At 37.3% G+C, this 1153433-nt stretch overlaps 4 protein-coding genes, 3 long non-coding RNA genes and 1 pseudogene across 17 annotated transcripts; 4 read left to right on the forward strand and 4 right to left on the reverse strand.

Annotated features, from left to right (window-relative positions):
* Nucleotides 1-4205: 4205 nt before the first annotated feature.
* On the forward strand, nucleotides 4206-19650 carry LOC111560172. The gene is made up of 2 exons (XR_002741850.2): nucleotides 4206-4532; nucleotides 19553-19650. It is a non-coding gene; the product is annotated as an uncharacterized LOC111560172 (long non-coding RNA).
* CFAP299 (cilia and flagella associated protein 299) lies at nucleotides 18202-605192 on the reverse strand. 4 transcript variants are annotated; one of them, XM_019829323.3, is made up of 6 exons: nucleotides 605054-605192; nucleotides 591796-591926; nucleotides 379015-379099; nucleotides 98624-98766; nucleotides 35191-35320; nucleotides 18202-18449 (listed from the first exon to the last, which is right to left on the reverse strand). In XM_019829323.3, exons 1-6 carry the CDS (start codon nucleotides 605162-605164, stop codon nucleotides 18354-18356), a joined length of 696 nt encoding a protein of 231 aa, XP_019684882.1. In that variant the 5' UTR covers nucleotides 605165-605192; the 3' UTR covers nucleotides 18202-18353. The 4 variants fall into 4 exon arrangements, 3 of the variants coding, with proteins under 3 accessions (XP_019684882.1, XP_003985297.1, XP_044912108.1); XM_003985248.5 differs by having other exon boundaries at nucleotides 379009-379099; XM_045056173.1 differs by lacking the exon at nucleotides 605054-605192 and adding an exon at nucleotides 604666-605014 and having other exon boundaries at nucleotides 379009-379099.
* Nucleotides 605193-648437: 43245 nt separating this feature from the next.
* Nucleotides 648438-670138, reverse strand: FGF5 (fibroblast growth factor 5). Of its 3 annotated transcripts, XM_019828138.3 has the most exons (4): nucleotides 668587-670136; nucleotides 660803-660906; nucleotides 656944-656996; nucleotides 648438-649185 (listed from the first exon to the last, which is right to left on the reverse strand). In XM_019828138.3, exons 1-4 carry the CDS (start codon nucleotides 668945-668947, stop codon nucleotides 648867-648869), a joined length of 837 nt encoding a protein of 278 aa, XP_019683697.2. In that variant the 5' UTR covers nucleotides 668948-670136; the 3' UTR covers nucleotides 648438-648866.
* Nucleotides 670139-717952: 47814 nt separating this feature from the next.
* On the reverse strand, nucleotides 717953-724538 carry LOC109499445. The gene is made up of 3 exons (XR_002156720.3): nucleotides 723866-724538; nucleotides 720121-720240; nucleotides 717953-718851 (listed from the first exon to the last, which is right to left on the reverse strand). It is a non-coding gene; the product is annotated as an uncharacterized LOC109499445 (long non-coding RNA).
* A 2514-nt stretch (nucleotides 724539-727052) lies between these two features.
* PRDM8 (PR/SET domain 8) lies at nucleotides 727053-747108 on the reverse strand. Of its 6 annotated transcripts, none has more exons than XM_023253004.2 (7): nucleotides 746976-747108; nucleotides 746326-746423; nucleotides 734839-735089; nucleotides 733655-733791; nucleotides 731100-731320; nucleotides 729869-730100; nucleotides 727053-729453 (listed from the first exon to the last, which is right to left on the reverse strand). In XM_023253004.2, exons 5-7 carry the CDS (start codon nucleotides 731316-731318, stop codon nucleotides 727838-727840), a joined length of 2067 nt encoding a protein of 688 aa, XP_023108772.2. In that variant the 5' UTR covers nucleotides 731319-731320; nucleotides 733655-733791; nucleotides 734839-735089; nucleotides 746326-746423; nucleotides 746976-747108; the 3' UTR covers nucleotides 727053-727837. The 6 variants fall into 6 exon arrangements, with proteins under 6 accessions (XP_023108772.2, XP_023108773.2, XP_023108774.2 ...); XM_023253005.2 differs by lacking the exon at nucleotides 746976-747108 and adding an exon at nucleotides 746680-746819; XM_023253006.2 differs by lacking the exons at nucleotides 746326-746423; nucleotides 746976-747108 and adding an exon at nucleotides 735324-735507.
* A 40716-nt stretch (nucleotides 747109-787824) lies between these two features.
* Nucleotides 787825-790184, forward strand: LOC101093683 (annotated as a pseudogene).
* A 63564-nt stretch (nucleotides 790185-853748) lies between these two features.
* ANTXR2 (ANTXR cell adhesion molecule 2) lies at nucleotides 853749-1007984 on the forward strand. Its single transcript, XM_011281741.3, has 17 exons — nucleotides 853749-853976; nucleotides 854765-854836; nucleotides 856903-856974; nucleotides 873246-873327; nucleotides 873783-873890; nucleotides 874027-874095; nucleotides 874846-874926; nucleotides 897178-897238; nucleotides 899216-899314; nucleotides 901572-901641; nucleotides 914862-914940; nucleotides 928192-928287; nucleotides 943996-944040; nucleotides 944888-944980; nucleotides 951471-951638; nucleotides 951953-952033; nucleotides 1004687-1007984. The coding sequence occupies exons 1-17, from the start codon at nucleotides 853825-853827 to the stop codon at nucleotides 1004723-1004725; spliced, it is 1467 nt and encodes a 488-aa protein (XP_011280043.1). The 5' UTR covers nucleotides 853749-853824; the 3' UTR covers nucleotides 1004726-1007984.
* Nucleotides 1007985-1066628: 58644 nt separating this feature from the next.
* On the forward strand, nucleotides 1066629-1068806 carry LOC111560046. Its single transcript, XR_002741514.2, has 2 exons — nucleotides 1066629-1066869; nucleotides 1068106-1068806. It is a non-coding gene; the product is annotated as an uncharacterized LOC111560046 (long non-coding RNA).
* Nucleotides 1068807-1153433: the final 84627 nt, after the last annotated feature.

Consider the following 1153433-nt stretch of genomic DNA (forward strand, 5'->3'; position numbering starts at 1 on the left):
TCTAACCCCATGTGATCTAATCTAGACACAAAAATGTTCTTCCTTCCATTTTATCTTACCTCAATCCTATTGATTATCCAAAAGTTTTGCGTGGTTCTCCTGGGTTTGTCAAAAGATAATACAAATGCATGGGTAGAGTGTGTGAGACCTTTTGTGATCTGACTTCTGTTTATCTCTCCTTCTTCATGCTTCACCCTTCGCATCCTGCTTCAGATATTTTGTGTCAGCAGGTCTAATCCCTTAGAGTTTCTCAAACTCATCCTGTCCTCTCTTAAATCCTTTTATTGTAGATGCCTCACTTTTGCCTGGATGTTTCCTTCTTCAGGACTTGTCTCAGCCATCACCTCATCTATCCAGCCTTCTAGATGTTTCTTCTGTAGACTATCAAATAATCTGGTGAAAACTTCTGTCATACTTTTTATCCCATTTAATTCAAATAATTTAATTATTTATTCCTACTATGATATTCTCAGTTCTCAGAAATTCTTGGAAGTTCTCAGAGTCAAGTCAATTTACCACAAGTCAAATCACTGGAAACAAATCATCAAAAGTCAGCTCCTTAGTGAACTAATCAAGTTTGAAATGGCTTAGAACTTCAGCTTCTTAAGGGCAAAGCCTTATATTATTAATTTAGGTGTACTCAATTCCTATTCTAGTGCCCAGCAGAGCTCGCATTCAATAAATGATCTCCCTAATATAATTTAATTACTAGTCTCTTTATGTCTCCAAACATTGTTAGTTCCAATGGCAGTGATTTTATTTTTTTCATGAAAAAACCATTTCCCAACAGTTCCATTTTAGAAGCAAAGTCAATATTCTGTAAGAATAATGAAGACATTTTCATGTCAAGAAGTGATTCTCTTTTCCAAAAATATTGAGCCCGTTTCCTTATCCTTTTTCTTTTTATATGATTCCCACTTCAGCCCATATAATTGCATTTTCTTTGGCTAAAAAGTCCCGCAGCCCAGGAGGGCATTCTGAGAACTTTCATGTGGTTATCATTTCTGGGAAAATCATTCCCCTGCATACATATGTTTGTCACGTTTGTCTTTCTCTGTCTGCCTAGGGTTCTGGGTTGACATTGTTTAGAGACTACAATGTTGTCATTTTCAAAATCAGAAAAAATAAGCAAATCAGAGGATGGGGAAACAAACATTGGAACATCCTTAAGGATCCATATCAACCATAGGAAAGCTATCGAGACTACAAGTATTTCATGGCCTAAAGATTATCTACAGCATTTATTGCATTGTATGTCATTGATAGACCCAGATGATACTGTTGCATCAGAAGATTTTTATGATAGCTGTCTTTCTATGGCCATAACATGATATTTACTCATTAGTACCATAAAGATAATTCAATAAAATTTGTTTCAAAAGTCTGAAGCACTCTTTTTAAAGAAGATCAGGTATATTATACTAGGCCCTCTTTAAACTGGTCAAGAGGAGATGACATAAAATGAGTGTGTTTTCTACACTTATTTATTCATTCCTCTAATGTTCCTCTGTTCCAACAAAAGAATTCTTGAGTATTTATTTAGTGCAATGACCTGGACTCATTCAAAGATAAAAGTCAAGATTCTTGTTGTTGAAAAACTAATAGATGTAATAAGGACAAGGCAACATTTTTGCATAAAGAAGATAGAAACTAAAACAAAATGAAGAGAAGAGATAAACGGCAAAGAAAGCACAGAAGAGAAAAATGACTCATTTCTAGCCACAGAAACCAGAGAAGGCCACTTGGAGGAGACGGAGACGGATTTCAAATTTGAAGGACGACCAGAATTTCAGCAAGTGGAGATGAAGGGGATGCACATTTCAGAAAAAGATGTGCCTAAGCACAATGGTGGGCAAGTAAGGCTCTGATTTGGGGAATGGCTTATAGACATTTCTTAGGTGTGTAATGGTGAAGGAAAATGGTGGAAGATGTCTGCAATGAAAGTATAAAGTCTTTTGTATGTAAGGTAGAGTCATTTGAATTATACTTGGCAGGTGAAGGGTGGCTACAAAGTCTTGAGTTGGAATAAGGGAGTAGGGATGTTCTTAAATTGATTAACCTAGCAGCGCATGCGTATTCACTTTCATTTGCTGCTGCACCAAATTACCACAAACTTAGTGGCTTAAAACAGTACAAATTATAGGTCTGTAAGGCAGAATTTGAGGCAGGTCTTGCTGGGCTAAAATCAAAGCGTCGGTAGGACTGCATTCCTTTCTGGAGGCATCAGGGGGGAATGTTTCCCTGTCTTTGCTTTTTCCAACTTCTAGAGGCTCCTTGCATTCCTTTGTCTCATGGCCCCCTTGTTCCATCTTCAAAACTATGCCCTTCTGATCCTTTTTATTTAGTCACATGACTAGTCTCTGATCACATGACAAAAAATTTCTTGATTTTAAGAATCTATGATTAAGGTGAGCTCAGTTGAAATCCATGATAATCTCCCTATCTCAGGGCCCTTAGCCTTAATAACATCTGCAAAGTCCCCTTTTGCCTTGTCAGGTGACAGTCACAGGTTCTGGGGATTAGGACATGAACATCTTTGGAGGCCAGTATTCTGTCTTCCACAACGTAGATGGGTCGACGCTAGGAGGAAACTTGTCCTGAGTAACTAATGAGGCTGCATTTGATCTAGCCTAGGCAAGGGATAGTACAGAACTGAACTAGGGTAGTGGTAGTGAGAATAGGAGACAAAGAAAGTGTTGATACAGGGATCAAAGATTTAATAGATGATCTCTGAAATGAAGTGATAGTTCCTGGGTATTGACAGGAATAGAAATGTCAGGAGAAAGACAAGGTTAAGAAAAAAACAATTATGAATTCCATTTTGAATTTGTTGAGCTTGATGTGCTAGTGAATTATTCAGGCAGAAAAATTCAACAGGCAGTTGGAAACATGCATCTGAAACTTGGGAGACAGGTTGAGGCATATAAATATTATGGTAAAGATGTAGGCCCCTATAACATGGGACTACATATACCTCTCTTGACTATGTGATACATCAACTTAGATATAACATCCTTACATAATGTTCATCATAAAAATAAAAAAAAACCAGATTGCATCTTGTCAAGTGAATGCAATTAATGGAGCAAAATTGGTAGTTCCCATATCAACTTATAATTTATAACATACTCTTATTTTATGTTCTTAGCTTTCACACTGATATGTAAAAATATGACTTGGCATTTAATATTTTTGCCCTAAACTTCACTAGATTTAGTCAATTTCTTTGGCATTTTAAAAAAGTAGTTACTTTTATTTCAAAGAGACATTTGAAAATCTCAAAGATTGCTATCTCAATGTAAGATCAGGGTATTGAGGTTTGCCTCTCGAAAATGCTAACAGTGGAGATAGGATCATCTGAATTTAATTTGGGGGTTTAGTCACCTCTTTCCTGGCCTTCTGCCTGTGCTGTTCTGCCATTGCTTACTGATGTTCCACCGAAATGAACAGAACATTAGGACATGTTTTATATTGGGCAATAGGAAGAATTCGGCACTTTGGGGTGTTTTGAATTGTTCAGTATCCATAAAAATGACAGCTGGAAAAAGACATTAGTGCTAGAAAAAGAATGTATCGTTTGAAGATGACTTTAACCTTATAAATATTTTCTTCTTTCAATATTTAATTGCAAGGGATTGTTTCAGGTATTCTATGAGTTAATTTAGCAAGGATGGATAGTATCCCTCTTCTTCATGTGAGGAAGCTGAAGCTTGGAAAATTAAATTATGATTTACTTAAAATAATTCTGCTAACATGGCACATGAATGCAGGTCTCCTGAGTCCACAGTCATTGGTTTTTATATTATACTATAGCTGTCTCTCAATCTTAGAAGCACAGTTTAAGGTTAGAGAATAATGCTGCTCGTGGCTGTTTGTTTGTTGTTTGTTGTCTGTTCCTCACTGGAAGGTAAGATCCCGGGGTTAGGGACTTTGACCATATTGTTTGCCACTCCAGTATCAGGGTGTAAGAAGATTGCCTGGCACATAATAAGTGCTTAAAAAGTAAGTATTTGCATTCAGGGCACTTGGGTGGTTCAGTCAGCTAAGTGTCCAACTCTCTATTTCAATCTTGGCTCAGGTCATGATCTCACAGTTCATGAGTTCCAGCCCTTCCCTGGGTTCTATCTACACTGATGGCACGAAGCCTGTTTGGGATTCTATCTATTCTTCTCTCTGCCCCTCCCCCACTTGTGTGCTCTGTCTAAACAAACAAACAAACAAACTTGAAAACTGTAAGCAAAAAGTATTTGTTCTCTGGCACTTCACGTTCTAGGACAGTTTCAGATGTAGGCCTTCAGGTGTGATGAGCTGCGTGCTGACCTTCGTCAAGGGGATGACTGAAGGAGGGCTCACAAACTAGTCCTCAGCCTATGAGAGCGGTACTCTGGTACGATACTCAAAACTATGTGACCTTAGCCAGAGAATGATGAAAGAGACGTGCCAGTAAAAAGCAGCTCAGAGTACTTAAAGAGCTTACGTAAACTGCAGGGGGTATACTATCAGAAGATGAGGTCGGGTCTTCTAAGGCTAAGGTCAGTGAAGGTTTCTGGAATGTGTTGGCATCTATGGTGGTGGAGAACGAAGGCATATGGTACCTTCTTGCTTGCATTTTTATAGCTATGGCTGGGCAGAGCTATGGTTAGCAATAACAGTTGCAGAATAATTTGGAAAATGTGTCTTTAGGTGCAGGTATCCAAAATCATAAGTTTTTATTACTTACATTTCCAAGAGCCCCTTGAAGTTTTTACTTGCTTGATCTGCTTCCCCTACCACCCCAGTGTATGTATATATGACTTTCTAAGTTTTCAGCTTCCTTAGTACACTTTTGAACTTACACCAGAATTCCTCATTATAACAGTTAATGCTTCTTAGAGTGATAATTTGAAAGGAACACTTACCAATTTAAAAATAATTGACAAATTAGGGGCACCTGGATGGCTTAGTCAGTTAAGTGTCCAACTGTTGATGTAGGCTCAGGTTGATCTTCATCTCCAGGTCTGTGAGTTTGAGCAGGTCTGTGGGATCTGCGCTGAGAGGAGGAGTCTTCTTGGGATTTTCTCTCCCTCTCTCTCTGCCCCTCCCCCATTCGTACTCTAAATCTCCCTCTCCAAAATAAACATTTAAAAAATAAAATAAAAAATAAAAATAACTGGCAAGTTAAAAACTAAGAATTTGTTTCATAAGTTCACTGATCTTTTAACTTTGACTAGTGCAATTTTTTTTTTCATTTTTACATGCCAGCTATGGAATAAATACACTGCCAAGAAAAAAGACAGAAATTATTTTTCATTTTTAAACATTACTTATTACATAATCAGATTAGCAAACACCTACTTATTTGATTTCCTGAAAGAAGTAACCACAACATATTACTGGCTGAATGTTTATATTTCTTCAGCAGGAAATTATTTCTGAGAAAAGGAAATCTTTCAAATGTTGGGGGTTTGTTGTTGTTGTTAAAAGCCACTTCAAAATTAAATGACGTATTATGCTTCCTTAGAAAGTGACAGTTGTGATCTGTAAAAAATAGTCATTATTAAAATAAGATAATATTAAAATCAGTGATAAGGATTGGGAGAGCCAAATCTGGTAGTATCCATGGATCCATTTTCCAAAGGGTACAGATAGAGCACATGAAATGGTAGAGAAATTAAGAGTCCAAACTAGCCAGGTAGAGAAAAGTAAAACTAAAAGCAGAGACTGAATGACGTGTAACATCACAGTGACCAGGTACCCACTTCTCAGGCTTCTGGAGGCTGAAACCCATCAATGAGGAGACACTGCTTGATTGCTTTATGTTTATTTGCTGATCATCCTTAACTGATAAACAGGTTCCATATTACTCTGCCAGTAACTTACAATTTATTTATTTATTTATTTATTTATTTATTTTTAAAATTTTTTTTAACCTTTTATTTATTTTTGAGACAGGGAGAGACAGAGCATGAACAGGGGAGGGTCAGAGAGAGGGAGACACAGAATCCGAAACAGGCTCCAGGCTCTGAGCTGTCAGCACAGAGCCCGACTCGGGGCTTGAACTCACGGACTGTGAGATCATGACCCGAGCCGAAGTCGGCTGCCTAACCGACTGAGCCACCCAGGCGCCCCATAACTTACAATTTAAAGCCTTCAAGGAGGCTGCTATGAAATGCTCTCACACTAACAGGACCTGCCACAGGTTTTCTAACCCCATAAACACGAAAACACTAAACCTAATAGAGTCTGGAGGGAACTACTGATCAAAGGCTGGTGAAGCGGATTGAGAAACATAATTTGTCATCAAAAGCAAACTTGTCGAACTGAAGGCAGATCTGGAGGTGGTTCATGAATCTACTCTCATGGCCTCACTACACAAAAGCCTGACTTATACCAGTAGTTCTCCATTGTGACAATTTTGCCAACCATGTGATTTTAGGCAGACATTTTCACTTGGCATAATTGTGGAGGAACTGCAACTAGCTAGAGGCCAGGGATATTGCTGAACATCCTACAACTCACAGGATATTCCCACTACAATAAAGAATTATCCAGCCCCAAACATCAGTAGTGCTGATGTTGAGAAACCCTGATCTATACTAACTAGAGAATTGGACAAGGGTCTCTCTACTGTATTGTCCTCTCCTTTCCCACCTTTATTTATCTTTTTTAAAGTTTATTTATTTATTTTGAGACAGAGAGAGAGAGAGAGAGAGAGAGAGAGAGAGAGAGAGAGAAAGCGCGCCAGTGTGAATGGGGGAGGGGCAGAGAGAGAGGGAGATCGAGAATCCCAAGCAGGCTCCATGCTGTCAGTGCAGAGCCCGACATGGAGGCCCAACTCACACACCGTGAGACCATGACCCGAGCTGAAATCAAGAGTTGGATGCTTAACTGATTGAGCACCCAGGCACCCCCTTCCCCACCTTTATTTTAAAAATAATGTCATCGTTTGCCCAAATAAAGTATTTCTTGAAACAGCTGAAAAAGCACAGAAGTCTTGGAACATCACTAGCACTGGCTCCTATTATTACTCTTTGAGATGGCTCTTAAGGCTTTTAAACATAACTTTAAGACTCTGAAGAATACAATTTAAAAAACACTGCTCTCTGACATGGCTACCACTGTTCTAGCACCCCTAAATAACTGGAAAAGAAGAAGAGGGGCTCCTTATAGTGGTATTTTTGTGGGCCCCATGTATAATACCCTTGGGCAGAGATAGGAATAATTTTGGTAAAACTGTCTGCCAGGAATATCAATTGTCATGGTATCCTTTGGCGTTTGGCATCATGAGCATATGAGAAAGTCCCACCTCAGCGAAGGAGAGCTACGCTATATACATGATATCTAAGGACAGCTACATGCATTCTGGTGTGGTTGAGGAACAGTTGGGAATAGAAAATCCAAGCAACATCCAAGTACAGAGTGAGTGGAGACAATGGACATTTCACCTGCTGTGGTAGCAAGCACAAGGTTTAGATAGACTTTACTTTATTGGAGAATTAATTAAAGAGCTAAAATTTATTAAGTATTTACTATGTGACAGGTGTTAGTAAAATCCTTACCTTAATTGCCTTTTAATCCTTATATGCTCCTGAAATTTGAAAAATTATATTAAAGATGATGTAAAAAAAATCATTGTCAACCGTAAAAAAAAAAGGAATGAAGATGAGCTTGCCCTAAATATATTAAAAGCTTTAAGAATAAAGAAATTAAAGCATGCAGTGACCCAGGAATACATAATATAGAGACACTAGAAATAAGCTAAAAAAAAGGAGTGAATTTATAATGATAAATTTGGGATTTAAAGTTAGTCAAGAAAAAATGGATTATTTTGAAAAATACTGGAGCAAATGAATACTTACTTGAGAAAAATTTTTATTAAATTTCTGTATCATTCTTTATATCAAAGTAAATCTCAAATGGACAAAAACGTACATCTAAAAAATGACCACAATCGTGTCAGAAGAAAATTTAAAAGTAATTACTATCTTGAAGTGGGGAAGTCTTTCCGTCATGAAGTACAACAGCTATGAATAAAAGCACCATTGAACTTGACTACTCAACACTTAAGTCCTTTTGCACAAGAAAACTTACCGTAGAAAACCAAATCACCATAAACTGGGAAAAACACTTGCATCACATATATCAGAAAAAAAAATGAGTTCTTCAGTATATCCCAAACTTTGCCAAATCAATTAGAAAATAAAGAACATAAAAAAATAACATCAAGCTAACAGGCAAAACCTAAAAAGATAGTAAAGGTATTAGATAAATATACAAAAATAAGCTTAAACTCACTTAAAATGAAAGAAATACAACTTAAAATTGCAATGGAATACAAATATTTACCTATCAGAGAAGCAGATATTGAAAAGATTGCTAGTACCTATTATCAATGGGTGGGGGGGAAGATGCACTTTGGTGTTCACTTTAGGGTTATGAACTGGTGCAACATTTTGGAATGTCAATTGGATAATATCTCTCAATGTTTAGACACACCTGCCTTTTGATCCAACAGTTCCATGTTCAGGAATTCCTCCTACATATATGTTCACTTCATTGCACATAATACGTGGGAAAAAATGTTAACAAAATCATAGTTGGTGACAACAGATACTTAAACATCATCAATACCAGAGTGGTTGAAAACATCATGGTACATCCATACACTGGAAAAACATGCAGTTTTCAGAAAGACTGAAATATGTTCACGCCCATTGAGTCTTCATTTTGTTTAAATGCCTAAAACAATAGGTACCCAGAAGGCTCTTAGTAAATATTTGTTGAAGCGAGTGGATGACCCCATTCTATGTGTGGAGCAACAGGGAACTACATAGAGTGATGATCCCAAGTATTATAAAAAAAAAAGCCACATATGCATGCATGCATCCATGCGTGCACGCTTGCACGCACTCATAGAGTTTTCTGGAGAAACAAACTGTCAGCAGTAATATCTTTTCTGAAGTGGAATAAGTATCAGGAAGCAGGGCTGGACGTAGGGTGAGGTGAATAAGGTACCCAGGGTACAAATTTGAGGAAGTAGCCTGAGATGGTCTCCTTAAATTGTGTGTTAGTTATCTCACTTGTCTTACCCTATCCCTGACCTGTGAGGAAGGAACTTCACTTTTATCTATGTTTTCAATTCCGTTTGAATTATTTCCTATGTGAATGCAACTGTAACTTTGTAATTAACAAGAGGAATAAACAAGAAAAAAAAGCTTCACAAAATTAGAATTAATTGGGATTTCATGGTATAAGAGGACAGAGGGTGATATTGAAACATTTTAAAAATAGAGCTAAGAATAATTGTCATAAATGTTGCTACAAAACTAACTTTAATTTTAAATGAATATTATTAATAATAACCAAGCTTTATGCCACCAGATTACACTAATAAACACTGAAAAATGTTAGGAGTGGTAATGAGATGGCTACTCGTTTATCAGACAAATAAAAACAGAAATAAAGCAGGGTTGATATTTTGAGTTTCAGGGAAGAAAAATAGGATTCAAGTTTTAAGAAAAAGGAAGTCGAAGGTTCTTTTCCTTTAGTAAAGGTACAATCCATGCTGACAATACCCATGGAGAATAGCAAAAGAGGAATTTCAAAATCAATTAAGCAAAAATTGTTAGATTTACAAGCATTAAAACTGTTTTTGGTAAAAAAAAAAAATCTTGGTCACATCTTTGTTAGCCTTTGATGCTCCAAAACACATGCATTCATACATATGTACATACATACATGAATTTATATATAAAACAAGAAATACAGGTCTTGGATAATATGTTATTAAAGCTTAAATACATATTAAAATAAACAACATGCAGGTTTTTTTCAACCATCTGTGGAACATTAAATTAAAAAAAAATAAAGCTAACTGTAAGCTAAGTTACAAGAAAATAAGAATAAAATCCTCAAAATAGGGACTGTAAAGGCAAGGTTCTTTGGCAATAATGCAATAAAATTAGAAATCATGCTCAAAGCATAGATAAAAATAAATATGTTTACTTTGAAATTACAACAAAAACCAGCAAAAATTTTAGGCTAGAGGCAAATGCAAATAGTGCAAATATGGAATATGTATAAAATAAGAAAAATGAGAACAATAATTCTCAAAATTTGTCTATTGTGGCCAATGGTGTTCTCAGAAGGAAAAATTTTGTGTTAACGGGTTTTGTTATTTTTAAGAAGCAGAAATAAAAATAAATGACTAATTACATTTCAAAATTTGGGGAAAAACAATAAAACACGCATTGAAAAAGGCATGAAGAAGGATCTGATGAAAAATAAAAATAGAAACAAAATTAATGCAAAACAGAATCTGAATCAATTCAAAAGCAAATGGTAGGTACTTTAAAACCAAATTTCTTATAATTAAGAGAAAAGGTATAATTAAGATAAAAGGTATTTTAAAAATAAGAATTAGACATTTGATATCACAAAAAAGTACACAGGGAATATATTATAAATTCTGTACCATTCTATGAAAACATACGAAAAGATTTCAATGAGGTAGATTATTTTTCTGAGAAAAACTTAACATTCAAAATTGCTCAATAAATAGAAAACAGTAATTTCTCTAATAAAAAGTAATCAAAATTTTGTCTTCTGAAAAGCTTTGAGCCATGTGGTTTTACTGTTGAGAGTTATGTCAAACTTTAATAAAAAGATAATCCAGATATTTACATAAAAACTTTTCTGAAATATGGAAAAATCCAAATTAACTTTGTTTTTTTTAAATCTGTTAAAGATAGCATTTTTTAAAAAAGTATATTACTTTAAGAGAATGAAGACAGAAGCCATAGACTGGGAAGAAATATATGCAGAACAAATATCTGATAAAGGCCTCGTGTCCATAATTTATAAGGAACTCTTAAAACTCAATAATAAGAAAACGGGGAAAAAGAGAAAAGAGGGAAATAAACCACAAAAGACTCTTAAAGATAGAGAACAAACTGAGGGCTGATGGAAGTTGGCGGGTGGGGGATGGGCTAAATGGGTGATGGGTACTAAGGAGAGCACTTGTGATGAGCTCTGGTTGTTGTCCGTAAGTGATGAATTACTGAATTCTACTTCTGAAACCAATATTGCACTATATGTTAACTAAATAAAATATAAATAAAAAATAAATTAAAAGAAGACAATAAAAAAAACTGTGCAAAATATCTGAACAGATAGTTTACCAAAAAGATATACAGATGGAAAATAAGCATGTGAAAAGATGCTCGACATCAGACGTTGCTAGGGAATTTCAGATTAAAACAACAATAAGATAACATTACACACCTAGTACAATGGCTAAATTTCAAAACACTGACAACACCAAGTGTTGTGAAGTATGTAGGACAATAGGGGCTGTCATTCACTGCTGGTTGTGTAGCCACTTTGGGAGACAGTTTGACAGTTTCTCACAAAGCTAAACAGTCTTAAAACCATATGATCCAGCAATCATATTCCTAGATATTTACTCAAATGAGTTGAAAACCTACGTTCACACAAAAGCCCGAGCATGGATGCTTATAGAAGTTTTACTCAAAATTGTCAAAACTTGGGAGCAACTAAGGTATCCTTTGATTGGTGTATTGATAAAATGTGGTGCATCCATCCAATGGGATATTTTCAGTGATAAAAAAGACATGAGCTATCAGGTCATCAAAAGAATGGAGGAAACTTAAATGTATATTGCTAAGTTAGAGAAGCCAATCTGAAAAGGCTGTATGCTGTATGATTCCATAAATGACATTCTGGAAAAGGCAAAACTACAGACAGTAAAAAGGTAGGTGGTTGTCAGAGATTAAAGGAGGTAGAGGGGGAGAGATGAGTAAGTGGGGGGCACAGAGGATATTTAGGGCTTCTGGTAGACACAAAATAGTATGTATTTATCAAAACACATAGAACTGAACAACGCCAAGAGTGATCCCTAATGTAAACCATGGACTCCAGTTAGTAATTTTTCAATATTGATTAATCAATTGTAATTCATATAGCACACTAATGCAGGATACCAATAACAGTGGAAACTAAGTGTGGAGAAAGGAGGTATATGGAAACTATATTTTTCAGGTCAAATTTTCTGTAAATCTAATACATCTAAGAAAACAAAGTCTATTAATTTCAAAAAAATTTATAAAATTCAATAGCCAATGTCCATAAATAAATTAGAAAAGAAGGAAAAATAAAACAACTATATATATAGAAAGCATTTTCATAAACAGAATTGCAAAAGTCTCAAATAATAAATGAGTAAACCAATTTGGACAGTTTATTGAAGAAGCCACTCAAGAAGCATTTTTTACCTGGAATGTATCTCAAAATTTATACATGCAGCATATCATCTAATTTTATTTTATTTATAAAAATAATTTCAATTAATGGCAAAACTTCGTTTGGAAGGAAACACTGATGTCCATTTCTGGTTAAGTCTCAAAACAAAATTGGGAATAGGAGTATATTTCCATCCAATATTAAAATATTAATATTAAATCGAGTCAACATCATACTTAATGGTTTCTAATAAAGTGTGTTTATAGTACGAGTTTCAAGAGATTTAATAGTACATATTTCTTCCCAGCTCATAATCCTTCCTTCTCTAGAAACAGGCCCTTGAGGAACAGGGATGGACCTCTAGGTGTTATGACTACCTTCTGACCTTGACCACTGCTGATTGATCCAGAGATAGACACCTGACCTTCCTGAGGCTGATTAAGTTTGCTCTCCTGACAGACAGACACTGGGAAGTAGTTGTAACTCAGCTTTATAACTGGAAGTGTGTGCTAGTTAGACTTCCAGAATTCCTTTTTATTTTTCTTTCCTGAGTCTTGATTTTCAACTCTGTTGGATTCTAGTACATTCTTCTTTCTGTTTAAATGTGTGAGATGTTTTTGTGTGTGTGTGGCTTGCAAACAACAAAAAACCTCAAGTAATACAGACACTAATAGGTGTTTTATGGTGAAAATGGGGGGATGTTGATTAGTGGACAATTTGGGAACTTAGACTAAACAAACTGAAATCTCTTTATTTTGGAACTTCTCAGAGTCAATAATAGGTCACTTATTCAATCACAGAATTTTTCTTGGAAGAAGATACTTTTAAAAGACTAGTATGCTATGGAACATACTTAGGACAATACTTCCCAAGTGGTATTCCCAGTAAATCAGCAGCAGCATCTCATGACAGTATGATTCCAGAAAGTCTTGGCCAATTCATGTAGCATCTACAACAATCTATTGGTAGCTGAGGGGAAAATCCATTCACAATAGCAGCTGCAACAGGAACAATAAAATCATAAGATCCCTCAGATTCCTTTTTATTCCAAACTAATGGATTTCTTGAGGGAAGCACTTATTTGTTGTTATGCCCCTAGAAATGTATCTGGGTCGCACTTGGTCCTTCATAAATAAATGAGTATATATTTCCTTTTAATTTCCTTGAGATTAAGAAAGTTTATGGTTACTATCTGTGGTTGAAAGCATATTATTCTGGGAGCTACAATAACATTGAAGAAGTTGGTCATATATCAGATAGCTTTGATTATGTAATTGTTTATCCCAGACAATTGTGTTATAAAACAGGAAGCATACAAAGAGAATATTCATCCTATTGCTACTGCTGCTTTGTCTTCTGTTGTCACCACCAGTGAAAAGGGAGAAATGAATTGCTGCTCTATGATTGAGTACCTGAGCATCCCAGACTTTTCCCTTTCCTCTCTCCCACACTCTCTGCTCCATTCAACTGGATGGATTGCTGTGTCCCAGAATTACCTGCTTTTCTGAAGATTCTCATTCATTCACAAGGTTACATAGTGGCTGTAATTGTGGGGAATATATTCTGTACAGTCTGACCATTTTAGATTTTAAATTTTAATAGGAGCTGGGCTCCTGAGTAAAGCTGGGTCAAGTGTCCCTTCTCTGGATTCTGGACTTGGGGAAAAGAGAGAGGAGAAGGGAGGGAAGGGATGAGGGAGGGAGAGAAGGAGACAGGGAGGAAAAGAGGGAGACAAATGAAGGAAAGGAGGGAGGAAGGAGAAGAGAGGAGAGGAGAGGAGAGGAGAGGAGAGGAGAGGAGAGGAGAGGGGAGGGGAGGGGAGGGGAGGGGAGGGGAGGGGAGAGGGGAGGGGAGGGGAGAGGGGAGGGGAGGGGAGGGAAGGGAAGGGAAGGGAAGGGAAGGGAAGGGAAGGGAAGGGAAGGGAAGGGAAGGGAAGGGAAGATGGAAGAAAGGAAGTTGTGTGTCTGTTGAAAGGCAGTTCTGTTGGAAGAGAAAAATGATGCACTGAGGAACACAATAATGAGATAGAGCAGTAGTTCCCATAGTGTTCAACTTTGATTATGATTATATGATTTTTCCTAGGATTCAGACATATTCCTTTCTTTAGCTCTGGGAGACACCTCCATGTTTTTATAATAACGATTCAAATTGGATTTCTGTCACTTGCAAGCAGAGTCTTGGATAATACACTTAAACTGTCATTTGGAGAAAATTACACTTAACTTACAAAGCTATTCTATTCAGCTGAGGGAGTCTATAAATAGATTAGAAAAACAGCAAGGGAAATCATAGATGTTTTGGATTTTGAAGAGACCTTCAAGAGCCAGAATCTGGAGAGATAAAGTGATTTGGCCAATTACCATCATCAGTTTGCCAAATAGTCTGGTTCTTAATGCTCTTTACTTTTTATTGCATTGCTCAATTTCTTGTTTCATTTCCTTTTGGTCGGCTTGCTCATTCTTTGGTCCTGTGTCTTTGGCACACTGCTCTTCTGCTGATTCTCACATACATTTCACATATTCCCTTTCTTTGGCCCTGCATTTCACTCTTAGTATCAGGTTAAATTACTTTCTTAGTGTATCCTGTACTCAAACATAACAGTTCTCTAATTGCTCTCTAGTCTTCACTGGGTTTAAGTCACCTTAATGAGCTTCCATGAAGGGAATTTCTAGTCTCCAATAATTGCATTAGTTTGACGTTAGAACTGTGACCTCAGAGCAAAATAAGACATGAGAAATATACTCGATACAGTCAGATGCCACTTAAATATTTATAGGTGTTGTGACTCTGCTGATAGAAATATGAAAACAATGCAAAAACAGAATGAAACCTTACATAGATTCACTGAATTTCAGTTGACCTGGGTGGATGCTACAAACTCAAAGCAGACTGTAAAATCAGGTACAACAATATGTGAATCCAAGGCTCTTATACAGCAAGGCAACCCACATTTGAAAGGCATGACATTGGAACCCTCAGAGATCTAGACGTGGCTTAGCATTGGCTGAAAGGGTCTAATCATGAGAAAAATATCCTGGATATTTTTGGTCTACATCCCAAGGTAAGGGGTGAATCGTATCCCTACAGAATTCATGGTTGAGGTCTTATCCCCCAGTCCCTCAGAATGTGACTGTACTTTGAGACAGCCTTTGAAAGAGGTAAATTAAGATGGGGTCATTAGGGTGGACTCTAATCCAATCTGGTGTTCTCATAAGACGAAATTTTGCTATGTGAACAGACACCAGAGAGATACCTACACAGATGAGACCATGAGAAGAAATAGCAAGAAAGATGCCATCTGCAAGTAAAGAGAGAGGCCTCAGCATAAATCAAACCTGCTGACACCTTAATCTTGGTTCCAGTCTCTGGAAATTTAAGAAAATAAATTTATGTTGTTTCAACCACCCAATCTCTGGTATTTTGTTAAGGCAGCCCTAGCAAATGAACACATCCCATAATCCAACTCAAATCTCCATGCAGTATTTACTAGAAGTAAATTCAGTTCAGAAGCTAATGTAAAAAATTATTTGTGATGAAATAATTGATTTTTTAGAGTCTTAGACCTTGGGATTAATGATAGGAATAGTCTGTAAATATATTAAGTATTTTAAATATTTTATAAATACCCATACTTAAAAATATTTAAAATAGTTAAAACATTTATGAAACACTGGCATATACTCTCCAATTTAAATTGTGATATTTGAATAATTAATTTAGACATGATTTCAATTAAGTTTTATAAATTTACAAACCATACTGAAACTTTTAAGAGAACATGAGACTTTATACATTTAAATTATTAAACTTATAAGAGTTATGTATATGTATATGAAGGCTTATTTGCTAGTTCAATTTTGAAATAATTAGAAAATTGAATGTAATGGAGATCACAAATAAAATTTAAAATATTTAAAGAAATTTAATTAAACTACAAAAGAACTCATAAAATGACAGTAAAAAATTTCACTGTCTATAGATAGAACAATAAAATTTATGCAAATACTTAGAATATAAGTAACTAGAGTTTTGAATTTATAAATGTAATAAATAAAATACTTACTTTATTTCAAAATAATCTCAGAATTACAGAAATAGTATAGCACAAAGACCTTTCCCCCCCGAAATATTTGTAAATAATTTGCTGACATGATGCCTGTTGACTCCCAAATGCTTTAGTGTAATTTTCCAAAATCAAGGATATTTTCTCATATAACCACAACATAATCATCAAAAGTAGGACATAGACATTTTACATTACTACATTTTACATTACTCATCTTCAAAAAAATTCGAATTTCACCAATTGTCCCCAAAAACCCTTTATAGGATAAAAATGTAATTCAGAATCATGGGTTGCAGTTAATGATCACGTGCCTCTAGTTTCCTTCAATCTGAGACAGTTTCTCAGTCTTCTGTTTTCAAGAACTTGACTCCTTGAAGATCTCAGGCCAGTTATTTTGCATAATGTCCACAGATTTTTTTTTCCTGAATTTTCTCTTGATTATATTCAGGTTATGTAAATTTGGCAGGATTATTACAAAAGTGATGAGGAGTTCCTGTGTTCATATTACTTGGTGGGGAACAAATTCAGTTTGCCTCATTACTAAACACATTCTCTTTGATCACTTTTTGAAAGTGGTGTCTTCCAGGTTTTTCCATCATTCCCTCTATAACTAATACATGTTTTGTGGGAGATACTATGTAAATATCCTGTTCTTCATCAAACTTTGCTTTTATTCCTTTCTGTGGATCCTTATGGGCTCATAATTTCCTGCTTTCTGTTGTTTTCATTATTTTGATGCCCAACCTTTCTCAGGTTCGGCCAATGGGAACGTTTCCAAGGTGGATTCATTATTCTTTTGACAAATCCCCTTCATTTTTCAAGAACTTCTTTGATTTCTGGTACAAAAAAAATATTCTCGCCTTTGTATTTTCCCTGTCTCAGCCCAGGACATTTTCCCAAGGATCGCTATTTCCTTTTGGTAGAAAATGGTGGTGACAAACTAAGATCTGGGTGCTATATGTGCTCATCCATATAGGGTGTTGTTGCTTTGAGGCCCTCTCTTTGAACTGAGTGAGGGAAGATGTATATGTACATACATTAACATACATTCTGTATCTGTTGTATATATTGAAAATGATAAGATCACACCAAAATATCTCATTCTAATTTAACACCACTCTACTCATTCTGAGTGGATCTACCATCTCATGTCGGGCCATCAGTTTCCTGCTGAATACACCTTGCTCACCCCATTGGAACTCTGACACTCTGCTCTGGGCTTTCCCATTCCCACATAGTGAGCAGATTTCTACCTTGCTTGGCCCAGCTGATTGCCTTAGTACTAGGTTGTTTAGAATGGGAAGAGAATAGAAAGAAGAGGAAGAAACTAATATTAATTGTTAAACCACAAGTGACCTCTGAATAATATCTTTTCTGCACAAAAGCCATCCGCAAGGGCACATTAGGAAAGCATGATTTTCTCTAATGAAGTCCTCACTTCTCTAAAATCTTTCAGTTTCTCTTAGATTTCATTGTCATGGGGTGCATATTGTCCAGGCACATAAACATATCAAACACTTCATTCATTTTATACATCATGTCATGGGACATTTCAGAATTTATTTACTCATTTAGGTCTATTGAAAACTTTGCATTTATATTTTTTTACTCTTGTTCTTCAATTTCAGACCTCTCATCGATATTCAACAAATTTAGTAGACAGCACTGCCACATGGTATGAGTTTTGGTCCACTATATTTGGCAACAGTAGGACCTGGAACATTTTTGTTTTGGAAGATCTGAGTTACAATATAGTCACTAATTACTATATCTTTAAAGTAGCAAGAAGATTCTCTCCCATGAACTGTTGCAGTCAGCTTCAGTATTTAGGGTAAAAAATTAAAAAAAAAAACTCAAATGGGATTAATATCTATACCACACAAAGACAGTCAAGATTATGGTTTTCTTTCTAATTTCTTTATCAACTTTTATTATTCTAATTTGCCTTCCAGCTACAGAGCTCATTTATTATTCTAATTTGCTTCTGGTTACAGCATTCATTTAAATTTAGCAAGCCCATTAGGGGGGCCATCTAGCATGTTGGTAGTTAAGTCTTTCTTCTGGAAATGTGGTCAAAAATGACAGCTTGAATGTAGAGGTCTGTCTGGATAGGGATTCTAGTAGAGTTGTCACCCGGGGGAACCTAAAATATATAAATCATATTGTCAATCAGTCCAGTCAATACAGATGATGGGCATTAAATGAATTTTCTTCTTGCTTCAATGTTATAGTAAACAGAACAAAAAGTGCTATGGCCATGGAGACATTTTCGTGTTTCCTCTCAGATTCTTTTTCTTGAGAGTAGTGATAATTCCAATCAGAAGCTTTAAGTCCCTGGGCTGTGACATTGCTGAAAATATCTAGGGTCAAAACAGTCTCCAAGGCTCATGCTTATCTAGACTCTACTAAACCCCAAGGGTCACTAACTCTGTAGAATTTCCAGTGAAGGACTTTGTAAACGCATGTGATCACAAGTTAATAAAACTAAAAGAATCCTATCCTAATTTCAAAGATTATCCAATAAAAAATGAACTCAAGTTTGGAATTGATTCAGACTAGTGGAAGTACCTGACCATAGTGGGTTTAATGAAAAGCTTCTGCTCTGTTTTAAAAACTATCTGAACTGCTTTTCCCCACCTTCAAATTATAATCTGTGAAAAAAGATTTGCTCCTTTTACCTTATTCAGGATAGTCTGATAGGCTTCTACAGGGCTCCTGTGGGAACGAGTATTCACTAATGTGGTATTGATAAGAGAGAAGAGAGAGATTCTGAAAGAGTTGGTAATATCTACAAGTAGAAAATATTATTCAATGCACAAAAGAATGAAGTTACTTGCTCTTTCTTCTTATAGGAAGAGATGATAAGACATTTAGATGTGGGACTGGAGGAAAGTTTTGGTCCTGCCTTGTTCTTGTGGTACTAATTTCTTATGCTAGAGAAAAAATATATTGGACCCATCTCTTATTAAGTAGAGTCAGCAAAACTGTAAAGACTGAAATGGGCAAATAAAAATAGTGGGTGTCCTGAGTGACTCACCCAGCCAAGTTTTTTCTGCCTTTCATTATTTTTTGTGTTATTTTACAACTCTTTAAGATGTGGAAAACTTGATATAATGCAAAATATTCTTGTCTAAAAAGATGCAAATTAATTGTACCCAGTAGAATTCAATTAAGTAGTCCCCTGCATTGAGTCCTATTTTGCATCTATTTGTAAATTAACTGCAGTTTTTCTTATTCCCTATATAGGTTTTGCTCTTGGAATTCTCCTCTGAATTGCTTGCAACTTCCTACTGGTTCCCTCTGTAATTAGTAAATTAAATAAAATAGTTGGCACATTCATTTCATATCTGTATGAGAGTCATATCATTTTTATATGAGAGTTATATCCTTTTAAGAAAAATTATTTCGGAAACTACAATGCCCAGTGCATTCACCTGATGGCTGAGGAACCTGTATTGTTGGAGGAGTGCTGTACCTCATGCATGACATAAGTCAGGGCATTTCTTGGCTCCAAGAGGTAAATTCTCTGTTGTAACAGAACTTTCACTTTGCTGATCCTCTGTTTCTTTACATATTTTCCATTTTACTACTTTTGTGTTTTGTTTTTGTTTTTGGAACTTTTACAATCAATAAATTATTCCCTACTGGTGACAGTAGTGATTCAGAATTGGGATTTGTGGCCAAAATTTTGTGATCTCTGTAAATGGAGTAATAGATTATAGAGATTTATTCTTTCTTGGATGTAAGACAACAGAGAATCTGATTTATTAGTATTTTATTTTATTTGTCTACTTGTGTATTTTGAGCTCAAATTAAGGATCTGGTGCTTATCAGGAAAGGAAACAACTTTTTGATATATGGACTGATAATTTCTTTGTTTACTTTTGGCCTGTGGCTAATGTTAAAATTCCAGGAAAATGAGGAAATCAAAGTTTTGATACTTGATATATGCTATATGTAAAAGGTTATTCTTATAGAAACTCAGAAATATTTCAGACATTTAAGTTCATGCAGTTAAGGTAAATTTTTGGCAAATTAGACGAGTCTAATGATTTTGGTATAAAAAAAATCTTGTAGTCTAATTTATCAGTGTTGGGTGTAATATAAGCTTACATTCTATTCTGCTTGGGTTTGCTTTTCTTAAATTTATTCAGGTATACTGATCAAATAAGCTAACATTATTCCTACACAATATTTAAGATAATGAAAAATGTAAATTTGTATTCAACAAAATCAAATCATTATTCTGATAACTTTATTTCAATGGTAATTAGGTTTTATTTTTAGTATGTCAGCTAGAAATTAATTCCCAAGATCTTTATAGATAACATAAAACCTTGGCCTGCTATTAAGTTGAATTATATAATGAATATTCATTTGATATCTAGATAATTTCTAAGAGAGAATACTGATCATTTAATGCCTAATTATTAGGCATCATTTTAAATTTATATACTTTTGCTTATATCTCATGAAACATTCCCATTTTGTCTCTTTAAAAAGGTATGTATGTGGCTGAAAAAAGTTGCAGCATAAACTTGGCTTTCTGTTAAAATGCTTTTGGAAGAGAGACCATTGTTAACTTTCTACCTCTAGTTTTCTCTATGAAATAGAAGTTACTTTACACTATATATTAACTAACTTGAATTTAAATTAAAAAAAGATGTTCTATACACACAATATTGCCATTGACAAATACATGATTTTATTATTTCCTTAAAAAAAAACCCCAACAAATAAAGCTGATAGGAATAACAACAGAAGAAATAGAAGTTACTTTGGTTAAAAGTTTCAATTAATATGAATGATTGAGTTACACTAAGTAATAGGGACAGACTAATACCACTGTCTATGGGCTTTTGTATTCCAAAGAGAAAGTAGTTTTGTCTTATAGAGGAGGTTTTATAGTAGTGGTTTTATATATACTTATACACTGTATAAATATATACAGTAGTGTTTTCCAGGCCTTATTTTTTTTTCTTTTTGCTCCTTTTCAGAACCCCTATACAATCTTGAGACTTACTGGGGACTCCAAAGAACTTTTATGTGGGTTATAACCAACATATTGGAAGTTGAAATTGAGAAATTTTAAAATACTTACTGATTCACTTGATGAGAGCAACGATGAATGTGAATTAAAATGTTAACAGAAATAACATCTTAATATTAATATAAAAATTATTTTGAACTACTGGATACACTGAGAATTGCTTTGATAGAAAAATCAAAATAAAGGGAAAATTTGGAGATAAAATTTACTTGCCTTGGTTTATAGGCCTTGAGTTTGTAAAGAAGTGATGAAATGTACTAAAATTTTAGTAATGCTTGCCTTATCTTGGTGGGCTTGCTTTCTTTATTTACTGGTTCATTCCTTTGCCTACTATACAAAAGATTTTTTTTTTTCTTTTTGACCTTCTGTGTAATCTCTAGATAGCAAATATTCTGCATCTTATAAGAATATTTTCCTGTGCTTTATATTGAATTTATTACATTCTTGATTAAGAAAAAGAAAGAAAAGAGCAAAGAACAAAAATTCCTCACTTATAAAAAAATAAGGTCTTTACAATCATTTTAATGTCCATATTTATTTAAAATGTTTTATTATTTTAAATGTTTATTTAATTAAATATATAACTCTGTATTATATGATCCTATCTTAATAAATGTCCAAATATCCTCTGACAATTTTTTTTTCTAATTTTTGCTTTCCCATCATTGGATTCTAAGTATAGAAAAAATTAAACGAAACTTTACACCTACTTTATACTTACTTTCCATGACCATTTAGTTATTTGCATAGGTTCCATTAGAAGCTGTTAATTTTGTTTTTTAATCAGGGTGTAATTATACAAATGGAAAAACCGAGGTTTTGCTTGCAATGTCGCATTTGAAAATAATGCTCACTTAATCAGGTAGGAACAGCCATTCTTCAGGGATTAAGTTTGACTTTACTTATGGAAGCAATGCCTACAAAGCCCTGGCCTACTTCTTGGCTTAGAAAGTCTAAGAATATTATATATTAAATAGATGTAACCTTAGTATATTTGGGGGACCTTGAGAAAATAGGAATTTACCCAAATTTATAGGTATTTCAGGTGAAATACGGTGGAGAGCATTTCTTGGGCTTGGTTTCCTAGCCTCAGGTCAACAAATAATAGAGGGTTTTAAAAACCCAATTTGAGATTCCTTATGAAAATTTCCAGACACAATTTAATTTAGTATTTGTTCAAAGTTGTATGGTTTTAGAGTTTACAAAGGAAACTTAAGGTGTCCTATATGGTAAAATAACACTTTCACTGCATTTATGTAAGCAACCAGGCAAATCTAATGGCACCAGTCTTATTTTATAAGAATAATCATTCTTTGAATTTATTATGCTAAAAAGAGGAAAGGAGACTGTCAGAAAAAAATTGAGAGAGACTCCGAAATGGGAAAAAAAACAAATAGCAGCTATCATGACTATTCACTCATGTAGGTTTTCTCATCTTTAACTGGTATTACAAACCTGTAAATTGTAGAAATCTGATAATAATGCAAATAATTCATGTCCATATAAATGCAAAGTAGTGTTCCTTAGAATGCACCTGATTTTTGCATTGATGTTGACAGGCCAGTTTTGTGTCTATTTGTAAATTCATTTCAGAATTTCTTATTCCCTTTTCACATCACTGCCCTTTGAATTCTTCTTCACACCAATCTTAACATTTTACTGGTCGCCATTAATTAATGAGTTAAAAATCTTTGACACATGTTTATTTTATGTCTATATGAGAATCACGATTCTACCTTCTGTTAAAAATTATTCCTTAACAACACATAATAAGAGTTCTAAAAACAATTTTACATATACAACAACAATAAATGATGCCATTGGTTGAGAAAATTCAGTATTTAGGAAAAACTCTGATTTCAAATTCACAGCACTGTTAGGAGTTGCTAAAAGACTTCTACCTGAAGGTCATTACTAGTTCCCAAGAGAGATGGGACTCCTAGCCAAATATAAAATAGAAGTAAAACAAGTTATTGGGATAAGATCAACAGGTATAAATTACTGAGAAATAATACTTGATGGAACAAAGTAAAAAGATTCCAATATTACTCCATAAAATCCTAGAAAAATTACAGATTTAAACAACATATCAAGGAAACCATAAACTAATCTAGAAGGAAATATAGGTCAATATTTGTTTCAGTCTTAATGTAGAAATCTTTTTAAATATAGAAACGCAGAAGAAATCAGAGAGGGAAATTAATGGTTTGAACTATAAAGTTTAAAGTAAAAAAAAAAGTTAAAAGTAAAGTTTATAAAAAACTTTATAAAAAAAGTAAAAAACTTTATAAAAAAAGTAAAAAAACTTTATTAAAAAAAGTAAAAAAAGTTCATAAAGTTTAAAGTAAAAAAAACCCATTAAGTTAAAAAATAGATAACTAAAATATAATATGTCACTAAAAAGTATGATAGCCAAAGGTTTCCTACCTTTTATATATAGAATACTTAAAATTCGATTAAAAAAAAAAACCTTGCTAAAACTCTATATAAAAGTGTGTAGAGGACAATAACAATTACAGAAGAATTATAATATGCTAACATGCATATGAAAATGTTCATCTCTAATAACAATAAAAAAGAAAATGAAAATGACTCCAAATAAAGGTGAACTATAAAATCAACAAGCTTAAAAAGTATGCAGAATAAATAGGGCATGGTGAATGGTCAGCCTTCAATAGTTTAGTAAACTGATATTGACTCATGCAAAGTACTTTGCCAGTATCTCTATAAGGCTTTACTATATATGTATCTATCTTTTCATGAAACATTTTCCAAGTTAAGAATCCATCTTAAAGATTAAATCAGAAACTTGGTAATAGACAGTTGTTATTTAAACTTGGAGAGAAAAACAGAAACAAACCTAAATGTCCATAAATGGGAAATTCCTATGTAAATTAGGACTACTTCATAGGAGAGAATATTATTTACATTGGTTTACAGCTTGTTTTTTCACTTAATGTATCTTGAACATTTACTCATACTAGGACCTCAACCTCACTAAATACAGCTTTATTCTTTTTTAAGACTCAGGTATATTATTTCACTGAGCTGATGTACCATAATTTATGTAACCATTGCCCAGTCATGGGCATATAGATTATTTCCAGCTTTGAACTATTGCAGGGAAAAATGATATTCTTTTAGGACGTCCACTGTTTCTAAGTTGATACACAAGGAAGCAATATTCATTCATTGAACACCTTATTCATTGGCACATTAAACACATTTTCTTATTTAATCTCCACAACAACCCTTTGTGAAACGGTTGTTTTTATGGATTTTACAGATGAGAAAATAGAGGTAGAAAAGTGCTCACAGAGATTGAGCAATTTGCCCTAATCACAAAACTGATAAGACCTATTTAAGTCTTACTCATTTTCCCTATTTAGGCCCCTCTCAGAGGGCCTTTCCCTGCTTGAGTCTTGGTAGTTATTCCTGTCCCTTTCCTACTCCTCCTACTGCTTCCATGTATTTTGGAGAGTCCTCAGGTCTTCAATTTTTAAGTGGAATTCATTAAAAGATTTATGATTTCAATATCCTAAACTATTATTATGCTACTTGATGTGTATGACCATATGTGTTTTTTTTTGTTTTTGTTTTTGTTTTTTTCTTTTAAGCCAAATCCATGAAATTTGTCAGACTTTTGAAATAAGTTGTATTTCCCAAAAGATTAAGAACCTATCCTCTGGAGCAGCCTCATGTGCTTGTGAGGTAGTTTTCTGGGGTACCAAGTTGGGGCTACCATTTGTTTGATTGTGTTTTACGCTGAGATATCCCAGCCAGCAAAAACAATTGAGAAGCTGTCAACATAAGATTTTCCACTCTTGCCAATGTCCTTGATCACTGTTCATGCTATTGCGTTCCATGTTCCAATAAACTTTGACATCCCTTACTCTGCTTTGGGATTTCAGTGCCTCAGAAACTCTAAGCATCTGCTGGGGTGGAGAATGGTTAAGAAGGAGCCATGGGAGTTGACGACTGGTTCAACTGTTGAGACCCAGAAGAAATCATGCTCCCTTTGAATTAGAAATAATCCCTTAACTGTGGTTTTGCACCTGCAATGACTCCATGCCTGACTCATGGGTTTTCTGGTGTCTATTTCTTTGTCATTAACTATCAGGTCTTTGAAATCATGGAGGAAACAATTCTTTTGTTCTTATTTATTCATTTCATTCAGCCAGGAACCTAACTTTCCACTCTTTCTAAGGCTTCTCATTCTAATTTGTGACAATAAATTTTGCAAAAAAGTGAGCGTGAATTAGGACTAAACCTCTCTTGTTCAAATTTCTCCTTTCTCACTTCCTTGTTGGTCTTATTATACCTTTGGTATAATGTTTGATTAGGCTGCCATTCTAGTTCGAAGCTTAAAGCAGCATTTTTTTCTTTGTCATGTATGTTTTATTGGGATATGTTCTTTTCACTGAAGATATTCAACTTGGAAGTGTTATCATTTATACTCTTATTACTAAGCACTAATATACAAACAATAATTCAAAATTTTATATTTAACCTTTTTCTTTCCTCCAGCTCACCTTTCTTGTCCTACACTTCAGATATGAGTTCATACATTGGACACTTAACAACAATGTGCTTATCTCTGGGGGTTGTTCTGTAATACTGCATATAAAATTAAAATCAGTTTTTCAGGTCAAGAGGAGGGCATAGCATTTAAGTTTTAGGAGTTCTAATTCATAAAAGCTAAGCTCTGTTATGTAATTTTTAATGTATTCCTCAAGGCCATTGATTTTAGCAGCAGTTTGTTGAGTAAATACTTAATTTATATGTGGTAGACTTTCAGTTCAGGTATACCAGGTGATTGCCCAGGGGAGAAAATGTTTAAAAGCTTCTTAGTATGTGGGTGTTTTAGGGCTATAATCAACCAAACATTCAGTAATTTGGGCAGCAAAACCAGAAAGTTGGCAAGGCCTCAGCTTTCCTTAATAACTGTGCCTGTGCCACAGTTAAAAAGGAACATTTACAAGAGGCCCTGGAGGAAAATCTAGGAGCCAGAAGAGTGGTGTTGGTAATTCAGTGTCCCTTGCTCTATTAATTCAAGTTCGCGTGGGGTTTGAGGGAACACTGTTGGAGACTTTGAGGAAACCATACTTTTGCTTAAACATATTCTATTCAGTATGGGTTGTTTGTTTGTTTGTTTTCCCTAAATGTCCAACAGGAAATATATCTGAACTCTGTAAAAAGACAGATTGTAAAATTGCCAACCTTCACTAGGAGGGTGGAGCCTCAAGAGATTAACTTCGAATCATCTGCGGACAGCCTGTAGAAATGTTATGGGCCTCCATTTTGAGAGGAAGAATTTCAATCCTGTGACAGGCTCCCTCTCATTTTAATGCAGTCAGTGAACTGGGAGGGAGCATTAAGGAGGCAATTAACACCTTTCTTACTAACAGCAGCAAATACTTGGGTGGGTGTTGCTGGGAGGAACAGAACAGAGCAGAGCTGTGATAAAATACCACTATAATCTTCCTCTAGATTGACCAAACAAAAATATGTTTTTATTGGTAGGAGTTATTTTTAATCTTAAACTTTGTTCATATAGATATTATTTTGCTCATAGAAAAAGTAGAATGTCTTTTTTTTTTTAAATTTTTTTTTTCAACGTTTATTTATTTTTGGGACAGAGAGAGACAGAGCATGAACGGCGAGGGGCAGAGAGAGAGGGAGACACAGAATCGGAAACAGGCTCCAGGCTCTTAGCCATCAGCCCAGAGCCCGACGCGGGGCTCGAACTCATGGACCGCGAGATCGTGACCTGGCTGAAGTCGGACGCTTAACCGACTGCGCCACCCAGGCGCCCCTAGAATGTCTTTTTTTTAATCTGAATTAACATACCATGATGACCATACATTTACTTTAAAAAAAAATAAAAATATTTTTCTCGTTCACCCATGGACATAACATATCACCACTGCCCTGACACCCAATGTCACCACTCCAAAGTTCAGCGAAGAGCCCCCAGGTTTAATTCACCTACCAAGGAGGGAAAAGCACCAGAGTCAATTACTCTGGTAATTGCTAAAAATAGCAGATTAGCTCTACATATGTTTCTAGTGCCTAAGATCCTAAAATATTTTAAAGTTAACCTCAAAAGTTTCCAGGATTATTTTTGGCCCTACTATTCATTTCTTTAGCAAATATTTCATATTCAATTTATTCATTCCACAGATGTTTACTGAGCATCTACCATATGCTAGCACTGGAGATACAACGGTAAAGAACCAGAAATGTTCCTGCCCCATGTTTCAGTTTATGCTTTATGAGTTTCTGTAGCATATATTGATTCATTTGAGTTTCTGAACAAACCTGCCTGACAAAGTGATTCTTGGTGAGATAGTGATGGCAGCAGTTTATCCATGGAAGCATCTAGTGTGGTCAGTCATATTACCGTGGAGGTTATCCAGAAGTCTTTGGTATATGGTCTATACTTTCTGGTCTGCAGTCTCAGGAATGTGTAATTTAGGCTACTTAAAATTAAGACTGTTGAATTAAAACTTGTTTTAGAGGAGCAAAGTTTGATTACTTTATGGACATACAGTAAGGTGAAACCAACAGCTCATAAAGTATTACTAATTTACTAATAAAAGAACAATGGATATGGAATCTAGCTAATCTGTAGGATCACCTGAGGAAACATTTAAAAGTACGGATTCCTGAATCTTCCCACAGATCAGTTCAGTTTGAATCATTTGGGGTGGAGTCTAGGGCTCTGATTGGTCAGTGTTCGGAGAGGGAAAGGGGAAATCCTTTTTTTTTTTTTTTTTAATTTTTTTTTTCAACGTTTATTTATTTTTTGCGACAGAGAGAGACAGAGCATGAACGGGGGAGGGGCAGAGAGAGAGGGAGACACAGAATCGGAAACAGGCTCCAGGCTCTGAGCCATTAGCCCAGAGCCCGACGTGGGGCTCGAACTCACGGACTGCGAGATCGTGACCTGGCTGAAGTCGGATGCTTAACCGACTGCGCCACCCAGGCGCCCCTAGGGAAAGGGGAAATCCTTTAATGAATTGACAGAAATCATTCCTAATGAAGCCATCGTGGGTTGGACACTGACGAGGAGCACTTACGGTAATAGTTTGCATTCCAAAGGAGTACATTTTAATGTTTGAGCAATTACAGTTTTCAAAAGGACAGGTCTGGATTAGGGGTGTCCTGTTGTACAGTGAGGAGTATTGATGTATAAAGAGAAAATAAATACATTCTGCTAAGTCAATGTACAGTCTGCGTTGCACATGCCTTTCAAGTTCTGTGACACTCAGGATAGATCCAGAAAGGTTTATTCTATAACAATGTCTTTTGTTTCGCCAATATCCTACATCAAATAGAAGCCACACATTTCTAAGATATCTTAACATGTTTTTGTTTGTTTGGTTGTTTACCAGCCATTTATCAAGTGACTACACTCAAGTGTACTTTATTAGACATTAAACAAAAATAATTAAAGGAGACTCTGTCCTATGAAATTTCATATTTTTCATACTGATTTTCTTTTGCACACCAAGGGAATTTAGCCCGCAGAAGAATAACATCCCCTCCTTTAAAAATTGTTTAATCATTTTCATACTCAGAAATTCTGATTCTAAGTCATGACTCAAATGGTACAGATTCTCACTGAACCGTGTAAAATGACAAACAAACAAACAAACAAACAACTCCCCCCCCCAAAAAAAACCCTATTAGATTTGGCTTCTACTTAGAGTTCCATTTTCTCTCAGATTTTCTCTGCTATTACTCTCCTTCCTGCCCCTTGATCTCAACCCTGGTTGCACATTAGAATCATCTGGGGAGCTTCTGAAAGGTAGAGATGCCCAAGCCTTCCACTTGCACCAGTTAAATTAGAATCTTTGGAGGTGAGATCAGATGTTATGTATTCTAAAATTTCCTTGGTGATTCCGAAAGCTGGTGCATGCTCACAACTCCTCTTTAACCCAAAGGGGCTCCTCTCCCTTCTCATGCAGCCCATGCCTGGTCCTTCCCCACCCATGTATATGAGGCTCTCTCCTATCAGAATATCTCTTCTATTCCAATCCTCACGTCCTCACCATACCCATCCCTTAAGAGCCATTTCAAATGCTATCTCTTTCATTAACTCATTCTTGAACGCCTTAGAGCCAAAGTAAATTGTGCCTCCTCTCAACTCCTTAGAACTTTTTCTGTCCCTCTCAGCTCATTTGTTAGGTTGCCATTTCTGTGCATATTATATTTTCCCACCTACCCATCAATGAACCTGTAAGCTTTTTAAGGGCAAGAAACCCACCTTTCTGATTCATTTTTGAATCTCACAGTGCCCAGCAGTTACACAGTAAACATCAGATTAGGAAAAGGAGGATGAATGGAAGAGATGCCTGGGTGGCTCAGTTGCATAAGCATCTGACTCTTGATTTTGGCTCAGGTCATGGTCTCATGGTTTGTGAGGTCAAGCCCTGCATCAGGCTCTGTGCTGACAGCACAGAGCTTGCTTGGGATTCTCTCTCTCTTCTTTTCTCTGCCCCTCCCCTGCACATTCTCTTCTCTCAAAATTAGTAAATATATTTTAAAAAAGGAGGATGGAAGGAAAATTGAAAAGGCAACAGACTTACCAATGTTCATTAAGCTCACATTTTTCTCTATACTTGTCCAGCACTAGCTCATATTCTCTCTCTTTCCTGAAGGTCGGGGTGAAGTGAGACTTCTCAACTACTTTTTCCAAACATACGCATTCTCTAAGTTTTTTCTTTGCCTGAATGATCAGGTAGTTGCAATATTAAAAACTTCAACTCAGAAACTTACTAACCACAGCAGCACCCCTACTCTAGGCCTCTTGGCTTTCACCTGGATTATTGTTATGCTGGCACCTTCTTTAGTTTGTCCTCCTTAGTCTGTCCTAATGTACACCCTCTCCTCCCTTTAAAACATAACTTTCATCCTGTTATTTTCCTATAAGAGCTTTGATGTATCCTCATTTCCTACCAAGTCCAGTCTGAGATTCCCATCAGCACTGCATTCAAGTCTTTCTATGCTTCATTCCCATGACAATCCTTCTTCAAGCCAATACATCAGCCAAATCGAACCAGTGAGGTTTTCCTCTGTCTGTTTTACCCCCATCAGCCTTATCTTTGCTAACTGGGGTCACTCCTGGTATTGCCTGCCTCACCATCTCTATGAGTTCAACTCCTAATCATTCTTCAAATCCAATTAAAAGATTACCTCCTCTATTATCATCTAACCATCCCCAACCCTGTCCTCTATCATGCCCTCTCTACCGGCTCCTACCCCGGATCAATAATCATCTCTTCTTCCGTGGAATTCCCAGAGTATTTCTCTTTTTGCAAGATATCACTTTCTGCCTTATGCTTATATTTTTTAAAAGCATGTATTATTTTTCATATGTCTGTTTCCCTAAAAATATTATAAGCTTAATAAAGGGCAAGGGTTGAACTCTTGCTCATCTTTAGATCCCCTATGGTGTCTCATAATATTTACATTTAAGCTCCATTACTAGTTTCTTCTAATAATGAACTATGGGACTTTGAGTAAGTAATTAAACATGTTTGAGTCAATTTACTCATAAATTAAAAGCATGTTCTAATTCAACAGTCTTAATTTGAGATAGTTTAAATTATATATTCCTGGGCTTGCACAAGAAAACTTGAAAACACATACCAAAATTAAAATTTCTGGATAACCTTTACAAAACCTAAAACTACGGTTGCAAGAACTGTTTCTGCTGACAAACTCCTGCAGTTGTGTTTTCCCAGCTTATTTGGATTAATATAGAATGAGGTGGCTATTCCCATTCTGGCTATCACTGCTATCTCAAGTATCAGAGACATAATCTGCTTCCCAACTTTTAATTAGCATAGGATTATTTTTGTGTGTTTGGAAGGAATCATTCAACCATTTATTCCATGAATACTTATTAAGTGTCTATTAACCAGGCATTTTTCCAGGTGATGGGCTCTCACATTTAGTGAATGGAAGAGGGGAGAGGAGAAAAGCTGGTGACATTAAGGAAGATTTTTCTTTTCTTTTTTTTTTTAAATGTTTATTTTTGAGACAGAGAGAGACAGAGCATGAACGGGGGAGGGTCAGAGACAGAGGGAGACACAGAATCCAAAGCAGGCTCCGGGCTCTGAGCTGTCAGCACAGAGCCCGACATGGGGCTCGAACTCACAGACCGTGAGATCATGACCTGAGCCGAAGTCGGAAGCTCAACCGACTGAGCCACCCAGGCACCCCAAGGAAGATTTTTCTTATTTTTAATTGTTTTATTCAATCTGTCTCTCCAATTAGTAGATCAGGAAGGTTTTAGACCACCTAGGTTATTCTAAGACTCAAGGAAACTCTCCCATGGTTGATGCTTCCTAAAAGGAAAAGAAAAATGCCTATTTTTTTTCATTTGTCCAGATAATGTAGGGAGTGAGTGCAAAGTGCTTCCACTCAATCCTTCTAAAGATAATACACTGGAAACATTTTGGTGGGTGTGAATCACTCAGACAAGCATTCTTCACTCAAAAATAGAAACTAACTTTATTTGTTCCAGATGTTATACAGCTGCAGGGAAGTTAAAGCCAGTGGTCCTGTTTTCAATGCAACCAAACTCTTATTGCATTTGGAATTTCTTAACCAATGAACTCATATTACTTGTTCTAAGATCTGCACAATTTTCTTTTTTCCACTGTTACCGTTCACAAACAACTATGTTTCGTGGGAACCACTTTTCAGAATTAATGAGTCTACATCTGTCTTGTGCAAAGACATCCTGTTTATCACAATTTCCACCTTTCATTTATCTTGACCTTTAAAAATTTTAAGTATAAAATATTGCAAAGAGATCATCTGAAGGAAAGGAAAAGGACAGTTGAGTTGTATTGTTCTTACAATATTTTAGAGCACATTTTGGAGTTATAAGTTATGGTGTTTATTTTAGCAAGAATTTCAAATAAAATTATTCATAACAATGTTGAGTAAAAAAATGTATCTTATCATTGTGCATTTGTAATTTAAAAAACTTGACAACTTATTTTTTGATTCTCCTGTAGGCGTGTCTACAACAGATACTGTATGGGTGCACGTAGGAGAGGTACATGATAATTTCATATCTAATCCATAAAAATCAAAATATATTTGAGAACGCTTATGTTTGAAAACAAGATTGCTAGATCTCTTGAGATTATTGTCTTTTTATAGAGAAGATTTTCTCAAATTGTGGTTCATAGATCATCTGTAGCAGAATCTCACTGGCTGCCTGTGAAAATATGTATGTCTGGGACCAGTGGAGTCAGAATCTCCAAGAACTGGGGCTGTAGAGGGACCCTAGAGATCAGGGAACAGCAACAACAACACTCGCATCTTCCATTATGAACTAGAAAACCCTGAGAAGTTAAGTGAATTTCTCAAGGTCAGTCAGTCAGTTAACAGTAAAGTAAGGCATAGAATTTTGCTTATTGATGCTGAAACCAGCATTCTTTTCCATTAGGTCATCTATTAATTTTTATCTTCAAAGAGATAAAATCAATATAAAAATTAAATACATATAAGTATCTAAATATTGTCAGGTGTCCCACCAATAATTTTTTTATAATTAATTCTTTTAGTAATTCCTTCTTCTCATCACTAATTAACTAAACCCTTGTTCTTTCTCCAGGATTTGGAAATACCTTTCCTTCAGACTCATCATGAATCTTTTGAATTATAGTCAAATTATAATCAAAACCTTCCTCCCCCAAAGAGGAAAATGTTGTATTTCATGTATTGCTGACTAAATCTTTGAAGTATCATGATTAATTATTTAGGAAATGAGTGTTTTAGTTAAGTTATTTAAACCATGTTCAAATAACAATTTGTATTCAATAATGATTCCACAAAGACTATAAAAACTATAATTCATGACATACATTCTTGAAGTATATATATGCTGTTAGTTAAAACAGAGCCTTAAAGCATAAAGTAGTTTAAGTGTGATATCATTCAAAACTGATTCAAAAATTTACTTCACACATCTTAATGAAGCTGTTAATAATTTTATATCTTTAGCCCTCTCAAAGTCTCTGCAGATGTAATTTATTAAGTTTCCTGTACTTTGCCTCAATTTTGACACTCATTTGTGAAAAGGAAAGGGGCACCACTAGAGAGAAGATGTGTTGGTATTCATAAATTCATACTAAATATGGCCCCAATGATTTTCAAGTTCAGTCCTTCATTTTACTAATGAGAAACCTGAGACCAAAGGGAAAAAGAAAAAAAGGAGTAGTGTTTTTTTTTTTTTTTTACTTTTATTTATTTAAGTAATCCCTACATCCCACGTGGGGTCTGAACTCACACCCCGAAGATCAAATGTTTTATGCTCCTCCTATTGGGACAGCCAGGCACCACAAGAGAAGTGTTCTCTTGAAGGAGATAGTGTTGTGTCAGAAATGCTAGCTGTCTACCCAAACCTCTTTTCTCCCTTTTCCAGAACTTTTGATTTCAGCTAAGTGTTTGACCACCCGAATAAAGATTCCATTTTCCAGCCTTCTATGCAGATAGATATGGCCATGCGACTAAGCTCTTGCCATGGAACATAAGCGACCCTTTGTGAAGTAGCTTTTGGAAAACTTCCTTAAAAGGTACTGTGGGGGTGGGGGGGGGGAAGGGGGGATGTCCTTCCATGAATTCTGTCTGGGATGTGGTTGTTTTGGCTGGATTTCTGTTTTGGCCCATGAGGATGAGGTCCACCTTTGCCTATAGACTGTGGAGCTGCCATTTTAGATTTGGAGTCACACTATCTAGACTCACGCTTAAGAGAGAAAGAAGCTTCTATTCTGTTTAAGTCACTGTGTTGGGGTTTCTGATATTTGGAGCTATATCTGATTGCAGACAACAATCCATTTCTTACTACAAAATTTCATTTATTCGTTCTTTGAGCAATTTTTTTTAGCATTCTTTGAGTTACTGGGCAATTTTTATGAGCAAGAAATTACACTAAGTAGATATGAAACAAAAATCATTTTGTTTTTTCAATTTTAAATTTCTAAGAAGTCTTGGAAAAGTTTTTAGAACCAGACTCCCACTTTCCTTTGGTCCATCATTGCCCTTATCCTAGGCATATCATACAATTCCTATTTCTTTCACTATGAAGGATTATTTTTCTTGACTTGGATTTTAGACTGATGCTGTCATGTGAATAACATGTTTTCCAGAAGTTACAAACAAAATGCCTAAGCAACTCAAGCACAAATGACTTTAAGTTTTAACCTTCACCTCCAAACATATGACAAGCCATGATTAAAAGTCATGATGCAAACAGTCTTTGAAAATATATAAATATTTGTCCTTGAACAAGTTCAAAATACCATAGGACATGTCTTTAACATATTCAAATAAAATATATTTTCTAAGTTACCACTTAGAAATACACTAAGGGCAATACTGTTCTCAGTGTTAGTCACATACAAAAAGGGACGTTAAAATTCTGGGAACATTTGTGAGGTGAGAGTCTCCCTTCTGTAAATGATTCATCTATCCATTTAGAGCAAAAAGTACTGGATACCCCCAGGATCAGAGCACACAAATGCATTGCTCACTGGCTCCCTGATCTAATTTTGCTGGTAGGCACAAAGAAGCATTCTCACTTGTGAGTTCTATTTAAATTCTCTCAAACTCTTCCTTATTGATTTTCAAAAATTTGTTAAATTTGAAGGTTTTTTTTCTTTAAGAATAATGCATGCTCTACATTTCAACATAGTCTTTTATTTCTAGATTCAAATACTGAAGAATGTCAAATATTTAATAGATTTTTTAATAATGGAAGAAATGCAACAAAATTTGGAGAGATATATAAATGTAAAAGCAGTCTTACCTTTGGATCCACATTGAGAATTTTTCTGTCTCTTTTGTATTTGAAAAGTAAGCCTTCTAGATTATCAGCAATCACTTGATAATTGGGAGTTGAATTCCAAACAGCAATATGACTGTCCCAGTTGTAAAAGCTAGAAAAATAAATATCTATTAGAAATGTATATATATGATACAATAAATTGACAAATATATTTGAGAAAATATTTGAGGCAATTCAGTTTCAAGATAAATGAACTGGATCATAGTTTGCATAGCCATGGAAAACACATGTGTCATTAAAATTCTTGCAGAAGAGGGGGGCCTGGTAGCTCAGTTGGTTAAGCATCTGACTCTTGATCTTGGCTCAGGCTATGTTCTCACAGTTTGTGAGATTGAGCCCCACATCGGGCTCTGCACTGACAGTGTGGAGCCTGCCTAGGATTCTCTCTTCCTCTCCCTCTGCCCCTCCCCTGCTTACACTCTCTCTCTCAAAAATAAATAAATTAAAAAAGATAAAATTCTTGCAGAAAAGATTAGGCTGGGCTATTCTCAAATTCTTTGAATACATATTTATGACTATTTTGTATAATATCCTCATTTGGACACTCTAGGCATTAGGTTCCTATTCCAGTATTCTATTCCCTAGGAAGTCGTGGAGAAAATTGACGCATTCTGAATCTACTTCTTCCAGCTCAGATTCTTCAGGGTCTTAAGAGTACTCAGGGTATTAAGAGACTGTTTACTGGAAGGAAAGGCAGGCTAAGTCACCTCTTTTCATTCAAAACAAATTAATTCATTTCTTTCAGGCTTTATTTTTTAATAATATGTTTCCCAGGGAGCGAGGAAACTCTGCGAGTTTGAGAGGTTACCATAGGCCAGACATGATGTGTGTATTCTATCATAACGCCCATATGAAGCTGCTCTCATTTCACAGACAAGGCAAATAGACTAGGAGGTCAGCTGGCATGGCTGAAGCCCTGTAACGAATACATCACAGGACTAATATTTCAACCCAGATCTGTGTTGCAAAGCACATGTGTGTTCTTTCTACTGCTCAACATTGCATACATTTTATCCGATTCCTATTTTTTGTGCTTGATCTATGGAAACCTCCCACTTTTTTTTTATGTCTTGCTTTATACCTATTTGTCAAAAATTAATATGTTACTTAAGATGAGTTGTAAGAATTCTCAATATATTAATTTCACAGATCTTATTCCTATTAACACAATTCTAACAGTATGTTAGTATGTTCAAATGTTAACATGTTTCTCATTATGTCTAATATTATCCTGTATCTGTGTTGTTTTGCCCTTTATTATTCCCTTTACTCATTGATTAAATGTACTCTGAATGAGTGTTTTCTGAGGCATTAATTTTTGTGCTATCACCTGAAAACGTAATGTTTACCCTCAAATTTTTCACTACTTAGAAAGGACTCACTACATCGATCATATATTTATATGATTGAGTGCATATTAATTAGAACCATTTTCTCTCTTCCCCTACTACTTTTTCTATGGCCAAGACACAGGAATGCCTGCCCTTTCTGAAGCACGGAGTTAGGAAAAGTGGTTTTCTAACTATCTTTGCTCAGTCTGTCCTCCCCAAGAGAGCAAGAATGACTATTTGATTGGTAAATAGAGGAAAGATGCTGAGTACCCATGACTTTCTACATCCTTACTTTACCTACCCTTCAAAAGTGAAGTTTATCATGGCAGGCTCAGCCCTCAATAGGTTGATATTAAGGTAGCAGCCTACAGCACTGGTGATAAATTTAATACAGTGGTGAAGGTATTAGGAGCCAATCTGACTATGCACCCAGGCTATATTCTCAAATTCTGTTTAATCCATAATTAAGATAATTTGACCTCCACCTAACTGGCTATTCAGTTAAAAGATTGCTAAATTGGAATAGGGGACATGGGTGTGATTCGAAATCTCATATATGTCTCTCTAAATAATTATTTATGAGACATATAGATAGGGATAATCCCAGTAAAATGCTTGAGTCATAGCTGTGTTTAGAGTGGCATGATTTATATCACACATTCCTATCTTCTTGCTCTGATCTCAAATTAAAAATCTTATTAAAGTCCAAGCAGATTATATATATTATATATACATATATAATATATAATATATATTTAGATTTTATATATATTACATATATATGTATATGCATATGTATGTATATGTATATAATACATATATATGTGTGTGTAATATATATATGTGTGTGTGTGTATATATATATATATATGTATATATATATATATATGTTCTTCATACAAAAACTTAATTTGGGGGTTGCTTAGTTAGTTAAGCCTCCAACTCTTACTTTCAGCTGAGGTCATGATCTCACGGTTATCACATATTGAAAAGAAGAATTTCCTTCTTTTTTTAAGGCTGAATAAATATTCCATTGTATGTATAGACCACATTTTCTTTAAAAAAATTTTTTTTAATGCTTTATTTATTTTTCAGACAGAGAGAGACAGAGAGACACAGAGTGTGAGCAGGGGAGGGGCAGAGAGAGAACAAGACACAGAATCCAAAGCAGGCTCCAGGCTCTGAGCTGTCAGCACAGAGCCCAACGCAGGGCTCGAACTCACAAACCGGAGATCATGACCTGAGCTGAAGTCGGACGCTTAACCGACTGAGCCACCCAGGTGCACTTACATTTTCTTTATACATTGATCTGTGCATATACATTTAGGAAGTTGCCACATCTTTGAATAGTTTCTTTTGGACTGCATATAGTTGAGTTTTTGTTTGTTTGTTTGTTTTTGTTTTTAGATGCATTCAGCCACTCTGTGTCTTTTTACTGACATTTTAATCCATTTACACTTAAATTATCAATAGGAAAAAATTACTTGTGTCATTTTATTAATTGTTTTCTGATGGTCTTAGAATCTTTTGCCTGTCTTCTCTCTTGCTGTCTTCCTTTGTGTTTTGTTGATTTTTTTTTTATTGATGCGGTTTGAATGCCTTTTTTTTCCCTTTTGTGTATCTTCTATAAGTATTATTTTGTAGTTACCTTGGGGTTCACATAATATCTTATAGTTGTAATAGTCAATTTTAAACTGATAATAACTTAAGTTCAATCACATACATAAAATCTACATTTTAACCTCTCCCCTTCATGAACTTTGTATTATTGTTGTCATGGTTTACATCTATTCATAATGTGTTATCTTTTAATGTTATTTTTAGTTCTATTTTAACTTTCAACTTTTATAGTAGAATTAGGAGTGATTTGCCCACCACCATGACAGTAGTATAGTACTCTGTATTTGTTTATGTATTACATAAAATAGTTTCCTACTTTCTCATGCTTTCGTATTTTGTTTAGCATCCTTTCATTTCAACCTGAAGGACTCCCTTTAGCATTTCTTGTAAGCAGAGTGATGAACTCTCTCAGCTTTTCTCTGTCTGGATAAATCTTTGTCTTCCTTCATTTTGAATGACAGATTTTCTGAGTATGCTTTACTAGGTAGCTTTTTTATTTCCTTTCAGCACTGTGAATACATCTTCCCACTCCCTTCTGGCCTACGGGGCTTCTGCTGAAAATGTGCTGATTGTTTATGGGAAAGGGGGTTTCTTGGAGGTGACAAGTCATGTTTCTCTTGCTTCTTTCGAAATTCTCTTTGACTTTTGACGATCTGATTATAATGTGTCTTGATATGGATTTATTTGGATTTCTCTAATTGGCATTCTTTCAGCTTTTTGGATCTGGATGTCCATTTCCTTCCCCAGATTTAGAAGGTTTTCAGCCATTATTTCTTGAATGAATTTTCAGATCTTTTATCTCTCTCTTCTGGGAATCCAAAAATTTATATATTGGTCCCTTGATGGTATCCACAAACACCCTAAAGCTTTCTTCATTCTTTTATATTCTGTTTTCTTTTTAATCCTCTGACTTAATTATTTCCAATGATCTGTCTTTGAGTTCACTGATCCTTTCTTCTCTTTGATCTAGTGTAATGTTGGGCAAGAAGACACAACCCATAGCTGCCTGCTTCTTTCTGGGAAAGGAAATGTTGGAAGAGGACTTGTAGAAGTCAAATGGACTTTTTTTTTTCTTTTTTCTTTTTGGTACAATTAATATGTTCTTTAGCTCCATGGTTTCCGTATCGTACTTTTTAATATTTTCTATCTCTTTGTTGAATTTCTCACTTTGTTCATGCATTGTTCTCTTGACCCTAGTGAGCATCTTTATGACAATTATTTTGAATTTTCTTTCAGGCAAATCATGTTACTCCATTTCTTTAGGGTCAGTTTCTGGAGATTTATTTTCCTTTTTATTTTTATTTTTTGGAACATCTTTGCTTGACTCTTGATTTTCTTTGACTCTCTCCATTGATGCCTATATGTTAAACAAAGCAGGCACCTCTCCAAATCTTCATGGACTGGCCTCATACAGGAGAAAACTTTTACCAAGAAGCCAGGCTACAACTTCTAGAGTCCTCTTCCAACATTTCTTTCCCCAGAGAGAAGCAGGCAGCTATGGGTTTTGTCTGCTTGCCCTGTAATGAGCAGGGGGGCATTATTCTATGGTGCTTACTAGCCCAAGTCACTGCCTCCCTTCTTCCCTCGGTAGATAGGCTGTACTGATCTTGAGCTCAAAGACTGGCAAGATAGAAGTCAGTCCTCTGGAGAGCCCTCTCAGAAAAGTTGGGGGTTTGGATGTACAAACCGACTCCTTCCTCCCTTGGGAGAAACTGAGAATTAGGAGTTTCTTTTTGATCATAAGGTGCTGTGTCAACAGTAAGAATTCTGGTAGAGGGTATCCCAAACCTCTCTACTGGGTTTGGTCAGTCTGGTTTTGCATTTTTCTGGGGTGCAGGGCATTTTATTAGTTCCTGGATTTTTCACAAATTGTTGCTGAATTTCTATTTGCAAGGGGAGAGAGGGTTCAGAGTTTCTTACTCTGCTATCTTGCTGATGTCACTAATCCAATTATGTATTATTCCTGAATTATTTTTAAGTGGCAAAGTACTTGTCAATGAAGAATGGGTTAATGTATATCTCAAACTTAATTCCACTCCCTTTAAGACACCTATATCCAGATCCACACTCTAAATGTTGTCACAACTCCTAATTCTTATTGAATTTTTATTGTCTGTTATTATTCTTTGTTAGTTAATCTACAATGCTATTTTTACCTCATTGAAGCCTTGAGTTCCTTGGCTCACTCTTTTTATCCTAATTTACAACAACTAATTTCTTTACTTATCCATGATTCACTTGCCAATAATCACAACTTTATTGCTCAATTGACCCTATTTATATTGAAAAATACCAGCTCAAAATTGATTCAAATGTTTGTCTTCTCTGTTTCTCCATATGGTCTTCTGACAACTCTTGCTGAAACAACTCTATCACTGATGTAATTCTAAATTCCAAATTTCTAACCCCAGTTGGATTTCAGGTGCTGAGGAGCAATTTTTTTTACATGTCTCTAGTTATCTTTCTCTATCATTCATTATATTGTTCCTGTCTCCTATTCCTCCACTTTCCTCCTTAGTCTCAGAAGATGAGTTATCTCTTACTTCACTAGAAAAATAAAGAATATCAATGGAAACATGATCAATATCCTGTTCCATCAGTAGCAACTTTGTTTATATTGACAATGTCCCCTACCTCCTTCCATTCAACTCAGAGGAATAGGTGCACCTCTTCCTTTCCAAAGAAAAAATCATATCCATCTATATTCTAAATTCCATCCCTTAATGCCTCTTTAGTTACTTCAAATAATTATCTAAAATGTTTCTGATATAATCAAATTCAGTTCATCATAAATTTTTCCCCAGAACCAACAAACACACGCCAATGATCCCAAGTAAACAAGAAAAGAAAGAAGGAAAGAAAGAAAGGAAGAAAAAAAAAGAAAAGAATAGAAAAGAGAAGAAAAGAAAAGAAAAGAAGTAGAAAGAAGAGGAATAAGAGAAAGGGAAGAAAAGAGATTTAAAAATTTCTCCAAACTCAGATTTCTCCAGGCTGTCACATTTTTCTCCTAATACTTATAATTAAACCCACCTCCCTTATGCCAATTTCCCCCACCCTCTGCTCCATCTCAGTTTTCCCATCTGAGTTGCTAATCCACATCACCTGCTTAATGTATTTACTGGGATAAACCATAGACTCCTCAATCTCAACATATCGAAAACTGAATTTTACTCTCTCACCTTCCAAACTTATTTATCCTTGCTGTACTCTTTCTATTTTTTTTAAAGATTTTCTTAATGTTTATTTATTTTTGAGAGAGAGAGAGACAGACAGAGACAGGGTGCGAGTGGGGGAGGGGCAGAGAGAGAGGGAGACCCAGAATACGAAGCAGGTTCCAGGCTGTGAGCTGTCAGCACAGAGCCTGACATGAGTTCAAACTCAGGAACCGCAAAATCATGACCTGAGCCGAAGTCAGACACTTAACCTACTGAGCCACCCAAATGTACTTTCTATATTATTAAGTGGCACTCAATAAATGTTTATGGATTAAATAAATCATATATACCCATCTCTACTATTGTTATTTATGACCCAATTAATAATATTAATTTCAGTTATTACAGAATTAAAACAAAGATGAAGCAAGAAAAAATTATTTTAAAAGGAAATTAAGAGAATTGATCTAGAACACTGAGCCAGTACTTAGGAAATCTGAACCCTGATGCAATGATTTCAATTTTCTCTCATCTGAAGTCAGAAGTTGAACTGCATATTTCAAAGACTCTTTACAATGTTATGATTATAAAAGCCTCTTTTGATTCAGTGAGTTCTTACACATTATTTTGATTTATGTCTCAGTCAGTGTTCACAACTTAAAAATACAGAACAAACATAGTGTATCCATAATAGATAGAAGAAATTCTGAGGTAACGTATATAAAACTATTTAAGCTTTTGGAATAAAAGAACAATTTTCCATTTACTCCTTATGATAAATATATTGGAAATTGGGTATTCTAGCATACAGGTATGAGTGTACTTATACACAACTTATACAAGTAAACTGTGATAATAAAGTGATAAGGGGACCTCATGTATATTTTTTGAAACAATTACCTGTTTGTCATTTATTTTGCATGATAATTGTTGATACCAGAGAAAATATTCTAATGACATCACAGGGCAACAGGGCTTTGGACCACCAGGGGGAGTAAATTTCAAAGTCATTGTCCAGAATACCTTTTTTGGCCTAGTTTTGTTCACTACCTTCCTTTGAATGAATGGAAGGGACATAGTTATAGAAATTATGAAAACACAAAATGCACAATGTTATGAAAGATTTTAAAAATTGCATTAGAATATATTTAGAGGCAAGCTAAGGTCTTTGGGGTGAATACAGAATAAACATAATGATTGTGACAATTCCAGTCACCAGTATGTAAAGCACAGAGAAAAAATGAAATCACTACCATGTAAACATGAGATTTGACATCACAGAGAACATATCACTGGAATTGAAGCTATTCTCGTCTAAGAGATTTTTCCTATGAATACAATCAACAGTTTATAAAAATTAGAAAGGAGTTTTTTTCAATCTCTATTAATAATGGACTCTTTCTGGATTTTATATAGTTGGACCAATAGACTTTTACAGTACCTAAGACTTGCATATGGTTATAAAATTAAAACACATTCCATTTGAGATAAAAGGAAAGAAGGTATATTGATAAAATATAATTTGTAGGACAGAGAAATACTCCTATTTAAAGGAAATTCGTAAAAACAGAAAGTTAAAATCCTACCAAACTAGTTTTTGTTAAATCAAAAGATTTTATCAAAACCTAAAAAAATCAGGAGATTTCATATCAACCATGGGGACACTTAAGGGTTAAACACTATTGTTTCCTTTTTTTTTTTTTTTTTAATTTTTTTTTTCAACGTTTATTTATTTTTGGGACAGAGAGAGACAGAGCATGAACGGGGGAGGGGCAGAGAGAGAGGGAAACACAGAATCAGAAACAGGCTCCAGGCACCGAGCCATCAGCCCAGAGCCTGAGGCGGGCCTCGAACTCACGGACCGTGAGATCGTGACCTGGCTGAAGTCGGACGCTTAACTGACTGCGCCACCCAGGCGCCCCTATTGTTTCCTTTTTTTAAAATCTCTGTATAGACAGCCTATATGTAAGATTGCCTGATAATTTTACTGTCCAAACTAAGATCCTCTTGGAGAAGGTAGGGGTTGCTACTAATAATTGTGCCAAGACAATAAGAATAAGCTCAGATGATGCCGGACAAGCCAAGATGTGTGGTCTCCACACCTACAAATCTAAAAATTTAAATGTTGCTGTTTTAGGGGCGCCTGGGTGACTCAGTCGGTTGAGCGACCAATGTCGCTCAGGTCATGATCTCATGGTTTGTGAGTTTGAGCCCATCGTTGGGCTCTGTGCTGACAGCTCAGAGCCTGGAGCCTGCTTCAGATTCTGTGTCTCCCTCTCTCTCTGCCCCTCCTCCACTCATGCTCTGTCTCTCTGGGTCTCAGAAATAAATAAACATTAAAAAAGTTTAATAAATGTTGCTGTTTTAGAGTTGATCCACCCAATGTTCATGTAAAATGTTTCCAAAGTTCTGCCACAGATTTGCCAAAAATATGATAAAGATGTTTAAACAATGCTAAAACATGTTTTCTTATGGTTGATTTTTAAAAAAATTTATTGCTGTGGAAAAATTACATTACATGGAATCGCAATTGTGGTACAGAGACATGAATTTTAATCTAGAATAATAAATATTCTTGTTATTTTTTTATTTTCCATATAATATCAAAGTAGTAAAACATTCTATAATACCTAATTTCTGAAATATCATGTTCCATGTAAAAATATATGTTTGATCAATTATTTTGGTTGGTGAGAATATGAAATCTAAAGTTTAGTTTTTCCATAAGTTAGTTTACTTGGTTAATGTTCATGGCTATACATTGCATCTCTAAATTCAATAAGCTATGTAATAAATGCTCATGCCAGTTGGGAAAATATAGATAATTGTTGAACAACACACTGTAACTATTAAGATAATTGGGAACATTAAAAGCCCCAGTGACAGATAGTCAGAAGGGTCATTCAATTCCATTCAACACAATTTCAAGCATCTATTTTGGGCCAGGAATGGTCCTAAGTATTTAACAAGAAGAAACAAAAAAATAAAAAACAAAAGAACAGTTCTTACTTTCAAGGAACTCATAGTCTATGGGACATCAAAAAGGTAAACAAAAGATTATAGGAGAGTATGAAAAATCACACAGTAGAAATTTATGTAAGGCACCTTTGGACTGTAAGGGTCAGAAAAGAATATATGTATTGGTCAAATGTATTTCTAGTGAGCGTTTCCTGACAGAAGGCAGTAGAGCCAAGCATTCTGGGTAGAAAGGATAGTAAAAGGTAGATTTTATAAGAACTGAAAAATGTGCATACCTCAGTATTCACCATTATGAGAAATTTTTAGTCGTACACTGGAAGGTAAGGCAGAAGGTAAATTGCTGTGAGTTTAAAATTAAATATGAAACATGATTCTTAACTGTCTCCTACTAAAAGGCAGAAACTGTGTGTGCCTTCCCTTTGGGGACACAGTGTGCTCAGTGAAGCATGGAGAGCTAGTAGGGTTGGCTCTATCATCTTAAGGCACAGGGGTACAAGGGGGAGCTCACTGCCGGCAGGCCACCACTTTTAATTTTCACTCGCGCAAGAAGACAGATTAGCACCTGTCTGGCATGCTCACCATAGCGCTTTGAACCAAAAGTATCGTGTCAAGTGGATGGACTGGTGGTAGAAAGCACCGAGGGAGAGGTGAATGGAATATAATACCTGATACCTGACTAATTGTAATAGATTCCCTAGGGTAGAGAATAACGTAGCCAATATATTTCTTAGGTCACCACCAGGGAGCAGCTTGTTCTGAGGGACCCTTCTTATAGGCAAAGGTTCTGAGGAAGGATTTCATACCTCTTTCCATAATCCTAAACTGTAAGCTGGCCTCCTCACTGGGGACCCCAGCCCTCTGGCGGGGCATCTCGAATGCTTTATTGCCAGCCCCACGCGGTGGGAAAACAGTGGGTGATAGTAACAGATGAACACATCATCAGATTTCCCCCATACTAGGACTATGGAAATAGATTTACAAGTTATACAAACTCCTTCTGATTTGTCAATCAGAGCAAGTATAAAAACATTCTGGAGCGCCTCTCAGTTACAAATCCTAGAGCGAGAACCTCAAGCTCAAGCAGGTAGTCCCATAGCAATTGGCCTATATGGCCATTTGTGGTAAAGAGACTGAAGAGGAAACACTTTTCCAAAGCAGAAACTTGAAGGGATGGTGCAGGGATGGAGTGAGGTTCACAGTGAGCCCTCCCTTAATCTCATTCTCTTTCTGATATTATTGAAACAATAGCTGCTAATTTTGCATTGATGTAGTGCTTTATCACTTACAAAGAGCTTTCACTTTATACTCTTGCTTAACGTCCAAAACAATCACGTGAAATAGGGTATATATGTATGTACGTGTGTATTATTATAATAATAATTATTATTAAATTATTACTTTATAGAAAATAAAATTAGAGCTACAGAATGTTCTAGATATTATATAGCAAAATCAGCATTCAGCCTCTGATTTTAAGATGATTATTTCATTGTTTGTCTTTACTAACTATTACTCTATGTCAGGTTTATCAGGCTAGGCAACATGCTTATATCCCATGCAAGCAGTACAGATTCTCCCCTGGGAGCAAACCATGAGGAGGAAGGCAAGGAATAAACTCCAAATAGGGAGCTTTTTGAGCCAAATTGTCCCTTTAGAGTAAAAAAGCGGCTAAAAAGGAGTTATTTCATCTCATGGAGTGTGAAGAGGCACTCTTCTCAAAAAATTGGGCCTAATTCACCACACGCATAAGAGCAGGATTAGAAACCTCCGAGCTTTGCTTGAGTTCACCAGGCTGGGTGTATGTAGGGTATGTGTATTAAAATGCAGCATAGGTTTTCTGATCAAGCCATGGTGATAACTGAAATAAAGCCTTTCTGTGCAGTCTATTTATGTTTGAGAGTCCCCTCTTGGCACACTATAGATATTGTGATGGGTGGATCTTGTAGGAACAATTGCTTGTATCACGGTTATCACCTGAGTGAGACAAAGTGTTCTCTGAGATGAACAGAATCAGAGATCTGGTCCAGGACATCTCTAAATACGTGGCATCATTCATGGAAATTTTGCCATCTGGATTAAAAAGGTGCTCCCCATGTTAGGTACCATCTGCTGTCTTCCTCCGACCCAATTAGGCCATCTAAGGGGTTCTACTAAGTAAATATTTAAGAAAATAAGGCTTTTGGAGGGTTTCTCACTTCAAAGTCCTTTGTCCAATTTTTCCTGCAGGTTAAGAGGGAAATATTGTCTAGATGACACATACTCTAGCAAGGCAAGGAGGTGAGAGAAGTATCTGTGAAGTCACGTTAATTAATTCACTAATTCATTCATTCATTTTTTAAGAGAATAATAATGGAGAAGATATACTATCTATATGTATATGTAGCAAAATCAGCATTAATCCAATAAAATCAGATATACTATATATATCTATATATACAAGATATGCTATATATATATATATGTATATATATATATACTATATACATATATGTACATATATATATATCAAGCACATTTTTACATGTTTGGGATAGAATGAGGAATAACATACAGTTCCTGCCTTATAAGTTCACTAACAGGAGAAAGCAGATAATTCAAGCAATACAAATATGCCTGAAATTCGATGGGAAGACAGAGGAGAGAAAACTTACTCTGACTGAGAGAAGTTCAAAATAGCTCCTTAGATGAAGTGACATGAGGCCTGAATCTTAAATAAGTGATAGGAATTAGCCAGGCAGAGGGATGGCATCAGGGATGGAAAAATGGCCCTCCAACTAGATAAGACATCATGAGGAATCATGCTGTGAGAAGTGTAATGGAGAATGCTGGGGGTAGGGTGGCCAACAATTCAATATCAATTGAACAGAAAGTTCAAGTAGGTGGGTGAGAAACGAGACTGAAGACATACCCAGGAAACAGGTCACAGAAGGCCTTATTTATCACACCAAACAATACTATCTTCATCCTGTAAGCAATGGGAATATCTGAGGATTATAAATAGGAAAGTGGCAGGGAAAGATATGCAGTTTAGATAGACTATCCTGGCAGTGAATGAAGAATGGATTTAAGGAGATGGCAGTAAAGAATGCTAGAATCCAGGTGACCAGTTTAAAGTCTGTTTCATTAATCCAGGCTAGAATTGAAAAGTATTATAGGTTATGGGGTTGCAGAAACATAGACACAATTAGGGTATATATAGCAGACAGCAATTCTAGAAGTCATTACTGAGAAGCATTACAGATGACTCTTAGGTTCCCAGCTTGAGGAATCGGATGGATAGTGATACTAGAACTTAGGAATGTTAGAAAAAATGCTTTTTCTGCAAGCCTCCATGAAGAAAAAGAATTTACTTAAATACACCTAGCTTTTTGCTCTACTGATTTGGTGAGAACAAGAATAGTGGACTGTGAATAGTCCTTATGAACTTACACATATCCTAAATGTTTACAAATGCTATATTTTCTTTCTGTATTGGCCCTTAGATCATTATATAATGATCTCTTTTTGCCTCTTATTATAATCTATATTTTAAACCCCATTTTGTCTGGTGTAAGTATAGCTGCCTCTGCTTTCTTTTAATTTCCATTTGCATGGAGTATCTTTTTCTATTCCTTCACTTTCAGTCTGTGTGTGTCCTCAAAGCTGAAGTGAATCATTTCTAGGAAACGTATAGTTGGGTCTTGTTTTATTTATTTGTTTGCTTGTTTGTTTATTTATTTATTTATTTATTTATTTATTTATTTATTACCTTGTATTCATTCAGACACTCTAAGTCTTTTATTGGAGAATTTAGTCCATTTACATTTAATTATTGATAGGTCTGGACTTACTAGTGCCATTTTGTTTTCTGGCTGTTTGCAATTCCTCTGTTCTTTTATTGTTTTCTTACTCTCTTCCTTTGTCATTTGATGATTTTCTGTAGTGGTATGTTTAAATTTCTTCCTCTTTATAATTTTTGTATTTGTTATAGGTTTTTGTTTTGTAGTTACCATGAGGCTTACATAAAACATCTTTTATTTATAGAGTTTATTTTAAGTTGATAAGAACTTAACTTTGAATGCATACAAAATGTTCACATTTACACACTCTCCCCTGTCTCATTTTATGTTTCTGATGTCACAATTTACATTGGATATACATAAGTGAAAATCCCAAGAAGGAGACAGAGAATTGCATACAGCTGTAGGAGGGGTTAGGATAGGATAGTACCATAAGGACAAAGGGAAATAGAAGGTGTGAAAAAACATAACAAGTAGATCCTTATTACCAAATGCAAGCAAGGAATAAGAAAATGAAGCCAAAACATGATGGTTATTATTGGTAACTTTCCTTAGGGGAAAGGGGGTAGCATGCATTCAAATCGTAAGATTAAAATTCTGTTCTTTAAAAATAACAAATGTTCTTTGATTTATCATATTCTCTCTATCCTAGAAGGTCTTGGGAACTCAAATTTTGTGAATATAAAATATATGGAGCTATTCCATCAACAAACTCTTCATTCATTTTTACATTTTGAATATTAAGATGCTCTTTCAGCTTATTGGCCTTCCTATGAATAGTCACAAAGTCTACATTGTAATTACCATACTTTTCTTTCATATCTGTAGATAGGCTTTTGGAATTATAATTTTTTATTCATGTGATGGGTAAAGACTTTAATTAAAAGGCATGTTAGCATATTGGAAAAGGGAATCTTGGTTCCTAGAAATCAGGTAGAGAAGTTGGGAAGAATACACAGGGGGTAGGTATGTTGTGAGGAATACTGACCACTCCTTCAGGCTCAGGCTGTGTAATTGTGCTTTGAGGTGAAATGGCTCTGCATGTGTATAAGCCAAAAGAGATGTGCAATTAGAGAATCATATTATAATGAGTATTGTGAAACAAGGTTTAGCAATGTGGAGCTGTGACGGAGCAGCATGTCCCTGGAGGTGAGAATATGGAGATATATTAGCTCCAGGTCATTAAAATGCCTCTCTTAAGTGGACAGGAGTTTTACTAGGCAGATTCATTATCAAGTTTTGATGGTAGTGCTTATCTAGGAAGCAGGATCATTTGGTAGATAAGGAAGATGATTTTGAGAAGGTTGAAGTTCGCTGGTAGGTGCCTGGGTTTCAACAGGGATAACTTGCTACGTCAGAAGGGGATTTCTTGGTAATTGAAAATGGTTTTGTGAGTTTGTGTCCCTCAAAGGATAGTAACTAAGACTTATCTCTTGGTAACAGGTAGACGTGGTTGGCAGAATTAAATATATCTACTGTGATCTCTACCCTCTGCTGTTCTACCTGCAAATATGTTACATTCTGTGTTAAAAGGGACTTTGCAGATACAACCAAGTATATAAATTAAAATAGGAGAAAATCCTGGATTATCCAGGAGGGCGCAATGTAATCACAAGAGCCCTTAAAAACAGAACAGGGAGGTAGAAGAAGTCAGGGTAATCCAAGGCATGTGAAAGATTTGATGCTCTGTTGCTGGCTGTAAGTTGAAGGCGCAATAGGGACTTCAGTTCTATAATTAGAAGGAACTGGATTCTGGCAACAATCACAATGGGCTTGGGAGAGTCTTCTTCCCCAGAACATCCAGAAAGGAATCTAGTCTGCTGACAAATTAATCTCAGCCTTGTGAGACCCTGAACTGAGAATCCAGCCATACCATGCTAGACTTCTGACCTGCTAACTATGACATAATGAATGAGTGTTATTTTAAGCTGCTAAATTTGTGGTAATTTGTTACTCAGCAATAATAAGTGAATATATTAGACATCATGGAAGCTTTGGAGTTACCTTAAGGGAGCGAGCTGAAGAGGAAATAAACATTTATGACAGGATACTGGGATGGACCACAGGGCCAAAATTTATTTTGAATGTTAAAAGGAATGTGACCTCATTTTGTACTCAAGATTGGGGAAGCAGGAATATAAGATATAATTAGAATGTGATCAAGGAGAAATAACAAAAATAACGCTGAAACAACATAGACTAAAAGCATTGAGAATCCACATAATAGAAAAACAACCTGAGGCAGAAAGAGAAGCTTAAATGATTCACAGCCTTCTCTGGAAATTTGGTATTTCTGTACATAATGTGGAAAACTATCTCTAAAAAATGTCTGTCTACTTCAACTGTACAGAGCTAAGCCAAGGAAAGAGGTGTTGTTTCTTCTGAGCCAGAACTAAATGGGGGGCAGCTATTTGTTGGGGTCCATCGTGGTGAGGGTGGGAAGAATCAAAGAGGGAAAACATTAAGGAGAAAGAATTAGAACCGCTCATCCAGCTATCCCTCTTTAGCTGACACGTCTCTGTCTGAAGGTCTTCTTCGTTTAAATAGTGAGATCATTAACTTATACTTGTTCCATAAATTCTTACACCAAAACCCTTTGCACTACACTACAATGCTATGCCATCTTTTCCTTTGCAACTGATTCTGCTTCTCCTTCCTTTGCCAGTTTTTAAGAGTGAAACAGTAGAAACAATGTCTTATCATGTTTATGAATCATGATTTGATGGGTATGAGTCATCAGCAAGTGATACCACTATCCACCTAGTCACCTAAGCTGGGAATGTGGGTCATCTCAAGCTTTTCCCTCTCCCTCACCATGCATCCTGTCTTTCATCAAGTCTTAGAGATGCTACCTCCTAATCTCTCATGTTTATCTGCTTCCCTCCAAATGCTGCATCATACACCAATTCATACCTGAATTAATACAATAGCTTTACAATCAGCTCCCCCTTTTGTCTTCATCCCCTCTCAGCCTTCATCCCCTTGCAATTACGATTATCTTTTAAAATATCAGATATTACATCCTTGTTTAAAATATTTCCCTAACACGAGTGGCTTTCTAAACACATTCTGTAGCTCAGCACACAAATTCTCCAAAACCTGGAAGCTGCCCTCAGGCCACCCCGCGCATTCCCAACCCCAGATTTCTCTTGGGCTTTCCCACTACGTGCTGGAGGCGAGGTGGATGGGGGGATGGGTTAAATGGGTGATAGGCATTAAGGAGGGCACTTTTCGCGATGAGCATTGGGTGTCCCGTGTAAGAGATAAATCACTAGGTTCTACTCCTGAAGGCAAGACGACACTGTATGTTAACTAACTTGAATTTAAATAAAATGAAAACATAAACAAAAATAACACGTCATTTCAGGCCCTGCCAAGGTCTCCCTGTAAGACATCCTGTTTTCTTTGCCTAGATTGCCCTCTCCACATTTTTTTTTTTCTATCTAGCCAAGTCCTACTCAGTCTTCAAATCTCATATCACACATTATCTCCCATGGGAACCTGTGACCCTCAGCTAGCCTAATTTACATTCCAGTGTCTGGGATGAATAGATATTCTACCATAGAAACTGAAGCTCTGTCCTGTAAGAATTGATTTACTATTCTGCTTCTCAGCTGAGTTAAGGGTAGAAACCAGGCCTTATCTGATTATTCCTAGAGCAGTACCTGGCACTTGTTTAGTTCTAACAAATGTTCAGGTTATTCCTCTGCTATCCTGAGACTGCCATGAGGGGTGTGACTTGATATTCATCTTCAGAACCAGCTTCTCTCCTGCTCTTGTGTCTGCTTTCACCTTCTTTCTCCTCTAGTCTTCTGCCGTGCTAAAAGCTTGGGGTGAGGACACTTACATTAGTACAGAATAGTTTGTCTCTTCTTCTATTTGCCAACACCATGTATCTCTAATTGTGGGGTATCTGCTCTGTCACTATAAGAGGAGATATTTTTGAGTAGACAGTGAGGCAGTTTCTTGAATCTCCTTCAACCATATCATATACTCAGTAACCTCTTGTTTGTACAAAGCATAACTCTCTTGTCAGTATGATGGACAGATTAAACACCCCACTGGAAGTGGAATAGCAGAGAACACACTGCACTTAAAAATCCATTGTTTCACCCTGGATTTCACCCTTACCAAGAAGCTGGTAAGATATGCCAGCTTGATAATACATGATAACAAACATAAAAAGGTAAACCAGCAATATTTTGTTCGGGACTAACAGAGGAAGAAGTTTAAGAGAGAATATGTGCCATAAAAAACCTTCAATTATAAAATTCTCTTATAAAGTAATTTAAAAAATTTCAATGGTCCTAACTAAATATGGGGAGAGGACAGAAATAGATAGACCACAGAAAACAAATAATAGCCAACAAATAATTGAAATGAGGATAAGCTTTGCTAATGGTAAGAGAAATTTGAGTAGGGGCACCTTGGTGGCTCATTTGGTTATGGGCCCCACTTCAGCTCAGGACATGATCTCACAGTTCGTGAGTTTGAGCCCCTTGTCGGGCTCTGTGCTGACAGCTCAGAGCCTGGAGCCTGCTTCTGATTCTGTTTTTCCCTCTCTCTTTGCCCCTCTCCCACTCTGTCTCTTTGTCTCCCCAAAATAAATAAATTAAACATTAAAAAAAAAGCAATCTGAGTAAAATGAAATGTTTTTGTCTTTCAAAGTGAGGAACAATTAAAAAGCCTAGGGGCGCTTGGGTGACTCAGTTGGTTAAGTGGCCCGCTTAGGCTCAGGTCATGATCTCATGGTCCATGAGTTTGAGTTCCAGCCCCGCGAAGGGTTCTGTGCTGACAGCTCAGAGCCTAGAGCCTGCTTCTGACTCTGTGTCTCCCTCTCTCTTCGCCCCTCCCCCGCTCACATTTTCTCTCTCTCTCTCTCTCAATAAATAAATAAACACAAATAAACATTAAAAAATATATTTAAAAAAAAAAAGCCTACCAGCTAGGGAACCATAAGATAAGCATGCTCATTGATAGCTCATGGGAGTGCAACTTACTCATTTTTGGAAAGCAATTTGACAACATGCATAACAAGCCTGATGACTATTCCTGTTACTTGACCCTGCAATCCCACTTGCAAGAATTATAGACAGAGATATACGCACATAAAGACTCTTCACAGAATCATTTACAATGGTGATGGTTTGAAATTCGCCAAACTCCCATTCTAGGCAATCAGAAGTCAGGATTCTGATTTAAATTGGGTCTGCAACAAGCAGTAGCAACGATGAGTTAGTAGTGGGAAAAGGCTGACTGGGAGGTGGAACTTGGGGAGAATACTCGTTTTTAAACAGCGGATGTTGTGTTCCTTTCTTGAATTGCAAAATCAAATCTGTGGGCCACAGCCAGAATGAAAGTATGGAATAGCATAGAATACAATGGAAAATATCAGAAGGCACTTCACCGGGAAGGTGAACAAAAGTTTCACAAAATACTTATTTAGTGTATTTATTTAGAGACTCACTTCACCCCTTATTCCCCTTTTAAAAAATGTATTGTGGAATATTTCAAACATACCTAAAAGAAGAGAGACTAATGAATCCCCATGGGCCCATTTGCAGCTTCAACAATTCTTCACAAAGGGCCCATTGGAATCATCTCTTTCCTCCCACAAACTCACTCCCATCAACTAGATTATTTTATGTCAAGTCTCAGACATCATATCTTTTCATCCAAAAAAGAACTTCAGTGTGGATTGTGTGGTTTTGTGATATAATAAGAAATATATATCTGGTCTTCATCCTGTTCGAGGCACCGAGCTCCTAAAACCCTTGTAATTTCCTGAGTGACAGGCTGAGAGGAGCCTCTGTTCTTCACAATGAGCTCCTTCCAACCACGCCTGAGTTTATGCCCATGAGGCGACTCTTGGTGGGGCCTCAGATAGCTTCAGGATAGGAGCTGGTTGTCAGAGGAAACAACCATGTGATTAGCGAGTTAGAACCTTTAGCCTGACCCTCCCATCTCTGTAGAGGGGAGAGGGGCTAGAGGGCTAGAGATGGAGTTAATCGCCAATCTTTCATACGTATGTAACGAGACCTCTATAAAAACCTGAAACAATTGGGTTTGGAGAGATTCTGGGCCAGTGAACACATTTGCATTTCATGAAGATGGTGTACCCCAAATTCCATGGGAACAGAAGCTCCTGTGCTCACAGCCTCCCAGACATCACCCTATGAACCTCTTTCTTGGCTGTTAATCTATATTTTTATAATATTTTTTTAATAAAAGCCCTGTAAGCATAAGTAAATATGTCCTTGAGTTTTGTGGGCTGTTCAAGCAAATCATCAAACCTGAGGGTGGTGGTGGTGTGGGAACTCTTGACTTTGTAGCCACTGGACAGAAGAGTGGGCATCCCTGAGATCCATTACTTGCAATTGGCATCTGAAGTAAGGGCAGAGTTGTGGGACTGAGCCTTTCAGAAGTGTCGTGAGCAGAGTCAACAATCTTCCTTTAATCTTTCAAAGATCACTTTTAAAACTGTAACCACATTTTATTATCATGCCTTAAAATTGTAATTCTGTAGTATTACCAAGTACCCAGTTGGTACTCAAAGTTCACCAACAGTCCCATTTATTTCTTTTCAAGTGTGGTTTGCTCAACTCAGAATCTAAACAAGATCCATATTTTGTAGGAGTCCTGAGATGTCAATCAATGGAGGACAAAGAGCCCTCGTGTGCACTGAGATGATTTCGAACCAATGTGAGGTAAATGACCAAAGAACAGCATAAAAATAAGATACTGACAGCTCTTGTAATTGATGTTCATGTAGAATTTTCAGAGAGAAGATAAAGTGCTTAGACTGTAATAAGATTCAGAGTTGCATATATACAGTAAGAGAGCAAATGCATTCATGAACACACCTGCATGTGCAGTTGATCACTTGCCAGTCCTTGTCACTTCTGAAGGAACTTCTCCCTTCTTATAATATCACAGAGAAAAGGGGCAAAGATGTTCCTGAATCTTGGTTTCCTGGCACTGAGAGCAGCATATATACACTATATGCTGTTTTCTGTATATCCTGAGAGCAAAAGTAAAGGTTGAAAAAAGACAGTGGTCAGTGTGGTGACAGGGTCACAGCTTGGGACTCAGTTGGATGCAACTCCAACTCCCCAAGCTGGGGGGAAGCCTGAGAGTGTCGGTAAGCCCCCATCCCTACCTGGCTGGGGTCAAACTGTTCTTTAGCAGAAGTTCTTTGAAGGCAAAGCCCACAGCAACCATGAAGGAAACCCTCCTTGAGTTAGTGATTTGTTTTTTCCTTAGGAGAAGGTTTTTTTAAGGAAAATGTAAATGTTTTGCAGCTTTTGTCTTTGTTTAGAAAGTAGCAGGCAAGCAGCTGATTAGACAACCTACATCTGACCTACAGTCACTGACTTGGTGAGCACACAATTTTGCCCAATAGCCAATCTCCTATCTCTTTAATATATATTTGTGTGTATGTTACATATATGTATATTATATATGCTATATTTATATACCTATGAGTTATATTTATGATATTTAAAATATACTTATAAAATTTTATAATCATAATATTTCTTTACAGTTTTTTTCTTTTTGAGAGAGACAGAGAGAGAGAGAGAGAGAGAGAGAGAGAGAGAATGAGTAGGAAAGGAGCAGAGAGAAGGAAAGAGAGAATCCCAAGCAGGTTCTACACTTATAGTGTGGGTTCGACGCAGGCAGGGCTGAATCTCACAAACCGCGAGATCATGACCTGAGCCCAAATCAAGAGCTACCCAGGAGCCCCTATATTCATAATATTTTAACATTTATAACACTTTGAGATTATAAGATTTTGAGTTGGGAACTTAGGAGGGATTTCAATTTTCTCTCTTATACTTCATACTCTTCTACAGTTTACATATTTTCCACAAGAGTAGGCATAACTTTTAAATCCAAAAAGAGCAAAGTGTTTCATTTATTTATTTATTTATTTATTTATTTATTTATTTATTTATTTATTTATTAAATGTTTTTTTAATCTATTTTGGAGACAGAGAGAGACAGAGCATGAACAGCAGAGGGGCAGAGAGAGAGGGAGACACAGAATCCAAAGCAGGCTCCAGGCTCTGAGCTGTCCGCACAGAGCCCGACGCGGGGCTCGAACTCATGGAGTGTGAGATCATGACCTGAGCTGAAGTCGGACGCTTAACTGACTGAGCCACCCAGGCGCCCCAAAAGTGTTTCTTTTTAAATGGAGGAACTAGAAAATCCTTTGTTATAAGATGTGTATCGAGTAGATAAATAAAATACTAGGTTTTCTTTTGGCTCTAAACATCTGTCTGTGATATGCTTTGTAAGATTACGTGAAAAACCTTGGGGTAGAAACTGGGGTCAATTTTGAGAAACAGTAACCTTTAGGTTTTTATCTAGGATAGTAAGAATACACATGAAATCCACCTATGAATAGTTAAGCTATTGTGCTTTCAAGAACAATATTTATAATTACCCCTCAAGTTTTTAGTCATGAAATCATAAAAAAAAACAATTGTGTCTGTTTCCTTACCTTTTATAATTCACAAGTAAAACTGAGAGTGTATCTGCCAACTGTATATCTCAAAACATCTGTGCTATTCACAAGTATATAAAATAATAAGTCACTCTTCAAAAATAGTAAGCAAAGCTGGCTATCTTGTAAAAAGAACGTCATCACTGCTAATGTTAGAAAAAATGACCTCCTTGAAAAATCTCATCTTTTCTTGTTGTTTTAGTTACTGTTTACATGTTAAAAGTTCCATATATATTTCCCTGCCCAGTCATCTCCGAGATTCAGACATACCTATCTATCCATGGTGTTCTAGATATTCCACACCATTTTAAATGCAACCTGCGCAGAACTGATCTTGATCTTCTCCCTGAGCTACCATCACCTTGAATTTTCTATCTCATGTTTGCCAATTCCTGTTTTTTGAGACACCCCTGACTTTGACTTGGAATCATGTTCACTTCTTCCCTGTCCTTATAGCCCATTTACATACAATGCTGCCAATTTCCCTCCATAAGTATTTGTCCCATTGGGCAGGCCCCTTATCACTTGTCCCTCCACCACAGCCCTAATCCAGGTCCTGAGCAGCAGCTTGTTTGTCTCCTTGCCTCCTGTTTTATATCTATTCAATCCATCTTCCTCACAGCCTCCAGGGGTGTTTCTCACACATGGATTTAACCATGCAAATCCCTTCCAATGACTCATTATCACTTATAGCCGAAATTCCAACCTTCTTAATTTGGTTTGCATGGCCCTTCATGTTCTACTGCTTTGTGTTTGAGGTTTCTGCTGTAGCAACCCTGAACTGCTAATAGTTGCTTTTTTATAGATCACGTTATTTATTTATTTTTTTTTCAGTTTTATGCCTTTGTTCATGTCCCCTTGGCTTAAATCCTATTTCCCTATCGTCCATGCTTGGAAATGCCTACACATTCCATATGAATAAGTTCTGTCAGCACCTCTTCTGGTTAGTCTTGCCTTTCTCCCACCCGAATTCCCTCTACAGTTTCCTTTATACTTGGATATGCCCTGGGTAAATCTAGATCACTGTATTTCCAAATTGTTTTATGATTATCTCTCTATGTTGATTATCTCTCTATGTTCCTTGAAGAAAGGAATTGAGTCCTATTTTATCTTTCATAGAATCACCTAACACTATGCCCAATGCATAATAGGTTTACAAATAGAAATTTAGAAAATAAAGTAATAAATCACGTGTGGGAGGGTATACTCACTTCCTGGGGATTAAGGATATGATTTTGGGTTTGGTGCTTGTCTTTGTCAATTAACAGAGGGGGAAACTGTCACAAATATTTAGACCCAAGGGAGGCAAATATACCTACAGGAAATAAGAAAATGGTTGTTAATTCATGGGGAACAGAATTAGTTAATAGAAGGAATTTGTATTTTTCATAAGGATTTGGTCGAGTACCCTTCAATAAGAAAATAATATTTTATTGGTAAATTGGATTTTTAATTTCAGTCGTATTTAGAAAATCAGCCACAGGCCAAAACAGAAGTCTTCATTCTTATTTAACAATATCTCAGACCTTCCTTTCTTGAATCCCCCCAAGTGCCCCCTGCCAAAGTAGTAGAAAATGAGGTGAGAGTTCACCCCCTGCTGCAGAGAGAAGTCATAGGTAGGCATTCAGAAGACTTCTTGAGATCATTAGTAAGCAACAAAAAGAAACTGGAGGTTGAGGCATCACTATTTTGTAGTAAAAGGTCACATGTCAAAGGACAGTCTGGCTCAGAGACATCACATGGAAAGGAGCTAAAAGGAAGATGTAATACAGGAAGCAAAAGTAGGAGAAAAGGTTAGAATTTGAGGATAAGAGAGCGTCCATATGGCATACCCTCTCGAGACCTAAGGACACGGTGTGAAGACTTCAGTCATGAGTCTTGGCCCCTTCTGTGGTTCAAAGAAGCAGGTTAGGTGATGGCAGTACAATCTAGCTAGAACCCTTTACGACCCCACTCCCATTGCTTAGTTTAGCTTTGGTTCAATTTGGGTCAGCCAGGAAATGCTTCCATCTCCAACAGGATCCAGTATGTATTCAATGGAAGGAAGATAGATGAGTCATGGGTAGACTGAAGAGCTAGTTACCTGGCTCCATATTAGTCTCTGGGTATTTACCAATCCTCACGATGAACTATTTCTCAGGAAAGATTTCTGATCGGGATTATTTGTCTTGCTCCATAGATGTGAAAGAAAACATAAAAGAGTAGAAGTAACTTTGATGCAAGATCCGAAGGTGGCGATATGGGTGAGAAAACACATTGTATAAGAGTAATACTTTGAGGATAATAGGTACAGCACAGGGAATATAATAATCAATGGTGTTGTAATAGTGTTACATAGTGACAGATGGTAGCTACACTTGTGAGCTCAGCATAGCATATAGCTTGTGGAATCCCCATGTTGTACACCTGACATTGCATGACACTTATACTTCCAAATAGATTAATGGACTACAATGCAAACTATACAACAATCGATAATATATAAATGATGTATAACGACAAAAAAGAGTAGTGTTTTTTGTAAAAGGAGGTTCTGCATGTCTAAATTTTTCAGAATTTTAATTTTAATTCATTTAATTTTATTTTTTTTTGGTCATATAACATATTTTTTATTTAAATTCAAGTTAGTTAACATACAGTGTAGTCTTGGCTTCAGGAGTAGAACCCAGTGATTGATCTCTTACATATGACACCCAGTGCTCATCCAGAAAAGTGCCCTCTTTAATACCCATCACCCATTTAACCCGCCCCCATCAACCATCTCCTTTCCAACGACCCTCAGTTTGTTTTCTATAAAGAATTTTTTAAAACAGTTCATATAATTCTCTAAGATAGAAATTATGTTTGTGGCCCACATTGTGGAGCTGGGTGAAGTATTCTAGCGGGCCCACAGATAGGAGAGCACATCAAAACCCTGACCGTGTAAGTGATCTGGGGTAGGCATCCAATTTTTGGCACCCGAGGCACTTGGGTTCACGTAAGAAAACTACAGTCACCTTAATTCTATCTGTATGGTGATCTTTGTAATAGTAGAACCTAAAATTGGTCTGTAATTAATAGAAATTACTACATTTTCCTCAAATGAATTCAATGTGCTGAGAGTATGTGTACCAGATAAATTTGGCCTGAAACAATAGAAAATGATGTCCACCTAGTAATGAAATAATTCAAACATTGAATTGGTGAGTCACGGACTCAGAAGAAAAACATTTTCTTGTGTAGCTTTGAAAATGGAAAAACTGCTTAACTTTTAAGTAATGGATAATTCAACTTTACCTGAGGATCTCATACTGATGGTGGAAAATGGAAAACATTGCAATAGCCTGAAACTATAATAGAAAATTCTACCCATTTGAATTAGAATGTGCTGAGAACTGCAGATGACTGCATTTTTGCTTAGACGGGATTGTGACCAGGGGCTAAATTCTTGAACTTCATGCACCACATTTGTCCAATAAGTTGAATTAGAGAGTTGTATGGTAATTCAACATGGTTATTAAAACATATAGAGGCTAAAATACTGATATAATATATTGGATTAGAACCTGCATTGTGGAATCTAGAAACCATCTAACTAGGAATATTCTCCTTGGCAATTTGCTCAACTTGGAGCATGCTTTAGGAACTAATATTTAGAACTAAATTCAGGTCCTCAGGGTTTTGGATTTAGTGCCAAACTGTGTAAACTACAGACAGTCCTTGGCTTTTGCCCAATCACGTTAAAAAAAATTTTTTTTTAAAATATTTATTTATTTTGGAGAGGTGGGAGGGGCAAAGAGAGAGGGAGCCACAGAATCCTGAAGCAGGCTCCAGGCTCTGAGCTGTGAGCACAGAGCCCAATGTGGGGCTTGAACTCACAAAGTTGAGATCAGGACCCGAGCTGAAGTCAGAGGCCTAGCCAACTGAGCCACCCAGGCACCCCTTGACTATTCACGTTATAACTAATAGTTACACGTTCTGTTCTGTGGGGCTCTCCCCTCACTAGCTTGATTGAAAGAGGGGCTGCTATTGTGGCCAGACACCTCAACTACCATCACAGTCTACAGATCTTTTACTTTCATGTGCCTTACTTACAGATGGACCCTGTAAATAAAACTTTCATCCTCTGAGACAGTTCCCTGAACCTAGAGCTTCCCTGATTTAGCAGCTGCCCCTGAAACAACCCAAACACCAAACCGTTAGATTTGTAAGATTCCATCATCCTCTCCTCCCTCCTTCCCTCTGCCCTTCTTCCTCTATTGGAGCTGCAATTGTGCAGCCTAAGTAGGGTGGGAAAGTATCCTTTTGTTTTGGGGTGGGGGAATATGTATTATTGGCAGCAAAACATGTAAATTTATAAAAACATGTTTTACAAACCATTATTATAAATTAAAGATAGTTATCAGTTTGTCATTGAGAGTTTAGGCATGCCTGGGTGGTTCAGTTGGTTGAGCATCTGACTGGTTCAGGCCATGATCTCACGGTGAGTGAGTTTGAGCCCCTCATCAGGATATCTGCTGTCAGCATGGAGCCTGCTTTGGATCCTCTGTTTCCCTCTCTCTCTGCCCCTCCCTGCTTGCACTACCTCTCTCAAAAATAAACATTAAAAAAAAGTTCACACACACACACACACACACACACACCCCAGAAGTAATACTATCAATGAATTTACCTAAGTGCAATATATAACACTGTTGGGGAAAGTATAGTAAATGTTTCTAATAGCCAGTTTGCTAACTTCTGGAAAACAAATCTTATGTAAAGTGGGGTCTACAAGGATAAGCTAGATATGATTAAGTCATAAATCACAATCTATTATTTATTAGCTTTTCCTTCACTTTAAAGTGGGGAGAAGGGTGCCTGGTGGCTCACTTGGTAAAGTACGTGACTCTTGATCTTGGGTCATGAGTTCAAGCCCCACAATGGGTGTAGAGATTGCAAAAATAAATAAATAAATAGATAAATAAAGTGGGGAGGAAATTTGCTTTGTTATTCATAGCCTTGGAAACCAGAAATTTATCTCCTAATTGGAGTCAAGGCATGTAGTAACAAAAGAGAGGTAAGCAAAGTACTTGTTTTAGGTTTATTGTGAAATCAACTGAATCATTATAGGCCAATTACTGGGAAATTACCCAGTGTTACCCAGCTGCTTTATTCATGAGTGGAATAGAAAACTAGGACATAATAAGAGACTGACATTTAAGGTGAATGAATCAAGAAAATCATGTTTGATTTGCATCTTCTTAAGAAGCTTTTCAAAAATGTTTGCAAGTTAGCAGAGTTAATGGTGCAGTGTATAGCACTGGGCAGAATAGCAAGAAATTTAATTTTACTTCTAACTGTGCCGTAAATCTGAGCTATACCTTTCCCAACAACGATTTTTACATCTACTCAATAAGGCATCTGGAGTAGGTGATTTCTAAAGTGCCCTAGAATGCCATAATTTATGTTTTTATCTAATTAATTCAGAGTAGTACCGGTGAATGGGTTGCTACCCCAGAAAATTGTTTGTAGAGAAAATTGTGTGATGTGTTCTGGAAATTGTCTGTATCATGGAACAAACAAAATCATAATGTGTTGTGTTTCTAAAGCCTATTTCTGCTGTATGAAATCTTTCCTCAAAATGCAAAAGGCTCAGATTCTTTGGGAAATGTGCCATGAAAAGGAAATGAAAGCATTAGCCTGGCAACTGCTGGTGGGGACTATTGAACTATTTGGAGGCTTGTTTATGTGAAGGTTAGCCAAAATCCTGGTAAAGAATACGGGCTGGAGTCCCCTCAAACACAACAGTTTATGCGAGGCTTCCAATACTTGTGTAAGTAATTACACAAGAATAGCTTCCCTTGCATTATTATGATATTTCTAATTCCTTTTCAAATCTAGAAACCAAAAGGCATTCAAAATCTAAAACAGAGAAAATACTATCAGTTTTTCTTTTATTAAAGTAAGATTGACACGAGGATAGAGTTTAGAACAGTAACACGTTTAAAAAGCAACTAAACTTATCCATATTAACCATGTCTCTTTTTGTCCAGACTTAGGTCTCCTGCTCAGATCTGCTGTTTGTGAAACTGTATGTTATTTTTCAACAGCCTCCAGGACATTGTTACTTGGATGTGCCACCTTCATCATAAAACAGAAGTCCAAAACTTATTCATCATCTCCCCTTGAAAGCTATTTTTCCTTGTCCATTTCTTTTAGTATCATCTTGGATAGGAATCTTGGTAGTCATCAACCCTTCCCTTTCCATTTCTAATATCATTTTATCCAGTTTGTCACCATGCTTTTTCTGTCTAATAATTTCTTCCTTGCAAATGCTGTTCATAGGAACCATTTTCTCTCTTCTTGCTGCTCTATGCTCATCACTATTGAGCAACACCTGGGTTAAATTGACTTCCTAGCTGTTCTCCCTATTTCTAGCCTTTCTTTTCTTGAAAGAACATATTACTTCATCCCAGAATTTATTTCCTTATATTGTATCATTTATCTTCTCAAAAATCAGTAATAGTTCCATCTTTACTCTTAAATTAAGTTGGAACTTGGCTGTTCAGCTTGACTGTCAGTCAGTGTCTTTTATAGTTTATATTCCCTTATTTATAGAATCCAAACAACCATTATTCTCCTTTCAGCTAGAATTTTCTGGAACCTGCTCTGACTACATTGAAAAAATAAAGAGTTTATTAAAAATATCAAAGGGAGAGTTCCCAGAACTCACACAGGATTGGAAGCAGTTCATGTTCTCCCCAGCCAGCGTGCAGAGACCACATAATACATAGATTATTGGGAAGAATCACTGGAACAGCCTCGACCTAGATTTGAGGCTATTTGGACCTGCCCAAACACAGTTTAACAAGACCTCATTGATTCCAAATAACTTAGTTACATTTTAAGACAAAGTGCAACATTCTTTAAAGGAATAAAGTATCCAGAACCCAAAAATGTAGAATCCACAGTGCCCACTATCCAATCAATATACTAGACCTACAAAGAAACACGAAGATATGATCCACAACCAGAAGAAAATATCAACTAATGGAAATAGACTCAGAAATGACAAAGAAGATGGGGGTAGGAGACAATTATAAAATGCCTAGTCTATATTTTATAAATATGCTCAAACTTTACATGGTAAGAAAAGAATATTGAAGGTATGAAAATAACCAGATAAAATCTTAGAGAGGAAAAATATATCTGAAATAACAAATACATTTCAGGGGATTAAGATTAAGATTAGACACTGCAGAAAGTAAAAAAAAAATAGTGAATTTGAAGACAGGTCAATGGAAACTACCACCCCATCCCATACACACACAAAATAACAGAAGCTTAGTGAGCTAACATATATATAATTGGTGTCCTACAAGGAGAGAGGAGAGAGAGATGGAGAATCCAGGAAGGTAGTAGAAAGGGAGTTCTGAAAAAAATACTTGAAGAAATGAAGGCTTAAATTTTATGAAATTTAATGAAAACTACAAACCCACAGATTTACAGTTCAATGAACTTCAAGTAGAACAAATACCAAAAAAAATACACCAAGGTACCAGTGTACCCCAAATTATGAAAAATATATCAAAGTGTGGAAAATCAATGACAAAAAGAAAAAAATATTTGAAACCAGGTAAAAGATACATGGTGTGCATATATAAAAAAGGGTAAGGATGATAGACAATATCTCATCAGAAACTATGTAAGCTGGAAAAGCAATGGACTGACATCTTCAAAGTACTTAAAAAATCGTGTCACCTTAGAATTCTATCTATATTTATCAAAAATAAAGCTGAAATAAAGACACTTAAGAAAAAAGATAATTGAGAGAAACTTCCAAACCTTTTAAAACAATTTAAATAAATGGATCAAAGCAAAAATTGCCAGAACATTTAGAAGATATTTGAAATGAATGAAAACGAAAAGAAATATATAGAAATTTGTAGGAGGACACTACAGCAGTGCTTAGAGAAAGATTATGGCAATAAATGCTTATATTAGAAAAAAAAATCCTCCAATAAGTGATCTAAGAAAAAAGGAAATGATAAAGATAAACGTATGCATCAATAAACTTGAGGGCAGAACACAACAGAGAAAATCTATGAAATTAAAAAGCTTGTTCCTTGAAAAGATCAATAAAATTGAGAAGCCTGCAGTTGGTTTGATCGAGAAAAAAGTGAGAAGACATATCCTACAGATAGTAAAAAGGGTAATGAGGAAATATTATGAGCAAATTTATGTTAATAAAATTGACAAGCTAGATGAGATCTGACAAGCTCTTTGAAAGGCACAAACTATCAAAGCTTAACTGAGGAAGTAGATAACCTGAAGAACTCTATATAAGTTCATGCAAAGATGTTTACTGCAAGAGTGCCTGCGTGGTTCAGTTGGATAAGCATCTGACTCTTGATATTATTGGCTCAGGTCATGATCTGACAGTTTGTGAGATCAAGCCCTTCATGGGGCTGTGCTGACAGCGTGGTGCTTGCTTGGGATTCTCTCTCTCCCTCTCTCTTTGTCCCTTCCCACTTGCACTCTCTCTCTCTCAAAATAAATAAATAAAAATAAATGTTTTTTTCCTCGGGGCTCCTGGGTGGCTCAATCAGTTGAGCGTTGGACTCTTGATCTCAGCTCAGATCATGATTTCAAGGTTCTTGGGTTTGAGCCCCATGTAGGGCTCTGTGCTGACAGCGCAGAGCCTGCTTGGGATTCTCTCTCCCCCTCTTTCTCTGTCCCTCCCTTGTTTGAGTGCATGCTCTCTGTCTCAAAATACGTGAACTTAAAAAATAAAAAGATATTCACTGCCATTTGTCATTAGAAAAATGTAAATTAAATCTACAATATACCACTACATTAGTGGTTCTCAGTAAGGAGGAGTGTATTTACCCCCAGGGGACTTTTGGCAACGTCTGGAGACAATTTTGATCATTACAACTGTAGGGGTGCTACTGGCATCCTGTAGGTAGAGGACACCTTACAATGAACAGAACAAAAATTCTCTGTCTCCAAATGTCAATAGTGCCGAGCTTATGAAAACTGATACACACACACACACACACACACACACACACACTAAAATAGCTAAAATTAAAAAGACTTAAAATACCAATGTTGGCAAGGATGTGGAGCAAAAGCAACTCATAAAATGATGATAGAGGGGAACCTGGGTGGCTCAGTCAGTTAAGTGTCAGACTTCAGCTCAGGTCATGATCTCTCGGTTTCAAGCCCCACATAGGACTCTGTGCTGACAGCTCAGAGCCTGGAGCCTGCTTCAGATTCTGTGTCTCCCTCTCTCTCTCTACCCCTTCCACACTTGTGCTCTGTCTCTCTCTCTCTTAAAAATAAAAAAAAAACATTAAAAAATTAAAAAAAAAGTAAAATGCTGATAGAAGTGAAAAATGTTGCACTGTCTTTGGACAAAAGTTTGGCAGTTTCTTATAATGTTAAATATGAACGTACTGTATTCGATGATCCCACTGATAGGTATTTACCCAAGAAGAATGAAAACTTACATCCACACAAAGATTATCTGTTTTATTCAGATGTATCTATTTTATTCAGATTTTCTACAAACTGGGAAGAACTCAAATGTCCATCAACTGGTAAATGAATAAACAGACTATAGATTAGATACAGATATAGATGATATAGATATAGATAGATAGATAGATAGATAGATAGATAGATAGATAGGAACACTACTAAGAAATGAGAAGGAATAAACTATTGATACATGCAACAGCATGGATGACTCTCAAAAGCATTAATCTAAGTGAAATGAGTCATAAACCAAAACCCACTTGCTGTTTAATTTCATTTATATGAAATTCAAGAGAAAGACATACTATAGGACCCAAAAAGCAGATCAATGGAGCTAGAGTGGAGTTGGTGATTGACTATATAAAGGGGTAAAAGATCATATCTCAAAATAAACTGATTAAATTTAAAAAAGAAAGAAAGAAAGAAAGAAAGAAAGAAAGAAAGAAAGAAAGAAAGAAAGAGAGAAAGAAAGAAAAGGAAAGAAAGAGAACCTGTATGCCAAACATGGGAAACTCCTCTTACAGCTAGGAGTTTCAGAACCACTTAGCCTCTGTCAAAATCAGGAACCCTCCTTCCCAGGTAGGAAGTTGCATCTACAATTTCAGCTCTCTGCCTCTTCAGCCATAGTGCACACCACCAAATTAGATGCTTACCACCTGCCTCTTCTCCACAAAATCACTTCCACATTGCAGTAGGGAAGCCTGTCATTTAGTGAGAATCCCAGCGGTCTGAAGTGTGAGCAATGTCTTTTGTTAGCTATCCAAATTCCACAGTACATTAAGGCATGTTAAATAGAAGTTGGAACTGAAAACAAATGAGCCATTCCAAAGTATCCACCACAATTCCTTAGCTCACCTTCAAGCAGTGACTAGCTCGTCTCTGCCCCACTTCACATGTAAACTATTTATTTTCTTCTTTGTCATCTGGGATTTCTCCCTTGCTGCCTCCCAAACTTTCCCTATTCGATTACTGTTATGTCCTTCTTTCTTTTTCTCTGGATCCTTACTATCTTTCCAAGTCTACTCCCAGCCTTTCTTTCTGACAGTACTGTCCTCAGGGCAGGGAAGCAGAGCTAATATCTCAGGGCCCCCATGCTTTGGAGTGCCTTTCTAAAAAAATCTCTAAGTTCCCTTTCAGTGGTACCTAGTGATGGGAACCAACTGTGGTAGTCAGCCCTATATGGGTGGAGAATCAGACTGCAACAAGACCTGTATTCTCCCTGGTCCTTGTTTTTCCCTTCCTGGTGCTCTCTGACCCTTTATCCCTGGCTCCTGCTTGTGGAGTCTACCAGAAGACTCAAAGAATCTCCAGAACCGCCACCTCTGGGGTCTTCAAAACCCTCTAGCTGGGCCCCTATTCCAGGAGGATGGTTTGGTTAATGGATGGCTCCCACTGGCTGTCACAGCATTTCCTTCATAGGATCACAGGAGATTGTGCTGCCAGATGAGGCTGAAGTTGGATTTTGAGTGATTCTCACTTATGTCAGACACAAGAAATGTTCAGGACAACAGGTACGTCAGCGGTCACCTGTGTTGGGACTGCACCTTAATCAGCTCTGTAGCACCCCACACCCTCTACAGGCCCCAGGCAACGAAGGAGGCAGTGTTCCAGGGGTGGCCAGGCCTGTCTCTTCCATGGGCTTTTGACACTGTTGCTCAGTCAGGCCAGTTGGTTTTTCCAGTTGAAGTCCTCTCTGGGCTCTGATAGACATGATGACATTGTGTTCTCCTGGGTCTGTCTGAGGTCATGTGGGCCTAGGAAAGCATGGTCCTCACTCGCTCTGCCCATGAGCCCCCCACTGTTCTCCTGGTGTGAAAGTCAGGGTGTGACGATAATTTGATGCTTAAACATTCTTTAACTGCACCCTAAATATGAATTTTGCAGTGGAGACACAATAAGATCTTGGAGAAGAGGCACTGTATCTTAAGTATCTTTTGCATCTTCTGGTGCATCTAGCTTTCTATTAGGCACAAACATGTGCTTATTGTTTGTTTTTTCTCTGACAGATTGATTGAAAGGCCCACAGAATACTCAATATTCTCAATAAATCAAACATTCCATTTAAGGGATCGGATGCTTACTATTTCCTCACTAAATAAAAGAAGCTATTAAATAATGTTGACTTATTACCCTAAGGTCAGTATTCCTCAAAAAAAGAAAATAAAATATACATTTTTTTTCCTTTTAGCAATTGCAGACAAATTTTGCCCTTGAGATTGGGCTCTAAGTCTTTTATAATGTCAAAGACTAAAACATTTTTTGCGTCGTCTGAAAAAAAACCAGAACAGTAAGTGAATGGGTTTCTAGAATGTAAGATAAACACCTCTTCCTTTTTTGTAAGTCATTGGCCCCTTGAAGTACTTATTATAGCATTGTGCTGATCCTGACAGAAATAATTCTGACTTCCTTTCTCTGATATGCGGTATGGTTTTGGAGGTTGGTGTGACGTACTTTAGAAGGACATGAAAGTCATCATGAATTAATAGGATTGACCAGAATGTTATTGCAGTCAAGTTTTCTCCTAACAATCCTAAGCTTGACATCAATTTGGATGATGAATGCACTCAATTTAAATTTCCTCTTAGCATATAGACAAATTAATGGTAAAAAAAAAAAAAATGGAATAGTTACCTGGTTCCAAATCTATCAAAATACTGTTAGTAGTAAAACTAAACCAAAAAAAAGTTTTGATTCTCTTTCTTTAGTCAACACATTCACTTGTATGTTTGATGTGAAAGTTTTTGTAAACTGATTTGTTGTTATGTCAGAATAATGTCTTTGTGAGTTTTGCAGAATACATTGGGAGGAATGTGTGAGTGACGAAGGTGGGGAAGGGGAGAAAAAGTAATGATAATAGAGAAAAAAAGATATAGAAGATGGATTAAAAAACCCCAAATCAAACAAAAATAAGAAAAAACCTTGAAATAATCAAATAGACCAGAAATACAAGAACACAGAATGAGACAAACAACTTGTGTTTTATTTTATTTAAATATTTTGAAGTGTTCGATTGTAAATACCTAAGTATTTTAAATATAAATATTTTAAGAGTAAAGTGTTAAATTTGAAATGAGTCAAGAAATTGAAAGTTAAAGATTAGGAAAGTTTATGAAGATAGAGGGCTCTTGAACATGTTGAATTATCCAAATTGCTTTTTTTTTTTTTTTTTTTTTAATTTGGAAGTGCTTCTGATAATCTGTCTTGAGAACTAGAGAGGATGGGAGAAATGTTGCAGAGAACTCTGAGTTCATATTTCCCAGGTTATTCTACTTACAGAGTAGCCAATAATAACAATGACCTGTTTTATTTTGTTTTTTTAACGTTTATTTATTTTTGAGACAGAGAGAGACAGAGCATGAACGGGTGAGGGTCAGAGAGAGAGGGAGACACAGAATCCGAAACAAGCTCCAGGCTCTAAGCAGGTCAGCACAGAGCCCGACGCGGGGCTCGAACTCACGGACCGTGAGATCATGACCTGAGCCGAAGTCGGCCGCCCAACCGACTGAGCCACCCAGGCGCCCCAACAATGACCTGTTTTAATGAACGTAATAACTTCTTTTTTTTTTTAATTTTTTTTCAACGTTTTTTATTTATTTTTGGGACAGAGAGAGACAGAGCATCAACGGGGGAGGGTCAGAGAGAGGGAGACACAGAATCGGAAACAGGCTCCAGGCTCTGAGCCATCAGCCCAGAGCCTGACGTGGGGCTCGAACTCCCGGACCACGAGATCGTGACCTGGCTGAAGTCGGACGCTTAACCGACTGCGCCACCCAGGCGCCCCTCGTAATAACTTCTATAAAATAAACTATTTGGAGATAAAGTTCAGATGTAAACTTTGATGTACCAACTTGCTAGTCTAAGAGGACTTTTTATGATCAACTGTACATTTCATGTATTAAACCTTTTCTTTGCATATTTAATTTTGATATAAATATCAATCTGTGAACTTTTTCAAGCATGGATTAATCCAAGCAATTATTATTCAAATTATACTCAGTAAAAAATAGGTTGTTTTATTTCCAAGTATGGTTTTAAAAAAATTAAATTATTTTACTATATTGAGCCATTAAAGAAACTGTTATTGTTGCAAGCCTGTTTCAGGAAAATACTGAAATTATATAAAGGGTTTAAAGCATACTGCTTTCTATACCTTACATAGTCCATTCTTCCCTTTTAGAATCACAGAGGCTTTATAGTTTTAGAATATTAAAATCTTTCAATCTGTGAAAGAGAATAAGAATTTTAAAAAATATGGTAACTTCTTTTTCCACTTGAATTTTAAGAGAGGCAAGGTGTAATGAAAAAAAAAACCTTCCTCAGAATGAAAAATTTCAAACTGCAAAGCATACACTGCATATTAAATTTCTAGTTTAAATGTTTTCTGGGACTCCAACATGGCATAGTATTGATACTATTCCTTTGGGATATTAGACCATCATACAGATTCATTTCTCACATCTGTTTAGAATAGCAAATTATGAATTTATCATTAAAATTGTTATAATAATTAAATTACAAATTTTAATCTGGTGCAACAGCTGAAAACTGAATCTTGTAACAAATGTCCAGATAAACTTTTCTAGAAAATATTGAACTCTTTTTTTTTTTTTACCACAATTATGAACCACCCTGGACACCTATTGACATCTGGTGCCTGTTGAACCTAATATAGTTAACTTTTAGTATTCAGGTAGGAGAAAAAATAAAGGCAATTGATAAGATACACTTGGATTCAAATCAAGAACTGCTACTGCAGATGTGAATTTTAAGTAAGTGATGACAGGTTTTGCATTTGTAAAAAGAGGGAGAATTGTGAGAATGACAGAAAGTTGTGTAGGTAGTTTGGAGAGCACAAAGGCCTTAGCATGCTGTGAAACTACCCAGAGTTTGGGGGGTGCATAAGGTCAGTGTTAGCATATGACTCTCATTACCTGAGGGTTCATATCAGGTGGAACTAAGGCAGAATGTGTACGTGTGTAAGTGTGTTTGTGTGCCCACAGGCACATGAATGTGTGTACATTTAAAATGCATTTCCAAACATTGGATTAAATCCAGAGCTGTGATTTTGGTATAGATCCAACACAAGAGTAAAGCAGTAATGAGACAGGTGAGCATTAATACCTTAGGGTAACATTAACCAACCCATTTTAGCATTTGTATGTATTGACAATGAAACAACCTTAGCAATATTACCCAAGGCATGGTGCACTCGAACCAACAAGGCAATGTGGCTTGCACGATTACTTCCAAAGGACATTTTGATCTGGAGATGTAATGAGAAGCAGCACTTCGGGAAATGCTTTCTCTCTGGTGACTCTAATGTGTAGGGGCAGGGGCATCACCAAAGCAGAGTAGGCAAGAATAAAATTCTGGCATGGAAGCGACTCTATCTTGGATCCGTTCTCCACTAATTTTTTCCTAGCCTTGTTACTTAAGCAGGTAGGAATGTCATGCTAAATCCATATGCTTTTTTTTTTTTTTTTAATTTTTTTTTCAACATTTATTTATTTTTGGGACAGAGAGAGACAGAGCATGAACGGGGGAGGGGCAGAGAGAGAGGGAGACACAGAATCGGAAACAGGCTCCAGGCTCCGAGCCATCAGCCCAGAGCCTGACGCGGGGCTCGAACTCACGGACCGCGAGATCGTGACCTGGCTGAAGTCAGATGCTTAACCGACTGCGCCACCCAGGCGCCCCGCTAAATCCATATTCTTAAAAATATTAAAGAAGAAGTGGGGGAGAACAAAACCTGGACCCCAAAAAAATACTTTTTGAAGTTTAAACACTACGGCACATCCTATCGGCAAAATAAAGTGAGCATTATTGACTTTATGTTTTGCAGCAATTTACACAACTTTGATAAACGCGACCCACAGATCTGTCCACCACTTACATTCAAGCTGTCATTGGATACAGATGTAAAATGTCTGAACCGCAACACTACAGTTCATTACACACTAACTTAGTGGCTATCGTGGACCATTGAGCCAACAGAAGGGTTCGTCAGTTGAGAAATTCAAATACCCATGAAGAAGACACTTCAGGCTTCCTGAGGAAAGTTTGAAAACACTTTGCATTTGCTTGTTAATCTTGAGATTAAAAAAAAAAACACATACACATAATGAAAATCACAGGGATGAGCGCTTTGCCATAGAGAGACTGCACTGAAAGCCAACGGGAACTAACAGAACTATTCTTCCATTTGCTACAAGGTGCTGGGACACAGAGTCCCGTCAGCTTCCTGGCAGATTTCTCTAGGTGGACTTGATGCTTTTTTGGCACCCATGTAGGTGAGGGAGACGCAGATTGAAAACACCGTTAGATTTTCTTTGAGATCTTACTGCCGTGCACATCCAAGTCTTTAGAATTCTACTCTTTTTAGAACAGTTACACTTTCTGGTTAAAACTATTTTAATGATTAGAAGGAACAATGGAAATCAGCCCAACAGAAGGAGCAGGAATTAGATGGTAGTCCATATTTATGGGCAAACTCCCCGGTAAGTTTGGTATAACAGCTGTTTTCTTTTTCTCCTAGCTTTTACTGTTTTAAATTTTTGTAATGTTTATTTTTCAGAGAGAGAGAAAGAGCGCGAGAGTGGGAGGGGCAGAGAGAGAGGGAGACACAGAATCCGAAGCAGGCTCCAGGCTCTGAGCTGTCAGCACAGAGCCTGACGTGGGGCTCAAACTCACAAGCCGTGAGATCATGACCTGACCTGAAGTCAGATGCTAGCCAACTGATCCACCCAGGCGCCCCCTTTTTTCCTAGCTTTTTGCCTGAATGGACTAGATGCAAATATATTGCCCATTAACTTGATGGGTTAAAATGATTCAGTGGTTGAAACAGAAAAGTTGGCAGTCAAGTAATACGTAGATTTGCACTGCAACCAAAGATAATTGTTAGTTTAATTAAGCTTTTCCAGTTTTGTTTAATCTCAAGAAATAGGGACCTTACTATAAAAACTATAGGGGTGGGGATACCGTATCTTTTCAAAATTGTTTAACTTAAAAAATTTGGATCATATTTTCATTACAAACTTTTCTCATGCAAAATTTCATTAGCTCACACGTACTTTTAGATATCATAAAGCTTGGTATTCAAACAAAAGCTTATCATATTGCAAAAACACTTTTTATTCGTCTCCCAAAGTAAAATATTGCTTTCCTCATACTTAGCACATGCTTTTTATTGCCTGTGACAAAGGCTTAAAGATACTCATGTTTGCTTCTTATGATACATATCACAGGGTTCCCTTTGGATCAATATCAGTTTCACTGCATACCAAAAGGTTCAGTTCTTCTCTCTAGGATGTATACATGCATGCTTTTTTATTATTAGGCTTTTGTTTCAAATCTCAATGTGTTCTCTTGAGAACCACAAGGCTGAACCACAGCGAATCACCAAGGATGGCTCTCCTTGGAGCAGGTTGACCTAAGGCCTAAAGAAAACATGCTGACCAACTCCCCTGTCCTTTTCATCTGGGTCCATCTCTAATATCGGTCCCTCCAGACCTTATCACACCAATTGTGTGGAAAGTCAAACTTCAAGGAAAAGTCCTTCAAGGAAAATGTCGGGGGAAACAGCATTTCCTTTGCTAGGGTATGAAACAAAACGGTGAAATTATCCAACTTAGAGTTTCTTTAAAAAAATGTTTTAATGTTTATTTATTTTTGAGAGAGAGAGAGAGAGAGAGAGAGAGAGAGAGAGAGAGAGAGAGAGAGAGAGAGAGAATGAGCAGAGGAGGGGCAGAGAGAGAGGGAGACACAGAATCCAAAGCAGGCTCCAGGCTCTAAACTGTCAGCATAGAGCCTGATACGGGGCTCAAACCCACAAACCATGAGATCATGACCTGAGCTGAAGTCGGATGCTTAACTGACTGAGCCACCCAGGTGCCTCCAGCTTAGAGTTCCATAGCATCCAAGCAAAAGGGTCATGCCTGCCAATTTGACCAGGACCTTGAGGTGGGGTGGGGAAAGGCAGATGTCCTTATGTCTTCGTCTTTACTCCAGCAAGCCTCACTCACTGACTTGCTAATATGTACTCCAAACTCTTTTAAAAAGCTGAAACTGTTTCCAGTCTGTCTCAGAAGCACTGTTTGGATTCAGTGTTCCTCAGACAAAAACTGTTCATACTTCCAATCAGATCATAGCATTAAACCAGGTAACACTTAGCATCATGCTTCACAGGCAGAAATAAATGTAACATTTCCAAACACAATATATTCAAAACTTGGAAACTATTCTATGTTACTTTAAGTTCATAGACAATTAGATAATTGCACCTCACATTTGTTGCTCTAAATAGAATCTAAAGCATACACATACATAATTATGAGAATTATTTTAAAATAACATTACCTTCATGAAGTGTGTCATCAAACAGTGACAGATTTTTTTAGTGTATATGTCTTTGAGCAGTTCAAAGAATGCTTCTCCATGCTCCTTATCAAGTATGAATTTAATTTTAATCTTATTTTCTATGAATCTCTATATAAATGAAGGAAATAAAAGTTTCTTGAGACCAATGACTATGTGTTACATTATTGAGTCTGTTATAGATAGTCAACATTACTTAATGGATTTCATTGGGAACTGACTGACAGGTACCTCTCAGATATATGTTTGAGGGACTTCCTTGAAATAATTATTATAAACAAGACTTTCTCAGAGCAATTGAAATTATTTTGTATAACAGCATGATTAAATATTTGAAAAAAGCTATATTAGGATTTACATATTTTATCTATTTTTACATTGATATCAGCTTAAATACTGCTAATATTTACATCAATTCTATACATCTCAATATCTATATCTCAGTATCTATTCCTATATATATCTATGTACCATTAGCAGTATATATCTATATGTCAATATACCTATATTTATCTCTATATTGACATCAATTTAATATTGGTAATTACATACCTCCTCACATACAGGAATACTAGAAGGCTAAAATTCAAATGATAGTAATATCTCAGAATGGTAAAATCAGGGCTGATTTTGATTTCCTTTATACTTTTGTGTGCTTTCTTTATTGCCTTCATAAAAGTAAATTATCTTTATAATTACAAAAAAATGTATTATAATAAAATTTTCTTATGAAAAAGTTCTTTACATTTGATTTCACTTTTTTCTATGCAACTGATAGAACTAGACATTTGTCCTTCTGGATAATCAGTAGAGGTAGCTTCCTCCTTTTTTTATTCCCCATTTTCTCTGGAATTTTAGGCTCTTTGTTGGGCCAGAAGGAAAAGTCTCCGCTTCGCTATGCAGGCTAATGATACAGGTGTGGACAACCATAAGCACCCCTTATCCCTGACCCATCTGCAGACAGACATGATTTGATTTCTAAGCTCAGGGTGTCCCCGAGTGGCAACAGTCATCAAAACAGAAGATGCTTTGTAACACTGTATTGCTTACCCTACCCGAAAATATAGGAAACCTTCCAATATCACCTTACCAAAGATTTAGGTTTTCTCACTTTGTCTTAGCCCATAAATTCATTTAAAAGGCTCATCTTTGTGGCGCCTGGGTGGCCCAGTCGGTTTAAGTATCCAAGTCTTAGTTCTGGTTTGAGTTATGGTCTCATGGTTCATGGATTCAAGCCCTGCATTGCGCTCTGCATTGACAGCACAGAGCCTGCTTGCGATTCTCTCTCTCCCCCTCTTTTTCTGCCCTTCCCCTGCTGCTGCTGCTCTCTCTCTCTCTCTCTCTCTCTCTCTCTCTCTCTTAAAATAAATAAACTAAAAAAAAGTATATTAAAAAGAGACTCACCTTTAAGGATTTCTAAGAATCTTGTAAGTTATAAATAATGACCTTCTTTTACTGTAATCCTTTATAAGAAATTATACTAAAACATTTAAATAGCTTAATTTCTTTCCAACATAATAATATTCCTTGACAGATATTTATAATACGCATACTTACATAGCATTTTTATGTATACATATAAGTCAATAAGCCACTGCCCTAATGTCCTACATATTCCAATTTACTCTGTAGAAATAATTTATTCTCTGATATGAACAGTTATAAAATCAAATCGGAGGTAAAAAGCAGTGTATCATCTTCTTCAAAAATAACTTCCCAAAGCGTGCATTTATACAGGGCGATATTCTCTTGAATAATTTCTTCCGTGGTTAGCAAACCGACCATTTATTTTTTACCAAAGACCAATGATATATGCCAGTCCTAACTAGAGATCCCCTAAATCAATTAAAAAATAAATTACTAAACTGCATCCTCTGCCACGAATTTACTACAGGTGTGTAGACGGTTGGGATACATCTTATCATCCTGGCCCCAGAGAAATAAAAGGCTCTGGGTTCGTGCCCTTCTGCTCCCCCTGCCTTAGGAAAAATATTCAAACTTTCCCACAGAAGAAATGGGACTTGAGGGAGGCACCTGAACTCAGATGAAAAATATCACAATTTTACTATCTAAAAGCATGGCTCTTGAATGTCACTTTTTAAGAAAGGCTGTATATGCATGCAGAAGTGCATAATTTTAGAGATAGGTGGGAAGAACAGAGGAGGGGCAGAGGAAAAACAAACATCAGCCTAAGCCAAAAGCTAGCTGGCTAACTCAGGAGGGAGGGGAAGAATTCAATGGGCAATGCTTAAAAAGGAAACATGAAAATTATTCTGAAACTTTAAAAGAAGAATTAATTTAGAGTTCTCTATAGAGTTCTCTATAGGCCCCTGGCCATAGTCAAGATAAATTAGGTATCTATGTGTGAACGAAATGAGAGAGTTGAACAAAAACCTGGAAATGGTCAGGCCAAGAGGACAAAATGTGAATAATCAATAAATCTATTGTCCAGTAACCTGTTATTCTAGACAGTGGGACCAGATGAAAATTCACACAGTGACAACAATTTCCATGGGTTTTTACAGTTCCAACTAGATAAAACAAGCTTTCGTAGACCTGTGGCAATATCTAAGGGTCATGACAAAGTGAAGCCACACATCTTTCTTAAAAAAAACGTTTACTACCTTGGATGATAGAACAAACTCCTGCCGCTCTTTTTTTTTTTTTTTTACCTTTAGAAATACCCAGAATGTCTAAGAAGAGTATCTTGTAACACCCATTACATCATTATACTGCTTCATCCAGAGAAGAGAATGTTTCTAGCAGATTCTGAGAGCTGCCAAAAAAAATCAATGCTTTGATAAAGCAATGGATTTCAAAAATAACTGCTTAAGATGTGATGTGCTTATGTGTGTATGTATCTACGCATGTTCTAGTCTGATTCTACAAAAATAGATCCTATACCCGAAATTTTGTTTTATAATATTGAACTGGGTATATTTTGTTTACCTTTCCACATCCCTTCCCCACCTTTATTTGTGCCCCCTAGGGAGAGCCCTGCCTCAGTAGCAACCTCACCATCTGATTTGTGCATAGCTGCTTACTATGGCGAGGATTTGTGATTTTACTTACACTGTTCCACAGCTGAACAATGTCCAGTTTTAGGGCCAAAATTATCCTGTACTTCACAGTTTTATTTCTCAAAATATAGTTCATATTATAGATGCTCTATGAAAATTTACATTTGTACTGGCCTTTGTAAAATTTTTATCCTACTTTTTTTTTTTTAATTTTTTTTCAACGTTTATTTATTTTTGGGGCAGAGAGAGACAGAGCATGAACGGGCGAGGGGCAGAGAGAGAGGGAGACACAGAATCGGAAACAGGCTCCAGGCTCCGAGCCATCAGCCCAGAGCCTGACGCGGGTCTCGAACTCACGGAGCGCGAGATCGTGACCTGGTTGAAGTCGGACGCTTAACCGACTGCGCCACCCAGGCGCCCCCATCCTACTTTTTTTAAAATACCATCTTTACCACTCACTGATACTCAATACTCCTTAATAAAAAATTTTAACAGTGCCTTAATATATAGATGCCTATATATAAATATAGATGCCTTAAGCATCTTCTATTATAGGTTGGTTTTCATGCTAGGTACTTTACATGCAATACTATATTGGTCATATGACATCAGCCAATTGAGGAAGGTATTATCAGTTTGTATAAAGATGTAGAGAGTACACAGAGGTCAAGATACTTGCCCAGGATAAAACCAGAATTAGAAATGAGGTTTCAGTGATTCCAAACCCCAGGATTTTCAAATATAAGGTGCACTACCAGATTAGGGTGTTGTTATTTTAATATTTCCCCCATTATATTCATTATGCAGTTATAGGATGTGATAATAAGAGAACAACATAAAATAATTGATTTACAATGCCGCAGGATGAAATGATTTGATTGCTTTCCAATTCCTTTTTGCTCTTACATCTCTTATCCTAAAAAAAAAAGCTTTTTCTTTCTTCCCATATCTTTCTTCCATAATTGACTCCTGTTTTCATCTACCACATGAATGCACACACAGACTGTAAATACACACACACACACACACACACAAACACACACACACACATTTCTTTCATTTTCATTTATTTCTTTTCTCATCAAATTTCTACAGTTTTCTACCTATGTTGTTTCTCTTTTTCCATCTCCAAGTCACCTTTTAATCCACTACAATATAGTTTTCTCCTGACCCAGTTCCACCAGCACATGACAGAAACAGTTCTTATAAAAGTCACTGATGTTCTCCACATATCCATATATAACGGATATTATTAAATGCTCATCTTAATCAACAGATGGCACTTCTTCACCTTTCCCCCCTGCTTTATTGAGCTGTAACTGACATGTAACACTGTATAAGTTTAAGGTGTATAGTACGTTGATTTAACATAGTTTTGTATTGCAAAATGATTACCAGCCATAGTGTTGGCTAAAACTTGCATAACATGATACAATTAATATTTCATTTTTGTGATGATAAAACTGAAGAGCTACCCTCTTTTGAACTTTCAAGTATATCATACAGTATTATGCTATATGCTATATACTATATTATGCTATTATGCTATAATCATTATGCTGTACATCAGATCCTCAAGACTTACTCATCTTATAGCTGGAAGGTTTTACCCTTGACCAACAGTTCCCCTTTACTCCTCACCACCACCCCAGCCCCTGGTAACTGCCATTCTAGTCTCCGTTTCTGTGCATTCACTTTTTTAGATTCCACCTATAAGTGATCTCATGCAGTATTTGTTCTTATCTGATTTATTTCACTTATATAACACACTCAGTGTCTATCCACGTTGCCACGAATGTCAGGATGTCTTTCTTTCTCATGACTGAATTCCACTGTGTATACATACCACACCTTCTTAATCTATTCATGTGTTCATGGACTCTTACGCTGTTTCCCTATCTTGGCTATTTGAATAATTCTGCAGTGAACATAGGAGTGCAGATAACTCTTTGTTATCCTGTTTTCATTTCCTATGGATATATACTCAGAAGTGGGATTGTTGGATCATAGGGAAGTTCTGTTTAGTTTTTAATTTTTTGAGGAAACTTCTACTGTTTTCCATTACTCCTTCACTCCTGAAATACTTCTCTCTCTTGAATTCCATGATATGACAGTGCTTTGCTTTTCCTCCTATACCATCGTGCCTCCCTTCTCAGTTCAGTTTGTTGGGTTCTATCTGTCTTCCAAACATCTAAAATTTGGGATTCTCACATTCTGCCTCTTCCCTAGTTACTAACATTCCTTTCCAGAGATTTAAGCCCTACATTTCTTTTGAATTACTTTCAAATTTGTTATCTCCGGACTTTCCAACTCAAGACATATCTCATAGATAACTCAAACTTAACATATTTGTAAAATTAGTGACAATAAAAAACGTGTCTATTGCATGTACTATATTCTAGTCACTGTTATAAGTTCTTTAAATCCACAAACTCTAATAATCCTCAAGTAACCTTCTTGGGTAGGTATAATTATTAGCCCCAATTTATAAACAAGGTCATATGATAAGTTAAAGGGTTTGAGTGATTTCCCTAAGATCATAAAGAGAAGCAAAGGGTTTTTTTTTAATTAATTTATTTATTTTGAAAGAGAGAGAGAGCGTGCACACAAGTGGTGGTGGTGGGGGGGGTGGGCAGAAAAAGAGGGAGACAGAGAGAGAGAGAGAGAGAGAGAGAGAGAGAGAGAGAATCCCAAGCAGGCTCCACACTGTCAGCACAGAGCCTGACACGGGGCTCGAACCCACAAACCATGAGATCATGATGTGAGCAGAACTCAGACACCTAGCCGACTGAGCCACCCAGCCACCCCAGGAGCAACAAAAGTTTTAGCCCAGTTCGGTTCCAGAGATCTTGCTCTTTAACTACTAGACACTGTATGATCTCTTTGCCTAAAATCAGATTTTCCTTTCTCTTCTCGTGAGAAGTTATGAAGCACGCTCTTCTTTTATAAATAAGCCTAAATTTTACCTATCAAGGGAAGATGCTGCCCTTGATCATCTTGTCTACAGCAGCTCCTACCTGATGATGCTCAGTCTTAGCCCCCCACCCCCCGTTCACTTCCTTGAAACCATTTATTAAAAGTTGTAAGTCATGCAATTTACGCATCACTTTTGTCAGATACCATGGACTGTTCTGCTCAATACTCTGACCACTTTCTGGTGTGCCTTCCAAAACGCAGAGGTGAGAGAGCTATAACGTACTTTTCTAAGGTTACCTCACAAGTGGGTTTTCATGTGATTTATTTTTCACCAATCAGAAGCTCTCACGGGAGCATTTGATTTGGAACTAAGTTATGTGGGGGAGACACAGAACACGAGGAACAATTTTGCTCAAACAGATCGTGGCAGAAAAAGCACAATTCTAGAGAAGTCAGGTGTGGCAGAAGATTCCAGACAGTGCGGCTCCTGATTGTTGCATGAGCAGCATGCTCCTGGAGCTGTCAGCAGTGGTGGAAGCTTCCTGATTGTGGTGGAGTCTGTACCTTTGCCAGCTCAGACACTGCAGTGTGGCTTACTCAATGTGGGTGTGCAAATTCAATCCAGAGGCTGTTTCCTCGGTCCTCCAAGTGATTCTGTGAGCTATTTATAGCCGTACTAAATCTCTGTGTGTTTACACCAGCTTGCGTAGACTCTGTTGTCCGCAACTCAGAACGCTGATTAACACACCTAATAACTCTTGGGGCCTCTGTTATCTACCAGAATATAAGCACTCCAAGAGAAGTTATACTTTTGCTGTCAATTGCTGAGGTCTCGACGCCAGGGACAGCTTTAACTTGTGGTAGGTGTTAATATATAATCACCGGATTTCATGGCAAAGTTTTAGAAAGACATAGCTTCCCTTCCAGTGATAAAAACTGCTTTAATATACCTTCTAAAGAACTTTCTGCCAGCCTCCTTTGCTCTTTCTCTATGTGTATTATATTTCATTTCAGCCTGGTCCTAGAATATGACATATATAGCAATTTGAGAGAGCTGAATATCAGTTACTCGCTGTTTCTAAATTTGTCATGTTGCTGCTCATATTTAGAATACCCCTTTAGAAGACCTCCACTTTTCTATTGGGCAGACTCCTACTCATCTTTCAGGGACAAACTGAATTATTTTCTTGCAGCAGCCTTTCTTGCGCTTCCCCAAATATTTAATTAATCGCACCTTAATCTGTGTTCCTATAATACTTTGTAGATTTTTTGTAGCATTTCTAGAATAATAGGTGACATTTTATTATTCCCAGTCACTGTGTTATAAATACTAGGTGAAATAAATGTATGGGTAAAGATCCTGAAAAAGACATAATGCTTGTGAAGATGTGCTATGAACTCACAAATGCAAGTTATTATCTTTAGTATTACATGCAGAAGCAGAGAAAAATTATTGCTCAATTTTATTTATTTCTCTTCCCAGGTAGATAGACTTCCAATTTATTGCATTTATCTTTTTTTTTTTTTTGCGGACTTATTTGCCTTACACGTGACCTGACTTTTGAACAGACTAGCCAAGAAGCCCCAGGAGGCCACGTATTAACTGCATGGCTGACTTGGAGGAGTAGATGGATAGCAATATTCAATCAGGGTAGTTCCTCAGGAAATTGAGGAAAAATTCATTTGGAACTAGTTTATTCCTGCACACAAACATTACAGGGGCACCTGGGTGGCTCAGTGGGTTGAGTATCTGACTCTTGGTTTCAGCTCAGGTCATGATCCCAGGGTCACGGGATCAAGCCATGCATCAAGCTCCTCACTGAGAGTGAAGCCTGCTTAATACTCCCCCCCCCACCCCGTCTCTCTCACCCTCTGTGCCTCTCTCCTACCTGTGCACACACTCTCTCTCAAGTTAAAAAAAATTATGATACTATCCTCAATCAAACATAACTACATCATTTTTACTTCCTTTTTTTCTTTTAAATGAATTATACCCACTTTGAAAATCATACTGTATTCCAAGTACCCGAAAATAATTACTCTGGTCATTTGGAGAGTTTTTTTCATAGTAGTTAATATATTAGGTGACTCATATTCAAACAACATAAATGTTTATTACTTCCAATATTTTCACTTTCTTTAGAGACTTCGTTAGCATATGTTAGAGAGCAGGTAATATTTTGTATTTTGAATATTTTATTTGAAATATTTAGCATCTGTAATATTAATACCACATCTCCCCACTGATTTCTATTTTATCTTTGTTAACAAACCAACATTTACATCAAAAATAAAATTAAAAAATGAAAGAAGTAATATTTACAGTATTAAACATAAGCCAGATGTGGAAGCATGCTTTTCCAGATTAAACATTTACTGTGTTGGCAGGAAAAGGCTTTCTTCCTCATTCATCCAAGTAAGTTTTGTTTGAATGGATTCTAGTCTCTTATTCCTTTACCCTTTTCACCATCTTTCTGTTGCTTTGTTTACCTAATAGTGGTTTTTCCTTACCACATTGCCTTCCATAGTTCTGCACAGCTGCTTCCCAGATGAGCTAAATAACTCATTTTCATCTTTAGAAGAGTTTAAACTACGGGCTAATCCTAGATGGCTTGTACAGAAATAGTGACTGAAATCTCTTTGTGACAGTTCTCATTAATACCTTTTTTTAAAAGAGAGCATTCAAGGATATTGACTATAGAAAGACACCAAGAATAATAATCTGGTTCTATATCCGTCAAGTCATAGGTATTCCTTGAAAACTAGTGAGGATGAACCTAAATTTATGAAGAACATAAAGTATGCATTTGGAAAATAAAGCAAACAAACCTTTCCAGCAAAATGAGAAAGTTTCTAATTTTGCTCTTATCTATTACAGGTGGATTAACCAACTTCTATGGAGTATTTTACCCAAATGCCTTTAAAGTGGCTTTAATCAACATGAGTTGAAGAACCAAGGCAAAAATTCTTGCTTGATGGACTCTCTTTATGTATTCACACATAGAATGAAAAGATTCAAGATTTTTCAAGTTAGGTACCTCAATATAAACGTCAAGCTTTTCTTTTTTCCTTCTTTCCTTCCTCCCTCTTCCTCCCTTTCTTTTTTCTTTCTTTTCCTTCCTCCCTCCTATCTCCCTTCCTCCCCCCCGCCGCCACTTTCTCTCTTATTTCCTTTTCCCTTTCCTTTCATTTTGTTTCCTTTCTCTTCCACGTTCATTTTTCTGCACTTTCTTGATAGTGCGTCATAGTCAAAGGACTTAGGCACCCAGCACACCCTATGATTTAAACAGGAAACTCACAAAGGTTTGGCATTGCAGACTTCCAGTCAGATGGAAAATAATGAACAGAGATTATGGGAGTTAATAAGAAGGGACGTTGGCATTCCCAACGAACTGCCTTTTCGTGTTGGGCTTGTTTTTTCCTTTCTTTATTAGAAGGTGGGAAAGGGAAACCAGAGGTTGAATTCTGGGTCAGGACTAAATAAGCTACACTGCTTAAGAAAGTGCCATAGGGGCGCCTGGGTGGCGCAGTCGGTTAAGCGTCTGACTTCAGCCAGGTCACGATCTCGCGGTCTGTGAGTTCGAGCCCCGCGTCGGGCTCTGGGCTGATGGCTCAGAGCCTGGAGCCTGTTTCCGATTCTGTGTCTCCCTCTCTCTCTGCCCCTCCCCTGTTCATGCTCTGTCTCTCTCTGTCCCAAAAATAAATAAACGTTGAAAAAAAAAATTAAAAAAAAAAAAAAAAAAGAAAGTGCCATAATTCCATTTCATTACATTTTGGCACAGGTGCGTGCACGCGTTACCGGGCTGTAAGGTTGGTCATGAATAGAATTACACAGCTGAAGGGTTTATCTCCTATTCTTTCTTTAAAAAAATTGTTATGCAAAAAGTAAAAATCAACCGTAAATAGTGGTAGGAAATAAACATGCTTGAGAGTTAAAAGAAGAGCAGTGTTGGCAGAGGGGTTTTAAATCCATGTAACCAAATTATTTTTTTAACGTTTTATTTATTTTTGAGAAAGACAGACAGAGTGTGAGCAGGGGAGGGGCAGAGAGACAGGGAGACACAGAATCCGAAGCAGGCTCCAGGCTCTGAGCTGTCAGCACAGAGCCGGACGTGGGGCTCGAATTCACGAACCGTGAGATCATGACCTGAGCTGAAGTCGAATGCTCAACAGAGCCACCCAAGCGCCCCAAGTCCATGTTACCAAATTAGCTTTCCTTCTGCTGTGCCTTTACAGATGTATGGGTGATTGAATATTAATGACTCAGAATATTAATGTCTTAATAAGCCTTTACTATTTGTGTGTGTGTGTGTGTGTGTGTATGTGTGTGTGTGTAAGAGTTTAAATGAATACATTATACTGCTGCTTCTACAGCTAAATAACATCTAATTTTGCTAACGTGGGAAAATCGGGCAAAGAATTATGTTAATCGCTCCTGAATTCAAATGCTCAGGAGAACTGCAGTTAGGTTTGACTACTTCAGGTGAACACGGTTAGGACTGGGTGTGAAATCTTCAAATGTTCCTGGATTTTCCTATAGAGATAATCAAAGATCAAGCATAACTGACTCAGGGTTTCTGTTTCATTCTTCTCAAGTTAGTCGATGGATACAAATTGAGAGATCATCAAATTGAACTGAATTATTTAGTTCTTTAAAATGACTCATTTTTACTCCTAAAAGTAGGGGTAGGGGAATTGCAAAATAATATACGGATCGTTCTTTTCACAAGAGAATCCTTAACATCAATTTGATTTTTCAAAATGTCCTGGTTTTGAAATTTATGTGACATTTTGTAATATTAAAAAGGAAATCCTATATTCTTTGAAGAAGCTGGTTTACCATTGTGCCATTCAATTTCTTAAAATTGGAGACGAATTTAATAATGAATTTTCTAAATAATTTGGCAGTTGAAGTTTTAAAGTTCAAACATAAGCGTCGTGTCTCATTGCCCAATGCGTTCCTTTTACATAACAAACTGGAACCAGGAAATTCAATAAAATAAAGAAAATCATTTCTATACTAACGCCAGCAGGAAATTCAGAGACTCTGTACGTATCACACATGATACTCTTGGATGCTTAGAAAAACAATAAAAGCAAGCTTATACTCAAATTTTAATTACTCTCTAACTTTCACTTCATGCTGTGAGACCGAATTTGATTTGGAAAACACCTATGAAAGGATTACCATGTTATCTGACAGTTTCAAATCTAGTAAAAACTCTGTCCTACCACCAAAGCAAATTCTGTGAGTCAATGGCAAATAGCCAGACTTAACATACAATATAATCAAATCATATAATACTCTTTTGACAGAATTGCTATAGTATCAACAACCAGTTCGGTTTCAGAATTACTGTGCCAGATACCCGGGGTTATTAAAAAATAAATATCAACTCCAAGCACAAGGAATATACAACTTTTCTCTCGTATTGGAATTGTCTTTCACAATGCTGTTTAAGTAAATATTGTAAGTGAAAACTTCATTCCTGAAAGTTTTCAAAATTGGGTTAAAGATTTCCTTAGTAAAAATCACTCGTTTCATTACACTTGTTGGTGTAATGAAGTTTTAGTAAGTCCCTGCCGTGTGCCAGGCCTTAGATAGGCATGAGAGGTACAACTGTAATATAAACAGGAACATATTGCCCCACATTTCCACAGAAGAAGGCTTCTGTAGGAGGGGTAACTGATTTGAGGTGTGGCAATCTGACTTCCTTTGAGCCAAATATTCCCAGGGGTAAGGGTTGCTACACTGAAAAGTCAGCACAGAGCTACTTGGAACTTGTTTTCTTTTGTGCAATGCCTTCAGATGGCGGCCTGTTAATGAGATAGGGCTGCTGGGAGTGGGGCCCAGAAATCTGGTTTTAACAAGCACTTCAGGTGATTCAGGGGTGTGGTGAAGTGTGACGACCACAGCTCAGAGCAACTTGGTCAGGACACTCAGTGCTTGAAATTATTGGACCGCCACTGACAGATCTGATACTTTCGGCTCCAGCAGCCTCTATTTTTCCCTACTTCTCTCTCTGCTCTCTCATTTATGCAGATAGCATGATTGTGTAAACATTTAATGCACATCACACCATTCCACTGCTAAAAATTCTCCAGTGAGTTGCTTCCTATTTTACTTGGAATAAAAATGAAGTCCTGGGGCGCCTGGGTGGCTCAGTCAGTTAAGTGCTTGACTCTTGATTTTAGTTCAGGTCATGCTCTCCGGTTTGTGAGTTCAAGCCCTTGTGTTGCCTTCTGCACTGACAGTGTGGAGCCTGCTCAGGATTCTCTCTCTCTCCCTTCCTCTCTGCCCCTTTCTCTCTCTCTCTGTCTCTCTCTCTCTGTCTCTCTCTCTCTCTCTCTCTCTCTCTCTGTCTCTCTTTCTCTCAAAATACATAAATAAAATAAAATGAAATCCTTACAATCTGTAAGGCTCTATGTGATTGGGATTCTGTTACCTCCTTGACCTTGTTACCTAAACTGTTTCCCATGGCCACTCCACTGCAGCCACGCTGCGTGGCCTCCCTGATGTTTCCCATACAGACAGATTCAGGGCCTTATGTCCTCCGCCTACAAAATCCTTCTGCCTGGTCTCTCCGTGGCTCATTTTTTCAGGTCTCTGTGCAAATGCCAGCTTAACAGTGCAGTGAGGCCTTCTATGGCCACCTTAATTTAAAATGGCAACCAGAAATCTCCTTCCCTGTTTTATTTTCCTCCACAGCACTTATCTTGCTCTGACATTTCATATCGATGTTGAATTTGCTAAACTACTTAACATAAATCTATAGAATATATATGTATTTGTATGCATACGTATAGATGAAGAGATATATTTGTCATTGGTTTATTTTCTGTCTCCTACTACTGACAATAAGCTCCATGAGAAAATGTTTACTTTTTTTCTGACAATTGTTGTAACCTCAGCCCTAGAACTTGGTAGGTGTTCAGTAACCATCTGTTGAATAACTCCCCATGGGGACTATTGTGTTAGTTACTTGCCAGTTATAGCTATGAGAAGAGAGGAGGTACAGATATTTGGCACCCAGAACCTCCAGCATCATGGTTGTTCCTGTGTCGAAGAGCTTACAGTAAACGTGCCAAAATCAAGTTGTATCTGATACAAAGGAAAAGAGGTGGACACAGTGATATGGAATCATATTGGTGAAATCAGTCCAGAGAATTGAAGAGTTTGGAAAAGAAGGTCACACTTGAATTGTGTCTTCAAGAAAGGGTTTGCTCAGGGGGACCTGGGTGGCTCAGTTGGTTAAGCATCTGACTTCAGTTCAGGTCATGATCTCACAGCTCGTGACTTTGAGCCCCACCTTGGGCTCTGTGCTGACAGCTCAGAGCCTGGAGCCTGCTTTGGATTCTGTGTCTCCGTCTCTCTCTGCCCCTCCCCTGCTCACACTCTGTCTTTCTATGTCCCTCAAAAATAAATAAACATTAAAAAATTTTAAAAAAAACACACACAAGAAGAAAAGGGGTTTGCTCAGTGGAGAATGTGGGTACAGGTACTTCTGGTAGAGGGTCATGTAAGAGCATGATGTATCTAGAAAATGGTGAGTAGTAGTTCTTTGTAATTAAAGCATGAGGAGAGGTGGGTAGACCCATGAAAACAGACAGGGAAGTTGATGGGAATTTTTAATTTAACTTTGGAAGGTTTTGATTGTCTTGAATCTTAAAAGAGGTTTAAGTAGAATTCTATCTTACTGAATGCTAATCTCTACTCCTGAAGTTCGAGATGATTCTTCTAAAGTGAAGAGTAGAATTTCTGGGGGAAGTGGAAAACAGAGTGGGAAGAGAGCCATAAATCTCTCTGTTAAGTTCAATTTCAGAACGGCTCCACAATTTCCCCCACAGGAAGAATTGTAGATAGACCCCACTCTCCATTTTCTTTGCATGTTAACTCAGCCACCGACCAGAGACAATGGTATAGTTTGATATGTGATTAAGATAATTATTTCAAGCAAGTGGACTAGTTTTGCTTGTCACTGGTTAAGCTAGTGCTGCTTTTAAAATAAAATGAAGCAAAGCAAAATACAGACACTCAAGTCATATGTACAGATAGATAAATATACAGCATGCTGGACTCTTAAAAGAATCTGGACTACGGATTAAGAGACCTAGGACCTAATAACCTTTCTATTACATTCACTCTTTTGTGCTTACGCAAGCCATGAATCTTCTTCTCATTTGTGAGATTTACACTCAAGCATCCTTACATTTCTAGATTTCCAATCATCAGTATATTTCTAGTATTCTCCAAGCTTTAAGTGTTGGGCTTTTGAACAGAATCTACCTGGAATGTATTGACTCATATGTGTTCTAAAATTAGAAACTGATCTTGCCTACTACTCCAGAGAGCAAGGTGCATTCCCTGAGGCATCACGTTACCTTACTTTTTGATTTTGTGATGGTCACAGTTATGGCATCTGAATGAACGTGATCCTGGTGAGTCCCTACTTATTTTATTAACTCAGTGAGATGGCTGTCATATAGCTAGAACAGCAAAGGTACAGGAGGGTGGAGACATCTCTTTGATGTCCTCAAGTTTCTTTTTGTTACATACAACAGAATTAATTTTTCAATAGAAATAATGGGTTTGACATTTTGTGGAATGGCCCAGTTTCTCTAGGAAAATGGTTCTGAGTTTCAAGCAATAAGCAAGTGTAATTTTGGTGCACATTGGAAGTTGTCTGTGATCCCTGATAACACTACACTAAAACTTTAACTCCATTTGATGAATTCTGTTGTAACAAATACCATCTTTTCTCCTAATTTAGAAAATTAAATGAAAAAATTCCGGATACGAAGGTTAATTTGCTAATAACCTTCCTTTTAAAAATGTAGATTTTAAACAGGAAATAGACAAACAAATAAGTTTGTACAAACACATAAATGTTCATATTAGGTTAGCTACTATAAAAATTTGCCAACAAAGGAAAATAAATATTTTCAGAGGAGATATTTAACAATTCTTCTTTAGCTTGGGGTCAAACTGAGCATTACTAATAATGGGACAAGTTGACATTAGGTATCTCATGATATGATGCAATATATAGTTACTCACCACTGAAATTCCTTGGTGAAAAAATATTTACACTTAATACAATCACTCTTTTAGACTTATCTTCCAGTTTCAAGAAAATACAGAGACAAGAGAAACAAGTTAAAAGATACCACAAGGAAAGAATCAGACAAATACATAATGTGGGACAATGTAAAAAGCAACTGGCTTTATCTCATTAAAAAGTCAATGTCATGACCAAGGGGGAAAAAAAATCTTGTTGGGATGTGCAGGGGAAGTGGCTTAGATTAAAAGGCAGTCAAGAGCCATAAGCAATGCAATTTTTGTACACTGATTGGATGATGCATCACAAAACCACTTATAAGACACATTTTGAAACAATTAAGACAATTTGAATTTGAGCTGATGATAATAGGAAATAATTACTAATTTTCTCATGTATGATAACGGTGATGTTGTGTAGGAAGATATTCTTATTCTTAGGAGATTCACGGTGAAATATTTAGGGGTGAAATCTGCAAGCTATTTTAAAATGGTATATACACACAGCAACATACTAAAGAGAGTAGAAGCAAATTTGGAAAAATGTTAACAACTGTTTAGTCTAGGTTGTGAGTATATTGGTATTTATTGTACTGTTGTTTGAACATTTCCAAAGTTAAGATAATTTTTATAATAAACGGGAAGTGTTGCATGACGATTTAAATGTATTTAGTGCCACTGGACAGTGCACTTAAAAATAGTTAAAATGGTAAATTTTATGTTACATATGTTTTACCAAAATTTTTAAATGTTGGAAAATATCTTGCATAAAGAATAATCCTGTCCTAATCACAGTATTGTTGACAATAAACTAGAGGTTGTCTCAGATCTGTAATTATTCACTTAAGGTTTACCCAGAGCATAATTTTTTGGGAAGCACATTCCAGACAATTAAAGAGACTATCAAATGATAGCTCTGATAGTTTGATTTTTTTTTTTTTTTTTAACAATGAACCAAACAGGGTCTGGATAAAATTCTACAATAGAACAATGCAGGCAGATATTTCAGTGGGTGTTTGGTAGGAACAGTTAGTTCTAGTATATTTGGGTTTTATATAGACAGGCAGGAGGAGGTCCATCTGAATCTAACTTTGGGGACCTCTCTTCTTCATCCTTGAGGTTTCCATGAGAGATAGGACTTAATGTTTAGCTTGGGATAAAGAGAAACTGAAATGAGTTAAGTACTGGAAAATTAAATTTATTTGTATAAGAATTCCAAGTAAATATTACAAAAATTATGTGAACCACAGTTCAGAGGATATGAATAGATTCTAAAAGTATCCTGGGACATAACTGAGGTTCAACAAGTCAGGGCCAATTTTTCCCTAAAGACTTTTAGGCTGAAGCCACAATTAAAGGCCACTTTTAGTTCTGTCCAGAGCTCTTCCACACACAAAGCTGTGGGACGCTGTAATTCTTACTCATAGTGACTGAAAATAAAAGCCTGGTTAAGTACAAAGGGCTGTTTTCTGCCAAGCTCAATGAAAGGAGGAAGTGGCAAGGGTGGGTACAGGATGGCTGAAATTCCCCAGTCTTAACTGTGGATAGCGGGATTGCTTCAAGTTCTCCAAAACAATCCCAAATTAGGTCTTGTCAAGTCAGATACACATCTGCAAAAGAAATATACAACCTGACAATGACTGGGATATAGAGATGAGACCAAAGAGGAAAATGATATCTTTTCATGACAGAGTCCTAAAGTAGAATCATGTACTGATTAAAAAAAAAAAAAAGCATGGCATTTGGGGTTCCACAGATCTCTGTTTGGTGCTGGATTTCTAGTTGTGAAAGCAAATGTATCTGTGTGGAACTTTGGGTTAAGCCAATTAACACCTCTACGATGCACATTGTTTGAGGTTAGAAGATGAAAAAAAAAAAAAATCCCTAAGCCATAAGGCTGCAGGGAAGAGTAAGTGAAATAATGCATATAAATTATTTGTATATTTTTATGAGTTCCCTGTACACAGTAAGTGCTCAGTTAACTTTTATCAGCATCATAATTATCTCTGACTTTGAGTACAGCCTCGTACAGTGGCATGGAGGAATCTGAGTGGGTCTAAGGGCTGGAATTCAACTCATCCAGAGTGGTAGAGCAACACAGGGCATGACTGGACTGATGGCAAATATGACTTCTAAAATCTGAGAAGTTAATTTAGGCCAGGAGTCAGAAACTCAAATGCCTGCAAGAATCAGGCGGCACTAGAAATAGGTAACTTAAGGGGGGATAGTGCAGATGCCAGTTTGTGTGAGTGGTCAAGTCCACGACTTTGTTAACCTGGTGAGAACATACCCCATCTCAGGAGGCAGCGGCTATTGAATTCTAGATCATGTTGAAATGAGAGAATACGGGCTCAGTGTGGGAAGACCTTAATTAGTTTTTAAGAGAATCTGAATCCAATATACTTTATGTGATGTTTCCTGTTTCTAAAACACTGAAACAATTATTTAAATACATTGTATAGGCCAAGCAAAACATGTCTGCAGCCAGACACTAACTGGATCTTTGGTCTATGGCTTCTTACATCACGCCTATCTAAGATTAATATTGGTCCTAAAGATCAGGATGGGATTAAACCTCTGGGTTGGGGACAAGTAGACAGATATACACATACCCACATACAGAGAAAGAGGTGGGGGGGGGGGGAAGAGAGAGAGAGAGAGAGAGAGAGAATTGAACCAAAACAAGAGCCACATATGTCACTGTAAATTTTCTAGCAGTCACACTAAAGAAAAGTAAAAAAAAAAAAAAAAAAAAAAGGAAATAATTTTAATAATATATCTCATTTAACCCAACATATCATTTTAGCATGCAATTAATGCATATCTATTATTCAGATAGTTAATATTTTTATAAAATATCTTCAAAATCAGGTATGCATTTTACACCTGGCATATTTTATTTCAGAGTTAGTTACATTTAAAGAGCTCAACAGCCACAGCACAGGTCTCGAATATGCTTCTCAAACTTTAATATGCATATTGAAATTTGGGGGATCATGTTAAAGGCTAATTGTGATTCACTGGTTAGCGTAGAGCCTCAAATGCTTTATTGTTGATGCTACTGGCCCATGGACTACACTTTGGACATCAAGGAGCTAGAGGGTTGTGGAAAGTCTCCTTCAGTCGGAATTCTTTTTCACTTAAAGTATTCCCTCTCTTTCAAATTCAGTAAATATCTGTTAAAGAGACTAAACTGATATTCTACTAGTTAGTCACCATATTTAGATGTGGAACAACATTCATAACTTTAAAAATAGGCAATATTTTATATACCTCTTGCAGAAGAACTAAGTCATTTACTCCTTTTTCTTTTAAACATGAGAACCTGCTAATCTATTACCAGATGGTTTCAGGAGAACACACTTAGGCACACGGTAAGCACAACTTTAAATTCTAACTTCAGAAGTTTGGCATGTTAAATATTTTCATAAAACAGACAATGGGATTTCAAGGGAAATTTGATAAATAATATCTCAAAGCTTGAGTATTTAGGGGCATTCCTCGGTCAAGGGTATGAATATTTCATAGACTCTCCAAAGAGAAACACGAAGAAAACTTTTTCATTTCCTCCTGACCATTCAACTTGAGAAATAGGTAGTGCTCTCTAGGCAGACCTTAGATCTTTGTGGACATGATATGGATACATAAATATGGAAACATAAGCAGCTAAATGTGGAACAGAATAGAAATCAAGGATTCTACATAGCGCAGTTATGCTCAGAATACAAAAGCTTTTAAAGCCAAAATAGTGTTCTGGAGGTGAGCAGTGAATTACAGTTGCTAAGAACTTGCTCTCACTCACCATTGTTTCTCTCGTGAACTTTACCAAGTGATTTACCTATTCTCTCCTCTCTCAGATGGTAAGAATACTGTGTGTTGAACAACTAAGTTATTCACATATGCTGACAGGAAGGTATTGAATCTTAAACACATGGTCAGGATGGACTGACAAAACGTCAAGTTCCCAGGGCCCTTTCTTCTGCTGCATTTCATAATATTCTCAGCTGTGATATTTATATTTTCCACAACACAGGATTCCAATCATAGAACTAATGTCTCTTCCTACATAGAATAAAATAGCATGTCAAAAGGTAAGTAAATATAAAGAGACTTTTATGAAATCTTCAATTTTAAAGTCTTTGTTTTAGTTCTGAATTGAACTAAGTATGGAACTACATATACCAAATATACCCCCCCACCCCGGTAACAACTGTTTAGTCATTTTTTTTGACATGAAATCTGTTGAGTGAAACATCTAAAGTTTGATTGTGATACATGGCTTAAGTTAAGTTCATGTGGTAAAAATTATTCAGTGGGATCATTAGAATAGAGATAACTTTTTTAAAAGGTCAGAAATTATCTAGCACTGATGAGGAAAAAAATGATAAAACTCACTAATATGTTAAAATAAATTTTAAAAGGCATAAATGAATTAAGTAGATAAATGGAAGATTTAATATCATAAAGATGCCAATTAACTGTACATTGGTGACAACTCAAAAGCAATTCCAATCAAAATTACAACTTTTTTGTGTGTGAACTTCACAAACCAATTCTAGAATTTCTATGTTAGAGTAAGGAACAAGCGTAACCTAGATGCTTCTGAAGAAGAAAAACCTACCTTTCTTCATGCCAAGAATTATTCCTAAAATATACTAAATGAGCAAGATCCTATTATTTCAAGGAAAGACCAATAAAACTAAAGAGTGAGCCCAGAAACAAGCTAACATGTACAGAACCTAACTTATGCCACAAATGGTGTAGCAGATGTGAGAGAGATGATAGTGGACATTTCAATAAATGTTCTAGGACAAACTATGAGTCATACAGGAAAACAGATAAAAAAAAAAGTAGACCCTTGCCCAATAGCCATATATAATATTAAATCGGTCTGGGTTAAAGATGTAAAAAAAATAAAAGCAAAACCATACTCTATAGGACAATATCATTGTGTCTTCCATAAGGACAAGGATGGTTAAACAAAACACAAGAAAGTGCAAACTTCAGATGAAAAGAAATATATTAACGAAATATATTAATCTGACTATCAAAACCTCTGACTTCTGACCATCAAAAGTTAATGTAAAGGAAGTCAAAAGAGAGTTGCACATGGGAGGGTGGGATTTCTCAATACATACAAGAGACAAAGGATTAATCAATGTCCAAAAGATAAAAAGAATTCACAATCTGTAAGAAAAAGAGGAATAAATAACTAATAGAAAAGATGAGGAAAAGTCTTAATAGATAATTCACAGAAAGGAAATTTGAACAACCAATAAAAGATACCCAGCCTGATCAGTAATTACAGAAATGAAAGTTAAAAACCACAATGAGAGATCTTTTATAATTCACTACAGGGGGAGGAAAAATGTGTGTTAACGATGCAGCACTTCTGGTGGGTACAGATTAGTATAACCACTTTGAAAACAATTTAGCATTCTCTGTGTACTCTTTTGTGTTTTTGATTTTGCATTTTTTTTCATAAGTGTAGGAAAATAACCAAATATTTATTTTGTTTTTCTGCATGAACTGAATTCTATTTTAGGATAACCAAATAAGTGATGAGGAAAAATTATTCTCTGTGGAAGGATTCTAGCTAAAAATGAGGAACAAATGACAGTAGTAGAGAATTACCATTATACAATCCTTGGTAAAAATATTTAGATACATTTCATTATTATATGCTAAAACCATTTGGGTGAAATGATGGGGAACTTTATTGTGCAGTGATCAGACTGATACCACCTGAACCCATTCATCAAGTTCACAGAGCTTCACATATTAAAAATTTTTACCTAAAAAAAAAAAAATTGAGCCTGGATTTCATCAGGCTGGCTGACAGGAAATAGAGGGATAGAGGTGGGATGTAAAACAACAGCGTAGAGTGATCAGTCACATTTAGAATACGAGACATTTCTTAGGATAGATGATGTGGTTTCTCCAACAAATCAACAGCATAAAAAATAAAAAGGAGAGGATTGTTACATAGGAAAAGAATTGCAGAAGATAGAATAAGAAAACACAAAATTATTTGGATTTCGATGTGGTTAAACCAACTGTGAAAAAATAACTTTAAGATAATCAATAAAATATGAGTAAGAACTAACTATGTATTAGATGATATTAAAGAATTATTAGTATGACAACATCTTGATGTTTTCTGTTAAAATGTTATCAGATAAAGATTCATACTGAAATATTAGTATGAGCAATTCATATAGGTGAACTGACACATTTTACATTTGCTTTAATATAAACAAAGATGTTTAGGTTATAGAATCTAGTATTTTTGGTAAGTTATTAGTTATGGAGTGGTGGTGGAGAGGAAGAGGTCTAGGATAACATCTGGATATGCCTTGGGTTGCAAGGGCAATGCCATTATCCAAGGCAGGGGATACAGAAGCAACAGCACACTTCAGAGATTAAAACAAGTTTAATTTTGAAAATAAATTTTAGGTGCTAATGAGATACACAGAAGGTTCTCTGAAGTAAGCAGTAGGATACATGAATATGAAATAAGAAGAGAGATCTGTGTTAGGGTTGTAGCTGTGAACACAACTCAACTCTAGAAAAGTGGTCAAATCACCCAGGAGAATGTACATTATAAGAAAAGAAGCCTAAGGATGATCTCTGGTGAATGCCAACATGTATGAAATAAACAAGGGGACAGCTCAACGAGGGATTCTGAAAATAAAAAGGGTATTTGAATAGTGTTGAGAAGAAAGGCTGATTAATCAGCATAATGATTAATCAACACTAACCAAATAAGGTAGAGAAGTTAAGTAAGAGAAGAACTGAAAATAATCCACAGGGTGTTGAAGTTGGCAGTCATTGGTGCTGTTTGCAGGAGTCATGCCATTTGAATAATGGTGGCAGAGAACTAATTACCGTGGGTTAGCACCTACCTGAGGAGTGAGAAATGGAGACACTTGTTATTTTGAGGAGCTCAGATAAAAACTGATAGAGAGGGAGTGAAATAGTTGGAGTGCAAGGAAGATTTCCTTATTTGTTTATTTTTTATATTTTTAGTTTATTTTTTATTTATTTTGAGAGAGAGAGAAAGTCAGGGAGGGGCAGAGGGAGAGGAATAGAGAATCCCAAGCAGGCCTTGTGCTGTCAGCACAGAGCCCTGATGCAGAGCTTGATCTCATAACAGTGAGATCATGACCTCAGCCAAAATCAAGAATCAGATGCTCACCCTACTGAGCCACTCAGGTGCCCCAAGATGATTTCCTTTTTTAATATAGAAATGGCTTCAGCATGTTTAGAGGCAAGATAAAGGGGCTAGTTGAGAGAGTCAGTTTGAGAATTTTTAAAAACAGGGAGAACAGATGAAGTGTAGCTTCAGTGGAAAGATGGATGGAAAGCATCAAAAACATGTTGAATAAATTAGCTCTAAACAGAACAAGTTGGTATTTTTTCTCTGGATTCGTAAAAACGTTGTGAGACTAGATATATGTATAAAGGAATATTTCACTTGGTAAGAATAAACGATCAATTCTTCTTCAAGAAATAAATCTATTTCTAAAAGTAGAGGGTGCAGCCACCTAAGGTCAGACGTATTTTGCTTCAGAACTGTCGCCAGAAAAAAAGCCCGAGTCATTCCTAGGGCATATATCCCCTGGTTCTTGGGGAAGCATAGGTCTCGCTGTGTTGGAAGAATGTGCACAGGTTTGCAGCAAATTGGCCCTCTCAGAACTGGGCGAATGGACAAGACAGCACGGTTGTATGCCAAGAGTCAGGAGAAGTCATATTCTGAATGCAGATGGCAGGCCCAGGGGCCAAAGGCTGCCGGAATGGAATTGTGAGTGAAAATAATCAGAAGGGTACTCTGAGGGGAACACTGACTAGTGAGGAAGTCTATTTTGGTTGACAAAGAGAAAGAATCAGTTGGTAGTCTCTATGTTTAGACTGAACGTAATATGTGAAAAGTGAGGCAAATCATATATTGAGAGGAGTCAGTGTCAACAGTTGGCAACAAAGGTCTTGAGGGTGGGGTGGAGGTTTAGAATATTTCTGGATATTTTTTAGAATATTTCTGGATATCCACACCTCAGTGAAATTTCCTAAAATTTCCCCTAGGAGAATCCAGGAATTTGGTTACAGGTGCATTAAAAAAAAAAAAAAAAAGTCCGTATCAATCTACTTTTGATGTTAGCAGGATAGACACAGCCAAAGCACAAAAAGATTGGAAGAGAGGAGTTAAATGACTTGTAGGTGAGATAAGAAAAGGTGGGTCCATTAAGGCGATGATGAGTTAAGAAGTCTTTAGAAAATAGCAGTAGGATGCATAAAAATGGCAGGAATGTCAGAGGAGCAGAGTGTTATTTATTGTAAGTGTCAAATAATCTGGATACAGCGGAGAGTTCAAGTAGAATACTGCTACCACTTTTGAATTCTATGGAAAGTAAGAGAATTAAAAAATTAGCTTGAGAGCTATTCAGAAGAAGATAGAAGGGCTGATCTGTGGATAAACTGACGGTATAGAGCAGATCATCTGTGATAGGTTGAGGTCTCCAGAGGAAAGGGCAGGGGTCAACAGTAAAAAGAATGTGGGTGGGGAGGAATCCCAGAATAGGCCAGTGATGAGAATAAATGAGGGTGAGCTAGTCAAAGGCTTGTACTTTGGTTGGTGGCCAAAGAAAAGAGGGAGGAGAATGTGTTAGATGGACTGTTCCCGAGGCTCCTAAGCAGACCAAGTCCCCAGTGGGCAAGAGCTTATGAGATTAGCCATTTTTAGGCTCTACTTATCATTTAAAAGGAATGTCACTGAAAATTTACTTACCTCATCTCTGAAAAGTTCTCTTCCTCAGACTGTTAATGGAAAAAGTACATCTATGATCATTCCCCACTTAATTTTTTTTTTGTATTCAAACCAATCTTGTCATATTCCAAATGCATATGTATATGCATATTGACACAGATATATATATATATATATATATATATATATATATATATATACACTTTGGAGACAGAGATAGAGAGAGATGGAGAGAGAGAGAGAGAGATACATACACACATATCTATATAGATATATATAGATATCTCTAATCCAGGCATGATGTAGAACATAAAATAAAGATCTTTTACCAGGCCACTGAGGAGCTTGTTCTCTTATTGAAAGTGTGAAGAGTGCATATAATTTACCTCATATCTGTGGGTTTTGGAAGAAGTCTTCTTTTTCCACTAAAATAGACTTCAAAATCTTCAATCTTTAGTCTGTGGGCATAGTCAATGTATCCTGACACTTCCTGCCCATGCGAGTTTTTGTCACGAATAAAGATCACGGTCTGGTAGAACACACAAAAGATGGAGAATAGAAAGAGTAAATGAACAAAAGTTATTTGAATACATTGCATATGATAATGAAAGCTAGAGATTTGGGGCGTTACATGTATCAGACCCTATTCTTAAATGCTTTACATTTCAGCCTCGCCATGATCCTAGGAAGTAGGTATGATTATTTACTCCTGACAAATGAAGAAATTCACTACAAGTTAACTTCACATTCATATAACGTGCATTTACAATAATTTTATATGACAATATCAGTAAATAATTTATAGAGGTCTTCTAAAGGGCAGACATTAAGTATTTGTAGTATATTATTTACTTGTCCCCCAATCCTATGGTCTTCTTGATGTCATAATTTTTTTAAGTTTATTTATTTATTTTGAGAGAAAGAATGGAAAAGAGAGAGAGAAAGCATGCACAGGAGTGGGGGAGGGGCAGGGAGAGAGACACAGAGAACCCCAAGCAGGTTCTGCACTGCCAGCGTAGAGCCTGATGTGGGGCTCGAACACAAAACCACCAGATGATGACCTGAGCTGAAATCAAGAGCTGGATGCTTAACCAACTGAACCACCCACAAGCCTCTTGTCATACTATTTTTTAGATGGGAAAACTGAGGAACAGAGAGGTTGAGTACTTCACTCATGTTCTCACAGCTAGAAATGGAAAATTGAGATTAAAACTCTGGCTCATGTGATTGTCTTTCTAATCACTACATCATTTTTCCATCTGAATGCTTATATATTTTCTGTTATAGATATATAAATATCTGGTTCCTTCTCATGACCATGAAAGTCAAAAAATCTCTTTATAAATTAAAGTCACCTTACAAATTAATTCCATAAGTCAAAATAAACAGCAAGTACATATTTCTCATTCATCTTAATTCTTACACAATATTGTTATTCACCGACTACATGTTAGGTTCCACTGTAAGTGCCAAGGACACAAGACAGTAAGTATCCTGGCCTCTCAGAACTTATGTTCTGGTGAGGGGAGACAGATGAGATATGGAAAGGAAAAAGTACTTCTGGAGAGTGATAAATGCCATATAAATAAAGCAAATAAAAAAGCAAATAAAGCAAATAAATAAAGCAAATAAAGAAGATGGTTGACTGGAGAATGAGTTGCTTGTGGTGAAGCTTACTTCAAGTAATCAGAAAAGACCTTGGGGAGGTTAATTTAGACCATGACTTGAAGTCTGAAGGATGAGAAAAAGTTAGCCATGTAAAGATCTAGAACAGAAGCCTCTCAGGCAAAGGGAATACCTGATGGCAAGGTCCTTAAGTGGGAACAAGCTCACGCAAATAAAAGAACTGTAATCTTTTCTCTATCGAGCCAAAGGACATTGATCTCAAGTTCTAAGAGAAAAACAAAACAAACAAGTGAGGAAACAAAAAAATACAACTGTAACTGGAAGAGTTCTTGATGTATTTATTTCCAAATTGAATTCAAACTGCAGAATTTTATGGCAAAGTTCTACATTTGGAAGAAACTATAAAGAATCTTCCTTTTCCTCTCCAGCAATCATTAGATGGTTCCTTGTTGTATCTTTGTGTAGTCATTTATAGGGAGTACTAACATGGGTTACCTTAGACAGCAGAGCTTCCAGAAAACTAAAAGAATTTTTTCCCAGCCGAACCTGAGGAAACACGTTGCTAACAGCTTCCGAGTTGAAAAGCAGAAGAATAAGCCATGATTTACTGCTAGTTGCTAGTTTGCTAAATTTCACCTGCCTGCTGTGGTTGTTTGGCATTGAGTCCTAAGGATACTGTGTTGAGAAGGATTCTGAGGCACATTCTTGGCTTAAGGACAGAAAGTATGGTGACGGATTAGTACCATTTCCCATAGATATGGCAGAAAGAGCTAGCATTGTCATTCCTGTGCTCAGACTTACATAGATTCAATCCCTAGTCCTTTTCATTTTCACCATATAACTCCAGTTAAATTTAGATTTCTCCATGCTTTTAGCCACACAGTTTTTAGCTTTTGCAGCACAAATTCTTAAATGGATGGTATCTCAATGAGACTTCCTGGGACTATTACACTATTAAACCCATACCTAACATTGCTATCCCTGCTTAAACAACACTATGTGCTGTAACTATCGATGTTTCCTATGCAGTCCTAAAGGTGCTTGGAATCTTTATGCCATCAAGGCTGCTCCTGGTGTTAGGCAAGTCATACAGGCACACACACACACACACACACACACACACACACACAGAGAGAGAGAGAGAGAGAGAGAGAGAGAGAGAGAGAGAGAAATAAAAAGTCCCAAATAAGTCCTCTACTTTAAAATGGAACTCTATTAACAGGGGGAAAAAAAGACTCCTCTGTCTGCCTCTGTCTTTGTCCCTGTCTCTCTTTTTAAATGAGATGGGCCAGCCTTATTTTTTCAACAGAATGGCATACCAAATATTGTAACAGACCTTCCTGCTGAAAAATACAAATTCTGGGTAATATCTAAAAAGCAACTTGTAACATGTGTTGATGCACGGGCAAGAAAACGAGGAATACTAGAGTCAAACACTTAGTGAAACCAGACCCCCAGAAAGGAAAGCAGAGCCCTAAAGCCATCTTTGGCCTGCAGGCATGTGCCCAACCCCAGGGAATCTCAGCAAGAATTTCATGATTTGGGTGGTTGGAGGTGACTGGAAACAAAATCCAGCCTTTCAGGTAGAGAGACTAATAGGACTTATTGCCTCAACATACGGCAGAGAAATAAAAGGATGAAAACAATCTTCCATGTGTCCAGAGAAAAGAAGAATCATTCCAGAAGTATACATCCAGAGAAAGTATCTTTCTAGTGAGCAAAATATAGACATTTTCAGACCAAAGAATGAGACTTTTCTTTGATTGACAAAAGACTCTTGCTCAGAGAAATCCTAGAGGATGTCCAGTTGACCCTTGAACAACGTGGGTTTGAATGACACAACTCCACTTGTATGTGGATTTTTTTTTTCAATAACTACAGTACAGTACTGTAAATGTATTTTTCCTTCCTTATGATTTTCTTAATATTTTCTTTTCTCTAGCTTACTTTATTGTAATAATACAGTATATAATACATACAACATACACAATATGTGTTAGTTAACTGTGTCATCAGTAAGGTTTCCAATCAACAGTAGGCTATTAGTTAAGTTTTTGAGGAGTTAAAGTTTTATGCAGATATTTGACTGCGTGGTGGAGTTGGCACATTTAACTCCTATGTTGTTCAAGAGTCAACTGTACTTCATGCAAAAGAAAGTGACTCTAACTGAAAGGTCAGAGATAAAGAATAGAATGATAATCAAAGAAAATAGTACATATATGGAAAAAATATAAACAAATACTGTGTAAAAGAATAATAATGTCTTCTGTAATATAAAAACAATAATATGTCTAAAATTTTAAAACAAACATATATGTTAGAATGTTGGAATGTCCTTGGATTTTTAAGAATAAAGGCAGTTATATTGATTAATTCTAGAATTTGATAAATATACATGTATAAATCTAGGACCACCATCAACAAATAGAAAATATTGTATATGATCTTTAAATTGTTAAAGGAAGGAAAAAATGAGGAAAAAGTGATCAATCAATGAAACAGAGGGCAAGAAGGTAGATGAAAAATATGGGAGAGGCAGGAAAAATCCACATACAAGTGGAGCTGTGTAATTCAAACCCACGTTGTTCAAGGGTCAACTGGACATCCTCTAGGATTTCTCTGAGCAAGAGTCTTTTGTCAACCAAAGAAAAGTCTCATTCTTTGGTGTGAAAATGTCTATATTTTGCTCAAAATGTAATGATAGTGGTATGGGCTGAGTTGTGTCCTCTCAAAATCCACATGTTGAAACCCTACCCCTCAGTACCTCAGAGAATGTATTTGGCCATACGGCCTTTAAAGAAGTTATTAAATTTAAGTGAGCCCATGAGGGTAGTCCCTAATCCAATCTAACTTTATAAGAAGAGGATATTTGGACCTATAGACATCAGGGGTTTGTATGCAAGGGAAAGACCATGTGAAGACTTAGTAGGAAAGGGGTACTGGCAAGCCAAGGAGGAAGGCTTCAGAAGAAACCAGCCCTGCTGACATCTTGATCTATCTTTGACTCCTAGCTTCAAGGACTGTGAGAAAATAAATTTCTGTTGTTTAACCACCCAGTATGTGGTATTTTGTTATGGCAGCCCTAGCTAACTTATATATATGGTAGTAAATTAAAATAGTTAAGTAATGACAATGTAAATGGCTAAATGTTTAAGTTAAAAAACAAAGGTTCTTAGAATGGATAAAAAATATGATATAAAATGTACAGTTGAAAGTTAACTGTTTAAAGAATATGCATACGAAGATGTCCAAAAGAGGGTTGGTATTAGCATATTAGTATGAGACAAATGAGTTTGAAGACAAAAACTGTTCCTAGAGATGGAGAGTCACTAGACAGTGATAAAAGATTCAATACAGAAAGATAGAACAATTATAACTTTGAACGAACCTTTGAAAACATAGTTTCAAAATATGGAAAGCAAAAATGGATAGAACTACAAAGATAAATACACAAGTCATCAGCATCGTGGTTAATTTATCTCTCACCTTAGGTTTCAGATCAATCCATAAATTCCATAATCATTCTAAAATTAATATAGATTGTAAAGAATTAAAAACACAAGCTTGAGTGCTCGGTTTTTACCTTAGCCAAATACCTAAACATCTCAATGTTTTGCGGATAAAATGACTGATGGTCTAAAATTATATATATATATATATATATATTTAGCCACGATTTCACTATTTTATATTATTATATAAAACCTTCCCATGTGAGTTAAAGACCATTGTCCATGAGAATCTGAAGTAAATTATTTCAAATCCCACTTCTCCAGCTTCGTGAGAGTTAAGTGGATGCTCTGTGATTTTTGTGACTCCTGGGATTTTTTGAGCTAGAGAACTTAAGTCAGGCCAAACTGAGTATAAGTGAGGGTTCCTCCAGGTTCACTGTATGTCTTTGAGTGGGTTGTTCAAACTCTTAACACCTCTCTATATTCATAAGGCTTATGCCCCTAAGTTGGTTCCCCCCAAATCTACGGAGCTTCTACCAAACAGAACTAAATACCTCCAAAACAAATAGAGAAACAAACAAACAAAACCAAAATAAACAAAAGACAAAAATCCTGTTTGGACCTAAGCATTTAGTTAGCTAAGCCTTCTTTAGCCTCTTCCTTCTTCCTGTTTCTCCTTCAGCTCTATAGAGCAACAAAATAATCTCTTTCGTTTTGCATCGAATTGCTCAGCTCATAAAGCAGGTGCTGTCAGAGGCTTACCTTCTGCCCTATGCACTCAATTTGTTAGCAACATGCAAATATTGCTTCTTTTTCAATGGGGGATTTCTAGTGATCATTGTATCTATAATTTCTTTTCTTTTCCATAGAAACAAATCAGTTCACTGATGACTTTCCAAGTATGGCTACGTAGGTGTAAAAGTATATTTTGAAAGACTTTTTAGTAAAATTAAAAAAAACTGCTAAAATAAAAAAAAATCCTAATGAAGATGCTTCATGAAATCATTTTTAAAAGTTGATTAAAGCTATTGATGTGTAGTAATTGGTGACAGATTGTCAGGAAATTACAACTTAACATTTAACTACAGAATTACATCATTATAAAAGCACAGTGCAGATAACAGGAAAAAATAATAAAACAGAAGAGGTAAGAGAGAGGTGTAGTATTTGACAGCTGGTTGAAATGTTATTGTCTCATTTATTTTTTATTATATGAATTGTCCAAGAATTAGAATTCAGTTAACTAACACTCTTGACTAATACATTTAATGTATTCACCTATGAAATGTATATTTTCCCCTAAAGTGGACACTAATTACTCCTACTATTAGTACCACTAGGTATCATTTCTTAAGAAGACACTATGCTCTGAGCAAATAGTAAAAGCTTTCTATTCATTATCTTTTTTAATTCTCTCAAACATGTATAATGGCTAGATAGCATTGTTTTCCTCATTTTGTAAATGTAGGAGTTTAAACATTGAGAAGATTCCCTTCAAAGACCTGCAACCAGAGAATGAGGTACCCACATCATACCCAGGATGCCTTCTCATGAAGTCCATGTTTTTAACCACTCCATGGTGGACACACAGACTGGGATCCAAACATGGCCTTGCCATCTACTTACTTTGTGACACTGATAAAGTCGTTATCCTTTTTTAAGATTCAGTGTCACCTATTACAAAATGAACATAACAGCTGCTTCTCAGAGTCGCTGTGTGAACTAAAACCATTTCTGCTAAGCGATGAACAATGCTTGGCACACGGTAAACATTCTGAATATTGTCTATTGCTTTTTAAAATTTTTATTATTACCATTACTATTGTATTTATACTATGCTAAGAGTTTTATCAGTTCCTTAGGGATAAGGAAATGGAATATTTTTATCAGAATTCCATTGCCTGGGTGTGTATAATTATGTTGCAGGACATGGTTCAATTCATTTGTTACATTCAGTCATTCTCAGTTAAAACTTTGGATGTATTTGGAAGTTAAAATTTAAACAATTTTTCCTGATACTATTATATGCAAACAGGATGGACCCAATTGACAATAAAATCATAATGCTGGCATCCAGAATGTGCAGAATAGGCTAAGAGAACTCTTTTTGAAGAATTAGCTTAAAGCAGCTCGACTGTGATGCCTTTTAGTAGTTGCAAGCTTTCTTCTTTGGAGCCTTGTATTGTTTCACTAGGAATTATCAAACGTTATAAATAATTGGGGCACTTGGGTAGCTCAGTCGGGTAAGCATCGGACTCTTGATTTTGGCTCAGGCCATGATCTCACGGTTTGTGAGTTCAGGCCCCGCATCAGACTCCGTGCTGACAGTGTCTGCTTGGGATTCTCTCTCTCCCACTCTCTCTCTGTTCATCCCCGGCTTGTGTTCTCTCTGTGTCTTTCAAAATAAATACATAAGCTTTAAAAAAATATTATAAATGTTTTAAGTTTCTCTAATAACACTTTCCTTTAAAAAATAACAGCTTTATTGAGGTATAGTTTACATAACATAAAATTCACCCTAAAGTTTTAAATGCACAGATCAATGATTTTCAGTAAATTTGAAGGGCCATGCAACACAGTCCAGTTTCTAGAATATTTGCATCACCGCAAAGAGATCCCTTGTGCCCATTTGCAGTCATCTCTGTTCCCACCCCCATCCCCCGGCAACCACTAATCTACTTTCTGCCTCTATAGATTTGCCTTTTCTGTATTTTTCATATAAATGGAATCATACAATATATGGTCTTTTTCATTCTAATATTTTTTTTATCACAGTTAATTTCCCAAAAGACACATGAAAACTATAAGGGCTCTTTTAAATGATGATGTTATGTTTATAAAAAGGCAAACTTCCAAAATGCTCACTGTCCGTAGATAAAACCGTTCAGTCCTCTTTAGAACAAGTCAAAGTATAACCAACACAAATACTTCAGTCAATCAAATGATATTCATTTGAAGCCATGAACACTGGTTTACAAATAAACAAATAAATATTTGCAACCTAGCAGAAAACACTAGTTTTTGTAACAATGACAAAAACTACAAGAACAAGCCTTTGATAAATATTAAGATACAAGTATTCCTGATTTTGAAAAGGGTTCTGACACCAAGGAGAATAGGAAATCTGAGATTTTATGAAGAAGGTCTGTGACCTCAAGTGTGAGTCAGTGTTAGTTGAAAAGACTTATGGAATGCCTAGTCAGGTCCTCATTACTTCTCATGTGTTCGGAAAAGATGAATTAAAGTACAATTTAGACCATTAATATATCATTTGGATCTTTGGCTGCTTGTCTTTTCCCAGAAGTGGATTAAAATACAAATTCATAAACTTGTTATGAGTTGAGTACATGTGTTGCCTGATTTTTCTTGCCAAACGCTAATGAGGAGACATAAACCTGATACACTGAAACGGGACTTTTTCAACAGTGAAGCCAAAGTCACTTGGAAAAAAAAGAAAAAACATTGCAAGCAGTTTGTTGCTAAAACTGAAACACCCATTTCAGGGTATGAAAGCTGTCAAGCAAGCTAAGTTCTTGTACTGCCCCTCCGGGATGGTCAGTATGCTCCCTGAAGGAGAACAAGTGAAGAAAGAATTTGTATCTCCTGTAATTTTAAAACTCTTGGAATGCTTTCATGAATCATTAGTTTTAGGGAATCTTCTCCTTTCAGAAGAGAAATGACTCTGCAAAGGGAGTCTAAGTTCTGACAATCTTTTGTAACATTTCAAAATGTCTGTCCTTACATACATTTCTCTAAAACAAGCTCCTTTCTGAAATTTATACCGATAATTATTTTAAAATTCTATATCCTCTTACGTGATCGCAATTGGACACATTTCTTTTTACTTACACACACAATTCTCGTGGGTATGTTTAAGAGAGTTCTTTGTTCTTCCTGTTGGGAGACTTAGGCTCGGAACCAGCACACTTTTGCTTCTATATCCTATTGGCCAGAGCAGGTCAGAGGCCAGCCCAGATTCCAGAAGCCGGGAGAGGAACTTCTTGATGGGCGGAGCTACAAAAGTGTCATTGCAAAGGGGCATGGAGGATTGTGGCCCCTTTTTAATCTATAGTTATATACCATAAAGAACCTAGGAGTCGGGCATGTAGTAGGTTTACTCATTTTGCAACAGTTGGAGCTTCGATTTCTGAGAGGAATCATGGACTCATAACTTTTTTCACTCCCACGTTATATAACAGATCCATATCTGAAAAGGTTTTTTGCATTACCAGTGAGGTTAAGAATAATTTAGGAATATTTGGCCCCACTGCTAGTATCCAAAATGTTCTGGAAATTCTAGTGAATGAAAATAATACTAAAAGTACATATAAGCTCTAAATACATGAAAGGAGAATAGGAAGTTATTATATTTTGTATTAAAGGGTAATGACTTAGAAAATCCAAGACAGCTAACTAAAACACTTCTAAGACCACTCAGTAAGTTAATCCAATTCAAAATATCTATGCAAAAATAAAAAATAATAGCATGGTTTAACACTAGCAATAACCTACTAGCTACTGTGCTATCAATATCTATTTAAATGATGCTTTTTAAAAAATTATAACATTTGGGGTGCCTGGGTGGCTCATTTGGTTAAGCGTCCTGCCGACTCTTGATTTTGGTTCAGGTCATGATCCCATGGTTCGTGGGGTTGAGCCCCGTGTGGGGTTCTGCACTCCAGGCTCCAAGCTGACAGTGCAGAGCCTGCTTGGGATTCTCTCTCCCCCTATCTATGCTCCTCCCCTGCTCAAGCACATGAACTCTCTCTCTCTCTCTCTCTCTCTCTCTCTCTCTCATAAATAAATACATTTTTAAACAAATTTAAAATATTGTAACATTCCTCCAAATATTTTTCACAGTTTTTTTTCTAAAAAAAATAATAAAAAGTAAACAGAGGCTACACTGCTGAAAGTTTTTTTTTTGATTTTATTTTATTTATTTTTATTTTTTTATATATGAAATTTATTGACAAATTGGTTTCCATACAACACCCAGTGCTCATCCCAAAAGGTGCCCTCCTCAATACCCATCACCCACCCTCTCCTCCCTCCCACCCCCCATCAACCCTCAGTTTGTTCTCAGTTTTTAACAGTCTCTTATGCTTTGGCTCTCTCCCACTCTAACCTCTTTTTTTTTTTTTCTTTTCCTTCCCCTCCCCCATGGGTTCTTGTTAAGTTTCTCAGGATCCACATAAGAGTGAAACCATATGGTATCTGTCTTTCTCTGTATGGCTTATTTCACTTAGCATCACACTCTCCAGTTCCATCCACGTTGCTACAAAAGGCCATATTTCATTTTTTCTCATTGCCACGTAGTATTCCATTGTGTATATAAACCACAATTTCTTTATCCATTCATCAGTGGATGGACATTTAGGCTCTTTCCATAATTTGGCTATTGTTGAGAGTGCTGCTATGAACATTGGGGTACAAGTGGCCCTATGCATCAGTCCTCCTGTATCCCTTGGATAAATTCCTAGCAGTGCTATTGCTGGGTCATAGGGTAGGTCTATTTTTAATTTTCTGAGGAACCTCCACACTGCTTTCCAGAGCGGCTGCACCGATTTGCATTCCCACCAACAGTGCAAGAAGATTCCCGTTTCTCCACATCCTCTCCAGCATCTATAGTCTCCTGATTTGTTCATTTTGGCCACTCTGACTGGAGTGAGGTGATACCTGAGTGTGGTTTTGATTTGTATTTCCCTGATAAGGAGCAACGCTGAACATCTTTTCATGTGCCTGTTGGCCATCCGGATGTCTTCTTTAGAGAAGTGTCTTTTCATGTTTTCTGCCCATTTCTTCACTGGGTTATTTGTTTTTCGGGTGTGGAGTTTGGTGAGCTCTTTATAGATTTTGGATACTAGCCCTTTGTCCGATACGTCATTTGCAAAGATCTTTTCCCATTCCGTTGGTTGCCTTTTAGTTTTGTTGGTTGTTTCCTTTGCTGTGCAGAAGCTTTTTATCTTCATAAGGTCCCAGTAATTCACTTTTGCTTTTAATTCCCTTGCCTTTGGGGATGTGTCGAGTAAGAGATTGCTACGGCTGAGGTCAGAGAGGTCTTTTCCTGCTTTCTCCTCTAAGGTTTTGATGGTTTCCTGTCTCACAATCAGGTCCTTTATCCATTTTGAGTTTATTTTTGTGAATGGTGTGAGAAAGTGGTCTAGTTTCAACCTTCTGCATGTTGCTGTCCAGTTCTCCCAGCATCATTTGTTAAAGAGACTGTCTTTTTTCCATTGGATGTTCTTTCCTGCTTTGTCAAAGATGAGTTGGCCATACATTTGTGGGTCTAGTTCTGGGGTTTCTATTCTATTCCATTGGTCTATGTGTCTGTTTTTGTGCCAATACCATGCTGTCTTGATGATGACAGCTTTGTAGTAGAGGCTAAAGTCTGGGATTGTGATGCCTCCTGCTTTGGTCTTCTTCTTCAAAATTCCTTTGGCTATTCGGGGCCTTTTGTGGTTCCATATGAATTTTAGGATTGCTTGTTCTAGTTTCGAGAAGAATGCTGGTGCAATTTTGATTGGGATTGCATTGAATATGTAGATAGCTTTGGGTAGTATTGACATTTTGACAATATTTATTTTTCCAATCCATGAGCAGGGAATGTCTTTCCATTTCTTTAAGTCTTCTTCAATTTCCTTCATAAGCTTTCTATAGTTTTCAGCATACAGATTCTTTACATCTTTGGTTAGATTTATTCCTAGGTATTTTATGCTTCTTGGTGCAATTGTGAATGGGATCAGTTTCTTTATTTGTCTTTCTGTTGCTTCATTGTTAGTGTATAAGAATGCAACTGATTTCTGTACATTGATTTTGTATCCTGCAACTTTGCTGAATTCCTGTATCAGTTCTAGCAGACTTTTGGTGGAGTCTATCGGATTTTCCATGTATAATATCATGTCATCTGCAAAAAGCAAAAGCTTGACTTCATCTTTGCCAATTTTGATGCCTTTGATTTCCTTTTGTTGTCTGATTGCTGATGCTAGAACTTCCAGCACTATGTTAAACAGCAGCGGTGAGAGTGGGCATCCTTGTCGTGTTCCTGATCTCAGGGAAAAAGCTCTCAGTTTTTCCCCGTTGAGGATGATGTTAGCTGTGGGCTTTTCATAAATGGCTTTTATGATCTTTAAGTATGTTCCTTCTATCCCGACTTTCTCGAGGGTTTTTATTAAGAAAGGGTGCTGGATTTTGTCAAAGGCCTTTTCTGCATCGATTGACAGGATCATATGGTTCTTCTCTTTTTTTTTGTTAATGTGATGTATCACGTTGATTGATTTGCGAATGTTGAACCAGCCCTGCATCCCAGGAATGAATCCCACTTGATCATGGTGAATAATTCTTTTTATATGCCGTTGAACTCGATTTGCTAGTATCTTATTGAGAATTTTTGCATCCATATTCATCAGGGATATTGGCCTGTAGTTCTCTTTTTTTACTGGGTCTCTGTCTAGTTTAGGAATCAAAGTAATACTGGCTTCATAGAATGAGTCTGGAAGTTTTCCTTCTCTTTCTATTTCTTGGAATATCTTGAGAAGGATAGGTATTATCTCTGCTTTAAACGTCTGGTAGAACTCCCCTGGGAAGCCATCTGGTCCTGGACTCTTATTTGTTGGGAGAATTTTGATAACCGATTCAATTTCTACGCTGGTTATGGGTCTGTTCAAGCTTTCTATTTCCTCCTGATTGAGTTTTGGAAGAGTGTGGGTGTTCAGGAATTTGTCCATTTCTTCCAGGTTGTCCAATTTGTTGGCATATAATTTTTCATAGTATTCCCTGATAATTGTTTGTATTTCTGAGGGATTGGTTGTAATAATTCCATTTTCATTCATGATTTTATCTATTTGGGTCATCTCCCTTTTCTTTTTGAGAAGCCTGGCTAGAGGTTTGTCAATTTTGTTTATTTTTTCAAAAAACCAACTCTTGGTTTCGTTGATCTGCTCTACAGTTTTTTGAGATTCTATATTGTTTATTTCTGCTCTGATCTTTATTATTTCTCTTCTTCTGCTGGGTTTAGGCTGCCTTTGCTGTTCTGCTTCTAGTTCCTTTAGGTGTGCTGTTAGATTTTGTATTTGGGATTTTTCTTGTTTCTTGAGATAGGCCTGGATTGCAATGTATTTTCCTCTCAGGACTGCCTTCGCTGCATCCCAAAGTGTTTGGATTGTTGTATTTTCATTTTCGTTTGTTTCCATATATTTTTTAATTTCTTCTCTAATTGCCTGGTTGACCCACTCATTCGTTAGTAGGGTGTTCTTTAACCTCCATGCCTTTGGAGGTTTTCCAGACTTTTTTCTGTGGTTGATTTCAAGCTTCATAGCATTGTGGTCTGAAAGTATGCATGGTATAATTTCAATTCTTGTAAACTTATGAAGGGCTGTTTTGTGACCCAGTATATGATCTATCTTGGAGAATGTTCCATGTGCACTTGAGAAGAAAGTATATTCTGTTGCTTTGGGATGTAGAGTTCTAAATATATCTGTCAAGTCCATCTGATCCAATGTCTCATTCAGGGCCCTTGTTTCTTTGTTGACCATGTGTCTAGATGATCTATCCATTTCTGTAAGTGGGGTGTTAAAGTCCCCTGCAATTACCACATTCTTATCAATAAGGTTATGTTTATGAGTAATTGTTTTATATATTTGGGGGCTCCGGTATTCGGCGCATAGACATTTATAATTGTTAGCTCTTCCTGATGGATAGACCCTGTAACTATTATATAATGCCCTTCTTCATCTCTTGTTACAGCCTTTAATTTAAAGTCTAGTTTGTCTGACATAAGTATGGCTACTCCAGCTTTCTTTTGGCTTCCAGTCGCATGATTAATAGTTCTCCATCCCCTCACTCTCAATCTAAAGGTGTCCTCAGGTCTAAAATGAGTCTCTTGTAGACAGCAAATAGATGGGTCTTGTGTTTTTATCCATTCTGATACCCTATGTCTTTTGGTTGGCGCATTTAATCCATTTACATTCAATGTTATTATAGAAAGATACGGGTTTAGAGTCATTGTGATGTCTGTATGTTTTATGCTTGTAGTGATGCCTCTGGTACTTTGTCTCACAGGGTCCCCCTTAGGATCTCTTGTAGGGCTTGTTTAGTGGTGACAAATTCCTTCAGTTTTTGTTTGTTTGGGAAGACCTTTATCTCTCCTTCTATTCTAAATGACAGACTTGCTGGATAAAGGATTCTTGGCTGCATGTTTTTTTCTGTCTAGCACCCTGAAAATCTCATGCCAATTCTTTCTGGCCTGCCAAGTTTCAAAAGAGAGATCAGTCACGAGTCTTATAGGTCTCCCTTTATATGTGAGAGCACGTTTACCCCTTGCTGCTTTCAGAATTTTCTCTTTATCCTTGTATTTTGCCAGTTTCACTATGATATGTCGTGCAGAAGATCGATTCAAGTTACGTCTGAAGGGAGTTCTCTGTGCCTCTTGGATTTCAATGCCTTTTTCCTTCCCCAGTTCAGGGAAGTTCTCAGCTATTATTTCTTCAAGTACCCCTTCAGCACCTTTCCCTCTCTCTTCCTCCTCTGGGATACCAATTATGCGTATATTATTTCTTTTTAGTGTATCACTTAGTTCTCTAATTTTCCCCTCATACTCCTGGATTTTTTTATCTCTCTTTTTCTCAGCTTCCTCTTTTTCCATAACTTTATCTTCTAGTTCACCTATTCTCTCCTCTGCCTCTTCAAGCTGAGCTGTGGTGGTTTCCATTTTGTTATGCATTTCATTTAAAGTGTTTTTCAGCTCCTCGTGACTGTTCGTTAGTCCCTTGATCTCTGTAGCAAGAGATTCTCTGCTGTCCTGTATACTGTTTTCAAGCCCAGCGATTAATTTTATGACTATTATTCTAAATTCACTTTCTGTTATATTATTTAAATCCTTTTTGATCAGCTCATTAGCTGTTGTTATTTCCTGGAGATTCTTCTGAGGGGAATTCTTCCGCTTGGTCATTTTGGATAGTCCCTGGCGTGGTGAGGACCTGCAGGGCACTTCCCCTGTGTTGTGGTGTATAACTGGAGTTGGTGGGCGGGGCCGCAGTCAGACCTGATGTCTGCCCCCAGCCCACCGCTGGGGCCACAGTCAGACTGGTGTGTGCCTTCTCTTCCCCTCTCCTAGGGGCGGGATTCACTGTGGGGTGGTGTGGCCCGTCTGGGCTACTTGCACACTGCCAGGCTTGTGATGCTGGGGATCTGGCATATTAGCTGGGGTGGGTAGGCAAGGTGCACGGGGGCAGGAGGGGCAGGCTTAGATCGCTTCTCCTTAGGTGATCCACTTCAGGAGGGGCCCTGTGGCAGCGGGAGGGAGTCAGATCCGCTGCTGGAGGTTTGGCTCCGCAGAAGCACAGAGTTGGGTGTTTGCGCGGAGCGAGCAAGTTCCCTGGCAGGAACTGGTTCCCTTTGGGATTTTGGCTGGGTGATGGGCGGGGGAGATGGCGCTGGCGAGCGCCTTTGTTCCCCACCAAACTGAGCTGTGTTGTCAGGGGGCTCAGCAGCTCTCCCTCCCTTTGTCCTCCAGCCTTCCCGCTTTCCGAGCAGAGCTGTTAACTTATGACCTCCCAGACGCTAAGTCGCGCTTGTTGTTGGAACACAGTCCGTCAGGCCCCTCCACTTTTGCCAGCCAGACTCGGGGTCTCTGCTTGGCCGGCGAGCCGCCCCTCTGCCCCGGCTCCCTCCTGCCAGTCCGTGGAGCGCGCACCGCCTCGCCGCCCTTCCTACCCTCTTCCGTGGGCCTCTCGTCTGCGTTTGGCTCCGGCGACTCCGTTCTGCTAATCCTCTGGCGGTTTTCTGGGTTATTTAGGCAGGTGTAGGTGGAATCTAAGTGACCAGCAGGACGTGCGGTGAGCCCAGCGTCCTCCTAAGCCGCCATCTTGCAAACCTCCGGAAAGTTATTATTATACAATAAATGTACAGAATCTAAGCAAAACACCAATGGAGCATTTCCGATTACTTAAAGCTCTACCTTGAAGAGTAAGTGGTTAACACTATCTAAGATAATTTTTAAAAGGAAAAATAAACAGCAGAACTTGTACTACTAGATATAATGCTATCGTAACTAAATCTTGTATCATTGGTAAAGTGATAGATGCATAATGGAAAGTAATAACTTCAGAAATACCCCCATACATACAAATGCACACAGTATATATGTTTTTCTATAGGGTGATATTTTTAAATGTTCTACAATGAATATCTATTCTTCCTTTAACAACATGATCCCAAAATCTTGTCTTCAAACATACCACTCTCTGACCTCCATCTCCTGTCTTTGTAGCTCACACACTCTGGAAGCTCCATTTCCACAGTGCTTTCAGATCTTTGGAGCTGCTAATCCATTAAACCACCATGTTTCATTGTTTATTACCCTCTTCACATACCCTCCTGTTTATCCAGCTTACGTTCCACATTGCAGCATCATAATTGTTCACTTGCACACCCTGTCAAATTCCTTTCACACATCCTTTCGGTATGCTCACTGAAAAAAAAGCCCAACATTGTTTCAAACCACCTTCCCTCTCAGTTTGCTTTTGCACAGCAACAACGGAGTTTGGCTGGAGAAAAAGAAAACTATGATGACTAGTCTCACAAATATTAACACTAGCAGCATGAGCTCCCTGCAGCATTTGACTATAAACTCTATCGGCCCTATATAGTCCTTGCGTATTGACTATGATAATTTTCTTCCTCCTGCAACCTGATTTTTTTTTTTATATTGTCTTTCCTCAAACTTTCAAAAGTATCCTTTTCACACTCAATAGTTCTCTCTTTGAAAATAGAAGAAATCAGAGCAGGGCCCCTCATCTTCCTTCAATCAAATCAATCTATGCAAGTTAGATTGAGGATCTACGTGAAGATTTGCGTTCTTCCGTTTGTCCTGTTGTGAGAGCTGGAGTATCCAGGCTTCTATCCAGCCTGTTGTTTTCCACATTGAACCACAATGAGTAACCTCTTGTTACTCTTTAATCATTGATGTTTTACCTTCTGTAATATCATCACTACTGACATATAAATATACTGTATCATCTATTATTTGAAAAAAAAAAAACCCAGCTAGTTGCAGTCCCAAGGTTTTGCTTTTCTTTACAATTCTTATGATCTCCTTAGCCATTGCAAACAGGTTTTCCTGGAGCACTCTGATAAATAGTTCTGTCTCTCACATCTACTATTCCATCTTGCCAAATCCCATGGTCAATTCTCATTTTTAATTTCACTTGAACTCCCTGCAACATTTGACGTAATTGTTCACCTTCCTCTTTCCTGAAACATTTTTTTTTCGTGTAGTTTCAGGGACATCATATATTCCCAAGTTTTTCTTTTGCTTCACCAATTTTTTCTTTATTGGATCCTTCTTTTCTTTCTAATGTCCAAGTTTTATAGCTCTCCAAGGCTCAATCTTCATCTTTTCTCTGTCTGCATTCACTCACCAATTGATCTTATCCAGTTTTCCATAGCTTTAAGTATCAGTCTTAGTCTGTCATGAGCTTTAGACTCATGTGGATAATTTTTATAAAAATCTTCATCTCCAGCCTTGAGGTTTTCCCTGAATCTCAATCAACGTTGTATGTGTTTTTGTCTACCACATCATTCTAACTGGATGCAATCTGGACATCTTGGTTTGCAGAACCATACCATCATTCTGTAAATCTGCTTTTAATTATGCCTCCTACAAAAGCAAGTAGCTTCAACATCAAAATGTAGATGTCTCTGCATTAACCCTGATTTCTCTTCTACTTCCCACATCTAATAAATCACCAAGTTCTCTTGATCATACCTTTAAATATATATTTCAAACTATGCCTTCGTTTTCATTAACCATTGCTAATATCAAATCAGATATCTGAAATAACAAACCTTATTGTTTTTCTGCTGACCTGTCACAACTACCTTCTGGGACATCGTTTTTCACTCCAACCACCTTCAAAAATATCCCAGAATTTCTGCTGTAGCATAGAAATCTGAATGTATTTCTCCTTGTTTTGGTAGTTATTTGGAGTCTGAACTGCTAACCTCTTTAATATTGTAGATTGTCCATGATCTGATGCCAAACTACCAGTCCAAGCCCACTCTCACCTCCTCTTTCATGTAACCCCTTTTGTGCAGGATATTTGCTTAATTTCACACTTACTATTTCTTTGTATTTAATAATGCATTTATATATTTTCAAAGACTCAAATACTACCTCAAAGCTTATCTAGAAATACAATTTTATCTTCATCACTCCTCCTTGATCTTGGTACCTGTTCCTCACAAGAACCCCATTTACTTTTTCAACTGTTTCTAAATAACATATTAATACTGATACTTCTTATTTTTTTTTTCTTTTTTTACCTACTTCCTACTGTGGAAGATGATGATTTATCTCTATTACCTGTCTCCTTTTTCCTCTCAAACCACTTCTAAACCTTTCTTCTATTCAGCCCCCCAGTAGAGCAATATTATAATTTTCGGTTAAGTGATTATGTATTGTTTACAATTTTAGTACCATTTAAACATTACCACAACTAAGCCACAGAGTTAGAGAGGTCAAGGTGTTTATTCCCCCAGCTATGATTACTTTCCTTTCTTCAAAACTTTTTATTTTCCAGAAGTTTAATGACCTTGGCTTCCCACCCCCGAAGTTTTCTATGAACATATCACTAATCCATTCCAAAATTTCAACACAACTACCATTGTCTCCTCAATGCATTCATAATGCAACCATTTTATTTTTTCTCGGAGACTTACTTTTTGGAGTTCAATCTTCTTTCACCTATATTTAATTCTTTCTAGTCTTCCACCAGAATTAACTACCATTTTTGGGAATTCTCTTCACTATTATCTTAGGAATCTCCTCTGCTTCTCACATGAGCTCCCATAACATTTTTTCGTTTATTTCTTTATTTAGAGAGAGAGAGACAGAGAAAGCAAACAGGGGAGAGGCAGAGAGAATTGGGGGCGGGAGAGAGAATCTCAAGTAGGCTCCGTGCTATCAGTATGGTGGCCAACATGGGGCTGGAACTCACGAACTGTGAGATCCTGACCTGAGCAGAAAGCAAGAGTCTGACTCTTAACCGACTGTGCCACCCAGGCGCTCCAACCATAACAGTTTTTAAAATGTTTCTATTTTGTACCTACTACTTTATATTGTAGTATTTGAGGTCCTTGAGTCCGGAGACTGTATCTAATTAACTTTGTATGCTTTATCTAACTTTGCATGCTTCATATCTCTCCTGGTTCTTAGTTTATGGTAGGTTTCCAACCAGCAGGTTGGAATTCAGTTGATTAAATAAAGTCCAGCAAGATCATCTGTCAATGTACTATTGATTTAATTATTCTTCACAGAAAGTGTCCCCATGCAACAGAATAATTGTGGTGCTAAAAGCTAACTTTTTATGAGTGTTTACTGTATGCCAAGGTCTTCTCTTGTTTAATCCTAACAAAAGTTCCGTAATATAGGTAATAATAATTATTAATTATATTGTTCACTGTCTATAATATTATTCATTATTTATATTATTTATTTATTATTTATATAATTTATTATTATAATTATTATAGATACTATAATATTATAATGTTTTATTATTGATAATATTATTATATTATTAATTATTATTAATTATACATACTTATCATGAATTCTATTTTATAGATTAGAAAACTAAAGCACCAGGAGGTGTTTGGGCCTAGGCTCATATAATTAGTGTGTCATCAGAATTACAACAGAAAACAATAGCAACACTTGTTTATTAACAAAGGAACTAATGGATGATGCACTGGGTCACCTCAAGGAATACTGCATGTAGCTGGGGCTACTAGTAGTGAAACTGACACCATCCCTGCCACTGGCTTTCTCCTTATCCCTTCAAGTAGGAGAGCTTACCAGAATCCCAAATGGAGAGAGAGATACACAGATTGAGAGCATCCTGGAGAAGAGAAGAGACCTTATATCAAGTGACAAAGAGCTGGAGGAAATTCTGCAAAAGGAGGGCCAAGGGAATAAATCCTTCCTGTAGGAGCTCCATGCTGGCTAAATCTAACTGGGGCCAGATCCCTGATACCACATATGTACTCCCATAGAAGCAGCCTCCCTGGGTAGAGAGTAGATTGGAGAAAAATGGAAGAGAATCTGAAGTAGCAAAACAAAGGTACTAGGAATTGTAATGGTAATGCTGGGATTTGTACCCAAGTATTTGGTTTTTTGCCTATGCTCTTACTACTGTGCTATGCTTGTGGGGTGGCAGGCAGGAAGAGAGGATCTGTCTTCAATTCAGATTTCAGAAACAAAGTGATTCTTATGAACAAAGGAATTCTTATTTCCTTTTCAAAATCAACATCCATCTTGCAAGGAAAATGCAACTGTTTAGGAGAATAAGAGACATCTTGGAACCTAACACAAAAATGACTACAACATTGCATTGGCATTCTCATTAGCAAGCAGATAGGCCCTGGGTACATTGCAGAGTGTATTGCTTTGTTTGGATCAAAGGGCTCACGCACAAGCAAAGACTAAGCGACCAGGAATAAGAAAAGCTTCTCTCAATGGGATACTAGCATCCTATGACATGCAACAAAGGATATGACCAGGCCAGAATAGAGTCTCATCAATTAACAGGTCTAATTATGGGCTAAAACCACTTCCTTGGTAGGGAGCAACTATATATTGATATCTGAATCCACTTTGTAGGCTTTATAATTGATTGAATATGAATTTGTAGTAAATTATTTATCATTGTCATTATGGACTGACATTTGTCCATCTCAAGAAATCCTTTCATTGTCTCCGTACAATTCTCAATTAAAAAAAACCCTCATTTTTGTCTTTTAATACAGACTTCTGAAGAGTGTAAATTATACTATGCTTTAGAGGGGATAATTCAAATACAGTCAAGCCTTGGTTTGTAAGCATAATTTATTCCAGAAACATGCTTGTAATCCAAAGCAATTGTATATCAGAGAATTTCCCCATAAGAAATAATGGAAACTCAGATGATTCATTCCACAACCCAAAAATATTCATATTAAAATTATCACAATATTGTAACATAATACAAAATAATAAACAAAATACAAAAGGAAAAGAAAAATAAACAAATTAACCTGCATTTATCTTTGAAAACCTTTGTGGCTGGAAGCAGGGAGACAAGAGAGAGGAGGGTTATTGCATAGGACACCTTTCACTATCACTAAAGGAATCACTGCTATCTATTGGCTCAATGGAATCTTTTTCTTTTTGTTCAACTTTAACAAGGGACCTATCCAATGACGCTCGCTTTTGCCTCTTTCTGGGCATTTCGCGAAATGTGACATTGCATTACGATCACACACAATCTCGCAACAAGCGAGCAAGCACACGCGCGAGAGAAGAACCATTGGCTCAGTTGTGATCATGATCATTGATCATGTGATGTTTGGCATCACACACTACTCGTATTGCAAGACATCACTTGTTTATCAAGTTAAAATTTGTTAGAAATGTCTGCTGGTCTTGTGGAACACTCGCAGAACAAGTTACTTGCAATCCAAGGTTTTACTGTATACTTAAAGAGAGATCAGGAGGCACCAGGTGCTGTCCTCGGTCCTGGAGATATAATGTTGAACAAAATAAGACCTTGACCTCATGGAGTTCACAGTCTAGTGAGAATGACAGACAACTTCTCCATTCTGGAAATCTGGAATAAACTTCCTCTCCTTTACCGCTTGAGCATTTTCTCCTATCCTTTGAAACTCATCTTGGAATATTTTGTGGACAAATCCATCTCTCTCTTACAGTGTCCCCACACAAGCCATTTCTTATCTCCTCCTTAAATGATCACACTGTATCTTATTGGTCTCTTGACTGATTTGTCTCCCTACTAGATTGTGAGCTGCTTTGTGATCAGGGATGCTATAATGTATTTTGGTTCTTCCATAGCCAAGCCTCATGCCCAACACAGAGAAGACACACAATAATGTTAATTGATTAAATGCATAAATAAACAAAAGAAACAAGATAATAAAAATATCTTTCTTCTACCCACTTCTGATATGTTAATCTCAAAATGGGCATGAGTCATCTACATGATTGATGGTGAAAAGCATAAAGGTCACACATTATTGAAAATCCTCTATGTGACAGGGACTTTACTTGTATGTATGTTAAGTAAGGTGGTCATTTTTATTTCCATTTTTTAAAATCATATACAAAAAACATTAAATATTTTGCCCGAGGACTCACAGTTAGTTAGTCGCTGAGTTGGAGCTTTGAATGACAGTTTATTAACTTACATCTTTGATCCCTCCATTATACCAGTCTGCATTCCAGCAAGCATGGAAGAATGTCTCAAAATTAATTGTGAATTGTTGCTATGACAACGAGCACATTCTCTAGGAGGATGTCATCAACCTTATTTTTAATTAAAAACATAGCAGGGTTTGAAAACTCACACTGTCCTAACCTCCTCTTCTATATACGATTGTGCAAGATCTAAGGAAATGACTCAAATTCTTATTTCACTTTCTTTGCTTAATCACTGGGGGTTTCCACTTGAATTCAGGGTGACTTTTTTTCTTTAACCTATAGATACAATATCAAGCTCTTTAGTTGATGGAATAAACTTTTAAAAACCTGTAATATAACTAGAGTAAAGATCAAAGGAAGTGACTATTTTTCCCATAGCCTTAAATAGACTTCTAAAATGTTTAGGTTTAGGAAAAAAGACTTTTTAAATGATATGCATACATTTAAATTTAAAAATAACATGTGGTTGTTTGGGGTTGGGGGGAGGCACAATGGAAGAACTTTGAACAGACCAGCATAAGACACATAATAGGCACTCAATAAATATTTGTTGAGTAAATAGATGAATGGCTACTTGAATTAAAGAAAGTAGGCATGACAGAAAGTCATGCTGATTGCTATCTCTTCTTGCTTAAATTATTGGGGGGGGGTCCCATAAGGGGCATAGAAAATGCAAATGAAAGTGGGAAAGTTAAGAGGAATGGCATGGTAATGCACAAATAAAGAATGTACACATAAAACAATGCGAAAAAACAGTTGTGGTTTGGAATTGCTTAAAGGGCACTGGTGAAACTCAAAGAATATAAAGAAGTCTTCATGTTTTCTGGGACCAAATATCTCCAAGTGACACTGCCTGGAAATGATGCCTTTTTGGTGGGAACTCTAGGGTCCATCCGAGGGTTTTAATAAGCGTCTCTGGGGGCCCTGGGTGATTTAGTCGGTTAAGCTTCCCACTTCGGCCCAGGTCATGATCTCGTGGTTCATGAGATTGAGCCCTAAGTAGAGTTCTGCAATGATAGCTTGCAGCCTGGAGCCTGCTTCAGATTCTGTTTCCCTTTCTCTCTGCCCCTGTCCCACTTGCCCTCTGTCTCTCTCAAAAATAAACATTAAACATTAAAAAATTTTTGATAGGTGTCTCATCTCTCCTTCCCTCACCCAAAACAGAGGTGTTGGTGCCTCACCCAGCAAACAGTGAGGAAATGCACAAGGGAAGACTGTAGTATTACCAGGAAGGTAAAATGCAGGGTGATCATGTAGGGAGTAAAAGGGTTATATAAAAGATAATTGCTATGAAGGTAGCAAAGTTCTACATATTATTAATCAGTGCTGAATTCATTTCAGAGATATTGAAAGGAGAGTAGGTAGTGACCAGTTTACTATTAAAGGAAGATACCAGGCCATTCATTTATTCTCACATTTAATAATTACTTATTGAGAGTCCATGAGCAAGTCACTGTTCTATAAACTGGTGATAAATGGTGAATAAAATAAGACTTCTGCTCTCAATACATTGCTTTTTTAGTGGAAAAAGAAAAAAAACATGCATATGTAAGCAAATAATTATAAGTAGAGCTATTGTACTGTGAGAGCAATAAAATTGATATTAGTTAGAAAGGGCTTAGCTGCTTTAGACAGGAGATTAAACCAGGCCTCTTGGAGAAGAAAATGTGTTTTGTTGTTGTTGTTGATTTATTTTGAGAGACAGAGATGGAGAGAGAGAGAGTGTACATGTGAGCAGGGGAGGGGTAGAGAGAGAGAGAGAGAGAGAGAGAGAGAAGGAGAGAGAGAGAATCCCAAACAGGCTCCATGCTCAGCCCGGAGCCCAACGTGGAGCTTGATGAGGGCTCTGTCCCACGAACCATGAGATATGACCTGAACTAAAATCAAGAGTTGGTCAGTTAATGGACTGAGTCACCCAGGAACTCTGGAGAAGAAAATATTTTAACTGAAACTTGAATAATGAAAAAGACGTAAGAAATTGCAAGGGAAGAACATTCTAGGCAGAAGGAAAAGCAGGTGCGATGGCCCTCATACAGGAAATAGCCTGGTTTGTTCAAGAAACAGAAAAAAAAAAGTCAACGTGGCTGGATTACAGTGAGAGCAAAGAAGGAGTTAGGGAAGGAATGACCTGAGATAAATTTTGGGATCAGGAAGTAGCCCAATTCTGCAGGCCAAATGGGCTCAAAGAATGGCTTTCGATTTGATATAATTGCAATGGGAAGACATCAAGTAGCTTTACGATATCCCATGGTCAGATTTTCAAGTTCACTGGAGAATTTGAAAAGTGTCTTAAAGAAGGCAGTGTGGGGTTTGAGCAGATGATGCTGTGATGGGAATGAAGGATAAAACAGAAGGGACGACTGAGATGCGCAAATAGGGTGAAGCCGTGGCCCAAGCCCTTCAGGGTGAGAGGGCTGCTACAGCAAACAGGAACACAGGAGACATATAAATTCTATATGTTTTTGTTTTAAGCAGTGTGTTGACATTCAACCTACATGACGGCTAAATGTATTTAGCTAGAATACCCCAGGGTCTCAAACCTTATCCACTACCCACTCCTGCAAAGAATCTGAAGGAAATAAACTTCATGACCACTTGGAGGCTTTGTTGTCAATGCCTGGTGTCACATCGTAAGGACTTAGGCTCAATCACATGAAAAGACCCTGTTATTTAGGTGTCTGAACTAAACTACAGTCGAAGATCATATCTGGCTGAAAAGCTTCTTCTTCCCTCATTCCCTTTATATGCTCACACCCAAGCTTTGGCTCTTGTTATTAAAATCTAATATTTACTGAATGATGAGACGGGGTCATGCACTGTGTTAAACACCTTATGTGCATTATTTCATCTAATAGTGAACTTACTAAGCAAGCACACTTATCACATCCATTTTACTGATTAGAAAACTGTGACCTAAGAGAAGTAATTTTCCAAAGTTATGTGACAGAGCTGGAATTAGAAGCCAAATGTGTCCGATTCCTGAGCCCACTTTCTTCACCATTACACACTCCTGCCACTCTGTCATCCTCAGGGCAAAGAAAGCCAGTGATAGGAGAAAGTAAAGAGATGCCAACTGCTCCTTTGTGGCTGGGATAGAACTGGTAAATATTTCACTTGGCCAAGTTCACCATACAGTAGGTGGTGGTACCAGGATTGGAACTCAGTAACCCATGGGTATCACCCAAGAGCACGCTGCAGCCTCTTCTCATCTATGTATAATCTATGGTTCGGTCTAGAGGAAGATTCAGCCAAAGTCGCCTAACTTTCCCTCACCAGCAGTCACCTCCCTCATACCACTCCCAAGAGGAAGTGATGGATCAGGTTCCAGGATGAGTGTCTAGCAGAAGAGCCATGGGCTGCTGTTCCTTCTCCTTGCTTGCACACCGAGAAAGACTGGGGTGAATAGACTAGGCTAGTTCCCTCTTGTCCTATGAAAGAAATTCTGGCTTGTATTCTTGCCCAGACTTTCTCATCAGACTGCCAAGCAGAGATTTCAGAGAGCTTGGTTGAAAAGGGGACAAGATGTCTTCTTAATCTACTTCAAGCATCTTAGGTTACTTAGGATAAAATCTAGTATAGGCAAAAAGGCACCTTTATGTGGTTAGCTTAGCTCATGATCTACTTTGGGATTTGAAACAAAAGTCTCATTTTAAAAGAAAGTACCCATTTGCCTGGATTATTACCTTAGAGTCCTATTGGGGAATGTTGTCACACTAGTTTTAGTTGTCTGGTATTTAGATCAAAATATTTGGATTTAGATCAAAACATTATCATAATACTGCCTTAGAATTAACTTACATTTTCATTTGGTAAATTTTCAACTACTTACTTTGTTTCTTAAAAATCTTATTAAAGGACTCTATTGTGACAGAAATTGCTGAACCTGTGAAGGCCTGTCTGCTCATCTAGGCAGCATAACCATATAGTCAGGGCTATGTTAGAATATCAACTTAAGGGGTTGTGTATCTGTATAGGGACCTTTGTATGGTCACTTTGAACATCAGGATTTTTGAGACAAGTGCTCTCGAGGTGGTTATTTCCTCTGAGACAGGAAGAGTTCATGACCTTTATGCCAGTGAGACCACAAAATGAAGGCTAATTGAACAGCTAGGTTTCAATTAAGATGTTTAACTCAGTCAAAGATGATGCACTGATTCCTATGGCATGTAATAGAGTTAAATGAGCACTGGTCAGCAGCTCAATTATTCAACATATATTTATGAAGTGTTTATTGTTACTGCATGCTGGGCACATGAATGAACAAAACACCAACCTTGCCCCCAATATTCCTACATTCTAATGCATAATTACATATTTCTCCTTCTCGGAAACATTTCATTGCCACGAGTGGCAGTTTGGTATAGTGGAAAGAATCTAGACTGGGTGGGATTGAAAACATCAGTGTCTACTCCCAGTTCTGCAATTAGCCAGCTCTATGACCACAGATAAACAACTTGAGTTCTTCGTGACTCAATTTCTTCTTCTGTAAAAGGAAGGTGGAATAATTGGTTAGACATCTGAATCTAAAAATCTAAAAGGCAAACACATTTTCTGAGGCTATTTTAGTTTGGTATTTTCCAAAAACTCTGGAATAACTTGTGTGCTTAATAAATATTAAATAAAAATAAAATCATCTTAATCCTCTTCTTCCTTTGCTCCTAAATCCAGAGAATCTTTAAAGAACTCAAAACTTTTATGTATCATGCTAGGGAAAAAAAAATCAAACAAACTCTGAGAATAAGCGTTAGATAAAAAGAACTTCCCTTAATCCTAAACTCTCTGAAATCCAAAACATGCAGGATGTGGTTTAAGGGTAATGTGCAAATACAAAATTGTGATCTCTAGACTTAAAAAAAAAATGGTAAGTGTGTGTTTGTCTTTGTTATCTGCCCATGTAAAATCCTTCTGTTCTTAACCATAATAATTATGCCAAAATAGCATTTAAGACAAAACATCAACTTGTTTTACTTATATTGATGTCAATTTAAAATAGCAAAGTCATCTAGATCCTTTCTGCCTGTATGATTTGTTTAAGCATTTTTAAAGTTCATCAAAACGGTAAACAGCTTTGATAGACTTAGCCATACAAGCCATACAAGTAGGCTGTATTGCATTAATTAATGAAGATTGGAACATACCACATACCATCTAGTTAAGGTTACATATTTTGATTATGAGAAATATTAATTTGCATGTGGATCACTCAAATCTGAAGGGTCAAATTTGTGAATTTTTCATAAGCTATGTACTTCCTGTTAACATCAACAAAAAATAGATTAAGGGATGAGCATTTTCAATTTTCCTGAGTTAAGCACTTAAAACCAATAAGCTTTTGCATAAAGGTTTTCACAAAAGTTATCTTCTTTGCAACTCGCGACAATCCTGTGAGGCAGTTTTGTCATCTGTACGGTGGGAACAAGGATAACAAGACACGTGAAGCTTCAGAGTGAGTCTGGTTTTTCCTTGCTGAGATCCTGATCATTCCTGAGTGTTTCCCAGGGACATCAAAGTCTCAGAAGCAAGGAAGGCAAATGAGTTGCTCTAGCGTAGCACCGCAAAACAAAACAGCAGCTTTTATTACCTTGAAACACATTCGGGGAAATTTTTATCATTGTAGGCTGGGATGATCAGGATAGGCTTGTTAGAAGATAGGAATTTAATGAGTTTTGATGAATTTATGAATTTGAGACAAGTGTCCACATACCTAAGAAAATTAGCAGATGGGAGTCTGCTAATTTTCTCCAACACGTAGGCAACATATACAGCTAAGATGTTAAAAATGAATCAATAAATTGGTGACAATAAAATTTAAAGAAGTGCAAAAAATTATAGGTAAAATATTTCCTACCTCTAATTTTGGCTTGTTTTCCCCTTTGGACAGGTATTGATAAAACCAATCTCTCCATCTCAGCTTGCTAATTTATAAAATAAAGTAATTCTTTTTATTCACCTCAAAAGAGATCATCTAACAAGTTACTAAACCATACATTTTAAAATAGTACTATTATAAATGATATGTACCCCTACAAGCTATAAGAAAGAAAAATGAACGCATGTGTCCATTGATAGATGAATAGATAAAGAAGATGTAGTACACACACACACACACACACACACACACACACACACACACTGGAATATTACTCAGCCACAAAAAAAGAATGAACTTGCCATGCAACAATGTAGATGAAGCTAGAGTGTATTATGCTAAGTGAAATAAGTCAGTCAGAGAAAGACAAATACCATATGACTTAATTCATATGTGGGATTTAAGAAACAACAAAAAAAATAAGGATAAAAAGAGACAAACAAACAAACAAAAACCAGACTCCTAAATACAAAGAATAAACTGGTGGTTGCCAGAGGGGAGGTGGGTTGGTAGATGAGTGAAACAGACAAAGGGGATTAAAAGTACACTTATCTTGATGAACACTGAAAATGTACAGAACTCTTGAATCATTATATTGTACCCCTGAAACTAATATAACACTGTATGTTAATTATACTGGAATTGAAAAATTAATTAATTTTCAAAAAAGAAAAAAAAATGAAGTAAACAGTCCCATTTACAATTGCATCAAAAGGAATAAAATACCTAAGAATAATATTAACCAAGGAAGTGAAAGATCTGTAGACTTAAAAGAATAAGATATTGATGGAAAAATATGAAGAAGATACAAATACATTGAAATATATTCATACTCATGGTTTGTAAGAATTAATATTGTTAAATTGTTCATAGTACCCAAAGCAATCTACAGATTCAGTATAATCCTTACCAAAATCCCAATAAGTTTTTCACAGATATAGAAAAAAAATCCTAAAATTTGTATGGAACCACAAAAGACCCCAAATAACCAAAGCAAACTGAAGAAACAAGAACAAAGTTTGAAAGCATCAAATATTATGATTTCACGCTGTAATACAAAGCTATAGTACTCAAAGCAGTATGGCATTATCATAAAAATAGACATATAGAGCAATGGCATAGAGTAAAGAGCCCAGAAATAAAACCATGTATCAATTAATTTATGATGTAGGAGTCAAACATATACAATGGGAAAGGACAGACTCTTCAACAAATGGTGTTGGGAAAACTGAACAGCCACACACAGAGGAAGAAATTGGACCCTTATATTACATACACATACATACACACGTACATAACTCAAAATGGATTAAAGATTTGAAAGTAAGACCTGAAACCATAAAACTCAGAAGGAAATGTAGGAGGTAAGCTCTTTGACATAGGTCTTGGCAGTTATTTTTTGGATTAGACTCCAAAAGCAAAGGCAAAAAAAGCAGAAATAAACAAGTGAGACTACATCAAACTAAAAAACTTCTGCACAGCAGAGGAAATTGTCAACAAAATGAAAAGGCAACCTACGGAATGGGAGAAAATAGCTGCAAACTATTCATCTGATAATATTCATATTCATATTATATTAATATTCATAACATATAAAAACTCATACAACTCAATTGCAAAACAAACAAAAAGCTCCCCAAAAACAAAATCCCTGAAATCCAATTAAAAAATGAACAGAGAAACTGAAAAGACATTTCCAAAGAAGACATACAAGTGGTCACTGGACACTTGAAAATGTACTCAGCATCACTATTCATCAGGGATATACAAATCAAAACCACAATGAGATATCACCTCATACCTAGTCCAATGGCTATTATCAAAAGGACAAGCGATAACATGTATTTGTGTGGGTATGGATAAAAGAGAATCCTTGTGTACTGTTGGTAGGAATCTAAACTGATGCAGCCACTATGGAAAGCTGTATGGAGTTTCCATAGATTAAAAATATAATTGTGATATGACCCAACAATTCCACTTCTGGGCATTTATCTGAGGAAACATAATCACTGTCTTGAAAAGATATTTGCACTGTAATGTTCTTTGCAGCATTATTCACAATAGTCAAGATGTGGAAACAACCTAAGTGCCTAAGTGTCCATTGATAGATTAAAGAATAAAAAGCATCATATATGGTCGCTTAATTTATATAAATATATAATTTATATGTATATAATGAAACATCGTCAGCCACAAAAAAGAAGGAAATCCTGCCATTTGTAAGAACATGCACAGACACTGAGGGCATTATGCTAATTGAAGTAAGGGAGACAGAGAGAGGCTAATACTGTTTGTTCTCCCTTATATATGTAATCTAAAACAACCCCAAAATTATAAAACAGAACAGATTGGTGGTTGCCAGAAGCAAGGGGTTGGGAATGGGCAAAATGGGTAAAGGTGGTCCAAAGGTACAAACTTCCAGTTACAAACAAGTTTTGGGGATGTAATGTACAACATGATGGCTATAAGTTTTAAAATTATTAGGTATCCCTTCTTTAGGAAAACAACAATTCCAGTATAAAAATTACCATAACAATAATGATTCTTAAAGTAGTTGAAAGCTTAAAACTGTATTTAGCAGCATTTTACAAAGATAAAATAGTTGGATAAGTAATGCTTTAAATAAGAACTCTTCAAAACATATAAACTACTAAAACTGAAACAGGAAGAAATGGAAAACTTGAACAGATCTATAACCAGCAAAGAAAATGACTCAGTAATCAAAAATCTCCAAACAAAAGTCCAGGGCCAGATGGCTTCCCAGGGGAATTCTATCAAACATTTAAAAAGGGTTAATACTTATTCTTCTCAAATGATTACAAATAATAGAAATGGAAGGAAAACTTCCAAACTCAGTCTATGAGGCCAGCATTACCTTGACTCTAAAACCAGACAAAGACCTCACTAAAAAAGAGAATTACAGGCCAGTATCCCTGATGAACATGGATGCAAAAATTCTCAACAAAATACTAGCAAATCCAATCCAACAGTACATTTAAAAAAATTCGTTCACCACAATCAAATGGGATTTATTCTTGGGATAAAGCGTGTTTCAATATTCACAAATCTATCAATGTGATACACCACATTAAAAAAGAAAGGATTTGGGGCGCCTGGGTGGCTCAGTCGGTTGAGCGTCCGACTTCAGCTCAGGTCACGATCTCACAGACCGTGAGTTAGAGCCCCGCGTCGGGCTCTGGGCTGATGGCTCAGAGCCTGGAGCCTGCTTCCGATTCTGTGTCTCCCTCTCTCTCTGCCCCTCCCCCGTTCATGCTCTGTCTCTCTCTGTCTCAAAAATAAATAAATGTTAAAAAAAAATTAAAAAAAAAAGGATTAGAACCATATGATTCTAATCATATGATCCTCCCAATAGATGCACAGAAAGCATTTCACAAAGTAAAGTATCCATTCTAGCTAAAAGCCTTTAACAAAGTAGGGAGGGATAGAGGGAACATACCCTGACCTCATAAAGGCCATATACAAAAGACCCACAGCTAATGTAAGTCTCAATGGGGAAAACTGAGAGCTTTTCCTCCATGGTCAGGAACAAGAAAGGGATGTCCACTCTCACCATTGTTATTTTACACAGTACTAGAAGTCCTAGCCTTAGCAGTCAGACAACAAAATAAACAAAAGGCATCCAAATCAGCAAGGAAGAAGTCAAACTTTCACTATTCACAGACAACATGATGTTTTATGTAGAACACTGGTAAGACTACACTAAAAATTTGCTAGAACTGATACACAAATTCAGTAAAGCCACAGGATACAAAAATCAACGCACAGAAATCCGTTGTGTTTCTGTACACCAATAATGAAGCAGCAGAAAGAGAAATCGAAGAATCAATCCCATTTACAACTGCACCAAAAACCATAAGACACCTATGAATAAATGTGACCAAAGAGGTAAAAAAGATCTGTATGCTGAAAACTATATAAAACTTACAGAAAAAAATTGAAGATTTCACAAAGAAATGGAAAAACATTCCATGCTCATGGACTGGAAGAACAAATATTGTTAAAATGTCTATACTATTCAAAGCAATCTATACATTTAAAGCAATCCCTATTAAAATATCACCAGCATTTTTCACAGAGCTAGAACAAACAATCCTAAAATTTGTTTGGAACCACAAAAGACTCTGAGTAGCCAAAGCAGTCTTGAAAAAGAAAAGCAAAGCTGGAGGCATCACAATTCTGGACCCTTCTAATTCTATTGCATAGCTGTAGTAATCAAGATAGTATGGTACTGGCACAAAAACAGACACATAGATGAATGAAAAGGAGTAGAAAATGGAGAAATGAACCCATAACTATATGGTCAACTAATCTTCAACAAAGCAGGAAAGAATACCCAATGGAAAAAAAGACAGTCTTTTCAACAAATGATGGTGGGAAAACTGGACAGCAATGTGCAAAAGAATGAAACTGGACCACTTTCTACACCATATACAAAAATTCAGAATGAATGAAAGACTTAAATGTGAGACAGGTAACTATCAACATTCTAGAGGAGAACACAGACAGCAGCCTCTTTGACCTCGGCCACAGCAACTTCTTACTAGACATGTCTCCAACAGCAAAGGAAACAAAAGGAAAAATGAGCTATTGGGATTTCATCAAAATAAAAAGCTTTTGCACAACCAAGGAAGCAATCAACAAAAGTAAAAGGCAACCTTCGGAATTGGAGAAGGTATTTGCAAATGACATATCTGATAAAGTGTTAATGTGCAAAATATATAAAGAACTTATCAAACTAAACACCCCCAAAACAAATAATCTAGTTAAAAGTGGGCAGAAGATGTGAGTAGACATTTTTCCAAAGAAGACATAGAGATGGCTAACAGACATACGAAAAGATGCTCAACATCACTCATCATGAAGGAAATACAAATCAAGACTACAATGAGATATCACTTCACACCTGTCAGAATGGCTAAAATTAACAGCACAGGAAACAACAGATGTTGGTGAGAAGGGAGAGAAACAGGAACCCTCTCACACTGTCGGTGGGAACGCAAACTGGTGCAATCTCTGTGGGAAACAGTATGGAGGTTCCTCAAAAAGTTAAAAATAGAATGATCCTACCATCCAGCAATCACATTACTGGGTATTTACTCAAAGGATACAAAAATACTGATTTGAAGGGACAGCTGCACCCTGATGTTTATAGCAGCACTATCAACAATAACCAAATTATAGAAAGAGTCCAAATGTCCACTGACTGATGAATGGATATATTACATTTTCTTTATCCATTCATCAGTCAATGGACACACACACACGTATGTATATGTGTATCTATACATATATTCCATTATAAGTATTCCATTATATGGAATATATAAATATAATGGAATATTACTCAGCCATCAAAAAAAATAAAATCTTGCCTTTTGCAACAATCTGGGTGGAGTTAGAGTGTTATGCTAAGCCAAAGAAGTCAGTCAGAGAAAGATAAATGCCATATGGTTTCATTCATATGTGGGATTTAAGAACAAAACAGATGAAAATAGGGGGAAAAAAGAGAGGTAAACCATAAAATAGACTCTTAGCTATAGAGAACAAACTGAGGGTTGCTGGAGGGGGTGTCGACGGGGGGGGGGGTGAATTAAATGGGTGATGGGTATTAAGAGGGGCACTTGCTGGGATGAGCACTGGGTATTGTATGTAAGTGGCGAATCACTAAATTCTACTCCTGAAACTAATGTTATACTATATGTTAATTAATGTATTTAAGTTAACATTTTGGGGAAAAAAGAACACTTGTTTTAATTGAGTAACTTTAGAAAATACAGTTAAGATAAAAAAAAATCAAAAAGGCTGTTTTCTAACAGCAATGTGAAATATTAAAGCCTCCATCACCAGAATTAGGTTGTAGGTTTTTATATAGAAAGACTATGTAACAAGTACAGTAGGCAAATAATGGCCTCCCAAAGATGTCCACATCTGAATCTCTGAAATCTGTGAATATGACACCTTACACGGCAAAGGGACTCGGAGTTTGTGATTAAAGTTAAGGACCCAGAAATGGAGAGATTACCCTGGATTGTCTGGGTCAGCCCAGTATAATCACAAGGATTCTTAAACAATGTCATCAGGGAGGGAGATTCGACTACCGAAGAAGGGTAGGGAACATGTAACATTACTGCTTTGACTATAGAGGAAGGGGACCCTGAACCAAGGAAGGTGGGCCACCTCTGGAAGCAAGAAGAGGGATGAAAAGTGATTCTCTCCATGAGTCTGTAGACAGGAACTTGGTCCCTCTGGCACTTTGATTTCAATTCAAGACCCAGGGAAGATTTCTGACCTACACAAGGGTAAGATAATAAATTGTGTTGTTTTAAGCTTCTTTGTGGTAATTTGTTGTAAGCAGCATAGAAAACAATGCAGCAAGAAATTTAGATTACTTAACTTACTTTTATATTAGAAGGGGTCATTTAAATATTCGTTACAACCAGGGATTATTTAGAAGAATGAAATGCTATGATTAATTATATCTAGGCTTGGTGCAAAACGTGCTGAGCCAATTTCAGAGTTGCAAGAGTTAATGAATTAAGTAAATGGGCTGACTCATTGAGGGACAGCAATGTCTCTGCTGCTAAATATATGTGTTTCTAAAACTGAAAAGTAAAATGAGAAAAATAAGCAAAAGTTATATCATGCAGTTATGTGAGATCATACAAGGGAGTTTTCCCCATCAACTTCAGGTTCCTAAAAAGTGTTCTCAGAAAAGAGTACGAATTTTAATGACACTAAAGGATGAGGAGCATTTTATTTAAAAAGGAATTAGAGCTGGCATATTTGTTTCCTAATGCTCCTGTGAAAACTTTCATAGATCCTGAGGCGTCAGGCAACACAAGTTTATTCTCCCTCAGTTCTGGAGTCTGGAAACCCCAGATCAAGGTGTTGGCAGGTCTACACTTCCATTGCAGGCTTTAGGGGGACAATCCATTCCTCCCCTCTTCCAGCTCTGGTAGTGGCATTCGTTGGCTTGTAGCTATATCCCTTGGACTTGTGCTTCCATCTTCACATGGTCTTCTTTGTGTGTGTGTCTGATCTCACTTTGTCTAACACTTGGGTTTAGGACCCACCTGAATAATTCAGGAAAACCTTTTCAAGACCCTAATATAATTATATCTACAAAACCTTTGCAATATGAGGTGGTATTCAGAAGTTTCAGTGCTTAGGACCTAATATCTTGGGGGGCCACTATTCATCCAACACTATAATTGATTCCTGGAGTGCTGGTAACTGCCTTTTTAAAAAATATGGATACCATACTCAGTTGTATTTACTTTATAAAATGTGTCTGACTCCAGACCTGCTGAAAGAGAAACTGCACTTTAACAAGATCCCAAAGGGACTTCTGTGTATATTAAAATTTGAGAAGCACTAGTCAAGGAATATTTTAAGGTAACATTGTCTTAACGTACGAGTGGTCCAATGTGGTGCCTGGAAGTGAAGGAAGATTTGGCTCCTGCTCTGTGTGAAATGTGATAAGGGGCTGGTCTGTGAATTGAACACCAAGATTAGTAATACTTTGTTAGTCCAATATAATGGGCATGAAATTGTCACACCCTTATTCTGAGTATCTGTGTCACAGCAAGCCCAAATGGAGACTAGTCCAAGAAAGCCACTGAATTGTTTGGCTGAAATGTGCACAATCTGATTGGACGCTCAGTGGAAATTCTCTTAGTCAAAATTCGGAGCTCCCAAAACTCTTGGCCTCTCATAAGGCATTAGCTGTTGCAGCATAGGTAACAGCATATTAACCCTGGCAACCATCAAGAGTTTTTTGTTGCTGGACACCCTCTCCTAAAGAGCTTTAGGGTCTGCAGCAATCCTTACAACAACCCAGGAGGTAGGGAGGCACTTCACAGATGAGGGGACCATGGCCTTCCTTTGTACATCTGGCCCTCATCACTTCTTCCTCAGTAGGACCCTGGCTCGTGCAACACTGTCCAGTGCCTTTAATCACAGAGAGTCTTAGAAATACTCATGGGCATATCCATTTGGTAAATATTTATTGAATACTATGTAATGTGAATGAACTGGGAATACACATCCACTTTGAGGAAAACCAAAGGCAAAACAAAGCCCAAAAGCCAAAAAACTGAGTATTCTCCTGTAGATACACATACAGTTAGCAAACAACTATTTCCCATCTGAAATGACTGAAGGAGCTTTACTTTAGTGCTCCTCTCTTCTTGTGGATCTAATTTGTGAACTTACCACTTCCATGTACTTTGTAATGTGCTACTGATTTGGGATCTTCTCTACCAGCTTCCACTTCGTACTCTATTTTGTGCCAAGTATTAAATCTTTATTACATCAAGAAGGTTGAATTGGAGTTGTCTTGTTTATCACTGAGCAGTAATGTCAGTGCTAGGGGAGAAAAATGTTTTGTTTTGTTTTTTTCCCACCTCTACACAGGCAGCTTTTCCCTTTGTTAGAATAGGTATATTCCACCAGAGATTTAGTCTACTAGAAATCTAGGTACAGATTTTCTCTACAGGGTATGTCCCACTGTCTGCTCATATTTGAAATTCCATATTCGTGAAAATATCTCCAATAATCAAGCAGTCATTCTTATCGGGGGAGAATCATAATGAATGCATGAAACATTGAGAGAAATCCCCAAACACGCCTTTAATCAACAGGCCGTATGTTTCCTTCAGCTTATTAGAGTCGCCAAGTGGTAACAAAATTGTTCCATTTATGTTTTGCCTCTTCTCTTTCCCCTCCTGATTTCATCATAGTAGGTTCAGTACATGGTATTTCTCTCCCCATTCACAAAACGATTGATAATGTAAAAGTTACAATGAAGCATCGATCTGGAAAGGGCAAAATGAGTGTATGTGTGTGGGAGTAGGGGGCGCATTACATGGGCTCATAGCTCCCAAATAAGTGTTAATTTTAACTATCAATATTTAATATATTTTAGGTCCAAAAACATTAACGTGTTTGTCTTCACTACAACACTCTGAAATTAAAATGATAGTACTTCATAAAATGGAGGTTTATGGGCTTGTAAATTGTGCCCTTTATTATCTGAAATGTTTGACCCAGTTTCGGTTACTATGTTCAGTAAATACTGCAAATTCTGTTCTGCATAACCATGTGCTAATTGGGTAAAATAAAATACTATTGCAATATATGGCAAAGAAAATATAATTGACAAAAGTTATAAACTGACAAAAGTTAAAATGTAGTACTCTCTTCCAGTTATGAATATTTCACATTTAAACTCTTTTATTTAGAAGACTCTTGGAATTAGAAGAATAAAAAAAAGCAAAACAAGTCAAAAGTCAAAGAGAAACACCTGATTTTTTTAAAAATTAGAATTTTTAACTAGATATTTCTAAATGGTAATAATATGCCAAATTTCTTGAAACAGTTGAGACATACAATCTTGTTACAATGTAAACATAAAATGGTGACTTTTTTTTTTAATTTTTTTTTTAACGTTCATTTATTTCTGAGACAGAGAGAGGCAGAGCATGAATGGGGGAGGGTCAGAGAGAGAGGGAGACACAGAATGAGAAGCAGGTTCCAGGCTCCAAGCTGTGAACTGTCAGCACAGAGCCCTAGATGGGCTTCAACCCACGAGCCTTGAGATCATGACTTGAGCTGCAGTTGGATGCTCAAACGACTGAGCCACCTAGCTGTCCCAAAATGGTGATTTTTATGGTGGAATCTCTTTGATAAAAATGTTTACTTAATCTCACAACAGATATCTGTAACAGAAAACATTCTCTAGGTAGGATCTCAACTTTTATGATACTGAACATTGTCCTGGAAGTGAATTAAAAATTATCTACTTAACACTTAAAACAGTCAAGATTAAAATAAACAATCTTAAGTTTTTACATTATAAATTAAAGCAAATTAAGGAAAAATCAGAACTTTATATTTGCTTTAAAATGGAATATTTTTGAAAATTGTATATAATTTTTTTGTGATCAGGAGCCACAGTCTTTATCACTTTTTTTTTTTCCCCCTGAGCCAAATTTCATTTTGGTAAATACATGTCTTGCTTTTCTTTTATTTACCAATGTGCTTTTATTTTGGTCAACAAGTTTACATGTACCGTGTTAAGTAATGCAAATACTTCTAATGCGATATAATAGGAAATGGTAAAGCGAGACATAATTTAGATTTTAAAAATTCCCTTGGGGTACACTTATTGCCTCTGAGAACTGACATCAGGGTGCACATCATAGACCACAATATGAATGGTGCCCCCTGGAGTTATGCAGTGAATATCCTGCATCACTGTATATGACAGCCTTAACTAATAGACACATGGGAGGCCAACTCCAGTGGGGGGACTTAAAAGTCCATGAGCATTAACCAACAAATATTTTGGAGCATCAAAGGAGTAGAAATCCATTCATATTGTGCTCACTGTTCTGACACAGAAAAACAAATCTGACACATGTTTTCTGTGCAAGTCTTATTTGGAAAGAGATCCTGTAATCTTGCCATGGCCTAGATTTATTATGAATGGGCATAGTATCATTCTGACATGCAAAATTGTTTGGAACACTATTAACGAGTACCAGTTCCTGCTGATTCAAGGAATTGTGTTCTCTCTTTCATTCAATAGTAACTAATTCAGGAATGATGAGAAATGAAGTATTATGTTTTTAAACAGTTAACAAGAAGGAACAGAAAACTATTTGATGTTAAAATGGTATATACTCAATGGGTAGTATCAGTGTTACACATTTGGAAGAGTAATGATATAGTTTTTATTATTAAAATATCTATAATATGAATGGAGATAAATACCATAGACTAATAGTTGTGAAAGTTTATTGTATAGAAATACCATTTGGGAAGCCAGCTCAAATGAGGTTTCTGGGCCACACTCCCAGATACTCTGATTTAGAAGCATGGGAATGGACCAAAAATTTGCATTTTAATAAGCTCTCCCAGATTCCTAATGCCAGCAATTTTGCTCACCCATTTTGAAAAACAATGCCATAAATTGTATATAATGGTGGCTCATAGCCCTAGCATCTCCAAGAAGTTTAAGAAAAATACAGATACTTCTCCCTGTATTTACTTCACGGAATGAAGTCCAGGCATGCCTAGATTTTTTTAAAAATTCTACAGGTGATTTTGGTTTGCAACTATACTGAGAAACACTAGTATTAAATAGAATTAACTTCCATTTGCTGTTTATTATTATTATTTTTCTTATTTTTTATTTTTGTAACTTGTTTTATTTTTTATTTTTTTAAATTTACATCCAAATTAGTTAGCATATAGCCAACAATGATTTCAGGAGTAGATTCCTTAGTGCCCCTTACCCATTTAGCCCATCCCCCCTCCCACAATCCCTCCCATAACCTCAGTTTGTTCTCCATATTTATTGTTTTAAATGTTTATTTATTTTGAGAGAGACAGAATGAGTGTGAGCAGGGGAGGCACAGAGAGAGAGACAGAGAGACAGAGAGACAGAGAGAGTCCCAAGCAGGCTCCGCACTGTCACCACAGAGCCCAGTGCGGAGCCCGATCTCATGAACTGTGAGATCATGACCTGAGCCAAAAGCAAGAGTTGGCTGCTTAATCAACTGAGCCACCCAAGTGCTCTTTTTTTTTTTTTTTTTTGCTGTTTATTACTAAATGCTTTTAATAGTTGACTTATTTAACCTAAGAGAAATAGTAAAACTTCTTTCAACATTTAGATAATGAAACTAATAAATTAGATAAAACATCCATTTCCACTAAAGTGTTTTACAAATATTGTCATTATCTTGATCTTCTTCCCAATCCATCCTCTCCTATTTTTCTTCAGTAAATGCCCATACCACCTACCCAGGTAAAGAGAAATTTCCTCAGTACTAGATATGCACATGGATTTGGGAATGAACAGTCTTTGACTGCAGCCTCATTTTTGCTATTTCCTATCCACATATTCCCTAGCATTTCTAAAATAGTAAATATCTAATTATTGTGATAATTACATGAAATGACTTAAATTACATGTAACATGTTAAATGCAATCCCTTGGCGGTGAAGAGCCTTTTAATAAGTTAGCCATTGTTATCTTAACTCCGTGCTCTTCCCATAGATGGTCACCATTTTCTGACTCTTCCACTTGTTAATTAGCTGAAGTTATCGCCCACTTGTATCCATTCTTGTTTTCACTACCTTACTCCAGCCAAATCACCCCTTACCTGGATTACTACAATTTTCAGGCATACTCCTTCTAGTTGTAGCCAGGGACATCTAACAGACCAAATCCCCACTAAAGCCCTTCAGTGGCTGACTTTTACCCTACAGAGAGTCTGATCTTCCTAACGTGACTTAGTAGATACTCCTCATTCTAGTTCCTTCCCAAACCTCCAGTCTTGCCTCTTCTGTGCCACACTTTAATTTCAGACCATATTGAACATTTTTCATTCCCCAAAATGACAGACTCTCTTTCTAGACTCTCTTTTATTTCTGGGTCTATGTACAAATATTCCCTCTGCCTAAAACCACATATCCATTTCTCCTCATCTTCTTTACTTTTTTCTGGAAGGTTATCCTGTCCTTAGGCTAGGCTTGATCATTCTTCTATGGACTTGTCTCCATTTAATACACACCATATTTTATTGTGTTTATTCACTTGAGTTCTTCTCATGCTATACTATGGGGGTCTGGATAGTTCTCACAAACATTATTTGACAACTGAGACTCATAACATTTTTTAAAACTTTGATACTTTACAAAAAAAAGTAAATATATTCTGGAATAGCTGGATGACTGTACATTTTATCATCTGTATTTTTAATATTTTACTGTAAAATATACATAACATAAAATTTGCTATCTTAACAATTTTAAGTGTGCAGTTCAATGGTATTATGTATATTTATATTGTTGTAAGCCTTGACTGCCCTCCATCTCCAGAACTTTTAATCTAGCAGAACTGAAACTTTATATGCATTAAACAATAACTTCCCATTTTCTCCTTCTTCAGCCTCTGATAACTATTATTCTACTTTCTGTCTCTATGATTTTCATTACTCTAGGTACCTCGTATAAGAGGAATGGTACAACATCTGTATTTTTGTGGTTTATTTCACATACTGCTTTCAGTGTTCCCCATGTTGTAGCATATGTCAGAATCTCCTTCCTTTTTAAGAATAATAATATTCTGTTATAAGTATCAACCACATTTTGCTTATCCATTCATCCATTGATGGACACTTCTGTTGCTTCCATGTTTTAGCTACTGTGAAAAAATGCTACTATGGACATGGGTATACAAGTATCTACTTGAGATCCTGCTTTTAATTCTTTGGGGTATATATTCAGAGGTAGAATTGTTAGATCATATTGTAATTCTATTTTTAGTTTTTTCAAGAACTGTCACTTTATGGTCTACAACAGCTGTACCATTTCAATTCCCATTGACAGTGCACAAGGGTTCCAATTTCTCTACACCTGTTAACATGTTATTTTCTGGTTTTGTTCGTTTGTTTTTTTGATAGTAGCTATTCTAATGGGTGTGAGGTTGTATCTCATTGTATTTTTTTTACATTTATTTATTTATTTATTTTGAGAGAGAGAGAGACAAAGCACATGAGCAGGGGAGGGGCAGGGAGAAATAGGGAGAGAAAGAATCCCAAGCAGGGCTTGGAGTAGGGCTTGATCTCACAAACTGTGAGATCATGACCTGAGTCTAAATCAAGAGCCAGATGCTCAACCAACTGAGCCACCCAGGCACCCTTATCTCATTGCAGTTTTGATTTGTATTTCCCTAATGATTAGTGATGTTGAACACTGTTCATGTCCTTATTGGCCATTTGTATATCTATTTTGTAGAAATATCTGTTCGATTGCTGATTTCTGAATTTATTTGTTATTTTTTGGTGAGTTTTAGGAATTATGTATATATTCAGGATATTAATCCCTTATCAGATATGTGACTTGCAAATATTTTCTCCCATTCTATAGGTTGCCTTTTTATTCTACTTATAGGGTCTTTCAATAAACTAAATTTTTAAATTTTTCCAATTTGTCTATTTTTTCTTTTGTTACCTATGCCTTTAGGGTCATATCCAAGAAATCATTAACAAATTTAATGCCATGAAGATTTTGTCCTATGCTTTCTACTGAAAGTTTTATAGTCTCAGCTCTAACATTTAGGTCTCTAGTCCATTTTGAGTTAACTTTTGTATATGGTGGTAGGTAAGGGTCCAATTTCATTCTTTTACACGAATATCCAGTTTCCAGTACCATTTGTTGAAAAGTCAAACAAACTATCCTTTCCCCCATTGAATGGTCTTACCATCCTTGTTGAAAATCATTTGACTATATGTGTGAAGGGTTAGTCTGGGCTCTTTATTCTATTCCATTAGCATCTATGTCTGTCTTTGTACCACACTATTTCTATTACTATAACTTTGTAGTAAGTTTTGAAATCAGAAAGTTCCAACTTTGTTCCTTTTCTAGGTTTTTTTTAAAATTTGACTTTATATAATGAATTTTAGGATGGACTTTTCTATTTCTTCAAAAAAACATCATTGTGACTTTGATAGGGATTGCATAAAGTCTGTAGATCACTTTTGGCACAATGGACATTTTAACACTAAGTCTTCCAACCCATTAACATGGAAAGTGTTTCCATTTACTTATGTTTTCTTTAATTTTTTTCTGCAATGTTTTACAGTTTTTAGTGTACAAATTTTTTATAAGTTAATTCCTAAGAATTTCATTCTTTGTGATGTTATTGCAAATGGAACTGTTTTCTTATATTCCTTTTCAAATTGCTAATTATTAGAGCATAGAAGTATAATCAATTTTTGTGTATTGACTTTGTATCCTGATATTTGGCTGAATTCATTTATTAGTTCTCAGAGATTTTTGTGGAATCTTTAAGGTTTTCTACATATAAGATCATTATCACCTGAAAGCAAAGATAATTTTAGCTCTTTGTTTCCAATTTGGATGAATTTTATTTTTTCCCTAACTGTTCTTACTAGGACTTCTAGTACTATATATTTTTTTGTCCCATTGAATAAAAATAACATTTAATTTTTGAACATTGATGTTTCTTTCAAATTTATACCATTATCAAAATTATATAATAATTATCTTTCTATGTAAACTGTTACCTGTTTTTTGAGTATTTTTTAAGTTTTTATTCAAATTCCAGTTAGTTAACATACAGTGTCATATTAGTTTCAGGTTTACAAATATAGTGATGCAACACTTCCATACATCACCCAGTGCTTATCAAAGTACACTCCTTAATCTCCATCATCTATTTGACCCATCCTCCATCCACCTCCCCTCTGGTAACCATCAGTTTGTTCTCTATAGTTAAGAATATGTTTCTTGGTTTGCCTCTCCCTCTCTTTTTATCCCTTTGCTCATTTGTCTTGTTTCTTAAATTCCACATATGAGTAAAATCATATGATATTTTTCTTTCTCTGACTTATTTCTTAAATTCCACATACGAGTGAAATCATATGGTATTTGTTTTCCTCTGACTTATTTTGCTTAGTATAATTCTCTGTAGCTCCATCTATGTCATTGCAAATCATATGATCTTATTCTTTTCTTACAAGTAAGTAATATTCCTTGTATATATGTACCACATCTTCTTATGCATCCATCAGTCAATGGACATTTGGGCTCTTTCCATAATTTGCCTATTGTTGATAGTGTTGCTATAAACACAGGGTGCATGTATCGCTTTCAATTAGTACTTTTATATTCTTTGGGTAAATACCTAGTAGTGCAGTTGCTGGATTATAGAGTAGTTCAATTTTTAACTGTTTGAGGAGCCTCCAAGCTGCTCTCCACAATGGCTGTACCAGTTTGCATTTCCACAATAGTGCAAGAGGGTTCCCCTTTCTCCACATCTTTGCCAACACCTGTTATTTCTTGTGTTGTTGATTTTAGCTATTCTGACATGTGTGGTGATATCTCATTGTAGCTTTGGTTTGTACTTACCTGATTATCAGGGATGTTGAGTATCTTCCCATGTGTCTGTTGGCCATGTGAATATCTTCTTTGGACAAATTTCTATTCATGTTGTCTGCCCATTTATGAAAATTTATAAACAAGCAGAAAAATTCCAAGAATTATACAGTGAACCCTCAGACACCTGGTGTGTAAGTCCTAAAACTAACATTTTTGGAAGAGACTATCCAAATATTAATTATATGACTTGGTAGCTGGGTAACCGTGGGCACCTTACTTAACCTCTCTGAACCTCAGTTTCCTCATCTATAAAAGAGGGATAATGAAAGGACTTACTCTATGCAATGTTGTAAAGCTTAAATGATATAATCAATGCCAAGTACTTAATCCACTACCAGACACAAGACTGATATATTCAGTCAGTGTAAGCTATGGTAATCAATACTTGTTGAAAGAAAGAATGGAAAAAATATATATAATAAAGTTCCTGAATTTTCTAAAGGAAATTTAACATCTATATTTCAGCTGTTGGATATAGAACAGAGGCATCTTTACTTAAGGACAAGCATTCAGAAGAATATGAAAACAGAAAATTTTCTTAATCGCTGAACCAATATGCCTATATAAGAATTGTACCAACCCAGTTATTTACCACTTAAATTGTTCTGGTTACATGCAGTAAAACAAGGTCTCCAATATGTCCCTTGGATTTCTTTCATAAAAAAAACATAAAAAGACAAAATGGGGGAAATACTCTAGTCTCTGATTCACTAATATGTAGCAGAGACTAATGGCCAAACTGATTTCAATTGTCTGTTGCAGCAAAGAGGGGAGGTATGGGAGGCAGATGAAGACCCGAACTAGGGTGAAACAGGCAACAGAAAGGTCTTGGAACAACCCAAACTAAGACCCAAGCCTCTTGCTCTCTCCAGGTTCCATCCCAGTCCCTCAGGAGTCCTAAGGGCATGTGTTTAGGGTTAGAGAGGGGGGGGAGGTGCTAAGTAGGTCCAGGTGGGATTCTTTAAGGCAAATTCGCTTTTCTCCAGCTTCAGTTTTCACATAGTTTCTGCAGCTGCATTGCTGCGTAAACCACAGCTGGTATATTCTCTCCTGCTCAAGAGTGGTTTGGACGACAGGTTTTCCCTGCTATCTGAAAGTAAGGTGTTCCTACGAAAGCCCTGTAAGCTGATACGGCCTAAAGTGAACAAGCAGTTACCATTACTTATTATAGAGAAACATTTTGAGCCTTCCCAGACCCCCCAAACATAACCTCTGTTACGCTTTTCTCATCTTGCTAAAGGATGCACAAAATAAATCGAGATAAAAGCACAGGTGCTCACAGACACAGTCCAAAGACATGATGGTTTGATAGTGAGACTCTGAGCGTAGTTGGGGGGAGGAGATTGGCAGGACCACTCTCCTACTCAGGGGGGGAACACTGCCTCTATAACTTGCTGCAAAACAAACGCTGAATGCTATTTGCACTTTTCACCTTTTTAGGAAAAGTGAAAACTCAAACAATTGTCTTTAGATTTCCTTTGATTAGCGCAAACAGGTACTGATGTAGGTCTTTCCTAAAGGCGAAGCAATGTAATACGAACTTTCAGAAAGCAGGTGATACCTGAATTCGTAAGACTTGATGCAAGTGATTTTAAGGAACATCAGAAAGATGCATTTTGCCAAGGAGAAAAAAAATGAGATAAAAGATTTTAATATGCTAGGATCACTAAACCACAAATTCAGAGGTAGTACCCAAATTTTTAGCCATTTTTCTCACTGAAGATTAGTGTATCATTGACAAATTCATAAGGAAGACGTCTACAAGATAGGTTGCACAATTTTGTAGAAAGAGCATACTGTAGTAGAGGTTTGGAATCTAGTATCCATCTTTACTCTGTTCCCTATTATATGGCCCTTACTTATATTATGTTACATCTGTGGGTTCAGCATTTTTCTATTGTTATGCCCTCTCCTACATCTTACACAGTTCAAAAATATTGCGAATTTAGTCTCATGTTTTCGAACCTGCACAATTGTAAAGATCAGCTTTCCTTTGTTTCTTCTATCGTGAATAAGCATTAGTCAAAAACACTGGGTGTACTGAATATTTTAAATCCCAAGCAGGCTCCTTAAAAAAGTTAATTATTGGGGCGCCTGGGTGGCGCAGTCGGTTAAGCGTCCGACTTCAGCCAGGTCACGATCTCGCGGTCCGTGAGTTCGAGCCCCGCGTCAGGCTCTGGGCTGATGGCTCAGAGCCTGGAGCCTGTTTCCGATTCTGTGTCTCCCTCTCTCTCTGCCCCTCCCCCGTTCATGCTCTGTCTCTCTCTGTCCCAAAAATAAATAAAAACGTTGGAAAAAAAAATTAAAAAAAAAAGTTAATTATTGTATTTGAATATATTTGAAATAACTTAACTTTCATAACATGGTGCATGTTATTATATATACTCCTACTGACCCATTACCAACTTCAATCGTATTTTCTGAATTATTTAGAAAACTATTTCAGACTTGAATTCATGGAAGAAAAAAAGACCTGTGTTGTCAATTCCAAGAAACCCAGTTCTGAAAAGTTTTCAAATGTTAGTGAAGGCCTTTTAGGTGACTTGAATGCACCTGCTTGATCAGACCTTCAACAAAGTATTTTCGTTGGCAAATATGTAATTTGTGAATAAATAAGAAGTTGGATCCTAAGAAACTGTAATAATAAGCTCCATGCCTTAAAGTCTTTGCGCAAAGGCTTGCTTGCAGTTTCCACCAAACTTTTGCAAAATTAATTGCAGCAAGTCCAAGCGCTTGGGATACAAGGGGATGAGTGCATACAGAGGCCTTTTCACACGTTGCTCCCCACAGTCAGCGGTTCTTTTCTTTTAGCATTCTTGGCAGTCCAGCAGGCCCTCAGGAGGGTCCTTGGTAAACTTTGTTCGTGTGCGTGCGTGTGTGTGTGTGTGTGTGTGTGTGTGTGTGTGTGTACTGAGCCCGTGGATGGCTACCCATCCAGCCCCAGTCAAAACGTTTCCCCTTGGATGAACAATCCCGCACTGTGAGTGTTCTGCAGGTGTCTGTGGGTGTCAGCTGGCCTCTGTTTATTATTGGTGTGCTGTGTACAGGCAGGCTGAGCCGGCCATCAGTAACAACTCTCTGCAAATGGGTCAAGGAAATGAAAATAAAGCCTGTGCAGCGGGAACTTTTAGGGTCTGGGGTTTTGCTGGCCAACTCTGCCTGAGTTCCTCTTAAGGTGCTACTTTAAAATTGCTGCTTGTTTGACTTGGATGAGACTTCACATGGCAAGGCCCTGTGAGATATGTGAAGGGGGTGCAGCTGGAAGCAGGTGTGCTTGCTCCCTCTTCATTTCAGCTTTTTACCAGAAGAACACATCCCCTGCTTGGTTTTGAGGCATTTCTCTTCCTCAGAAGTTTGTTTGTATAATTTGTTTTCCAAAAATGGGGGAGGGGTCCTATTTAAAGGAGTTAGGAATCATTCGCATGATTTTGAAGTATTGTGTATTTCAGATCTATTGCTCATAGTTGAACAAAAAGAAACAAACATCTGAAACATGTGAAATCTTTTCCTTTGCAGCTTACATTTTCAGCAACCCAAGAATAGGAATGGAGCTTCCTTATCAAGATTGCTCTGGGGGTGCCTGGGTGGCTCAGTCAGTTAAGCATCTGACTTCGGCTCAGGTCGTGATCTCAAGGTTTGTGAGTTCAAGCCCCGTATCAGGCTCTGGGCTGACAGTTCAGAGCCTGGAGCCTGCTTCAGATTCTTGTCTCCCTTTCTCTCTTCCCCTCTCCCACTCACACTCTGTCTCTCTGTCTCTGTCTCTCTCAAAAGTAAATAAACATTAAAAAAAAAAAGGTTGTTCTGTGATGCATTTCCAAATACCACTTAATCCAAGGGAAGATCACCGGTTTACCTACAAGGCTGACTCACAGTCACGTATGTAAAATTTAACATCTTAACTACAATATTCAAAAACAATTTCTGCTCAAGGAATTACTCATTCATAGAAGTCACAATTGTGTTATACTAAATCAGTTCTGTCATCTTTTATTGCCACCTTTCCCTATGATTACTAATACTCGGGACTCTACTCACTACACTTAAAAAGATGTGATAAAGTTAAAAGTGGTTCAGCATTATTAGTCTGCAAATCTTTTAACTGGCTCTCAGGGCTTAAATATTTTCTGTCTAGTAACATATATTACCCAAAATCATGGAATATATCATTTGAGAAGTTGCTCTTTATTATGTTCATAAAATCTATAGTCAGTCATAAACATCTTCATTCATTCATTTATCCACTCATTCACTAGGCATTTATTGAACCACTAATCTGTGCCAGGCAATGTGCAAGGCAAGGCAGTGGGGACGCAGTGGGAATGATACCACACTTGTACTTCCACACTGACCCACTACAGCTAGAGGGACGCTTTTAAAACATGAGTTGACCACATGGCCCTCTGCTTCAAACTGCTCCAACCACCACGAAGGCTGGCTCCTCACTCCCTCCCCACTCTCATGTCTTACTCCACCCCTCCACTCACTCTGCTTCAGCAACACTGGCCTTCCTGTTCCTCAAACACACCAAGTATCCATCCTTAGCTTCCTGTCTACAGACTTTGTACATTCTCTGTTATCTCCATGGGTTTATCTCCTGATCTGATTCACTTCTCCCTGATCTCTACTTTGGTCTGAGCCCCTAATTATGTTAAGTTTCATGAGGGCTGAGTTTCTCATTTCAATTTACTCTCTTCTATTCCCTTTGTCTGGAATAGTCCTTCATATAGTAGAGATTCAATACATACTTGTTCAATGACTGAAGGGACGCATGAATATCTGGTCTTTAGTCCAGTTAGAAAGAGTGATATGTGAGTAAATAATCATATCACCGTAAATCATTAGGGTGTTACGTTATAACATGTTACAGTGATCATATAATTGTCTATATTTCTTAAAATGCAAATTTACTAAAAGGTAAATCCACATGATATTAAAGATGTGTTGAGAAGTCAAGGAAAACATCATTTTTTTCAAGTTTTCTCATGTTACTAATATTTCTTTTGGCTATTGTGATACAGCCACTTCCATCTGTAATTCTCTGATCACTTAAACTGTCTGGAGTCCAAAGGGAAAAAAAAGGAAAAGAAAAGAAAAGAAAAGAAAAGAAAAGAAAAGAAAAGAAAAGAAAAGAAAAGAAAGAAAAGAAAAGAAAGATGAAGGAAGGGAAGGTGGGGAGGGAAGAAAGAGAGAGGAAGAGAGAAAGAAGGAAGAAAAAGAAGGAAAGAAAAGAAAAAAATGAATAATAGGGAGAACGAAAGGGAGAAAGAAAAAAAAAGGAAAGGGAAAGGGAAAAGGAAAAGGAAGAGGAAGAGGAAGAGGAAAAGGAGAGGAAAGGAAAGGAAAGGAAAGGAAAGGAAAGGAAAGGAAAGGAAAGGAAAGGAAAGGAAAGGAAAGGAATGGAAAGGAAAGAAGCAACAGTTTTTCAAGAATTTTCAGCTTCTTCTCAAGAACTCTGGCTACAATTTTGAAGTTAATCTCAGGAACACTCCTCAGGCTTTGACTATCTATGAGAATGGAGCCTTTTTAAAAGTCTCTAAATAGTAGGAGCATGATGTTGACAACATTGTTGTATTTGTGTTTCACTTTTATATTAAGACTCATAGTACTTGCTTAAGCTAAAAGCTTTTTTGGATTTTACAAATTGGGATGTTTCCCAATAGATTTTCCAGTTTAGGAAAACAGAAATGATTAAGGTCAGTGTTCATACAAATCGTTCTTGTAAGCCTGGAAATGAATAATTCTATTGCTCCCCTACTTATTCTTATTGAGATCATAAGTTATGTAATTTCCTCCTTCACACCATAAGCGATTATTTTTTCTTTTGACTTGTCTAGACATCAAGTTAATTTTGACCACCTACCTGGCTCATTCAACCTGAAAACTTACTTGTTTCTGGTGGATGTGGTTAAGTGATTAATGTAGCTTTTGTCTGACTCCATTCTCTTGACAGTCTCCAAAACTAGTTGATTTGATCTCTTCTTTCAACCAACTCATTCTTGACACTCGTACCCAGAAGTCCTAGGTCACCTGCACTCCACTGCTGAGGCTCGCCTTTAGTCGGTATTTTTATACTGAAGCTGTTCTAGAAACCTCCCGTGACTTCTCTGAAACCCGCAGACAGTTTGTTTTTACTCTGAATTCTTTGTTGCCTACTTGAAGCCTTCATAAATCCCACACAGCTTTTTCTCCTGAGGATTGATTGCTCAAATTTTATCATTTTCAGCATTTTCTTGCCACACATTATATCAATTTTATACACAATGACTTCCTAATACACCTAAATCAAAGAAAATTACAGCCTTCCAGTTCTTACACTACATGTGCCCATCAGGACTTGTAAGCGGTCTGAGTTACATGTACACACGTCCCAAGCATAGCTTACGACATAGTGAGGTTCAAGCGTTTCCTTCCTCTCCCAGGCCATTTCCTCTGAGAGACAACCTCTCAGCTCACCCCCCTTCAATGTGTGTCAGTAATTCAGGTATTTCTTTCTTCCCTTTTTTTTTTTAAGAACTTTAGTCATTGAGTTTTATTTAATTCAACTGAAATAATACCAAGATGACTTAATAAGTCAACATTTAAAAGGGTGGGTAAAAGGACAACATTTCAAAAGGGGGGAATGTGAAGCCGGAGAGAGGAGAGAGGAGAGAGGGGGTGGCTTGTCGTCCAGTATTTGCCATGACAGTATATACAAACCTGCTTAGTTTACTGGCACAGACTGTTTTATGGGTAATATATTTTCCAATTCCAAATCAAGGGCTACTAGGTAATATTTTTAAATAAAATTGTATATATTTAAGATGTACATGATATACATACACATAGTGAAATGATTATACTAGAGTCAAGCTAATTAATATGTTATCTCCTCACATATTTACCTTTTTTTTTTGTGATGACAGCACTGAAAATCTACTTTCTTAGCATATCTCCAGTATTCAATACAGTATTATGAACTATAGTCATCATGCCTGTACATTACATCTCTAGACTTATCCTATGTAACTTCAGCTTTGTACCCTTTGACCAAACTCCCTGTTTCCTCTACCCTCTCCACCCCCCAGTCCCTAATAACCACCCTGTTGTGCTCTCTGCTTCTCTGGTGGTTTGTTTGTTTTGTTTTGTTTTGTTTTGTTTTGTTTTGTTTTGTTTTAAGATTTCACATATAAGTGAGATCATACACTATTTGTCTTTCTCTGGCTGACTTACAATCTAGTTGTTTCTGATTTTTAAGGTTAGGATTCTGTTTGGAGAACACTAAAATCATTTCAAGGAAAATGGTACATTTCTATGGTCCTAGGTGACATTAATATGATAATTCACTATTTTTACTTCCTTATGTCAAAGTGTTATCAAGGCTATCCAAATCTCTGTTTTGATATGTCTCTTTGATCTGCCTTTTCCAATTTCAGCAAATTAGTGTGCATCTAGATTTATTGTCTTTTCTTACTGAGTGTAGGGGATTTTATATTACCTGGAAAGAATGTGAGAGAACCTAATGATATGTTAAGGAGAAGACTAAGGAAGCATGTGTGGCTGACTAGGTATAAAGAACAGGATAAAGCTATAATAACTTTATTATTCTATTGATAGCCAAGATACTGTTTGAGCAAGAGAAACAAATATAATACACTCAAGTACGTATAAAATAATTTTGCAACTGAAAAAGTAGTATTCCAAAGCAGTTGTAATATGATGGTTTGTTCAATAAAAGCCCTTGCAAAACAAAAACAAAAACAAAAACAAAAACAAAAACAAAAACAAAAAACTGGCAAACTATTTGGGCCCAAACAAAAGAAAATCAAAAACAAAATAGTTATCCTGTAAAATTGTATATGGGTTATACACAGATTAAAGATGATCAAAATATAAAAGGAAAAGTATAAAACACTAGAAGAAAATAATGGCACTAGAAGAAATCTGGGATGGTAATGCATATACTGAGTGTGTCACCAAAGTCATAAATGGGAAAATCATTTTATTATAAATTTTTTTTCTTAAAAACTTGATTTCCAAACATAGATAAAATCAAGAGGCAATGAAAAGTTTGGAAAAATATATTTTGGACCTACCTACAAAAATGTTTTTGAATAATAAATCATCCTAATTATAAACTGTGTGCCAGATTTGTCCTAAATGCAAATCATTGATTGCCTCTTCTCTCATAATGCTTCTAGTCTAGTAAAATTAAATAAGACTTTTATTTTATTAAGCAAATATTCACACAGATGAATATATAGTTAGAATAGTGTGAGGAAATAATACCAAGGGGCACCTGGGTGGCTCAGTCAGTTAAGCGTCTGACTTTGGCTCAGGTCATGATTTCATGGTTCGTGAGTTTGAGCCCCACGTCAGGCTCTGTGCTGACAGCTCAGAACCTGGAGCCTGTTTTGGATTCTGTGTCTCCCTCTCTCTTTGCCCCTTCCCCGTTAGTGCTTTGTCTCTCTTTCAAAAATAAATAAACATTAAAAAAATTTAAAAAAAAGAAATAATACTGAGGGAATCTAATTTGTCTTTGGGGATCTAGAAGACCATGTTAAGGTAGCTGCATTTGCAAAGCAATTTTAGCATATTCATATTAATATAGAACCACTTAATTTTAATTCATATATATATATATACTTACAAAACATATAGAATATGAACATTTCCATATTTCATATTATCACTTATGTCAATCCTTACATTAAATATCCTGTCATATTCCTAATATATAGGGAAACCTTCTGTTTAATAAGAAAACTATATTTAACCTGACTGAAAAAAAATGGGCCAGCAAATATGAATATGTAGCTCATCAGAGAAATTTACCAATACCTAATGTAAACAATTCTACACCAAGAAACGTATCCTAAGGAAATTATCATGAGTCTGCACTAACATGTATTATGCACAAAGATATTTTCTGTAGGATCATTTTAATAGCTGAATTTTTACAACCAAAAGTCTATAAGTAAATACATGCTGTACTCTTTCACTGAACCATCATGCAGCAGTTCAAAAAGATATAAAGATAGATAAGATGGAAAATATTCATAATCTATTAAGCACTTTTGGTCAATGATTTTATTTTTGAAATAAATATATAGAAAATGTTTTAAAAAGTTACTTTTAATGAAAATATTTATATAAAGGAAGAAAACTGGAAGAGAGTATACAATACTATTGGACTTAGAATGGATTAGAAAGCTCATTGTCTTAGGGGCTCCTGAGTGGCTCAGTCAGTTAAGCATCTGACTCTCGGTTTTGGGTCAGGTCCTGATCTCACGGTTTGGTTCGAGAGATGGAGCCCTGTGTTGGGCTCTGTGCTTTCTGTGCTATCTGTGCTATCTGTGATTCTCTCTCCCCTCTCGCTCTGCCCCTCCCCTGCTCTTGCTCTCTCTTTCAAAACAAACAAACAAACACACTTTAAAAGAAAAAAAAAAAGCCAATTGTCTTAGATTGGATTCCCCAGTAAGCAGATTCTGAGATGAACACTTGCAGGGAGGAAATTTTGGAGGGTGTGTTCTAGAGATCTCCACTTGGGAAGAGTGAGGGATGCAAGACTGGGCAGAGAGAAGTTGAACTATAATGCAACTGTAACAGATGCCTAAATTAATCCTCTGGAGAGCTCTGGAGCCCAGATGGTCTGCAGAGAAGCCTTGATTGAGGTAAAGGGGACAGGCCTTTTTAACCCTCATTCCTAACATGGCCACTGGCTGTGGGCTGCTCCCAGCGACAGGGTGTAACCTGGTACAAAGTAGCTTCTTTTGGTTGAGGGCACTCTTGGGAAGGGACTCAGTTGCTGGTAGTTGGGGAAGTGATGCCCTGGACCTGAAGGAGAATGGAGAGAATACCACAGCATCCATTATACTGATTGCTTCTTGTTGAGAATTACATGGTATCTGTACAGAGTTATCCAAGGTCTAGAATCATATTCATTATTGAATTTATCAATTTCTCCCTTAACGATGAGAAAAAGGGAATGGATTTACATTAACACAATCTGTAAGAGAGTCATATACACGTCAAAACTCCAATTTATTAATTTTCACTGAGATATATGGCTGCCACAGGGACCAACTTTCTCTGCTAAGTTGGAAAAAAAATCTCCTTTGAAATCTACTTGATATTAAAATGTTTCTTGGTTTGTATTGTTTCAGGAAAAAATGATGGTATTAAAAGATACCTGCTTTCAAATGGAGACAGTCCCAGTGTGCCATTTTTTATATTAGAAAAGTTCATTTTTCTTTCCTGCTCAAGATACACTGATAATTCCTTTTCATCAAAATTTTTTTCCAGACTTTGTGAAGATTCTACATTTTATCTTTCTTATTGTTTACATGTTGTTTACATTGTTTACATTGTTACATTGTTACAATGTTTACATTGTTTACATTGTTTACATGGAAGAATCTTATTCACAACCATTTATAAATCATCTGCAGGGTGAATTGTTCTTGGGGAAATTTTTCACATATTTTATATGAATTGTTATTCCAAAGAGGGTGTTTTTTCTGTAAATGTATTTATTTATTTTGAGAGAGAGTGTGTGTGAGGGGGAGAGGGGCTAAGAGAGAGGGAGAGAGAAAACCCCAAGCAGGCATCATGCTGTTAGTGCAGAACCCCATGCAGGGCTTGAACTCATGAACCATGAGATCATGACCTGAACCGAAATCAAGAGTGCGTCGCTTAGTCGACTGAACTACCCAGATGCCTCAAAGAGGCTGTCTAAAACAAAAACAAAAACAAAAACAAAAACAAAAACAAAAACAAAAAAAAAAAACAAAAACAAAAAAAAAAACACCTTACTCTCAAATTCTGACATACTCTAATTCATTGACTTTCCAAGTTGTTTTGTAAGAAATTTTCTGTCACATAGGAGTTTTTTTTTTTTTTTAAATGTTTATTTATTTTGAGATTGGAAGAGAGAGAGAAAGCAAGCCGAGGGACAGAGAGAGAGAGAGAGAGAGAGAGATGGAGGGAGAGAATCCCAAGCAGGACCCGTGCTGTCAGCACAGAGCCTGACATGGGGCTCGAACTCACAAACTGTGAGATCATGACCTGAGCCGAAATCAAGAGTCAGACGCTCAACTGACTGAGCCACCCAGGCGCCCCTTGGAGTTTTATGATTACATACGCAATAATTTTCTGAGTTCAAAATATTTTTCATTGATAGGTTATCATTGGAAAGTAGCAAAATCTTTCTCATTTTTAATGTTACGAGTATTAAAAAGTATTTTATTGGGAAAATTATTCACTGTGTTTCTTTATTCCTACTCTCAATTCTAGTTCAATTACGACTCCAGAGGGAAACATTGTTAAAAATGTGATGTACACCTTTCTAGTCCTTTACCTCTACATTCACATTTATACATATACATATACACAATGATCAAACATAAGTGTGACCATAATTTACAAATCATTCTACTTGATATATTTTATTTTTAAGACTGGAGAACTTCTCAGGGCTCCAGAGTATGCTTATGGCAAATTCATGGATAGAGCATCTATTTTAATAGATAAATTTAATCAATTCATGTTTCTTATGATTGACAATATGTTTGCTACTTTATTTTTCCTGTCATCTTATTAATTTTAAACCAATGCCTCATCAGGCCATGCCACCACTTATTTAATATTATGTTTTCCTCTTTCTTAAATTCATTTCATGTTGTTGGTATGCAAACTTCTTACCACAGTAATTTTAAGTAATTAGAATAGAAATGGTTTTTACTTAGTGACTTTCTGACACCTGACTCTGAACACTGTTTTCAATTTTGGGAATTTCTTCTTTTTATTTCTTTGTTAATTTCTTTGCCTGCATTTTCTCAGTCCTATCCTTCTAGAACTCCTATTAGACTCCTGCAAGAACATGTAAATTTCTATTTTGTCTTTTGATTTCTCTTTTATATTTTCCATATTTGGATCTTTTTGTGTCACATTTTAGAGATTAGTTTGATCTTTCAGCTCATTAATTCAATCTCCAAATATATCTATTTTGTGCTTCAACCTTTATATAGGAAGCTGTATTATTTAGATGAGCACATATTTCAATCAGTGTTCAACTGCACTCTGGCTCGTTAAAGCAGACAACATTTAATAGATAGATAGAATTCGATGTTTACAAAATGATCTGAAAGTTGGGATGAGGAGTCTATAATTGAGAAATGCAAAAACAATTCCCAGACATGATAGAACTGGCCAGGGAAGGGGCAGACGCTTTTGCTATGATGGAGAATCTTCCACCACCATTGGTGGCTTCATGTCCAAATGCCTCAGCCACAACCCAGAGATAAGGTGCCTTACATGATATCTCTCCTGGCTACAAGACTACGCAGCCTCAGCCCTGACACGGACCAGGAAAAAGAGGTCACGTGCTGTTTCTGAATGCCCTTGAAGCCAGAGAATAGACACCTGGACATCTGCTGGAGCTGCTGCAGGAAAGTCGAATGCCTCCTACTTGGATTTGCCAGTAGATACAACAAAAGCAGCGAAAGTGTGGCCTCCACCTCAGCATGTTCTCCTCTGCCTTCCAAACCTCGCACATTGTGCTCTCCTTGTAAGAAGCTAGCTAGGTCCCACACAGAACCCAAGTGGTAAAGGAGTTTGAGAAACACAAACTTCCCAGTCCTAGCATGCAATAGAGTGTGCTCCAAAGGAGTTGGAAGAGAGTCACGAGAAAAGATCTGCAACATTGGCCACATCATATTTTTAATTTTACAGACTTTTCTTTCTCTCTCATAGTAGCTTAACTTTATTTTATAGATGCAATATCCTCTCAACTCTAAGTACATTAAATGCCAATTTTAAAGTTTTTCTCTGTTTTCACTATGAACTCTTTCTGGTTGCTAAATCTTCCATTTGTTGAGTTTGGCACTTCTTTGGGGCTATTGGTTTTCATCAAATTTTGGCAAGTTTGGTTTATTTGCTTCTATTTGTACTTGATAACTCCAGTTTGCCTTTGGTGAATGTGTGGGGGCAGATTATGTATCCATTTGAGATGTATGTTTGGCAGGTCTACTGGATTTTATATCCCTTGAGGTCACTACCTTGATACCTGGGTAAGAATTTTCAGTGCAGACTTTAACCTAGAACAGTCTTGTTCCTTAATTTTTTTCTCTTTGACTGTCCTCATGGAGATAAGAGGTTACCTCAAGTTTTGCCCTCCCTGCTTATTTTTCTAGGGTCAGTATTCACTTGGGAGTTCCTCTCAGCCAAACTGTTTAATTTATTAAGAAAGGAAACCAAGATTTTTTTAACTTCCATTTTAAATGAATAGCTGAAAGCAAGTAAAAATCACTAATTTTGCTAAATACTCCAAGGAAGTTTTTTAAATCACATACTTAAGAGTTTAAACAAGTTGGAGACATTCAATTATTCCCAAATTACAAAGAATCTCAGGGAAAAAAAATCATACGAACACAAAACTCACTGGGGAGTTGATTTCTTACATATTTTTCTACGGAATGTGTGTTCTGGCTCAAGTATTCATCTTTCGTTGAAACTCTCCAAAGGCCTTCAAAATCCACTATAAATATGGAAAAACCTCTCTCTTATGGGTTTACTAATGACATGATGACACTCATGTCCATCTGTGTTTGATACCAAGTGCCAACATCAAGTGCACTTCCAAAGCATGAAATAGGCACGTGCTTTTAACAAGTTTGGGGGGTCGCCGAGGAACATGTGTGGATGTCTCAATACACATTTTAAAAGGAAAGGACATCATTAGCTCACTTGTTTAAGGGAAGTGATGAAGTGTAATAGAGTTCAACCCATTCAAACATACTTTACAAAGCTTTGAGCGGCAGAGTTCTTCTTACAGTTCTGGGAGAGAGCAATGACAGAAGACAGAAGAAAAAATAATTATGCTAAAAAGAAGTTTGCAGTACTTTTGAGAGGTAGCTAATATATATTCAAGCACCATAGACTGGAATATGTAGAACAAAGTGCCCTAACTTCTCCAAACACAATTAACTAGAAAAGAGAAAATAAACAAAGATCAATTGTAGCCTATCGTTATTTAGTAATACCAATAAATTTAGACAAATTGATTAATTTCATAATAAGCTAAGGATTTTTCAAATACTTCTTCAAATTTGCTGGGCTTTCTTTTTCTTTTTTCTATTCTGGATAAGAATTATACCAAATACTTGCCTGCATTGGGTTTGGCCTCAAATTTATATTCACACTTGTATCAATGATTTGACGGTGTTATTTTTATTTGTCTTATTGGTTTGTCTTATAATACCTATTATGAATACTCACATATCTACTTCCCCCAACCCCCAAAAGAGATGTTTAAATGAACTCCAATTTCTAGACTTCTGAATTCTCTGTGAATTAATCAAAGTGTTAAGCCATGTAAATTCTGTCTTATTTGGCACAGATATAGTTGATGAGCCATAGGTTTTATTTACAAGCCCAGAAGGCTTATTATTTGGACAAGAGACCTACCTCTAATAAACACATTAGGAGAAACAGAAGATGTTCTTTCTATAAATACATAAGGAGAACTATGTGACCCCATTGCTTACTACCCTATATACAACTCTCCTTGATTTTCACAAAAATTCTTTAAATGAGAACAGTTTTAAAAATAAACTTGTACAGTCCACAAAAATTCCTTTATTCACAGAAATCTGCCTTTCATAAATCTAGCTGTTGAATGATAGAAAATTGCTTCTTAATTTATTATGTCAAAGACCCAAGATAATCATTATTCTCATATATTTAATGACAGTCTAAAATTTGATGATATAAGTTTTTTTTTTTGTTCTAACAAGTATGCTTTAATTAAGTACATAGATTCTTATATATATGCATGTCAACGTTTGGGCATACTGGAAGAATAAGCATTTTATATGCCTGTTGGATGCAATAGCTTAACAGGTGATGAGGGTTTTTCACATTACTCTTATATCATGAAGTATTCAGTTAAAATGTGTTTTAAAGCAACGTAATTTCTCCTCTAACATTTTCTGAACGTCGACTAATAGAACACTGTGATAGAAAATAACTCTTCATGAGAAATGTCAATAATCTTTTAAAGAAATGTTCATAGGCTTCAATGAGTATGCCTATAAATAAATATATTTATTAGTGATGGTGTTAGACTCAAATGTGAAATATGAAACCAACATACACCGTAATAATTAAGACATAATTCACAAGCATATTTTAGCTAGTCTTTAGGATACAGTGATCTGAAACTTATTTATGTAAATTATGATCAACTAAAGTATTTTCTCTTGTAACCATTCCATTCTTAATATGAATGCTCTATTTTTCCTAGGTGAAAGTTTTTATGAGTTTGAAAACAATATAACAACTATTCCTGCTAATCTAACCATATTGATTGCCCATACTGTACCGGAAGGTCCAGATTAGATTGTAAATCTCTGGAGGTTTTTCAAACCCTCTGTAGTGCCGTGAGAATGGATGGCTTGAGAAATACTTGGTAAGTAAAGAAACAGAGCAAGTGCAGGTTTTAGGGCTTCCACCACTTTTCAGAGCCTCCTTTTTCAGTTTAAGTGACATCTCATCTGGGAAGCCTTCCTTGTTCAATTTCAGGATAAAGGAGGGAATTCTCTTAGGTAATATGCAACCCCTCTGCATACAAGACTCTATTAAAACACTTGTCACCCAGGGGCACCTGGGTGGCTCAGTCGGTTCAGCGTCCGACTTCTGCTCAGGTCATGAACTTGGCGTTTCATGAGTTCGACCCGCGTCGGGCTCTGTGCTGACAGCTCAGAGCCTGGAGCCTGCTTTGGATTCCGTGTCTGCCTCTCTCTCTCTTCCCTTCCTCTGCTCACGCTCTGTCTCTGTCTCTCTCTCAAAAATAAATAAAAATTAAAAAAATTAAAAACAAACAAACTTGTGACCTGCCCTTCAACAGTATCAGCGCACGCACACACCTCTGCAGTCTCACGGGAGGTAGGGACTATGTGTCTAGAGAAGTTTTTGGCACATACCAGGTGATCAGTAAGTGTTGAGGGGGAAAAAAAAAATCAAGGCAGTGGAAAAACAATTCCTGCAGCTGTGGCCCAAGTTATCTTACTGGGCACAGATGATAGACCTATTTTTACAAGCTTGGTTTTTGCAATTTTGGGATATGGGAATGCATTACTCTCTGTCTCATTAAAAAGAGACTGCATCTCCCACTGTTGAAACCTTGTGGCTGCTCTTGTAATTCCCTTTCATATAATTGTTTTGTTTTTCTGCTACTTCGCATATTGCATTTTTATGTATTGACTACCTCCTATAATCCTACTTTATTCCAGATCTGTTAAAGTCCCTGATTCTTTCCAAATTTCTGTCTTTGTATTCTGTTACGCTTCTACATCTGCTCTCCTTTTCATCCATTTCTGACCCCAGGCCTACAGTTTACACCAAGATCAGCCTCTTAAGTATGAAGTGCCAGATGCCTTATCTTCAATCTTTGAAGTCCCTTAAGTCAGCTCTCCGACAGTGCAGCTTCTCAGCTCGCTGCCCTTTGAGCAGAAAGCAGACACGGTGGACCCCGTGTTGGCAGGTCACTTCCCTTAGTGACCACAAATTTGCAAGTCAGCCAGGTGTGGTAAAGGGGACAGTCTGTAGCTGCAAAACTGACCAGGCCATAAGGAAATGAAACCCCTGGCCTTAGGTCCTTGAAACACTAATTATTAACAATTCAATGAAACAGTCACCAATGCAGCCATCATATTAACTAGATGGCAAATTTAGGTTACCCATTTTCAAGCACGCATTTTTACCTAATGAATAAAAAGTTTACATGAGAAACAAATGATTACCAGACCTGAAAACAATTTATACAACTAAGTCGTGTTTTAAAGAAGAGCTGTACTGTGATGGCCACATATTACATATAATATTTAATTGGGGAATATGTTATGTTTTTGCAATTGGTGTTGGATACACATGCTTCTGGCTATCAGTGTGACATGATATCACTGAAAAGGTATTTAAGTATACATTTTGTATATGTTAAACCTAGAATTTGCATGCTAACAATAGCTTGGTAAAAGATGGCTGCAACTTGAATAGTTTTTATGGCAGATTTTTCAACAGATGTAGAGAACCATATTTTTCATACAGTTCACAGGCGATTTGGATCAATCAATTAACATTTATCATAGCTTAGGGTATTAAAATTACCATCAGGGGCATAAAAATGTGTCGGGGATCAGTTTTCATCCTTATGAAGTTGATAGTCCGGCTGTGGAACCGAGGCATACACACGTGTAAAAGCAATGAGGTAAGTACCAAATGCATGGGGCAGATGGCTCATTTCAACAAAGGTTCAGCACAGGGTGTGTTCATTGTCAGGCTGGAGTGATTTAAGCAGTGAAGGTTTCACCACATAGGTGGGAATGGAGCAGAGACTTGAACGATGGGTAAAATGATGTTCACATATTAGTTTCCAGAGGCTGTCATAACAAATTGTCACAAATTGGTGGCTTATAACGACAGGAAATTTCCCCCTCGTAGTTCTGGAGGCCTAAAGTCTGAAATCCAGATGTGGGCAGGGTTGGATCTTTCTGGAGGCTTTAAGTGAGAAACTGTCCCATGCTGCTCTCCAAGCTTCTTGCTAGGATTCTTATGTTGCAATGATCCTTGGTGTCCCGTGGCTTGTAGAGGCAACCCTCTCATCTCTCTTCTGTCTTCACACGGTCTTCCCTGTGCCTTTCCGTGTTCTGTCTTCTTTTTAGAAGGACATCTGTCAACAGACTTACGACCCACCATAAATCCGGCATGATTTCATCTCAAGATTCTTAATTAATTACATCCTCAAGGCTGCTATTTCCAAATAACATCACATTTTGAGGTTCAGGATGAATGTGAATTTTTTCATAGGTGGCACTGTTTAACCCACTGTAGATGGGCAGAATAGTGCTCACAGAAGCAGAGGACTCTGATTAAGTTCCTTCAAGAACCAGGTACACAACAAGTATGTTATTAGAAAGTAAGATCAGTCTAAAGAGTATGAAAATTCAAAGAAGTAATTACACCTGCTTGCCAGATAGCATACTTCCGGAGGAAAGGTTCAACCAGAGGATGCACAGTATGTGTACTCCAATAAACAACAGCAATAAAATAGCTATCGATGTGTGATTACTTATTTGTGCCAGGCACTGTTTTACACGTGATATTAATATGTTAAATTTTCACCAACCCCCTGAAATGTGGGCGCAATTATTAAAGTCACTTTATAGATGAAGGTATTGAGCCCCAGGGTTGTTAAACCACTGGTTGCCAGTCACATAACTGGTGAGTGAGGTGACTGGACCTCAAACCTGGACGATCTGAACTTAAGGACCCATGGGCAATTCCCAACAGGATACTGATATGGTACAATAGGAAGGGACACAGCTAGAAGAGGAGCTTGGAGACACTTTCTGAGGTTTGTGAAAGCCAGGTAAGGGAACCTGCAAGGAGTGGGAGTCACTGAAGTATTTGAAAGGATGTGTGACATGATAAAAACAGGAAGGTGGGAGGATTGTGCTAATGGTTTGTGTCCAGGAGAGACTGAAGAGTGGGGACCTTGATGCAGTCTGTTAGGAGACATTTTCACTAAGAAGCTTCTGCAATAAATAGTCCAGAGGTGATAAAAGCCTGAACTAGGGCAGTGGCAATTATGACTCATTGCAAACAGATGCTGGAGGGAATAATCCTGGTAGTCTAGAGATACCTCTTTCCCCTTTTCTTTCTTTCATAGAATTTAAAGAGTCTCTCTATGCAGCCTTTAAGACAAAATATGAAACATTATCCTAGACCACCTGTATGGTTCATTCTGTGGACAATTTTATTTCCCTAAAAGTTTCACTTCTTGTCACCTCGATCGAAACAATGCAATCCTCCCGTTCCCACCCAAAGGATTTAGCTATAATACACTATCAACAAAATCATGAGTGATCCCTTCCCATGTAATTACAGGGTGTGTCACTGTACAGATGTCTCCATGCAAAGCAGGAATAGCCTGCAATTAGCCAGAAGAATTCTGCAGCAAATGTGGTTACAGGCAAAAGGTTTACTCTAAATTTGACAGCTTGAGCTATAGCTATAAATAGTTGGTTGGTTTTATGTTTTTTGTTTTCTTTTGTGTGTGTGTGTGTGTGTGTGTGTGTGTGTGTGTGTGTGTTGGTCTTTGTCAAGGATACTTTTGCTTCATCTGAGCGTTTTCTGCAAAATAGTGTTACAGCTATAGATGCCATATGTAAAAGCTGTTTTTGCTTTGGATTGGTTTCTCCCCACTCAAAATGGTCTGAATAATCCATTATAAAAAGGTCTCTGCATTTTCCCTGCATCTGGAAGGTATGCATATGAATTTATAATGCTTATGTGAGGCATAAGTCAGTGGCTAATCCATCTGATTGTAAATCATGCGACTATGTACCATGACCACATTAAACTTAACCACAAATAAAAAGGGAGAATGGGCTCTAACCTATAATTGTGGCTCTTAGAATCAAGACGCTCACAAGCATTTAGTCCTCAATGTGTCGCATGTAAGAGATGCTTGAAAAATCACATTAGTTAATGTCTAACATGTGCAGCACATGGACTGGCAGGTTAGCAGCATCTAAATGCTTATTTTACGGAAAGACAGAAAGGATCACTCTATGCTCGGTGCAAAGGCATTAGGGCCGGCTAACGTATAGTGAAATCAAGATGTTTACTTCACACAACTCTGTGAATTCCCTGCACATCAGAATTAAGGGTGTATTTTAGAGCATTACAAAGCATGCATTTGAATTCAGAATTAAGTTCGATATTTCTGTTCATGAAATTATGGGGCTATTCTGGCGGAAAATAACTTAAAATACACATTGACAACACATAACTATGTTTGGTACTTCCAACCCTTTTGCGCACAAACGCTTTCACAAAGGTCATCCAGGGTAGCAGCAGATTATGATCGCTGAATGCCAAATTCCTTCTTCGAATGTAATTTTGATTAGTAACCAAAAGGACTCTGAACGAATATGGTTTTGTCATAATGGTAAACATATGCACTTAGAAAATTTTAACAGCCAAATTAATTAGCTTAACTCAATATTTCAGCATTTCAGTATCAAAATGGAAAAAAATTAAAATACAATTTTATGAACTTTAAATATTTCCATATAAAATCCTTTAATTTATGTCTAGCAGTTTTTAAAGTTCCATATTATAAAATGTACTGCTTTCTCCCCCCACCCCCACCGCCCAGCTTTGTTTTCTTTGTTCCTCACTAGCTGTTTAAATTGCACAGGGTCCATGGGCAGGTTCGCTTCTTGGTCTTCCTTGTTTGCGACATCTGCGTGCAAATTTTAGAAATAGTGACTCAACCAAGGAGTTCCCCTCACCTCCCCTGCAACACCCCTGACTTTTAATTATGACCCACAGTGAAATGGAGTATGTTTTCATTTTAACTGCACGATACATCAATACTGAACTGAGGCTCCCTAGCATATAGGCTTTGAAATGTTTGAAAAATGTCATCCATCAGGGGAATGCAGAAAATTACTACCAGAATGATTTTTTTTAATGAATGCTTTCTGTCATGTTTATTCAGGGTGAAAGTCTTTCTTTAAACCAGATAGAGCAAAACAACAACTTTTCAGTGCATTGCCATGACTTACTGTTAATACCAGGGCACCTTTATTAAAGATCAGATTTTAAGTGTGCATTTTCTTCCTAAAGCCTCTTTACTAAAAACTGACTCAATTTTTGTATTCAAGTCATTGAATTTTTGAAAGCATTAAATAAATGTGCCTAAATAATTTCTGATTTTCCTCTGGTATTTCTTTGTGACAAATGAGTACAACCTAAACTGTGTATGGTAAGGCATAGTGCACTATCTATTAATCACATCACAGCTGGCAAATGTGTGTATTAATTCTGAATCTAAACTAACACCAAAGTCATAATGTATTCCTGTGTTGTGATTCTTGAAATGGTTGCACATTTGCAACATACATAACGTTTCATTGCAAAGATAATTCTTTATTTAAAATATTGCTTTGCCCCCACCCCCCCTGGGGTGGCTCAGTCAGTTAAGTGTCTGACTCTCAGTTTCAGCTCAGGCCATGATTTCATGATTTGTGAGTTTGCACCCCTCATAGGGCTCTATGCTGACAGTGCAGAGGCTGCTTGGGATTCTCTCTCCCCCTCTTTCTCTGCCTTTCCTCCATTCATGCTTGCTCGCTCGCTCTCTCTTCTCCCTCTCTCTCAAAATAAATAAATAAACTTAAAAAAAATTGTAGGGGCACCTGGGTAGCTCAGTCAGTTAAGCATCGACTTTGGCCTAATTATAACATATGCAGTATGGTCATCCTACAGCACATAGAATGTATTCAATAAGTCACCAAAATTCAAACATTAAATCAGGCAGCACGAATAGTTGATTACCTTCTTCTTTAGAATGCACAGAGAAAAGTGAGTCCATAACCTCCCTTAGTTGGTATTTAGTATTTTATCGTTCTGGTGTTTAAGCTGCCCTCCTTCTATCTAATTTATTATTATTTCACATGTTATTCACTACTATAATTCCCCCAAATATGTCATAGGATCCTGTGCTCAGATTGTTATATCTGCTTATACTCTCAGAGCTTTTAGCATACTACCGTGCTCTGGATAGGTATTCAAAAACTAATTGCCACTTCATTCGCTAAAACGTGTTTGCTTTAACTTAGTTTATGTTATTAATTAAAGAGATGTGGAACCTACTTTCATGAAGCATTATAATTCAATGTAAAGGTCCTATTCATATCACTTTTCTCTGAGAGTTTGTGGTTCTTTTCTTTTAATGATAATGAATAGTTTAGCTTCTGTGTGCTTTAGATCCCTTATCTGTAAAATGGGAATGATGGTAGTGGGATTAGTACAAAGATTAAGTGATACTACAGTAAACTCTCAAACATAGTAGCGATCTTTTTTTTTATCATATTTTCTAGAAGTTTGGAAAATGTTCAATTTGTCAAGGTCCTTTGGAATTTCATAGTACTCTAAGACATCATTGTTCCTTGAACTGTTCTACAGATAAGTTATGTGAATAAAAATAGATAAGGAACATGCATAATGAAAACAACTCAGTAGAAATAATATCTAAGATGAATGAGAGAGGCAATGATGAAATGGTCAGTTAAATTTATGCATCATCTGCATGAAAATTTCACAAACCACAACAGAGGTCTGTGTAACTGCTGTTGACCCTTGAACAAGGCAGAGGTCAGGGGTACTGAGTCCCTGCACATTTGAAAATCCATGGATACCCCAGACTCCCCCCAAACTTAACTACTAATTGCCTACTGTTGACCAGAAGCCTTACTAATAACATAGAAAGTCTATTAATGCACATTTTGCACGTTACTTGTATTTCATACTGTATTATTACAATACAGTAAGCTACAGAAAATGTTATAAAACTCACTTAGGGAAATACAAAAAATACAAATACACAAAATACAAAAAAAAATGTAAAAAAATCATTTATAAGTGGATCCAGTGTACTTCAAACTCATATTGTTCAAGGGCCAACTGTATATGGATAAGAGTAATGTAAGTTTTCTTTTGGAAATTTTATTTATCTATTTTGAGAGAGAGAGAAAGAGAGAGAGACAGAGGGAATATGCATGCACACTCATGCTAGAGAGAGCTGGGTAGAGGCAGAGAGGGAGAGAGAGTATCCCAAGCAGTCTCTGTGCTGTGAGTGTGGAGCCCAACGATGCAAGGCTTGAAGCCACAAACTGTGAGATCATGACCTGAGCCAAAATCAAGAGTTGGATGCTTAACTGACTGAGCCACCCAGGCACCTCAAGAGTAATGTAAATTTTCCCAAGTTCAATCATGTTTGCTAATACACTGACAAAATGTATGCTTCCATTATACCCACAAAATGATTTACAAACCATTAAAAAATTTTTAATCTTTATTTTTGAGAGAGAGAGAGAGAGAGAGAGAGAGAGAGAGTGAGTCAGAGCACGAGCAGGGGAGGGGCAGAGAGAGAGAGAGAGAGAGACAGAATCCAAAGCAGGCTCCAGGCTCTGAGCTGTCAGCACAAAGCCTGATGTCGGGCTGGAACTCACCAACCGCGAGATCATGACCTAAGCCAAGATCGAGGCTCAACGGACTGAGTCACCCAGGTGCCCCTCCAATATCATTTTAAAGGTATTTTTCCTAATGTTTTAAATGATTCCACTACTAGATGTAAAAATAAAAAAGAGGTCAGCAAATTCTCATTCATGTAGGTGGGTTGTGGGTGCTCTAGGTAACTGAATATTTTAGTTACTGGAGCGTTGTTATTTCATAATTTATACATTAATGATCAATTGTCATGTGATTAAAGTTATAGCTAACACTCATATCATTTAATAGTATGCCAAGCACTGCTCCATTGCTTTATATTTATTAACTGTATCCTCACAACAACCATGTGAGAAAGGTAAGCTATTATTATCTCAATTTTACAGAAAGGAAAACTAAAGCACAGAGAGGTCAAGTAAGTTGCTCAAGGACTCACTGCTAGTAAGTAGAGACAAGATTCAAACCCAAGAAGACTGACACCAAAATCACTGCTCTTACCCTCTACACTGTGTTTCACAGAGTCAGAGTCAAAGTCAACCATAAAATACCTGGGTTAATGAGACAACCAACTTAAACCTGTTCAGATCGGAAACTACGCATCACCCTCGGGACCTCCTACTCCCTCAGACCGACTTGAAAGTGATCCGTAGTGTCCACTCAGCTCTACTGTCAATCCACCTTTCAATGCCACCTGCATGATCACTACTTTAGTTCAAGTCCTTATCGTTACGTGGATGGCTGCAAAAACCTCTCAGCCGGTCTCTGTGCCTCCAATCTGTCCACTTTTGATTCACCTTCCAAACTGTCAGCACAATGGCATGGACTGGCTGTATTATTCCCCTGCTTAAAATATTTGCTATTTTCTGTAGCCAAATCATTCTGGATAGTAGCCACTAGACCAGTGTGCCTATTAAGCACCTGAAATGTGGTTAGTTCTAATTAAGAAGTGCCATGAGTGGAAAATACACATGAGAATTTAGTATAAAAAATGCAATATGGCTTATTAAGAATTTTTGTTTTGTTAAATGTTGAAACAATATATTAGATGTATTGAGTTAAATACAGTGTATTATACTCTGCATATTAAATATTATTAACATTAATTTTACAAACTTTTTTTTAATATGCCTACTAGAAAATTTTAAATTACATGTGTAACTGATGTTATATTTTTATTGGACAGAATTGATCCATAGGATAAGTGTAAGCTTCCTCTTCTCTGGTTTCTACCTTTCTTTTCAACCTGTACCTGATCAGTGAATCAGCCTATGTTCTGGTCTGTGATCCAGCTTGGTATATACTCCATGACCCGGCCTGTGATACTCTTAACATACGTTCAGATTTCTAAGTACTGTAATCTCTAATCTCTAAAAGGACAGAGATCCTTTTAACCTCTGATTTCCTTGGTGAAATCCTAGTAATGTTGCAAAACTTATTTCAATATTTTACTCCATGAGATCTGCTCTGACCTATCCAGACAGCATCGGACACTTCACTGATGATGTTCCCACATCTAGATGCAGGTTAACGACTTCCCTTATTGCACTTTACCGTAATCACTGGTGCACACTTACTCCTACAACAGACTTGAGTTTTCCTATAAACTGCAAACACACTTAATAAGTGTTTATACAACAAAATAACATAAATGGAATTTGAAGTCAAACAGATTTGCTTTGAATTATGTCTCCATCACTGATTAAATATGTAAATTTGAAAAATTTATTCAGACTCTAATATGCAAATGATATAAAATATTGGGCTGAATCTGTGTTTATTCTATTACATGCCATTTAATACTCCTTTTTAAAAATATATCCTTTATATTAGCTTCCTTGCCATTTATTTAACCCTTTGTCAATTAGAGATGTTTCCAGGATTTACAAATAAAGATGTCTCCAGGTTTTGGCTTAAGGTTAATGAGAAATTTCAGTAAAAGTTACATGAAGGAGGGTTCAGTCGGTTAAGCGGCTGACTCTCAATTTTGGTGCAGGTCATAATCTCACGATTCATGAGTCTGAGCCCCATGTTGGGCTCTATGCTGGCAGTGCAGAGCCTGCTTGAGATTCTCTCTCCCTCTCTCTCTGTCCTTCCCTGCTCACTCACTCTCTTTCTCTCTCTCAAAATAAATAAATAAACTTAAAATTGTTTAAAGAAAAGTTACTGAAATTATACAAATTAATAATCAGGTGCCATAGTTTAAAATGGCAATTTCTTGCATATTATTTTAAATTATGCCATTTTTCTAAATGTATGAAATTCATTATAGTTAAATGGTCATGGAATGCTTATACTAAAGAAAGGCTAAGTGAAAGGCAGTATAATCTTTGCAAATTATACTTAGGGAGGGAGATGGAAAGAAATGAAAAGAAGGCATGGTGGGGCTCATTTCAAATATTGATCATATTCCCAGAATTTCTTCTAAATACTGGTGGTTTCAAATATCAAAGACTGTTTTTGATGGCAGAAAGAGTGGAGTGCATCTGGGAATTTCTAAGATGGTGGAGGGAAAGACAAATGCTCATAGATGACCACTAATGAACCGACATCATAGCAGCTAATAATGAAACCATATTAAAGGCAAGAATTAAAGAACCCATAATTCTATTATTATTTTAAAATGAAATATGATAGAATAAGAATAAGAAATGAAAAATAAACAATACCATAATTATATACACCACAACTCAAAGCACTCACCCACTTCTGAAAACATATATTTTGAGTAAAGCCAGGCCTCAAAATGGATAAAGCATAAGTGTTGTAAAACCTCTGTTCCATTGCATTCAAAATATATTTAAAATTATTTACTCCTGTGCTCGCTTCGGCAGCACATATACTAAAATTATTTACTCCTTCTTCCATTCCTATAATCTCTGCATCTTGTCTTTCTGTGGTAAAATAAGCCACATGTTTGACATAAGAATGTTTTCAAATTCTTTAATTAAAATGATGAGTGAAACAATCATAGTTTGATAAGTTTTAAGCTAATTCATTTTGAAAGTTTAAATCATGTTTTTAAAAATATAGTGTTTTGCTCTTTATGCTAATTTGTAACTTCCTGTTTCAACAACAAAAAATGGCTTTAGAGAGACAACACAACATGTTTCTCTGACATCAAAAAGTGCTTGCAAAACACTGTGCTGAATTAGTTGAAAATGAATCAGAAACATAAGGATTGCATTTCTATTGAACTTCACAGAAGCTTGAATGTGAGAAACCAGAGTGCTTTGGGCAGAATGGGATTTGAGATTTTACTTAACCCATTCTTGTGAAAGTTAGAGGCACCTCTTTCTGCACAGAGGTTTGCTTACTTCAGTTTGATCAACAATTTATTTTGCTCTCCTTTGTCCTTCTTCCCAGTTGATGTTCTAACTATACAGAAGTTGAGAAGAATCCGCAAGCAACTTACAGGTGATAACTAGAGCATGACTGACTCCCTCCCCCTTCATGGTCTCTTCTGCTCACCATGCTTCAGGAGAAGCAAGAGATTCTGGTTTAATAATTCATAAAACTGACTTGGAATGAATATTTTAAAATATAGCCTTTATTCTCTCTTACATATGTGATTTTAATAAACAGCCTATCAATATCTTGTCAACCACTTATTTAGTTTTGGCTGACAGTGCATTTTTATTTGAATTTTACTTCATAGAAGATTTATTTTCAGAATAAAGTGATAAAGATACATATTTTATTGATAAAATCAACCCAGTAATAACATTTGTTATTATTCACAGATTCCATTTCATAATGTCTTTTTGGTGGGTACAGGGAGATAATCATTGCAGGTAGAAAATTCTCAAAACCATAGTTTCCAAAACTAGTTACTCATTTAGAAAAATGAAAATCATTTTTGAAGGTCAAAATTCATTGTTTTGTTGTTGAACAAGAAACAAGTATCCTTCAATTAAACAGCAAAAAAAAAATAAACAAATTGTTTATCATTAGATCCCTACTATTACATAAACATTATGGAAGGACCAAGTTCCGAATCTCCTTCTGATGCACAGCTAAACGTATGCAAAACATCAGATGAGCAAGTTTTCAAGACCCAAGAGTTGTACATGGATATATGTTGATCTTACAAAATTCAAATAGCCTACACACTGGGTTGTGGAAGGAATACATGCAGAAAACCTATTTGAATAAATATTTCTCAATGCAGGCTTTGTTTCTGTAGGGATGTAAAGAAAAGTAATTTCAGGTATGATTTACTTAACAACCCTTGACTCTTTGCTAATCAATACTGTCTCGGGGGGTGGGGGGGTTGGATGGCTGAGTCTGTTAAGTGTCTGATTCTTGATTTCAGCTCAGGTCATGATCTCACAGTTTGTGAGTTCAAGTCCTTCATGGGGCTCTGCACTGGCAGCACAGAACCTGCTTGGGATTCTCTGTCTCCCTCTCTCTCTGCCCCTCCCCCACTCGCACTGTCTCTGTCTCTCAAAAGAAATAAACTTCGAAACAAAAGCATATTGTCAAACACTGTAAAAATAACATTTAAATGAAGCTTAAAACTCATCATCACTGTAATGACAGCATCAAATATTGACACTATGGTTTCACTCAGAATTTTTTCACTTCCTACTCATTTCTAGCTTCTCTAAAGGTTGCTCAAATCTTTCACTATCTCTGGGAGTTTTTCTTTTATATTTACTTGGGTTGTCTATAACTCATGGTTTAGAAATTAAATCCGAAAGTATAATAAATCCTACTGCAACTCAGTCAGATAACTCAAATTACTTATGAGACCAAATTAACCTAGATATAATTGTGTTTTAAAGTTCTGTCTGATGCCTACAAAGGCTTTACTGTCAACAGGGTGGAACAGAGATCATGGTCTTTTTAAAAATGTTATCATAGGTCCAACTCAGTGATACCAAGGAGCTAGATTTTTAATTAAATTTAACTAATTAAATTTTAATCATAATATTCACATGTAGTTAGTACTGTCATATTGTCTAATAAAAATTTCAAGCCCCACATACAAAATTATATATGCTAACATGATAACACTAAATAATAAAATCTAGATAAAATTTATTGTGACATCAGGTTATTAATTTAAACTGACTTGGTGTGTTTTTCATTTAGTAGCCCTTTGCTGAAGTTGTTTATGTTTTTGATAACTCTGCTCTTCAGTGTTGTCTGCCATGCTTATGCTTCCAGGAACACACGGAATAACTAAGATTTTATGCATTTCAAACATATATTCTCTGAGGGAATATGGTCTCAATTTCCTTTTTCAGGGAGATTCTACAGTTTTTATGAATTATTTATGTAGGTAGTAATACAGCTAAGCTCCTTGGATCTTCAATAATTGGTTTTTATTCCGGACTTATTTTATTTCTTTAAAAAAATTAATGTTTATTTTTTATTTTTGAGAGAGAGAGAGAGCGAGCAGGGGAGGGAAACACAGAATCCAAAGCAGGCTGCAGGCTGCAGGCTCCAGGCTCGAAGCTGTGAGCACAGAACCCAACATGGGGCTCAAACCCATGAACCATGAGATCATGATCTGAGCTGAAGTCAGACGCTTAACCGACTAAGCCACCCAGTACCCCCAAGACTTGTTTTCTTTCTAAAGTCAGCTTACACATATTGAAGGTTTTTTAAAAGTAGTAAATCATGTGTTGCTTTCAATTCATCACCAATAACATTTTCATTCCCTGATTTCAATTTTAAGTTCTAATATGCATGGAGGGCTTATTTATACCTTACCAAAATACATAATATGCCTCAGTAATTGCTACAATTGCTAATATATATTGAAGATCTTCTATGTGCAAAAATGGTAATAAATACTTTACATTGGTTATCTCACCTAATTCTCATTACTGCTTTTGAAAGTGTCATTATCGCCATGGGTATCCCTTGACTAGGAGTCAAGGAGGTTAAATATTTGCCCAAGTTCACACAGCTAGGAAATGACAGAGCTAGGATTCAAATCCAGTCTCTCTGACTTGAAAGCCCACAGATTTAAATATTTTTATCCATGAAACTCTCATCATTAATAAGAAAATTTTATCTCTATATTCATGAAATAAAAGACTGTCTCAGTAACACATTTCCTTTCTCTAGAGTTATAATAAAACTTTGAGTCAGTCAAAAAATTCAACTTAAAACTTTGTTCATGTTTCCTTTAAGCCAATCACTGAAAACTTAAGAGAGTTTCCCTCCTGCAACCCGCCCCCCCCCCCCACCCCAGGTAGGATGAGTATATGTTCAACATTATAAATTAGAAAACTGCAAAGCCTCAGTTACATAGTGTGTGGCTTAGGATATATTCAAAAACAAGTGTCCCATTAGAACTTTAACATAAGGACAATTTCTGCTATTTAAGATTTGGGTGAAATATTTCTAATCTCGTCATTAAATAAATGTTCCTTCCTCATATGTAATGGTTGTTATACTTTTAGCAAAAAATGTCAGTACATCACGGGTGTTCTGATTGTGGTTCAAGATGGGTCTCAGTGTTTAAGAAAAAGGAATTCATGCTGTGACCATTAAGAGAGAGAGTTTCAAATCCTTTAGAGTTTGTGAAATCTGTGTTATGCTGTGGCCATGAAACTTCAAGATAGGGTGTGAACTAGAAGACGGTACAGAAGTTTCATGTGACTTTGCAATTGGTAAACATATCTCAAGGAAATCTATGCAATTAAAATGGAACCTAGTGATTTTTAAACTCTGAAATAGTAAATAAATTATAGTAATGCTTCAATAGAAATAATACTTGCTCTTCCTTTATGGACATAAAGAACTGTAACAAGAATCCACATGCAAAGGCAAGGAAATTTGGATTTGGGGGAGAGAATGTAGTGATACAGAGTCTGACTTTTTTGTTGGATAATCTTGAGCAAGTCTCCTACTAATTCCTACAAAGGAGATAAAATGCTAGTAGATATATTAATACTTACTTTTATCTGCTCATTACAAGTTGAATATGTAAAGGTGAAAGGTACACTTTCATTCTTAAAAGGCATATTAACCCTTGGGTAAGTGGTCTACACCAGCAAAATAATTGGATGAATAACATACAGAAAGAGTTAAGGTAGCTTTAACATACAGAAACAGATGAATAGATTACCATGCCTCATGAAAAAGACTTTGCTGAAATGTAGTAAGTTCTACATTTTAAGTAAGAATTGTCCCTAAATCTGCTTACTCAGAGTTATCTTCTTGGGCAAATCTCTCTTATTTAGAGTTTCTGTTTGCTTATCTTTAAGGTCATGATAAAAAATGTATGTTCTAGAGTCTGAAACATAGCACATGCTTAATAATGTTTGATTTTTTTCATTCATAGATGGTAAAAAGTAACTGAACATTGATCTATGGGTGTGTTTAGGACATATTACTTTATCAGAGTATTAATAAACTCATCCCCTAATAATCCTATATCACATAACTTCCTGTCAGTATTCACTTACGAGGTTATCTAAAGTAAGTTGAATAGGTTCTAATTTAAATCAATTGCCATTTCTTTTTTTTTTAATGTTTTTATTTATTTTTGAGACAGAGAGAGACAGAGCAAGAGCAGGGGAAGGGCAGAGAAAGAGGGAGACACAGAAACCGAAGCAGGCTCCAGGCTCTGAGCTGTCAGCACAGAGCCCGACGTGGGGCTTGAACTCACGGACCATGAGATCATGACCTGAGCTGAAGTCAGACGCTTAACTGACTGAGCCACCCAGGTGCCCCTCAATTGCCATTTCTGAATGTTTATTATGCTTTCCTCCCTAACTCCCCACCTAAATACACTTAAAATATCTGTTTATTCTTGGTACCTAAGTCACTCCAACATAGGAGTGACTGAATCACCTTCCTTACCATCCAACACTGGTCAGAACAGAGCCAATTGTATATTTCTATTGGAAGATAGGTGTTCACCTGTATTTCCTAGAATTGAAGACTTTTTTTTTGTAGTAAAATCCCTCAGTATTTTAGTGTGCACATAGGTAAAACCTCCAGATGGAAAACTAACCTCATACTATATGTTAATCATTATTCAAGAACTGTACTTCAGCCGCCCTCAAGTGACTCGGCAACGTGCCGAGGAGAGCAGATACAGGAGATGAAGAAAGTATTAGACGTTTATGTTAAGTCAACCACATTTAATTTAAAGGCTTACCCATTCCAATGAAAACCAAAGCTTTGAAAATTCAAGAACATATTGTCTAACCCTAAACCACTTTTAATAAACAAGGACTTTCCAGTTACGGCAAATCATGTTTCAGAGGCCTATTATGTGTCCTCTTGTCTTCCACATAGTGGTTTTTCTCTTCCTCCTGCTTCTCCTGCTCCCCACCCCCTACAGAAACTGGCCAGTATAAACTGTGTGGTCAATATGGTTATAACGTAAACAGGAGAGACTTTTCAAACAAATTTCTTCATAATTCTAATAAGACACCACTTACTAAGTATTTAAGATGTACCAGCCAATAAGCTCATCATTACACGTACACACACACCAAAACCCAGAGAGAGGATTATATCAAACGCATATGTATATATGTAATATATATGTCATTACATTTAATTTAATCTTTTCAAAATAAGCAGATATGGTGGGTACTAGTTTTTATTTATTTATTTTTTATTTTTTTTAACGTTTACTTATCTTTGAGAGGTAGGGTGAAAGCAGGGGAGGGACACAGAGAGAGGAAGACACAGAATCCAAAGCAGGCTCCAGGCTCCAAGCTGTCAGTCCAGAGCCCAATGCAGGGCTCGAACCCACAAACTGTGAGATCATGACCTGAGCCAAAGTCGGACGCTTAACTGACTGAGCCACGCAGGTGCCCCTGGTGGGTTCTAGTTCTTAATCCTTAAAGGGAGATGAGGAAACTGAAAGACCGTGACAGTTAGAATTAGTTACCCAACGGCTAGTTCATGTCCTTTGCGCACAGTTCCTGTGCATCTCCCAGGTCTGTTAGCTTTGATTTTTTAGCACCAATTGCTTACTGAGTGTCAGGCGCTGTGCTGAAGTACTGAAAGTACATATAAAGACCTGAGACCAAGTCGTTTGCCTTCAAGGAGTACACAGTCAAGTTGGGGAAATTCTACCCTGTCTTACATTTCCTATGTTTAATTAAAACCTGAAATAGTGATTCTCACAGTGTCATGCCTCGATTATCAGCACCAGCTTCCCCTAGAGATTATTAGTAATGCAAACTCTCAGGTCCACTGAATTATAAATTTAGGAATCTGTGTTTTAACAAGCCCTCCAAGTTATTTTGGTGCAGAGTAAAGTTTGGGACCAGTGGTCTAAATAGACAGGTTGGAGATACACATATTGCCTAACTTGGAGATGTGGGAGAAGGCTTCCACAGGAACTGACACTTGGGTGAAGTGTTTCTAATCTCTCTCCCTGTGCCAGGGAGGATTTATACGTCTTATTTCCAGGCAGAAGGGACAGAATTAACAGAAGAAGAAAGGGAAGAGCGCCATGTGTTTGACATCCCTAGAAATTGAAAGTCAGAGGCAGGGATGGCAACAGAGAAACAAAGAGTAGACTGAATCCAGAGTCTATGTGTACACCTTGAATATTTTAGGCCTTGTCTCATAACAGCGCTTGAAATAAGGGCCGTAGCAAATAACTTCAGCAACCCAATGTGAAAAGGAGCTAGAATTAGGCTCCTGATGGTCCCATGGGCTAACTCTTACTGACCATGGCTCCCTGGAGCAATCTAATTGAACAGATCGTTGTCCAATCAGGGAGTGCCAGGAGAGAAGGAGGGAATCAGAAGGAAGCCCGAGACTTGAGTGCTTTTGGATAGGCTGAAATCTCTGGGACCTAGCTGGACTTCGACAAATTTGACCAAAGGCGACGGAGTTGGAGTAAAGGGAAGGAAGAGAGGTAGAAAGATGGAAAAGGTGATTTTAACTAAAATTCTGGTTAACTCTATTCTAAATGAACCACACAACAACAACAACAACAACAACAACAACAACAACAACAACAAAAGAGAAAATTAAGATTAACCACATGGATACGCATGGCTATCATATAGTTATTATACTCAATTCACAGACCGGGAGTTAGGACATTCTCTTTTCTTCATCATGATCTAAGATACTTGTGACAATGACAGGGTCAGGGATCAGCTCTGCACACTGTTCTAGCTCTTCGTGTATCCTCACAGCAATCTGTTATTTACGAGGTTGGGAGCGTTATTTTATAATCATCAAACCCATTTTATAGGGACAATCTCTGAACAGCCTACTTGTCTATTTTATTGATCAACTGTGTCAGAAGGACAACTTTCTTTGCACAAATAGAATAAACATTTTGAAGAGCGAAGGACTGCACTTGAAGTAAATATTTTGTATTAATCACTGGGGAATCTGGGTTACAGAATGTGGCCGCCTTTGAGAATCGGTAGCACTGTAGCAACCAAAAAACACTTTCGAACTCTGGGGCCTCCAGTGGCTGAGGTACAGCTACAAATTTAGCATTCCCTCATTTTAAGCATTCCAAAATATTTTAGTGATTGTCTTGATAGGATTCCAGTAAAAAACAGCTGTCAAAATGTATCATATATTTGCAAACCTCCTACACAGCACTGTTACTATAATTGGTTGAGGTTTGTTTTTTTTTCATTTGACTTTAAAAAGGTTGTGGAAAGCATAATTTCGGTTTGGTCAAACTTTTATTAATGTTCACAGGAGAAATACAGTCCATAATTAGACTTCAGTTTTTAAAGTATTTCATATTTGAAAAACAAGCAAACGCATAGGTGGCCATTTTTCTTTACAGCTTCATTAATCTGAAAGTCAAACCCTTGTGGACTGGAGTTTGCGCATAGTATTGCAAATCACCACTTTTTAATCTGTTGTATCTGCTCCATCAAATAGCCAAAGTAATTTGGTCAGCAGTGTTTTCATTGGTTTTAATAGCTCCTTCCCCACCTCCTTTCCACTCCAAACTATGACTTAATTGCACTAGGGTTATCCTTTTAAAGCCATGACACTAAAATAGCCTGGGGCACTATAGTTCTTTCTGCAGAAACCATAGTCCACTAAACAGAGGGTCTATTTCACTACCCACACGTCTATCATGAGTGTCTTAGAATTCAGGATAACTAGTTTACTGGTTAAAACAGAGCCAAAAACAATAGCAATTCCAAACGGCAAGATTTCTAGAAAATATGTGGAGGTCCTTTCTGACATTAGAAAAGAAAAAAAAAAAAGCAAAAACTTATGAGGTTTTTTTTTTTTTTTTTTTCATTATTCTGTTCTGCTTGGCCCTGAACATTAAATTTTGTTGCCAGACTCAAGACGGGTACCTCAAAAAATATTATTTTACTTCTCTGAATTACTTTAACTGTGTTTTCAAGCAAGGCACTTTCCTATATTGATGAATCCAATTATAGACTCTTCCAATTAAAAAAAAAAGTTATACTGTGGAAAATATTAACTCCAGTAATCGCCAGGGAAAATATCTGTTCATATGGCTTTAATAGGTAGCTCTATCTGCCTCATAGATCAGAACTTCTATCCTGACCCTTTGCCCTCCATGCAGCCAAATTATTCTTAAGATCTATCAGACATTGCCATCTCCTTGTTATCCAAAACATGGTTGTCTACATAAGCATCCACAATTCCATATTTTCACTATTTTTAGTAAACAAATATTTGTGGTACTGAATACATGGGCCTAGCAGGGAGTTGCCAAGGTGATTATAATGTGAATTGAAATTTTGGCCATGGAAATGGAGAGGAAACGGTGGATCCCAGAGATGCTCTGCAAGAATTCTAGACTTGATGGGTAAGAGAACATCTTAGCTCAAGGACAGTGGAAAATGGGAAAGTACAAGGTCATATACAGATATCCATGAAAGAATAACCTTACATTTTCAGCAGGCAAATTTTAACACATATAAAATAAGAATCTTAGATTAAGGCAAAAAGAAAAATAATTCACAGATAAGAAGCAAACATAAAATGCTAAACCTCAATAATAAGGAAAATATTTAAGAGTTTTCTTTTGGGTGGTCCCACATAGTTTCTCACTGAAAGTTAACACTGAAATTGGTAGACTGTATCAGCCAATCTGATTCTGCTAAAATAATCTTTTAAATAAAGTGATTTGATACAACTTGTCTTCTTAATCACAAAGCATTTACCTATTCTGTAATATGGAATCTGCCATGTGAACAGCAAGGCCTAAACACACTTAAACAGCTATTAAACTCTTGACTTTATGAACTAAGCAAAGCCTTCTAAATATTATGTTGGTCTCCCGACCAAAAATCAATATGAGAGGATGAAGAAATACAGGCTGATTGGGGTACTTGGGTGGCTCAGTTGGTTGCGTGTCCGACTTTGGCTCAGGTCATGATCTCTCGCAGTTCATGAGTTCAAGCCCCACATCAGGCTCTGTGCTGACAGCTCAGAGCCTGGAGCCTACTTCAGATTCTTTGTCTCCCTCTCTCTCTGCCCCTCTCCTGTTTGTGCTCTCTCTCTCTCTCAAAAATAAATAAACATTAAAAAAATGAAAAAAGAAATATAGGCTGATCAAAGCAAGAAAAAGGAGGACAAAGGATGAAATATTAAGTATTCAGGGTATTTTGGTGAGCTATTTTTTTAATCCCATTAAAAATGTGCTCTGCATAAGATTATTTTTCACTTTACTTATAATTTGCTTCTGTCCAAATAAGTTGGTTACTAACTACAAGTGTAGGGATACTGAGTTTGTATTTGCCTCTATGAAACTTCTTTGCCCTTTTCTGCCTGGCTGTGCTCCCTGAAGGCTGGCCCTGATTGGTTTTGGCCAATGAAGATGCCAGGGATGTTGTTCCAAATGTCATAATATACACAGAATCGCTATGAAAAAGTCTTTGCAAAGAGATGCTGCTTTAAGCCTTACTAATATTTGTTGAAAACAAAGACATACTTCAGTAGTAAAGTGGTGGAGGGAAACATTAAATGAGTTTTATGTTTTATGGTTTTATATCCATTTATAAAGAAAAATGAGTTGCTGAATATGTTATAATTAAGTAATAATGTGTAACTTTTACTGAGTTAACAAAAAAGCACTGCACTGTGGTTAAGAGAACATGTTCTGGAAGAAGACTGGCTAGGTCCCAAATCTTGTTTCATCATTTAGTAATGTAACCTTAAATAAAGTACTTAAATATTCTAAGCCTTAATTTCTCCATCTATAAAATGGATATAGTAATATACTCTGTGTGGTTACTGTCCAATATGGCCCAATGGTCCCTGCCTCCTGATATTCCCATCCTTGAGTAATTACCTCCTACACTGAATCCAGCTAATTTATATGACCAGTAGGGTGTTATGTAAGTGACATAGTATCACATAAAATACATTGAAACTTTTGTCTGTATTGAATCTTTCACTCCTCCATCTTGACAGTAGATTCTCCAGCCCCAGTCAAGTGTTCATATATCTGCAATTCTAAATGACATTTTAACTGAAACTTCATGGGAGACGATGAGCCAGAATCAATCAAATAAGCCGCTCCCAAATACCTGACCTAGAGAAACTATGAAATAATAAATGTAAGCATTCATATAATTTGTTATGCAGCAATAGATAATTAATATCCCCTGCCTGATGAGTTTGTAAGGATTAAATGGAATAATTGTGTGAGGCTCATAGAACAATATCTAGACTATAATGAATACACAAGAAGTATCAGTTATATTCCTGAGGGATATAATATCTATATCTCTATATAATAGATTATATAATATATATCTATATTATATATAGATATATAATATATAATCTAAATAATTTAATTTTGTCATAATTGATGTAAAATTTAAATATACATAAAGCACATAATTTTATTATAATTTATATAACATCTGTATTATAATTTATATAATTTAAACCTCATATAGTTAACATTCTTTATGTTTCAGGTGTCAGAAAACCTAACTCAAACTGGTTTAAGCTGAACCCCCTTCTAGCACCCCCAAAATAAGGAATTTGTTGGTTCAAGTAACCGGAAGTACAGGGGGAGAGCTTGTCTCGCAAAGTGCTAGGTTCAGGGGCTTAAGCAATATTCCCCTGGTCTTCAGATTTTGCTCTCCTCCTATGTTATTTTAGTTCTCATGCTCCTCACAGACAGATGACTTTCAGCAGCTTCAGGCTTACCTTTTCTAGGTTCCAGTCTAGTGGGAAAGAAGTGACTTTTCTTCCCAATAATCCCAGAAAATTCTCACTGTATCAATTTTGCTCTGACTGGACACCAAATGTCTCTGACCCAATCGTAGAGCCAGGCTAAGGAGAGCATAGTTGGCCAGGTTAAATCACATGCTTCCTCTTATGAATGCATAAGCTAAAAGGGAAGAAGGGGGTAGCTACCAGAGAAAACCAGGGTCCTGGGGTCTTCTGGTTAGAAGGGCAAAATGGGTGCTGGGCAAAAACAATAGATATCTCCCATGCCTCATATCAATTATATGCAGTATATGATAATATGATCACATTCCATAGAGGACAATAAAGCACAGAGCTTGAGTGGCTTGCCTGCAATTGCACAGCTACATGTGGAAGATTCCAGAGACCTTGTGCTACACCACATTACGGTATTACCTCTCTAAGCAATCCTGTGAGTCATTGTTTTATTGTGACTTGGCAATTTGAGTTTTTACACATTTCATCTGTTCCACTCTCTCTATCCTAAATTATACTCCTGTTCTGTATAATCTGATAAATTTCTTCAATTATCCTATCTCCTCAACTATGGAACCTAAATGTCTGAATCAGATAAAACACCTCAAACTGGCTAGGCTGTCGAAAGTCAGTGTGGAATCTTGTTATCTAAGCCTTTCGCTACAGTTATTGGATGAATAGTGAGTCTTAATAAATTCCCCTCAGTCCTTTAAGATAGTCCTGTTCTAGCTCCTAGCAGACTAGATTGAGGGCTGTGACAGGCAAGTTTTTGTTGGCTATCCCTTCTGCTCTTTATGAAATCTATTCTTTGAAGATTAGATCTCCAAAACAAAATGATCTATAGTCCTAAACTATTACACAAATATCTCAGTGATTACCTACTCTTCATTTAATATATCAATATTACATATCTCTCTTTTGAAATTTACTCTCCCAGGCTCTTTTGAAGTACCACTTAAAAATTGTTAGCAGTCGTTAAAACCACTTTGTTAAAAGCAATCCTAAAATTTGTATGGGACCACCAAAGACCCTGAATAGCCAAAGTAATATTAAAGAAGAAAACCAAAGTGGGAGGCATCACAACCCCAGACTTTCGCTTCTACCACAAAGCTGTAATCATCAAGACAGCATGGTATTGGCACAAAAACAGACACATAGACCAATGGAATAGAATAGAGACTCCAGAATTGGACCCACAAATGTATGGCTAACTAATCTTTGACAAAGCAGGAAAGAATACCTAATGGAAAAAAGACCACCTCTTTAACAAATGGTGCTGGGAGAACTGGACAGCAACATGCAGAAGGATGAAACTAGACCACCTTCTTACACCATTCACAAAAATAAACTCAAAATGGATAAAGGACCTGAATGTGAGACAGGAAACCATCAAAACCCTAGAGGAGAAAGCAGGAAAAAAACCTCTCTGACCTCAGCCGCAGCAATTTCTTACTTGACACATCTCCAAAGGCGAGGGAATTAAAAACAAAAATGAACTATTGGGACCTCATGAAGATAAAAGTTTTCTGCACTGCAAAGGAAATAATCAACAAAACTAAAAGGCAACCAAAGAATGGGAAAAGATATTTGCAAATAACATATCAGACAAAGGGCGAGTATCCAAAATCTATAAAGAACTCACCAAACTCCACACCCAAAAAACAAATAATCAAGTGAAGAAATGGGCTGAAGACATGAATTGACACTTTTCTAAAGAAGACATCCAGATGGCCAACAGGCACATGAAAAGATGCTCAATGTGACTCCTCATCAGGGAAATACAAATCAAAATCACACTGAGATACCACCTCACACTGGTCAGAGTGGCTAACGTGAACAAATCAGGAGACTATAGATGCTGGAGAGGATGTGGAGAAACGGGAACCCTCTTGCACTGTTGGTGGGAATGCAAACTGGAGCAGCCGCTCTGGAAAACAGTGTGGAGGTTCCTCAAAAAATTAAAAATAGATCTACCCTATGACCCAGCAATAGCACTGCTAGGAATTTACCCAAGGGATACAGGAGTGCTGATGCATAGGGGCACTTGTACCCCAATGTTTATAGCAGCACTCTCAACAATAGCCAAATTATGGAAAGAGCCTAAATGCCCATCAACTGATGAATGGATAAAGAAGTTGTGGTTTACATATACAATGGAATACTACTTGGCAATGAGAAAGAATGAAATATGGCGGAGAGTGTTTTGCTAAGTGAAATAAGTCATACAGAGAAAGACATATACCATATGTTTTCACTCTTATGTGGATCCTGAGAAACTTAACAGAAGACCATGGTGGGAAGGGAAGGGAAAAAAAAGTTAGAGAGAGAGAGAGCCAAACCATAAGAGACTCTTAAAAACTGAGAATAAACTGAGGGTTGATGGGGTGGGAGGGAGGGGAAAGTGGATGATGGGCATTGAGGAGGGCACCTGTTGGGAGGAGCACTGGGTGTTGTATGGAAACCAACTTGACAATAAATTTCATTAAAAAAAAGAGAAAATTTTGAAAAATGGAAAAAAAAAATAAAGACTTTTACTAAGGCTTCCCCCCCCCCCCAAAAAAAACCCCACTTTGTTAAGCTATTCAAAATAAAAAATACTAAAATGGTTCTGATGATAATGAAATAATTTCCCTCTATGTCACTTTCCCTGAAACAAAGAGAATGGTATTACTTTTCCCTCAAAACAGCATTCTTCGCTCATCAACAATAGAAGATATTCAGGGGCATCTGAATTTCACTCTTCTCTTCCTAATATCTCATACTAGGGCTTCTTGAACTTAATTAAATATAAATCTTCTTGAAAGAAAAAAATGTGGTGTGATAATATTATCTAAACATAAAAAACATATAATTATGTATGTGACAATTATGTAATGCACATTTTATATAAATCTCTTATGGAAGAAGGCTGTCACAAAGAACCAGCATGAGCATAAAATAACATGACTTTGGTGGACAATTCATAGGCATAATATACTTAGCAAAAATAACAACATACCAACTCATTTTTTACTTTAGATTTCTATTTAGACCAACTACATATTTATTTCTACCATAAATACAGACTGCATCCACCTCGTCACTGCCTGTGTAATCACTGACAGGCTTAGATAATTACTTTTATATTTGTTTCTTTTCCAGATTCAGTTCTATAGGCATATATAGGGTCGACTATTGAATTTCCATTAGCAGAAGTCATTAGCAATAACTATGCATATGATCAAAGAGACACATTTTTCTAACTGAAAATCTGTTTTTTTTTTTAATTTTTTTTTAACGTTTATTTATTTTTGAGACAGAGAGAGACAGAACATGAACGAGGGAGGGTCAGAGAGAGAGAGGGAGACACAGAATCTGAAACAGGCTCCAGGCTCTGAGCTGTCAGCACAGAGCCTGACATGGGGCTTGAACTCACGAACCGCAAGATCATGACCTGAGCTGAAGTCGGACGCTTAACCAACTGAGCCACCCAGGCACCCCCTGAAAGTTTGTTTTAACATGTATGAAGGGGATTACTGATTTCAAAAAAACTATGAAGTCTGTAAGAATCATTTGCTTGTTTCTAAAGCTACCCAGAATTCAAATGATGTTTCCCTTGAACATGGAACATATCACATAATTTTTAGGCCTCATGCTGCAATGCTGTAAACATTTAAGTTATTCATTCAACAAAAACGATGGGGTGGGCCATATACGTAGTATGCTGTGCCACTTGCTGTGGGTGGGATACAAAAAGAATTTTGCCTAATATTATGTAGAGGCAAAGATGAGACAGAGCAATTGGCATTGCCATTCAAGAGCTGTGATGGCACAAAGAGACCATCAGCAGTGATAAATCTCAATACAAGGGAACATATTATTATATGCCCAAATGATGTATTGATGTAGGCGACAGCTGCCAGAGATGTTGGTGAGAAAAACAAGGGGTTTGGGTGAAGTTAGGGAAGAAGGTGGTTTCTTAAAAAACCTTTTAGAGTTTTTTTTGTTTGTTTGTTTTTTAATGTTTATTCACCCTTGAGAGAGAGACAGAGAGAGAGTGAGAGCACGGGAGAGGCAAAGAAAGAGAGAGGGAGACACAGAATCCAAAGCAGGCTCCAGGCTCTGAGCTGTCAGCACAGAGCCCGACGCGGGGCTCAAACTCACAAACCGTGAGATCGTGACCCCAGCCGAAGCCGGCCACTCAACTGACTGGGCCACCCAGGAGCCCCTAGACTTTGTTTTAAAAGTGAATAGTATATTAACTAACTAAAATTTAAGTTAAAAAAAAGTGAATAGGAAATGCAAATGTGGAGGAGCGGTAGATGAAAATTCCAGGTAAGAACAAAATGTTAGAAGCAAAGCACAAAACGAAAAATCATGACAACAAAAATGGAAATATGGGGAGGAGGAAAGGAGGGCCCAGAGGGGTGGAACAAGGAAGAAATAATGTAAAAGTGGAGTAAATGGAAGAAGTGTTTTCAAGCTCTGTTCCACAGAGCCTGGAACTGAGTCTTGGGATTCTGGGCTTTTTTTCTTCAATATTTATTTTTTTTCAATATTTATTTTTATTTTTGAGAAAGAGAGAGAGAGAACACATGTGGGGGAGGGGCAGAGAGCAGGAGACAGGGAATCCAAAGTGGGCTCCACAGTGACAGCAGTGAGCCAGCCCGATGTGAGCTGGAACCCAGGAACTGCAAGATCATACCCAGAGTCAAAGTGGGACACTCAACCAACTGAGCCACTCAGGTGTCCTTAGACTATTTTTTTTAATACCTCTTATACACTGCGCTTTTGCATATGCTCTCTTCAATGAAGCGAATTACTGTTTTATACACAAATAAGTAAATGAGTAAGTAAACAAACAAGCAAACAAATAAAAGCCAAAGATTGAGAAGATGCTATAATGCTGAGTAAGGAGTGATAAGAAGTGGGAAATGGTGTGCCAGGGGACCAGAAAGGAGGGTATGCGTCATTGGGGGTTTGGGAGGGGAGGCGGGTCTGGGAAAAGCTAGACGATAAAAAGATATGTGTGCTCTGTTATAGCACATATAGAAACAGTATCTGAATATAGACATTTATTATCTTGAAGGGATTCAGGTGTGTGGTGACAGGGTCTGGACCTACCTATGGTGACACAGAGAAGCAATGATGGATTCAAGGGGAAGAGAAGGCAAGTAACTCTTATTATCCCTCCGACACGGTGCTAGACAGCTGATGTGCCTGGGTTCCTTTAATTGTCATACAAGTCCAGTAAAGTAGGATATAAAGCTAGCTAGGAACGGGCCAAGTTGTGACCTGAATTCAGAGTCGCCAAAAAAAATAGCTATTCTGTGGCAGAACTAGATAACAAATTAAACAGAGATGTTGACTCAAAATTTCCCATTGAGTGCCCACTTAGAAAATATGGAAAAGCTGAAAAAAGGAAGATATTTGTCAGGATATGCAGCGCATATTTTAAGAGCATAGGCACTGGGTCAGAATGCCTAGCTCAAGTTTCACCTTTGCCCCTGGTTTGCTATGTGACACGGGGTGAGATACTTAACGTCTCTGTGCCTCAGTATTTTCATCTTTAAAATGGAGATAATAAACAGTGTCTACTTTCTAATCATGTTCTGAGTACTAAGCGAGTTAATATATGTGAGACGCTTATGACACTGGGTATATATTAACTACTACGTGTTAGCTATTATTTTTATAAACAGTTCATTTAAGACATAGCATCTGTACAAAAGCATAAATGCATGGGTTCACCTATACATGTGGCAGAACTGCATTGACCTAAATACACATACGATGATGAATGCAAGTAAAATTGAGGAAATCTGAGGAAGACTGATGAGTTATATCAATGTCAATATACTGGTTGTGATATTGCAATATAGTTCGTAAGATGTTAGCATTAGAGAAGAGTGTAAAGGGTAATATTTCTTATAACTGCATGTGAATCTCTATCCCTTTATAAATCTGTGGAAGAAATGTGTGTTGCAATGCACTGGTTTATGTGAATGGAAGGATTTCACGTGATATGGAGAGAAGAGTGATCTATTATGGCCTTAAAAGCAATTTGTACCATCAATGTGTGAAGAAAGGAGGGAGAAGTAAAGTATTGGGAGAAAGAGGGGGGGAGTAAATAAGTCATTTTCTATGACAAAAAAAATCAGGTTAACTGCTAGCAGAGACTGGAAAATGGAGAAAAGATCCCATAGTCCCAAAAGCTGGTGTAATCTGTTCAGGGCACAATTGCACCCAAATGAGGGATCAGCAAAGGCTGGAACTCGGACCCCAAACATGTGGCCTCCACTAGAGGAAAGGGCCTTTTTGCCTATTGATACAATGTAGCAGTTAGAGCTAGTACAGGGAGGAGGAAGACTCCTTCTGTCCAAACTGGGGTACAAAGCACCCTCTCTGTTGGACCTCAGCTAGGAAGCCTTGGACAGTTTCTACAGCACAGATAAAGAGGAAATTAAGAAAAAAACAAAAGAGAGAGAAAAATCTTGATCCTTTATAAAGGGACTGAAACTCTAGAATCTAGAAATATTGTTTTGACTTTCCATGTTTCTGAGGAAATACATGGACTTAGGGCTAATAAAAGAATGCCAGAAATGCCTTTTTTTGGTATGAATTGTAAGCTCATTTTGTTCAACTCAGGAAGCTAAAAGCATGTTTTTGTCTTTTTAAAATTTTGGCTTTTTTATTATTATTTTGTTTGTATGTATGTATGTATGTATGTATGTATTTATTTATTTATTTTAATGTTTATTTATTTATTTTTTTGACAGAGAGAGACAGAGGCAGAGCATAAGTGGGGGAAGGGCAGAGAGAGGGAGACACAGAATCTGAAGCAGGTTCCAGGCTCCGAGCTGTCAGCACAGAGCCCGACGCAGGGCTCGAACTCACAGACCGCGAGATCATGACCTGAGCCGAAGTCGGAGGCTTAACTGACTGAGCCACCCAGGCGCCCCAGAATTTTGGCTTTTTTAATAAGGAAATGTTCTAAAACACAAATATAAATATAGTTGTATCATGGATTTCCTATATCCATTGACCAGCTTCAAAAATTATCAAATGGCAAATCTTATCTCATTTATCCATACAACCACACCTCCACTGAATTCTGTAAAAGGAAATCATAAATGTCATATTATTAATGTGTGTATCATTCAGTTTATGTCTCTAAAAATTAAAGTTTTTTTTTTCTAAAAGTTTTTAATTTTTATTTATTTTTGAGAGAGAGAGAGAGAGAGAGAGAATGGGAGAGGGGCAGAGAGAGAGAGGGAGACACAGAATCTGAAGCAGGCTCCAGGTTCTGAACTGTCAGCACAGAGCTAGATGCGGGGCTTGAACCCACAAGCCATGAGATAATGACCTGAGCCAAAGTCGGATGCTTAACCTATTGAGCCACCGAGGCACACCTCTATTACATTCTTAATGTCATTATAATTGAATTTATCAACTTTAGAATTTTCAATTTTTTCATCCATTATACTTCCGTGGTGAGTTATCAATACTGTCATCTCTTTTCTTACATATATTAATCAGTTATTTAAAGGTATATACCTGGTGGGGAGCCTAGGTCGCTCAGTGGGTTAAGTGTCCGACTTCGGCTCAGGTCATGATCTCACAGTCCGTGGGTTCGAGCCCCACATTGGGCTCTGTGCTGACAGCTCAGAGCCTGAAGCCTGCTTCGGATTCTGTGTCTCCCTCTTTCTTGGACTCTTCCCAACTTGTGCTCTGTCTCTGTCTCTGTCTCAAAAGTAAATAAACATTAGAAAAATTTAAAGTATATGCTTGGTAACTTTAATATCTTAACCACTTTAGGGTCCCTTTCTATTATTTGGTTTCTTTTCTTGCTTTTCTGTCATTTGTTCCCATCTCTCAACATTTCTGGTAGTTATTGGCTAAATGTTAGGTGTTGAGTATAAAAAGATGTAAAAGTTCTGGATAAAAGTTATTTTCTTCCAGAGAGGATTTACTTTTGTCAAGGTGTCAGTAAAAACTGATAAAAATCAACGACTTTTATCTCATCAAAGACTGAGATGAATCGGGCTGCGTGTTACTTTTATAGAGGCATGTCTCTTTTGAGTTTTCCCTTGGAGCACATAGCACAGCTTTTCAGAGGTATCAACTGAAACAGAGTTTTCTGGGGCCCTTTCCCACTGGTAGCTCTAAAATACAATATTTATCTTTCCAGCTCCATGAGAGGGGCATCAGTTCTGCTTCACATGCTAGACAGTCTTTGATAAAACTGGTCCACTCTGCCATTGGTTATGTAAACCAATGAGCATGTTGTGCACAGCAAGTCAGATTCGGCAACTGATTCCTGCATTAGGCCATCACTTTCTGTGCTATGCCTGAAATCTGGTTAGTACTTCATGGGGGGGAAATGTCCGAGAAAGGTGGCTTATCTAAATTTTTTTCTCGAATGTGGGGCCCTCGAAAGCTGGCTGCCTTGGTTGCTGGCTGATTACCTTTCAAACAATGTATTTATTTATTTATTTATTTATTTATTTATTTATTTATTTACCTTTTAAAATATTCTGCCCTTATAATTTAACTCAGTAGAATAGATGGTCTGATATAGATTATTCCATATTAGCCAGAAATAAAATTTCATCTACATGTCATTCCTCCTTGTGATTATGGAAACCGTCTTCAACATAACCTCAAGATTCTTTGATAGCTTCCTTGATTTCTAAACATGTCAGGATATTCTATGTTTATCTCCTATGCTCAGAGGGAAACAGGTGTTGCAATCTTGATAGACTGGCTTTACTTGAAAAATAAAGACATGAAGGAGAGGAAATGCTTATTTTTTTTTTTTTTAAATTGGGTAAGGGTAGAAGGAAGCAGGCAACAATCCAGATAAAGCAAACAACAAATATCAAGCTTTGAAATGGGAGTTTGTGTAAGATGTTTTAAGGAACAGCAAGAAAGGCAGGATGGCTAAAGCAGAAAAGTAAAGGGGCCAGTAGAAAAATAAGTTCAAGTATAGACCTATGCATATGGTGTAAGACCTAAGAATTTACTAAGCATTCCTCAGTTTTCTGTGTATATGATACCATACAAATATAAACACTGCTAAAAATTGAATGTGGGGGAGAAGTAAGGATTAAAGCTATCCTAGAAGATTATGTATAGATTATCTTTTCCAATTCTTACAACACTGTGAATTAGATAGTATTTCCCTTTTATAGATGAAGAACTTGATGCTCTGAGCTGTTAACTAAACTGTCCCAAGATCATACAACTAATAAGTGATAGAAGTAAAAATCTGAATTTCAAGTGTTTTACATCTATATGACTTGGTAGAGATCGTAATTTTAATACCATTTTTGGTTTTTTGATTATTTGAGCTGTCTGAAAATGGAATCACCTATTTCTACAGTGGTTCTTAATTTTTTTGAGGTCACTGACACTTTTGGGAATTTGATTCAGTATAGACACTAACCCATATATTCAAAAATTCAACTATAATTTCGGGTGTTATCTGATCCCTGAACCTCATTTAGGTACCCTTATGGCATCTATGACCTCAAGTTAAGAACTTGGGAGAGACTGAGAGTTTTCTGGTTCTATAAACATTCAAGTAGAGGCTGGACAACCAGTATAGCGTGCCATTGTAGAGAAAATGGAAGCATGGATTGATGAACTTCTGGTGATGATCCTAAAATAACTGTGAAAATTGCCAAATTAGCATGATATATTTGTATGTTCCCTCTCTTGATCACCTGTACAAGTATACCCTTGTATCTTACACAGTCGTAAAAGCCTCCATCGCCTTGAAGCATTTCATCCAGTGCAACTTTTAAATTATTTCCATGGTGTTAGAGTTGGCAAGAGAGTGCTTTGAACCTGGTGGCAAGGATCTCCATCCAGGGGGAAAAAAGGAGAAAAGAGATGCAATCTGAGCCAGAACCAACCACCATCTACTCTACGAGACAATTTCTTTTATAAAATGCCAATATCCTCAAATGGCATCGAATTGTCATATTTATTTTGTTGACTCAGTTGGTTCCTAAATTGCAATTCAAATCACTTACTGGAATATTTCGATGTGTTAAAAATAATATCGAGGCAAACAAAGACTCATGCCTTTCTCACTTCATATAACCATTTTGTTTATGAATTTGCATCCCAGACAAACTTGCTTTATTTGGATGGCCAGTCTTTCAAAAATATTCTCCAAAAGTCTCACAGGCCCAAGATTTTAAACTTTTGTACAAACATATTTGTACTGATTTTTTTCACTTTTAGTGTTCCGTTGCTTCTTTTAGTTCATTTTCAAATTATTTCTTATTTTGAAGTGAAGTCTAGGGTGAAGGATATTTGGTTGGAATCTGAAGGAATATATTCTAATTTTATTCCCCAAACTGATCAACTAGACTATCTAAAAATACAGCAACTAAACAGAGCCAAATATCAAGAAAAAAAATATGGTATGTTACACACGGAAAAGGCCTCATCAGAAATTAGTAAATACGATGAATGAATACACAACACTCAATATCCATTATTTTTATTATTAAATTTTAAATCACTTTTTGTTTATGATTATTAAGATAATGCCTACTCACTGAGAAAAACCTGAATATACAGGGAAGCATAAGGAAAACCTATTTAAGAGTCTATAATTCTACTACCCTAAAATATCAAAATTATAATACTTTCCTGTCTTCACTTATACCCTGCAAATATATCTCTATAGTACTTTATTTGAAGCATGTTTATGTAAGTTTTTTATAGGTCATGTATATATGTTTATATAAATATATATGTTTCTATCTTAGTTTGTAATAAGCATGTCTCTATGACATTACTCTTTAGAACAAAGTTTTGAAATGTCTACATCATAGTTCACCAAATATAAACACTATTTTTCAATAAATCCTCACTTTGGATATTTATTCAAATATTTTATAAGCATAACTATGGGAAATACCCTTGTCCATAAATATCTAGAATCACTAGGTCAAAAACCATGGATATGCTAAGCTATTTGACACGTGTCACTAATGTCTCTGACTGTTTTCCAGAAGCATTTTCCATGTATGCAAGTGCTCACTTCACATCACTAATTTTCCAACCGTGCTTGTTAAATAATTGCCAAAATGAAATATGAAAATCATGGAGTTATCTTAATATATATTTAATTGCAGGTGAATTGGAGCATTTTTCACGTATTTTTTTGGCCATCTGTAATATTTTTGAGAATTGTTTTTTTAAGATTTTTGTCCAAAGAAATGTATTTTTTAAATATGTATTTATTTTTAAGAGAGAGAGAGAGAGAGAGAGCAAGAAGGGGAGAGGTAGAGAGAGAGAGAGAGAGAGAGGGAGACACAGAATTTGATGAAGGCTCCAGGCTCCGAGCTATCAGCATAGAGCCGGACACGGGGCTCGAACTCACGAACCGTGAGATCATGACCTGAGCTGAAGTCAGACACTTAACCAAATGAACCACCCAAGCGCCCCAAAGAAATGTATTTTTTTAAAGAAAGAATATAAATTTTTACTATGTTTATAGATATATATGTATATATTTATATTAGCAGAGAAAAAAGTTTGAAAGGATACATGCCACTGAAAGGGGGTGTTTGCAAGTGCAGAAAATTTTTTAGTCTTTATAAGTACCTTTGTTTTGTCTAAATATTACTTTTGTTTTTAAAAATATAAAGTATTATATATACTTGCCTGTGTATTTATCTGTGTAAAATTGCGGTGATCCTGAGGGTAACTTTTGTGCCTGGAGAAATTATAGCCATTTGGATTTCCAAAATTAATATTAAATTTGATAAAATCACAAATACAGATTTACTTAAGGTTTTAAGTTCAAATTTTAGGTTATGTTGTATTTTTCATTATTCTTTTTATAAATTGAGTAAAATTTACAAAATCTTTCAAGAAATTTTCTGATTAATGTAAACTGGAAAGTTTTTAATCTCTACCATTTACAAACTTGGTTAATTCTTTGACACTATTGACTATGACTCTAGTATAAATTTAATATATTGTCTCTTTTGAGTTGACCTGAAGCAATGTGATGGTTAAATAGGGCACTGACCCCCACAACACACGCAGCTGAAAATCTGCATATAACTTCTGACTACTTCCAAACTTAACTACTCACAGTTTACAGTTGACTGGAAGTGATAACAGTTGATAAACACATATTTTGCATGTTATGTTTATTATGTACTGAATTTTCATAATAAGGTAAGCTAGAAGAAAGAAAATGTTATTAAGAAATCATAAGGAAGAGAGAATATATTTATTTACGGTGCTGTACTGTATTTATTGAAAAAAATCCAGTGTAATTGGACCCACACAGTTCAAACCCATGTTGTTCAAGGGTCAACGCTAATTCAGTTACTCCCAGTTAGTAATTTGCTAAAGTACTTAAATAACTTTAGTAATCCTAATATATTAAAACTCTCAAATACAGTGACACCTAAGACTTGAAAAATTATTTTATATAAGTTTTGACTTAGAAATTGTAAGTCCTAAAAAACTGCTCAGATACACATTTAATTGGAATCTAAGGCTATCCTGCCAAATGCTCTACTATCCCCAAATGCCTTATTAAAATAGTTAAAATATCAAATAAAACTAGTTGACCAAATTACTACCAAAAAAATCTCCATTTCTAGATTTAACAGAAACATAGTAAGGCTATGATGATAATTTACACTTTATCATCTATATTTTCAATTCTAATATTTCCAGAGATTGAAAGAAAATTATCCACCAAAGAAAAAAAAGAAAATTGGGTCACCATTTTTTTAATTTAATTTTTTTTATTTTCCTAATTTACATTCAAGTTAGTTAGCATATAGTGCAACAATGATTTCAGGAGTAGATTCCTTAATGTCCCTTACCCATTTTGGGATGACCATTTCTGTGAAATGAAGGAAAAAATGGATTGCAAATATCCAGATGAATTTTTTTTCCCTTGCCACTGAGGGACACATTGGGCTACTTTTTCAAGTCACTGTAACATCCATGACTTCAAATCCATATCTTCCAGATAGATTTGGCCAGCCTTATATCCTGGTCACTTTACCACTTGCTAGGATTGAATGAATCTATTCCCTCCTTCATACTATTCTGAATTTGTTTCATGTTCTTACAGTATAGCCAAGACACAATTCTTAGGATATTTCAATGATAAATGATTATATTCCTTAATCTCTCAGAGCTATGCTGATTCAGCAATTACATCATTTAAGTCATCCTAATGACAATTATTAAGAAAATAGTGCAGATTAGGAAAATGTACTTTTTCATGCAGTAACAAATATTAACCTAATTATACATGGGATTTTAGTTTAATTATTTGCTTAGAGTCACTATTCTACTTAGCATAAGGGATGAGTTCCCTAAAATGGAAGCAACATTTGATTCAGAGCTAAATAAAATCAACAGTACCTGTTCCCCTCACAACTGTGTTCCTATGTCTATATGTGGTCAATCATACCCTCCTTTCTTTATATGCCCTGAAGCAATCTTGTGCCTGAAATACACTTTTTTTCTGGCAACTCTTGACATTTTTTTTTTGAAACTTTTCTTCAGGTACTACTGATGTTCATATTTTCTCCATAAAGCAAAGAACTTCTACTAATTTCTTATTGGCCACTTATCTGTACCATCTGTGTGTTTGGTTGGTACCTTAGGTGCTTCTCTCTGTTCCAAGCCAGTAAAACTTTAGATTTTCATAACTTGTGTCATTCTTCTGCACTATAATTTTCCTACCTTTGATTAGCCAGAAATGATAGGTCAAAACTGGTCATGACAATTTCAAGGACTGGCCAATCATTGGTAGCAGTTATAAAACATGTGGCAGTCATTGCTAATGGTCCTCAAATCTCCACTGTTCCTTTTTCCCATATTAAGAAAAATTTTGGCTGGATCTGTCATTGTTCACCAAAGACTAAACTTGTTAGAGTCCTTTGCAGGTAGGAATTTCCATTTGACTAGGTTCTAATAAAAATGAGATGTGAGAGGGAGCTAGTTATCTTCTTAAACAGAAATGCCCATGCCTCTCTGTTCTTCTCCTTGTCCATGTTGGCTAGAATTTTGGCAGGGGCCAGAGGAGTCATCTCAGAGTACATAATGGAAGACATGAATTTAATATGGCTGAGCAACAACATGGAAAGAGCATGGGTCCCCAGTGCCACAGGGCCACCATGTCAAAACTAGATCCTTATAGTGAGCCTGTTAAGTAAGGGAGGGGAAAAAAGTATATCCTGTACTCTACCATTTATTACCAGTTGAATAGTCTTCTAACAAGTAATATAAGCTAAGAAGATGCAGTGATGTGCCACACAAATTTTCTTTGGTTGAGAACACATAACAGATTTTATTAAATTGAATTGACTGGATAGGAGAAAGAAAAATAGTTATATTAACTGCACCATCAACTACTGCAGTGAATGTTTGTATATGTAAAATGTTTCTCTATCAAATACCTATCTTTCTGAGTAAATATGGATTTATCTCTTCATTGGTGAGAGGTAAATAAATTTGGCCTGTGCCTAATACTTTGAAAAAGTATGTACCTCTATGCTGGCTTTAATATGCTTATTAAATTAAGAAATATGCTTCAAAATAAGCCTAAGAGATGGTGGTAGAACATAATACAAAGGGAAGAAACTTTAGAGCAAAAAGAGATCTGGATTTGGGTGATAGCTATGCCACTGTGGCAGGCAGAATTCCGAATGATCCACACGATTCCCACCTCCTGATTTGCCTACCTATTGTCGCCTCCTTTCTTTGAATGTAGATAGAACCTGAGACTATAATAAGATACCATTTCTATAAATAGCTATTAATCAGCTGACTCTGAGTTAATCAAAAGGGAGAAAATCAAGGTGAACCTGACCTAATTAGCCAAGCCCTTAAAAAAAAACAACAAAAAATGACAGACCATTTCTAAAGTCAGAAGGAATGGAAGTGTGAGAGTTCATATGGTGAGGGATCATGTGGCAAGGACCAAAAAGCAGACTCTAGGAGCTGACAGTGGTCCCCAATTGACATGTAGTAAGACAGCTCCTCTAATCCTACTCCCACAAACAAAGGAACTGAATTTGGCAAACAACCGAGGGCAGTCAGAAGCAAAAATGTCCTTAGTTGAGCCTTCAAATGAAGAGGTGGCTGGCTAACACTTTGATTTCAAAGAAACACATTTTTGAAAGAAAAGATAAAACAAATATTAATTATGTCTGTATGTATTTGTATACATTTATATTAGCAGGTAAAAAGTGTGAAAGGGCACACGCCTTTAGAGGAGATGTTTGGAAGTAAAGAAATATTAGTTTTTATATGTTCCCCATCTTGTCTTAACAGGAGGAAGAGAGATTCTTGTAATGGCAGAATGCTTAGCAAAACTCTTTCCAATTAGGTGGAAAACTGAGCTTTTAATCAATAAACTTGGGCATAAAGTTGAGATTTCCAAGCAAAACACTGGAGGTGTTGCCTGGGTGCTTCTCGCTGCTTATAGTAAAATGTCAAAGAATTAATTCAGTCATACAAAGGTTATTTCAAGAGATTAGGATTTGCCTCACACATCTCAAGCAAACCAGAGGACCTCTAAGAAAAGGGGCAAAAATGAAAGAAGGGGTTATCTTGAAAGGATGTGGCATGCCTTTGGAAAAATGGAGTTAATGCCATGAAAATCCATGGAAGGCCTACACAGTCCATAAATATATTGTATCAGCAAAAACCTCTCAATCTTGGCCTAAAAAGGACAGAGGAAGTACAAATGAAAGACTTTGTCAGACATCACCCTCTCCCATTATACTAGCAAGAAGCAGGCTGATAAATTAGTCAACTGCAAATGTGGGCTACTTTTCACAAAAAAAGGAAGGATGAATCAGAGGGTAAAACCAAGAACCCAGGGAGTAGAACCAGGAGCCACAGAGAACTATTCACAATCTTTAAAAACTAATCAAGAAACTCCCATTTACTGTACGGATTATAGAAGTGCTTTGGACCAGTGACTCCTTTTTACCTTCCATTTCCACTTTTTAAAATCAGAATGTTTATAGCTATCATCCCAAATGCCTGTCTCACCATTGCATGTTGGGAATGTTGTACACAACTAACTTTTCTCTTTACTTTTATAGGTCCACAGATGGAGAGGAATTGTGCCCCAGGAGCTGTATTAATGGATTATAGTAGGGCCTCATCTGCCCCTCATGAGGACGATTTAGATGATGAGACTTTTTTTACTTGAAGCTAAGGAAATTTAGATACAGTTTTGGACTTCACCTGATGAAATTATGGAATTTATAATTGGGTGACGAGATTTTGGACTACAGCTGATGATGTAATGGGATGAGTCTTTTCGGGATCTTGGGAGTGAATATATTTTGCATTAGGAAGGGCATAGCATGACAAACAGAACTGTATGAGGGCCACCATGACTTCTGCCCCCTGGTGTACACACCCTAGATAGTCACCTCCCTTCAAATATGGGTGGTTACTGTGCATATGAATATGATAGGATAGTTATTCATTTTTAGGTTAAGTTTTATGCCAAGTGGTGATGGGATTGTCATTCAGTGATTACCTGCAACATATGAGACTCCAGCACAGCAGTCAGTAGAATTATTTAGAAGTCAGAGGGATCAGCTCCTGTTGGCTTGGAAGAAAACCAACATTCACACTGTGAACTTCCCATGGGAGTCTGCTAGAAGGGGACTGTGGGAAAACTCTAGAAGCTAAGTGTGGTCCCCCACCAAGAGCCAGAAGAAGACCTTAGTTGCAGGGACCTTAGTTGCAGCCATAAGGAAATATATCATGTCAACAACAAATGAGCTTAGAAGAGGTCCCCAAGCCTCAGGTAAGAATCACAGCCCTGGTTAACATGTTGATTTCAGTTTGGCAAGACCCTGAGCAGTGGACTCAGCTAACCTGTACTTGTATTTCTGACCCACAGGCCTGTGAGATAATAAATAGGAACTGTTATAAACCACTAAGATCATGGTAATTTGCTGTACAAGAATATTAATCGGGGGCACCAGGGTGGCTCAGTCGGTTGAGCCTCCGACTTCAGCTCAGGTCATGATCTCATGGCTTGTGAGTTTGAGCCCCACGTTGGGCTCTGTGCTGACAGCTCAGAGCCTGGAGCCTGCTTCGGATTCTGTGTCTCCCTCTCTCTCTGCCCCTCCCCTGCTTACTCTGTCTCTCTTTCTCTCTTTCCAAAAAATAAATAAAAACATTAAAAAAAAAGAAATTAAGTATAGCTACTAATAAGCTATGTCACTCTCAGAAAAATTGTGTAACACACTCACTAAACCTCAGTCTCTGCACCAGTTAAATAGCATAGTTAGTAACACCTATGTCATACCATAGTGTGCTAAATAGAATGATTCTTACCAAGTGGAAGTAAAATGTCAGGCTTAGTAAGTGCTTAACAACACGTATATACCATTATTTCTAAGAAAAGTATAAAAACCGTAAATACACTTCCTTCAACTATCTTGACATTTATCAAAGGTTTAACCTAAAGTAATCTAATGTGCTCTAATCTGTTACCCACCTGCTCTCCATCTTTGAAATACACTCCTGCACTTCACCTTCAAATGTCTCTTCCTGCCTAAAGCTTTACTTGAATCTCTCTGAAAGCCTCAATCAATCTGTTTTCAGAGTGACCACAGTATCTGCTATGTAGTTTTATTTAAGGCATACTTTATTCTACCCTATATCTGGTGGTTTGCATGGCTGCATTCTCTTCGAATGGCAGGATGTTTTAAGCCAGTTTGATTCTTCTTGGTATCTATGCCTTGGACCTTTGACTCCAGAATCTAACAAAGTGCCTGATACAGAGTAGAAACCTAATCAGTATGCACCGAAATGCAATGAAACACCAGAGGGGAATTCTACATACTATACTCAGGTAATGCCACACTTTCAATTTCCTAGGACAAAAAAAACAAAAACAAAAACAAAACAAAACAAAAAAACAAATGTTTTCCTGTGTATTTTGTAATGGCTAAAAATTGGACTAACTTAGGCAAGTCAACATAGAGAAGGCGTGGTAAGTTATAAATCTATTTTCATGCTTCAAATATGACTCTGTCTTTAACACTGAACCAATTACATACTAGTACTTATGTAGTATGCAACACTCATATTTATAAATCTCAATTAAAAATCGTATGTTTTGCTCAGTATATATGAGTATAATATCTGCTTGATAGACCAGGTTTTTCATATTTCCACTGATGTTTTTCTTGCTACTGCTGAACAGTCTCTTTGACTTTAGGCTTTAGGGTAAGACATTTATACTCAAAATAGTAAACAGATTTAAGTTAGTATTAGGGGAAGCCTTCTTACTTTTCAGGTATATCATGCAACTTCTTGAGAACATCTGTGGAAGCTTCTGTGCTTTCCAAAAGTTGCGTTTTAGAATGGTGTTATTATTAAAGTTTGGTTAATGATGATTCATCCTTCCTGAAGCAAAGAAAATGGGTGCCAGTAATGTTGATGGCACCCTAGACCTTGCTTACTAAAAGGCTCTGACTTGCAAAACTGAAAGCATTAAGTATATTTTTATATCCAAGGCAAACAAATTGTGCACAACCATAAATACCCCATTTTATTAAAAATTACATTGTTGTTTTTTTAAAAAAATCAATGCAAATATTAATTTCTTTGGCAAAGATGCATATAGATGCAACTAAAAGAAAATGATGATTAACTAGTGAAACAAATAAAAAACCCTAGAGTCTATTTTGATAAAGGAGAATTATGTTTGATAAATAGTAAAGGAAAAATCAAGTTTTCAAAATAATGAAAGCTATCTGATAATAGAGCAATAAATCAAGTGACGAAAAGAAAGAAGGATACAATTGAATACTGAAAATAATACTAAATAAAACTAAACTAAATAATTATTGTCATTATCATGTTATTCAGGGCTTATGGAAATACACCATGACTTATATCTCCTTAAAACTGAAATTTATTCTTTTAAAACACACACATGCACACACATAATTTTAACAACTTGACTCTCCACTTAAGAGCCTTAAATCAGGGAGTTAAATAAGAATGAAGCAATGGCATCAGAGTAAAAGAAAAGAACAAAGCAATGGCGTCACAGCAATTTGCAAAGCAAAATTTGATGAGATCTTGTAAAATTTCAGTTGCACAGACTTCAAACACAAAACGTCATTTCTAGCGTGAAATAATATTCCTGTCCAGGGTAACTCTGTGTGTGTGTGTGTGGTGTATGTCTGAAACTTACATAGAAATGTTAAAGTGGCGTATCAGCTACAAAGACCCCAAAAATGTTACAAAACTAGTCTTTGGCCATTGCCAATGATTTCTTATTATAACTATGCAGAGAGGATAAAATTCAATTGTCTTAAGCACTTAAAAATGAGTAAGTTATTTCCTGTATCTATTCTATATCTGCATGAGTAGAATCTTAAACAACAATTTAGTGGAGTCCAGAATTCTAGTGGAACATTATTATCCTTATGGAAGTTGACCCTATTTTCTCCTTGTCTTTTGATCTCTATTTTGTTGGCATTTTAGACTATTGCAAACATTTTAACTTCTTAGCCAAATTGTTTTCACTTTGCAAGCAGGCTCTCTGAGTTTTTTCTACAGTTGCTTTGAAGATTTTCTCTTTGTCTTCAGTGTTATACATTTTCACTAAGTTGTGTCCAGGTGATGGTTAATTTTTATTTATCCTGCTATTAACTTGTGCTTCTCAAGTCTTAGGATTCCTGCCTTTCATCTATTCCAAATTTTCTTCAGCTACTGTTTTTCAAATATTGCCTCACTGCCATTCTATTTTGTCTTTCAGAAACTTACAGGTGATGTGTTGCACTATCTCATTATATTGTCTGTGTGTCAAAACCGCGTTCATAATTTTCAAGTTTTATATCTCTGTACTGCACTTGAGGAAGTTTTTTCAATTCTATATCCCAAATTACTAATTTTTTCTTTGGTTTCTTTAATCTATCCATTGAGATTTTTTTTCTCCTTTCATCACAATGTCTATTTCATTTTATTTATTTTATTTTTGTTTGTTTAAAAAATTATTTAAGAGATGTACACGTGCACATGTGAGCAAGGGAGAGGCAAAGAGAGAGACAGAGAGAGAGAATCCCAAGCAGGTTCCGTGTTGACAGCACAGAGCCTGACATTGGGCTTGATCCCACAAACTGTGAGATCATGACCTGAGCCCAAATCAAAAGTCTGGTGCCCAACTGACTGAGCCACCCAGGCACCCTGCAATGTTTGCATTTCATTTTAGAAGTTCACATTAGTTCTGTTAAAATTTTAAAATTAACATTTCATAGTGTCTTGTTTCTAAAAGCCTAATTATTTTCTTTTTAAATCTATTCATTTAAAATTACCAATTAAAATGTTTAATCTAGTTATCTTGAAAATTCTTGAAACTAAGAACTCAATATACTAAGAATATACCATAAGAATATGGTATAATACAAATGCCTTAGTATATATTTTTTTTATTTTTTTTTCAACGTTTATTTATTTTTGGGACAGAGAGAGACAGAGCATAAACGGGGGAGGGGCAGAGAGAGAGGGAGACACAGAATCGGAAACAGGCTCCAGGCTCTGAGCCATCAGCCCAGAGCCTGACGCGGGGCTCGAACTCACGGACCACGAGATCATGACCTGGCTGAAGTCGGACGCTTAACCGACTGCGCCACCCAGGCGCCCCATGCCTTAGTATATTTATGTCTACCAATTAATCCATATTGAATTTTCTTGATTTGTTTTGAAAATTTTTGTTGTGAGCTGTTTCTTTTTTGGTAGAGGAATCATTTCCAGCCTAGGAGGTGTTTCGCACTTCTCTTTTATGACAGTGAAGTCAAGTGCTATCTCTGACTAAAAATGGATTTTATAATTTTTCAGCATGAGGCTTCCTAAATTACACAGAGCACATTTGGACCTCAACATGGTCAAGTCCACATCTATCACTTAGCTTGTCCAATGTCTTTTGTCCCCTCCCTACTCAGAATCTTGGGAAAAATAGGCAGCCGTTCTGTGCCATGAGGTGAGTTATCTCTAGATCATTCTTTCACCAAGCATACAAGTCAGACTGAGTTCTCTGGAAGGGAGACTGAAGAAAAGTTGAGAGTTCAAGCTATTCGTTGGGAAGTGTCCTTTAGATGAACACCCATGCCAGGAAAGGGAAGGAAATACAATTAGATGGTGGAAGAAGTGGAGCTGAAATGCAGTTCCATTAAATGCAGCTGCTTACTCGTTGTGTGGCTTTCGAGCTGGTGTGGACTTCTGTAGTTGTTTCCCACCAAGGAAACCGAGCCAGGCCTCTGTACCCCTGTCAGTCATTGGACGCTGACCGCCCTGAGAAAGGGGTACGGCTTTAGTGAGACAGTTCTCTTTAGCTAGCTGAAATAATTTCTAGAGGGGGGTGGCAACAAAAGGCTGTTTGCCAGGCATTCCTCACAACTGGGGTCATAAATCCTTTATTCCTGAAAGGGGATCCAGCAGCATATTATTCACCACAGAGGACTTCAAGGGCCCCAACTCCTCCTCAGGTGAACTCCAAATGTTACCTCCTGTTCCCATGTGAACATGAAACTTACGCTCTAACTTACTGACATCAAAATTAAAAACTCCATTCCTACCACACTCCATCTCCTACACCAGGACCAGGTGCATTAATAGTTCATGAGCTTCTAGTTCCTGTTTATAATTACTGGAGTCATCTAAACCAAGACATTTTTGGAAGTCCAATTACACTGGAGACAAGACTGTCCCAGGCAAAATGGGAAGTATACTATTTATTTCAAGTATCTTTCTTTCTTGTGCTTTTATACAGGGGGTCATTTTTTTGCTTTTTATATTCTCCCTACCCCTGGAATTTCTTCATATATATGTGGGAAGTTTTCCATTTTATTTTAGCCCATCAATTTGCAGGAAAGGAAATGGATGTGGTCAATTTTTACAACTTAACCTGAATTTATCAGAATCGTATCAAAGGTAATAGATGCCTATTTCATTATATTTTACAGCAAATTAATATCCAGAACTATTTATGAAATAATTATTTACCCATTGATTTAAAATGATACTTTTATTATACTTGAGTCCCTGACACATATAAACATGCACCCAGATATTCAAACACTGAAATCTATTCTCATATTTTTCCGTCACCTCCATTAATCTTCTTATCCATGCATTCTTTTTTATAATTTTATCTTCAATAATTAACCTGTGTCACATAGATTTGATACTTGTGGATTCATGATTCATTTTTCTATACACGGTCCTTCTATGCTCTGCTAACATAGGCTGTAACTATTACTTAAAACAAATGTTGACATTGCCTTTAAAACTGCACAAAACTCCCGCCAGAAATTTGATTGAAACTTCACTACATAATTAGACCTGAATATTTTTGTTATTTTTCTAATTTGTCTAGACATTTTATATTTATTATTGAATTTTTTCCCTGTTGATTATTGTAGATAGGGAGGAAAACATTTGCTTTCTTTCTTTATACATTGTGCAGCTACCTACTTCATTGAATATACCTTTGGATTTTACAGCTTGGGTAATTGAATCTAAGATGAAACATTCTCTTTCCTCCCCCCGTACAAATATGTCATTTTTTGAATTTTGAATAGTGCAGCATATCATTGTAACTAGAGATTAACCAGGCTGATAACAACCACAGGAAGTAATGCATGATTGTGGTTAGCAGTCTAATTCTCAGCAAAATTCCACTGTAGTTAGTTTACAGGAGAATCCTCCTATATTTTCCTTTGTATAAAAACAAAGACCACAATAGTGACCACCCAGAAGTAAAGGACTTGCTGCTAGAAGGATACGGAGAGAGAGAAAAAACTTTGCTTAAACACATGTTCTTGTTTATATTTTACTTAGACAAATTTAAATTGAGATTTTAAAATAAAATGCAATGTCTATCTGACTTACATATTTCTAAAACATCTGCTGTGAGATAATAATAGCAATTAAACACACTCTTAACTAGCATCAGAGGTACTTTTAAAATGACAATCCTCAGATAAATGAGTTACTCTCGAAATAAGTATGGAACCAGGAAAAATATGTATATATATATTTATAACAATTTGCCAAAGAAACATCAATTTGTCCATTACAAGTTACCCGTTTCTTTTGAGAACTCAGTATCCGAGTTCCTCTGAACTTGTCTAAGTTCTCCCAAGACCCCATACTCTCTCTTGATTCTGGGGCATTTCATGCCAGTCTCCTTCCCCTTCTTCCTTCCCCATCCATCACATCTGCCCATTCATCCGTTTCCATGTCTTATTGCCTAGGAAGGTTTTACTGGTGAACTCTTCTCAAAGGACCTCCACTATTGTCTCCCACTTTTTACCTGTACTTCTTCCTACATTTTTATTCGAATACTTCTTATCTTTTGCACCTGAAAAAAAATTGAATTTTGAGGAAAGGGGCATTCTCTCTTGTAACTTTATCTTCAATAATTAACAAGGAGCTGGGCAAGTAGTCAATGCTTATTAAATAGCTGTAGACTAAATGAATGAATATGTAAATGATTCTTCAAAATAGCAGTGTGGTAGTTTTGCATTATGTCAACTTGGCTAAGCTGAAAACTGTTTCTCAGAATCACCTTTCCTATATAATTCCTGGTTAAAGTTAGGGAAGAGAGAAATGAGCACGTTTAGAAACTGGAAATTAAACAGCAGTCATTGCATTTTGAATGTCATTGTGGTTCAATATGGCGGAAGTAGCTGCAAAGTGGGTGGTAGGTCTCACTTTGTCCTTGCCCTCCCTCACTCTGCTCCAGGTCTCCTTCCTTCCAGACCCCTAGTTACTCCTGAGCTTCTTCCAGAGTTACATGAGGTCTTATAAGGAGTCCTTTATTCCATAATTCTCACACTAGTCCTGCTTTTCTGATAAAACTGTGAGACACAGAGTAATAACCACAATTTCTCTCTTTCAGATTTCGTCATGCTTTGTTAAAAATGCTGAAGATTGGGGCGCCTGGGTGGCTCAGGCGGTTAAGCGTCCGACTTCGGCTCTGGTCATGATCTCGCGGTCTGTGAGTTCGAGCCCCGTGTCGGGCTCTGTGCTGACAGCTCAGAGCCTGGAGCCTGTTTCAGATTCTGTGTCTCCCTCTCTCTGACCCTCCCCCATTCATGCTCTGTCTCTCTCTGTCTCAAAAATAAATAAACATTAAAAAAAATTTTTAAAAATTGCTGAAGATAAAAAAATCAAGGTTATGGATTTCCTATGAGATTTTCATTGCAGAAAAAAAAAATTGAACCAATTTGGAAATTAAAAAAAAACAACAGCCTATCCTTATGAAGAGTTTATAAAATCCATAAAATAGACTAAATCAGGGTAAGCTAAATAAACAAAGATTTTTCTCTGGCCTTGGACACATTTCTTAGGCTTGTGAAGAGGCTCTCTGCAGCTGTGTGCAAACCTACCCATAACATAATCCCAAATAAATATAAATATAAAACATAGAAATATAAATATGAATCCAGATATATATATGTATAATATGTTAATATATTATATGTAAAGCTGAAGAAGACTAGGTCCACATCGAGGTGAGGCAAGTTATGGGAAAATCAGGAATAAAATATGGAATGAAGTCATGGAATTAATTAAGTTACTAAATAAATGTTATGTAAATCATTGTTATTTCTATTTTTGTTAAATCCCTGTAAAACTGACTTCAAATAATTCCAGTGTGTCATGTTTACTGGAAAATCTTTCTCTAACAATAAGAACAATAAAACAATTCCATAAAGACATGAAATAATAGTGGTGTAAAATTGCCACGGATATACAATAGTCAATATTATTAATTTGATATTTTTTCTCCCTGTTTCTAAATATCTATGAGAAAAGTGGTTGAAAGGAGAAAAATAAAACAAAACCAAACAAATAAAACAAAAGATAACTTTGCTCATTCTTCACCTCTATAGCATTTAAACATAACCCTAATCATAACTGCCCTCAGTTCAGAAGTTTTCAATGAGTATGGAATAATGTTCTAACTATAATGATGGCATTCACAGTTTTCTCTTTAATCAAGATTGCAAACTATTACTTTAAAATTTTGTTCTCATAATCGCAAGTACTGTCTATATTCTACATCAACTGTTGGGACAATAAGTATCTTGAAAACCAGGCCTACACATTCACCAATTCTGTATGCTCTTCTGAGCCTAACATGGGTCCTGGAACATAAAGGACATTTGAAAAGATTTACTGAATTAAAGCGATTTGAACCATGCTGGAAAAAAAAAAAAAAGCCTAGGAAGCTTTAGGCATGGATATGACACAAATCAATTTGTGTCTTTTTGTAGTCATGACTCTTTTTTTTAAATATAAATATATTTCTCAAAATAATTTGAGTGAGCTTCACTATTTTTTTTCCATAGTTAATTTTAAGAATAAGAACTGAGGACAGGACAAAAAACATAATAATGTTTTTCTGCTGTTTTAATATTTAGAAGATTATAAGAATTCTTTTTGGCTAATATAATTTGCCCTGATTTTATCCATATTTGAGAAAGTTTACCTCTGTTTTCTGGTTATCTTTGACATGTAATTTTCTCTATTTTTCTACCCTTAGAAAACACATTATGTTCGCATGACTGACATGCATTGTTTTTTGGCAATCAAATTAAAATACTTCGGGAAGGGCAATGGTGTTATACCTGTATCAATCACGCAGGTCCACAAACTTCTGTCATTTGGATATCCTTTAGTATCTCTGTTGGTTTATAGTATGAATATGTTATAAATCATAGGTCCATGAGTCCTCAGTTTACTACAACTGAGTTTGGGAAAATATGAAACTGATGCCATGAAAAAGTTAGAACTACTGTTTGACAGTGAAATAATGTTGACATTAATCTGCTAATATCTGATACTAGATTAGCAAACCAAATAAAAGGAATCAGCGCTGGTAAGAAAATATAGAAGCTTTTGGGATAGAAGTATTGTCTTGATATTAGAAAGCCTATAAAAGAATATTTGGTATAAGTAGGTGAGCTGTCAGTATATGCTTTGAAAAAATCAATATAAATTAAAATAACATAAATTTTCTACTGAAATTATCTGTGAAACATTGCTATTCTCATTGGTGATAAACTCAATTGTTTGTAGTCATGGGAAAAATAACTTTAAAATTATTTTTAAACGAACTTTTGAACATTAAACAACCTTTTGGGTAATAAGATATTTTAAAAACTGAACTTTTAGTAAATATCTGATATTTTGTTTCTAGCTATAATTTTGCTTTTTAAAAAAAGTTCCTTCCAATGCCTCTTAAGTGAGATAATGAAGAGAGAGCTTATTAGAAACGACTTACTAGAACACAGGAACCACCAAACATGGATAGGTTGTGAGAATAGAAATATGGTATTAATTTCTATGTGTGATTTGAGTAATCATTCTCATTATTTTAAAACTGCTCTTCACATGAAATGATTAAATGATTAAAAGTCCACCCATGTGTACATCTTGGGGAGGTATCAGTATTAATGTCAAATAATGTCAAAATAATGTCAAATACATTATTTTGTAAATATCCGATATATCTTAGGAAGCCATGAATTCTAGGATAAAGTTGACAATATCCAGCCCTTTGCATCATCTACTGTTAAGCCCACTTCTTTCTCTTTGAAATATTATAGATCTTGATCAATCTAGACACTTTATATACAGCAGAAGTCAGCAAACCTTTTCTTTAAATTGGCAGGTTATAAATATTTTAGGGTTTGTGGGCCATATAGTTCTCTGGCAACTACTTGACTCTGCCATTGTAGCAGAAGGCAGTCATAAATAATTCAAAAAACAAATGAGTGTGGCTGTGTTCCAATAAAACTTTATTTATGGGCACTGAATTGTAAATGCCATATCATTTTCATGTGTCATGAATATTATTCTTATTTGGATTTTTTTTTTAAAAAAACATTCAATACATGTAAAAAATCATTCCTAGCTCCTGCGTATACATAAAACAAGTGGTGGGCTGGATTTGGCATATGGGCCATAGTTTGCCAACTACTCATATAGGGTATAAGGGGCCTGTCAACTGATTCCATAACAATCTTGATTGATAACAATCTTGAGCTTACTGATGGTGGTCAGACATAAAAAATTAGCTTAAATACATTTTTATACTTAAAGAATAAACCATAGTAAGTTTATACAAAGATAAGTAGAAGGAATGACATTATGTGAAGGCAACCAGATAAGTATCTGAACTGTACCTCCTTCACAGAAAGAAGAAAAAAATGGAAAAAAAAACCTGGGGCACAGAAAATAAAAAATAAAATTAACAAAGTCACACAGATGAATCTATCATGCTATTTGATTTTCTGTTGGAAAACTATTACAATTTATCCAAGATTAGCATACATAATATTTTCTATATTAAAACTATCCAAACAACAAAGCAGAGGCATATCAGTTCCCTTTAAAAACATAAAATTGTGGTGGACAACAAGGGGTATAATAGAGAACATGTGTTTTCCCTTCATTCCACAAGCTTGGGTAACTGATATTTTCTTGAAGGTGGAGAGAGCCGAGTTCACACAATTCAGCTCTTAGAAATGTCTAATGAGAGAGACCATGGGCAGGATGGTAAAACTGCCCTACAACTAGACTAGTCATCTGTTACCAAAAGTACCAAAGGAAAGAGAAAGACCCCTCTGAGCCAGTCTTTTTAACTTATTCATGTTAAAGTACAAAAATACTTAGCAGTAAAGTGAATGGAGTGGATGTTTCTGCTAGCCACAAAATCCTAATAAAGCTCACACTGCTTATTACACAACAATTACATCTTAGGAAGGGAGACTTTAACTTTCTTGAGCAATGGCAGAGATCTATCTAGGATTTACCATTAATTATATTACGTTGGATTTATACTTCCCACTCAGTTCGATTTCTACTTTTATTATCCACTTATCATCCTACAGAGGAAAGGGTGAATTTCATAATTCAGTGGTAAAGTCTTCTAAACAGTCTTCTAAGTATTTGTTCTACATGATTTATGGCCCTTTAATTTAATTCCCAGGATACTTTGTCATAATATATAATTGAGAAAATACTGAAGAATGGCTTCAAAATCCATTAAATGAAGTGGAAAGAAGTACTAAATTTTAATGTCTTACCAAGAGCTTAACACTGCTCACCCATGATTTTTGTTTGGTTGTTTCTTTTCTTTGTTTCAGCTCACCCCAAAGTAGCCATTTTTGCATTTAACCTAATGCTTATGGTTGTATTTATCTCTCTCAAAGAGCAGATTAAATAACATCCCATTTTGATTCTTTCCATAAAGTAATCAGACAAAAATTGTAGGGAAATAACATCACTGCCCACTTATCTACCTATTCCATCTTTGAACTATTATAGACTCTACTCTATCTCATTTGATGATCATTGACCTAGAAAAATCTCAGAATGCCCTGATCCCTAGGACTAAGATTCTTGTTGTCTCTTGATAATAAAAGACTTAAAAATAAATATCTGGTTCCACACAGAAAATAGAAAGAAGGAAAGAGCATTGTTGCTACCCCTATAGCAACAACACCTTTAACAATCTGCAAACACAACTTTTCCTGAACTCACAAGAGAGTTGAAGTCACTAACTACCTAATATGAAATATAAGGCAGATGGGCACCTCCACAGACACACAGAATACAAGCTCTTGTGTACCTGGAGCAGATACCAATGAACACATAGAAGAACTCAGTTGAAAGTTTTAACAAATTGCTGCAGGCTACATGTGGGACAGCAATAGAAAATAGAACGGTTGGGGGCGCCTGGGTGGTGCAGTCGGTTAAGTGTCCGACTTCAGCCAGGTCAGGATCTCGCGGTCTGTGAGTTCGAGCCCCGCGTCAGGCTCTGGGCTGATGACTCAGAGCCTGGAGCCTGTTTCCGATTCTGTGTCTCCCTCTCTCTCTGCCCCTCCCCCGTTCATGCTCTGTCTCTCTCTGTCCCAAAAATAAATAAACGTTGAAAAAAAAATTTAAAAAAAAAAAGAAAATAGAACGGTTGGGAACCATAGACACAAGGAAAATTCATACCATCTCTCAGGCTCTTTTCTCAAAAAAAGACCAATGAGAGTCATGAGAAAGCCTCCTATAAGGTACAAGCCTATTAGTATCTACGAATAACCACTTTTAGAAATGGCACAGACTGCCCAGATCGTTCCCCTCATTTATTCATGGGGAGAAAAAAAAGTCTTAAAATGGTGGTGGAATGGCAACAAACAGTATCACTCAGAGGGACCTTAAGAAAACTCATTGCGACAGGTGAAGGGAAATAAACACACACACACACACACACACACACATGCGCACACACACACACACACGCAAATGCACACACACACAGACACACACACACAGACACACACATACACACACACACACACACACACACACACTCCTTGGAGGAGAAGGAGAGTACATGCATGGCACAGACCTAAATCTGGGTTTGGGATAAATCCACCAGATGGTCCTACTTCAATACCCATTGAAGAAGTGTTTGCCTAAGACTAGGTCTTAATCAGTTCAACAAAGAATGCCCCTGACCCCCTCCTGTGGGGGTTGAGAATCAGCAGTCTTTCTACTTTTGAGAAAGGGACAGAAGCTTGTAGGAAGACACTTTAAGGCACCATGCAAAGAGAAGACCTAAAGCTAAGGGTGGAGCATCCTAAAATACATACATTAGAGCAGAAAAAAAAAATGAAAATCAACAGTCCTAAGCATTCATCTAAGAGAGACAGAAAACAACAGTAATATATATGAATAAAAATATAATGAAAGGAATATAAAAGATAAAACAATAGAGAGTAACATGGAAACAAATGTGAATCTTTGATTATAACAAAAATTATCCCCTGGTGATACTGATAAAAAAAGAATTAAAGCATAAAAAATCTAATAACAAGGTTGAAAAGGAACTGTACTTCAGATCATATAGACTTTAAAAAGATCGTATAATAAAAAGATCAAAATAATTTTACAAATAAGTTTATGCCACTAAATTAGAAAATATGTGAAGATATAAAATTCTCAGAAAAGCACAGTCTACTAAATTGACATAAGAAAATAATTTCCTTGAATCCATATTTTTATTCAAATCAGTAGATACAAATCTTATGAAGCTATTAGAACAAATAAGTGAATTCAGTAAAGTTGCAAGATTCAAAATTAATGTACAGATCTCTTGTGTTTCTATACACTCATAATCAATTAGCAGAAGGAGACATTAGGAAAACAATCCTATTTACAACTGCATCAAAAAAGATTAAATACCAAGGAGTAACTTTAACCAGGGAGGCGAAAGGCCTGTACTTTGCTGAAAAAAGCTGAGGGAGACACAAATAAATTGAAAGATATACCATGCTCATGAATTGGAAGGATTTTGTTAAAATGTCCATACTACCCAAAGCAATGTGCATTTTAATATAATCCTTATCAAAATGCCAATAGCATTTTCCATAGAACAACAATAGATGATCCTAAAACTTCTATTAAACCACAGAAGACCCCAAATAGCCAAAACAATCTTGAGAAACAAGAACAAAACTGAAGGCATCACAATCCCAAAACATACTACAAAGCTATATTAATCAAAGCAGTATGGTACTGGTACAAAGACAGACAGATCAATGGAACAGGATAGAGAGCCCAGAAATAAACCCACATTTATATGGTCAATTACTCTATGACAAAGGGGGTAAGGATATGCAATGGAGAAAAATAGTCTCTTCAACAAATGGTATTACGAAAACTGGTCAGCTACATGCAAAAGAATGAAACTGGACCACTTTATTATACCACACGTGCACATGCACACACAGACACACACGCACACACACACCTTCAAAATGTATTAAAGACCTAAACGTAAGACTTTAACGTATAAAAGTCCTAAAAGAAAACAGAGACAGTAAACTCTTGGACATCAGTTTTACTAATATTTTTCTGTATCTGTCTCCTCAGGCAAGGGAAACAAATGCAAAAATAAACAAATGAAACTACATTAAACTAAAAATATTTGCACAGCAAGCAAACCATACAAAACAAGAAGGCAACTTACTGAATGGGAGGAGATAAATGCAAGTGATAAATCCAATAAGGATATATTATCCAATTAATACCCAAAATATATAAAGAACTCATATAACTCAACACAAAATCAATCAACAAACAATCCAATTAAAACCTAGGTAGAAGACCTGAACAGACATTTTTCCAAAGACATACAGATGGCCAACAGATACATAAAGAGATTCTCAACATCAGTAATCATGGGGGAAATGCAAATCAAAATAGATAATTAGCTCATGCCAGTTATGATCACTAGTATAAAAAAATACAAGAAATAATAAGCAAGGATGTAGAGAAAAGGGAACCCTTATGCATTGTTGGTGGGAATGTAAATTGGTACAACCACTCTGGAAAACAGTATGAATTTCCCTCAAAAAATTAAAAATTGAAATACTATGTAATCCAGTAATTTCACACCTAAAGAAAATAAAAACACTAATTTGAAAAGATATATGAACTTCTATGATTGTTGCAGCATTATTTATAATAACCAAAATATGGGAGATACCTATTGTCCACTGATAGATGAATGGATTAAAAAGATGTGGTATACACACACACACACACACACACACACACACACACACACACAAAATGGAAAAATTACTTGGTCATAAGAAAATGAAATCTTGCCATTTGAAACAACATGGATGGAAATAGAGATTATTATGCCAAGTGAAATAAGTCAGAGAAAGACAAATACCATATGATTTCACTTATATGTGGAACCCAAGAAAACAAAACAAATGAACAAACTAACAGAAACCAGAAACAGACTCATAAATCCAGAGAATAAGCTTGTGGTTGCCAGAGGGGAGATGGGTAAAGAAAAAAAATCCCAAAACTTTTATACAACAAAACTCTGCCTCAGATAATTTCATCAATAAACTTTATCAATTAAGGAAGAAATAAGGTCAGTCTTGTAAGAACTCGTTCCTAATATGGAGAAGGAGAAAATACATCCAAACTTGTTTTATGGAGCTAAAATAATCTTGACGCCAAAATCTGAAGAGAATATTATAGGAAGAGAACATTACAGGCTGATTTCATTGATAAATATAGCTGAAAATATTCATATTCAAAGTATTGACAAACCAAATATAGTCATATATAAAAGGAATAAAATGTCATTACCAGGTTATATTTATTAACAATAGAAAATCAATTGATGTAATTCAAGACATGAACAGAATAAAGGGAAAGGGAATCAAATTCTTGTCTCAACATCTAGAACAAAGCATACATACATTTATGGTTAAATAAATAAATAAATAAATATTTAAAAAGTAAAATAGAGATTAGAAGGGAATATATATATATACCTCTTTTTGGATCAGGTCAATTTTATTGATTTGAGTCCACTAGAAACATCTGTGCTTAGAAGGGAATATTCTTAATCTGATAAAGAAGATCAACAAAAAAAATCTAAGTAAATCCTGGGGTGCCTGGGTGGCTCAGTTGGTTGAGCATCTAACTTTGGCTCAGGTTAAGATCTCACGGTTTGTGGGTTCAAGTCCCATGTCAGTTTCTGTGCTAACCCCTCAGAGCTTGGAGCCGGCTTCAGATTCTGTGTCTCCCTTTCTCTGCCCTTCCCCCACTCACACTCTGTCTCTATCTCTCAAAAATAAATAAACATTAACAAATTTTTTTTTAATCTAAGTAAATCTCATACTTAATGGTAAATCTTTCCCTCTTAGGAACAAGAGATGGATGTCCACTATTAGCACTATATTCAAACTGTAGTGGAAAGCCTCATGAATAACATTTTTTTAAAAAAAGAAAAAAAAACCAGAAAAAAGCAACAACTATGAATCTTAGAATGAACAAAATATATAATTTATTTGTACATAAGATGACTGTGTATATAGAAAATGCAAATGAAAACTTTTTTATAGTAAATAAGTGAGTTTACCCGTTTGGCCTGATAATCAGTATTTTCAAAAAATCAATTCATATTCCTATTTATCAGATATACAGAGTTAAGAAAATTTTCAAGTCACCATTTGTAATAAATAATAACACATCAAACATTTAGAACTAAATTTAATAAACATTTTAAAGCATTGTCTTGAGACACTAAATAAATCTTAAATAAATGGAAGGAAATATCATATTTATGAATTGAAAGGCTCACTTTTTAAAAAAATTTTTTTTTAACATTTATTTATTTTTGGGACAGAGAGAGACAGAGCATGAATAGGGGAGGGTCAGAGAAAGAGGGAGACACAGAATCCAAAACAGGCTCCAGGCTCTGAGCTGTCAGCCCAGAGCCCGACGCGGGGCTCGAACCCACGGACCGTGAGATCATGACCTGAGCGAAGTCGGACGCTTAACCGACTGAGCCACCCAGGCGCCCCGAAAGGCTCACTTTTAAATGCCCCCAATTTTCACCAAATTGTTGTGTATATTCAATAAAAATCAAAATCCCATCAGATTTTTTTTTTTGGTGTGAAAATTGACCAAATGATTACAAGATGGTTATTGATATGCATAGGTTAAATAGTCAAGACAACTTTGAAGAACAAGACTGGAGAATTTACTCTTCTTAATATCAGGACTTATTATAAGACAAAATTAACTCAGACATGTGTGTTTGTGCAAGGACAAATAGATCAATGGAATAGAGAGGGAAGCAGAGAAATAGATCTATAACATACAATAATCTCATTTACAAGAAAGGTGCCTCCAGTATCAAGGAAAAAGTGCAGTTATCTTAATAAATGGTCCCCAATTCAAAGGAAATCTGTTAAGGGGAAAAAATAAAACCTAACTTCCATACCTCATATTATATATAAAAATCCATTCTAGGTGGTTGGTAAACATAAAGATGAAAGGTAAAACAAGATAACATGGGAGAATATCTTCACGTCATTAGGACAGGGAAACATTGCTTAAACATGGCGGGAAAAAGGCACTAACCATAAGAAAGAGATCATAAATTGTACTAAAATCATATTGGGGGCTTTTTTTAGATCAAAGACACCATTAGGAGAATGAAAACATAAGCTATACAGTAGAGATGAGAATTTTCTTTTTTTATGTTTATTTATTTATTTTGAGAAAGAGAGAGAGAAGGAGTGGGCAGAGAGAGATGGAGAGAAAGAATCCAAAGCAGGCTCCACGCTGTCAGTGCAGAGCCTGATCCAGGGCTTGATCTCACCAATCGTGAGATCATGATCTAAGCCGAAATCAAGAGTGGGATGCTTAGCCACTGAGCCACCCAGGTGCCCCAAGATGAGAATTTTCTTAAAGCTCTAACTGATTACCACAAACCTATTGAATTAAGACAACAGAAAGATATTCTTTCAGAGTTCTGGATGACTAGAGTCTAAAATCAGTGTCATTGGACTAAAATCAAAGTGTCAGCAGGCCCTAACTGAGAAACTGCTCTTTGCCTCTTCCAGTTCCTGATGACTGCATCAATTGTGGCTCTAAGTCCTGTGCCCATGCCAAATCTCCCTCTGCCTCCCTCTTAAAATGATGCATGTGATTGTTTTTGGTCTACCAAGATAAACCAATGTAATCTCTCCTTCTCAAAATCCTTAATTTTATCACATCCAAAAAATATTTATCACATTAGGCAACATTTACAGATTCCAGGGATTAAGACCAGATACAGTTAGGGGGCCATGATTCAGCCTACTGCACAATGTAACCAACTATGGACTCAAATCTAAATTATATAAAGAACTCTAATAAATTAACAAGATAAAGGCAATCCAAGAAACATAAAAGATACAGCTTCATAAGGGAGAATATCCAAATGGTGAACAGATGAAAAAATGGCCAACTCTATTAGAAATCATAAATGCAAACTCAAAATAGAATGGCTAAAAAGGAAGCTCACAGATCTCAAATTTTGCTGAGACTAGAGAACTGCAAGTCTCACACTCTCCAGATGGAAGTAGGAACTATTTAACTGCTATGGAGAACTGTTGGTATCTTCCACTAAATGAGAAGCTAAGAGCAATACATACACAAGTCCACCAAAAGACAAGCCAAAGAATGTTCACAGCATCATTATTCATAAGAGCCCAAGGCTGGAAATCAACTCAAATGTCTTTCAGTAGTATCATGAATAAGTAAATCATGGTGTATTTAATACAAAGGTATTCTATTTGTAACAGGTCTTTATAATGCTCCACCCATATCTCCTTGTATCACTTTGCCATTTTCGTGCACGTGCTTTCATTTTCAACAGCCAACACTTGCATCTCTAGATCAGAAGGCTGTGCACGGAGAGTGCACATAAATCTTCATGTACCCTATAGGCGACCCTAAACTAATGAGTGACAGATTCAAGAGTACGTTTCCCAGCTCCTTTACCCCTGATCCAGACACCTCTGACTTGAAGTTACACTCTGCCCAGAGCTCCCCTGTGAGATGGACAAGCACCCCTCCTGAGAATTTTGCTTTCTATTGTACTCATGCCCTCCAACCTTCCCAAACCCACGTCCACTGTCCCCTACCATTTGTTTCCTGAAATGTTATCAGGAATGATAAAATCTCTTTAACACAAACTGTGGTCTCGGGTTTTGCTTCCGGGAGCATAGTTTAAGACATTTTCAAACATGAAAATTAACACACTACTGGTACACAACGACACAAACGGAGCTGAAAATAATAATATTGAGCAAAATAAGAAAAGAATACATACAGAATGGTTTATTTGTGTAAAGTTCAATACCAGTGAAACTACCCTATACAGTTAGAAGTCAGGTTATTGGTTTGCTTTGCGGAAGAGGTTTAAAAAGAAGAATACTGCATCAATGATGAAATGGGTAAAAGGAGTGTTTCTGGGATACTGACAAGTGTTTTATTTCTTGATCTTGGTAGTATTTATGTTGGTATGTTCACTTTGTGGTACCCTGAGACACAGACTGGGGACTTGCACATTTTCTAGAGTCAATAGTATATATATAAAGATTTAAAAAATTAACAGCCACATAATTGCATAATAGCCATAGCATAGCCAAAGCTATAAATCTGTCCATGGATCCTCTGTTTTCTTATTTATATTACAGAAAATATAAATTTAAATTTTAAGACTGTATAAATATATATTTAATATATGATCAAGTAATTAAGTCATACCTCAATCATAACTAATTATTCACAACAAAACCATAAGCTAGATGCACATATAAACTCTGAGATAAAAGATCAACTTTAGGCAATAGTGTAACTTAGATGCACTTACTTTGGTAGCCTGCCATTTTGCCTAAAATTAACCCTAATGACATTTTTAGAAAATTCTGAATGTCAACTTCCACTGCACTAAGAATTATTACCTTGGTAGTATAACAGAATTGAGAGATGGATAATACACTTAGATACAGGAGATATTATAGCTGTCGGAAAGCCAAGTTTTAGAGATAATGAGCTTCCAAAAGTGTTTAGAGTTGCCTGGCCCCTCTGGACCAGAAGTGATAAAGAGGAAGCAAAGACAATTTCCAGCTACTTAATCATCTTGATTAATGGAAACTACAGCTTCACCATCACCAGCATTAGCATTCTTGTTGCAATCTTCAACTTTGTCATCATCAGTATAAACTAATAAGTACTTCAAATTCTTAAGTAAAGCCTCTAGATTAAATCACAGTGTGTATGACTTATAAAAAACTATTAGATTTTATCTTTTGCGATTTACTTATTTAAGGTGTCTAAGGTGGCTCTTTCCCTCTAATGACAGATGGAATTCTTCAAGTTGTTCTTGATATCCAAATTTACAGAGACGTCGTCTGTAATACAAGAGACTGGGTGGCTCATGAACAACATGAATTTATTTTTCACAGTTCTGGATCTGAAGTCCAAGATCAAGTCACTGGCAGATTCAGTGTCTGGTGAATCCCTGCTTCCTGGTTCACATACGCTGTCTTCTCACTGTGTCTTCTTGGGTGGCAGAAGGGAGAAGGGAACGCTCTGGGCTCTCTTTTATAAAGGCACTTATCCCATTCATGAGGTCTCTGCCCTCAGGATCTAATCCCCTCCCAAAGGCCTCACCTCCAACTACCATCAATTTGGGGATTAGGTTTCAACATGAATTTGGGGGGTATACAGATATTCAGTCTACGGTAGACGTGTTACATTAGTATGCAGGAAAAAAAAAACAGTAATTACATTGTAAATAGAATGCTTTATCCTCTCAGTATAGAAAGAGTTGTAGACAATAGAAATGTAGTCTGAACTTAAACCGGTCTGATTACAAAACTGTAACAGCATTCCTTCCTTCTTTAAAAAAAGATTTAATATGTAACAAATAGGAGACAACTCAATTTAGAATGCTTGCATACCTTTCTAGTTTTTCATTTCTGGGTTTATAACATGTTAATGTTTTAAAAACTTGAGCATATAAATAATGGACTTTTGTTTTCATTTTAAACTAAACCTATCTAACTCTTGTGTGTTTCAGGTTCTTATCCCAGAGTGGTAGCAAAGAAATAAAACTACAGGGAAATGTATTAGGGTACATACATTTGGAAATAATTGTGGGAAACAACCTATGTATATGCTTATAACTAAAACATTCTTTAGTACAAAATATTTCTTTGAATTGAATGTTAATGCAAAGAATTTGTCCTGTTTCAATATTTCTCTCACATAAATAGTAGCTAAAGACATCATATATAGCTTGCCTCCTGCAAAATTAATCCTACTTATACATATGACATTACATATTCGATATAGTAAAAATTGATTGAAAATCCCCAGAGCTCTAAAACTCAAAACTACCATTCTGTAATGACATGTATATGAATTTAAGAATATATACTCCCTCTATCAGAACCTATCTCAAATTTCTCTGGCTGGAATTAAATGTTCTACTCTTTGTAATCTCATTTGCTCAAAAATCCATTATAGAAATTTGAATGTGTCCCCCGCCCCCCAATTCTTATGTTGAAATCCTAACTCCAGTACCTCAAATTCAATGGTATTTAGAGATAGGGACTTTAAAGAGGTGATTAAGTAAAAGTGAGGTCATGTGGGTGAGCCCTAAGTCAATATGACCAATGTCCTCATAAGAAGAGGAAATTAGGACACAAATACACAGAAGGAAGACGATGTGAAGACACCAGAGGAAGAAGGCCATCTATAAGCCAAGCTCGAGAGAGGCCCAAGAAGAAATCAACCCTGCTGACACCTTGATCTTGGACTCCTAGCCTCCAGGGTTGTGAAAAAAGAAATTTCTGTTGTTTGAAGCCATCCAGTCTTTGGCACTTTGTTATGGCAACCCTGACAGAGTACACAATACACTGTCTCTAGCTAGAGACCATTACACATGGGAATATTTTAGTCACTGGAAAGTAGGGATCTCATCCTTTTCCTTCTGTAATACCTCTTCCTGTCTTTTTCTTTTGCCCTTTCTTTTTTGCCCGTTTTTTCTCCTCTTCTGCTCCTTCCTCATGGTGTCTCTCACAGTCCCTGTGTATTTGTCAATAAAGTTTTTAATGAATGAAAATATGTGAACAGCAATTCCAATATTTAGAGAAGGCAGAGGAGAGAAAATAGTGGAGATATGACGGAGAAAATAAAAGTAATAATATAACCTAATATTTGCCAATGAACACATTTTAAAGGATAAGAAAATTAGAAATGGAATGATCTCTTTTGAACAAAGCTCCCCACATACTTCAACTTTCTCTACTCTGAGGGTGTGCTACTTGATAGACTTTTTGCTGGAAATTTATTATGCTACCTGGAATCCTGGCTTTCTTTTTTCCTCCCTTCTACTTTCTCAGGGCTCTATGATAAGTTGTCAAGTTAAAGGTGCACCAAACTCCTGGAAGTCTGAACATAGTATTAACTTTCAACATTCTTTATGATTTTGTCTTTCTTAAAGAATAGTTTAAGCAGAGCCTAGCATAATCCAAAACACGTTTTGTTTCTGATGTCTTCACTACATGATCAAACCATGATATTGCCAAAGCAACTCACACATGGGCTGCAGCTTTCAACATGACTTAAATCAAACACAAAGTCTGTCCTATAAATAACACTAATGGTTCCAAGCCCATGAGATAATGAAAGAAAGAATATAATTAATGACCACTGTGTGTTCTTATCTGAGAGACAGGTGCACTTTCATTGGTGTTGAAAAATTATGGCTGAATTCCAAGATCATAAAGCCACAGGTGGATCCCTCTTATACAAGATTTATGATTCTCATTCACAGATTTCATTGTTACCATGCATGTAATGAGCTTGACAATGGCATTATTTCACACATGAACCCAACAATTATACTTTCTTGTACATCAGAATGTTACAAAACCTAACTATGACTTGAGTATTAAGAGTAGAATCCTCTTCCCACTTAAGTATGTAAGGTACTCAGCAATTTTTATGATCTAAATATGTCAAACATGTTATAAATACTGTAAAGTGTTATTATTTAAAAAAATATTACTAGTTTCAAATGTAATTCTACAAGGGTGGTGGAGATACTTTTTATTATAATTCCATTTTGCACAGTTTGAATGATTTAATATTTATATACCCTACTTATACAATGTCAGAAATATTAAATTTGAAAAAAATAAGTCTTGACATATCAGATTTAAATATTTTATAGTACAAGCAAAAATTTCAAATGAAAGATTTATCTTCCTAAGTTTTACTTTAGTAATTGCTAAGATTTATTAATTGCTTACCATGTGCAAGGTACTGAGTGCTTTCTTTCTTTGTCCTCACAATAGTTCTATAAAATAAAGTATTTTTTTATTTCTATGTTATACACAAGGAAACAGAAAACAAGGAGCTTGAATAACTTTCATGTGGTGCAATGAAGATTCAAAACCAGACTGTAGATTCCAAAGCCTTCTACCGAATAGTCAGCACTGTCTCACAGGCATTGAACAGCATGTAGCATTATTATTCATGATTCTCTAACTATTCAATAAATATCTTAAAATAAATGGATGAATGTTCTCTACCTACTTAATGACATATAAATAGATCTCAAGCATATATGTCTGTAGAAATGTTGCCTATTAAGTAGTGAAGATGAAATGGTTAAAGAGAAAAAAATCATATTCTATAGAGAAAGAGGAAGCTAAAATAGTTAAATAGTAAGTATTATGGTAATCATAGTGCTGCATCATGTAGGTGGACAGAAGTTTATTTGTAATATTGCACCCCAAATTTTTGCTAAAAAAAGAAAGATAAGGAAAGAAACCTGCTATTGTTGCCGTATGGCTCAGAATGTATAGGCTAACCACATGGGCAAATGATCAGAACATATAATCCTTCTAAGAGGTCAAAGCTAGTCCCAAGGCCTATAAGCAAATAGTGGCAGAAATTCTGCACAGCGTATTGATGAGAGGAGATCTCCTTAGGGATATGATAAAGTAAAATGTTGTACTTAAAATGAAGTTGAACAGATTCATAAATAATATTAAACATCTAAAACCAAAATAGTGATAGTTCCATATAAATATGAAAAGAATATCATGATATATTTTATCCATTCAATAAAAATATATTGAACGGCTACTAAGTGCCAAAACAAGTGTTTTTCATGGAGTTTAAATCTGATAGAGAAGACAGACATTTACTTAGCAGAGTGAAAAGAGATGAAGCTGAAGAAGTCAGCAAGACTAAATTATGCCTGATGGTTTAAGCTATTTTAAAGCATTAAGGAATTTTTATTACCCAAAATGCATGGGAAATCATTGAAGGGGGTTACACAAGGGAATGACAAGTTAATATTTGCATTCTAAATAGGTAACTCTTCAATGTGAAGGAAGGGATGGAGTTATAGAGTAAATGCAAGGGGGCTAATTAAAGACTTGTTGGTATCTGTCAATGGCTTGATAGTGGCTTGAAAAAGGGAAATATTTAATAACGAAAAAGAGAGGCAGGATTACATACCCTAGTAAATAAGGGATGATAAAGAAAAGATGGGTACAAAGGATGATTCCCTCTGACTTGTACTTGAGGATGTATGGTGGTATGATTTACCTAGTTAGAGAACACTAGAGAGTGGTAGAAAGATTATGAGTTCATTTTTGGACATATCTGATTTCAAGTGACTGTAAGACATCCAGGTAGAATTATTATTTGGGTCTATAAATCAGAAATTTGGAAAGGATGTTTGATCCAAGGATATAAATGTGTAAGTCATCTAATATGGGAAGAATACCTGAGAAGAAATACATTGTGAGAAAAGAGGAAAATCTAGGAGAGGGAACTTTATGAATTTAATCATTTCAAGTCAGATATCATAGAGTTTAGAAAAGACAAAAACGCAACCGACAAATAAAATCAGTCAAGAGCTAGCTATGTCATGGAAGACAAGGGAAATAATAATTGAGTAATTAGTATATAGTCAACTATGCAGAATTCTACCAAGACATTATAGAAGTTGAGAATGTAAATAATGCAAAAAAGAAACCATAGCCAAGATTATTCTTATCATTGTCTATGGCTGCTCACTGCCCACAGATCTTCAGGGAGGATAAAGATAAAATTTAATTCAGAACTCTATTATATAACTATCAGATACAGATATCTCTCTATCATCAGTCTATATATCTATCATCTATATATCTATTTCTTTATCTATCTCCAATAAGAGAAAAGATTAACAAATTGGATACATTCATTTTGAGAGCTTCTGTTCATTGAGACATCATTAAAGAAATGTAAGCGCAAGCGATAGAGTGAGAAATGATATTTACAATCCATATAACTAACAAAAGCCTAAAATACAAAGTATGTAAAGACCACTTAAAAATCAACAAGCAAAAGAGAATTGAATAAACAAAATAACAACAACAACAACAACAAAAACTGGCAATCACCTCCACAACCTCACAAAAGATATATCCGAGTGGCCAGTAAACATATGAAAACATTGTCAACCCCATTAGAAATTAGAAAAATGCACATTAATACCATAATGCGGTACCTCTACAAACTCGCCAGAACAACTAAGAAAGAGATCAACAATTGCCAGTTTGGGTGAGATTATAAAGCAACTTGAAGTCTCACGCACTTGCAGTGGGCATTTAAACTGTTACAAATATTACAGAGAACTGTTAATATTTTCTACTGAATGTGAAACCATCCATGGCCTAGAAATTCTTCTGCTGGTTATATTTCCTGTAGTAATGTATGGTCCACCATAAAAGAAATGTTCATGGCAGCGTTATTCATAATGGCCAAAACTGGAAACAACTCAAATGCCTGGAGTTTCCCTATCTCTTCCTGATCCTAATATTTCTTTTACAAAATCCTGCCCAATTTTAAATCATATTTCGTAAGAATTATGTCATCTCTTATATACATCACATCAAATCACTGAAATTAAGGCATCCCTCCCTATCCAAATCAGAAATAATTTTAAGTAGGTGAAGTTTATGTCAGAGTGGAACAGGCATGTGTTAAGTAACACACACATGGAAACAAAATCGTCCCTGGTTGGTTCATAGCTTACTCTTTGCTACCCCAAGACAAACTACAGGGCTCATACCTGTGGAAATCTGGAAAGTGTCATTATGAGAATGAATCAAAAAGATGTGGATGAAGGAAAAAGAGAAAGAAAATAGGCATCAAACTTTGCTTGGAATTTTGATTTTTTTTGTGTTTTTTTTAGGGCTCCAGATGAGTGCCATCTATAGGGCAGCGACTCTATTCAGTGAGAGAAGTCTTTATTGTTTTATCACTGTGATAAACGTGTACCTAATAGCCACTGGGTACTAAAGGATAGTGCCCTCAAACCACTGATAATCCCAGTGGGCAGATGAGAAAGCCCTCAGCTAACAGATGCATAGCAATAAAGGCATACCACTGTGCGGTTAAGTGCCAACTCTCTGCACTCTTGTTTTTTTTTCTTTCCTTTTCTTTTCATTCTTTTTTTTTTTAAGTGACTGTTCCTTGTCAAAGTAATTTGATTAGTAGTAAAATCACAGACTCTTGACTGTTTAGAACTATTGCCTTGGCAATGTATGTATAAAGGCTGTTTTCGGGAAACAAAGCTGCATGCTTGGGATATTGTCTATAGATATGCTGACGTCATGGCACCTGGATTGGAAACAGAACATGTACTCATCTGTAAGCCAGTTGGACTTCAAACATAAGGCTGCCATTTGGTTGCCTGCTCATCGAATAATTTCACTGAGGCTTTCTAGTTTCACTATGCCCCTCCTAAAATAAGTAAATAAATAAATAAAATTAAATAAAGGAGGCTTCGATCCAAGAATATTTGTCTTTCTTGTGCATGTAGCCATTTTTCCCCCACCTTTTCAAAATTTGTTTAGGAATATTGGCTATATTGAAAGCCTCAAGGCTTGTTAATGTTGACCCTGTTTTGTTCCTATGAAGCAGTAAACAATGAGACTACCAAACGAGTCCATATTTTCTATGATTATAATTACAATTATTATCTAGAATATGTTCAAGTTTAAGGCTCAGTTGAAATTTTCTAACTTGGGAAGAGCACATTCCTTTAACAGAGACATCAGTAAATAACACTTGACTGTCATGCCACTTTATAATTTTCTAAGTATTTGATTTTGAGTCTATACTAGATTCAATGACTCCACACAACATTATTTATGGATGAAACAATTCTAGCTTATAGATGGCCCCAACATGAAATGTTTGCTCAAAATAATACAGATTTTAAGCAACAATCTAGCTAGAACTCAGGATTCTGGTCAAAATAACTTTTGCTCAATTTTTAATTTTTATTTTATATTAATAGTTACATTTTAATGTGCCAACCTACATTCTTTAGGCCTTAATTATAAAAGGGCATAATAGGATATATAGGATTTAATAAGTACTATTTTGCATCACTTGATTATTTGGTTCATTAATTGAACATCTTCTTTGTTATTTTTGGTTCCTCTTACTCTATTTGTGGGATCTCTTCTACTAAAACATGGCAACCTTAATTCCTAGAGCTGAAAAGGAAGTATTATGTGTATTTTATAATTTCATTAATTACTGATTTCTGGCAATTATTTAAATTAATTTATTTCTGAGTTCATCTTAGACTTCAGTGTCAAGAATTGATGTGATCATTAATATGCCCTTACACTTAAAATAAAATTTGAATAAGTTTAGTAAAAATAAAATCACTATCAAACTAGTATTGCATTTATTTTTTTAAGTTATTTATTTATTTTGAGAGAGAGAATCCCAAGCAGGATCCATGCTGAAAGCGTGGAGCCCCACAGGGCTCGAATTCACAAACCATGAGATCATGACCTAAGCCGAAATCAAAAGTCGGACACTTAACCAACTGAGCCACCCAGGTGCCCCTAGTATTACATTATTGAAAATTAAAGAGATTTAAGGGAATTTCATTTGTAAATTTCTTAGTCATATACTCTGTGTATATTAAATTTTAACATTCTTTCTATACCTGATATTTTCTGAAACTTTAGTAAAATCTTAAAGAAGGCTATAATATACACATACAAAGGACTGTTACATATTGTTTGGAGCAAATAAATTTTTATTTTTATTGTATATATTAGTTATTTCTTTTCCTCTCACAATAAATATTTATTCCCATTTGAATTTTCAGATCACTACCCATTTCTTTATATTCATAGCCTTAGAAAATAAGGTTGAGCTTCAACCAAAATGAAATAAGTCCTCTTTATATTTAGATATACTTTATGAATATATGGAAACTGCTTCAGTGAAAATGTCTAGAAAATCAAACTATTCCAGTTCTTTTTTGAGATTATTACAACTCTATTACAATCGTGGAGAACAGGTTAGCTAAACTATGAAACAAAGCAATCAAATATTCAGTTCATCCAAGCAAAAGATATAAATCCCCTTTACCATTACAGGAGGATCAAATTATAACTGCAAAGATTTCCACAGTCTTTCTAACATGTACCAGTGCTGTCCTCACCTTTTTTTCTATATCTTTATTTACATTTCCATCTCAGAGGACTTAAACCATCATTCACCTGCTTCAGATAAACTTAAAATTGTCTTAGAAATAGGGATTTCTTCCAAAACCAAATTAAATGGAAAACAGGAAGAAGAAGCAGAGAACATTAAATTTCCTTTAGGCCCCCTGCCTAATTCTTCTTGGGCTCAGAGCCCAATTTCCACTGAGCCATTCTGGTTTCTTTAAAACCATGGACACAAAGGCCAGTCCTTATTATCATGATCACTCAATCTTATCTAGCTTGTCATATTCCATAGACCATTTCCTAGTTTTTAGTTTTTAGGTTTTTTTTTTGTTTGTTTTGTTTTTGTTTTTTGTTTTTCCTAATGCCCTTATTTTGCACGCAGGATTTGAATGGGCTTGATTAGGTTACTTTTCACAGGCTAACTGAAAAATGCATTACAAATAAGACTACATATTATCTCTTGCTATTTTTACTATCCATTTGAATAGAAGTCTGTGCAAACAGCTGTCTGTCCCAATACTAGATTATTTTCACTATAGAATTAACTATTGTTTGACCATGAATGTAATTTTAATCATTAGTTACTCAAAGATGATCACCTGACCATTCTCTGCTCCTGAAAGAAGTCATGTCAACCTGACTGATACCAATCTCTCAACTGATGAACAAACTTCAGCACTCTAAAAACTGAATAGATTTTTTACTCAGAGAAAGAGCTATGGTGTCATCCTAGTGAAACTATATGCAAAAATGTTACTTCCCTTAGGACCATACATATTTTCAAATTAAATATTTTCACAAATTAAGTGGGCTTACTTCTGAAATCCCTCATTTTTAATACATTTTTATAAAAACCTATTCTATGCTCAACTCTTCTTATGTAGTACGTAATACTATTTTAAAGCTACTATTTATTAATAGCTTACTATGTCCAGAAATTACTATATCAGAAAGTAAGCATGCTTCTTTCTTTTAATTCTCACAACACCCTCTAATGTGGAAAGTGGCCCTTTACTGATGAGTAAACTGGTTCTAGGAGGTGAATTTACTTGGCTATGTACAAAAATCTAATAAATGAATCAACCTGGCTCAGGTATAGGTCCTTTTTACCTTCAGTGACATTCCCAATTCTTTGCATTCAGAAAAGCTCCAGGTCCTAACTTGTATCTCAGGGTCTTTACTCCATGATTACTTGAGCCCAGATAGAATTGATAGCCACAAGACTGTAGAAAATTGGAATAAAATTTTGATTCCTTGGGAAATATCTTAGTTTAAGACACATACATCAAATGAAAACATATCAGACAAATCTTTACTGAGGGATGTTCTAACCAGTACTCCTCAAAATCGTCACGTATTCAAAAGCAGGGAAGCCAACAGAAGCCTAAGAAACATGATGACTAGGAGCACCTGGGTGGCTCAGTCAGTTAAGTATCTGACTCAGCTTGGGTCCTGATCTCATGGTTTGTGAGTTCGAGTCCCGCATCAGGCTCTGTGCTGATAACTCAGAGCATGGAGCCCGCTTCAATTCAAATTCTGTCTCTCTCTCTCTCTCTCAAAAATAAATAAATATTTTGTTTTTAAAGAAAGAAACATGATGACTAAAAGTCTGTTTCCTTACGGGTGAAATGGGAATAACAATAGGTAGCTTAAAGATTGAGGTTAGGGTGAAATGAGAGAATGGTATCAAGTCTAGAGAAAGATCTTCATATATGTAAGTTCTTAAAATAGATTGCTACCCTATTCAAACATGATTTTTGGGTACAGAACATCAAATTTTGCTTCCCTGCCTATAACCATCTGAAAATTTCCAGAGGGTATGTGGAACAAGGTAGAAATAGCTCTTTAATATGTCTCTACAAGATGGGCCGAGGCTCGTCTGGATGAATTAGCAAACACGGGTAGTGAGGTTAAAGTTACAGCACAATTACATGCAGTCACCATTTCTGAAGACTTGCTGTCTCGTTGCTTCAAGGTCATGTTGTTCCCTGTGACTTAATTAATGCCTAACTCCACTGTGGAGTTGGCTTCGACACTTAGCATGTTTATGATTTTTAAAGTCAGTTTTTATGTCTTTTTCAATTTTTTTTTTAGCCAAATGAGCTGTTTGTCTTTGTCTTGGTTGAAATGAACAACGCACTGGGAAACTCCTCTTCACTGGTGTAAGCCTTAGTTCAGAATGCTTTTATTTCTCTATCAGAAATGTTTTGTTATCCTTCAGGAATACACACTGCCATATATGAGGTGATCAAACCAACTCCCCAACCAGTCAAGTAGCATTTTACATAATATTTTTTAAAGAAAGTGATATGCATCTGAGATGATTTGGGTTCTTCTCAATCATGGAACTCACTTTCACAAGATGGGGAGAAATTTGAGGCTTATTAGTATTTAAAAGGTTGGTCGCATTCTTAACAAATCAATGTACTTCTGTCAACTATATAAATGACTCATAAGGAATAATTTACGTGCTGGGTGTATCTTGTCTGTTAATAAAGATTAACAAAGGGGCGCCTGGGTGGCGCAGTCAGTTAAGCGTCCGACTTCAGCCAGGTCACGATCTCGCGGTCCGTGAGTTCGAGCCCCGCGTCAGGCTCTGGGCTGATGGCTCAGAGCCTGGAGCCTGTTTCCGATTCTGTGTCTCCCTCTCTCTGCCCCTCGCCCGTTCATGCTCTGTCTCTCTCTGTCCCAAAAATAAATAAATGTTGAAAAAAATTAAAAAAAAAAAGATTAACAAAGTGAGAAGAAATTAGAAAGAAAAGAAAAGGAAGACCATAACTGGTAGGGGAGAGGCAGTGTTCATATGTAGAGAAGCAGGTCTATTTGCCAAAAAAAGTGCCCTAATATGCAAATGTTAGGCTGGCCTGCAGTGGCAAAATAGGTACGTCATTTTTTTCAAAAATGGAGATGAGTGTCTATCCATTCATTCACTATTTTTTCCCAGTTCTTTGAACCACAGTAAATACCTCTGAGCTGGCTGCCACAAACCAAGATACAGAATATAGCAAGGATTCTAACCAGGACCTGAATGAGGCATGCTATCCTTGGATTCTTCCTGGGACATCAAGACAATGGAAAGATAGCAATACCACTTCTGTTAAGGTTACTATATTGCTTTCTTTAAAATGAGATATCTCTATTATGAAGAAACTGCCATCTTATTTTATTACCCTTTTCTCTTATTATCTTCTTTATAGAAAATTATGAACATTCAGTCCTCATATGAATTACATAAGTAAAGTTATACATATCTTTGAGACATAAATGAAATAATCTAATCTACAGTTTGTAGCAAAGTACAAAGATATTATCTTTATGGAAAACTCACATCTGTTAAGAGTTGCAAACAGACTGAACCAAATTTCCCGAGGAACAGCCTGGGTCCATATTTACAATCTGGCAACAATCATATTTACTATAAATGATGAAAAAGACCACTTGTGTTGTACATGTAGGCATGAAAGACCTTTAGATACATTTGCTTTTATGGCTTCTGACATGTGGCAAATGAAGTCATATTTTATAGATTTCAATTCTACTCATTCTCAAATACCACTGAACAGCTGAATAGTCTCTTTTTAAGATCCCTACTTAGGCTAAGCCCAAAACTAGTTGGTAAAAACCAAGTCATTATATACTGTGGACTCCAAATTCAATTTACTGTTATTTTGCATTTAAAATCATTTATCTACATATATTAGTGGCCATCATCAAATGCTATTCCTATTTTATCAGAGGCAAAAAACGAACTGCAGGATCAGATAAATCTATCTGCGTGTGTGTGTGGGGGGGGAAGTGTTTATAGAAAATACAAATTTATATACAAAATAAGTTGACTTATGATATTTCAAATTTTCCTTCCTCTTAATTTTTGGTCATTTCTAACAACAAGTTATATATCTATTAAGTAATAGCTCTACAAATACTTTTTGGTGAATGTTTTCATGCTGGTTTGAAATGGCTCCTTTACGTTTACATGCTGGGTTATGGGATTAGTGGGGGATATTCAAATGACGTGCCTGGGGTGCCTGGGTGGCTCCGTTGGTTAAGCTTCTGACTCTTGATTTTGGCTCAGGTCATGATCTCATGGTTCATGAGTTCGAGCCCTGCATGGGGCTCAGCACTCCACGCCCTGTGCTGACAGCATGGAACCTGCTTGGGATTCTCTCCCTCTCTCTCTCTCTCTGCCCCTCCTTCATGCTTTCTCTCTCTCTCAAAATAAATAAACTTAAAAAAAAAAGAATGATGTACCAAAAGTGAGCATTACTACTGTGGAGTGAAACCTAGTTATGTCCACAATATATTAATTAACTCTTTGAAGTCAAGTGTATTCATGAATTTAAATGCATACTTAATAGTTATTTTTATGAGGTTTGGGGCAAAGATGTAGATCTTCTCTATAAGGAAGAATTGGCAATTATTTTATGTAGCTAGATACATGCTTTCTTTTTTAAAAAAAACTTTTTTTAAGCTTATTTATTTTTGAGACAGAGAGAGACAGAGCATGAACGGGGGAGGGTCAGAGAGAGAGGGAGCCACAGAATCAGAAGCAGGCTCCAGGCTCTGAGCCATCAGCCCAGAGCCCGACGTGGGGCTCGAACTCACGGACCGGGCTCGAACTCACGGACTGGACCGCGAGATCGTGACCTGAGCTGAAGTCGGACGCTTAACCGACTGAGCCACCCAGGCGCCCCGCTAGATACATGCTCTCAAGAACTAATATTTATTATTTGCTTGTGTGTGTGTGTGTTTTTTTTAAATCAAAACTCACTAAATGGAAGTGTAAGAGTTTGATTTAGTTTTAGGGACAACATATCCTCTCAAATCCAACTCTTTTCTGCTGGTGAAGTGAACACAGTTCTATCTTGTTTGAAAATATTACCCACCTCCTGAACTTGAAAGAGACACCTGATGACTGAAATCCAGCTTCATCCTAAAAATTAAAAATAATACACTACTGTTTGCCATTAACTGGTTGCTTGCTAATCTACTCCGGAGAAATCCAAATACTTTAATGATCATTAATAAAATAATGTTTGATAACTGGCCTGAACCTCTCTATAAATGAAACACATTATTATCTAACTTAAATGCATCATGCATGTAAATACACACACATATACTTATATAACTCCAATGACACATACAATAAATATTTAAGTTTGACAACAAGCTACACAATCAGGTTGAGTCAACCACACAATTAGTTAGATGCCACTACGTCAACTGACTTCACACTTTCTGGGTGAAATTTTTAAATACATTATCGATAAATATTTTCCAAAACAGTACTGTCTACACATCTATCTCAATCACCTTTTCATAAACGAAGAACCAAGACAACTGAATTGCCAGAAATGAGTCGCATTTCCTGTAAGATAAAATATTGCCTCTGTTTCTGACATAAAATTGTCCTGCTTCGAGCTTTTAAATACAGAACACCGAGGCTGTCTACATGTCAAATTAAATTAAAACAAATATTTTTTGGCTTCCTGGGCATCCACAGTTGGCCTCCTATATCTCACTCTTATCTACAGCATTATCATCTTTAAAATTACCTCACTTGTAGAAAACATGTTCAGATCTTGATAGCATCATTCTGATTGATTTTTCCCCTTACCAACTACTAAAATAGCCCACTCAGTCTTTGACCCTTTTTTCTTCTTAGCGCTTATAAAACACTGATATTATTCTTTCTTTTTTTCTTTTTACCCACATCACATGAGTGTTGCTTTATTTTGAACTAAATTAGGTTCTAGGACAGAAAATTAGAGAATTTTTTAACTCCTATTATATCTTGATAGCCAGGCAATAAAAAAATTGAGAAATACAAATTCATACTAGTTACATATGTTTATAGCTTGAATTAATTTGTCATTTGCCTTTTTTCATTTCATTTTTTTAACTGTTGCTCAATGTTTTTACATAAACTTTACAATAACCATTTTAGTGGTGCATATTACAGGTAGGTTCTAAATTTACTTAACAATCCACTAAAACTGATTAAATTGTCTTCCATTTTCCACAAATGTAAATAATGCTAAAATAAACATTTCCTGATGATACATTTCTCCATATTTGTATATTTATCTGTCAACATAGGTATTCATAGAAGGCTAATGGGTAAAGTGTCTGCATGTTTTTCGTCTTCGTTTTATTACTGAAATATAGTTCACACAGTTACACTAGTTTCAGTGTTCAACATAGTGACTCCACAACTCTATACATTGTGCTATGTTCAGTAGCCATGACTTTATTCTATCCACCCAACTGTTTTTCTATGTTCATGTGTGTCTGTTTATCATCAGGCTATGACAGATTTTTTATGATCTGTCTTCACAAATAGAATTTCACCCTCCTTGAGGGCAGGGAATTTGTTTTACCTCTTGCTGAAGCCTTTAGAAACTCAATAATTATTTCTTGAGTGAAAAAAAGGAAATTAACAAATAAATGTAATGCCTTTCATTAGAAAATGCCTTATTTTCAGGGCGCCTGGGTGGCTCAGTCGGTTAAGCAGCCGACTTCAGCTCAGGTCTGATCTCACTGTTTGTGAGTTCAAGCCCCTCATCGGGCTCTGTGCTGATAGCTCAGAGCCTGGAGCCCACTTTGGATTCTGTGTCTCCCCCTCTCTCTTTCTCTGTGACCCTCTCTTGCTCTCTCTCTCTCTCTCTCTCTCTCTCAAAAATAGACATTAAAAGAAAAAAATAAAATGCCTTATTTTCATAAAATTCATAAAAGTAGCTATATACTTTCTTTTATTCCCTGTTATAGTCCTGTGTTAAGCTGTGAGAATATTAGCTGCTCATTAAGACTGGTGTAAGTTCAGGGGCACCTGGGTAGCTCAGTCATTTAAGCGTCCAACTTCGGCTCAAGTCATGATCTCGTGGTTTGTGAGTTTGAGCCCTGCGTCGGACTCTGTGCTGACAGCTCAGAGCCTGGAGCCTGCTTTGGATTCTGTGTCTCCCTCTCTCTCTGACCCTCCCCAGCTTGCATGCACTCTGTTTCTCTCTCAAAAATAAATAACCATAAAAAAAAAATGTAAAGACTGGTGTAAGTTCAGAGTAAATTAGTGGTTCATTAGGAGTTTATTTGCATGTCTTTACAAGTTTTAATTTACATTCAATACCCATTCATAGATTTCCAGTTATAGTTCAGACTGGTAGATTTATGTAGACTTCAAAATTATTATATGCAGAATTTATATTATTGTCTCAAAGTTACAGCCACATACAGATGATAAGCAACCACGGTCACAATACTGATTAGTATTCCTGGGGTTTTGAAGATAACCCATACCAAACACTTGAATGAAGCTTTTAATTTATCAAGAGTTAGAAAACAAAGTTAAAATTACTGCCACGGGGAAGAAAATGATAAATTTATATTGAAGCTCTTCCTTCTTGCTTCCTTTCCTCAAAACATTTATTGAAAGTCTGTTAAATAGCAGACTTTTTTCTCACAAAGGAATATGGAGAGGAATGAGCTCAAAGTCTAGAGGGATACAAAAAAGTGAACAGAAAATAAGAATGCAGAGTGATAACTACTCAGTGTGGGGACCCGAAAGCAGTATCAAAGAAGACTTTTCTTAAGGATTTTGATCTCAATCTTGAAGTATAGAAGGAGAATTTGTCAGGAAAAAGAGAAGAATGAAAGTTTCTAAAACTTTCTGAAAGTTGAAAAGGAACAGTAAGAATTAAAGATTATATAATGTTTCAAAAGAATTTTTGTCCAGTTGCTGTTTCTTTATTGGATAAGGAGATTAAAAACTCAGATGCATTTTCTAGCTAACTCTTGTATATGATCTCACTGGCTTCTGTACTTTCAGTCAATAATGAAGATAATTTCCTAATTATTAAAGAGCTGAGGGGGGCGCCTGGGTGGCACAGTCAGTTAAGCGTCTGACTTCAGCCAGGTCACGATCTCGCGGTCCGTGAGTTCGAGCCCCGCGTCAGGCTCTGGGCTGATGGCTCAGAGCCTGGAGCCTGTTTCCCATTCTGTGTCTCCCTCTCTCTCTGCCCCTCCCTTGTTCATGCTCTGTCTCTCTCTGTCCTAAAAATAAATAAACGTTGAAAAAAAAATTTAAAAAAAATATAAAAAAAAAAAAAGAGCTGAGGAATCAAGGTTAATGTGTAACAGAGAACAGGTAGCAGGTCATTCTATGCATCGGGAAACAGTGAGCAGAACTCATAGTACAAGGTGTGTGATTCTTAAAGCAAACTTCCAGAGTATCTATGGCTTTTATCCAAGTGGACAACAAGATTTGTGGAGGAAAATCATGAAATTGAATAATTTCTTTCAAATATTCCACCCTTTCTGGCACATTTCCAATCAGGTTGGTTCTTTTCCTGCTTAGAGTGTCTATACTCAAAACACGCAATTCTGTTTGTTTTACTCCAGGGAAATCTTTGCACAGCATTTTTAAAGACAGATCACCTATAATAAAGAGAAAAGCTTATGGAAGCTTTTATTAATGAGACAATTAAGATAGCAAACACATGACAAGCTGATAAGTTAAAAATTATAAATTATAAAAATAACTCAGGGCCACACTGAGGGCTGATAGAACTAAAAAAAGGTCAGGGATTTTTTTAGAATTCTATCCCTAGGAAATGAACAGGTAATAATCGCGACATCATGAGGAAGGCAGGAGTAGCTGATGAAAATAAACTCGGCCAAAAGCTTCCATCGTTTTAGGCCAATGAACTTAAGAATAGGAGATCACTCACTGTTTGATCTTGGTGACATCAAGGAATTTTTTTTTTCTTTCCATGGGCAAATTGAGCTGGCCATGGCAGTGCTAAGAGTGATGAGGGTAGGCAGATGGAGCAGGTAGTAGGGGAACAGTGAGTGATAACCGGGATCAAGTGAAAACAAAAACAGAGTAAGAAACAGCTGCACCTGCACCCATTAAAGGCTGGTAATGGCCCCTGGGCCTCGACAGAAACCAGAGGCTCAACTCCTTGTAATTTGAAAGTTATTTTACAAGCCATTATTGTGCATTTCCTCATGCATGCCTTCCTTTTTATTGTCAGTGGAGGTTTCAAGGAAAATTGCCACAGGGCGTTTTTAAAACGCAGAAGATCTGGTGATTTTACTGTGCCTGCCTTTGTTTACCCACGTATTCTAAGGTAACATTTATTTTAGCAATGTGGAACCACCTTGTACCTACTTCCACATGGGACTTGATTGGCATTCTAAAGCTTTCAGAAGTTAAAAATAAATAAATAAACCAGGCACCTACCACTCTCACAAAGATTTTCCTTTATATTTTGTTAAGAGGGAAAGCAGGTGTCCTCTTAGAATACACACACACAGACAAGAGAGGCATGCAGAATTCGATGGTATACTCGCGAGTCAGCATATGTCATTACAATAGAATGTGAGTGGTAGGTACAAAGCACAGAAGTAATGCAAGGGGAGTGCTTGCACCTCAGGAAATCTCAGAGAGAAACTGAAGAACAATCAGAAATGAAGGGGTGGGCCAGGAAGAAGAAAGGCATATGAAAAGGCTGGAGGAAATGAAACATGGTGTGTATGGGATAGCTAAGTAATTCAATATTTTAGCAGTGCAATTAAACTAATGGTAGCCAGTGAATTTCATGGAGGTGCGTGAAGAATGTTGCAGGTCTTATCTATGGCCCAAATTACCCCCCAAATTGAGCTGCTTCAAACAAAGTTTTATTTCACAGTTGCTGCGAGTCAAGAATCTGGGTCCAGCTTAGCTGCGTGCTGGCTCAGGGTCTGTCATGAGGCCGTAGTCAAGCTGTTGCCCAGGGATGCGGTCATCTCAAGGCTTGGCCAGGTCTGAAGGATCTACTTCAAAGCTTGCTCAAGTGGGCCACTCTCCACAGGTCGCTCACTGGTCAGCTTCTTTGCCCTCAATCCCTTCCAGTGAGTGATCTAAGAGAAAGTGCCCAAGAAGGAAGCCACAGGCTTTTTATAACCTGATCGCAAGATGGCATACCATTATGTCTGCTGTATCCCATTTATTAAAAGTGAGCCACAAAGCCTGGCCCACTCACAGGGAGAAAATTGTCTGTGTGCATGAATATTACGAGGGGAGGATCACTGGGAGCCATCTAAGAGGCTGCCTACCACAAACACATGTGTATTTACTTCCAGGCATGGGTTAAGGTGACATTGCTCAGGCTGAGGACTTAGCAACCAGAAGAGTATTGCATTGGCCTTGGTGTAAGCCAAAGCCTTCACACAGAACCTTTTCTGTTGTTCCATGAGACCAAATTGGTGGTCTCAACTCCGCATATGGCTAGGAAATCGCTGAAAGCTTTGGAGCAGTACCCAGAGCTACAGACAGGGTAAAGATGCATCTACCTTCCATTTTTTATAATGTCAACCTCATCACTGAAGGGCGACAAGCCAACAATATCAACTAGCGATCTTTTTTATATAAGAAACTTGTCTTGGTTAATCAAACTCATTTTTCCTTATTACAGGAAAAAGGAGTTGATCTTGTTTGGTTGTATATGGGTTGGGGGAAGCTTTTAGGCTGCGCATCTTTTAGAAACTGAGTCTACTATTGGTGCAAAAGGCAAAGCAAGACATTGGACAAATAAGCAGAAACTAGGAAAGACAGACTGTCTCTCACACTAAAGAGCTTAGATTTATGCTGTTGGAAACATCTGATCTCTGAAGGGGATTACATTTTACAGGGAGCACATTGATAGCTACGTGGAAAGAGAGTGGGTTTAAGGGGTTTGTGGAAAGGATGATCATTTCTCCAAAAGTCCTCATATTAGGGACTAGGGCAGCAACTATGATAGGGGCAGAAAATTCAGAAAGAGTAGAATTGAGAAATTTTTAAGAAGCAAAATGCATGGCACTTAGCAAATGACTAAATGTAGAGCATACGAAAGAAGAAAGGGTTTAGGTCACTTCTTGGTCTCCTATTTGTGTTGATGAGATCAACTAGGAATGCGGAAGGAAATCTAAGTCTGAAAGAAATGATAATAGGAAAGGATAAACAAAGGATATGGCTCTGAATAGTTTTATAAATTTAAGGTCAAAGTGAAATGAAAAAAAAACTAAAATAACAATTGTGTTACTGGAAAAAAGTATTTATTATTATTACCATTTTTATTTTTATTTTTTAAATAAATTCCATAACTCCATGCTGACGGTGTGGAGCCTGTTTGGGATTCTCTCTCTTTTCCCCTCTCTCTGCCCCTCTCCCTCTCCAAAATAAATAAATAAACTCTTTAAATAAATAAACAAATAAATCAATAAAATCCATAGTAACATCCTCAGTCTACCGTTTTTTTTTGGTTTTTCCACAATACCTTTTAGTCTATTACTCCTTTGTCGTTGGAATATGTGTAAAGTGTTAAGCCAAAGTTTTATGGACTTGAAATTAGAGAAAAAAAAGCTCTAAGTTTTGAGAAAATAATAAGTCTACAGGTTTGGAAACATAAGGGGATAAAAAAGGATTTTACTATTGTTCAGTAAGTCATATCAGTTGGAAAGTTACTTACTGGGATTTGAATATGGAAATATTAAAGATAGTTTTCTTTCCAAAACCACCTGGAATTTTTTCTTGCTATTAATTTTTAAATTGTAATAGTTCTGGAGGAAAATCCGTGACATTCATGGTTTTAGACATAGAAATTGTTGTTATTCATTAAATTAAATGCATAATTGATTTGAGCTTTCCTTAGGTTGCAAATTAACTATGACAAACAGATTTTTCTATTTATACATTTATTAATATTGCTATCACTTCAAAATAGTACAAGGAATTTCCTAACATATTTTATAAAATTTTCCAGACTGTTTATCAAACATATTTTCTAGACTGTTTTCTAAATATATTTTGCTTGTCAGTGAAAGCCTAGGAGGTCAGGAATCAAGACCTAAGGTGTCTGTCCCAAATCTAACAATAGAATGTACTTGGGCAATATTTTGAAATAAGCTTCTTCTATTCAGTAATAAAAATAATAGTTTATGATAATGACAATTAGTACATAATATTTACTGAGTTCTTCCTAAGTAACTGACACTATCTTATGCTCTTTATGTCTGTTACCTTTCTTTCTTTTTTTTTTAAGTTTATTTATTTATTTTGAGAGAGAGAAAAAGCATGAGTCAGGGAGGAAGAAGAAAGAATCCCAACTGGGTCCCAACACAGGGTTCAAACCCACAAACCATGAGATTATGACCTGAGCCAAAGTCAGATGCTTAACCGACTGAGCCACCCAGATACCCCTGTGTGCTACCTTTCTTTAAGTTACTTAACATTTCTATGTGAGAAATTACTAGCCATATTTAAAAAATGAGGAAACCAAGGGCCATGCTTCCATAAGACAGTGGTGGAATCCAGATTTGAACTCAGGCAGTCAGGCTCAAGAGTCCATTACTCCTAACTGCCTCTACATATTTTTTTAAGCATTTTTGTTATTGTTGTTGTTGTCCTTAAAGCAAAAACATATAACAGTAGCATGTAAGTTAATACAATTAGTGTTCTACAATCTTTATCTTTTGGAAGAGTAAAATGAAGTACAAGCTGGTTAAATATTTTTCTGAACATATTCTAGCTATTTTAAACTATTAGAGTAGTAAAACAGTAAATAAAATATTCTAGAAGAAAAGTAAGAACATGTAGATACTTTCCTTAAATGACCTGGAATTCTGAGCTATGTCATATTTTACTAGTGATCAAATAAAAATATTTTTTTTCTAGAAAGGATACATAGGTGTTCTTTCACATGGAAAGTAAATATTTTTCTTAAAATATTGAAATGTTATCTTGGAACATATAGGACATTGCTCTAACTCATGAAGATCTGTTTTCTTTTATTTATTTTTTACTTTATTTTTGCTGGAAGGCTGGGGGAGAAGTGTGGAAAGAGGAAAACAAGATTTTTTTTTCCCCTGAACTAAATTACCAAACTGAAAGAAAAACAATACAATCATGAAAAGTATTCCTACATGAGAAAAGACCAATTGATAAACACATACCTGCATCCAACTGCTTATATAATACCCCATGGGTGCTGTGGTAACACTGTAAAAACATGGTTTATATCTTTGAAATATCAGATTTAATTTAAATCAATTTCAAGCCAACTACTTTATTCCACAACTGGTGAGTAACACAGCCAGTCCCCACAATGTTTAAGTTAGTGAAGAAATGGAAAATCAGGGAAAGAACATATGCTAGTCTTGATCTGCTATGTATGTGAAATGCCAAAAGCATTACAAAGAAAGATAGCTCATAACACATTTCAGCACTAGTGAAGTATGGGGGAAAAAAAAGTTAATCTCTTCTTGATACATTTTGTTTTCTCTTTTCCTTTTCATTCTCATTATTTGATGGTTACTTATCCAACTGTTAACACAGGTTGAACAAATATACTTGTTTTAAGTAAATTTAAAAGAAGTATAGCATAAAATAAATATGAGATAAATATATTTGGATGCTTTTAAACAGACATTTTATTCTCTTTTCAAATACAAGTTACATTTATGAAGTATAAATGATCCCATCACATTTATGGGTTAAAAGTTTTTAAAAGGCAAAAGAAAACCCATGCAAATACTTGAAACGTACAGGCCTCTTCAATATATAAAATTTAATATTATCATCCTAGTTATGTCATAGGGGAAAAATCCAAGCTTCCAGTTAAATATGATAGATTGAACACATACTGTACTTATGCTCCCACTGGAAAGCCTAATGAAATAACAGTAAAGGCATACAAATTGTATAAATTCCTAAGGGCAGTCAGAACTAGGAGGAAACAAACGAAGAAGAGAGAAATCCACAAAACTGTAGAAGATGAAAAGCAGATTGTTAAGCCATAGTTAATACAACAGAAGAGGTTAATACCCCAATGTTCTCTTCAGAGGGGAAAGAAAATTAAAGGCACTAGGTAGTTGAAGGCACGAGTAGATGTGGGGCCAAAATCAGAATTATGGGAAAGCCTGTATAAGGACCAGTTAGAACTACCTTTCATATCCTCCCTAACTTTGGCAGCAAGGAAAGTATCCTTCCCTCCCCAATTCTACAAAAGTTTTGAGAAGTTGAAAAATACAGGGTCTCTGGAACTCAGAAATCAAGCAGGAGCATCAGAAGCCATATTGAAAACAGGATCATGAAGTGAAAGTCAACAAACCTGAAGGTCTAAATAAGAAGACCCTGGTTGGTCCCTGGTTCCTTTTTTCTTTTCTTTTCTTTTCTTTTCTTTTCTTTTCTTTTCTTTTCTTTTCTTTTCTTTTCTTTTCTTTTCTTTTTTTTTTTTTAACTCTCAGGTTGGCAGTGAGGTCTATATTTGTCACCTTTTTATCTCCATTATGGGCAGAAGATTAGAGAAGCCTTTGCTGGTGAAACTGACCTCTGAAAAGAAAGAATAAAACTTGGGGAAGGTCTTCCCTAACTAATCAATGGCTTCTTCACTGGATACCTCCATGGTGAGGTACTGGTACCTTTGTACTTTTAGGAAAAGCCAGCCACAGGGATAAAACTTTCCAAATGGCTTTTTAGTACTTTTTTTAAAAAAAATATAAATTAACCAAGGGTTCTAGATATTGGAGGGTGGCTTCTAACATGAAACAAAGATTATAAAGAAATCAAACAGAAAAGAAGATTCGGAGAAAATACAGTCAATGAAAACAAAATAAAAACCTAAATATAAATATGTAAAATTAATATATTCAAAGAGTTAAGAGAAAGTAGTTCATCCACGATATGAAAAAGAAACATATCAGAGAATGAGGCAAAACTTTGGGAAATTAGAAAAGTGATGGAAATAAAATATTCAATAGCAAATATTCAGAAAGTACTTGGAGGAAGTGGTGTATCTAGGATGGGGCAACGGGAATGGTCTTACCAGGGTGCAGGCAAGAAGGAGGTACGCTCTGTGCAAAAAATTTAACAATAACGAAACGACTAAAAGTAGGATGTCTTTTTTTTTTTCTTTTAAGTAGGCTCCACACCCAGAACAGAGTCCAATGGGCTGCTTGAACTCATGACCCTAACTGAGATCAGGACCTGAGCAGAGATCAAGAGTCGGACCCTTAACCAAGTGAGCCATCCAGCAACCCCTAGTATGCTTTTTATTATTTTCCTGAACCAACAATTCTAAATAATGTCAATGATAAAGTATTAGTCACCAGTTTATGTGCAGGCAGCTTTTAGACATTTGTGGAAGTTGCTGTTGGGTCTAAGAAATAAACCCAAGGAGACAAAGATATGGATGATATTAAAATGTCTGAAATTCACTGTGTAATGAAATTTTTATGTTTTGTTATTTATGTCATCATTTCTTTGTATAATTTTGCTTCCTTTCCCCTTTTTCTTTATTAAATTAGCTGGTCTAATTTTTCAATTTTTTTCATAGCAACAGATTTTGGTATATTAGTTAGGTGGGCTATTTTTCCACTGTCTACCTCATTGATTGCTACTTTTGTATTTACTAACTCCTCCTTAAGGGCTTCTTTGGTTTATTTTGTTGTTTTTTATCTAGGCTTTTTTTAAAGGGGGTATTTAATCCATTTATGCATTTTATTATTTTTAACAGGTACCACTGACTTACATTAAAATATGCACATATTTAAAATGTACTACTTATGTTTTATCTGAGTAAAACCCATAAATCATCCTGACAGTATGGATAATCAATATCGTATCACCCAGTTAATTTTTTTTTTATCTTCTATAACTTTCTTCCTTTCTCTCCCAACCCCTCATCCCAAAAGAATCACAGATCTGTTTTCTTTCAACGTAAATTAGTTTGCAGTTGTAGAATTTTGCATAAATGGAATCACCTGTGGACTCTTTTATCTGACTTCTTTCACTCAGTGTAATCGTTTTGGGATTCATCCATGTTGTCACATGTATCAGCAATTCATTTGCCCTTTGCTAAGCGGTATTCCCTTGGATGTCTACACCACTGCTTCTTTATCTTTCAGCCTGTGAGTGGACATTTGGGTTGTTTCCAGTTTGGGGCTGTTATGAATCATGCTCCAATGACCATTCATGTATGAGTTTTTGTATGGGCATATCTCTTTCATGACTAACTAGGAAAATGGCTCAGTCATATGGTAGGTGTATGTTTAACCTTTAAGAAACTGTACAAAATTTCTCCAAAGTGATTGTATATTTTACATTTTAGCACTTCCTTAGTGAGTCTAGTAATGTTGAACATCTGTTCAAGTAGTTCCTTGCCACCCATATGTTTTCTTTGGTAAACTGTCTCAAAAATTTTGCCTGCTTTTATTAGTGCATTGTTTATTTCCTAAGCATTGAATTTTGAGAATTCTTTATATATTCTGGATACTAGTGTTGATTCAGATATGTTTTGACTGTGTTATCTCTCAGTAGGTGATTTGCCCTTCATTCTACTAAATATCATTTGAAGAACAGACATTCTTAATTTTCATAAAGTACAATCGATCAATTTTTCTTTTATGGATTATGGATCTACATGTGTTAGAAAATCAATAATTCATCATTATTTTTGCTTTAAAGTTTATTCTATTTTAAAGATATTTTAAAAATTTTAAAAATCTTTCAATTTACCAATGTACTTATCATTTATGTCTTTTCTTTCTTTCTTTCTTTCTTTCTTTCTTTCTTTCTTTCTTTCTTTCTTTCTCTTTCTGTCCTTCTTTTCTTTTCTTTCTTTCTTTCTTTCTTTCTTTCTTTCTTTCTTTCTTTCTTTCTTTCTTTCTTTCTTCCTCTTTCCGTCCTTTTCTTTCCCTTTCTTTCTTTCTTTCTTTCTTTCTTTCTTTCTTTCTTTCTTTCTTTCTTTCAGAGAGAGAGAGAGAGAGAGAGAGAGAGCAAGCATGAGTTGGGGAGGGGCAGAGAGAGAGAATCCCAAGCAGGCTCCGTGCTGCCAGTGCAAAGCCTGATGCAGGGCTCAATCCCACACACCACAATATCACAACTTGAACCAAATTCGAGAGTCGTATGCTTAACCAACTGAACCACCCAGGCACTCCTGATTTCTTATATTCTTTATTCCTTTGTGTAGATCCAGGTTTCTATCTGGTCTTATATTCCTTCTGTTTGAATGACTTCTTTTAACATTTGTTGTAGTGCAGATCTGCTGGTGATGAATTATTTCAGCTTTTCTATGCTTGACAAAGTATCTTGCCTTCATTTTTTGAATGACAGCTTTGTTGGGTAAAAAAAATTCTAGGGGGACAGGTTTTTCCTTCAGTTCTTTAAAGATGTTTCTTCACCATCTTCCCATTTACATTGTTCCCTACCATAAATACACTCTCCTTTATCTTTGTTTCTCTGTATATAAAACATTTATTTTCTCTCTCCTTGCTGCTGCTGCTTTTAAAATATTCTGTACCGGTTTCAAGGAATTTGATTTTGATGTCCATGATGTAATCTTCTTTATATTTCTTACACTTCAGGATCATCGAGTTTCTTGAATCTGTGGGTTAATAGACACCATCATATTTGGAAATTTTCAGCCATAATCTCCTTATACTTTTTTCTCTCCTTTGTGAATTCAAATTACATGTGTATTAAGCTGTTTGAAGTTATCTTGCAGCTCACAGAATTGCTATAGATTTTTTCATTCTTTTTCTCCCTAGGCTTAATTTTGGTTAGATTCTATTGTTAATTCTTTAAGTTCAGTAAATGGAAGAAGTCCCAGTCGCCTAATGGATAAGGCATTGGCCTCCTAAGTTCACTAAATGGAAAAGTTCATTTTTTTCCTAAATGTCTAATCTAATGTCTAATCTGCTATTAATCCTATTCAGTGTATTTTTCATTACAAACACTGTAGTTCTTATCACTAGAAGTTCAATTGGGGTCGTTTAAAAAACATCTTCCAACTCTTTACTTAATATGTTCAGTCTTCCTTCTAAGTTCTTAAACAGATGGAATACAGTTATGATAACTATTTTAATATCATTGACCATTTATTATATCATTTGTATGAATTCTGAGTCAGTTTTGTTTATTTTTCTCCTCATTCAATAGAAACTATTATGTGTAGTATTTTTCTGTTTCCTTGTATTTTGGATAATTTCTATTTTCTAATTTCTTATTTTCTAATTTCTATTAGATGCCAGATATTGTGAATTTTACCTTTTGGGGTAAATTTGGATATTTTTGTATTCCTATAAAAACTCTTGAGCTCTATTATGGAAAGTGGTCAAATTACTTGGAATTAGTTTTATCCATTCAATTGTTGTTTTTAAGTTTTGTTAGGTGGGGCCAGAGCAACATTTAACTACAAGTTAATTTTCCTTACTACTGAGGCAAAACCCCTTTGAGTACTCTACCTGATGCTGAGTCATGAGATTTTCCCCTCAAGGTAGTGGTCTTGTGTTGGCTTTCAAAATTGTTCCTTTTTTCCATTCAGATAATCCACTCCCCTTACTCCAGATAAACTGCACATTGCATCCCTGATACTGGGCTCAGTGCTTGAGGGGGACCCTCTACAGATATCAGATGTTGTCTCTCTGTGCAGATCACTCTTTTCCAGTCTACTGGCCAGTGAACCACAGCTGCCTTGGCCTCTTGAACCCACCAGCTTTATCTGTTCAACTCATGGAGACTTCCAGGCTCTACCTGGTTTCTTTCTCTCTGCACTGCAACCAAGACACTTTCTCTGGGCAGTAATTTGGAGAAATTGTAGGACTCACCTCATTTACTTCCCATTTCCCAGGGATTACTGACCTTTTCCCCTGATATCCAATGTTATAACAATCAGCGTTTCATATTTTTTTAGACATTCATTTAGTTGTTTCATGAGGGAGGTAAATGTGATTTCATGAGGTAAATAAAAACAACATTTACTTAGTTGTTTCATGAGGGAGGTAAATCTGGTTACAGTCACATGTGAAAATCCCTTAACTATTTTATAAACCACCGAGAACTGGTGTTCCCTTCACCTGCTTCTCCTTCCAATTCTCCAGCTGTGCATTAAGACAGCAGCAGCAAAAGGGCTCATTGATTTTTTATTCCTTCATTTTTTTGTGTGATAAAAACATTGAGTGCTTTGAAGTTTCTTCTGATTACCGTTTAAATATATGCCTTTGCGCCTGGTATGTAGTATCTTTAATTATTATTACTGCTTATAAATTCTATTATTTCAGTTTATTTTTCTCTTTTCATCTAAGAACTGTTTAATAGAAGATTTTATTTTTAATTTATAGATGAAAGCATCTTTTTGTCTTCATTATGTCAATAATTTCTAATTTTATTGCCCTGTGATTTAAGTGTTTTTGTTTTGTTTTGTTTTTGGTAATATTTTCACTTTAGGAAAATAACTGATGTTTTATTTGTGACCTAATATATGGTTCATCTTTTGAATAGTAATCTATTCAAGTTCTTCAATACTGTTCAAACCTTCTCTCTGACTTCCATTAAATTCCCTAATAGTTCCCCTACCATCGTGGACTCTTGACAACTGTTCCAAAATAGTATATGGAGACATGTCTCCTATATGTTCCTACTGATGGAAAGAGCTGTTTTAAGCACATTCCTTACTGAAGAAGTCCTTTCCCTGCCACCTATATATTCTTCAATTCACCAAAAGTTTGTTGATCTTAATGTGGGTACCATAGATACCATGCTAATTGTCCCAGAGGAAGCATGGTAATCTGTCCTGTTTTTGTCTCCTTGAGTTTTACTAGAATCTCTTACGGTTTTGTTTTCATAGTTTCACACAGAATGTTCCAGGGACTTACTACTGCCATAGGCTGTTACCAAAATTAATGTAGACCTTATTTAGAAAAACTATACTGATGATCACCAATAACAAGATTGTATATCTTCGTCTTTTCATGTTCTCTCCTCCCTTTCCTGGAGTTACAAAAACTCAGGCTTTAATAATTAGTAGGGCACTACTATTACCAACTTTAAAATAAAGGAAAAGCCAGAGAAAAATAATGTATATTAGCAAGTTAACATATCATTATAATTTTAAAACTAAAAATGGTAAAAAAAAAAAAACTACAGTGATTAAAAATGAAAAGGTATTTGTGAAATGGGGAAGTCAAATGTTTCAACTGGAAGGTAGCTGTGCTCCTAATATTTTATAAAAGTAAAAACTTCATGATCAATAGACTTAAGTGAGATTTGGACTAACTTTACCTCAGTTTTTACTTGTACAAAATGGTGATGAAAAATATCAATCTTATGGGGTTGTTGATAAGATCAGAATCAATGAGTACAAAAGCTTTCCTGACACATAGCAAGCATTGGAAACATGGTAGTTCTTCTTTTCATTATTATTAATTCATTCTTTTATAAATATGGGAATGAAAAAAAATTAAACATGATCCTAAGACATAAATAACGTATAGGCCTTTCCAGAATACATTTTAGGGGAATTGAGATGTTTTGTCTACCAGTAGTTGGAAAGAAAGAGTAGTAGTCATATGTGATTTCTGCTGACCTGAGTTTATTTCCAGTAACACACAGTGGTCACAACAAAGCATTCAAATATGACTTTGTATATTTCAAATGTCATGGGAGAAGCTGGAACTACACAGGAGAAAATCATTGCCAGACGTTCTGCTTCTCTTCTCTTACTTAAAAACAGCTAACTCAACTCATCCTTCAATTTTCTGCTTAAACATGCTCACTTCCTCAGTGAGGCCATCATTCCCTTTAGGCTGGACTCCTCTAAATGGTCCCATGCCCTAATCTCAATTTCCTCTTATCATAATATTCATCACATTTTTTCATAGTTATTTTTTAGTTGCACTTTTTCTCAGTATGTTGCAAACTCCATAAAAAGATAAGACATGTCTGTTTATTCAGTGTAGCCCCACCACCAAGCAGATAGTTTGACATAACGTTGACAACTCAGTAAACATTTATTGAATAGATGAATGGGTAAATGAATAAATTCTCTAACAGAATGTAAATTTATGTCCAAATTTAAATTTAGGGCCAAAAGTAGTTCTAGAATCTGGTTCTGAAGCAGTCACCAAGGAACATGTAAACATACTTTTCCAAGGATTTTGATGGAATGAAAAAATGTTACTGGCATTCCCAGAGCAACCTCTTTATCATTGGTAATCATCATAGACACTTAGAGATCTTCTGGATAGTATCGCTTTGGAAACAGCTAGGACTCCTTCATCCATAGCTACACATTGAATGTATATCTATTCAGACTCAAATACTACTTTGTAGAGAACTATGTACCAGACTAAGGGCTCTGTGTCTCATCTTATGATTTCACTCAATAGCACAAACTTTAATGGGGCAGGATAATCATTTTGTATTACAAATAAGAAAAGTGGCTACAAAAGGTATCATAACCTGAACAAAGTCATTTAGCTTGTTAGTAGAAGAACCAAGATGCGTATACAAGATGGAAGCTTCCATGGTGGGAGCGGATGTTTTAGGGTAAGATGCAGTAATGTGATTATGCTCCACTTGTTTTTGCATATGGGAGTAGGCAGGTCTGAGCGTGTCATCAGTGAACTCAGCTGAAGCCCAAATGAACTGCTTATCTTAGGAATCAGATCAGAGCTATTCTTACTGACAGTCACACTTGCTGTCAGCCATTAGATATTTAAGCATCTAAGCTTAACTTTCCTCATCTGCAAAGTGAAAACACTATGTGTCTTGTGTCTTTCACATGGCAATTGGGAGGAACCATAAGATAACCATATAGAAGTCACATTGTAGTAATATAGCACTTGAGAGTTTTAAATGCTTTATGAGCACAGCTATTATCTCGATTCTCTTACTCTGTTCCTATTCCACCAAGTAAGGTTTGTTCTCTTTCTTATTTTCATTTAGGGTTTTATGGACTTATAGGTTACTACTCCTGCATTCCTTCAGCACTATGAACATTATCCCAGAATGTTTAAAAAAAAAGATAATTATTTTCAGATTCTGACATAATGAAAATCAAATCAGGTTCCCAGAAAAATAACAACTGCTTACATTAAAGATTTGCTATTTCATGGTTATCATTAAAATGAATGCAACTTCAAGGAACTTTGATGGAAATAACATTGGGCTTGACGTTTAAATATAGCTCTGCCTTTATTACCATCACGGCTTTCAGTTTGAAATCCTCATCAATAAAATGGAAGTAATAAACTCAAGCCTTAAAATCATCAAATTCCATCAAATTGTGAATGGCAAAGTGATGAAGAGTTTAGGCTGTACTCACATAGTTCATACTTAAGCAAGACATACATCCAAAGGAAAATATGTAGTTTCTATATTTGAAACCAATTTTTCTTTTTAAAAACATTTTTTATTCTGAAAAGCACTTGCCCATAATTGATGATTGACTAAATTGATGAGCAATTTCTCTGACAACACACTGTAGACTCATTTTGACTTTTCATTAAGTGCAATGTTTATGACAACCCTCAGGATTCTCAAAGGTATGCCATTTCCACATCAGAAACAACAACAAAAATAATTTACGCCATCACAGAACAGAAAACAAACCTTTTTGTAGAATAAACTGCTTGACCTTAATAGATCTACAAAAAGGTTTGTTTCCTATAGTAATCTATCAGTAGCAAACATACCTACGTATTGCCAGGATTTGCAGGGAGATCAAAATATATCTGAGGTAAGCCAACTTGTCACTTTTTCTCCTCTTAAAGGCTGGGTCATATAGAGGCAGCAAAATGCTTTGTGTTTCTTTTACTGTGTTCCACCCAAACCACATAGCCAAGTTTCAGTTCCATGGTGTTTACATAGCAAACTTCAAACACCTATTTCCTAATTTGGATTGATCAGAACATCTTCAAAACATCTGCCCAACTTGGTACACTGCCCAGGAGGCCTAATAACTTTTGAGAAGAGGAAATGTGATTTATTGGCTTGGACAGGGAACTACCTGGAAAATTATGAGGTTTTAGCACGACTATCAGGACTCGTTACTTTGCCAAGAGTAAGCCATGTGGAATGCAGTAAGAACTCTAGGCAGCTTTAAAATAAACTCTTTGATTAAATGCAATTATAAGAAATTGTCAGCTGTCAGAATTGATATGTTTCCTTGGAATATGTAAAAAGTCATCAATGTCGGAAGTATGATTAGTAGATTTCCAAACCTGACTTCATTTTCCTACATGGTATGTTCTGGAGGTAATGGGAAAGCCTGCTCTCTCAAAACTCTATCTGCCTTCCAAGTTCTGGGATACTTACAATCTGATTTTCTCAACAGGTCTTATAAGACTTTCTAAAGGGAAGGGGAACATAGCAAGGTAAGGGGATAACATAGGAAAACAAATTGGATTACTGCCAACAGCATTAAAGGAGAGCATTTTCCTTGGTGGGTTCACCATAACTCCAGACCTATCCTTGGTGTCTTAAACTTAGAAATTTGATTTGTGAGCATTCTGGAACCATTTGTGGAACTAACTCACATTAACCAAAGTTACAGATATGTAATGGATAAAACTAGATTCTTTTTTGAGGATTAAAATGGAGAACTATAACTACCCATGTATCCAGGTACTTCAACTTTTATCCTGAGAATTCTCTTCAGGAAGTCTAACCACATGGAAGTCGAATTATAATCAGAAGTCTCCTTTGAAGGACAGAATCTGGAAAGGATTATTTATTATGTGACTTGAATGTTTAAATTCATCATACCAAATGACTATTTAAAAATTAGAAACTAGAGGGGCACCTGGATGGCTCAGTCAGTTGAGTGTCCGATTTTGGTTCAGGTCATGATCTCACAGCTGGTGAGTTTGAGCCCTGCATCTGGCTCTGTGAGGACAGTTCACAGCCTGGAGCCTGCTTCCGATTCTGTGCCTCCCTCTCTCTGCCCCTCCCCTGCTCTCACTCTGTGTCTCTGTCTCTCAAAAAATAAACAAACATTAAAAAAATTAAAAAAAATTAAAACTTAAAATCTTGAAACCAAAAAATCCATCAGTCAGTCAATCAATCAATCAACAAATAAATAAAAATTAGAGTTAGTCACTTTAGGAAACCACCCTTTCCAAATACTCCTGAAACCTCTCTTTTCCCCTCTCTCACTCCCTCTCTCTAGCCCTCCAGGGGGAATATACCACTGAGTCACTAAAAAGTACAGCTTTTCAAATCAATTTCTCAGATAACTTTTATTCCAAGAACTCAAGAAGACAACATTAGATCACAGATAACCTAGGGACAAAGATAAAAGGCAACAGGAAATAGGGTCAAGAGGTAAGAAATTCCGGAGATATATTTTACTACTTCAGAAGTCTTGTTTATTTGTTTGTTGTGTTTGTGTTTTTACAACTTCCTAAGTTTACTAGGGTCTGCTTTGTGGCTTACTTCTATTTGGGTATGAGCAATTTCCTTCCCTGGAGTTCAGGCACCCATCAAAATGACTGCAAACTTGGAAGTGAAGTGCGTCTTTGAAGCAAGGGCAAAAGTCACAACACCCATTTACTTTGATTACTTCAAAAGAGAAATTTACTCAGTTTTTATTCTGAAAAGCATTGTTTTATTATTTTATGAAAACTTGGTTATAAATTGAATAAGCTTAATTGTATACCATAGTCATTAAGACCATAGCTCTAAAAAAGATCTGGCTTTTGGAGTCTCAGCTCACCCATTTCCTGGTTCTCAAAACAAGGTAATAAAGAGAGTACCTAACTCACAAAGTTGTAGTAAGGAATGCACTGGAGCATGCCATCTCAGCAGAGTGCCTGGCACATGGTAAGTGCTCCATAAATTCTGCTGGCTACTAATGTTATCATTGTTGCTATTGGTGATGCCTTTGTGGGATTCTTCTCATATCCTCGAATTCTTCCCATAGTATAGAAAATAATTTATTCTCTATGGAGTAAGCACAGCCTCATTCAGACTGTTGGATCATCTCTTGCCTGGCCTCTTGCCTTAAAATCTAATAATTTTCTTCCCAAAATTGTGCATAACTGCCTATTGCACAACTGAACACGCAATTCTCCTGACTTCAACTCCTCAATGATCCCCTACATAGGATCAAGCCCATTAACAGGATCCTTATAGCCAAGCTCTTGCCCAACCCTCCAGTCTCTTCTTTTTTAGTTTATGACCCATCAACACCATTAACCTTTAGTCTTTTACATATTGTTCTGTCTCTCACCTCCATGCATTTGCTCCAGTCTCTCTGCTCTCCTCGAATACTCTCTCATCCCCTATCTATCAGGTTAGCTCCTACATATCCTTGAAGAGTCAGTTCTTACATCCTCTCCGAGCCCCCAACTCAATGGCTGGCTTACTACTACCCCATGGCATGCTTCAGTGCTTGGCACACTGTAGGCTCTCAAAGAATAAATGGATGAAACGATATCCCCTTTGATAGGATACCTAGGTACAGAAAGATGAGGAAATGGAGACACAAGAAATTTTCCACTTGCATGTTTGAAATACAACATCAGTCAGACTGTGAGAAACAGTCTTCATATATATAAACATAGCAGAACTTTTGGTACCATTTTTCTAAAGTTAATTTTATTTATTGTGTGTGTGTGTGTGTGTGTGTGTGTGTGTGTGTGTGTGAGGGAGAGAGAGAGAGAGAGAGAGAGAGAGAGAGAGAGAGAGCAGGGTAGGGGCAGAGAGAGAGAGAGAGAGAGAGAGAATCCCAACCAGGCTCCATGCTGTCAACATGGAGCCCAGCACAGGGCTCGATCTCACAAACATGAGATCATGACCTGAGTCAAAATCAAGAGTCAGACGCTTAACTGACAGAGCCACTCAGGTGCCCCTCAGTGCCATTTTCTGAATGGTCAGTGGATCATTTTAGGACAAACTATTCACTGATTTGTTAAATTAATCCAGTTATTATAGAAGCACAAATCATTCCAAACCATTTCTATATCTGATTTTTAAAAAGTCTTTGGACTTTTTTAAATACAGTTGTTACTAATTTGAAAGTTTAGAGTACTCTCATTTTAGTAAAGAAAGTAATTAGAAAATTTTAAGTATGGATCTCATAGTCAGTCAGTCACCTCTACTGACTTACACATTTAATATGCTCAAGTCAAAATAAGACTTTTTCACACTGCCAAACCAAAAGCCCAAGCTAGTCGCTAAGAAATGAAGATTGCCATTGTTAGTTGGTGTTCATCATACTTTTTATTATTACATATAACCTAGATTTGGGACTTAGCACCTACTGAAGTTTTTGTTGATACATAGGGCTAAATGTGGTTAACCTATTCTATCTCAGCTGTGCTGGTTTTGGAATATTAACAGTTGCATGAATGCAGGGTGTTTTTCTCAGTATGCTAAACAGCCATAATTTTAACAGTACTTAAGAAGCAGACGTTGGAAGATAATGGTATGGAGGACAGCATGGCTATTAACAAATAACCAAGTGCCTTAAATACATAAGTGGGGCGTGTTGCCAGAGATTTTTACCTTTAATATGTGAGAAGTGTGGTTATCTCACAACCATAGCTTCTGCATATGTGAACCTCCCAGAAATTTGGCTTAATGAAGCTCAGGAGAAGTTTTTGAATGACATTTTGAACTAGGTAACTATTGCTTCCTCATTACTGACATTAGAATTTAACCACAGAGGATCCTATATTTTAGGAATGCAAGCAAAGGATGTAATTCGAAGCATTTAGGTGAAAACTCCGACTTGTTAATGTTAATTAACATTAATCTGCTTTGGGGTGCCTGGGTGGCTTAGTCAGTTATGTGTCCAACTTCAGCTCAGGTCGTGATCTCGCGGTCCGTGAGTTCGAGCCCCGCGTCCAGCTCTATGCTGACAGCTCAGAACCTGGAACCTGCTTCTGATTCTGTGTCTCCCTCTCTGTCTGCCCCTCCCCCTATTCATGCTCTGTCTCTCTCTGTCTCAAAAATAAACGTTAAAAAATTTTTTTAATAAAAAAAAACATTAATCTGCTTTAAGAAAACAGAATTCACGGACCTTGTGTTCTATAATGTCTGGGTGAAAAAATATCTGTTAAGACTGCTAGAACGGTCCAATCTTGAAGCAGCTTCATCTTGATAAAAGGTAGCAACTAATTTTTCTGGCATAATTAGAAAAAATGTTAGTCTAGATGAGGACATCTCCCAGATGACTAAGTATTTCTACTTTTTAGATCTATACTTTTTAAAATAGCAATAGTAAACAAGAGTTGAAGGAAGTATGGTATAATGGGAAAGACCTTCACCCTGGGTTCCAGTTAGGTGAAAATTAGGACCTGGGCCTGGCTACTCACAAGCTGTGTAGCTTTAGACAAACCATTTGATTCTTTCAGCCTCGGTTTCATCATTTGTAAAATAAACATAATGTTATAAAATCACCTTGTATGGTTATTCTGAGGGTTAGTGTCAGGCACATAAAAGGAGCTCAATAATAATCAGTATTATTGTTCATTCTATCATTATATGTAGAGACTGATTATACATTATATGTAGAGACTGGAATTTTAGAGCCAAAAAGAAGAAAGAAGGAGAAGAAGGCGACAACACTAAAGAGAGGTACAGAGGCCTTGAATCCAAATGCTACCAGAGGCAAGCTAATGCATAAGTAAGGGGGACAAAGGGTGGAGTAGTGCAGCCCTGGTAGAATCAGGGAACATATAAATGCCTCTTTTAAAAATTTTTTTAAATGTTTATTTATTTTTGAGAGAGAGAGAGAGACAGACAGACAGAGTACAATTGGAGAGGGGCAGAGAGAAGGAGACACAGAACCCGAAGTAGGCTCCAGGCTCTGAGCTGTCAGTATAGGGCCCAATGCGGGGCTCGAACTCACAAACCACGAGATCGTGACCTGAGCGAAGTCGGGCGCTTAACCGACTGAGCCACCCAGGTGCCCCCATATAAGTGCCTCTTTAAGGCTTTTATTCAAAATCCTTTAGACACTACACACACACACACACACACACACACACAAACTCACTTCAGCTCTTCAAATTTGTTCCCAGGCCATCAGTCCATATATGGTCCAGCTTGATATTTCAACATGATTGTTTTAAAAGTGTGAAAGTCACTGCTGAAAAAGACTGTTACTTGTCCTAATCACTCAGCAGCTGAGTGGCAAAGCTGGAATCAGCATCTGCTTCTCCAGTGTGTTTACTCGAGCTTCTTTCTTTCAGCCCCAAGTTTGTCTCTTTCTGGAATCCCTAAGAAATCTAATTTCCTTTTCCGGTTTCTGCATCTTGCTTTCTTTGGACAAAGTTAAATCCATTTTCCTCAACCATCCTGGCCGATGAGAACACAACTTCATCTACCTCCACATTGGGCCTCAAATAATGAGGCTCAGATAAAATGTTCTCCCAGCTCACATTCTTCTGATTTTTCAACCTTGAAGATAGAACTGAGTTTTCTTCCCTGTTGAAGCCTCAATTCCTAAATCCTCCAAATTTCTTTCAGCTACACTATTATTACCACTGCCTTACGTAATGCAATCTTGATTTATCTTTCTCATTGTTTTGAGGTCAGTATCTCTAGCTGGCATTGAGATGAATCTGATACTTGCCTAATAGCCACTGATTTTTATTGCTTATCAGAGATATGAGGAAGTCAGACATTTGTGTACTACTTATTATATATGGATAGCTGTAAAGAATAAGTATACAGGTTCTAGTATGCCCTGGCTAAATAACAGCTGTGATCGTTGCAAACATTTATTATGTACTTCATAACTGTCATAGGGAATTTCCATGTATTAATTCATTGAATTTCTACATTAGAAGGCAGGTGCGAATGGGCGCCTGGGTGGCTCAGTCAGTTAAGTGTCTGACTTCGGCTCAGGTCATGATCTCGCGGTCCATGAGTTCGAGCCTCACATTGGGCTCTGTGCTGACAGCTCAGAGCCTGGAGCCTGCTTGGGATTCTGTGTCTCCCTCTCTCTCTGCCCCTCCCTCACTCACACTCTGTTTCTCTCTTTCTCTCAAAAATGAATAAATGTTTAAAAAAATTAAAAAGTAAAGAAAGTAGGTGCTAGGATTATTCCCACTTTACAGATGAGGAAGTTGAGGCATACAGACATTTAGCGACCGGTCTGAGGTCACACAGCTGTAAAACATGGAAGCCTGCTCCAGAGCACATGCCATTAATTATTACACTCATCTCTATCTTGAAACATATTTGTATTATTTAAACAAAAGTTTTATTAGGCTAAAAGAATTTTAATAAAATGAGAGTCCCCGTTACACATTGGCCCAAACTCTCTCTGTCTTTCTGTTTTCCTCAGATATGCCCTGAGCTAATACAATATTGAAACAATATAGCAAGACGTTGCACATTGCCACCAACATGAGTGAAACCTGGATCACCGCATGAAATGTTGACTTCACAAACAAACTTCTTGATCAACCAGTCTGTTCAACTCTATGCCTAATGACCCCAAGAACCCAGTCTGTGTTTGTGTTCCATTTTATCTAGCTTGTAGATGACAGAACACCATGGGCCCTTTGCTGAATTGGACTGTCCAGCGTCTACAATACCAGGGGCAGGTGAAACAGACCCATTCAGATGAAGGAAGCGTTTTAACTTGGGAAGAAACTTGCTCAATAAATTTTCTTAATCATAGAAGTAGAGATCTATATCAAACTATGAATGAGAAGGGCAGCAATATGTAACAGTGCTTCTGATATTTAACCCAGATTATTTATATGTATTACAGACTTATACTTGTTTGCAAATCTGGCAACATTTTTTTTTTGTCTTTATGCTTTACAACAGCATCATTTGCTTTCATTTACCCGTACAACAGAGAGGCTGTAAGTCAAAATGTCTTTCCGAGAAGCCACATCCTTTAACAAATGTAAAACATGTGGAGGACTAAAACAGTTAAACTCTAAAAAGAAAAATAAGTTTCTCTAGCTACTGACTGATACCTAAATGCAAAAAGATTTGGCTATAGGAATGTATTCATTTTAGTTAAAACATTTATTGGGCTCATTTTGGTTTAGCATATTTTTTTCCAGCTATTGAAAAAAAAAGTAAAAGTGTTAATAGCCATAGTATTTATAATAGTAAAAACAGAGTTGATATTTATTTTGTGTGGCTTTTACTGTTTTAAGGCTGATATTCTACAGATCAGATGGCAAATTAAACCATACCCTGGGTTCCTATATTAATCTTTAAAAATGTTTTTCTTTATATTTGAAAACAATACCTATAGTCAATTATTTCAATATTTTTATGTTGTGAGTTTGTTTTTGGTAACTGAATGCTTAAATTCAAGGGCACTTTCTCATAATGTATCAGTGTTAAGTATTACTTGTTTTTAACCATACTATTATTTAGATTGTTTCTGTGAGTGAGTGATCATACAGAAAAAGCTTATACTATCACAATTTTGAAACTTGCCTAAATGACTCTCTCCATTGAAAGAAAGCTATTTGGACAGGTCCATATGTCCTGTTCTCAGTAGGTTAAAAATGCTAACATAAAAGGTATTTTATTCATAAATATTTTCACTACTTTAAAATAGAATCCTTACAAACCTTATAAGAAAAATACCTACCACCAGTCTTTCCCAGGTGAATTTCTCTATGAAGAATATAATTTGCACTGTAAATAATACATTGAATCTAATAAAGAAAAGGCCAGGAATTATGTGGAATGTTGGACTCATTTTTACTTACATTAAGTAAAGCAGAATGAAGTTAGAATACATTCACATAAAGAACAAAAAGACAAAGGACAAATCTGTTTCCTACTAGGATTGAACTCTTAACCTTGGAGATCTGCAAAGGGAACACAAATGTGAAAGCATAAAGCAAAAATAGATCAGTCCTTTCTTTCTAGCCAGTTCAAAAAGAGAATTTATTAAAAATCTAACAGGAAAACCTTGTGTATACATCTAACACCCAAACTGAAAATCACAACAAATGAAGCAACTTAAACTGAAAAACTTGCCAAGAGTTGGGTTTGCGGGTGAGTAGCTGCTACCTGGATATATACTAATAAATTTACCATTCCTAACTGCTATCGATACGGAGTCTGGATTTCCCGATTTGGAACCAATAGTCCCAAGCTTCAACTACCTGTTCCTCAAGGAGGATGACAATAGATAGTTCCTGATTTGTGGTATGTGGACCATCAGCAAATCCCATCTCAGATTCCTAAAATTTTCTTGCCTCCAAAGACCACTCAGTCTAATTCATCCCAGCAAGAGCAGCTGTGGCAAATGACTACATGTCCAATCATACTTTCTCACACTAGAAGAGATTACTCTTTTACTCCAATTTTGTATTTGCTACATAGATAACTATAATTGAGCAAGATGTGTGACTCAATCAATATTCAAAGTTGGAAATCATGGGATCACTATGCAGACGAGAGACAGAAATAACGTTGAATGCGTCATCTGGGGCTCTAGTATTTATTTTCTACGCCTAGGACCAGAAGAGTGGGAACTAAGAAGCATTGTGAGATAAATCAATAGTAGGCAAGCTGAGCTATTGCGTTGTAGTAATGGTGAGGTTGTGTATACCCTAGACATTACACAATTATAACGGTCCAGATAAATGATAGCTAGGGCATGGCCTAAAGTAAATGTCAAAGTGAAGAAAGTAGATTATTGGTGATAATCAAGATTATCATTATAAAAAGATAAGATAAAGGACACCAGGTATGTTAATGAAGAGCATTGTTTTAAAAAGATACTGGAGGTATTGGAGATGAAGCAGTTTTGAATGACACACAGAGCAGCCTTATAACTGGGTAACTGCCATAGTTGTTGGGGAACCTAAATGAGTCGGGAAGGAAAAGAAATTATGAGATCAGAACATTAAGGTTGTCATATAAATGTCAAAGTTACTGAAAGTAAACATAACTGATGAGTGAAGAGAAAAACAGTGTTTGCTATTAATTTACTTGAAGAGGACAGATTCAGTCACTCTTTCATTCAACCATCTAATAGTTGGTGTAACTGTTAAGTTCCTTCTATTTTTCAAGTTCATTAAGTTTATGTAAATTTAGATATAAATGTGAGGACCAAATTTATATGTGGATATTAGGGGTATCAAAAGCAGCTCACAAAAACTTAATTCTTAGAACTCTGTTTGACATAGAATTTCATTTTATAATATCACTTCTTTTTACTTGCTTTTTACTATAAAATAAATAGAGTAGATATACAGCACCCTAGTCCTTGGCCTTTACTGAATATCTCTTCATGCAAAGCAGAATTGCAGAACTGATTAAGTATTTTTTTAAAAATTAATCTGAATTGGAATCAGTTGTTGGAATCTAAACTCATTTTTTTTTCCTTTTTCTAGCCAAATTTACTTATCCAAATTATTCTGCTTCCAACAGTGCAAGTGATTAATTTTTGTAAATCCACCAGAAAGTCTTCTGGAAATCACGGTGACTATTAAAAAGTAATAATAAATAAATCTTATATAAGGGGATAAAATGTTTCATGGTTTTCTTTATTCAGTCAACATTTTCTAAATATGTTCCAAGCATAGTGAAAGGAGTCTGTGCTTGGAAAATTCATGTTCAAGTTGTTGGACACAAATGTAAGCATGTAATATGAAGTAGAATGGAATAAAATAATATCAGAGCTATCCGGAACCTGTTGCGTAGGAGCAACTAAATCTGTTAGGAGAGTGAGGGAAGGCTTCATAGAAGAATTAATAACAGAAATGGGTTTTTTTTTAATTTTTTTAATGTTTATTTACTTTTGAGACGGAGAGAGAGACAAAGTGTGGCAGGAGAGAGGCAGAGAGAGAGGGAGACACGGAATCCAAAGCAGGCTCCAGGCTCTGAGCTGTCAGCACAGAGCCCTACGTGGGGCTCGAACTCACAGACCGCGAGATCATGACCTGAGCCAAAGTCAGGCTCTCAACAGACTGAGCCACCCACGTGCCCCAATAACGGAACTGGTTCTTAAAGGGTTCAAGAAAAGATTGCAAAACATGTAAGAATCTCCTAGGTAAGAGAATGGTACAGGCATGGAATGCTGACAGGCATGTAATGTTTAGAGAATGATACAAAGTAGTTACAGCACTGAACTGCATGGGTGGTGGATTGGTATTGATGCAGAAAAAGACCTTCTCAAAACATAAATCTATAATGTTTTCCAACAGTTAAACTCAATAGCTTATCCTTTCAGTTAGAATTAATCTAACTTCCTTTAAATTGTGCAATGCCTTGAATAATATGTCTTTTCCTCCTCATCTTGTGTCTCTCTTTTCCTCACATGCTATACTACACTTTAAAAAGGGCAGGCTGCAGGGGTCCCTGGGTGGCTCAGTTAGTTAAACTTCTGACTTTAGCTCAGGTCATGATCTCACAGTTTGTGAGTTTGAGCCCCACGTTGGTCTCTGTGCTGTCGGATCAGAGCCTGGAGCCTGCTTCGGATTCTGTGTCTCCTTCTCTCTCTCTGCCCCTCCCCTGCTTATTCTCTGTCTCTCAAAAAGTGAATAAATGTTAATTTTTTTTTAAAGGGGATGCTGCAGTAGGCAAAACACGTCCTGCCTCAGGATCTGTGCACACATTGCTCCCTTAATTAGAGCATTCCATTCTTTGTATGAACAGATTTTCTTATCATTTAGGTCTAAGCTTTGTGTTCATTATAGGTAAGGATTCCCTATGCATTCAATATAACGGAGATCTTGATCATTCACTTTTGCAATTCTTGACTGTTTCTTCCCACTAGAATGTAAACTCCATTAGGAAAAAAAGATTTTTGACTGCATGGTTTACTGCTGTATCTACAAAGCCTAGAATAGTGCCTGGCTTAGAGAAGGTACCTTGGTAAATATTTTGAATGAAGCAATGAATGAATAGTATTAGCTATAACTGATAAATATATTACATATTTGAGAGGATTTTTTTTTTACTTTTTATTTTATTTTTGTTCTGCTTCCCAAACTAGAATGAAAACTCACAGAGCAGGAACTAAGTCTACCTTGTTCACCCTGTATCTCCTCATGATGACTAACACAGTTCTTGGCACCTAAAAGATGGTAAATATTTAGTAGTCAATGAAAAGAAACGGAGTTGTTGAGGAGGTAGGGAGAATGAGGGATACCAAAATAAAAATTCAGGGAGAAGAGTGGGGCCATTTTGCTGGTTCGTTTTATTCTGGAGAAATGAAAAACTGATTTAGATTAGACATGCTAATTAGACAGGCCTTCTCCATAAAAGTTTAGAATATGAAACTTAAGTCTAGAATTCTTTAAGGAATATATATGGAATCTTCTGTGGCCAAAAACAAACCAAAGGAGCGAATAAGATGATTTTGGGAAATCAAGAATTATACCCTTTTCAAATTGGAGGTCAGAAATGGAAATACACAAAAGGTAGATTGATTTATTTTATTGAAGGATACTTAGCTGTACCTTGATCTTATGAGATTGAATCTTTCTTAGGGGAATGATTAGCGTCTTAATTTCAGTAATATACACAGAACTATTATACAAGCATTCCACAGGTTTCATTTTCAACTCCAAGTTTTTACAATAGGCTAAAAAGAGCTTATTGATGGAAACTCCTACTAATAAACTGCCCTTTTCACAAACCTAGGCCAGTTCTGGCCTATATATGTATATGCACACACCATTATACAGCTTCTAAACCCACTAGGAGATTTATTGATAGAAAACCCTACATTAAAATTTCCAGAGCATGAAATTTATAATAAATAAATAATAAAAAACAAAGCTTTTTAAATAATAACACTTAATCAATCTGAAAGCTAAAGATGGAGAGATATGTAATGGTCAAAAGAGAACTGCAAAGATGGAAGTCATAGAGATATTCTTGATGAGGGTGCTGTATATCTAGCCCTATTTAGGACATCACAAAATCTACAGACTATCACTATCAACATGGTGTCACAGCAAACTGCACGATTCTAAAGCAACGGGTGGCAAATTTTTCCTTTAAAATAACAGAGAGTAAATATTTTAGGCTTTGTCGATCAAGACACAAAATCGAGGAAATTATGGAGGTAATTATGTAACAATAAAAATTTTTTATTGATGAAATTCAAACACTAAACATAGAGTTCAATTTTTATAAAATAGTTCTGTTACTAAGAGTGGGATTCCTTGTTCTTTTCAATAATATTTCGCTTAATTGGGGTTCAAATATATTGTTCCCTATCATCAAAATCAAATGCAAATGTTCATCTGTTAATAGTGATCTGCAATAAGATTTTATATATTTTATATTTGAAAATGTCTTTTCACTCAGACACTGCCAAATACTGGTATCAATACACAAAAATATGATTTTAATTGAGTGCACTCATTACTTGGAAGGCATTTATAAAATTCCATTATATGGTTTTGATATTTCCCTTTTAACATGTTATTACATTGCAGATTAATCACTTTCAGTTGGAAGTTATGTGGAAGCTTCTCAATAGCACAGTTAAATGGATTTTTAAGTATGAAAATTTCCTCTGTTCTTACATAGAAGCCTAAAAACCACTACTGGATCTGGAGTTTGAGTTCCTAAAATATAGCTGCTGCAAATTTGTGTGGAAATAAAGACCTCACTTTTCATTTTGCCTTCTGACAGCACAGGAAGTACATAAAGCAGCCTGACATCACTTCTATGTGGTAGGCAGGATTCCAAGATGACTCCCAAGATCCTCACCTTCTGGTATATACATCCTGTATAATCTCTGGGATGGCGAATAGGTTGGATTTTACTCTCGTGATCAGGCCTGACCACAGGAGCCCTTTACACTTGGTCCAGAGGTCAGAGATAGAGGAAGTCTGAGATTCCAAGGCTGAGAAGGATTTGATGCACCACTGCTGGCTTGAAGGTGGAGAGGCCATGTAGCAAGGAACTTGGGCAGCCCCCTCATGCTGACAGTGCTTCTTGGCTGAAATCATCAAGGATGCTTGATTTTCTGTCCTCTAACTGAAAGGAACTGAATTCTGCTAAGGGCAAGAGTGAACTTGGAAGTGGGTTTTCCTCTAGAGCCTCCAGAGGAGAACTCAGCCCAGCAGACACCTTGATTCCAGCACACAGACTGTGAATTGATAAATGGGTTTTGTTTTAAGCTGCCTAGTTGCTATTAATCTGTCACACGGCAATGAGAAAATAAAATACTGCATTCAAACAATGTAAGTTATTGTAGAAATGACTTTACTGCAGTACAATTTCACAAAGATGCACTGTTTTGGTTGTAAATTTAAGTTGAATCCATTAAGAAACATTATCAAATCTGGGCGCCTGGGTGGCTCAGTCAGTTAAGCAACCAACTCTTGGTTTTGCCTCAGGTCATGATCTCATGGTCTATGAGTTGGAGCCCCACGTCAGGCTCTGTGCTGACAGTATGGAGCCTCTTTGGGATTCTCTCTCTCCCCCTCTCTGTCCCTCCCCTCTGCTCACTCATGCTCTCTCTCTCTCTTTCAAAATAAATAAATAGGGGTGCCTAGGTGGCTCAGTCAGTTAAGCATCTGACTTCAGCTCAGGTCATGATCTCACGGTTTAGGAGTTCAAGCCCTGCGTCGGGCTCTGTGCTGAGAGCTCAGAGCCTGGAGCCAGCTTTGGATTCTGTGTCTCCCTCTCTCTCTCTCTCTGCTCCTCCCCTGCTCACTCTCTGTCTCTATCTCTCAAAAAAAATTTTTTTTTATTTTATTTATTTTTTTTGAAAAAAGTATAAGTTTAATGAGTTTATATAAATACATATATAGTCTAATAAATTCTTTTTTTTCCACTGTCCAGATTTTTATTAAGATGATCTGTGTCTTCTTTTTTTTTCAGTATATGAAATTTATTGTCAAATTGGTTTCCATACAACACCCAGTGCTTATCCCAAAAGGTGCCCTCCTCAATACCCATCACCCACCCTCCCTTCCCTCCCACCCCCCATCAACCCTCAGTTTGTTCTCAGTTTTTAACAGTCTCCTATGCTTTGGCTCTCTCCCACTCTAACCTCTTTTTTTTTTTTTTCCTTTCCCTCCCCCATGGGTTTCTGTTAAGTTTCTCAGGATCCTTATAAGAGTGAAACCATATGGTATCTGTCTTTCTCTGTATGGCTTATTTCACTTACCATCTATCTCTCAAAATTAAATAAGCATTAAAATAAATAAATAAATAAATAAATAAATAAATAAATAAATAAATAAAACATTCTTTAGAAAAAGAGAAACATTTATCAAGTTTGAAGCAAAGCTGATATCCAAAATCATTTCATATTTGAAATAGTGGTTCAAAGTTGTTCTTCCCATCTGTTAAACCATTCAACTGCTTCATGGTGGGGCAACTCAGAATATTCAGTTTTTATTTCTGACACAAATTTATGGAACTGACAACGGGTAAAACCACACAGTGAGAGAAGTTCATCATTGACACTATTGGTCCAATAATACACTATAGATTCAAATATCTTCCACCAGGTATCTAGTAATGAATAATACCTTAAACACATTTTCATTTTCACAAACTATAAAGCTGCACAACTAATCCTTTCTCTGCTCTATACATAGTTTCAACACCATTAGTTATAATATCTTGGCCGATTCCTCCTCAGGGTGTACTGTATTAGTGTTTTCTAAACTTCTTTAAAAATCTCTTGCCTTGGCCATGGTTGTTCCATGCAGACTATTCACAGGAGCAAATTCTTCAGCTGCTTAACACCTGGCATTGACCCCACCAGTAACAATACTGAGCAGTACTGGTAACATCTGTTGGTTGATCAATAGTCTTGGAAACCACTCAAAATCATTTGCTTTTGTTTTTCAGTTGACTGTTACGTTGCTTCCAACATCCTTAATTCTTTCAGCAACTGTTCTTGCAAAAAGGTCTTAAACAAGTTTATTTTCTCTGGATAAATTTCCTCAGCTATTTCAAACACAATTTAATTAACTCAATAGCAGCAACTTCCCTTGCTTGACTAATAAATGAGTGACTCAGAAATTTACTTTGGTTGCAGGTTCATTTTCATTTTTTACTTTTGTGCATGAACTCTGCTATGATGAGATATTCCATTGTAATTTTCTAATTCTGTTGTCTTCTTATGAGTTGGGAATACTGTTGATGAGTACTTAGTTTAGCGATGTTGACATATGTTGTATTACTTCAGTACAACTATAGAACCACTGCATATTAAAGACAATGCTTTATCAATGTTTCCTATGACCATACCATAGAACTTGAAAGACTACAGCATTACAACTCTGTCACTGTGATTAGTAGTACACTGAACAACAAAGCAAAGTGATGAAAGCACAATATATGGTCTCTGTGATGGCTATACAATTTTGTCACTGTAGTGCATCAACAGCCATAGTAAATATATAAACAGATGAGCATGGCTATATTCTAAAAAAGCTTTATTTATGCACACTGCAATTTGAATACGGTTTTCACGTGTCATGAAATATTCTTTTCTTTTGATTTTTTTCAACCATTTCACAATGTAAAAACTATTAATTCGTAGGCCTACCAAAAACAGGCAGCGGGCCTGATTTCGCATGCAGGCCATAGTTTACCAGTCCTTGTTCCCAAGCTTAGATGTTTCATGCTCAAAAGCAAAACACGGTGAGCTATGGATCAGGGTCTCCATGTGTCACTACAGGATTCAGATTAAATGTGAATCTCAAGGGCACGAAATATTTGTTTCAGAAACATCACTTGCTTAAACCCTGATATAAGATGCATAATAAAAGAGTCCACCATTGAAACATCTCTTGATGTATCCCTGTAAGGCAGTGTTCTTTGACATGTGATCAACAGATCAAGCACCTTGAGGGGAGTACTTGTTTTAAAGGCATATTCATGCTCCTCCTCTCATTTTATTTCATTAGAAATTTACATTTTGATAAGTTGTCCAGTTAATTTTTGTGTATACTAAAGTTCAAGCACAACTTCTTTAGGATGGATATATTTTGGTAAATATTATAAGTGACCAAATCAATGTTTCAGACTCCTACATGAAACCATGTGTGTATCTAGTGGTCTATAGACATATTATTAAAAAAAGAGAAATGTTATCAAAACCGACTGCAGCATAAACCCATTCAGTAAATATCCCCCAAAAAACTGGTACTAGGACAAAGGGAAACTAGGAAACTCAGTCTTACATGTATGCTAAACATACACACATAGTACACACATACAGACAGACACATAGACACACACACAATCTTCTGTCCCTCCTTAGGAGACAACTTAATGTATCTATAAAATTTTTATAGCTCTCTTCTTATAGTTATTCAGGCTAGAATTTCATTATTGATATCTATGATTATAGGAAGTTTGTATTTTTATATGTTGGGAAGGTATTAGGAAAGAGTAATAATTTTAAATCTGATTTCAATTCTTATTTTATCCCAGAAAACCCTTCCCTTTGGCAAAACCCTTACTCTTTGAAATTGTAAATCTTGTGTTAATGGATAAGGCCAAGACTTAATATAAATGATTTTTCATTTAGTCCTTAGAAAATATAGAGGTTCTGGAATATTCTCATGTGTCTTAACTAAAATTTTCAATGTTTCAAGGATGTTCACACAGACTCAACTCTCAAATATGAGAAGAACTAAGTTAAGACATAGCATAGGGGCACATGGGTGGCTCAGTCAGTTAAGTGTCTGATTTTGGCTCAGGTCAGATCTCACCACTGGTAGATTCAAGCCCTGCATCAGGCTCTGTGCTGACAGCTCAGAACCTGGATTTGGCTTCAGATTCTGTCTCCCTCTCTCTCTGCCCTTCCCCCACTTGCACTCTGTCTCTCTTGCTCTCTCAAAAATAAATAAAAACATTAAAAAAAACTTAAAAAAAAGACACAGCATAGACCACATAGTAACAAAGGCCAATAATGATGATAATTTTTTAAAGGAATGTATCTGGATATACTGGCTTATAAGAGCCCACATTCAAAGTCAAGTTAGGGTTATAAGGAAAGTTTAATCTGAATTTAGAAAACTCTATAGCAGCCATTTAAAGATAACATATACATTAGTATATCTTCACATATGCACTTAACATATTTGAGAAATTAGTACTCATCATTTCAAACGTAACTTTTTCTTTATTGCATAAATAATATTACAGCAATAGCAGACATTTTGCTTTTTGTGTTTTTTTTTCAGGCATTTTATTTATATTTTACCTTCTTCAGACATTTTAAAATATTTTCAAAACTCATACAAAATTCCACTACCTTAACAGATCAATATTCTCCTTCTCCCTAGTCAAAATGCACTCATTTTTATAGTTGCCAATCATAGTAGGAATAAATCTTTGCATCCTTGGAAAAACAAGAATTTCCCATGCTGCCTCATTATCATCATTAAGGGTCATTTACAATAATGACATAGAGTAGGTGAATTCTAATTATATTCAACAATCTCTAAATGTGAGATAATAAGGTTAATTGCTGATTTCTTCATTTTAATATGTCTTCATACAAGAACTAACTATGAGAAAACCAGCCGAGTGTTCCCAAACATGAAGTGGAGATTGGGGTTGGGTAGGACATAGCTTTCCCTATTAGGTCAATATAGTAGTTGCTCCCACACCTCTTACTCAGCAGTTAGTATGGCACCAAGTATGAAACTGAGTTCTTCCACACCTCTTTTTCTGGGCACACAACTAGATTACATTCTCAGTTTCTCTTGCAAATAGGTTTGGCCATATGACAGAGTTCTGGATAATGAAAACATTAGCGTAATCAATGCACAACACTTCCGACTGGCCTCTCAAACTTCCCATAGCCAACCTCCATGATCTTTCTCATTTGCCCCTTGAAAGGAGAGAGCTCTACAACCTTGGAAGCCACATCTTGAAGATGAAAGGGATTCCATCAACCTGGGTCCCTGAATGACTAAGTGGAATAGAGTATCCCCTACTTTCCAGTAACCGAGAATAGCTCAGGGCTGTTTTGTGAGCAAGAAATGAACTTGTAGTTGATTAAGCAATTATAAATGTTGTGGTCAATTTTTTGTAGCAATTACTATCACTCTATAATTACGTAACTGGGGAGATAGGCGAAGAAGAGGTTGTAGAGACTCTGGTCCCTGCAATGCCTGTACCACTTCTGAGTTCAGTGTCATCACCCCACCTCTAGTCTCTCCTTACACCTATAGTAGCTGTATGGAAGTGTTGAATCACTACATTGTAAACCTGACACTAATATTACGCTGTATGTTAACTAACTGTGATTTAAATAAAAATGAGAAAAAAATAAAGACAATAGTTCTATGCTCTCCCGTCTATAACAAAGACTGGGTGAGCCTTATCCAATGTCTATCAGCACATCTAAAAACTGGTATGATAACCATTTAATCCTGTAGTCTTAGTTCTTCTTAACTGACAACTCCATGTATAAAACCACGTATATCAATATCTTACAAAACAGACTAAGTTAGAATTGACTGAAATCTCCAAAACTGCTTAGTACATCTGCAGATATAGTTCTATCTAGGACAGGCAGGTCTGGTATTACATTAGATAGTTTTGGCAACCGATATTTATCCTTTTTATTAAAATGAAAGGCTTGAAGAAAGGCATGCTGCTTCTGCAATTTCAGGAATGTTTGATCTTTTGCCAACAATAACACTGACATCTAATTAGGCCTGTTATCTGCTATATCTATCATGAACCCAGCCAGAGAATGTACCTACACAGCATTATGCCTTATTCTTAGAAACGAACAAAATAGGAGATTCCTTAAGTGCCACTTGCACCATCTCTCTATGTATCTAATCTCAACCAGGTCTTCCATTTAACTTCGCATTCCTTAAATGCAGCTGACAACCTATCTTATTTCCTATGATAGCTCTTCCAGAACCTTTCTACTCTTTTAAGGGTCCAACCCCAACCCTGCTTTTCTCATTTTCAGGAGTTATGTTACTGAGAAGATGCAGACCATCCTAATGAGTTCGCTCAAATTCTTCACCTTTCCTCCATCTGTATACCCTCATCTCTAGGTTCCTCCTTACTTCACACAGCCGAGGAATAACTTTCCTGTATCTCTCTGAAGCCTTATCGTCTACCTCCTGGACTCTACATACACACCCACCCTTACCCTTGATTCAGTTTATTTTCACTTCCTCCAGATCTTCTCTCTCAAACTTTCTCATTTTCCTAGTACATACAATTTTTTCTCCCTCTCTATTAACTTATTTTTCTCAGTCTAAAGCAAAGTTCTACATATCCATACGGATTTAAAAAAAAAAAAGATAAAGGAAATCTTCCTTGAGGACTCTCAATGTTATTCCATCTTTTTTTTTTAAAACTAACCTACTTCTAAAAGAATAATCTATATTTTCTGTTTCCTTTCTTTCTCCAGCCGCTGGTTTCTTAACTTCTTAATCTAGATTTATGAGGAAGCGAGCTGGATATTGTCAGCCGAAGATAGGCTAAGACAGCCATAGAAATAGAAGAACAAAGGCAAGACAAAAAGGCATGTTTGGAGGGGAATATAGTTGCTGGGTGGTAGAATTGCACAGTTACAGGGGGAGAATAGGGGAAAGAACTGGGAGAGTAGAATATGACAGAATGTAGAGGGCTCTGAATATAAAGGTCCATGTAGACTATTCAACGGTTTCACTGTAGTTATTTTTAAGCAAATAAATATGTCACAACCTCTAAAACCACCACAATACAAAATATACTTTAAATTGAGGGAAATAGGTAAGTAAGGGATCTTAGCTAATGTTCTTAGTGCCTGCTGAAGCAGTGTCCATGGGCTGACCTTGCATAACTATCTACAGGAAATGACAGCTGACACATATGTTCTAGGTACTGTTCTATACGCTTTATGTCTATTAACTTATTTAATTCTTAAAGTAAGAAAAGTTGCTCAGAGAAGGTTTTTTTTTTAATTTTTTTAATGTTTATTTATTTTTGAGACAGAGAGAGAGAGAGAGACAGAGCACAAGCAGGGGAGGGGCAGAGAGAGAGGGAGACACAGAATCTGAAGCAGGCTCCAGGCTCTGAGCTGTCAGCACAGAGCCCGACACGGGGCTCAAACCCACAAACTGCGAGATCATGACCTGAGCTGAAGTCGGATGCTTAACCGACTGAGCCACCCCAGCACTCCGAGAAGGGTTTGAACTAAAATGGAAGAGGCAGTATGTGCCCAGACAGGTGAGTACCTGGCTCATGCTCCTACCATCGCACAATTTGGGCATTTCCTATGGCACCAAAATCTGCCACTTATATATACAACCTATCCTAAGTCTGTTAAACTTAGTAATAGTGTGCAGACAACAGAGGCAAGGAGTATTTTCACAAAAATGCTACATTTTAAGGAAAAGTGACCTGAGAAAAGATGCTATATTTTTCCAATAGCAAACAAATGTGCATGGGTCAGTTTCTGGTTTTCCAGATCAGAAAGCAGATGGCATTGTTCTGTAATAGCTAACTAGAAATTAGATTGTTTTTCTGGATGGAAGGATAGGGCCAAGATTACACACTGATGATTACAGAGGGACAGATGGACAGCAACGGGGCATCAGTCTTCTAGATGTCAGAGAATTGAGGGGAACAAATGAACAGGGAAGAGAGGAGCAGAGACCAGAGAAGATTCTGTAGATATTTGTACAAATTTCTATAGATATTTCAATTAGTTGATGAGCCATACTTTCTCAGAATTTAATTTAAATTCTTATTTCTTAAAATTTTCATCCTTGGTCATAAGAAAGATGCTATTCTTCTGCACAGGCCTAAAGTTATGCTGATTACCATTCTCATTTCAATAATCTAAGGGCTATATTAGCACTTCACTGTCTTTAAGAAGATATAGAGGACAAGCTAAATTATTATTTACTTAGGTCTTTCAGACACTGACCTTTCCTCCAAGATAACAGACTACTAGTTATAGATGGCAGTAGGTCAACAGATCCAGGTCCATCAGACAGTCTTTGGTCAGAAAGATTTCAGTTTTGGGGCGCCTCGGTGGCTCAGTCGGTTAAGCGTCCGACTTCAGCTCAGGTCATGATCTCGCAGTTTGTGGGTTCGAGCCCCACGTCGGGCTCTGTGCTGACAGCTCAGAGCCTGGAGCCTGCTTGGAATTCTGTATCTGCCTCTCTCTCTGCCCCTCCCCTTCTTGTGCTCTGTCTCTATCTCTCAAAAATGAATAAACGTTAAAGAAATTAAAAAAAAAAAAGAAAGATTTCAGTTTAATAAAGAAGAAAACTATAGATGTTAACTGGAGTTATTAACCCGTAGCAAGCAAGACCTTTTAACTTCTTTATTAGGTAGACATAGACTATGTTTATGTTACGGGTAGGTGTAGATTCCTCTCCAGTTCCACTAACTCAAGACAGGAAATGGAAGGTAAAATAGGCTTAAGTAGAAAAAAGACAGCTGAGTATATGTAGAGCCAAAGGTTGATTTAACTATGAAGGATGGCCTTAGCACAGTTTATTTCCATGGTATCTTTCCAAAGAGTTAAGCATTTTTTTTCTCCTACTATGTAAATTTTTCCAAGGCTAGTACAGAAATACTCCATGAATCAGAATACAGAGTCAATTGGAATAGTTTTCGAGTTTTTCTGATGAGGCTTATTTGTTATATGACACAAGACTTGAAAACTCACTAGCAATTAACTAGGATAAAACACTTAATATAGGCAAATTGAATTTAAATTTCAAAGGTTTACTTTTCACAATATAAAATAAAAAATACTTGCAGGGATGCATTTGCTTCTTACTTAACAGAAATGGTGAGGCAAGATAGCCAGGAAAAACAAAACAAAACACAAACAACAAAACATTCAGTAACATTCCAGAATCTACCCAAATGGCAATAATTTTAAAAGGGATAAGTAAAAGTAGTTGTATGTTCTTATCTGGGTACAGTTTTCTAGAATGACCTAATCACCAAAGACATGCAGATTAGCCTGCACTCAGACATTTGCCAACACCTCAGACATTTGTTAAGGTATTTATCTCCATTCCACTTAAACAGCACAGCGCTGTATATTAAAGCAGAGAAATAATTTATCTCTTCAGCATTTCCAAGAGAAATTTTCTGTGCCATAAGTTTCTCTAATTGATAAATGTCTTTTTAACAGAAAGGTAAAAAGATGAATAAACCAAGTATGGATTTATGAAATGTATATAAAAGTGTTTCTAAGAAAAGAAAATTTACAAACGTTGGAAGATGGCCTCACCATTGTGTAAAGCAAAAGAAAATACGAAGTATGTAATGAGAGCCTCCTAACCTTGTGATTCACTTGAGTAAATGAAAAAGGCTGAGGAGATTTTTGAAAGTATATCATAAAAATAAAGCTATTTACGTATGCATCTCTTCAAGCATCACTGTAGAGTTGTTCTACTCCACCTCATTCTCCCACCTGTTTGGAAAGACATGTCCTGGCAGTGTGTCCAGGACCTCATATCATTCCTAACCACGTACAAAGTGAATTCCAGCTTCATAGCATCAAATCTCTGGGGAATAAAATCTAGCCACATACAAAGAACACAAACTGTTCCTTAACAAGATGGCAGGTCTTTGGCACATGATTTGGGTTTTGTTTAAACAAGCTGATTAGCAGTATCACATTGGCAAGTTCATTGTTTATAATCATTCTATTTCATTTGCCTATAAAACGTAGAAGCACATATTCTGCTTTATAAGCCTGGTATGAATCAATAAGAATTCTTTTTTTTTCTCCCGAGTAAATACTGCATAGCTAAAAACAAGGGGAGGGGGAGATAATTTAAGTGCAAAAGATTTTAAAGCCCACCAACACTGCCATGAGAAAAAAGTTTCTGTTAACAATTACCCCATTAACCACACTCAAACTTTTGTGGGGGAAAAAAAGACACACCAGTAAATCTCACTCTATTTTCTGCCTAAAATCAGTGTAGATAAATGGACTCACATCTAGGAATATTACTTTTAATGCTTATTTATTTTTCAGAGAGACAGAGTGTGAGCGGGAAAGGGGCAGAGAGAGAGGGAGACACAGAATCCAAAGCAGGCTCCAGGCTCTGGGCTGTCAGCACAGAGCCTGATGCAGGGCTCGAACTCACTGACAGCGAGATCATGAGCCATAGGCAGACGCTTAATGGACTGAGCCACCCAGGCGCCCCTAGGATAATTATTTTTAAATATCACTTTTAAATCCTTCTTGCCAAAGGAGCTTTAGCACTTTCTCAAGAGAACCAACACATTTAGGTACTTTTGAAAAGCAATAGCTTGTTAAATTCGCTTGATGACTGGATGTTTGACAACTAAATATTAGGATTCAGACACTGTTAATACAAATAATGTTTTTTTTTCTATTTTCACAGATGCAGAGCTATGGGAAATCTATTTTCTATAACCTCTTACTCATTCCTTTCTAACCCAACCCAAAGATTCCTAAAACATATCGCCAACTATTTGATGCACTTTATTTTCCCATTCATGCTCTCAATCCTAATCTCATCTGCCATTTTTAGGATCATTGTCTATGGTCCCTTTTATTCCAAGTATAGTAAGCAGAACAGTACAGTGTTTAGAGACATGAGTACTTGAGTACCAGGCAGTCCTGGGTTCGAGGCCACACACTCCACGCTAGCCTTTCAAGTACTCATCCAGTACCCATCTTGCTTGGTTCTGAGGCTCCAGGAGAATAGTGCATATACGTTCTTAGAACAGTGGCTGGCACAAAATAAGCACATCTTTCTATTTACTATGATTAATATTAGTTGTCATAATGATTTTTAAGTATTTTCCTTTCCTTTCCTTCTTCTGGCTTTGTATAAATTCAGTCTATACATATATTAAATCTATTCCGTTTTTATTTAAAATATTTTAAAATTGTATTTAAAAAGTCTTTTAAAAAGGTTCTCCCTCTCTCTGTTGACTTCCATACTCTCTTTTTCCCCTTCTCATATATAACTTCTTGAAAGAATGTGTTAGACATCCTTTCATCACATTCTCATTTCATTTATTCCTGAACACATTGGTTTCTGTTTAGTACCTCAACCCCAGCTCTTTTTATTTTTGATTTTTTTTTTAAGAAGGCAATCTTACCTACTCGTGTTCTTCTAGCCAGAACCCTTGCGAGAACTGCAGACTCATCTTCTGGCTACACATTGCTACCTGGATTAATGACTGGCATGTCAGGCTCAATAAATCTTAATCAAAACACCACCTCAGTTTTCAAATTTGCTTTGCCTCTTGCATTGCCCATTCTGGTTTATGACACCACTATCATCCATTTGATAGTATTAAAATCATAAGCATTATATTCACTACAAACTCTAATGGAGGTCACTAAAACTATCTGGATGTTTACTGTGTGCCACGCATTGTTCTAAGTTCACAAATATTAACTCACTTAATGCTCACCAAAATCCTATGAAGTAATTACCACCATTATCTGGTGAAGAGCCAGCTTATGTAACTTGTCCAAGGTCACACAGCTAGTAAGTAGTAAAACCAGGTGTCCTGTCTGGAGCCTGTATATTTAACTACTTTACTGACTTTAGCTTGGAAGCCAGAGGGATGCTTCAGTTTCTCAATTCACTTCACTTCTTTTATTGAGTTAGTACCAAATTTTACTCATTTTAGCTCCACTATACATAGTAAATGGATCGCTTCAGATTCTCCTTTTATCTCACCTGTATGATTGCCACATTCTTTGCTTCCAGTTCTTTCCAATCCATCTACCCTAATCCTGCCAAAAGGATCTAATATTAAATTCTGATGAGTTACTTTCCTGCTTCAATGGTTCCCGATAGCTTGGAGGATAAAAAGTAAGTTTCACTATACAAACACTACCTATCTCTTCAATGCCAACTCCTGTCACTTTTATCCCCTCATATAATGTTCCAGGAGAATAGGAATCACAAATTGAGTCTAGGCTGTCTCCAGGGCTGAAGTTCAGTCATGTGTGATAACCTATCAGAGGCTATTGAGCAGGAGACTTTAGAACTTCCTGGGAATATTAAAGCCTAGGGGGGAAAAAAAATAAATCAAGAACTGAGCAAAAAAAAAAAAAAATGGGATAAGAGATTAGGAGTCAGGGTAAATTTGAAAGATGACATTATGAAATAAACTTCAGAAATATTAAATTTGAAGAGCCAGTGGTAAATCCATATGACAATATACAACAAATAAACTTGCACCAGTCACAAAGCCCTAGTTATCACAGATCAGGAATTGTTTCTTTTCTTTTTTTTTTTTTTTAATTTTTTTTTTAATTTTTTTTTAATTTTTTTTTTCAACGTCCATTTATTTTTGGGACAGAGAGAGACAGAGCATGAACGGGGAGGAATTGTTTCAAACATAGCACATTGACCATCTCTTCAACTCTGCTCTGTAACTTGACCACTTGTAACAACTGAAGAAACTGTAAAATATTAGCTAAACAGCATTTCTTATAACTCTCTAATGAAGTGTAAGTCAGAAGAAAGAAGGTCACCTTCCCCTTGCCCATTTTGCCACAGGTTGCTTCCCACCTTGATACTTGGTACCAAGTTCTCTCTGGTACTGCCTAGTGGAATAGTAATTGAGGTCTCTGCATCTGGAAGAGATGTGACAACTGATGGCGAATTCTTAAGTTTGGAAAAGCAGCTGCAGATAACATGGTATCTGTTGGAACAGCAATGAAATGCAGAGCAAAATGCTGACAGGCCGCCCACTGCCCACCAGAGCGAATACAAAACTTATTTAGAACAAAGTTTTTATAAACACATTTGAGATAATACTGACTAATCTCAAATATAACTATGTTGCTGGGAGTTGGGGGGGGCACATAATCAATTATACCCCTCTGGGGTCTGGGAGCCTAGGGCACCTACTATAAAGAAGAGGCAGAATTTAAGTGTCATTGTTAAATTAATTACTTCTTTGGTATCAATAAGCTTATAGGGACTGGGAAAATTCAAATTATGCCAGAGATATTACTTAGTAATTTCTCAAATACACTTGACATGCTTACTTTCTAACCCTTATCTGTGTTGGAATTATTTTGTAGTATATGTTGTGAAGTCTTGAAGGCGATGACCACCTCACCTAACAGAATGATTAGTACATAGTCAGCACCTAAAAATAATTTACTGTACTGGGTTGAATAAAAGTTGAGACAAATCCAATTAATTTAACTTATTAAGAAATTCAAATTCAGTAAACATTCATTTATTCATCTATTCTTTTATTCATTCCAAAATGTTCACTGACTGCTAAGGACTAGGCTGGGTTCTGAAATGTAACTGTATGAAAGATACAATTGTGCCCTCAAGGAATCCACAGTGATAGAAAACAGGAATGGCAACTGCTAATTTGGGTACTTGCTGTAGACAGACATTATGTTCGTGTCTACAAATTAATCATCTAATTTTATTACCACAAAATAATGATGGAATTTGTGTTATTTCCCCCATTTTATTAAGAAATGTTCACTCCAAGGAGGCGCCTGGGTGGCTCAGTCAGTTAAGCGTCCAACTTCGGCTCAGGTCATGATCTCGCGGTTTGTGAGTTCAAGCCCCACGTTGGGCTCTGTGCTGACAGCTCAGAGCCTGGAGCCTGCTTCAGATTCTGTGTTTCCTTCTTCTCTCTGCCCCTCCCCTACTCACACTCTGTCTTAAAAATAAATAAAACATTAAAAAATGTTTTTAATAAAATTTAAAAGAAATGTTCACTCAAAGATTAAAGTGATTGGCCAAAGTCACAGAGCTAAGAAGTTACAGAGTCTGAATTTCAACTTTGGGGTCTATGTTAGGTTAATGCTAGCATTCCTCAGCCTTCCATCATTTATCTATGACACTGACGATTTTTGTCATAGTAGGGACTATTTCCATTTAAATAGATTTGCTTGGACGTTGCTACATTAATAATGTCTATGAACTTATTAGTTTGAGTTGTTTATTTGTTATAATATACCCTAAAGTACATAAATCTCTATCAAAATAAAAAGTTTGTCCTCCTATGATCCTAAATTATCTTGAGTGCCACTTTGTATGGACACATCTTGGGACACACCGCCTTAAGTCATGCTACCTGATGCGAAATAGGAAGAAGTTCATAGTGAAACCGGGTGTAGCAGCCATAAATCTTGCATTTTGGTCTGCTATCATTTTGAGAAATCTAACAGTTACAATCACTCTTGCCCTCCACTATGGTTGTCCAAAGCCACTATTCAGCACTAAGAGGTATCCATGACCCATCCCAGGGAGTGGTACCCACTACTGCCATCCAAGGTCATTGCTAAGGTTTAGCCTAAATTTTTTAGGTTCGTCACATCAACTCCAAAATGCCAGGAACCACTTGATTCTCATTTCAGTCTATCTCTTGCTGTTATTGCTTTGTTTTGTTGACGTGTTTTGCTTTGGAAATGGGGGTAGTTGTGGCTCTGGCGTCTGTTCGAAAGTTGAGACAATATAGTTCTATTATGAGAGTAGCAGGGATTAAACAACAGCAAAACCAGTGATTGTGCAAACATATTTGCTTCCAGAATAACCTGCAAACCTTAGACTATCCTATAAAGAAGTTCATCCTCTTCAAGGCCTCATTAAACCAGGATCTCCAATTTTGAGTTCTTTCACATAGATCATTTTTCTAAGAACTAGAAACAACTGCTTCAAGGAATGCCTAATTTTTAAAGATTTAACTACTTTGATTAAAATCTTTATGAAAACAGTAGTCCTCTACATGTCTCAAGTGTACTAAACTTCGCTTCATCTTTTCCATGGACACAACAGAATGGAACTCAAATTTCTTCTCTGTATAAATGGTCACATATGACTTGTGTCTGGCTACCTCCCCACACTCATCTCCTACTACTCTTCCCCATGCTCACCATAGTCCAAATACACTGAACTTCTCACTGTTCTTCATGCACATTAAGCTCACTTGTGCCTCAGGTCTTCACACTCTCTGTTCCTTCTGCCCAGAACACTTTCATCTGTTCTTCCCATTGCTCTTTGCCATTCAGACTCCCCTCAAACATCACCATCTCGGGGAAGCCTTTCATAACCACCCTTTGAAAGTTGTCCCCCATTCTTTACCATGTCCCTCAATTTTATTCCCTTTTGCATTTATCACATGATAAATATAATTTAAAAAAATAAAAATAAGTTTATTTTTTATTTATGTGTTTATTGTCTCTCTGAATAGAACGTAAGTTTTATAGGAAGAGGGACTTCTACTCTGCTCTACATTATCATTGTCTGCAATCTTCACCGTTTTATTTCCTTGCTATCTAGAACATAACAGACAATAATTACTAATGAAAGAAGCATTTTAGAGACCAGGTGGTGAAGTTTGTAGATTCACCATACCTTCATAGGTCTTATGTGCCTCCTTTTTCTTTCTGGCTCTTATATTGGTATTTGATTGTCATTTGTCACTTTTGACTGCTATCGGAATGTTTTCCTCTTGCATGGTGTGGTAAGACCACGCTATCCCTCATAAATTCAGCTTCTTCTCCTCCTTCTCCTTCTCCTTCCACTAAACAAATGAGTCCTTTGAAATTAGTATATTTAGGACGTAGTGAAACAAGTTTTCCTTCTACCTTTTTCAACGTTCTCTCTCTATATAAGGCTTTTATCTGCTTATGTCCGAGCTTTTGTAAAATTTAAGATAAGAATAAGACCTTCTATATTTTCTACTGTAGTACAGCATGTGTGTTCTGCATTGCTTGATTTCTGGTGTAGTCAACTCTAACTCTCCGAAAGGACAGGATCATTTGAGGATATAGTGGTGGGAAATAACACAAACTCACATCCATTTGGGACACATTCTAATTCTGAAAAAGAGCATGTTGATGAATAGAATACAGCTTGTCCCTTCTGAGTAGTGAAGGTGTCTGCTGAAGATGGCGGTTGGACCTCACTTGCATGTGAGGAAGCTATCCTGGAATAAGGTAAGAGGGAAGCATCTAGGAGGTGAAAAAACAACGAAACCAGAAGGTCTAGCAGTCCGTAGATTATCACTAGACTTTACCCAGAAGACACGCTAATGGAACTGATTTTCTACTGTATCTGAAATTACCCATAATACTCCTCCCCACACTCATCTCCTACTACTGAAATATTTCCCTAAACAAATAATGGGATATGGATGTGCTACAGAAATATCACCCTGTGTCCAAATATGGACACCATCTGCATATTTGTATTAACTTAACTCTCATCACATCTAAGTGTATACTTGGTTTGTTTTAATGATGCTACTATGAGACATTTCCAAATACTATAGAGTGCATAGGGTTTGTTAGCAAACCTCAGTGATCTGGTCACCACTGGAACAATTTTAGCCCCCAAAATCTGATCCCTGCATGTAACACAAGGCCAAGTTATGGTGACTCATCTAAGCTATTGCAAATGAAGTTTTTGTTTCTGCACGGAACTCTAAAACTTACAGTGTATTTATTCTGCACAATTCAACCAGAGTAGTTTTTTCACCTTATTTTAAAAAGGATCAAATTCAAGACACAATGAAAATAATTTCATCTAAATATGTGTTGCAAATAATCAGAGATATCTTAAAAAGAGTATACATGCTTTCTACCCCCAACTGACATTTATAAATAATGAAGACAATGATTTCTACTGAAAGCTGAAACTTTTCAAAGGGCTATTGCCAAGTTAGAATTCAACATATTAATTAAAAACCATTTTATCTGGCAAGTAATAATTGAGTGCACAAACACTGTGTGGAAATTGGCAACTCTTCTGCACACCTGTTATTACATATTACAAGGAAATTTAAATATTCTGAGTATTTGGCTGGTTATCAAAGTTCAGAGCAGCATATCAGTATATACTATTCTTTCCTACTAAGAAAAGTATATAAAACCACTGGAGATCAGCATTTGGCTTTGCAAAATAAAAATAAAAAAATACAGACTCCTCCACTCCCAGTCAGGTGGCACGAATGGTGAGATTTTTGCTTTTCATTAGAATCTGCTGGAAAAGAGCTGAAGAACGCCTGTCTTGTGAGACGTATGCATTGACCTCAAAGGGTGAAATGCAGGGCACTATTTATTCAGGTGAAAAAATACAAAGCTTTGTGTGTTGTTCAGCAGTGATCAAACAAAGAAGATTCCAAAGAATGTACTCCATGTGTGACTTTCAGAACTCAACTGTTGTATTTCCAATAGTAAGTAGTAAGGTACTACTACTTACACCACTGCTATTAAGGCAGTGACAATTTTTATCCATAATAAATTTTCAAATAGAAGGTTTTAATAGTTTTTGTGTATAATCAGAGAAATACCAGGAATGATTTCTTCTATAACTAAATTTAACTGTTTATGACAGCTATGAGGGAAATAATCTACTAAATTGAATGAATTAATTTTACAAATTGTTTTTGCTAAACAGTTGCTAATGATGGAAGGTAATAATTCTACATTTTGGATAGCCTATAGATTACTAACAATACTCTCCATATTCTATCATGTATATTTGATCAGGATGTCATTGTCAAGTTATTTACAAAGAATCTATTACATACTTGTTAGGTGATGGGTATAAGACCCAAACCCTGATCAAAGAATTTACAATCGTAATGCCTTAAGTCAGGGTAAATCACCTCTCTGTATATCCTTAAAGATTTCTGCAATCGCAAGCTAGTGATTTCATCCTTCATGGGTCTCAGTATGAGGATATTGGGGTGCCTGGGTGGCTCAGTCAGTTGAGTTCCGAATTCAGCTCAGGTCATGATCTCACAGTTCACGGGTTTGAGCCCCACATCGGGTTCTGTGCTGATAGGTCAGAGTCTGGAGCCTGCTTCAGATTCTGTGTCTCCCTCTCTCTCTGTCCCTCTCCTGCTGGTGCTCTCTCTCTCAAAAAATAAACCTTAAAAACATTTTTAAATGAGGATATTAAGACAGATCATTTACAAAACTCTGTTTAGGTATGAAAATTCTGAGATTCTACAATAACCAATTTCAAGAGTCCTAAAGCTGAAGAGATCATAGGTAGTGGAGCTGGGGTTTAAGATAGGAATGTGGAATCTGGGGCTTTAGTAAATAGGTAGGTGGGGAGCACATTCCAGGGAAATTGAATTGGGCAAGCACAGGTTAGAGGAGAGCTAACAAACGAGTATCAGAAATCCAGTAATGGACAGACTCGCTCAAGTGGAGATGTACTAGGAGGGGAAGCAGGAGAGAGAGTTGACTGTACGTTAGGATATATGGTGGAATGACCTGATTATCCAGCCAGAGCTTCAGATTTTATTATAGAGGCGAGAGTATTTTCTAAGGCAAGGGTAAATTTTTTAAAGTATGCTTCATGGAGATTTATGGGACAGATACCTACAGGACGTAGGGACGTAGGAACAGGTATATAACATGTATCATTACTCAGGTGGTTTCAGGTGGAAGTGTAAAGGAAGAAAGGAACAGAAGAAGTGTTATACCATGCACATGGTCTCCAAATCACTCCATTATAGGGTGAAGATCTGTGTTGCAAATGTATCTTTGGAGAAAATCTGTCCATATTTCACTTGGCCGGGCAGATACTTTATATCACAGCAGAAATCCAGGCCCAGGAAAGGCTATATCCTGGATCAGTGGGTGACACAAAGATATGATCAGTAATTACATTTTCTGGAAATTTTCATACTCCTAAGAATTTGGGATGGTATCTATGTGCTGCCATTGCACCATGAACCCCACTGTTGCCAAACAACAGCAGTAAAATACATAAAATAGTGAAAGCTGGGGCAGCATTTCTGAAGCCAATAGGGTGACAAAATTTTCCTTCACGCTTATATGATTAATGATGAATTACAGAATTACTTAGCCCTGATATTTTTTTAAGAAAGAGAATCATATTTGCAATGAAAATAAATAATTTTTATAACAGCCTCGGAAAGGAGCAAAAGGAAAATACAGAAAGCTAGGGAAGCCTAAGAGTAAGTAGAGCGCAGAAGGTTGCAAAATGTGGATTTCATGAGATAGGGAAAAAATCTAAAAAGGTTCTCTTAGGGGTTGACTCCAATAGCATTCAAACAAAATTTTCATCAAAGTTCTCATGGATTTATTTAATCCTCAACACACAGACTATATTTGGTTGGTGAGTGCAATTTGCAATTAAATGGTGAAAATGGTTCTTAGCATGTTACCTCTGGGGTCCTTTTTTCTAACTTAGTTCCCACAAGAAGATGAAAAATATTAAGAACCTGAATCATTCAGTATTACTTGTGCCAGACACACTATGTAGATCCCATGGCAGGCATATTTAATGAGGGAGTCAATTGCAGCCTCAGTTTTAATTTAGCCTTTCCCAGTGTCCAATATGTTTCTCTCAGATGAACTGGTCCACAGGGAGCTTCAAAAAGTCAGGGTGTGTGAAGAAAAGGAACAGGAAAATTTTCAGCATTATGACAGTTTTCTACAAGCTTTATTTTTTATAAAATTATGTCAACTGACTTCCATGGTTTAAATTAAGCAGAGCACAGGCACTTTAATTAATCAAAAAATTCCCCTTAATATTGACTCACACAAATGCTACCACTCCACTGTGGAGTAACATATTTCTGCGTTGTCCTACATATGGTCCAAATTAGCACCTGCATAGTTCAGTTATTAAATGAAAAACAGCTCTTTACTTGACCTATGGAGTTCTTGTATACAAGAACCTATCCAATAGCGTTATGTCTTCCCTTATCAGATGTGTGTGGTATGACATAATGAATGTAACACTTCAGTGCAATTGGCAAGATTTCAATTCCCAAGCATGGGGTCACATTTCCCGGCTCATTGTTTTGGAAGCAGACGTTATGCATTGGGTAGCTAATGGTGAAGCTCTGGGTTTTTTCCCTAAGAGATCTCAAACCAAATCTGAGAAACTAGTAACCTAAATTTAATAACAGTCCGAAAACTCATTTGCTGAACAAGAGCTTCTTAGAACAAGTGATGAAAACTCCAGAGAAATGTTAGGTGAATGCGTGGGGCCAGGCCAAAAGTCTCTTTTATCTAAAAAGTTATAAAGGACAATAGCATTACATAGAGTGTTTAATTTTGGTTTGGCGGATAATTTTCCTATTTGTTACCATGATAAAGCAACATCCAGCCCCAAATTTTAAATAATTTTATATATTTTTTAAATTAAATATAAATGTGCAAATAATACACGTCAATATCATTGTACTATTAATGTGAACTTCAGTATTTTACCATTTCTATTTATTTACATTTTTTTGGACTCTAAATTGGGACAAATTAATATACATATATGTCTAAGGTGCCTAGGCTTCAGCAGAAGAAAACAGAGTTTTGAAACTGTGTAACAGACATAACAGAATCTACAGAAAAGTGTTGATCTATTTACACAGAAAAAGAAAAACAAGCACGAAGGTGGTTGTAATAAGAGTTTTTAATGATGTAAAACACTAGTGGTCTTGTCAAATAGTGGCTAAATCCTATCCACTGAGTCAAGAATAAGAAAAATGGACTTCATTAGGAAACAGAATAAGTCTAGTTTAGGTAATATTAATGACTTCCTGATTCTAAAGATTTAAATCAGCATATAGTAATTAGAAAAATTTAAACAAGATACCTCAGTGTAAATGACAGAAATAAAAGACAAACAAAAAAGTCTTCAGATGCCTTTGAACAATGAACAATGGCCATGTATACCATTGGAAGCTTACATTCTGATTAATCAGTTGTAGAAAAGAAAAGATATAACCAATTTGACATGATTCAAGTGTGGACAATGGCAATTAACAAGGATGTCACATAGCTCCCATACAGAGCTGTATTGGAAACAACTGGAACTCCAACTTAGAAAATAAAATTCAAAAATAGATAGGATTATGAGATTCTGTGTTATAAAAGACAGACTTATCTGCCAAATAACAAGGCACTGGAACTAACGTGCATTCCTTGACACTTAAAGAAGAAACAGTTTTATAATTCAAAAGAGGAAATGCATTAGATTTCCACAATAACACAAGAGTCCTCCAAACAAAAGTTTACTGAGCATCTGTGTAAGGCACTGTGTAAATAGTACATAAGCTCAATATCTCACAACTTTTGTGCTATTCCTACTTTCTGAAACTAAAGATATAAAAAAGTTCTAAAACACCTACCTTAATCAGTTAAGCAGGAAGCATATGGAACTCATTAATTTTAAAAGGTAAGCTAAAAATACAAATATGACCAGGAGATATTTCATTAAATTCAATGTTGATGGATCCATATTAGGTAACTTGAAAGAAAGTAGAGACTTTCCATGTCTACCTGTAAGTTTTATGTTATAAAATAAATATCAGTTTCCCCTATTACACATCTCTTGGTAATGACAGAATCAGAAAATATATGTTGAGAAATGAAGGGGAACTTCTGTAGGGCTTCTGACCTTATCAAAATTTAGATATCAGTCACTGACTGATGAAGACCCATAGAGATTTAAAAATTGAATGATATAAATATTAATTTGTCAGTACAGAGGTAGATGTATTCAGAGACTCTTTGAGATACTTTCCACTTTTGTGAATCTATGTAAACAACAGTTCATAGAGGCTTTACATTTACATTGCATGCCTCCCACCATAATCACCACCACATCGGTGGTGCTATAGGGTAGCAAATTAGTTCTGATTATTATCTTTGAGATAGGTGCTATACTAGAGGAGGAGAAATAATTTGGCAAAATCTGTGGAGCAGATGAAGAAAAATGGGAAAAAAGATTTACAACCTGTAAATCAGCAGCCCTCATTGAATGAAGGATGAACTGATACATCGTAGGGAGGGCTGTCTGGCCGAGGATCTCAGGGCTCTGTGCTTGGTACAAACCTGTTCAACATTCTTATCAACAACTGGGATGATGACAGTGGAGGCATTTTCTAATGGCAGACTTCAAGAGCTAAGAGATTGGTGTGGGATGGCTGAAATAAGATTAGAGGGATTCCAATAGGCCATAATTGATAGGGTGAAACTTGAAAACTGAAATCTAGGTAATATGCATAAAATTCTGCTTTGGAGTCTTAAAATAAAGGATAGGGAAGATCTAGCCAAAAAAACAGTGCCAGTGTGACCTTTGAGGAATGGACTTAATCTTCTAACTCTCAGTTCCCTCAGCTATGTGATGAGGTAATACTAAGATGGGTACAAAGAATAAATGTGCTATGAATATAGAATACATAGTAGTTAGCAGTTAGTAAGGGCTTAATAAATTTTAGCTTTATTGTTCTTCTTATGAAATATTTTGGAGAGGGTAATTAGAATCTTCAAATGTCTGACTCCATGACAAACTATCAAAATAAAACACAATGATGGGGTACTAGGGTAATTCAATCAGTTGAGTGTCTGACTCTTGATTTCAGCTCTGGTCATGATTTCATGGTCATGGGTCAAGCCCCATGTTGGGCTTTGTGCTGGGTGTGGAGCCTGCTTAAGATTCTCTCTTCCTTTCCCTCTGCCCCTCCCCTACTCATGCTCTCTCTGTCTCTCTAGAAAAAAATAAAATAAAACATAATGACAAATATCATGTGCTATTCAATAGAATACACTACTTTTCTCTAGTCATTAAAACTGTATTACTTTTAAAAATACAGAATGTTAGTAGTATTTCAGATCTTTTAAGGTAAAAGTGTTAAGCAAAATTTAGGGAGTAGAAACATGGACTTTGCAATGCAACTGACCAGCTGTGTCACCAAATACCAGTGTGATTATGGGCATGTTACTTTAGGTCTCTGTGCCTCAGTGTTCTCATGTGTCAGCACAAGTCTGGCTCACAGGAAGCACTCAGTAAATATTAGCTATTGTTACTGTTAACAATGTGTACTTATCATCTCAATTAAACAATTCCAACTGAAAGAGAATGGAAAGGCCTTTAGCAATACTTTGCATGTCTTCACAATAAGTCTTGCTTTAAACACAAAGAAACCAGATACAAGTGAGAAAATATGTATTTTGCAAAGCAATTTAATGAAGTTAAACTTTTATTATCAGATAGTAATTATAAAGAAACTGAATTAGTTCCACATTCTGATGATCTTATTATTAATCCTTGCTACTGATTAAAAACTTATTTTATGAAAAATCCTATACTTGAGACCTTCATTGTATATTCATTAAATACTAACTTCATGTCAGGGCTGGTGTCTAGAAAATTGGAAAGAAAGTGGTAGTTCTCCAGAATTGAGCTTCCCCCAGCCTTCCTTTTCTGCTAACCTGTCTTCTCCACAATGTTTTCCCTTATGTTTTTTTTTTATTTGAAATAAAAAGTTATATGTTGTTAAACTGTTAACATCTGACAAAGCTATAATACTTCATCTCACATGTATTTACTTTTATCAAGAACTGAAATCTTAAAACATGGGACTGGATCCATCAACTCAGGTTATCTGTCCAGTTGTCCAAAAATCATCCCCCCTGCAGTCATGTACACCTTATCTACATGTGTTGGTCATGTATGTTTGTTTCCTAACAAAAAGATGTTAGGAAGAGGGAATCAAAACCAATGCATTCTCAAGGGCAAGTCAAGATATTCACTCTTTAAGCTCACAAATCAAAATAAAAAGAGCTTGAGGATTATTGGACCTTAAAAGTGATAATGCTCCTTTCCCCTAATTCTCCTTGCAATTAGGCAAGAAGAAAATCAGAAAGTTGGATAGACTAAATCTGTTCAATAGATGGAGTATAATTAATATATCTAACTATCCTTTGTTTATGTGGAATAAACAAAGAACACTAACAATTTGAAAATAACCTTCCATTTGCTTCCATTTTTAAGTGGAAGTCAATTTGCTTCCATTTTTAAGTGGTTTTGTTTTAAAATAAAACTGAATCTATGTGTTCCTGAAACTTTCAGACTTGCATATTGAAAACTTGTTTTTAAATGATTTGAGTACCTTTAAAAAAATATTTGTTTGGAGACAGAGAAAGAGCACGAGTTGGGGAGAGATACAGAGGGGAAAAGAGAGACTGAGAGAGAGAAGACATCTTAAGCAGGCTCCATGCTAGGTGCAGAGTCCAATATGGGGCTTGACCCCATGACTCCAGGATCATGACCTGAACCAATATCAAGAGTTAGATACTCAACCAACTGAGCCACACAGACACCCCATGATTTCGGTATCTTTTAAAAATTTCTCTGATGGCTTTGAAAATGTGGGGGAAATGTCTAGGAAATAATCCATTTCCTTTCCTCCCTGCTTTTCAACGATGTCTGCAAACAAACCAAATGCATGGAGTTGAATATTAAAATAAGCATTTTGTAAGTACAATAATGAGATTTATAACTTTAGAATGAAAAATCAACCTGCTGCTTGTGATAGAACTGAGGGATTAGTTAGATGGATAGTTGCTACTACCCAAGGATTAACATGGCTTCCTCTGTGTTCTATAATTTCTGTTCTGGAAATTTTGCTAAATAGAATGTTAAATAAAATTTTCTATCTGTGTCTCAGAATTTGGCTAACAACTTGACAGTGAAGATAATAGTTGACAAGTATTCCCACATTATAAGAGGGATGCTAGAAAATAGGATTTACTGGGTAGCTGGACAGATTCCTCTATCAAAGAGTCTCTCTTCTCTGCCCTAGGCCAAGAGAAGGTTGGAGAGTTATGAGGAGTTCTGGGGGCTCAAGCTTTCAGGTGGGAGGTTTGAGACCTGCCCTCTCTTCTTGCCTAGATAGGAGGACTGCTTATTGGGACAAGAGGAACTGAGCCCCAACAATAATAGACAATATTATATAACATGTGCCAGGTATTGTTCTAAACACTTTATACATCTTTAGTTATTGTATCTAAGTGGAGAGTACGATTCCAAGTCTACAAATGAAAAGCTGAGATATTTAATAACTTGCCTAGTGGCACAGTGTTTGTTAATAGCCCGTATTTATTTTTCTTTATGGCTGGTAGATTGTATAGTTGGAGAAAGAAACTGAACTGCAGAGATTAACCAGAAACTGCATCACTTGTATCAGGATGCTGTATAGAAGGTACCCCATGGTTGGGGTGAGTGGGGAAGGTCCTCCAAAGAGCCCACCAGCAAAATCTATGAGATAATCTTTTCTACACCATTCATGACCAAAGAATTAGTTGAAATTGATGCTGAATACAAGAGCATCAATCACATAGGACCATTCTCCCCTCTGTCTCCAATCTCTCTTCTCGTTCTCTAAACATGAGGAATCAGATGAAGGTAAAGACAGGTTCAAAAGAATATGAAATAACAAAACAGATCATGGTTTCATACCACAAATGAAAGGTAACACTTTATCAGATAATAATTAATCCACATTAAAGATTTGATTTAGACTGAACTGAATTTTTAAAAACTGAAAGAAAGTGAGTTTGAGTTACCATGAGAATATTTTTAATGGGTTAAAAAAATAAGGGAAGTTATGACTACAGTATTGTCCAGGGAAAAGGAAGGCATATTCCACAGAAGACATTTGAAAGCAGTAGATGGAGAAAAATAAAATTAAACTTGTTTGTATATTGCACTGAATGACACACATTCAACCAGCTAACTGCTACTTTTTTATATGTATTCTGATATCACCTTGTATCCCTATTCTCCACCAGTTCCTGACATTGTAAATTTCCAAGGGCTTTCCCAAAGCTCTGGAAGTTTCTGGTATGCTAATGTTCTCCAGGTTCTTGAATTCTCCAGGGCTGCCTCTGCATTGGGCTACATGTATACAGGTATGAAAATTTAAAAATAAGCTCTTTGTCATTTTCCACACACAAAAATATTTCTCACACAAAGCATTCATGACTTTAGGGGACTTTACTGAATATTGGTAGCTACTGGTCAGGATCACATTATGCATCTCACACATTTTATCTTCTGTTAAATTACTTTTGGCTAATCCTACACTACATTATATTACATTTTCTTTCTAATTTCATCCTATTTTTATGCTTCCTTCTTCCCTTTCAACACCTCAAGAATATTTCTCTTTTTCTCTACTTCTGTATCTCTAGGTCCCTGGGCAACTAAAGAAGTAGCCATCTCTAATTCTAGTCCAGATACTTGAGTAGAAAGGTCCTCTGCTGCCCAAGTTTCCAGCATTCTAGTTGTAAACTTTCCACTTCTCTACACTTTCCACTTCCTTTACTTCACTGGCCACTCACAATTTTTTGCCTCTAGTATTAACACTTTGTGATAGCTCTTGTTTACCTGACTCATTCCTTTCTGCACACCTGGATACAACTTGTCCTTCATCTTTTGTTAAAGTTCCATCTCATCAATCTCCTGGTTGATGGAACATTCATAAACATATGCATGTACAGAATCCACAAGACAGATTTACCTCTGTCACAGGACAGGATACACATAATACACATTCAATAGAGAGAAGGGCTATTTTTTCATAGTCATAACATTAACTAGGTTTAGGTAGGAAAAAGGAACTAAAACACTATCATGCAGAGTTTCCAAAGATTATATTCTCCATACAGTTTTAGAGTCAGAACACATCTTAAAGATAATCCATTCCAATACCCTCAGTGTAAGAATGAGGAAACCAAGGCCCAGAAGGATTAAATAGCTTGTTGATGACCACACAGTTAGTTTGAGGTTAGAACCAGAGTCTCTCAACTTCTCAGACGTTATTCATGATTGTTTGCATTACACATTACTGTCTTTGTAATCCAATGGTTCAGATATTATTAACATCAAAAATATGCAATATTCTCCAGCACTAAAAAAAATGATAAAATACTAATTGCTTTTATTCTTATGGCAATTTGTGTGGCTAAGCAAGAAGAGGCCAAAAAATGTGGTTGAAACTAAAATTTATATGGCATCTCAAGGGACCCAGCATAGCCAAAATAGTCTTGAAAAAGAACAAAGTTGGAGGTTTCATATTTCCTGATTTCAAAACTTACTAGAAAGTAACCAAACAATGTGGTACCAGCATAAAGAGAGACATATAGACCAATGGAATGAATACAGAGCCCAGAAATAAACCCTCGCATGTATGGTCAAATGATTTTCAAGAAGGGTGCCAAGACCATTCAGTGGGGAAAAGGATATTCTTCTCAACAGATGGTGTTGAGAAAACTGGTTATCCACATGCAAAAATAAATAAATAAATAAAGTTAGACGCTTACCTTATAACATATACTAAAAATGAACTCAAAATGGATCAAAAACCTAAAAATAAGATCTCTTAGAAAAGAAACAAGAGGGAAAACTCTTAGAGGAAACAAAAGAGGAAAAGCTTCATGATACTAGATTTGGCAATGATTTCTTAGATATGACACCAAAAACACAGGCAACAAAGGAAACATAGATAAATTGTATTTTACCAAAAGTACAAATTTTGTGTATCAAAGGACATTTGAAACAGAATGAAAAGGCAGCCCGCAGACTGGAAGAATATATTTTCAAATCATATGTGTGATAAGGGATTAATATCCAGAATACATAAAAGAATGTCTACAGCTCAATAACAATAACAACAACGACAACAACGAAACCTATTAACAAGTAAGGCAAAGGACTTGAATAAACATTTCTCCAAAGAAGAAATACAAATGGCCAATGAGCACACGAAAAGATGTTCCATATCCTTAATCATTAGGAGAATGTAAATCAAAAACACAGGAGATACTACTTTATACCCACAAGGATGGCCACAATCAAAAAGAAACAAACAGAAAATACATGTTGGCAAGGATGTGATTAAATTCGTGCATTGCTCGTAGGAACTTAAAATAGTATAGTCACCGTGGAAAACAATATAATAGGTCTTCAAAAAGTTAAACCTAGAATTATCATATGATCCCATAATTCCACTTCTGGGCATATACCCAAAGTAATTGAAAGCATGAACTTCAACAGGTATGTGTACACTTATGTTCACAGCCACATATTCACAATAGCCAAAAGATGGAAGCAACCCCAGTGTTATTGACAGATAAATGGATAAATGAAATGTGATATGTACATCCAATAGTACATTATTCAGCCTTAAAAAGTAATGAAATTCTGTGACATGTGACAACCTCAATGAACCTGTGCTAAGAGAAACAAGCCAGTCACAAAAGGACAACTATGACATGATTCCACTTATATGAGGTACCTGGAGTAGTCAATTTCAGAGGTAGAAAGTAGAACGATAGTTTGCTGGGGCTAGTTATTGTGAGAGGGAAAGTTTTGTTTAATGGGTAGAAAGTTTTAGTTCCGGAAGATAAAAAAATTCCTAGAGATGGGTGGTAGTGAGAGTTGCACAACAACATGAAAGTAATTAATGCCATTAAACTGTACCCTTAACAATGGTTGAAATGGCAAATTTTATGTTATATGTATTTTACCACACTACAAAATATTACCACAAAATAAACTAATTCCATTCGTGTCTTAGTAATCCTTAACCATTCATTCGTTCAAGTTACTTACATATTCAAGGTCTCAAAGCTCCTGCTAAAAGCTGTGGGGGTACAAAGAAAATATAAACTGTACCTTAAAAAGTTGTAAAATAGTAGAACAGAAAAAATCATCATATAAATAAATGAATTTCAGTGTAGCAAATGATATGAGAAATAATAGAAGATGAGTATCTAGGAACAGTAAGACTATACTTGCAGGGGTGAGGTTAGGACACTATATGAGGAAGAAAATGCAGAGGAAAGACATGATCACAGGAAGTTATGGTTTAAGTATGAGTATGGCTCAAGTATGGGCAGCTCTGTTTATGCATAGTACACCTCAGTGCAAGGGTGGAAAGAACATAAAGGTAGATGGGCTGATAGTGGAGAGCCTTGAATACTGGACTATGGAAATTATAGGCAACTCAGTCAGGAGAAATGTTGAATCATTCTTCATCCCTTGGCACCTTTGATGTGAGGGACTCCGCTTCAGCTGTCCAGAAAATCAGATGATATCCTCAAGGCTCGACAGCAGGTATGATGCTTGCTGAGTGTGATTACTACTTCTTTTTGTTCAGCTCCTCCCTATTTGGTGGGTTTACATCACATGTAAAAACCTAGTTGCTAGAGAGACAGGAAGTGTATAATTTTGTTATTTTCCAGCTTTAGAATATGAGAAGTCAAGATCAAAGTGGGCTGGAATGGATGCTGAAAGAGACAATCTGCAGTAGGTTTTGAAAAGCTAAATTTGATAAGCCTCGATGAATGTTGTGAGAGATAAGGTGAGAAAGAAAAGCGTGTCTATAGGATCATGTCCACGGTCCTAGCTTTTTCAAATGGTGGCGTGCAAATATGGGACGGGGTTCAAGTTGGAATAGGGAAAAATGAAAAATGATAAGTTTCATTTTGGATAAGCTGAGGTTAAAGTATTTGAAGACAACTCAGTGGAGATTTCCAGTAGTGCTTGATGATGGTTTTGGAGTTCAGGGGAGAAAGCTGAGATGAGGTGAGATCTGTGAGCCTTGGGCATGAGGTGAAAACTTGAGGGGAAAAAGTACTCGGGGTAGAGTAAGCTTAGTAAGAAAGGCATACACACAAATATGAATAAAACACTGAGATACATTTAAAAGAGGCCAGTAGGGACATGAGAAATAGTACTAGGTCTAGGGGTGGGAGAAAGAGTTTGAAAGAGAAAAAAGCATACATGACTGATACTGGTAAATGCTACAAAAAGAATCCAATGAATAAAACTCCTAGAAGGGAACAACAGATTTAGCCACACTAAACAATTCTAACTCCAGATAGCTCATACTTTTGAGACACACAAGTAATATAGTTTTTAATTTAACAAATGTTTTACATTATACTTAGAAAATATTTTTGAAATATTGATAAAAATTCAAAATCATTTGCCACTTCAAAATTCATAACAATGAGTACCAAAATAATGCTCACACTTTATTTTTTTCAACTTTTTATTTTTTTATTTTTTTTATTTTTGGGACAGAGAGAGACAGAGCATGAACAGGGGAGGGGCAGAGAGAGAGGGAGACACAGAATCGGAAACAGGCTCCAGGCTCCGAGCCATCAGCCCAGAGCCTGATGCGGGGCTCGAACTCACGGACCGCGAGATCGTGACCTGGCTGAAGTCGGACGCTTAACCGACCGCGCCACCCAGGCACCCCAGTAATGCTCACACTTTAAATATTCACTTTCCTTCCAAGGCATCCTGCAGCATTTAGAATCCACAAGGCATAAACAAGGTAACTGTAGACGATAGATACGTTTTTAGCATTATTTTAAATAATAGATGCTGAGTGCAAAAGCAAGTGATAACTAATAGTTTTCTTTTTGTTTGGATATTTTTTATTAAAAACTCCAAAGCTACATATTACAGTTGAAAGCATACTACAAAAAATTAGTAAAAATTTAAGGCAATAATAAAGTACATAATATTTTCAAATATTAAAGTAATAATTTCAAAATAACAAGGAATGATTAAAAATTGAATATATAGGTAGACAGACACAAGAATTGAATAAAATAAGGAAAACTAATGAGAAGTCACAAAGTTCTAGCACTGTCCTAATAAGGAATATGTGGGAAGGAGCACCAAATTTTCAAGGCTTTGACAAGCACAAGCGACTATCATCAAAAGTAGGATTAATAATTCCAAGGGGTGGCATAAAAAAGACTAAATAGAATTTTTTAGAAACTTTGAAAAGCAAACTTTTTTCTAGCTTTTGTCAGAAGCCGCTAAGAGTTTCCAAAGCATACAGGAAGTGACTTAAAATATATCTCAAAAGTCCCATAACATTTTGAACAGTATCAAACTGCAACAATAGCTGTTCTGCACCGATTTTTTTTTTAAAAAATGCCTTAAAAATGTTCAGTGTGAACACTGAAAAAGCCAAGGCGATAAAGTTACACTTTCCTTTTAATCTGAGCTGAGCACTGGCCTACGTGTATTCAAAATGATGTTGTGCAGTTTAGTGCAGCTGTTCATAATGAGCAGATAAGAGGAAATCATTAAAGCAACTTCCAACCACCTGACTTCTACCTTCAATTGTAAGAGATTAGTGGTAGAGAGCGCAAAGATGGTTTGCATGCCCCTAATTGGAAGGGGTTAACAAAATGTAAATTTCTTTGTGATGTATGTGAATGTTGTCATAAAAGGCAGTTGGTTGGCAGCTTGCCAAGATTTCCTTGGGGGACCCCATATTTATGAATCCAGTAGCTAAAATTCACATAATTACAATTTCAATTTCACTTTGTGAACATTGTTGGGCTTCTTTTGTGCCTGATCAACTGAACAGCTGTGTGTTCAAGCTGAAGTGTCTACTCACGGTTTCAAACATTTTAAGAAAACAAAATGAGGATCATATTTGGGACTACTATTAAAAGGAAGAAAAAATATCCCATGCCCTTGGAGGATGAGGGGATTGTTCTTTCATTTGCTTTGCAAGAACACATGCAAAGCATTTATGAAGCCAACACAGCTGCAGGACCCACTTACCATATCCATTGTCTACACAGTATCCTTTCTAGCTTTTACAGATTCACATTTAAGACACATAACATGTATTTCCTGCCATGATCCTAGAATATTTGATTTCAAGATCAGTATTTCAGTGATACTGTACAAGGCACCAATGGAAGATAGCTTATCGTAATATTTTTCAGCGTCACCTGTACTTCATGGTAAAATCTTTCTTTATTCATCATGCTAGAGAGACAATTTGGCAAAAGTTAGGTTACTGGAAATGATAAATGCACAACTGATATGCCATCAATAATTTAATGAACAAAATATATTCTAGTAAATCAGTTTCATTGAAAATCTTGACTGTCTTTCAATAATTCTGAACAGAGGACAAACTCCTGGGGCATTATTTTTAAATAAAAGTAGTAAGTGAATATTGATAATTAGGTGGCATCACCTAAAATTCACCCTTAATGTGTTTTATAAAAATATTCTATTTTGGGGATCGGACTAAAGGACTAGGAAACCGAAGTCTTAGAGTAGCTCTTACTAAAATAAATATCTATTATTATTTTTTTTAATTTTTATTTTTGAGAGAGAGAAAGACAGAGCATGACTGGGGGAGGGGCAAAGAGAGGGGGGACACAGAATCTGAAGCAGGCTCCAAGCTCTGAGCTGTCAGCACAGAGCCCCATGTGGGGCTCAAACTCATTAACCATTAGATCATGACCTGAACTGGAGTCAGATGCTTAACCAACTGAGCCACCTGGGCGCCCATGTATTATTCTTTAAAAATAGTAACTCAATTCTCAACAAGGTAATAGCAAATCGAATTCAACAGGATATAAAAAGAATTATTCACCATGATCAAGTGGGATTCATTCCTGGGCTACAGAGCTGGTTCAATATTTGCAAATCAATCAATGTGATACATCATATTAATAAAAGAAAAGAACCATATGATCTTGTCAATCGATGCAGAAAAAGCATTTGACAAAATTCAGCATCCTTCCTTAATAAAAACCCTCGAGAAAGTCAGGATGGAAGGAACATAGTTAAACATCATAAAAGCCATTTATGAAAAGCCCACAGCCAATATAATATCATCCTCAATGGGGAAAAACAGAGCTTTCCCGGAGATCAGGAACACGACAGGGATGTCCACTCTCACCTCTGTTGTTTAACATAGCGTTGGAAGTTCTAGCATCAGCAATCAGACAACAAAAGGAAATCAAAGGCATCAAAATTGGCAAAGATGAAGTCAAGCTTTCACTTTTTGCAGATGACATGATAATATACACGGAAAACCTGAGAGACTCCACCAAAAGTCTGCTAGAACTGATACATGAATTCAGCAAAGTCGCAGGGTATAAAATTAATGTACAGAAATCAGGTGCATTCTTATACACTAATAATGAAGCAACAGAAATAGAAATAAAGAAACTGATCCCATTCACAATTGTACCAAGAATCAAAAAATACCTAGGAATAAACCTAACCAAAGATGTAAAAGATCTGTATGCTGAAAACTATAGAAAGTTTAAGAAAGAAATTGAAGAAGATATAAAGAAATGGAAAAACATTCCATGTTCATGGATTGGAAAAATAAATATTGTTAAAATGTCAATACTACCCAAAGCAATCTATACATTCAATGCAATCCCAATCAAAATTGCACCAGTATTCTTCTCAAAGCTAGAAGAAGCAATCCAAAAATTTGTATGGAACCACAAAAGACCCCGAATAGCCAAAGGAATTTTGAAGAAGAAGACCAAAGCAGGAGGCATCACAATCCCAGACTTTAGCCTCTACTACAAAGCTGTCATCATCAAGACAGCATGGTATTGGCACAAAAACAGACACATAGACCAATGGAATAGAATAGAGACTCCAGAATTGGACCCACAAATGTATGGCTAACTAATCTTTGACAAAGCAGGAAAGAATATCCAATGGAAAAAAGACAGTCTCTTTAACAAATGGGGTTGGGAGAACTGGACAGCAACATGCAGAAGAATGAAACTAGACCACTTTCTTACACCATTCACAAAAATAAAGTCAAATGGATGAAGGACCTGAATGTGAGACTGGAAACCATCAAAACCCTAGAGGAGAAAGCAGGAAAAAAATCTCTCTGACCTCAGCTGCAGCAATTTCTTACTTGACACATCTCCCAAGGCAAGGGAATTACAAGCAAAAATGAACTACTGGGACCTCATCAAGATAAAAAGCTTCTGCACTGCAAAGGAATCAATCAACAGAACTAAAAGGCAACCAATGGGATGGGAAAAGATATTTGCAAATGACATATCAGACAAAGGGCTAGTATCCAAAATGTATAAAGAGCTCACCAAACTCCACACCTGAAAAACAAATAATCCAGTGAAGAAATGGACAGAAGACATGAATAGACACTTCTCTAAAGAAGACATCCAGATGGCCAACAGGCACATGAAAAGATGCTCAATGTCACTCCTCATCAGGGAAATACAAATCAAAACCAGACTGAGATACCACCTCATGCCAGTCAGAGTGGCTAAAGTGAACAAATCAGGAGACTACAGATGCTGGAGAGGATGTGGAGAAACAGAAACCCTCTTGCACTGATGGTGGGAATGCAAACTGGTGCAGCCGCTCTGGAAACAGTGTGGAGGTTCCTCAGAAAATTAAAAATAGATCTACCCTATGACCCAGCAATAGCACTGCAAGGAATTTACCCAAGGGATATAGGAGTGCTGATGCATAGGGGCACTTGTACCCCAATGTTTATAGCAGCACTGTCAACAATAGCCAAATTATGGAAAGAGCCTAAATGTCCATCAACTGACAAATGGATAAAGAAGATGTGGTTTATATACACAATGGAATACTACTTGGCAATGAGAAAGAATGAAATATGGCCATTTGTAGCAATGTGGATGGAAGTGGACAGTGTTATGCTAAGTGAAATAAGTCAGGCAGAGGAAGACAGATACCATAAGTTTTCACTCATATGTGGATCCTGAGAAACTCAACAGAAGACCAGGGGGGAGGGGAGGGTGGAAAAAAAAAAGTTACAGAGAGGGAAGGAGGCAAACCATAAGAGACTCTTAAATACTGAGAACAAACTGAGGGTTGATGGGGGTGGGGAGAGGGGAAAGTGGGTGATGGGCATTGAGGAGGGCACCTGTTGTGATGAGCACTGGGTGTTGTTTGGAAACCAATTTGACAATAAATTACATATAAGAAAAATAAAAAATAGGGGCTCCTGGGTGGCTCAGTCGGTTAAGCGGCCGACTTCAGCTCAGGTCATGATCTCGCGGTCTGTGAGTTCAAGCCCCGCGTCGGGCTCTGTGCTGACAGCTCAGAGCCTGGAGCCTGTTTCAGATTCTGTGTCTCCCTCTCTCTGACCCTCCCCCGTTCATGCTCTGTCTCTCTCTGTCTCAAAAATAAATAAACATTAAAAAAAAATTTTTAAAAAGAAATATATCAATGTATTAAATCAGCCCAATGTACACCTTTAACTTACACAATGTTATATGTCAAGAATATCTCAATAAAAATTTTATTTAAAAAAAACCAAATGTAAGTGCTAATGTTTTCTTTATGAATTCTACTGGCTTCATCTTGCCCACCCCTAAGGTTTGTGCTTTGGAGACCGCTGATATGGATGCTGAAGGCACATTATGATTTCTGAACAGGAGGATGGTATCAACAGATCAATATCCTACAATGTTCACTCCGCGTCATAAATAAATTTAAGTTGGCAAAATGACAGATCAATAAGGAGGCCATTCGCTATTGTTAAAATAATTTTTACTACATGCATAATCTAGCTGAATAAGAACGAAGCCCTAAATTACAGCAGTGAGAGGGAAGGAGTAAAGGAAACAGCTGATAAAGACGCGGTCACTGGAAAAGGAGGGGTAAGGGAGGGAAGGATTTTATGGGTACCTCCTATGTGTCCTACTTATACTACTTGGCAGTAGCCCTGCAATTTATCAAGGCAGTACAGGAGGAGGAGGTTTGGGGTAAGTAGGAAAATTATTCATTCAGTTTTTAATATATGGTTGATACACAAGTAGAGCATGCATCTGAATGCAGAGGTGTGGGGTGGAGAGAAGCGGTTGGGGTAAAAATTAAACATCACCTCCCAGTTTTAAGTAGACAGCAAAGGCATGGGGCATTGTCTCTGAAGGCTAACGATAATACGAAACAAGGAGAGAAGAGGCTCTGTGTCTTATATGAACTACTTTCATATACAGCAAAACCTTGGATTGCAAGTAACTTGTTCTGTGAGTGTTCTGCAAGACAAGCAAACATTTCTAATATATTTTAACTTGATAAATGGGCAAAGTCTTGCGATATGAGTAAAACTGTCACTGGATGTCACAGGACCACAATTGAGCCAATGATTCTTCTCTCTCTTTCTCTCTCTCTCTCTCTCTCACTGTGGGATTGTGGGTGATCAGAGTGATCGTCTCCCATGCTCAGATGCTCTGTCTCATGCTGTGGTGTTTGGCAGAAATCAGTGATTTTCCAGAACATTGGAAGGTGCCCACAATTGGCACTAGTGTATTTTTTTTGTCACTTCAAAGCACCTATGGACAGTCTTTTGCTTTTCCATACAAGAGTAAGCTTAGAGATGTTTTGCTTCATTCTAGGTCAGGCTCCTGCAGATACAGACCCTTTTCTCCGCTGCCTTATTGCCAGTTACAATAAACAGAGTATACGACAAGAGTTAATGAATATGGTATTGTAGTCGACATCCATGCAAGCATATACAATGGCCTCCATGCAGAAAAAGGTTGAAAAGAAAAGCAGTAAGAGAAGGAGATGATTACAGTGGAAGTTAAGAAGGAAGTCATGGGGAAGTACAAACGAGGTATGCAAGTGGCCGAAATTGCAAGATTTTATATGAAGTCTATGTCTGCATCTCGTCTGCAGAGGAGGGGGAGAAAAGGCAGAGGAATCCCTCACTTCAAATGAGATTAGGGAGACGTGGGAAATGTGGGAAACAGTGCAAACTTTGGTAGCAAAGCACCACCCGAATAAGGCTGTAGCAGTGTGAGTGATGAATCTGTTTAATGACAACGCAATGTCCCATTTCCATGAAATCCTCAAAAGGAGGCAAAAGCAAGTGTCATTGGATGGGTTCCTTGTTAAAGTTGCATGAAAAGAAAAAGATTCCATGGAGTCGATAGATAGCGGTGATTCTGTTAGTGATGGTGAAAGTTGTCCTATACAATGACCCTTCTCTCTTGTCTGCCACACACCAACCCTGAAGGGTTTCAAAGGTAAGTGCATGTTAATTTATTTTTCTTTATATTTTGTATTTTATTTATTATTTTGTATTATATTACAGTATTGTAATCATTTTTATATGAATATTTTGGGGCTGTGGAATGAATCATCTGAGTCTCTATTTTTTCTGATGGAGAAATTCACTTTGATATACAAGTACTTTGGATTACAAGCATGTTTCTGGAATGAATTATGCTCGCAAGCCAAGGTTTCACTGTATTAATTTCTTAGACACACTGATTCTCCACTTGGAAAACATGGGGGCATGTATCTGAGACTCTATGGCAATAGGGCACAGGTAAGGCAAGGAAATTGGAGGTGAGTCAGGGTTAGAGGCTCAAATTCATTTGTATGCTGTTTGGAGAGAACTCTCCCAGAATATTTCTGCAGAGAAAACTCTGGGAAGCTAAATAAGGCAGACAGCCACCAAGAGGAGTAAGGGAAGACCAGAGACAGAACTGAGACACAAGGCAGGTGGGAGGTCAGTACAGTGTGGGAACGTGACGGGGAAAGAGGAACCACAATGTGAAGGGAGTGCCTGGAACACAGGACACATCCAGTAAGTCCTGACAGTTATTGTATTCACTTCGAAGATTTTCATGATTTTTTAAATTAAATATAAAATATTTTAAAACTTATTCAAATATAGCCTGTGTATAATGTATAAATAAGGAATAACATTAAAAAAAAACAAAACTGTGTAACCGCCACCTATTAAACCTTTTCAGTGCCATTGCTGCCCCCTAATTACCCTCCCTGATCACATCCCATTCCCTCTCTCCCTGAGGTTACTATGAACCTGAAATTTATGTTTGTAATTTCTTGCTTTTCTCTATAGTTTGGCCAAATGTATAAATACATATTTTATATAATATTGCTCATAAAATTTTTATACCTGGTGAAATTTTACCCCATGCAGAGAATCCACTTGTTGAAATATTTTTGGCCCTGTTGAAGTCCTACATCCACTAACAACAGTATTTCATCATGTAAAATGTACAGTGTCATTTCTAATGGGAAACATTTACTGGCAGCCATGGAGTCAGTTTTAAGCTCTCATCAGATAAAAATGCAGTTGTGACAATCACAGCCTAATTTGTCTTTAGTGTTTTCAGAGACTCATTTATAGCAGTGATTTTTATCTGGTAGCATTAAATGAATAGTTTTTCATCTTCCTAGGAATTCTCTCCTCTGTATTTTCAAAACCACCCAAGTACATTGATTTTGAGCAGCATTCATTGTGGCTTTTGATTGTGAAAGTAATCCATTTCTTTTGGAGAGAATTCATTAGCCCCACAGTATCTTAAGGCTCAACCTTGCAACTTAAATGACTCTTCAAGCCCATAAATACATAGACTATTTACATAGGCTCTCTGACTTTATCCTGAATGAAACTGAATAATACGTAACGGGTTAATATTTCAAAATTTACCTGAATGCCTTTCCCTTATAAATGCCACTTACTACAGCCCCCTATCACAAGCACACAACCCCACACACAGCCCCACCACCACTCCGCAAGCACATGTAAATGCACCTAACAGCCCAGACAGGGTAGTGTAATCTTTAGATTAGACTCAACAAATTATAAATATCTGCATTTCAAAAATGCCTGAAAGAACATATCAAAGCAAAGGCCAAGAGAAAAACACTTGTAACCTAAATGCCAAAGGCATCCATATAAGTTTGTAGAAAAGTGTGGAAGTGTGCAATTCACAAACATACACACAAACACAAGTAGCCAATGAGTGTAAAATATGTTCAATATCAAAGAAATTATTTTTAAGTAGAAAACTATAAAAATTAAAAAAAAAAAAACAACAAACACAAAAATTGAACAATGGTAGTGCCCAGAATGGGAGAGTTTAGAGAGGGCAGACATATACACTGGATAGCTATCTCATAATATGAATCAAAAAGCCTGAAGACACTGTCTATATACCTGTCCCCTAAGACATGGGGACAAATATTTAGATCTCTGAAAATCCACACCCATGGTTACATTAGAGATAATCTGAACAGTGCAAATGCCAACCACAGATGACTGGCTAAACAAAATATGATACATCAATCTGATAATATTTGCATGAGTCATTAAGATCACATTCTTGAAAAATATTTAGAATATTGAAAGATAATGAAGGGATATGCTGAGTAAAGAAGTGATGTATTAAGGCAATTTTTAGAAGAAAATAGTAAAAAAAAGTAATTTACAGTTTTATGTATACAGAAAAGGTATATGTTACAAAGTATTTTGGGGGGGGTGGTAAAATATAAGTATTTTTTTACCTTACCAATGTTTCTAAAATATTTTTCTTTAAGTATGAATTCAAAATTGTTTTTAAAAATAAGTATCCTAATACACAAAAATTACAGCTCTTACTATATGCATGCTGATTTCTGCAAACTCTTGCAAGTATTAACCTTCCCAACATACTTCAAAATTATTCTGTATATATGATCTGTGTTCATGTTTTCTTATACCAAACGTATTATATAAGGCACTTCTGAACTATGAAGCTATTTTGTTGCAATTTTGCTTATTTACAAGCTAACTTCTCCACTGAAAGCCAGTACAGCACTAAAGAAAAGATAATTGCACTGTTTTTCCCTATTAGTATTTTCCCTTTTACTCATATATAAAACTGAAAGTCCATTTTGTAAGAAACATTCTTCAGTGATTTATGGAAGGAAACCCCTAAATGCCTAAAGACATTTTTCTTCAATGTACACGAAACCAAACCATATGACAACAATTAGGAATCTTTCAAAATATTTAAAAATCCAATTTCAGTGGCCTTTTAAGAATAATACAATCTGAGCAAACATTTCCTTTCTCTACACAACAAAATTGTATCTTTAGTTTCCCCTTCATTTTATTCAAGAATAATGATCCAGTTTTGATCTAAGAACTTTTTAAATTAATCCTTCACTTTAAATTAGTCAACTGCTTCCAAGATACTAACTTAATGGTGGAATTTCTGAATATAAGTAAAAAGGAACAAAGAGGTCGAAGAAAATAAAATTTCCTTAATTTAAATTCCACCAACTTGAAATTTATTTTTGAAAATCAACAGTAATTGCTTTTAAAAGGAGAACTGTTTTACTAAGTTTGTGAATTATTTTACATTGCACTATATCAGTATTGATGTATCTACCTCTGGTCTCTTCCCTCTTGAAACAGTGCCTTGTAACCAGTCCCAAAATGTGTAACCATCAAGTCAAAATGAAATGCCACTTTCTCCATCAGGAAGCTTCTCTACAAGTAGAATTAGTCATTGGGTCTTAACAGGCTCTCTCCTAATATTTTACACCATCTTAACGAATGTTCCATTTCAGACTCAGGCCAACGTCAGTGGCTCAAGTAAGTCATTTGAACTTTAAAGTTTCAATGCCTTGGAGCCTCAGGAGGCCCTCCTTCACCTGACTTCAGAACCAATAGCTCCTTCCCTTCTCCAGAGATATTTTCTGCTCCTCTTGTATTGCCCTTTGCTGTCATTTCCTCTCTGTGATTCTTTCCCTCTGGCTATTTGTCAGAAAACTGCTTTATTTTTTTGAGGCCATGTTGAAACCCCACCTCATAGGAGAAGTCTCCTTCATCCCCTTAGTTATGTTGATGTGGTGCTGTCCTTACTCTTATTTCTTGGGAGCCCAGACCGGGTCTGAATCGCATTTGTACATAGAGCATTTGACATATCTTTTGATAAATAAACACTTGCCAGATGAAAATGTACATAGATCTCCCAATATATTAAAATGTGCTTTAGAATTTCTTACTTAGGTTTGCATTTATGATCTTTACTAATTTTGTAGCTAATCAGTGAAAACAATGAGGCTGTTTGGGGAATTTGAAAGTAGGAAATCTGAATAACATTTATTTTCATGTCTATTAGCTGTACTTTCCCACTTAGTGTTGAATTTTCTTTAGGTTATACAATATTAAAAATCATGACTCAATTAAGTTGCAAATGTTAACAGATTTTAACACCTTGTCTTTCAGTCTCAAAATCTTTCAATTATTTTGCTGCACACGCACAAAAGAGGAATGGAAGGAAATGTCACAGTTGAATTATAGTAGATGTCCTCTTTTTTAAATTTTCTTTTGTTTTCAATTTTTTTAATTTAAATTCTGGCTAGTTAACATATAGTGCAATATTGGTTTCAGGAGTAGAATTCAGTGATTCATCATTTACTTATAATACCCAGTGCTCAACACAAGTACCCTTCCTGATACCCGTCACCCATCTAGCCCATCCCCCTACCCACCTCCCCTCCAGCAACCCTCAGTTTGTTCTCTGTTGTTAATAGTCTGTTTTATGTTTCCCTTCCTTTTTATCCCCCCTATGTTCATCTGTTTCATTTCTTAGACTCCACATATGAGTGAAATCATATGGTATTTCTCTTTGACTCACTTATTTCTAAAATTCCACACATAAGTCAAATCCTATGTATTTGTCTTGTTCTGACTTATTTCACTTAGGATAATACACTCGATCTCCATCCACGTCATTGCAAAAGGCAAGATTTAATCATTTTTGATGGCTCAGTAATATTCCATTGTATATACATACCACATCTTCTTTATTCATTTATCAGTTGGTGGGCATTTGGGCCATTTCCATACTTTGGCTATTATTGATAATGCTGCTATAAACAGCAGGGTGTGTGTGCCCCTTCAAATCAGTATTTTTGTGAATTATAGTAGATGCCCTCTTAACAGACATAATTAGACTGGAAATTAGACTGTAGAAAGAACAGTTGAGGAGAGGCTCATGAAAGATTACAAATTTATTTTTTAAGTAAAACATACAAAGGTTCACATAGTTACTATTTTTAAACTATAGATAAGTCCTTTTCTATGTAAGCGATTGCTCCTTAGTGCTAGTTAACATCTTTCTTACACACAGTACTCCAAGGCATCATCTATAAAGTTTAATATTAATTTCCTTAAGACATAACAAGAATTTAAAGATATCTAAAATATAAGCAACTTGCACATGAAAATCTTCCAGATTTTTGACTTTTGTTTCCAATAATTTATAATTGGTTTTTCTAATTTAGCTATGATTTTAACCAAAATATTCCAAAGCATTTAGTGTACTTTTCTTAGAAACACTTCCTTTTGCTCCTGTATTTTCCCATTTTATGTAATAAGCAATTCAATTCCATGAACAATTACGTATTAAATTTAATGTAATAGTAAACCTGAGAACAACTAGCATAAACAGGTTTGGAACAAAAATAACTAGCCCTTCATTAGCATACAGCACATGTAGAGGGGGCTGGTGTGCAAGGGCATGCACCCAACTATTTCACTAACTTTGAACATCTATCCTGCCATCGGCTTTCAGAGGAAATGGGTTATTTTATAGGCTAGTGAGTCACACAGTGTAGATTTAGAGGGTTCTGTTGCACTGATTACTTAACAATATTTGGACTCCCTATTAGAAATATAAAATGCAGAGAAAACATTAAATGTATATAAAAGATAATCTATAATATTATCTTACTACTTGCCATTAAAATATTAGTTGCTACTGTTAGGCTATAAAGACAAGAGCATATACTAAAACAGACATGACTAAGGTTTGTCTGGCATGTGTTTGAGCTCTATGCAAGTGAGTGAAGTTATAATTAATTAATTTAATTAATAATATTTGACTCCCAAAATATGCAATGAACTGTGCACATTCTAGAAGCACACTAATGAAAAGATCCTTTTTATTTCCTTTTTTGAACTTCTATTTTCGAGTTGCAGTCTCCAAACTCTTTCTTCACACATTTCTACCAATACAAATATCTGAGGATTAACTATATATGCTTATCTGTTTATAGGCATATAATTATGTATATACTTATATGTGTATACACACATGTGTCTAATTGTAAATTACATTTATGTACATCTGTACGTATTATGCTTTATGAAATATGCACAATTTTGGATTCAACAGTTCTTTTACTTCCACCATTTTATATCAGGGAACATGTGTCAAAGTGAGTTTTTCTTTATAACATGACAAGTGTAAAGATACAATCATCCATTTGATTTAAAAAAATTGAAAGATGAGCCATATGCACAGTGATTGAAAGAGACAGTTTATTGCATGGCTTACACCAAAAACAAATATACCTATCTGCGTAAGTCAATAAACTGGTGGACACAAAATGTTTTATAACACATGTGAGAATGTTTTAAACTATATTTTAAGGAAGTTTTGTAGAGCCTTGGCAAAATCCTAGCATTTGAAGACCATTGCTCTCTGGTCTGAAGCATCAAGTACAGTGTGTGCCCAGATGCTGTCTGTGATATTTATTACTTGACAAATGTTATTTTAAGGAGAATTGTTCATACACTCGAGCAACAAACTATATTTTTACACTTTGCTTTCTAGTGACTTAGAAATATCTCTAGATTGAAAAAATTTGAAAAACCTAATTGAAATCCAGTTTCATATTTTTTTTTAACTTTATATGCTTCCAAATCATAGTGTCAGATTGGAGAATACATTATAAAGCTGAAAAATTCATTAATCAATTCTGCATTTATGTTACCTTATTAGCGTAACTAAATATGGCTTAGGGTTTGGAAGGAAAGAGAAAAAAGGGAGGAGGGAAGAGAGAAAGGGCAAGAAAAAGGAGAAAGGGGAAGGTGGAAAGAACAAACACAATATCAAGAGTTCTCATGTTATCTGGTGTCTACGATTCAGAGAACAGTGGAAATCATTGTATGTCATTTTTGAGAAACAAATACCATAAAGTTGTGGCATGTAACCTTGTTTTTGATAAAACCTTAAACATTGTTTGGATTCTTTTTTTTTTCTAACCTTTTAAAGACACTCAAAAGTTAAAGTGGCCCACACAGAAGATAATAAAATGTATAATTTGTAAACATGCAACTGAGAATAAACCTCCTCTTGGAATAAATTGAAGCACTCTTGTTCTGCACAGTAGATCTATTGTAATCAGCTGATTAAAAATCAGGATAATCAGTCACCAGCCATCGTCAGTTTAAATTGAGTACTGGCTCCATACTGTTCTGTGACAATAAAGCCACAGGCATGGTGAAAGAATTTCCAGGCTAACTAAATATCACATCTGGGTAAAGCATGTCTACTCTTTCCTTTTTTTTTTTTTTTATTTTTTTTTATTTAACAAATATTGCATGGGATGAAGGAATGTCAAGGCTAAATTCTCTAATACAGATGTAGAACACATGCATTTGTGCCAGCTCAAAGCAAGATTACAGACACTGGAGGCACTGTTGTGGTTTGGCAGTTAAAATCATCCATTTCATTAACTTGTGGTTCAAAGATACTACCGCATTTAGGAAAGGAGGCTGCCTTTTCGGTGACTAGTGTGTTAAAAGCAAAGTCCTAAACGCTCAAGAGTGGAAAGAACCACATGTTTGGAGATCATGCTAAATTTCAAATATTTCAACTGAGAGCAATTCAGTCACAGCACTGTGTTTTTCCAAACAAAAATTCTTTGCGGATAATGCCGACAAAGCGCTACCTTCATTTTTACTTGTTATTGTTTGTGAGGAAAGGTACAACTGGCACTTGACCTTCCAAGTCATTGAAGGACTTTAAAACTATGCCAAGTTAAAAGAAAGAGCCCCACATGACAGAAGTCAAATATCTCTTCCCTGACTCAAAAATAATTCAAGTGATGAGAAATCATTCCAATTACCCAGACAGCTGTTGGCTCTTCCTTTTTTTTCCTAGTTATTTTACATCCCAAATTGAAATGGCACACAACCCAAACGTCCCGAGTTCTGTAGCTATTTTCCCAACTGACTGCTGCATGGGGGTAGAGGGGTCCTTTAAAAATTAATTCAGCTTCTAAATACAATATTACTTACTTTAAACCGGCTACAATCTAGTTACTTGCATTGTATAAAGTCAAACCTCCTGCTCTCCATATTCACATCACCATTTATTTGAACGATGATATTTCATCTATGCTTTCAAGACAAAATAGAAGTTACCTCGACAATATAGAGGAAAGTCTGTCCTGGCAGTATGATTTTGGGCTAGCATTGACCATAAAAATCACAGTTTTGGAGATGGATGAGAATTTTTCATTTTCTACATGGGGACATGGGTTATAAAATGCCCATGAAAAGGAGTTGATTAAAGGTGGGGATTGGGTTGGCATCCAGTGCCACTCTGCTACAGGCTGCTTCCTATCTGCACAGCTCTAGCCACACTGAACAGGTGCGGCATCAGGAGATTCACTATCACAAGTAGCCTACACATAAGGGCGAAGCACTAATTATCTCCAGTGGCCAATTGATTTTATTCTCTTGGTCTACTGAGTTTCCAAACTCATAAGTTCCTATAAACTTGTTGCGCAAGTGTGGTTATATGGCAACATCTAAGAACACATCAGAGGAAGGGATGTACCTGACTCCGTAGCCACTCGTGCTATTCATACCACGGCTGCTCTCACATTCTCTCTCTCTAACAGCTTTATAAATATTTGACACCCTAATGCCACTGTCCCTTTGTTATGTGTGTGTTCATGTGTGGGAAGGTATAATTTGCATACATTGTCTAGGGTGAAGTCATGTGTTAGGTAGAATAGTGGCTCCCAAAGATGTTTACATCCTAACCTCTAGAACCTGAGAAGCTGTTGGTTACATGGCAACGGGGAAATCAAGTTATAGATGGAATTAAGTTTGCTAATCAGCTGACTCTGAGAGTGGGAAGATAATCCTGGATTACTGGGATGGGTCTAATGTAATATTAAGAGTCCTTACATGTGGAGGAGAGAGACATAACGGGGGTGGGGGGGGGGAATGGAAGCATGAGAAAGATTCAGCCCAACATTGCAAGAGGGATCAAAAGCTGGGGAATGCACATGGCCCCCGATAGCTGGAGATGGCAAGGAAACAGATCCTTTCCTTGCACCTCCAGAAGGAATGCAGCTCTGCCAATACGTGCATTTTATCCCAGTGAGCCCTGTCCTACCTGCAGAATCTTAGGATAATGAATTTGGGTTGTTTTATGTCATCAAGTTTGTGGTAATTTGTTACAGAAGCAATAGGAATCTAATATGGGCTGTAAGGAAACAGGTAAAATCAAAGTGGATCAAAGATGCTAATTATCAGACTGTCTGAAGGCTCACTGGAGGACAACTGGCTTCTGAACTCATTCTCAGGGCTATTGGCAGAATCAAGTACTTCATGGGCTAGTGGACTGCAGGCCTCATTTCTTTGCTAGCTGTTAAAATGTATCTTCACAACTGGATGAGTGATAGTTATCTCTCTGGTTCTCTCTTCTGCCTCTCTGTTCCACTTATAAGAACTATAAGGATTTATAAATTCATTGGGATGGCAAACGCTGGAGAATAATGATGGAAAAGATGGGGTGTTCAGCTTGAACAATGTCATGTTTGAGGTGTTTTGATCTAATGAAGAGGATCCGTAACTTAGTCTGGAACTCAGGGAGGAAGTCTGAGCTGGAAGACAAAAATGCAGGTAAGATTTCTGTGGGAGAACGTTGCGTGACAGATGCAATAGTCTTATAAGAAGAAGACTTGATTAAAAGTGACACACATTGATGAAAGATCAAAAAGAAGCTGAAAAATATTTCTGCATCTAATATCCCTTTTTTGCTCATATATTTTCTATGAATTAGGCATTCAAAAATTATTTCCTTTCATATCGAAGCATGAGAAATACTACACTATGAGACTAGGCAACTGGCCCAACATCACGCACTGACCCACTACAGGGACAGCTGCTGCCTCTGGCATAAAATTCTTCCAAATAATAGGGTGCAATATGTACTCCAGGAACAGAAGTTGGCATTCTCTAAACATTCTGCTTATCTGAATTAGCCATCATAAAACACTCAGACTAATACTTGTCTTCTTCACCCCAATTACCAATTGATCTGTAATTCCATGGGTATGTAGAAAGAAGAAGAGAGTAGTATAAAAAGTCCAAAATATTCATTTTTATTTTTTTATGAAAAGACCCATAAAATTGAATTGTTAAGTCTGTTCATTTAGTTTTTAATTTACATACATATATATATATATATATATATATATATATATATATATATATATACATATATTCATTATATCATCAGTGAAATGGTGAGAAGATCTATAAAACTAAAGCTGTTAACTTCCCCATCACCTTTTGTTCTCAGCCCCCCAAAAGGCAACTAATGCTAATTAGCCTACTGTGTATCCTTCTGCATTGTCTATTCCTAGTAATAACATGACACATAAAAATACACACAGGACACACATTTTGTTTGTTTCTGTAAAATCTGAGATCAAAACAAGCACATTTGTAACTGCTTTGCTCCCTTGACAAAGACCTATTGGAAATCCTTCTAGTCCAATAGCTACAGACCTAACTTAAGTTTATTTTCTAATGGCTATATTATTTAGCCATATATAATGCCATACATAGATGCACCATAATATATTCCGTTACTTCCCTAATTATGCACATTAGAAATATTGAAACTTTATCTTAGAATTCACATGATGCAAAAATCAGTATCTCACACAGATACTAAAGAGCCCTGTGCTGTCCAATGTTATAAATATCTTTCTTTTAAAAATTTTTATGTTTATTATTTAGAGAGAGAAAGAGAGAGAGAGTGCGTGTGTGCAGGGGAGGGGCAGAGAGAGACGGAGAAAGAATCCCAAGCAGACTCCATGCTGTCAGTGCAGAGGTTGCAGATCTCATGAAGTGAGATCATGACCTGAGACAAAATCAAGAGTCAGATGCTTAACCAACTGAGCCACCCAGGCGCCCCACAGATATCTTTCAAAAAGATATTACATTATAACATAAAATCATTCTGTTTTTTTTTCTTTTAAATATATAATAAAATGCTGTTTTCCTGATCATTGATGAAAGGTACATAAACACCTCCTCATTCTTGGCTAATTTCCTCGATTCTTATTTTTCTGGAGAGAAGGGAAACCAAAGCAGTAAGAACAGAATTTCCACAAGTTTCTCCATTCAAATCTATCAGTCCCTGCATCTACACTCTAAAACTCTGCTCCCTCCTTATCCTGCAGGATTAACCATCCACATTACTATCCAAGAGCTGACTCTCCAATTTGTAAGCTGGATGCCATTGCCTCTCACCTACTCGAAGACATTATTCTAGAATTCTTCCCTTTACTTACTCTATCGTCACTTTTCCTTTCTCTAGTGGATTTTTCCATCAATATTCAAATATCCTGCAATGTCATCCACTTCAAAACAGAGAAGCCAACAACCCTACAACCCTTCTTTCCCCTCACCACTGGCCTATTTCTCTATTCTCCTTTGTAGAAAACTCTTCTAACCAGTGGAATAATTGTCTATACTCATTCCCTCTTTTTTTTTTCTTGGCCCCATTCCACTCAGGCTTCTATCCTCACCTCTCTCTAAAACAGGTCTTAACAAAGTCACCAACAACTCCCATTTTGCCAAATCTAAAGACTGTTTGTCTTCCTCTTAATCCACCAACAGCATGTGGCCCCATAGATCCCTTTCTCCTTCTTTAAACAATTCCTGTACTTCTACTTCAGTTTAGCATCTCTCTGGATTTTTCCTCCTGTTTCACTCAGTCCTTTGCTGTTTCTCCACCAATAAATGTAGGTTCCATGAGGGGAGGGTTTCTGTTTTTGTCTGTTTTGTTAACTGCTTAATATCCCAGCAGTTAAAAGTAGGGTCTGACATGCAGCGCCCCATATAGTAGATCCACAGAATGCTGGAAAAATTATTGACTTTTCACTGAATTACAAGGTACATCTAAATTTGGCATTATGGACCTCAAGAGTTTCTACTAATTTGTGAAATGCCTAGACAAAATTGATTATCTTCTTTCATAACCCAACATTTCTCCTGACTTTCCCTAGTTCAATTAGTAATGCCACCATTTATTTCCCTGGCCAACTAGATTATGCAGAACAGTGCTTAAATCCAAATTTAGTTACTTGTTAACTCTTATATGTTTACTATATCCCTTCCAGCTAGATCCCTCAGCCTCTATCCTTTCATAGCTCAAATTATTCTTCACATTGTTAACAGGTTAATCTCTCCTAAACAGAAGATTGAGATAATTGGGAATTTGTAAATGTTCTCAGTGCCCTAAAAGCAGCAGGTTAAATACAAACTCCTCAGAATGGCCTCCCCAGCCCGATAAAATGAACAACCATCGCTCTTCATTAGCTTCACATAGTTACCCCTAAATATCCATGAAACTGAACCATCTCTTCTTTCCTGAAGTAAATAATGCTTGAATCCAGCAGTGTCACTGATTTTACAGGTTCCTCTCCACCCCGAATGACCCCTTCATTAAGTACTTATCAAACTGTGCTTTGCTTGACTTCAGCTTAAACAGATTCTCTCTGTCCCATTTGTCTCATCTGACACCTCTTCCGTGTTCAGCTCAATGATACATGCACGTCTCCCGCTGTGTGGCCATATCCACGTGGCGCTGGTTTTCTCTTGGCTTTCTTGTTAACATCATTTGTACGCTTGCATAAAATGGAAGCTGTGGCTAGATTTCTTACTCATATAGCACCTAGCACAATACCTTGCACAGAATATATGCATACTTATAATTTAAGGTGACAAACAGGGCAAACGTTGTGTCATATCGCGATAAATACAATTTTGAAATGAGATTTAGAAGAGAAACTATTTAGTGTCTACACTTACCATGGTGAGCACCGAATAATGTGTAGATGTGTCGAATCATTATGTTGGCCACCCAAAACTAATACTATATTATTGTGTAGCAACTAAGCTTCAATAATAAAAAGAAAAAAAAGGAAACTTTATGTAGCTAAATATGCTGATGGATACATTTCACAGAAATGACTGTTAAGTAATAGATACCATACTATAATTATACAGCAATTCCCTAGATATAAAGATTTAGTTGTAAAAATACGCTCTGATGATGCAGAAAACAGGAAGTCTTGCAAAACAAATCTCTGTATAACAAAATTGTTCAAATTCATGTAATTGATCTGATGCCCTATTTAGCAAATATTAAAATTTATACCTCTGGTAACAAAATCACCCAGAAAAATTTAATTCAAGGACAGAGCCTATTTGTTTACATATTACTTTAGTAATTGCACTGAAATGTAAAATATTTTCATCTGGATTTTGTAGAGGAAAGCAATTGATGATATTCCCCAATGATAAACTGCAGAACTTGTCATTTTATATACACAGGAGAGAACTAATTAATCTTGCGTAACCCTCTGAGACACAGAATATAAGCAATGCGCACATGGGAAGAAAATAATAATTTACCAGAAAACAGACACAGAGAAAAAACAGAGTACATTTAGACAAATACAGTGAGTATTATAGGTGATATCTAGTGTCACCATTGGAATTCATTTTGGGGAATTATGCAATTCCCAGGGCTAATCCTGAAACTTAGTTACATGTTTCCCAGTACTCCATGGGGAAAAAAAATACATGAAGACAAATTTGGGGCTGCTGCTAAACTAACGACTGGCAATGGTAACACTCTGAATACTACCCTGTTTTCATAGGCTACTCAGTATTAATCCTGTGAGATAGCATTACCTTGCCCAAGGAAACTACCTGAACAAAACAGGTGGCTTATTAGGAAAGAAGGGTAAACCCGGTTGGATAGGCAAGCAACACTGTCTACTAAAATGACCTGGTCTCAGCCTACGAGTCCAGCTCTCATCTCCTGCCATCCTTGATATACTCACAAAAATGTCACTGGTATATTCCAGCAAGATCTAAGCACTTAACCATTTCCTGAGCTTGCTGCCAATCAGAGGATGGATTCATGGGCATACCTCCTAATAGCCGTACAGCACCCTGGACTCAGAAGGGCCCACACTTGTTTTATGTATTTCTTATTGTGGTAAAATATACATAACATAAAGCTTACCATTTAAATCATTTTTTAAGTGTACAATCCAGTGGCATGAAGTACGTTTACACTGTTGTGCGACCATCACCAACATCCATGGCTGGAACTTTTTCATCATCCCAAGATGAAACTCTGTACCCTTTAAAAAATCACTCTCTCTTTCCCCTCAGCCCCTGGTAATCACTAGTCCACTTTTTGCCTCTTTGAATTTGAGTATCCTAGGTACTTCATATAAGTAGAATCATGCAACAGTTGTCCTTCTGCCCATACTTGCTTTAATGCTCTACCATCACTTCCTTGAAATTCTTAATAATTTTAGAACAAGTGCCCTTCCATTTTCATTTTGCCATAGTTCTCTCAGAAATTGTATAGCTGGTCCTCCTGTAATACTTATAATTCCCTACCTACATCTTCTCCACACCAAAAACATCTCCATGTCCTTCTGAGCTCTACTTAAATTTCATCTCTTCTGTGAGATGAGCAGATGCTTCTTAAGAATGTCTCTTTTTATATTTATTTATTTATTTATTTATTTTGCAGAGACAGAGAGCACATGAGTGAGGGAAGGGCAGAGAGAGAGGGACAGAGAACTTGATGCAGGCTCTGCGCTGTCAGCACAATGCCAATGTAGGGATTGAACTCACAAACCATGAGATCGTGGCCTGAGCTGAATCTTGGATGCTCAACCACCTGAGCCATCCAGGTGCCCCTTGTCAGAGTGTTTCTATTTTGCTTGTTAGTTAATGGCATTCTTCCCCTGGAACACTTCTTTTTAAATCTGTCGTCCCAGCTAGAGGAAATGTCGGTGCCTTATTTATCTTTGTATCTTTCAGGTCTGCTATAGCACCTGTGCAATGGACTAAATCGTGTCCCTCCAAAACGCGTATGTTGAAGTCCCAATCGCTATTGTGCTGAAATTTGGAGATGGAGCCTTTGGGAAGTCATCAGGTTTAGAAGGGTCATATTGGAGGTGGGGTCTGGTTCATGATGAGTTTAGTGTAGTTATACTAAGAAAAACCAAAAAGCTTGCTCTTATTCTTTCTGCTATGTGAAGGCACACTGAGAAGGCGGCCACCTATCGACCATACCAGCACCTTGATCTTAGTTTTTCAGTCTCCAGAAAAATGTGAGAATATAAATTTCTGTTGTTTAAGACACCTAGTCTACGATACAGCAACCTGAGCAGAATAAGACAACCTGATAGAAAAGGAACGATTTGATATGTGCCCTGAATATAAGAATGGCTGCATACACCCATAGATGATTACCTCTGGCATCACTATTGGACTTTAAATTTAAGATCTTAAAAGAACATCAAGAATTGTGATCCATAAATTCTAGTCATAACTGGAGCCAGTCACTGAAACTGTGAACTGTAACCCGGTGCTTATATTCTCAGGAAAGTGCTTTAAATTATCCAATAGGCGTGTACTAGTGTTTCTGATTCTGGAAGTCTCCAGCTCCTTTTCTTTGAAATAAGAATATGGCTACCTTACTTGTTTGTATCTTTCATGTAAATCTTATATTTTCATCTGAGGACCTGGGACTAGACCCAGGTGGGATGGCTAAGTAGCCTTCATAGCTTACAGTACACAAACACACATATCAGTAAGCCCTTTATTATAACTTAACCCTTGTCACACCTCAACAAGTTAACTGAATCAAGGTTCTCCAAGAGAAATTAGAGGGGTACCGTGCAAAGAAAGATTCCGTGACAGGAAGCCAGGGCCATTTGTTTCTGGTCTACCAGCCACTCTCCTACCCATTGCATAACTCTGATGAGGTTCCCGGAGCCTGTTTCCTCAGCTGTCAACACAAGAGGATTTGGTGAGGTGAACATAACAAAAGTGAAAAACTTCCCTCCCATCTAAATGCTAAGGGCAAGTAGAAAGTAAATCAAAAAGGAATTTTCTTCATTGCTAGAAATCAACCATGATATTTTAAATTAAATATTTTAAGATAGTCACCTATATGTGACGAAAGACAAAACACACTGTACTGACTTTTTAACAGTGGCCTCTCCAGGGAAGTCTAGGAAGTAAGGCACTATGACCTTTAGTTGAACTACTGCTTGGACATGTTATTTTTTAAAGGACATGATTGTGATTAGACACTTTCGTTAATTATTCCTTTTGCTATTCTTTTAAGTCATCTAATAAGCTTGTTCTAGTGTTCTTCTTAGCTCTTTTCCTATGGAATGAAACTACCTTACTTGTGTCTTTCCTGTCAACCCTGTATTTTCATTTGGGGACCAATGACAAGTAAACGAGCCTGGCTGGTGAAGAGCTTTACATAAAATGAAATGCTATAGTGCTGGGAATTCTTTAATTTTAACTTTAAACTTGATCTTTTGGTTGCTTGACTGACCACCTTATTATTACCTGTACTGAAAAAGGTCCCATAGATACTGAATGTCTTAGGTCCACAGACCAAAGACAAATGTTGCCATTGTGTAGCATGGTATAATTTGTCAGGTAAATGCACAGGCATTGACAACCATTTCTTTCCGAAATAAGAGAGTTTCACAAGAATGAAAATGCATGTCTATCACTTTTTACTGTACATTATATCTATTATACCTTGCTGACAATTATAGTTTTTTTTTTCAAATTTTCCCTCTATTTTATTGGAATACAATTTAGAGAATGTTATCTGTAATTTTTTATTGACTTTCCATACTAACATTTTATTCTTTATTAAACATAATATAATGGGTCTTAGCTTCTTGATCTTTAAAAAATGAACAGAAGTAATTTATGAGGGAACTATAGCATCCACGAACGGCCATAATCTTTATTGTTCATTGGAGATTTAGGGCAAACTTTAAACTGTTTCTTTGATAGGCACATTGTATAAGACTTTTTTTTTAACTTTAATTTTTCTTTTTTTCTGGCATATACCTACTGTAATGAGTCAGATAGTATATATATTTTGTGAGCTATACAGTCTCTCTTACAATTAATCAACTTTGCTATCGGGTGCAAAAGCAGCCATAGACAATGTGTAAATGAGTGGCAATGGTTACGCTCCAATAAAACTTTATTTACAAAAACAAACAGCAGGCTGGATTTGGCCAACAGACCATAGTTTGCCAACTCTAGCTCTATCTTAGTCTATAAGTGATGTTGTGCAAAACAAATACAAGATGTCAAGATATGTTGATTTAGAACAACCTTTTCCATCAACTATGTCACTTTGGGCATGACTCTTTAAATTTTTTTTTTTAACGTTTATTTATTTTTGAGACAGAGAGAGACAGAGCATGAACAGGGGAGGAGCAGAGAGAGAGGGAGACACAGAATCTGAAACAGGCTCCAGGCTCTGAGCTGTCAGCACAGAGCCCGACGTGGGGCTCGAACTCACGGACCGTGAGATCGTGACCTGAGCCGAAGTCGGACGCTTAACCGACCGAGCCACCCAGGCGCCCCATGACTCTTAATCTATCTGAGCTTTTGTACTTATGATTTGAAGATGTTTGTTCTAAGTGAATGGTATCAAACCCTAATATTTCTTTGAGTATGTTACTTGAGCATGTCCTGACTACTCATGAACAAATACTAAGAAGCTAAATGCTAAAACATATAAACTTTAAAAAAAAAAATGTCTTTTTAACATTTGTTCATTTTTGAGAGGCAAAGCACAAGTGGGGGAGGGGCAGAGAGAGAGGGAGACACAGAATCCGAAGCAGGCTCCAGGCTCTGAGCTGTCAGCACAGAGCCCGATGCAGGGCTCGAACCCACAGACTGTGAGATCATGACCAGAGCCAAAATCAAGAGTTGGATGCTTAACTGACTGAGCCACCCAGGCACACCAAACATATAACCTTTTTTTAATCTTACAAGGTCTCTTTTGCAAAATATTTTATTTTTTATTACTGTCTTTTGAGAAGTGAACTTGTAGAATCACTCAATAAAATTTCTGAGTGGTTATAAATGAAATACTCCATTCATCCACAGCTAAACTTTTAATATTGAAAATAGTCTGCGTATGATCTGCCCGTGATGTCTGATACCACTTGAACAGCCAAAATTAAGTCAGTTATTCTGCCCAGCCAGGCAGACACTCATTTTTGCCTTCCCTAATTCCTATTTGTACCTCTGAAAAAGAGAGTGAACTTTCAGGAAAAAAAAATGGGCCTTCATTTTCTGACCCTTCTGAGAAATATTAGTGAACATGGTACCTGATGATTGAAGTAGGACTCAAAACGTTTGTCATTTTGGTAATACTACAGAACTCCAATTAGCAGAAATGCAGGTAAACATTTGTTTTTTTTCATGGTACATTTCCTTTGGGTGTTAGCAAATTTATGTGAAATTTCTGCCACACAATATATAATTTCTATTCCACAGAATGTGAAACTACCCAATCATCAGTAGGGTCATATTGGAAAGAAGATCTAAGATCTCCAAGTTTGCTGCAGCTGCCTACGGTAGTAAAGTTGAATAAATGAGGGTCCACGGTTGTTAGCATACCACCAACGGGCAAATGAATGCTTGCCGCTACTTTCAATACTAATATTGGTCATAAATATCTGCGTTCTAGCAAATTACTACTATATTACACGAGAGGAAACAGAGGACAACTGCAGAACTGTAAATAAGTATGTAAAATACTGAAATAACCTGTTTACTATATCTTTAAATTTCTCTCATTAATTTAATTATAAGTCACAGAGGACAGTATTGAACTCATGATCAATTTTGTTTTAGAGTATTTATCTTAGCTTTTAATAAAATGCTGAATTTTGACAAAATTTTAAAAGGTGAATATATTTTCTTTGAGCATTATTTACCTTTGGCTATACATAAATAAAGTAGAAAAGTAAAAACGGTTATTAGTTATAGGATGCTTGTTAGTAGTAGGGTGAAAAAAGGGGGAAGGAAAGAGCAAATTCTAGATCTTTAACTTACGGTAGGAAGATGTCATTCCAGATTCAATGAATCTGTTTCATGAAATGCACTTCTTGCAGGGAAAGCTGCATATGACAATCACTATTTTACCTGTTTTCAGCTTAGTGCTATTTATACTAAACATCAATATGAGTTGGAATGTCATACATAAAAATTTTTCATAAACTCACAAAATTCATTTACTATTTTATAATTCTGAATTATAACATTTTGGAAAGCTAGATTACTCTAAGGATGCTTATATTAAGAAAAGTACAATTTATACAATTAATCAATTCATATATTAAATTCCTTTGGGAGAGAGCACAATAAATAATTTACAATGACCTCAGTGAGATACATAATATTAACAGTATTTCACTCTACACATTTTGTTCAAGTTAAACAAAGGGCATCCTGCATCTTTTATATTTTAGTCATTCTAATTTAACTGGCATTCACTAAATGGAACTCTTTGTCAACCATAACTTTAATATGACTGCCTTAAATGATAGTACGTAATGTTCATAATGCTGTCTCCAAAGAACTGAAAAAAAATCCCTAAATGCTTTTAGAATCTTAGAAAATTCAACTTAGGAGGTCTGATCTGGGTGTACTTTTAAGCACAATTTAATAATTCAATTACAGTAGTCTACTAAACAAAAAAGTGTATTTTGTCACACATATTCAACCTACATGCTCTAAGACTATGCTGCTTTATAATAATTGAAATCAAAGTACAATGCTTTCAACAGTTAAGTGGGAAATGTTAAAAATAAGAGCTAACATTAATATAGTATTTATAAAATGAGGAGCCACATTCTTTTAAATATGCCATTGTATACATAATGAAATAATACTCTGACGGAGATATCTTCTTTATTTTACCCATGAGAACACTGAGGACCAAAGAGATTAAGTGACTTGCTTGAGACTGGCCACAGGACTGATGTGAACTGAGCTCCATCCAGCACTAGCACTTAGACTCTTAACCATTATGCTGTTTTGTTTCAAGCGTTTTCCTCTCAGTGAGCAAGAGTTTACATTCATTTTTTTTTTGTTTTATTAGTTCCATGGTTTGCCATTCTGTTCTCCACATTATTAAAAATGTTTAAAAATAGAAACTATCAAAAGATGAAGAAAAAAAACCCTGTACTTAAGATAATTATTTTCAGGAAATACTGCATATAATACATTAATATACCTGGTATTACTGTCAAATTTGGTCTCTGTGTAAAGTATATAATCATTGCAGTTAAAAAGTAATTATTCTCCCTTGAAATTCATAAGAAAGTGAAGGAGCAAGATTTTATTATTTTAATGGCCAGCTTAGTTGTGATCTTAATTAGGTGAAAAGAAAATTCAGAAGGAAAAGTATCTACATTCCTGACAGTATCTTGCCATGTATAAAACCTTAAAATCATGGCATAATCTAGTAAAATGTGTCAAAGAATGGAAAATTAAATCAAGTCATAGGGTTTATTAAAATAGCATGGTAATTTTTCAACTGTAATTTATTTTATTTTATTTTTTTTTTAATTTTTTTTCAACGTTTATTTATTTTTTTGGGGACAGAGACAGAGCATGAACGGGGGAGGGGCAGAGAGAGAGGGAGACACAGAATCGGAAACAGGCTCCAGGCTCTGAGCCATCAGCCCAGAGCCTGACGCGGGGCTCGAACTCACGGACCGCGAGATCGTGACCTGGCTGAAGTCGGACGCTCAACCGACTGTGCCACCCAGGCTCCCCCAACTGTAATTTAAAAAGGTAAGCAGTCATGTTCACATTTTCTTGAGAAAAGAGAAGTATACTAACAATGCATATGATTTACACATTTTTCAATTTTAATAGAAAGAACAGTGTTAAGATAGACACTTAAAATTTCTTTTGAAAACAGCATTTTAAATGAAAAAAAATGTTTAGCATATATATCCTTTCAGTAAATGTTTATAATATCTTAATTGTGATATCCAATAAAAGTCACTCATATAAATTGTCCACTCATTATAGTGAGTTTCCAACATGATACAGACTGTACTTATTGAAGTTATATTATTCACAAAGTAGATAATCTTCAAACTCTTCTCTCTCTTTTGTTTTGTTTTTGTTTTTGTTTTTTTCAAAAATCAAATCAATGGGTTAAAAAATTCTATCAGTGATATTTTAGAAAATATTTAAATTTCTTTACTTAAAAATACATTTTTTAGTTCTACTATCTTTAAGTGTTGAATGTATGCAAAGAAACTTCCAAAAAGGCATTTCCTCATCAAAAAACTATTTTATTTCTCATTATATGCATGAAAAGTGATAAGTGTATATATTCTCATGTGTAGGTCTATATAAATTAGTCTGCTCACACAGCCATTATTATTGATCTCTATTTCTTTCATACTATTGTAGTTATCACCATATTTCAACCATTTGTTCACTTCTTTATTGTCCATCTCTCCTATGGAGAATTAATTTCCATGATGTCGAGACTTGTAGATACTGTCCAATATTTCATTACCAGCAGCTAGCTGATGCTTTATACCTAGGCACATAATAGATGCTGAATAAATGTAGATTCATTGAGTCAATAAGTTAATAAACTAATATGGAAACAGGGGGTAATAAATAATTAAGTTTTCATAATAACAAGGCATACTTGGCCTTTGTGAAAGGAAAACTGTGTTGTTTTAAAAATAATTTTGATACAAGATGATTTTTATAAAAAATTGTTTACATTGTAGAGGTACCTGGGTGGCTCAGTCTGTTAAGTGGCCAACTCTTGATTTCAGGGCAGGTTGTGTTGTCACAGTTGGGAAATTGAGCCCTGCATCAGGCTCCCACTGAGTATGGAGCCTGCTTGAGATTCTCTCTCTCCCTTTTCCTCTGCCCCTCCCCTGCTTTCTCTCTCCCTCTCTCTCTCTCTCTTTCTCTCTAAAAAACAAAAAAAAAAGTTTGTATTGTAATGAAATAATTTTTTTAAAATGAACTACAACGAGAAACTATAGAGAAAATGGTCTGAATAACTCCCAGTTTCCCAAAATGATTTTACTATTGTTAACATGACTTAAAAAAATCATAATCCATGATGAAATGCATTAAAAGAAAAAAATACATAGGGCACCTGGGTGGCTCAGTCATTTATGCATCTGACTTTGGCTCACGTCATGATCTCATGATTCATGAGTTGGAGCCCCAATCTGGGCTCTGTGCTGACAGCTTGGAGCCGGGAGCCTGCTTTGGATTCTGTGTCTCCCTCTCTCTTTGCCCCTCTTCCACTCACATTCTGTCTCTCTCTCAAAAATAAATACACATTAAAAAATTTTTTTAAAGAAAAAAAAAAGAAAAAATTGTTGAAAGAAAATGTATAAAAATTGACTAACCAGAAGTCAGTATGTTCATACAAGACAGAATTATGATTACTTGTTGGAAGAAGGCAAAATGAAACATATATACCTGAACATCTGAGCTACTAGGATTTTATATACCAAACAACATAAGGAAAGGATGCTTGCTTCATGGCAAATCATTAAAAGGGGAAAAAGGCTTATAGCTAGGAATCCACCATATATTTTTCTTTTTAATATTAAATTTTATCAACTATTTATTTCTAGCCCTATACTTAAATTCATAGTTTACTCTTCATATTTATGAGAGCATCTATTTGAAGTATTTGCATTGAAACTCATGAAATTTATATAATTTATTAGCCAATAATACAGATGTAAATAAAACTTGAAAGACATATTAAAAACTATATCAATAAATATTTTACATAAAATATAGAATAACAACAGAGTTTACTATTTTATCTGCTAATCTGGCAACTTTCAATAACCACAAAATCAATACTTTTGTTCTTGAAATTAAAGTTAAAAAGATAAGCCTATTGACTATGATAATCATTTAACGTATCAAAGGCTAAGCTAATTGATGTGCAAATGTTGTTTTATAATTAATTTAAACAAGACTACTTTAATACAGGAAGCAACTATATTTTATGAATAGCCCTACAACCTATCATACTTCTTTTATGCTTTCTAATTTTAATATTTTAGCAGCCTAAATGGCATCTTCCTGTCATTAATGGGAATTGGTGAGGGTCTATTCTCATTTTAAACATAATTAATCTTTAAAGTATTCTGTGCTAAAGTAATATGCTAACATAATTCTTAAGTATATTTGGGTAAAAAAATAATTGAAAAAATAATTTACATGTCTTCCTATTCCTGTCATTTATTTAATGGAAAACCTACCACTAATCAAGTAATTTCATTTAAGTGCTTATAAAAATACCATGCAGGTATGATCAATATATTACTTAATGATAGATGGATCATATTTCCTTCTATAGTAATAATAAAAAATGAATAAAAATTTAAATTCCATGTACTAAATAATTAAATATATATGCTGAAAACTTCATCATTTTATCTTTGTCCTTTAAATAAGTCCCATGGCCTTAATGAAATTCATTTTCCAAGTCTCTCTCAAATTTTTGACAAGTTTATCCAAGTAGGAAAAAAATTAAAGATTTTAAAGGAGGAAAAGCAAAATATAGAATCCAGTTTCCAAAATATGAGGACAATTCATATTTTCAAATACAGTGCAAAGGAAACTATTTTGTAAGTTGTAAGGTTTGAGGAAACTAAAAAAGTTACATTTATAAGCAAACTCTTAGAAGATAATACGAATTCTTAGACTGATTTATAGTTGTGATGTACTGTGCTTGTATATTGTATGTCTTAGCAAATCAAGTACTTCTACAATTGCAGTATTAAAATATCCCTAAAATTTTCAACATATTGCATGACCCAATTTAATTTTTTTTTAATTATCCTAAGAAATTGTGTAATTTGGTATGTGTTTAGAGTCAGGATTATGATTGTCAACCATCACTAAACTGTAGATCTGTTGAAGTGGTTATCAGAGCTTTTGCTATTAATTTTACGTCTTTTATTAGCTTTGTAATGAATAAAATATGATTATATAAATAATATAAACATTACCATTGTCACTGAAGTCTTTTCTAAAGTATCCTAAAACATAACATTTCTTAAAAATTCATCGTTTCATAATTCATTTAAAGTTTGCACTCTCCTTAATTTAGTCATCACTCAACTTAGAGCTTTCTAAAATTATGCTACTTGCCAATTTATAAAGTAGAAGACAAATTTAGAGTGAGTTGTGAATTTTCCTTTTAAGACATTTTTAAAGATGTTTCTGGTAAGAGCTAAAATAAGCTGGGCATATGCAACTTTCACAAACGTAGAGTGATGAACATGAATCTGCAATGATCTTACTCTAACATTAATCAGTGTTTTCTTTTTCTCTGCCACAAAGAAAAAGCAAACAGGCGCATACACAAATATTGATTTTGTACCGGTACTTCCCTTGGCTTCTAGAAGTCAAAATTGGTTGGAGCCTCCCAATCTATCCTTTACATCTCATGATTGTTTTATTATGTTTTATTATATCTCCCATCTCTCCTGTCTGTGCTGCTTTTGGAATGAGTTCCTCAGTTCTATTACCCAGTTCCCTAATTTTCTCTTAGTCAATGCTCAGTCTAGAATTTATTCCATCTGGAAGGTTTATTAATTTCAATAAAAACAGTTGTCACTCCAAAAGTTTCACTTGGTTCTCTTCTTGCCTAATTATTTTTATTTCCTTTCTGCCTTTTTTTTTGTTTTATAACTTTTGTTCTTTTTTCATAAGTACCATTATCAAATATTCCCTAGAATTAATTTCATCCTGGATGCATTCTTGTGAACATTCACCTAGTCTATTGGCTGTGTTTCTTAACATTACTTTGGAATGTACTTAACATGTACTTTGGAATTTTGGTTTGCAACCTCATTTGAATGAAAGGGATATCCCCTCTCCTCCTTCCTTTCCCTCTCTCTTTTTATTATAAGCCTTCCTATCCCTCTGTGTTTTAGTTCCTTCCACTTAACCCCTAATGAGCTAAGTCCACAGTCAAACCATAAAATAGTTCCTTCTTTGTGGTGAGACCAGGGATAACAGATTCAGTCACTACACCAGTGGGCAACCTTAATCACTTCCAATTAAAAAAAAAAAAAAAAGATGTATTGGTGATTTTACCTACTTTGGCTTACAGTGTCTTACAAAGCCATCGTTCCAGGTTCGTAATTACAACCATAATCTTAACTGCCTTTTCTCAATGGAAGTGGATTAGGCAAGAGTCACTCCCATCTCAGACAAAGCAGAAAGCTCACAGTCTCTAGTTTCAATTATTGTATAGAAATTTTTTAGACCATATGATTCAGTAGCTGAACCCTAGCAGACCATAATTTTAGACTTATTCCAAACTTTATATTTCTGAAGTAAAGAGAGACTGATATTGCTTTTTAGCCAGCTATATCTTTTAACAATTTTTTTAAATGTTTATTTTGAGAGAGAGAGAGAGAAAGTGCAAGCAGGGGAGAGGCACAGAGATAGACAGAGAGAGAGAGAGAGAGAGAGAGAGAGAGAGAGAATCCCAAGCGGGCTCTGCACTGACAGAAGGGCTCGATCTCATGAACTGTGAGATCATGACCTGAGCCAAAATTAGGAGTGGATGCTTAATTGACTAAGCCACCCAGGCACCCCAAGCCAGTTATATCTTTTAGATTTTCTCTATTTTCATCTTTCACTGTCGTTGCTTAAAGCAGAGTTGGTGCTTTAAATATGAACTCTTGTGCTATTCCAACCAGAAATGCGAGCTATTTTTTAAAATATATTGATAAAGAAAAAATTGAAGGCCAATGAAGTTAACATAGTAATGAATGAGATAGTTTTAGAGAAGATATCCATATAAGTATCATTATCTAAGAAAGAAAATTTTGGCATGCTGAGATTCAGAACAGACTGCTTATCAATATTATTTCATCTAACTCATTTGTGGATGGCCTGATCCAGATAACAGGACCACAGGGCAAGGGAAATCATTGTGTGTTGATCTGAAAAGGAAAACAGCAGCCTACTGTGTAGTTCACACTACACCTGAAATTTTGTATTCCTATTCAATGCTACTGCCCTTTATTCATCGTAAGTCCTCTCTCACCTGGACTTTTGCAAATAAGTCTGTACTTATTCATCGTAAGTCCTCTCTCGCCTGGACTTTTGCAAAAGTCTCCAAATTGGTTTCCCATTATCAGTTGTTCTTCTTCCGTAACCAGAAAAATTATCAGTCTAATAAAAATTATCATGACAGATCTTTGCATTAAAGGATCCAACTCAGAGCACCTGGGTGGCTCCGTTGGTTAAACATCTGACTCTTGATTTCTGCTCAGATCATGATCTCACAGTTCTTAGGATCAAACTCTGCATCAGGCTCTGCGCTGACAGCATGGAGCCTGCTTGGGATTCTCTCTCTCCTTCTCTCTCTACTCCTCCCCGGTGCTTGTGCATGCACATGCTTTCTCTCTCTTTCTCTCAAAATAAATAAATAAACTTAAAAAAAAAAAAAGATTCCAACTGTTTTCTTAAAGGATCTGACTTCCCAAGCACAGCACTGGTACTCTAGGCCTTTGCCATCTGATCTCAACTTACCTCTACAGTGTTAGCTTACAGTACTGACCTCATGTGCCTTCTTTGTTCACAAAACATTCTTTTTTTAAACATTTATTTATTTTTGAGAGAGAGAGTGTGAGTAGGGTAGGAGCAGAGAGAGACAGGGACAGAAGATCTGAAGTGGGCTGTATGCTATTGAGACCCTGCTAATTGAGCCTCTGTCAGCCAAAACATTCTTAACACAATGTTTCACTCTAAAACTCTAGATCTTTCTCCCTACTGGCTCCTCTACCTGAAATATTTTCCCTTTTCCCCAACACATTCCTCTCAGAAGCCCCCACCTCTCCTAATGGCCTAGAAAATTCATAATTCCCTAAAAAAGGAGATCAAATGTCTTCCTTTTCTGAATGCCCAGCACTTGATTAACACCTCATTTGAAGAATTTATCATGTTGTATTAATTATTTGTTAACACATAATGATCACTAAGATCTTCTAGTGAAAATCCCTGTCTCATTTACTCCAGGATACTCATGTTAATTATTAGTTAAGCTTTTTATTCGGTGAGTCCAAAATAATTTTTAATGGAAATGATATTTAATATTTCATAAGTTTTCATAATATAACTCCTCTCTTAAGGTGTGTTCAATAGTCCAAGCCTACTCCTGGGGAAAAGGAAAGATGTAATCTTCATATGGTGACATTCACAGCACACATTTCAAAGCATCTAAGAAAAAAGTCAGCATGGCTTCACAACTGTAACTGGATCCTCGAGAAAAATATTTTTCATGATATACCAAATATTTAAGACAATAATTAAAGGAGGGAAGCACTTTGCTGGAAATACTCACTGGGGACCAGTAGAAAAGGGTGTCAATGACTTTGCTAAAGGTCACTCACTTGGTGATGAAGTAGACGGTGATGAGAGAGTGCAGAGCCTGAAAGTAGCAGCCACAGAAATAGTAGCTTCAACTTATTTAAATATTCATTGTAGGCCTGGTGCTCGGCATACTTGTATCATTTAGTTTTTGTTACAGACAACCCCCAAAGGCAGATATTATTTCTCTCGTGTTATACACCACGAAAATACAGCTAATACAGGATAAATAGCCAAAAAATCACACAGCCAGAAAGTGGGTAAGCCAAAATTGGAATCCAGGTCTACTGTATTCCAAAGTCAGTAATCTCACTTCCTGCAGGGAACAGATTTAAGAAGGCAAAAGACACAGGAGACGTTATCGGTCGGTCAGTATAAAGCTGATTAAACATGACCTTGAAGAGCTAATTAAGTCAAGCAATGAGAATGATGACAGGAAAAAAGAGACCAAACTGAATTTATCAGGTTGGCATCAGGAATCAAGCCGTCACCTTGAACCAACAGTAACATAGTTTAAATTCACTCAATTGTAGATCAAACACTAAATACAGAATACAAATGAAAGATTTGTTAAATTCATGTCAAATTCATTTGTTAAATTCATGGACATCTTTGGAAAAAATCACAGCGACTCTCAATCACAAAGCCTTGTCAGAAATCTTCATTGCGATTTCTGAGAATAGAACAACATCTCCTTCATCACCATGACATCCCCGGCACCTCCACAGTCATCCCTTTTCAACAAATTGTTCTTTTCATTCTTCTCCGGAGTCATCCACTGATGAGCCAACCATAAATGAAGTTATTCATTGTATTATTGTTCTTACCAAAAAGTAAGGGTAATGGGAAACATTCAATCCTAAAGATTCTTGTTCATAAATTCCCTGCACAGCCTTGATCACTGTGCTCTGTTTTCAGGTGTTAAGTCAGATAGGCACTAATGGGAGCATTTTTTTTTTTTGCATCACTTTCCATAAATGTGACTCAAAATATATAGCATTTAATATAGAAGCAGTATGAACAAATAAAATCAGTATGAACAAATGCAATGAAGTAAATAAACATCACATGCATAAAAATTGTTTCCACAACTCTATGTTATTCTCTCCATGCCTCTGATGGTTGATATTTTTCAATAACATATCAATATGTTCCTATGAAATTAGAAAATAGTAATCTTAAAGATTATTCATTTTTACAGTAAAAATGCACAGCTAACAGCATGATGGCAAATCTCAATATTGCGCCTTGTTGGGGCGCCTGGGTGGCGCAGTCGGTTAAGCGTCCGACTTCAGCCAGGTCACGATCTCGCGGTCCGTGAGTTCGAGCCCCGCGTCAGGCTCTGGGCTGATGGCTCAGAGCCTGGAGGCTGTTTCCGATTCTGTGTCTCCCTCTCTCTCTGCCCCTCCCCCGTTCATGCTCTGTCTCTCTCTGTCCCAAAAATAAATAAAAACGTTGAAGAAAAAAAAAATTTAAAAAAAAATATTGCGCCTTGCAATAAAGAGATATTACACAATCACTGGATGAGACACAATCACCCTGGAATATATGCCTCGACATAAAATGGATGTGTGAACAGATATTTAAAAAGGGAAGTCAAATCAATTGTCACAGCCAGTGATAGGAGTCTGGAAAGCAAGAGTTTGAATAGGTGCTTAGTAAATACCTATTTGCAGTGAGTTTTGAGATGAGGGAAAATATACTACTCTTCAAGAGTATTAAATATCTACTGAACATTTAACTACATTCTAGACACATAATATATGTAAGGCATCTAGTTAGGTCACTGCAGCATAATCTATCATAAATACATGCCCCCCCCCCCCGCCCCCATTGGTTTTTTTTTTTCTTCTTTTGGAATCGAAGAGTGTAAAAAGTTCATGGAAATGAGTCACTATATGTTTTTCAACACTAAATGTATTCAGAAAATCCCATGCGTCTTCAGCAGGAAGTTCAATTACCAAAAAATGTAAGAAGGAAACAGAATATCAAATCTAAAGAGAAGAGCCTTCAGTGCCCTCTGAAAGGGCCCCACCTTGAGCAGGCCACTGCCACCTTGTGGCATTTTGATTCAATGAGTTTTGATAGGTGATCCATCCCTAACTTATCAAAAACAAAACAAAAAAAAAGTGTGAACTGGAAGGTAATCTTTCGCAAATATTTCTTTGAGAGTAAACAAATTCTATCTGGACTTTTCATGCTGTCAAAATAATTTTTTTTTCTGTATCTTAGTTTGTGTTTTCACATGTTCACAATTACCTTCCAATAAATAAAATATTCAACCACTTAAAATTGTCCCCGATTTCTGAATGGCTTGAAAAAGTGGTAGGTAACTAAAGATCATTTTAGTCATTGTGTTATTGTGATTTATAAGAAATATATATATTTGGTCATTCAGATGACCAAAATAAATTTCTCTTACATATTTGGTCTTCACCCACAGTTCCTGGCTCACAGTTCCCAAAAGCCTTGGAATTTCCTGAGCTAGAAGAGCAATGGGAGCATCTTTTATTATATTTATTGGTCATCTGTCCTCTTCTTGAATATGCCTCAGGTCCATCAAGCTGAAATGGATGTCATGTCATTCACACAAGTCCCTTTTCCACCATAACTGAGTTTATGTTAATGAAGTGATTATGTTAATGAAGCTGCCTGGGGAACCAACCACAACCAGAGGACTAGAACTTTCAGTTCCACCCTAGATTTCTGGAGAGGTAGAGAGGCTAGAGGTTGAGTCAATCACTAATAGCCAATAAGTTAATCAGTCAAGCCCATGTAATGACACCTCCATAAAAACCCAAAAGGAGAGATTTCTGAGAGCTTCCAGGCAGAGGAACCAGAATGCTTCCAGATGCCATCAAGCCAGGTCCCAAGCCCCCAGAAGACAGAAGCCTCTTTGTTCAGAGCTTCACCCTATGTATCTTTTCATCTGGCTGTTGATTTGCATTCTTTAACATCCTTTATAATAAATCAGTAATCTAGTGAATAAATAGGTTTTCCTGAGTTCTGTGAGTCATTTTAGCAAATTAACTGAACATCAGGAGGAGGTCATGGGAACCACTGATTTAAAGTCAGTTGGTCAGAAGTACAGGTAATAACCTGGGCTTATGATTGGCATCTAAGGTGGAAGGCAGTCTGTGGGATTGCCCTTTGCCTGTGGAATCTGATGCTATCTCTAGGTAGACAGTGTCAAAATTAAGTTGAATTCTTGGACATTCTGTTGGTGTCCAAGGATTGCTTGTTGGCATGGGGAAATCTACTCACGCGCGCGCGCGCGTGCGCGCACACACACACACACACACACACACACACACACACACACATTGGAATTGGGTTCGGGAACCCAAAGGAGTAATAAATATTATACACTTAGATGTCACACTTCCTCTCTTTTTTAATGAATAATTTTAGTATGGCTTCACATGTGCTTTAAATTAAAATTTTATTTCCTTTCTACTATTGGAGTATATTTATTTTGAGTCTTTAATAGCCTGTTTTATTCATAATATAGTATACTTTACTCTGATTACACTAAGTAAAAGTCCACTTGTTATAGCTACCTCCTCCTCAATCAGATTGGACAAAAAATTGATTTAATGAATTTTTTTAGTTTATTAGTAATAAAAGCCATGGAAATAATGAGAGTTAATGTGGCTGATTTGGCTGCAAGACCCTTCAAAAAGTACTCCTTCCTTTCTTCCTCAATTATTTTCATATGATTTAGATTTGTGTTTCCATTTTATCTCCTAAGACTTCATTGGTATTTACTTCAAATCATCTTACCTCTAAGTTATTTTTATTTCTATTTATCTCTATTTTTTTTTATTTCTTAATGATATTTTTAAGTTTATTTATTTGAGAGGGAGAGAGTTACATGAGCAGGGAAGGGGTAGAGACAGAGGGAGAGAGAGAATCCCAAGCAGGCTCCACTCTCAGCACAGAGCCCAACATGGGGGCTCACCTCAGAACCTTGAGATCATGACCTAAACGAAATCAAGAGTCAGACACTTGACTGACTGAGCCACCTAGGTGCCCTACCATATTTCTTTTTTCCAGTAAAGGCCCTCACCTTTTTTGTATCATGGTAAGCCTTTTTTTTTTTTAATTTTTTTTTCAACGTTTTTTTATTTATTTTTGGGACAGAGAGAGACAGCATGAACGGGGGAGGGGCAGAGAGAGAGGGAGACACAGAATCGGAAACAGCCTCCAGGCTCTGAGCCATCAGCCCAGAGCCTGACGCGGGGCTCGAACTCACGGACCGCGAGATCGTGACCTGGCTGAAGTCGGACGCTCAACCGACTGCGCCACCCAGGCGCCCCTCATGGTAAGCCTTTGAATATAGGAATATTTGACCACAAACTCGAAACAATTATATTGAAGAATCATAAAATTACTCGCTTGGTTGTTCTCAAGTGTCATGTATCTGTTTGAAAAAAACCTGTTCACTCTCTTTACTTACATGGCATGAGATGAAATTTTTGTATGTTGTAGATATTTTTTCTTTAAAAAGAGATTGAATTCATTAAATACCTCTTACTTCTTAATTCTAAGAAGTTTACCTTGCTCCTCCACCTTTTATTTTTTCTACAAAGATCTAAAAAACTAAAGCTTATTTCTTCCAGACTTGACTTTCATCCATGACCATGAGATGCTTCATATGTAATCAGAGATTCTTAACCCTTCATCATCACTTTGTATGTATGAGGACGGTCAGAAGGCCTGGGCCCATAAAGGATGACTCTTGTCTGGTTTCAAGCTTGGCATCCAAAATGCACAGATGAAAAAAAATTAAATTCAAAATGCACAGATGAAAGCTTACAGTTTACTTGGGAGAACACACAAAAAAAACTGACATGGACATGGGATTTGATACACAATATAATATGACATTTTAAAATAATTTTATGTGCGGTTAAGATGTGAAATAACTGAGGTTATATTGACCAGTTAAAGGAAATAGCTCCCCTTTCATGGAGAGGGTTAGTAACTAAGTAGTGGATAATTAAGGCTAATTACCAGCCCCTTAACAGCTGAAGAAATGGAGTTGAGGGTGACCCCGAGGGTGCTAAACTCTGAAGAAGGTACTGAGGGTCCAGATATCCACAAAGCTAAACTCACCCAGCTAAACCTACTCTACTCCATGATCACAAGCAATACTGTGGTTTCTTCCAATAGTACCCTAAAGTCTTGAAGAGGTTGCTGAGTGAAATACGGAAGGCATAAGTCACTTCTAAGCTATTTTTGCTAGAAGTTTCAAAAATTCCACCTCAGGAGGAATCAGTGGTGTCATTTTTCTATTTCAAAGTAGACACATTGCAGTTGGGTATTAAAATATTCCCAAAGCTTTACTTTGTGAAAAAGTTTGACTTCCAATAGCCCATAATACTTTGGTAAAAATAGATGGAAATATTAGAAAAAGTAAACACGTTGTTTACTTTGCACTTGTACAAGTTTGATTTCATATCACTATTTACCTAGCCAATGAACAATATTTGCCTGGTAAATAGCCAGTAATTTCTAAATTCTGCACTGTTTTTGCAGTTCCCTAATCTCAAATCAGAGTTCCCAAAGCCTGGTAAGCTAATTTGCTCATATTAATAAATATTAGGAGCTTTGGTCCTCAGTATTAGCCAAACTTTACTGGCTATACAGAGGACAGGAAAGTGTTAATGCAATAAAAATATAGAAATTTTCAAATATATTATTAAAATACAAAGGAAGTTTGAATACTCCTTACCACTGAAGAAATCCATAATATAACATAGGATTTAAAATAGAATTAGTTGAGGGGCACCTGTATGGCTCAGTCAGTTAAGTGTCCAACTTCAGGTCAGGTCATGATCTCGTGTTTTGTGAGTTTGAGCCCCACATCGGGCTCTGTGATGAAAGCTCAGAGTCTGGAGCCTGCTTCGGATTCTATGTCTCCCTCTCTTTCTGCCCTCCCTCACTCATGCTTTGTCTCTCTCTCTCTCTCTCTCTCTCTCTCAAAAATAAATAAACATTAAAAAAAGTTTTAAATATAATTAGTTGACAAACATTTATATATATCAATGAAGTAATGGGAAAGTTGAGGCTACAATTATACTGAAAAGGATTTGGTATGAATGCAACAAAGGAGTATCCTGAACGTTGACATAAAAATTATGTTTTTCTCTTCTGATCAGAAATCATTTCAAAACACTTCAACTTCAAAAAACACTTTAATAGTATGTGTATGCAGTGCTTTTATATAATTCTTGGTAAAAGGGATTCACTGAAATTCAGTGCTTGTAAGCACATTTAGAAAGAGCCACATTGCCAGTAACTGTCAGCATTTAATTTTCCAAGTTTAGACAAACGAAAGCATTGCCCACATCTTCTAATTTCTCTGTTAAACAAACTATACTAACCTTGCCTCCTAAACTTTCCTTAGTGTAGTCAGACTTCCAAGAACACAGAGAACACATGCTTCTCCAGCAGAAGACCTGGTCCCCATTCTTCCCAATTACCCACATCAAATCAAAGCCGCCATCTCTAATTAGACTATCTGTGATGTCTATTACAACAATATCTTCTTTTGAATAGTAGTGCCTTAATTTGCCTTAATTGAGAGTCAGTGCCTCACCACTGGCATGAACTGTCTGTCATCCCTATTAAATATACAGCCACTGGGATCAGGTCATTATGAGTCACACAAATGTGCCTCTTAGGACATCTTCTTCAGGAAGACACTTTTCATTTGTTTTGAATGACCCTTAAGATTTAAAACATTCTAAGGTAGCAGTTAATTTTAATCAAAATTCTTCCCATTAAGATAGAAAAAACAGCATAGTTTCAATGCACTCTGACATTTACATTCCTTCGGGGTGAATATAATTTGTAAGTGAATATGTTATATATATAAGAGAAGAAAAACTGAATACAAATTACAAATGTATTTAACAAATAAGACAGGGACCCATGAACAATAGCATCAGTTAACAAAACCCAACTCCATATTAATTGGGAAACAACTATAATACTTAAAATAATGGGAGAGAATGAATCAAACATGTGCCTGCCTGCTTTTCTGCGGCAAAGGTATAGGAAAGCACAGCCAAAATGATCCTTTACAAGCTGAAGACAGACTTGTTTTCCCCATCATTTTTGTCTCCATCAACAGTATTTTGGTCAAGCATTAATCTTTGCAGGTGCAGATCGATTGTAAAATGCAGTCACCTGCAAAGCACCATCCTCTTACAGTACAAAGGGAAATGATGTTGAACTGAAAGGCAGTGGTTCTCAGACTCTGCGCTCTTAAGCCCCAATCCCTGATGACTTCATTCAGCTTTCTACAAAAGCAATACCGGTGATTCTCATGCCCGTGATGTATAGGTTGCTTTTGTAAAATACTGCAATGTGGTATGTGTGAATATCAGTAAAACATAAAAGCCAGCTGAACTTTGGGGGCCAGGGGTGGGAGATGGACAAGTGGTATTATTTGCCCTATTATGTAGGTGACACATACATAATGTAACACCTACATAATATCGGAGAGAAAAATGAAAAAAAAAAAGGAATGTGGGCTTATTATAAATTGAGTTGAATGAATCATTTACATTTATTTAAGACATCATAGGTGCTACATCCATTTCAGAGGTAAATAATTCAAGCAAGGTCAATAAAATATGTAAAATAGTTATCTTTAATTATCTTTAGAAAATGAGAAGTTCCACAAAAGACATGATGTCAATGACTTCAAAGATCTGTATATTTTAACCATTTCTATGGATCTTCCTAAAATGAATTCTCTACTTCTTGTTCCAACAAATATGCAAGACGTTTAAACTTGTAAGGTGAACTTACGTCATCTCTGTGAACATTCACCACTGACTTAAGGTAAAATACCCTGAATTAATATCTCATATCTGCTTGTTATTTACTAGCCTTGGGGAAGTTGCCTGCCACATGTCCTATGCCTTAGCATACTTATTTGTGAAATAGTAATGTACCTCATGAAGGGTTTGAGGGATTAAAATATGATAACATATGCACAAGAGCCTAATAACATATCCAGCATGTCACTGTTACTTTTCCCTTTTCTCCTTAGCTGTTAGTCTTTCTTTTATAACTACTGCATATAATTCTTCTAATTTGATGCTTCTTACCCTCTAAAGGTAAATAAAACAGGTAAATAAGCTTGTTAAGAACCATGTATTAAAGAGAAGTCTTGGAGTGAGCGCCCAAGGCCACAGAATTAGGACTTGGGAAGATCAGAGGCATTTCATATTCAATTCAGAGGACTGAGAGTATTCAGTTCAACCTCTATTTAAGTGGAAGCATTAGTTGACACTTTAAATTAAACTACAAATGATAAGGAGAGCCTGGATGGCTCAATTGGTTAAGCTATCAACTCTTGATTTCAGCTCAGGTCATGATCTCATGGTTTGTGAGTTCAAGCCCCACATCGGGCTCCATGCTACAGAGCCTGCTTGGGATTCTCTCCTCTCTCTGCCACTCCCCTGCACGCTCTCTCTCTCTCTCTCTCTCTCTCTGCATCTCTCTTTGTCTCTCAAAATAAATAAACAAACTATAGAAGATCACTTAGTATAAAGATGATTTGGGTAACAAATAGAGATAATTCAAATTTCACAAAGTATTTATACAGATACAGATATTTGACAAAACATAATATTAAATAATAGTAATTTATTTTTAGCCTTACATGTGGATGAAGTTGTTTTATAAATAAGGATATTACTTGATTAGGCTTGATAGACACTTTAGCTTTTTTCTTATCAAACCCTAATGTAATCATTTCTGGAGAAATTAAATTCACATTGTGCTTTTGAGATAAATTATTTTTTTTAATTTTTTTTTACCATTTATTCATTTTTGAGAGACAGAGAGAGACAGAGCATGAGTGGGGAAGGGGCAGAGAGAGGGAGACACAGAATCCAAAACAGGCTCCAGGCTCCGAGCTGTTGGCACAGAGCCCGACGCGGGGCTGGAACTCACGAACTGTGGGATGATGACCTGAGCTGAAGTCGGATGCTCAACCGACTAAGCCACCCAGGCACCCCTGAGATAAATTCTTTAATAACAAGCTGGGTTAATCCATCCTTTTTACCAAGTTTTATGCTCTTTTCGTTTACTGTGTTTGTTTGTTTTCTCTTTATGGGAAATAAGAAAAGGGAAGACAGGGTAAAAAACAAGATATAGAAATAGAGGAGTTAAATACTTCCTGTATGCTCTGTTAAAATAAAAAATGTTTTACTAGCAATTGTGGGTAGCTAATTGTAGTCATGTATTCTTAGTTGTATCACTAATCTAAAAACAACTGGCATATACTTTCTCCTTGAGAGATATCAACACCAACAGCAACAAACCATTAGAGCATGACCATCGTCAGCGATCTGTGAAATTCACACAATATTCATTTGTTCTCTAGTTCAGTTTTAGGGCATTGATGAAAACTTCTCCCCTCACACTCAGGTATATGAAGCCACATACATTTGTTTTTAAAGCACTCTCTTTACATACCGCCTGGGACAGTGTATGGCTATGGATAGTAATGACACAATTAAGTTATTTTCATTGCTTAAGGCAAGATCTACCATCATGAGTTGTAGCATTATGGGTAAGGCATTTAGTCATCGGGCTTTCCTCCTTTGGCTAATGGGGAGTTAAGAGACCAAGTCCTCAAAACTTTCAAGAGAACTCAAGAGAGTTTGCTCAGTGGAGTTCAAATATCAGGCTAAGAACAAATTGCAACTTTGATTTGAACTCTGCTTCCTACTAATGTCTCAACCCAGGTGTGGCCTGCATTTGATAAAACATTAACTTTGTTCTCAATGTAAATAAAATAGTGGCTGCCCAGGTGCACCTGCTGTATGGTATTACAGGCAACCACAAAGTTATCAGAGCGTAATGTAGAAAAAATAAACAGAACAAGTGTGCTAAGGGGCACATTTAGATTGCCGTTGTAGATTATGTATACAGCTAAATCTTTCTGTCAAATAAGTTTAATGTAGTTACTGAAAATAATGTATAACTCGCACGGAAGCTAATTCCTGCCCACCCCCCCCCCACAACGTTTTGATACCATTCCTCAAATTAGGTGGATATTTTAAAAATATTCTCAACAATTACATAACTGGAAGGTATTTAAAAGTACTACAGAGAAAGGAAAACAAAGTGTTGCTAAGTAAATATGGAATAAGCTATGCTTCCTTTTAATTTCTTTTGTGCAATGACAGAATGATAGAGAGTACTGGGAACATTTATTACTGACAGGTGTAATTTCACCCCTACTTGAAAGGCCATGACTTTAAAAGGAGATGAAAGCCTCCAGCTGATGAATGAGGGAAGAAAAGTCTGACAGGAATAACATGACTGTCTCAAGGGAATTGAGTCATGTGGTCCTGCGGTTTACCATTTGGCCATGAAGTTACAAAGATTTACAGTGTGTTCTGAAGGGGTTTGGAACCCGTTTATTTGCATTGACTTCTGGAGAGCTGATAGAACAACTTAGTGAAATTACAAACAGTGTGACCAGCTCATCCTGCAATTGATAATGACATAATGGTTATAGGCCACCCAGAGTAAATTTAACCATGACTGATAAAACCCATGTGCCAGCAAGTTTCTGGGCTAATAAGAAGATTTAGATAGTAATCTGGGTATAAAAGCCTTTATAATTTTAACAAAAAACATAGGTTTACATTTAGAAAGAGGCTTATATCACTTTTGTAGATTTTGTAGTAGCAAAAATAAGGTCCCAAAGGACTTTTTAGCTTTAAGCCCATTCTGACAAAACATGAAGATCAAATGTCTTTAAGTTATATTGACTAATTAAACCAACGGACATTCTGTACCATTATTTTTGAGCTGATGGGCTTAGAAACTGAGTCAAGGAATATTAAAATTGTAAGTGAGATAGATGTTAAGTATTAATTCCTATAATGTAAGGAAAAATGGATGAGAGTCATAGGAAATAAACAAGATAGAACAAGAGATAAAAACAAGAAGTGGCTATTGGTCTGCAGGCCTTAAAGTAGCATAACATTTTGTTAGAATTTACTCACTTTTGGGAGAAAATATTTGAAGACCATGTACGTGATAAGACATTAACATCCGAATTATATAAGGAATTCATACAACTCAATAGCAAATAAATAACCTAGTTAAAAAGTAGGCAGAGGCACTGAATAGGCATTTTTCCAAAGAAAACATACAGATGGAGAACAGGTACATAAAGATGTGTTCAACATGACTAATCATCAGGAAAACGCAAATCAAATTACAATGAGATATTACCTCACACCTGTTAGAATGGTATTGCCCAAAAGTCAAGAGATGATAAGTGTTGGTGTGGAGTAAAGGGAATCCTCGTACAGCTGTTGGTAGGAATGTAAATCAGTACAGTCATTATGAAAAAAAAAGTATGGAAATTCCTCAAAAAATTAAAGGTAGAACTACCATATGATCCAGCAGTCCCATTTCTGAGTATATATCCAAAGAAAATGAAACCTGGATGTGAAAGAGATATCAGCACTCCCATTTTCATTGCAGCATTATTCACAATAGCCAAGATGCGGAAACAACTGAAGTGTCCATCAACAGTTGAATGGATAAAGAATATATGGTATATGTGTCCCATTGTATGTATGTAATATACATATATTATTCATCCATAAAAACATTACTATATTATTATATCATTCGCCCCCTAAAAAAGAAGAAAATCCTGCCATTTGTGACAATATGAATGAATCTCACTGGCATTACGCTGAGTAAAATAAGCCAGACACAGAAAGACAAGTGCTGCACGATCACATTTATGTATGGAATCTAAAAACAATCAAACACACAGAAGCAAAGAGAAAATGGTGGTTTCCAGGGTCTGGGGTAGGGGGAATGGGATGATGGTCAAAGAGCACAAACTTAGTCATACAATGAATAGGTTCTATGGCTCTGATGTACAGCCTAGTAACTGGAGTTGATAATACAAGTAGTGCAACTTGATAATGCTTCCTAAGGGTAAATCTTGTGTTCTCTCTCTCTCTCTCTCTCTCTCTCTCTCTCTCTCTCTCTCACACACACACACACACACACACACACACACACACACACAGACACACAGTCACACACAAAGCAACTATGTGAAATGATGGATGTGTTAATTAGCTTGTTAATTACCTTACTATATCAATCATTTCACAACGTATATTATATCAAACCATCACATTGTATACCTTAAATATATACAATTTGTCAACTGTATCTCAATAAAGCTGGAAAAAGGTTGCTCTCTTTTCCTTAAATGTGTATCTTTTCACTACTCTAGTACTATGCCCAGTTGGGGAAACTGAGGGTTCAGATGAGTTCGGGGCCATTCATGCCAGTGAAACCTGGGTAATGTCTTCTATAAACAGAAACCAGACCCTCATTTCCTTCGACACCTTACTGGTATTTATTTTTACTGGAGCATCTATTAAATTTAAAAAGTTGTTAATGTGATCAGAAAGTGGGGCTATAGAGAAAGGAAAACCAGAATCTCCTCAATTAATAAATTACTTAGAACTGCCTCACAAACAATAAGATTAAATAAGTATGCAAATTGTCTGAAAATCCATAGGTACTAATGAGTATTATTCAGTCTTTTGAACTTGAGAAATTTCCCATGAGCAAAATGGTGCCCATATAGGACTAACAGAACGATAGAACTACTAAAATGCATTTGGTTTGTTCAAACACTGCTTAGAATTTTTGGCTTTGTTTCACCTTATCATTTCAAGGGTCATTTGTGGACTATTCAAACAAAGTTATTTTACCAGACAAACTGTATTAGGAGGTACAGGGACACAAAAACTCACAGAATGTAGCATACAAACATGCAAATATATAGATAGGTTAGCTGTCATTGGAAAGCTACCAAAACATAGTTACACATAAAATAGAAATTATAAAAAAAAACTCCAGAGGTATCAAGTAAAAAAAAGAAAGCATTGCAAAATTAAATGCATCATGAAAAAATCATTACAGCATTGTTTGATATTTACCTAAAGTTGAAAACTTATGTCCACGCAAAAACCTGCACAGAGATGTGCTTTATTCATAATTTTCCAAAACCTGGAAGCAACCAAGATATCCTTCAGTAGGTGACTGGATAAGTAAATTATGGGACAAGCAGACAGTGAAATATTCAGAACTTAAAAGGAATGAGCTATCAAGCCATGTAAAGACATGGAGGAAACTCAAATGCATATTATTAAGTGAAAGAAGCCAACCTGAAAAGGCTACATACTGAATGACTATATGACTACCTTCTAGCTATATGTCATTCTGTAAAAGGCAAAACTATGGAAACAGTAAAAACATCAGAGGTTGCCAGAGATTAAGGGGAATGGATGAACAGGCATAGCACAGGGGATGTGGGGGCAACGAAAATACTTTGTATAATACTATGTATGTTATTGTATATTTGTTAAAATCTGTAGAATGTACAACACCAAGAGAGGGTGGTAATGCAAAACTATGGACTTTGGGTGTATAACAAATATACCACTCTGGTTAGGGGGGATGTTGATAATGGGAAGGCTGTACACGTGTGGGGGCAAGAGGTATATAGGAAATCTCTAAACCTTCCTCTTAATTTTGCTGTAAAACTAAAACTGCTCTAAAAAACTATTGTATATTTCATTATTACTGTGGCCCACTTTGAAAGAGAAAAAAAAAACAAGAAATTTACTTAAAAATAAAATTAGCACTTATTACTCTGGATTGCTTAAAATTAATCTAATATTAATGAACTATCCTATTGAAATAATCCAACATTAATAAAAGTAAAAATCTTTACACTTTAAACCCTATAAACCAAACTGTGGAACATTTCTAAAAGGATATTCTCCAAAATAACTTTCTTCTCTCACTACATACCTTCCTGACCTTGGAAATATTTGCATACACAGCATGACAAAGTTCTTAAGATTCTTTAATACAGTTAAATGAGATCACAGAAAATAGTACTTTGATAGCTGTGGATATCATTCAGATTTCACACTGAAGTTTTGCAGTGTGAATAATTATACACAAGGCAAGAGTCCTATTTCTTTACAAAGTCACATTAACATAATGCAAATCATTTTTTTTTCCCTAACATGACCTTAAGTTTCTGGACCTAATAAGGTACTCAAATAGCAAATAGGTTTAGTATTACAAAAGCAAATATATGTATTTTAAAAGCCTTGGAAAGTTTTCCAGGAAATTTATCCATGCATTTCTTTATATTGAATTATAGGCCCTGATTTAAATTTTTTTTTAATTTTTTTTAATGTTTATTTATTTTTGAGACAGGGAGAGACAGAGCATGAACGGGGGAGGGTCAGAGAGAGAGGGAGACAGAATCTGAAACAGGCTCCAGGCTCTGAGCCGTCAGCACAGAGCCCGACGCGGGGCTCGAACTCACGTACCACGAGATCATGACCTGAGCCAAAGTCGGACGCTCAACCGACTGAGCCACCCAGGCACCCCTATAGGCCCTGATTTAAAAGTCTCTCACACTATGTGAACTTCAAATATATAACTAAAATAAATTTACAATGTTGGTAAATCCCAAGTCATATGAGAATTGAATTTTATCATGCAACATTTTCACCCAAAATTTCCTTTTTCTCTCTCCTTTTCAGCATCCTCTCTCTTTCCCTCTTTCTATCTCTCTATATAGACATATATGTAATATCTATGTGTATATATGTGTATATATATTCATATATGTATGTATATTCATACATACACACATACAAACACACAAACTGTTAGCTGTATCTAGTTTTATATAAAAATTCTAACCCATTTCTGACCTCAACATGATTATTCTATTTCTAACTATTATTACTCATTAAATCTCTGGCTACATCCCATTAGGTAACATCTGCTTTCTATCAATGCCAAGGAAGACAGGTTCTTTAAATAAACTTTCTTAAAAAATAAGAATAAGAATGTAGGAGCTGTGTGGATCTTTAAAAAGTGGAAATGTAAGTTCTTTTATTACAACCAAAATGAGGTTTTTCAATATGAAAGCTTTCCATTTACTCCAAGAAAATTGTGGAAAATATCAACATCTGTACATTGCAATAAAAGCCCTACTTGTAACTGCCATTCATCAAGCCAGTGAGTAATTCGGAAAACAGTAGCAACAGACCTTGGAGTGCAGTATATGTAGGATGAAGCCAAAATGTTTTTCTAACTTCTAAAGGAAACTTCCATGAGCACTACTTTCTGCCCGTTGCTTCTTCAAGGTATGAAGAGCATTGAACCCCTGTTGATTTAACTCCAATAAATTGAAAGGAAATCCAAGTGAGGCATGTCCCATATGTTAACAAATCCTCCTATTAAAATATAATTTGAGCCTCATTCTCTCGTATTACAGGAATCAGTCATTGGTTGGCCACAAATATATATATGCGTGAGTAGAAGTATGAGAATATTGATAAAGTAAAATGAACAACCTGCTATTAATTATTTGAATACTTGATTTATTTTCCTTTCATGAACTCACTTTCTAATGTTGGTGAAGAGAGACATATGACCCCAGAAAGAAGTTACTGAGAGATAGGTAGAAGAAGCAAGAAGCTTACAAACTGAATAAACTATTTTCTAATTATTTAGATTTAACATTTGTGAATGGTATAAAATTTAAGATAGTTCATTTCTTTAATGTGAGTGTCTCAATCGATTGGAATTATGAAAACATATGTGTGAATGTATGTGTGTGTATACATATATGTATACATATATATATATATATATATACACACACACACATACAGAAATATTGACACAGTTACAATATATTAGAATCAAAAAGAAATTTTAACTGGAAAATGTTTTATAAATGTCTCTGCTACATTACATGCTAATCTAAAATAAAAATAGGCAAATCTGCTTCATAAAACCATTACATTGTTATATTACATGGGCTCCTAGTTCAATGCAATTTCCAAGCTTCCGCCACTATGATGGATTGATGACTGTAATTACATTTCCATTCCTACGGCAGCAGGTAATAGAAAGTAGGTATTCACCTTCACTTGCTCAGTTCTCTCTGCACAACTTAAATTACAAGACAAGCCCTTGAAATAATTTTGATCTAGACACTCATAGCTTTTACCCTGCACTTAGAAGCCCAGCTATATACATGAGCCTGGGTTTTCTGGAACATGATCCAAAGTTTCCTGATTCTGAAGTCAAAAGTACTGAGATTCTTGTAGCTCAGTGCCTTTTTTCCTTTCTTATCATTCATCTTAACATATTTCTCCTATATTTATACCTCTAAACTTCTTGTTCCCATCCTGCCTCCCCTCTCTCCATCCCTCCTTCTCTTCCTTACTTTCTCTCTCTCTCTCTCTCTCTCTCTCTCTCTCTCTCTGTCTCCCTATCTCTTTCTCTAGATCTACCCTGTGTGTGTGTGTGTGTGTGTGTGTGTGTGTGTGTGTGGCACTCCCTCTAATTCTCTTCCTCCGCTTTTTGCTTTTAACAAATGCCAAGCACCCAGACAAAGTAGAGAATATAGTGACAAATAAGATAGGCACGGTCTCTATCCTTATGGTGCTCCTTGCTTCTTGTCTATCTGAGAGAAAGACTGAAAAAAATGCAAGTGTGATTAAAAAAAAAAAGTTGAAGGTATGACAGGACCATACAATAAAAACATTTAACATTCTATTTGTTATATTCTTTCTGATACTTGTTATATCCTTCTATAACATTCAAGCTGGCCTCTAAAAGATATAAAAAGTCCGTAATATTTTAAAAAGTACAGAAATAAAAAGATTCAAAAGCACAACAGAAAATTAGTAAGTAAAGGCAATCACAATCTTCACTGGGAGGTCCCTGTTCTCTTTCACTTAAGTAAAGGAAACTGTCCCCAAAAGACCAGCCTCCCTGACTTCCTTCCCTTTTTTCCTCAGTCCTTTCTTCTTTCCTTCTACATTTATTCAATGCATACTATGTGCCAAAGACACAAAATTTCAAACAGTGATTATAAAAATTATGTAAAAATTATTATCACAATTTACATGCACAAATAACCCTGCTAGAAATTTTTTTCACAGGAGACCTTACATAAGAAATATACATGTAAGTGATGAGTCACTAAATTCTACAACTAAAAGTAATTTTACCATATATGTTAAGTAACTAGAATTTAAATAAAAACTTGAAATATATTTAAAAAAAAAAGAAGGGTACCTGGGTGGCTGAGACAGTTAAGCAGCCAACTCTTGATTTTGGCTCAGGTCATGATCTCATGGTGGTGGGATTGAGCCCCGCATCAGGCTCTGCACTGACAGCACAGAACCTGCTTGGGATTCTCTCTCTCTCCCTCTCTCTCTGCCCCTCCCCTGCATTCTCTCTCTCCCTCTCTCTCTCCCTCTCCTTCTCTCTCTCAAATAAATAAACATTAAAAGAAAAAGAAATAGATATATACAGCAAATGTTTTTTATGTTAATTTTTAAGCTTATTTACTTATTTATGAGATAGAAAGGCAGGGAGGAGCAGAGAGAGAGGGAAAGACAGAGAATCCAAGCAGGCTCCACACTGTCAGCGCAGAGCCTGATGTGGGGCTTGAACTCACGAGCCATAAGACCGTGACCTGAGCTGAAATCAAGAGTTGGCCTCTTAACTGACTGAGTGACTCAGACACCCCAGCAAATGACTGTTACTTTTGTAACAGCAAAAAGTAAAAAGGAAAAAAAAATGCTTATTGCTTGGGATACAGATTAAACAATTAAAGTGTATCCACCCATAATATCTATAATGCAATATTATATACTTTTAAAAAGACTGAGGCAGAGCTACATGAATTAATACCACAAGCTAGTTCAGGTATATTGCTATGTGGAAAGAGCAAGCTGCAGAAGAATGCAGATAGTAGAACCACATTAGGCAAAATACAGAAAAGCATGTTTAAACCTGTATCTGTAATTTTATTGACAGGTGTATTTACACTTCCTTATCTGTCTATAACTTTATACCTATCAGTATAGCAATGGCTATATATCATATATAAATATATATGTTATAATATACATATATGTGTGTGTGTGTGTGTGTGTGTATTTCTAGAAAGATTTATAAGATAGTGTTAGTTGCAGAAGAAATGGTGAGGTTGAAGAATGAAACTCCCATGTTTGAAATATACACCTATTATTAAGACATTTATTTGCTTACATACTCATTTGTTTATTGTTTTTTGTTTGTTGGCTTTTGTTTATTCATTAGCTGCAATAGTTGGAAGCTTCCTAGACTCTTCTTTGAACCAGTGGAGTGGTCCTTCTTAGGATTACAAAAGAATGATCTGGCCACTACTGCCCTAAGGCGATTTCTGTGGACTGGAAAAAAATTGTCCTTCCCTGAAAACCATGGTAAACAGGGATACTGTCTATGAAATACACAAAAGAATGCAGCATGACTTTTGTTTCAGCACTCAATATGTTAAATATTTTGAAAAGTGCCATTAAAAATTATAGATAACAAGGGTGAATCTGGGTGGTAAAGGATATACAGATGTTTTCAGTGTTATTCTTGTGTCTTTTTTTTAGTTTGAAATTATTTCTAAGTAAAAAGATTCAAAAACAAACAAACAAAAAAAAGCTAATGATACACTATCAAGTGGGAAACAACAAACTGGTGTTGTTGTTTTTAATATAAAAACAAATGTCCTCTTTTCATTTCGTTTGCAGGTTATATTTAGAGCCAGAAAAAATACCACAAGTAAAAAGCTCATTCCTGAAAACACATTCCTGACATTTGTTTCTATTTCTTTCACTTAAAAGGTGATGTAGTAATATCAGTAAGAGTATTTCATAACGTTATTTCCTCTTGGGTATACAATCTAGTTTTTCAGTTTTCCAGTCTGTATTCAAAGTAAGATATATTAGTGTAACTTCCTTTATGTTTAAGGAAAAACGATTATTATGAAAACACTTTAGGAAAATCATTTTGGTATTTTCCTTCTCCTCCCATTAGGCCACCTTTTACCTTTGGAAAATAAAGTCATAGACATGCTTATTAAGCATTTGGTTGAAAAGTAAATGTTCAAAAGAAAATATATTTGCGCAGAAGTATCTCTTCAATGAAAATCATCTGAGTCCCACTTTCTAAAATATGAATAAATTATTTTAACATGACCTCAAGGAGAATTATAAACAACCATCTCTCTTTTAATTGAGGTATGAATTTTACATAACTCAGGCATGAAAAATGTAGCTTTTAAAGTTTTTCTCTATAACTGAACTTAATTTACCTTGTGAGCCCCCATTTTCACTGGTGGCAAAACATGTGATCTTGCCAATGTAAAATAAATGCAGTTATTTTTTTCTAGTTTAAACACATCTCTGAGGGAAGTATTTGGTTGGCTCAGAATTCTCCTCGCCCCCATTCTCCTTCTCACCCTCCTAGGGTTAACATTTTTCCTTTTGATATTGCTGGTCAGATTTCAGGGCACAGGCATCCAATCCAAACTCACTGACATCTTTCCATCCTGCCTTTCTATGTGATACACAATTCACACTTTTGTGTAATTCATACTCTGGTTTCTGAGTGTTGTCCATGCATTCACCTTGAAACATGGGTATTTCTCTTTGCTCTCCAGTTGCCAAGCCCACCCAGCTCATTGTCAAATGATATTTCCTCCCCATAAAAATCTAGCTTTTGAAATATAAGCTTGTTTAACATTGTGAGTCTGTCCAATTTTTCTTTAGATTGGGTCCTCCCCTTCTCTAGGACAAGCCCTTGAAAGAATTAAGTATGGTGAGGATGATTACAATGGCCTTAGTAAGTGAAATCCTTGGTTTAAATCTCTAAATTTAGTAATTTTACACACATGCTCCTTTTGAAGCAATCACTCTATTTTTGTGACCACATCAAGTAATGTATTGCTAGAAATTTTGAAAATAAATGCACAAAGAACTGAAGAAAGACAAATTAAAGCCCCATAACCACCACCTGGAGATGACCAGACTTTTGTGAATAGCCTTCTTAGGTGATATAATAAGATAGATGGGGCTTTTTGTTCTTGAATTACATATCGACACCATTTTTAAGCCATTGTGTATTTTCCTGAAGCCTCATTAATAGTTATATAATATTCCATCATATGGCTGAATCATTATGTAAGCAATTCTCTACTGTTAGAATTTAGGGTGCTATCAATTTATTTTTTCTAAATTAAAAAAACAATGCACTGAGACTTCCAGGGAAGATGGTGGGGTAAGAGGACCCTAAGGTCACCTCATCCTATGGGTACAACTAAATAAAATCCACATCAGTGTAAATAAACCAGAAAACGACCCAAAGACTGGCAAAACAGACTTCTCCACAGCTAAATGTAGAGAAGAAGCCACATAGAAGAAGGTAGGAAGGGCAGAAACAGGTCCAGAGCTAAAAAAAAAAAAAAAAAAAATCATAGGACTGTCTAAGGGAAGGAGGGATGCTTCAGGCTCAGAAAAGAAAGAGGAATGGACCCCACACTAGGCACCCCAGTCATGGGAACCCACAGAGGGTAGACAAATCCCCAGAACATCTGGCTTTGAAAACCAGAGGGGCCAACTACAATCAGTGGGACATAACACCAACACCTGGAACTTTAAAAATCAGTGGGCTCTGCTCTGGGAGAGCCAGGAGGGTAATAAGAAGCCGAGTCCCTGCCCTTAAAGAGACAGCACAACAAACAGCTACACAGAGATACCAGCATAGAAGCAGTTTGAAAAATGCCTGAGGTCTACAGGATGAAGATTTCTTTACTAATCTCAGAGCCTTGCTGGAGGGACAAGGATTTGGGGGAGATTTCTCATAGAACAAAAGAGCCCATGGCCACCATTTTCCCTCCCACCCCAGCCTAGAAACACAGACACTTTAGAGAACCAGGGTGATGCAAATGCTCTCTACCTAGCTTGCTAACAGCACATCCTGCCCTGTGCCCTTTTGTGGATATGCCTCCTCCATCCTGGCCTGGGAAGAAGGTTCCCCTGGTGGCTGCAGGTCCCCTCCCACAGTGGACTGGCATGAACCTTGTTGGCACAGCGTGTCCTGTCACACTCTCCTGCAGATGGCCCTGAGACAGAATGTTTCTAAAGGTGCTCCAGCCGCCCCCACCCCCACCCACAGAGACCTGTGCAAACTTTACTCCCTGCCCTCTTCTACAGACCTGCCCCCTCCAATATACCTTTGGCTACAACCTATCCAAAGCACTGACACAGGCCTGGCAGTGTGCAAGCAGCCCCAACAGGGGACAGCACAACTCGAAAGTGTCTCCTGCCCAAGGGTGAAGGGAAGATAAACACACAACAGTTTGACTGTAGCTTTAGCAGTGGGCTGGGGGCAGATACCTGGTCTGAGTGCAGATTCTGCCTGGTAATTAAATCTGTTCATGGGACACCACAGGGAAAGCTCCCTGAAGTTCAATGCTACTGTATTTTTGGCAAATGCCTGGTCTGACTCAACTCAAGCCCAAGGTGGCCCCAGACTGGCCCATTAACAATACAGGAACTAAATCCTGCCTGCAACAGGCAAAGAGAGCCAATTGCAGACAATTGGACTGAAGGAAAAAAAGCTCAGCCACAACAGTAGGACATAAGCAACACACACAGGAGACATACCCAAAGTGCTGGGCTCTGATGAACAGAGGATGTGCACTGCTGGGCCTGACAGGACCTCTTCTTCATAAATCCACTACTTTCAAGAGCAGGAGAGGTAGCTGAATTTTCTAACACATAGAAACAAAGAGAGAGTTAGACAAAATGAGGAGATAGAAGAATATGCCCCAAATGAAAGAACAGGACAAAATCTTAGCAATAGAACTAACTGAAACATAGATAAATAATATGACTGATACAAAATTTAAAGTAATGGTCATAAAGATATTCACTGGACTTGAAAAAAGAATGAAGGACCTCAGTGACACCCTCAACAAAGAGACAGAAAACATTTTAAAAAATAACCAAAGATGAAGAACTCTATAACTTCATCTTCATTTAATAAGAAATTAAAAACACAGTAGAGGGAATAAATGTAGGCTAGAGGAAGGAGAATGGATCAGTGACCTGGAGGACAGAGCAATGGAAAGCAATCGAAGTGAACAGGAGAAAAAAAATAATAATAAATAAAAATAGACTTAAGGAATTCAGCAACACCATGAAGTGTAATAACAGTCACATTATAAGGATCCCAGGAACAGAAGAGAGGGAAAAGGGGGCAAAATATTTACTTGAAGAAATAAGAGCTGAAAAGTTCCCAAATCTGGAGAAAGAAATAGAAATCCAGATTGAGGTGGCACAGAGAACCCCCAACAAAATCAACCCAAGAAGGTCCACACCAAGACACATAGTAATTAAAATGGCAAAATGGAGTGATAGAGAATTTTAAAAACAACAAGAGAAAATAGCACAGTTACATACAAGGGGAACCTCATAAAGCTATCAGTGAATTTTTCAGCAGACACTTTGAATGCTAGAGGGGAATGGCATGATATATTCAAAGTGCTGAAAGAAAAATACTTACAAGAATTCTCTATCCAGCAAGGTTAACATTCAGAACAGAAGAGATAAAGGCTTTCCCAGACAAACAAAAGTGAATGGAATTCATGACCACTAAACAAGCCCTATAAGAAATGTTAAAGGGAACTCTCTGAGTGGAAAGAAAAGACCATAAGCAGGAGTAAGAAAAGTTGGAAGCACACAAAAGCAGTGAGATTAAGTGTAACTATAAAAATCAGTCAAGGGATTCACAAAGTAAAAGGAGGTAAATTTTGACACCATGTACCTAACACATTGTGGGCAGAAGAATAAAGAATGGGTTCGAACTTAAGGAACCATCAACTTAATATAGACTGCTATATACAAAAGATGTTATATGTAAACTTAACGGTAACCACAAATCAAAAAACAGTACTAGATATGCAAAAAGAAAGAAAGAAAGAAAGAAAGAAAGAAAGAAAGAAAGAAAGAAAGAAAGAAGAGAATTCAATTATATCACTAAAGTAAACCAGGAAACCATGAAAGAAGAGAGTAAGAGAAGAAAGGAACAGAGAAGAACTACAAAAATAACCACAAAATAAGTAACAAAATGACAATCAGTACATACCTAACAACGTTTACTTTGAATGAAAATGGACACTCCAATCAAAAGACATAGGGTAACAGAAGGTATAAAAAAGCAAGACCCATCTATATGCTGCCTAATTAAACTGAGTACGGAGCCTGCTTAAGATTCTCTCTCTCTCTCTCTCTCTCTGCTCCTCTCTCCCACTTGCATGCTCCTTCTCTCTCTCTCTAAAATAAAATTTTAAAAACCGTATGAGGTGCCTAGGTGCCTCATTCATTTAGGCCTCTGACTCTTGATTTTAGCTCAGGTCATGATCTCACAGTTTGTGAGTTCAAGCCCCACATCAGTTCAAGCTGCACCATCAGCAGATTCTCTCTCTCTCTCTCCCTCCCTCTCTACTCTTTCCCCCACCAACATAAAAAAAAAACTTAAAAAAAGTAAAAATAAATAAAAATAAATAAAATCATGAAGATTGCACCAAAAAAATAATAGAACTCATAAACAAATTCAATAAGATCATAAGATACAAAGTCAATATACAAAAATCCATTGTATTTCTATACACTAATAATGAAACAACAGAAAGAGAATTTACAAAATACAGTAAAACCTTGGTTTGTGAACATAATTCATTCTGTAAACATTCCTGTAACCCAAAGAACTTATATTTCAAAGTAAATTTCAAGAACCAATGGCTCAGTTGTGAACATGTGACATTCAGCATCATGTACAACTCATATTGCAAGACATCGCTCGTTTACCAAATTAAAATTTATTAGAAATGTTTGCTCATCTTTGGAACACTCGCAGAACAAGTTACTTGCAATTCAGGGTTTTAACTGTAGTCCTATTTACAAGTGCATCAAAAATAATAAAATACATAGGCATGAACTGAATGAAGAAGGTGAAAGACCTGTACTCTGAAAACTATAAAACACTGATGAAACAAACTGAAAAGAACACAAACAAATGGAAAGATATTCCATGCTCATAGATTGGAAGAACATCTTGCTAAAATGTCCATACTACCCAAAGCAAGCTACAAAATTAATGCCACAAAAGACCCCAAATAGCCAAAAAAAATCTTGAAAAAGAAGAACAAAACTGGAGGTATCACAATGCCAGATTTCAAGTTATACTACAAAGCTGTCATAATCAAAACAGTATGTTACTGGCACAAAGATAGACAATGGAACAGAAGAGAAACCCCAGAAACAAACCCACAATTATATGATCAATTAATATTTCAAAAAATAGGCAAAAATATACAGTGGGAAAAGGTAAGTCTCTTTAACAAATGGTGTTGGGAAGACGGGACAGCAGCATTCAATGTATGAAACTGGACCGCTTTTTCACACCATATACAAAAGTAAATCCAAAATGGATTAAGGACCTCAATATGAGACCTGAAACTATAAAAATCCTACAAGAGAGCACAGGCATCAGTTTCTCTGACATCCGTTGTAGCAACATTTTTCTAGATATGTCTCCCAAGGCATAGACAACAGAAGCAAAAATAAACTATTAGGACTACATCAAAATAAAAATCTTCTGCACAGTGAAGGAAACAATCAACAAAACTAAAAGACAACCTACTGAATTGGAGAAGACATTTGCAAATGTCATATCTGATAAAGGGTTAGTATCCAAAAAATAAAGAAGTATATGACTCAACACCAAAAAATAATAATAATAATCCAATTAAAAAATGATAAGACATGAATAGACATTTCCCCAAAGACATCCAGATGGCCAACAGACACATGAAAAGGTGCTCAACATCACTCATCACCAGGGAAATGCAAATTAAAACCACAATGAGATATCACCTCACATCTGTGTTTTATGGCTAAAACCAAAAACACAAGAAACAAGTGTTGGCAGTGATGTGGAGAAGAACGAACCCTTGTGCACTGTTGGTGAGAATGCAAACTAGTGCAGCTGCTGTGAAAAAACAGTATGGAGGTTCATTAAAAAATGAAAACTATAATTACCATATGATACAGTAATCACACTACTGGATATTTACCCAATGAATATGAAAACACTAATTCAAAGGTATATTGCACCCCTATATTTATAACAGCATTAGTTACAATAGCCAAGTTACGTAAGCAGCCTAAGTGTTAGATTGATAGATGAATGGATAAAGAAGATGTGGTGTATGTATGTATATATAAATATACAATTATTACTTAACCTTAAAAAAGAATGAAATCTTGACATTTGTAACAACATGGATGAATCTAGAGAGTATAATGCCAAGTGAAATAAGTCAGCCAGAGAAAGGCAAATACCATATGATTACAGACATGTATAGAATTTAAGAAACAAAACAAGCAAAGGAAAAAAAAAAAAGAGAGACAAACCAAAAAACAGACTCTTAACTATAGAGAACAAGCATGAGCACCAGGGGGGAGGCGGGGTGGGGGGGATGGGTGAAATATGTGAAGGAGATTAAAGAGTATGTTTATCACGATGAGCACTAAGGAATATATAGAATTTTGAATCATTATATTGTACACCTAAAACTAATATAATACTATATGTTAATTATACTGGGATTGAAATATAAAAAATATAATATATACAAGCAGGATATATACAGGAATTGTTTTTAAGGAAATATTTAAAAAGGTAATATAAAAATATTAAAAATATATAATCAGTATCAACGTAAAAAAATGCACTAATACTCCAATAGCTAATTCCTTAAATACATTTTTAAATATTTCCTTGAAAACAATTCCTATAAGTGGTTAAAGGATATACATATTTTCTATTTATAGCCATGTGTTGCCAAAATGCTCCTATCAATAGTAATACGTGACCATCTCTGACTCTCAACACTAAATGATAGTTATTATCATATAGATGTCCAATTTGAGAAGCAAACATTGTGTCTCATTATTGTTTTAACTTACATATTCTGCATCATGCCTTTATACAGTGCTCACCGGACATCTGAGGCTTTTTTATGCCCATGTATTCCTCCGCATTCCTAAATTTTCTATTAAGAAATACAACTTTTTAAAATTGATATGTAAAAGATGCTACATACAATTTTCACATTTGTCCTCTTGTATATTAATTTTTCATATAGAGACTTTTAATATACCAAAGCCTGATTTTTCCTCAAATTATAATTCCCTGCCTCCAACATTGCTGGCGTTTGTGCCATCCTTACAGATCTTTTTTAACCTAAAGGCATAAAACATTAGCTTACACTTTTGTGAGCACAGGGGTCATTGGCGCATGCCACCAGCACTTCACAGTGCAGACAGAAATGGGGGTTATCAAGGGAAAGCTGATAAGCAGAGAAGCAGTAGACCACACACCATCTCCAGCCCTCAATTCCCATTGCCCACTGCCCAGGTCTGTGTGCACACGGCCAACATTCCAGCAGACAGGAAACCTGAGTTAGCAATACTTCACATATTTATGAGTCTATGGGGCACGGGGATCTATTTGATCTGTAACAGTGGAGGCCACCTTGTCAGGGGAGGGCTTTGGTGGAAAGGGGCAGTCTCGGTCCCCAGCAACTATTCTTTTCTTCTATGCTAACTCAGACTTGGCTGAGCCAGCTCTCCGTGAAGCAACTGAATCAGAAAGAGATTGGCCATCAGAGCCACTGGATTTGTCTCTCCTCAACCTAAATCTAATGGTTGATTCTTTTTATATTTAAACTTTTATCCTGGTATTCTCTGGCAGAAGGCAAAATCTGATGATATTTGGTCTCCCTACCAAATTTTCTTAGGAGTAGTTTTACTGATTTTTCACTGAGTTCTCCTGAACTTTGGAAGAAATGACATCAATGTCCACTACTGACACTTTGGATTCTTCCTTTCCATGTTTATATATTTTTATGTATTTTGTTATGTTGCTTCTTAGGCTTGCACCTCTAGGATAATCTTACACATCCGCAGTGATTGCCGATGTTCTTACCAAGTATTTTAACTTTAATAAGCACACATCTAGGGTTCATTCCTGCCTTCCCCTCATTTACATTTACTTAGAACTTCCTGACTAAAAACAAAAAACTGTGTTGTGGTACCCATATTCCTTTCCTTAGACATGGAAAATTTAGTGGTGCATTAGTCTCTTGACTAGGTGGAGCCAATCAAGCAAAAGCTGTAAGTATGAAGTGGAATAGTGAGTCTATGTAAAAGTCCACTCTGCAGAACAGAATTTCCTTTAGACTAATTTAATTGCTCCAAATTCTAGGCTGGGAAAAACAAACAACAATGGAAAACCCATTTGCTTCCATCATACATCTGATATGATTTTTTTCTTTTTGAAAGTAAATGTCATTTTCTTATTCTATCTGACTTTCGAGTCTTCTCTCAATCAGTTCCAAATTTAAGCGAGGAACAGAGAAGTTATATATAATGTCCTCAAACTCCAATATTATTTATTGTTTACTTACCCATATGCCATTTACACTCCAAAGTGTACAAAACATCGTTATGTTTTCTATCAAGAAAAATTCACCAAATGAAAATTTTCAGCAAGTATCCAAACCCGATAAACTTAAAATGTAGGCAAAAATAAGTCATAGTAGCACATTAAATAATGCTGTATGAGAAAACAGTGAGATTAGAAGCTTAATCTGATTTATGTTATTATATCATTGAGATGGCTATAGTAAGCTGTCACCTCTTTGAGTCTCAATTTTATCATCTGTACACTAAAAAGAATAGAACCTTGTAAGCTTTTCCTGGTGGTTCCTCCAATCAAACATCTGAAAAGGTTGTTACTTGACATAATAATGTCATGTGTAAATCTTATTTTTTTTAATTTTTTAAAAGTTTATTTACTTTTTGAGAGAGAGAGAGAGAGAGAGAGAGAGACGGGTGTGAGCGGGGGAGGGGCAGAGAGAGAGAGGGAGACACAGAACCTAAAGCAGGCTCTAGGCTCTGAGCTGTCAGCACAAAGCCTGATGCGGGGCTCAAACCCACGAACTGTGAGATCATGACCTGAGCTGAAGTAGGATGTTTAACCGACTGAGCCATTAAACCTTAAAAGTAACTAATATTTATTAAGCACTAACTACAGATACCATACTAAGCACATCACATATTTCATCTCATTTAAAGCATCCCATAACTCCATGAGTGGGAGCCATTGTTACCCATATTCCACAGCGCAGGGAACTGAGGTCCTGAAAGGGCATATTATTTTCCCAAAGTGCTCCAACTAGTGAATATCAGAGCTCAACTATGAACCTAAAATTCTGACTCTAGAGCCTACCATCTTCATCACAGAGTAAGCCTAAATCATTTATAGAAACTGTCCTCCTTATATCTTGGACATTCCAACCCTTTAGGTGTTTTCTATTCCTATTTTTAAAAATAGGAATTTTTTAGTTGTGAAAGCATAATAGACAATCACAGCATGCAATAGTAGTCATGAGAACTATCGTACAGACTTGATGAAACATTATTAATTTTGTCATATTTTACAGCTATAAAGACTGAGACAAAGCTTGTTTTTCATTTCATAATAGCACAGGGAACCCAGTCTGTATTATCATATATTTGTAAAATAAATTTGCACTGTCAAGGGAGAAAACTGACTTAAACAGAAGGTGATTAAATGTTTGAAAATAATTCAAGGCACTCTACCATTGAAGTGATTCCAAAAGGTGACATGGATGTAATATAAGAACTACATTAGAGCTCCAGGATTTAGCAAAAGGGTAAGAGCGGAGTTCATTCACGTAGAGGAAGAGAAAATTTTCTTTGGACTAGTTATATCAGATAATATGTTTGTTTAAGGAAAAATAAACAGGTGGGAAAAAGTTCTGCATGCCTAACGTGGAAGGAAAGCATATTTGTGCGTAATACATTGCAGAAACTGTTTTAATACAGCTCATTCTTTCAAAAATATTGCCCTCTACAGTGGCCAAGGTCAGTTTGAATTTAGGTAATCTGCTGTATATAAGTGCAGATCATATATGTTAAACTGATCTCAGAGGTATTTGACACCCTACCTTTTGAAAATATTTTCTCTGTTTATTATTCATGGATTACTAATTTTTCCCTTTGAGATGTGGTAATCTTTAGCTTTTTGTTTTGTTTTGTATCCCAATTTCAAGTGTATAACATCCAAGTTTCCTACTGATAATCAACAACCTTCATTCCTTATTGCTAAAGGCACATGTTATGATTTGGTCACATGCCTTATAAAAGCACTACTGTAAATGTTTCAGGAATAAACGATCCCTTACAACCTAAACACAAGTTTCAGACCTCAAAGACTTCCTGGGAGTGTAACAGTAGTAGCTTCAAGAACAGGAGCAGCAGAACCTTATTTTACGTGAAATTCATAACAACGCCATCATGAGGTGCACCTAAGAGAGTTTTGAGTCTGTACTCATTGTTAACAGGGGTCTTTCAATCCAATACCTCTGCAATTTTGAAGTCAAACTTTGTGAACTGGGGGGGGGGGGGGGGGGGGGGAATAGGACCAGAGATAAGGGAATTTATTTCTAGGCCCCTCTGGACCACTAACTGCATGGCTTATCCTCTAAAAGACCTAGTGTTCTTATCTCTCATTACCAATTCTCTGTATAAAAGCAGAGTATCAAAGGTGGTTCACAGGGCATAAATGTTAGTTAGGCACACGCTTGTAAAAAGCCAAATTTCATCACTGCTAGTTAAGAACTTAGAAAAGTGTCTTGCAACAACGTATAGTGGTATCTTTTAAGAAACAGTGAGATCGCAGGATATAATTTAGGAACAAATTCTTAAGGAAGTTAAGATTATAGTGCCGTGGTTCAACAGCAATGTAAGGGACAGACCTAGAGATGATATACAAGGTGAGTTGGCAGGGATCCATAATTCATTTTATGCTCTTCATAACATCTAAAACAGTGCACTGCATAAAATAGGCACTTTGTAAATGTCGCAACTGAAATGAACACATGCTCAGAGATGTTTCCTTCTTAAATTTGGCTGAATAAAAACTACTGTGCACCAAGTTTGTACTTTCACACCGTGGAGCTGGCTAGAGGTCAAGTGTGACATCTGGGCATGGATCATAACATTTTGTGGATAGTGCTTTTTGCAGAAGTGAAATAAATTGACACTGGAAGTAATTTACTCTGACAAGAATGAGGCCAAGGTTCCAGTATTAGGTGCCCCACTACAGACTATATGAAGTGAGAATTCAAAGAGAAATGGCTTTTCTCAAGATTTCCTTCCTAAAAACACTGAGGAAATACGACCTGGATGACTGAAGTTTAGATGTAATTGAACAGCGTTTCTCAAACAAGGTTTGAAACTGGGAGCAGTGTCAGCTAAAGGAGGAAGGTCCCTGGTGTACCAGTCACAGATTTCTGGATATGATCCTGTAGGATCCAACATTTGCTATCAGCCACTTGCCTATCAAATGTACAAACGTTGAATGTGTGGATGTATGAGAGATAGCAAGCATGGTACATTAATTACTTAGGATTCCAAAATATTAGGAGAGGCTGGGACAAATGACCTGAATAACATGAAAGCATCATAGAGTGTTTTAAAAAAAATGTAAACTGCTGTTTTTATAAGCAAACTCATGAATTCTTTTAGTGCAGAATGAAGGGTTTGGCTTAATGATAATTAAAATTAAAAATATGATGTTCTGGCTTACCATAACATTTTAGTTAAGTTTATATCCTGACTTGATGGTGGCATAAGACAATACAATCGGGATACACTACTACAGGTAGTGTCTAGATGACAGAAATCTACAGTATACTGTGCTCCATGTTACTATATTGTAGTCTACACTATCATGTAGCAAAGTAATGAGCCTAGTGTCAGGTCCCATATTGGAGCTCCAATATGGGCTAATATTAGACCCATATTGGAACTCTAATATGGGCTCTCCCCTCAAGTTATTCTCAACCTATGCTCATGTATTTAGCAATAGTATACAATCTCATAGCTTTAACGAACATCTGCACACTCAACAAGCCCCAAACTTCAACTTTGATGGAGACTCCCACTCCGAAGTCCAAATTTTTACATCGATGCCTGTTTAACATGTTTGCTGGGACATACAATAAGTATCTCAATGGAATTTGACCTCTATTTCACGCCACACACGCAAAAAAGTAAATGCAGGTAAAAAATACATCTAAATATAAATAATACAACTTCTGGAGGATATCATAAGAGTATATATTTGTGACTTGGGGATAGCAAAGATATCATAAACAGGACAGAAAAACTCCACCTATAAAGGAAAAACAAACTAATAAATTGTACCACATTAAAATTAGGAACTTTCATTAATAGATTGAGTCAAAGTAGAGCTAGAGAAAATATTCCCAAGCCAAATAATCAACAGAGTTTTAATCCTGAACATATGGAAAATATCTTAAATTGTTAAAAATGAAAAAACACAGTAGAAAAATGCACAAGTCTTGAATAGACATTTTTCAAAAGAGGATATCCAAATGGCCAATGAACATATGAAGACCTCATCAATAATCAGAGATATGCAAATTTAAACCACAATGAGATAACATCACGGAGATATTTAAAATCTCTAAAATAGGGGCGCCTGGGTGGCGCAGTCGGTTGAGCGTCCGACTTCAGCCAGGTCACGATCTCGCGGTCGTGAGTTCGAGCCCCGCGTCGGGCTCTGGGCTGATGGCTCAGAGCCTGGAGCCTGTTTCTGATTCTGTGTCTCCCTCTCTCTCTGCCCCTCCCCCGTTCATGCTCTGTCTCTCTCTGTCCCAAAAATAAATAAAAAACGTTGAAAAAAAATTTTTAAATCTCTAAAATAAAAAACTAAAATACTAGGGGCACCTGGGTAGCTCAGTAGGTTAAGCATCTGACTTCTGCTAAGGTCATGATCTTGTGGTCTGTGAGTCTGAGTCCCTAGTAGGACTCTGTGCTGACGGCTCAGAGCCTGGAGCCTGCTTGGGAATCTGTGCCTCCCTTCTTCTCTGCCTCTCCCCAACTTGTGCTCTGTCTCTGTCTCTCTGTCTCTGTCTCTCTCTCAAAAATAAATAAACAGTAATTTTAAACATTTTTTTGAATATTTATTTTCGAGGGGGGGCGAGGGGTAGAGAGAGAGGAAGACACAGAATCTGAAGAAGGCCCCAGCTCCGAGCTGTCAGCACAGAGCCCGACGCAGGGCTCGAACTCACAAACCATGAGATCATGACCTGAGTTGAAGTCAGGCACTTAACTGACTTAACTACCCAGGCACCCCCAAAAAAATTTTTTTAACAGAAGTACCAAATGTTAAAGAGACTATGAAGCAATAGGAGCTCTCATACATGGTTGCTGGGAATATAAATTGCTCAGTTATTTTGAAAAGTGACATTATCTACTAGAGTTGAACATAAACATATTTTATGACCTAACAATTTCACCTGTAAATGTACATGCAATAGAAAATCATATATCTATGTGCACAAGGACATGTACAAGAATGTTCACAGTGCCATTACTCACAGCAGCCCTAAACTATACACAATCCACTGTCCAGAAATAGAAAAAAAAAAAAGAGGAAAAATAAATTGGATTACATACAATGGAAAACCACAGAGATGAAATAGTATATACTATAATACACACAATAACATGGGTGACTCTTACAAACAAAATATTGAGTTAAAGGCGTCAGACAATATGGTTCTATTTATATAAAATTTCTAAAGTGACAAAACTATTCAATGGCATTAGAAATTAGAATAGTGATTATGTTTGGGGTTAGGGAAGTAGTGACTAAATGGGCTGGAAGGGGGCTTATGTGATCACCTGTAATGTTCTTTTTTTTAATTTGGGGGTACTGATCAAATCGTTTGTTCATTTTATGGTAATTTATGCAGCTGCTCATTTATGAGTTATGTATTTGTATCTGTATGCTATACTTTGATTTTTTTTGAGTTTTAAGGGATATTGAAAATGGGGGAGCAACAAGAAAAATTTAATGAGAATACTGAAAGCTTAAACAGTGATTGAAGGAATTAGAAAATTTAACTTTAAAAAGCCCAGAAAATTCAAAAGAAAAAAAAAATGAAAGTTCTCTTCAGACATGACACTGTGGCAACAGCATTATTTCATATTGCTCAAGAAGAGGAATATAAAAGAAGGTAGATATTCCCAGCACTATCAATGATTAGAACTCTCTGAAATAGAAATAACCTGCAAAGAACTGAGCTACCTATCATTGAAAATATTTAAATTATTGAAACAGAGGCTGCAGAGCCATCTTCCAGAAAAGCTGAAAAAGTTATTCCCAGTTGAAAGAGAAGCTGAACAAGATAAACTCCACTCTCTTCATTTCTAAGATGCTATGGCTCATGATGAAACCGGCATTCAAGGTATTTGTCCCTCTCTCCTTTCCATATTCACTCCCTTTCTCTCTCTCCCAACTCCAAAAAGATAATAATAGAAAATGAGATTTTTTTTTTTATTTTCTCAATTCCATGCCATCCAGGTGAATCACACCAAGACCTGCAAGTATGACGGGAACCCTTGCCTGGGGCCAGGTATCGAATGCTAAGTATTTCATTCCCTGCCAACACTTCCCCCAAAGAGGAAAGTGTTTTGGAACTGGATGTTCTTCCTCCTCAAATATTTTTCCAAGAATCTTGGAGAACTCCGTCATCTCAGAAAACACACAGGAAAATATGTGCATAATTTCCCTTGCTAGATAATTTAACTATTTCATACCTGATCACAGATGCCAAAGTGGTGTGCAATTTCCTTTCAGTGACACACCTTCATTGCTTAGGTCTATAGAACCCCCCGTAAACAATATCACTTTATTGAATTTTATATTCATTTTGACATATTAGTTTTAAATACTTAAGAGATAATTTTATTTAATCACTCTTTTTCCCATCCAATAAGGTACAGAAAGCATTTGCATCAAAAAGTCACCTTCATAATGGCTTATCAACTAGCATCTATTGCCAAGCCACCCAGACATAATACCCAAAGAGTTCCTATATCATTTGATACAGATATTACTTCTCCTGTTATTCCTAAAAATCTTTTAAAAATGGGAACATATGGGGCGCCTGGGTGGCGCAGTCGGTTAAGCGTCCGACGTCAGCCAGGTCACGATCTCGCGGTCCGTGAGTTTGAGCCCCGCGTCAGGCTCTGGGCTGATGGCTCAGAGCCTGGAGCCTGTTTCCGATTCTGTGTCTCCCTCTCTCTCTGCCCCTCCCCCGTTCATGCTCTGTCTCTCTCTGTCCCAAAAATAAATAAACGTTGAAAAAAAAAATTAAAAAAAAATGGGAACATCTGCTTTACCAAAAATTCCATTAATAAATGAACAAAACTTTTTATATAGGTATATGTAAATTACATATATACATGAACATATTATGCTTATATCAAACATTAGATTCTTGGTAGTAAGCAGATAGTGACATAATTCTACTTTAAAAAATAAAGAACTGTAATTGTTGAGAATTAAAATATATCTAGCATTATTAATAAAAGATGGACAGGCATAGTTGAGCTTATTCATGGAGGAATAAAGGAAGGACAAGAGAAAACACTGCATCCAATAAGAAAATCAGTTTTATCAGCTAATCCATGGAGAAGCTCAGAACTCAGAAATTATAGTTACACAGAAGTCAAGGAGTGAGAAGTGGGGCAAGAAGGTCAAACAAAAATACACTCCACCTGCATGAACAGAATTATCAATAGCCCGACAGCCAGGCCCCTTAAATGCCCAGAAAAAAGACTGAAGATTACAACCTAGAGAAACTGAACAACGCCCCTGGAGAGAATGCGAGCAGGCACTGGGTGTCACAGAACAAAATCTTCCACATTTAAGAAAGTCTCTGTCTAATGGCAAGTTTCCTAACCAATCATACATAGGTTAATGCAAAAGCTGTCAGAGCTCACAGTCAACTTTTAAGTTGCCCTTTTCTTAAATATGAATGAATAACCAAGGATCACTGGACATTTGAGGAAAATCTTGCAACAAATACATACAAGAAAAGATTTAGCCTGAAAGACACAGAAGTAATTTAGGAAACAGAAAATTAATGAGCAAAACAAAACAAAAAACTCTAGTCTCCTCAGAGATCACTTAAGAACAAATACTAGAGTGAAGGCACATCTGCTAACAGTGACATGTCTTTCAGCCTGTTCATCTCAAATGATAAGATCAGGACGGAAAAGGAATAAGAGGAATAGGTAATCAAAGTTAATAAATTAATCACAGACACTGAGGCAATTTTGGAAACTGAAAAATACCCAAATACTTAAAAACGAACAAATTTTAGATAATTTATAGGTCAAAATAATCAAAGGAGAAATCAGAAAGTAATTTGTACTGCATAAAAAATAAATAGCATGGAAATGAAAACGTGACATATCAAAATATCTTGTGGACTAAAACAGTGCTTAGAGGGCAGGGCATGAAAACACCCATGTTAGAAAATAAGTCTCAAATCAAAAACCTAAACTTTCATCTTAAGAAACTAGAAAAAGAAGATCAAGTTAAACCCAAAGTAAGCAGCAGAAAAGCAATAATAAAGAGCAAATATCAATGATATAAACAACACAAAATCAATAAAGATCAATGAAGCTAATAGTTGGTTCTATGAGAAAATCAATGAAAGTGATAAACCTAGGCCAGACAGCTCAGGAAAAAAGGAGAAAACAGAAGTCACTAATATCAGGAAAGAAAGTGGATAGCAGTATTTCTCTTCAGACATTAAAATTATAAAGGGAATACTATGAATGACTTTATGCCAAGAAACATGACAAAATATGAGTAATAACACAAAATAGGCATTCAACAAAGACAACTATCTTTATAATTGTAATTGTTAACACTGCAAAAGTTGGTTAAACATGAAGAGAAATAGAGATTTAAAAAAAAAAAGAATGAAAGATAAACTGACCCTTCTGAGATTTTCTGCTCATCTCTCAAGATCTAAAGAAGAATATAAATGTATTTGGCCCTTATGCTAAATGAAGCAGTTATTCTTGCTATCCTGACTGCAATGAAGACATTGGTTCAAATCCAGTCCCTTCCCTTAAACATCTCTACTCAGGATGAGTAAAAATACAGACCCGTAATGGTCAGATATGTAGAACTGGTCCAATGAAAAGCACATACCAACATATTTACTGCTTGGGGAATTTTTTTTTTTCATCTAAAGGAACACAACCTTGTGAAGACCCAGCTGTAAAATATACCATTCCCCGGGGACTCAAGAGTAGGAGACAGGAATGGGAAAGTCCAACTCTGGTTCCTTTTAGCTATCACATCTAAACAGAATACTACTTCAAAAGCTTAGTTGTCAAGAGCATTGAATTAATTCATAGCATACTGGAGTTAAGGAGGAAAGGAGAAATCAACATGATTGCTAAATTTGTGTTGGTGACCCAAACCTTGCTGAGATCATACATACCAATGTCTTAAAGTTTGTTTGTAAAATTAATAGGAAAATCCTTTGAATATGATGCAATACAATTTTCTCTTAATACTAAAAACATTAAATTACAATTGTTAGGTATTACAATTTTCTGCCAAGTTCACCATCACGTTCTGCAAATTAGATTTTGCCATAATGCTCATAAATAAAGAGGAATGAACTACTCATAAAGAGTGATCACAAGTTGTATTCCTCTTATTGCTCTGAAGGTCAGCTCTGTTATTTATTATAGTACAGTCAACATCTCCTCTGACAGCTGATTTTCACTAGAATCTTCCTTATGAGGACCACTGTTAGTTTTAAGAAGTGAAACTATTTGTTGACAGAAGAGCTATTTAATTCATTCATTTCTAATAAAATATTGCATTTTATTAGAAAAAATAATTTTTCTTTTCATTGCTGTTTTGAATCATTCACAATTTGAAAGCCATTGTGTTTGTTAACATTAGACAGCCAGAAGTTTTTAGTTTTTAAATTTATGCATTTGAAGAAAAAATATTACTATCATGCTGCATCAAGGATCAAATACTTTCATGGATATACTTGGCTCTCACTACACATGTCCAAACCCAAAACAATCTATAAATGTTTCTACAGTTATCTAGGGAAGCACATTTTACAATTTCATTAAGACATTTCAAAAATAAAAGCCCTTACCATATCAGCACATACAATAATTTTACATTTTATTGGAGCCATTCTATTTTGATTTTCTCTTTCCAAAATTTGTAGCAATTTTTCAATAGTTCTTGGTTAACCTTTAAATTGCTGTGTGAAAACATGGTATATAGAAGTGGACTGAGAGGAGTGATAGCTTTCTTAGATGCCCATAGAGCATGAATGCATAGACTCCAACTTAACCAATGCTTTTTGTGGTTTCCTCTGGATGGATGGAACTGGAAGCTACTGTTCTCACAAAAGGATTCTATGTTAGAGATAAACCTTACTAATTTTAAGATTGTAGTCAAGGTTCCTTGGCTGTAAACCAAAAATTGGACTGTAAGCAAAATGAAGAATTTTTGGAATGGTCCTGCAATGTATCTCTCCCAGATTTATAATTTGTTTAATGTTTCTTTATTTCTGAGAGAGAGAGAGAGAGACAGAGCGTGAGTGGGGGAGGGGCAGAGAGAGGGAGACACCGAATCTGAAGCAGGCTCCAGGCTCTGAGCTGTCAGCACAGAGTGGGGCTCTTACCCACTAACCGTGAGACCATGACTTGGGCCGAAGTCGAACGCTCAACCAGTTGAGCCACCCAGGTGCCTCTATCTCTCCCAGATTCAAAGGCAGTGTTGAATATTTCATACATAGGAGTAGATCAAGGACTTCAGCAGCTGTTGGTCATGAACCATTTCTTTAAAGGGGTTAGTGTCAATGATTCCTTGGCTCTCTAACTCACCATTTCTAATGTTCCTTCCCAATCAACAGAATCCAATTGGCCTAGGATAAATCAGTTATCTAAGACGACAGGAATAGGCAGGACACACATGGCCTCTAGAGGGCCTCTTCTGAATCTGAGTTCCATTCCCAGAGAAAAAAAGAATTCTAAGTTGCCATCCCAAGATTTGCCCTTTTGGCTACATTTTTTATTTATTCTTTATAAACATTTTACTTGACATAATAAATTTACTGGTAATTACTCATTTAAATTTTTTCCAAAAATAGTTCCCTGCTTCCATTTATGACTATGAAATACTTCATGCATAAAGAAAATTATAAAAGAGGCTAACACACCTAACACTTATTAACATAACTACCCTAATTAATACTCAGGTATCCAACATCCAACTAAGCAGATTACTCAAATCTTTCTATTCTCCCATACTGGCACCATAATTTGTGTAGAAATAAGACACATAAGAGCCTATTTTCATTTCTACTTCCCCGTTACCCTTCTAACCACCTCCCATCTTGCACAATGGAACGACTTTCCAAAATTCAGTGTGTATTATCCTTATGTAGTTTTAAAAAAAAATTTTAATGCTTACTTATTTTTGAGAGAGAGAGGGAGAGAGAGAGGGAGAGACAGAGTGTGAGTCGGGGAGGGGTAGAGAGAGAAGGAGACACAGACTCTTAAGGAGGCTCTGGGCTCTGAGCCGTCAGCACAGAGCCCGACCCAAGGCTTGAACTCAGGAATTGTGAGATCATGACCTGTGTCTAAGTCACAGGTTTAACGCGTTTAACTGACTCAGCCACCCAGATGCCCCAATCCTCATATAGCTTTTATGATTAGAACATGAGATTATCTATAAAAGAAGACTGTCAATTATTTTGTATGGTTTTTAAATTTTTAATTTTAAGTAATGACTTTTGTTGTTTACTGTATTCTAAAAATGTTCTAAGCACTTTGCCAGCAGTGGTTCCTTTAATATTCATGTCCATTTTACTAACTTGTTATTGTCACTAATCCAATGGTCATATAAGGAAACTGTGATATAGAAAGGAACAACACTTGTCAGTGACTGAGGGAGGGTCATCCTGCACATATCATTCAGAAACATGCCTTTTTTTCTTTTAACTTTACATGATGTTTTTAAGACAATCCACACTGATATATAGAGTACACCTACTTTTCACATTGATTGCTGTGTAATGTCCCATTTTATAAATGGGCCACAACTTGTTCTCATGTCTATGAACACTTAGGTTCTTTTGCTATATTCTAAGTAATGCTACAATGCATGTGCTTGGAATTACCTTCTCATACATGATTGACAGTTTCTCACAGATACATATCTACTAGTTTAAAGATTATGCACATCTTTCTCTTTATCAGACCTTATTAAACTGGTCTCTGAACTCTGCCTAACAATGTATGAAATGTTGAATCACTGAACGTGATTTCTTACTTCTTCACATCCTCACCTTCATTTGGCAAGAGCTGCCATTTTATTTTGTTTCTTATCTGTGTATGTAAAATATATAACTCACTTTAATTTTCATTTATCTGATTACGAGTACAGTAGAGCATGAATCGATTCATGTTCCTGTGCCATATTGTCTTAACAAGGGTAGCTTTTTAATATGTTATTATATGATAAGACTAGTTATCTACAACATTACTCCTATTTTTCAGTTTTCCCATTATTTTTAGAAAGCGTAGCATATTCATTTATTAAAGATAACTAACGGCCTTAATTATGAAATAATTTTTCTGTAATTAAGTCCTTTGCTTTGAGAATAGGACATAGCAATAATATACACATACATATATGTGGCAGGTACCATGACCAATAACATGTTGCTTTCCTTCTGCCACTCAGATGGACCATATTTCCCAGTCTTCCCAAATAAGTGTGACCATATGACTGAGTCCAGGACAGAGTACTGTAACCAGATTTCCAGTTCTGGCCTGTAAAGAATCTTCTGAATGATTCTTCTTTCTCTCTCCCTTGAGTGATTCTCAATATCCAGAGCATTTTCAGAAGCTAAGGAATAAAGATAATGGAGCTTATCTACAATACAGGTCCCTGAATAAGTACATGAAACAGAAAAAGCCCTACTGTGAGTTTAACATGGATAAGCAACTGAGCTAAAGTGAGAAAGCAATAAATTTTTATTATATTAGACCATTAAGATGTTTTTTGTTTTCTTATGTAGCTCATTTTACCATAATTAATACTTCACGTATATATTATATATAATATATACAGGATTATATATATAATTATATATAAAGAATTATAGATATAATATACAGAGAATTATATATTAAAGAAGGATTATATGTATATATATACATATATATATACACATATATATATATATTCATATAATCTTTTATCTGAAAACTCTGGAGCTAGAATTGTTTTAAAACTCAGAATATTTTTCTTTTAGCAAGGTAATATGGTAGGTATACATATACAAATCAACATTCCCAGGTAAGCCTAGGACAGCATCCAACATTCCCAGGTAAGCCTAGGACATTACTTTTTCTGCAATGAACCAAAGGGACAGCCACACTAAATGAGATAAAATCTATAAATAGTCTCATTTCAGATCAGGTTTCATTGCCAAATTACTCGGTTCCAAATTTTAAAATTTTCTTTGGTTTTCAGAACTTTAAGGATTTTAGATTGGTAGTCAAAAGGAATGTGGACTTAAACATCACATAAACTTTATTGGAGCATTTGCTATGAGTAAATCAGCAGGACTTTTACCATTTTTGCCCTTATTTTTGTTTACAAAGAGGAGCAATGCATTCTTAGGTTATTCATACTTCTATTAATGTCTAAACAATCCTATTACATTTCATTATTAGACAAATAGCTAAAGTCACTTGTTTGCATAGAACTTTGGGAATTATAGCAACTCAATAATGTGACCAAGCAATTCATTTTTTAAATTTTAGCGACTTATGTCAATTTTCTTCTTTTTTCTATTCCACAAATGCCCAAAAGCATTCAGATAGACAAGTGCCATATGATTTCACTCATATGTGGAATTTAAGAAACAAAACAAATGGGTAAAGAGGGGAAAAAAGAAACAGAGAACAGCAAACCAAGAAACAGACTCTTAACTATAAAGAACAAACTGATGGTTACCAGAAGGGAGGTAGATGGGAGGATGGGTTAAATAGGTGATGAGGATTAAGGAGTGCACTTTTTGTGATGAGCACTAGGTGATGTATGGATGTGTTGCATCACTATGTTGTACGCCTGAAACTAATATTACAGTGCATGTTAACTAACTGGAATTTAAATTAAAACTTTGAAAAAAAGATTGCACAGTTAGTACTTTGAAAATGCTCAGTGTTTAGAAAGTAGTAAACTATATTCCCACTCCTATGACCACAGCTTTAATATCCACAAACATGTCTTTCATGAATGCATTCTGACATGATGCTGGTTCTGAATCATGAGTAGATTCGCTGCCTTGATTCTGTCAGTCCAACAAAACAGCACCCATTACATATGGGAACATGTACTAGTGGGTATAAGATTTAAATGGAAAAGTTTATTATATATGCAAAATTTCTGGACCCAAAAACCATGTTTGCACTTATGATTATTTGTAAACGAAGAGGACTTTGCAGTAAAATACGTTTTATTTTCATTCAAATAGCTGTTCTCATTTTAGACATGGGACACTAAAGAAGCAATTAAAGCTTCATATAAAAATGATTGATAAATTTAAGTATCTTAAACAAAAATACTTTTTTGTGTATATACAATTACATTATTGAAAGAGTAGCATTCTTTTCTTTCAAAAATGGCTAAAACTAACCTTTTGCATCTGCAGTGCATGTTGGCAGTGTCCCTCCCAGATCCCCTTTCCCAGGCTGGTGCGCCCAGCTCCAGATGCTGCAGGTGTTAATGGCTAATGGTTCACACCTGCTCTCTCCTCAAAAAGAACTGCCCTTATCTGACCTGAGCCACTTTACTCCCTCCTTCCCCAACCCTTTCTGCAGCTGATGATTAATTGATAGACACAGGAAGGGGGAAGGAGAATGTATATATAGCACACTGCCCCTCTTGCCTCCAGGAAAAGCAAACTCTGAAACAATTCATGCGCTGGTGCTTCCTGTGTGATCAGAGTGAAGCTAGATTTCCACTGAAATCACATCTCTGCCCACTTTTGTCTTCTATACTATCATGCTTCCATCATGCCCTTAACGGGTTTCATGTGAGAGACCTTTCTCACTGAACTCCTTCCACCAAAATCTGCATCTTAGGCTCTACTTCTAGGGAACCAGAAGTAACAAAACACATATTACAATTTATTTTTTACAGAATACATATTCCTTATATTTTATTAAACACCTACTAAGTATTAGTTTATTTGTGCCTTAAACATTATACAATTTTTTTCTAGAAATATCTCAACTGTATGAAAATGATTGCCTCCATATTGTGGGTAGGAAAACTCAGGCTCTGTACAGTTGAAATAGTGTTTGGTGTTTAGAAAGTAATGGTTAGCCTGTAATAAGTGGGAAATCCAAGAATCAACCCAGATTAACATGGCTCTATAACATCTGCTCTTTCCAAAATTTCTCACTATCTCTATATCATATTTTTTTTTATCTAGGAACTAAAGAATTAAAGATCTATTCAACTATACTCTTTTCAGTAAAATGTAAGTTGATGTGCATTTTATTTTCCAAACACTGATGTCATTTGTTTAAAATGAAGGTACCATTGAATGAGTCATATAAGTTCCATAAGGGTTTATTAATGGACAGGCATGGATTCAATTAAAAAGGAAATAAACATCTGTATAATACCTTCATTTTCTTGAAAGGGAACATTTTATAGAAGTTGGAAAATAGCAAGGAGGGAAAAGATCATGTCAGCACAATGTTACTGGTCATATACAACGCAATCTTATGTTTCATAGAGATTTCAACACAGGAAATGGGTATATTAGGAACTGCCTAATTCATAGGTTTTCCTTACCCATGTACAGTGGTTTCTTTGAATGACTCTGAAGGAAAAGTTGTAAGCAGTGCTTTTATACCAGCTTCAATAATGCATATTTCAAAGCCCAAACTAGTCAGCCATGTAACTGTTTACACAGTCAACATTCAGTGGGAAAATAAGTGTCAACAGGTTCCACTTTCTCAGCCCGGAACAGCATGTGACCTTTCATTACAATCCTCATGAGTCTCTGATTAGGAAGGGCATATTTTATTTTTGTTATTTTTTCCATTCAATAAATTCAGGATTCTTAGTTTACTACCATCTGAAAAAGGATAACTCACCCCAACCCATCCCCACTCTGCCACTTAGCCACTTAAAAAGAGTTACATAATCCCTATTACATTAGAAATAGTGTAGGGAGGGTCAATGTCTTTTCCATCTTTGTTTATGGCAAATGGCAAAGTGGTCTGCAGAGAGTAGAAAAGTAATAAAGTAGACTGTGGTTTCCTATAACATAAAACAAAATCCATTACATAAAGTATTTGTTTTAATATTCTGATTTCTATAATATCTTGCTAATGGCCACCAATCTTTAGATCTCTAACAAAATCTATATCTGATTGTCTTAAGGAAACCTTTCAACTATCTTTTCTTTTTTTTAATTTTTTTTTAACATTTATTTATTTTTGAGACAGAGAGAGACAGAGCATGAATGGGGGGAGGGCCAGAGAGAGAGGGAGACACAGAATCTGAAGCAGGCTCCAGGCTCTGAGCTGTCAGCACAGAGCCCGATGTGGGGCTCGAACTCACGGACCGTGAGATCGTGACCTGAGCGAAGTCGGACGCTCAACCGACTGAGCCACCCAGGCGCCCCTCAACTATCTTTTCTAAAAAGAGATGCAAAACCATTCAGTGCTTCCCTTGAAAACTATTGCATGTTTTCTACAATTTCTTTTTTATTCACTATTGTAGCTCTAGCAACACTATAATTTTCTTTTACTGCAGAAATCACATTTGTTACATATTTGTCATGTATCATGTAGTGTGCCAATTTTCTTTTCTGAATTTTCTTTTCAATAATCAATATTATGATGAGGGTATTCTTTTACTCCCTATACTATAGAACAGGGTATTTGGCTTGGAAAACTTAGCACAGACCTTTTGTGATCTGTAATACTGGGTAAGCAATAAATCTAGACCTTGAATCTAGTTCCTATCCACCTCTAACTTGTATGCTCTTAACCACTCAAATACAGTAAATCTTCTAATGCTAGGATCACACTTGTCTCCCCATTAAAAATTATCAACTGCTCATGCCCTACTGAATCCCCCAAATAGAAACACAAGAATAGTACTCAACCCCCATTTCCTACATCAAAACAAATAACATGCTTTGCAGTTATCTCCAAAATTACTGAACTCCATCTTTATCCACTATTCATTCTGTCATTTCTTTATCCCAGCCTTTTATTATCTATTATCTAAAATGTTATAGTGGCCTTTCAGTTGGCCTCCCTTCTCTTATCTTGTTCCCCACTCCTACAGAGATATTTATTCCCACCTACTGCTGCCAGTGTATTCTTAAAATGCATGTCTGATCACATCAACCATTTGTCTAAATTCTTTGAGTGTTACTCATCATCTACAGAGCACTGTCTATGCTACTGAGCACAGCACAACAGAGCCCTTAGAGATGGCTGTTGCCTATCTCTTTGGCTTCCTGACCTTTTACCCCACATTAATTTGAGACATATTTACAAGGTAGAATTGACTGGGCTTGGTGACCAAGTGGATGTAAGATCTGAGGAGTAGAGGAGGAAAAGAAAATTAACTTCAATGCATACAAATGTAAGCATCTGAGGCATAGCGATGTGTAGATAAACACTGGAGTAGATTTTAGGAGATCTTCTTTCTTCATATAGAAGACTATGAAACTATAGAAGACTATAGAAACTATCTTTCTTCAGATAGTTTAGTTATGTACTTAACATTTCAACAACTTCTTTTGTCATAACAACTCAAACTCAATATACCCAAAAGCAGATCCATGATCTCTTTTTGCCCCATTCCTGATCTTTGAGTGCACCATATTTACCCATCCATCTCTCCAGCTGCAGAGGCCAGTTATCCATGTCCACGCCCTTTGTTTCAACCCTGGTCTTAATTATATCTTGTCACCACACCCTTTTTAATATTACCTTCTAAATATCTCTCAAATCAGTTCTCTTTGTCTTCCCTCTCATCTTCCTGATCCAAGCTATTATTTCATCTTTTCTAATCTGATCTTGCATGTATTGGCATGTATCTTGCATGTTTTATTCTCTCTGTAGTTCATTCTCCATACGAAGATGTCTTAATTATTTTGTCTGAAAATCTGATATCATCTCCTGATCCATTTATATGCAATGAGAGATTTTTGTGTTTTTCCTTCATAGCACCTGTCACAGTTGTAATTTTGATTTTTTGTATGCTTACTTGATTATTGACTTTCTTTCCCAAGCAACTTTTAGCTTCATAAGGCACTTGAAATCCATTTGTTTCTCCAGAAGCTAGTATAATGCCTAGTATAGAATAGCTATCACCATTTAATGAATAATTGAATAAATTAATTAATAGACGTACAGCAGTGGATCCATGGGGCTGGACGTATAGGATCTGGATGATTCCAAGGAAAAATGTGCATAGTGGAAAGGATGCAGCTTCAAGTAGAGTTATAAGGTAGTCAGCCCAAGAAAGAGAATGAAATCAAAAGTCAGAAGAAAGTAAGAAAACTAAAAGATAATTATATCATAGATACCAAAATAGGAGATAAACCTACTGATAAACTATGTAAAGAAATCTCAGAGTAATCTAGAAGGAAATAGAAAACTATTGTCTCACACTGACCCATTTTACTTCTTTATTCTAATTTCCACCTAGTATTTTCTTCACACAATCATCACATTTTGACCATTAAAATTTTCTTTAGTCTCTATCATAGACATGAAATGTTCTCAAGATATTACATCTTCATTCAAGCAACCTCTATAATTTTACCATTTCTGTAAAGGTATTTTTGGAGATTGCAAGGGAAAAAAGAACACTCTTAATCCCAGCTTCATTTAAATATTTAACTTATTTAATATTTTCACTGATTTTTCTAAGAAAATGATTTCTCAGAAATCATTGTGTGAATATTGCACATGAATATCTCACGTATTCACACAATATGCTTAGTTATCTGATTTTTTAAAGTTTTTATTTAAATTCCAGTTGGTTAACATACAGTGTAATATTAGCTTCAGGTGTACAATATAGTGACTCTACACTTCCACACAATATCCAGTGCTCATCACAGCAAATGCACTCCTTAAGCCACATCACCTTTTTAACCCATACCCCCTACCCACCTCCCTTCTCATAACCATCAGTTTATTCTCTATAGTTAAGAATCTTTTTCATGGTTTGCTTCTCTCTTTCTCTTTTTTCCCCCCTTTGCTCTTTTGTCTCTTAAATAGCACATACGAGTGAAACTATATGTTACCTGTCTTTCTCTGACTTATTTCCCTTAGTGTAATACTTTCTAGCTCCATCCATATCATTGCAGATGACAAGATTTCATTCTTTTTTATTACTGAGTAATATTCCATAATATGTATTTTTTCCATAATAATATTCCAATATGTGTATATATATATACATATATACATGTATATGTATATCTTCTTTATCCATTCATCAATTGATGGGCATGTGGGCTATTTCCATAATTGGACTATTGTAGATAATGCTGCTATAAACATCAGGGTTCATGTATCTCTTTGAATTACTACTTTTGTATTCTTTGGATAAATACCTAGTAGTACAATTGCTGGATTGTAGGGTAGGTCTATTTTTAACTTTTTGAGGAAACTGCATGCTGTTTTCCAGAATGGCTGCATCAGTTTGCATTCCTACCAACAGTGCAAGAGGGTTCCTCTTTCTCCACATCCTTGCCAACACCTGTTGTTTCTTATGTCATTGATTTTAGCTATTTTGACAAGTGAGAAATGATATCTCATTGTAGTTTTGATTTTATTTCCCTTATGATAAGTGATATTGAGCATCTTTTCATGTGTCTATTGGCCATCTATATGTCTTCTTTGGAAAAATGTCTATTCATGTCCTCTGCCCATTGTTTAATTAGATTATTCATTTTGGGGGAGTTGCATTTTATAGATTCTTTATATATATTGGATACTAACTTTTTTTTTTAAAAGAGAAAGTGCACAAGTTGGGGAGAAGACAGAGGGGGAGTGAGAAATAATCATAAGCAGGCTCCACACTCAGCATGGAGCCTGACACGGGTTTCTATCCCAGGACCTTGGGATCATGACCTAAGCCAAAATCAAGAGATGGACACTCAACTGACTGAGACACCCAGGCTCCCCTGACTACTAACCCTTTATCAGATATGTCATTTGCAAACATTCTCTTCCATTCTGTAGGTTGTCTTTTAGTTTTGTTGATTGTTTCCTTCACTGTGCAGAAGTTTTTTTTTTTTTGGTTTTTTTTTTTTTGTTTTTTTTTTATGTAGTTCCAATATTTTAGATTCGCTTTTGTTGCCCTTGCCTCAGGAAACATATCTAGAAAGAAGGTACTAAAACTGATGTCAAAGAAGTAACCACTTTCTCTTCCAGGATTTTTATGGTTTCAGGTCTCACATATAGGTCTTTAATCCATTTTGAGTTTATTTTTGTGTATGCTGTAAGAAAGTGATCCAGTTTCATTCTTCTGCATGTAGCTGTCCAGTTTTCCCAACACCATTTGTTGAAGAGACTGTTGTTTTCCCATTGGATATTCTTTCCTGCTTTGTCAAAGATTAATTGACCAAATAGTGGTAGGTTCATTTCTGGGTTCTCTTTTCTCTTCCATTGATCTATGTGTCTGTTTTTGTGCCAGTACCATACTGTCTTGATGACTACAGCTTTGTAATACCGCTTGAACTCTGGAATTGTGATGTTTCCAGCTTTGATTTCTTTTTCAGGATTGCTTTGGCTATTCGAGGTCTTTTGTGGTACCATACAATTTTAGGATTATTTGTTCTAGCTCTGTGAAAAATGCTGGTGGCATTTTGATAGGGATTGCATTAAACGTATAGATTACTTTGGGTAGTGTAGACATTTTAACAATATTTGTTCTTCCAATATATGAGTATGGAATGTCTTTCCATTTTTTGTGCCATTTTCAATTTCTTTCATTAGTGTTTTACAGTTTTCAGAATAGAGGTCTTTCATCTCCTTAGTTAGTTTATTCCTAGGCATCTTATTGTTTTTGGTGCAACTGTAAATGGTATTGATTCCTTAATTTTTCTTTCTGCTGCTTCATTATTGGTGTATAGAAATGCAACAGATTTCTGTACATTGATTTTTGCATCCTGCAATTTTACTGAATTCATTTATCAATTACAGAAGTTTATTGGTGGAGCCTTTCAGGTTTTCTGTATATAGTATCATGTCATAGAAGGAACATACCTCAACATAATAAAAGCCATATATGAAAAATCTCACACCTAATATCACCCTAAATGGGGAAAAACTGAGAGCTTTTCCTCCATGGTCAGGAACAAGCCAGAGATGTCCACTCTTACCACTTTTATTTAACATGGTACTGGAAGTTTTAGCCACAAAACTAAGACAACAAAAATAAATAAAAGGCATCCAAATTGACAAGGAAGAAGTCAAACTCTATTTGCAGGTGACATGATACTGTATACAGAAAACCTGAAAGACCACCAAAAATCCATAAATTTATGTCCATCTACACATCAGTGTGATTTGCCTCAGAGTTTCTGGATATCTAGAACCAAACTTACTTAATTTTTTTTCCAAGCACTTATCATAAACATGCACTTAATGAATGCCTCACTGTGGTGGTAGTGTTAAAAACTTCATTAGCATAAGCAATTAGAAAATTACACTTTCTCAGGAAACAATAAATCTCCTTATAAATGAGAAAGAAATGGTTAATTATTTTAGTTTTTAAAGAATTTTTAAATCTTTAATATAAGAATCATGAGGTAGAAACATTTTCATACATGCATAGAACACATTAAAAATAAATTTAGGGGCATCTGGGTAGCTCAGTCAGTTAAGCATCCAACTTTTGATCTTGGGTCAGGTCATGATCTTACAGTTCATGAGATTGAGCCCCACATCAGTCTCTGGGCTGACAGAGCAGAGCCTACTTAGGATTCTCTCTCTCCCTCTCTCTCTGCCCCTCCCCACCTCAAAATAAATAAACTTAAAAAATTTAATTTAATTTAATTTAAGCTAAATTAAATTAGTTATTTTAGTAGGAAAACATTGTATCTGTCATATGAAGCACTACATACTTAATAAAAATCCTTTTAACATTTTGTATATGAATTGTACATAAGTCTCAATGTTTTGTCTAATCTAAAACAAGAGTATTTGTGGGCAAATGTAAGGAAAGGATGTGTGTGTTTTTGTATAAAGTATTTATATATGTATATATATGCATATTCACAAATTATACATACACTTATATGCAGTATATACTACAGATGAAATTCAGAGACATTCATAATATTGGTTATTGAATTAAATCAAGTAATCTTCAGATTAATACAAGCTTTACTTAAAAATAATTTATCTAAACAATATTTAAGTCCATAGCATCTGACCCACTGATTCACTGAAATCTTTATTTATTGTTTTACATGTTTATTTATTCTTAAAGAGAGGGAAAGGGAGAGAGTGAACACACAAGAGCAGGGGAGAGGCAGAGAAAGAGGGAGAGAAAATCCCAAGCAGGGTCCGCACTGTCAGCATGGAGCCCAACGTGGGACTCAATCTCATGAACCATGAGATCAAGACCTGAGCCAAAATCAACAGTCAGGCACTTAACTGACTGAGCCAACCAGTTGCCCCTCCACTGAAATCTTTAAAGGAATTCTATTTCCAAGAATTTGTATTCTTTTAGTAACAGTTATACAAACTTTTAATTGTCATAAAACACTGTTCCTTCCCAGGTCATAAAGCTAAGACTACATGTCTATGCAGTAGGTCTGTAGAAATGGTATGAGTGTATATAATAAGCAAGTAATCCTATAACTTTAGCATTGAAAGTATTAGGGTGGAGGCCCACTGGGAAGTGGGGACAGAGAAGAATGACATTTCCCCAAGCTCTAGGCTCTATAGCAGAGTAAATTCAAGGCCTAAATGGAGAAAACTAGTAAATCAATTTTGCAATTAGTTGACCAGAGAGAGAAAGAGAACACCCAGAACAAGATTCAATTACACCAAATAGCATTTGAAACCTGGGATCACCCAACTTAACAATAAAATAAAAAGTTGTGAGTGTGGGAAAGTAAATCCAATCTTTTTCTAATTTCCTAGATGCATTTAACAAAAATTACCTAAGAAAATTGCTATGGAATTAGCCCTTCAAGCCTTATTAGGCCATGCAGATCAATTATGTCAGTTCTAAAACTATATCATAATTTTTCCAGCGTGTACTTTCATTAAAATGAAACAAAAAGAGTAGCAAGTGAGCCTCTGGGTTGAAATTCTCCATTTATTTTGTACTCACTATGTAGAGAAATACTAATGCTTAGGAAATAGTCATGTCCCTTGGAGAGTTCAGACCTCATAAAATTCACATATAATTTCTGCTGACAGCAAATTAATATAGATTCAAATCTAATGAATATTGTATACTTTATAGGACTACTTTTTAAAAAGCATATCCATTTACTAAATGGCTTTTAAATAAGCTTGTGATCGTCATAATTAGCTTTGTCTAAAACATGTTGTATTCTCTTATAGTTTTCTATAAACCCATTTGGAGTCTGCTTTAAGCCTAGAGTAGGAAATAGAAAATTAAGCCTTAAATGCCACTCTTGATATAATGATATGTATTCTGCTGATTACAATAATACCACAAATTCAAAGGCCCAAATTATTGACCATGTTATTTTTGTGTCAGCAAACTATGAGTCTGATAAGATTCCAATTTCAAAATCAGTGACCACACATCCAACATACAATGTTAACTCTTTAGCATACTCAATAAAAGTTAAATCTGAGGCCTTCTCTAGGGAAAAGACAAATCCATAATGACGTAATTAAAGATCATTCAGAGCAATAATGCAAAAAAATAGATACACTCATAGCAGAGCTGTCTCATCTTCCCAAACTCAAATTCACCAACCAACTTAGCTGGTGTGCCTATAGATCTTTCTTCCCTCCTGCTATAACTTTAAAAATGGCTTCTGCCCCTCTCAAAGACAAACTCTTCCCTAGTGTTCTGGACCTGATCTTCCTTTTAAGGACTTCTTTTCATCAATCATTTCCTTTTTCTCCTACACCATCAATACCCCTCTCTCTACTGGATCATTCCTATTAACATAAAACATGGGTTAATATTATCCATCTAAAATTAAAACACAACAAAACAAACTACTTGGACTCCAAGCCTTATTCCAGTGACAGTGCAAAAATCAATAAAACAGTTGTTTCTCCCTGTATTACACACTTTTTTCTTTCTTCTACCTACTCCAATGAGACATTTACCCATTCCCATCACTGAAACAGCCCTTGCCAATGTAACCATGATATTTACCTAGCCAAAAACAATGTGAAACTATTTATCATTTGTTGTGGGTTGAATCATGCCCCCCAGCTGTCCAAAAAAGATATGTTGAAGGTTTAACCCTTGGTACTTATGAATGTGACCTTATTTGGAAATAAGGTCTTTGTATGTATAATAAAATTAAGATTAGATCATATTCAATTGGGGAGGAAGATCCAATATGATCGGTGTTTTTATGAAAACAGAAGAAACACAGGTGCAGAAGGAGAACTGTGTGATAATGGAGGCATAGATTAGAGTGATAGGTCTACAAACCAAAGAACACCAGTGATTTCCAGAAACACCAGTAGTTAAGGGAAAGGCATAGAAGAGATTCTCCCCTAGATCTTTGGAGAGAACTTGGTTCTGCCAACATCTTCATTTCAGACTTCTGTGAAATAAGACTTTCTGTGAGAAAATAAGTTTCTGTTGTGTTCAACCCCCCAGTTTGTAGTAACTTGTTACAACAGCCAGGGGAAACTTAAGCATCATCTTATTTGACCTCTCGGCAGCATCTGACATAGTGAGCATTCTTTCCTTTAAAATTGCTTCTTCTCCCATGTTTGTAGCATTGCTCCCACTTGACTTTTCTTCTACTTTTCTCCTACTTGCTACTTCTCAGTATTGTTTGCTGGCTCTTTCACACATTCCAGATCTCTAAATGTTGGGGTTTCATAAAGATCTATCATTGGACTTCACTTTTCTTTACCTATACTCTCCGCCTAGTAAATATCTGCAAGTCCATGACTTTCCACACCATTTAGGTATAGGTATCTTTCAGATTTATATTCTAGCCAAGACTTCTCCTCTAAGTTCTAAATCCCTATACGTAAAAGACCAATCAACTTCTCCACTTGAGTACCTAAGAGGCATTACAAAATTAACACTGCCAGCACGGCACAATTTCATTACTGATTCTGGAAACCAGCATTCCTCAAGAGTTCTCCTGCCACAGTGAGTAGCAACATCATCTACCTCTTGTTCAAGCCAAAAACCTAGTAGTCATCTTGCTTTCTTTTCTATAATATTCTACATCAAATACATCAATGAGTCCTTTCTGTTCTGCCACCAAAACACAGACAGGATTCAGTAACTTCCCTCTATCTCTAATAGTACCAACTTGTAAGAGTTTCACCTCTTGCTGGATGATTACAAAAGCTCCCTATCTTACCTCCTTGCCTCTGTACTAGGCCTCCTTCGCACATTTTCCACCCCACACAGCAGCAGTGAGATCAATCTTTCTAAAGTGTAAACCAGATTAGGGTTACTTCTTTAAGTTGCCTATCAACTTTCTAGTTCAAAAATAGAAGAATATAAAAATTAAAATTAAAGAACAAAATCAAAATTCCTTAAAACCTGTATGTTCTGGCTGTGACTTCCACTCTGGCCTCATCTGTCTCTACAATCCCTTTCAATAAATATATTCCAGCCATTCTGGGCTTCTTACCATCTTTGAATATGTCACAATTGCTATTATCTCAGGAACTTTTAATATGCTGTACCTTTTTCTTGGGCTATCTCTCCCTCTCAAATCATTATCTGTTTGGGGTATCTCTCCCTTCAAATTCTGTGGCTATCTTCTTCACTTCATTCAAGTCCAACAGATGTCACCTCCTCAAAGTGATTTTCCTATATACTGTAGCTAAAGCAACCAACTACTCTCTACTCAATATCTTTTTATTCAATTTTATTCTTTTATGTTTTCCATAGTACCTATCCAGAGCTGAAATTAATTGTGCCACTTTTATTTTGCTTACTTATTTTCTATCTCCTTCTCTCAACTATAAACCCTTTAAGGTCATGGATTCTGCAGTACCTCAGTGTCCCAGGGACTAGAACAGTTCCAGGCATGAGCAGGTGCACAAGAAAATGTATTGAGTGACTGGCAAATGGATGGGAGGTGGGTAAGAAAATACATAAGTGTATCGTTTAGGAGGCTATGATAGCAATTTACTTAAAATAGAATGGTAGTTTGAATCAAAGTAAATGATAGTTGAGAGGGTGAAAAGTGAAGTGACTTGATTTATATTTAGGAGAAATTAGTGGTTCGTTCAACATGAGTGAGAGAGAGAGTAGGGAATCCATAGTGACTGACATGCTTCTATCTGGGTAAATGAGCGGCTAAGTCTGCACTCATTATTAAAGGAAATTGCAATAGGAGAGAAAGACTTAAAAAGATATTTTTGAGAGGAAGTATGCCACTTTGGTTAAAAATGTGGGTTTGGGTCTCTAAAGCTATTTGTGTTTGTTGGTCTAATATCTAACCATGGCCATTTTTTTCAACCTTATGGAATCAAATTTCCACCCTTACTATAGATGGAATTTTTCTTGTCAAATATATATATATATATATATATATATATATATATATATATATATATATATATTAATCTGTATGGATGTTTTTTTAATCCCTGTCTTGTTTGATCACTAATGATCATTTGTTCCTTCTTGTAAGTCCTTATGATGGATTCCTGTGCCATCACATTCTTTTGCCTTTATTCCCATCTTTTTAGCTGCTCTTTCTATTTAGAGTCAGGTAAATTTCAAACTTTTCTGTTGTAATTTACAAGGCCTATCAGAGTTTACTCTTTATCCATATTTCCAACTTCACCTCTTAAACTTCACTTGTCCAACTCCTCCAAGAATCTCCCTAATTTCAAGTCCAGGTTAATTCTATTCAATTGGCTGACCAAAATATGATCTTTTCTCTCTCTAAAGTATAGTGAGGATTTTGTCCGCATGTAAAATTTTCAAGGGCCCTGACAGTGAGAAAAATTCCAACTACTTTTTGAGAAAACTTTAGTAAAATAGACCTCCTTATACACATATTTTTCTGTTGCTATAAATTTTTCATCACACTACTTCTGAGGATTTTTCTGTAAGTCACACTTGCCTTTTTTCATCCTTGACTTGGAACATTTTAAGACCTACAGAAGACTGATATTACTAGTATTATATTAACAAAAGGTGAAAGTAAATATGTATTCCAAAAATATTAACACTTTTACATATATTATCTAGCATACATTTTAATATAGTAATAATATATTATCCATGGTGATTAAAAATTATGCTTCTCCATCATGTGGTTTGTATCACATCTCCAAATGTAGGACTACAAGGCAGACTACAGGACTATTCTTCTGAAGGCAGTATGAAATCAGGTAGGCATAGGGCAAAACTTGGGGGACAGTAGATGATGTGACTTGGTAGAGCATACCAGGAGGCTGAGCTAGAGCAGGAATTTTCAGCATAAGACCAGCACAAAGAGTCGTGCATTTTCTCTACAATAGATGTATGGGATTCTATTTTTTATTCACCATTTGGGTACTTCCACAGTTGTAAGTGGGAATAAATTTTTTTTCTATATAAATTGTATAATATATAAAACACAGAGCCTTATTATATCCCTCATGAATTACTTCTCAGGGAAGATATTAAAATGTATATTATTGACACCAACTGTGCCTTTAATGTATATATTTTTTGGATGTATGTACTCACGCTCACTTTTCCATTGTGATTGTCTTCTTCTCTCACTGCCAGAGCCTTCAGAAAATTATCTTGCAGGTCTTTACCAGCACTTGTTAATGTCCTGCAAAATGCAGGTCTTCAGTTATAATATATTAGAAAACAAATATATTAAAGGCACTCAGGGACCAACAACCGCACTTCTTTATTCCAAGTGACAATTCCTTATAACACAAAAACTATACACACAATCATTATAAATCACACACCATTATTATAATTTACTACATTCCTCGATATAATTTTATACAGTTATAGAATCTTTACAAATAATTGGAGTCAAGTGCATAAATAATATATATGTCTATATCAATATTCAAGCCAGAAACAGTTAATTTCATTTACATGCCCATTTTATTCTTTTTATCATACCACGCAAATTCAGTGTATTTATACCTCTCACTACCCACAATAATTTTAGATTGCCTACAATTTACATATAATTTATTTACTTAATATAAGAATATTAGAACACTAGAAACCTAATCCAATTCCCTTACTGGGATAAAGCATTAATCTTAGCTCTTTGAGGATATAAACAAAGCAAAAAAAAAAAAAAAAAAAGGAAACTAAGTTGAATTATCTTTGTCAGATAAAAAGAAACATGGGTGCCTCTGGCTCAGTTAGTGGAACATATGTCTCTTGATCTCAAGATTGTGAATTCAATACCCACATTGGGTGTAAAGATGACTTAAAAAAATAAAATCTTTAAAAAAAAATTCAAGAGAAGTAGTAAAATGAGTAAGCTGGGATGTAATATACAACACGGTGTAACCGTATTAACTATAGTTAATAATACTGTATTGTATATTTGGAAGTTGATAAGAGTAGATCTTAGAAGTTTTCACCACACAAAAAAAGAATTTATAACTATGTGTGGCAATGGATGTTAACTAGACTTACTGGGGTGATCCTTTATATACACATATATACATATATTGAATCATTATGTTGTACATCTGAAACTAATATTATATGTCAATTTTGTCTTGATAAAATAAATTTTAAGAATTCAGGAAAGAGGGGCGCCTGGGTGGCGCAGTCAGTTAAGGTCCGACTTCAGCCAGGTCACGATCTCGCGGTCCGTGAGTTCGAGCCCCGCGTCAGGCTCTGGGCTGATGGCTCAGAGCCTGGAGCCTGTTTCCGATTCTGTGTCTCCCTCTCTCTCTGCCCCTCCCCCGTTCATGCTCTGTCTCTCTCTGTCCCAAAAATAAATAAACGTTGAAAAAAAAATTAAAAAAAAAAAAGAATTCAAGAAAGAAATGGCTATTCCTGGAACAATTTTTTTTTTTAAATATTGATGATATCAGGGCACCTGGGTGGCTCAGTCGGTTAAGCATCTGACCCTTGATTTCGGCTCAGGTCAAGATCTCATGGTCATGAGATCAAGCCCTGTGTCAGGCTCCACTCAGCGTGGAGCCTGCTTAAGATTCTCTCTCTCCCTCTCTCCCTTCCCTCTTCACTTGTGCCTCAAGCTTGACCAATGCCATTTCACCTCATGAGATTGTATGCCATAAACAGAGAGACACAAGAATAAAAATCAGTTGGGGTTATAGTGTCTGTTTTTAATTCCTACACATAGCTACTACATTCCTACTACATTCAGCCTTTTCTTCCTATCCATGATAATAGGTATCGGTACTCCTCCAATAAATTCATTTTTTTGTTTAGTTCATTAGAATTAGTTTCTATTGGGGCGCCTGAGTGACTCAGTCGGTTAAGCGTCTGCCTCTTATTTTCGTCTCAGGTCATAATCTCATGGTTGTGAATTCAAGCCCTGCATCAGGCTCTGTGCTGACAGCATGTAGCCTGCTTCACATTCTCTCTCTCCTTCTCTCTCTGCCCCTCCCCTGCTCATTCTGTCTCTCTTTCAAAAATAAATACATAAAGTTAAAAAAATAAGAATCATTGATATATATCATTGATCAATTATATAAATGATATAAGGTTTTGGTTGTGAGCAACCAAAACCGACTATCTTAATTAGACAGCCATTGTATTCCCATTAAGATAAACTATTCAATTAAGATACTCTAGAGTCTTAAAGGTTTCCACATAGTAAGTCTCCCCACACCTCCCACCCCAAACACACCTCGTTTTGTTGTAAATCCTCGGGTCATTACAGATAAATTATAGTCAAATTTGATTACCAACCTCAATCCCACAACAACCAAGGTAACATATCATTATCCATTTTGCATGCTTCCTTTAAACTTATCTTCTATAGTTTATGTATACACTTGTATAATCATGGAAACATACATAATATCATTTGGTGAGTTGTTCAATTTATTATATATTTTGCACTTATTGTTTTATTCCTATTGTTGTTATTGTTCCTGGGAACAGATGCTTATGAGAGTGCCAAGGAAGATCAAAATTATTCCCGGGTATATCAGACATGAAAAGCTGGGAGAATAGTTTTTAGGTACTATCTGTTAATGAGAAAAGAACTCCTGATATTCTGCCAGGCCTGGCTCTCTTGTTAATGACTGAGGTTTTTAACAGACATCTAGGCCAGACAGGAAAAAGAAATAGTAAGAAGTAGAATTCTTGCTGCCCCTGGGCACTCACTATAACAAACCCTGACCTCCCTTTTCCATAAAAATTAAGCCCTAGCTTTTAGCTGGGCATGAAGCTTCCTGGAATAAAGACTGCATTTCCCAGCTCCTCTTGAAGCTAGGTAGGTCTGTATGGCTAACTTTTGCACAATGGATTCCAAATGAAAATTATATAAAACTTCTTAGAGGAGGGAAGGTACACTTTCTCCTGTAACTGGAGAGCAATATAATGACTGTTGCTTGCTCCACCTGCTATCTTGACTTAAACTGGAGGCCACCATTATGGAGAAACAAGAGAAAGAAGCAGCGACCCTGACACCCAGGAGCATCAGTCAGCCTAGATGGGTAGTATCTCCACTGCTGAAATATGAGACTGAATTTACATTTTGTTTCAGATACTGTTTGGGCGGGGGGGGGGGTTCTATTATTTTTCACTAAACCAAATCCAAATTAATATATTCACCACATGAAATTTGCTCACCCTTCTGAAGAAAGATGCTGTGGAATTGGTCTGGTGACCAAATTGGACTTTAACCTTATTTGCAACAGTCTAAAGATTTCCCAGGGGACTGTATTATTATGTAATTAAATTATTTTTTAAATAGTCAGAAAGTTAAGTCTTTTAAATGGAAGCATGAGGTAATGACAATTAAGCTGATATATAAGATGGGACATCAGTCTTTCATTCCCACTCACCAACTGATGAGTCCAAGTCACCACATTTTTCTGAACCTAGGTTTCATAATGGACTAAATAATCGCTAAGCCTCTAAGCACCTGTAAAACTTGTGATTTAAAATGATCATACTTGGGGCACCTGGGTGGCTCAGTTGGTTGAGTGTTCCACTTTGGCTTAGGTCAGGATCTCACGGGGAATCAGGAGTTTAAACCCTGCGTCAGGCTCTCTGCTGTCAGCGCAGAGCCCGCTTCAGATCCTCTGTCTCCCTCTCTCTGCCCCTCCCCTGATTGCACTCTTTCTCTTTCTCTCTCCAAAGTAAACATTTAAAATAAATAAATAAATAAATAAATAAATAAATAAGATGATCATACTCTATCATCAGTTAACATATATCCTTAATTTGCAATTAGTCTAAAAGTGACTATTATACTGACATTATATTAAGATCATGCTGCTCCTTTTTTTTTTAAAGTCTTACATACATAGACTCGTATCATTTCCTATAACCTCTATGAGAAATATAAAAGTATTTTTGTTACATAAACTGGGAACAGAAAGGATAAGATCTAAAGCTCCTAAGCTATATGCACCAGAGTAAAAACGTTATATAAATAATCGATTATTATACCATGCTACATCTGAGAACCGGAAACTTCTCAGCAAGGGGAATTATTGAGCAAGAAAGTTAATGCAGTGTGTGGTAAGGAATCCTTACATCTTTAACCTGCATTACTCTTACTTAACTAGATTTATTTAACAGTCAGTGACCTGAGACAACTTGCTTAAGTAAATATTACAAAAGGAGTCACTTCCTCAAGAAGTGAAGTAGGTCTGTTACAAAATATTAGGGTTATAAGTTTTATAAAGGCAAATACTCCATCTTTGTCATTTACACTCCACTACACTTTGAAAATGGATTAAAAGATCTATAGATGATTTAATTTTTTACCAGCCATGTTTAATCATTAGCTAATGAATTTTATATAATCACACAAGAATGAATCTAAAAATACTCTTAATCCTCAACAATTAGGCTACTGTTTTTATGATTTAGTTATATTGTTTGTGTTATCACACATATTCGTATTACTAGATTAACAGAGTAAATTTTAAAAAGAGGAAAAAAATAGAAAACTGTTAAAATATAATATTTCCATAAGTTATTTTCTTGAGTTCACTTATTTTAAAGATAATAAATTCTTTCAGTAAATATTCATGAGCTATTAATCATCTTAAAATTTTAAATGTAAAATTGAAAGTTTTCTAATAAGCAAAGTTTGAAGGATCACTGGAATGTGTTGTAATGAGCAGTTTCTGAATAAGCACTGAATCAAATTTGAGATTAAATCGGTCTTAATAGAAATACTTTTTTTTTTAATCTATTGGGAGTCTTTGTACTAGTCTCTATGCTAGGTATTTTGCAAATACTTTCAATTACCTTCAAATCAAGCCCTAAGGGAGGGCATGTTTATTTCTACTTTAGCAATAAAGTTGATTGTAATCAGGTGGCATCAGTTTATAACTTGAATATCACTAACTCCAAAGTTTTATTCTACTATACTGAAGCCTCACAATATATCAAAACATCATATTGATATCATAATATTTTGACAGAAAACAATGAGAATTCACTGGTGAGATGAAACCTAAATTAACAGGAATGGGGATTGACCTTCATCAGAAGGTGCCCCTAGGAATTATCAGGGGCTGGTAGTCTTGAAACCTCTGTGGAAAGCTAATCAGCCATAATCATCATTCCAATCTAGCCTAGAATTCTGATCAACCACTTGTTCAGAGGTAGCTTTGAACAAGTAAAGTGTTCAGTAAAATCTAGCATAGCCCTATATTCATTTCCTTTGAGCATTAATTTAACAAAAGAATCTACCTTTGATATCTAAGGGATTATTTTTTAAAGATCTAAAAGGGAAAAATAGTTGAGCTAAATCCAATGTGTGGTTTTGAGTCTCTTGTATTTTCTTGTAAGCTATTCTTAGTGGCTCTTTCTTTCTTTCTTTCTTTCTTTCTTTCTTTCTTTCTTTCTTTCTTCCTTTATTTTTTTAATTTAATTGAAACAAGTTTCCTTAGGAGTCAGGTGTATCAGGATTACATTTAGAGAGATTTATAGTTTAGGAATTTTTATACTACATACTGTGATCTCCATGGAATTTCCAGGAGGTCATCAATATATATTCTAATAACTTTCAGAGAAGAAAAAAAAGACAACTTGACAAATGAGATTCATTCATTGGTAAGAAGGAATGAGAATCAAATTTCCATTAAGATAAATGGTACCACTTGTCCCCTGCCCCTTTACTATATGAAAGAGTTTATAAATTACCAAATGTAAAGCTATCAGAATCTCCGGGAAGAAGTTTCAACTATTAGAAGCACACAGAAGAAAAATAAGAAGTGCTAACATGCACACTAGACAGCTGTTTCTTTTCATATGCTGTTTTGAGGAAAAACTAAGTGGGAGTCCTGAAAACTGTGCTATCTTACATCAGTCAAACTCTACTCCCCTGGATAGAAACTGGTGCTCTTCTTTGAAGGGAAAAAAATGGCCTGGCTTCTGTCTGAGAAAGTATCCCTGAACTCCTCTTCTTTTGGTATATCTGGCAAGTTTCTCTAGTTAATTCCTAAACATGGTAGGTTAAGATGTTCTCACACTTTAAGAGGGATTAAAAAAAAAAAAAAAGGTTGCTTAGACAGTACATCAATGTTATTAGTCTCTAAATGTGATTTTATTCTGAAAACACATTCAAATATAACTTTATTTTTACTCTCTTCTGGGAGGTATCTAAACCTTTTATCTGACTTGAAATATACTTCCAGATCTTCTGGCTATACAGTGAAAGCCAATAAGAAAGCAAATAAAGTAAGCTCTTATTTGCTATCCCTGCGTCCAGACTCCTCTTTACCTGTGGGAATCCTGCCTCATCATTCCATAGAACAGTGAGCAAGTAGGCTTTAGAAAGATGAAGGCCTTCAGGCTCAGCATCTTTAGACTCTACATGCCTAATCTCAATGTGTATGTCTCTAGTTAATAACATTGCTAAGATATTATATAAAGAGGTGTAGAATTTGATACAATGGAAGAGGGCCTGTCATAAATGAGGGTGGTGGGCTCCCATCAGAAAAGCATACAGATAAGGGGAGGGACTGTAGGGAAGAAGAGATGTATCGACGTGAGACTTTGGGAAGAAAGATACCTGAAGAAGACTGTTAGGAAGGCTTGCTGCGTTATGCCCTCTGTATAAACTCCTGTGTTTCCTCTCTAATAAAACTGGCAGAAGCTCTTAACTAAGAGGTTAAGTCTGACCTCTAGGGATAAAGAGAGTTTAGAAACGAGACAATATTAGAATGAGAGACAGAAACAGAGACAGAAGGGGAAAGGGGGGTGGATGGAAGTATCACAGACTATGGTGTCATCTAAGGAAGGTTCAGCAAAGCCATATCCATATCTTGAACCAAAGTCAGCCAATACAGATTCATGGGTCCACCTTACTATCCTGGTCACACTCAGTCATTGGGAGAAAGCAGCCCAGGGTGGGGAGGTGTGGTTTTGGTGCAAATGTACAACAGGTTTCAAAGAGCAGCATCTGAAGGGTTACACTTTCTATATAAGATGTATTCTTATCACAACCACAATCTCTCATCCAAACCCAAACTCTCCAGGTTCAAAAACACCAACATAATAACTTCATTTGTTTTATCATAAATATAGTCTCAAAATAAAATTGCCAATATTATCATCAACATTATGCCTACTGAAAACACTTTAAGACTTTTTGCAGATCTTTTTCTCCTTAGGGTATATACTTCTAGGGATAAATGGCCAGATTACTGTGCTTTAAATACACTTCACTTAGAGAAGTTTCTTACTTTATGCTATGATACCAGCTAGATACACAATTAGGTTCATTTGTTGATTTTGTTTTAATTTGAAAGATATTTCCAATTCAGCCTTATAGTTACATAAAAATATTCATAATTCTAAAACCAAATCTATAATTTAGAGTTTTAGAAGTCTAGTTTCCATCTCCCCCAGTTCCATCTACCCTATTCCATTCTCTCCCTTCAAAATAGAGCATCATTTTATTTTAATTCCAGTTAATATGCAGTGTATAACATAGTGATTCAACACTTCGATGCATCACCTGGTGCTCACCACATGTGCCCTTTTTTTTTTTTAATTTTTTTTCAACGTTTATTTATTTTTTTTGGGACAGAGAGAGACAGAGCATGAACGGGGGAGGGGCAGAGAGAGAGGGAGACACAGAATCGGAAACAGGCTCCAGGCTCCGAGCCATCAGCCCAGAGCCTGACGTGGGGCTCGAACTCACAGACCGCGAAATCGTGACCTGGCTGAAGTCGGACGCTTAACCAACTGCGCCACCCAGGCACCCCCACATGTGCCCTCTTTAATCCCCATCACCCATCTCTTTACTAACCTCCCCTCTGGTGACCATCAGCTTGTTCTCTATAGTTAAGATTCTGTTTCTTGATTTCTCTCTCTCTCTCTCTCTCTCTCTCTCTCTCTCTCTCTCTCTCCCCCCTTTGTAGAGCATCATTCTTTAATTTTTTTTTTTTTGAGAAAAAGAGAGAAAGTGGGGGAAGAGCAGAGGGAGGGAGACAGAGAATCTTAAGTAGGCTCTGTGCCCAGCGCAGAGCCAGATGGGGGGCTCAATCCCACTACCTTGAGATCATCACCTTAGCTGAAGTCAAAAGTCGGATGCTTAACCAACTGAGCCACCCAGGTGCCCCTAGAGCATCATTTTTTAAAATATCCTCAAATTGCTTTTTTAACTGTTATTATTTTTAACATAATCATATCTATTTGTCATCTAGCTAGCTATGTATTTACTTCTATAAATAGTAGTCAACTATACATTTTCCCCAACATTGCTGTTTCACTTAGCATTATATTCAGGGAACTATACCATAGGAGTAAGAGACATTTATAACTACTTTTTTTAGTTGCATAGTGCTCCACTGTAGGAATATATAACAGTTTAGTCACTTAGCTACTGATGGTCATTGGTTTGCTTCCTGTTATTTGCTATGATAAATATTGCCTCAGTGTTTAGCTTTATGCATACGTCATTTCATATTTTTGTCACTATATTTTTGGGATAAATTCCTAGAAACAGGATTACTGGTCAAAGACTACATGAATATTTTATTTAGTTAAACACTCCCAAATTACCCTTCAATGGGGTTGGGGCACTTTGCAGTCCTCCCTACAATTTACAGGAAAGCTACATTCTGCACAGCCTTATTAACAAAGTAGTCTGTAAAGCTTTTAGATTTTTGCTGATCTAATACATGAGAAGCTATCTCAGCATAACTGTGTATTTATCTTATCACAGACAAAAGTGAACATATTTTCACACATTGAGAGACCATTTGCACGTCTTCTTTAAGCTGTATGTTTATACCTCATTTTTTTCTATAGTATTATTGGCCTCTCCTTTATTTTCTTCTTTCAACATGAAGAATTTTAGCTCTTCTCTGTGATATAAGTTGCAAATATTATCACCAGCTTTTCGTTTGTCATTCTACTTGTGCTGCATTTTACCATGAAAATGTTTTATTTTATATTATTAATATGATCTGTAAATGGTATAAAGCACTCCCTTATTATAGATTTTGAATCACTTACCAATTTTCCATCATGTTTTCTTCTAGATCTTGAAAGTTTTCTTTTTTTATTAATTTGGTATAACATTTATGTCTCTAATTCCTTGGCAATTACCCTGATGCACTGTGTGATAAATTAATCCTATTTTAACTTTTCCATTTGGGTATTCAATTATCCCAACACCAATTATTTAAAACTCTATCTTTATTTTTACCACTCACTTTGAGATGATGTCTTCTCATATACATTTGAGTCTATTTCTGTGTTTTCGATTTTGTTTCATTGCTTTGTCTGTTTGTGTATCAGTACCACATTAGCTTGATAACAGAAGTTACATGTTTTAATATCTGGTAAAGGTAACCCTTCTCGTTGTTCTTTTTCAGAGTGTTTTGTTTTGTTCTGTTGTGGATATTCTTGCTTATTTGCTTTTTCCAAATGGATTCAATAATTAAATTATCTAGGTCATGAAAAAACAAACAAACAAACAAACAAACAAACAAACAAACAAAAAACCCCTCAAACACTGATGACGATTTTTCAGGATTATTTTAAATTTCTAAATGTCATAGTTTGTGATTTTAATTTTTTTTTTCAACGTTTATTTATTTTTGGGACAGAGAGAGACAGAGCATGAATGGGGGAGGGGCAGAGAGAGAGGGAGACACAGAATCGGAAACAGGCTCCAGGCTCCGAGCCATCAGCCCAGAGCCTGACGCGGGGTTCGAACTCACGGAGTGCGAGATCGTGACCTGGCTGAAGTCGGACGCTTAACCGAGTGCGCCACCCAGGTGCCCCGTATAGTTTGTGATTTTAAAGATGGTTGCCTTGACTAGAATGCTATGAAAGACTGGAATGAAACTGGAGTTGCAGCTTCTCTGTGTCATGGTAATCAATGTGTACACTGGCTCCTGTGGATGTGAACTTGATATTGCCATACTTCTCAAGAACAGGAACATATTCTTCTTGCCATACCTCCAGTCCTATGTTTAATTGATTCATTAATTAAATGTTGTATTAGATTAAAACGACAAGTTTGATGAGTGTGATCATCAAATTGATCTCATAAAAACTATCATACTTTGTACCACTTACTCTGTTTTTGTCTATAATGACAGTGAACCTCTACTGTGGCCTATTTTGGATAGTTGCATTTATCTATAAAATGTATATACTTTGTCTAATAATATTTACAAATTTACTCTCATAGTGTTGCATAAAGTAGTCTCTACTGATTTTTTTGAAGTCTTCTGTTTTAATAACTATACCCCATCCTAGTCATTTCTCATTCTATGTATTTTCAATGTTTTCCTTTTGTCTTAGTTGAGTTAGCTAGTAGTTTGACTATTTTGTTGATTTTTTCCCTAACGAACTAGCATTTGGATTTATTTGACATTTTTTATCTTACTCATTTATTTCAGATTTTTAAATTAATGTCTTCTTTTTCTTTTCCAGGATACTCTGTAGTCTTTTCCTACTTTTTGAATTGGGTGCTTAATTCATTTGTTTTTATTTTTTTCATTTTCATTTATATAGATATTTAGTGCTATATATTTTTCTCTGAAAACTGCTTTAATTATATCCCATAGATTCTGACAGTTGTATTTCCACTATTCTTATTTTTAAGAAATTCTATTTATTTGCTTCCCCTTTGACTGAATAGTTATTTAATTAGATGCTTTTTTTTAATGTCCCACTTTAAAAGACTTTTTCATTGTTGTTATTGATGTTGTTTTATTGAATTGTGGTCTCTTTGTAGTTATGGGAAGGGGAGTAGTTAAGGGGATTTTTTTTTTTTTTTTTTTTTTTTTTTTTGGTGTCACTGTATGTCAAGAGATAGTCCAATTTGGAGAATGTTCCATGTGGACTTCAAAAGGGAAGGTCTTTGTTATCAGAGTTTAGATTTGACTATATATTTATAAAAATACCTAATTAATTGTATTGTCTTTTATTTCTTTAGTAAATATTTGTCGATTACTCTGTTTGGATTGAGTGAATGTATTAAATCTCCTATTACTGTTTCTGCTATTTATCATTTCCTCTACTGTGGTTTCTACTTTATAAACCTGTGTTATTAGGTTGGGTAATTATTAAAACTCTTATTTCTACAATTGTGAACTATAACTTGAAGCCTTATAATTTGTCCTTCATTGTCTGTTAATGCCTTTTTGACCTCAACACTAATTTGTTGGATATCAAAATTGTAACTCTTACTCTTTTCTTTGTGTTTATCTAGAATATTGTGTTCTTTTATTTTTTATTTTTTATTTCTGTGTTTCTTTAAGTTAGATTTCTCTGTATAAAATATAAACTACTTTGTGTTTATGGTTCAATTAAAATCATTTACACATATTGATGTGATCAATAAATGAGGCCTCAGTTTTCATATTGCTATATATATATATATATATATATATATATATATATACACATATGCACATATACCTGGATATGGATTTCTATTGTATCATAAACATTCACACAGTTTTTCACTAAGAAGTCTATGTTGTTACATCTTTATATATTTCGTGGCATAAACGGGTTTGTATGTTATGCAAATGATTATATGAAACTCTTGTCCTCTCTCCCCCTCCCTTTTTTTTAGCTAATATTCATTGTTTCTACTATGAAAATATTTAATTTCAGTACCAGTATTTATTCTTCCATTCTTTCCTATTGCTAAATATCTAATTTGAAATATTATGCCTTTTACTCTCAGTTAACACCTATACCGCAATTAGTAAACTTACTCTATTTTTCACATACTTTCCCTTATTTTCGATAGTTTCTGTATTATCAGTGCACATATCATTTTTATACTATGCTGTCTCCCTTATATCTAATTTAGTCTTAGTTTTACAGATAAATATGTATTTAATGTTTACACAAGTCCTTTGGAAGGTGTCTTCCCAGTCATTTGGGGGTCTGAAATACATTCTCCAATTCTTCAGGAACGGTTCATGGGAACAATACTTCCCAAGTTCCCACATGCTCATGATAGCATGTTTACAGCCTTTATACATGAAGTTTAGCTTGGCTGGATATAGAACCTTTGGCTCATATTTTCTTTTCTTGAGTCTCTTAAATGTTACTACACTATTTGTGGGCATAAAACATTGAAAAATCTGATGACAACCTGAGTGTCTTTCCCAGTAAGTCTTGGCCTTTTTGCCTTTATTCCTAGGGGCTTTTTTTTTTCTTTTTCCTTAAATTCCATTTTTCTAGACCATGTCTTGTTGTGGGCTACTCTGTGTTTTTTCCCAGAAAGTTAATGTTCCCTTCCAATGTGTAATTTCAAGTCTTTTATTTCAGAAAGTTTCCTTAAGGTATAATGCCTACTTTTAATTCCTTTGCTTTGCTTTTTCTTCTCCAGGGACTTGTTATCCATTTTCATTATCATTTCATCTAGTCTTAAATATCTATTACTTCCCTTCAAGCCCTTTTAAACTCATTCTGAATAATATTTGTTTTCTCCTTTTTGTCTACTACCCCTCCTAAAGCACTGTGCATGGTATTTATTCACACCTATTTTCCTTTTAGTTTATTCTTTACTTAACAAATGTATTTTTTCTTACTAAATTTTCCTATGTTCTGTTAGTGCTCTAGCTTTTATAATAATGGGAATCCAACTTTTTTTTTAAACTTATTAACACTGTCTACAAGATAGAACTATATACAAGGTGATGTCACTCTGACTGATGTCAAATGCAAGCGTAAAACAAACAAAAAAAAACTAGACAAATTCAACATTGATGAAAATGTCTAATTGCTGCCTTTTACCAATTCTTGGCAACCCAGAATGAACCAGGATGAAAAAAAAAAAAAGAAATAACAGTATATAATGTAATATGATTGCTGTGGGGTTTGAGATAATTCATGCAAGGCTCTTTTCACTTCACAGGGCACATGGAAGGTGCTCAGTAAATGAAACAATTTTTGTTATCATTATCACTACCATCATATGATGGAGGAGCAGAGATAGCTGAGGTGGTAAATTTTGGGTTATGTACTTTAACACTTAAATTCTGAGTCTCTTGCTGGGCTTCTGGGAAGATGGCGACATAGGAGGACGCTGGGCTCACCATGTCCTGCGAATCACTTAGATTCCACCCACACCTGCCTAAATAACCCAGAAAATCGCCAGAAGATTAGCAGACCGGATTCTCCGGAGCCAAGCGTAGACAAGAGGTCCACAGAAGAGGGGCCACTCCTGAAGCAGATCACCAAAGGAAAAGCAAGCTGAGCCTGCCCCTCCCGCCCCTGTGCACCTTGCCAATCCACCCCAGATAATATGCCACATCCCCAGTACCACAAGCCTGGCAGTGTGCAATTAGCCCCGAGGGGCCATGCCACCCCACAGTGAATCCTGCCCCTAGGAGAGGGGAAGAGAAGGTACACACCAGTTTGACTGTGGCCCCAGCGGTGGGCTGGGGGCAGACATCAGGTCTGAATGCAGCCCCACCCACCAACGCAAATTATTCAAGACAGCACAGGGGAAATGCCCTGCAGGTCCGCACCACTCCAGGGACTATACAAAATGACGAAACGTAAGGATTCCCCACAAAAAAAAAAAAAAAAAAAAAAAAAAAAAAAAAAAAAAAACGAGGAAATAACAACAGCTAACGAACTTATCAAAAACGATTTAAACAATATAACAAAAAGTGAATTTAGAATAATAGTCATAAAAGTAATCTCTGGGCTTGAAAACAGTATAAAGGACAGCAGAGAATCTATTGCTACAGAGATCAAGGGACTAAGGAACAGCCAGGAAGAGCTAAAAAATGCTATTAATGAGCTGCAAAATAAAATGGACGTGACCACAGCTCGCATTGAAGAGGCAGAGGAGAGAACAGGTGAACTAGAAGTTCAAATTATGGAAAAAGAAGAAGCTGAGAAAAAGAGATAGAAGAATCAAGGAGTATGGGGGGGAAATTAGAGAACTAAGTGATGCACTAAAGAGAAATAATCTACGCATAATTGGTATTCCAGAGGAAGAAGAGAGAGGGAAAGGGGCTGAAGGTGTACTTGAAGAAATAATAGCTGAGAACTTCCCTGGTCTGGGAAAGGAAAAAGGCATTGAAATCCAAGAGGCACAGAGAACTCCCTTCAGAAGTAACTTGAATCAATCTTCTGCATGACATATCATAGTGAAACTGGCAAAATACAAGGATAAAGAGAAAATTCTGAAAGAAGCTAGGGATAAACGTGCTCTAACATATAAAGGGAGACCTATAAGACTCGTGACCGATCTCTCTACTGAAACTTGGCAGGCCAGAAAGGAATGGCAGGAGATCTTCAATGTGATGAACAGAAAAAATATGCAGCCGAGAATTCTTTATCCAGCAAGTCTGTCATTTAGAATAGAAGGAGAGATAAAGGTCTTCCCATACAAACAAAAACTGAAGGAATTCATCACCACTAAACCAGCCCTACAAGAGATCCTAAGGGAGATCCTGTGAGACAAAGTACCGGAGACATCACTACAAGCATGAAACCTACAGACATCACACTAAACACATATCACTCTAAACCCATATCTTTCTATAATAACACTGAATGTAAATGGACTAAATGCACCAACCAAAACACATAGGGTATCAGAATGGATAAAAAAACAAGACCCATCTATTTGCTACCTACAAGAGACTCATTTTAGACTTGAGGACACCTTCAGATTGAAAGTGAGGGGATAGAGAACTATTTATCATGCTACTGGAAGTCAAAAGAAAGCTGGAATAGCCATACTCATATCAGACAAACTAGACTTTAAATTAAAGGCTGTAACAAGAGATGAAGAAGGGCATTATATAATAATCATAGGGTCTACCCATCAGGAAGAGATAACAATTATAAATATCTATGCACCGAATATGGGAGCCCCCCAAATATATAAAACAATTACTCATAAACATAAGCAACCTTATTGACAAGAATGTGGTAATTTCAGGGGACTTTAATACCCCACTTACAAAAAGGATAGGTCATCTAGACACACAATCAATAAAGAAACAAGGGCCCTCAATGATACATTGGATCAGATGGACTTGACAGATATATTTAGAACTCTGCATCCCAAAGCAACAGAATATACTTTCTTCTCAAGTGCACATGGAACATTCTCCAAGACAGATAAAATACTGGGCCAGAAAACAGCCCTTCATAAGTATACAAAAATTGAGATCATACCATGCATACTTTTGGACCACAATGCTATGAAGCTTGAAATCAACCACAGGAAAAAGTCTGGAAAACCTCCAAAAGCATGGAGGTTAAAGAACACCCTACTAAAGAATGAATGGGTCAACCAGGCAATTAGAGAAGAAGTTAAAAAATATATGGAAACAAACAAAAATGAAAATACAACAATCCAAATGCTTTGGGACGCAGCGAAGGCAGTCCTGAGAGGAAAATACATTGCAATCCAGGCCTATCTCAAGAAACAAGAAAAATCCCAAATACAAAATCTAACAGCACACGTAAAGGAAATAGAAGCTGAGCAGCAAAGACACCCCAAAACCAGCAGAAGAAGAGAAATAGTAAAGATCAGAGCAGAAATAAACAATATAGAATCTAAGAAAACTGTAGAGCAGATCAACGAAACCAAGAGTTGTTTTTTTGAAAAAATAAACAAAATTAATAAACCTCTAAACATGCTTCTCAAAAAGAAAAGGGATATGGCCCACATAGATAAAATATTGAATGAAAATGGAATTATTACAACCAATCCCTCAGAGATACAAGCAATTATCAGGGAATACTATGAAAAATATTATGCCAACAAACTGGACAACCTGGAAGAAATGGAAAAATTCCTAAACACCCACACACTTCCAAAACTCAAACAGGAGGAAATAGAAAGCTTGAACAGACCCATAACCAGGGAAGAAATTGAATCAGTTATCAAAAATCTCCCAACAAATAAGAGTCCAGGACCAGATGGCTTCCCTGGGGAATTCTACCAGACACTTAAAGCAGAGATAATACCTATCCTTCTCAAGCTATTCCAAAATATAGAAAGGGAAGGAAAACTGCCAGACTCATTCTATGAAGCCAGTATTACTTTGATTCCTAAACCATACAGAGACCCAGTAAAAAAAGAGAACTACAGGCCAATATCCCTGATGAATATGGATGCAAAAATTCTCAATAAGATACTAGCAAATAGAATTCAACAGCTTAGAAAAAGAATTATTCACCATGATCAAGTGGGATTCATTCCTGGGCTGCAGGACTGGTTCAACATTCGCAAATCAATCAATGTGATACATCACATTAATAAAAGAAAAGATAAGAACCCATATGATCCTGTCAATTGATGCAGAAAAAGCATTTGACAAAATTCAGCATCCTTTCTTAATAAAAACCCTTGAGAAAGTCAGAATAGAACGAACATACTTACACATTATAAAAGCCATTTATGAAAAGCCCACAGCTAATATCATCCTCAATGGGGAAACACTGAGAGCTTTCCCCCTGAGATCAGGAACACGACAGGGATGTCCACTCTCACTGCTGTTGTTTAACATAGCGTTGGAGGTGCTAGCATCAGCAATCAGACAACAAAAGGAAATCAAAATCATCAAAATTGGCAAAGATGAAGTCAAGCTTTCGCTTTTTGCAGATGACATACATGGAAAATCCGATAGACTCCACCAAAAGTCTGCTAGAACTGATAGTGAATTCAGCAAAGTTGCAGGATACAAAATCAGTGTACAGAAATTGGTTGTATTCTTATACACTAATAATGAAGCAACAGAAAAAGAAACTGATCCCACTCACAACTGCACCAAGAAGCAGAAAATACCTAGGAATAAATCTAACCAAAGATGTAAAAGATCTGTATGCTGAAAACTATAGAAAGCTTAAGAAGAAATTGAAGAAGATTCAAAGAAATGGAAAAACATTCCGTGCTCATGGGTTGGAAGAATAAATATTGTTAAAATGTCAATACTACCCAAAGCTATCTACACATTCAATGTAATCCCAATCAAATTTGCACCAGCTTTCTTCTCGAAGCTAGAACAAGCAATCCTAAAATTCATATGGAACCACAAAAGGCCCCGAATAGCCAAAGTAATTTTGAAGAAGAACACCAAAGCAGGAAGCATCACAATCCCAGACTTTAGCCTCTACTACAAAGCTGTCATCATCAAGACAGCATGGTATTGGTACAAAAACAGACACATAGACCAATGGAATAGACTAGAAATCCCAGAACTAGACCCACAAACGTATGGCCAACTAATCTTTGACAAAGCAGGAAAGAATATCCAATGGAAAAAAGACAGTCTCTTTAACACATGGTGCTGGGAGTACTGGAAAGCAACATGCAGAAGGTTGAAACTAGACCACTTTCTCACACCATTCACAAAAATGAACTCAAAATGGATAAAGGACCTGAATGTGAGACAGGAAACCATCAAAACCCTAGAGGAGAAAGCAGGAAAAAAACCTCTCTGACCTCAGCTGCAGCAATTTCTTACTTGACACATCTCCAAAGGCAAGGGAATTCAAAGCAAAAATGAACTATTGGGACCTCATGAAGATAAAAATCTTCTGCACTGTAAAGGAAACAATCAACAAAACTAAAAGGCAACCAACGGGATGGGAAAAGATAATTGCAAATGACATATCGGACAAAGGGCTAGTATCCAAAATCTATAAAGAGCTCACCAAACTCCAAACCCAAAAAACAAATAATCCAGTGAAGAAATGGGCAGAAAACATGAATAGACACTTCTCTAAAGAAGACATCCAGATGGCCATCAGGCACATGAAAAGATGCGCAACGTCGCTCTTCATCAGGGAAATACAAATCAAAACCACACTCAGATATCACCTCACACCAGTCAGAGTGGCCAAAATGAACAAATCAGGAGACTATAGATGCTGGAGAGGATGTGGAGAAATGGGAACCCTCTTGTACTCTTGGTGGGAATGCAAACTGGTGCAGCCGCTCTGGAAAACAGTGTGGAGGGTCCTCAAAAAATTAACAATAGACCTACCCTATGACCCAGCAGTAGCACTGCTAGCAATTTACCCAAGGGATACAGGAGTGCTGGTGCATAGAGGCACTTGTACCCCAATGTTTATATCAGTACTCTCAACAATAGCCAAATGTGGAAAAAGCCTAAATGTCCATCAAGTGATGAATGGGTAAAGAAATTGTGGTTTATATACACAATGGAGTACTACATGGCAATGAGAAAGAATAAAATATGGCCCTTTGTAGCAACGTGGATGGAACTGGAGAGTGTGATGCTAAGTGAAATAAGCCATACAGAGAAAGACAGATACCATATGTTTTCACTCTTATGTGGATCCTGAGAAACTTAACAGAAACCCATGGGAGAGGGGAAGGAAAAAAAAAAAAAAAAAGAGGTTAGAGTGGGAGAGAGCCAAAGCAAAAGAGACTCTTAAAACCTGAGAACTGAGGGTTGATGGGGGGTGGGAGGGAGAGGTGGGTAGGTGATTGGCATTCTTTTGGGATGAGCACTGGGTGTTGTATGGAAACCAATTTGACAATAAATTTCATATATTATAAATAAATAAATAAATAAATAAATAAATAAATAAATAAAATAAAACAACAACAACAACAACAAAATTCTGAGTCTCTTTTGTCTTCACCTGTCTCTCCCTGTGCACAGATCAAGAACATATGTAAGCATCCCACATAGGCTAATCATAAAGTGTCCATATAGAGCAATGCTTTTTAAAAGATTTAGTGGACATTGTGTTAGATTGTAATTTCCAAAGGGAAGCAATATTATCTCCCACTCTACATGCTCTTAAGCATTGTTCCTATGCCGTCCTTCCTAGCATGAGGAGTAGTCTTTTTTCCTCTACCTCCTTAAGTCTGATTACTTTGAACAATAGAATACAGGGAAATAACATTGTGACAGTTCTGGACACACCTTAAAATTGAACTGGCATCATCTCTCCCTCCCTTTGGGAATGTACTGTCTTATAAGCCAGCCATGCTGGGAAATGTCCAAGCTATATGAAGAGATCCTGGAGAATGAGCTGCCAGTTGGGGAGAGAAAGACAGGCAAACAGAGAGAGAAAGAGAGAAAGAGAAAGACTTGTAGAGAGATCACTGAGGCCCACATATAAGTGAAGACGCCATCTTGGAAGTGGACCCTCGAGCTCCAGCCCCATCAGATGTTACCAAATGAGTTGATACCAGCTGTCCAGCCAAGCCCTTCCTGAAGTCCTAACCCAAGAAATGTGAGCAAAACAAAATAGATATTTAAAGCTGTGGTGTGTTTTGCAGAAGCAGAAAACCACAACAAATATTTATTTAGAAGGTGCAGAATAAAGTTTATTTCCTGTGAAAAAAGGTATCAACCTTTGTTTTATGCTCAAAATAAATGATTTTTACATGCAATAGATAGAAAGCCACATTTTGTTTTAATTTATCTTTCATTTCATAAATTTGTCTATCATTCATAACTAGCTATTCATTCATACATAGTCTAAGAATAAAACTGCTGGATATAGTAATAAACTCTTATTAAAAATGTATTTAAATATTTAAAATCAGCTTTCATGTTAGCAAAATGTTTCCCTTTTTTATGATTCTTTTCCTCTCTGCAGTTTCCTCTGTAATATTCTAGACCATACAAATACTTAGACATAGTAGAAAACTCTAAAGCCTAGAAAATAAAATAAACCACTCATTTCTAACAAAAAAGCATTATGGGCCATGACATGCTGGTTGAGAATTTCACCCAACTGGATCAGAGTTGGTGGCACGATTATATACATATGCCATGGAAACATTTTACAGATGAGGGCCAGGAAAAATGTATTTTTCATTTCCATTTTAGGACACTCTCTACTTCAGCGAAAGCAGAATCTATTTATATTTTCCCAATTATAAAATCAATCAAGTGTGGTAATCTGAATTAATAGCACCATATTTCTAATTTAAGCCAGTAATATTTTAATATCCTTTTGATGTCCCAAGCAGTATTGTTATGTTGCCTCAATAGAGAAAACCAACTAGATTCTATTATTTTAATGACTATTTGTACCTACAGACTCCCTCAAAAGGCACAAAATGTCATTATGTTTTTATCCCTAATTAATGATTTCAGCTCCTTTAAAAACATTAATAGACATATTACTTACGTGAAAAGCTTTTATATATAAAAATTCTAGTTATAGTCATGTGAAGAAATCTGAGGTTTAATATTGGAGGAATTGTACACATGAATTTCCATGTATAAAACTAAAAATCATTCCAAGAAAAAAAAATTTAACACAGGATATTATTTATAGTACAGTTAGTTAATATCTCGACATAGAATATACATAAAATAGAAATAACAATGTATATGTTATCCGAATAAATGTATTTTATTTATGTATATCTTATCTTTCTATCGTATTTTTAAATTTGAAATTAAAGATTTTTAAAATGTGCTTTCCTTTATAAGAAATAATTGGATTAGGAAGTCATTTTTTAAAAGCTCAGACTGTTAGTCATTTTGACATTGTTGGCATGTTGTCAGCTGAAAAATCTACTATAAAAATTTGATTGCTACTTACATAATCTAATGTACAGGAAATGCCTTTGTAAGAACCTTAATACCACATATTTTATTGTTTAATAAAATGAACAAGTAATTGTAAAAACTACACTTACTCTAAGATATTTGAACCTCCACAGAGTAAATGATTTAAAAAAAAAATATTATTATTGCTCACATACTTCAGTTGAACAGTTTCCATGGCTATCAGAATTTTGGCTTACACTGGAAGTCCACACCTGACCAAATATTGGCACGAATGTTTCAAACAGTTAACAGAGCTACCAGCAGCGTGGCCCATGTCACTTATCCAGCATTAACTGTGTGTATATATATACACTGTATGTGTATATACATACATATATACACATATACATATATATAAATATATGTATATATATTTTAAAATTTCTTTATCAGCTTTCTGCTAAGTTTATAAAACCCACCACTTCCAAAAAGGGGGAAAAATTTTTAACTGAGAAGCTCTCTTTAAGTGGTTATAGCATAGTTCACCATAAAAGAAGAGGTAATTTCTGTCCTTCATATTTGCTATTTTTAGAAATGTGTGTGATACTTTTCAATATGTAGAAAATCCAAATGATATACTTTGCTACGATTCTGAATCATATGGAAAGTTAAGTTACGGACAGTGTCCATATTAGAGTAAGAATGGTAGGGATTAAAAGAAGAGGGATGGAGCCAAACTCCAACATTTGTGATATGACTAATTAATAATAGTAAATAATAAAAGAGAATCTATTTTTTTTAACGTTTATTTATTTTTGAGACAGAGAGAGAGCATGAACGGGGGAGGGGCAGAGAGAGAGGGAAACACAGAATTGGAAGCAGGCTCCAGGCTCCAAGCCATCAGCCCAGAGCCCGACGCGGGGCTCGAACTCACGGACCACGAGATCGTGACCTGAGCTGACGTCGGACACGCAACCGACTGAGCCACCCAGGCGCCCCAAAGAGAATTCATTTTTAAGCCACTTAAGAAAATATTACCAAACCAAAGGTCAAAAGATATTTGAGCATTAAATTGAGACTTGACTAGGGGAGCCTGGGTGCCTCGGTAGGTTGAATGTCTGACTCTTGGTTTCAGCTCGGGTCATTATCTCTTGGTTTCATGAGTTGGACCCCTGCATCTGGCTCTATGCTGCCAGTGCTGAGTCTGCTTGGGATTCTCTCTCTCCTTCTCTCTCTGCCCCTCCTCTGCTTACACTGTCTCTGTCTCTCTCAAAAATAAATAAGTTAACTTTAAAAATAAATAAATAAATAAATAAATAAATAAATAAATAAATAAATAAAGACTTCACTATAAAAAAGTACAATCTGCCTATATCAAATCAGCCAAACATATGTACATAAATATATATTTAAAGGTAGGAAGGAAAGAATTGTATATGGTGACTCAGGGTTCAGTGATCAATCAAAACATGAGGTGATAATGTGCACTTAATATCAAGCAATATGTATTACTATTGGCTAAATATTTACTAGATATAACATAATTGTCATGTCTTTCATAATTTTATATGCCACACATGCCTAGTATAGGCTTAACCTCAATAAATTATTGTTGAATAAATAAAACCTAATGTGATGGACAGATTAGGGTAGAGTGTGTGAAATTTTAAGTAGCTTCATTTGTTTTATCCTATCATATACAGTCATTATAAAATACTAAAATTATAATGGCATTTTATAGACTTAAATTCTGCATAACATAAAAATGAATATGTTATTTAATGAACCAGTAATGTGTAAGGAGTTTGAATGGACAGAGAAAAATTTCACAAAGAATAATATGTACAGATAAATTTTCTTTTCTTTATTTTACTTTACAGCAATTAGAAAGTGGATTTTATAATATACAAATTTTTTACTGTTTAATAAAGTTATTAAAAATTATATTGTGCTTCCAATGTTTTTTCCCAAATCCCTTCTCCTCTCAATTCCTGCAACACATAAATACATACTTTCATGTTTTTACACCAGATAGTAATATGAGGAGAAGAATGAATTAAGTAAATCATCATATCCTTATCAGAATCCTAATGCATACAAATCCACAAAGAGAGATGGTAGGGTTCTCCTTGTGACAATGAGACAAAAACACATTATAGTCATAAAACCTGAGCCTTTTATATCTTTCCATAATGATATAGATGGATATTTTTAGGGCCTAGCTCTCATGTTTGATAATGGATTTGAAAATTATTATTTTCCTTATGAATATGCCTTCTGTCCTTGATTCCCTTTTTCTTCATTGGCCAATGGCTCAGTAGTGGCCTAGCACCATGATAATATCTAAACTACCTAGAGTGCTTACCACATTATTTTAGAGTTCCCATAAATTCACACAGAATCCCTTTATTTTTCTTTATAGCACTTACATTTATTTTTGAGTTTAATTGTTAAATGTCTATTATCCTCACTGGGCTGAATCTAGTGAGACCAAGAACCTTATCTATTTTGCTTAACTCTGTCTACTGAAAGAGTAGCACAATGCTTCAATAAATGTCTGTGAACTGAATGAATTATATGAATTACCTAATGCATCAGTTACTCTGGTAAAGGCTAGAAGAAATGTGATAATGTCTAGTTCCTCCCCTTAAAAAGTTATAAAGTTATAAATGAAGACAGAACATTAAACAGATAATTAGAGTTTGATAAAAGCTATGAGGCATAGTGAATACCAAATAAACCTGTAGAAATGGTGTATAATACTACATCAAAAATATTCTAAGGTTCTCTTAACTAACATAATGCTAAAAAGGACAACACTCATATATATCTTTAACACATTTACAAATTTGATTGAACTACCCTATTTGTTTCTTTGAAAAAATGTTTAATCCTCATAATGGTCAGAACTAACAACCACAATGAAGCAACATGGAAACAATGAATTCAAATAAACTTAATCATGTTTGTATGGAGTACACATAAACAGAGAAACTATAGCTCTACATTGTATAAGGAAAGTTAGGGGAAAACTGCATGTATATTATTTCTCACAATTATATTTTATGTCATGTGAAATAGTTATTTTCCATTCATATTATGTCTACATCACATAAAATAATATATGCATCATGTTTTTTTTTGAAAAGGCAAAATATATTACTAAATGTCTTAGTAGCAAATTTCTTTCTTAGGAGCAAATGTCTCTTTTATAACAAGGTTTTAATTTGACTAGGACATAAAGATCAGAGCAAGAATTGAATCATCTGATTTTCTGATCCTTCTCTGTGGTTAGCAGCTGTGATAATTACCAAGTATAAAAATCCCCATCAGAGGAACATAGGAGAGCTTTGCAAAAGTTGAAAGGGTTTCTTAAATAGTTCCCTGCTAATCACTACAAAGGTTTCTTATATGGCACTGAAAAAAAATCACTTGGAGCCATTTGTTGTGTATTAAGAACTCTTCATTATTTCTGTCTCAAGTACACAATATTTACTTTACATCATAGAAATAAAATCTACATACAGAGAACATATATACTCCAACCCTCTTATTTGAACCAGAGGTTTTTTAGTTTGCTTTCCATGTGTAGGGTAGTGCTGGATATCCCGATGTATAATCACCAACTCTGTCTCTTCTCTCTTTATTACACACAAACAGACTTTGTTTAGTTTCCAGCTAAAGTTGATCATTAGAGAGTCATTTTCTTCTAATCTCTTTGTGTCATCAAAATAGTCACAAAAGTCTACATTTATAATTGCAGTTTACAAGTTAGGTTGCCAACTATTATTTCTGTCCTTGTTTGGGATATTGGAATTATACAGTCTTGTATTATTTACTTAACCTGCTTCTCCATTTCCTCATAGGGTACAGTAGCTACTTATACTCAAACCAGAATTATTTTATTGATATTCTCACCTAATTAGCATGATTAAATATATCTTCAACTATTTTTGTTGACATTCTCTATTTATTAAAAGAAAATTCAGGAAAACATAGACTACTATAAATTCACCATATATCTCAATGTTCTTAGTTGCATACAACAGAATCCATTCTGGATAGCTTAGCATAAGTGTAATTTATCAAAGGATCTTAAGGAGCATACAGTACTTCAAAGGTCAAAAATCCAGACTCAGAAACTATTGTTAAAAAAGAAAGAAAGAAAGAAAGAAACTATTGGAAAATGCTCAATCACAATGAACTGAATGCCTTGGCGAAAAATAATATTGGCTTGTATCATAGCTTATATCAAAAATACTAAGACTAAATTCCAGAACATTCTCCACTGTTGCCCCAAGAAATAGATGCTTTACTTATCAAAAGAGATATTCCCAATGTTCTTGCTTCCATCACTTTGGACCCTTCCAAATCCAAATCTCTTGCAATGCACTGATTCATCAAGCTGAAGTCACATGTTTATGCCCTAACAGCAACAGAAGCTAGGAATATGATCTCTGGCTTCTATTTTAGGGAAGTGTTCTGTTTTTTCTTAAATTTTGTATTTGCCTATTGGCACCAATTAACCACAGAGCCAAATTAACAGCCAAAATTGTTTACATCTCCCCTATGATCTAGTTTTCATGGGCATATAAAGATTATAGTACAAAAAAAAAAAAGATAGTACAAACCCTCCAACCAACTGGAACTGTATACTCTCAACCATCTCCTTTATCTAACTCTTACATGTCAAGCCAATATTTCTCCTGTCCTAAATCATCCAAACCCACATACTGAACAACTAGAGACCACCTGTGTTTCCCAGAGCCTTCTGATGTTATTCAGACTAGTCAATCCTAAACATTTCCTTTGCCCTGCCTTGTATTTCCCATGGAAAACACAATAAAGGCTCTGGCTCATGCTCTCCCCCTCACTCTTTCTTCTGCTTGCTGACAAAACCTGGTGCTTCTCCATGTGGCCCTGCACAGCATGTCATGCTCCCTTCCCTTAGGAAAAGTAAGTAACCAATTTGTCTTTCAAAGGCAGTCATTTATGTGTCTGTTACCCATCATACCTAATTGAAACAAAATCTAGAGTACAAATTTTAGAACAGAAGTCCAAGGCATAGAAGTCTGACGAACCATCCAAATACAGGACAGGTGTTCTAAAGATGTTGTATAGCCACAAATATGATAAATGACCAGTAGATCTCATTTGTAAAGGAGACCATTTTATTAGTGTAAAGTTTTCCATTGATTAAATTTAGCAAGAGAAATTGTAGACACACGCCAATTAAGGATACTTCCCTCGAAAACCACCAATATGTCCTTTCAAGTTATCCTTGATTTGAAGATATCTACAGAGTTGTGAAGCTGACTAAAAACCTACTAAGAAATTCACAGTGGAGAAATGTAAACTCTACTGCATATGCAACAGATTTTAAAGTACCTTAATCTAAGAGTTGTGGAAGATATAGCATTGTTCTATTAGTCTTTGTTAATAAAATACTATTCAACTGGTGAAGATAGATAGATAGATAGATAGATAGATAGATAGATAGATAGATTCAGAACATATGTAATGATTCAGAATTGCCTGGTGGGATAATTATGCAGATTTGTTTATGTAGAACAAAACTACAGAATCATAAAATCAGAGGATCTAAGGATTCCTACTCAGTATAGGAATCCACTTAGTGACATTTTGAAAGGTAGTACTTCATATTCTGCTGCAATATTTACAATGGCAGAGAATTTTTGAAGGCAATTTATCCCACTGTTGAACAGTTCTGATTAGAAAATGGTCCCTAACACTGAGTTTAAATTTTCCTCTTTAAATACCACCTACTGCTTCTAGTTTTGTGTTCCCAAACCCTATAATTATGCCTGTCCATCAGGCACATCTTCAACTATTTGAAAATAGCTTTTATGTGATCACCTTAGACCTTAATTTTTTATGCTAAATATCAACAGTTCCTTAACACCTTCAACACCCACAATGGTTCTAGAGCTCTCATTAGTTTTATGACCTTCCTTGGAATGCCCTCTAATTTGTAAGTATTTCCTACCAAATTAAATTCTCACAATTCAGAATTACATTCTTCAGGTAATCCATTGAGGGTATGGGAAACCATTTGTGTTCTATATTTGTAAGCACTAACATCATGCTGTTGACACATATAGATCTTAAACCCTGAAGTCACTTTTAACTAATTGCCCAAGGTATCTGTGAGGTTCAGTCACATCCCATTAAAGCACAAGGCTAAATGAAGGACAACCAAGCTAGCAAATTTATCAAAACAGGAAAAGAGTTTTTAAGTTTCTTGTCCCTGAGAATCGAGCATTAATTTCTCCCCTTCACTCATTTACCTAAAATCGGTGGTTTATATCCCAAAACACAGCTAAGGACTGAACTGAAGCTCCTCAATCTAGAGTTGCTGAAATTGAACTCTTCTTCCCATTTGGAAAACTGGGACAGGGTCCTCTGTCAGGTCTCACGTTCTTCAAAAGGACTCCTAAAGCAGAATGACTGTTCTGTTCCATCTTCTAATATATGTGAGTTGTGGGAGATGAGAAATGAGAATCAGAAAATGTTTCACTCCTAACTTTTTATATTTTTGTGATGTGTGTTTTGCCCTACCCAGTTTGAAGATGTTTCTCCTTAAAGGGAAAGGCACATACACAAAGTGGCTAAACTATTAGGCTCTTTCCTCTGTCTTGTAGTTATCTGACATCATCTCATCCAGGACTGGCACAGGAATGGGATGAAAGTTCTCTTTCAATCCTTATTATTTTTATTACTCAGAAATGAAGTGAAAACCCCTGCTGAATCTAGAATTCTAAAAAGACTTCTTGATATTCTTATAAATTTATCTCTATTCCTATTGTCCAATGGTTTTAATCATTCTTATATTAAAAAGGGGGTACTTCATAGTGAACTAAAAATGTTGATCAAGAAATTCATTTATTTTTTGTAAACTAGAGGATGCCATTCATAATTTTTCTTAAAGTATCTTTGACCCATAACTGTGTTAGTAAAAGAAAATGTCTTTAGTGACATTTGTTTTACATGAGCCCATGGTTAACTTTCTGAAATAAGAAGAAAATGTCTTTTTATTCTAAACATAAAAATAAAAAAGTATTATTTTTTTGTAGTCAACTGATGGCTGCTGCTAAAACAACTAAATTAGGCCTAAGCTAGAGTTTTCATGCTAAGCCCCATGTTAGCAAATCAAAACTTAATTAAGTTTCTATGCTTGGCTCTCGCAGAAAAGGAAGGACTACATTAACCATTCAGCACCTACCTGCTTAGTACATGTTACCTGACCTTGCCCTAAGACTTCCCTTCTCTCCACAAAAGGGAGGTAACCTTGCCTTAATCAATCAGCAAATGCCCCATATAAACTTCTTTGTCCCTGCTCACTTTCAACTATAAAATCCTCTCACCTTATACAACTCTTTGAAACTCCTTTCTGTTTTCTAGACTAGATGATTCCTGACTCATTGTGGAAAATTTAAACAATACACTAAATCATCTATATTTCTATAGATAAAAATAAGGAAAGTAAATTTGTTAAACTCTAAAAAAAAATCATTAAAATCTTAGATAATTTTCTAATTATCAAGATTAGCTGTGCATTGTACTACTTTTTAACTACCTAAGACCAATCCAGCATAAACTACAAAAGCTAGATGAGATGAAATCATCTTACACAGAAATGTTATAAAAGTATTCTGAACTTTCTAAACCTTAATAAAATAAGAAAACTTTGGTTGATGTCTTTACAAAATTAGTTGTTTGTTTAACTTGTGGATAATTTATGTTTTTAAGGAAAATTTCTTAACAATACTTTATTTGGTTATTTCTGATGTTATAAAAATAACAAATTCATTTTCTCAAAGGTTTGAAAACCAGAAATAAACAAAAATAGAAAAATAAAATGCCCTTTAATCCCACCTCCAAGAAATGGTCATTTTTTACTGCTTTGGGCAATACTTTTAAATACATAGCATTCAGATGTTAACACCTTTTCTTTTACCCATGACAGATACCAATAATTAATCATGGCATTTTATCGCAGTGATCATACTATTTGTCTATGTAAAGTACCCAACCCAATTAATATTTATATATATTTCCATTGTCATTGTTGCTGTTGTTGCTGTTGTTTTTATTTCTTACTTGTGATGTCAAGAATATATTCCCAGGTCATGAAACAGTTTTTTATAACACCACTTCAGAAGACAGCTTAATATTCAACTCTACATTTTATTGTAGAAAGCTTCCCAAGTATTTTATATCATAAAAGTCTATGAGGAACAGGAATTCATTTGCCTTAAAACACTTCTAATATGTATTGCTTAATTGTTGTTAGGTTTTTTGAAATATTGAAAGTCTGTGAGAAATGATTTTATCTTACATATTCAGTCCCTACACTTCTCTAATCCTCTTATGAGGTTTCTCTGAGGCAGGAAACCCAGTAGCTTTGTTTTGACAACAGTTAATGCTCTTCTATAATTAAAATTGCAAAACGTATCCACCCTAAAAAGAAAAAAAAAAGTAGTGGCAAAAACTTCCTTTCTGGCTTGAAGAGTCAAAAATAAAGTTTAAAGAAGAGTCTGGGACATTCCTGTAAAAGAATTTATAAACAGGAATCCTAGAATTCCACACCTGTGCATACTAATAAATGTTAACAATATTCATTCAGCTTTGTAAAGAGTAAAAGGCAGACAGACTTAGGGAACCATACTCGAATAGTGTTTTAATCTTTTGTTTAGCCAGGTAACCACTGACAGCTTCAATTACCCAGCTCCTATTATGCAAATGAAACTGAAGCCAGAAGTTGTGCACCTGTGCTTGCCTCTGGATTTAATATTTCTAATGAGTTCCTAAATCCTGTTCTACAGACAAACCTGTGAGATTGCTCAACTCAGATTACAGTAGAGCAGGTGAAAAGCTTTTCAAATGGAGACAATACTTTCAAGGAATTCAATACGGCATAGTATACGTAAGATTTAGACACTGTCAGATGGGAAAGAGACACAACAAAAGTATCATAAATTATTAAGATGTTTGTTAGTACTGAGATGCTTGGCCCAGTGACATTAAAGTAATGAGAAGAAAAAGGGAAAGAATAGTACTTAGCTATTCACAAAGTTTCTCTTTGTGGGAGGTCCTTTGTATCTCTCCCCAGCTGCCCTTGGTGTAGCCCTGTCAGATCTGTGGTCCCCTCTAGCTCTATGTTCTTCCTGTTTCATAAGCAGTGTGTTCAACTCCCACTTTATTTGCAAAATTGCTCACTGTGTTAGTCAAACATAAGAGCCTCTGAATATCAATGGAAATAATAGCAACAACAATGATAAAGGCAGTTAACATGTAATTAGCTCTTACCACCTACCAGACATAGGCTACAGGATTTCAGAGCATGTATAAAATCTACCTGTGTCATTTATTCTTGAAAAGAAACTAGTGAGAAAAAAATTATCATTAATCTTATTTTATAAATGAGGAAACTGAGGCTTAGCTGGATTAGCCACCTGACCCAAGACCACATAATGACTAAGGCACACAAGCAAGAGACAATCCTAACTCTACCAGACACTACTGAGAAGTGAGCGAGCAAGATGAACATGCCTTTCCAATCACACAAGCCAGAATGTTGCAAAGAAGTGAACAAAAGCCAAGAAGTTTACAATGGACCAATTACTATTTTTAATACCATGTCCCCTTCTGGCAAATCTTTTCCCAACACTTACCAATAAGTATCCAGAAAAGAGTCTCATTTTTCTTTATGCTGATTTCTGTCATTTAACAAACGCAAGTATTTAACTATACAGAACAAATTGATGGCTACTAGAGGGGAGGTTGATGGGGGGATGGGTGAAATAGGTGATGGGGATTAAAAAGTACATTTATCAAGATGAGCACTGAGTAATGGATAGAATTAGGTGAATCACTATATTGTGCACCTGAAACTAATAGAAGACTGTATGTTAATTATATTGGAATTAAAATGAAAATCTTCTAAAAAATAAATGCAGGTATTAAACAGTGATAAGACATTCTCTAAATAACCAGATCTCTGACATTAAATACTCAATGAGATTTTAAAATGTCTTGGGGCGCCTGGGTGGCGCAGTTGGTTAAGCGTCCGACTTCAGCCAGGTCATGATCTCGCGGTCCTGGAGTTCGAGCCCCGCGTCGGGCTCTGGGCTGATGGCTCAGAGCCTGCAGCCTGTTTCCGATTCTGTGTCTCCCTCTCTCTCTGCCCCTCCCCCGTTCATGCTCTGTCTCTCTCTGTCCCAAAAATAAATAAACGTTGAAAAAAAATTTTAAATGTCTCAAGGGGCACCAGGGTGGCTCAGTCAGTTGAGCATCTGACTCTTGATTTCGGCTCAGGTCATGATCTTGTGGTTCATGAGCTCGAGCCCTGCCTTGGGCTCCACACACTGACAAGCACGGAGACTGATTGGGATTCTCTCTTTCTTCTTCTCTGTCTGCTCAAGATCCCTGCTTGCTCTCTCTCTCTCAAAATAAATAAATAAAACTTAAAAAGTAAAACATGTCTCAAGTCTAAGCAAAAAGAGAAAAAAAGTCAGTAAGAGAAAGTGTTATGTCACCTTTGTCTCAAAAATCTTTCCTATAGCCTTATCAGGGACTTTGTGTACCTGTGCTTGCTTCTCACATCATAATGGCCAGAACTGAGTCACATGGCCACATCAAATTGCAAGAGAGGCTAGGAACATATTTTTAGCTGGGCACACTGTCAGCTTGAATCACATCAGAAATATATTTTTAATGACAAAGAGAATTGATATTAAATAGGTCACTATCAGTTGCTTTTCATAGACTGGTCTTTATCATTTTTCTCTGTCGATTTTGAAAGATGACAAAACACAATAATTTAGTATTATAATTATAAACTTGAAAAGTATATCAGCTGCAGGTGGTGCCTATTATCCTGGGGTGGCAGTTGAAAACAAATATTTGAGCCATGAGCTAAAATACTAAAAACTAGTAAAATTAACAAGCACTTAGTTTCATACTTTAAGAAACATTTAAAATTATGCTCTAAGCATTAAAAAATGTATAACGTGAAGTATAAAGGTAAAACTTTTAAATAATTCATGATATCTTTCTTTCCATTACATTTCACATCCATTTTTTGAAAGCTACCTTCAAACTACGTCTGGAATCCGGCCATCGCTTTCCATATCCACCCTTTTACCATCATGTTCCACACTGTCCTCATCTCTTGCCTACATTATAAAACTAGTCTTCTAACTGGTCTCTCCAACTCCCCTTTGTCTCTCAACACAGCAACCACAGCCATACTTTCAAAATGTAAATCATTTATTCACCTCTACTTTAAACTATCTAAAGGATCCCAATCTTTTTCAGAACGAACTCCCAAATTTATATATTGACATACAAGGCTCAATGTGATCTGTGCTGCCATGCCACTGATCTCGATTCTCATTTCCTATCAGCTCTCTCACTTATCCACTCTAGCCACTCCTTGAAACACCTGTCCCCACCCCAGGGTTGCATGGGTGGCTCAGTTGGTTAAGCATCCGACTTCGGCTCAGGTCATGATCTCACGGTTCAGAGTTCCAGCTCCCATCGGGCTCTGTGCTGACAGCTCAGAGCCTGGAGCCTACTTCGGACTCTGTGTCTCCTTCTCTCTGCCCTCCCCACTCACTCTCTCTCAAAAATGAATAAACATTTTTTTTTTTTTAAATTTAAGAAACACCTGTCCCTCTCATGTTCTCTGCTCATGATTCCACTCTGCCTGGAGCACTTTCTTCCCAAATGTGCTTTGCTTTCTTCTTCACTTCTTCCTAACTGTATCCATTAGGCACTGCCTGACATGCTTTGGTGAGTGACAGTGCACCCCTTCTTCTCTAGCACTCCTTACCTACCCTTCCTCCTTCCTTTTCCTCCAGTGCATTTATCATCATGTAATATACAATACATGGTCTTGTCACTCATGTATTGTCTCTCTTCTCTCCACAGAGTAACCTCCATGAAACCAGGGACTTAATTTTTTGTTCACTGGTGAATCCTTGTCCCTGGAACATTGTTGGCACACAGGAGGCACTGAATATTTTTTGAATGACTTTATAGACATCAGTATTCAAATAGAAAGATAAAGAGCTTAATTAAATGATTTCTTGGGGTGCCTGGGTGGCTCAGTGGATTAAGAGTCTGACTCTTATTTTCAGCTCAGGTCATGATCTCAAGGTCATGAGTTCAAGCCCCACATCCGGCTCCACACGGAGCATGGAGCCTGCTTAAGATTCTCTCTCTCCCTCTATTTCTGCCCCCCCCCACTGTTTTCTCTTTCTCGAAAGAAAGAAAGAAAGAAAGAAAGAAAGAAAGAAAGAAAGAAAGAAAGAAAGAAAGACTTCCTCTTTTGTATGTGATTTCTACAAATGATACTCTCTAGAAAGTACCATCTTGGTAGCAGGGCACCCAAATTATTTTTAAAGTACCCTAAAATCATTTCACTTGACTGTTTCGGAAGTACCTTATACAAAAATACAGACAGTCTCCACCTTATAATGGTTGGACTTACTATTTTCAACATTACAAGGTACAAAACCAATTCAATAGAAACCATACTTTGAATTTTGAATTTGGATCTTTTCCCAGGCTAGCAATATGTGGTACAATACTCTCGTGATACTGGGCATCAGCAGTGAGCAACAGCCATGTGATCACCAGGGTAAACAATGGATACCTATACAACCATTCTGTTTTTCACATTCAGGACACTATTCTACAAATTACATGAAACATACAACACTTTAGTAAAAAAAAAAATAGGCTTTGTATTAGATGATTCTGAACAATTGTAGGCTGATGGAAGCGTTCTGAGCACATTTAAGGTAGACTAGGCTAAACTTTGATGTTCAGCAGGTGTATTAAATTCATTTGGATTCACTATATTTTCAATTTACAGTGGGTTTATCTGGACATAACCCCATAATAAGTCAAGGAAGATCTGCATGTACTATTTCTGAAAGGAATCTCCGATATTTACATGGCATTTTTGCTGCTCTGCATTTCAAATTTTGAAACACTGTGATCATAGGTACAGATATATTTTCAAATATTTTTGTGACGTCATTAAAATCACATTCCAAAGCAAACATCTGGAAGTTCCAATTCCTTGTGTACTTCATATAAATATTTTCACCACACTGGTGAATGTGTGATCTGCTCTGCTAACCCACATGCATTTAAAAAATTAGTATTATAGTCTATGGGGGAAAATATCTCAACTTGGTGATCTATACAATCTCTTCCCTCAGGCCACATTTATTTTTCCCTTAGCATCTTCAGATACTGTTTTCAAACCAAGAAGTTAGGTGTTACAAATTTTGTACCATATTACAAAAAGGAAAATCTTCTATCTTTTTAATATAGTTAATTTGTGTATAATTCACTTTCCTTCCTCTGGGCCCAGAGGTCTGCTCTATTATCTCCTGTGCCTGGAGGTCAGTGCTATGATCCCTTTGCCCTCCAAGTTTTTCTTATAATCTATCTGGTTGCCAGGAAAAGGAAGGCATTGTATCCAAACAGTACCAAGCACAGGTAAACAAGGAGTTGTTACCTTCACTCTAGGCACACAGAAAAGAAAAGAATTAAACACAGCCATTCCAAAATAGCTCTTTAAAACAATTCTCTTTTTTTTTTTTAATTTTTTTTCAACGTTTTTTATTTATTTTTGGGACAGAGAGAGACAGAGCATGAACAGGGGAGGGGCAAAGAGAGAGGGAGACACAGAATCGGAAACAGGCTCCAGGCTCTGAGCCATCAGCCCAGAGCCTGACGCGGGGCTCGAACTCACGGACCGCGAGATCGTGACCTGGCTGAAGTCGGACGCTTAACCGACTGCGCCACCCAAGCGCCCCAAAACAATTCTCTTGTAAAATTCAGGATAAAAATGTGTTCATGGAAGCCACTGGAAGGACTGTATTTCAACAATGATTAACGTGTCAGTGAGACCAAAAAGCCAGCTAACCCTACTTTAAATAAGCAAAACTATCATCACAGGCTGAGAGGAAATGAACAAGCTGACACAGACATACAATACCATTTAGTACTTTTTTTTTTGAAAGTTCACAGTATGCTAGCTAATGTTTAGAAATAATAATGTTTAGAAATGTTTAGAAAATAAGGACACAGTCCTTATATGATGCAGGACGTTCTAAAAATGAATCATTGAAGGCTTCTCGAACTGTTTATATGACTAAGCTGAGACCTGAGACCTGAGTCATATTTATTCCCAGGAAGGGAACTGGGACAGAGTCTCTGAGGCAGAGAAAACAGCACACACAAAGTACCAGACAAAAAAAATATGGTCAGAGAGAGGGGCAAGTGACTGACTGCAGCCTGAAGAATTAAGCAAAAGAGAAGAAGAAAAGCAAGCTGCCAGCAGATCTTGGAGGGTCTAGGGGTCACCGAAATGTTTCATTGAGTTTTAGGAAGATTGTTTTGGTTACATGTGGAGAATAGATGATGATGGAGATATTTTGAAGGCAAGTGAAAACGCCTGTGGGAGTAACCCACACAAGGTGGCTCCACGACCTGAAATAAGACAGTGGATGAAGAGATGTGAATGCATTTGAGATCAATAAGGTAGTAAAAATGGTGGGACTTAGGAATTGTTTGGGTAGACAAGGAAAGAAAAAATGGTAAAAATAAGGGAGGGATATTGCTCTCTTTCATGGGACACTGGGCAGATGGTGATACCATTCACTGAAATTTAAATACCAGAAGAGTGAGACCTGGAGAGAATTGAATTTAGTTTACAATGTATTGACTTTGAGGCTCCTGTAGGATATTCAAGGCTAAAATCCAGGAAGAATTCTGGTCTCTTCTCATCCAGTCCATGAGCAAATCCTATTGGCTCTTACTTCAAAATATATCCAGAATCCAACCTGACCACTTCTCATCATTTCCTCTGCTCTGATCCTGGTCCAAGCCACCACATCTGTCTCTGGGATTACTGCATAGTCTCTTAAATTGGGCTTCTTGCTTTCTCCCTTGTCCTTTCACAATTGATTTTCAATATAGCAGTCAGAATGTTCCTTTTAAATTTAAATCAGATTGTGTCACTGCTTGGCTCAAAGCCCTCCAATGACCTCCGACCTCATACAGAATAAAATCCAAAGGCCTTAGCATGGTAAGGTCATCCCCGCTCCCCCATTCCTGCATCTGACTTTGCCCCCCTCACTGTGCTCCTTCCCATTCCTGACAAAAGCCAAGCATGCTCCCATCCAGGGCTCTGTACATGTTCCTCCTTCAGTCTGGAACACTTTGTGTAGGATATCTGCATAGTCTATTCCTGTATTGAGAGTCACTTTATAAGGGAGGTCTTCCCTGATACACCTACGCTGAACCTATCTAAAATATCACCCTGCCCCTTTCTATCTGTTTAATCAACCTTACTTTCTTTATATACTTATTACCACCTGAAATTATATTATGTGTTTATTTATGTATTGATTGCCTTTATGGAATGGAATGGAATGGAATGGAATGGAATGGAATGGAATGGAATGGAATGAAAAATTATGAAAAAATTGGTCTCTATGATCACTATTCCTATCACTTGGAAAAACACCTGAGACACAGTAGTTGCTCAAAAAATATGGTTTGAATGACTTTAAGAGGAGATATTCAATAGACAGTTGGATATATGAGTATGAAAAGATCCTAGCCATGGATAGGTTGAAATATAGATTTGGTGGTCCCCAGCTACAGTAATTAAGAACATGAAAGCAAATGTTTCTCTAGCATTTAAGTGCCCAATAACAACAGAAGAAAGGCACAAATACAGAGAAGTCTCCAAAATCTGAATGTTGGGATTCCACCTTTCTCCCATAGGTTTCCTTCTCATATTTGTTTAATTCTTCTAGATATCTCAACCTATCACAAAAGTGTCCCTGCTAGATTGCTCCTCTTCTTATCACACCCCCCCCCATAGTTATGATGCTTTATCAAATCTAGTACCTAAATTCTCTCTTTACATCTTCGTCACCTCTGCCAGTGCATTCATTCAATTATTCATCCAACAAACATTCATTAGCTATCTATTACACTATACTAAGATATGGGAATGCCAAGATAAATAAATCAACAAACACATAGTTTAGTGAAGACAGGAATGTAAATAACTAGAATGCAATGTGATGCACTGCAATTGTAAACACAACGTTGCACAAGAGAGGGTGTGAATTCACATTTTGGAAAGGAGGGTTGGTAGCGATTTGTGAATGTCTTCAAGGTAACGAGAATTGCAACACAGTATGGGGGGGACACAGAGTATTTCTGAGGGGGAAAAAAGTCAGCTTCAAAGACAAGGGGGGGAGGTACAAAACAGTACAGTATCTTATGCTTCTGGAAGTACAGATAACTGGATATGTATGGCTCTAGCATACAGTGTAAAGAGGTAGAGTGGCAGAAGCACCAGAACTTAGTAATTATCAGCAATAAAACAAGAAAGATTTTCTTTTTCCTAGAGAAAGGGAATGTTGTCAAGGATAGTAGGTTGAATTCTCTGAAAACCGGACTCGCGATTCTGAACTTGAGATGTAGGAGGCTTACTGGTGAGTGCTCTCGTAACTGCTGTAAAGCAACGAGAAAACAGGATTGGGCAAAGGGAAAATTAACTATAGTGTGGTTGCAACAGGGGTCTCACAGAGCTAGTACACAGGTCTTCAGAGTGGTACAATTTGCACGAGGAGACCGGACATTTATATGCTGTCATCAACTGGTTATTGGATGAAGGCTGCACCCAAGGTCTGGGTAGTAGGGCTGGGAGGTGGCAGTTAACCTTGAGCCAGGCAGTTTCCTTCTGCAAGGGCAATTTCTGGAAAGAACTCCACTGTAAGGCTATAGCAGCCATTACTCTCCTCGCAGCTGGAGAATAATGGCCTTGATCTATAAACTGAATGTTTGTACCTATCCCCCACCCATGTTCCTTTGTTGAAATCTCATCCCCATTGTGGTGGTGTTTGGAGATGGGACTTTGGGGATGATTAAATCGTAATGGTGGTGTCCTCATGAATGATATTAGTCTCCTTATGAAAGACACCCCATAGAGCTCCCTCACTTCTTTTGCTATGTGAGGACAAAATGAGAAAACAGCCATTTATGAACCAGGTGGCTGTCCAACCTAACACTGAACCAAACACTGAGTCTGCCATTGCCTTAACCTTGGACTTCCCAGAGCTGTAAGAAATAAATTTCTGTTTATAAGCCACTCAGTCTATATTACTTTTGTTATAACAGCCTGAACAGACAAAGATGGGGATCTGACCATGTCTCCATGATGTCTACTACAAATTGAGGCACTAAGACATTAGATATAGAATATTCCACAAGCCATGACTATAAAGGATATGGGCTAGAGGTGGACACAAGAAAGACCCCATAAACACAATAAGGTTGCAAATACAGGAGAGAGGATCCAAGGCTCAAAACAGGACTAGGAGTTCTAAGAACTGGATTTAAGTACAAAGATTAAAGGACTTCTAGTATAAGATGAAAACTATTTAGCAGTTTCTCATCTATCCTTCCCTCCCCCCGCTGCCACTCCCATTAACTTATGAGAATAATACACAACAAAGTGGAAAATACATCTATACTAGAAACCAGGAATCTTAATCAAAACCTATCAGACTCCAAAAACTGTCTATTAACCACAATGTGGATGGGGCTCTGAATCAGGAAACAGGATCAAACAGGAATTTGGGGTGGTATCTACCTACTGCAACTTGTAAGCCTAATGCAGACATCAGTGATATGTCCATCAGGAAATTAGTGATGTGTGCATCAGTCATTCCCTTCTTCATGGTCTGGATGACTCTTCAATCACTCTTCACCCATCAATCTTCTTCCTTAGGTAACAACAGCATTGACTGTCCCTTCTTTTCAAGTTGACACATACTGTTGACAAAAGCAATCATAAGAAGCCACAGAGACCTAATATATTCTGAAACAGAGGGGTGACACTAGGCAAGTAGAAAGGTGTGGCTGGAAGGGCAGAGGTGAGACTGGTCATGTGGTGTGAGTGAAAAAGAAAGCCAATCAGTCCAGGCCTGCTGGGGCAGTGTGGATAAGGGGAGTAATAATTATTCTGTGAAAGATGTGGGGAATGGCCTAATAATTCTTCAAACGTCACCCTCTATTCTAACTTTGCATGCTGTCCTCTAACCAACAGAAAGTCATCAAAGGCTTTTGAAAAAGGTGGTCAATGATGAAAGTGGTATTTTAGGAAGACTAATAAGGCCCTGTGGCCCTTCTTTTGCTTCTTCATTTCCAATACCTACAGATACACAAACATTTTAAGGAAAGATGCAAAAAATAGAAAAAGGTCTCAGATAAATTCTTATAATACTCTCCTGTCTCTTTCTCCCTTAATTTGTCATGAAAACTGCTTCCAATATGAGTAGGATATTTTTTTATAGAAACAAATGTTACTATTAAAATTAAAAAATCTTACTATCAAGTCCTCAGTGAATTTTAGGACAAGAAAGCATGATTTAGCACTGAGGAGCATATTTCTGAACAATGATGATGAGCTTATGTAAATATAGGACAAACGGGGCAAAGTCCTCCAGTACAGGACAAAGATACAGGAAATAGCAGAAAGCTACTTTCACAGGAAGGAAAGACCAAATTAGGTAAACAGGAAAATAGGGCTGTAGACCACTGTGGGGTAAAGTTGCCCAGAGTGGAGCTAATTAGCAAAAGAAAGATGTCTTGTTGACCCTGAGATAGCATGTTCTGTCTTCTGGTACCCTAGGCGACTTTAGATAAACACAGGTGGGACCTCATGTTTGCTGTAAACAACTTTCCACCCAGCGCCAGAATCTTGTTTTGTATTGACCCAAAGCCCTAACAGGCATATCTCCAAAACCCCCTTTTCCCCACACCCATGAGTTAATGTTTTCATGATTTCCTTGTCTCTTTGTGTACACCTATTATGCTTCTAAGCCTTCTGATCCTAATAAAAATGGAGCAAGGACCCTTACTGGGGGCTCTTGTCTCCTCCCAGACATTAGCTTCTCTAGAATTTTCAATCTGGCATCCTGCTCCCTTGCTGGACAAGACAGAACTCCAGACCCAGAGTCTACGACATGTAACAAGCAAATAATAATTACTAATATTTCCTGAATATGCTTAGCATAATCTAGGTACTCTGATAAAGCACTTGGGTGCATTATCTCATTTTATCCTCACACAATAGATGATGTAGGTACTAAACGAACAAAATGTAACTTGAAAAATTTATGTACCAGTGCCAAGGTCACAGAGCTGACATCTTGTCCTTATACACTATACTTCAGAAAGAGATTGAAAAAGTTCAAAATACTCTTTTTGCTTAATTAATTGTAACATCTTAAAATGAAAGCCTTATATATGTGTTTATTTAAGAACTAGATATTAGGCTCTTAGACTATGTACAGTGCTAAACTGAGAACTAAAAAAGATATAAGATGGGATGCAATAGAAGAACTAAGTTAAATCCATTCTGCTTATATGTCAGTGTGTTTATGTTTATTGATTAGTTTACATTAGAATCATAGCTTATGCCTTATGACATAAGGTTATAGAATAACCTTATAACAGAAATTACACAGGACTAAATGCAGCAATTAAATAATGGAAATAACTCATTTTATTTTAACTTATAATTTGAAAATATAGGGTGGGTACAGATATAAAAAGAATCTTTAGAATATTCAGAAGGTTTCACTTCCTTTTTAATTGCTAAGATAAAATGATATTAAAAATGATGTATAGGGGCGCCTGGGTGGCGCAGTCGGTTAAGCGTCCGACTTCAGCCAGGTCACGATCTCACACTCCGTGAGTTCGAGCCCCGCATCAGGCTCTGGGCTGATGGCTCGGAGCCTGGAGCCTGTTCCCGATTCTGTGTCTCCCTCTCTCTCTCTGCCCCTCCCCCGTTCATGCTCTGTCTCTCTCTGTCCACCCCCCCCAAAAAAAATAAATAAAAAAATTAAAAAAAAATTAAAAAAATGATGTATAGATTTTTAAATTTAAATTTGTTCCTTAATAAGTATATATTAGAGACTATGACACTAGTCTCTAGAGATTTATGACTTTTATTTAATATGTATTAGTAGAATTTGCATAAAATATTCATTTTAACTGGGTAGTGGAAAGATTTGGGGTCCTAAGGGAATAAGGAATTATTTTTCACTTTGAACTCTGTTCTTTTTTTATATAATGAACTTTCTGCTTTCTGTGTCAAAAAGTAAGACTACTTTTCAAGCCACTTTCCAAATGAATATATTTTCTTTTTTCCTTTTTTTTTTAAAGTTTATTTACTTATTTTGAGAGAGAGAGAGAGAGAGAGAGAGAGAGAGAGAGAGCAAGCATGAACAGAGGAGAGGGAGAGAGAGAATCCCAAGCAGGCTCGGCACTGACCGCAAAGAGCCTGATGCCCCAATGTGGGACTCAAACTCATGAACCATGAGATCATGACCTGAGCCAAGAACAAGAGTTCAACACTTAACCAACTGAGCTATCCAGCTACCCCTAATGAATACATTTTCTTAAACTCTTGATCAAAATTGATGTTATTCATCTCAGTTGAAATTTTCTGAGCATTTAACTGCAGCCTTGTTGAGACTCTGTCTTAGTCTGTTTTGGGGGCTATCACAAAATACCATAGACTGGGTACCTTATAAATAAAACACATGTATTTTTCACAGCTCTGGATGCTGGAAATCCAAGATCAAGTCACCAGAATTGGACCCTCTTCCTGTTTCATAGCTGGTGTCTTCTCTCTGTATCCTCACATGGTGAAAGGGGCCTTGGGATCTCTCTGGAACCTCACTTATGAGGCACTAACTCCATTCATAAGGACTCCATCCTCATCACTTAAGCACCTCCCAAAGTCCCCACCTCCTAATAATATCATCTTTGGGTTTTTAGGACTTCAGCATATGAATTGTGAGGGCACAGTATCCAAACCATAATAGACCCCAAGCAGAGCACTCAGCTAAGCTATACCCAGACTCCTGACCCACAGAAATTGTGCACAGTACATAACTGTTAAGTAGTGAATGTATGTACTATTCTTATTTTAAAATCAGTCAATATTAAAAACCAAACTTAGGGGCGCCTGGGTGGCTCAGTCGGTTAAGCGGCTGACCTCGGCTCAGGTCATGATCTTGCGGTCCGTGAGTTTGAGCCCCACGTCGGGCTCTGTGCTGACAGCTCAGAGCCTGGAGCCTGTTTCAGATTCTGTGTCTCCCTCTCTCTGACCCTCCCCCGTTCATGCTCTCTCTCTGTCTCAAAAATAAATAAACATTAAAAAAAAAATTAAAAACCAAACTTAATGTACCCATATCTCCTTTATGACTACAATTTTCTGAATTATCTCTTTGATCAATTATTCACCTAAGATGATAGATAGATAGATAGATAGATAGATAATTATGTGCTAGGCATAGTGCTTCATGATGAGGCCAAATGGTAAGCAAAACCAAAAAGAGTCCCTGCCTTCATAAAGCTTGTTGTCTAGTGGAGGAGAGAGAAATTACTCATTTAATCATATACTCACTAATAACATGGGGACCACTATAAATTCTAAGAGGAGAAATTTGTCATAAGTGGAACTCATAGAGGTCAAAAAGTGTCTCTGAAGAGGAAGTTGGATGAAGATGGAGGTTAAGATATTTTTTAGTTTGGAAGGAAATGCCTACAGAGACTCTGGGCAAGAGGAAGCAAAGGATCTGAAAGAAGCCAAAATGACTGTAGCAGAGACATTAAAAGGGAACAGTGAGGGAAGAGACCAGTGATCTAGTTGGAAGTGATTAGATTATATAGAGGTCTTGTAAGTTTTGATAAGAAGTTTTATCACATTGCAAGGAACTTTTGAAAGACTTTGAAAAGATTTAATTGAGAGTGGGACATGAACATATTTGCATTCAAGGAAATCACCTTGGCTATGTGGTAGAGAGTTGATTAGAGAAGGCCAGATTAAATACAGACAAACTCATTAAAGAAGATACTGCAATAGTTGAGGTAAATGATGATCACAGGTTTTAATAAGTTCGTGATAAAGACTGAAGAGGTGACAGAAGGTGATATATATGAATAAACATGCTAAGATGAAATTCACAGATATTGGTGATGTGTTGATTTTCTAGTGGGGCAATAACATGCTAAGATGACCCCCAATAAGTCATGCTTTTATATAATCTTCTTTCCTTGAGTATGGGTAGAACTTATGACTTGCTTCTAACCAACCAAATATGCCAAAAGGAATAGGATTTCACTCCCTTGATTACATTATATCATAGAAGATAGTCCTAACACACTGGAAAAGAGAGATTCTTTTGACGACCTTGAAGAAGCAAATGCCATAATATGAAGTGTTTATGGAGAGGGCTAGCTGGTAGGGAACTGTGGCCAACCTCTAGGACCTGAAGACAACTTCCACCCAATAGCCAGTGAATAGCCAGGGCCTTCAGTCATATAGCGACAGGAAATGAATTTTACCAACAACCAAAAAGAGCCTAAGGTAGATTTTTCTCTAGTCAAACCCTCAACTGAGAATAAAGCACTGCTGACACCTTGACTGCAGCCTTGGGGGCATAGCCTCGGCAGATCAACCAGCTAAGCTGTGTCCAGACTCCTGCCCCACAAAAACCGCGACACAATAAATGTGTGCTGTTCTAAGCTGCTAAATTTGTGGTAATTTGCTATATGACAATAGGGATCTGGATTGCATAGCCAGAGTATAAGGATAAATGAATGAACAAGCAATGGTAAACACCCAGATTTACAGGCAGGAATTCCACAATGCATTTAGCTTTGGGCATGTTGAATTTGAAATTCCTTGAGACATTGAAAAGGCAGGCCAATTAGACAATTGTATATATGGGGCTGGAGCTCATGAGTAGCCTCGGGCTAGATCAGTAGTGACTTTGCACCTCAGGAACATTTGACAATGTCTGGAAACATTTTTTATTGTCACAATTGGGGGTTATTACTGGGGTTGAGTGGGAGAAGCCAAGAATTTGACAAACATCCTATAATCCACAGGACAGATCTCCATGCCTCCCTGAAACTCTGGGCTACATAATTTATACGTTTATATATCGATGACGTATGTATGAGTCAGTGGGCATGGATGAAACTATCTAGAAAAAAGCATACAGTAAAACATCAAGACAGTTTAGGATTGAGCCTTCAGGAAGGTCAACATTTTATGGCTGGATAGAGAATATTAATCTGCAAAGGAAACAAAGATGGAATTGCAAGAAAAGTAGAAGAAAGAGTACTATATTACACAAAGGTTTGAGTTCTTCCAGAACTTGTCCTAGGTATCTTCTCTTCTAGGCTGTACTTTCCTTCAATGATCTCATCCACTATTGAGTTGCAAAAGAAGTGAGTGTTCCAGGGTTAATCCCAAGCCTTGGCTGTTATAAAACTCAGTGGTGCATGATTTGATTCCCATTACCATGTTCTCAGATATCTGTGGATTAGTATGAAAAAAAATCACCCACGTTGATTTCAATCTTTAACTAATAAGCCTGGCCAATAAAAGCACTCACCCAATAAGGAACACATTACAGCATTTCATCATTAGTGAATAAGTTTATGTTTAATTTATCAGAGGCCCCATGGTCTCAGAAATTTAAATCAATTCTTCTCTTGGTCTTTACTTGTCCAATATAAATCCAAAATATTTCATCCATTTCAAAGAGAAACCTACAAATGACTCTTTAACTCTTCTTTCACATCCTTAGAGGGGTACTCAAACAGGATCTTCAGGCAAAATAAAAATGAAGTCTCCTGGAGGCCAAAAGACATCCCTGAATTTTACTGATCTTAATGACTGCAGTAATTTAAAAAATGGCTGATCAATTGTCTTGTTGTAAATAAATATGTAAAAAGGTGTTCAACAACAAGTCTGGAGGCAGGAAATTCAGTTAGGTGTTGTTATGGGTTGAACTGTGTCTCCCCGTCCCCTGCCAAAAGATATGATGAAGTCCTAATCCTAGTACCTCAGAATGTGACCTTATTTGGAAACAGGGTCATTTCAGATATAACTAGAATGAAGTCATATTGGAGTAACCCAGTGTGACTGGTGTCCTTATAAAAGTGAGAAAGAATACCATATGAAGGTGGAGGCAGAGATTAACATAATGCATCTATGAGCCACAGAACACCAAAGGATTGCCGGCCACCATCAGAAGCTATTGGAGAGGCATAGAACAGGTTGTCCCTCATAATCCTCAGAAGGAACTAACTCTGCCAACACTTTATTTTCAGCTTTCTAGCCTTCGGAACTGTGAGAGAATAAATTTGTTTTAAGTCACCCAACTTAGGGTACTTTGTTAAGGCAGCTCTAAGGAAACAAATAAAGGAGGTCAGAGCAGTAATATAGAAGAGTGGAATTAGGGAAATGGTATTAAAGGTGAATAGGAGAAAACACATTCCAGAAATATTTATGATGTAAAATTGGCAGATGTTAGCAATTGACCAGAAATTGGGAGCAGCGCTGTGGAAAGGGTCCAGGATGACTCCCAGTTTGTATGAGAGATGTGGTGAATCCAAATGACATAATGAATATTGAGGTATCTACTTCAAGGGGGGCATGTGTTCATTTTTCAATGGATTTAAATGTTAAGGTAAAGGAAAAGTTAGGGGATTCAAAAAATAAATTTTAGGAACACTGGGCAGGTGGTAGGTGTCCAGTGAAGTCACCCATCCTGGGGCAAGTGATCATCAATGAGGGTCTTAGTGTCACCAAGTTCTGGGAAGACAGATAGGCAACCGTTTCTAGAGGGAAAGCTTAATATGTTCTGGTAAGCAACAAGGCTGAAGAATCAGGGTTCCAGGACTGTCTATGTCTAGACACAGACAATCAAGGTCTCATCCTTTCATATACAAGACTGACCTCAGTCCAGCCTTAAGAATCATGGTTCTTTGGCCACATAAAGTAGAACTTCAAGTTGAGAGAAATGAGAACTGAAAAGAAATCAGCATAGGACTTTAGCTTTTAGAATCTACTCTGTTCTTCTTCTTCTCTATTCTTCCTCCCATGACCCCAAGACTGTTCACTTGCTAGGTACAATAAGTAAATACTACTACAGAAAAAGCACTGAATCTAGAGATGTTGACTTTCCAAGACGTTTGTCTTTAATTATTAAACTGGCATTTGAGTTTTTTTAAATTTTTTTTTTCAACGTTTATTTATTTTTGGGACAGAGAGAGACAGAGCATGAACGGGGGAGGGGCAGAGAGAGAGGGAGACACAGAATCGGAAACAGGCTCCAGGCTCCGAGCCATCAGCCCAGAGCCTGACGCGGGGCTCGAACTCCCGGACCGCGAGATCGTGACCCGGCTGAAGTCGGACGCTTAACCGACTGCGCCACCCAGGCGCCCCTTGAGTTTTATATAAGAGCCTTGGAAACCTAAAGTGACAGTGAGGGGAGAGATTTTTGAGTAAGAGTTGGTATGACTTGGCAGTCTTTAGCTCATATACTACAAGTTAAAACTTACCTTATCTACTTAAAAAGCCCTTCGTATATTCCTCTTTCTCCAACTCCTATTAATTTCTGTGCTGGCTTTAGGTCTCATTTTAATACATTTGTATTAGTCTAATTTCTACTATTGGACTAAAAACTCCTGTAGGGCTGAAGATACATCATCTATAACTTTATTTTTGGCTCCAAAAATAGCACAGTGCTTTGAGGAAGCTGATGTTTATTAAATGTTTGTTGAATGACTGGATTGGTTTTCAAGGTTACCCAGCCTAATAAGTAAAAGACTGGGTCAGCAAATGATCTGGTGTCTTAGTTATTTTGGATGAATTTCAGCTGCTTCAACAGTGACTTGGGGCATTCCTTGCAGTTTGCTCAAAATGATAAATAGTCTCTAGTTTAAATACCGTAACCAGTATTTTTGTCATTCTCTATTTTGAAAATATCATGTCAGGCAAGATAGATTTCCACCTGAATGAGCATAAATTACAGTACTGATAGTACGGATTTGTTCAAGTGTATACTGTGATAAAAAACAGAACTGAGAATGAGATTTAAAACCTTAGGTCCATGTCCTGCAACCACTAGATTATGAAATTTTTCCCCCTGAATTTATTTTACCACTTATTTGTTGTATTTACCTTTTATTTCAGGAAGTTTTACAAGTGGTAAAATAACTTCAATATTTTATTTAAGCAATTTACCATTTTAAGAAAAGCATATAAAATATTTGGCACAGGGCAAGCAATTTTATGCATGTGAACATAAAACCTGCTTTTGTCACAGCCAAAGATTATATGTCATAAAACTAATTTCAAGTATAAAAACATTAGTTTCATTTAACAGAAATAGAAACCACTGGAATTTAAATCAATAGTAAATTATTCAAGTGAACATCAATTTTGTGATAGTCATATAAGAATTAAAATAAAATTTATCTTTTATTGTATCTAAGTAATATCTGTACCAAATCTGATATCATTTGGTGAAAGTTTTACTTACAACAACATATACAAGAGACTTTTTTGTCAGGCTAATCCCTCAGGAATGAAGCTAAAACCTCCATTATTTCAGTTCCTAATGTGTAACTTTTTGTACTATTTTTAAGTTTTTAAGTGATCCTAATATATTTTTTTAATCTACATATTTGGTGTTACGGCAAAAAGTTTCTTTCTTTACTTACAGAGTTCCTTTTTTCATTAACTGATAAAAAACTTAAGTTGGTGCCCCACAATTCATGTGCATAGCCCTTTGTTGTATATATTTTCATATGAGTCACAGATCCATTTTGGGTTTTTTTTATTCATTTTCTTTCTTGTTTCTAATATATCCTTACTTGCTATACAGGCCTCAAATCATTTGTGGAATAACTTAGAATATAATTAATTTACAATTTTTAAAAGCCAGCAGAAAGTCTTCTTAAATGTGCATGGTTATAGCCCTAGTTTTCATATTTTAAAAGTTGTGCTATTATACTATCTATTAAGTTACTTTTTAAAAGTAGTATGATTAGGGAATTTTATGCTAGCCCAACCACATATCGCTGAGTAGACCCAGACAACTGAAGTCTCATCTTCTCATATAGAAGGCTGACCTCAGTCCCTTGTGAGCTTGCATGCCACTGGGGCATGATTTGGTGAAGCGATTGCCTGGGGGGAATGTTTAATAATGATACCTCAGAATTTTTTCCCCATTTTATTGGAATATAATTGTCATATTACATTGTATAAGTTTAAGATGTAAAAGGTGTTGATTTGATATGCTTATACATTGTAAAAATGATCAATGCTGTAACAGTAACCAAGACCCCCCATCACTTCACATAATTACTATTTCCTTTTTGTAATGAAACATTTAAGATTTAGTCTCTTAGCAACTTTAAAGTATATAATACAGCATTATTAACTATAGTCATCGGGATGTACATTAGATTCCCAAAATTGATTCATCTTTTAACTGTAGGTCCATACCCTTTGACCAATATCTCTCCATATCCCCCACCTTCCAGCCTCTGGTAACCACCATTTTACTCACTGTTTCTATGAGTCTGGCATTTTAAAATTATACATATACGTGATGCCATACAGTATTTACCTTCTATGCCTGACTTATTTCACTTAACATAATGCCCTCAAGATCTATCCATGTTGTCCCAAATAACAGAACTTCCTTCTTTTTCATGGCTGAATAATATTCCATTATTCATTCCATATGTATATATCACAACTTCCTTATCCATTCATCTGCTGATGGCCACTTAGGTTATTTCTGTATCTTTGGCTATTGTGAATAATGCCACAATAAATGTGGGAGTACAGATATCTCATTGAAATCCTGCTTTCATATCCTTTGGATATATACACAGAAATGGGATTGCTGCATCATACAGTGGTTCTATTTTTAATTGTTTGAGTAACCTTTATATTGCTTTTCATGGTAGATGCAACAGTTAACATTCCCATCAACATTGCATAAGGGTTCACTTTGCTCCACATTCTTGTTAACGCTTATTATTTTTTGTCTTTGATAACAGCCATTCTAATAGGTCTAAAGTGATATCATTATGGTTTGATTTGCATTTCCCTGATGATTAGTAATGCTGAGCACGTTTTCATGTACATTTTGGCCATTTGAATATCTTCTTTGGAAAAATGTCTATTTAGAACTTGTCTGCCCATTTTTAAAAATCAGATTGTTTAGTTGTTTTTATTTTATTATCATTAGTAGTAATAGTAGTAAAGGTGTTTAATTTCTTTATGCATTTTGAATATTTCCCCTTTATCAGATATATGGCTGGCAAATAATTTCTTCCATTCCAACTCATATAAATATATTTTTTTCTGCTTCAAGAGAGTGCTGAAACTTCCCTGGAAACTTGGACTTCCAGAAAGTTTTTCTTGTCTCTCTGAAAAGGACTACCCAAGTCATTGTTCTCCAGGTGCTCCAGATCACTACCAAAAGGGGCTGGACCTGGTTCGCAGACTACTTCAGGCTTCACAGCTGGTACTGAGGTCTGTCAGGCTATTACCTGATGCACAGATGGGCAAGACTCTTTCTGGGTCCCTTGGCATATGTTGCTGGATCCCACCACTTCCCCAGAGGCACTTCTTTCCATGGATGAATGGCAAATTTTTGTTGTTATGGGGGGAGAGGACAAAAAGGAGGGACATCTTATGTGGGCATGATGCTGATATCACTATCTTCTTGAGAAATGTTTGGACATTTTTATGTTAAAGGCAAAAGAGAGTATTTTAAGGGAAAAAAAAAAGAATCTTAAACAGTAAGTACATTATTTAGACCAGTCTTAGTAAAACATAACCCTCCCTAGAATGTCAAAGAAGGTTATCACAGAAAAATGCTGATGGAGAACAGGACTTGGTGAACTCTAAAATTCTGCTGCTGGATATACCCCACCTGGCTGGTACAGTCAATATTTTGGTGCTCAGAGAAGATAAAATGAGATAAGGAATGCCCCTCCCAGAACATTCTTTTAACCAGGTTTACTCCTGTCTGGTTGTGCTACATAATGCAATTAAACAATTAAACATATTAGGTTCTCCAAAGAGAGTAAACACATAGGTTTAATAAAGAACATTTAAAGAGCTTTAGAAGTCAACATGTGCGTCTTTCATGATGTCTCCAAATACCTGTTGCTGGCTCTCCAATGAGACCACAAACTAGTGATTGCCTAAAATGGAGACATGGAGGCAGGGAAAGAGTAGAAAATCTCTCTTGTATGCCTCTCTTTGTCCTGGCCCATCCCAACACTCACTAACTATAGTTCTGTCATAAAACTATGTGCTCAGGACTCAAAGTGAGTCTCCAGGAGCAGACTGACATGTAGGTTATAGGGTTCTTAACCCACTCTGCTGTTTCAACTTCTAGTATGCAAACACATTTGTAGGCCCATGATGTTTGGCACTTCTGCGACAGTGTTAACACGTGTTTGCCTATGATCAACTAAAACCCCTACATTGTCTAGTCCTGAACTGTTCTTCATATGTCTCACACCAAATCACCACTCTCACTGTGCACTTAGGTGGTTGACTTTCAGAACATGAGGCTAAGATTGCAAATTAGGCCATATATTAATTATATCTCAGTGTTTGGGGCCCCTTCTAGTCTGTCTTCAAGTCTTCTGAATTCTAATTCAAGCGTGTTAATTAATCCTCAAGGTTGACCGTCACTGCAAATATATTTGTTCAACAATTATCAACACAGTGCTCTTTATGTACTAGTAACTATACAAAGGAGTGGCATTACAGAGATGAAAAAACAAAATTGATATTTATTTAAGCACCAGCACTGACAAAATTTTTTACTCCTTTACAATCAAGGTATTTATGTTCTATTACTACTCCAGCCCACATAGCCTGTTGCTTTATCCACATTGAACTTTTCAGCATTCACTTTCTTGACAAGTATTTTTATACTTGTATGTAAATCTTTGTGCATGCTACTTTTTTATGCTTATTATAACCTCCCTTCCATCTTTTCTAAGTAAAATCCTACTCATTTTGTCAGGACCTAGCTTAAATCTAACCTAGGCCATAGATGACTAATTCTGAACTACCTGAGGGTCTCATACTCTCATTCACCTGGGTGGGAAAACCCAATGGCCATATTAAGTCAGCTTGCCTCACACAGTGCCATTATCTCTCCTTGATCACCACCCAAGGTACACGCTTCTTCAGTCATTTTCTCTCTCTTAAATTCATATCTCTATACTATTCTGTAATTTTTTTTCACCTGACCAGGCACTTTAGTGTTGTCCTTCTTAAAAAAAGTATACTACCAGAAAAAAAAAAATGTTTTCATGAATAATAAAACTGACCTGCATTCTGAACATCTTCATTGAATATTTTCTCTATGTCTTTACTTTAATTCAAATGTCGTTCTCCCATATAAAACTCACAAGTAAAATCTATTCATTTTCTCATATTCTGTTTTATGTTGGAGTCAAGATTGTCATCATTGTCCTAAATCCTCAATGATGCCTCCAGATCTTTATACCTACAAAATTCTGAGAACCTTTGATTTTTATGGGCTTACGAAGCATTCCAGCTGTCTACCCTCTATCTCTCATCGCTATTCATCTACCAATCTCTTGGTCATGCCCCCACATTCCCCAAAGGCTTCTACACTTCTCTCAGCATCATTTCCGGTATACCAACTGCTAATGTCATCTTGGGCGTCTCCAAGTCCAAAAGGACAATCTTGATTTCTTAGTTCCTCCACTTCTTCACCTTCAGCGAACCTCACTTCAACTCCATGTTACCATCCAGTTCTCATGTCCATGACCTGGGTCTTGTAATCACCCATAAATGATATACCACCAAACTCTGAAATTCAAACAACCACAGTACAGCTGTCCATTACTCTAGCTCCACCTTTCAACTTTTCTCTCTCTTTTACTAGGTGTTAGATCTCAGCAAGGCAACCAGTTCCTAAATGCTTCTGTATTCTCCCTACCAAATAGCCTACTCACGTCTCTACTTGATTTCTTCTCATATTCAACTCTACAGCGCAGTACATCAATCACTCTTACCACATCCTCAACTCCCTCACTTGTCCCTATACCACACACCCACTGATTTAAGCTGAATGTCTGCCTCCTCTACCTGGACATTTGAACTGTGCCAGAGAAAACAAGTAGTACAAGTCAGTGTCAGTATAGGTCTGTGGGCTCCAACACCAACACTCCAACACTGCTGTCTAGAAATATTTCCAGGTTTCACTTGTGAATGTTCCTTTCCTATTCCCCATCTGGCCACTTCAAGCTATCTCCACTCATCTCAAAGCTCTGGGTACATCCTTGTTAAATATCAAATAATAACCTGAATATCCCACAACAAAAATTAAAGCCAATAAGATTTACAGATCTACAAACAGTGGCATCTACATGCATGTTTTCTGTCTTCCCTTTTGTTACCGTGGGAAAGGGATCTGGCCACCTTGAAACATGTCATTGATCTTCTCATGGTATGGGTCACACCTCTGACAGCTTTTCATGGAATGAACTCTGTTAATTCCATTGTCTATTTTCAGGAGGCTTCCCACCAGCATTTCAACATATTCTGATCTTTCTCATCTGCAACAGAAACCCTTATTCAAGCTAGTTTCCTTCCCACCCCAAAATTAAAATTTTGAAGGTTTGCGGCACACAGGCTTATGTTTAGATACCTCTCATTTAGTCCTCAACACATTGTGAAACCAGACATTTCACTCAAATACCAGATCTCACCAGTCACAAAAGTTTCTGGTTGCTAAATCCAATGAAAATTTACCTGTCTTTCTCTTAACCTACTCACTCATTCAATAAATATTTACTGAACCCTTATTTCATCAAAGCCATGAACTAGGTGCTGAAATAGAATTATAATAAATAAACACAATTGCTGCCCTTGTGAATATGAATTCTGATAGGTTACTCTGATAATATGCTAACCACACACTGAAAGGTGGACTTCCTAAAAAAACATCTTTACACTCCCCTCCTAGCTGACTTTTAAACCTTGTAAACAGATCCCTAACAAGTTTTAAGATGGCAGCTATTTTCTTGAAGGTCAGAGATGACCAAATTTCCTGTTTTTCCATTAAGCATCAGATCTTGCTCCCCTATAGCCATGCACAGACTTTTGATTTTATATTCTTTCTTATATTATGACCCTATACATTATCTGACTCATTCTTAACCATAAGCTCCCTCAGCACAGGTTTTATGTTAAATTATCCTTTTGTTCTTCCAGAGCCTTACACATATAAAGATTTCCAAAATATTGTTAAGTAAACAGATTATCAGATAAATGGATATGTGTGTCAGCACAAGAAAATGACTTAGCATTAAATACACAATCACCACCCTCCCCCCAAAAAGAAAGGCAGTTTTCTTCAGTTCTATAGATTCTATGAGGCAAAGGAATTATTTATTTATTTATTTACTAACTTACTTACTTACTTATTTTTCAATATATGAAAAGGAATCACTTAAACAATTTATGTTTTCACATCTTGTTTCCCTAACTCTCTGTGACACTAAATTTTCTTTTTATTCTAATTATAAAGTTAAGCAGAAATCAACCTCTTCTGTCTTAATTGTTGGCACATAAAGTAATTGTAAGCATTCTGAAGAGGAAAATAGTGCAAAACTGTAAACTTTTCAAAGACTGAGGCAGGGTGTTCAGAATGCTAAGTTTTTGCCAATGTTTTATTTTTTATTTTTTTTTTATATGAAATTTATTGACAAATTAGTTTCCATACAACACCCAGTGCTCATCCCAAAAGGTGCCCTCCTCAATACCCATCACCCACCCTCTCCTCCCTCCCACCCCCCATCAACCCTCAGTTTGTTCTCAGTTTTTAAGAGTTTCTTATGCTTTGGCTCTCTCCCACTCTAACCTGTTTTTTTTTTTTTCCTTCCCCTCCCCCATGGGTTCCTGTTAATTTCTCAGGGTCCACATAAGAGTGAAACCATATGGTATCTGTCTTTCTCTGTATGGCTTATTTCACTTAGCATCACACTCTCCAGTTCCATCCACGTTGCTACAAAAGGCCATATTTCATTTTTTCTCATTGCCACGTAATATTCCATTGTGTATATAAACCACAATTTCTTTATCCATTCATCAGTTGATGGACATTTAGGCTCTTTCCATAATTTGGCTATTGTTGAGAGTGCTGCTATGAACATTGGGGTACAAGTGGCCCTATGCATCAGTACTCCTGTATCCCTTGGATAAATTCCTAGCAGTGCTATTGCTGGGTCATAGGGTAGGTCTATTTTTAATTTTCTGAGGAACCTCCACACTGCTTTCCAGAGCGGCTGCACCAATTTGCATTCCCACCAACAGTGCAAGAGGGTTCCCGTTTCTCCACATTGTGCCTATAGAGACAAAATGAGCTGAAGAGCATAGTAATTATCTAGAAAATCAATTAAGACAGACAACTTAGATAATAATGTTAGACTTTTCTGCAACAAGATAGTGTAGAGGATCATTTGTGTCAACAACAATCTCTGTTTTTATCATAATTTCATGTTTTAATCGTCTCTACATACAAATATATTTCTAGATGTTTTTATCCCTCAGGAAATCTTGTTTTATGAAAAAGCAACAAAGGGAAATTGCAACAACTGATGTCTGGTTTAAAAACACCTCTCTGGATTTTAAAGTTAAAAAAATGGTTCAAAAGAAAATACATTTAGATCATTTTCTTACTCCGTAGAATAAACTGCTAAAATTACTGCATGCAGTCTTTGATGTTTGAGTGTTACATTAAGAGACATTTAAGCAAAGAAGTTTTTGCAGAACTTTTCCCTTTCTTTTAGAATAGACATAGTCCTGAGTAGGCTGAGGTAATTCATTAATATTTTGTGTCTTTTATATCACAAAAACTGTTCTGTTTAACTTAAATTTGGAAACAAGATAAATTATTCTTTAATACAACAATGTGAGATATTACATTGCTGGGTTTTTTCCTTTATTCCATCAATCTCAGTAGTTATTGACTTTGAAGTGGCCATGCTTTTATTTCCACTAGACTTCTTTTTTCCTAAAAGACTATAATTTGATACCCTTTTTAAACAACTAGAATCTATTCAAAGAAGTAGATGAAACCAAGAGAAAAGAGTGAGAAAGGCAGGGAAAGTATCACCAAAGATGTGGTTAGGAATGACAAGAAGCCTTAAAGTTTAAGGCTTTGATGTGATTCAGCTGTAGCCTTAAGGGACTAGGGGGCTTTAAACAATCATTTTAATTTAGTCGAGGCTTGCCAGTCCCCTTTTGGTAATTCACCTGAATTAGTCCATTTTAATGCCAATAATTCTCTTCCTATTGACTTAAAGAGTTAAAGACTTTTAAAATTCTGATCCACTCTATTGTTGTCCTTCTCTTTCCCTGTGATGCTATTATGGACACTTAAAGTTTATTATAGCTATTGGTTACCTCTTAGTTAAATTATAAAATTGGCTTAAGTGTTATTAAATTCCTGAGAGATTAATAACATGATTAAAGAGCAAAACCCATCCCTTAAAACATAGTTTTCAAACTTTGGTTTTAAATTATCATCTGAAAAGTTCATGGTCTACTGGTGTCCTAAGCTCTCCTCCTCTATAACATGGTGTATTTTTTAACTGATATTAGGTTAAAATCACAAGCCATGTCTCTGACCATGAATGGAATTTGTAAACATAATATGGAAAGTATATTTTTAAGGAGCTCCAGAATGACTGATAGGTTTTCAACAGTAATTCTATAGTAGAAATTCATTAGAAAGCCATTCAACATGACAAGAAATTCAGATTTTTCATGGTATTTTCCTCTCCATGTTGTCTCTTTTTCTCCTTCATATTTAAACCTATATGGGTTAAAGTTTCTTAGGTAGTATCTTACAGAGGGTAATTTAGGTACCCTCCTTTAGGGTACAATTCTCCTTTAGGTACATATGTATTGTGTTCAACCTAATAAATGTGGATAGTAGTGATCAGATATGCCTCAAGCAAGAATATTATTATTCTCGGGGCGCCTGGGTGGCGCAGTCGGTTAAGCGTCTGACTTCAGCCAGGTCACGATCTCGCGGTCCGTGGGTTCAAGCCCCTCGTCGGGCTCTGGGCTGATGGCTCAGAGCCTGGAGCCTGCTTCCGATTCTGTGTCTCCCTCTCTCTCTGCCCCTCCCCCGTTCATGCTCTGTCTCTCTCTGTCCCAAAAATAAATAAATGTTGAAAAAAAAATTATTATTCTCATTGTGGCTTGAATAACTTTTTAAAAATGCTGTTGACTTATAATAAATTATTTTTTTAAGTTAAAAAAACTTAATTGCTCCCCGCTCATTCAATAAATGTCTATTAGGAACTATTGCATAGCAGGGATTATGCTACATCCAGGGGACCTTTCTGGAAGCCAAGGGTTTTTACTTGGGGATGAAACTATCTAACAATGGTGTGGCTTCTAGAAGATACTTCTTCAGGTCTACCAAATCACAATACAAACTCTTTGCGTACTGCTCACATTAAAATCAACAAAAATAAAATGTTAGAAAAACGTGAACTTACATTTTAGACTGTCGTTTGAATAAAATGTGCTACTAAGCAGTAATATGTTTTTACTTTGAAGAGTATGGACTGCAAAATATTTGGCGGAATACATCACAAAGTGGCACCAGTAAGAATGAGCAGGCAGAAGAACTGACACTTGCTAACTGAATCTAATTTTTGGCACTACTTGTGGTTCATAGCTGTTCCCTGAAATGTTCCAGAATGTTTTAGGTTATCACAACACTTTACAAGCAAGTTCCTTGCACTGGGTAGAATGTGAATATGCTTTATTTAAACTAAAACACAGTATTTGTGAAAATCACAGAAAATGTTGTGGCTTATTATGCTGAGACAACTGATATAATCTGAGACTATCCAAAGCCACATGCATGTGGTCTCCTGAATATCAAGGGAAATAATAATGTGTAAGTCTTCCACAATTTCAAAGTTAGGTTAGGTTATAATTGGAAATATTCTTGATCTACTATTTATGTTTTCAATTAATTACTTCAAAAACATGCTATATATAATTTATTTTAATCATTATCATTAATCATTCAGATAGAGAGTGAGAGAAAAAGAGAAAAATTAGAAAAATGCCAAACATGGAACCACAGGTCATTGAAGTTTATCTTGTAGAAGCAAGAACAAAGCATTGTTTTCCTCAATATCATTATCGGTTAACATCAAATGCATTTTGCTCAACTTTCTTGGTCTTGATATCCAAGACCAGAGATTGACTGACTGACTGATTTTTTACTTGCACAAAGGCTCTACTCTAATTTCTCTGCAGCTGTATGTTAGTTAACATATTGGTTGAGAATTAACGGTGCTTATCAGAAGGTTACATTACAACGCCTGCTCAAACTTGTTTATTTAAATCTTATGGCCCAACTTCTTCTCCCTAAAATAGCTCTTGCGAGGCTATATTCTGAGTACTCTTCAGAGTTTCTGTGGGCATTTTCTAGGCCTGGCTTTCCCAGAGAATGTCAGTGGAACACCTCTGAGAGAGGAAAACTGGTTACAAAGCATGTATATTGCTCTGGCTTTACTCTCAGTTATAGCTGTGTTAGCATCCTCCTTGGGCTCAGGAATAATGTAAATGCAATTGGTGCACATGTGTATTGCAGTTGTGTTAAAAATGCAGAAGCTGAGTTTGAACAAATTTTGAAAATCTCTCTACTCGGTATCAATTCTGTTTAAAATTCACAAAACTTCAACTTTTATAAAACAAAACCAAAACCAAACCAAAACAAAACAAAAAAACCTGTGTTGAAGACAGCCAAAAAGAAGTCAAAATGAAATAGGTACACTTCTATTTCTTGTATTCACCTTGCATTTATTTAGCACATACCCTGGGAGATACAATGGATAAAGACAGCCCACAAGATCTCTGTCCACATGTCTCCTGTCCCCAAACAATATTCAAACATGCAAGATAATTTTAGATACTGGTTTAGGAAATAAACAATAGGAAATAAATAGTAACTCAGAGGCAGTGACCCTAAATAAAAATCACTGGTGTTTACCCTAGTTTCTAGATTCTTCTCTTTATCATTTAATGATACTCATTGTTCACTATTAGCTCTAAGACTATCACCTCTTTATAGTCAGTGTCACCCAAGAAGGTGTCAAGTCCCGTCTTCTATTACTCATGCCTATTAAAACCAATCAAAAAGGACAACTCAAATTTCACTACTTCAGAGTAAAGGGGCAGGTTTTTTCCATCAAAGGAAGGGAGTCCCAGGTACAGCTTAGTCAATCACACCGTAGTGTGTATTTGTTTATGGCGTGTGGTCCTAAGTGCTAGTCAGCAAAGAAAAAGGAATTTGAAACTGATTGTGAGGGTAAGAGCAGGCAAGAGGTTAAGAAGTTCTTATTTTAGCACCTTGAGACAGGACACACAGAGGAAAGTGCTAGTGAGAAGGGCTTTAAACAGTGTAGGCAGCTTAAAGGTACCATATTGACAAGAGGGACTGAAAGCAGAGAGTATCAATACAGGAAGAGACAAGAGTGCAGAAAGAGAGATGGGATACAACAAAAGGCAAACATCAGCAGCTGCACTATTTTTACCAGTCCATGCCTGTGAAGGTATTACTGAATGGTGTGGTCTGCCTTCTCTCCCCTTATCCATTGAGAAAGGGGCAAGAGTAGCAATGGTTTCGGAGGAAACCACATACGAGGATGTGGATATTCTTCACATGTGCATGTTGTATGTGTATACGGGTGTGTGCGTGTGTGTGTGTATCTTTAACCGTCACACAAACCCTATGAAGATAGTACTACCATAATTTGTTTCATAGATGAGAAAACTGAGGCATAGAGAGAATGGGTAATTTCCCCAACATCAAACTCACACAACCAGCAAGTAGGTGAGCTGGAATGTGAACTTATGCAGTCTGGCCTTGGTGTCTGAGCCCTCAAACTATAATACACTATAGATATGAGTACTGGGGTTGGTGGTGGAGACTGTGAGAAAGGTACAAATATTTACTCCCTGCTAACGTTTAAGTCTAATGTGTAATTTTCATATTTGTACATTAAAACTATAAGTTCAAATATTCCATGACTGAATTTAATAAAAATTTAATTACACTCTTTGACTTCATGTAAGCATGCAATTTTTAAAATAAAAACCTGCAATTCAAACCAACAAGTTTTGTGCTTTATTTTCACTAGCAAGTTTTTGGCATGCTTTTAAATACTGGAAGGTGTTAGAATGTGAATGTGGCCTTAATTCTGTGCTATCGTGCCATTACAGTAGTTCTGGAGAGCTAAATATTTGTGATTGTATTTAAATTAGAAAATCTGTTCATTTTTCTTGTACAATGACTTTGAAGCTACATGTTAAAGACTCATAGCAGCTGGTTCCTGATAATTTTTCAGTCTTCCAAGATACATTAATGAGACATAATGAGGTAAACTGGATTTTTACATAGTTATGCTTATGAACATATATTTTACCTGACCTATTCACAAAATACTATATCTAAAAATTATAAACATTACAAAATATTTAAAATTCCATATTTAAAAAAATAATGTTTATTTTTGAGAGAGAGACAAAGCATGAGTGGGGGAGGGGCAGAGAGAGGGAGACACAGAATCTGAAGCAGGCTCCAGGCTTTGAGCTGTCAGCACAGAGGCCAACATGGCACTCAAACCCATGAATGGTGAGATCATGACCTGAGCCAAAGTTGGGTACTTAACCAACTGAGCCACCAAGGTGTCCCGACAAATTCCATATTTTTAAATAATAGCACAAAAGGGCAAGAAATCCCCAAACATTTTAACAATACTAGCTACTCCACAGTACAAACCAAAATAGAAACATTTTTTTCTTGAATTTTGTACAGAGTTTGGTAGTATTACCAAATAGTAAAATTAAGAATAGTCAACAGTGGCGTGCCTGGGTGGCTTAGTCGGTTAAGCATCGACTCTTGGTTTCGGCTCAGATCATGATCTCATGGTTCATGGGATTAAGTCCCACACTCTGCACTAACAGTGTGGAGCCTGCTTGGGATCCTCTCTCTCCCTCTCTCTGCCCCCTTCCCCGACTCTCTCTCTCTCTCTCTCTCTCTCAAAATAAATAAACATTTAAAAAACAGTCAACAGTTTTGAGTGGTCTCTAAGTGCTCGGCATTGTTCTAAGTATAATAATCAACTTAATCTTTGTAACAGCCCCATCAGGTAGTTCTTATTTTACCCATGTTTCAGATGAGAATACAAAGACCGCATGGCTGGTACATGGTAGAACTGGCATTTGAACCCAGGCAGTGTGACTTCTTCAGCTTCACAGCTAGTTCCCTTCCTATGGTGCCTCACTACTAAGTGGCTCTAGTTGTCTCACACACGTAATGCAACTTCTTCATTAAAAGCCTTGAGGACTGCATCTTTATCTGAATCCATAATATGGTGCTATACTGAGTACTACGACTTAGAGCTGGTTTTTTGTGTGCTCCCTAAACGTGTTGCTCCATAAGTCGTTCTCTGTAAGTTGGGTATGATTTTTCTTTTGCAGGACACAACACTTATTAGTATAACATGTTGTGTCACCCTCTCTCACTTTCTTCAACCTAGAGGATATTTAGGTAATCAATATCAATCAGGGAGATGGCTGATGGAAAGGTGTGGCTTTCATATATATATATATATATATATATATATATATATATATGCGCATATACATATGTGTATACACACGTATATATGCATATATGACATATATATTATACATGTATTATAATACACACACACACACACATACACATACACTAGTGTATGCAGTGTAAAATGTGTGCCTGCCATCATTATCAAGTAAAGTCGAACTTTTTATTATTTTCCACTTCTGTGGTTGCAATTACCTTTGTTTAAATCTGACTTCCCACATATAAAAGGGTTAGGAGTTGAAGCTGAATAATTTGACTTATCCCATTTCCTGAAAACTCTTACGGGGTGGGAAGAGGTTTTTTCTATCTTAAAAAAAAGTCTATTATAAAAGTTGATCAATAATTTCCTAAACTTAAGAAATATTAAAAACTCCACACCTAGGCCTCTATGAATCTCTAAGATTTCATATGAAATCTTTAGCCTTAGTAAAGCAATTTCTATAATGATCCCAAGAAAAATTAGATTAAAGTGATTCCTGAGTTAATATAACTTTAAAGAGAAGAGGACCTGTTATTTTATGCTTGGTTTGACTACAATGATTGAACATACCATCAAGATCTATAAAGATTCTCTTTGCTCAACATTTAGGTCACATGATGGGCTTGAAGGTCACTAGTTTTATAAATGCCATATATGATTTGTTTGAAGATTCTGGTTTTTAATACCATCCAAAGGAAAGAAGCACAACTTAGTGCTGTACAATAAACAATTTCATTATCACATCCATAGCCACTACCTTCATTATTAGTAACCACTGACCTACAAAAAAATAGACATCAAAGTATCAGTTGTATTCACTTTAGTGGAAAAGATGAACAAGTACTTTTGAATACTTCAATACACTATAGTTACATTAAACCATGATTTCATTCCCTCAAAGAAAAGATTAGCTCTATTAATATATATATAATCACTTTATATATTCAGAAAATTTTACGTACACATCAGCACTGATTACAGATATAATGCACACAAACATAAATTATTACATGCTATGGACACCTCCTATTTTGTATGTCAACAGTAACAACCACCAATATCAACATAATGTTTCCTATGTGTCCACAGCTCTAATCTTTTCATATATACTAAGTTTATTCATGAAGTAGGCAGGTACTTTTACTATGGATAAGAAAAGACAGAGATTAAATAGATTGCCCCAGGTGATATACAGATAAGTGAAGTGGGATTTGAACTCAGTCTAACTTTAGCATCCCTGATCATAACCACATTATAGTGCTTCTCCAACAAACAGATATATTAAAGATTAGGCCAAAATATTATACAGACGGGTAATATTAAAAATTCCTATTAAATCTGAATAAGGTCCCTCTCAAAGAAGTACTAAATTCATCTCCCCTCCACTGGTTAAAAAGGTGCCAGAAGTTTGGAAAGTTATCCATTATCCATCAGACAGAATACAGTGTTGAATGCCTATTTTTCTTTCTTTCTTTTTTTAAGTCTATGTATTTTGAGAGCTAGAGAGAGAGCACCAGCAGGGAATGGGCAGAGAGAGAGAGAGAGAGAGGGAGGGAGAATCACAAACAGGCTCTGTGCCATTAGTGCAGAGCCCGATGCAGGGCTCGATCCCATGAACCATGAGATCATGACCTGAGCGGAAATCAAGAGTCAAACACTTAACCAACTGAGCCACCCAAGTGCCCCTGAATGCCTATTTTCCTAAGACAACACTAAAAAGGACAGGAGTCTAGCAATCAGTGATTAAGCTAATACAGAGTTTTGAATCTACCATTATACACACTACAAAGAATAAACAGTTGGAGTGTTACACATTTTGCAAGCCTTGATTAATTCACCTTTTGTTTCCACAGATTTATTATGAAATCACACTTACACTATCTTGAATAATCTTTCTAATCTTTCTACCTAGAATATATTAATGTTATTTTTAAGATTGCAAGCTTTTTATCCTTTTTCATTATGGTGTTATACATCTTAAAAAAAAAAAACAAAGAAAAATATCTTGGTAACAGCACCAAGTTAAAAAGAACTGAAACACACACAATGTGGTATCATAGAAAGATACTTGGTCTTTGTCTCTGATTCCTGGCAAGGAGCATCTAAAACCTTGTACTTCCTGAGTAGTAGGGTTGAGAGGAGTGTCTTCTTTTGTACACAACAGCCACTTTCAAACACATCTGAGTTTATGCCAATGAGCTGGCTTTGTGGGCCCCTATTCAGGTGGGAGCTGGTTGCCAGAGGAACCAAGCACCTATTTAAAGGCTTGGCACTTCCTCACCTCAGATCACTAGGGAGGGGAGAGGGCCTGGAGGTTGTTTTACAGCCAATGGCCAGTGATTTAATCAATCATGCCCACATAGAACCTGCATAAAAAACGCCCAAATGACATAGTTCAGAGAGCTCCTGAGCTGGTGAACATGGAGGTGCTCGGGGGATGGGGTGCCCTGAGAGGGCGTGGAAGCTCTGCACACACCCTATACCCTCAACATACCTTGCCCTGTGTATGTCTTCTATCTGGCTGTTCCCGAGTTGTACTCTTTATAGTTAGGCAGTAGTTATATAAAGAACTTTCTTGAGTTCTGTGAATTATTCTAGTGAATTACTGAACCTGAAGTAAGTAATCAGAATCCCTGAATCTGTACCCAACTAGGGAAAAATGTGGGCAGCCTGGTATCTGAAGTGGGAGAAGGCTTATGGAGCTGAGCCCTTAAACTTGAAGTCTCACTCAAATTCCAGGTAGTTAGTGCAAGAATTACATTAAATTAAATTGTAGGACATTCAGGGTCAGAATTGATCAAGAGGGGAAACACAATTGGACACACACACACACAAATATCAGCAGTTCCTTTTCATCGAGGAATTTTATCATTATAAAAATGTCTGATAGCTTTTATATCTTGCAGCTGGCTATACACAAGAAATGTCTGATAATTGTCAACATCCAGCTCCCATGTGAAAAATAAACTCTGTACTTAATAAATTAGATGTTAATGCTGCCCTATATATCACATAAGACTTTAAAAAATATTTAGATTTACAATTATAGTATTACTCTGAATTTCTTCTGGCATATTACCAAGATAACTTTTTTATCCATTTTTTTGAGCAAATTATAGACTCCCATGCAGTTAAGAGAAATAATACAGAAAAATCCAGATTACATTTTACCCACTTTCCCTGAGGGAGTACTATATACAACTACAGTATAATACCACAATCCAAATATTAACATTGTACATCACACCAATGTTATTCAGCTTTTCCCAGTTTTGTATTCAGGTGTATTGGTACATATGTACGTGTGTGAATTTAGTTCTATACAGGTTTATCAGAGGTATCTCCCTGTATGCATCACCTATTCAAGATACTGAATAGTTCCATCACTGTTAAGAATCCCTCCTATTACCCTTTTATAAACATACTATGGCCCTCCTGCCCTCAACCCTTCCCTTGTCCCCAACCTTTGATACTCACTAATTCATTAGCTAATGCATTTTGTCATTTCAAAAAAGCTCCATAAATGGAATCAAAGCATGTAACCTTTGGTGATTGGCAGTCTTTCATTCAGCCTAATTCCCTGGAGATTCACCCAACTTGTTGTATGAATCAATAGGTCTTTTCTGTTTTATTGCAGAATGGCATTTTATTGCAGAATAGTATATAAGTATGTACTACAGTTTGTTTAACCATTTACCTGTTGTTGAAAGACATCTGGACTAATTTCAGTTTAAGGCTATTACAAAGAAAGCTGCTATGAACATTAGTGCATAGGAGTTTATGTGACTATAAATTTTCATTTCTCTGGGATAAATGTCTCAGAATGAAATTACTGGACTGTATGGCAACTATGTACTCATTATATAAGAAACTGTCAACTTGCTTTCCAGAGTGGCAGTACAATATTACACCCCCACCAGTAGTAGTGTGAGTGGTCTAGTTTCTCCATATCCTCACCAGGATATGGTGCTGTGTTTTTTTTTAATTTGCCATTCGGATAGATGTGCACTAATATCTCACGGAGATTTTAATTTGCATCTCTTTGATTACTAATAATATTGAATATTTTTCCATCTGTATCGTCTCTTCATTGAAATGTCTCTCCATGTTTTTGTCCATTTTATGTTTAGACTATTTTTTTAACTGTTGAGTTTTGGAAGTTCTTTATATGTTATGTATTTTCTATGACTAGCAGCTTGCAAATATTTTTTTCCCAACCAGTATCTTTTTTACATGGGCTTTTCCATAGCAAAAGTTTTTAATTTTGAGAAAGTCCAATTTATCCAGTGTCCTTTGTATGGATCATATTTTTTATGTCATATCTAAGAACTTTTGAATAGTCCTAAATCCTAAATATTTTCTCTAAAAGTTTCATACTTTTACATTTTACATTTAATTCTATGATCAATTTTGAGTTAACTTTGGTAGAAGATGTGAAGTTTAGGTTGAGATTATTTTCTTCTTCTTCTTCTTTTTTTTACATTTTCATTAATTTTTTAAGCCCATGGATATATTCAATTACTCCAACCCTAGTTGTTAAGAAATTACCCTTCCTACATTGAATTTTTTTGCATGTTCATCAAAAATCATATTGAAAGAATTAAACCTGTACCTCCTTCACAGGAATCTTGTATGCCAGCTGGCACACCTTCTTCTTCCTGTGAACCAGTTGAAGACCTCAAATTTCTCTTTAAACGACAATAAAACACTGTAGGAAAGTTAACAAAGGCTTTTTATTCAGGCTTTTTCTTAATCTTTGACAAAGCAGGAGAGCATGTCCAGTGGAAAAGACAGTCTCTTCAGCAAATGGTGCTGGGAAAACTGGACAGCAATATACAGAATGAACCTGGACCACTTTCTTACACCACGCACAAAAATAAACTCAAAATAGATGAAAAACCTAAACGTAAGACAAGAAGTCATCAAAATCCTCGAGAATAAAACAGGCAACAACCTCTTTGACCTCGGCCGCAGCAATTTCTTACTCAACACATCTCCAGAGGCAAGGGAAACAAAAGCAAAAATGAACTATTGGGACCTCATCAAGATAAAAAAAACAAAAAAACAAAAAACAAAAACTTCTGCACAATGAAGGAAACAATCAGCAAAACTAAAGGGAAACCGACAGAATGCGAGAAGATATTTGCAAATGACGTATCAGATAAATGGTTAGTATCCAAAATGTATAAAGAACTAACCAAACTCAACACCCAAAAAAAAAACCCCAAAAAACAAACAAACAAACAAAAAACCCCAAATAATCCAGTGAAGAAATGGGCAAAAGACATGAATAGAAACTTTTCCAAATAAGAACATCCAGATGGCTAACAGACACATGAAAGATGCTCAACGTCACTCATCATCAGGGAAATACAAATCAAAACCATAATGAGCTACCACCTCACACCTGTCAGAATGGCTAAAATGAACAACTTAGGCAACAACATATATTGGCGAGGATGGGAAGAGAAACCCTTTGCACTGCTGGTGGACTGCAAGCTGGTGCAGCCGCTCTGGAAAACAGTATGGAGATTCCTCAAAAAGTTAAAAATAGAACTACCCCACAACCATTAATTGCACTACTAGGTATTTATCTAGAGGATACAGGAGTGCTGATTCAAAGGGGCACATTCACCCCAATGTTTGTAGCAGCATTATCAACAATAGCCAAAGCATGGAAAGAGCCCAAATGCCCATCGATGGATGAATGGATAAAGAAGATGTGGTGTACACACGTACACACACACACACACACACACACACACACACACACAATGGAATATTACTCAGTGATCAAAAAGAATGAAATCTTGCCATTTGCAAAAATGTGAATGGAACTAGAGTATATTATGTTAAGTGGAATAAGTCACTTCACTCATATGAGGAATTTAAGATACAAAACAGATGAACGTAAAGAAGGGAAGCAAAAATAATATAAAAACGGGAGGGAGACAAGCTATAAGAGACTCTTAAATACAGAGAACTAACTGAGGGTTGCTGGAGGGGTTCTGGGTAGGGGAGATGGGCTAAATGGGCAAGGGGCATTAAGGAGGACACTTGTTGGGATGAGCACTGGGTGTTATACATAAGTCATAAGTCACTAAATTCTGTTCCTGAAATCATTATTACACTATATGTTAACTAACTTGGATGTAAATTCAAAAATAATAATAATAAAATTTTAATACATATAAAAAAATCACATTAAGCATATTTTTGTGGGTCTATTTCTGGGTTCCCTATGCTATTCTGATCAATATGCCCTTCTACCCATAGCAAACTGTCTCCATTACTTATCTACTTATCTCCATTACTTATCTACCCACTTTATTCTTCCTTGTGAAGATTGTGTTAGCTGTTCTAGCTTCTGGGTCTTATGTATAAATTTTAGAATAAGCTTATCCTCATCTAAAACAAACCTTGATAGGATTTTGACATGTTTATTATGTTGAGCCTCCCAACCCATGAACCCAGTTTTGTATCCATTTATTTACATCTTTCTTTCATCAGCAGTTTTTATTTTTTTTTAAATTCATTTATTTATTTTTGACACAGGAAGAGAGAGAGAGACAGAGAAGACCACAAGCAGGGGAGGGGCAGAGAGAGAGAGGATCCCAAGCAGACTCTGCACTTCAGTGCAGAGCTCAGTGGGGGGCACAAACCCATGAACAGCAAGATCATGACCTGAGCCAAAATCAAGAGTCGGATTCTTAACCAACTAACCTACGTAGGCACCCCTTTTGTCCGCGGTTTTAAACACTTCCAGCATCCAGATCCCTAGCATGCTTTACTTAGCGTATAACATTCTTTTTTTTCTTTTTCTTTTTTTAATTTACATTCAAGTTAGTTATCATAAAGTGCAACAATGATTTCAAGAGTAGATTCCTTAATGCACCTTACCCATTTAGCCCCTTCTCCCTCCCACAACCCCTCCAGTAACCCTCTGTTTGTTTTCCATATTTAAGAGTCTGTTACGTTTTGTCCCCCTCCTTGTTTTTATATTATTTTTGGTTCTCTTCCCTTATGTGCATCTGTTTTGTATCTTAAAGTCCTCATGTGAGTGAAGTCATATGATATTTGTCTTTCTCTGACTAATTTCGCTTAGCATAATACCCTCTAGTTCCATCCACGTAGTTGCAAATGGCAAGATTTCATTCTTTTTGATTGCCAAGTAATACTCCATTGTATATATATACCACATCTTCTTTATCCATTCATCCATCGATGAACATGTGGGCTCTTTCCATACCTTGGCTATTGTTGATAGTGCTGCTATAAACATTGGGATGCATGTGCCTCTTCAAAACAGCATACTTGTATCCCTTGGATAAATACCTAGTAGTACAATTGCTGGGTCATAGGGTAGTTCTATTTTTAATTTTTTGAGGAATCTCCATACTGTTTTCCAGAGTGGCTGCACCAGTTTGGATTCCCACCAACAGTGCAAAAGAGATCCTTTCTCTGCATCCTCGCCAACATGTGTTGTTGCCTGAGTTGTTAATGTTAGCCATTCTGACAGGTGTGAGGTGGTATCTCATTGTGGTTTTGATTTGTATTTCCCTGATGATGGGTGATGTTGAGCATTTTTTCATGTGTCGGTTGGCCATCTGGATGTCTTCTTTGGAGAAGTGTCTATTCATGTCTTTGGCCCATTTGTTGACTGGATTATTTGGTTTTTGGGTGTTGAATTTGACAAGTTCTTTACAGATTTTGGATACTAACCATTTATCTGATACATCGTTTGCAAATATCTTCTCTCATTCCATCAGTTGCCTTTTAGTTTGGCTGATTGTTTCCTTCGCTGTGCAGAAGCTTTTTATTTTGATGTGGTCCCAATAGTTCATTTTTGCTTTTGTTTACCTTGCCTCTGGAGACACGTTGAGTAAAAAGTTGCTGTGGCCAAGGTCAAAGAGGTTTATCAAATCAACGCACAGAAATCAGTTGCATTCCTATATACCAATAATGAAGTAACAGAGAAATCAAGGAATCTATCCCATTTACAATTGCACCAAAAACATAAAATACCTAAGAATAAATCTAACCAAAGAGGTGAAAAGTCTATACACTGAAAAACTATAGAAAGCTTATGAAAGAAATTGAAGAAGACATAAAAATGGAAAAATACTACATGCTCCTGGATAGGAAGAACAAATATTGTTAAACTTTCAATACTACCCAAAGCAATCTATATATTCAATGCAATCCCTACTAAAATTGCATATATCATCTTAACTTGCCAAAAGTTTTTAATCATAAAAAGATGTTGGATTTTTTACTTGAATAGTTTTTAGTCTTCCATCTTTACTTTTAGTGCTTCTGAGTATATCTCTTTATATAGTTTTTGTAGTGTTGCTCTCAGCATTACAGTCTATACATGTAATTTATAATAATTTTCTGGTGTCAACATTTTTCTACTCTCAGTTAAGTGTGGACATCTCACTTCAAGTCCCTTTACCTTCATCACTTTTAAATATCATTGCCTTGTGTGTCAAATGGCACTCTAATTTTGTTACAGTCTTTAAAACATTATTTATAAAACCCATGAGGAAAAGGATAGTCCATTATATGTAATCATACTTCTTATATTTCCATTGTTTCCTTTCTTCGTGCTTCCTGAGGCTCCAATATTTTTTTCTTTTACCAGTTCCTTCCCAAATATTCTCTAAGGTGCCTCTCATTCTAATATTCTACAAAACCTTTCAAGGAAACACTGAGTTAAAAGTTAGGCACTCAGAGAAATAAACATTTTTAGAAGTCTGAGAGAGGAAACCAAGCTGGTCTAAAGCTGAGGTCCTGACTGGAAAGACCACACTAGGAAGCTGAAGAGAACAGAGTATCTATGAAAAAAGAGTAATGGAGCAAATTTTATACCCTCCATAATTATGTCTTGGACAAAACAATTTAGTTTTGTTTAAATTTATAAAGAACTTTACCATTCAAATGAACTATCCTAGAAAGTCTTTTATTCAAATATTATAGGACACCTACAATGTGCCAGGAGCTGTGCTGGGTGATGGAGATGCAGAGATAAGAAATACATGGTCCTTGTCCTAATTCATGATTGGCTCAGACAGGAGTACCTAGAAGCAGAGCCTAAGATGGGGATTCTGCTAATTGTGTACTGTTAAAGGAATGTTCAAAGGAAAACAATAGTGAGGGGAGTGGGAGGACAGGCCAGAAGGTGAGGTTAAGACAAGGATGTGGGCTCAGCTATAGTCTACATTAGTCTGATTGAAAGAAGACCAGAAAGAGCTCTGCAGTATGAATGACATCACAGAGCCCACCTTAAGGCAAAGATTGAACTTTTGTACCTCTGTAACAGCACAATTCTAGGGAGAAGGCCAATTGTGGGCCATTAGCAGCCAGCATTCATAGCAACTAGAAGATTGGCAAATTGCCTGGGAACAAAGATCTGAGTGGGTACCAACAGCATCCACTGCAATGGTCTGGGATAGCAAGTAGATGGTAATCAAATAATAGTGGAATTTGGTATCATGGTTCAGACAGGTACCAAAATAACCATAAGAACAAAGAGGAGGAGGGGTGTCCAGCTGGCTCAGTCAGAAGAGCATGTGACCCTTGATCTCAGGGTCATGAGTTTGAGCTCCATATAGGGTGTAGACATTATTTAAATAAATAAAACCTGGGGTGCCTGGGGGCTCAGTCAGTTAAGCATCTGACTTTGACTCAGGTCACGATCTCATTGTTCGTGGGTTCGAGCTCCACATCCGGCTCTGTGCTGACAGCTCACTGCCTGGCACCTGCTTCTGATTCTGTGTCTCCCTCTTTCCCTGTCCCTCCCCTACTCATGCTCTGTCTGTCTCTCAAAAATAAATCAACATTAAAAATAAATAAATAAATAAATCTTAAGAAAAAAAAAGAACAAAGAGGAGGAAAGAATAAATTCTGTCTGGGGCAGCTGAAGAAGGTTTCCCACATAGTTTGTGGGAACCAGTGGAAAATGAAAATGTGGGACACTTTGTTCAAAATTATTAATCACTTCAAAATGATGACATGGCACTAAACCAAGAACAGAGCCCTTCTAAATGTGGGGCTCTGTGCAACTGCATAGTTCACTCACCCATGAAGCTGGCTCTGATGAGGAGGAATCTGTGAACAATGAGGAATCAACAGGGTTGTGAAGGAGATGAGTTATAAGCTCCAATCTGTATTTCTCAAAACAGTTTCCAGAAGGAGGGCAGAGGATGATGAGGGAATCATCTTTGTGATAAATTCATGATGTTTTCTAGGCCATTTAAATGCCTCATCACTGGTCTCAATGAAACAAAATGTTCAATCTTCATCATGTATGGTGATTTTGTTGCTGATTAGTTAATACTAACGTCTGCAATAGTCAATTCTATGTGAAGAAATAATTATATATCCTTAATGAATAATGTTCTAATGAACAATGTTCTTCAAATTATTTATGACCTGATAAATTCTGTACCTAGAGACGAATTGTCAGAAATAGGCAACTTTGTAAGAGCACAGTACAGAGTTCCAACATTCACACTCAGAGGTCAAGATTGAAGATATATCTAAGGAAAATTGTGAGCATACGTAACAATCTATTTTTGACTATAAGCCACACTCACATGTCAAGAGAACAAAAATTTTGTTTGTATTTTTTCAGTTTTCATTTCATTCTAAGTAAAAGCCTACTTCAGATAAAAGCAAATCGATCTTAAAACTTTATTTCCTCTGTTGTTAATAGATACATTTAATTCTGCCTTCTTGTCTCAAGTTTCTTCTAAAATGCTTTCACATAAATCCGAGATTTAACAATGTATTTTAGCATGCCATAAGCTAATAAAATACAGAATGTGATGCTATTACTTTTATAATAAGGTATTTCAAACTAAAATTATATAACTTCACATCTTTGGAGTACATGGGCAAACATGTTTAATATTCAATTTACATCAGCCATTTTTAGGCAGCTATTTCCAACCACACTATATCCTGTGGTTTAAACATCTTCCCTCATTCCCTTTATTAGTCACCAAGATCAGCATGGAAACATCTGGGGTCAGGAAGTTATCTTCAGGATTTACATTCATAAAACGCTAGAGCTGACCTCTAACTCTGGAAGTTTGTGGTTCTCTTTTTAAAAATTACTCCCAATCATGTCCCATATTTCACTGTTAGAAATTTGTCACTTGGCCTGTTCTGGTGTCCAGAGAACTGTGTTCCAGAGTAAACCTATAAACATTGAGGGGAGGAGACAATTTCCCATGAACTTGGGAATTACCCAGTGTTAGATCTGAAAGCCTAAAAATCTGAGTGTGGCTTTTATCTACTTACTCTAAGGCACAACAGATGGGAACTTATTTACTCATGGTGCTTTTGTGTATATGATGAAGAGTATCTAGATTCTCCTCTTGTACAGATCTCAAATGACTCCAAGGTCAGGCAAATCCCAATTCTAGAATTCCTGTAGAAATTATTTTTGCCAATTAGAGCCTTACAAAGTTCTCCATAGGCCAGCCAAGTGGTCCCTGGAATGTAGCTAAGTAAGCAATGATCACCTATTATCATGTGATTATGGTGTCTAATGAGTCAAGTCAAGGGTATATATTAGTTAAAATTTTGAAAAAAAAAAAAGAAAGAAAAAAATGTGTGGAACAGGTATGCATCTCCACACACAAATTAAGTTGTGGGGGAAAAACTTTATGTAACAATTTCATTTGTAAACCCGTTCAAAATCCAGCTATTTTTGCTTAGGACTGAATCTAAGTGCCAAGGGTCTTGTGTAGTGTTAAAAAATAGGTTTGGGAATACTCCTTGGCATGATTTGTCCATGTTAACATTCTCTGAATCTTATCTCTTCTGTGGTCTGGTCCTTGGAAGATAGTCTGTTGAGGTTACAATTCAGTCAAACCTAGTAATTTTCATCCACAAGGTCAAGTCCAGAAACTCACTCTGCTATTTTCATAACCCCACCAGATGCCTGAAAATTTTTCATCACTTCAGAGCAAGATAGTCCACGGGAAAGTTGTGGGTCAGCCTTGGGCCATTCTGCTCAGAGATGTTATGTAGCCCTTTCTACTATGAAGATTAGCCCCTCCTCCCCAGGTCTTGGGCCCTTCCACAAAGGTAAGCTCTAGGTCTCCTCTGCTCTGGAATCTCAAAATCCTCTCTGGGATCTCTATTGCTCTTTACCTGGGCTCAACTATTAGAAGGAGATAGTCAGGGGACATGAGTCCTTTCTCTACTATCTCCCAGACTGTATCAAAGCCCTCATTACTTCTCCTTTGACTTCCTCCCATCTCCATCACCATGCCCTCCTGAAGTAAATATTCTCTTGCTTTTCACCTTATTCTCAAAATTTTGAGTAATCCCTTCTCCGGAGAAAAGAACAAAGACTTCCTAGCATACTGAATAGTGGAGGAACCAAGAGCTACCAAAGAATCTTGGGGGAAAAGTAGATTATACTTTAAAATATTATCAACTAAGAGCAAAAGAAACTTGGTCAGCTGGGAAAATGGTGGAGTAGGAGGACCCTAAGCTCCTCTCACCCCACAGATACAACTAGAACACTCACATCAGTGGGAATAACCCAGAAAACTATCCAAAGACTGGCAGAACAAAACCCACAACTAAAAGTAGAGAAGAGGCCACATCAAAGAAGGTAGGAAGGGCAAAAGTATGGTTTGGGAGCAAAACAATCTGTGGCTTATGGCAGTGGGGAGGAAGCTGGTGGTGCAGAGAAGGGCAAAAAGCAGACTTTCACACTGGGGAGTCCACGAATGGGGTGAATGCCCATGACATTTGCCTTTGAAAGTGAGAAGGGCTGAATTTCATGAGTTCTTACAACCAGCAGGACTTAGAGCCTGGAATTTTAAAAACCGGAGAGCCCAGCTATGGGAGACATTGGAGGGCACTAGAAAACAAAGTCTCCACCCTTAAATAGTCAGCACAACAAACAGCCCATGATGTGACAGTGTAGAACTAACAGTTTGAAAAACGCCAAGGGGCAAATGACACGAAAAGTGATTTGCTCATCCCAAAGTTACTCTGGAGAGACACGGGTCACAAGGAGACCCTTCCAGAAACAAAAGAGGGGGCAGGCACCATTTCCCTCCCCTAGGCCGCAGCATAAACAACAGCCACCTGTGGGAACCAGCCAGGCACCAACTCTGGTTACCTAACTTGCTTGTACTAAGCTTACCCCTCCCCATGCTTCTGGGGATCTACCCTTCCCCGTCACTCTTGCTGTAGTCCCAGAACTGTGGGGCCCCTCTTCCAGAAGACCTGAGCAAACTGCCAACACCACATCTCCCCACCTGCACATTTATGGGACTTCAGTTCTAGTGGTGGCAGGGGCAGGTCTCATTTCACAAACAGACCACAACACCTTGCTTAAAACGTGCCTCATCCCTGCTAGGGACCAAATACTGCCCACAATAGGCAAAAAAAGCCTCTGAAGACAGCTAGACTGAAGGACAAAGAGGCCAGATCTGAACAGCAAGGCATACACAACACACATAGGAGACACTTACTGAAGGGACAGGCCCTGGGGAACAAAGGACCTCTTCTTCATAAGGCTATTATTCTTAAGAACAACAACAACAAAATAGCGGATTTTCCTGACACAGATAGAAAGCAGAACAAAGTGAGGATAGTGAAATATGTCCCAAATGAAAAAAACTAAACCAAACCACAGCAACATATCTAAGGAAAACAGATATAACTAATACGCCTGATAGAGAATTTAAAGTTATGATCCTAAAGATATTCACTGGATTTGAGAAAAGAGTGGAGAACATCAGTGAGACCCTTTACATAGAGATAAAAAAAAGTGAATCACAAATCAAGAACACAATAAATGAAATTAAAAATGCTCTTAATAGAATAAATTAGATGAAGCAAAGTAATAAATTAATGACTTAGAAGACATAGTAATGGAAAGTAACCAAGCTGAGCAAAGGAGAGGAAAGAAAATTATGCAAATTGAGAATAGCCTTAGGAAACCCAGTGATTCCATCAAATATAATAATATTTGCATTATAGGGATCTCAGAAGAAGAGAGAGAAAAGTGGGCAGAAAATTTATTCAAAAAAATAAGACCTGAAAACTTCCCTATTTAGGAAAGGAAACAGATATCCTGGTCCAGAAGGCACAGTAATTCCCCCCAAAAATTCAACCCAAGGAGTTCCACACCAAGACATGTAGTAATTAAAATGGGGGAAAAGTAGTTATAAAGAAAAAAAAATTAAGCAGCAAGAGAAAAGAAGACAGTTACATACAAGGAAAACCTCATGAGTCTATCAGTGGAATTTTTAGCAGAAACTGCAGGCCAGAGGATACATTTGTAGTGCTGAAAGGAGAAAATCTGCAGCCAAAAATATTCTATACAGCAAGGTTATCGTTCAGAATAGAAAAAGAGATAAAGAGTGTCTCAGAAAAAAAAAATCGAAAAAAGTTCATACCAGTAAACCAGCCCTACAAGAAACATTAGAGGGGATATTTTAAGTGGAAAGGAAAGACCATAAGTGAGAGTGTTAGAAGTAAAAAACACAAAACCATTAAAAATAAGTATTTCTATAAAAATAAGTCAAGAGTTTCATAAAGAATATATCTAAAGCATGGTGGGGAGAGTAGTAAAGAATAGGTATGAACTAAGCAACCATCAACTTAATATAATCTGTTATCTGCAGAAGATGTTATATACCAACTTAACAGTAACCAACCACAAATCATAAACTAGTGTGTGTGTGTCTGTGTGTGTATACGTGTGTGTGTGTGTGTGTGTGTGTATATAACTAGTTATGATTACTTAGTTTATTATATGTATACACATATATATTATATACATACACACACACACACACACACACACACACACAAAGAATAAAGAGAAAGGAATTCAAGTATATCACTAATGAAAGCCAACAAACACTATGAAACAGAACAAGAGAAGAAAGGATTAGAGAAATTGTAGAGAAACAACCACAAGACAATTAACAAATAGGCAATAAATACATATCTATCAATAATTACTTGAATGTAAATGGACTAAATACTTTAATCAAAAGAAATAGGGCGACAGAGTGTATTAAAAAACAAGACCCATCTATATGCTGCCTACAAAAGACTTATTTCAGACCAAAAGACACCTGCAGATTGAAAATGCAGGAATGAAGAAATATTTACCATGCAAATGGTTGTTTAAAAAAAAAGCCAGGGTAGCAATATTTAAAATGGGCAAAACTGACTTTAAAACAAAGATTATAACAAAAGACAAAGGAGAACACTATATAACAATAAAGGGGACAAGCCAACAAGAGGATATAACAATTGTAAATATTGATGCATACAACATGAAAGCACCTAAATACATATAGCAGCTAATAACAAACATAAAGGAAATAATCGACAGTAATAAAACAATAGTAGGGGATTTTAACACCACATTTACATCAATGGGCAATCATCCAAACAGAAAATCTACAAGGAAACAGTGGCTATGAATGACACACAAGACCAGATGGATTTAACGGACATATTCAGAACATTACATCCTAAAATGGCAGAATATACATTCTTTTCATGTGCATACAGAACATTCTCCAGAATAGATCACATATTAGGCCACAAAGCAAGTCTCAACAAATTCAAAAATATCAAAGTCATACCATGCATCTTTTCTGACCACAATGCTATGAAAGTAGAAATCAACCACAAGAAAAAACCTGGGAAGGCACAAATACATTAAGGTTAAATAACATGCTACTAAAAAATAAATGGTTCAACCAAGAAATGAAAGAAGATATAAAAAATTACATAGAAACAAATGAAATGAAAACACAATGGTCCAAAATTCTTGGGATGTAGCAAAAGTGATTCTAAGAGGGAAGTTTATAGCAATACAGGCCTACATCAATAAGCAAGAAAATTTTCAAACAATCTAAACTTACACATAAAGGAGCTAGAAAAAAAGGAAAAACAAAACCTAAACCCAACAAAAATAAGGAAATAATAAAGATTAGAGCTGAAATAAATGATATAGAAACCAAACCAAAACAAAACAAAATAGAACAGATCAACAAAACCGGAACCTGGCTCTTTGAAAAGATCTACCACATTGATAAACCTCCAAAAAAGAGGTTAACAGAGAGAGAGAGAGAGACCCATTAAAAGAGAAAGAGAGAGGGAGGACTCAAATAAACAAAATTACTAATGAAAGAGGAGAAATAACTACCAGCACCACAGAAATACAAACAATCATAACAGAATGTTATGAAAACCTATATGCCAACAAACTGGACAACTCAGAAGAAATGGATAAATTCTTAGAAACATATAAACCACCAAAACTAAAGCAGAAGAAATAGAAAATCTGAACAGAGTAATCACCAGCAATGAATATGAATCAGTAATCAAAAAACTTCCAACAAACAAAAAGTTCAAAACCAGATGGCTTCACGAGGCAAATATTTAAATTCTACCAAATTCTACCAAATATATAAAGAGTCGAATCTTATTCTTCTCAAACTATTCCAAAATATAGAAGAGAAAGGAAAATGTCCAGATACATTCTATGAGGACAGTATCACCATGATACCAAAACGAAATAAAGACATCACAAAAAAAGAGAACTACAAGCCAATATTTTTCATGAATATAGATGTAAAAATCCTCAACAAAATATTAGCAAACTGAATCCAATAATATACTTAAAAAGTAGGAAAGCACAATCAAGTGGGATTTATTCCTGGGATGCAAGGGTGTTCAATATTCACAAAACAACCAATGTGTGACATCACATCAATAAGTGAAAGGATAAAAACCATATGATCATTTCAATAGATGCAGAAAAAGCACTGAACAGAGTACAACACCCCTTCATGATAAAAACCCTCCGCAAAGTAGGTCTAGACAGAAAATACCTTAACATAACAAAAGCCTTACATGAAGAAGCCATAGCCAACATCATGCTCAATGGCAAAAAAACAGAGCTTTTCCCCAAAGGTCAGAAACAAGATAAGAATATCCACTCTTACCACTTTTTTTTCCAACTTAGTACTGGAAGTCCTAGCCACATCAATTAGAAAACATACAGAAATAGAAGGCACCCATTGGGGCGCCTGGTGGTTCAGTCTGTTAGCATCCCCAACTTCAGCATGGTCATAATCTCATGGTCTGTGGGTTTGAGCCCCATATGGGGCTCTGTGCTGACAGCTCAGAGCCTGAAGCCTGCTTCAGATTCTGTGTTTCCCTCTCTCTCTACCCCTCCCCTGCTCACGCTCTGTCTCTGTCTCTCTCAAAAATAAATAAACATTAAAGAAAATTTAAAAAAGAGAAAAAGAAAAAGAAAAAGAAAAAGAAAAAGAAAAAAAAAGAAAAAGAACTAAAAGGCACCCAAATTGGTAAGGAAGAAGGAAAACTCTATTTGCAGATAACAGAATACTATGTATACGAAATCTAAAGATTCCACAGAGAACTGATAAATGAATTCAGTAAAGTCAGAGGATACAAAATCAGTGTACAGAAATCTGTTGCATTCCTATACACTAATGCTGAAGCACTAGAAACTGAAATTAGGAAAACAATTCCATTTACAATTGCACCAAAAACAATAAAACATCTTAGAATAAACTTAACAAAGAGGTGAAAGTCCTGTACTCTGAAAACAATAAAACACTGATGAAAGAAATTGAAGATGACACAAAGAAATGGAAAGGTATTCCATTCTCATGGGTTGGAAGAACAAATATTGTTAAAATGTCTATACTACCCAAAGCAATATACACATTTAATGCAATCCCTATCAAAATGCCAACAGCATTTCTGATAGAGTTAGAGCAAACAATCTTAAAATTTAAGAGAACCACAAAAGATCTCAAAAAGCCAAAGCAGTTTCTAGTTTTGGTTTCTTTAAAAAAGAAAATCAAAACTAGAAGAATCATAATTCCAGACTTCAAGTCATGTTATAAAGTGGTAGTAATTAAAACAGTATGGTATTGGCATAAAAACAGACACAGAGACCAACAGAATAGAACAGAAAACCCAGAAATAAATCCACAATTATATGCTCAATTAATCTGCTACAAAGGAGGAATGAATATCCAATGAGACAAAGACAGTCTCTTTAACAAATGGTGTTGGGAAAACTGGACAGTTGCCTGCCAAAGAACGACACTGCACCACTTTTTTCACCCTACACAAAAATAAACTCCAAATGGATTAAAGACCTAAATATGAGACCTGAAATCATAAAATTCCTAGAAGAGAACACAGGCAGCAATTTCTCTGACATCAGTTGTAGCAACATTTTTCTAGATATGTCTCCTGAGGCAAGGGAAATAAAAGCAAAATTAAACTATTGGAACTACATCAGAGTAAAATGATTCTGTACAACAAAGGAAACAATCAACAAAACTAAAAGGCAACCCAGTGAATGGAAGAAGATATTTTCAGATTATATATCTGATAAAGGATTAGTATCCAAAATATATAAAGAATTTATACAACTCAACACACACACAAAAAATAACCAATTTAAAAGTGGGCAGAAGACATGAACAGACACTTCTCAAAAGAAGACATACAAATGGCCAGCAGATACATGAAATCATCAGGAAAATGTAAATCAAAACCACAATTAGATATCATCTCACACCTGTTAGAATGGCTAAAATCAAAAGCACAAGAAACAACAAGTGTTGGCGAGGATGTGGAGAAAAACAAACCCTCTTGCGTGGCTGGTAGGAATGCAAACTGGTACAGCCACTGTGAAAAAAACAGTATGGAGGTTTCTCAAAAAATTAAAAATAGAATTATCCTACTATACAGTAATTGCGCTATTGGGTATTTACCAAAATAATTCAAAACCACTAATTCAAAGGGATATGTGAACCCCTATGTTTACTAGAGCATTATTCACAACAGCCAAGATATGGAAGCAGCCCAAGTGTCCATCAGCAGATGAATAAAGGATATTATTCAGCATAAAAAAGGATAAAATCTTGCCATTTGCAATAAGATAGAGCTAGAAAGTATAATGCTAAGTGAAGTAAGTCAGTCAGAGAAACACAAATACCATATGATCTCATTTATACGTGGAATTTAGAAACAAAACAAGCATGCAAAGGGAGAAGAGAGAAAAAAAATAACATAAAATAAAATATTATCAACTACAAATGATTTCATGTAATGTTTATGAGCTAGTCAGTCAACTTTATATGAACACACTTATTTATACACATTTTTAATAAAATACTGCTGAGCCTGAGATAACTTACTAAATGGTTAAAATGTGCATATAATACTTTTTAAAAGAATTACTTTTGTGTTAATTTTTTTCATGTGTATTATATAACTAATTAGAATGAAACTATGCAATGGCATTTTCTATCCCCAACATTATCAAGAAATGGTAGCGCCACACATTTTTCAGATAGCCAAAGTGACCATAAGCATTTACAAACCAAGTTTACCTTAGCAATTTTATCAAGGTCTTCTAACATACATTACCCCCTTTTCCTTCTTCTTAAATAAGGAAGAGTAGACATGAAGACATGCCCCCTAAAATATTTTCCAAATACCTGTGTTGCTTCAAAGACTTTTAAATCTTGATAATTTATTATAAAGTTTAATCTCTGAACAATACATATAGTGCTGACTGCACAACTAACATTCTTTCACAAGCCATCAAAGTGCCAATAAATGTACACAATGTGTGGTGATCTATCTGGAGACATCATGAGACTTTCAAAATATATGAAAATGTGAAACAACTGGACTATGTTAAAATGATATTCTGTTGTATATGTTTTCAAGAATAAATGAAAAGTAATTTTTACTTTGCTTTTGATTTTACCACATGGATAGTCAGCGTTTGGTTTTCATCATTACACTTAAGTTCTATGTGAAGCCAGCTGGTACTTAAGGGAATATAAGAAGTTAGATTCATCTAAAACAACTTACTTGACCTCTTTCCTCAAAAGAGAAGCAAGATGGGAAAATACAGATTATAATACTAATAAATACTATTGAAGATATTGAACTTGAATATCATCTAGGATTTCAATCTGATAATGGGCAACCAATCAACAATTAATTCCCTGAGATACAGAAAATATGGTCTGAAAATTCATCAAACTGTAATGAGATTATTACAAACATTTACTAATTGATAATAATCAAGTTGCCAAGATTGCCAATTTTAATCCAAAGAGAACTAGTATACTATTACACCATGCATTTGAGAAGAGCTTTGAAAGCATTAAACAAATCTTAACTTCCAACAAAGATAGTCTTCAAGAAAATATTGGATGAATAAAAAATATCATTCCTTTGATTCTGGGGGAATTCCAACAGAGAATATATGTGTGATTTATTTATTCAATAAATAATTATTTGAATACCTATTATGATGCAGGCACTGAAGGTGTGGTGGTAAACACTCGGTCTTTGCCCTTCAGGAGGGCGCATCTAAAAATACAGTGATAAGGTACAAAAATATGGGTTAGTCTAGAATGCAATGACTGCAACTAAGAGGTGCAGCTAATTCACTCTTGATTTGGGGGCAGGAGGGGAGAGACGCCTTCCTGAAGACGTAAAGTGTAAAATGGGACTGGAAGAATAAAAAAAGATTACACGGTGAAAAGGAGAACATTTGCATTTTGTTTTATGTTCATTAATTTAATAAGCACTGTCATAGCCCCAGCACTGTTCCAGGCACCGGAAAACCAACAGGGAAAAAAACTAGACTAAATCCCTGTCCTTGAGGAGCTTTCACTCAATGTGGAGATAAACTATGAACATATCAGCAAGTAAAAACACTAAGTCATATGGCAGGTGGTCAAGGTCAGCCTAAATGAGAAAATGAAATATAAGCAAAGATGCAAAAGAGGTAAGAGGATGATCCATGACGAAGGGTATGATCTGGAGGAAGAGTGGTCTAGGCAGCAGGAACAGCAAGAGCAAAGTCCTTCAGGTGGAAGTGTATGTGATATATTCAAGGTCAGTGTGGCTGCACTGAAGTAAGTAATGGGGAGGACTAATAAGGTCCAAAAGGTAAAGAGAAGCCAGTTTAGGTAAGGCTTTTGTAAAGCCATTGTGAGGATTCTGACTTTTATAATGAAGGAGATACATTGCGAGGTTTGGGTGGAGAAATGAATTAATCTGATTTAATATGATCAATCTGGCTGTTAAGAAATGAAAGTGGTGGGGAAACCAGTAAGGGCACACAATCAGGCAGAATAGTTCAGAATCTATATATCGTATATAATGTTGCAAATTAGAAATGATAGTATACAGAACAGGGATGTAGCAGTGGAGATGGGGCATAATGACTCAATTCTGGGTGTGTGTGTGTGTGTGTGTGTGTGTAAAGTTTTATGTACTTTATTTTTTAGAGGGGTGGAAGGGGCAGAGAAGAGAATCTCAAGTAGGCACCAAACTGTCAGCAGGGAGCCCAACACTGGGCTGATGCAGGGCTCGAACTCACAAACCATGAGATCATGACCTGAGCCGAAATCAAGAGTCAGATGCCTAACCAACTGAGCCACCCAGGCCCCCCAGGATATATTATAGGGGTAGATCGTACATGATTTGCTGACAGATTTGATTTGGCATGAGATAAAGACGGACCAAGGTAACTCCAAGATAACTTGGTCTGAGCAACTGGATAGATGGATTTTCCATTTTCTAATATTGGCAAACCTCTGGGAGAAGGTTTGGAAATGGGGGAAAAGGTCAGAAGTTCAATTTTAGACATGGTAGGTTTGAGTTGCCTGGTAGGTAACTGAGTGGAGATGTCCAATAGGCATTTGAATATAAAATTCTGGAGTGAAGGGTAGAAGTCTGGGTTGAAGGTATAAATTTGGAGGTAACAGCTTGTAGTTGGATATGAAGAGGTCAAGGTCTTAGCTCTAGAGTTACCAGGCATTTATAAGTATGGAATAGAGGAAGTAACCAGTCAATAAGACTGAGCAAGAATGACCAATAAGGTAGAGCAGAAACTAGAGGGAATGTGGTTTTCTGGAACAGTCTTGGGAAATAAGTAAGATATTATTTCAAAAAATAAGAAATAAAGTGATTGTCTCCAGAAGTGCCTGAGTGGCTCAGTAGGTTAAGCATCATACTCTTGATTTCAGTTCAGGTCATAAACTCAAGGTCCTGAGATTGGGTCCTGCATCAGGCTCCATGCCTAGCATTGGAGCCTGCTTAAGATTCTCTCTCTCTCTGTCTCTCTGTCTGTCTCTTTCTCAAAAAAAAAAAAAAAAAAAAAAAAGTGATTGCCTCCAGCTGACCAAAACTACAGATCAGCCATTGGGAAAACAACATGGAGATCAATGGTGAATGGAACAAAAGCAGATTTGGTGAAGAGGTGGGGATGGAAGGAAGCTTGATTAGAATGGGTTCAAGAAAACCACTGCAACTTTATGATAGGAAAAGCAATGGCATGTGTCTCTAGTCACAGTATCTTGCATTAAGACCATACCAGAAAACATTGTTAAGAAACTACATCTCCTGCTAGTAAAATATAGTCAACTCCAAGGTAAAATGGTAATTCTCATTGTCACAAATCCCGCTACAAAATGCCTCATGAATTTTTTAACAAGTGAAATGTCACATTTCAGTATCCTTTCATTGGGAATTTAGTAAAGGGAGGCTTTCTTTAGGAACCATGCTTTTAATAACTTAAATGAAAACATTGGTGGGGCGCCTGGGTGGCTCAGTCGGTTAAGTGTCTGACTTCAGCTCAGGTCACGATCTCGCAGTCCATGAGTTCGAGCCCTGCGTCGGGTTCTGTGCTGACAGCTCAGAGCCTGGAGCCTGCTTCAGATTCTGTGTCTCCCTCTCTCTCTGCCCCTTCCCCGTTCATGCTCTGTCTCTCTGTCTCAGAAATAAATACACGTTAAAAAAAAAAAAAATTGGATAAAACTCATTAGTTCAAGGAATCATAAAAACAAAACATCTTGTGTACTACATGGTGCTTATTAATAAATTTGAATATAATTTTTTCTAGCGTGAGAAATAATGAGAGGAGTTGAATGCAGAAACTATAACTATCTCAAGTACTTTGCTGTAAAGGGTAATAGTGAATTGAGATGAGATCAAAAGTGAAATATGGGCTCAAGATAGTAATTTATAAGATGAGAAAAATTACACCATATTTTTCCACTAGTGTGAATGACCTAACAGTGAGAGAAAGTTTATGTTGAAAGTATAGAGTGAGCCTAGAGCAATGTCCTTGAGTTGACAAGAGAGGATGATATCTAGTATACCAGTAGAAAGATTAGCTTTAGTGAGTTCATTGATCAAAACAGGAGAAAAGTAAAAATATATGGGTTCAAATGTAGACAGAATGTTTTAGAGGTAGTAGCTGTTATAATTTCTATTTTGATTGTTTCTATTTTCTCATTAAGATGGGAAGAAAGGTCATCAGCTGAGAGTGAGGATCATAGGGGAGGGTAGATTGAACAAATGAAGAAGATATGAAAAAATATATATATCTAGGAGAGTAGAAGAGCAAATGGATTAGGTAAATGTAACAGACCTGCCAGGAAGCACTAACAAGGCATCTGGCTTAGTGATCATGAAATTAGAGTGAATTTCAACATAGCATGCATTTTCTTGGCATGCTCAGCTCCATAGGTACAGGTACCTATTAAGCAGAAAACTGGTTTTGCCAAGTCTGGGATTTTACCAGGTGAATATGAAAGTGAGAAAGGGGCAAAAAATAATAAACTGAGTAAAGGAAGATATTGAAATCACCTAGAAATGTTTTATAGAAACTGATATAAACCACAAACTTCTGTCTGCAAGCCCTATCAAAGTATAGATAATGTCCAGCTACTATCTACTGAATTAACAGCTGAAATAAAATTTTATTATAGAAGAAAGCTCAGAATTTAATGGTAATCCACATCAGCCTTAGTTTCTCACTTTCTTTCATTCTTTTTTTTTTCTATCTCTGTCTCACTCTGCCTGTCCCTCCCCCACTACACCCTCCTTCCCTCTCTCCCTCTCTTTGTGTGTGTGGATGTGTGTGGAGAGACAAAGAGAGAGTACTGTTCTTCCAGTAAATTTACTTTAGTCGAATGAGCTGATCAGTGTTAAAAAGATGAAGAGTCTGAAGAGAAGATTCCCTTGATACAGCAGGACAGGGTCATTACAAGGTTTATAAAACTAAGTTCTTACTGCAACATTTCCTTCCTTATTTTTTACTACATTTGACATAAAACAAATCAAAACAGAAAAATTGCTTATACTGGACCATCCATTTCATAGAATTGGTTGTCATAAAAAAAAAAAAAAGAATCTCTATCACCCACACTACAGAAAAATGACTGTATAGGTATCACGAAATGGTATCGTTATATAGCCCTTCTCTTGTGAAGCAATGTATTGAATAGATAAGAAATTTATTTTGATATTAATATTAAAAAGGCAGAAATGTGGCAAATTTCAGAATGTAGGTAAATGAGTAAGAAAAAATCAAACTGATAGTAACTTCTTTCCCCTAGAGAAATAACACCTTTTTCTGTACAATCTAAATATATATATTTTTTATTTTGTTTCTTCCTGGTGTGCTGTAGACATGACATAGTTTTTAAGGTCTCAATTATGGATTATTCTTGTATACCAGCTGAGACCTATTTTAAAAATGTATCTAGCTAGTATAATTAAAGTTATTTTTGGTCTAATTATAGTGTATAGTATGAAGACAAAACTGTTATTTTAAAGTGTCATCTATCTTTACGTGGAAATCAGTTGTAATATATTACTTTTTAATCAAGGATATGCAACATAAATCTCTAATAGGAGAAGCATCTGGAACCTAAGAGTCCAGAAAAAAAAAAAAAAGGACGTTACAAAGGTTCCTGAGGTTTGGAGTTTGGCACTCATAATACGCTTCTGTTGTAAAAGCATCACATGGTGGGCTTGTGAGGAAGAGAAGTATAAGCACCCAGTCCAAATAGGAGGCCAAGGTGGTGGCTGTCTATGGAGAAAATGAGGTGGCTGAACCATAGCAGTAGCAGTGAAAATGGGTAGATGTCAATGAATTTAAAATCGCTTTTTGAAGTGAAATCAACATAATTTTGTGATAGCTTAGATTTCAATTTAAAGTGACTCTTCCAAAAGAAGACTGAAAAGAACCAAGAAAGCAATGCTTCTAAAGCTAGTATGATAAAATTGATGCAACACTCTGTACTATGTGGAAAAATTGCTTCAATTCTTTTACAGGATTTGGTTCTAAAGGCTCTTAAATACACTAGTAACATTTTCAAGTGAGTATTTTTAAAAAAATTTTTTTTCAGCGTTTTTATTTATTTTTGGGACAGAGAGAGACAGAGCATGAACGGGGGAGGGGCAGAGAGAGAGGGAGACACAGAATCAGAAACAGGCTCCAGGCTCCGAGCCATCAGCCCAGAGCCTGACGCGGGGCTCGAACTCACGGACCGCGAGATCGTGACCTGGCTGAAGTCGGACGCTTAACCGACTGCGCCACCCAGGCGCCCCTTCAAGTGAGTATTTTTTAAAATATTTATACTTTAGGAGCAAATGGGGTAGGAAGACCATGTGATGCCCCTAAGAATGCCGCTCCCACCCTAGTGCCCAAAATTTGTTCTTCTGAAATTTCACTACGAACAATACCTTCAGGCATCGGTGGCATTGTGAGAACCTGGGCTTATGGGCAGCTCCTGTCCCATACTCAAACACATTATCTGTGTAAACAGAAGAGATAAACTTCCATGAAAGAATGTGTGTAGATATAAGATGCAGGAGTGTCAAAATCTCTAGAACCAGAAAAAATAGAACAATCTGAAATTGGGTTTAAAGTGATTCCATTTAACCTGAGAGTAAATTCAGTTCTCAGTGAAAATGCAAATAACCCTGGAAAGCATAATATATTTATCATCTAAAAATGGAAAATATTGTTAGATAGACTTTAGTTCATAGAATTGGAATAATCACCATTGGCCATGCATGGCCACCTTTTTCCTTTCCTTTCCCTTTCCCTTTTCCTTTTCCTTTCCTTTCCTTTTCTTATATTACACCGAACCTACATTAACTAAACAATTAACTCTAGAACAGAAACACTGAGAATAATTCACACTTACCTATGTGTTATTTTCTTATCCCATTGTCTTTAATTTACTTATCAGATAACTGAGAGTTGAAGTTTATGAGATTGAGATAAAGAATAGCTGGGTTTAGAAACAAAAGAAGAGATTTGGGGAAATAATGAAGGAGAAAGAGGAGAAAAAAAGCCAAGTTTTATCTGCTTCATAATTCAGTTAAGGACTTCCTGGATACTGTATATAAAAACACATCAGTTAATATGTTGACAACTAATTCAAATGACAGAGAAATTAAAATTCATTCCCCAAATTTTCTTTTCCTGCGAAATCATCAATAGAAAATAAAATAAGGCTGGTAATAAAATTTTCATTCAATGTATTACTTAGAAATAGTAAACCATAGACTTTCATTTAACTAGCCTAGTCCCAATGAGATTTCCCCTCCTTCAAGAACACTATCTCAACTACAGTATTTTTCCATGCATGCAACCCGCACTGATTCCAGTAATAATCATCTGACTATAAAAAATAAGATTTCACACATCCAGGAATCTCTTTATAAAGATACGGATTTTAAATAGTCTCACCTGGATTTAGCATGGGCAAAAATTCTTAAAATAAGAACTGATGTTAAAATATATGTATATCCCATTACTCAGTCTGGAGATTCACAAATGGCAGTGCTTTTACATTCAAACTCACAATCAGTTAAATGACATTTTTTATCACTTACATCTAAAAAGCATCTCCTGTACTGACTTGGTAAAAAAAAAAAATCATAAAATGAGTACATTCAAATTTATCCACTAGTAGAAACTACTAGGCAGACTTTTTTTTTAAGAACACAAATGTATGACCCCTAGGATTTCCTCCTGAGGTAATAGAAAAATATTTTTTCTCCACATAGTATAAACCTTAACCCTTGAGATAAAGTATCTTCTAAGATTTCACATTAAAAGAGGGCTATTTTCAGTTCACATATATAACCACACATGGTTTTACTTTAATAGGCACCTTCTTTTATTGCTTAGTATCCAAGTGTTTTGGCTGGAAAATATGACATGGTGGTTGAGCCTATTTTTGCCATTATTTGTAACAATTTTCACATTTTATAAAATGACTTCAACTTTAAATTTTTTTTACAGTAATAGCCAATTTTGCATTGTGAGTTTTAACAGTTTTATTCTATCATTCCTGGCCTCTGTTAAAACAAGTGCAACTGCACATGACAGAAGGTGATGAAAGTTCATGTCCCACCCCTGTAACAATAGGATACCATTTCACACATCTATTAGCACCTACACAAGTAAATTCATGGAGAAAAGAACATTACTTTAACAGGTACCAAGTTAATTCCTCCACTCAGAAAAGAACTAGATTATGTTTTGGTCACTACCCATATAACCCAGCAGTTACAAGGCAGTATTTTTCAAGGAGTATGAAAGAAACAGAAGTTGCAAATTCTTACTACCTAGTCTATTACTGCTCTAGGAAAAATTATGAAAAAGATAAGATGTATTTCCATCACTTTTTATGTATTTCCTCATCATATACATATATATATATATATGTATGTATACATATATCCTAACATCATATACATCTTTTATATACACACACACACATATATATCATTTCGTATATATTACAGATATCCCTTCCTCATCTTCCTCTTCACTTCCTTTTAGATCCCACACAACCCTTTCTAAACCTACTTAACTTGACCTTGACAAAAAATCCTCCATGATCCCTCACTTCTACAGTGCCTTCTTATCCCCTGTTCTCCACAAACTTCCAAAAATCTCAGAAATCAAGGTATTAATAAACTAAAACTATAATAGTTTCATGTTCTGCCTCTCTAGTGATGCACATGTTATAAAAACAGAAGCTTCATTTTATTCTCCCAATGGCATGTTAAGAAGAGATGAGTCATTCCATTCTTCTAAAAAACAAAAACAAAAACAAAAAAAAAACAAAAAACAAAACAAAACAAAAAACTATAATGGTGATATTTTAAGTAAAATTTAAGTAAATATTTAGGTAAAAATTAAAAGTAAATAAGTAAGTGAAAAAGTATTAACAGTAAAGCACAAAATTTAAGTAAAAATGCTGGGCAGCTGTCTACTTTGTATGTTTTTAAGGCTTTCCCTGGATATAAGCTCTAGGAAGGAACTTCCATATGTCCAATGTGATACATCCTGTTGGTTTTTTTTCTTTTAATCCACCCAAGTCTAGTCATCTTTCTAACTTTACCTAACCATCATCAAACTACTAGATTTCATCATCTTCCCAAGATATCAATTTATACCCTTTCCAGGCATATCCATCTGCTCTCCACACTGCATGCACAGAATGATCTTTTTTTCTAAGTGCAAAACTGATAACATCCAATACTTAAAATGATTTCCCTTATTCTTACCATATAAAACATCCTTCTGATCTACAAAGACCTACTTCTACTGCCCCATCTCCTCTCATGTTCTCTCTTCCTCTCTCCGTCCTGATCACACCAGCATCTTTCCCTCAAGTTCACCAGGTTCTCCCCACCATCTGGTTAATATTTACTCATCTGTCTCATCACAAAGCATCTATCACTTCCTCAGGGATGCCATTCATAAATTCTCAAACCAAATCAACCTCTTCCCCATGGTAAGCACAAAAAAATGCCACATGCCACTCCTTCGTAGCACTAGGCATTGTTTGAATTATACAGCTATGTGCATGGCTATCTGATTAACATCTTTCTTACCCACCATTCTTTGTGTAAAAATCACAAGAGCACGAGCCTTATTTCTTTGCTCACCAATTTCTCACTAGTTCCTAGCATTGTGCCTAGCACAGAGTAGGTACTCACCAAATATCTGTTGAATGATAAATGGTTCTGATGCATAATATGAAATGCCATCCCCATCCATTAACTAAAGCCTAAACTGTAACACTTAGGCATCTCTTTCACCTCAACCTAACAATATCTAATTTTTTTTTTCGTTTATCTTGTGGTCAGGAGAAAGGTGAATAGCACAACTTCTGCTCCCAAGAGGCTTGTAGTCTGAGAGTGCTGGAAGATGTATAATAAAAAAGTGACTACAACAACTAAGAAATTAACTGCTTAATAGAACTTAGTCACTGTTCTAAGAAATAAATATATATGACCCTTACAACAAGCCTATGAGGGAAGTACTATCATTAACTCACATAATATCACATAGGTAATAAACAGAAGAATCAGGATCCTGACTTTGGGTGGGTCAGAGCCACTGCTTTTAGCATCTCTACAACACTGCTTTTTTGTAAGAATGCTATGATAAAAACATAACAAAGTCATATCAAAAGTTCTGTGAAAACCCATGGGGTATAAATTTCGCAGAGATACAATAATATTTCACTGGGCCTTGCACTCACCAGGACAAAGAAAATGTGCAACAAGGAGGACAACCCAAAGCAAAGAGAATAGAGGGAACTGGAGAGGGTGATGCTAAGTGAAATAAGCCATACAGAGAAAGACAGATACCATATGGTTTCACTCTTATGTGGATCCTGAGAAACTTAACAGGAACCCATGGGGCAGGGGAAGGAAAAGAAAAAAAAGAGGTTAGAGTGGGAGAGAGCCAAAGCATAAGAGACTGTTAAAAACTGAGAACAAACTGAGGGTTGATGGGGGGTGGGAGGGAGGAGAGGGTGGGTGATGGGTATTGAGGAGGGCACCTTTTGGGATGAGCACTGGGTGTTGTATGGAAAACAATTTGTCAATAAATTTCATATATAAAAAAAAAATAAACATAAAAAAAAAAAGAAAACAAACGACAAAGTCTTAAAATGTGCACTTATCTTTTGGGACTAACAAATTATATGAGGAAGTTCTAGAAATAAAATGAAAATTTTAAAAAGAAAAGAAAAGAGATGAGAAGAGATGAGAAAAGAAGAGAGGGGAGGGGAGGGGAGGGGAGGGGAGGGGAGGGGAGGGGAAGAAAGAAAGAAAGAAAGAAAGAAAGAAAGAAAGAAAGAAAGAAAGAAAAGAAAGAAAAGGAAAGGAAAGGAAAGGAAAGGAAAGGAAAGGAAAGGAAAGGAAAGGAAAGGAAAGGAAATTAACTTAAGGCCAAGATATGAAGAACTTTGAGCCCTAGACTAAAGATTTTAACTTTATTTTGTAAATGATGAGATAGCACTGAAGGATTTTAATCAGATATAGCTACTATAGGAATGATGTTTGCCAAATTCAGTTTCAGACAAGTATAAGAATCTTGCTTGTGCCTCTTCATGACATCATATCCATCACTGCCTTCAAATTCCACTTCAACTATCAGTTCCTGCAGGAAGCCTTCCCTAACAATCTTTTCCAAAAATTTTAGATTCTCCCTTTTATTTTTTTAAATTATTTTTTTATTCCCATAGCTCCTCTAATGCCTACCACAATTCATAATGATCTTTCATGGATGATCCAGGGTCATGAGCTAAGGAAGAGTAACGTATGCATACAAAACTGAGAGTCATTAGTAGTTGAAGCTGTAGAAATAAATGAGAGACAAAGAAAAACAGACCAAATAGATGCAAAAAAATGGATGTGAGATACCAGCAGAATACCATCAGAGTAAAGTTAGGCAAAAGTAGATCCAGGGGAAGTAGCCCCCAGAAGGATCCCCGGAGGCAAAAGGAAAGCTAGGAGAGAAGTACAACGTGGTAGGCAGGAATTGAGATAGTATCAAGGAGGCATCAGACTCAAGTGATAAATGCTATACTGATATCAGGCAAAATAAAGAAGGTGGCCGACAGCTTTGGTTTTTCAGTATGAGAGAAAATTCATTAAGGCAGGTGATTTTCATCTCCTATTTAGGAAAATATAAAGCATAATGCTCTATTTTCCTCTTATTTTAGTTAACAAATTACCTGCTAAATGGATATCTGCAAAACCTCAAAACAATACAAGTTCCCAATGTTGATAAAATTAGATTCTGGCCCATAATGGTCTTGAATTAAGTTGTGGTTTGCCAACACCACACAAATGTGACTCATTCGTCTAAGAATTTCATAATATAAAAATAATGGGAGAGGGATTATATCATGGCCTTTTATAAAGTCAGTCATTCTTGATCGAGAATAATTACAATGGACCACCCAAAACATTCAAGTATTTCAAATTATTTGCCATGTAGTAAAATATGGGGCAGTTGAGCAGAATCAAGACAATGAATTTTAACTCTATCAAAATGATCAGAATAATTAAAATCTAACCTGCAAAAAAAAAAAAATAGATGAAATAGGTGAAGGGGATTCAGAGGTACAAAGTTCCAGTTATAAAATAAATAAGTTGCAGAATTGAAAAGTACAGTGTAGGGAATATAGTCAATGATAGTGTAATAATGTTTTAAGGTGACAGATGGTAACCACACTTTTTGTGGTGAACAGTGTATGACACAGGATTACCAGATCATTGTGTTGTACACCTGAAAATAGTAAAACACTGTGTGTCAACTATACTTCAACAATAAAAGTAAAAAATAAATTAAAAAATATTTTCCAAACTTCATAATCATATGAAGTACACTTCATATACTTTGTTTTTTCCATTATGTTATAAACAAAAAATAAAGGAGATAAATATTACATAAAAATAATGCCAATCTGGGGCTCTGGGGTGGCTCAGTGGGTTAAGCATTTGACTTCAGCTTAGGTCATGATTTCGAGGCCCACATTGGGTGAGCTCAAGCCCCATTTCAGGTGAGCTCATGCCCCACTTCAGGGGAATCCCTCATGGGATTCTCTCTCTCTCTCTCTCCTGCTCTCTCTCTCTGCCCCTCACTCACTCACACCCTCTTTTTCTCTCTCAAAAAATAAAAAATAAATAAAAATAATGCCATCTTGGAACACTGTAGAATTTTTTTTCTGTGATTAAAAATATTGAGACAAGTTCAAACTCAGAACCCTATCCAAAGTCATATGAATAGATACCCCTTTAATGTTTACTTAATTTTAATAAATTTACATGCACTTATATTTACTTATTTATACTTCTATATTGAAATTAATTAGGAACACAGTACTTTAATCATGAAAAGTAGGTACCTACTGAGAAAAACTGAACCCACTATTAATTCCATTTTTAGTAACTTTGTCCCCATTTAAAATAATTTGAAATTCAATAAGCAATAACTCATGTTGTAAATACAAATGTCCAAGGGCAGTGATAAGATAAGCTAGACTTATTAGGGCTTAGGCTATGTTATAAATTAACAGAAAGGTAGATTGTGAATGCACTGATCTGTACTTGCTGTGACCACATAATTTAGAAGCTTCAATGAGCTTTATTAGAAACCTATTTTTAAAACAATCAGGTTTAGCTCACTGTGCTTTTACTTATTTGTCCACATTTTATTTAAGTAAATAAGATCACGTTCCATTTGTTTATTCCAGTAATTTTGGAGTACTTAGAAGATTCAGGAAATCTAAAATGCCATGGTGAGCACGTAGACAGCCTGATGGAGGGAAAAGTATTTTAAAAAAAGAACTAAAACCACTTCCTGTGGTTAACATTTTAGAACCTAGTCCAGAAGAGTCAGTACCAATATAGTGGGTTTGTTGTATCTTCTTTATGAGCATCAGAAACAGACTTGCACTGGTGCCACGTTTTGAGCAGGACACATGTGTGAGACAGATGAAGCTTGTAGATCAGATATAATTAAAAACTCATTGAATACACCACAAAATACCACAAATATTAAACTATTTTGGAATGAATTTACTATTGCTTTGATAGCAGTTTCAAATAAATAGCTGGTTAATCTAACAAATGAGAAATTCAGTATATTGAACTAGGAGAATTACTGGAATTTAAAATATGGCTTGGGGGGCGCCTGGGGGGCACAGTCGGTTAAGCGTCCGACTTCAGCCAGGTCACGATCTCGCAGTCCGGGAGTTCGAGCCCCGCGTCAGGCTCTGGGCTGGTGGCTCAGAGCCTGGAGCGTGTTTCCGATTCTGTGTCTCCCTCTCTCTCTGCCCCTCCCCCATTAATGCTCTGTCTCTCTCTGTCCCAAAAATAAATAAACGTTGAAAAAAAAATTTTTTAAAAAAAAATAAAATATGGCTTGGTGTAGTCTAGTTTTATCAATACTATAGTACAACCTACACATATTCAAACTTAAGGATTTTATTATAATAAAATACATCAGGTTTTTGTCCATGAAAGTTAGGAAACAGCTTTTAAACGAGCTCTCCCCAGATGAAATTAAGAAGTCAGAAGAGAATGGAGTCAAAGACTGAATACTGAATGAAACTACTAGACATTCCCTGCAGTGGAAGAAGACCACCTAAAGGAGACTGCCCATTAGGACACCATTCTCTCATAGTTTCCCACCATATTCTTCTGGGAATCCATTCTCAATAATGCTAAAGGCTTCAGAGAGATTAGCTAGAATAGCAGTATTAAATGACCAAATGGATTGATTAACTAGAAGTCACAGGTGATGATGGCAGGAGCAGTTTTAGTTGAGATGGGAATTCAACCCAGACAGCAGTGGTTTTAGGACTAAACAGAAGTTTAAATAAGAGCTCCCCCACACCAAAATAAACTTTGAACTTATTTCAAAACACAAATGCATAAGCTACTCAAACAATAAAAATAAAGAAATGAAATTACTAAAATAAATTATGTAGATCTAGGTTGGCTATTAATAGCTATTATACATCCATAAAATATGAGATGAAAAATGGTATGGTTTAAGGAGAAGTGTATGATATGTTGCCACCATACTCTAGAATGGGGATTTTAATCAAATAAATACTAATTGTATGCTTATTATTTACCTTCAAAAAAAAGAGTTATCAAGAAAGGATAGAGAGAACAACCTAAGGGTCCATGTGTCCATCATATATAATATATATGTACATATCATGTATAATATATATGTATATATATAATAAATATATAATATATATGAAATATATTATTCAGACTTAAAAAAGAATGAAATCTTGCCATTTGTGATAACATGGAAGGACGTCGAGGGCATTATAAAAAGAGAAAGATAAACACCATGTGATCTCACTTATATGTAGACTCTAAAACACCACCACCACCAACACCAATAGCTCATAAATAGAGAACAGATTGCGGTGGTTACGGCAGTTAGAGTTGAGGAGTGGGTAAAATGGATTAAAGGGATAAAAAGATAAACTTTCAGTTATAAAATAAATAAGTGATGGTAATGTAAGTTACAGCATGCCAAATACAGTTAATAGTACTGTAATGCATATTTGAAAGTTGCTAAGAGAGTAATTCTTAAAAGTTCTCATCATAAGGAAAATTCTGAAACTACATACGGTGGTGGGTGCTAATTAGACTTACTGTGGTTATCATTTTGCAATATATGAAAATATTGAATTATTATACTGTATAATACACAGTATAACATATATTGGATATTGGATAATATACACTATAACATATATTATATATTGTATACGATATACAATAATATATTGTATATTATTGTATATTGTACACATGAGAATAATGTCAATTACATTTTAATTGTACAGAAAGAGAATTAAAATGGCCAAAGCAGCTCATGTACCTAAACTCTTTCATGAACCCACCCACTAAAATTAATACAAATTAAACAAAAAATACTGTAAATGGGCTAAATTCCCTTCTTAACTATCAGAGATTTCCAAATAGATGGATATGTAAAAAGAAAAAAAACCCACATACATATACAATTAATAAGAGACATACCTAAATCAAAATACAAAAAGGTAAAAATTAAAGGGATAAGAAAAGTACATGAGATAAATGTTAGTGATATGTGCAGTAACGTAGAAATGTGAATGTCTGAAATATTAGATTCAAGGGTTAATCATTACATGATAAAAATAATCTCTGAGTGGTCTAGAAAGCAAATTCAAGTCTGAAGTATATTATTATTACTATATATATTATAGGAAGAAAATAGTATCCCTAATGAAATACAAAGTGCAATAACAATCCTAAATGAAACATGGTATGTCTATATTATGATAGTGCCATTAAAAATTATCTTACATGAAATCGCTTTCTTAAAGAGTACTGTGTTCACTGACACATTATTCACAATACCCAAGGTATGGAAACAACTTAAGTGTCCTTCAACAGATGAATGGACAAAGAAAATGTGACTTATACATACAATGGAATATTATTCAGTCTTACAAAAGGAAGGAAATCCTGACATTTGCAACAACATGAATGAACCTAGAAACCATTACGCTAAGAGAAATAAGCCAGAAAGACAAAACATATACCATATGGAGTTACTTACATGTGGAACAAAAAGAGAAAAGAAAAGAAAGGAACAAACAGTCAAACTTGTAGAAACAGAGAGTAGAACTGGTATTGGTGGTTGCCAGGGCCAGGAATGTGGGAAAAGTAGAATATGGTAAAAGGGTAAAAACCTTTTGTTATAAGATACATTTATAAAATGGTGACATAGTGGATAATATTGTATTGTTTAATGGAAATTTGCTAAGAGAGTAGAACTTAACTGTTCTTCAAAAAAAAAAAAGGCATATATGTGAAGTAATGGACATGTTTTTTTGTTTCTTTCAAAATTGTTATTTAAATTGTAGTTAATTAACATACAGAATAATATTGCCTTCAGGAATAGAATTCAGAGATTCATCATTTCCATACAACACCCAGTGATCTTTCCAACAAGTGCCCTCCTTAATGCCCATCACCCACTTAGCTCATCCCCCACCCACCTTTCCTCCAGCAACCCTCAGTTTGTTCTCTATATTTAACAGTCTCCTTTGGTTGGCCTCCCTCTCTGTTTTCATCTTACTTTTCCTTCCCTTCCCCTATGTTCATCTGTTTCTTAAATTCCACATGAGTGAAATCATATGATATTTGTCTTTGACGGACTTATTTCACTTAGCATAATACACTCTAGTTCCATCCATGTTGTTACAAAAGGCAAGATTTCATTCTTCTTGATTGCCAAGTAATATTCCAGTGTGTGTGTGTGTGTGTGTGTGTGTGTGTGTGTGTGTGTGTGTGTACATATACCACATCTTCTTTATCCATTCATCAGTTGATGGACATTTGGGCTTTTTCCATAATTTGACTATTGTTGATAGCGCTGCTATAAACACTGTGGTGCCTGTGTCCCTTGAATCAGCATTTTTGTATCCTTTGGGTAAATAGCTAGTAGTACAATTGCTGGGTTGTAGGCCAGTTCTATTTTTAATTTTTTGAGAAATCTCCACACTGTTTTCCAGGCTGGCTGCCCCAGTTTGGACTCCCACCAACAGTGTAAGAGGGTTCCCCTTTCTCTGCATCCTTGACAACACCTGTTGTTTTCTGAGTTGTTGATTTTAGCCATTCTGACAGGTGTGAGGTGGTATTTCATTGTGGTTTTGATTTGTATTTCCCTGATGGTGAGTGATGAGTGATGTTGAGCATCTTTTCATGTGCCTGTTGGCCATCTGGATGTCTTCTTTGGAAAAGTGTCTATTCATGTTTTCTGCCCATTTCTTCACTGGATTATTTGTTTTTTGGGTGTTGAGTTTGAATAGTTCTTTATAGATTTTGGATACTAACCCTTTATCCGTTCTGTCATTTGCAAATATTTTCTCCCATTCCGTTGGTTGCCTTTTAGTTTTGTCGATTATTTTCTTTGCTGTGCAGAAGCTTTTTATCTTGATGAGGTCCCATTAGTTCATTTTTGCTTTTGTTTCCCTTGCCTCCAGAGATTTGTCTAGGAAGAAGTTGCTCTGGCCGAGGTCAAAGAGGTTGCTGCCTGTGTTCTCCTCTAGGATTTTGATGGTTTCCTCTCTCACATTTAGGTCTCATATACGTTTTGAATTTATTTTTGTGTATGGTGTAAGAAAGTGGTCCAGTTTCATTCTTTTGCATGTCGCCATCCAGTTTTCCCAACACCGTTTGTTGAAGAGACTGTCTTTTTTCCATTGGATATTCTTTCCTGCTTTGTCAAAGATTAGTTAACCATAGCGCTGTGGGCCCATTTCTGGGTTTTTTACTCTGTTACCCTGACCTATGTATCTGTTCTTGTGCCAGTACCATACTGTCTTGAGGACTATGGCTTTGTAATATAGCTTTGAGTCTGGAATTGTGATGCCTCCAGCTTTGTTTTGCTTTTTCAAGGCTGCTTTGGCTCTTCAGGGTCTTTTGTGATACCATACAAATTTTAGGTTTGTTTGTTCTAGTCCTGCGAAAAACGCCGGTGGTATTTTGATAAGGATTGCATTAAATGTGTACATTGCTTTGGGTAGTATAGACATTTTAACAAACGTTTGTTCTTCCAATCCATGAACATGGAATTTTTTCCCATTTCTTTGTGTCCTCTTCAATTTCTTTCATAAGTGTTCTATACTTTTCAGAGTACAGATCTGTTATCTCTTTGCTTAGATTTATACCTAGATATACCTAGATTTATACCTAGATATCTTATTGATTTGGGTATAATTGTAAATATACCAAATTGATTCCAAGAAATGGATTCCTTGATTTCTTTTTCTGCTGCTTTATTTTTGGTGTATAGAAATGCAACGGGGCACCTGGGTGGCTCAGTTGGTTAAACATCTGTCTGTTGATCTCTGCTCAGGTGATCTCACCATTTGTGGGAGCGAGCCCCATGTCAGGTTCTGTGCTGACAATGTGAAGCCTGCTTAGGATTCTCTCTCTTTCTCTCTCTCTCTCTCTGCCCCCAGCCTCTTGCACTCTCTCTCTCAAAATAAATAAATAAACTCTTAAAAAAAATTCAACTGATTTTTGTATGTTGATTTTGTACCCTGCAACTTAGTGCTAAATTTGTGTATTAGTTAAAGCAATTTTTTGGTGGAGTCTTTCACTTCCTTTTTACTTTCCATAATGAATATATATTATTTATAAAATGGTTACTTCTAGAATAATGAGTATTGACTTATCTCATTTGATACTCTATTCAACTTTAAAACTAGCATATTTTGTTTTATTTCACTTGCCTTATTTGTCAAAGTCTAGTAAGGAAATCTACAAAAGTCACTTGTTACTAACAAAAATTTCCTTGCTGCTTTGAGAAAATTAACAAAAGGAAAAATTGATATGAATCATATGATTACTTAAATACAAAATAAAGACATTTTCCTATAAATGAAAAGAAATTGACTATAATTTGCTTTTTTTTTACCCACATTAAAAATTTCACAATGATAGTAAGCTACATACACATATATATATGCATATGTATATATTTCAGGAAGAAAATTGGGGTTTCAGCCAAACTAAATAGTTGTTTCTTCTCCTTCCTCTTGCTACCTTCATCTTAAAACATAAATTAACACTGAATTTTACCAGTGTGGAGGAACACCACATCCATAAATTCTAGCCTACCTTTATATGCCTTAACAACATATAATAAAATTTACTGTATAAAACTGTGATCTTTTTCTTTTAAAAGTATGAGGTGAAGCAGATACTCATCTCTCTTCAGATTATACCAGAGAAAATTGGTGGACTTGGAATCAGATATAGTGGAATTAAGACTCTTAGTTGCCTTGATCATTTTGATGTTTCTAAGCCTACCATACACACTAATATATTCATTTATTCCACAAATATTGACTGTATATATTCTAGTCACTAGAACATAGGGGTGGGATTAGAACAATGGGAAAGACAAAGAGAGACAGGCTAAGTGATAATCCTCCTGAAAGTTTCATTTCAGTGAAATGAAAGACAGTAACAAATACGTGAATAATTGCTTTGGATTCGGTGTCTCCTTCTCGCTCTCAAAAATAAACAAACATTAAAAAATTTTAAAAATCAAGAGATTCAAAGACTATCCTCTCAACCACCTCTTTTATTAGGCTCTCACAGGGCTCTCACACTCTGGGGTACTATCCTCCTGCCTTAATCACTCCAGCAGGTACCAGGCAACTACAGACAGCACTTTATTCCAGAGCCCAGTGAAACTATTCAGACTAGCAACCAGTGTTATACTACACCAAACTGTATTGCTTTCTGGCTCCTTACACATACTTCCAAGTCCCTCTGCTTCCCCCTACATAAACCTCTCTACCTTTCATTTCCTACCGGTTATAATGATTTCCCTGGATATTCCAAGGAATTAGTTTATCATGAGGCACTATATGCTTATGTAATTTTCACAAACATCCCTATCATTAATTCTTCTTGACAATGGATTGTCAAAGATATTAACCAGTGAAATTTGGTGAGAATGAGAGAAAAATAAAAGTTCCTCAAAGTAATTATGCAAATATATGGGCTATGTTATGTTGTGTTTATTTGAATACACTAAAACATTTCTTCAAATAGAGAAATAAAATGGCTTTATTAACCTTATGTACTATTTATGAATGTTAACTGTTATATTTGTATGCATATTACATGTGTTGTTTTGCATAATACATTTTCCAGATGAGTTCTTTCTTAAAAATTGAGCAAAGCTCATTATTGTTCGACTGTATTTATCAAATAATATTCAGAATTCTAAGTCCATTGGGGCTCCTGGTGGCTCAGTCGGTTAAGCGGCCGACTTCGGCTCAGGTCATGATCTCCCAGTCCGTGAGTTCGAGCCCCGCATCGGGCTCTGTGCTGACAGCTCAGAGCCTGGAGCCTGTTTCAGATTCTGTGTCTCCCTCTCTCTGACCCTCCCCTGTTCATGCTCTGTCTCTCCCTGTCTCAAAAATAAATAAAACGTTAAAAAAAAAGAATTCTAAGTCCATTTACTACTGCTATTTTTATGAACATATAAATATATAGAAAACCTGGTGTCCAGCCTATATTAATTCTATTTTTAAACCACAAAATTATCTTTCGATTTTTCTTAAAAGTCTTGCTCATTAAAATCATTACATAAAATGTGTGGTACTTCCTGAAAAGCATATTGCAATTATTTTTATTAAAGTTGAATAATTTTGATCCACAGCTTAATAACATCCATAGTAGACAAAGGTAAGCATATTACACAAAGCATTTCATGTCTGAATATTTTACTGTGGAAAAACATTGTAAATATCCAAATTAACTTTTTGCTAGGAGACTGACAAACTACTCAGGCACTATAAAAACTAATAATTTGTCTTTCCTAAAATGGAGACATAAGTACAATTAATTAACCAGGAAAAACATCCTCTTTATAAAAATACCATAGAAAATTAAATTTAAATAATAAAAAGTTACAAGTGAAATTATGTCATTACAAAGGCAGTAATTTTATACATGTATATGTTATTTAAAAAGTTCAACTCTTAAGTTAATTAACATGTCCACAGGGGTGGTTCAATATTCAAAAATCAAACAACATGATATACAACATTAATAAAAGAAAGGATAACAACTATGTGATTCTCTCAGTAGATGCAGAAAAAGCATTTGACAAAATACAGCATCCATTCCTGATAAAAACCCTCAAAAAGTAGGTATAGATGGAATATACCTCAGCATCAGAAAAGCCATATATGAACGATCCACAGCTAATATTATCCCCAATGGTTAAACCTGAGTGTTTCCCTCAGATCTTTCCTAAGATATCTAGGTATATCTATGTACAAATCTAAGGTATATCTAGGTATAAATCTAAGTATATCTACATATTAGATCTAAGCAAAGAGATAACAGAAAATGGAATAATTTTCTATAATAAAATTGCATTCAAAATGGAAAGCTAAAAATAAAATTTGTTATATAAACTTTCTGACAAGGCAGGAAATCTTACAAGGAAAAGTTTCAGCTTATAGCACTGTAGTTTAAACAATTCTGGCCATCAATATTCATTTATACTCATTCAGATAAAAGTATTAAGTTACATTTATAAAATGCATTTATTAACACAACAATGCATCTTATTAGCTATTTTTAGTGAATATGATTCAGATGATCTTAGTAGAAATCAATTTTCATTATTTATTTATTATTAAATGTTTATTATTTATTTTGAAGAGTGGGGGAAACAGAGGGAAAGAGAGACTCCCAAGCAGGCTCTGCTCTGTCAGTGCAGAACCTGACATGAAGTTCGATACCACAGCATTATTTACAATAGCCAAGATATGGAAGCAGCCCAGGTGTCCACCAATGGATGAATGGATAAAGATGGTGTGGTGTGGTGTGTGTGTGTGTGTGTGTGTGTGTGTGTGATGGGATATTACTCAGCCATAAAAAAAAGATAAGATCTTACCACTTGTGACAATGTGGATGGAGCTAGTGGGTACTATGCCAGGAGAAACACATCAGACATAGGAAGACAAATACCATATGATTTCATGTATATGCAGAATCTAAAAAATGAAATAAATGAATAAACATACATACAAAAAGCAGAAACAGACTCCTAAACACGGAGTATAAACTGATGGTTGCCAGAGGGAAGAGAATGAGTTGATGGGCGAAGTGGATGAAGGGGAGATACAGGTTTCTAGTTACAGAATGAGTAAGTCACAGGAATAAAAGGCATAGCATAGGGAATATTGTCAATGATATTGTAATAACATTGTAGAGTGACAGATGATAATTATACTTGTGACCATAGGATAACACAGACTTGTCAAATCACAATGTTGTACATTAGAAACTAAGGCAACATGTGTGTCAACAACACTTCAATAAAAAAATCACTATACTATTTCAATACCTCTTCCGTATTTGAATAAAGAATTTGTTCCTTTAAAGAAAACTTTTGAGACTGTTATAAAAACTAATGCTTTAGGGGCAGCTGGGTGGCTCAATAGGTTAGGCATCTGACTTCGGCTCAGGTCACAATCTTGTGGTTCGTGAGTTCAAGCCCCATGTCGGGCTCTGTGCTGACAGCTCAGAGCCTGGAGCCTGCTTCAGATTCTGTGTCTCCCTCTCTCTCTGCCCCTCCCCTGCTCACACTCTGTCTCTCTCTTGAGAGAGATCTCAAAAATATGTTGAAAAATAAACAAATGCTAGAAAATTAAAAAAAAAACTGTTTTCAATACTACTGCCAAAAAAACATATATTATAAATGGTACTGAACAAAACAGCACTTTGAACATTCAATTGTCCTAATTATTTAAGTATAAAAGAAAATGTTTTTACAGGAGATTCAAAATTTACTTAAGTAATTAACAACAACAATAACAGGGGTCTTTGATCACAAAAGTATATGTTTGGGATAAAAGGAACAAATAAGGGGGAAAGTTTTAAGAATGCTACTTTTTAAATATGGTCAACATTTGGTGTATACTCTTTAGATCAGACTACTACAAATGACTCTTTTTGTATTTTTAAAAACTGACCTCATATTTCATCTAGTTATAACCTACACTTTCATCTCGCTTAAAGACACATCATAAAAGTTTACAGAGAAACTTCATATATGATGAAGACAAAATTAAGAATGATGAAGAGATTTTAGTATTTTACCCATAATCCAATGATGAGAATGAAGAATAAGAAATCATCAATGCAACTCACCTAAAACATAGTTAGAAAGAAAGAGAATACTAAAATTGCACCTGCTATATTAGTTTGCTATTGCTGCTCTGACAAATTACCAGAAACATGTGATGTAAACTAACATAAATGTATCATCTTACAGTTCTGTAAACTAGGGCCTAAGAGACACTCCATTTCCTTGCCTTTTACTCATTCTAGCTCATTCGTATTCCTAGGCTTCTGGTTTCCTTCAATCTTCAAAGCTCGAAAGGGTAGGTTGAATCCTTCACCACAGCATCATCAGGACTTTGTGTTCTGCCTCTCTCCCATTTTCCAAGACCCCTGTGATTACACTGGAAACTCAGGGATGATCCAGGATAATCTCCCTACTTTAATGTCAGTGATTAGCAATCTTACTTCTATCTACACCTTCATTTCCCCTTTGCCATATAGGTAACATGTTTACAGGTTCCAGGGATTAGAACATAGATGTCTTTGAAGCTCCTGCTTTGGATTTTACATACACACTACTAAATATACTTAAAAGACAAAAGTCAAAGTGATATTATCATTCACTGAGAGCTAGTGTTCAGGGAGAAACCTGGTTCAAATTTCAGCTTTGGCACTTGCTGGCTATTTGATTTAGTGTATTTTTGAAATTATCTGGGCAATGTTTTCCTCATCTAAGAAAGGGAGACAAAAATACCTCATAAAGATTATTGTGAAAATAAAAGTAAGTCAGGTAAAAGAGTGTACACAATGCTCAACTTAGAAGTCCTTCAAAGAAAACACGAGTTAATGTTATTAGACTATTAAAAAATATGTACTATTTGCTATCTCTTCAAACTTCTGCCCAGGGTTAAGACTGTTTTCCTTCATAATATTCTTTTCCTTTTTTTTCAATTTTTAATGTTTATTTACTTTTGAGAGAGAGACAGCACGAGTGGGGGAGGGGCAGAGAGACAGGGAGACACAGAATCAGAAGCAGGCTCCAGGCTCTGAGATGTCAGCACAGAGCCCACATGGGGCTCGAACTGATGGAACTGCGAGATCATGGCCTAAACTGAAGTCGGACGCTTAACCAACTGAGCCACCCAGGCGCCCCTCCTTCATTATTTTATACAGCTTTATTCCTTACTGTTTGACTACCTTGAACAATTGCTAAAATGCGTATGTCACTATAGCCTGCAACCAAGATATTTTATTAACTTTATGTGCTTAAACGTTCTCATTTCTTGGATGATTTAATAAGAGATCTCTTAAGGGTATTATAATCTTGAATGGTATTTTAATCTTTCCCAAAATAACATTTTATAGGTAATATTATTATTAGACACATGACAGAAATATCACCTAAAAAAAAAAAGTGGCAGTCCATGGGATTTTACTCTGAAATTCCTCTCATTCTCTGCTATCTGTTCATGGTCAGAGAAAAGGCAGCTAGAGCCAGTGCTGGTATTACTGAGTTTAATATGTACTTATTTATTGATCTAGTACACATTTCTGGTAAAAGAATTTCAAGCATCATAAAATCTTTCCTTAAATTCTGTATTCCCAGATAGTTGCCACCTGGGCCGTTATAAAGCCATTTTACAAGATTCTCTGATTCTTCCACATCTTTTATTACTGTCCAGCTTTAAACAGTAATCCTTTCTCATACAATCACTCAGAACATGTGTGTTCCCAGATCTTCAAATCATTTTCAAACATAAATACTCTGTCTTTTCACTTCTTGGAATGGGATCTCTAAATTAAATGCTTGATATTGAATATTAGCCATGACCTAGATCCTAAATATAAACCAGGATTATACTGGAAATTTCTTAGTTGAACAGAATAAGTGGAGGGGGGGCAGAATACATGGTAACAGAATTATCATTGTATAATAACTGGTAACAATAAATATATAATCATTCAAATATATTTTCTATTTTCAGGTTTGGAAGTAGGAACACCTACATTTTAGCTGCAGCTCTGCCAGTAAATAGCATGTAGTTTTTAAACAAGTCACTTTTAGGTTTTGGGGTCATGCCTGGTTTCCTCAATCTGTAAAATAAGAAAAGAAAGGCTAGGTCTCCAAAGTTTCCTTCCAGTTTTAAATTTTTATCCGCACTGAGCGGCTGTAGTCAGTAATCACAATTCTCTCAAGAAAAAAAGAATTCATATTCATAAAATGATTCCTGGGTACTTTGAAGAGCCAGTAAAATAGATGAATTTGCTCTTTCAACTGAGTTCTTTAAAAATGGCTTAAACTGAGCACAATATCTGTAATAAGTTTAAATTTTGTTATTAAAAATTCAACAGGCCTCGGGCACGTGGGTGGCTCAGTGGGTTAAGCATCCAACTTTGGCCCAGGTCATGATATCCTGGTTTGTGAATTCGAGCCCTACATAGGCTCTGTGCTAATAGCTCAGGGCCTAGAGCCTGCTTAGGATTCTGTGTCTCCCTCTCTCTCTGCCCCTGCCTCTCTCTCTCTCTCTCTCTCTCTCTCTCTCTCAAAATTAAAAATTCAGCATTAAAAATTATTTAATAAATAAAAATCCAATAGTCCCTAATATAGACAGACAGATATACACATAAGTAGGTATTAAAATATTATGTTACTGCTATGAGTTTTGAGGTATTTAACTGGTGGGAATTTACAATTTTAGCACATTATTTTGTTTTTGTGGCATATAGATATTTTCCAGAAACAATCAGCCATGAACTTCACCAGAGCATCCTCATTTCACTGAAGTACTGACATCTGTGTCTGGACTATTTGTCTTTACAACTCAAGCCTAAAATCCTCAGAAGATCTGCTGGCTGCCTTTACTGATATTAAGCTTTTTCAACAAAGTGTTGCCTCTTGTTAGAAGTATCTATGACTGTGCTTTTCCAGCTGCCATACATGACAATGTCATTATCTTAGAACATGCCATTTCTGCTTACATGGCTTAAAAGGACCAAGAGTCTAAATACGTCTCTTGGGCATTTTGATACTTTTCCAGAGATAATGAACACATTTGTGGCCGTCAGTCGATCTTTAACAAGAGCATTTATTTAGAAGAATTATGAACTGAATTAATACAGCATAATTTTTAAAAATACCTCATGGACAAATGTATCTGATATTGCACTCTTTGTAGGTTAAGTTGAGCTACAAATAATGAGAACAAATCCAATACCAGAATTTCACAAGTTTTTCTACATATACTGTAATTGGGAATTCATTTGAATAGGAATATGGTACCTTTGAAATGTAATTTTTTTGAAACAATCAATCCCATAAACAACAGCTAGCAACATCTTCACTTATCCACCTAAACACCTTTATCCTTGAAGTACTATGTAGTCCATAAGAAAGCATGGGGATAATTTTTGTAGAAAGAATGCTGTTAAAAGGCGTGTGCACATACATATGTATAAATATATATGTGTGTGTGTGTGTGTGTGTGTGTGTGTGTGTATTTAAGAAAAATGCCCTATACATAAATAAAAGATCAACCAGGTATTGCCCAGATCTATATTAAATTGCTACAGCTGAGTATAACCATACACACACACAAAAATTTGGATCCAGCCATTAGCAGATACTTGGCCAGCATAAATCAGAACATATGTTTTAGCTTGATGGCAAGGGGCTGCTAGTCTTTTGTCACTTGGTTCTCTTAAGGCTTCCCAAAATGTGTTAATGTTCCAGGTGTCCACTTAATTCAGTTAGTACCAATATAAAGATTTTTCAAGATGTAGTCTAACTTTATTGAAATAAACAAGTTTATTGGACTGAAATGATAGGGCTCTCTATTCTGTTGCAACAAGTCCTACGTAACTACTTACCATTAAAATATCTAGTTCAAATTTATTTAATGATTAGTTTACATTGTTCTCTATTATTCAAAATAGACCAATTTTCAAAACAAATAATTCATTACTTTATCAGTCCGCAGCAAATGTTTGTGCTTTTGACCAGGAATGTGTCCTGATCTTACCTGAAAGTTGAAAAGACCCATTAATGATAGAAACATTTACTTAAAACTGAATTTTAATTCCACAAAATATGAAAACATTTTATCTGCTTTTCTTATGCACATTAGCATATTAAATTGTCTGAGAAATCTTGCAATAAAGAAATCGGTTTCATTTTCTTTAACTCAGCATTTCCCAAATTCATTTGACTATGGAATCCTTATATCCCATAAAAGATATTAACCTCATGCAGAGAGTACTTGCCTTGGGGTGAAAAAGATACCTCCAAGTCTTCCTTGTATACTTCATTTCTAATTATTAAATAATTTGTTTTCAAAATTTTCAAATCTGTATTTTTTTTTATTCTAAGCTCTCTATGTCTCATTCTTCCCCGTCCTCCTTTTAACAGAGGCTATTGATGAACTGGTAACTTTAACATCAACTTTTATATAATCCAATTCAATGCAATAAATATTCACTAAGGAACTGTGTTTGGCATTATGAAAATGTTATACTGTCCTTTAGTTTTCACTTTGGTAGACTAAATAGACTGAAGCCCCACTATTGGGTTTTCCTTTATAAATCACAATTTATACTCATCTGATCATCCTTCTGGAATCTAACCTTTTCAAAAGCATCTATAATCATTTTGAATTATAATAATCAATACTAGGCATATTAGTCTAATTAATGAATCCTACTTCATGAATTAGGAGCCACCTTAATCATCAAGATTTGCCTGATATTATTGCTGTACACTTTCTTGTAACAAAAGTCGAGTTCACTATATCAACACCCTCCCCTCTCCCATCAAAAACTATGTGGGTTTTTTTGGGTTTTTTTGTTTTTTGGTTTTTCGGGTTTTTTTGTCTTATTTTTCCCAGGACACTCCACTATAGCAGTGTCTTTTTAAGCAAAGTATTTTAAACTCCATAAGTAAGTAAGTAAGTAAGTAAGTAAGTAAATGACAACAAATTGAGACAAAGGGTTAAACCCACATCTAAGGAACATATAAAGAAATAGAATCAACTCATACCCAACTATTGCGTTACAAACCAAAATGGGGAAGATGGCGGCGTAGGATGACGCTGGGCTCACCTCGTCCTGCTGATCACTTAGATTCCACCCACATCTGCCTAAATAACCCAGAAAACCGCCAGAAGACTGGCAGAATGTACTCTCCAGAGCCAAAAGTAGATGAGAGGCCCACGGAAGAGGGTAGGAAGGGCGGAGAGGCAGTGCGCACTACACGGACTGGCAGGAGAGAGCCGGAGCGTTGGAGGGGCAGCCCACCTGGCAAGGCAGAGCCCCGAGTCCGGCTTGCAAAAGCAGAGGGGACAGACGGAGTGTGTTGTGACAGCCAGTGGGACTTAACATCTGGAATGTTAAAAGTCAACAGCTCTCCTTGGAGACTGGAAGGGTGAAAGGACACTGGGAGGGAGAGTTGTTGAGCCCAGGAGGACAGAGCTCAGCTCAGTAGGGAAACAAAGGCGCTAGAAAGCACCATTTCCCTCTCCCTTCCCCCAGCCAAAATCCCAAATGGAACCAGTCACTGAACTTGCTTACACTGAGCAAACACCCAAAGCTTTCTTTCTGTGGATGCAACACTCTGATGGGTCTGCCTCCCTCTTGGTGCTGTAGGGCCCCTCCCGCAGGGGACCACTGATGCAAAGTGAGCTAAGCCTGCCACTCCCGTCCCTGTGCACCTCCTGGATCCACCCCAGCTAATATGCCAGATCCCATGGAAGCAGCACCACAAGCCTGGCAGTGTGCAAGTAGCCCACACAGGGGGCACACTGCTCCACAGTGAGTCCTACCCCTGGGAGAGGGGAAGATAAGGCACACACCAGTCTGACTGTAGCCCCAGTGGGCTGGGGGCAGACATCGGGTATGACTGCTGCCTGCCCACCAACATAAGTTACCCCCTAATGCACAGGGGAAGTGCCCTGCAATTTGGAGCCACTGCAGGGACTACCCAAAATGACGAAATGGAAGAATTCTCCTCAAAAGAAACTCCAGGAAGTAGCGACAGCTAACGAATTGATCAAAAACGATTTAAGCAATATAATGGAACAAGAATTTAGAATAATACTCATAAAATTAATCACTGGGCCTGAAAAAAGCATAGAGGACAGCAGGGAATCTATTGCTACAGAGATCAAAGGACTAAGAAATACTCATGAGGAGCTAAAAAATGCTGTAAATGAGATGCAAAATAAAATGGAGGCAGCCATAGCACGGATTGAAGAGGCAGAGGAGAGAATAGGTGAATTAGAAGATAAAATTACGGAAAAAGAGGAAGCTGAGAAAAAGAGAGATAAAAGAATCCAGGAGTATGAGGGGAGAATTAGAGAACTAAGTGATGCAATCAAATGGAACAATTTCCGTATCATAGGAATTCCAGATTAAGAAGAGAGACAGAAAGGGGCTGAAGGTGTACTTGAACAAATCATAGTTGAGAACTTCCCTGATCTGGGGAAGGAAACATGTATTGAAAGCCAAGAGGCAGAGAACTCCCTTCAGAAGTAACTTGAATCTATCTTCTGCACGACATATCATAGTGAAACTGGCAAAATACAAGGATAAAGAGAAAATTCTGAAAGCAGCTAGGGATAAACGTGCTCTAACATATAAAGGGAGACCAATAAGACTCGTGACAGATCTCTCTACTGAAACTTGGCAAGCCAGAAAGGAATGGCAGGAAATCTTCAATGTGATGGACAGAAAGAATACGCAGCCGAGAATGCTTTATCCAGCAAGTCTGTCTTTCAGAGTAGGAGAGATAAAGGTCTTCCCAAACAAACAAAAACTGAAGGAATTCATCACCACTAAAACAGCCCTACAAGAGATCCTAAGGGGGACTCTGTGAGTGAAATGTTGCAAGGACCACAAAGTACCAGAGACATCGCTACAAGCATGAAACCTACAGACATCACAATGACTCTAAACCCATATCTTTCAATAATAACACTGAATGTAAATGGACTAAATGCTCCAACCAAAAGACTTAGGGTTTCAGAATGGATAAAAAAACAAGACCCATCTATTTGCTGTCTACAAGAGACTCATTTTAGACCTGAGGACACCTTCAGATTGAAAGTGAGAGGATGGAGAACAATCTATCATGCTACTGGAAGTCAAAAGAAAGCTGGAATAGCCATACTCATATCAGACAAACTAGACGTTAAAGGCTGTAACAAAAGATGAAGAAGGGCATTATATAATAATTACAGGGTCTATCCATCAGGAAGAGATAACAATTATAAATGTCTATGTGCCAAATACGGGAGCCCCCAAATATATAAAACAATTACCCACAAACATAAGCAACCTTATTGATAAGAATGTGGTAATTGCAGGGGACTTTAATACCCCACTTACAACAAGGATAGATCATCTAGACACAGCATCAATAAAGAAACAAGGGCCCTGAATGATACATTGGATCAGATGAACTTGACAGATATATTTAGAACTCTGCATCCCAAAGCAACAGAACATACTTTCTTTATCGGGTGCACATGGAACATTCTCCAAGACAGAGCACATATTGGGTCACAAAACAGCCCTTAAGAAGTATAAAAGAATTGAGATCATACCATGCACACTTTCAGACCACAATGCCATGAAACTTGAAATCAACCACAGGAAAAAGTCTGGAAAACCTCCAAAAGCATGGAGTTAAAGAACACCCTACTAAAGAATAAATGGGTCAACCAGACAATTAGAGAAGAAATTAAAAAATATATGGAAACAAATGAAAATGAAAAGACAACAATCCAAACGCGTTGGAATGCAGTGAAGGCAGTCCTGAGAGGAAAATACATTGCAATCCGGGCTGATCTCAAGAAACATGAAAAATCCCAACTAAAAAACAGCACACCTAAAGGAAATTGAAGCATAACAGCAAAGACACCCCAAATCCATCAGAAGAAGAGAAATAATAAAGATCAGAGCATAAATAAACAATATATATCTAAAAAAAACTGTAGAGCAAATCAATGAAACCAAGAGTTGGTTTTTTGAAAAAATAAACAAAATTGATAAACTTCTAGCCAGGCTTCTCAAAGAGAAAAGGGAGACCAGGGCGCCTGGGTGGCTCAGTCAGTTAAGCATCCGACTTCGGCTCAGGTCATGATCTTGCGGTTCATGAGTTCAAGCCCCGCGTCGGGCTCTGTGCTGACAGCTCAGAGCCTGGAGCCTGTTTCAGATTCTGTGTCTCCCTCTCTCGCTCTGACCCTCCCCCATTCATGTTCTGTCTCTCTCTGTCTCAAAAATAAATAAACATTAAAAAATTTTTTTTTAAAAAAAAGAGCAAAATGTTTAAAAAAAAAAGGGAGATGACCCAAATAGATAAAATCATGAATGAAAATGGAACTACTACAAGCAATCCCTCAGAAATACAAGCAATTATCAAGGAATACTATGAAAAATTATATGCCAACAAACTGAACAACCTGGAAGAAATGGACAAATTCCTAAGCACACACACACTTCCAAAACTCAAACAGGAAGAAATAGAAAACTTGAACACACCCATAACCAGCGGAGAAATTTAATCAGTTATCAAAAATCTCCCACAAATAAGAGTCCAGGACCAGATGGCTTCCCTGGGGAATTCTACCAGACATTTAAAGCAGAGATAATACCTATCCTTCTCAAGCTGTTCCAAAAAATAGAAAGGGAAAGAAAACTTCCAGACTCATAAGCCAGCATTACTTTGATTCCCAACCCAGACAGAGACCTACAGGCCAATAAAAAGAGAACTACAAAAAAAGAGAACCACAGGCCAATATCCCTGATGAATATGGATGCAAAAATTCTAAATAAGATACTAGTAAACCTAATTCAACAGCATATAAAAAGAATTATACACCATGATCAAGTGGGATTCATTCCTGTGCTGCAGGGCTGGTTCAACATTCGCAAATCAATCAATGTGATACATCACATTAATAAAAGGAAAGATACGATTAAGAAAGGATGCTGAATTTTGTCAAATGCTTTTGCTGCACCTGTCAACTGATGCAGAAAAAGCATTTGACAAAACTCAGCATCCTTTCTTAATAAAAACCCTTGAGAAAGTCGGGATAGAAGGAACATACTTAAACATCATAAAAGCCATTTATGAAAAGCCCACAACCAATATCATCCTCATTGGGGAAAAACTGAGCTCATTGGAGCTCTCCTCCTGAGATCAGGAACATGACAGGGATGACCACTCTCACCACTGTTGTTTAACATAGTGTTGGAAGTGCTAGCATCAGCAATCAGACAACAAAAGGAAATCAAAGGCATCAAAATTGGCAAAGGTGAAGTAAAGCTTTCACTTTTTGCACATGACATAATATTATACATGGAAAACCCGATAGACTCCACCAAAAGTCTGCTAGAACTGATACAGGAATTCAGCAAAGTCGCAGGATACAAAATCAATGTACAGAAATCAGTTGCATTCTCATACATTAATAATGAAGCAACAGAAAGACAAAAACTCATCCCATTCACAACTGCACCAAGAATCATAAAATACCTAGGAATAAACCTAACCAAAGATGTAAAAGATCTGTATGCTGAAAACTATAGAAAGCCTAAGAAGAAATTGAAGAAGATACAAAGAAATGGAAAAACATTCTTTGCTCATGGAATGGAAGAATAAATATTGTTAAAATGTCAATACTACCCAAAGCTATCTACACATTCAATGCAATCCCAATCAAATTTGCACCAACATTCTTCTCGAAGCTAGAACAAGCAATCCTAAAATTCATATGGAACCACAAAAGGCCCCGAATAGCCAAAGGAATTTTGAAGAAGAAGACCAAAGCAGGAGGCATCACAATCCCAGACTTTAGCCTCTACTACAAAGCTGTCATCATCAAGACAGCATGGTATTGGCACAAAAACAGACACATAGACCAATGAAATAGAATAGAAACCCCAGAACTAGACCCACAAAAGTATGGCCAACTCATCTTTGACAAAGCAGAAAAGAATATCCAATGGAAAAAAGACAGTCTCTTTAACAAATGGTGCTGGGAGAACTGGACACCAACATGTGGAAAGATGAAACTAGACCACTTTCTTACACCATTCACAAAAACAAACTCAAAATGGATAAAGGACCTGAATGTGAGACAGGAAACCATCAAAACCCTAGAGGAAAAAGCAGGAAAAAACCTCTCTGACCTCAGCTGCAGCAATTTCTTACTTGACACATCCCCTAAGGCGAGGGAATTACAAGCAAAAATGAACTTTTGGCACCTCATCAAGATAAAAAGCTTCTGCACAGCAAAGGAAACAACCAACAAAACTAAAAGGCAACCAACGGAATGGGAAAAGATATTTGTAAATGACATATCAGACAAAGGGCTAGTATCCAAAATCTATAATGAGCTCACCAAACTCCACACCCAAAAAACAAATAATCCAGTGAAGAAATGGGCAGAAAACATGAATAGACACTTCTCTAAAGAAGACATCCGGATGGCCAACAGGCACATGAAAAGATGCTCAACGTCGCTCCTCATCAGGGAAATATAAATCAAAACCACAGAGATACCACCTCATGCCAGTCAGAGTGGCTAAAATGAACAAATCGGAGACTATAGATGCTGGCGAGGATGTGGAGAAACGGGAACCCTCTTGCACTGTTGGTGGGAATTAAAACTGGTGCAGCCGCTCTGGAAAACAGTGTGGAGGTTCCTCAAAAAATTAAAAATAGACCTCCCCTATGACCCAGCAGTAGCACTGCTAGGAATTTACCCAAGGGATACAGGAATGCTGATGCATAGGGGTACTTGTACCCCAATGTGTATAGCAGCACTTTCAACAATAACCAAATTATGGAAAGAGCCTAAATGTCCATCAAGTGATGAATGGGTAAAGAAATTGTGGTTATATACACAATGGAACATACGTGGCAATGAGAAAGAATGAAATATGGCCCTTTGTAGCAACGCGGATGGAACTGGAGAGTGTTATGCTAAGTGAAATAAGTCATATATAGGAAGACAGATACCATATGTTTTCATTCTTATGTGGATCCTGAGAAACTTAAGAGAAGACCGTGGAGGAGGGGAAGGAAAAAAAAAGTTAGGGAGAGAGCCAAAGCATAAGAGACTCTTAAAAACTGAGAACACACTGAGGGCTGATTGGGGGTGGGAGGGAGGGGCGGGTGGGTGATGGACATTGAGGACAACACCTGTTGGGATGAGCACTGTGTGTTGTATGGAAAGCAATTTGACAATAAATTTCATATTAAAAGAAAGTATCAAAAAAACCCACAAATATAATATCAAGATCCAGCGAAAAAAAAAATGGTTTCATTAAGTCCACATATTTATCAGAACTTAAAAATTAAGTCAGTTTTCTTTTTGACACTGAATTTCCAGTAATTTTTTTAGGCTTAATATTGTTTTTCAAAATATGTAACAGATTTTTATTTGATCAAATGCTTACTAAAAATATTTGTACTGATAATAATTCATTATTTAATTGCTAGAGGATTATGCTGACAGAAATAAAGAATTTTTAAACTTTGATTTATGTGCATTTTTATTCCAGATAAGTATGACAGAATAATAAAAGGAAGGCTACCAAACAAACAAACAAACAAACACATTAGAATAAAATAAAATTCTGTGGGGTAAATGGACTGAAAATGGAGTCAAGAAGAAAAATGAATGATAAATATTTTCAATTGTTATAGAACAGTCTGTCTGGGTATTTAAATGGAAAACAGTGGATATCACCTGCTATAGTATTTAGTTTCCATTGGATAGATTTTAAAAGGTGACACACATACATCAGGTGTGACATCCTTTATAATAATTTAAATTAGGGTGAAAATATTAGACATAAACTTTAAAAATATATGAAGAGGTATATAGTTTTTTTCAAGATTCTTCAAGGAGGCAAATGAATGATATGTTTGAAGACCACCGACTTAGAAAAGTGGGAGAATAAATAAATGCACTAGAAAAATGTATCAGGGTTTCTGGAGCACTAAGGGTCCACAAAGTCTAGTTTAAAATGAGGCCAGTCACTTTTGCTGGTTTTTCTCCAGCCATGCTCAGGTCTACAAGTGCAGGTGTGGAGAAAAAGGAGGGTTGGATTTAACCAGAGTTGGAGTTTCACCAGACAACAATAACAAAGCAAAAAACAAAAGGAAGTGAGCTGATAGTGTTGGGAAGGCAGTGATTACAATGATAGCCCATGGAATCTAAACTAAGTAGGGAGGGAAATGGGAGAGTGGAGACCAAAGGGATAGTTTAAAAAGGTGACAGGAACAGTGGGCTATCAGGCTCATGGGAGTCAGAGAATAAATCTAGAGAACTAAGAGCTGTGGAAAGCTCAGTGGTAGTGCTGTGAAAGTGGGCTGCTTGAAGTTGAGATTCTGGAGGGTTTGCAGATATCAGTAATATAAGATCCAAGGTCTAAGGATGGAACGAGATGCATACCATTGGTTGGTGGACAAGCTCATTGGAAGAGAGTAAGTGCCACACACTTGGTTCCTGGACCAGTTTTGAAAGTAAAAGCAGCACTATGGTTCTATTAGTTATATTATTAACTAAGCTCCATGTTCTGTTCTGTTCCCTACTCAATTAGGTTTTAGGCACCTCTAAAGCCCTGTGCATGATTAACCATTAACTTTGCCCCTTTCACTCTACACCTTGTTTGAAAACTACATGACTTACCAGGTCCCAGATTAGCCCCTCACTGTCTGAAAGAATGCAAAGCTTCAGATTGTTTCAGGCTCCCGCTCCACGGGGTTTCAAGAAACTCAGCACCCTCCTTTCATGGATTCACCTCCCTCTCCAATAGACTGTACCTAGGCTCAACAGGCCAAGGCAGCTTTGGGATCAATCCCCTGCCTTCTCATTGGACTTCTGGGTGTAAAGCTTTCTTTGCTTCAAAACTTGTGCCTCAGACATTGGCTTACCAAGCATCAAGTGCAAGTTTGACAAGTTTGAGTTCAGTAACAAGAGGAGGGCTAGAATCTGGGTAGACAGACTGGAAGGTTTATATCCATGCCTACTGAATCCCGAGAGTTAGAACAAGCATTGGGATTGTTAAATTAATTAACAGGTCATCGGACTGAGATGAGTCTAATGCCATGAAGGCCTACACAAGTAAGCAAACCAAAATCTAACCTATGAATGCCTCAAGATTACAAAACCTAGGGACAACCAATCACAAACTGCCAATTAGGCTTTAAGCTTACGGTCAGTCAATAATTTCCTTCTTTGCTTCTGCCTTCTCTATAGAAGTGTCTGTCTCCAAACTCCTGTTGATGGAGCACTTTTAATCACTTCCGATTTGGCACTAACCAATTAAAATTGATCTTTGCTCAAAAACTTGAAATTTTTTTTAATGTTTATTAAAACATTTTTGACAGAGAGAGAGAGAGAGAGAGAGAGAGAGAGAGAGAGACAGAGCATGAGCAGGAGAGGAGCGGAGAGAGGGAGACAGGCTCTGAGGTGTCAGCACAGAACCCAACGCAAGACTCAAACTCACTAACGGTCAGATCATGCCCTGAGCCGAAGTTGGATGCTGATCCAACTGAAATGCCCAGGCGCCCCCAAAACTTGAAAATTTTAATATGCTTCAGTTTAACTTTCAACAATAGGAAGAGACTGACAGATCCAGGAGACCAAACCCAAGTCTAAAGATAACATCAAGACATATGGTGGTGGATGGTATGGTCTGAAGACATGACCTTCAAAGCTGGGAGTTTGAGGGAGACAGAGGAAAAGTGTCTGGAGACAGCAGTCCCAGGGGTATAAAGGTATAAAACTCACCACCACTCAAGAGGGTTGAGGGGAAGATAGTGTCCTTGATGAAGAGCCAGCTGGCAGTGAAGAGAGAGATCAGAAAAGAGCTTCAGAGAACATAGCGGATGGGACCCAGAACTTGGAAAGAGACAAGAAATAGAGCCAGAAAGAGGGATACATAAATGAAGTGAAATTCCAGGGAATAAGGAATCCTGGAAATCCTGAGTTCCTGTATAACTGACACAGTGAAACAGAACAAAAGGAGATTAATCTTGGTGTTATTGTGGGGGACTATTTGGACCCCCAAAGTTGGTATATAGATTATTTTAAAATGAAAACATTTGAACCAAAGAAGATATGGAAAGAAATCTTATCTGAAATTCACTTACACAATTAAAGTACAGCCTCCCCAAAATAGAACTACCTTTAACACGCCTCCAAAGGAGTTTCCTATGAATTCAGCTGCCAAGAAGACAGACTGCCCATTCTTATCAGCATCAAAAAGTCCAGCAGAAATTCCCACACATTCCCATGGAAGCTCTAAACCAATTCTCCCCTTGGGAAATTGGGTATGTAAATCTTTTCCCTGTGGCTATTGAGTTGTTCCTCACTGGCATGTATTCCTATGCCTGTGAACACATACATAAACCTTGTCTTTTCTCCTCTTAATCTACTATCAATTAATTTGCAGGCCCCCAACCACTGGACCCGAGTTGGAAGTGAAAAAGTTTTCATCCCAACACTATCAGGGCAGAGAGCGGAGGGTGGTGAAGTCATGAATGTGAAGGGGGAAGAGGGAATAGGGAAGGAGGGATCTTTCCACCAGCTTGGAGAGTTCAAGAATTCCTTTGTTACTCCTGCCATTGATGCTTTAGAGGCTGGAGGAGAGACAGCTTATTAGAGCGCTATGTGGGTCTCATTTTATATAATTCATCCATTAAAAGCACAGACCACTTGTTCTCACCAGGAACTACAGACAGTTTAGCACCCTCTTTCTTTTCTGACCTCTAGAGGATCTTACTTTCTTGGTTTCCACCTTGCCAAACTGGCCCTCTTTCTCAGGCTCTTTTCTAGATCAGCACCCTCTCCTGGTGCCTAAATTTTGGAGTGGTCTAGTGCTCTGAACTTGTTCCTCCTTCCTTCCCTCTCTATCCCGGGGGCCTCTCAACTAGTACTCTCGCTTTAAACACCAAATATTCATTGTCGAGGCTTATGTTACTAAATGTACAACTCTAATCCTGACTTCATCCTGAGTCCAAAACTTCGTCTTGACCGAACATCTTCACTTGGACTATAGAAGGTATCTCAATTTTAACAGGTCCAAAAGATACTCATTCCCTGCATGTCCCCAGAACAACTACCTTTCTCAGCTTTCCTCATCTCCCCATCTCAGCAAATGGCACTACAATTTACCCAGTTGCTCAGGCCAAAAGTAAACTAGGTATTTCAGGATTCTCCTCTTTCATTCACTCTGCATATCAAATCCATGAGTATAACCTGCCACTCTATTTCCAAAACAATAGTCCCTGATCAGGTCAGCCTCTACTACCTCCTGGTCATTTCTTGCCTGGGGTACCACAATACCTACTAACTGCCTGCTTCTGTTTCTCCATACAAAGTTCCCTCCACACAACAGTCAGTGGCTTGGGGGCACCTGGGTGGCTCAGTTGGTTAAGTATCAGCTCAGGTTGTGATCTTGCGGTCCATGAGTTTGAGGCCCGCTCGGATCCTGTGTCTCCCTCTCTCTCTCTCTGCCCCTCCCCCACTCACACTCTGTCTCTTTCTCAGAAATAAACATTAAAAAGTTTTTTAAAAGTCCGTGGTTTTGTAAGATGCAAAGGTGTTCACAACTAGTACCCTGATTTAGCTCTAAGTTAAGTACTTTGCAAAGTCTTCACAGGGCCTCCAAGTCTTAGAACACAGAGGCACCTCGTATGTCTTGAGTTTCCCCTCCTCTTACGGGCCCTCTAACCCTCTGCTCCAGCCCTTCAGGCCTTCTCACCAGTGCCCATCGTGCCACCCTAGGCCCCTCCCAGCTTTGGTCTCTTCTTCCAGGACCCTCCAGGACCCTTGCAGGGCTCAGCTCTGTCCAAATTTCAAGCCTCTGATGGACTTTCCCTGAGCACACGAAGTAAAATAACCTGCACCCCACGCAAGTCAACATCATCACCTCATTCTGCTTCATCGTCTTCATAGTATCAATCACTGCTTGAAACTGCATTTCCAAAATTGATTTCTTTACTCACCCGTTACCTGTCTTCCTCGCTAGAATATAAGCCCCATGAACATGGGCACCATATCTTTTCCATCCCTGTATCCCAAAAATCTAGGATAACTGCTCCATCAACAAATAATGTTGTTGAAGAAATAGATAAAAAAAAATCATCGATTTATAAATATGGTCTGCATTTTCATTCCTTTTAGTTGCTTTAAATACTAAATCTCAACGTCTACTCAATTACACAACTCAATTTAATTCTTCTCTGCATACTGCAAAAAATTTCTAACTTGACCTGTCTTCTGGCCCCATTATATAATATAAAACCATATTTATTATTTTTAATTTTTTTAACATTTATTTATTTTTGAGAGACAGAGCTTGAGCGGGGGAGGGTAGGAGAGAGAGGGAGACACAGAATCCGAAGAAGGCTCCAGGCTCTGAGCTGTCATCACAGAGTCTGACGTGGGGCTTGAACCCACCAACTATGAGATCATGACCTGAGCCAAAGGTGGATGCTTAACTGACTGAGCTACCCACTGTGCCACTAGGCACCTGCATCTCTAAAACCATATTTAAATAATGATCATTGTATACTGACAGTGAGATGCAGAAAATTGTTTCAAAGTCAAATCTGAACATACGTGTTATCCATTCCGTCCACCATGTCAAAGAAGAAAAATTGAATTTGTCTTAAATTGTTTGTTTTTGATAGATGAATAGGGCGATTATTTAGTACCTTATTAAGCTTCAGAAACTGACTTTAAATTTGCGGTGCCATCCAGGAAATTTCCAAGTAGAAGAAACAGATTCTAATTATAATCACTTTCTCATATCCATTTTAAAAATAAAGAACATTATTTGTCATGTAGGTAACCTCACTTCTCAGCTTTTTGAAAAGATTCATAATTCAGTAAGTTAAAATATATATAAAATCATATTTATCAGAGAAAATACGTAACCAAACATTATTGTTCCAAATAAAAACATTATTTTTCTTGCTTTTACTACTCAGCCTGTTCTTTTGCCAAGATGTGAGATAGTCCTCCTCCCTAAAAGAGTTCCATGTTGGAATTTATTTTTTATTAATGTTTTTATTTTATTTTTTTTTGAAAGAGAGAGAGACAAAGCATGAGCAGGGGAGGGGCAGAGAGAGAGAGAGAGAGGGAGACAGAATCTGAAGCAGGCTCCAGGCCCTGAACTGTCACCACGATGTAGGGCTTGAACTCACAAACCATGAGATCATGACCTGAGACGAAGTTGGACACTTAACTGACTGAGCCACCCAGGCGCCCCTAGACTTTTTTTTTAAGCATGGGACCATTTAAACATACCAAAACTATAAAATTTAAAGTTAAACTTCAGAGCCACTTGGAAGGAATAATGGTACTGGTCCTCAGCCTCATTTTATTCTGTTTTACAAAAATATGTTTTTGGTTTCGGAAATTCACATATGCTCTACCTTCTGCCTAGAATATTCTTTATTTACCCTGATCCTTACCTGGCTGGCCCCTGCTCACCTGTCAGGTCTCAGCTTGGCCGGATGTCCCCCTCTGTGCAAGCTTTCCTGGCCCCACAGCCCCTGGGTTAGGGGTCCCTCCTGTGGATTTCCAGAGTACTTTGAACTTCCCCTTCTCATATTTATTTCTTGTTGTAGAGATTGATTTCCTTGCCTCTAACCCCTAATCAATTTTAAGCTCCTTTGGGGGCAAGAGCTGATGTTCTTCTTCAGTAACATATCTGTTGAAAAGCATAGTCGTTTTTTCATAATCAGTGAATTGTGTACCAATTAATCACTTGAGTCACACTAACTGTTCGTGAAAATATCCACAGTACTCGTTATTTCCCAAGAAATCAAGAGGTGAATGCATTCCACTATTTATTCATCAGGTTCTGACAGCAATGGTATATACTTTGAGGAACAGATTCATTTTGCATCAAATTTTTCATGAAAAAGGTAGCACCCAAAAACTTTACCACTGCAAAGGTGTGCTATTATAGATTTCTTCTGCTTCACTATATTGCACATGAAACCCAAGAAACCTAAAAACAACAACAACAACAACAAAAAAAAAACAAAAAACCATCATCCCCCCCCACCTTTCCAGTTTGCTATCTGCTTTACTAAATAACTCATTTTCAGTCCGTGATTCCTATTTTCCAAGGGATCCAAATGGGGGAAAATATCTTAAGTCCCTATAAAAGCGGCAAGCTACATGAAAACAAACCCCCCTACTCCACCCCCTTTTTAAAGTTCAACGGTATTTACAAGACATAATCGATTCCAGTTTAGGATTTAAGCAAATGTCTGTGTAATGTTCTAAAATGAGTGAGATTCAACAAACTGATTTATAGTAAATTCCAAGCCTCGGACTCCTAAGTCAACATTCTAACAGTGCTAGCTAGTGAAAGTGCAGGGGCAGCGCGGCTTGCCATGGCTGAAAGCAAACCGAAAGCCGTGAGTGAGGGATGGCTGCGGGGTCATGTGCTGCCAAGGCCTCAATGTAAACACAGGTGTGTGGGAAGGAGCGCGCGGGCTCTCCCATCGAGCAGCTAAAGAAACACTGGCAGTCACGCTGTGGAGCCTGAATGCTACATTTTGAAAATAGATCATTTTTGTGAAATGGACCCCTCTTATTTCACATGTTAATACATCCTCAACTTAAATGGGTCATGAAGCACACCGGAACCTCCTATCATTGTTTTCTATTGAAAAATTAAGAGATTGGAAAGCCGATCTTTTTTTTCCCCTGCTGAGCATCTCCCTGCTGAGTCAAGTAGTTTGAAGTTATTACCACCTCATTTTCTGGCATTTTGCAAGGATTCTTTTTACTGTTGCGTGGAATTAATGCTGCAGGAGGATTTTTCCTGCCAGAGTCTGCTAACTGGCATAGCAGTGCTTCTTCAAGATATATTATGAATATGCCATACATTATCAATAAGTTGATAAATATTAATAATAACATTTATCAACAGATTTGGGTTTGGGGGCATTTGTTTTTATTTTTAGGGTTTTTTGTAGTTGTTGTTTTGGGATTCTTTTTTTTTTTCTGGAGGGGTAAGAGGTTGGTTTAGTTTTCTGATATAGCTGTCTATTGTTATCAAGAATAGAGTTAAAATAGTGTACGATAACCTTTAGGGTAGCCAATGGTTATGGACATAGGTTTCGAAAGCAGACAGTCTGGATTATATGAGTCAATACACAGAAAGCACTTAGCATAGTACTTGTTAATCGTGTAAAGTAACTATTACTGTCACTATTACCTTTTTGTTATTAGTATCAGCTTATTTCATTTAGAATTCCACTTCATTTGACATGGTTTCCAAACTGATTGTATGAAATGACTGACTAAAAAATGCAAATAAATTTATTTGTAATTAGTTTCTCTACTAAAATATAGTATTTCCCCTAATCCTTTCTTCTCAGTTTTAAATTTTTTTAATGTTGATTTATTTTTGAGAGAGAGAGAGAGAAAGAGACTGAGTATGAGCGGGGGAGGGGCAGAGAGAGGAGAAGACACAGAATCCAAAGCAGGCTCCAGGCTCTGAGCTGTAAGCACAGAGCCCCATGCGGGGCTCGAACCCAGGAACTGTGAGATAATGACCTGAGCCAAAGTCGGTCAGTCAACCAACTGGGCCACACAGGTGCCCCCAGCTTCTCAGTTTTAAACATTTCTCTTGAGGCAATGTTCTGCTGGATGAAAGGTGGCAGTTTGATAAAAACTGTCACAATGCATTCTTGGGCCTCATTAATAACATGCCATGCAGGGCGCCTGGGTGGCTCAGTCGGTTAAGCGTCGAACTTCAGCTCAGGTCACGATCTCGCGGTCCGTGAGTTCGAGCCCCGCGTCGGGCTCTGAGCTGATGGCTCAGAGCCTGGAGCCTGCTTCCGATTCTGTGTCTCCCTCTCTCTCTGCCCCTCCCCCGTTCATGCTCTGTCTCTCTCTGTCTCAAAAATAAATAAACATTAAAAAAAAATAACATGCTATGCTATCATTCCTGATTCACAAAATAACGACAAATATTAAGTCAACATAATGTTCTCATAAAATCAAAAGAACTGTCATATGCCCAACTGAAGCTGAAGAAAACAAAAAGAAGCATGGGCCATTAAATGACATCAAGCGATTCAGTAATAATACATCCAATAATGATTACACTTGAAAAAGGTATTTAAAAGGATCTCATTTCCATTTGTGGTAATATCTACATGAAATGAATACCACATACTGAATGACAAAATGAATTTGATTTCTTAAAACACTACCCTAAATGTTGTTCTGGAAGCCAATATATTCAGATACAACACTAGCAAGACAGGGAAAGAGAAGGTAGACTGAGAATCTATTTATTCCCTGTTTACTTATTTATTCAACAAATACTATCTACGTGGCCAAAATTTTGTGTACGTAAGCTTCAATTTGCAGAGTGCTTTGTTGGGTACCATGCATTTTAACATACGTTTTCTTATTTGGTCTTCATAAGCTATTTGAGAAATGAGGGAACCAAATACATGGTAGGTCCAAGGTGGCAGAGGATTTGTGGTTAGTTTTCTTAAACACTATCTAGTGCTCTTTTCACTACGTGGTCCTGGAGAAGCATTTTTTCAAAGGAGAGGCTCAGCCTGAGTGAGTTCGTGACCACAGAAAAAACACAGAGACATCTGTTCAGCATGGAGACTTTCCTGATATTCCTAGCATTCTTAAAGCTATTTTGTTAAATCAAATGATACTCCTAGATTTTCTTCTCTCTTTCATTTTTTACTAAGACAAAAAAAAGGCGTGAGGCAGCTTATAATTAGGGACTTATATAAAATAAGGTAAATTTTTAAAAAATAGGTGACAAGAAGCATGCAAGGAAGGAAGTAAATATATTACACAAGAAGTCTAACATAATTGATACGTCTAAATATCAAATTTGGTCCTGAGTATCCTAGCAGCCAAAGTAAAAATGAACACATGAAAAAGTATATGAATAAGAGCATTATTCATATACTGAAACACATGAAAAAGTATGAATAAGAGCATTTGTTTCTTGAGGAAAAATAAGAGATCTTTACTGACATTAAATTTTTTAAAGAAAACATCTCGCCTAATCTCTTTGGTTGGAGACTCATGGACAATGCATTAAATGATGCCCTTTCCTAACATTACAAACCAGTGTCCTTCCGTATATCGCCAACATTATTGTCAGCATAATTACTGTGTTATGCAAAACAGTGCATAGTTTTTATGCATCTTCACACAGACTGTCTTTTGCACTACATGCTCTTATTAAGTTGTGGACTTATAATTACATGCTTTTTCTCACTTAAAGATGAGAAAATGTTTATACAAATGAGAAAACAGTAGCTTGCCCTAGGTCACATCAATAGTAAATAATTATGCATTTTACTCAGAAATATTCATACACAACTTATTATCCAACACCCACGTTATTTTTCAGATAAAATGATAGCGCTGAACTGGCAGTCACCTCTATGGCCAAGGCCCAGAACAGTTATTCTCAAAATGTCAGCAGGCATCAGAGTCACCCAGAGGGCTTGTGAAAACAAAGATCTCAATGCCCTTCCCTCAATCAGAATTTCTGATTCAGTAGATGAGTGTAGCCCCAGAATCTGCATTTGTAACAAGTCCCTATGGGATACTGATGCTGCTGGTCAGGGACCACATATTGAGAACCACTAAGTTTAAAATTTGAGAGCTTCTAAATATATACCACACTGAACTCACTGATCGCTTTTTCTCAGTCATCCAATTTATTTGGTGCAGTCCCTGAGATAAAGAATAATGGAAGAGGAGCTCCAGGTGATATCTAGAAATACCATCCCTTCCTAAACCACACTTACCAACAAGTTTTCTAAAGCTAAAAAAGGAACCAAGGCTCACTTTGGTTCTCACTGCCTTCTTTTAATAAGACGTTGACAATGTCCACATACTTCCTTTCTTCAATCTTATTTTGTAAGTGAAAAGTCTGGATTACATAGAAGAGCTTAAAAAAAAAAAGGGAAAAAAAAGAAGAAAACCCAAACAGGTAACATTATGCCTATGTGGTACCCACTTTTTCTTTCTGTGCGTTGGCTCTCATTCACATCTGTATCATATCACTTGGCATTAAGATATGCATTATTTAGTCTGTGTTACATATTCCAGAGCTGGAGGGCACATGAGAAAAAAGCGTTCTCCCACACGTTGAGCAAGAGGGAGGATGCAGGTACAGAAGTTGTGGACTTACAAGCTTGCCAGGTTGAGACTAGGCAAGGAACTGGGGACAGCTTTCTGGGAAGAGGTTGGGGAGGCAGATGAGTTTACAATAAAGGTAGGGAGGGACAAGTTGGAGATGGGGAGGGTGGGTTAGTCCAGACAGGAAATCTGGAGGAAATGAAATGAGAGAAAAGGAGAAAAACAGAGGCAAGGTTTGCATTTTAGGAAGTGGTTGAGTGATACCACCGAAGTATTGGCTTAGAGTGGCCTTAGCTGCTCTACTCCAGGTACCATCAACGTGCCCAAATCCGGCTGGGTGGCATAGGGAGGAGAGAGAGGCCCTGATGGTCCTCGTTTGCCCGTGTCCATGGTGTAAATGTGGAAACACTCCCACCTTGACCAACTTCAAGCTGTCAACAAATGGCCTATCTGGGAAGAGAGAGTCCTAGTCGACTTGCCGGCTTGTAAAAGCTAGCTCCAGCACACCCAAACCCACCTCAAATAAAAATACAACCTACGAGACAAAATAACGGACTTGCTTTTCAAACACAGCTCCAAGACAATAACTCTACAGACTTCTTCACAGCTTTCAGCCAGAATGTTGATGCTAAGGTCCTCCTGAGTCGAATGGAGAGCCATCTCTCCTCTGTAATTGATAGAAGCATAGGATTAAATTCATTCAAGTTCCTTTGTTTAGAAAGCCTGAGCATGCAGTTGTTTCTTCTTTTGGTCTTGACAGACATCTCTAGCTGGTCTCACTGTACATATACCCTGCAGCTCAGGGGCTGGGGTGATATAAAACTGCAGTAGCCTGGGATGCGAGAGCATTTGGTGGGGTGGTAATGATTACTTGCTGTCAGCTACAGGGGGCCAGATCGGCAAAAACAGAATTCAGGAGCTGAGAAATTTAAAAAAAAAAAATGCTGCCTTGGGCTGACTCCCCAGGGTTTGGGGTGGGCTGGTGAGGAAGATAAGCCTCTCTACCTCAGTTGAATTCAAGGAACTAATATTAAAAGCAATGGCTCCAGGAGCAGAAAGCCCTCATGACCAGGTACCAGATTTCCAGTGCTGGTAAACACTCCAGAAAAGGATCATACCTCAAAACTGAGCCCTCAGTTTAACATTTTGCATTATGGTTCTAGATACCTTGCACCTATTTGAGACAGTTATGACTATTCTTGAAAAAATACTTTTGAGTGAAATCTTCAAATTTCCTTTCTTCAAACATTTATAAGCAATTCACGTAGAAGCTTTAGAACCTTTAAATACTTGGTTCCTTTGCTTTGAAAGAACATAACAATGAATATTTATGGTGGGATTTCCCTGACTTCCACTTGTTATTTCTTTCCGCAAAAAAGGTTTCAGAAAGATTTTGTCTCAAAAAAAGCCTCTAATTTGTACTTTGACTCATTTTCTTCCCCCACTTATGTAGAGGCCATTCAGGTCTTGGATGATATTCTATAAAAAGCAGATTATTTTGTGTGTAATTATTAGCTCATCTGCATTTTAAGTGACCAGAAAATGATTCAGGTTTTTTGAGGCACTCTGAATTATTTTCAGGTATCATCATTTAAGTTTAAAAAATTACAGCTGGGGACCTCAAAATTTGGAAGTTTTGAGCCCTCCTCTGGACCTCTGAGAGAATCGGTTTCTTCCCAGAAATTGTGGCTGCTGAATGAAAGAGTTTACATTCGTCCGTGTGTGAAATACAGCTTGACTTGCCTGGCTGCAATCCTCAGGGTTGTGAATGTTAATCATATGAAGTGTTTATTCATCAGGCATTCCTTTTTTTGTTTTCTTTGGGACTGCCTGTTTCAGAAGCCCTGCTCATGTATGTTGAAGGGAAGAACAGGCTACAGAGGGTTAAAACACTGAGGAAAAGTTCCAAAACGTGTGTGGGAAGGCTGTGATTTGTTGGTTTGTGCGTTGGTTTGTGGTATTATTATTATTATTATTATTATTATTATGTATCATTCTATTTCTTCCCTTACTTTTCCTTCTCTTTCACTCTCCCAAGAAGGGGGGAAGGAGCACAGGAATCTATTTAAATTTCCTCATTAAATAGCAATACTCTTCACAGTGTAGAAGAGATGGGGGCGGGGCGGGATGTGAAAGGATATGGAAAGTTGAAGAAACCAATTCCCTCAGCCCCTTCCCTGGGATCTGTGGGGGGATTTGGGGATTTTTCTTTCTGCAACCCTTTACCGCCTCTTTTCTAATGCAGTACATTTTGCCCCTTACTGACTCTCCCTTCATGGGAACTATGGCCTGTCAACACCATCACCCTCCTCACCTGTCAGCTTAGTCTATACCTCCAGCAATTCTACCTGAGTTATCTAAACCAGGGTATCAGATAAGACAGAAACACCAGATTCTACTTTTGTCTTTTCTTGAATTGCGTCTGCTGGAAAATAAGGTCCAGTGTATAAGTGGTAGTAGTTTAACAAAATAATCCGGACCCTGAGGTTCCACACACAGTCAGGAATTACAACTTTTATTCTGCTATTGACTGTAAATAAAGTTCGATCAATACTGGAAAACAGCTTAGTGATGAGAAAGTAATTTTTAATTGGAATTATGAATGATTTATAATTTTAATACTATTTTTAACAAAACGATTAGCCTCATTACAGAAGAGGAAAAAAAAATACTTGTCTGTTTTATCTTGCCAGAGTCGAAAATTAAATAACTGGAAACATAAAAGATAGACACATTCTGTGCAGTTCACAGAGTCCTTGTTTTTCTGTTAATCAGTAATATCCCAGGCACCTTTTTAATACGAAGATCACTAGAAGATGTCAAAATATTATGACAAGGTGGAAGAAACTATAAAATTTCTGGAGTTTACAGTTTTTATGCCATTTGGTCCAACGCACAGAAAGCTTAGCATTAGAATTGATTAAAAATGAACTATTTTAGTATTACTAACTTTATCTGAAAATGGCAAATGCACCAAAAAAAAAGTGTGTTTAAAAGGAAAGGTTAGAAAAATAACAGAAGTAAAACACAAATGAAAAGTTTGCTAGTTTGCAGTTTATTTTTTAAGTCTTTGAAGTTTGGAATCCTGGACGATATACCTCATCTGTAAAGCTCTGAAATGTTGGGAGCAAAGTTTTCAAATATTGGGAAATTGAAAGGCACTCGTTGTTTTTAAGGTCCTGCATCCCACACTGTGAGTGCAACATTTAGCATTGCCATGTTTTGAGTGGCCAATGAGTGTCACCTTTTTTCTTTTTTTTTTTACCTCTAGGTAAAAATCATCCATTTTCTCAGTAAATGCTGAACAGAGTAAAATGCATAGAAAATACATTCACATAGTTTTGTGTATCTTGAAGCATGCAGCTGCATTCAGTTTCCTTTAGCTTAAGTGCTAGTAACATAAGTAAATATTACAGTAAGCAATTTGCAGCACAGTGATGTGAAGGATCTCACAACCTCCCACATTTTAGGGAGTTATAATTTGGTCTTAATATTGGCTCCAGGCCTAAACTTGGCAAAGAAATTCTTGACTGGAGTGAGCTATTTTATTTTATTTGATATTATTTTATATTATATTTTTATTTTATTTTATTTTTTGTAGTTTACAAAATAAAGTCAAAATTAATTTTCTTGTTATTTAGTCAAAAGTGGCCAAAACTAACATGGTATTGGGAGTATTTAGATATTAGACACTTTTTTGCATGTCTAATTTAAATCAGTTTTAAGTTGAAAAATGAAATATTGCAGACATTTGTAGAGAATGAAGACCAGGTCTGACTGGCAGAGCTTTAATGGATGTGCATGTGAGCAGACACATAGAATAATAATGCTACCTAGTAAGCAAAACATCACTTCAATGAACCTCTACTCTGTTTCGCATAATGTTATTTACTGAACTGTGGCCCCTCAAAATTCATATGTTGAAGCCCTAATGCCCAGTGTGACTGCATATGGAGATACAGCCTTCAGGGAAGTAATTAAGATTAAATGAGGTCATGGGGTGCCTGGGTGGTTCAATCGGTTGAGTGTGCAACTTCCGCTCTGGTCATGATCTCACGGTTCGTCAGTTTGAGCCCCGCGTCGGGCCCTGTGCTGACAGCTTGGAGCCTGGAGCCTGCTTCAGATTCTGTGTCTCCTTCTCTCTCTGCCCCTCCCCTGCTTGCTCGCTCTCTCTCTCTCTCTCTCTCTCTCTCTCTCTCTCTCTCTCTTTCTCTCTCAAAAATAAACAAACAAAAAAGATTAGAAAGATTAAATGAGGTCATATGTGTGGGGCCTTAACCTGAGAGGACTAGTGATCTTTTAAAAAGAGAAAGGGACACCAGATGGATCTCTCTCTCTCTCTCTCTCTGTCTCTGTCTCTCTCTCTCTGCATGTGCACTGAGAGAAGGATGTGTGAGGACACAGTCAGAAGGCAGCCATCTACAAGCCAGGAAGAGAGGCCTTATCAGAAACAACCCTGATGGCACTTTGTTCCTGGACTTCTAGACTCTAGAACTGGGAGAAAATAAATTTCTGTTGTTTAAGCTACCCAGGCTGTGGTATTTTTTTTTTTTTTTATGGCAGTCTGGGTAAACTAAGATGTGTAAGATATGAAAAAAATAGAAGGACCTAGGATTATTTCAACTAAATATCTATATTTCACCTGAGGTCATTTTCCTTTTGTTTGTGAAATTCTTCAGAAAGTTTCCTCTGATCATACATATCTCATGTTCTTTCTTCATATAATTTTATAGCATTCATTCTTGATTGATTCATTCCACCTATAGCAATAGTTATTTGCTATAGGTGATTTTCAAAGTTTTGCATTTCTTCTGAGTGCTTCATCTGGTGTTTCTTTTCCTCTGTTTTATAAAGTTGTAATAAGTCTTACATTAAAAAGTTGTGTTTTTTTAAATGTTTTAGTCTTTTTATTCCAACTCAGTGTTGCCAAACGATAGATTTTGAAGATTGTTCCTGTCCCACTCACCATTTGGGGAAGAGCAGGTGATTTCTTTCCTCAGATCTACAACTTGAAAATAACCTGATATGTGTAGGTCCTATTCTACTTCCAATGTGGCTCAGATATTCACCTTGTCCTATTCTGTTGTCCTCAGGAATTACCATCTCCCGCCCTCATTCTCTAGTACTCTAGATTTAAGTGGGATGTTGAAGAAAAAAACTAAACTAAAATTTTTGGCATATGCTGTTATTAAGATTTTGCTTTCCATTGAAAAGAAAAAAAGTTAGGAAAAGGAGGAAGTTTCCTTGGTGATAGGCTGATGAGCACACTTTGGACATGTTGAGTTTGAAGCATCTATGGATCATTCAGAGGCATCCCATGAATAGTTGAATAAACAGATCTGAAACTGGGCAGACGTGGGGGCTGTTGTAAATTGGAAACCTGGGGTGGAATGAGATCACTTAGAGTCTATAGAGAAGAGAGCAAATAAGTACTTGGTAGCATTTGATAAATTGATAGTGTGAGGGGAATTGCAGAAAGGTAAGGAGAAAACCAAAACAATGTGCCAAAAAAATATGTTGGGGTGGGGATGGGGGAATGACAATAGTGTGACATTCAGCAGGGAAATCAAGAAAACTAAGTCCTGAAGAATGTTGATGTAATTTTAAGAACTACAAAGTCTTTGCAACTTTAGCACAAACAGCTTAGTGGAGTGACTGGGACAGAAGTCTAGTGAGAGCAGGTTGAGAAGAAGAGTGCATATAGACAACTTCTCAAGTTATTCATGAATAGAAGAGAAATGGAGAAGGAGGCTGAGGAGCTTAAAGGTTGAGGAAGTTTTATTTACTTGATCTGTTCTTCATTGGAACAGAATTGACTATATACCAAGGAGAAAAAGTGTCAGCAGAGAGGATGATGTTGGAAAGGTTGGAACTATAAGAAAGGAAATGCATTTATCTTCTCATCCAAGTAACTTGTTTTGAATACCCATTGTGTGTTATGCACTGTGCTTCATATTGGGGATCCAAGGAAGGGTTAAATGAGCACAAATGCTGCCCTGTTGAGAATCCCAGATGGGCCAAAGTTTTTATGAAGGTAAATGAAGTGAGGATCCAAACGGAATCATTAGCCTCAGGGAGAGAGAGAAATCTGTTCTTTCATAGAAATGAGGTAAAGTGAACATGATGAATGCAGACATGTTTGTAGATAGAGGGAAGGGGACAGGAGTTTGAAGAAGTTCATGCTTCAAGGTCTTTCTAATTCTATGGCATAGGATAAAATCATATGCCCAAATGAAGAGGTTCATAGTAAAGACTCAATTATTGAAGGAAATGAGAAAAAGAAGCAACATGATACACAGCATGATTGCCAAGCACAACTAATAATCCAGCTAAAGCTGAAGATGGTAGATTTGAGTACAAATCCACATGATGATGTAAATTCCTCCAGCAGCACTCAGTGGTGGACCAAAAATGGGAAGAGAAAAGGCAGAGATGTAGATTTATCTTTGGTTATGATAACACTCAGATAACACTATGCTGTACCATGTTAACAGAAATTGCAATGATTTAACACAATAGAAGCTTATTTCTCATTGATTTGAAATTCTTCAGAATAGGAGTAGGGATTTAATCATAAATTTACTAGGGAGTCAAACTAGTAAAGAATCACCCAATCTTCAGCATGCAACCCCCAAGAATACCGTGGGTGTTGTCATCCCACCAGCATATGGGAATGAGAGAGAAGGTCACAGCAGAGATTTATATAGGCCAGACCTAAAGTGGCACACATCATTTCTACTCACAGCCCATTGGTCAGGCCTCAAATACATTCCAAAACCTAACGTAAGCCTGTGTGCTAAGAAGAAAGAAAATAGGTTTTGGTGAACAGTGAGCCAGTTTCTTTCTGAGACAGGGTGGTTTCATGAAGATAAATGGATAGATAGACAGATGGAGGAAGGAAAGAAGGAAAGAAGGAAGGAAGGAAGGAAGGAAGGAAGGAAGGAAGGAAGGAAGGAAGGAAGGAAACGAACGAATGAACGAACGAACAGGGGTAAAGAAAAGAGGAAAAGATAGAGACAGACTAAGAAGTTGAGAACACAGGCAAAGGAAGATTAAAGTAGTAATAGAAAATGAAGCCAGAAGGGGAAGAAGAGGCTTGAAGCAGTTAAGGGACTGTGAAGATTAAGATTGATGAGTAGGGGTGAGAAAACTGAAAAATACTGGAGATTATAACCAGAGGTTAAGACAGTAGAATTTTGGAGTCCAAAGACAAAGGAATGTTTGGAATGAGGGTCCAGGATGTAGCCACTAGCAGGTTACTGTAAGAACTGTGAACTTTCAGAGCTGTGTGAACCACAGCAAGTAATGATGAAAAATGACAGCACTTGGCCTGAAAAGTAAAATTGGGACCCAAGTGCCAAAGTGCTTGACAAACACCAGAGATGAATTAATGTGCCAGAGAAGGATGAATGGATGTCAGGAATAAGTCTCAAAGTAGAAGGAGGATTTTTACTGGAAGATGCAGGAAATGATCCAGAAAATCAATAGGGAGTTACAAGCCCTGTGAAACGTGGGATGGATAAGTAGTCTCTGTTGTAGATGGTTGCCAGAAAAATCATGTCCTCAGCAGGGGGCCTAGTTTCAGTTAGGGCAAAGATGTTGCATGAAGCATTTCATGAAAAATGAGTGTTATGGTAGAATGTGGTTACAAGAGGCCATGGAAGACACCTGAAAATGACCCATGGGGCAAAGAAGAATTAGCAAAATAGTGTTGGCTCAGAAGAAAAAGTAGAACTACAAAACCTTGGGTTTGGGGGAAGTAGCCTAGGAATCAAGAGCAAGGATGAGAGGTATGATGGTCCTACATAAAACTCTCGCACATAAACTTAATCCAGTGCCTCCTGGAAGTCACAAAAGAATGGCATTTGTTGTCTCCAGCCACATGGGCCCAGGAAGCTAAAGGCAACCAGCCCCTGCGTCACACCTGCAGTACAAAATCTGTAGTGTGGGACTCTCCATTCTAAGGGCCCAGGCTCCCTAGGCCCACTGTGCCCAGTACTACTGAAAGGGCGAGCCTACGCCGGCCGACTCCATCTTGTTCTGTGTCCTTCGCCTAGACCACGCCTCCTCCCCTTGAGTAACCTCCCGCTCACCCGTTCAAACTTCCTGATCAAAACACGCCCCGTGACCTGCGTAACAGGACTCCGACCCTTCCCCAGCCAATCGGCCGAGGCCACAGCCATTACCTCACCAACTGCCCCTAGGCCCCAATAAAACCTTTGTGCTTTCGAAACTCGCTCTCTCTCCCTGGTATCTCACCGCTGCGACGGTGCAGGTAGGGGATTGAGCTCGAGCTAGCTCGAATAAAGGCTCTTTTGCTTTTACATCGGACTCGGCTCCCTGGTGGTCTTTGGGGATCACGAATTCTGGGCATAACACTACTCCAAAGTGGGGATAGATCCCTTCCTACTCAAAAGATCTCACAACCTCTATCCTACTAAATTGAGAATAAATTCTGTTATGCATCTTTCCTTATTTTCAAAATAAGAAGAGCTCTCTCTCTCCCCTTGAGGACTCCAAGCAGAAGCCCTAGGAAAATAAATGACACAAGGAAATGCAAGGACCAACAGATAATATCTTAATAAGTTAACTTACCACATATTGATATATTTATAGCAAATGAAGTATTGACAGCACTCTAGGTACTCAAGAAAATATTAAAAGTAAGAATATTTCCTGCTCCTCCGACAATTCAACCAAGCCAAAGGAATTCAGCGGGTAAACATCTGTCACCCATTCAATTTTGCTTAAGTGTGAAAACTCAAAAGAATATGTTTTTAAATACCACCAACACGGAAGCCTCTTTGACTCCCTTCCCCTAACTAGGGAAATTACCAAAAAACAACTTTCCAACATACCCCAATAATGATTCTGGTTTTCAGAGATGCTATTAGGACACAGGCAAATAACAAAGAGAGTTACTCAATTTTCCATGTGACTTTTGGCCGGGGTGGGGTCAGGGGGCAATGCTGCCTGTGGATCATCAAACAGTACGACCCTTGCCTTTCAATTCAGTGGTTAACTGAATAATTTATTTCTACTCTGCTTACTTCAAAGTTGTATTTGAAGTGGTTACATTTTGGTAATGCAAACTACTTGTGCAGAACTTTTCCATTTTCATACACTCTCATAGGCTCATAAAATAATAAGAGTACTACCACTACTCATTCGCAGATGGAAACATGTTTATAAAAGCCTGTGGAATGGCTGATAACTGCCTCCTCCTCAAAATACTTTCCTCTCCTGGTATCCAGAACACCATATCCCCTTTGTTCTCTTTCTGGCTCTAACCCTTCTTTGCCTCTGTAAAGAACGTTCTTCCTCATCACCCAAACCTCTCTGTGTTCAGGTGTGCTGCAGGGCTCATTCCCTGTACCTCTTCTCTATCTTACCAATTCACGTGATTTTAAATACCACTGTATTTGTATGCCTCACACATCAATCTCTCTAACCTAGAACTCTCCACTGAACTCCAAAATGCTTACCGCACCACCCTCTCCATCACCACTTGGGATTTCTACACAGCACCTCTAACTTGATAGGTCTGAAACACAAACTTCAAATTGCAACTCTCCATAAAATCCTCCTCCTTCTGTCTTCCCTAATGGAAGACTTCAGGAAAACACCCGAACTCATCCTGGAGTCTTTCTCCTCTTCACACCTTACATTTGATCGTCAGAAAAGCTTATTTTTTCCACTTTCAAAATACATCCAGAACCCAGAGACACCTTACCACCTTCATCGTTACCGTCCTGGTGCTTGTGGCATTATCCCTTGCTTGGCTTCTTACTATAGCCTCTCCCTGAGATCCCCGTTTCCATCTTGATCCCTTCTGAAATCTAATCATATTACAGCCAGAGAGAGATCCCTTACATGAGTTTTTGTCACTCCTCTGAGCAAAGCCCTTCAATGGTTTCATATCTCAAAAGGGAAAGCCACAGTCTACATTATGGCCTGTCATGAATCTGTCCCATTAGCTTATTTCCCTGGCCTCATTTGCTTTTAAATCACTCCACATGCCAGATTCAGCAGCCTCCTCCTGATGTCCCAAACACGCCAGATTTGCTATCGCATTAAGGTATTGGCTTGTTTCTCCATTTGCATGGAAGTATCTTTCTCTGTATCTATCCTTTTGGCTTGCAACCTTGGTTCCTTTTCGCCCAAATGTCATCTTCTAAATGAGGTCTTGCCTGTGGATCATCAAATAGTACAATCCTTGCCTTTCAATTTAGTGGTTAACTGAATAATTTATTTCTACTCCGCTTAGTTCAAAGTTGTATTTGAAGTGGCTACATTTTGGTATGATGCAAACTACTTGTGCAGTAAAACTCTTCCATTTTCATACACTCTCATAGGCTCATAAAATAATAAGAGTACTACCACTACCCATTTGCAGATGGAAACTTTTTTATAAAAGCATTTTTAAAACTACAACTCCATATCCAGCACCTTATCTCCTTTACATTCTCCCCCCACCCCCCCGGAAAGCACTTATGACCATGTATTCTATATTTTGGGTTTTTTGTTTGTTTGTTTACTGTCTATCTTCCCCAGCTAAAACATGCACTCTGTGAACATAGAGATTTGCATATTTTTATCATTGTTTTAACTGCTACTTGGTGCTTAATGATGGACACAGAGTTGATGCTTGATCAATACTTGATAATGAATGAATAAACCATAATTCATTGACATGTTCATCACTGAATATTATATACTAGTGACTGCCAAAGTTATATCTGAAAAAAAATTAACTAAAAAACTTAAACCCATTTCAAGGAAGTGCTTATTCCCTGGGGCTGCATGTTACAAAATGAAATAGATCACTCGATATATTTTTTTTCAACTCTCTAGGACTTTTTCACTACTTTACTGGTCCTACTTTTGAAATCTATTACACTACCTTTTTTTTTTTTTTTTTTTGGTTCTCCAAGTGTTGCTATTGCATGCATAGCATTGTATCATTGCTTTTAAGAATACTGAATAAAGGGGCACTTGATCTCAGCTCAGGTCATGACCTCACAGTTCATGAGATCGAGACCCATCGGGCTCTGTACTGTTAGCACAGAGCCTACTTGGGATTCTCTCTCTCCCTCTCTCTGCCCCCCCACCCCCGGCTCTCAAAATAAATAATAAATAAACCTAAAAATAAAAGAATACTGAATGAAGTGTAAAGTACATATGAGTACATGGTGGAAGATTTCACTAAAATGCCCATATAATTTGAATAAATATCAAAAATTTCTATGTAATTTGAATAAGTATCTGGTTCATTTGTACCCATGTGTGCATCTATGGGTGTGTTTACACATTTTTCTTAGTTTTTTCCTTATGTTTCAAGCTTCCCTGAATACCTACTGAACCATAGTTGTCTTTAGGAATGTGTGCATGGGTGATGGTAGGATTTTTTTGGTGATGAGCAGGTTCTAAGGCTTGAGAATGCCTATATCCCAGAATGCTGAGATATCTGACCTGGGCACCAACCCCCAATCCAGACTTCTGAAGGGAAGAACTCTCCAGTATTCTGCCTAAGGGGGTAGATACTCATTGTTAAGTATTCTACCCATCATGTGAAGTATAAGATTATTGTGACCTTTCACATATAGATGTCTGAAGCTCTTATTTTCCAACTCACTCTTCACTCCTGTGACTCATCAGATGTGGTGTTCCTGAGCCTTGAATATGTTCAGGATTCACCAGGACAGATAACTCCTTCCTGAGCTCTGGCCCCTCGATTCTGTTTCTTCCGATACCTCTTTCCAAATTGTTTTCTGTCTGCCAGAGAATTGTTGAAAATGGTCAACCATTAACACTCACCTCCTGTTATCTTCATGATGATGTGTTTATATGTTTTAATCCCTTTAACGGAGGTCTCTGAGATGGTAAAGGACACAGCACCTGTGATTAGTGTGCCATCGGGAACCAAAAATCTTCTCTGACCTTTAAAGCTGCTATAAAGCCAAAATGCTAGGAAAATAGCTAGGTTGGTAAAAATGAACATCCGGGATACAGGATTATTTTTAAGAGATAATTTGAGGAATAAGTATATGGGAGTTGTCTAAATCACTCTTCAGAGCCTTTGGAAACTTGGTTAAAAATTTAGATTATTGGGCCATGCCACTGACTAATTAAATAAAGATTTATAGGACACATGCACATGAAAATCTGAGGGCAAATGATATATGAGAACTCACCTCTTAGTCTGCATACTCTTAAAGCAGTTTAATTGCTTCTGTCTGAATGTGCAGAAAATATGCCATTGCCTCTCAAAAATTGGAATTTTTGTCTTATGCAAGGTTCAGTAGACCAAACATGATCTGTTCTAATAGTCTTTATGATTTTAAAACTTTTCCTTGGATATAAATAAAGAAAATGGATTGAACTCTCACTGCTTCCCCCAAAACCCTGCACACTAGTAGGTGAGTGCATGTTACGTCAATCACATGAAACCTGGTAAGACTACAGTTTCTATGAGACCTACTCAGGGTTTACACTGACTCTCTGTGTCAGGCATTTTAATAATGTGTGCCAATTTTAGTTTCTCCTCTGTTCTCAAGCCCTATGGAAACACCAGGGGCTGCTTTAATGTAAACATTCTAAGTACCAAATGTATCACACAGCCATCTGTTTTTACTACCCTTTCTCATGGTGTCTCTGACTTCAACTAATAATGCAAACATCATTTTGAAATTAATCAACAGAGTAGTGTGAATTGTTTTAAGTTAAATTAACATCTCTGAAGATGACTAATGGAAAACACCAACGTGGACAGATGTTTTCATTTGGGGAAATGTGTTATATCCCTTCAAACAAATCCCATAATCTACCCCCACAACTTCTACTGCTTAACAAGTAATCAAGTAAAATGTAATAATTTAATTACATTATTTTGCAAACGTATTGTTGTACCACATTGTTCTCATTCAGCTTAGTTTTATGGCCCTTTTAATGTTAACAATATTAACAATAATAGCTCCAGCTCCAAAAGGCATTAAATTTCTGTCTTCTAGAATAACCAACTATCAAATATATTTTACAACAGTCTTTTACCCAAAGAGCAGCATGTTAACATAACTCAACTAGTTCCATACAGGATACCCGTGGCCTTTACAAACCTAGGAGCCCAAAAAATTCTCAAAAGAGATTCTAAAAGGAATTTTATCCTCTTTGCTTTCCCCAAAATGGCAGTAGCCAGAAAAAAAACTAATTTGGAATCACATATCCTATCATTTATTCTGTTGGGTGTTTGAATAAGATGATTAGCTAAGGGCCTGTTTGCCCCAACAGTATGATGTAATTGACAGAAAGATACCCACAGAGCCACATGAAGGCTACATCTTCCTTTAATGTAAGGAAACGATCCAGGTTACAACATACGGCTACTATATACATGGAGGGTGACATGGCAGAATTTCCAAGCACAGGGCAGCCTTCCCAGCCTCAAGGCCCTGCAAAACATCTATCATCGGGATAATGTCTCTGTGGGGTAAAAATGTGCTAAGGCCTTCTAGAAATTACTTTTATATTTCTTCTGGTGGGTTTATACTTTCTATCTCCATCAAATCTTCTTGGGCCACTAGGCACAAATAGACAGGTAACATCCCTACCACACTCCTGAGTGTTTACTGAAAGGCCTGGTGGAAAGTCAGTTTCCTAAGAATAGTTTTCCAAATACCAGTCTGATGAGATTTAATCTTTCACTGATTCTATCAGATCAAAGCAGTCAGTCTTAAACTCCATCTTCTCAATAGTATAGTGTGTTTAGAGACATGGGTGAAGGTAAGAGAGAAACTAAATTAATCTAAGCTATCTATCACTGGAACTTTCTATCGTTTAATCGTGTAAAAGAGTCCAAAGAGGAAAGGAATCAAATATGTTGTCAAAAGATTGAAAACTAACTCTAAATCAAGCACGTTAAAAAGTTGGTTTAAATGAAAGTAGTTATTTCTGTAGATAATTAGATAACAGTGTACCAGACGGAACTATGTGTTCTTTATTACTGAATAACATAAAATCCATTACTTCACAAAATATAAACTCAACTAAATATTTGAGAATGAGCTCTTGACAATAGTCTCAATTGTATTGACCCCTATGAAGGGCTGAATTATATCCCCCAAAACTCCTATTTTGAAGTCCTATTCTCCAGTATCCCAGAATGTGACTCTACTTGGAGACAGGGCATTTACAGAGGTAATCAAAGTTAAAGAAGTTATATGGGTGGGCCCTATTCCAATCTAACTGGTGTCCTTATAACAGGAGGACATTTAGACACACAAAGAAATGCCAAGAATGCTTGTGCACAGGCAAGAAGGCAGCCATCTATGAGCCAAGGAGAGAATCCTCAGAAGAAACTAACACTGCTGGGGTCACCTGGATGGCTCAGTCAGTTAAGTTTCCAACTTCCACGTGGGTCATGATCTTGTGGTTCATGAGTTTAAGCCCCACATTGGTCTCTGCGCTGACAGTTCAGAGCCTGGAGCCCGCTTGGGATTCTGTGTCTCCCTCTCTTTCTGCACCCCCCCCCAACCCTGCTCAGGCTCTGTCTCTCTCTCAAAAATGAATAAATATTTTAAAAATAATAATAAAAAAAAGTAACACTGCCAACATTGTGACCTCAGACTTCTAGCCACCCAAACTACGACCAAATAAATTCCTGTTGTTTAAACCACTCAGTCCGTGTTACTCTGTTTTGGCAGTCTGAGCAAATTCATACAATCCCCATTTACTCAACAAATATACCTAGGCAAGAAATTGGCTGAGCAGGTGCTAGGCGTTGGGGTGGGTGCAGCTTTGGGAGATAGCTCCCCTTCCAGCTGGTTGGTGTATTATAGAAACACTTTCAACATGTTTCTCGATTAAAAATTATATAAAAATCGACAAGGCTTTTTCAACTCCCCACCAAGAAGTTATCATCCTTTAATCTATTTTAGATTCACCTCATCTGTTTTTATTCAGATGAAAAATTATCCAGCTCATTTAGTCTAACTTTCTGTTGCCTCTTCACCTGACTAGTTTGAAACATGCTGCGTGTTTAATCCTTATAATTCCACAAATTATTGATTCACTCTCCTCCCCCACTGAATTGTATAGAAGTGGCTCACAACTTTTTTAATGACACACATAAAAATAAAATTTTCATGATAGTGAATTTGGCAGTGTCTGTATGGGGCTTGGTGCAAAAGTACTGTATTTTCATTGTATTTTTATAATTAAAATATAAATAAAATACAAAGTATTAGAGAAGATTTTAAATATTGAATATCAATAAATTTTCCAAATTGTTTTCAAAATTTTAATAAAAAATATGAAATTTCTTCTACAGACATAATGCTTTAGTATATGGTTTTATGTTTGAAATGGCTATACCAAATCCTTACCAAGCCGTTCTAATGATAACCGCCTTCATTTTTTATAATAATATCAGTGATAAATTTTGTTCACACAAGTAAGTGGTAGCAAATGAATATATATTGCCTGTATTTCAATTGTTGAAAATGGCTCTTTTACAGAATTATCACAATTTAGGGGCACCTGGGTGGCTCAGTCAGTTAAGTGTGTGACTTCAGCTCAGGTCATGATCTCAGGGCTCGTGAGTTCGAGCCCCGCATTGGACTCTGCACTGCTTTAGAGTCTCTCTCGTTCTCTCTCAAAAATAAATAAACATTAATACAAAAAAAAAAAAAGAACTACCACAATTCAGATAGTTCTATCAGGGTACAATCACTCCTTGAAAATGTCTTTCTATTTTCATGACAAGTATAAGAGTGAACATTCTTGTGGTAATACTGATTCTTAAACTTCAAGTGTTTTAAAATATTAAAATTTTTCCTCAAGCCACACAATTGCCTTGCCCCTCTTAGTTCTTTAGGATTCAAACTTCTTCACTGACTCGATCAGTACCCATTAAAATATTTTGATTAAGCTTCTCAGAAGCTGAAAAAAACCGTCAGTCAGTGCCACTATTTTGAAAGCCAAAGACAGTCCCCTTAAAAAATGTGCGAGACACTAGTCCTTCCTCTTCTTTCCACTTCTCTTTTACTCCCTCTCTTTCTCAAACACGCACATACAAAATTAGTCAATTATTTTATAACCCTTGCCTAACTCTCCTTGGGCAACCAATGCACTTTGGTATGAAGTAGTGCTCTGACCAAATTTCTTTGAGTCAAGTTAAAAACAGTACTTTAACAGCTTGGATTTTATTATACTCACCGGTTTTATAAGATCTTTCAATATGTACTGTAGATCTATAGACAAACATTTATGTGAGCATCTCTAATGTTAATTAAATAATAACATTATTTAATGTTAATATTGAAACGAACTCTTGGTGTAAATCACCTATAGCTTCCTGCAACCAAACGTAACCTTCAGTGCCCAAAGATCTAGTGTTTTCCTAGTATTTTATTCACGTCAAGTGTCCCTTTACCACTTTGAGCATTTTATTCTCAGTAGTTGAATACACAGTCTCTTAAAACAAATAACATTCTTCCAACCATTCATCTGCAGAGATTCTAAACAGTATGACATTAGGTATAGTTACCACTTGTATGGAATCACACATTTGCAATGAAATTCTGATGTACTCATTTTCTGAATTCATGTCGTGTCTCTTATATTTGATACAAATGTCAGTGTATTTACTAATAGCAATTATTTGAAAAGGAAACATTTCTATTCCCTTCTTTGATAGTATTGATTAGTTTTTATTAAACCAAAATTTGTAGAAGAAAAAAAAAAACCAAAATTAAATGTATATTGTCAAGAGTTAGGATGACCTTTGGAAGCTGGACATAAAACAGATAAGCAACAGTGCCTTTCTACCATTCCTCAGACACACAGGGCCAAGTCCAGTCTCAAGGCCTCACGCTTCCTGTTGGCTTTTCGTAGACTTCTTCCATCCAAGATACCCCCAATAGTGTCAAGATTTGCTCTCTTCCTTCAAATTTTTATTCAAATGTTATCTTCTCAGTTTTTGTTCTCAGATTGCAAACCCCCTTAGTCTCACTACTCCCGTCTTCCTTTCCCCTGCATTAATTTTCTCCTTAGCAGTTGCCACCATCTAACATAGATTATTTCATTTATTTATCTTATTTATTATCTAATTCACCAATTCACCTGAAAGCAAAGCTGTTTTTTCTGGATTGTTCACTTCTCAGTACCTACAAGACTACCTGGAACTTATTACATGCTCAAAACTTAGTTGATAAATAAAGGGAAGAATGAATACAAAGTCAAAGAAGTGAGAAGAAAATACAGAGAAAATGGTGTCATTTGAGCCAGAATGGGGACAATGACAATAGTGCTGGAAACTATAAGAGACCCAGTCAGATACGTAGACAAAAAATTAGAATGTTACTAAAGACTTTGGCAAGAGTTGTTTGGGAGACCATTCTCCACAGGTCTCTCATTTCTGCAGGTACTGATAGCAAAGATACTGACTGTCCTTTATTCCAGAATATATTTTCAAGCATGTTTGTATAGCGAACAGCCTTGGAAGAACTCTGGAGTAAAAGGCAGGTTTGCTTCCAACTTTGTAAGATCTAGTGTCTCCCCTCTGGAGCAAAAGGCAGGCATCCTTACTGCCCATTATACAAAAATTGGGGTTCTCTGCACTCAGGATTCTTCTCCTGTAATGAAACTCACTGAATGTGCAGATATCAACTCACCCTCTTTGTACAGTTCCCTTATGGGAACTGGGACACAGAGAACAGGTGGGAAAAAAATGCTAATACTCTGCTGCTAACGTAAATAATAAACTGCCCTTCATCTCTGATTCAGGAATCTTGTTCCCCATAAGCATCTATAAAACTACAGCAGGGTAACTTACAATGTGCAAGTAGGGTAAAATGCCAAACCTTTTACAGTTTTAGAGAGATGGCAGAATGACAGGATTTTGTTTAGGTACTAGCGTTAGCAATGATATAGTCATTTACTTCCATTCAATATGATACCAAATAGCACCTTAGAAACGTCACTCAACTTCTCCTTTACCTAAATGATATTCATAAATGCATAACATCTGTGTAGGATAGCTCACTGTAGTCATTTATCTGGCATTCATAATTCATGGCTACAGCAATCTACCCACTGTGGGTAGCCATATGATCCCAGGAGAAGAGAGATAATGAAGCAGATTTTCCCAGACAACCTGAAATATGAAAGAAAGCTGTTCTAACCAATCCTTAAAATCAAGAGCAAGACATAAATGCTTATTTTTATATGCCACTGAGATTTTTATATTGTTACATGGCAGTAACTACATAATACAAGACCCAAAATATCAACACTCTCAATGTAATAAAAGTTTATTTCTCCCTTGTCCAATAGTCTTGAGGTAGGCAATACAGGGCTAGTAAGGTGGCTCTGCCATACAAAGTTACCCCCAGGACCAAAGCTCCTATCGTGTTGCACCTCCACAAAAGAGAATTCTGAAGTCCCATTGGTTAATGCACCCAGTTAAAAGTGTCTCCTCCCTGGATGATGTCTAGGCCATTCCACTGAACAAGGATGTTGAGCCTGATGACTTGGCAAACTGTAAACTAAGACACAAGTTTATCTGTCCCCAGCACAGTCCATACTCAAGGCTTGTGCAGAAAGTGGATATGGCAGGGGCGCCTGGGTGGTTCAGTCCGTTAAGCGACCGACTTCAGCTCAGGTCATGATCTGGTGGTTCATGAGTCTGAGCCCTGCGCTGGGCTCTGTGCTGACAGCTTGGAGCCTGGAGCCTGTTTTGGATTCTGTGTCTCCCTCTCTCTGCCCCTCCCCCACTCTTATTGTGTGTGTCTTTCTCTCAAAAATAAATAGACATTTAAAAACATTAAAAAAAAAAAAAAAGAAAGAAAGTGGATACAGCAAACTAAACTGTTCCTGTTGAGTAAAGGGGGATTGAGAAACACATAGCAGTCATTGGGCTGTGGTGATAATCAAATCCTGCTATGTAGGAGTTAAAAATATTCCAAGTCAACAATGGAGTAAATCCTTTGGTTAGTCTCATCTGAAAGTCCCTGATTCTGCTCTCTGGGAGGAAATGTCCATTTTCCTCCAAAACCCTAGGTGCTACCCTCTAGAAGGTGCTTCCTATCTTTTGTCTTCCCTTGTCATGAATCAAGTAGGTATTAACAAAAATTGCTCTTCTTGGAGACTGCAATGTTTTTGTAACCTGATCCTTCTTGGTCCAGATTGGGCAGCCCAGGGATTTCCTAAGGAGTTGAACAATTACAGGTTTTTGCAGGCCATGTTGTTGTTCTTTAGCCATACAATTCCCTCAAAACCTTAGCAAGCTTCCAGGCAATTTGTTTTGGATTAGTTCCATATGTAACTATAGCCAAAGATCTAATCTAGATGTAGTTTTTAAGCCTAAAGATGCTTGTCTTTTTCTTATTACTTCGTGTGCTTTGCTTACCCCCTCTCTGGATGGAAGCTACATCCAGGCTATCTGAAGGATTTTGTTTGGGTGGAAAAGCAATACCCTTAATTTGATTTCACCTCTGGACAGGCTCCCAGATCTGGCAGGGCACTGAGCTTATCTTCTACTAAGGCAGTTGCTTTGAAGCTACCAATTATAACTTTGGTTTGGAGTAGTACTGATGGAGTTGACTTTCTCAACCCTTAAAGACCTCAAATTATAGGACTCTCAGTGAAATTATTTTGTTAACCTGGCACAAAGAACCTTTCTTAACAGAACTGTATTTCTTTTCACCTCTGCTTACAGACTGGCTAACTCTTGAGTTCATCTCTGTCACAAGATTTTGCTGGGACAGCAAGAAGCAGCCAACACACATCAAGATTCTGCAGCTTTCCTATGATTTCCCCTAATGTTATTTATAGCTTCAGTTACCATTTAGTCTGCCTTCTAAAATATTGCAAGCAACAGTTATATCAATGCTCTGCCTCAGCATATCAGCACTTAATCCGCTTTCCAATATGTAAGTCTCTGCCTCCTGCCTCCCAATTACCAAACATACTATACCATTCGTATCTAGCTTATGTCACTTTATGTGCCTCACTTCTGTTACCAAATCCCATCTTAGTTAGGATATAGGTTTGAGATGTGTAACGGGAATGTAGTCACTCCATAGCCACATGTCCTGCTACAAAACAAGAGTCCTTTATTTAAAAAAAAAAAAAAGTTTGTTTTTGAGAGAGAGAGAGAGAGAGAGAGAGCGAGCGCTCAAGCGGGGGAGGGCAGAGAGAAAGGGAGACACAGAATCCAAAGCAGGCTCCAGGTTCCGAGCTGTCAGCACAGAACCTGATGTGGGGCTCAAACCCACAAACCGTGAGATCATGACCTTAAATGACTGAGCCACCCAGGTGCCCCAAGAGTCCTTTCATTATAGGAGAAGGGGAGCATGGATTTCAGGGAACAAAAAACAGTACTTGCTATAACCTTAAAACAAGTGACATTATTTATTTGGATCTGAGATATTGGTGTATTGTGAACAAATATTTATAACATAAGAACTCAGTTGACTGGAACATTATTTTAAGAGTAGCTGCTGGTCAAGAGTGCCCGTGTGGCTCAGTCGGTTAAGCGGCCTTCAGCTCAGGTCATGATCTCACAGTTCTTGGGTTCGAGCCCTACATCAAGCTCTGTGCTGACAGCGCAGAGCCTAGAGCCTGCTTCAGATTCCACGTCTCCCTCTCCCTCTGCCCCCCACCCACTCATTCTCTGTCTCTCGAAAAATGAATAAAAACATTGAAAAAATTTTTTTAAAAAAGAGTAGCTGCTAGTCTAATGATATTTATATTTCACCAGATGTAACATCCAAAATATAAATTTGGGGAAAAATAGGTGTAAATTTCTAGTTTACCTTTTACATTAAATGCCTGATACATAATAGACATTTGATAAATAATTAAGTTAAAGGATTAATGAACTGACCAATTAACAAATATTGATTGACCACTTGCTATAAGGGCCACATAACTGTGTTAAGGCACCAAAAAGATTTAAAAAAAAAAAAGTACAATATATGGTCCTATAATAGAAGTTGGCAGGATTTTACTTGAGGCTGACAATGCAAAGTAATGGATATATCTAATAAAAGTAAAAAAAAATACATACATAAATAATAAATATAATAGTATAACATATAAATTATAAATATAATCATAAAGACATTGTCAACAAAAAAGCCTTTCTAAACTAAATATTTTTTCTTAAAATAATTTTGTAATTTCAAATAAAATATAAAAGTTATCTTCTTTTTAACTTGATCTGAATAAGAAAGTCACTCCTAGGGCAAATGAATTAATTTGGATTTATTTACCAAATTGGTAATCAAATACTCTATACTTAATATTTTAGTAAAAAGTAATTACACATTTAGCATGAAATTGTGACATGCAATTATTTTGCTTAAAATTAGGATGCTTCTCAAGTAAACTAAATCAATAACAAACAAGTGGACTATTTATTTACAACCATCAAAACCATTTGTGCTTTTACATGAAGAATAAAATAGTTCATTTATAGTTTTGAGAAACTGAGAAAATCAGAAATTGAAGCAGTACTTTTTAAAGATATTCTTCTCACTTTATTTCTCTTTTCTACTCTCCCATTTCCACAAATACTTCTCTTTTCTACTCTTCCATTTCTAGAATCAGAATTTAGCTATCACCACAGATCATTTTTAGGAATACAAAGCCAGAGACATTGGGATATATTATTTAGAAGGCTATCCGTGCATTAAGTGAAAAGATTTGTCTACCTACATATAAGATGCTTGTTTTAATCACTCAGGTACAGGACACATCCATATCATTTCCATGAAATAATACCTGAGGAAAAACTACTCGCCCTTCTTCAGCCTTTTATAATTCTTTATTTCTCTATAGTTTTGCAGGGAACTAACAGATGAACAGAATAAATTCAGGACAATGGGTGCAGGAAAACAACAGGTCAGTCTTTGCCATGCCACATCAAGAACAGGTATTTTTTAAAGTCTCCTTGATAAGCATAGATTTTTGTTCCTTGAGTTGCACAAGGTCATGCAGTGCTTTACCAGACACATGAGTAAAAAAGCTGAGAAACATTTTTACTGAAACTAAACATTGATCAAAATATTCTGGCAAAGATGGCAAGCTAGACATACTCATTCCCCTCCATCCCACTCCTGATTCCCATTAACCTGAACAAAAGTATATTTTAGAAAATGGGGTGGACATTGTGCAAGAACCAGAAACTTTGTGCCAAAAACTACAAAGACTCTTTCAGAAACATCACAGATGTAACAAATGAAAAAGAAGAACTAGGTGCTAATTTCTAACATTTTTTTAAGTTTATTTATTTATTTTGAGTGAGAGAGAGAAAGAGAGAGGGAAGGGCAGAGAGACAGCAGAGAGAGAATCCCAAGCAGGTTCTTCAGTGTCAGCATGGAGCCTGACGTGGGGTTTGAGCCCACAAATTGTGAGATCATGACCCGAGCTGAAGTCAGGAGTCAGATGCTTAACTGACAGAGCCACCCAGGTACTCCAGCTAATTCCCAACATTTTATTATTGTAAAATAGTTTCTATCTTTATTTGCTTTTAGATTTTCATATATATATATATATATATATATATATATATATATATATATACGTATATATATATATACGTGTATATATATACGTATATATATATATATATATGTATATACATATGTATATGTATATATGTATATGTATATATGTGAGATTTGGACATTCCTTCATTCAACAAGTATTTATTGTGTTCTTTTTGTGAACTGGGCTGTGCTCCAGGCCTTGACATTCAGGAAACGTCCTTATCCACATAGGGCTTACAATTTACCATCACGGAGAACAAGGAATGATTCTGTGAATGTAGCACAGTATCACGGGAAGTAAAGGAGGGCCATTCAGACCCACGTGGGTAGGCAGCAGCGGAATACTCACTATAGGAAGGAGCCCGTTCCCAAAATGGAAGAACTGCCGCAGCCACAGATGAATGGCATTCAATGGCTACTGCACTGCCAGCAGCAAAACTCAAACTGCAGGGCTAATGGGCAGTGACCTTAGAAGTAAAGAGGCTTTTCTTGGATGTCCAGGCATCCAACACCTCAGGAAGACTAGACACAGACTTTCCCCATAACCAAGTGGCCACCAATCTAAATAAAGAGCTAGGGGAAAAAAAAAAAAAAAAAAAAAAAAAAAAAAAATATATATATATATATATATATATATATATATATCCATCCCTAACTCAGTGGCTTCTCCAAACCTGTTAAGAAAAATGAAAAAGAGGAGGAAGACGAAGAGTAGGCAGAAGAGGAGGAGGAGAGAAGAAAGAAGGAAGGAAAGAAGGCGGTAGGAGGGAGGAAGGAAAAGGGAAGGAAAGTACTAAGGAAGAAGGGAGGGCAAAAGCCCTGCAGGGATGTGGTTCCTCTGCTACCAGAGCCCCACGTCCCATTTGGGACACACTGTGTGCCAGGTAAGATTCCAGGTACTGAACAAAACAGATGAACACTCCTGTCCATGGAGTTCACATTCTAGTGAGAGACGAGCTTGCAATAAGTACGGAATAAGTAAAACATATAGTACGTTAGGGATAAAAGCAGTGAAGGAAAACTTAGCAAGGAACATAAATAAGGAAGAGATAGCTGTTGTGGGGGGAAGAGGGTGTATTTTTTAAATGGATTGGTCAGGGATGGTCTCACTGAGGTGAGTTTGCAAACAAATATGAAAAATGTGAGGGAGTGAGCCATGAGAATATCTGGGAGGTGAGATTTCCAGCAAAAGGCCCTAAGGCTAGATCCTATCTGGAGCATTGGAGAAACAGCAAGGTGGCTGGAGTGGCTGAGTTGGGGAAACCAGGGGTAATGAGATTAAAAAGGCTACGGATCAGAGATGGGTTAGTAGAAGAGGAAGAGAAGTGAATGATAACTTTTAGACACTGGGCTACAGTTAGCATTTACTGAAATGGAAAAGCGTTCAGGCCAAGCTGATTTGGGAAGGACAACCAGGAGATTATGTCTATCAGATATGCAAGAAGACATATGGAGTAGGCTGGAGATCCGGGGAGAGTTCTGAGTTGGAGACTGATGAGCAGGCAGCTGTCAGAGCAGAGAGTGGACTTAAAGCCATGCTAATAAATGCAACCACCAAGGATGCAAAGAACACAAACAGGAAAAATTCAAGGACAGCCTTGGAGCACTTCAACGGTAAAATCTGAAAAGATGAGAAGGAACCAGCAAAGGAAATAGAGAATGAACAGCCAGGGAAGAAAACCTGGGAAAATTCCACAGCTGAGTGAAGCCAGTGTTGTAAGGTAGAGAGAAGGATCAGCTGAGTATGCTGTTGTTGGAAGTCAAGTAAGAGGAGGACTGAGAGGGGCGCCTGGGTGGTGCAGTCGGTTAAGCGTCCGACTTCAGCCAGGTCACGATCTCGCGGTCCGGGAGTTCGAGCCCCGCGTCAGGCTCTGGGCTGATGGCCTGGAGCCTGCTTCTGATTCTGTGTCTCCCTCTCTCTCTGCCCCTCCCCCGTTCATGCTCTGTCTCTCTCTGTCCCAAAAATAAATAAACGTTGAAAAAAAAAGAGGAGGACTGAGAATTGGCCCTTGGATTTGCTTGTTTTCTTTACTGTCTTCTCTCCTGCTATAATGTAAACACCATTGTGGCAGGAATTTTTTTCTATCTTAGTCATTAACAAATTCTGAAGGGCTGGAACAGTGGCTGGTACATAATTCATGTTCAATAAATTTATGTTAATAAATGAATGAATCTCAGTTATGCCTATAAAGATAAAAATCTAAGATAAAATAAAAGGAAAAACATTTTCTGATGGTAGACGAAAAAAATGTACAACTTTGCTATAAAGCTTCAGTCTCTAGATGGCACCAATTTGAATACAAAATTCAGAGAGTGATAGTATGTAGGAAAGAAAAACTTGAAAATAAAACATAAAAATTTGCATTCCTAATTTGTTTTAGCATCCAGATTATTTCTTTTGCCTATCTACACCTTGAACGTTTACAAATGGCCGCTTTACATCATGCTTTACAATGACACATTACAAATTATAACTCTTAATCCCAAATCAGCTTCTTTCAAAATGCTGTATTTAAATTTTATTAAAAGCCACTGAAGAAGTCCACTAGAATCACATTAGGTATTCAGCATTCCATAGCCTGCTCACACTCCTAAGATCAAATTTCAGACGCCCACTCATAATCAATCCGAGTTTATCCTATCTGAATGTGGTATAAAATTTCCATAAAGCAGAGTTTGTAGTTCAAAACGACATAAAATTTCAACATCAGAGCTGCCAAAATAAATGAACAACTGAAGAATGTTGATGGCAGGGGCGCCTGGGTGGCTCCGTCGGTTGAGTGTCTGATTCTTGATTTCGGCTCAGGTCATGATCTCGCAGTTTCGTGAGTTCCAGCCCAAAGTCAGACTTTGCGCTGGCAGCTGGCAGTGCAGAGCCTACTGGGGATTCTCTCTCTCTCTCTCTCTCTCTCTCTCTCTCTCTCTCTCTGCCTCCCCTACTCACATTATCTCTGTTTCTCTCATATAAATAAAGTTTAAAAAAAAAGTTAAAATTAGAATGCTGATGCATAGTAAGAATGCAACAGTATCATGTCATTAAATGACATCAAAGCAAAAATATTTCTAGGAAGTTCCTACTTAGGTTTTATACTGAGATAATGTAATAAGGTATTTCTATACCAATATCTTACAAATATTGTAATTATTATATAAATAATATAAAGATATTTCAAATTCTCAAAGATACAAATTTAGCATGTATAATTTCACACCAATTTTCTTTTAACTTTTTTAATGTTTATATACTTGAGAGAGAGAGAGAGAGAGCAGAGGCGGGACAGAGAGAGACACACACACAGAATCCGAAGCAGGCTCCAGGCTCTGAGCTGTCAGCACAGAGCCTGACCCGGGGCTTGAACTCAAAGACCGCGAGATCAGACACTCAACCGACTGAGCCACCCAAGCGCCCCAATTTCACACCAATTTTCATACAAAAAACTACTGAAGTCTTTCAATTAAATGTGCCCTATTGCTTCAACAAAGCTACTGAAGAGTCATCTTATTCAGATAAATGACTCTAGAGCAATTGGTTAGTCCTAGCTGACGACTGATTTTATAATATTAGTTGAATATTGGGTGGGATACATGGAAACCTACCAGAATTTTCCTAGGCGATGTGCCAGAGAGAATTCTTGTCAAGAAAAACAGCACTGTGATTTCAACTCTGAACTCTGAACTGTACATTGTGTGAACTTGTCAAATACTCATCCCACAAATAACCTCATGCTCTTTCTGAAAATCTTGCCAAATGCGATGAATCTGATTTAGTAGGAAAAAAAAATGTTTAAGGCCAAGAAAAATACATGCATTGTGTATAGAATGTCAATAATTCTGGAAATATTAGTTTACCTCTATACATGATTTCACTTTAAAAGAATGTAGTATTGTTTCTATTGAAATATTTTTACCATAATTAGTTCATTTTTCTCCCAAGAAAACATTTTCTTCATATGTTACTACATTGGCACGTTGTTTTCTTAGAATAACTAGTTCATTTGGTGAAAATATGATGCTACTAAGGTCAAGATTTCAGATTCTGCAGCCCCAGCCATGCCCCATTCCCATGCAGATTACTTAAATTACTAAAATTATACCCTGTGACCTAAATTCTGCCTACATCACTTTAAAGAAAAGGACAGTCCCTACCTGTTTTCAATGTACAATAGACCTTTTATAACAAGATATTGGCTGGATAGGAATGGTAGCAGAATGAAAGTAGAATTTTCGTAGAATTAAAAAAATCAAACTACAGATAAAAGAACAGTCATTAAATGAAGGGAAGTGGAATATAGAGCCAAGGAACAGCATCAGAATAGATATCAGAAGTAGTAAGAACAGGGGTAACTCGTAGGGCTTCTCAATAAACTGCCAAAATTTCATCTCTTTAATTTGTTATGTTTATTGGGCCACTGGCTTCTGCAGTAGATTGTTGTCTAGCACATTAACTTTACTAACTATCTTTTGAGAAATGTAAAGTTCAAATTAAGAGCTATCCCTTAAAAATCACCTGATGGACTTTTTTTTATGGTATCTAATATATGGCAAATAGTCACTACTTAATAACCATTTGTGAATTAATATAAATAGATTTAAAAACAAACACATCAGGAATCTGAAGCATTAATGAAAAAATAAAGTTTGAATCTGCTAATATAAAAAAATAAACAGTATGACTTCCCCTCCCCTTTAATACAAATTCTAAGCATTATGGGTAATTGGAATAAAAAAATAAATAAAATGTACTAAATGCCTTCATCAGTATATTAGAATATATCTTCCTATCTTGTTTAAATTCCTGAATTGCCATTGAACACAGCACCTTGATTTGGGAAAGGAAAAACAAAATGGTAGCAACCTCCTGTAGAGGAGTGGGCCTTAATCTTTTATGGGTCACATAACTCTTTGAAGATCTAATTTTAAAACAATGAGCCCTTACCACAGAAATGTGCACATCTTATGCAAAATGCCATACTCAATTTTGGGACTATTCATGCCATTCATTAAAACCTGAAAAGGTCCATGGGATCCAGGTTAAGAAAACCTCCTTTAAAGGAGATGAACAGTAAAGTTAAAGATTTGTTATTATCTCTAAAAAGCTTGGAAGATTAATTACATCAGTGCATACTATAATACACTATCCAATGTAGACACCAAATAAATTACTTTTAATTTTTATTTCCCAAGATAAAATTGGCTTCAATAGGTATTAATAGACTAAGAGTTATTAATTGGTGATATGCATAAAACACTGAAAAGGGATTATGAATTTCAATAAACTTAAAGTATTAAATTATGTAGAATTATATGATTATGTGCTAAATCAAAGTTAAGCAAGTATTTCTTCACCTCAAAAATTATGAGAGCTTTTATTATATAAACATGCAAAAATAGGATAGCATTTTCTTGACTTCTTTTGACCGTAAAGTCTCCCTTTCTTCAAAATACCTATTACCTCTTGTTGAAAATTACTATGATAAGCATGCTTAGGAGCTACAGTTGCTTTTATTAATACTGAATTTTGAATGGAAATAAATGTACATTTAATCTACATTTTATTCCTCTGGAAAGAAACCAAGCTATAAAAATAAATAAAAGAAAAGTGATGTATCTGAACAGATGCCTTAGAAAGTTTCTTTAGAACAAAAAAGACAATGTTGCATACTCCTACATAAAGAAGCATTAGCTCTGAATTACCTGAGAAAATTCGGAGAGCAAGGTAGGGTCACAGGTAACACAGAGGCAGTTTGAGCTCAACAAAAAAGGATCCTGCTGAGGATGAGGGTGGAAAACTCATCCCACATATGGTAGACTGTAACAACACTGAGAGATGGCACCAGGTTTTACAATTCTTCCCCCTAATTGTCCTTTAATTTCCTCTACTTTTTTGCAGACGCTATTTAGCAGGAAACTTGAAGCAAGGGTACAAATATTGAAAAACAGAAACTAATTTTTAAAACATTATATTTATTTTTGGAACACATTTCATACATTTTTGAGAAAGAATGCCAAGTCTCTCACGGTTCATAACCCACACAAAATGAGAAAGCTATCTTATGAGAAAAAAAATGACAAGAACTAAAATATTGCCCTGATCTTCACTGAACTAACCCCACTCCTATACCCCAGCTCTACCAAGAACGCTAACTATTTTATATTCCTGAACTCAGCTAAATGGCATTGGTATTACCCCATCTATAGCACTTTACCTGCGATTTATATTTTATAAGTAGTACATAGGTAGTTCAGTGGTAGTTATGCTAGAATGAAGCAAGGAAGAGGTAAATCTGCTTTTAAGTAACTGATGGTTGAAGCAAAAATTGTAACACTGTCTGATGGATTTAATTGTATATAGAGAAGATAAGTAAGACAAAAACATTATAAAAAAAAAAGGAGAGTAAAAGGATTAAGAAGTAAGGCTTCCATATTCACTCAAACTAGAAAAATGATTACACCAGTACATTGTGATAAATTGTGCATATATAGGATATGTATATACATGTATAATATTGAGAGCAACTACTAAAAAGCTATCTAAAAAGACACGCTCCAAAACAATACAGATATGGGGCACCTGGGTGGATCAGTCGGTTAAGCATCAGACTCTTGATTTCGGCTCAGATCATAATCTCACAGTTGTGAGATTGAGCTCTGCATCAAGCTCTGTGCAGGGCATGGACCCTGCTTGTGATTCCCTGTCTCACTCCCTCTACACACCCCCTCAAAACAAAATAATTAAATTAAAAAAACAGTGCAAATAAATCAAAATGAAATTCCAAAAAAATGTTCAAGAAATACACAGGACACAGGAAAATGAATACAAGAAGCAAAACCACAAACAAAACAAAAAGTAAAATGGCCGACTTAAACCATAACATCAATATATACATTATATGTAAATGTATGAAACATATCACTTAAAAGACAAAGACTGGAAAAGTGAAATAAACACTGTGGACTCACTATAAGCAATCTACAATAAACTTACTTCAACCATAACAATATAGGCCAACTAGAAGTAAAAGAATGGAAAAAGATGTATCATGCAAACATTAACCAAAAGAAAACAGTAGTGACTATATTAATATCAGACAAAATAAACTTCAGAGCAAAGAAGACCAGAAGCAGAGAAACACATTTTATAGTGATAAAAGGGTAAATTGACCAAGAAGACATAACAATTCTAAATGAGTGTGCACCTGACAACAGAGCAGCAAATTATGTGAACCCCAAACAACCGAAAGGAAAAATTAGTAAATTCACAGGTATATTTGTATACTCCAGCATCCCTTTTATCAACAACTGATAGGAAAGAAAAACAAAAAACAAAAACAGAAAATCAAAGACAAGAATTTAACAACACTATCAACCAGTAGAATTTCAATGTTTATAGAACATTCCTCCCAACAACAGGAGAATACACATTTTTCAAATGCTTAAAAAATACATACCAAGAAAGACTATATTATGAGCCATAAAGAAATCTCAACAATTGAAAAGAATTTTAATCATATGCAGTGTGTTCTCCAACAAAAGAATTAAACTAGAAATCAATAAGAAAGACAACTGGAATATCTACAAACACCTACAACTAACCAACACACTTCTAAGTAGTAAATGGATAAAAAAGGAAGTCTCAAGGGAAATTAAAAAATACACTGAACTAGGGGCGCTTGGGTTACTCAGTTGGTTAAGTGTCTGACTCTTGATTCCAGCTCAGGTCATGATCTCACTGGTTCATGAGACTGAGCCCCGTGTCAGGTTCTGCACTGACAGCGTGGAGCCTGCTTGGGATTCTTTCTCTCCCTCTTTCTCTGTCTCTCCTCTGCTCACATGTCCACTTTCTCAAAATAAATAAACTTAAAAGTATTTTTTTACCTACATTGAACTAAGTGTAAATGAAAATACAACATATCAATTTGTGGGAGACTGCTAATATAGTGCTGTGAGAGAAATTTATAGCATGAACTGAATACAGTGGAAAACAGAAAAATCCTGAAATCAATAATTTGAACTGCCACTTCAAGACCCTAGAAAAAGAAGAACAAAATATACCCTAAGGAAGCAGAAGAATGGAAAAAGTAGAGAGCATACATCAATGAAATGGGAATAGAATAAAGAGCCCAGAACAGGCCCACACAAATACGTGTAAATAATTTTTGACACAAATGTAAAAAGCAATTTGATGTGAAAAAAATCACCTTTTCAATAAATGATGCCAATTAGATACCCATAAACCAAAAAATGACACTCAACTTAAGTCTCATTCTTTATACAAAAATTAGTTCAAAATGGATCACAGATTAAAATGTAAAGTATAAAGCTATAAAAGTTTTAGAAAAAAAAACAGGAGAAAATCTTGGGGATCTAGGATTAAGCATTGTGTTCTCAGACTTGACACCAAAAGTATAGTCCATTAGAAGGAAAAAATAACAAATAGGAATTTATCAAAATTAAAAACTTTTGTTCTGCAAAAAACTATGTGATAAGCATGAAAAGACAAGCTATAGTCCAAGAGAAAACATTTATAAACCAGGTATCTGACAAAGGACTAGTATCTAGAATATATTAAAAAAAAAAAATTCTCAAAACTCACATTTAAAAAAAAAACTGAACTAAATTAAAAAAATCAAATTAGAAAATTGGCAAGACATGGGGTGCCTGGGTGGTGCCGTCAGATGAGTGTCTGATTTCAGCTCAGGTCATGATCTCATGGTTTCTGAGTTCGAGCCCCACATCAGGCTCTGTGCTGACAGCTCAGAGCCTGGAGCCTGCTTCAGATTCTGTCTCCATCTCTCTGCTCCTCCCCTGGTCATGCTCTGTCTCTCTCTTTCTCTCTTAAATATAAAATTTAAAAAGAAAAAGAAAAAAAAAAAAGAAAATTGGCAAGAGACATGCCAACGAAGAGGATATACAGGTAGCAAATAAGTACATGAAAAGACATCCAGGATCATTAGTCAGTTGGAATGCCTGAAAGCCACAATGAGAGATCATTGTATACCTACAAAAATGGCTAAGATAAATACTTGTAATACCACCACATGCTGTCGACTACTCAGACTCTGGATCACTCATACTTTCCTAGTAGAAATGTAAAATGGTACAGGCACTCTAAAACGTTTGGTAATTACCATATGACCCAGAGATTGCACTCCTGGGCATTTATCCCAGAGAAGCAAAAACGTACATTCACAAAACAACCTGGACACCAATGTTTATAACAGATTTATTCATTATAGCCAAAACAACCCAGATATCCTTCAATGGGTAAGTGATTAAATAAACTGTGAAACATCCATACCATGAATAACTACTAAGGAATAAAAAGAAATGAACTTTTGATGTACGCAATAACCTCAGTGAAGCTCTAGAGAATTATGCTAAATTAAAAGAGTTTTTAAAGAAGAGACAACAAGACCAAAAGGGAGTCACTTGTGCTAAGTCTTATGTCACCAAACTGAGAATAAAAAAAAGTAATCCCAGAAGTTACATATTGCATTATCTCATTCCTATAACACTCTTGAAATGACAAAATCACAAAAATGAAGAACACATTAATAGTTGCCTACAGTCATTATGGAGGGAGTTGTGGTGAGGAGAGGGTGTGGCTATAAGAGGGCATCAGGAGGGATCCTGGTGGTGATGGAAATGTTTTAGATCTTGACTGCATCAATGTCATTATCATGGCTATGATGTATTACTTTTGTTAGTTACTACTGACAGAGATGAGTAAAGGGCGTATGAGATCTTTGTATGATCTGTTACAACTGCAAGTGTAAACATCTCAAAATAAAAATTTTAATTCAAGAGCATTCACCTGAAGAACACTAAGGATGTTACCAGTCTTTATCCACAGAAACTTAAGAGATGCTTGTGGAAATCAATACATGAACCCTAGTTTCTATACTCAGCTCCATCACTTATCTCAGTTATCTCGGTTTTATCTCTGAGTTCTGTTTCAACCAACCTATTCTGCCAAATGCTCAGTCCAATTCTGTGCTTTTACTTTACTGTATTTCACATCTTCTTCCAACAATGCAGTGCAGTCCAGAAAGCAAGCAAGAAATGTAGGTTTTGTTTTTTTTTTAAGCATTTGCTAATCCTTCATCTTCTACTGCAAGTTTTCTGTTCTAAATACATTTTAAAATCCAGGGAGTCATGAAGACAGACCTGTCAAAATAAACACCAGACCATGAAAAGCCAGTACTTTCTAATAGGTGTGGTGTGCTGGTACATATCTACCAAAGAGCTTTGGGGGGAATGGTGGAGGATTTTGTCGAATTTGTCAACTTGTGAATATTCCTGCCATGTTCTATTTCAAGGTACCAATGAACTTGGGAAAAGATAGGCACAATTGGCTCTTGTGATACCAAAGACCAAGCAATGAACAGTAAACTTCCTAAGATTTTGACCTTCAAGCCTTAAAATTTGTGATGAAACTAGCAGGTTTTAATGAATTGAAGTAAACTTATGTGGTTTTGTTTTTTTGTGTTTTTTTTAAGTTTATTTATGTGTTTTGAGAGAGAGAGCAAGAGTGAGAGGCTCTACCCTGTCAGCAGAGTCTGACACGGGGCTCAATCCCAGGAATCATGAGATCGAGATCATGACCTGAGCTAAAATCAAGAGTTGGACACAACCGACTGAGGCACCCCAACTTATGTGGTATTAAATTAATTAATCAAGAAGGCCATTACACCAAGGTGGTGCTAATGCCAGGATAGCCTGCATAAACAAACCAAAACCTAAACCTGTAAAAGCCTCATGGTTACAAGACAATACACTAAGGACAACCAAACACAAACAGCCAAAGTAGGCTTTAAGCTATAGCCTATCAAATAATTTCCTTTCTCTGCATCTGCACCTTCTCTATGTAAGTCTTTCCCCTGGCTCCTGTCCAAGAAGTGTTTGTAACCACTTCTAGTTTGGCACTGCTGGATTCAAATTGATTTTTGTTCAAGAAAACTCAAAATTTTGTATATGCCTCAGTTTATATTTGAACAGTGGTCACTCAAAATTGGTCATTTTTTCTAAACATCTCTTGCTTAGTAGCCTCTAATGATTAAAGGTAAGTCAATGCTAAGACTCACTATCAAAATACATGGAAAACAAAATCAGCTTCATAATGAATTCAGCCACATGTATAAACACCTACATCAAGGAGGCACAAACCCAGTTATTTAAGCTGAATCAAGTCCACACTCGTCCCTGGGTTTTCCAACCAGGGCCTCATATTAAATTAAGATGGATTAAGAGATAAACATAGCATTCTAGAGGCAGGATTAGCTGAGTGTCTAGCTGAATCATGAAATAAATGAAATGGCCCCTCCTTTAAGTGGTAGGATAAAGGACTGAAGGAAGGTCTACATATCTGTATTAGTCCAAAGGAATTATGCTGCTGGATGCTCCTAATTTTTCTGCCCCAGAAATGCAAAAGTGGTGATGTTTATACAGTTTCTACCCAACCCACATAGCTTGAAAGCTTCTATTTCATCAATGAAAAATTACATCTAACATCACTTGTATTAGTTAAAAAAAACCCTCTCTTGCAGATTCAGATAATTGTCTCTCTCAATGCTAACTTCCCTTAGCCTGTGGATTCCTTATTAGATCATTTCAAGTGTTAACAGATGTAGATTAAAAATAACTTACATATACATAAATAATACACTTTCTATGCATATGTATTTAAAAGAGTTTAAAAAAAGAGACAAAACCAAAATGGAGTCACTTGTGCTAAGTGTCATGTCACCAAACTGAGACTTAACACCTAACTTAATTAGTCTCAATCTTCCCCATGAATGGACCCTTAAACCAGTCAATCTGGAATTTCCTGGTCAGCACTCATGAGGTAATCTGCTTAACAGATCCCTCCCATCCCCCAATGAAGGTGACCTTGCCCCAATCAGCCCTTTGCTAGTATGACTTTTATGTCACATCTCCTTCTCTATAAGCCTTTCATTGTCTATAGCTCTTCTAAGTTCCTTTCTATTTGCTAGATGGGCTGCTGCTAGATTCATAAATCAAAGAATAAAGCCAAATAATAAAGCCAATAAAATAAAGCCAATAACATCTTTAAAATTTACTCAATTAAATTTTGTTTTTTAACAAAGGAACTTATAGACAGTATAACAAAAATCACTTTTTAGATCTGTTGCACTATTTTACTTCAGGAAAAGTATACACACACACACACACACACACACACACACACACACACACACACACATATATATATACATACATACACACACACACACACACACAACTGTGAAATCGTGACCTGAGCCAAAATCAGATGCGTAACTACTGAGCCACCCAGGCACCCTGTTATATATTTGTTTAAATACTGGAATATATCTGGTAGAAATGTGCCTTTTCTTTAGGAAAAAGCTCAGGAGAGACTGGATTAGCTTCAAGGAACTGAAAATAGCATGCTGGCTTATTTGATTCACACATTAAATAATTCCCAACCTACTTAAACAAATTACTGGATTTTGATGAGAGACCATAAGGCAAACTGAGGGCCAAGCACAAGCTAGCACAACTCCCCTACCCCCCCCCCCCACCCCTGGCCAGGTGGGATATGTGTGATATTCCTCAGGCACTCCTGGCTGCCCAAGAACAAAGGACAGAAAACAAATGGTTAACTGATAGTCTCCATCAGTTTACAAATACCTTAGTAATATTACAAGAAAAAGGCAATCATCAATAGCCTAATCTCCAGAAACCTGTAGACTCAGTTTCCTGGAGCCCCAACATCCCCCTCCCCTCCACAGTGAGGTGGGGAACAAAGGCAAGAAGGAAATGGCAGGTAAAATTAAATTTCCTATAACCTGCAGCCCATTGACAAACACTTGAGGCAAATTCAGAGTGTAACTTTTCTCCCTGAACGCCCTACCATCTTAATGTTAAAGCCTTACTAGAGGAAAACAACCTTAGACAATAGCAAAGCCTCGGGTATCTTAAGAGGCCTCTTTAGCATATCAAAGTCCTTCTGGAGGCCACCCTTTGCCTTTACCTCCCCCAACTCACTCTACAACCCCAGTGCTGAGTCCTGTCTCCACGCTTAAATAAAATCACCTTACTTGCACCAAAGATGTTTCAAGAATTCTTTCTTGGCCGTCAGCTCCAAACCCCCACGATTCCAAAACCTCATCATTCCCCACAGCTATCCTGTTAAGAAGTGGTAAAGTCAAGGTTCTAACTCAGATATTCTAGTCCGTAACTCGACTCTTAACTACTACCTACTATTTCTATGATTAACAAGCCCTTCAGGCCCATCTCCGTGGAAATTCAAATTTAATAGGGCTGGGGCCCCCAAAATCTACTTTAGTAAGGGGTCCTGCCAGATGATTAAGAACAGGCAAGTTTGGAAAATTCCACATTATGCTGAGTCTCTGAAATTTCTAACATATATATAACCAAAATTCTAACATATATGTAACCTAAACTCATAGTCTGGCTTAGATTCACTTTTTTTTTTCTCCTATGAGGATAAAAAAAGCAGATACTCTCTCATCTTATATTCTCCACCTTTTGGAAAACTGTCAGAGAACTCCATACCCTAATAGAAAGAAAATATCCACAGCTTTCTAGAAAATATAGCAAAACATAATATAATGTATTTAAATATACAGCAAAACATGCAGTAAAAATAAATGAATAGGAATAAAATATTTTTTCCTCTCATAATTCACTTCAAAAAGATAACTGAAATAATCTTTATTAAATAAACATTGCATATGTTCAGGTAAACAATTGTAGAAACAGTTAATATGTTAAATGTCAGACTACTGTTTTTAAAAAATCAAATTTAAAAAAAGCTAAAAGCTCTAGAAACTGTTAAACTGTCTTTGGTAGTATAAGGGAGAGACAATAATTTTCCCTCTACCCCTCTAGGTTCTTGGTTGAGATCCCACTATAATAAAAGAAAAATTAACAGGAGAAAAACAAGTACAAGTTTAGTATCATGTATAATCTCTATTTACTTGGGAGATACCCAGGAAAACTGAGTAAATTCCCAAAATGGCCCAAGCCACCACATTAAATACCACCTCCAGCTAAACACAAAAAGGTGTTGGACAGGGGGGAAGCCAGTTATGGTAGGTTATCAGGCAAAATACAGTAAACAAGAATAAGGTTTGTTATGTAGATTTAGGTCAGAGCCTTCTCCTGTGATAAGTTTCTTGAGGTTTAGCATTCTCATTACAAAGAGGGAGACAGCCTTACAAATGGAAATTTCCCTTAGAAATGTAAAAGTCCCTTATACAAGAGTAATTTCTACTTGGTTCTCAGAGTTTTTTGTCTGCTGTTCTGTAAAAATGAACCAGGTCAATATAATCCTTATTCCAAAATGGCATATTTTGAGTGGCAAATTCTGTTCCCCTATAGTGGTCAATTTTATTAAACATACTAATGTTATCAAAATATTAGTATACATAGCTGTTGACTAAATAATCCCTTTCTTGTGCTTGGACAAAAATCCAATTTCATCTATAAATTTAAACACACACACACACACACACACACACACACACACACACACACACATTTCTAGTGAGAACAACTTTCATCCACATTGTTTACCAGACTTTTTCACTTTAACCTGAGCGTCTGCTATTTTTATACAAAACTATAATCATCCCCCAGTGTAAAATCACCCCCCCCCCCCCAGGCCATTCAGTGGCTTAATTGGCAACACTACCTTTTTACTAACAACTGCACAATAAAGGAAATGTTTTTAAACAGTGAATACGTAACAAGGCAACATGTGATTAAAATTCAATATATTATCTCTCTCGAATTTTATTACTGCAGGTGCAGAACACAAATGTTCAGAGGCTTGCTAAGGCCAAGGTTCCCTTTCATTGAAAACACTTCTATTTATACACCTGTGTTTACAAAGATTCTGAGTGAAAAGATCTAGGAACAGAAAATGGAACAAGAAAGTACCACTAAACATTGTCTTCACAGAAGCCTGAATCAGTCCTTCTCGAAGGAAAATGTAAAAGGAGATTTCAAGATGGAACAAGCAAGCCTAGCTAAGAGAGTTTCCTTTAAAAAAAAGGGTTGGGAAGCCATAAAGGAGTAGGAATTTACGCTCGTCCTCATTGAAGGAACTATGAACTTTTTGAACTTGCAAGCTAGCAACAAAGCCCCCAGCCTGGATTTAGCATCTCCCTCACCATGGCAACTGAATCATCTGCATTCTTCACTTCCAAAGGAACCAATTCAGTTAACAAGCTTCAATGCATCATTTGCATATTAACCCAACCAATCCCAACTAACTTAATTTCAAACCCTGTTTTGTAAAGGACCTAAATGAGAGCTGCACTAGCAGAGGTTCACTCTGCCCCCTCTCCACCTTCCTCAGAACCCAATTGGCATTTCTACTGGAATCTGTGTCTCCTGAATTGCAATTCTAACTACCCCCCAAAAATGCCTCCTTCCTTAAATTTCAGGGGCGCCTGGGTGGCGCAATCGGTTAAGCGTCCGACTTCAGCCAGGTCACGATCTCGCGGTCCGGGAGTTCGAGCCCCGCGTCAGGCTCTGGGCTGATGGCTCAGAGCCTGGAGCCTGTTTCCGATTCTGTGTCTCCCTCTCTCTCTGCCCCTCCCCCATTCATGCTCTGTCTCTCTCTGTCCCAAAAATAAATAAACGATGAAAAAAAAAAATTAAAAAAAAAAAATTTCAGGGAATCCTTTCTTGATAAAAGGAAAAGGTGAGAATAATCGACTTAGCGAAGCTATCCTCAGAACTACACATGCTCTCAGAAATTTATATGTACAAATAAATGTGTTAGATTATATGGGGAAAATGTTTTTTTATCATTCCCCCAGGGGAGAAATAGTTACGGGGAGCAAAAGCTAAGAGTTTGCACCATGTCATGTCTTACACAGTTCAGGTATGTAAGAAGTATCTATTATACATTTAACAGATATTTGTTCAGTGCCTAGTAGATGTGCTGAGTATACAAGATGAAAACGATGTGAGAAATTATGGGCGTGGCTGTGCAAGAGATATAAATAAATAAATAAATAAATAAATAAATAAATAAATAAATGACTAATAGATAGGAATACTAAGTAGAGCTTACAATCCAAATACTATTAGAAAGCATACTGTACTTTGACTATCTAAAGTAACAAAAAGTGCTATAAGAATTCAAAGATGAGGAGAAGGAGAGGTACACTGTGATGCGGTGAAGACTTTTAGAGTGTCTTCCCTATTCCTGACCTCAATTCACTTGCTTAAATCTTTTTTTCTTAACTTAGAAATTTAAACATGTAGGGAGAGTAGTGTATTAAGTCCCCAAGCACCCTTCACTTAGCTTCCACCATTATCAATGCTTTTTGTCAATCGTTTTATCTACCATCTCCCATTCTTGCCCACCCCTCCATTATTTTATTTTTTAAAACGGTTTTTAATTTTATCTATTTTGAGACAGAGGGTGGAGAGAGAGAGAGAGAGAGAGAGAGAGAGAGAGACAGGCAAGCAAGCAGAGGAGGGGCAGAGAGAGAGGGAGAGAGAGAATCTCATGCAGGCCCCACGTTGTCAGCACAGCACCAGACACAGGGCTTGATCGCACGAACCTCAAGATCATGACCTGAGCAGAAACCAAGAGTCAGACACTCAGCTGACTGAGCCATCCAGGCACCCCTCCCCACTCCTCAAGTATTTTAAAGGGAATCCCACACATCTTATGATTTCATACTTATCTGAAACAGATACAGACATAGAACACATGTTGATCCATATACATATAATACTATTATTACCCATAACAATTTATTATAAAACTGAAATTCTTAAACAAATCTAAAATAAAATTCCTTTGAACCATACAATCCAATCTTCCTGCAAATGATTTTTAGCTACTTAGTTTATATGGACTTTGTTATAGAATTTAGTTTACTTTTCAGTTTCTCAAAAATCGTTTCAATCTTTATGCGACCGTGAGTGTTGACACAAGAGTGTCCCAGATCTGGCAGAGAGATTTCCAAGTGGTTTAATTTTGTTTAGTTCTCCACAGAAGAGGGGGCATTCTTCCCCATACCTCCACCACCTTTTTAGGTGTCCATGTCCATACGCAGTGTCTTGGGTAGCTTACAAGTCCTCAGACCATTGAGAGAGGTCCTGTCCCTCACCAGGAGATGGGTATTGAACAATCTCAAGGAACAGATGGCACCATTCCTTTCTGGACAATCCCTGGACAAAGTGCTCGTTCTGACTGGGCTGCCCCTAGAGAGTATACAACACCCCTGTCATGTAAACTATCTGATTATATAATGTATTAAAAAATGCATGAGGCTGTATGATGTTTAGTGATTGATGGCAATTTAGTATAATGGGTAGAGAAGAGGTGCTTTAAGTTTTTTCGTTGTTTTTGTTTTTTTTAATTGGCCAATTAGTGCAGTGACAATTCTCCTAAGTCTAGGTATCATGTCTCCTTGAACAGATCCAGCAACTATCTTTTCATCTTCTTTGTTATTAAGTACGCTATTCTTGGTTCATTTCCTTTTACCATTCCTTCAGCAAGGGAAAGGTGGGAATTATTACTTCCAATGCCATGGCTCTTTGAAAGTTGTTTGCACTGGGACGCTATAGATCTTCTTGTCTCTGCATTAACCATAATTTAACATAGTACCAGTCCTTTCATGCTGATTACTGCATTTCCTAAGAAGCTGTCTCATCCCTGGTGCTAACCATGAACGCTGCCAATCACTGACCCTCAAGAGATAACACTGGGCTTTACTGCTGATAACCACAAAAACAAGTCTTACCCAGAGCATGCAGAGAAGTGTGAATGATAATGCCTTTTCTGGTCATGTCAAATTTACCTTTGGAATTTTATAACACAGAACAAACATCTAATAGTGCATCTTTATGAACTCTTTAAGCTATAATCACTGCATTGCTAGCATGAGATCACAGAGGTTAGGAGAAGAGCCATAGGCAGAGAGAGAAGAATCCCACTGGAGCAAGGAATGTCCCTCTCTCTTCTGATGTGCCACAAAACGAATTAGGACAACATGTGCCCACATAGAGGGTATCATTGGGAAAAACCAGTGGTGTCCAAAATAGTTTCAAAAGTCCACAGAAGGCATGGGCATGGCCACTCAGAAGACTGCCTGTAGAGGGGTGGGTGGACACCCTAGACATCAGCAGTTGTGGGGGATGGTTACCTGACATTAGGGTGCAGTAGCCTGGAGGCAGCACCACAGTTGCAACACGCTGACAAGTAACCTGCACAATCAGTTCCAACCCACAGCTCAGTCTCCCATAGCCCTAAATTCATAGGGCCAACTATGGTTAACTATAGTCACCACACAGTACATTACATCCCCAGTACTTATTTATCTTAGAACTGTAAGTTTCTATCTTTTGACCAACTTTCTCCGATCATTCCTCCCTTAACCCCTGCCTCAGGTAACCACAAATCTGATCTCTTTTTCAATTGGTTTCGTTTTTTTAATTTCTTTCCTTTTCTTTAGATTCCACATATAAGTGAGATCATGCAGCATTTGTGTTTCCCTGTCTGACTTATTTCACCTAAGTTCCCTTGAGATTCATCCATATTCTTGTAAGAGGCATGATTTTCTTTTTTATGGCTGATTATTATTCCATCGTGTGTGTGCGCACGCACGTGTGTGTAGATGTGCGTGCATGTGTGCGTGAGCACATATACACATATATATGTAGGGTATATATACCACTTTTCTTTACCCACTTATCTGTTGATGGACACTTAGGTTGTTTCCATGTCTTGTCTACTGTAAATAATGCTGCTATAAACATGGAAGTACTATTCTTTCTTCAACACAGTGTTTTCATTTTCTTTGGATATATTCTTAGAAATAGAATTATTGGATCATATGGTGGTTCTTTTTTTTTTCTACTCTTTTGAGGAACTTCCATATTGTTGTTCACAGGGGCTATACCAATTTACATTCCCACTAACAATGCATAAGAGTTGCCTTTATCCACATCCTCATCAACATTTGTTATCTCTTGTCATTTTGATGATAGGCATTCTAACAGGTATGAGGTGATATCACATTGTGGTTTTGATTTGCATTTCCCTGATGATTTGTGAGGTTGAGTACCTTTTCATGTACCTGTTGGCCATTTGAATATCTTCTCTGGAAAAATGCCTATTCAGGTACTTTGCCCATTTTTTTTTTTTTAAAGTAAGCTCTATGTCCAGGGTGCCTGGGTGGCTCAGTCAGTTAAACACCTGACTTTGGCTCCAGTCATGATCTCACAGTTCGTGAGTTCAAGCCCCCAGTCAGGCTCTGTGCCCACAGCTCAGAGCCTGGAGCCTGCTTCAGATTCTGTGTCTCACTCTCTCTGCCCCTTCCCTGTGCTCATGCTCGCTCACTCTCTCTCTCTCTCTCTCTCTCCCTCTAAGATAAATAAACATTAAAAAAAATTTTTTTAAGTAAGCTCTAGGCTCAACAAGGGGCTTGTACTCACAACCCCAAGATCAAGAGTCACATGCTCTACCAATTGACCCATCCAGACACCCCTTCTTTGCCTGTTTTTAACTGGATTATTTGTGGGGGTTCTTTTTGCAATTGAGTTGTATAAGTTTCTTATACTTTATGGATATCAATCCTTTGTCAGATATATGATCTGCAAATATTTTTTTCCCATTCTGTAGGCTGTGTTTTCATTTTGTTGATCATTTCCATTTCTGTGAAGAAGCTTTTTAGCTTAATGTATCCCCACTTGTTTTTATTTTGTCGCTTGTGCTTTATGTGCCTTATCATTGCCAACACCCATGTTAAGAAGCTTTTTTCTTATATTTTCTTCCAGGAATTTTATGGTTTCTGGTCTTACATTTAAGTCTTTAATCGATTTCAAGTTCATTTTCGTGAGCGGTGTAAGATAAAGAGTCTGGTTTCATGCATTTACATGTGAATATCCAATTTTCCCAGAACCATTTATTTTTTAAATATTTTTTAGACTTTATTTACTTGTTTTAAGAGAGAGAGAGGGCGTGCGCAAGAGAGAGAGATCATGGGGGAGGGGCAGAGAGAGAGGGATAGAGTCCCAAGCAGGCTCTCTGCTATTAGCAGGAAGCCCAATACAGGGGCTCAGTCTCACCACCCACAAGATGATAACCTGAGCCGAAACCAAGAGTCAGACACTTAACCAACTGAGCCACCCAGGTGCCCCCAGCACCATTTACTAAAGCGACTATCTTTTCTCCACTGAGTATTCTTGGCTTCCTGGTCAAGTATTAGTTGACTGTATAGAATACTTCCTAAAATCATGTTTTCAAGAAGGGCACACGGGTAAGAATGTTTTCCAAACTTTGGCACATGTGCATACTTACACTGGTCTTTACATACAGATGACAGTATGGGTTTCACAGAAATGACTATGAGGCCTATCTTATATCCACTCTTAATAGAAAACCTATCTTTCTGGCCTGGATACTTGTACTGTACATGCATGCCAGACAAACATATTGATCACCTACTAATATTTTATTCTACTTAATTATTTACATGGCCACCGCGGGGTATTGGCTGCCTGAAGGCTATGTCTTCCTCATTATTGAATCCACAGTGCTCAGTCCTGGCACAGGTTACTTACTCAATAAAAAGTGGTCAGATAAATAATTGAGTTAGTGAATTCCACTTAAAGACAAAAAAATAACACAATGGAGAAAAGCAGACAGTTGAAAAAAGTGCAAGACCCTGGAAGTAATCTCGTCTGTAAGGAACTTAGGATCTCTATATGAATGTGCTGGGAGATGCACTTAGAGATGCAACTCACTACCATGGTGTGGGGAGTTAAGTTGACGATTTTTTTTTTTTAATTTGTGTAGCACTGGAAAAAGCAATGCTTTTAGATTAGTAAAGGAAAAAATTATTTATTTCTTAAAATAAAGAGGCCTATTTCCCACCAGGTATGTTATACCAACAACTTTACAGGACACTGAATCAGCTCAGGTCACAAGTATAGATTCAGGGAAATGAGTATCATTCCAGAGTCACTGCATTCTCTGGTTCCTCAAGCCTTGGACAGGTGTAAGGAAGGCAGCATTTTTCTCCCACTCTCTTAGTATTTAGGGAACAAATCATATGCTCTTCCATAATTGCACACCAGCCCTTGGGACCACTGCCTTCACATTTTTGTATTTTATCTAAAATGGGGGGGGGGGGAATCTTTGACATTCATTTCTCTGAGTTCTACTAATAAATGATCTCAAAGCAGACTATTCTAAATGATTGTTTCTATGGCATGGAGCTTTGCTGAAAATCATAACCTCTAAAATTAATTTATATGTAGAATTAATACCCTTCCATATATAGTGACATTCTTTCAAATGCCAGGATAAAGTAGAAAGATGAGAAGAGTGGATTTGTTTTTTGTTTTGTGTTGTTTCTGTGTAAGAGATGCCTTCAAGAACTGGATACAAACTACCGACTCACCCACCACAAGATCTGCATATGATATCAAGGACTTCCCAGACCCTGGAATGTCAATTCGCAGAGTCGCCTCTCCAAGGAGTATAGGGAATCCAGGCACAAAACTTGATTTGGTCTACATTAAATTATTTCCTATTTTTTTTTCCTCCTACTTATCTTTCTTTTCCGAACATCTTAAATATGGGGAAGATAAGACGGAAATAAAAATTCCAGGGGCTATAAGTAATCAATAAGTGCTAATTTAGAAAGCTCTGGACCAAGACCACAAAATGTCCTGAAGTAGATATATTGGTTTACTAATTTCTCAACACAGAAACCAGTTTGAATTCAAACTGGTTTAAAATCTAATTTTAGTTATTTATTCCACAAATGTTTATGACAATCTACAAAGTATCATTAGGGATTAGTGGGAAAGCAGAAGAACTAAAATAGAGTCTAGGTCCTCAAGGACACTACATAATCTAATAAAAGCTCCAAAAGCCTGACATAAGTAAGGATAATCAAAACTGAATGTGATTTATCATGTGAAAAATACAGATAATACACTGTCATGAGATCCCAGAAGAAAAAGAAAATAGGGCTATCTTGGGATATCAAGAAAGACTTCATAAAGGGCACCTGGGTGGCTCAGTTTCAACTCTTGATTTCAGCTCAGGTCACAATCTCACAATTTCTGAGATCAAGCCCATGTGGGGCACGGTGGGGGAGGGATTCTCTCTTTCTCTCTTTCTCTCTCTCTCTCTCTCTCTCTCTCTCTCTCTCTCTCTCTCTCTTCCTCCCTCCCTCCCTCCCTCCACTGCTTGCTCGCACTCTCTCTCTCCAAATAAATACACTTGGGAAAAAAAAAAAAAGACTTCATGAAGTATTTTAACTGGGCCTTGAATGATGGATAGGATTATCTACGAGGAGATTAAGAAAATGGCCATCTTAATGAGTGGAACAAGAGTGCCTAGCACAGAGGAGGCCCCAACACAGAGGTATTCAGCAAATGAACAAATAAAGGAATAAGCAAAGGCTAAAATAAAACAGGGAAGTCCAAGGCCTGGTGGGGCACAAGGAGTAGTTTGTTTTGGTGAAAATAAATATGAAGGGGTGTTGGGGTGGAATTAGATAGAAAAATGGGCCGGAGCAGTGAGTGAGAGGAAGCTATTAAAGGGTTTTGAGCTAGAGAGAAACAAAAGTAGAGCTGCATTTGGGGACAACAGGACATAAAATCTAAGGGCATGGCCATGGAATCGTGGGGCACATCATAACCACTCTGACAAAACTTCCCTCCATCACAACATATTACCGAATCTTGAGTACAAAACACTGGAAACACTCTCAATGTAATGGAACATGAAATATGATTGGATTTCAAATTGCCAGCAATTATGAATCTAATCCTGCTGTAATAGTAAAAATGACTTATTCTTGTCAAAATATAATCAGAATATGCTGAGTACCTCTCCCAGGAAAGAGCTACCACTATAATATCAGAGCATTTATCTCCTTAAACTCACATCCCAGAAAAGGGCTAGTTTACTGTTGGTGAGCTATTGTGATAGAACTTCTGCCCCAGTGCCTTCTTTTCTTGAATGTTAATGTTATGGGCCTTTACCAAATCTCCAGGCTTCAACATCTAGACACAGGAGATAATACAAGTTAATTTTTAAGTCAGTAATTATAAAACGATGCAATTTATAAAATATCTTTACATACTATATGGTTTGCTCATTATAATAATATCACCTAAGTTACTAGTGACAGAATGAAATTTATGGAAACATCTTGAAATGTTATAAAGAAACCTGCTATATTTCTTTTATTTCTGATGGGCAGATATATGTATGCAGATTTACAATTCCAGACAAATAAGTAGCCCTGTGGTTTACACATATGGTGAGATTTCTGTGTTATCTCTGTCTGCTTTTAACACATTTTCAGCCAAATGTCCTAAATTATAAACTTTCAAGAAAAGAACAGTAGGCCCTTTGTCAAAACAAAACCTAACAAAAATAAAATAATGTGAAAATAAAAATAATAAAATATGTATGAGGTAAATTACAATCAGAACACAGAGTCTTAACAAATCTGTGATGTAACAAAACCACAATTTTAAATGGCTAAGTCAAACAGACCATTATAAAGACATTCCATAATTAAGATTCTTCTAATAGAACTTTTTAATAACCCCGAGGTGCTAGGGCTCCTAAACCATGGGTATCAACTGGTTTTCTAACATTTATACTAATGAAAATTTATACTTGCCTTCAGCAACTTTTTGAGAAAGAAATGTTTTTCGAAAAGCCAATGGAGAATGAGAGGCAGGACACAGACTAGGAGAAAATATTTGCAAAAGACACATCTGATAAAGGACTGTTTTCCAAAACGTATACAGTAAAACCTTGGATTGTGAGTAACTTGTTCTGCAAGTATACTGCAAGATGAGCAAACATTTCTAATTTTAATTTGATAAAGGAATGATGTCTTACAATACAAGTAGTACATAACGCTGAATGTCACATGATCACAACTAAGCCAATGGTTCTCCTCTCTCCCTCCCTCCCTCCCTCTTTCTCTCTCTCCTCTCTCTCCTCTCTCCCTCCCTCCCTCCTTCTCAGTGCAGGATTGGGGGTGATCATCTCCCATGCTCAGCTGCTCCATCTCAGGCCACAGTGTTTGGCAGAAATCAGTGATTTTTCAGAACTTTGGAACGTGCCCATAACTGGCACTAGTGTATTTTTTGTGATTTCAAAGCACCTATGGACAGTCCTTTGCTTTTCCATATAAGAGTGAGCTTAGGAATGCTTTGCTTCATTCTAGATTAAGCTGCCTGCAGATATAGACCCTTTCCTCTGCTACCTTATTGCCAGTTACGTTAAATACAGTACATAAGAGTTTCTTAATACCATACTGTAGTTAACATCCATGCGAGCATATACAATGGCCCCCATACAGAAAAGTATTCCATTGAGCCAATAGATAGCAGTGATTCTGTTAGTGATAGTGAAAGTCGTCCTACACAATAACCCACCTCTCTCTTATCTCTCTCCCACCAGTCAGGAAGGTTTTCAAAGGTAAGTGCAAGTTAACTTGCTTATTTTTCTTTATATTTTGTATTTCTTTGTAATTTTATATTATATTACAGTATTGTAATCATTTTTATATGAATATTTTTGGGTTGTGGAATAAATCATCTGAGTTTCCATTATTTCATGGTTTTTTTGTAAAGTTTTTTAAATGTTTTTTTTTTTTTTTTGAGAGATGGGGAGACAGAGCATGAGCTGGGGAGGGACAGAGAGACAGGGAGACACAGAATCTGACACAGGCCCCAGGGTCTGAGCTGTCAGCACAGAGCCCAATGTGGGGCTTGAACTTGTGAATCACGAGATCACGACCTGGGCTGAAGTAGGACACGCAACCGAATGAGCCACCCAGGCGCTCCATGAGTTTCCATTATTTCTTATGGGGAAATTCACTTTGATATACAAGTGCTTTGGATTACAAGCATGTTTCTGGAACAAATTATGCTCACAAACCAAGCTTTTACTGTACACAGCTCTTATAACTAAACTCAAGAAAACAAATGGCCTGATTTATAAAATAAGCCACAGACCTCAACAGATATCTCATTAAAAAAGACATAGAGATGGAAAATAAACATATGAAAAGATGTTCCACATCATGTCATCAGGGAAATCCACGTTAAAATAATGAGATACCACTCTACACTTACTAAAATAGCCAAAACCCAAAACACTGACAACACTAAATGCTGAAGAGGATGTGGAGCAAAAGGAACTCTCATTCATTGCTAGTAAGAATGCAAAATGGCACAGCTACTTTGAAAGAGTTTGGCAGTTTTTTTTTTTTTACAAAACTTAACATATCCTTACCCTCTGACCCATCAGTTGCACTCCTTGTTGTTTACACAAAGGAGCTGAAAAGTTTGGTCCACCCAAAAACATGCACGTAGATATTTATGAATGCTTTATTCGCAACTGTCAAAACTTGGAAATAACTAAGATGTCATTTAGTAGATGACTGGATCAACAAACAAGCTGGTACATCTAGAAAATGGAATGAAAAGACACGGCGGAAACTTAAATGCATATTACTAGGTGAAAGAAGCCAATCTGAAAAGGCTACATACTGCATGATTATAATGATGTGATGTTCTGTAAATGGTAAAACTATAGAGACAGTAAAAAGATCAGTGGTGGCCAGGACCTTAGGGGAGAAGAATGAATAGGCAGAACACAAAGGTTTTTAGGTAAGTGAAAATATTCTATAAGATACTATAATAATGGATACATGGCATTATATTTTTGTCCAAACCCATAGGATGCATGACATCAAAAGCGAACCATAATGTAAACTATGAGTTTAGGGTGATTATGATGTTGTCAGTATAGGTTCACCAATTGTCCATTTCTTCTAGGATGTCCAACTCATAATATCCTCTTACAATCCTTTGTATTTGTATTTTTGTGGTATCAGCTGGTACTTCTCCTTTATATCTGATTTTATTTATTGAGTCCTCTCTTTTTGTCTGGATGAGTCTGACTAAAGGTTTATTAATTTTATCTTTTCAAAGAACAGCCCCTGATTTCATTGATTTGTTCTATGGTTTGGGGGGCTTTTTTTAGTCTCTATTTATTTCTGCTCCAATCTTTATTATTTCCTTTCTTCTACTGGCTTTGGGATATGTTTGTTCTTCTTTTTCTAGCTCATTTAGGTGTAAAGTTAAATTGTTTGAGATTTTTTTTTTTTGATGTAGGTCTCTATTACTATAATTTTCCTTCTTGGAACAACTTTTGCTACATTCAGATTTTGGACTGCTGTGTTTTCATTTGTCTTCATGTATTTTTGTTTTGTTTTCCTGCATGATTTCTCAGTTGACCCATTCATTGTTTAGTAACATTTTATTTAGCCTCCATATATTTTATTCTTTCCAGACTTTTTCTTGCGATTGATTTATACTTTCATATTGTTGTGGTCAAAAAAATTGTGTGATATAATTTCAATCTTTTTGAATCTGTTGAGACTTACTTTGTGGCCTAATGTGATCTACTCTAGGGAATATTCTATGTACACTTGAAAAACATGTATATTATGCTGTTTGGGGATGGAATGTTCTGAATATATCTGTTAGGTCCATCTGGTTCAGTGTATCATTCAAAGCCACTGTCTCCTTAATAATTTTGTCTTATGATCCATCCATTGATATAAGCAGGGTGTTAAAGTTCTCTACTATTAGTATTACTGTCAATTTCTTTCTTTATGTCTATTAATAGTTGCTTTATGTATTTTAAGAGCTCCCATGTTGGATGCATAAATATCTACAATTGCTATATCCTTCTGTTGGATTACTCCCCTTATCATTATGTAGTATCCCTCCTAGTCTCTTGTTAGTCTTTGTTTTAAGGTCTGTTTGGTCTGGTATAAGTATCACTACCCCAGCTTTCTTTTTACTTCCATTTGCTTGGCGAATGTTTTTCCATCCCTTCATTTTTAATCTGCATGTGTCATGGGGTCTGAAGTGAGTCTCTTATAGGTAACATATAGATGGGCCTTACATTTTTTATCCAGTCACCCTATCTCTTTCAGTTGGAGCATTTATTCCATTTGCATTTAAAGTAATTTTTGATAGGTATGTACCATTTGCCATTCTGTTACTTGTTTAGGGTTATTTTTGTAGTTCTCTGTTCCCTTCTTCTCTTACTCTCTTCCCTTGTAGTTTGATAGCTTTCTTTAGTGTTATGCCTGCATTCCTTTCTCTTTATTTTCTGTGTATCTATTATAGATTTTTAATTTGTGGTTATGATTAGGTTCACAAATATCTTATGTGTGTAACAGTCTATATAGAGTTGATGGTTGCTTAAGTTTGAATCCATTCAGAAAGCACTAAATGTTTACATCCACCCATGTTATGTATATCATACTTTACATCCTTTTATTTTGTGTCCCTTGACTGATTTTTATAGGTATAACTGATTATACTGCTTTTGTGCTTTAACCTCCACATTGGTTTATAAATGACTAATCTACTATTTCTATTATATATTGGCATTTACTAGTGAAATTTTTTCTTTTCCTAATTTTCTTACTCCTGATTAGGGCCTTTTCTTTCCACTCAAAGAATTCCCTTTAATGTTTCTTTTTTTTTTTTAATGTTTATTTATTCTGAGAGAGACCATGTGTGATGGGGAAAGGCAACAAGAGAGGGAGAGAGAGAATCCCAAGCCAGTTGTGCGCTGTCAGCACAGAGCCTGATGCCAAGCTTGATCTCACGGACTATGAGATCATGACCCGAGCTGAAATCAAGAGCTAGACCCTTAACCATGGGAAATTCCTATATCTCCCTCTCAATTTAGCTATGAACCTAAAACTTTTCTAAAAAATAGTCTTTCTGTGTGTGTGTGTGTGTAAAAACCAAATTCAAGAATTTATTGCACTTTTACTCAGCCATAAAAAAAAAATTGAAATCTTGCCATTTGCAACGACATGGATGGAGCTAGATAGTATTGTGCTGAGCGAAATAAGTCAGTCAGAGAAAGGCAAACACCATATGATTTCACTCATATGTGAAATTTAAGAAACCAAACTGTCAAAAGGGCAAAAATGAGAGAGAGAGAAGAGACAAACCAAGAAACAGATTGTTAACTGTAGAGAACAAACTGATGGTTACCAGAGGGGAGGTGGGTGGGTAGGTGGATGAATAGGTGATGAGGATTAAGGAGTGCACTTGTTGTGATGAGCACCAGATGTTGTATGCAAGTGTTCAATCACTATGTTGTATGCCTGAAACTAATATTACAGTGCATGTTAACTAACTGGAATTTGAATTAAAACTAACAAAAAAAAAAAAGAATTTATTGCACTCTACTTCAATGAGTTGAGATAGGATTATACACAAATTAATAATCTACTACACAATTGGCAGTAGTTTTGTGCAAGTGGTAAATGTTTACAAGAGGATTTCTTTATCTCATTTGCAGTATAGATTTGTTTGGGGGGAAACTGAGAAACAGAAAAATAGTAGCAACTTCTATGTCTCTTTAAGTCGTGTTTTAAACCTGAATTTCACATTAGCTAATCCAGAAAAACTGCAAAATTTTCATTAGGTGTTGTCAGAGCCACAACTGTAATATTACCAAGTAATATTAGTGATAGAGGTTATATTTTCATTTTTAAGTTGACTTAAGTCATCAAATACTTATTGCACAACCACTAGACTTTTGTTAGGGGAGTTTTTTTGTTTGTTTGAGGAGTGCAATTTTATTTTAGTTTTTTTATATTAATTCCAGTGAGGTTAATATATAAGTTTCAGGTGGACAATATAGTGATTCAACAGTTCCATTTATTACTCAGTCCTCATCAAAATAAATGTATTCTTAATCCCCTTCACTTATTTCACCCATCCCCCGGCCCACCTCCACTCCTGTAACATCTGTTTGTTCTCTGCAGTTAAGAGTCTGTTTTTTGGTTTCTCTTTTTTCCCCTTTGTTCGTTTTGTTTCTTAAATTCTACATATGACTGAAATCATCTGGTATTTGTCTTTCTCTGACTTGCTTATTTCACCTAGCATTATAGACTCTAGGTCCATCCACATTGTTGCAAATGACAAGATCTCATTCTTTTTATGGCTGAGTAATATTCCATTATATATATGTATACACCACACCTTCTTTATCTTTTCACCTATCGATGGAACTTGGTCTGCTTCCACAGTTGGCTATTGTAAATAATGCTGCAATAAACATAAGAATGCCTATGTTTCTTTGATTTAAGTGTTTTCGTATTCTTTGGGTAAATACCCAGTAGTGCTATTACTGGATTGTAGTTCTATTTTTGATGTTTTCAGGAACCTCCATACTGTTTTCCAAAGTGGCTGTACCAATTTGCATCCCCACCAACAGTACTCAAAGGTTCCTTTTTCTCCATATTTTCTCCAACACTTGCTGTTTCTTTGGTTTTTTATTTTAGTCACTTTGACAGATGAGAGGTGATATCTCATTATAGTTTTGATTTGCATTTCCCTGATGATGAGTGAGGTTGGCCATCTTTTCGTGTGTCTGTTTGCTACCTGTATGTCTTCTTTGGAGATATGTCTTTTCATGTCTTTTGCTCGCTTTTAATTGGGTTACTTTTAGGGGGTGTTGAGTTGTATAACTTCTTTATATATTTCGGATATGAACCCTTTATCAGATATGCCATTTGCAAATACTTTCTCCTGTTCAGTAGGTTGCCTTTTAGTTTTGTTGGTTGTTTCCCTTGTTGTGCAGAAGCTTTTTATTTTGATGTAGTCCCAATAGTTTATTTTTGCTTTTGTTTCCCTTGCCTCAGGAGACCTATCTAGAAAGATGTTGCTACAACCAATGTCAAAGAAATTAACTGCCCGTGTTCTTTCTAGGATTTGTATGGTTTCAGGTGTCACATTTACATACTTAACCCACTCTGAGTTTATTTTTGGGTATGGTTTAAGAAAGTGGTCCGGTTTCATTCTTTTGCATGTTGCTGTCCAGTTTTCCTATCACCATTTGTTGAAGAGACTGTCTTTTCCCCATTGTATATTCTCGCCTCCTATGTTGAAGATTAATTAACCAAAAAAGTATGGGTTTATTTCTGGATTTTCTATTCTGTTCCATTTTTCTATGTGTCAGGTTTTGTGCCAGTACCATACAGTTTTGATTACTACAGCTTTGTAATATAACTTGAAATCTGGACTTATGATACCTCCAGTTTTGTTTTTCTTTGTCAAAGTTGTTTTGGCTATTCAGGATCTTCTGTGATCACAAATTTTTGGAATGCTTATTCTAGTTCTGTGAAAAATGCTGTTGGTATTTTGACAGGGATTACATTAAGTCTGTAGACTGGGTAGTATAGATATTGTAACAATATTTCTTCTTCCGATCCATGAGCATAATATGTCTTTCCATTTCTGTTAGGTGAGTTTTATAAAAGTTTGACATGGTCCCTGTCTTTATAAGTTTACTGATGTATTCAGATTCATTTAATACAACTATTACTGCAGCAAATCTGTGTTCCAGCCAACAGTCTGGGTTGGAAGAGTCATATGGCGGACCCAACAGACCAAGATTCACCCTTCATAGTCCTTAACCCAAACATACATGAAACTATTCACATGAAATATATATGCCAAAATGAAGAGAATTAATTAAAATAAATATGTTGAGAAAATGAAACTCCTGTAAGGCACCCCATGAAGAATTTCATGTGGATATTGGGGGTGAAGAGAAGACTAGAAATAGAAGTGGAAGATGCAACTTTTTAGGATATCATAAATATCCTTCAGAGGATGGGTTAAGAAGGGTTCCATGACACAGCATTCCATGTATATCTGTTTTATCTTGTGGAGTTACACATAAGATTTCATTTGCAAAAAAGATTCTGCTGAAGGAAAAAAAAAAAACTTCGAAAATCATTGACCTAATTACTGTGCTTCATTTTATTCCTTACACTTGAAAAACTACTTTAGAACTACATAAAAATCCTTTGGTATTGTGGGAGAAGTATTAAACCGGTTTTTATTTAAAAATTAAATTTGTAATAATATTCTTCTCTAGTTGCATTTTCCAGACCCATCCCACGACACTAGAAATGCCCAATTTTTTCTTTCATTCTCTTCACACCCCACTCCAAGAAGGCCACTGGGTCTACCTGTCCGAGAAGATACTCATGCCCATTAAGAAGACAGTATGGGGCGCCTGGGTGGTGCAGTCGGTTAAGCGTCCGACTTCAGCCAGGTCACGATCTCGCGGTCCGGGAGTTCGAGCCCTGCGTCGGGCTCTGGGCTGATGGCTCAGAGCCTGGAGCCTGTTTCCGATTCTGTGTCTCCCTCTCTCTTTGCCCCTCCCCCGTTCATGCTCTGTCTCTCTCTGTCCCAAAAAAAATAAATAAACGTTGAAAAAAAAATTTTAAAAAAAGAAGACAGTGGACCAAAGACTACTTCCTTAGCTGGAAGTGACTGGATTTGGGTCAATCACATTCCACTACCACCACCACCACCCTGGAAATTTGCAATTGCATTCACTCACACCTTTTATCCATTTCTGGTTGCTTGAACAGAAAAACATATAAGGCTGCCAACAGTCATTTTATGGCATCGACACAGAGTAACAGAGAAGCAGTTTGTAGTTAAAGACAGAAAAGAATAGCACAGACATGTATACAAAAGCAGAAATGAGTGACTGTGAGACTCTGGAGAAAAAAAGGAAGGGAAAGTAAACTTCATTTCTGACTTCCGAGTTCCTGGGTTCTGGTGCCTCATGTGACCTAACTGTAAAACGGGCTTCTGTTCCTTTTATCCAGAATTTCTAAGGCATCTACTCTCTGGAGTTCTCAGTATCTTAGTCCCCCAGATTTTCCTCCCTCTTGTTTCACTCCTGTAGAGTGAGTTTCAGCCTCAGGAGTCTGTGAGTACAAACAGGGCTTTACTAAATTAGTAATAGGCTACATTTGCAGGTATTATCCCATGTCTGTATAGCTACAAATATCTCTAGCTCCTGAATCCCACCCTGGGAGGTGTCACAGGTAAGCTCACACACAGTCTTTTTTTGTTTAATTTGAATTTCATAGTTTTACTGAAAAATGTAATAACAGCATAGTAGATTTAAAATGCATACCTGAAACAACAAAGAGCAAATCTGTTAGAAGAAAATGACATTAGTGTTGTGGAGGAACTTAAAGAAATCTTCCAGCATTTTTTAAAAATGTTTCAAGTTTTTGTTTAAATTCTAGATAGGTAATATATAGTATAGTATTCATTCCAGGAATAGAATTTAGTGATTCATCACTTTCATATTAACACCCAGTGCTCATCACAAATGCCCTCCTTAATACCCATCACTCATCTAGCCCATTCCCCAACCACTTCCTTCCATGAACCCTTAGTTTGCTCTCTATAGTTAAGAGTCTCTTATGGTTTGCCTCCCTCTCTTTTTTTTTCTTTCCCCTATGCTCATCTGTTTTGTTTCTTAAATTCCACCTATGAAAGAAATCATATGGTATTTGTCTTTCTCTGACTAACTTATTTCACTTAGCATAATATTCTCTAGCTCTATCCATGTCATTGCAAATGGCAAGATTTCGTTATTTTTGAAGACTGGATAATATTCCACTGTATGTATATGCTACATCTTCTTTACCCACTCATCAGTCAATGGACATTCGGGTTCTTTCCACAGTTTGACTATTGTTGATAATACTGCTATAAACATCAGGTGCATGTGCCCCTTTGAATCATTATTTTTTATCCTATGGGTAAATACCTAGTAGCACAATTGCTGGGTCACTATTTTTAACTTTTGGAGGAACCTCCATACTATTCTCCAGAGTGGCTGCAACAGTGTGCATTCCCACCAACAGTGTAAGAAGGTTCCCCTTTCTCCACATCCTCGCCAATCACAAGAGTCTTTTTATCTTCCCCCATTCTGGTCCCTCTTGAGAATGCCTACTGCTTGCATAATAATCTAAGGGTAAGACTTTAGAGTCTGGCCAGTAGCATAGTCAATACCCAAGTAATGACACTGATGTCTGGATCTGTACTTGGGTCTGTGATTGCTGCCCAATTCTGCTCTGCCCATTCTCTCTTCAACCCATTCCAATTAGACTTTTAGCCATATTACTGATGTCAGTGTATACAAGGCTTTGGGATGAAACAAGATTATTCAAATTCAAACCACCTTCTTCTCTAGCCTTCTAAAATCTGCTGATAAATCTTAGTTATAAGCCTAGAAATGTTTAAAGGTCTATTCAGCAGTCTTAAACATACTAAAATGCACTCATCAGTTCAATATACTTAATTTCCTGTTTAAATACGTCAATTGTTTTATTGGGTAAAAAACTTTCCCAAGTATGTAAATAATTTTTATATAGTTAGTATGTTAAGCATATAAAGGTCAATATTAACTCCTCTTAAGTGTTCCAATACAGTAGATAAATTTAGAAACATACATAAAAATCACAAATTGAAACCCATTTCTTGATTATGCACTTTAATTTGAAGTTACTAGGCTATCATTCCAAAAGGATGAAATTTGCTCATTTTAAGCAAATACAATACTAAATATGAGAAGATTCTTCCCTAACACATGAATATTAATGCTGTAATTTTGAGTCTTAAACACTTTCACACTCTATTTTAAATATTCTTGAGGTTGACAAATGCATACCTATTAAAGAAGACAATCACAATAAATTAACTGAGATTAGGCAGAGGTCTGATAAGGGTGAATAGACACATGGGTGGATATGTGTGTGTCAAGGTGCCATTTCCCAGTGTTCACAATCCAGCAAATAATTAAGATATACATCTACACATTTCTGCATTCCCCAGAATTCTCAGTAGTCAAAAGCGGCTGAAAAGAATGCCCCTATTTCCTATGCTGCACATTGTGTCCACATGTCTCACAGGCATTCTGTTTAATACAAATCTTTTAGGTCTCTTTCCTAAAGCAAGGTCCACGGCATCAAACTTGCCAAATGAGAATGAATCTCTCCCTCCTCTGTGCTTCTGGAATATGTTGTTTATACTTCTGTACCAGTTAGCACCTTCTGTTTCAAGCAACATATTTAGTTCAATTTATGTATTACTCTCCTCTCTGAACTGCAAATTCTTTAATGAAAGGGGCTGTTTCACGCTTAACTTTTATCCCAAAATGTATCATGCAAAACACAGTTTGTAGTAGCTTATAACAAATACATATTTATTTGAATTACAAAGATTTTATGATTACTGTTTAATTAGTGAAAAATAAGAACTGTATGTTGATTCAGACCAATAATCAGAAATAAAGTGCAAAGAGCTTCCAACAGTTGAAATGACCATTACATGATTTTGCACAGGCAAGCGGTCTCAAGTAGAGAGGCAGCACAGTACAAGGCTAAAAGCATGGTCATTAGATTTCTCTGGGCATAAATTCTGACTCTTCCATTTACTAACTGAGTGGCCTGGGTAAGCTATTTAACCTCTCTGTGATTCACTTTCTTATTCCATACAAGGCCTAATAAAAGCCCCTAGATGAGATATGGTTATGAGGATTAGATGAGATAACTGTAGAGCATCTCCATTAATACATCATAGTGGGCACCTGGGTGGCTCAGCCAGTTGAGCATATGACTCTTGATTTCAGTTCAGGTCATGATCTCACGGTTGTGAGATCCAGCCCTGCATCAAGCCCTGCGTTGGGCTCCATGCTGGTAGTGGAGCCTGCTTAACATTCTCTCTCCCTCTTCCTCTGCCCCTGCCCACTCACACTCACATGTTCTCTTTCTCTCTCTCTCAATCAAAAACAAACAATAAATAAATAAATGTCATAGAGAAAGCAACCCACTGCACAGAACACACCAGAGATGATGCCCTCTGTAGGCAGATAGCAAATGTTCAATAAATGTTATCCACTATTATATCAGTATAAAACTGTTCTCTCAGGGGCACCTGGGTGGCTCAGTCGGTTAAGTGCTGGACTTCAGCTCAGGTCATGATCTCACAGTACATGGGTTCGAGCCCCGGGTTGGGCTCTGTGCTGACAGCTCAGATCTTGGAGCCTGCTTCAGATTCTTTGTCTCCCTCTCTCTCTGCCCCTTCTCAACTCATATACTCTCTCTCTCTCTCTCTCTCTCTCTCTCTCTCTCTCTCTCTCTCTCTCAAAAATAAAAGTTAAAAATTAAAAAAAAAACTGTTCTCTCACTTTACTTTTACAAAGTAAAAGAAGTCTAAATTATGGAATGCAAAATAGAAATTGGGTAAAAGGGAATCTTATCCCAGAAAACAATTTTCAAGGACTCTTAACATCTATTTGCTTAATACACTTCCAAGGATTAGATCAGGATCAGATGGTATTATAGCAACAAAACAGTAACAAAAAATGGTGAAAGAATTCACATTTCTACTACCCTAACAAATTAAGAGTGCACAGTACACAGCCTCGGGTTCTTAAAATTTTTCTCCATTAGCCTGCTTCAGATTCTGCATCTCCCTCTCTCCCTGCCCCACTCGCACTCTGTCTCTCTCTCTCTCAAAGATAAACATTAAAAAATAAAAATCATTAAAATTTTCTCCATTAGAGTACTATTTTTCTAAAAAGAAAATCAACACTTTAGTATATTAATTGCTCATTTTTAAATTTTAAAAATAGATTGTTTATATCCCTTTTATGTATCTAGATTTTCCCAGGATTATTTTTTACCAGAAATAACAAAGATTCGTAGTGGATTAACTGTAAACAAACTTTAATAAGTGATAAAATTAAATAAAATAATGAGTGAGGACAATTAAGAATTAGTAAATTAAGCATGAATTATATGTATAAATTGCTATTTATTTAAATTTCCTCCAAAGTAGTTATATTATATTATCATTCTGTGTTTAACTCAATTGTGGGAGTTTGCAACATCCCATATATTTCATGCTTTCACAATATTTCATGCTTTAAAATTATAATTGCAAAGTGCTTACAGTTCATGGGATCACCGTTCAAATGTCCTAATTATGGATCAAATGGCCAAAGAATCAACCTTGGAGACACACATTGCTGATTTGATGGAAGGGAGCAATTTATTCTTTTTTTTATTTTAATTCCAGTTAGTGGGGAGCCCGGCTGGCTTAGCTGGTAGAGCATCCGACTCTTGATCCTAGGGTTGTGAGTTCAAGCCCCACGTTGAGCATGGAGACTACATAAATAATAATAATAATAATAATAATAATAATAATAATTCCAGTTAGTTAACATACTGTGTTATGTTAGTTTCAGGTACAGTGATGCAACACTTCCATACATCACCCAGTGCTCATCACAAGCTCCTTAATCCAGAGGGGTGCAATTTAATTATGACACGTATCACAAAACATCACCAAATTTACCTCAAACCTAAGTCTTGGTCCTCATTCATTCAACACATATTTTCTGATGTTCTCCTAATTGAGATGTTGCTTTTTGGAGCCCATTCCAATTCTTAAAATAACAAAAGCTGCCAGTATCAATAGACGATGCTTCTAAATGTATGTAACTTCTCCTCAGAATAGAAAAAAGAGACAAGAAGGCCAAGGTTTGAATTCTGCCTTTCTCACTGACTCACTAAAGGACCTTAAATTAATAACTAAATTCTCTAAATTTCATTCTCCTTATCTGCAAAAGGAGAAAGACACCACCTCCCTGTGACTAAAATAATTTAGTGCAATGCCTGACTTCCTATATAACGGTGACTAGTATAATTTCCTGAATGATCACTGCAGGTTCAGAAAACTCCAGGAAGAAAGACACCATATACTACAGTTTTTCAAATAAACGAGTGAGAAATACTTTCTCATCTCTGGTCTAACCACTAGTATCTAGTATCAGAGTTGGGAGGAGATCAGATACTTAGAGACAACACCAGATAGATCTTTGAGCTCTGCCTCTGCTGAATTCTAGTCTAGTTTCTATCCTTGCATAAATACTCCTATCAGACTATCTTCCAGGTAACTCTTCAAGATTGGAAACAACATGAATAGAATCTCAGAGCTGGACAAGTTTCAAAAAGAGATACAGGGTAGCTCCCCACTGAGGTGGAAGGAGACTTAAACCATCCAAGGCAGATGGCTATCTATTCCTAGTTTTAAAGATCTCTAAGGATCGAATTTCCCATTCCTTGGTTACCTGTTTCAATGTTTAAACCCTTCTTTATAGTTATGTGCATCTTTATGACCAACTGAACTTTTTCTCTTGCTTGAATTTAAAAGTATTTCCTTTTATTTGGTCTCCTGTGGAAGTAAAGAACATCTGTTCTGCATCTTCCATATAATGACCTTTCAAATACTTGAAGACAGTTAAATCACTCCTTAGTCTTCCCTTCTCCAAGTCAAACAGTCCTGATCCCACTGAGCCCTCTCTTAGGAGCTAGTCCCCGTTCCTTACATCACTTTTGCTGATCTTCGCTGGACCTTCTCCAGAGTCTCCATATTCTTTGCCAAATGCAAAGACCAAAATCGAACACAGCAATAATGCCAAATAAAGCAGAAGGATTACTTTTCACTTCGGTATCCCTCTCTTGATAAAACATTCCAAGTGGTATGCTTGCCCTTTTTTCCAAAATATATTGCTGTTTCTAATTCTCTTTGCTTTGTAATCATGTATACTCTCATGGTACCTTCCTCCAAGGCTTATATCAGATCTCAGGTGCTTCCAATAATTACTCCCTGTCAATAAGAACCAAATTTGGAAGAGCACATCTTCAGAACATTTTTTACCTTCTATAAAAGATAAAAGAGAAAAGCTGTGAAAACAAAATCCAAGTGCAGACAATTCATGAAATAACCATCAACATTTACATCTTGATGACATTTTAGGAACATGTTTTCTTCACATGTTCATAGAAATCCATCTTCTTTTAATTTAAGAATGATTCAACTGACAGACTTTGTACGAATATCTTGTAAACAAATAATAAAACAAATAAAGAGACTAAAGTTTACGGAAGGCTTTGTCAATAAATTTCTGAAAATGGTGAGTCCCTAGTGTATTTTAAATCTGGTATAAATTTTACGATTTTAATCTACACACTATAATAAAATACACTGTGACAGATGGTAGCTTTACTCATGGTGAGTATTGCATAAAGTATTAAAAAATACACATTAAACATACATTTTTCTGACACCTGTAACATTTAAATGTTTCAATGTATTTATTAAGAGATAGGTTTCTGAGGGCTTTAGGGTTGCCAATAACTAACTTTGTTTATGTTGAGCTTTTATAAATAACTATATTTGAAATCACCTGAAATGTCTCAGTTTTTCCCTCTTTCTGTTCACCATCATGAAGATACCTAACCGTGTACAAATTCTCATTTCATAAGCATGTTAAGCCAAAATTACATTGTGCCGTAACACATATATTTATCACCTGTTTATATTTTTAAGCCATTGCTTAACCATTTTATTGCTTAGGAATGCTGAAATTGAAAGATGTAAAAAGAGAAGTATCACAATGATTAGAAGAGAAACAGTAAAAGCATGTAGTCATTTTAGAAATTCAATTTTTTTCTTTTAAGTAGGGGATTTTCTTTCCAATTTCTTCGATCTCTTCAGAGCCTCTTCTGGGTGTTGCCATTCTTCACCATTCTCTCAAACAGCACTGCACAATCTAAGGAATGTGTGGAGGAGAGGACAATATCCTTTTCGGCTGTAAACATGTGTAATTTACTCTATGAATCCTAATTTCATACTCAAGTTAATTTCACATTCTGTCACAAGACATGTTATGTTAAGGAAGAAGGCAAATTACAAACTGGGAGAAACTACTCAAGTACATGAAACTGAAACAAGTTTAAATAAAATATTCCTGGGATATTACTCAGCCATTTTAAGAGAATGAAATCTTACCATTTGCAATGACGTGGATGGAGCTAGAGCGTATTATGCTAAGTGAAATAAGTCAAAGAAAGACAAATATCATATGATTGCACTCATATGTGGAATTTAAGAAACAAAACAGATGAACATAGGGGAAGGGAAGCAAAAATAAGATAAAAACAGAGAGGGAGGCAAACCATAAGAGACAAACTGAGGGTTGCTGGAGGGGAGGAGGGGATGAGTGAGATGGGTGATGGACATTAAGCAGGGCACTTGTGATGAGCACTGGATGTTATACGTAAGCGATGAATCATTAAATTCTAGTCCTGAAACTCACATTACACTCTATGTTAACTAACCAGAATTTAAATAAAAACTTGAAATATTAAAAAATTAAATAGGGGTGCCTGGGTGGCTCAGTTAAGCATCCAACTTCAGGCCATCGTCTCACAGTCCATGGGTTCAAGCCCCATGTCAGGCTCTGTGCTGACAGCTCACAGCCAGGAGCCTGATTCAGATTCTCTGTCTCCCTCTCTCTCTCTGCCCCTTCCCTGCTCATTCTCTTTCTCTCTCTCTCAAAAATAAATAAACATTTAAAAATTTTAATGATAAATAAAAAATTAAATAATTAAATAAAATATTCCTACAAATAAATAAGAAAAACATAAATAACCCAATAACCTTTGATTAGGGAACACAAAGCAAGACTACAATGAGAAACTAATTATAAAATATTCAAATGGTAAAAATAAAACAAATTCTGACCATACAAGCATCAGACAGGATGTAAATTCAAAAAATATTTTACTAACTGGTAGTAGGAGGGCAAATTAATGCAACCACTTTGGAACTAAGGTGAAACATTAACACACCCTACAACTGCTACATTCTACTGTATGGCCAGGAGATACTTTTGCATACGTGCATTAGGAGACATGGTCTCTTCATAACAGTTCTGTTCACAATAACAAAACCTTTAAGCAACTTGAACCCCACCAACAAGAATATTTAAAAGACTCATTGGTACATACTCAACAAAATAATATGCCGAAGGCAAAAACTATAGCAACACACAACAATGTGAATGATTCTTAGTAATAAAATATTATGTGAACCTAAGTCCCAAAAAGTGTATATCTAACAATACAATCTCTTTGTAAAGTCAAGACAACTGAAATTTAAGATTTACTTTGTAAGAACACATATAGATATAAAATTATATAAAAAGGAAAGCAATAGGATGAGAATGTAGAATTCAGGATGCTGGTTAATTTCTGATTTCAAAAATGATTCCAATTATTACAAAAACTGGGCTCATCTTTCATACACCATCTCTCTACAATCTTGCACCTTCTTTCATCAAGAGGTCCATTTCTCCACCCGTTGAACCTGGACTGGCCTCATGACTTGCTTTAGTGAACAGAATACAGAAATGAGAGTGTGCCAGTTACAGGTCTCGGTCTCTCTCCCTTAAATCCCTGCCTCCGTCAGGAGAACATGCCCAGGACCAGCACTTACTGACCCACAACCCTGGAGGTTAAGAGGTCATGTGGAACAGAGTTGAGTCATCCTAGCCAAGGCCATCCAAAACCAGACAGTCCCAGACAACTCACCAACTCACCAGAGACTCAAGAATAAGCCCAACTAAGGTCATCTGAGCCAGTACCACAGCAACAGGACTGAGCCCCGCCAGCCCATACACTTGTGAGCTGAATAATTTATCGTTGTTTTAAGCCACTAAGTTTTGAGGTGGTTTTTAATGCAAAATTTTCATGATTCATAACACATATACTACAGTTGGAAGAGTCAGGGCTCTACTCTGTATGTTTTTATTGTTTTGTGTTCTAGTCATTGTTTTAAGCTACATTTCTGTTTATTGACATTATACATGTACCGACAATTTTAACTGTTCTGTTGTATTTCATCTTAATGATCTATCAATTTACTTAGCCTCATTATTCTATCATGAGGCAGCACTGCAAAAGTCACTCTGATTTTCAAAATAATAACTTCAAGTAATACAAAATTTTACTATCGTTATGTTTTCCACTGTAAAACCTTAACCTCGTGGATGTGGTATAGCAACAGACTTTAGAAATATTCAGACCCCTCCCACTAACCAGCTATTTGATCTTGGGAAAGTAACTTAACTTGTCGCACCTCATTTTCATCACCTATATGATGGACATGAGTACACTTATCTTTCAAGGTTGTTGTGGGAACCACATGAGATGCTGGTCCACTGTTTTTACATAGTAGGTAATCAACAAATACAGTCATGTTGTGGGGGGCTTCACAAGTATTGACTTAGAAAAGTCTTTTCCAAAAAAAAGTTTTTCCTTTCACATTCTGATACATGTGAATGATACCTAACACTTAGTTTCATTTAGTAATGAATGGAGTATGATCTGACACCCACTGGGAAATCAACACCACATGCCTTTACCTGAGGTTTAAGAATCTATTAAGCTAGGTTTTTTGACATTTTGGAAGAAAATTTACAAGATCCATTAAATAACCTGTGTGCTGACATCCCTATGTTTATCCAAAATAATTTCTCTTGAGGCACCTGGGTGGCTCAGTCAGTTAAGCATACAACTTCGGCTCAGGTCATGACTTCATGGTTTGTGAGTTCAAGCCCCGCATCAAGCTATGCACTGACAGTGCAGAGCCTGCCTGGGATTCTCTCTCACTCCCTCTCTCTCTGCCCCTCCCCAATATGCACATGCATGCATGCCCATTCTCTCCCTCTCAAAATAAATAAACTTTAAAAAAAAAATAATAAATAAAATAAAATCATTCCTCTTGGGTCTGGTATGTGGTTACCTTCTTTATTTTTCAGTTCAGACATGACATAGCCTGATGGGTAGGTATAATTTAAAATGCCTTTAATTAATTAAAAACTCATAATGCCATAGTTTTGGATCAGCTAAAAAAAAAAGGACATGAGTTGATATCATTAATAACTACTGTCCAAGATATATACCATTATTATATCAAACTTATAATTAGTACTTTTTCAGGAGCTGAAAAAAGGCTCTAAAATGAAGAAAAATAATATGCTATTCAGGAAATCACAAAGGAAATTCTGAAATGTGCTACAAAAGAATGAACTTTGAGGATATTATGTTAAGTGAAATAAACCAATCACAAAACAGGCGATACTGTATGATTCTACTTCTGTGAGACATCTAGAGTAGTCAAAGAGAATTGAGGTACAAAGGTGGGTGCCAGGGACTGAGGGAGGGGGAAATAGGAAGTTTTGTTGACTAGGTATAGAATTTCAATTTCGCAAGATGAAAAAGTTCTAGAGATTGGAAGCACAACAATGTGAATATACTTAACACTACTGAACGGTACACTTAAGATGGTTAAGATGGTATATTTTGTATAATGTATATTTATACTACAAATATAAAATTTATATTATACATACACATATATGTGACATAACCATTAACCGACAATCTAACTTAGAAGCAGTTTGCCTAGGGGCACCTGGGTGGCTCAGCTGGTTAAGCGTCTCTTAGTTTTGGCTCAGGCCATGATCTCATGGTTCATGAGTTCGAGTCCCGAGTAGGGCTCTGTGCTGACAGTACAGAGCCTGCTTGAGATTCTCCCTCTCTCTCTCTGCCCCTCCCCTGCTCTCTCTCTCAAAAAATAACTAAACTTGAAAGAAAAAAAAAGCTTATAAAAAAAGAAAAAGCAATTTGCCTAAGAACATAATTATACATAGAAGTAAGTTTTTAAAAGATATATGTGGGTGTAGGTTGTGGTAATACGATTTTTAAATTTTTTTATTTAAAAAGAGTTGACATACAATGTGACATTAGTTTCAGGTATACCACATAGTGATTCAACTTCTCTATATGTTATGTTGTGCTCACCACACATGTAACTGCCATCTGTCATCATATAGTGCTATTGCAACACCATTGACTATATTCCGTATGCTGTACCTTTTAATCCCATGATTTATTCATTCCATAACTGGAAGACTGTATCTCCCACCCACCTTCACCCATTTTGCCAAACCCCCCCCACTCACATCCCCTCTGGCAACCATCAGTTTTCTCTCTGTATTGATAGCTCTGATTCTGCTTTTTGTTTATTAATTCATTTGTTTTTCAAATTCCACATAAGTGAAATCATATGGCATTTGTCTTTCTCAGTCTGACTTATTTCGCTTAGCATAATACCCTCCAAGTCCAACCATTTTGTCATAAATGACAAGATTTCATCTTTGTATTGCTAAGTAATATTCCATTGTGTGTGTATATACACACACACACACACATGCACACGCACACACACACACACCCCACATCTTCCTTATCCATCCATCCCCTGATGGACAGTTAGGTTGCTGTTATACCTTCGCTATTGTAAATAATGCTACAACAAGAACAGAGATGCATACAGCTTTTCAAATTAGTATTTTTATTTTCTTTGGGTAGATACCCAGTAGTAGGATTACTGAATCATATAATACCTGTACCGATTTACATTCCCATCAACAGTGAACAAGGCCCGATGTATTATGGGCTATGTATTGTGATTTGTCAAGACATTGGTCAAGATGATTTGAACAAGAGAATAAAGATCCCTGCTCATAGGGAGCTTCCCTGTAGCTGAGGAGAAAGATTGCATATATTAATCAATCAATACAGACAAAAACATATTAGGTGTAAGAGCTCAGAGAAAAATAAAATAAGCAATGCTGTAGTAAGTAACTGGGTGGCTGATTTAGACAGACAGTCTGAGGAGACTTCGACTGAGAGGTGACATATGGACTGAGATCTGAATGACAAAAAGGAGCCAGCCACGCAATGATCAACTAGACAGAAGGCTTTCCCAAAGAGACCAACCAGTGCAAAGTCTATGTCAGGAACAAGCTTCACGTTCACAAAGGAGAAAAAATCTGAACTATTTTTAGAAAAAATATTTCTTGAAAAAAAGGAAAAGGATTAAAAACAGCAGAATCATTTTAAACCTTTTCATAACAGCCCTGGACTCTACAAATTATCACCTCTGGCCCTTGTGCTTATTATAAACAACAATCCTCATCGAAAGGAAATGTTTTGTTGCACCTACATAAACAAATTTTATTTACTGCTGTGGGCTTTTCCAAAACTATTTAAAAATAGAATATTATAAAATTACAGAAAAAAAATTTAAGAGTCCAAATTATTCTTAGGCTGAGAAAGTTTGTTATCATTGTCCAAATCCAGGTGCAAAAACATTTTTTGCTAATGTTACCAATACACTACTTAGAGAGAAAAGCTACCCAAACACACCTGCAGCTTTTCAAAACTGATTTAATACTGTGTTAAAGTAAACATATTAAGGACATGAATGTTAGTCATCAAAAAGCTCTATTGCCCAATTTGCTACCTAGAGTGAATGCAAGCTACTCCGTTTCCGATAAGGATAAACCTGAATTTTGTGACTTCTTTTCCAAAGTCTTAGTGCTTATAATGTCACTTTAAAATTGGTTTGGTCTTATGACTTACACGATTGAGAACACACAGAATAATGCACAAGGAGGAGGCTATGTTCTGAAGATATGGCAGTAATGCCATATTTCATTATATGAGGCGACAGAGTGCAGGGATAAGAATCCAGGCTCTTAACACCACACTGCTAGGGCTCTCATTCTACTCCTGTCACTTAAACTTGCTTGCTTAAACTTGTATGTAAACTCTATGCTCAAAGTTTTTCTATCTGGAAGACTGAACAAGTTAAAACATACAAAATGCTCTACAGTGCCTGACACACAGCAGCAAATGATAGTTATAATGATACTAATTATTATTATACACAAAATACACTCAGATCAGTCTACTGTCAAACTATTCACTCCCATCAAAGTTTACATATCTAAATATATATATCAACATATGGACATAAAGAGAATATATAAAGTAAGTGAAGGACAAAATGAAAAAGTCAGCATTACTCAAAAAAACACGAAATTTTAATTTTTAAAATCAAGTAATTCTATGATGATAATTAATTTCAAGGATGTGCCATGCATTCCTGTAATCTTATGGCAAAAACAAACAAATGAACAAATCCCTCCGGTTTAAAAGAAAATCTGTTTTTTTACAATGGATAAGTTATGCCAAGTCAAGAAATGAGCTCACATCTGGAAACTGTTTCAACATTTAAATTAAAAAGGGGAATCATACTAAACAGATCATTTGTAATCACTTTGATTTGGATAATCCTACTAGTATATACATTAGAAAGAACTCACTGCATATTACCCATCTCTAAAATTAATACTGATGCTAATAAAACTCATAGTACAAATTTTTAGACCTCATTATCTAAATGTTATAGACATGAAACATTACATATATAAAGCACATTTTATTTTCTCAGTGGGTGTTTACAATTACCCTTGAAAACATGTTTGAGGCAAACAGGGGTATTTGATGTTATGATGTATTGAACTTTTGCTCATGAGAAACTGGAAGAAATCCTGTTTACTCAAGCCCTGACACCTGTCCATAGTACTCACTGATTACTAAGTACTGATAAATGGACATCTCTAACTCCAAATGGAGCAAAGGACCACTGTGGTGGGCCTGTGACATCCTCCTCTTAGATTAAACACATGGTTTTTTGATTATATTTTAAAGACATTTCCCATTAAATAAAAATTAAAACAAACAAGAAAAATAACTTGGCAACTAAGCAAATTAATAATTGAATATGCTTAAAAAATTGAGAGCAAAATGTATTATCTTGGCAAATATCTACTGCTGTATTTACTTATTTTCCTCTCAGTAGTGGCTCTAAACACATTAAAAAAAGAGAGGGAAAGGAAGAGAAGGGAAAGAGAAAGAGTTGTGTGTGTGTTTGTGTGTGTGTGTGGTGTGTGTGTGTGTGCCTGTGCATGCATGCCAGGACATGTGTGCGAGCATGCACATAAACCTGTATGTATGTAGAACATAAACGTTTTTTTCCAGGCTATATCATATACCATGTCCATGTTCACTGATTGTAATGAATACAGTAACCAGGAGTTAAAGGAAGTTATAGATTGTTAACAGTAATTATTACTACAGTACTAAACCAATGACTTGATAAAAATGAAGTTTGATAGGACTGAATTTACTTTTCAATCTTCATTCAACTTGGTAAAAATGGCAAAAAAAAACTACATCCCACAGGTTTATTTAAATCACTCCATTTCTTTTGTAAGATGTCTTCTCTGTTAATTTGTAATAAGTTAAGATTCGTTAAACACAAACTATAAGATTCTCACTTCAGGCATGATCCTCAGAAAAAAAAATTAAATCTGATTTAAATCTCTGATAATATATTGTTAAAGTAGAAAATCACTGTAGGCTGGGAGCCACTCTGCCTGGATTTTAGTCTTCAGCTAGGTTCTAGCACATTTCTTTGTGCCTCAATTTTATCATTCATGAAATCACTTTAAAAACTAAATAAATACTAATAAAATTATTTTAGTACTAACTCTCTGAATTTTAGTATGTGTTCAATAATGTTAGCTATTTATATTATCAATTAAACAATGGAGGCATAAATTAAAAGTGCTTTAACTGAGTTAGTCAATTATTACCAGAATACGAGTTACCCAGGCAATAGATCTTGATCTCTCAGTGACGAAATCAAGCCTTTGTCCTCCAATAACCATTTTCTGCCAAAGCCTTATCATTCCAGTCATCCTTGCTACCCTCTCACAGCTAAAACCAAACTGCATTCCACTTATCCTTCTTCCATCATATACCATTGAGTTTCTGCTCTGGTTTTTGTCCACTCTTGCTTGGCCTATAGGTCTAGTAAGGTAAGGATTGTTCCGTTTTTTAGTTCCATGAATGTAGAACCAGAGATATGATAATTGAGTGTGTTTTAATAAATCCTTAGGCTCTTTAAATGGGGCTTATAACAGACTTATTTAACCCCAGAGGTGAAGCAGGGTAGAGGGACAGGGAGCTGGTTAGAAGGTGAAGCCCTGAACAGAAGAGCTGTTTGTTTTACGATGATACCAGGTAAAAGTGATTAGCAGATGCTATTGGTAGAAAAATCCAAGAGACAATCCAGATACTTTGTCATCTAACTGAATCCAACAATGAGTAATAAAAATGATAAACATGACCAAGTTGAGTTCATCCCAGGAATGCAAAAATAGTTTAGTATTAGAATATTCCTTAAATACTTTGTACTACTTTAATAAAGGGAAAATACCATATGATCATCTATCTCCATTAACTGCTTATAGAAGGGAACTTTCCATGTCAAACACACACACACACACACACACACACACACACACACGCCTGCACACCACTATAAACAGAAAAACAGCAGACACTATCCCTTTAAAACCAGGAACAAACACACACACACACACACACACACACACACACACACACACACATGCCTGCACACCACTATAAACAGAAAAACAGCAGACACTATCCCTTTAAAACCAGGAACACACACACACACACACACACACACACACACACACACACACACACACATGCCTGCACACCACTATAAACAGAAAAACAGCAGACACTATCCCTTTAAAACCAGGAACAAAAGGAGAAAGCCCACTATCAACAGTTCCATTCACCCGTGTACTGAAGTACATTATAAGTACAATAAAAAAGAAGAAATTAAGCAAGTGATTGGAAGAAAGTCAATATAATACTATTTGCAAATGATATGACTACCTACATTGAAGCCCCACTGTCCTAAACAATCTAGTAACAAATTATAAGAAATACAGTATATAAAGTGCAATTCACATTACTGTAAAAATTTAAACATTTTACTAAAAAGTATATATTTAGATAAATGTACTAAAGGAAGAAAGCAAGGGAAATACATATTCTAGGATAGGTGTGTACAGGGACCAAATGTAGGCCACCCCAAAATGGGCCACTTTGGTATGAACATTATTTTGAGTTAAACAATCCCAACCCAACAGATTCAGGGAAAAAACTCTTTACCTCAACTGTCTGCTTTACCAGGAAGACAGCTATTAGAAGAGATTCCTCTTTAAGAAAATTGTCTGCATAATAGGGCAACCTTTGTTTTCCAAACATCTCTGTTCACCTTCCTGCAACAGTCTTTCTCCCCTTTGGGTCCTCAGGCCCCTCCCCCTCTCCTTAGCTCATATAAGCATCATGTTGCCTCACTGTCTAGAATTTCCATGTTTTTGTGGATTCCCCATACACACACTATCAAATCTGATTTACTCCTATTAATCTGTCTCAGGTCAATTTGGTTCTTAGTCCAGCTAGAAGGACCTTGAAGGATAGAGGAAATTCTTGCTCCCCAACATATGTGAGGAGGAAGAGAAATGTGATTAAAAATGGGAGTTGTAGAAGGAAAACACTTAAAGTTTTTTTCACTAAAGAGGAGCCTAGCAGGGACTCATGGTAATAGTGTGCTATGAAATGAGAAGCACAATCAAATCAATTCTATGTTCCTGAGGTCCTTAAATTAAAAAGGGAGTAAGAGACTTGACATCAACTTTGCTTTCTGAAACAAATACTTTCAATGTTCTGGACTCATGTGCTATTTTTTTCTGAATAATTTCCTTCCCTCCCTCTATTCACATCTCCTAAACCATGTATGAAACTTTTGTCCTGATTGACTACGAGATAAGTATTTTTCCCCTCATCTCTTGAGATGGGTACCACAGCCAGTGCATTTCTTTCAAGTTCACTCCAGCACCCAAGCAATCACAGTAGTCAAATATGCAGACAAAATGAGTTCTGAGGCACCAATAGTAACAACTGACAGTTTCATTCATAGATCGTGAATGAAACATTGCTAGTTTAATGCCAGTCTTTATACAGATTGATTTTCTAATAACAACATCATTAGAATACTTACAAGTAATATAGAATCTACTGAATAATTTTGCTGTGAATCCTAAAAATAATCTTCACCATAAAAATAGAATATATTGGGCGCCTGGATGGTTCAGTCCTTAAGCATCTGACTTTGGCACAGTTGGTGAGTTTGATTCCCACATGGGGTGAGCATGAGCCCTGCTTCTGGTGAGTATGAGTCCTGCTTTAAGTGTGCTCGAGCCCCACTTTGGGTGAGCCAGTGCCCTGCTTTGGGTAAAAACACAAGCCTCAGATGAGCCCCACTTCTCTCTCTCTCTCTCTCTCTCCCCACCCCCCCCTCCCTGCCCCTCCCTTACTTGCTCCCTGTCTCTCTCTCTCTCTCCTAAAAAAAAAAAAAAAAAAAGAATATAGGCCCCTATGCCTATGTCTAGCAGGCACCTTTTATATTCTGAGTTAAGTGTTCTGGTCCTCTGGTTAGTAGAAAAAATGAGTAAGCAGGTAGGAGAACAGATTGATGTGTTTGGGGTGTGTGTGTGTGTGTGTGTGTGTGTGTGTGTGTGTGTGTGTGTGTGTGTTTACTTGAGGTAGGGAGATTATAAGTAATGAGTAAGGGAATACGTAAAAAACAGAAAACAATTCCTGGGAGGAAAAGAGTACTAGCTAGGTAAGACATTTTTAATAAAAGTCAAAGTCAAGCAGAGTCAATGTCTCTTGAGCCTTAATAGCCTAACAATACTATGAAAACCTTCCTAATCTCCCACCATATCATACTGAATGTCTCAGCAGATCAGCCTCAACTGGATATCCAAAGCAGCACAAGAACAATGTCAATTTTTGAGAATCTATGTCTTCTTGAATTCTAATGAGGAAAAGAAAGCCAGGAAAAACAGAACAATTTGGATAAAGAGAAATAAAAACAGCAACATTTCTGATGACTAACATGAAGTTAAGACAATTGCTCAGCATATTTGCTTATAAGTAGTAATAAAAGAAAATTTCTGGTAGGTGAAATCAGGTAATTTAGTAGGATTTTAAGAAATGTAAGGGATGGGGCGCCTGGGTGGCGCAGTCGGTTAAGCGTCCGACTTCAGCCAGGTCATGATCTCGCGGTCCGTGAGTTCGAGCCCCGCGTCGGGCTCTGGGCTGATGGCTCAGAGCCTGGAGCCTGTTTCCGATTCTGTGTCTCCCTCTCTCTCTGCCCCTCCCCCGTTCATGCTCTGTCTCTCTCTGTCCCAAAAATAAATAAACGTTGAAAAAAAATTAAAAAAAAAAAGAAATGTAAGGGATAAGAATTCCTACTGATCCTTTGGGGCAAGAGTGAATCGCTTTTTCCTGTAAAACTTGGTATTATTACAACTATAAAACGTTGATGGTGACATGGTTCACTCTGTCATCCTAGGTTGCCATTATGTAACTCCTTAGAGGGTAAAAGCAGCTCAGCTCTGATGGGGCTCAGGACACACTACCCCAAAATACAGCACCTTGGCATTCTGAAAATTTTAGGCAGAAGTGGAAGGTCACTCTGACCTCCTCCCTCCTCACTCTTCTTCCTTGAAGCGGTCATAAAACTCTCATGTTAGAGGCTCCCTCCCTATACCCAAAGGAAAGGAGCATAGTTTTCTCTGAAGGCAAAGGACTGCCACAAAGAATCCCCCAACAAACAAGCCTCACTAAGTATCCCCCAGTTTCCTACAATTAGCTCATACTCCATAACCTATCACTTTCCTCCACTACCATCCATTTTTTGTCAGACCTAGCACAAAATATTCCAGTGTGCTTCTTTGGGTCTTTCTTCCCTCTTGAAGGCTCCTGTGTCACATAAAACATATTAAATAAATTTTAATCTTTTCTCCTGTTAATCTGTGTTTATCAGCTTAATTTTCAGACCCATCCAGGGACCCTAAGAGGATCAAGGAAAATTCTGCCTCCCCTACACCTCTTAGAACCAGGAATCCACATTTATGGTCAATGGTTTTGTTGTTCCAGGTGGAATTATATAATGTAAATATTTTCCTCTTGGAATTATCTTCCCAAATCTAGCATACGTTTCAGGCCCTAACCTCAACCTCAGCTTCATTGCATTTTTTCAACGTTCATATTTTATTCTCTCCACCTTTCAAAATCTTATTGCCAAGAGATTCATATTTCCCATGCAAACCACCTCAAATTCTTTTTGTAGGAATGCAGATTTAGATAGCTGATAGATAAAGGAATGTAAAAGGGTAGGGATGAGAAGATGTTGTGAAAGCCGTTTCACAGAAGCATGATGTGGCAACACAGTAATAGAAAATGAGGAAAACCGAAGTTGAGCAATGTGGTGAGACATTGCAATACACCAAGTCAGTCTAAAGAAAAACTGAATTAGCAATGTACAAAAGGAGGGGCGAATGTATGAATGTGGGAGCAAGTATAAACAAGAGTCAACCAGTATCCATCGTTAACTGCTTTTTAAAATTGCTTACCAAGTAGACTTAAAATGTAAAGCTTCTAGATTAAAAAAAAATGGTATTTGTGTATGGGGAGCAGGCAGACCTGTAAGAGAACAATGGGAGGGTTTTTTTTTTATTTTATTATTGGTTTGACAACATAATATTAAAGGACAGATATGGAGCTAAAATCCCCGAAGAGAAATCAGGACTGCAGATCTGACTCAGGATAACTGAAAACCTAAAGGTGGTTGAGATGAAAAATAGTGAAATACAAGTGAGGTGAAAATACCAAAGAACTGTCCTTGGGGAGAGATCCAAGGTGGTGAGAAGAAGGAAGCAGAGACTGACTGCAGAGATAGCAGACAACAGCAAACACAGAAGAAAAATGGTAGGTTATAAGGTAATAAAAGTCAAAGGAAGGGAACATTTCAAGAAATCCCAAACTGCTGTTAAAGGCATCTGCAGAGCTCAAGCAAATCCACTCAATCTGAGAAGAGAACCTTAAAACTACTTACAAAGGGATTACGAATGACTACTGAATGCATTAACAAAATTTAAGCCAATAGCTAAATTAAGAACCACCACAAAAACAGAATCTAAATGATACTCTGAAGAAAAGGGCTATGACTTTTTTAAACATGTCAGTTTTACTTGCTTTTTAATTTATCATTAGCTGATCTATCATCAGTATTGCATTTTGTCTACATGGTTTTCTCTGTGACTCTATTTAGGTTTATTTTAAGCTCAAAGAGGCTAAGATCTATAACTAAATGTGGCAATGGTGACAATATGTCAAATACAAAAATAATCAGTTCATCTAAGCAATGGGTCTATTTACTCCCTGAGTTAAAATTAATTGCACTTATGAATATGTTCATATGTGTATTCACCAAAAAAGTAGTAATATACATTTGTTGATAGATAAATAGATAGCTATGATGTTTCTTGAAAAGATCAACAACATCTATAATTACTTGCTTGTTGGAGAGAGGAAGAGAATGAAAAAAGAGGGAGAGAGGGTGAGGGGATGAGAGAGGAAGAGAGGAAAAATTCAGTGTGTAGGTCTCAGTGATTTAAAATATCCAACTAATTGGGGCACCTGGGTGTCTCAGTCGGTTAAGCATCTAACTTCGGCTGAGGTCATGATCTCACAGTCCATGAGTTTAAGCCCTGTGTCGGGCTCTGTGCTGACAGCTTAGGGCCTGAAGCCTGCTTCGGATTCTGTGTCTCCCTCTCTCTCTGCCCCTCCCTGCTCACACTCTGTCTCTCCCTCTCTTAAAAATAAAATAAATATTAAAAAAATATTTTTAAACAATAAATAAAATATCCAACTAATTGATAGTGAGCATTTATTGATATCACATAATCTGCAGTCTCAGCGAATGTCTGTGAAATAATCTTTTGATTTAGCCACACCTTAATTACATGAGAGAAGAGCTCTATCCATTATTTTTGCCGTAGATATTAGGAAAATGTTGCATTTGAAATGGTTTCTCAATAACAAGTTCCATACAAGCATTTATTCAGAAGAATTATAATTCTACAATTGTAATTCTAATGAATTTGAAGCAAAGTCAATTATCTCATAAAAATAAATAAAAAGAACTTAAGAAGAATTTCTGACAGTATTCATGGTTATGTAATTGGATATAGGAATTTAATGAGAAATTGGAAGATATTGCTCTTATAATTAGTAATATAATATAACATACTATAATTAATTACACTGTACTTTATGTGCATAAAGTAACAAGGTATCACTTACAGTACTTACTCCTTACAAATCTAAGAGATAGAAATGATCCATCTTTTTTATTTATTTTTTATTTTTTAATGTTTATTTACTTTTGAGAGAGAGAGAGAGAGAGAGAGAGAGAGAGAGAGAGAGAGAGAGAGATGAGAGAGGAGAGAGAGGGAGACACAGAATCTGAAGCAGGCTCCAGGCTCTGAGCTGTCAGCACAGAGCCTGATGGGGTGGGGAGCTTGAACTCATGAACCATGAGATCTTGACCTGAGCCAAAGTTGGATCCTTAACCGACTGAGCCACCCAGGTGCCCCATGATCCATCTTTTAGGTGAAAGCATTGACAATGATCACTTGATCAAGCTCATAATGCAGAAAATGGTAACTGTCAGAACGAAAGCTAAGCCAACAGACTATTAAATGTTAAATTTCAGTCATACGGCAGACACAGAGATGCACTGCTGCTAGAAAAAGAGCAAGAGCATGGGAGAGAGAAAGTGAACCTGACCACCCGGGCACAGATGTGCAGAGATTGCTGACACACCGCATGTGAATCTGAAAACTGAACTCTATACCCAGCAACAAATGTCTTCCAAAAGCAAAGGAAAAATACTTTTCTCAACAAATGATAGGGGAGGAAAATTCACTGCTAGCAGACCTGTACAATAAGGAAGCTTAAAAGAAGTTATCGAGTTAAAACTTCCCTCTCAAATAGAAGTTCTGATGCACACAAAGAAATGAAAAGTACCAAAAATGATCAAATGAGGATAAATGTAAAAGAATGTATTTCAGGCATACCTGGATAGCTCAGTTGGTTAAGCAGCAGAATTTCGTTCAGGTCATGATCTTGCAGTCTGTGAGTTCAAGCCCTGCATCAGGCTCTGTGCTGACAGCTCAGAGCCTGGAGCCTGCTTCGGATTCTGTGTCTCCCCCTCTCTCTGCCCCTCCCCTGCTTATGCTCTCACTCTTGCACACTCGCTCTCTCTCTCTCTCTCTCTGAAATAAACATTTAAAAAAGAATATATTTCATTTTGAATCACTTAAAAAGATCACAGTCTTATTAACAATGTACTGTAGAATTTGCAACACACTTAGAAGTAAAAACGTATGGCAAAAATAGAACATACATGCGAAGAATGAATGGAACCCGGGCAAAGATCTTTCACACTATGTAAAGGAGTCATAATATTATTTGAATGTAGACTATTAAAAGCTAAAGCTGAATGTTACCAACTCCAGCAAACACTAATTTTTAAAAGAGCAATCACTAAAAAAAAGAAAGCTTAAAGAGGTATAAATAAGTCAAGTATGAGATTAAATGGAATCATTTTTGAAAACTATATTTAAAGGAAGGCAGGAAAAGGTAAAAATCTGACACAGAAACAGCAAGATGATAGATTTAAAACATATATATAATCATGAAAACATAAATCACCCAAATATACCAATTAAAGGCAGTGCTTGAAGACTGAGTTTAAAAAAGCAAGATTCAAATATATGCTGTCCATAAGAAATCCATCTTAAATATATAAATATTGGTAAGTTAAAAGTAAAAGTAGAAAAATATACCATGCAAATACTATTTAAAACCTCAAGGGGCGCCTGGGTGGCTTGGTCGGTTAAGCGTTTGACTTCGGCTCAGGTCATGATCTCACTGGCCGTGAGTTCGAGCCCCGCGTTGGGCTCTGTGCTGACAGCTCAGAGCCTGGAGCCTGTTTCAGATTCTGTGTCTCCCTCTCTCTCTGCCCCTCCCCTGTTCATGCTCTGTCTTTCTCTGTCTCAAAAATAAATAAACGTTTAAAAAAATTAAAAAAAAAAAAACTCAAGTAACTCTATAAGTATCAGAAGATGCAAATTTCAGATAAAGGAATTACTATCAGGGATACAAAGAATAGTAAAAAAGAAATGCTATAGGAGTCATTTCTTGACTTTTATGTCAAGAAAACATAGAAATCATGAAGTGTATGCATCAAAACACATAAAGCAAAAACAGATAAAACTGAAAAAATATACAGAAAAATCCATTATTATAGTTGGAGTTGGCAACACTCATTTCTTATTAATTGACAGAGCAAGTAGACAGAAAATCAGTAAGAATACAGAAAGTCTGAAAACACAATCAAGCAAATTGACCTAACTGTCTTTTGTAGAATTTTCCACCTACAACAGCAAAATGTTTTCAAGCGAACCTGGAACAGTCACTGACATAACCGATATTCTGGGGCAAAATAACATATCTCAGTACATTTTAAAAGAATAAAACCATACAGAATATATATTCTCCTTTTATAATAGAATTTAACTAGAAATCGATATCAAAAAGATATTAGAGGGGCGTCTGAGTAGCTCAGGTGGTTAAGCGTCTGACTCTTGATTTTCGGTCAGGTCATGATCTCAAGCTTTGTGAGACTGAGCTCTGCACAGCAGAGCAGGGCTCTGCATTGACAGCATGGAGCCTGTTTGGGATTCTCTCTCCCTCTCTCTCTGTCTGTGCCCTGCTTGCACGCATGTGCTCTCTCTCTCTCTCAAAATGAATAAATAAACTTAGGAGAAAAAAAGATACTTAGAAAAGCTATAATATTTGGAAGTTAAACAAATTCAAAATAACTGGGCCGCAAAGGAAATTTTAAAATCTTTTGAATTGAATGAAAATCAAAACAAACATCAAAATTGTTGAAATGTAGCTGAAATAGTAACAAGAGGAAAATATATAGCATTAAACTTTACATTAGAAAAGAAGAAAGGCCTAACATCACTATCTAAGATTCCACCTAAGACCCGAGAAAAAGAAAAAAACTAAACCGAATGCAATCTGAGGTAATACAGAGCAGAAACCAATGAAATAGCAAAGAGACAAATACTAGAGAAAATCATTCAAGTTCAAAAGCTAATTCTTTGAAAAAATTAGTAAACTTCCATATAGTTAAATTAGGATCAACTTACTAGCATGAGGAATGAAAGAGGGAACATCCTTACAGAGTCTACGTATATTAAAATGATATAACAAAAATGATATAAAAATATGAAATTTTTGTGCCTGTATGTCTGATACACAAATGTAGTGAAAAATTTACGTGAAAAATACAAACTACAAAATCTTACTCCAAAAGAAATAAGTAACCAAAACTTCCCTATTATCTACAAGAAATTAAATTTGTAGTTAACAGGCTTCTCATAAAGAAAATGTCAGGGCTAGGTTTCACTGGTAACTGCTATCAAACAATTAAGGAAGAAATAATATCAACTCTACATATTATTTCCAGAATATTTGAAAGATAAGTAAAACTTCCCAAGGCACTTTATGGGACCAAAACTACCTCAATACAAAATGAAGAAAACACATTTACAAGGGGGAAAAAAAAAAAACTGAAGACAATCATCCTTCACAAAAATGGAAGCAAACATCCTATTGGCAAGTAGAATCCAACAATACATACATGCCATAAGGAAGGTAAGTTTAACCCAGAAATGCAAGGGTAATTAAACCTTAAAATTAATCAATGTAATTGACTTTAGCAACAGACTAAAAGTGAAAGCCATAATATCATTTCAATAAATAGAAAAGCATCACTTGAAAAAATCTGACTTTTATCATAAAAAAAAACCCTCTTAGCAAAGTAGAAGTAGAATTTCTTCACCCTAATAAATATCATCTACAAAAAACCTATAGCCAACATAATAGTTAATAATGAAAGAGAAAATGTTTCTTAGGGTTGGGGAAAAAGCAAAGATGTCTATTCTTTCTACTTTTATTAAGCATTATCTTCCAGCCTTTACGTAGTACATGAAGGAGAGGGAAAAAAGCATACAAAAAGAGAAGTAAAAGTTTTTATTGATGTTCTTCTACAAAAAAAAAATCACACACACAAAAAAATGCTACTAGACGTAGTAAGTTGAAGAAAGTTATGACACAAGGTCACTACAGAAAATCCATTTCACTTTTATATATTATATATAGCCAATTGGAAACTAACATTTAAAAGACAATAGCATTTAAAATAGCATGACAAAGATGAAATTCGAAGGATTAAATCTAATAAAACATGTACAAGATTTATACAGAGAAAACTACAGAATACTTCAGAGAGAAATAACCAAGATCTGAATAAATGGAAGTTATACAGTGTTCATATGTCAGAAAACCCAATATGTTAACATATTATTCTCCCCAAATTTATCTACAGATTCAGATAATATATTGGTTGGTCTATTTGTACAATTTGACAAGATTATTCTAAACTTTACATGGAAACCCAAAGGACCTAGAATTCAAAACAAGTGTGTTTTTTTTTTAATATTTTTATTTATTTTTGAGAGACAGAGTGAGGGAGAGGCAGGCAGAGGATCTGAAGCAGGCTCTGTACTGATAGCAGAGAGCCTGACACGGGGCTCGAACTCATGAACCACGAGATCATGACTTGAGCTGAACTCAGACACTGAACAAATGAGCCACCCAGGCACCCCTCAAAACAAGTTTTAAAAAGAAGAACCAGAGGGGTGCCTGGGTGACTCAGTCCATCGAGCGTCTGACTCTTGATTCTGGCTTAGGTCACGATCCCAACATCATGGGATTGAACCCTGCATTGGGCTCCATGCTGAGTGTGGGGCTTGCTTGAGATATATTCTTTCTCTCCCGCTCCCTTTCTCTCTCTCTCTCTCTCTCTCTCTCTCTAAAGAAAAACAAAAAAGAACAAGATTGGAGGACTCGTATTACCTGATGCAACATGATAATGTGTTATTTGCACAATGATGGACACATATAGGTCCACAGAATAGGATAGAAAATCCATTAGAAATAGACTCATACATACAGTCAATTGATTATTGGCAAAGGTGTCTTCAAAATCCAATGGAGAAAGGATAGCCTTTCAATAAATACTACTGACAACTGGAAATCCAAATTTAAAAACAAAACAAACAAAAATCTTTGACTCTTACCTTGCAAAACATACCAAAAAAAAAAAAATCTCAATGAATTATATACCTAAAGGTAACACCTAAAATTCTAAGAGTCCTAGAATAAAATAAAGGAAAATATTTATGACCTTATAATATGCAAATAATTCTTCGGGCATACAAAATAAAACTGAATGATTAAAAAAACAGTAAGTTGCACTTAATCAAAATTAAAATCTTCTACTGTTTGCAAAATACCATTAAGGAAAAATATGCACAAAAAGATAAAAGAAAACATTTACAAAATGTATATTTGCCAAAGAACTTATAACCAGAATATATGAAGAGCAATTATAATCAATAAGAAGAAGACATTTCACCCAAGAAGAGATATGTACGGCAAAGGAGCACATGGAAAGATGTGCAACACTCTTAGTAAGGAACAATACCCCAAAACTGTAATCAGAAACCATTACACTCACTACTTATTAAACTGACAATACCACATGTGTTATCAAAGAAGTGGGACAAGTGGAGCTCTCAGACATTGCTAGTGGGAACATAAAATGATACTTTGGAAAGTAGTTTGGAAGTTTTTTATAAAATTAAATAGACACCTGCCATATGAATCAGCCATTCCACTCTTGGGCACTTACCTAAGATAAATGGAAATATGTGTTCTTACAAAGACCTATTTGTGAATATTTACAGCAGGTTTGTCAGAAAAGCCTAAAACTAGAAACAACTAACTATCCATCACTGGAGAATGGATGGATACACATATTGTTGTCCATCCATAAAAAAGAATACTACTTATTAATAAACAAAAAGAAAGATACATGCAACTCCCTGGTCTCAAAAACCTTAGTGAAAAAAAATGGCTACATACTATATGATTCTATTTGATATGACATCCTGGAAAAGGCAAAACTCTAAGGATAGAAATCAGATGATGCTGTCAGGGACTGGGAGGAGGGCATAAATACAAAGGGGTATGAGGAAACTTTTGGGGGTGATGAAGACTGTCGTGAGAGTCTCACTACTGTATATGTTTGTCACAATTCATCACATTAAAAAATGTAAAAACAGCAATACATCCAACTTTCACAAATGAGTTGTAAAATTAAAGGACTTGCTTCCTGAAAGGAATTCAAGAAATATGGATAGCTGATTGCTTCCAGTTAATTTTTTTGGTTAGCCTCAACAAATAAGCAGATGTCATGCTGTTCTCAGGGTGGCCTCCACAGACAATGGTTCGAAGATCAAACAGTCTCCACCAAATGTGGGACCTCTCTAACAGGTGATCTGCTGGGCAAACATTCCACTGATGTGACAGAGTCTCTGCCAGGTGAGCATTAAGGTCTAACACTTCTCTGGTCTAATCTTGCTTCCACCTTTTCTTTTTATTACCTCCCAGTTAACCTTTTGAATTCTTAACTCCATCTTTGGGCCTGCTTCCTACAAAGATAAGCTTCTGTCAGACTTTAGCTGGAATAGCCTGAGGAAGCAGGCAATGAGATGGGGTATGGGGACCGTATCTCTCACCATGAGCCCTTTAACAAGGAGGTCCACAGCCCTGGAGGTATTTTCAGACAACCCCAGCACAAGGTAGTGATCCAACTGTTAAAAAGTTCATTCACATGTGGAAAACTGGGATGCTGTATAATTTAAGTGGAATGCCCTAGCCAACGGGATGATTCAGGTATCTGACATGTATGGGAAATGATAAATACGAAAATAATGCAATTACAAATACTTGTTGCTAAATTGCATTGATGCCCTAAAGGTTGATAATGCAAAGTGGAGGGCAATTAACCAACAACTGTAACAAAATAAAAAAGCCACAGAGCTTCTTTGCTAGCTTACAAAGAAGTCCTCACCTCAGGCAGGGGGCAAGCAGAACATGAATCAAGCAGGGGATTTGATAGTCACAATGGCTCAAGTCCAAAGACAGTTGGACATTTAGCAGGGGCAGGTCTATACACCAAAATCAGAGTTCTGATTGAGAAACCCAGGATTCTGACACATGGGATGCGAACAACTGAGTAGAGGTTCCTGAAGATTCCGACCTCCCCAGACCTCTTCTGAGCCTGAAGAAGTGATCTCAACCTCTCCATTAAGAGCTATCACACTCCTACCACCACAGCAGCAAAGTAAAAGGAAAATACAGAGGTCTTTCTCCCAAGGAACAACGTGTGTCTACCTCAGGAAGTGTCTCCAATTCTACTTCTGGTCACCAGGTCTATAAAAGATTAGGTCACAGCCAGGGACATGTTAGGTCTGATAAGAGAGGAAAGGGGAATTACCTGAAAGGAGCCACAAGACCTAGATAGCACCTACAAGCAGGACTGGGGAGAGGAATCTAGACCAGAAAAGCCAGAAATAAAACTGAATATATCAGCATTTGTTGACTTGTGGCACTCTCTCAGACCACAGGACATGGCATTTTGACAAGGACCCCAGAAAATGGCGCAAACTCACTGGCTCCAAAAAAAAAAACTAGAAACAAGCAATGACCTACACTGACTATGGTTGAAATGCCTACATTGCATAGAGAATTCTGAGGAAAGGTTAAAGGCTCAGGAAAGTGAGCATGCTAGAATAGACATATTATCTGAGGCCAGAAGATGCATCAAAGGATTATGGTCCATGGAAGGATTCAGTCACCAAGGTCATCAGAAATACACTGGTCAGAATAGAACCAAACTCACTAAAAAAGAGATTCAGTGGCTCTCCTCTGCGGGCCAGGGTGAATGTAAAGAGCCTGTCATAAATGTTGACTTGCTAAAAGGGATGGGAATAACAGTGCCTTAAACTACTAAATATACCCCAAGAACCCAATACTCAACCTGTGTTGCAAACAGTTAAGGTCCATCTCTCCATCACCTGTGGAAATAAACTGACCTTCTCTGGGCACCTGGGTGGCTCGGTCGGTGTAGTGTCCAACTCTTGATTTCGGCTCAGGTCATGATCTCATGGTTAGTGAGGTCAAGCCCCATGTCAGGCTCTGTGCTGCCAGTGAGGAGCCTCCTGGGGATATTCTCTCTCTCCCTCTCTCTCTCTCCCCTCTGTCCTTTCCCCACTTGTGCACGCCCATGTGCACTCTCTGTCTCAAAATACATATTTATTTCAATAAAAAATAAACTAAACTTCTCACTACAAATGGAAATTCTCCAGAACTTATGATGGGAATGCCATGGCCACACCCTGGAGAGCAGAACATTCAGTCTCGACAAAAAGTTCACCAACTAAACTATACCCATTCCTTCTTCACAACATTTAAAGCCTCTGCCTTATGGCCACTATACCAGCTGCCATGAATCTCAGTGCAGGACAGATGAGAGATGATGTTTACATGATAATAAAGCAGAGATGGTTTTGAAGCAAAGATTGTGGGAACTAGGCAGAATGAAAAACCCACTCACTACCACACCACCCCAGAAAGTGTAGAAACAAGTGGCCTCTAGCTGGCAGGGCTTTAGGGGGAAAAGTCTCAGCAAGAGAACAGATGTATGTTAAGACAAAGAGGTAGAGAGAAAGATCTGTGAAGAACAGGAGTTTGTCACCAGATGGAGTTTGTCACAGGATGTGTCCATCTCCACATACTTCTTTGCCTGGTTAATTCCTACTTATCCTTTAAGAGTGAAGTTAGCCGTCATGCCTTCCGAAGAGCTTGCCCTGTTCTTCCCATCCACCAAATCTTGACTTAGTGCCGCTTCAGGGTGTCACCACAGCGCCTCTGACGGAATGCATGATTTTCTGTCCTATTTGTTTTTATTGAGCCATAATTCACATGCCATAAAATTCAAACTTTTAAGGTGTACAATTCAATGTCTTTAGTGCATTTACAAAGCTGTGCAATCATCTCCAGTATCTAAGTCTGGAACATTTTATCAACCCAAAAAGAAAACTCGTACCTATTAGCAGTCATTTCCCATTCACCCTTCCTGCCAGCCCTTGGCAACTACAAGTCTCCCTCTGTCTATGCATTTTATGCAATTACCTACTTTGGACACGTTATGTAAATGGAACTACACAGTTTATAGTCTTTTTTTCTCACTTCTTTCACTTAGCCTGGTGTCTTCAAGGTTTATCTTTGTTGTAGCATGTAACAATATGTACTTCACTCCTTTTTATGGCTGAATAATATCCCATTGTATCTATATGCCAATTTTTTTTTAACCCATTGATCAGGTGATGGACATTCAGATTATTTCCACTTTTTTTTTAAATTTTTTTGTAACTTTTATTTATTTTTGAGAGACAGAGCATGCACGAATGGGGGAGAAGCAGAAAGAGGAAGAGACACAGAATCCAAAGCAGGCTCCAGGCTCCAAGCTGTTAGCACAGAGCCAATGTGGGACTCGAACCCATAAACTGTGAGATCATGACCTGAGCCGAAGTCAGATGCTTAACCACCTGAGCCACCCAGGCGTCCCAGGATTATTTCCACTTTATGGTGACTATGACTAATGCTGCTATGAACATTAGTGAACAAGTTTTTAAGTGGACCTAGGTTTTAATTTTTTTTTTCAACGTTTTTTATTTATTTTTGGGACAGAGAGAGACAGAGCATGAACGGGGGAGGGGCAGAGAGAGAGAGAGACAGAATCGGAAACAGGCTCCAGGCTCTGAGCCATCAGCCCAGAGCCTGGCGCGGGGCTCGAACTCACGGACCGCGAGATCGTGACCTGGCTGAAGTCAGACACTTAACCGACTGCGCCACCCAGGCGCCCCTGGACCTAGGTTTTCAATCCCCTTGGAGAGATGCCTAGGAAAGGAATTGCTGGGTCATATGGTAACTCTGTGTGTAACATTTTAAAGAGCCCCTAAACTGTTTTCTGTTTCACAGTCCCACCAGCGATGTAATCGTCTCTCATTTATCTAGTGCTCAAATTTCTTAAGGGCAGGGATTGTCCTATGTTCTATCATATCCCCAGCATTTAGCACAGTGCCTAATGCAATATAGTTGTGTTATGAGTATTTATAAAGTGAATGAGTAAATCAAAAGCCCACAATAATTTTTTTTCACCTTATGCCCTCTTTTGGAGAAGTCCTTATCAAAACACCCCTTCATCACAGTGCTCCCTCCAATATCTAACTTTCTTCTCTCTAGACTCCCCCTCTGAAACTAATCAAAGTAAATAACTTACTTTTAGGTGCCATCACTTGTTTTTTTGTTTTGTATTGAGAGAAAGTGTGTAAGTGAGGGAGAGGGACAGAGAGAGAGGAAATAGAATCCCAATTAGGCTCCACACTGACAGCATGACCCCATGACCCCAAGATCATGACCTGAACTGAAATCAAGAGTAGGACACTCAACAGAGCCACCCAGGTACCCCACCATGGGTGCTCTATGATTACCAGACCAGAGGATTGGGATCTACGTGGGACTCCTCACCTGCACATTAGATAAGTTAATATAAGGTAATCTGATAGTAGAATCAAGCGTTTCCATGTTGGCACCAATTGGCAGACGGGCAGATGTTCATGTGTATTTTTCAAAGTGATTCTCCAGCAAATCTAGGCCCAGGGCATATTTGGCTCTAGGTCACCCTCTGCTGGCCCTGCTGTCAAGAAACTACAATAGACCTGGGAGGGAAAGGAGCAAAGTGACTTCCAGATGGGGCAAGAGGCAACATATGGGGCCCATCCCATTACAAAATCACTCAGAGAAGATTTGCAGATGAAAGGCCTTGGGATTCTAGCAACACTGGGTGGGGATTAGCCTCCCATGGTGGGTACTTAAGCAGCCTGATGACTTCCAGTTCTGGCCAGTTAAAGAGACTATTGCATGGAGTGAATACTCACTTTGATCCTCAAACACAAAATGGACATGTACACTTGCACTTTAACCGTGGCCCACTCCTCTTACTAGGAAATAGGGCACACCTCTAATAAAATATGAATATATTTTAATTCCTTATAAAATCTCACAAAACTCTGTCCACTTTTGCTCCTGATAAACATTTACTGATACAGAAAGAGAAGACTCCCCTGGTAGTCTATATAAGACACATCACATTGTACACATATACTTGGCATCATTTCAAATTTTTAAGAATAGAAGTCCTGCGTAACGATGTTGAATAAATTATCAAAATTTTATGTAAATTACCTGTGGTAAACAGAATGCCCACCTCCCAGGATGCCCATGCCCTAATTCCTGAAGACTGTGAACATGTTATATTACATGGAAAAAGGGACTTTGCAGATGTAATGAAGGTTATAGACCCTAAAACAGGGATATTATCAGGATAATCTAGATGAACCCAGTGTGACCACATAAGCCCCTAAAAGGAGAGATCTTTCTCTGGTTGGAATAAGGAAAGATGCTGCAGAAGGAGAACTCAGAGAGATTTGAAGGGCAAGAGAATCTTGACCTCCTCTTGCTGGAAGGGGACCACACAGAAAGCATGAGGAGGAATGTGGGCAGCCTGTAGGACCCCACAGCCCAGCCCCCAAAAGACCAGCCCCCAGAATGACAGCTGACAAAGAAATGGGGGTCTCAGGGTTCCACAGTCACAAGGAACTGAATTCGGCCAACAACCTGAATGCATCTGGAAGCAGATTCATCTTCAGAGCCTCCAGAAGAGGGCTCAGTCCAGCAAACACCAGGATTTCAACCGTGTGATGTACTGACCAGAGAACCCAGCTGAGCCAATGTACCCTTGACTTCTGACCCACAGAACATTATGAATAAAAACATTTGTGTTGTTTTAAGCCACTAAGCTTGTAGTAATGTGTTATGGCAGCATCAGATAACTAATACATTACCAAATGTCGATATATTAAATCCCAATATTCTATGGTAATGAAACACAGTAACTACTAGAACAATCAATTAAAATCGCACACTCCTGGAACTAGTTCATGTTCCACTCCCAAACGTTATGTGCTATAATAAACACATGAGAAATTTCTACTCATAATTTTGGGGTAGTTTAAAATTATACTTAAGAATAATACACCAATTTCTAAGTAATTGTCCTCTCCAACATTTACAACATTAGCATTCATTTTTAAAAGGTAAATAGATAATTGCTTTGTCACATCTTTTTTTTTTATTTTATTCTTTTTTTGAGAGAGAGGGAGAGAGAGAGAACTTGTGCGCAGAGGAGAGGAGAGGGAGGGAGGGAGGGAGGGAGGGAGAGGGGGAGAGGGGGAGAGGGAGAGGGAGAGGGAGAGGGAGAGGGAGAGGGAGAGGGAGAGGGAGAGGGAGAGGGAGAGAGAGAGAAAGAATCTTATGCAGGCTCCACACCCAGCACAGAGGCCCACATGGGACTCAATCTCATGACCCTGAGATCATGACCTGAGCCAAAATCAAGAGTCGAACGCTTAACCAACTGAGGCACCCAGGTGTCCTGCTTTGTCACATCTTTCATAATAGCTTATCAGTTGATATAGTTCACTTTAGGTGTACATCTCTTTTATAATATGTTTAATATACTTAATTAGATTCCTATTTTATGTAACTATATATTAGTCACATTAACAAAAGCCAGAGACCGTTAATAAAGTGAAATGAATCAATGTTCACAAAAATGTAAGAACATAAATGATGCCAAAGATGTAAAGGTCTCAAAAGTACAAAGAATTCTAAGACAAAAGTCATTCATATTTTTTACTATATAAATACATAAAGCCTATAACACTGCCTTACTTTCTAACAAGACTTTCAGTATAATGACTGTATTTGGGGACTTCTATTTCTTAAGTTAGTAGCTCAAAGCTACATGTGGCTTCCTGCAAGCATGTCACAGTTCCTTCAGTCCCTGGTCTGCAGAGCACATGCTGAGGATATTCTAAGTTCTACCCGCTCCGGCCCGTGTTCCTAAATGACAACAATGCCAGCGAGATTGGGCTTTTACAGAGACTCTACAATATAATATAAAACCCAGGTTGGAAACATAGACACTTACTTTTTCTGAGTTCTTTCAGCCAGCCTTGCAATCTCTATAGCTGCCTTCCTTGCTTCAAAATCTTCCCTTTTCACCACCTCTCCAGTCCCCCGGTAGCCTAGCTCCACCAACTGGCGAGCCAGGCCTTCATCCTAAAGAGAAAAATCAGTTGTAAGATTTGTGCACGAATTAGACATCTTATTTTATCCGATATATGCTGAATAAAGGAAAAAATCAGAATTATCTTAAAATGAGACATATTAGATATGAAAACTCAGAATCCTTTCTAACAATACTTTCATAAACATCTGATTTGTCATCCTTTTCCCACAGATGAAAGATGAAGAGGGGAAAAAAAAGGAAATAACATCAGTCACTAGATTTTCTCTAAGGGATTGGAGGACAAAAGTCTGTTGTGTTTTTAATCCATTTACAAGAGCAGCTGTAGGTAATTAATAGAGTATCTTTAAAACAATAAAACTGGAGACAATAGTACTCATACAAGAAAGACTTTTTAAAAAACCAATTGCACAAAAAGAGAATTGGGTTGCTCTCATAAAGTTCAACATTTCAGAGACTTCCTTCCTTGAGGTCAATGAACTGATGACACAGAGCATTAAAACTTCAAATACAAAATAAAGAGCAGATGAATTTCCTATTTAACTGGAAAGATATTGTTTCCATATAATGTTGGTACCAATAAAAACAGAAAAGTAGAAACCCAAGAAGATGGCAACAAAAAAGCTTCACGCTGAAAAAAGTTTCCCCACAATCCTTTAGGCCTTTTATATTACAGCTACTTGAAAAAACGTTCCACACATTTGTGTCACTTGCATAGCATTTTCAAAAATGAATAAATATTATTTCCCTATTATCTGAAGAGGTGTCATCTTACATTAGGTTGCTGATATAAGGACTAAAGTATTACATTTCAATATGTATACATTAATAATGTTCTTTATATCGGGGCACCTGGGTGGCTCAGCCGGTTGAGCGTCTGACTTCAGCTTGGGATATGATCTCAGGGTTCAGGAGTTCGAGCACCATGTCGGGCTCTGTGCTGACAGCTCAGAGCCTGGAGCCTGCTCCGGATTCTGTGTCTCCCTCTCTCTCTCTGCCCCTCTCCCACTTACTCTGTCTCTATCTCTCTCTCAAAAATAAATAAAAACATTTAAAATAAAAAAAAATAATGTTCCTTATATCTTCTTAGTTAAATATGACATAGCTGAACTATAGTGAAAACAGCATATATATATATATATATATATATATATATATATATATATGTATCTTTTTGTAACAGACACTTATTGAATACATCACTGTTGAATGAAAGAACCATCTGACAGGATTAAACGAGAAAACTTAAGATGCCTGGTTAATAATCTGTTCACCCCTCAGGGGCTGTTTTAAAGTTCCAACTATTGGGAAGAAAAAATTTAGACACTACCAACCTAGAAAACTTGCTACTGTCCTTTGCTAAGCATTAAAAGCAAATACAGTTGGCCCTCAAACAACAAAGGATGAACTGTGCAGGTTCACTTATGCACATATTTTTTTCAATAAATATATCGGAAAATTCTTTGGAGATTTGCAATAATTTGAAAAAACTCACAAATGAATCATGTAGACTAGAAATAATGAAAGAATCAAGAAAAAGTTACATGTGTCAAAAATGCATAAAATATAGAGACATACTGGTCTATTCTATCATTTACTACCATAAAACATACACAAATCTATTGCAAAAAGCTAAAATGTATCAACACTTACAGACTGTACATTATCTTCTCATTTGTCATGTCTGGTGTTAGTAACACATACATCGACAGTGTTCTGTATCCTGTACGACAATATTGATATAGGTACCAACAGACAATTCATCTTGTAAACAGTTGAGGTAAACTTATGGTTTGGATACATACCATACTGTGAGTGTATTTCCTCTTCTCTGCTGTTCTTGACATTCTTTTCTCTAACTTACTTGATTGCAAAAATAAAGCATATGATATATATGACATACAAAATATGTACGTGTGTATGTATGTTTAAGTTCTCTGTTCAACTGTTTATGTTCTCATTAAGGCTTCCAGTCAACAGTAGGCTATTGGTAACGTTTTGGGGGACTCAAAAGTTATATACAGATTTTCGACTGCACGGAGTTTGGTGCCTCTAACCTTTTTGCTGTTCAAAGGTCAACTGTAGTGAACTCTGCGTAGTAATGAAGATACGTCTGCCAAGCTAATATAGCCCAAAGCACCAGATCTTGGGAGGGTTATTTGTCTTTTTTCTGACTTGTTTCCCTTATTGTACGTGTTATTTTTAAGCTCTTTAGTGTGAACCACAAAAACTAAGCAAATGACTCCACCTAGTGGAATTAATATTTAATAGAAACAAAAAAAAACAATGATTTTAGATATGATTTACAAAAAAGATGATTTGAGTATAAGTTTGCATAAATCTATTACTAAACGTGGGCATATGGGAAGAATTCTCAGCTAAACTCTGTGAGACTGTGGGAGTTTTCCAGAAGAATATCAATGGCTTGTGATCAACACAGTATTTTACATAATAAAGACCATTAAAAAGTTGTTGTATTAGTTTCATATATTGGAGTGAATTGTGCATTTGTGTGCCTTACCTGGGCCACACAAAATGATCTGGGTAGTTCTACACTCATCTATGTTAATTTATATTGTAACAAGAAACAAGACCTACTGAGAAAATAAGGAGAAAGTTCAAGTTGGTTGCCTCACCAACCATTACCACTAGTAGAATCATAAGTCATCTGTCCACTTTATTTTTTTTATTTTTTAAATGTTTATTTTTGAGAAAGAGAGAGACAGTGTGAGTGGGGGAGGAGCAGAGAGAAGGAAACACAGAATCTGAAGCAGGTTCCAGACTCTGGGCTGTCAGCACAGAGCCCCACACAGGGCTCGAACCCACAAACCGCGAAATCATGACCTGAGCCAGTCTGAGGCTCAACCGACTGAGCCACCACCCAGACGCCCCCATCTGTCCACTTTAAATGGTCAATTATCTTTAAAGATATTATCTTTAAAGAGACAAACTACTAAAATATTTTTACTTATTCACATATTAAGCGTTTCTGGTGCTTTTCGTTCCTTTGTGTAGATCCAAGTTTCTTACTGATATGATTTTCCTTCTACCTAAAAAACTTTGACATTTTCTGTAGTGTGGGTCTGCTAACAAATTATCTTGGCTATTGTTTGACTGAAAAAAATATATTTCACATTCATTTTTGAAAGACATTTTTGCTGGATTAGTGTTCCAGGTTGACTTTTGACTTTTCAACACTTTAAAGATGTCATCCCATTGTCCCAAGCCTTGTATTACCTCTGAGAGGTATTTTATTTTACATAATGTATCCCTTCATTTTAAATTCCTTTAAGATCTCTTTATCACTGGTTTTCAACAATTAAGATAGTCCTTGGATTGGTTTCTCTGTGTTTATTCCACTTGGAACACATCATCTTCCTTGGCTCTATGGATTTATACTTTTCACAAAATTTGGAAACTTTTTAGCCATTATTTTTTTCAAATATAGTTTATCCCCTACTTCCCTCTGATTCCTCTGGGATTCCACTTACATTTATTTGGAAGGGCAAAAAGATGATGATGTTTTATAAACTCTAATGGTTTTGACTATAACAGTTCATCTTAGTAAAAATACATGATTAGCCATGATAATCCAAGTATATAAATACAGCAATATTTTTTTAAGTTTATTTATTTTGAGAGAGATAAAGTATGAGTGGGGGAGGGGCAGAGAGAGAGAGAGGGAGACAGAGGGAGAGAGAGGGAGAGAGAGAGAATCCCAAGCAGACTCTGTAGTGTCAGTGCAGAGCCTGCTGCCTTGAACTTACCAACCATGAAGTCATAACCTGAGCCGAAGTCAGATGCTTAACCAAATGAGCCACCCAGGTGCCCCAAGGCAGTGATCCTTTATTAATTGTTTTCTCATGTGATCATAAGTCTTTACTTCTGGATATTAGCAGTTTGGAGAGAGCTAGCTCTGAGGAGGCATAGTGCAAAACAGAATCCAGAGATGGCTTGCCCTTACGGAGAAGGCTTCCTTACTATACATGAACTGCAAAACAACTTGTGGCAAAGCAGAGGGCAGCAATTAAGTCTGTGGAAGACTTAACTCTGACTGGATGACTATTCTCCTGGAACAAATTTTAGACATCTCTCAGCTGCTGGGAGGGACACCTGGTCCCGAGGACGTACAATGGAATGGTGCCTTCCAGCTGATGCTGTGGCCTTGGACCTTGGCAGAGTTGGACTGGGACGGCAGGGTTCCATCCACCCCAGAAGCCCACAATACTGCTCAGGGTCCTACCTATTCCTAGAAGGCTACAGATGTGTGGCCTGGCATGCACAATTCACTACTGTAAGAGCCTTGGGGCTGTACTGTCCCCAGTCTTGGGCCAGAGCCCACTGCCACCCCCAGCCTGGCTGTCCCCCTGAGGCAAAGCACCTCTTATACTGTTCCTCTAGTGGGGTGAGGGGTAGATGAAGACTGGGATTTGGTGTCAGGTGGCAAGAGCTAGACTCTGAACAGGTGAGTCTGGAACAAGGGGGAGCCGGCGTCTGGGGTGCCGAGGTGTTTCTCATCCAAGAAAGGAAGGACGGGAAGGAGGAAAAAGAAAGGAAAGAAAAGGAAGGGAAGAGAAGAAAGGAGGAAGGGAGGGGAGGAGGAAGAAAGAAAAGGAAGGGGAGGGGAGGGGAGGGGAGGGGAGGGGAGGGGAGGGGAGGGGAGGGGAGGGGAGGGGAGGGAAGGGGAGGGAAGGGGAGGGAAGGGGAGGGAAGGGGAGGGAAGGGGAGGGAAGGGGAGGGAAGGGGAGGGAAAGGAAAGGAAAGGAAAGGAAAGGAAAGGAAAGGAAAGGAAAGGAAAGGAAAGGAAAGGAAAGGAAAGGAAAGGAGGGGAGAGAGGAAGGGGGGTAGGCAATGAGGGAGGCAGGAAGAAAGGAATGCAGGAAGGCAGGGAGGGTGGCTTGGTTTATGGCCACCCTTGACATTGTCCTGAGAGTACTGAGGCTCCCTTCACTTTTGTGTCTTTTGTTATTATGTTATTTACTGCTGGAGAAAAGAGTTATTATTGTAGTTCAATCTTTGATTTCTTCACTAAACTCACTGACTTGTTCTAATAGGGTTCCAGTTAATTTTCTTGTATTTTTTGTATCATGGCAGATAATCATACTACCTTTATAATAATAATATTCTGACTCCTTCTTCCAAGTATTTATGATACTTTCCTTTCATTGTAGCATTGCCGCAGCCAGATTACCAATAAAAAGTTAAGAGTACTCGCAACCATTTTTATCATGTTTCTATTCCCATGCTAAACTTTGAAATGTTTAACCACTGAATATGAGGTTTACAAGTGTTTGCTATATACTCTTCATCAAGTTATGATATGAGGAAGTTTGAAATTTTATCCTATGCTTTTTGTGCATCTATGGAAGTTATATTTTGGGGCGCCTGGGTGGCGCAGTCGGTTAAGCGTCCGACTTCAGCCAGGTCACGATCTCACAGTCCGTGAGTTCGAGCCCCGCATCAGGCTCTGGGCTGATGGCTCAGAGCCTGGAGCCTGTTTCCGATTCTGTGTCTCCCTCTCTCTCTGCCCCTCCCCCATTCATGCTCTGTCTCTCTCTGTCCGAAAAATAAATAAACGTTGAAAAAAAAAAAGAAGTTATATTTTTTTCTTTTTAAATTTAATGTCATGAGTTCATCCTTGCACTCCTATGATAAATCACACTAATCTTACTCTGATCTATTATTTCTTAATATATTCCTGGATTCATTTTATATTGCTTTTCATCCAGTTTATAAGGGAAATTAGTCTTTAGCTTTCTACTTTGTGCTATCCTTTCTGAATTGATGTCAGTATAATGCAAGTCCTAAACAATTATTTAAGAAAAGTACATCCTTGGGACACTTGGGTGGCTTAGTCAATTAAGCGTCCATCTCTTGGTTTCAGCTCAGGTCGTGATCTCATGGTTCGTGAGATCGAGCTCTGCGTCAGGCTCTGCCATCAGAGCCCGGAGCCTCCTTGGGATTCTCTCCCTCCCTCTCTCTCTCTGCCCCTCCTCCGCTCACGCATGCTCATGCTTTCTCAATAGATAGATAAATTTAAAAAAAAAAGAAAATTATATCCCTCATTTTTAGTGTTAATTATACAAGTCAGATATAAATACATTCTCCCTGTGAAAAGTTAAAAATGGCAGATGCAGTGAATTTGTATTCTGTCAACTTGGCTAAGCAGAAACTCAGTTTCCCATAATTTCCTCTCCTTTGGTATGTACAGGTTAGCTTGGGCCGTAAGAGACATCTGCAATAGATTTGGAAGGCACAAGAAGCAACCATGTTGTTCTAGTTCCTACAAGATCTTCTTCAGCTTCTCCAACTCCTGGGCCATGTTTAGCTCCATAACTGAAGATGCCAGCCTCTCCTGTAGGTCACCCCCACACCACAACTGACAGCCTGCTGCAAGTTCTAGTTCATCCTTGCAGGTCTCTCCATTTGCCCCTGTTCCCCCCCGTTTCTCATGTGCCTTTCCTTCCGGGCTGTGTGTCCTAGTGATTTCAGGCTTCAGCACCAGACACCAAAGAAACAGCCCTTCGCTCACCGTTTGAACAGTTCTCTTAACTGTATAAGGTCAACTCTCGGCACAAAATCATAAACGTGGAACACACACACCTATACATATATGTATTGTGTAAGTGTGCATGCGTGCGTGCCTGTGCGTGTGTTCTGCTTCTCTGACTGAACCCTGAACCACAATCAGCTACTGGCAATGATTCCAGAGGAAGAAGAATTGAAGGATGGGCTTTCTGATTAGTTCTGGGTGACCCGGCACAGGATCTCTGATCTCATTAAAGGCATTAAAGGCCCTGTTCCCAGTGTGAAGGAGTCCAATGCAGTCCCTGGGATGCAGAGGCAAAAAGATACCTGCCATGAAGACGAGGCTCTGGGTAACCAAGTGTTTGCTGCCATCTCTGCTGCCGGAGGACGTTTTACTGGCAACAAGAAACACGACGGGGTTGGTTGCCTCTCAGTTTGCTGAGGGCATTGGGGAAAAATGAGCTCAGGACTTGGGATTAGCCAGACACTTGGTAGCAAGTCAGTTAAGGGGGTATAGTTTCATGATTAAAAAAAAAATTCCCATAAGTGACAGTCTGCTATATATATGCAACTTTTCATATAATTATTACGCTTAGTATCTATATAAGAATTCTCTCTGTTAAATTTGCTCATTGCTCTGTAAGATTTTATTTATTTCTTATTGATTCACGGGGCTTTACTCTAGATAGTAGGTCCTGGTTGATTATACATTTTGCAAATACTTATTTGCAAGTAATTGCTTGCCTTTTGACTTATTTAGGACATATTTTGTCATGGAGTTTTAAATTTTTGGCAAGGAAATTATATAACAAACCTTAATAAAATATAGAGAAAATAATTCCATCAGTGTATTTACTAGGGAAAAAACAAGTTTGAAAATGAACAGCTAACCATTCTACTTCAAGAAAGTAGAGAAAGAATAGCAAAGGCACCTAAATAATATAGAAGTAAAGAATTAACAAAAACGACAGGAAAAATAAAATTGAAATTAAAATATATAAATCCAGTAAGTTTTGATTGCTTAATGAAAGTCAAAAGCCTATCCTTTTAAAAGACTAATAAAATAGATAACATTTGGCAAGATTGATGGTAGAAATAAAGAACATGCAAACAATTTTAAAAATCAGAAAAGATGGGGCGCCAGGGTGGCTCAGTGGGTTGAGTGTCTGACTTCAGCTCAGGCCATGATCTCACAGCTCATGAGTTCGAGCCCGGCATAGGGCTCTGTGCTGACAGCTTGGAGCCTGTAGCCTGCTTTGGATTCTGTGTCTCACCCTCTCTCTGTCCCTCCCCCCCGCTCACACTCTGTCTCTGTCTCTCTCTCTGTCTCTCTCTCTCTGCCAAAAACAAATAAACATTCAAAAAGAATTTTAAGAAAATCAGAAAAGAGCCATAAAACAGACAAAAGAAAACTATACAAATTTATAGCAATAAATTTGAAAAATTATTTGAAAATATATGAAGTATTTGCTCAAGTTACAAATTCAGAAAAGACCAGCAGGTCGTTTTAGAAGTCCCTCATTTCCTCCCCAAAAAGTCTTTCCTTTGCACTTCCATTTGAATGCTAAATAACTTATTTAGTCAGTCCAGGCAGGAAACAGATGACACATTTAAATGTAGTAATTGAAGGAAATTGAGTGGCTGAGTTAATTAACAAAGGTATAGACCGGGTTAAGAGAAATCCTGGAGAGATAATGAAGCACCCTGCAGCTAGCAACAGCAATAAGCTATTAATGGCCACTAACTAACTAGTCCAATAAGGTAAGAGGAGGGAACAGTTAATAGAGCCCAGGGAAACAGCCGTAGGGGTAGGGCCCGAAACTAAATTGTGGCTTTTTGTAAGAAAATATCCACTCCTAACCTACAGCACAGTATGGAAGGAGTCTGGGGGTGGGGGTGGGGGGGATGCCTAACCTCTCTCTTCTGCTGGCTTCTAATTTCTTGCTGGTGCCTCTTATTGGCTAAACCCAATTCGCCAAAGGGAAAGGGGGCCCAGTTGAAACAGGCAACAGAAATCAATCTCTGGGGCACAGAACAAGGTAGGGTATGACAGCATGTCGATCTCAAGGACCAAACAGAAAATATCTAACACAGCCACGGAAAGAATTCTAGGTCCAAAATAAAATTTTCTAGAAGTTTAAAGATAATTACTCCCTTTTCCTTTTAGGAATCGCTACTGGGAATGCAAAGTCTAAGATCAAGCTGATTTATAGGTACTCTGTAGACACTCTGAATTATTTTTTCAATTTGTATAAAATACACAAAATACAAAATTAACCATTCTAAGTATATAGTCCAGTGGCATTAAGTACATTCATACTGTTGTGCCATCATCATCCCCATCATCACCAGAACTCTTTCATCTTACAAAACTGAAACTCTGTACCAGTTAAACAATAACTCCCATTCTCCCTTTCCTGCAGACCTGGCAATGACCTTTCTACTTTGTCTCTGTGAATCTGACTACCCTAGGTACCCCATAAAAGTGCAATGACACAGTATTTGTCTTCTTGTGGCTAGATTATTTCACTCAGGATAATGTCCTCAAGGTTCAACTATGTTGTAGCATGTGTCAGAATTTCCTTCCTTTTAAAGGTTGAATAATATTTCATTGTAGATGTAGCACATTTTGTTTATGTATCGATCCGTCAATAGATACTTGAGTTGCTTCCACCTTCTGGTTGTTGTGAATAATGCTGCCATAAACATAAGTATACAGGGGTGCCTGGGTGGCTCAGTCGGTTGGGTGTCCGACTTCGGCTCAGGTCATGATCTCACGGTCTCGATGTTCGAGCCTCGTATCGGGCTCTGTGCTGATAGCTCGGAGCTTGGAGCCTGCTTCGGATTCTGTGTTCCCTCTTTCTGCCCCTCCCCTGCTCACGCCTCTGTCTCTCTCTCAAAAGTAAATAAACATTTAAACAAACAAACAAACAAACAAACATAGGTATACAAATATCTGTTCTAGTCTCTGCTCTCAATTCTTTTGGCTGTATACCCACGAGTGAACTTGCTAGATCATATAGTAATTCTAACTTCAATTTTTTGAGGAGCTGCCATACTGTCTCTACAATAAGTGCACCATTTTACACTGCCACCAGTGGTGCAGAGTTCCAGTTTCTCCATATGCTTGCTAACACATTACTTTCTGGGTTTTTTATATATATTTTTAAGTCTTATTTATCTATTTTGAGAGGGGCGGGGGGGGGGGGAGCATGAGCATGAGGGACAGAGAGAGAGGGAGAGAGAAAATCCCAAGCAGGCTCTGCACTGTCAGTGCGGAGCCCGATGCAGGGCTCAAACTCACAAACTGCGAGATCATGACCTGAGCGGAAATCAGGAGTCAGACGCTTAACCAACTGAGCCACCCAGATGCCCTATTTTCTGGGTTTTTTAAATGGCTATCCTGAAAGAGGTGAAATGGTATATCATTGTGGGGTGAGTTCTTTTAGTTGACAATGTTACATTAGTTTCATGTGTACAACTTAGTGATTTTACAAGTTTATACATTATGCTATGTTCACCACAAGTGTGTCCCATTGCATCTACCCCATTATACCATGATAATATCATTGATTATATTCCTTATGCTGTGCCTTGTATTCTCACATGACTTATTCCATAACTGGAAGCCTGTATCTCCCACTCTCTTTCACCCATTCTACTCACCCCCCACCCCCTTCCCTCTGGCAACCATCAGTTTATTCTCTGTATTTATCTGTCTGATTCTGCTTTTTGTTCACTTTTTTAAAAAATTCTACTTATGAGTGGAATCATGTTATTTGTCTTTCTCAGTATGACTTTTTTCACTTAGCATAATACCCTCTAGGTCCATCAATGTCGTTACAAATGGCACAATCTCATCCTTTTTCATGGCTGTGTAATACTCCATGTGTGTGTGTGTGTGTGTGTGTGTGTGTGTGTGTGTACGCTCACACACACGCACACCACATTTTCTAGATATTAACCCCTTATTAGATATATAATCTGCAAATATTTCCTCCCATTCTATGGGTTGCCTTTTCACTCTATTGATAGTGTACTTTGGTGCACAAAAGTTTTTAATTTTGATGTCATACAAGCCAATTTGAATTATTTTTGAATTACCATTTTATTCTCAGAATTATAAAATTCTACCACTATCTACCTAGGGATGAATCTTTTTCATTTATCCAGCTTAACAGCTAATGTTGTGTTTATCTGCAACACAGAAAAATTTTTTCATTATTCAATTGATTATCACCTTCATTTTCTGTATAATTTCTTTCCGGTAAGTTTATTAGATAGATATTGAGTATCATAAAACTATTCTTTCATATTTTCTTTCATAGAATTCTTTCTTATTTTCCTCTTTTTTTTTTTTTTTTTTACTATATTCTGGGTAACTATATCACCTTTAACTTCCAGATAATTAATTTGTCCTTTAAAAAGTGTTTATTCTATTAGCCCTTTCAAAAATGCTATCAATTATCAATATATTTTTATCAATTTTATCAATTATCAATTATATTTTTAAATTCTAAGAATTCTTTCTTGCTCTCTGCTCCCTTTTCATAGCAGTCTATTAGTTTGCTTATAGATTTGATAGATATTAAAATGCCGCTGAGATAGAAAATTAGAATTTATTTAAAGTTCTCTCTGGGTTTTAAATGTTTTGTTTGACATTAGTTACCCTCCTTACTCACCTTGGGCTATCTCTTTCGTGCTATTAGGTTTGCTCAAACATCTGTAGACACATATGAACAGAGGACTAGATTAACTGATATGGACTTTAGTGTGGATTCCCTCTAGTTGTACAGACCTAGTTCCCTAATTGGACTCACCTCGGAATAGGTGAGCTGTGGTGGCAGTTATGTGTAAAAGAGACTCCACTTGAAGATATGTGGGCATGAAGAAGGAAGCAAAGGTGGGTTATATCCCACCCTCTCCAACCTAACTGCTGAAATAAGAAGGGCTTGGCAAGGGGCACCTGGGTGGCTCAATTAGGCATCCTACTCTTGATTTTGGCTCAAGTCCTGATCTCGAGGTTTGCAAGATTGGTTTGCGAGATCGAACACTGCATTGGGCTCTGCACTGACAGTGAGGAGCCAGCTTGAGATTCTCTCTCCCCCACCTCTCTCTCTCTCTCTCTCTCTCTCTCTCTGTCCCTCCCCCCCCCAAAATAAATCAATAAATAAACCTAAAAAAAGAAGGTCTTGACAACAGATTCTATTTTTCTCTTCAGCACCTACTCTGAACTTCTAGCACTATTTAGTTACTCCGAGCTCAATTCTGATTATCTCTCAGGCCCCTTTACTCCCTCCAGGTCCCCTTATTAGACATGTATTTCGCTTTCTTTGGAGAACAGTTCTCTCATTTATTCTTGGGTTAAATACTGCCAAGCGTATATGCTACGTATAGCGTGTACCTCTGCCTTAGCTATGTAGAATTAACGTTCATATCTAGCACATGAATGCATTTCAAAGAATAAGCACTTTTCAAACCTTGCGATCAATATTTAAGTAAGCTTGTAAGAAAAATCTTGCTAACATGATCTCTGGAGCCCAAAAATCCACCACAATGCAGAATTATGCTGTTGCAGACACGGGGTTCGGGGAGTTGGCTACAAGACACAAATCCTTCAGAGATTCGGCTGTGGTTTGGCACCACCCAGTGGCGCTTGTTCTGCCTGGCCTAAATAGGAAGGAGGCATTCAAGGGCTGAGTCTTGGCTCCCCACCAGCAGAGTCTCCAGGCCAGTGCGCCTTTAGTCGGCCTGGCCTGGCAAGATCCCAGGGCTATAGGGATCCACCGTTCACCTCCTGCCTCTCAGGACCTCTCAGCCTGGTATTTTCCAGCCCATCCTGGTTCGCCTCCCCGAAGACAAGAACTCTCTGCCGCCCCCACTCCATTATCTCCCCCACCCCATCAAACACACACCTTTAAAGACGAGGGGAGGAAGATGGTTGCTGAGTGGAAGACAGTGGCCAACCCCATGACGTCTAATTTTGCAGTATAGCAGGATCTTTTTTACTCTCAATATTAGTTGTGATTCGCAGCTCGATAAACATCAATCAGGAATATGCCTACATATTCCTGTAGTGCCTACCCATAATTAAGCGTACGAGAGTGGGGTGGAGGTTTATGGGCCCAGATGCCCTATATGACACCAGATACACCAGGTTGGTGTCGCCACTTGCCCTGGAAGGCTACTCTCTTCTGTTCTTTACTACAAAGTGGCAAAGCAAAGAGAAACAGCGTGCCAGACCTGCATTACAGCCCAGAGCAAGGGTCTCCGCAGGTGTCCGCATCCAGCCACCTCCTCGCAGGCAATGACTTTGGAAAGAATGGGCCGGGAGGCCTCATGTGAGAGGGAAAGACAGATTTTGAAGACTCCCTGCGGGCGTGCGGGCGCACCCGCATGTTTCCACACGGGCCGCCACCTCCAGGGACCCGAATTCTGGCCGGACTGAGGCCGTACGGGGCGGGTTCAGGACCGGGTGATTCAGCTCCCCGCCCCTCTGGCGCCGCCGTCAGGATACTGCGGCGCCTGACGTCGCCGGAGTCCACCGCCAGGGGGCGACCACTCCATGAATGGGGGATCGGGAAGGACTAAGAGGAAAGCGGGGTCCACTCTGCGGTGCCGCAGTTCTTACCTCCAGGTAGTACAGGTCCACGGAAGTGATCTGCGAGTCGAGGAAATCTTCATAAGTGTTGAACTGAGTGACTATGTTGTCCACGGCCGTCAGCCTCTCTTCCTGGTCCATCTTGTTGCCTTAGCCGAAGCGTCCCTAGCGACAGAGGCGCCAGCGTCAGGTCAGGAAGTTCCACCCCCTTCGTGTCTTCTTCCCGATCAGTTGGGAACCGGTGCGGAGCCTCGGAAGTTAACCCCACCCCCACGCCCCGTGTTCGTTACTGAGTTTCGTGTTTCCCCGTAACTCCTAGGAACGCGGTCTCAAATTACCCGCTTCAAATTCAAGCCTGACACCCGTCAGCTGATTCAAACCTTGGTGAAACGTGGAGCCACGTGAGAGATGCAAATTGCAATCCAAAATTAAATATTATGAGACTGCCAGCATGTGTCGACAAAATATTCTAGATCAGCACTCTTAATCTCATTCTAACGCAATGTTATGCGGACAAAAATACCGAGGTTAGCACTCAAGAAAGTGAAGGTCTATTTTTGCAAGAAGGGTATCTAAAAACTGAAGTCTTTGGAAATGGTCTTGTATCCAAAAACAATAAAATATTTAATGATTTGTTACATTATTTTTAAAAATAAAACTTAAAGGCAAATTATTGCTAATGTTTGGATATGAGGAAGAATTTATGAATTTCCCAAATGAAAGAAATTCAGTGAGAATATCTTTGAAAACCTCTTTTGGCCCCAATTGCTAGTTTTTTAAACTTGTTTTTTTTTAACTTTCAATAAGCACACAATGAAAGACCTTGCCTTTGTTGAAGCTGCCTTTTTTAAAGGGTAAGTAAGATATCTGTGGAAAATTAAAAAGGAAATGTTCTTACTAAAGACATTCCCCTTAGAACAAAGTTGCATTTTTTAAAATGGATTTAAAGTAATCTAAAGTGGCAGCTGGTGAAACTTCAGAATTCTTATTTGGATTTTAGTATTTTACAAATCATATTTGCAAATTAACACACAGTACAATACTGAGCCTCTGGTAGTTGCTCTTTAAGTACTTACAGAATTGATTCTGAAGATTTTCAGGTGTGCTAAAAAGGTTTCTTTTAATGAAGATATCTGGTAAGATCCTTGGCAGTCAGCTTTCCCAATTTAAAAAAGGTCATCTCAAAAATCACGGTGTCACAAATGTACAAATTTTAAGTGATGTGGGCACAATAATTTCTAAGATATTACCGACTTATTTTTTTTTAAGTTTACTTATTTATTTTAGAGAGGGAGAGAGCAGTGGTGTGTGGGGAAGAGGGACAGAGAGAGAGTACCAAGCGGCCTCTGCGCTCAGCACGGAACCCAATGAGGCTCAATGCCACGACCGTGAGTTCATAATCTGAGCTGAAATCAAGAGTCGGACACTTAAGGGACTGGGCCACCCACGCACGCAGAATCACTGACTTGTTTTTTAATTAATGAATTATCTTTTGAAATATTTTAAAAGGCATTTTGGACATTTTTTTAATTCAATTTAATCATTGCATTCAGGAAACCAGAAAGGATAGAGAAACCCTGAGCACTCAAAATACAACAAAAAAGAGGGATGCCTGGTACAATGTGCCTACTGTACTGAGTAGAGCATGCAACTCCTGATTTCAGGGTCATGAGTTGAAGCCCCATGTAGGGCATGGAGCCTCTTTAAAAAAAAAAAAGACAAAAGTACAACAAAAACAACAATAATAAGAACATTTATTGAACACTCCCTGCACGTCAAGCACTGTGGTAAGTGCCAACAATGAGTTACATCCTTAACTACTATTTGTGTTACAATTAACAACCACCAACTTAACATCATCTAATATCTGAAAAGATATGAAAATTCAAATAGCCCAAGAATGAAAAGAAATCATTCTTGCAGCTTAAGACATTCTAATAAGGGGCAAAACTTTCAATATTCTCTATCGTCTAGAGAAATTCTATAAGTCACTCCTGAAAGAAGCATTATTTAGTGTGAATTGAGCACAAGCAAAGGCCTGGAAAACTTTCAGCCACTTACTGTATACAGAAAATACAAGTATTTGCTTTCTTGTAATATTACTAAGACCTTACGATGTGCCAGTTCTGTTCTAAATACTTTCTACACATCAACTTGTTTAATCATGACAACAAATCCACTAGAAAAAATAGCGTTAGCATGATTCACAACATAGAGTGAATCTAAATGAATTGGTTTGAAATCTTAAAGATAAAAATAGCAACACAACTTATGAATCCTGATTTCCCACAAAGGGAAGCTAAGGTAAGTAGAGGTTTGAAGAGCCACATGGAATTCATTACAAAAGTTGTGTTTTTTTTTGTTGTTTTTTAGAAAAAAATATATATATGTTTTTTAGAAAAAAATATATGTATATATTTATGTATATCCAATTGAGAAAGGCAACATGAACTTAGCACAAATAACAGGAGCAAAAGGGATGCATATTCTAAGATGTGGAGGAAAGAAAGATCAGGTTCTGCGTAGGGGAAAGCTGCACATTGTTTTGATGTTATGAGGGGGCCCCTAAGACGTGTAGAGGAAAAGAAGGTTCCCGGAGGAAGAAACTTGGTCGGAAGGCTTTGAGTGCTAGGTTGAAGAGTTTGCAAAAGGTAGTAATCATGTCCTTGAAAAAGGCTAGGCTACAATAACAATGGCTTTGAGTGATGATCATGCACTACTGAAAAAATTCTGTCTTCCTGTCAAAGTGTCTGGGTGCCTATATTTATATTGATTATGTTTGCTTTAAGGTCCTCCTCCATCAAGATTTCATCACTTTCAAGAAGCAGTAAAGCATCTAGAAAATCTCAGGTTCGTTAAACTATAGCACTTTGATTACAAAGGCCTGTATTTTAGTAAAGTGTGCGGTCTTTGTTTGAATATTATACTATTATGATCCATTGGGACTGTGCATTTTCAGTGGAAACCTCATTAAATTTACTATTTGGTAAACAAGTCTTTGATGAGGTAAGCTCTAAAGCACCCAAATTTAAACAATTATGCAAATACTTTCAGCCAATGAGTCTAGCTGTGTCTCCTAACTCAAAACATTTAGGGTGATTTTCAACAAATAAGTTTCTCTATGAATATTTAAAGAGAAAAAGAAAGTTTAGAAGTTTAGCCTTGTTCCTTACAGAAAGGCTTGAATTATTGTAGGTTTAATTCAATTGTCTTTTGTTTAACTTTCAATTTAAGTTCAAAACTACTTTTTGACAAGTGCCTGAGAAAAAGACAGTAAGAGAGAAATTAATGAGCTTCAGCAAGTCCCTATTTCCAACTGCAAAGTCTTTGTTATGATTGGGAAATACTTTACTTTGGAAAACAATGCATTCCTACTTAAAGTCTGGGATTTTTAAAGATTGAAACCTGGAATTTAGCCACAAATCCCAGCAATTTCATTCCTTGCAAAAGGACCAGCAAGGAAAAAATTTTTAAAAAATTAAAAAATAAAAATTAAAAACAAGTACCAGCAAGGATTATGTATATTCACAGTAAAACTCGAAAATGTAAATGAGAATAAATATGTGCTATGTGAGAATAACAGGATATATGCCATATTTAGGTTGGTGTTGAGTAGGAAAAAAAAAAGCACAAGGGTAAAACAAAGGTCAGGAATGTAGGAAAAATCTAAGTATAAGTGTGTCTTTAAAATAAACAGGCATTGGTACTGTACTTACCCGGTAGAACTATGTAAAAGAATTTCAGGGGTGCCTGGGTGGCTCCATCAGTTAAGTGGCTGACTTCGGCTCAGGTCATGATCTCACAGTTCAGGAGTTCAAGCCCCACATTGGGCTCTGTGCTGACAGCTCAGAGCCTGAAGCCTGCTTGGGATTCTGTTTCTCTCTGTCACTCCCCTGTTCATATTCTGTCTCTCTCTCTCTCTCTCTCTCTCTCTCTCTCTCTCAAAAATAAACATTAAAAAAATAAATAAAAAGTAAAAGAATTTCAAATTAAACTCTACAGTTTTCTATTTCCAGCTGTTCAGCAATATACTATGGTGTCTGGGAAAATGAATAGAAAACATACTTTTGGTAGGTTGACAAGATCGGAAGCGGAATGCCTTGCTTATTATGTCCATGGGATGCTAAACACTCTGAGTAAGAACTTGAGGCTCTATTAAGATGGACTTAACACATTATCATCACTTAAGAAAGAAAAACATATGCTTGCTCTAATAAGATAAGAAATTTGTGTGTGTTGTTGCCCAATTGCTTATTAAGTTTCCGTGGATTGCAAATGAGCACTATTGCTTAATCATGAACCAAGGAGAGCTCTTTTGTGCTTTGTAATAATGATGACATTGAATTTATTTAAGATATTTCTTGTGATGAGATCACTGGACCTTCACACCGTCTCAGTTATTCCAAAGTGCTGGAGTTCTGGTTCCACAGCTTCTCCATCTGGAGACACAATGTTTTCCTATGCCATAAGTCCCAAGTTTTCTCTTCTCTTGACTGTATCTAACAGTGTGTAAGGAAGGATCCAGAAGAGAGAAAGACAAGTCCCAGGAGCAGGGTTGACGGGTCTTAGCAACTGATAAAAGTTGAAAATTACTACTGTGCTATGAGATAGATGAGAGATGTCCTAGCTACAATCATCTCTTTGGAACAGAGGAAAACTTGGCCTCTCAATGGCTCTTAGAAGGTTTGTCTAACAATTTCACTGAAAAGTCCCTCAACTTGTTTGTCTACATGGGAATTAGGATCTACTTATAACAAAACTTCCCTTGAGTGGCCAGTCTCAGAAAACATCACGTGGAAATAGAGGGCCACCGCTGCCGATGCAAAGCTGCCTATTTCAAGTGGGGGTACTCAGCACTGACACCACAGTCCTAACTGTTTTGTCCCTTCGATTCACTCTTATTTTCTACTGTGCCTTTCCCTATTTTCTCTTCTGTCTTTAATCCTGCATCCTCCTGTTTCAAAGCAGGTAATCTTGACTTCTATTCCACAAAGGAATAAAGTAAAAGCCATCAGATTAGATACCCTTCATTCAGATACACAAGCTTACTCACACCTCGGTTCTTCTTCCCTTTTGTTTCAAAGGAAGAGATTTACATCCTCTTAGGCCTCTCCTTCTGCCTTCCCAGGATTTCTTATTTTGATTATCCCCTCTATCATTACTTTCTCTCTCTTCTCCTTCCTTTCACTTCTCTCAAAATCTCCCCCCTCTCCCCAGCCTCTTTTCCATTTTAAACCCAACGAAAGGAAATTAAAAACAAGCCTCTCAACTCCACCGCCCACTTCAGCTATGGACTCTCCCACCTTTCATAGCAAAGCTTCTTGAAAGAGTTAGCTTCAATCACTCTCTCCCTTTTCTTACCTTCCACTTTCTGCCCAACACATTTCATCCAGTTTTACACACAGTTCCACTGAAATTTGTTACCAGTCAGTTATGACTTCCTTGCCCTTGAGGGTCAATGGACATATTTTTTTTTTTTCTGTCCTCATACTACTTTGATTCTCAGGTGCACTGGGTCTTGTGAGCACTCCTTTTTCTTCAAAAGTTTCCCTCACATTACTTAGCCTTGAGACTAGTTGGTTGGTTTTCCGTCAGCTTTTTTTTTGTTTGTTCATTTTTTAGGGTTTCTTTTTGCTGGCTCCCCTTCCCCTTAACTACTTTTTAAATTTTTTTTTTAATGTTTTTTTTTTTTTTTTTTTTGAGACAGAGAGAGACAGAGCATGAACGGGGGAGGGTCAGAGAGAGAGGGAGACACAGAATCGGAAGCAGGTTCCAGGCTCTGAGCTGTCAGCACAGAGCCCGACACGGGGCTCGAACTCACAGACCGTGAGATCATCACCTGAGCCGAAGTTGGACGCTTAACTGACTGAACCACCCAGGCGCCCCCCCTTAACTACTTTTTAAAAATTTAGAATGTCTCAGGGTTCTCTCCTAGGCCTTTTTCCTGCCTCTTTACCGTCTCACTTTGAGATCACACCCAGGTCCATAACTTTACTTCTGGCCTGCACGCATATGGTTCCCAAATCTAGAACTAGCCGGGTTACCTTCTTGAGCTCCAATGAAACATCCAACTTCTTACCAGATACCACTGGATGTATAACGTGTGTAAAATTGGCTTGTTTCTCTTCCCCTGCTCCTCATCTTGCTCCTACCCCAGGGTTCCCTCTGTCAACATACGGCCTCCCCTTCTTTTGGTGGTTCTTGGAAAAAATCTGGAAGACAGTCATGACCCTTGCCTCTCCTTCACCCCTGAAATACGCAGTCTATTATTTTAGTCTCCCAAGTATATCTCTCGTAGGCTTCGATTTCTTCCCAGTCCCGTTGCCATTGCTTCCTTGACTAAGCCAGAGACTGACACCAACACTCCCAAAATAGCCTCTTTCCTGGTTTCCTTATACCCCACTGGCTCCATTCTACTCGTCCCAGTGTAATCAGTGATTGTTTAAAAACACTGATATTATTTCATCATGTTCCTCTGACAACTTCCATTGTCTTCCCATTGCCCTTAGAATAATATTTTTTTAAAACATGGCTTACAAGGCCCTCCACATTCTGACTCTCCTCTGACCCCTCCGTCTCACCCATGACATGTTCCAACTACACTGGACTGCCTTCAGTTTTTAAAGAAGCCACAATTTCTTTTGTCACTGGATCTTTAAATATGCTGTTGGCCTCTACCTAGAACATACTTTCAAAGCACACATTCTTTTAAATATTAGTTCCATTTTACAGATATTGGTATAGACAGAAGTATGGAGATGTAGTAATTGATCTTCTCTTATATATTCCCAGAGCAGTTTCTACTCCCCTCATTGTTATGAACATCTCACTTATAAGGTATTTGCAAAATGTCTATACTCCTTGTTAGAATCTATACACATGAGGGGCGCCTGGGTGGCTCGGTTGGTTGAGCATCCGACTTCAGCTCAGGTCATGATCTCACGGTCCATGAGTTCGAGCCCCGCATCAGGCTCTGTGCTGTCAGTTTGGAGCAAGGAACCTGCTTCGGATTCTGTGTCTCCCTCTCTCTCTGCCCCTCCCCCACTCACGCTCAGTCTCTATCAAAAAATGAATAAACGTTAAAAAAATAAAATATTTACAAAAAAGAATCTATACACGTGAAGGCAAAGACTTTATCATCCCTGTTCACCTCCATTTTCTCAGCATCTGACTTGGCACCTGAAATATACTGGGTCTTCAAAACATTTGCTGAATAGGGGCACCTGGGTGGCTTAGTTGGTTAAGCATCCGACTTTGGCTCAGGTCATGATCTCACAGTTTGTGAGTTGGAGCACCATGTTGGACTCTGTGCTGACAGCTCAGAGCCTGGAGCCTGCTTCAAATTCTGTCTTCCTATCTCTCTGCCCCTCCCCCACTAGCGCTCTGTCTCTCTCTCCTTCAAAAATAAATAAACATTAAAAAAATTTTTTTAAGTTGCATAAAAAACCATTTGCTGAATAAAAGTTTCCTGTATGTTTTACTCATTCACTTCTGGAAACTACCAAGTAAAAGGCAATACACTCAGTGTGAGAACTATAAACAACCTAAATGTTAGCACCCAAGTTTTAGAAAGGTGCTTTACATTACTAGCATAATAATGACATAAGACAAATGATATTTTTGAAGCACTATGCAAATCCAGAGCAGCTAAAAGTCACTTCTAACTGGAAGATTCAACAAAAGTTTAAAGCATAACATGGCCTTTGTAGTAAATTTGAAGTATTGAGATAGGAATATGGGACTCTGAATAAATGTCCATGTGACATGGTCAGAAGCTGACCATGGTGAGATTTGTCAATTTAATAAACTCCAACTGTATTGTCCAAGTACAGGAGAATCAAAAGAAATGTTTGGAAAGAAATGCTAATCAGAATTGTACTTTGGAAAGATTATCCTGACAGCAGCAAATGACTGGAAGGTTGGCAGAAAGACCTCTTAGATCTAGAAGAGAGGAAGGAAGGGAGTCGGAGTTGGAAAGTAAGTGGAAGAAAGACAGATTCAAGAAACCTTGGGGGAAGGAATTCTATAGAGCAGTAACTGAGTTCAAGTTTAATACCTACTTTTTACACCTGAGTAAGATTAAAAAAGATTTTCATTTTCAATCAAACTTACACCGGCTTAAAATGAGAAATACATCAATGTGGTTGGTTTTTAATGAAAACTTGCTGATACTTAATAAATTCAAATAATGAGGCACCGACTTGAAGATAAAAAATTCAGATGAAATTTCAGAAGAAAATAAAAAGTGACATCTTTAAAACCCCAGATACAAGGTGGAAACAGGCTGGCTCTCTGAGGAGTATATTTAGCCCCTCTAAAATACGCAGTGACCTCTATAGAATTCCTAAGAGGAGAGGCTGGATCTATTTTAAACCACTGTCTTCTTTCTAGCCTCTGAGTACAATGTCAGAGCTCATTAGATATTCAAGTATTTTTGCAGCCATGGTAATAACGCAACCTGTTACAACTAAGCCAATATAAAAAGGGTCTGGAAGGAAGATCACTATACTTCACTAGCCTCTCTAGAAGAAGTATTAAAGGAAGAGATGCCAATTCCATTAAGAGCTAATTAACTCATTGTACTTGGCTTTGCTTCTCCAGGATCTCAAACATTCTCTGACTGCAGATAAATTAAGCACAATAATTACAATAAAAGACATTTTGAGCCATCTCTCCCACTGACTCTTACTTATCAAAGCAAAGGTAAAACTTACTCACCCAGCAATAATTTAACATAACCAAATCAAGCTCTGTGCTACGTAGGCCCTGAAAGTACAATCAAAAATAAAGTCTGGTCCTTTTTATCTTCAAAGATATTGACATTTTGGGACAGGAGACACAAAAGGGGTGAACTGGTAGTTGAAGAAAAATAAGACGAACTAAGCAGGTTTGGGGAAACAACTTTGTAAATAAATGAGAAAATAAAACTTTATAGAAGTTATGATAAAAATGTTTGCAAGGTACAACATGGAATGGGGTAAAAAAAAAGTTTTCTATGTGGGAAGGACAGACTTAACAGAAAGAATGCAAGCATGTTGCATCTTAAGAAATCAGAAAACCTTTTTTTCTTCTCTAAAAGAAAGAGTTGAGGTTGGATGATCTCTGCGATCACATCTAGCTTCAAAATTCTGTGATATTCTGTTATAACGTACGCGTTCATTAAGCGTTTACGTCTAACCTGGAGGAAGTCTCTGAGAAGAAAGGGAACCAGTGGAGTCATTATCCTATAGTGCACTTTGATGGAAGAAAACATACTGTATTAAATGACTACAAATAACAACGTGCTTGGCAAGATGACCACATTGTCTCAGTGTGTCTGATCTCTTGTTCGAAAAAAACAAATGTCTATTTCACATCTTTTTCCATTCAAAATTGTCACCTTCCTCTCCCTGTCTTTCCAACCCCTTGACACACTCCCCATCTGCCCATTTATCCATCTCTACCTAGCAGTTTCACTTTTAAATATAAAAACAGGTAAAATGAATATTATTTTTAGGAAAATGCAGATATCCTAGAGCTAACCCTCGCCAAGTAATCTGAACAGTCAATATTTTACTATCTTAGAATATGTTTTTGAAGAAAAGTTGAAAGATTTTATAAATGGGCACTAGTGTCATTTGCCAAAATGATGTTAACATTAGCCAAAGGAACACAAAAGTATTGATTTCAATAACCAAGAGTGAATATTTCTGGCAACTACAGTGTTTCAGCAGTAAATATTTTAAATGCACACTTAATTTAATGGACAGAACACAAATGTGTACTTGTGTGACCATACTAAAGCATCCCCCCGTGTTGTCTTTTCTATCAGGACCTCATTAACATTTTTACTTATCAGATTTTTTTTAACTTTCTCCGAAAACTTCTCCTTTTCCATGTCCATGCAGAATATCTACTATCATGTGAATATTCTAATATATAATTACTCGCCCACATCTGTGGGCAAATAGGTGCAACTTACATAAATGGGTTAGAAAAAAGCTTAGGGTGGAAAGTCGCCACCAAGAGGCAAAAGTACCGGAGCTTAGCTAGCGAGATATTGTAATAGGATCACAACTAACTTGTTATATCACCTGCAGGAAATTAATTTCCATGTGATGCCAATATCACAAACTCCAGTTGCCCCCCACCCCCAGACCCTTTGCTTCTTACACACACAAGTTAATGATTACTGTCTGATTGTTTTCTCCACGTTCATGTGTGTAAGATCTTGTTTTCTTCACATGGGTAATATCTTGAGAGCTCATTAAATATGGAGACAAAACCCCTCTTTGGGTCTCTTGTCTCCTCCCAGACATTAGCCTCTTTTGCATTCAATTCTGCATCTGCCCTCTTGCTGGACAAGAGAGAACTCTAGACTCACAGTCTGCGACACACATCTTTTTTATTTTTTCAAAATTGTTGCTATCCTCAGAATTTCAAATTTCTTTGAAAATTGTTTTCTCCCAGGGCACATCAGTGTTAATGTCTCTGATCTGCATTATAGAACATCGAAACAGAGGAGGTAATGATAGCAACACAACTGAAATGGCTGTGACTGAGTCTGATAAAATTAAAGTTTTCGTAAAGACCAAAACTTGAGGGGCACCTGGGTGGCTCAGTCAGTTAAGCATCTGACTCTTGATTTCACCTCAGGTAATGAACACATACATGGACTGAGCCCTACTTGGGATTCTCTCTCTCTCTTTCCCTCTGCCCCTCCCTTCTCCTGCTCCTGCTCTAATATGCACTCTCTCTTTCTCTCTCTCTCTCTAAAAAAAAAAAAGTTAAAAAAAATCAAAACTTGGAAATGTGGCTCTATGTGCATGCTTATCCATAACCAAATGCATTAATCATAATTCAGGCCTCTGCTTTTGACGCCATGCATAATGAACCATGCTTCTTAATGTTTCCTCTTTCCATTTACTATTTGGTTTATGAGTCAATTATTGGATTTTGAGGGGTTTTATAAAGGACTGATAATAAAAATTGATTGCAAAGTACTCTGAAAGCCTCTCCTGATAACTGTTCTGGAGAGAAAAACAGGTTTTTACTCTTCATAACGTTTCCCAGTAGATTATGTATTCCAGAAAGAGTGTACATGTAACATAAATTCCTAAATTTTCTTAAAATGTATTTTAAGGATATTGTCCTTTACTTCAATTAAAAATCTAGTATTTGCCTTGAAGCATGACTGCACTGGGAGCTATCAAGAACAATAACAGTATTGGCAATTATTTTGATTAAATTAAATCACTCAAAGTTTCCAAATAATTACTAATACACAGAAGGGGATCTAATTTCTAATTTAGAAGAGACTAAAAATAACCTAAGTAATTTCAAAATAAAATTTAAACTCCTACTGATTTCTGGAAGTTTGGCCTGCATAATTATTCAAGAGTAAACTGTTATTTTTATAAAATACTTGAACACTGTTTATTACAGACCTATATAATTTATTGACCATTATAGTATACATGATTGCATAACCAATTTGTTCCTCCACATGTTAATCAACCTTAATTAATAGCTTTTTTAGGCTAATGCAATTTTTATATAGGTCTTCGGATACTAACAGAAAAAGAGTAATTAAGCCATTTGATAGGTCAAGAAAAACTATTTAAGACAATTTTCCTGAGAAGCCAACACATAATAACACAATGCTGATTTGGATTTTAGAAAAGTCAAGGTCTGGTTGTGTCTATTTAATTGGGAACCATCATCAAATCCTGTAACTCCTTTGTATCTTACTTTATCTATTGAGAGACGCTGGTAATAAATTGTAGCTTCCTTCAAGTCATACTTAAACAGGGAAGTTAATTGAGAGGTATGAGCTACATAAAACAGGGACCATGTTTTCTACTTTTCATTTTAAGTCATGAGCCCTTAAATCCATGAGGCACTGAAGACATCAGGTGACAGCTGCTTCCAATCACTTTTCAGGTTCTTGGTCCAGAACCAATTGCCCTGATTTATACACTATGTTCCGATCAGTTTCTAACCTTTTTATTACTGATGACATTTGTCATTCTTCAATTTATAATCTAACTTGGCCTTTCTGCCAGATATTTTATCCTGTTTTTCCAGTACGACCTTGACCATCGCTTCCGGCCTGGATTTTTCTTCTACGTTGCTTCATCTTTCCCAGAGTTATGCATTTAGCCCAACCTCCTGTGGGTGGCGCTCCTGCCTGAGTCTCCCCAGCCTGAAAGCAGGATCCAAGGGCTGCTTCTTCGTCTGCCAGCAGTGCCCTGAAGAAACAACTTTCCCCACAGGCAAAGGCCATGATATGGTGTGGTGGGAAGGGCATCAGGCCTGCCAGACAAGAACTCCCCTGGCAGCCTACCTGAGATTCCAGCCAAGGATCATAAGTGTTGCTCTTTAAGATAACTTTGTTTTCAGAATCCGTATCCTCCTAACTGCCATTCCTACCTTTTTCTATTGAAATAATTGTTTTCCTACGTGATTATTGAGAACTCAAGGTTTCTTAAGATTTCAACAATTGTGTTATAGCAGAACAGATGGTGATCGGTAAACAAGATTTTTATGTTTCTTGTAATCTGTCTCCCCTTTATTCTGTTTCAGTACTGAGAAAGAAGTAAGTATTTACGAAAGTTTTCCTCTCACTAACAAGAGACTGTACGTGCACCAGGGGAGAGTGGCCCAGGGGTGATGGTAACAGAAGTGATAGAAACTAAGCAGAATGAGAAAAATCCAAATGGACCCAGGGAACAGTATCAAGACTGATCCTCACCAGATGATTCGAATTCCTAAAATCTGGGACGTACTGAGTTTTTGTTTCACTGTGGAGGTTGCTTTCCTTACACATGCCTTCTGAGCAGAAGTAGATTTTAACAAGATTAAGCCTTCTGTTGCCTGGAAAAAAGAATACATTAATTGGTAAATAAATCATCAAAATACGTTTAATTAAGTACGTAAGCTACTTACAGAAGCACAGCACTTTCTGGAATAAAGGGAGTCCTAGCCATGTTGATTTGGGGTCAGCAGGGATGAGGTGCATCAAAGGAGAGGGTCCGGTCCCTCTCCTTGAGGTAGCCCATGGCTGCTGGAGGACTAAGAACTATATGGGGATATACTGGGAAGAAATCACCAATATTAAGAGATGAATAAAGGAGAGGTTAAGGGGAGATCTTCATCAACTTTACCATTTTGGCAAGGTTTACAGTTTATTTGTTCTAAAGATGTGTGCTCCTTGCAGAACACAGGAAGAAACCATGGAAATATACACATAGGAGGATGTCTTATAAAGAATAGTTAATATGTACTCCCAGTCCCAGCCTCAAAATTCGGATGGCCTGGGGTCCACTCTCCCTTCTCCTCATATTCCTGATGCACACACATGAGGACACCCCAACCTGAAGGTTTCATCTGGCTCCAAGACCAGCCTGACCACCCCATACACCTGCAGTGTGGGGACCCTGTTAACAGGAAATTCTGGAATCCTAGGTAGCTAAAAAGAAGGGATCCAGGTCTGGATGAACATGTTCTTTTGGCCACTTAACTCCTCAAATTGGGAGGGGCAGGGCAAGAAAAGGCAGGTACCCTTAAAAGTATGGAAATATAGCCTCTTCCTTCCCATCCCCCCACCAGTGACATTACCCTAGTGTTATAAATACATGTGCACAATGTTCATTTAGAGTGACTTTCAGTTTAGTTCAAGACATGTACAAGACTTTATTAACACCACCTAGAAAAATAGGGAACATCTCAGTGAATGAGAAAGCACTGTATTAAGTGTGTAAGTATGGGTAAAAATTGAGATTTCTTTGGAAGAAAGGTCAAATGTGTTCACCTCTGCTCTTTGGATCATAGAATAAACAAGTTTACAGCTTAAAGATCATGTTTCATTTTGCAGAGAAGAGTGAAATTGAATGAGTTTCAATATCTAGCTAGTATCTTGTACCTAGTAGCAGCGTATAAATATTTACTGAATGATGAAATTATTACCCAAAACTAAAGAAAGTGAGAGAGCCAGGAGACTCCTGACTCCCCGTAAGTTGTTTTGCAGTACCTATCCCCGTGTTTTCCCCAGCCATATTCAACAATGCATTAAGACGTAATCATAGCCTCATAGGTCCAAAAGCCAATATGTGAAGGGACAGGAGAAAGCAAAAAGACTCTTCTCCCAATCACAGGAATATGTCTTTGTGCACTTCTAGTTAAGAAGAACACCATAGTTCCAATCCTTTTAAAGGGTACAACAAAATGACCCTGGCAAAAAGGAAGCCATGCTAACCATCTGCTTAAAAGGGGCTAGAAGAAGTATCTTAGCTTCTTTAGCCCAAATACACACAAAAAAGATATTGAAGCATACCCAAGTGTACCTAAAACCTCTTTCTTCTAGCGAATTATTGGACAAAAATCTGGCCTACTATCACCTCCTGGTTCCCTCAGCAAATGGCCTGTGCCGATTTTATTTTATAGTATCAAACATTTTATCTAAATACAGTAGTTACTTGAGACAGAAGACTGGATTCAGTAAGTCTTTTATTAGCAGTCCATTGTTTAAAAAAAAGAATACAACTACAGATCGGCTAAAAGCATGGAGTCATTCTCTACGAAACCAATGTTCCAAATGTAATTCCATCTGCTTGATACTTTGACATTTTAGGTCTGGAAAAGCACAGGGTGAAAGATGGCAGAGAGCAGGGAAATTTTAGTTCGGAAGTGCAACAGCTCACTTAGAGCTTCACGAAAGCAGAACACAAAACCACTGTGACGAATACATTTTTCAGATGTATTAAGTAGAAAGGCTCAGAGGCAAAAGAGAGACAAGAAGCAAACACAACTGGCTCCTGCACCAGCTCTTCAGGATTCTGGTGTGATGCCCTAAGATTATTTTCATAGCTGGGCAAGAATGATAGGTTGTAAATGTATAACTCACTGGCAAGACAATACTTTCTGAAAATAGTATTTTCTACTGAGATATCAACAACAAAAAAATGGATATAAGGGTTACAGCAACTGTTTCTCTAGATAGGGTGCACCTGTTTAAGAAAGAAAAATGTCTAAAGAATTTGTTCTCCAATTTCACATCCCTTGACCTTTGCCACCATTCACTTCACAGTGCTAATAAGGGACAGCCCAAAGATTAAATCAATCTGTACTTGGAAAGTATATTGGATGTTTATTCATCCAAACCAAATAAAGTTCTCTTCGAAAAACAGTCAAAACTTTTCCTTATTTTGCACAAATATAACTGGAAAATCCATATTGAAAGGGCTAGATACGTACTATTAAAAGTATGTGATTGTTGCTTACAATATAATACCTTCTTTTTCGGTAACAGCTTTACTGAAATACAATTCACGTATCATACAATTCACAAACTTAGAGTGTATAACAATGGATTTTAGTATATTCACAGAGTTGTACAACCAATCAACACAGTTTCAAAGCATCATTATCACTCCCAAAAGAAATCCTATAGCCTTTAGTTATCACCCCACCCACCTAGACTCTGAGCCCTGTGATAGCAAACTACTAATTTACTTTCTATCTCTTTAAATTTACCCATTCTGAATATTTTATATGAATGGAATCTCATAATATGTGGTATTTTGTAATTTTTCTCTTAGCATAAAATTATTATGGTTGATTTATGTTATAGCATGTATCAGTAATTCATATTTATTATTGACTGAATAATATTCCACTATATGTATTAAGTCACATTTTGTTTATCCACTCATTAGTTGATGGACATTTGGGTTGTTTTCACCCTTTGGCTATTATGAATAATGCTTCTATGAAAATTAGTGTACGTATCTTTACATGTATATGTCTTTATTTCTCCTGAATATATACCTAGGTGTGGAATTCTTGGGTCAAATGACAGCCCCATGTTTAACTTTTTGAAGAATTGCCACGTTGCTTCCCAAAATGGTTGTACCATTTCACATTCCTACCACCTATGTAATGAGGATTCAAATTTCTTTACATTCCCACCAAGACTTGTCATTATCTGACTGTTTGCCCATTTTGTAAATGGTTTATCTTTTCAGTATTGAACTGTAGGAGTCCCTTCTATATTCTAGATACCATCCCCTTAGCAGATGTATGATTTGTAGATAATTTCTTTTATTAACAAGAGTTGTCTTTTCACCCTTTTGAGACTGTCCTCTGAAGCACAAAACAATTTAATTTTGGTAAAGTCTATTTAATATTTTTCTTTTGTTGCTTATGTTTTTGAAGTGTATCTAAAAAACCATTGTCAAATCCAAGATCATGAAGATTTATCCCTATGTTTTCTTCTAAGAGTTTTATAGTTTTAGCTTTTTTTAAAATATATTTGAGAAAGAGAGAAAGAGAAAGCACACACATGAGTGGAGGAGAGGGGCAAAGGGAGGGAGAGAGAGAGAGAGAGAGAGAGAGAGACTCTTAAGCAGGCTCCACACTCAGCACAGAGCCTGACATGGGGCTCAGTTCCATGATCCTGGGATCGTGACCTGAGCTGAAATCAAGAGTCAAATGCTCAACCAACTGAACCACCCATGCACCCCGGTTTTAGCTTTTATACTTTGGTCTTTAATATATTTCAAATTAATTTTCACATGCAATATTGAAGTAGTAGTCCAACTTCATTCTGTTCAAGGTGGATATAGAGTTGTTTTAGTGCCATTTAGCAAAAATACTCTTTTTCCCATATTGAATAGTGTTGGAACACTCACTGAAAAACAATTGACCATAGATATGTGGGCTGATTTCTAGACTTCCAATTCTATTGATAGATCTATATGCCTATCTTTATGCCAATACTATGTTGTCGTGATTACTTTCATTTTGTAGTTGGTTTTAAAATTGAGAAATGTTAAGTCCTGCAACTTTTTCTTTCCCTAATATGCCTTGGCTATTTTGGATACTTGGCTTTTATATATGCATTTAGGGATCAGAATGTCAGTTTCTACAAAGAAGCCAGCTGGGATTCTGATAGGGATTGTGTTGAATTTATAGATCAGTTAGGGAAGTATTGTCATATTAGTAATATTAACTTTTCCAGTTCGTGAACACAAGATACCTTTCTCTTTACTTAATTTATTAGTTTCTTTTTAGAATATTTTATAGTTTTCAGAATATTAGTTTTTCATATATTTTGTTAAACTTATTCCTAAGCATTTTATTCTTCTTAAATTTTTTTTATTATTTATTTATTTATTTGAGAGAGAGAGAGAGAGAGAGAGAGGGAGGGAGAGAGAGAGAAAATATCTTAAGCAAGCTCCATGGTCACCAAGGAGCCCGATGCAGGGCTCAATCAGATGACCCTGAGATCGTGACCTGAACCAAAATCGAGTTGGACACTCAAGCGACTGAGCCACCCAGGCGCCCCAGGATCTTATTATTTTTAATGCTATTTTGAATGAAACTGTTTTCTTGACCTTATTTTTGAATTGGTCACTGCAAGAGTATATATAGTAGAATATAAACTCTTATATATGCATACAATATGTTGACTTTTATATCTTGATCTTGTTGCCACAACCTGGCGGAATTTGTTCATTAGTTCTAATAGTTCCTTGGTGGATTCCTTAGTGTTTTCTATATACAATATCATGTCATCTCAAATAAAAATAGTTTTACTTCTTAGTAATGCTTTTTAAATACTAATTCACAATATTTTAGCATTAAATGAAACAGCTGAATGTATTATGACCAGATGTAAGAACTTAGACAAGTATCTGGATTTTTCATTTTTATCAAAATCTACTTTCTACTAATGTATAATCATCTCAGATAAAACATTGCTTTTCTCTTCTTTTTGTTTTCTGTTCTTTAATATAGATTACTTAGAAAATTGTTTCTTCTGCCCACTTTACTTCTTTACAGTAAAACTATTGCCTTGCTGCAAAAATAGAGATGTAATACCATTTATTTTGAAACGATTATATTATTTAATCAGTCGCGGGGTCAGTAGTCTTTTTTTTAATATTTATTTATTTTGGGGAGAGCACAAGCAAGGAAGGTGCAGACAGAGAGAGGGACAAGGATCGGAAGTGGGCTCTGTGCTGACAGGCTAACAGCAGTCAGCTTGAACTCACAAACCCCGAGCTCATGACCTGAGCCAAAGTCAGACCAACTGAGACACCCAGGTGTCCCAGGTCAGTAGTCTTTGATTCAGTAAAATAAACTTCTTTATAAAATGACTTTACACGGAAATCAAAAGTACAGAAAAGCAACATCATATCACTGTGCGGTAAATTTGAACCAATGTAAGTAAAACAATAGAACATCCGTCCACAAAAGACCAATGAAATGTTTGATGTACGTATCCCCCGTATCACAAAATGTAAGTAACTGCCACATACAGCACCTTTTCCCGTCCACGTAGAAAACTGCTTCGGTCATCACTTTGCAACACATTGAGTAGAAAACTACAGCATCTGGCACAAGACTGATACAAAGCAATAAAACTTAGTGAAGAATTATTTAACGGATTCTGTGGATACTGAGGCTTTCAACACGTCTCTCTGTCTCTGTACAAAATGCATCTATCATTCCCATATGGCTTTCTTTATTAGGATTACGTTTCTGAGGCACTCATTAAAGAGTTTAGCTGATGTGTTACCCCAGAGGGGATTGAGGTCAGGGGCAACCTCTTGACCCCAGGATGCGGTCTCCAGAGCCAAGGAATATTTCAAGGAGGGAGACCATGAAGTTTCCCTAAGAAAATATTATCTCTTTTAAGGAGTTTTATCTAGAAGTTAGAAGACACACAGAGATGCTGCAGTTAGGGCAAGGTTAAAATCTCTCATCAGAGACAAATAGATTAACCTGCGACACAACTTTAGTGCTGTGCTATTTTGTATTATGTGCTTGTATAAAGGAAATATATATAATTGCAGGAAAAGTTTAAGCAATTAGTCTTCTAGTCTGGCTGGCTGTATTTCATATTTTTGACAATTACCCACTCACATTTTTTCAAGACAAAGGTTTAACTGTTATAAAAACAGTTATTGAATGTATATTAAAATTTGGCAGGGCTGATAGCCTATGTTATCACTAATTCATAATAAAGCAAACCACAAGAATGCTTACTTACAAGTGACTTATCCGAACATGCCCCCATAAACTATATTGAAATGCTGTTGATTTTAATCTCGATGGAGCACTGGAGCATCCTTATTAGTAAGAAGGTAGGAAAATCAATCTAGAATTGAGTTAGCTATTATGCAGAATGATCTGAATTTTAATCTTGATCTGACTTTTAAGCTGAGATCTACCCTTTTGTGACTGTCATTGGATAAATCACAGAATCTCTCTTAAAGCCTGTTTTTGTTTGTTTGTTTGTTTGTTTTACTGGTAAGCTAAAAGTAATGAAAAGTACTTAGTTTATGAAGTATTTTCAGGATAAGATGAGAAAGTGCACAATAGAAAAATTCAGTACAATGCTTGCCACGGGGTTCTCAAATAGACTTTGCTTCTTAATCCTGTTCTTAGCCTATCCGAAAATCTAAATAATTTATGTCTTATATTCACATCTACTTATGATTAAGAACTAATAATACACTACAGTTTCCTCATTTACAATATATGCATTGATACTGTCTACTAGTAATGGAAATAAAACACTTTAAATTAAAAAAAAATAGGGGCGCCTCAGTAGCTCAGTCAGTTAAACGTCTGACTTCCGTTCAGGTCATGATCTCATGGTTCTCCAGCTCGAGCCCCATGTCATGCTCAACTGCGCAGAGCCAGATCCTCTGTCTCCCTCTTATTGCCCCTCCCCCACCCCAATCCCCCATGAGCTCTCTCTCAAAAATAAATAAACAGGTTTTTTTTTTTTTTTTAATTTAAAAGATAAATATACAAGGGCGCCTCGGTGGCTCAGTTGGTTAAGTGTCCAACTTCGGCTCACGTCATGATCTCATAGCTGGTGAGTTCCAGCCCGGCTTCAGGCTCTGTGCTGACAGCTCAGAGCCTGGACCCTGCTTCAGATTCTGTCTCCCTCTCTCTCTGCCCCTCCCTTGCTTGCGCTCGGTCTCTCTCTCTCTCTCAAATATAAGTAAACGTTAAATTGTTTTTAAAGATAAATATGTAATAGGGATTATATTTTATATATACTATATAGCTATAAAGTACATATATATTATGCTATATATATAGCTATATATATTTATATATATACATATTTATATATATAGCTATATATTATAGTACATCTATTTAATGCATATACATTTTATGCATATATATAATAAAATTTCCAACTTTTATACCTTAGCATTTGGATGAAGGACTAGTAGGTAACAAACCACAGCCTACATTGAACCATATGCCCCGTTAATTCAAAAATTGCTATTCTGGCTAGGGTATGTCTTTTTCACAGGCACTAGGAACACACTAGATGAGACAGGACAAGTCCATTTTATCTATGTATCACCTAGAGCTCTTAGCATAGTACCTAGGAAGTCGTAAGAGCTTGAAAATGTTCAGTAAACAAAAATTACATCTCATACCTGATGAAAGATAGGGAAAGATGATAAGATAGATTAAAATGCTAAAAATACAAGAAAATGTCACATTGGATATGCTATACACATAAAAATATTTTACTTTAGTAAGTATTATTGAAAACTATATATTGGTACAATAATAACTTTACACAATTTATAAATAAAGATATAATATCATGGATATGGGCTCAAATAAGTTTTTATTAATAGGGTTGGTTTCAAAGGGTATGGAGACTTTGGTGGGGGTGTTCAAGTATTTCTCAACCATACACCTATATTTCTATCTACCTATTGATCCATTTTTGTCTTTAGCTTGAAATTTCTCTCACTTGAAATTTTTTGTTCATATTTAGATATGATGGAAGAAGAGAGCAAGAGGTATGATTGAGTGTCAGTGGGCATAAAATGAAATTTTAGAAGTCTCCTAGGTATCTAATTCCCCAAGTCTCATAGAGACCACACACATTATACCATAAAGGAACTCTATTTGTCAAACTCTTGATATGTATTTGAAATACTTCAAAACTCATAGTTGGAGAATTTATCTTGATATTCCCTTTGCATCTCTCTTGCTGAATGAAAGCAATCACCTTCTTATAAGTCTTCAATAAGATTTGTAGAGGTTTTGGTTTGTCAGTTTTCAAAAAAGGATAACTGCCTTTACTTGTAGGTGAGCCCAATACCCTAATTCATCTACTTAGGGATCTTTTTGTTATTACTTTTCTGTCACAGATTGTCCCCTGCATAGATGGTCTTTCATTATCAACATGAAATATCAATAGATTTATATATAATTATAATGTAAATATATTATTTATATATATATATACATAATACAATAGATTATATAATTTATACTTATATACAATATGTATTATCTAATCATATGTAACATGTATTATAAGTATATATGAATAGGAAATTGAAAAAAGATAAAATGTAACTTACAATGTGTTAAATAATTGTTATTTATCACTGCTTCAAATAATTTTGATCTCACTGATATTATTTTACTTTTTTGTTAAAGTCTTGATTTAAAAAAAACTTATTTTGAGAGAGAGAGAGAGAGATTGGACATGAACAGGGGAGGGGCAGAGAGAGAGGGAGAGAGAGAATCCTGAGCAGGCCCCATGCTCAGCACAGAGCCCAACATGGGGCTCGATCTCAAAATGCAGACATCATGACCTGAGCCAAAATCAAGAGTCTGACGCTTAACTGACTGAGCCACCCAGGTGCCCTACTGGTATTATTTTAATTGAGAGCAACATGATTATTTTTTTAAACTTGATTTGAATCTTTGAGGTACAGCAATTCAAGACTATGGCTTTAAATGCAGTGCGTTTTAAAATATGATTTTAATGAAAAATATTCTTTGCAAGCTGCATAGATCCAAATGAGAGAGGTGCAACATAGGCTCTGCTTACTGAATCACAATATCGTTTTTCAATCCCAATTATATAAAAGATTTTTTTAATCCAGCATTATATCTCTATCTTCCCTGAAAACAATTGGTTATTTTTTCATGCTAGTTAGAAGGTACTGTGCATCTTTAACTAGAGGAGGTCTTGTTTCCTCCAGCCCATGACCTCCTACTTCACCCTCTAGTCCTGGAGCACCTGACTACCTCCAAGATCATCTGTCAGTGAAAGAGAAGAGAATGGTTTTTCTCTCGAGGCTGCAAAAGTGGGGAGGGGGCACATACGTATGGATGTGTGTGCATGTACATGTGCATATGTGTATTGATAGACATATATGTGTATCAAGGTTTGTTTAAAGAATATGATTGAAAACTGGCATTTATTGGTTGACCTGTGCCTCAAAATGAAAGTTTATATGAAACTCTCCAATGAACTTTTCTGAGTTAATAGTTCTCGGGGATATGCTAGAGTAAGAGGGAAAGAGGGAGGGTAGGAGGGATGGGAGAGAGATGGGAAACGAGAGATGTTTTATGCTACAGCGGAAGAAATATTTACAACATTAAAATGCAAAAAGGATAGACTGCAGCAGCAATAAAGGTAGAGGCCATATCTATCTCCTTCCTAAGTACTCCATTTAGAATCTGATCCTTGTATGGTTTCCAAATCCAGCTGTTGAAACCAACCATGATGAATGGACCATAATAATTGTGTGATACGCTTCATATGGTACCTCTCAGAATTGCATACGATCTGGAGCATCATTTATAAGAGGAAAAGAATGTGCTTTAGCCAAGCCCTTCTCAGCGTATAAGTTGGCTTCAAGAATAAAAAGTAAAAAAGAATCATGAAATCAAACATAAACACCTCGAACAGTAGTTGAAAATAAAGGCAGCCAGGGAAGCTTCTTACTTTCCATGGCCAATTCCATTCCTTTCATCAAAACTTGACTTTCCAGGTAACTTACCAGATTGTACCTGGTGTCATTTGTGATTTTTCAGCTGGAAGAGGTAAAGTGGACATTCTCAGTTCATAGTGTGAGCGTAATTCTGGCAACTTCTGCATTTCCCTTAGAACATCCATAAAGGTATCGGAAAGTGAAAGGTTAACTTTAATTTTTAAAAAAGTCAAAGGAATAACACTCACAGGTTGAGATCTGTGGTGCACTGAACTAGGTTGTCTCTTAACAATATATAAATGTAAAAATGTCCACTTTTCCTGAAACAAAAGAAACCATGAGTAAAGCTTTTATTTTTAAGCCGGAAGGAAACTTACTGGGTGGAACAGGTAAAGAAACAAGTGCGGAGCATTTAAGTTATTTGACCTAGCGGTATAGCTTGTTAGTGGCAAGGCAGGTGCTCCAGTGGGAATTTCCTCACTCTGAGACCAAAGTTTCTTCCCTGAGCTTCACTACTTTCCCCTCACACAGAGGATAGTTGTAAAGGGGCCACGGGCTCAGTTTAAAGGTACACACCCCTACTGTATATGGGCCCAGCAGACCTTTAAAGGCTGCTAACAGGTCACAGTAGGAACAATGGCAGTAGCTTTGCAATGTACATCGTCTCCTCATCATGACAGGTCTGGTAACTTAGCTAAATGACAGCTGTTATCATCCAGCCCTTAATTAAATTTAGAAAATTTAAGAAAATGTGACTAACTTTCTGTCATGGTATTTTAAGTTTTGCAGTGTTCCAGACTTCAAGTCTCTACAACAGTAATTGTCAACACAGGGGCGCCTGGGTGGCTCAGGCAGTTGAGCTTCCAACTTTGGCTCAGGTCATGAGTCCACAGTTCATGAGTTTGAGCCCCACATCCAGCTCGCTGGTGGAGCCTGCTTCGGATCCTCTGACCTCCCCCCTCTCTGCTCCTCCCCCCTCAAAAATAAATAAAAACATTAAAAATAACAATAATAATTCTCAACACGGGCCACCACACTAGAGTCATCTAACGAACTGTTAAAAATATGGAACTCTGAGGCCCCACCTCAGGACAATGAAATAAGAATGGCTAGGAGGTAGCACAGGGTGGGGGGTTTTGTGTGTCTTTTTGGGTATTTGGTTTTCTGCTGTTTTCAGCATAAGCCATTTTGGAACAGCATTTTTTTTTATTTTTTTTTAACGTTTATTTATTTTTGAGACAGGGAGAGACAGAGCATGAACGGAAGAGGGTCAGAGAGACAGGGAGACACAGAATCTGAAACAGGCTCCAGGCTCTGAGCTGTCAGCACAGAGCCCGACGCGGGGTCTGAACTCATGGACCGCGAGATCATGACCTGAGCCGAAGCCGGACACTTAACCGACTGAGCCACCCAGGCGCCCCTGGAACAGCACTTTTTAAGTGCCTCCAGTGATTCCAATGTGCAGCCAGGGTTGAGAATCATCTGGACTTCTGTCCTCCTGTTGCTTTTCATTGTCCTTATGAAAGACTCTGGTGGCAGTGACAGACCAGTCATAACTAACATCTCAGGTCAATGTACTTTCTACCCTTTTTGGTCCTTTCTTGAAAAAATTTGCTCAAGGCCAGTGTTGTCAAACTTTCTGATTCATCAGAATCCCGTGGAGGGCTTGCTAACACACATATTTCTAGGCCCCATGCCCAGAGTTTCTGATTCAGGAGGTTTGGGGTGAGACCAGAGAATATGCGTTCTGTCAAGATCTCAGTGGGAATCACACTTTGAGAACCACTACTCTGAGCAGTAGGTAAAAATCTACCAGGTTCCTTCTTCCCTCGTGGTCTTTTCCCACCAAAAGCAAGATTCTTCGACTACTAGGTCTCCCGAGTCTATCCCTGCTTCCCTTCTGATCAGTGCCTAACCTCTAGCAAATGCATTTGCCTCTCAGTAGCTATAGAAAGCTTCTAGCAGATTTTACCAGCTGGACTCTTCCATTTGCTTTTAGTTCTTAAAGAGCAACTCTCTTTTCCTTGAAACATTTCAAACACATTTGAACTGAGTGACTTTCTTAAGAAATGATATTTTCCCATAAACGATGCGCAATTGTGGTTATGCTACAACGTCTTTAGTGCATGCCATGCAGACATGAGAGGACACGAGTGTGTACATTTGCTTTTTCACACAGTACAAATAAAGGGGTGAACACCTCCCCCCCTCACCCCCCCCCCCCCCACGACTTTCCTTCCTCCTTCTGAATGCATTAATTTAAGGAACTCACTGCTGGTAAGTAGAAACTGATGCCCAAAGCCCGTGAAACACCGAGATAAACTTAAATCAAGAAAGACTTAAAATTTAAAATAGAAAAGGAAGACATTTACCAAGCACATACTATGGGCCTGAGCATTAAGCATTTTTAATTCACAAGACAGCAATAGTTAGTAAGCCCTCCAAATGATTCTCAGGCAGGCTAACATTTTGAGACCCACTGACCTGAGGAAATATTTGAATGTTGGCATTTGCACAGAAAAAATAAAAAGCACTTTGGGGCTTTGACAGGTCTGGGGGAGGTCTCCTCTGAAAGAGAAACACCTGATGAGGGAAACGAGGTAGCTGGGAACTTGGGGAGAATAACCGTTGGGGGGCTGAAGCAATGAATAGAGGAGAAATGCATGGCAGTCACCTGCTTTGGGTGAGCTGCGTGCATTGCCCTCTTGTGGGTTGTTAGGGCAGAGTATGGTAGGAGACCCCTCCCGGAGAGGTAGAGGAGGGATGTTTTAGTCATCGCCTTACTGGTGACTTTCAGGCTGCCTTCTTACCCCTGGGACTCCACCATTGTGAATGGTCCTCACAAATGTCAAAAATCTAAATGAATTTATAGATGGGGTTAAGAATAAATCAGGTTTGGGAAGAGAGGTGGGTGTGGCAAAGCAGGGGATGATGGAGGGAGGGTGTTGCCTGAGTCAGATTCAGACTTCATTCTGATAGTCCCTTCCTAGCTGGTGATCTCAGGCAAATTACTTAATCTAACTCAGGTTTTGTCCTTATCTATAAAAGGGGATAATCATACCTACCTCAGAGAATTGTTGTGAGGATTAAAAGAGATAATGACCTGCTTGGCACCCAGTAGGAACTCAATTGTCCAAAGGCAGCTGGCAGACCCAGCTCTCCCTCCGGCATAATGGAAGCAGTCCTACCTTTTTCTTAAGTAGAAGCTTTTCTCCATGGGTTTTGCTTTTCATTATCTGCTTTGTCTTGTGTGAATAGAAATGACCAGAGAGAAAGAGCTGTGTCCTCCCCTGAGAGCAGGTGGGAACTGGTTGCATATTAGCTTGTTCTCTCATCCTGCTCCCCAACCTTCCCAGGCTCTCCCCTCCAGCTCTTGTGTGGGTGGGGGTGGGGATGTTGCCACAGGCGTGTTTATGTACTCCTCCAACACTCAGCTCTGCTGGAGGAGAATCGGCCTTAATTACTCATTTACCTAGCATAACTCAGCAAATCTGTGTTTTAAGGAGAATTATTCTATAAAGACCTTCATGTCTCCATGTCCCATTTGGCCTCAGAAAGGTGACATGGACTATTCAGGATAGAGGAGGTTAGGTCACATTTTTGTTTCTTCCATCCTGTTTTGGATTTGTGAATTTTAAAAGTAAACGCTTACAATGCATGGATGAATTCTGCATGCCAGCTACCTGTCAAGTGTAGCAAGAACTCAGGCAGCTACTGCATTAGGTTTTGGTTTAAAGCCACTCTAAATGATTTATTGTTTTTAAATTATTTATGTGGCATTATTCCTTTCTTGTAAAATGCAAAAGTGCTGTCAGGAACAGCACGGCAGCAAGGTTATGAATGGTACTACAAGTAAATCAAGGTAATTAGAGGCTTCAAGTTGCAAATACTGACAAGTTCTCCACCAGCCACCACTTCACTGATGATAATAAAATTTGCATGATTTCCTGACATTATACTCACCACATATTTTCACTGCACGCTCACCGTAATTACTTAGGGCATGATCTCACACTCATGGCAAGCAGAACTCTCACTGAACCCAGCTGTGACTATTACAGATGCTTAGAAATGAAGCGGGTGGAATTAAGGGAAGAGTTCCCTACATAGCTTTAGGGATCTGTGATGTATCAACTGAATTTTGACAGCTCAGAAAAAGGAAAATAATCTCCACTACTCCTAAGTCACAATCAGGTCAAATTATAGTGAGAATAAAGGATCTCAAAGACAGGATTTGGGTCCTGGGTTTTGTGACTATTAATTTCTACAATTTGGGTTCTTTTGTTTGTGGGTGTTTTTGTTGTTGTTGTTGTTGTTGTTGTTTTGCTGTAATAAAAAATATCAAAGGTTATTTTAATCCCTGATATGACAGGACATATAGGCATGACTCTAGGTGTGATTATGGAAAGAAAACTTCTGTGTTCTTCATCAAGGGTCAGAATGGACAAGTCATAGGAATTCAATACACTAAAGATCCCACGGACACCTCTTAAGGTATGAGGTAATTAAAGCAGGTCCATTCAATACCTGTAATCCATATCTAACCTCTCATTTTGTCCAGTTATTCCCCAGGGCTCAGTGCACCCCTCATATATGCCAGCACATGAATCCTTATACTCTCCGTGCTCAGGCTCAGAGAAACAAACTTACATCTGACCATTTGCTCTTTTCTAAGCCCCAGTAGAGAAGGGAACATTTAGGTTTTGAACCATGCAATATATAACAGAGTTCCAAGGATGAATATACCGTATAAGCTAAAGCTAGGAATACAAACAAAGAAACCAAAGCTGATTTGATTCTCATCTTTGCCTTGTGATCTGAGGAGATTGATATAATCCCTCTGCCTCTGATTTCATCAACCTGAAAAGTGGGAAATCACTCATTCACGTGAAGTAGCTGTGAGGGCTGAAGAGATAGGGCAAAAGCACTGGGCACAACACCTGGCCTGTAAGAAGTAATGGTCAATTATGAAAGAAAAGACTATCAATTATCCAGAAGTGTCCTATTTCACAGAGTTTTTAGTAAGTCCACAGAGACTAGAAAACCTTACTGTGGAAAGTTAGTATCCGAGTTAAAATTAGGAAATAGCAAGAAAAGGCACTTTGTTTTCTATATTTTAATAAAACTCTCTCAGGTGTGAAAAGGAGGAGGCTTTTAGGACTGAACCACCTCTCCCCACACCATGGAAAGCAGCAAGTGTCATGGCAGTAAAAGCAGCCTCGTTGAGACAATTAGATCTTAGACTTTGGAAGTTACTGCTCCAAATCATAGTACTCCTAAACCCAGAGGTGTATCTACTGGTAAATCCTTAAAGTAATGAAATTCATGAAAGATTCCTCTATCTTCTCCTGGCGCTGGTCAAAGTTACAACCGTTGTTACTGATGTTACCTCCTGTAGATCAGTTACAATGCAGGTATCTTTTCTTTGCAGGAGCACGTTATGGGGGGCGGGGGGAGGGTCACTTTTGTAATGGTAAGCCATATGAACTTGTAGTAACATATATGCAATCTTTAGAAAAGTAGAATAAAAGTCCATTGTAAATAGTTTGTGTTAATTACCCTAAAAGATTACATCAGCCTCTGCGGTAGGTTTACTCGTCTTTAATTATATCCATTTTTAGACCAGTAGTAACTTATGAGATTTCTGGAATGTGTTTAGTAATCCACTGAGGAGACTGACTCAGAGTCACAGAAGAAAGATACTCAGAATGTCCAATTGCCGTGACTGTTGACCTCTATCATTTGTTACCCACACTTTAACATGAATAGAGAATGCATCAAAAGTGCAGTTCACTTAGCACAATAGCAAGCATGAAGCTATTATGTAGATATGACATATTTTATGTTGAATCACATGAGTGGTCGTAACTTCTGCTAAAAATATGCATGTCATTTTTCTTAAAGTGCCCTTTCCTTTGCCCCCCTACTGTATTTTGAGGACAAAACAGACCATCTTTTGTAGAATTCAACAGTTTGCTCATTTTGTTGTTGTTGTCCTTAACAATAGTGTTCTCATTTCCTCAACTCAAGATCTGTGGAAAATTAATCCTAACAGCCCTCCCGGAGACAAGATCACAAGCTTTCTGAATGAGTACCTCACTATTGAATGTATGGCTTATCACTGCAATATTTAAGCACATCGTAAGGTCATTTCCTGTGAGTGTTATTACCGTGGTTTTCCACTTCTGTGAGATTTTGAACAAACGACACAAATTCCAATTAATGTAGCAGCCAATCAATCAACATGTTTACAACTAGTAAGTTTTACGTATTTTTTTAAAAGCTTACATTTGGATAGTGCCTTAGAGGCAGTTTAATCCAACTTGCTATATGTACCTCAGTGTATACATTTATTTTTTGCCTTTTTTTTTGGTCATTTTTGTGTTTATAACTGTTAGATTTTTTTTTTCTCCCTTTCTTTTCATTTGGAAAGAATTCACTCTCAGAAGGAATAAAAGAGTCTTAGAAATGAGCTTAGGGGCGCCTGGGGGCTCCCGACTCTTGATTTCAGCCCAGGTCATGATCTTGTGGTTCATGATTTCAAGCCCCATGATGGACTCTGTACTGACAGGGTGGAGCCTCCTTGCAATTCTCTCTCTCCTTCTCTCTATGTCTCTCCCTGACTTGTGCTTTCTCTGTCTTGCTCTCTCTCAAAATAAATAGAGAGAGAGAGAGAGAGAGAGAGATGAGCTTATATATCAGTAGATTAATGGTAGCTCAGCTAAGATATGTGACCTATTTTGAGAGTCACATTCAAAAAAAATTTTTTTTTAATCTACTGGGAGAGTTTAAAGGTTTTGCTTATCTCTACCTTGCAATGATCTCATCTGCTCCTTCTACTCCAGAGTGGAATGAGGTTGAAAGACCTTTGACAGTTGGCCTATAGCAGCAAAGGAAGAAATGTTTGTCCATTTTTTTTCATTCACTCAATTAACATTACTGATCAAATTAACCGTGTACTATCGTCATCCTCTCCTCCTTTGTCAGTAGTCTGTAACTATTAGATTGTTCGTTCCTACGTGCACCACATTCAAAAGTTTCAAGAACTGTGTGTTCTTACAAAAGACTTTTTCTTGTGCCTCTCTGTCCACTAGGACCTTTCTTTCTTTCTTTGGGTTTCATGCTTTTTTATTTTCTTTTTTGAGAGACAGAGAGAGACAGAGTGTGAGCAGAGGAGGGGCAGAGAGAGAGAGAGGGAGACACAGAATCTGAAGCAGGTTCAAGGCTCTGAGCTGACAGTCAGAGCCCCATGCAGGGCTCGAACCCATGAATGCAAGATCCCGACCTGAGTCGAACTCGGACACTCAACTGACTAAGCCACCAGACAGCACCCCCACTAGGGCCTTTCTAAAGGGAGCTTGCAGAAGTCTCAGAAGTTTTGGTGAAAGAACAGAGTTCTCCATGATTTACAATCTGAACAGAGGACAGCTCTAAATGCAGCCAATCTGGAAAGTGAGCTGAAGGGGAAGCAGCAGAAAACCTAGCTGAGATGGTTAATTTTATCTGGAAATTAGACTGGGCTAAGGGATGCCCAGATAACTGATAAAACATTATTTCTGAGTGTATCTGTGACAATGTTTCTGGAAGAAAGTAGCATTTGAGTTGGTAGACCAAGTAAAGAAGATGGCCCTACCCAGTTGGATGGGGCATCATACAATCCATTGGGGGCCCACAAAGAACAAGAAGATTGAGAGAGTATAAATTCAATCTCTCTGTTTGAGCTGGGGTACTTCTGCTTACAGATAGCAGATTATGGGATTTCGAGGCCTTCATAATTACATGAGCCAATTCCTATAATAAATCTCTTAGATAGATAGAGATATATATCTTTGGATATAGACAAATATAGACATAGACATAGACATAGATATAGACATAGACATAGACATAAATATAAATATAAATATCCTGTTTCTCTGGAGAGCCCTAATACACCTGCTCACTTTGCAGAGGAACCTTACAAATCATCAAGTTAAGCCCCATTAACAAGTTCAAACCCTTCTAGTGAATTCATGGAAGTGCTGAGGTCAGGACACAGACCTCCATCTGCCAGTCTCAGTTCTTCCCATTATAGAGCAGTGATGCCAAATGGCTCCCAGTTTTGGCAACAATATACATGAAACAACCAAAGGAAGAATTAAGTCATCCTCAGTCATTTTTACATATCTGCGTGTAGTACATGTTTGAAAAATATTATCTAATAATAAAATGTGTGGTTCCTTAAAATAATAATAAAATGGGTTTTTTATATGTAAATCTATTTTTATTTGCAGCTGACCCATATGATTTGAAACTGATATTATTTAATAATGAATCTATATTTGACCTACAAAATGAAATAAAGCATGGAGATTAGGCAATTGACAGCCCAGGTTGCTGAGTCCAGTAATAAGGAAATACCGCTGAAAATTTGAATCCTTACTGCATTGTTAGTGGTAGACATCAGACCTAAATTATCTAAGTCATATCCTCACTTCTTTTGCCACAGCCAATATTACACAGCAAGACGACTTCATTTGAACACGATCAGATTAAAGATGGTTGCCAGAGGTGAAAACTAATATCAGAAGATACAAGACAGAAGTGTGCCTGGCACAGTAAATAAGAACACGTTGTGACTTAGACATGATGCTTCAATCTTTTTGCTTTATCTGTAAAATCAACTTTTCTAACTCTGATTTTCTGGGAGGATAAAAGAGCCATTTCTGATATAACCCAGCATATACGATTTCTAAAACTCACTGCAATATGCAGAATTGTACAGTAAAGACCCCGGGACCCATGAGAAAATGGGGATGGGAACACAGCACTCAAAACTTCACGGGAAACGCGTAAACGAGGATAGAAACCTAATAAAAAATGACAGTACAGTTCATGCATGTTACATAGTCAAAAAATACATAAATACTATAATAAATGTGACATTTTACCTTCACGAAGGTCTTATGTTTGTTGTTTACTTAAGCTCCCAATGTAACAGAGAAAAAGAAAGGGAAAAAAAGTGAGACAAAACTTTTATCACAAAAGAGACGATGAAAAAAGAATAGAGACCAGAGAGGATGAGCGAGAAAAAGGCAGAAGGGAAAGAGGAAGAAAAAAATTAAAAGGAGGGAGGGTGCTGGCTGCGGGAAGAGTTGTAGCTTGTGAGTTATCGTCAAGCGGTTTGCCTTAGTCGGCTAGTGCTGTCATAACAAAATAATGCAGAGTCAGTAGCTTAAACAACAGAAATTCATTTTCTCACAGATCTAGAGGCTGAAAGTCCTAGATCAAGGTTCTAACAGATTTGGTTTCTGGAGAAATTCTCTTCCTGGCTTCCATGTTGTTGAAAAACTGACCTCTGTGCTCAGGAGCTGAAATATGTAACATGAGGAAGCAGAGTTTGTGGATAAAGAAGGAAGATAGTTTATTGCTTTGCTGGGCAAAGGAGGCTGCAGCAAGCTAAGGCCTTCAAAACTGCATACCCGCCAGGAGGAAGGGGCTGGGGGCATTTATAGGGAATTACAGGACCTAGCCGGTTTCGACAGGAATTGCATATGTGTGGCCAGCCTCCTGGCTTGTTTTCAGGGTGGTGTAGGGGTTCCAGAAACAAAAGGCTCAGAAAGGAGCAGGAGAGGTTGGCGGAAGAGAGGAAAAAAATTAGTGTAAAATCAAACCCGGCTGAATCATCAGTGCAGCCATTTTGATTTTTGTTTAACTTTATGCTTTTAAGTGATTTCACACAGACACGTGCCTTCTTACTTTGTCTTCACATGGCCTTTCTTCTTGTGTGGGGGGGAGAGGCAGGAGCGTGAACTCTGGTGGCTCTGCCTCTTACAAGGATACCAGTCCTATGAGATTAGGACCCCACTCTTATGACCTCACTTAACCTTAATTATCTCCTTGAAAGCTCTATCTCCAAATATAGTCACATTGGGAGTTAGGGCTTTGATATATGAATGAGGAGGGGGGGTGGCGCACAATTCAGTCCATGACATGGTTGAAAGAAATCAGGTGGAAAGTCGTAAAACCAGACGAGGGCAGGTGTGGCTCACTGACCTCATGACACAGGTGTAGTATATGTTGTGTATTCCTATGCTGCCTCATTCAGCTGACATGCCTAGTATTTCTGACAGAAGAAATCACATACGCAAACCAAAAATTCACATCATGCTCACATTGCTCCATTATATAGCAATCGCGTGAGAACAAATTAATATGCTCAAAGCAAATGCTATAACACAGCTGGCTGCATTCATTCAATCAATAAATATCGAGTATTCAAGGTACTTATATTCTACTGAGGGCATGACTCACATTCCCCTGGGGAAACCAGTAAACACAGGGAATACAAGATTATTAAGGAGTGTGAAAAATGACCTAAAGAGAATAAGATGGGGACGGAACCGAATAACTTGGGGAAGAGACTTTATAGACAGAGTGGTTAAGGAAAGCATCTCCAAGGAGAGGAGTCAGTGAAGAGCTGGAGGGACAGCAGCCCAGTCCGCTGTGGTTAGAACCCTGAGGTGCACGGAGAGCAGGAGATGTGATAGGAGAGCGAAGGAGGGACCAGATCCAGTCTAGTGGGCTGGGAAGCTACTGGAGTGTTCTCAGCCAAAGAATGACATGATTTATGTTTTAAAAATTTCATTCTGACTTCTCTATAAAATCTACGCCAGTGGGAAGAAGGGAGACCAGTTGGGAGGCTGTAGCATTGGAACAAGGTAGAGAAGAGGGTAGCTTGGACTGAGGTATAGAACAGAGAGATGTGGTGAGATTTAGAATTTTTCTGAAGGTTTAGGCAAAGGAGTCACTGGGGGCTTGGATGAGGGTTATGAGGAAAAGAGAAGGCACAAGAATGATTCCTAGATTTTTGGCTCAAGGCACTGAATAAATAAATCATCATGCTGTTTATTAACCTGTGGAAGTCAGGAAGATTAACCGGTTTGGGAACAAGAGTTGAGTTCTGGACATGCTAGGTTTGAGATTCTTGTTAGACACACAAGTGGTAATGTGGAGTAGGCAGGGAGCTTGTGAACCTGGAATTCTGGGAGAAGTGGAGGCTGGGGATTTAGATTTGGGGAGTCATTAGCACAGAGAGAGCGCTTAGAGCAGAGGTGAGGTCACGTAGGGAGTGAGTTCAGAGAAAGAGAACAGAAAAGAGCCAGAAACAGCCCTGGGGTCCTGCATGGTTTAGAGACCAGGTGGAAGCAGAGTTAGACGAAGAGACAAGGACAGAACAGCCACGGAGCTGCCAAAAGACCAGGAGCCTGTGGCACTTTGGAAAATTTGTAAAAAAAAAATATGTTCCCTGAAGGAGGAAGTGATCGACTCTCAGAGACTTTCAGACTGGTTAGTCACAAACTGATTGCATGCCCTGTATTATTTTAGGACATATAGTCCATGTGCTTTGGTATAATACATATACACACACACAGACCCATAGCTGATATCTTGTGCGGTAGAGCCAAGAGTTAAAGCCTCGAGATCACACGTGGAATAAATAACATTTTAGGATCTGTATAGCCACTGACACTTCTGAATTTGTCATTGCTTAGAACAGGAGAGTCTTGAAATGTGTCCCCCCGAAATGTGAAAGATCTTTCCAGATCCTCTTCTTGTTCCCCTCTGAGTTTTCCTTTTCGTCCGGGGTTCCCCGTGGTGCTTATCGACCAGAATAACTTTTCCTAGAGAATGAATTTCCTGTAAACAATCTGTGGCGGAGAATAGCGCTCAGGTTATCTGGGGAGGGCTCTTGCGTTATACCTGTAAATAGAGTGGCCAAATCCGTAAAAATACAGGATGCCTGTGCAATATTTAAATATATCGCACTAAAACAGCATTCGCTTTTTAGCTAGTTTATTACCTTTTCACTTTTTAACGGAGCCTGTTGTATTTTGTCTGCATCCTCACCGATTCCAAAGTGGAGAAGGCAGGGTAGAGGGAGAAGGTGATCCTGTGCACAGTTACGACAGAGACTTCAGCTGATCCTAGCAGTGCTTTGAAGCTAGGATGGCCCTATATGTGTTACAGACTGCGGTAAGTGGGCCAGGCCATTGTATCTCTGAATCAGCCAGTCATTGGTGTCAGGGTGCCTCTGGAAATAGGAGTAACCTGGGACAGGACACGGTGGTTCTGCAAGGTCCAGGGACACAGCCTCCAGCAGCTGGGAATGAGTGTCCCGGAACTGAAGAAGAAACCTGCACAGAGCACCGCAGTATCCAAAGTTCAATGCTAACGCTTCAGAAGCTATTCATTTCTCTCTCTTTTTTTTTAAGTTTTTATTTATTTTTTTATTTTAGAGAGAGACAGAGAGAGAATGAGAGAGAGAGCGAATCTTAGGCAGGCTCCATGCTCAGTGCAGAGCCCAACGTGGGGCTGTGTCCCATGACCCTGGGATCATGGCTTAACCAACGGAGCCACCCAAGCACCTCTCATTTCTTTTTAGATGATTTCCTTCTATATCTAAATAGATAAGGTAGTTAAATACATTCTGCAAACAAAAAGTGCTAAACTGGAATGTGCTGTTCAAACATAAGGTAGTCGTAGTAGTTATTATAGTCAAGTCGCTAACACTAATACTATTGCCTGCTGAGCCCAACCCCTCCACCATAGGATGTATGGGGCTTATTTCTTTAATTGTACATCTTCCCATTTAGACTTTAAGCTTCTTCTTCTTCTTCTTCTTCTTCTTCTTCTTCTTCTTCTTCTTCTTCTTCTCCTTCTTCTTCTTTCCCAAGTAAGCTCCATGACCCATGTGAAGCTTGAACTCATAATCCTGAGATTTAGAGTCACATGCTAGGGGCGCCTTGGTGGCCCAGTCTGTTGAGTGTCTGACTTGGCTTGGGTCCTAATCTTGCAGTTGACAAGTTTGAGCCCCGCGTCAGGCTTGTGCCAACAGCTCAGAGCCTGGAGCCTGCTTCTGATTCTGTGTCTCCCTCTCCCTCTGCTCCTCCCCCACTCATGCTCTGTCTCTCTCTGTCTCAAAAATAAGTAAACGTTAAAAAATTAAAAACAAGAGTCACATGCTCTACCTACTGAGCCAGCCAGGCACTTTAAGCTTCTTGAAGGAAGAAACCATGCCTTATTTCTCTCTGGTTACCCAATCCTTTGTACCATATTAAGTGTACAGTAGGTACTCATCCAATGTCCATAGAAAACAAACAAGCAGGAAATAAATAAGCAAGCCATCCAAATGATAATTTATAACAGCTAGACCCACCCTCCATTAGCTGACATGTCATTGTCACTTTTCCTCTTATTCTCTCTAGTGATACAAAACTGGCTCTACTTTCTCTGGCCTTTGGGTGTCTTTATTAAGCAGTTAGAAACTTGAGCAAACCCTGAATCATGCAGCTCATCAGGTACTTACTTGGTGCTCTATTGTTTTGATGCACAACTCATGACATGTTTTAGAGAGTTAAGGAGGCATGGATCCCTTCCCACTTCGGTCCTCCCTTTTTGGGAACTTTGAGGACCCTTCCTACAGGGCAGACAACATTGTAGTTGCCTTAACCATGAAAGCCTGGTGAGGAGTACAAGAGGCCTCTATTTCTCTCTTAACCTGCAACCTCACCTCTTATGAATGCTTCCTTCCATTAACCCTTGAGTGAGTCACGCTGATGCCTGACGATAACCCACTGGTGGACATGCTTCTCCTCCCAGAATGAGTGTTGACATGAAGAAGTCTCCAGATCCCCTACAGCCAGACCAGTGATCCCAAATTTTAACCACATTGGATCCTGCCTGTACATCCTGCCTCTGGCTCAACACCCACCTTTACGCCCACGGCATGGAGCTGTGACCACAGAGGCAGATACTTGCAGGGTGGTCCCTGAACACACCCTCGGGTCAAGAGACATGAAATATTTATTGACTGCAGGCCAACGTTACAGGCACGCTGTCTGAAACCACTGCAGGGGTGCCTCTATAACACCCAAGGTAGACGGGGCAACATTTGCCAACTCCCTCAAATGTCCTGGGGGAGGTTCGTTTGCACTAATCCTAGCAGCGCAAAAAGCAGCAGCTGTTCTCAAGGGGAGTCTGATACAATCCTTTGTTCAAGACAAACAGTGGGAGGTAGGGTGTTATTATTATTTTTTTTAAGGGCTAAATTGTTAACAATTTTCCAGCAAACAGGTAAAAAGAGAGCTGAGAATTTAGGGGAGACCCAGGGCCACATTTGCCCCTTCATTTTTTAATACACGCACTTGTTTCTATCCTGTGTATGTCCTGTCTCGGGAAATAAATCAGACACTGGCAAATACAAATCAGTTTTTCCCATTTCTGAGAAATATTAAAATTAGATGGTCACTTATCTTCCCATTATAGCTATCAGGCCAGGGTTGGTCATAACCGATGGAATTTGAAGTCTCTCAAAAAGCCTACATTCCATTTTCCTATGTTCTATCAGACCCCTAATTATCTCTTAATGAACACAGAATAATCTTACATCTTTGTCAATAATCAGTGGAAAACATGCTATAAATTCTAATAGGGGAGCCAAAGAAATTGGTGAATACTTCCAAAGCGCATACTGGCACCTACAGCTTAAGCTTTTGAGTCTACCATGGTAAGTCGTATCCTGACTTATTAAATTCCTTTGACAAGAAGTGTCATTTTCAACTCACTGAGAACTGGATGTAACACACAGAAGATATGATCCATTGCCCTGATAATAGAAGCCAGAGTATAAGTTTTCTCCCACACGGGTCCTTTATTTAGTTTTATTCCTAGAATTCAGCACAATGGCAGTGTACTTTAAAGGGTTAAATGAACATTGAATGTTTTCATTAGAAATGTATTAGAGATTCCTGCCATAAATTGTTAGCAACCAAGAAGTCATTATTCTTTTAGTTGGGGCAGGCTCCTTTGGACTGGGGAGTTTGCTAGACTGAGTTGATTTCACATCATTAAACATTAAACTCCCTTGACTAGTAGAGAGATCTTGTGGTTTGTGCTCTGGGCCAGCAAGCTGGGATGTGTGTCTCTTTCCCATTTAGTATCTCGCTGTCCAGATGGTAAAGGCTGAGAATCTCAGACAACATGATTTCTTTTTCTTTTTTAATGTTTGTTTATTTATTTTGAGAGAGACAGAGACAGAGACAGAGAGAGGGAGAGAGAGAAAGTGAGCATGAACACACAGGGGAGGAGCAGAGAGAAAGGGAGAAAAAGAATCCCAAGCAGGTGCCATGCTCAGCACAAAGTCCCATGCCGGGTTGGATCTCATGAACCATGAGATCATGACCTGAGCTGAAACCAAGAGTTGGACGCTTAACTGACTGAGTCACCCAGGTGCCCCTCAAACAACATGATTTCTAAGGTGAAAACTGACTCTCTGAGCCGATCCAATTTTATTATCCAGAGATATGACTAACGTGGCAACACAAATGGGTGTGACTTTCTTTCCTAATCATAACTGACAAGAGCTGCAGGCCTCGAAGGGGAGTTATAGGGGTCATCGACGTGACTTCTATTCTGTCACTACTTCAACAGAAAACATATTTCTACCTCTTTGCAATGCATCCTTATATGCATAAAAAAGGCTAGGCTGAGAATGTACAGCTTGTACGCTGCTATCCCTTTCTAAAATGTAAACTTATTCTGTCCCATGCTCCATTAGGATGTGACTGTTAGGGAGGTCTTGCTACATCCTTTTGGTCCTTTTAACATTCTAGCATGCAGTTACACTTACTCTCAGGGGCCCTTTACGGGGGAAAATGTAGGACAACCAGCGGACTTTAAAAATGTAAATATGTAACCTGTGTCAAAGTATGGAAACGGGTTACGGAATACACGCATCCTTCAAAGAGAGCCCTATGGTAAAATGAGGTGTTGCTGTGGAAGCAGAGACATAATTGCACTCCAGAGAGTAAAAGACATTGTGTTGCCTCCTCAGCAGAAATTCACCTCCCTTTATGAAAATCTGATAAAGTTTCCGGTTTCCCACAGAGAAAATGACAGAGAATTTAATGAGAAACACATTGGAACCAGACCTGTCACCTTGTGATTATGTATTCACTAATCTCTCTGTAGGGTACAGCAAGCGTCGGTCTTCTCTGAGAGAGTTTATCTGAGTTGAGGGGAAAAAACACATCTAGAAATAAATTACCAAAAAGAAACGTCTTCACTCTCCCACTGATACCTACTGACATCCCACTGGACTCTTGTTTGGCCTGCAAATAGCAAAAGCATCAGGATTTGCACAGTAACCTATTTTTATGATTACCAACGACATTGAAGTTTCATACAATGAGTACTTTCTTCATACTTAAATGCAGCTTGCATGTGCCTGGCATTTTTAGTTTGGACTCAGGATTTGTGTTTGAGAAGTCCAAGTACAGTGAGAGGGGTAGCAGGTGTTCCTTTTCTTGCAGGAGCCATTTCCTGTGTCATATGAACTTCTGTTATCATTATCTTCATCAAATCTTACTCAGCACTATATCCATTCCATAAGCATTTTTGAGCACCTATGCTCATATGCTAGGGACCTATACATAAATATATGCTAGGGACCTATGCTAGGTCATATGCTAGGGACCTATACATAAATATAATTATATACCAAGTTCTGGGATGAGTAGAATATCCCATAGGTTCCACAGAGTCTTTAAGTCAGAGAGACATGTCATTCAAAATTGCTATCCTCTAAGAGTGTTTCTGAAGTTCTTTTTATCAGCCTGAACTTGGGTTGGGTAATGTACAATGAAGGCAGATATACTCGTTCCAGAAATTCAAACTCTGAGCGTACATTGATGTTAATATCCACAAGGAACATGCTGAACAAGTATTGAGCAAATAAAGAAATGTTTCACTAGTTGAGATCCTGTATAAAGCAGGATCTCAGAAAATACTAAATACTAAAGTAAGGGAATGAGGAGGAAATTTATGTCACAAGCTATACTTATTTGGAGGAGTGGCATCAGGACGAGATTACTTATATTCCTTTATGAATTTCTAGGAGGCTTCATGGAGAAAGTGGGATTTCACTCAGAACAGAGATGTTGAAAAATTGTATGTTTGACAAGGTCTTAGAACTATTAATTATCGACAAGGATACTACTCTGACCATTCCCCTCTGGATTCATTCAAACTTGCAAAGTCCTTCATAAAGCTAAGCCCAGAGTTGATCCCCATTTTGTAAATCTCTTGATCCAATCTCATGCTTAGTTTATTTTTTTTTAATCCAAGACAGCTATCTCTTTTAAAAATATGTTTATCACCTCATTGACAATTTTTTCTCATGTGGTTATCCAGTGTAACCTGCACATCAATTTTTAGTTTTATCTGAGAAGGAACCATGTCCTTTCTTCAGTACCTCGACATTTTAAGACTTGTACAATCATTGATGACAAAGCAGGAAATGACATTAAAGATCATATGATGGACGATAAAACAAGGCCTAGAGAGTAATGTGGGGTAGATATATGGCAGAGCCAGAAAAAAAAAAGGATAACTTAACAAAATAAAAAGTATGTAAGAGCTCTTGATCTCTGATCTACACTTTTATTACATAAAATTGCTTAAATATGGATGCATGATTTGTAGCTCAATTGTCTCATAGTGTTTCTGAATGTTTGTGATTCTTACATGTAAGAGTGTCTCCATGACTCAGCTAAGGCTGGGTTCTCCTCCCTTCTCTCTCCTGAGACTTTCCAATAGGTAGAGTTAGATGGAGAGCTAATTCTTTTCTTCAACTAATATCTACTTATATGATAATCATATCTCAAAAACTGGTTAGTACAATTGGACTACTAAAAGAAAAATTAGATGAGTCATGTCTCAAAGCTTCTCTCAAAACCTTTAAAAAAGATTATTGGCTTAAAAATAGATTTCACATGATCAAAATTTAGATATAGCAATGAAAGAAATCTTAAAGGAGGTATAGAATCTCTTCAACAAGTGATTTTCATTTGCTTCTCATTGTAGCAATGCCAGCACAGTGCCCGAATTCAAGGTTTTGGTTAGTGCAATATTTTCATTTTGTTACTGAAAATGTGGGAAGTCATAGTTGGTTCCTCCATCCTATGGAAGGGCAAACATGTCAAGGTAAGAAAATTATTCAGTTTTCTAGTTCGAGATCAATTTTATAAAAAATTTACCTGGCAGATGGTTGTTTTATTTTCAGTCATAAGAAATAAAAGCATCTAAAGCAATATAATTATTATATTCAGAAATAACTTTTGTTGGTATCCTTTATTATCATCACATAATTTTGAACCTCTGGCTACTATAACTCAGCAAATGAACTAAGATAATTTATATACATCCACCCTCTCAAATTAGTTTCGTCAGAAACAAGTGATGGTATTATTTGTGAAATAAAACCACGGTATTATTACATCTTATTGGAACCCTCTATTTACTTCTATAGATGTTCTAAATAAAGAATATCTTAAATTAAACATAATATAATTAATAAAACTGAATTCTCAATAGGAAGGTATTTACTGTCTCCTAGGCAAATTAGGTTCCTAAATTTTAATGTCAAATTCATTGACGTTTTTAGGTAAATGTAACCATGATTAAACAACCGTATTTGATGTTAGACGGGCCAAGTTACTTAAAAATTATCGAAAACGACGTAAGCAAGGACCCCCTTCAAATGTTCTAGGTATTAGTAAGGAGTTACATTTATATGTGTTTTCTGTACATGAGTTCATTCAATTAATTAATTTAGGTAACTTTAAGCTTCAGTGAGCATTAATTAAATGTAATTGTGTATGGCCAGTAAACTGAAGATAAGTGTAATTTAATTTTTTTTTTTAATTTTAGCTTGGCTTTAAATTTTGAAATTAATGAGTCCTGACTTGCATGATATATATTTAGTAACTATCCTACTTTAACTTTCATGTACTAATCAAATCAAACTAGAGTACAAGATAAGCTATTATTTTGCAGTTTAACCTAAACTACCAGCAGCATCAGCCTAATGTAATATATGCATTAATTTCGTTTGTTGTTAATCATCATTAATATCATCTTTTCCTTGCCCATTTAGGAACACGTCTACTGTTCTGTTTTACAAGTTTAATTTTTCATGTGTACTAAGAATTTGATACACGGGGTACAATTCTTAACAATATATGAGAGTAAACTAGAGGGTTGTTTTCAGCTTTGTACTGTGTATAGAAGGTGATATGCCAGCTGGATGAGAGTTGGACATATTTTGTTTCCAAAACCCTGTTTCATTTAACCCAAGAGAATTTTAATTTATAAATTAAATAAAAATTTTGTAGTATCTCATTTGATATGTTTTAAATCATGTATTAAATGCAAACAATGTCTAATCAGACTATTGGCTTTATAATAAAACACAATACTAGAGTAGAGGCATGATGATTTCATTGATGGGTGATTTCATATATATCATATGTGTATAGTTTATTTCTATTTAAATAAGGCAATCTGCTTAAGTAGTAGTAAGTTCAATTGTGATAAATTGCTACTTTGCATTTGTGTGCCAAAATAAACAAAACTTTAGAAAAGTTTGTTAGTATCCTTTAAAAGAAAAGAAGCATGCTTAAACATACAACAGAAACTTTCTGTGAATTCTTCTGCTCTTCCTGTGAAAGACATACTTCTGAGAATTAGCTGTAACTTTTTTTACAGGCACATTTCTGAGATAAACACTTATATTTTATAGAACTCCATAGAAATGATTGCCCGGGAAAGTAAATAAATTACGGAAATTCTCTTAAGTCAAATTTTCTGTGATTTATGCCCAACATTCAGTATGCAGGTTGAGAATTAAAGTGCTATTTTCAATCATCAAATTCCCAAATTAAATTTCCTCTATTGCACGGCCACCTTTTTTAAAATATACATCAGAGAGTATCTATTCTAAAGGGCAATCTATTCATTGGGATGGTTACCTTTAGGACGGCAAACTCAAAGGGTGTTTGGCTGAGTAATAAGAATATTTTTGACAACAGAACTTGACGTGCATAACTGTTACACGATTCATCTTCTTCGATTTTCCATGTTTTTCTGCTAAGTGGGTTGCTCCCCGTGGATCTATACAGTGGGGATAGCAGAGGGTCATAGAAGAGGTATTTTTAAGCACTCTGGTTTCATAGTGTGTGCTTGATGGACAGAATAAAATGTATTCCTCCAGCTGTTCAAGAATGAGGGCAGGGGAGTAGATAAAAGGAGAAATGAAGGCAAGACAGAATCAGATCCCAGTAAATGCTGCAGACTTAGTGTAGTTGTGCCTCAAATCCTTTTCCTTACCTCCAGTGTATAATACCATCAAAAAAATCCTTAATTTTCTCCTTACTCCTAAGCCATTATTAGCCCAGCCACCAAAGGGGTAGGATTCCACATACTGTCATGAATTTACACGCAAACACACACACACACACACACACACACACACACACACACACACACAAATCTAAGCTGAGCTTTTGGTGCTGTTGAAGAGAATTTAAGCATTTTAAGATGATGGACTAAACTTACATTATCTGAGGTATGGTAAAAAATAAAAATAAAAAATGAAAGTGCGATGAATAAGAAAAATGAAAAAATCCACATGTTACAAATGGGCTATAAACACATTTATATTCATAAACTGCATTCAAATGGTTATGTCATATTAATTAAAATAAAAGTAAGAAAATATGCTCAATGCCGAGGTACTTTTTTTAAAAAAAAAAACAACAAAAAACAAAAAACAAAAGTTAATAAAATATTTTATCTGCATCAAAATATTCTTTGGAAACCAAAAATAAAAATGTATCATGTATGTTCTTTCAGGCTGATCTGTAAAAGTCAGAAAAATACATAGTCCACGCTGTTTAACTTTCTCAAAATACAGAGTATGCACGAAGCATAAAGCAAAAGGCTTTATGTCGTCCTGACTGAAGCAGTGTGCTCCCTATGGTGGACAAAGAATTCCAGTTCAGTTCCTATCAGAAAACAGTTTTGTTTCAGTCGCGCTGAAACAAGTGACTGGACTTCACTACGGTGGAGTGTAGCTGCAGGTGTATCCGAACGTTTTTCTTCAGAGCCATAAAGACACCCGTGGAAACTCCTGAGGCGAAGGCATGGTTTCTCACAAGGCCAAGAAGAATATTATCCAAAGCGAAATTTGAGTCTGTACTTCACGGTGTTGGGACTTTTCCGAGGTGCAGAAAGGGGAACCTTTGGCTTGACAGGACTGGGTGGCTTTTTCTTCTCAGGAACAGTGACCGTGAAAGAAAGTTCTGGCTGCTCCAGCTGCTTGAATCTTGGCAGAAAGTGGGTAGAGATGTGCTGGGGTTTAACCCGCGGGCTGCAGCCTCGCTTAGCTTTCCCTCTCTTGTTGAGGGCCACATACCATTCCCGGCCTGCTGGCTCAGTTCTGTGTATTGCTGAGGCATAGGTATTATAGCTGTTTTCTTGGAATCGCTCCCTGAACTTGCAGTCATCGGGAAATTTGGCCTGGTGGGGGGAAAGAAGAAAAACTTGTAAATAGTAATAATATTTTCAGCATGTAATAAAATGAGGTCTTATACTGTAAAGGAAAACCAAAATTTCCACTGACGGAAAACTTCCTCCTCCATTCTCTCTTGTAAAGACATATTGGCCTCTTTTTTTTTTTTAAGTTTTTTTTTTTTTATTTAGTTTGAGAGAGACAGAGAGAATGTGAGTGGAGAAGGGGCAGAGAGAGAGGGAGAATCTCAAGCAGGCTCAGCACTGCCAGCGCAGAGCCCAACGTGGGGCTTGAACTCAGGAAACTGTGAGATCATGACCTGAGCTGAAATCAAGAGTCAGACAAATGCTTAACTGACTGAGCCACCCAGGTGCCCGGAGACATATTGGCTTCTTTTAAAAAGTTGCTTTAAATTACTATTTTCATTTCTATCTTCCTACTTTATTCATCTTTGTAATGCTGATTTCTGTTTACTGTATACTTAGTGAAATAACATCAATGTATCTAAAAATGATAACAGGAACCCTTAATATGTTGAAATTCTGTTATGGTTTTTAAATTACTTTGAGATTTGCAGTAAAAAAATAACTTCTAATATTTTAATATTTTCCCCTCTTAAGCCATCAAGAAAATAAATAGAACTGAATTACTAAGGAACAATTGCCTGATAAAACATGAATGCATGTTTCGAGAAATGGGGTCATATTATTCCTTTGAAATAAGAATACATTTTTCAATGTTATCAGTGTGATTCATGGTGCTGAGAGAGGGGTAGCATATGGCCCTATTAATATTGCATGTGTTAGAGTTCTTTAGGAAAAAATATATCTTCACACAGTGATACAGGAGAGAATATTTGATGCCAAGAAGAAAAAATTACTTTTGGAGTCACTAGCAATACTTCATCCAGATCTCTCTCTCTCTCTCTCTCTCTCTCTCTCTCTCTTTCTCTCTCTTCCCCTCCACAGACACAGACATAGACACACACACACACACACACACACACACACACACACACACAAATGTCTGCCCTTGAAATGTTCCCAGAATAGTGGCAAAAGCAGACAAGTAGACATCCGTCATGGCACAGCTTGATACAGGGAATGAGGACAGCGATATGCAGAGGGAACAATGACAGCATAGCGGAAGGGAATCTAAGAGGATGGAGGCGGCTGGCAGAGGGCAAGGAAGTTTTCCTAGAAAAGGTGACATCTGAGCTGAGTCTTCAAGTACAAGATATTAGCAAGGTGACATGGGAAATGATTCTCAGGGAGCAGGAACAGTGTGTTCACAGGTCAACATGACACTTACTATAGGTAGTAAGTAATTCAGTATGACTTCCAGGTAGGATTCATGGTAGAAGGAACAAGAGATAAGGCTGACAAAGTAGGCCAGTAAAAGCTCGGAAAATGCTTAGTTTGCTCTGGTTGTAATGCTGATGACTTCTGCTTACTGTGTACATAGTGAAATAATATCAATGTATATTTAAAAAATAGGAACTCTTAATATATTTCAATTCTGTTACTGTCTTTAAATTACTTTGAAATTTCTAGTTAAAAAGTTAAGTTTTAACAGAAGATTCTGTTAAGGAATTAAAAGAAGATGGTCTGGGGGTGTAGAGCATAAGCGTGCAGACAGATCTGTGATCAGATACCAATTCTGCCAATCAATGTCTTAGTGTCAGGCTCCTTATCCACAGGTCTTATCCACAGGGTTATTGTGAATACCAAAATATTTTTCTAGGAAAAATATTGGTAGCTTTCATCAAATCCAAAAGAGGCCATAACTCTCAAAGGATAAGAATTCCTATCCTAGATCATTGGGTTTCACAATTTCAGGGAGCACCATTGTATAGAATTCCTCGGCTTGCAAATACCAAATACACTGATGTTTATATAGAAAAACACTAAATATATATATGATACACTTTCCATATCAGACCAAGAGATACTATACTAGAATTAAAAGTTATTTTTTTCTTACTTTTTCTAATAATGCCAAGCTTTCCTCTGCAATACAGATCACAATGCTGTTATCTGAAAGTCAGAACAGTGGAAGGGAATCCACCTAGATCTACTGTTGACGGTCATATGAATTTTTTGACTCGTGCAAAGTAGAGACAATATTGGAAGACAACCGATTTCAGAGCACTTCCAACAGAGCATTTATGTTACATACGACGGTTAACCCAAGTCCCTTACATTCAAGTAGAGTTCAATCAATAAAGCTCTTTATTTGAGAACTATGAAGCTATATATCTAGAATCTCCACAAGTCTACTGGTGATTCCCTGGATTTGATCTCTAGCTTCTGGAAACAGATGTTTTAATGAACGATTGCTTATGGTATTCCTGTCATCTTGTCATACCCTACCAGCCTATGTCTAGGCCAAGGGAGCTATGCTGACATCACTGTCCTATTTTTCTTTTTTTTTTTTTTTAATTTTTTTTCAACGTTTTTTATTTATTTTTGGGACAGAGAAAGACAGAGCATGAACGGGGGAGGGGCAGAGAGAGTGGGAGACACAGAATCGGCAACAGGCTCCAGGCTCTGAGCCATCAGCCCAGAGCCTGACACGGGGCTCGAACCCACGGACCCCGAGATCGTGACCTGGCTGAAGTCGGACGCTTAACCGACTGCGCCACCCAGGCACCCCTATTTTTCTTTTTATTAAAAAGACTTTCTTACAAGTCAAATGTAGATTTTCTTATAGTTACTTAGCTCTTAAAAGGACTTAAATGCTTTCCCATTTCATTAGATAATCCCAAAGTTTTATTTAAAATAAATGCCATAGCCATTTGTAATGTTTTCTGCTACATAAAAGGATAAGCATTTTAGGAAGGTATAGGGGGGTTAATCAAACAGAGTAGCAGGTATATTTACCCTGCCTAATTTTTTTTCTTCAAATGTATTTGAAAAACATTTTTAAAGACATATAATACATTATACCCAAACCTGACTTCTAGTCCTATTTTGCAAAAGTCTATTTTCTGAAATAGAAATAGCAGTGACCACTTTATCCAATTTTGACAGGTTTTTTAAAGTGGACTGCATTATTTAACCTTTTCTTTACTGGCACAAATACACACACACACACACACCACGGTGAATTAAACCTGTAGCAATTCCATCTTAGAATCTTCAGATGAGTGAAAGCTCACCGACTCCACCTGCTAAAATTATTTCATCTAAAACCATTCTCTTTTCCTCCTTAAGATTCACGTCCATAAGTTCTTTCTTAACACAAAGGAAGGCTATTTGGGCTCTAGATTTTCAAGAGCTACTTAACTGTCACCCAGGGCAGAGATGTTCAGAACCTAAGGACCCACACACCACGTGTAGCCCCACAGCCTTTCCAAAATCCCGCATTAGAAGAGGAGTAAAGGCGGTCAGACTGTTTTGGATTTCTTAATTGACTTCTAAATTAATGTTTTGTCTGAAAAATTCTTCCAGCTGTGATGGAACAGCACCATTTGAAACAAAGATTTCAGCAAATTTTTTTCACCAAGAGATCTGGTTTCTTCTTGAGGGGATTGACTGTTCCTGCCACTATTCCTGGCCTTGTTCATTCAGACAAGACGGTGACCCTAAACAATGAATTTCAGCTTCTAATATCATGCGTGAACCAGTTTTATAGCAAAGAGTCACTAAGCAATATAGTTCTTAGCTACAGGTGTTTGAACATATAGATGTTTACCATTACACGGTTTTGTATAATAAATCTTCCAGGCTACTTTTAACTTTTTAAATCCCCTTTGAATTATCAGAAGTCCTTTGGCAAAATATATACTTCAAAAAATGTTTAATGTTTGTTTATTTTTGAGAGAGAGAGAGAGGAAGAGAGAGAGAGAGATAGAGCGTGCGTGGGGGAAGGGCAGAGAGAGACAGGGAGACACAGAATCCGAAGAAGACTCCAGGTGCTGAGCTGTCAGCACAGAGTCAGATGAGGGGCTTGAACCCACAAGCCGTGATATCATGACCTGAACAGAAGTCGGTCGCTTAACCGACTGAGCCACCCATGTGCCCCTGGCAAACTATATACTTTTAAAACAATAGAACTACATTGTTTCCCTAGAAAGAGTGACACTGACATAAAGACTTTTTCTATAGTTGAGGTGTGAGATAGAGAGGTGAATGAAATTTCAAAGAAGCTATTGAAAGCAGGATCCCCGTTGCCTCGTCGTGCTAGCACCATCAGCCACAACACCGAACATAAAGAACCAGTATCTTTGTTTCAAATTCATTTTTCACCACTCTATTCCACAGATCTTTTTGACTATGTATCACAGGTCAGGCACTGTGCTAGTTGCCACTTTTATGATGAGAAACAATACAGACATGGTCCTGTCCATGTTCCTTGTTGAGCTACATTATGTTTTTCTCCTTAGTTTTTTTTGATGTGTATTTATTTGAGAGAGAACATACACACATGCAAACACACATGTGCGAGTGTGAGCAGGGGAGGGGGAGAGAGAGGGAGAGAGAGAGAATCCCAAGCAGGCTCTGTGCTGACAGCCTGAGGTGGGGCTTGATCCCATGACCCTGAGATCATGACCTGAGCCGAAATCAAGAGTCTGATGCTTACCCAACACTCAGTCACCCCTCTCCTTAATTTCTCCTTGATCTTGCAAGTGTAAAAACAAGTTACATTCAACAAATCAAAACTGCAAAATTAAAATGAAATGTTCAAGCCGGCTAATTTTTATGTAATTTAATATAGTCCTAATGGACAAAACAAATAAACCTTAAACAAATTTAACCATTTTTGCTTGGATAGCCTAATAACTCAGAGGAAGGGAAAGAGTGCAGTTAAGAAAAACATGGATTTTGGATTAGAAGGGTGCCGTGCCTTAATTCTACTCACCTCTTCACACGGTGAGAACACACAATGGATGTTTAGAAGAAAGGTCACATTCAGTTCAAAGAAGGTAAAATTTTGGTTAACCGGGATATTTTAAAAAAGACTAATTCTGCGTTGTTGAAATCTGGGCGTCAAGTAAGCCAAACAAAAAATTCTTTCTGAAACAATATTTTTCAAAAAGCTTTCTGAAACCTCTCAACATAGTTTTGTTCCTTAGTACATATCGTGTTGTATGATGAGTGAGTTGAGTGAATGAGTTGAGTCTATGCAAACAAGTACCAATTCTCACTACGGGCAACAACACAAGTAAATACGTAACATATGAAAGAGGTATGGAGAGAGGAGTGAATTTGCACCAAGGTGAGTATAATCCTTGGAGTTTGTGGGGGTACTAATCAAGTTTACTTCTTTATTTCACTTCGTTTTCTTTGATTTGCCTCCCTCTTTTGAAAAACCTTATGAAGAAAATAATTAACCAAATACAAATAATTAAAATGTCATTGTGGGCTGCAATATTATTAAATAATTAAAATATTATTATAGACTGCGATAAAAACAATTATAAGCCAAATTGTACTGTAAGCAAAGTTTCCTGACTGCATGCATCCCTGCTTCTGGCTCCCTACCTCCTTTTAGTGCTTCTTGGTTCCTGTCCCTACTCCCACCTACGGGGCTGCCCGGCCAGGTGCCCTTAGCCGAGGCTGTTTTGTGTGGTTGTGCTTAAAGCTCCCTGAACGAAGGAACCCACCTTTGGTGGTGATTAAAGGCTGAAAGGCAGCCCCTGCTCCCATCGCTTCCAAGCGGAACAGCCCAGTGCCGGGCGACATGCACCCAAAGGGCTGCCTTTTAGTCTTTACTACATAGGCTTTGTATAGGTCAGTTGCAACCATACTATGCTATCTCCAGGGCATGGCCTATTTCCTGCTTGGCACTGGACATCTTTCCATTATATATCTCAGTTCTTCATCCCGAGTGACTGAGGGAATACACAAGTTGGATTTCACAATAAACCAGCCTGAAGTAATGTAATGAAGAATCACAACCACAGGATTTGTTCCCCTCCAAACTTTACAAACTGACTTAAAATTAGTTGGGGAGCCAGTTCAAAATGCAAATTCCCCAGGCCCTATCTCCAGAGGTTATGTCTTTAGTAAATCTAAGGTGAGACCCTGGAATTGCGTCATTAACCAGCACCCCGTGTGATTTGATGCAGGTGAAGTAAGAGTTTTCCCTCTGATGCTTTTAACAGCTCAAAAAGAGGGGCTATTGAGGGCTACTGTATGCACCAGGGGTTTTGCATCTATTAGTTCACCTTCACAATAATCTCATGACTAGTAGGATGCTATTGTCTAATCCTCCAGTCAGAGAAATAAAGACGAAGATTCATCTAAAGCCCCATGTTTACCAAATGCCAGGGTCAGCACCTGTGACTTAAATCTCCCATCTTCTGATTCTTAGATTCCAGCTCCTTCACGCTATAGAGACCCAAGGGCATCTCCTAGATTTCTGTATAGTCCTACTTGTCTTGAAGTTGCCGATACTGACAAAAATGCTGATAAAAAACAAAGCCATTCCCCCAACCATTGGAGGAATAGAACACCCTCTCTCGCTGTAGGTGAAATGAAGCTGCAAGTTAATTCATGGCACCCAGATTTTCGCAACAAAATAGGCTCTCTAGCTCGATCAACGTAGTGTGAAATTACGGGAAAACCAGCATTTACTGTAAAGGCAGCACCCTGACCCCAGTTTTGAGACTGAATAACTGGACACTCAGTTTTACTACGTAAATTGAAAGCCTTTAGAGGGCAAGAGAAGTTTCTATTCAAATGCCTTTAAAGAGCTCATGGTCTTGACTGGGAGAGTGGAGTGCTTAATAGGTTATTTTTTTATGATAATGATGGTAACTATTGCTCAAGCGTCCATTTCCCCTTTCAGTAAACATGCCCAGCTCTCGAGGCTGCTGACTCCTGCTCACACTGCCCCCAGCGCAGGAAGTCCAGTCCAGACTCCCATCCCGGGCAAGCCAGCTGGCACCCTCCGAAACCAGGAAAGGAAGACGTTCTAGTCCTTGCTTAGGGCTGATCAAGCACACATTCCATGCCTGTTTCGTAAACTCTGCAATTAGCTTTCCTTCCAAACATGATCCCCTAAAACCCTGAGAAACAAAAATAATTCTACCACATGCTTCTCTCTGGACCTTTAAAATAAGCTAAAATGTTTCTTCCCCAATAGGTAATGTGCTATCATTCGTGCTTTACGAAAAGGCAAAAAAAAAAAAAAAATACATTACAACCATCCTTTCCAAGATTTACATTTTCTTTAGGAAAAGAACAGGATGCAACAGGGGTCTAAAAGTGTTATGAGATTATGATCATTAAGAAATCCTTGCCTCTTTAAGACCTTGAGCCTGGGAATTTTGCTTTCAAATTAGGTTTCTTGAAAAAAAGGAAACTCTGGAGATAAGGGGCTCTTGTAGGTGCAAAAAGTGCCTAAAAGTGGACCTAAAGGAAAAAAAAAAGAAGGTCAGTGATAAACAGGATTTGGGGCTGGTCTAAATATCTGAAGGGTCACAGCTGCCTGACCCCCAAATCAGAAAGTCATCTTCTAAGAGAGGAGACAGGATCATCAAACAGCTGCCTGAGAGCAAATTAAGGAAGATCTTTTCTAAATTAAATGCTGAATACTTCCCAGGCACTATTCTAAGTATTTTATATGTATTATCTCATTTAAACTGCGCAACTATCACAATAGATCATGATTTTAGTCTTTGTCCTTTTACAGTTCATAAAACCACAGAAGCGAAAGATTAAGTAAAATGACTAGTTTTAATTTAACTAGAATGACACAATCTGACTATGCTTGTAACCACCACACTTGAGGTCTCTCACTCCTACATCTGCACCCACCTCATATAAATCCAGAAAGGTGCTCTATGGGGATTTCCATAGAGATAACAAACCTGAGGAGAGAGCAGGAACAGAGTGAGGAGGGAACAGGAACAGACGAGCAGTCAGAGACACAGACAGAAAGAGAAGGGTGCTCTTTTCCACAAGGTACCTCAGCCTGGAATGAGTTCAAAAGGACAGTGGAGGTCTCAGTGAAGGCTCTGACTCACCCTCATGGCTCTTTGGGAAGCAGTCGCCTACTCCCACTCTCGAAGATTCCCAACACATCTTGAAGAAGGAGAAGACCATACATCTTCACCCTTGTAAAGAATGCTGAAAAAACCTGCATGGTAGGAATCTGGCTGCACTGTGTATTTGAAGTATACTAGTAAAGATTTTAAGGAGAGCTGCATATAGATTGCGACATGTGTAGGTTGAATGAGTCAGGAAGCCATGCACACTGAATTAACAAACTTAGCACACGCGAAAAAAAAATCAGTACCAGTATTGCCTAAGTGTACCCATTCTGGGCTCATACTTTGGTTTGCCATTTTTGCGTCTACCGATAATGAAGCATTTTATAAATGAAATTTTTCAGTGAGCAAAATATAGCTCTCTTCTGCTTTGAAAGTTCATTTTGAGAGGCGTTTCCTATGTGGCGCATCATCACATTGAACCACCAATGTGTGCAAAACTCTGTGATAGGTTCTGTGGCAGACACAGAAACTAAAGACACAGAAATAGATGGGAAAAAAAGAGTCCGAACAGAGCTTGCGTAAGATGGGGAGGCGACGCACGAGCAAAATATTGTAAGGATGTGCCACAATATTTATTCTTTGACATGTAGTATAAAAATATTACTAAGCTGTGCGATTGTTAATTCCTATAAAATCATAGGTGAAAACCATGTAATTGGTTCCAAACAAAATTTAGTATCTTCTCTCAACTAAATTTTACCTACAAAGCATTGTAGCATTTGCAGAGAAACAGGATGTTAAAAGGATGGTTCTGGTTCAATCACTTGTTAACTGTGTTAACTTAACGAAATTATTTAACATCTCTAAGACTCTTTCCTCACCTAATCATGTAATGAGATAATGTGAGTGAAAGAACTTTTAAAGAACTATGCAAATGCGTTGTCTGTGCCCAGCAACTAATTTTTAATATTCTAATTGTTACTATAAAAACTAAGCTGAGGATCTACAATTATCCATGAATATTTCTTAATACAGTATGGAAATTACTTCCCCCAGAATTATATGAATGCTTCATATTTTTGGTTCATATTTATTTTATATATAAAACCTTAAAAGTACTCTATTAACTTAAAATTTTTTCCAGTTTTATTGAGGTATAATTGACATGTAACATTGTGTAAGATGTACAATATGATGTAAATATACACATATATATAGAAAAATGATTATAAAGGTAGGCTTTAAATGCCTCTGCACAGTTACTAATTTAAAGCAACTCACAAATTATACATTTAATCCTAAAAATATAAAGGTTTTTAGCGTTTTTAGTGACCATGCAATTTTGTGAAAATCAAGACTAAATCAAATGATTATATCTAAAGTTACAAGAATAATTTTTCAACGTGTTTAACTAGAAGAAAACAGGAAGAAACCATCTGGGCATAAAACTGATAATTGCTAGGATTAATACTATTTCCAAATTCAACTTCCTTAAAAATAAATCACGTTATAATTTAATTAGGTTTCCATCTAGAGAAAAAGTGCTAATAAAAGCTCAGATAAGGGAAAGCGGGCTTGGACAATAGGTTTAAGAAGAATCCACATAATCATAGGGCTTAATTTTTTTATCTACAATTCAGCTCAAAGTCATTAGAACGACTTTAATATCAAAGAGCTTCAGTGAGTGACAAGAGCAAGACTTGCTTTGTACTGTTTAAAAGTCATTATTCCATGAAATAACTTTAGCCTGCCAAGATGAGAAAGAATAACAGATGCTGTTTTTGCATTATCTGCATTATTTCAGCCAGCCAGCCTTAGACATTTGGGTCAAATTTCTGGAAATTTGTTTCTTGCATTTGACAGAGGAATCATGTATCCTCACCTCTCAGTGTGACCTTTCTAATTGGCATCCATTTGTAATGCTTCGAGTTCTGTGGCAATTACCCTGAAGCTGGCCCAAGTTTGGTCTATTTTTTGCATGTACTAGGGCATAAGTCAGAACAATTAAAAAATTAAGGTGCTTACCCAAAACAAAGCAATAAGAGAAAGTTTCTTTACATGCACCACACTTTATTATGATGCTTAGATTCCAAAAGTGTTTCAATTTTTTAACAATCTTAAAGTAGACTGGGGGAAAAGATTGTGTTCAGATGCGTTTGGTCATTGTTTTCTATTCTGCCTGCGGATTTTTTAAAATCAATTTTTTTTTTATAAAATGGCATGTCCTACTTTTCCACAGTGATGCAGAAGTTTGCCTCTTAAGATAAATAATCAAAGAGTGATTACTTGATGAAAACTATAGTAGAGCTTGCTAGAATACAATAACCACCTCAGAAAATAAAGTAGGTAAACCTTTTTATAATTCTTGCAATGGGTGATTAAAGAGATTAGCAAAGGTTTTCCATTTATCTCAACCAACTGAGTTTTAGAATCTATTATATTTAGTTTACCATATAACAGATAGTATTTCTTGAGCACTTACAGTGTACCAAATACTGTTTTAAAAGCTTTAAATGTATTATCTCATTTAATCCACAAATAACTACACAAATAGCTTGAATTCTGCTACCCCCCTCCAAGAGGTATTAAAAAATCACCTTGAGATGCTAGAAAAAAGAAAACTGAAATTCTTACAGATTGAACCAAGTGAAATTCTCACTGAATTTTTTAAAGTTCTATAGGTAAAAAATCATAAATAGTAAGTTTCAATTGATTACACTCCTAGCTAAAAGTTCCTACATACTTCAAACACTAGAAGGTGATATTTCTCCAACTCATTCAGTAGGAATTAAAGAAAATAAGAAGTGGAGGACTAACGCTAAATGATAACTACTTTGTACAAATGACCTAATATGACAAAGCTACAGAAAGAGCCTAAGTCACCTTTAAGTGCTGTGCATATGGACCTAATACCAGTAAACCAAACCTGTGAGTAGAAAAACTAAGTTAAACATATTTGTTATCTTTAAAAAGTTTTGATGCTTCCCAAGTAATCAGCATTTTTGGAAAAAAAAAATAGAAATCTTTAATTTGTAAATCAGTTACAACACATATATGTGGCTTGTAGAAATTTTTGAGTACAAAATTAGTCTTCATAATTTTGAGAAGTATTCTATTTAATGCAACAAAAATACAAAATGAGAGTTCCTCAAATGAATAAATTAAATTTCTCCAAGAAACCAAAATCTTCTCCTTATTGGTTTCTCTCCATAATTACTGATGTGAAAATAGGTTATATTACTTTGGCCTAATTTTTGACATCATGAATAGCTTGTAAAATTGAATAAGAACCTAATCTACTAAAAATGCACACACAGCCACCATAAACATGTACATTTTAAATGTTCTATATTATTTCCATGATATTTCTCCTCAGTTGGGCCAATTTCAATAAATGAAAAATGGCAATCAATTTGAGAGTGCTATTTTCAAATGCATTCATCCTTAAAAATTTTTGTGGACTGTGTATTATCGTTTCAAGTAAATAAAATATAAAAATGGTTACTTGCAACAACATGTACAATCACCTTGGTTAAATGTACGTATAATTAAAAAACACACACACACACATTAAGTCCTCTGAGCAAATTGTCCCTCTACCAATGTAGAAAATCACTTCATTCCATTCTACAAATGTGAAATCTCCGTAACACCTTGAACAAACATAAAGTGGTTCTACTTACACTTGCATGGAGTTTTCCTTTTTTTGACATCGCTAAAAATTTGTTGCTGAAAACTCCTCGTATTCCTACAATCCCCTGAGACACAGCAAATATTTCCAAAATACCTAGGATGACAGAAATCCCAAAATAAAACACAGACTCCTCTATATACCATTGTGAAGAATTAAATTCCTACACAGATTCTTTTCATTCTTTATAGTTTTGATTTAAAAAAAAAAAACAGTATTTAACATCCTTATTTTCCATAACATTCATTATGTTAAAAAAGAAAAGCCTAGCAGTCAAGTGTTCATTTAAAATAACAAATTTTAATATTCAAAAATTTAGTCCTGGTTCATTAATAATTCTTTTTTCCCTTACAAATAATAAGTCATTTTTAGTAAACAATGTTTAACAATAGAAGTAATCTTCTCAAGTTGTAAAGGAATCGGAAATTTCTTTAAATGTTTTTCAAAAGAATTCCCATCCATTGTTTTCTATCAAAGATAATATAATGCTTTTAATATTGAAGCTCATAAAGTTTGGACCCAATACTAATAGAAACTTGAAAGCCAGAGACAAATAATACTTACTTACATGAACTAAATCTCTCTTCTCAAATTGTAATAACTATACAAGTACAAATCAATATATACCATATTCAATCATTCAGTGAGTAGTTCCTTTAAAGACTACACATAAAAAGTTGTTGAAAGCATTATAAATAATTTGGGATTATTGGCTCAATGAGTGTTTAATGCATTATGGTTTGAGACATCTTGTATTTAAAATGGCTTTTCTGGCAAAAAAATTAATAAGGTATTTTATTACATTATTGTTTATATTTAGTATTTCATAGTTAGCATTATCAAGTCAACATCCCTCTGTCTCCTATAATAATTTGAAAGTCCAGGGGCGCCTGGGTGGCTCAGTCGGTTGAGCGTCCGACTCCGGCTCAGGTCATGATCTCGCGGTCCGTGAGTTCGAGCCCTGCGTCAGGCTCTGTGCCAACAGCTTGGAGCTGGAGCCTGTTTTGGATTCTGTGTCTCCCTCTTGCTCTGACCCTCCCCCATTCATGCTCTGTCTCTCTCTGTCTCAAAAAAAATAAATAAACGTTAAAAAAAATTTTTTTTAAAAAGAAAGTCCACATCCACTGTGTCAAGAGAATCACATACCACAGTTTATAGAGTATTTTAGAAGATGAAATTTATAGTCTGTATATAACTGGAATTCCTGCCTGTTTGTCGTAAACTCATACATAATGTTATATGAACATGAGAAAATGGTAGTGCTTTTTGTTAATTGCCTACATCAAACTGCAAAAAATTGGGGGGGGGGGACAAAATAATATAGTTCACTATAGCTAAAAAGAGACCTGTCCTAGGAAGAAAGGAAGGAAAGAAAAAAGGCTGGAAAGGAGAAGGGAAGAAAATCTCAATCTTTCAATCTATTATATTCTGAACATATATACTAATTAGGATATCTTAACAGTATTCTGCTGAACAGATAAATTCACCACATTTTCTTAAAATAGCAACCTCCCCTGCAGTATTGGAAGTACATATAAAATTATTTCATTTATTAAAAAGGTAGTATTGAGAATAACCATATATATAAGATATATAAATACATATATATGAATATATTCATTGGGTACTTTTTTGCACAATGTGAGCTTATAAATATAGCAAATACTGCTGCTTATTTATTTATTCAACTTGACTTCTTACAAGCACTTGATTAGAAAGTTCATGGGGGAAAAGGGTAGCAAAAGAACTATTGTTTCTGTTAGAAGAGTAGTTAGTCCAGAGTAAATAAAGCACATCTCAAGAAAACTGCCACTACCACTTTTATTAGTAGATGTTTCTTAAAAACAAAACAAAAACTATTAGGAAGGAACTAGTTTTGCTTTTAGGAAGAAATTCCGAAAGAAACTGTCATCTCATAAATTATTTTCTTCAAAATGTTTTCAAAATGCTCTTTTCAATAGATGTTGCCATATAAATTATTTGTGATGCGCACCCAAAGATTTTGAAGCATTGCCATTTTATCAAATAGTGACAAAGCACACATAATGCTTTGTAAAGTTAGATACAATGTACAATGCAATATACTGTAATAATATAATTAATAAAGCATAAATAGAACATGATACAAAGTTATGTATATACAATTACAGAATGATATTGAAAACAGCATTGATGATTTTAGATATTTGGAAGATGGGGTTATGATTGTGAATGCTGTGTAAACATGTGTTAAAAGCAAGAAATGGAAACCTGATAAGTTGTCTAAGTGTGGAACAATAGAAACAAAAGAGACAATACGGGATTGGTGGAAAAGGAGAGTCGGTTGTATGTTTTCCCCCAATTTACTCATGGTTCTACATTGTTAGAGCGTTTTTATTCCATTCTACAGAAAAGCATTTGACTTTGTAAATGCAAACCTGCGTGTTAGTGAAAAAATACACCATAGCATAAAAGACAAAATTCTTATTGGATACATATGTTTATAGGTTAATATTTTAAAGATCAAGACAAAGGCTCTAGAAATACTTGTTTAATGGGAGCATTAATGCTTTGTCTCTGTGAGCTACAACTTCTGACCATAACATATTCTATTTTTAGAAAAACCTATTTGAGTCATTTAACTTGTTTCCTAACACACTGTACATTCTGTGTGTATATGTTGTGTAAACTTTCCATTGTGATAAATTAGATGGGAGAGATAAGATAATATATGTAAAATGTTCTTATTTTATTATATACTGCATGGTTTCTTTCCTTGCAAGTTCTACTATAAAGATGATATTTGTCTGAGAATGAATGGATTTTATAATTTTTTTAAAGTTATATTCAATTGAAAGCTTAAAAATATACCTTCACATATATTATTCTATTTAAAATTATAAAGAATGCAAGAAAGATAAAAGATGAGATCAGATAAAATAACACATAAGGCAACTTTGGGATGATCTTCTAAATGTTAACATAATTATGATGTAATATTGGGAATGCTATTAAGATCATAATTTCCAAAGTAATTTCAACAGTAATTTCACAATGTCTTTTTTACTAGAATGTTGGAGCAGATTCTACAAGCCCTACAATTCAGCTTCCTGACCCCACCTCCAAGAGATCACACAATTATTGATTTTACTATGCCAAATCTCAGTAACTCACTAAAGAGTCCTAAATATTTTAAACCCATATGCATTAAATCACACATATAGAAATCCCAGAAAACATTTCTCTAAAACTAAATTTTTCTCAATTTCAGTAATTTCCTGACTTTTACTAGGATTCAATAACAATAAATTTTATCGGAATTTACAATTCACATTACGGATACCAGGATGGTATCCCTAAAGCAAAATTCTGGAAGGCTAAGTGTATCTCACAGACCATAGATAGCCAATACATGTTTGCCAAATTGCATTGTTTTCTTTGACCTTGTCACTACCTCTCTTTCCTTTCTCAGGACGCCTGCACATACATACAGACACATATGAGCATTCGTACGGACACAGGTTTTACTTTCCTGCAATTCTGGTCCTCTCCTACTTAGGAAGTGGGGCAAGGAGAGAGGATCAGTATAATTATTTCACATTAAGGTGCTAGAGACAATGTGTTATCTTTCCTAGGGAGTTCACATGTAAGAGGATCAAAAGAAAAAAGCAGTGCTGAACAGAAGGAACCATTTTTCTCTTGGTGTAATTTGGGGGTTGACATCTAGATAGAAGGAGACAAGAATTTATGCACACATTGTTTAATCCACTTACTTGCAAGCATGGGCATATATTACCAAGTAAGTTTATTTCAAGAAGAAAATATATGTCTACATGTTTACCTTAGTCCCCTCCAGAGTTTTTAATACAACAGGACTCTATTAATGGTGGTTGATAAAATTATGCAGATTTCTCACTTTTCCCATTTCTTAGTAAATAACATACTAGAATGACATAGATATCCCATGTTCAGAAGCCCATTTGAAAATCCTCAAAGAAAAATCATTTAAAATGGAAGTTTCTCTACTTGTGTTCACATAGACACAGATGTCTGGGTATCATTATCAAATCTGAGTCTTAAAATGCCCAGTGTAGCAGACCTTGATGATTAAATCAGCAATAGAAAATTTCCATTTGAGTTTTTCTATTCAGTAGATACAGATTCTGGGGGACTATAGAAAGGTTGATTCTATAGGACACTAAAATTGATAGTGAACTTCAATGTTTAAAAATTAGTAAAATTGAGGATTCAGTTTAGTCAGAATATATGATTGTAATTTTCCTATTTTGTGTGAACTTAAGCTTTGTGCAGCCATAACCTTCAACTTTTGCTCCCTGAATTGAGAATTACTTGACTGCCTATTCTTCAATGGCCCACCATAAGTCAACAGAAGCATTGAAACTAAACTTGAAAGTTCATGAATTAAAGCAAACCCTTTGTTTCTATTCAATAATTGGATTTTATCATCTGTCTTGTCCATCTTTCTTCATTCTTCCCTAGTATTTCTTCATAATAAGAATGTTATGAGCTTGATTATTTTTTTCTGTGTCCAAAACTTGGGCTAACTACTGTATAAGAGAAGGTAAGGACATATTAAGTGGTATGCCTTAACCAAATAAACTGCGTTTCAAACTTTATGGCCTGAGTGTACTTCTGATGGTGAAACTAGAAAACATTCACAGTTTGCCGAAATTTTAACATCAAATGATAGTTGTAAAACATATGTATATGTACAGATATATGTATCTGTCCTGACAAACATTACAGAAAATTACTGAGTTTAAAAGAACCATTTAGACTGCAGTTTGGTGGCAAAGTTTTGACTCTTTCTGAAGTAGCATGCTGTGACCAAAAAAAGAAAGAAAAAAAAAAACCTGTAAGTTCTCTATCATTGCCAACTCACAGACAGTAAAATGAGATGATGAGGTACCTCTATGGTCCTTTTTGGTCCAGCTCTCAGTGTCTCTTGCGAGGCTTACACAATTGTTTCCTTGTGTACTCTAACCAACAGTCCATGACCAATGCTTTAGTTTATGTATGTGTCAGGAAACTGTCAAGTGCTGCTTTCAAAGAAGTAGATGACCAGCCAACAATTAGCAGGCTTCTGATTCTCTTTCACAGATATTGAGGGCAGAGACTCATTTGAAATTTCCAAATTACATGCTCCCCCACTACACATGACATATTTCATAAATTCCTCATCCACCAGTGGTAGAAAAATCATAGTTAGTAGTGTTGGACACTCCAGACATCACAAAGCAGAAAATCGCTGTGATTTAAACACTTAAGTTATGGTTTTCTCTGCATGAAACAGCTATGGAAGGCAAAAACAAATTTAAAAAAATCCTCCAACTCCCAAAAGCAATCGAAATATCAAGCTTGATGAATTAAGTAGCCTATTATAGGTGCATGAATGAATGAATGAAGAATGAGTGAAGAATGATGGCAAACCATATGAAAGATACAGACTAAACCCTGAAAGCCTATTTTAACCTGGAATGAATTAGGAAAAGTATTAAATTAAGGAAGTTTTATTTAGGCACTGTTTTGTAAACATCCCTGTTCTTTTTAAGTATCTTTCAAAGTGGATTTTAAAATAAATTGTACCTTGGAAAGAAAAGATATTGGTCAATGCCTTCTTTAGCTGAATGTATTCTTTGCTGGTTTGTTCTCAATTTCTTTTCTCTACTTTTCTAGAACTTCCCCTCTGGCAAGGCCTAAGGTGCAGAATCTTTGTCTTTTCCAAGAGAAGAGAGAAATATCTTGGGAATGAACCTGGTTTTCAGAGATCCCTACTACACCAAAACCCACCAAAGACACATTCTTTTATTCCCCTGAGTCCCAACTTGCAGCTTGGTGCATGCTAACTTTGTGTCTTCCCTTGGGAACACAGAAGTTATCTACTGCTGATGCTAATTTCCTGGGTAAACTACAAGAGCAGAACAGAAAAAGGTTCCCTGAAAAAGAGAGGTGGAAAGATTACTAGAAGCGGGGAATGAGCTCTGGTGTCTGATGGACTCAAGAGTTGGGTGTGGGGAAATGAGAGAGACAAAGGGAAATACTGAAATTAACGTGACTCTCCCTGCCCCTGAAATCTTGGAAAATTCCCCTTCACCCTAACAGACCTTGCCCTTTATCTCCAAAGACGGTTGAGTTGTTTCATAAAAGTGAAATGAACCTTGAAACGTAGAAACAGCCTCCTCCACGGGGCGTGTGGGAGGCCCCGGGACGCGCTGGGGCACACTTGGAGGAGCCCCCTCTCTGGTTCAGGGGGCTACCACGTGTAACACCTACCACGTGTAACACCGCCAGCTGGAGCAGCATAGCTCAAAAGACGGGTGTGGGGCAGGGGCGGGCGCGAACCGGCAGGTCTTCCACATCCCGCCTCCGGTCCCCTCCGGAGGAGGCTTGCCAGCGGGGTACCCCATGGACGCGACACCCCCAGCCCTGCTTGGCAAGCGGCTCCCAGATTGCCTGCCCTGCTGGGGCTCCCGCGCTCCTCTGCAGCTCGGGTAGTCAAAAGCCCACTGAATGGCCCGTAGGGCTGTGGGTTTGAAAGGAAGCAAGCTAAGTACACCTGGGAGCTACCAGGCGGCCACACGGAGCCAGGTGACCGTACGCAGCGCGATCACCTGGCCCCGTTCCCGCTCTTCCTGATTATCTCGCAGGCCCCTGCTGTGTCTATCTGTTGGATTAACCCCTGCTGGATGAGCGATCTGGCCCTACCGAGGAAAAGCCTCAAAGAGATCGCCCCGGTCTCGCACACACCCCCAAATCATCTCTCCCCTTGGCTACCTAGAGGCGGTGAGAGGAATCAGAGGCGGGGCAGCCAGCGAAGGTCTGGAAACACAGATGGCGTGGAAGGAAAGAGGCAATAGGAAGAGGGGGGAAAGACAGCTAAAGAGAAAACTCAGAAAGAGAATGTAAAACTTAGCTTAAAAAAAAAAAAAAAAAAAAAAAAGCTTAACACGATGTACACCTGTACGGAATTGAACCACCTCTGACCTTCTTCCAAAATAAAGAACTTTTCCTTAATCGTCCTTGGGGACCAAAGGCTGGCCGCTTCCTAACAAGGTGTTGTCATGGTCTCAACATACTTAAACGTTGCTAAACCCAACTCTGGAATTAATAATTCGAATGTCTATCACGTATCCCACTCTAAACGTGTCCAGTTTTCCAGATCGCTGTCTTCTTCCAACCAGGGGATGTCTGATCTCTCCTATATTCTATATGTATATAATGTACAAATATGCATATACAAGAGACATAGACGGATACATGGATGTATCATGTACCTTACTTTGGGGTTTATGGTGGCAGTTGGGGGAACCGGCATGTGAGATCTGATTCTTCTTTTGAAAAATAACTGTTCAGTTATAGGCAAGGAAAGGGGATGCACTTTGATGCCTCATGAAAAATGTTAGCCTAGTGAACAGAAGCAGAAGGTAAACAGAAACTAAGGGAGCAAAAGATTTTTGTCTTCTTCTCCAGGCACCGGCTGGAGGCTTCTCTTTGGGACCCGGGCAAACTGGAAACAAGGTACCTGTCTTGTGCGCCAGCCTCTGGTAGCCTACACCTCAGGAATCGCCATTCCTCATACCCACAAGAGGGGTGCGCGTGTGCGCGCCATGTAGATGCACCTTCACCCAACCCGCCCCGCGGTTCCGAGGGACAGCTGAGTCCCAGGAGCCAGGGCTCCGGAAGGTGCGCCTCTGGGCCAGGGAATAGCCTCTGTCCCTCCCGAATCCCCCCATCGCCCGCTTAGGACGCGCTTTGCCAGGAGGGCGAGCAACTTACTTAACATATTGGCTTCATGGGAGCCATTGACTTTGCCATCCGGGTAGATCTGCAGATGGAAACCGATGCCCACTCTGCAGTAGAGGCTGCCGGTCCGGCGCCCCGAGGGGCTCCACTGGAAACTGCTCTGCTCCAAGCCGCTTCCTTGGTTGCCCAGAGAAGCCGAGTGGGAGGAGGAGACGGAGGAAGAAGAGGAAGACGTCGTGCCCCTGCTGCTCCTACTGCTGCTGGCGCCCGCCGGGTTCCGACCGGTGGCTGCGGGTCCGGGTTGCCCTTTGGGGGCGAGGTGCTTCTCCCCGTGAGCCCAGGCGCTGAGGATTAGGTGGCTGAGGAAGAGGAGGAGAAGGAAGGACAAGCTCATTCTTCCAGCCGCGGGGGTTCTAAGTGCATCTTGTAGGGTTGGTTCTGGGCTCCGTAGCCCCCGCGCGGCTGCGTGCCTCTGGCGCTGCCCCCCTCGCCGCACCGGGTGGACATAGCCTCGGGGAAGAGAGGGAGGGAGAGAGAGAGAGGCCACTCGAATGGATCTCGGCGCAGGAACTGGGATATTTATAACGCCAGTGATCTCACTGCTTGGTGCACGCCTGCGAAGCTTCCCCTCACCCGCCGCTTTGTGTACTCTCTGGCCGGTGCGGGGAGGGAGCTTCGCGGTCCCGGGGGCGGGGGGTGTGGAGGAGGGAGGAGATGGGAGCGAGTGAGTGGGAGGAGAAGCCGGGCGGAGAGGAGCTGTACCCCGACGCTGGGCACGCGCAGACCGGGGCCACGCACCCCAGCAGTTCTCACGCGCCGCACCGCCACCCTCCCACCGGAGCCAACGGCGCGGAATTCACCTCCGCGCGAGCATGGGAGTCTTCCAGGGGGCAGCAGCCGAAATGGGGGGGGAGGGTGGTTTAAACGTGGAAGTGAGTTCCTGGACTCTCCCACCTCTGCTGCATGCCTGCGTCCCCGGAACGCACTCTCGCCTACCCAAGACCCGATTTCCAGGTTCCCTTCCAGTTGCCCCGCAGACCCCGCTAGCACAATCCTGGCCCCGGGAATCCCTCCGGAACAAAGTCCGGCCGTGAGAATCCCAGCGCTTCGGAGTGCTTGCGGTGGGGAACCAAACCAAGATTCGCAGTCCAACTTGGGAAGCCTTTGGTGTGGCGCGGCTGGAGGAGAAGGCTGTTGTTGCCTCTAATGTATTTAACGGGCTTATTTGGTACTTAGAGAGCCGCCCTGAGCCATTAGGCCACAATTCGAGTTGCTTTTCTATTGGAAACTCTGGGTCACGCTAAACATGATGCCGAATTTGTTTTTCCGTATGGGAAGTTTTCGGTCTGTGTCCGAGAGGGTGAACGCACATGCACACCCGCGCTCACAGCAGGGCAAGAGGGGCAGGTCTGGGCACCAGCACTTGTGGCTGACTGTCCAGTTGTCCTCTCTCACCCCAGGATCCCCTTGGCAGGAAGGATTAGCTAAGGGCTCGCTGCGGCTTACTCAGAGCTGCAGTTGACTGAAGGATCGACCCCAATGAATGATTAATGATGCGCGCTCTGGGTTTCAGGAAACCTGAGAACTGAGAATTTCCATGTATGCAATGCCCCTTCTGTCATTTATCTAAGAAATATACCTGACTTGCATTCTTGGGATATTTCTGTCCGAAAACATATTTGGAGCTTTAAACTACACTCTGATACATTATTCATTGGTCATTTTAATGAAAAGGCCGTGATTTTGACCTAGAAGGTCAATTCACATAAGCCAAGGTTGATGTGAAGATACGGCCTTATCCATTATTGAACACCCATTTAAAGGTTCCTATCTCGATAATGAAAAGCTTATAAAATGCGTGTAGATTTTTCAGGATTGGAAATATTCCATGACTAGAATACTTAACATCAAGGCAGCTGTGACACAGGAAGTCACCTGTGCAGTACAGTGAAGCCACTGTGGGGAAAAAAGGTCCTATCACAAATGGGTGTGCATAACTTGAACACATGCCACTGACACACTATGAAAGATGCTGTTCGGGGCTGAATGCCCTTTCTCTTTCCACTGTTCTAGTCTCAAGCTCTGTGCTTCTGGCTTTAACTAGTGTGGGCAGGCAGACATTGGGAACAGACGTGGAGTCCCTCAACGGTGTACTTTACTGAAGTAGTCTCTTTCCTGAGTGAATGATTATGGGATGCTAACCTGAGCACTGTGCCTTCTGCAAGGTGATGCCCTTGGTTCTGTGACAAGCTGTCAATTAAAGGCCCATAGTGGCGCTGGATGCCATCAGTAAGTTCCCTTTCCTGTCACACAGTCTGTCCCATGCTTCAAGGGGCGAAGATTTTCCAAACAAATCCAGTTGCTTGTTTCTCCTCCTCCTCTTCCCTAGGAGTCTGCTGAAAGAGCTGGAGTATCTCCTGCCCCAGACTCACTGCTATAAGCCTCTTCCCCAAACCTGGGGAGCCAAAAACCACTCGGCTGAGCTTCTGGAGACTGAGATTTGGCCTCTTTCTTTCTTTCTTTCTTTCTTTCTTTCTTTCTTTCTTTCTTTCTTTCTTTCTTTCTTTCTTTCTTTTTCTTTCTGCTTCTCAAGTTACACCCCTATGGAAACAACCGTTCTTGTATCCATCCCTCTCTTCAGCTGCAAGATTCCAGGGGAAGATCAAACTTTTGCCTAGGGATGACCCAGGAAAGCCAAGACACTTGCTTGAGCCTCAGTCCACCTAAACCTGGTGGCTGGCAAGTTTCACTTAGACTTCCTCTGGGGTCTGAGGGGAAGACTTTAGGAAGAGCCAAGTGTTTACGACAGAAGTGACCGACTCTTGAGGGCAGGGATTGAATTTGGCAGCCAGAGTCGGTTCTTTTCAACTCTCCTGGATACTGGGGCAGAAGTAGTTCTTTTTTTGGGGGGAGGGGGGGAATGGCGGAGACGGGGGAGTAGTGCGGGCTTAAAACAGAATCCTCGTGGCATGCGCAAGAAAGCAGGGTGGAGGCCACTGAACTTTTAAAATCTATAAAACAGGATTAAACGTGTATTTGAGTCATTAAAACACACACACACACACACACACACACACACACACACACACACACCTGCAGGAGCTGAACAGTGAAAGAAGACTGACAATGCACGTGATCGGGGCGCGAAACCGGCAAGCCGCCTCCTCCACAGCTTGGCAGAGGCAGGAACCATCACCCTGCGCTCCTGGGCTGCGCCGGCCCTGACCCGCGCCTTGCCTAACCCGCGCGCGGTTCGTCCCGCTGCGCGTCTGCTCACAGCAACTGTGCAGTCGGAAAAATGCTCATTTCACCTTCTCGACTACTCCGGGCTATATACTCCTCCAAACTCCACTCAAAGAGAGTGCGAGTCACTTTTTCTCTGGTTACTTCCGGGACCATCGAAAGCCCCCTGGCTGGGAGACATCCCTGTGGTCCACGCACTAGCCTCGGAGCCTGGTCAAGGTCTCCTGGGCGCTGGCAGACGCGCGCCCACGGCCAGTACACGGTGCTGTCCTTAATTCCCCCATTCTCCAGGCCCCGAACGCGAGGACCAGGAGAAGGTGTATGCCGCTGGCTACCTGCAGAGGTAAAGCAAACGGTCCTCAAAGACTAGTTTCCACTCATCGCCACCCGACGTGGAACCGAAAAACGAATCCACAGGTTAGTGGGTCCCACCACTTACGCGCCGGGTTCCCAGTGCGCCGGCGTCAGCTAAGTCCTCCACCCCTTTCCGGGTTACCTGCCACTGCCCCCATCAACCGGAAGTCACTTTCTGCAGCTCTTAAATCCTTCAGCTTCATGGTCGGTGGCCCCGCCACCTCAGGACCACCTCTTGTAGCCCCAGCACCTGAGCTTTCTTTCTAGGCCTTTCCTAGTTGTGTCTGGGAAACCAGGTGGTGAATTTCTCTTACGTCTTCTGCAGCTCTAGATATGAACCAGTCACTCGCAACAGGAATCATAAGCCGTCTCCTCAGGCTGACAACCAAAAGCCCAAGGAGAGAGAGAGAGATCAGGGCAAGAAAGTCAATGCCCAAGCTTCCCTTCACCAGAGGGACATGCTCACTATTTACAACCTTCCTCTGGTTGTAAACAGAGGCCAGAGTTTCCAGTGGCCAGCACTGGGAGGTAAGGCAGTGCCTGGTCCATGCTACCTGTATGTGCTGAGACAGGGGAAGGACAAGAGGTAAATACTGGGATAGGGTGAGCAGTCCTGGGCAGTGCCAGCTCGAGTCCTGCGAGGCCCTCCAGTCTGGGAACCAGAATGCCACCCTGCCAGCAGACCTGCACAGGCTTTTGTTCAGAGAGCCTCAGTGGCACCAAATCTCTGTTCCGGAGGTACCTCACTCTGTGAGATTTGCCTCGTCTGAGGTTTGTTACACTGGCAAGCAAGGACGGATTTTCTTTGTTTGATCCAAGGACACAAGAGCCCAGACGTTTTCAGAACGTTTTCATGAGTAAGCTGCTTGAACCTGGCCCTAAAGCACCCTGTGGCCCTCCCTCTCCATTCCTGCCACCCTTCCACACACTGAGAGACTGTATCCAGATAGATAGCAGGACCACTTTTTGCTAACCAGGTCCCCGATGACCCTGCAGTGACTTCTAGTTCCATACAATGTTTAATGGAGGCACAGTGGTATTGTGGGAGGAGTCAGGAGTTGACCCTGTTGGGGCCTTCAGTCTATGCTCATGCCAGGACCCTCTCTTTCCTCCAGGCCTGGCTTCTCACCAGCCAAGTTGGCAGCAACTACATAACAAATAGCCTGTGGCTGAAGGAGCAGGGAGCAGGCTGAGAAGGGTGGGAAGGCACTGTGTGGGAAGGAAACAAAGACAGAGTGCACAGACAGGGTGGCAATGGTGTGGTCAGAAATTCTGCAGGTCCTGAGATTAGAGCTCTTCCTCTGTCTCCAGCATCTATTACTTCCCTCTGAGGAGGCAGTTGTTTTGAAATGGCCACAGGCAGCTGGTCTTTTCTATTTCATGTGGAGTCAGAAAGCAAAGCAACTTTTGCCAGTAGAAGTGGGTCTTTTGTGATCTGAATTGACTCATGAAATCAGTTACCTTTCCTAAAAAAAAGAAAAAAAAAAAAAGAAAAGGAAAGCTCAACTATAAAGCTCAATTCAGGTGCCCTCCAACTAACCTAGTGACTCTTTGGTTTTAGCTTCTGATAAATCCCTGCGCTGAATCCCAAAGCACTTCCAGGGACCTAGGTCCCTTAGCATGTAATATCCAATTGCAGGGAAATCACTGCCCCTCTTCCTGTTGGAAAATGCCCCTAGCCACAGAAGATGAAACATGTGGTTCCTTGTGCTTATTACACAAGAGTACAAAAAATATGTATATTTTTAAAGATCATGTCACCATCCCTTCCCAAACAGGGCCCATTCTGCCCTTTGTAACAGGTTTTGTTCCTGGCACATTCTGCATTTAATCATGTTTACAGAGGCCATTCTGAGCACATTTGGAGAGACGCGATCCCTCAGTCTTATTTCCCCACGCAAAGTGTGTTTGGTGGTAAGAAGAGTGGGGAATCAGAGACTTCTCATCTATGAGAGGAAAAATGGTGAAGCCGCCTTCCTGCTCTTGGAATCACCCTCGCATTCTGGATGTTTGGTTTGTATCCAGAGAGACAGGCCATAAGCAAATGGGCACTCATTCAAGAAAAATGAGGGCGGGGGATCGAGAGAAAGGAAGCACAGTGTCCTCTTCTAGGACATCCTTCTTGTGCCAAATGAGACAGGAGGGAAGAGAACAGAAGTGAGACCAAGCCTGGTACCAGTGATAAACAGATAAGAAGCTGCTGAAACCCAGAGCGCATGGTCTATCCATTCACCAGCCCAGTCAAAGGCCATTTGTTCAGAAAGTAATTTGATCAAAACTGATTTCTCAGACTAAGTCTGAAAACAGTCCACACAGACTAAGTTTTTTTCTCCAATAATAAGATGCTTTTTTTCCCCCCGAGTGTTAAAGGGATAAGGGGACCAAAATCGGAGATGAGACTTTTTGACTGAGAAGTATGCGGAGTTGTAAAAATATCTTCAGCAATAGCAGGTGGATGTTTTGATTTTTAGTTTTTTTCCAAGAAAAGTTTAGGTATCATATTCTAGAAGAATACTCCTTGCATACTTTTTTAAAATCTGGAATTTTCTGAGAAGTCCCAAACCAAAAGCTGTTTAAAACAAACACACAAAAAAAGCAAATAAATAATAAATAAATTAAAATTAAAATTAAAAAACAAAACCATGACAATGACAAAAAAAAGCACAAAGAAAGTATCCCATTCCTGTGACCTTTAAGAGAATTATTTGTGAACGGCCCTTTTTGTTTCTTCCTCTCCCCACTCCCCCCACTGCCCTCTACATTGCAAGACTGCTAACTCAAAAATCCTGGACCATTCTTTTGATAATCACAGTATAAAAGCATTCAATAATCACAGTATATAACAGCTAAAATTGTACCCTCAGCACCCATGTAAATGTATACAAATGAGATTTAAAATGAAACAGAAGGCCCTGACACATATAATTTATTTTGAATATTGTGATTGTGTATGCATAATATAAAAGTCATGTTGATAAAGTCCATGAGAAAAAGTGTCTTTGCTGTTGGCCCATACCAGATTAAAGCAGTGACAGGATCTTTAGCTCCTGAAAAGAAATGACATACTTACAGATTAAAAAAATTTTTTTTCTTAATGTTTATTTATTTTTGAGAAACAGAGAGATAGAGCACGAGGGGGGCGGGCAGAGATAGAAGGAGACACAGAAAGCAGGTTCCAGGCTCTGAGCTGTCACCACAGAGCCCAACGCGGGGCTCGGACCCACGAACATCAGGATCATGACCTGAGCCAAAGTCGGACGCTTAACTGACTGAGCCATCCAGGCGCTCCACTCACAGATTTTTTGTTTTAAAGAAAGATATACTTTATGCAAACCACTCTAGTATCTGCCCTATCTGTGAAGCTCCTGTGTAGTCCTTAAGTGAGGGGTTGAGGAACATACACGGTATTGTGATCAAGACTTTTCTTGGTTGTAGATGAGGCAATTTCCTGATGGGAGGCCAGAGGGGCACACAGCGGAAGTTGGTGCTATAAGGAAGGTCACAACTAAATGTATTGTGATTCAGTTATGCTTAGCTGTGTTTCACTTTTCTTATGGGTATGTATGGTCTCCAATTAATTATAAATTCCTCAAAGGCAGCCTCTTTTCAGCATACATTGCCTTGTAATCCCCCAAATACACAATAATGTGAATCCTACATGAGGATCCTTATCAGGAAAATTTCTCCCCAAAAGAGATAAGAATGTTAGCATTTAAAAGTACATTGCGCATTCATTTGTTTTGTTTTTTAGATTCCGTATATGGGTGAAATCATGTGCTATTTGTCTTTCACTTAGCATAATACTCTCCAGGTCCATCCATATGGTTGTGTATGGCTAAATTTCATTCTTTTTATGGCTGAGTAATATTCCACTGAGTATATATACCACATTTTCTTTATTCATCAATCGGTGGACATTTTTAGGTTGCTTCCATATGTTGGCTGTTGCAGATAACACTGCAATCAATATACAGGTGCATATATCTTTCCAAATTAGTGTTTTCCTTTTCTTTGGAAGCAGAAGCAGAAGCAGAATTACTGGATTGTATGGTATTTTTATTTTTAGTTTGTTAGGGAGCTTCCATACTGTTTTCCCTAGTGGCTGCACTAATTTACTTTCCCACCAGCAATGAACAGGGATTCCCCTTTCTCTACATTCTCAACAACAGTTGTTGTTTCTTATCTTGAGACTAACTATTCTGATTGGCTTCGGATATGTCATTTGCAAATATTTTCTCCCATTCAGTAGGTTGCCTTTTTGTTTTGTTGGTGGTTTCCTTCACTGTGCAAAAGCTTTTTAGTTTGATGTAGTCCCAATTGTTTGTTTTTACTCTTGTTTCCCTTGTCTGCAGAGATAGATCCAGAAAAATGTTGCCAAGGTTGATGTCCAAGAGATTTACTGCCTGTGTTTTCTTTTAGGAGTTTTATGCTTTCAAACAAACGAAAAAGAACAGAGAGAAACAAGGCCTACAGATATGGAAAACAAATTCATGGTTGTGAAAGGGGACAGAGGTGGGAGGATGGGCAAAATGGGTGAGGGGGATCAAGAGATACAAACTTCCAATTATAAGATAAATAAATCACAGGGATGACAAGTACAGCCTGGGGAATATAGTCGATGATATTGTAATACACTCATTGTGGTGAGCATTTCATAATGTATATAATCGTTGGATCACTAAATTGTACCCCTGAAACTAATTTAACATTGGTTGTCCACTGTCACTTCAATTAAAATATTTTTTAGAAAATTTAAAGAAAGAAAAAGCATCAGACAAGAAATAAATGAAGCTATTTTTTTTTTAAGTACATCGCAATGCTGGAGGATTTGTAGTCTGTGATTTCCTCTACCAGGGGGATGAAGAACTCCAAAGAGTGTGAGTGTGGATGTGTGTGCGTTTTCATCGTTTGCATTACCATAGCTCTTAATTACAGTAATCATTTTCACAAATGGGCTTTGTTTTCTACTCTGGCTCCTTGGCTTTTGGCAGGCGGCACCAGGCAAACACCTGTTGTCTGGTTATATAGAGAAACACCTGTCAGTGGAGCCACTAAGTACTGACATAGGGGTTGTCATCCAGAATCTTGGGAACCTTTGCTATTAGTCGGCAGAAAGGAAGGAGCACCTGCTTAGGGCCCAGGAGGGCTGAATGATTGCTCATTGACTTCTGACAGAAGATGTCAATGAATCCAGTCCTCTTCCCAGCCTACTCCCAAGAGATGCAGCCACAGCTGCAACATCTGTTAATTAGTAAAGGAAGGTGGTCAGATTCAAGGAAAATTCCTTTTTAAAGAAAGCTGTAATTTAACAGATATGAGGACGTTGAGGCATCAAACTCTAAATGGCTTCCAAGGATGAATATCCAGTCGATAAGAGTAGAGGAAGGAAAGCAAGAAGAAAAAAGAGACAATGGAAAGAAAAAATGGGACAAAGAAGAATTTTTCCATATGATACTCTCCTTCAGAAAATCACCATTTTGAGTACATTGGTGTTATGAGCCTGCTTCTATGTAGAGATAGATATATCCAGTCTAATAGGCATCACTAGAAAAGTCAGTGTCAGTTCCTGAAGCAATCAATTGTTCTTTGACAGTTTACATATTTAGATATGGCTTACACCCATACATGGAGAATGAAGAGAAAAAAGTGATGGAAAGGTCTGGGAAGAGGGGAGGGAGGAGATACGAAGCCTACATTTTACAAAGATAGATTTTTAAAAATGTTTATTTATTTTGAGAGAAAAGAGATAGAGAGCAAGCAGGGGAGGGGCAGAGAGGGAGGGGGACAGAGAATCCCAAGCAGGCTCCGCAGCTGTCAGCACAGAGCTCGATGTGGGGCTCGAACCCACAAACCGTGGGATCGTGCCCTGAGCCGAAACCAAGAGTCAGATGCTTAACCGACTGAGCCACCCAGGTGCCCCTCAAAGATAGATTTTTAGCACCAGTATTTATTTATCAATTTCCTAACCTTCTGTTCCCCATGTCCCAGATATAGAGAAATCCATTCCAGCTCAGAGAGCTATCTTGAACCTGACTCATCTCATAAAAGATTACCCACAGAGCTGGGCATTGTAAGGATGGGAATGTTGTGCCTCTCCATTTGTATCTGTCTCCACCTGGGACTGTTCGCCAGGATATTCTGTGGGAGGAGCTGCCAGCCCGAAATCCTCCTCCAGACGGAGTTTTCTTTTCTCTTCTGCTGTGTTGTCTCTCACGAAACCACTCTCCTTTCCTTACATTATGATTTTTTCTGGACTTGGGAGCTCTCGTGGCATTAGATAAACAATGCCAAAGAGAAAAACAGAGGAGGGGGATGGGTACAACTGGTAGGAAGGAAAGCAAACAGGAGAAATGATTAAGAGGACTTTTAATTTTGTATTCATTTGTGACTTTTCTCTGTTCTGCACCCACTATATGCAATTCACCAGGAACTCCTTTTGGCTTTATCTTCACCAGGCATGTAGAATCCAAACATTTCTTACGATCTCCACTGCAACCACCCAGGTTTAAGGCATCATCACCTCTCTCCTGAGGCTGGTCTCCCTGCTTTTGGCCTTGCCTCCCTACAGTTTATTTCCAATGCAGCATTGTAATCTTCCTAAAGATTGAAGTCAGTTTATGCTACTCTTCTTCTTAGAGCTACCAATCGCTTCTGATTTCACACTTAAAATAAAAGCTAAAATCCTCCCAGTGGATTTTAAGCCACTCCCTGATCTCCAGGCTTACTCTCTTCAGACCCTACTGGCTTCCTTGGAGTTCTCCCAACTCAACAGCTACATGCTCACCTTAGGACACTCACACAGGTTACTTCCTCTGTTGGGATTGCTCTTCCCCAGCATATTTGTCTGACTAACTCCTTCAAGATTTTGCTCGTATATTTCCTTCCTTCTCAAATGTCACCTGACCATGTATAGTACGACACCGTCCACACACCCCCTAACACCCACGCTGCTTTTCTTTTCATTTTTTTCACAGCAGTTATTTAAGAAATAGCTCTATAGCTCTTACTCTGGGTCAGCCATTCTTGCCAGGTATTAATTCATGTAATGCACATAGCAACCTAATGGAGTAGGCACTATTGTCTTGTCATCAGAAAGCAGAGGCACAGAGAGGGTCAACAGCTGACCCAAGTCACACAGGCAGGAAGTGGCAGAGGTAAGGTTTGAACTCAGTCTGTCTAGGAGCAGTACCTCAGCAAGCATGCTTTCTGTCCTCCTCATTTTCTGACATACGGTAGGATATACTCTGCATTATGTTTATTGTTTACTGTTTTACCCTGCTAGCATGGAAGCTCCATGAAGCGAAAGATCTTTCTTCTGTTCACAAATATTTACCAAACACCTAGAATGATGCTTGACATACTGACGCCCCACAAATATACGCTGAATGAATAAATGAACTTGATAATTGAGAGTCTGCTCCTCAGTTTGAGACACCTTATTTCAGACTTATTACTGAAACACCCACTTCTCAGGCACCTCACTTTATCCTCTATGAGCCTTCATGTAGAGCAGAACAAGGAGAAAGGACATTCTAGTTCAGGTATCTTACTTAACTCTACAATTTTTATGTATGTATGTATGTATGTATGTATGTATGTGTGTGTATTTAGAGAGGGAGCACAGGGGAGAGCCAGAGAGAGAGGGAAAGAGAGAATTCCAAGCAGACTCTGCACTGTCAGCACAGAGCCCGATGCAGATCATGACCTGAGCCGAAATCAAAAGTCAGACCCTTAACTGACTGAGCCACCCACCCCTCACTCTACAATCTGTGAGTGAGTGACTGCCTCAGAGATGCTGCTTTCATTTCCCTCTTAATTTTTTTCCACCCAAAGTTCCCCTTCCAATTCCACCTACCCTCTCCATTTCCAGTTAGGGGCAGGTAGATGTGAGAGGGCATTAGTGCAGAAAGGAGCAGGGGGCTCACTCTCTTTCTTACACATACGTACTAAATACCAGTTCACCTTTCCAACCTTATTTCCTGTAAGAACTTTGTAGGAAGGACAACACACAGAGAGAAGGGTTTGGAGCCAGAAAACGAGGGCTATGTGGCAGAAATGCGGCTGGTGCTTTGTGGTGCCCACACTTAACAAGACAAAACAATCTTTATACAGCCAAATGTCTTAAAACTTCAGCACCATAGAACGGAAGACTGCAGTGCCTCAAAACTTAGTTCATTTAGTAAAGACACCAGGGGGAGTGGTGGAAAAGACCCCCAATGAGAACCAATATCCCTGAATTCCAATTCTGGGGCTCACCTCTGCACGTAAACACACACACAGAGAATAACAAGGAAGCCTTAGTTAAACCTGAGAGGCTCATTTTCGTTCTCTGTAAAAACAGGGGTAATAACTTCTGTTCTGATGTCCTTTGTTCTGAGAAGCAAGTAAGAACACAGGTATGACTATGAATGTGAAATCATTACACAAATTTAATTTATAATTATTATTATACAAATTTAACTTATAAATAAAATTATGTAATTATAAAAATTATAATTTTCATGTTAAATTTGTCAAAATAATGCATTTCCTTAATATGCAAAAAGTCTAACTCATGTATGAGTATAAAAATATAGATTTTTTTTTTGAGAGAGAGAGAACGTGCATGAGTAAGGGAGAGGGACAGAGGAGAGAGACAGAGAAAGAGAAAGAGCATCGTAAGCTGAAATCAAGAGGTGGACGCTCAACAAACTGAGCCACCTAGGTGCCCATAGTATAAAAATATTTAAATCAGTTCATCTTGCCTTTGGAAAAATGCAGATAGTAAAGAAAGTAAAATGAATGCTCCTCTATGTCATAATTTGTGGCAGGAGAATTTGGTCCAGTCTCTGTTTACAAGTTCAGGTTGTGACTTTCTACAGGTATTTCAGCAGCTGAAAGGCAATTCCAATGCACATTCGTGAATGATAGAATAAGTGAGATTTATCTGCCTTATTCAGAAGAACTCTAAAGGAAAGGAAGATAATGAAAATAAAGAAGCCTATCTGCATTTTCAACTGTTTTCTTCAAATAGTGATCCTTTTTCTTGCTAGAATTATATTTACATGAAGCCAGCAAGAGTCAATGGTGTGCCATCTTTTATGACCCTGAGGCCTCTGGCAGGTGCAATGGTTTGCAGGGTGTAAGGATCTGTTCAGATGATTTGTCCACCCTTTAAAAGAAAGTGATTTTCCTTTGGATTTCCATATCAGAATACCTTTGTAGCAGCCACCTGATGTCATGGTGGTTAAAGCTATGTGTCTTAAAATCAAACAAATAATCTCACATTGAATTGAGTAACTTCACACAAGCTGAGGTGCTAGAGATCACTTAAAACTAACTTGAACCTGTTTTCATCTCTTTTTCTCCATTTCTAAAACTGAGATACCAACCTGTTAGCTTTAAGAGTGTTTCTTACACATGATTAAATTGTAAAGTTTTAAAAAAAGTATTTTAGAGTCTCAATTCCATTAAGTTTCATCTGTAATGTGCTTTGATTTGTTGGAGAAAGATGAGCAACAGGATTGTATGTTTAATATAACAACATTAAAATGAAAGCTTTGGGACATGTCCAAGATTAAAAATGTTAAAGGTCAGTGTATTGTAAGGAAAATAGAATCATAAAGGAATCATCTATTTCAACAGCAAAGTTTATGTTCGTTTGTTACCAAGGTAGAGCATTTTGAAACATTTGAAATTGTAATTTAAAATATTGGCTTTGTATTAATTAATAAAGGGAAGGAAATCTCGCACATCCCATTGCAATTGCTTCATCCCTAATCTTATTGTCATTGAAAACGGGATTCGTAATGAACCAAAACCCTGGGGGAGGATGATAGCTTCTTAAAGGGAATCACAAGAAACTACCTTCTATGTAAATGCTGGGAACCAGGTCTGAGATCTCAATAAGAATTGACACAAGACACAGGCATCCAACAGTAAGAAATCAGCATGCACCTAAACATCAGAATTAGAAGATGCTTGGGTGAATTCCTCACCATTACTCCTCTCCACAAGCACAGGTGACCTTGGCACATAAAACACACAATCAGTCCTCTCCAACCTGAACAAGTCTCAGAACACTTCCTAGCTCTGCAACCTGGAGCAAGTTTTTCTCTTTCTTTCTTTCTTTCCTTCTTTCTTTCTTTCTTTCTTTCTTTCTTTCTTTCTTTCTTTCTTTCTTTCTTTCTTTCTTTCTTTCCTTCTTTCTTTCCTTCCTTCCTTCCTTCCTTCCTTCCTTCCTTCCTTCAGTTTATTTGTTTATTTTGAGAGAGGGAGAGAGACCACAAGCGCACCTGGGAGCGCACATAGTAGGGGGAGGGGCAAAGAGAGAGAGGCGGAGAGAATCCTAAGCAGAGAGCGCAGAGCCCAATGTGGGTGGGGCTGGATCCCAAGAACTGTGAGAGATCACGACCTAGCCCAAAGTCTGACGCTTAACTGACTGAGCCACCCAGATGCCCCTGGAGCAAATTTCTCAACCTCTCTGGTCCTCACTCTCCTCATTTGTAAAACAGAGTTAGTAATAACCTCTGCTTTTTTGATTATCATTGTGAGAACCAAGGAGCTAATGCATATAAATAGGGCAGTATTATTCTTTTCTGGCACATTGGGTTCCTCAGTACCATTAACCACCATGCAATCCCTTTTTTTCTTCTTAGGGAGTTTAGAGAAAAATCATTTTGGAGGAGAGGGGGCATTCACATTTGGATGCAAGTCAACAAATGCATCTAAGTGGATTTTTCTAAGTCCGATTTCTTCAATTCTGTAAAAGGTAGAGAAAATGTTATTTAATCTGAGTGGTAAAAATCCCAAGGGATTTCCTTTGTCATAAATATCAGAGACAATGTCATCAGATGACACATAGAGAAACGACAGGCCTCCAATTTAACAGCAATGCTACACAAGTTTTGCAGGGTATGCAATAATTATCTTTCATATCTTCCCATAACTGCAGTGATGACATTCAGGCACTTATATCATGTGTTCTACCAGTGAGTATTGCCATATCTCTTCTAGATAACAAAGACACCTGTCATGGAATGCCAGAATAAAGCCTTCAAATAGCACTACATTTGTCAAATCAGTATGTTACAAAACATATTTTTCTTCTAGGGATTTTCCTAGCTTGTCTAAATATTAAAGCCATACTAAAGAGTCTTTCTTGTGTTAGAAACCTAGAATATTCAGACAAAGACAAACAAAAGCAAACTTTCTATTCACAAGGGGAAGATTAGAATTTCCAGGAAGCACACATAATCCTGTGCACACTTACATTACTTTTGCTTTTCAACATGAAGACAAAGAAGCAATTGGACAACACCAGTCAATACTCTATTTAATTTATATTTTGTTTTCATTTCATTTAAAAAATTATAAATGGTAAAATTCATTCTTTTTGGTGTACTGATCTAAGTTTTGACAAATGCGTAGACACACAACTATCACCACAATCAATATCGTAATTGGGTTGTAGTTGGCCCTAAGATGTCATGCCATATAAATGATAAGGTGTAAGTGATTCTGTCCTTTAAATGAAAAACATGAAGAAGGGGAGGGGAGTGTTCCCCCCACTTCCCACAATTTTCCTTGACTTATTTCTTCTTTTTATTCCTTTATTTATTTTAAAAAATAGCTTCAAAGCTGCTTTCTCCTAAGAGCCTTCCCTGACTTATCTCCCACCTCAAATCCAGATTAGGTCCTTCCATGATGCATTTTCAAAGTATTCCATTTATTTTAAAGTATCTCTACTTATCACAACTGTGACTATACAGTTTTTTTCTACATAGCTTTTTATGGGATAATTAGTCTAATGTCTATCTCCTACTCTATGTAAGCTAAAAAAGGAGCGAGTGTGTGACTGGTCCTGCTAGTCTCTCCAAAAACAGCATGTGTTTCAATCATTTTTTCAGGCACTAGGTTAAAATAAGCCTAGTTATTTTATCAAAGTTTAAACGACACTGCACCAGCCTTCCCCTAAGGGTTAGATAAGAGCTGGGTGAAAGTAAAGATCAGTGTGTACAACTAAAAATCAGCAGTATGATTTACAAAGTACATAAATAAAGTTAAATGTGGAAGCCTTGTTTCCAACCAGCAAATGGCATAAGACCTGCCACCTGTTATACTCCTCCTAGGATTAGACTCTATACTTAGCTACATTTTTGAGTAGCTTTCACTGGACAATAAACTCTAAACCAGGTTAGTCCACTAAAGTTGATATGGGTTCAAATACCGGCAAGAAAGGCAATCTAGATGCTAGCAAAGGCTGCTTTCACTTTGCTCTCCTACAAAGCAAGGAATCAAGGGGTGTCAAGGTTATACACCACAAGAGGTTATAATGGAATGTATGTGATCATTTCTTCTTAGTTCCTCATGCTACTGTGTGTAAAGTGGGTTGGTTTATTCAGTCCCTTAAAGAACCAATCAGGTAAGAGAACCCAAAAAATCATAAGGCTTCTGCCTTTTATACTTTTAGGCCAGGGGTATAGGCCACATAAGCAGCCAAGATCCTATCAACTGGGAACAATTAAATGTTCCCAAGTTCTCTTTCTTATGCCATCATCAGATATATAGCAACCCAGCTATGGCCTACCATGAACTCCGTGAGAGCAGGAACTGTGTTTATTGTAGTCACTTTTTGAATTTGTATTCCCTAGCATTATGACTGCAACCAAAAATGCACTCAGGAAATATTTATTGCATGAGTGAAGAAATGAATGAATGAAAGAATGAATGAATGAATGAATGGGTTCTGGTTCTACCTCTGCCATTGATTAACCATGTGGTTAGCTAAATTACTTAGTTTATCAATGTATCAGGCTGTCACTGTAAGATGTAAAATCTATAAAAGCGATTAGATAATCACTGGGATTCTTTTAAAAACAAGACAGATGTCATAAACAAGATCAACAAAAAAAAGTCACTTATTTCTACTGTTAATCTTGAGTATTACTGACCATACTGCAGCTTATTTCAACTAAATTTCATTAAAAGACAGAAAGAGTAAGTTTTAGTCCTGGCAATGCTGATTATTGGAATGTGGCTCTGAACATATCACTTAAACTTCATGGACCTTCATTTTCTTATATATAAACTTAGGAGAAGAATGAGAATACTTCTGACCTTGTTTTTATCAACAATTGATTACTCTGGTTTATTTCAGATGTTTTATTTAAAGTTGCTCTTTTTTTTGGTGAAAATCCTTGAATTAATGTCTTTTAAATGCTCTATTTCCAATGATTCTCTTTAAACTTAAGTCAAATTAACAAGTCCTCTAAACCTTATGAAGAGGATAAATATCATGGGGGAAAAGTTACTTCCAAAAAAGACAATAGAGAGTAGGTATAGAAGTGGGAGAAACCAAGCAGAGGGGGGAAAATGATATCCTAGGAGATGGGGATCACCATGCCTGCAGAAGGATTAGGGTAAAGAAACATGATCACAATATCCTTGTGACAGGAAGAGAAAGAGTGCTCCAACTTACAAGGGTGGATTAATCATCATTTCATCTCTCAAACTTTCCATTTTTTTCTTCTCTTTGGGACAATTTTGATTCAAGCAGAACAATTTTACTTCTCCTAGGACAAATTGCTTTCATTTCTGCGAACATTTCTTTTAGCCTTTGGAAGAGTGCCAGAGATCCAGGATTTCTCCAGATTTCAACCACATTTCTGACACTGTGCATCCAATAAAATATGACACATGGACATAATGGGTTCCTAGAGGTATATTTTTAAAAAGGAAGAAAATGAAACATCTTTGTTACAACTCTTGTAGACTGACAAAATCAGGCAGGATCAAAATACCATTTATTGAATATTTCACATTTAAAAAAAAATACTATTTTGCATTTGATGAAATAAAGGCACAGAGAAAGTAGAAAACATGCCCTTATTCAGTGCAATTAGATTAGGGAAAAGGTTAGATGTGACTTTATGGCTAGAAACTCAAGAGGGTCAGAGATTCCCTGAAAAGGAACTAGACCTGTATATGGTCTCATATAATTCATTTGAGGAAGAAAAAAAGTGAGGCATTTTAAACAAACTTTCTCTTAAATTAACTTTCTTAAAGACCTCAGGCTTAAAAAAAAACACAGTGAAATAGGAGAAGGGGCACAGAACAAAAATGTCAATGAGTGACAGAAAGAACAATTTTTGGAAAGATAAAAAGCAAAGTAAATCAAGACAATGGAAAAGACGTTATTTTTGAAATGACACTAATTTCTAGCTTTCCAATGGACATCTTCAGCTAATCTTTCGAATAACTCTAAACTTTACTTGTCCTGTCAATCATTATCTTTATCTTGGTTTTGATCAGAGCCTGAGACAAGGATTGGGTGTAGATAGTTTATTTGGAAGATGATTCTACAAAGCAGAAAAGAGGGAATTGAGAGAATGAAACAGATATGGGGAAAAGGCCAAAATAAAGGGGGTGGGGGTAGATTACTGAACTGGTTACCAGCATCATTAGCTGGGGTTCAGACCCAGTGGGGACATGCTGGGAACCCTGTAGAATCTGCATCAAAACTGTCTCACAAAAGCACGGGAAGATGGAGCTCTTACTCCCTGATTCCCCTTCCTCTTCCTTCCAGGATGCATCTGTGTGCTAAGGCAGGGTGCTCCTGCCTTAGAAGAAAGCCCTGAGGTAGAAAAGCAGAGAGAGATATAATAGTTCCCATTTGAGATAGGACCCTGGCAATGCACGAGGAACTGCTTCATCCAGCACTGCCGAAATCATTTGGGCAAAGAAAAGATGGTGCAAAGTATCACAGTATCTATTGTTCCTCCTCATATATATTTGCTTTTTCCTTTAATGCAATCACAAGTTATGCATCTACCAAGTTATCCAAGGCAGAATGCTTTGAGGGATAATATACTTCCCCATACCCTACCTAGTATTGAGAAGTTTTGCTCTTTCCACACTTTAAAAAGTTTATGATAAAACACATGTAACATGCAACTTACCATCTTAATCATTTGGAAGTGATGTTAGTTCAGTAGTGTTAAGTACAGTCCCACTGTTGTGAAACAGACTTTCCGAAATTTTTTATCTTGCAAAACTGAAACTTTATACCCACAAAACAACAACTCCACTTTTTCCTTTGCCTTTTGTACTAAAGTTGGGGGAACAGGTCACATCAACAGCCAAGATCCTATAAACTAGGAATTCTTGCTACTCTGCAATTAGATGTTTCTAAGTTCTCTTTCTTATATCATTTTTGAATACACGGCGGTTTGTTCAAACAGGATGAAGGTCATTTTAAGTTTTTTCCAGTTTTATCGAGAAACAATTGACATACATTGTTGCATTAGTTTAATGCATATAGCTTGATGGTTTGATTTACGTATATCGTGAAATGATTACTATAATAGGTGCAGGTAACACCCATCTTTTCATATAAATATTAAATGAAAAAAGGAAACAAAATTTTCTCCCTGTGATGAGAACACTTAGAATTTACTTTCTTAACAACTTTCCTATGTATAATAGAGCAGTGTTAGCTGTTGTCAAGTCATACAGTACATCCCCAGTACTGACTGGTATGGGGACGCTTGTACCTTTTGACCACCTTCCTCCAATTCCCCCTCCACCAACTCCCACGCCACCCCACTCCTCCACTTCTGATAACTACAGTCTGATCTCTTTTTCTATGAATTTAGTTTCTTTTTTCTAAAGGTTACACATATAAGTGAGATAAAGAAATATTTGTTTTTCTCTGCCTGACTTATTTCACCAAGCATCATGCCTTCAGGATACTTCCATGTTGTCACAAAGAGCAGGATTCCTTTTTTTAATGGCTGAATAATATTCTTGTGTTTGTGTGTGTGTGTGTGTGTGTGTGTGTGTGTGTGCACATCACAACGTCTTTATCCATTCATCCTTTGATGGACACTTAGGTTGTTTCCGTGCCGTGGCTATTGTGAATAATGCTGCTAAGAAGATTGGAAGTACAGATAATTTTCTGAGTTAGTGTTTTTCCTACCTTTGAATATATTGCCAGAAGTAGAATGTCTGGATCATATGGTAGTTCGGTTTCCATACCGTTTTCCGTAGTGGCTGTACCAATGTATAATTCCAGGGGGAAATCTCGCTTGATCATGCTGAATGATTCTTTCAATGTGCTGCTGAATTTGGTTTGCTGGTATTTTATTGAGAATTTTTGCATCTATTCATTAGTGATATTGGCCTATGACCTTCTCTTCTGGTAGTGTTCTTTTCTGGTTTTGGTATCAAGATAATTGTAGCCTCATAAAATGAGTTTGTGAGTATTTCCTCTTCTTTGATTGTTTTGGAATAGTTTGAGAAGGATTGATGTGAATTCTTTAAGTGTTTGGTAAAATTCACCTGTGGGCTGGTCCTGGACTTTTCTTTACTGGGAGATTTTTTTAATTACTGATTCAATATCCTTACTACTAATTGGTCTATTCAGATTTTCTATTTCTTCTTGACTTAATCTTGGTAAGTTGTATATTTCTGAGAGTTCCATTTCTTGTAAGTTACCCAGTTTGTTGGCAATATAGTTGTTCATAGCAGCTTTTTACAATCTTTTGAATTTCTATGGTGTCAGTTTTAATGTCTCACTTTTCATTGTTAATTTTGTTGGTGTAGGTTCTTTTTTTTTTCTCCTTTGGTTGGACTGGCTAAGAGTTCGTTAATTTTGTTTCTTTTCAAAGAACCAACTCTAAGTTTGGCTAATCTTTTCTATGGTTTTTCTATTCTCTCCATGGCATTTATTTCTGCTCTAACCTTTATTTGTTTCTTTTGTTCTTAACTTTGATCTCAGTTTCTTCTTCTTTTTCTAGTTCATGATGGCATAAAGTTAGATTGCTTATTTGGGATCCTTTTTGCTTTTTAATGTAGATATTTATTTCAATGAATTTCCTTTTTAGAACTGTTTTTGCTGCATCCTACAAGTTCTGGTATGTCGTGCTTCATTTTTGTCTCCAAAAACATTTTTACTTCTCCTTTAAGTTCTTCTTTGTTCATTGATTATTCAGGAGAATGTTGTTTAACTTCCACGTGTTCATGAATTTTCCACTTTTCCTCTTGTTTTTTTATTTCTAATCTCATACCAGTGTGGTCAGAGAAGTTACTTGATTTCAATTATTTCAGTCTTCTTAAATTTGCTAAGACTTGTTTTGTGGCCTAACATAAGGTCTATCCTAGAAAATATTCCATGTACATTTGAGAAAAATGTGTATGTTGCTTTTGTTGGATAGAATCTCCTGTTTATGTCCGTTAGATCCATTTGGTCTATAGTGTTGTTCAAATTTGCAGCTTCCTTATTGACTCTTTGTCTACATAATCTATCCATCGTTGAGGTATTAAAAGTATTATTGGGGTATTAAATCCTCCAGTATTGTTATAAAGTCCAGAAGCATTGTTATATTTCTGTTTGTTTCTTCTTTTAGCTCTGTTACTTTTTGCCTTATAGATTTAGGTGCTCCAATGTTGTGTGCATAAATATTTACAATTATTACAGCTTCTTGATGTATTTACTCCCTTTATCTCTATATCCTTATCTCTTTTTACCATTTTTACTCTAAAGTCTATATTGTCTAATAAAAGTATAGCCACCCTTGCTAGTTTTGGGTTACCATTTGCTTGAAAGGCCTTTTTCCACCCCTTCATTCTCAGTCTACGTGTGTCTCTAAGGCTAAAATGAGTCTCTTGCAGGCAACATGTTGTTGAATTTTGGGTTTTTTTATTCACTCAGTCATTCTATGTCTTTTGATTAGTGAATTTAATCTGTATATGCTTAAAGTTGTTATTACTATGGCCATTTTGTTCATTGTTTCTTTAGCTTTTATAGATCAGATCCATTGTGCCTCATTTCTTTTTCTGCTGTCTCTTTTTGTGTTTTGATGTCTTTGGGGATCAGTATGCTTCAACTTTATCATGTTTTTTCGTATAATGACTGCAAGATTTATCTTGTGGTTACCATGAAGCTTACATGAAATACCTTAAGTTTATAATACCTTATTTTAAACTGATAACAACTTAAATTCAATACAATTAATATGCTTTACACTCTTACTTCTTCTCCTCCACACATTTTAGGTTATTGCTATTACATGTTTTTATATTGTGTAATTAATAACAGATTATTGTATTTATGGGGTTTTTTTTGCTACATTCTTTTTTTTAACTTTTCAACTAGAGTTGTGACTTACACACCACTGTTACCATAGTGCAGAATCTATGACTATATATTTACCATTGTCAGTGAGATTTACACTATTTTTTGTGTGCTTCTATAATGTTATTTAGCATTCTTTTACTTTCACTCAAAGAACTGCCTTTCACATTTCTTGTAAGGTAGGTGTGGTGGTAATGAATGCCCTCAGCTTTTGTTTGTTTGGGAAAGTCTTTATTCCTCCTTTGTTTCTGAAGAACAGCTTTGCTGGGTATAGAGTTCTTGGTTGACAGTTATTTCATTTCCATATTTTGAATATGTCATTTCATTTTCTCCTGGCCTGGAAAGTTTCTTTTGAGAAATCTGCTGTTAGCCTTACAAGGGTTCACTTGTATGTAACTTCTCTCTTTTCTCTTGCTGTTCTTAAAATTATTTCTTTGTATTTGACTTTTGACAATTTAGTTAAAACACGTCTCCATTTTAGCCCTATGAGGGTTCAACTTGTTTGGGATCCTTGGGGCCTCCTGAATCTGGATATCCATTTCCCTCCCAGGGTTCAGAAAATTTGCAGCCACTATTATGTTAAATATACTTTCTGTCTCATTCTATTTCTCTTCTTCTGGAATTCCCATATTGTGAATATTGCTTCTTTTTGTTGTGTCCCATAATTCCTATAGGTTTTCCCAGGGCTTTCTTTACTCTTTTTCATTTTTTCTTTTTGCTTTTCTGACTGGGTAATTTTCAATGCCCTATCCTCCATGCCACTGATCCTTTCTTCTCCACAGTCTAGTCTACTTTTGAAACTATCTATTGGATTCTTCAGTATAGTTGTTTTATTTTACAACTCTAGGATGGTTGCTATTGTCCTGTCAAACATCTTGTTTTGTTAAAGCATTGCTTTCCTATTTTCATTTGGTTGTTGGTCTGTGTTTTCTTGTAGTTCAGTAAACTTGTTTAAGAACATTATTCTGAATTCTTTGTCTAACAGTTCATAGATCTCCATTTCTTTAAGGTCAGTTATAAGAACTTTATTATTTTATTTTGATGATGAAATATTTACCTGATTTTTCATGATCCTTGATTCCTTAAACAGGTATCTGTGCATTTGAGTAATAGAACTTCTCTCCCAATCCTTTTATGTCTGCTTTGATGGAGGCAGTTCTTCACCACTCAGCTAGTTTAGGTTTTGGAGTATGGCCACTGATCATGTCATTGGGTAGGTGTGGCCTGCTAGTATGGTCTATTTGGGGGTAAAGTAGCTCTGAGGACAGAGATGGAGGAGATAAGCCACTGGCTGCATAGAATTGCTTGCTTGGTTCCCTACCCAAGTGAAGCTGTGGTATGAGCTCTAGGGTTGCCTGGATTCTCTGGTCAGGCTTACTAGACAGTCGCGACTGAATACTATATTCAGTAGTAGGTGGAGCTATGGGTCCCCTGGCAGCAATAGGCCAAGGCCCAGGAACTGTACAGGTCATTGTTTGAGAGGCTAAATCAGGCTTGAGTGTGCACTGAATTCCTTGGTCAGGTGAGGCCACCAATTTTGTTTTACAGATGGGGAAAGCCACAGACAATGCTCTCTGTTCAAGCGGCACTGTAGGTAGAGCTGTTGAATAGGCAACATGGCTTCCCATGTGCTTCAGTTAGGTTCCCTGGTCAGGCTGGCTATTCATTTTTTTAATAGATGCTTATTTTTTTTTAATTTTTTTTTATTATTTTTTTAACGTTTATTTATTTTTGAGACAGAGAGAGACAGAGCATGAACGGGAGAGGGGCAGAGAGAGAGGAGACACAGAACTGGAAGCAGGCTCCAGGCTCTGAGCCATCAGCCCAGAGCCCGACGCGGGGCTCGAACTCACGGACTGTGAGATCGTGACCTGAGCTGAAGTCAGACGCTCAACCGACTGAGCCACCCAGGCGCCCCGAGATGCTTATTTATTTTTGAGAGAGAGTGAGAGAGACAGAGCACCAGCGGGGAAAGGGTGGAGAGAGAATGAAAAGCGGATTCTGAAGCAGGCTCCCAGGCTCTGAGCTGTCAGCACAGAGCCCAACACAGGGCTCAAACTTGTGAACTGCAAAATCATGACCTGCACAGCATTTAACCAACTGAGCCATCCAGGTGCCCCTAAAGGTTGTATTCAGTAATTAGAGGGCTATGAATTAGATTTCTTTCCTGAGTGCAGTGGAAGAAGCAGCTCTAAAACTAGTAAAGCTCTTTGGTGTCTTAACTTAGGCTGACCTATACCCCAAGTTCTCTGGCCACACGGAGCCACTGGCTTTGCTCTACAAACCATCACTCTGTTGGCCCTTCTATTGGCTTATGTGCTGCTAGGCTGCATAGCTTCTAGGAGCTGGTAAAATGGGGCTGGAAGATTTTCTCCACAATAGGTGAAATTATGTTTCAGCCCCTTGCCTGGACAGGCCATAGAAAGGGTGTTCCAGGCTAGTCTCAATTTCTCAAACAGGCTTCTTATTTAGAAGGGGCTAGGAGCTACCCTCAGCTTTGGCTATGAATTAATCCCAGCCTGTGCAGAGCATGGGAAACCACCATGCTCAATACTAGTTTTGCTTGGGGTGGGGGGTTGGGGGGAGGCAATCTTTTCTGCTTGTCTGCCTCTTGGCTTAAGCACTGCTGGGCCACACGACTTCCAGTTGTTGCCAGTCACTCTGGTCAGATGGAGCAAGAAAACACTGTCCACGGCAGATAGGGCTGTGATTCAGCATCTTGGCTAGGCCTGGGCAAACTGGGCTCTTGAGCCAGCCAAACTCCTTGTTTGAGGAGTCAAATCAGGCAGATCTGCAACCCACTGAGTTCCCTAGTCAGAAGGTGCCCCCAGTCTGTTTCTGCAGATAAACAAAACTGCTGGTGGGGATTACTACGTGGGCACCACACGTATCAACTCAGTCTGCCAAGATCCATGTGCAGGTTGTTGCAAGCCCCTCCTCTCTTCTCTGTCGCAGTTAGATTCCCAGTGGTTGAGCCCTGCAGATTCCTCTGCAGTCCTCATGGTGTGAAGTCAGAGGTTCTGCAAAGTGACCCAGAGTGCTGGGGGAGACTGGTTGTCTTTCCCCACTGTAGGAATTGGAGGCTCAGGGGAGACCTCTCTGAGTGGCGCTACACTGGTGTGGGGAAGGGACAATAGGGTCGATATACAGCAGCTTCTCTTACCCTTCTAATACAGTCTGTCTGGTTTCCTGAGGCATGGGGGGATGGGGACTACTTCAGCCTCACCCCTGTGTTCTAGGAGTCCTTCAGTGGTGTCTTGTTTAGTAGTTGTTACTTGTTCTTCTTGTGAGAAGGAGAAAAGTCAGCAAAAACCTCTGTCACCATCTTGGTGATGTCACTCTCCCTTCTTTTAATTTTTTCTTTAAAATAATATAACTTTGCACTTAAATATAATTAAAGAAACTATCAAAAAGTGGGGGAGGGGAAATCACTTATGATTCTGACGCCTAGCCACATTCATAGTCAATAATTGTGCTCTGTTTATTTTGTTATTTCTTTTAACAAGTAGGTTTATTTTCCGCATGATTATAATCACATTTTATGTATGATATAGTTCCTTTTTTATTTTAACATGGCAACCACAATCAAATTAAAAATAGATAATGATAACGTCCTATGTGCAGACCAAAAAAAAAAAAAAAAAGATCTACTGCTCAAGTACAATTGATAGAGGATCTATGTAGTTTCTATTAAAACATTCACGAACACAACACACAAGGAAGAGATGTGGGCTGTTAGTTTGCCACGACTTCAAGGTAAATCTCTATTGAAATAAGCTGTCTAATATCAATTGCAATATTGGGACACTTTAAGAAATATTTGGATAAATGTTTCCAAGGCAGGATAACATATTTTAAGATAGAAACAGAATTACAGCCAATGTGGTGTAAAAGATCTGAGAATATTATCATTTGATTGAAAGATCTGGGGATGGTTAGCATAGAAAATAGAACTGGGAGGACTATATCTTTTTTGGAGTTATAATTTTTGACAATGTTTATTTGGATGCATTTCCAATTTCAACTCAAATATAAAAATGACTGCTTAAAAAAACAATAGTGGACTCATTGACTTAACTTTGTTAGAGTTAATTCTTACTAAGATTCTTAATGATTCATGTATGAAATCCAGGTACGTTTGTCACTGTGACTGGGAAAATGAGTGTAATTTCCAAATCAAAGAAACCCTAGAAGCACACACTGTTATAGAACAGCATAGATTGAACTTTACAAAAAAATATGTTTGGTGTTTTTAGCTATTAGATCTTTTACATTGAAAGAGAAATGCAAATATATTCAAGCAAAAGAAATGTATATGTTTTTAATATATATAATGAATATTGATGTGAAGTATGTTCTTCCATGTTTTTTAAATCATATTTCAAACATATATCTTCAGATATATATTTGAGTTGCTCCTTGTTTGCTTTAAGAAATGAGACCTTATAATACACATGGTTGTGCTTCCCTCACATAAAAATATACCAAGGACAGCCTTCTTGGATTACATAGAGATCAATACATATAGATCTAATTAATTTTTTAAATATTTGCTTTATGTTCCATGGGATATATAATTAATATATTTTTATGGCTATTTCAGTTATTTCTAGTATTTTTTTTACCATAACTACTCACAATGCAAAACATCCAAGCGTACTTCTGAGTTTATGTCTATGAGATAGACCCCCAAAACTGGAATAGGTTTAGATCAAACGTGAAGTGCAATTTCTGTTTAAGTAAATATTGATTACTTTTCAAAAAGTAATATTGCTCCCCACAGACCCCTCTAATAATGCATGAAACTCTTGAGTCTCCAGTTCTACAGAAACATGGCTATTCTGGATCTTACCTTTTTGTAAAGTTGTCTTCAATTATTTAAAAGGATTTCCTAATGAGATAGAACTATTTTGTGTAATTCTAGAGTGATAGAATTAGTATAAGTGAAATTAGCTGTTAGCTTGGTATAATTTTTCTAGCAGTTTGAGCTGTTCATAAATGCAAAAGGCTGCCTTACTGAGAAATCAGGTTACTGTTTCTGGAAGCTGTGCTTTGGAAATAACCTGGTTAAATATAATCCTTATAATAGTTTATAGTTTACATAGCACATTTGTATCTTTTGATTTCTTTTAATCTTTGGAACTCCCTTAATCCATTCTATGCATATACAATTTTTTTTAATCTTGTTTTCTGAACATTTTTATTGTTCTCAAATATATTATTTCATTGACCTTTTCTCTCTCCCAGCCCCAATTTTTCTCTTTGGCATTTTGGGAAAACAGAATATCATGGGGCCCGTCATTTATCCAGAAGTATGTCGTATATCACCACTATCCTAACTGTATATCTTTTATAGATTATATACCAAATCAACCTTCACTATAAAATCTGAAAGTTTAGTTCAGACTTACTCAGAAGCATACTAGGTATCTTTGATTTAAACTTCTTTCTATGCCCTAGCTAATGTCAGAGATACTGGAACCAAACTTTTGCAATATATATCTCCCTCCCTCTCCCCAAAACTAAATTTTGATATGAAAATCAGGGAGAAGCCTTTAAAAATAAGCTTACTAGAGTACTCTCAATTAACAGATTTTATTTTGGCAGAAGTTGCCGTTCTTAGAAAGCCAGGGAAAGAAAACATTCTTAGAACGGTAAACATCACAGATCCCAGAATTTGGTGGTTAAGTATCTTGGCAGCAATGACACGAGTACACCATCTCAAGGACAGGTGACATGATATTTCCCAGATGTCACTGTTTAGTTGTGTCACTGTCCAGCAGCAGCCACTGATTAGGAAAAAAACGCCTTCCTCCCCCTGAAGGAGCATGGCCAGCACTGAAGGCAGTAGGGGAGATGTTGGCAAAGTACCGGAACAGGTGGCAGCAGCAGGTGTGATAGGCGAGAGATGACAAGGGCACAGAGTGTGCTGTTGGCAAGCTGTCGGTAGCCAGAGTTCAGGAACTACTGATAGCAGAGAAAGAGCAGAGATGGTGGCATGGGGCTAGAGGAGCAGGGCAGAACAGACTGTCATAGCAGGATGACAGGTACCCCCGGAACAAGCACAAACAGGGAACGTGATGAGAGTGGAAGCGGGGGCCTGCAGCCCCAAACTGGCTAGGGAGGATCACACCACGATGACAGGGAAGCCTGCGGTCCTCCAGCAGACGTGAGAGTCACTCGAGCTCACGTGCCAGAAGGCAGCCCGCACACTGCAGCCACCGCGGAGAGAAGAAAACAAAGAGAGAGGAAACTTAGGGATATTTTATTTTCTATTTATTGATGCTGCTGCTTTTTTTTCCCACGCAAGGAACAATGATGTGAGGGGAGCATCTGGGTGTCCCCAAATAGTCTAAGAACCCAGAGTTCTTAGCTTCAGAACCAGAGATTAAACATCTTGTGATGGCCCCAATTCTATAGCCATTGGAGACCACATATCATGATGGCTAATTATAGATGATTGTGAAATGCTTTCTCATACGATTTAATTGAATAAATATTACTGATGTCAGATTACTGCATAAAAGTTCTGTACAATAGGGAGCCACTGAGGACTGCTACCATGCTAGACTGGGATACTGCTTTGACACTATGTGACTACACAGTGTGAAGACATTTAATTCAATGTGATAGAACTCCAATAGTTTACTATGTTCGCTTTGACAAAGAGTCTCACAAAAGAAGATATTTCTGTTGAAAGATAGTATTCCAAAGTGTCAATTCTGCTCAAGGAAGAGTTGAGTTGCAAAGCAAAGTTAAGCTCCAGTAGCTATAGTATAGTACGTTTTCTGATACACTTAATGATAATTTTAAAGATAATGGTTTTTTAAAATTCACGATCTAGCAATGACAAAATTGGTTTATTCATTCAGAAAAATTTCCTTAGTGCTTACTTTGTGCCAGGTGTTATTCTGGTTGCTGGAGATGTCATAATAAATAACAACAAAATGGCCATGACCTTCGTGGAACTTTCGTTGCAGTGAAAGGAGGCAAATGATAAATAAATACACCACGAAAAAATATTAAACACAGCAGGATGGGGATATTAGGTTGGAGAATAGAATGTTGTTATTTTATATAGAGTGGTCAAGTGCAGCATTTCTTTTTTGACAAATTGTCATTGGTCAGAGACATATAGAGTGAGCAAGCCATGCAGATATGAAGAGAAAAAAATATTCTGGAAAAGACAGGCTTGGTGCAATTCATTCAGAAAGAACAAAGAGGTCAATGTGATGGAAACAGTGAGAGAGAATTAAGAACAGTAAGGAGAAAAGGTCCGAGGGGAGCAGGATGCTTATCCCATGTGACCTTGCAGATGATGATAAGGATTATGAATTTTATTCCGAGAGCTAAGGGAAACCGTTGAAGGGTTCTGAGCAAAACCATGTGGTCTGAATGAATTTTCCAAAGGCTCACTCTGGCTGTTAGATAGAGGATAGTCTGTAAGGGACACAAAGGTCAAAGCTGGAAGTTCTACTAGGAGGCTAATTGAACTCATACGGTGCTGGGATGATATGTCTGATGATGTGTGTTGGACTAATGTCTTTTCAGTGGATGGGATTGAAGTGGTTGGGGGCTGGCTACATTTTGAAGATAAAGCAACGGGAGTGGCTGATGGATAGAATGTGTGGATTACATGGGAAACAGAGGGAGCCAGAGAGCATACCCAGATTTTTGAACCAAGCAATTTAACAGAATGGATATGCCATTAGCAGAGATAGGGCACACTTGACTGGCAGAGCAGGTTTTTGAGGAGAAAATCAGGAGTTCTGTTTTGTTTATTGATTGGGTAACCATGTGAAGATGTTAGGTGTTGATTGTAAAAGTCTGGAGTTAGAAATCAGCGCTAGAGATATAAATTCAAGAGCCATGTGCATAAAGATGAAATTTAAAGTCCTGGGACCAGATGAGGTCACCTAGGAAACTAGTGTAGAGAGAAGTGTAAAGACTTCAACGTGAAGCTGTGAGTAAAAAAAAAAGAGCAAAAGAGACAGACAACCACCACCCAGTGAGGTCAAGGAAACACTGAGATAGGGGCGAAAATCCCAGGGAAGAAATTTCAAGAAGCAGGCAGTGATCAGTCATGTTAAATGTTGCTGGTTACATCAGATGAAAAGTAGGCATTGACCATTAAATTTGACCACGTGATGTTCAACAGCAGATGGGGAGAAAGCAAGCTTGATTACAATGGGGTCAAGAAACAATGAGAAAAGAGGACTCTGGAGACCTACACTCATTCATGACTTTTGTTGCTCAGGGAACCAGAGAGTTAAGGAGGGGGCTGGAAGAGAAAAAAAGTTTTTTCAGATGAGCACTGTTAATGGTATGATGGGAACAATCAGTTAAGAGGAAAAATTTGGAGATATGAAAGAGGGAGGGGAGAGGTTACTATTCACAGCAGGAGAGGGAGTGGGGGAAGTAACGGCAGGAAAGTAACCCAAAGGTATAGGATGTGAATATGCTCCCTCTTTCTCCTTTTTGGAAACTGACAACTCCCGGTCGGCTATCCCAACTGGAATGAGTGAAGAGGGGAGAGTATGGAAGGACCTGAGAGTAGGGAAACTGAACACCTGAGAAAGGAAAAGGAAGGAAAGTGAAACCACTGGGGGAGGAAGTGTGAATGTGAAAAGGTATTCCAAGCATTGGCGTGTCCCCACTGAAGGAATGGAAAGTGAGCAGAAATTGGATTTAAAATAGAAACTGGTCATCAGAATAAAATTTAAGGAAGGCAGCAAGCACTGAGACCTTTGTTAAAACTTACCTAAGAATAGATAGCTTAGAAGCTCTATCAAAATCGTACAAATATAATCACAGAGATATTTTTAAATATTAGATATCATATAACCATAATACCATATAATATATATGTAAATAATTTCCAAGAAAAAAGAATACTTTCCAAGAAAGTTAAACAGGTGATATAGTCAAAAATGGAATACATTTAGGATACTACTGTGCTGCTGTGTGAATGGGAAATGTTGATTCATTTGGCCAGCCGTTCAGCTTGAATGGCTTTCCAAATTCTTTTTTTAATGTTTATTTACTTTTGAGAGAAAGGGAGAGAGGAAAACAGAGAGTCTGAAGCAGGCTCCAGGGTCTGAGCTGCCAGCACAGAGCCCGAAGTGGGCCCCGAACCCACAAACCATGAGATCATGACCAAAGCCAAAGTCAGATGCTCAACTGACTGAGCCACCCAGGCACGCCCGACTTTCCAGATTCTTATATGTTGCCATGACCAGAAAGAATATCTGGCAGCGGTTCTGATTTCAAGAATAAATATGTGCAACTTAAATTTGGGGGGAGAAAATTTATTCAGCATTTTCAAGGAAATCGGGGGCTTGGGGTTGGTTTCATGATGTTTGCACCCATGTTTTGTAACAGTGAAATCCTGAGTTCTGCTTGACAACAGAGGCCACTGCAAAAGGGCCAGGCCTGATCACTCAGCCCCCTCTTTCACTACCCTTCACATTTGACCTGGAAAACAAGCACCTGCAATTTTAAAATGTACAGGAATAAAGAATAATTTATTAAAAAATTTTTTAAACGTTTGTTTATTACTGAGAGACAGAGAGACACAGAGCATGAGCAAGGGAGGGGCAGAGAGAGGGGAGACACAGAATCTGAGGTAGGCTCCAGGCTCCCAGCTGTCAGCACAGAGCCTGACGTGGGGCTCGAACTCACGAACTGTGAGATCATGACCTGAGCTGAAGTCGGTCACCTAACCGACTGAGCCACCCAGGTGCCCCCAAAATACTTTATTTTAAAGTTATTCTATTGTGATTTTATGTTTTTAAAGTTTATTTATTTTGAGAGAGAGAAGGGGGGAGGGAGAGAAGGAGAAGGAGAGAGAGAATCCCAGGCAGGCTCCAGACTGTGAGCATAGAGCCCAGTGTGGGGCTCGAACCCTGAAGCAGAAGATGATGACCTGAGCTGAATCAGGAGTCACTGCTTAAAGGACTGAGCCACCCAGGTGCCCCAATTCTATTGTGATTTTAATGGTATGTAACTGTAATAGGCTATAAACCCAAATGACTGCAATAGCTGCAAAATGGCTATTTTATTTGTTTGTCATGAAGGCCTGATATTCCCTCAATTATAGACTTGGCAGGGGCAGGGTGGGGAAGGCTAATGTATAATTTCTAGAGAAATTCTTAGAAAAGTTTAAAACAAAGAAGAGGGGAATTGTATGTTAATATGTGCTATTTAATGTATTATTTGTTAATTTCTGTACATTGGTAGATGGTTCCCAGGGTTGCCATGAAGATGAAGTGAAAAGTATGTGAAATGCTTTGGTAAATATAAATACTAAAGACGGTTTAGCTCTATTATTATTCATAGTGCTCCTGAAATAAGTCATTGTAAATATGCATTACTGATAGTTGGTTCAACTAAATGAAAACATTAAATGATAAAATACATCTGAAGAAAGATAATTTGGTTCCTGCACATTTAGAGACAAATGAAGTTTGGAAGACACTACAAATACTTAAGAAAGAAAACCAAGGAATGTTGACCAATGTTTAACTAGTCAAAATATTTACTACTAATACTCTTGTAAGGGGATAATGGCCATCCCAACACAGAAACTTATGATGTTTACTCATGAGGAAAAATTTGTGTGGAAATACCTTGTATTTGTAGAACATATTTCAGAAAGAACAAGAAAAATAGACACACAATAGTTTTGTTAGAATGTGCAATGTTGATAAATGATTTTGTAAAGACGGGGTAGTGTGGTAAATAGGCGTAGTGTCTCAGATAATTTATATGACTGACATACGGCGATGTGAACTATAAATGAAATGAAAACAAAACAATGTAAAATAAAATAAGAGGCCAGTTGGCAACTGAAACTGTACAAGACGAGTGTAAACGGTGAAGGAAGATTTTCTGAAAAAAAGTTCCTCGAAAGATTGAGGGAAAAGGGGAAAGAGGTGACACAAAGCAGAACAGATTGGTCCCACTGTGTATGTAAGCCAGGTGTCTGCCTGACTGATTTCAGGAACATTTCAAATAGGGTCACTTTCACGGGCATGATCTGTGCAGTTGCACAGGGCTCAAGACTCAGAAATGACCCACTTGGTTTCAAGCTCTGCTGTTGCCATCCTGAAAGTCTTAATTTTATCTTTAAAATTATGTTTTGGAAATGAAGTCTGACACAACACTGGAACATGTGAGAGAGCAGAGGAGATATCCCCAACACGAGCGTCCATCTCTGTTCCTTGCTGCGTCAATCACATATTGTATTTGTGATGCCCGTGAGCATGCGATTCTGGGGGCCCCATGACGCAGGGGAGTTCCATGAGGCTCAGAGCCAGTGAGTTTGTTATGTCTAAGACTAAGTAAAGATGGGGATGAGGGCAAGTTGCTGACAGTCCCGGGAGGCTTTCTGGTTGAACTAGAACTTACTTTGAATGCAGAAAGAAGGCGATGTTAGTATGTTACCTTCCTGTATTAGCCGGCCACTTACGGTGAAAATAATGACATAGAAGAAAAAGGAAAGATGGGGCCATCTGCAATTCTTCTAGCTTTCAGTCTTCCTTACTTAGCAGTAAGCCAAATGTCGCAAGTATTGGCAGAATGTGTACCTATCAAGGAAGGAAATAAAAACACTTAATTTTGTGCAGATTTCCACTATTCTGGTAGGAACAAAATACACACACACATGTACATGGGGCACAAAATAGAGTTGTATAATTTTGGTGCTTCTATTTATAAGTTAAATGTCCTTATATTTACATTTAAAACAGGCATTGTATAATACAAAGACTAATAATAATATTTCTGCAGTGATTTAAAATTTTAATTTCCTTGGGTCGCCTAGTTAAGCGTCCGACTCTTGATTTCGTCTCAGGTCATGATCTCACGGTTCGTGAGTTCGACCCCTGCATCAGGCTCTGCACTGAAAGTGCAGAGCCTGCTTGCTATGATCTCTCTCTCTCCCTCTCTCTCTGTTCCTCCCCTGCTGTGCACTCTCTGTCAAAACAAGTAAAATAAAACTTAAAATTTTTAAAAATTTTCTTTACTTAAAACATTAAATGAACATTAAATAGTCATGACAGTGTTGAGAAGAGAAGCAGAAGGAAAGGGAAACATTTATATTTCGGTACCTTTAATGGCATTTTTTTCCTGCGTTTTGAACAGGAGACCCAACACTTTCACTTTGCACTAGGCCCTCACATTATGTAGGCAGTCCTATCCCGACGTCTGGGCCACATCCCTCCCATCACCCTAAATCCCCCTCCACTTACTGGGGCCTTAAGTTCTGCTAAAATAACACAAGAATTGGCCTCTACAATGACACAGAAGCTTATAATGCACAAAGAAATATCACAGGGAGAGCAGTGGACTTCACTGGAAAAGAGGAATCCCCTCCCAGCACTGTTACCACATATATTTGGGGAAGTTACATGTTTGGCCCCTAATTTCCTCAACTGTAAAATGAGCTAAATTATCTATCTGTAAAACCACTTCAAGCTCAAGGGCATCCATAATTAAATCCATATAAAGCATGTGTAAATGGCTAACTTGTGGAACTCAGCAGATCTTGAGATCACTTGAAAAAGACCCTGATGGCTGAAAGAAGGAAGCAAGGCTCTAAGCATGAACTGCTGCATTCTTTGTGAGACCAGCCCTGCGAACGAAACACTCAAGTAGAGGTTTTACGATGAAGTCAGTGAAGAATGGAAGACTCTGTGTATAAAACACCTGCTGTGCCAAGTGCTTTTCACTTGTTCCTACATTGTTAGGAAAGGGATAAGGTCTTGAACCTAGGCTTGGGTGCTAACAAATACCATACTCTTTCCACTGTAGCAGAAAAAAAGTTTTTTGGTTAGACAATGAACTGATAAGAAATAAAATGTTCAAAAGTTAAGTATGCAAGTAACTTGGGGAATGAAACTTACGTGTTCATTCCACTTTAGCCTCAATCAGGTGATCAATCAGGAGTCGAAGAAGGACATTCATGATGATGGAAGTAACATAATTTTTAATGTTTTGAATAACAATAGAAAGGAACTATATAAAAATCAGAGTAAAAGATATAAAATCTGTATATATTTCCAGATATTTCATTGTACTCACTTTATGTACATTTTCATATTACCTTAGAAGCTGTCTTAAAATTTAGAGTTAATTAGAGCAATGGCTATGGTCCTTTTGAATTCATTAAACAGTGTTAAAACACCATGATTGTGTTGATATTCTTTTCTAATATAAAAGAAACTTTCTAATCCTACAATTCTTTTGTAAATATATCTAAAATATGTTCTTTCTAAACCAGCCTGAATTAATTCTGTTTATTCCTAAGTCAATTTCTTTAGAACGTTGTTTAATGGAGGTTTTTTTTTCCTCCTAGCCTCTCGATCCTACAATCAATGCAAAATATAACTGGAAAAGTTAAACTTTCATCTTAAAAACATCCATAATTTCTTCATTTTGTCTGGTGGAGAACTGAAGACAGAGGTCACTGCTTGCCTACATTCTCAAAGCAAGTTAGGAACACACTTCCAAGTTTTATACTTCTTACATTACACTGGAATAATTATTTCTGCTTGCTCATTTCCACCCCAGCTAGCTATATAACTTGTGACCCAATCCTGGCAAGTTGATACTCAGAATATTCAGGTGAGCCAAATTAGCAAAGATTATGTGATGTTGCATATACATATCCTTTGACTCATTCATTCCTCATTGTCCAGAGCAACACCACTGTGAACATTGGCAATGCAATACTTATTTATGGGTAACAGCCCTCCTTATGAGCAATAACTTTTGAAGACTGTGAAAGAAAAACATTTTTGGTTCCCTCATTTGTAATATAGAGCAATGCTACTTAACTGGAATAACTCACTGTGTTGTTCTGAGGTTTGAATGAGGTAATATGTGAGGCAGATTTGCAAATTCCAAAAGAATCACTTACATGCAAAGTAACATTATGGAAAATAAAATCACAAAGCTTATAGTTACATATGAGACTGCTGGAAATTATAACGTCTCTGTATTTCAGTGGCGTATGGGAATAAAATAAAATCTGGTGTTTTGGGATGTTTTCGGAAAAATAAACTTGGATAAACATCTCATTGTATTATTTCTTGTGGTCAGTGAGTGATGTGTATTACTCTTCGACATTCTTTCTCTCTGTATTACAGCTAAAAATCTCCCAATCAAGAAATAAATTATTTTATTTTTAAATCTTCAACTGAACTATTTAATCTCTTCAAGCTAGAATCTCTGTTGTCTTTCCTTTCTTTCATCTTCTAAATCCACTCTCTCCAGGATAAGACAGAAGAATTCCAGCTAATAATTGAAGAAGAAACACGAGAATTAGAATGGCACCATTTTTCAACATTTAATGAAATAATGGATCAAGGCAATACCCATCAATGATCATTATCATTCCTAAATAAATCAGCCTGACAAATGACTCCTGACGCAAGTTTACAATGCCACCTATGAAGAATTCTGGTCAAGTCTATAAGATTTAACTGCCAGTTTACAGGAAATCAAAATGGCAGAGAAACATAATTTACTGACACCACAATAATACAACCAGAAAAATCTGGAGTGTATAAAATTTTATAGGACAAATGGCCCAATTTCCTCACAAAATTAGGTGTGAGAAAAAAAATGAAAAATTTGTATATATTAAAAGTTTTAAGGGGCATATATAAATCAGGTGCAGTTTAGATCTTAACTCAAACAGATTGTAATATTAGTAAGAGACAATTAGGGAAACTTGAAAATTGATTTTGGTACTCGATGATGTCAGGAAATTATTCCTAATTTTTAAAATATAATACTGTTCCTGTTTGTTTTAAAAAGATCCATATCTTTTAGAATTACATACGGAAATATTTATGGATGAAATTATTTCCCATCTGGAACTTGCTTCAAAATAATCTATTCAAGGAGAGAGTAGAACATTGTAGATGAAAAAGAATTGGTCATGTGGTAACCATTGTTGAAGTTGGGAGATAGTTACATATGGGTTCCTTATTCTATTTCCCATATGTTTGAAGTTTCCCATAATGGAAAATGCCCCAAATTTAATAATTTGCTGCCACTGTTTCTACCACCACTAGCCCAGTAAGAGCTACACTCACCTCGCACCTGAATGATTGCAGTGTCTCCTAACTGGTCACACGGATCCCACTTTTGTCCCACTTTACAGTCCATACTTAGCCCAGCTGCTAGAGTAATCACTTTGGAACTTAAGTCAGAATCAAGTCACTGAAGCCAGAAAAGAGTTTCAGTAAAGAGAAACCTTGGGAGGTTATTATAATAATCCAAGCCTGAAATCGTCATGACTTGGACCAGGCAATTTGGTAGTAGAAATGATGAGAGGTACCTTGCATTCTGGTAAGTGTTGATTTAGAGCCAACAGGATTTGTTGATAGATTACATGTGGAATAGGAGAAAAAGAGAGGAATTGAGGATAACTCCAAGGTTTTTAGTATGATAGATTGTGATAATAGAATTGCAAATATTTTATGAAGAATGATTACATTTTCCAAAACCAAAAGTAATTCAGTAGGCAGAAAAGCATTGTTTTACATTTTTAAAGATCTCTTTACTCCCTGGATTAAAAGAGAGCTGGAGTCTCATATCTGCGTTTGGTCGGTCGAGATGGTGCATGTCCCATAGCCTCTGAAACACTCCAACCCAGTATAAGAAAGTGACATCTGAGATAGTGTTGACGTTGCAGCCTCCTGGAAAGTGTCTCGGCATCTCTGAACTTTCAGAATTGCCATTGTACACCACTGATCAATTTTTAAGTTCAAATATCTGTTTCTACCTCTAGAATATGGGAATGACAATTGAATCAATTCCTCAGATTTTCAGAGGCATGATCTCCCTCCAAATTTCAATATTCATTTTCTATGCCTGATACAGAATAAGCATTCTTTAACTGTTTTGTTGATTAAATTTCAAGCTCCCTATACTCTCATTGGTTATAAATATTCATTATAAAAATGTCAAGACCAATATCAGACTGCCTCTTAGCTGGTAAATCTTAAGCACCAGTGTTCTTAGGAAAAGACTTGACAACGTATTTATTATGTAGTTTAAAATTGTTCTGTACTTGTTATTTTAATCAACACCAGTGATATATTCTTTATATCTTTGGCAACAGATTTCACTGACAAGCAACCTCCGAAAAAAGGACTTCAATGAAAAGAAAATCTAAAGGTTAGCTGTTTCAGCTGCCTCTGAATATTTTTCTGGGATTAGCCCCAGCTTCACTTACATTGAATGTCTAATAGACTAATTTATATTGGTATATAATTTATTTGGAGTATATAATTTATTTATTCTGGGCAACAGAATAACTCATTATAGCTCAACACTTAGAAAATAGTGATTTTTCTATATAACAAGAACAATATTTTACTATGTTATATCCAAATTTAAAATTAATGCTGTGTTCCCTAACTTAATGAAGGGTGACTGTTAAAACACTTTAGCAAAATCATAATGATAACATAATAAAAAATTTCCCATTAAAGCCAATAAAAGACATAGATGCCCAATATTCCTTCCATTCAACATTTTCAAGATCCTGGTTAATGCAATAAACTGGGAAAATAAATAAATAAATAAATAAATAAATAAATAAATATCTCAGGAAGGAAAAAATAAAACTGTTATTATTTGATGATGATATAATCACTAATGTAAAAATCACCCAGGAGGATTACCTGAAAAAATATTAGAATTAATCATTAGAATTAATCCACTGAGATAGACAGACACAAAATCAATCTTTAAAAACATGTAGCTTTCAGCCCTAGGTGTTGTATATAAGTGATGAATCACTAAATTCTAAACATGAAACTACTATTACACTGTATGCTAAGTAACTGGAATTTAAATAAAAACTTAAAGAAAAACAAATAAATATCTGTAGCCTCCTTTTATATAAGCAATCATCAGAAATGGCAAATGAGTAAAACACTCCATTTATAATATCAATAATTGTACCATGACTGAGATTAAACCGGGAAAGACCAGTCTATTAGAAAAATAAGTTAACTGAAGGACATTTATGACATAAAGATTTCAGCGATATATATATTCATTGATGAAAGGAGTCAATATGCCATCTCTCTTCAGATTAATATGCAAATTCAGTGCAATTCTTGCTTTCAATAGAATTTTTCAATAATTGTAATAAACCAATTTTAAAATTAACACGAAAGAGTAAATGAGCAAGAATAGCAAAGATAATTTTGACAAAAAATGAAGAAAGAAAAATTTTGATATGCCAGTTAGCAAAACATGTGTTAATTTTTTAAATGTGGTGTTACCGAGGAATACACTAATAATAATAATGAATAATAATAATTAATAGCAAAGTGCCAAGAAATAACTCTGTGAACATAAGGAAATTTACATTATCATATAAGTAGCATTTTAAGTCAGTCGGAAAATATGAACTGCTCATCAAATGGTTTCAGGATTGTTTGTTATTCATTTGGGGAAAAAATGCAATGAGATATGTACCTCACACATGAAAATAATCCTTAGAAAATCTGACTACTTAAATAATAATTATAACAACAAAACCAAAAAAGAATCAGAAGAAAATACAAGGTATAAGATAAATGTATAAGATATACCTTTGTTTTGAGGGTAAGAGCAGTCTTCTTAAGCAAGATACCGAAATTAAAGTCACACGAGAAAGAATTGGTGAATGAACAGTATAAAAATAAAAAAATCCTTCATGACAGAGAAATCATAAGCAAAACTAAAAATCAAGAGATGGACTGGAAAAATATTTGCATGAATATAGCCAATAAGCATTTGATATTCAAAATATATAAAAATCTCCTAGAGATTGGTAAGAAAAAGCAAATCAAAAAATGGGCAAAAATTATAAATAAGAAGTTCACAGAAGAAATTACAAATACCGAGTAAATGTATGGAAAGACGAGGAACCTAAATAATGGTAACAAGGAGGCAAACACAACTTCAAACAGGAGATACCATAGAAATGACGAAAACTGGAAAGCCTGATCCTGAATGCTGACCAAGGTGCAGAGAACCTACTATTCTCCAATTGTTGCTATTTGAGAGGACATTTTTTAAGACTCTGGGAGAGCTAGTTGGCAGTGTCTACTAAAATGTTCAATGCCTCCTTTTAATGATTTAGCAATGCTCTTCACAATACCCACCGGAGTGGAACGCTTGATCACGTGCAGGTGGATAAACACAGACACATTGCTTCTAAGAGAGACAAGATAGAAACAAACTAACAGTAGTTCCCTAGGAAGATGAGTAGTTAAATTATGGATATGTACATTTTCCAAGACATTGTCCCCTAGTTCAAAAGAATGACACAGATTTATAGAAGCTGACATACAAATAACTTCAACATCTATTATTGAATAAAAATCAAACGTCTAAATGACAGAAAAAAGTTCAATGTTACACGACATTTATTTTAAAAGGTGTATATAAAGCAAAATGGTATGGTATATATTCTAGGTGTACTCACATTTGAATGTAATGTAAATTTCTATCAAAAGATCTGGAAAAATACACAGAAGGAGTTACCTTTCGGAAGGTTGGGAGATTAGGGCTAGTAAACAATGCAGCTTTCAGCTTATCTGCAATATTTCAGTATTTCACATGAGAAAACTATTTACGAATTATATTCATGCATGAAAATAATTTTAACAAGTAATACTATTAAAATTATGTGTATTATATGTATAATGATTTAAAGCATACCTGGTGTTTTAACCCTCTTGTTTTGTTTCCAGATTTCAAAGATTTTCTTCCATAAGAGCTTTTCATAAGTGGTAGAAATTATGTTAAAGTGACCTCTGTTCTAGTGTGTGTTTAGATAAGTTAGCAGTACATGAATGATATAAAGAGATAGACATGCTTTTAGAAGGCAAGAATAAATCTCTATGTGATTTCCTTATAAATGTCTCCATTTCATAGAGAAATGAGATATTGCCAAGTTTTAAAACTGCTGATTTGGGGTAAATTTTAAGAATAGCTAAACAATGTTTTAAAACAATACAGTTACAGATATAGGAGAGATATAGTGGGCATGTTTTTCAATAGGAAATGGGGAAATTGTAACCAGGTGTCTTAGTAGAAAATACACAAAACTATAAATACACAAAGATATAGATAGATAGATAGATAGATAATGTTGTAATGTTACTTCTTGCACAAGTAGTGACACTAACAATGTAATAGCAGCCTGTGAACGTTTATGCTATTCAAACCCTAAGCATAAGGAACAAAAGATAAAGTATATCAAATATCACATTGTAAAGTCATTGCTTTTTAAAAAGTAGTTCAAAACATACCTCTCATGGATTACAAGAGAAATTAAATCAAGAAAGATGAAACTCAGAGATTCGTCAACAGGTGTTGATATTGGATATTTTTCTTCAGCACTAGGGTTTGTGGCAAGGAGCAGAAATTGAATGGCTGCTTCTAAGTCCTAAAAAGGCTGGACATCTCCAATTCTTTCATTCTAATACAGCATTGTGGGTTTGAGCCCCACGTAGGGCTCTTTGCTGACAGCTCAGAGCCTAGAGCCTGGTTCAGATTCTGTGTCTCCCTCTCTCTCTCTGCCCCTCCCCTTCTTGCTCTCTCTCTCTCTGTTTCTCTCTCTCAAAAATAAATAAACATTTAAAAAGTTTTTTTAAAAAAAGCTTGGGAAATAGACACATGTTGCTAGTGTTCAAATAGTGACATTGAAAAAATAATAATATAGATTCAATTAGGTATCCAAGAAAATCATTTAAAAAGTCACAGTAGAAAATACATTTGATATATAAGAATATATGACCCCAGTGTCAGAAAGATTTCTGAAAAAAACAACTTTGAGGAATAGCAGAAATTTTTTCTGGGAAGAAACGAAATTTCCAACAGTGGAAACAGAGACATGAAAGATTCAATGACGGGAATGAAAGCTAAATTTTTCTGTTTTTAAGGGAAGTAAGTTGAAAAGTGACCTCTAGTGGACTAGCTTTCTATATAAAGCTGGCTTTTTTTATTTTGAAAAAAAAAAAAACTAAAAGTTTTTATTATGAATGTAAGTTGCTGAGGACATGGAATCTGGATGGTGTATTTAAAAACACTGCAACATTGTATTTATTGTGATTGCTTCCAAAGTTTTAAAAGCATTATTACAAAAGAAGTTCATGAAATCCCCTGATATGTTATATATTTAAAAATAACATAAAGTTTAAAAAGTGCTTTTCACATATGGAATAGCACTTATGGGCCAAAAAAGCATCTTCAGTATGATTAGGACAGTTTAGATTCAGGACACGTGATTGGTGAGATCTCATTAGCCCAAGCATTTGTGGGCCTGATATTTCCTTTCTTTTACCTCCCACATTGCTGGTCAATGGCACACCTCCGCAGGACTGACCCCACGGCATATGCTGGTTTCTTACATTCTAAAATAAGGCTAATCCTCTCCAGGAGCCCAGACCCTCTGCTGAATAAGTGCCGTAAACCAGCACCCCTTGTTTTCCAACTTCAAGATCTTGAAGGAAATTTGTTAAAAAGCACAGATTGGAAACGAAGTAGTGATTTATAGTACTGTGATGAAATAGTAAAAGTAGAAGAGATCCTCACCACATTAAAGATGAGATTTCTCTTTGAAAAGCACAATAAAATAGTTCTTTAAAAAAGAAGGAGAAAGAATCATTTTTTAGACAGCAAAATAAGTAAGATGAAATTCATTGAGTAAAAAGAAAGTGTACTCAGAAACCATGTTTCCAAGTAAACATAGAAATTCTGTGCAAGTTCCAAAGAGCATAGAAAATTCCCTGAATAAGTCCTTTTACTTTTTCTAAACCCAAGAAACTTGTCAAATCAGTAATCACCTTGAGATTAGATTTTTAGAAGGAGAACTTGATAGGTCTTCCTCAACTAATATAACGTAATTTTATAGGACTACTGAGATTTCTGTAACTGTTGAAAACCTCTGCTAGTTCAACCCCACACCCATTCAAAGAAATATTGAATGGAATGAAGTGTCTAAGCTTAGTATTACTTTCACTTACTTTTCATATACAACTTCCAATTTAATTCGGGCTGAAACTAAATTAAACAAGGATTGAATTTTACCCTCTGATCCCGTGTTTTGTTCTTTCTCTTTCCGCAACTCTCTTAGAATGGAAACGACAGAACCTTGAGTTTTCTATCCTCACTGGTTCAAATTCTTCTGGCACCCAGGTAATTTAGAAATAAGGAGACTCGAAAGGCTATTTAAAGAGATAGCATAATTCTTTTCCAAAGTCAAACATAGATACTTGAAAATATCCTCTATAGAATCATTTTTAGTGCTCCAAAATGATAATATGTTAATAAAATCCATGCTTTCATTATTTTTGAATACAGACTTTGTAGCGAGCACTTGGTAATTTGTCTCACCAGCGTGTACAAATGCTCAGAATGTATTTTACGTCCTTAAGTAGCCAGCTTATCAGGACCTCCCACGCTGCTCGCTCTGAGCATGAGTGAGCAAACAGGTCTGGTGCTGTGCCCTACAGGCCAGCATTCCTGGGCTCCACCAGACCACCAGGGAAGGGAGCTCCCTCGAGTGGTGAGCTTCCAAAGGAGTCTGGGGAGTGGATTTTTCCCCAAGATATTTTGGGGAGATAGGGAATCTATGCTGACAAGTGGAGGAGCCCTTGGTTCAGACTCTGACTTCTTTTGTCTTACTTTCTCACCTGCAGTTCTCAGCAAATGAAACAGTTTATATCCCAGGATATCTCCTTTCATAGTTTCCCAACAACATCCTCTTCTTACAGAAAGAAAGGAGATGCCTCCCTGTATTCACAAAAGGCAGAAAAGAGTTGACAGCCGTAAAGTTGAGAAACCACAAGAAAATGGAAACTTCAGAAAGGCCTATAAAGGGGAATTACGAAAATAACAATTTTCATGTATCTAGTGCCTACTATGTAGACCTCCATGCTTTTATCTGCAATCTTGATAACAACCCCTTATGGTGGTCAATATTCTAGCTTACAGGGGAGAAAACAAGTTCAGAAAAGTAAGCTGGCTTGCCAACAGGACACATAGCAACAGAACACTACTGAGAGGTAAGGCCAAGGCCTTTCTGACCCCACGACTCCTTGTTTTCGCTGTTCATCCCAACATAGCCCAGAAAAGCAAGGAAGGGGGGTGGTCATTCCTTAAGTCACCAGTAATCTCAATGTCTGAATGATCATTTTTATTAGCTGCCTAGCCAATAATTCTAGACCCTGACTTCAGTTTCGTTCCATCTGTGATCTAAAAAAAAAAAAAAAAAATCAATAACAAAACAAACTAAAATGAAGACTTGTGACTTTTCTCAAGCCACCTAGAAACCAAATACATCCACTTCAGCACACAGAGATAGTAAAGATATCAGATATGAACCCCAAACGAAGGCTCTATCTCTAAGGTAGATGTGGAAGGCATTCAGGTACCTGATGTAGCCTGTCAATTAATATACTTTTTAGAGTGCAGCAATAAGAGGTCAAAAAAATTGTCCTGATTTGAGATTTTAAGAAAGAAATGAAGACTTTGAATCTCTGAGGCATTTAACTCTTAGAACACTAGAATATTCTACGCTGCTTGCCAAATGGATGTTTGGCTGAATACAAATAAGTTTATCATACATATGCATAAACGTGTACAACAGAATTGAGGGTTAATAAGACATTTTACACCTAAACAGACCAATATTTTGTCTGAAACAATCATTGTCAGTTTTGCCTATATTTCTGGGACATTTTACCATCTTAGCATTCTGAATTCTAAATACCAGCCATATTTCCAAATTATTTCATTATATTGCAAACTCTTTCAATTATGAGCCAGAGAAAATGCTTAGAATTTAACATGTATGACTTCAGAAATCTCTTCTCATTTAATGTGACAAAACCTTTAACTTTCTTTTTTTATGTTTATTTATTTATTTTTGAGAGAGAGAAAGAGAGAGCATGAATGGGGCAGGGGCAAAGACAGAGGGAGACAGAGAATCCCAAGCAGGTTCCCCTGAGCTCCACGCAGGGCTCGAACTCACCAACTGTGAGATCATGACCTGAGCCGAAATCAAGTGTTGGAAGCTTAACTGATTGAGCCCCCCAGGTGCCCAAACCTTTAACTTTCTTAACTCCACTTCCTTGGAATGTGTATCCGATGAATGTGCATTTAGATAATAAAAAGAAAAAAAAATCAATGTAGTCAAAACAAAGTTACCCTATAGAGAATCCTTTCATGAGGCTGCACTTAGGATTCCTTCATTAACTGAAATGGAATATTTTAATTTTAGATTACTAGAGAGGGCATATCTCACCATTACATATGCTATTTAGTACTGTTGCAGTACAATACAAGGAAAATGCTATCTTTTTTAAAAAAAAATTAATGTTTATTTATTTTTGAGAGACAGAGATAGAGACAGAGCGTGAGCAGGGGAGGGTCAGAGAGAGAAAGGGAGACACAGAATCCAAAGCAGGCTCCAGGCTCTGAGCTGTCAGCACACAGCCTGAAGCGGGGCTCAAACCCACCAGCTGTGAGATCATGACTTGAGCCGAAGTCAGACGCTTAACCAACTAAGCCACCCAGGCATCCTGGGAAAATGCTATCTTTAAGAAAATAATAATAGTAATCAGCTGACAAATGTATGTGGCAAAAAAAAAAAAACAGATAAATTATGCTGAAATTTAAGCGGTAGATCAATCTTAGAGGGTTTTTTTCAAACCTACTGAAATTGCTTCCTTAATGACATGTGTCATGATCTTTAATTTGTCCTTTTCCATCCAACTGTTATTTCAGGCATACAGTATCCTCTTCCAGATTTTATTGCTAAAGCTACCTACCTAAGGAATTACAAGACACATAATAAGCTGGCAACATTGATAATGAAAGTGATGTGAGGCAGCCATATAATCTGATAGAATAAAGAATGTTTCACTTTATTCACTGAATTTTTTTACCTCTGAAATCAGGTAGATCTGGTTACTAAACTATTTGTATTAAAAAAGCAATAGAGTAGAGACCATTGTTCATTCTAAGAAGGCAGGTAGTTTCCAGCTTGGTGTTTGAGACTTAGAACATTATTTTTCTGCTGTGTTGCTTGTTTAAAAGGGAAGTAAATAGATAAATGGGCAACAAATACTACAAAATGAATGTGAGAATAAATATTACTAAAGAGAACATACAGAGAGTTTCTAGGAAGCAAAAATGAGACACTAGAAGTCTTCTCTGTTCCTCCTAGTTGTTAAAAGCAACTTTCCCAGACTTTATTCAAAATAAATGTGCTCTGGGAAATTAACTTTCATCCTTCCTTCCTTCCTTCCTTCCTTCCTTCCTTCCTTCCTTCCTTCCTCTCTTTCTTTCTTTCTTTCTTTCTTTCTTTCTTTCTTTCTTTCTCTTCCTTTTCTTTCATTCATTCTTTCTTTCTTTCTCTTCTTCCTTCTTTTTCTTCTCCCCCCTCCCCCACCCCCTTTCTTCTTCTTCTTTTTCTTCTTCTTCTTCTTCTTCTTCTTCTTCTTCTTCAATGGGATAAAAGAAGGAAGAAAGAAAGGAATTTACTAGAAATCATATAATTAGCTTTCTTGAGTACCTTATCTCTGGACAAAGTCTCAAACAGAAGTTTGATATCAATCTTTCCTATGTCCTCTATTTTATTAGTGCTTGTATAAATGCAGTTTTTCACATCTAATTATTTAAAAGTTGAGTGAATCTAACAACCTACCTTCCTATAGTATTTCATGACACCTGCTAGTTTAGCATACTTCCTTATGTCCCATAGACATATTGACATTTTCACATGAAGCCCTTCCTGTTTGAAAGGGAAAGACTTCTGTGTTTATGCTGTAGAGAACAAGATTGTATCCAAGAATTTAAGTTAATAATGTGATAAATTAAGCTCCCAAAATCACATCATTTGAAATACGACCTTTCCAGAGGGCATACACATAGTAGGGTTAACTACTTAAGGCTTGTGACATTCTTGGAGCATACCAAGGGCTATTAAAAAGGAAGTGTCCTTAAATTCTCCTTTCCTTTCCTGGCCTATGGCAAGAAAGACTTATAGAATTACCAAGTGGTTAATGCCATCCTTCATGGTTATTAAAGGTCAGCAACAGTAAATCAGTTAATAGCAACCTTCTAAAAGTTTAGGACAGGAAACAATAAAGGATGCTATAACCAAATAGAAGCTGCAAGGATAACTTAGCTGGGTAGAATGTAATTGCAGAAATTAAAATTAGCCAGGTCACCTTACTCTTAGGGGGGAAAAAAACAACCCTGGGAACCTGGCAACCAAATAAATAGATGGGAACTTCCTTTCCATTAACAAGCTTCTTTTAGTTCTGTGCTGCAATGTTATTCCAAAGACACACACCTATTAACTCACCAACACTGTTCCCTAAACTAAGTTGGGTACTCACATAATTCTTAAAAAGACCCTGAGCTTAATAACTATAAGCATGTACTATAGATATATGATCTGATCATATTATAATTGAAAATATCTAATCAGTTATGTAGTTCAATACCATTTTTTCTCCGATAAGGAAACAGGTCCAGAGCTGTGGCTCGTCCAAGTTTAATCATATAGTCGTTTGCTATACTCCTAACCTTCTGTGCATAGTAAATATTCATTATATTTGCCTGTAAATACCTTTGTCATTTTAGCTAATTGTCCTTGAGAAAGATTATGCTCAACTTAACCACTCATCATATAACAGTAGCATTTGTATATGAGTAGTTGCTAAATAAAAATAAAGAATACATAACTTAAAAGTTAAAAATAATATAGCAGCTAAATGTGGAAGACATCATTTAATTAACAAAGTGTAGTTATCCAAGATCAAAGAACATTTTTAAACATTTCTTGTACTAAGCATTTTGTGGTTTAAAAACTGAATGACAACCAAATGATTCAGCCTATTTTCCACTAGGTGGCAATATATCTTTTTCTTTATAGTCTAAATATGTTTTTCCAGGGTATGTTGAAAATACTTGAGTAGTTTCTCTTTGAGTAGACCCAATTGAAAATTAAGACTAAGGAAATATTAAGAAAGAGGCATGAGAAATTAGGGATATATTGGATAGGTGACAGGGTTGTCTTATAAAACGCAGAATTAAAATTAAAATAATAAATTCTGTTTCATGTATACTCATAATTAAAATTTACACTAAATTTACATGACCACATTAAAAATTTGGTAGTAATTTATTGTTTAATTAAAATCAGGCTTGCTATTTATGATTAGTAGCCAAAAGCCCTGGAAATTTTCTTAGTGCTGTCAACTTAAAACATCATCCTCAAAATTAGGTCATGGTATTTTAAATTGCATTACTTATTTCACAGCTTATCTTTAATCAGGACTGTGAAAAAATACTCATTAAATCATTTTCTTTTTAGTTTATTTGTATCCGTGCAAGAGATAAATCGGTTCTGAACAATAATAAGACAAACTATTTTCTTTAAAGTCAGTTAGGTTTCTGAAAACTATTCAACTAATGTATTTGTTGCTGGGGCCATCATAGCACAACACCACAAACTGGGGGACTTAAACAATAGAAATTTATTCTCTTACAATTCCAGAAGCATAAAAGTCCAAGGTCAAGATGCTGACAGTGTTGGCTTCTTTTGAGGGTTCTCTTTTTGGAGCAGATTGCAGCCTTCTCCTTGTATCCTTACATGGTTATTCCTGTCTTGTCTATGTCCTAATCTCCTCTTCTAAGGACAGCAGTTATACTGGATTATGGTCCATCCTTATGGCCCTCTTTTTTTTTTTTTTTTTTTTAATTTTTTTTTTCAACGTTTATTTATTTTTGGGACAGAGAGAGACAAAGCATGAACGGGGGAGGGGCAGAGAGAGAGGGAGACACAGAATCGGAAACAGGCTCCAGGCTCCGAGCCATCAGCCCAGAGCCCGACGCGGGGCTCCAACTCACGGACCGCGAGATCGTGACCTGGCTGAAGTCGGACGCTCAACTGACTGCGCCACCCAGGCGCCCCCTTATGGCCCTCTTTTACCTTAATTACTCCTCTAAAGTCCTCATCTCCAAATACAGTCACATTCTGAGGTACCAGGGGCCTAGGACTTTCACATATGAATTTGAGGAGTATGAATATGAATATGATATCAGTCCATATTTCTAAACAGAGGTATTGTGGGGCACCTGGGTGGCTCGGTCGGTTAAGCGTCTGACTTCGGCTCAGGTCATGATCTCACAGTCCGTGAGTTCAAGCCCCGCATCGGGCTCTGTGCTGACAGCTCGGAGCCTGGAGGCTGTTTCGGATTCTGTGTCTCCCTCTCTCTGACCCTCCCCTGTTCATGCTCTGTCTCTCTCTGTCTCAAAAATAAATAAACGTTAAAAAAAAAATTTAAAAAAAAAATAAAAAAAAATAAACAGAGGTATTGTGGTATAGAACCAAGAATCCCAGATTAAAAGTCAGAGTTCTAGACCTAAGGAAATACTTTAAAGATTATCTAATCCACCGATTCTCAACCCCTGCTGCACAAAAGAACTTTTAAAGCACAGCTGCACCTGGTACCCCATCAGATATTCTGATAAACTGATTTGGAGTGGGACCAGTCAAGAGTATTTCTTAAAACTTTCCTTGTGTTTCTAACAGAAGACTAGAGTGGAGAACCACTGGTTTAGACAGATATTTCCCAAATGTGGACAGTGAATCACCCAGAGAGTTTATTAAAATGCAAATTCTTATACATAGGCCACTGTTGCCTTCATTCTGAATCTCCAGAAATGGAGCCAAATCCATTTATCAAGTGCCCTAGTAATTATTATAACCCAAACATCTGAGAAGCTCTGATCTAGCTCTCATTTTACAGGTGAGAAGACCGGAGTTTGCAGAAGTTAGTTCATGCAAGGTCACACAGCTGGGGAATGGCAGAGCCAGAAGCAGATTAGACGTTCCATCTCCTGCAATTTAATCGAATTATTTCAGCAGGATTCTCTGTGCTAATGAAGAACTGTAGGGACCTAAAATCATCTTGTAGCTCTGGCTCAGTTTCAGGTTGTACCTATCTTTCAATTTAGGCATATCCTGACAAATCTAGAAGCCCAGTAGGCTAGGACAAGATTCTTATAGCTACGTTTACATTTAAAAAATGCATTTCAGGAGCCCATAACCTGGTCAGGGATAACAGGCAACATCAGAGCTGATGGGTTACTGTGGGTGCTGCACTACATCTGGTGCTACGAGGCTCTTCTGGTCCCACCCCTTCGGATTTAGATCTGATTCCCTAATGGTGATGGTAGTACAAGTTAGCAAACTCAGTGAGATGAAGCCAGCAGAGGAGGGGTCTGTTTCTGGGGTACCAGTAGCTTCTGTAGTCTGAGCTGGTGGCTGGTGGCTTAGACTCACTCACCATCAGAAAATAGCAGTCTCTGTGCAGGCATGGGCTGTCAGAGAAGCAACAGTGGTTGATTGGGGAGTTGGAACAGGGAGCAAACTGTTAGTGTAAGAGATTGTCAATTCTGTTGCTAATATCCATTCAAAATCCATGGGTAGAGAGAGTCCTTAGGAGTTTAGTGTCAGAGCCTGATGGGTGAAGGCCATGAACGAACATCTACAAATAAGTTGTAACACAATTTTAGAAAACCCCGAATTATTGAAAACCCCCCAAATAAAAAGCAAACCCCTCAAGGGGTGATGATCCATGAACATTTAAAAATCTTTCCATAGGGGCAGCTGGGTGGCTCAGTTGTAAGCATCTGACTTTGGCTCAGGTCATGATCTCACGGTTCGTGAGTTCGAGTCCCACATCAGGTGAGCTTGAGCCCTGCTTCTGGTGAGCAGGAGCCCCTCTTTGGGTGAGCCCTGCTTCTCTCTCTCTGCCACTACTGGGATTCTCTCTCTCTGTGCTCCTCACTCATTTGCACCCTCTCTCTCTCAAAAAATAAGTAAAAATAAAATAAAATAAAATAAAATAAAATAAAATAAAATAAAAATTGTCCATAAAGATTGAGCTTAAAAGTTTTCTTAAACAGAGGCTTTCTATGAATTTACGCATTTTTTGTTGTTGTTTATACAAATGACCCAGCCTGAACGGGAAAGAAAGAGCAAAATGTTGACATGTTATCAATCACCAGGAATTAAAAATTGATCTGAAACAAAGACAGAGCATCACTGAAGATTGAAAAAACAACAACAACAAAAAAAAACTTTTACTGTATATTTATAACACTGTAATTCAATTTATGCTCAGTATTTCGAAACATAGCAAGGTTCTAGACTGAGGTACTCATATATTTTAATTTGTTTCCATACGGCTAATTGTAGCTTAAACCCTTTGCAGTGTTTCTCAAAGTGTGGATCAAGAACCACCTGTTCTGGGGGTGTCTGGGTGGCTCAGTCAACTGAGTGTCTGACTTCTGCTCAGGTCATGATCTCACAATTTGTGAGTTCAGGCCCCACTTTGGGCTCACTGCTATTAGCACACAGCCTTCTCCTTCAGATCCTCTGTCCCCCTCTCTCTGCCCCTTCCCCACACTCTCTCTCTTTCTAAAGTAAATAAACATTTAGAAAAATCTTTAAAAAAAGAAAAAAAGAACCACTGCTCTAGAATCACCTAGGATGATTACTTAAAACACAAGATTCTGGGCCCCAAATGAGATCTATCCAATTTCTGGAAGTTCATCTGGGAATCTGCATTTTTAACAGTTAGTAGATGATTTACAGAGACCTCTTACCCAAGGAATATATTCCTCTATAATGTCCTATAGACATTATTGCTTTTCTGGGAAATATTACTTTTCCATTATCACTACTCTGTGAGCTCTTAATATCTATCATTTCCAACGAAAATTTCTGAGAATGGGAGTTGTGGGGAAATTACCTTCTTTTGGAGTTGTTTCCTTACGGCCAAGGAAATTGTGAAGTCATTATCAGAGGTCCTCTCTCTTCAGTATCTTTATCTGTCTTGCCAGTTGACCATGCTCTTGGATCCCTGAGCAGGCTGTTGTAAAGAGTTATGACAGCGACTCAGAAACTGTACATATTAAGCATTAAATTCTTTCTCCTGAAATGTGTTCAAAGGAAAGCCACCAACCCAGAGAAGAGAGAAATCTGTGGTATCTGAAATCCCAAGTCCTTCTTTCTGAACTGTCATAAAATTGGCTTAATACTGGGTCACCTGGCTGGCTCAGTCGGCAGAGTACATGACTCTACATCTTGGAGTTGTGAGTTCGGGCCCTATGTTGGGTGTGGAACTTACTTAAAAAAAAATTGGCCTAATATCAAAATAAATGTATTTTGAATATTTAAAGGATTTAAGAAATTCAGATGTGAGCTGCTGGCAATCATGTAACTTGATGAAACTTGTTTTACTATGCTATTATCTTTACTATGCATGGAATTCAATTTTTGAGAGGTAAGTTTTCTAAATATCTCTCTGGTTTTATGTTTAGGCATGTTTGGAAGCTTAATAAATACTTTCAAGTGCAGCCTCAAAATTAAAAAAAAACCTTCTGATTTGGAAGTCGTTTTAAGCATTATCACCCCAGGAAGAGAAGTTCTGCTGCATAACAATGCATCGTTCTTCTTTAGACAGTTCCAAAATTAGAAATGAAGCTCAAAGTAAACTAATGGAGGGAAAAATGCCTTCATGTAAATTCAAACGTTTTTTCTTTGCTATTTACTCATACCAGTGGGAATTTGGTATGCCACCCCTTTGCTGGAGGGGAAAGGACTAAGGGGGAACTAATAAAGCCTAAAGGCAGAGGCAGCGGAAGAAGGAAGTTCTGAGCTGGAACTCAGAGAGCAGATTACATTGTCTATGGGGATAAGCTTCATGGCAGTCACTATTTACTTCGACCAACTCTGCTAAAAGTAAATAGTTTTACCTGTACTCTCTCCAGCAGCATTTTAATGGGAACTTCTAATTTACCCCTCTTTCCAAGAGTGACTCTGCAATAATAGTCTCTTTATTTTCTTTCCTCCATCCTCATTTGGCTCCCACACTGAACCCCTGAGCCTACAGAAGCTTAGGGATACTAAGAGTTTTTAACTGAATGATTTGCATCGATTTCTGGGCTGGGTGTCGCTGTTAGGCTATGTTTGTCTTTCTCAAAGACCCAGTGAAATCTTGCCAGAGGGGAAAACAGATCTTAATCCATTTGTTTGTCTGGGAGAAAAGAAGTCATCAAAAGCTTTTTTTAAAAAAAAAGTTTCACACTTCACCAAAAAGTAACTAAACGCAGAAAAAGCTACTCTGAGTTCTACAAGGGATGGTGTAACCCTGGCACACCCATCCAGAGATGAATCTCCAGACAAGAGTGTAATCATGCTACATTGCTCCGATTTCAACCCCCAGAGCAGATGTGCTCTGGGATCCTGGTCAAGGGTGAGACCGTTTTCTGGATCCCTCCCCTGAAACCCACACTTCTGCTTTTCTCCAGAGGCGGGGAGAAGGATGAGAAGACTGTGGAATTGGTAGCTGGACATCTGCAGACAAGTGAAGGGATAAAGAACTGATAGTTATGTTTGTCCCATGGCTTTTTCTTCCAAGTGTAATTCCTTTTCTTGATTCACACACACACAAAATCTTAATATTTCTCTGAAGAGTTTATTTCCTGAAGAATTTGGGAAAAAGAAAAAGATATTGTATGTATCCTTCAAATCTCTTTAAAAGCCAGGAAATGTATAATGAAATAATGCACTGTCGCTTAAGATCCATTTAAAAACACTAGGAAATGTGAGCTGGAGTCAGGGGTCCCTGCCAGATCAAAACTCAAAATCAGACCAGCTGTTACTCCCACTTCTGCTTAAAAACGAGCAAAGATCACTAAAGGAAATTAAAATCACAAAAGATTTCTTATAGAGGTAATAAAGCATCCTAACCACCTAAGGAAAGTAAGTTAAGGCTAAAAGCATATCTCTCACCAACAGGGAAGACAGTCATGTATAATAAATGAAAAGCTTCTACGTGAATGATTTGGTTTGCTATTCAAGACACAGTTGTGTGATAAGACCAGAGGTGGTATTATTCACAAGTTCAAGTAAAATAAACTGAGACGCATGCATGGAAAGGCCACAAATTTTGGAGCAAGCTGTCTGACTTAGAAGTCATTATTCTTTCCATTACCATGTATTAGATTCATCTTTTTGTTCCAAGATGACAGCCATACTCACCACACAATCCTAAAACACGAAGGAGTGGAACCCTTAGCAGGCTTCTTCTTGGGTAAGTTGTGAGAATTAATCCAAATCGACAAATGAAAAGTACTGAAAACAATGCCTGCCTGTTGTGTGCCTGTGTATGTGTGTACTAAATTGGATATGTACATTGGTATATATAAGTATATATGTGTGTATATAATATATATATGCCATGTGTAAAAACATGCATACATATATATTTCAGTACACACACACATACACACATAGCTTGAAAAGGGATAAGTAAATGAGTATAACCAGGTTAGCTATTTACATAGGACACTTTACCAGACCTCTAATCCTACAGATTAAAAAAAAAGAATTTCTTTATAGAACTTTTTCTTCAGTTTCCTCATCTACCACCACTGGAGAATAGATGTGTTTCTGAAAAGTTTTAAGTTCTTTTTTTTTTTTTTTTGATTTGTTAATGTTTATTTGTTTTTGAGAGAGAGTGAGCAAGGGAGGGGCAGAAAGAGAGGGAGACACAGAATCCGAAGCAGACTCTAGGCTCTGAGCTGTCAGCACAGAGCCCAACTTGGGGCCTGAAGCCACCAACCGCGAGATTGTGACCTGAGCCAAAGTAGGACACTTAGCCAACTGAGCCACCCAGGCACTCCTGAAAAGTTTTAAGTTCTAATTTAAAGTAAGAAAAACTAAAGTTCCCTTAGGGATGGGATCTGTGAAGTAGAAAGTCAAAATGTCGGTTCTCCCTGCCCCACCAGATTACAAAGTCGGGGGGCATTCAAGCCCACTAGTCTAAGAGATGGCTTCCGGCCTCAACATTCTAGGCCTCATGGCCGACCTGTCAACCAAAATGCATGTGGAAGAGAAAAAGGAGGTGGCCCAGCTTCTCATTCCATTTCCAGTTCATAAAACTTCTGGGCAGGCTAAAATTATTACACCTGGCGAGGTGTTTTTGCGCCTCCAAGGGAAGACAATGACATTTCCAAGCAAGGCCAAAAGCATATCAATTCAAAAGCCAGGCAAACTGCTTCTTCTCCTAGGAAGAACTTGTTGTAGAAGTGTGTGTGTGTGTGTGTGTGTGTGTGTGTGTGTGTGTGTGTGTCTAGGGGGAACTGGCACGTGTCCATCTCTTTGAATCCCCAGATCAGGTGTGGGGGAGTCCTCAATACCCAGTAAATTGACAGTAAAGTCTCCTGTTGGGCTGGTGCTGCTCCCAGAAAAGTCGGTTGCCTGGATGGCTGAGAATCAATCAGCAAGGGCAGGCTTCTATTGAAAAACTCCGGGAATGTCTCAAATCTTCAGAAATGCTTGAGACATGGAGGTGAGGAGGGACTGAGGTAAGGGGAGACAGAAGACACCACGGTAGGAGCCAATAATGATTTCAGAACACGGGACTGGGCAAGGAGAAAAAAGAAAGAAAATCTAAATCTAACCCCCCGGCCCCCGCCCCCGTCCCCCACCTCCCGGGGGCCGGATCCTTGCTCGCGCGTTGGCCCCAAGCTCCGTGAGTCGGCAGTGGTCTGCCCCAGGGGACCGGTCTCTGGCTCTCCGCAAGGTCTTGGCTGTCAAAGGGGTGTGCACGGATAGTGGGTGGAAAGAGAGCGAGAGGTAGGAACCTCCGGATCCACCCGGCTAGGCCGCTCTAGGGCTCGGGTCCTCGGAATCGGGATGGGCGTGGGAGTACTTCCTTGACGGTTACTGGTCACGGCGTCTAAGGGAGAAGCTGCGGGGAGGGAAAACTTAATACAGGACGGAGAGCAAGCGGTGCATCGCAGTTCAAAGATTGGGGGTGGGAGGTGGGAAATGCAGAACTAGGGCTAGAACACCTGTCCCCCACCCCCCACCCCGTCCACCGCGGCGCGGAACTGCGGCGGCAGACGGGTGCTTGGAACTGGCGCGATTGGCGGCCACTGCAGAACTCGAGACTCTGGGCCTCCAAGAGCCGAATAACCTAGAAGTGGGCCCGGGACCTTGGGAACTTTTCTCGGGCGGGTCGGGTTTCGGTCTCCCCTCTGAAACGCCTTGGAACAGGTGCAGGATCTGCGTGTCTTCTGGGGCCCTTCAGTTGCCCAGCCTATGGGCGTAAACTATACCCTGCAAGCAGATCCTGGGAAATACAGGCGTCCCCCCCCACCTCTCCCCGCCCTTAGCCTACCCCACTGACAAAAGCCAAAAGAGGAGAGGGATTCGGAATCTGCTCAGAGAGCATGCTTGGAGATCGAAGGCCCTAGGCATCTGGTATTCTGCCCCCGACTGGGACAGAGCAGATCCTGGAGCAGCAACCGGTTGATTTCCCTTTCCCCGGTGTTTAGAACCTTCGGTCTCAAGGGCTGTGAGCTCAGGCCACCTGCCTGAACTTCAGCTGACCAATACAGCTGCAAGCCTGCATGACCTTGTGACCTTGTTACCTTTGCAGCTGTGAGCAGACATCCATGCCCCTGGCCTCAGTGACCTCGGCTAGCTGGGCAGATGGGTGAGGCTATGGAATCTTGGAAAGTCTCATCTGAGAAAGTTCAGACGTGGAGAGAGTTAGCATACATCAGAAAGCTTGAAAAGGCAGCATTAAAATGAAACATTTCTCAGTTTGCCTTGGCTGAAGGCAGACTAGCTCTGAGCACCCTTCCCCTAATAATTCCCGCCAAAAAGATCTCATGGGCAAATTGATCAGCACAGGAGCCCAGCCCTCAAGTATCTGCCGTGAACACACCTACCTGCATTGCCTGGGCCGTAGCTCAGCCAAGATTGAGCATTATTCCTGATAGTGTGACTAAATTAACGATCATACAAAAGAAAACACAAGGGAAATCTACACATATCCTTCAAACTACATGTTTCCAGACTTTACAAAAAGCAGCATCTACTTACCTTTTTCTAGACCTAAGTTCATCTCTGAATCCCCAATAGGTAACAAAGCCAGCTGATGAAGAGGAGATTCTGGACGACTGGAACAGAAACATAGGGGCATTTAAGTTTTGGGGGGGTTGTTTTGGAAAGTGAGGCCCCAAGCAACCTGTGTTGTTTGTTGGTGGGCTGGTTTTAAAGATATTTTGCTCGAAAGATCCACTAGCATCTCGGGTATGGACAATTTAGTTAGCCTCTCAAGCATTGTGGTTTAAGGATCTCCTGAGGCCCATGTTTCATTTGTCTCCAAATACCTTTCTCACTTCTTGCCATTGAACTGGCTTCATGACCATTCTTGGTCTTTTCTCTACACATTCCCCTTTAGATTTAATTGAGACCTGATTAGCCCATTAGCAAAAATAATCCCCCATTGCTAGAAGTAGTTTAACCTGCCTCACTCATTGTGTAGATGAGAAAACCAAGATGCAGCTAAATCAAAGGATGCCAGTAATGATGCAGAGTCATGTTAGTCACGAATAACAGAACTGAAATTTTGGTCTGTTCTCATTCCACTTTACTGGGGATTAGTGTTTCACATCGTCCAACTGTTGCCTGTGAAAACTGAGAACAGGCCTCAGAGTAATGTGGCACAGAACAGTACTTAGATGATAAGGAAGTCAACCTACTTTTCTGCCAAACAGGGTTCACACTGTGGATACAATTCTTTGCCCTACCCCTGGTCTTTGCTTGATCCCTGCCCTAATCATAACTTTTTCTGTGGTCACCTTAAGATAATGAAGGCTTTAAAATCTTTTTAGAGGGGGAACCATTGAATGCCTTCAGTGAGACAATATGCAATTTTCATTCTTCAGACTTTTTCACAGATGTCCTTCTGACATAGGGGAAGGCTGGCAAGATGTGAAGAAAGAAAAAATAGGAAAGAATACCTCCTGTGATAGATAAACCAGTGCAGTATTTGTTAGGGGAGTGTTTGTGGATTAATGGATTAAATGCATGCTACTGTAAGAACTAAAGGTTCATCATTATTTGGTTTTGCACCTAATGGTTGCTGAAGAACTTAACTAAGAATTGTCCATATATAAAGAGTACAGAGAGACTTTTCATAAGAGGAAGAGCAGGAAGAGGAGGAGAATTCTCAGATTCCTCTGTATGGTAATTCTCCAGGACTGGTCCCCCACCCCCACCCCCAACTACCACCCCACAAAGGCTGTGCAGTGCAGCTGCTCAAGCCTTTAGAGGGAAAGCTGAGCCCCGCAATACATAGACTATCATGGTCATTTCACCTTGGTTTCTAAAGAAACTCCCCCATTGGGCCTCCTAATAGGTAGTGACAGAATGCTGAAGGATTCTAGAGGACAAGATACTCCTCCATGTAGGCATCACTTAGTAGAATTAAAGTGGCCCTTTCATCTGGCTTCTCTGATCCGGGCCTGAAAATTGTCTCTGGCCACTCGTGAAGATGCTAATTACCCTACTGCTGAAAAGAATGCTGACATCCCACTGACAGGCTAGCTTCATGGCAGACATCTTTGTCTAAATGATTTGTCCTTATATGAAGAAGACCACCACTTTCCAGCTAAAGATTTTCCCAACAATAATCAAGCTTTGTCTTCTCCCTTTTAGGCTCAGTATCGGCTTAGGGTGAATAAATATAAGTGGGACGGGATTAATTATCCCTCTTTTGCTATCATCTCCTCCTTCAGAGACTCAATGAAAATAGGTGGTCTCTACTCAAAGTGTAGCCCTGAGCTACAAAACAAGTATTTAAAAACACTTTCCAAATAATTGCTTTGAAGAAAATAGTCATTTATTGTCAAAGCATCCAACATACCTGGATAATCTATAAAGTTTAATAAATCTTTCCAGGGATAAAAGAAACACATAACTATTCAGACTCCATTTCACTGGCACAAAATTACACTTTGTATTAAAAGGAAATACATATTTACATAATGATGACATTCTTCATTGAAGTCCATAATCATTTCATGATACATGCACTTCCCCCTGGAAACTTAAATTGAATGGTGACCCCTTTTTATTTATTTTATTTTTTTTGTAAGAACACAAACTGTCATCAAGAAATGCAGAAAGCATCTCACCCTCCTCCTTTACTTTATATCTAAAATAAATTTTGCCCTTACATATAATTATTACATCTAAACCGTAAGTGCTTAATAATTTAAGTAGAAACGTATGACAAATGCATCAATATGTTGCAATATATGACATTTTTAAAAATGTACCTTTGTTTTTGGAAAGTGAAAATGCGTGCATTCAAAAGAAAACCCCTCGAACAACCCACCCAATCAAAAATCCACCACCCTGTCTTGTATGCGTGCGTGCGTGCGTGTGTGTGCGTGCGTGTGTGTGTCTGCGTGTATAATGCAGGTCTCGGGTAAACAGGTCAATGAGAAGGTTGGGGTGGCATGTGTATGTGTGTGTGTGTGTGTCTGTCTTTGGGTGCAATGTTTCAGGTCACAAGGAGGTGGTGGATGTCCTCGCGTGTTTTTCCTGTAGGTGGCTTGACTGTGACTGTGCGCGCGTGGAAAGCTAGGGTCCTTTCCGTGTCAATTATGCGAGGTCATGTGCCTGGAGAGGTGGTGGCGCTCCCTGAAGGACTCATTGCAAATGGGGCACTTGAGTTTCTCCTCCCGCCGCCGCTTCACCAAGGGCTCCATCGCGTACTCCTTTTTGTGATGCGACCGCATGTGGTACACCAGGTCGGAGGTCATGCGGAAGGAGGCATTGCACTTGGCACACCAGTTCTGCGCGGGCAGACACAGCGAGGTGAAGGAAGGCGGCAGCAGCGTGAGCGCCGAGGGCAGCTGCAACTGCAGGGGCCCCGCGGCCGCCGCGGCCGCCGCCGCGGCGGCAGCGGAGCTCTTGGGCCAGAAGGCGGTGGCGTAGAGGAAGGGGTTCTGTTTGGGCAGGCCGCCGCCGCCACCGCTCGGCAGGGCCCCGCAACCTCCGTTCAGGTCCGCGGCCCCCTGGAGCTTCACGGCCAGAGGGTCGGAGGCGGCGGGGTAGAGTCTGGTGGGGCCCACGCCGTCGCCGGGGTGGCACGGCTCGAGCGCGCTCAGCTTCTGGCCCAGCACCAGCGGGGACAGCTGGGAGAAGGAGCGCGCCGGCTGCGAGAAGGCGCTCTTGCGCTCGTCCGACGCGGCGCCCTGGCCGCCGCCCGCTCCGCCGGAGGCCCCGGCGCCCGCGCCGCCGCCCGCCACGTTGCCGCCCGCGCCGCCCAGCTGCGGCACCGAGGTGAAGGCGCTGCCCCGCGCCGGGCTGCCGCCCTCCAGCCGGCCGGGCAGCGGGCCCCCAGGCCGCGGGGCCAGCAGCTTGTCGGCGCCTGCCGGCGAAGCGGCCACGGGCGTGGAGGAGCCGCCGCCGCCGCCGCCCGCGTCCTGGTCTTCGGCGGCCGCGCCCCCGCCGTCGGCGGCCGCGTCCTCCTGCAGACCGGCCGCTCGGGCCGCCTTCTTCACCTCCACGAAGGCGCTGCGCTTGGCCTCGCCCGTCTCGGGGCTGGGCGGCGCGAAGAGGCGGCCGTTCTCTTCCAGGCTGAAGTAGCTGCCCGAGGCGCGGTACTGCTGCGGGGTGCACACCAAGTCCTCCTTGGAGGCGGTCAGGGGCCGCTCGGTGAAGCGGCCCCGGCCCCCAGCCAGCCCCACGCCGCCGCCCCCCTCCGCCGCCTCCTCCGGGAATTTCCTCTTCCCCTTGCCGCCGCCTGTGGCGTTGCCGTCGGGACTCAGCTCCGCCTCCTGGTGGCCGCCGCCGCCGCCGCCGCCGCCACCGAGGCCCCGGACGGGGGAGCAGCTGTTGCCTCCCCCCGAGTTTTCGAGCTCCCGGGCCAGGTTGTGAAAGTCCGTGGAGGGCTTGGCGCCGCCGCCGCCGCCTGCCGCGGGCTGGTTACTGCCCTCGGGGGAGGGGGCCGGGTAGTGGTGGATAGGTCCGGCTTTGCCGAACTTGGGGCCGGGGCCCAAGGGCGCTTCCTGTTGCTGCGGCTGCTGATCTTTGCCACCGCCCCCGCCCCCGTGATCCTTGGTGCCCACGCCGCCGCCTTGCTCTTCTTGGGGGCTGGCATCAGCGCTGTGAAGTCTCTTGGGGCAGCGGAAGCGCAGATGCGCCACATAGGGGAACTCAAACTGGAAACGTTGGCTGCATTCCAGGCATGTGTAAGGGGACGACCCTGCTTAGTGAGAAAACACCACACACACACACACACACACACACACACACACACACACACACGTGCGCGCGCGCACACACACAGGCACACCACAGGATTACTAAGCATCGTCTCCAGACCAGTTTGCCATCACCCTTTTCACAAATCCACCTTCATCTCTCAGGACCTGAGTGCCTGAGAAAAGAGTATCCTGTCCGACCTGATCTAACTTTCCCTCCTGATTTGGGGCGCGGGGGAGGAGTGCAGTCATCAAGCCTAGTGTCCCCGATTCATCCTCACCTTTCTGTCCCAGCTCCAAGTTTCCCTGCCCAGTCGCCCTAAGGGAGGAAAGACGCCAGTGCGCCCGAGGGAGCCCCCGCCTCTCCCTGCGTCTTCCCCGCTAGCGAAGGGCCCCGTCGCAGGTCGCGAGCCAACCTACCATTCATTTTGCTGTGGGATCTAGAGGGGCAGAGCAAGAGTAACTCAGTCAGTTCTTTCCCGTACCAAACTAGTAACTCCTCGTCTTTGGCAATCCTGCGGAGAGAGCGGTAAAACAGCTGTCCGTTTTTTATATAGGCTTCAAGGTTCTGTTCCTCTTTATCTCTGGCTGATTGGACGAGACGCAGCCACATGAGACCTTCCGAAGAACCATTTGCTGCTGAGGTGTCTACCTACAGTTTGGAAAAAAGAAAGAATACAAGGAGGTGGGGGATGGGGGTGGGGGGTGGGGGAGACTCCTGTGAGAGAATGAAGCCAGAGGAACCGGACCATTTCCTCTATGTTATTCTTTTCCAGAGAATTATCTGAGCTCAAGCTTAACCAAGACCCAGGTCGGCACCCGTCTTCGTTTTTGTAACCAGGAGGCAAGATAACCGTCCTTTGAAACACTGTATCAATCATATAGATGAAACTGTAGTTTTCATATATTGGTGAGGGAATTTTTCCTTACAATTTAAATTAGTATTAATCTCTTGAGAATGCACTTCTCAATTATCTCACATTACACAAGTGTGAGGGATTTTGTCTGTTTCTGGAAGTTAAAAAAGCAAGTTTAGATCTTAGAAATTATTCTGTGGCATTGATTCATCCTCCTAATTTTGCCTTAAACAATTAATAGTTTTTCTTTGGAAAGACAGAATGAGAGAGGAATTATATCTTGAAACTCATACAAATTTAATGCTGTTTTATTGTCAAGCCATTAACATCTTTATTAAATACAAATTCTGGGTACTAGCTAGCTTACTAGAAAGAGTAACATTTAGGAGAAAACTAGGCCTCCTAGGTTGGAACACAAATGCAGCCAATGCTTATAATAAAAGAACTTACAGAGAGTAGTTATTATACAAACAGCTTCAACCCTGGTTGAAATCTGCCCCAAAGTTAAGGAAGTTGTGTTTATCACCAGGAAAGCCTAGGACTGAGGCAGCAATTTAGATATACCTGGTACTCCGAATCAAATTTTTGTCATTTATTCCAGAAATCAGTTGCCAATAATTTGAGTTTAATTTTTGTTTTTCTGTTTTTAATGTTTTGATCTGTTAAATAGGATGTCTCACATTATTTCACTTTCTACATTCAGAACCTATCTCAGCTTGTCATTTGAATGATTCTTAGTCAGTTTTCAACAGGGCATTACCCTCATACCCTGTGCACCACTGGCCAAGACTTACCCGGAAGATATAGGGGACTGTTCTCTTGTCTGTGGACTTGAGCGCAATGAAAGCTATGCTGTCATACAGGGAAGTATGGCTCAGGATGCAGGGACCGAATATAGCATTCTCAGGGATGTCGCAGGTGGTGTAAACGCTGGTAAAAATATCTGTTAGACATTGCTGGACAGCCTTGGCATCTCCATCCCAGATGCCCCGCTGGATGCCTGAATCCTCCATCACTGGAGACAGATGCACAGGACAAGGAAACAATTTATATTATTCCTTTTGCCTCTATGAATCCAGGCAGAACATTTCAACTCTTAGACAAAATTTTCTTGAATTTGCCTGATTTTTGCATAGCCTTTATTTCCAAAATAAAGCCAGTGGCAGATTAAGTCTGGAGCATTTTGAAAATGACAGCTAAGGAGTACTTTCCTCTCCTTCCCACCCCTCACTCGCTTTTTAAGATAATTGGAAGAGTGGGAGCTCAGAGTGCACTGCTCTCCAGAAGGAAAACAGGGCTAGGAAAGAGAGATCGGGTTTTTGCGTCAGCTTGGGGGAGGATGGGCCAGGATTTGGGACCAGATTGGGGAGAACAATAGGGTTTTTTCTTTTTTCTTTTTCTTTCTTTCTTTCTTTCTTTTTTATTTATTTTTTATTTATTTATTTATTTATTTATTTTTACTAGCATATAGTTTCCTGACTGAAAATAACTTTCAACCCTTGGGAGAAAGCTCTTCTCCTCTCTTCTTGTTTATTGAACTGAGTGGCCAGGAGTTGATTTGTTTTGTTTTGTTTTGTTTTCTTCCAAAGAGGGGAGCAGCCTTAGTGAGCAAGCAGAGACAGCCGAGCATGGCGAATGGATTTCAAGTGGAGTGTCTGGGCCACTGATTCTGTGTCAGCTAACCTTTCTCTGCAGCCTACAAGAGGGGACGTATGTCTGCTCATTACCATAATCCAACACTGTCCCTCCGAGGCTTTAATTAAAAGCAGCAAGCAGAGGTAATTATTTTTTTCTCGACATGCTTATTTATGGATGAGGGTGAATCCCAGTTACCTTGTTATACAAGGGGGTGGATTGAGTTGCATGTACCTCATGAAGTAGCAGGTACAGGGCAGGCCTGAAGTGTCCCCTGGTTGAAATACTGTGTGTGCAGTGACTGGTGAAATCTCCCTTCCCCAGATATGACCCTGTCTGGGCAAGAGGGGGCAGCCCCACTTGTGTAGACCTCTGTGGGCTCTCCGACTAATCCACAGCAATTTAGAGAGTAATGCCCTGATGGAGGGCTCTGTATTAAACTGTCATAAAGAGACATTTTCCTTCCTTGGCCACGGGACACCCTTCCAAAACTTGTCATTTAAAAAAAAAAAAACAAAGCAGGAATTTAAATTTTAAACTGGCCTTGAACTAACTGCCTTCTTAACTCTGACTGATTAAAAGACTCCCCCAAGTTGGTTTTTCCCTAACAACGTCGAGATAGGCAATAATTTATGTATGCTTTGTATAATTTAAGTAGCAGGAAAGAGTAGACCTAATTCTTTTCCTGAGTAGCTGTTCATTATGGAATAATATTAGTAATGTCCATTTTTATCCTAATGTCTATTAACCAATTAATCTTGCAAATGTGATTACAAGGTAGAGCTTTTTTTTTTTTTTTTTTTTTCCCTTTCCAGCTAACAGAGCATGAAACTTTGGTCAGCCTCTTTTTCCATTCACTCCGCTACATCCGGCAAATGTCAAGTACTGGGCTGTATCTGCCAGACAGAAATAAGAGAAAATATCCATAAAGTAGAAACTTACTTTATCACAGCATCTATCTCTGGGCATCTTTTACCCCACACACGTAGCCTTTCTGACCTCTAACTGCAAATTTAAATACGTTAAAAAATAAAAAGCCTTCAGAACCTCTCATCTCCTTTTCAACGGAATCCTATTCTCTCCTTTTCAGTTTCCTCAATTCAGCGTTTTATGCCTCAATTTCTCTCCTCCTTTTAAAAGTCTCTTTCACACAAGCGTTTCATTGTGCCGGGAGGTCGCCCCGTCACTTCGGGCAACAGCAGGGACGCAATCATTAAAATGCAGTTCTACCTAACAATATGGTGAAAAGATCCTCGCTACGCCGCGCTAATAGGGGTTCGCGTCGCCGCGGCGGCCGCCACGAGCCTCGAGCCGGCCACAATAACCGCTGGGCGAGAGCCCGGGCTCGCCGGCCGGCGTGCGGTCGCCCGTGCACCCAGCCGCTCGGAGCTCCGCCGCCGGCTCCAGGCCCGCGCCCAGCGTCCGGGGGGGAGGGTCCTCCCCAGAGCCCGCGGGGCTCGCGGAGCGCCCGCGGCTGCCGCCGGCCGCTCGCCCTCCCGATAGGCAGGCATTGTCTGGCGGCCGCGCGTTCCCCAGTCGCTCGCTTCTCCCGCAAAGTGCTCCCCACCCGCTCCTCCCTTTGTATAACCGTATTGCCGGGAGAGATCCCTTCTCTTCTGGTAGATGACGAGCCGGACGGCAAAATTTTCCACTCTCCCCTAGCAAACCTGCCTTCCTCCCCATCCCCCTCCCACATCAAAGCACGGACACTTACCAGGAATAAGGTCAGGAACGAATCGCCCAAATAAGGCCACCTGGAACCGGGAGAGGCAATCGAGTGCTTCTTTTGCCTATTGTATCAGTGCATTTCCATGTCAAGAGGTGTTGATATTGCTGTCTCGTAGGCTGTGCCTAAAGAGAGGAGAGAGAGAGGGAGAGAGAGAGAGAGAGAGAGAGAGAGAGAGAGAGAGAGAGAGAGAGAGAGATGGAGAGATGGGGTGAAAGAGATGAGGAGAGAGTAAGAGGGGTGAGAGCGAGAGAGGGAGAGCGAGACAGCGAGAGCGCGCGGAGAGAGTTGTACAGATGGACCCGATGCAGTGACTGACTGGCACGCAGACACACACTTTTTGTTTGCTGCACATAATCTGCCCAATGACGCGTGACAGCCCACGTCCCCTCCCTTTAACTCTTTGCTGGGCTGGGCGCTCCCTCCGGCGCCGCCTGCCTCGAAGCGGTCTCTCTGGCCTGCCTGCGCCCCGCGGGTCCTGAGCTCCCCAAGTGGCAAAGCCTCTCTGGGCGCAGCCTGGCCCGCATTCTCCTAAAGCTTCGGCCCTCTGGGACTGTGAGGAGGGGGACATCAGTGTCGAGGTCAGAAAGGGGAGTACCAAAAGACCTGGAGCGGGCCTTTCTCCGTTTCTCTTGGCACTTGGAGGACCTCTGCCAGAGAGCTGGCCACCCAGCGCGCGCACGGACCCCGCGCGCCTTTCCCGAGTCTGAGTTTGGCGAAGGGGAGGAGGGTTACGGATTAGCCCCTCGGGATTCTCTGGCCACTGAGCCACTGCTGATTTGCGCAGCTAGTTGCCTGGGGGTGATAAAACGGCGCCAGCTCTCCCTTGGAGCGCTCACCCTACCATGCCCTTCCGAGCAAGATTCAGAAAGGATGCGCTTTGGTGAGAACTTGGCTCTGTCTCCCCCCGGATCCAGAGATGGGGTGAGGATGCTGGAGCGCGGATGCCACCAGATCGCAGCAGGGGACTTACTGGGTCCCAGAACTCGAGTACCCGGGCGGGGGGCGAGGTGAGGGGGAGAAGGGTGGGAAGAATCCAGGTTACTAGGCTCAGGCAGTCCCAGCTCTTCCGCTGCCCGGCGAGCTCTTCGTTGTCCCGGAGGGGGTCCCATGTTGGGGGTGGCCCGTGTTCTAAGACCTCGGAGGGGGGTAGTCAAAGTAAAAATTATTACCGAGGTGGGCTCCGGAGAGCAATTCACGTGCAGCCGGTGGTGGAAGAGCGGATGGGGTTGCCGGGGCCGTCTCGGGAGCCTCGTTTGTGCGCTAAGCCACTTAGAGGCGCTGGCTTGCCCCTTTAGTGCAGCAGCTGAAGCTAATGACTTGAGGACTTTAACAGCCTGAAAGTTGACTCCTTCCACAGGGGCCGCAACACATTTTCGCTGGGGGATCTCAGGGTTCTCTTTCACCTTTCAACTACCAAATCCTAAAGGAAGAAAGACCTTTAGTGTATAGACAGCTCCACTCTCTCAGCCCCACCCACAACACCACCGCTTTGAAGGGGGGCAGTATGTTAGCTTTAGGATGAATCAGATTGTGTAGCCGGCTTAAGTGGACCGAACAGAACCACGACATAGGAAGGACACAGCCTCGGGTTTTTTTTTTTTTTTTTAATCCAGGCTGCAATAAGGTAAGTGGTTTGGGGGTTGTCAGAGAGTACCTTAAAAGGAAAGGGTGCATACAGTGTTTGACCCTCTCTCAACTTCGAGACCTCCCTCTGGCTCCCAGTGGGACAGCGAAGAACGTGCCCTTCCTCGCCGCACCCGCAGTCCAAGGAGGCCAGGGAAGGTTTTTGCCGAGGAGAAATAAAAATGTGGGAGTAATTTCCGACTACGTGAGTTCTCTTCTTAATGTCTATCTCCCCCCTACCCACCCACCGCCATTTCCACCCAGTCTTGGTTAGCCCCCTTCCCCGCCCCCCCCCCCCCCCAGACACAAGTTCCGAGTTCTTCTGATCAGACCGGGCGCCTGCCTCGGTGTAAACTGGGACTCCGGCAAAGAAGGGTTGCAAAAGCCCTATATATTAGGCAAAACCCTATACATTAGGGAGGATGAGGGGAATTTCCAGGTTAGCTACTGAGTTTCAAAGCTTCTTAAACGGGAATTGTCTTTCATCTTAACCTATCATTTCTTTTATGCATGTATGAACACTTTTAAACATTGTGGTAAAGGGCAACTCTGACCAAAGCTCAATGTTGAGGGCTTTCACAAGTCCATATAAAAGAATCTGAATGTTTTAGCCACTAGTTGTCTTATGACTGTATGCTTCATTCATATATCCTTTCTCTCTCTCTCTCTCTCTCTCTCTCTCTCTCTCTCTCTCTGCCTCTCTGTCAAGAAAGCATCTCTCCTTCCCCTATCACTTGTTTTAAAAAAGGGTGGAAGAATTAGAAATGTCAAAAAAAAAAATGCCTCAAACATCTGGAAGAAAACCTGCAGGGATGAAGAATAGTGGCCAGACACTTAAGTGAATTCAGAGAAAAAAAGGAAAAAAGAAAGGGCAGGAGGGGCACAGATGTTAACAACAGCAAGTTAAGATAAAGAAGTAGCCAAAAGAGAGTTGTGGTCTCTTAGAGAGGTGTTCCAGCCTGACAAAGTGACAGTGTGTGTGTGTGTGTGTGTGTGTGTGTGTGTGTGTGTGTGCAGTGCCCAAGACCCTTATTCCATTAAACTGTTGATCAGAACACTCCTTGGAGCCTCCTTTTGCTGTTATGCAGAGTACAGAAAGTGTTCCTTTCCCAGGAAGAGTCATCTCTCCATTCAATTCCATTAAAAAAATTCTCCTACATATTGTAAATATAAAAGCATCCACTTCAGTGTGTGGGCACTTAGATAACTTTAAACTCTAAGTGGAAAACATTTTTCTTTCCGTTGGCCTTTCTTTTCTTAAATATACAGGACACTTAGACTATGTCTCCTCTGAAGTTCTGAAACCTAAACTCCAGTTTGTATAAAAATTAAAAAAAAATGCTTCTGACACTTAAGTTGGGTGTGGGGAGCTTGACTGTCCAAATCCCAAGCTAGAAAATAGCTAAAATTCTATATATCAGTGAGGGGAGAGATGTATTGAGAATCTGGTCATCAGATACTTGTTCTCAATTTCACTTTTCTGACCCCTAATTAAGATTTCCCCCACTGATTTCAAATTAAAATCCCCAAATAAAAGAATTTCTAACATTCTATGAATCCAACCAACTCTCTATCTTATGTATTGAATGACTGCTATAGCAAAAAACAACTATGGGTAAGATTAAGCTCAGCATTCCTACTTTGAGGGTTTTCCAGTATTTTAAGTGGTGCACATTTTGCCTGGTAATATAAATGGTCTTAATGACAATTATTAATAGGATGTAAAGAAAATGTAGAAATTATTTTTATTTCCCTAGAAATTTATGGGCTAAAATGGTGCATAAACTACTTTGAAATCACTCTGCGTTATTACTTCCTGGAATTCACTGATACTAAATGAAGGATTGAGGCATTTATTCAGTTGCAAACAGTATTATAAAAATGCATCTCAGTCAATAGTTTGATCTAATTCACATGGAACAATGGGTTTATATTTGGAGCTCTTTTCCCTGGGATTTTATTTCCAATTAAATAATTAGAGAGACAACAATGAAGAGTGAAGGTATGTTCACCTTGCTCTGCCTTAGCAAGGCTTCCTGCAATTATGGTACACACACACACACACACACACACACACACACACGTAGACAACTGCAGTATTGTTTTGGAAGAGAAGGCTGGAGAGATGTTGATGAATGATTCCGGAGGTGGTGCCTTTTATGAACTAAGTGAGAGGGTGGAGAAAGTGTAAGAAAGGAAATCTGATTCTTAGAGAGTATTAGAATGGAAATGCCCTTTCTCCTCCCAGGGTAGAGAAATGGGGCCCCCAAATACCTCAACTTCAGTTGATAGGAGGCTGGTGAAGTCTCCAAGAATAACTCACTCAGGAGGATTATTACCCTTTAAGAATGAAAGCACATTATTTTGCTTTCTCTCTTCCTTTCCAAGTCCTGGTCCATCCCCCTCTAATCCTATTTCCAAAGCACTACACCAGCAAGTCTCAGTTGCCAAAAAAAGAAAAAAAAAAAAAGCAATTCATGGTGAGAGGGAAAATGCACTGGGAGACAAGAGGATGGTCAATGAAACAGACTGTGGAGACTTTTTCCTACACTTACTAATTTCACACAGGGAAGTCTCTGGATGGGGCTGTGAGTGTTGGGGGGAGGTACAGAATGGAACTTCATGGAGGGGTATTGCATTACACAGCCTTATCTTGGAGAATAAGAAATGTTCTAAGGGATAACTCAGAGACAAGAAGAGGCAGACTTGCTGACTGGGTAAAAGTTTACAGGGATGGGGGGCACTTTGTTTTGTATAAGTGTACATGGCAATCTTAGTTTGAGTCTATTCCTTGCCTAAGTACTATAGGTGGTTCATCAGGGATAAAGGAGTGAATGTTTGCCAGGCTGGTCCAGGGACAGCCAGACTCTCAAAGGATGGATAATTCTGTAGCCTGGGAGGAGGAACTCCATTCTCTCAAGTTCAGAGATCATTACTCCTGACTCACATTTTTCTTGCTTCATCCTGTTTCTCAATACATGGTAGTGGTTTTTTAATGCTGCTGCTCTACTACAACTATTCTCATTATGATTATAACCTACCTTTCTCAAGCTTATAACTCTGAGGGATCTCAAGTTCCCCTTCCCCTTCTTTTGGGAGTTCAGCTCTGAGCTGGATAGTCTTTGAGGACTTTGTGTAATTCATTTCCTCTCCTGGATCTGAGTCCTAGTTAACTGGCTTACTAGCTTCTGAGTATGACTTTTAGCAGGGCTGGCAAACTGAGGTAATATTGGAGACAACTACCACAAATCTGAAATCAGTGCCTCATGCTCATCTGTGTGACTGTGACCTGTGAACCAAATCCAATATCCAGCATCTGACCCGTTAGTTTCTCCCAGCTTTTATACCACTCCCCATATAATATCTAGAGAGCTGGCAAGAACTATCCCAGTTTTGTCAAATCTGTAGGTTACAATGTCCTTCCTAGACTCAGACACCAAAGTGCTTGAATAGGTCTCAGCAGGAGGAGAAGGGTGGACAGAAGGAACTATAAGTAGGGCCACAGTCACCACTCCAAGCTTCCTCACTCCCTGATCCCAGCTTTCCAGGCAGACTGGGGACCAAGGGCTGTGGAGCAGTCTCAAATGGGAGAGAGCATCAGATTTTAAGAAGACTGACTCTAGGCCTTAGGAATGTCACCACGTTGAGAGGTCCTACATCAAATTTCCTTACACAGCCAGGAGAAGGGACGTTATCCCAACACTCAGTACTTGAATCTCACCTCTTTATCTCTCTATTTTAGGCTGTGTATGATTCCTGAGTTAAAAAGACAGGTGCTGATTGACTTACACTGGGTTAATACTAGGAGAAATACCTAGCATCTGATCCCAGCTAGTTCTCTGAGGTATGGACTTTGATTTTAAATTGGGCTGCTGGGGGATGAACAGCATAAACATTCCTCTCCTGGGAAGGGGGTCCAGGAAGAATGCACACATGCCCAGGACTTTCTAGCTTGGAATCTGTTCATGGCATACTTTCCTGAAGGCTAAAGAGAGAGGCAGACATCTGATTTTCTCTGAGGAAAAGGGAGGCAAATAAAGGGGAAAAAACTGAAAAAGATTTGGGGGAATAGATATCAGTCAGTAACCACACAGCACCAAATCATATTGCTTTGCTAGAGCCTTGGAAATATAGTTTGATTTCTTCACAAACTATGCTCTCATACCTAAACTGCTCCCCTGGTCATATAACCTATTGGACTGTTTGAGTGAAAACCATCTTTCATGATTTTGATTCAAGCATCACAGGCACTTAAAAACTACCAATGTAAGTCTTTCTTCAATTCTAATACTTGCAGAAGTGGTATCTCAGAGAATTCAAAGATCAACTTGCCACAAACAGCAGTAACTGCATGACTACTATAAACAATACTGTAGATACATTACCAAATATTAGAAATAACATGCAAAGAGATTGAAAGTTATATTTGTTCTCTTGCTGATTGAAAGGCCAGTTCCCAGACTGATTTGATAGTCTTCTGGTAACATAATATAAACATAACCAAGATATAATTCGTAATCTCTTCTAAAGTTTTGAGGAAAATTCATATTTTAAAAATAAATAATATCCAGAAATATCAAATAAATTATTCACAAAATCCTAAGAAAAATAGATATATTGAATATAAAGACCTGGATGTTGAGGTTTCCCAAAGGCCTAGAATTCAGTTTAGGTCTGAACAATTTTTATATCTAATCAGATATGGTTCTCTAGCATGTGTGTGTGTGTGTGTGTGTGTGTGTGTGTGTGTGTGTGTGTGTTTAAGCTGGTTGGGAGTGAATATTGTTGAGGGTAGCAATTAAAAAAAAAAACATTCAGGATTATCATTTTTCTTGGCTCCAAGTTCACAAAGTAGGCGGTGCTCCTTGTTGTATGTTTTCACGTAGGATAGTTCTGGAAAAGATAGTTTGTGTGAAGTCATATAGAAGAGCAATTGTTCCGGGAGAAGCCAAATTGAATAGAGTTCTAAAGAATAGATTTCCCACGTATGGTTTTAGTATCTAGTGCCTTGTGTGTGTGATCAGATGCCTCATAGCATTATCTACATTGCAGAATCAGTTTACCTGGGGTTCTAGGAAGTGAATGTCTCAGACAAGTGGGGATCATCTGAATGTGTGAAAATATCTTGGGGAAAGTCAATGTACTGAGAGTGTGGCTGGTTCCATGCTTTATGCCTGCTACACGCAGACAATTTCTGATGTCTGGAGTCCCTGGTGTCCATGTCTTAGTAAAGAGCACAGCGACAAAGCTGAGGCCAATGACAGACATGGGGTTCGATGTGGGCTAACAAGGTCACCCTGGGAGAGACTCAGAAGATTACCCTGACAGTATCATGAAGGGAAGACACGGCTCCCACTATGTTTGGGATGAGTCACCAAAGAGTATGGAGCCTCACACTAGACAGGACCTGAACAGAACAAGACTTGCCACCTTCAACAGGGGATCTCTCTTTTAGAAGCAGCTCACGTAAACCATGAACGTGAGGGAGGGGGTGGGAGGGAGAAGAGGCCACGAGGTGAGCTGGGTGTGCTCCAGACACGCCCTGGACTGAGCAGGGAGGAAGCGCCATGTTTTCCATAGGCTCCAGTCTCCTGCTGCCTCCCTGGAATTATTGCCAACCCTTGTCTCCTGCTAGGCGCCACTTGCCTCGCAGAAAGGCGTCCTGAGGGCTGGGCGTGAGGGAACAGCAATGCTCTTTTTACCACCACCCTCCTCCCAGCCCGCTTCGCATGTGCTTTGGTAGGCAGTGTCCGCCCCCCCCCCATGCACCCACCCCCTTTCCAGAGGCACGGGTCTGCATTCTTATCTCATATATGCAGGGTTGCCGGTGACCTCTCTCAGCCTTGGTTTTCCTCCTCAGCAAACTAAATCTGCAAAGAGCTGCCTCCCGGGTCGCGGTGAGGACAGAAAACCAGGGCGAACGACTTTTGGAAAGCCAGTTTCTGAGCAGATGGTAAGGGATAACTTCCAAGAGCCGGGGTTAGTTTCATTTCAGTCTTGGACATCCCAGAGAGGTCGCAATACCTTTATTAGGGAGCATTCTTTTGACTCACAAGTCTGGAGAACTGACCCAAGAAGGACCAACAACTCAGGTTCAGGCCCCAGCTCCACTAGGGGAGCTAAACTCTCTGGGTTCGAATCCTGGCCCCTGACCCCGGGCAGATAATTTAACCGGTCTGTACTTCAGGCCTCCATCTGAGAACCGAGAGTGGTAAAGGAAATTCTATTCATGAAGTTATTGAGAGGGGCGAGGTGATACTTAGCAAGTGCGGAGAACAACACCTGGCGCATATTAAATACTCAATTCAGTGCGGGCTATTGCCACTGTTGGTAACACTGCCTGCGTTTCCTTTTTAAAAAATTTGGGACTTGTGCCCCCGCTTTCAAAGCCACTCAGCGAAGGCTACAGGAATTCTCGAAGTTTCTAGGGAACCCGGAAGGAGGTACTGGAGGATAGAGGCAGGAAGAATCTGTTCAGGTATTCAGGGATCGCTGCTACTGAAGGAAGGGCCCGAATGTTCCAAGCAGGGGCGGCAATCCCCATTCCCTCCTCCCCTTTACAGAAGAGGCAGCACTTTTGTGCCAGGAGGCTGATTAGACTTCCATCCCTCAGTCGTCAGGGGGTCCTTTCGTTAGAACTGATAGCGGCGCCGCGTTAGAAACGCAGGGAAGTGAGGGCAGCAAAGGCTGAGGCAGTTCGACCCCGCACGTAGGACAAGAAGCACGGGATGCCTCGCGGATTAACTCAAGAGCTGCAGCCAGAAAGCCAAAGTGTGGGTGGGCAGAGAAGCCCGGGGCACCACGCCGCCGGTCTGATCGGGGCCCAGGGCCTCTGAGCGACGCTGCCCCTTCTCTGCCTCGAAGGGCGGCGGCTCAGCAGCGGGCGAGCTCTGGAGCGCGCAGGGCAGCCGCGGCTCTCCCCTCCACACCCAAGTCTGGGGAGCGAGGCGGGCCGCTGCCCGGGGGACTTCGAGCACCGCGAGTTCTCTCTCTCCCACTGCCTCTGGCCCCGCCCCGGACGCCCGCACGCGGGCTGCGCGCGGAGCATTATGGGCCGCGAGGCCGACGGAGCCCCTGTCGGGGCCGGGGCTGCGGTGCTGAGCTTCCTCCCCGGGCGGCCCGCCGCTTTCGCGCAGCCGCGGCCCCGAGCAGGCGCGTTGTCCGCCCCCACGCCTGTAGCCTCGAGCTCTGGGAAATCTCCCGCCCAGGCCGGGGCCCAGTGACAGAGGTCAGTTGCGGGCTCCTTATTGCTCTTTCTTGCGAAGGATCCCAGGGGTGGTGGTTAGGAGCTCCAAATTTGGCTTCCTCAACACTTCTATTAGGAATCTGCTAGCTCTGTGTCTTTGAGCGAATCACCTAACCTCTCTGAATTTGAGTGCCCGCATTTGGAAAATAGCAAAAACAACATTTATCTCACAGGGTGGCAAGAGGAAGCCGGGGTTCAGATCCCAGCTGGACTTCTTGCTCGGGCTAGTTAGCCTCTCTGTGCGTCTGTTTCCTGTGAAGGAAGGGGATCTGTGAACTAGAGAGAATAGCGTTTGGCTCAGAGGGTTATAATTAAATGAGATAAGCCTGGCAGAGCATTCGGCCTAGCATGCAGCAGGAGCCCAAACAGTTAATTACTTAAAGTATCTCAGTGCTTGCCACTTTGAAATCTAGATAAATGTAATTTTTAAATCTTGCTTTTCCTGCTTCACTTTCCCTCATTTTCAGAGAGAAACAGTGCACAAAGGTGTGTGTGGGTATTTGGGGTGATAGTACCCACAGAATTGGGAAGAATTAGCTTGTGGCCGGGGAAGCTGCATGCCTTTCCTTCCTCCTAACTTCTCCTCTTCAGTTTCTAGGGACAAGGTAAAATAATAGGAAAGGCAGAGAAAAGGAGCTTGGAACACGAAAGATTCTCCACAAACGTCTCTTGAGTAGAAAATGTCGTGTCAAATGTTAAGAAGATAAGGGGTCTGATGTGGAATGGGAGACCCACGATTGGATGTGGCTTCCATGTCTCTGTGCCCAACTGCCAGTAGGCAAGTTGGGAGCATTTCTGTCTTTAGTCGTGGCCCCTGGGAGGGGGAGACCTAAAGGAGGGGTAGAAGAGAGGGTGGCACTGCTCTAGGGAACAGGTTTGGGGGGCAAGAGGAGTAAAGGTGCAGCCTACTGCCTACGGAGAAGGGCTGCATTCCTGCAACAGACAGAGAGCATACCTGACTCAAGAGAGGTAAAACTCAGGTGAGGGGAAGAAAAGAGAAAAGACGCAAGGGTCAGTCATCCTGGGGTGCGTTAGACCTTCAGCGGAGTGTTGGAATCTCTATATTCCCCAAAGCTTGAAAATTCGACGAGGAGCCCCAAAACTGTCATTCCCAGACATCCCTTAATCATCCTCGCAGCTCAGACCCTTTCAGAGTGGGGAGCCTACCTACGTCACCATATGCCTCATCAGGGCCTCACTCCTTCAATACCAGTGACCTCCTCTGATTTTTCGGATGGGAGCACTTACATCCTTTTTTGTTCCCTATAGACAACAGCATAATGGAGGATGATGTTTTACCCAGGAACTAACAGGACGTCCGGGAAAACCTGGCCCCAGACAGCGTTCAAGACCATTCCCTTCTGCTTTTTTCCTGAGGGCAGAGAATGCTGATGCAGCAACAGTCACCTAAGGTATTTCATAACCTTCTGGCTCTTAGTCTCCTCTCCTCTCAGACTGACTAAGAAGTGATGTTAGCGGAAAAGAGAATACAATAAAATAAAACCAATTCCTCAGTGTTTTGACCCCCCCCTCCCACCACCAGCAAAGGAGACAACTGGTGAGAAGGAGCCACAACTTGGAAAAGATTTATTTTTCCTGGCCGTAAATCTCACCCCCTTGTTCCTCTGCCCAGCGAAGCATGATAAAGTCCTTTTCCATAAAGTATTCAGTATTAGAGCCACAAAACTCCCCCAATCAGTAGCCATCTGCTTCTACCATAACTGCTGCTCCCGAAGCAGGGAAAGCAGCAGCAGAGAAAGGGCACCACTGTTAGGCTGCTGGACAAATGAGGAGACTGAATAGCTTTGGTTTTCCTTGTGTATCTGTATCTATAGAGACAGGAGAAGAAAGGCCGCATTATATTGATACAACAATTGTAAAACAAAACACGGAAGAGGCATCTAAAGGGCAGTATCGCATGCATCAGGGGTCCCCAGATAAAAGGGGAGCTAACAGATTTATAGAAACCTTTAATTGGTTTTCAATTGAAAGCTAAAGAGGCTGGGGCGAAGCTGTGAAGAGTGGCAGAGTGCCCTCCTTCAGCCGTCTGGGAGGCGTGATCGATTTCATGGAGGGAGAAAAGAATAAGGAACCGTCCTGCGCCTCTGCGAGAGCAGGGAGCCACGCCGTGTTACAAGCTTTTCTCTTTGGCTAGGGAGTTATGATATGATCATAAGAACAGAGTCTCTCAGTCTCCTTTTTCTTCCTCCCCCTCCCTTCCACCTTCCCTGCCTCTCACTTTCCCTCAGACCGGCAGACAAGTGGAGAGGGAAGGAAAGGATGCACAAGTAAATCTATTGATCTTCAGAAGAAATAGATCCCAGCCCCAAAACACCCAGCTTTAAATCTGTTCATCTGCCAGGAGGGAGGCCCCTTTGACAGGAATAGGAATCCCACCCTCACCCCACCCAAATCCTCTCCTCTCTCTTTTTCTAGACTCAAACAGGAAAAGCAAAGACTCTCAGGAGACTCTCCACTGCGGTAGTACAGTGAGAAGTCTTGGCTTGTGCCCACTGGGGTTATTTCAGAGCAGACGCTCCACTCAGCCCGCCACGAGCGCCTTAACCCCTTCCGGCGCAGCCCATCGCGGCTCCAACCGGGCTCGGTTGGCAGTGCCCCACCCACACAGTACCCCCCACCCAACCGTCTGTCCATCCGTCTGTCCCTACGGCTGATTTATTGACCCGACCCTCCGTTATCTTCTTCGATTTCCTAATTAATCGCAGATAAAAGGCAGTGGTGCAAACTACAATGATGAAGGGCTGGAAGATGGTTTTGATCAAAATGGGAGAAGGGAGATATGATTAATTGGACATGAGAATGAAATCTCAAGTGCGAGGAACAGGCCTCAGGGGGTCAAACCCTGACCCCTGAATGTTGTGGGTGAGCCCTTCTGCCTGCTTTAGCGCCTTCGTGAGGAGGTAGTCCCTCAGATTAGGTCACTTGGGTCCCAAGCCTGTGGAGGAGAGAGAACTGGGGTTCCTCTGGGGCTTCCAAACTCTCTAGGTGCCTGCTGCCCAGCCCACTCTCCCCCCTCCCCGGACATACTCTGCTGCTGCCCCTGCAGAATTTCGGGATCCCTGGCCAGTGATTCCACCGTCCAACAGGTACGCCTTTTGGCTGAAGTGCACCCCGTTATTGCATAAATGCCTGGCAAGTCTCTCACAGTTCTCCTGTCTTTGAGCATTCCTCTAGTGAGTGGGGCCAACTCTTTGTGAAACTGCAGGAAAACAAGTCTAGTAGGTCAGAGATTGTATTTGTTCGTGTAAGGGATTAATAGAGCCCCTTTCTGATGCTGCTTTCCAGAATTACATTCGGGATTAAAAAGCAGACACGGCACGGGCACACATTTTGCATTCACTGGTGGTTGTGATTAATGTTTCCGAGGGGATTTGTGCTGGGAGCTTACGGAACGTGCTCTCGGGGGTCTAATGCCCATCGGCCGCGGCGCCGGGGTGAGAGGAGGGTCTGCGGGCACGCGCCAGAGCACGGGGGATTAGAGAGGACCTCAGATGGGCACAGACGCCCGGTGCGGTGGCCTTTTAGTGCCGCCCCGGCACCCGGCAAAACTGCTTAGGAGGAGGAAGCTGTGAGAACTGTCCCGGGGGACGGACTTGGGGTTTTTAGGGATATGTGTAAAGGGAAGATGCCCTCGAGCGGCCTGACTTTTGGGTGGGAGAAAGGGGCTCAGTACCAAGCCTCTGAACTTCATACATCTGTCCTGTGAGAGGAGTTCGTTCCCCACTCCCGGTTCAGGGGAAGCGCTGCTCCCGGACGCGTCACTCACCGGCAAATAAAGAGTCGCCCGGCCCTGGCCCGTGAGAGAATGACCTCAACCCCTGCCGCCAGTCTCAGGGCTGCTGTGTCGGGCACTCAGAGGAGCATCTGTGGAGAGGAGCCGGAGTCTAGGCTTGAAATGCATCCCCTTCCCCAGCATCCCCCCCGCGGGCAGCCAAACCCTTCCCCGAGCGTGTGCAGGGACGAAGGAAGGAGAGGAAAGTTCCAGAATGGAAGGAGGGACACGGAGGGTAGGAACGGAACCTGGCAGGCAAAGTAAAAGAAGCAAATAGGAAGCGAGAGAGGGTGGTAGGAAGAAGAGGAGAAAATGGGGAAGGGGGCGGCCGCAGCTGCTGGACATTACCGCTCTCCGGCAGAAGGGGGCACTCCGCCCGCCGAGACAGCCTCCCACTGGGCTGCGGCGGGATCCCCAGCAAAGCCCGCCCTCCAGCCCCGGCTCAGGGGAGTTGGGCGCCCCCTCCTGGCAGCTGCTCGGTCGCTCCCCGCGGTCTAGCGGGTGCTCCGGTCCAGCTACTGCTCGGCCGGGACTGGGAGGTGGTGCGAGGAGGAAGGCCAGGGACGGAGAGTGGGTGTGAGGGCGCCACGAGAGTGGCCCGGCTTTCCCGTCTTTTCCTGCCCCCTCCGCCGCGGCTTCCTCACCTGGGGCCTGCAAAGCTGCTTCCCCGTGAGCGCGGCTCCCGCGTGCCCCTCCGCGGCGGGGCTCCCGTCCCAATCAGAGCCTGTGCAGGAGCCTGCCCTCCTCTCAAAGCAGTCCATCCTGGTCTCTGCCGCAGCAGCTGGGAGGGAGGGAGGGAGCGACCGCCGGCTGCTGCTGGGCGGCGTCTGGGGGCCTCGAGCCCGACGCGAGGAGCCGCCATCTGGAGCCTCGGCAGCGGGAGGGGTGCGGGTGCGAGGGAAGGGGCCTGGCGGCCGGGGCTCGGGCCGAGGCGGGCAAAGGACGGGAGTCTGCGGCGCGGGAGCGGCCTGAGTGCTTGCGTGTGTGGCGGACAAGGAGAGAGGGGTTTGGCCCTTGGGGAGGAGGAGCAGAGGCCTGCCCCTGCCAAGGCCCCCGAATTTCGGGGCGGTTTCGATTGGCAGGTCTAGCGAAAGAGCGGGGGACCCAGTAGGCAGTTCCTCCGATCCCCGTTCCCAGCCGTTTCCCCCGGGACGGGAGTGTGGAGAGCTGGGCGGGGTGGGGGTGGGTGGGGTGGGGAGCCAAAACACACCCGCTGTCCGTCAGAAGTGTTTTTCTCATTTCCCTTCCCTCCCACTTTGTTCATCCCACTTCAGGAAACATTCCTCTCCAACGGCGTGGATTTCTGGACACCGACACATTGAGACAACTACTCAGCCAGGACGTGGGATAGTCACTGATAGGATATCACCCTTGGGGACAAATACACTCTAGTTTCCAGGGGACGGTGGAAGAGGAAGGGGATGAGGTGAAGAAAACTCTTCTTGGACATTTAGCAAAGGGAAGGAGAGAATGGGGGAGGGGTAGGAAGTGTGGTTCCTCCCCTTTCATTTCAGATCCTTCCAGTGTTTTTATATCTTCAACTTAAAAAAAAAAATTCCCGAGTTTGAATGGGAGAGGCGAGCAAACTCAAGGAAGGAAAAAGGTGTGATGAGTATAGGAGAGAGCCAAGGGATCTGTTCAGGGAACTCCAGCTCTCCAGAGATGCCCTCAGCCATAGGTTTTAGCCTAGTGTAAGGGGAGCTGATTGGGTACATCTGCTGTGGCGGGAGATCTGAATTAAAAAAAAAAAAAAAAAAAAAAGACTCCATGGCATTAAAACATTAAAATATACTCCCCTCCCCCAGCTGTCTCCTGTCCGGCAGAATGGCATTATGTAAAAGATCTGGCATGTCACCCAGTGGCACATCTGGTAGGTGTAGATGGCATTCATTAGCACAGGGCTTCTACTCTGCAGCATGCCAAAGCCCTGACAGAGATACCCGCTGCCAATCATTCATTCGCTGCCAATCCCTGAGCGCGGCCGGGCGGGATGGCTCCCTTCCACCCTGGCACCAGGACTGGAGGAAACAATGTGTTGAGATATGAAGAGATGAAAGCGGAGCTGAGGATGCAAGGCACCCAACAGATGTATCCCGTGAGGAGATAACGGTGCGAAGAGTCATTTAGCAAAGGAAGCATATGCAGGATCTCAGGAGGGAGGCTCGGGCAGGGGTCTGCCTGACTAGGACTGAGCGGAGGGAGGGGCCGGGGAACCCCTTCAGAAACCTCAAAGTTGAAGTTTCTTCTCTGAATACAAAGACCACCTCCCAACCCTAAATGTAAGACCCTCTCCCCATCCTGTGTGTACTCTGTTCATCTAACCAGCTCTGAAAAGATGAACTCAGTCCTCCCTAAGGCTTTTGGTTACCAACATAAAGAGAACCTTTAAAACCTGCTGTTTTTAATGTTGCACCATTCTCTTTGCCTTGTAATTTGAGAGGGGAGGGAAGCTGTCAGGCTGTCTACTGAATTTTAAAACATATAGTGTGTTGGGGGACACCTGGGTGGCTCAGTCGGTTAAGCGTCCAACTTCAGGTCATGTCTCTCAGTCTGTGAGTTTAAGCCCCACGTTGGGCTCTGGACTGACAGCTCGGAGCCAGGAGCCTGCTTCAGATTCTGCGTCTCCCTCGCTCTCTGCCCCTCCCCATTCTCTCTCTCTCTCAAAAAACAAATAAACATTAAAATTTATAACATACAGTGTGTTGGGACCAAAGTGTTTCATATATTAGCAACATGGATGAAGAAAGAACTCTAAAGGTCTTGATTCCTAGCCTTTCAAAGGGAATAAAGATGAACAAAAGAAAGCATAAGGGATTATTAAAATGGCAAAAGGTAGATAAACATAAAATCTAGGATAAAGCTTGCCTCTGAGGTTGTCCTTTTTCTTAGTCTGAGTGCCAATTACCTAGCTGGTCAGTGTATTGTTTTTCTTTACGACATGTATTATTTTATGAATATTCTTTTCATCTACCCAATATTTAATAAAGCAACAACAAGAGTCAGAGGTTTGAGGGTTTGTGGAATGAAAATTTTTAAGTTAAGTCTAACAGGTCTTTATTGCATATGTACTTGTATATAATATATAAAATTATAGTACTCTTTTTAGTGTAAGTATATACTATGATATGTTTGGGGCATTCTTATACTGGTTCATGGTCACAACATGACTGCTATAATTATCCAGACATCACACCATTGTTCTAAGCATGAAGAAGGGGACAGGAGCAGAGAAAAATAGTTCTTTCCTTTTATCAGTAAAGGAAAAACTTTCATTTTTTCATTAGCCAGACCTGTGTCACTTGCCTACAGATACCCGCAAAGGAGTCTGGGGAAATTAGCCTCTAAAGTGCAGAAAGATAGGGATAAGGGAACTAGGAATGGTAATGGAGTTGTAACGCAGGGTGTCTGCCAAAAAATCAAAGGCAAAGAAGACTTAAAATTAGCACCAGGCAAAAGCAGATTATCAGGTTTTATCATTGTTTTAAATAAGAGTCTTTTGTTCTCATTATAGTTATTAAAGCTTATCAGTTAGGGATACTGTACTTGAATTAGTGATTTGTGAACTTAAATTATGCTTCAGAATAAGGGCTCAAGCTTAATTGATATATTCGTAAAAGAGTTAATATAAAACCTTGTTTATATTTAAATAAAATTAATCTTTGGAAAAAACCATAAATAGAATTTGTTTACAAACTTAAATGGAAAAAGGAACATGGATTTTGTTAGGACTAGAGTTTTAATACCAACTCTGATACTTACTAGATGTGTGACTTTGGGCATTTTACTTGTCTAAATCATATGTCCTAATCTATAAATGGGAAATAATAGTATCTTGCAAGGTTATGGTGAGGCTTATATAGGCTTTATTTATTATTTTATTTTATTTTATTTTATTTTATTTTATTTTATTTTATTTTATTTTATTTTATTATTTCATGAGAGAGAGCACATGAGTGGGGGAGAGGGGCAGAGGGAGAGAGAGAATCTTAAGCAAACTCCATGCTCAACATGGAGCTCAACATGGGGCCAGATCCCTGAGACATGGGATCCCTGGGACATGGGATCTCTGGGACACTGGGATCATGACTTGAGCTGAAATCAGGAGTCAGATGCTCAAGTGACTGAGCCACCCAGACACCCCAATAGGTTTTAAAATGTAGTAATTGTTAGAGACCCAGCAGGAAACAGAATTCAGTCCAAATGAAGAGACTATTTAAAAAGATGTGGGCATAGTTATGGGAATAAATGAGATGGTGAAGCATACAGAAACAGCTTAGTAAGAAACTCTTTGGAGAGAAATTAGTGTTTCTGGACTGCAACTGTGAAGGAGTGGCCCAGTGAGATAGAGATACAGCTACTGCCAGAGAGCAAGTGGTATAGCAAAAAGGAAGCAGGAAAGAATGCCAGTCTCTCTCTTCTCAAACATTCCAGTTTCATGTTGATATCTTCCATTGGCCAAACCCAACAGGAAACTAGGTGGCAAGGTGTTGGAACATGGTGATGAGTCTGCATGGCTCAGCTTCTGAGGACTTCGAGCTAGGCATAGAAGGATGCAGACTGAATCTCAAGGAGACAAATGGAGAATAATCAGCACACAGTTGTTATTAGTCATAAATAAGATTCTCGGAGAACCCTCTCCGCAAACATTTTTTCAACTGAGAGTAAAAACAGGCTTTGCAAACGTAAGCATCCAAGTTTTTAAGAATCATCTTTCACAGCACTTTGGCTGAAAGGTTCCTACTGGCACTCATGAAAGATTTCCTGAGGTCTTGGCAGACTTTGCAAGCCAAGACCTAGAATAATTGGAGAGTACGCCCTATGAACTTCCTTTGGGCATCCCCAGGTCTCTCATCATTTTGTGGCTTCCTGTGTCAGGATCAGTCTTGCTAGGCCTGGTTAGTCACTTGCTGACTGTTACTTTCAAGGAAGCCAGCCAGGCTTCAGCAAAAGGTGACTACCTCATAACATATCAACCTCACAGCAACAGGAAGTCCTACTAACTTCTCCCCATGAGTTCAGAGTCTTTGTGGACTTCAGACTGTGGTAACTTTTCCTCTTTCCAACTTTGCCATCCCTGTCCTTTCCTCCTAAACCTGAATTAACCAACCCAGAGATAAAATGATAAAAGAGGACAGTGGTAGAGACACCTGTTTTCTTCCCTAATTTTAGATAAATATTATAACTAGTATCACAGTCTTCAATGTTCACTCTGGATATTAACAAACAAAAGCCTCATTTCTGAATTTCTAGAAACTAAGAGTTTGAGAAATTGAGAGTACTGATAATAAAACTAGCAGTCACTGAATGCAAACTGATGCAGGCACTCTGGAAAACAGTATGGAGGTTCCTCAAAAAATTAAAAATTGAGCTACCTATGACCCAGCAATTGCATTGCTAGATATTTATCCAAAGGATACAAAAATGCTGAATAAAAGGGGTACATGCACCCCAATGTTGTAGCAGCTCTATTAACAATAGCCAAATTATGGAAAGAGCCCAAATGTCCATTGACTGATGAATGAATAAAGAAGATGTGGTATAAATATTACTTGGTGACTAAAAAGAATGAAATCTTGCCATTTGCAACAATGTGGATGGAACTACAGTGTATTATAAGTTTTGAAATAAGAGGAAGACAAATTTCATATGATTTCACTCATATGTGGAATTTAAGAAACAAAACGGATGAACATAGGGGAAGTGAAGGAAAAATACGATAAAAAACAGGGAGGCAAACCATAAGAGACTCTTAAATACAGAGAACAAACTGAGGGTTACTGGAGTGGAGGTAGGTGGAGGGATGGGTTAAATGGGTGATGGGCATTAAGGAGGGCATTTGGTGGCATGAGCACTAGGTGTTATATGTAAGTGATGAATCACTGAAACCAGTACTACGTGGTATGTTAATGAACTTGAATTTAAATTACTAAATTAAAAAAAATACGTTACTTAGGAAAACAATTAGCAGTCATTATTTCAGTGGAGAGAAACAAATTAACTCTAGAAAAGTTAGTGAGAAGCAAGCATGAATACTTTAATAAGTACCATATACAACTAAACAATACAGGTAACTGAAATAGACCAACTTCTGACATGACAGAATGGGGAGCTGTATTGAACCATCCCCCAGTGAAACTAGTGAAAATTATATATATACAAAAAATAGTCCTTTAAAGGACTGCCTGAAGGCAAATAGCAAATGAAGAAAGGTCTATTCAAGAAAATCTATGAAAATTTGGTAGGATCAATTAAAGTCTGTGGTATTTGAACCAAGAGCACTTCCTACCTGCCTCTTACCAACTCAGTGGGGCATAGACTCAACTGCAGACTGCTGCAACCAAGAACATAGCGCTCACTTTATCCTCCAGATCCGAACTGGAGGATTTCTTTTTGTTTTTGCTTCTTTGTTTGTTTGTTTGTTTGTTTTTTCAATTAAGAGCAAGATTTCTGCTTTTCTAATCTTGCCCCTAGCTTACCTGTCTCAGGTGAGTGTGGTCAGGAGGTCAGAACTTCCTTCTTCTGCCTAAGCCTTACTTGTGGAATAGAGGTTCTACTTTGGGTATGGTGCTTTGGGAATCATGGGGCCCTGGTGTCACTCAGAAGCTTGTCATTGGCCCTACCCCAGGAGACCTAGTTCAGAAATTTTGCTTGTGGGTGGAGGGGGGGAACCAGTCATGAAGCAGATAGCTACTTATCTCTTCCTGAAAGAATTGATTTCATTTGTAATAGAGTAGTGAAGTTTAAACCTAAGGGTGACTTTCAAGAACTGTATAGGTTGTGAGGTGTCTCTCTGGCTCAGCAAGTAGAACAGGTGACTCATGATCTCAGGATTGTGAGTTTGAGCCACATGTTGGGCACAGAGATGGCTTAAAAACAACAATAACAATACAACAGTATAAGTTGTGACAAAAGGTAATTGGAGGGGATTTAGTATAGCCAAGACTGTAAGCCAGCTAGTTTGTATGAATGAACTTGGGAATAAGAGTCGGGAGGAGTCCTCCTGGGTTTGGCACAGAGATCAAACACTGAACTCAGAAACTATTCTTTCCAAGGAGCTACAATATGATTGAATTAGTTTGTAGAGGAATTCTGCTCCTGTTTTTTTTTTCCTTTATTTCCAGCTTTATTGAGTTTTAATTGATAAATGAAATTCTATATATTTATGCCATGTAAGGTGGTGATTTGACATACATATACAGTGTGAAATGATTGCCATAATCAATTAATACATCTATCACCTTATATACTTACTTAATTAGGTGAGAATGTTTATTAAGATGTACTCTCCTTACAAATTCCAAGTATACAATGCAGTATTATTAGCTGTAGTCACCATGCTGTACAGTACATCCTCAAGACCTATTCATCTTATAAGTTTGTATCCTTTGATTAACATTTCCCTATTTCCTTATTCTCACCTACTTGCAACACCCGCCCTCCCCACCCCTGCTGCCAACAGCCCCTGGCAACCACCGTTGTAGTCTCTGATTTTATGAGTTTGGCCTTCTTAATTTTTTACTTTTTTTATTATTTTATTTTTTAAAAGATTTTATTTTAAAGTAATCTCTACACCCAACATGGGGCTCAAGCTCACAACCCTGAGATCAAGAGTTATACATTCCACTGGTTGACCCAGGCAGGTGCCTCAAGTTTGATCTTTTTAAAATTATCTAAGTGAAATTATACAGTATTTGTCTTTCTCTTCTGGTTTATTTCACTTAGCATAATATCCTCCAGGTTCATCATGTCAAAAATGGCAGGATTTCCTTCTTTTTGATGGATGAATAATATTCCTTTTTTTTTCTTTTTTGTCTGTGTGTGTACCACATTTTCTTGATCCATTCATCCATTGACAGAGACTCTAGTTGTTTCCATATCTGGGTTATTGTAAGTAAGACTGCAGTGAACATGGGAGTGCAGATATCTTGCAAGATACTGATGGTTTCCTTTGGATATTTACCTAGAGGTACGATTGCTGAATGTTATAGTAGTTCTATTTTCAATTTTTTGAGGAACCTCCATACTGTTTTCCATTATGGATATACCAATTTACATTCCCACCAAGAGCATACAAAGGTTCCTTTTCTTCACATCCTTGCCAACACTTGTTATTTCTTCTTTTTGGATAATGGCCATGCTAACGGGTGTGAGGTGATATCTTATTGTGGTTTTGATTTGAATTTCTCTGATGATTAGTGATGTTGAGCATCTTTTCATATGTTTGCCTCTTAAGCATCTTTTTTTGTGTACCTATCTTCTCAGGTCTTTTCTTCATTTTTAAATCGGATTATTAATTTTTTTGCTACTAAGTTGGATGAATTCCTTCTCTTTTTGGTTATTGATCAAATATCAGCTAGATGGTTTGCAAATATTTTCTCCCACTTCGTAAGATGCCTTTTAATTTATCTTTTCATTATTTTCTATACAGAAGATTTTTAGTTTGATATAGCCCCAGTGTTTATTTTTGCTTTTCTTGCCTTTGTTTTTAGTATCATATCCAAAAAATCACTGCCAAGACTGATGTTAGGAAGCTTTTTACCTATGTTTTCTTCAAGTGGTTTTAAGGTTTCAGGTCTTACAGTTAAGCCTTTAATCCATTTTGAAATTATTGTGAATGGTGTAAGTTTGTGGTCCATTTCATTCTTTTGCATGTGGATACCCAGTTTTGCCAAAATCATTTATTAAAGTGACTGTCTTTCATTGTGTGTTCTTGGCACCGTTGTCAAAGGTTAGATGAAGTATATGCATGGGTTTATATTCTGTTCTATTCGTTTATAAGTCTGTTTTTATGCCGTCGCTATACTGTTTTGATCATTATAGCTTGGTAATAGAGTTTGAAATCAAGAAGTGTGATGCCTCCTGCTTTGTTCTTCTTTCTCAGGATGGTTTTGGCTATTCAGGATCTTTTGTGGTTTCAGACAAATTTTAGGACTGTTTTTTTTTTTTTAATTTCTAGAAAATGTGAGGGCGCTATTGAAAACATTAGGGCAATACTCCAGGAATTATTAGAATTTAGCACCTGGATGTGGTCAGGAAAATGTGGAAGAGAATCTTACTTGTACCACTGTCATTCCAGAGTAACTATAGGCCGTGCCACCCTAATCACAAAACATCAGAGGCTTAATATTGTATGTGTGTGTCTATGTGTATGTTTGGGAGGGAGGATAATAACAACAAACCTGAGGCAGGGAACTAATTCCCAGAGTTGCTACAATGAGGTGTCTAAACTGTTTAGTTCCCATTAAAACACTACAAGGCATGAAAAGGAACAGGTAAGTATGACCCATATACTGGATAAAAAGTAGGCAACTGAAAATGCCTGTGAAAATGACCAGATGTCAGATTGAACAGAAAAATGTTTAAAATGTTTAAATATTTAAAGTACCCATTACAGCTATGTTCAAAGAACTGAAGGAAACCATGACTAATGTAAAGGGAGGTATAATGACAATGTTATATCAAATAATATAAGGAAAGAGATAGAAATTTTCTTAAAAAAGAAATGGAAACTTTGTAGTTCAAAAGTGAAATAACAGAGATAAAAAAATTCACTGGAAAGGCCTAACTGTAGATTTGAACTGGCAGAAGAAATAATTAGTAGACTTCAGTATAAATTCATAGAGAGTGTATAAGCTGATGAACAGAGAGAAAAAAAGAAGGAAGAAAAATTAACAGAGCCTGAGAAAAGTATGGGACACCATACTTAAGTGTACCAAAGTGTGTATAGTAGTAGTAATATCACCAGAAGGAAGAAGAAAGAGGAAGAAAAATAAATAATAACTGAAGAATCCCTAAATTTGTTGAAAATCAATAACCTACACATCCAGGAACTCAATGAATTTCAGTAGGATAGATGAAAAGAGACCCATAATCGGCACATCATAGTAAATACGGTGAAAGTCAAAGGAAAGGAGAAAATCTTGTAGGCAGAAAGAGGAAAATGACATGTCACTTATCAGAGAACCTCAATAAGATTAAGAGCTGACTTCCCAGCAGAAATAGTGGAGGCCAGAAGGTTATGGGGTACCATATTCCATGTGTTCAGAGAAAAATACAAGCCTGCTTGGTTAAACCAGCTCTCTGGGAGCTATTCCCACATAGCCCCCTGAGTGGTGTGCCATGTCTTTCTCTTATCACTCACTGTTTTGTGAGTATAAGAAATATCTTTAAAGTATATACATCTCTCTATGCTTTTATTTTGTGTCTGTACCTGACTGATCACCAGAAAAACTCATTTTAAGTAATATAATTATTCCTTATAATGTAACACCATATACAAAATTTAACTCCAACTAGATCAAAGACCTAAATGTAAGAGCAAAAATTGGAAAACTGTTAGAAAAAAACATAGGGGTAAAATCTTCATGACCTTGGATTTGGGAAAGGTTTCTATGACATGGCACCAAAATCACAAACAACAGAGGAAAAAAAATAGATAAGTTGCGAATTGGCAAATCGTATATCTGATAAGGGTCTTATATCTAGCATATAGAAAGAACTCTTACTACTCAGTAGTAAAAAATTAAATAACCCAATGAAAGATTGACCAAAGGATTTGAATAGACATTTTTCTAAGGAAGACAGAAAGTGGCCAATAATCATATGGAAAGATGCTAAACATTATTATTCATTGGGGAAATGCAAATGAAAACTTAAATGAAATGCTACATCACACACACTAGTGTGGCTCTAGTAAAAAAAGACAGACAATAACAAGTATTAACAAATATGTGACAGTTTCTCAGAAAGTTAAACATAGAGTTATGTCATCCAGCAGCATTATTCATCACAGCTAAAAAGTGGGAACAATCCAAATGTTCATCAACTGATAAATGGATAAATTATTTTATATTCAGAGAATGGAATAATATTTAGCCCTAAAAAGTAATGATGTACTCATATAAGCTGCAACCTGGATGAATCTTGCAAACTTATGCTGAGGGAAATAAACCAGACATAAAAGAACAAATATGCTAGGACTCTATTTATATGAGTTAATTAGAGCAGTCAAATTCATGAAGAAATGTAGAATAGTTGGGGGAGAAGGTAGGGAAGTTACAGTTTAATGGGGTATAGAGTTTCATTTGAGGGTGATGAAAAAGTTCTGATGATAGATAAAGATTGCACAATAATGTGAATGAACTTAATTCCACAGAATGGTACACTTCAAAAGGGTTGAGATGGTAAACTTTATGTATATCTTACCACAACTCAACACACTGAAAGTGAGGAAACATTTTCTGATGGAATTTTCATTGTGGGAGAGACTAAGGGGACACCTGTGGTGGTAATATATCTATATTTTGCTTCAACTGGTGAAATATTCACTCTAAGTAGACTGTGAAAAGATGACTAGTTATCTTATATCCTTAGAGCAGTTGCTAAAAACGCTATGCAAAGAGAGATAGTCAGAAACATAATAGATAAATTGAAATGAATACCCAAAAACGTTTACATAACCCAAAAGAAGTCAGTAAAGGGAAAACAGAGTAACAAAAAAACAGATAAATGAACAAAAAGAAATAATAAAGTGGTAGACCTGAATGCAAACATATCACTAATCACGTTAAATGCAAATGGCCTAAACACATCAATAGAAAATACAAACATGGTCACAATGGATAAGAAAAAAAAAAACATTAACCAAATTTATGCTATCACAAAGCAATCATTGCAAATATAATGACATAGATTGAAATTAAAAAGATAAAAAATAATACCTGAAAACATTAATCAATAGAAAGCTACAGTGACTATGTGAATAGCTCACATAGATTTCATAGCTAAAAAGTACCAGGGATAAAAAATGATCATTTATCATAATGATAAAAGGGACACATTATCAATAATTCATACAGTCTTAAATCTGTATCCACCTAATAACAGTGCTTTATATTACATATGACAAAAGTGAAAGCAATTACACAGTTATATTGCAGATTAAAAAACTCCTCTCACAGTAATAGTTGAATGAATAGAAAGAAAATAAACAAAGGTGTAGAATAATCGAACATCACCATCAAACAGTGGGACTTAATTTTAACTTCTGGAACACTCATCCAAACAACAGTAGAAATACTTCTTTCCATATGTACATGGTTACTAAGGAAAAACCAGATATCAGAAAGATAGTAAGCAAGAAACAAATAGGAAAATTTCCAGACACTTATAATTTAAACACATTTCTAAATAGTCCATGCATCAAATTGGGAATTTTAAGAGAAATTAGAAAATATTTTGAAATGAAGGTAAATAAAAATGCATAACAAGATTTATGGGACAGAGTTAAAGTACTTAGGAGGAAATTTATAACATTAGATGCTTACATTAAAAAAGATTAAAGTCTCAAATCAATAGTCTAAGCTTCTACTTTAAACTAGAAAAGGGAAAATAAACCCAAAAGAAGGAGAAGAAAATAAGAAAGATAAAAATAGAAATAAAAGAAATTTAAAAAATAAATAGAAATTATAATCAATGAAAACACAAGCTGGTTCTTTGAAAAGATTAATAAAATTGAGAAGCCTCTAGCAAGACTGAGAAGGAAAAGGCTGACTATAAAACGATGGACAAATCTATGAGATTAGATGAATGCCAATTCTGTGACAACCACAAACTACCAAAACTCACCCAAGATGGAATAGATAGCCTGAACAGTACTATAACTATTAAAGAAGCTGAAATCATAGTAACAAACAAACAAAAACAATCTTTCTGAAAAAGAAATCTCCATGCTTACATGGCTTAACTGGTGAATGTGCTAAATGTTTAAAGGAGACTTAACAGTAATTCTACACAATTTATTTCCGAAAATAAAGGAGAGGGAAATATATCACAATTAATTTTATGAGACAATGTTCTGAAACCAAGACAAATATGGGAAAAAACCAAACCGAAATATTTCACAGATCAATAGGTCTCAAGAACAGACACAAAGTCCCCAGTAAAATATTATTACGTTGAATCCAACCATCCAGAAAATGAAAGTGACACTAAAGAAAAATGGGATTTATCCAAGAAATGCAAGGCTGGTTCAATATTTGAAAGTTAATCAACTTAATCTACCCTGTTAACAATTTCACAAAGAAAAATCCACATAATTGTGTCACTTGATCCTTACGTAGTATTTGATAAAATTCAACATCCATTTTTGATAAAAATTCTTTGCAAGCTGGAAATAGAGAACTTTTCATAAAAGACAACTACAAAGAATCTGCAGCTAATATTGTACTTGCTGGTGATAGAATGTTTCCTATGATTTTTTTTTTTTTGATACAAAAAAGGTAGTTTTATTAAAGTACAAGGACAGGACCCCTGGACAGAAAGAGCAGCACTGGGATTGTGAGGAGTGATTGGTTTTATATTTTTAAGTTGGGAGGGGTAGAGATAAAGGAAGTTTCCAAAAAGATTTTCATATGTTAAAGAAGACTTATAGTATAGCTGACTATTGTCAAGTTAAGGTGTTTTTTTATTGTTGTTTTTTTTCCCCTCTAGGAAGGCATTGAGATAGTTGGGAGTTCCTGGAGGAATGTCATACTCTGCCTGTCTCAAGTATTTGTCAATGGGCTGCAAGTTGTAAGGAGATTTCATTTTATCTACATTTTCTTTTGCCTTTGTTCTCCACGTCAGTCCCCTCTGAACAATTTTGACTCTTAAATCTTCAAGGTTGTTGAGAGTGGAAAGTCTTATCTTCTCTAACTTCTTCCTGCTGAGTAGGGGCATGGAGTTGTCCCTACCTATGGCTCAACATTGGTCAGTTGGGGAATTTTTATATATAGGAGTTACCAAATGCAGTGAAGTAGTCTAGGCACCAGGCAGGGAGACACTGGAAAAGAAAACAATATAAGGTTAATATTATTATTATTCCTCATAATATTATGCGGAAAATAAAGCCCAATAAAAAAAAAAAGCCTTTCATCATTGACCAAAATTTTCCTCCACTCCAGGAGTTTAACTAATCACTAAAGAACAGAGACAGAGACAGACAGAGAGGGAGAGAGAGAGACAAATCGATCATATAAAGCACCAATTGGAGTATTTATATCTTTTAACAATCCTGTACGTTTTTGTGATAATCTGGAATATATACACAGCATTCTGTTTTTATGATAGCACATGTTCCACCTTGTGCAGCAGTTAAAATATCTAATGCCATTTTATTTTATAAAAACTGCATTAAGCATTTGTGTTACTTTAGTATTTAATAGGGAAGTGCTATTTTGAGTGTAATTTAGGTCTTTGAGTGTGTACTTATTAAGAGCTCCCATGTGCCAAGTGATGTGCTCTAGTCCTTCATTGTCATTTGAAGAGAAGTTTGAGGTCTTCCACAGATTCACGGCAATGAGAAGGCATGTTAGCAGTCACACTATATTCCAAGTTTGCACTGAGGGTCGGAGTCCAGATGAGAAGACTCAGGCTGCATGTTGGGCACCAAAATAATGTGATTTGATGTGGCTTAGGGTCTGGAAATGAACTGTCAAGAAAGAATTGTTGAGATATTTTTGGTGCAAAAAGAATGGCTTTATTAAAGTACAGGAACAGGACCCATGGGAAGATAGAGCTGCGCTTAAATGTTTCCTATGACTGGTAAAAGGCAGAAATGTCCACTTTCATTATTATTATTGAAAATCATCCTGGCAGTCCTAGCCATTTCACTAAGGCAGGCAAAAGAAATTAAAGATGTTTGGGATGGAAAGGAAGAAATAAACTGTCCCTGTTTGTAGGTGACATTATTTCCAACGTAAATAATTTCCAGGAATTTGTTTTTAAAATTTTAGGACAAATGTATGAGTCAAGCAAGGTCACTGAACACAACTTCACAAGGTCAGTACACAAAACAATCATTGTGCATGTTGCCAATGAACTATTAGATACTAAATTTTTTTTTAAACTTAAAGAAGTTTCTGACAAAAAGGGGAAATGCCTATGAATAAATCTAACCAAACTGTGTAGTATTTATATGCTAAAAACAAAAATGCTGACCAAAAAAATCAGAGAAAATTTAAATAATAGAGAGATATGCCTTACTTATAGATTGAAATACTCAATATAAGAAAATTGTCAATTGTTCCTAAATGTATGTATAGATATAACACAGTTATCAAAATTACAGGGGGATATTTTGTAGATATAGACTAGATTACAAAATTTATATGGAAAGACAAAGGGAATAGAGTAGCTAAAACAATTTTGAAAAAGAAGAATAAATTTAGAGAATTTATATTACCTGAATTCTAGACTTACTATGAAGCTACAGCAATCAAGACAGTGTGGTATTGGCAAAAGAACAGACAAAAAGAACGGGATAGAGAATACAGAAATAGACCCATAGAAATAAAACCATTTGATTTTTGGCAAAAGTATAAAAATTATTAAATAGGGAAAGAACAGTTGTATCGACAAATAGCGTTGGAACAATTGGATGTTCATATCCCCAAAAAACTCCAAAAAACAAAAAAAACCCCAAAAACCTTTCCAAAAGAAAACAACTAAATTTCGCACTTTATACCAATATTCATGCAAATAGATCAGCTCTACATGTAAAGCCAAAAACTATAAAGCTTGTAGAAGAAATATAGAAGCAAATCCTCATGATGTGGCATTTAGCAAAGCGTTCTTAATCATAATGTCAAAAGCATGCTTGATAAAAGAAAAAATATAACTTGGATTAATAAACAGCCTTTATTTGGGCAACACTTTGGTGAGTTTGAGCATGAGACTGTCCAGAGGCCACAGGTGAGGGCCATCACTTGGAAAAGGGCAAGGGAACTTGTAAGGGTTGGCAGGTAGGAGAGGTGAGGTCATTCAGCAGCCCAACAGAAGGATTCTCTAGGTCAGAGAGTTCTGAAGAGTTTCAGCACTTTAGGGTCTTTATCTTGTCTGTGGCTAATACATGTATGTAATTGTATGGGGTAGCAAAGCAGGCAAGCTATACATAGCTAAAAAATCTGCTTATTTGGGGTAAGTTTAGAACAGTTGGTTGTGTGAAAATTTGAGTTTGACACTGGTGGGATTTTGAGTTAATGAGTCACAGTCTGCTGTTAAGAAGTAAACAACATAGAAGACAATGCACAGAGGCCATCTCTGGGTATATAACAACTGGGTAATGGGTAGTGGCTAGAAGAAATTTGAGCACATAGTAGAAAAATCTAGATTGCCTTGAGGAGACAGTTGGTCGAAAAGGCAATTCTGGTTAAGATTCAGAAGGAAAAGAGGAACACATTATTGGAAACTGAAGGAATTTTATATCTAACTGGAGGAATTGTTATATAGTGGTATAAAACTTGGCTGCATTGTGCTCTACAGTTGTGGAGAAAACAGAAATTGTAAATGATGTAATTGAATATGTTGCAGAAGAGTTTCCAAGCAAAGTACTGAAGATGCAGGCTGGTATTTTCTTTCTGCTTAGTATAATGCTAGAGGAAAGAGATAAATTAAGGAAGAAGCTGTGAGGAAAAAGGAGCCAGCACTTGATTTTGGAAGTTCTTGGTCTATCCAGATTTCAAAGGATGCTAACATTAGGAAATTCACTATCAAGAAAGTGTGTTCTGGAGAGAGAAGACCGAGTGTATGGCTGGATTAACTTGCTGAAACAATTAGGGTGTAACTCATGGATCCACTCAATCATCTGAGTAGAAGGCAGGAGTGATGGGGTTATCCAGGAAATATCTAATACTGTAGACCCTGTGACATACATGAGAGACTCACATGTCTTTTGAGAATCTTATATCAGCAGGAACACTGCTAACTTGGACTGAAAGGGACAGAAACAGGACATAATGAGAGAAAGCTGTTGGGCTTCCAAAATTACTCAAGCAGGAAATTGCAACTGCAAACATATGCTACCCTTCAGGAAAAAGTAATAATGATTCCAAGGGTAGAGCCACTGCAGGTTGGTTGTACAGAAGCCTATGGAGTCTTAGTGAGCAGAGCATTAAGACAGGGTATTATTCACAGCCCTTAAAACTTAACAGAATTTTTCATTATGTATTTCAAACTTACCTGGGACTAGTGACCCCTTTATTCCTTGCAATGACTCTCTTACTCCCTTAGGGAATGGGAATGTCTATCCTGTCTATGTCTAATGTTTATGCCTATCCCACCATTTTATTTTATTTTATTTTATTTTATTTTATTTTATTTTATTTTATTTTATTTTAATTTTATTATTTTATAAGTTTATTTATTTATCTTGGGGGGAGAGAGAGCCTCATATGTGTGAGGACGGGCAGAGAGAGAGAGCAAGAGAGAGAATCTCAAGCAGGCCCCACGCTGTAGCACAGAGCCCAGGTCAGGCCTTGATCCCATGAACTGTGAGATCATGAGCTGAAATCAAGAGTCAGAGACTTAACCAGCTTAGCCACCCAGGTTCCCCCCACCATTGTATTTTAAAATACAAATAACTTCTTCTCTTGTTTTACATGTCCACAGAAAGAAATTTTGTCCCAGGATGGATCATATTCAGAATGTAACTCATACTTGATGTAGACGATGAGATTTGGGACTTTTAAGCTGATGATATTTAGATGAGGTTTGGGACTTAGAATTGATGCTATAATGAGTTGAGACTTTGGAGGATGTTGGGATAGAGTGAATATATTTTACATGTGAGACAGATGTGAATTTTAGGGGGCAGAGAACGGGTTGTATTGGGTTGAATGCTGCTGCTCTCCAAAAAATATGTCCACATTCTAGTCCCTAGAATCTGTGAATGTGATCTTACTTGGAAAAAGAGATTTTCAGATGTAATTAAGTTAAGGATTTGAAGATGAAATCATCCACATTATGTGAATGGGCTCTAAATCCAGTGTCAAGGGTCCCTTTTATAAGAGACACACAGAAGAGAGACATGATCAAAGGTGAGGAGAAGGGCATGGAAAAAGGGAGGCAGAGATTGGAGTTATGTAGCCACAAGCTAAGGGATTCTTGGATCCATTAGAATTTGGAAGAGACCAAGAAGTTTTCTCCCTTAGAGCCTTCAGAGAGAACAACACCTTGATTTTGGACTTCTAGCCCCCAGAACAGTGAAATAACTAATTTCTGTTGTTTTGCTACAGAGTTTGTAGTAATTTGTCATGGAAGCCCTAGGAAACACATATATGGTTTTAGGTTTAGAGCTCTGTCAAGGGAATCATGCTAGCGTTACAGAATAGTCCTGATGTACATTTAGTTTCTTTGGGTAGGTGTGGGATCCTGGGATTCTTGGTTCTGGAATGATTAGGACATGAAAAATACAGCCCTTAGTTTACATAAATCTCTTCATAGACCCCATACAGAACAAACTCTTAGGAAAAGCTTAAGATTCTATGTCACATACAATTATGCGTCTTATTGGGCAACATACAATACTTCTGAAAGAGGTATCTTGTTACCAGACTTCCAATTTGGGGTGGGATTGTTTCTAGAATACAGGAATACCTGGAGATAGCATCAGATTCCACAGGTAAAGGGCTCAGTCCCACAAGATGCCTTCCACTTAAAATTTTTTTTTTCAAGGTTTTTTTAAATTTATTTTTGGGACAGAGAGAGACAGAGCATGAATGGGGGAGGGGCAGAGAGAGAGGGAGACACAGAATTGGAAACAGGCTCCAGGCTCCAAGCCATCAGCCCAGAGCCTGACGCGGGGCTCGAACTCACGGACCGCGAGATCGTGACCTGGCTGAAGTCGGACGCTTAACCGACTACGCCACCCAGGCGCCCCTGCCTTCCACTTTAGTCGCCATTTGCAAGCCCACGTTGTTACCTGCACTTCCAAACAACCGGCTATAAATCAGAGGTTCCCATAACCCATTCCTTGGGTTTTGATGATTTTCTAGAACAGTTCACAGAAGCCAGAAAAACATTTTACTTACCTGATTACTAATTTATTACAAAAGATATTAAAGTATATGAATCAACAACCAGGTGAAGAGATACATGGGTGAGTCCTGAGCAAAGGATCTTCTGTCTTGGAGCTTGGCTCCTGGCATTGATGGCATGTGGACTCATTCTGGCTCCCGAACTTGGAAACTCTCTGAATTCCCTTCTTTTGGGTTTTTATGGAGGCTTCGTTACATGGTCATGATTGATAACTCATTGGCTGTTCGTGATTGATTCAGCCTTTAGCCCTTCCACCTCCGCAGAAATCAGGGGGGAACTAAAAGTTCCACCCCTCTGGCCATAATTGGTTCCCTTGGCAACAGTTCCAGTCTTAGGTGCTCCTGAAGTCACCTTTATTAACATAAATTGTGGTAGAATAGGAGTTTGTGTGAATAACAAGATACCTTTTTCAGCTTTATGGCTCTGAAGCAATTTCAGGGCCTGAGAATAAGAGACCAAATATAACAAAAGATGCTCCCATTACTCTTACAGCTTAGGGAATTCCAGGGTTTTGGGAACTGTGAGCCAGGAACTGTGAATGAAGACCAAATATATATGAGAAATACATTTTGGCCATCTGAATGATCAAATATATATATATTTTATAAATCACAATATCACAGTTGGCTATGAGATTTTGTTTGTTTCTCTGTTTTGAGAGAGCTAAGTATTCAATTATGTTGATTTTAACTTTAGAGTCTTTCTGTGTCTAAGAACAAAAACAAAAAATCCCTAGATGCTAGCTGAAAAATCTCAATAAAAAATCTAAATAAGTATTGCAAAATAATTCCTGATATTTGAATTTTCTGTTTTAACCTAGATTTTAGATGTCACTGACTATAACCTTCATGTTAATTAATTTCAATCAAATGGAGATTATGATTTTAACAAGAAATGTCAGAAAGAATAAGATAAGAAAAATATGTCAACTCTCACTATTCACGTTGCAGCCTTTAGCTCCAAAATAATAGAATGAAAGGCTATCTAAATTTATTCATACAAAACAATTACTTCCCATATCTGATTCATTACCATATAGCCATGTTAAGTCATGGTAGATTCATTTCCTTTATTTGCTTTCTCTGAAGGCATTTTTTTTCACTTTACTGTTTACTGCTTGTCCAATATTTTGTTTTTTCTACTATTCTTTGTTCAAACTGCAAAAATCTGAAATAGAAATATAATATAGAAGTATAGGCATCAGCTAACATTTTCTATGGCATATGGTACTTCAGATGCCATATGTACCAGTGTTTAGTGATTCTGGCAAAGAGGCATAGAATGGTGAAGTCCAACTGCCAGGATTGCTGAAAACAAATATGTAAATGCTCCAGGGCTTTTGTTATTCATAACATACCTCTAACACAGCACATACAATATGCTGTTCATTCTGTAACTAGTATAACTAATAAACCACATTTTCCTCTCTAATTTTTTAAGGCTTCTCCAAGTTTGTGTGGTCTTCTGCCTCTAACCTTGAACCCCATTATTGAACTCTGCCTTTCATGAAGCTCATATTAATGAAAGAAGCCTAGGAGAGTGCATCCGTCCTTTTCAAGGGCATTTATTTATTTTTCAAATTAAAATCCAAAGTCTTCTGCGGCTTCTTCTGTGGAACAAAGAAAATGCACTGGGCATGTTCTCTAGACAGTCATTAGGAGAAAGCAGCTAACACCAGGAAAGGCAAATTTGGGCAGAAGAACAGGAAAAGTTTCTTTACTGTGAGGCTGTTTCATGATCTTCCCAACAGTGACATTCTCTACAGGATGTAATGTGAGAGGAGGTCTGTGGATATAATTATTTTGAAAAAGGGATATAGCAATAATTTTAATAATTTTTAAGCTGCTACATGCATTCAACTCCATGTAAGATGATCACAATTTAGAGAATAAAAGCTGACCTTGTTTTGTTTTGTTGGTTTATTTCTGCTGATTTAGACTTGGCTAATGGGAGGCACACCTAATCTCCTTTTTTCTGTTTCATAGATAGGCAATCCACACAAAGTGGAAAGAATAGCAGACTAGCAGCTAGAATCCTTAGAGGTCATTACTTTCCATTTGTCATCAGACAAGCTGTTTAACCTCTTTGAGCCTGTTTCCATATGTACGATGAGGATAATATCTTCCCTGGGGATATTAGTGTGAGGATAATATGATATAATCTTTGTGGAAGTGCACTTATCTAGTATTATTATTATTAAAAAGAAAACATCTGTAGATTTGCTGGTAGTTTAGAGGCCTAAGGAGGCTTGTACTACTTACCACTGCGTGTTTTTCTATGGATACAAAACCTAGAAGGAAATTGGAAATAGAAAGTTGTGAACGTGCCAGTAAGATGGGAAGCAATGCAAATGACTTTTGCTGGGTTTACTTTTTTGGGTTGAATCAAGTGAAATTGCCATTTTTATAGGTCAAAGTGGTCTTAATATAGGAAATTTCACTTGGTTCTTCCTAGCTGTTTTGATGGATTCCCGATGATAACAAATGTGCATAGACACACACACACACACACACACACACACACACACACACACACACACCCTGGCACCCTTTCCTTTCAAGCAGCAACTAATAACTAGAAGAGCTATCTGATTTCCATTTCTGCTTAATATCTTATTCCCTTTCTATCACCCCCTCCCCAATTAGGCATCAATTTTTCAAAAGTGTATTTATTTATTTTGAGAGAGAGAGAATGCACATGAGCACAATCAGGGAAAGAGCAGAGAGAGAATCTCAAGCAGGTGCTGCACTGCCAGCACGGAGCCTGATGTGGGGCTTGAACTCATGAACCATAAGATTATGACCTGAGTGGAAAACAAAAGTCAGATGCTTAACCAACTGAGCCACCAGGTGCCCCAGCACCAAATTATTTTGATTGTAACTCTGAACTGTCTTGCAAATGTGAACCTCTCATTTCTACTGCCACGCCTCAGTCCATGTCTTCATTTCATGTCTAGATTACTGAAATCTTTCTATTCAGTATTCAACCTAGCAATTCTCTGTGGCAGCAGCAATGGTAATTTGAGGGCATATGGAAGGTGCGTGAGAATGACATGCAGGATCAGGAAACTGTCTCTAGATTTAGTCTGAGATTCAAGATATACTTATGATGAGATGTTAAGGACCTTAACAGAAGGTGGGAGGAGAAACAGAATGCTGAGGAGTGGGTGCTAAGAGCTCTTCAAGAGGAAGATAAGATCAGGAATCAGGAAGCTCTAGGACAAGGTAACAAAATCTGTATTAGAACAGTTACCCAAATTGCCCGTTCTGTAATCTCATTGTCAGCCATTGGGATTGGGGGATAAACCGCTTCTTACTTCTAGGTAAAGATTGGAAGGATTGTTTCTCCAGAAAACTTGAGAACTTGATTTTTCTACTGGAAAAATAGATGGAGTTATGTTAAAGAGGATCCTATGGAAAAATTCTCAAATGGGGCTCGAGGTCCCTGGAATGCTAACATGTAATAATAACTTTTCTTTCTCATGGGTCTACAGTTAAGACCGGTAAATTCTATTTTTGTTAAACAACATGGATCAAAGTTGCTGAGCTCTTTTTTTGAAATGTTCCATCACTGAATTGAAAGAAAAATGAATAAAATTCATTTTTTCAAAGCTCCTTTTGTTAGGAGTTATACTCGATTAGTATTTTGATATGTATATATCCAGATATAAGATAAGGAAAGACTTCTCTTTGCTTTCCACACAAAACAAAGAGAAATTATAATTGAGTTTTATTACAGGAGAAATAGTTCCAAATTTCAGCCTGGAAAAAATAATAAAAAATACTAAATATAAGAGCACTTTCTCTCCTTCCAGATAGGGCATATTGGACAAACATGCAGAGAATCAGCAATTAGCGATCCCTCTATCATTGGGCCCTGATTACTGAGAAAGTAATGTTAATTCTGGAACCATTAACAGTTAAAAAGTTTTATCTTCAGAGATGCCTGGCTTAGAAAGGAAAGCATCTTCAAGTTCAACAGCAACCGTGACAAATAGTTATCATGATTTTATTATTGGCCTAGGACTTGTTAGAGATATATGCTCTTCTAGACAAGTCCTTCAGTTAGAAAATAAAGGTATGAGTGGTGATGAAAGCTTTCAAAATAATTTGTCTCTGATCATTCAAGGGAACCAATATAATACAGACATACTCCAGGGAATGGTATCATCTACCATTGATGATAACAATTCTCAAGTGAGACTAGATCATGATGCCTGCTTAGATCTTAGGTAGAAAAGACAGACTTCAAAAGAAATACAAAGTAACCTCAGGAAGTTTTAATAAATACATTTTGAAAAATTCAGAAAAGACAGACAAATGCTTCATAATAAAGTAGAGCTCCTGAGTAGAGAACCTAGGACAGACATGTTAATCAATGGATCAATTAGTTAATCAATTCAATACCCTAGAACCAGAATCTATAAGAGACACTGAAGATGGAATATAAATATGACACAGTCTCAACTCTTAAGGAGTTTGTAGTCTAATAGGAGAGGAAGAAGAGAAAGACCAAAGACTATAATGTGACCCATTATAGCCTAGGTAAGAGGTAGAGAGTGATTCTGCCTGGGTGGTCAGAGAAGGATTCCCAGAAGGAGAATTATCTGAGCTTGGTCTTCAGAGATGAATAGTAGCCTGCCAGAAAGGGAGGGAAGACATTACAGTCAGAGGGAACAGCGTGTAGCAGAGTTAGAAAGCCTGGAAGAGTTACACTGGAAAGAGCAAGAAATAAAATGTTGGGATTTATAGAAAATATGGATTATAGGAAAGAAAAACTAGTGAGATGAAGAAAAAAATAGAGATTTGGAAATTTGGAAAATATAGTAATTAGATTTGATTAGTAATTTTTAAAGTAAGGAAATTATCAGTGGCACAGTTTTTGTGCTCCCTCAGCTAATAGGTACAAAGCATAAATTGGCTTCAAATTGGGATAAATTGGGCATGCTCCCCAATGACAACAGGTAGTCATATATCTGTAATTCTGATTTTCCCCCACCTTCTTTATCCCTTCGCTCCCTTCATCTCCTGACCCTCACTTGACTAAATATCTCTGTGGTTAATTTATATGGCATTCTGGCATGGTTAAACAGCTGGGAGTTTCGGGAGCATCTAATTTTATCACAGACTGCTATGCATGATTCCATGAGTTATACCAGGGACCTTTCTTGGATGCCCCTACATTGTTGATCATGCCCTTACTCCAGACTGATTTTGCCCATTCTTGAAATGACCAAAGTAAGGAAATACGCAGGTGAATTCTGGTCAAGAAAAAAAAAATTAAGAGGAGGGGCAATGGTATCATTTTTCCATCATAGGCAGAGGGAAATGAGTGGGGTAAAACTTTTGACTACCTACTGGAAAAATAGAAGCTTATCAGTATTCTTGTATTTTATTTTATTTATTTTTTTAACGTTTATTCATTTTTAAGAGACAGAGGGAGGCAGAGCACAAGGGGGGAGGGACAGAGAGAGAAGGAGGCACAAATCTGAAGCAGGCGCCAGGCTCTGAGCAGTCAGCACAGAGCCTGACATGGGACTCGAACCCGTGGACCGCAAGATCATGACCTGAGCTGAAGTCGGACGCTTAAGTTATTGAGCCACCCAGGTGCCCCGATATTCTTGTATTTTAAAACATACTTTCTGTTTTCACTATGACTGTAGTGTATCACTTTCTACGACAAGCAAAAGTGATGCTGGAAAATACATTTTAAATAGAGATAAATACCATAGTAAGGAGGTAGTATTTTAGCATTATTCCATCAACATAATGTATTTTCTAAGTAAATAATTATTGATCATTATAATAGCTCAGGTAAAAATGTTGCCATTAAAGAATTAAGAAAATATTTTCTATATATCCATTTATGTCTATATATTTTATAGAATATTGACATATATGTGCACATGTGTGCACACACACACACATGCACAAATGCACACAAACATACACAATGTAGTTTAGGAAACCGTCAAGCCCCTTTCTGACAAATTTGCCAGCAGAATAAACAATCTTGAATATAATGAAAAGCTTGCCAAGTCCTGTCAGAAAACTCTTGTGGTTCAATGCAATTCTCGGATAGTGAAGAACCACTAAAATAACCCCTTCACTCAGACTCCTGTGATTCGCTGCAGGGAGCCTTCATTGCAGTTGTCACTGAAAAAGCAATCAAATTTAACATATAGATACAGGGAGTGCAAGCATGTGTTATGTTCTTGTGCATGTATGTGTTCTGTATGTATACAGAGTGTGTGTTATGTTCTTGTGCATGTATGTGTTATGTGCATGTATGTGTTATGTATGTATACAGAGGAACAGCTGAGGTCTTTGCTCTGGTACAATGTATGTGACTAAAAAATGTAGATGAATAATTGGCAGAAGAGGTCTGTTAGGATTTCGGTGTCTTTTTTTTCACTCGATAGAGTTTGAACTTTATTAAATCTAATGGAGGTTTTCATTCAGGTTATATTAATGGATTTTTAAGTCCACACTTAATAGGACAAAATAGTCACATAGAATAGTATTTTTCAAATGACAGGTTGTGAACATTAGGAGGTTGTAAAATCAATTAATCAATTAATTAATTCTGTGACCAGAATTTTACAAAATGAACTTGAATAGAAAACAATGAGACTATATATAACATATTGAAAGTGTAAGTATTGTGTGTGTGTGTGTGAAAAGTGTGCGTGCATGTGTGCATTTGGTGATGATCTCCACTTTTAAAATGTGGCTTATAATTTTAAAAAACCCTGATATTTGCTAACTGTATTGGTCTGTCCAGGCTGTCTTGACAAAATACCATAGACTGGGTGGCTTAAACAGTAGAATTTATTTTCTCATAGTTCTGGGGGCTGGTAGCCTGAGATCAGGGTGCCATCATAGTTGTATTCTGGTGAGGACTGTCTTCTTGGCTTGTAGTCAGTTGTCTTCCTCCCATGGTGGAGAAAAGGACGGAGAGAACAAACTTTCTGGTGTCTCTTATAGTGATATTAAACCTGTATCATGAGAGCCCTCAAGACCTCATCTAAATCTAATTACTCTCCCAAGGGCTTCATCTCCAAATACCATCATATTGGGGGTTGAAACTTCAACATACGCATTTTGAGGGGAGGAGCACAATTTAGTTCTTAGCACTGACATAGAATTTGTATCTTAATTTTATGCTCAGTTTACAGTATTCTCATGCTGGAGACTATGAACTCTGTGAAGGCGAGCATTAGATATATTTCATCTTTATACCCTCCACTGCCTCAGGAATGTCATGCATTTACTAGCAGATAAAAAATAGTTATCAAACAAATGTTGAGAGCTCCAGATACTTGTATTTAAAAGGATAATAAGATAATAATTTGCACTGATATGGCTTTTACTACCTTTCAGAGTGCTTTACGTCAATGATATCGCTGATAATTCAGAACTATTCTGTTAGAAGGAAGCAAACAGAATGTTGTGTTAATAAGTTTAATTATTTTTTAAGTGTGCTCCACATTACAGTGGTAGACAATAAGATATTATTTAAGTAGGGGTAGGTTAAGTGTCTCACTCTTTGTTTTGGCTCAGATCATGATCTCACAGCTCGTGAGTTCGAGCCCCACATGGGGCTCTGCGCTGACAGTGAACAGTCTGCTTGGGATTCTCTGTCTCCCTCTCTCTCTGCTCCTCCCCTGCTCTCTCTCTATCTCTCTCTCTCTCTCTCTCTCAAAATAAATAAATAAATATTTTAAAAGGGTCTATTTAAATAGACCCTAAAATTTGTGTTTGTGAGGGACCCATGTTTTGTGTTGTCTGAAGCTTGTATAATTTTGGAAAACTTCACTAAAAACAAGAATAAAAAATAATGAATAAAAAATTAGGTTACAAGAGTGAATATTTGTTAGAAGGAAAAAATAAATTGCAAAAATTATAAAAGTTGACAGATACCATGAACCTCCTCAGATCCAGGAAGATATAAGTAATACGAGTTTTTATTGGTGGCTGGCACCTCTATAATACTTTCCACTTTTTTGGTTGCATATGCTTTGATTGCCTCTCTTCTAAAAACATTTTTAAGACCCTTTCTAGTAAGAGAATAGATAATTTCTTTAGCATAACTAATTGATTTTTCCCTTTTGTTATTGATAAGTAAGATTCACAGAGTGCTTGATTTCACGCACAGTTAAACTTAGTATTTGGAGTACTGCTACAGACTTCTGTCCTTCAAATACATGGATTCTTATATGTTATATGAAGTATAATTCCATTAAAAAGACAAAAAAGTTATTATGGGTTTATAATTGTGTAAATTGCACTAGTCAATGCACATCTGAATGGAGATAACTTCTGTTTTAAGTACTCATGATAACTAAATCCTGTTTATGATGTTACATAGCTGATGTTAGCAGAGCTTTCCACAGGTTAGTTTCTTGCTGAATACATTTTAAACTCATAAATTGTATATATTAAATATGTCCAGCTACTTACATATTATTATTTTTTTTTTACAAATTTTACAAAATACATCACTAGAGGAATATATTTCTAAAGGATCCCTCAGGAGCTTGGAAAGGGTTCATGCAGAGGGGGGATCTTGAAGCTTGGGGCGCCTGGGTGGCTCAGTCAGTTAAGCGTCTGACTTTGGCTCAGGTCATGATCTCACGGTTCCTGGGTTCGAGCCCCACGTCGGGCTCTGTGCTGACAGCTCAGAGCCTGGAGCCTGTTTTGGATTCTGTGTCTCCCTCTCTCTCTGCCCCTCCCCCACTCACGCTCTGTCTTTCTCTCTGTCTCAAAAATAAATAAACATTGAAGCTTAACATTCATTATCTTCATAGTAAATCCAACTCTACTTTTATTAGATATAGAAAAGGACCATTCTTTCTTTTAGTGTATTTGGTATAATCGGTTCTGTGACTGCTTAATTGTATGTCCATTTCCTATTGTAGCAGGATAGAATCTTTGTTCACTAAGGTCTACATAGTCATAATCTATCTTATCTCATATAAAGAGGGTGTCTGAGATGACTAACTGTCCACCAAAGATCCATGCTCCCTTTTGTACTAATTATTTGCCTATTTGTTCTTCCTTGCTATGGTCTGTGTTGCAGGGGCTCTATTCCTTATCCACTGAAAAATGCATGCATATAACATCTCATTTTAATCCTCTCAACTACTGTATGACGTAAATGTCATCATATTTTCCATTTTATATATGAAGAAACCAGGTAATGGTGAGTAACTTGATTAAAGTAAGAATAATGTGTCCAAGTAAATAGTGAAATTAGGATTTAATCACAATTTGACTGTACATCTTGTTCTCTTAATCATAATACTCTTCACTAAATATTAATTCTCTTATAATAAAAGTTATTTAAAAATTATATGTAAATGTCAGGATTATTAAGAAACTCTGACAGAATACACAAACTCCACATTAATTTGCAGTCTAAGCATTTCTAATTAAGCCAGTATCAATTATAAGCTATGCATTTTCTGGAGTTGAACGACTCACTTAGGATGAATAATCACTGAAAAGAATTTTCAGACATTCTCAGAAGATTGCTACACAAGTTTCTTACCAGACCTTATGGAGAATACTTTCTCTCTACTACAGAGGTTTTTTTTTTTTTCCTCAAAATTATTTCGGTTATTCTAGTTCCTTTGCGTGAGTACATACATTCAGTTAGAATTAGAAATTGTCAATTTAAACAGAGAAGACTTCTGAGCTATTGATTGGGATTCAATTGAATATTTTAATCAATTTGAGAAAAATTGACATCTGAACAATAATTGAATGTTCCTGTCTATGAATATGGTATATCTCTCGAATTATTTAAGTCTTTTAAAAGTTCTCTCAGCAGTGTTTCATAGTTTCCTGTATATAGGCTTTGCCCATTTTTTTTGGTCACGTTTATCCCTAAATATTTCCTACCTCTGGTTACTATTGTAAGGGTATTGTTTTCCTAATTTCAATTTCCAAATATGTATTGCTAGAATATAGAAATAAAATTGATATATATAGATTGATCTTGTATCTTGTGACTTTGCTTTAGCTCACTTATTGGAACTAATAGTTTTTTTTTGTAGATTCCTTAGGATTTTTCACATAGAGCATATGTCTTCTATAATTTTTTTTTAAATTTCTTCCTTTCCAACATGAGTGACATTTATTTATTTATTTATTTATTTATTTATTTATTTATTTATTTATTTATTTATGTTTATTTTATTAATTTTGAGAGAAAGAGGGAGAGAGAGAGAGAGAGAGAGAGAGAGAGAGAGAGAGAGAGAATCCTAAGCAGGTTCCACACTGCCAGCACAGAGCCTGATGCAGTGCTAGAACTCATGAACCACGAGATCATGACCTGAGCTGAAATCAAGAGTCATTTAACCAACTGAGCTACCCAGATGCCCCAACTTTTATCTATTTTTATTGCTTTATTTCACTGGCTTGAATCTCCAACAGAATGTTGAGTTAAATTGCTAAGAGTGATCATCCTTTACAAGTTTTATTACAGGTAAAGTAACTGGTCATTCACCACTAAGTTTTAAATTGGTGATAGATTTTTCATAAATATCTTTTAGGTTGAGGAAGTTCTTTTCTACCTATAATTTATAGAGAGTTTTATTGTAAGTCAGGGTTGAATTTAGTCAACCAGATTTTTTTTGCATCTATTTAAATGATCATTTCAGCAATTTGATTATTATGTTTTGGCATGTTTTTGTTCATTTGTTCTGCTTTGGGTTCATTAAGTTTGTTAGGTTTGGGGTTCTCTATTTTAGTCAAATTTGGAAAAAAATTTTTCCACTGTTTTTCAAATACTGTTTTGTCTCCACCTCCTTCTCTGTTTTTGGGGACTCTAATCACTTGTGTGTTTGATCAGATTACAAATGCTCTGTGAATTTATTTTTTCATTTTCTTTTCCTTTTGTATTTCATTTTAGAAAGTTAATATTGTTATGGCTTTGAATTCACGGATATTTTCTTCTCCAGTGTCTAATCAGCTGTTGATCGCTTTCCATCTTTGTTTTTTCTTTTCAGATATCATATTTTAACATGTCTAGAAATACAGTTTTTTAATATATACCCACTATTTCTCTCATCATGGCTATCTTTTTCCTTACTTTTAAAAATATGTGTAACTTACTTATATTAACAGTTTTACTATTCTTGTCTGCTAGTTCCATTATTTATGTCATTTTTATGTGTGTTTCATTTTTATTCTGGTTATGTATCATGTTTTCTTATTTGTGTGCATGCCTTGTAATCTCTTTGTGTGCATGCCTTGTAATTTTTTTTTAATATTTAAAGTTTATTTATTTATTTATTTTGAGAGAGAGGGGAGGGCAGGGACAGAGAGAGAGGGGGAGAGACAGAATCCCAAGCAGGCTCCACGCTATGGCACAGAGTCTGATGCAGGGACCAGTCTCACAAAGTGCGAGACCATGACCTGAGCCGAAATCAAGAGTTGGATGCTTAACCAACTGAGCCATCCAGGTGCCCCATGCCTTGTAATTTAGATTAGAGGCCAGGCATTATGAATTTGTATTGTTGGTTGATGGATTTTGATTTATTTTTTTAAGTAATGTTAGATTTTATGCAGGTACACAGTTAATTAGTTGTATCCTTTCAAGGTTAATCTTTGTAAGTATAGAGAAGAGAACCTGTTAGTCTGGGACTAATTTAGTCCCACTACTAAGATGATACCCTACTGAGAATTCTTTTTGAAGACCATATATTGCGAAATCTGTTCACTCTGACTGGTGAGAAGGCAGACTTTTCCAGTCTTGTGTGAACTCTGGAATTGTTTTGCCTCTTCCTCTTTGGTAGTTTTTCCTCCTGACCTTACATAGTTTTCTCTTATACGTTTGCAGATCAATACTCAGCCAAAGACTCGGTGGGATCCATCTGCAAATCTATGGAGCTCTTTCTATATAGAGCTTCCTTATCTCGTTACTTTGTCCAGCAAATTATATAGTTGCTTTAATCTCTATTCCTGTCTCCTCAACTAGGCAATAGTGATGATCTTTGTTTGGGTTCTAACTTCCTGCTTTGTGGGCTGGAAACTGCCTCTAAGCAATAAGCTGGTGAAAATGCAGGACTCAGCTTGTTTGCTTTCCACAGTCCTGTGTTGCTTGTTGTCCCATCTGAAAATTGTTTCTTCTATTTGTCTGTGGTTTTTTTTTTTTAATTTTTTTTTCAACGTTTATTTATTTTTGGGACAGAGAGTGACAGAGCATGAACGGGGGAGGGGCAGAGAGAGAGGGAGACACAGAATCGGAAACAGGCTCCAGGCTTTGAGCCATCAGCCCAGAGCCCGACGCGGGGCTCGAACTCACAGACTGTGAGATCGTGACCTGGCTGAAGTCGGAGGCTTAACCGACTGCGCCACCCAGGCGCCCCTATTTGTCTGTGTTTTTACTTGTTAAAGTGGGAGAGTCTTTGAAGTCTACAACATTGTTTATAATGTCTGCATAGTATTCCATTTTAAGGGTGTACTACAATTTAACTAGCTATCTATTTTGGATATTTACATTTTCTAATCATAAAAATTCTTATGTATAAATATTATGAAAATAATTATTCATACATGTTCCAGACTTCTTTAATTTTTTTTGGATAAAATTTATGAGTCAAAGAATATAAAAGCCAAACTTTTTTGTAAACTGAATGGATATTACTTAACCCCTCTTAAGTGCTGGAATTCCTTAGGAACTCACTAAATAGCAGTCTTCTTCACTACCTAATTTGTTTTTATTTTATTATTTTTTAAAGTTTATTTATTTATTTTTGAGAGAGAGAGAGAGAAGGAGGGAGAGAGAAGGAGGGCAGAGAGAGAGGTGGGGAGAGAGAATCCGAAGCAGGTCCCACACTGTCAGTACAGGGCCGATGCAGGGCTTGATCTCACAAAGTGTGAGATCATGACCTGAGCTGAAATCAAGTCAGATGATTAACTGACTGAGCTACCACGCTGCCCCTTCACTCCCTAATTTTTTAATAAACATGCTATTGCAAAGGGTTGTAGGTGTAGGCCAAAAGAGCACCTCCGTTGCCTAGGTAAGGTAGCTCATGTGAAGTCTAAGTAGGCCAACCTCCTATACTCAAGTTGAGTAGAATTGCCCAAGAACAAATAATGCTGGAGTATAAGGAGCTTCACTATATGGACAGAGTTTGTCTCTTAGGGAGTAATGGGTGGCATGTTCCCAGCAGAAGGGTATTAGTAACAGGTTTCCAGGAGGAAGCAAGAAGGAACTGAACTGAAAACACTCCAGCTTATTCTTCCCAAATCTATCAATCAGGTGAGTTTTTTCACCCCCTGGGGCAGATGGAGTGAAGTTTTATAAAAGGCAACAGCAGTTACAGTAATTAAGGTCTTATAATACGGAAAAAAAAAATATCGGGAATGAGTAAGAAATGTTTCTCTGCTAAGAACATGTAATAGTCATTGATAATGTACTATATGCCAAGTTAGCAAGTATTATTTCATTCAATTCTTACCTTAACTCTATGAAGTAGTATTATTTTATAGGACAGCCTGAAGATCTGTACTGGGGATTTACTCAGTAGAGTTCACAGTATTTCTCAAAGTGTGGTTTGCAGGCCACCTGTGTCAGAAGTACCTAAGTAGCTTTTAAAACTCTGGTAAGTAATACAATTTCCAGAATATGTGGAAAATATGACTTTTATGAAATTTTCATACAGCCAAATTTAATTTATGCCTAGATCCATTATTCCCAATAGATGACAGAAATATTAATTTAATGACATTTAGTTAAAACCAGGAATTCATGGGGCTGCCTGGATGGCTCAGTTGGTTAAGCATCCAACTTCTGCTCAGGTCATGATGTCCCGGTTTGTGAGTTCGAGCCCCAGGTTGAGGCTGTGCTGACAGCTCAGAGCCTGGAGCCTGCTTCAGAGTCTGTGTCTTCCTCTCTCTGCCCCTCCCCTGCTCACACTCTGTCTCTCTTTCTCAAACTAAACATTAAAAAAAAAAAATTAAAAAAAAAAAACAGGAATTCATGGATTATTCAATCATTGTAGGTTTAAATTTATTCAGATTCAGAGTTATGCTCTACTCCTTTTCCTCAAGCTGTATCTAAGTTCCAAAGTTATTTTTTTAATTTTTTTTAATGTGTATTTATTTTAGAGACAGAGCACAAGCTGGGGAGGGGCAGAGAGAGACAGAGACAGAATCTGGAACAGGCTGCAGGCTCCATGCAGGGCTCGAACCCATGAACTGTGAGATCATGACCTGAGCTGAAGTCAGACACTTAACCAACTGAACCACCCAGGCGCCCCCAAAGTTATTTTTTAATGATTCCACCAGAGGTTTGGTCTTAATTGTCCATTAAAGTTCTTGATATTTGCCTGCCAGGAATTTCATATTCACAGATAATTCTATTCTCCTTCTTCAAGGTTTCTGTTCTTCTAATGGGCAGATTTCATCTACTCTTGGGCTGGGGTGGGTGGGGAGGGCTGACTCTTATCCTAACTCCATGGTCTATGTTATAATACTTGGATTTTACTGTTCAAAATAGCACTTTTTTCCCCTTTCAAAGTTGTGGGCCCTGTGGAATTAAAATTTTTGTCAAACACTAATAGATCCTTGTTCTTGTTAATTTTTTTGTCCTGAGAAAATGCTGCCTGACTGAATAGGGGAAGAACAACAAGAAAATTTGGTGATGGGAGTGATAAGTGGGGAGAGAAACACCTCAGTTGTTATCTCAGAATATTAACTTCTTTTGTGAAAATGCAGAAGGATATTTTGAATCACAACTTCAGGGCCTGGGGCCTGGGAACAAGCATTTTGGCAGGGTCCCCAGTTTGGATACTGATCTCACATGGACTCCAGAAGATGTTGAGGAGGCAGGAGATGACCTAGTGGGTGTCATAATGATGTGAACACTTGGCTGCTCAGACTGGACATAAACATTTACTCAGATTTATCGGAATGTGTGTGCTGCAAAGCCTTCTGTACGGTATTTTAGCTTTCAGTCCTTTTTCTGTTCTTTTCCCTGGATCTCTGCTTCTTCCCTCTCTATGTTCAGTATTATTTACCCAAGGTTCTACTTCTTCCCTCTCCTAGTTGTGGGAAGTGGGTTTGAATGGGGTTGGAAGATTAATAGTTATTGGGCATCTATGATGTTCCAGAAACGTTATATGATCTCACTTAATCTGCACAACATTCAGTTAATTCTCAGAAAGGTTAAATAAATAAATTGTTCAAGATTGCACAGGTAGCAGGTGGCAGAGCTAGGATTAAAACCCAAGCCCATCTGGTGTCAAAACTGGGCTTTAATTACTTTATGTTGCTTCTGTCCTTGACAGAGGCTGTAGTGATACCTCCGATTCCCTCCTTCTCAACATTTCCCCTACTTCCTTGCCATATGGAAGGCCACATACTCACTTTTTATTTTTCTCATACTCATTATCGTATTGAGTCTGTAAAATAAATTTTATGTTATATTGTCTTTTCCGTTTTAGATTTCCAGTGATAGTACTCTTGTTTATATGGCACTTTACAGAGTACTCTATAGTTGTGATTTAAGGCATCTTTATACTGACATGGCTTTGAAACTCAGGCTAACAGTTGTGTGGACAAGTTAACCCCTGAGATCTCCACATTCTTCTTTCAGTTTCTGCATTATTATCCATGGAGGTTTACAAAAATGTGTGTGTGTGTGTGTGTGTGTGTGTGTGTATATATATGTATAGGCACCTGGGTGGCTTAGTTGGTTGATTGTCTGACTTTGGCTCAGGTCATAACCTCCTGGTTTGTGAGTTCAAACCCCATGTTGGGCTCTGCACCGACAGTGCAGAGCCTGCTTCAGATTCTCTGTATCCCTCTCTCTCTGCCCCTGCCCCACTCTCTCTCTTTCTGAAAAATAAATGTTAAAAAATTAATATATATATACATATATTTAAAATGTAAGAAAGTAAATAAATAAATATAAACATATTTCTTCCTCTGAATGAACTTCTTCCGATCTAAGGAATGTAAAGATTTCCTTTGTGTTAGATTATCTTTCTTAGTAATATTTTGGTTCACAGTGGCTGAATTATGAATTGTTAAGAGAAGACATAGGGCAACTATAGGGGAGGTGAGAGAACAAGAGTTTGCAGAAAGAAGGAGAAGGGACAGGGATAGCTATTATTCGTTTTTTGGCCTGTTGGCCTTTTCAGTTTCCCTGAGGTCCAGCATCCTTTAGTCCACAGTGTCACCTCTTTCCTGGGCTCAGGTGGGTGTGACTGGCTACATCTAAGGACTCGCCTGTCTGTGCAGCCTGCTGAGCTGATGCGTGGACCTTCCTCTTTATATCTCTAGAAAGTGTGAGTGTATTCATAGACTTCTTGATGTGCTTGAAAAATTAGATACTGAAAGCATTCTTCCCTTAATGCATGAGGTTAAGTGTGGATTCAGTTAAATCTATATAGTTGAAGTGACATTATCATAAAAATTTTCCTCTTGAGCCCTGCTTTGCTGGATACTATGGATTATGCCAGAGCAGAATCTAAACAAGCCAGTTAAAATTGTCTCAGTTTCTTGGTTTAAAAGTCTCATTTTGTGTAATTATTCGGATATTCCAAAGTTCAGCTTTTTCTGAGGACTCCTCCTCTCCTATCCTATTGGAAGGATGATACCTGGATTCAGGAGAAAATGTTATCATGGCCATGGAAAATGAGAAGATTTAGCTTTGTGGGGCTTTGGGTTTTCCCTGGGTTCTGAGCAGAGCCCCTTGTCCCTCCTCATCATTGGCACCCTCATGGAATTGCCTGCAGAAGTCTGGGGCTAATGAAACCTGTGGTCTGGCCTCTTGGTGTGGTCAGGGCACAGTGATCTTCCACTTGTAGAAGTGCTCTGCCTTAACTCTCTTGGTGGAATTGCTGACCCCCAACAGCTTCAACAATGATGATACTTACTTCTCATCTCCATCTAGTAGGCCTTCTGGCTCTCAACTTTACTTTACATCACAGTTTCTGAATTCCTTATGCATTCCACAGAAAAAGACTCAAAAATGCTACACCTTGCCCCTTTACGGTCCCCAAGTATTGCACCACAATTTTTAATGTCCCTCAGTTATCCTGTGTTGATTATGGGCATCTTAGCTGGTGATCTGCTAGACTTTTGAATGAGAAAGGGAAGAAATTTCTTGCTTCCCATTCTGCTTACTTGTATATCTCATATGCATTCCTCCCCAGAAGCAGCTCCAGAAACAAATATTTGAGTCCACATATTTGGGAGAGGGTCCATGGAAACATCAGTAGGGGAGAGAGGAAATGAGACCAGGAAGGGAAGAAAGCTGTTGAAGAGTACATTATCCAGCGACTTATGATGTGATTTTAAACAGAGTAGAAATAAGGCTCAGAGTTGTCCCAGCCAAGGTAGGAGGGGGTTGGGATATTTATATACTATGTGCACCAGTCATTGATTGAGGGTTGATCTTGTGGGACATTCATTCTCAAGAAGTTTGTGTTCACTGTGTGTGGAGGCAGAGCAGGCTTTGATGGCCTGAGAAAGCCATCAGGCAAAGGGATGGAAATGCCGCAGCTAGAATTCAGGCTGGCATTATCGGGTACGGGCATCACTCCTGGACCTTCTTGATACACTCATGACCCAAGGTGAGTTTACTGGGTTCTGCTGCCGATTCTTCAAATTTGTGGCTCTGGTCACAGCTTCAAAAAACCAAAATAATACTAAAACCCCAAGTAAAGTAGTTGACATAAAAGGGCTAGTGGAACAAACTACAGACCCCATTTCTGTATTTAATGCTGTGGTTGCAACTGAAATTTATCTATTTTCCTCCTCTGTTACACATTGTAGATTCTTCTCGCCTATGGACAGCACTTTGCTCATCTAGATTGCTCTCTCAAGTATTCCAAACCTTCATTTGTGGGGAGTCTGAGCTCCTAGTCACTCTACCTTTATGTGGCTGTGGTTGCTGTAATTTTTCTGTTTGTGGTTATCATCAGGCATCTAGACACTAAGAGGTGCATCAGTGAGTGCCCTGAATTCCAGACATATTTTCCCTATTTGATGTCAGCCAGTATAGTGCTGGAGAATGATGATCAAGTAGTGTAGTAACTTTTCTCTGTCAGAAACAGCTATGTGGCAGGTGGAGCTTTAGGTTTATAGGAAAACTTACTATATATATACCCTGGTAGAAAAATTCACCCCCCAGGGAATCATGAACTCTATTTCTGCAGAACTTAAATTGTGCAATGGGAAGCACAAATTCCCTCAAATGGTATGAGAGGCCATTCCCACTACCATGGATTCAGCACCATATAATGGTCATTGTTTCAAAGTGTATGGCTCACCTTGAAGGATAGCCACTAGTGCGCAGGGCATCAATCCTATCTAGCAATTGGCTTCAACTTAAGAGGTCATTCCTGTATTCTGTGAGGTTTGCAGCTTCTGGAGGATGCTGTATGTGGTAGAATAGGGGATCCACTAGTTATGTCTTAGTTACTTCATTATAAAAAGTTTGCATTGCGTTACTATTATCTCAGTTTTTATAGCCCTGTAAATTTTGGTGTATTCCACTTTAATCATTGTAAAATTTCTCTCATGAGTGGTTATTAAGTCACTCTGGTGAAGTATAAGGGGAGTTACTCTTATATACGCTTGTAGTGTGCAGGCTCCTTCCTCAAGGAGTTTGGCCTCCCCTTTGATCAATGGGCTCTGGGTCTAAGAACGGGCCTGGATCTGGAAGCAGGGTGAAGGATCATGACATTTAATTGCAGTGGCTGACAGCAACCTTCTGCTTATTTTCTCTTGATCTTTTTTGGTTATACAGGTGAAGCAATACCCATATTATCTGTCAAGTTTGCCTCTTGGAACTCCAAGGTCTATTCCCTGTTGCCATATGTTCTTTGTGGGCAAGGACCCCTCATTGTCATCCCAGCTTCACTGCTTATGTCTATCTTGCTTCAGGAAATTAAGTGCTACCGCCTGGCCTCTCCTATTTTAGAATCCTGTCTTCCCCTCTGAAACTAGGGGACCCAGTTCTATTAGAGCATGCACTGTTTTCATTTCTGACTTAAAAAAGAGCAGCCATCTCTACTCCGTGATGCCAGTGCCTTCCTTATTGCTTTAATGAAAGAAGTATCCGTTAGGCCCTTATGAGGAACACAGCTAATGGGTTCTGTGGTCATATATATATAGTAAATCCATTTTAATGTCCATTTCTCTGAGCCTTTTGACTCCATAATTAATACTTTACCAAGGTAATTCTATCTGACTTAGTATAGGTTACTATCATCTCCACATTTCAAGAAGCTGTCCCAGCAGTATTAGGATTGGCTCAAAGCATTTTTGTGCCTAGTGTCCTGAGTCGCAGGAGAATGTCTGCAGATCAACAAACTTAAAACTACTTTATATCTGCTCCTCTCACACCTTAGCCTTCACATCCATTTTGGGGCATCCAAAATGGCCCCCAAATGCCCCCATTTTCACATCCATTTTGTTGGTTTCTACAGGTACACATTAGTCAGGCTCTTTGGCCTTTTTTGGTAAACAACATCTTTCTTCCCAACAGAGATAGTACTTCCCAGTGGAAGTCCTTTATAGACTTCTTTCTACACTTAAAAGCAGTTTTAAATAGGCAGGGTTTAGAATACAAAGACTTTGCACAATAGATCACTGAAAAGCTGCTGAATCACGGAGAATATGAGATGCAAAAAATTATGAGAAACAGAGAGGATGCACAAAAAGATTGCTTAATAATTTTTATTGACCAGATATGAGTTTGAATTCTTACAGTTTTGTAGACCTGAGCTGCTTAGGCTAAATCAGGAAGTTTTTCATTTCCTCTTTAGAAAACTAAATGGTGAGGTTTACTTACCTGATTGCCTTTCATAATAGCAAAAATTCTTAGTGGTTTACAGAACTTCATTTTTAAAAAGTAAGAGAGTATTACAATTTTGAAACTTGATTCTAAAAAGGATTTATTTTTCCATATGTTTCGCTAAAATTTAACAGTATCAGCACTCTGTCCTACAAGAGCACAAATGTGCATATTCCTAATGCTAAGAATTTTGTGCGTGGTTTTTTTTTGGTTTTCTTTGTTTTTTTTTTTTAAGTTTATTTACTTGAGAGAGAGAGAGTTTGCATGTACGTGTGCATGGGGGAGGGGCAGAGAGAAGGAGAGAGAGAATCCCAAGCAGGCCCTGCACCATCAGTGCAAAGCCTGATTAGGGGCTCGAACCCACAAACTGTGAGATCATGACCTGAGCCGATATCAAGATTCAGACGCTTAAGCGACTGCACCACCCAGATGCCCCTGAGAATTTTGTTTCTGACACTATTTTCCACTAAAAGAATCACATCTGCTTAGAGGGCATCTATTTCCATGTCATAGAATAGGAGAAAATTAGGATTGGGAACAGCAGGTCTGAAACATACCATACAGTTTTTTTGGTGAGAGAGCAAAGAAATTTTTAAGAATGTCAGGGGATAGGGGCACCTGGATGGCTCAGCCCATTAAGCATCCAACTCTTGATTTCCACTTAGGTCATGATTCATGGGTTCGTGAGATCAAGTCCCACATTGGGCTCTGTGCTGACAGTGCAGAGCCTGCTTGAGATTCTCTCTCTCCCTCTCTCTCTTTCCTGTCCTCTGCTTCTGTGTGCATATGCACTCTCTCTCCCTCCCTCCCTCTCTCTCTCTCAAAGTAAATAAATAAACTTAAAAAAATTTCAAGGATAAAGACTAAAATGATAAAGAAGCAATGTAATGACATTCAAATCATGAAAATTTGAGCATCAAAACACAATAGGGGCACCTGGGTGGCTCAGTCAGTTAAGCATCCGACTTCAGCCTCAGGTCATGATCTTGCAGTTTGTGAGTTCGAGTCCTGTATCTGGCTCTGTGCTGACAGCTCAGAGCCCAGAGCCTCCTTCAGGTTCTGTGTCCCTCTCTCTTTGTCCCTCCCCTGCTTGCACTCTGTCTCTCTCTCTCTCAAAAATAAATAAACATTAAAAAAATGTAAAAAAAGACCACAATAAACATTATTGTTAATTGACATAAATTGAATGTGTGAAAGCCTGTGAGTTCATAATGATATTCCATAAGAAGCTATAACAATGAAAAGTTTGAAAACCAAAAAGGAAGACAATGTAGTAGAATAGGATTATTTTTTAAAATTTATTTTAGTATGTAGAGGAAAGCTTTATTCTTTCTACTAAGCATATGAGTTTTCAATATAGAGAACAGTGAGTAAAACAAATGATGAGTACTGATCATGGTTACCCATAATACTGGTGTATGATCCATGGTCATACACAATAACCAGGTAGAAAGTAGAAAAAATTACCTGTGTATCCTGAGATGACAGATTAACCAAGTGTCCTACAAAGGAGATTTACCTTCACATTTCACAAAAGAAGATTTACCTTCTTGAGCTAGGTGATGAGACTTCTAGATGGCTCTAGTGACTATAGTGAGATACAGATATCAGTTAATTTCCAATTGTAAGTGTCTTTGAAGATGATCCTCATCTTCTAGTATTCACGTCTTTGTGTAATCTGACCCTGCCAAGTCACTCACATCTAATGAATAGATTAAAACAAAAGTGATGAGGTATCATTTCTTAGACTAGGTTTTTTATTCTTTTTTCTTTTTTAGATTAGGTTTTGAAAAGACTTGCTTTCATCATTCACTGTCTTTCTCTGGCTTTTTTGGCTTTTTTTTTTTTCTCTGATGAAGCCAACTGCCAAGTTGTGAGCTGCTCTATAGCATTCCCAACAGCCAGTAAATACAGAGATCCTCTATTCTACAGTCCAGGAAGAACTGAATTCTACCAACAGCCAAATGAATAACTTTGAGAGGTCATTCAGTTGAGTCTTGTGATGACTGCATTCCTGGATGATACCTTGATTACAGCTATGTGAGAGACCTTGAACAACAGGACCCAGCTAAGCCAAGCCCAGAATCCTGACCCACAGTAACTGTGAGATAAAAATGGTGCTGTAAGCCACTAAATTTCAGAGTGATTTGTTGCTTGCTAATGAATAATTAATACACCAACAATGATAATGCCAAAGAAATGAAGTTTAGGTGCATCCTTGTCCTATGTCCAATCAGGATTGATCAGCAGATGATTCAGAATTTGTGACCTGGGCTAGAGACAAAACTTTTTCAGTTGCGTCTGTTGAGGTTTCTACTAGGAAGATATGTATGCTAACTAAACTCACTGTTAACCATGTCTAAGAATAAGAACATGCATTAGGATGGGAATAAAGCTAACAAAGAAAAAAATGTAAGAATTTTAAATACCAGAAAAAGTTTAACTGGTTTTAGTGTATGCATTTTTTCTATTTCTTAAAAAGTTTAAGGCATTAAGGGATTCTTATATAGTAGATTCTAATATAATGGTATATAAGATTCTAATGGGAATAGACTTAAATTGAGTTTTGGAATAGTTTGAATAAATAAGTTTATAGTCAAGGTTCAGCGAATATAGTGTAGATGTTTATAAGAATGTTAATCTTTAATTTTTGAAGGGTTATTACATATGTAATATTTCCATTGGATAAATAATTTGGATGTTAGGAATATTTTTTTGATATATTAAAGCTCCTTGAACGTTAAAAAAATCTATCAATATTAGTTATTAACTGAGGATTTCTAAAATTTTAAATGCCTATGAAATGTCAATGCCTCTTTAAGCTTTCTTCACCTATTATGAATGGGAGTGAATTCTAATGACTTCCAGTGTCATACTTTCATTTCAAAGTAACTCACATTCATATCTAAGAGAATTTCTCAATTACCTTTTAATGGTAATTATTGAAAGTAGATGACATTAACTACTGGTCAAAAATCAACGGTGAGCATCTTGAATATTGGCTATGTTACTGAACTGGTTATTGTTATGGGGGAAGGCCAGCCCTCTAGCAGAATCACACAGAAAGCACATAAACTTTTCTTTCCAGAGAACAGAAAGCAAATGCTTTCATCCAATGACTGTGTCATTTGGGTGAATGTTGCCTTCTGAGTGTCTAGACTGTGTCTGGACTGTGTCCATTTGGGTGAGTGTTGCCTTCTGAGTGCCTTTTGGGTGAGTTTGCATTTCTGACTGTCTAGGAACCCCAATCCAAATGTATGCAAGGAACTCTAATTCAAATGAAAGAATTCAGATTAACTCATTCTTGAGTCATTTTTTAGGTAGCTAATAGAGGGCCGTATTTACTTTGTAATCTCTCATGTTATCCTCAAATTCACCCTAACAAGTACTTTCTTTTTTTCATAGAAACTAATTGTAGACAGTGGTGAGGTTTGTAGGAGATTGTGTGATATTTCAGAGAGTGACAGATCCAGAGAAACTTCTTCCCAGTCTATTGGGGGTGTGTAGTTTTGCTTTGACCCCACTCCTAAAGTCTCCTTCTACATGGAAGGTATAGGCATACCTCAGAGCTATTGTGGGTTTGGTTCTAGACCACTATAATTAAAAGCAAATATCACAATAAAGTGAGTCAAACGATTCTTTTGGTTTTCCAGTGCATATAAAAGTTATGTTTACACTATACTATCGCCTACTAAGTATACAATAGCATATGTCTAAAAAACCCCAACATACCTATCTTAGTTAAAAAATACTTTATTGCTGACTCCTCCCACCAACCACTTCTCCTCCGACCAGTGTCACCCTCCTCCTCCTCCTTCTCCATGACTTCCTTCAGTTATTGCCACTTGTCCACCACCTCGACCTTGGGGGCCTGCACAGTGGCTCCCTACGCTTGGGGCAGGAGGTGCTTTCTGCATGCCCAGCTGCTCCAGGGGCTCAGACGGCCTTGGCGTGTGTCTGTGTTCTTCGCCAGCTTGATGTGCTTATCCTTTGGAGCTACGGCGACAGCTTTGTTGGAGGCTGGCTGGGTCCTGCGGGCTGCTGGTGGGCAATGAGATCACCAGACACAAGCTCAACAGCCACCTGGCCTCCTGCCTGCACATGGTGTGCGCCCTGGAGAAGACCAATGGCAATCTAGAGGTGAAGATCCACCACTGGTACCAGAAGCAGGTGCTTAGGCTGCCCGCCACTGCAGCTACCACCTCAAGACCATCAAGGACCTGCAGGACAAGATTCTTGGTGCTACCATTGAGAACTCTTAAGATTGTCTTGCAGACTGACAGTGCCTTTCTGGCTGTGGATGACTTCCCAACCAACTTAGAGACAGAGCAGACCAGTCCATGAGAGCTGAGGCCGACATGAACAGCCTGAGCAGGGTGCATGCTGAGCTGACTCTGGCCAGCTTCTGGAGATGCAGACTGAAGGCCTGAAGGAGAAGCTGGCCTACTTGAAAGAGAACCACAACGAGGAAATCAGTGCCCTTCGGGGCCAGGTAACTGGCCAGGTTAGTGTGAAGGTGGATTCCGCTCTGGTCATGGACCTTGCCAAGACCCTGAGTGACATGAGAAGCCAATATGAGCTCATGGCTGAGAATAGCCAAAAGGATTCTGAAGCCTAGTTCACCAGCCAGACCCAGGAGCTGAATTGGGAGGTGGCTGGCCATACAGAGCAGTTACAGCTAGGCAAGGCAGAGGTCACTGAGCTGTGGCTCACCCTCTAGGCTCTGGAGATTGAGCTGCAGGCTCAGCTAAGCATGAAAGCTGCCCTGGAAGACACACTGGCAGAAACAGAGGCCTGCTTTGGAGCATGGCTGGCCCAGACCCAGGCTATGATCAGCAGTATTGAAGCCTAGCTGAGTGATGTGGAGGCAGACACTGAGTGGCAGAACCAGGAGTACCAGCAGCTCATGGACATCAAGTCGGGGCTGGAGCAGTAGATCGCCACCTGGAAGGCCAGGACACCCACTCTGACAACCTGCCCACCCCCAAGGCTCTTGAAGTCTGGCAGCCTGGTGGGCTTCCTGTTCTTCTGCAGAGAGGCTCCCCTGGGTAGGGACATGGGAGAGGAGGAACCCTGTATCTGGATGTTCCCTTGACCTGCCAGTAAAGCTTTTTGGCTCAAAAAACCCACACCAACTTTATTGCTAAAAAAGTGGCAAACATTATCTGAGCTTTCAGTGAGTCATAATCACTGATCACAGATCACAATAATAAATATAATAATAATTTGGAAAAAAAAGTTTGAAATATCATGAAAATTACTGAACTGTGACACAGAGACATAAAGTGAGCAAATGTTGTTGGGAAAATGGCACCAGTAGACTTACTCAGTGCTGGGTTGCCACAGGTATTTAGTTTCTGTGAGGTGCAATAAAGCAAAGCACAGTAAAAGGGATATACCTGTATTTAATTCATGAGCTATTCATGGCCTCTGCCCAGGCCCTTACTCCTCCATTAGAGAAGAAAAAGGAATTTATTTGGAAGTTGAGTTTGGAAGGGGAAACTAGGCAAGCATGGTTTATTCCTCTTGACTCCCATTTTTCTTGGGATCTAGCTGTACAGAGAAAATGCACTTGCGGTTTGACTCCTCCTGCCTTAAATTTTATGGTGGTAGAGCCTTTCCCCTCAAGGTGCTTATGGTGATAAGTTGTTCCCTGTGATTGAATGAGTATGAGGAAAGCTCCCAGCCTGTTAGCCAGTGTAAGTAATAATGGAGATATTTTGATTTGTCTGTTTGATTCCTCTTTGTTTTTCCCTTAATTGGAACAAATTATGGTTATGAAAAGAAGGGTGTTCTCTATTATTCCTAACCCAACATTGTCTGACCTTTAAGTCACAAAAGTGCTTTGAAATTTCCTCACAGACTTTCCCTTTTTGTATATACTTACAAATATTAGTGATTGTAGTGTTATGTAACTTCCTAGTGAATGTAGTTCCTTTTCCACAAATCTCATATCTACAGTTAGATTTGCATTTTTTTCCAAATCAGACATACATTTCCACAACTTTGGTAGGATTGTGACATACTTTTTGTCATTCTTCTATGATTTCACTTCCTGACAAAATCATTATTTTTAAAATTTATTTTTTTATTATTTGTGTGTGTGTGTGTGTGTGTGTGTGTGTGTGTGTGTGTGTGAGAGAGAGAGAGAGAGAGAGAGAGAGAGAGAGAGAGAGAGAGAGAGAGAGAATCCCAAGCAGGCTCTGTGCTATCAGCACAGAGCCAGATGCACGGCTGTATATCCCAAATCTGTGGGCTCATGACCTGAACTGAAATCAAGAGTTGAATGCTTAACTGGCTGAACCACCAAGGTGCCCCCTCACAAAATCATTCTTTTTTTCTTTATTTTTCAAGTTTATTTGTTTATCTTGAGAGACAGAGAGAGAGAGTGAGAGAAAGGGGCAGAAAGAGGAGAGAGAGAATCCACACTGTCAATGCAGAGCCCAATGTGGGGATTGAACTCACAAATTGTGAAATCATGACCTGAGCAGGAATCAAGAGTCCAATGCTTAACCGACTGAGCCACCCAGGCACCCGGTCACAATATCATTCTCAATGGACAAAAGTTATTTTTATTTTATTTGTTAATGACATTCATGTTCCCTGTGGTTAACTTTACTGGCTGATAATATGACAAATTGCCCTTTTTTTGGGTATTAAAATGGACTGTTCAATGACAAGTATCTTGGTAAGTCTGATACTGTGCTAATTTGGGTTCCCTGAAAGCTGAGGCTGACAGAAGTGCTTCGGCTGCTGCTAGTTTATTTGGCTGGGGTTGGAGAGGGAGTTGTGGTTAGAGGCTAGGAGAGTAAGGCAGGAAAGAAAAGCCTATGAAGTTTGTCTTATTGAGTTGGTTTCTGCTGTGTGTACCTGGAGCTCAGTTCTACCGGAGGTCCTCTGAGGAACCATATAGAATGCACTTAGAATTGTCCCTCCAGGCCAGGCCATTTGTCTAGTGAAATTTCCTGCTCAATTGATGAGGGTCACCCTTGGGAGAATTAACTCTCCCCAACTTCTGGGCTGCCTCCAGGCAAGCAGAATGAAGAAAGGTGGAGTGATACAGCAGGGACTTGAGGAGGGTGGGGACACTTGCAGCTTGCTCCAGATCTATCTACCACAGCTACAGCTAAAACCCCAGATGGACTGAGGAGATGTGGCACAGGGCTCTATAAGCAGCTGCTTCCAGTGTCATTCGGAAAATATCTGAAACCATTCACTCCATTCATCCCATCAATCAGTACCTTGACTGTTGAGCTGATATGACTAAACAATTGTTTGCTTTTTCATAAATTAAAGTTAAAATGCTTTAAGTCCTTCAAAATTCCAGTCAGATACATCTGCATCTTTATATCTGTTTGTATTTCTCTCTAATGACCTACTCAAGACTTCCTATATATTTCACTGACTTTAAGAATGTATATTACTTGACTAACAATTGTGTGTTGATACTGACTAAAAGTAACATCAATTCAATTGATTCTTATAAGAAAACTGCTCCTCCTTTAGCCTTGTAAGTGTGTACCTCTGATACAAAAGTTGGGCTTGTCTTTTGATTTCGAGATGATGACTATCCTACTGTGACTTACTTCACAAGAGTAAAGTCATGGCTTTGTAGGTCACAAAGTACATTTCCTCTTAAATGGTGCTATTGACAGGGAAAGAGGGCTATCTCCAGGGAGGGAACTGAATTTGAAAGTTTGGGTTATTGAGTGGTAGGTGGTGAAGAGAACCTCTTGGAAGCCAGGCAATCTGGATAAGATGAACAACTTAAGCTCCAGAAAAAGAAAATCATTATTTATGGTCCAGATTCTCTATATTCAAGTTTTTTTCTTTGTATGTTTTTCTTTTGTTGTTTTCCTGCATTAAATACAACCTTGTTGAAATGTTTTAGTTTATTCTCCATCATGCTTATGACTATTAAATAAAGATTTGGTGTTCACAATTGGCCCTTAGTGTTAAGAGATAATAGTGTTTACATCTGGTGTACTGGTGGTGGTTTATGAGCAAGTTAATCTCCAGGAAGAATCTCCAGTTCACACTGTGGAGATTTCCCCTTCTTTGTGTTTGGTTAAAGAACAAAGTACCTGCTACCTACTACCTTTGGGTCTCACTGTAAATAATTAAGGGTCTCCTTATTTATTGTTTTACTTCTACACCAGTTGATTTAATTAATGTCTTCAAGCAAATCTTTTGTATTGTTATAACAAATGTAGAGTTTAATTTTTTTCCACAAATTGTTTTATTTTAGTGATCTATTTAACCATTTAGTATTATGGATTAGTTCAGAGGCTGGTCTTATTAACATCTTTATAAATGATGTGGAAAAGGAAGTATACACAATGAAATTTCTAAGCTCTTCTGGTTAATGAAATGACAAACTGATGGGGATAAACTGCTGGAAGACCTCATGAAGCTACATTAGTGGACAGAATATTGATAGATGGAGCTCAGAAAGGACAAATATAAAATAATGAGCAAGTGCATTTAGGAAGAAAATAGTCCAAAGTATACTTTCAAGGTGTTGGGCTTGGAGTTATCCATTACAACTCAGGGTTCATTGTAGACTCTTCTGTGAGAACAGTGGGGAGTTTGTTAAAGACTGATAAAATTCTGACAATCACCAGGAAGGGAAGAGAAAAAAAACGTAGTATCCTCTTCTTACAGAAAATCATGGTGTAGATGTACCTGTTATTCATAGTTCTGACCACTATATTCAAGAATATAATAAAAAAGAAAGCACTAAAGGGTAACCAGGAAGAATGGCAAGGTTGCCATGTGAATGTAGACTAAAAAGATATAAACTCTAATATAGAATGGCATAGTTTGAGAGAAAATAGAGCCAAAACCTTCAAAATATTTAACAATTCCATTTTGTATATGAAAACTGGTTAACTCTCTTAAAGGAAACAAAGCAAAGACAAAAACTAAAGGAATTTTTAATTGATAGATTCAACAGAAAGTGGATTTCTGAAACTCATTTTCTGGAGAGAGAGTTCTTGATGAAAGAAGAATTTCCAAAAAGATTTTGATAAACTCTTGTGGTATGCATTTAAGTTGTTATTTAAGGGGGAAATGATGATTGTGGATTCATTTCTAGCTTTTAAGCTGCATATTAGTATGTATATATGCATTCTTACTACCTATCCTTTGGTATCCATCAGAGGCAGGAAAGAAAAAGGCAGCTGCTAAGAGCCAATAGTTTCATGAGTTGAGAAGTTAAAAATGGAGACATATAATTAGTACATGAGTTTCTCACACATCTGTCACATCATATTGTTTAGTTACTATTGAGACAAGGCAGTGAACATCTAACAGATTTAATCTTTGTAAAACAGAAACATTTCTCAACATTTTTCTTTCTTAACCAAATCAATGAATTCTCATCTGGGGGCAGATTAGCCAATATTAGCAAAATCTCTGCTGAAACAACCTGAAAACTCAGAAATTTATTTATGATTTGAGTTTACGTGTTTAAACTTACTGGACCACAACCATGACTGTTTCAGTACTGTTGATTTGCAATACCTAATTAAGGGTACCCTGGTGTAGAATCAGTCTACACAGTGTGACTGGCACTTTGTAATATTCAAAGACAATATAAATGGTTAATTTGATAGCCATCCATAGATGGAGTCTACTTCTAAGAAAATTATACTTTGCTAGCTACAGTCTATTCTCATTTGTCTACTAGATTTTTAAGGATGAACAATAGTAAAGAATGATGTAAAAATGATGTAAAGCGGGGTCAACAAACATTTTTTGAAAAGGTCCAGATAAAAAACATTTTAGGCTTTCCGGATCACATGCACTTAAGCTTTGCAGAGCAGTTTGTTAAAGTCTGTTTGCTTAAGAATACCCTGATTTTGCTCTTTTTTTTTTTTTTAATGCAAGTACTCAACCCCCCTGTGGTAGCACTAAGACATCTCTAGACAATACATAAAAAGATAGGTGAGGCTACTTGTTCCAATAAAACTTTACCTCCAAAAGCAGGCACCAGGCCAAATCTGACCTTTGAATTAGCTGACATCTAAACTAAGGGGAGCTGAGAATAATGAAACATAACTTATGCAAGCTTTCCAAAGTAAAGGCATTAAATAGAAGTATCTATTTCATAGGAATCCCCTTAATTTAGCTTATGTATATGGTATACCTTTACTTTTAAGACTTGTTCTGCTCTGTCCAGCGTTTTATGTTGACAAGAATCTGGGATTTGCAGAGAGATGGGCTGGGCTCAGGCCCTGTTCTTACATTTGCCACCTGTGTGACCTTGAGCAAGGGGCTTAACTTTTCTAAGTCCTGGTTGTTTCTTCATAAAATGGAGCTATAATAATGATTAGCTATGAGAATTAAACGAGATAATATGAATGTGAAGGATTTTGTAAAATTTACCTACAAATACTTAAATACAGTAACAGTTACTATGATTACTGTCCAGGGTTGCTGGCCATTTTTCTCTTTGTATATCTTCATAAGTTTATTATCTCCATGCGCTTTCCCTAAGTGAGAAAAAGCCTATCCCACAGAGGGTCTTTCAATATAATATACTTTATGAAAATAATTAAATTATCCATTAATAATAAGCTTTTTAAGAAATGTACATTTGTAGAGAAAAAGAAACCCCACAGTTTATAAAAACAAGAAATAAGAGGAGTTATAGTAGCTGACATAAACGATAATAGGAATTCAAGAAGAAAAGAATATTAGAAGGTGACCAGTTAGAGCAAATAAGTGGAAGAGGAAAGATAAGTCAAGGGGGCAAAGCCAAAAGAGGGCTAACAGTGGGGGTTTAGGAGGGAAAGGAATTTGAAAGGCAAAGTTAAGCTAAGTAGGTTTTGTTCAAGGCAAGTATTAGAGTCTGCAGGCGAAGCACTGTTTAGGAAGTTTGTAGCTCTGGGCTTATTTGTCCCTATGACCAGTGTGACCATTTGACTTCTACACTCTGTTCTAGTTATTACACTTAGGACCTTTCCATTTGTATCTGTATTTACTGACAGGCCTCCAAAGATAGGAACCAGGGAAGCATTTAAAATAATAGTCCACAGTTCTGTTGGTTCTGTATTTCTAATCAGAGAAAGCTTCCTTGAGAAAAATGACGCCCGTGTGCCCTGACTACAAAATGAGTTAAGGTAAATGAAGATTAAATAGCAGACTTGTTAATCAGGATTTGGGGTAGACTTAAATTTTCACAGTCCATTTTCTCGCTCTCACTTTCTCGCTCTCTCAAGCCTGTATTCCTGCTTATACATTCTCACAACACACATCCACACCCACGCACGCCTGTCATACTTTCTCTACCCAGATGGATGAAATGGACTGAAGTTGGGTGCACCAATGTGTCTTTTATAATCAGTATTCACTGTCTCAGAGTCAGACAAATGAGGAGAAAATAAAGAACATACTTTTTTTGAAAACAGAGAAATGGCATTCCTATTTTTCTTCCTGATATGACTCAAACTAACCTATCCAGCCAGGTACCACGTTCACATTAAGTGGATAGTCAGTTGTACCATCTGGCAAACAGAAGGTTAAAAGTATGACTGTTTAAGGAGAAACAAACAATTCAAGAGCGTTTTATTTTCATTTCAAAAAAGAAGTATTTGAAATATGTCTCCTCGTCCCCAAACATAGTTATTTTCATTCATTGGATTATATGTGGATTTGGCTATACCAGCAAAAATATAAAAACACACTGAAGAACTGTATCTTATCTTTTGTTAATTTGGATTTTTAGTGGATTTGGAAGTTTGGGCTTACTGGAAAAAGAAGAACAATTAAATAGTGGGAACAAGAAGATTAGGAGTGCTTTGATATGTGAGAGAAAGGAATTAATTGCCTTGTTGGAAAAATGTTGAAAATTCTATGAAATACTATCTAGGGTTCCCAAAGATAGAAAACCTTCTCAGAAAAAAAAAATTAAGATCAAAGTATTAATGACATTTTCATATTTTTTTTCTGAGTTTAGGAATGGAAGAGGATATGTTCTGGATACTTCCTAAATATCCAGGGGGATAGTGCATGTTCCAGTGGCAGTAACATCTCTGTTTGATTTTAAGCAATTTAGGTTTCACTCTGTAATGAAAAGCAGATTGAATAGGACTCTCCTCCAGGCCCCAGATCCCCCATCTTAATAAGATAAATCATTCTGTTTTGTTCTTTTACAGAACTTCTTCCCCCCCTCCCTGCCCTGATTCCAAGCTTATTTAAACCCCTTCTATGCAAAGGAAAAAGATTCCTAGGACTATGCTTCCAGTATATGTTCTTCCAAAAAAGAGCAAAATAGTCCATATAAGTTTCATTATTTTTAACCCAATTGATAGAGAAATCAAGAAGAAAAGACATAAGGGTTAAAGGTTTCCCCCAGAACTCTCCTCACCCTAGGTGGACAGGTATATGATCTGACGTTGTAATTCTATTTTTATAATAGGTTCACGTCTTATCCCCATCACCCCACCTCACTTGTAGAACAGTAGTTTCCAAACATAGCAAGACCCTTATTTTAACCAGTAACTAAAGTGAAGACTTGAAGGTGTGACCTGAATTGGATTGAAATTGCTTCTCTCTAGCTTGCCTTTTAGATAATTATAGATACCTGAAGTAATCAAACACATGCACTTAAGCTTTGCAGAGCAGCTTGTCAAAGTCTGTTTGCTTAAGAATACCCTGCTTTTGCTCATTTTTTTTAATGTATTACAGAAGAAACACTCTACTGTGGTAACATATGATGAAAGTGACTCTGATTTCGAATGTAAATATATGCAGGGTGTTTTAAACCGACAGCATTTTGTATGAAAAAGTACTTTTAAAAATATATACTGTATTTGAAATTCAATCGACAGAGAATAAAACAATAACAATCATTTTATTGTAATTTTTAACATGTACATTGAAAGGATATTCACTCAAGGATGTAATTTTTTACTTTGGAAGAAAAGAGTGAATATGTTACCCAGTTATTTTTAAATACTTGGCTATGAAGTGAAGCTGGTTGAAAAATTGGCTTTTCATTAGGTGGAATCATATGAAATTGCTGATTTTCAAGTTTTCTAACCTACATATAGAATAATTCCACATGGTTCAACCCAAAATATAAGGCTTCCTCAAAGTAACAATGTCTCTTCGAAAAAGGGATATTCTTTAAAGCAGTAACCCTTTCATGGTTTTTTTTTTTTGTATTTTGAATGGCATCTAAAGACTTAGATGACTTACAATTTATCAGAGATATATTTATTCCTGCAATTTCTCAGGGCTATTTTTTGGAAATTGTATGGAAAATTAAAAATACACATGGATTTAAGACTCTAAGCTCACATTTTTTAAAGTCTTGAATATACACATTGGTTTTCTGGGACAATTTAAAACATTTTGTTACATTTACACACCCATAAATCCACCACCACAATCCAAATGTTAAACATTTCCTTCACCCTACTTTAGGCTCCTTTATAGCCAAAGCGTCGCATCCCTAGCCAACCACTGATTTGACTTCTATCATTATAGATTGATTTTACTTTTTTTTAAAGTTTATTTACTTATTTTGAGATAGAACCAGTGGGGAAGGGGCAGAGAGGTAGTGGGGGCAGTTTCCAAAGCGGGCTCTGCACTGAGAGCAGAGAGCCGGATGTGGGGCTCGAACCCATGAACTGTGAGATCATGACCTGAGCCAAAGTCAGATGCTTAACCTACTGAGCCACCCAGGCACCCCAACTTCACCTTTTTTTTTCAAAGTTTATTGATTTATTTTGAGAGAAAGAAGAAAGTGTGTGTGTGTGTGTGTGTGTGTGTGTGTGTGTGTGTGTGTGTATGTGTGTGAGCAGGTGGGGGTTGGGGGGGAGGGAGAGAGAGAGAATCCTAAGCAGGCTCTGCACTGTCAGCCCAGAGTCCAACTTGGGCTAGATCCCACAAACTGTGAGATTAAAACCTGAGTCGAAATCAAGAGTCGGATGCTTAACAGACTGAGGTTGGTTCGGTGCCCCTAACACCAAACCCTTTTGTTCTAGGCTTCATTCAGCATAATGCTTTAGAGATTCATCCATGTTGTTGTGAATATCAATGGTTCATTTCTTTTTATTGCTATGTTGTAGTCTTTTATATGAATATATCATAATTTTGTTTATACATTTACTTGTCGATGGGCTGTTACTAGTTTTTTGGCTATTGTTAAAGATGCTGTGAATACTTGTGTATAAGACTGCATGTTTTTATATTTCTTGAGCAAGTACCCAGGAGTAGACTTGTTGGATTATATAGTAAATGTATGTTTACCTTGTAATAAATTACCAAATTATTTTTCAAGGTGGTAATGCCATCATCTTTGTTTCATAGCTTCTTTATTAACTTTCTTATTGCTGCTACAACAAATTATCATAAATTTAGTGGTCTAAAACAATACATATTTGTTATATTACAGTGCCAGAGATCAGAAGCACTAAATTAGTCTTCTGGTGCTAAAGTCAAGGTGTCAGTAGGGCTGATTCCTTGTGGAGGCTCTGAGGGAAGAATCCATTTCCTTGCCTTTTTTATATTTACTTGAATAATCCAGGATAATCTCTTATCTCAAGATCCTTAAGTAAATCACATATGTAAAATTGCTTTTCACAAATACATTAATAGTCATAAATTCTGGAGATTATACCCTGGACATTTTGGTGGGCCATTATTCAGCCTACCATACTTGTAATACTTGTAATCAAGTAATTTCAACTAAAATTACTCATTCAGCCAAAACTCTAAGGTGTGTAAACATTTTTTGTATAACTTCCCAGGCTTAACAGCTACTTGCAATTGATGATTACTGTGTGCCAAACACTGTTGTATAGAGTTTGCAAAATCACAGGATGATGTAGGATCAGGTTTTTTGTTTTTTTGTTTTTGTTTTTGTTTTTTTGTCACTTAAAAGAGATGAAAGTGTAATCAGCTGGTGGAAGATGGAAATCTAAGATGGCCCCAGTGGTAAGCTTTAGTGGTGCCAGAAAGGGCCCTACTTACTTACATTTTGGGGAGTCTAAACCTCAAAGGGAAGGCAAAAGTCTGATTAGGTATGTGGGGACCTCAGAGCAGATTGGATCATGGTGGAGTTCCATGGGGCTCAGCCTCCAGTCTGCAAAGTTTAGAGAAGCCCCAAATCCAGCATCATGCCTGAGTGGTAGATTGGCAATGCTGGAAAAGATATCTGATCAACAGGTTCAAAGACAGCCTCTCAGAGCCCCGTGACACGCTAGTGAGAGAGGCGAGAGCGGAATGTAGGTTCGTAATCCCAAAAGGGGCAGATGGTTTATCTACTAATGACCGGAGGCTATGACAGGACAGGTTTGTCAAAGACAGGACAGGCATCAAAACAGAGTGAGCAAAACACTCACCATTGGGCAAGGGAAGACTGAGCCTGGCACACTTCATAGATATTCCTGGCCTGATACTGGAGACATAATGTAAGCCTCATAGAACTTAGATTATCCGTGGTGGGGAGGGGAAACAAGAAAATCATGAAATAATAGATTTTTAAATCCAAAGAGATCGAGGCATATCTGGGGGTGACTGAGCCCCCTTGAATTGGGAAGATTAAATTTCCCATTAAAGCACATGTGACAGTTAAGTGAAAATCATTTATAGAGAAGCAAAGGTTACGTTTTAGCAAGGCTGACATGTTGCTTGAGAGCTTCATGCTTCTTGAATAGAAGGTATATAAAAACACTTTAACAAAGATGATGCAATTGCCAGGCGTGATGACGATTACTTGATCATAAATATTGTTCCTTGAGATTTCAGATTCTTTGTTCTTAGGATCATCAGGAGTGTTGGCTTTAGAGATTTTTTTTTAGAGGTTAATCTTAGATTAACCTTCCTTAAGATCACTGGGAAGATTGTAAGCGGTAGTATGTGTGAAAAACCCATGGAAAGTCCTATTCTCATATGAAAGACCATTGTTTTCATTTTTTAAATGGCAAAGCCGTGTTCTCTTAACTGCACGGTCCCTTTCCTTTTCTATACTATCAGATACGTTATCTTTCTAGTCATAAATTCTCCTTTCCTGCCCCAACTACTATAGGATGACAATATCACATGATGTTGAAAAGGAAAGCGCTCAGGTTCTTCTGTCTTCAAGCCACACAAAGCCAGGGAATATTAGGTGTCTGACTGGTTGTTAATAACAGCTTGAAAATGTGAGTGTCTCTGGGCTGTGAGTATTTTCTAAAGTTCATCATTTTGGCAATTTAATGTGAGATATTTCATAGGGGAGGGGTGGATATAAGAAGATGCAGTTTTAGCCTCCATTTCTTGTTGATTGTGATCACGTTTGTCACTCACCTGCTTGAACTGCTAAAACCCTTTAGGAGCCTGATTGTAGAAGCCTCCTGTTAAGTGGAAAAAAGTCTCCCCTGCCTCTTAGCAAATCATGGTAAACATGTCAACACGTTATGGGATGTGGTAAACTTTGGAATATGTGAACATCTGATGAGAAGATCTTTTTGATCGGAACTTTCATGTTGGTTCAATAGGCAGGACTAGTTATCCACTTTGTTTACTTTCAGGTATCTGAGACAGTTATACACACATGCTGGGACTTGGGGTCACCTCTCTGCGAAATGTATGGAAACACATTTAACACATGGGCTTTTGAATCTCCCCGTCAAACCCGGCACCTCTCCTAGTATTTTAAATGGGAGGTCCTGCCTCTAAGATGGTGCCTAGATATTTTAAAATAGACACATTAAATCAAGTACAAAATGTGGTTAGATTTTTTTTTCCCCTGGGTGTTTGCAGCACATTTGTAAAAGTTGTTAAAAGACTTGTTTTGCTGAATTTTCATTAGCACATTCTTAGTGAGATAGTAACATTCAATATCACTGACAAATGTATTGGGCATCTCTAGTAAGATTTTTTTCTAATTATTGGATTTGTAGTGATTCAGGAGTTGGCAGAAATTCTAAATACTAATAATTTAAGTAATCTAACAATTACTGTGATGACCCTAATATTCTAAATAGTAATAACCACAGCTACACTCACTGAACATTTATTATGTTCCAGGCATTATTTACAGTGCTTTCCATGTGTTGCCTTACTAATCACAACAACCCTCTGAAGTAGGTACCACTATTATTCCCATTTTGAAAGTGAGGAAACAGACTTTGTTAAACACTTCTCTAACTTACAAAGCTAGTGAGTGGTAAGCTATAATATGAACAGAGTCAGTCCAGTATTCTTAATCACCATCCTAATTATATTCAACTTCCTTTAGTCTTTATTTAATATTTTTAATTAAGACTATTTTTTCACAGCAGTTTTAGGTTCACAGAAAAATTGAAGGGCAAGTACAGAGGTTTCCCACATACCTTTGCCCCCCAGGCATACCCTCACACTTTATCAATATCTCTCACCAGAGTGGTACATTTGTTACAACTGATGAACCTACATTGACACATCATAATCACCCAAAGTCCATAGTTTAAGTTAAGGTTCACTCTTGGTATTGTACATACAAGGGGTTTAGGCAAATGTGTAATGACTCGTTTCCATCATAATGATATCAGAGTATGATACCCTAAAAATTCTCTGTATTCTACCTATTCATCCCTTTTCCTCAACCCTGGTAACACTGATCTTTTTGTTGTTTCATAGTTTTGCCTTTTCCAGAATGTTATTTATTCAAATTGTATAGTATATATATCAGCTTTTTAGATTGGCTTCTTCACTTAGTAATATGCGTATAAGGGTCCTCTATATCTTTCCATGGTAGGATCACTCATTTATTTTTAGCACTAAGTAATATTCCATTGTTTGGGTTTACCACAGTTTATTTACCCATTCATCTACTGAAGGAAACGACTTGGTTGCTTCCAAGTTTTGGCAGTTATGAATAAAGCTACTATATAAACATCCACATGCATTTTTTTTTTTTGGTCTGGATGTAGTTTTCAATTCCCTTGGGTAAATACCAGGAAGCACTATTGATGAATCTTATGATAAAAGCGCATTTAGTTTCATAAGAAATTACCAGATTGTCTTGCTAAGTGGCTGTACCACCTTGAGTTTTCACCAGCAGTGAGTTCCTATTATTCCACCTCCTTGCCAACATTTGGCCTTGTCAGTGTTCTGGATTCTGGCCACTCTAATAGGCAGGTAATGGTACCTCATTATTGTTTTAATTTGCATTTTCCTGATGACAAATGATACGAAGCATCTTTTCATCTGTTTACTTGCCATCTGTATATCTTTTTTGGTGAGGTGTCCGGTAAGATCTTTGGCCCATTTTTTAATTGGGTTGTTTTTTTATTGTTGAATTTTAAGGATTCTTTGTATATTTTAGATAATAGTCCCTAACCAAATATGTTCCCTCTCACTCTGTGGCTTGTCTTCTCATTCCCTTGGCATTGCCTTTTGCAGAGTTCAAGTTTTTAATTTTAATAAAGTCCTTTAATAAAGCTTATCAATTATTTCTTTCATGGATTATGTCTTTGGTGTTGTATCTAAAAAGTCATTGCCTCCACCCAAGGGCATGTAGGTTTTCTCCTATGTTGTCTTCTAGGATTTTTATAGTTTTAGATGTCACATTAGGTCTGTGATCCATTTTGAATTAATATTTTGTGAAGGGTGTAAGGGGACTCATTTTTTTTTAAATGTGGATGTCTAGTACTTTCAGCACCTTTTTCTTTTTTCTTTTTTTTTTTTTGCAGTTTTATACCTTTGTTTGACAATCAGTGGTTAGTTCTCATCCCCATGAACTGTCTGTGGATTTTTGAAAGTGGTGACGGGTACATAGGCAACCAACGTATAGAGCTTATTTGGTGAATCTTCATCCTCGTTAAATTTTCTGGACAACTGCACATGGAAAAGGTAGGGAACATTCCTTATTCCTTTGGCCCACACAGCTTTGTTGAGTGTGGTGTCATTGCCTACAGCTGGAGTTCCCATCTCCTTCATGGCAAATTTTCATATCTCTTTAAGTGCCTGAGGGGCACGCTTCTTGAAACCCACTCCATGGATGCACTTGTGAACATTGATGGTGTATTCTCTGGTGGCAGAATGGCTCTTCTCCTCACCAGGCTTCTTTGTGGCAGCCATTCTGCTAGCCTGGTTGGAAAGCTCAGCACCAATTTGTTGAAGACACTATCTTTGCTCCATGTATTGCCTTTTCTCCTTTGTCAAAGATCAGATGACTATGAGGGTCTATTTCTGGGCTCTCTATTCTGTTCCATTGATCTATTTGTTCTTTCACCAATACTACACTGTCTTGATCACTGTAGCTTTATTTATTTTTTAATGTGTTTTTACTTTAATTAATTATATTTTGTAGAGAGAGAGCATGTGCACAACAAGTGGGGGAGAGGGGCAGAGGGAGAGAGAGAGAGAGAGAGAGAGAGAGAGAGAGAGAGAGAGAGAGAATGAGAATGAATCTTAAACAGGTTACAGGTTCCATGCCTGGTGTGGAGCCCGGTGTGGGACTTGACATGAGGCTTGATCCCATGACCCAGGATCATGACATGAGCTGAAATCAAGAATTGGTGCAACCAACTGAGCCACCCAGGTACTCTTTCTTTCTTTCTTTCTTTCTTTCTTTCTTTCTTTCTTTCTTTCTTTCTTCCCATGTAAATTTTATCTTTGTTCCTCTATATGTAAAATGTTTTTCTCCTCTGGGTTTTTCAGCACTTTTTTCTTTATCTTTTTAAAAATTTTGTTTTGTTTTTCTTTATCTTTGATTTTATGTAGTTTTAAAATGATATGCCTAGGTACAGCTTTTTGGTATTTATCTTGCTTGATGTTCTCTGAGCTTCCTGGATCTCTGGTTTGGGTTCTGATATTAATGTGAGGAAATGGTTATTATTGTTTCAATATTTCTTCTAGTCCTTTCTCTCTGTATTCTCCTTCTGGTGTTCCTGTTGCATGTATGATACACCTTTTGTAGCTGTCTCACAGTCTTGGATTTTCTGTTCTACTTTCTTTTTGTCTTTATTTTCTGTGCTATTTTATTTTCACAGATTCTACTGATATCTTCTAGATCAGAGAGTCTTTCCTCTGCTGTGCCCAGTCTACCAATAAGCTTGTCAAAGGTGTTCTTTATTTATGTTACAATGTATTTTATCTCTAGCATTTTTTTTGTTTTTTTCTTAGTATTTCATCTCTGCTTACATTGCTCATCTGTTTTTACATGCTGTCTACATTATCCATTACAGATCTCAGAATATTAATCATGGTCATTTTAAATTCTTGGTCTAGTAATTCCAACATACTTGCCATGTCTGGTTCTGATGGTTGCTCTGTCTCTTTAAATTCGGGGTTAATTTTTGCCTTTTGATATGCCTTGTCTTTTTTTTTTTTTTTTTTAATAACCAGACATGTTGAGTACTGCTATAAGTAACCTTTGGATAACAAGTGCTTTGCAGTCTATGAGTAAGCCCCAGTCTTTTAGTGTGCCTGTGCCTCTGACCTGTGAACCCCACAAGTATTTCTCAGTCTTTTCTCTCCCTTGGTTGGGACAGGATGTCTAGAGTGGGCTAAGGTTGGGTATTAACCCCATTTTCATGTGGAAGGCTGGAGCTGACTAGAGTTGGGTATTTCCCAACTTTTCCCAGAGCCAGTCAGGCTGTGACAATATCCCAATAGGTTAGGCTCTGGTTAACTAGTTTCCCCAAAAGGAAGAGTGCTCTGGAATATTTCCGAATGGTTTCTTTTCTTCTCCCCTTGCTGGAAGTACAAGAGGATTTTTCTCTGATATTTACTGTGGGAACCTGGCCAAGTTCCTACAGGTAAATCTCAGAGTATTTTGGGGTCCCCCTTATCACTGAGGCCCCCTGGAGTTTTCACTCTCAGTCTTGTCCTCACTGAGCCTCTAGCAATTTGTTCAGTTACAGTTCTTTCTTCCTTGGTGGTTTCCTCTTAAGAGTCTGTCCTCTGATAAGCCACGACTCCCTGTATTCATCTGCTTGTCTCTCCAATCTTGGGGACCACTGCCCTGTGTCTTCCCTGTGTCTTCCCCTTTCTTCTGGATCCAATAAGAGTTGTTGATTTTTCAGTCTGTTTAACTTTTTACTTGTTAGAATGGAATGGTGCCTTATGCATGCATAAGGGGCTAGTTATACATAGAACCAAAATCACAAGTCTAAACTCTATTTTTTGTTTTCCTTTCTTTTTTTTCCAATTTCCCCTAATTCTATTTCTTGTTATTCCTTTCTTTTTCCCTATATCTTTACCACCTCCTTTCCTCATTTTTACTTGCTCATTTTACTTGTCCCTCCTATTCCCTTTCTCTTTCTCTCTTTTTTCTCTTCACCTTACTTCTTCTAGGGTTACATTTTCCAAGGTGTTCTAAATGTAGAAAATGTATCACTAAACAAACATAAATGTTGGTTAAACTCAAGGTTTAAATTAGGGGCTCTTAAAGAAGAGAACAGTTTGGAATCATGAGTTCAAACATTGAGAGAAGTGAGGGGGGAGATATTTCACCATTTGGGTTGAAGCTTCATCCAAAGGTATTTAAGACATTGAATTTCCATTGGTACTCAATGTTCTGATCCCAAATATCATTTTTTCTTCTTTGTTTTGTTTCTACAGGGGAATTAGTAGGGGAAAAATGCAAATGATAAGGCAGTATGTAGATGTGATTCATTAACCAGAGACTGGTTTAAAATGTGAACAAACCTGAGAGTGGGAAATGACTCACCCAGGGAAATTCTCTCATGAGAGAAGGAAAAACATTAGCTGAAAGATAGATGGCCTTTGGAAAAGTTGTTAAAGATCTTCAATAGGCAGAATACCTGGGAGGTTTGAACCAAAGTTCTCTTGTTCATACCTAAAGTTTGTTTATAATTCTCTTCCCTATTTTAAAATACAAAAATAAACTATAAACAGGTAATAGTCATACAGAGCATCTTGTGTAGCTATGAATTACTTTATCTTCATAGTAACCCCATGAAGCAGACACAGATATTATCTGCATTTTTAAGATAAGAAATCTGGGAAATTAAGTATCTTGTCTAAGAATACACAGCAAGGATGTGACAGAGCCAGCATTAAACAGAGGTCATCTAGCTGTAGAACCCAAGTCTTAGTTCATTGGGCTGCTATAACAGAATAGCATAAATTTGGTGGCTTAAACAACAAAGATTTGTTTCTCATAGTTCTAGAGGCTGGGAAGTTCAAGATCAAGGCACCAGCACCTGGGTCATAGACAGCCTGTTCTCCATGTTTGAGCTCATCTCCTGGCTGCTCTCCATGTGAGGACATAGTAGACATGACAAGAGAGCTCTGTGGGGTCTCTCTTATAAGGGCATTGATCCCATTTTTGAGGGCTTTAGCCTCATGACCTAATAATTTTCCAAAGTCCCCACCTCTAAATACCATCACCTTGGAGATTAAGGTTCAACATTAATTTGGTGAGAGGACACAAACATTTAGTCTTTATGAGCCCACCAGCATGCACACTTTTTAAATATTGCTTTAATTTAATTTAATTTTTAATATTGCTTCCCATTATCAGTAAATGACTAACTTTTATCAATAAATGACTAACCTCTAAATACCATTACCTTGGAGATTAAAGTTCAACATTAATTTGGTGAGAGGACACAAACATTTAGTCTTTTTTTTTTTTTGGTGTCTTACTCATTGTTTTAAATTTATTTATTTATTTATTTATTTTAATTTATTTTTTAATTTAATTTTTTTTATTTTTTTAAATTTACATCCAAATTAGTTAGCATATAGTACAACAATGGTTTCAGTAGTAGATTCCTTAGTGCCCCTTACCCATTTAGCCCATTCCCCCTCCCACAACCCCTCTAGCAACCCTCTATTTGTTCTCCGTATTTATGAGTCTCTTCTGTTTTGTACCCCTCCCTGTTTTTGTATTATTTTTGCTTCCCTTCCCTTATGTTCATCTGTTTTGTCTCTTAAAGTCCTCATATGAGTGAAGTCATATGATTTTTGTCTCTCTCTGACTAATTTCACTTAGCATAATACCCTCCAGTTCCATCCACGTAGTTGCAACAGGCAAGATTTTGTTCTTTTTGATTGCCGAGTAATACTCCATTGTTTATATATATACCACTTCTTCTTTATCCATTCATCCATCAAGGGACAATAGCCTCCATGGCTATTGTTGATAGTGCTGCTATAAACATGGGGGTGCATGTGTCCCTTCAAAACAGCACACCTGTATCCCATGGATAAATGCCTAGTAGTGCAATTGCTGGGTCGTAGGGTAGTTCTACTTTTAGTTTTTTGAGGAACCTCCATACTGTTTTCCAGAGTGGCTGCACCAGCTTGCATTCCCACCAACAATGAAAAAGAGATCCTCTTTCTCCTCATCTTCGCCAACATCTGTTGTTGCCTGAGTTGTTAATGTTAGCCATTCTGACAGGTGTAGGGTGATATCTCACTGTGGTTTTGATTTGTATTTCCCTGATGATGAGTGATGTTGAGCATTTTTTCATGTGTTGGTTGGCCATCTGGATGTCTTCTTTGGAGATGTGTCTATTCATGTCTTTTGCCCATTTCTTCACTGGATTATTTGGTTTTGGGGTGTTGAGTTTGATAAGTTCTTTGTAGATTTTGGATACTAACCCTTTATCTGATACGTCATTTGCAAATATCTTCTCCCATTCTGTTGGTTGCCTTTTAGTTTTGCTGATTGTTTCCTTCACTGTACAGAAGCTTTTTATTTTGATGAGGTCCCAGTAGTTCATTTTGCTTTTGTTTCCCTTGCCTCCAGAGATGTGTTAAGTAAGAAGTTGCTGGGGCCAAGATCGAAGAGGTTTTTGCCTGCTTTCTCCTTGAGGATTTTGATGGCTTCCTGTCTTACATTGAGGTCTTTCATCCATTTTGAGTTTATTTTTGTGTATGGTGTAAGAAAGTGGTCTGGGTTCATTCTTCTGCATGTTGCTGTCCAGTTTTCCCAGCATCACTTGCTGAAGAGACTGTCTTTATTCCATTGGATATTCTTTCCTGCTTTGTCAAAGATTAGTTGGCCATACATTTGTGGGTTCATTTCTGGGTTCTCTATTCTGTTCCACTGATCTGAGTGTCTGTTCTTGTGCCAGTACCATACTGTCTTGATGATTACAGCTTTGTAGTATAGCTTGAAGTCTGGGATTGTGATGCCTCCTGCATTGGTTTTCTTTTTCAACATTGTTTTGGCTATTCTGGGTCTTTTCTGGTTCCATACAAATTTTAGGATTATTTGTTCTAGCTCTGTGAAGAATGCTGGTATTATTTTGATAGGGATTGCCTTGAATATGTAGACTGCTTTGGATAGTATTGACATTTTAACAATATTTATTCTTCCTATCTAGGAGCATGGAATCTTTTTCTATTTTTTTGTGTCTTCTTCAATTTCTTTCAGAAGCTTTCTATAGTTTTCAGTGTATAGATTTTTCATCTCTTTGGTTAGATTTATTCCTAGGTATTTTATGTTTTTTTGTGCAACTGTAAATGGGATCGATTCCTTGATTTCTCTTTCTGTCGCTTCATTGTTGGTGTATAGGAAAGCAACCCTATTTCTGTGTCTTGATTTTATATCCTTCAACTTTGCTGAATTCATGAATCAATCCTAGCAGTTTTTTGGTGGAATCTTTTGGGTTTTCCATATAGAGTACCATGTCATCTGCGAAGAGTGAAAGTTTGACCTCCTCCTGGCTGATTTGGATGCCTTTTATTTCTTTGTGTTGTCTGATTGCAGAGGCTAAGGCTTCCAATACTATGTTGAACAACAGTGGTGAGAATGGACATCCCTGTCTCATTCCTGACCTTAGGGGGAAAGGGTTCAGTTTTTCCCCATTGAAGATGATATTAGCATTGGGTAGTTCATATATGATTTTTATGATCTCGAGGTATGCTCCTTCTATCACTACTTTCTTGAGGGTTTTTATCAAGAAAGGATGCCGTAATTTGTCAAATGCTTTCTTTGCATCTATTGAGAGGATCATATGGTTCTTGTCCTTTCTTTTATTGATGTGATGAATCAATTGTTAATTGTTTTGCGGATATTGAACCAGCCCTGCATCCCAGGTACAAATCCCACTTGGTCGTGGCGAATAATTTTTTTAATGTATTGTTGGAGCCTGTTGGCTAATATCTTGTTGAGGATTTTTGCATCCATGTTCATCAGGGAAATTGGTCTATAGTTCTCCTTTTTATTGAGGTCTCTATCTGGTTTTGGAATTAATGTAATGCTGGCTTCATAGAAAGAGTTTGGAAGTTTTCCTCCCATTTCTATTTTTTGGAACAGCTTCAAGAGAATAGGTGTTAACTCTTCCTTAAATGTTTGGTAGAATTCCCCTGGAAAGCCATCTGGCCCTGGACTCTTGTTTTTTGGCAGAGTTTTGATTACTAATTTGATTTCCTTACTGGTTATGGGTCAGTTCAAGTTTTCTATTTCTTCCTGTTTCAGTTTTGGTAGCGTATATGTTTCTAAGAATTTGTCCATTTCTTTCAGATTGCCCATTTTATTGGCATATAATTGCTCATAATATTCTCTTATTATTGTTTTTATTTCTGCTGTGTTGGTTGTGATCTCTCCTTTCATTCTTGATTTTATTTATTTGGGTCCTTTCCTTTTTCTTTTTGATCAAACTGGCTAGTGGTTTATCAATTTTGTTAATTCTTTCAAAGAACCAGCTTCTGGTTTCATTGATCTGTTCTACTGTTTGTTTTTTTTTTGGTTTTGATAGCATTAATTTCTGCTCTAATCTTTATTATTTCCTGTCTTCTGCTGGTTTTGGGTTTTATTTGCTGTTCTTCCTCCAGCTCCTTAAGGCATAAGGTTAGGTTGTGTGTCTGAGATCTTTCTTCCTTCTTTAGGAAGGCCTGGATTGCTACATACTTTCCTCTTATGATGGCCTTTGCTGTGTCCCAGAGGTTTTGGGTTGTAGTGTTATCATTTTCATTGACTTCCATATACTTTTTAATTTCCTCTTTAACCTCTTGGTTAGCCCATTCATTCTTTAGTAGGATGTTCTTCAGTCTCCAAGTATTTGTTACCTTTCCAAATTTTCTTTGTGGTTGATTTCAAGTTTCATAGTGTTGTGGTCTGAAAATATGCACAGTATGATCTTGATCTTTTTGTACTTACTTAGGGCTGATTTGTGTCCCAGTATATGGTCTATTCTGGAGAACGTTCCATGTGCACTGGAGAAGAATGTATATTCTACTGCTTTAGGATGAAATGTTCTGGATATTATCTGTTAAGTCCATCTGGTCCAGTGTGTCATTCAAAGCCATTGTTTCCTTGTTGATTTTTTGATTAGATGATCTGCCCATTGTTGTGAGTGGGGTGTTGAAGTCTCCTACTATTATGGTATTACTATTGATGAGTTTCTTTATGTTTGTGATTAATTGATTTATATATTTGGGTGCTGCCACATTTGGCGCATAAATGTTTACAATTGTTAGGTCTTCTTGGTGGGTAGACCCCTTGATTATGATATAATGCCCTTCTGCATCTCTTGATACAGTCTTTATTTTAATGTCTAGATTGTCTGATAAAAGTATGGCTACTCTGGCTTTCTTTTGTTGACCATTAGCATGATAGATGGTCTCCATCCCCTTATTTTCAATCTGAAGGTGTCTTTAGGTCTAAAGTGGGTATCTTGTAAACAGCATATAGATGGATCTTGTTTTCTTATCCATTCTGTTACCCTATGTCTTTTGATTGGAGCATTGAGTCCATTGACGTTTAGAGTGAGTACTGAAAGATATGAATATTGACATTATGATGCTTGTAGAGTTGGAGTTTCTGGTAGTGCTCTCTGGTCCTTTCTAATCTTTGTTGCTTTTGGGATTTATTTATACTGTCTTTATACCACTCCTTTCTGGCCTGCCAAGTTTCTGTGGATAGGTCTGCTGCAAACCTGATCTGTCTTCCCTTGTAGGTTAGGGACTTTTTTTCCCTTGGTGCTTTCATGATTCTCTCCTTGCCTGAGTATTTTGTGAATTTGACTATGATATGCCTTGTTGATGGTCGGTTTTTGTTGAATCTAATGGGGGTCCTCTGTGCTTCCTGGATTTTGATGTCTGTGTCTTTCCCCAGGTTAGGAAAGTTTTCCCCTATGATTTGTTCACATAACGTTTCTACCCCTATTTCTCTCTCTTCCTCTTCTGGGACCCATATGATTCTGATGTTCCTTTTTAATGAGTCACTGATTTCTCTAATTCTTAAATTGTGCTCTTTTGCCTTCATCTCCCTCTTTTTTTCTGCTTCTTTATTCTCCATAAGTTTGTCTTCTCAATCGCTGATTCTCTGTTCTGCCTCATCCATCCTTGCCACTGCTGCATCCATCTGTGATTGCAGCTCAGTTATAGCAATTTTAATTTCATTCTGGCTATTTTTCACTTCTTTTATCTCTGCAGAAAAGGATTCTAATCTATTTTCAACTCCAGCTAGTATTCTTATTATCATGATTCTGAATTCTGGTTCAGACATCTTGCTTGTATCTGTGTTGGTTAAATGCCTGGCTGTCATTTCTTCATGCTCTTTCTTTTGGGGTGAATTCCTTTGTTTTGTCATTTTGAAGGGAGAAAAGGAATTAGGTAGAAAAATTAAAATTAAAAAAATTAAAGTTAAAAAAATATTAAAATTAAAAACACACACAAATCGAATAAATGATGCTAGATTTTAGGTGTGTTTTGTCTGGGTGTTGAAAGTGGTTTGACAGATTAGAGAAAGAAAAGGGGGGGAGAAAAAAATTTTTAAAATTAAAAAATGAAATCGTTTGAGGCATTGAAAAATGAATACACTGAAGTAGACTAAAATGAGATGATAGGAGTAAAATATAATTTGAAAAAAATATGCACAAGAGTAAAGAATAAAGTAGAAAAAATTAAATACAATTAATAAAAAATAAAAATAAATATGAATGTTTTCCTTTTCTGTATTCAAGAAAAAGAAACAAAAAGAAAAAAAAGAAATCATTTGAAAATTTGAAAAAGTGAATACACTGTAGTAGACTAAAATAAAATGATGGAAGTAAATAGAATTTGAAAAAATTTACATAAAAGCAAAAAATATAGTAAGAAAAATGAAGGAAAAATATTTTTAATAGAAATTGGAAGTAAAAATGAAGTTTTTTTGTTTCTGCATTCAAGAAAAAGAAAAGAAACAGAAAAGAGAAAAAAGAAAAAGAAAAAAAGAAATTGTTTGAAAATTTGAAAAGGTAAATACACTGAAGTAGACTAAAATAAAATGGTGGAATAAAATAGAATTTGAAAAAATTACACAAAAGTAAAAAATATAGTAATAAAAATTAAAGAAAAACATTTTTAATAAAAATTGAAAATAAAAATGAGTTTTTTTCTCTTTCTGTATTCAAGAAAAAGAAGTGTAAAAGAGAAAAAAGAGAGTAAGAAAGAAAATTGAGTAGATGGACCTGTTAACAGATTGAAGTAGGACTGAAATTATTTCGTTTTCCCCTAGAAGTCAGTCTATGTAGTGGTTTATAGTCCATAAATTAAGCCGGTGGTGAGACTTGTGTTCTTGAGAGCAAAGTTGGCCCAGTTGGGCGGGGTTCAGTGTAACAGCTCCGTTCTCCACTAGATGGCGCTTGTAGCCTACTGGGGTGGATTGTTGTGGTGCTCACAGGTGCCAATGGGCATGTGTGGGAGCGGTGAAAATGGCGCCACCCAACTACCCAATCTGTTCTCCCGGATCAGCAATCGCACACCCGTTGTCTGTCTTCATCTTTCGTCCACTCCCCGCTTTTTCACTCTGTGATCAGGCCCCAGGCAGTACCTCTCTCCTGAGTTTTGTCTCAGATGTGGCTGTTTTCCCCGGCTCCTTACTTCTGAAGGACTGCAGCTTTGACCTGTTCTGCTCCCCTGCATGACGGTCTCACTGAGCAATGGCCGAATGAGCAATGGCTGAATGTCAGCTGCACCCAGGAACACTTGACAGATCCTGCTGGTGCCAGTGCCCCAAGACTATGGCCAGATGCCAGCTGCCCCAGAAAAAGTTCATGAAATAGTGTAGCAGCAGCATTTCAGGAATTATGGAAAATCACAACACACATCTGGCACCAGGCTTTACCCTTAACAACCTTGTTCCAGCACCAGCAAATGTGACCATTTTCTGGGGTCTGCTGGGACCAGGTGGCTTCAACAGTCTCTGCCAAATGTCCTTCCAACAGTGTAACCACTTTTCCCCATGTGGCTGGAGAACCTCCTGGACCCCACTCAGCTCCTGGGGATTTGCCCTTCCCATCAGAGCACCGCCAGATATCAAGCTGCAGAGTTGCAGCCTTTGCGCTTCCCTTGTTTACAGTCTTGATGGAATTTAAACCCTCTCCTTTCTTCTTTCTCCCTTTATAGTTTAGATTCTGCAGCTGTTTCCAATTTTCCACTTTCTCTCCAGCTGCTTTTGGGGAGGGGTGATTTTCCTATATTCTGCACCCCTCCCAGTCTCCAGCCTCTCTGTGCTAATAAAAGCACCTCCCTTCCTGCACCTTCTCGTTCCCCAAGTTCTCTTCTCTGCGCCGCGCACCTGCTGAATTCTGTGGTTCAGGTTGTGCAGATTGTTGTGTTAATCCTCCAGTCCGTTTTCTAGGTGTGTAGGATCATTTAGTGTTGGTCTGGCTGTATTTCATGGAAGGGAGACACACAAAAAACTTCCATGCTGTTCCACCATCTTGGCTCCCTGCCTGACATTTAGTCTTTAAGAGCCCACCAGCATGCACACTTTTTAGTATTGCTTCCCATTATCAATAAATGACTAACTTTTTAGTGAAGAGATGACAAGATAATAATCTCTTTTACTGTGATAGGAAAGCTATGAGAAAGGATAAGAGAGATTTAATGACTAGAAGGGAAGAAAAGGGAAGGTGAGATATAGTGACAATTGAACAGAGGAAACGGGTGATAATATTTAAAATAAAAATAATTAGGGGCGCCTGGGTGGCTCAGTCAGTTAAGCTTCTGACTTCAGCTCAGGTCATGATCTCACAGTTTGTGAGTTAGAGCCCTGCATCGGGCTCTGTGCTGACAGCTCAGAGCCTGGAGTCTGCTTTGGATTCTGTGTCTCCATCTCTCTGCCCGTCCCTCACTCACACTCTTGTCTCTCTATCTCTCTCTCAAAAATAAAATAAAATTAAAATTAAAGTAATTAATAATACAATTTAATACCAAGAAAATAAATAATCTGATTAAGAGATGAGTAGAGGACCTGAATAGACATTTTCCCAAAGAAGACATACAGATGGCCAACAGACATATGAAAAGGTGCTCAATATTACTAATCATCACAGAAATTCAAATTAAAACTGCAATGAGATATCACTTTACACTCAACAGAATGGATAAAATAAAAAACAAGAAATAATAGGTGGTAGGATGTGAAAAAAAGGAACCCTGGTGCACTATTTGGATTGCAAATTGGTGCAGCCACTGTGGAAAGCAGGCAGTATGAATGTTCCTCAAAAATTTTTAAATAGAATTGCCATTTGATCCAGTAATTCTACTATTGAGTATGCACTCAAAGAAAATGAAAACACTAATTTGAAAAGATGTATGCACCCCTGTGTTTATAGCAGCATTATCTACAATAGCCAAAATATGGAAGCAACCCAAGTGTCCATTGAAGATGAATGGATAAAAAAGATGTTATACACACACACACACACACACACACACACACACACACACAGAACTTGGACTATTATTCAGCCATAAAAAAGAATGAAATCTTGTCATTTGCAACAACATGGATGGATCTAAAGGGTATCATGCTAAGTGAAATAGCTCAGAGAAAGACAAATACCATATGGTCTCAGATGTGGAATTTAAGAAATGAAGACCATGGGGAAGGCAAGGGGAAAAAATAGTTACAAACAGAGAGGGAGGGAGGCAAACCTTAAGAGACTCTTAAATATAGAGCACAAACTGACGGTTGATAGTGGGGAGGGTTAGGGGAGAGGGGAAAATGGGTGGTGGGCACTGAGGAGGGCACTTGTTGGAATGAGCACTGGGTGTTGTATGTAAGCAATGAATCATGGGAATCTACCCACCAAACCAAGAGCACATTATATACACTGTATGTTAGCCAACTTGACAATAAATTATATTAAAAAAAATAAACCTGCAAAAAAAAAGAATAAAGAAAACAAATGGACAAACAAAACAGAGACAAACAAGCAATACATACATAAATACATACAACACCAGACTCTTAAATACAGAGAACAAACTAATGGCTGCCAGAGGGGAAATGCAGGGGGGGGTGGTGGTGGTGGTGGATGAAATAGATAAAGGGGATTAACAGCACATTTATCTCGACAAGCATTGAGAAATGTATTGAATTGTAGGTTTATTATATTTCAGATCTGAAGTTAATATAACATTTTGTTAATTATATTGCAATAAAAATTATACTTAATAACGTTTCTTATGTTTTTTTTCTGTTATAGGAACTCAGGCAGTTTGTATATATATATTACTTCATTAAATCCTCAAAAATACCTTATAGCAGGTGCTTTTATTTTAGCTACTTATATAGGAAGAAACAGGCATAGAGAAGATAAGCAACTTGCCCAACATTGCACAGCTAATACATTGCAGAGCTAGGATTTGAACTCAAGCCTAGATGTCATTTTTCTTCAACCACTTTACTAGGCGGCTTAAAAAATACCCTCATAATGATAATTTGGAGGTAAGTCTATCCGTGTGTAAAAGCACCAAAATAATCATCTTTTGGGGTCTCTGACATTTTACTTACAATTTAATAGTTATAGTCTAAATAATCTGTACCCCTCCCAAGATTTGTTATTGAGAATCATGAGATCGAACAGAGATTAGGACACTCATATGGGGATAGCTATCTTAAAATTTTAACAGCGGGGCAATAATTTATAATATTCTGTCAGTCTTAATGACCATTCTCCCTTCGCCCTGCCTGGTGAACATGTAGTTATAAATGAATGAATGAGGCCTGTGTTGCTGAGTCAGGATGGATGCTCAGCTGGAGAGTGGACAGTATGACCCAGTATAACATAACAGAAGGACTTGTTGGAGGGAAGAGATTATGGAAACACAAGAGTTTCAAAGCCAAGAGAGAGAAAAAGCCTGGACCTGGCAGGCAGGATATAGGTTGTGCTAGAGGTGGGTATAGTATCACTGTGGCTTCTGCTCAAGTCAGCTCTTCATGATTTTAGATAGATGAAAAGATCTTGGTCTTTCAGAGACCCAGAGGACTAGAGGCCAAAGGCAATATATATTATACAAGATGGGTTGAAGCAGAGTCTGAGTTCAAACTTCATGGTTTAGACTAAAGCCTATTTGTTGAAAAAGCAATACCCCCTGGTGGGGACTACAGAATTCTCTGAGTCCTCTAAGAAACTTGGGTCATGTGGAGTGGTTTGCTTGTGGAGTGGTTGACTACTCAGGATCCCAATTATGAATACCTTCAGGAAATGTTATTCTTATGTGTCAGCAACATTCGTTTACTCAACAAACATTTGTGTTATCATACTGGCAATAATGAGGTGGAAAGATAGACTGAAGGAGGTTAGACCAAAAACAAGAGGACAAAATATCAAGATTATAAATCACCTTTATCAAGGTGAAGATAGTGATCATGTTTTTGTCAGCATTGTAGGTCCTTTAAAGATAAAACGTTTATCAGGGGTGCCTGGTGGCTCAGTCAGTTAAGCCTCCAACTTCAGCTCAGGTCATGATCTCATGGTTTGTGGATTTGAGCCCCGCATTGGGTTCTGTGCTGACAACTGGGAGCCTGGAGCCTGCTTCGGATTCTATATCTCCTCTCTCTCTCTCTCCCCCTCCCCTGCTCATTCTCTGCCTCTCTCTGTCTTTCAAAAATAATGTTAAAACAATATTAAGAAATAAATAAAGATAAAGAGTTTTTCTCCAATTTTCTAACTTAGGCTGTTTGATGAATTTGTGCTTGAATATTTTTTTCAATATATGAAATTTATTGTCAAATTGGTTTCCATATAACACCCAGTGCTCATCCCAAAGGTGCCCTCCACAATACCGATCACCCACCCTTCCCTCCCTCCCACCCCCCATCAACCCTCAGTTTTTTCTGTTTTTAAGAGTCTCTTATGCTTTGGCTCTCTCCCACTCTAACCTCTTTTTTTTTTCCTTCCCCTCCCACATGGGTTCCTGTTAAGTTTCTCAGGATCCACATAAGAGTGAAAACATATGGTATCTGTCTTTCTCTGTATGGCTTATTTCACTTAGCATCACACTCTCCAGTTCCATCCACGTTGCTACAAAGGGCTATATTTCATTCTTTCTCATTGCCACGTAGTACTCCATTGTGTATATAAACCACAATTTCTTTATCCATTCATCAGTTGATGGACATTTAGGCTCTTTCCATAATTTGGCTATTGTTGAGAGTGCTGCTATAAACATTGGGGTACAAGTGCCCCTATGCATCAGCACTCCTGTATCCCTTGGGTAAATTCCTAGCAGTTCTATTGCTGGGTCATAGGGTAGGTCTATTTTTAATTTTTTGAGGAACCTCCACACTGCTTTCCAGAGTGGCTGCACCAATTTGCATTCCCACCAACAGTGCAAGAGGGTTCCCGTTTCTCCACATCCTCGCCAGCATCTATAGTCTCCTGATTTGTTCATTTTGGCCACTCTGACTGGTGTGAGGTGATATCTGAGTGTGGTTTTGATTTGTATTTCCCTGATGAGGAGCGATGTTGAGCATCTTTTCATGTGCCTGTTGGCCATCTGGATGTCTTCTTTAGAGAAGTGTCTATTCATGTTTTCTGCCCATTTCTTCACTGGGTTATTTGTTTTTGGGTGTGGAGTTTGGTGAGCTCTTTACAGATTTTGGATACTAGCCCTTTGTCTGATATGTCATTTGCAAATATCTTTTCCCATTCCGTTGGTTGTCTTTTCGTTTTGTTGGTTGTTTCCTTTGCTGTGCAGAAGCTTTTAATCTTCATAAGGTCCCAGTAGTTCATTTTTGCTTTTAATTCCCTTGCCTTTGGGGATGTGTCAAGTAAGAAATTGCTACGGCTGAGGTCAGAGAGGTCTTTTCCTGCTTTCTCCTCTAGGGTTTTGATGGTTTCCTGTCTCACATTCAGGTCCTTTATCCATTTTGAGTTTATTTTTGTGAATGGTGTGAGAAAGTGGTCTAGTTTCAACCTTCTGCATGTTGCTGTCCAGTTCTCCCAGCACCATTTGTTAAAGAGGCTGTCTTTTTTCCATTGGATGTTCTTTCCTGCTTTGTCAAAGATGAGTTGGCCATACGTTTGTGGGTCTAGTTCTGGGGTTTCTATTCTATTCCATTGGTCTATGTGTCTGTTTTTGTGCCAATACCATGCTGTCTTGATGATGACAGCTTTGTAGTAGAGGCTAAAGTCTGGGATTGTGATGCCTCCTGCTTTGGTCTTCTCCTTCAAAATTCCTTTGGCTATTCGGGGCCTTTTGTGGTTCCATATGAATTTTAAGATTGCTTGTTCTAGTTTCGAGAAGAATGCTGGTGCAATTTTGATTGGGATTGCATTGAATGTGTAGATAGCTTTAGGTAGTATTGACATTTTGACAATATTTATTCTTCTAACCCATGAGCACGGAATGTTTTTCCATTTCTTTATATCTTCTTCAATTTCCTTCATAAGCTTTCTATAGTTTTCAGCATACAGATCTTTTACATCTTTGGTTAGATTTATCCCTAGGTATTTTATGCTTCTTGGTGCAATTGTGAATGGGATCAGTTTCTTTATTTGTCTTTCTGTTACTTCATTGTTAGTGTATAAGAATGCAACTGATTTCTGTACATTGATTTTGTATCCTGCAACTTTGCTAAATTCATGTATCAGTTCTAGCAGACTTTTGGTGGAGTCTATCGGATTTTCCATGTATAATATCATGTCATCTGCAAAAAGTGAAAGCTTGACTTCATCTTTGCCAATTTTGATGCCTTTGATTTCCTTTTGTTGTCTGACTGCTGATGCTAGAGCTTCCAAAACTATGTTTAACAACAGCGGTGAGAGTGGACATACCTGTCGTGTTCCTGATCTCAGGGGGAAAGCTCTCAGTTTTTCCCCGTTGAGGATGATATTAGCTGTGGGCTTTTCATAAATGGCTTTTATGATCTTTAAGTATGTTCCTTCTATCCCGACTTTCTCGAGGGTTTTTATTTAGAAAGGTTGCTGGATTTTGTCAAAGGCCTTTTCTGCATCGATTGACAGGATCATATGGTTCTTATCTTTTCTTTTATTAATGTGATATATCGCATTGATTGATTTGCAAATGTTGAACCAGCCCTGCATCCCAGGAATGAATCTCACTTGATCATGGTGAATAATTCTTTTTATATGCTGTTGAATTTGATTTGCTAGTATCTTATTGAGAATTTTTGCATCCATATTCATCAGGGATATTGGCCTGTAGTTCTCTTTTATTAATGGGTCTCTGTCTGGTTTAGGAATCAAAGTAATACTGGCTTCATAGAATGAGTCTGGAAGTTTTCCTTCCCTTTCTATTTTTTGGAATAGCTTGAGAAGGATAGGTATTATCTCTGCTTTAAACGTCTGGTAGAACTCCCCTGGGAAGCCATCTGGTCCTGGACTCTTATTTGTTGGGAGATTTTTGATGACTGATTCAATTTCTTTGCTGGTTATGGGTCTGTTCAAGCTTTCTATTTCCTCCTGATTGAGTTTTGGAAGTGTGTGGGTGTTTAAGAATTTGTCCATTTCTTCCAGGTTGTCCAGTTTGTTGGCATATAATTTTTCATGGTATTCCCTGATAATTGCTTGTATGTCTGAGGGATTGGTTGTAATAATTCCATTTTCATTCATGATTTTATCTATTTGGGTCATCTCCCTTTTCGTTTTGAGAAGCCTGGCTAGAGGTTTATCAATTTTGTTCATTTTTTTCAAAAAACCAACTCTTGGTTTTGTTGATCTGCTCTACAGTTTTTTTAGATTCTATATTGTTTATTTCTGCTGTGATCTTTATTATTTCTCTTCTTCTGCTGGGTTTAGGCTGTATTTGCTGTTCTGCTTCTATTTCCTTTAGGTGTGCTGTTAGATTTTGTATTTGGGATTTTTCTTGTTTCTTGAGATAGGCCTGGATTGCAATGTATTTTCCTCTCAGGACTGCCTTCGCTGATCCCAAAGCGTTTGGATTGTTGTATTTTCATTTTCGTATGTTTCCATATATTTTTAAATTTCTTCTCTAATTGCCTGGTTGACCCACGCATTCTTTAGTAGGGTGTTATTTTTTTTTTTATTTTTTTTCAACATTTATTCATTTTTGGGACAGAGAGAGACAGAGCATGAACGGGGGAGGGGCAGAGAGAGAGGGAGACACTGAATCAGAAACAGGCTCCAGGCTCTGAGCCATCAGCCCAGAGCCCGACGCAGGGCTCGAACTCACGGACTGCGAGATCGTGACCTGGCTGAAGTCGGACGCTTAACCGACTGCGCCACCCAGGCACCCCAGTAGGGTATTCTTTAACCTCCATGCTTTTGGAGGTTTTCCAGACATTTTCCTGTGGTTGATTTCAAGCTTCATAGCATTGTGGTCTGAAAGTATGCATGGTATGATTTCAATTCTTGTATACTTATGAAGGGCTATTTTGTGACCCAGTATGTGATCTATCTTGGAAAATGTTCCATGTGCACTCGAGAAGAAAGTATATTCTGTTGCTTTGGGATGCAGAGTTCTAAATATATCTGTCAAGTCCATCTGATCTAATGTATCATTCAGGGCCCTTGTTTCTTTATTGACCGTGTGTCTAGATGATCTATCCATTTCTGTAAGTGGAGTGTTAAAGTCCCCTGCAATTACCACATTCTTATCAATAAGGTTGCTTATGTTTGTGAGTAATTGTTTTATATATTTGGGGGCTCCTGTATTCGGCGCATAGACATTTATAATTGTTAGCTCTTTCTGATGGATAGACCCTGTGATTATTATATAATGCCCTTCTTCATCTCTTGTTACAACCTTTAATTTAGTCTAGTTTGTCTGATGTAAGTATGGCTATTCCAGCTTTCTTCTGACTTCCAGTGGCATGATAAATAGTTCTCCATCCCCTCACTGTCAATCTGAAGGTGTCTTCAGGTCTAAAATGAGTCTCTTGTAGACAGCAAATAGATGGGTCTTGTTTTTTTATCCATTCTGATACCCTATGTCTTTTGGTTGGAGCATTTAGTCCATTTACATTCAGTGTTATAGAAAGATACGGGTTTAGAGTCATTGTGATGTCCGTAGGTTTCATGCTTGTAGCGATGTCTCTGGTACTTTGTCTCACAGGATCCCCCTTAGGATCTCTTGTAGGGCTGGTTTAGTGGTGATGAATTCCTTCAGTTTTTGTTTGTTTGGGAAGACCTTTATCTCTCCTTCTATTCTAAATGCCAGACTTGCTGGATAAAGGATTCTCGGCTGCGTTTTTTTCTGTTCATCACATTGAAGATCTCCTGCCATTCCTTTCTGGCCTGCCAAGTTTCAGTAGAGAGACCGGTCATGAGTCTTATAGGTCTCCCTTTATATGTTAGAGGACGTTTATCTCTAGCTGCTTTCAGATTTTCTCTTTATCCTTGTATTTTGCCAGTTTCACTATGATATGTCGTGCAGAAGATCGATTCAAGTTACGTCTGATGGAGTTCTCTGTGCCTCTTGGATTTCAATGCCTTTTTCCTTCCCCAGACCAGGGAAGTTCTCAGCTATTATTTCTTCAAGTACCCCTTCAGCCCCTTTACCTCTCTCTTCTTCCTCTGGAATACCAATTATGCGTAGATTATTTCTCTTTAGTGCATCACTTAGTTCTCTAATTTTCCCCTCATACTCCTGGATTCTTTTATCTCTCTTTTTCTCTGCTTCCTCTTTTTCCATAATTTTAACTTCTAGTTCACCTATTCTCTCCTCTGCCTCTTCAATCCGAGCCGTAGTTGTCTCCATTTTATTTTGCAACTCGTTGATAGCATTTTTTAGCTCCTCCTGGCTGTTTCTTAGTCCCTTGATGTCTGTAGCAAGAGATTCTCTGCTGTCCTTTATACTGTTTTCAAGCCCAGTGATTAACTTTATGACTAGTATTCTAAATTCACTTTCTGTTATATTGTTTAAATCATTTTTGATCAGTTCGTTAGCTGTTGTTATTTCCTGGACTTTTTTCTGAGGGGAATTCTTCCGTTTCATCATTTTGGATAGTCCCTGGAGTGGTGTGGAACTGCAGGGCATTTCCCCTGTGCTGTCTTGAATAACTTTTGTTGGTGGGCGGGGCCGCAGTCAGACCTGATGTCTGCCCCCAGCTCACTGCTGGGGCCACAGTCAGACTGGTGTGTGCCTTCTCTTTCCCTCTCCTAGGGGCGGGATTCACTGTGGGGTGGCATGGTCGGTCTGGGATACTTGCACACTGCCAGGGTTGTGGTGCTGGGGATCTGGCGTATTAGCTGGGGTGGATCAGCAAGGTGCACGGGGGCAGGAGGGGCAGGCTCAGCTTGCTTTTCCTTTGGTGATCCGCTTCAGGAGGGACCCTGCGGCACAGGGAGGGAGTCAGACCCGCTGAAAGGATGGATCCGCAGAAGCACAGTGTTCGGTTTGCGAGGTGCAAGCCAGTTCCCTGGCAGGAACCAGTTTCTTTGGGATTTTGGCTGGGGGATGGGCAAGGGAGATGGCTCTGGCAAGCGCTTTTGTTCCCCTCCAAGCTGTACTCTGTTGTCCGGGGCTCAACAACTCTCCCTCCCGTTATCCTCCAGCCCTCCCGTTCTCTGAGCAGAGCTGTTAGCTTATAACCTTCCAGATGTTAAGTCCCGCTTGCTGTCAGAACACACTCTGTCCGGCCCCTCTGCTTTTGCCAGCCAGACTCGGGGGCTTTTCTTTGCTGGCAGCTGCCCCTCTGCCCCGGCTCCCTCCCGCCAGTCCGTGTTGCACACACTGCCTCTCCGCCCTCCTACCCTCTTCCTTAGACCTCTCATCTACACTTGGCTCTGGAGAATCCATTCTGCTAGTCTTTCAGATTCAAGACTAATTCAAGAATCTTTCAGATTCTTTCAAATCCGTTCTGCTAGTCCGCAGGACGTGGTGAGCTCAACGTCCTCCTACACCACCATCTTCGCTTGATTTTTTTTTTAATGTTTATTTATTTTTGACAGAGAGAGAGAGAGAGAGAGAGAGAGAGAGACAGAGCATGAGCAGGGGAGGGGCAGAGAGAGAGGGAGACACAGAATCCAAAGCAGGCTCCAGGCTCTGAGCTATCAGCACAGAGCCCGATACGGGGCTTGAACTCACAGACTGCGAGATCATGATCTGAGCTGAAGTTGGACACTCAACTGACTGAACCACCCAGGTGCCCCTGTGCTTGATTTTTAAGGAACAAACTTTTGACTTGACTGATCCTCTTATTGTATGTTTATTTTTATTGTATTAATTTTTTCTTACATGTTTTTTCTTCTCCCCACCCCGTTATTTATATAGGCTGTTCTTTTCCTCTATAGGAATAGGAAACGGATGCTTAAATAATTGAATTTCAGCCTTGCTTTCTTTTAAGGTCATAATCTCATATTTAAGGTCATAATCTCATATTTAACTGTATCCATGAATTTTGATAAGTAGTATTTTTACTGTTACTCATTTAAAATATTTTCTTAAATTTTTTTTTAATGTTTATTTATTTTTGACAGAAAGAGAGAAACAGAGTGTGAGTGGGGGACGGACAGAGAGAGGGAGACACAGAATCTGGAGCAGGCTCCATGCTCTGAGCTGTCAGAACAGAGCCTGATGCAGGGATTGAATTCAAGAGCTGCGAGATCATGACCTGAACCAAAGTTGGACGTTAACCTACTGAGCCACCCAGACTCCCCTCATTTAAAATATTTTCTAACTTTAAGATTCTGATTTCTTTTTTAGCCTTCAATTGTTTAGAAATGTATTATTTTCAAACACACACACACACACACATATATATATATGTATATATATATATATATATATATATATATTATTGGTTTTAGTTTCTTTCCATTGTGGTCATATTTATACATAGTTAGTGCACAATTTCTGTTTATGGCCCTGCATGTGGTCACTTTTTGTCAGTGTTCTATGGGCATCCAAACAGATTGTGTATTTTATAATTGGTGAATACAGTGTCTATTTTTATTTGACAATAAGTCTATTTGTTAACCATGTTGATGAAATCTTCTATATCTTTCCTAATCTTTTGTCTGCTCATTCTGTTAGTTGCTGAGAGAAGAATGTTATAATATCCTACTATAGGTATTGACTGATTGATTTTTCTCAGTTCTCTCAATTGTTTTCATGTTTAGAATTATTGTATCTTCCTGATAAATTGACTCTTTTATGAAGTGTTCTCATAACACTTGAGCCCTAGTAATATTTTTTTTCTGAAAAGTGTTTTTGGTTTGATGTAAATAGGCTATACCAGCTTTCTTTTGGTTAATGTTCACAGCATATATCTTCCTTGTTTTATCCTGTTACCTTCAATATTTTCATATCTTTAAATTTGTTTCTATGTAGGCAGCAAATGGTTGACTTTTTTTTTTTTAATTTCACTTTGACAATCTTTGTCTTCTGGGGGAACATTTAAGCCATTTACATTTAATACAATTACAGATGTATTTGGATTTAAATATGCCATATTTCTGTGTAATTTCTATTCATCCCAACTCATCTATTTTTTATCTCATTTTTTTTCCTTCTTTGGATTGATTCCATATTTTTTCTATTTTTCTAATTTCTCTGTTATATTAGTAGTCACACATTCTTTTACTATTCTTTTAATGATTACACTAGAGATTAAGGTATGCATCTTTAAATTATCAAAGTAATCTAAATTAGTACTCTTTTCTTTTTTCTGCCTGATACAAGAGCCTTAGCACACTTGAATTCCATTTATCCTCCCTCACGATTTTTATGCTATTGTTGCCATCTATTTTCTTTTATTTTTTTAATGTTTATTTATTTATTTTTGAGAGAGAGAGTGTGAGTGGGGGGAATGGCAGAAAGGGAGGGAGACAGAGAATCCCAAGCAGGCTCTGTGCCACCAGCTCAGAGCCCAATGTGGTGCTCGAACTCATGAACCATGAGATCATGACCTGAACCAAAATCAAGAATTGGATGCTTAACTGACTGAACCACCCAGGCCCCTGCCATCTGTTTTAATTCTTAATAAATATTAAAGTTTACAAAATATTGTTTTTGTTTAAACAGTCAAAATATGTTTAGAATTAACCACCTATAATTACCTTTTTTTTTGCTTTATTTTTTTTTTGATTCACTGAAATTCTATCTAAGACCATATCCTCTCCTCATCCTCAATACTTTCTAGAATTTTCTTCAGTGTGGATTTGAAATAAACTAATTCTCTGTTTATATTTGTCTTAAAATAATTTATTTCTCATTAGTTTTTGGATGTTTTCTCTCAGTGGCAAATTCCAAGTTGGCAGTTACTTTCTTTGAAACTATTCCATGGTCTCTGGTTTCTATTATTTCTATTCATCCTTCCCAATTTTCTCTCTTCTTGCCTTCTTGGTTCTCCAGTTATACATGTGTTAGATTTTTCTTTGATGGATCTTTTATGCCTTTAACGTATTTTCTTTATTTTTCTACTTTTCTCTCTTTGAATCGTTTCCTCTGACTCACCTTCAAGTTCATTAATGATCTCTTTACCTTATCTGCTTATAAACCCCTACATAAAGTTTCTAATTTTGGTTAGTGTATTCTTCCTTTCTAAAATGTGCTTTATTTGTTTCTCTGTCAAAATTATTTTATTTTCTTTAACATATCAAGCATAGTTATTTTAAATATTTGACATCTCTGTGACTCTCTTTTTATTTTCTCATGTTTTTCTTGAATTTGATCAGATTGCTGTTTTGTCTCCTTTTTTCCTCTTTAATTCAAATTACATGTCTGACATTACATATGGAATATTGTAGAGATAACTTCAGGCCTAAGAGATAGTGTCTTTCTCCAGAGAGATTTTACATTTACTTCTCAGGTATAGGGACACTTTCCTATCCCTTTAAGTCAGTCAGAGATCAGGATAATTTGAAGCTTGACTACAAAAGACTTATTTTCCCTTCAGCTATCACTGATATTTTTCTAGTATTCTGAAAACAGTGCCTTAACTCTTGCTGTACTATCTGTCCCAAATCTTCAATGGCATCCATTGTCCAGAATTTACAATTTCAAATTACATGGTTGGTATTCATAATTCTCTTAAATATGACCGTTATTGACCTTTCCAGTCTTCCATTTTTCCCCAGAATGCACTTTCATTTTGTGAAAACAATTTCTCTAGTGCCCTAGGGATATAGTCACCCACTGTCTTATTTCTGTGCCAGCATCCTGTTGACTGGAAAACTCTTCTTCTTCCAGATTTATCCTTTGCACTTAGAAGTCCTACTCCAAATTTCATCATGTTTGTGAAGTCACTTTTTGTAATCAAGCTCATAGCATTGTTGCCTCCTGTGGATTATTCCCTCACCTTTTATTTGGCAAGTATAATGCCTTGGTTATAGGGCTAGTCCAATGAGTGACTTTTTTCCCAGCTAGTTGCAGTGTGAATTCCTTAGAGAAGGTACTTTGATTCTCTCACCTAATTGCTTCTGTAGCATCTAAAGATTTAATGTGTGATAGTTATGAATCTAATAGTTGCTTCTATAGTACAACTGTATTTAAAATTTTTTGTTGTTGAATGCTTATTTATTTTTAAAATTTTTTTTTTCAACGTTTATTTATTTTTGGGACAGAGAGAGACAGAGCATGAGCGGGGGAGGGGCAGAGAGAGAGGGAGACACAGAATCGGAAACAGGCTCCAGGCTCTGAGCCATCAGCCCAGAGCCCGACGCAGGGCTCGAACTCACGGACCGCGAGATCGTGACCTGGCTGAAGTCGGACGCTTAACCGACTGCGCCACCCAGGCGCCCCAAATGCTTATTTATTTTTGAGAGAGAGACAGAGACAGAGCACAAGCTGGGGAAGAAAAGAGAGAGAGAGGAGACACAGAATCTGAAGAAGGCTCAGGGCTCTGAGCTGTCAGCACAGAGTCTGACTGGGGCTCAAACTTGGGAATGGCAAGATCATGACCTGAACCGACGTCAGATGCTTAACCAACTGTGCCCCCCAAGTGCCCCAATACAAATGTATTTTAAGCCTCCATGGTTTTCTTAATATCTGATAAGGTTGTTTGGTCCTGAGTGCATATTATATCCTGAGTCAATTTTTTTCAATTTACGTAAGGTGAGAATTCCTTCTAAAAGTGTTCTTATGGACCCTGAGAGATGAACTAAACTATTTTATCATAATGATTCTTTAATTAAAACAAAAATATTGGGCATAAATATATAATGTGTATATAATCACAGTATAATAGTATATATATTATGTATATATTATACATATACAATTAGTATACTATATTATATTCTACATATAACATATACCTACTATATACTATTGTATGTGTACATTCTTCAAACCTAAAAATCCCCCCAAAACTTGTCATCAGACTTTGAGGAGTTATATCTACAGATTTAGCTTGACAAACACTTTCTTACTTGTTCCTTTATTATCAATTTTTTTTAATGTTTATTTATTTTTGAGAGTGACAGAGTGTGAGCCTGGGAGGGGCATAGAGAAAGGCAGACAGAATCCGGACCAGCCTCCAAGCTCTGAGCAAGCTGTCAGCACAGAGCCCTACGCTGGCTCTAACTCACAAACCTTGAGATCCTGACCTGAGTTGAAGTTAGGTGTTTAACCTACTGAGCCACCCAGGCACTCCTTGTTCCTTTATTATTAAAATGTCACGCATTCTCAATCCTTTATAAAAAGCTGTTCTTTTTTTTTTTTGTAATGTTTATTTTATTTCTGAGAGAGAGAGAGAGAGAGAGAGAGAGAGAGCATGAAGGGGGAAGGGCAGAATGAGAGAGAGAAAGGGGAACAGAGGATCTGAAGCGGGCACTGTGCTGACAGCAGTGAGCCTGATGTGGGGTTCGAACCCATTAGCTAAAGTTGGACGGTCAACCAACTGAGCCACCCAGGTGCCCCAAAAAAGCTATTCTTGATTGCATGCCTAAAGAGCAGTATGTCAGTATTCCAGTATTTTCAGAATTCCAGAACTTCTTCTAGTTTTAGTAGCTAGAATAACAAATAACACTAATATCTCTTAATTTTCTTTTTTGTTGGCAGAGCGTGTACTTTGGTTCTTTGTTACACATCCTCTTTGCCACATATAATATTAGCTGTTGCTACCATGTTTAGTTTGTTCCCATAGGCTCAGACTCCTCTCATGTTGATAGCATTTACTATACTATGTATTTCTACTTTCTTCTTCAGGGACTTCTCTAAAGTTATGGCAACCTACCTGTGCTTCTTGGAGGTATGGGGATATTAACATTCTCAGGGTGGCTGTCTTTCAAAAGAGCCACAGCTAAATGATCCCATCTCTTGTTTCTTGAGTGGAGAGTTCTGTGAGTCTTCTGTACATAGCTAAGAGGTTCTGGGCAGGGGACTGGGCGGGGGTGGGGTGGGGGGTGGAGCTGAGCTCCTGTCACCTAGAAAATGAACTTGATTACAAAACTTTGTGTTGGGTTTGCTCCTCCCCTAATGCACTCCCCTATAACTCCCTCATTTCTGCTTCCAGAGTTTATTTTCTATATAAACTACCTCAATCTGTGTCCTCCTCTGGTGGCTAGTTTAGAAAACCCAAATTAAGACTGTTAGATAGTTTTTTAAAAATGAGTTTAAGTATGGACTCCAACTATATTCAACAGATATTTATTGAGGTCTACAGTGTTCCAGGCACCACTCAAGTTTCTGCTGGAGATGAATGAAGAAAACAGACTAAAGGTATCCCTTCATTAAGCTCACAATGTAGCAGAAATCACAATCAGGTCCTCAGGTTTTTCCATAGCAAGTGAATCTGGATTAGGTTCATGAAGGAGCAAAATTGGAGAGAACGATTGGAGAAGAAATTGGAGAGAAAGATCTAGAATTTAGGTAGAGAAAGGTAGAGAAAGAAAAGCAGGAAGCCACTAGATTCCTGGAGGGACAGAGACATATTTACAATTTGTTAAAAGTTGGAGACAAAAAGGAGCTGAGCCCAGCTCTGCCTGTGTCACTATTCTTTACGAGGGTCATGCCTAGTTAATAAATAGATGCTCAATCTTTTTTTTTTTTACTTTATTGCTCAATTGATAGTTATCGATCCATTTACAAGTTGAAGTCCAGATTCTAGTGCTTGTACATGTAATTTAACTTCTCTGTACTTATTTCTACGTGTATAAATAAGGATAATAACAGTACTGACCTCATTGGATAGTTGTTCAGTGCAAATAAAGGTTTATGAGTGGAAAGCTCATTTTAAATTATAAAGCAGATATGAGTATCAGTTGTGGGGTCTGAAGTGCAAAAGGATATAGTATCTGTTAAAGATAGGTTAGCAGACATATGTGCCAGAAAAATTCAAGGTTCATATGGAAGGTTCTGTGACCACGGAATCAGTCATATTTTGCTTTTCCACCTCCAACTACCATACAGTTGGGTCAAGCTACTTGTTAATTTTGACATCTGATAAAGGTATTATCAGCTTACTGTGGCTTATAGTCGATCCCTAATCTAAACGATGCTGTGTTTTTTTGTTGACAATGATATTGTCATTGTAAACGCAAGGGAAGCAAGAAAGAAACTGCCCTTTTAAGAATAACCATATAATGGTATTCTTTCATTTGTAGACCATGGTGGACAAGCCTGAGCCTCATCGATGTTAAACAGCATGGCTCTATCACTATGCATGTTTTCTTTCTTTTTTCCCCTGCGTGCTTGAAAATGCCAAATTAGAAGAGAAAACAGTGTTCATGTGAGCCATTGTCCTCAGAACTATTAGGCAAGCGAATGAGTATTTCATAGACTTAACGTGACAATGAATTACACGTCCAAAACAGGTTGTGTGTGTGGTTTAGCAAAACAAAATTAAGAGTCATTCTAGGGAAGGACACTGCCACAGCTTTGGCATAATTAGGAATCATCATAATCAAATACAGGAAATTGGCACATCTGCTTTTCAGGCTGTTGATCCAACTGTGAGGCTGCCTGTGCGCACTGGCACAAGCGGTTCTGATGCATCTCGATGTGTTCTGCAAAGCTGTCTTTGCATAAATATTTACATAATTTTCCCCAAACGCCACTATAAGCAGTTGTTTTTTATCACTTTTTCTCCCTTGGGTTATTATTTCTTCCCATCCCTACTCCTGGTGAAGGAGTGATCATTTGTGATTCTAAGGGTTTCTCTTTCTTTAAGAGAAGTTGAGAGGAAAATCGGGGAACCTGAGAATTTTATAAAATGACACTGAGATGGGAGCAATGCATTTAGTTTGGCATGTTTTTCTAAGTATGCAAAAAGAAAAACTAGACACAGCCAGCTGCGGAGAGTGCAAAGGAGAATGACGAGAGAGAAGTTGGGGAATCCACTCGGGGTTTGAGACTGATAACACAAAGTCAAATTAGGTGAGGTGGAATAGCATGGCCTTGAACAAGTGATCTTCCCCTCCCCCCATTTGTTCTGTTAGTAAAGGTTTAAAAAGTCTAGTACAGAAGCCTGGGTTGAGTTCTTATACTTTCAGTCACTTAGCGCTGACAGATTCCTTTTCCTTAAAGTGATCTAAAGGATCTCTTTTGTCTCTCCTAAGTTTTGATGTTCTGTTTTACATTTCCGACATATTTTTAAATGATGCATATTTTTTACTTAAAAAATCCCACTTAAAACATCTACCATCTTTTCTATTTTTCAAGCATTGTTTCACTTACCGATGTACACAAGCATTCTATTTTTATTATTGTAAGTTTTATTAATAACATCTAAACTGCAACAGATAAAATATTTGATAATATTCTAAATATTTGTATGTATTCTCCAATGTGGAAGGCTTATTTGTCCTATATTAATATGAACCCTTTGCCTTTGAGGCAGATTTTTGCTGACATATCCTAGGGAGCTTGGGATATTTACGTTTGATGGTGGTGCAGGATACATTTTCATAACAAAATGATTGGAGGATTTACATGGGGAAATGATATATTTGTTTTTCCTTCCAAACGTATTGGAAAAAGGCTGCTTTTCAGCAATTTGGAAATAAGAAAAGAGAAAAGGTTCTAACTAGAAACAGGCAAGAAATAGCCCTTAGTCATATCCCCTACTCAGGGGGATATTAATATTACATTAATATACAAATTCTGAACTATTGTCAGTTTTCAGTATATGTATATATGTGGATGCTAGATTGAATGTGTATAAGGTGCTTATCTTAAATTTTTTAGTGAGCTATACATAGTTTGATTATAGAATATAAATCACTTATTTTCAATGAATTCTTCTGTTATATTAAACCATATTCAATCACAAGAATCTCTTCAAGTAATATTAAAAAGGCCTTTTCCTCTTTTTAATCTGCCATCTTTATTGTTTTTTGTTCTCATGCTGTTTTTTCATGGACCCCAAGAACTGCGGCAGCACCAAAAAATACCAATTAGATAAAAGGTGAGAAGTGGGCTGTTTGAAGACCTTATGCTAAGGACCTCAATTTGCTTTCTTTCACTCTCTTTTCTTCTGGTGTCTGTCTTATCCTTTCCACTCCCCTTCCCAGACTTCTTCATTCAGTTTTCCAGATGAGCGGGTGAAGGCTTCAGGTCCGTGACCACTGGGTGCTTTCATTTTGCCTGCAGAGGACTCTGGGAGTGTTAGCTGCCCAAAAATGATCCAATGAGTCAGCGTCAGATTTAGGAATAAAATCACGTGTCCAGAGTTTGATCCACAGTGTCATGTAGTGACAACTCATTCAATCTTTTGTAATTTTAGAGTTTATCCAGACTGTTTTCATATGATGCACAGGTACACCTGTGGATATTGTTATAACCCTAAAAACTCTTGCATACATATGATGCTGGTGGTGGTGGTGGTATTGTGTGCGTGTATCTTTACAAATCATTCTTGTTTGTCTATAAATGAGATGCTAAATTTTTCAAACTTCCCCTTTTTCTTCTGAGAACTCTGGATTTTTCCTTTTTTTTTTTTTTTTTTTTTTTTTTGCCAGGTCCTGGGAATAAACACCTTATGTCTTCAACTGGTCATGGTTGTAATCCAATTTAAAGGCTGAGGAATTGTCTGCAACTTCTTTGATCCTATCTGTATCTCACAATCAGCTAGTGCTTTTAAATTTTTTCTGCTTGCATTTATCTAGGGCAAGACTTTTTTTAACTCCACATATGTCTTAGCATATTTGCATTTTATAATATAGTTATTATCATCCCTGTCTCTACTTAAAGCTAGTCTGAAAATATATAATGCATACTTCAAAGTTTGAGAGACAGTGTTGTGTGGTGAAAAGAGCTCTTTGCCAGGAGTTTTGTGTCCAGGGGCTGCAGTTTTTCATCTATAAGTGAGGAAATTGGACCGGAGAAAATTTTAGTCAACATTCACTGAGCAACTACCATGTGCCAGCAACTCTTGCAGGTGCTAGTAAGGAAGAGACAGTCTCAGAGCTTATGATGTTGTCAGAAGAAAAAGTCAATTCGTAAGCAATTACAATAAATTATAAAAAGACTCTATTAGGAAATTCACAGCATGCTAAGGGTGGATTTATTTTTCTCTTGAGAGAGCCAAGGAAAAATTCTTGGAGTAAACTACGTTTATGGTGAGAACACAGAGTAAAAGGAGCAGTACGACACCGAGAGGTGGAATAGTATTTAAGATAGAAGTCCCTATATGGCCTAAAAAGACTATTATTGGGCCATTTTCACTGCATTTATATAGCAGTTGAGCAAATAAGATTACTGACCTTTTAGAAATATGCAACTTTCGGCTCAATCTGTAATGATAGATCCTTACTTATTTTTAATTTCCTGTTATATATTTCTTCTTCAAGAGCTCCCTCTGGGCCTGCTAATTCAGAAAAGATATATTCGTAATTTGAGCTACATGATTGACATAAAAGAATGTTCAAGCTGGAAAGAACCCACAAGTTTATTCAGTCTAGCCCTCTTATTTTGCATGTTTCTTTAAGACAGAGATCAGGAGACATGTCTACTAAGTTCTTATAGCTGGTTAGTGGTTGAGTTGGACTGAAGGTAGTTTTTGACTCTTAGCTTAGTAGTGGCTCAGCCCTGTCAGGTTATCTTTTTATACCATGAGGATAAATAAATGTACATTTCCATCGTATTTTTTGTCCAAAACCAGAAGAATAAAATTGTAAAAAGGAATAGAGGCAGAAACGAAACGGGATATGTTTTTGGTTTATTTGTTTTGTTTTGTTTTTGGCTCTCTGGTTAGTGGTTTCATCACTGTGATAGTTATGAATGTGTTTCTAAAGTTAAAGAAAAATGGACCCATTCACTCTCACTTTCTTCAGGTTACATTTCAGTGTTATTTATATATATGTGCTAATATTTCAATTGGTAAATAAATATTATTTTAACCTAGAACAGCTAATATGATTTTTCCTAATAACATCTAATTTCTTGGTACTATCTTTTCAATTACAGTTTACTTAAATTCTTACACCAATTTGTCTTGCTGAATATGATAGTAGTTAAAGAGTTCAGGTTCTGGCATAATTCCTGGTTAATTCTGGACTCAGTATTTGCCAGCTCTGTGACTTTAGGAAAATAATGTAACTGCTCTCTATAATCCTATTTCTTTATCTGTAAAATGGAGAAGAGATCATGATGGGGATTTAATGAGAAAGTTTATGTAAAGCATTTAGCCTAAGTCCAGAAAAAGGTTCACTGTATGTCAGTTGTTATTATTGTTATGATTCATAAAAAGACAAGTTCTCAGTAAAAATATGGTTGGAGGTGGTCTCCAGAAACACTGCTCACAGGAGTATTTGTCAAAACAAATTAAAAAAAAATTTACATTTGTGGCATGGACCAAACTAGTTTTGATATTGATGTTACCACTGCTGTTGCTGGAAACCAGATTTAGTTTATGGGTCTTGGCTGCCAGATGAATGAAGTGGAGAGCCAATTTTGTACAAGTGGGCCCCACATGATTCCTGGGAGTGTCCGGAATGTGAGGAGGGCGCAATGTGTGTTACTGTTGCAAATCTCTCTTCCTGCCAGGAGTGACATTATCCGGATAGCTTGGCTCAGCCTGGTCATCCCACCCTACTGGCAGCAAGACAACTGTGAGAGAGAAACAAACAGCCTGGGCCAGGCGAAATAAACCACTGGGGAATGTGGGAAGGGGGTGCAGGGAACTCCTGGAAAGACAAATAAGACAAGGAAGAGGTTTGGGAAAGATGTGATAAAATTAAAATTGAAGTTGATCAACTCCATGGGATTCCAATTGAAAAGGGTGGGATAATACTTTTGAGATATTAATCAAGTTTTTCTTGGCATTTTCCGTTCCCACTGTCCTTTCTCCTAAGCCCGTCCATCCTTCACCCCTCCCTCTTTGCAGACTGAATTGGTTGGTACCTGCCATGCAGATAGATGACACTGAGGACCAGATTCTACCTGTCCTTTCTTTACTCCTTCCACTCATATAAATGCCTTGGTACTAAAGAAACCCCTCTGATTGTAGCTGCACCCTAAAAAAAAGGGAGTGTGGAATCACCGGTATTGACTGAGATGTTTAATTATATCGGGAGCTTTCTACCCCAGTAGGAATTTAGTAGTTAGAGCTAAGGAAATAATATTTAAATTCTTGAACATCTGAGTTTGAAGATGAGATTCAAATGTGAAGCATATATAAATTATATACATTTTCCTCTTAAATTTTCAGTGTCTATCCAAAGTAGACACTAGGTAGACTATCTTTAAAAGGATTCATATTCTTATAATAGTATTAATCTTATTTTGTTGTCTTCTCCAATGTCTCTCTGCCTGGTGCCAAGACTCTTTCACTGGTATAACTTCAATAAAATAAAATAATAAAATAAATAAAATAAAATAAAATAAAATTCATATTCTTGTATTACTTGTGAACAAGGAAGTACAAGGAAGTTTTTCATGAGGATTTCACTGCTGTTCTTTATAATCATGAATCATAATCATTTCCTGCTGAAATGAACTAAACCTCCACCTGAGGGATAGCTCTTTGTGTTCATTCTTTCAGCAAACATTTATTGAGCACCAATAATAGGTCAGGCAGCATGTTTGGCACTGGGGATATACTGACAAGAGCATATAGGGTCCAAGGAGAGGGATTGTTTGCAAGTAGTCAAGCTAAAAGTCTATGTGAAATAATAGGGAAGTATGGATCTTATAAGTAATTGATAAGTAACATAAAGTTATTTAATAATAGACTTGAATGGATAATCTGTAATTTCCTCTCTCAACCAACATTCCCTTTCCCTAAATAGCCTTGGAGAAGGCCAGGATCCTGAGAACTCTGTAGGCAAGTGTGTTCTCATTGGTTGATCTGGCTTGCTAATTTGAAGTGGAAGAATTCACCTCTCAATCACTCACTTAACATTCCGGTACATTTTTGGAACAGCAGATAATTTTGGAAGCTGCCAAGCAGATGGATGAATGGTAACTGACTTAGCAGATCTAGGAAAGCTGAAACCTAAGCCTACCAATAAGTTAATTAAAATTGCTGAACCCTGGAAAGGCTCCCAAATTGAAACCACCAGGTGCTCCTGAAGGTAAGAATGCAGGGCAGAGCTGACAGCATGAACAGGTTGATAGTGTTATAAGGAGTTCCCATTCCTCCTTATTCCTACTTCTCCCCATGCAGAAGCTTGGAGGTTAACTGGTTGAGTCATAGACGTTCTCCTCTTGGAGATATCAGATACCGTTAAGCATGGATATGCTGGGGAGACACCATAATAAATATGGGGGAAATGTGAAAGTCTACATTCTGAAAAATGAGACCTTCAGAACCCCTTTGCATGGCGTTCTTAACATCCAGAATACTGGAGGATAACTTTATATTCCTCAGGCAGGAGATTGTAGGATTCTTCTCTGTAAAAACATAGCTCATGAAAAAAGACCTACAGATATTATCAGGAATACAGCTTTTCTGGAATGGAAAGATGGGGGAAGGAAATGTTTGCATGTGAGGCAGTGGTATAGGGAGTTAAATCCCCTCTTTTATAGCATGCAATCATTAACAAAAAAAATCAGGATATATCACACACAATAAGCATGTTACTTGTAATTACATAGTATTGAAAACATAGAGATAATAGCAGAAAATGCTGCTTATTTTCAAATATTTGAAAATGTATTTGTCAATTTTTCTCCTTCTATCAAGGATTGGGAGTTGGGTAAGTAAAGGAGAAATGTGTTACTTTTTAAAAAATAAAAATATAGGGGGCGCCTGGGTGGCGCAGTCGGTTAAGCGTCCGACTTCAGCCAGGTCACGATCTCGCGGTCCGTGAGTTCGAGCCCCGCATCAGGCTCTGGGCTGACGGCTCGGAGCCTGGAGCCTGTTTCCGATTCTGTGTCTCCCTCTCTCTCTGCCCCTCCCCCGTTCATGCTCTGTCTCTCTCTGTCCCAAAAATAAATAAAAAAATGTTAAAAAATAAAAATATAAAGACAATCAGTAGAGTGCCATGAAGTCAAATCTGGATTCAAGTTTTAGCTTCTCTACCTATACGCTCTGTGACCTTGGTCATATTGCTTAAATTTGCTAAACTTTAGTTCTTTCCTTGGTAAATGGAAAAATAGGATCAAGCAGACAGTAAGCAGTCAATAAACAATAGCTACATTTTAGGGTTATTTTGAATATTAAGTGAAATAGTATATTTAAATAGTATATACACAAAAAAACTTAAGCAAGACTATTATGACAATATTTTGTGAAAGATGGGAAGAAAAATCAGAGTAAGGAGAGGAATAAATACTTGGCTCTGAGTACACACACACATACATACGCACAGACAGTATATAAAAAGAAGGAGAGGTGAGTGAGGAGTAGAACCAGATTAAAAGAAAGAATGCCAATTCTAGAAAGAAAGATGAGAGATAAATTTCCTAAATAATCTTTTGCTGTATCACCTTAACTCCTTTGTGGAACAAGGTGGCATGTAAATAAATGTGAAGAATTTACTGAATATCTGCAATGTGGAAGGCACTATTTTTAATTACAAAATTACATAGCTGTTACATTTAATATATCTTTTCACTTTATTTTCATAATTGCCCTGCAAAATACATAGGATAACAGTTCATAGTTGGAGGTAAAAAATGGGGAAGAGTGGTAAAGAGAAAAGGAAACCGTAAACGTTGCCTAACCATTAGCATAGCTATGGAAGCAAAATAGAAATAATAATTTTGTTACATCTACCTATTTTTATAACGCAGTGCGACAATTTGTTTCTTAATTTTCAGTGAAAAATACAATTGCCAAACGAGCTAAAATACTAGTATCACCTGCTTTGCACATTCTCTTCCATGTAAAAAAACCCCAAAAAACCAGAAAACATTTCCATGGAGATTCAAATGAGTTGGTAGAAATACATTCAGAACGGTTATGGGATGTTTTAAATGGCTCATATCATCAAATTATGACACATGATGTCCCCCAACACACTCTAAGGGTATATTTGCCAAGCAACCAGAATGTCCATGTCAGCTGGCCAAGTCACCTTCATCTCTGGGTGGTGCTGAAACTACACTGACAGAATTGTGTTCCTTGACTTCATGCAGACCATCTGGTGACATTTATTCTTTAGCTGTATCAGTACAGTTGGTTAGGTTAAAGCCTTCTCTTATATCAAGTCACATTCCAGGCATGCCTTCTTGAGTATTCTGTATTTTAAATGACAGTTGGAAAACAGTTCTGCAGGGATTAAAAATGAGTAATATATCCATATGGTTTTCTAATATTCTTTTAAGTGCATTAAAAGAAAACCCAACAATTAACTAAAATGAACTCGAGTTCGTTTTGATAAGAATGAAGCTAAAGATGATTAATCTATTGGATTAAACAAATCTGCCATTAGAAGCGTAGGTGCTAGTGTCAGAGTATAGAATGCACAGTCTGTGATATTCTTTATATTGTGTGTACATTTAAGATACTATCAAACTCTTTTAATCACCACCCTTATGTTGGAAGCTTTGTTTGTCTTAGCTAGTGAAATGTCACTTCAACAAAACCAAAAGAATTTTAAAAAATACCCACATGCTTAGAAAGCAGAAAATAGCAAAATGTGGGAAAAAAGTCATCTTTGCAAGGAAAGGTCGGCAGAAACATATGGATCCCAAGTGAAATTAAAATAAGGTTTCTGTACAGACTAGATACTGTGGCAGATAACAATGCCACAGGCCAGACAGAAGGTTCCCAAGGCCCCAGGCTGCTTTCTAACTTCTGCTCGGCTGAAGACTTTATCCAACATTATTTTGGTGATAACACTTGTTATACATCCTCTGGATCCTCAGATGCTAAATCATCCTGTATTAGTCTTCATCCAGGAAACCTAAAGGCCAGCCATATTTCATCATTTCTTAAGTTTCAGTGATTATAAAACAGCCATCTGTACATGTCTGGAAGCATATTTTTATTTGGGTTATTATTTGATAATGTACAGACAATCCAGTCTCCAATCCTCTCTAATGTGCCTACTTAAAAAAAGTCCGTAGGAAATTCTTAAATGGTTATATTTTTTATATTCATATTTTATTTAGTTGAAATGTATACAAGACTTCTTGCCTGCATATTAGATAGGAAAATTACATGGGATGACAAAGAATATGTTCATTGAAAACTATTTGACTATATTATCTCATTGATTGATTGATTGATTTTTTTTTAGTGAAGCAAACTGCCCATATGCTTAGAATTGGAGACCATATATAAGCATTCTGTATTGAAAGCTCTTTGGAAATTTTCCATCTAAACACACTCTTTTACTCTTGTTTAATTTAATGTATTACCTATCAAGTTTTATCTATTAGATGCTTTTATTACCAATCAGATTCAAAATAGGGAGAGAGTAAGTTCAATGCTGTAAACCCCTCCTCTTAACTACAGACTTTTGAGCTTAATGGTCAAGAACATCTGATCGTAAGCCACCTGCAGCAGATGCCTGGCATGCTGACATGAGATGTTTATTCTTTGAGATTAAGGCAAATATGCAAATACTTTTGGCCAGTTGGAAATGGGGTAGAAAGGTAATACATTACTTATTTATTAGTGATCTAAATATTAATGTGAATGTTTAAAAAAATCAGATTATTGTCTTTTAATGAGGAAAGCTTGATGAGCTTGTTTGTCTAGAACAAAGATAGCAGGAGTGAGTACTTCAGTGGGAGCAAGGGACAGAGCAGTTGAGATGGAGCATGGTAGAAATGGGAAGTGGGATAGAAGTTGGTAGAGAGTTGGAGAATGCTATTTAGGGTTACACCATGCTAATCAGGTTCCTGGCAGGAAACAGAAAACATTCAAAAAGATAATTTAATAGAGAAATGATTTATAAGGGATGGGGAATGGATAGATCAGGAAGGAGAAGATTCTAGAAGCAGAGACCTGTGTAGAGACGGCTGTCTGAGAAGTTGTGCCCTTCAGTGGGAAGGCCATGTAGAGCAAGGACCAAGGCATTGTGGAAAGGAAAGGAAACTACATGTGGCATCCATCTAAAGACTTGAATTTAAGTCTCTGCTCCGCAATGTATACTAGCTAAGTCTGGATTTTCTATGCCTCAATTTTCCTATCCAGAAAAGACGAAAAGTAATTGTGAAGGTCGGAATATATAATTTGTATAAAAGCTCCAAGTGCAGCACCAGAGAAGAAAGTTTGGAAGAAATGAATGTTTAATCTCACGAAGATGCAAAAATTAAAGGCACAGGTAAAAAGGAAAGAATACCTTCTTTATATGAGGCAGGTCCTAAGGGTAATATATGGGAAGTAATTCATCTACACGCTCACAAGCAAATGTTTCAGAGACATATGTGTATAAATAGGGATCAATAAGTCAGCAAAGTTAAGGTGAGAGGACAAAGAGGGAGAGGAAAAATACTCCCCCAATAAAATCCAGAACTTTTTCCTGAATCATTAGGATCAAGAATATTAAATATCTGTTTTGCTAGTGGAAGTCTGACTATCCAATCATAGGGCTTATCCTCCTATATACTGGAAATGGAACAGCTTGTAGCTTTGAGTAAAGCGGTGATTGCAAATATTTGTCATAATGCTTCAGAAATTTATTTCACATTCACATATATATATTTTAGTCTGCACTATTAATTTTCTTGGTAAGCCACAGAAGGAGAGTTTAAAACACTATTTTTTTTCTCCTTGTTTCCCCATGGAACTAGCTTTCAGTTTAAATCCCAGCATAGAGTAATGTATGAAGAATGTCAATGCACTTCATCTCCTACAAGATACTCTTGTAAGAAGGATTACTAGTTAAAAGGGATGATACGCTTCTTAAGTCTGCATCAGGGAAAAGAGAAATTATTTGTTTGATCTCATGAGTTTGGTATTGTGTTGTGATAGCATCTAACATGAATGCAGTTTAAAATTCTATGTGAAGTCCCTCTGTTTGGACTGTCAATTCAGGGTGGAAAACCATTTTGTTAGAAGTGTCAAGAATATGATGAATGGTGAAGATATCAACTGTGTTAGCTTATTTTTTTGACTGCCACATGATTCTTCTTGTATTATAGCATGTATGAACAAAAAAGGCATTAATTCAAAGACTAGAAATTCAATGAGTTTTAAACTAATCACCTCAAGGTGCAATGAATTTATCAGCAATATCTTTTACATATTGATGTCTGTGTATACTCAGCTCCCTTGGTTTATATTCAGTATTTGTGCCACAGAAAGGAAATCATTAATGAATGTCTTTAAAATGCAAATTTGTCAAGGTCAGAGTTTCAAAAACAGTAGCTTGTTGGTTGAACTATGCACTGCATTTTATTTCTCTTTAGTAGTTGGTTGGATTATCAATCAAGATGTTGACTATAATTGTTTAAAAATTAATCTATAAAAGCCATTTTCAGCCTTTTCTTTGTCTGATGTGAGAGAGGAGATAGGATAGGTTGGTATATACAATACAGATATTGCACTCTGTGGAACGGAGTTATCCTAAAGAATGTGGCTGAAAGCAGAATTTTTGCAAAGTGAACCTTGCTTCTTTGTTGACTCTCTACAAAAGGCGTTACATTTCTTGTGGAGGACACCTTTGGAAGTATCTTCCTAGGAAGTTCTCTTCCCGTCTCTGGGAAATGTCCTCTCACCATTAGGGACGGCACCCTGTCTGCCATGTTACGTGTTCATGAGTGGTTACATGTTCATGCCTCAGAACTTGACCTGCAGTGCAGGGTGGACACCTGATCCGAACTAAATCAACACAGCAAAACCTTCTTGCCTGAGAATTTGATATTGGGACCTGACTTTCCAGGGTAGACTGTAGTCCCATCCATAAGTGCCATTACAATCCTCTCCTTAGTTTCCATGAGACATTTTATAGCTTAGCAATATTTATTTTTTCTTTACCTGGTTCACATTGGTATCTGATACTATAACCACATTTACCTCTTTCTTGGGATGATCTTCATGAATTGAATTCAAGACTATTTTAGAAATGGCAGACTTGCTATTAACTATAAAGATATTCTGGGACCCTATTCCAACAATGAGATTTCCCATATGTTGTTTCCCCTGTGCCTTCCCATCCTGTCCATGCACAGTCGCTCCATCTCCAACTCTTTTCCAGGCACATCTTACCTATGTATATTCCTCTGAGGTGTAGAAATTCCCTTACCTTTCCCCTCTTAAGAACGTCACTCTTCTGATTTTACTGTTAAATTTCCAATTTTGAGTGAATCTAGGCTATAGTATTTCATTGAAGGCAAGATAAAAAGCAATGTAATAATACTACAGTTTATCTATTTTGCAAGTAGTTTTAAGGGCTCCTGCCTCCTCAGTGTCTCTCCTCTCTAACTTGTCTTGCCACAGTAACCTGAGTGTCCTTCCAAAAGCATAGTCTGTTCAAACCTCTCTGATGTTTAAATTTATTATCTTTACTTTTTCTACACAAAGATGCACATACACTAAAATGTTTTTACCTGAGGTAGAGGTTGGCAACCTTTTTTATTAAAGACCAGATAGTAAATACTTCAGGCTTCTGGAACATAAAGTTTGTGTCTCAACTACTCAACTCTACTATTGTAGCACAAAAGTAGCCACAAGCAGTGAGTAAACAAACAGGAATGGCTGTGTTCGATAAAACTTTATTTATAAAAATAGATGGTGGGCAGGACTGACCTAAAGTATTCTATGTATTGGACCTTATCCAAATTTGTTTGTTTTGCTTTCCACTCTATCCCATCATGCACTCAGCACTCAACTGAAATTAAGTTTCTGTGCCCTTTAGATGCTTTATACATTCATTATTCTATGATTCTGTTCCCTTGGATGGGGGCTGGGGTGGGACACAGGGGAACTGTCATTTCCCCAGGCACATTTCCAATACATAATGCCTTTGCATCAACTTTTAAGATAATATGTGGTCAGCCTATTAAAAGTATGATGACAGTACTCCAGAGAAAGCATTATAAAATGCATGATTAAAACACAATGCTGGGGTGCCTGGGTGGCTCAGTGGGTTGAGCTGCCGCTTCTTGATTTTGTCTCAGATCGTGATCCCAGGGTCCTGGTATTGAGCCCTGAGTTGGCTCTGAGCTGAACGCTGAGTGTGAAGCTTGCTTAAGATTCTCTCTTTCTCTCTCTTCTCCTCTCCGCCCCCCCCCATTCACGTACTCTCTCTCTAAAATAGAAACAAAACCAAATGCAATATTAATACTATGATACAAGTAATACTATGAGACACCTAAGGAAGGTAGTGAAAAAGTTTTGCTTATTTTTAAAAATATGCTTGCTCTTGTACTCAACTCAGTAACTGATGCTATCCTTCTATCACTCCCCACCCTCAGATGGAAGCTGGTTATGCCTTTTCCTCCTGGAGCTTTCTTCCCTTTGTCTGCACTAATCTTAAAAGTACTACCTATCTTTTAAGATGCAGTTTAAATGGTCTTTCTTTTATTAATCCTGATCTCTCCAGCTAAGAGTAATTTCTCATTCTTTGGAATTTCTATTGCCCTCTATCATGTCACTTTACTCTCGGTCTTATGGTTATTTGTTTAAGTATCTTAGTTCAATCGGTAAAATATATAACTAGGGTATCTTTCTTAACAGACTCTGGGTATCCCAAAGATGAGTGCTTTGCAGAGAGTAAGGATTAAATAGTTATTTGATTAATACATTTAAAACATTTGTAAAAATGAATTTTTTCAATTGAAGTTCCATTTATTTGATGAAGCTATATTAACTCTGTAAAAAGATCAGGGTCAAAAGCAAACCTCTGGTTTAGTTATCTTTAAAAATTATCCTCAGGCACTTGTGGTCCAATATTATTGAACTTAAGTTGTATTTTTGCTAGCCAAATTTGCTACATATGAAACCCATTGGCCATTTGGGGATTGACAACTTTCCTACTGCTCCTTTCAAAGAACTTCCCAAGAAAACTGGGATAGATAATCTATGTGCCATATGTGCTGTTAAAATAAAGTTGGATATGCACTAATCAAGCGGTTTCCATGAGAAACACAAGGACTCAAACTATGAAAAATCTTTTTAATTGTAGTACTTATGGTAGGCACTCCAAATAGCAAAATTACATTTCAAACTTTTTTATCTAAAAAAATAGTTTATACCAAAGCTTAAATATCTTGGAGCAGAAACACTGTGACTGTTTAAATGTTATATAAAAAAGTTTGAAACAAGCAAAAAAAAAAAAGTTTTCTTCTTCATGTTGCCTACAAAATCTTTAAATTAGTGCTTAGCTTAGAAGAGACTTAATTTTTTTTCTTTTGCTTTATGAAAATGGTGGAGACAAAGGTCTAGGATGCCCCTTTCGCATGACGGATTGCAGGCAAGAAAACAAAAACGAACTTGAATTTCCCAGCTGAATGGATTAGCTAGGAACTCTGTCATTTAGGTATCATCCTTAGGTATAATTCCCAGGGTCATTCAGTCTTTTTTATTTGTTTGTTTCTTTTGAGGTGAGAGATAAGGAAGAATTAAGATTGAAATACTGTTAATTTTTAATGCACCCAGCATCTAAGTCCAGCTGGTTGAAAATTTGAAATATTTATCAAAAAGACAGTGAGGATAGGGGCACCTGGGGGGCTCAGTCGGCTAAGTGTCTGACTTTGGCTCAGGTCATGATCTCACTGCTTGTGAGTTCGAGCCCCAGGTCAGGCTCTGGGCTGACAGCTCGGAGCCTGGAGCCTGCTTTGGATTCTGTGTCTCCCTCTCTTTCTTCTTCTCCCCCACTCATGCTCTCTCTCTCTCAAAAATAAATAAACATTTAAAAAAAGACAAGGTAGATAGAAGTATCTTAAAAACTATAAATTGTTATCAAAATTCACTTGTATTATTTTCCAAGTTTTATACTATTATAATACATAATAAAATAAATATTACAAGGATAATTTAAATTCTTCCAAGCTATCCTGTATTGTAACCTCTTAAAAGTAGGTGTAAACATGCAACTTGTTTGTTTAAAATAGCCTGGGAGAAGCAAATTGAAAGATTACTTATGTCCTTTGCAATTTTAAGCATTCCTAGCTGTAACTTGTTTTGTATCTCTTCTGAGTTGTCTATCTACAGTCATTCCCATTCTTTGAATTTGTTATTTAAAATTCCTACTTCTGTGTCCATAATCAGCTAAGAAGATTTGTACTTATCTTGCAAGATTCTCAAAGAAGTCGATTGGATCTTCTTCTTTTTTAAAATCTAATTTCTCTTTTTCACCAGAGTATCTGAGTTTATCAAGGAGAGGAATTATGTCAAATAAATGCAAGGGGTAATTCAAAAATTCACAATTTCTTATCTTTTTTCTTCCATTTACAACCTTTTATTGCAATTATAGATGCCAGCAAAGTGACTAACTTAAGGTCCATAGAGATTACATAATGTTAGAAATTGTAGATGTCTTTGAAAACAGAATGTAGTATAGCTTCTTTAAATGAAAGGTATTTGTTAAGGACTGTAAACAGCTTAGAGAGTCATGTGGATTGTTGAAGAAGGAAAGTGAAGGCCGAGTTCAGGAACAACTCTTCAAGTGCAGTCCACACTGGGCTGTAAGGGAGCTGCCTGCCCGCTCTGTGGAGATCAGGGAGGAGGTGGGCCAGGAAATCATCCAAAGAGTCCCAGATGCTGCCTCTCGCACACACCTTCGTTGCTGTGACCTGCACCAGCAAAAAGGATACTTCATGCCGTCATCTCTCCTCCTGAAACTTGGTTCTGATTCAAAGTCTGGCATAAGCATATATGGGTGGATTCTAAACCACAAGGAGACCTACCTATAGGGCAGTTTAGGAAATGCCCACATTAAGTTTTTTCTAGCATGCAGAAAAACATGGTAGAGGGGAGTTAGATGTCCAGTGAGTGCATTCATGATGTCCTCCATTTCAGGCAACTTTTTCTATTCTGTTTTCTTTGATTCTCACTTCTTCCCTAGCTGGGATGCTGATGAACAGCAAAATGACTAGAATTTGAAAACTGGAAGATGAATCAAGTTGTGTCAAGATGTATCAAGGACTTATGAGAATAACTATTTTCCCATTTCCTAATTTGTAGCTTCCTTATCTGATGGTGAAAAATGTAGCTTCCACTATCTGTATTTACTTAATTTATCAATCCTTCTGTATGTAACCACTTTCTTGTCACCACTGCTATCTTCCCCGCAACACTGATTCCTTCATCCTGCAGGAATTCTGACATTGTCACCACCCTGCACCCCCACTCAGACTCTGTCACTCTATACCTGGCTGCTGCATTGCCTGGGCACTTTCTACACCCTGTGGCGGGGGGGGGGGGGTGGTAACATTTGCAAAAAAAGTCCTCTCTATATTACTTGGGTTTCAGTATCCCCTGCCAGTCTGCTCCCTCTTCTGAAGCTGTCCTTACTCTGTTTGGATTCAGCTCCACATCAAGCTGGTTCCCTTGTGCAGAATTCCTCTTCACACTGCTGGTTCTTACACCCTGCACTGTGCTACCAGCTGCCTTATTGCCCCACTCAGGTTCCAACATTCTGGACAGCTTGGCTTCCAGTATAGACTCTCTCCTCTCCTTTTCATGCTTTGATACCCTGCAGTGGGGGTGACATGCCTGCATGGAAGTCCATGCTTGGACTCCAGCTACTCCGCAATGACCATCCCTCTTGTACAGAAGTTCTTCTCTCCTCTCTTAGGCTCAGGAACCTCATATTGGACAGTGCTACGGCTACACACATGCACACATACACACTCAGAGATGATCTCCTCACCTGGGCCATTCTCTGACTCCTCATGTTAGGCCACTACCGTCCCATGTGGACATTTCTCTTCTTCTTCTTGGGCTCCAACACCCCATGCCAGGCAAGCGCCTCCCTGCACCAGGAGGATATTCCTCAATCTGCTTGGCTTCTGACACCCTGCTCTAGACTACTATAGCTCCTGTCCACCCTGACACTGTTTGCTTGCACCCACCTAATGGCTTTCGGCCTGAATTGTTCTGTAAGGGAATGGAGAGGAAGAGAAAGAAAAGATGGAATTTGACACCTGGAACATGATGTCAGGTAACGGGGGCACAAATGAGGTGAGACTCAAAGGTGCAGTTGTATATATGATAGTACAGTGACTGTCATGGTTCCTCTGGAGCCTAGTGTATGTGAGGGACTTGTCAGAGGTAAGGACAGAGAGCTAATCTGTGCTGCTGTTGTGGAGGGCCTTAAATCGTTTGGAAGTGGTCTCTCATTGGCAGTTGTTAGGTAGGTGATTAATGTGATTGGCTTTACACTTCAGAAAATAAGTCACATTGAAGTGTGTAGGTGTAGGAAGACGGGATATGGCATTCCTATAGAGGCATTCCACTGAGCACTGAAAAACTGATCTGGAGAAGGGAGACAGATACATGACGTTATCATTCCAGGACACCCTTCTGAGCCTGACCTAGTTTGTGAAGGTCTGACATTACACACGAAATAAGGCTTTCGTCAACCGAGCTGCCACGTCTCCTGGCTTTTTGTGGATGTTCTGGATGCTGTGGCTGCATCACCTAGATTCCTGCTTCAGAACTGAGGCACTCATTCCCCACAGCCAGGAGCTTGGCTGCTGACAGCTCCCAGCTGACGTTCTTCTTACACTGGCCCTAAGCCAGAGGAAGCTGCTTTGCCCAAGGGTATGCTTCCTCTGTAGGGGCAGCCCACATTTAATGACTGGTCCGTGAGGGGACACAAACACTGGCCGCATTGCCCCACTCAATTCAGGACCATTGTAAAAGACCATTCCGAACTCCAGAGCTGCCACTGGGGTTGGCTGAGACTTCCTTTGCAATTGTGCCGTGCTTCAACCTTCCCTCTGACCATCCTGCTTCCCTCACCCCTCCAACATTTTGCTCTTGAGAGCATGCTCCATATACATCCTGCATGCAAATCTCAGAGTCTCACATCTGGTTCTGGGAAACTGGATTTAAAATACACTTAATCCCAAATGCAGACCCTGTTGTCATACATAGAGATGTTAATTTAGGAGTAATCAAACCTTCCCAAAACATTTCCTTCACTCTCAGGAACTAGTTCAGATACTGGGGACATCTACTTGTAATGACTGTATTCTATAAAAGTTAAATAAGCTTTGTCACCTATAGATACTGAAGATTTATTTTCTTCCTCTGAATCACTGTAGATACCATGTAATGAATCACTCCACATGTAATGTGGATATGAATCACTTCCAGTGTGGTACTTAACTTCCAGGAGAGTCATATTTGTCATTGTGGATGTCATACAAAGATACTTACTGAAAACAATATAGATTATACGATTTAAAAAGAAACTTAATGTTTATTTATTTTGAGAGAGACAGACAGAGTGTGAGTGGGCGTGGTAATAGAGAGAGAGGGAGACACAGAATCCAAAGCAGGTTCCAGGCTCTGAACTGTCAGCACAGAGCCTGATGCGGGGCTCAAACTCACAAGCTGCGACATCATGACCTGAGCCGAAGTCGGATGCTTAACTGACTGAGCCACCCAGGCGCCCCGATTATATGAGTTTTTTTTTTTACACATATAGGATACGTGTATTTTATTTTACTTTCCTGTTTATTGTCATTGATTTGCCCTTTCTGTCAGTTGTTTGTGGGCTTTGGGGGAGATGGAAAAAACTTGGTGATAGCATATTGGAAAGGTGAACTCCTGAGAACAGGGAATATAAGATTTGTGCTTAGAACATTAATAGTTACACAGTAGATATCAATACACATTAATTAAAGGAAAGTCAGTAAATAAATAAATAGATAAGTAAGTAGATAAATAAATAAATAAATAAATAAATAAATAAATAAATAAAATCTAACATGAATTCCATAGGAGCTCTGTAGGTAAAGGAGGTAGACAATGATAGTGAACAGTTTTAATTATCAAGTGTCAATCTCCAGCAAGTCTAACTGCATGATACTGAGTCTAAAATGTTTTTGAACTTATTAGCATATTTTATGTAACACGGTAATAGATTCTAACATGGAATTAGAAGTTTGGTTTGGTACAAATAGTAATTTTCAAAGAATGGATGCTTGCATGGATTGTGAAGCAAAATACTTCAGCAGAAATCCAGATAATTTGATAAAAGAGAATTATTTTAGATTTGTGTATCTAAATACCTCAGTCTAACCTCTCTCTTTCTGCTTAGACGTCTGCATTCTGCATCCTATTCTTGATTTGGAAAGTTACACAGGGTCCCAGCATGTCTGTCATGAGGCAAAAAAGGTCAGCTTGAAACCTTACCTGGCTAGCGTCCAGCTGACACACTGCCCGAGGGAGGCCTCTTACCTGATAGACGGGAACAGAGAGGGTAGCTGTCGATACTGCTCCTTCTTCATGGCTTGGTGAAATTCCCAAACCTTCCCTTGCTTACACTGTCCCTCATTATTCCTTGGAAACAGAGTGACCAACAGCCTCCTTTGCCATGGACCACCCCAGGGACTGCTCTAGTTTTAGCGCTGAAAGCCCTATCTCCTTGGACACCCCTCAGTCTGGGGAAAATCTGGACAGTTGGTTGCCTCCATAATTAATGACCTTTCCCTAATTTTTACTAGATGAAAGAGATTTGATTAATTATTGGTTTCTGCTAGGCAAGGCCAATTCCCTGCTTTATTATAGGTCTTCCATGAGCAAATGAGTGAAATGAAAAAAAGTTCCAGAACTGGGCTCAATTAATTACCCAAACAAATAACCAAAAGAATGGTAACATGCTTTAGTATTCCATCGGCTCTGCTGGTCTTATAGTCAGGAAAGAAGGACTAAGTAAGGGGACCTGAGGCGGTCCAGGGAATTTTGAGGAAGAACAAGTTTTCAGTCCAAGATATTTTGTTTTAGTGTAGGCCTGGACAAGATAGATCCTTAGATTAGTGTGTGCGGTCCCAGAAGATGAGCAGGTTATGAGTCAAGAAGCTAGGGGAAAGAAAGCCAATAAATGTGAGTTTAAAATAATTCATCATCGGGGCGCCTGGGTGGCGCAGTCGGTTAAGCGTCCGACTTCAGCCAGGTCACGATCTCGCGGTCCGGGAGTTCGAGCCCCGCGACGGGCTCTGGGCTGATGGCTCAGAGCCTGGAGCCTGTTTCTGATTCTGTGTCTCCCTCTCTCTCTGCCCCTCCCCCGTTCATGCTCTGTCTCTCTCTGTCCCAAAAATAAATAAACGTTGAAAAAAAAATTAAAAAAAATAAAATAAAATACTTCATCATGAGGATAGAGTACATAGTTGGCATCCTGTCTCTTATTTCCTCACCTTCTGTCCCCTTTTAAACCAGTTGTTATTACTTTCTGTCAGATTTTTCTCCCAGGTTTTATTCAGTCACATACTGATACAGTATTAATTGCTAAAGGTATATCATACCTTTGATTTTATCTTGATTAAAATTTGAAAATGGAGACCAGTTTTAACCAACGGTGAACACTAAAAACCTCGACAAGAGATGTTAAGAAGCTGTTAATACAAGTTTCCTGAAAAGGTCAGCCTGTTTCAGCTTTGTTGTGGGAAGTCAAGGAGATTAGTGTATCTATAGTTGGACCCAAATGTGAAACAAAAGGTGATAGCAAATCCCTGGAGACCTGATGGCTACAGAGGAATTAAAATTTCAGAACCTCAAGAAAAGATGAAGCCAAGGAGGAAGGAAAGAATTAGGATTCTTTTAATACAGCCATCCCTTTCCTTAGACTTTCTTCTGGAGTTCAATTATTTGAACACAATGTGTTTATTTCTAACAGAAGGCTAAATGATCTTCCATTCGTTCAGTCAACCACTTGTCCTATCAGTACCCTCCCTACCCCAACAGGTAAGAAGTGGTACATCCAGTGGATGGTCCTGGAATTTCCATCTCCAGGTAGCAAATATTTCCAGACTGTGGGTCTGTCTGTTTTTTGTGGTTTTTTTTTTAATGCTTATTTATTTTTGAGAGAGACAGAGAGAGTGAGAGAGTGAAAGAAGGAGGGGGAGGGTAAGAGAGGGAGGGGAACAGAGGATCCAAAGTGGGCTCTGCACTGACAGCAGAGAAATCCATGCAGGGCTTGAACTCACAAACCAAACTGTGAGATCATGACCTGAGCCAAAGTTGGACGCTCAACCGACTGAGACACCCAGGTGCTCCTGTCTGGGTTTATTAAAGCTTTTGTCTATTCATATCCCTCAGTTAAGCTGCTGTAGGGGCGATGGTCCAAGTACTGTTTTACTGTGCCCTGATACTGAAATAGTTCCTGACTGGCCTCCTTGCTTTCATTGTTGTTGCTTCCAAATACATTGTGGCATATCAGCCAGAAAGATTTTTGAAAAACATAGATCATAGTACTTTATCCTCTACCCCATCCCAGAGGCTAAATTCCTCTAATGGGCTTCTATCACACTTAATAGAATATAAATGTAATGTAATGTAAAATATCTGAATTGTTTATCACAATTTACAAAGCACCACATAATCTGCCCACAGCCTGCCTTTCTTACTTCATCTTTCCCACAAAGCTGTAACCATACTGCTTTCCTTTCTGTTTCTTAAATGTGCTAAGCTAATGCCTATGGTGACCTGCAAAAGCTAGGGATTTCTGTTTTGGTTCTTGGAATAGCTGGCTGCCTTTTGTTAGCCACCTAGTCAGTCATTCCCTGTCATATTGCCATATTTGAAATCTCTGCAAACCACCTGCTAATATGGACATTTACTTACTTTTGTCTGCTTTTCCTTCTCAACCAGACTGCTCTTGTTCTGTGCCTTCACTGTAAGTCCTAGAACAGAGCTTAATAGATAGTTGGTACTCAGTAAACCTTTTTAAAGTACCTGGTTTCTATCCTCAAAGAGCTTACAAATCTGGTTGTATATCGAAGGTAGTGTAAGTGAAAAGTTAAATGCGTATGACAACAAACGAGATGCTAAAAGGTAGTATATGATTAAGTACTACATGAACTTTTTATCATAAAGCACCGATTTAAATAAAATATAAAGGAGGAGGGGATACTTCATTTTCCCCTTTCATCATACCAGTGAAACTGCAAGTTCTAAAAGCCATTTTCAACAACGGGGAGGTCACAGGTGGAGGTGGTGGGGAGGAGACGGGAGGAATTGCAGAATGAGTAAGCAGAGAATGTGAGTGCCCTTGGACCTTCAGCCCCGGCCCAAGATTGACAAGGACGGCCTACCTTGCCAGGGGATGAAATTCTTAATTATTTGGAACTTGGGGGTAACGCCAGTTGGATGGAATATTTTGAGGTACAACTTTCCGCTCCTAACGAGTTCTGCGGAGGCTTCTCCTCCCTCCCCCCCCCCCCCCCCCCCGCCCTCCGTCCCCGCCCGTTTTGGCTCTGCAAGTTGAAACTACAAACCAGGTTTACAAAGAGGAAGTTGCCTTAGGGAGGTAGACCCGCAGCAAGTACAGCTGCGAGGGCGCCGGCGGTAGTGGGGGTGGGGCGGAGGCCACCACCTCCCTTGGAATTGCTAGGCTTTGGTCTCGCAAACACAGAGTGCCTTTCTGCACAGCTGCTGAAATAGGCCAGGCCTGCAGGCTATACGGATATGTTTAGTATCTAGGGGACACTTGTTTTTGTAAACTCCTTTTCCCCTTTCAAAATCTGGCAAACGTTAGTCAACTTGAACTCAGGCACGAACCCACAAGTGTGCGTGTGTGCTTTCAGATCAGGCCCCGCCCCCGCCCTCAGACGCAGGCTGACACACAGAGAGAGACCTGGCCAGATCTTGCTCTTGGCCTTGATTGAAGCGGCTTCCCTGGAATCGCTAGCCCCAGGGCCCGCTCTGCCTCCTCCCCTAAAGGGGACCGCCCGGCTGCGCCGCGCCAGAGCAGAACACTGGGAAGAAAGTTTGGAGCGCGGGCGGGGGGAGTCGGGCCGCCGGAGGAAGGGAACGAGCGGACGGGGATCTCCGCTGCAAGTTTGCGCGGCCGTCCCCGCGTCCCGAGGGCGCCTGCCCCGCCCGGCACTGCAGCCGCCGGACATCAGCGCTCCGGGCGGAATGGGGCTTCGGGTCGGGGTCCGCGGCTGCCGCTAAAGGCTCGGCCAGAAGCCTGGAGCGAACTTCTCCTGAGCGCTGTCGCCGTGGGCCCTCATTGTCTGCAGGAACTCTGCGGAGGGGGAGGACTGGATCGCTCTTCCACTGGGATTCGTCAAGAGTTCCGGCGGCAGCTGCGGCGGTTGCAGTGTCTCCCTTTGTCCTCCTAGGACCTCCCTCCCTTCCTCTCTCCCTCCCTCAGTCAGTTAGTGGGTCCTGCTGCCCCGGGCGCCGGCGCCCTCGCTGCTCGCTGGCCCCCACCCCGGGGTGCGTCCCTGGTAACTCCTGCCACCTTAGCGTCCCCACGGAGTCGAGTCGAGGGGGCTGCGAGCAAGAGGCAGTCGCAGGCCCCTGGCCGCAGGATGGTGGCGGGGCTGTCCCTGGCCCGCAGTCCCGGGAGCTGGCTGGTCCCTGGGCTGTGGCTGCTGGTGCTCAGCTGTCCTGGGGGGCTGGTGAGCGCCCAGGAGCAGCCCTCCTGCAGAGGAGCCTTTGATCTCTACTTCGTCCTGGACAAGTGAGTGCCGGAGGGAGGTCCAGGGTCTTCTGTTGGTGGCACTGGATGAGCTGTGGCTGAGGAGACAGAGATGTGTGTGCTCTCTGGGGAGGGGTGTTGGAAACCCGAGGACGGGTACTTTGTGCCCTGTCCAAAGGGCAAGCGCTTTCTTATCTGTGCCGGCTGTGTGTGTGTGTGCGTGTGTGCGTGCGTGTGTGCGTGTGTGTGTGTGTGTGTGTGTGTGTGTGTGTGTGTGTGTGTACGTGTGTGTTGTGGGCGGGGGGAGGTGATCGTAGGAGCCCGGAGCTGCTGGGCTCTCTGGGGAAGTGGGGTAGTCACTGTTTGCCAGTCTTGGGGCCTCTTGGGAAATGGGAGAGTGTCTGTTTGGGGTAGCCGTCTGCATCTCTGTAACCTAGACGGGCTTGTTCCTCGCCCCCCCACCCCGGCCTTGTCCTTACCACCACCCCCCCCCCCCGCCCCCGGCCTTGTCCTTACCCCTCACTGGCTAGTTTGCCTGGTCTTCTCCTGATCACTGCGCTTTCATTGTGGCCAGGAAAACCTAGGGTCCACACACTCAGAGTGTTTTTCATTTCCTGTGAGGGGAGGTTGTGTTTATTTTGAAGAGTTGAGATCTACTCCAAACAACTGGGCAGGTGGTCCTAGAAGATGGCTTGATTTCCTTGATTTTTCTAGCGCCTAAGTTTTAGCGACTGATACACTTAAATTTTGCTTGAAGAGGAGGTCAGATTACCCTATGTAAATATTTTTTGTTTTTGTTTTTTTCTGATCAGTTCGTTTTCATTTTACAGGTCTGGGAGTGTGGCAAACAATTGGATTGAAATTTACAATTTTGTCCAGCAACTTACAGAGAGATTTGTGAGGTATTTCTCCCACTTTACTTTTCTAGGCAGGGAGGTTTGAGGTGGAAGGAAGTAGACTGAAGTGTAAGGTATCCCTTTTTTGAAAACTTTTTAGGGAGAGTCTTTACTGAGATGTTGATTTTTCAGTGCCTCAAGATCATTATTACATACATGTAGTTATTAGGACAGCCCTTCAGTTGTTCAGGGCTTTTATCATCTGGATCCCAGAAATTTGGCTCAGGCCCTGGGGAAGCATCTTCAAATACTATTCCAAATGTCTTTTCCTTTCTGAATTTTCATCTGTTTTGAATTTAAGTTATGCTTTCTCATAATTTATCACATTAAACAAATTTTATGCTAATAGTATCCATAATATATTTTTCTTTCCACACAGTTCTTAGCATTGTAGAGGTCCTCATTAAGAAAAAAAAAAAGTGTTGGTAAACTTCAAATGAACATGTGTTAATAACCCACTACCAGAAAAGGCACTTGTGTGTGTTTAAAGAAACGAGTTGTGTTTACCCAATGTGTGGGTGTGTGGCTGGTTTAAAATTTAACTGTTCTATATATGCAATAAGCCTTACTAGGAAAGACTGGTTTTCTCTCCTATAAAAAGCATAACTGCTATGAAATCCAGCTTACTCTCTTATTTAGAGGTAACTAGAAATTAGTGGCATCTCTGTTTAAAAATAACCCCAGGACACCAGGCTTTTGAGCCTTCTTTTTCCTTCTTTTTTTAAAGGAAAAAATGCAACGAGCAAATGCAAGTTTATCAAGATAATGCAAAGGACACAAAAAGGAGTGTATCATTAAATATTGCTTCTTTCAGTCTTGTTAGCCCAAATGTTTTCTGTAAAACAGGCTTGGATGATCAAAACATTTTGAAAGTCATGTTGCAAGTAACTTCAAACAATCTGTAGAGGCCTAGGCAATCCTTGCTTTCGGTTATTGGCAGCAGTAAACTTATCCCTATAAAAATGTATGCTTGTCCATGTTCAATCATCAGTCTCCTGCTTAAGAAGCCAAGTATAACACTCTCATTTCTGGACAGGGTCTGAAGTAAAACTGTCTAGGAAAGAAAAATAAATAAGCCCTATATCTTTAAATGTTAAAGGCAGTAGAGACAGTTGTTTATAAATTTTCTGATTTAATCCGAGAGTGCAGAACGTATCACACAGATTTTGATCGAAAGCAACGGATCCTTTCAATACAACGTTTTTAAGAAGTGGGGCCTTTATTTATTTGGTCTGGTTTGCACGTTGGAATTCTGTAATACACAGTTCTCTGGCTCAAATTTAGTTGCTTAGTTACTGACTCATAAAACATTGTAGGAAGTGAATAAAGGGTGACTGCTGCAGAGAATGACTTCAAATATGGATAAGTCTTTGAGATCATTCTGATCTTCAGTTTACAGATCTTTGTTTCCTATGGGCAGTTTCAGGTCTTAGTAATAGTTGCATAGAGTATCATGGAGTCAAGAACCATTACGTGAGATAAATGCCTAAGCTTAAAGGATGTAGCTAACTGGGGCAGGTGTTGCCATATAGAAATATGACGTTTGAGACTTGGGCAATTGAAAATGTCTAATCAAACTAATTGCTTGGTCTCTTTCACATTGTCCATGGCACTCTATAAGTATTCTAACTTCCAGATAGCTTTTGTTTGAACTCCTATCGTAATTGTGGTGATTAAATCAAACCAGCTGCTCCGTAGCCCTAAATATTGTTAATGACAATCACTCAGAAGGGTCTGGCTTCCTTTAAGGAGATGAGGTAGAACCAAGGGAAGAAGTGTTTTCTACAAAAGGATTTTACATTGGCCTAGAATTTATCTTTCTAGTTAGTCTCTTCCTTAAATGGCCCTATGGGTCATGGAGGATTGCTTGAGTGCTGAGAAGCACTGATTGAATCCAAAATGGCTTATGCAGTAATGTTAAGCAGAGTTAGTGTATCTATTTAGGGAGTTCTATTTAAAAGAAGCCTGGACCATCAGAGTCCGATTTTAACTGAGACTCCATAACTATATATCTGTATTGTATCAATATTTCTTTTAAAAATGTTTTAACTGCCTCTTTTCTTATTTTGCAGCCCTCAAATGAGATTATCTTTCATTGTATTTTCTTCTCAAGCAACCATTATTTTGCCATTAACTGGAGACAGGTTAGTGCATTATCATTTCACTGTAGGCTCTTAGTAGAGACTAATCTGGAAGGAATGATTGATATTTCCAAGTGGTGATTCGGGCCTCTCAGTGGACTCAAACAAATGCACAGACAATTCAGCTCTCTTCACTAATAGAAAGGAAAGGAGGTATGCATAATATAAAAGACCAGATAATCTGAAAATCAATATCATTCGTATTGTCCATGGAATGTACAATGAAACCCAGATCTCTGCCTTAGTGGTGTATTTGCTGCTTTCTACCTCTCTTTTGCTATAAGTAGTTCTACATCTTTCTTGTTTAAATGTAATATATTAATCGACTAGGAATTTGCAGAACATTAGGGAGGAGAGAGATATAGATCTCTTTGTATAATTACTAGATTCAGGAGACATCACAGATCTTCAGTCTTATGCTGAGGTCCACCGATGCTGAATATATTTATCCTTGTAAAGGAACTTGCTAGTTTTATTTATAATGTATATACATATAATATTATATATAAATTTATAAATATATACAAATAAAATATATATTATATGTTTAAATATACATAAAGATATATAAATACAAATACAAAGATTATACATGTAAATGAAAAAATATATAATCTTGTGAAAGCTGTGTTTTGCTTAATATGCAGATTTCTGAAAAGTTATACTTGAATACAGCTTTTTTTATAAATTATTTTTTCTTTAAAAATGTCAGGAGAACATAATTCTTATTTGTTTGTTTCAATTTTTTATTTAAATTTTAGTTAAGGAACCATAATATTTAAAAGGACTCAGGGAAAGAACTTATTTATACTTCACAGAATTAATTTGGAAATTATGTTTATATATATGTACATATACATATGTATATACACATATATATATATATATATAAACTTCTTTTTTCTTTTTTTTTTTTTTTTAATTTATTTATTTTGAGAGAGAGCACGAACATGGAAGGGGGAGAGAGGGAGAGAGAGAATCCCAATCAGGCTCCATACTGCCAATGAAGAGCCTGACGTGGGGCCTGAACCCATGAACCTGAGATCATGACCTGAGCCAAAACCAAGAGTTAGATACTCAACCGACTGAACCACTTAGGTGCCCCTAAGTACATACATATATATGTACATACAGCCCCTAAGTACATACATATATATGTACATACATGTATATACATGAATGAACTTATAATTTATTTGTGCTTTAAGTTTTACTTTTTCTGGAGAGGAAATAAGCTCTGTAGGTGAGGAGTCCAGCTTATGCCTTCAGTCGTCTCATCAATACTTTCCTTCCATACTTTCTTGTATGCATCTGTGTGCCATCAAGAGCCAGAGCAATAGTAGTCCCTTATAACCCAGCTACAATAGCTTTCTATACCTGGTGATTTAATACTCTTTGCCTCCATGAGAAGGAATCTTGTTCATTGCCCAGCTTAATTTTCAAAGAAACAGCTTTGGATCCAGATAGTTCTAATGGAGTCTATTCATTAAGAGAAAGAAAGAACAGTGTTAACACTTATGGGGTGCATATGCAGGGAAAAGCACTTAGCATAATGCCAGACACATAGTAGACTCTCAGTAATTGTCACCTGCATATGTTGTGCCAGGTTCTCTGTTAGGCACTTTACATATGGATCTTCCAGCACTTGCAAGATGAAGTGTAGTCATTGGTCAACAAAATTGGTATTGCTTAGACATGCGTGGAAATGGTTTAAATCGTTAATCTAAATTAGAGATTTTTCCTTTATCACTGGTTGAATCTAATTGAGGAGAGGAATGGGATAAAGAGGCTCCTATTTCAAGAGGCAGCATAAACACAAGCATTTTGCAGTTAAGAGTCACTGAACCAACGTACTAGCCAAATGGTCATGGACAAGATACTTAATCTCTTGATGCCTCAGTTTTGTCCATTTATTTGCGTAATGATGACAATGATGATTGTGATAACAATATCTGCCTCATAAGATTGTTGTGAGAACTAAATTCAGTGAATGTGGAGAATGCAGGACAGAGTCTGGTACGTTTGTATTCAGAAGATGAAAGCTTTGTTGTTGTGATTATTTATTACTATTATTATTGTTTGGATCTAGGGAATATGTAGTATTTTAGTGGTTAGCGAGGAATTATGTTTATTTAAAGGGACAATTGTCCTGCTTGAAAGGATTTATAATATTCTAGGAGAAATTTCAATAATGCTACTTGCAACTTATATACAGTTTGCTCCTTTCTCTCTTAAATAGGGATACATTCAGTTTTAATGAATTGCACTATTTGCGACATGCTGAACTAGTATGGGATGGCAGAAAATGCACTCAGAGGGCCTAGGTTACAATTACAGCTGTCCCACATACTGATTTAGAGACTTGGGGCAAGTCATCTACTCAATGTGTCAGTTTTTATGTCCATGAGCTTCGGATATAGTTGGCCATATTTTTTTTCTCTTTTTGTAATTTTTATTATTGATTATCTGCTATTTTCTTAAGAGAGTTATGGAGGTCAAAATAAGACATTGCATAAAAAAGTACTTTGTATATCACAGGACAAAGGATATTATTTCTTAGTTCTTTCACTAATTTTATTTTATTAAATCAGTAACTTCTCAAATTTCTGCGGTTCTGTGTATTTGGATATAGGGTCACTTGTCATCTATTACACATTCTCTGGTGTGTGGAAATCTTTCACATATTTAGATGCAAAATCACTGAACAAATGTTTCCGCTACTATTGTGGATCTTTGTTTCAAAGCCTAGAAATTGGAATTCTACATGTGAACACTCTTGATGTCACATATCACACTCACAAAGAGAGCCGGGTAAATGGGAAACATGGCAGATTTCACAATTTTGGTTCTGTTGCTCATAAATCTACAGTACAGTGATTATTATGAGAAGTACTGCTTTCATGTTTTTCAGAGTATTGCTAAATATTTTCAGTAGAGATGAATCAAGATTGGAAGGCAGTAAGTCCTTATGATAGTGCAGCGTCTTCTTATGGGGTTTCAGCATGGGGTTTCATTCATGCAAATACATGAATAGAATAATAAACTTGGCAAGAAGGGATCAGTTATACATTTTGCATTCTCATAATATAAAAACTTTACTCTTTTAAGTGTTTCAGTGAAATACTTTCTTCTTTTCTCTCACCCCCATGATTTTTGTCCTCTGTGTATCTGTTAGCCCATTCTTCCACCTACCTACTTACCTGCTTGCCTACCTTATATATGATGTACTGAGCATTATGGGCTCTGGGACCAACACAGAGATGAATAATCTAGTGTGTGTGAGAGGAAGGAGTGTGCACATACACATAAATAGCTCAGAGCTGTATCATAGGATCAGATAGGAGAAAAGTGCCATGTTGATTCAATATGGACAAATCCAGCCTCCCAATAATAGAGATTTGAATCAGTACTAATTTTAAAAGATATTTTTTTGCTATTAGGCTGCATAATTGGGGATGGTGAACCATGCTCACTTCAGTTCAATGTGATCTTAATGATGTAAAAGTGATTTAGTTGAAAACATTTAGTGAACAGTTATTATGTGCTAGGCAGTGTGCAAAATGCTTTCCATTCATTACCTCATTTCATCCTCATATCAATACATGTAATACATACTATTATTATCTTAACTTTACAAATGAGGAAATATCAGCTAAGAAACGTAATGTAGCTTATCCAAGGACATACACTTAATACGTGGGGAGCAGTATATTAGCCAGATGCTCTTCTAAAGTATAAAGTAGAGCATGTCACTCTCATGCTTAAGGCAGTTCTAATGGCCTAGAAGAGAAGGCACATGTCTCCTGGTGGCCTAAAAGCCCTACCTGATGGCTTTACCCAGTCCTCCTCTACAACATTGTGTGCCGCAGTTTAGCCCACAGATCTTTCCATTCCCTGAGGTGACTGAGCTTGTTTCCAGATTACAAATTTTGCTCTCCCTCTGCCCCAGAACTTCTCCTGGCCAGCTCATTCTTACCATTTAGGCACCATCCCATGTGTCCCCTTCTCTAAGACCCCTAGCCTACAGGATCAAGTCTACAGGAACCCTGGCCCTTCTCCCCAGAAATCTGTCACAATACTCTATTTGGTTATCAGTTTTTGAAATTGTTCTATTAATTAATTAATTTTTATCTCCATCACCCTACCATAAATTGTGAGAGAGCAGAGAGGTCTTCTTTGTCTTGTTCGTTCATATATTCAACACCAGAACAGAGCCTGGCACACAGTAGATGCTCAACAAATACTTGTTGAATGAATGGTTGAATTGGTCTGACACTAGAACCTGAATTATTAAGTACTGTCCTATATTTTCTTTCTTTGAGAAATGAGAAATGATGACTTAGATTTTCTTTCCTATTCTTATAGATCAGTTATAAACATTTCCAACTCTCTTTTTTTGAATATATTTTTAAAAAATTTAATGTTTATTTCTGAGAGAGAGAGAGAGAGAGCATTCATGAGTGGGGGAAGAGCAGAGAGAGAGGCAGACACACACTCCAAAGCAGGCTCCAGATTCTGAGCTGTCAGCACAAAGCCTGAAGTGGGACTAGAACTCACCAGTGGTGAGATCATGACTTGAGCCGAAGTTGGACGCTTAACCGACTGAACCACCCAGGTGCCCCTCCGATTGTCTTTTTAATATATTTGTTCCCCATGTTAAAAATAAATCATATAATTGTTTGACCTGAGAAGTTTCCATAGGCAAACTTACAGAAAATTAAATAGAAGTCATTTGATTAAGTTTAGATAATATATACATTTCTGTTATTTAAAAAGATTTCTCCTAATTCCTTAAAATCTGAGTTAAAAATTTACTTGTAATAAAATAGCCCTTCATAAGAATTGGGAACTTATAAATTGATTCATTTATTTTGCACAGAAATTTGGCAGTATCTGTAGAAGGTTAGAAGGTTCCTATCAGCCATCCTACTTTTTAGGACCATGTTCCACTGAAATACTAGCACCAGTGTGCAAAGATAGGTATGTGCAAAATTGGACACTGCAGTGTCGTTCATAATAGTGAAAAGCATTCACTCTAGATGCTCATCAATTGATACTGTAATTAAAATATATATATATAGAATGGGATACTATGTAGTCATTAAATGAATTGGAAAATCCATATATATTAACATGAAAATATATTTAAGATACATTAATTGGGAAAAGCAGGAACAGTCTGCTAAGTATGATATTATTTTTCTAAAATAAAAACAAAAAATCTTTTAACTGTTTTTATGGTGTGTGTGTGTGTGTGTGTGTGTGTGTGTGTGTGTGTGTGTGTCTGTGTGTGTGATCATAAATGCATGGAAAAAAGTCTGGAAAATGTGCAACAAACTGCTAAGGACAATACTGTCTTCGCAGTGAGATTCAGGGTGGGGAGAATCTTAATTTTTTAATTTCCATACACTTTGGTTATTCAATTTTATTTCAACATTAATTTATTATTTGTAAAAATTTAAATAAATGCTCAAATTTAAAAAAAAAAGGGGGGGGTTAGAGAGAAAGCATTTGGGAATAACATATCCAGTTGCTACCTTGGAGGGTCCTGAAAGCTCCTTGTTAAAATGAAAACACCAGGAGTGGACCTTGAGTCAAGTAGACATGGAAACTATATACTAGTTGTGTACCTTGGGGAAGTAATTTCATCTCTTGTCGGCCAATTCTTGTCTGTTAAAAGGAGCTAATCATTTCTCCCGTAGAGCAAGGTGGGGATGATTAAAGACATATGATGCATGAGAAGGCCTAACTGATGTTGGGTGGAAAGGGGTCTCAGGCTGAGATGGGATTTGGAGGTTATCAGTGTATACTACCATCGTTATTTTCATCCTAATGTGCAAGGGTTCTAACAGTAGTATGGAGACGTCAAATGAATTTGCTCGAAGTGACACGGCCAGGTAGTGAGAGCTGGGATTCACGCCCAGGTCTGACTCCTGAGTGTAAGCACTTAACCACTGCATTGCCTCAGAATTTCTATGTTCCCTCTTCCCCACATCTCACAATTAGTCAGAATGTGTCATAATTCAAAGACGCATTCATCCTCCAAATTTACTCTGTTCTCTTACAAACTTTTTTGCAGTTTATCCGTCATGCATTAGGTGAGAAGTGACTATAATTTTTTGGTTGTTGCTAATTATATTAAGGAAGTAATTACTTCTGCTTACAAAAGTAAGTTTTGGCCAGACATTGTACTAATCCTGAGAGGTCTGGGCAAGATAGCAGCTCAGATTCTATCATGGATGTGCTAATAGTTACTTTCAGTGCAGTCCTACATCTGCTTTATATTCTAGAAAATTAAATACATTGTTACTCAGACCTGGGAGACAAACCCGCATACTGAAGTGGTTAAATGTAGAGGTCAATTTCTCATGCCTCAGTAAAGCATAGTGAAATGGCATAAAGATATACACAAACTGCAGCGAGTATGGACTTCAGGTGTGAACCATGTAGCATACATTGGTAAGTGTAGACTAAATTGGAGGGAATGTTTTTCACAAAAAACAGATTGTGCAGAGCATCTTGTAAGCAGATATTTTTGAGTCCAGGACTGTTACCTTGGATTCTTTGGTTTGGACTTTGGGCCACGGAGACATTGGCATATGTTGGTCTTAGAGTGACATGCTAAATAAACAATGAGCAAGTTTTTATATAATGTACAATAAAGTTAGCTAAACCTGTTAGTTCCTAAGATATTAGAATGCATTAGCAATGTTTGTGCTTAGAAGATAACTCCTTCCCTGCTTTGTAACCTTTAAACATTTTTTAAGTTGAGGAGCTAGTAGAGAGCAATTACTTTTTTGCAGTTTATCCTTTATGCAGTAGGTAGTATAGTAGTATATAATAACATGATTAAATAAAGTGGGTATATTTCAGTGAATGAACAGATTTTCCTTCATTATTTTTTTTCTAATTTTATCAGCTTGGTTAATATCGTGTTTTGTTATTATTATTTTTTTAATGTTTATTTTTTGAGAGAGACAGACCAAGCATGAGCAGGGGAGGGGCAGAGAGAATGGGAGACACAGAATTCGAAGCAGGCTCCAGGCCCTGAGCTGTCAGCACAGAGCCTGATGCGGGGCTCGAACTCATGAACCGTGAGATCATGACCTGAGCTGAAGTCAGAGGCTTAACTGACTGAGCCACCCAGGCACCCCAGTATCATGTTTTATTAATGGAAGGAGGCAGTAAAAGTAGTAGATGGAGTTTATTGAGCACTTACTATGTGTCAGAGATTTTGCTAAGTGCCTTATATGCAATAGCTCGGGTAGAGTACTAAGGACTAAAGTGCTAAGTGGATTGTAAATTATTGGTAATTTGTAGAGATGTAAAATAACACGTTGAGAACAGTGTTTCATATTCTACTCAATCTGCTAAATTTTACCTTCTAGAAAACATTTAATTGGGGCACCTGGGTAACTCGGTAGCTTGAATGTTCATCTCTTGATTTTGGCTAAGGTCATGATCCTGGGTTCGTGGGATAGAGCCCCACGTTGGGCTCTGTACAGAGCGTGGAGTCTGCTTGGGATTCTCTCTCTCTCCCTCTCTCTCTGCTTCTTCTCTGCTTGAAAGCATGCTCTCTCTCTCTCTCAAAATAAATAAGCATTAAAAAAACTCTATAATTCTATGTAATTGGCTGATCATCACAAAGTTACTGCATCGCTACATTTTGTTCGCAGTTACTATTTATTTCAAGAATTAATGTTCCTGGCTAATAATCTCTTGAGGACAAACAGAATTGACGTATGATACAAATATTTATAACATTTATGCACATGCACTTATCTAAATTGGCATTTGGTAGCATAAGTATATGAAGCTTTGTAGCTTTTGTGGCGGATTGTTCTGTGGCTTCCATTTAAGTAAAGAACACATACAAACATATATATATATATATATATATATATATATATATACACACACACATATTTAAATACATAATTAAATTACATATATTTAAGTTTATAAATTCATTTAAATATAAAGTTTAAAAATCTGGTGTGGGCCTATGACTGACTTTAACCAATAGAGTTCAGCCCATGAAAACATGGAACTAAGCCTTAATAAGGCATGAGAGTTTCCTTTCTTGTGCTCCTAGTAGCCAGCTGTCATATAAAAACTTTGATTACCCCAAGACCACCATCATAAGAGGAAATCCAACCTAGCCATGTGGAGAAGAGAATGATCAACAGTCCTAGCTGAGCTACGCAATAGCCAGCACCAGTTCTGACTTGCCAACCATGTGAGTGAAGCATTTCAACTCTTCTAGCCATTCCTACTTCCTAGCTGACAATGTGTGAAACTTAGGAACTGCCCATTCAGTGCACAGGATTATGAGGAATAGGAAATTATGTTTTTTACACCACTAATTTTAGTGTAGTTGATTATGGCCAAAATGGAAATGTGACTGAGGTAGGTGACAAATGACCTTGAAGAGATTGATAGTGAAAACTGGAAGGGCAGTGAGCAAAATTGTTAAATTGGAGGTTGAAGCAGAAAGGACCATTGTCCTTTGGTGGTAATGTGCAAAATAGAAAATGTACATAATTTGATACGTGGGGATCTCCTAAAATTTTTAATTTTTTTTTTAGTGTTATTTTTCAGAGAGATGGAGACAGAGTATGAGTGGGGGGAGGGGCAGAGAGAGAGGGAGACACAGAATCTGAAGCAGGCTCCAGGCTCTGAGCTGTCAGCACAGAAACCATGAGATCATGCCCTGAACTGAAGTCAGACGCTTAACCAACTGAGCCATCCAGGCACCTCAATCATAAAATTTTTAAAGGGCTTTTTTTCAACTTGGATTAAAAGAGATAGAGATTTCAAAATGAGAGACTTCTGGGCTTCAATTTTATATGGGCAGGAAGGAATCACACGTGGTCTACTTGTGAAAAAAGAATGACTCAGAAAGTAAGACCAAAGCCCAGAGGATGGAGCTGAAAGCCACAAAGATACAGTTCCCCTAAGTAGAGTTGAGCCCTAATCAAAGAATTGGGAATATCCACACAGATGAAATATGACACTTCTGGTACCAATTTCTCTTTTGATTCATGACAAAACACCCCAAAACTTAGGGGCTTAAATAAGAACAATTTTATTACCATTAACGATTCTGTGGTTTGAGGGCTTGGCTGGGAGGTTTCTCTGCCCCATGTGGTATTACCTGGTGCTGTAGTCACAGAGGCTGGTTTGTTTGTGTTTGAGGCTGCTTGTTGATTCTGGAGCTCAGCTAGAGCTGTTTAATGGAATAACGCGATTCTCCTCCATGGGACCTCTGAATGTGGCATAGTTTCTAACAGCATGATAACTGGGTTCCAAGAGAGAGCCTTCCAAGAGCAAACATTACAAGATGAAGGAAACAAAATCCCTGGTTTTCTTAAAGGTTGGACTTAGATATCCAACAACATCACTTCTACCTTATTCTATTGCCAAACGGTAACAGGAGTAGACCAGATTCAAGGGGAGAGGAGATAAATGTCATCTCTTGATGGAAGAATGGGCATACATGAGTGGGAAGGAATTGACAGAGGTCATATTTGGAGATTATCTACTAGGGATTTTATAAAAAGTAATAATGAAATTCCAAGATGAATCTCTTCTGAAATAAATATGTTAAGTTAGAGAAAAAAATATAAAACTTGTATATAACCAAAATAACAAATGAGATAGGTGATTTTGGTGCTAGTCTTCAGATTCTAGTATGACCCATAATCCATCTCAGTAATTTTAAATGCCAAGTGTCCTTTACTTTTATTATTTATTATTACCCTTTTCCTCTCATTCCTTTTGTTGTTTTCTATATATTAAAATATTTATTAACAACATTAATACATTCCCTTTTGTTATTTTAATATTACCATTATGTCCTTCTTGAGTTATGTTAGAATAGATTGGCACATTCTGCTTTATCTCCATGATTTTGGATGGTATTATTAAATTTAAACTCTCAAGGACTTAATAATTAACAATATGCAGAAATACTTTCTAATACAACGTGAGGATGGAAGTTTTATTAATTAGAAATGACTGAAAATTTAAAAAAAAAATCTTAAAAATTTGTGCTGTAAAAGAAGAACATTTTGAGATTGTTGGTATTTGACTGTTTACTCAAGAGCCATAGTGAACCTTATGCATATGATTTGTAGTTCGTGTGATTTAATGTACAGTTTTAAAATGGTGTGTTTCATCAGGGACGATTAAAGGGATAGTTCTCAAATGAGGCTTATAAACCATGACTAACAAAGCTGATAATTCATGCTTATGTTCTCTTTTATGGATAAAGAGATAGTACAGTGAATAGACATAAAGTTGGTATTGATAATTGAATACTTATGTGCCATGTAGTATACTAAGTGTTTTACATATAATAGTATCTTTAATTTTTATAACAACTCTACTATGTAAGTACTACCATCACCCCCATTTTTCAGGTGGGAGAAATGGAAGACTAGAGAGGTTACATAACTTACCCAATGTTGCAAGACTAAGAGGCATTAGGGCTAGGAACTGAGGCCAAGGCCCCATTGCTTGACCTGGATGCTACATTCATTATTTGATGCAGAGTGGCATAATGAAAGAATTGAGGGTTGGCTTGTGGATGACCCCACTCCATCCCTGACACATTATGTGATAAGAGAATAATAACTAATGTCTACATAGCACTCACTTTGTACCAAACACATATACATATGCATTATATGATAGGTTTTCCAGAAGAGTAACATAGCAATGAAAATGAGAAACTATAATGAAGAGGATTTGTTTTGGGTGCTAGTCACTTTCTTTCTCCTGTCTCTCTCCTAATACCCTCTCTGACCAGTCACTTACTTCCTTTCGAATGCTCAAAGGTGCCAAATAACATTATGTTGTAAATATCATAGTGGTCACCCAATAAATACGTACAAAATGAACGAATGAAAACCTAACTGGAGCAGGCATTATTATTTACATTTTATGGATATGGAAACTGAGCTCCAGGAGATTAAATAACTGCTGGTATTATATAGCTCGTTAGTTGCAGAACCAGACTTGCAGTTCATTTTTAATTTGCTCTAATCCTTGAGTCTTCCTACCTCATTACATAGCTTCCCATTTAACTTCTTTCCAGGAGTTCACTATAACTCTTTCCTCTCTTCTTTTTCCTTTTCCTCCTTTCTGGTTTCTATATCAAAATGTTCAACTCTCAGTTTGCTGGGTGAGCTCTCGTTAGAATCAAGGAGAAAGTAGACTGGGTGAACAAAATCCTACTAACACGGGAAATGACTAATACCAACTTAACGACAATAGTAGCTACAGCTTACTCAGTACTTATGTGCCACTGAATCCTCACAATGGCCCCATGGGGTAGATATTTTCACCTCTATTTTACAGATGAAGAAACAAGATAGGGCTTGGAATTAATCTGTATTATCTCTGGCTGTAAGCTGTACCATCTGAGAAAGTATATTGTACAATTTAAAAGATTATCCTAGGTACCCCCCAGCCCCTTCAGTAGAGGACTGACTGGCAAAATAGTTAAGGAAAAGAGCATTCCAATAACATGCAAAGGTTTTTAAATTAGTTTAGATTAGAAGTTCTTAATTCTGGCTGCACATGAGAATGCTCTGGGGAGTTTCTAAAAAATACCTGAATCTTTCACAAAACAAGTGAATTAGAATCTCTTCAGTTAGAGCCCTGAAGAGATTTTTTTTAAGCCCATCATTGATTCCAGGGTACAGCCACGGTGGAGAACTAAGGTGCATCTGTAGAGATGTGTGTGGACTATTTGTGAGCCCTTCTCATATCACCACATAGATTCAGTGTTCACTTGCGGTGGGTGCTCAGCAGGGGGATATAGATTGACTAAAATCTGGAAAGAGCTTTGAAATCTGAAAAGTTCAATTACCATACAGATATATTGTATAAACATAATGTCCTTAGTCACAGGTAAAAGTTACTTAAAATTAAAAAAAAAATGTGCCTCAATTGTGTTAGTTGGGCAAGTTAGAATTCTTTGCCAACCGTTTTATTATGCCCCTATTTACAATATATATTTATGTTTAGTTATGACATCTTGAACACTTTTCAAAATCCAAAGTGTTCTATGCGTGGGGAAAAGCCATTGATGTAGCACATTATATGGCAGCTGTAGTTGCTGTGTTTCCTTTCCTTCTCTTGTCTTTTTGTCCTTTCCCTTCCCTTTTATCTCTTCCTTTCCCTACTCAGCAGAGAAATTTGAAAGATACTAACAGAGTGGGAAGTGTTATTTTATAGATTTAAAAAATGAGTCTGTGTGTTTTTGCCTTTCTTCCCTGTCCCTCTCTCTCTTTCTCTCTCTAATCAGTATAATTACAACATAAAAAAGAAAGAGTTGATTATACATTTTGGCCCCCTGATTCTCAACAAAAAAATCGAGCTTTAATGTTTCATTTTACTTGTTTCAAGTCTCTTTCCAAAAAGTATTTGAGGTGTCACTGAACATAATAACATTGCAGAAAGATAACAACATAAAAAAAAGAAAAGTTAAGATCTTGCGAAAGAGGATGTAGCAATAGGTTAATCATAGGAGCGTAGCAGAATTCTGTGAATGAGTAAGAAATTTACCGTGGGCTTCCCAATAATCAGGGCAAGAAACAGTTCACGTAGTCGTAGTTAGCAGAATGGAGGAAGTATGTAGCGATTACTCAGGGATGACAAGAAACTTCTGCCTCGAGACCTTATAGGGGACATTATGTGTTATGATAGCAGTGCCCTTGACTACCGCTTCACAACAAATACCAAAGTAGTTTTGGTATCTCTCTTCCTGTAGTTGAAGACCTAAAGTTAAAACCAAACTTGGTGAGGATGATCTAAGATGCTGTGGGATTTGAGCTTTGTAATGTGTAAATATTTTTTTGTTTTTATCATTCCTCACTTGACTTTTTTTTTTTTAAAGAGTCTTCTTGAAGTCTTAGTGTAGATGAATGAGTCCTGTTTTTAACCTTCAACATCATTTGCTTTCCCCTAAATTAGCTGTTTACGAATAGACAAATTTAGAACTTCTTTTTAGTGGCTTGGGATTTTTTGAAGCCCTGAGATCTGCCCTGTCTTGTTTTAGCTTTCCTTCCCCCTAAAGTGATACTTGTTGAGGCAGTAGAGGCTGACAGACTGTGTGGTTACACGGGAAGGAGATAAGACCAGGGCTCATGTGTGTTGATGTTGACTGTGGGCAAGAAACGCTTTCCCTCTAGGACAGTGCGGCTGCAAAAGGAATGATGGAATTCAGTGCTATGTAGAATGTTATGGTATCAGGTGTGGGTATGGATAGAAAAGCCAGGGGCACTCTACTTCTAATGAAATGAGCTAGCTGAGACATCCCTTCCAAAAAAGCTCTGACTTCCACACTGGGCAAGTTCATTTAACTTAGAGTTGTCTGCTGCTGTTGTCTGGTGTCTGGTTCTTAGAAGTAATTAAAAGGTGAAGTGAATCTAAGCTGAATGGAGAGGGTGATTTTTACCTTGCAGAATCTGTGTAAACTTAAATTTCAGTTTTCTTTTTCATTTCCTTTTTGGTAGCAAACAATGCTTGAGGCCATGCTACCACTCATTTCTGGGAAGTATCAAATAGTTGGTTTTTGTCCGCAATGAGACAGCGTCAGCTTCAAGTTGTTTCTGTAGACACTAAACATAAATATTTAGGTAAAACAAGCTTATAAATTATGTGATTTACTCCATCATCTGTGGAATTAGAAATCTTTTTCCTAGGACATATTGAAACATTTATTGAACACTTACTTTGTAAAAGGCATTATAGGGGCCCCTGGGTGGCTCAGTTGGTTAAGCGGCCGACTTCGACTCAGGTCATGATCTCACGGTCCGTGAGTTCGAGCCCCGCGTCGGGCTCTGTGCTGACAGCTCAGAGCCTGGAGCCTGTTTCAGATTCTGTGTCTCCCTCTCTCTCTGACCCTCCCCCGTTCATGCTCTGTCTCTCTCTGTCTCAAAAATAAATAAACTTTAAAAAAAAAATTAAAAAAAAAGGCATTATAATCAGTAAGTGCAGAGTAAGGGGATACATTATAAATGATAGACACAGTGATAGCCCACTGTAAACTTGCATTCTAGTTGAGAAGTTAAAATATGAGATTCAGTTAAATTAAATTAGTTACATTATTTCGAAGTAGAATGTTTTTGAGAGCCAGAGTGTTCTTTAAAGTAAAAGTTGAACAACGGTCTATTTGCAGTACCTTACAAGAAAGAGTGTGATTAAATTAAAGGTAGGTTCAGAATAGGCTGATTTTATTTTATTAAAAAAATTTTTTTTTAATGTTCATTTATTTTTGAGACAGAGAGAGACAGAGCATGAATGGGGGAGGGGCAGAGAGAGGGAGACACAGAATCCAAAACTGGCTGCAGGCTCTGAGCTGTCAGCACAGAGCCCGACGCGGGGCTGGACGCGGGGCTGGACGCGGGGCTGGACGCGGGGCTGGACGCGGGGCTCCATCTCACGGACCGCAAGATCATCACCTGATCCGAAGTCGGCCGCTTAGCTTAACGACTGAGCCACCCAGGCTCTCCCAGAATAGGCTGATTTTAAACCAGGTATTAAGAGAGACAGAGATGGTAGGAAGAGATGACTGAATCAGGAAGGAAGAAGATTAAGATCAAACTTTGAAAGTTGTCTTGTGTTTTTGGAACATTTCTTGAGATGGAAAACTTGTCTGATAATAATTTTCATTGCCATATCAGCATATAATCAAGAAGTTACTTTTAAAACATGATTGAAGCTCTGGTAAACGGTTCATTTATTTCAAGTATTTGACATACAACATTGATGCATAAGTTTTTTTTTTTTTTTTTTTACGATTTCTGACATGTTTTAATAGTGTATTATACACACACACACACACACGTTTATGTATGACTCCAGTAGTTCCTTGATGTTCAGATAATTCACTTTTTATAATTAATTTTTCATCTATCATTCCTAGTAGTGCAGGTGCTCTTCATGTTTTATTTAAAGTATTACATTTCAGGGGCGCCTGGCTGGCTCCATCGGTAAGGCGTCTGACTTCAGCTCAGGTCATGATCTCATGGTCCGTGGTTTTGAGCCCCGTGTCGGGATCTGTGCTGACAGCTCAGAGCCTGGAGCCTGCTTTGGATTCTGTGTCTCCCTGTCTCTGTCCCTCCCCCCCATCTCTCTCTCTCTCTCTCTCTCAAAAACAAACATTAAAGAAAAAAAATTTAAAAAAAAGTATTATACTTCAGTTTACCATTGCAAGGCTCTTCTGTATAGAAAGTTATTTTTCTTTGCTTCTTTTTAAAAACTAAAATTTCGAAAACAATATGTTAAGATCTCTCTTCTGGTCTTTTAAACTTAAAATTTTTAAATGAAATTTTAAGTTTATCTCAGATTGTTTTTGTAAAGTTGTTATATTTATCTCATATGACTCTTACAATTTCTTTATTTTTCAAGGGGTCTTTGGAACCTGTATTTAAAAAACCCTGAAAAAGGAGTCTTCTCTTACTTAATACACATAAAATAGCTCTTAATAGTGTAGTCATACTTCATTTAGACATACCACATTGGAACACTAATTAGTCATGATGGAAAAGATTCTTCTATAGTTTTTCATCTTTTTCATTTATACTGCCTCTTGCAAGAATCCATTATCATCCATCCATCCATCCATCTACCCATCCACCCATCTACCCATTTATTCTTTCATTTGTTCATCAAATATGTATTACTACCTGCCGTATTCAAGACAATGAGCTGTCCAGTGTTCGGATGGGTGAGATGTTACAAAAATGACTAGATTCTGAGATATTTGACTCTGGAAACAAAAATGGAGAATGTTGATTTCTAGAAGTTAAGGATTAAGTAATGTGCCTTGGAAATTTGCAAATAACAAAGAAAATTTTCAACGTGTAGGGAAGTGGTTAAGTGCTTCAGAAAGGCTTTTTTCACTTCAGCTGACCTCCTCAGTCCTTGTTTATTTTGGATGAAGGAAAATGTTTTAACATTTAGTAAAAAATACGATAGAAGTTATCTGTTCTCAGTTCAAAAATGCCTAGAATATCCCTAGATTTTTCAAGATGTTTCACATCATCAGTACTTTTACTTTTTGTAGTTAAAATATAAATGCTATTAAATACTTAACTAAAATAGCAAAAAGTATGAGAAGTTATCTGTCCTCAAGGTCCATGTTCTTTCCTCTTACTGAAGAAACCTGAGTTGTAATACTGCCATGTTTTTTGATAAGTGCTTATTGTGATCTTTGCTCATTTTTCTTTTGTTTGATGTTATAATGCATTATTTTTCAGGGGCAAGATTAGTAAAGGCTTGGAGGATTTAAAACATGTTAGTCCAGTAGGAGAAACATACATCCACGAGGGACTAAAGCTAGTAAGTTCTTTTACATTTATAAGCATAGGGGAGAATGTTTTCTTATTCTGTAATACAATAAACTGTAACTCTCTAGTAAAACTCAAAGGTCCCATTACATGTTTATCTTTAAAAGTTTTTAAACATGCTTTTGTTATTCTAAGGATGAGACTGACTTACCATGGTGATAAGAAAACTTTGGATGGCATTTTGCTTTTTAAGGAATTTTTCATCTTCTGTGTGATTACATTCAGACTAGTCAATCAAAGCTTAAAATTTATCTCCTTTAAACCCAATAGTAACTACTCTATACTGTGAATATATGCACATTTCAAATAAAATAGTTAACCCAAAATACCCTGTTTTAAAAGTCAGTCTATAATATTTTGATTTTGTCAGACTCCTAAATTCAGCTTGACGGAGTATGCTGGTTAAAAGTTAAAATTCTTAGTTGGATAATTATTCTTCATTTTCAGGCAAATGAACAAATTCAGAAAGCAGGAGGCTTAAAAACCTCCAGTATCATAATTGCTCTGACAGATGGTAAGTTGGACGGTCTGGTGCCATCATATGCAGAGAGAGAGGTGAGTATTGAACTGAACCTGTTCTTTATACCCCAGTGTATTTTGCTGTGTGTCTCTGTATGGATAGCCTGATATTTGGATAATTCACCTCTGTCTCTCTCCCTCTGTCTTTCTCTGTCTTTCTCTCTCTCCATAGGCAAAGATATCCAGGTCATTTGGCGCTAGAGTTTATTGTGTTGGTGTCCTGGACTTTGAACAAGCTCAAGTGAGTACAGCAGATCTGCAAACTTTAATCTAAATTACATAATTGTCCTAAGGATAGCTTATCAAATTTTTTTCACTGATGACTTACTGTGATGCTAACCATTTGCCAAAGGTTTTCTATAAGGGGGCCATATGTCTTGAAAGCTGCATCAGTCATATCTAGTTTTGATAGGTTTCATTACTGAAAACAAAACTCTAAATTTCGTGACTATTCATTTGATTTGAAGAAACTAATATTGTAGGATATACATTTGGATTAAAATAACATGAATGCTCCTTCTTGAACTCAACTGACAAGATTATTATGACAGTCTTATAGAGGTATTTTAGTTTGATTGAAAACTTGACTCTTAGGAGTGCAGGGATTTGGGAAAACAAAATTTTTTAATTAAGTTTTGAGGGCTTATATATTATTATTTTTTTTTCTGCTCACCAAGATGACTTTGCATTTAAACTTTTGGTTGAATGTGACATAGGACTCCTGTGTCTCATGGCATTTACAGCTAGCAGAGCTCTGCACTGCTTTGAGATTCAAACTTGGGGCCAATGTAAAGGGGCTGTGGCTGATTCATTTCATTGTGATACATTTAGAATGACACTGGTGCCGTCTCCTTCAATTCCTGACAGGCTACCCTGGTGAATTAATCTGTAGTGTAATTTTTCAGATGAACATAACTGAAACATAATGAAGTGTATAAAATCTTGTATGTCTCAACTACCCGTTAATTAAATGTTCCTCCTTTTACTAAAGCTGGAAAGAATCGCCGATTCCAAGGAACAAGTTTTCCCTGTCAAAGGCGGATTTCAAGCTCTTAAAGGAATAATTAATTCTGTGAGTATTTTTCTGGGGGTAAGAAAGTCTCATAATTTTAGATACATTTTACAAATGTTGGCAGTAGTCTTGATGTCCAGTTCAGGTAGTCATTGTGTTAAAAAGGAAGTTTGTTTGGTACTGTGAACACAGCATAATTCGGAAGATCTGAGATTTTGTTTGTGAGATTTGGTGTTGATTCTTAGACGTTGAACTCGGTGAGCCTGGGTTTGTGATTTCAAGTTTAAGATCTTAGCCTGAGACCCTTATATCCTTTGAACGTGGAGTTCCTCACTGTCTTGATATCTGGTAAGTTTTATAGGATTTATGGAGGAAGTATAAAATAAAAATTTGGATTGGAATTTGTGTGATTTCTCCCTCCTCCAAATACGGTGTTTCGTGGCTGTCAGGCACCTTGCCCCAGCAGCCGAGTATTTGACTGCTGTTGTTCTTTCCGTTTTAATGATTAATAGTTTCACTGGAGCTCATAATATTTCTGTTTGGAATTCAGTTGCTCTGTCTCTGGTGATCGTTAGAATCGAGGCTACCCTAAAGAGTATGATGGGAAGTGGGATGATGAAATGTGAAGCAAAACTCCTAGGCTTTCACTGCTGAGGTTTATGTTTCATTTTACTGCCTTTTGCTAGAAGCACTAGGAACAGTTGCTATTAAGTATTTATGATATTTTGGTAAACACCATCCTAAAATGGAAGCGAGTAATATATAGTCTCTAAGCTAGAGCCTTTCCTTTAATCTTTAGGTATTTACTGAAGGGCGGTGGGGTGGGGGGAAACAACTCAGTGTCTTTGGATGTTTCGTTCTGGCTTTTAAAATTTCTCTTTAAAGATCATTCATGTGTTTCACAACCAGAGTGAGATGGATTGATTTTGTTTTTAAGTAGCATGCGAGTTTTTTTCCCCCCTCACTCATAGAACTTTCCAAAGAAAAAAATATGATTTGGTTCTATCACGTATCGGTACTTCTAGTGGGCAGGCCGAATGTAAATACAGAATGGAACAGAGATTTTGTTATTTTAGGAGTTTAATTATGCTTAGTATTTAGAAAAAATTGCAGTGTAAAAAACAGTAAATATTTTTATACTTGGATTCAAGGTAAATACTCTGCAACTGTGATTTGTTTTAAAATACAGAAATATGCATGGTCAATGCAAAAGGGAGGATAATTTGATCCTATAAATAAACAAACCAGCAGATTGTGTTTTAAATAGAATTTCATTGTGCTTGGGAATTTGCAGTTATTTTTATAATTATACTGGGAAGGAGAGAAGACCTCTCTGGATTATTTTATTTGGAATTTTTTTCTCTGTATAAAAAAGGTTCACTTCAAAAGACTAATTGGTTTTTTAAAACTCTTTGCTTATGGGCTATGACTGCATATTTCTCCTGTAGGAAATTAGTAGTTGACAACCAGAGAAGATACAGTTGTTGTTTTATTTGTTAAACTTCATTTATTTTATTTGTATTGGAGAAACTTTAGAATGGAATTTCTAGCTGCAGTCTTTCTGGCCTGGAGTTCTTGATGGACTTTAGCTTGAGTAAGTTATGTGGAAAGAGTTAGCATGAAATTAGAAAGACTTGTGTTATTTTAGCTACAGATTGCAAACAAAGCCTCTTGAGTTTCATCTGGTGGAGGCCGATGGGTATAGCGTTCATTTTAATACAGTTCCCCTTCAGCTATTTTGTCACTAAAGGAGGAGTAAATTCTCCTCAGGGAAGCCAACCTCTGGGGAAAGTCTGGCAGTAACATGGCAGAGTTGACAGGGGGACAAATGGAGTCATCACAACCAAAGTTAATCTCACTAATGGTTGAGATTTTTAACATGATGATAGCTTGGGATTTTTGCTTACTTTGCAGAAATTTAAGGCAATTCAAACACTTTATCTCTCTCCAAGGCAGAGATTGCCTCATCTCTGATAATATACAAAAGCTGTAATTCTGCCTTAAATTTGAATTGCACTTTATACTGACTAAGTACCATGTTATCTTCAAAAAACTATATTTGGTATTTAAAACAAATATACTGTATCTATTTCAGGGTAAGGGCAGAGAGAAGAGACGATCTCTTTATTCTTTATGATTTACCAAACTAGTAGACAAAATTGTGCTGTGAAATGTATTTATGCAAAGCTAAGCAAATGTAAAAAGTTAGAAAATTTAACTCTTTCAGATGTCTGGTGCTTTGATTTTTTTTTTTTTTTAATATTCATTTTTGAGAGGGAGAGAGAGAAAGAGACAGAGTATGAGTGGGGGTGGGGCAGAGAGAGAGGGAGACACAGAATCTGAAGCAGGCTCCAGGCTCTGAGCTGTCAGCACAGAGCCCGGCAGGGGGCTTGAACTCCCAGACCACGAGATCATGATCTGAGCCGAAGTCGGATGCTTAACCTACTGAGCCACCCACGTGCCCCCACATGTCTGGTACTTTGAAGGCAAAATATTAGTTAAATTGAGAGATAATTTCTTTTTCCTGCGAGAAGTTCTTCAAATACATCTGGCTTTATTGCCAATGAATGAATTTCTTTGAAGTTAATCCTTTTTTTTTTTCAACGTTTTTTATTTATTTTTGGGACAGAGAGAGACAGAGCATGAACGGGGGAGGGGCAGAGAGAGAGGGAGACACAGAATCGGAAACAGGCTCCAGGCTCCGAGCCATCAGCCCAGAGCCTGACGCGGGGCTCGAACTCACGGACCGCAAGATCGTGACCTGGCTGAAGTCGGACGCTTAACCGACTGCGCCACCCAGGCGCCCCTAAGTTAATCTTTAATTGAGAAAAAATGTAATGTGTTTTTCTTGCTTTCTCGATCCTCTCTCACCTGCCCACCAAAATCCAGTGACCTAGATGGTCTGGTCCCTGATTGTATATCACGTTTTGTTAAGACATCATTTGTCTAAAATCCACTTCTTAATCAGCAAGGATAGGTGTTTCATTTTGGAGCCTTCCTTCCTGTAGTTAAAAAAAAAAATAAATAAATAAAAGAAGCTCTGTAGCAGTACTGTTTTCTGTAACTTCAAAAACAAGGGACTGAAAAAGGCCTTTGTTCTGAACATTTTGCATGTTGACAATATAATACCTTCTCTAAGATTTACTTGATTCAGAAAATCATTTTAACGTTTTATTTTAATTTGGAATGGAATGAATCATTTCAAAGTTTTAGACTTTTAGGCAAACGTGATATGTGACATTTTTTGGAATATGGGTTTAATCTCCAATCTTAATTAGGGATATTAAGGTTTAAAATTCATTATTGTCTCAAGTAGATGCTGGTAAAACTTTCCTCTTTTTCACCTCTTTTCCCCCCCATTATCTAATTTATTCTTTCATTCATTCATTTATTGAGCTCGAACATGCTTACGGCACTGTTAAGCTCAGAAGAAGGGACATAAACTTAAATAAGACAAACTCTCTGTTTCTAAAGGAGTTTGAAGAATGACGACTTGAGGTTTGGAATATGGTTTTCCACTTGCAGGAATTGCAAAATGCGCAGACAAGGAGGCGGGAAACTTCAGTGAGTCACTCTAGGTGATAAAAAGGAATCCTATCATGCAATTTGTGTTAAGATGCCAATATGGCTAGAGTAAAGTTAACAGAAGGATGGGATAAGTTTGGATATGTTAAGTAATGGAAGACTTTGGGTGGTGGAATTTGAACTGTGCTCTGACAGTTGGAGTAAATTAGAAACAAGGAACACAGAACTTCAGAAAGAACCTGGGCTGAGTGGCTGAAGCACGGGAGGCAGTGTGTGGCCTGGCTTGGATTATGGAGGGATATGAAGGATATCAGGCTGGATCCAGATTCTGGAAACTCTTAAGTGTTTGAATGAGGAATTGGCACTTATTTCATAAGTAATTGGGGAATGATGGAGGAGCGGTTTGGGGATGGGATTGATATGATAGCTGAGAACGTTTAGGAAGAATATTCTTGCAGTAATGGATAGGATAATTTGGAATATGGAAAGGTGTGCTGAGATTGGGAATAGGAAGACCTGAGTATGAGTTCTGACTCTGCCACTGTCTAGCTATGTGGCCTGGTGTACTTCCTAAGTGTAATCTCTCTGATTTTTAAAATTCTCATCAAGTCAAATGGGGACAATTCTATTTCATTGGGTTGTTTTGTGAATAAAATGAGACAATGATTAAGAATGATCTAACTCAGAAGGGTTGGGTTTTAAACCATTTGGTAGGCAACTAGGAATGGCAGGAAGTTGGGACCGTATAGGATAGGTTATTGATCTTTCTGCAGGACAGTCCACTGAGAGAGATGGCTAGAATTCTAAACAATCAATGTCTTAGAAGAGCATGACACTGATATGTGAGAGGATCAAATCTAGCAAGTGGGTCGTAAGCACAAGGATTTCTAGATGGTGTAGCTAACCAAAGTCAGATATTTGGCTGTGTCCTAGTTCTGAATCTTCAGGCCATGGAGCTAGGACCCAGCCAACAACTGGGAAAGGAGATTCAGTATTCCCATGACAAAAAAATTGTTTTTGGTAGAATGTCACGTAGAATTTCAGGACCCTGCATTCAGAAAAGAGTCACAGTTCTTGTCAGGGAACTTGTAGTGCTATTTAGTGATTCAAAGTAGAAACCTAGTTGTTAAGGGGGAAAACCATCTTCAGTGGACCATAGTTCCTTAGGGCTTATTTTAGGTACTGAGATTCTAGGTCTTTCCCAATAAAACTAGGTCAAGGACCACAAGGAAAACATGTAATAAACTCTCTGCCCTGGTCAGAATCATGTCAGGAACAGGGTGGGGCAGAACCTCCAGGGATAAAATTGTTTTCTCTTGCTGAGCCAGTCTCTAATGGGTCTGGAAAACATTAACTGCTGTTATTATTGTGATGGCAGTGAAACTGGAAATAAAAAGGTACATTTGGGAAACCTTCAAAGTTAACAGAACCTGAGAGATGACTGGATATAGGGTGAAAAAGACAGAGGGGAATCGAATATAACTTGGGCATTTTGCCCCCCATCTGGAAGCAGCGAGAGTGAAAGCTGTTTTTACAGAGGGGCACAGAGTGCTAGAGAACACACTGGCATTGGACAGAGGGACAGAAGAGAAGTAGGACTGGGCTGGGAAGTCCCTGTGGGGAATGTCCCTTTGGGAAGTGGAGGTCCAGCAAAATGTTCAAGTCAGAAAACTTCAGAATTGAGTCATTGTTTCTCCTCTTGTGTTTTCTCCCCTCCCGTTGCCTACAAACACAGGACATAATTCTTCTGTTTTCCTCTTTAGATTATCTTTAATATGTTAGAATGTTAAACAATTATTTTTGGTTTCTTGGAAAGGTGATTACCAGGCTTTGATTTGAAAATGAATTTTGAACTAGTATTCGAACTAGTATAGGTCAGACTGACGTGTGAGTACCACATGGGTACTGGTTCAGTGTTTCATAATGCAGTGCTTTGGATGGTAGCATTCAAAATAAAATAACACCTCAGATTGGTGAATAATATGGAAAGAATAAAAATAAAAATTCTCTGTGGAAAACCCCCCTCTCTCCTTTTCTTTTCCCCTAAAAGCAAGGCCATGGGATGTTATACTCTTTGCAATTATTTCAACAATTTTTTTATAGAGTACCTCAGAATGTATTAAGCAGAAGAGATAAATCAGTTGTGAAACTGGTTTTATAAATAACCCTGATCCAAAAGAATTAAGAACACTATATCCTAGGTGATGGCAGCTAATGCCAGAGTTCCTAAGTACCTAACAGGGAAGTATGGGAACATAAATAGGAAGGAAATGATCACTCATACGTGTAGGACATTTAAATAAAACTGTAATAGGTTGTTTATAAAGGGGGAAAAAGTGCAATATACATTTCAAAAAATAGCTTCATTCATAGTACTGGAAATGTAAGCTTCATCTGACCTTTGCAGCCAAATTGTTTTTTCTCAGTAATGTCTATTGTTGTTGTTTTGAAAAGTTTCTAAGAAAGGTGTCTACATTATGTTTTAATGAGATGAGAAGACACTGCAAAATTGTTTTCTTTACAGGCAAATCATTTTCCTAGAAGAGGTACCTAATGAACATTCTGATAAGACCTCAGTTTAAGTGATTTTAGCAGGTTCTGCTATGAATGTTGACTGCTTAGTTGTGAAAATCTCTATAAAATCATGGTTTGATGAAACAAATCTAAAGTCTGAGCTAACTGTAAAGATATACCCACAGGAAAACCTCCAAACTGGTAGGATTACTCAAAATTGGAAACCAGTTTCTAGGGCTCTTTTTAACAAAAGATTGACTATAATATGAGGCTCACAATAAATCAGCTTCTTCTGGGCTTCTATTTATCCAAGAATCTTTAGTACTGAATATAGATGAAGTGTCTCATTATAACATCTTTCACATTAATGGTAGGAAGGTTGGGACTGTATTTCCTCCTAATCCTTTTTTTGTCTAGTGCCTAATATAGCACTGGGTAAATAGTTATTGGTTAATTTATATTTATCAATGATTGGAAAATAAAATCAGTGCTTTTTGAACAAATTTTCATAGTTTTATAATATAGTTATGGTGTATTTAAAGATTAAAAAACTCAAATTTTTTCTTTGCCAGAGAATATTTTGAATTAAATGATTCCATATAACTTTTATTTCATCTTCTTATTTATATTCCACTGTATTATGACTTTGTTTACAAAAACCACATTCATACTAGCTTAAGAGGAAAAAAAAGTTATTGGCTGATATAACTGGGTGGTGCAGAGGGAGGAAATTACCTCAAGTACAATTGGATCCAGAGAATCGGTCTATGTTCTTAGGATCTCTCTTTGTAAAATTTACCCATGATTTTATTAGCCTCATACTTTTCTTGTTCAAATGAGTGTCTGATGAAGGTAATTGCCAAAGGTTTCAGGGTTGTATGGGCCTCAATTACCAAGCATATTGGAAAGAGAGAGCTATTGTTCTGGGGCATCAGTATACTCTGTCCCAGATAAGGACTCTGACTCAGTTGAGTCAAGTGCTCATCCCTGTCAACATATTTGGACCAGCCTGAGCATCATGCCTACCCTGTGATAAGAGATTGACAGCAAGGCGGAGAAGGAGGAGGCATCATGATCCATAGCATCACTCAGACCACATGGACTGGAGAACACTTTCTCATTAGAAAGGAAACACTGTTCATAGACATGTTAAGGGTGAAAAAGTGTTCTGGGTAGGAAAAAAAAATCAATAGCTATTATAGTCCACTATATTCAAATACCTTTAAATATTTTTGACATCTATTCTTCTATTCTATTCTATTCTATTCTATCCTATTTAAGACAGAGAGAGTGCAGGCGGGGGAGAGGGACAGAGAGGAAGAGAAGAGAGAATATTAAGCAGGCTCTGTGCTCAGCATGAAGTCCGACACAGGGTTTGATCTCATGACCCTGAGATGATGGATGACCTGAGCCAGGATCACAAGTGGAATGCTTAACTGGCTGAGTCACCCAGGCATCTCTGACGTATATTCTGATTAGACACTTCATTCCTTCCGGATGTTAATTAACTAAAAAATACAAATAGAAAATTTGTTTTAAGTTATTCATTTTATGTACTGAAATTTTATAATCTTATCTTGATGTCTATAGTTAATGCTCTGTTTGCATTTGCATGATAATTTTACTTGATAACAATATTATTCTTTTTCTTTATGTGGTTGGGACTATAGTTTAAGAAAATCAAACCTACTTTGAATAAATACAGCTTTGTGATATTTTGTGAGAAAACTAAACTAGCCATAGCATTACATAGCCAAACTCAAGTGCCAGAAGGTTGTTTTTTAACATCAATCTGTTGGGCTACAAAAGATGACCTTTGGAGGCTTACCTTTTCTTGAAAACAAATTCAATCAAGTAGAAGGACATTGAAAAGGAGGCTACAGTGATTAAGATTTATGAATTAAATGTACCACCAATATGAATTATAATAGATAAATGCATGATTTCTGAGTTATATCTTATTTTTACCCAAATATAATAATTCTCAATTTATTTGGAAGCATTTTTTTTTAAACTAACTATGTTTAACACACGTTTATGGTGTTGGGTTACAAGGATAGGTATGGTACCCTTGACTTTTCTGAGTTGACTGCTTTGAGGCATGTTTGTTTGAATGTAAAACTAAATAGAAGAGTTGATAAGGCTTTTTTTTTTTTTTACTATTCTTGTTACATAGGGAAATATTTTATTTGCCACTATGGATTTTAAAAAATCAAATAGGACAAATATAGACTTAGAATGACAGATGGATTTCATGTTTTAGTTAAGAAAACAAGAGAGTGGGCAAATAGGACTAATATGAAATAATATATGTATCAGAGTGAAAAACTTGCTGGAACTCAATTTCTTTAGATTCTGAAACAAATAGTTCATTTGTTATAACTTTATCCATAACTTCAGTGTGCTTTTTATGGAGATTCTTCATCCTTTAAGAAAGCACTAAATGATTATTCTGAGTTTGTATTGACTAAAAAAAAAAAAAAAAAGATGATAAGCTTTTGTATCAAATCACAACTATTTTTGGCAGATTTCTATGTTGTAGCAAGAAAGGAAGACTTGCTAATATGAATCGTTTTTGAAAATTGTAGTTGTGAGATGCAGAGGACCTAAATGTCATTTGGGGTTTTTGTTTCACAATTTGTGATATGGGCATTATTTTCACCAACAGTATAATCAGAACGATTCATCTGTTATGTTTGGAGCTGAGAAGAGTAAAAGGCAATGATTATAACTCACATTCTTCCTTAGATTTCTTAGAGTAAAAGTTTGTTTAAAAATTTGTCACTTGTGCTTATACAACTCGCTTACTTGGAAGGAAGAGAGAATCCATTTTTAGCAATGGGCCAGTGCAGAATGAGCTGTATTAAGCAACTGGTATTTTGAAGCTTCAAGCACTTTTTAGAAATGAACTCAACCAAAACATGTGATTACAAATTACTTTTTTTTTAAAGATTTTATTATTATTTTTTTTAAGTTTACTTATTTATTTTGAGAGAGAAAGAGTGAAGCGTGTGAGCAGGGGAGGGGCAGAGAGGGAGAGAGAGAATCCCAAGCTGACTCTGCCCTGTCAGCCCTGAGCCTGAGGCAGGACTGGAACCCACAAACTGTGAAAGTGTGACCTGAGCCAAAATCAAGATTTGGACACTTAACCGACTGAGCCACCCAGGCGCCCCAAGATTTTATTATTATTTTTTTTAAAGTTCATTTATTTGTTTTGAGAGAGCAAGAACAAACAGGGCAGGAGCAGGGAGAGAAGGCGACAGAAGATCTGAAGCAGGCTTTGCACTGACAGCAGAGAGCCCTATGTGGGGCCCAAACTCATGAACCATGAGATCATGACTTGAGCCGAAGTCAGATGATTATAACTGACTGGGCCACCTAGGCACCCAGCCACCCAGATTTTATTATTTTTAAGTAATCTCTACACCCAATGTGGGGCTCAAACCTGCAACCCTGAGATCGAGAGTCACATGCTCTCCTGACTGAGCCAGCCAGGTGCCCTATGATTACAAATTATAATTGTTTTTCATTGATGTATCACCTCGTAAAGAAAAATATATTTGATAGGGATGTTTGGCAGCCAGAGAGAAAATAAAGATCATCTGAACACTGAAAGCTAAAAAGCAAACAAGAAAAGACTGTGAAAACATCCTTACAATTGTTTTAGCTGCTTATTTTATGCAAATATATGGTTAATTACTAAGGCTTCATTTTGTTGGGACCTTTGGAATAATGCTGTTCAGTGATTTTTCCTTATGAGATAGAAGCTTGGAATCCTTCATATTAGGATGAACTCCTATAGTGTTTAAAACTACTCCCTGAGTAAGGAAGAAAAAAATGCTTGCTTTTTTAGACTTATTCTTATCCTTACAGATATTTTCTGACATGTTGTATGTCATGGAAATTCGTGGTTTCTATCTGTTAAAGATATACCTTGGATGCCTGTAAATTATCTATAATGTTCTACTGTAGATGATGTTATATACCCAAAGTCAGTGTTAAAATTTATTGCTAGGATGAATATTTTTAATTTTTAATGACGTTTAAAAAATGTTATAGATGTTTGGGTAGCAGTTGAATTTAAGTGTAATGCAATATTTTATTTTGGGGGAAAAATCTCTAATATTTAGAATAGACCTTTAAAAATGAGATCACAAAGGAAACCATTCAGTGGGATTTATTTATTTATTTCTCTTTTCACATATCCTATCTAGAATTAACCTTCTTTTCTTAAGAAAATAACGTATATTAGGGGCACCTGGTGGCTCTGTTGGTTGAGGCTGTCTCTTGGTTGTGGCTCAGGTCATAATCGCACAGTTCGTGAGTTCAAGTCCTGTTCAGGCTCTGGGCTGGCAGCCGGGAGCCTTCTTGGGATTCTTTCTCCCTGTCTCTCTCCCTTTCCTTCTGCTCTTCCCCTGCTTGTACTCTCTCTCAAAATAAATAAATAAACACTAAAAAAAGAAGATATGTATATTAAATTCATGTTTCTTTTCGCGTTGTTTTATTTTTTTTCCATTTGGTTTGCTGCTTTATGGGTGCGATTGATTACCAAAATTTGTACTATGCAAATAAGCTTTCTCTTCATGTGTGTGACTGAAGATGTGATTTGATTAATTCAAGTAGCACCTAATTAAGCTCTGTATTTTTTTGTATGCTTAACTGTTCAGTGTTACACACTTCATTTATTTGTCTTACAGTCAAAATGCTCATGATTTTTATTAGAAAGTTTTACAGGTACTCTTCAATTAATTCAATAAACATTAATTGAGCAGCTGCTATTTTTAATATATTGTGCTATCTGCTTTTTATATTAGATTGGTTTTGAATATATGGCATTATCGTTCATTAGAGAAATGTTTACCTAGTTTCTTCTGGAATGGGCTCTATTCTATTTTCCAATATTATAACCTTCCTATTGCCATTTAGAAATTGGAAAAAGTACAGATGTTAAAATCTATTTTGGTTTATCTTAGTTGTGGGAAATTTTTCTTTTTTTTAACTGAATGCCTGATTCTCAAATCATAAAACCTAGATATTTCAACATAAACTTGAGAGACATGGTATGTCCTAAGTCATACTCTGACTTCATTTCCCCATCTTAACTAATTTCTGCTAAATTTTATCTTGGGTATATCTCAACCAGGGTTCTCCACTAATTAATCCCATTTTATCGTAAAGGCCAGAAGAAAAAGGCCACAACTATATACATTGTATGCATTTTTTTCAGGCCATAATATGGCTTTCACTACTTCTTCCATGCCCCATATCTATAATTATAGCCTGTGTTCATGATGTAAATATGTTGAGGAATTTATAAGATCTCATTACATGGTTTAATATGCTTCTTAAAATATCTAAGAAAGAAGAGATAAAATATGATGCTGTCTGGTTATTTCTGTTGTAGATGGTTCCTCAATAATGCTGTCATTTTACCTGATTATTATTCCATACGTATAAAGAACTGATTGTAACTTTAAAGACAAACAAGATAAGAAATCGCTTTGTAACCAATGAGATTCTTGAAAGAGTTGTGTCTGACTTAGCAGTTGTCCTTACCCGTGCTCCCACAAATATTGCCGGTTCTGGCTTCAGGATACATCTCTGCCGCTTGTTACTTTATATGTAAATTTGGCCTACCGTGAAATCCTGCAACCGGACCACATGACATTAGATGTAGATTCAATCCAAATTAATTTGGAACATGCCTGGAGTAGTCAGGGTGAAACACCATTCTGGTACTTCATTCAAGTAGCTCTGCAGAGAAGCGACAGCACAAAGGGATCTACTTTGATCTTCTGCCAAACATCTATAGTCTCAGAGAGGCCAGAAGGCACAAGGTCAGAGCTGACTCCTAAGGCTGCATCTGGTCTTACTGCTAACCAACAACCAACCCAGAGGGAGGCATAAATAACCTTATCTATTCTCTCCCCCTCCCTTGCCCAATAGAGAAATTCCATGAAATTAGTATTTACAGTGTACACGGAACTAATGAGAAATTTTGATTTTCAGAATTGTGCAAATAGTGAATTAAAATGATATACAACCAGTTAGCAACAAAAAAATAATGACAGTTTGTAAGAGTGAATGCTATTGTTCCACTTGGAGTTTTACCCCAAACAACTTGGAAGAGGGGAAATATTTAGGTTTTGACTTTATTATCATAATGCATGGCAGACTTTTTATCATACATTTAAAAGAAAGCATTCAAGACAAATACATTTAAAATTCTTTTTAATGTTTATTTTTGAGAGAGAGAGTGGGGGAAGAGGCAGAAAGAGGGAGACACAGAATCCAAAGCAGGCTCCAGGCTCTGAGCTGTCAGCACACAGCCTAACTCGGGGCTCACATCCACGAACTGTGAGATCATGACCTGAGCCGAAGTCGGACGCTTAACCGACTGAGCCACCCAGGCGTCCCAAAACAAACACATTTTAAATAGGACAGAAAGTTTTGATAACGAGAAAGGACAGTGACTGTGATTATAGAGATTAAATATATAAAACCATCTTTAGGCATTTAATTCACAGTTTGGGACAACATGTTGGAATGTAGAATTTTTACACAAAGAACCAGAATTTAGAATTCTATGTATTTTAACTTCTTTTCTATTATAGATTTGCACTGGCTTATAAACGCAAGTCTTGCAGATGGCCTTGTGTATACCAATGGCTACTTTGCTTAGATCTCTCTCTCCTGGAAGTTCATACCTTCATCTCCTACCCAGCCTGGCCCTGTGGGTGCAACTGTAGGTTACAAAGTTTTCACAAATATAGGGGAGAAAGAAACCAAGAAAAAGAATAACAGAGGAACAAGTCTTTGTCATGCAGACATATAAGCAGACCTCGTTTTCCGATGTAGGCATCCCATTTTAGAGAACATTTTCCCTCATGCTGCTTGCATTTCTTGCTTTACTAAATGGTTGTGTTACCTGAATTTCCATATGTAGGGATTTTTATGGGTAAAAAATTTCTCTTCAAGGTATAACCCCATCTAGGTTGTTTGAAAGGCCATCATTTCATATATTTATTTATGTATTAGTGTGAATAAGTTCATGAAATGAGAACAGCCTCGTTGAAATAGAATATTTTGGGCAGCAGAAAACCTGGACAGTGATGGCGTTTAGAAAAGGGATATCTGTGTGTCCAGTAACCTAGGTGACACCATGAGTGAGGGAGGCACAAGGACTAACTTACTCTGTATCAAAAATTCTCCTAAAGCCAGTTCCACATCCAGAAAAAATGGAGAAAAATGAAAGAAAACAAAGCAAAAAAAACCCCAGCCTTCTGCCTTCTGGCTCCACATGTCCTTTCTGTTCCCAGGACTCAGGCAAGTTCTAGAAACATATGAAACCGAAATACCCTTCAATGCCATTGATATATTACTTTTATGAAAAAAAATATGTGTTCTACGATGGAGTAACAAATTAAGTTTTCTAAACACAGTTTGATTTTAGTTTTCCAAGTGCTTCTGGTGCCCTCAAACCAGAGTTAGGACCTTTTGTGGTTCTAGCATAGCCTCTCATGTATTTTAAGTTCTGGATTATGTTGAGAAGTAAGAAGTACAAGTGTTCTATCTGTACAAAACACATTTGAGATAGAAAGCGATAATAAAATAAGACAATAGAAAGCAAAAAGAAATCAAAAGAGAGAGGGCCCTAAGCATTTGCATATCCTATATATTACTAATTGATAGGATGATCTAAAGTTTTAATTTATTCAAAGTCAGTGGAATTCGAAATTTTAAATCTATAAAAACCCCATCAAATGTAGATGAGGGGCAGCTGGATGGCTCAACTGGTCGAGTGTCTTACTCTTGATTTTGACTCAGGTCATGATCCCAAGGTCTTGGGATTGAGCCCTGTGTTGGGCTCCATGCTGAACATGGATCCTGCTTAAAATTCTCTCTCTGGCTCCCTCTGCTCCTCTCCTCCACTTGTGCTCTCTGTCTCTAAAATAAAAAAATAAAAATAAATAAATTTAAAAAATGGGGGTGAAAGCTTCATGGAATAGTTTTGAAGATAAAATATAACAAATTTTACTTGTTTTTCATATTAAGATAGCTTTATGGAAGTATAATTGACAGATAACAGACTGCATATATTTAAAGTGTACCATTTGATAAATGTTAACAGATTTTTATGTATAAAGTATCCATGGAAATACTACCACAATCAAGATCATGAACTTATCCACCAAAGTTTCCTCCCTCTTTGCCCTTCCCTTTTTTTCCTGGAAGCCACTGATCTGCTTTCTGTCACTATGGAATGTCCTTTGTCTGTATCCATCCAGAGTCTTGGAAATATCGGTATCTATTGACACTGACCAGTAATTAGATTTTTAATAATCTTTGGGCCTATATGCATACATAGTATACACTTGATAAATGTTTGTATTATTCCTGCCTTGTGTGTAAGTATTATCACTCCATTGATGTGATATTTCACTGCATATGAGCCAGACATTGAAACTTATGTGTGTTCATTATTACTGGAATATATATATTTTCTAAACCCTTGCTCCTCAGTGTGGCCCACAGACCAGCAGTCTGTGGCATCATTTGGGAGGTTGTTAGAAATGCAGAATCTTGGGACTCTTCTCAAGACCTACTGAACCAGAACCTGTATTTTAACAATATCCTAGGTGATTTGTACACTCATTAAGATTTGAGAAACACTGTTCTAAGACATCATTTAATATTTGTAAACTATCTGGATGTGCCATTATTTACTTGACATGGGGAGAACTTTGTAATTATATTAACTGAAAAAGCAAACAACAACTCCATATAGTAGGATTCAAATTTTATTTTTCAGAGATGCAGCTTATAAAATGCATAGAAGTGCACAAAAACACAGGAAGGAAAGAGATAAAGACGGAGTGAGTGATAATTGCTGAATAGAATTGTGATTTTTATTTGAAATGAGATAAATTTAGATCATTTTGATAGTGTAAAAAGAATCTGGGCAAAACAGACAGATAAATTGCACAAGTTTTGTAGATATTAGATTTTGTAATGATTAGACTGTCTCTCACAAGCCTGGAGGATAGCAGAGTGCACTGATTACAATAGGCTTTCGAGTCAATCAAACCTGAGGAGATCTTGCGATGCTATTTAAAAACTACTCTTTCTTAGCAAAAAAAAAAAAAAAAAAAAAAAATTAACAGCAAAGAAAATGTCTCTCTAAGCCTCAGTTTTCTCATCAATCAAGTGGGGATAAAAATAGTATGTATTTGGGGTGCACCATGGGTGGCTCTTGATATCAGCTCAGGTCATGATCTAATGGTTTGAAAGATTGAGCCCTGCGTTGGGCTCTGTGCTGACAAGCACAGGGAGCCTGCTTAGGATTCCCTTTCTTCCTCTCTCTCTGCCCCTTCCCCTCTCTCTTTCTTGCACACATGCTCTCCCTCTCTCTCTCTCAAAATAAATAAATAAACAAGAAAATACTATGTATTCATAAGACTTGAGAGGATTAACTGAAGAGATTTAGATAAAGTGCTTAGCACACTTCCTGGAACATAATTAGTCCCCAATAAATGATAATTATTATTACCATTTTTCGGGATTCTTTTGAATTTTTTTTAAAATATGAAATTTATTTTCAAATTGGTTTCCATACAACACCCAGTGCTCCTTCCAACAGGTGCCCTCCTCAGTGCCCATCACCCACATTCCCCTCCCTCCCTCCCCCATCAACCCTCAGTTTGTTCTGTTTTTAAGAGTCTCTTATGTTTTGGCTCCCTCCCTCTCTAACCTCTTTTTTTTTTTTTTTTTCCTTCCCCTCCCCATGGTCTTCTGGTAAGTTTCTCAGGATCCACATAGAGTGAAAACACATGGTATCTGTCTTTCTCTGTATGACTTATTTCACTTAGCATCACACTCTCCAGTTCCATCCACGTTGCTACAAAAGGCCATATTTCATTCTTTCTCATTGCCAAGTAGTATTCCATTGTTGATATAAACCATAGTTTCTTTATCCATTCATTAGTTGGTGGATATTTAGGCTCTTTCCATAATTTGGCTATTGTTGAAAGTGTGGCTATAAACATTGGGGTACAAGTGTCCCTATGCATCAGCACTCCTGTATCCCTTGGGTAAATTCCTAGCAGTGTTATTGCTGGGTCATAGGGTAGATCTATTTTTAATTTTCTGAGGAACCTCCACACTGTTTTCCAGAGTGGCTGCACCAGTTTGCATTCCCACCAGCAATGCAAGAGGGTTCCCATTTCTCCACATCCTCTCCAGCCTCTATAGTCTCCTGATTTGTTCATTTTAGCCACTCTGACCGGTGTGAGGTGGTATCTCAGTGTGGTTTTGATTTGTATTTCCCTGATGAGGAGTGACATTGAGCATCTTTTCATGTGCCTGTTGGCCATCTGGATGTCTTCTTTAGAGAAGTGTCTATTCATGTTTTCTGCCCATTTCTTCACTGGATTATTTGTTTTTCAGGTATGGAGTTTGGTGAGTTCTTTATAGATTTTGGATGCTAGCCCTTTGTCTGATATGTCATTTGCAAATATCTTTTCCCATTCTGTCGGTTGCCTTTTAGTTTTGTTGATTGTTTCCTTTGCAGTGCAGAAGCTTTTTATCTTCATGAGGTCCCAATAGTTCATTTTTGCTTTTAATTCCCTTGCCTTTGGAGATGCGTTAAGTAAGAAATTGCTGCGGCTGAGGTTAGAGAGGTTTTTTCCTGCCTTCTCCTCTAGGGTTTTGATGGTTTCCTGTCTCACATTCAGGTCCTGTATCCATTTTGAGTTTATTTTTGTGAATGGTGTGAGAAAGTGGTCTAGTTTCAACCTTCTGCATGTTGCTGTCCAGTTCTCCCAGCACCATTTGTTAAAGAGACTGTCTTTTTTCCATTGGATGTTCTTTCCTGCTTTGTCAAAGATGAGTTGGCCATGCGTTTGTGGGTCTAGTTCTGGGGTTTCTATTCTATTCCATTGGTCTATGTGTCTGTTTTTGTGCCAATACCATGCTGTCTTGATGATGACAGCTTTGTAGTAGAGGCTAAAGTCTGGGATTGTGATGCCTCCCGCTTTGGTCTTCTTCTTCAATATTACTTTGGCCATTCAGAGTCTTTTGTGGTTCCATACAAATTTTAGGATTGCTTGTTCTAGTTTCAAGAATGCTGGTGCAATTTTGATTGGGATTGCATTGAATGTGTAGATAGCTTTGGGTGGTATTGACATGTTAACAATATTTATTCTTCTAATCCATTTGCACGGAATGTATCTTCTTCAGTTTCCTTCATAATCTTTTGAATTTTTGACTGCTGATATTTGTACTAAATTTAGGAAGTTTGACTTTTAGTAAATTTCAGTCTTGTTATACATATTAATATTTGAGGACTTAAGAGTAGGGAGTAGGTAATAATGTACCTATTATTTTCATTTGTAAATATCCCTTAACACTAATATTACTTTTTGAGTGAACAGATGCTTGTGAGTGAACAGATGCTTCAGTAGTATACTTTTCTTCATGGTGACCATCAAGTTCTTTGCCAATTTATATATATATACACACACACACATATATATATGTGTATATATACATATATATAATTTATATATATGTGTATATATACATATATAATTTATATTATATATGTATATAATATATAATATAATTTATATTATATATTATATACATATATAATATAATTTATATTATATATATGTATATAATATATAATATAATTTATATTATATATATGTATATATATGTATACACACACACACACACATATATATATATATATATATATATATATATATATATAAATAGTTCAGAATCTCAAATGATGCAGTTTTGCATCTAGTGTGTGCAGTGCCCTGGTTTTATTAATAGCATTTGGCATGTCTTTAAATTTGGTCTATGGTGCTATTAGCTCTCTCTGATGTCAACCAAGGCCAACCTTTAGTGGAAACTATTTTCTGTGTCTATTGAGATATAATGAAGACAGATGGCAACACATATTTGAAGAAACATCCTTACAAGATGCTCTGTTGTACAAATGATGGAAGTGCAGATATGAAAGATAATGCATCAATTATCATAGATGGGACACCTGATCCAGTGTTCAATCAATCAATAACAGTATTTAATTTAGTAAAAATTAGCTAGAGTGTTTAAAATATTTGCCATCTCTGTCAGTTGTCGTTTAGCAATGACAATTTTAATATAATGGACCTATTTTGATATCTTGAACATTTGAACTTGTGCAATTACTTGGTGAAAATAAATTATAAACTGTTTTGTGTTTATGGAACTGTTTATACATACAAACATTGAATTATTTGAATTTCCAGTTGTTTTCCTTTTTTAAAAAAATGGTTATTTATTTATTTTGAGAGAGAGAGAGCATGTGTACAGGGGATGGGGGGAGAGAGAGAGAGAGAGAGAGAGGGAGGGAGAGAGAGAGAGAGACAGAATCCTAATCAGGTTCTGTGCTGTCCGTGCAAACCGTACCATGGGGCTTGAACTCAGAAACTGTGAGATCATGACCTGAGCTGAAACCAAGTGTCAGACGCTTAACTGACTGAGCTACCCAGGTGTTATTTTCTTAATACAGGAACATGGTAAACACTAGATGGAAAAATCCAATTTAGGACAAATTTTATTTTTTAAAAATGCATACACTCTCCTGTCTTAATTTCTCCCCAGTGCATTCTCCGTCCCTCTCTTTGATTGTTTTTCATTTGGAAATGTTTTGGGTGGTTTGGGTGAACTTCCTCTCAAATTATGGGTTTCTGGATTTCCAACATTCACAAGTTACTGGCTTTTTCACATAACTTTATTCTGCTTTATCATAGTCATAATATGGTTGTTGCTTTGCTTACTAGAAAGACATTTTTTATATTCTCATTAATTCATGTAACCTGTATTCCCTAAGCATTTATTGGTTGTACTACATGTGCAAAACAATTTGCTAGTTCTAAAGGGTTGTATAGTATAATATCCTATTTTTGTACCCCAAAAGAGTTTGTTTTTAATAGAGGAGGTGATTCGTATACTCAACTAATATAACATAAGGTCCAAAGAAATATATTTAAAAAAAATCAATACAAACTTTAGAGGGGGGTAGGTAATGTCCTGTGGGGAATTCAACTGAATTACTTTAGATGATGAGTCCAATTTTATGACTCATTGTCTAAAATGCTTGCCCTTCTTTTTTCTTTTTTTTTTCTTCTTTTTATGTTTATTTATTTTTGAGAGAGACAGAGACAGCATGAGTGGCGTAGGGGCAGAGAGAGAGAGGGAGAGAGAGAGAATCCCAAGATGACAGTGCAGAGGCTGATGTGGGGCTCGAACCCACGGAACTGTGAGATTATGACTTGAGCTGAAACCAAGAGTCAGATGCTCCACCAACTGAGCTACCCAGGTGTCCCCAAACTACTTGCCTTTCAATGAATGTGTTAGTGGAGTCACTTTTCCATTCAGTAATGTCATTTCTATAAAATTCATTTTATTAAAATAAGTATTAATATTAAACTAATGTAAATGTATTCTTGTATATTATATAAGAATATAAATGTATAAATGAATGTATAAATGAATGTAAATGTATAAATGTATATTATACAATATATTGCAGTATAGGGGCGCCTGGGTGGCACAGTCGGTTAAGCGTCCGACTTCAGCCAGGTCACGATCTCGCGGTCCGTGAGTTCGAGCCCCGCATCAGGCTCTGGGCTGATGGCTCGGAGCCTGGAGCCTGTTTCCGATTCTGTGTCTCCCTCTCTCTCTGCCCCTCCCCCGTTCATGCTCTGTCTCTCTCTGTCCCAAAAATAAATAAAAACGTTGAGAAAAAAAAATTAAAAAAAAAAACCAATATATTGCAGTATATAATCAATCTTCAGCTGTTCTTAGCTTCTGCTTAATGTACTGTGATTTCTTTAATCTCAGACTTGAATAGAAAATAAATTTCTAAATAATTTTGAACCTTTTTCTTTAAAATCAAAATACCTTACAAGGGATAAATAGGGTCTGGCTTCAGAGATGTATACCATCAATAGTACTTAAAGGTATTTATTCTCCAGTTTTATGGAGAACGCCACAAGAATTAATCATTTGATTTTGCTATTGGAACTGTCTTTTTGAACTATATGATGGATTACATCAAATTAAAAGAGAAAGTCAAGATACACACATTTGTCTTAAATATTTTGAGATCTGATTTAATTATGGTCAATATTGGTAGAAGAGACAAAACTAAGACAATTTTAGAAATTCACACAGGTCATTCTGGGTTGCATATTCTTTGAGATGACCTTTGGAAAATCTAATTGTAATTTCTTTTTTTTAATGTTGACTTATTTTTGAGAGAGGCAGAGAGACAGAGCACAAGTGGGGGAGGAGCACAGAGAGAGGGAGACACAGCATCCAAAGCAGGCTCCAGGCTCCACGCTGTCAGCACAGAGACAGAAGCAGGGCTCGAACCCACGAACTGTGAGATCATGACCTGAGCCGAAGTCCGATGCTTAACTGACTGAGCCACGCTGGCCTTCCCCTCATTGTAATTTCTTGATTTATCTTATTCTAAGCAATTTTTTTAAAAAAATGGTTACAGTTTCCAGTGGATTCCGTCTTTAAGCCTCTCATAATTTTTCTTGATGTTTGAAACATTTTCAGTAATGCTGCCAGAGGTGTGCCCGAAATAACTAATAAAGAAATTGAGAACTGATCTCCTTAAGGGATCTATTTTAAAATAGATTCCCTCAGACTTGCTGGCAGGTAGAGTAGATTTGGAGGCTTTACGGTTTTCCTTTGACCCCTCCGTCTCTGTGGCTCACCGTTCTTTTACCTCAGATCGGCCAAAGTGAATGGTATAATGCTCCATTTTTGTCACAACCTTTTTAGCTCCATATTCCTTTAGCAAAACGTTTCTGTTTTGTTCCTTTCAGAGTCTTGTTTCCTGTATGGTGTTAAAATATTTAAGGAGGTCACTGATTTGAGATACTTGCCCTCCAAGAGGGCATGTTAACCTTTGACAGTGGTCCTCAATTCTTTCCCCAATTCTTAATTGAACAAAGGTACACAGTCTTCAGAGGAATGAGTGTTGATTTTAGGAGATAAAATAACAGACCAAGAGGAGGTCTTTGGGCATTGAAAGGTCTGTGGGTGACCATGGAATCAATCTTTTTGGTCATTTCTGAGTTTAAATAGGCCTCATCCAGAATGTCTCAGATATAAAATTTTACTGTATTTGTTTCCTAATCACTAAAGCTTCAGTTGCTTTGTGAAAAGTGGATTCACTGAGAAGTGATCTTAAAAAGTACAAATGATTCCCCTTTTCAGTGATGCATATTCAGCAGCAAAAATTACCAGCTGACTTTTAGAGTCTGACACTTTATACTTCCACTGTTATTAAAGAAAGCATAGAAAGCGTTTCTATTTCCTTCTTTGCTGTTCTAGTTACGAGCAGGAGATGCTAGAGACCATTGTACGTCATCTGTCTTCAACTCTGTCAAGAAAGGAATGTCGTTCAAAGATCATCTGGAATTTGTCTGAATTTGATAATGAAGTGCAGAGCAGTTCTAAAAATAAAGACAGGATTGTTGGGTCCATTCAGACCAGCTTATTTCATCGTTGTTGTTTTTCACTTGTAGCCTTGTGCCTTGTATGGTGGTTTCTGTTTCTCAGAACGAGCTAAGAAGGGCCATTCTGTTCCTGTGCTCTGGGCATGCTGGAGTACAGAGTTTGTGTTTTTGAGGAAAATGTTGGGCTCATCTAAGGAGCCTGTGTCCTCCAACCATAAGGTTTGCTGCATACAAGGTGGGTTAGCATCCGTGGGAAAGGAGGCTGAGAAATCGGATAGAAATGCCAGAAATACAGAAGTGCTTCTTTATGGATATTATATTGAACCTCTTAATAAAATGACACTAAATTTTCAGAATTAAAGAGGGGGTCTGATTTGCTATCTTGTTTTTGCCTAATAGGGAAAGTCAGCATTGATTTCATGGCCATCAAGAAATTTTAGTTATCTGTTTGTATTCAAGGCTACCAGACTTTGAGGCAACATCCGCTTTATTGGTGCCTATTTATATTTACTCTAATCGAGTAAGGGTTCCTACAGTATACAATTGTAGAATATATACTGGAAGACAGCACAGAAATTTCCTAAGAGTTTGGTAGCTGTATATACGACAGTTAATAGGTTTTTCTCTGCCATCTATTAAAGTTAAGGGGAGGACCTTGAGGTTATTAGCAATCTTATAATGCACTTTACATGTTATAATTTAGTTCTCTATCTCGGTCTTCTTTTTTCCTTTTTAGATACTAGCTCAGTCATGCACTGAAATCCTGGAATTGCGGCCTTCAAGTGTCTGTGTAGGGGGTAAGTGGTTAGACTTTAAAAATACCATATAAGAAATTGTATTTTTTCCCCCTAGTTAAAATATATGATTTGAAACTCGTGTTGGAATGAGAATAACAAAATTAACTTTTTTGGCATCCTTTTCTGTAAGAATTTTTAAATAATTCCTTGAAATATTTCTATTTTAAATTCAAATTTTTTAAGATTGGAGTGTTATTTTAAATAATGAACATATTGTGTGACAGGCTTTTAGAATTTTCTGTATATTTAGTTCATGTTTGAGACCTTTCCTATGACAAGTAAAATAAAATATGAGTTTTTTTCTTTTATCTGATTATACAGTCATGTATCTGTAGACTTTGAGCTCCATGATTTGATGACCGGCCCGAAGTGCAGTGCCCTCCAGCTCAGGGCACAGAAGGGAGCGATGTATGGGTGGATGGCAGGAAGGAAGCAGGTGGCTTCATTAGCTAAGAACAGACTCAGGTTTTAGCATTTCCAGGCTGTCCTTACCCAAAGAGAATGTGATTCTCTCTGGCTTGTTCTGTTTCTTCTTCTTCAAGTCCGACCTGGAGTTCATTTTAACCTGACTTTACTAGAAAAGGAAAAATATATTGGGTCTGATGGAAGAGGAAATGTGCTGTGTAATTTACCACAGAGCCTCCCAATCGCTGGATATAGTCTTAGGTTCTATATCTTTTAGACTCCCTAATTAATGGTTGAGATGTTTAAAAGGAATAGTGCATTTGAACATCGCAGAGCATCCCTTTGCCTTTATAACTTTACTTAATCTTCATACCAGCACTATTTGACATTTTTGTAATCACTGGTTCAACAGATGAGGAAACCCAGGCAGAGTGGGTCAGTATTTGCTTTAGTAATTGTCCTATTTGACTCTTGTCTATCTGACTCTGAAGCCCATGATCTTTTTCACAGTCACATTGTAAGTTTTACCTGCCCTTTATAAGTAAAATTCCTTTTATAATATACTCCATGCAGAGTGGCATAGCAATATTTTCTTGCTAATACATTCCTGTATATGTGTTAGATTTTGCTAGGAGATTGCTTGAGAAGATGGAGAGTTAATCACTGTTAAAATAGTTAATATGCCTTCTTCTAGCTAAATAGCAAATGTTTAATGGCCTATCAAGGTATTTGATCAGTTAACGTTTTTTCTAGCATTTTATCTTACTGTCTAACATTTAGTGACTACTTCCCCTGTATAGAGTCCTGAGCAATATGTTGAATAAACTTCCTTTATTGACTGGTCATAGATGATTAGTAATCCAAAGTGCATGTCCTCTGCTGGGTTCTAAATTTGTATGCAAAAGAAAATGAAACCAGATTAGTAATGTCAAGAAACTGTTAAAGAACTCTGTATGGGGTGTCAGAGATTAAAGAAAATACAAAACTGTTCTAAGAAACAAAGAACATGAGTAAGTAATTTTCTTTACATTCCCACATCTTAATACTTGGGAGTACAGAAAAACAAAGAGGGTTCTTTCCTACTGATATTTGCCTAAGGATAGAATTTCTTCCTTCCTTCCTTCCTTCCTTCCTTCCTTCCTTCCTTCCTTCCTTCCTTCCTTCCTTCCTTCTTTCTTTCTTTCTTTCTTTCTTTCTTTCTTTCCTTCCTTCCTTCTTTTTTCTTTCTTTCTTTCTACTGGGGACAGAGAAGACAGGGTAAGGGGAAGTTCCTGTGGTATATGGGAATAAGTGTTAGGCTTTAGTTCTAATTTCTTTGTTACTATTGGAAACCACTTTGTTTAAAAAATTAAATAATGTCACCTTTCTATGTGACAATCAATGATATCTTCCCTGAATTTCCCTAGAGGGTCCGAGAAAGCAAGTAGAATTGAAGACAATGATGTCTTCATTGTTACTAGTTGGCTGAATACTATGAAGAAATTAATTCTGGGTACCTTGACCTTTCAAGTTATGTCTTTTTATTTTTTGTAAAGCAGGGGTTAAAATGTTTGTTTTTCTTTTTGCTTCTAGAGGAATTTCAAATTGTTTTGAATGGAAGAGGATTCATCTTGGGCAGTCGGAATGGGAGTGTTCTCTGTACTTACACTGTAAATGAAACATACACAAAAAGTAGGTTCCTCATAATCTCTATGTTGCTTGAATATCTGTACAGCATATAAGTATCAAGTGTTTTCCTCTTTTTCCCAGCTGAAATCAACTATGCTATATTTTTCAATCAAGGAAGAAAGAAATGAAGTCTGGTGAGAGTGCCAGTAGTAATAACAATTTTTTGTTGTTGTTGTTGTTTCATGATTACAACCTTTGTTCATAACTTAAGAGATGCTGAACCCTATCCTGAGTAGCCTCATTTTATGGGTAGTGGTCCAGTGGCTGAAAGAGTCAAATAACTTGCCTGTGGTGACACAGCCAATAATGGGCAGAGCTGAGAGTTGAACCCAGTTTTCCTAACTTGATTCTGTGTGGACTGCATCAACTGCTTGATTTAATTGCCTCTTTCTCCAGATTTATTTATTGTCACTCTTGCCTGAAAATCTAACTATCTTGGACCGCTCTACTACTTATTGCCTCATTTTATGCTCACTCATTTTCTTCATCTAATGTCCCAATAATTTGCCAGTCAGCTTCTGGAGATAGGCTTTTTGCCTTGTCGATATTTCATATATTTTATGTTTTTGAATGTGTCACATATTTTTATCTTCAGTGCCCACCCAGCACTGTTTATTGAAAATTATCATATTTATGGAATAGGGTTTTATTTTCCCTAACATGGCTTTCAAAAAAGCAGATGAGGATAGTGTTTTTAATCTTCTATTCTGAGAAAAACTCCTTAAATAGATCTTAAATATTCTGAGCCTTTTGGGTCTCTATTGAGACATTTTTTCCTTATCAATGATTATATTGGCTTCTAAAATTTTAATCTGTAAGGCAGATACCATAACTCTGTGAACTCTGGTGGAATTATGTTTTGAGAGGTTCATCTACAATTTTGCTGTTTTTCTGATGGTACTAAGCACTCCAGTAGCACAGCTTTGGCTATGTACACAGCAACTGTTCAGTGTGTGTTTGTTGAATTAACGTGGTGAGGATCTCAGCATGGTAAATGTCAGAATTAATTCCTCTCTTTCCTGTTAGGATCATCATTTTGGTAAAGCAAGACAATAATATTTGTAACAAATGCTTCATAGTAGATGCTACAATTGTAGAGGACAAAGTAATTTTATTTTTATTCACTAGCCATCTGAATCTAAGAGTTAGCTTTACTTAGCTCCCTTTGGGTACGTGTTTGATTATAATATAAACATATTTATCCCTTAGCTACATAAGATTAAGTTTATTAAACTAAATTCTCAAACAAATGAGTAGAGTCAGGTTGTATTTTCATCCCTCATATCCAGGATTATCCATTTGTTTATGTAACTTTTCTGAATATTTATAGTCCAGATTTTTTTGATCCTATATTATTTAAAATTATTAGGGCAATTTAAGCATTCTGTTTTATGAAATGTATTTATTTATTGTAGATACAACTATTTTATTGAAGCCTTGAAATACATTCATTCTTCTTTGGATATTCATCTTTTCTCCATTGTTTTTAAAATTTTTTTAATGTTTATTATTGAGAGACAGAGAGACACAGAGCGTGAGCAGGGGAGGGGTAGAGAGAGGGGGAGACATAGAATCTGAAGTAGGCTCCAGGCTCTGAGCTGTCAGCACAGAGCCCGACGCGGGGCTCAAACTCACAAACTGCGAGATCATGACCTGAGCCGAAGTCGGTCACTCAACCGACTGAGCCACCCAGGCGCCCCTCTCCATTGTTTTTAAATTCTGCTTTTAAAATATATATCACTTATCCTTAAAAGCCTAAGATACTTAAAAAATGGAGATGGAGAAGATGATAATTTTATAGTATCTACAAATACATGTGAATTTAGTCTAAGAAAAAAATCACAATTTACCAACAGTGTATATCAGTGAGGCCTAGAATCTCTATTTTTTTCATTCTCTTTTCCTTCTCCTCTTTTTCAATGAGAATCTATTTGGTTTTTCATTCTAATATGTATCTAATGTTCCACTGTTAAACCCTTCTTGCCATTATGTTTTAATATAATTTAAATTTTTTTTTCAAGTTTATTTATTTATTTTGAGAGAGAGAGGGAGAGTGGAGGAGAGAAAGTCCTCCATATTGTCAGTGCAAAGACCAATGTGGGGCTCGATCTCACAAACCATGAGATCATGACCTGAGCTGAAGTCCAGAGCCAGATGCTTAGCCACCTGAGCCACCCAGACACCCCATGTTTTTCATATTATTAATGAAACTGAGAAAAAATAAAGCTCTTTATTAATTCAGTGCCATTTTATTTTCTAGGTGTTTACCCAGTAAGTGTGGAGCTTAATTCTATGCTTTGTCCCGCACCTACACTGAATAAAGTTGGAGAGTAAGTACTTCATTTAAAACATACTAAAAACATTTTAGGTACAAATTATTAGGAAATGGTGACAAATATGCATTAATTATTTTATTGCATCTTTTTTTTTTATGTACAGAGTGAACATGAAATAGTGGTTCTAGGCAAACTACTCTGGCTAGTACTTTAACCATATATACTCTTAGTAGGTTGAAAATGCTTCAGTCAGCTTTATCGTATTTCTTAAATATTGATTAAAAGGCTCCATAAGTATTTATCTGGATGCGTAAGAGATATTGTTAGAACCTTTATTTTTTATTTATTTTTTTTAAATTTTTTTTTCAATGTTTATTTATTTTTGGGACAGAGAGAGACAGAGCATGAATGGGGGAGGGGCAGAGAGAGAGGGAGACACAGAATCAGAAACAGGCTCCAGGCTCTGAGCCATCAGCCCAGAGCCCGACGCGGGGCTCGAACTCCCGAACCACGAGATCGTGACCTGGCTGAAGTCGGACGCTCAACCGACTGCGCCACCCAGGCGCCCCTGTTAGAACCTTTAAATAATCAGAGCCAAAGCATTATTTTGAACTGTGTAGTATTAAATTTACACATGCCCCTACACACATCTACACACACATGAGTTACAAAGTGAGATTTTGACTAATTACTATGGTGTTTAAATATCAAGATTAAAGAGCAAGAGGAGTATGGCTCAATAAGGCATACCTTGGACTAGGAAGTATTTGTGCTTTAATTTAATATCCACATCCTATAAGGTCTGTTTTCTCATGTTCTTTGGTGTGACAATATAAACCATAATGATAGCTGGTTAAAATGAAGGATGTTAGTTTGGAAGAAGAGCTTTTATTTAAATCACCTAAACAGATAATTTCGTTAGTAATTTAGTATTTCCATTTGTGATTTTTTTTTACACTCTATTATGAAGGAAATGATTGCAGACAGTTCAGATATTCCTTAGCCCAAAAGTAGTGGAAGGAATATGTTTAGGATAATAAATAAGATACAGAATTACTTTAAATTGATCTTGCGTATAGAGCAGAGGCAAATAAAATATACAAGGTTTATTAGCTTCTCCTGGTTTTTCTGCTTCTGTTCTTGGCATAGCGATCCTTTTAAAACTGTTCATTTATATCACCTTTCCCTTAAATCCTTGATAATATTTCCTGTTCCACTCAGAGTGAAAATCTAAACATTGCCATGTTCTACACGGTTCTGTAGGATCTGGCCGCTCACCATGTCAGAGTATTCATCTTCCTTTTGCCCCTTTTGTGATGGTCACACAGGCCTCTTTGCTGTTCCTCAACTATGTTGGCACTTGTATACCTGTTGTTCCCGCTGCTTGAAATGCCCTTCTCCTTGTGGCTCATTCTCACCTTCTTTAGGCCTTGTTCACATGTCACCTTCTTGGTAAACCCTTCCTGGTCACCCTATTTAATCAATACAGTCTTTCTCCTCTTGCGTTTGGCACTCCCTATTCCCTTCTCATGGTTATTTTTTTCTCCCAAGCATTTATTTTCTCTTGGGTCTCTTTCCTGCTAGGATAGATTTTGTTTTGATTCCTGCTGTATCTGTAACACCAAACACAATGCTTGGCACACAATAGATTCATAAATGTTTGCTAGATGAGAGGATGGATGCATTTTCCTCAAATATTTTGAATTACGAGTTATATTAAGAGCAAAAAAGTACCTTTGATTGCTGGAGGTGGTGAGAGACTTATATCAGGTAGGAGAAAAATGTCCAGAATCCTATGGGAGGGGCATGCCATTTAAGAGAATAGAGGGGTACATGGGTGGCTCAGTCGGTTGAGCGTCCAACTCTTGATTTCAGCTAAAGTCCTGATCTCACCGCTTGTGGGATCGAGCCCTGCATCGGACTCTGTGCTGACAGTGCTGAGCCTTCTCGGGATTCTCTCTCTTCCTCTCCCTCTGAGTCTCCCCAGCTCTCTTTCTCAAAATAAATAAACATTTAAAAAAAGGAAAAAGAGAACAGAAAACTATCTTGACTTTTTAATAGCAATGATTGGTTAAGGAAGACATCTTACCATCTTTTCCAAAGTAGTTATAAAATGCAGTATGCCTGTTTTATCCCAGACACTGAGTTTGTATTCTCTAGAATTTGCCTCTTTTTTTTTTTTTTTGAGAGACTATAGAGACTGCTGATATTCTTCAGTGATTTGTAGATTGACTAAATACCCAGGACATGTGATTTAAAAAAAAAACATATAGAACATAATAAATATCAGACATGAGAAGTCATCACTTATTTGGCTTTTGACATTAGTATTTCACCTACAAGAGAACTGGAGATTTGGGGGGAAGGACATTTTAGATAATTACTTTTGCTTTCTCTTGCTTTTCTGCTTTCTTTTTGGTATCAAGCACGTGATACCACTGAGGCAAAACATGAGGTTTTATTTGTTAGTATATTGGGCACTTGGGGATATCATTATTGTTCTTCTAAGTATGTTGCAAGTAATTTGGACCTTTCCTTTGCCTTGACTTTTCTTTAGATACCTCTGTAGGTGACGAGCTCTCTTATGAGATTGGATAAAAATCAACACAACTGAAACAGTTTAGCCTTGTAAGGTGACTGATGCTTAATATGTTTGCCTAATTAGCTTTTGGCTAAGAATTCAAACCCATTAAGTAGCTAGTTAGTCTATGTTTCAAATAAACACATCTGGCCCAAGAACGAATGAAGGGTTTTCCTGTGTGAGGGTGACAGATGTGGTGATGGTTCCCCCTGTTCTCTCACTTCAATAATTAACAACACCCTGGTGAAGTAACCCTGGATAGACAGCCTCAAAGCCAGATGCCTAGTCTCAGAGCTGGACCCGTGGACATGTGCCTCATCTCATTAACCTGCTCTATCAGTTCCTTTTGCATCTTGCTGTTACTTCCTGAATTCCATTTTTGTTTGAGGATTATTCTTTTAAAAAAACCTAAACACTTGTGAATGTTAGTTTGTAAAAAGGTTAATATGAAGATGCTTTGCTTGCAGATGGGGACAAAGAATATAGCAGCAGAGCTAGGACCATAGCTTTGCATTTGGAAATTGATGTTGTGGAGTAAACAGACATTAAAACTGCCTGGGCAAATCTTATCCAGGCCTATCATTAGTTAGTGTTATTGAAATGGGTCTTTGAAGTACTTTCTTTGAGAGAGATTTCTGTTTATTAAATTTTTTTATTTGATATAGATTTCCAGATTGAGATGAATGGATTCTTAATATTTATTTATTTTATTTTACTTAAGTTTATTTATCAATTTGGAGAGAGACAGAGACAATGTGAGTGGGGAAGGGGCAGAGAGAGAGGGAGGAGGGAATCCCAAGCAGGCTCTACACTGTCAGCATGGAGTCTGACACGGGGCTCAAACTCTCGAAACCACGAGACCATGACCTGAGCTGAAACCAAGAGGTGGACACTTAACTGGCTGAGCCACCCACGTGCCCCTGGATACTTAGTATTTAAATGGGAAGAATGTAAAGGTGGTGGTAATGAGGTCGTTCTTCTGTACTTCTTTCATTGGATACAGTTTAATTTTAAAATGTCATGCGATTAAACAAATTGTCTTACCGAGAGAAATCTGTAGATTGTTGGCAGTTTACTTCTGCCAGTGGCTCACTTGTACCAGTGTTTTAAGTCTGAATAGGAAAGACTCTGTGGAGTTCTTTGAATCCTCCCCACCGCAGGGCATTCGCCTTATGGTGTAAGTGCACGTGTCCCCAGTACTTGAAGGATGGGCTTCTCCTCTGACCCTTGTTGAGTGAGATGTCAACAATAGCACAGCTGTTCTGCAATAGTTGAGATCCTCAAACCTGTAATTTGGCAAGAAGAGCAGAACAAATTGGGTAAATATACATAAACACATTGTGAAGAAAGAAAAACAGAACAGAATGAACCAGAGCCTTATCCTACAGCTTGTTTGATAGAGATGATTTAAGGAGGCATATGGTATAGTTAAATGTGCTTTCAAAAACATTGGCCAGAATCTTCTGGCAAATATGAAATAAATATCTAAGTCAGATGAAACTGATAGTATTAGTTCTCTTAAAAGGCAATGTGGGAAGACACATGACAGAGTGTTTTGAGTAAGAAGTGGTGGGACATTAGCGTATGTGGAAATTTTTAGGCATGTGATATTGAAGGTTCATTCAGATGAATGGTGTGGCCACCTTGGGGTTAGAGCCTAACCTGGTAATAGAACCTTTTTATTTTCTTCTTCAACATTGTTAGTTTTTCAATATGATCATTTTACCTGGAATAAAATTGATTCATTCTACTTCTCTTTCTCGGCTGGACAAATTCTGCCTTTAACACTGCTTCTCACATGAACACTTCTTTTCAAAAATATACCTATGCATGCATGTGTATATATATCTATACAATACCTAATAACATTACCTTAGTAGCAGATGATATAAGAATGCCTTTATTCTCTCTTGTTTGCATTATGAGGAATGACACTTGACTTATTTATTTTTATCATAGATTCTAGGACAGTAGTTATGTCTTTACTTTGAATGTAAGCATTAGAATCTTGGTGAGATGGGTTAAGGCTGAGGACCGTCTCTGTTTCTTTATCTCTCTATCCCCCACCCCAGTGGTGGGGCATTTTATCTTTTTCTTTCCCATAGTGTATTGCTTTCTGATTATACGTATAAATGTGATCAGTTCACCTAATCCTTATTGGGGCTCCATCCTCAGTATTATTTTTAGTTCTGGAAATTGTCTTTTAAGAGGAACAGTTAGTCGGAGCGCATCTAGAGGTGGCCAACAAGATGTTGCCAAGTATGGAAATGTTAAATACGATGTAATTGAAAATACTCTAAAATATGATTCAGGCATGACATATCAGATGTCTTCAAACATCAGCTCTGTCATGTGAAAGAGCTGACTTATTCTTTATTGCTCTAAGGAAAGGAGAAGGAAAGAGCAAAAGGTAAAGAGAGGCACATTTCAGCTCAATACAAAGAAGATCTCTGACAATTTAGAGAATGTTTTGGTAACCACAAGTGTTCAAAGACGGACAGATATATGATGAGATAGAGATATCCTTAGATATGTGTTTCAATCCTCTTAAATACTGCTTCTAAATTTTGTATTATCATTTTATTTTTACTTTTTTTTTGCTATTAATAGGGGATTTGGCTTTTTTTGGATGAAAGGCACTAAAAATGAGTGATTATTTCCAAGTATCTTTTCATTATTTTATTAAAATATGCAAAAACAGTTAGAAAGGGATTATTTTCAGGGTAGTACTGTAAACATTTGCAGTACAGCTTCAGGTGTGATGGCCAGCACATTTCTGAATACAGCTTTCTGTTCTTTCTGAAATCTAGCAATTTCCCAACTGCAATGTTTGTTTTAGTATACACATATTTTGAAATATCTTAAAAAGAAATTATTTTATTCAAGAACCCTTTAACCACGTTAAAAAGATATCCTTAGATAAAGCATTATTTACATATATACTTATCACTATAAGTGAAATCTAGTGAAATCTTTATTCACAAATATGAAGACTTATTTTTCAACTCTTCATCTTTATTATGCACAAAACTAACTTTTAAAAAGCTCTGCAGAGTATTTAATAGTAGCACTTGATTTCAAAATATCTTAAGTCACCATAATTTTTATAACTTTTTGAGTTGTTGCCAGCTTAATTTTCAGTACGTGCAAATTGGAGGTAAATTATTTATTACTTCTGGCAAATACCTTTCATAATTTTATTTAATTTTTTCATCTTTTTTAATGGATCATAAAATGGCATCTTTTATTGGCTACACAAGTCAGTAGTAAATGAATACTTTGCACATAGGCTACCATGGATTGAAATGTCAACCATAGTTCATGGTGTGTGAAGTTTCTTAGATCAAAGTAGCTCTAACATATGGCACTGAGCTATTCTGTTTGGGAACTCTCCTGCATCTTTAAATAAACTCACTGTGACCATTAAGACTTACTGAATTTTATTTACTTAATTATATATCACAATACTATTTAATAATTCATGTGGAATGAATTTAGTTTTATCACTATTAATTGAATACCAGTTGACATTAAAATGTACTTCAAACAGTCTTTTTGCTATGGTGAGTTGTTTGGGTTTCTTCTGTCCTTCTACTTTGTTTTGTTTTTTTGTTGTTGTTTTTTGTTTTTTGTTTTTTTTGTGCTTAAATGAGCTCTAGACCCAACATGCGGTTTGAACTCACAACCTGGAGATCAAGAGTTGCATGTTCTATGGAAGGAGCCACCCAGGCACCCTGATCCTTATACTTTGAAAAAAAAAAATATTCCAAGGATGGAACCAAGAGTGTATTAAGATATTTGTGAGCAATTCTGAACAACGTAGAACCAATTTATAGAAAAGGATGTTGGAAGTTTTCAGTTCTTAGACTGATCTTCCCTAACCACCCTGCATTAGGCACTGTGGGCCATTCCTGTCTCAGAAGGTTCTCCCTTTGTCTTTCATGACTTTTTATTCTCACCTAGCTGGCTGTTTCTTCTCAGATGTCACTGCAGGCTCCTCTTCATACTGTCCCTTACTCTCAGTTATCACCATTGTTGGCATACTTATTCATAAATGCATGTTCTTCAAGGCTTCCTTTTCTTGCTGAGGAGCTCCAAATCTCAAGACAAGATCTTTTTCTTAGCTCTAAAGGCACTATCCGAAAGTCCATTATCCGAAAGTCTACTGCTTCACTTGGATTTTTCATGGCCCATTCAACTTGAAGCTCCCAAGTTAAGCCTAGGTACTTCTGTTCAAACCTGCTCTGTTTCCTGTGTTTCCTATGTAACCCACCTCACACCAAGGTAGAAACTGTTAAGTCATCATTAACTATTTCCTTCTTCGTCACCATTAACATCCTAAATGTCCAATCATTTTTATTTTAACTCCTTAAGATCTCCCAACTTTCATTTTCACACCACCCTTATTGCCACTATTTTAGTTCATTTCTACTTTGGCTCTAATGTGAAATATACCACGACATCCATAAATGGTGTTTCTACTGTAGAATCTACTCTTCCAATCCACGTTCTACACTGTAAAAAAGAACGATATTTGTGAAAACACAGTTCTGCCAATATTTCTACATAATTTAAAAACTCTTAAGACTAATTCCAAATGTCTAAAGATGGCATCCTGGCTTTTTCCTGATCCTTTCCTACTCCCTTTTCCAGCCTCAGGCCATATATTCTCACTGTCACATCTTGTGATGCTGCTACGTTGAATGGTTTTAGTTCCTTGACTGTTCTGTGCCTTCCTTACCTTCCAGCCTATCAAATAGCCTCCTTCTTCGTGGATCCTTTTCTAATCTCTTTTCCTTATTATCTCCTGGTCATTATGTAGGATTCATCTTTGAGTGACTCCCTGCAGGAAGCCTTTGTTGATGTCCCCTTGGCAAAGCTGAACAAGTTGTATCTCTCACAACTAGGTCCGCTAGTACTCCTGTGCTTATACCTCTTTTAGTTAATGTCACACTCTATTGTAATTGTTTATGTGGCTTCCTTTCACTTACACTGTAATACTGTGTTTTATTTGTTACCCCAGTCCTGTTACCAAGCACAGCCTAGCTTGGCCTATTGTAGCAATTTGTAAGTGTTTGTTTAATTAACTAGTAATAGAATGATTGAGTGATTAAATGAATCATGAACTTATTGGCAAACATTCATAAACCAATTTAGAGTGCAGTTTTAGGTTTGAGGTGTAAACATACAGCCCAACACAGCTATGATGTTGGGTTTAATCAGATGATGTTTTGTAACAGGAAGGAAATAACACTGAAACATTTCTGTACAGGAACCTGGATGATGTTATATTCTAGGCAGTTTTTGAACAATTTATCTGTAGTTTTACATGGCAGTGAGTAGAAAAGTTCTTTGAGCCAAAAAGTGTTAGGTAATTATTTTATTGCTGCTAGATATTCTTCTGTATTATCTGTGTTATATTTTCACTTGGGTCTAAAAGCTTTATATAAAAGTACCTTGTTATTCTGAATAGTCTGTTAGAAAAATAGTCAAGTGTTACAGTAATATAAGAATAACTGCTGTATCCTATGTTGGGTATTTTATGCTTCTTATTTTTCCAGGCTCTCTTCCCCCAAACAACTCTGAAATAGGTAAAATTATCCCCATTTTACAGATTGAGGAATGCAAGGTTGAGAGTATAGGGACTGGGCTTCAAACCCAGGACTCCTGATTTCTCAACTTGTGGGCTAGACCTCTCCCCTTTTATAATTTTAATTGATTCTTGGGACAAATGAAAAATGAACTCTCCCCTCACCTCTCACTTCTGTGTAAAACCAACGTGGCTTTCATACATTTTCATCCATAACAAAGTGTCTATCAACTGTGAGTGTGGGTTCTACTGTTAGTGATACACTAACCAGAAGTAGGGGTTATGTAGGAATGAGCAATGCATAGATACGAATGGAAATGACATAAAATAAGATGGCAAACATTAAATATATGTATTGGAATTTTGAGTCAACAAAAGGTCAGGGTATTAGGTTTGGGTTAGAGGGTGAGGTGGCTTTACCAATCTGCATGCAAAGGAGCAGCATACCTTTGGGCAAAGGTATCATTCATGTGCCAGTATCATACCGATAATTTCAAAAACGTTTCACTAAAGAAACAACAACATTTAAATGCAAGAGTAACTTTTGGAGCGTGTTTTTTGTGTTATCTTAGCAGTTAGTAAATGCCATTCTAGTTAACCATGGGCAATATGGTAAATGTATTAGTATGAGCAATATGGTAAGTGAATGTAGTAAAAACCTGGAGGAGTGTTACTCAGCTCTTGCCGATGAGAGAAATTTAAATGTAAGATTCTCACATATTTATCAGGGATGAAAGAAGTATGTGGTAGAAATAAAAGAAGCACTTGGACTCCAGAGTCAGAGAAGTTTAAGGTTTGGGCAAGTTACCTTTGTAAGCTTCAGTTTCCTGTCTTGGGAAGTGGAGAAAATGCTGCTGCCTAGCTCAGGGGGTCTCTGTGAAGATTAAACGAGAGGAGAGCCGTGTGTCTGGCTCGTAGTAGGGACTCGATAAACGCCATCGTTATCAATGCTGCTGCTGCTGGCCATGCTCTGCTCTCAAGAAGGTAAAGATCATATTGTTTCAGTTGAGTCCACATGTCAAAAGAAACATCAGGTGCCTTTCCATCTGTGGAGACTTGTCTCAGTTTTATGTGAAACCAGCCACATGATACTAGACTGAGTTTTGGAGATAACTGCAGTTATATTGGCTGCCTAGAAGATCTCGTTGGCATGCATTTCTACTAGAGGAAAGAACTTTGTTGTAAAATAGATCTTCTGTTCTTATTCCACTTGGATAAGCATTAAAATCCTTTTTTCTTTTTTTCTCAGTCTGGAAGCATCAAAATTTTTAATGTTTCCTTCATTAATTAGAGAACTGGTTTATTTCTGGTGAGTTCTAAGTGCCAGGTTATAAACAACTTCAGTCAGTATCTGCTGAACGCATAAAAGTTGAATCAGTAAGATTATTTGCAACAATCATACATTATTGTGAATCAGATAGTCCCTTCCCCCAAACTAAAACCATACTTACCATGTCATATGCTTTCTGGTACGTTTCAAAGTAGAGGAATTGGGAACTAGGAAAGATTATTTTTGGATTCAACTCTGCTTAGTCTTCAAAAAAAGTAAATAAAACAAGGCACTTGGTTCTGCAGAATAAGCAATTGGGTTTAAGTTTTCTTTCTTAAATAAACCACTTGGCATTCTGTGTTGAACTAGTTCAAAAGTTCAAACAAGTTGATATAAATATCTTAAGTTCTCATTCTTTTCTGGATATAGCTAAACCTTTTTTTTTTAACAAAGTATTTTGAAGGGAATAATTTAAAGAAATATTTTAAACAGAAGTATTACTGATTTTTGAAGAAGAGCTCAGCTTCGGGTTTGCTAGGAGTATCTTTTCTGGTGTCTCTTGTTCCTGTGTGAATCCAAACTAAATATCACGGCGAGAAAAGAAACACACTAAGGACTCTGATTTCAACAAGCTTGCGTGGTCTGATGGAAAGACTTCAAAATTAGTTAGAACCCTAGCTTTACCACTTTAGGCAAGGTAATTAGCATTTCTGGGCCTGATGTACCCCATCTGCACAACTGTGAAACTACTACTTTCTTTAAGGGCTGTTGTGACGATGAATGAGATGATGTTCATAAAATGCCTAGGCTGGGTATCTGGCACATAGCAGGGGCTAAATAATATTTCTCATCCCCCATCTCTGGCATCGTAATTGAAATTTTACCGGTGGTTTGAGATTGCTTCTCTTTTATCAGAATTCTTTGTAAGTGGTAGTGAATTTGGCTTTCAATTCAAGGAATAGAGAAGAAAACTTCAACATATAACATTTTGTTGATTCAGAGTAATTCAGGCAAAGTTTTTAGCTATTAATGCTTGGAATTTAGAATATTTTCGGAGGATGGGAGCATGGCTCTGTATAGAAGTTAGAGTACCAAAATGTTATCTACTACTTTCTGCTTTAATGAATGGATAGCTTTGAAATGTTGGCATTCCAAATATTATAGGATAATATACTGTGTAAACTATTTTGGAAAAGGGCTGTTTCCTTAATATTTTAAAATCCCCTTGTCATTTTTTCCCCTTTTGATATCTTAGAGCCATTCTTTAGAAAGTTACCAACTCCTGGCTGACTGATCACAAATAATTGCTAGAATCTGAATTAATGAAATTTTAACTATTATTACTTATCTTAAAATTTGAAATCATGTTTCCAAAGTAAGAGCTGTATTCTAATTCTGATGTATCTTAGCCATGAAAAAAAATTATTCTTTCTTCTTGTACCTTTGTCAAGATATTTTTTTTAATATATGAAATTTATTGTCAAATTGGTTTCCATACAACACCCAGTGCTCATCCCAAAAGGTGCCCTCCTCAATACCCATCACCCACCCTCCCCGCCCTCCCACCCCCCATCAACCCTCAGTTTGTTCTCAGTTTTTAACAGTCTCCTATGTTTTGGCTCTCTCCCACTCTAACCTCTTTTTTTTTTTTTTTTCTTCCCTTCCCCCATGGGTTTCTGTTAAGTTTCTCAGGATCCACATAAGAGTGAAACCATATGGTATCTGTCTTTCTCTGTATGGCTTATTTCACTTAGCATCACACTCTCCAGTTCCATCCACGTTGCTACAAAAGGCCATATTTCATTTTTTCTCATTGCCACGTAGTACTCCATTGTGTATATAAACCACAATTTCTTTATCCATTCATCAGTTGATGGACATTTAGGCTCTTTCCACAATTTGGCTATTGTTGAGAGTGCTGCTATAAACATTGGGGTACAAGTGCCCCTATGCATCAGTACTCCTGTATCCCTTGGATAAATTCCTAGCAGTGCTATTGCTGGGTCATAGGGTAGGTCTATTTTTAATTTTCTGAGGAACCTCCACACTGCTTTCCAGAGCGGCTGCACCACTTTGCATTCCTACCAACAGTGCAAGAGGGTTCCCGTTTCTCCACATCCTCGCCAGCATCTATAGTCTCCTGATTTGTTCATTTTGGCCACTCTGACTGGCGTGAGGTGATATCTGAGTGTGGTTTTGATTTGTATTTCCCTGATAAGGAGCGACGCTGAACATCTTTTCATGTGCCTGTTGGCCATCCGGATGTCTTCTTTAGAGAAGTGTCTTTTCATGTTTTCTGCCCATTTCTTCACTGGGTTGTTTGTTTTTTGGGTGTGGAGTTTGGTGAGCTCTTTATAGATTTTGGATACTAGCCCTTTGTCTGATATGTCATTTGCAAATATCTTTTCCCATTCCGTTGGTTGCCTTTTAGTTTTGTTGGTTGTTTCCTTTGCTGTGCAGAAGCTTTTTATCTTCATAAGGTCTCAGTAATTCACTTTTGCTTTTAATTCCCTTGCCTTTGGGGATGTGTCGAGTAAGAGATTGCTACGGCTGAGGTCAGAGAGGTCTTTTCCTGCTTTCTCCTCTAAGGTTTTGATGGTCCTGTCTCACATTCAGGTCCTTTATCCATTTTGAGTTTATTTTTGTGAATGGTGTGAGAAAATGGTCTAGTTTCAACCTTCTGCATGTTGCTGTCCAGTTCTCCCAGCACCATTTGTTAAAGAGACTGTCTTTTTTCCATTGGATGCTCTTTCCTGCTTTGTCAAAGATGAGTTGGCCATGCGTTTGTGGGTCTAGTTCTGGGGTTTCTATTCTATTCCATTGGTCTATGTGTCTGTTTTTGTGCCAATAGCATGCTGTCTTGATGATGACAGCTTTGTAGTAGAGGCTAAAGTCTGGGATTGTGATGCCTCCTGCTTTGGTCTTCTTCTTCAAAATTCCTTTGGCTATTCGGGGCCTTTTGTGGTTCCATATGAATTTTAGGATTCCTTGTTCTAGTTTCGAGAAGAATGCTGGTGCAATTTTGATTGGGATTGCATTGAATGTGTAGATAGCTTTGGGTAGTATTGATATTTACCTTTGTCAAGATATTTTGATGTCCTAGGATCGTCTACAACAAATACCTACATGGACATTGCATTCTCGTTTTTCTTCAGTTTCTCTCTCCTGTATTATCACTTTCTCTATATTTTAACCTTGAATGGTTTATTATTTCCAATTATTTATTTATTTACCTATCTATTTTTTAAGAATTTTTTTTAATGTTTATTTTTGACAGAGAGAGCGCAAGTAGGGCAGGGACAGAGAGAGAGGGAGACACAGAATCCAAAGCAGGCTCCAAGCTCTGAGCTGACAGCTCAATATGTGGCTCGAACCCACAAACCATGAGATCATGACCTGAGCAGAAGTCGGACACTTAACCTACTGAGCCACCCACGTACTCCTCCAATTTTTTATTCTTAATAATCTTGTGATGGTAGTAATGTCTGAAGAGAGGGGAAATATGGTAAATAGGATCTAAGTGGTTTTTTTTTTGTTTGTTTGTTTTTTGTTATTCTTTTTAGGGTATTGGGAAGACAGCCTCAGCATTTCTCTCAAGGAATTTTTTAATGTTACTATTTATGTTAATCTTTCTTTTAGGAACAATTAGATCATTTAAGGAATTTGCCTCTGGCTACTAAGTAATGACTGGAGCTAAGAAAGAAAAAAGTTGGGATAACTGACCAAAAGTAAACATTCTTGCTTGTTTTGAATTATATGCAGAAACAAAAATCTCCCACAATCCTCTTGTTTTTCATTTATTTTTAATTATCGTTTCTTTCATTTTCTTTCAGAACTCTTGATGTTTCAGTGAGCTTTAATGGAGGAAAATCTGTTATCTCAAGCTCATTGATAGTCACAGCCACAGAATGTGTGAGTAAAAAGTTGCATAAAGTTACTTTTTAAAAATGATTCCATCCAGAAATAATTTACAGATTCTGAGTGCTGTTGCATATTATAATAAGGAAGATGCCAACAATGACACTGGAGAGCACCACAAGGAAAACTTTGTATAGAATTCATTCTAGATTCTGTTTTTTTCCTTTAGTCTCATTAAAAAGAGATTTTAAGATAGGATACATTTTGTTCTGATATTCATAAAATTCAGAAGTCATTTAAAATCAAAATAAGGTAGGAGAATGATTTTCAAATGAAACATTTTTATTAAAACATTAATTATCAAAATGGAATAATTTTTTTTGTGTTATGAAGGTTGGGTTATTGTGTCTAAGACATTGATCAGGTTTTTGAAATTATGAGTGTGTTTTAATGGTGAGCTCATATTTTTGTCCCTTTTAAATGTTGGTGCTTTCTAACATGAGTAAATAATTTGATTTCAATAGTTTGCTATATCTTAGTTTGAAACTCTATTTTAGTTGAGATGATTGATTTGTATTACCTAAGATGCAATAATGTCAAATGTGAACTTTGTTGTTAAGATAGTGTTTTCCTTGTAGGAAATTTTTAGGGTTCATGGAAAGTTTTCATATTCAGTTGAACATGAAAACAGAAAGCACTAAAAGGGACTGATCACATGGCTATTATTTTTATGAGTATATTATCTTTATAAAAAATACAGTAATCAAAGCAAGAAACCCCAAATTCTTGCCCTTCAAAATACCAAAATTACAAACCAAAACATTTTCTCACATCTCATGGTTGCATGGGTTTATATTTTGATCTTCATTTTTTAAGAAGTGTTTTTATTTTTATTTATTTTGAGAGAGAGGGGGAGAGAGAGCAGGAACGGGACAGAGACAGAAGGAGAGAATCCCAAGCAGGCTCCACGTTGCCAGGGCAGAGGACTTGAATCCACAAACCATGAGATTATGACCTGAGCCTAAATCAGGAGTCAGATGCTTAACTGACTGAGCCACCTAGGTGTCCCTTCCTTCAAAAAACAAAGTAACTCAATATTATCTGTATAGAGACAGTTGTCTTTCTCACTGTAAGAAAACATTGCAAGGAAAACAAACATCCATAAGGACCTTGGGCCACTACTAAATTTTCTGGATAACTCTTTATCAACACCTGTCTCTGTTTGAAAATATCTAGGTTTTTTTTCTCTCGTCATTTGCAATTCATGTTGCAATTTGCAAGTTTTCTTGTCTCTCAGGATGTGGTTAGATTACAAATTACGTAGTTTCTCAGTGATTAGCTCACTAAATGATACTCTTTCTCCGTCCTTCCTCTTATTCTGTTCCTCTAGCCATCTCTTCTCATCCTTGTATAGGATACAAAGACTTGTATCCCATAGGCACTTACAGTTTTGGTGTGCAGGGAAGCTGAGGTTAAATGACTCATTTTCGAATTTACAAGTCATTGTACTTTTAAGGGAGTCTTCTAGGTCTTTCCGGTTCTCAGGAGAGCACATTGTGACTCAAGGTAGTTTAAGAGTAAGGTGATTTTAGAAAGAGTGACATTGGTTGTGTCAGAGATGGAGAGAGTGAAGGTGCAAGTTGTAATATTAAGTAAGGGATCAAAGTAATTTTTGTTGCAAACGTGAGATATGAATAAAGACTTGAGGAAGGTGTGAACGTGAACCCTGAAGACCACCCAAGGGAAGAGTGTTTTATGCAGCAGGAGCAGCTAGAACAAAGCCTAAAGGGTCATTCTGTCTGACAAGTTTAAAGCAAAGCAAGGTGGCCAGTGGGCTGGAATGGAGGTATCCTGGGAGAGCAGGAGTCTCAAGAAGAGTAGGAGAGAATGGGGGGGGGGGGGGAGGGGATGGATTGTATAGGGTTTTGTAAGTCATATTAACGACATGAGTTTTTCTTCTGAGTGAATTGGAGAGCCATTGTAAGGTGACATGATATGACTTAATACTTTGAAAGGATCATTCTGGCTACTGTGTATAAATAGATTTTGCAGAGAGGGGCAAATGTGGAAATACAGAGACTAATTCCTTGCCTAATTCAGTAATCTAGGAGAGGGGAGAATGGCTCCACTAAATGTGAGATGGTGAGAAGTGATTGGATTTGAATACATCTGTGTAAAGGTGGAATCTATGGGATGCCTAGACAGAGTAGATGTGGGTGTGAGAGAAGGACATTCACAGTAATTCTTTTTTTTTATTTAAAAAAAATTTTTTAATGTTTATTTATTTTTGAGAGAGACAGAGACAGAGCTTGAGTGGGGGAGGGTCAGAGAGAGAGGGAGACACAGAATTGGAAGCAAGCTCCAGGCTTCGAGCTGTCAGCACAGAACCCGATGCGGGGCTCGAACCCACGGACGGTGAGATCATGACCTGAGCCAAAGTCGGATGCCCAACTACTGAGCCACCCAAGCACCCCGACAATAATTCTAAGTGTTTTCACATGAGGGACTAGAAGAACATGTTGTCATCAGGTAGAGCAGTGTTTGGAAGAAGATGAGGACTTCTTTTGTTTTGGAAATGTTGAGTGAAAGATGTCTATACAGCTATTCCAGTGGAAATATCATAAAGCTGTTGAATATACAAGTCGGGAATTCCAGAGAGAGGTCTGGGTTGAAAGTACACATTTGGGCACTGTATAGAGTGAAGTAGTCAATGAAATTCCACATGATTTTTACTGAAAAAAGAAAAAGAAAGTGACTTTCAAGAGGTTAGAGCAAGAAGAGAAAGAGCACCAGAGAAAGGTTTTGTTTTGTTTTAATTTGGAGAATAGTTGACATACAGTATTGTATTAGTTTCTGGCGTACAGCATGGCTGATTTGATATTTACGTACATTTCAAAATAGTGACCGCCATAAGTGTAGTTACCATCTGTCACTATACAGAGTTGTTACCATATTACTGACTATGTTCCCTGTGCTGTACGTTATATCCCTGTGTTTCATGTGTTTTATAACTGGAAGATGGTACTTCTTAATCCCCTTCACCAGTTTCATCCATACCCCCAAATCCCTCCCCTTTGGCAACCACCAGTTTGTTTTTGAGAAAGGTTTTGTATTCATGGAGGAATCAGGATAAACTGGGTCCTGAAAGGAAAGCAGGACCTAGGCATGAAGAAAGGAGGGAAAAGCCCATTACAGATGAAGAGAAAAATGAAATTGAGGGCGGATGTATTTGATTGGAGTGAAGATGGGAGGGAATCTTGAAAATAGAAAATTTAGACCAGATTATCAGTAGCCTCAAAGAAGAAAACAACCAGGTGGAGTTTAGAGTTCATCCCATAGGTCTGTGGTTCCTAAACCCCAGTGCACAGAAGTCAGTGCTGAAATGACAAAAGAAAAGAAAATGGATTATATTTTTCATAATGCTAGGTTTATTCAACTTGAAAGAATTCTTTTATTCTGAAATTGTTCTTTCTGCCACTTTAATTTTGCAATATCCTTTAACTGAAGAAAGGATAACTATAATAATTTGTTGGATCAGCCCTTCCTTTGTTTTTTATTTTCTCCTTCCCTCTCTCTTCCCTCCTGGCTCTCCTTTCTTCCTTGGAATGGGAGAAATATGTAGCAATAAAGAAAAACTGCATTCAACAACATTAAACAGGTAAGGAAGACCTTATTCAAGGTTATTATAAGGGTGCCTGACTGGAGCATGTGACTCTTGATCTTGGGGTTGTGGGTTCAAGCCCCACATTGGGAATAGAGATTACTTAAAAAATAAAATCTTGGGGTGCCTGGGTGGCTCAGTCGGTTAAGCGTCCGACTTCGGCTCAGGTCATGATCTCACGGTTCGTGAGTTCGAGCCCCGCATCAGGCTCTGTGCTGACAGCTCAGAGCCTAGAGCCTGCTTCAGATTCTGTGTCTCCCTCTCTCTCTGGCCCTTCCCCTCTTGAGCTCTGTCTCTCTCTCTCTCTCTCTCAAAAATAAGTAAACATTAAAAATAATAATAATAAAATAAAATAAAATAAAATCTTAAAAAAAAAAAGACTATTGCAATAGGGGAGAGATTGAACTCAACAGAGGTGGGACAAGGGAGTGGAAGGAATTGCAGGCCACCTGTATATGCTAACTGGTTTTACCCAAAATAGAAATAAACTTTCTCTTCTTTTACTGACAGGGGGTAGTGTTAAAATTTGGAGCTAGGTACCCATGAAGTTAGGCTACTGCCCTTCCACAGAGACTGGGAGATAGGGTTACCATCTTGTTTGGTGAATACATTTCAAAGGGGTAGCTCTCAGGTTGAGAGAGACCTTCCCCCTTGGATCTGTAAAACTGGAAAGAGACTTAAATATATTTCAAAGAGGGAGAGAAAGATTTTGCAATTAGAAGTTTTCTTTTTTTTTTTTAAGCTATGAGCACAGTGCCAGACCATTCAATATTTATTCAATCAAGAATGCTAATTCAGCTGTATATAAATTAATAGGAGGAGACAGATATGCAAACATATCAGGGCAATGGTATTATGCAACAGATAACACTGTTATCTGTGTGAAGTAGGTATTATTTTTTTTCAATATATGAAATGTATTGTCAAATTGGTTTCCATACAACACCCAGTGCTCATCCCAAAAGGTGCCCTCCTCTATACCCATCACCCACCCTCCCCTCCCTCCCACCCCTTGCAATTAGAAGTTTTCTAAAGTAGATTCTCTCAAAAAAAAGGGAGGTCATGGACCTATTGCCAAGAGGAAACTTATCTGCAGTTTAATCAAGATGAGGAAAAATGTAAGCCTATGTTGGTCAATAGAATTAGTGAAGTGAATGAGAGAAGGAACCGTTCAAGAAATGGGAAAACCAGGACACTTACTATATAAAGGAGCCGAAGGAAGATGGAACTCCAATATGAAAAGAAGGCAGCATTAAGTGCTTCAGAGAGGTGAAAGAGGAAAGGTCAGAGGGGTCACAGTTACCTTGATGCTTCAGTCTAGGTTGATGATGTATAGTTTTCTGTGGGAATTTTATTATTCCAGTAATTATTATAGGATAATAAATACTATAATTTTCATTATTGTATTGCTAATAATCATAGCATAATTCATTTTTCCTATTAGAATAGTCATTGTTTTGTACTCAAACTCAAATACCTCTAGTGTGTGGCAGTGATATTGTATAACATTTGTAGATGTGAAAAGTGAGACCATTGCCATGAGATGCTCCTGCTGATGTGTGCATTAAATCTCTTTTCAAAACAGACTAGGCTAGTGGGTAAGATGATGATAAACACTCGGGTGTTGTATTAAGTGGTATTCAGTCTGTCAGGCATTTTCAGATATGATAAGATGCAGTTAGTAGTATTACTCATTCTAGGATGATGCTTTTGGCTTTCACAGATATTTGAAAGCCAATGAAAATAAAACACCATTGCTTTGGCAATCGATTAATCCTCATAGAAATCCCACAAATAAAGCAGCCCTTCTGTGTGCTCCCAGGGCATCCAGGCTCAGTTCTGTTAAGGCACTACGTCACTGACTGTAATTTCCTGTTTACTTCTGGGCTTTTCTTACTTGTTTCGAGATATTGGCAGCAGGGCCTGTCTCACTCCCTGCCTTCCTCCCAGTGCCTGGTCCTTACACAGGGCTTGTGCTCCAAAATTATTTGTTAAATGAATGGATGTAGATCTAGTTTACAAGTGGGAAAATGAAGCTTCGATTTATGAGATTTAAGATTAGGGCCCAAGGAGGGCTTGTATTTAGACAGTCATCTCTCTTTATCTATGTCAGAAGATCTCCTAAATGTGTCTCTGCTTTAAAAAAAATAGTGAAAGGTATCTTTCTTCCCCCTTTGAACTACTGTTCTTCTGACTCTTGACATAACAGTATCAAAAATGTTTCTTGAGCACACAATGCCAGACACTGTGCTAAGCACTATACATGTGCTAAGCACTTATGACTTCATTTAATACTTAAAACTTAACAGGAGGGTCTTACTGTTACCTTAATCTTACAGATGAGGAACAGAGAGCCACCTCTTATCTCTCCTACACATATATGCAAACACATCAGAAGGTGCTTCTTCTATTAGGTAGACCCAACCCTCAGCAGGGGGTATGGCTTGATGAGAAAGAACATCGGTTGATTTTAGCTCTCACTGCCCCTGAGAGGGGGGACATGGAGCCTGGAGGCTCTAAAGGTTAAATTATCTGCTCATATCAAGTAGGTGGCAGAATCAACAATTGAATCCAAGTCTGTCTCCGCCCACCCTGGCCTGACCACTTGTGCAATCTGCCATTTGTAACTAGGTCCTAATTTGATTTATATAAAACAGGGGTTGGCAACTTTTTTTTTCCTGTAAAAGGTCAGATAGTAAATATTTCAGGATTTCAGGGCTACACAATTTCCATCACAGCTACTCAACTCTGCCATTCTAGCACAAAGGCATCTGTAAATACTATGTAAACAGATCCATGTGGCTGGTTCAACAAAGCTATGTACACTGAAATTTGAATTTTATGTAACATATTCTTTTATTATTATTATTATTATTTGAGAGGGAAATGGGAGAGGGGCAGAGGGAGAGACACAGAGAGAGAGAATCCCAAGCAGGTGCCATACTAAGCGTGGAGCTCGATGGAGGGCTTGATCCCACAACCTGGGATCATGACCTGAGCTGAAATCAAGAATTGGACAATCAACTGGCTGAGCCACCCAGGCGCCCCATAACGTTTTTGTTTTTGTTTTAATTTCTTTTGGCTATGTAGTAACATAAAAGAAAAAAATCTTAACTTGCCAGGGTCTTATGAAACACATGAGCTGATTTGGCCTTTGGGACATAGTTTGCTAATTCCTGATATCAAATATTCCAAAAGAATCCAGAACATGAAATCATCACCCATTCTGTTACTGATTTTTCTTCCCTGAACTCTAAATACATAGAAACAAATATTGTGGAGACCCATTTCCCCTTCTCTGAGTCTCTCTTTGTTTTTTGTGGTTGTTTGTTTGTTTGTTTTTTTTTAATGTGGTTGCTGTGATTAATTATTTTCTAGGTAGCTTACAACACTTTTGAAATTTTTGAGTGATTCCTTTCTCATAGTTATTTTGCAAGTACAGTGCTGACTGTTTAAAAATTTTTTTTTAATGCTTATTATTTTTTTTTTGGAGACAGACAGAGACAGAGTATGAACAGGGAGAGGGGCAGAGAGAGAGGGAGACACAGAATCCAAAGCAGCCTCCAGGCTCTGAGTTGTCAGTACAGAGCCTGATGCGGGACTCGAACTCATGAGCAGTGAGATCATGACCTGAGCCGAAGTCGGACGCTTAACCGACTGAGCCACCCAGGCGCCTGTGACTGATTTGTTTTTATACTTCTATGATTCTCTCAGCCAGAATTTCACTTACATTAGGCAGAGTGAAGTTTTTGATTGGAAAACTTACTTTTAATGGAGAAAAGGAAATCAGATGCAGATGAAATTCAAAAACTTAGTGTGTCCAGGATGACTACAAAATATGTTCTTTCTACCCCACTGTCGAGCTCAAGGCTCTGGTATGTCCTCAGTTAACCCTTAAAAGAGTTTTGGCTTCATAGCTATAACCATCATCTGGGTAGTAAGTCTCAAACTGGACTCCTCAGCTAACTTGCACAACCTACTCTTCACAGACATGTGAGAATGCCATTTTTTCAAAACTATGGTTAGAAAGATTCAGTCCAACAAATGGCCAAAAGAAAGGTTATCCAATAAATGGACATTAATCCAAAAGATGGCCAAGTCTCTCTGTATTAAAAAGAACTGCCACTTTTGAGAACTTTGTGTTTCATACCCTCTCTTCAGCTTCTTCAGGTGCTACTAAATCCCCTCTACCCATGTTCCACCCAAAGTTGTCTTTCTCTTGTCCTTGCAAGAAGCCACTATTTCTACCATACTTTCTCCCTGCGCTTTCTTACTTCCTCAAAGTGGTCCTCTTAGAACTGTAGACCAGGTTCGTCTCTACTTGTCTCTATCGTAGTTGCCTTCCTTGCTCAAACCTTGCTCAAGGTTTGTCTCTCCAACTAACCTGTGGGCTTCATGAAGACTTGTCCAACTTGGTAACTTTGGCATCTACTTATTTAAAAAGCGGCTTGTAGTTTCTGCCTGTGACACAGATCTATGTGTCATCATGGCTAGTTTCATTTGTCTCCTAAGTCTGCAGCTTTCATCTTGCTGTCTGCTCTTAGGACTGAAGTCTATGTGTTTGACCTTTCCTTAATTTGTTTATAAAGCTATGTGAACAATGAAATTATTTCCCTTTCAAGATGAAGTCTTTCATGCTCGGATAATGGCTCTGGAAAATGAAAACAACAGAACTGGGAAAGCCTGAATTTGTATCCAGTTAACTGAGCTAATTTCTGGGACTGGGGCATCCAGGGACTGTGTCATATACTTATGGCACTGATGGCAAGGTTGGGCTATATTATATTCTTTGCTTCCTTTGACCTGCTTTCCATCATGCTCAGGTTAAATTTGATAAAGATTAGGTCTGTAGGTCTTTAGAAAGTGTGTATTTTCGGGGTACATGGGTGACTCAGTTAAGTGTCCGACTTCGGCTCAGGTCGTGATCTCACTTTGAGTGAGTTTGAGCTGCGAGTCGGGCTCTGTGCTGACAGCTCAGAGCCTGGAGCCTGCTTCAGATTCTTTGTCTCCCTCTCTCTCTGCTCCTCTCCCACTCATGCTCTATCTCTCTTTGTCTCTCAAAAATAAATAAATGTTAAAAAAAAATTAAAAAGAAAAAGAAAGTGTGTATTTTCTTTTTAATTTTATTGAAGGTGAATCTTTGGAGTCCGTTGACATGATAATATTGTCATAATAAATATATATTTGTGTGTGGATGTGCATAGTGTCTTATTAATGTTCCTAATAGAGTTATTTTCTGGAGGAAAAATTAAGAATTTTCACTGCCTATCATGGTGAGCCCATCTACTGTATATTCTGTCAGTATGATTTTCTGAATTTCCTGCTAATGACACATTCATAGAAAGAAAAAAAAGACACCAATAAAATTTTAGCAGATTCGTATCTTCTGGTTGCATGTTCTTATTTCTGAACACAGAGTTTGAATTCTAAGAAAAGAGGAAACCAAATGTTCATAGAACCTTTTTGAAAACTGTATAGCACAGACAAATGGTGAGCCATTTCCATGAGTGCTGTGACTAGATCCTAATGTGGGAAAAGACTGGTAGGGAATGCTGTATTCACTCTGTACATAAACAGTCAGATGGGGAGTATCTTATATAAGACCTTATATTTGAAGGTAGAATCATGAATTTATGCATTTGACAGCATTTCTGCCATAGGATATCACATTTTTCTATGTGTTTCTTTGACATTCTTTTTCTGTCATATTCCTGTTTGCTTAGATTTTAGAGCTTAGCGTAATCAAGGCTGTGGAGAGTCACATGATTTGTTCATGAATGTTTAGAAGTCTGTGTAGAAAGATGTACTTTGAGTATTTCTTAGGTAGCCTGATGTGTGTTCTGAATTGTTTTCTTTGACTTTAGGAACAGAGAACTTAGATTTGCCTGGAAAATTTCTGAAAAGTATTTATATTCTCTCTCTCTCTCTCTGTCACACATATGTGCACACACACACACACACACACACACACACACACACAGGAATTTCTATGTGCAAGACAGTGAGTGATTTAGATATTTCAGATATATTAATAACTAGATTTGAGATTGTATTTTCATTCTACCAAACTCCACATCAAGAAATTGCTACATGAGTGCATGTCTTTTTATTTCTTATATTTTTGGTTAATTCTTTATGGTAAATATCATGTAGTTGCATCTTCTAGAGCCTTAAGAATGGTCAAATAGTGAATGATAGAACTCGGTGAAGATAGTGTGTGCCTGTGTGAAGTTTCGAAAGTTATTTTTGTTGTCTTCTGTGAGAAAAGTTAAATAAAATGATCAAAGATTCTAAGTGATACCTTGGTGGTGCCAGTTTGGGTTCATTTGCAACCTAATAGCAGCTACAGAAATTTACCTCCTATGGTTGTTCCCTCTTCCTTTCAGATGCAAAATCAGAAATCAAAGGATAGCTTTAATTGTTCATGTGTAGTTGAATCTTAATCTTCTGAAAGTTTCTGAAAGTAATGAATGTTTTATGGTTTATGCTGCTCTGAGAATTAATTATTTTAAAAGTAGATTTATTAAAACTGAAAGACTGCTAGTAATCGGTATCTATAAAAATTGATCTGTTTTGGGATAGCTTCCAAGCCGCTATATGCTCATCGTTTTTCCTTTTTCTTCCTTTGTGATAATAACTGGTGGTACAGGGAAGTGATACGCATGTCAAGATTTTTCTGATTAGCTGAACCAAGTGTATTTGGCTAGCACTTCTTGCCACTTGTTTTGAAAACTACCTTCTCTTCTCAGTTATTTACATGTAACTGTCTACATAGTGATTATTATCTCTTTTTTGTGTGTATGGCATTATGTTTTGCACTTTAAATCCCACTATAAAATGTTCTGACTGAATACTACCACCATTGTCACTGAAACATCAGAAAGTCTCTCAGCTTTGATCGATCCCATCCGTTCTCAGTGTGGACTCTAGGGAATCCTAAATTTAAATATTTAGATGTTTCAAATGTTATGAGAAACACAATGGTTCTGTGCTGATGTAAGTTGAACTTCTTTACTGCAGAACCATTCAGATACTTAAAAGTATGTTAACATGCAGAATGATTTCCTACAAGAGAGAGATAAGAGTAATGGCTTTTTTCACAAAGAGTTTCATGCTTTGGGAACAACTGGCTTTCTTGTTTTGTAGATTAGAAAACCGTCCCTGAGAAATTAAACAACTTGCTTAAAATTAAACGTCTAGACTAATACTTTTAATGCAGTGCCATTCCAAGACGGATACTGCTGAGTCCCCCCACACCTTGCCACCCCTCTCGCTGTCAGCTCTTGTGATATAAGTAGCTCACTCTGACCTCTGGGCTTGTACTTCTTATTTGTTTTGAATGACAGGACATGTATTTCTGAACAACTGCCCATGAAGTTCCAAATTCCCACCTGGAGAGTGTATTGATTTATTTACATTTTTTTCCTTCCCTGCATTCTTTCCAAGAAAGAAAGAAAGAAAGAAAGAAAGAAAGAAAGAAAGAAAGAAAGAAAGAAAGAAAGAAAGAAAGGAGAAAGACACACATACCAAAAAACAAAACATTATTACTGGGGATACCAGAGTAGGATTTTAGAGACACGCTTTGTCCCATTGGGAACTTTATCCCCACACTAAAAATTCAGTAAATACGAGTCTTCGCATCAGTGGCTTTTGTAGTCTAGTTTTTTAGAGTTCATTTTCTTAATGCCAAGCTCATAATTTTAAATGCCAAGCATGGAATGTACATGGGTAAGTAGGTTGGTTGTAACCCCATGGCTTTTTTTTTTTTTTTAATTTTTTTTTCAACGTTTTTATTTATTTTTGGGACAGAGAGAGACAGAGCATGAACGGGGGAGGGGCAGAGAGAGAGGGAGACACAGAATCGGAAACAGGCTCCAGGCTCTGAGCCATCAGCCCAGAGCCCGACGCGGGGCTCGAAGTCACAGACCGCGAGATAATGACCTGGCTGAAGTCAGACGCTTAACCGACTGCGCCACCCAGGCGCCCCACCCCATGGCTTTCTAGAGCTCCTAACGAATAGTGGCAGAAAAGAGAAATTAAAGAAATCAGTTTATCAAAAGTAAACAAACAGGGGCGCCTAGGTGGCTCAGTCGGTTAGGCGTATGACTTTGGCTCAGGTCATGATCTTGCAGTCTGGTCCGTGAGTTCGAGCCCCTTGTGGGGCTCTGTGCTGACAGCTCAGAGCCTGGAGCCTGCTTAGGATTTTGTGTCTCCCTCTCTGCCCCTCCTCCACTCGCACTCTTGTCTCTCTATCTCAAAGGTAAGTAAACATTAAAAAAAAAAAAAAAAGGAGGGGGGCGCCTGGGTGACTCAGTGGGTCAAGTGTCCCACTTCACCTCAGGTCATGATCTCATGATCTGTGAGTTCAAGCCCTGAATCAGGCTTTTGTGCTGACAGCTCAGAGCCTGGAGCCTGCTTCCGATTCTGTGTCTCCCTCTCTCTCTGCCCCTCCCAGGCTCACACTCTGTCTCTCCCCCCCTCTCAAAAATAAATAAACATTTAAAAAAAACTAAAAAAAAATTTAAAAATAAATAAATTATGATAAATGTTAAAGATTCAAGTACAGAGAACTATGAATTGTGTAATAAAGAGAGATGTTTTCTATCTTTTCTTTTTTTTAGAAAATTTTTATTAGTTGATGGAACACTTTGTTTTTGTTTGTTTTTCAGAGTTTTATTTAAGTTATAGTTAGTTAACATATAGTGTAATATTAGTTTCAGGAGTAGAATTTAATGTTTCATCACTTAGGTACAATACCCAGTGTTCATCATAACAATTGCCCTCCTTAATACCCACCCATCTAGCCTATCTCCCACCCACCTCCCCTCCATCAACCCTCAGGTTATTCTCTATTGTTAAGAGTCTCTTAAGGTTTATTTCAAGGAGGGGCATTTTCTAGCCAGAGGGTGCATGACAGGCTTCCTGGGGAAGTGACTTAAGCTGAGCACTGTAGGATGAGTAGGTGGTGGTTACAGGAAGGGGATTGGAGGCAGAGGTAAGAGCAGGTTCTGTAGGGCTGGAGGATCTTGGCATTAGGAAGCGAGCAGACACCAGTGTGGTTCTTGAGTGGTTAGTGCTTGAGCTGTGGTGAGAAATCTTCTGATATGTGAGTGCAGAGGTTGCTTTCTTGCACTGATGCATATGAACCGTTTGCCAACAAGAACCATTGTTGTTGGTTTCTCATTTGCTTGGTGATTTTTGATATTCCTCTTGCCCTGGCATTTAAATACATAATGCAAGTAGTTTTCTGTCATCAAAAAGTCTGGGAAAATGCTGCATACATTCTGCCTAGAAGTAATCATGCTTGCAATCAAAATAATCCATTCCCAGAGACAAAGATAGAGACCCAGACTGCCCATTCCTATAACCCCAGATAGTGATTTTTCCTGCATTCTTTAAGCCATCATTTAAAAGTGTCTATAGCACTTTGGAAGGTTTCGTATTTATTATTGACTGTTTTAACATATATGAAATAGACTATAAAGGAATTTACCGAATTTAAAGGAATATAATAGAACTCTGATTTGACATCATTATGCTTTTCGCATCGTTTTCTGGTGTTTCCTTAAAAAACAAAAACATGTATTTGGGATTTAACTCTGCGCTTTACTGACCACTTTGTTTTTGTCTTCTGCCTCTTCTAGTCTAATGGGATTGCAGCCATCATTGCTATTTTGGTGTTACTGCTACTACTGGGCATTGGTTTGATGTGGTGGTTTTGGCCCCTGTGCTGCAAAGTGGTGAGTAAGGAGGATTTTCAACTCTACTTGTTTGTAAAGCAGTGAGATGTCAAGTAAGGCCTGGACTGCAAATCAATGCCACTTGGTCAACAACAGCAAAGTTTCAGTTAGCAAATTGAATTTTAGGAGCTTTTATTACTATAATAAGTTCTAGAAAACATGCATGCCAATAAATGTTTCTTATAAAACTTCATCTAAAAAAACATTTCAAAATGAAGCTTGGAGGGAGAAGGCGAGAGGGTGGGGGAAGAGGTAGTGGGGAAAAAGGGCTTTCTACTCCAGTACAAAAGAATTTCCAGTAAGTTGAATGATACTTTCTGTTGGATTCCTGGGGAGAAGTTGCTAATCTGTCAGGTTTTCTTGTCAATTGCTTATTGAATCTTTCATTACCTCTTTGGAAAATCTATTTCAGGACCATCTCTGTTTGCCTCTCAAAAAAACATTTTAGAAATAAATTGTGTGCAGATGTTAGGGTTGCACAGGCAGTTTTGAAGTTACAACGGTTTATTGGAGTTATTTTTCCTGTTTGAGTAAAACCTTTGAAAGAATACAGGTTTATATTTGTTTTCTATCGCAACTTGAACAAATTGCTCTGCATTCCGTGGCTTAAAGCAACACAAACTTATTATCTAACAGTGATTTAATCACATATCCAAGATGGGTCTCACTGGACTAAACGGGGCTAAAAGGGAATGGCAGAGTTACATTCTTGTCTTAATGCTCTGGAGGAGAATCTGTTCCCTTGCCTTTTCTGGCTTCTAGAGACCACACACGTCCCTTGTTTCGTGGACCCCTTCCTCCATCTTCAAAGCCAGCAACATTGCATCTCTCTGACTATTCTTCTGTAGTTGCATCTCCCTCGGGTCTCAGCCAGCTGAGAAAGGACCTCCAATGTTAGGAAACCATGTGAAGAAATTGGACCCAGCTGGATAATCCACGATAATCTACCCTCTCAACATCCTTAACTTTACCATATCTGCCAAGTCCCTTTTGCTATGTAATGAAAATTGTTCATAGTTCCAGGGACAGCTTTGGAGGGACCATTATTCTGCCTACCACAGGATGGAATGTTGAGTAATAAAGTTCAGCACATTTATGGGGCACCTGGGCGGCTCAGTCAGTTAAACATCCGACTTTGGCTCAGGTCGTGATCTCACGGTTTGTGAGTTCAAGCCCTGTGTTGGGCTCTGTGCTGACAGCTCAGAGCCTGGAGCCTCTTCAGATTCTGTGTCTTTCTCTCTCTCTCTCTGCCCGTCCCCTGCTCACACTCTGTCTCTCAAAAATAAATAAACATTAAAAAAATTTTTTTAAGTTCAGCACATTTCACGCAACCCAATTTGGATTGTTCAAGTTTCATAGAAAAGATTATCCTGAAGAAGCACTCATTCAAAGCATACCTCCTACTTAGTTTGATAGTATTCTTTTTATTATCAGCATATTATATATATATATATATATATGTATATATATACATACATATATATATATATATATATATATATATACACAGAACTTTATATTCTGTAGATCACTGTGGTGTTGTACCTAATATTACTGGACTGCCTTTTTTCTCCCTCACCTTTGCTGACTAATTCCAAGTTCCTTATAACTTAAGGCACTACTTTGCATCACTCCTGCATTTATTATTAATTGTACTTCAGTCCGTTTTCATGAGTCAACTTTACAATCCTTTATCTCAGAGCAGTTGGCCCATATAAGAGGTATAGAATTAACTCAGACAATGGTAGAGACAAGAAGCATCTTGTCTCTTTGCTGAACTAATCAGTTTCCTGCCATAGCAGTTTATGCTCAGACAGTTTCCTGTTGTAATCTAGATCATCCTAGATATGGCTATTTTCGGGTGGCTAACGTTCTTGAGTCAAATTGAAAGCAGAAAGGTGCCCTAATATGATTTGTGCTCCTTGGTTTTTTAATTTAAATTTGGCCGTGGTGGATGTCCTTTCCTTCCTCACTTTGCAGTTTCATTTATTATTGATCAGAGGGCTCAAAAGCGTCAAAGTATATGATTTTTTTAAAAGACGTGCGGAAACTAAAATGGGCTTCTTTGGAGCATTGTTAGATGCTCCAAAAATGTGGGCAAAGTTTAAATGGAGGGGCATGAGTGTCCCAATGGCAACATTTGTAAAGCACACTAAGAACATAAGGAGGAGGGATTTACCAGAGTCACGGGATTGTTTCAGAGAAACCTGACTGGGCTGATGACCCCACACTGAGTTTTGAATAATGAATAAGATGTTTGCAGTTGAGAGAGATTTCAGATGAAGTGTGTGTGTGTGTGTGTGTGGAATTATACTGAGTTATTCTGGCATGCTTTGGGGAGCACTAGGTTGAGGCTTACCTAGTGTGCCAGTGAAAGGGAAGTGTGAAAGATGGTTTGGGATTTAGGTAGGAATCTCATTTAGGGAGGCTTCCTCTGTCTTTTAGGAAGTTTGAGCTCACCCCAGGGATGATGAGAAGCCACTGGAGAGATTTGTTCAGTATAATCCCCTGAAAGAAGCTTTGCTTGCTTTACAGCAGTGTCTACTCAGGTCTGGTCCTGGTGAGGATTAAGTCTGTATCCAGCTGAGTTTCCATCAACAATTGAAATGGAAAGCCAGTGACAGATGATGCACCTTGGATATGGCCAAAGCAAAGGAATGCTAACAAAGTGCAGATAGGAGTTAAGGTAGAAGCTAAGTGAGCTAGGGAAAAATGAAGAGGTGATGTGACGAAAGGGGCACAGGGACTTTAGCCTTGTGAAACAATCTTGAGAGTGTCAAAGGGTGTTGTGGTGCAATTGCAGGATATTTGTTTTACTTTGTTCCTTTTAGAGAGTATGTTTGTGCAATGCTGGACTTAGAATGTAGTTAGCTAAATAATTCTTAGCAGTTAAATTATTAAGGATCAATTTAACTTTGACTATCTATTGTTACCAGTAATACTACTTTCTAATGCGAAATGAGATGCATTTATTTCAGCTTGGTGTTGTACAAATTTTGTTTTGTTTGAGTGCTTTTAAAGTACTAGTGGCAGGGGCACCTGGGTGGCTCAGTTGGTTGAGCATCTGACTTCTGCTCAAGTCATGATCTCACGGTTTGTGAGTTTGAACCCTGAATCAGGCTCTCTGCTGTCAGCACAGAGACGGCTTCAGATCCTCTGTCCCCTCTATCCCTGCCCCCACCCACCCACTCTTGCATGCCTTCTCTCTCTCTCTCTCTCTCTCTCTCTCTCTCTCTCAAACATAAATAAACATTTAAAAAAAATGAAGTACTAGTGGGAAACATTTAAATTTAATGTTTCTGGGGTGCCTGGATATCTCAGTCGGTTAAGTGTCTGACTTCAGCTCAGGTCATGAATTCGCCGTTTGTGGGTTTGAGCCCCATGTTGGGCTCTGTGCTGACACTTCAGAGCCTGGTGCCTGCTTCAGATTCTGTGTCTCCCTCTCTGTACCTTCCCTGCTCACGCTCTGTCTCTCTTTCTCCACCTTTCTCTCTCAAAAATAAATAAACATTAAAAAAAATTAATCTTTCAGCTGAAACATGACTAAAGAGCTTAAAAATGTCTGTTCTCAGGCACATTTAGATTATGTCCATGGTCCACTTCCTTGGGGATCACATGCTCAGGAGCTCTTATAAAGATAGAAAGCCTTGATATAAAGCTCTGAACAGAGTCCATAATATTTGTCACACATTCTCATTCAATCATTTCATATTTTATGTAAATATCTTATGAAGTGATTTGTTCATTGTTCAGAGATTAAAATTTCAAAATTTCACATTTACCTGATCAATAACTCAAAAATGACAGTGTTCCTTATACTTCAGACAGTGGTTCTCATTTTTTTTTTTTTTTTCCTGCCCCAAATAACCAGAAGGTCTCAGAGCAGTAGTGGTGAGATTTCCCATGGTGATGATTCTCCCTGAAGGGAAAGACAGGGCAGTTTCTCTAGGATTCAGTGCCATTTGGAGAAGCCTGTGGGGTTTGCTGAATAATGGTCCCTAAAGATATGCAGGTCTTAATTCCTGGAAATTGTGAATGTTATATGGCAAAAGAGACTTTGAAATGTGATTAGATTAAGGATCTTGAGCTAGGGAGGTTATCCAGGAGGACCTACTGGTGGGCTCTAAATGCAGTCACAAGTGTTCTTGTAAGAGGGAGACAGAGGGAGATTAGCCTACTCAAGGGGAAATGGCAGTGTGACCATGGAAGCAGAGACTAGAGATGCAACTACTGGGCAGGGAATGCTCACCGTCACCAGGAGCTCAGGGAGGCAAGCAACAGATACAGTCCTGGAGCCTGTAGAAGGAACCAGCTCTACTAATACCTGATTTTAGCCTGATAAGACTCAGTTCAGACTCCTGACTTCCAGAACTGTAAGAAAATAAATTTTCTCTGGTCTTAAGCCATTGCAATTGTGGTAACTTGTTGCAGCCATGTTAAGAAACTAATACAGTTCTTAAATGATTCTGATATTCCCCAGGGTTGGGAATGACTGCCCAGGGCTATTGATTTTGGCAATTCTTATGTAACACGTCTTTGGAGCAGCTCGTTACAAAAACTGTTCACGGAGTACAAGAGGTTGTAAAATGGAAGACAATGAAATATTCTTTAAAATGTTAGCAGTGGTTCCAAGGCTATTAAGAAATCAATATGCATTTTTAAAAATTAGAATTACATTTCTGTTTTGTCCTGAGTAACCATAAAATAAATGTGCATAATGTTTTATATACTGAGTAGAAGTTACTTACTGTTTCAGAGTGACAAGGAATTTTTGGGAAGAAACAGGTTTCTAATTTTCAGAAGTATTCAAGGCATATATGTCATTAGAACCATTTGACAACAGGGATCCATGGACAGTTCCCTCGGGGTGCTTGTTATTTGCTAGAAGAGGCCAGTGCCATCCTATTCATATTCAGAAACTGAACCACTGAATTCCTTGAAAGCTAGAAAGTGACCATTTTACTCTGCAAGGAAAAGCAAAGAATTCAAACATTTAACTAAATATGTCTCTGAAACTATGACATATACTTCATTAGCTGTACCAAATTAGCATGAGGAACAAGAAACACATCAAAATCATAACTATCCCCTCTAGAATATTTTATATTAAAATTTTAACCAACGGGTGCCTGGGTGGCTCAGTAGGTTGGGCATCCCACTTTGGCCTAGGTCATGATCTCTCTGGTCTCAAGGTCTAGCCCGTGTCGGGCTCTGTGCTGACAGCTCGGAGCCTGGAGCCTGTTTCAGATTCTGTGTCTCCCTCTCTCTCTTTCTGCTCCTCCCCCACTCACACTCTGTCTCTCTCTCTCTCTCTCTCAAAAATAAATAAACATTAAAAATAAATTCAAAATTTTAACCAAAATCCTCAAAAAGTTACGCAATGGTACATTTTTGGTGATACTTAAATGAAATTAAGATTAAACGATTATTTATGTGATCATTTGTTGAACATTTCTCTCACTTTATAGTGTACTAATTTCATGAAGTCAAGTATTGTGTGTATTTTAATCATAGGCATGTTATACGTTATCTTCTTTGAACTGTTTCAATTCTTAAAACACTTGACATCTCTTTATCTGGAAGACGACTTCAAAATAGGGTAATCTGTTGCCAGTTTTAATCAAAATTCTGTCAACTATGGAGAAGCATTTTGCATGAGAGGATTTATGGTATACTCTTAGTTCTTTGTATGATTTTCACTGATTTTATTTAAAAGGTATTCTTTATAATGTATATACAATAGGAAAGGTGGCCTTTGCCATTTCTATACAACAAGAAGTAAGATACAAGTACATAAAATTGTTTATTATTTTTAAGTTTTTTTTAATTTTTAAAATGTATTTTTGAGAGAGAGCGAGAGAGAGAGTGTGAGAAGGGTAGGGGCAGAGAGAGAGGGAAACACAGAATCTTAAGCAGGCTCCAGGCTCTGAGCTGTCAGCACAGAACACAACACAGGGCTTGAACTCACAAACCACGAGATCATGACCTGAGCTGAAGTCAAATGCTTAACTGACTGAGCCACCCAGGGTCCCCAAGAATTTTTTATTATAATAAAACTCTGAAGTAGATGCAATTTAATTTTAGTTGCTTCCATATACACCCCACAGGGGTTTCAAACCTGAGGATTGTGAACTTGGGTGGGAAAAAAAATCTTTCTTTTTACTTCCAACTGAAATTTATCATTTCCTTCATTTATAAATGTAGGCCGCTATTCACAAAACTATTGTCACCAATAGTAATTACAGGTATCCTATATCACATACAATTCTTCAGATATTTTTGAAATATCTTTTACAAGTAACATAACTTCAAAATTAGGATAGTTCTCAGTTCTCATTATTTAATGAATTAATAAAGTAGCATATATTTCTATATCAAAAATTTGTGTGTGTGTGTGTGTGTGTGTTTACAGAATTGATAATTATATTTCAATATAATTGGATTCCTTAAACCTTTTTTATTTTAATGTCACTTAATTATTCTGGGAAGAGATCCATCGGTTCACCAGATTGCCAAAAAAGGGCATAGAATAAAAAATGTTAAGGAAAAACCTGTGCAATAAAAAATCTGTCCACTCACAGACTACTTACTGGGCACCTAGGTGGCTCAGTCAGTTAAGCATTGAACTCTTGGTTTCAGCTCAGGCCATGATATCACAGTTCCTGAATTGGAACCCTGCATCGGGCTCTGTGCTGACAGCATGGAGCCTGCTTGTGATTTCTCTCTCCCTCCATCTCTGCCCTTCTCTGACTTGCTCTCTCTCTCAAAAGATAAACAAATAAACATAAAAAATAATGAGACTACTTACAAATTTTAAATCTTTCAGTTCTGTTTAATGAGTGTTTTCAAGGATAAGAGAGAGAAAGAGGGAGAGAGAGAGAGAGAGAGAGAGAGAGAGAGAGAGAGAGAGAGATTATTTAAAATGTTGCAGAATAGGGGTACCTGGGTGGCTCAGTCGGTTAAGCGACTGACTTAGGCTCAGGTCATGATCTCATGGTTTGTGAGTTTGAGCCCGGTGTTGGGCTCTGTGCTGACAGCTCAGAGCCTGGAGCCTGCTTCTGATTCTGTGTCTCCCTCTCTTCGCCCCTCCCCCACTCATGCTCTATCTCCCTTTGTCTCTCAAAAATGAATAAAAGTTAAAAAATATTTAAAAAAATTAAAATAGGGGTGCCTGGGCAGCTCAGTTGGTTGAGCATCAGACATCAGCTCCGGTCATGATCTCACGGTTTGTGGGTTCGAGCCCTGCACCCAGCTCTGTGCTGACAGCTCCAAGCCTGGAGCCTGCTTTGAGTTCTGTGTCTCCCTCTCTCTCTGCCCCTCCCTGTCTTGTGCTCTCTCTCTGTCTCTCAAAAAACAAATAATAAAATTTTTTTTTTAATTAAAATGTTGCAGAATAGTGTCCTCTGTGTACCAGAGCTTTCCATGACAAATAGAAATCTGAAACAATGATAGTTGGAAAACTACCTAATAATAATCATAGTAAAAGAGTCTTCATGCAAAGCTGAAATTTTTAGGCACTATCATTAGTGAATTATAGAGTGTGTTGGGTTTGCAAACTATTCCGTAAGGGGAAAAGTTCTCATTTTGTGTGAAGTTATTTCTTACCATCTGTTTAAGGGTCTGTATCCTGCTCATTGAGGATCCTCACATCCATCCTTTAGAGCTGCTTTTCTTTAGCAAAGACATCAGCTGCATCCTTCCTTAATCCTTAAATTAAAAATGAGGGCAGGAGAGGTTAAAAAAACTTATCATGTACTGAGTCATGAGTGGAATATCAGAAAATATGGGTGTTTTCATCATTGTTTAGCTTAGAAGTTCTGTTGAGTTTATGACAGATTTGTTTTACTGCCAGGATGGCAGAAATGACAGTCCTATAGTTGTATCATTGGAATATCCAGACACTCTGCAGAATTACAGATGTAAGGCTAATGAGGTGGCAAACAAAGGCTTTCTGGAGTGTTGTCAATTAGAGGGTGTTCTACAGCTGCAAATAAATATCTGAATATGCTGGAAATGATAAATGTTCACTTTGCTCTAGTGTCCTTGGCCAAAGTTCTTCATCCTCAAGGGAAAATTGCAAGCTCATTTTTCCTTGGAGCATTTAAGACTTTACATAAAGATCTCATAAATCTTCATTTAAAAAACCATTTTAAAAAGTTATCTTTTTAAAGCCCAATTTGCTTATAAGTAAGTTGAGCTTTCATGATGAGGATATATCTGACTGCAGCTCCATGGAATCATTTTCTTAGCCAGCAACAGCTGTGCTGTTCTTTCTAAATAGTAATAATGCTTCTATATTGCACTTGTCTTTTATTGTTGAGGAGGGCTTTTGGTGCCTTTATTGAGTTACTTTGAGAATAGCCTGATTTTTTGGGGGGGAATGCACAATAAAATAGAAGTAATTTGAATTTTAATATGCCTTCCTTGCACCATTAATTAAAATGATTTATGTTTGGTTGCCTCCTCGAAATAGAGTGTGATGTTAGTACTTACAGCTTCCATGGTGATGTTTTCCAACAGAACATCATTTGCGAAAACAGGGTATCAAACTCTCCCTGGTATTAGTTTATTTGCTTTGACAGCAGCACCTTTACTTAACTCTTGGCAAAATACACTCTCACACTATTCTTCCCAATCCCCATTTGGCACTTTAAGTTATATTTATTGTCCAGACCTCCCACCAGCTCTTTATTTGTTCAGAGTAGGAATCTTTGATCATTGATGAGTGTGTCAAGGAGAAGAGGAAAGGCAGGATGAGATAAATCAGACCATATTTTGATCTGGATGATGAAAGGATCTAACTTGGTGAGATTCAGGGGAAAAAAAGTCCCAGATACGAATGTAAGAGAACTTTGTGTTTATGCACTTCAGAGGAAAGGCACCACACTTGCTCTCTGATCTTATCAAAAAGAAAAGGAGAATGAAAGGAAGACCCCATATATTTCAAACAAACTTTTCTAAACACTGAGAGTGACTTCTCTATTGTTTGTGGGCTCTTAGTCGCTTAGATGACATTGCTGATAAATTGGGCATTTGTTTTTGTCACTGGCAAGAATCAGTCCTGAAACACGACTTGATCTACAGGCGTTGTACAGTATCTTATTCTTTTTTAATCCAAGGCAGTTCACTGTTGACAGTTCTTTTCACTCTTTTCTGAATATTGGAACATATGATTGCATCAAGCTGGCTGCAGGCTCCAGTGCTGACATTTTCTAGCGCAAAGAATGCCCACATCACTCGAACATTTGAAAAGTGTTAATGAGCGGATCAAAAGGACTGTTGCCTGAAGCAGCTAACTTTTTTTTTTTTTTTTTAAGAAATCGGCTCTCCTCCAAACTGAAATCTTCATTCTAGCAGCTAAGTAGATGAGATGTAATCCTCCCTGATGATGATAATAACAAATGAAAAAAAAAAATTGGAGGAGAATCAAACTCTACATATGGTTCATAAAGTGGTGAAAGTGTTTTCCAGAATCTTCAATACAGAACTAAAGGATGCTAAGTGGAAAAAATCCTGGCAACTAGGCAATATTATGCCTTTTAAAATCTGCAAATTCTCATAAAATATGGTGCATATGAATACATCCTTTTCTGAAATGGATGTGTTCTTGCACTATTTAGTACAAGAATGGGATTCTCATGACTGTTATTTTTAATGTATTTACATTGACAGTAAGGTTTCCTTTTCTCCTGCACTAGTGTTACTGAAATGTAGGGATATCAGTTGGACACAGATTTTTGCCATTTTGGCTTTTGAACCAAATGGCTTCAGATTATTTTCACCGTCTTTGGTTACTTATGAGAGCCTGTAATAGAGTGGAGTGGGGGGGAAACATTTTGAAACATCACATAAAAGCCGTTTTATTTCTTGTTCCAACATTTCTAGGTCAGTGATGTTGGGCATGTTAATTAACAAGTTATGTCTCTATAAAGTGGGAATGATAACCTCTATCTTTCATAGTTACTATAAGGTTTAAATTAAACTCTCTCTCTCTCTCTCTCTCTCTCTCTCTCTCTCTCTCTCTCCCTCTCTCTCCCTCTCTCCCCCTACCTACCTACCTACCTACCTACCTTCTTATTCATCCACCCGTCCATCCATCTATCCATCCATTCATGCATTCTAGCAATTAACAGATACTCAACACATCTTAGGTCTTTTTTTCTTTTCATCCTTCCCCTTTGCAGTCCAAACCTTATTTTATTTAAAAAAATTTTTTTAACGTTTTTTTTTATTTTTGAGAGATAGAGTGTAAGCAGAGGAGGGGCAGAGGGCAGAGAGAGAGGGAGACACAGAATCTGAAGCAGGCTCCAGGCTCTGAGCTGTCAGCACAGAGCCCGATGCAGGGCTCAAACCACCGTGGGATCATGACCTGACCCGAAGCTGGAACCTCGTCCAACTGAGCCACCCAGGCACCCATTCCAAACCTTATTTTAAATGGATGCCATGTGGCAGAGGAAGTTGAACTCGGGGTTTGGAGATAGATGGACCTGGGTCCTGGATTTGAGTCCTAATTCTGTTTTCTCTTTGTGCATCACTAGACAAGTTATTGAAATTAGCATCTCCCTCTCCTTATATTTAAAATGTGGACAAGTATGGTAACTGCACAGGGCTACTATGACAATAAGGGAAATATAGAGCATGTGGCATATTGTAGCACCAGTAAAGGGTGGTTGCTGTTAATAGTCATAACAGCACAGAGATGAGCCTGAGCTCTGGTTCAGTTTCTGAAGGTGCTATTCGTTGTGGTGGTGGTTGTGTCCCTTAATTTACTAGATCAAAATTTGGTGTAGACAGAGTTTTAAGGGGTGTATTTCCATTGCTAACAATGTAGAAAATATACTTGCTAGAATTTCAGAATCAATTGAAATTTATAAGTCATACATTTAGTCATAAATGAGATTACACATTATCGGAAAAACAAACCCTTATGTTCTTTTCTGGAACCAGGTGGATACAAATGCATGTTGATATATGGCCTACTTAATTATGGAAAGGCCTAGAAGCAAAGACCTGCTGGAAAAAATGTGATACGTATTTTTTAAGTGTTCTGTCAGAATTTTCATGTTGGATATGACCTACAATTAATCAAACTTATTTCCCAGATGAAGAAAGTTAGGATGGTCTAACATCTTCCCACCTGCCATTTAGTTAATTAGTTCTCTGATTTTATTGGTTGAAAGAGAAATTTGATGCTTCATTTTTTTTTGAAACTAGCAGTGTTTTAGTTTCATGGGAACCTGTGTCTATTTGCTTATCATTTACATATTTTTTCTCAGTATTTTTCTTTAAATGTAGAGGTTGGCTACAAGCCTTTGTGAACATCCTCAGCTAGCTCCTTCAGGTTACTTACAATCATATTTTTAGTATCGCTATTCTCAGAGCACTTTCTGAGGAACTGGTGATACTTGTAAAGAAGGAGAAATGATTATTGCCCTTAAGAAGTCTACACTCTTATGGGGTAATTGAAAAATTCCCAAATAAACATATAAGTCCGAGCTAATGAAGCATGAATGATTCAACTGTGCAGCAACATTTATTTTTAGAAGTTTTCAAGATTTTAGATAAAGCAGTAGAAAGTTGGGGGAATGGTTCCGTGAAGGTTGGGTGGGACTTAACATGGAAATGGGCATTTTATTTGGGGCAAGCAAAATAATCTTCACTTTTTCTGGAGTAGCGATGCACATAGGGATGTTTGTAGATAGGATGTGAGGGCATCACTGCATCATACTGATGCATTTGAACCATGAGAATAGAATTGCTGGTTCACATATATGTCCTGTACTGAAAGAAGCTTTGGTTTTCCAGGTTGTGGCTTATAAAAAAATGCAAAGATGCCTCTTGTTAACCTACTGTGAGTCTGTTGGCAATGGTCATATGAAGAATTTATATTAAAACTCAGTTTGCCCGTATAAACACTAAAACTAGATGCTATGCAGGATAATGAATATGACAAGTGTGATGTAAAAAAGGATGAGTCATGGAGGAATATTTTTCAGTAATTTTCAGGAGGATATAATATAGAACCAGTTTGGGGATACTGTTTATGTCCTCAGAAATATGTATAAAAGTACAAGATGTATAGGTAATAAGCAGAGCAAATATGAAATCTTTATGAGGAAATGAAAAGGAGTTCAGATACAATGTACTCACACTTAGTGGAATGAAATATGTACCTTGGTCTTTTTCCAGTGAAAGAACTCTAGGGAGTATTTTAAGGTAATTTGCAAAGCTAAGAGTAGAAGCATCATTTGTAAGGATCATCCACTACAATTCACTAATCCAATGATTTCAATTGTGGTCATTGGAACCATTGATCCATTTTGACCAGAGAAACACTTAGGCTACTGTTAGAAAAATATACCTAGTTACACAGGTTGGAATGAGGGATGGGCCGGAGATAGAAAAACAAGATAACTGTCTAGTTTAAGTAAGTAGAGCATGTGGACATTGATGCCAAAAAATCTATGGCAATTATTGACTACCAATCAATGTCATCAGTGTGTCATTAGTTAAAATGCATAGAATTGAAGTAAAAACTGGTGAGGGTGCATCTGTTTTATGTGAGTACCATATATTTACTTATAGTGGCTTGGTTACACTTAAAATGCTATTATCAGTTCTGGAAAGCCCACTTGGAGGTATTGATCAAAAGAATATGTACTAAAGAAATGGACCAAGATGACTGAATAACTCAGAACCATTGCATGAAAAATTGTTGTGATGTTTAGCTTCCAGATGAGTAGGCTCAGTAGATATATGGTTATTATCCTAGTATTCAAAAATAGGAACTGCCCTCTTCTGGAAGAAAGATTAGTTGTGTGTGTGTGTGTGTATGTGTGTGTGTGTGTCCATCCGAGTGTGTGTGTCCACATCCTAGGATCTGGACTAAAGAGTGGAAACTACAGAGAGAGAGGCGCTTTGGCTTCTTTGGCGGGGGGTGGGGGGGGAACTTTCAAATGATGCAAATTATTTGCCAATGGAATGAATTGCTTTGTGAGGTAGTGAATTTCTCTTTATTACAGGAATTCAAACATAGTTGGACTACAACTTGGTGAGAGGTTGTCAGAATCTTGAAGTTTTGGTTGAATGTGCATTGGAGAAGTTGAAAAGTGTACTAGATATTTTGAAGGTCCAGAGAATTATAAGTTTATGATTTTAGGTGGAAATAGTGGGAATAGAATGCAAAGAATCCTTCCTTCTTCCCTTGTTCTTCCTCTCCTTCCTTCTTCCCTTCCTTGTTTCCTCTCTCTTTGTCCCTTTCTCCCTTCTTTTTTTTCTTCCTTTCCCATCTCCATCCTTTTCCTCTCCTCCTAACTTCCCTTTATTCCTTCCTTCCTTTCTTACAAAATAGAAAACCTATTTTGTGCCAGACAATTTACTAAGTACTGGGAATGCACTGAGGGACAAAGCAGACATGAATTTCCAAATAGGCATTTATGCATATGAGGGGAATCTTACCTGCATTGGGAAGATTGGGGAAAGTCTTGGGTGGGAAGGTGAGGGACACAGAGAGAGAAATATTTCAAAAAATCTGTTGGACATGGTAAATGATTTGGTGAAGTCATATAGAAATGAAGAAGAAATTATTGATTATGCAAAAATTTTGAGGCTGCAACTGGAAAAAGTAATTTACTTGAAAGAAACATGGAAGAAGAGTTGGATTTTCGAGTGCGAAATGTTAATAGATACAGTTTTTACTGATTGCGTTTGCACATGCAGTTTGGATAATGATATGTGGCACTTTCTTTCTATAAATGCACTGTAGCTTGATAACCTTCACTTTGTTTTAAATCTTATCCTCCACTGGCATTTATTTCTGGGCTAACTGTAAAAATTCACAACTTTTTATCCTTCAAAATTACTAAAGAGAACCGAAATTTTATATTGCTGATAAAATAAAATTGAATTAAATAAAAGGGCTAAATAGAAATAACAGCATTGTTGGTAGCATTCAAAGTTTTAAATAAGTTAGAGATTCAGTCAAACTGTCAAATTACTGTCTAGTTACATCTATGTGGAGACTGGATCTATCTGAAATTTAGATCCAAACTAAAATTTGAACAATGAAAATATTATACATAAAGAAAAGTAAGAGTCGGTTCTCTCAACATTATCAATAGCATTGCATATTAAAAACCTTTCACTATGGAAAATCTCAAACATATAGAAAGAGAAAGTCTAAAATAACGAATTCCCTCATGTCTCTTTCACTCAGCTTCAATTGATTCTCAATTTATGGCTAATTGTGTTTCATCTGTAATCCCTTCCACTTACCCATCCCAAATTATTTTGGTGAAATATCAGAATCATATCATTTAATCTGAAAAGTTTTCAGTATATATCTTTAGAAAGATGAACATTCTTTTAAAACATACCCATGACTACAGTAATATACCTAAATAGTAATATAATTCTTTGACGATACTCATTTTCAAAATTATTATTTTAAACTTCTTAAAAAATTTAAAACATAATTGAAATATTTGACATTAAGGTGAAGCAGTTATATTTTCAAACAGTTTTTCGTCTTTGTCTAGAGACTTGGAAGTATGTCTAAATTATCAGAAGCCATTGACACTTGGTCAGTAATTTTCTATCACGATGGTGTGAAAGTCTAGCGACCCCAGTACTGGTAAAGGTCGTTTAGATTAGATCTTAGGCTTCATTTCTATCACATAAAGAATCGGCCATACACAATGTCATGAAAGAATATATTGAGTAATGATTCACAGAAAAGGCATCTTCGTTAAGAATGTCTGTTTCTAGCTTACAGGGTGCGGAAAGAGAAAATGTTAATTTCCCCGTCATCTCTTCCAAAGCAAGCTAACTTGTGCATTTTAAATTCATGGAAAAGTCAATGAGTCATAGAAGGAAGATGTTGCTAGTAAATTCCTGCTCTGTTTGAAGGGGCATACTGTAATCTAGTGAAAAGTGGTTGCATTTTGACATTAGAAGAACCATTCAGTGAAACTTTGTGCAAAGTATTTGACAATTTTTGCTCTTGTTTTTCACCTGAAAAATGAAGCTACTAATAAGTCTATGGCCTAAAGCTAAAAGGAATGAATGCATATGAAGGAGTTTTGTAAATCGTTAGGTGCTTTTTATCTAGTGCTGCCTAACAAACCACTCCACAACCTAGTGTCTTCAAGCGACAAGTTCTATGGAAACTGGCTCAGGCTAGGAGATTCTTACTCTGGGGTTCTCTCATGTGATTGCAGTCGGTGACAGCTGGACTGGAGTCTTCGGAAAGCTCAACAGACCTCCAGGTCTGAGAGAGCCATGCTTGGCACTTCAGCTGGGATGGTTGGCCAGGCACTTCTCTCATTACCCAACCTTTCCATAAGGTTATCCTGGGCTTCCTCCTGGTCTGATGGTCTCAGGATAGACTTCCGACATAACAGCAGGCTTCCTGCAGAGCGCGTGTCCCAAGGAAGAGGGAAGTGGAAAAGCTTCTTTTGACCCAGCTGCAGAAGTCACGTGGTAGCACTTGTACTTCATGCTAGTCAGTCAGAAGCTAGTTACAAGCAAGCCTGTATTCGAAGGGAGAGGCATACACATGGAGAGGCAAGGATCACACGGCACTACCAATATTTCATTAGCACTACCACGTTATGTTATTTAATCTAGTTATTTATATACATCTTTGCTGTCTCCTTCCTATGCCACCAAAGTTTTTACATTTGATTTTTTTTTTTTTTTTTTGGACAGGTTATCAAGGATCCTCCTCCACCACCACCTCCTGCACCAAAAGTGGTAAATCAGTGCCTAATAAGTGATGTGTATATTTTTTTCTGTATTCAGATACTATCCCCAAATATGATCATTTACTTTGTTGTTAGACAACGGTGATACCTGTCATTGACTTTTGAATTTATGAAAATTCATTGTTATTTTTCATCTTCTTATGACTTCTTTCATGTGCTTGAGGAATAGAACCTTCAAAAAATGACAAATATAGCCTGGCCATGAGGATCAATAGCGCATAGAAACTTACTTTTCTTTTTATGTCAATACATCAATAGTCCGGATGTTATTTATAAAAAGTTGTAAGATCCAAGCTGACGGTTTAAAGATGCTATTCCTTTCTTCAAGATGATTCTTTTAGATTCCATTCTTTGTTAGCCAAAATTGAGTTAGTATCATGAAATATGGAAGGTAGTGGTATAGTGCATTTTCAAAACTTTGCAACTGCCTACCTTTTTAGTACAAATTTTGCAGTTTAACTTCAACATGTATGTTGATGTTTTAAATGATTATTGAAATGCTGTTCTAAAGTTAATGTCTTTTTAAATATGAAGTGATGTATAGAACTGGAAAAATCAATGATGCTCATAGTTAGGGAGCAACGTCTGGTGATCTGGTGAAATAAGGGAGATTCCTAAAATTGGAAGGGCAGGAGTCCTTGTATTCTGTAGAATTCCACTTGAAATTTATGTGTGTAAGCATAAGTACATCCTCATGCCCTCTACGTAATTGTTACCACATTTCTTTCATGTCAGTGGCATTATTTGGAAGAAACGTTTAAATGTGAGTTAGTTCTGATGAAACAGTATTTTAAGAAATTAATTAAACCCGTGTTTAAAAACTTGTGTCTACCCAGGAAGAAGAAGAACCTCTGCCCACCAAGAAATGGCCCACGGTGGACGCTTCCTATTATGGTGGCCGAGGGGTTGGAGGAATTAAAAGAATGGAGGTTGGTATCTTTAAAAAAGAAAAAAAAAACCCAGAAGCTGCTAATCTGAACGTGTAATTCTAGAACTATTAAACCATGGAAACTGTGCTTTTCACAATTTAATAATACCGTCCAATTTTATTTAACACTGGCTCTTTTTTGGATATAATTTTTTTTCTATGGGATCATCCTGGCCATTTCAAAACCATTCAAGAAGAACTGACTTCATTTAGTCAAAGCATTGCATTGATAAGATGTTTGAACTCTAAAGGGCAAAACAAAGTTAGGGTTTTTCTCACTATTTTGGAAAAAATTACTGCAGACAGCATCAACTTTGTAGAAGCCAGCCACTTAAAGTTGCAACAATGCTTTTCTTTGAAAAGATCCAATAGTTATGTACTGTTTAGAGATAAAAATGTTAAAATATTCAGTGGTATGGGTATGACCTTATCACAAATGTAAGGAAGCACATTTAGGCTTTTTTTTAAAACAGCTTTTAGTTACCACTTATGAACAATTATAATTAACTTAATTTATTTTTTTAAAGTTTACATATTTATTTTGAGAGACAGAAACAGACAGGGTGCACCCATGAGCAAGTGCAAATGGGCATGAGTGGGGGAAGGGCAGAGAGAGATGGAGAGAGAGAGGGAGAGAGAGAGAGAGAGAGAGAGAGAGAGAGAGAGAGAGAGAGAGAATCCCAAGCAGGCTCTGTATGGTCAGCACGGAGCCTGACATGGAGGCTCGAACTCAGAACCCATGAGATCATGACATGAGCTGAAATCAAGAGCCTGATGCTTAAACGAATGAACCACGTAGGCACCCCCATCATAGTTAATTTTAAATATCACTTACAGAATGTATTGAACTTTAAAATTTTTTTTTAACGTTTTATTTATTTTTGAGACAGAGAGAGACAGAGCATGAACGGGGGAGGGGCAGAGAGAGAGGGAGACACAGAATCGGAAGCAGGCTCCAGGCTCCGAGCCATCAGCCCAGAGCCCGACGCGGGGCTCGAACTCCCGGACCGCGAGATCGTGACCTGAGCTGAAGTCGGACGCTTAACCGACTGAGCCACCCAGGCGCCCCTGTATTGAACTTTTAGACTGGCTCAAATTGAACTTTAATATTATATCTTCAAAATGAAATGTGGTCTTCTTGCCACCACAGAAATAGTTCTCAAGGTGATAGCTTAATTAATAATAAGCCATTATTGCCAGCACTGAGCCCTTAGCAACAGTGTAGACAGGCCAGCATCCCACCTCGAGGAACAGTTGGAGGAATTTTGTCATTGATAGTCTGACTTTATTATGAAATACAGATCCTGGCATTTCTTCCTTATTAGTTACCTTTTAACTTTACTTCTTGATAAGAAGGAGTTTTTATGTGCTCTGCAATTATTGTGTATCTCCTACCACCGTATCTGCCTTGTCGTGTCACTGCCAGCAAAAACCAGTAAGCCAATTAATAAACAACCTCACAACGGTTGCAGTTTTCTCTTTTTATACTTTTCTATAAAATTCAGATTCCCTAGGAGAGTTTCCCCCTTTCAGAATAAATTTCAGTATTCTTCCAAAGAAGTGGTTATTCAAGCCATCTGATAGTGATTCTCACTTTCTTGACCACATTAGATGTTAAAGTAATGCACACTTTCCATAAAAGCATGCCACTTTATTGCTGAAATATCCACTGAGACAGGTACGTCATTGCTAATAAGCCATGGAAAAAGGAGATGCAGGAAGCTATTAAGTTTGTCTTTTGGAGGAGATAGTGTGTATGTGTTTTCTTGTGAGTGATTGAGAATATCAAACAGTCCACAAGAACGTGGCTATGCTAGCTTTTGTTGCCTGACACAGAACCAGGAACATTTCCTTCTGCTTACTTTTGTTGTGTCATTCAAGGCTTGGAGGGGTGGGGAAAGAATAGACTATGTCATCTAATGTATATGAAAAATAAACTTGGAGATAAAATAGTTACCTCTGGATATCCTAATATTGTCTATCTCAACTTATTTTTAGCTTATTTCACCTCATTCCAAAATGTGTATGTAAAAAAATGTGTGCAAGGGGAAAAAAGTTTTGACAAGACATACTACAAAATGTTAGTAGATTTCTCTGGATGGAGTGATTTTCAGTTTGTGCTATGTATTTCCCTATTTTTCCTAACTCATTTGATAATGAGCATGCACTACTTCAGAGTCAAAATAATACATTTAATTTTATTTTGAAATCCACACATATAAAACACCACATGACCATGAGATAAGGATATGCTAGTAAGTGAGCCTTAACTGAATAATGTTCTTGCTGAAAAAACGAGGAATTATGCCAGATTTTTGTGAGTCCAATATTCCAGTGTACCAAAGATTGAGATCTCTTTCTAAAGGGGGAAAAAAAAGCATACACATGAGCTCCTGAAGGGGTCCTGAGTTCAAAGGAATAATATTGGTTTATGATCAAGAAAGCCAAAGGCTCATGCACATTCTTGAGTAACTCAGATTTCAAGTTCTAAGAATTATTAACTCTTAATATGTGAAACGATATTGCCTGTCCTTTTCAGTTTAAGAAAACTTATGAAAAGGACCCACTTTTAATGATTGGGGTGCATTTTAGCTTTGGACAATTTTGGCTACATTGTATAGGGTATTCCATACATAGGGTATGTAGGTATTTAGGGTATTCCATACGTAGGGTAAATAGGGTATAGGGATGGAAATGGGAATGAGAAAAAATGAGAAAGGAAATGTGAACATTACAAAAGGGAAACAATACATAAAAATACACAATAAAAATTGAATCAAGAATTAAGCACCATGAAACTTTCTCAAACCTGATCTTATTTAAACTTAGGGAAAATAGAAAATTTAATCTGTTTTAAAACCATGCCTGTTGGGGCACCTGGGTGGCTCAGTCGGTTAAGCGTCTGACTTCGGCTCAGGTCACGATCTCGCGGTCCGTGAGTTCGAGCCCCGCGTCGAGTTCTGGGCTGATGGCTCAGAGCCTGGAGCCTGCTTCCCATTCTGTGTCTCCCTCTGTCTCTGCCCCTCCCCCATTCATGCTCTGTCTCTCTCTGTCTCAAAAATAAAGGTAAAAAAAAAAAAAAAAAAAAAAAAAAAAAAACCATGCCTGTTTAAGCCTGGAAAGTATTTTCCTTAAAAAATACCTCTAACTAGGAAAAATAAATGGAATTCTAGAAGTTATGTGCACATCTGAATTACAGAACAAATCTTCATAACTAATGTTATTTTAAGGCAGGATAGGGATTTTACGTAGATTTTTTTTTCTTACTCTTCCTTTAAATTAAATATTTAAACGTTACGGTAATGGCAATTTGCAGAACGCTGGAACTGAGCTGATGTTAATAACAGCTGTTAGCACAACTGATCCACAGTACCTAATGACTTCAAATGTGTGTTTCTGCCAATTCAGCGTGAAACTGTTTTTGTTTCTTTTCTCAATTCTAAAATTGCTCCTTTATGATACAACCTCCTAGTCATCCAAATATACTCTGGCAATTATGGAATTTTATTGTTTATTATGAAAGCCAAGTAGAGTTGGAAGGATTTAGCTATCAAGCTTGCACTTATTTTTTTTTCCATAGTAAAAAAGCCAGGTATATTAATTCTGCTAAAGTTCCCTTTAGCAATTTATTTGTCTGTGTTTTTAAATCCTTGACTATCTTAAAGTGGTTAAACTAAAATATTAAAATTTATACAACTAAATGTATATATATATTTGCTGGCATACCTTGTTTTATTGCACTTTGCTTTATTGTACTTCACAGATACCGTGTTGTTTTTTAGAAACGGAAGGTTTGTGGTAACCCTGCATTGAGCACGTCTGTCAGCATCATTTTCCCAACAGCATTTGCTCACTTTGTGTCTTTGGGTTATGTCTTGGTAAATTCTTGCAATATTTCAAACTTTTTCATTATTATTGTATTTGTTCCGATGATCTATAATCAGTGATTACCACTTGCTAAAAGTTAAGATGACGGTTAGAAGCTTTTAGCAATAAAATATTTTTACTTAAGGTACATACATTGCTTTCTTAGACATAATGTTATTGCACACTTAATAGACTACAGGACAGTGTAAACATAACATTTATATGCACTGGGGAGCCAAAAAATTCATTTGACTCATTTATTACGCTATTTGCTTTATCGTGGAGGTGTGGAGCCAAATGCGCCATATCTCTGAGGTTATGCCTGTAATTGCTTGGAGAGTTTTAGGAAAAATCTATGAAGTATTTCCTAATTTTAGACTTTGAAATTGAATGGGAATTATTTGTTTTGTTCTTTGTGATGATGGTGACGATGAAGGACCAGTTACTTTAGGAACTAACACTAAGGATTCAACTAATGAATTTCCTTTAGACCTCAGCAACTCTACTTCACAGAATATAGTCTTTTAATAGTTGAGTGTCTAGAAATACCTTGAGTCAGAACTCCATTTCAACGACCTTCTTCATGTTCTTTATATGAGAATGGTGCCAATGATAATTGGAGAATATGATTACCATTACCTCTAAGATACCAACTGTGAAAGCGGGCCTGGAGAGCTGTGTATGTTAAGTCTATAAGTTCTGAATAGATCTAACCTTTATCTACTTACATTTTTAGTTTGAATTACTTTTCTGAGTTATGACATTCATTTGTTTACTTAACTGTGTATATTTTTTTGTTTTCTTTTTGTTTTTTTTTTCCCTTAAAATTGAGACTTCACAACTGCCAGAATAATATCCTGGTTTTAGAGGGTTTTGTTTTGTTTTGTTTTTGTTTTTGTTTTTGTTTTTTTAGCTCAGGTTAGCTATATTTAAAGATTTCATAAGTTTTAGTTTATCTAGGTGAAGACACTGTGATTTGAAAGAGAAGGTCATTTCTCTGGAAAGAAAACCAACTACCTAGCTCTAAAGGTTTAATGGTGTTTAAAACAATTTTAACAACCTCATAAAGAACATTCTAGTACCACTGATCACACTGAAAGATACAGATACATTTTAATGACTCAGCGGGGTCTACTTGAAGTTGAAAGCCTGTTCTAAAATTGTAGTAAAAAAGGTAAAAACATCTAAGTAAGCCTTATCGAAAAGCCATGAATAGTTCTTCCTGTGAACAGTAATCATCTGTATCCCTACCCACTAACTCAGGTCATTAAAATGCTTTAAAAAGTGCCTAATTTTTTTTTTCCTTTGTAGAAATCATTTAACTCTGGTGAATCAGCGTGCTCTGGACAAGGCTTCGTATTTCTTTTTAGACCTTCACTTATCTTATCCTTATTGTCTTTGTTAATGTCCTTGCTTTTTGTAGGACTTCTCCACTGCTCCTGGTTGGACAAAATCTTTCTCCAGGAGTCACATCCTATTCCCATACCTATACAGTGGTAAAGTTTAGCTCAGATTTAGCTCTTAATTCTTATTCATTGAAGAATAATGAAAACAATCATTTGACCCTATAGTTTTTCAATGTCTAGAGCTTTCAGAGAAGGAAATACCCTAAAATTTGTGGAATTCTCTGGTGCCTCTGAATTTTTCTTTTCAAAGCAGAGTCTTTTCAGATTTGCCTTCCTCTCAATGAAGAATTGACCTGTCAAATAACCATACCCAAATAAGCAGCAGAACTAAAGACTAAAAGCTACTTTACAAAGTCAAGTTTTACAAAATAAAAAAAAAATGTATATAATGATTTTATGTGTACAAATATTTTTTAAGAGACTTTTTTTTTAAATGTTTTTATTTATTTTTGAGAGGAAGAGAGGGAGAGAGACAGTGCGTGAGCTGGGAAGGGGCAGAGAGAGAGGGAGACACAGATTTTGAAGTAGGCTCCAGGCTCTGAGCTGTCAGCACAGAGCCCAACACAGGGCTTGAACCCACGGACTGGGAGATTATGACCTGAGCCATAGTCAGACATATAATTATTTTACTTCTAAAATCTAAATGTTAAAATCATACTTTTTGATTTAGGCAAACTTGATGAGAATTTTGGAAGGAACAACTTACTCCTTTGTATAAAATACAAAGTTTTTTACAAAGTTGTAAAATACATGTAAATTATATTTGTAAAATTCAAACCTATTTGAAAGGTACTTATTTCAGACTGCTTACATTCAAATCCCTGCCCTGCCACTTGCTAGCTGTGTGACTTTGGACATATCACTTAACCTTTCTGTGCCTCAGCTTCCTCATCTGGAAGGAAAAGAATATAGTACCTATACTGTCTATTCCATTGCATTTTTGTATGGATTAAATGCAAATTGGCACATGGTAGCCATTCAGTAAATGTGAATTGTCATCATCATCTCTTTCCCCCAGTGCCATCAGTACATATGGGTACGTATTTAGCTAGAAGAGGAACATACCTAATTTAGTGTCAAAAGAGGAGAAATTGAGAGTTAGTATACTACTCATCTGTTTACTCCAAGATGGTGAGCCAAAAGACCATCTACTAAATAAGAGGTTGTTCTTCTAGGACACTATATGTCTGATACAAGTATTTCCCCATTGTTTTGAAGGTCCGTTGGGGTGATAAAGGATCTACTGAAGAAGGCGCGAGGCTAGAGAAAGCCAAAAATGCTGTGGTGAGGATTCCTGAAGAAGTTGAGGAACCCGTCAGGCCTAGACCACCTCGTCCCAAACCCACGTACCAGCCTCCTCAGACAAAGTGGTACACACCAATTAAGGTAGTTGTTTAAATTTTGTATGATTTAACTGAGAAACCATAACTAGAGAAAATGTGACTTCTTCAGCTCCCCCAAGCTCCCAACTGTCTGAAGGAGGACCAAGGTACATCAAGTAGCAGACATTCATCATACATTCTAACAACTGAATGCTTTCTAGGCAATAAGAACCTCCATTTTTGTTATTATTTGTTTAATTTAGTAAAGAAAGGAGAGAGAGACTAAGACTTTACCTTCTTCATTGTAACTGTTCATTTATTTAGTAAGTAGAGGTTGAATACGTCCACTGAGAATTTACAAATCATGTTTCCCTTTAGGGTCGTCTTGATGCACTCTGGGCTTTGTTACGGCGGCAGTATGACCGGGTTTCCTTGATGCGGCCTCAGGAAGGAGATGAGGTTTGTATGTGGGGATGTGTTAGGAAAGAGCGGAGTGCTTGGATCGGTATAATCAAGGTAGGGAAATAATGATCAAAAAGAATTTAAAGCCCTCATCACACTTGAGGAAGGAATCATCATCTCACACAAGTTCCTATTACGTAGGGTGCTTAATAAATTATTTTCTATTGTTGCACTATATTTGCAAGTCAAGGCTCAACACAAGTCCCTTCTCAAGTAGTATGTAAAAATCATGGCCTATTGTACACATACTTTCATATGCACACTCGTTGCTTCAGCCTTTGACTTGGACGACATCACATTCTGAGGTTTTCCAAGGTGGGAAGGACAGACTGAGGACTAGTAGCAGACATATGTCCTAGCAGACTAGGACAGACTGAGGATCCTTTCTCTGGCATCTACCAGCAGAGAGGCCCAGGGAACATAGGTGAACTTCACTCACATCAACTTCAGAGGACTTTAGGTTCATTCAGGTTTGATAGGCTATATATTTTTTTAAGATGAATGATTAATGACACTAATATTTATTTTACAGTGCCAAATTAAGTTATGTTTAGTGTTATATATTTTAGCTTGGTGCTTAACATCCAAAAACATCTAAATCCTTAAAATTTTACTTCTAGGAAAATGGGGGTCATTTTAAAAACCTCTGAGCTCAACTATTTAGGAAATACAGTTTGAGACTTCTCAACAGATCATTTACCCTTTGCTTGGACCATAGGTAGAGTGAAGCAGGTGGTTTATGGAACAACCTCGTTCATTTCCAGACCACTGTAGTTAATAGAAAGTAAACTCTATTTACTCTTTAATATGCCAGCCTTTCACTGTGTGTGTCTTAAAATCATTGTTGTGCATCTTCTTAGTTTTCTGTTCCCCAGATTAGACATTAATTAATTTGTTTAATAATTTTCACCTGTAAAAGTGTTGGGTATTGTGATAGCACTAAAGATGGATTAGCTGACAAAAGCAGGCAGTGGTTCTAACATTCTTGCCAATACTGTATATATTCTTTTCACTCTTATGATTAAAATTTAGTTTTGTCTTTCATCATTTCTACTACTTCTGATTTAATTCAATAGTTTTTGAATTATATATGTGCCTTAGTAATGACATCAGGTACTAGTGAGGGGTAGATACAAACTGTAGCCTTCGCCCTTAAGAAACCTAAAACTTGTCTGGGAAACAAGACAGCTAGGAAAGAAATATTTATTCCAGAAGGTGATCTGAGCCACAGTATAGGTAGTTATCAAGTACTCTTGAGTGTACAGAAGGAAGAGAGATGAACTCTTTCTGGAGGAACTTGGGAATGCTTCTTCAAACATATAGGTCTTCTATCTTTAAATATGAATAGGATTTCAACAGGTGGAGTTAGGTGGAATGAGCTTTTCCGTGGACGAAACATCAGGAACAAAGTCTCTGAGGCAGCCAAGAGCACAGTGATTCGTGGATTACTAGTCTGAGGGTTGGGGATTGGAACCAGAATGATAGGTTGGGAATAGAAGAGAAGAAATCTTTTGAGATTGAGCACAGTAAATATTGTTATTGACAAGGCCAACCATGTGACTCTGTGATATTTGTGCCAAATAATCTACACCAATCATAAGGCATACATAATCATAGTACATGTTGGGTCAACTTTATAAAAGATTGTACAATAACTGAAATACTTGTACATCTTTTGACCCCAAATGTCCTGTCTTGTTCTCTTGTTACCCATGTCCTCTCCCCACCATACTTACTACTCTTCAGATATGTTCAGTCCATTTCCTTGAGTATGCACACTCTCTCTTGCTTTCTTTTTTTTTTTTTATTTTTTTTAACGTTTATTTATTTTTGAGACAGAGAGAGACAGAACATGAACAGGGGAGGGGCAGAGAGAGAGGGAGACACAGAATCTGAAACAGGCTCCAGGCTCTGAGCTGTCAGCACAGAGCCCGACGTGGGGCTGGAACTCACGGACCATGAGATCATGGCCTGAGCCGAAGTCGGCCGCTTAACTGACTGAGCCACCCAGGCGCCCCATCTCTTGCTTTCTTAACTCCAGGTCAAATAATATTATCCAGAAAATAATATTTAATTGTTTATATGAAATCATGATTGCATGGCACCATGGCCATAATCTGTATGGACATTCCAACATCCCACAAATTTGATTTTAAAAAAGAGAGCAACAATATTTCTTAAGTTCCAGTACCTTTTTACCTTTAGAGTATCTTTCATTTTAGAAATAAAAGTGATTCACCTAGTAAGAAAATGACCTAGAGGTAGAAATAGAATTAGGATATGGAGCATATTTTGCACTGCTAATTTTGATGTACATTTGGTGTAGGATATTAAAATGGGATGATTTGCTTTGGTAAGGCTTTATTTATTCATGAGAAGCAGACTGGCTCACCATTACCTTCTACTTACTATGGCTAGTTAAGCCCTCAAAAACTAAATGGACTGAACTGTACAATTTTCACCAATTCACTGTATGTGGACATGGTTTGTCTCCCAGGATTACATGGAGTAGAGAAAATTTTAAATTTAGGAGATTAAGATTTTCAAATGGCAGAGGCCTCCACTCCTCTGGCTATTCTTCATGTTGAATACTCCAAGTAGGCCAGAATAGAATCATTGAAGGAGTAAATTAGTCTTGGGAGGTTTTTTTGATGGCTTAAAACCATACTTACTAGTGACTGGATGCTGTAGCATGTGGCTGGGTAAAATCCTATCTTCAACTTTACTCCCCTGAAGCCAATCAGTACCTAATTAAACTCAGACTACTCAAAGTACTCATGAAAGGTTTGATACATGTGTGTGTACAGCACACATGTATACAGTAAAGACAATCATTGTCCTTCCAAACTTATTACTTTGATTTCACAAATCTATTTTTCCATTAATTTTTCCCATTAAATAATAGGGAATTGGTAAATAGTATTGTATCAGCGTAGGTATATTGATTCCCACAAAAACCGTTCGCATATCAAATAATGCACTGGAAAAATGTTATTAGCTAGTAAAGGACAATCTTTTTAAAAGAAACTTTCTTATCAACATACAAATTGGTGAAAAAATTTGCCAATAATTTTGTTATTTTCCTGTGCTCATAAAATCTTGTGCGTGTTTACCTTTGATTATACTTCTTAGAAGTATTTGTACAATGTCATACGAGGCGCGTGTGTATATATGGGCAATTTGTACGTCGCAGAAATTAAGAAGACTTTTGGAAGAATTGTCTAGTCGTTGGAAATGGATAGTTTGTTTCATATTGTCAAGGAATAAGCAAGAATGGTTTCTCATTTGTGACTTTTAAAGGAAATGATAGTCTCTTTCTTAAAAAAAAAAAGGCAAAACAAAGTTAGCGCTGCTTGGGAGACAATAAAACAATTGTTTTCAGGTTGTGGCTGATGGTTCCAAAATAACGGAACCAATGCCTAGTCAACAGCACGTTTTCCACCTTGGAAAACAATCTTGTCATTTATTCATAAGTTGTTTACTGCAGCTTCTGCCTCTTGAGAGTTTAGTTTAATAAACAAATCAGCGTACGTAGAACTAAACCCGGAGTCAAGCACATTTTACTCTGCAAGTCCCGTCACGCTGAATTTCAAGCCACATGTTCTCCTTTTATGGCTCCGGGGCCGCACCGGGCTCATTTGCAGAAGAATTCACTGCTGAATTGAAGTCCTTGATCAAGTAATTGAAGTTCAGGCATAAAGTATCAAAGCGGCGCGAGAAATCTCTGGCCCCGTCCCTCGCTCCCGCTCGCTTTCCGCGCCGCCAGCTCCTGCGGAGGTGGCGGGGTCCGCGCGCGGCGCACAGACCAGGCACGGGCTTTGATTGTGGCTGCAACTCCTCTGAGTCATGAATGTTTCAGCGCGCGGCGCGCGAGGTTAGGGCCGCGCGTCCAGGTGTAAGCTAGCAGGTTGTCGCCGACATCTGTTTGCAGCAGCGGCAGCGGCCTCCCCAGCCCGCAGCGAGCGGCCGGATTGTCAGCGGAGGTAGTTGAGAGCGGCAGAACCATTTTGGTCTCACACTCGCTGCCTGGAGGCCTGAAACACCAAAGGTAGGAGTGGGGGTGGACACAGCTGCGCTCCCAAACTTGCCTTAGGCACAAATAAAGAGATCTAATGCAGTTTGACTCCGTTGCGGTGGGGAGACGAGGACAGAAAGCCACTTCAGAGACAACTTAACGCTGCAACATCTGCCGCCAAGTTTCCAGGGAGTGACGGGGGACAGCAGGTACAGATTGAAGTCTCCACATAAACAACCTCCATTAAGCCATGGACTCTTTTGAAGGGCCTCCATCAAACATGCTGGAGTCCGCAGCAGGAGTTTGTTTGGTTTTCAAAGCGGTGTTTTGTTTTTGCAATAACAAGGTAATTTATAAATGATGCATTACCACGCGTTCTCCTTTTTCATTTGAAAAGTGAGAGTTGGAGAAGCAGAAAGGCAAAGAAAGAAGAAAGCGCGGCACTAGTTTTGGAGTTGTTCCACAAACCAATTAAATCTCCAAGGAGCTTCTTGGCTGTGATGGAGGTTATGTTAACCTTCAGACCGCAATCCCTCATTCACCAGTAAGCAGACATAAATTTATACGCTGCAATAGAAGAACCCTGGTAATAGTAACACCCATAAAGCGCATCCACTCTTTGCTTTTAAACTTCTGTCATGCGGCTTTTTACTACTTGGGGTGAAATGAAATTAGATTTTTTTCAGATGGATGTAAATTTTTAGCAAAACAAAATTGAGAAAATTCTATTCGCTTTAATTTCCTATTTATAAAAGACTTTACTTAATGCCTATAGTTGGATAGTAAAAATACAATTGTAAGTCAAAAGTAAGAAGTGCATGTTCAAGGAAACATTTTTCTTTCTGAGGGGTTTTTCTGCTCTCCCACCTAGATTCAGCCAGAGAAAAATTCAAGAACGTGTATACTTTTCAGTGGCAGTATTGCAAAAGCTCATAATTGTGCACACACTCGTGTGACATAATTAGAATTGGTTTAAACATTAGTGTGACAAATAAAGCTCCAGGGTACAGTAAGATAATATTTTATGGTAACGTAAACTGTTATTATTAATAAAGTTTAGGCTCCCTCACCTGAGGAAATACCTGCAAGGCTACTCTGAGATAAAGAAAAGGTGCTAACTCAGAGGTATCCTTTGGAGTGGGAATAGCCAGGGAACAATGGCCTAGGGAGACCTGCTAGACTGTGGCAAAGTTTTCCTCAGTCAATAGTGAAATAAGCAATCGAAGTGCATAGTGAGTTTCCAATTAAGCTAAATTTATGCTGAGAGGACTTTTATTAATCGTACAGATATAATTTTCAGTTTTTGAGATGATTGATGGTAGCTGCATTAAAAGACAAAGTCCATTTTGACAGAAGCCAATGTCAATCCTCCAATTAAAAAAAAAAAAAAAATCTGCAGGGAAAAAGAATCCCTGAGAACATAGATAGCACAGGCTCATTTAAAAGGCACCAGAGAGGGGCGCCTGGGTGGCTCCATCAGTTGAGCCTCCGACTTCCGGCTCAGGTTATGATCTCGAGGTCTGTGAGTTCTAGCCCCGCGTCGGGCTCTGTGCTGACAGCTCAGAGCCTGGAGCCTGTTTCAGATTCTGTGTCTCCCTCTCTCTCTGCCCCCCTCCCCCCCCCCCCCCCCCCCCGTTCATGCTCTGTCTCTCTCTGCCTCAAAAATAAATAAATGTTAAAAAAAATTTTTTTTAAAGGCACCAGAGAAACCTGATAACCTCAGTGGCAAATGATTAAGGCTGGGCCTCTGATGTTTATATCTCTAGTTCTAGATTTATGTTCACTCCTCTGCCTGTCCTGCATCTGCATTCTCAAGTTCAAAACAAACCGGCCTCACTGTCTTCAATGGCAGCTTTTTCAATGATCCTAACCTCCTGAGGATCGCTGTTGAAGTCCGTCATGCTTACAAATACCCCAGTGCTCAGTGCTATTATTAAGTCACTTCATCTTGATACTGAATAGCATTTTGGTAGCAGAGATTTTGTGTCACACTGCCTTTAAGTTCCTCATCACATTTGCAAAATGTAGACCACTTGTGGGTGTTTATGAACAGATTGAAACCTTCACTCACATGATTTGAAATTTCAAATGTTTTCAGTGCTTGGAAGTATGCAGCTAATGACTGCATTTTTACACTTAGTTTTTAGGTTCCATCTTAATATTTTGTATCATATAGCTGGACTTTGCAATCAATTTTAAGTGCTATAAGAAAACCCTTTATTTTAGCCTGAGTCATTAAGTCCATACTATTCACAAAAATGCCCCTGGGGCATTGAGGAGGGCACCTGTTGGGATGAGCACTGGGTGTTGTATGGAAACCAGTTTGACAATAAATTTCATATTTAAAAAAATGCCCATGGTACTTTCAGATCTTTTCTTTTTTTGAATTCTTAACTCAGAAAAATATTGAGATATTTTAAAACTCAGATGATTACCTTTATTTTTGTAAGGTCTGAAATTTTACATGATCCTTTAAACTAATTATGATGTGATATCGCTGGGAAAGAAAACCATCAGATTTTTCTACCCTCTTTGTTATCACCAGTGCCTTTCATTCTTATTATCTCTTGTCTTAATATCTTAGGGCATTCTGAAAATACCTAAAATGTCCCGTTTAAACTAGTAGAAATAATTTACTTGGTTTATATACATTTGAAAGATAAATTTTTACTAGAATAATACAAGATAGACCTGCCATTATTACTACAATCCCACTAAGTGTATGTGTGTGTGTGTGTGTGTGTTTACTGTAAATATTTTTGTGTGTATACCTATAGAACATATTTTCTCTGTGTGTATGACATCAGCTAATGCTTGTTTAAGTAGAAAATAACAATTTCATGAAATAGAGTGCTTTTTTGGATACCATTTCTTAGCTTAAATAAAACTCTCTCTTAATTATGTGTATAAGCTGACAAAAGTGTTGACTTCAGTTTAGTTCCCTAAAGTGAAATATAGAATATGTGAAATGTAATGATTTAAATTATAGAGGAAGACTTATTTTTTCAAAGAAAGTATAAATAAATCTAGATACTTACTTGGCTTTTTAACCCCCCAAACCAGGCATAATTTGTATTTAGTGGCCTCATACATATTTTATGTATCAACTTATAAATAAGTTTAGGTAGAGAGATTTCTCGGTTAAAATTGATCAACAAGTTTTTGATTATCAAGAGGCAAAAATTATTATATTAGCATGAATACCCTCCTTCCAAAGCATTGTGCTGATTTTAGAAATAAACTTTTTTTTTTCATCATCCGTGAGCCTTGGCACACTAAAACAATACTTTAAAAATACCAAGAGTTAATGTCAGTTGTCTAGGGCTAAATACGTTATTTTCTTAGGCTTAATATACAGCATTGCTGTAGAACATCTTGAGGACATCAATTCAGTCATCCAGCTGGGAGCAGAAATGTCAGCACAGATATAATTTTTAACTTCTCTTTTTTACCGTTTTGAGTACTTTATGTATGGCCTTTTAATAATGTTAATTGCAGAAGATTAAGTATATTTAAGTAAATCATCTTATAATTCCTAATGATTTACAAAAATGTATATTATCCTGCATATATTAAATATTAAGTTTTCAATTTAGAGCTCAAAGGACACAGTCCAAGGGGTGGGGGGAAGTGCATCATTTTTGTAGACAGTTTATTATTTTACCAAAGCACATTACGATGGTGCCTTCATGTCTACCAGAGCCCCAATTTATAAGTTTAGTTTAAGGAGAGCTTCATAACTCAGTTAAGGAAATTGGCTTGAGTAGGAAGCTTTTATTGTTCCCTTATTCTTAAAAAGGAATTTGTATTAACACATTATACAAATGTATATACTTTTAAGGAATGTCTTTTCTTGCTAAATATCTTTCATTTTTATTTCTAAATAAAATAAAATACTAGTATTTTTATAATGTACCCTTTTAATCTCTAAGTAAGTCCTTTTTAAAATTACTTCACATAATCTTTGTATTTTCCCTTAATTCTGCCCTGAATCAAATCACAACCTCTAACACTTGAAAAACTTAAAACTTATATAATTTTGAAGTATAAAATAAAAATGATTTACTTTTCAAACTTTGCAAGAAGTTGTTTAAGAATACCAGGGGCGCCTGGGTGGCGCTGTCGGTTAGGCGTCCGACTTCAGCCAGGTCACGATCTCGCGGTCCGTGAGTTCGAGCCCCGCGTCAGGCTCTGGGCTGATGGCTCAGAGCCTGGAGCCTGTTTCCGATTCTGTGTCTCCCTCTCTCTCTGCCCCTCCCCCGTTAATGCTCTGTCTCTCTCTGTCCCAAAAATAAATAAAAACGTTGGGAAAAAAAAATTAAAAAAAAAAAAAAGAATACCAGTAGACATTTGTTTACCATTGTATGACTTTGGCTTAAAAATTAATTCTTTTATTTCAAAGGGTTATGAGAAATTTCTTGTTTATTTTTCTTTTTGCTTTTTTTTTTTTAATTAATGAGATTGAGATGGTTTTTGCAAACTTGTTCCCATTTCAAAGCGATTTTATTCTCTGATATACCTCCTATCTTTCTCCTAGAGAGCTCTTTTCATTTAAGACTGTGGAAAAAAGGAATGCATCTAATTTCCTAAACTTTAGATTCCCGTAATGTTTCTTAGCAAGCAGGTTAATGTAGTGAAAATAATATATATTCTATTTATATTTTAGAGTCTTCTCCGGTACTAAGCACATTTCGGTTTTGGGTCAAAATTAGATGTTTTTTTTTTTTTTCTTAAATCAAGCACTGTTTCCTGCTTACAATAAATTCTTCTATTAGAGCCATTTCCTGACACTAATGATATCTTAACAAAGAGTTTATAATGAATTCAATAAATTTTATTCAAATAGCATTAAGATCTACCCTAATGAGAATTGGCTATACACACACAGGAATATATGGTTTTGCAATTATACACACTGATATCATATTATATATCAAATCATATCTTACTTGCCTAACAAAGTAAATCTGTAAAACATATTTCAATGAAGAATTCAAATAGGACATCTATATATATAGTGTAGAGATAAAAGCTCTAGAGTTAAGAGTGTTTATTCTCTGATTTCTTTCTCTACAGCTTTCATTTTTCTCTCTTCTCCTTCCTCCTAACTTTTATTGGTTCCTCAGGTTTAACCTTTGGTCTCCTGGTATTCTCACATCTCATTCTTCTCTAGAGATCACATGGACTTTCACTGCTTTGCTATCATCATTAAGTACATCATTTTTAGTCGGTCCCTTCCTCTCTCCTAAATTCTACTTGCACGTCTCTGAGAGCTTATATGAATTTCCTCTTGAATGTTCTCTTGTCACCACATCATCTGTGTTCACCTGGATTTCTACTGTATTCTTTATGTATGGCTTTCAAATTATAATTAGCGTATAACTTTTCAGTCTGTTCATCTCTGCCCCTCACCTGATGTATCTCAGCTGAGACCCAGCTGACTTCATGATTCCCACCAATGCAGTGAGCACAGTCAAGACTTTAACTTTCTCATTCTGGATAGGAAGTCCTGTGCCAACAAATCACAATATTTCACTATAATGTGCACAAGATATTGAACAGAACTGTGTGTATTAATGTCTCTTAGTTCTATTATAATTGATGGAAAATAAAGATGAGCTGTTGAGGAATATATGCATTAGACTCTAGTGACTCTTGAGAGACACATCACTTTGACTTTGTACAATTTCAAAGCTTTTATTATCACGACTTATGATTTTAGGTTCATGATTTTTCCCCTGAGACTATGGGACTACAAAAATCAAGACACAGAGCAGTTAGGAAATTTGATAAATTTGAATTAATTCTTATAAAGATATAGCTGAGGATGCTGATACATAAAAATGTTATTTATATGGTGCTAAGATTTATCATTTTGGATGATGAATAACTTTTATAATTAAATCTATTAAACATTTTCTGAGTAATAAAAGCATGACACAATCTTTTCCTTTTAGGTGGAATTCTGAATAGATGAAGGCTTGTAATTTTTATTAATTCTCTTTATCAAGATATGTTTATTATTTTGTTGCTTGCAGCTTCATTCTGCTTATTTTTTTCTAAAACAGATTTAATCTTTGTTTCATATTTGATCCAAGAAGAGTTTTCAGTGATTGGGATTCTTGTGAAGCCTGTATTTGTCCCAGTGAAATCATACATTAATGTCAATCTCTTCCATAATCATCTTTCTGCAGGGCTGTATGTGGCTTATGCTAGCCTCTGAGTTCAGTTTATAGAAATGCTGGCTCTTCCCAGCAAACAGAGAGAAGGGAGCTGCTGATTGAATTCAGTTCCTACTCTCCAGAAGAGGTGTGATGTCTTTATCTATCCTCTGAATCCAGATTTATGAACTAGTCCTGTGCTCTTAACTAGATTAGTTCCTTTTCCATTAACCGCTTAAAGTAGGGCAGAGCTGTCTGAGCTGTTGGTTGTAAATTTGCTAATGTCTACTTCGTTAATCTCAGATACAAAAGGCAACAGATAACAGGAACAAAGTTTTGGGACCCTGTGTTTTCACAGCCTGAAATGAGCGTGGAGTGGTCACAGGAATGAGAAATTAGAGATAAGAAGGACTGCTACATTGAAGAAAAGGGAATGACTTCTGTCATTAATCTTAATTAATTGCCAAGAGTTTTAAATCTGAGTTATTAATACTGAAGCTAAGCGCTTAATACACTGTTCATACTTTGGCATCAGATGCTCTTTTATGAGATAAGAGGTTTAGGAGGGGAGGGGAGAAGAGGGAAGAGGAGAGGAGGGAAGGGGAGGGGAGGGGAGAGAAGGGGAGAGAGGGGAGGGGAAGGAGGGGAGAGGAGAGGAGAGAGACTTACATAAATATTTTCATTTACATCTTTCAAACATTTCCCTGGGTTAATATTCAGGCCTTCACCTTTTGACAGTTACTGTAGGGCAGTTAGGAATTATGGACAAGTAACAATAAATCCAAATAAAATCCCTAGGTATAGCATCAGCAGTAAATCTGAATAATATTACTTTACTGGTTACCAGCATACAAAATACTTCACTGAAGATGACATGTCAGATTATGGGCTGAGATAGAAAGAGGGAGGATCAGGAGCAGAAAGAGGAAAGGAAGAAAGAGGAAAAAGAAATGAAAACTGGGGAGGAAAAATGATTCCTCTTAAGCACATGCGGGCAAAAGGAGGTTCAAGTGTTTATTAAGTAATAAGCTGCAGATTATATGTTTGTAGGGCTTCCTGCTCTGCTGGACTTCAATTTGGAATGAAATTGACCCTCAAAATGACTAAGCCATCTTCTTAAAATCTCTTTGTTTTTCTCCCCCCTGTGGCTGTTCCATTCATGTTTGTCAGGTTAATCTCCCTTCACTATTAAATCTATGCTATTATTCTGTGATACTTTTCAACGTGAAATCACAGCAAACTGTATTCATTGTATTTTGTCTGTGAAAAACGGCTTGCAATTCTTGCAGAAGAACTCCTTAAAAAGCACACAAGGCTCCAAATTTAAGAACATGATTTCGGTCTTATGTCTCATGTTCTCCATGCATTTGGACAAAATAAAAAAAAAAAAAGGTCTGTAATGAAAATATGCGACACGCTAAATCCATTTAGTTTCTACATGTATATCTTACTTCTGATAACTGTGAAGTCAGTTTCAGTAGAAAGTTGTCATCAGTGGCTTGAATGTTATTGTGTGCAAATTTGAAATCCCAGATTTGGCTGTGAGACATATGTTTATTCTTTGCAGCAATGTTTCCTTTTATGTTAGCTTTAAATGTAAATAGGGGAAAAATGTGAAAGTGAAATAGTATTTATTTTACGTATTCAGCTATTTATTTTGTACCGAGTAATTATTGGAGAGACAAGCAAAAATCTGCAGGTGTCAAGGGTTTAGATTTTAATTTATAGTCCATGCGGAGCCAGTAAAGGATTGGAGCTGGGCAGTAACATAAATAACATTAGAACTGGGCTCTTGGAAGGTTCTCAAATAAATTTGTGACAGGACTGGAGATAATTTGTGTTTTCCTGTATGGTTTAGCCTTGCTTTCAATGTTTTTGTCTTTGAATATAATCTTTCATCATGAGTCACAAAAAAAGACTTTATATAAATTTTGGTATAGAAAGTGTGGTGGATTGTCAAGTCATCAAGTGGTTTCTTGGGTAAAGTAACGCTTTTCCAATAGGAATCCTATCTTTTGTTCTTGCTGTTGTTGTTGTTCTTGGGTGGATATCAACTTAGGTTTATTAGCTACAAAAAAAAGAGATTCCTGGCTTCAGATATTTTTCTTGGTATTACCAAGGCTCAGGCTTGTAATACCGATAGATAAAAATGCATGCGTGTGTTCATGTGTACATATGCATGTATATGTGTGGTGTTTATGTATCTAATGGGGGTGACAGTGCTTTGTACTTGTTGAGGGTGCTCTTAATTTCAGGAAGGAGGAAATCTTTCATAGGATAGATTCAGAACTCAAATTAGCTAACTGTCATTGACTATGTTTTACGTATGTTCTGTATATTCAGTTCCTCACAGTGCTAAGAGTTGGGTACCGTATTATTCCCATATTACAGATGAAGAATATGTGACTCAGAGATATTTATTTTTTTTTATTTTTTTTTAATGTTTATTTATTTTTGAGACAGAGAGAGACAGAGCATGAACGGGGGAGGGGCAGAGAAAGAGGGAGACACAGAATCTGAAACAGGCTCCAGGCTCTGAGCTGTCAGCACAGAGCCCGACGCCGGGCTCGAACTCACGGACTGCGAGATCATGACCTGAGCCGATGTCAGACGCTTAACTGACGCCATCCAGGCGCCCCGACTCAGAGATATTTAGTGAATTTCCCAAGGTGACATTGCTGAAAAGTAACTGAACTTAGATTCAAACCCAAGTTTTTTTGATTTCTGGTTCAGTGAGCAACTCCATTGTGCCGTGCTGTTATTTTACAGTGCAGCACTTTATTTTTCTCCCTCTTTCACTCAATAACAGATTGAATGAAGACTATTATACATATAGGAAAGTACTTTTAAATAAATTTCAATTTTGAGTCTGATTCTCATATGGAAATTATTAATATTGTATTGATGCCAACGTCAATAAGTCATTTTGGAATATATACAGAATGCATGCATGTTCTATTTCTGTATATTATATAATGTACATTTAATTTTGCATGCATTTGTAAATAGAAGATAACATTTAGAAGTGGCAATAAATTCCATAGAAAGTTAATAAGCTGCATCTGTAAATAAAAGATAGTATTTAGAATTGGCAATAAATTCTACAGAAAGTTAATAAGAATCTTTTGCATCATAAAGGACCTTAGAAGTTGTGTAATTCATCACCTTTCTACGCAGAAACTTCCCCTCCATTTCAGTTCTATGCCCCAGAAGGTAGAGCATGTTCAGAGGAACAAAAGGGATGAAATATCTGTGTATTCCAGGAACAGTTGTGTTCTAGGCTGGCACAACAGCGTCAGAATTGGGGAAGTAAGTTATGAGAAGAAAGCAGAATTACCGAAGTTCTAACGCGCTTGGTGATGTATTGGCAAAATCACTACACTGGGGGTCCAGAGACTTGGATCTCTGTACTGTCATTGATTAGCTTGAAGCCCAGCATAAATCTCCTCCTCTCTCTGGTCCTCAGTTTTCTCATTTATGTATAGAGAAATAAATGATCACAAGGATACCTTTGAATTCTTGCAGTCTGGTCTTTTTTTTCTAATTCCAACTAAGCCAGTTATATGAAGACAGGGCTTTTCCTGTAATGTTCCCTGGGGTATCCCCAGGACGTAGTGCATTACCTCTCAGAGAGTAGGCTTTAATAATAATCTTTGATGAATGAAAGTTTGTGTAAGTAGAAAGTTTGATCTACTGTTTACAAACCTGTTTAAACTAATTTATACTTTTTTAGTAATTAGACATTTTGTCAGCCCATCAGTAATTTAATAATACATAGAAACAACCTGAAACTAATATAATACTATTTGTTAACTACACTGGAATTAAAATAAAAAAATGATAATACATATAAACATTTTACAAGTTACCATTAGAGTTAAAGAATAGTATATATTCCTCACAGTACTTTGGAGTATGTCTGAATAACTGTAATAGTATAATGATTTTAGATCCATAATATATATTTTGCTACTATTATGCTTTAAATAAATTAAAAATAACTGCATATAGAAGGAAGTAGAAAGAATACAGATTTAAGAGAGCAGCATAGTTAAATTTTATGCCAGTTTTCTGTCTTTATAAGACTACTCTATTACTGCTTTTCTTCTTTCAAAATAAGAGAAGATATTTATGTGTGATATTGGATTATCTCCATTGTCGTTTTTGATATGTTGCAATTTCCTGCATTGTGTCACAACTGCAAAGTAATTTCAACACAAAGTTTCTTTTATTTAATGCTGTTATAAATAGTGAAGTACTAATGTGTTTCTGTCATTAAATATATATAGCTAACATGGAACCCTTCTCCCATTGGGTCACTCTGAAATTGATTTTCCAACTTGAGTTATCAGTAGTGGACAAATGTTAAATGAAAATCAATCATTTTGATTTAAATTAACCAAATACACTCCTTGTATTAAGTGGTCTTTTCCCCTAACTAGATGACAAATAACACTTTTGGTGACCTCTAGCCTTTGAAAGCTTTTAACATAAACCTCTAAGGACAATGGTTTTTATCATAGTTTTATTCTTATAGTAGAATTATTTTACTACTCTTGATCAGTTAGATAAAAACATATTTTAGGTATTCTTTATATATTGAAAAATCCTGAGTTAATATTGGCATCAAATTCTTAGATCTTTAATATTTCAAATATATATCAGAAATATTTCATTAAGGGGGCACCTGGTTGACTCAGTTGGTTAAGTGTCCGACGTTGGCTCAGGTCATGATCTTGTAGTTCATGAGTTCAAACCCTGTGTTGGGCTCTATGCTGACAGCTCAGAACCTGGAGCCTGCTTCAGATTCTGTGTCTCCCTCTCTCTCTGCCCCTCTCCTGCTCATGCTCTGTCTCTCAAAACTTAATAAACATAAAAAAAAAGAAAGACTTCATTAAGAATACAATGTGGATATAAATAGCAACATGTTATTGGGAATTATAAAGATGAAGACATGGAAACACAGCAACATTTAGTAATCTTTAGCTTCTTTTTTTTTTTCTGGATCATAGATTATATGGTAGTTTTGTTTTTAATTTTTTGAGAAACATCCATACTGTTTTCCACAGGCTGTACCTATTTATTTGCTTATTTATTATTATTATTTTTAACTGAAGTATAGTTGAGACATGATGTTATGTCAGTTTCAGGTGTACAGCATGGTGATTGGACCGGTCTATATGCCATGCTCTGCTTACCACAAGTATAGCTACCATCTGTCACCATACAGCACCATTACGGTACCACCCACTGGGTTCCCTGCACTGTGCCTTCTATCCCTATGACCTTAAAACAGGCAAAGATACGGAGCCTGGGTGGCTCAGTCGGTTAAGCGTCTGACATTGTCTCAGGTCATGATCTCATGGTTTGTGGGTTTGGGCCCCACATCAGGCTCTGTGCTAGCAGCTCAGAGCCTGGGGCCTGCTTTGTGGATTCTGTGTCTCCCTCTCTCTCTGCCCCTCCCCCACTTGCACTCTGTCCTCCTTCTCTCTCAAAGATAAAATAAACATTAAAAAAAAAAACAGGCAAAGATAAAAAATCAGGAAAGACCCCGATGTGACATAGATCTTAGGTAATTATAGTGATGTTGGGACAGTGTCAGGATCCAAAACTGTGATGGCCAGCATTGAAAATCAAAACTTGAATAGACTTTAAAAAAATTGCTTAAGAATTTAGTTCTATGGAAGGCAGCACACCTCACCATCATTATTGATACCATCATTAATTTAAAAACCCAGCATTATTTATAGAGAAGCAGCTCTGTGCCAGGTACTGTGCTAGTGACTTGTATATGTTGCTCTAATTTTCAGAGCAACTCACTGCAGAGTATGTTTATCCCCATTTTATAGATAAGGAAACTGAGGCTCAGAAAGGCCAGGTAATTTGTCAGAATCACACAGGTAGTTGGTGAGTGAGTGATATTAACGTTCTTTGAAATTTAAATACATTATTGGAGGAATTTGTTTGCCAATTAAATTCTACTTTAATTTATGTTTTAAAGCTAATTGACCAATTGTACAGAAAATGCACCACAGTTTAAAATTCATTGTTTTAGTTGTAATATATAGGCTCATGCATTGAATTGAGAAGATCATACCAATGAAATTAAATTGAAAAGGCCAACATAGACATGGGAAATGCTACTAAACTATTTAAATAACCTAAGCATCACTAGTGACTATTTAAACATAAAATATTCAAAACATAAATATTAAGCATTTTAAACGCAGTGTTGTAAATATTGGGGTCAGAAAATCATTTGTGGATTGATTTTTGATCATCTACAGATACTATACAAGGACCAAGGCTTAGGAACTATTATAAAACATATTTTCCTTAAAAAAAAGAGAGAGATATAAGTAGTGGTAGCAAATAAATCAACAGGTTACTCTTTTTATTTTTTTTAGACTTAATTCCGGTGCAGTTATCATACAGTGTTATATTAGTTTCAGGTGTACAATATAGTGATTATCACTCAGTGCTCCTCATGATAAGTGCACTCTTAATCTGCTTAACCTATTTCATCCATCCCCCCACCTACCTGCCCCTCTGGTAATCATCAGTTTGTTCTCTATAATTAAGTGTCTGTTTTTTGGTTTGTCTCTCTTTTTTCCATTGATCATTTTCTTTCTTAAATTCCACATATGAGTGAATCAGGTGGTATTTATCTCTCTTCGACTGGCTTATTTCATTTAGCATTGTACTGTCTAGATCCATCCATGTTGTTGCAAATGGGAAGATTTCATTCTTTTTTATGACTGAATAATATTTCGTTGTCTATAAATACCACATCTTCTTTATTTATTCATCTATCGATGGTCACTTGGGCTGCTACTGAGCTTGGCTGTTGTAAATAATGCTTCAATAAACAGGGGTGCATATATTCCTTCGAATTAGTGTTTTCATATACTTTGGGTAAACACCCAGTAGTGTGATGATTGGATCATAGGGTAGTTATATTTTTAATTTTTTGCAGAATCTTTGTACTTTCTTCCACAGAGTCTGCACCAGTTTGCATTTCCACCAACAGTGCAAGAGTGTTCCTTTTTCTATACATACTCTCCAGCACTTGGTTCTTGTGGCGTGTTTTGGTTTTTTGTTTTGTTTGTTTGTTTTTTGAGAGAGAGAGAGAGAGAGCCCACATGCATGTGCAAGCGAAGAAAGGGCGGAGTGAGAGAGAGAATGTTAAGCAGGCGCCATGCCCAGTGCAGAGCCCAATGTACTTGATCCCATGTACTGATCCCATGATTCTGTTTTCGACGAGGCCTCTTGAAAGATTTTCATGTCATAGCATGCTGATGTCATTATTATTTTTGTTTTTATTTTGCTGAGAAAATACCTCTTTACCAAATTATAAGAAATAATAAGTCTTTTTTATTCCCAGGTTATGTTCAGTGTGCTCCCTTCCATATAAAGATACTAATATTAATAGTGATAGTAGTGATGAATTTATGTAACTGAAGGAATTAGGACAATGTTTATATGAACTAAATTTTAAATCTGAGGTTATAAGATTTAGAATAAATAGTTTTCTAGTCATTTCTAAACATTGCTTTGTTTTTGTAAGTAAGAACAAGGAAAACACAGGAATAATTAATGATAATACAATTATAATATATGGTCTAGAAGTTTACAGGTGAATATTCAATTTTGAAAATTATGAATGCTAGAATTTTATTTCTTGGTGTGTGGAAAAATGAACATTTAAACACATTTGTTACTTTTGTCTTTTCTGAAGTTTTGGTTAAAATGTTTTTGAATAAAATTAGAACAAGAGGAAAATGAACTACAGTCTTGTCAATCAACCCTTTAAAAAATTTAATGATAACTAGATAGTCCCTACTTACTAGGAATTTATGGTCTATTGGGGCAGAGATCAAGAAAAGCTCACAAATTGTAACTCAAAGCAAATCGGGTAAAGTTCAATTAACAAATAAAAACAAAAAATGAAGCCAGTTGAACAATCTAGATGGTTTCTAATTCTTAATCCAACTTTCTACTATTGTATTGCCTGAAATATATGACTATGTTGCTTTTGATAAATATTGTATTTTGAAGAATTAAAATATTTTTTGCTTTATATCAATTCTTAATAATATATGCATGAATGTGTTACAGATAATCTATAATACGTATTTATAATATGTATTTATAGCAAAGCCTGGTCTCATATACATATCTACATATGCATATATATGTATGTATGTATATATATATGTATATCTCCATAACTGCAATTCCAGAAACAATTGGTAGTTTAAAATAATGAGAGGCATAAAAATAAAATGATTCACTTCTTTTTGAACACTCACTACTTTAAGCTATCTTTGAGACCCCAAAATATTTAGTACACAGTCCTCGATGAAGTTATAATCTACTCAAAGGACCAAGAATGCACATATAGAAAACAAGATAATGGAATATTTAAATACCAATTCAAGGCAGTAACAAAGAGATGTTGTGAAAGTATCGTTTGCTTTCCAGATGAATGGTCTAGACATTAATTGCTATTGGAGTTATCAGGGAAGAGCACTTCAGACTAGGAGATTAGTCTGAAGGAGATTAGCACTTCAGACTAGGCTAGTTAACAAATGAAGAAATAAACATATGAGTTAACTTTGAAGGATTTGTACAGGTGGAAAAGGTAGGAAAGTTAACATTTGTTCTAGGAGAGTGGTTCAAGTATTTTCTCTAGGAACTTCCAAACTATTTGGGGGAAATAGTAGGGAATAAATCAAGGTCATGTCCATTCTCAAGGGTCTAGGATATTAGACTTAACATGTAGCAATCAATGTCCAGCACATACTTATTGCTCTGTGTCTCAAGTTTTTTTTAAAACCTTTGCCCCACCAAAGATATTTTATTGAATTCTGTTTTCTTCATGAAAACGTTTTTATTTTTTAAATTTATTTTTAATGTTTATTGACTTTTGAGAGAGAGAGAGAGACAGTGTGTAAGAGACATGAACTGTGAGATCTAAGGTGAAATCAGACGCTTAACAGCCTGAGCCACCCAGGTGCCCCCATGAAAACATTTTTCAAAGGAATTAGCTTGGTGATCCACACTATATATACTCCTGGATAGGTTGAAAGAGAGAACAGAAGAAGGCTGGACTAATGCAGGAGGAAGGGACAATGGGATTTCATCAGAATGGGAAATAGGAATTAGAAAGGGGCTCCTAACAAGACTTCATTACTAAGTGGCACTAGAGAGAGCCATACATCTAGAAAGAAAGAGAGGCCGAAGAAAGAAGAGAAAACACCTGAGGATGGTGCCATGGAATTGAGCTTGAAAAAAAAAAGTTGGAAATGCTCAGTAGGAAGTTGGAAATACTAGATGTGTCAGAAAAATCAGACCTGGATATGGAGACCGGAGAGGCTCCTTATGTAATTGAAACTGCGGCAGTGTTTAAGAGATTGAGGATCATTTCGTCCTACTTTATATCACGTATTTTCTCTCTTGCAGATCAAAACCACATCTGTTTTATTTTATTGTTTTAATTAGAACTATTTTCCTGACCACTCGTTGGCAGTTGTTTTTATTTCCCAATTCTTTGCCATTTTTGGTAGCGTGAAAGATACAAAAAAGGAAGGGTTTGAATAATCTACGATGGAGGGTGGATGGGCAGAGAGAATGGAGAAGAAGGGAGAAGAAAGAAGAAATAGTAGCTTTGGTTTGTAAAATTCTGTAGCTATTAACTTGTAGCTGTTTAGAGCAGCTTAATTCTTTTAAGAGCTAGAGATATATGTAGCTACCAGAGATGTGGTTTTTCTTCTAAAGCAGTGAGAGTTTCACAAATGAACATGGATAGTAACTGAGAGATGTGGGTCTGTAGGTTCTTGTGAGCTATTGTATCTGAAAACAATGTTAAAGAATGATGTGAATGATGATTTTTTTTTAAAACAAATTAACGTTTTATTTTTGAGAGAGAGAGCAAGCGCACAAGTGGGGTAGGAGCAGAGAGAGAAAGCGACAGAGACAGAGACAGAGACAGAATCCCAAGCAGGCTCCAGGCCCTGAGCTGTCAGCACAGAGCCCAATGCAGGGCTCGAACTCATGAGCTGTGAGATCATGACCTAAGACAGTTAACTGACTGAGCTACCCAGGCGCCCCATGAATGATGATACTTGATGTATTAAATGGTACAGATAGTAACTACTGCAGTCTTAGAGTATGAATGAAGATATGATAAAGGAAATTGGGGCCTTTTTCTACAACTATTTCTAAGATTGATGATCCAACAGAGAGTGTCAGGATGACTGTTCAGTTAAAAAGAATATACCAGATACTGAATAAAATAATATTGAGTGGGAATTTTTTAAAGAAGTTTGCTAGTGGTTTTATAAACTTAGTTGGAATGATGCATATTCAAAGAGGACAGCACTGATATGATAGCCATTCTGTTCCCTTCCTACGCGTATAAATATAGTCATCAGTTGTATGCCTTATTTTTAAAATATTGGACCATAATTCAGAAGTTATAGTAGTTATAAGTTGATGTATTTTTCAGCAAAACTTTGTAAGAATATAAGAGTATGTAAGAATACGTTCCTTGGAGAAAACAATCTTAATCTAGATTTGATCAGTTTGTTCAGTGGATTAGCAGATAACAAAACTTTATCCCATAGCTTCTTTGTGCCAGCTGTGTTACATTTGGTTTTTAACTTAATCCTTATAAAGAGTAGGTTTTCCATTATGCACAAAGGAATTTAACAAAAATAAAACAGTGGTTTGTTTAAACTCAGAGTTTGACGACATCAAAGCTCTCACTTATATTACCCTGGAATTAGTGCCTTATAAAGCCATAATCTACGAAGGAGTAAATTCTTGGGGCATTGAGGACACTGAGATTTTCTGTGCATGTTTCTGTATATATTATTACTTCTATTTTCTAAGCAGATGTAGTAAAGCCCGCACTTTCCCAGGAAGGACCTCCATAGAGATAAGGATTACGGCAGTATGGTTACCCACCTGGGACAGTGACAGGTGCTGCAGCCGAATCCAGCCCTTGTCATCATTAATGACCTGCATGTGACACTTTATCCCAGCCATCCTTGTTTAGTGTACAGTGTATTGCATTAAAATAATTACTACCTGTCACCCCCTATTTAACAGAGCTCTTGGTCATCCCAGACATGTGAGCATCATGTGACATACCAAACCCATGTTAGCTCCTGTGCTCTCATCCTCTTTGTGGATACCTGTGTCCTCTGCCTTTCTTCTTTTCTCATGGTGTTCCGATACACTTTATACTTAAATGAAGCATTTTCATTTTGTCATTCATATTGAAAGTTCATCTCCTTTGTTTTAAAAATAATGGCCAAAGGATGTACAGTCTCTGTTTGTCCTGCTAAAAATACTGGAGAGCTAAAGTAGAAATCAGAGGAAGGAATGGGACTCAAGGAAACATGATGACCAAATCCAGAGTGTAAATCCTGTACAGAGGGTATTATAATGCTGATAAGAAAAACTTCGTTTTAACTTAAATCTGAGTTACTTCCGAGGACAATTTTCTTTTCTTCCTCCCTTCTTCTCTTCTCTTCTCTTCTCTTTCTTTCTTTCTTTCTTTCTTTCTTTCTTTCTTTCTTTCTCTCTCTCCTTTCCTTCTTTCTTTTCTTTTCTTTTCTTTCTTTCTTTCTTTCTTTCTTTCTTTCTTTCTTTCTTTCTTTCTTTCTTTCTTTTTCTTTTCTTCTCCTCCCTCCCTTCCTTTTTTTATGCATTTAGTTTGAGGGAGACACAAGGGATTCACTAAATTACTCAAATGGAAAGGACCTCCATCATGATGTTAAGTCATTATAATATTCTTGCAGTATTTCTTGAATGGGTTTAGAAATTGCTTTGTCTTAGACATTGAAGATTGCGACTTTTTTTTAAGACTTGTATTATCTTTATTTTGTTTAAGACCCACTCATAGGCATCTGTTATGGTTTATTTTACTTAAGGGAGTTAGTCTAAAATGTGCTTCTGAATTGCTGTGTATCTTAATTTGACAGCTTAAGAAAACAAAATAAGTCATGCCTGAAATTTGTAATAATGCATGCCTTGTATTTATTATGTGATTTATCCCAGCTTTATTGTCAAAAGTCCAGATTCAAATACCAGATTTTGAATTTACAGCTGATTGGCCTTGAGCAAGTTATGTAAGCTTTCTAAACCTTTAAAAAAAAAGAATTTTTCAATTGAGGCTCCTTAGCTGAATCATAGGACAGAGGAAATATTTTAAGGGACTATCATCTCATTGTCCCAAGGATGCCATACAACTACCATAAGGCTTGGGTGAGAAGTTGGTGTATCATATGCAAATAGATACTTCCATAGGTCTTGAGGATAAGAAAATTTTCCACTTTACATATTTTTACCACTATTTTTCTCATTAATTGCAAAAGGCTTTGGTTTTGCAAGCCAGAAGTGAATGCAGCCAACTAGCAATTTATTTATTTTTTACTTCCCAGAGTATCACTCAAGGAAAAGGAGGTTGATTTCTCTGAAGTAAAATTAATTTCTCAAATATGGGCCTTCTGGATAAAGTATAATTTTATAACAATAATGAATAGAAAGGACAGAAGTCTATTTTTAGATGGGTTTATTCAAATTTATATTTGTGGGATTAAGTTTATGTGTATATTATATTAAATTTGGAGAGCAAACTTTTTTAGAGTTTTGTGATATACTGACAAGATAGTTAGGTCATTATTGTGCATGTGTATATACTTTTTTGCAAGAAGTTGTAGCATCACTCAACAGTGACCTTGTTAGGTGAGAGGGAAAGCAAGAGAGGCTTACACTGCCTCTTGAGAGCAAGTGGAGTGATGCGTATCAGGAGAAGACACTAAAGATTTATTGTCTGTGGCAAAGGAAACACAGATCTCTGCTTGTGCAATAAGTGTTTTTGACATTACCCATAGTGAAGGGTGCTTAGGAGCGCTAAGTTAGAAAATGTTCTACTGGAACAAAATAATAAACATTTTCACGTTGTTTGTATTAAGAGCTTGTCTCACTGTTGCTTCTTTGTAGCACTTAAAACATGAATAATTGTCCTGACAAACCAATCCTTGTTGTAAATAGGACCTTGCTATCCAAATAACCAGATTTACCTAATTGAACCAGTATGTAAGAGCAGATTTGGTGTGAGAGGTAGCACTATAGAGCTGCATAATTATCATTTTTTTCTTCCAGTTTCATATTTTCCTTATGTGAACTTTCTTCTCTGTGTATACTGGCTAGTTTAAGACAGATGTGATCCTCTTATCCCAAAATTTGAAGGAAGGAGAACAATTGTAATGGGAAGAACTACTGTCCTTGGGTCTTCACGTAGCCCCATCTGGCTAAGGAATAGGGATTACAGTTCAGTTATTGTTGCTTGTTCCTACTCTGTTTCTGGTCAGAGGAAGCAGGCATCTCACACATAGTAGAGATTCATAGCAATTTGAAATATTGTCTCTGTGGGTGTATGAATCTTCACTTTAGTAAGAAAAGAGAGAAGGCATTGTGCCCTTTTTATTTTGTATGGTATCTGCTTCCTAAAGTTTTAGGATTACCAATATACACATACAGGATGCAAACTATCTGGTATGTAACTTTAGGTAGATTAACCATCCTAAAAAATAATGTCTTCAGTTAAAAACAAAAACAAGGAGGTTTTTGTGGCTCATCACCTATTCTCATTCTTTTTTTCTCCTCCATCCCTCTTTCTTTCTTCCTTCTTCCCCTCCCCATACTTCTCTCCCTGTCTCCATCCCTCTCTCCCTCTCTCTCTTTCTCTTTCTTTCTTTCTTTCTTTCTTTCTTTCTTTCTTTCTTTCTTTCCTTCCTTCCTTCCTTCCTTCCTTCCTCCTCCCTCTGTCCCTCTTTTTCTTCCTTCCTTCCTTCCCTCCTTCCTTCTTTCTTTTCTTTCCTTTTCTTTTCTCATCTCTTTCCTTTACTTTTTTTTTCCTTCTTTTCTTTTCTTTTCTCTTTCTGTTGAGCATTTCATGAAAACCATAGGAAAACTATTTCCCCTGATGGTTCAACAAAAACAGAGTAGGGCCACCCACATTCAAGGGCTAATTGATGTGAGGTGCTCAATTCAGAACAATTTGGAGGGCCTTACCCACTCCAGAGATCCCCAGTAAAGTGGGGAGAACTGCAACACAATACAAATTCTTGTTTTGCCCAATCCTGCTTTCTTCATGGAAACAGGGCTGTTTCTGAAAGCACTCCCAGGGAACATTTTGCAGACAAATAATTACCTTAGAGTCTGTTTGCAGGGGGGCATGACCTCACTTAGTAACCCATCGCTTTCTTTTCATATCTGGCTTCCATTCCTGGTTGTACTATTTACTAAGTCTGCCTTGACACAAATTCCTAGGCTCTCTAAAGCTCATTTCTCTTTTTTTCAATATTTAAAATAGAAATTGTCGTATAACAGCGGTTTACCACAAAGGGTTGTTTGGAGATTAAATGAGATAGTAAAGCACATAGCCCAGTGACTGAAACCCAGAAAGTCCATAATAAATATTTGCTATTATTATTTTTACCATGATGATTATTATATTGGTAGTCTCTATTTCTCAATTTCATTCTCACGCCACATTTTCCCACCATACATATTCTGCTTTAGAAGAGCTTACTTCCTCCCCACCCCCCGCTCAGTTTATTTTTATTTTATTTGTAAATTTTTAGGTCATTATGTAGTGAAAAAATCTGGGATATGCATTTATGTGTAAGAACAAATATATTAAAGGAGGGCCTATTTGTGATGACCAGAATACATTTAATTTAGGTTCTAGCTTTTGTAACTCAGACCTTGTTGAATGCATGGGGCTCCTTCTTCCATTCTTGTTATATCAGAAGCAGGATGGCCCAGTCTTCTGGAGGGGTGCCCAACAAACACCACCGAGTGAGTCTAAATGCTGTTTGACACAAAGGAGCCTCATAAAAGCTGAGTATCTCAGCTTCAGCTTGTATTGAGGATCTCACATCAATAGATAGTAATTTTATTAAGGCAGAAAACAAAACTGCCTCCCTGGCTTCATGTTGTGTCATATAAATACCCTGCTTCATTTCTGTAGAGGTCGTAGGAGTTAATTCATGCGAAACACTTAGAGCGTTGCCTGGCATAGAGTAAACCCTCCATAAATATTACCAACTATTTTAGTCATTAATTACAATACATAGGAAATCAGTGCATTTCTTCCAATAAAATGATACGGGATGGATGATGGTTGACATGAAAATCTGGAAGCTGAAATTATAATGAGAATTTCAGGGAAGAGGATTATTCCATATTTAGGTTAACTACTGCTATATAAAGAAACTTTGAGGCAGACCCCTAAAAATGAGATTTCCATATTGAACTTCTGCACGCGTTGCTTACTGTACTAAGTTGACTTCTAATTGGGCAAGAGATCTCCCTGCCTTCAGTGGGCAATGCTGAGCAGAAGAAATGTGGCAGAAAGAAGAGAGAACATCCACTCTCACGGAAGCAGCTCTAGTGTGGATGCATCCATGATCTCCAGTGTAGCTGCTGGAAACTAAGCCCACATTCAGGAGTTAAATAAGTCAAGCAATGCTTTAAAAGTCAAGAATGACCTGTTGGAAAACCATTTATGCTTGGTTTTAGAAAGCTCAAGCGTAGAAAACTGCCGTGTCTTGAGGGAATTACAAAACAACTCTAATTTTAGCTGAATTTCTTTATTGTTTTGTTGGCAAGAGTCACTCTGCGGAAACCTCCAGCTCTAGGGTGAGAATCCTGGGCTAGAAGGAAAGACAATCAAAGGGGCAGGGCGTCTGGCAGCAGTGGTGGACATGCTTAATGTATTTAAAGGATTAATAGGCTATTGAAATGAAAATCGCCAACACAAGGCATGTTATACCAAACTCACACACGTATGTATAACAACCATATGGGCTACAGCTTAGGCCAGTGGCTTGCTTTTATATTGTGACAGGCATAGAGTAGGCCTTTTTTTAGTGCGAAGGCTCAAAAAAAAAAAAATACCTTTTATTTGTCACACAAATTAGAAATATACACTTAAGTACAAGAATTCATGTTCACATTTTTCCCCCCAAGCAGTACAGTACATCATTCTTTTGGTATGGTGCCAGAGTATGATACTCTAAAAATCTGAATGTTTTTCTCCTACTGCAGCAGTTTAAAATAGTCTTGTGATTTAGTGGCTTTTAATGAGTATAACAGTAGTAATTATTCCTATGTATAATATAATATATTAACCACCATGGATAACAAAGTAGCGATGCTTAAGGTAATGTACTACTTTCTCAGCATTATTTAAATTTTTCTGTAGGGAACTAAATTGGTTATAGAGAGCTTGGCATGAAAATACAGAAGTGTTTCAGATACATTTAATGGGCTTGAATTCTAGAGCTGTCTTCTTTTTCCTGCTTTTCCATCACCATTCTGCATTTCACAAAGATACCCTCTAGAGTAAAATATTTTGTTAATTTGTATGAGTAGCACTACCAGTGTTGTTAGGCTTTGCAAAGCCTCTGGCAGGTTTTAATTAACTTGATTCAAACTCAGAAATGAATGATGTTTTGCCATCAGACTCAGCAAGATTACTTGCCGTCTTGTTCAGTGTTCTTTCCGTGTGACCATTTCTGTCTAAATGGACAGTAGTAATGCTTATGATCAACCTCATGGAAGCTTTTGCAAGAAGTTGAAACAACAAATTCCTAAAAATATGGAATGGGAAAGGCAGTCATTTATTAATAAAAACTAGAATGAAATAGGAGCCAGCTGTCAAAATATCATTTCTTGTTTTTACTGAAAAGCAATGAATTATTTGATAGTATTAGGGAGTTTTAAAAACACAAGCACAGTGCAAGGTACACAGTTGGTGCTCAGTATAAAAAATTGCCTCAGTAGACACTTAATTGCTCAAGTTGTACTTTGTTAGTGACACACAACATTTTTTTATTTCTCTGTTTCTAGTTTAGATAGTGAAACAAATCTGCTTTTTGAGAATGACACAATCTGGGTAGTACCTCTATCACGGTAGATATAAGTTGGAAATCAGAGTTGAGAAAAAGGAACCCAGGTGAGTGGCGAAAATAGTAACCTGCAACTGGCCAATTTTTTGTGGATGTACTATAGTGAGGACTTTGATGAAAATACATCCAAGTGTAAGTAATCAGAAACCAGCCGCGCTAGCCTAAATTTTTATGGATATTTAAAACAGTCTTCCGGAGATTTTCTTCTTCTGCCCTATGCTGTACAGTTTTAGATGGTTCTATGAGATTGGTTTTCAAGGACCTTAATTGAGCCAAATCTGAATCTTTTGAGGTTTTCCTATTACTGGTAATTGCCTCATTAAGAAACTGAAATGGGCACCTTGTTTTCTTAATGCTGCTGTTGAGACTATAGTGATTGACTCCTATTCTCTATAACTGAGTTAAAAGCTTAATTAAGTTTATGGGTATTTTTAAACTGCATAAAATTAGGGCTAATTCATTTATTTCTTAAGAGTAAAGAAAAAGATCAGCAGTACATTTTTTTTCTTTGTAAGGAAGATAAAAATGAGAAATGCCTCCAAGTGATTGAATGAACACATAATCAAATTATTCATTACTTGCTGACTTTGTTCCTAGAATTGTATGAGAGATAGAAAGAAGAATAGTATAGTTCTTACCTTTAGTTAGTACCCTTGTGTATATAAGCATGCTTATATAAATAAGTATAGTATCTAAACCTTGGATACTACTGTTGTATCATGTGTAAGTGCAAAGGTCAAAATCCACAGTGCAATAAATTACCAGAGCTTAAAGTTAATTATTTTAAAGATTGTGCAATAATTTTTTAATTAATTGCTTTCTAATTATTTCATGTAGTTTTTTTTTTCTTCACTATCTCTTAGGTTTAATAAAGGATATTTATTTATTTATTTATTTATTTATTTATTTTTGTATCATTGGCCAGTCTCTAAGAGCAACTTGATGCTATGGCAATACCTCACTATTTTCTTCCATCAGCAATTATACATGAACTTTTATGAGGGAAATAAATTCTCTTAAAAGGAAAAGAAGCTTTAATAGAGTTAGAAAAATGTGAGACTATTTCGCCTGTTCATTTGGGTTTTGGAGTGAGATAGAGGGGAAAGCTCGTATGGGATGTCTCAAAGTAGGATTCTAATGTAGTGCTACCGATTATAGTGCTGACTTAGGGAAAAGAATGGTAATAGTTTTGAAAGAGAGTAGCCAAGTTCAGATGAAAGAAGATCTGAAAATAGCACAGCTAAATAGCAGTGTATCATTTTACTTTTCTTAATGTTTATTTTCGAGAAAGAGAGCACACGCATGAGTGAGTGAGGGGTAGAGAGAGAGGGAGAGAGAGAATCCCCAGAGGCTCTGCACTGTCAGTGCAGAGCCTGACATGGGGCTCGAACCCATGAACCAGGAGGTCATGACCTGAGCTGAAATCAAGAGTAGGGCACTCAGCTGACTGAGTCACTCAGGTGCGCCGCCCCCCCCCCCCCCCGTAATGTATCATTTAAAAATTTATCTGAATGGGGATCGATTTTTAAAAATCCAGCAAAAATTAATGTACCTATGAATTAAATAATTATATCATTTGTAGTATTTACTTGAGTGATGATTGAAACCACTGGCCCCCTTAAAAAGTAACATCAGAGTAATGCTGGCAATGATGTCTGGTTACTTCCTACATTTAGAACTGAATGCTATGTCTGTATTAGAATATGTGATCTGTTATTAAGTTGTAATATGTCAAATACTGGTAAATCACATTTTCTTACAACTTTAGAATGGGATCATAGTTCTTGGTCCTTTTTGGGGGGCGTGGGTTGGCAGATGCACTTATAGTTTAAGAAACTAGATACTAACAGAAGCTAAGTCATCTCCAGAGAGTATACTGACTGGAGTGTCACTCTTTAATATGACTATACAACACCTAGACCGTGGTGGAATTGCACCGCGTATTATGGCAGTGATGTGAAATGGCCAGTGTTCCTTCTGAAAACAAGCAGTCAGTGTACCCACAAATGGTCACAACATACTCCTTTCTAACCCACGTTAGATTTCCAAGTCCTTTGAATTTTAAACACATCTGACAATTTCTTTGCATCACAATTTCTGTAGCCAAAAGAAATAAGACTTTCTTTCTTCTTTATTCTGCATACCTTCAGCACTTCATTATAAATAGCAATGTGCTTGCTTGCACTTTAGTTTCTACTCTGTTTCCTCATATTAGCATGAGCCAGCCTTCACCCAAGTCACTGCTCCTTCTGGCATTTCCCTGTTTCAAGTCCCCTTTTTGTCATACCAGCTGGCCTTTGAGCTTCTCTTTTTTTTTTTTTTTTAATTTTTTTTTAACGTTTTATTTATTTTTGAGACAGAGACAGAGCATGAACGGGGGAGGGGCAGAGAGAGAGGGAGACACAGAATCGGAAGCAGGCTCCAGGCTCTGAGCCTCAGCCCAGAGCCCGACGTGGGGCTCGAACTCACGGACTGTGAGATCGTGACCTGAGCTGAAGTCGGACGCTTAACTGGCTGAGCCACCCAGGCACCCCTGAGCTTCTCTTTTTATGATCAGTATTTCTCCGTAGACAATCCGCTGCTTACTTTTTGTCACTGTTTCCTTTTCACATTTGTGATCCATGATGTCCCATCACAAGTTACCTATAATTTCAGGAATGCTGTTTCTAGTTGAGCGAATTATGCCCTGCATAAAGGTAAAACCTGAGGGAATAATGGAGGATCATTGAAATCCCGCCCACTTTGTGTTGGCCACCCTGAGTCAGCCTGGAAGAAAGGGAGCTTGTTCTAATTGGCCAAGGCAGTGCCTTAAAAAAAAAATACCCAGAACATATAATTTTTAAACTCTTCAGGTAGGTAGAGGGCATGCACTTTAATTTTAGGAGAGTGTTATAAATCTACCTATTTTTAGCAACGGCTAGCGCTATTTCATTGTTTTCTTAGAATGCTCAGAGTCTGTTCTCTTAACACACAACAGGATCTCTCTCCCAATGAGTGTGTGTGTCCCTCATGAAAGAAGTTCTGAATAGGTAGATAGTTCTTTGGTTTGGAACTTGACTAATGAAAGTTCTGTTTTTTGCTCCAATATCTGCTTTGAAGTTATAGTTAAAATGATTCCATGCATCAAACTACTTGCCATCTCATCTCTGTTAGATGGGACTAGTAGTAGGAGCAGGAGTAGTAGGTAATAGTAGAATGAGGAGCAACTGTAGGAATGGCATTTATGCATGTTTATCATGTGTTGAAGATTGGGCTTCATGTGCAAGCTCACACTTGTCCCACTAATTCTATGAGGCAGTACTACCACTTTTCACATTTTATCAGTAAGGGAAATAAGGTGGAAAGATGCGTTCTTCCAAGTCAGATGCCTCTCAAAATGGCGGATTTGGTTTTCAAAGACAACAAAAGCCTACACTCTTAACCACCGCTTCCGTCTTATTCAAAAGCATTGACAGTCATTTACTGATACTCTTGTCACAGAAACTCTTTTCTGTTGCTTTTTCCATACACTTGTAAAAAAATTTTTTTAATGTTTGTTTATTTTTGAGAGAGAGATACAGAGTGCCAGTGGGGAGGGGCAGAGAGAGGGAGACACAGAATCCAAAGCAGGCTCCAGGCTCTGAGCTGTCAGCACAGAGGTTGATGCAGGTCTTGAAACCACGAACTGTGAGATCATGACCTGAGCTGAAGTCGGATGCTTAACCAACTGAGCCACCCAGATGCTCCCATACACTTTTTTTTAAACGTGCTACAGTTTATATCTGAGGGAAAAAGTAAAATTATTTGCAACTAATTAGTTTCTTCCAATAATTTGATTTAGTGGGAAGACAACAATTTAGAAAAAGTAACTTCATGTTTCTTGCACGTGGAAGATGGGGGTAAATAGATAAATGAGGTAGTAAGTTTTAAGTTTTTATTACAAAACAAATATGTACTTTATATTAAAGAAAATTTGCAGAAGTTTCAGGACAAAGAAAAAAGTATCTTCCCCTATCACACAAACCAAAACTATTAAAGAAAGTATTACCTCAAAACTTTTTCTGAGCCTGTTTTTAAATATAATTGAAATCATACTATATAAATACTGATTTCTAGTCTCCTTTAAAACTATATGATTATTATTTTTCATATTGTTACATAGCTTTTATGATAACCGTCATATGACATTTTCCAAGCATTTTACTGTGATCAGTTTAGGAATCCTCTGTGTTTGGATATTTAATAATTTTCTCAGTGATGGGAAGGACACTATTGTAACCAATGCAGCAGTGATGAATCTGATTGCAAGTTGGGTACATTTGAGGAGAAAATGAATAGGTTTATAATGACAAATTAGGAAGGAAATCTTTTTCCAAGGAAAATACACCACTCCTTTATGCCATTAAGAGTTGTCGTGAACCATTTAAATAATTATACAAGGAAATTCTTTCTGCGCACAGTCGCTACCTTCCTGAAATGCCTCCTTCACTAATCTTTCTGCTCTCTCTAGACTGAATCACACATTAAATGTTTAACCCTTTTCTCCTCTTGGGGGCAGTCTTCATGAAACAAACCTAACTATGAGGTGGGCACAGGTGGGGTTACTTAATAAAGGTCATTTTATTAATGTTTTGCTTGTATTTAGAATTAACTGAATATGAATAGTAAAGGCCTGACTTAATATACCTACATAATGGATATTTTGGGGGCATTCCAAACTTAGAGTATGCTAATTTGACTTAGTTAATACTTTCTTTTTCTTTTTTTAAGATAGTCTTCAAGTAATATTATATTAGCAGTTTACAATAAATTTGTATGTCAGAAGAGTTTTAACGTGTGAACGTAGGTGACACATGAGTGCCTTTATACCCTCCTTTATTTTTCTTTAATATTCATGGAGTTAGCAGTTTATTACTATGTACTGAGAGGCATCAGTAGACAAGACAGATCAGGTCTTTCTTCTTGTGAGGTTTACCTCTAGCTCAAGAGCCACAGAACAAATAATTTCGTTATGGAATGTGAAGTCCTGTGAAGAATTCTGTGAATAAGAGTAGTGGGGGGCATATTTGGTATATTAATAGGCAACCAATAAGATTTTCAGGTAACAGGAACTCTGAAGAAAACAAAATGAGGTAAGGAAATAGAGAATAGGTGGGAAGGGTCTACGGATACTCAGATACACATGACTATGTGAATGCATTCAGGCGGGTGCACAAAAGAGAGTATCCTCTTCTTGTATTATTCCTAAGGATACATCATTCATCTAAATACCATCTAAATTAATGCATTTGTGGCAAATAAAATGAATTAAATATGCTTATTTGTTCCAGAATTTCTATTGTTGCTCTGGGAACAAATAGTGAGCTCTCACAGTCGCCGCTTTAACCTTGCCAATCACAGACTTCCTGTAAGTGCACTGCAGTTATTTGGAATCTTTTCTGGGTTGGCGTTGGCATTCTTTTACTAGATTACATTTATGCATTAGTACCATCTGTGCCTGCTGTACCTTCTGTGAGTTAGCCCTGGCCAAATGACTGGCATTTATCTGGAAGGAGAGAGAGAGAGAGAGAGAGAGGGAGAAAGAGAGAGAGAGAGAAAAGAAGAGAGAAAGGAGAGAAAAAGGAGGGGAGGAGAGGGAGAGATCTAAGAGCATTTATTTTACTCTGTTGGCACAAGTGGAATTTAGGAGACAAGACACATCAGTGAGCATAAAATATTTGCAGCTGGTGTCCCTGACTTCAACCCTTGTAAAGCTAACTCTTCATTTGCGTTCTCTTAAAAAATAAAATATAATAGTTATTTACTTTTAGCCTGTGATATGCAAAAGAAGATAAAACCAAGCATTTAAATAAGGAAGTATAACAAAGCACATTTGCAAAATTTTCAAGTTGAGAAAAATTATGTACAATTTGAATATGTGTGCGCTTATATGACAGTGAATATACATAATGTGAGTTTGGTTTTGTTGTTTAGATTTGGTAGACTGCTCGAATTGGACTCTATTTTGGTAAACGTGTTGAAATGTAGACTTAAGAATATTACAATCATGTAGGAACAGTATGGCTCAATATTCAACATATAATCAGGATACTGAATTTATTCTGTAGAATCTTCATGCAATTATATTATAAACCACAGTTGACCTTTGAACAATATGTATTTGAACTGCATGGTTCTCTATTTTCTTAATAATATTTTCATTTCTCTAACTTTCTTGTAAGAATACAGTATATAATACATGTAACATACAAGGTATTTGGTAATTGACTACGTTATCCGTGAGGCTTCCAGTCAATAGGAGACTGTTAGTAGTTGAGGTTTAGGAGCTAAAAGTTGTATGTGGATTTTTAACTATGGGGGGAGAGGCACGGTGATGCACCTAACCTCTGTGTTGTTTGAGAGTAAACTGTATGTGGTATTACAGAATAGATCAGTAATTCCTATACCTAAATCACACTGTAGAACTGTAAATGGAAATAAATAACACTCTGGTCAGTAAAAATAGATGTTGAAGAGTTCCGGCTCATTGGCACTATTATCTATTCTTATCTCATACCTACTTTTAGTGGGCTTGATTACCTGGTTTCCCTATTGGTGTCAAATTAGAAGAAGGGATATAGAATTGAGGCAGAAGGATAGATATCTATCTATCTACAAAAGATAGATACGACACAGTAATGAGAGGTCAGGATTGCAAGGAGGAGAATGAGAAAAGATAGACAAAAGACTTAGACCAGCACTGCTGCCCCTGGGGGGTCATATGATGTAGGAAGAAAAACAGCCTCACATTCCCTATTATCCTCTGAGGACATTATTGACTACATCCTAGTATAATAATTAATATTCATCATTACAGAGTTATATCATGATATGAGAACATGTGCAGATAACTCAGTTTAAGAAGATGGAAGTATGAATACATTCTCAAGGAGAGTTCCATCCAGATTCTAAAATATACAGAGTTTTAGGACTTAATGTAGTTAATCTACACGTATCTTTACATACTAGCTTGTATTGTGTTTTCAGTTCTAGATATCTGAGTCACTTTCTGTGGTCTCAAATAGGAAAAGTCTCTCATATAAGTTTCCCTAATATATTTTATATTCCTTTTCATAATGCTCTTCAGACTAAATTTGTCCTGTATTTAGTTTTTGTATTTTCACTGGATTTAAGTTTCATAGAAGTGGGCATTTTTTCATCCGTAATATTTTATTATGTCTAATGTAGTTTAAAAGACCTATATAAATATTCAAGATACAGAATTTTGTTAGCGCTAGGGTGGCAATGATTATGAGTGTTGGAAGCTGACACTCGTGGGTCCAAATCCAGGAGCTGCCATTTACTTGGGATGGACTTTGAAATAAATGATTTGCCTTCTCCAAACATCAGTTTCATCATCCATAAATTTTGAATACAATACCTGCTACATAGGGCCATTGTGATTATTAAGTAATACCAGTACTTACAAAGCCCTCAGAAAAGCATTTGGTATATAGTAAGGACTAAATTATGTAATGGTTAGTCATAATTATTGCTGCTGTTGTCAGAAAACAACTGATTATATACATGTGGAATATAATTGGTTATGGTTCAAATTATATTTTTAAAAAATGATTATTACTGGTTTCTCTGCTGTACTATGTTATGTGTACTTAGCTTTGTACCTGTTTGGAAAAGTCTTCAAACTCACAGTCGTATTGCAATGTTAGCACTCGGAGAAAGAAATGCCGTAGCATTTGCTCCTGTCCTGGGCCCTGGGTCCTGTCTCTGTTGGAGACGGTCATGGTGGCAGCAGAATTAAGAACAGCTAAGGAGAATTTTCTTTTGCTAACAATAGCTAAGGTCTTTACATTTTAATCTTTGGTGACCAAGTCTGCCAGCCCAGTGGTGGCTACTTACGTTCATCCCCAGTAAATGGCAGCTCCTGGATTTGGACCAGAGGGTAGGCAACAGGGGAGAAGATTCCTTACCAGGGCCAACTCAGATGACTGGGAACAGAACAGAGGCTGGGGAAACCGGCAGTTTCTTTGCCTTCTCCTCTCAATTAAGAGGATAATTAATTGTTCCACTCTGAATTACTTGTTTCCCTGCTATTACATATGGTTAAGATTTGGTTGTTTCTGTTAGCATCTATTTGGGTTAGTACAGTAATATATCTAAACTAGATTTTGAGTTAATTTTTGAGGTGTCAGATATTTTCTTATCTTATAAAAATACATATGAGCCAACAATTAGTTCTTTCTTACATGCCATCATTAGTTTTTATAACATTAAAATGAATTGACCAGCATGGTAAATAAAATAATCATGATAAATATGTAGAGATAACCACGTATTAGGAATTTATAATAAAATTTGTTATATATTTTTAATATATTAATAAGTGTTTTTATTTAAACATAAATATTCCATCATATTCCTAACTGAATTATTATTGGTATATGGGATATTTTGATTTTTTTATATCTTGAAATCACCTCATCACTGACTTCTACAAATTATGATATTTCAGCTGATTTTAAAATCATATAAATAATAATTGTTTATCGTGGTAAAATATGCATCACATAGATTTACAATTTTAGTCATTTTTATGTGCACAATTCAGTAGCATTGAGTACATTGACATTGTGTAACCATCACTGCTATTTATCTCTAGAACTTTTTCATCATCCCAATTAAACAATAACTCCCCCTTCTCCCTTTCCCCTAGCCGCTGGCGGCCATCATTTCATTTTCTGTTTCTGCGAATTTGACTATTTTAGGTACCACATAAAAGTGGAATCATACAATATTTGTCCTTATTTTACTTAGCATAATGTTTTCAGAGTTCATCCATATTGTAGCATGTGTCAGAAGTTCATTCTTCTTAAGCCTGAATAATATTCCATTGTAGGTATATGCCGTGTTCTATTTATCCATTTATCTGTGGATGGACTTTTGAGTTGTTTCCTTTGGCTATTGTGAAAAATGCTGCTAACTATATGAGTGCGCAATAAGGACTGTACAATACCTGTTTGGGTCCCTACTTTCAGTTTTCCCAGAACTGGAATTGCTGGAACATACAATTCTGTGTTTAATTTTTTGAAGAATCACGATACTGTCTTCCACACTGTGCCATTTTACTCATCCCCTAACAATGCATGAGGATTCCAATTTCTCCACATCTTCTCCAACACTTGTGGGTTTTTTTTTTCTATTTATTTATCTGTGGTTTTGAGAGTAGCTGTCTTAATGGATGTGAAGTGAGATAATGATAATCTTTTTTTAGTCTCCACTCTTCTACTTATTTTTCCCATTTGTAAACAGGTAGTGTGTACTTCCAACTCAGGCATTTTGCTTGGCATGGAAATACAAAGATAAAAGACTTATCTGATAAATTATGGTAACCTCATAGCAGCTTTCCCATATAAGAAACATAGTTGGATTTCTTAGTTCATTTAAAAATATCTACAGACATGTTATGTTCAGCTGTCTCCACATTTGATGAAATTGATTTATTTTTAAAATAAAATAGTTACTTTCACATGCAAGTCTTTACAGATCTTTATAAATTCTCATTTTCCTTTCTAAGCTTAAAATCATATCTCTTAATTTGCTTCAATATGGCAACCATCTCACTTCTCTTTCAACTCACATAAGCTAACACAACCTTCAAGATAGGAAGCTGACATGTAGTCTATAAAATAATAAGGTTTAGAACTCGAACCTTACTTCTGACATCATGTTAGACACATTTCCTATCTCATTGACAACATGGTACAGTAAACTGTTTTCATAGACATGATTGAAGTTGCTGTGTTTTGGTAAGTGAAATTTTTGGTTAACTAAACTTTCTCAAAAACATGCACAAGAACATATGACTCTTCAATCGATTATTAATTCTTACAGAAATTGGATTCAGATTCTCATTCACAAATATCGGCTGATTCACTTAATGCATATGAATCACTATTAATTCAGCACACCCTTGGCAATCTTGAAAGGTCTCCAAAGCCATCATTTTGAATCAGTTTTTAGTGTAGAGGTGTCCAAAAGTAAATAACCTAGGACACTGAAGTGACTGTTTAAGAACACACTGATTGGTGGAAGGTAATTTCTAAGATCATTTTATTAGGTAGAATTTGTCTTTTTCCCATAAAAGTGAAAAGCAACCAAAGAAAACTGCTTGCTTTAACATTTGTCTTGTCTTGAGAATACCTGAATGATGTCAAATTTTCTTTCTCAGACTTTGGTTGCTCAGTACTTACTTTTTCGTGGACACCACATCTGTGATAATGCAGTTAAGTGGATAGATGAAGGTTGTTATACTAATAGTATTGGTTGCTGTTAATTAATTTATTCACTGGCTGATTTGCACAAGTGTTATTTTTAATATTGTTCAATACAAAATGACCCCAAGTCATACAAGGAGAAGGATTCTCTTGATACAATCTTTAAAAATCCATGAATAAATTTGGTAGAACCTGAATAGTAAGCCATCGACTGTGGAAACTTTAAGTCCTGAAGGTTAGTATGATTACAGTAAAGAGATTATGTTTCTGTTAGTTCTGAGTCTCCATAACCTGCCTGATTTGAAACTGCTGTAAAGTAGCTTTTGAACCAATATTTGAGGCTGGAATTCAGATTTTCTTCTTCTTATTTCCATATGCTCCATTTCAAACGTATGTTACATTGTGTATTTAAAGCAAGAAGTACCAAAAATCCACATAAAAATATGTTTTCTTCATTATTAAAAGCTTCAATGCCATCGTCATTTGGGGAAAAAAAACCAGTGAATATAATTCAAGTCTATACAACCGACTTTTAATAGCACCAAATAGAACGAACATCTGGCTTTCTTTTTGCAAGGTGCATTGATGTTGTCAGAAGAGAATAAAAATGCTGATATGATTGTCCATGTTTGGGGTTTGCCAATACAGAATATTTTATTCATTCAGTGTTCTCTGAGTTCCAAAGATAGGTGTTGACTTTGATGAAAAAATACAATGATGTATATTTAGAATGACCAATCTTTCACATTTAGATCTACAAACGTGCTGCTGCAGTTGGGTTTTTCTCAGGGATGCCATTCAAGCAACACATTACATTGTCATCTCACATAGCCTTTCTATTTGTGATGATAGGATGCCAGGTTAGAGGATGACAGCTTGGCACAGCTTTTATTATGGCATTGTACTGATGCATGACTACCTCGCTTTTGTTTCAGTCAAAGAGATATTTTAAAGTGGCAGCGTTTTGAAAGTGAATTTTCGTTGTCATATTTAAAAAGTGTACCAGAGGCTGAATTTAAAGAAAGCAAGCTTTCTGAATATTAGATGTTTTGCAATTGCAAGAGGCAGTTTCTTGTCCCTTCCTTTCACATTTCCTGACTCTGAAGAACATTCTTTGCTCGAGTCCTGCCATAGAATTAATACTTTTCTAATACCCTTTCACCAAAAGAACAACAACTCCAATAATGGAATGCGGGTTAAAGATGTATTAATTGACATTGATTTTTCAAGTTACATTTATCCTTTTAAAGAATGTTCTCAATCTTTTTAAGCCCAAATCTTTCTTTTTGATAAAAAGAGCCCCGTATCCATTAAATCCTAAACTTTCACATTTGTCAGCAAATGCCACCAATGTTGAGAGTATTATAAAAACGTGTATTTTGGAAAATCTGCGTAAATTGTGTTGTATTATTTTCAAATTCAATAATGTTAGTAACAAATGTAGAATAATCCCTCCTTGATGCATAACTTAGTCTCTGGAATTTTTTAACACATGTAGAGATAGAAAGTGGTGTGCCACTTGTGTGAAGAAATACCATGTTTCTTCAAATATTGATTTCTTTGACAGGGAATAACTGAGGGATAAAGGAAAATAAATGCCCAGGAAATCAGTTAATTAACTCGGCATTGATTTAATGTTTCATTACTTCATAACATGTTTACATGTGGTTGGGTTGCTTGTAATGACTGCTTCCTGCTTGTCAAAGCATGTGTTGATTTAGATCTAAGAATCATAATGGGCTTAGAATATATACTTTTATCTCTATCTTCTCTGTTGGTGGTTTCAAGCATGAAACAGACCTCACTTTCTACCATCTGCTCTCCATTTAAAATTGACACCAAGTTCAGTGCCTCTCTGATGCCTACTTGTTTCCCAGCTTAGAACAATTCTATCCTGTGGTTCAGCCATCTCCCTATTAAGCCTACCCATTGGCCTGGCATATAGGAAATGGAACATCTAGGACGGCTTGAATATTCATGCCTCAAAATAAGCCAGAAAGACTTTTGCCCATGGAATGATGGCCACTATTGCTTAATTACAAGTCAGTTAGCAAAAACTGAAGTACAGTTTTGTTGTTTTGTGTTTTAATGTTTAGACAAGTGAACTATTTTATTTTCTGGCTTGCTAATCATTGTGTTACTAGATTCAACTATCTCAGTATTCATACGGATATCTATGTCAGTTACATGTTTCAGAGAGATATTAGCTGCATAGGTTAAATTTAATATTTCAAACCCTGTAGTTATTAACTCAGCAAATATTGTTAAGGAGTTAAACTGTAGGGTGAACACTGTCTTAGGAATTTGCAAAATGGTGGTGGTGGGGAAAAAACATGGAGCTTGCAGTCTAGGAAAGAAGACAGAACTTAAACAGTTACTTAGATTTCTTTGTTAAAAATAAATTAGAGGGGCGCCTGGGTGGCGCAGTCGGTTAAGCGTCCGACTTCAGCCAGGTCACGATCTCGCGGTCCGTGAGTTCAAGCCCCGCGTCAGGCTCTGGGCTGATGGCTCAGAGCCTGGAGCCTGTTTCCGATTCTGTGTCTCCCTCTCTCTCTGCCCCTCCCCCGTTAATGCTCTGTCTCTCTCTGTCCCAAAAATAAATAAACGTTGAAAAAAATTTTTTTTAATTTAAAAATAAATTAGAACTGTTACAATGCTGAACAAACTGTGCTATCACCCAGAGTCTATTTTTTTGTAGTAGGATAAGATATTGGGCTTGTAATATAATTTTGGGTTTAGAAAATCATTTTGGCCTAGAATATCAGAATTTGTTTTTCTAAACTAACTGAAAAATGACTCTATATTCACATCAGTGTGTCTATATATCTTCCTATCTATCTATTCACCTTTTTATCTATCATCTGTTTTGTACAAACATTAGACCCAATACTTGTAGATAGATCTAAACTCTACTGGGATTTATGTTGAGTAATTACATAGACAGTCAAATGGAGATTAAATAAAGCCAATCGCTTTTTGTTCCTTGACCCTTCAATATACATGTCTTCATCTTTTTTGAGTTCTATGGACCAATAAGCAAATTGTCCTTTGTGTATAGAGGTAACTTATTACACACAAGTGAGTAATTAGTAGTTGGAAACACTATCATAATCATGTTTGTTCACTTATTTGAAGGCATCTGTGTGTTTTTATGTGTATAAATGTTTAAACTTTGAAAGTTTAGTCTTCCTGTTTGGGGAAATTATTTTGGATTAATTATATCTCCAGAGAGGGTCTCATACTTCCACAGTTGTTTCAGAAATCAGTCTAGTTAGTTGATATGTTATTTAGACTAGGAATGTCTGTATCGATTAAGGGACAAATTAATGCATGTTTAGTTTCTTTTCAAACTGTGAACAAGGGATTCTATTAAATACCATTTTATTCTCACTGATCAGTGCAGTGACATCTGGGTCACAGTGGTATCTATATTTGCAATATAAATCCCTGTGGCTATGTTTGAAAGGTGTCTGCACATAAAAGTAGGGATAGATTTCATGCTGCTACCAGCCTAATTTTGGTATATACAATTTAAGGTGCCACTTGAAGTTTTGTTCTCCATGGTATAAGTTTAGTAATAAATGTAGTCATTTGGCTGCTGTGCTAGCAGTCTAGAATGTAGAGGTATAATGTGAAGAATTATAATCCACATTACTCAAATGTTATAGAAAAGCATATATCATTTCGTATCGTATATCTAAATATTAGTCTCTAATAAATATACAAAATTAAGTCCTGACTTTGGGGATTTGGATATCTTCTCAGTAGATATAAAAGCGGCGTAGCAATTGTTTAAAATTGTTTTTCCAGGGGCACCTGGGTGGCTCAGTCAGTTAAGTGTCTGACTCTTGGTTTTGACTAAGGTCATGATCTCATGATTAGTCAGTTCAAGCCCCATGTCTGATTCCATGCTGACAGCAGGTGGCCTGCTTAGGATTCTTTCTCCCTTTCTCTCTGCCCCTCACCTGCTCATGGTTGTGCGCACGTGCTCTCTCTCTCTTTCTCTCTCTCAAAGTAAATAAACTTAATAAATAAATAAAATTGTTTTTCCAATATTTGATAAAACATAAGTAAAATAAGTAAAGCATAAATTTGTTGAATACATACATATATTTTCTATTAAGACTGAACGCCTTGAATGAGTTCATAAATATTTGCTATGCTGAAAGAAAACAGTATCAGAGTAACTAATTTTCCAGCTAAAGCGGTAGGCAGATTTTTCATAACATTTTTTATTTATAATCTTCTAGAAACTAATCTGTAATTACTCTTCAAAGTGAAGCTTTAAAAACTGTACATTTCTATAAAGTATCTTTAATTGATATTATTCATGCAATATCAATTTAAAAATTTAAAGTGAAGTTTTTAATAATTGGTTTTCTTTGAAAAATCCTAGTCTCAAATTAGCCGGGAATTTAGCTATCTGACAAATGACCCAAAGAACTGTGAATACTTTTAAGTAGAGAGAGCTAATAAAAATCTGTGTGACTCAAGTGCAGGCTGAATTCATCAACATATTTTTAGTTATTAATTTTTGAGTGGGACAACACATACTGTTTCAGGGTCCCAAAAGTGAGGATTTAATTCTTAGAAATTTAATTTAGCCAGAGATGCATCATTACATCCCTAGGGTCATATACATGAGGAAAATCTCTCAATGATTATTTTCAGTGCTAATATGTGTTAAGTATTCAGGATTTCTCTTAAATGTGATAAAAGCAATTTGATAAGACAAATTTTCTCAGTGCCTGATTTTCTAGGAAAAAATCCATGAATTGCATGTAATTTTTTTTGCTCTGTGATATTAACATAAAACTTTAAGTTTAGAAATATTATAGTGCAAATTAGTATTTTCACATGGCATTCTTCCACCGTGAGTAAATTAATTTATTCTAATTCTCACCTAATTTAACAGTAGTGATTTAATATGTCTTTCATTTGGATTTTTAAAATTAAAATTTTCCTAAATGCATAATTCAAATATGGATTGAGGTTTCAGTTAGCCATTATTTGATATAATGGTAGGTATTTGAGTTCTTTATTGTGATATTGTGTGTGTGTGTGTGTGTGTGTGTGTGTGTGTGTAAGAAAGGGAGGGAAGGGAGGGAGAATATTTTGGTACGTGTGAATCTTAAGAACTTTGAAAAGTAGCTCATTTAACAGCTTAACTCTATCTACTGTAAAAGAGATGAGAGGGATCCAGATGTTAACTTTGTATAATTAGTAACTTTGCTTTTACAAAGGAGAATTTGTAACAGGTACCCTACAAAGCTTTTGCATGATAGGATCTCTACTTCCTGACTTCATCTTACACTTTCTCCATTGCTCAATCTACTCCTGCCACACTGGTTTACTTGTCTATAGATATGCCAGAGGTGTTTTACCCCAAGGTCTTTGCAATTGGTTTCTCTAACAGAATTACTCTTCCACAGATAGTCACAGTCTCATTGACTTCCTTTGAACCTCTGCTCAAGAGCTACCTCAACATTTTTTAAACAATTACAATTTCTCCAGCAATGGTCCCCCACACAGACTGATATATACTGATACTCTGTACCCCCTTACTCTGATTCAGATTTATATTTTTCTTTAGGCATGGATTCTTCACAAGTGGTGCTGTTCACTTCATAATGCATCACATCAATTTCTATTAGGTAGCCAGGATAGATCAGAGAAAGCAGGTTGTAAGAGTCTGATCCATCATATTGATTATTATATATTTGTAACATGGCCCACATTAGTGTTTAATAAATTTATTTTATTTTGGCATAATGTGTCCCAGATTCATCTTTTACATTTTGGTTTTAAGACTGGAATAAACCAGGGCGCCTGGGTGGCTCAGTCTGTTAAGCATCCGACTTCAGCTCAGGTCACGATCTCACAGTTCATGCGTTCAAGCCCCACACTGGGCTCTGTGCTGACACCTCAGAGCATGGAACCTGCTTTGGATTCTGTGTCTCCCTCTCTTTCTGCCCTCCCCTGTTTGCACTCTGTCTATCTCTCGAAAATAAACATTAAAAAAATTTCTAAAAAAAAAAAAAAAAACAACTGACATAAACCATTCAACTCCAAAGAGCCCAAGATGTTTTTAGTAGATAATGGTATTTAGAGAACACATTTTGAATATTAGGGGTGCTAATTGTTATTGGGCTGTCTTGCTTCTAAGCATTTCAGAACATAAAGCTAGAAAATTGAATAGTTTTAAAAAATATCATGAATTTATTATGGTATATTTTCAATTCTAACTTAGCATTAAGAGCTCTTACTGAATATTTTTAAAAATTTATACTTGTATCTCTTTTACCTTACATGAAAAATCTTGGCCTTAAACGTACTGAAGTATTTACTTATTTGCTTTAACCTACCAGATACATACCTACAAATTAATAATAAAGTACTGTTAGTAAAATTAAGATTGATTAATGAAATAAAACATTTCTTTGCTGCCATATTTGTCTTTGGATTATATTCTGTTGTTGGTATACAGGCAAAATACTGTTTTAGTCACTTGAAATACTTATTTTCTGGATGTACTTGTGTATCCAATTCATTTGTTTCAGTTTGTGTCCAGTTCTTACATCCACGTATTTGATTTCTATTTGTTCTATCCATTCTTCATTCCGTTTCTCCTTTTCTGCCCTCTTTGTGCTAACGTAGTCGTTTTGTAATCCATTTCATCTCCTCTCTTAAGTAGATTTTTGTGCTGTTTTTTTTTTTGTGGTTGCTCTAGAAATAACAATTTTCTTTTAGAATTTTTCACAATTCATTATCACATAATATAGCAGTTTAAGACCAATATATAAACATTACAGTGGCCTAATTCACATTTCCCCCTCTAACTCTGTGTACTTTTGTTGTCATATATTGTATTTCTACATATGTTAGGAATTCAATAATAGGATTTTTTTTTACTTTAATCATTTCTTTTCTATATTTGTATTTCTTGTTTGTTCACATATTTCCTCCTCTGTTTTTCTTTATTTCTTCCTGCAACTCTAGGCTTCCATCTAGTGTCTTTTACTTTAGTTTCAAGAACTTTTAGCACTTGTTATCTTTGAAGTCTATTGTAGATAAATTTATGTCAGGTTTTGCTTATCTTAAAATGTTTTTATTTTGCCTACATTTTTGAAGGGTATTTTCTCTGGATATGGAAATATAGGTTGATTTACCTTCCCTTAACACCATTTAGCATATTTTGGGGAATTCCATTGTCTTGTGTCCTCCACTGTTGCTGATAGAAAGTTGGCTGTCCTGCTTGTGTTTTCTTTGTATGTAATGTCTAGGAAGGGTGATGAGGTACAGAGAAGTATGTTTTTATGATATTCTTTGGTTTTCATGACTTTTACTGTTTGTTCCCTGATATATTTTTCTGTGTTTTAATCCTGCTTGAGTGTCGCTAAGTTTCTTTGATCTGTAGGTTTATGCCTTTCATGAATTCTAGGATGTTCTCAGCCATTATTTTTTCAAGTTTTTCTTGTCCATTATTTCTCCTCTACTTCTGGGACACCAATTACTCATTAATCCGTTAGATGTGTCCCCACAAATCTCAGATTCTCTTTAGTTATTTTTTTTCTTTGTTTTTCAAGGGGAACAATTTCTATTCCCCTACCTTCAAGTTCAGTAAGCTTTTCTTCTGCTGTGTTGTCTATTTTACATGAATCAAAAGCATTATTCTGATATTACAGTTTTCTCTCTAGCTTTTCCATTTCATTCTTATTTATAGTTTCTGCTGAAACTCACCACATTTTTATGCATGCTACCTATCTTTCTCACTAGAAATTTTAATATTTTTATCATAGTTATTTTAAAGTTTGTATCTTTTGGCTGCATATTTCTCTATATTGACTGTGTTTTCCAGTAATTATGGGTCATGTTTTCCTACTTCTTTGTGTATACTATAATTTCTTATTTTATGCTGGGCACTGTACATAAAAATAGACACTGGATAATATTTACCTCTAGAAACATAGCTATCACTTCCTCTGTCATGTTGCTAATCTGTAGCTGAGCTGGGTCACAGTTTGTTGCGATTTAAGTTATTTTTATTTCCCTATTGGCTTAAAACATTTTGAGGGCAGGATCAGGGATTTCTTTTCATCAGAGCGCTCTCTCTCTCTCTCTCTCTCTCTCTCTGTCTCTCTCTCTCTCTCTCTTCTCTGCTTAACAGCCCACCTGTGAGCTTTGTGGGTAGCAGGAGAGTTTTCTTTGCTCTCCAGCTGCCAGTATCACATCCCCTCACTCACATCCTCTGCAACTTTCTGTATCTTGAGAGACCAGCTTCCGTATTGATTCCTGCTTATAGCCTTTAACTGACCAGTGATTTGCACTCTCAGAAAGCCTCATGAATCTTGGAGGGATTTTTCTCAGTTCTCCTGCTCTCAAGCTTTCAGTTGGCTGCTAAGGCCCAGGTGCCTCAGGGTTATTTTTCTCATCACTCTTGCCATTCCACAAACCTTCAGTGAGCTGCTTCCTTTCCCTGGAGGAAGGCCCCTTTGGAGAGGGAAAGATTCCTATTCCTTCCTGCCTTTCTCCCATCTTTTAGTTGACTACATTCTTGTTCTCAGGGAAAACTTCTTGTACTATGGAGGGATTTCCCTTAGCTTTTCTGCCATGTCCTCAGTTTTTGGCAGAGTTCTGACTTGCACTTAGTGAAGCCTATTTTAGTTTGTAGGGATTTCTTTTCTATTGAATGTTTTTGCAAATGTATGTATTTATGATTGCATTTGATAGTATATAACAAGATCTGTTCAAAGATCTCCTTTACACCCTCATCCTGGTCCCAACCTGAGTCCCCTCTTCCACCTATCAGTAACTGCTTTTATTTTCAAAGCAAATATTGGCTTTTAATTTCCATTTGAAAATATAAATATATAGCAATTCTAGTGTATTTTTCTTCTTTGTAACATAAAATATAGCATAATGTATATACTATATGCAGCTTGCTTTTTTTCCATTAATAGACCCTGGCCATTATTCTATAGTAGTATAAAGACATCTCCTCCATTCTTTTTAACAGCTGTATATGATTTATAATATTCTATTATCTGTATCTTATAGTTTATTCATCTTGTCTCTTACTGATGGGTATTTGGGTATTTTTCAGTTTTGTTACATACCCATAATGTTACACTGTGCATGTACAGAACTTATATTCTGTTTTTTTATAGCTTTAAGTTATATTTTTAAGTAGCTATTTTTTTTACTATTTGTTTAAGGCCTAAGATACAAATAGTACTCTAATTGAGATTAGAAAGAGGAAAATTATTCCTACACTACTTACAATGTATCCAACTAAAACAATGTATGGAATTCTGATTTTACATAAATAATTCTACTGGGCATCTTCTTCCCATTACAATGTATCATGAGGCCCAAGAACGTATTGCCAACAGTGTTTTTGGAAAACCATCAAAGTTTTACATATGTATGTGTGTGTTTGTGTACGTATGTGTGTGTGTGTGTGTGTGTGTGTGTGTGTGTGTGTGTGTGTATAAAGAAAAGTTAAGAGACCTGAATATTTGCAAAGTAAATGTTAGCAGTGCATATAGAGTCACTAAAATTTTGCAGGTGCCATAATAGAAAGAAAAGGGGAAAAAAGCATTTGAAAGTAAATTTGTCAAGCAAACTCAGCGCTTCACTTCATGACATCTACTGAATATCCATATGGTGTGTGGTCTCTAACCATAAATGAGATTTTTATAGGTTGAACTTCCATTACAAGACAGTATGTGTAATTTATATTTCAGCTCAAAATCTTGCACTTTTGGTTTGAGCAGAGGATAGTAAGGATTCTCTCCTATATGTGTGTGTGTGTATATATATATATATATATATATATATATATATATATATATGATGTAAAATTTTATGTGTTTATATATATGAATTGCTCTCTTGATATATATCTCATACATAGATAGATCTCTGTTGCATATATAGGAGGAAGATGATAATATGTGCCCTCTCTTCAGTCTTGTACCTTCAGTTGCTTCAGAAAATCTCTGCCCAAAGAGCCTATTGTGTCCTCAAGTCAACATTCTTTCCTGATAATCATGATTTTCTGGACCTCTTGAATTGTTTTGTGTCTATTTCTATATGTATCCACGCTTTGTATACAATTTTAAATTTGAATCACTGTTTACTGTTGCACAAAGCACGAAGGTTTAGTACATTTAGAAGTGGAGATATAAATAAATCAGCTATCTGTGTTTGAAAAGTCTAAACTAAAGTGCATTTGTATGCTTCAGCTTGTCAATGGATATTTATGAGGTGAGCATAATACTATAACAGTTATAGCAGTGAAATATATCCTGTGCAGATAGCTAGTAAAGGAGTTCACTAGCATTAATGCCAGCAGAATTTTAATGCTGAAAAAGATGGGAAACATGGCACTTGCTCTGGCTAACACTACTCTTACTGGCTACAGTGAAAATGAATAGGTGAAATCAGTTTTCAAATATTGCAAAAGAGTTAGGGTCTACATACTTAACCAACAGCAAATATGTCAGTTTCGACTATTATCTTGTTTTCATCTCTTGGTTTACTTACCTGTAGAGCAGTAACACCAGATACTTTTATTTGGGGCATCAATTTCCCTTTCCCACTTATTAAGAGACCCAAAAGAAGATATTTCCAACAAGGATTTCTGGAGAAATGTCAATGAAATTCTTACTCTAATAGATACTTGTTAAATGCCTGAAAATCACTTAAGTGATGTTAAAGCTGACAGATTCTAATTGTGAATTTAGACTTTGTGACCAGAGTTTTATTTGTGATTTATCCTTGGTGCATTCTGTTCCTTCTCAGGTGGAGGGAAAGTGGATAATGCAGTAAATCTTCTGCATAGAGTTCTATTCTAATAGATGAGTTGAGATGTTAATGTATTTCAAGTTTATAAAGAATCATATTGTGCTTATTTTTTTAGAAGCCAAAGAAAACAAAGTTAAGCTTTCAATCTTTAGACCTAGGATATTTATTCTTGTAGAACTTTTGGGATTTAATGAAGAATAGTATAGTTTTAATATGATTACAAGTATAAACTTCAAGTTCATATTAATTATCTAAATTAACTAAGATTAAGTTCAAATTAATAATCGTTTGACATCAACTGTCTGCAGAATACTTCATTAGGTCCCACCAGAATAAGAAAAAGCAACAAAGAAGGGAAGTAAACATGATATTGTCTTTTGGTATAAGATAGAGGTTGAGGCAATTCATTTGTTGGAGGGTTTTGAAGGTTTACCTGAATGTGGAATCTTTATGTGTATGAAAGTTGAGAATTAAGAAAGAAATACATATTAGTTTAAATTTACTTATACCTAGTCTACTTCTAAAGAAATCATAAGAAAAAAACATACCATCAAACTACAGAATAAAAATAAAATAATTATGGGCCAAAGTCACACTATATGGACACTAGAAAAGTCACACTATATAGTCACACTAGAAAATGAACGCTAAGGGCAGTCATAGCTTCTAGAACATCACGTGCCTGCATTTTTTGAAAGCCAAATTACAAACAGGAAGGCTGAGTTATATAGTTGCCATTATGTAAGGGTAGCACATAAACTTACCAGAAGTGACACGCTTTATCCTAGTTAGCTCTTAATTTCAAGAATTGATCCCTTAATATCTGTGTTCTCAATAGCAATTTTCCAAAATATAAAATTCTCTTTATATGACCAGAAGTCATCTGGGTTGTTCCTATGACCCAAAGTCAAGGGAATAATGCTGTAATGGTGTCATAGATCTAGGAAGGCATGTCTAAAGAAGAATAAAGAAACCAAAGTCCAGATATATAAGTAGCTTATTGGTGACCTGCCTTAACATAAGCATGAATATCTTGAATAATAGTTATCAAAATTCATTTTAATACAAATAGAAACAAAATCTTATAGTGAATTGCAATTTTAAAGGTAGGTGAGATGGACTTCCTTGAGCCAAATGAGGATTGAGGGGCTTGCAGTGTGCCACCTCATTCCCTTCTTGTGCACTGTGCCAGCCATGGTGACCCCTGAGGCACCTACAATGGACTACATGGACTACAGTACAAAACCTGACAGAGAAATATATGGTTGGCATTTCACTTAGAAGTTCCCTCCCAGGTGGAGATAATTTTGCCAACTGATCTGGAGAGACAGGATTCCAAAGTTATTGCCATTAGTGCCAGAGGTAAAATATTCTACGTTGTTCATTGAATAGAGAAATATGTACCTCTAGATACCAGGCATATGGTTAGAAAGATCAATGTGGTATGAAAATTGAATAGCTTTCCTGTATTATTATTTAAATATAATCAATCCCAGCATGCATAGAACTTCAGATAGGCTGTGTGTAAGTGGTTGAACAGGCATTTCATGGAAACTCTTAGAAATGTGTATCATAAAAATGAAATGCTGACTATGGGTTGTAAGATGTATTCATCATTGGCTTGCATCATGACCATGCACTCTTTTTTTTAATTTTTTTAACGTTTATTTATTTTTGAGACAGAGAGAGACAGAGCATGAACAGGGAAGGGTCAGAGAGAGAGGGAGACACAGAATCTGAAGCAGGCTCCAGGCTCTGAGCTGTCAGCACAGAGCCTGATGCGGGGCTCGAACTCACGGACTGCGAGATCATGACCTGAGCCGAAGTCAGACGTTTAACCGACTGAGTCACCCAGGAGCCCCAAACCATGCACTCTTGAGTAGAATTGCATTCAGATGGATTCAAACAGGATGTTTACTGTAAATACAACCCAGAGATGAGTAAACAAGGTGATCTATAGGAACATTGAAAACTTTGGCATAGTTGGTAGCTGGAGGTGACTCCCAGAGTGAGTAGTCAACAGATTCCCCTAGGAGTAAGATCCCTGATGGAATACTGAATAAAAATTCCTTTCTGGCCAATAGTTTTTTTTTTCTTGGTTATAGTTTTTATTTTTCCCTTTTTAGGGCTAATCTCTTCCAATATCTCTATATTTTCTTCTCACCTTTTCCACTGCTGTATTTTTCTCCTTTAATCTTATTTATTTATTAAATAATTAATATTAAATTAATATTAATATTAATTTAATTTAATTAATATTTAATTAATATTAAATTAAATTATTAAATCTTATTTAATCCTTTTTCTCTTTCAAATTTATGTTTCTTCTGTCTTTCTATTTTTGAGGTCTGGTTATTATGTATTCATTCATTTTTATGTTTGTCACCCATCCATTCATTTGTTTCTAAGTGAATATTTATTACAAGTTGGATCTATGTTAGATACTGCAGTGACATTGTACAGGACATACAATCCAAAAGGCTCCAGAAGATAATATTTTTATTAAAAAAAAAACAGTCCATCACTGTTTTAATATGCATAGTTCAGAACTATATCTTATTGCACATGAAGTTACACTATCATAGCTTAGAAGCACTGTTTTATTGCTTTGCTCAAACATTTATTAATCATGTCATTTTTTTCTACCTCTCCCCCTTAAAAAATGTTTAGAAAAGGGATGTGTAATGAAAATAATGTTTTTAATGTTTTCATGGCTTTTGGTGTCATACTTAGTTAATCTGGAGAAGAGCATCTTTTCACTTAATATTCATCCTAAAGTTCTTGTTTGAAGGTTCTAGACAGTACAAAAATACAGTCTGTGTCCATGACCTATGACCAAGGAATTTTGACCTCGTTCTAAGAGGGTCTTCTCTCTGCTTTTCTCCCACTCTCATTTGCACAGCTATTATTTGTAGACACTAGGTACAAAATAGGTAATAAAATTGACAGTTGTAATAATGTTGCCTCCAAAATTGTTTAGAAGATGTATAATTTTTGATGACTGTCTGCCTTTTAGGCAAAAGCTGATGGAAACAAGTTTGCTTTTATGCTTTCTCTTTTTTCATTAATTTCTGAAATTTCTAAATTTATTGAGCAAACATTTTTGAGAGGAAAATGGACCAAAATCTTGTTTTTATGTTCTAAGCTGTCTTCTCCAACAATATTTGTTGTTTCTTTTGAATCTTACCATATATTGGATATTTAAAAAAAACTTATTATTCACATTTAGAGAGAAGTAAAGAGAAGTTCTAAAATCTGGAGTTAAAGAGCAGGTATTATGACAAATAGGAAAATCTCAGTAAGATGATAATCTTTACCCAAAACTGGAAAAAAGCAGTATGCTTAGCTTTTGGCCTATTGAGAAATCTGGATGTGGTTTATGTCGTACAGAGTATCACCATGGCTGTACCCAGGAGACCAAAAGAGGAGATCCTTTATCAATAATTTAAAACTTTGTTTTCAAATAATTCTTGGATTATTTACAATTACATAGGAAACAATGTGTCTCCATAACCTTCCTTGAAATGCTAAGAAATTGGGATGACAGTCTCTGAAATGTGGAAAGTAGTGGTGCCTGGGTGGCTCAGGCAGTTGAGTGTCTGACTCTTGATTTCTGCTCAGTCATGCTCTCATTCTCATGAGATCGAGCCCTAAGTTGGGCTCTGCACCGGGCATGGAGCCTGCATGAGATGCTGTCTCCTCCTCTCCTTCTGCCCCTCCCTGGCTTGCGCACGTGCACACAGGTGCTTTCTCAAAAAGAAAGAAAAAAAAAAAGAAAAGAAAGCAAAGAAAATGTGGAATGCAAATAGTCGCCCTTTGTTAAGAACACATAATGATGGTGTGTAGTTGCACACAGAGAAATGGTCAACAACAGAGGACGAGTTTTCTACTGTCTTTGGCAAAAGCCTGTTATTAAAATGCAAACAGAAAGAGATGCCATCTCTTCCCTTTCTCCCTGACTCCTTATCCTCCGTCTCTTACTACTTCTCAAGTGCATTCTTCATATATACATTTTAGAAGCACCATTTTTATATCAGTTTTAAAAGCACCAGATTGCATAAAGAAATGCTTTCATTTAAATCCATTATAGAAAGAAACATAGGGTTTGGCTTTGATATTTTTATTGCTAAGATAGTAATGCTATACTTTAAATAGCAATAACATAGTTCTGTTTTACATAGAGTTCTTTCCACTCTAGTTTTACCATACGGTTGTGTAGGTGAACTTGCTCCAGAAAAGATCTGAATGAACCACCACCATGCTTTGACCCAAGGGAAAAAAACATGACTTAACGGTTCATCTTAACATTGACGTGTTCTTGGGTAATTGTCTATTATGTCATGGTAGGAAAACTAGGTATTCTTATGCCTTTTTATAATTGCTTTAATATTTCAATAGTGATTTTTTTTTTTCTTTTCTAGGGCCGGTGCATAAACTTCTCTCGAGTTCCATCTCAGTAAAAGGAAAACAGGAAGACCAAGAAGGTATGAAGATACATCTTCACACTGCTGATTTCCAACCAAATGAAAAAAAAAATATGCATTTCAGAAGTTTTTGGAAGAACAGCTTTATTCCTCTCAGTCAGGAAATGTTTTCTCTGCCTTCTGCTTTGCTTGCACCAAACATTTTTAAATACTTGTTCTGCCATCTACACGAGAGTTGATGGAACCCAGGAGTAACTCATGATTCATGACATTGAAAATAAAGACTAATGTTAATCTACACGCTATGGTTTATACAAGAAAGTGCATTTGAAAGTGTAGAAGAGGAAAAAGCAAAAACGACAGCATGAAGATGATATCAAAACAGGGACCACAGAACAACTGGCCATGATGGATCTGTAACGGAGAGAGGAGTGTTTTATATGGAAACATGGCACTTGTGTTTTCACAGCGCAAGATTGTTAGCCACAGGCAGAGTATGGAATATCCCACCAGGCCAAGCAAATAAAGGAGTCCATTGCCTTATAGCTATGTCAGATCACAAAATCCTCCCAAGTCCCCTATCACAATGTGCCTTACGGGAAGCTTCTGACTGGAAAATCTTGTCATTCTAACACTGAAAAGTGCACACGCATGACAAAATGTAGACAGGATGCCTCAAGGTGTTGGTAGCAAGCAAGATTTTGCCCTTTAGTTTTTGAAGACACCTTTCTTTCATTATGCACCCGGGAAAAGAAGAAAATTAATAGAGCGTTATTCCACAGGAAGACAGCCTCTAAGCAGAGATCTTGAATGGAGTTTAAGGGACTTGTGCTTTGAGAACTTGTCTCTGGGATCGGTAGATTTACCCCTCTCTCTATGTTTAGGGTTTAGTAGTGCATAAAGCATTAATATCTGTAAACATACCAGGAGTTTGTTTTGCTTTTAATTTAAAGGAAGCAGTAACCACAAAGCTTCCGCTCAGGGTTTTTCCTTCCTCCAAGTCTCCAAGGGCTCTTCAGCGTCACAAGCCAGCAACTCTCTTTGCATGAAAATTTCAAAGTTTAATTAATATAATTAAAGGCAACAGCAAGCAGCAGCCTGTGAAGATTTTGCTCATCTTTTTTATGCCTTTTGACATTGAATGACCTATTACTGTATGCGCATTACTTGGATTTTGAGGGGCACTCCACCTTGGTTATGATTCAGTAGAGGAAAAAAGACCTCCTCTCATCAATTTATAAATTAAATTTTCAGGAGGATCGGCCACCACAAAACACCGAAATGTATGTATTATAATTTTTTAGAAAAACCACCATCGTGTCACGTCGACGATGCCAAATTATGTTAGCGTGAGTGGAAACACTGTGGGGGAGGAAGAAGGCAGCAGCTGAAGAAAAAAGCTCAAATGATCTAGTCACTTTCGATACTGTACTTCAGATGCGAAATGGATATTCGACTCGAAACCTGACAAAGCGCGCCTGCTTTGATGTGAACTGGTATAGACAATGACCAGTGGCTGGGTCAGTGGGATGTCTCTCTGTGAGCACAAAGGCTTATCAAATGACACTAAAAATAAGTTCAACAACCATCACATTGGAAGGGATAAGGCGAGCATTTCATGTTTGGCGGGCATGTGTGTGCACAAGATGGAAAGAGCGATTTGGAGCATCCCAGTATAATTACCCCCATTGTGCTCTTAATGGAAATTTCAAAGGACGGGAGTGATTCTGTTGGTTGGTGTCCAGATCTGTGGCACTGCTCCGAGAAGCCTTACTCAAGCACACACAAATATAAGTATACATGCATATCCTCTAGCTTGAATCTTTTTGCTCAAGTTTATTTATGTCACTGGCTGGCTGGATCCAAAGTCATGTGTCTACATATTCATAAATAAAATTTTACCTGTGCCTCTGCTACCATTTTCTTTAAGCCCACATAAACTCAAGTTTTGTTTGGTTGAATATATAATTGTCCTGGTTAGTTTCAGGACAGAATTCTATTCAGTTCCAAAATGTCGCTTATGTTCACAAATGATACTATTGCCAGTAATTATCCATGTGTGCAAGTGTGACTTAGAAGCTTGATATACACCCCATGAGTTCTTGTAGACCTTTGTTCTACATTTTTATATCTGGGATGGCATTTACTGCTGTTTTCTCAAATTGGCACTTCATTTCTGATCCATGCACACCCATAAACGGTATTTAAGAGCACCAAAGATAGTACAGAAGCCAAGGCTGTTTCTTCAGTAGTTACTTGGAATTTGTCTACTATCGTATGGCATTTGTATTGAGTTAGTGTTTTGCTACATGAGCAATGGGAGTAGACCTCTGCCCTGAAAGGGAAAAATAGCTTTCTGTAGATTGGAATGTAAATGGGGTTCCAGTTCTAATACCACTATGAAGAGCTCTCCATGAAGAGGGAGAGGCAATGGCCTGTATGTGTAGACTAAAAGAGTACAATTCATAAAGTTCAAAGACAGATGGATTTTCACTGCACTTAAAGATACGAACCAGATCTATGCCATTTTCTCTCATTTTGCTATCTAGCAAATAGAAGAATTTGCTTTGAAAGAGTACTCTTTTCTCACCAAAGAACTAAATCAAAACCTCTATACCTTTTAGTCAGGAAAATAAAAGGTTAGAATAAAGCCATTTATATAAGTTTAATAACATTTTTTTAATATTTTGTAGAGAGGAATCGGTCCTGTTTAATTTTCTGGACATAATGTCAGTCAAGATCTACTTTCTGTGTCTAAACGAATAAGTCTTTATCCGTAATCCATTTGTGTTGCATAAGGTTGCAACGACAATTAAGTGGGAAATGACTCCTAACTTATGTGTCTACTCTGCCTGGAAAGAAAGTTTTGAAGGCATCTATATATATTTCATAACAATGTCTGTTCTTTATGGATTTGATCCATAAATATTTATCTATCTGAAAACTTTGATACTTGGAATGTTTTCCTTAAAGCATTTGGTGCTCCAAGAAAAAACATTTGGTGCTAAGAGTTACAGCACTGATGCCTTTCCCCAAGTTAATTCTATTTTAAAAATTTATATTTTCTTCCCAATGAGATGCAGAGTCAAATTTGAGACCCTCCATTAAGTAGGGCGCAGTACCTGCCATCTACAGATAATTCTTATTTTGACAAAAATATAGAAGGCTTAAACCTCCTGTATTTCAGATTGTTCGAGAGATGATTTGCTTATATTCCACCTGAACTTTATTTGAACCATTTAACATCATAAATTATTCAATATCTGTTTTTCTAATAAATCTTTACTGGATATAAGATCTGGGTGTCTCTGTGAAGTTAGTAACTTTAATATCTGTGTATCACTGACCACTGTTTACTGCTCAGAGGCAATTTATTGGTTTATGTTTAAAATTAATACACTGTCTGTATTGTGGCCAAAAGGCATCTAAAACATTTTTGATTGATCACTTCACATATATTATTTTTGAATTTTAAGAGAGCAAAATATAATCAGGCCACAATTACCAGTATTGTAAAGCACTGTAACCTCCTCCTCCATGGCAAAACCCGTGGTTAGCTTCTACTAAGTGGCAGATTAGCATCACATTACTTTAGGAAGTTTATAAGTGTTTTATTACCAAAAAAGTTTTTGGTGGGTATGTAATTCAGGAAAGAAATATATCCATTCTTTATTTTAATATGAAAGGAACTGTATAATGTAGAATCAGAATAACTGGTACACCTGCCGTATATTTAAAGAAAGAAACGGGCAGGTGAGGCTGGAGAATGTTGTCTGTAGATAATGAAGTGAGTGCAGCCATGTGTTCTAGTCTCGAGGTTTAATTTTGGTATATTCCTACACTTACTAGGATCTAATTCAGTCAAATTGGTCAAAGGAAAAAAAAATTTTTTTGAAAACTCATAATGCAGCAAGCCCTGTGCTATTTTTTAAAAGTGTACTTTATTTCGGTGCTCTTCTGCCAAAAGAAAATGCTGATAAAAAAGTACACAGTAGAACATGCAAATTTATATTAAAATGTGCTTGTTCAGATTACTTTACGAGAACTATATTAAGGTAGTGTGTGTGTGTGTATGTGTGTGTAAGAAAGAGAGAGAGGAAGTCAGTGTGATGTGGTACACATCATCTTCTGTTAGGAATCAGGTGATGGATGCCCTGGCTCCTAGAGTGAGCTACAACTAGCTTGCTGAAACTGAACTGATCAGCTTCTCAACCATAGACTAGAGGTGCACTGGAGATGTCTCAAGTTCCTTCCGGCTCTGACAACATTTCTGTGAATACAGTCATATTGGAGGTTTTAGTACTTATATATTTCATGTTTTTAATGACTTTCCTCATTTGGAGAGCACAGCAGTATTAGCTCTGTAAACTGACATTTAGTTACCAAAAAGACATTGAACCATACTACATAATTTTATAATTAGCCATAATAGAGCAATTTCTCAGTTAATTTCTTACAACTAGAATTTGTCAAAGAGGCAACTGATAATAAAATTTATGTGTGATGAAACCTCTGAAATGATGAGTAAGATAGGATAGTGGGAAACATATCTTGTGTATTTCACTCTGACTTTACAGTCATAGCAGGTGTCTCAAAGGCATGTATAAAGATGTACAGAAATTGTTACAATATATTTATGTTACTAATTTTAATGAGGAGGTACTGTGTACTTTGCAGAAAGTTAAATTATTCTTTAAGTGAAGTTAAGAGAAATGAAACTTTTCTCTCCTTAGTCGAAATTGGAAAACAATCTTCATTGACAATAACTGTGCTTATATCCCCCATGAGAAGTATTCAGTGGAAGACATTTTACTGAGTAATTTCAGTACTACTCAGGATATGTAGTATTTTAGAATTGCTAAACTTCCACAAAGTTACCATTGTCTTATTGTAGAAGAGAACTTTGGAAGTAAGAATTAAAAGAAAATGGATGCTTAACGTTGTCTCCTAATTACTATAAAGTTATTTATGTTTTAGGTAAGTAATATTCACAACATTGTAAACGTCAGTGGATAATCCAAAAGTAATTGTAAAAGTTATTAAAATGTACATTTAAGTAGATCTCAATTTGGTTAGAAACCTCAAGAGTTCATCTTCTAGAATGTATACTATCCAAAAGATACGCATTGCCTTTATGCACTAAAAGGCAAGGTGATTAAGCAATGTAGATGCAAACCAAAGGAACTGAGAGCTTCCAAAATCATGGATGATAGAAAAAAGAAATTGTTACATCATAGGCTAAGTTAGAAGCAAATGTAAACCTCTAGCCATGCTTTTGTACGTCACCATCTGATTTGTGTAAGTAGCTGGGGAAAGAAAAACTCACAATATAAAATAAGATTGACTAGTTCTAGCAGATGACACCTGTAAATAGAATTACCAGTTGAAATTCTGATGTGAAATGAGATGATTAATATTATCACGCTAAAGTCTTCTTTTGAGTTCTTTTTTTAACATCTTATAATCCGAAAAGTCTCTGTTAATTAAATAGAGCAATGACAGACCTTCATCTTCTTTAAATACTTTGTTTGTGTGAGGCTGTCACATGGGGAGAAAGATTATATTTTAAACAATATGTTCAAGTGTAAAATATCTTCAACAAATTCTTAATGTTTTAAAAAAATGGAAGCAGCTCCATGACTTCTATAATTAATTTCATGGGATTCTTCATAAGGAGCGGAATATTTCAGAAAGCTTTAAAAGATTTTATATATATATATATATATATATATATATATATATATATATATACACACACACATACACACACACACACGTATATAGTTAATTTTTTAAATGTTTATTTTTGAGAGAGAGTGCATGGGGAAGGGGAAGAGAGAGAGGGAGACACAAAATCTGAAGCAGGCTCCAGGCTCTTAACTATCACCACAGAGCCCATTGCGGGGCTCAAACACAGGAACAGCGAGATCATGACCTGAGCAGAAGTTGGATGTTAACTGGTATATTTTTTTAAAAGGGTATCAAAGACCAAATTATATTGGTAAATATTCAGTGTGTTTTATCTCATTTTAAAGGATACTGATGTGATTAGAATAATATGGCATACCACTAAAAAGAAAATCACAGTGGCATTAATCTTCAGTATCTCTGTATTCCTACAACCATCCAGAAAGCATTGAAATGATATGTTTATATCAATGATTTTTTAAAAATTCAATTCAAATGATAAAGACCAATACACAAATGGTTTCAAAATTATTAAATCCATTGAACTGGTAGAGTAAACCTAGTATACACATCAAATTATTTTTTCTAATCATGTATAAAATGGGAGGGATTACTATGCTTTAAAAAAGATTTCCCTCAACTCTTCCAAAATCAGTCCAAAACTTTCAACCCAAGGACATTATGCATATGTCTATAATTTCTAACTCAGAAAAAAATGTTTTTGATATCAATTAAATTGAAAAGAGAGGGCTTGTGTTACTTTTCTATTGCTTCTGTCACAAATTACCACAAACTTAGTGGCTTAAAACACAGATTTATTTTCTTATAGGTCTGGAGGTCAGAAGTCCAAAATCAGTTTCAATGAGCTAAAAAGTTAAGGTTTCAGCGGATTTCGTTCCTTCTGGAGGCTCTGAGAGGAGAGTTTGTTTCCTGGTCACTTTCAGCTTCTAGTTTCTTGGTCATCCTCTGTAACCTTTGGCTTGTGGCCCCTTCTTCCATCTTCAGAATGTATTATTCCAACCTCTACTACAGTCACCTTTTGTTTTTCTGATTTCTTTCCTCAACATCCTTAACATAATCACACGAGCAGAGTCTCTTTTGCCATGTATGGTAATAGTCACAGGTTCTGGGGCTTAGGACATAAACATCTTGTGGGGGCATTATTCAGCTTACCACAAACATTAGAATGATTTACCTTCACTAAATATTTTCCTTGCATCTGACACCCTAAGAAAATATACCAGTTGAGTTCAACTGTCTCCATTAAATCCTTGCCTGCCCATATTCTTTAGATCTTGTCATCACACAAGTGATTTTGTTTTTGGAGGAATTCCATTTGTCCCCATTCTACTGCTTTATATTTTACTTGAAATTCTTCTCAGAAAAGGAAAAATGCCAAGGGATAAATTCTTGGAACATTTTTTTTTTTTGCCAGATGATAAACCTCACACAAGGCTGAGAAGCATATGGGCAGTTTTTTGTTGCCTCTGGAGAATTTACCTGGCCTATCTGCACAAGCCCAGAAGTTAACCTAGATTTAGTCCCTGTAATACTTTATGCTATGGTACTGAAAATCTATTTAGAAGGTATTTAAATATCACTAGAGACAAAGGACAAAAATAAGTGGATGTTGCTAACATCAGAAATACACACGTAAAAAAGAACTTGAAAAACCTTTCTTAAATGCTTGTATTGACCGTTTTGTCCCAAATCCTGTGGCATTCACACATGACACACCCTGTGTTTATATAGGTCATTGGCTGCAATCTTACCTCATATATATATTTTATATATTTCTTTATTTTTAAATTTTTTTAACGTTAATTATTGACAGACGGAGAGAGAGCATGAGCATCGAAGGAGCAGAGAGAGGAGGAGACACAGAATCCAAAGCAGGCTCCAGGCTCTGAGCTGTTAGCACAGAGCCGGACGTGGGGCTCAAACTCACAAACTGGCGAGATCATGACCTGAGCTAAAGTCAGACGCTTAACAGACTGAGCCACCCAGGCACCCCTATATATATTTTTAAGTTTATTTTGAGAGAGAGAGACAGTGTGTGTGCACATGGATGAGCAGGGATACAGAGAGAGAATCCCAAGCAGGCTCCACATTCCATGCTGAGCCCAGTGCGGGTCTCGATCTCACAATAGTGAGATCACGACCTGAGCCAAAATCAAACGTCAGATGCTTAACCGACTGAGCCACCCAGCCACCCTTAAAATGGAGTCTTAATCGTATTGTTTGGTCCCATGTATAATGTCACTCCAGAACACACACTCCACATCAGAAAATTCAACAAATAACTATTGAATGCCTACTGAGGGCCAGACATTATGTGGATCACTAGGGAAGTGATATAATAAATAAGCTGAGCTTACATTCTACTGGAGAAGAAAATACCTTAAGTGAATAGGTAACAAGTAGGATGCGTATTTTAAATGTGTGAGTGCTGTGTTTGCAAATAGTGAAGATTTAACTGGCTTGAGGGTTTTAGTGAAAAACTGGAAGAAGCAAGAACTTGGAAGGATAAGGACAGAAAGGAAGAAGGAAAGAAGAATGTTGCGGACAGTGAAAAAGCATGCCCTAGAATTAATAGAAATTTAAGCTACCTGGGAGGACCAAGAGATATGAATTACAGCATAGAGAGCCAAGAAGACTGGAAAAAGATGGCACAGGGTGGTTTAGGAAGGATCAGAGAGTGTAGGGGCATGTTCACAATTTTTACTGTCTCTTCACGTTGAAAAGTCTAAAGCGTTGAAGGTCTAAAGCAGGAAAACAATATTTACTAGGTTGACATTTTGAGGCATAGATTAGAGAGGAGACTATCAGGGAAAGGGTGTATCACAAATAATTCAACATCTCTCCTAAAGTCTCACATCACTGCACTGTCTGGATATTATATTTCTGAGCTTGTTATACCCTCTTGAATTATGGGAGCCTTTAGTTTCTACTGCCTCAATTAAAACATACCCCTCAGTTTTAAACAGATGCCATGTGTTTAAAGTTAGAACTAGTCATTCTTGCTTCACACTTGTATTTTTTTTTCCTGTTACTTTTAAAGATTCAAAAAGAGTACTACTATTTTGAATAATTTGGCCATGGTACTACCTACCCCTCCCCCACTCCATCTCTGTGGGACTTGTCACCCCTGTGCCTAGATCCCTGGGGTCTGGCCTCCCCCTGTGTCTCTTGTCATTCTTAGATTCCTTACCCTCACATTAGCTAGAAGTGACCTGTGAATGCTAGGCGACCTGTGACCTGTGGAACCAGTTCCACCCACAATCACAGCATGTCCTGCCCAGAAGATCTAGTGTAATGCACATTTGGATGTCACTCCTCAACTCTTGAGGCTTCTGCTACACCTTGGACAAAAGACTCCCATTTTAATGTTATGTCATAATTTGTTTAAAAGGGTTTTGGGGAAAGAATAGCGCAGGGGGATAAGATCTCTGGTTTTGTGGATTTTACATTCAAGTGAGGAACGAGAAAATAAACAACAGGACTTCCAGAGATGGTCTCTCAAAGTGACAAATATATAATGCATGCCCTGTGTGCTATGAAGAAAAAAAAGCAGGATGAGATAAAAACTGAGTAGAAAAGGATTTACAGTTGAGGTGGTCAGGGAAGGTTTCTCTGAGGGTGTGAGAATTCCAGATAGAGGGAAGAGCACATTCCCAGGAGCTGAGACAGAAATGAGGTTGGTAAGAACAAGAAGTTGAATGGAGAAGGGCAGGGGGGTTGAGAGGGAGAGAGAGAGTCTGTGACAGAAGAAGATGAGGCAGCAGAAAGCAGAGCGTGAAAGCAGCCCCCAAAGGCCCCAGAGGGAGAGAAGACGATACTCTCAGATACTCTCACCATGATAGGAAGCAAGCTATTGGAGTTGAGCAGGATAGTGATGCGTTATGCTTTAGACATGGGAAAAAATGACTCTAACTCCTGGGTGGAGAGTAAGTATTAGGAGTCAAAAATGGAAGCAGGGAGATGTGTGTGAAGTACTGAAAGATCTCTTCCTTAAAATTTTGTGTAAGTGTAAGTTCATGCATATGTTTCCCAAAGAACAGCGATTCGTATAGAGGAATTGTATTTCAAGTTGTTATTATTCAAAGCAATACGAGGAGTTAAAAATATCTTGTACTCTAGTTGCCTGTGCGCTTGGGTAACTGGAATAATAAACTGCCTTTGCTCTCTTCTTTGTAGCGAACGAAAGAGCATGACAGCCTTTGTCTTAAGAACTTAGAGAGGAGGGGCTCTTGTAAGTCGTCCCTTCGAAGCTTCAGTTCAGTTCTCCCACGTGACGTGAATCTCCGATCCGAGTTCTGCAGCGGCGGCTGAACAAAACTGAATTTCTCTGCATAAAACAAATCTTGGAGGCATTCCCCCCTCCCCTGAAATAGAAGGGAAATAAAATGGAGAAAAAAGAAGGACAGGGAAAAGGACTGAGCAACACTGTAGGAGGTTAGAGCATAAATTGAGAAAATGATAGGAGATGTTTGTGTTTTTAAGAATGGAAATGCCTGGTGCTCTGTTTTCAATGGCAGGCATTCCTGCAGTGTAAGCCCCACCGCCTGATAATTTCACTTCTATGCTAACTCCGTTTTTGTGTTACTTAAGGAAGTTGCTTGAGTTCAGGAAAACTTTCAAGGCAGGATAAAATGATCCTTAATATAAAAATGAGCTTCTCTGAAAATGAGCAAAAATATTGTAATATTATACAGATCTTATATAGTAAGTTGCCCCCACCTATTAACTGTTTTCCTAGAATAATATATATATTATACACACACACAAACGTGTGTACATATATATACATATATATACGTGTGCGTGTATATATATACACATATATACATACATATACACATATATATAGTAAGAAAGGAGAGTGATCTTAAAGTCAATAAAACTCACATTTATTTCAAACATTGTTCAAGTAGCAATCAAATTGATAAACTCTAAATGATAGAAATAAAAGGGATCAGTTTCTCCAGATTTCCCCTAAAATATTATATCATGTGCCAATGAACCTTGAGTTCTTAGGAAGAAATTATTAGATTCCCTACATGCGATAGGAATAGCATTTACATCTCTCATATTTTTTACTTTATATAGCTATACACACACACGCGCACGCGCTCCTTCTAATAAACATATTTGTGTTAGAAAATGCTATAAATGACCCAAACTATGAACTTTTGTGTACAGCTTCACAATCCTAACGATATCCGGATTATTGACATAAGCATTTTGACATCTGAAAATAATGATTTCTTAGCACGTTCAAAGAAAACCAGGCAAATCACTTAACACTCATAACTTGCATTTATATATCCTTTTATAATTTTCCAAAGTACTTCCACATGTATTTTTCCTTGTTTTTATTTAATAAATATGTATTGGCTACATACTATGTATACAGTGCAAATTTGGTGAAAACCTACGCAAATTGAGTGTGAAATTGTGGTATAAGGGTAAGGGTGGAAAAAAAATGGCCTTCCCATGATGCTCAGTAAAAAAAGTCTTGCAGCATGAATCCTGAGTGGCCCATTTAAAAATAAACCCTGATCACATAAAATGAGATTTAATGCTAAATGAGGCCTGCTTTATATGGGAAACCCTAGATAAACTCTGTACCGCTGAGAGTATCTCATTTTGCTGCCACACAATTTTCCGTGTATATTAACAGCCTTCCTGAGGAAGCAAAATACTTTTAAATCATTTAACGTACTTTAAAACATTACTTTGGTCTAACTCACAGATAAGTTAAGCCACATAAAAATTTAATATCCCCTAAGGGTAAACAAAACAAAACAAAATACCATAAAAATGATGAGGTTAAGAAGGTTGACATGATTCCTAGGAAAAATGAAGGTTTCTGTAGAAAATTGTTTTCAGGGCCAGCTGAAGGACATTATGATAGAGATCATTGCTTTAACATAATTTCAGAGGCAGTTAATGTTGAACAAGAAAGGAAAGAAAACCCAAGACAGTAAAAGGATAATTAATTCAGTCTTGGTTTTAATTTCCAAGGATCATATGGTGAAGTGACCCTTCACCATGGAAAACTGAACTCGATTTATAGTTTGCGTTTTTATCTTGTGACGATTAACTCTTCCAGGTATTTATTCTACTTTGACATCGATGTTTCCCCTCCATTTTACCAATTGACCTACACAAAGCAGGTGAAGAACAATGCTGCAGAGGATGAAGCCAGGTATCACAATCCTTCAGCACCTAATGTTCCCATAGCTCCTGGAGAATGGCGGCATGATGTGTCTGGGGTGGAGTCCTGGGGGTAGGAAAGGTTAGTTGTGCTTAGTAGCCAGGAATGTGAAGACCCCCCCACCCCATGCCTAAATTCAGGGAGTCGGTTCTGTTGCCAAAAACTGACCAAGGAGGTCAGAAGTCAACGCAGCCATTTTACAAGGGATGAAAAGCAAAGGTAAGAGCAAAGTCAGGCAGAGAGGAAACTGCCTTGGATTCACATATTTAGCTGATTTAATGAATACTGGTGATGCCTACCTAGTGCCAGTCTGTGTACAGGGCGATGGGATATTGCAGTGAGAAAGACAAACTGGTCTCGGCAATCTTACTGGCAACTGAGGACAGACATTGAACAAGACAATTCCAGGTCATGAGTTCTGTAAAGGGGAAATATAAAGTGGTATTGGGGCATGTAATGGGAGGGGAATAACCTAGTGTGAGTCATTAGAGAGGGCAGTGAAGTTGTCGCTGAGACTGTGAGGGTTTGTAGTGTTTCCTTCCTTCCCTCTTTGCTTTAGTCCTCTTCACTTAGCAACATAAATATAACAGAACAGTGGGGTGCCTGGAACATACTAGGCTCTCAATGAATATTTGTTAATGAGCTAGAAATTGATTATTCAGACTTCCAGTTCCTCCATGACTGAGTATTCCCAGTTCCTCCCATGTCCTCCCTATTGCAATCCAAAATTCCTGCACATAACACAACAAAAACATAGGAAGCCCGTGAAAGGTGGAAAGAAGAAGGCAGAGGCCATAGAACTCGAGGAATAACACGCAGGTCCCTGGGTTTTCTTACTGCATTACCCTGGAAAGGCTTCCCCAACAACCTCCAGCTGGGAATCCCCAATAGGACATAGAAAACCCCAAAGAAAGCCTCTTTCAACCAGCTAAAGGATATGGGAAAGGGGGCCTACCAACGGAAAGCTTTTCTGGCAATACTTGGTCAAATCCGACCAAATAACAACAGAAACAGGCCACGCTCACCCAACCCTGGTGTTTACACGGGAGCCAAGTGGGAAGCTGCTGTTCCAAGCCCCTGTGCCTCCATCATTCAACCCCTTCCCACTCCATGGAAGCAGCCAGTGAGCTCTGATTCTCCTGCTGGATTCCATCTTCCATCCAGTGGAAATAAGAGGCAGTGACTTGAGGGGCCACCCTCAACTAGCAGCCACGAGGCTTAACTACAGGTTGCAAGGCTGAACTAGTGACCACCATGCCTCACCTCCACCCCCTGAGAGCAACAGCAAGTTCAGTTGAACCTCCACACCCAGAAATTCTGTTTTTGGAATTGCTGCAACATACATATTGTTTGGCTACTTTTATCATGTTTATAAATTGACAGATGTGCCATTTCCTCTTTTTTTTTTCTAAATTGTAGCCCAAGAGTTAAGCTTTCCTCTATGAAAGAGTATAATTAATGTGTGTGTGTGTGTGTGTGTGTGAACATTCTTTTGAATTAGTATAACTTGTTCATTTCCATTCAACACTAAAAGGCCTCAAGGCCACTGCTATAACGAGATTCACATTTTGGAGCCAACAATAGTATAGCAATGCATTTCGTGCTGTCGTTCCATAATTTGCCTAATCAAATAAAATGAGATCAAGCATTACATTGGAAGGATCCAACCTCCCCATTCATACAAAGCTATATTTAGCTAATCACATAAGAAATTACTCTTTTGCCAGGGTTTTGTTTAAATTTTTAAGCTAGTTACAAAACAGAATTTAATTTCTATTCCTCTTCTAAACTCTAGTGAGACTATTTCCCCTACTAAGAAAAGCCAAAATAATGAAAACAATGTATGGAGCTTGATTAATTAGTTAAATCAATAGATATTTACTGATTACTGGCAACATGCTAAGGCACTTTGCTGGTCACTGATTCACAGCAGTGAAAAAGATAGAAACATGATTCTTGAATGTTACGAGGCTTCTTATCTCTAATTTTAATAGTTTTTTTATTGCTGATATAACAAATTACCATAACTCTGATGTCTTAAAACAACACAAATTTACTATCTTCCAGTTCTGTAGATCAGAAGTCCGACAGCATTTTTTATGGAGCCAAAAGGGAGAATCTCTTTCTTTAAGGTTATAGGATTAAGGTGTCTGGGTTTCTGTTTGGGACAACCCCATCCACTGGCTCGTGGCTTCCTTCCTCCTCCTTCAACGCCAACTACGGCAAGTCAGACTTCCTCACTTTGCATGTCTCAGACCTAGTCTTTTGCCTTTCTCTTCCACTTTTAAGGAATGATTAGATTGGGTAGAAAACCCAGGATAATCTCATTTCAGGGACCTTCATCTTAATCACATCTGAAAAGTTCCTTTTGACATGTAAAGTAACATAATCACATGATCTGGACATCTTTGGGTGAGGGGAGTATTATTCTGTCTATCACAGTAACATAGAGAATGAATTTAAGAATTTGGCCTGTGAAAATATTTCCTTGAAATAAATTTATTTCAAGTAACAATTTAAATTCATATCATATGCTTTGAGAATGAAACTGAATTAAAAATTACTCAGATCTGCATAATGGCATTTGAAAATTTATGTTTGTTTTAATTTCAGATCAACCCAATTTATTGAAACTCAGGTGGAAAAATTCTGGTTTTCCTCATGCCAACCAACACTTCTTTACTAGTAATTTTGAAAGGCTCAACAGTATTGTGCTTTGTCTATAGCCATTGGCCACACATCCACCATAGCAAGTCCCTAATTCTGAATTATTGCTTTCAATTTTCCTGTTACAAAGCTAAAGAACACTGCTAGAGGACATTGAGTCAATCACCAATTGGCACCATTAAAAAAAAGAATGTGTGTGTGTGTGTGTGTGTGTGTGTGTGTTTGTGTGTGTATGTGTGTGTAGTTTTCTAGTGTCCTATATTGTTCTACTGTTATTGAGAATAAATAACTCTTCTGGAAGGCAATTAGTATGTGCATTCTCTAGAATCAAATAAATTTGCTTTATGTTTTCTAAAAAAAGAAAAAAATTAAAGACAAAATTATAACCATATGATTAAATATTGTAACAAATCAATAATAATAAAGGATTGGAACCCATCTAAATAACAATAATAGGGCAGCAATAAATTAAATTCTGGTACATATGATATATTGAAGAATACTCGATCACATGGGAAATGTGTAGTATATATATGCGTATATAAGTATATATATGTATATATATATATATACATATATATACTTATTTAAAAATACTAGGTTATAATATGTAGCTATACTATGATTTCATTATAAAAACTATTAAAATCACATAATAAATGCACATGAAGATTTAGATACATAAATTTAAATATAGCAGTTGATGTACAGAAAAGAGTGATGCTACTGAATTTTATTTTTAAGAAATTATAATTTTACTCAAAAGCAGATATATTTCCATTTTAAAATGCCATTTGGATTGGAATCTCTGATGCAGCTATTTATAAATATCCATAATAAAAGGAAAGAATGAAATTAAAAGTTAATAGTGTGAGATACAAAGACTACAATAGTGAGATGAAGAGGAAATTAAGTGAGTTAAGGTAAAAACTAGAAAGAAACTAAAATTTGAATAGCCAGATCAACAAAAAACAATATTATCAGAATAGATGCTGCAGAATCTTTAGTCACATTGAAAACACAGAATCTTTTTAAATTAAGAAAAAGACAAAAGATAAAACCATGATGATGAACTTGAAAGACCTTACACTCTAAATCACTTACCTCGCTTAATCTGCTAACTTATGTCGCAAAAAAATTTTCCACAATCTAATGTCCAAATAGGCTTTTATTCAGCAATTCATGAATCAGGCAGCATCCAATCAACAGGTAGAAAGGAACTCCAAAGAGGTGCATGAAGAGAAAGACTTTTATAGACCAGCATGAGCAGAAACAAAGAAATTACACTGGGTGTTTGCTGAATGGTTAAAACACACTTCTTTTACCTAGAGCAAAGGGCAGTCGCAGAACCTGGTCAGGTAGCCTGTGTTGAGATTTTACATACGGGAGAATAAGAATGTGTAAATTATTTATTGAATTTGGTGTTTAGAATCACTTATGTTGAAAAAAAATTTTAAAGTCATTTCAAAAGTAGACATTTATAGAGCTAAAAGTAAATTATTTATTTCCAAATGCTAAGCAAAACAAAGTTGTTTATACGAAGATCATAAAAAGTAACAATAAAATAACCATAAAATAAAGACAAACTATGGAAACTAAAGTTCCAGAATGACAGACCAAGTATATCATTTACAATCACAAATAAAAATTACTTAAATTCTTTCTTAAAATTCAGTGGTTTCCATTTTATCATAGAAAGATTAAAATAGAATGGAAAGTAAAAGTGAGTTTAATTCAATGACACAAAAATATAATAAATAAAATAAGTATAGCAAAGCATAAATCAAAATAAAATTTAACATATCAAATGCAAATAATATAAAAGATGAGCAGTGGGGCACGTGTGTGGCTCAGTCGGTTGGGTGACCGACTTTGGCTCAGGTCATGATCTCACAGCTGGTGAGTTCGAGCCCCACGTCAGGCTCTGTGCTGACAGCTGGGAGCCTGGAGCCTGGAGCCTGGAGCCTGCTTCGGATTCTGTGTCTCCCTCTTTCTGTCCCTCCCCTGCTCACACACTCTGTCTTTCTCAAAAATAACCTTAAAAAAACTTAAAAAAAAAGATGAGCAGTTAATGAAAGATAAAATACAGAAATCAAAAACTCAAAATATCTGAAGACCAAACATATATGTTACAATGACTAATGTTTGACTACTTAAAAAATTCAGTGGCTCATATTGAGTGAAAGAAGACACAAAATAATCATTCCTTTTATATTATGTCCAAGGATAGGCAAAACTAAACTACAGTGAAAGAAATCAGCAAGTGGCTAGATAGGCAGTGTGCAGAGTATTGGGTTTACCGGAAAAGAGAATGAAGGAATGTGTTGGGTATGAATACAATGCTCTATAACTGGTCACTCTTGAAGGGTGGTCCAGACCAGCAATGTAAGTACTACCTGGGAACTTGATGAACATGCAAATTCTTGGGTCCCACACCAGACCTACTGAAATAGAAACAAGAATTCAGAAGGAGGGACCCAGGAATCTGTATTTAATAAGCCCTCTCACAGATTTTAAATGTATGCAAACCTTTGAGAATCAGTACTTTGTTTTGGGTGATAGTTACATAGATGTAAGAAACTATCAACAGAACTAAGTGTTTAGAAAACTTTTTATGTAAATTATAATTTTTTTTTTTAAAAAGTCAAATATAAAGATTCACTGTTCAAAAAAAAAAAGGCTTACATTTTGGAGTAAATATAAAAATACCATAAAAATAAAACCCACTAAACAATGTAAATGTCAGAAGAACATAAACCAATTATCAGCAAATAAAGTTTAACAAGGAAAACACACGTGAAAATAGAGGAGTAGGTTGCGGGGGGCAGTGGGCGGGGGCACCTGAAATTAAAGGAATGTGATGTCCCATGACTGGCTTAGATATACAAACTGGAAGAAAAATTAAATGGCTTATTTCAAAAACATCTATTGATCCCTATGTGATATGAGATTAATATATAAAAAGGAAAACGCAAGTCAGTTTTATTTAATTAATTGGACAGAATTTTGTATAATTTTTAATGCTCTTTAAAACATTTAGAGCATGAGATATCAAAGATCTTTTAGGACACAGATTTCTTCAACATCCTGCTCAGAGATTTGGCTTAAAAACAAAGTTTATTTCTATGGAATAGGGAAATTCTCTATATTCAGAAAATTTAACCAGTCAATTACTGGGCAAGTACTAACAGCTGTGTTCCATTATAGACAAAATATGAATTCTAAGGTAATCAATCTATCATACTTAATATGTATTTGTATAAATCCCTGATGCCTTTTACAAGATAAATGTAGTAGCTCAGAGTAGTGTATTGAAGCATTTAAGGAGCAGTATGTCAGTGTTGTTAAAGTAGGAGTTAGTGTTGTATCATTCTAGGAGAAAATTTTAAAGTCCTTTGATGTCTTTGTGGGCAATTTTTAAAAAAGTTCAAATGCTTGATAAATTTGTATACTTTTACCCCATAATACCATTGTGAACTTTTTAAATGGTTAAATTTTATACACAGGAAAAAATATATATTTCTGAATGGAGAAACAACCCAATTTGGTGATTTTCACAAAACTCATTTATTCTAAACATAGGACATCATAAGGACAGTGAGAATCCAGCATTGTTTGGGGATGGTTCTCTAAATTAAACAGGAGAAACAGGAAAATGTTTAATGAAGGATCTCCTGTTACAAAGACAAGTTGTAGAACAGAGTTTTTTATATTAACTTTGGACAGTGACACAGGAAATATCCACCAGGATGTGCAACTGTCATCTCACACTCAACAACTACCACAGCAATGACACGAATAATCTCTCATCTTGGCCTCTGCATAGCTTGGCATTTCCTATTTCTGTCAACTCATCAACTAATCATGACATCTAGAAATCATAACCAATTTCCTCCTTTCTTTATTCTCCTATTTCTTACTAGCTATCATTAGTTTTCCCTTTCTCTTCTTAAATATTCCTGTTCCAGTTAATCTAATCTTAGGTCGCACTGTCCAACATTTATTTATTTTTGGGACAGAGAAAGACAGAGCATGAACGGGGGAGGGGCAGAGAGAGAGGGAGACACAGAATCGGAAACAGGCTCCAGGCTCTGAGCCATCAGCCCAGAGCCCGACGCGGGGCTCGAACTCACGGACCGTGAGATCGTGACCTGGCTGAAGTCGGACGCTTAACCGACTGCGCCACCCAGGCGCCCCAGGTCGCACTGTCCAATAGAACCTGTGAGATAATGGAAATCTGTAAATCTACACTGTACAGTAGAGTAGCCACTAGCCATATGTGAGCACTTGAAATATAGCTAGAAAGACTGAGAAACTAAATTTTCAATTTGACTTGCTTCATCCATATATGCATTTGGTCATTTAAAAATATCTTCTGGGGGGTGCCTGGGTGGCTCAGTCTGTTAAGCATCCAAATCTCTATTTTGGCTCAGGTCATGATCTCATGGTCATGAGATCAAGCCCTCCTTCCTGGAGCTCTGCACTGGGCATGGAGCCTGTTTAAGATTCCCTCTCTCCATTTCCCCCTGCCCCACCCCTGCCTCAAAAAAATCTTTCAGGGGACATCTACTATGTACGCAAGCATAGTTAAGCTTCTAATTCCAAAAGGGTCCAGTGGCAGAGAAAAGAAAGTGATAGATATTTGTGCATAGGGGGTTATAGGAGAGTGGACAAATACCGACTAGGTACTCAGAAAAAACTTCTTGGGGAAGGTGATGCTTTAAATGAGACTCAGTAGGTAAAGAGTACAGATGAAGGAGGAGCAGAGAGGCATATATAGTATTAATGAAGCAAAAGAGAACATGGTCCACTTGGGGGGAAATTATAGAAGTTTAGCATGGCTGAAATCTGTAATTTGAAGTGAGGAAAATGTCATGAGATGAGCTTAGAAAATTACTCAAAGACTCCAATGTCATATCTAACCATTCCCTGCCCCCTATTTTAAAGTGCTTAGAAGATAATTGTTTGGTAATGGACTAATCAGGACTATTTTGTTAATTAAAATTTATTTTTAAGCAAAAGAGATATAATCAGATGTGGAGTTTGACAAGTTATGCAGGAGAATGGATCAGAGTGTGCAAAATTCGTGGGGCTGTCAGTGGGAGATTGTTGCCATGGTCTTAGCCTGTAATGACAGAAGAGAAAGAAAGTAAAATGTATTGGGAAAAAAATTATTATAGGGTTAGAATCAGCAAGATTTGTGACTGATTACCTGTATGGGGTGAAGGGAGTTGGGGAATCAAGACATCCCACAGGTTTCTGACTCTGGCCCCTTTGACTCGCAAGAGTCATTAATGTGGAAAGGTTTGACTTGGACCAAAAATTATTTCTAAGATAACTCACTCAGGTGGCTCTTGACAGAAGACCTCAGTCCATAGACACATGAACCTCTTGACAGAGTTCCATGAGTAGTGTCCCTATGACTTAGAAGGTTTCACCCCAGAGCAAGTGTGAGAGGAGAGATGAGAGAGAGAGAGACACACACACACACAGAGAGAGAGGACACGATGCTTTCTAATGACCTAGTTTTGGAAGCTGTGTACCATTGTTTCTGCCTTACCCTATTCGTTAGAATGGAGTTATTAAGTCCAGCTCATAGTCAATGGGAGGGAATTAGGCTCCACCTTTTGAAGGGGGGAGTGTCAAAGAATTTGTGGACATATTTTAAAATTACTGCACTAATATAGGGGACAAACAAGCTTATTTATTCCAACAGTAGGCTTCACTCTAATTATTGTGAGGGAACAATGAACTTAGTTCTGGTCCCACCCACTTGCCTTTGTGAAATATATAAATGGCAATTTTCAATAGACTGTCAGGGAATACCTGTAGCAGGAATATATGGATGGAAGTAGAGCCCAAAAGTGATTGTAAAAACTGATAGTCAAATTGTGTGAGAGAACCAAGAAAGAGTGATGTGTTAATGAATCATAATATTTGGAAAAGAAAGAAGTGGATATAATACACAATGACTTTAAGTTATAAGTTACTCCTGGGGAGGAAGAAACAGGGAAAGGATGGGGATTTTTAGGCATCTCTTATGTTTTATTTATTTATTAATAGAGTTAAAAAATATGGCAAAATGTCTGTATTCATTTAATCCAAATGATAAGTAATGAGTGTCTGTTATATTTATTATGTGAATTTTTATATTTGAGACAGTTGTGTACTCGAAATACTTACAATGTTAATAAAATTCCAAAAATGGATTAACTTTTGAAAGTCCTGAAGAAAGTTAAGTAGGACAAGGACTGAAAAATATCCATTGGATTTGGTAATCAAGTGGTCACTAGGGACCTTGATAAAAATAATTTCAGTGGTTGTAAAAGCCAGATTTCAGTGGGATAAGAAGTTAATGGGGAGGTTGGCTGGAAAGGTCAGATATTGGACTTCGTAGATCAAAACAGATTATATTTTTGTTACTGCTTCCTTATAAAACAAGGTGACTTCAATTTATTTATTGACCAAGGTGTGGGAAAGCCAGTAGAGAAGGAAGTCATGCGATACCAGACCCAAGTCCCCAAAGAGCAGAGTAAGATCCAGAATGCACATAGATGCCTTGTCATGAATGGGACGTGGGCCTTTCTTTGTCTTTTTTTGTGGTGGGGAAAAAAAGGTGAGAAGGTGAAAATAGAGCTTCTAGAAATAGCAGGAAATTGAGGGAGTCACTGAGATAAGAAGGATAAGAATGGGTAGGGCTTATAAGCACCATAAAAGTCTGGATATCTGTTTTAGGAATCAGAAACCTATCACAAAACACAGTGCTGGGAACTACCTGCCTGAGCTATACAGGCTGGTTTCTAAGAAGCAGATGGTGAAATGGAGTTTTGGGTGCAAATGTTTATTGGGGACCAATGCTTATGAAAAAGTGGAAATCATCTAATGCTTTTTTGTGGACCACAGGGTGAATAGCCATGGAGCATTCATATTGTTAAAATAAATGTGTCAATATGGAGAAATCCCAAGGATAGAACATTGAGTGAAAAAAGTAACTTGCCTAAAGGTATCTGTCATAGGGTAAAATTTGTATAAAATTTTAAAGCAAACAAACCAATAGTATATGTTATGTTATGGATAAATATAGACAGAATAAAAGTACAAAAACCCCTAGGGGAATGATACACATCAGGGTAGGTACCTCCGGTTGGCACGAAATGGAAAGGAGTGGGAGGTTCTGTGAGGTAATTATGTCAAGCCTCATTCTTGACACATAATAAATACAATAAATAAGTAAATAAATAAATAATACAATAATACAATAAATAAATACAATAGATGTTAACTAATATAATAATAACACATATTAACATATGTTTATTCTCACTGGTATACATACAAGTATCTATTATAGTATTTTATTTTATTGTTATTATGTTTAAAAGCATTAGTACTTGATGATTTTAAGGAACCAAACACCATCAGGGACCCTTTCCTAATTATACAAGGCCAATAATAGTACTAATTTCCAACATGATATGTGACTTTCATCTCAACTTTCTGAGGGCCAAACCTCTATGAATTAATTGGTGATGAAATGAAATAGTGAAGTCAGTGGCATACTGTTTGACTGAATACACACGCGCTCATATGCATGAACATCCTCTTCGTGTAACATAAGCACCAATAACCTCATTAAAGGCTAAGGCCAAGTGCATCTGTCTTTCCTCTTTACCTGATGAATTCTTCAAGGGTAGGACAGTGTCCCTTTACGCTCTGCCAGCCGTCCCTGGCATATTGTGAGCACTCAATAAATAATAATTACTTCAATCCCTTAATAAACAATCATGCATTTCCTCAATAAATAATACTTAATGATAATGAAATGACTGAAAAGAATGGCAAAACTTGAAAAAAGTTCTAAATGAGATATACCTGTTTGAACCTAATTAAATATAATTTTCTGAAAAGTGTACTTAGAACTTAACCCTGTAGATTTCATACAGGTATTCTATGCCTTAGATTTTAGGACACTATTGTTCTTTTAGTTCATATTATCACTAATGTCTCAGCTATATTCACATTTATATAAACCTGTTATGCATGTGTGTGTGCATATATGTATGTGTGCATATCCCTCTATAAGTGTGTGTGCATATATGTATACATATATATATTTGTGTATGCACAAATACGTTTTTTCCATCTCAGTCTATATATCACTGATTCTCAGCAAGACTGTGAGGCATTACAGTTCTCTTTGTGGGTGTGTATGTGGGAAGAATATTCTCCATTTTGCAACACCATTGATACTATGTGGCCTAACTGTGCCCCCAACCTTTTATGCCCTGTGTCCTCAACTATCACAGGTGTTAGCTAATATTATCACTATCATCTTACTATTTAGCTAATCTCATAAACTAATTTGTAATGAGGTATTACTATGTCAATGAATTGTTTTCTTACTTTAATAAGGACTGTTGGTACTTTCCTCTGAAAAAGTGATTGACAGTATGAATTCGAGACATACATACCGTCCAGAAATGCTGTGTTGGAAATGCAGTTCCACAAGGATCCTTTGGTAGTACTCAGATTATGACATATGTAATATTCTTGCTACACAATTCAGATGAAAGATAAATTCACCCTGACATTTGTTCTCAGATATCTAGCTTTTTCATCAAACAAATAAAACAATGGAAAATACTGGTTTTATTTTACTTTACTTTTAGGTTGTACAGCATAGTCTTACTAAAATTTAAACTGATGCTGGTTGGCTCAGTTGGTTAAGTGTCTGATTCTTGGTTTAGGCTCAGGTCATGATCTCATGGTTCATAAGTTCAAGCCCGCATCAGGCTCTGAGCTTACAGCACAGAGCTTGCGTTGGATTCTCTCTCTCCCTCTCTCTCTGCCCCTCTTCTGCTCTCTCTGTCTCTCAAAATAAATTAAAAAGTTAAAAAAAATTAAACTAACTTTCAGAAATGCATTTTGTAAATAGAGTAGCAAAATCATGTGACATGCTGTAAACCAATCTAAGTTGATATGACCACAGTTATTTACCAACTTTCCATTTTGATTTTCACTTGGACATCTTCTTGGAGACTCATCCATTTCCTCCTTTCCCTTCTATAACTACAACTGAAATTAAATACTGTTCATCTCATTCAGGATTCAGGATGTGCCTCTCAAAAAAATGAATGACTGCCCTTTCTGAGTTGGTTCCATAGAGTAACTTAAAAGAGTGAACACCACACTTGAAGAACTATGTAATTCAGACAATGCTTTTATTGATGAGAACAATTTTGCTTAAGTGTGAATGCTTTTTTAAAAGAGGATAATATGAGAAATAGATGTAATAAAAGGAATGAGCCCTTTAGATGACAATGGGGTGATAATAAGCTTGTGATGCTGTGCTTATGACTTATTTTGTTATTTTAGTCTAATGGCCTGAAAGGTCCTTTAAAAATCATCTAGGTGGATATATATTACATGAAGATAATAGTGTAGGTGGTTGTTTCCATTTGACTTTAAAATAAACTTCAAAGTCAGGAACTTTTTGTATTATGTTGAATTGTTCAATTATGTACTTTTGAAAGGCATGGTTTTCATATGCAAAATATCTTCCCAACATGTGCATGCTTTAAAAGAATTCTTTTACTCGAAATATAAAAACACAAAAATAAATACCTCAATTCAACCAGTGAACTTGGTTGATGAATCCTCTAATGGAATAGCGTGTCAACTCTGCCCCTTTTAAACTCACCTTTGTCTCTAATGCCTGAGCTATCACTGAAGATTAAAGATGGGATTCAAAGAGAGCTATTCTTCATATTTTACCTGCTCATTAAATGCCAAGATAGTTTTTTACTCAATTATACATCTGCCAATGAAAATGGTGTGCAAAGACAACACCAAGGCCATGTTTTCCTTTCCATCATTGTCCCCTAGTGAATTACAAGGTTGCGAGCTCTCTTAAAACAATTTATATTGACCCAGGCTTCATAAATCTGGTACAGGAGACTGAGTTGCTGAGCTATATGTTGTGGTCATGTCTTTCTGCCAACAACATTAATCACTTGCTCAAGAAGAAGTAGCTGTTCAAGAGTGTTCTGTCTCAGGCTCTTGTCAAAAAAGGACGTCTCAGCAGAAGGCTTTAATGTTGCCCTTTCCCCTCTGGCTTTCTACACTCCTCTCTATAGGTAGGTTTTCAGGCTCTAACCTACCATGTACTCTTTATTAGGTAACGTCAAAATGAACAAAACTGTACAAAGAATCATATGCTCGTGAGAAGAATATTATATTTGTTAGCCACAATTTCTAAAGAATGGAGATAAAATTAAAAAGACACTAGATACATTTGCATATGAAAAAAGTAATCTTCCATGTTTAGAATCACTTGAAGTTGCAGATGTATTTGAGATGAAATGATTTTTATTTGTGCCCTTGCGATGAACTGCTTCTAACTCATTTTTTAAAACAAATAATTTTCTCCTTAAGGAACTACTAAACTTAACCAAAAACCAGCCAGCACATCTGTCTCTGAAATGTTCCAGGGGAAGACATTAACAGGACTCTGGTAGGTTATGCATCTGGCCACCAACATTTTATTTGGAAAAAGAAAGAGGGCTATGACTAATATACAGGAAATTATGTTATTTGACACCTTATTATATTAGAGAAAAAAACAAAACAAAATATTAGGCTAGTATGAATGAAATGAAATAAGTGAGATTGTTTTAGGTATTATATACAATAATTACTCCATTTCTTCCCATTGCCTTAGTGAATAAACAGAAGCATTACTATAATATTTTTACTGAAAATAAATAAATAATATGCCCTTTTAAAATCTCAATTTTCGGGGAGCCTGGGTGGCTCAGCTCGTTAAGTGTCTGACTTCGGCTCAAGTCATAATCTCGTGGTTTGTGAGTTCAAGCCCAGCGTCAGGCTCTGTGTTGACAGCTCAGAGCCTGGACCCTGTTTCAGGTTCTGCGACTGACCCTCTCTCTGTCCCTCCCATGCTCATGCTCTGTCTCTCAATAATAAATAAATGTTAAAAAAATACTTTAAATACAAAAATAATAAAATCTGAATTTTCATGTGTCTTCCTATAACTACTATTAAGTAACTCTTATAGGAGACTTTTGTTCTATGCGCAGAGCAGTTTGTAATCAACCAGTTGATTATTTTAAAACGGAAGATATACTTCGTTGAACACTATTCTCCCTGACATTACTGATGAGTGCCTAGAGCATTTCTTTCTTTCTTTTCGTTATTCTCCTGCTTTTTTAAAACTTCCATGAAGTATAGAGTATGTAGGGGATGCTTAGTTTTAGTTCTCAAAACAAATACGTTAGCATTTGATTACAGAGAGACAAATAGAAGAGTGCTCAGAATTATTTTTTTTCTAGCCAGTATAGAGCGTGTGCTACACTTTTAGAAAATGTGGTTCTTATCCTTCGTTCCTTCGTTTGTTATCACAAACGAAGTGGTTTTAGAAAACCACTTAAATAAGAGTTTAATTGTATACAATTTATCAGGCTGATCTCTTTCATATTGCTGGCAGTTTTAATTACTGTTGATAATATTGATTTGCCAGTTATATTGAGTCTGGAAATAGAAAGGTCAATTGAATCGACTTGTTAAAAAGTATAAAATGGTAATAATTATCCCCAGCCCCATAGGCGAAGTTGCCAGGTAGTGGCAACTTGTACAGCCATCGATCGGTTCCCTCAGCATTATCTGTATGATAAAGACCATTTTTAATGCTACAGTCTCATGATGGATATAGAACCAGATTGCTGAAGATTTTTCCCTACTTATTAAGTCATCTTATACCATCTGTACCTGGACTACATTTTGCTTACAATAAAATTAAAATGAGTCTATGGGTAATGAAGACATTTAAAGGAATGCTGTATAATACAATTCAAAGCATGAAAAACAATACCAACGCTAATATTTTGTACACATACGACGCAGTAAGATAGTGAAGCCACTGTATCAATAATATTTATTTTTTAATGATGTAAAATAATGCTTACAAATCATAAAAACACACAAAAAAATTAAGGAAAAGCACCTCATAATCATAGAGGGATTAATGTGATTTTAGAACTTTTACTTCCACTTTTTTTTCACTCCATATGCTACTTTGTATTGGATGCAAATTTCCAAATTAAGATATCTTTGGAATCCTAATCTGCACTGAAGCAAAAGCACTGTGTGTGATCAAGAAACTCTTCTTGCACACATGGAAATCATGTAAGTCACAGAAAAGAATATCTTTTTATTTTCTAAATTTTTTTAATGTTTATTTTTGAGAGAGAGAGAGAGAGAGAGAGAAAGGGAGCTGGGGAAGAGGCAGAGAGAGGGAGACACAGAATCCAAAGCAGGATCCATGCTCTGAGCTACTGGGCACGGCGCCCGACGCAGGGCTCGAACTCACAAGCTGCGAGATCATGACCTGAGTCCAAGTCAGATGCTTAACCGACTGAGCCACCCAGGCACCCCAGAAAAGAATATCTTAAAAGGGGTATTTCAAAGGGTAGGTGTTTGACAATATCTTTCCTCCTCAAACTGTAATTACTTTACAAAACTAAGATCAAGTTTGATATTTCAACATTGAAGTATCAGTAGGTTTCTAGGAATATCCCAAGAAAAATAAACAGTTAAATGGAAGGATTGAGATTATGATAGGCGTTTTGAGATTTTCATGCAGAAGATTATTTTAGATTTTTTTTAAATATATATATAGGGGAAGTAAATGACAAGAAATGAAAACAACTACTTCAAGAAATGGCATGGTAATTACCACAACACAACACAATTGAGTTGATCCATCTTTAAAAAGCTAATCTACTTAGAAAATACTTGAGCCATATTCTTTCTGGAAGCTCTTATAGCGTTGTCAATGTGCCATAGAATTTTAAGTCTTTATCTCCAGTGAGGTCTCTCTTACTCCAGACTCATTTTACCCACTGTCCCATACCAATCATTTGGATAGTTCAGACTCAACTTGTACTCAACATGTCCAAAACAGAACCTCCCACATTTTGCCTAAGCCAGAAATCAAAGGGGGAAATGCTCTTCCCTTCAAACTCCAAATTCAATCAATGGTCAAGTCCTGTTATTATACTACTTAAACATCTGTAGCCCGTGTTTCACTTCTCTCTATCCCATGATGGCTTCCTGGTCTGCTTTCTCTCCAATCCACATTGCAGTAAGGGAGAGAGATAGCAGGAGCTATGGAGAAAGGGAGGGGGGACTGAGTGAAACTCTGATTTAGACTCATCCTTGACAAAAATCTTTAAATATTTTCTTAAATTTCTTTTTTTCTTTTTTTTCTTTTTCTTTTTTTAGAGAAAGTGTGTGAGTAGAGGAGAGGGGCAGAGAGAGAAAGGGAGAATCTTAAGCAGGCTCCATGCTCAGTGTGGAGCCTGATGTGGGGCTTGATCCCATGACTCTGGGATCACGACCTGCGCAGATATCAAGAATTGGATTCTCAACTGACTGAGGCACCCAGGTTCCCCCAAATATTTTCTGAGTATGAACAACTGGAAGTGGATTGCAGTGGCTCTTATGACCTGGTTCTTGCTTTCCTCTCCAGCATGTCTCTCTAACTAAACCTCTTGCCTTGAACCCACTGAAATATACTTCAATGCAACACATCCCTCCCTTCTTGAATCTGCGAACATTTTTGTCTTTGTTGAGTATTATGTTCTACCCTTTGCCTGGTTAGCCCCTACTCAACTTTCCAATATCATCCCTCAGAACACTTTCTAAATGTAAACTTCACTGGCCCCAAAGGCTTGGCTAGACACTCTTTCCCCCTATGCTTCCAGAGCACCTGTATTTTCTTCAGCAGAGGACCTATCATTCTGCATTGAGATTCCTAATTACTTGCAAGGTATAAGGCTAGGAATTGAATCTTTTTAACCATTATATCCTCAGGTTTATATTTTCCAGATTTCTCTCAGTTCTCGTATGTATGCATTTAGGCTCCATTCAGCTGGACCATCCAGAGCCTGGTGAATTCGCCCCTCTTCTTCTTCTCTCCATTATTTTCCCTTGAAATCACTCATGTTTCTCCAAATCTTACTTGTTCTTCTAAGTTCTGTTCATTTGGCACCCTTTCCAGGAACCTTTCACCGGTAAAAAGTGCACAACTCCTTAGAGCCTTTATAACAATTCTATAACACTTATTTGGATTTGCATGTTAGAGGCCTTTTTGGTAGTCTTCTCTTTCTTATAGCACATAGACAGAAACTATATATTATGAGTCTGTGTACTCTTAATTCCTACCACTTAACACTAGTACCAGGAAATAAGTGTTTAGTGTATAAATAAATGCCTGCTGATCTTTGGACTAGTTTAGAAACTCACATGTCACATATACTAATCTCTGTCTTGGTGTCTCTCTTCCTGACATGCCTTTCTCTCCCCCCCCACCCCGAAGTCCATCTGTCCTTTTCCCGATTCACCTCCTTAAGGAGACATTTCAAAATCATATTTTCCAAGGAAGCCTTTTTGAATCCACCTGCCACACCCTGACTTCTCCCCCACTCTCCTTGTCTTGTATGCTTCCTTAGTATTTTATTTTATATGATATTATTTTATTTTTTAGAGTATTACTTTGTAGATGCTAACATATCATGTTGGTTGTTTTCAGGTTATTTCGAGGACATTTATTTTGTCTTCTAAAATAACTTGTAAGTTCTGGACAGAAGCTTTCCAATACGACTCTCTGCCATGATGGACAAAGTCTATATCTGTGCTATGCAGCAGAATACTCTCTAGACATATTTAGCTACTGAGCACTTGAAAAGTGTCTCGTGTAACTGAGGAACTAAAATTTCAATTTTATTTAATTTTCATTAATTTAAATGTAAATAGCTACATGTGGCTAGAGGCTACAATATTGGGCAATGCAGTTTTCAATGCCAAAGAGAGTATATTTCAAATTATTTCTCTTCCCTAAGGTGTCTGGTACTTAACAGGAAGCAATGCCTCATGTTTATAAAGTATTTTACAATAAATATATAAACTCAATTAAATACAGACCCCTACTCAAGTTTCAGAATTACTCTTTCATGCAGGTAGGATAAATATTATTAAACCCATTTAATTTAAAAAAAATTTTTTTTAACGTTTATTTACTTTTGAGACAGAGAGAGACAGAGCATGAACGGGGGAGGGTCAGAGAGAGAGAGGGAGACACAGAATCTGAAATAGGCTCCAGGCTCTGAGCTGTCAGCACAGAGCCCGACGCAGGGCTCGAACTCACGAGCTGTGAGATCATGACCTGAGCCGAAGTCGGCAGCTTAACCGACTGAGCCACCCAGGCGCCCCTATTAAACCCATTTTAAAATAACCGGGAGGGTAAATGACTTATGCAAAGTCATATGGAAATCACTGGCAGATTAGAATCTGCCCCTTTAAAAAAATATATCCTAATCCTTTTCTTTTCAATGTTATGTTGCCACTCAATAAAGCCCATCAGGGGCGCCTGGGTGGTGCAGTCGGTTAAGCGTCCGACTTCAGCCAGGTCACAATCTCGCGGTCCGTGAGTTCGAGCCCCGCGTCAGGCTCTGGGCTGATGGCTCGGAGCCTGGAGCCTGTTTCCGATTCTGTGTCTCCCTCTCTCTCTGCCCCTCCCCCGTTCATGCTCTGTCTCTCTCTGTCCCAAAAATAAATAAACGTTGAAAAAAAAAATAAAGTCTATCAATAAACTGAATTATCAAAGCAAGAATTTAATTTGATCGCAGAATCTTCATTAACTGGTCATTTATTTCTTCACTCAAAAAATATTTATTGAATCCCGGCAGTGAGTGAGGCATGCTACAAGCTGGCAGTAAACTGGTGAATATGTGGTTTCTTGCTCAGAAGGGACTGATTGTGTGTGGGTTGGGGAGTGGTGATGAGTGACAGTGAGTAAGCAAGTCAGTAAGTAAATAAATAAATGAATACAGATGAAAAAAAGTGCCGTGAAAAATATAAGCTGGGTGGTTAGGTAGAGAGTAACTGGGGAAGTCTTTTTCAGATAAGGTTATTCGAGGAGAGTTCTTAGAGTATATAAGATATGAATTGAGATCTAAAGGATGGAAAGAGTTGGAAACTAATTCTGGGGAGGAGGAACAGCAAGTCCTGAAGCTGAGAGGGATTAGCTGAACTTGAACTAAAAGGAGGTTAATGTGTCTAGTGCCTGGTGAATAGGGTAGGGGCTGTCTTAGTCTGCTCAGGCTGCCATAACAAAATATACAAACTGTGTATTACACAGCATACAGAAAAATTAATTGAAGATAGACTATGGACCTTAATGTAAAAGCTAAAGCTGCAAAGCTTATAGGAGTAAATATATGAGAATATCTTCATGACCTTGAGGTAGGCAGAGAGGTCTTAGGACAAACATATATAATATAATGCATCAATTGTCAACAAATTATAAATACACAATAGAATACAATGTGCTTTATGATTAAATACTACATAGTTATAATACAATTATACAATACAATATAATAATTGACAATTGGACTTCATCAAAATTAATAAAAACTTTCATTTGTGAGGGCGCCTGGGTGGCTAGGTCAGTTAAGCGTTCAACTCTTGGTTTCAGCTCAGGTCACCTTCTCATGGTTCATGGGTTTAAGCCCGGCATCGGACTCTGCACTGACAGTGCAGAGCCTGCTTGGGATTCTCTGTCTCCCTCTCTCTGCCCCTCACTCTCTCTCTCTCTCTCTCTCTCTCTCAAAAATAAACTTTTAAAAACAAAAACAAAACCTTTTGTTTGTGAAAAGACACTGTTAAAAATGAAAAGACAAGTGATACACTCGAAGAAAACATTTACAATGCATTAATCCAATAAAGGATTATATCCACCATGTATACAAAAGGTCTTAACTGTATATTAAAAGTATAAACCACAAAAAGATGGGCAAAGGACACTTAATGAAAAAAGATATATGAACAGTCAATAAGTATATGAGAAGATGTTCATCATTAGTCGTTGAAGAAATGCAACTTTCCTGCACTCACTAGAATTGCTAAAGCAAAAGAGATAGGCAATACCAAATGTTGGTGGTGATATGGAACAAATCAAGTCTCAGATATCTAGTAGAATTGTAAAGTGGTTTAACCAGTTTAGTAGATCCTGATAAACTTACATATACACCTACCTTATAGGCTAGCAATTCTACTCCTTTGTATTTACCCAAGATATATGAAAACATATATTTGACAGAAACTTGTACATTCATGCCTGTGGTATATTTATTTATAACAGCCAATAACTGTAAACAATCAAGTGTCTATCAAGATAAAAATAGAACCCAATTTGCCTTATATTCATGTGATGAAAAAATAGTAACAAAAATACTGATACATTCAACATCATGGATGAATCACAAAAATATACTGAGCAGAAGAAAACGGCATGAAAGAGTATATACAACATGATTATACTTATAAGAAGTTAAAGTTCAAGCAAAATTAATTTAAAGTGGTAAAAACTGTAAAGTAAAGTTTCGGGGCTCCTACGTGGCTTAGTCGGTTAAGCGTCGGACTTCAGCCTAGGTCTTGATCTTGAGGTCTGTGAGTTCGAGCCCCTCATGGGGCTCTGCGCTGACAACTCAGAGCCTGGATCCTGCTTTGGATTCTGTTTCTCCCTCTTGCTCTCTGCCCCTCCCCTGCTCACACTCTGTCTCTCTGTCTCTCTTTCAAAAAATAAACATTAATTTAAAAAATAATAATAAAATAAAGTTCCAGGAAGGGGTGAGGATGATTGTCTAGAAATGAAACCTTCAGGGAGTAAAGGAATTCTACATCTTGAGTGGGTGATATTACATAAGTGTGTCATTTGTCAACATTCAACCAACTCCACACATAAGCTCTGTACATTGTACTATGTGTAAAATATATAAAAGAAAAATGTAATTTACTAGTAAAATGTGATGAGTAATAAGAGTGAAATGCAAAGCATCTGACTGAAATGGAAAGGATCAGGAGTGAAGTTTGTAATTTAACCCATCTCATTCGGGAACCCATGTTGGGCCCAGACACAGAGGACTGGACTGACTTGACAATAGTATTTCACTCTACCAGGCACATCGGCCAAGCTCAGTGGCTGGATACTTCTTTTCTTCCTACCTTTTAGGTACAAACAGATACTCCAATAACTACCAGGAGATTCTGATCTCAAGAAGAAGGTAAGTTAGAACTTGGGATGCGATATAAATGCTCCCATTAGTGATATCCATTGACTTCGTCAGGTCCTGAGTTTGAACTCTGCTACGAGGGTGGAGAATTTTCCATTTGGAACTCATTTATGTTGTTATTCTGCTGCAGCCTGAGAGCTCTAACCTCCAGGGCACAGGGCAAGCCTCATCTGTTTAGCCTCAGTATTAAGGGAAGGGTGGTTCAGCTGTAGTCAGTTTGGCAAGGGTGGAGATGTAAATATTTTATGTTTTCACTTGCTAATTTTAAGTACATGCATAAGGCCAGTGGTTGAACACTAGCTTTAAATTCAAAGTCAAAATAAGGCAGATTACAACTAATAAGTCCAAGACATCAGATTAAAAGAATTTCAGCTTTTTCAGAAAGATGCTAGAAAATAAAAATGAATATACCTGGGTAAATATTTGAATAAGTAGATCTTCATGACCCTGGTGATACTCCTTTTAAAGGCCCTGTACAACTAACTACCTGTTTCCCTGACATGCTTCCCCTTTACTTACCATCTCTTCAGATACACCTGCTGTATTTCTGCAGCTAAACTCTCAATTTTTTGAGCCCAAACACTACCATGTCACCACTATGATATCATTGAGTCTATCCTGTGACATATGTACTATTATAATTTCTTACTTACAGATGTAAAAACAGAGAAGCTAAGTAGCTTGCCCAAAGTTGCACAGCCTCTAAGAGAATCAGGATTTTAACTCAGATCATCTAATAGACATGCTTGATCACCAAGCAAAACCAGCTCTCCTCACCTTGCCCCTTTCCTTCGCTTCCTCAAGCACTGATGTGTTTTTGCGTGTAATATTTAATATAATTCTTGTAATGACTTTGAAAGATGAGATGTCAAATCTTTACTGAATAAAAAAAAAATAGAATACTGAATTTCAAAAGATTAACTTTCCCAAGTTTGCATGGCTAGAAAGTGTTGATGGCACCCGAATTTGAATCCTTATCTACCTACCTGCAGCGCTGTGAGTTTTTCTACCTAAAAGACACACTTTTAACGTACAATTTCTCCCAGGCCCTTTTGTGTTTTAGAAACCATTTCCATATACGGCTTACTTAATTAGGTTTTACTGAAGCTATTTTAAAATAGTTTGCATTCTTTGGGCAAATAAACATGAAGGGAACCCAGAAGTGAGTTGGAGGTCATTAAACAATTGGGCACTTGTGGATATGATTGAAACAGTGTGGCATTCACACATATTCCATATGTATTTTTCAAAACCTTGAGATCTCTAGTCAATATAAAATGTTAAATTTCTCTAAGTCTTGTTTTCCTTATCTTTAAAATAAAGGCATTGAACCTGCTGATTTTTAAGATCTTTTCCTACGAATCATTTTCTTTTTTCTATTCTGTAATATGTTCTGCCTATGTACTTTTGTGTTTTTTAAAAAATACAGACGTATACAGGGCTTAGTATACTAAACACCTTGGAGGCTTAGTCAGTTAACATCTGACACTTGATTTTGGCTCAGGTCATGATCTCAGGGTTCGTGAGATCGAGCCTGGCATCAGGCTCCATGCTGTTAGCACTGGTAGCCTGCTTGGGATTCTCTCTCTTTCTCTTTGCTCCTCCCCTACTCACATGCTCTTGCTTGATCTCTCTCTCAAAATAAATAAATAAACTTAACAAAATGCAGAAGTGTAAACAGGATGGATTCATTATTTCATTTGTTCATCTGATTTTCCATTCCACAAATATTTATTGAGAACCTACTAAGTGCCAGGCAGTCTGTTGACTCTGGGGCAACAAGCATAAATAAAGCACAGTGTCTGCCCTCTGGAAGATCCCTTCGCAGAGTTGGATAAAGCTACACAGTACAGAGGGATGGTGCAATTCTCATGGGTGACATTCTTCGCGGAGATGACAGATGACAACTGCTCTTCCTTTCATCACAAAATGTACAAAAGGTCCGTTTACTTCATAAGCTAACACGCACACCTCCCCCTAACAGTGCTGTTATCTTTTGTGTAACTTCTTCAGAACCAGGAAGGTTTTTTTTTTCTTTTTCTTCCTCCCCCCCCCCTTTTTTTCCACATAAATGAATAATACAGGAGACAACCAATAGCCAGTTTATACTCCATGCTGTCCTTCCAAAGCTTCATAGCCCAAAATAAAGGTGCTGCGGAGGTGGAGAACCCAATTTCCATTCTAAGTTTCACACAGTGGGTTTCAGTCAATTAAAATTTCTGTTCCTAAGATACAGTTGCTTATGGAGGCAAGTAGCACCCACATTTTCTGGAAACAGTGATCCTGGTCTAGAGGAATGGTCTTTCCCCAGTATCTGCTGAGACCCCAACGGATTCTATTCAGTTGCTGATGCAGGATTTCATCTCCTTTCTCAGGCATCAACTTCCTCTTATTACCTGGGTTTTGACTCCTCTAAGCAACACAACAAACATCTTAGGGGGGAAACAACATGTTTGTCATTCTTTTTATCCTCACTAATGCATTGGAAGTAGGCCATCTGGCTGCCTTTTGGGTAAATCCATTTTATAACAAGATTTTTTTGTGTGTGATTCAGTAATTAAACCCCTTTGGATAGAGTTCAAGATGGACCTGCCTTATGCTGAATTTTGCTTTAGAGCAAACTGTTAGTCACAGGTGCCAGTGAATTCGTAAATCAGGATGAAAAATCTTTTATAGATTTTGGAAAATTAGTCATCTCTCTGAGTTTCTTCTGGCCTTAGGTACATTCTTCTTCAGAGGTGAGCAAGGTGAGAATATCCTTAGGATTGCCCCTGGTCTAATATGGCTAAGATTGTGATCTGCCATCTATTCTAAATCTAACCTCCTAGGGCTGAAGTGTTGAAATTAAGATAAGAGACTATTAATATTGTTAGTCATTGCTATAGACACCATAATAGATTTATTCACTCACTCATTCATTCATTCATTCATTCAGTAAACATTTGCTAGCTGAAGGTACAGAAATAACTAGAAAAGCTTGTGAACTCAACTTCATTATGACATGATTTATTCTATTAGAGACCCAATGTTCTTTGTGTGTGTGTGTGTGTGTGTGTGTGTGTGTGTGTGTGTTTGTGTGTGTGTCATTTATTATGTGGGGGCTTCAGTTGTCAAAATCTGATATGACATAACATCTCCTTTGGAATATTTTCTAAGAATAATTTATTTCTTTGGACAAATGGCCCCATCTCTTAAACCCAAAAAATATAAATCAGTACAAAAATATGGTTAAAAGTAAAGTAATCAGTCATGTTTTGTTGGATATCTTGTAGGAAATATTTCCTCTTGTTGGCTAGTTGTGCTCCCAATTTCTTTTGCCATGAGTCATGGAAAGTTAATATTCCATTTGAGAATTTTCTTCTGGCCACTGATTCTTATGAAAATCCCTTTGCAAAAAATCATCACTTTGATTAGACCCTATTTGCCTTTCTTCTTGCTTTCTCCTTGGCATCCACTTTCTGGCTGATGAGATGACCTATTCCTTAACGTGCTTATGTCTTTCCTTAACTATGATCTAGTTATAATGTCATTCGTTTCAGCAGCCCTGAGAGCTTGTTTGACAAGGAGAGCTACCCTCTATGACAGTTAATTGGGTAACAACTCACTTTTATATCAAGCTAAGTTGTCTGCATCTTTTAAATAGATAATGAGCTTAGAATCTCTCCTCAGGCATAAGAGTGGCTTGCTTTGGGAGGAGTAAACTCTTTGAGTTGGGGCATTTCCCCTCCTTGGGCATAGATTTGCTTTACTTTTGGACCCGCACGAATGGTCACTGTGGTCTAGTGTCATTGAGTAGAGACAGAATGTTCCTAAATTCCTGGAAATTCACCAGATGGTACCAGACTTCAGCAAACAAATGGTGACTTTGGCTTCCTTGTGGCTTCTGTCTTGACTGACATAAATCAGCCTCCACAAGTGGACAGCTGATGTTTGTAGTCAGAGAGAAATGTGCTCTATGGCTTAGGTCTAGATTCTGCAAAGACTAAAGAGGTAACAATGGGTTTGGGTGCATTAGAACAATTGTTGGAATTACATCTGGGGTCACACTTGGGAAAGGTTTTCATCTTGTTCTCACTGAGATTCTTAAAAGCTGCTTATACAGTTGTAATTCACTTTGAAACTTTCTGAAAACAAACTTCATCATGAGATTTCTAAGGAATTTTTAGTTCTGGTTGGGTCCCATACTAAGAGAAAACTATCTAAGTAGAAGCCAAGACGTGCTGCAATCCAGACATGTTTATGAGGAGGCAAATTACCACAGGTGTAAGAACCTCTCAAGAGCTCACCAAGTTTAGATAAAATTGAAAATAGTTCATTGCAATATTGTGAAATGTATTTTTGTCACACATTCTTGTGAGTACTAAAGCATGATTATTTCAAAGGGTTGTCAAACCGATCTTGTATTCGCAGAATTTTTTGTGTACTAATGATTTATTTTTTGCTTGTGGGTTTGGTTCTTCTTGGCCACAGTGGATTGTTCTCTGTATAGTGTATGGGTTGGAAGGGCTTAAAAGACATATTGATGAGGTTTACAACTTGCTAGCTGGAACCCTTCCTTGTTAGTGAGGGGTAAATTCCAAAGATTCCCCTGCTGAGAGCAGACTTAAGGACATGTGCCTCCTTAGGTAAGAATAGGATGCTCTCTCAGACTGAGGCACCCAGTTCTAATGATCTGGGCTTGCATCGGTGGCTCTGAGACTTCATCAGAAGTCTACGTGAAAAGGGGTGAAAGGCACAGTGAATATTTAGAGTTGCAAACTTAATGTACATCAAGAGCATTGCCTGTGCTGCTCAGATTGGTGACCAAAGCAATGTAGTGTATTACTGTGTAAATGAATGACCTGGTTTTTCAAGAGTTAAACTTGGAAGAACCCCCAGGAGAGAGGCAGGTGGGGTTCCAGGTAAGGGACCACAAAAGACTTGATTTTCTCTGGCAGAACTGGCAGAAATTATGCCATTGATGGAAGAGCCACTATTACATGAAGAGGCCAGAAGCCTTTGAAGGTTAATAGAGTTTTAAGTTTTATATTTCTTCTTGGATACATTAAGCCATGCGTTTAAATTTTGTTTGAATTAAACTATGTACAGAGGTTTCAAGTAAAGCAAGTGGTCCACCTGTCATACATTCTCCATCCTTGAGTTCCTCTTCTCAATGTGAACTTTTTTTTGCTTTTGCTTCTGGTATTCCTCTCCATTTGTCTAAATAGCAAAATATTTCCTTATTTAAAAATGTTAGACCTTATTATTTGATTTTTTACTACAGACAATAAATATTTACCCCCATCCCTCCCACAGCCCTCTCTCAGGTATACATGGGACTCTCCCCTATCATTCTAATACAGTTGTTTTGCCACTTTTGATTAAGTCGGTATTCGGTATTTACATTATTTTTGGTTATATAGATGTCAACTGCTAAGCCACTTGATATAATAAAGTGACTTTCCTATATTTTTACAATTTTTGCATTTTGCATTTTGAGGTCTTTTTAAAAGCTAATAATTCTTTTTTAGTTCATTTACTTATGCATTCTTTGGTCATAAAAATCTCTGAAAGAACTGACCAAACACATCAAATAAGAGGTCAATTTAATAATTTTTTTACTTTGAGTTCTTTAATATTTCTCCAAGAGCTTTCAGTTTTCTTTTTCTAATCTTCCCTGTCAATTGCCAGATCTTCTAGGATTTTTTCACAGCCGTCTTGTCCTTGTTTTGTCTTGGATCTCACATTGCTTTCATGTTTTCTGCCCTATTGATTCACTCCCTAATTTTGTTGGAGTGCATTCTCCAGTAGCTTTCTGAGAACAGCTGTGTAAGAGATGGATGTTTTGAAGCGTTGCATGTCTGAAGATATCTCTATTCTATTTTATCAGCCATTGGTACTTTGGCTATAGGATTCTGGGTTGTGTGTCATTTTTTCACTACCTCTTATTTTAGTTTCCAGCACTGCAGCTAAGCAGTTTCATACTATTCTGATTACTGATCCTTGGTAAATGGCTTTCTTTTTTGTCTCTCTGGAAGCTTTTGCAATCTTTTATTTCTTCCTTCCTTCCTTCCTTCCTTCCTTCCTTCCTTCCTTCTTTCCTTCCTTCCTTCTTTCCCTCTTTCCTCTTTTTCCCCTCTCCCCCATCTCCCATCTTTCTTTTTTCCATTTAGGGTGTTCTTGCTGAGAAATTTGAAATCACAGACACATGTTCTTAGGTTCCAGAAAATTGAAAACTTCCTTGTATTTTGTCATCAATAATTTCCTCTTTGATTCTTTTGAAAGATTATTTTTCTAGAACCCCTATAAGTTGCAGGTTGATGTCCCATATTGATCATTTTCTGACCTCCCCTCTTTGTTTGTTTGTCTTTTGGTTCTACTTTCTCAGTCAACTCCTCAACTTTATTTTACAGCATTCTTATTGGCTATTTATACTTCTTCTCTCATATCTTTAATCTCCTAAAGCACTTTCCCATTTTCTGAATGTTTTCCATTTATGTTATTCTGCCCTTATTACATGGTTGTAAACTCATTTCTAACTTCTGTGGGAAAATTAATTGAAATGTTTCCTTTAATCCTTTTCTTTGGCCTCTTCTTTTATGTTAGAGTCTTTTTCTAATGCCAGGTTTTTCTTTATATTAAAGAAAGAAGATGTGCCCCTGTTTCTAGAAGTATGGAAGATTATTCTAAAATTTCCTCTTAATTAAAATAAACTTATGGAAAAAATTATATAAACTTTTAATTAAGTAATTTTTAGGCCTGCACAAAAGAGTCTGCAGAGACTAAAAACAAAGTGAAAGAACCTTGAGGTTAAGACACATCCAAACATGCCTCAATTGCGAGGAATTCTAAAGAGAGAGACTGAATGAGATTGCTGGATTGGATTGGAGGCTGGGTGAGTAATTCCAGCCCTACCCTCTTTGGACACCCTTTAAATATATTTTATATAATTTCTCATTACCTTAAGTTTCACTGCAGCATATACAAAGTCTTTATATAGTCTCCCCCCCCAATTTTACCATTGTGTAAGGCTATGAAAAGCACAGTGAAGATTAAGGAAGAGGGTCAGATACCAACAAGATTCTTTATGGATGAAGTTTTAGAGACTTTTGATCTAATGGGAGCAAGGGAAAGCTTTCTAACACTTAGCAACAGAAATTTAGTGGAATAAAAAATATTTCTATTATTTCCTTCCACCCAAAACTCTTCGTAGGGATAAAGTGAGCTAAGTTTTCCATAGGTGACAGCTTCTTTCATTTTCCAACTTGAATTTGCCATGTTTCAATATGGATTTTTGTTTTGTTTTGTGAGGTAATAAGCATGAGATATTTCTGTGTTCAACGTTTTATCAAATCTCCTGTTGATGCTTGCTTAGACCTTTCATAGCAAATGACTATTTCATACTTCCCAATTGGGATAGCATGGCTAAAACAGGAAGATTTCCTTTTCCCATTTTAATGACAGATCCTTATTTCCCTTTCATTGTTTTTCTTTTAAACAAAGTATAAAATATCTTACTTCACTAATCAGCCAAGAAAACGAGATTTACCCCCTCATCCTTTTGAGTTTAAAAGAGAAGTAAAACTCTAATATCAAGGGTCTTTAGAATAATGTCTAGATTAAAAGTGCTTCAGAAACACAAGTATTAGAAAAGAGAGAAACATATGTCTCAGGAAGCAGGTGGTTGTACAAGAAAAGAATGTCTATACTGGCTGGCCTGCATTTCTGGAAGCCAGAAATACTGCACAAGCACAGCCTTAATATAACCATAACAGACAGCAGGGTATGACTTAATGATCAAATAATAAATAACAAAGAAAAAAAATGAAGCTACAGGTGTTAAATGGTGAAGTGTGAAATGGAAGTCCTGGACTATGGAGCAGAACTTAGCAAGTCACTTAAGCACTTTTGCAGCACTGTAAAGCCTCTGGATTGAACTAAAATCTTTTTTAAGAAAAGAAATTATATATATATAATATAAATGTTTTATTCAAATGTACTCCATCTATTATTTTTGTTTAAAGTTTATTTATTTATTTTGAGAGAGACAGAGAGAGAGAGAGAGAGAGAGCATCTGGGTGTGGGAAAAGCAGAGAGAGAGGGTAAGAGAGAATCCCAAGCAAGCTCTGCACTGTCAGAGTCAGAGGTTGAAATCACGAATCATGAGATCCTGACCTGAGCCGAAACCAAGAGTCAGCTGCTTAATTGACTGGGCCACCCAGGCCCCTGTACTCCATCTATTGTGGCAGAAATTGTTTCTAATTGGCTGATCATCATCCATTCAATGACTTACTTAACAAACCTTAACTGAGTGCCTGTTCTATGCCAAGTCTTAAGCTAGGCACAGTGGATGCAGAGATGTCCCAAAGTTCATAGTCTAGTAATAGAGACAAACACCAACTTTCCAATTAGCACTATAGGAAGATGAGTTCTGTGGTGAAAGGAGGCAACAGATGCTGTGTAAGAAGAACTACCTAACCAGCCTAGAAGACTTTCAAAGGCAGCTGATATTGAGGCCACATAAGAGTGGAAAGGTTAGGAGGGTTCTTCTAGGGAGGGGAAGAAGTATATACAAAAGCCTGAGAGACTTGGCTCAAATCAGCAATTTTGAGTTGAGTATATTGGTATATACAGTGCAAGGACTAGATGGGTAGACTTAGATAAAGGTGTTGCCTAAAGTCACTGTGAAGGCATGGCAGGATTTAGAAAGATCAAACTAGTGGCTAAAAGTGGAGGTTGGGAGACCAGATAAAAGGTTGTTATAATAAAGTGAGAACTGGGGCGCCTGGGTGACACAGTCGGTTAAGCGTCCGACTTCAGCCAGGTCACGATCTCACGGTCTGTGAGTTCGAGCCCTGTGTCGGGCTCTGGGCTGATGGCTCAGAGCCTGGAGCCTGTTTCCGATTCTGTGTCTCCCTCTCTCTCTGCCCCTCCCCCGTTCATGCTATGTCTCTCTCTGTCCCAAAAATAAATAAACATTGAAAAAAAAATTAAAAAAAAAAAATAAAGTGAGAACTGATAAAGTCTTAAACCAAGGAAATCACAGTTGACATAAGCAGATTCCCCAAATTCAGGAAGTACTCCAAAAGAGCAGAATTAACTGTAACTGATGACAAATTTGATGTGGAATAGGGGAGTAAGGGAAGACGATGAGTCAAAGATGATATTCAAGTCTCTGATTTGAAGAATGGGTATGGATGTTGCCAACTGTGTAGTTAGGGCAATCTGAGAAAAGAAGCAGATCTGGAAGAAAGCTAATGGGTTCACTTTGAGATGGGTTCTGTTTATGGCATATTTTTCGGCATCCAAGTGGAAATTCCAGTAAGTGGTTATATATAAAAGCCTGGAAGTCAGGAGGAGGGAGATTTGGACTTAGACATGTACAATAGGGAATTCTTGAATAGTCATAATAGTTGTTGTCATCATTAGTATAGATGTATTTGTCAGGTTGGCCAAGGGATAAAGGTAGAGAAATATTAGGAGAAGTGAAAGAAAGAGTATGTTATAAAAGGGACTGAGAAGGACTAGCTGGTGAAGTCAGAGTATAACCACGTGAGAGTGGTCTCCAGGAGTCAAGGAGTTCAAAGAAAGAGCTGGGTCACAGAGGTAATCGCTGCAATGCACTCAAGTAAATTAAGGATCAAAAAGTTGAGTGATGATATAAATCATCATCCAAAATAGAATAAATTTGAGAGAGAAGGGACTGTGATGGTCGCTTTAAGCATCAACTCAACTGGACCATGCAGTGCCCATATATTTGGCTAAACATTATTTCTGGATGTGTCTGTGAGGGTGTTTCCAGATGAAATTAACATTTGAATCATTAGACTGAGTAAAGCAGATTGTCCTCACCAGTTGGGGTGGGCACCATCCAGTCAGTTGAGTCTGAATAGAACAAAAGGGCAGAGGAAGGGAGAATTCACCATTTCTCCACCTGAGTCAGGTGAATGCGAATATTGGTTTCTCCAGCCCTCAAACTGGGATTTACCCATTGGCAATTCTGGTTCTCAGACCATCAGACTTGGATTAGAATTTACACCATCAACTCTCCTGGCCTTTGGTCTTGGGCTGGAACTACACACAGCCAGCTTTCCTGGCTCTCCAGTTTGCAGACAGCAGATCTCAGCTTCAATAATTGTAATAAAATCCTTTCTATATCATTTATCTCTATATCTGTATCATCTCTTTCTCTTTATCTATCTGTGATCTATCTATCTATCTATCTATCCATCTTATATCTACCTGTAAATCTATTTATCAATTTGTCTACATATTCTGTTGGTTCTGTTTCTCTGGAGAATCCTAATACAGAAATTGTTACTGATGACTATGATAAGACAACAAGTATAAACCAGAAGTTCTCTATGCAAAGAACTAAATTTAGAAGAATTATTTCAATGAAGTAGTTGGAGTGGGGTTGTAGATGGCAAGAATAAAAGAGTGAAGTGAATGATAAGTAATTAAAATACTTATTAACAGACTATTTTTTTGAACTGACTTCTATTTAAAAGGGGAGAGCCTGCAAATTAGAAGGGGATAGCAGGTTAAAGGCAAATGTTTTGCCCAGCAGAGGCTTGAGCAGCCCTGTATGCAAAAAAGAACAGGTCAATGAAGAGGGAGAAGTCAGAGAATTTACCATAAGAGAATTGAAGAGAATTGAACCAGCAGGTTGAACCACTGCTGTATGGGAACTGGAGGGGATGGCAGGATTAGCTTTAGAAAGAAGGATAGAATATCTTGCCTAGAGAAACCACAGAAAAAAAATGAATGGAAAGCAAATATAGCAAACATATGGGTGGTGAGTATGAGGTTGGCCAAATTTCCTCCTGATGGTCTCTGTCTTCTCTGTAAAGAATGACAGGAGCCCTAGCGCTCAGTATGGATTACATACCTACATTAATAGGGAGCTTGGGAGACAAAGGTAAAATGGTATGTTACTCTCGATAGTGAGGGACAAGCTGATTAGGAACATGACAGTATTTTCGGGCAATATTAAGGGCCTACTGGGAACTATTAACTTGCAGTGACATGGACCTACAGAGTTTCATGTTTTATTCTCCCCCATCCATTTTAAGTAGTGGGGATCATGGCATTGGTACAACAATATGATGCGTGAAGGAGTGGTTTGAGTTCTGGATTATTGTCCCCACGGAACTGGGGACAGGAAGAGGCTGACTGATGGGTTAGACTCGGGAAGTCAATAAACTTCAAGTCTCACTAAAGTTGGGAAACAAACATGTTATTAGTACAAACACAGTAGCTCGAAGGATAGGAAACTGTGGATAGGTTGGACATAGAACTTTAAGATTTCAGAGGTGTGTGAGCTCGGGGTGGTGGTGAAGTCCTGGCTATGGCCATGGTTGCATGTATACAGTGGAGATGAGATATGTTCTGGAGTTGCTGTTGGCTAATTCAGCCACATGGTTGCAAAAATTACTAAGAACAATGATAAAAGTTAAAGCAGAGAGGAAAACCTTAAACCAAGGATCACTGAGATGACTGAAGTAAACAAAAAGATGGAGATAATGTGAACGATATAGCTCTTATTTTTTGCAAGAATTTAGAGAAGCAAAGATTTTGTGTGGCCACACAGAGTTGAAACTGCAAATGCTACCTTTCAGTATAATTCTTCAGTGGGCTTTTAGGCGTATGGTATCATCAGACAGAGATTTTTCACAAAGACATTGAGATCTAGGAAATGTCCTGTGAAGAGAGTGGAAGGGTTTACAAGAATAAGAGGATTGTCATGAGATAGGAATAAAAGACGAGCTGGGAATAACAGTAATGAAGAAAAAAGAATAACTGAGAGGTCAAGCTGCATTTTTGGAGGTGAGGAAGGATGAGAGGCATTCACTTATCGAAGTTTCTACCCTGTTCTAGCCTTCCTAGCACTTAGCCCCTGAAATGTATGTGTAGAGCATGGGCTGTAAGCTCCAAGACAGCAGAAATTTGTAGCATTTTGTTTATTGCTGTATCTAAAACACACCTGGCACAGAGCAAGTGTGCCGCATTTATTAAAGGAAGGAATGAGCGAATCCTGGGAGGTGGGACAATGGGTAATGGGCAATGGGCAGCGGTTAAGAGCATGAGCTCTTAAATCAGAGAGCTCTGAGTCAGGACCCTGGCCAACTCTTGGGCAAGTCGCTTAACTTGTTTAAATTTCAACTTCCTGATCTATGAATTCTAGGTTAGGTGGTAACTATACTTCAGAATTTCTGGAAGCATCTGGCACCTAGTTGGCACCCAGTAAATGGCAACTATTGATGGCACTATTACTTTAACTGTTTTATTTGTTGGGAGGAAATCTGGTAGGACAGTATATAATTTGTAGCTAGAGCTCTGATATATATATATATATATCTTGATCTTTGGCATATATATATATATATATATATACACACACACACATATAGCTAGAGCTACAAATTATATACAATTATATATATATATATATATATATATATATATCAGAGCTCTAGCTACAAATTATATGCTATATGTATAGTGTATATATATAATATATAATATATAATATATAATATATAATATACTATATATATTAATTTAACCAGGCTTTCAAGCAGAATATTGGTTAAAAATCCCAGAAACGTTATACCAGTTTCAGAATTAGTTAACTCCTTAGAAAGTGAAAAGCCTTCCTTGCTTTTAATAAAAACTGCAACATTTCTATCTGGTTACTTTTAACAAGTGTTTTTTGTGTTTTTTTTTTTTATATCAATTTTTTGCCTACACCTGGACACCCTAAGCAGAAACATAGGATGTTCTTTTCTTATTCTGTGAATAGTACAAATATTTTTCCTGTTTCAAATCTACTCAACCTGGGAAAAGGTAAAACATTATGGGAGTGTGTGGCTGTGCTTTCTAGTTAGTTTGCACCTTTCCTGAATTTTCTTTGACTTTGTAAACTCTTGGGTTCCAATGACAATCACTGCCTACAGTATTCAATTTTCCCAGAAATCCTGAGTGCACATGAGTTATGAATAAGAAGTACTAACATGAAATTATTTTAATTTACTTAATTAATAGGAAATATACTGTCTCCAATGTGCCCATGGATAATTTGGCTATGATCTCTATCAGCAAACCCCCTTGACTTACCTAATCTGCTATTTTGTTTCTCTCTGGGTTTGCATTGGGATCTTGTGTTTTAGATGAATGTCGGCTTCCCCCCCAAACCCCTGCCCCAGTTGACTCTAATTCCTTCTCTATCAGCCCTGAAAACATCTTGTTGGGGGTAAGTAGCTCATTCCTTTTCCAAAACTTCACTCTAATACACTTAGAATGTACATGACTCATGGGAAAGCCAGGAAAATCGCTTCCAACACTTTTACACTGATTCTGGCCCAGCCTAGTTTCCTCATGCTATGATCCTTTTGCTTTTTGCTTTCAAAATCCACAGACTGCAAAACAGCTCCCACCCATTGAAATGACTTTCCTCGCAGATCACCAAAATTTACTCTAATCTTTCCATGTGCGGGAGGTGACCTGATTCCTTTCAGTGTTGGAAACCACCTCTCATTTCCCCCATCCACCAGTGGACTTTGCGGCCTTTTCAAGATTTTGCTCCAATGCCAAAGATCAAGTCCAACCTTCTGTGACATATTCTTGATTTATGGTTGTGGGGTTTTCCAAATGATGTTGAGTGTTCAACCCAAATATTTTAAATGAAAACTTGAGACATTTTTTTTTTTCTCAACAGAGCCATAGCTGTGAATCTCTCATGTCTGCTCTCCTGGGTCAGTTTGTCCTACTGGACACAGAGCCCTCCTAAAAGCCCACACAGTGTGGGGGGTGAGGGGGGGGTCTCCACATGATGGTGTGATGCTGCTTTGACACTGCAGCTGGCCAAGTGGTCACTGGTTGATTTACCCAGCAGGAGATTTTGCAAAAATTAATTTGATGAGAGTAAAATAAAACTATGCCTCCCCCCCACCCCCGGAAGCTGTAGTAAAAATGAAGCAATAAATAATTTTGATTATTTTGATTTATTTTGATTAATTAACCCTAAAGAGACAATAGAAGAAACATAAGGTCATTCATTGGTAAGGGTAGTTGCTGGAACCCTACTGAAGCAAATGCCGGTATTGTTTTCAAGGTCAAAGACTAAAAGAGAGTGAAGTCAAACTTGGCTTGTCTCTCCTATGGCATGTGCTGAATGTGGAAATTCAGGGAAGTTTAATCTCTTTCATACACAGATTGAATTATATGGTCATGAATTTCTGCATTACTAACTAGCTTTAATCCAATGAGAAATAACTTGATAGAGGAAGAATTCAGTGCCTGAAACAACCAGAAAACCTGAAAAAATTTTTATTCTATGTTGTGGCTGTAAAGAACCCTGCAGTATTAAGCAGAATGAGATAAAAATTTTTACCTCTTTTCTTTCTGCTGCTCAATTTGCTACTGAGCCTTCTCTCACTCATAAATGCTGAATAATCTGTGAAGGAATTAGAATGTAAATCAGGCTTATGTAACTGTACCTGTAAGTGCTAAACTTGTTCGAGACTAGATGCAGTTGAGTATTAAGGGGTTGGTTTTGTTCAAAATCTTTTTCCTGATTAAAAGATCAACTCATCCACACACATCCAGACACACACATATTGTTAAATTGGTTATTAGATAAATTTTCAGGTATGTAATTATTAGATTGTTGTGTATGAGCAAAGAAATGGGAGAAATTGAAAGCACTGAGGTAGTTTCAATGAACTCATAATGTTTGATGTATTTTATTACTTAAAATATGTCTCTGAAGGAAGAGAAAGATGAACGAATAAAGTATTGGGGGCACAGCTTCACCTGAAAATCTCATGTGAATTTTGTGCTTTACTGTGTATTTACATCTGTATAATGTCTTATACCTACAGTATCCTTTTAAGAGGAAGAAAAATAATGCCACTTTTTCTTCCCCAAATCTTTGAGTAACATTAGTTTTCCAGAGAGACATGTTCCGTTTTTAGCCAGTAGTTTTGTGTACCGCTGAGCCCACGGGAGTTGCCCCAATTCAAAGGGTCAAAGCTCTGTCAGAACAGTGGACACACTAGGGTACCTATATAAAAATGCCAACTCCTGTGCCTCACCAAAGTCCAATTAAATCTGAGTCTCTGGGAAAGATTCTTGGCATTGATATTTTTAAAAATCTCCCCAGGTGAATCTAGAATTTGCCCAAGGGTAAGAACCAATGCTATAGGTGGAGCCTTACTACAGCTTGAGGACCAGGGAGGAGGTTATATTAGATATGATCTGTCGTTATACCTTTCTGCACATCAACCTCTCTTTGAACTTTTTTCCCTCATCACTGGGACCCTAGAATAGCGAACTGATTGCCACGAAGTAGAAACATGGTCTGCAATGAAATCCACGCCTAGTGTATATAGCCCAATGGGATCCAGCATTCAAGTCACTAATTCTACAGCAGAGAAATAGAACTACTAATTCTAAACACGTTAGGCATGGGTTTTTTTTTTTTTTTTCTCCCTCATGGTAACTTCCTACATCTGAAGAGAATTTTAACGTGATAAATTCCAAATTGTTGAATTTTGAATGTATTTAATAATTATAATTTTTATCAGTTTGACTTTTTAAAACCCCACCAAATTCTCCTGCAATATTTTCAGTATTTGCTGAAGGATGACATCCCCCTTGCCTTAATCATGTGCCAGATTACTCGTAAACCTGGACCATATGCCACTGCAATTTGCTGATGGGCCCAAGCTGTTTTGGTAGATAAAAAATCCAAGGGGATTAGAATGGCTCAATCCTCACTGTGAACAGAGCAACGGCATTAGGGCAGCTCTATGCTTTCCGCTCTCTCCTTGTCCATGCATTACCTAGTTTCTCTTCGTTCAGGTCACTGGTAACCCCAAACCAGAGATCGCATCGATGCCTGCAAAAGATGTATATTTCACCCTGATAAGGCTTTCTGTAGCTAGGTCGACAGAAACCAAGTTTCAGAGACCCGGATCATGCAAGCAAGGGAGTAAAAATCATTATGTGCAAAAGTAGGAAATATTTCCTCACTTTCGGCTTTAGGATGGTCCTGGGGGGTGGCAAATACTCTAAAATTGATGAGTAACAAAGCATCTTTCTCCTTTATTTGGCTCCTGGTTTCTGCCCGTACCGTTAATGGTAATATTCTCTGTCATTAATATTTGAATGACTACAAGTTTTTCTGTTTATAATAAAGTGAACCTCTATGAATTCACTTCAGAACTCCTCTGAATCTTGAAATCAGAATCAGATGGCTGATTAAATTGTTAAAATTCAAAATGACCTTTGGGAAAATATAATTTTCTGGAAGACACTTTCCCACTCTCCCCTTTTCCTTTCTTTGCAGGTGAAACTTTCCTCAAATAAGGAGGTCATTGTGATTTATTTCTTGTGTCTTGAAATCCATTTTCTTGATAGCAGCCCTTGTTTTAAACCTCTGACATGGTGTGCTTAAAGATAAAGCAGTAAAGCATTTGGTTTGAAGTATACTGCTAAGAGTGCTTTAAAACAGTAGGAAAATGCTGGTTATTCAGATTTCTAAGTTACCATTAAATAATTTGCATACTAAATAGTTAATAGTCCCAGTAGTGGGGAGTTTTTTTCATTAATCACACATTAATTAATTAGTTCATTGATTTACTAACTCCTTAGATTGTCTCTTAATCAAGTTTCTTTTAGTTAAAAGTGACACAAACATAACTCTACCATAAGAAACAAAGGAACTTTTATTATTATTATTATTATTACTATTGCTGTACAAGCAAGACTCAGGTACAAGATTGCAGGATTCCAGCAATGTAACCAAGACTCCCTTTCTCTTGATCTCTTGCTGTTGGGGGGAAAACCACACTTAATAACACTTCTGACATCAGAGGTGTGGGTTGTGGGTTTATTCCCAAACTGCCCAATTCTCCAACACCAGCTGAGTGTTCACAATTCAATTCAATTCTGACACAATCTCCCTGGAGATAGCATCAGATTGCAGAAGTTAAGGGCTCAATCCAACAAGACTGTCCCCCCTTCAGATACCAGTCACAAGCCCCAGGTTGTCACCTATATTTCTGACTGCCTAGCTATAAATCAGGGTTCCCACAACCCCCTCTTTGGGTTCAATAAATTTGTTAGAAAAACTCATCAAACTCAAGGAAACATTCACTGATGGTTACTAGATTATTATATAATAAAGAATATGATAAAGGATAAAAATGAACATTCAGATGAAGAGATACACAGGCAGAGGTCTGGAAGGGACCCACGTACGTACAGAAGCTTCTATCCTTATGGAGTTGGGATGAGCCACCCTCCTGGCAGGTGGATGTGTTCACCAAACTGGAAGCTCTCTGAACCTTGTGCTTTAGAGATTACAGGAAGTTACATGGGTTTTAAGAGTTCTGTGTGAGGAATCAGGATCAAAGACTAAATATCAGCAGGAACAAGAGGCAGAGACTAATATATGTATCTTCATGCAGAAGGAGGACACAAAGATAGTGCCCACTTTTCTAAGGTCTCTGGAGAGGATTACAGAGGGTGTTTAAAAGTATGTTGAACTAGCAGCCTGCCCCTCAGGCCACATCTCTGAAGATAAACTAATAGGCCTTTCTCACAGAAAGACTGGTTTGAGCTGGTTGCTTCTGTACTGGGCCCTGGGGTAGAGCCAGGGTGAGTCTGCATGAACTATTTAGGAACTGTTTCCCAGGGCACTATAGCCTTGTGGGTCTTGTATATGCAAGCTCCATTGACATTCAAAGCTAGATGTTTTGGGACTTCTCTCAGCACAGGTCTTAAAAGTTGGGTACCAAATGTGGGGAAAGCACTTCTTCTCCGAGGAAGCTGGGGGTTATGAGTTCCCTCCTGATGGTGGATCACTACACTGGGGCTGGGGTTTCGGATGAGATTGTGTCTCAGGCTCTCCTACCCATTTTGATGCAGGTTTTTCTCATTCATCTGATATGTATTGTCTGGAGGGAATTTAGGTTCCTCGTGTTTTCCAAATTATCACTTTATCTGCTATGTTTCCATTTTCTCTAGTTATGGAACAGGCTGTAACATAAGGAGAGGTGCAACACCATTGAGGAAGGAACTATATATATTTCTTATTATTTCACACCTGTCTTTGTTGGTCTCATTCTCTCCTACTCTATGTAAACTTTTCCATGTGGCAGGTGATATGTTTATACATAGCCTCGAGTTCACATCATCCCAATTCAGGGAACTCACAGGAATGAAAAAGTTCCCAAAAGCTTCTGCATGAAAAAATCTAGGGATGGTGGCCCCTGTATGTATACCTGAACTGGTGACCGTGACCATTGGATTGATACTGTGAGTGGTCAGGGTCAGAGTCACATACCTCACTTTGTACCGAGGTTCCAATAAATGAGTTTTTACTTGGTCTCTTCTTGTCTTTTCCACACTGGTATGGAAGGCAAGGTGTTATGGTAAATGCGCACATAATTAATGTGACCGCTGTGAGCTGAGGATTTCAAGTTACTTTCCTAGTGATTTTTGGAATACTCCAAGCTAGTGAAACATATTTTTTAAATTATTATGCTTCTACTGCTGAACTCCATCGCTGAACTGGCCTACAAAGTGAATCCATTTCTAATTTTTTTTTTTTGTTCTGAGATCAATTATATCATAAAACCCACAAAAAAATCTCTGCCACATGGAAAATATGTTAAGGTAGATTGATTTATAGTGGTCAGAAAATAAAACAACAGAATTTATGATGAATGCCCTGAGTTATAAGAAATGTCTTTCAGCTATCAACTTAAAAAATGTCAAAGCCCCTTTGTGTCAAATGGAAGCTTAGTAATACCAAACTTGTATAAAGATGTATTTACTAGGTTCTGATAGTTAAATAAATAACCACTTAAAAATTCTTAAAATCTTCAGATCTTAAGTAATTCCTATAAAGAGAGTATAAGATGTGGGAAGTGTGAAACCAAAAATGTTTTCACTCATTAGAGATGACCTTATATAATTTCACCACTTCTGAGTTATCAGGGCATCTGTAACTTGTGAAAATGATTTTCATATTTTATTCCCAAATACTATGTATTTTCCCTTTATTTTGGAAAACATGTAAACATACAAATGCACATATTGAGGGACATAGCTTCCATATTTAGTTACACCAAGTTGTTAGAATATGAATTAAAAAATCTATTTGATAAGGCATCCCAACAAAAGCATAACTAAGTATAGCAAAATTCTGTGTCCTTGTTCCTTCACAGAAAAGGTCACCTTTCCAGAGGTGCAACAAACTGGAGCATTGGGATTAGAGAAACGTCAATAGAGTCAAGTACATTTTTCACTTGTGGACTGAAGGCACAGTAGGGTAAGCATAATTTTTTTTAATTCTTAAAAAAACAAAAAGCAAATAGTGAATGGAAGATCAATGTGCTGGTTTAAAGGTTAAGCAGATAGAGAAAGGGAAGTCTGTTTCCAAATCTATTTTCATACAATCAGTTTTGAGAAGGTCATGAGAGGCAGTATTTTAAATAGGTTAGGAACTGCAGACTGATTTTTTAGTATGATTATGCCAGTTGACATCTGTATTGGGTGCTCACCTGTCCTGTCTTACATCTTCTTGGGCCATTTTTACTCCAGTTCTTGGTGCAGCGACCAGGGGTGTGAGGCTGTAACATGACAGGACTTTGCCTCAGCTGCACAGCCACATCCGGGCTTCCATGGAGTAGAATGAGGCTGAAATTGAGTCAGCTGGTGCAAGTGCTACAGACACAAGGAAGCAGGAAAAGGCGACCAAGGATAGGATAGGGTGCAACTTTTAATAAGGTGGTCGCTGAAGACCTCACAGGGAAGACAGTACTGCTATGAAGGCCTGAATGGAGTGAGAGAGTGAGCCTTGTGGGCACAGGAAACAGAGTGCAGAAGCTCTAAGGCAGCAGCATTGTTGGAATGCTCACCAGGGCCAAGCGTTCCTTGACAGAAACCAGACAGGCAGAAGAGCAGAAGAGGGGAGAGGATGATGCCAGGATGTAGAGATCCTCACAGGCTTCTCTAAAGATGGTGGTGTGGTCTCTGATGAGCCAGGAATGGAACGGAAAGTTTCAGGAGAAGGGCTGACATGATGTGGCGGGTGTTGAGACTAGAATGCAGAGTGTGTGGGCAAGTGTGGAAGCAGAGACATCTGTTAGGAAACCAGTGTAATAATTCAGTCAAGAGACAATAGCTTTGTGAAAGGTGGAAGCAATAGATGCAGAAGATGAGGTAAGAATCTGGATATATTTAGAAGGTAGCACCAAAAGAATTGGCTGATAGGCCAGATATGAGGAGAGAAATGAAGGATAATTTCAAAGTTTTAATTGAAAGACAGGAGGGAAAACATTGCTATTAACTGAGGTTCCAAAGGCTGACAGTTGTGAGGTTTGGGGAGGAGGTCAGGTTTTGGGTACAATAAGTTTGAGATACCTACTGGCCATCCAAATGGAAATAGAAATAAGGCAAGAGGGTGGGCACATGCGTCTGAAGTGCAGGAGAAGGTCTGGGATGGGTTGTAAATTTGGGAGTCATCATCCTATAGATGATATTTGAAATCACAAAACCGGATGAATCGCCGAGGTCGTGTGTGCAAAGAGAAAAGAGAGGAGGCCTGAGGGACTGAGCTCTGGGTCATGCCAAGGCGCAGATGTTGGGGACCTAACAAGAAACTTGCAAGGGAGCCAGGGAAGGAGTGGACATGGAGGTATAGGGCAACTGGGAGAGTGTGAAATCTTGGCAGCCAGATGGAGAAAGAGTTTGAAGAGTGTCAAACCCTGAAGGGAGGTGAGGGGTAAGGACTGAGAATTAAGCACTCGATTTAGCAATGCAGAAGTCACTGGGGACTTGGAAGAGCCAGTTCAGTACAATGGTGGGGGCAAAACTCAGAGTCAGGGAGAAGAAACTTAAAAACAATGAATATCATGAATGCAAACGACTTCTAAAAGGAAGACCAGACCAGAGTGGACTTAGAGCTGGAGGGGGTCTGTGAGTAGAAGAGAAGGACTCTTTTTCTTTCTTCTTTTCCTTTCTTTCTTTCTCTTTCTTTCTTTCTTTCTTTCTTTCTTTCTTTCTTTCTTCTTTCTTTCTTCTTTCTTTCTTTCTTTCTTTCTTTCTTTCTTTCTTTCTTTCTTTCTTTCTTTCTTTCTTTCTTTCTTTCTTTCTTTCTTTCTTTCTTTCTTTCTTTCTTTCTTTCTTTCTTTTTTCCTCTGGGAGAGATGATAGCATGCATACAAACTGTTGTATGCAAGTTATTTGGTGGAGAGGGAAAACGGGAAAAGAGAAAGAATTGCAGGATGATAGGAAGCTTGGAAGACTGCACGTGCAAGAAGGCAGAGAGGTGGCTAGATGTGGTGATGCAAGAAGCTGTGGGGGTTGCATTTCCATTGTTTCTCTTTCCCTGTTGAATAGGAAGCAAGGTCAACGGCTCAAGTGAAGGTGGAAGCAGAAATGTGGGGCATATGAGCATAGAGGAGGTTCCAAATGGTCCTCTAGTTGTGGGGAAGTGGATAGATTAGGGAAATGGATGTGGTTTCCGAGGAAAATCAGGGGCCTGGTACACAGTGGTGCACATTTGAACTTGTGTGCTTTTCCCAGCCGTGTTCAGCCTGGGGGAGGAACAGAGCAATCAGAGTTGAACTTAACCGGGATGAGGTTTTTGTCAGTCCAATAGGCTAAAGTGAGAGATGTGCAAAGGAAGGGAGGGTTACACAAGACAGGATTTCCATGATTGCAATGGTTTTATGCTAGAGAGATTCATGTTTTCTTTCAAATAAGTTTCCTACTGTGACTTCAGCCTTTCTACTAAAGGTAATACCTCTTCTTCATCCTACTTCAGAATTCCAGAATCGTTGTGTTTTCTTTCCTCTCACTCTCCAGTTACCCCAACCACCAAGCAGCAGCATGGTGTCACAGAAGCTACATGTCCCACTGGTGACACTGTCACAGAAGATACATGTGGGAGCAGACCATACACGGAGGGGTTAGAGCAGGGTAAGGCGGGAAAAGCCGCTCAGTGTTAGGATATGGAGGTTCTAGAAGGCTGAGTTGAATACTATTCTTAATTAGGCAGGCATCCTCAGAGTGAGCATCCCAGGAGAATCAGGAGGAAGCTGCAGGGTCCTTGGTGAACTAACCTCAGTAATCTGACTTAAGGAGGAACTTCTTTTTGTAAATAAATGTTATTGGAACACAACCACATCCATTTCTTTGCATGTTGTCTATGGCTGTTTTCGCACCAACAGCAGAGCTGAGTGATTGCAACAGAAACTATATAGTCGGAAAAGCCTAAAATCATTACTACGTAGCCACTTAGTGGAAAAGGTCTGCTAACTCCTTCTCTAAAAATAAAAGTGTCCTAAGCGAGAGCTTTCAAACTGACCAGTCATGGCCTTTGTTGTAGAACGGAACCTCCTAACATGTAATGAAAACCTACAGTATTTATAGAGCACTATCCACAAAAAGATCAAATTTCTCAGTGAGATTAGAGGGAAATTCCTACCCCTCATTTCCCCTCTCCAGAGATATTCCCTAAGACAAGACAAAATACATGAACTGCACCCAGATTTAAACATTAATTTTGGGATGTTTGCCAGACCAGATGGTTAGAAAAGCTAAATACCATTGATTTATTTCTTACCCTTTATGAAGCAACATTAGAGACAATGGACCTTATCAGAACAAATGAGAATAAACAACAGAATGCAGATCAGAGGAGAATTAAGAACAAATGCTATTGGATTTTATTATGCTATAATTAATTTTGTATATAGAAAAGCACTAATTATTAGCAAATTATAAACTCCACCAACCAAGCTTTAGTTTATAGCAGCTGGGCAAGGATGGACTTTTCTGTTTTATGAATGTCACTTTTCCTCGTGTGACACTTTTCCATCATTTCCGGTACCCAGAGGATGTTCTCTTGCAAATGCAATTAAATATCCATCAAATACCTTTTGAGCACTCTACACTTTAGCGGCCAGGAACACAGGATCCCTGCAAACAATGTCTCAGTATAGTGGTGATTTGCACCCAGAACTGCAACAATAGTTCTTGTTTTGGATCACAGACCCTCACGAGAATGTGATCAAAGCAGCAAACCCCTTTTTTCGAAAAACGTGCAAAGGCGCGTATAAACAAAATTCTGCATGTGATTTTGAAAGTTTATTTTATTTCCTGAAGGTCATTTGTGAAACTGCATTTGGGGGCTAACCCTGTTTTTAGAATCTTTGTGGTATAGCATGGGCACAACTGAGTAAATGTGCGTGTGTGTGTGTGCATGTGGGCGCCCATGAGTATGTACAAATGTCTTAGTTCCTTCAGGAAATTAAGATGGAAACGTATTTTCTAGGTGGGCGGATTGGTTTGTGCAAAAAGTGATGAGACAGACACGACAGAGGAATTGAGGGAGTTCAGGCAGTTTGGGATGACACTACCATAGGGAGGAAGACTGAAGCCTTGGGAGAAAAGGCTGAGAAGAAACTATAGCTTGGCTCCCACAAGTCTTTGTATGTTGTATGAGTACTTACCTCTTTTCCTTGGGGAATTGTACATCCTTAAGGAGCACACACGCCATTGGAACTGGCATTGACCACAGAACACTTAAGGACCTACATTTGCTTGCTCTTGGCTGGTTGTTTATTGCTGAGTTTCTCTTCCTTTTTGTGTGTAAAGTATGTTACTAAACAAGGATATTTATGTGTATCCTTTCATGGTATTTAATTTTGTAGCAGTCTAGATTTTATTTTACCTATTTCACTCACAAAAACACTGAGAGCCAGGGAGATAGCTAACTTGCTCAAGCCCACACAGCTGGGAACTGAACATCCTTTTTTTTTGACTCTAGTGTCTATCCTTTTCCCTCTAGGCTTACAATACTGAGCCAAATAAAACTTTTTTAAAAGAAGAACTGATCATTTCTGGCTAATGTAGATATTCCCTTAGGGTAAGTCAGATTATTAATTAAAACCATACTTTTTTTTTTTTTGAGTCAAACATCTTTTGTTTACTTATTTCCATAGGGTATTTCTTTCTCTTTTCTTTTTGTCACAGGATATATTTAATTTTTTTAAATGTTTATTTATTTTTAGAGAGAGAGAGAGAGAGAGAGCACGAGCAGGGGAGGGGCAGAGAGAGGGAGGCACAGAATCTGAAGCAGGCTCCAGGGTCTAAGCTGTCAGCACAGAGCCCAGCGCGGAGCTCAAATTCACAAACCATGAGATCATGACCTGAGCTGAAGTTGGACGCTTAAACAACTGACTGAGCCACCCAAGTGCCCCTATTTTTTTTTTAACATTATATTCAAGTTAGTTACTATACAGTGTGGTCTTGTCTTCAGGAGTAAAACCCAGTGATTTCTCTCTTACATATGACACCCAGTTCTCATCCTGAAATGTGTCCTCCTTAATGCCTGTCACCCATTTAACCCATCCCCCTGTCCAACACCCCTCCATTAACCCTCAGTCTGCTCTATGTATTTAAGAGTTGCTTATGGTTTGCCTCCTCTGTCTCTATCTATCTTATTTTCCCTTCTCTTCTATGTTCATCTGTTGAGTTTCTCAAGTTGCACATATGAGTGAAATCATATATCTTTCTTTGACTTATTTGGTTAGCATAATACCCTCCAGTTCCATCCACATTGTGGCAAATGGCAAGATTTCATTCTTTTTCATCGCCAAGTAGTAGTATTCCACTGTATATATAAAAACCATACTTTTTAGTAAGTATTTTTATTCAGTAGTTTTATTTAGGCTGAGAATTTTGGAGGGTATGTGTTAGAGATCCTTCACTCATGCCTACCCTTCCTTTGGTTTTTATTTTAAGAAAGATAAAGCTGGAGAAAGGCTCATAGCTGGGGTTGAAGTGAGCAAACTAGACAGACTGGAAAGGATTGTCAGGGCTAAGACCTGGATTACAAGACCCTGGGAAATCCTCCAAGATAAGAATTCCAAGCAATAAACAAAATGACTGTACAAGATAAAGAGAATTACACATTAGGAATTTTTTTAAATGTGTTCTGCCTTCTCCAGAGGTGGTAAAAATACATAACCACGAAGTGGAGAGGGCACTGGTGGCCCAGGGACAGGGGAAACTACCTATTCACAAATAAAGCCCTCTCCAGTGTCAGGTATGGCTTGAGTTCTCCCTGTGAACTTTGCTTTGGGGCATAATGGTTTATTGGCAAAAAGGCTGTCCAAAATTTAAACCTAATGAACACCTGAACTCTTCTTGAAAACTACATGCCAGTTAAAGACTGCACATTCTGAGGTGATAAACTAAGAAGGGGACAGTGTCTAGTAAATTCGGGTTGTGATAAGCTTTAGACCACTGAGCCATCAGGGAGATCAGGCTTAGGTGTGGCACTTTGACATCAGATTAGCACCAAGTAAATACTCAAAATTCAACAAAAAATGCAAAGGTAATGGTGACGGACGACGCCAAAGAGGAGGAGGCTTCCGTGGATGAATCTGGCTGGCTTCACGATTGTGCTTAGGGCCTGCTCTGCAGGTCAGACAATAAGATTCATCACGTGGTGAAATTATTTGTAATGAGACCGTGAATCGTATTCACAAGCCAAGGGAAAACATTGTCAAAGGCTCCTCCCACTGGTGCATAAATGACAGGGAAGCGTTTCTGGAGTGGGGCTTGTTGAGTACTGTTTGTGTGTTCCCCTCTGCAGGACAAGCAGCCTCTAGTCCTGCTAACACACAACCGGTCAAGTCACAGATGTTTATGTGGAAGTTTCTGTGACCTTTCCGGAATGCTCTCCCCTCAGCTGGATCCCAAACACAGTCCCATTTCACAGCCTTGCATCATCTAGTAGGAACCCAGCCAGGTGGAGAGGGAACAGCCTGGGAAGGGATGAACAGGAAGAGCCCCAAGGATTCTACAGTGGGTCCAGAAACCCCTTCGCTGAGTAAACTTGAGGAGCCCAAGGGCACTTTCATCAAGCACAAGGACAGTGTGAGAAGAGACAAACCAAATGCAAGTTGAGAGTGTGACCACGTTGAAGGGCAACGGACACTTGTCACAAGGCTAGAAGTTTTGTATGTTTTTTAGCACTTGGTAATATGACAGACATATTTACTAAAGCCTAAGAACAGATGCTCTTGATACAACCATAGGGCGTGAAGTCCCACAGTATCTTCATAACTGAAATACATATTTTTTAAGGTCCTTTCAATTGTTCAGTGTCACTGATCACATTGTGACCTATTTTTTTTTAGTGTTTATTTTTGTAGGAGAGAGATAGAGCATGAGTGGGGGAGGGGCAGAGAGAGAGGGAGACACAGAGTCTGAAGCAGGCTCCAGGCTCTGAGCTGTCGGCATAGGGCCCGACGCTCGAACCCCCAGACCGTGAGATCATGACCTGAGCCGAACGAAGTCAGATGCTTAACAGACTGAGCCACCCAGGTGCCTCATTTTTGTTTTAAACCTGTTTCTAAAGTGACTCTTCAGTATTGTCGATAGATCCATAATAAGAACTAAAATTATTTTAAGGGAGTATCTGTTATCATTTACTCTTCTCCCATTCCCCTACACTGAAAGACACGGTCATGACTGGAATTCTCAGAGATAGGAAATGATTTTCCCCTCTATTTTGGTTCTTTGAACGGTTTTCCTTGCTGCTTCATGGTTTCCAAGCTGGCTATTATGGTGGAACCTTTTAATCTCTCTGTGCCTGTGGAATTGTGGCTACCAAATGGAGGTGACATCAGAATTTACTGGATACAGTTGTTGGAGAATGAAATGGAATGATAGATGTAAAGTGCTTAGCAAAATGCTGGGACACAGAAAGTGCTCAGTAAGTGCTAACTATGATCGTCTTTATCATCACCATCATTATTCATTTAAATTCAGGTTAGTCAAGGATACAGTAATTTTTAAATGATACATTTTATGTTTGAAGATAGCATATAACTTCTGATTATTAACTTTACCTAATTATCACTGCTATCTAATTTGAAAATGCCCCCAAAATTTTTTCAGCACCCTCCACATTTGCTCGGTAAGGGTGTTATATGTACGGAGGAAACATTTTTTAATTATTTTAGATTTTAAAAATAACCAGATTTAATTTTCAGGCATGACAATGTTGAATTTGTGATAAATCTGAAAAGCTGAATGATTAAACTTCGTTGATAATCATTTGCATTATATGTTTTGTCTAATCTTTAAATCTACTATGCCAGCAGAGAGCCTGTGATGTTTTAGAATTTGTTTATTCAAAGAAAACATGGAAACATTTGTGTACTGATGTGGAATGCTTAAAAAATGTGCCACACAGAGGACAGTTGGAAGCAATGTCTGTGAACCTCAAACTCATCTTGCTTCTTGCATTTTTAGGGCACCAGATTCCCAAGCTGTGTTGAGAAATGTCCAGAGATGAGTGGAAGTGTTTTGAAATCAGAAAAGAAGTGCGTCAGTGCCTATCTGCCACAGCATGGAGACCGCCCTTTGTTTAAAGGCGAGCCAAGCATTGTCTCTGGACCTTCATGCACGCATCCCAGTGACATAACTGGGAGTGTCAGGTTGAGATCCCTCTAGACTTGGCTACATCGTGTGCTGGAGTTTTAAAACAACCTAGCTATCAGAATAGTTTCCAGGCTTAGAATCAAATGCAATGAGGATAAAATGCCCCCATAAATTAGTTTTCTGAAAGCTTCAAATATACTTTAATTGAGGTGAATCCTGATATAATAAACGAGTTTCCCAGGTTCCTGTGTAGAAATGTAATGCCTCAAATTGGGTAACACTATCATGTTTCAGAAATCCCTCCATTCTGGCTTACCATAACGTTAGGTTTCCTAATAGTCACTTGTCTTCGACATTCTCTGAAGGCAGATTCTAAGGCAAAGGCTTTTGTGCAGGTAGTATATTCATGAATTGCTGGAAGGCAAGAAGGAAATGATACTGGAAAGCAAGATGTGGAGGATCAAACAGGAAGGAGGAAAAGCCAATTTAGGGATGAGTTACAAGGTTGGCCACACCAGTGGTACTCAAAGTGGTATTCTGTTTTTGTTTTTGTTTTTGTTTTTGTTTTGTTTTGTTTTTCTAAAGAGCCTTATGTATGTGTTTCAGAAGTGACTAACTAGGGTATCAAAATGGTGGACACATCTTTTATCTTCTGTCCCCCACTGGTCAAGGGAAACCACATTAATGCTCCTTTGCACTTCTGAATGATGCACAGGTTCTTATATACTTTCCACACAGGTGCATCAAAACCAAAACCAAACAGGGGCACCTGGGTGGCTCAGTCGGTTAAATATCTGACTTCGGCTCAGGTCATGATATCACGGTTTGTGGGTTCAAGCCTCACGTTGGGCTCTGTGCTGACAGCTCAGAGCCGGGAGCCTGCTTTGGGTTCTGTGTCTCCCTCTCTCTCTGCCCCTCTCCCGCTCATGCTCTGTCTCTGTCTCCCTCTCTTTCTAAAGTAAATAAACGTTAAAAAAAAAAAAAAAGCAAAATACCCAGGTAGAAACTGAGAGATACTTACCACAGGCCTCAGTCAAATGTTGTCAGGTTGCCCCTATGGAAAGCTGGGTGAAGCTTTCAAAGAACAAGTCATTACAGCAGTCCTGGAGTAGGATGTGGAGAGGGTTTGAGGCAGAGTTCAAGGCACGTCTACTACAGTCCATCCCTTTTACCTCTCAGTTTCTCTCATTCCCACTACAGAGTCCCTTTTAAGGTGGTAGGCAAATTTGAGAGGATTTAATAAAAGGTTAGTTGAATGAAGGTTATCCTCACTGCTTGGATGTAAATCCTAAAGCCATAATCAGTATTTTCTTTCCTCCACTATGTATTTTGAATTTCCGTTATATTTGACTAGTAGGAGGGTCTAACTGTGTGCCCAGTGGAGAGACTTGGGACCTTTATCCTGAAGCCTTAGCCACCTGGCCCTTGTTGGGCTGTGGTTGCTGTACCTGCTGATTCTTAGTTACCACTAAGTGCTGAAGCACCAAAAAACGTCCCAGGGAGCCTCCTCTTTTTCAGATATATTCCTCCCTGTCCCCAAGGTGTAGCAGCAATTCTAACTCCCCCATGGTTATTAAGGTCAATTTTTATCCCCTGTAGAGTTAACTCTTTGCTTATTGGTTCCCTGGCATGACGAGCCCAACACGACCAGATGGTAGTTGTACCTCCAGCTACACTAGAATGCTCGCAGTGCACCCTGGGAAATAGAACTAATGATGATGTAATGTAAAGGATGGTGATGAGAAGCATGCATTCTGCAAGTGTGTCACCAGGAGTGATGGTGAGAAGTACCAGCCCCACTTCTACCCTTGGTTCCCACACCTGTATATCCAATGAACTGGGGGCACAGAACCAGAAATGAACCATTCGTTCAGAATACAAACCACATTCTGGAGGACTGCACCTCACAGGATGCTACTTGAGCTGGTGCCTTTGCCAAACCTCTCTACTATATTCTATAGTCCGTTCTTCTCCTTCAGCTGATATCGTACATGGTAAGTCTAAAGGGTTCTGTGGATATGTATCTATTCTTTTGCCTCTTTTGGGGTAAAGTGGGTCTATTCTCAAGATGAAGCAGAGAGAAGAAGGAAAGTATATGACAAATACATGTGCAGTTTTCTATTCAACTTAAATAATGATTTCGTGGTGGATGCAACAAAATTCATTTTGCAAATTATTCAGGGAATCCAAAGTGCCATGCAAAAGTTGTGGTTGTTTACAGTGATCACAGGATAGGGAATTTGGCTAAGAAAGCCATCCAGACTGGTGCAGAGCTGTTTTTTTTTTGATTACAGATAGAGCCAGGCTGATGGCCTGAAGTACATGGGCAGCAAAAGAGAAACGGAAATCCCTTGATGTCTGCTATCTCCTCCTCACTCTCCTTCTTTCTGCAACAACTGCCTTAGCTTCAGGCACCTTGAGTACTGTGGGCAATTTAGAAAAAGAAAATACAATTTGAAATTCTGAATTTGCAAGGGACTATAAGAATAATCGATAGTAATGAGTTTAAAAATCAACTTTTGAGGGGTACCTGGGTAGCTCAGTTGGTTGAGTGTCAGACTCTTGATTTCTACTCAGGTCATGATCCCAGGGTCATGGGATTGAGCCCTGCATTGGGCTGTACTGAGCATGGAGCCTGTGTGAGATTCTCTCTCTCTCTCTCTCTCTCTCTCTGTGTCTCTCTCTTTCCCACTGCCCCTCTCATCTGCTCTCTATCCCTCTAAAATTTAAAAAAAAGTTCTTTAAAAATCTACTTTTTATTGCCATCTTACTAGCTGCAAAATGTTTTGAACCATGAATTTTTGCAATAGTGCAGCACAGTACATTTTTACACTTTGAATAAAGAATAAACTTCACAAAAGGGGAGCGGGCAGAGTGTGTATACAGGCGATGAGGTAGGCACAGCACAGCACGTGTGAGGGGTCAGGACAGTCAGGAGAGGTAGGTCCGTGCTGCTGGTGGAGCTCAGACATGGCGGCTGTTGTTACTCACCCCAAATCCTCAGCAACAACTGGGCTGTGAGGGCCATGGAGCAGCTGGAGAAAACAACACCCTGTGTTTAAGAACATTAGCTTCAAGGGGCTGGAAGCAAATATGTTAGATTCCCCCTTTCTGTCTCGATCCCCATGCAGCTTATTACGAAGACGTCTTGGGTTTTCAGCAGTTCTCCACAGTGAAAGGAACTCACCTGGGCACCACAGATGACACCTTCTCTGTTCAATTTGCTACAGGGTGTGTCTCCATCTCCCGGCAGCATGAGATGATGGAACCGAATGTTTCAATGACACCCGTGAAAGTGAGGGAAATACGGCATTGGGTACATAAGAGAAATGTGTCGCCCAGTTTCCAGACCAAACAGAAGCTTCTTCTATAGAGTATTCAGAAGAGGAGTCTGCCTTAACTCTGGCCCCAGAGGGAAGAGCTGCCCACGAGACTGTGACTGCTCACGATGTGGAGTCAGACCTCAATGCCAAGGAGCGTGTGCTGTGTTTCATCTTATCGTGAATTGCAATAAACATGTATGATACATCTGAAATGTAAAAAGCAATAGCTGTTAGTGTGAGGCAATGTTGTACGTGACACCATGCCAATGGTTCATCGTTAGGCAAATCTCTAATGGTAGTGCTGGAGTTGCTCTGTAGACCTAAAAGAAAAACCCAGATGTCAATTCTGGTAAGGATGATAAAGGATGGAAGAAGTCCAATGCAGTGGAATTGAAATCAAGTGATTGGCTCTTCTCCTCCATGACGGTGCTACATTGCCACTGGTGATAGGGCATTCAGTAATGGTAGCAGCTAGATCATTCTGGATGAGAGAGAGCCCATGCTGTATAGTCCATATGTAGTCTTTATCTCTGGCACAATGGCCACATCATTCATAACTCATTGTGTCAGCCCCACTCAGCTCAATAAATATGATGATTGACACAAGATGGATCATCTTGTCCAGTCAGTTGTTGATTTCCTTTTCTGTGTTGAATGCTCTTCAGTAGCTATTAATGTAAGCCATAAACGTTTGCATACTCTGTCCACTTCCATTGGTCCATCAACTTGTCTATTCTCCAGACTTTCTTGCCTCTGATTTTTTATTATTGTTCCTTCAGGCACAGGAATCAATGTATACTCATAACTCAACCTTCACATAACTCAACTATCCCTTCCACACATGGTAAACAATGAACTGTACTGCTCACAGTTTTTAACATTGATAGAATCTTCTTAACCACAGTCTTTTGAGGCCACCTCTGAGTGAGGCTGTGGTGTGGCCGCAGTACATTTCTGGCTGGTCCCAATGTATTATGTATTACCATCTGTGGACCAGACCTGAGGTTTTCCTTCTCTGTTATTTGGATGTAATTGTTTCAGGTTGGGTTTCCTAGGAAGCAGACTCTGTTTAACATGCGAGATTTAACATGCAAGACATTTATTAGAGTGTGCTCTTGAGAACAATATCTGTGGAAGGAAAAGGGAGGGGGCAGGATTGGGCAGGAAGAAAATTGAGCTGTGACAGTGTCTGTGGAATGCCTTTGATAGCCCTGAAGAGAAGGCTGAAGACCAGAAGACTCTTGAGAGCTGTCCTGGGCTGGATAAAGGCACCAGACCTTTCTTTGTATCCTTTATCAATGGTCACAGAATGTAGGCTACCCAAGAAAGGAAGAGATCTTAGGCAAGGAAGCTCTGTTCAGCTGAGGCAATCCCAAAAAGGGCTGACAGCTGAGGGCTGGTTATCACAGTATGTGGGGTTAATGAGTCCTTTATTCCTGAAGGGAGATCTGGGTAGCAAATCTCAGCATGTGCCAGAGGGGTCAACCTTTAGAAGATATGATTTGAAGGAAAGGCATTGGTACAACAGTGATGGCTTCCATGGAAGTCTGTGAATGTACTTTGCTTGTTCTTTCTGAACCTGCTCAAAGTCTGAACCTGTAAGAAACATTCTCCCCATTCACACACAGGATTGCTATTATGCCCCCTGAACCATTTGGTTTGGTTGGTAATACCCAGCTTTTGATGGGCAGCTCTGGCCACAAAGGTATTTGTTATCGCAGGTAAAAACTCCTGATCTGAATACCTATATTTTTAATTCACTGGAAGCAAGAAAGCCAAATTCCTATCTGGAAATTTACCACATTGATGAAGAACTTGTCCTTAGAACTTATTTAACTTTGCTTTTAATCTGTATGTTTATTGATGACCATAGCAATCTCATGGAGAATTGGGGTATTAGAATACTGGGGCACGAATCAAATTTGAGCATTCACGTATGAACTCATTCTCTTGAACAGAAAAATTTCATGGATGTAACAATGAAATGACTGAGCAAAAGAACATGCATATGATAGGAATGCTTACAAGATGTTTTCAATTTGCTCTTTTGGCAACCAGGATCTGAATAAACTAAAATTGCAATTTCTTTGTGTATTCTGTTTTATTTTAGAATATGGATTTATAGAACCCTTAGGTTGCTATAAATTTTAAAACATTTTGTAGTCCGTGTCTTTGCCTATATTTACACACCCATGTTAAAAAATTAATCCTCTGGAAGAAACACTATTTATTTATCTATTTATTGGTCTATTTATTTTATTTGAATATAGTTGATGCACAATATCACAGTAGTTTCAGGTGTACAATTTAGTGATTTGACAAGTTTATACATTATGATGTCTTCATCACAATTATAGTTACCATCTATCTCATCACATCGCTATTGCAAGATCATTGACTATATTCTTTATGTTCTGCTTTTATTTCCGTAAGTTACTCCTTCCATAACTGGACACCTATATCACTCTTCCATTTACCCATTTTGCCCAAACCCCCTCCCCTCTGGCAACCATCAGCTTGTTCTCTGTATTTATCGTTTTAATTCTGCTTTTTGTTTATTCATTGTTTTAGATTCCATTTATGGGTAGAATCATATGGCATCTGTCTTTCTCAGTGTGACCTATTTTACTTAGCATAATACCTCTAAGTCCATCCATGTTGTCTCAAATGACATGATCTCATCCTTTTTATGGTTGTATAATATTCCATTGTGTATAAATTCCACATTTTCCTTATCCATCTGTCTATTGATGGACACTTATGTTGCTTCCTTGTATTGCTACTATAAACAATGCTGCAATTAACATGGGAGTGCATATATCTTATTGGGAGTGCAATTAACATGGGAGTGCATAGTGGAATTATTGGATCATATGGTAAGTTTATTTTTAATTTTTTAAAGAACCTCCATACTGTTTTCCACAGTGACTATACAAATTTACATTCCCACCAACAGTACATGAGGGTTCTTTTTTCTCCACATCCTGACCAACATTTGTTGCTTCTTATCTTCTTGATTTTAACCATTTTAACAGATGTGAGGAAACGTTTCATTGTAGTTTTGATTAACATTTCCCTGATGATGAGTGATGTTGAGTATATTTTCATGTTTGTTCGTTAATAATCTATTTTAAAACCTGACAATTGTAGTTGAATTTTCCTAATGTCTACACCTATCTATCTATCTATCTATCTATCGATTGATGTAGATGTTGGGAGAATTTATGTATAAAATATACACATATAGGGGCGCCTGGGTGGCTCAGTCGGTTGAGCGTCCGACTTCAGCTCAGGTCACGATCTCGCGGTCCGTGAGTTCGAGCCCCGCGTCAGGCCCTGGGCTGATGGCTCAGAGACTGGAGCCTGCTTCCTTCCGATTCTGTGTCTCCCTCTCTCTCTGCCCCTCCCCCGTTCATGCTCTGTCTCTCTCTGTCTCAAAAAAAAAAAAATAAATGTTAAAAAAAAATAAATAAAATATACACATATAAAAATATATATATAACATGTAAGGTACATGTATAATAACAAGTAAACTATCTATATATACCCATCTCTCTCTATATATATAACCAATATATTATATACTCCTGGTATAAAAAAATATAAAAACTTAAGAGAAAGTTAACAAAATTACATGGACTATTCATATCTCAAATCTACAGGATTATGTGGTGGTTTAAAAAAAGTTGTTTGTATATCTGCTCATCAAGATTTGGGGTCTAAAGTTCCCTCCCATTGAATCTTGTAATTCCCAGGGAATTCCTGTTTCTCTCCCAGTGACTCTTGTAATTAAGATAATGTACTAGATGTAACTATGTAACTTCAAGGTCAGATCAGAAAAGATCATGAATCTTTCAACTGGCTCTCTTGGGAAGTTTGCTCTGGGAGAAGTCAGAAACCATGTAGTACATCTAATTATCTTGATATTTGTATGCTGGAGAAGACACAGGTAGACACTCCAGCAATGATGCAGCTAAGCTTACAGCCTACAGTCAACTCCAAGTGTCAGCATTTGAGCGAGCCATTTTTGACATCCGGCCCATTTAGACTTTCAGATGATTGTAGTCCCAGCCAACATCTGAGTGCAATAGTATCAGAGAACTTTAGAGTAAATAGCCCAGCCAAGCTTTACTCAAATATATAACCAATACATGAAGAACAAAGTAAAATGTTTGCTCTCAAAATTTTGGGGTAATTTGTTAGGCAGCAATAACAACCAATTAGTATGTGCCATTTTACTCTGCTCTGCACATTATCTCTACCAACTCCCTTAATCTTGTCTATACTGCACAGTGAGTGTTACTGCATTTTAGAGATGAATGAAGTGAGTTTCAGAGAGGTTAACACTCTCATAATGTCACACAGCTAGGAAAAAGTAGAGTTGGAATTCAAACCCAAGCCTGCCTGACTAACTGAAATCTAAAAAATAAAATCAAAGGAATCTTAAATTTGTACAGTAAGGCCTACTCTTCAGCAGAAAAAAAAATAAAAATAAAAAAATTGGCAACATATCTGAGATCAATTGAATTAGAAATACCCACGTACAAATAAAATAATTAAAACACTTTCTAGAGTTCAGCATGTGCAAGCTACAAATGAAAAATTTGGTTGAGAGGGCCCTAGTGAAAAACAAATTTAACTATTACCATATGAACATTGTTGCCTGAATAGTGAAGACGCCAAATGACTGAGCAAAAGGTATTGGAAATAATCTGTAACAACTTCTGTAAAGATGTTTTGGCATGAAAGTGTACAGCAATTTCATTTTGAAATACTGAAAAGCATGAGCGAAAACATAATTAGTATCCATAAAAAGTGAATAATTACAGTGCTTTGCTTTAAATGACCTTTGATGAAGTTCTAATTCTTCAATATACCATTACCCATTTAACCTAACATAAAAAAGGAGAAATCATCTTCTATACTTTTCATCCCTTTAGAGGTCTACTGTCAAAAGGAAATATCAAACTTAAACTGCCCTATCATATGCCAAGACTGAGGGACTATAATTATGCTCGTTCACACACAAGACTAAACATATTTTTTAAATTTGTTCTGACTGTATATGTGGCTTGCAACTTATTTATTCCCAAATAAACATTTTCCATGTCTCTTCTGTCGGACTTACAGTTTTTTACATATTAACTCTAAATATTGGCAAAGAAACTTTTCATCACTGAACAGTCCTTCCATCCCTTCGCCTCTGATTGCTCTAGTGTCTTCTTCAAAGGTTCTTTGCTTTACCCCGGGTTAGTGTTTGATATATTGAGAATAGGTTGGATGTTTCAAGTATGTCTATTAGAATTTGATTTGTTTGATCCATAGTTCTCAAATATTTGTGTGCTTACGAATCATCTGGGGAATGCATAATAAAAAACTAGATTCCTAAAAAAGAAGGGGTGACTCATTTGGTTGAGCATCCTACTTTTGATATGATTTCCACTCAGGTCACGATCCCAGAGTCGTGGAATTGAACCCCGCTAAGAGTGGAGCCTGCTTAGGATTCTCTCTTTCCTTCAGTCCCTTTTCCCCTTCTCACGCACACTCAATCTCTCCCTCTCTAAAATAAAACAAATACACAAAAACAAAACAAAACAAAACAAAACAACCTAGATTCTTGAGCCACATTGCCAGAGATTCTGTTTGGAAGGCTGTGGGGTAGATCCAAAGGATGCACATGTGTAAGAAGGACTTTAGAAATTTCTTTTGCAGATAGTCTGAGTATCACATTTGGGCAAATGCTGTCCTAAGTATTATGGCAGTCATTTTAGTAACTACCATTAGATTGTAGGATGCCATTTACCATAAATTGCTAAATGTATAGACCTCATCCATATAGTTTTTAAAAACAAGAAAAATAAAAACTTTCATACTTTAAAAATATTACTCAAAATAAATTAAAACTTGAATACTTAAGGTAAAAACACAAATATTTATTATAGCTATTTGGATATATTACTTAAAATATAATTTATCAAAATTTAAATGTACACAACAAACAGGAAAGAATATTTACAGTATAATGTTGATCATAATTATATAGGATATATACTTATCTAAGAGTATACTTATCTGAAATAATTTTCATAGATATATAATTATCTAAAACCATTAACATTAAGTAAAATAATCATTTCTTAATTTAATATCACTATCTACCTTAAACTTTTCATGAAAATTTGCAAATAATAAGAAGTAACCTATGTTGAAGTGGTTACATAGAGGTTACATAGTGTTCATGAGCTGGTTGCTTATTTATTTGTGTACTCTTTTGTCTTGAAGTGTCAGAAGTTGATGTAAAGCCTATGAATGCTCCTAATGATTTAATTGCTCTTAGACTTGATTTATCTTTGCCAATATAGAGTCCTTTAGGCTATTTACCTCCAGTGTTTCTACATAGAATTTTTCCTCATAATCTACAAAATTATCATATATTATCTCAAAATGATCAACTGAAATTAAAAATGAAACAACAAAGCCATTAAAGTTTCCCCCACCATAATTCATTTTTGTATTAACTCAGCAATAAACCTATTAAATAATCTCTATTACGAGACATTCCCTTAGCCCTCACAATATAAAATAACACAGGGCACCTGCTCTCTAAGGTATCTGTTCTGATGAGCCTCTGTACTTCAAAATCACAAGTAAGTTGTCTAGAATTTTTCTGAAGTAATTATTTCTCTTCCATATCCCCTCTTTGTTATTAAACTAGTTAGTGTTATATATTAAGAGAAGGAGCTTTGAAATCTGTATTTTTAAGGACTCTATTCAGATCCTCGCTCACCAATGAATTGCGATGGGAAATAAGAGCAATTTCTTTATAAAATCAAGATAATAATACTTAAATTCACAGAGTTTTTTTCAAAGTATTTCACAATATTCAAAGATAAAAGAAGGTAATATGCAAGCTCTACCTCCAGTAGGCTAATAGTATGAGGAGTTCTGTGGATATGCTTCCCTGAAAAACTAATGACAAATATCAAAAATCAACCTGTAAAGGGATGTAAATGAAGAAGTGTTTATTCAAGAAAATCTACTACAGTTTGGCAAGAACAGTGAGAGTTGGTGGTATGTGAATGAAGACCCACTCCCTCCCTCCTTTGTTCTCCCATCTCAGCCACGTGGAAAATCCAGTCTAGGTTTGTATAGCTAAGAACCCAGGGCTCCCTCTCATCCTAGCTCCAAGTCAGAGGGCAATTTCCCAGAAGAAGCAGGACAACCGCATTTCTCAAACTGCTCTGAGCTATCTGTTGCTCAGGCTAAGTTCTGGGTCAGTATGACTGACAAGTGGGGCTCCTTTCTTCCACTCTGCTCTCACTCATGGAACAGAGACTCTACCTTGTGTACAGCATCACCGAGAATCCTGAGGCTTGCTTTTTCTTGGTTTGCCATGCTGAGAAAGACAAGCTGAGAAGACCTGAGGCTATCTGCCCCTTTCCACTCAGCACTCAGGTACTAAAGCAAATGTCTCAGAGAGAGACGAGAGACTTAACCATGGTACCATACCTAGCTCCAGAGTTATCACTAATATATTTTGCCTAGAGAGAGATTCAGGATATATATTACAGAGCTTTGAATCTCTTCCCAAAGGAACTGACTTCATTTGCGACAGAGTATGGAGAAATTCAAGCCTAAAGGTTGCTTTCAAAATCAGTAGGAGTTTGGTGCCAAACAATGGGTAAAAGATTGGTAGAGTCACTGGGGACATAGGCAACAGTGCTGGCTAGCTAGTTTGCCAAGGAGAGTCAGGGAAAGAGACAGCTGGGAGGAGCACTCCTTGGGCTAGAACAAACCTCAAACAATGGCCTAGGAGCTATCCCTTCAAAGGAGCCCAAATGTGATTGGATCAGTCTGTTGAAATTTCTTGCCCCAGGACATTGTTGAAAATAATAAAACAATTAGCTGACAATTATTGTAGTTTCAGCTAGGTGTGGGCACAGAAAGAGACCAGAGAGAGTCCTGCCAAAACCCTATCATACCAGGGTCACTGTGGGCTATTCAAGGCTGTGACCGTGGGCTATTCAAGTAGTGGGTGGGGGTGGCATGGCGTGGGTGATACACTTTGCTAAAATAGTCCAGCCAGTCATTAAACAAGTAGAAAAGCAACAGCAATGACAATCCTTGGAGGGGAGGGACCAGTACCTGAATTGCTGCAATACATTATCCATAATGTCGTTTCCAACAAAAAAGTACGAGACACACAAAAAAACAAGAAGATACGATCCATACATTGGGGAAAAAGCAGATTGTGTGAATGACTAAATGTCAGATTTAATGAAGACTTCACTTCAAAGTAACTATTACTAATATGCTCAAGGAACTAAAGGAAACTATGATTCAAGAAGTAAAGAAAGATTATTATGACAATGTTGCAACAGACAGACAGTATCAATAAGGAGATAAAAAATATTTAAAAAAAAAAGAACCAAATGAAAATTCTAGAGTTGAAAATTTCAATAACCGAAATGATAAATTCATTGGAGGGGCTCAACAGAAGATGTGAACTAGTAGGAGGGATAATTAGCAAACTTGAAAGTAGGTTGATAGAGATTATGTAATCTGAAGAGCAGAAAGAAAAAAAATGAAGACAAATAAACAGACACTCAGAGAAATAGGAGACCCTACTAAGTATACCAAACCACAATCATGTGAATACCAGAAGCAGAGGAAAGAGAAAAACAAAAGTATTGAAGAAATAATAGTTGAAAATGTGCCAAATTTCTTAGAAAACATTGATCTATACATCAAGGTACATCAAAGCAAACTTTAATCTCCACATCGGTAAACTCCACAGGATAAATGCAAAGGGACCTACAAGTCACAGTAAAAGTGCTGAAAGCCAAAGGCAAGGAAAAAATCTTTAAGGAGCAAGAAAAAAATGAGTCATCATTGCAAGGGAACTCCAATAAAGTAAACAGGTAAATTCTCTCAGAAACGAGGGAGGCCAGAAGACAGTGGGATAGCAAATCCAATGTGCTCAAAAAAGAAACTGTTAACCAAGAAACCAATATTCAGAAAATTCTGAATCATTTCAAACGAGAAAGTAGGAAAAAGACATTACGAGATAAGCTAGAAGTGAAAGAATATATTATTCATAGATTTACCTTTGAGAAATACTAAAAGAAGTCTTTCAGGCTCAAAGCACAGGATCTTATATTTTCAAATTCATACAAAAACAAAAAAACAAAGGACATCTGTAAAGGTTATTGTGTAATTATGAAAGAGTGCAAATGTTTATTTTTTGTCTTCTCTTAACTATTTTAAAAACCAATTGTATAAAACAAATCAATATATGTATAATGAATTATTGAGCCTATGACCTATAGAGATGAAATATATTTGCCATTAACAGTGAAAAGGAGGTGGGAGAGAACACAGCTCAAGTGGGCTAAGGGAATGACTCCAGATGGTAGCTCAAATCCAAGAAACAAATGCGATGATAAATAATGAATATTCTTGGTCTTTCCCATAACCCCTCCTTGCTAAATGTGATATTGATTTCACATGCTGTTTCTTACCCTCTCTTGGAATCCCAAGTAGCTCCTGCACTGATATGCTTTTGTGTTGCAGGAGGAAAAGGAAAGAGAGGACAAGAGGCGGGACCCAACAATCAACAAGGGGTCTCTCCACTTCATTGCCAGGGGGAGTCAAAGCCAGGGAGGGTTAGAGTTTACACATGAGGACAGAGGAACTAAAGAAGTATGGTTGTGGAGTCTCATCATGATATTCAATTAATTCAAGCAAAAACTTGAGAACTTATTTTGAAATTAACTTTTATTTTCTTATCTGCTGATAGATAACTCTCTGAGTTATACTAATCTTACTGGGAAAGTGCCAGATACATTCTCTACTAGCTTTTCTCACACCTGCTTCAAGCTTTTCATTAATATATATATCTTTTAATCCTGTCTCTTGGACATTTCACCACTTGGTTCAAATAGTATGTTCTTTTCCTTTTTAAATCAATAACGTTAAGTAGCCCAATAACTATCAATATTTTATCAATAATATTAATTGTTAACATTTGCTAGCCAAGTAAGTAGTTTGAAATAGTGTAATTGAGTAAGGGATGTGTATTTTTGTGTAGTTTTCACTATCAGTATCTTGCTGTCTCTGGAGTATCTGTTTAAATTCCAAATTTCTTACCTGTTAAATCATGGAGATGGCTTGATCATGGGTCACAAAGATCACTTCAGCAGGTCTATATATGCCCCAAAATTATATGTGCAATTTTCTCATTACATAGGTTTGTGTTTGTTTGGTTTTTATTAGAAAAATGCATAGCTTTCAAATGATTTTCCAATGGGAAAATGATTTCCTTCAAAAGGGTAGAAAACTCTGCATGGAGTTTTCCAAGGTCTCTTTATAGCTTTAAAATGATATAATACCACTAACTAAATCTATATTTTCAGTCTTGAATGTTATAAACTTGTTTACCTCTTGCCACAAAAAAAGATTATTTCTCAATCTATTCAATGTTCAGTCGTCCATAAAGGAACCGGCTCAATGATTACAAATGTGTTCTTGGACCCTCCTGGTATGAGCTTCGATCTCTACAGTCCTTCAATGCACAAAAGATTTGTGATTGGTCTTTTACTAGTATCAAAAGAAGTACCACCTGATTCTGGTTTTTATTTCTTTGTATCAATTTCTTTCTTTAGCTCAAGAGTCTTAACAGATCAGTCTGTCCAGCTCTGAATGTTGAGGATGAGGAAACAGAAGGAAACAACCCATTTCACTGACTTTCTTAAAACCACATTTCATGTCTCGAACAGCACTGGATTTAGTACCGTTCCACTACGCTATTCAGTCCTTCTAGATCTAGAGCCTTTGTGTTGAAATTTTACAGTTCTGTTTTATACTCAGATAGGCATGAACAATGCACATTTTTAAGAGCTTATTTATTTATTTAGAGAGCAAGGGGAGGGCAGAGAGAGGGAGAGAGTGAATCCTTAGCAGGCTCCGTGCTGTCAGCACAAAGCCTGTGGTGGGACTCAATAACATGAACCATGAGATCATGACCTGAGATGAGATCAAGAGTTGGACACTTAATTGAGTAAGCCACCTTGGTGCCGCCTTTTATTCTGATAAAAAACAAAAAAACAAAAAAAAAAACAAAAAAAACTTCACATTTAATTTTCTGGAATATGGTCATTTGTTGAGTTGAAAAAAGTAGAATACACTGGAAAATATGATAATGTGATTCAGTCAGTGGTAGGATGAAGTAAGAAAAAGTACAGTTTTCAAACCATAGGAGATTCTTAAATACAGAGAACAAACTGAGGCTTTATGGGGGTGGGGAAAATGGGCGATGGGCATTAAGGAGGGCACTTTTCAGGCTGAGCACCGGGTATTATATGTAAGAGATGAATCATTGGGTTCTACTCCTGAAACCAAAACCACACTGTATATTAACTAACTTGAATATAAATAAAAACATAAATAATAAAATAAATAATACATTGAACAACAACAACATAATATTTAAAAGGCATGTGTGCTGGTAAGCTTTGAAGTTGTTCCATTTCCAGTGAGGAGAATAAGATAATTTAATTACATCTTGTCTATTAACTGATACACAGTTTACACTTGTTATGCTTGAAAGAAGAGACTGCAACTTAGTTATAATTTAACACTGAATTCTTATCTTTAGAGTCTTAGCTAACACTCCTTATAGTCATCTAGGGTGTGTCTCAGTACTCAAAATAAAAAGAGAAAGAAGAAGGCTTATTTTATGTGTAATGTTAAATGCAGAGAACGTAAAATCTAGGCAGTTTAGGTGAGCTCTACAGAAAACAAAACCACTGTCTCTAATGCAATAGGGATTCCTGTTTGACTCTCGTTTATAAAGAACGGTGGAGTATTTTCCAGGTGATTGTTCCTGATGTAAACATGTGGAGCTCATAGAGAATAATCCATATGCATAAGCAATTTTCATATAACCAGCTGTGGAAGAATGTAGGGCAATTTCTAATCCTATGAAACAGGATTTACAATTTATCCTGGTTAAGAAGGTATATCAGTCAGTGTCCTGCTGGGACAAAAGAAACCATTTTAAGTCTTTCAAATGAAGAAACTCGATGCAGGGAGTTGCTGATAGATGCAATGGAAGAACTGAGAAGCCAAACCAAGTCAGGCTGGGGTAACCCAGAGATTAGTCAGCAGGAAGTCTTTACCTTCCTAATGGATAGGGAACCAACAGGAAGACATGATATTATCAGAACCCAGGAACTGGGGTATCTGGTGAGAGGACAAACCCATGTCAGATGCTGCCTGACAGGAGCTGGAGCCGCGGATAAAGTGTAGCACCTGCAAGAATCGCTGCTGAAAAACAGAAGTGTCCTGTGTTTTTCTCTCCTCCCTCTCCCTTTCCATGAATTCCTCCCATTACTGAATTTACTGGGAAGCTAGGGAGTAGGCAGCCTGGTCAAAGTAGATGAAAATAACGCAGAGCAAAGCAGGGAAAGAAGGCAGTGTGCATCTGAGAGGTAGAGGCCAAACATTGGAGGATATCGCCTATTTGCGGAAACGATACCAAACGCTAAGCCAATTATGTGACAGCATAAGAAAATATGTAACCAGGTGCTCAGAATTGTACAGATAGAAACCACCAGGGAGTTAAGTGTGAGAAACGCCTCTGTTAGAAGGAGCATGGGTGCAGAAATCAGGAAAAGCTGAGATGAGACGAGACTTGACCTGTGAGTTGATGATTTGGAAGGACAACAGGAAAACATCTGACAGAGGAAGTAGAGCATAAAAAAAGGCAGATAGTTATCCTGGAGTATGTGTGTGAGGCGAAGGTGGAGAAGGAAAGAAGCAGGAGGTGTGGTCAGTGAGAAAACCAGACAATTCCCCCCTCCCGTTTCACCCTTACTTCCTTTCTCCATTATGTCAAGTGTTTATTGAGTAACTTCTATTTGCCTGATACCTACAGTAGCCTCTAATAGGTACCAGATACGCAGAGAACATAAAGGTCTAGCTCTTGCCCTTGGGAAGCGTATAGTTTAATCGAAGAAATAGAAAATAAATCAGGAAACATAGAATATCTATAATTTCAAATGTTGGAAAGGCTATAAAGAACACAAACAGGACTACACTGTATGTTAACTAACTTGAATTTAAATTAAAAAAAAAAAAAGGACACAAACAGGGTAGCATCAAATAGAAAAATGTTCAGTAAGTAGAGATATATCAGGGCTTTTGACCCTTCCTGTGGAAAGTGCTAAACAGTATTTTGGAAACATTTCTGGCACTGTGGAAAAGGATTCATTGCAGACCGGACTCACTACACTAGGCTATGACAGCAGCATAAACAAAAATTGTGTCAGGAGTTGGGGACATGGGGAACACAGCTGAGATATCACAAGACTTAGTGACAAAGTTGACTCTGGAGAATAAATCCAAGCTTGATACATTTAACATACAAGTCCAGAATAATAGTGGTGACATCAATAAAGGAAGACATAGGACAAAACAGCAAATTTAAAGGGGAAAACGATCAGTTTTGAACATATCATCTTAAAGACAATATCCATTCAAGGTAAATGGCGACTTACAAAAGTAATGTAGGAAAGCTGATTCTCCCAGAAACAGATCCACTTATAGATAGTTAATAAAGAAAAGTTGGGGCTGTGGGGACGGGCAGGGTGATTCTTACAAATTTGGAGTTATATAGTTGCATACTAGCAGGGCAATGACAGATAATATAAAATGGGATTATTCTCACCCAATATGATTATCTATCTATCTAAAATTTTATTCTCACCCAATATGATTATCTATCTATCTATCTATCTAAAATTTGTATGCCCACTGAAGTCTAGGAAATGAGAGATAAATCTTAGATACTCAGAATTGTTTCTGAAACACAGTAGGGACTCAAGCTGTTTAATGATGATTAGATCTTTGAGAAGGCAAAGATATTTCCCAAAACCATCTGAGCACTGATTCTGCTTTCTTTCCCTGATTGTTATGTGGCCTTGTATATGAAGACTCTGATACAAAAACACAGAAAAATCTAATTTGTGTGAACGTTCATATGAGTGGAAATGCGTAGGGTAGACCAATGCCTAAGGCATTGACAACTGTGACAGACGCTGTGTCACTCAACCCATCTCCAGTCAGGTGTCTATTATTTCCCATACATGAGCTCTGTTACTTCTCAGAGCTAGCCACTGAGTCTCTTGGTAGGCAAGTGCCCTCAGACCTTCAGATCCCACTTTCCTACTTGCATAGAGATCTAAAAATACCTGGGAGTTGAACCCTATAGCCTCACCACCATGGGCAGTGAGGAAGCAATGTCCAGGCAGAAGAGAATTAAGAACTCAGTCCCGTAGACGTTTAATTTAGAATGACTTGGAGAAGTCACCCACACTGTCTCCAGAGCTCCCCAATGGACTTAGCTTGGAATGGTTCCCTTGAGTGGCTTCCTTTCCTTGCTGATGTCACTTCCCTCCACCCCTAAACAATTTTTTTTTCTGCGAACAGTTGCTAATAAAACATTTTCATATGAATCCTTATTCCAGAGCCTAAAACCAGCCTAACTAAAAAGTAGTTGCTTTTGGTTTGCTGCTCTAATAAATTACTACAAAATCAGTGACTTAGAAGAACACAAATATGTTATCTTGCAATTCTGAAAGTCAGAAGTCAAAAAGAGTTAAAATCAAGTCACTGTTAAAAGCTACTCACTGGACTAAAACCAAGGTGTTGTAGGGCTTTATTTCTTTCTCAAGGCTCTAGGGGAGAATATTCTCACAGGTTCTAAAGGCTACCTACATTCCCTGGCTGATGACCCTCTTTTTCCAACTTCAAAACCAGCAAAGGCTGGCTGAATTTCTTCTCACATCATATCACTCTGACCTCCTCTTATGACTCCCTCCTCATTTTAAGAGACCCCTGTGATCACATTGGACTCCTTAAAGTCAAGTATTAGCAACCTTAATTCTATTTGCCACCTTAATTCCCACTTTTCCAAGAAACTTAGCATAGTCTCAGGTTCTGGGGGGAGGAAGGAGGTACCACTATTATATGTTATAATATAGTATATTGTAAATCCTGAGTATAAAGGCCTCCTGGTATAAAAAAAGTAGACTGTTTTCTTAGATAAGGCATTATCCTACGCCGTTCAGTGTTATCCGTTTCTGCCTTTTTAGTGAACTGGAGGGCCAGGAAAAGTCACATCAAGATAAATTACATCTGTGTCTCACTTGTGTGGTCCATATTGCTTCTGTTAATTATTTGTGTCCATGGCTAATTAAATCCAGAATTTAATCTAATGTGTGTGTGTATATGGGGAGAATGGGGGAGTCTCTTCTTGCCAGTCCAAATGCCAGAAATTCAGCAGTGATGTAGTTGTAATGCACAGTTTTTTTTTTCCACTTGGAAGTCAAGAACAAAATATGTGAGCGATGCTTCTCTGCTTGTGAGTTCCCTTTAATCTCAGTGTTTGAGGAGACACTGAGTGTCAGCTGCATATGGACATTACAGTAAGAGTTCAGAGTGTAAGAGGGATTCGACTAGATTGTGTCAAAGATATATTCTATTGTATCTTTTATCATTTTCATTGTATCAACACAACAGATTTAAAAATGACTCAGGAATTGTCTTTCTATCACAGTGTAACTCAACCAAGGAGCCGTCAGTCGGCAGGACAGAAAAGGAACCTGTCCCTGCAGCAGTAATTGCCGGCATTCTGAAGAATGAATGGGGAAAGGACGGAATTCTGAGTCACGTTACAAAGGAAACTTTTCAATTTCCAGGCAAGTTTGGAAAACTTTCCTTGGGAGACTCTAGCAAGGGGCACAGAGCCATGAATTAAGTGCTTATGCGAGAGAGGATTTTAGAAGCCAGAAGAAGCTAGATGTTTAAATATGCTTATGCTATTTTATTTGAAGCCAAAAAAGGAGACACTAGAATTGTTTGTCGTATCTGAACTGTTGCTGGGAAACTAAGAAAGGTATTTCCAAAGCAGGATGCCGGCGAGCACTGAAAAACCTTGGGGGCTGCTTGCCAACACTGTAAACTCCATTTGTCACAGAGCCTGTGTACTACCGAGTTTCTTCTAAATTTATCTTCTCCATTTGTTTTTGTCATACGATTATAAACAATGTGAGGTTAGACACATGAAACAGCTATATGTGTTGCTTCTTTTAGCTTTGTCAGAAGCAGCTTTGTTTAGTATCAACTGCACTGTTAAAATCTATGAGGACTCAGACCCATTAGATCCTAAAGTTTTGAGGGTTGGAGATGCTGTCTTGTTCCTTTCCAGATGTTCTGAATTGCTCTGCCCGTGGCTAGTATGTCCTAAGTATCACATTCCAGGCCAGACTTATGAACCAATGAATGAATGAAAGAAGAGAATGAATTACCGATGAAAAATCAATAGAGAGGTGTTTCTTCAATGCTTTGTGAAATATAATATTAAGCAGATACGGTAAATAGAACCAGATGAAATTGTTAAGACATTACTATTTTTAATCTACAAAATGGTCATTTCTCATGTTCAACTGAGTAGATAACTACCAGTAGTTCACTACTACTGACTAGTCCCTCCAAATATATTCAGAATAAATCACACTTTAGTAGGCCCCTATTTAGAGCCAGGTATTCAGGTAAGTGTTTTTGCATGTAATTTTATTTCACCCTTAAAAGAATCCTGCGGTAAGCAAAATTCTGAAATGGCCTCCAAGATCCCCATACGTGAATATTTTTATACATTGCTCTTGGGACTGCGAATCTCATAGGGTTTACTTCTGTAATTACATTACGTTAGGTGACACTACTGACTTTAAGAAAGAGAGACTGCCTGGGTGGGTCGGATCTAATCACAAGAACCCTTTAAGTCTGGGTTTGCGGGTCAGACACAGAAGTCAGAGATGAGAAACAATGGGTTTTGTGTGAGAGGTTTCTCCAGTGCTGGCTTTGCAGATGGAGGGACCACGTGGCAAGGAATGTGGCCATCTTCCAGGTGGTAAGACTGGTCCCACACCTGCAGCTGGTCGGAGAATGAGGGTGTCAGTTCAACACCAGAAAGGACAGGAATTCTGCCAACGGCCCTTGCACTCTGAAAAGGACCCTGAGCCACAGATGGCAACCAGAGACCCAGCTGACAGCTGAGTTTCAGCCCGGTGAGATCCTGAGCAGTCCTGTGTGATACAGAGAAAACAAGAAATATTAAATTTGTTGTGTGTTGAAGTCCTTATGTTTAAGGTAGGTCATTGGTTACCCAGCAATAGAAAACTCATCCGAATCCCCTTTCACTTCATTTTACAAACGAGGAATGGAGACTCAGTGCAAGTGACTAATTTTGTCAAGGATAGGCAGAAAGATTTTAATACAAGACTTTGATTCTGTCTGTGGTTAGTATTTTTTTCTAACGGGCCCTACTCTTTGGAAGGAAAAGAGGGTTGGAAGAGGAAGTAAGAACTAGAGAATTAGAGTTCTGTCAAGTCAATGGTAAAGTCTCACGTATATGAGGTCACAGAATGTCATAGGAAATGTCCCCTTACATGTGGCTTTACTAAAGTTTTTAAAATTCTGGTTGTTTCAACAAGGAGCATACAGATCAAAAGATACTTGGCAAGAAAGAATCACATGGTGTTGGGTAAGATTAACTGTGCTTCTGAAGTGAGAGACGCATCTGTGGTTTGTGGGAACTTCCAGAATTCATGTGATTCCTCCTTATTTATTTCTTCCTTGCTGAGAAAACAACACACCAAGCCCAATATTTGATAAACCAGTTTCTTGTAAATCACATTATGCTAGTTCAGCATCATATGTTGCTGTTTCCTGTGGATCTCTAGGACTAAGAAATGCAGCATTTAGCAAGATAACCAAATAGGTTCCATATCTTATTACATTAAACTCTGTGTGTGTGTGTGTGTGTGTGTGTGTGTGTGTGTGTGTGAAGTGGGGGTGATATCAAACTATGCAATCTACTTAGAATTTTATTTTATTTTTAAAAATAAATAGATTTTATTGTTTTATTGTTTTCAGCTGTGATGGTCACATTTCATATAAATCATGTAACTAAGAAAAGTTCTAAGGAGGCTTTTTTAAATTATTCGTCATCCCAAAAACTAGAAATAATTTTGCTGTTTTTAATTACCTTTATTGTAGACATAGTTTTATGTATATATACAGATAAAAAGAATAGAACAAAAATGAACATACTGCAATAATATCTAATAATAAATAGAGTTTTACTTGAGACAAAAAAAAGTAAAGATATGCTGAACTTTAGATTTATTCTGCTGCCTCTATTAGACACCACTCCGTGCTGGGACATGTTGGCAACCCCACCTGCCTCACCAGGTCACCAGATCACCAGGTGCACTGGTCAACTTCAGGTGTGTCCAATGGACATCGCCTCTCATGCCACCTCTCCATCCAGAAAAAAAAAATAATTTTTTTTTCTCACCACATGACATGTTAGTTCTAGAAGAACCATTGCACAAGCAGAGGTGGAAAAACTCTTTCTGTAGAAGGTCAGAGAGTAAATATTTTAGGCTGTGATGATTTCTGTGTGTGTAGGGGGAGAAGGGGGCGTTTTACAATCTTTTACAAATTTAAAAACCATTCTCCACCCCAGAGCTGAACAAAAACAGGCCAAAAGCCAGAAAGAATAAAATATTATGCCAAACATTAAGAGATTAGAGTAGTTTTCAGTAAATTATTTTATTAAAGTATAATATACTATAGAAAATACCCACATCATGAGCTTAGGGCTCAAAAAGTTTTCACAAGGTGAGCTCACTTGAGTAATAAACCAAAGTGGGGTGAAGAAAGCTACATTTTTGGCAGCTCGCAAGTCCCCCTTCCACCCGTGGCGGCCACGGAAGTGTCGCTCCCATCTCTCTGTGAGAAAACACTTGTCTTCATCTGCCAGGAGTGCAGTGAGCTGGCCGCCACTTTTCTGTGGCAGCTTAAGCTAGTCGCTGAGCACACAGGTGGTTACTAAGGCCTGACCATTTGTGCCTGATGTAGATCTCCTCCATGTGGTAATCTTTTTGGAGAGTTTCCCCTTGGGTTGGATGAGACTTTCGCAAATTCGCATTTGACTTTGAGGCTCTTCTTGCTCACGTCTGTTTCCTTTCACAGATGTCAGATCAGCATAGGGTATAATGGCTTCCACTTCCCAGTCAGGCTTCCATTTCACTTCTAAATCTCAGTTGTTACTTCTCAATAAACCTATCGCACCCCTGATCTACCTCAGCTCCTGCCCCCTGGAGGACTCAGACTGACACTTGTCCCCTTCCATCTGTTCCTTCACCTTCTCAAGTGGACACCACACTAACCTCTAACACGTAGGTAGCTTCCTGGATTGAACTTGATATCGAGAGAATCATGCACCGTGAAGTCTTTTGTAGTTGGCTTATTTTGCTCAGCATTTTGTTCGTGAGATTCATCTTTCTTATTCTTGTAGTTGTAGATTGTCCATTCTTGTTCTTTAGTTTTCTGTGTGAATGTGTCCATTGGGTAAAATATACCACAATTTATTTGGCGACCCTAAGGTAGATGGACATTAGTTTGTTTCTAGTTTGAAATTATTACCAATAGAACTGCCATAAGCATTGCTGTACCTGTCTTTTGGTGAACATTTCACTCATGTATTCAGTTTCAGTAGATTTTGCCAAACAAATTTCCAAGTTCTTCTACGAACTTCTAGTCCACAAGCAATGTGTGAGTGCCTGTTGCTCCACAGAAAGAGTATTTTTTATTTTAGCCATTCTGTTGGGGGTAAAGATATATCACATTATAATTATCATTCAAACGTCATTGAAAAACAAGTGAAATTGAGTACTTTCTGTGTGTTCTCTTTTGTCTTCAGGTATTTTGCACCTTTTCCATTCTGTTGTATTCTGCTGTGTGCATTTTTCATATTGATTTTTTTGATGTTCTTTAAATATTCTGGGTAGGAATGTTTTGTTGAATGTATATGTAATTCAAACATATTCTGCTATTTTTACTCTTTTAATGGTGCTTTTGATGAAAAGAAGTTCCCGACTACAATGTGGTCTGATTTATTAAATTTTTTTGTTAACACTTTTTGTATCCTGTTCAGAAAATATTTCCCTACTCCAAAGTCATGAAGATACTCTCCTATGTTTTCTTCTAAAATCTTTATTGTTTTAACTTTAATGTTTAGATTTTGACTTTATTTTTGTACGTTAAGTGAGACAGTGGTGATAATTTATTTTTTATGAATATTCAACTTGCCCAGCACCATTTATTGAAAAGACTATCTTCCTGCAATGCATTGAATAGTCACCCAGACCATAAAAGAGATGATGATTTCTCTCCTCTCAAATTCTGTTCTATTGGCTTATTTCTTTTTCCTTGAACTATTACCATATATTCCTAATTATTAGACCTTTGTAATAAATCTTGATATCTAGCATTGCAACATCCAGCCTTGTTCTTCTCCAGTAATGCCTTGGACATACTTGGGCCTTTACATTTCCATAAATTTTATAATCATCTTGCCAATTTTCATATGGTTAGATTTAATTTATACATTAATTTGATGACAACTTACATTTTTACAATACTGAATCTTCCAAACCATGAAGGTGGTATAACCTTTCATATTTTTGGATGTTAATATGGTCATGACAATTTTCTTATGCGTATTGTCTTCATGGTACATGTTTTCATATTTATTTATTCCAGCTATCTCTTAAAGTGAGTCATTTATAGAAAGCATGTAGTTGAGGGGCGCCTGGGTGGCTCAGTCGGTTAAGCGTCCGACTTCAGCTCAGGTCACGATCTCACAGTCCGTGGGTTTGAGCCCCGCGTCGGGCTCTGGGCTGAAAGCTCAGAGCCTGGAGCCTGGTTCCGATTCTGTGTCTCCCTCTCTCTCTGCCCCTCCCCCGTTCATGCTCTGTCTCTCTCTGTCTCAAAAATAAATAAACGTTAAAAAAAAAAAGCATGTAGTTGAATCTTACTTTTTTATATAGTCTGACAATCTCTGATTTTGAAATGGAATGTTCATTTTACATATAATCCAATCAACTTATTTAATTGCATTTGTGTCTACCATTTGCTATTTTCTTTTTATTTGTTTCCTCAGGTTTTTATCCCTGTTTCTCTTTTGCCTTCCTTTGAGATAATCGGACAATTTTTAGTATTGCATTAAAATTTTTCTTTCGGCTTTTTATTAAAACTTTGCATATTTTTAAAGAAACTAATAGAAGAAAAATGCACATAACCATCATCCCCCGTGTTCCTCATTTACTTCTGTAAGTCTGATTTTTCATTTGGTGTCACATACCTTCAGCCAAAAGAACTTTTAGCATGTCTTGCTAAAATTTTCCATGTTTTGATTTTTCTGGGAATGCCTATATTTTCCTTAGTTTTTGAAAAATAACATTGACACTGAATATAGAATTCTTTTAGCATTTTAAGGGTATTATTTCAAAAAAAAAACGATATCATTTCATTATCTTCTGGCTTCTCTTATTTCTAATAAGAAGTCTGCTATCATTTGTATCACTTCTTTCCTGTGTATAATTTGTTGTTTTCTCTGACAACGTTAAATATTTTTTCTTTATCTTTGGTTTTTACCTGACTGCTTGGTTTCATTCAGCTTCTTGAATTTGTAAGCCTATGTTTTTTATAATATCTTGGTAAACTTTAGCTAGTATTTTTTTTTCGGATCTATTCTCTCTTGGCCATGTCTGAGATTATATGTTATTTGTAATAGATTCCTTGATATTGTTCTCCAGTCCATTGAGGCTTACTTTTTTTCTAATCTCCTATTTATAGATTGAATATTTTCTATTAGTCTGTCATTAAGTTTACCGATGCCATCTTTAAGCAGCTGTTAAGCCTATTCAGTGAGTTTATCATTTCAGATACTTTATTTTAGCTTCTAAATTTTAATTTGCTTTTGTAAAAAACACATAGCCTCCATTTCTCTGTTGGAATGGTCCATTTATTAATATATTGTGACCCTCCTTTGCTTGGTCTTGGAAAACATTTATAGCTGCTTTGAATTCCTATAAGCTAGTCCTGACGTCTGGGTCATCTGAGGTTTGGTTTCAGTTGGCTACTTTTTATCTTTATTACCAGTAACATTTTCCTGTTTCTTTGAATGTCTCATAATTTTTTATTTTATCCTATGCATTTTGGGTAATCCACTGTAGAGACTCTAATTCTGTATATTCTCTGAAAGAGTGTTGCTTTACTTTGAGAAGGCAGTTAACTTGGCTTCACTCAAACTCAGCTCTCTCTCCTGCAGAAGGCCAACTGAACTCTCTACTTGCTAGCAGCTGTTGTCTCCTGCTCTTACCAGAGTCAGTCCACTTATCTGCAAACTTGGGTCAAAACAATGAGAAGTTCATACACTAAATTTTGGTGTTCTCCAGTGGCTCTCCCCAACACAACACCTTCGTCTTCCTGGTTCTAGCTGCTCCAAACTCTATCCTGGTACCTCTCCAGCTAGGAAGACTACAGCTTTTTACTATCTTGCTAGCACTGCGACGTGCCCTCAGTTGAAAAACCATGTCACATAGTGCAGTTCCCTTTTTCTTAAGAGGTTTTTTCTAAAAGTTTCTTAAAAGGTTTTGTGTTGTTGTTTGTTTGTTGTTTGTTGTTGTTTGTTTGTTTTGTTGTTGTTTTCTTTAAAGGTTCCTAAACGGTTCACTTTCTTCCAGCTGTTGCCTGTTCCTGGTTACTCTTCAGTGGTGCATATGGTTGTTTGGTTGTTTTTGTATGTCTTATTAACTGTTATCTGTGCAATGAGTTCAATACAACTGTTCTGTCAGAAGTGGGACTTCTGTATATCTCTTTGAATGTCCTTTTGTGTGATTTTCCCTATTCTACCTACCATTTTCTCTTTTAAGTCACATATGTTTTGCTGCTACTTTTAATGCAGATTTCTTCTCTGAATGTACTTGTTCTTCTTACATTTGATTTAAAGTTTGCTGGTCCAATCTCATCTCTTGATTTTTCTTTTTTTTCCTTTTTTTTTTATCTTTGAAAGCTTAGTTGTATTTTTTTGTCTTTACAAAATACAATGATGTCCATAAAGAATTTGTTTTTTTTTTTTTTATTTTTACAGTTCATGGCTTTTTCATTGTTTTTTTTTTTAATTTTCTTTTTTATTTTTTTAAAATTTACATCCAAATTAGTTAGCATATAGTGAAACAATCATTACCCATTTAGCTCATCCCCCCTCCCAGTAACCCTCAGTTTATTCTCCATATTTATGAGTCTCTTCTGTTTTGTCCCCCTCCTTGTTTTTATATTATTTTTGTTTCCCTTCCTTTATGTTCATCTGTTTTGTCTCTTAAAATCCCCATATGATTGAAGTCATATGATTTTTGTCTTTCTCTGACTGACTAATTTCACTTAGCGTAATACCCTCCAGTTCCATCCACACAACTGCAAATGGCAAGATTTCATTCATAAAGAATTAGTTTTATGATTTCCTTTTCTGTTTTCTTAGCTGTTTACTCTTGTGATATGCGTCTTTCATCTGCATTTAATCTATGTTCCAGTTCTTTATTTATCCCCTTCCCCACCTAAAAGTTTTATACTGGTTCCATTGTTGTCATTACCTTAAATGAAGCTAACTATTTGTTAAAGAATCATGTGGGGAGAAATCAGCTTCTTCTTGGAATTACGGTTGCGAGGACTCAATAAATGTGTTATTTCCTTTGCCTTGAAGACAATTTACTTGTCATTGTTGTTGTTGCTGTTTAGTGCCCAAGAGGTTTATTGAAGACGTCTTTACGTGGCAGCTGTCTGTACTGCTACCATATAATCACTTGATACCTTTACTCCTTCATCCTATTTTCCCCTCCAGTGGCTCCGCACACTGACACAGAGAACGTAAAAGTACCTGATCTACAGTTGATCCTTCAGGTCCACCTCCCTTTGCATTCTGTGGTCTGAAACAGAAGCTCTAACAGCGTCTTATCCATTCTCTCCGGTGATGCACATATACCCCCGGTTCTCGTCTCTCTCCTCAACGTTACATTTGTATGGGCCCTTGGAAATGACACTCCTTACTTTTAAGAAAAGTCTGAGGAAAAGAGGTCAAATCTCCTCTTTATCCTGCATTTTGGTCCCGATTTTATATTACTTTGCAAGTATGTTTTAGGTTTTCTGGTTTCTGTATTTTTAATATTATTTTCCGCTCGTTTCAAAGAAAAAGAATGAGAAAAAAAATTGCCATATTTAACTGGGAGTCCCCACAGGACTCTTCAAAGCATTCAGTTTATATTGCGCCTTTTAGATAAAGATGATAAAGTGATGTCAACGATTTACGATACTTCCTTTGCACTTCAGGTGTTTTAGAATTTCTTGAATCCTACAGTACAAATTTTACTGCATCTTGAATAAAACCTTCAGCCCAAGCAGTACTCATTAAAGGAGATAGTGTAGTATAGAGGTTAATATCACAGTTTCAGAGTTACAATGGCGTGGGTTAAAGCATCAGATGCACCCATACCTGTTGTATGATAATTGAGAAAATTGCTTAATTTCCCAATATCCTAATTCAATTTCTTCATGTTGGCAATGGAAATACCCACCTCACAGAGATGTGGTAAGGATTAAATGAGATAACACAGAGAAAACAATTGCTACATAGTATTGCTAAATGAACAGTAGTAATTATGATTATTATTCTAGATTATATTTTGTTGAATCAAATCATGATATCAACTATCATAAAATTTTATTGTACTTTCCATATTCCTTAGGTAGAAAGATATGTGTAACTCTCCCAATACAAGTAAAATTATTTTTCTGGAGAAACAGAAGAAAGGTTAATGATTCCCGTGTCTTAGGACCTTATTATCTAAGGGTTGAACTTGCTGGGAGAAAAATTTTGCTTATGGAAGTGCATGCCAGCTGCTGGCGTGTTATCTTTTGTCTTGTCTATACCCTGACCTTTCAGCTTTATAACTTCCAAATGTTTATGTAATGAGAACTGCCCTTTTAAAATTGACACAGTGATTAAAATTGAAAATGAGATCCGAGACTGTTCTCTAATAAATAGGCTGGATCTGAGCATACATCTGTCCAGCAAAAATCTTCTAAGCAAGTAGGCACACAATTCTTTGCTTGTAGGGAAAAAAGTGAAGGTGACATTTATACCGTTCAATAATTTTTCTCTCCATCTGCTTATTCAATGGTAAGATTTAAGTTGGCAAAACGCTACACTCACACTGATACTACTACTACTAGGCTATTTGTCAAATATTCAGCTTTTAGAAGCATGCATCCAGGGCCTTATTGACACATAAATTTCTTATATATTCCAATTTATAAGAAAACACCCTTTCAAAAAGAGGATGATAATCAAAGCAGAAACCGCCTTACTCTAGTAGTTCGTCTTGCTAACAGATCCGCCAGTTCCATCAAAGATTCCCGGATCCCATAACAGTTTATCCTATTTTCCTCACTTCTGCCCATTTATATATACATATGTGTATATATATATGTATATATATACACATATGTATATATATGTACACATATGTATATGTACATATATACACATATGTATACACACATATGTATGTATACATATGTGTATATATGTATACATATGTATATATGTACACATATATGTATATATGTATATATGTACATATATATGTATATATGTATATTTGTATATATGTGTGTATATGTATATGTGTATAACTTTCTTCTCATCTGAATAAGAAGTATGAATGAAACTTTATCAAATTTATTGATTCCAACCCTTTTTTGTTTTAAACTAGGATCTAAGCTAGGATTACATTAAGTCATGGTAACCACACCTCTTTCATCTGTGCTCTGCTTTTCAGGTAAATAGAAGGAGGTTTCTTTTATTTCAAAATACTGAATCTCGTACTTGTTCTTCCACTAAGTCCTGTATCTGAATTTGAGGGACACATCTAAATTTTACTTATTTTCTAGGAAAAAAACATTGATACCACTGGGTCAAATAAATGTGACTCACTCTTTACATTCACACTGTTCTAATCATTTCCCTCCTGTGGGAGACAAAATGCTTATGGCATCTCAACATGCCAATTTAAAATATTAAAATATTTAAACATCTAAGTAATAACAATAGTTTTCTATTATTCAGAAACCTACCAAAATTCTGAAAAAATGGGAAAGTCTCACCACTTTGTATATGTACTTTATTATTGAAGCATGACACCATTCTTTTTTTTTTTTTAATTTCTTAAGGTTTATTTATTTTTGAGAGAGAGAAAGTGGGGTAGTGACAGAGAGAGAGTGAGACAGAAGACCCGAAGCAAGCTCAGTGCTGACAGCAGAGAGCCCAATGCGGGGCTTGAATTCACAAACCGTGAGATATGACCTGAGCCAAAGTTGGACGCTCAACAGACTGAGCCATCCAGGTGCCCCAGACACCATTCTGTATGCTTTAAGTAAAGGACACTGTTAAAAGTTGAGAGATGTAAAGGATCTCGAAATCATCCAGTCCAACTACTTTTCAGTGCTTAGATTCTCTGCATAGATTTCTCCAAAGTTATTGTCTTATAAGCCTATGCCTGAACACTTCTATTAATAGAATTGACATGGTGATTTGAGACAGTAAATCCTGCCTTTGGACAATTTTGATTGTAAACAAAAAACGATGTTGTTATTAAATATTTTTCTGAGATGTTCTTCAATTGGTTTCATTTATATTCTCAAATATACTGAAAAGTTATATTCCAATTACCAAAACGGTTTTCTTTTTACTATTTCTGTTGTGAAAACTACAGGTCTTATAATAAAAATTCAAATAATATAGAAGGATATGCAATTAAAAGTACCTGTCCCTTATTCTATCCTGGTAGCTTTACTCTCTGGAATTTATACTATCAAAATTTTCTTGGAGGATTTTGGAGAAAATTCTCACCTAAAAACTCATACCTACTGATATATAGATATAAATTATATAGAGTTTTAAGTACCACTTGGCATGTAAAATATACATTATTCTGGTTTACTTTTTAATTTTACAACTAATTCTTATTTCCCCATGAAAATGTACACATCAACCACATTCTTTTTATTAGCTGCAGAGTACTCTATTGTAAAAATCCTGATATAAGTTTACATGCATGTGCGAGACTATGCAATGGGAAATTTTTCAAAAAGGTTTTGTTGGGTCAATTTTTTTTATTTCTGAGCAAGAATTTTGCTCTTTTCAAAAATAATTAATTAGTACTTTGGGAAAACAGTATGGAGTTTCCTCAAAAAGTTAAAAATAGAAATACCCTACAATCTAGAAATTGCACTAGTATTTAAAAGAATGCAAAAATACTAATTCAAAGGGACACATGCACCCTGATGTTTATAGTAGCATTATCTATAATATCCAAATTATGGAAACAGTCCAAGTGTCCACCGACTAATGAATGGATAAGAAAGGTGTGGTATATATATATATATATATATATATATATATATATGTATATATATACACACACACACACACACACACACACACACACAATGGAAGAATACTCAGCCATAAAAAAGAATGACATCTTGCCATTTGTAATGACATGAATGGAGCTAGAGAGTATCATGCTAAACAAAAGAAGTCAGTCAGAGAAAGACAAACGCCATATGATTTACTCATATGTGGAATTTAAGAAACAAAGTGAAGGGGAAAAGGGGGAAAAAAGAGAGTGGTGGGGGTCAAACCATGAAACAGAGTCTTAACTAGAGAGAACAAACTGATGGTTACCAGTTGGGAGTGGGGGGAGAAGGATGGGTGAAACAAGTAATGCGGATTAAAGAGTGCACTTGTCATGATGAACACAAGGTATTTTATGTAAGTATTGAATCACTATATTGTACACCTAAAACAAAACTACACAGTACGTTAACTACTTGGAATTAAAATAAAAACCTAAAACATAAATAAGAGCACTGAATGAGATAAAATAAAATGACATAATACAATCACTTTTTTCAAGTTTCATAACAAGTCTTCTCTTTGACAACAAACCTGAAATAAGTATTTTGTGCCTGAGATTCAATCTTCTTTAATTTTTAGAAAAACAAGATGAGGTTTTCAATATTGCCTTTGGTTCAGTACTTAAAACCTAGCAAGCAAATATATAATTTTTCTACATTGAAACAATAGCATGTTTTTACATTAAATTGTGAGAAATTAGGAAGTGACTGGGGTGCCTGGTGGCTCAGTCGGTTGAGCGTCCAACTTCATCTCAGGTCATGATCTCGCAGTTCATAAGTTTGAGCCTCGCGTCCGACTTTGTGCTGACAGCTCAGAGCCTGGAGCCTGCTTCAGATTCTGTGTCTCCCTCTCTCTCTGCCCCTTCCCCGCTCGTGCTCTGTCTCTCTCTGTCTCTCAAAAATGAATAAACGTTAAAAAAAAAAGAAGTGATTGACACTTCTGTTGTGTTTCAAAGATAAACTTGTAGAAATGCATCCGTTTTTATAATTCTATAATAAAACTTTTTTTTTAATTTCGAATTAACTTTAAATTTACAGAAAAGTTGCAAATATAGCACAAAGAGTTCACACATAACCTTCACTCAGATTCCCAAGTGTTAATTTTCAGAACTGTAGTACAATGATCAAAGCCAGGAAATTAACATTGCTGTGCCACTATTAGCTGGACTACAGATTTCTGTGTTCCCCTGATGTCCCATTTTGATTCCACAATCCAGTTAGAATCCCACATCACAGTTAGTTGTATCTGAGCAGTGACAATTCTCAGTCTTTCCCTATCTTCCACGATTTGACACGTTCTGAATACTGGTCAGTTATTTTGTAGAGTATCTTTCAGTCTGTTTTTGTCTGCTGTTTTCTCATGATTAAAATGAGGTTATTCATTTTAGCAAAAAAAAAAAAAAAACTGGAGAAGTGATGTGTCCTTTTCACTGCATTATAACAAGGGGGAAACAATTTTCATATGGATTGTAACTAGTGGTAGAACCCTCAATCATATGGCCAATGTGGTGTTCCCTCGGTTTCTCTAATGCAAATTTACCATTTTTCCTTTGTAATTGATAAGCATCTTGGGGGAGATATTTTGAGGCTTTGTAAATATTCTGTTTCCCCTCAAATTTTTATTCATTGCATTTTTCATCCACTGGTGGATCTTGCTTACAGCAATTATGATGGTGGTGTTTATCTAATGATAGTTTTGTATTTCTCTAAGTCCTTCTACATTTATTAATAGGAATTATTTTATTAAAAGGAGCTTCTACTTCCTTTATTTACTCAATTATTTATTAATATAAATACAGACTCATGGATATTTATTTTATTCCAAAACTTATAATTAACTGCTATCTTTATTTATTTTCTTATTCAAATTGGCTATTAAGAATATAACAAAATACCACAGACTGGGTGGCTTAAACAACAGGAATCAATTTCTAACAATTCTGGAGACTGAATTTCAATATCAAAGTGTAGCCAGGTTTGATTTCTCCCTAAGACCACTCTCCTTCATTTGCAGATGGCTGTCCTCACATGGCCTTTTCTCCATAAATGCAGATCTCTTGTGCGTCTTCTTACAAGAACACCAGTTGTAGGACCCCACCCTTATGACCATATTGAACCTTAATTACCTCTTAAAAGGTCCTGTCTCCAAATGCAGTCAAATTGGGGGTTAGGACGTCAACATATGAGTTCGACAGCATAACAGCATATTTATCTTCCTGTTTGATTAATAGTCAAGGTTGGCTACCTTTCATGGCCTCTTCTTTACCAACCATCTGCTTCTGCTTAAGGCTGTCTTGTTTCCCCGATTCCTCATTCTGCCTCTCCCTCTGTTCCTCTGTAGTATGAAAGGGCTATAATGACTCTCACATTTTCCCCTCTCTCATTTTTAGTGCAGAGTCATTGTTTGAGCCCTTCAGGCCTGGTTGATTATTGGAAGACTGCATGTTATGAAAGATTGGCAGATGTTGATGTCCTCTTAAAAAACTTTCTTAATTTGGTACAAATTCCATGGGATCTGACAGCTCTCAGTCACAGTTAGTGGTTTTGCTGTGCTTTCCTAGTTTTATTTTAGATGGAGTTTCTCCACTCTGTTTTCCATTCTCTTTTTTGTGTTTTAATTGGCTTCAAGAAGAGTGGAGTGAAGTGCCTTTATTTGGCTATTATCTTCAATTAAAGAGAAACTAAATTATTCACTGTTATTAGTATTACGGATTTTTTTTTGAAAGAAAGAGAGAGAGAGAGAGAGAGAGAGAGAGACAGCAAATGCGTGAGCAGAGAAGGGGCAGAGGAAGAGAAAGGATCTTAACTGGGCTTCCAGGACCCTGGGATCATGACCTGAACCAAAATCAAGAGTCTGTTGCTCAAACGACTGAGCCACCCAGGTGCCCCAATATTATGGAAATTTTAAAGAGAGAACTGTGAATATATTAATGGAAATTATATACTGATAAATGTTGAAAATGTTCCCAAAATATAAATATAATAATAATATATTTTATAATATAATAATATTTGTTTGTGCTAAGCATAATAATAATTAAAATAAGAGCCACCAATATTTATTGAACTCTTACTCTATCCCAGGGATTGTGCTAGGAATCCATAAGGAAAACCTAATTTACTCTTATAACCACTATAAACCAGAGATAACAGTATTAAATTTGACAAATGGAAATACTTGTTCAAGGCTACACAAGTGATAAATGTTAGAGCTGGGTGTCACACACAGGTTTACCTATCTAAATTATTCACAAGCACCATGTCGTAGAGATTATCTTTGGAAGAAAAGAAAACAAATAAATCAATACAAAAGAAACAACAAGATACACCTCAATATTTTATAATATTATTTTCTTTACTAATTATTCTATTTCCAATAACATCACTGCAAAATATGTTAACTCATCTTATAAATGTAATCATAGAATAAAACAAGCACATATGTCATGGTCACTACTGTATATAATTCTTCACTTACAAAAGCAATATATTGCCTCTATTGTGAGTGGCCTATTTGTTTCAGTTATTTATTTCTTTATATACCAAATCTACATAGGAAATGAAACCCTGGCACTGGTTACTTTACACTAATATGGCCAATACAGACTGATGCAGTTTTCTTTCCATGCCCAAACATCTATTAACATGGAGAAAATCTGGATTATCTGGTACTGAATGTGCAAAAATGGGTTTAGCTTCCTGTGCTGGATGATTGAATGCATCCTTGGATGAGCCTATCAAGGTTTAATTGAACTACAAATCCAATGATAATTGGAATAGAACTCCAGTCCAAAACAGGACGCAAATATTCTAAGCTTTAGTTAATGAACAGAAGCAAATGGAGATTTCTGCTTAAATTTATGGCATCCTTTGACTGTGTCAGTCATTCAAAAAACGCAATATGGCAATATTTGAAATGAATAGTTATGTAACAATAATTAGACAGTACCTACTCTGTGCTCAATAAGTGAGACTAGAAAACTAAAATGTAAGATGGGAATATTTTAAAATAACTCAAGTCCTCATCTGTATTTTAGGTTCTTCAAGGCTATATATTTTTCTTCATACAATATTAATGCAGTTTTAGGTGTATCGTAGTTACTAAATACATGTTTTATTTGTATGTATAAATGGTTAGTCTTTGGGGTGCCTGGGTGGATCAGTGGGTTGAGCATTGACTTTGGCTCAGGTCATGATCTCGTGGTTTGTGAGTTCGAGCCCCACATCAGGCTCACTGCTGTCAAGAAGAGCCTGCTTTGGATCCTCTGTCCCCCCATCTCTCTGCCCTTCTCCTGCTTACACCTTTTCTCTCAAAAATAATTAAAAACATTAAAAAAACATTTAAATGGCTAGTCCTTGGAAGAAATAGATTAGTAGATGAGGCATAATACATTGCATTCATTATTAAAGTCATTTAATTGATTTTAAAAAAGGTGAGTTAACTGAATAAAAGGATATATACTAGTCAGGACTGCAGTTGCCATTGTCAACATGGTCATCTGGTATATTGAACGAGCTCAATGGTTTATAATCACCAGAATTAGGTAAAACGCATGCAAATTCATTTAACATTGTCTAAACCTCTTATAAGATTTTAAAGCTGTGATGTTTACTTCTGAAATGTTTTTGAAAGTTTCATTACTGTGACTATTCACAATTACAAATGTACATAGAACTGAAGATAAAGGTGACTGCGTTAATCAAACTGACACAATTATGGAGAAGAGATTAGTGATTGCTAGGGGTTCGAGATAAGAGAAGAGAGGGAGAGGACTGTTGACTCTAAGCAGTAGTGGGAAGGATCCCTTGGTGGTGGTGGAATAGTTCTGGACCCGATTGTGGTGACAGCGGTAGGAATCGACACATGTAATACACATGTTGTCAATGGCACATGAAATGAAATGGCACATGTTGTATCTATAGCAATTTTCTGATCTTGATATTGTTCAGTAGTTGCATAAGAAGTAGTCATTGAGAGGAACTGGGTGAATGACACACAGGGCTTCAGTAATTTTACAACTTTTTGTGAATCTATAATCATTCCAAAGTATAGTGTAAAAAATGATTGAGCAGAGTTAATCTTGACTTGCATAAGAGTTGTGTTTTTTTTTCTCACCACTTACATTTAAATGTTTTCTACAATTCTAGTTTGAATGATGCTATTTACAAGCTGTACATACTTGGGCTTTTGACAAGCAGTTGCAGGTGGCATATCAACTCATCAAATGCATCATGTACTCTTGTTTTTCAGTGATGAACACATGGCAGTCAATCTGATATTTTTCTTTAGAGGGCAGAATTTCTCAAGTGTTTTGGTCGAAACACTGTTGTGACACTTGCTCGTTTCTACCTTTATTGCAAATATGGTTTTATATATTTCATCAGTACAATAAAAAAAATGTGAAATACTGGAGTTTTCCTGGTTTTATAGTTCCTCGGGGATTTCAAGTATACTTTGAAACAATATATCCATATTTTGTTATTCACATATTTTTTCCTGTGTTCATGTATATTATACTTAGGTGAAAGGTGTAGATCTTCCTGATAATGCATAAATGATGCTAGAAGACACATGGATGGTATGTAGGTATATGTGTATAAAAGTCAATGAGAAAGGTATTAGAATTCTCCTGCCCTGCCAATCTCTGTCAATGCTAGGAACCTTCCACAGGCAAATATTCCATCTCATTGTTTCAATTTGTATTGCCTTAAAAACTAGAAAAACTGAGCATTTTAATATTTATTTCAATTTGTGTTTCCTATGAACACCTATGAGTTGTCTAGTGATTTGCTTAGTTTTTTCTTCCTAGGTAATGTTCTTTTCCCAGGTGATCCAAGGAACTGCTTCTGTTGATTACACAGAGCTCCTGTGGTATATGTTGCGAAGATCCTTCTTAAAGCGTCATCAATAGGAGGACAGGAAACATGGTATATTCAAGGAATTGAAAAAAGAAAAGCAAACTTGGTATGGCTGATGCACAGAGATTAAAGGGAGTATAAGTGAAAAACTGTGAGAGGTATAGAAATACAGAGGCTACATAAAGGATTTTAGTTTTTATCCTAAAGCAAGAAGATGGCAGTGGAATGGTTTATGTTGGGAGTGTGGGTGGGATAAAGTACAGAGATGATGGTCGTGTTGTAATTGAGATTTATGGTAAAAATTCTTTCCTTTTCTTTATTTTTTAAGTTTATTTATTTATTTTGAGAGAAAGCAAGAGTGCACGCACTGCACATGAGTAGAGGGGCAGAGAAAGAGAGAGAAAGAGAGACACAGAGAGGATCCCAAGCAGGCTCTGTGCCATAGGCATGGTGCCCAATGCGGGGATCAACCTCAGGAACTATGACATCATGACCTGAGCCAACATCAAGAGTCAGTCGCTTAACTGACTGAGCTGTCCAGGCGCCCCTGTAAAAATTCATTTCAAATAATATATCTAAAACTCTTAGCAAAGAGAACGGCACATAGTTCCAGATATTTAACAAACATCCAAATTCATCGTTAATGTGAATATATTTATCACCGTTAACATTTCTGTCAGGGGGAGACTCTGAAGTCTGGTGAGGCTGAACGATGATTCCAATGCGATAGCTATAAAGAATCACAGATAGCTGTTTCTAAGCTAAATCTCATTCTCATTCTGATATCCAGAGTGTGACTATGTCTACAGCAAGCAATTTGTGAGCTCACAACACAAATCTAGCCAGGGGAGTGATTCTTTTACAGACCAAAACATTAAGAATATTAAAAACAAAAATTCAATCACTCATTGGGTCACTCTCATGGGAGTCCTACCAAGTGCATGTGATCAATGCATTGAGGCCAAAAGACTTGGTTACAATAGCACTTACACAGAATAGGTTTTGGAAAACAATGCTATCCTCATTATAGAGTTAGTCTGCCAGAATTTACAAGTGCCATTTTTCAAAATTAAATAATCTACAAGCTTTATGTTCACAAACATGCACATACTCCGTGAGCCCTCAATAAATACTAACTGACTGACTGACAGATAAACAGCCTCATAAACAGATAAACACTTCTAAGTGAACTGTCGCCATATATTTAAAGAGGCAGTATCAGATCTACGTGTATCAGCTGGAGATTAAGTATATGAGAAATGTAGCAAAAATACAAAAGTGGAAATATCTATTTAAATTGTGAGTTCCTTGAATAGCAAATGAAGTCTAGCATTTTTTAAATTATCCCAAATGAAAGTTTTTTAAAGTAACTTCATTCAACAGAATAGGGACTCTTGAAAGATTATAAACAAATCCATCTTTGTAACTTCAAATCTGTAGGCTGCTTCTTAATTAATTTGTAAATAATGGAGACTTTGGTCTTGTGTATTTCTTGTGTGATATGTGTGACATCTCTTGAGAAGGAGAGATATAAGGAAACAGCCAAGACAACATTAAAGATCAAGAAGTGGACATTTGATTACACCCTCTTCTCTCAGGTTTTATTATACTGAAGTCTTATTAAATATCCTTACCTATATCAATGAGCATATCCCTACTAATTTAACTGAAATGTAGCAACGATTGGGCTAACAATCTTGAGTTCAGAACTTGCTTACTTTATGAACTTAGGCAAGATCTAACCTTCCTGAGTTTAAAATCATTTTATCTCAACAATGGGAATAATTCATTTCACCATTTCTTTTAACAAACTATTTTTTTTAAATCTGTATAATATCTGGCACAGTGCTGGACATTTCATGGGAATGAAGTGAGTCTTATTTGCTGATATTATTTATTAATTAATAATAACAGTGACAATTTCCCCAGTAACAAATCTCCATTTAAGCATTCTCTCTCTCTTGATAATGAGACTGTGGTGGCGAGTTCTGTTGCAGTAGCTGAGTTTACAGGGTGACAGAATAGAATAGCCTTTGTAGGATAGGACAAGTTGGGATTAAAGGAGGGTCTTGCTCTCTGGGTTGGCATAGCCAGGATGTTTGAAGTGTGTTAGTTACCCTGGCCAGACCCAAAAGAGAAAGTGAAGACCACACAACTACCATGTGCTCCCCTTATGAGGAAGAGAAAGGGAGTAAATGACTTTCAGTAAGAGTTAAGGGGAAATCCAAACCCTGGATTGAAGACATAATTCTCCAGCCTATTACGTTAAAGGTCAAAGAAAAGGATTTTGTGGCTGTTATCTGTTTTGTTTTGAGAACTTGGAGGCCCCATTCCTTCCAGTTGTGTTACATGTAGATTTCAGTCATGCCTGAGACTAACTGAAGATGTTTCAGTGGTCACAATCGCTCCGTGGACGACTGCATTTTCTATGGAGGTTAGAGACTGCTTGCAAGAAGGACAATAAAAATACAGCGATGTATTTTAAAGGTTGATCCAAGTGCTACAATTTGTGACTACTGTATTAATAGGATATTAATGAATATTGCTAATGGGGAGGAAAGTGACTCATAAATGTTGAAAATTATGCTCTTTTTATATTCGTTTCCTCACTTGCCTTCTTTCACTACAAATGGGACTAAGCTTAAATGGAAGGTATAGGCTGAGTGTTGTGCTTTGGCATTACATTTGCTTTCTAAAACTACTTCAAATGTTTTCTTCTTAAAATCCTCAATCATTCCAAAAGAGGCTATTTTTAGGCCAAATTTAGTTGAGAAAGTTGATGTTTAGACTAGACAAAAGCAACAGACCAAATATTAAATAACAGGTAAGAGGTAGAATATGAAACTAGTAATTTTTAAAATTTGGGAAGTCATACCATGTTTCTGATTGAAAAGCATAAATATTACAAGGATGTAAAATGATCCCTATATAACACACATCTAATAAAATTGCAATCAGAATTCCAGCTCGTTTGAGCTGATCAAAATAAATAATATGTGGAACAGTAAGAGCGTAAGAAAAATTCCCAAGACATTTTGAGAAAGAAGAATATTAGGTAGGGAAGAACTCCCCCATCAGTTAATAAAACATTATAAACCTGGAGACATAATCAAGGACAGTGGCAGAAAAATAGGTGAGTAAACAAAATGGTCCTGGACGTAATCAAACTGCTTTATAAAATAACACGCAAAAAGAAACTCAGGACTGCATACCTCAACCTATCTCTATCTCTGTCTCTATTCGTAACCAAATTACTACTATCACACTCCTCTCTCTCTCTCCATCTGCCAAAAACAGAACACACACACACTTTCTCTCCCTCCTCATTGTTCTGCCCATTATCTATCTAGTTATTTATCTATCTGTCATCATCCATCTACCATTTATTTATCTATCTTCTCTATCTATATGTATGTACAGATAGGGAGTAGGGAAGAACATTTTATCCAAGATAAATATATTGGAAAAGACTGAGAGATCTGATTATGAAAAATATTTTCAAAGTCTTCAGAGAAAACATTTTCAACAACAGAATCAAAAGGCAAATGATATGATCAAAAATGTTTCTAACAATGTGCTAATGGGTTATTCCTAATACACAAAGAGCTTTTATTAATGAATAAGAAAATAAGCCAAGCAGTTCAATTGTAAGCTGTATAAAGAAAACAGCTAGGCAAGCCAAACTCTATATGAAATGTTACCTGGGCAGTCCTGTCTGTTATTCACTAAGATACCATCTGAACTTCTGTCAAAAGTTAAGTAGTCACAATTCTATCTCCCTGCCCACATGTTTCTTTTTGTTTCTCTTCTTAATCCATAACCAGAGAATTCAGTACTCTGAATATGTTCTTCCCTAAAATTCCTTCATCCTCCAAAATTTGTAGACTTTCAATTAAAATTGGAAGTTGATTAGAACTACTACTATCAGCTAGAAATTAATTTTTAAAAATACACACTAAGGTGAGAGAAGTCTTATGCCTTCTAAGGTGCCTGCATTTGCACAAGTAAATGACACAAATGTTATTGATCCTATTTTATAGACTCAAGAGGCAGAAGCTTCTACTGATTGCTTATGCTACATTCAGGAGGGAGCTACATTGAAAAGTAGAATGAAAATTGAGGGATAACTATCTTCTAAAGAGGTTAATCTTCATTTTCAGAGCTATAGCATAAATACTCAATATAAAATACTCGAGATTGTCTTTTTAAAACGTGCAAAAATTGCAAGAGAGATTTGTGTCACACACTGGATTGACTTTAAACTGTGACCCAGAGGAAAACCTTCATAACAGTGATATCTGATATTGCGGATGATAATAAAGTCAGAAGAACAGTAAATAATAAAGAACTATGCAGTCAGATACAGAAGCTGGATCACTTAAGTACCGGGGCTAAAAGATGGCAAATGCCAGAAATCAATGCAGATAAATGGAGAATACTACATCTTGAGAAGAAAAAGCGTCAATGTCTACAAAAGTAAAGGAAACAAAGCAACTCTGACTGCCCTGAGGTGAAATCAGGAGACTATAGATGCTGGAGAGGATGTGGAGAAACGGGAAACCCTCTTGCACTGTTGGTGGGAATGCAAATTGGTGCAGCCACTCTGGAAAGTAGCGTGGAGGTTCCTCAAAAAATTAAAAACAGACCTACCCTTTGACTCAGCAGTAGCACTGCTAGGAATTTACCCAAGGGATACAGGAGTGCTGATGCATAGGGGCACTTGTACCCCAATGTTTATAGCAGCATTCTCAACAATAACCAAATTGTGGAAAGAGCCTAAATGTCCATCAGCTGATGAATGGATAAAGAAATCATGGTTTATATACACAATGGAGTACTACATGGCAATGAGAAAGAATGAAATATGGCCCTTCGTAGCAACGTGGATGGAACTGGAGAGTGTGATGCTAAGTGAAATAAGCCATACAGAGAAAGACAGATACCATATGTTTTCACTCTTATGTGGATCCTGAGAAACTTAACAGAAACCCATGGGGGAGGGGAAGGAAAAAAAAAAAGAGGTTACAGTGGGAGAGAGCCAAAGCATAAGAAACTCTTAAAAACTGAGAACAGGGGCGCCTGGGTGGCGCAGTCGGTTAAGCGTCCGACTTCAGCCAGGTCACGATCTCGCGGTCCGTGAGTTCGAGCCCCGCGTCGGGCTCTGGGCTGATGGCTCAGAGCCTGGAGCCTGTTTCCGATTCTGTGTCTCCCTCTCTCGCTGCCCCTCCCCCGTTCATGCTTTGTCTCTCTCTGTCCCAAAAATAAATAAACGTTGAAAAAAAAATTTTAAAAGAATCAGTACTTTTACATGAAACCAATCTTCTAACCCAATATATACCTCTCGAAATACTGAATTGAAAGGTGTACAAACCTTTTTCTACTTTAGAAAAGCATTTTTGAAAATAATTCCTGTTGACAAATGCTCATTTCTTTGTTCCCTGGCTCCCTCTTGTCTCCACTTCCCTCTTTTTCTCTTCTTTCCAAATAGCACTTGTTTTCTTTTTCCTAACTTTCCATTACTGCTATATTTCAGTACCTTTTAGAAGATCTTAAACACATATTTACATTCGTTTTTCTTCCCTCCAGTATTAAATTCTTTGGTATCTTTGCCACAATGGACATATAACTAATTTAACATTTTGGTAACTGCAAAATAAATTTTTTTTTCAACGTTTATTTTTATTTTTGGGACAGAGAGAGACAGAGCATGAACGGGGGAGGGGCATAGAGAGAGGGAGACACAGAATCGGAAACAGGCTCCAGGCTCTGAGCCATCAGCCCAGAGCCCGACGCGGGGCTCGAACTCACGGACCGCGAGATCGTGACCTGGCTGAAGTCGGACGCTTAACCGACTGCGCCACCCAGGCGCCCCACTGCAAAATAAATTTTACAAGATCAATAACCTGTGATAGTCTTAAAAATTCTGGTGTGCTTACTGTGGGCCAGGCATTATATTAAGCGCTTAATTTTTATTTTTATTACAATTCTGTGAGCTAAGTCCTATAATTGCCCCCTTCCCCCCTTTCAAGGAGGAAACTGACATTCAGAAACATGAAGGTCACAAGGCTAGTAAGAAGCAGAGGTGAGGTTCCTGAAGGGAAAAGTGTCTGAATCTAGGGTACCACTTACACCCTACCATGTCACTGCTCTATAGGTCCTGGGACCAATACACTCAGCTCTTGTGGGGACACCACATTGATTCATGGTTTCCAAACAATTCAAGGCGTTTAGAAATATAACATTACATTCTGTAATCTCATGGGGGGTGAGGAACTGTGTCAAGCCCTGAGCGAGAGAGAGAGAGAGAGAGAGAGAGAGAGAGAGAGACTTTCATCTCTCTGCTTCATTCTTCTCCTTTCCTTATACTTGTTAGTAAAATCTAATGAAAATCTATGAAATATTTAGTGAACAACTTGGCTTTACAAGGAGTATGCGCAGCCTGCTGGTTTCATAGATTTTCCAGACTATCATATAATTATTTTAGTTTATTTACTTTTTTCTATTCCAGGGATAAAGTGAGCAAATTAAATCCCAGCCCTCATCTTTGTTTCTAGGTTGAGATCAGAGCAAGCATACCTTCAGGTTTTGCTCATCAGAAAAGACATCCAGCTTCATTTCAATAGTCAACTGAGCAACTCTCAAAGATACCTTGCCATTAGAAGGAGAGGTAAGAAAGAGTGTCAAATTACTAAAGACATGACATCCTAATTAAAGGAGTCCTGTGTAGAATGCCAGAGAGGGTTCAGGCAGAGCCAAAGTGATTGTGAAATCTTGTCTCTCCAAACGTCAAGATCCCCAAAGCTGGTTCTTTAATTAGAATCTTCTTTTATTTTGTCTAAGCTCAAGACATGAAAACTCACTGCAGTCACCCTGCCTGGAAACGGAGTTGCTTAGAACAAAAAGATGTGTCCCGGAAAGAGAAAGTCAGGGTTATAACCGGCGAGACATATAAATATGTATATGGACTATCATTTTCTTGTAACAAATGGTAAACAGCTATGCCAGTGACAGTGAGAGAGTCACGTGGAGGGTCTGCTTTATCACCTCCCTCTGACTGTTTCCCAGGCAGCGCTCTCTCCGGTCCTAAACCCGGGGCCGTCATTAGTCCCCGCGCATGGAAGCAGTGAATGTGTCTCTTAAAGTAAATCATTGGAGGATTTTTATAATCTCAAATAAAATTTTCTAATATTTTTTTCTAAGTTTTCCAGGTTTAAGGTTTTAATCTTTTATTATTTATTGTGCAGCAGTTTTGAAGAGCGTGGTGAGGAGTCCTGGATAAATAGTTGGATGGCAAGATGAGTGCCGTGCGATGCTCTATTAAAAACTAATGAGTTCTTTCTTTTTCATATTACCACTGTTCTATCTTCTGGTGCTTAAAAATTAATAGCATGTGGGCTTAGAAACCTTTGGCTGTCGATCAGCAAAATTGCTGATAAATATATTTTAGAGATTGCACAGGCAAGAAAGTCTGCATATAAATTTTCTCTTCAATCACCAGGAAGACCATAGGCATCCATTTCAACTGAACAGATTTTCCAGTGTTTTCTTTCTTTCTTTCTTTCTTTCTTTCTTTCTTTCTTTCTTTCTTTTTATGATATCAGGACAAGGAAAATTACATATCAAAAAATGTATTTCGAACTTCAACTTTGAAAATTAATACGAAAAGATGTTGATAAGACAAATAGTTATGGAATAAAGGTAAATATTTCTTACTTCCTACCTATCAGGGTTTGAAAAATTAACAAATCGTCACAAATCATTTTTTGTAGAAATAATGAGTATAAATTCAATAAGGGGAAAGGTACCTTCTTCTTACTTTTTTTGAAAGTCTTGAGTGTCTGTATTTATTTCTGGTATTAAACAGAATTGATTTGCATCTACCAGTGAAATCTCACATATGGATTCAGTTAGAAAATTAGGACCTGAAAGGGTCTGGCCTTTATCTAATGAGGAAAAAATAAAAAGCAGACACACTGAGAATCAGTACAAAATGTGAAGTCATAATGACACGGACTCTGAATATTATTCATGTGTGTTTATACATTTGTGAGTTCAACATACACAGGAAGAAAGGCAGGAAGGCAGCAATAAGGGATGGCAGGTAGAAAGGAGAAGAGGAATGATTGAAAAAACATGAAGGAAGGACAAAAAATGATAAAGGCGAATGATTACTGGTTGAGTGTGTGATGAGAACTGAATCCAATATAAAAGGGTTCTAAGTCTTATGCTGCTCCTGTAGCACAATTCTAGCTGTATTTTTTCCCCTCAGTTTGGCAACAAAATATCACATCTATCCCTTCAAGAGAAGTATGAACCTTCCTTCTCTTAGACTATGATTTTGAAAAGGCTCTCCTCTAATTTTGGATTATGTATGCCATTTGGACCTTCAGTTTATTTGCGGCAGCAAGCACTCTGATGAGTGTACTGTTTGTCCTATAATTGCTATCTTCCAGCAAGCATTTTGTTCCATTATGATCTCCTAGAACATTTTATTCTCGAAAAGACGTGGCACAGGCTGATTCTTCATTCTAAAGATGCTCCTTGAACTTCTCCAGATTGTAAAATATTTTAAATTATCTTTTGAATAGTAAAAAGTGGGGGGGGGGGGTAAGGAATGATCGAAACTGGGATCCATGTTTAAATTCATATTGAATATTTCAATTTTTATTTTGAAAATGAGAGTGTGTTATAGAATAGAGCCGGACACAGACAGCTCATTCATGATGTGCATTAATAATACAAATAGGTAAGTGGAAACAAATTCAGTTGTAGACACATACAGTAATTCTGAGTACCTTTTAGTAAATATATATACATATATATTGCTTTCCTTAGACAGGTTTCATCATGAATGCAGTACTGCTATTTTTTTAATATCTTTTAAATAATTTTTGTAATGTTTATTTATTTTTTGGAGAGAGGGAGAGACAGAGTGCAAGTGGGGGAGTAGCAGAGAGAGAGAGGGAGACATAGAATCTGAAGCAGGCTCCAGGCTCTGAGCTGTCAGCACACAGCCCTACGTGGGGCTCAAACTCACCAACTGTGAGATCATGACCTGAACCCAATTGGGACACTTAACCGACTGAGCCACCTAGGCACCCCTACTGCTGGTTTTTAATAAAGACTATCAGGGTTTGTTTGTTTTTTTTTATAAGTAAAGGATAATGACTTTATCTGTTTTATGAATGTTATATTGTTGTCCACAAGCTATCTTTGTGATGTTTAAAAATGAGCAATGAGTGATTAGGAGAATATGCATTTTATTTTAAGCATATTTAAGTAGTTTAAATTCTCATTAACATCGTATCAAGGCCCATGTGAAAATATCTTGTAAGAATTTACTACAGAAAGAACTGTTTAAAATGTTTACATACTTGTAAAACATGATCTGAGGTGACACACAGAGTAACAGGATGGTTATAAATAAAGTTAGAGAGGTCAGAAAACATAGTCTTCAACAAAATGTGGTTGACGAAAAAAATTATAACAGGAACATATGACAAGGCACTACGATTTAGATTTAAATACAGCTCTGGGCTTCCAGATTGCCAAGTCAAATAAGAGTACAGTTTCCATTAAATGACAAAAGAAAACATACCAAATCATCTGACAAGAAAAGGTATAGTATCACTATGCAAATAATATGTAAAATAATTCTGCTAGGAAGAAGCCAATTCTTTTCTTCTTCCTTTTTCTTTTTTTCTCTTCTTTTCTTTTCTTTTCTTTCCCTCCCTTTCCTTTCCTTTCCTTTCCTTTCCTTTCCTTTCCTTTCCTTTTTTTTTTTTTTTGGAAGAAGCCAATTCTTAAGACACAGATTATAGATGGACTTATGCGATTATATAGATTGAAATTTCTGAGATGTTTTTGAGAGGAGGAGGGATCATTATTACTTCCCATGACTACTGACTTTTCACATCCATGTACAAGCCCACATCACAATCTCACATACGGTAGAGTGAATGGCACCTCTCACACTTCTAAGGTGTCTGCCTGAAATGAACTCCTCCCTTGATACATTTAAGGAGCTCCTACTTACCCTGTAAGCTTTACCACCGACTTTATTTCTGAATGGAAGCTTTCTCCAAGCATCTAAGCTTGCTCATAGCACGCTGTTACGGCACTTTTCATTCTGTGTTGTCATAGTTGATTTACTTCTCCCCACTAGACTGTAAACTTCCTGAAAGCATGGAATATCATAGTTAATGTTTTATTCCTAGTCTCTAACATAGTCTTTGACACCTAGTAGATATTCAGTAAATCTTTGGTGAATGGGTGGTTGGATGAATGGATGAATGAGTGAATTTAGGGCCATGCTGAGAGTCTGGTTACCAGCGGGTTTGGGGTGAGGCAGAGAAGTGAGAAGTGAAGGGAAAAAAAGACTGTACCACATGTAGAGGGGGCTGGCGTGTCTCAGCTCTGAGCTCAGATTTCACCTCCTTCCTGGAGCAGCTTCCCAGACATTAAAAAGTCAGCATGGATATTGATTCTTAGGAGTGGAATTCAGTGAAGGATGAGGAAAATTTTTATTTAATCACATTCCCAGAGCTCAAGCTGTGGTACTCCAGGGCTGATGGAGAGAACCAGAGAAAATCTTGATACAATTCTATTCTATGAAATGGATTTTTCATGCATTCATTGTAAAGAGTGTCTTTATCATACTTGCCTTGGAGGAAGGCAATTTATATTTAGCAAGAACTGCTATTAATTAGTATTCATAGGCATAGCCTTTCTTTCTGTTTGTTCCGATGTTCCAAAATTGCAAGGAAAAAAATGCCTGCCATTTAATTATATTAAATCAGATATGTGAACAACAGAATTCTGGCGTCAAGGACTGTATTAGCAAATTGTGCCAATTAGAAACACACAGCAAGTACTATGCACTTTCCTTTTGCATTAGTGGCTTTTAAATCATATAGTGGCATAGTAACAAATACAGCTAGCATGGTGTGACTGTCACATTTTCCACACATTCATTTTTAGCTACTTTGCCTTTTAAAGAAAACATACAGTATGCTGTAGGCCTACACATAAAATGCTTCCCAGAATATAAGAGATAATTATATGCTTAAGGAATAATATGCAAACATTCTTCCTCAGATAATTATGAACACTTATTTTTCCACATGGGAAGCCAGCCAAGGAGTAAGACATACTGCACTTCGGGAAGTCATCCATTTTTAATACATGAAGCAGCGCCCTCTCAAATACTACAAAAAGAAAGTTATCAAATTTCCTGTGATCAAATGAACAGCCAAAAGTAAAAAGAAATTCTAAAATGACAATTAACATTCATCACACAGTGCCCTGCTAAATAAAAAACAATCATATGAAGCAACAGAATCTCCTGTAACAATAAATGTTGGCAGCCACCAAAAACATTTGAATTTTAATAGATTCTGTAGATATTTATGTTTATCTATCTTCCTTCTTAAATATATATTTAAAGAAATGGTTGATATGGCTTGATCAAAATTTACTATCTGGATCTTTTTCTATTAGTTCCATTTTTTCTTTATTTCAAATTCCATTTAGTTTTTTGCCTTTTCTGGGCTTAGCTTAATTGGGCTTTTTTATGATTTCACTTTATCTTTTTTACTGACTTATTATTACATATTGATAAAAATTAGGAGTTGTCCTAGGAATTCTACCATATAGGTGTGTGTGTGTGTGTGTGTGTGTGTGTGTGTGTGTGTACGTGTCTGAGTTTATGTTCAAATAACATTACAGCATCTCACGTGTAGTTAGGATCTTACAATAATGTATTTCCAATTCCTTCTCATCTTTTGTCATACTGTGCTGTGTATTTTAACTTTCACGCATGCTACAAACACACAATACACTGTTACCATTTTTTGTTCTGGTCAGTTATCATTGAAAAGTTAAAATTACGAAAAACATAAATTAACTTACCTTAATTTATTCCATTTCCAATGCTCTTCATATCTTGTGTAAATCTAAATTTCTTATATTCTTTCTGCCTGAGGATCTTCCTTGAACATTTCTTTTCCAGATAGTCTGCTAGCAACTTTTTGTTTGTTTCAGAAAATATTTGTTTCTCCTTAATATGTGGATGATATTTTATTGGGGATAGAATTCTAGATTGACAGTCTTTCTTTTTCTTCCAGTACTTGAAAGATATCACTCGACTGCATATTACCTTGCATGGTTTCTGATGAGAAGTCTACTGTGGTTCTTGTTGTTTCTCTGTAAGTGCTGTGTCTTTCCCCCCTGATTTCAAGATTGAATTTGTCTTTGGATTTTAGCATTTTGAATATGACATGCATAGATGTTCCCTTTGTCCTCCCCAATCCCATGCTTCTCTGAGCTTCCTAACTCTGTAGTTTGGTGTTTTGTCATTGATTTTGGAAAACTGCCAGTGATTATTTCTCTTTCCAACTAATACTTGAGCTCACTTGCTCTCTTCTCCTTCCAGGATTCTAATTATTCATATGTTAGGTAGGTTGATATCATCCCACAGCTCACGGATGCTCCTTCTTTTTTTACTTTTTCTCTCTTTGTGTTTCAAGTTGGGCACTTTTTATTGACTTATCTGTGCTTTCGTGGATCCTTTCCTTGCTTGTGTAAAATGTGCTGAGTCTGTTGAAGGTAGTTTTCATCTATGTTCTTATGTTTTATATTTCTAGCATTTCCATTTGATTTTTATAGTTTCTATGTCTGTGATGAAATATCTTTCTGATCTTAATGTGGTCTACCTTTTCATTAAGAGCCTTTAACATATTAATTATAGTTATTTTAAATTCTTTGGTATTTCCAACATCTGTGTCATATCTGAGTGTGATTCTGATGATTGCTTTGTCTTTTCAAAATTTTGCTTTTTGCATCATAATGTTCTTTGTAATTTTTGGTTAAAACTTAGACATACTGTATAGAACTGTAGATACTGAGGTAAATATTTTTTTAATATGTGGATATGTATATTCTTATCCTTATACTAGGCCTTTAGTGTGGAGAATTGTGGTAATATGCTCAGGAGTTACACCGGGTTTGCAGTTTGTTGCACAGTCTTTGAATTCTTCCACTTACAGGGTGTGGAGTATTCCAGAGTTTTGTTTCTCAATAATCTCTCCCCAGAGAGAATGTAGCCCTCCAGCTGCATCCCATTGTTATAACTACCAGATGCTGTTGGCACAGTAGTGGGAGGTGGGGAAGGGGGAAATGGTCTCTGATGTTCTGATTAAGACTTATCCTTATGCAGGGTGAATCTGGATCTCAGAGTGGTGTGGCCTGAACAAGAGCTCCTGCCCTGCCTTGCTCCAGCTAGAGTGTTTTGCTTAGTTGCATGTTTCTGCCCCTTTCCCAGAAGTAGAACTTTATTTTCCCCCCTGTTTCTTTTCTATAGCTTGAATGGATTTCCAACAGTGCCTTAAGAATGGTTTTGTGGTTCTTATCCCTACAGACTATCTTCCTAATAGAGGAGTTAGGGGAGATGGGTTTGGGTGGAGTTTTGGCAGTGGCTGCTGTTCCCTCCCCACAACAGTTGTAATGACAGAAATTTTCTCAGGATTCTACACAGTCTTGTCTGCGAGTACCCAGTGTGATTCATGGAAGAAAAATGTGTTAGAGGAGGAAGACCTTTCTATGTATACAACTATGAGTGACTTAGTACTCTTCCATCAATATACATTTGGCCTGTAGTAATTCACTGAAAATATTTAGTCAACTCGTATTACTGGCTTATATGGCATTTGGTGGCATTTGAGCCAAGTACACAAATGTTTGTTTCTTTTTTATGAATGAAACTTCTGCCCTGAAGTAAACGTTGTCGGATAGATTCAAGAAAAAAATCATTAATTTGCAATTTTGTTTTTTCTTTTTTTTTCTCTTTTTTTCTTGTGAGGGTGAAATTAATTATCTTTACTGCTTTCTATATCACTGGAATGAAACAAGAAGTTTATGAATGTTTTTAGTTTATCCATTATAGTGGTAATGTAGTGGCATCCTATTGAGCTTTTCAGTTGTGTTTTTCTGATGATGAATGATATCGATCATCTTTTCATGTGGTTGTCAGCTATTTGCATACATGTTGTGAAGTTGAAAGAACATTATGCCCAAGTTTTTTTCACATTGCTTAATTGGGTTGTCTATTTATTATTGATTTGTAAGAGCTCATTACATATTTTGGATAGAAGTCCTTTGCATATAAATTCATTGCAAATATTTTCTCCCTGGATGTAGTTTCCCTTTTCATTTTTTAATTGTGTCTTTTAATAAAGAAAAATTTTTTTATTTATGTGAAGTTCAATGTATCAATTTTTTATAGTTCTTATTTTGCATTTCCTTTAAAAAAACTATTGCCTATTCCTTTAAACAAAAAATTCTCATTTTTTTTTCTTGTGGGGGATTCATGATTTTAGATTTCATGTTTTCAAGCCTGTGATCCATCTCAAATTAATTTTTGCATGTAGTGCAATGTAGAAGTCAAGATTCAGCTTTTTTCCTTCAGTATTTACGTAATTGTTTCTAGCATCATTGGTTGGAAAGTGTATTCCTTCTCCCACTGAATTATGTTGATCCCTTTGTTGAAAATCAGTTGGTCACATATGTGTGTGCCTATACTCCATATTCCTTCCATGAATACATTTGTCCATCCTTAAGCCAGTACAACCAAATATGATTACTACAGCTTAATTGTATATCTTTGTTCTTCTTTAATGGTGTATTGAAGTTGGATGGTGTATAATTTTGTGGTGAGAAGGTTCTGGAATTGAATTCATAAGACTCAGAGTCTTATATCTGTTTCAATTTCACTAAGAAATGAAATCGAGACTGAAAAAGTCTAAGCTCTTCTACCTTCTCTTTTTCTATCTTTTCTTTATTTTCATTTTACCTTTTATTTACTTAAAATTAAAAACATAGTATCCACCTTGCCTACACATCATGTAAAAATGTTTTGAAACATCAATGCTCTACATAGAGTAACAAAGAATTTTATATTTACATTATGTGAAAAGTCGTATGTACCTCTAGAAGCTTCATATTTTTTTTTATTCTTGATTTTGACTTAAAGACAAGGAGAGTGAGGGACACAAAGCCATAGCAGAATGACTGTACTGTTGTATTTCAATTAAAATGGGGCCTCTTTTCTTCTCGTCACCCAATACCTCTATCTATAGTCAGGCAAAAACCCAATTAGTTATTAATTGATGTGCATTAAAATTCATTAACTCTGCATGTGAGGCCTAGGCTATAATTAACTGTCTTTCTTACCTTTTGTTCTGAAATCTCTAGGTAAAAGATCCCATTGCTAATAAGAAGGAGGGAAACAGTTTTGCTGCCTATAGTTAGTTAGAAGTAAGGTCTTCAGAAAGCTGGGGTCTGAGTGCCCCAAATGTCTCATCATAATCAAGCAACATTGTGTATTTTCTTATGTGAAGTTTATCTTTGACATATTTGAAAAGGGGAAAAAATGTGGAATAGTTTACAACATTTTGATTTTATGATAGGCACACTTTAAGTTACACTTTGTATATGTCTTCGGCCAAAATTCATATTCAAACATAAGATCCAAAGAAATATCCACTGAATGTGCAGTTTCTCCTAAATACCTTGAAAATAATAAATTTTAAACTAAATGTATTGAAATAACTGTACATTTTCTTAAAGATCCTTACAAATGCGTGATAGACAAAGTAAGTTATCTCAGACTCAATTGAAGTAAGTATTTTCCTAAATAGCTTGCATTCTAGCTTGACAGTATGCTATTTAGGCAGATTTACAGTAAGAGTTGTATTGGAGTTGGTATCTGTAATCGACAAAAATAACAAAAAGTAACGATTATTCCTTAGGATCCCAAGTTCCTTAAAACTTGAGTATGAGGAGAATTACACACATATTTTGAGTGAAGACCACTAACACACTTTTCAGTGGAATCCATCCATGGGTAGAGTCAAAAGAAAGAAAATCATGTGAAATGAGAAATAAAGAAAACTTAAAATTTGTAAGATTTAGAAAAAACCATTAAGAACTTTTAATGTCTCCACTTCTTCACTCTTTAAGTTGGACAAGTGAAGCCCTATGATTCAAATGACTTTCCCAAAGCCGTAACTCCAGTAAGTGCTAGAACTATAGGACAAACTCGTTTCCTACCTAGTTCATAACTAGTTATCTCTAGGACATAATAAACTTAACTTTGAATTCATGCTTGAATGTAAAAAATCATTCCTCATTTTTATATTAATCTGGATATACTGCAGATGGCTCATGCTCCCAGAAGATAATAACTATATGTGACATATTTAGCTGATATTTATTTTCGTACTTTTATGTTCTAGGTAAATACTATATACTCTTCTAGGTATTTAGAGCTATTAAATCATTTAACCCTTAGATGAAGACTGTGAGAAAGGTCCTATCATTATCATCTCCATTTCAGAGATGAAAACTGGAGAGATTAAGTAAACTGCCCCAAATCCCATAGCTAGAAAGTGGTCTGTGCTTGAAAAAAGCCTATGCTCCTAACCTCTGCATATGAATGTTTACATATCGTAAAGGCCTATTGTGATTAAATAATATGCACAAGTCTAATTTTATAATATCATCATTATTTGGAAATTTCTCAGAATTTTAAAAATATTTTCAAATAATTACCTATTGAATTATAAATTAGACAATTTGCTTATAAGATCTTGATGTTTTATTTAAAAAAAAATTTTAGTGTTTACTCATTTTCGAGAGAGACAGAGAGAGAGAGCAGGGGAGGAGCAGAGAAAGAGGGAGACACTGAATTTGAAGCAGGCTCTGAGCTGTCAGCACAGAGCCTGATGCAGGGCTTGAACCCATAAACTGTGAGATCATGACTTGAGCTGAAGTCAGACGCTTAACCAACTGAGCCACCCAGGAGCCCCAGTCTTGTTGCTTTAGATTCTCAGTAGTGCTGAAGCGAGCAATGGTTGAAGAACAAGATTCTGTTTCATTACATACATATTTAAAATGTTGAGAAATTATTGAATAAGATGTATTCTGATTCTTTTCGGTCTCTTTGCTGACTCCTTCTTCCTTCAATGTCCATTGCCTCAAAACTAGGTCCTCAGCCACTCTCCTCTTTCTACATTCACTACGTGTTTCCATTAAGTCATTGGGCTTTCATTCCATGTATATGTTCATGGCAATTCAATTTCTTTAGCCATGACCACCGGGTTCCAAATTTAAGTATTTGTTCAGTTGCCTTTTGACATCTCCAGATGAATTAATAACTATCTTTAATTTAATATAACCTAAATAAAACTCTGTAATCCCTTTTGCCCTCAAACACAAATCAGAAAACAAAAACAAAAAGAAAACTTACTTTTAGGAAAACAAAAACAAAAATAAACTATTGAGACTACACCAAAATAAAAAGCTTTTGTAGAGTGAAGGAAACCATCAACAAAATGAAAAAGCAACGTCACGAATGAGAGAAGATATTTATAAATGATATATCTGATAAGGGGTTAATATCCAAAATATATAACAGACTTATACAACCCAACACCAAAAAAAAAAAACAAACAAAAAAAACCGTAAATAATCCGCTTAAAAAATGGGCAGAGGACTTGAATAGACATTTTTCCAAAGAAGACATGCAAATGACTAACAGACACAAGAAAAGATGCTCAACATCTTTAGGATCATTAGGAAAATGTAAATCAGGGGCGCCTGGGTGGCGCAGTCGGTTAAGCGTCCGACTTCAGCCAGGTCACGATCTCGCGGTCCCTGAGTTCGAGCCCCGCGTCAGGCTCTGGGCTGATGGCTCAGAGCCTGGAGCCTGTTTCCGATTCTGTGTCTCCCTCTCTCTCTCTGCCCCTCCCCTGTTCATGCTCTGTCTCTCTCTGTCCCAAAAATAAATAAACGTCGAAAAAAAATCTGTTTAAAAAGGAAAATGTAAATCAAACCACACTGAAATACTACTTTACACCTGTCAGAATGGCTGGTATCGAAAACACAAGAAATAACAAGTGTTGATGAGGATGTGGAGAATAGGTAACCCTTGTGCACTGTTGATGGGAACATAAATTTGTGCAATCACTGTTTCCTCAAAAAGTTAAAAATAGAAAAAAAACATACAATCTAGTAATTCCACTCCTGAGTATTTACCCAAAGAAAATGAAAACACTAACTCAAAAAGATATGCCCCCCCGTGTTTATTGCTGAATTATTTAGAATAGCTAAGATATGGAATCAACTCATGTTCATTGACAGATGAATGGTTAAAGATGTGGTATATATATATATATATATATATATATATATACACACAGTGGAATATTAGTCAGCCATAAAGACCATGCCATTTGCAACAACACGGGTGGACTTTGAAGGTATTAATGCTAAGTGAAATAAGTCAGACATATAAAGACAAATAGCATATGATTTCACTTATGTGTAGAATCTAAGAAACAAAACAAATGAACAAATAAACAGAATCATAAATAGAACAAACTGGTGGTTGCCAGAGGGGAGAGAATTGAGAGTATGGGCAAAATAAGTGAAGGGGGTTAGGAGGCATAAAAGTCCAGTTATAAAATACATAAGTCACAGAGTGGGAAAGTACAGCATAGGGAATATGATCAATAATTTTGTAATAACTTCTGTGGAAACATATGGCAATCACTTATTGTTGTGAGCATAGCATCACATATAGAATTGTCAAATCACTTTGTTGTACACCTGAAACTAATGTAACATTGTGTGTCAACTAACTTCAATAAACAAAACAAAACTTACTCTTAGTTCCATGTTTTCCATATTAATTAATACCACCCCATCCCTCTAGTTGTTCACTCCTAAATTAAGTCATTCTTAACCTCTTACTCCCTCATTCTCTACATTTAGTCCTTTAGCACATCCTGTCAATTCTTTTTCCAAATGCTATCTCATATTCATCCCCCTTATTTCTTCTCCACTGCTATCATTCTAAGCCGAATCACTTATATCTCTCACCTGAATTACTTGCACACCTGGTATTTGATGTTCTTGCTTCCACTCTTTCTCCTTATGATAAATTTTCTATATACCAGATAGAAGTTAATCTTTAAATGTAAATAGCAATTTGTTGCTCATATCACTTCCCTGCTTACAGACCTTCAATGACTATCCACTACATTTAGAATAAAACACAGCTTTTCACCATAACATCCAAGACTCTGTGTGATCTCAATCTTGCTTACTTGTCTGATTTCACTGTCACTCTCCTTTCTACTATTACATTCCAGCCATAAAATTTGGGTTTCAGCTCCTTAAACAAGTTAGCCATCTTTTACCTTTGCCCCAGAAATGTATTAATGAAGACTGGTAGTTAAAAAAAGAGAGAGAGAGAGAGCTAGAGAGCTACTGGTGTACCATGTATTTTTCCAACCACCTGTTGAGAAGGGGGTTTCTTCTTCAGCCCCCAAGCTAAGTAGTTTCCAAAACCAGTCAGAGCTCTTAACATGGCGCAGGAGAGAATGATGAACACAGGAGCTGTTCCCTAACATTCACCTGAAGATGTCTGACAGATGGTGACCTGATAGTGGAGGAGGAACAATATAGGGGGAAAAACCTGGGCTTCCATTGATGGAATGTTAAATGAGCCCTTGGAAAAGGGCAGAAATTGAAATTTATCCCTATCTGGAGGGCAGGGTATCCTCAATAGACAGTCTCTATGTATCTGATGGACTACGGAAAGCCAGAGGCTAAAGGGCTGTCATGAACATTCAGTTGGAAAGAACATTTTTCAGATCAGGAAACCCTTAGTGAATGGCCAGCAGCAGGAATGGTGCTATAGATTGAATTGTGTCCCTCTCAAAATTCATCTATTGAACCTGTAACCCCAAATGTGATGGCATTTGGAGATGGAGCCTTTGGGATACAAAGTTTAGATGAGATAATGAAGGTAGTTTCTAATGATGGGATTAATGCCCTTATAAAGAGAGACACTGGAAAATCACTTCTCTCTCTCTCTTTTTTTTTTTAAACAAAGAAATGACCTTGAAAATTATGTGCATTTAGTAAAAGAGATTACTAATGGGACATGTATGAAGACATTAAAATGGGAGAACCTGGAATGGAACACTCATGTGTAAGGGGAGCAGAAGAATAGGATCCAGTGAAGGTCAAGAGGAAGCAGACACAGAGGGAAAGAAAACCCAGAAATATAATGTCACGGAAGTCCAATGAGAGGAGAGTGTTAAGGGAGTGAAAAATTGTCAAATTCCGCAAAGAGACCCACAGTAATGAGGAATGAAAAAAGGCCACAGATTCTAAAGTTGTTGTGTTTTAATTTTCGTATTTATAAAATAAAGGTAGCTGGGATGTTGTAAAACAAACAAAATGAAACCTACACAACACTAAACACCAAGAATTACTTCTAGCAAGTCCAGATTTTTAAGAAGGGAATAATAAAGATTTAAATGATTTTTTGCACCCTTAGAGAATCGTATCAGGCTAGTGTCCTGTGAAACTCAGGGTAGTGGTTTTTTTTTTTCTTTTTTTACATTGTTTTAAGGTTTTTTTCCCCATTTTAGAGCTACCCCTAAAAATTTGGTAACTGAATATCTAATAAATTTTTTTAACATCATGTGAAATTATCCAATTTCCCCAAAAGTTATATTAAAATTATAAGAATAAAGTCCTTTCTTTATATGTGAATATAACTGGGACTTTAAAGCCAGGGGCACCTTGCATGTCATCTAGTTTTGTAGATGAGGAAACTGAAGTTTACAGAGGTCAAACGACACCCTCAGTGTCAGTTAGTTATTGGCAGAAATGGGAATAGACATTAATTCTCATGACACTTCTTTAAGAGAGTATTTTCACTATATCTCACTGGTGCTTCTTAAAAATTAGTGACTGGAAAGTAGAAAATGGTCATTAGCAATGGGATGCAGCCCAAGCAGATGCTGTGGTGAGGTAGAGCTTATGGCATGGAGCAGAGACACAATTAACAAATACCGTTGGATTTACCATGGAGGAAGTGAATTTTATGACTCATAACAAAACCCCACAAAGGAGAATTTTGGCAGTTTCAGGTCAACTTTCAACAGCCCTTGCTTGAGACTCAGCTTGCTTAATGGGCTGAGCTACCCTGGTTCCTCCAGGGGCTCATTAGATAAACAACTATGGTCTTTAGACCTTGAGATTTCGAGCTGAAGCTGCTTGTGCTGCAAAAGGCAGACCAACAATGACTGTTGATATGAATGAGCAATAGAACATTGAGATTTAAATTAGGGGAGGCAATTCTAGTTCTCTTTTGAGGACATAGAGATCTCATGCAAGGCGTGGGCTAAAGAGATGTTGTCAACTTATCTTAATCACAGAAACTTGAATAAGCAAATTCATATATGAACTATATCTCCTTCCAGTTTCACTTCTTAATTCTGGGTTGCATCAAAGAAAGTATTCTTTTCTACCCATTGGCTAAAAGACAACTGTTGCATTAAAATAAAATATACAGTGAAAATGGGAGAGTTATTTATTTCTCTGAGTAGTACAAATAATGATGAAATTGCAGCAAAACCTAACACACATCTACAGGGCAGGTAAATCCCTCATAGTTAACTCAGACAGCCCTTCTAATGGTTGCTACAAATTTAACATTTAAACCACGGTACTGTAAATTTGTGGTTTTCTTCTCAAGGCCTCTAGGACTTCAGGAAACCTGAAAAGTAATAATTTTAAGGGGAAAAGTCTCTCCAATATGTAAAAATGTAAAAAAAAAAAAATGAAGGCATCTTTTGCCAGGCTCATGGGCCCAGAGCCTCAGAACTGGCGGCAAGATGTCCTGGTCCTATGAAGATAGAAGAGTAACTTTGAGCTTACTCTCTGTGTGGATGATATTTCAGAGTTCAACCAGCTGAATGAAATTTTGCTGACCTTCACTATCAGTGATGTTTTTGAGGTTGGGCAGGCTTGATTGCATTTTCTTTTGCCCCTCGAAGGGTTTCTCCTTAAAGGGGACTGCATTAGCCTGTTAGAAAAATCGTTCAAGTGATGCTAATTCCGGGAAGGGTTCATTTCTTGCAAAGGCCTGTGAGGAAATTTGATGGTTCAGTGTTCAATTTTCAACTGAAGATTGGGAACTTGTGAAAATGATAAGATGGGCCTGAGCCTTACTGGCCTTGTGAGAACTGGGAGGGTGTGCTAAATCTGCTGACAACTGGTACCTTGTACTTATGTAAAATTCTCAGTCAACAGAAATCAATCGTGTTTGCTGCCTATATTAAATTCTAACTTTTATTCTGTTGGGGCATTTTCACTGTGGACTGGAAACAATATTCTACTCTGCTGGGAATAAACACTAAAGATATTGGTGCATACAGACCCTGTAATTTATTTAAAAATATTAATCCTACAGTCTCCTCCACTCATGATTATGTTTAAAAACTCTCACGGTATTATTTTCTCTTGAATCATAGATTTTATTAGCAGCCTTTTTTTTTTTAATTTCCAAGATTTTATTTAAATTCAAGTTGGTTAACATATAGTGATATTGGTTTCAGGAGTAGAGTTTAGTGTTTCATCACTTATATATACAACACCCAGTGCTCATCACAGCTAGTGTTCTCCTTAATAGCCATCACCCATTTAATTCATCCCCTGCCCAACCTCCTGTCCAGCAACCCTCAATTTGTTCTCCATAGTTAAGAGTCTGTTTTATGGTTTGCCTGTCTCTTTTTTCCCCTATGCTCATTTGTTTCACTTCTTAAATTCCACATATGAGTGAAATCATATGGTATTTGTCTTTCTCTGACTTTTTTCGCTTAGCATAATACATCCTAGCTCCATCCACGTCATTGCAAATGGCAACATTTCATTTATTTTGATGGCTGAGTAATAAGCCATTGTATGTATATACACCACATCTTCCTTATCCATTCATCAATGAACTTTTGAGCTCTTTCCATAATTTGGCCATTGTTGATAGTGCTGCTATAAACATTGGGGTGAATGTGACCCTTCAAATCAGTATTTCAGTCTTGAAGGGGAAAAAAGTATTATTGTGGGAGAAGATTTGACAATGTAAGCTCAACAAATTCCTTAAAAACATAAATCTATGGTTATCCTGCTTATTTTCCTAATCGTGAGTTTTCTAATACTGCCTGTAATTTCTTCCTCCTTTGTTAATCAGGAAGGAGCAAGCCAAAGTTAAATACAAGCAATGTGATGAAGGCCATCATGAGTTGCTCATGAGTTGCTATCAAAATGCACCCATTTATTTTTCTTTGATAGCTTTGATAGCTGCACTCTCCACCATTTCTGAATCTGGAAGTTGGATGGGTGTTGTGGCTGAAGTAAAAGGACAGCAGCAGGTATGAGCTTGCCAGGCATGGCCAAGTAGAGAGCTCTGGAACAATGGCTTCTGTTTCATGCTCTGTTGATGTCCAGTGGGATGTCCTCACCTTCTGTTGCCCAATTACGGACTAGTTGCTATAAAAAAATGATGTCAAATTGTTACCACATCTTGATCACTCTTCTACTTTCCCAACTTGTAAGTTATATTCTATGAGAGGTAACCACAGGAAGTCACCCCATTTGGAACGTGTCATGTTATGGTATGGTGGGAAGGAAGGAAAGGGGGAGAGAAAAGGTGGGTAGTGCATTCACTCAATGATTCTCTGTGAAATTAAATTGTTGCCAACTTGTGTCACTCCAACAAACTCCTGAGCAGATTTTAAAGCTTCTTAGAGATGTTTAAGAGGCTGCATTAGCCAGCAGCTGCGAAGATCACCAGGGGGCAGCTGAATGATTCTCTGCTTAAATTGGGCATAAGCCCAGATAACAGAGAGACTGGAAGTAGATAAAACAGGGATTTTTCCCTACCTCTGTGACTCCTTGGGGATTATTGAGGTACCCTAGGAAGACAGAGAAGATGTGGTGAGCATATTATTCTTATCGTTACTATCTACAGGTGATGAACAGCCCCAAATGACAATGTCCTTGGAAGGAAAAAGGGCAAATTTACAGTGTTTTTTCAACCCAGTAAAGCAATGCCATCGCCCAGCCCTTAAAAAAGAAATAACCACAAGTAATAAATATTGCTTAATCCAAATATGCAGAATGCAGAGGCTGCACATTACTGCCTTGAAAGCAGAAAAGTTTTCTTCTTTTCTGAAATCAGTGACCCCCAAACTCTGTCATTAGTAACAATAATTAAAAGGTGCTCTAAGAGGGAATGGATGGATGATTGCCACTAAGAGGCACATTCTCATTAATTTATTACCAATTTTTAACTTTGCTTCATTAGGACATGTCTGTTGAAGGCCATTTAGGACTCAGGGGATTTGCCTGCACTTCACATTGCCTCCATATTGGTGCCAGGGCAGGAGGATCATTTCAGTTTGTTGTTCTCCATGGACCTATACGTACAGGGAGGTGGAAAGAAATCTACTGCCTTGTAAATCTTCCAATCAAGGAAGTGGTCAACTTCTTTAGGATGTTCTTGAGACTGAGTAGGTTTTTAGGAATCAGTTCTGGGAAACCATCATCGGCTAAGAAAATTGTGAAGCAGTTTGCATGTCAGTTTTGCTTCTGCGTCAGCGAGAGGTATAAATAAAATTCATTCCTGTCCCAGATAAATTAGGAACCTGGTCTCAAGGATTCTGAAAAGACCTTAGGCTTAGGCTCCCTCACTGTTTTTTGCTCTGTGTTTCCAGCTGACACACACTTCCTGAAGATTGTGTCACGCGAGAGGGTGAGCTCTCCTAGACGTTTGATCTCAGAGCATTGCACCAGGTGCCGCCACCCCTGATAGTAGACGGTTCACCTTAGAGATGTTCTCTACATGAACTCGCTGAGCAGAGGACCTTTTTCTTTTAAAAATACTCTTAGTCAAATAAATTATTCCTATCATCTCTCTGCCTTAGGGCTAAACATCTAGATCTATGTCTCTTGGTTTCCCCATGGATATCTCTTGTGATGGGCTCTAAAGACATGAATTGATCTATCCCAGACTTGGGTTACCACCAAAGAGACTGGAATTAGGCATTCACTGGCTGTCTTGTGGCATAATTTACTAGGGTTTGTCTTTGTCTCCTATAGAACAGCAAATGCCATACCAAATGCCCTTGAACTTTATTTGAAAGGATCAACTATTTAGGAGTCTCTAGGGTGAAATTTTCCCCATCATTATCATTGCTTTCATCTCCCCAAAGCCTAACACAAAACCTGGTATAAAGTTGACCCTGAGTAAATGAATAATTGAATAAAGTGTTCGCTCATGTCATGAATGCAGTGGCCCTTTATATTCTTTTCCCCACAATGTTAGGGACAGAAAATGTGATCCAAGATTATCTCAAGTAAACTCTTGGGAAAAAAAGCTGGAAATTATATTTGCTTTAGTCATATAAATAAAAGTATTGCTTTCCTTAATTTGGTGGAAGACTTGGAAATCTGGATTATACTTTTAGGTATTTTTTAAACAAAGCAATTAAAGACAAGAGAACACCCAAATTGCCATGATAAAAATAAAGGCACAAAATGAATCCACTATCGAATACTCATAGAGTAGTGTTTACCAATAATTAACAAATCCAACTGATATTAAGAACTTAGCCCCCTCTAATGGAGCAGACCACAGGGAAATATCAAAGAAGTGCTAACAGCTGGCTTGTTAATATTCTCAGTCTTTTTTCTTTTACAAGAGGAAACAAATGGGAAAGCACAAAAGCAATTACACAGCAGTCCTGTTCAAGATAAACCAAGAAAAGTAAAAGTACTGGCTAGATTGATAGCATTAGCACACCCCAGATCATAAATTCTAACATTGGCTACAGGAGTATAAAATATTATCAGACTGAGAAGTACTAACATACAAGCAGCTGAATTTATTCTTTAGAAAATAATAAGAGAAAGACCCAACCAGAGATCCTAATGGGGAGGAGCATTTATCTCATTAAGTCACTCCTACGCACCATCTGCTTCCAAGTCAAACCCACATGAAGGAGCCCTTCAAGTAGCAAAAAGATCATAGAGGATGCCAAATTTTACCTTGCCCTCATGTTTTGTGTTTTATATCTTAGTTTATTTTGAACCACTGTGAATGCAGTTATTTGTACAGGTAAAAAACAAAAACTAAATACAGAGTTTATCCTTTCAAGAAGTTGCTATCCTTTCTTTTGGATTCCCTCTGTGCTTCTTCCCTCCCTCCTGGATACGCAAATCAGGTCTCATCTCAAGGGTCACTTGGTTGAAGAAGACTTCCCTGACATGGAAAGCTCCCTGGCCATTTTTAGTGCATGTTTCTTGGATCGTTATTCTCATCAGATGTAAGTTCCCAGAGTGCTAAGACAACATTTATCTTTGGTACAGTTCCATTCTTTTTAGTAGTCCGTGGAGTGCCTGGCACATGGTAGATACTCCATCCATATTTGCTAAATGAGCGAACAAGTGAATTAATGAAAAGCTTACATGGTAAAGATACAAGCGTTCCAGCATGGCCTTAAACGAAGTAGAGATTTTTAGATAATATTTCACAGGTATCAACTGGAAGGATACACTTGGAAACACTTTTAATCAGCAGAACTTTATACTTATTGAGTCTAGAATATATATCTTATATTACGTAATGGGTCTCAAAGATAGGTCTGTCTGAACAGCACCCAAATCATTTACTGTATGTGTGTGTGTATGTGTGTGTGTGTACATACACATGCATGTTGCAGGTGAAGGGGACAGTTAGATGCCCCTACCACTTCTTGTATTAACATGCTTAAATTCCCAGAAGACCATTGTAGAAGATATTAGTCCCTGAGTCACTGTAAACTCCAGTCCTAAAAGACCACTTGGGTCTCCTGAAAATTTAGACTCAGTTTTAAACCAGAAGAGAATCTAAGCAGTCATTATTCATCAGAAACTCATTCTTTGGGCTCTCCTACTCTAGATGCTTGAAGTAATCATTTTCCTAACCATATTAGACTATCTCCCCTCACACAACAACTTCCACTGGCACTCAGGACTCATGCTGAAGGAATCCAAGATATATGGAAATATTTGAAGATATTACAGTCCAGCAAATAAAATTTAAAGCAAAAGATGAGTAAAATCCAATTTTACTAAATGGGGCAGCATTATGATTTATTACCTTATACTTTGTGTAGTAATCAAACTATTTCAGTTTAAGTATGTCTGAAACAAGTATATAAAAACCAAAATTAATGTCCATGCTCCTTCATGAATACTAAATACTAAATGGCTTAGACAGTAAAATAAGACAAGGAAGGAAAAAATAGGTTTAAAATATCATTAACCTTTACTTCAATTTCACTATTTGGAGTAGAGGGGGCTCTTGATGTGATTTCCAGCTTTTGGCTGTTTTCGTTTTAGACGGTGATAGTCTAATAAATTATGAATCTGCTGCAAAATATCTATTATCTTTGTTTTGAAATAAGTATGCCTTTATACTTAATTGTACAATGTTGAATTTGGAAATGTCTTAGTGTTTTTAAATTGCTCCTCAGGTTATTTTTATTTAATTTCAAGTAAAAAAAAACTCTAAAATTTGTAAATATTTCATTTTTTGTTTTCAAGAATGTGTGTGTGTGACAATTACTCTTTGTTTTATGTTCACTTCTCTGTTATATGTTATATATTTGCATACCATAATTTCTCTTTTGTCTCATCTTATTCCTACTTTTTTCTTTTATAGATTTAAAATAAATTTACCAGGTGAATAAAATCCAAAGATACTAGAAATCAGGGTTAAACTTAAACCTACTTTTCAAGGAAAATAATTACATCTTTTTCTTGTGCCTATTTTCAATATATAATGTTAACATGGATCCAGCTTTTAAAAAAATAATGCTTCCAATTTATACTGTAGTATGAGAAATTGCTAAGTATATAGACCCAGGCTTCTATTCTACTCAAGCTAATATTCTTCATATTAAATGCCTAATGATTCCTAAAGAAAAATTGCGATGTATTACAGCATCTTTGCACTTAAAACACTATCTACTGAAATATGTTATAACAATACAATGTAGTAAACTTCAGTATGATTTTAAACTTCTTCCTATCATTATTAATGAAACTTTCACTATCCCAATATACATGATATCATGGTAATCTTTCGATGAAATTCAGGAAGGATGGAGAAAGTAAGTGTTTGCATTGTATGGGTTGAAGAGTTTTAGAATGAATATATCAGAATGAAAAAGGGATGAAGCCCCTGAGAATGTTTATAAATATTGATAAAAGGGTGAAATGTGTAGCTAATGAGAGAAAAAAGTAAATTCAGGAAGAGTTGATGGATTCAGTAGGTATCTCTGTTAAGTCCATGGCCTAATGCAATAGGAGTAATAGAGTAGAAACTGAATGAGTAATAGTATTTTCAAAGTGGGCCAATTAAGTTAAATTTTCAGGGGTGGGGCAGCTCCAAGGAATGATGATGTCAGGTAAAAATCAACAGAATGTGTTGTGAAATAAAGAAGAGATAACAGAACTTTGAGACTACTAATTGACAAAGTAGTGACCAAAATGGTAGCCGCATTTGAGGCTGAAGGGTACCTATGATATAGATGGTACAGGTATCAGTGAATTGGTCAAAAGTCACTTGAATGTGGGCAAAACTTCAGGGGGAAGAAGGCAGTAGCCAGATAGGCAGAGCTCAAAGAGGAGAGAGAGTCTTTAGCTCTGGGAAGTCAGAACAATGAATCTGTGATCTGATAGCCACAGTGAACAATTGCAGAAAGTCAGTTGTTTCATTTTATTTATTGATTGATTTTTATAGAGCAAAAGCAGGCTCCATTGTGAAAACTGCAAAAAAGCGTGGGTTCTTTATGGATGAGCCAAGTTTCCATAATGGAAAGAAAGTGGAAGGAACATTGTGTGAAGGAAATGAGAGAGCACAAGATGCTAGCAGGCACTGATGGTGTTCCATTCAGATCCTGTTCAATCCTTTTTACCGGTTATGTGTTTCCCCCACCTGTCCACATCCCCAGCCCCATGCTGCCACCACCACAGTTCAGTAGCCTGAACATTGCAGGCTTTCCAGATTTACAAATAAAAATATTGAGTGGCCAATTAAATTTGAATTTCAGGCAAACAACAAAATACTTTTTTTAGTATAAGTTTGTTCCATGCAGTATTTAGTATTTTATACTAAAAAGAATTTGTTGTTTATCTGAAATTCAAATTTAATGGATGTCCTATACTTTATCTGGAAAGCTTTTAAGGGGGACAAACTTATAGGTGTAATTTAGGCTCCACGGCTCCTCTGTGGAATCAAGTGACGCTAAATCTTTAACGGTGGATCCTTGCTTGACTTCTTTCTCCCTGCTCTGCTTCCTTCACTCTCTTACAGGTCTCTCTTGGTACCATAGTGAGTCACTTATGCAAAATTCCTTGTCTCAGGGTTTGCTTCTGCAGAATACAAATTATGGTGAGGACTTTATTTAAAGAGGAACTGAGTATAAAATTAAAGAGTTGCAAGGAGGTCAGCAATGGGTCCATGAGTCAGGAAGAAGGCAAAAGGAAAGATAATTCTCCCCAGTTTTACAGATGAGAAAACTGTCTCTTGGAAAGGTTTCTTAACTTTCCAGGCTAATACAGTTAGAAAGTGGTGGTACTGGGGCGCCCGGGTGGCTCAGTTGGTTAAACATCTGACTTCAGCTCAGGTCATGATCTCATGTTTCATGAGTTCAAGCTCCACATCGGGCTCTGTGCTGACAGCTCAGAGCCAGGAGCCTGCTTCGGATTCTGTGTCCCCCTGTCTCTCTGCCCCTCCCCTGCTTGTGCTTTCTCTTTGTCTCTCAAAAAATGAATAAATGTTAAAAAAATTTTTTTTAAAGAAAGTGGTAGTGCTGAGGATCATATATAAATGATCTGGTGCTAAAGCCTTAGCACATGTCGCCACACAATACTCTTCAGGGCAGAGGAACAAGAGTGCAAGTGCCTTGACAATACACCACCGAGGGCCATCTGCACAGTGAACAATAAACTGATGTTAAAGGAATGAGCCCAGTTTGTATTTGAGGTGGTACCTCAGAGAAACAGAGATCAGAGCAATGAGTGGAATAGACTGACTTCAAGCTCTGAGGCCCCAAACTAACATTTCAGGAAAACTGGTAAGGCCGAGTTAAGATGTTTCCAGGTGCTTCCTGAGTGTTGAAGCCACTGGAAACCCTTCTCCGTGGCGCTAGGAAGGCCAGAACTGGAATGGATATCAGCTTTCCAAATGCCCTTAATAGTAGAACATGTACATACTCTCAGAAAACTTTCCAGTGCGAATCACATATACGCTTATCGGCACACTGTTCTCCCTTATTATCTAAATTTTCATTGTGAAACATGTTCTGGGTTAAAAAACACAAACATTTTTAGGTGAAAACATGACATTAAAAGAATTATGTTATGGTCTCTTTGTGATTTTTTTTGCTATGACCTTTTTTTCCCTTTGTTCTCATTAATATACATTCCTTAAATATGAAACATTAGTGATATTTAATAAAGGATAATAGTGTTTTTCAATCAGAGGAGATTAAAAGTTTGGAGACTGTGTGGCTGGGGAATGTGGAATATATCTTTGGCATGTGGACAGCTGTGACTCGAAAATTTGGAGTTAAGAGGCAAGCAAAGAATGTTTTATTGCCAGTATCTAAAACAAATTTTATTGGAAACTTTTATGTTTGTAGGTTTGAGTAGTTTTTATAGTGAAGAGTTCTGAAAACTGCCATAAAATTTTGCCTTGGGGGTTATGATTACATTTGTATCTTTCCCAAACTTATATAAATAAAAAAGACAGTTTTTACTGTGAAAGCTTAGAAGGTTAGAGAGGTATTTGGTCTGTGATGAACCCTTTATAGGTTTGATGTTATAAGGATTTATTTTAAAAATACCAATAAAAATACAACTTTAGAGGCCCTGATAAAGAAATTGCAGGAAACTTGATGTTGGAGTTTCCATTCGAATAGACTCACTAAAGATAATTTAATTAATTTATTGTACTATGCAAGCTATCTTTAATATTGGCTGATGCTACAATTGTACATGGTTATGATATATAGTTTATAATTTTTTTTGATGGCTAGGCAGTTATAGGAGGTGGATTTTTTTTCTTGCTAGAGCTGTGTAAGCATAAGCTGGACCATCATATGGCTGGGAAATTTTAGAGGAAATGGACACATCTTAGAGGAGACTAGATAAACCCTAATATCCCCTTCTGAACCAGACATTGTTATTTTTAATCTGTTAGAGGGATAACTTAAAAATAGTATGTGGATATGTCCTCCTTTCTCCTTTTCCTTCACACCAGAGGTTTTATCCTGTGAAAACACATTCTGTACCAAAGAGGCAGAAGAGAAGGTAGAGGGAAGAAAGAGAGGGAGGGAATATTTGCAGTGTAAATCACGTATCACACATGATTTAAAATAACTATGGAAAGAAGAAAGTATTTCCTCATTTTCTAAATGAGGTGACTGAGTTAGTATAGAGCCAGAATTCAAACCAGAGTATCTTTGATAACTTGACATGTATTTTCCTTCATTATCAATTTTTAAATTTTACTACTTAGAATGAAAGGATGAGGTGAAAAGTGAGAATATATATACACCATATATATGTGTATGTATATTCTATCATATATAATAATATAGCATAGATAAAATGGGTTTGGCTTCAAAGGCAATTGTCTGGGTATTTCTGGGTCGGTCAGACATCTGAGAAATAACTGTTGGGCACCTATTATGTATCAGACACTTTACTAGACACTGTAGATACTGTAGTAAACAAAGCAAACAAAATGCTTCCCCATAGAAAGTTGGCATTCTAGGGGAGTGGAGGCCAACAATGCACATAATAAGGCAATTCCAAGTCTTGATAAGTGCTTTGAAAGAAAAACCTTGGGCAAAACAAAAGAAACCCTAAATTTGATTTGGCTAAGACTGGAAGGGGCTGAGGATGGTAAGACAGGTAGAATAGTGTTTGTTGAGAGCATTTAAAGCCATTCTAATGAACTGGGGCTTGATCGTGCAGGTAGTGGGGGATTCCATAAGAGTTTTCTTTTCTAGGGGCGCCTGGGTCGCTCAGTTGGTTAAGTGGCCAACTCTTGATTTCAGCTCAGGTCATGGTTTCACGGCTTGTTAATTCAAGCCCACATCAGCCTTTGCACTGACAGTGTGGAGCCTCCTTGGGATTCTCTCTCTCCCCCTCCCTCTCTCTCCACCCCTCCCTACCTCTCTCTGCCTGAAAATAAATAAATAAACTTAAAAAGTAATTTTAAGGTTTTTTTCCCCCTAAAAAATTGCTTGATTAAATTTGTTTTAGACAGTTTCCTGTACTGATGGTGTAAAGACTGGAATGGAAAGGAAAGACACAAAAGACAGAAGAAAAAGAAGAGGGCTCTTAAGGTAGTCCAGGAAATGGTGATGGCATTACCTACGTAATGAGGATAGATTAGGAACTGTTAGTGATATATAAATACCGGTATTAGTGACCCGCTATAGAGAATGAGGAAGGGGATGAACTGCACATGGCTGGATTTGCTTGCCGTGGATGTGAAGATCATTCTCCTAGTTTAGAGAGATGAAAGCTATAGGAAGGGGCAGGGATTTGATGTGTATTTGCCTGCTGATGAGTGATGTTGAGCATGTTTTCATGTGTCTGTTGGCCATCTGGATGTCTTCTTTGGAAAAGTGTCTGTTCATGTCTTCTGCCCATTTCTTCACTGGATTATTCGTTCTTTGAGTGTTGAGTTTGATAAGTTCTTTATAGATTTTGTATACTAACCTGTGGGAAACAGAAAACCACAATGACCATAGGCTCATATTCATTTAGGGTCCAAGATGTCTGAGAAAACTCGAGATTGTAATGTTAAAAATAACATGAAAGAACCTGAGTGAAATGCCCTTGGAAAATATGGTCTGTTCTTTAGTACACAGATAGGGATGTTTTGCTTAAAGGAAGCCAGCTGTATATAGCACAGTGCATTCACTCCCTTCTTTTTCTTTGCTTCTATCGTAAAGATTCTATAGGAACATATGTATCTGCAAGATTGCTCTTGTAAGCAAGATGCATACAATAACCGAATCAGATGAACATTGTTGACATGCTTTGCTAAGCTTCTGTTGTTAATCATTGCTGATCTGTTTTTCCTGAAAACGTATATAACAAGATACACAAAAAACCTTGGGGCCTCAGGCTGTTTGTTCGAGGTCCCCTATGCCTCGCTATACTGTCCTTTTTCTCAGTTCCTTCGCCGCCCCAGGTCCACGGCCCTTTGAGGCCGACACTAACCCTTTATCCAATATGTCATTTTCTCCCCCAAAATCCAAGAGCACACTTACACACTGTATGTTAGCCAATTTGACAATAAATTATATTTAAAAATAAATAAATAAATCACTAAATCAATAAATAAATAAAGATGCAAGACAATAAAAGGGGGGGGGGGGCAAGGAGAGGAATAAGATGCTTTCCCAGAGATTATAAATTAGGTTTTGGACAAGTTGAATTTAAGGTACTTGTGGCATCATATAAGTTGACTTTTTTTTCAGTAGGCACCTGGAAAGATAGCATTTTCCTGACAGCAGTTGGGATGAAATAAAAATTAGGAAGTTAGCAACTAGATGTGCTAACCAAAGCTGTGCTATGAGGGTGGATTGAAGATGTTACAAAATTTAGGGGAAATGGAAGTTGGGTACATAGTAAGAAATACTGGTGATTAGCATGCTTTTTTCCCCTTAGTAACATCTTTAGAAGCTAATATAAGTACCCAAACTACTTCAAAAATACAGACAACAAAGAAAATTTCCCTGGAGTGTGCCTGGCACTTTGCTGCCCTGTTACCAACTGTCCCCCTCTTCTCTTTCACTCTTACTTCATCCTGATACTGTGCAAACTTCTTCATTCAAGTTAATTCTCCCTCTCCTCTTTCCTCTTCTTCTCTCCCTCATGAACATGTACATCAGTTCTCACTTGAGTCTAACAGCATTTTATAAGATTCTCAACCTTTTCATTTTCTTAAGAGTCACAAATGACTCTTAATCAAAGAAAATTAAGTCATAGGAAGAAGAGTGCCCTTGCAGTGACCTTGTACAGATGAATGGGAAGGTTAGCATGGGATGCTGGAAAGGTCAGGAAATATGGTGCCCAAAACCCTGGCTTTCCAATCCAATAGTTCTACTTCCTAACTGTATGAGCTAGGTCGTTTATATTAACCCCTTTGAATTTCTGTATACACTTCACAGGATTGTAACAAGTAAGTACCAAATAAAATGATATATGTAGATGTGTGATGTACAGGGCTGTACAGATATTAGGTTTTCATCTACTGTCTGGCTTAATAAATGTTTGTTGAATGAATGATCACCTCTATTAAGGACTCTTGGATCTACCCCTATAGACCCGTCAGTCTCTATAAAATTGTTTCTTTAAGCATTTATAGCTGCCAGGATTTATGGCTTTAAGTATGCTTTTAATATACTCCTTTATTTTTTGTTGCATTAGTTTTAACTTAAATAATAAATATATTAAGTTATATGCATATCATATAATTATTATTAAATTATGTTAACAATAATACTAACGTGTTTCTTTTTGATTATCCCCCTTCGATAATCTTGATTTCTCTTTTTCTGTAAATCTTTTTCATTCAGTTTTCAGCGATATACAAAGAACATAAAAATATTTAAAATACTCTATAAAACTAAACATAAAGGTATAGCAACCAGAGAAGGCTATCACTTAGTTAAGTTCTCACTCAGCCGTGATTTTTATATTGCCTACTAAATTGTATTTACTTCTAACATTTTTTCTTACTGTAAAATATTCAAAACTGACTTGGAGGCTTGTCTTAAAAACTTGAAACTTGAAAGCCATGATTATTTCTTAGACCCTGTTACAGACCCCTATATATAACTGTAGGACTTCTGAAGGGTATGCACTCCAGTCTGCAGCTTGCTTGCTTTCCTAACCGATACAATAAAGCTCCATTCCATGCTATGCTAAGAGATTTGTGTAGATTGAAGTCCAAATCTAGTACAAGGAAACTGTGGAGGTTCATGATAGTGAAAACATAACACTAGACTATAAGCTTTATGAAAACAAAGGCCATGTCAGATATTTTTAATATATTTCAAATATTTATATATATTAAATATTCAAATAATATATATGTTTATATTATATTCAAATATATTTAATATATTTCAAATATATTTCAATTTTCAAGATCTAGCAGAGACATCATTCATAAAAACTAACATTGAACTAGTAAATGGTGTGCGAAGCAAGTTTTAGATTATGATTTCATAAATGTTATTTCATGCAATTAAGTTTTTTTTTCTTTACAGGCACCTGGGTGGCTCAGTGGGTGAAGTGTCTGACTCTCGTTTTTGGCTCGGGTCATGATCTCACGGTTGGTGGGATCGAGCCCCCTGTCGGGCTACGCTGTCAGGGCAGAGCCTGCTTGGGATTCTCTCTCTGTCTCTCTCTACCTCTCTCTCTCTCTCTCTCTCTCTCTCTATCAAAATAAATAAAGAGTAAAAACTTTATTTCTTTAATAAATTAGAAAGCATGCAATTTTTGTCCCCTGGCTTCTTGCTCGTTCTTTCAACATACCCAGCTTGTTCCTGCTTCAGAATTCTTACCTTGGATATTTTTTTCTGAATGGAATTCTCTTCCCCTCATAGACCTTTATATAGTTTTTTCTTTAACTTTGTTCAGCTCTTTCCTCAGATGTCCCTTAGGGAGTCATTCCTTGACCATCTCATTTGGTCTTTTCCTGCCTTGTCGCAAATTATTAGTCCGTGTCTTCTTTTCCTAATATGTTTTTATTTATAGCATTTATTGCTACTGGAAATTAAATATTTCTTTGTACACTGGTATATTGTTTCCCCCCACCACTACTCACACACATTCACTAGGCTATAAGGTTTGTGCAGGGAGGGATAGTGTCTGTAGAGATCATTGCTCTATCCCCAAAGCTTACAAGGGTACTTGGTGGCATTAGGTGCTCAATACAAAGTTTGTTGAATCAACAAATGAATTTCTGATATCTCTATTTGATTTATCTCCCAGGAGTCCTGGAAGATCTTTGAGAATAGAAATTAAATCTTATGTCCTACTAATCCAACCACGGTTTCAAATTACTGACTAAATATTTAAATGTACTGGCACTTGTGATGTGCATTGAGTGTTGTATGTAAGTGATGAATTACTGAATTCTACTCCTGGCACCAATATTGCATTGCTTGCTAATTAAAATTTAAATAAGAAAATGTTTATTGGGATCCTGGATGGCTCAGTTGGTTAAGCGTCTGACTTTTGATTTTGGATCAGGTCATGATCTCACAGTTGTGAGATCAAGCTTTGTGTTGGGCTCCGTGATGTCTGAATAAAGACTGCTTGGGTTTCTCCCTCTCTCCTTCTTCCTCCTGCTCTCTCTCTCTCAGAATAAATAAACATTTAAAAAATGCTGAATAAATAGATAGATAGATAGATAGATAGATAGATAAATGTATTTACTGGGGACTTGTAAGCCAGGTGCTTGGATTTTCTCACTTAGGCTTTGAAACAACTTTCTGGGGTGGTTATTATTATCCCATTTTGATAATAAGGAAATGGAGACACAGAAAATTTAAGTAATTATGTCAGAATCATTCAATTATCAAGTGACAAAGTTGACATTTAAACCCCACTTAGTCTTATACAAAATCCCATGCTTTCTGTAACTAAGCTATGCTCCATTTTATATGGAAGCCTTTAGAACCCTCCTAAATGGAAAAAAACTGAATTTTATTTCTATTTTTTGATCCAACAGAAAAATTTTACACAGTCTACCTAAAACTAAACTTGCAATTCAACAAGTCAGCCTGATGCAAATGCTCTCATATTAGAAACATGTTTTCCAGCCCCCAAAAACTAACTCTCAGGCTACAAACATAACCTCCCTAGACCTAAGGGCCTCCCAATTTTTTTTCTCCAGAACATTTTGTCACCATATCTTTGCATTTGAGTGAAAGTTAATGAGTTTCATATCCCCTCACTTGAGATCACATATACAACTTAAATGAATCCATGTTAATAATATGCTAGGTATAAAGTGATCTGATGGGACAGCAAAAGTTGCTTATCCATTACCAACAAAAATCAACAACAAATATTTCAATACAGAATGGGACCCCAGTATACGAAATTAAGGAAACTTGCACCAGACAAATTAAACAGGCAAGAAAGACTATTGAAGCAGGCAAAAGTGAGTAAACTCAACCCTCCTGAAACAAAAGATAGGAGAAGTTTTAAGTACTGGGGTGAACTAGTGGGAAAAGTACTGGAGGACATTAGGTGGGAAGTTGGTCTATGTGAGTAGCTCATCTGTGTTTGTTAATATCTAGGCTCCTACCATCCCACAGAGGGGGCACTGTCCTTCTTGTTGATCAAAGTTTTAAAAGATGCCTCCTAGGTCCTTGAAAAAGACATTCCCAGGTTGTAAAACAGTCAAGAGATTGGGAGAAGATTTACTTCTCAAAGGGGCAGAGAAAGAATTTATAAAATTTTTCTAATGTAAATCTTATAAGAAAAGGGAGGTCAGGGCCTTGTAGTCACGAAGAAAGCTGTCCAAAGTTGAGTCAACCTGTGGGCAATATCAGGCCACCTTGCTCAGTATAAACAGGTGGTCATCAAGTGTAACAAATATATCTATTCATAGTGTTGGATAATAATTGTGTCTTAAGTGAATATCAATAAATAACTTTGGATTTTTCTTTTGAGTCTGCCTTTTAGTGTGATAATTACTGCAGTTCATCAGATGAATTGTCATGAAGCATTATAAAAGGCCCTTTTGTCTCTTTTGGAGATTACAATCTAGTGAGGGCTTTTTTGGGAGATAATTCCCCCAATTTATTAACTAACCCAAAGGGCCAGTTCTACAGTGGGAACTCCAGATCTTCTTTATGAAAGGTCTGTGGATAGAAAGGATCATTTCAGAGAGCTAAATTTTATACGCTTCAGAAAACAGCATTTGTTATGGTATTCAGTAGCTGTGTTCCTGAAAGTTATATGAGCATAGAAATTTTTCATTGGACTTTCATTTTAAATCTCCTGATAAAATTTATTCACTCAACAAATATGTATTGAGTACATTGTACACTATGTGCTAGATACATTTCTGGGCATTGGGGATTACCTTTCTGGGGCTTGTATTTCAGGTTGGGAGTTGGGAGGGAAGCAGTAATCAATAAAGGTAACACATCAGTAGATTATAGAGTATATTAGATGAGTGCTATTGGATGAGTCTAGAATAGGTAAAAGGGACTGAGAGACCAAGGGGTAGAGCAGGGACAGGTTATCACATCAAACAGGGTTTTCAGGGGAGGCCTCAACGAGTAGGTGATATTGATCAAAACCTTGTTGGAGGACGTTAACCCTGAAGACATCTGAGGAAAGAGTGTTCTAAGCAAAGGGGACAGCAGTCCCATGGGTGGCAACAAGCCTCGTATTCCTGGAACAGCAGGAGTTCAGTGTGGCTACCACTCAGTAAAGTCAGAAAGGGAATGGTGAATTCTGTACTTTAAAAACTGCATACATGGGGGACCTGGGTGGCTCAGTCGGTTAAGTGTCCGACCTATGGGCCAGGTCATAATCTCACAGTTCCTGAGTTAGGGGCTCTGCGCTGACAGCTCAGAGCCTGGAGCCTGCTTCGGATTCTCTGTCTCCCTCTGTCTCTGTCTCTGTCTCTCTCTCTGTCTCTCCCTTACTTGTGCTCTCTCTCTCTCTCAAAAATAAATAAATATTAAAAAAAAACTGCATACTCTTTGGAGGGCAAAGGCTGAAGGTAGAGGAACAGTTAGGTGGTTATTAAGGTAAAGCACCTTTTTTTTTTTAATTAAAAAAAAATTTTTTTTTCAACGTTTTTAATTTATTTTTGGGACAGAGAGAGACAGAGCATGAACAGGGGAGGGGCAGAGAGAGAGGGAGACACAGAATCGGAAACAGGCTCCAGGCTCCGAGCCATCAGCCCAGAGCCCGACGCGGGGCTCGAACTCACGGACCACAAGATCGTGACCTGGCTAAAGTCGGACGCTTAACTGACTGCGCTACCCAGGCACCCCAAGGTAAAGCACCTTTTAAAGCAGTTACACATTATAAAAGCAAATACTATTTTGCATACGAATTACTTTATAAATTACACATTTTATTAGTTCTAGCTTTGGTGTACAACACATTTGTATAAAATCTCACCTATAATCTCAAAATTTTTGGAGGTGATGGCAAATTAACTTACAATGAGACAAAAATTGCTTACTCAATACAAACAGTTTAACTATTTATTTATAGATTTTAGTTCTTTTTTTCACTTCTTACTTAATTGTCATCTATTGGCTGCCAAACAGATTTTGGTTGTTTGATTACCATAATCTTATGGAAATGATATGTACCTCAGTCTCCCAGGCAAGGCTTTTGTTTGAATAGCACTACATTGTTATCCCTGGAAAAAGAGAGGTATCATTATTACCCAGACATTTGGATAGCATGCTTAGCATCTATTGATACTACCCTATGGGCTGCTTTTGACTTCATAACTGCACTGCGAGGCCCAATTCTAAATCCATATATTTATTATTTATTTTTTTAGTAATGGAAGAACATCTTCTGATGTTCACTGGACTTTACACGTAACACAGTAATTTCAGGGTCTCGTGTGAAATCAGAAAGATGTATTTATATGAATCTCGGGTCTCAACCAATTTTGTGATTCAATGACCCTAGTGGAAAGACAGCATTCCTAAAGGAGATATACCCAACGGTATGAAAGTAAAAATTATACTCTTGCTATGTATTGCTTTTATTTATCTTAGAAAGAAAAAATGAAACAAAACTATTTTCATATTCTTCCAAGTGTTTATTGTCACCTACTTGAAAAAGAAGCTATTTTAACTAAAGGGTACACATAATCATAAGAAATGCCCTACCCAGTTAACATCAAATATTCTATTTTGTCCAGTGATGCATGGTTCAAAAATTCTTTCACAATACAAAGAGGAAATTAGAAAAAATTTAGTTCCAGCTTTATTAATTTGGAGCTTTATTTGGCAGCTCTGATTTCTTTCCTATAGGCAATAAAATCTCTCTGCTTTAGATACTTAAAAATTCGACTTTTGTGCTCATCTAAAATAAGACTTTTGATATACAATAATGCTGTGATCTTTAAAAGTCCAATAGTTTTTCTCGACTTCATAATTTCCTGACACATAATTTTGCATATATATATATATATATATCCCTTTATTATTTAGAACAGTAGCCCTAATCTTCAGTATCTATGTGAGTCGGCAGAACATTTAAAATGCAGCTTCTTGGTCTCATCTGACCCCTAAACTCAGGAATAACAAGACTGAGAAGAACCCAGGGAGTTTTATTTTTAACAATGTTCCTGTGGATTCTGACCTACTTCCACAGTTTGAGAACAGTGCTTTTAAAATACCAACTATTGGGGCACCTGGGTGGCTCAGTTGGTTAAGCGTCCAACTCTTGGTTTTGGCTCAGGTAATAATCTCACAGTTTGTGAGTTCAAGCCCCATATCGGGCTCTGTACTGAAAGTGCAGATACTGTTTGGGATTTCTCTCCCTTTTTCTCTGGCCCTCCCCGCTTGCTCTTGCTCTCTCTCTCTTTCTGTCTCTCTCTTTCTCTCAAAAAATAATTAAACATTAAACAAAATTTTAAATAAAAAATCAACTATTGTGACCTAATATACATAAAATAAAATACACATATTTTAATTACACAGTCCCATGAGTTTTGAGAATGTGTAAACCATGTGCAAACCATCCTAATCAAGATATAGAACATTTGTATTATCCTATGAAGTTACATTGCACCCCATCCCAAGCAACCAGAGAGCTGATTTCACTCACTATAAAATAATGTTCTTTTTTCTAGAATATCACATAAATGGAATCATGCAGTATGCACACTCATCTCTGCCTTCTTGTTTAACAGAATGATTTTGAGATTTATTCATGTTCTTGTGTGTATTTGTCATTTGTTCTTTTTTATGGCTAAGTAGTATTCCCTTGTATGCATACATCACAATGTGTTTATTCATTCAGCTCCTGATGGACATTTGTATGGTTTTACTTTTAGGATACTATGACTGAAGTCACTATAAACATGTGTTATACAGGCCTTTATTTAAACATAAGATTTTATTTCTCTTAGAAAAGCATCCAGGAGTGAAATATTGTTTAATACCTAAAAACAGTTACCTACATATAGCACAATTTTGTAATCACTTATGGTGGAAAGGCTGCATTACTACTCTCATAGAGGAAAGTAGACTTCTGAGAATAGTAATTTTTAACCTTTTAGGATATTTGGATGATATGCTGGAATTATGTTTCTTCAGCATTAATAGTTAAATCATTTAAATCATCAATAGCCTGTATATATATATATTTTTTCTTATTGAGAGAAAGAGAACAGGGAAGAGGGGCAGAGGGAGAGAGAGAATTCCAAGCAGGCTCCATGCTTACTGCAGAGCCCCATGGGGGACTCGATTTCACAACTCTGAGATCATGACCTGAGCCTAAATCAAGAGTTGGACACGCAACTGACTGAGCCACTCAGGTGCCCTTCCTTTTAATTAATTAATTAATTTTTATATGGCCTATATTTTAACTATATAGTCAAAGTGGGAGCGGTGAGATTAAAGGAGTGCTTCTGTTAATTTTTACTTATATCTGAAGTAATTTAAATGAAAAATTTGTTGCATACAGCTTCCTGATATTTTAATTGTGTAGCATACTCTGAATTACTGAAAAAGGACTTCATGAGATTTACATGAAGTCATCTTTGTCAGATATTCATATTGCAACCCTTGTTTCATTTTTAGCATGTTTTTCTTTTATACCATTAATCATTTCATTACCATGAATTATTGTAAGTCAACTTTTTTAAAGCAAGTCTGTAGTATTTAGTTATAATGATATTTTATTGTATTGTATTTTAACCAAACCCAGGAGTCTTTTCCATTTAATTTATGAGTTTATGATACTTAAGTTAATCATTATAATAGCATTTTCATTTAACTTTGTTGTCCCATTTTATTCTTTTGTGTAAGAGTTTTTCTCCCTAATTTATTATTTATGTTTAGTTATTTTGAATAATTAGGAAAAGGTATATCTCTGTCTTTAATTATAGTAGTGGTTACTTTTATAAACTTATATAATAATGATAAAATTTCTATTTCTTAATCTATCACCCTTAGAAATGAGACATTATCTAATGAATACCAACTGTGAAATAAGAATCAATTAGCACACTTACAGACATTTTCAGTCCCTCCCTCTTTTTTTCTGTTTCCCAAGTTTTGTTAATTGCTGAGACTTTTTCCTCCAATCAATTTAGCAAACATGTTATTATAATTTGTTGCATGGTTGCCTCAATGATAGCCTTCGGTCCATGTTTAGAGATGATTTCTGATACCCCTTTCATACCATCCCTCATGGTTGGTTAATTTACACCTTTAGGTAAACTGAGAACTTAGTTTATTCCAGCAAATGTGCCAGGAACTAGAGATTCAACAATGGGTAGGGTAGCCACTATTAATGCACCCGACAGCAGTTCTCAGTATAGTAAGTAGAGTTTCCGAATAAGGAAAGAAAAGTTGCTTCACTTTTCTTATAGTTTCAATAAAGTTCATTAAAAATATATATATCTTTTGGGACAGCTGGGTGGCTCAGTAGGTTGAACATCAGACTTTGGCTCAGGTCATGATCTCATAGTTCATGGGTTTGAGCCCCATATTGGACTCTACCCTGACATCTCACAGCCTGGAGCCTGCTTCACATTCTGTGTCTCCCTTTCTTTCTGCCCCTCCCCCACTTGTGCACGTGCATGCGTGCACGCTCTCTTTCTCTTTCTCTTTCAGAAAATAAACATTAAAAACATTTTCTTTCATTTCATTCTTTTACTTTTCATTGAGATTTCATTTGATAGTAGGAACCTCTATGGGCACTCTAGTTTCATTATTTCATTTGTTTTCTAGGCCTATATACTTGACATTGAAAATTTTTATTCCAGGTAATTCTCATGGCTTCACAAGGAGCTCTTCGGTTTACCTCTGAGTAAAAAAATTTCCCCTGTCTTGTTTGCTTCATTCACCCTCACATATTTGTTTTGAACATTTGAATTTGTGCTTGTTCAATGGTGTGTGAGCTTGAAATGCCAGGGGAAATAATTGGACAATGCAACCTACTCAAAGTTTAAAATCTTAATTATGCTTCCAATGTTCTATCAGTTGTCAGAAGCCCTCTATGTTGAATCACAAACAGTTTTTGAGAAGTTCTTGTGGTCTTAAAAAGTATCCTGGGAATGAATTTTTAAAGCATGTCTCAACTCATTTCCTTACAGTCTCTTTCCATTCACAAGTCATTATCATTGCCTTCCCAAGTTTCTGGTGAACAGAGAATCCCTGAGAGACAGATTAAAAAAAAAAAGTATCTAAATTGTCAGATGGAGTAACAGGGAAGTTCTAAAAGGTAGAATTTGTTTCCTTTCGAGATCAGGAGTTCTCTACTATTCAGTGATGGTCTATGAAGTTATTTCACTAATTTATTCCTTTGTGAAATGAAAGCAGGTGAAAGAAAATGTTACAGCTGTCACTCTTAAATCACTGAAAATTCAAGAAGTTATCATGGTCTGGGTGAGCGCACCTGCAAAGACATCTGGGAAGAAGGATGCCTGAGTTGCCTTCAACAGAATATTTTTTCTTTTTTTTTTTTTTTAAGTTTTATTTATTTATTTGGTGGAGGGTGCAGACAGAGAGGGAGAGAGGATCCCAAGCAGGCTCTGTACCATGTGGAGTCTCATGTGGGGCTTGATCTCATGAACTGAAATCATGACCTAAGCTGAAATTGCTCAGGCACCCCAAATATTTTTTTTTCTTAAACAAAGAGTTTTATGACACAATCTTCTTCAGAAACTTTATTTCATGTAACTGAAAACTTCATAATGTGATATATATATAATATGTAAAAGTATATATGTATATAATATAATCTATTATGTCTTGCATAATATAATAAAGTTTTATTTTATATATTATTTATTTATTTATTTATTTATTTATTTAATGTTTGTTATTTTTGAAAGAGAGAGAGAGACAGAGTGCGAGTGGGGGAAGAACAGAGAGAGAAGGAGGCACAGAATCTGAAACAGGCTCCAGGATGTGAGTTGTCAGCACAGAGCCCGACACAGGGCTTGAACTCACCTACAGTGAGATCATGACCTGAGCCGAAGTCGGACGCTTAACTGACTGAGCCACCTAGACACCCCGTGTTATTTATTTATTTAAAAATTTTTTATCTTTTTCCAAACTCCAATTACTTCTTTTTCTACAAAACATCTAATAAGAGTTTGTTGCTGCTATTGTTGTTCTAGGAAATATAGTTTCAGAAAACTTGCCTAGGAAAATGCTTCTCAGGAAGCCTACGGCTTTGGGATTTAATAGTTTCAAAAGTAATAAAGAGGGTAGCACAGACTCATTTTATTTTGTATTTGACCCTTGACCAACTGAAACACGCAAACACACTTACACCCCCACAGAAAGAATGCTTCATTGAAAAATTCTGTGTCTATACTTCGGCTCAACACTAAGAATAAGATGAGTATGTGGCTCCTCATTCCCACGTATTAACCTCATTACTATTATTCCCAAATATTAGCACTTCCTGTATTATTTTCATGCATAAAAATGAAATTTCATTTAAGCAAATATTATTGGTCATAAGTTCACTCTAAAGTACTAAATATTAAAAATTCCTTAATTCCAAAGGGATTCCGTAAGTCAAGAGGCAGAATGGAACACAGAGTTAGTAAAATCATAAGAGAAGTGAATGACTTTTTGAGACTTGGAAGAGGAAATTTCTTCAACACAGAGGTTGAGTGACTGGAACAAAGATCAAATTTTCTGACTTGACAATTTGGTCTACCCAATGCCCATTCCAGCTGTGCTACATAAAATCATTCTCAAATGCACATCTCTAAAGTTATTTCTGAAAAGAATATGCCAAAACTATTCAATGGTATTATGAGATAATGCAATTCTTTGTACCCTTGCCAGTATTAGGTGTTAAATTTTTTTATCCTTGCTAGTTTCATGTAGAAAAATTTCTCATTACTTTTTCATTAGAAGTTCTTTATTGGTGAGGTTAAATATTTTTAATATTTTCGTGAATTATATTTCCATCATATCATGCAACATATGTTGGCTATGGTGGGCCTGATGATCTCATCTGTAAAATTCTGTCCCTTTATTTCATTTCCACTCTCTCCATTGTTTTGCTTTATGAATATATTCAGTGAGAATAAGGTATGAATAAAACTAATCAATTTTTTGTCTTTTCCCTATAATCCTAGAGGATGATTTGATGATAAAGTTGATCATAACTGTGATGAGAATACAGTGAAAAATTGTCTGTACATTTTATTACCATGATGTTTTTAATTTGGCTAAGTATCAAGATTGTCAGAAAAAAAATAAAGATGTTATCACCACTATCAGTTAACACTGTTTAAAAGAGCTAATGATTGTGTTATACCAAGAAAAGGAAGTTATGTAAAGTTATTAGAAATGGCAAATAAATAAAGTCATTTTACAATAAAATAACTGTGTTAAATTATAGAATCTATAGATTATCGCAAATCCTTTGGATATCTTGGATTATGTATATCATCTGTATTATGGAATAAAATATATATCTTCCCTACTGAAAAGTTAGTTTATCATTTTGCTCCTTGTACTGAAGTCTAGATGAAATCCAGATAAGTTATTTTATATAGAAAGTGAATTCTAACTTCTAGATATTCAAAGAATGAGTATTCAGTCCGATTCATGGAAAGCCTAGGCGTGGATACATGAAAAATCATGGAAGTAATTTTCATATAATAACAATTTTACCAAATTTTACCAAATGTAACAAATTTGTAAACTAATTTCTAAATAATGTTTTTATTTTTTTATTTAAAAAAATGTTTTTAAAAAACAAGATTGGTAGTTAGATACATTTGGTACACTTTTTTTTTTCAAGTTTCTAGGTCAGTTTATTGAAGAAAATGCTGAGATTTCAAGGTGAGCTGTGAAAATCATTTACCATTTGCGCCTACTTTATTGGTGTGAGTCTGGATTTTTTCTTTAATATTGTGCAAGCAATGCAAAACACAAAAATAAAACTGAAGATTGAGACTGCATCCATCATTCCTAGCCCAGAGTTCACATTTTTGTGTTCATTAAAACAGCATCAGGCACAGGCACTCTAGAAAACAGTGTGGCGGTGCTTCAAATAATTAGAAATAGAATTACTCTATGACACAGCAATAGCACTGCTAGGAATGTATCCAAAGAACAATAGCCAAATTATGGAAAAAGCCCAAATGCCCATCAACTGATGAATGGATAAAGAAGATGTGGTGCACGCACACGCACACACACACACACACACACACACACACACAAGAATACTACTCAGCAATGAAAAAGAATGAAATCTTGCCATTTGGTACACTGTTTCTTACACTAATGGTCTAGGTATGGGACCACTTTTTGGATATGCCTGAATAGCCAGTATATCCCATGCCAGAGATAAGGAAAGACCTAAAGAGGAAGGAGAAAGAAACAGGAAGACCTATCGCAACTGATGAGGGATTTGTAATGTATGGAAATGAGAAGGATGAAGACAGTTAAGGATACCAATGGCTAAAATTTATACTTATTATTTGCCAAGCATTGTACTTGTGTCTTCCACACAGGATGTAGGTTGCAGCCTTAAAAACAAATTTATAAGGTAGCTGATATTTTAAATTTCCAATGATGTGAGTAAGAACTAAGGCTTAGAGAGGTGAAACCTCTTTCCCAAGGTCAAAGAGCTCAGTGGCAGAGGTAGATTTAGAATACAAACCTATGTGGGTTAGAAACCTGGACTTTTATTTTATTTTATTTTATTTTATTTTACTTTGTTTTGTTTGTTTGTTCTCTTGCTTTCTTACTTACTGAAAGTGATATATGCACCCAGTTAAAACATTCAAATAGTTTAATGAGACACAAAACTATAATTTTAAAAAAAGGCAATCAGCTACTCTGTTTCTAAAATTTAACACACAAGATGCAATACACTTAATTCTTTTACCTGTATCCTTTGGTCATTTACCCCAATATTTCTAAATATCAAAGCTTATACTACAATTTTTTTGTAAATCAAGTTTACTGAGCTCTAATATATCACAAGATGTACTGTTCAATGAGCTTAGATGAATGTGCTCATCCATGTAATCACCACTCCGATCAAGAGACAGGCATTGCCCTCATGCCAGAAAGTTCCCCAGATACTCCTTTCCAGTCAATCCTTCTACCCAGGCTGACCCAAGACACTGATATAATTTTTATCAACATGAACTTACATACATTAGTTTTACTTCTCTAAGACATCATGAATACTATCTTCTTTTTTATGTGTGTGGTTGCTTTGGGGTCAGCAAAATAATCTTGAAATTCATCCATGTTGTTGCATGTAATCAGCACTTAGTAGTACTCCATTGTATAGATATGTCATAATTTTTAAAATTAATATTACTTTGATGGATATTCAAGTTATTTCTAATGTTTGGCTATTAGGACTAAATTTACCATGAATATTGTGCACAAGTTTTTGTGTGGACATATGTTTTCATTTCTTTGTAGTAGAATGACATAGGTGTATGTTTAACTTGATAAGAAACTGCTAAAACATTTTCCCAAATTCTACCATTCACATTTTCACTACTAGTGTATGAGACTTCCAGTTCCATATTCCCACTGACATTTATTTTTGTCAGTATTTTTAATTTTAGTCATTCTCTAAACCAGTATCTCATTTTGGTTTTAACATGGTTTGTATCTGCCTGAAGAGTAATGATTTTAAGCATCCATTCATGTGCTTTCTTCTGGAAAATATATCTTGAAGTCCTTTGCTCATATTCTACTGGTATTTTTTCTTCTTTTTTTTGAGTTGCAGGGTCATGAACATAGTTTTTGTATGTATTTTGTCATACATGTTTATTGCAAATATTTTCTCCCAAAGTGTGATTTGCCTCATTATTTTCTTAATTATGTTTTTTGAAGAACAGACGTTACTAATTTTGTTGAAGTCCAATTTATCAATTTGGATTATATTATAAGTACTTTTTATTTTCTAAGAAATCTTTGCCTACCTTAAGGGCATAAAATTTATCTACTCCGCTTTCATTTAGAAATTTTGTGGATTTACAGTTTTCATTTAGAACTGTGATTCATTTCAAGTTAATTTGTGTAGAGTCAAAGATTTTTTTTTTGAACTGATATTCAACTGATCCAGTACCATTTGTTTGAAAATCTATGCTTTTCATTAAATTACCTTGTCATCTTTTTAAAAATCAATTGACCATATATGCATAGGTCTCTTTCTGGAAACTCTTTATTGTTTCATTAATCAATTTTTAAATTTTTATGTCTATACCACACTCCCATGGTTATTATAGCTTTATGGTAAGTCTTAAAATCATGTAGTGTAGGCCTTTCAGTCTTTTTTATTCTCTTCAAAATTCTTCTGACTAATGTAGTTTTCTTATTCCACCATTTTTTATGATTCCATTTGAGATATATGTATTTACTGCTTAATTCTCAAGATGAGAAGTTATTTTCTCCTTTCCCCATTATAATTTTGTCAAAATTTTGGTTAAACCAGTGTTCAACTTACTGCTCAGTTATTATAGTGATATAATATTATTTACAGATGATTCATATGATGTATAATCATTTGCATTCTCTTTCTTGTAAGGAAAAGTTTTTTGTAAAAGTTTTGTTTTCCCTGGGGTTGTTAGTTGCTTTATATTGACGTTTGCTTAACCTCAGATAAAGCTATCTCTAATTCTTCTCTAACTCTATACCAGAATTCAAATCTTTTTGACAATTTTCAAATATATTATTAGCATTCCATAAACCTCCTGTTCTAATAATGGTGTTTTGTCTCCAAGCTTGATAGACAGTTGTCATCCCAGAATCTATCTCCATAACTCTAGGAATCTTCTTCATTTATATCCTGTATTAGATTAAGATTTTCAGTTTCCTGCATCCTATATCTTCCTTAGTTTTCCTATACCTTCCTTAGCATACTTTTTGCTTAGTATGGAACACATCCTCCAGTGGCTAAGAAAATGTGCATAGGAGCTAAATTTTTGGAGAAATTTTGTGTTTGAATAATATCTTTATTTAGAAGCGGATGTAAAATTGTAAGTTAGAATAATTTTTCCCTTGGAATTTTTAACTATTGCCTTATTTTATTTTAGCTTCCAATGTTTCTATTGGGAGGTTTGATGTACTTTTGAATCCAGCTTCTTTTATGAGTGAGTGAGTGTGTGTGAGTGTGCATGCATGGAGGCATCTGTGTCATTATCCAAACAGAATGTTTATGTGCACATGCACACACATTTGAATGTTTTTAAGTTATTTTCATTCTCACGCATCTGAACTTTCATGATAACATTCCTTAGTGCATGTCTATTTTATTTATTGTGCTAGGGATTTTTTTTGCACATTTTCAGTTTAAATACTCACGCTCTTCAGTTTGGGGATATTTTATGGAGTTTTATATATAATTATCTGCGGGGTTTTCTCTGTTTTTTTTTTTCTTTTGGAAAATGTTATTCAAATAGTGGATTTCTTGGTCAGGTTTTCTACTTTTCTAATATTTCCTATATTTTATATCTTGGTGATTTTATTTTAATTTCTGGATATTTGCTCAAATTTATCCTCAAACGTTTTTTCTTTTCTTGAATTTTTTACTGTGATAAAAAACACAACATAAAATTTATCATCATCATCATTTTTGTGTATATAGTACAGTAGTGTTAGCCAGAGACACATTGTAGTGCAACACATTTCCAGAAGTGCTTCATCTAGCAATACTGAAACTGAATACCTGTTGAACAATGGCTCTCTTTTTCATCCTCCTCCAGAGCCCCCAGCCACCATTCTACTTTCTATTTCTAAGAGTCTACTTTAGATACCATATATAAGTGGAATCATGCAGTATTTCTCTTCTTGTGACTGACTTATTTCACTTAGCATAATGTCTTCAAGGTTCATCCATGTTGTAGTGTATGAAAGATTTCCTTCACTTTTAGGGCTGAATCATATTCCACTGTATGTATATGCCACATTTTCTTTCTCCATTCATCTATCAATGGACATTTGCTTTGCTTTCACCTCTTAATTATTTTAAATAGTGCTGCAATGGACATGGGTGGGCAAATATCTGTTTGAAACCTGGTTTTCAGTTCTTTTGGATATATATCCAAGACTGTGATTGCTAGATCATATGGTAATTCTATTTTTAATTTCTGAGGAATCTTCCTATTGTTTCCCGTATTAACTCCACCATTTCACATTCCCATCAACAGTGCACAAGAGTTCAAATTTCTCCACAGCCTCACCCACACTTGTGCTTGTTTTGTTTATTGATAGTGGGCATAATATGCATGAAATTACCTCATTTAGTTTTAGATTTGCATTTCCAAAGAAAAAAAGATTTGCACTTCCCTGATGATTAGGGACATTGAGCATCTTTTCATATACTTGTTGGTCATTTGTATAAACTTTTTGGGACAAATGTCTATTTAGGTCCTTTGCCCATTTTTAAACTGAGTTATTTATTTTTATTGTTGTTGAGTTGTGGGAATTCTTTATATATTCTGGATATATTTTTATTATTAATTTTTTAAGTTTATTTTGAGAGAGGGAGAAAATGGGGAAGGGGCAGAGAGTGAGGGCAAGAAAGAGAATCCCAAGTAGGCTAACTACTATCAATGTGGAGGCTGATGTTGGGCTTGAATTCACAAACAGTGAAATCATGACCTGAGCCAAAACCAAGAGTTGGACACTTAACCAACTGAGCCACCCAGGTGCCCCTGTTTTTTATCATTGAAATATGGTTGACATATAATGTTATATTAGTTTCAGGTATACAGCATTGTAATTTGGCATTCTATTACTCAATGCTAATCACAATAAGTATAGTCACCATCTGTTATTATACCAAGTATTACAATATTATTGACTATATTCCCTATGCTATACTTTTCATTTCCATAACTCATTTATTTTATAACAAGAAGTTTATACCTCTTAATCCCCCTTTACCTATTTTCCCATCCCTCCACCCGTCTCCCCTCTGGCAACCAATGGTTTGTTCTATTTAAGAGTGTTTGTTTTTTGTTGTTGTTTGTTGTTGTTGTTTTGTTTTTTTGTTTTTTGTTTGTTTCTTTTGTTTTTCAAATTCCACATGTAACAGAAATGGTATTTGCCTTTTTCTGTCTGATTTATTTCACTTACTGTAATACACTCATGGTCCATGTGTATTGTCACAAATTTTGTTCTTTTTTATGACTAAGTAAAATTCTATTATGTATATCTATACTCATCTGTCTATCTATCTATCTATCTATCTATCTATCATCTATTACATCTTCTTTATCCATTCATCTATTAATGGACACTTAGGTTTCTTCTTTATCTTAGCTATTATAAATAATGCTGCAATAAATGTAGCAGTGCATATACTCTGGACATTAATCCGTCATCAGATATATGGTTTGAAAATATTTTCTCTCATTCCATAGGTTGCTTTTTAACTCTGTTGGTTGTTTTCTTTGCTGTGCAGAAGTTTTTAAGTTTGTTGTAATCCATTTGTCTATGCCTGCTTTTGATGACTATGCTTTTGGTATCATATCCAAGAAATCATTGCCAAATCCAATGTCATGAAATTTTGTTCTATCTTTTCTTCTATGAGTTTTATAGTTTCATATATTAAATTTAGGGCTTTAGCCAATTTTAAATTAATTTTTGTACATGAAGTGAGGTAATGGTCCACATTTATTCTTTTGCATATAGGCATCCAGTTTTTCCAGCACCATTTGTTGAAGAAACTACCCTTTACACATTGTTGTAGCC

Source organism: Felis catus, chromosome B1 (assembly GCF_018350175.1).
Source record: "Felis catus isolate Fca126 chromosome B1, F.catus_Fca126_mat1.0, whole genome shotgun sequence".
NCBI lineage: Eukaryota > Metazoa > Chordata > Mammalia > Carnivora > Felidae > Felis > Felis catus.

Excerpts from the sequence above, each read along its gene's own strand:
- FGF5 (XM_019828138.3), bottom strand. The coding sequence starts at position 668,947 with ATGAGCTTGTCCTTCCTTCTCCTCCTCTTCCTCAGCCACCTAATCCTC. Across the intron at positions 660,907-668,586 it reads CCATGAAGCCAATATGTTAA|GTATTTTGGAAATATTTGCT; the intron begins GTAAGTTGCTCG and ends CTGTCATCCTAG. Across the intron at positions 649,186-656,943 it reads CCTTTCTGGATTTATATGAG|GCCAAATTTCCCGATGACTG; the intron begins GTGGGTGCAGAT and ends TCCCCCCACCAG.
- ANTXR2 (XM_011281741.3), top strand. The coding sequence starts at position 853,825 with ATGGTGGCGGGGCTGTCCCTGGCCCGCAGTCCCGGGAGCTGGCTGGTC. Across the intron at positions 899,315-901,571 it reads AAATGAAACATACACAAAAA|GTGTTTACCCAGTAAGTGTG; the intron begins GTAGGTTCCTCA and ends TTTATTTTCTAG. Across the intron at positions 952,034-1,004,686 it reads GGCCTCAGGAAGGAGATGAG|GGCCGGTGCATAAACTTCTC; the intron begins GTTTGTATGTGG and ends TTTCTTTTCTAG.
- PRDM8 (XM_023253003.2), bottom strand. Across the intron at positions 730,101-731,099 it reads CAGTCCCCTATATCTTCCGG|GTAGACACCTCAGCAGCAAA; the intron begins GTAAGTCTTGGC and ends TCCAAACTGTAG. Across the intron at positions 729,454-729,868 it reads ATCCCACAGCAAAATGAATG|CAGGGTCGTCCCCTTACACA; the intron begins GTAGGTTGGCTC and ends TTTCTCACTAAG.
- CFAP299 (XM_003985248.5), bottom strand. The coding sequence starts at position 605,164 with ATGGACCAGGAAGAGAGGCTGACGGCCGTGGACAACATAGTCACTCAG. Across the intron at positions 379,100-591,795 it reads GCTGAAAGAACTCAGAAAAA|GACATTAACAAGTGCTGGTA; the intron begins GTAAGTGTCTAT and ends TGCATTTTGCAG. Across the intron at positions 18,450-35,190 it reads TTCTCAATGTGGATCCAAAG|GTTCCCCCGGGTGACAACTC; the intron begins GTAAGACTGCTT and ends TATATATTTTAG.